The sequence below is a fragment of the Lonchura striata genome, chromosome 1, assembly GCF_046129695.1.
Source record: "Lonchura striata isolate bLonStr1 chromosome 1, bLonStr1.mat, whole genome shotgun sequence".
Taxonomy (NCBI): domain Eukaryota; kingdom Metazoa; phylum Chordata; class Aves; order Passeriformes; family Estrildidae; genus Lonchura; species Lonchura striata.
Window position 1 is genome coordinate 50308476 of NC_134603.1, and position 1123289 is coordinate 51431764.

The window sequence follows — 1123289 nt, forward strand, 5'->3', positions numbered from 1 at the left end:
TTCTGTATATTTCATCTCTTTGGTGGCATTGTTCAGTGGCTGCTTCCTACCCAATGCCAATTAAAAAAAAAAAAAAAGAAAAAATAAATAGTAATTTAACTTTTTTCTGATTATAAAGATATACCTAAACTCATTTTTTCCCATTATAAGAAAAGAAATAATGTCTCTTTTCTGAGCAGCTTTATAGACAAAACCACCGCGTACTGTAAAATTCAATCTAACACAGGAAGTGTAAAAGTCCTTCCAATTGCTTTTCCTAAACATAATTAATTCTAATCTGTCCCAGTCATGATCTTCCTTTTACCTATATGTTAATGCAGTCAGAACAGATCCAACAGCAGAAGGTTCACAAATTCCTTTCTGAGTCTTAGGCTATTCTAGGATTAAATCACACTGTCTTTATGGAGGTAAGCCCTTGTTTTCAGAAATAATTCTTAAGCAGTCCAATAGGTCTGCTACAAGTGATTAAGTCTTATTGAAATGAATGAGGATTTAGAATTTTTTCTTGTAATTCTTTTTGGTGCTTTAATCCCTTTTTACTTAATACTCATACCACCCTTTTCAGGAGTTCTTCCAGTTTTGTGAAATACTCTGAACTTCTAATTGTTTATTCAAGAGGCTACAGGATATTTGGAAAAAGTGCTGGTTTTTCTGCATTTCATGGCAATCACTAATTACTTTCAAGGAAACTAGAATTGAAAATCATAGATATTTGTTGATATAGAACTCTATTGCACCTAGCAGACCTTGTAGCCTCCATGAAAACTCTTCAGATTGATGCACTTGGTACACCCTCTCTGAAAGAAGAATATATCATTCTGCTAAGTTCATTGAGCTCAGAAATAAATAAACCATGCAGCTTTAACCCACTAGTATTCATTTTACTGACAGTAAAACTTGAGACATGCTTTATCTGTATTTACATCCATCTCAAAGTGAATTCCAAGTTCTCAACCTGGAAATTTTTGTTGTTGTTGTTTTGGTGAGAGGAGTTGTGTGATTTTCTTTATTAATTATTTTTTTACAGGACCAACAATCTGATTTGTATTTTCCTACTTCCTTCTCAGAACTGTTTTGTGTAATCTCATCAAATACATTGCTGAAATCAGGTATACTTTAGTACATCTGTATTACATCCAAAAATCTTGGGTTTATATCTCTGAAGGAGATCAGTTTGAACTGACAAATTTGTTAGGTTTGACAAGTGCTAATGTACTTAAACTACCTATCTGCTTTACCTATCAACTCATCTTGGTTTTAAAACCAAGAGTTTTAGTTTCAAATTTGCCAAGTCTTTTTTTTTTTTTTTTCCCTATGGGTAAAAATAGATTCAATGTATTCACTTTAAACTTGAAACTATGACATGCAGATTTCAAACCAGCCTTCATAAGTCATATGTACCAACTAAAGTACATTTCTTTATATGGTCTTTTTTCTAAAAGCTATTACTATCAATGACTTCTCATTTACAGGAAGAAATCAACAATTTATTTTTAAATAACCACATCCTAAATTACTTTGCAGTTCAGAGATCTGCTTCCCATGTTAGTTTCCACAATTGGGTTTTACAGGGAAAAACCACAGCATACCAGCACTAGGCTTTGTTTGAGGAAGAACTGCTCTCCTCTGCTTAGATTCAGTGTTTCCCTGTGAGCTCGCCCACGTACATCAGGCCTAATTTGGTCCGCTTTACGCAAGTAAGAAAAAAAATGAAAAGAAGGGGAAAAAAAAGAGATTGGGATGACTGCATACAGTCCTAGCTATCCAGAAGGCATATCAGCTGGAGACAGAGAGCAGTAACAGAGTGCCAGCTTCTGAGCCCAACTGAGTCTGACAACAAATCCCCGCGGGACTGAGGGAGCCTGTCACTGGCGATGACATGGAGCTATTGGCAGCAGAGGTAGCTTTAAGGTGCCTCCTACCTCCCTAGTAACAGCAGGTCTGTTGCTGAAAGCACTGAGAATCTTGCACATTAGCTATTATGCAAAATTAAAAGTCTAAGTTAGTAGCTTCAGCAGTCAACTCCTTGCATTTAGGAGATCCTGTACAGTTTCCCATGCACAAGTGTTAGAGTTTTGTGGGTTTTTACAAATGTTGTTAGGACTGATGAAAGTTTTGGTTTCTGATTATGATTATGATGTGTCATAGCAATTAAATGCAAAATAAGGATACATAAATTGTATGCTACAATAAACCTGTCACTAAGATAGACATCGCGTGTCAGTACAGAGATTTGGAGACAGACAAATCAGTTGTCAAACATCTTAATTGCAAAGCTCTCTGAAAATTACTACCTCCATCACCAAAAATAGAAGAATGTAGCCTGTAGCTAAATAAATAGCATATTTATGTGTTTGTAGATAAACCTTTTTAATTAATTTTGGGATCAGCACAGAAAAAACATGAGCTCTGTCCTACTGCTTATGTCTAACTCCCTAGATGATCATAAGAATAGAAACTATTTTTATTCTTTTCCAAATCAATAGATGCTTCTTCCTCAAAAAGGCTGAATTTGGCTTGCTTAGTTTATAAAAAAAAAATTATTAGACATAACTAGGTATCTAAACTGCAGTGAAAACAACAAACTCTGATTTTGGCAACTTCAAAATCCAGCATACAGAAACTTTTACTGTAGATCTGCAAAATAGTTCCCATCAGTCTTTGTTGATTGACTAGACAATGATCCTAAGACTACCAAACTCAGAAGGACAACTTGCCATGATCTTGGAGTATAGTGCAAGACACTGGGGTGATCCCACTCCCACTTCACTAACTTCAAGGTCTAAATTAAGTCTTGTTCATGAGTACCAGGTGCACTGGACTTGATTGTAAAGACAGGTTGTAAGGACCAGCGTTACTTTAAACGCTGCCATGAATAAGTGGCTTCTCCAGCTAAGAAATCCATGGAAATTGTGTGCTGCAGAAAAGACAACAAAGAAAAAGTGAACCCAACTAGAGTGAGAGAGGATAGCGATTGCTTATATTAAGGGTGACAGAGCAGAAGCTGGGTGTTAATAATGTTTTAAATTATTTTTTTCCTGCCTCAGCCTAAGAGACAAGATTTCAACTTCAGCTCACCTAAACTAAGGGAAGGTGAGACAAAGGAGAAAATGGGAACCAAAATATCAGAAGGAATATGAAATACCAAAAAGTATTAATTAGATACAGATAAAATACTGTAGCTCTCTAGTGCAAATACACAAGTATATTAACCAACAGCAATGCATAGATTTCTTTAATGATTTTATAGAAAAAATGTTATTCTTTTATAAATCTCTGAGTGAAAAAAATAATCTTAGATTCTGAAAAAACAATTGCTAAAATATTATTAGATGTTCTGTTTAGTGAGAAGATCTGAAATTATTCATCTTCCTACTTCTGCCTGCTCTCCAATCAGCAGTCTTTCTTCTTCAACCTCCTGGGTGAAAGCCTGTGAAAATTCAGGTCCTCCTGCTCCTAAACCTCCTTTCCAACAGTCTGTACCATAGAAATCCTATTCTTTTGATGTCACTTTTTTAATAACCTTCCTAAAGATCTGAAAAGAACTGTACTGGAATAAGGGTGATCACCTGACTCAGTTTCTGCAAAACCATACTGAAAATACAAGGGGAGTTTCCACATGCAGTTGTGTCACAGCACATACAAGTGGTTCATTTTCCCTCTATTCCTCTCTGCAGAACATCCAAGGAAACAGGAGATAAACCTTTCCCTGCAGTTGCATGGTAACTGGCTGTAGCTGTGCAATGACATGAAAGCCTCCAACACCTCAATCTTGCTAAGACCTGAGATACTGCTGTGAACCCGAAGATAATACTGCTGTTTGAAAAGGGTGAATCAGCTTCCCAGTGTGAATGCTTACCATTTAATGAAAGCTTACACATCTCTAAACATGCTCAACTCTAGGACTGTACCCAGTGATGAAAAAGTAGGCTTCCCATGTAATTACTGCTTTGCAGTGTAATGTATCCTGCCTTCTGTTGCCTGTCTAAAGCAGACTATTCTCTCTTCAAAATATAATTTCAACTGCTGTTATGATTTTTTGGCATAATCACAGGACTTTCTGTGAATAATATGACATTGGTGATGTTATTTATGCAAGTTGCCCATCTAAACTCAAAATACCCTGGCACCCATTCCTATACCAAAGCTCCCAGTCAATATGTGAGCAGGCTGAATGCCATCTGAAAACATAGACATGAATGTTGGCAGCCAGCACATCCTTTTTTTAGGATCATATGGGTGCTTGGGGCAAGAGTGCCAGCAGACAGTCTAGCAGAGTGCTGCTTAGGCTCAGAAACACATCCATTCTCTTTTGAATTTAAGCTTTTTTTGTTTCCATTTTAAGTTTACTTAACTATTCTTAAGTCTCCTTTAAAATATCAATGTGCTGAAAAACACATTTTATTTGCTGTTATAATGCACATATTTTTCCTAGAAGAAAATATTTTCCAAGACAGAAGTTATGATAGTAAACACTTTTGCTTTTTGTCCAACATTTTCAAATGTAAACAGTTTCAAGCAGTTTTTGAAGAGTCCTGAAGAAAATGTCAGTGGGTCCTGTTATGTGTGATATGACACAGGACATGCTGTATTCATTCTGACTTGGCGTCATATCACATCAGGGACACATGCAAGCCCTGCTACAGAGAGATGTGGAATCTCTTACTCTGTGCAGGCTAAACCTATTTCTGGCCTCTTCTGAGCTGGAGAAGATTAGAAAGGATTAGGTCTTGACACAGTAGTCTGACCTCCTTCTTCTAGGGTATTACAGTTACTCTTTTTACCAAAGTAAAATTCTTAATTGCTCTTTGATTCTATTTCATCTCTAGGACAAAATGACTTTGTGTGTAACGAGTTCCTTGGTTTGGCTGCACCCATGCTGGGTGATAAACTATTTTCCCTTGGTTTTAAGTTTTGAATATTCTATTTTTTATGCATTAGGAAACAAAACAATATTTTAAATATTCTGAAAGTTGTTTCAGTTCTACCCAGTTATTCTTCTCTGAATCCTCTTTGATTCTTTATTATGCATACTTTACATATTATTCCAGACACGAATAACAGAAAGCCTACATTCAATATAATTATATTCTTCATGCTATTGATAGTTCTGTTCTTTATACATGCTTAGCATAACACATGATTTATACCTGGAATTGCACAGTGAATAGAGGTCTCCATTTCATTAACTACAATGACATACAAGATCATTGATGTTAATGTAAAATCCCTTAAACTGCATGGATGTTTAATTCCTCTTCCCTCTTCCCTCAGACACTTGCCATTACATGTTATACTGGTACTAAAATGGATTTTGTCATTACTGCAACATGATTGGGTTTTTGCCTGCTAGCCAATGACTGCCATCCCTAGCAACATGGAATACCTTGGAAGTCAAAAGAAACTGTGGTATCTGAGTCTCTTTTACACAGGGGGACATGAGTTACCTACAAGCAAATGTTCAAAGTGTCAGAGAACATAGAGGAGAGACACAATATTTCTTCTCAAAACAATGTTAATCCAATCTATTATCTCACAGAGGCATTCTGCTGTACTGGTTTTTGTTCCTGTATTAGGAAAAAAACCCATATTTGCTATCTGTTAGTGCTTTGGATCAGCACCTTTGATTAGATACTTCAAATTTTGGATAAAAAAGAAGCCATTTCTGTTCATCTGTTTCAGAGCTCCGAATATATTAACTCCAGGATGGGTAGTTTATTGCTGCTGCTGAGATATGTGTAAAAATTATGCTTTTGACACTTGTTCATATTTCTTATTATTTCTCTTTATAAAAAGAATTAAAAAGGAAAGGACAAGAAAAGCATTGCTTCTCAGCAATATGCCTGATTGCTGCTTGATTGGGCCAGTATCTTCTTTTACCAGCTTTCTATTTCTGTTATATCACAGAGTATGAAACAGTCAATTGAGTGTTATTTAGAGGTTTTGGAATTAAGATCTAAAATACTTACATTTGGAAAAAAAATTCTAAGTTTAGGATATTCCATGACGTACCTATAAATATCCTGAGTACTGGGATTCACCTTTCTCACAATATAAAAACCAGTAATAATATATACATGTACATATATATGTTTGTGAAAGTGTAAGGGACTAAGGTCTAATTTTGTCATTCAACTTTGATAATGTTGGTGTCAAGAGAAGAAGATATAGCTTCATTAACTCATGACTATCTGTAATATTTATAAAAATTAAATAAATTATAAAATCTTACTGTAATTTGGTAGATATTATTTGGTCACTTTTGTTCCTAGAGCTTGGGCACATTACTAAACCACAGAGTATTAGAGCTGACTGTACATGAAATCTGTCAGCCTTGTGTATTCTTAAATTTACAGTGTTTTGCAGGATGTTAAATGTTATTTTAAAAGCTTTTCTTTAACCTGTTCTTCTGTCAGTGGTTTTCAATTGAAGAAAAATAACTCTGTTTTTATAAGGTTAATTTTGCTTATTTTTATGCAGAGGTCAATGAAGAAAAAATGCCTGTGAAATTCTTAAGAAAGGAATTGCTATATAATTAATTTTTTTTTATACAAAACCTTTTCATTCTTATTGAAATTTTTTTATCAACACTAACAAGAATTAATATATCTAATTAAATAATTCTGTTTTGAAAGCACAGACCCTCAGATCTTGATTTCTAGTAATGTTTTTGATGAACACAAACTCTTTTTCCTGGAATTTTCCAGCTATTTATGGACCAAAAGCCCCAAGAATGTTTTGGGAAACCCAAGGGGGCACAGGTTATATAAAAGGATATGGAATCTCTGTGTTAAATTCTGCAGTGAAAATAAAATTTTAAATGATCTGCACTTCTAACCATGTTGGAGAGGGAGAAGGTAGGTGGGACCGCCAAAGTTATTTTCTACTGTTTGGGGTGTCTGAGCTGTCACTCAGGCTGATATCTCTACATCCTTAATTCACTGAGCAAGATGCCATGCTGGAATAAAACCTGTATGCTGGAGTAAAACCAGTTTCTCCTGCCTATACCAGCAACCAGCAGTTCCACCTCTGCTGCAAGTACCCCACCTTGTTTTTTCATGAAGCATTTTGTCTGACAGCATTGCAAACCAGCCCTCCTGGCTGCAAGAACTGAGTAACAAATGCCTTCTGTCACTTCAGAGTATTCCAGGTCCTTCCTTCTCCAAGCCATCCCCAGCCTCAACCAGGCTGCGGGAAATATCCTTGAGCTAACGCCGCAACTGTTCATAAGACATCCAGAATTGACAGCTTCAGGGAAGGGTTTTATGCCAGCAAAGAGCTTGCAGCATTGGGCCTCAGCTGGTGGAACTAAATGCTGAAGTGCTGTGGAGGGTGACTTATTCCCAGTCATCCAGCTATTTGGTGTCTCCAAGGTTTCTGACACATGAGCAAATCTTGTTGCAGTAGTTTAAGACATTATCATCACCAGCTGTCAGCTCGGCTGTTCTGCTGTAGGTTACCACCTCCACAGCAGCATTTGCTATTTGCAAATACTGATTCTTTACTCAGTCCTTCTAATTTTTAGCTTAGCATTTTGCTCAAACTCAGTTTCAGTGAAAAATTAAACTAAAATGCTGTATTCCTTACCAGGGGGTCAGAAGTGCAAGCTACAGCCTTCTCGAAAGCAAGAACTCTCCTGACTTAACCATGACAACTTGAGATCAAAGGAGTCTCAAAATCTAATTTTGTCACTCATGAGTACTTTCAAATGCTCTGTCAAATTCAAGCAATTTTTATTTTTAAAAAAGGTATCCCATGTACCTTCAGTCATGCCTATCTGAAAGATAAAACCAATAGTATTAAGGAGAATTCAAATTGTTTGCAATATCCTATCTGAAAATCTGTTTTGCTATTTATGGCTTTGCCATGTTTGAATATATTTAATCTGAAATCATCCATAATCGAAGCCTGCATTTTCTTGGAAATTTGTTTTAATGAAAATTACTCTATTTTCCTGAAAAATGAGACAAAAGAAAAAAATATTTTGTTTGGAAATGTTACAGAAGTTAGTTTTGTCAGCACAAGTGTGCTCTTAGGACACCCGTTTTAGAGTAGGGAAAGAATTGCAGCAAGAAGTGGATAATTGTAACACCAGCATGTCTTCTTCTGGCTCCAGGAAATTAACTTTAGAAAAACTTCAGACCTTAGTGTGGGTTTGCTTGAGTCAAACAGCCAAATACACTGAAGTCATCCTTTCTGGAGATCACCATACCTTCAATCTTCTGCTCACCAAAAATTCTGGCCTGCTCTCAGCAGCTTACAGCCCTTTTTTTTGGCAGTGCTATGCAGGGGTCTTCACTAAAGGCCTGACTATGTGATAAGTGGTTGGATGTGGGTGACCTCTAAGGTCCCTTTCCACTCAATCATTCTATGATTGCACAGCCTCAGTGCAATCCCTGTGGGGATAAAGATGGTATCTGAAATAACTGAAACACATCATTCAGTACACACAAAGATTTTCAAGAGAGAAGGACACATGCACGGCCCCAAGGGGTCCTGCAAGACCGGATTACTGGTACCCAACAAAGTGTAAAATCATGGGTGTAAAATCATGTACTCCATGGGTACATAGGAGCATACTCTCCCAGTGGTATACAGAAATTTCTGGACCAAAATATTTTTGGACCAAGGCAATTGATTGATTAATTTAACTGCCTTTTGAGTCCCTGTAAATATTTGTCATCTGCTATCTTCCATAGCAATGAGTTCTCTACTTGAACACTGTGCTGCTTGGAGAATGGATTTTCCTTTGCTTTGACCCTTTCACCTGCTAATTTCTTGTGATGTCCCCTAGTTTTGTATCATGAGAAGCAACGTCATCCCTGTCTTTGTGTTCTCCAAGTTGCTCATGGTACCATAGATGTCTGGTATAGTTCACTTCAAATATGTTTTTGTCAAGACTGAAGAATCCCACTCTGTACAATCTCTATCCACCTAGCTGTCTTGCCTTGTAACTCTTCTCTTCTTAACTTTATTGGTTGTATAACATCCTTTCCTGGGATGGGACAGGGAGGAGAATACAAAACCAATTCAATATGAAAGTACATCATCAGTTCACAATGTCATATTCACATTGTCTCTTCTCTCTTTTCTCCTCTTGCTCTTTTATCCAACACGGATAGTTTGAAGGTTTTTTTGGTGTTTTGGTTTGGTTTGGTTTTGGTGTTTTTTGTCATTGTTATTCAGTTCTAACCTGAAACGTAGAACTGGTAAAGTTAATCTAAAGCTTCTTCTCTGAGGTAGGCAGCCAATCTAGAGACAGCCAGTTAAGTATGGTTAGAAATATTTTTCCTCTTGTACAATGCTTTTAACTTTATAGTAAATAAATACCACCCACACTGCATTGCTCAGCTACCCAACAGCCTAGCAACAATTAGTATTTCTTCTCAGTTGCATTTTGTTTTGACTGTTGATTAATTTGATATCAGTAACAAAATGTATGTATTTTCTATTTTCCCTCTTATGAAATCCTTATAGCTACAGGTGTGCAGTAGTAGTAGGTTCCTGAGTGACTTCTTTTTCAGAAAATGGGAAGATGTAGAGTGAATGAGCCAGGACTTTGTTGAGAGGAAGAGAAAAACCTTTAGTGTCATGGTACATGTACATTAAGGAAGAAAATCTGCTTGACTTTGCCTGACACTTGATGCTTTTCTTTTGAGGTAGCAGCTGCAAGAATACATTAATATTGCATAAGCTGAGTTAGTGACAGTAAATATATATATAATTTTATGTGACTTGTGTTTTTACAGTTTGCTGGCAAAAATCTACTCACAGACTGATGATCTAAGGATTTCTCTGTTTGTGTTGGTTAGCTTACTCAGTGGCTCTTGAAGGACTGAAGTGGCACAAACATTTTCAGAAAAACTGTTGATGCTTGGAGACATAAGGCTGGGTTTCCTCTTCCCTTACATGTGAAGAAAACAATCTGATGAAAAGACTAAACTCTTTTTTGTCTGAGCAATCTGATAACTACACTCATCCATACTAGAAAGGTCAAGGGAGTATTTGTGAATTCTTGTGCTATCATTTAAAATAAATATTGTAGCTCATGAAGTTACATTCAAAGTAATTTCTGTGTAACATAGAATTTGTTTAAAAGTAGCATATGCAGAATCCATTTGAAGATTTGCATTTCATCTTCTGTAGTGTATTTATTCATGGAGATAAGTAGTGTTTAGATTACAGGAATTTTTCAGCCTGTGGCTATTTTACTTGAGACTGAATAGGTTTGTTTCCAGCACTTCAGTGTATCTGATAATGAATCTATCCTTGCAATCAGAATTTGCAGGACCCTGTATTTTCTTCTGTTTCCATTATTTAAGGATAAAGATTTTCTAAAATTTCCAGAGGAAACCAAAGGCAGCACGTGTCACATGCTTCTCTTTTGCTTAACACAGCATGCCACTGACTAAGCCCAAACACTTGAAAAGGGAGTTAGGGCCAAAAGCTGTCTTTAGCTAAGGGGAGAGACCTTTCTTTGGGTCTGCACCAACACACTGCTTCAGGCAGAGGTGTAGCCACAGCAGGTGGTGTCTGTGTGGCTGCCCACTCTCTTTGCCAGCTCACTTCTGGCACAGTTTAGGCCTGGGTCAACTGGCGGGGGGCATGGCAGAGGGAAAGGAATTGTCTCCATAGCCCACCTGGATGAGGGAACATCAGAAATATATCTGAACACATGCTGTGCTGCACCAGCTGTGATTCACCAGTACAGTGCTCGACTCTCCTGGTTACTGAAACTCCCCAGAGATGACTCCTCACTGCTTCAGTCTCAGCTGGAGTTCAAGATGTCCCTCATGTGCCTGTGAATATTTGCAAACAGCCTTTTGTTTTTACACTCATCCTTTTAAGAGGTGAGAGAAATCTCTTGAAAAACAATGCATAACCTTTAATGAAACATTCTACATTGTTCAACTGGTCCTGCTTTTCGTACCTTGCTAATGCAAATATCACACTTTGTATGCTGCAAGATTACTGCAGTCGTATAAGCATGGAAATACCAGAGAAGTGCCATCTGTGATGTTGAGAATCAAAATGTACAGTGTTTATTCAGCTATGAAGAGTTTATTTTGCAAATACACATCTGAATATTTGTAGAAAAAACTATGTACAGAGTGTTTCATTTTGCCAGAGTTATGTTGCATATCTAATGCCTCCCCTTCACTTCTCTGTTTTGCTCATTCTTAAAGCCACAGAATGGGACAATTTCACTTCCCAGTGGAGACCATTTCTCTTAAAAGATTTCCATAGCTACAGACTCCTTCAAATATTCTTTCTGGTCCATATGTGCTTTCCAAACTAGAAGACCTCAAGGATTTCCAAACTCATTTTTTGGGCACTTCTCTTTTATGCTGGATCAGATGTGCTTCTGCAAAGGAATTGTAGTGTTGTACTGTAGTAACAGTGAGGTTTACTACCCGTATCAAAACCATGAATAATCCTTAAAAATCATAAAGATTAAAAACTAAATCTGGAAATCCTAGCAGTTTTTTATATTTCTTTGGCAAAACATTTCTTCTTGAATGTACACTTCTGGTAAACTGAGGTAATAATATTTCATATAACACAGTCTGATATTAGAGAAATATTAGAAATATTAGAAATATTTAGAAATGTTAGAAATTATTAGAAATAATAATTTAGAAATATTTTTCTCGTTATTATTTTCTAGGACTTGTGAGCTGTCACTTTTTTGGGGGGAGGTGGGGGAGGGGAAGGTAGAGTAGCTTATCTCTGTCCTCCCTTCAAATCAGAGGAAGCAGAAATCCAGTGCTATACAAGCACTTCAACAGTTTGATGAGGTTGGCCTAGAGATTAAAAGTAAAAATTGTGGCTGTCTATTGTTAGCCATCCAAACAAAAAAAAACCTGCAAAATTGCTGAGCAACCCAATATATTACTGATTTTATACATTCTCACTGTTGAGACATCAGAATATTTCTGTCTAGGGGAATGATTTACATTAGATCATTCTGAATCTTGATATGAGGGATCTTTCCTTTGGTGCTTCATAAGAATGACAAAATGAACGCTAATTTAGATAGCCTTATATGAATGAGCATAATATCAAGATATTTTATGAAGATCATTCTTTTCTAGATAGATAAAATTTCATCTTTTTTGATCTGAGCAATAATTCTCTCCAGTGATTAAATAAGTTTTACACAGGGATTTTTACAAAAATTATTTTCTAAATTAGCTGAATTTCAATGTACATCTCTCTTGCTGTTTCTAGCTTGGGAAGTGTGAGACTGTAGTGATGTGAAATTTGTGTACTGAATAATTCCAAAAAAACATTGCTTCAGAGAATATTTATTCTGACTTCTTTGTTATTCACTCTTTCCACTTTATGTAATGATAATTTCCAGCAGATTTGTCAGTGTCAGTTCCATAGACTCAGGACAGTCTTGTCTTTAGCTCTGAACGACTCCTTTTTCAGCTAACTGTTCTAGATGTATCACCCTTGCCTCTGTTTGTTCATTAATTATATGCTAATGAACTGCCTTTCTTTTATTCTTTTGGAAACAGCATATCCACATCACTTCTAATTTACTTATCTCCAAGTATATTGCATAAGTCCTGGGAAGTATGCTGAAGAATCATTAAAAAAGAAAGTAAACAAAATAAATCAGCCAATATAAAAAATCTTGATACAAAAAAGAAATTTAAGCATTACCACTGGGAAAATGCAAGATCTTTGGTAGACAAGATGCAAGTATTTTCTTCTGCTTTGCCATCAAGTTTTTTAGCTCCATGGGTACTGCCTATTTTTTTCTTTGATCCATTTTAACATTTTTTAACTCTTTAACCTACTTTGTGGCAGATTAAAAAATACTGGAGTTTTTGCTTTTTTTGTACTCACAGTCAGAAGATGGTATTAAGTAATTCTATAGCTCCCTGAAGGCAAATTCAAAGAAAACCCCAATATTTCATGTGCTGAAGAGGTTTGGGGCATTGCCCTTTTTTTCCTCAGAGTGGGGGAAATGAATCATTAAGATAAATATACTTTTTAATTTATTTTATTTTATTTAACCCCCATATGAGTTTGATGCTAATACTTTATTGACTTATTTTGTATTCAAAGCAAACTGAAATAGAACAAAACAACAAAAAATATTTTGCCTTTTTTGTGTCAGGCTTTTTATAGGTACAATTTGCAATGAGCTTTTTGTCCTAAACAACATCAAAATCTGAAAATGTAATACCTAAGGCCCAATCATACAAATGAAAATGAGAAGTGAACTGAGCTTGTGTTATTGCATTTCCTGCCTACTATCTAGAACAAATTGAATTTGGGTTTTGAAACACCAGGATGTCATGTCTTTCAGTAGGCTTTCTCCTTAGAGTGAAAGAAAAACCCACAGACAGTTGGGACTTTGTGTATCAAAATACAGTACTTATTCAGAACTAACAGCAAAAGTTCTAACTGTTCCCAAGTGAATATAAAGGTTGACCCAAAGTAAGAAAAAATGTGCTGAGAAACAGATGGCAGATGGGAAAACAATATCCCTGTAGTTAAGAGGAGGAACACTCTGGCAATATTAACTCCAGATTAAATTGTAAGATGGATCAGTTCCTGAAGGACAAAAAGCATACACAGAGCAATAGCTCAGAAATTTTGAAGTCTTGCAAAAGCCTAAGGAGAGAGCTGTTGCTGTTTTAATGGCAGATAAGTAGAACATAGATGGTTCTTATTTCTGGAAAGTTGGATATGTTTTCTTCTTTGCATATTTTATTCTTCAAATCAAGAGAATCAGGCACTAAACAGAGCTGAAGGAGCTCTGTTAGGTGTATCTGAATAGAGTTACACCTCTTATGTAGAAATCTAGAGTTCTAGAATTCCTGAATTCTAGTTTAGAAAGAAGATAACCTTTATACTGCAAAAACTAGAGTCCTTGACTACCACATCCAGAGATGGAAGAAGATATCCACTGAAGAAACAAAAAGCTTGCTTCCTCTCCAGCAAAATATGTTGCTAAAATGGAGGGGACCAACAGTCACAGTTACTAGATTTGTTTAATCCTAGAGATAAACTCAACATTCAAGCAATAGCACAATAAGCAAATAGTGTTATGTTTATATATTAGAGTCACTAAAGTTTTCTTACACTTAAAATCAGTTCAGATTCTTGGTATTCTTGAGGAATTCAGTAAGATATTTGCTGCTTCTGTAATATTCCCAAATAAGATATCAGACTGTTAAAAGGGAAATGAGAGATGTCATCCCTAATTTTCATTGTGGAGATTTGCACTTGAAGTTAGGTATTAATCTGATACATGGAGTTCATATGAATCAGTTATTTCAAAAACCATAAATTTATTCTGATGAGATAAAATTCATTCTATAAAAGTCAGATACAAGCATCTTACCTACTGAGAACAAAAGCTTAATCCTCCTTATTTATTTTCTTGCAATTTAAATCAGGACATAAAATGTTTCCACTTTTCAGATTTTGTTCAAGGAAAAAAATATGGAAAGAAATTTTATTTTTTCCTCAGTTTGAAAGCTAAAGACTATCTTACACATTCACAAATCAGTCAAGTTCTCCCTTTAGAATTGCATTTCTTTTTAGGCTGCCCTTGATAATATTGCTTGGACAGGATAAAATGATGTATGGAAGAACAAAGAATAGCACAAATAATGGAGCACCTGTTACATTCAATCTTTTTTAACTGTTCAAATGGGAATTATGAGCATACTAATTCTCTATTATGAAACAGCTGGGTCACATGGAGGGTAAAATCAGTAATTGTTAAACTACATCTTTAAGCTCACTTAAAGAGTGTACACTGAGGCCCACAGAATTCAGCTCAGAAAATACTATTTTCTGATTCTATTGCAAAGTACAATACAGAGAGAAAGCAATGAAGGTACTTAAGGATGATGTTCTGCTAGGAGAGAACATTAGTTTGACATGCTGTTTTAGCTTAATTTAGTGCTCCAAGGAACAAAGAAATTGTCTTGTCTTTGTTACATTGCCTAGATGATCTGGGCAAACTGAATAAAAATCACTTGGGTATCAACAGGGCAACATAAGGTGAAAACAAATGTCTAAATTAATATGAGTGAATGAAAGTATTTCTACTTGGGCTAATTAGTTCTTTGAGAAGCTAGGCTTCTTCTTACCTGTCTTGTTGTTGAAGCGATGGTCTAAGGATATTTATTTCACTTAACTTTACTCTTGTTAATAAACAGAAATTACATCTTTAAGGGAGGTAAAGGGTGGCTATTTCTCGTCTTACAAGGGAAATCAAGATTTCCAAGCCAGCTAAGGGATCCTTTAGTTATCGCTTGTTCATTACCATATTTGCCCACACAATAGATATCCTGTGACCCTGAGAAGCCGGGGTTAGCAGGCAGATTGAGTTGTGTTTGGCAGTGGCAGCAGCTAATGCAGCACCAGATCCAAATTGATGGTCATGACTTTTCACAACAGCTTTGGTGGCTGTTCCTGACCTTATGGACAAAGAGAGCATCCCTCACCCAGAGAGTAGGAATAAATTTAAAGGAATGACTCCTAAATTTTTAGGCATCCATAACATTAGCCTGTTTTGCTCCAACTTGCTTGTTGAACCTCTGCTGCCCTGCTGCCACAGGTACAGACATGGATCAAAGGAGAAACATTGAATCGGTGGCATAGAGATTGAAATATCCATGCAAGAATCCTGTGACTTGAGTAAAGGCCTCTGTTCCTGAGGTTGGATATGAAATTTGCATGAAAAAATTATTGAATAAAAGCATGAGTCTTGCAGTGAAATGCATGTCTGGGAAGTGGAAAATACGTTTGAGAATCCCAAACTGTCAAGCAACTAAAACCCATCCTATCTGAATGCTTTAACTATAATATGGAAAAAGGTCAACTCTCCTCTGGTCATATCTAAAATGACTCTGAGACATTCCTTTGTACCAAAAATACAAAAGAGGTGGCTGAGTAAATTGATTTCTAGTTACAAATCTATTAATGCATAGGAATCTAATGTGTATGTATAAGCAACCAAGGCATAGGTCTGAGACAGAGAATTAATTTCAAGTCTATTCCCCTTTATGGCATGTACTACACAACACCAACCTGACTACTTTATTTTAAGGCAATTGTCAGTCTTCTGGGGCCTGCATTTTTCCATTTCTTATGAAATGAACTGAGACATATAGATAAAATTCTGTTGGTTTTTTTCCCCATCTGGTCCTTTCCCTTCTGTTTCATTAATTTATAAAATTTCCTTCTCTTATTGTCAGGCGCTTTGTTCTGTGAGAGACTTGCAGTAGAGAATTAATGTCACAGAATGTGTGAAGAATTAATGTTGATCTGCTACTACAATGGTATTTTCAACATAAACTCTATGACAGCACAGTATAATGAAAGACAGGGATCTGAAATAACTGTGAAATCCTCCAGCAATTTAAGGGTCATATTAGCTGTAAAAAAATATGCTTATGCAAACAGTGATACTGGATACAGTGAAATATTGCCAAATGGGAGAGAACATATTTAAGAAGCTGATCAGAATTTGTGATCTGCATCAAATAATGATGCAGTATGAACGAAAAATATAAAAATTCTATACACAGTAGCCTTGAAGAGAGAGTGCAGTTTTTTGGCAGATACTCATCTGATCATAAGTCATCCTTATCGAGCTCACAAGGGCACTGTCCAAAAGAATTAATGTACTCCTGTCATGACTCAGGAGAAGATTGAGTAAGAAGTGCAAAGATGACTTTACGTCTCTGTTTGGTATAGGTGTGATTGAACCTACCTCTGGTGTATGATACTGCTGTCATCAGTTCAGGTCTGGTGTATCCAGGTCAGGGTGCATGTTAATAGGTCTGAGTGGGTGCAGAGCAGGCTGTAATTAGAAGCCTGGAAATGTTCTGCACAGTAAAATGCTTGAGAAGTTGCCAAAGGGAAGGTTAATGGGGTACTTGACCAAAGCTGATGAATATTGAAGCAGAGGAGCGAAACTTATGCATGTACCTGAGCCTAGGAGACAAATAAAACTAGTTCCAGTGGCTCAAACTGCAGTTCTCATGTTGGATTTAGAAAACATTTTGGGGACAGGCATGGTTGGGTCCCTGATATGCCAAAAAGGTAATGTGAGGAGAAGGAGGTATCTAAAACTAGTAAGAGTCCACTGGTGGAGAAATGGGCTCTTATGAGAAGGGGTTAAATTCTTTAGATTTCTGTCTCTTTCCCTACATTAAGTACCCTATATTAAGCCAAATCAATGTTTCTATGGATGTGAAAAGGATGTACTACAAGAAATTTGGCTGCCAAGGCTGACAAGAGAGTCTGATAGCACAGATGTCTTTTGGCCTTATAACTTATGTACTGCCTTCTTTGTGCTGGCTTATGTAATACTTGAATTTTTGTTTGTATAGTGGTTATTCAATCTATTAATAAAAATGCAAATATGTTGCATTTTTATTAATAGATTGAATAAGAGAATAAAATGGAAGTTAGTTTTGAGAGCCCTGTTCCATAACTTTGGGATCCATTGAGTTATTAATTCTCATTTTAAAAAGCCATTTTATTTCATATATTTATTTAAATAAATATTTATTTCAATATTTCATATTGATTTCTGATTGTAAAGCAGAAACTGACAAGATAACCTGCTTCCCACCCAAAAGTGAATTTCTTCTCAAGTTACGTTGCAACATTGAGGAGTTTCTCAGCAACCCTCTGCAGATCTCATAGATCATGACATATTTTTTCAAATCAAAACCTGCACCAAGGGCCTAAATCAGTATTTCAGGCATGAAAATTCATAACTTTAATTTCAAAACTATTCAATGCTTAGAAACTCCTAGTGCTCTTATTCATTATTATTCACTCTTACTCATTATATCTCACTCATAGTCACAACTCCTTGGTAGTTTTTGGCCAATAGTTTGTTATTTGGGGGGACATTTTTTTATGGCACAATAAAATATTAGGCTTTAATTAAAAAAAAAAAAAAAAAAGTCTTATCATTGTAAAATGATAGAGAAGCCAAAAGAATAATTGACTGTGAAAGTAGCTACAAAATAGGTCATATGGCCAAAAGCAAATCTTCTGTTCTGCTATCATATTCTTACAGAAGTGCCAGTAGTATTAAGGATATTTTAAAAATTACCAAAGCAAGAAAATTTGAAGCTAAATGATAATTTGCAGAAGTGCTGAGTAACCACAGATCTGATTCAAGTCATAAGAGCTGCAAACATTTAACACTGCTGCAAATCAAGGAAAATTCTATTGCTTGCTTTTAGCTTTGCTGATATGTCTTTATAGTGTGAGGATGGGAGCTTGTGATTTCTGCTGAAACAGCACAGCATGAGGTCCCCAGGTTTTACAAAGAATGCCATCAATAACTTTTGTTGAGACTGGTGTGAAGGTCTTGTTCCATGCCCACATCTCAGAGCTCTGCAGAAATCCTGGCAGCCCATTCATGGCAGCCCATGCACTGGCTTGGGCAAAGCAGAGGTTATGGAAATCCTGAACTGAATGAAATGCATCCTGAGAGGGCTTCCTACTGTTTGAAGAGGAAAGGAAAATACTTAACTGAAATGACTGAATATGCCTAGCATAAATCTCTTACTAATTATGAGATAAAAAAGTGAAAGAATTCAAATAGGTCTCCCTCAATCTTTTCCTTCTTGACCCCATTCCTCCGAGCTTGTCTGTTAAAAACATTGTAATATTGCTGCTACCATCTGTTCACTTGATAAAATTGGCAGCTATGAATCTAAGACAATTCAGATATAAAAAAGAGACTTATTTCCCAAGAGTTATAGGAAGTTTGACACCATTTGAATGATACATGAAAGAATAGGCAATAACACAGGAGTGAGGAAACAGGACAGCCTCATATCCAGAGATGAGGATCTTCTAGTTTTTATATATTGAAAATTCCCATAATATGTTAGATGTGTGGAAAAGCTTGAATGCTTTTAAGTCACTCTGAAAACAGTCCAGCCTGGTCCTATTTTTTTTTTTTTTGTTTTTGTTTTTTTGTTTTTATTTTTCCACCTAAAAAAAACATGAGAAAAGCATCTGTTTTTCCATTCTCACACTCCCTGCTGCAAAAATAAAATAGGATTAGCAATGCTGATGAGGCCATGTCATACATTAATTTGGTTTTTTTAAAAACTTCTGTGCATGAGGCATACAAAATGCCAAGTGCTGGATTGTTGTGGACTAAAAAGTTACATATCTCACAGGAACAGTTTTTCAAAATACTGTTGTTTTGAATGGTAAATTAATTGGAGAGAAGTTTAGTTTTTTCTAACTGAATGGAGAAGAAAAATGTGGAGAAAACTCATTTTATCTGCCAACCTTGGAAATCAAGAATCAGTCATTATTGTCTCAGAGGAACACATTTAATTCTTAAACAGCACATTCAAGGACTGCCATGAACCGGCAGGAGATGCAGGATTACATTTAGTTGAACTTTGATATGACAAATGAACTTGATATGACAAACATGTAGAAATTCAGTGTGTTCACAGTATTAGGTGAACTGTTTGTAACCCTTTGATATTGCTTCACTGGAAGCAGTGAGGGAGAACTGCTAAGCACAAAGCAGTCATCTAATGCAGTCATCAGCTCCATATTATTACTTTTCCTCTGTGTAGAAGACATTGGAACTTCTTTAGTAACTACAGCAAAATATAGACCCTTATTTATGTCCTGATCCTAGGAGGAGCAGGAGCACTAGAGTGCCTTCTGTGCTAGAAGATGACTTCAGCAGAGGCTTTAAATGCTCTGCACTCTTGGTTTCAAGCCATTATCATTCATCCCCCTCTAGGGAATATGGAATTATTACTCATACATTAAATGAGACAGTGCTGAGGTTAGCAGCCCTTGTAGCTCTTTCCAGCTTAGTGTCAAAATGAGCAAGTGACACCAATATGTGTTTTCAAACTAGATTAAGAGAGTGCTTGAAGGGGGCTGTGCAAGGCAAGGTGACAACTGTCCTGGATGGTAGCCTTCTGCAAATGCTCCTCTCCTGTATTATGCTCCTACTCCTACTGACAAGTCAGGAGGAGAGGATGCAAAGAAATCACAGAGAGACAATCACAGAAACTCTTGTGAAAGGCAACTAACTCCTTGTTCAGCCTGGTACTGGGATGTGGCATTAGGTTTGAAATGGTGGCTGTCAAATTCAAATTGTCTTGCTGAGGGTCAACCTTCAGTGTTGCAAGGTCACCATGGGGTTGTGGGTTTAGATTGGTGGGGGCTCTTGAACACATTTTTAATAGGAGATAAGTCCCATATTTAGAGAAGGATTAAAACCCAACTGTGTTAATCTGTCATTTGACAGTAATAAAGTGTCAGCTTCAGCTGAGGCTCTTGGGATACTAAAGAAATATGAGAGAAACTGATCATTTAGGAGAGTGATTTTCAAAAGGGTATTTGGACATAACAAGCTAAGGGTACTTGTGTTGTGCTATTCCAAAGCCATACTGTCACTATTCTTAGTACTGGTTCATGCCCGAATTAAGGCTTTGTATCTACATTATAAGCCCAGTTTAATGTTGTAAGGGGTAAGAGTATCAAAAAACTGCCCACACAGAGTTCGTGATATCACTGCCACAGTGAAATAGTGGAAACTGCCACTTGTCTCTAAGAAATGCCACTCCAAGCACAGAAATTATTCTTGACTGCATATTACTGCCATTATAACAAAAAGGGAGGAATTTTAATTGAATACCATGCACTTTTTAAGTTTCCAGCTTCTGAGCTTGGCCAAATCTTTACCTCAAAGCCTGTACATGGTTCTTTTCCAGAACTCTTTGTCTCTCCATCACATCACAGCAACAGCACAGCACAGTCCAAAAAGTACAGGTTACTTTGCTGTAGAAGGCAGGCAGCTTGCACTGCTGTGTTGAGATATATGGGGTAATATTCAAGCATTATCTTTCCTTTTATTTTTTAGGCAGATCACTTACTCAATGTTGCAATGTGTTTAACAAATATTTTAATGCCATAAAACCAAAACTAGCTAAAGATGCATTTTCTTATTTTCTCTGCTTTATCTTCCCAAGACATCAACTACAGGATGAGTAGATCTTTGCTATTGTCAATAAACTAGCATTAAATCAGCATAATTTCTGAGGATTGTAGTAAACTGTGCATCAAGAGAAGTCTGAATTACCAAAGGCTAAAATAATACATAAAACAATTACTTTTCTTTCTTTATAACATGTGATCAGGCCACTGAGTTAACTTGTATTTCCTCTCATTCCTGGAAAAGAATTGATAATCCTGTTGAGAATGCTGTATTTAATATTTATCGAAAATAACCCCTCACAATCTGTAATTAATATTCACAAAAAATCATGAAAGGCTTTATATTTTTCAATTGAAAATTATCTCTTGCCATTTCCATGACTGTCTAATCTGAAATCATACAAGTCACATTCAATGAACTGCTAGAGAGTGAAGCAACTGGATGGTAGTGCAGCATAGAAGTGAAGTGGTGAAAGAAGCAGTAATCATATAAATAATGGATGAAATTGCTTTAAGTGCAAGAAAAGAGTGAGACACTTTGTACTCCTCAAGGCCACTGTAACTGTGGCAACAATGATGCATGTACTGTCTTCACTGCAGATCAACCATATAAATATCTGAGAGATGGACCAGACATGGTCTGTACTTTTATTGTAGTCACTCCCTAGTTGTCTCTTTATTATTGAATAGTCTTCATGTCTTCTTGTTACATTTTTAGAATGTTTACAATACCTCCAAAGAGAAATTCCATCTCAATAAGTCAAGACCTTTTTCTAATGGAGAAGCAGAATATGGATGTGTGTGTTGGTGTATGTGCTTGGGAGCAGGACCTGGAAAACAACCCTGGCACCCTTCAGCCTCCCTGCTTTTAAGGCACAGGTTTATGAGGCTCACCTCTTTTTCTCACCTCTCACCTCACCTCTTTTTGAAGGCAATATTCCAGTTTGAGGTATGTATTTCACATGACCTAGACTCCAACCTAGAGAGGGAGGATTATTTTGTATATTCTCTAAATGTCTGGTACTAGCTTTGGCTGCAATTAGGGATGATTATATGAAATTTCTCAGGACATATAATTTTCAGTTGCTTCAGAACACACTGACCTGTTTACACTGCTGATAGATAAAGCTCTTTAAACCTTCAGTGTGCATGCCAGGAACCACAGAGGCATGAGGCTCAGAAGAATTCATACCATGTGTTAGTTCTCTACATCCCATAATCAAAACTTTTTTTTATGTATCTATTCCCTCCCCTTGGTTTACAAGAATGCTGCTTCTTTTAGCTCTTTAGCTGTGCAGTTATGTTCCCATCCTGCTGATACTGCTACTGCTGCCAGAACGTAAATTATGTCCACTATATAAATGCCAGTATTTTCACTCTTCTTTGAATATGGATAAATAGCTAGCAATCCTTAAAGGTCAACTCATATTCAAAATTGCTTAACTTAATTACAGGAATTAATTTTGAAAGGGCATTGTTCATCACCCTGTGACACAGTGTGTCACACTCCATCATTTACATTGCAGGCAATGAATGCTTTCCCTTTTTGGTCTACCTGTATTTTATGAATGAGAAGTTCCTTTTGTAGTTCACAGAATATCTGAAAAGTCTATATTACATATATTCAGTCTGTTTCCTGAACTGTAAAAAACAGAGAATTTTTCATTCTTTTGAAAGCTTATATTGCTATTTACACTGTCTGAAAACATGGTTTAAAATAGAAACATTTCTGGAAAAAGGCAAATAAAGACAAAAAATACAAAAAATGTGACATAGATTTGTGGGGTTTTTGTTTGAGAATATCTGTATTCCCTGAACCTATAGTCATCTAGAATTTTTTAGGGCTACCTAGTCCCTGTAATTCTGAAAAAATTGGAAAAAACTGGAGAGTTGCTTTGTGATAAACTCTATAAATGTCCTTCCCTGGTGAAGTCCTAGATAAGAATCTGCTGCCTTGGAAGGATGTATTGATCACTACTGTCCTCTGAACTGCTGCAGCTGTATTTTCTGTCTTGGAAGACTGTACCCTTGTGAAAGGGTTTCTTAGCAGCAGGTGATCCTCTAGGTCTGCCCTCTGCCATTACTCAATGGTGAAGTGCCTTTACACAGAGGTGAAGAGATCCACAGGTACTGCTGAGTCCAACAGATGGAATGACAGCTTTTGGTACTATTACAACCACTAGACCAGTTGAGTCTCCAGTTCGCTGCTTTATGTTCATGATTTCTGAAATCCCAAGTGGATGACAGTATTTAGTCATAAAATGCTCACATAAATAATTCAGCTGAATGTGGCATGGTTCACATTGTAGCTACATAGAGTCAACTGCAGGCTTTTTCCTGTGCAATAAAATCCATCCCAAGACCGAGCAAACCTCAAGCCTTATCTTCCCAAAAATGTGAATTTAATTTAATAAGCCTGACTTTGTCTAAAAGAAAATCTAAGTATGTTTTCAGCACTTGAAATTTTACAAGCCATTTCTTGCTACACTGCATAAAACAAGTCAATGATCCAGAGCAGAATATTAGCATTTAATTGGCTATTTTTCCTCTAACATTTGCTGTTATGCACTTCTTTTTTGTTTTTTTTTTTTTTTTTCCCTCCTATTTTCAAGGCCCCCTGTACTGAAATGTGTGGGAGAGGTTTGAGATAAGAAGTTTTCTCATGTGATTGATCAGCACAATTTCTTGTGCCTCAGAAGTGCCCGAGTGTCACAAGGCAGCAGCATCCTAGCAACTACTCACAGCCTCACCCTGGACTGGCAGTGCATTGAGTTGCTCTTTTACACTCCACATAATTAGAACATCTTTTCTCTGGATGTCTTTAATGAACACAATGTCACCTTATAAGCTTTACCTGAGTAACAGGCATTTCAAAAGAAACACTTGATGACACATAGCTCTCATTTGTACATCCTCTCTGTTTTCACTAAATACCTGACTGAGTTTTTGTTATGTGGTCTGTTACATACTGCATGAGATAAGCATCCCTCACAACTGTTTTGGTAAGCTGAAATTGATCAATAACATCAATACATGGTTTATTATTGTGCAAGCATTTAAGAGAGACTGTCATCAGCAAAAATAAACTAAAAGACAGAAAATAATATACCTGTTACAATGGCTACTGCTACAAATACCTATTATTTTTAAGCAGCTCACATTTCTCAGTTATTTATTGTGTAAATTACACTGAAATATGTTATTGTAAGAGTATTTACCCCTTTTTGGTGAGTGATATTTTATACATTGTATAAGATAATATGATCCTTTTGATACAAAACACAGAGTATGACAGGAAAGAAAATTAAAGGTACCACAAACACTTATAGAAAATTTGTTTGAACAGGAAAATTGGAATTCAGAGAAAATGTCCAATGTTGGTTTTTGTCTCACTATTTTCAGTCCCATACTCATTATTCCATCTATTCCCATGAGAAGGAAAAAAACACCATGTGTAGGGAGATTTGTTACACGGAGGCAAACTGAATTTCTGTGTGTTTCTATCAGTGGACAATTATAGATGCTTATGAAAGCAGCAGTATAATGTTCTGCTTGGAAAACCACTTTAGAGATAGGACGATGGATGGAAGCTGATATGACAGAGCTTCATTTCTGCTCCAACCATCTCAGTGAAAACCTAATATACACTAAACCAAGTGATAAATACAGAATGTCTTCCTTAATATCAAATCTTGATTGAATCATAAGAAAAGAGACCTTGGCAGAATATTTAATTCTGCTGACTGTATTCACTGAAAGCACTATGTGTGACTAGTTTGGATACCATACAATATAGATCCAAATATTATCTTGCTTTGATGTGTTTATAGATGACTAAATTCTCAAGGAGGTCGTTTTAGGCATATGTCTTAAAACTTTCAGTCTTTAAATGACATAGAAAAAACATTTCCAAGTACAAAGATATTCATATTATGTTTATACTTGCTGGTAAAATTGTTGTGGATATGCAGTTTTTATACATTATATTGACATGTTGCCATTCTGCTCACTCTCTTTTAAGTTTCCCAAGATTATACTTTAGGGGAATAACAGGATGGTAAAGGTATCCTGAAGTGGCAAATCTGCTATGCAAGTTTTATTCCTAAACCTCGAATCATTTGTGTTTTAAACAAAATGGGAAGGGAAAATCAATCTGTCTTCTAGTCATAATGAACAATAATTTTTCAGATTTTTGTTGCAGTTGAAAAACAGCTTTGTTAGCTCAATGAAATGGTAGTGAGGATTATGAACTAATCCTTTTTGATGAAAATTAGAAATATGAAATAGCATAATGATTCCATTTTAACAGTTAGACATAACAGCAGCCAAATGCACACTGCTGAGAAAGAAAGGAGAAAAGGGGCACTCTCAGCTTGTCTACTTTATGAACACAGGTCAGAGACAGCTACAGTGGAGTATCTCACTGGAGTAGCTCCTTGGAGTGCCTAATGAACTGAGACATTAGTCTTTTTTACCTTGGAGTACTCAACTTTAAATAACACCTGAACATCCCCGAACATTTTTAATGCATCTGCATCAATCAGTGCTGCAGTGAAATATTTATATTTGAAGCAAAGCGTTTATGCAGAAATACTAATGTTAATCTGAACTGTATTTCAAATGCCACTACCTGTAAGGAAGCATTGCAAAGGGGGAAGTCTCCTGCAGCAGTGTGGTTTTAGAAAACAGATTTAGGACGATGTCAAGAGCATAGTATGAATACAGTATGAACAATTATATTAGATCACACTTTCTGGTTATTAAAAGAAGATTGCCTCATCATGTGTTTAAATCTGAAGGCAACCAGATTGCTTTCATTGGCAGGCCTCCTTAGAGTTTTGCTGTCTACAGCACCAGCTGACACCATACTTATTCAATGTCCTCTCTTCTCTTCCCTGTTTAGTTATCTCCTGCATCTTGTTTTGGGTTTGTTTGGTTTGGTTTGTTTTTGGTTTTTTTTTTTTTGAAGCTATGTGTTTGTGGGTTGGTCATCCTCTTCTTTTAATTGTTCTGCCTCAGAATAATTTCACTGGTTTTCATCAGTTTAATCTCAACTACCTGTGTGTTTTATAGATGGGAAAGAAAGCTATGGGTGAGCTGGTCCCCAGTATTCTTTTCTGAGTCAATGGTGAAGAAAAGGACAGTTTAGTGTTTGAATATGTCTACCTGGATCTCTGCATTAGGATGGGGCACATCATATCTCAGAAGTATTTCTTTCCTTTGAATCCAGGGGAAAGCTATAAGACTATAAAGCTATAACAAGCTATAATTCACACACGGATATATCCATAATACAGATAAACATATTTGTTTAGAAGAATTGCACTCTTTGAGTGCTTTGGTCAGAATAATAAAAATAACAACAACAATAAAAAAACAAAACAAAACAAACAAAAAAGAAATCACACTGCATATCTCATGTAGTATTAAAACTCCAGATTGGGTAGGAAGTTTGGAAACACAATCACACTTCTGAGGTCATTTAATTTTCAGGGCTTCATCTTAAACCGGTTAAGTCAATAGTAAATTTTTATGGCACAATGAGGTCTTACACACACACTGGGATTAAAATGTCTTGAGTTAATGTGGTATTTGGTGGATATGAAAGAAATTTATTTTAAAATCTCTAAGTAAAATTATTTAAGCCTCTTATATAATCAATTATTTAATGCCATCTTGCCAATCAATACAACTCCTGCTCCTATCCAGAGTACAAGCTGAAGAGTTCACTCACTCCACTTGGTTGTGTTACAAGAACAATAAATTCCTGTTGTGAACAGCACCTCATTCTGGTGGTAGCTGAATAGGACACCGTGTGCCACTTCTACATATTTCCAATCGTGAAAAAATAGCAAAGTGCCAAAATTAAGAAAGAAAACATATGCCCGGAGGGAAAAGAAAGAAAAGCCACATCTGCTGCCATTTTATCTGCTTCATGTGGCCAGCAAAGCAAACTTACTGCCTGAATCAAGGTTTTGACCATGTCCTGTTGTGTCACTAATGGCATGAGCAGCCTCTCCTTGGTTGTGTGCTCGTAGTGAGGAGCACTGAGGCAGAGCAGTCGTGGATGGGGCACTGCTGTGGGCACTGTACCTGCACAGGCCTGGGAGAGGTTGGTGGAGGAAAGGAGCTCCTTGGAAACTGCAGGGCCCTTTTCTTCTTCTCTTACAATTAGTTTTGTACTCACTGACACCTCTCTTTTAAGGTTACTTTGAAAGTCAAACCTGAATGCACAAGTCAGTTAAAACTGTGATGAAGAAAAACAACATCCTGTTGTATTTATCTGTGTCTTTTTTATCACTGTAGGAAAAGTTTTTAGCAGATCTGTACCTCCAACCAGCTTGCAGACTGTTGTCCAGATCATTCAGCTGAAAAAAAAATAACAACAAATCTCAGCTACTTCCCATTTGGAGGGAGTGGATAACCTAGCCTAAATTCATTATTTGATGTTTCTTGACAGAAGATTTTGTGTGTGTGTGTGTGTGTATAAAAAAGAAAAGGAAAGGAATCATAATTACCTTAAAATTATTTTTACAAAATGAACAGTTTTTTCTGTCCATTCACCTTTGTTTTGCAGATATTTATCCTGCAGTACATGCCTGCACAACTAACAGAAATAAAATTTTGACTCATTATCTTCTGAGGTGGAACTAAATCACTGTAGCAGCACTAATCTAAATGAACACCATGGGGCAAACAGCAGTGAGTCAGCAGACCTTTCGCTGCAGCAGATTTTCTTTGTAAGCATAATACTGTTTTCAGATGAAAGTGTAAAAATTTGTTCAGACAGCACACTGCAAGGCACACAGATTCTCAAATTCACACTAGGAAAATTAAAACAGGTATCATGTATCCACAAAGCTTTCCCAAATGATTCCATATTTAGAAGCCACAGGACAGTGGCATGTAGGCAAAAAGATAGTTTGTTGAATTAAACATGTATTTTTGCCCCCTACATTGGATCTAAATTGTTTGAATAATTTAACTGACTTTGATGGCGCACAGAAAAAAAAGTCCAGATTTTCTAGAACACTAGGAAAAGTAGAAATAGGCTTTCATATTACACATGTGATATATTTTTGTCATGACATCAAGGTGAAAAATACAGTCTTCCAGGGATATACTACTGGCCACTACAGACAAAATTTGAGATTATGGACTTTTTATCCATTACATGTATAAAAAGTTAAATTAACACACTCCCATTTAAACTACAAAGCTCTATTGGTGAATAATTTTTAAGAAGCTTGTTCAATAGTTGAAAGAATAAAATGGTTTAAACCTGCAAATACTTAGAGAAATTCTGTCATAAGGCACATGGAATTAATTTATCAGTAATAGGAATAATAATATTGGCTAATATCACACAAAAGAAATATAGTTTCATTATATCCATATATTTATACAAGTTTTTCATCCTTCCATTTCTAAGGCACCAAAGGACTGGGATATTGGGGCCCTATGCTACAAAAGGGAAAACATTGTCCTTAGACTCAATATAAACCTGCAGCAAGTCTATGGGACTGCTCTTTGAAGAAAATGGTGATAAATTTCAACCCTGCAACATAAACTGTGGAGGTGCTGAACTAAATCAATGTAGGCTACCCTGACTGAAGACATTTTTTTGGATTCTCTAAATAATGACAAGGTTCAGCTGCTTCCAAGACCAAGCTCTGAAGCAAATTTTGATCCCAAAAACAGGACCAAAATATTTGTCATGACCTTCAGTGCTTTTTCTCTACTGTGAGCATTGTTTGTTTCAATGCAATAATGAGCATGGAGGTTTACGCAGAAAACCAAGAGTTCATTTTTGACTTCAGGAACCTGAAATATTATTGATGAAATGAAAATAAATGGTGAAACTCCAGCAAAAGTTTGGAGTAATGAGAAAGAAGGCATTGAATCAGATAAATTCTTTAATGATATAACATGATCCTTTTTTTCAGTCCTATAAACAGGGAAGGGTGGTTGCATGCCTCTTAAACACAGTTAGAGATGGTGCTGCATTGAATACTTTAAGTTGATTTTTCATCACTCTTTAATTTTGTGGAATTCAACAACAACATTCAAAATATTTACTGATCTATGGCAGAAGTATTAACCCTGTTAAAATAATGAAATCTGATTAATTTAATAGAGTTATGAGAGTTTTAGAATTGTTTTTTTCTTAGTCTGGAAACTGGAGGTTATAATTAGAAAGTTGGTATTATCAACATATTTTTCTTGTCTTATTAAAATGTGAATTAGCTTCCCCTCTAATTTTTTTTTAATACCACCTCTGTCTATTACTTCACCTGTAACACTGTAGTGACATTCTTAGGAATAGATTCTAATTGTTTTGGATTATGTTTTAATTACTTGTTTAAGCCCATTGCAACTGATTTGTGGAAAATGTCAGATGTCTTTCCCAAATACCCACATCAAGAGGATTGCCGCTTGGTCCCACTGTTTTCATCAACAGTCTTGAGCCTTTCCAAATTCAGATCAAAATCTGACACTCCAAAACAGGCTTTAGAGTATTAGAGAAACATGAGATGACAGTGTTCTGGCCATAGCTTTTGGAGGGCTGGGCCTCATGTATCATTAGTTTTGATAAGGATGATGTGATTTCCACCATTATAATTGTTTTAAACAATATTTTATGATGGTATTAACTTCTATTGGGAGACTATTCCTGTACCCATCCTAATATGTTAAAATTTAATTGTGTTTATACTTGGCAGTGTTACAGCCGGTTTTAAACTGCCATATACAATTTCAGTGTGTATTGAGTGTATATAATGTGAATTTCACATTCAGGTACAGAATGTGTTCAGTCGAAAAGAACATTGTTTAACTGATTTCAAACCCACCAAGACCAAATCACATCAGTTGGTGTTTCTATAAATAAGACAAAACTCAGCCTACAGATGTCCAAACTTGCTCTTTATTTCAGTATGAACTGCATATATTAATCTGGAGGTGGGATATGTTTGACCATGGCTTGGCTGATCTTTGGAGTTGGACTTCTGTGATCCTTGTGGGTGTCCTCCTCCACCTCAGGATATTCTGTAATAATATGAGCCATTATTTCTTCTATGGATGTTAAAGTGGGGAAATCACTATTACGTCTGTATCAGCATGAGGGTTTCATACATATTTGTCATGTGTGTGAGTCTAGGCCTCCATCTTTATGATTTCTGGTGCAGTGTGGAGGCCCTGGCCCTGCAGCTGCTCAGAGCACAGCTCCTGGGTGCTCTCTCAGAGGACACTGGGGCCAGTTTGGATCCTGATGAACAGGGATGCTAATTTAAGGAAAATAGGAACAAAGTTTACTATCTAAGGAAGAGTCACAGAAGAGGCTTAGTACAGTTGGATACATGGAGCAGGACACAAGGAGGACTGTGCTGTTGAGAACTCCTGAGACGTCCTTGTGTAGGAGGAGGGTTTTAAGAGCATTCTGAGCTGGGCTCTTCCTAGCTTGCAGCTGGTGACTGGATCCTCAGTGGGGCATCCTGGCAGCATGGATCCCATATGACTGCAGCAGCTTTCAAAAGGACAAAACATCTCCAGAGTCACTCTACAGCCAGGGGTAACCATAAGGATGTAGCCCAGCTGTGAGCAGGAAGCAGAATTTCTCTTCAGAAAATGCATAAATTGCAAGCTGGCTGAATTGCGGTTGCTCCGGAAACCATCCATTGAGTATCTTTACTCCTGTATGTGTAATTTCTCAATCATAACATTACACTAATAACGTTCTGGGCTTTAATATCCCCTATTAGAGCCAAAAGAGAAAGGGAAAGGCAGAAGTACAGCTGATTGCAGATTGAAATAAGTGAACATACATTTACCTGAATATATTATATTGTAATAACATTAACAAGCACTGCATTGACCTTTAATTGAAGGACTGAATAAAATAATTGCAAATGCATGTATTTGATGGCATGGGTGTCTAACCAGATTTTTAAAGATGTCTTCTGTTTTGCCTTGGGGTTAAGATCCATGGAAAATCCACTTATGGATTTTTTTCAAAGATTTTCATAGGTCTTGAAAAACAGTAATAGAATGGTGTAATCATGGGGTATTTTAAGGGACACTTCCAAATCCTGTTTAAGAAAAAAATTCAACTTTAAAAACCAAGCTATTTAAAAGGGCATAAATTCATAGATGTTGTTTTTAAACTAATTCATAGCTTTTTTTTTTTTTCTTTTGCTCCTATAAGGATAAAAATTCATCTCTTTCTGTATGTCTTGTAGCTTGTACAGTGTTTTGTTTTTTGAAGTAACCTCTTGTAAGCAAAATAAGGCTGGTGGGTTGTCCTTTTTCTCACACAGAAGGAAACAGTGGTGGCATCAAAATGACAAAGAAATAATCATCAAAGTCTGCATGAGATTTATATATATATTTTTTACAGTTGTCAGAGGGGATAAAGCTGCTGTTGGAAGCGAAGCAAGGAAATATTCAGAGGGGATAAATATCCATGGAAACATCTGTCCCTGCAAGGAATTAAGGCAGAAGGCAAAGACACAGGGCATGTACAGTTGGATAAATTGGTTCATTGGTATTTAGGAGGGATTATTTCTGGTTTTGACAAAATAAAGGAGAATCTTTGACAAATAAAAAGCTCTTGTTGCAGGAGCACAAGTTCAGACTTTTGATGACAGATTGGGTGGGTGGCAAACTAGTTGAGAGAGTCTGAAAAGTATTAAAGTATCTAGTAAAAGGGAGTCAACAGAGCAACCATTCCACCACAGCATCCGATTTCTCATAGATCCAAGCACTGAGGGCCACAGAAAGTACAGCTATACTTGTAGCATTTTGATACCAAAGGCATAGATATTAATCAGTGAGATGTCAGTGAAATGATGAAATATTGTGGGATCAGTGCTTGTGAATACAAATTCAGTGATATATTTTTTTCTGACTAGGGTTTATGGATAGTGATTGTAGTTTATTCTATAAGAATAGGAATGGAAGAAAAGCAATTATTGATTTAAACTCATGGGCAATTCAAAATTATGTGGCCCAGGTTCTTGTACATGACACCTCTGATCAGTGAAAATTAAAGACTCAGAGAGCTGTTAGAGATTACCCCATCTCAAGGCAGATTACAACAGCACAAACTGGTTGAACATCCACATGTAACACTTGAGACAAGAAATGTGCTCTTGTGGATGGCAGCTTTGCTGCACTCCTGACCATGGTGGAATTTCAGGCAGACCCAGAGGACCCATGACGCCTTGTGAAGGCTGACCTAGAACAGTGGCTAGACAGAGTTAAAGAATAAAGTCAGTATTTACTAAAAGGCCTCAATGGATACACCTTAGGCAGTACAAGAGCCCAGCCAGGGCTACACCCAAGATGAACCCAAAATGATCACTTGACTGGATGACCAGTCACGGGGTCTCTCACTTTTGTAAGTTCTGGTCATTAGCATATTGGAGTTAATTGTCCAATTATACCTTTAGGTTATGAGGTTCCATCTTTGATTTTCTCTCTACAGTCCATGTTGTTTATGCTCTTGTGCCTGAAATTTAGATCATTTGTCCTTGGTCTCCATCTAGAGAAGTAATTTTTTTGTCTACCTGCTCTGTGAAGAGAGCTTACTATCTCTTAATATGAAGCTCAGAACTACACACTAAAGCAGTATGGAATCTGAAAAATATAAAAGCTAAAACCTGAGGCATCACCTAGATGATCCATTCATGGACAAGCCCCCAGCCCTTACAGGCTTACTGCTCATGTACAACTCACTGTGTTGTACCTTGTGTGGGTGCCCAGAAAAGAGGGAATCCTAACAGGAGACATTCAGTTTGTGCCATAAGCTGGGGGAGGCTTTCTGGTAACATATTTAAAAGAGAGATATTTTAGTATGCTAAAGGTTTACAGCACTTTTGGCATCCAACTGTTTTATCTGAATATACATGGACTGATTATCCTGAATGACACATTTGGATGCTGTAAAAAACCTTCACAAATTGTTCTTTGTACTGGTCATGTAATGATGATGAATCACATTTCTAGAGATTTCTCTCCCTCTTTTTCACTTCCATGGATGTGGTAGTGTAGAGGTAATTTGAACAAGTGGTCTTTTTTTCCATTCAGATACTTCAAACTGTGTATTACAATAAAAGCAAAGAGGAAGGCTGCTTGTGTTTTCATTGCACACTGCAGTGTGCTGAGAAATAGTCATTTCAAGGACAGGTAAACATAGAGAAATAAAGCAATTCTGCTGATGCTTTGCTTCTGGTGACAGAAGTTTGGCTTTCCTGGTGTGCAGAGGAGACACAGTATTTGGATTTTATGTCTTTTAAGGCTTGAAATCTCATACAATTTAAAGCACAGATTTGACTCTGACATGTGTTTGTTTGTTTAGTGAAGTAAACCTTGTCATATTATAATCTCGAGACTGCTGAAGAATATAGAGTAGTACAGCTCCATATACATATCACTTTATGTGATTCAGTCAAAGAAAACAATCATGTCTAATGACTAGAAAGACATTGATTTTTTTTTTCGAGAAAACAATTATTTGTTTGGATTTTTTTACAAGGATCTACAATACATCTATATAACCTTATTGGGTCTTTATATTAGTGGATTTATATATCTTGGATATTTACATCTAATATGACCTTGTCAACAGCTTCCCCTGTCTTGACCTCAGCACTGTGTCCTATCATGGAGCTTTCAACGTGTTCAAGGGAACCTGAATCCTAGTAAAAACTTTGTTTCTTTTGCAGGTATGAGCTTTCAGTGACACATTTCTATGTTTAAAAGCATGAGTTTTTGATAGCCAAGCAGTATATAGTATATAAGCAAACATGTATTTATATCTTTATGGGAAGCATCCCTCTTTAAAATCAATATTTAAGTCTCCCCACACTTCAGCTGTCAAAGTTCTTATGTCAAGACCCCACTGCTGCTGGTTTAGACATGAGACACATTTAATCTAACTCTAATATCTTAAAATCTATGCATTTATATCCTGCTTTCAGCTGGATAGTGTTCATTTTCTTCCCAGTAGCTGGTACAGTGCTCTGTTTGTGATTTAGGATGAGAATAAGGTTGATAACACAATGATGTTTTAGTTGCTGCTGGGCAGTGCTTCACATTAAATCACGGACTGCAGTTTCTCAATCCCTGCCAGCAAGAAGGCTGGAGAGGAACAAGTAGCTGGGAGAGGACAGCCTGGACCCCTTGGACCAAAGGGACATTGCATACCATGTGGCATCATAGTCAAGATATAAACTAGAGGGAAAGCTGGCAGGAGGCCACTGCTCTGGATCTGACTGGTACTGGTAGGCAAGTAGTTAGCAATTGTTTTTCATTGGCATCACTTGTTTTTCTTGGGGTTTATTTCTCTCTCTTTTTGTTATTTTCATTATTATTTTTGTTATTTTTCCATTATTAAACTGTCTTTATCACAACCTACCAGTTTTCATACTTTTTTTCTCCCCATTCTATCCCTTGTTTCCCAGGGCAAAATGAATGTGTGGCTGTGTGGTGCTTAGCTGCCAATTGGGATTAAACCACAACAATTTCCATCCATTCTAAATGTTTGTCTGAGCTAAGAAGTACTGAAAGTGCACATTTCTTTCCATTCTCTGTTACAAGACTCGAGACAATTAGTTGAAATGTGTAACCTTTGATGCCTTACTTGCCACTAAATGGAGATGAATCCCAACCTCTGTTTTCACACACTCCATTTCCTGAGCAGCTGCTTGTTTTAGGTCACTGAGCAGCTGAGTTCACTGCACCATTTGTAATCTTCTGGCTCTTGATTATAGCTGCACCAACCTGAGGAGCCTAGAAACATCTTTTTGATTAAGTACTCTAGAGAGCACTCAGAGTCTGCACCACCATAGGGCTTCAAGGTGCTCTGTGTAGTGACATCTCAGGTGACAGAAGCAGTGCTGTTACCTCAGCACAGTGTTGCAGGCAGGGATTAAGCTGTGTCCTGCTTCAGGCTGGTATCACAGATAGATTGCTCCCAATTCTGAAGCAGATTCTATTGCCAGTGTCTCTGAGCACTGGTCTACGTGGTGTAGATTGGATCTGTGCTTTATTCTCCTGTCCCTTCAGTCCTAATAAACCACAACACAAAAATCAATGGCTATACTGAATCACATGCTATCCCCAGAAAGTAACTTCATAGTTCCCCATGCTGCATGTTGCCCCTAATTCCTCAGGAATTGTTCCTGACTAACATTGTTGAAAATGGAATCTGCCTGCAGATGAGTGGGGATCTAAATGAAGCTGCTGCAGACTGGTGGTATTTTTACCTCACTTGCATGTACTGATTTATGTTTCCTGACAGTTTTTCTACAATAAACAACATGTATTAATGACTTAGTAAGCAACCACAGAAGAGTTCATTTGCCTTGCCATTGCTTCCTCATATGGGTCACATATTTGTCAGCAACATGTCTTCCTCTGCAATACAAGCATTTATTGGATCCTCAAATATATCAGGTTGCATTGTGACTTCATTAATAAATAAAACTTGCTGTTGTGGGGTAAGCTTATTTAAGGAGGCAGGAAGGAAGCCTTGTTATTATGCTTTTGACTTGCTAAACCCTGCAATAGGTATATTTATGTTTCCAGGGCAAAGTTTGAGTTTAGTTTAGGCACCAAAGTAAATCTTGGTGGAAATTGAGAACCCAATACTTATCAGGAAAAGTTTTTTCACCCAGAGAGGGGCTGAGCCCTGGAACAGACCCCCAGGGAAGTGGTCAGAGCACCAAGCCTGACAGAAGTATTTGGACAACACTCTGAGGCGTTTGGTGTGACTTTTGGAGAGTCCTATGCAGGGCCAGGAGTTGGACGTGATGATCCTGATGGGTCCCTTCCAACTATGATCCTATGATTCTTTGTGAGAGTAGGTATCTGGAAATGTTTTTCATTGTTGAATTTGCTACTTCCAAAAGAAGCAAAACTTAAAAGATTTTTGATTGAGAACAATCAAAATGCTCATTTCAATTCTTTCTTCTCCCCTGATATCTTGACTGGAATGTTTACATTAGATATTAATGTAGCTAAATCAAATTTCAAACATTTAAAAAATTAATGTAAAATTAAACACATTTGATATTACCAGAGCAAAGCAATAAAATAGTCTTAAGTTATTTAATTTATAGTTTGGGTACAACTGGTTCAAATGGTTCAGACTTAGGAAATTATTTTAATAAAATTGCCCTTTCTGACTGAAAACTGAGTTTGTTTTTCCCCCTGTTCATTCATACGCTATTTCACAAATTTTTTAATATTGGGCTTTATAATTTTTATTACAAAATATAAGTCATTCTACTACAATTGGAATTTGTTTCTAATTAGGTATTGATGATTTAGTCTAGAAATTTAATTGTCACAATTTTGCTGCTTTTCTTGCCATTTTTGATGCAAACAATCATTTTAACTTCTGAAAAACATATTTCATTGCAAGACATGGAAAAAGTAAAGGAAAAGGAAATCAAAATTAAATGGAAATGGGAATAGAAATGGAAACGGAAATGGAAATGGAATTGGAAATGGAAATAAAAGTGGGACTGGAAATGAAAATGGAAATGAAAATGAAAATGGAAATGGAAATCACGTGTGCTTCTGTAGAATTACTTTTTTGTTCATGTAACAGAGTACTAAATGAATAAAAATTCTTTTTTATACATTATGAAGATTTAATATTAATTTCCAGGGCTACCAGGGGTGTGATGTGAAACAGTTGTGGAAATTCAGTCACAAGTTTCACAGCTGGAAATGGCTAGCAAAAAGCAAAATGTGTCTTGACCCAAAATGAGGCGTATCAATGAGAGGTAACCTGTGACTGAATGTCAGAAGAGACATTATAAAATTGCCATTTTTGTTTAGTTTTGCAAGCAGATGGTGAACTACTTAGACTGGAAAGAAGGGAGACTGTTTTTAGAATTCTTAAAGAATTAATTGTAGCACAACAAGCAGAGGACTTCATTGGTTTTTTGTTGAAGAGCTGTTTTTGGATTAGGTAGCTCTGAGGCCATGCTGTTAAATTTATGAAAAAAACCCCAGATTTTTATTTTCTCTTTTGCTAGAGCTTAGACACCTTGGAATGAAGGCTGATGTGTTGGTTTTAAAACAAACTGCATACTCATATAAAATATAGTTTTACCGTACTCTGAAAATGAAACCGTAAAAAAGTGATTGCTTTTTTTTTTTCCTGTAAAGAAAAAACAGTTTACAACTGATTTGCCTCCTTGGCAGGCTGCAGGGACAGTGGAAGCAACATACTCCAGAAGGGAGCAAGGTAAGGCACCTATGCAAGGAGGTTTAAAGAACTTCAGTTTCCATAGTGAGGCTTTAGCGTGTGCCCAGCAAGCAAAGTTAAGAGAAAGATGTCTGGCATGGTGGCACCATTCACTTTAGCAGTGAATAGAAAGCCTGGAAGACAACCTTTGGTCTTCTTTGGGGCTGATTTGCATCTCCCATATACTTTAAACTTACACTGCTGGAAGAGATTCACCCAGATCCATAGCTCCACTCAGTGCCAAACCCAGCTTAGTGGTCAGCTGATCATTCCATGATGGTAGGGGAGGGTGATGCAAAATATCACACGGACAATTTAAGCATTGTTACAGAATAAGAGTCATCTTTAACTCTGCAGCTGAGTTTTGGAGGAGTTGTTAGAATCAAAGAATCATAAAATCTCAGAATCATTTGTTTTGGAAGGGACATTTAAAGCTAATTTATTCAAATCCCATTGCAATGAGGGGGGATATATTCAGCTACACCAAGTTGCTTGGAATCACATCTAAAATGGCCTTGAAAGTTTCTGGGGATGGGGTTTCCCCAATCTCTTTTTGTCTTATTGCCTCAGTTTTGTGAAATTTCTACTAACAATGGCATCTCTTCCAAGGATAAAAACACAAAAGAGTAAATATAAAAAACCATAGTGTCTTGGTCATTAAATAATAAATTCAGTCTATATAAAAACTTAGGTTACTGAGCCAACCTTTCTTTTCCAGTGGAAATGTTCTGAAATATGTGGGGCTTACAAGAGTAAAGGCAGGAAAGAAGTGTACTTAGATCATAAATTTCAGTGCAGGTTTTCTTTATTTTTCTCTGAGCCCATGCTAGAATATCTTTGCAGCTTCTGGAATGTGCAGCATTTTCCTTTCCTTTGATTTAGTTACACTTTAAAAAAAAAATTGATTCCTTATTTATAGCTGTTGCTTTTGTTGCTTCCATAGCTCTGGTGATTCTGCAGTGCTGACAGTACTATCAGGCTTTCTGTCTGGAAGTGAAGGCTGGAGGTGTGACAACAGGTCTGAGGAAGACGAAATGCTGAGTGTGAAGTGTAATTTTTTTTTAGAGATCATTTCTAGTGATTTGTCCCAAGGAGCACTAAATTTATTTTTGTATATTTTCTTTTGGCCTGGATAATAAATTTTAAATTTTTATATTTAAACTAGAAGGTATAGAAATTATGCTTATCTATATTATCATATATACCAACTAGAAAATATAGGAAGTATATAAATCTAGGAACAATATACTTAGGAAATAAGAAGAGCCTACATCCTACATGGCTCCTTTAAAGATCTTATAAAGAAGAAAAGCCTAGATGTGACTGCCAAGCTCTGAAGATGATCAAAGTTATCAAAGCTGAGAAGCACTTGGTGAGCCTCTATGACAGCATGGCAAAGTGCACTCATATCTAAGATTAACTGCCAGTAATAATTATGTCTGCCATAGAGAATATGTGTTCTATACAGATTTTATTTTATGTTCAAATGTTCTTACACTGGTGTGGTGGTGTTGCTTTGGAAGACTACAAATATTTAATTCTGCTTTTTGCTGGAATTCATACATTAGTATCCCTACTTTTAATTATTTCCATTTTCTTTTTCCTTCTTGTTCTTTTTTTTTTTTTTTTTTTTTTTTTTTTTTTTTTTGAGCTTATAACTATGTATGCAAAACCCTGTGAAATAGAAGAGAAAAGTGAGTGAAGAGTGAAAGTGTGTAAGGACATGAGGCAGTAGAGGCTGAGAATGCAGGGGAGTAAACATCCCCTTGTGTTTCTGTTCTGAAGAGTAGCCTCAAAACCTGAGTGACAGGAAGAGGATGTGCCCAAGAGCACTGGGGGATTTTGGCCATGCTGAGGGTAATAGAGCCCTGTTACATCTCCTGCTCAAAGATGGGGAGAGGTGGAATGTGGGCAGAGCAGAAAATTTGCATTACCAGCATTGCAGAGGGGTACCAGGAGGCTGAGACAACCTCAGTTTGCAAGGGAAAACTCACTGCCAATTTGTAGCGTCTAGGGATGTGCTCAGGGCAGCAAGCTCAGCTCCTCTTCAGAGAACACAGTCTTGTGGTGTACTGAAAATGATGCATCAGTTCAATAAATGACACTGCTGAGATCTGAGGGGAGGCCATCCAGTACCTCTCAGCTAGCCAGATTTGATTAGAGAGATGTTAGGAGGCACTAGCTGGCAAGTTTTATAGCAAAGGATGGCTGACCCAAAAAAAAAAATATCAATGAACAAGGGAAAAGCTGTTGAGCTCAGCACTTACAATAATAAGGAGGCTTTTTATTTATTTTATTGTGATCAATCCTGTATTTGCTGACAAAACCCTGGACTACCTGTGATAAAAGTTTTAATTTACTTCAGTAGGTTCAGGACATCATCTTTATATTCTTGTTCCCATTGACGTATGAAATCCTGACAATAAAAATAGATGCATTTTTGTCATTTATGAAAAACATTCCTGTTATAATATCCTAAAAGCACACGATACTATGTTTTCTGATAAAGTGTCAGATGAGATTGTTCCTCATCTCTTGATTTGAATGTCCAGGAATACAAATCCCTACTCTCAGAGGCAATCTACCTTTCATGCTTCATGGAAATGAAACGAGATTGATTTTTGTACAGTCAAGGTTTCATGTATTCCTTAGCAAGGGTGATGCTTGCCATCTGTTCCAGGGCAGAGTCAGAGCCTCTGGGGTGGCAGAACTTGCCTAGATTAAATACTCTGTAAGGGATGGTGGAAACAGCCCTCATTTTATTTGATCAAGGAATGAACCTATAGAACCCACAAGCTACAGCCACAAGACACTGCTTTCTTCTAGAAATTTCAAAGCTAAGACTCTTTGGTTGGATATTAGAAAAATGTACCTTGCCAAGATGGTGGTTGGGCACTGGAACAGACTCCCCAGAGAGGTGGTCACAGCACAAGCCTGACAGAGTTCAAGAAGCATTTGGGCAGTGCTCTCAGGCACATGGTGTGATTACTGGGGCGTTGTGTGCACGGCCAGGAGTTGGACTCAATGATCCTTGTGAGTCCTTTCCAACTCAGTTTATCTGTGATTCTGTGATTTTGTGAAGCTGAGTAGTGCATTTAACTGAGAGTAGCACAGCTGTGATTATGCAATGGGAATGGGATGGAAGAGGCAAAAGCAGTGAGAAGCTGTTTAATTAGCAGCATCTAATGATGAGCTGAAGCATTTCCTACAGTCGCAAAAAGAGTGATCTTTTACATGCTGAGGTATTTCCATGAGATAAGCAGCAAGGTCATTGCATCTTCACTTAAGAGAATCAGAAATTTGTCGAGTGCAGAAGAAGAAAGAAGGTAGATATTTTAAAGGAGAAGAGTGCACAATTTTGAAACAGTATATGAATCCTGGAAAAGGATAGTAAGTTTTAATAGGGCTGTTTTTCATTAATGACAATAATGCATCTATTTTCTTGTCAGGATTTCATACACCAATGGAAATGAAAAAATAAAGATGACATCTAAAGCCTACTGAAGTAAATTAAACATTTCCAGTTATTTAATGGGGCCATTTTTTTCTCATTAGTAATTTTATCAATAGGAAAGTATATTGACAGAGAGGCCAATATTGTGGTGCCAATGGTCCTCATCTGACCTGAGGCACATAGACAAAATAATGCTAGCTGATGTGTACAGGAAGAGGTGAGATATAATTGCTTGCTATAATTCAACTTTCCCCATACTGAGTTCCTCATTGTGGACAATGAGAAAGTCCTGACTCCTAGGTTAACCACCAAGGAAAGTGTTCTATATCACTAAGGTCCAGAGTAAGAAGAAATCTTTGTCCCACTTATTTATTTTTTTGTCCTGGAACACAGTGATAATGACAAAGAATAATGACAGTGCAATTTTAAAGTTGTTTTCTGTATTAAAATAGTTAATTAACAGAACAAAGAACTGGTTTGGAGTCCTTACTCTGAGTTGTTCTTGACTCCTATGCAATTTGGAGCTTTCTGGAGATGATGTTTCCAAATCTGAAGAAAAATTGCTCCAAGGCAGTGCAGCCTTGATAGTTAAGACAGTCAGTCCCTCCTTATGCATTTTGTATTATTCTGCACAATTTAACAATGCTTAATATAATAGTGAAAACTTTAAATCCAACAGAATGTCTAGATAGCATTGCACTGGATGGATGTCAGTATTACTCAGCAGCCATCATCAGGCAGCCTTCCTCCCTCTGTATCCATGTAAGCAACAGAAATAATTATAGACAAGTAATGCTGTTACAAAAGGTGGTTTTAAAAGGCAGCTCTCTATCAGGAATAGCCCCCATGTCTTCCATTTGACCCAGGCATGTAATTTTTCTTTCTTTCATAGATCCTGGGGAAAAATTCCACAGCTGTTTCTTCCCTCAGAGGCTTGTCCACTACTCTCCTGCTGGGATGTACCTTTCTGCTTTGGCTTCAGCAGCAGTGGCTGTGAACTGTGATAATTTTACCAGATGTTTATGTCCTGTTTCTGAGATTAAAGACTTGAATCTTTCCTAGCCATTTATCTTCCTAATTGGCTGAGAAAAGCTGGTTCTCACAGGCATTGTAATAGTCAAGCTAAACTCTGTTTATATAAAGTAATGTAAAAAATGAGGTATAGCTAGTGGATCTCAGTAGGTAAATAAAGGCCTCTGAAAAACAATCTTTAGAGAAACTATGTCCTCTTAAGACTGCTGTAAATAACAGCGGCTGCAAAATTATTTTGCCAGGCCAGCTGACTGTGACTTACATTTCTCTCTTTCTCTCTTGCCATTTTCTTTCTTGTTTCTTTTCTAAACAAGATTTAAAAAATTGAGATTATACTTTGCATCTGTCACAAATCATATATCTGTGCCATTGCCTGCATTCCTTCTAATGCATACTGCTTTCTGTGCTGAAGTTATATAAGAAAGTAAAGCTCCCTGTATTCAATTGAGTAGCTGAACCCTTGCCATGGTGCAGAACTTTTCCTCCTCTTGTCTGAGTCCTGTTGAGGATCCCTTTGGATAAGGAAAAATGCCAGATTCTTTCTTTAAAAAATCTCTAGATCAAATTTGACATTTGTAAGACACGAAAGCCATCTCTGATGTGTGCCCCTGTCTCTCATTCACAGAAGCATTTATCCCTGGTTCTTTTACAGTTCATGTTTCTCATTTCCAAGGATGTCCTATGTTTCTACTTTTCTAAAGATTATTACGCAAGGCTGTATTTAAAAAAAAACACATGACTTTTTTTTTTGTGGAAGTGATTTGGAGGGATTCACGGTCTGATTCCAAGTCAATATTGACTTCACTTTCACAAATTTGAAACCAAAGCAGGGTTATAGTACAGCCTTAACATAAATAATTGTATTTTTTTCTTAAGTATTAAGTCTTAGAGCATCATGCAATTAAGGTAACATTATGAGAAGAATATTGAAAACATTTTATTTATATTTAAGTATGAGAAATATCCTGGTTACACTTAAGTATGATTCACAACTCTTATACATAATACTTTATTTAATGGTAAGTTCAGCTGGCTCATTCTTCAAGTTCACTGGAAATACACATGGGATTTCAATATAGTATTACAGTCACTTGCAGAGTCTCCCTAGAGTCATTAGCAACTCTCTGACTTAGCCAATAATTACAGGTTAAATAATAAATTTTGTTAACTTCCCCCTGTCATCTCATAAAGAGAACGCAGAAAAACAGGATGATAAAAATGACAGATTTTTCTTTCTAGTTGCCTCTTCCTAATTTCAAGCCTAATCAAACACAACTATATAAAGACTTATTGAAGCACAGAGTAAATTGGAAGATGCACTGATTCTTAGAATTTCACTTTAAAAATAAATAGATTGGTTTATCACTAGTTATGTTAATGAAATCTTCAAAGTGATGTTTCTTCTATTGTTTACTGACCAAACAGCATCTGGTCTTTGATGGATAATCCATATGGTCACTTTTCGCTTTTAAAATTTGTATTTTTACTTCTCAGAGAGTGCAAGTAACCTTGCATTTAATTTGTTTTTGGAATCAGACTCATCCTGAAAACTATTGCAAATATAGCTATCTGTGTAGAAGAATTCAAATAAGAACAAAAAGCAAAAGCAATCAGGCTATTAAGATATATATACGTGTTTCCATCAGGTAAAGGAGAATAAGTAGTACAGCAAATATTTTTGAGCATGATCATATTGCACAGGAGAAACTCAAATATGGCTGCCATGTATCATTATATAGTAATAGAGATTTCAACCCCCTATTTCATAGTGCAACATCCTTTGATATCATTTAAAAATCAGCTTATTGCCTAAAAAAATTGTGCCTTATCCACAAATAAATCATTATGTATATAAACCACATTGAATCTGAACCAAAAAGCTTTCAAGAAACATCAGGCATTAAATTAATTATTAGTCATTTTGTTTCAGTTTCCTTTGCTTCCTGTTTACTTTTTAGCTTCATATTTTTCTAAGATAAGCTAAAGTTTATATGACATTTTTCTGGTCATTATTTGCTGGGTTACCAATTTGGCAAGTGTTGTTGCTTTCAACAGAAGTTTCCTTCACTGACCCACCAGTATATTTAAGTGAGAAAAATTTGGAAGGAATCTGTGGTTTGTGCTAAAAAAGTATTGCAGCAGGTCTAATCGCAGGGTAATCAATGTAAATTGCTGTACATACATAAACACAGTTGCTATGTTTGTATTTGTGGCCAATAACTTTTACATTTTGATCACAATGAAAATATCAACCACTGTTCTCAATTCTTTTGAAAGGCAGGAAACCTTATTCCCATTGTTGCAGAAACAAGAAGATGAACACAGGGAAAATAACATGAGATGGTAATTTGAGTTCTTTCCATCCTCATTATTTTTATCAACCCCATGTTATTTTTGTTTTAGAATAAAAAATAATTTAGTGTTAAAAATATTATAGCTTTCAAAATATAATCTTAGTATCTAAAAACTTCAAAACACATAATTCAGATTTCAGAATCTTTATTCAACAGATTCATGAGCCACAAGGCATGCACCCAGGGAAAGTACAATATGTGTTCTTTCAGGGAAAATGAACCACTGGTAGCAACTTGTCTTAGCACTTTAAGCTATACTAGACTTAAAATCCCATAATACTACAAAAAAAATTTAATAAAAGGTTGAAAATACTGGTATGAAATTAGAGAAGAAGAAAGTGTACAGTCCCCAAGAACTTTGCAAAAGACGATGTAGTTTTTAATCAAACCAGGAAATCAACAGAAATATTATGACAGAGCACAATGAAATTACTCAAGATTAATGTTGTAGTTTGGCTTATGGTTGGGCCAAAGATGCACAAAAATCTAGAATTAATTTCCTGAAATATCTTTTCGAGATGTCTGAGCATTAAGTTATTTATTGATAAAAGAAATTTTGATACACCAGAAATACTATTAGAGGATTTAGTTGGGATTTGCCTAACTTTGCACATTAAAAATTTACCTGGCTTGACTAAAAGTCTTATCAAGGTTCTACTTAATACCAATTGAGAAAAAGAGTCACCTCCGAGTGGTAATATAACATATGGTTTGGTCATTGGCTTTAGGATGGAATGAATTCCTGTGTGGAAGTGTAATTTTCTCTCTTCACTGATTATGAAGAGATCCTTGTTTGACAGTAGTTGCTGAACTAGAATCTCATGAAATGATTTTGCTGGGGTTTTTTTTAGGAGACTATCATGTTTGAAATAGGATTGCTGTTTGGTCCTGAACATCTTCCCTTCCCTTCCCTTCCCTTCCCTTCCCTTCCCTTCCCTTCCCTTCCCTTCCCTTCCCTTCCCTTCCGCTCCCTTCCCTTCCCTTCCCTTCCCTTCCCTTCCCTTCCCTTCCCTTCCCTTCCCTTCCCTTCCCTTCCCTTCCCTTCCCTTCCCTTCCCTTCCCTTCCCTTCCCTTCCCTTCCCTTCCCTTCCCTTCCCTTCCCTTCCCTTCCCTTTTTCTTTCTTTTATCTTGTTGGGTTTTTTTAGTTAAACATTGAAAAAGGGGAAAACATTTTTCTATGGCTTTTTCCCTTCTTGGAAGGCACTTCAAAATTTCTCCTGTTGAATGTAATTTGAATGAAAAGCAGAAAAAATCAGAACTTTATCCTAAGAAGCCTTGACATTCACATTTACTATGGGTATTTTATTTGTAACAGTCCAGAAAATAGAAAAAAAATAAGGCTTTTTACATCTCTTTGTTGATGGCACCAAATATAATTTATCTACTGAAAACACACATAATTTTATTTAATTTATTACATCATTATGTGAAAATTATCTACAATACGGTTGAAAATCATGGCAATATTTTCATCCTTGAGGGAAGGAATAAACAATTAGAAGATTGATTATACTGTGGTTGCTGTTGACTTTTATTATTATTTGCTTGGGTAAACTACATGGACCATAAGAACCCAGACCATCAGCTGAGAAAATTATGTATTAAGAGATAAATCCCGCTGCAAAAAATGTAGCAGTCAACAACACAGGAAAGAAAGGTTTACTATTGTGTTCTACTTAGTTTGTAATAGCTGTACTTAAGCAGCAGCCTAATCCACACTCTTAATGCTTTTGTTTCATTTTATTATTTGGGAGTTAAGTGACTATTGAAAAGGTGGAATCGTTATATATTTTTTAAAAGAAATTTTCATTTTATGTTATTTCTGTTGCTTCTTTTTTATTTCCCCCTAATAACTGTTAAAATCTAACACAAGTAAATAGAAGGAAAAAGGAATTTTACTTTTGAAGGACTTCAACCTGTGATAAAAAACTCACACTGGAAGAGAAAACTGGGAATTAAACTGAGCCAAAGTAAAAGAAGGGGGAAGGTGTTTTAAGATTTATTTTATATTCCTCATTATCCAGTGCTGGTTTGATTGGTAATAAATTAAATTAAATTCCCAAAAATATGTTTTGCCTGTGACAGTAATTGATGGATGATGTCATTTTACACAGGATAAGACATTTCCATGGTTGAAGGCAATTCAGAATTTAGAAGGCAAATTAAAGACCATGCTTATGGACTTTAAATACTAGACCTGGTACAAAACGTGGATCATTTCTGAAATATCTTATAAGAAAAAATATATCAGCTTCCTAAATAAAGAGGATTACAATTCAAACATAGAATTTTAACCTTCGCAAAGACATGCTTTAGAAATATACTCATTTTTTTCTCCATTAAAATAACATTTTTAACATATACACACCTAAAAGTAGGAGATGGCACATTTCATTATAATAGATTGGTTTTCACAGTCAGATGAAACTACTGTGTAAAAACAGTAGTTTTTACAGTCAGATTTCAGCAGAAGTCAACAAAGTTTAGAAACTATAAGAAAATGCATATATTTCTACCAACAGAAAGAAAAACAAAACCAATTTTTTAGTAGAGCATGCATAAATACAGTTTAGTATGCAAGCCATTTGCATTTTAGTCAGCCAGTATTTATACATTTACCTGACTCGGTGGTTCTGGGAAAAGTTAAAAGCTTCTTAACCAGGCATTTTTTCCTGATGAAGAATTATTCTCCATCAAATAATTATGTGGCTAGGGAATTGTAACACAAGTGAATGCTGGCCTACGTTTCCAGCTTAAATCCCTGTCCTGGATAGATGCCAGATTCTTAATAGCTCTTCTGTAGTTCTCCTTGGCTCATCTTGGTTCATGTAGGGAAATTGCTGTGCCTCATCTCTCAGATACTGTGGGATGGTGTCTTCTGTAAACAGAGAGATCATTTCCCTAGCCTGCACCAAAGTCACACACTTCTAAAACAATAGTGATAGTCCATTCCTTTGGGAAGAAGATGATATAGACACACCTCATTGAGTTGCATAACATTATTTATTTCAGAGTTTAGCATAGTTTTTCCATTCAAAGTCCTTTAATGTTAGGGCGGAGGCAATGTTAATTCTCTATTTATGCAAAGATTAATCTTAGCATTTACAAAAAAGAACAAAACCAAAAAGTAGTAAAAACCAAGAAACACTTCCCGCCACTGCCCACATCCCCCCAGAAAAACCCAAAATTGGCAAAGCCACTAAAATATAGCACATTTATGTTACTTAGGACTGACTCAGACAACATTACTACACACATGCAATGCAACTGGTGAAGTAGTTACACACAGCTGGCCATGTAAAAAGGCTCAAAAAAAAGACACATATATGATTTCTCAATGTTACCCTATCTCAGATGTCTTACCTCAAGTTATTAAGAGCATTTTTCCAGGATGTTTTGGCATGTCCTACTGGCTGTGTTTGTCTTGCATTCTTCCCTAGCCAAATATGTTATCTTTTCTTCCATTTTTGTTTTTCTGAGTTTAGACTTTTATGCTCTAGTCCTGGAACTACAATAGTTTGGTTTTTTTTCTTCCACTAGCTCCATGTGCCATCTTCCTTTCCATTAAATATATTTTGATGTCTCTTGCCTGAAGTTTTACAGACGATTTCACTCCAAACTGATGACAAAAAAGCCTTATTCTAACCAATATTATTAGACTTTTCCTGTGCTCATTGAAAGGATCAGTTGAGGTAAAAATAATGGAGACTGCTTTTAAGTTTTACAGAGTCATATAAATATTATTGAGAAGAGACCATGGAAGCTATGTAGTTCAATCTCTGGCTCAGAGAACCATTAACTCCCCAAGAAAGAAAAGGTTTCATCGATGCCATTTTGTGTCCAAAGTTTTTATACAGAAAAATAAAATTAAAATGAAAGTTTAATCTCCGAATTAAGATTTTGATGTGTCAAAATACTGTGTTTTATATTTTGAAAAAACAGAAAATTATTTGCTTTACCTCTAAGACTTATTTTAAACTAAAAATCTTGTTTTAAGTTTTCTGGAAACTAAAGAGTTCCTGAGAATGCAACATTTTTTTATTTGGATGTTATAAAGGAAAATCTCAATTGTTAAATTTAAAAATGATAATTGTAGTATGGAGTTGCATTTTACAATGTAGAATTTCTATTAATAGATAAATGATTTGAAAGTAGAGTTCAAAACAAATATTTTTGAAAGAAATTTTGAAACAATTTAGATAGAACTAGCTGAACAAATCTTGATTTATTCTTCACTTTCTCTTTCATTTTGTCTAACAGATTTTCACTGTCATTAATTACTAAGGGGACAAAACTCACAGATAATGATAATCTGTCTCAAAACTGGAAACACTGTATTTAATGAAAGTTATCTTAGTGCATGGATTCCTCCTTTTTTAAATTTCATTTTCAGGTTTTTGGGTTTTGGGTTTTTTTAATTGTTTTTTAATTTTTTGGGGGGTAGGATTCTATGTAGATAGTTAGAAAAGTTTGAATATCTAACCATTTCCTCACAGAAAAAATATAACTAAGGGTATTTTATTAAAATATGTTATAGTTGCACCAGATAAGTGCAACTCCTACAAATTACTTAGGAATTCAGCTACAATGTTGCCAGTAGCAGATGTTAGTTTATACATCAATGAGTTAATTTCTGGTAAATTCTATAAATTTGAAATCCAGCCCTCAGTAATACTCTGCCATAGTTCCCTGCTATAGAGGAACTCATATTTGAAAGACTAAAATCTTAAATATTATAAGACTGACATTGGCCAAATATTTAACTAGAACATGCTGTCACTGAAATTATGTTTTCAGTAAATTTTTGCAGTTCTCTTCTTATGTCATATGTAGAAAACAAGAATTACTTACATTTTCTATTATGGTAATATAATTTGTTTTTCTTTCTATCAAGTACTAAGAATACACTGAATATTGCAGACAATCACAGTAAAATATAAAGTATATTCAAGCTAGGCTACAAAAGAAAAATGTTAACACTGTGTAACTAAAAATGTTAATCCTTTATATGGTCTTTCTCAAGCAGAGAACAATGCAAGGTTCTTCATGGAAAACTACAATATACTATTTATAACTAAGATAGGAATTTTTAAAAATTACCAGAAGCTAAATATGAAACAATATATTTTCTTTATTGAAAATGAGTCATGAAAGCTTTTTCTAATTTTTTTTTTATTTATACATGAACATTTACACAATTCCATACTCTTTTAATTTTTTTTTTATTTTATCCTTGGACTGAAAGACCTTCTGCAGAATTTTCCTATTGCTACAGCTACAGATGCTCTTTTTATCTGATATGTATATAGAGGGAAGGTCAAAAACTGTCTGCTGCTAGTGCTCATAACAATTTGTAAATTACCATCTGTATTCTGAAATATTCTACATGGGAATGTAATTCCCAATTAAAATGGATGCACATTCTGCTTGTGGGAGATTGGTTTACCTCCTCCTAGCTACAAAAGCTGGAAGTGAATTTTGATTTATTGTTCTGTTAAGGTGTTTAGAAACAGATTGTGTGCTTCCAGGAAGAAGGGATCCAAATATTTGCATTACCATGTTTTGTACAAGGCAGCTCAGGACTCTTTTCTGAAATGGACTCACCCAAATGCTCACCACACACTGTTTCATTAGCTTCCTTTGATGTAAAACGTTTTACATGAGGAAATGCATCATGGCATGCAATAGTCTATATTCCTTCACTAAAAGGATATTTTCCAAGAAGAGACCAGAAAAATAATCAAAACTAGAATTTTTCGGGAATTCTAGCAAATTGAATGGTGACACCACTGGGAATAAAATGTGACCTAGTGTGCACTGAATTGAGGTATAACTTCCATTTGGTTTGATTTGGAATGCGTGTGTGTGGTTCACCCAAAGTTAACAAAACTAACTGCTGATGTTCATAATAAAACATGGAAAAAGGGGTCCTTAATAAGTAACTTTCCCCCCCTTGTGCTGGGTAGGTTCAAGAGGTGGGGTTGATAACACAAAGTCCAGGAATGAACTGTCTCTCACCTTCATATTGTTTGTTTTTCTAGCTGTAATCCCTTGTCTTGTATTTGCTTTGCCTTCAATGTTCTGCAGTTCATGAGAACATAAAGTATATTGACCATCTCATAGACTATTATTTTGTTGTGAACTGTTTTTCTTTCTCACGAAAGGCTGTTAAAAGCTCATATGATGTTTACTATTCTTTGTATCTTTAAGAAGTTCAGTGAAGAGTTTAAATTCTGAATATAGCTGAGGCAAGATTTGTCAGGGTAAATAGTTCATTTTATGAGATCATCTGTTGTAGCTGAAGAAAAGCCTGGCCACTTTTTGGTTCATAAAAACTCCCACTGTGCTGCAGGTCTGAAAGAGTATCAGTAATTCTCATAAAAATTTGGGTTTGACTCCCTGCAAACATCAACACTTAATTATGTAGCATATCAAGGTTCCTCCACTATACTTTGAACACTAATCAAAGGACTTAAAACCTTTGTACTATGCTTTTAAGGTGAAAAAGAAAAAAAACAAAAGCAAGTTTGGCTCTCTCTTCAGAGGCCAGGAGGGATGAGGGTGGGCATCGTTAATCCTTTGAACATCCATGGAAGGTTTGGCGCAGTGCAGGCATAACTGGATTGAATCTCATGGCAGAGACTCAGACTGTGCTGCTTTCCATAGAAATTCAGATCATCAAAAGGTGCAAACTCTGCTGAAAATTGTGTGGTGGAGAATGTGGTACCCTCCCCCAAAACAAGAAGAAGAAGGAACTTTTCCAGCTGTCCTTTCCCTCCCTCTTATAGCACACAGCCCACACATTCATTTCTAATTTTCAGTCACAGCTCCTGAAGGCAGTATAAATTTACAGCTATTGAATAGCATTTAAAGATAGTCAATAGTTTACTCAGAAAACATTTAACTGCTTTTCTCCCACAAGAGGCAGACAGTGACCTTTCCATTTTCAACTCAAATGATGCGCAAAGGAGTGACTGCACAAGTGGGAACACTGTCAAAAACCTAAAGTTAATTCAGAGCTCAGTGTCTGAACTATTCAGTACCTCTGGCTGAGCCTAATCTTGACATGTTAAGAGTGCAAATTTCTAAAATAGAGCGAATAATGGATTCTGGATAGGGATAGCAGAACACGGTAAGAATGCATTTATTCTGCATGTAATTGGAATTTGGCAACAAAAATTGAAATTTTTAGTATAATTGTAAATTTTTCAGATGGAAAGAAAGATGTTTGATCCTTGTCTTCTTTATGAAGATCAAGAATTGAACCTTTTGGTCCCAACTGCTCCTTTGCGTTAGAAAGGATCCTAGCACCTTGTCCATGCATATTGAAATGTTATAAAAGTATTCATAGTAGAAAAGTAGGATGTCTTCCTGCCCCCATCTAATTGTCAGATGACTTTGTTTACATGCTAATTCCCTCCTCAGGGATATGCCTCAGTGGCATGTCTTTTTGCTAATTAAGATTTGAAAATTCAAGTTTTCAATCTGCACCTTAAATCCATAAATGATAGTCAGGGTAAGAATTTATGCTCTTGTGAACATCCCTGTACCTCACAATGTGTCCAATGCATTAACCTTCAAAGAATTGTACAGTAATTGTTCAGAGTACTTTAAACACTTATGAGTGATCTCTTCTAACCTCATTAATGACTAATAATTGCATAGTTAATCATGTCATAGTAAAAGCTGAAAAAATAGATAACAAACCACAGCTCCTCTTTTCACAGTTTCAGTACTCTTTAGTTTCACTGTAAAGACACACTATGATTTAAAAATGAAATCAATTATATGGAAGTCTGCAAGCTTATTTTGGCCTTTGTAGAGGAAGACAATTGCTTTCATGAAAAGACCTAGATATTTATGTTTCAACATAACAGTCTATAATGCTGAGATTTATGCCTATTCAGAAGCTCTTTCATGGGTTTATTTCCATCATATTCCATCAAAAATCAGAGCAAAAGCCACCATCATCTTGGGAGAACTATAATTCAAATGAAGAAACAGCACTGAATTAAGCTTAGCATGAATGGGTTGGGCAAGAAACCACAGTCCTGGTACAGAGGGAATACAGAGCAGAAAGAGCAGAAGTTCTCTTTCTTCTCAAACTGCTCTCTCAATTTTTAACTAGCAGAGCACAGTAGGCATGAAGAGAAGCATTTGTACCTTCTCTTACAACAGGTGGTGTGCATTTGCCACACTTTTCCAGACCTGTTCTGCTGTTGAGAGACTCAGATGGAAACAGAGAGAGGGAGGGAGAGTATCATCTGTGAACTCATATTAAGAGCCATCATGTGAACTCACATAAAGTCCTGGCCACCTACAGTGTAAAACACTGAGGACACGCTATGTCTCCTCATGCCTATGTGAGGAAAACATGGAGCCTATAACTTTTGTTTGTGTTGTCAGGCTGCCCAAAGAGTAGCTGCATTGCTACCCTGATTCTCTCTTTTCTCAAAGGAATAATCACTGATAGCCTTAAAAATGCTCCTTTCAGATCACAGAAAAGTATTTACAGAAAATATAAAAAACTCATCAATAACCATGTTTTGCTGCTCAGGGTTTACCCTGAGTATGGATTTCTCTAGAGTATTACCTCTGGAGGTCCATGTTAGTCACTTCTGTGGCTGGTGGTCATTGAACCAGAGCCCATGTAAAAGTACGAGAAAGCATCTTTGTTTAATAGCAATTCAAGCTTCAGGTTCTAGGGGCAAAATAACACCCTCGTTAGAGAACAGAATCATAGAACCACAGATTATCTCAAATTAGATGGAACCCATAAGGATCATTAAGTCCAGCCTTCAGCTCCTCAAGGGACCAAAAACTAAGCCATATGAATAAGACCATCATTCAGATACACCTTGAACTCTGATAGGTTTGGTGTTACTCCTCTGGGAACCAGTCAAGAACATTTTCCTAATGTCTAACCTAAACTCCTCAGGCTTCATCCCTATTGTGGGTCATGAGAGAGTTATCAGTGCCTGCCCTTCTGCTGCCCTCCTTGAGGAGGTCATAGGGTGTGATAAGGCCACCAGCTTTCTCCTCTCAAGGAGAATAAGCCAAATGACCTTGGTCACTCCTCAGAAGTTTTGTGCTCAGGGCCTTTCATTGTCTTGGTCACCCTTCTCCAGACTGGGATTTGATATCTTCTTGTACTGAGGTGTCCAAAACTGCACACAATTTTCAAGGTGAGGCTGCAGCAGTGCAGAGCAGAGCAGAGCAGGACAATCCCTTCCCTTGACCAGCTGGCCATGCTGTGCCTGATGCACCCTGGAACATGGTTGACCCTTTGTCAGCCAGAGCACTGCTGGCTCATGTTCAACTTGCCATCAACCTAAACTGACAGAGCTCTTTCTTTGGAGCTGCTCTCCAGCCTTTTGTCCCCCAGCCTATATGTCTAAATAGGATTACCCTATCCCAGGTGCAGAATCCAGAACCTGCCCCTGGATTAAAATTGATATTTTCCTGTTTTGAATTTTATTATTACATTTTCTGTATTTTGGTATTAATATTACTTAAAAATCAGGCCAGTTACAGGGAAGATTCATTTTAACAAAACCTGAATTTACATTTGAAGACAAAGCAAATGCTTGCTTCATGACAGGAAACATATTCAGTTCACTAAGAACTGGAACTACTTGTTTAACTAACTGTCTAGAAATTCATTGTTTGGATAAATGTGCCTTATCTGAATCTACCTTTTCAGAAATCAGATAGTCCAGTACAACTGGCCCTTAAGAGACAAGAAAAGGAACACTACATGAAGTGAATTATAGCGGGTTTATAAGGTGATTTTATTACTTTTGGAAGTCCTGATGATACTTATCTGAAAATGCTTCTGAAAATCTTATAAGCTCCATCAGTGCTTGTGGTGAATTTTATACATTTCTAAGTACTTTCAATCTCTGATTTTCAATAGATAACTGAATCTGATGATAACTGAAATCAGAATGAAGGTTTTCTGATTTATAATTTGTCTCCATGAAATCACTTGGTGCTGTTATCTTCCAGGCATGATTTATGTATTTCCATCTTGTAGGTGAAAAATATCTTTCCTGTTGCCTCACAGGCGCTGGAATAATTCACTCAGAGGGAAAACGGAACCTCTCGCATTCCTTGTTCACCCATCTCATTTTGGTTGCTCTCTGTAGGGAGCATGTGAAAACTACTGAGCAAAAGATCAGATGTAACAACCAGTTATTTTTAGCCATTCTTTTAGCTTAGAAAACAGTTTGCTTCTCTCAGAAGTTTGAGATGTGCCTTTTAGTGTCTTACAATGCCCAAACATACACATATATGAGAATATTATTAATATTTTATTAATATATAGTGAATATTAGAAAAATGGAAAAAGTAACTTATAAAATTTTGACAAGCAGTTTATACACAAGAACTATCTCTAGTTTCCAATTCACCAGACTGTATATTTTAAACATAACTGGAAGTAATTTTTACTTGATTGTGCTGGTATATAAAAACATCACATGTAAAATAGAGTAAATGCAAGGAAATTCAACTCTATGCTTTCAAGATTATTTTAAAAATCTAAACAAGCAGTTAAAAAATCATAAAATCAGAACACCTAAGAGAAATTACTTTCATTTTACTGTTTAATGGTTGCTTTATTTATTTAGTTTATCCATGTTCATGAAGCAGTCTCATGCTTTCCTTGTATTGTCTTTCCAAACAACTGTGGGTGTGAATTCTGATGGAAATATTTGAGCTTGGAGAAAAGGCTTTTCAAAATAGATAAAAAGATATTTTCAGAGACAATTTAGAAGTGAATACTTGACTTTTGCTCTATTTGATTCAAAACAAAGTAAGCAAATTCTTCAGATTTTATTGGCATTATCATATAATCTAAAATATGTATACACTAATTACCTACTTGGAGTAGGTATGTTTTGTATTATGCTTCATAAAGTGAAACACATTTCTTAACATTCAGAGAGGCCATAGAAATAAAAATATCTGGAAATTTCGATTGCTGTTACTCCCCTTGCCAGTTTTCCAGCAAGGGAAACAAAACAGCCCTTAGCCCTTGTTACCAGCTTTGTCCATGGTGACAGGCAACCTCTGAGAAGACTTTGTGCAAACTCTTTGTTTTCCAGTTGCAGAAGGAGTCTTCTTCAAGATCTTCCACTGTGTATGAGTGAAGAGTATTTAGATAAAGAAACAAGCAAAAGTATACTGCCATTTGAACACATGATCTCTTCCTTTAATATTTTCATAAGAAAATTATTCTTTATTGATGATTACAAAACAGTGTGCTGAATTGTAAAGTATTCCCATGAATGCAAAGCTAGGGTTCATTAAAATTGCTTTTCTTCAGCTGAAAATACTCTTAATTCAATAGACAGGGCATCAAACATAAATTATTTTGATAGAATGTATTGTTCTGGGAAAGGAGACTATACCAAGCAACGAATATTGATGTGTGTAAAATTAAATTGTCATTCTTCCTGACACAAATTTTATTTCTCTTGAGAACAAACCTCTATCAATATACTTAATAGTTACAACCTCTACCAGATAATCATGTTATTGTTTGATTGCAATAGGCAGAGATATAAGACAATCTCCTTTGTTTCACAAGCTAAGAGAAAATTCTAGTAGAGCAGATAAATGAAAGAAACACTTTATTATAATCCCTAAAATTAATTTGACAATCTGTAGGTCAATTCTTACATTTCATGACGCTCCTATTTCTTTAAATTGTAGCAATTCTTTCCTTAATATTTTTATATTGGCATGGGGAAAAGAGGAGTCTTAAAGGCCAAATCCCACCTCTCTTCAGTATTGTTTTTAGTATAAATTCCCTGGTAATTCTAATTGGTACTCCCTGGTACTGTTTTTAAATTCTACACAATGCTTGGGATTTGTTTCTTTGTTCTCAGACTTTTGAATTTCTCTGCCTCTCCTTTTTCTGTTTTGCATGTACCATTATATTTTTCTATTCTCCTTTATCTTTCTCAAACCCTTTTTACTCCAGTGCACTGAGACTGCTTACAAAACTGAATCAGAGGGTGAGGAGTGACTCTTTTATCTCAAAGGTGGAGACCCATATCACCTATAGCTTCAGGGACCTGTAATGCTGTCGTGAAACAATCCAAAATGCTGCTTACATTTCCCCCAGATACCCACAGTCTCTCAAGGGAATGAAAGGCATCCTAGATATGCATCTTCAGCTGCCACAAGAGGCCATGGGAATAGTACATCAATGAGCACCAAAGAGCCCTTTTGATCATGAAAAGTGTGTTATGGCATATTATACAGACCCTAGAACACACTGTGTTGCTGAGAGTAGATTCAGCAGTCCCATCAAAGGAAAGGATCAAAGGAGGACAAGTAGACATAGTTTAGGTAAGGGCTGATCATCAGAGGAAACTTACTTGTGAATAAAATTTCAGGATTATGTTGTCAAGCCTGTTTTCAACAAATACCATAGAAAATATTTAGCTGGCTTCCTCTGGGGCAACTGGGAGAATGTAAAGTATTTTTAAAAATTCTTTCTTTGTTGAAAGAAAATTATACACTTAGCAAATTATTATTTTCATTGTCTGTCCTTGAGAATTCCCCAGAGGCACTGCAGTCTTAAGTGGCAACTTGTTGGAATGAGCAGTGCTGCACTGACTATGAAAAGCATCACAACACATTTGAATCATTATCTGGCTATTACAAGGACATTTATAAAACAGAACATCATTTGAATATTGACTCACTTCTTAAATATTCACTTTGTTCATAAACTCACTTTTTTTCCAGAAGAAAGTGCAAATTAAAAGAGTGAAAGTAACCAGAGTAAATTGTATTAAGGCAGCAGTTACCAGTTGGTGCCATAAGCAATTACAGATTAAATAGAGTCTCAGAGAGGCATGGAAATACTTAAGTGGAGGCTTCCTCAAAGGATCCAAAAATGAAAGAATGAATTCTACATTTCCTCATCAAATAAGGATTTAACATGCTGAATTTGTCAGATGCCTATTTTAATCAATGCAAACCCAAAGTTCTCAGAGGCATGCTGGTCTCACAGTCCTCTAATTGTCTCAGAAAAATGTGGGCAAAAAGCATTTCTGATCAGCAGAAACCTTTATAATTTCAGATAAATACAGCACGTAGCTGAACATATGTTTTTGCCTTATCACCTGCAATACTTTGTTCCTGAGACACAAACTCTCTGCTCAGGTATTGCAAATATCTTTTTCCACATAAACCAGCACAGCAGCACTAAATGTGGTTGCAGTTCATCACTTATTATAACAACAACACTGATCAATCTTTTTGCAAAGTAACTAGAGAAGTGTATTTGTTAGAGGGAAAATCGTTGTTGGCAGACCAGGTAGGTAACCAATACATCAATCCTGAAAAATTTGGTAAGGGAGAGAGTCGAAGATACACTTGAGTCAATCTTTGTGATATAGAATAATCTATTTTCATCCTGCCATCAGAAGGCTTTCCTCTTGCTTTATCTGTCACATTATTGAAATTTTCTGCTGAGCAGTAGAAATATTGGGAGCCCTCTGTCTGGGTCTGCTTGGAGAAACATTATTGATATAGCGTGTGCAGAACATTTTCTTTGTGTGATTTATGGGTTTGATTTTCTCACACACTTTCTTCCAAACAGAGGGGCAGGGGTCAAACTGTATTGTCAGCTGCCTCTTAAGCTGTAGCTTTAGGTTTAAAGAGGCATAAAACTGTTTTGAAAAGGTCATTCTGAGCAAAGAATCAATTCAAGTTACAGAGATTACAGAAACTTCAAGACAAAGAACCTTGACAGAAAATGTATGCAAGGATATGAAATTCTAGCAAATCAGTAATTATTTTGTCCTTGTGTCAGCTTTTATGCCCCTCCTTTCAGAAAAATCTGGAAAAACATGGTCAGACAACAAAGAAATATCTCTTTTTGCAAGTTTCAGAAGAATACACTGATTGTTTTCCAGTGTAAATTCAAGATGAAAAACAGTAAAGTGCTCATTTTTGTAGTGTATTTTGAGGTGTTTGGGATTTTTTGTGCTTCAGATAAGGCAAACTTGTTCTACCATCTTCACAGCAGAAATCTAGTAGACTTAGGTCTAACCAAGGCCTTTGTTATAGGCAAAGTTTTCTCATGCCAGAAGTTGTGTTCCATAGTTGAACATAATGCAGGATTTCTGGTCACACACTAAGAGCAGGTACTTATAATATTTCATTTAACACTCTTATTGCTCAGATTTCCTGTGCCATTGCTCTGCTGGATTTGATTACACAGCTTGATTTTCACAGAGACTTGATAAACTGATCGAAAGATGTGTTCATTAGGTTTTTCCTTCACTCAGGCTGTGCAGTAATATGCTACAAAAAAATCAGATTTAATTTCAAGAGTAAGAGAATAGGATCCATTGTCACTACTTTTCTTTTTTTAAAAACAAGAAGTCAAGTAAATGTAGAGAAAGAAAGGCAGTAGGTTTTGTTGGTTTCCCATGGCACTCTTCCAAAGTATTATTTTTTGGATACAAACACTCATTTAAATGAAAGATTATCATACATCTAAGCTTTGACTGAATTAAAACCAAAGATTTAGTACCCTATGAAACACAAGTATGAAATTTTGGATAGGGGATAAAATACCCCAACAGTTCCTAACTGATCTGCATGACTGAGAAAAAGGAACTTGATTCAAGCTCACAGAAACTGCCTTAAAATTCTTATTCAGTATTTTCACAAGTGCCATTTTGTGTGAAGCCAATAAAAATATTTTAAAACTTTATTAATAAATGCAAATGTCACATCTTTAAACTCATCTTTAAAACACATTGATATCCAAAACAGAAGAAATTAAATCAAAGTTTTAAAAATTCTAAAAATAAAATTTGTTTAATTGTGGGGTTACTACAAATATTTTTAAGATAAATGAAACTAAAAATGGCACAAGTTTCTCAGTTTACTGAATTATGGTAAAAATTAAAACTTTAGCAATGTATTCAGACAAGCAGATAATTGTGAAGACTTTTGGAAGCCCTTTTTTAATTAACACCCCTATCACACAGATATTTCATTGGGACTTGCCTAAAAACTTTGGGTTTAATTGTACCTAACACAGCATAATTGTCTATTAAATTAAAGAGTTTCTTAATGCAGTGTTTCTTAAATTGCATATTGCATTTTTGCCATGTGCATATAATAGATCCATATGACCAAATAATAATGAAATCTTCATCCAGACAGGATGCTTCTTCTCTCAGCAGCAGCTATGCTTATTAGCAATTCCTTTTGCCAATAAATGGAACTGCCAAACAGGATATCCTTGACCTTTAAAGGGTAAGAGCAGGGACATTTTGATAAAAAGCATCCCTTTTCAAATTAAATAGGAAACTTCAAATAATGGGCACATAAAATCAACAGTAACTTTTGCAACTTGGGTAGTAACTTTTCAGAGATATTAGCAAGACTGTTTCATATTTAGGTCACCTCACATGTGTCTGAAAATTTCAGTGGCAGTGCCTAACATATAAAAATCCTATATAGGAAAAAATAAAATATCAGAATGATGAAACCAATCAATTTTTAAAATCCTTTTGCTCCTTCTCAATGTGTTCAAACATGGGTGATTAGCATGTACGAATTTTACCTGAATCCAGAGCTGATAGCAAATGTTATCCTTGGCCAGTGTGATTGCTGATACGAAAAGATTTACTCTTATCTCTGAAGATGGCCATGGTTCTCTCTTGAAATATCGCTTCTGCCTTGAAAAGGCAATCTTGAGGAAAGCAGTGTCTTCTCCCCAAAAACTGTGTGCCAGCCTTCTCTTCCTCTTATGCCTCCATTGCTGTGTGTTTGCACCTGAGACTATTTAGATATTTTAACCTGATGTGAGAGTTTGCATCATGAATTTCACTGGAAAAGATCACATAGCCTCTGAGAGAGTATTAAGTGTTCTGCCTGGACTATTTTCATTGATTTTCTAATTTATTTAAGCTTAGGAGACTTCATTTTCTCAGACTTGGCTGGAATTATACCCTGTGTCACACACAGCATTTCCAGGACAAAAACTTTAATTGAATTTCTTAATACTAAGAAAGAACCTTTTTTTTATTTTGTCTAGCAATGCCAGTGCTGACAGCCATGTTCAAGAAGCATTCAGATTTTCCTTTATTATCTCTCTGTGTATCAGGAAATGCACTAGCAAAAAGCACCTTTGACTCTGTTGTGCCATCAACCTTTTGAAGCACATTGAAAATACATTGAAATCAACAGGGAATCCTATTAAATAGGCAGTTGTACTGCCTTGGGATGTTTGCTAAAAGCCATACTGTTTTGGAATGAGATAAGAAGGAGAAAAGAAATTGTCACATAATTAGAAAATATAGTTCTTTCTATACCGTTTGTTCAAACTACAGCACTCATTAAGGCAGTGGATGGAGAGTTTTTTAGGCAGGCATAGAGGAATAATCAGGAAAATAGGGGGACCTTGAATGACTCTGCTCATAGCACATGAGCAGCTCCTAGAAATGCTGTTTTGCTTTTAATCAGAAAGCGAAGGGCTGGCAGCTGGCTGCCCTGGGCTGTAATTCATCAGAGCACTTCAGCATGTAAGCAAATGGGACTTCAGCTGGTCCTTAAGGTGCTGACTCGGCAAAACCTTCCCCTTCCCCGCAGCAAACTCTGCCTCTCCACAGGAGGCAGAGAGTTCCTGCAGTGCCTGCACTCTCCGTGCCCTCCAGCCCATTGTCCCCCAGGAAATGACTGCAAGGTAGTCCCTTCTTTCACAGACTCCTAATGGAAGCGGACAGAAAGGCAGGACACAGAGAGAATGAAGCTTCTTGCCAAGTTCACAGAAAGCAGCACTGAATAGTAAACTCGTCAAGATGCCAGGCAGCAGCGCAAAGGCTGCACCACTTTCTCTCCCTCACTTTGTTTGACCTGAACAGGGTTGGTTATTCCTGTCCTTAAGTCGCCAGCCAAGCAGGGGGGATTGGAAGTGTTTGGTGAAAAACCTTGTGTTGACCAGAATATTCTGCGTGTTGTGGAGAAGCATAGTGAGATTATATTTTCCTGAAGAAAATACTTCTCAGTGCCTTCTGCAATGTGAGGAAAGACTTGGCATTTTGTACACAGAGGAAGATTTTGGTAGGACTTTCCTGCACAGGAAGACAGACAAAATAAAAGAGAAAAAGTTTCATTAATTGCTCTGGAATGAATACATAATTTGAACATCTGGCTAGGGGACCTTATGTGGAGTGAAAAAAGAAATATTTACAAAGAAGTACAATATACAATTTATAAAATATATGGAAACTAAAAGCTTCTAACATGGCTAGAGATACTATGCATCAGTTCAAAAGTGCTTTGGAACCTAGGTTTAGGATTTCCAGAGCTGAGAGCTCCCCTCAGTTTAGGGACTTCACCCAAAAACAGATGCGTCCCTGGTATTGCACATCTTGGTACCAGAAGTCAGTACAGTTCACGGGGCTGTTAGGCACTTTGTTCCCTGTGTACTAAATGGGAATGCTAAATGCCATTGGACTGTGGAGCACACCTCTGGAAATGGCTAAGATGAAAAAGAGCATGAAAAGACAGTGTCAGGACTGAAACTGCCCATGGGTGAAGAAATTCCTGAAAATTCATTTTATCTTTCATTCTGATTGTCCATATTACTATGTTGTACCAACAGATTATTAGAATGCAAAATGGAATGAAATATTACCCATTAGAGATGTGTTTGTAATATAACCCTCAATGCACATGACAAACTTGAGGAATGAATGACCTCAGAGAAACTGAAGCATATTTTATATCAGTTTTCACATAATACGGCTTCCTTTTAGTTCTGACATATTTGGTAATATTGCAATGGACAGCAAACCCAGATTTGTCGTAATGTTCAGATTAAAGCTAAGGCTCAATTATTTATTCACTAAAAGTGGGAAAAGCATAGTAGAAAACAAGATGGAATTATACTTCTCAGAATTCTTATCTTCGAAATTATTTTTTATAATATTCAAAGATTAAAATTGTCAATCAATAACATATTTTGAGCAGTTAAAATAGTAATTATATCATGCATTATAAATTACTTATAAGAAATGAAAGTTCATTTGTCCTTATAAAATGAATTGAAAACAGCACATCTTGCCAAAATTTTAATCTCTATCCCACAGTTTATTTATAGAAATAATTAATGCCAGATCTAATAGGTACTTACCTAAATGTCATTCTTTCTATGTCTTCCATTGCAAAATGAGTTTCTTTGGACCCACAGTACAGTATCTCTGTGTAGTGTTTCAAGCCTCCAAAATGTATTAATATTGATTTTTTTGTATATTAACTGTACTTTAAAGAAAAATAGCAGTTTCAGTAATGACTGGAAAATAAGTAAATTTACTAGACTCTGAAAGTAGATTTCTTCCTCCTATCATCCTTTATAGCCCTATGCTCTTGTCCTGCCAGTAGAAGGAATATGACCAAAGTAGATCCTTGGTCAATGCTGTCCCCTCTGGGTTTTATCGGTTGGTAACTACAGGAGGGATTTATTGAGTGTGAAACTTGCCTGTCTCTGTGAGGAGTCAGTGAGAAAGTAGAGCAAACAACACAAACAGAGAAAAAAATCTCTGAGAAGAGTAGGCTCTCAGTAAAGGTAGTTTTGCTGCCTTCCCTGGAAAAAAAAATAAATAAAAAAGGGACAAAAAAGTGCTCATTCAGTATAGTTAGGGAGGTCTTTTAGGTGATCGTTTTCCAGTCCATAACTCATGAAGTACATTACCTGGTAGGACTGGTAGTTGGTTAGACTGTAGCATTATAACTTCATGATCAGGCATTTAAATTATAGGGTTTTGTTTTGTTCCATGACAGGATGATTGAAGTTTTACGATCAGGACCAGAAAGCAATTAAATTCTCTTTAGTAGGGAGAGAGTATTGTAGCTTGTAAAGAAGAAGAGACACAGGCAGGCAACTGGATGTTGTTATAATTACTAGGGAAAATGTATTATTTTAAAACAAACTGGGTAAAGTCAGATTCAATTTTCTCTACAGTTACAGACAGGTAAAGGATTGCTGTTGACAGGGAGAATTCACGTAGCCTGTAAAGCTCTGTACTAGAAGATTTATGTGGGCTGCTTTAGAAGTCCATGTTACATTACAATGGGTAAAATAATATACAAATCCTACCATAAGCCAGTTGTTTTTCTTCAGTGAACTGCATTAATGTGATTAATAATCACATTATTAATAATAACCCCTCCATTAATGATCAGACACACAGCTTGCTACAGTGCAAAGAGCAAAGCTCAGTCCCAGTTAGAAAGGATCTGCTTTCTCATTCAGTTTATTGCCTGTACAGCAGTCACTCCAGCAGGCTTCTCACTGATGGGTTAAATTACATATTGATACAGAATTATATTCTTCTCCTGAATGCCTTTGAGCACAGTCAGCAGCACAAGTGTGCACATTTTCCCACCTTGAAGATGCAGGGAACATCAGGGATGCTGGTGGAAATTCTTAGATGAGAATATATTTTAATAAATCTTTGGGCATCTTTGGCACTCAGATGTGCTCCTTAGTTTTTGCCTGGCATGCCAGAGTCTTACTTGTTATCTCTGGTTATCAAACGATAGATTAGCTCTCTCCTGGACTCATGCTGAGAGCTCTTAAATTGGCACTAGTGTCTTCTGTGGGGACATATTTGGAAAAAAAATAGTTGTTTAGAAGAAATATGAATTTGCCTGAAAAAAATATTTTTAATAGGAGTTAGGGTGTTCATCACAAAAATTTCCACAGTTTTAAGGGAACAAACATGCGTAAGTCAAGTTTGGTATAAATTTTCATGATGTGCATTTTGTTTATGTTTCTTTCAATATTTATCACAAGCCAGAATAATAAAAATGCATGTTCAACCACTAATAGTCCTCAAAAATGAAAAATGACATTTCTATTCAGCAGTCTTCTGAGTCTCCTGAGATTTTATCACTGTGTACCTATTCCAGGAAGTCTAAAGCAGCCCTTGCAAATCATTATTTTAGTCCTATTTTTAAACTAATATGAAGCAGTGAAAAATAAAACAACAAAGTCTGAAGTCATACAGACCTGTAAAGCTTCTCAAAACAGCATTGTTGATTACTTTATTAGAAGAAAAGAACAGAAGAGTGGTGATTAGAGGAATTTTGTACCAGTGTTACTCTTTTGAGAATTATTGATTGCATCAGAAAATCAGAATCAAAAATGCATTGAAGTATTATCTAACTTACCCCAGATCAATACTCTCTTTACTGAGAAGCCTTGAAAGCAACATTATACAAGAATGTTTTAAATAGGAGCAAACTATCAAAGCAGAAATATAGAGGGTCAGGTTTTGGTAGGAAGAAATTATCATTTCCCTAGGAATGAAGAAAATTTAGGAGATACTACAATTATAAAAATTGCAAGTGATAACATTAAAACTAAAAAAAATGTTTATTAAAACTCAAAAGAGTAAATAGAGGGGAATTAATATGGCTTGGAATTTATTATATGCAGTACAGATAAAAGTGTAGCTAAATACAGGCAAAAATCCATGTCAGGAGAAGTAAGGATATTTTTTTTGGACTTACATTAGGAATAAAGAATGGTAAAATTATTCATAAACAATGTAAAAAGCCTACATGTCCAATAAATGCTTCTGCTCTTTATTTGAAAAATAACAGAGTTGTGTGATTTGTTTTCAGAGGAAGACTATACACATTTAAATTTTATAGTATCCAAGAGAAATGTGATTCATGTCTATCCAGAGATAGATACCTTAAATAACAGCCAGTTTTGATAAATATAATCCAGTCTTTCTGAGATAATCTTTGGTCTTTTAATATATCATGGAAATTCAAACAGAAGGAGAATAATTCCCTTGAATTTGAAAAGAGCAAGGGCCTGAGGAACTGTTGGCTGACTCAACTGAAATTAAAGGGAGAAGTTTGGTGCTTGGGAGAAGCAGTAGCTGCCAACAAAATCAAAACATTAGAGTGCAGCAGACATAAGTCCTCCAACAAACTTTCTAAAGAGTAAGTCCTATTTCCGTTCTTTGAGGTTAGAAAATCAGTTAGTAGCAACAGCATAATAAAGTTGAATAAAAGTTTGGTATGACCATAAGAGCATTAGCAGTCTAGAGCACTAATGGAATTCATGTTAAATGGATAATGAAGAATCCAGTTCAGAGCTATTGCCAGGGGGTATTTGCCTTGAAATAGAGGTCCTGGGGTGATTAAAACCAGGCTGTTATTGAGCATTTTCATCAGGAAGAATGTCAGCAATAAACATTGCCCAAAATGTGAATGTAAATGCCAAAAGAACTTGTGGAAGACCAGTGTGAGATTCATCATAACTGAATGGTGGTGGGGGGAGAGGAGAGGAGAGGAGAGGAGAGGAGAGGAGAGGAGAGGAGAGGAGAGGAGAGGAGAGGAGAGGAGAGGAGAGGAGAGGAGAGGAGAGGAGAGGAGAGGAGAGGAGAGGAGAGGAGAGGAGAGGAGAGGAGAGGAGAGGAGAGGAGAGGAGAGGAGAGGAGAGGGGTTTTAAGCACAGAGAAATGCAAAATCTTCAAGAGTACCAAGTTCCTGTAGAAGGGGGGAATGGTACACTGCTAAAGAAGAACGTATAAATTATCCAGGAATCCAAGGGAGAAAGAAAGCAGCCCAGTTACTGATAGAGGCTATGCCAGAAGGGTTGAATAGAGCTCCTGGATGAAGAGGCAAGGGACTAACTTCTAAGAGTAGAAGGACTGAGATAATGCTACTTTTGCAGACTGGCACAGAGCAATTTTAAGCTCTCCCTGTACAATTCTGATGCGCCCATGTAACAAATTACTTTGTGGGGAAAACATTGAGAAGAAATTTTGGAATATAAATGAAGTAAAGAAAAAAGCTGAACTAAAAATTCAGACATAAGGTAGCAGATAGCCTAAACAATTGCTAAATGCAGAGCACCAAATTGTTGCTTGCATTATTTGATTTTTAGAACTTGACAAAAATTCCCTGTGAAATGCAGCAAGGTGGTTCTTGGCTTTGCAAACACATTTTCTATAACAAAAAACAGCCAGTGTGAATTCCCCAGACTAAGAATGGAGAAAAGCTAACATTTTCTGTTATTTATTTTTAACTGCCACATTATTAAACAGAACTGAAACAGCTTCAGGACTGATGTCAGGAATGCAGAACTCAGCACTTGTTGAAATCAACACAAACATTCCAAATTCTTACCTGTCTCCAGCTATTGTGGTGCAGAGTTAATATCAGTGAGGTCCAGGTCCATAAGTGAAGCTTCTAGATGATATTAAAATGCACATAACAGCTCGTTATAATAATGAACTATAAGCTCTGGAGTATTTCTTTGGAAAATTAACTGTGATTTGCCTGCCTTCAATATTTCAAATTTCTGTTTAAATTCATCCAAGGGGAATGAGATTGGTATGAAACCAAGTTTGTTCTTATTCTCATACCTAGTAAAAATATCTACAGTAAATAAACACACAGCATCACGTAATTCAGTGTAGTTGGATATTTTCTGTTTTAATAAGATTTATAGGTCAAGAAAAAGGGCCCAGGGACAACTACTTCTCCAATTTTTAATTTTTTTTTTACCAAACATATGTAATATCTCTCCTCAGGAGTGCATCCTTTCAATAGAGACAGTGATCTAGTTGTTTTATTCCAGAAACTAGAGTCTAGAAATCGTTCACTGTAGATAATGCTTTCCATAGTGCCTTTTTTACAGCCTTTCTTTAGGACTTATGGATGATTTTATTTCTAAGTGAAGGGGGAAAAATAAAGGAAATAAGAGTTTTATATCTCATTAGTGAACAGACTATTTCCTTAATTAGCCTTTTCTTAAATTCTATGACACATCTCTAGTTTAGATGCACTCATTTTTATCTACTTGTTTATCTGGGTGCATTTAACTAGATGGCCCAAACAGTGATTGTGCAATGAGCTGTGTAATTGGTTTAGGATATGTACTTAATAGCAGGCAGGTGGTTGAGGTAACCTATTATTACCACAGGATTAGATTTCAGTAATGTGTTCCTGGTCCTATTTTTTCCCCAAGAGAACAATGGCTTGAGTAGGTGCTTGAGTAACTCTTCTCACAGATGCTTCTCATGTATCTGGAGGAGCTGGGTTCAGTTAATACTTAGAGTATGTCCAATGACATTTGGTGTAAATAATGAACCAAAGCATTATGCCTCAGCATTTTGCACAGTAATTACCCAAAGTGAATAATTAAAAATACTCCATTGAATTATTTAAAACATGAATGATAAGCAGCCTGGATAAAATTGCTTGGAGAAATATGGCTGTTATTGCCAAGGCATTCCTTAGTCTGTAAGTGAGTCTGATTGTGTGATCATGTGCAAAAGGTTACTTACAGCAGGAAGAGTCCTCAAACTGAGGTCTTGAAGTGTTTTTGTCTGCACAGTAAAAATTGCTGAGGTTTTTTTCTGCTTTAATTCCTCTCTCTGCTTCAGCTCTAGCTACTGCTTTCAAAGCCTCTGCCCCTCTATATTGCCTGAACTCCCAGCTTCATACCTCTTCGTCCACCCACATAGGATTTGTGTTCTGAATATCAGATTATCTATAACATTCAAAGTAGAAGATTGATTCCATGCTCCTCTGCTTCAAAGGAATAAAGTAAATCTGGACTTAGGAAAGAAAACCCTAATATACAAAATATTTTCATATGCATATGCCACTTAATTTGCAATAGTATATAATAATGAAATAAGCACATAAGTCTTTCTCTCTGTTTATTCCACTACAGATGAGCTGACTTGATTATGCAGACAAATGTGCTTATCTTCTCTGATTTTCCAGGAAACCATATTAAAAATGCTGGAAGCTAGAAGTGCTCCAGCTAGAAGTTAAAGCATTGAAGTGATGTGATTGCTAAAAGAACTTACACCGTAAGAAAGATTTAATGTTTTCTTTTCAGACCTAAGTGCAGCATGTTCCCATCACAGTGATTTTTACTAGATCTTAATAATTAATAGACTAATATAAAATTGAAATAGTAGATAGGAGTCTATAATAATATTACAGACAGCATTAGTGTCAGGTATTAGCTCAAAAAGGGTGAGAAATACCCAATTTCGAATAAAGATAGTTCTTGAAGTACAAGACCACAGCTTAGATTTTCCTTTTGCACCTTTATCACAGTCAGCTAGAAGTGTTCTGGTAAGTAGACGGCTGAGATACAGGATTATTGTCTCACATTCAGCCTGCCACATATGCTATTATATTGTCTGCTCCATCAGACATCTCATTAATGGTCTGGTCTGACTATCTCCATGGAAACAGGGGGATAAAATCCATTTCTCCAGCATCACTGCCCAGCAGTGTTAGGTAACAGCCACCTTTGGTTCAGTGTGAGCATTGTGGCAGCCAGCACAAAACCTTCCCCACTCCTCACAGATCCTCTTCACCCCATGCAGCTGCCTGAGCAGCGAGAGGTATTCCCTGTGACTAAAGGAGAAGCTTCTGATGACAATCCCCTTAAGGAGCACAGATGCTGTAACTCTAATTTTTGTGGGCATGCCTACAACCACAACTCTACTTTCTGTCTGCACTGACTGCAGCTCTGTTACAGAAGTTGCCCCTGTGCAGCTCCAGCCTGCCCAGAAGCACTCAGGAGTTTCCTGTTAGTGGTAGCAGGAGATGCCCCAGGCACGCTGCCTCTTGGCACTGCTCTGCATCTTCAGCTGAGCTCTCTTCAGCCCTTGGATGATTTTATTTCTAAGTGAAGGGGGAAAAATAAAGGGAGTAAGAGTTTTATATCTCATTAGTGAACAGACTATTTCCTTAATTAGCCTTTTCTTAAATTCTATGGCACATCTCTAGTTTAGATGCACTTATTTTTATCTACTGTGTTTATCTGGGTGCGTTTAAATACAGGGCATTTCCTCTTTCCCTCTCACTAATGACAGCTGAGGACTGTAGCCAAAATCTATTCATTTTGCTGAAAAGTTTTTTAACCTCCTCCAGAGATTTTTAGATCGATCACAACTGTTTTCTTCTAGAGCCCATTATCTGGGTTGCTTTGCAGAAAATTTGTCTTCATATTTTGGACTCACTACCCTGCTATTTCCAAACTCCAAAAGAATTTACATCAGCAGCTCCACTGCATAGGTCTGGCATGTGGCTAATGCTGCAATATTGTTTATGTTCATTGTAACTTATAAAAACATAAGTAGTTTTTAAAATTACAGACTTTAAACAACACATAGTCAATAAAAGCATTGGAAGCAACTAAGTCATCTTACTAAAAGTAGCTTCCTTTTTTTGAAACCAAGTAATTGTTTACCAATATTCTGCTGTCTTAATTATGTACTGTCTTAAACAGGGTAACTGCAAGTCTGCAATTAAAGAATTGGATCTGAAAATTTTCATCCCCACCTCCAAACATATTAACAAAAAAATGGAATTACAACTTCTGAAGAGATTTCTAAAAAATACCTGTTGGTATTGGGACTTTAACTGAAACTAAGCAATATTGAGTTATGTTTAAAATAAGCCTGTACAAATTTGCCTTTAAATATCTGTTGCTCATTTCTACCTTCACCTCTACAGATGTGCATACACATGCATTTGTATATAAATTGGTAATTGCCATTAATGTAGAATATTACTACCCTATATATCTAGGTATAATATCTGGATATCATATCTCCATACAAAAACACATGTAGTTCAGATGTAAAATAATTTGGGCAAGCGTGTGTTGGTTAACTTATTTTTTATACTCACCAGGTGATGGTAGGAGCTCCTCTATTACCCTGGTTATGGTATCTGCAGTTCCCATAGATGTGACATGTCTTAGGCTTCTTTGGGTCTTGGGAGCTTTAAATACTAATGACTTGTCAAAATTTAGAATTTCATTGTAAATGCAAAAGCCAGATTATGAAAAACCTTTAAATCTCTATAACCCTGGAAACAGAGATGCAGAATACTCTAACTTTTTTTCCTGTTACCTAACCTGAATCTTTCTTTCTGCAGTTTCTCCCCATTACTCCTTATCCTGTACTGTAAGGGTATCCCTTCACAGAAGACTTGTGTGCCTATGAATATGATCTCTGGCTTTTGTTGTTTGGGGTTTTCCCTGCAGGTCAGCAACTGCAATCTGTTCACATCATTCATCTGATCTCAGTAAATCAGGTTTTCTAACTTCTGGGAAATTCCCTACTCTGTAGCTCTGCAGAGTTTTTTAGCAGAGATACCTGTAGCAGTACCAGACAGTTAAAATGGTGCTGAATAAGGTTATGCTCTGGTGAGATTTTCTTTCATTTTTTATGGTCTTTTCTTGATTTGTGACCTTTTCAAATTAGCTGGGCTCTTTTTTTTTTCCTGTTTCATTTGATTAATGGTGTGTAATACTAAACCTAGGATGCATTTTTACTTCACATTTATTCTATCCCCTGTGGCAGTGATCATCACTACTCTAGACTTCCATATGGATTTTTCTTCCATAAAACAACTGGAAAATTTCTGCTGCTGGAATAAGAGAATATAATGAAATAATGTCAGAAACTTTTTGGGTTTTCATTATAACGAATGGTCACTATCTACAATAAAGGAAGATAAAATTCATGTTTTTATAATACTTTTAACAGGAGTAAAATTTGTGTCATCTGTGATGTCAATGTTCTGAAATTTTTGTCATATATGAACTGTATGCCCAAAATGAAAATATATATTTTATCTATATACATGCATATATAAAAAATATATATGTATATGTATATATATGTACACACATATACACACATATACATATATATACACACATATATATTTTTTTTATATATACATACATACATATATATATAAAATGTCATTATAATTGTGTTCCCAGAAAGCTTACATAGTTTAGAAGCCTGTGACAGAGTGAATACAATCAAAGAGTACATCTTGTAAGAAGCTGGGTTAAAAGTGTCATTCTTCACATGCCAAAGAAAGTTACTGCATTTACTTGTGCCTCCAGCTGTGTAAATGTTACTTTGTCCTCTGCTTTGCTTCAGATAAGGGATCTGAAATAAAGCTGCAGAAGATGACCTGAAAATAGACTTATTTTAATCCACACTGTGGGTAAGTATAAATCGGACATTCCAGTAATCCAAATTTAAGAGGGTTTTAATCTCATTTGCTGAAGCCTTCATCTTGTCCACCTCACCACGAAGTTTCTGCCCTGCATCTCTTCAACCTTGCCTTGAGCTGCCAGATGCCTGCCTGCAATGTTCTTACAAGTCATCCAGACCCTTTGAAAATCAGTAGGACTCAGCTGAGTGGAAGCTATCATACTGTGCTAAACAACTGATTTCAGGTGATGCCCACAAGGCAGCAGAACATCCTGAAGAGTTACCAGGCTATTGATGGACTTCCTGAGCCCAATCTCCCACTGTACAGGCTCCTGTGCTTTTCTTGCAATTAATGATCCAGCAGGAAACACCAAGGTTTCTGGGAGATGTGGATTCAGCTTGTGCCAGTCTCAGAAATTTCATGAGTAATTAGTATCATCAGTTGGTACTAACTGAGAGAAGGAAAGGATGGTTAGAAACCCAATGCCTATTGCATACAGTTTTGGTTGAGGCTGTGCTTAAATCTGAATTATAGGTAATCCTAGAGCACCTTTAGGGGTTTTACAGTGCAAGTTTTAACTAAATTAAGTTTAACTATTCTTAGCTTTCTGTCAGCTGGGGAAATCTATGAAAGCATCCCATTGTATTTTATATTTACTTTTGTGGAGCATTTCTCCATTATTTTAAAAGTGTATATCAGAGTTGATTACTTGCCAGAATCTGGCCCTGCTGAATAGAATGGCAAAACACCCATTTATCCCAAGCAGAATTTTATTATCAAGTGAAGAGGGGAGAGCTCTGTACTTCTCAGGTTTAGGGGACCAATAGATCTTTTTTTTACCTAGTCTTCAGGTAATACTTGTGATGTCAAAGAACCAGAATGTGACTATGCTTTGAAGCTTTTATATATTTTAAAATGTCATCAGTGCTGGGAAACCCAGCAACGATTATTGCCTTTCATGAAGTACCATGACATTTTTTGTACATTAGGAAATAATAAAGCAGAAGGATCTACAGATTTCTGTGATGTGGGTTATTAGTACAATGGCCCTATGACCTGGAACATGACAGTGTTCTGACAGTGTTGTGATGAACTGTCCCAGTGCACATCATGTCCTGGAGCTGCACATAGTGACATGATATACCATTTTAATTATATGTCAACATTTTAGGACAGGAAGTTTTTTCTTGCATTTACAAATTATACCAATCACAGGATAGCTGAGTTTGAAAATCACCTCTGGTTATGATCTAATGCTACTGCCCCTCTCAGAGAATGGTCAGTGAGAGCATATGGCTCAGGATCATATAAAAGTGACTTTTTAATATCTCCAAGGCTGGGCACTCCATACCCTTTCTGGGAAATACTCACAATAAAATTTAAAATAATAAGGTATATTTACATGGAATTATATGTATTTCAGTTTTTGCTCATTGTCCCTTGTTCTGACACTAAATGCCACTGAGAAGAACTTCGCTCCATCTTCTCTGTTCTTTGCAACAGATATTGATACACATAGATAGGATCCCTTGCTTGAGTCTTCTCCTCACTTTCCAGGCTGAAGAGTTCCAATTCCCTCAACCTTTATGTATGAGGGATGCTTCTGTCCTTTAATCATTTTTGTGGTTCTTTTCCTGATGCACTTCAGTGGCTTCATGTCTGCCCTATGCTGGGAAGCCCGGAGCAGGACACGAAACTCCAAATGGACTACTAAGGGTGAGATTAGCACGTTGTGCCTAGTAAGCATTGACATAACTCTGAGATGTACCAGCTTGTGTGCTGCACTGCTGGTGATCTCAGTACCATGAGCAAACCTAGGATTGAGGGACATTTACCAACAAACTGTGAGCAGTCAAAATACAGCTTCTTGTAAAAACAAAAAATGCTACCTGACAGCTGAGATAGGTGTGGTTTGTATGAATCAAATAGGATTGTCTTTGTGACAGGAAATAATATGATTGTCATTGAGGAAATAAAATGTGACTTACACACCGCAAAACCAAAATGACAGAATGGATGAGAGTGACATTCCAGGGTGAATTGGCAGGGACTTGCTGTCATTTCCACCCCTTTGTATCTGCCTGGTTTGAGTTAGCTATTCTTAGCTATCTCACATAGAATAGTATCTCCCAGGATGACAATTCAACAACTTGCCTTGCGAGCTTTTTGTAGTTACTTTTTATTGGTTTGTTTCGGTGTAAATTTCTTACTGACTGTTTTTTATTTTAATAATTCTCCTCAACTTTTCTGAAAAAAAATTTGTACTTTATTAGTAGACAACATCAAATGTCATCCTCATTCCTGACTTTATATTCTTCTTCTTCTCTTCTTTCAAGCTCTTAGAAGAAAATATTACTTTCCTTTTAAATTTTTATTTCCCAACAACTGCCTTCATAATTTTCATCTTTAAGCAAATTCTCTAAGGCCCCCCATATTCTCATGGGAGACTTTCTATGCTGTATAATGTTGCTGCTTGATGGCAGCACAAGGAAAAGTGTTCTTTTGTGCTGCCAGGCTCTGCTACAGAGCAGAAAAAAAATCTGAGCAGAAAAAAAAAAGCCACCATCAGACTGGTTAAGCAAGATCTGATGGTCAAAATGCCAACCCTCATCTAAACATAATTTGCACTATTAACCCAGAGTAAACCTGCCAAGTCACTCACACCTGCAGTGATGGTGATGTAGAAAATTTGCTGGAAACATTTTTCCTTTTCCTCTCCCCTCTCTGAAAGTCAAGAGGTGGCGTGTGGGAAGTTTTGCTTATGCCTGGGAATTATTACTGCTCTTGGAGAAGCACCAAGGTAGAGTACTTCTTTTGTGCACCCCCATGATGCTCAAGCTGCTGATGGGTTAGATTTCAACCAGGTTATCAGACTGCACCTGAGATACAAACTGTTTTTCTCTCCTAGAAAACTGCAGTTTCCTTCTTTCCCAAGGAACTGAGTTTCCTGGCATACAGCCAGTCAGGTTGGGCTGGAGCTTAGGAGCAATAAAACCTTAATCCAGCATGGCTAAATCCTTGATTGTTCATTTCTCATAGCCCTGGGCAAAATCAAATAGAAGTTTTCACACAAGATATTTTCTTTTCTTCCTATCAGAATATGACTACAAAGATAGTATTGACTTCTCACTTTCTATGTAATAGGCTTCGCTGCACTTTACCAAGTTTATCTCCAGCTGTTAGAGTATATTCTCAGTAGAGCCTGTGGGAGAACACAGGGATACTGAAATTTGTCCATGTTCACAAATAACAGTGTTTAAATCTACATGATGTTCCTTGAAGAAAATAACTGAGTCTTGCTTTTCCAGTCTCCAAAACCTGAACTAAGAGAAAAATAGTTGCATTTTCTGTCAGGAAAAAATATGTTTGTGTGTGTTTGAGTACTGTTTACAGCTTGAGAGTTTATATATTGGGGGTGTGGAGGAACAAAGGTTGGGGGGAGGCTACTTCCTCTAAAAATGTGAAAACTTTGGACTTTAGCACAGCCTCTAGTAAGCAGGTGCTACCTTGCAGGATAAATAAAGTGAGTATTTAATTAAGCATGTACCCAACGAACTCTTTGTATCAGAACACTTATGGTAAGCTGCAGAGACATTTGCACTAATTTAGACAGTCTCTGGGCCAGCAATAGGACTAAAAATATTTTCTAATATTCCTTTATTGCTGCTCTTTCCTTCTTAACAAGAAGAAAACCTGACCCAACAACATTTCATGGGCTCTAATGTCTGAAGACACTAGGAAGGAAACATTAACTTTTAGATTTTAACTTGTTTGAGAGTATTTTAAACTTAAGGGGTTCTGGGATGATTCTGGGAGATAGATCCCCTTTTTTCCTCTAAATAATCCTCCTATTGAAAAGCATTTTTGAGGAGACATAAACATTACATCAGATACTGTTACAGAAAATAAAACATGGGCTCTTATATTTATTTTCTCTTCAAAACCTTAGTTTAAATAATTTGTTTTCTTTAAAACAAGTGAAAACAATATTTATTCTCCTATCTATGAATATATGCCAGTTAAAAATCAAAAAATAGATTGTCCTCAAAGAAATGTGTTCTGCATAATTGCTTAGCTAAACAATGGCAGGTAAGCCTACAGTATCATTATTGCAGCTAGTCAGAAATGTCAAGATCTTAAGAGTTTGGAAAATTTATTGAAATTTAACACAAAAGTTTAAATGAATCTGTGAATTTGAGCAGTGTCTGCAATCTATTTTTATACCATACATCCAGAGTTTTTAATTAAAACATTGTTGCAAGAGTAATATAACCAATGAAAAGCATCTATTGCAAATTAAAAATGCACTTGGATACAGTGATTTATTAACCAATCATAATGAAATTATCAAATCAATGTAAGGAATTCTATACCTTTAGATCTTTATAGAATGATCACTGTGTTTTAGTCAGGCTGCTGAGAAAAAAGTTTATTCATTTTAAGCCTCTTAAAAATTTCATCTGCAGTGCCTAGTGAAGATTTGATACCTCATGTGTACAGAAGCAGATACCAGAAAGGGCTGGTTTAGCCCAGAGGACCCCAGGGTGCTGCTCTTTAGGACACTCAGCTTCCAGCTGTCTCAATGCTTGGCAGAATATGCAATGTCTAAATCAGCACATGTGTTTCTGTGCAAGTGACAATGCCAGTACAGTGACTAGAGAGCTTTGTAAGGCTGATATCAAACACTGAGTATGTCTAAAATCTCCATCACCATCAGCATCTTCCCACCCTTTTCTGTCCTGCTGGGATGAATCTCCTCTGCTTTACAAAGGTAATTCTAGTGGTCCTGGGCTCTTCAAGTTTAAATATTAACTTGAAATATTTCAAGTTAAGGGCTGAGCATGGAAAATTGAGCTGCTGCTTTTCAGAGTTTCTGCAGAGTTTCTCATTGGTGGGAATGCAGGGAGCTTGTTCATCCAAAGCTACATCCTGCTGCTTTGTATCAATGTAAGACAAAATTATATCAGGGTCTGGTATCACAGTGGGACTTACTGAATCTGCAGGATATCAGACTAAGATGCACCTCATGCTATTAATATGCCTTGTGCAGGCTAAATCAGGTCATTTGAACAAATCCTAATCTTGTTAATGGTAACTATAGCATAAACATTAATTTCAGACAAATGGGTATCACAGCAAAGTAAATAGGCAGGGTGCTGCTAATAGTAACTGCTGGTCTGTGTGTTACAGATGAAAAACATCTTGCATATATTAGCAACATTTACCTTTACAATAAAAATTGTAAATTTAATACTGCAAACTCATTCAGAAGACCTACATGACAAACATTTTTAGAGCATGTATTTGCAATAAGAAACAAAAAAAATAATTTTCACATAAGTGATTTTTTGTTGGTGCCTTGATCTTATTTAAGTGCAATCTTTTACATTTTCTAGCTTTTGAAAATTAAATAGTTCATGATTTTTAGTAGAATATGCTACAAGTATGTTACAGGGAGCAAGCCTCCATCTCTTCTCATGGCCACTTTCTCCCTATGAAGTATTTGCAAACCCGAACACTGATTTTTACAAGCACCATACTGGAATAATCACTTGTAATTCAGCTTCAGCCACATGGGTGCCCAAGCATGTCCCCAGGCAGGCACTGAGGGAACCATTTGTGCTACACATTTTCCAGCTGTCCTGCAGGAGCAGGGAGAGGCACAGACTGTCTGGGAAGGGGTGAAAGGGGAGCCTTCACAGGGGCCTGGACAAGGTCAAGACATGGGCCCATGGGAATCTCATGAAGACCTAGTTCAAGGTGATGCAGAGTGTTGGAACAACCCTCTCTACCAACACAGGCTGGGGGATGAGCAGATCAAGAGCAGCCCTGGGGAGAAAGATTTGGGAGGGTTGGTGGGTGAGAGGATGATGCTGGATACAAGCTGGCTTGCAGGCCAGAAGGATAATTGTATCCTGGGCTGCATCAAAGGCAATCTGGCCAGGGAGGGAGGAAATTCTTCCCCTCTTCTCCACTATGGGGAGACCCCACCTGCAGTGCTGCATCCAGCTCTGAGGTCCCAGCAAAGGAAGGACATGGACCTGTTGGAGCAAGTCCACAGGAGACCACCAAGATGATTAGAGGGATGGAGCACCTCTCTTACCAGGAAAAGCTGAGAGAATTATATTGTTCAGCCTGGAAAAGGGAAGGCTTAGGAGTGACCTACTTGCTGCCTTTCAGTGCCTGAAGGGACCCTACAAGAAAGATGGAGGGAGACTTTTAATAAGAGTGTAGAATGATAGGACAAGGGGGAATGTGTTCAAACTGAAAGACAGTAGATTTATATCAGACACTAGGAAAGAATTATTTACTGTGAGGGTGGTGAGTTACTGGAAGAGGCTGCCCAGAGAAGGTGTGGATGTCCCACCACTGAAATTATCCAAGACCAGATTGAACAGGGCACTGAGAAACTCAGTCTAGTGGAAGGTGTCCCTGCCCGTGGCAGGGCATTGGAACAAGGTCATTTTTGAGGTCCATTTCAATTCAAACCTTTCTGTGATCCTATTATTCTAAAATTCAATAGTCTCCTGAATGGACCGCCACATGAGAGGTAAATCATAGAGGGGAGGAGATGGGCAGCAGGTGGGTAGGGTTAGCTGTTTGCTGTCTGTGCTGTGGAAAAAGAGCCCACTACAAGTTTTTAAAGAGCTTCTTCAAATGTTTGCTCTGCTGGAGAAGTGATATTTCAGATATGAATGCAAAACTTAAGCCTTTAGTTGAGGATTGCATGCATAGGACTTTATTTAAGGTTCTACCTAAGTGCACAGTCTACCTCTGTTTAGTTGTATATGACCATAATTATGTGGTCTTCCTTTCACTCAAACCCTCAGTGATTTTCCTCTTGAACATCATTCTTTGTTATTTTCAGAAATGCAATACTCCAACTTAATGCATTAAATATGAAAAGACTTACTGAGGGGACCCAAACTATAAATTATTCAAAAGGCCTTATGGTGGAAATAATTTATTTGAAAACATTTATTATTGATTTCACAGTTAGCTGAAGTTCCTATAAGGCAGTCATTTATTAAATATTGACTTCTGTTCAGTCCCAGATACGTTTATCTGTAAGACAGCACCTATAACCAAAGAGGAGCAAAACACCAAAATGTTTCAGTCACTGATTTAGGTAATGAGTAGAAAGTGTTTATTTTGCTAAAGCACTACCAAACATAACCAAAGCATTTACTTGAGACTACAAACATTGCGCACTGTGTCACTCAAAGAAAGAATGACTTCAGAGTTAGAACAAGTGGAATTAAATTGAATACAGGGATAAAAAATGGGCAAAATGTTATAAATATTAATTAAACTACAGTATGCTAATAAAGAACATGTCATCTTGAAAAGAAACATATTATTTTGCAGACAAGTATTTCATAATAGGAACCAAAACTACTACTACAGCCTTATGGAGGCAATAGCATCATTTTGAAAGCTGCACACAACACTGCTATGCCAATGCTGGTAAATTAGCTCCTTCCTATAGCCAGCTCTTTCTAGGCTGGGGAGTTAGTAATTTACTCACAGTGAAAACTTCATACAGGTATCATTTGCTGATAGACTACAAAAAGTGACAGTGAAGAACTAACACAATAATTACTTTTTTCTCACTTCTTAGAATAATTTCATATTATCCAGTTGGGTGTTGTATCAAAAGAACCGGAAGGTAGTCTTATTCCAAAAATGGGCAAGTGAGGTCAGGCTGTGTGGAGATGCATGTAGATTGATGGAATCTTCAGCAGCATACTAAATTACTCCTGATTTCCTAAACTCAAAAAAGCACAGCTATTTGTCATTGTAGTGTAACAAAGCATAAAAATGAATGTTAAGTACATTAGCAGCAAGATGAAAGTAAATATATGGCAATACAAACCTGTGAATTATTTAGATGTCACTGCTGATAGATCAATGTGAGGTGATCTGAATTTTTGTTATAATTTTCCCACCTAATGCTAATCATTGTCTGGAAATGCTGTTCCTGTGAGACAGAAAGGAAAGGGCAGATGCATGAAAGAGGCCAACATAAAGAAAGTATTTTCCTTCAATCAGTTCCACAAATCTCAGACTGAGGTATTTGGTAGGGAGGGAAATCCTTTTCAGCAGTGGTGTCATGCAAGTGAGGAACACAGAGGGCACCTACTGAAGAGCAGCACATCCAAAATACTAGTCTAGATCTGATTCAACACCATATATAAAATACTTGTGAAATCAGTGTCAGAACTATTTCAAGACATTTGACTCCACAATCAACCTGCAGTTCTGAGCATTACTGTGCTTCCTGATATTGTTTAAATTTTAATTTATCACCTCAGAGTCTATCCTGACCCTGTCTTTGATTTTTAAAGTGTTTTTTCCTTTAATTGTGCTGTGAGAATGTGTATGTGTGTAAAGACTAAAATAAAAAGTATTTTATGTACAGTAAGAAAAATCCTTATTTTCTTTTTAGCTTTTATATTTAGGTAACAGCAAAGCTTAGTCACGAGGGTAAAAAATCAAAGGCGTCAATATTAATGCTGAAATTATAGACTCCACTCTGATGTCATTTGCATTCATATGAATTAAGGATGCTTTATTCTGCTACCCTATATCACAAATCCAGATAATTCTGAAGAAACAATTATGGATTTATAATAGCATAAATGAAATATGGGCCTTAATAGCTCACATTGCCACTCAGAACTCATTGTCCGCATGCATATTTCATGACCATCACTACCAGCTCATCAGCCACTTTGCCATTTGTGAGGATCTACTGCGCTGTATATTTCTAACCTAAAACACTTTTCAGTCTACTCTTGAAGGCTGATTGAAGACAAAGCAGGTGTATCTGTGAAGGAGTGCCTAGTGTCAAAAGAAGAGCTGTGTGCTCAGCTTGAAGATCCTCCTGTGATGAAAGGATATACTTTCAACCTGTGACTGCCATGTCAGCAGCTGCAGCACATCTTTAGATGGTTGCCTGTGTCAGTAAAAACATATTCAGTTTTCAACACCTCACCCTCTCTCATGTTTTGGGGGAGAATAGTATTTAAAATATAGTGAGGGCCTAACTCAACAAAAAGAGAGGCATTGAAAGGTGTTGTTTTATCTTAAGTGACAAACCTATTGCTATTCATCAAACGGCTTCCAGTGTTACAGCAGTGCTGGATTGAACTCCCCTGCCCAATTAAAAGGTCTAGCCTAACCTCACATTGGTTTCATCAGTACTGAGCCTGCACTGCTGGAAGTGACAGCACTTAGGGGACTGTAAAATTGATCCAGCTGAGATGATAATACACCCTCTTCCTTTTCACAGCTCTTTTTTCTGATTCAGCTAAAACTAACTTTGACATGCGTGTGTAGCGCAGGATGAAGTGATGGTCCAGAGACTCAGAAGCTGTAAAATGCAGGAAGCTGTAGAAAAGACAAACACTTAAGAAGCTTAAATCCCATGGGTAGATGTTGTAATTCGCAGTTAGAATTTGCTAATTGAAATACCAGCAATCCACTAAGAAACTGTCCAACTGTGAAATCCATCATTAGCAGTGCTGGATATGAAGGCAACTTGAGGTGCCTCTAGCTGAGGTGACACCCACATGGTTCAAGTGCCCAGAGGAAATGCGGGCAAACAGGAGCAAGTACAGTGCTGCACTTTCCTCATTTTCATGTGATCTGAGTCCTTGGTATTACTGCAACGTTTTTGAAGGAGAATGCATTTTCAATAACTTAGTTTTTGAAAAATATTTACACAGGTTTGCAGACAATTTTGTTTCTAAATGATCATTTTAGACTTTTGTAAGTCAGACCTAAGTCAAATTTAGAAGAAATCTATCCTTTCTGCTCTATTTTTCTCCACAGGAAATATTTTTGAGAGAACACCAAATAAGCAAGTTGGAGACATTGGTCTGTGGATACATTTCAGAATTTACCCCATTTGGAACAAGAAAAGAAAGAGGAGATTGTGGCTCCATGGAGCTGCAAAAGTGGTGCTAGACAAAGAACTGTCTGATGTAGTCTAACAAGAATAAATCATGGAGTGGATATGAGAGGAAGCACAAATGCAGAATAGGTGCTTACCTAAGTACAAGAAGAAAATGCAGTGGCGTTCAGTCCTCTCAAACACGTTGAGAAAGCAGGATGCTGGCATGGTCTCTAGAAACATGATAAGGTTGAATGGAAGGGTACCCTTATAGTCTTTGTTGCGATAAGTTATTGTTACCATAATTGTAGCTGACTATGTGCTGCAAGATGGTGAAAATTGTCTTGTTCGTAAATGCATGACTGTCTTCTGACCATGCAAGTGTTTGTGGGTTTTTTGAGGGGAGACATTCTGCAGGATTCTTTGGAGCTCTCAATTCCTCTTCCTATAGTCATGTTGGAAAACTCATCCAAGTGCTTTGGTGGAAGAGAAGTCTAAGGGAATTCTTCTTAATGTGGTGATCATATGAAACACTAAAAAACCAAGGAAAGTCTGTGGGAAAAGAGACCAGACAAAGGGGAACAATCTGTAACTCACTTCTGTAGCTGTGAAGGGCTCTGCACACACTCAGATCCAGATGAAGGGAAATATTCAGGTTGAGAGCACACCTCTGCCCCAATGCAGACTTCTGCTTACAAGGAGGAATTATCCAGCTGCCTCAAGGGGATCAAAGGAACCCTGGCTCTTTGTCCAAGAAAGATGTTTGAAGTGTGTGTGGTTAACTTAAAGGTCGTATACATCCATATCAGTCTTTCCTTTTTCATAGTTTGCAAGAGTCTTAAAATAGTAAGGAAGAAAAAGAGGGTCTCAGAAACAAAATAAGATTTATATGGGGTTTGAGATCATTCCAATTCAAAATTTGTTTTGTCACAGGTTTTTTGTAACTTGTGTGCTGTTTTGTTTATTTTTTAATATGCCATTTCAATCTTTTAACCACTTGCTCCACAGGAATATTTAAGACTGCTAGACCCTTGAAAATGTTCAAATATTCTTGACCCTATAAGATTATAACAGGAATATTTATACTGGCATTTGTGGAATATTTACGTATGAGGAATGAATTTGGCTTTTATTTTATTTCCAATATTAATATTTGATCAATACAAGTATTTACTTTATCTTTCCTTGAGTTAAGAGGTTTGGGGCTTCATGTTGATATTCCCATATTGAAAGTGAAGTACTCCACGGGAGTGTGGAATGACAGCAGTAAGTGAACAGTAGTTTCCTCCAATGTAGATTTTAAAATGGAAGCTCAGCTGATGTCTCTAAACCCATCCCAAAATAAGACATAATCTCATTCATAGTGCATCTCATCAGTAACTCTCATTTACCAGTTCTTTTCTATACCAAAAACCTTTGCAAAAATAGAGTTATGGACAGGAAAGATTTTTATCATTTTTAATTAAAATTATATGCAATTGTGCTTGAAATCTTGCCTTCTGTTTTTCTTTTCTTTTGCATGCTGTATGCACAGTACTGTAAAATAAAATCAAATATGGTGTCCCTAGACTTCTACAAAAGAATTCCCTTCAGAACTGTCTAAACCAAATTTGCTATGTCTCTTTGCCTGCAGCAAGAATATCAACATATACTGTAAATCTTTCTGGTTCTCTCATTTCCTTTGGCTGTTTAAACTGCTTTGAGACAGTGAGTAGCAAACATAAAATACGTTATTGCATTCTGTATATGTCTGCAATTGTGATGCTTTTCTAAATTAAAATGATTATTTTTTCACTTTGTTTCTTTGTTCCTTTCTAAACAATTTCTATTCCATCTTTATGCCAGTTAAAGTAGTCCCACATTCTACCTCCCGAAAACACTTATTTTTTTTAGTTAGTTGAAAAATGCAGTTAAAAAAAAAAATAAAAACTGATGCAGCATTCCAGTCTGCTCACTCTGGAGCTCCTCCCATGAATGCCAAGGTGGGGTTGCTGGGTCCAGACAATGCAGCCCTTGCTTTCAACAGGCAGGTCTGTCTCCCTCATTTAAAGAAAGTTACTCACTCCCAAAGTGTTTCCTTCTCCCCACAGGTAATGAAGAGGAAAGTACTCACTGTAGATAGCCATCTTTCAGATTTCTATAGTTGGGGGGGGGGGGGGAAACCACACCCAAAATAGTAAATGCTGCCCTAGTTACTAGAGAGGGAAAACTGAGTTTACTTCACATTCATGAGACATCCTAAGCTGACTCTTGACTAGTCCTAGTTTTTGTCTGGGCACCACAAAGCCAAGCTGCCAGTAGTTCTGCAGTTCATTCCCAGGTCCTAGTCTGGTATGTTGCTAATATTAGCTCACAGGACCTTCACTACCATGGCCTGTGGAAAGATTAAGGGACCCTTCTCAAAAGGCAATATTGATTCTAGTGAATATCTAGTGAAAACTGCGTTGAGCTTTTCTTCTGTTGCTCTAATTATTTCTCCAGCGCCACTCATCAAGCATTTAATCCTTAGTCAAGCTCCCATGCTTTTACGCCATGCTTTCTCATCATGTCACACACGTTTTGAGTTTCACAGTGTGAAAATAAGGCCAAGTTGCTGTCAAGTTGACATTCACCACTGCTGCTAGAAAACATTTGGGATATGGAGCTTGAAGTATTCACATTTGTTCTCAGGTCATTGTTGGAGATTTGATACTGGAAACATAAAATTTAGATCTTATCTGTTCTGTCCACTTCTTGTCTCTCATATATTTTGCTTGTCAATATTGCTTTCCATCAAAATTGCAATTACTAATCATACTCGTGAACACAAGCAGTTTTGTTCCTCAGGATAGCAATTGCACATTTCAGGATCTTTATTGCAAATCTAAAACATTCTTGCTTGTTTTGAACACTTTCAACTAAAGATGAATACCAGGAGTGCCTTATGTGTGGACCCTGTATGAAGATTACAACATCAAAAATAATAACTTTAATCCAGAGCCCCAAATAAAGATGGTTTCTAGGAAGCTGTGTAGGGATTGGGGTCAAATAAATCATTCTCACCACATCCAGTATTCTCTGCAGGAGACTTCTAAATGAGGTGGGTTTTGGGGAAGAGAATATAAGTTGGGAGACTCCTGCAGCATCAGTCACAGCCTGCCCTCACCTCCATCCTTCTCCTGGATGTCACCACACTGGGGAAGCTGCTGTGTGATAGAATAGGAAGGGACAAGCCCTCAGGTCTTCTGCTGAAGGGCTGTCACAAGAGCTGACAAGGTAACTTGCTGTCAAACCCAGTATTTATCTGTATGCCAAGGTATCCCTGGCCATCAGCTTTTGAGAGTCTGCTAAGGATGCATTTAGCATGTGGGACCATGAAGATACAAATATAGAGATATGATGGCAGACAGATCCCAGAAAACTTCTGGGGTGGAGGCCAACCTGGACTTCACTCTCCACATTAAGTACCTTATTGAAGAAGTACACATATAAACATTAGTTTTTACAGTTGTGGAATTAGGGGATTCAAGCTGATTCAAGCTGTCAATGTGCTTCAGCATTGAATCAAGCAACATCAGGAGGACAGTTGTATCTGCTGAAACTTTGCTTATGGGCTCAAATGGGATATAAGACTATAAGTTCAGTAGCATTTTTTTGTCATTTTACCTCTCCTAAATTGCAAAGTATAAACAGTTTTAAGTTAGAAAATAAACAGAAACAAATGGAAATTATGCATATTTCATTGTTCGGTTCAACAACAGAATGAGGATTTTTAACTACATAAAACACTCATCAAGTACTAGCAATCAAATTTAGACTTTATATAGCACAACAAAATAGAATGAAAAATATGAAGCCTTTCCAGACGAATAAGAATAACTACTCTATAAATCAAAGGATAACTGAATATTCTCCAGCATCTTCCTGCTTTCAACTATTTAATCCAAGTACCTTCTTCAAATGAGAAAATCTATTTTATATTAAAAAAAGCTCATGTTTATTAACACAAAAATCAGAGCATTAAAGCAACTGCTAGACAGGAATTTGCATAACTGAAAACTGCATAACTGTTTCATAATTTTCTCTGATGGAAGATGATTTTTTTTATTATATCTTTTTTTCCCTTGACATTTTTCCTTTTTCATTGCAATCCATCAAAATTTAACACAACTCACTAGGGACAGTTTCCTGGTGTCAACCCATGCAGCTCTATTTTCATGTATTTAATTTGCCTCAGAAGAGCAATTAGCTATATGTATGGCCTTCTTATCTGTACTTATTTTTTTTCCTGGAAACTACCCAATTGATGCAATATATAAAATATAGAATGTCATGCGAGGTACCTATAAGCCATGATACTGACAAATCCCCTTGTTTAAGAAAAAAAATATTTCTCATTAATTGATGTGAGGAATATATATATATATATATATATATATATATATATATATTTGTAAAAGAAGTGGTCTGATTTTATGTATTATTGTATTCATATGAGTAAACATAGCAATTAAAACAACATGTGATTTTAAAAAATATATCTGTTGGATGTCTTACCATAAGAAATAAACTTTCATTATTTTCAATAATATTATCCATAGGCTAGTGATAGATATACTATCTTGTGAAATATATGTATAATCTTATAGTCCTAAAACATATTTCTTAAAAATGTCTCCTCTCACAGAACATAATTAATTTTAATCCCGTGTTTAACACAAAATTGACACGAGTTCATTTTTTATTTTTTAAAACCCTGGATATCTAGATATAAAGATGACAGTGTGAAAAAAATGTTAGCTCTAACTTAATTTTCAACTTGGAGTGTGAATAAGAGATCTTAGATTTTTTTTCTATTGGGCTAAATATTCAGCTTACACAAAACAAATCACCTCAATGGTTGAATCTCCAAATAATCCAAATTTCAATCAAATCTGAGCCTTGTGACCTCAGTATCAGAAGGCATGTTCATGTGAAACATGTTTCTCTCTCTGTCACCCCTCTCTTTTTTTCCTTTCCTGAAATGATAAATTTTTTATCCCTTTTTAGTTTCTAAGTGAATAATTTGCCTTGAATGGCTGACAGAAGGGTTTTATAAGTGTTTATCTGCTTTCTGCTACTTTTACTTCTGTCACTGTTCTATTATAAAATATGGTTAGTGTTAGTCACATGATCACTGATCCCTATGAAGCAAAAGACTTGGGTTATTTGTACTTACAAATAATGCATTATAGGTAGTTACTATAGCACATATCATATTACTGACATGGTTAACTAAAGGTTAAAAATACTTGCACTTAATTTTCCTAATAACGCTCTAAAGTCTCTGATGTTTGAGCATCTAATTTGCAAGGGCACGTATGCTGGTGTGAAACTATCTCTGTACAGGGTAGCAGGGAGTATTTCATCCTCTGCAGACACCAGCCTGCAAATATCCAGCAGCTGTTGCTACTGAGCTTTTAAAGAACACAATGCATTTAAAGGAATGGAAGTGAAACTTCTGCACTGAAATCAATACCATCTTGAAAAGAATCAGAATATCTGCTGGAACAAAAGAAAACAATCCATAGGGACAACAAAGTGGTCCTCAGTAAAGCAAACCATTGAAAGCAAACTGAAAGAGTGATTTAATATTAAAACCTTATCTCTTTATATTGTAAAATGATAAATAATTAAGCTCTTTCTACATAACTGGCCTGTAATTAGCAAGAAGTTCAAAATCTGCTCTAGGATTTAGTACAAATGCAGACAGGCTACAGATTTCAGGATGCTGTTTCAGCCTATTTTTTCTGTCCTCAGCCAAAGGAAGAGAACATGTGAATGTGCCCGTGATAAACCTACTGTGTTTATGGATTTCAGCGCCCAAGGGGGAGGATAAGAGTGGGAGGCAGCTGCAACAAAACCAAAAACATTTCATTTTTTCCCTGAGAATTAAGAGTGTGTTCCAAAGGACAGCAATTTAAACTGGATTTGAGCCCTTGTAGTCCCCAGAAATCCTTAAATTTGAATTGAATGAAGCACATAGAACCCATAAAAATGCTATTGCACTATGTGTGGAAAAACGTTGCTTGGAAAGCACTGATGTGAGTAGCTTTTAATATCCCATTTCCAATCATCAGTAACCTAATTCAAACTGACTGCAGCCATATTTAATAAGTACAGTCTTAAAAATCATAGTAAATTAATTGTTTTCAACTTTTACTCACCTTCTGTTAGTGGCAAACCTGTTCTCTTATCTCTGACTAGAATTTGACCAGGTGGCAGTCTTTGTGTACCTCAGTGCCCCTCCAATTCTCCTTTTTCCTTTTAGCACAGCCCTACATTCACAAATACTGGGAAAAATATGAAACCTCTAAGTCTCTATATTATACAACACTGATTGCCCCCCCTTGCTGCACTTCCTTTCTACAATGACCTCACTATATTGAGGTGACCAGAAATGCTAATGGAATATTAAATATGACCTCATTAAAAGGTATAAATGTCCAACTACTATTGCTTTACTTGTATGTCACACTAAGGGTCAAATCAGCTTTTGGCTGTGTGCATGGACTTGACTGATCTAGTATTTCTGAGAGCATAATTTGGCTAACTGTGTCCAGAGAGGATGTAGTGTTAGTATTTATCTTCATATTTTCTTTATGGAAATTAGAGTGGGAAAGAGTCCAGAGCAATATGTCTTCTGTTGTGGAAACGTTTTTTTTTGGTCCTTACTATGATACAAATACAAAACACTTTGCAATATTTATTAGTGCAATTTTTAGGATGGGCTGGAACTGAGTGGAAATGCTGCTCCTTGAGCAGGGCTCCTTGAGAAATAGTGCCAAGGATTTTTTTGTTGACATTCAGCATGGAACTCCCAATATAAAAGCAATATAACATTCTGCTTTTAGTGGTGATCCATCTTTTCCCTCTTTTAACCTTATTCTCACAAAGGCAGCATCTTATAATTTCTTTCTTTCCACATCACCTCTTTTAATCCATCTGTCTATCTTCATAACACTTCCAGTTGCTCTCTTCTACACTCCTGACAGAATCTTTCTGTTTTGGGGTGCTTTGAACTGCACACAACTGTTGCTGATGAGGTCACAGCAGGGCTTCAGAGAAAGAAATTATAATAGGCATTTTGTTGTTACATGATGAGACCCTTCACAGACTGCAATTTTAATCCTTATTGGCCATTTCAGCTTTATACCAGGTTTTATTTCAGAGTTTGTGTGCAGGTTTCATGATACCAGAATTACCCCTCTGTTGTGGAATCAGGGCTGTTGTGCACTGCAGGAATTTTGTTAGACTGTAGAGCCAAAGCAAAGTTTAATTGGATGCACCTAGCATGTAAAGTTATGTATAATCTAACCCTACAGCTTACTCCCAGGTCCTTAGATGCCCACATTGTGTATGTGAATGGGTACTTTTGTGAAGGAATAGTTTTGTGAAGGACTACAGCGCATTTTCCTAAGTTTTTGCTTTGTTTACAGGTTCCTTCCTACCAGGCCATTCTGATTGATTCACTTCAGGGTCCCACCTCAGCAATATAATAAAGAAGACAACTGCATTTGGCTCCTCCTTCTGCCCTTTTCACTTCAGGTTTTGCTCTCCCAGTTGCCCTGTTGATGACACACCATGCTTCAGGGTATGTCAGACACACTCTCAGGTTTCCATCTTCCAGTTAAGCTCTTCTCCTGCACAGCCCTAAGTCACATGTTTTCTTAATTTCTCCTTTGGTGTATATTTGCATTTTCCATCCTGGATGGGATTCTGGTCCATACCCAAGCAGGAAATGATACAAAGATTTGTTTGTTCAGTTGGTATAATCTTTTCATAATCATTTTAATTCTTTCTCCAGCTATGCCAAAAGACCTAAAGAATATTATTCTGTGTTCTGAAAGGCAATAAAAGCACACTGAAAGGATTGGATGGTTAAGAATCCAGATAGTAAAAAGCAGCATACTTTCAACTTCTCTCTTTGCTTGCAGTCCTGTTACTTTGAGAGCTGTAGTCTATAAGGATCAGTCAAAAACGGATGCAAAATATACAAAGTCAAGATCCCTTCCATCCTGTGTTCTATGTTATTATTATCTTACATTTTAGAGTAAGTTATGTAGAAGTTACATGGAGTATATAATATCTCTCTGAATTAAAAACTGTTACTAAACCTGACCCAGTCATCAGCCATACATAGTTGAACTCTGTTTTTCCATGGTGGTCTGAACTAAACACTATAGAGAAAGTTTTCAAATCCAAGCAAGAATATGAGGGGGAACTGTCTGCACACACTTAAATAATTTCCTTCTTAATTTACAAAAATATATTTTCAGTTTAAAAATCATGAAATGAAAATGCAAATCCAATGCAAATCTTGTAAAGGGTTTTCTATCTAAAGAGAGATCAAAAGCATTTCTAGATTTCCCACCAACCACAAGTACTACTCTACTACCCAAACAATTGAATTTAATAAGATTTGAGTGGCCACCACTGGTTTCCCTCCTTTAAAGTTATGCTCTTTCATGTCTTGGTAAGCATGATTTGAACAACTGAGAGAACAGCAAATCAAAACAGCAACAAAAACATCAGGGGGAAAAAAAGGAAAAAGAAAATGCCTATGGCATAGAAATCAATTACTGAGGAAATCGCAGTAAATAAATTTCAGCAGAAATTATGTCAAGTATCAAATAGGAGAGGAAAACATATTCCTCCAGGCAGCAGAATGTATACTGTTTTCATCCAAACCCAGCAATGGCAATTCTGTAGCTGAAGATTAATGGCTCAAATTCTGTTGCACAAATCAAAACAGAGCATTCTAAAACCATCCAAAGAAATGATGCAGATTTAAAATGAGTATCAAGAACATCATTCAGGTGTGCCATAGCAAATAATAGATGAGACTGTATCCTGTATTCAGTGACTCACACAGAGTGAGACCTGCTCTGTAAAAGGCTGCAACATCTCCTTTTTTACCACCTCTTTTTCCAAGTCACTGCAGAGCTGGTAGCAAACTCTATTTTTTCTTCCAAGGGCTCTCATTCTGCTGGTAACTACTCCTGAGACAGAAGCAAGAAACATCCAGGTGACCTCAGAAAATGAACCCATTTTTACAACATCTAAATCCTTTGAAGGGGACCCAGGAAAGGCCAGAAGCCTTTTTTCCTCCTCTTCTTCTTAGTAGCCAGGCACGTACCAGATACAATCTGGTCTAGCAGAGAATTAAATATTACTCATACTGGATGGAACAACACACTGAAGTCTTCTCGGCATCAATGGGCTTTGTGTCTGTACCACATTCAATTTCATAGAACAAGCAGTTCCATACATTTAACGAATACAGTGGAAAAGCATGACTTAATGATTAATGTGTAACTTGAATGTAGCTGAAAAAAACAGAAAGAAAAATATGGAATTGGTAATAATATCTTTGCTACTCATAATAGCTGATCTAGTACATGATTTTGCATATAAATTTCATTTCTAATTTAACAGAAGATATGATGACGCAAAGGGGGAAAATATGAAAATAATGTTAGGTCTGCCATTTTTATTTAGTTAATGAATTTTCTGGAAATGCACATAACTTGTATTAAATTTGTTTCTTTTTTTAAATAATAAATAAAACATTCCCACTGTGTGGATTATTTAGTTTTCTATAATTCCTTATTATGGCTGTGATTTTGTACCCAGGACTAGTGGCTAGTATTGTTTCTTTCCTGTAACTAAACTTTATAGACTGCAATTGGCATTCACTCAAATAAATTTTGTTTAGTCACCAAAAAAAAATCTTTTTGTGAAGAAGAAAAAATCTTGGGTGTTAGCCAACACAAATCTTGATTTGCTTAAAAGCTTCAAAAAACAAAAAAGAAACACCAAACAAAACATTAAAATGGGATGCAAACATAGTCAAAAAAAACCTTTTGATTAAAAATTATTTCCTTTTTGTTCCTTTTTATTTATTTTCACTCAGTTTTGACATATAACTTCCCAATTATTATACTCATGAAATTTGTCAGTTTGGAATAGTTGTATAACACAAATTGTTTCTTCCTTACTGCAAGTTATTTAAAATGTAAGGTATTATTGTAGTGATTTTGTAACCTCACATTTTCCCATGTTTCTGTACATCTCTAACCCTATTCAAAGAAATTCATGCAGTGATACAAAATACCACCTGACTAGCTTTAAGCTTGTGTGGGATGAGTTTCTCTTTATTTAGAATTAGTACAGGAAACAGTTATTCAGACTGCAAGTCACACAGGTTACGTGGGCAACACAGAAAAAGTGTCTGAAACAGCTCAAATACAGAAATAAGAGGTCATGTAATATCTTAAAACTTTACCCCAGAGCAAACACTGAAATCCTAAAATTCATATGTAATTACATACAAAGAAAGATCTTCATATTTCATGTTTGTCTAGTCTCTGCTGTCCCAGTGTCTCATGAACCTGAAAATGAAGGACTCAGCAGATCCCCATGCTCCAGTAAAGGTCATTAAGTGGTAGCCTATGTCCATGGGATACTATGGGAGGAGGTCTTGCAGTTGTCAGAACATAAGAGACTAAAAGAGCATTACTCTTTTCAATGGAATGAAAATCATATCTATATATAGTCTGACTGATACTGGAAAGACTCAGCAGTTTCTGGGAACTGATAATAGTAGCTAACCACAATCTACTGGTACAGCCACATTTTGTTTTAAAATTCTTCTTATGGCTTTGTCTGCTCTCCATTCTTCTTTTAAAGACCCATTTGTAATATCCTGTGCATTTATGTGCCAGGTGAAAGATTATTTTCCTGTGGTTACTAATCATGTGGTATAGCATGAAGGATAGAGTCTCATTAAGGATCAGCTTTCTTAAAAGATTCTATTCATAGGTAATACTGCTTAATATAAATTTTATAGCACAACAGGGTTCTGTTCCTTATTTTTATTGCTAGGAGCATTTCTAATAAACACGACAATATGAGCAATATTCTATTACATTTGTACAGTATTTTCTATCTGAGGTTTTTCAAAGCATTTATGGAAAATATTTAGCATGCAGCAGGTCTGTGAGGAGCCTTCTGCTTTTCACTCTTATCTCTGCACAGTTGGACCCATCTTAGTCATTTGTCCTGTAAGCTGTTGAAGTTCATTATCACCAGATAAAAATAGCTCATCATACAGCTCAGTTCATGCAAACAGATAAAATTATGTCAAACTCAGATTTCAGATCAGTTTCTACCAACACTTTGGTTGACATAATAATTCTTCAGGCTGCAGTTTTTATAATCCAAAGAGACTATTGATGCTTATGAATATGTCCGGAAAGGACACAATTCCCTTTTTCCATCATCCCTCCATCCCCTCTTTCAGTATTTGTTTAGTTTTTAGAAGTTTTTATCATCTGTGAAATGGAGAAAGTGACCAAGACCAGCTTTTACTTCAGGAGTAGGAAGATGTAGTCCATGCTTGTCTTTTTTGGCATAGAAACACAGACTAATTTACATAGTAAAGGTCCATGGATCCAAGGTCCTGCTCAAAGAAAGTCCTGCCCATGGCCTTGGCCAGCAAAGTCCTGAATATTCCCAGGGATGCATGTTCCACATCTTCTCTGGAGAACCTGCTCCTGGAATTAACCACTCTCTTTGTGAGGGCATTTTTTCTTATCTGTGGTTTGAGCTGGCCATACATGTGGCAGTGCTGCCCATGAGGCTCTGTCTCATTGCTCCCAGGACCTGTTGCTAACTCCTGCTCATCATGTACTTGTCAGGTCCCCATGTCCTCTCCTTCCCAGCTGCTTCCCAGCCTGCACAGGAGCTGCATGGGTCATTCCCCTGCAGATGCAGAGATCTGTGTTTGCTCTTCTTGAGCTGCATGAAGTTGCTGTCAGCCTGTCGTTCCCTACAGTTTTAGAACTGGATTGTAATTTTTCTTTATTATTTTACCAGCCCTACCATTGCTAAACCTGAAATCAGGCAAAGCAGGCAGAGAACACTAAAATGAACGGCAAATGCTGTTATCATTTTCTCCTCTCCTCTGCATTTTTAATGAATGGGTGTTCTAACTATAGGAAACTGTGGGCAAAACACAGTTCACCACCACTGCTTGTGAGGGAAATGCTGCTCCTGTACTGCCAGAGCTGAAGAGCTCTCTCCAATACACAAGTGGCAGGGATGCTCCTCAGGAGGGGGAGAGCAGACACTCAGAGCTCAGGCTTTACCTTCAGCCTGCTTGTTTCTCAGATGTAGTTAAAGTACACAGCTGCTCAACTGTGCATGGGGACAAGTAATGAGGTGAAGAAATCCTCTCCTGCAGCACTGTAGATATTTCACTTAGGTTTTGAAAAGGGGAAGATGACAAATCAAACCTATTCTGTCTCTCTCAGATATGATATCCCATGTTCTTCACAGAGAGCACATCCAATCCTCTTTACAGTTTTTTTAGCATGAGTATAAATTAATCTGCTCCTTCCACTGGAACAAAATTATTTTGCTGTTTTTATTCTCCCCTAGAGAAAAAAGGCAGTTTCAGTTGTATTTGGTATCAAAAAATATCATCAAAACATAATCTGAAAGAGTATGCAATTATTTTTTCATTTCAGATCAGTCTTTGACAGACATGCCTGAAGGCAAAATAGATTCATATCCCTAACAACCTTCTCGAGGCTGAAGTCTATAAACAGATTATACAATGTGCAAATTGCTATTTCAACAAATTGGGAAGGCCTAAAATAAATCTCTGAAAAGTAAAGTAACTAAATTAAACCCCAGTGAGTGAACACATTCTGCAGAGCACAAGACTGGATGGACATTTAATAGATCTCTTTTTAATTACATTCATTTTGTTAAAGGAAATACTTCAAAATTTACAAAATCTGGATTGGTTCTTCTAAATGCTGCACTGAAGTCAAAGCAACTACACTGACTTACTTCTAAAGACCATGAAAACTCAACCATGTCATGAGGGTATGAAATGGGAACTTAGATACCACCATACAATACATATCCTGAGTACACTCTTGAATTACACAGGAGCCTGAGGACAAGTTGTCTCGGAAATAACCAAAACACCATTGTCTAAAACTGAGTTATATCTTCTGTAGTAGCATCTCCTTTGGGCTTTATTCCTGTAAGTCTTACGACAGCAGGAATATTTCAGATTTCTCGGTGAAACTGTATCTCTGGAAGGGGTTGTCAGAGTTCAAAGTTGAAACTTTTTTCCAGAACCAGAAAACTGGGTGCTCTGAAGATTCTGATTAAAACTAGCCAGTGAATCATAGCATCAAAAAATACAGAGGGAATATGTTTCATGTAGGCAGCTGGCTGTCCTCAGGGACACACTGATGGCCTTAACTGTCCATAAAGAAAAGTTAAATAGTCTATTCTTAGAATTTAGTGCAAGGACACAGCCATGCAATCTTTTTATTTCCTCTTTTAATTTGTCCAGTTTCACTTGTCTGAGGAACAGATAGAGGTGCTGAAAAAGGAAGAAAAACAAAGTGAATCCAAAGGGAGATAAGCCTTCCGTTTCTTTGTCCATCTTAACTGTAACCACAGGTCACTGTACTGCATTCCCAGGGAGAAGATGGTGCAGCTGGGGAGTGCAAGCCCTCACTGTGCTTCCCAGGATCCAGTGCAGCCCCTACACCAGCCCATGTGTGCCCCACTGCTGGTCTGCATCATGAAACTGGCTTGGTGTATATGCAGAAGACAGTAGAGCCTCTTTGTTTCATACACTGATAAGACAGGGATTTATTATTTGGCTGAAAGGAAAAGAAGATATCTGTGTCCTTCTTGTGACTAAATAATAAAATGTGTATGTCAGGTTTGTAGCTGATTCAGCAAGTAGTCCTATTACCACAGGAAAAAAATGCTGGTATGGCATGTCATGGCATGACCATTACAAGTATTCATCAAAGGAAAAATAAACCCCAAAGAAGGAGACTGATTTAATTACATTCAGAAATGCTTTTGATCCAATGAGAAGCATTATTTGTTCAATTAATGCTATACTAACAATAGTTCCCAGATTATCGCCAGAATGCTTAAATCTCTACATCTGCTGTTTGTCTATGGATGAGACAGCAGGTAATAATACTTTTCTTATTATGTGATCATCTAATATCCACATTTTGCAATGGAAGAACACAGCAGTATCTAAGTGAAGAGTTTTGTATTACAAGCAACACCTGTTTTAATTACTGCTGTGTAACAGTGAATCAAAATACAAGAATAATCCAAAACACCACAGTTAAATCTGAGGGTGCATCTGTAAAAAATGAAGCAAAAGCATGTGTGCTTTCTCATATGTTATCAAAATATGTACTTAAACATTTTAATAGAATTTTGGTCTCCTTTAAGTAGTAATACACTCTGGCAGTTATGCTAGCAAAACTTAAGGCATTTAAAGCAATAGCATTTATTCAAGATTTAGCATGCATTCCTCTCAGTTAATGCTCCCTAGGTCTTTTAAAAATCTGAATTATCTATTTATGTTTAAATTCTGAAACATGTTTCATTTACTCTGATAGTACAAAGTCTTACTGAAGCTTTTTAATCCATTTCAGCTTTAGCAAATATTCTCCACAGTATTTCAGCTGAAGGCCTTCCCGTTTGTCTTAATTTACTGTGAATAAATTTGTTTCTACAATTAGCACATGGGCCCCTAAAGCCAGAAATACCCTAAATTAGTGGTACAGTGCATTTTGGGATGTAACTTAATTACTAAATCGAAGAACTAGAACTATGAACCAGAAGCTTATTATAAGTATTAAGTTACTTGCAAGACCATACCGAAACTTCCCAATGGAAATATGATGGTCTTAATGTGTTTCACTAATTAAACCTACTTCAAGCAATGTGAGGCATTATGTAACATTTAAAAATTAGGAGATAAAACAGTTTTCTTTTTGTGAAGAATCCTTTCATATAAGCCTGCCAAAGCACATGTGACAATTAAAAGTACTAGGCCTGTCATGTTAAACTTTTCCAGATAAGCGCAGAACCTTTTGTTGCTACAATTGTGGCTATTTGTGGGAGCAAGCAAGAAATGCCATGGGTGTTTTGAGTTTTTCTTTGCCTGCAAATGGGCAGATCAACAGAGTGATTCCTCTGTGCATTCTCTGTTCATGTGAAAAACATGAGCAGAATTGGGTGCCAGGAAAGCACATTTATCTGTTATGAGCTTCAGAAAATCTGTCTCCTGTGCTCAAAGGCATTGGTCTTCCACAAAGCCCTGGAGAGAAATTTGCAATGCTGTTGCACGAGACTGAATAATTCAGCTTATACTTCTTTTAAGAGTCACAAAGCAGAGACAACAACAAAGGAAAGATATTTGTTAAAGCAACTTGCTGTTTAGGCTTTTTGGCCAATGCAGCATCTCTCATGATAAATGAACTCCTTTGAGAGGACAAAGAGCCATGCCCACTGCCGCTTTAGGTGAAGATTAAAGCAGTTTGTGAAAGCCTTAGCACATTTCACTGCCTTTACAATTTTGCCACCATGCCAGAATTTTAACATCACACAAAACTTATTTTTTTTCATAATCACATAATCTAAATCAAGAGTTTGGTTTCTTTATTTATAATAAGATTTCCATACATGGTTCCAGCTCCAGGCAGGGCACCATCTCTAGCATGGATTGTTAAGCAAGCATTGCCACATTAGTCACTAGACAGGTACAAAATGAACGCTATTGAAATGTAAAAAAAATTGAGAAACAGATTAGTGGGAAAAATAGGCCTCTGAAGTGCATACCATCTAAAACTGGAGTTCTTATCATTTTATTAATCTGAATTTGTTTAAAGTTTTTCATGTTACATTAAGCAGATTAACCTTTTTCTTATATTTCCATTTCTTGCAATGTTGTGAAACTGGTATAATAATACATAGCAAAATCATGCAATCCTACTAGTGAGGTTTACCTGCTTCCTAAAATAACAATAGGGTGAATGTTGTTGTTATCTATATGTAGTTTTTTTCATCACTTTGTATTGTATTGCATTACTATTTTACTTCAATATTTATATTGTCACAGTCTCTATAGCTAGTACTACTTACTAGCAGATAGCAGGGTAGCTGCTCACCAGCAACAAACTGTTTTGGCAATGAGGTCCCTGGGCAAGATGGATGGATTCTGACCAACATAACAGGATTTTCTTCTGGAAAATTGGGAGAAAAACAGGAGAAATAGCGCTGTTACACTGTGTGGGTGGGACCTGTCGGAGATACACACCGTTTTCCTGAGAGCTGGGAAAGTTTGCTGTGCCCCACCATTTGGGACATAGCCAGCAAATATCAGGGACTTGTCTTGGGTTGTTATGGCTTTGCTTTCAGTTGTTCTATTGTTCTTTTTACATGGTTGTAGAGCATGAGCAGAGTTTTCTCATTTGCATTCTCAGCACAATTCATTGCCTTAATAATTTCTTTCATTAATTCTTTTGTTCATCTCCTCTTCAATGCAAACTCTCTTTTCAGCATTTTTAACAGAGGTTAGTAACAGTCATCTTTGCTGCCTTTTTTTATTTCTGAACCATCCATTTTTTAGGAGCAGATTCAAAGTCTGTATGGTTTGTGTATCTATTTTTTCAAGGCAGTGACACCCTCACTATCTTCCATTCCATGTTATACTCTAGGTACTCCATCAATTTCTTCACCTCTTAGTGGATGGTGCACATTAAACAACATCTTTTATTAAGTTCTCCAAAATTATGTCAGTTATTTCCTCTGTTGGTTGCAATTAAGTTTGAAAGGTGTGATGTGCATGAGCAATTCACATGAAGACTGGAAACACATATTTTCAGCTTTCACCTGTGCACTGTTTACTCAGTTTTATTATCTCCCACTGAAAGTTTAGAAAGGTTTCTTGGACTTTGCAACAAGTATGTATTTGCCAGCTGTAAATTTGCCACCTAACAAATAACTTCTTTTTCAAAACATGGCTAATTACATAAAGCGGATGAGATATATTAAATATAACACTTCATTCCAAATGGAGGCTTGTGTCAGTCCAATATTATTTAGAACATTGTGAATAGATGTATGGTTAGATAGCAAGGTGTGTATAATTTCATGTGCAATTTCAATTTTTTCATGAAGAATCACACCAAAGAAAATGTAAAAGATTCCAGGCAAAATAGAAAAAATTCAACAAATAAAGAATTTTTCTTAAATCTGAAAATGTCAGATAGAGAAACTCTATTCCCACCCAAAGGCATTTCAAAGCCATGTTGATGTGCATCTGGAACATATTTTAAATAAAATAATCTTTTGTTGAAAATATATTTCAACAGTTAAACTAGCCATTCTTTCCTGTGCAGAATGACCTTTTCTAAATTTTCTGATTTTCTTTTCATATAGATAATCTTAAAGGGTTTAGCTGGAGAAGCAGGCCCAGGTTGGGGTCATCTTCTTTTCAGGCATGGAGTTCTGATTAGAATACTTTTGAGTACTTGTTAATGTTGTGATTTATTGTTTCAAAGTTTTGATTTTTATTACTGGTGCTGCTTTTTCTGTCTTATTCCATGACCACAAATTTCTTCATTCACCTCATTCAAGCAATGTTACCTTCCTCTGATTCCTTCTTTTACTGTCTAGGGTTTCTTCTGATTCCTGATGGACTAAGCAATGTAGTATCAATTGGTTTTCTCTCTTTGCCTATAATGCTATTCAGAAGTCCTGCTTAGAGCTCATAATTTGCTGTTAATTTTATTTTACTGTAAATACTATACTAAAATTATAATGTTGTCATAACATAGTGTAATGTTCTATAATGTGCAATGATTCTTCTAATGGTCCAGGTTTGAAGTGGAATCATTTTTAGACTAGTCGCCTCAGCAAAGCATCATAATGGAAACCCCAAGTGGTCTCTGTAGCCTTGAACTCAACACATTGTATGAATCTAAATCTCACAATTGACCTTCTAATGCCTCTGTACCAGAAGCCTCAACAACCTTCAATCCAAATAATGTGCCAATTCCTATTCATCTATGTCCCATACCAGCAAGGTCTACACAAATTTTCACTGATTCTCTCCCAAGAGAGAATTATTGCTGTCATGTGAACATCACTCTGGTGCCAGCAAGGAGTGTGTGAAAGCAACAAACACAACCCTTCTCCAAGTCTGCATGTCAAAGTGGGTGTCTTTGCAATGCTGGGGATTTTTAAACTGAACAATTATGCTCTATGCACATTCAGCTAATATGCCTTGACCTTCAGTTCTTATGTTGTAACTGGGGAAATGCCTAGCTGGTTAATATGATTCCAGGCTGTTTTGCTAATGTTAATGCCTGGTTTATTACTAAATTATATTTTATGTCAGCTAGAAGGAGATATGTCTGTTTTGAGGGATACAGGACTGACAGTGTTTGGGGTTTCAGTCTGAAATCTAAACTTCCTGGTTTACTTGGTCATTACCAAAACAACATGTAAGATTTTTCTTGTGATAGGAGATGCAATACTTAAATGTAATGCAAATATTGTGAATGATCTGGAAAGGATTGTCACATAATTATATAATACAAAATATTATCAGATGATGCTTGAATAAATATAAAATTTGTTGAGGACACTGAAATTCTTGGAATGCAGAAGGACAGAAAATTTTTTGTCTCATTCAAGGAAAGAAGTTTGAAAAAATCTCTCAGTAGATTTAGTCTTCTTTTAATGTACAATTCTGCTTAAATTAAAGCAAGGTAGCAACCAAAAGTGATGACATTCATCCACTTTCAATCCAATTCCTGGCATATCTAAGCTCTCCAAAACCTTCAGAAGAACTGTATGGGTAAGTTTTGTAATGGCAAAAATCTTCAGGTAGTAAAAGGGTTCATTTACTCTAAAACTTAAGAAATTACAAGAAAATATAAGAAGTACAAGTGAAGAAATAAAATAATATTTTTATCATTCCTCTATTAAAAAATATTATTCTTACCTTTCTTACCCCAGCTGCAGTCAGAGAAAGTCAGGCTCTTAAGACTTAAAAATGGTTCCTTTTTGTCGGTTCTAACTGGCAATGAAGCATTTGCTATGGATTCACAATATTAAAATGCAGGAGAAGATGCACTGCTCTCCAGTCTGCCCTTGTGTCTAAATGAGTCTGTCAAAGAAGTATACTGAAATATAGCATTAATACAAGGGACAAAGCAAAAGTAATAACTATTTCTGATAATTCCTGCATAACTATTCAAAAAAATGTACAACAGTAAGACAGCATTTCCAGGGTGGTAGAATAACCTAGACAATGTTTTTATCCATGGATCAAATAGATTACCATATAAGCAAATAAAAATAAAGATAAAGTAGAAATAAAGCCAGACTTCATACATGATTTTTATTTTGTTTCCTTCCAAACCCACAAAAACCAAATACATCAGGAAAAGGATGATATAACTGTCATTTTATTGAAATTGTGATGCTTAAAAGCCAGCTTTTTTTAGAAGAATATAAATGCAAACACATAAAGAATAAACTTCTTAAAAATGGCAAAGACAAAGAAGGGCTCTAAGAAGAAGTCCGCTAAATGTCATGATTTTAATGAAACCATTTCATTTTAACTAAATGGTCTTAATTCTCCTCTATATATCTTTATATATGTATAAACTTTATTTAACTTTAACTCTCATTTCTTTAGAAGTATCTAATGCCTGCTAAAATCTTGAGCCCTGGCTCTGTCTACTGACAGAGGGTTTTTTACAAGAAAATATCTTTTTAATATTTTCATTAAAGGATTTTTGGGCAAAGTCCTGTTTGCAAGGTCAAAACAGAGGTTTTATATTTCCAGGTCATAGAATATCCTGAGTTGTTAGAGACCCACAAGATCCATTGAGTTCAACTTCCAGCAGGTAGAACAATATCTTCTGCTAGTCTTAAAAGACCACAATACCATACCTGGTCCAAAGATAAAAAAACAGTGATAAATTACATATAAAAGTTAATTTATTGTATTAATTTAATATTATAATTTTAATATGAAATTTGATTAGTGCACTTCCATTTAATCTATGAATGGTTTTATAATTCTACCCTTAAGATGAAATAATTTTCTTTCCTTTAATCTCAAATTATATTCTCCTTTCACATTAGTTGTAGTCTTTCTTCCTCTCCTCTACTGCTGCCCAGATGACAATTAAACATTTATTTTCTGAACTTACAAATCTCTACAGCTCCTTAGTGTTTAATATTAAAGCCCAGGTCTGTCTCAGGTAGAATATTTTCACTATGCTTTTTTCTTTTTCAGTCTTCAGTTGTGGGGTCTGAGAGATGCAACTTTATTTTTCATTTTTTCTCTGAAGAAGAACATGTCCTTCTTTGATCATGTCTCAGAGAGAGTTCACAAGATTCTACCATCACCTACCCACTGACATGTTTCCTAATCTATATTCTCTCAAATGCTGTAGACACCAGACTTTTCATAAAATAGATATTTCACTTAATCCTTCTTTAACTTCCCAGCCCAGCCATTAGGCCTAGACCTGTGGACCATTTACCTGCAATTCTCCTTTTCAACATTTAGGACCTCAGTGCTATAACATGTCATTACTTGTCAATTTATTCCCTAAACAACTCTCTGGACATTGATTATGTTTTCTTGTATTTGTCAACAAAAAGCACATCAGACATTTGCTTCCTGGAACCTGCTGCAGTGAAAATAATATCTTCAGGACCTCTTGTGTGTTTACTGTCATCTCTCTGCACATTGTTAAGATTCCTTGTAAAATGATGGCATTCTTCATAATATATTTGAATAATTTTTCTCCTCCTCCCAAGCTCTACTTCGACAACCATCCTTTCCGGAGAGATCTCTGAAGTTCTGCTGAAATAGTTTTCTTTGGTGAAAGTAAGAAAGCATGGATGGTTTTTGATCCAAATATTTTTAGGACACCAGACGTTCCCATGTTAAAAAAAAAATAAAAAACACTTCCTTCAAAGAGTATTCCTAATGAAATACCTATTTTAATAAAAGCAAATATTTTAATGTCTCATCACTGTGACTTACTTTCTAAGTGAATATATTTGTAATCTGTTAGAACATTACTGTCTACATGGGATCATTTGGCTATTTAAAACTAAACAGTGCTCTGGGTTGAAAATCTGCAGAAACATTCAAACAAAGCAGGAAAATTCCTTCTTTGAACACTGCTAGCATGAGGCTTTTCAGGTACACCATGAATATGAAAGGAAAACTGGGAAATAAAGTGCAGTGTAATGGTAAATCTAATACAGCTTCTGAATTTGTGGCAGCAAAGCTGTAAGGTGACTTATAATGTTGAATTTAAACTAAGGCATGTCTGGTTAATGATGGAGAGGTGCATACTTGAGAGACATATTCTTTCCAACTTCGCTTTGAATGCATTAGATTCCTGAGGCAATGCACCTCAGGAATGCACCTCAACCATGACCTGTGACGTTTTCCTGTAATCGAACTACTCAACATCACAAGTTCTGGGAAAAAAAAAAGCAGGGAGGGATGTCTCCAAGCTCCATAAAGAAATCTATTTGTGATTGCTCATGCTCTACCCATTAAATGATTCAATCTGATGAATATAAAATTTCAGAGTTTGACAGTACACATGGGCCCAATGATGCTTGTATTCCTTCATCTTGCAACTCAATCTTTTACCAAGTGAAAATCCTGAAACTAAAAGTTCTATGACATAGATTTGCATATTTGATCTTAAATGTATAATAAATAAATTTATAGCTTCAAAGGATGCCCATGTATGCCATGTGGTAAGATACAAATGAAAGAAAAGAGATCATACTTGTCAGTAGAGTTGGGATAAGCTGGGACTAAGAGTTTACATGGGTATTAGAAGTCACTGCTTAGACCTTTAGGACATGAAGTAATCTGATACATCTAAAACACTTCTGGAAGGAAATGTAAAAATTTGCAACATACAAGTGTATATAGTATTAATAATTGCTGCATAATTAAAAGCTTGAAGACATTCTCCCAGCAATGATTGATTGTCAAAAACCCATATCATTTCAGTAAGAAATTGAGTAAGAACAGCAGAGAAGTTGGGTGAAACATCTGAGCCTACAGGAGGCAGGCTCAAATTCTGGCCTTGTGTGTGAGTACTCAGTAAGTCATGGTCCCAAGAAGTTTTATCCTGTGCTTTTAGTGGACAGAGGACTGGCCTTTAACAAAACCCAGGTGAGTCCCTGAGCTGCAGCAGCCCCCACGCAGACCACTGAGCCCCTGTACTGGCTCCGGGCCACTGGGCTCACAATGCTCCTGTGACTGGCTCGTCACCATGTTCTGCAGGGACTTCAGCACTTAAATAAATTAATAAATAAAGAAAATCAGCTCTAACTTGAGGAGCCAAAAGGCACAGTCCTCTGGGAGCTGAGACCTAAAGGATACGACCCTTAGCAACGAACCTGATTGTCCCAGGTAGGAGTTGTTCTAAAATTAACAGGAGAAGGATACAAACCAGCTCTTAGAATGAAGTGGCATAGTTAGGGAGGCAGGCTAAAAATCAAACTTTCATAAACAAGCAGAGAGACAGATGTCAGTGAAGTAAGCAAAATTTTATACAACACAGATATTCACTAAAATTACTATTACTGTCTCTCTGGGTGCAGCAGGTTGCAAGCATATTACATATAAAGATCACAAGGAGGCACTTTCCCAAAAGATCTAGTCTGAAGAATAAATTATGCAAATTAGTTGGTAAGCCCAAAAATATTGATTTCTGTTTTGTAAAGAAAAGAGTTGTGGATTAAGTCTAGATTTTAAAACCAGTCAATGAAGATTTTCTTAACTTGCAGCCAGAGATCTCTGGTTACCTTCCTTACATTGGAATTCTGATGTGTTTCAGTTCTGCCATGCCTCTATCTCCATATAGAAGTAGCAGCACTAAAGCAATTGTTGGAGAATCAGGCCTGAGATATTCAGAATGAGTAATGATTGACTTCAGAATTCAAGAAAAAGGGACTCATTTAATTAAGGCATCTGTGAGTATTTTTTAATAACCTTGCCCTTTAACATGTAGAAGTTTGAACATTTCAAGCAGAGCCCTATTAATTCCTCTCTCTTCCTCAGAATGATTATTGCTATTGTATGCATTTCTGAGGATGCCATTAGATAGAAGTAGGACACCATTTCCCCCAGGGATAAAGGAAATTTCCCCCTTTCCTCTTTCACAGAATAAAGCTATTTACATAGAGGAAATGGATGCATCACATTTCTAAGAACAAGCTGCCATGCCCACTAAACCATTTTAATTTAGGAGTATGAAAACTGCTTCTATGCAGCAAAGATACCTTGTCTCCTTCTGTTGTAAGAGCAGGAAGGTGCAGCTTTGTCTCCAGAGCTCAGCAGAGGCTGTTCACCATCAGGGCTGCTGCTGCTTTCTCCCACCTACTGTTACACTTGTCATCCTCTGCTCCAGCTGCAGGGACTGACCACCAGGCAGGAAGCCCACTCGGAGGAATGTCTGAGGCTTACATTAATTATTTTTAAATAAAGACAGCCTATCTGCCTCCAATTCCCTGTGGTTTGTGGGCTTTTCTGACTTTGTGGCAGCTCACTGCCTGTTTCTTTATTACAGTTTGTGAGTCACTCTTAGTAGGAATTAGGAAGTGACTATGTCTTTTCACTTACTTGGGGCGGAAGCTTATGTGACATTTGCATCATCCAGATTTAGCATCAGGCCCTCAAAATAGTCTCTGAAGTCTATTTGGGCTCGTTTCACCCCAACCCAAGAATGTAATCATCTGACCTATTTTATGTTTAGATTAGATTAAACTCTGCCCAGAAATGCCTATTTTTCTCTTCTGAGTACAAAAGGTATCTACAAAACAAGCTGAGATCTAAACAGCTGTACTATAGAAAACTAAATTTGTTAAATTCCAGATGGTATCAGGACAAACACAGTCTTGCGTGGGATTTACTCATGATGACTTGTGTGTTTGAGGAAAATTCTTTTGAAAGTGTTCCTAGATAGTCTTTGTAATGAACAAAGTAATTACAGAGTTCAGTTTAGGAAAGAGACTTTAGACTTGTGCTTAAATAATGCCTAAGGCTGAGATAGCCAGTTCAGGGAATGGAGCATATAAGACTGCTTAAGGCAACTCAGCATGTTACCATTAGGTATATAGGACTGGTATAGTACGAGTCACTACAGCCAGCAGACTCCAAGTTAGGACCCCTAACAACTCAGAGGAAATTATGGAATAACCCAAATCTGAAGTGTCCTGTAGGAGATTATTTGCCTATTTTTTTTGTTTCAGCTAAGCCCCTCCCTTAAGAATGTAAATTTACACAATTTGTGAAGGAAAAATGCACAAGAGAGTTAGACACATTAGATAGAACTTTAGCTGACTCTGACAATACAAAGGGCACCACAGGATATATATAAACACTGTCATTATTTGGTAGAGACATGAGGACAGAGGTTAGCCCACCAGCCTGCAAAGGAGAGCCAAGAAACTGTGGCTCAGATTCTTGAGGCAAAAGAAAAACAGCTTGTGAGCTTTGAGAGGTGAGGTTTGTAAGACAGCCAGAGGTTGTGCTTCTTAACAGCACAAAGGACTGCTCAACCTGAAGTGCTGAGGTGCAGGACTGAAGTGTTCCCTCAGCCTCAGGAAGCAGTTGATTTGAGATTTAATTTACTTAGGAGGTTTTCAATGAAGGCAAGAGCTAATGTCAACATTAAATATGGAGAAACTTGTGCATGTATATAAAGGTCATGCATAATGTAAAAACAGACTGCGTAGCATTAGATCTCATCTGGGCTCTCTGCAAAGCATGTGTGTGTATGTGACTGGGGATATGGAAATTCATGATGGAAGGATGATGCCCAGACACTCACTGATGCCACTTATTAACTGCACTTAAAAAGGAAATATAGCTTATACAAAGGGCTTGCAACATTATGCTGTATTTGTGCCCTTCAAGAGGGACAGATTTGAGATAATTTTGCTGGCTCCTCATTTCTTGGAGAATTGCTATTTGACCCTTTTACTGCTTTCTCTGCCAGCTGAGACTCAGCCTGATGTTAAGCCCAGACAACTTCTACATCAGATACTTTTTCCTCAGCAGTAGTAATAAAGAAAAAATTATGTGAATTTGTTGCCAAAACAGAAAATTTAACTTGTTGATGTTAGGTTTTATTGTAGCAACAACAACTTGTCTGAAAGAAATTACATTTCCTAAACCTTCGTCCATGTGGCAGGAAGAGCTAGAAATAGCTCGTGTTTCACACAATGTGATAAAAAACAATTTTAAAATAAAAAAATCAAAGGAGCCAGAGGCATGTTACAGTGAAGTCTAGCAACTACAGACAGAACAGGCTTTTTTAAATACCTCAGTCTCTGAAGTGTTTGCTGTCAAAAATATAAATGGAGTAGTAGAGATGACTAAAAAGACAAATGAAAAGTTTTAAGAAAGGTTTTAGTAGTTATTATAGGTAACTACAGCATTCCTTAGAAAGAAAGAGGAAAACACTAGGTGACTGTGGCAGAGAATTAAGGTATATATGCCAACCATTAGCAAACTATCACTTCTCCCAGTGGAGTAAATTCAATTCAATGACTTCAAGGTAGTGGTAATTTTCTAAATACCATTTCCACTCTGAAAAGTTACTCCTGTGAAGCAATGAATTAGAACAGGAAATCGTACCAATAGATGTTTCAGATAACTGTTGAGAAGAACAATCCCTTCAGGTTCCCTGGGATCAGCAGATCCCTGCCATGTGGTGAAACCTACTCATGCAAGGACCTTGGACCCAAGTGCTGACATCAACTTTTAAATGTACATCAGAAAGTGTAATTACTGCATTCACTCTGGCAGTAAGAAGGACTTTTTTATAAAAAAAAAAACATGATGGTTGCTATTTTATTGTCCTAACAAATCTCTTATTGAAGCACAGAATGACATCAGCTGGGGGAACAGATCTGTGAAATGTTAAAAATGTAATTTTTCTGAGGTGCCATTTCCTACTTTATTCTAAGCAGTGGCTGGTGGCAGGTATGTGGCTGGTGGCAGGTATTGTCTGTATGTTGCTATTTTTGGAAACAGGCATCAAGGTGCCACAGGAGATGGCAGGCTGGGTAGGCACAGACAACTTGTTACCAAGGACAAATTGCTGGATGTGTATGGAAAGCCTCAAATCTTTGGTCCTCAACACTCAGATTCTCAAAAACAAACAAAAAACACATTTAGTGTCCTTGTTGCCCATCCAGCTGATCACGTGCAGATGGCAGGCCACGAGCCTACTTGAAGGAGTCATTTCAGTTAGAGAGGATGGTAAAGTTATTAAAGAAAATACGGATAGAAGATGTGTTTTGGAAACTGGAAGGAGCAGAGGAGTGGTGGAAGTGTTCAGGTGCCATGGTAGGAGCAATTTGACCAAAGGAAGAAATCTCCCCAGAAATAATTGTGCTATTTGAGTACCAGTAGTTCTCTCCAAAGGCATTTATCAGAGACAGCAAAACTAGTTCTTGCTCCTCTTCTGATGTTTGAAGTATTTAATGAAATCACACTTGCATTCTGAAACATAAATTAACCTTCAACTAAATGTGTAGAAAACTTTTACTGAGCTACAGGATCTTTAGAACTGAAATGAAGAAATATTTTCATATGTGGACTTTAAGCTACCATAAAAAAACCCATAAGCTTTATTGTCTTAAAAGAAATATATTGCCCTAGCACAGTTGTTGGTGGCTTTTTTTTCGAGCAGCAGTGTTCTTTAATGCACTTGTCGTGGTTTGACACGGAAAGATAATTTTTTCCGGAAGGAAGAGGTCAATTTAGATATTGACCAATTGAAAGTAAACACGCCTCTGAGAACACAGAGGGGTTGAAAGCAGAATTCCCAGGGGAACTCGCTCTCTTTGGTTCCGGTCAGCGTGCAGTGCAGCCTCTCCCCTGCCCAGCCACGAGCTGGGTGGGGGAGGGGAAGCCCCCATGGCCTGAGAAAGGTAGGCCGAAAGCCCCAAGGGTGGTGAAAGGACTGGAACCGGGCTGGCCCCTGCAGATGGAAGGGTGGAAGAAATCTGGGATGTCTCCATTTCCCCCCCCCAGAGTTCCTCTCCCGAGAGGGAGAGAGAAAGCCGCAAGGAAGGAGGAGCGGGGGGAGCTGCAAGGTGCCCAGTTGTGTGGGAGTTGCTGGATGTCCGGGCATCGAGCCATCCTGGGAGTTCGGACTTTTAACCCTTCCTTGAGAAATGAAAGCTTTGTGAATTTTCCTTTCTCCTCTTCGGTTTGAAAGAGAGGAAGAGGGACACCTTGGACCCTAGGATGGGATGTTGGAAGGAGGAATTCTGGATGGGAGGGGGACAAGGAGTGGCTTTTGGCTGGACTTTTCCGTGTTAGCCACAACCTGAACCAAATCTTCTCTGTCAAGAAGGACTGTGTTTTGGGAGGATGCCAGTGAGTCAAGAGACCTGTTTCAGCTGAGAAAAAGACAAAAGTGGAGTGAACAGAGAAAAGGTTAGGGGGTTTGTGGTGGCGCCCCCTTGCCCTGGAAAGGAAAAGAGAAGAGAAGAGAAGAGAAGAAGATCTCTGTTCTTGAGCCCTCGGCCCCAGGGGAAAATGGGGGGGGACTGTGGTCCCAAACAATGAAAAACTGAACTGTTGTTTTCTCCCCTCTTGGCAGGGCATCCTTGAAAGGAAAAATCCTAAAGGCAGTGACCATCCATGCATTGGTGGTGAGAGCACTGTGCATGGAAAGGAGAAGGGTCACCATGGCAAACTTTTTTTCTCCGGGCGGTGCCATGTGTGACATGGAAACACAGGATGTGGAGCTGTGTTTCTTGGGGGGTCTGTGGCACAGGAGAGACTCTGTTCCCTCGATGGACTGAGTATCGATTGCTTGGAGGGTGGAAACCTGATTGGGGTCCAGATTGTGTCTCACTGTGGTTTGTTGGAGTTGGGTGGTGGGGGGAGGAATGTTTTGCAAGGTTTTCATTTGATCTTTGTGTGGTTTTTTTCCCCCCTTCTTTAGTTTTCTCTTTTCTTTAGTAGTAGTAGTTTAATAAAGTTTTTTTCCTGTTATTAAGCTTGGGCCTGCTTTGCTCTATTCTAGATTCCACTTCACAGCATTCAAGGTAGGAATCACATTTTCATGGGGGCACTGGCATTGTGCCAGTGTCAAACCATGACATTTGGTTCCCTGACCGGGAAAAGATAAGATAAGATAAGATAAGATAAGATAAGATAAGATAAGATAAGATAAGATAAGATAAGATAAGATAAGATAAGATAAGATAAGATAAGATAAGATAAGATAAGATAAGATGGTGATAAGGTGAATGTTGTGAAATGGGATCAGGAGGAATAAGAGCAAAGCATGTGTTGGGTTTTGAGATGAATTGGGGTGGAGATTTAGTGTAAGTTGCTGTTTTATATAGAATGTGTTGAATGTAATTTTGATAATGATTTTTTTTTTTTGTAGTCTGTGTTCTCAGAGGCGAAGGGTGGAATGTCGTGGTTTGACACGGAAAGATAATTTTTTCCGGAAGGAAGAGGTCAATTTAGATATTGACCAATTGAAAGTAAACACGCCTCTGAGAACACAGAGGGGTTGAAAGCAGAATTCCCAGGGGAACTCGCTCTCTTTGGTTCCGGTCAGCGTGCAGTGCAGCCTCTCCCCTGCCCAGCCACGAGCTGGGTGGGGGAGGGGAAGCCCCCATGGCCTGAGAAAGGTAGGCCGAAAGCCCCAAGGGTGGTGAAAGGACTGGAACCGGGCTGGCCCCTGCAGATGGAAGGGTGGAAGAAATCTGGGATGTCTCCATTTCCCCCCCCCAGAGTTCCTCTCCCGAGAGGGAGAGAGAAAGCCGCAAGGAAGGAGGAGCGGGGGGAGCTGCAAGGTGCCCAGTTGTGTGGGAGTTGCTGGATGTCCGGGCATCGAGCCATCCTGGGAGTTCGGACTTTTAACCCTTCCTTGAGAAATGAAAGCTTTGTGAATTTTCCTTTCCCCTCCTCGGTTTGAAAGAGAGGAAGAGGGACACCTTGGACCCTAGGATGGGATGTTGGAAGGAGGAATTCTGGATGGGAGGGGGACAAGGAGTGGCTTTTGGCTGGACTTTTCCGTGTTAGCCACAACCTGAACCAAATCTTCTCCGTCAAGAAGGACTGTGTTTTGGGAGGATGCCAGTGAGTCAAGAGACCTGTTTCAGCTGAGAAAAAGACAAAAGTGGAGTGAACAGAGAAAAGGTTAGGGGGTTTGTGGTGGCGCCCCCTTGCCCTGGAAAGGAAAAGAGAAGAGAAGAGAAGAGAAGAAGATCTCTGTTCTTGAGCCCTCGGCCCCAGGGGAAAATGGGGGGGGACTGTGGTCCCAAACAATGAAAAACTGAACTGTTGTTTTCTCCCCTCTTGGCAGGGCATCCTTGAAAGGAAAAATCCTAAAGGCAGTGACCATCCATGCATTGGTGGTGAGAGCACTGTGCATGGAAAGGAGAAGGGTCACCATGGCAAACTTTTTTTCTCCGGGCGGTGCCATGTGTGACATGGAAACACAGGATGTAGAGCTGTGTTTCTTGGGGGGTCTGTGGCACAGGAGAGACTCTGTTCCCTCGATGGACTGAGTATCGATTGCTTGGAGGGTGGAAACCTGATTGGGGTCCAGATTGTGTCTCACTGTGGTTTGTTGGAGTTGGGTGGTGGGGGGAGGAATGTTTTGCAAGGTTTTCATTTGATCTTTGTGTGGTTTTTTTCCCCCCTTCTTTAGTTTTCTCTTTTCTTTAGTAGTAGTAGTTTAATAAAGTTTTTTTCCTGTTATTAAGCTTGGGCCTGCTTTGCTCTATTCTAGATTCCACTTCACAGCATTCAAGGTAAGAATCACATTTTCATGGGGGCACTGGCATTGTGCCAGTGTCAAACCATGACAGCACTTTAATACACTTTAATCCAGTGGTTTTAGCTATTTTTTAAAAAGCCTGATCTTGAGGAAATTGCAGTGCATAAAATCATTCCTTTTGCACTACACTGTGGAAGCAGCTCCCTGGCCACAGAGAGTAGGCACAGACTCTCAGGATTTTCCTGAGAAAAGCAGAGAAGAGAATCAAAACAATTATTATCTCTGCTCCTTGTTGATCTCATGTGGAATGTATTCTGGAGATTGTTTACCCAAGGTGATTGCTTGATTAGATTCTAGTGATGGTGTTTCAATTCAATGACCAATCAGATGGACAGGTGTGTCTGGTCTCTCAGCAGAGAGTCACAAGTGTTTCTAGTTGGTTAGTTAGTTAGTTGTTAGGAAGAGTTTTTGCTACTGTAATATACTGTAATATAGAAATATAATATAGTACACTATAAGATGCTATCATAAAGCAATTAATCTAGCCTTCTAAGCCATAGAGTCAATGCTAATTATTACCCAGCTGAGGACCTGAGACAACAGTACACTTCTTAACTCAGCCTGAGTTAAGAAACTTCTCCCTTAAGATTACCATAATTAGCACCATGTTCTTCTGCTTGTTGCCTATGTGGCTGCTGTTCCCCTACAAGAGATGGTCAGGTAAAATATGATGATCTCTTGCCTTTAAGGTGCCAGGTTTCCAACTTGACTTTGAAGCCAGATTATCTATGTTTCCAGAAAGAAATGTTTCTAGAACAGGATCATTAGTTGCAAAATGGAATTAGAGTGATGGATACTTCAGTGAGGATGACCAGGTGTTGATATGCACAGAAACATATATGTCTTGTTATAGGACTCTTCCATCTTTGCTGCAAAGATTAAAAGTTTTTTGACTTGCTCAAGGAGTTATGCTTAGATTTCATTGTATTTATTTTTTCTTTATTTTTTAGTCCACAAAATGTATCTTGCGAGCTTTTACTCAAAGCAATATTTATATAAAAACATGTTGTACATTTGCAGCTTCTAAAACCTTGGGGCTTTTTTTTAATGACAAATTTACTCATTCAGTTCCAATACTAGCATGTCAAATTGACTTTAGTTTTTTCTGTCATCTCACTGATATATATTGGTCTTATGATGAATTTTAACTCTGAACCTTAAGTGTCACAACCTACAGCCCATCTCTTTGACAGCTTGAAATAGGCAGAGTGGTAAACCAATAGCTTATAGAATGACAATCTAAGAGAGACTTCTCTCACTTAATTTCAACCCTTTAAAGGTTAGTCAAAGCTTGCTGTTCAATCTAGTTTTAATAGCAGTGAAAGCCTCCAGAGGACAAGGAACTGAAGGAGCAGGGATAAGAAAGCTGAGATGTTCAATGTTTATTGACAAAACCTAGATGCCTAATATTGTCTTGAATTGAACAATCTAGATGTCTAACTTTTAGATAGCTGAAGTTCAATTAAGGAACTTACTCTATTAATGACATAAAAGTTGGGATAGCATCTAGCTTACATTCCCAGAGCTGTATTGATTCACAAATGCACACAAGACCCAGGAAAGAAATGCTGTTCTTAATTCAGGCACTAATGAAGTTACAAGTATGAATAAACATGTTGTCTGGTCAGTTGAATAAACTACTTCTAATTTTACATAATTATTTTTCAGAATACTTTTACAGCAGAACTGTTCCAAATTAAGTGACATTTGCTGTTATTTGTGCTGGTCTAAGTAAGCTGCATAATGTGCATATTAATGATAACTCTGGAATGTTCTCTTTGGAGAAGAAAAGAACCAAAAAAGAAAATTACAGAGTAATGTTAAACATCTCAGACAGCACTGATAGGACACATAATCTAGACAACAGGGACTAAATAAAGCTTGCTGATATGACAATAGATCATTTTTAACAAATAAATATTACTGAATTCATTCATTTTTTTTTTTTTTTACTCAAATGATTGGAAACTACCTTTTATTCCTATACAGTTCCCTGTTCAATACTGTAAAAATAGTAATATTTTTGAACTACTAAATGTAAGATTTAAATTTGGGAGCATGACTTTAAACCATGCTGCTAGCTCTCCATGATTTTTTGTATTTTTTCTGTCTTAGTCTTCATGGCTTTGCTTCTTCTCTAGATAAGCATCTGTCCATGAAAATGTCTTGCTTTCCATTTCGCGCAGACCAACCATTTGAGCTGTTCTGTTGGAAATAAATTTATCTTTATATATCTTCTTCTCTCTGTTGTCCATTTGTCCAGCATATACACTGAGCTAAGCTTTTATGGTTATTTAAATGGAAATCAGAAGGATTATTTCTGACTTTTTCTTCTGGCTACATAAACCTTGTTGAATCAAACACAATAGGTAAGATGCTGTAAATACAGAAAAAAATAATTATCATCTGTGGAATTCATTTCCCAGCTTATAAGCAACCAGAACTCATGTATCTAAATTAGGATGAGAGGAAAGCTGCTGTAGAGGCGCTTATTCCTCTTTTATACTTTAATAGGTATTTAGCTGACTTTCTCATATGTAGGTGCCTACATTAAACAGTTGATGTAAGGTATTGTGACACCCACTACTTCTATTTCTCTTCATCTCCGTTTTTTCTTCACTGAATCTTTTTTAAAGAATGACAGAGACCATGGACCTCACAATTCATCATGTTTTATTTTCCCTTTTCTAGCTCAGACTTATATCCCTGCATTTCACTTGGTAGGAAAAAACAATAGAATATTTTCTGGAGATCTAACTAATGCCTCCAACAGGTAATGTATGATAATGCATAATAATGTGTAATACTGGTTGCATAATATCAAATCAGGTATTAGATATGGCTACATTCATAGACCACACTCTCTTTTATTAGATATTGTTTCAGGTTTTTTGTGGTTTGTGTTTTAATTTTACAAATATTGTTATTGGGTACTTAGTTGCCAATTATTTTAGCTAAATTAATATTTGAAGGGAGAACTAATCACAGCAGTTCTAATTCTTTCATTCTTTTCCCAGTCCCCTAATACATTAATTTAATAGATTTATAATAATTCTCATTCTCAAATATCCATTGTTTTTTGGGTTTTTTTCCTGCTTCCTGACTAATAGCCTTGTTTCATTTGGGCTCCTTTGGGGCAGTTGTTTTGCTTTGAAATTTGGTACTACTGTGGAGCTAAGGATCCAGTAACAATGTTGCTGGTCTTAATGGGATGTTTTGGGATCAGGTACAATTAGGTTTTACAAGCACTGCAGCAGCCTGCTCACTCCTTAACCCTCTTTTAAAAAGTCTTGCAGTTGGTGCTGCATGGTTTGACAGGGTCTGCTCCTGTAGCACTGTTCCTCTCAGAGCTGCTCTCAAAGGATCCCTCTGCGCTCCAGAATTTTTCCTGGTTTTTCCCCTCCACTCCCAAGGTATTGATTATGCTTTGCTGCATTGCTGAGAGATTTGAAGGGATCAAATGAAAAGTCAGATATTAAATACAAGAGAAGCATATTAAGCACCTAATGGAAACAGATGAGCAGGACATTGTACAAATCCAAGAGTAGATTAAATGTATTTCATGATGTCCTCTGCTAATTTCTCACATAAAGCCCTTACTGTAGTGATTACTGATATAGAAGTGCTGGAATAGTCATTAAGTTTGAATCCCTTTTCAAACAATTATCATAGACTCTTTTAGGCAATTGTTAATTGTCTACCATTGTTATTATAAATAGAAATAAGACTACAACAGTTATTTTCTGCATTGTTAATAATGGATGTGAAGAAGAAACACATATATACGTTTATATAATCACTATTGTTATTCAAATATCTGATAAGTAAGAATGGTGGTAATTTCTGTAGGGGCTGTCTCTCCCATTTATCAAATCTTTTTTTTTTTTTCTTTTTTTTGTACATTTTTATTATAAATTTCAGGGAATATTATACACGCTGTTTTGATAGTAGAAAATGCCTAAAAAATATTTTTTTTTACTTCTTTCCTCCAGAAGCCAGAAAGCAATCAAGTAATTTATAAGATGATGGAAAGTTTTAAGAAAAGAATCAGCACACTACATGTTAGCAACCAGGAAAATAAATCACTTAACAAGTTACTTAGACAAGGATCAACCTAAAAACTCACCTGAGTGAATACAAACAAATGTCTGTCATCATACAGGAGCTGTACTGTCATTTTGGACAAGCAGATACATGAGTTTCTTAGTGCACTGCAAAAAATGTCTTATCCAGTTGCAGCCCTCCAAAGACTGAATTGCAAGCTGAGGCATTAATTACAGTCATTGTAGACAAATGACAGTATACTTCTCCTGTGGTAAGATGACAAAGTGGAAACAAATTATGGGTCTGGCATACCTATTGAAATGCTAGAGTTTATTGAAGTTTTTAAGCCTGAGGCTTTCTGGAGATACCTAAATTACCCAGATCTGACACACTGATTTCACTTTTAAGAACTAAGTTATCATCTTCACTCAGTGACAAACAAAACTCAGGTGGAAAGGGTCACTGAGGGTCTGTGCAGAGACAGAGAATGAAAAGTAGACAAAATGTTTTGGCAGGCTATCGAACTGAGATCTAAAGAGCAAATAAGCACACTGATTAAACCTTTTTTATTATTATTATTTTCAAAGGTAAGAATATGCTGTAATTAACTGGGAGGATTCTTTCTGTGACTCTCCTGGTAAGCCATACTCTAAGTGAGCCATAACAGTTATCCTCATACATGCAAATTCAACCTGGTTACTTGGTCTGGGAAAAAAAGACAAATACTGAGAAGAAGGTAACCATTTTAGCTGGCAATTCAAAATACAAATAACACCTCAGCAGATGCATTTCATACCATAGTTATAGAAAGTAATGGTGTATGCACAAATATGGATTTGGGCTGAAAGATAGCAGTTACTTCTTGGAGAAAAAAAAAGAAAACAACATATTTGCTAAAAGATTCCATAGCAAAACTGAGTGTCTGAACATCTTGAATAAAATATCTCATTCCTGTTGAAGAACAATGCATAATTCTGGAGGGTAACAGAAATAAAACTAACCCAAGTCTTCAATTATTCATGAGAAACCTTCTGACCTTGATTCAGGTCTCTTTCCAATCTGCTAGAATTCTTCCTTCTTTCAGCTTTATGCCAGCTCCCGTCTTCTGAACTGCAGTCTGTTTCTTCTGGACCTGCTATAGCCATGTGGCAATTCTTGATTTTTCTCTGAGCTCCATACATCACTGTTCAATCAATCTGCCAATGAAAATTTCAAATGTTGGGATATCCTCATTTATTGGTAAGGACAGACTTCAAAAACTTGCTGTCCCAAAGTATGCATTTAGTATTTACATGCCGAACTAGGCTAATATTCACTGAGTCCTGAACTGTGGGTGGAGGAACCATCCACAATTTTGGGCATGGAATGTTTCATACCCTGCTACTGTTCACCACAAACAGTTTTGTAGCTTATAGGCATATTTTTAGATGGATCTAGCTGATTCTTTCTTGGCTACCTTCCACTGAAGCAATGTCCAGCACAATTCTTTGGGATTCACTTAAAGTAGAGTCCATTGTTGCATTACGTAAACATTTTGCATTGAACTCAAATGTTTGAATATATATTAAGGCATATTTAGAAATATAGTTATGGTGAAACATTGCACAACTGTACAATGTGCATGCTTAAAAGGGCTATTCTGTAAATATGGGAAAGGTTTTTCCATGTTTCACAATCTGAAAAAATCCCACTCCTTTTTGTGTGCCTACCTGAAGACATATGGGAATTCTATATATAGGTTGGACATGGAGACAATTTAGCTAGGACCTGCCGAAGTCAACAGGATTATTTCCCTTGTTCTGTTCCTTAAAACAGATTTTTAATCAAACCTTTATTTCATCCACAGCCTAGTTCCCTTGGTATTCACTGGGCATCATCATTAATTCAGTTAGGAATATAAACTACTTCTGCTTTACAAACAATACTTAAACATACCCATGTCTTTTATCTTGTGTCCTACTTTATGTAATTATTTATTCAACTAAATAGCTCATTCTCTTTTTAGTTTCCCTTGTGCCTTTCTTTACCTTCCCCAGACCTTGTATTGCCTCCTGGAGGAACAGCCCTACCTGAGAGTATGGGAAAAAATAAAACGTATGTTAGGATTTTTCCTCACAATAATATAGGAATTCAGAGACACGTGCTATAGAAAGGAAGAAAAACAGTTACATGAGCATTGATAACAGCATGTGCTGTATATTTTAAGGCTTACAGAGGACAGTAGCAAAATTTGCATTTATGGGTCCCTGGGAAAAAATTCTCTAAAAAAACTACATTCATAAAACCTTCACAAAGAAAAATGTCCAATTTGGAGCTTTTTCTTTAAAAATGAGATTTCTTTTTTTTTTTTTTTTTTTTTTTTTGGTTATTGTTGGGTATTCCAAGAAGAAATATCATCTCTCCTACAGAACTACATCAGTTTTTCAACTGGGTTAGCTGGGTTTTGACTCGATTCATCAGGCACAGACTAATTTAACGTTCTTCTTTCCCACTGACTAATGAATATCACTGCACATGTCTGCAACTACCATTTATTCAGCAAGAGAAATGCCTTTCCTTTGAACAGCCTTACAGGATGAAAAATAGCACCTTCTGTCCTGTAATCTGGGTCATAGTATCTGCAAGACTCACAACTGCCACCAACCTGCTTTGTGATGGACCAAGAACAATTCTCTCTCACTATTCACTGAAGAAGCCCATGTTTGGTAAACCCTGAAAAGTACTGCTTTGAGGCTCTGTTGTGGCTTCCCTTCTTGGTTCATGGCCACAGGAAGGCTGGCAGCATGAATGCAGCAAGAAGGCAAACATTTTTTAAATAGGAAAATACATATACAGGTGCTAATCACATAACTAGAAGAAGTATGGATTGAAAACCAGATGCAGGTGTTTGAATTCAGCCAAGTAAAACTTACTTATATTTTTTCTCTGGTTTTTCTTTTTGGTTGTTGCTGTTTTAGAAGCTTTGCCATAATTTGATAACAGAAAGAAAAATTACTAAGTACGGTGAATGTGACAACAGTAATAACAATGCAATTTTTTTATTTATGTATTTATTTTAGTTTGGGCATAGCACAGTAAGAAGAAAAAAGACATTAAACATAGAATTACATTTTTCAGTTAAGAGAGGAACTTTTTTGTTATTGGAGTAAAATGTAACAAATGCGTTTTGAAAGGTCATTGTAAAACTAAGTAAACATTTTTCAGAATAACTGAATTTTAAGCTATATAGTAATGGAATTTAAATGTATTTGGCCTTGGATTTTCAGCAGTGTCCCTGTCAGGTTTTGGTACAAGAAATATACAGAAGGTTTTAACTTTTTACCTGTAAGAGAAAGTGTGCATTTTCCCCTCACTTGGTAGAAGTGAGTTTTCACACAACTCTTGTGCTGTGTATCCATGCCAGGGACAGGAGAGGCAAAGAACCTCAGTGTCACATGAATCAGTTTTCTGTAGTTCAGCCAGACTCCTATGGCAGATATGTTATTTCTCCTCTACTCATCCTGAAATATTTAAAGCTGTAAAAAGAAACTTCTAAAGTAAATCCTCCATCTTTTAGCACAAGACGCTTTTCTCAACTAAGCACACTTTTGGGGTGCAAGAAGTTATATAAATATAGCTGGTACTAAAGCAAGAAACTTGCTATATTCTATAAAGTAAAGGACAAAATTCTATCAAATTCTATCTTCATTAAAAGCAATGGAAAGATGCATGTTGATTTCAAAAGATTGGATTGCACTTTCAGGTAAGAAGCAAAGACCCTGTAGGATCTGTTGCTACATCCTGTCATGGGAAATGCAAAGTGTATTCAGGTCTTTTCATCAGTATATCAGTCACCAAATGTGTAGGAGTAATGTTAAAAATCAGTTCCTAACAGACATGGAAACAGGATAACAAGATAAACTGGTGTTTTTTCATGACAGATAATTGTTCCTCCTCATCACTTAATGGTTTCAAGAATATATGAATGTAACAAAGTCAAGAGGTTTTGGCGAGAAAAACTGAGGAATAATGGAGAAAACATACTGCTGACTTATCAGAAACTGCTATGCAGGGTTTCTTTTCATTTTCTCCAGATTTCATAATAGGGAAAATAAACATGATGAAATGTTTGAAATCAGAATGTTTCCCAAGCCTCATGACTTATTGTTCTGTCTAACAATAACATAGCAACATTTGGTAGACAATTTTACGTAGAGACATTTAGCAAAGAAAATATGCTTTTAGACCAGTTTCTGTCCCTCAGGATTTCTAGAGATGCAAAAGCACATTAAATATATGTCTTGAGCTTAAATGCCATCCACAAAAGACTGCACCATTTTTCAAGTTAATTCTTTATTCCATAATTCCCTTTTTCTTCCATTCACACGGTTAAACACAACACTGATTCTAATATTTTGTTTCTGAACACTTGCGTAAAATTTAAGTGTAGAACTGAGAATGCATCCAGGGGCTAAAAATAGAGTTGTACCTCAAAGTTTTTTATAGATACTGTAGACTTTGAAAAACTCAACTCCTTTTCATTTTTTAGCCAGTCAAATTCACTGTAGGATACCATACCCTGTTTTCCTTCAGAGCTGTAATATGTTAATATTACATAGATTTTACACCCATAAGGTTTTGAGATCTTGAGAAAGCTCTTACAAATAATACCTGCAAAGGGGATGCCAGAAATAATTTTACCGTAGCATTCTTGGGGAATTCATTAAGCTGCAAATTGCAGAACATAACTGCTCTCAGTTGATTATATGTCCTGAAATTCTTTCAATATTATGGGGTTTTTAGGGGAAAAAAAAAAAAAAAAAAAAAAAAAAAACACCCAGAGAAATACACTTTTTAATCACTGCCTCCTGCATATATAATCAACAGTGTATGCTGAAATGCTTGTGTGCTCCTTCACATGCAGCCTTACAGGTAAAGCAGAGGAAAGCACTTTACCCAGTGCAGAAGTCTTTCTGGCCCTTTGCATTTGTCCACAGCTAGAGATAAGTGCATTCCTTGTGTGAATGGGAATGGAAATGGAGATGCAGGTTCCTCTGTGTCTCTTAGAAAGAGGTTCAGAACAGAAGGGCTTCTCCTCCACTACCAAATATCAGCAAGGTGCTTTTCTTCCATGCCATGCTTTGCTTCACAGGCCCCCGTGCTTATGGGGCACAGCATATGCCCAGGTGCCAGTTTTAATGCCCCTAGGTGGGCAGGAAAATACCAGGAGAGCTATTGCCTTTGTAAAGAGATAACTCAGGATAAATTATTTTGTTCACACTATTGCATATATGCAAAAATAGCCCAGGACAGAAAAGGTGTGTGTGATACACATGCCATGTGGAACCTACTTGCTCTAGAGCCAACCTCATGGCATGGGACAATTTAACACAGCACACAACTCTGTCTGCCCTTGTATCAAGGAAAGTAAGTTTAAACAAAGTCTCACCAAGTCATTCAGTTCCATCCAAACACAAACCAGGATCAACCATATCTGTGTATATAAATGTCTGCAGAATGGGTGCCCAAAAGGATGGGGCCAGGCTCTTCTCAGTGCTGTGCAATAGGACGAGAGGTGTCCCAGATTGAGAAGCAAGATTTATTCTATTACCATCTGTGTAGCACTTGTCTTCTGTTAAGTGAGAAGTTTTCCTTATCTCCTCCACAACCAATCCCTCTCAGGGGAGACAACTGCTGATAATGGGCTATTGAATGTCACTGCATGACTGATAAGAGCTATAACATCCCATTGTGAGATGCTCCACCCAGAGGGAGGAGCCAAGCATTTCTACCTGGATATAATCTTGAGTTTCTGGAACAGCAACACAGCTTTTCCTGCACTGGATTTCCCAGAGGAGCAGCTGCTTCTTCCACTGCAGGACGACTACACCCCTTCTTTACAGGATCACTGCTCCAACAGAACCATACCTGCCACTGCAGGAGGACTGCAGCCATAATTCCCAATTGGACTGCTGCCAACACCCTGACAGGGTGTCAGGTTGTATTCTGACTCTGTCAGTGTTGTTTTGGTTCACTGCATTGTTTATTTTATTTGTTTTTTATTTTTAATTTTCTTCCCTAGTAAAGAACTTATTCCTGCTCCCATATTTTTGCCTGAGAGGCCCCCTTAATTTATAACAATTCAGAGGGAAGGGGTTTACATTTTTCCATCTCAAGGGAAGATCCTGCCTTCCTTAGCAGACATCTGTCTTTCCAAACCAAGACAAGAGGCAATGGGCATGAACTGGAACACAGGAAGTTCCACTTCATCACCAGGAAGAGCTTCTTTACTTCAAAGTTGACTGAGCACTGGTACAGTGCTGGTTTGCCAGAGATGTTTTGGAGTTTCCTTCTCTAGAGACTCTTAGGAGCAGTCTGGACACAACCCTGAGTAATGTGATCTAGGGGATCTGCTTGAACAGGTAAATTGGATTGAATGACCTCCAGCAGTCTCTTCCAACCCTGACATTTTTTGCATTTCTGTGATTCTACATGCTCAGTTTTGCTCTAGATATGCTCTAGACATGTGCAGTAGAGATTCTCCAATATTTTTTCCTCCCTTTACTTATGGTTGACTCAAGCACTTCTTCTTTTCACAGTGTCTGGCTTGTGACACAGACAAAAGACTGCCCAGCGGCAACCCTTGCAATCTGCTTTAATGTGCGCTCCTCACCAGCTTCATGCTTTATTCAAACATCCAGCAAAGAAGATGAAAGAAGACACAGACCACAATGATTCATACAGATTACAAATGTCTACTTTATAATCAGTGGAAAATAATTTGTGTGCCTCATCAATGACACTAGTCCCATTTATGTAGAAAAAAAAAAAACTAATGAAAAATGGGTTTCAACCTTGGCAACATCTACTTATACTTACAATGGACAGCCACTGGAAATGAAAGAGGTATAGCTCCCTGCAAACAAAAGGCATATCTGAAGACATGGATGTGTGTTGCATTCCTAAGCATTACCTGAATTCCCCCTGCACAATGAGCCCTGCTGGAGAAGGCTGTAGGGAAGAAAGAGAGACATAAATGACATATCATTTTTGTGACATGAAGCAAAGGCCACTCTAAATTAAAGAGAAAGAAACTTTTATGTAATAGAAAATGAATAGGGTTATATTTTATGTCTAAAATACCATGGAAGTTTATGAACTCATAATCAACATTACACAAAGAAGTATGTGCTTTATGAGGTGCTATTTTACACTGTGTTCCTTCACACTGAGCGCCAAGAGGCAAGTAGAAATGTGGCAGATAGTGCCATGCATTTGTTTTATGCTTTACCTGGGGGTGAGGAAAATGAAAACTCTCTTTAAATTCTTGAAATATTTACATCTTAAGAATATCATCCTGAAGGAGGTCTTCTTTTATGTACAATAAAAAATAACCCCTTTACATAGAACTGTGCCTTAACCTATAAAAAACACTGAACAGCATTTTGCTGCCAGAATTGCATAGCTTTAAAAAAAGTTTCTTGCTTTGTTAGAGGTGGAAGTTTTTGTTAAAAGTCCTGAGAAGCTCAAAACCTACCTTAGATCCCAGTATAAGAAATTAAATGTATTGGAAGGAAACAAAATGAAGGGGGGAACCTATCCATTAAACATCAGTGATGGGTGCCAATATATTATTTTAAAGCCACACACAGTTTATTATATTGGGGAAGATTGATGTATTCCAGATACAAGAAGGTATTCACAGACAGCTGACAGCACTAAATATTTGTTGAATTCTTTAGAATAAGATAATAATTATCTAATAATTTATTGTTTTCCTTCTGTATGAAAATGAGATGCTTTCAAACACATTTAATGTCTCTGACTTTCTATAATACCTCCTTCCAGTGATTTTTCAGCAGAGATACAAAATGGACTTTATTCCATCATTGTAACTTAGTATCAGATTAAATAATAATGCAAATATTTCTGCTATTCGTTTATCAGTATTCAAGTCACTTAATGGGTAAGTGATGAGTATTTTATCATTCAGTCTACATTTGCAGATATGTAACTTGCTCGGGGGACAAAAAAAAAAGCTATCTGTAAATTTTTCTACACAATTTTCATGGGGAGTAATATTTCTATATTTCTGTAGCTACAGTGAAAGCTGAAGTGTATTTTCATTTTTGCTCAGCCTCTTTGTGGGGCTGTCCAATTGACCTTGATACAGCAGAGATAATTTGGTAGAAATATCTGGAGTTTGCCATGTTTGCTGTAGGTTGACTATTGTATTACCTTTCAATTAAACTGCTACATTTTAGGTGAATGACAGTTTAGCACCTAATTTATTACTTCAAAAGAGGCATTTTTCTTAACTATCAAATGTAAATTTAATAAAATATCCTCAAATGTCACTTTTTGTATGTAAATAAGTTAAATAAATATGCAATTGCAATATCTGAAAAATTAAACCAAATTTTTTTGCTACTTTTCTAACGTAGCAAAAGGTTTTTCCATTCATTCCAATAGGTTTTGAATCAAGATCTCCATATAACTTCTGAATTCAGCAGTCTTTGTAATTTTACAGTTACTCTTGACTCGGAAAAAACTATATCTTTCCCAGCATGGTATAATATAAAATTTTAAAAAAATCCTTAACCAAAATTTCTCACTTTCTCATATACAAAAGTATTTTTATGTATACATTAATAGCAAAAAGGAGTGGCAAGGAAAATCTCCACTCTTTATTGGATGGGGGTGGGGAGAAAATAGCCACCAAAGTCAAGGAAAAGGCCAAGGTAGTTAATGTCTTTATTGCCTAATTCTTTAACTGTAAGACTGGTAATAGCCAGTAAGACTGGTTATTCTCAGGACAACTTGTCTCCTGAGCTGGTAGACAGGGATGGGGAACAGAATGGACCCCCTGAAATCCAGGAGGAGCTAGTTAGTGACCTGCTGTGACACTTAGATGCTCACAAGTCTACAGGAGAAGGTGGGATTCATTCTAGGGTGATGAGGGAGCTAGTGGAAGAGCTTGTAAAGCTGCTTTCTGTCATTTTTCATCAATTCTGGCTAAATGGGGCGGTTCCAGATGGCTGAAAATTGGCCAATGTCACAGCCATCAATGAGAAGGGCTAGGTGGAGGATCTGAGGAACTAAAGGCCTGAAAGCCTGACCTCAGTGCCCAAAAAGGTTATGGAACAGATCTTCATCTTGAAGGTCTCTTCCAGCCTTGAAGATTCTATGATTCTACTCTATAAAAAGTTTGGAATTTATATATAGGCTTTTATATAGACTTTTCATTTTATTTTTGTAGCTTACCCAAATCAAGTTGCAAGGAGTCTAAGGCACAAAAAAGATTTGAAAAGAATATTTACAAAATGTTTCCTTCATCAGTTCCAAGATTACATAAGGTACTCTTCCCCTATAAGATTTTGAACATAGCTCCTACACAATGCTGGATATTGCCTCTACTCTATTGGAAATGGGTCAGAAGTTTCTGGGACATATTTAACTTGTATTTTACTTTGTATATCTCTCTCAAAAGCTTTTTGAAAATAAACATAGTCTCTTCCCAAGGTAAGGCAATAATTTTATAGTTCACATAAGCTGTCTTCTCTCAGACTGCTCCGTGTCAACTGCACTGGAAAAAAAGTGGTTCAGCTTGAGAATGAGTATTTTAAATAATAGCAATACTATATTCGAAGGAATACTTTTTATCACCATACCTTTTCGTCTTGATTCTCTGCTGGTTTCCTCAAGCCTTGTGACCCAAGATCATTCAAGGCAGTGTCTGTAATGGGCTGGCAGATATTTTCACTTTATAGTGGATACCACTGAAGTCTAAGTGCATCATTCCTGTTAATATGAATATCAGGTTGCAATTCTCCATAATGGAAGAAGTGAATTATCAGAGATTTTTCTAAATATTTAAATGTGCTTATTATTAGAAGTATTTTTCTGGCAAGGATGATTTCCCACTTGGTGGCAAAGGGCCTTGCGTATTTGATGTGGTGCATCATAGAGAACAGAAGGAGGGCCCCTCATGGAGATTTCCTGTGCTTAGTAAAGGGATGAAGAGTCCCTACATCTCTAATTCCAGACCAAACTTGAAAAATTCAGCTTGACAGACCATGGGATCCCCACCCTGGTGAAGATTTTTCAGGATTAGGAGGCATGATGCTTGTTTCTGAATCAGCTCCCTCATTTCCTAGAAATACTGTTTTTTCTTGTGATAAAATTTTGGTTTTTAACAAATGATTCAAAAGATTGATGAACAACCTGAGTAAATCTCCATGATTGGTAGCCTCATACTTGGTTTAATCTTGCAAAACCCTGGATTAATTTCTGGGTGAATTAAAAGAAGCTAGCAAGTTTTATTTTTCTCTGGTGCTAATTATCCAATTTTTGCTAAAGCTTTCAGTACGTATTTCTAGCCTTTGTAGCTTTTGTCCTGCTTCACATTCCAAGGAGGGAACATGTGATTTTATTGTTGACAGCAATTTTAATCAAGTGCTATTTCTGCTGGTATAGATAATGCTGGAGAAATCTGCATGTTAAAAACCCCAAACAAAAAAACCTAGAAACACAATGCAAACTTCTCTATAGCCTTGCATGTTTATCTTAACTTCAAACAACACAAGCAAAAGAGCAGAGTTATGTAATTTTACTACACATTCCTCTGTATTATCTATTATGTCTCACATCTTTCATTTTTTTTTTAATTATCCCATTGAAATTTCAGAGCTTTTCAGTTAACAAATATATCCTGTAGCAACACTTAATGTAGAAGGTAAAATAATAATTTTTATGTAAGCCTTTTTTTCTCCCCTGAAAAGAAAGAAACAAGTGCAAAAAGGCTACATCAGGACTGCTGGCATAAGTGCGGAGACAGGTTTCAGTGTAACAAAATGCATTTAATTACCTTGCCTCGAGTTTTGTGCTGATGTAGAAGTTGCAGGAAACTCAAATTTGAGTTATATAAATACCAATATTTAAGAAGTTTTATTAACTTAATGAAGAAAAATTAGCTCTTAAATTACAAAATATGTTTTAGTAATGCAGAAGTGTTAATAAATGCATAGGTCAGTATGGCAAAAGGATGATTGTCCTTGACAAGAAAGCTGATTGATTTTACTGAGAAGTAAAGTTTGCTTCTGTTAAACCTAAACAATGAGCTTGCTTTAGCATGTACAATTTATGCTTTATTGCCTAATATAAATATATGTAATAAATGTATGTATTTCAACTAAGCTTGTACTGTTCTGATTTTAAGATACCTGTAAATGGCCCTTTTCTTTATATGCAGATTTATCTATAATGGACCAATAAAACATGGAACCCTGGTTTATTGTGTGGATCACATTTGTAATATATATTTTGCTATAAGGTGTATTAATTAAATATCTTGAAAATATAAGGGGTGTTATAGATAAATATTTAGAAAGTATTCTTTCACTCAAGTATCTACCTTTCAATTTGCTTTTATCATGTCAAGATTTCGAACATGAAAGTTCTGATATCTAGAAATGAAAACAATGCAATTCCCTCTAGGAAAAAGAATGCTTTGTTGAGCTAACAAAATACATTGTAGTAAGTTTTATGAAAGTGTCCAAAAGGAATCAACTATGAATCCTGTAAAAGGAATTAAAAACTAGAGGCATCCATGCTTAAGAGCACAAGAGAATACTTACAGGCAGAATTAATATCTTCTATTAAAAGATTAGTATAGCTGGAAATTTTAATAAACTTATGGACACATATATGTTTCAAATTGATGATGATTTCATGTACCCAAATGCTTGATCAACATTTCCAACTATACCTACTTATAAACCTTGTCTTGTTTGAAAACTGACTTCATTTTTCCTAAGCAGTTACAGCACCTTAAAACTTTATGGAGTTAAAAACTGCAAGCTTTAGTTAACCAGTGTTTGTCCACTTACATACATGGTACAGATACTGCACCAGATAGGAAATTTGGATTTGTTCTGGCATGTGTGTTCATGAAAACCAATAAATATGTATTAGAAATCATAGATTAACCAGACCAATATATAAAGCAATTTCATACAGATGTTAGCCACCAGATTATATTGTCATCAAAGAGAAAAGTTAGAAGAAAATTAAACAGAACATAATATTATAAAAGATAACATTTTCCCCCAGGTTTTGTGATTTTCACTGGAGATGCCTAGGACTTGTTTTCATAAAGGCCATTTGCTCTGTTGAGCATGTCTTCTAAATACAGCTCTTTGCTTTTCAGGCAGCTCTTTCCAAACAACACAATATTACTATGCATCCAGGTAAAACAGTTAACAAACTCAGGTTTTCACATGAAATAATATAAGCAAGAAATTGTGAAACACAGCATTACATATTTTTTCCCTAATTATATTAATGCCATCAAAATATTTTTATCACCATTATCTGATTCTCTTTCAGAAAGTGGCATGACATTCTTTTCACCTCACTCTGCATGCCCCAAAAAGTGAGTTGGAGTATGACTAACTTTAAAACATGAAACTTTAGTTACAGAAATGTCAAATTTTTAAAAAATTACTTTGGGAAGTGTCTTTTGCTCTCAGTTGAGTTTAGATACAGACAGGGAAGTCAAGGTGTCTCATATTTAAAGTGCAAAGTTAGATAAAAGTAGTCCCAAGGTGAGAGGTAAAGGATTACATTTTGTCTTTTGATAGTCTAGACTAATCTCATTTTGATGAATTTCATTAAAATATGAAGATTTTCTCAGGATATCTCATGGAAAAATTGTTCATATCTATTAGAGAGAGGAGAGATTCAAACTGGGACAATTTCATTATTGTCCTTTAATACATTAAAGAGAAACTAAGATTTAATCAAGACAAATATTAAAGGACAATTTACAACAGGAGAAAGACTTCATTATTATAGCTCCTGTCTGCAGGCAGACAACATAATTTTATCCTTTGGAAACCTAATGCAGTTTAACTATTGTAATATTTAAAATTTGTTCCTAACAGCAAAAAATAAGTTTATGCATGTGTATTAATGAGCCACACAGTAGGAAAACTGAATTAACTTGAATCACATTGCATATTATCAGTGTCAATTTTTTGTTAGTTTTGTAAATTTTGAAAGAATGCATAATTATACAATTTTTTTCATGAGTTCTCTATTTGCTTGATTTAACAGATGATTAGAGGCACGGAACAAGGAAAGATTGAGAAAAGGGTTTATTCAGCTGGAAAAAACAAGGCTTTGGGGTTACCTAATTGTAGCCTTCCAATAGAGAAGAGAACCTACGAGGAAGACAGAGACTTTGCACAAGAGCATGGAGTGACAGGACAGAAAGGGATAGATTCAAACTAAAAGACAGTAGGTCCGAATTAGGCATTAGGAGAAAGTTCTTTGCTGTGGAAGTGGTGAGGATCTGGAACATTACCTAGGGAAGCTGTGGATGCCCCATCCCTGGAGGTGTTCAAGGCCAGATTGGATGGGGATCTGAGCAATCTGCTCTGGTAGAAGGTGTCCCTGCCCATGGCAGGGAGTTGGAACTACATGATCTTTAAGATCGCTTCCAATTCAAACCATTCTATGATGGTTCACACACAAAGCTATTTTTTTTTTCCTGTGGTCCCACTAAGATGTGATTCTTTCAATATGCCAAACTTTGTGTTTAAACTCCAGTGTTTGAAAATGCTGAATTAAAATAGAATTTATGCCTCTTTCCCATAAGCACTCTGAGATTCTTTACCTTTAAAACACATTTTTTATTGCTTTTAGAGGTCCTTCTCATCATTGAAGGAAAGGATAGCAATTCCAAGCAGTAATCAGTAGACCATTCTTTGTTTGTGTTTTTGGTTTTGGTTTTTTATTGTTCGGTGTGTATATCCCATCTGAATGATCAGAATTTTGGCTAAAGAAAATTACTGATTAAGTTCAAATCTACCATAAGCAACTCATGGTTTCATTCAGAAATTATTTAGTTTACCAATTTTCATTTCCTTGTCATGTTGTACATCACTTTTAAGCATAGTGTTTTAGAACACTATGCTTTTCCAGTTAAGACCAAAGAGACTGGATGACTGTCTTTCAGCTTAATCTCAGGTTTCCTCATAAACCTTTTCAGTTTCTTTTACCTCTTGTTACTGAACAGAAATCTCTTAGCAAATTCCTTATGAACATTTCTTCTCTTGAAGAAAATCCTACCATTCTCTTTTAAAGTTCAGGAGAAGAAAAAAAAAAACACATTAATAACTCTACTTGGTGTTCATACTGGAGAGACACACAGCTTCAGACAACAAAGAGAAATAACTTTCAATTTTTTTTAAAAATGTAAACCCAAAAAATGAAAAAAAAAACCCAAAATGACTCACAGCAAGGACTTAAATTGTATAGTAACCAGTCACTCTTTCTCTTAATGTTTTGAGTTACTGGGCCAAAAAAACACCAAAAAAACAAATGCTATATTTGAACATATGCCGTTTTTGTGTTGATGTACAGAATTCCCTGGGAATAGTGATTACAGATCCAATAAGCCATTGCTGATAGTTCAAAGTAACAATAGGAAACATATCCTGGTCCAAAGACACTTCTTTTGATTTTTGTGTACATGTGTATTTATTTATCTTTGAAAATTATTTCTATTCAATAGCTCCCTACCTGTTGAAACTGGGAGACAAAGACTGAATAAATTCCATATAATAAAAAAATATTACTTTCATGCTGTCTAACTAAAATTCATAAATTCTGTCCTTCTCTGTAAGTGAACAATTTGAAATCTATGCCTGTGGCCTACAATTGCCAACACTTCACCGTGCTTCACAAATGTGTCTCTTGATGCCTGCCTTGCTTGCAGTAATTAATGATGACTCACAACTTGCCACACTAAAATAAGAGTCTTTGTTTATAGATTATCTCCCTCTTCCTTCTTCCATCTTATTCAGAACATGCTAGAAATATTTAGGACTCCCAAAGGGTTTTATCAGGAAACAAATTTACAAGACTCAGTACTGCAAAAAATACAGCAGTTTCACTGAAAATGTTACCAAATAATATATAGTAACTACTGCATGGTCACACCTTCGAGCTTTTAAATATAAAACCAGAAATTGGAAGATAACTAACTTAACTCACCTTGAGCATAATGTCCCTCCTCTATCATAAAAGGTAAGATTAGCTAATAGGAAAAAAAGAAAGAAAATTATCCTGCAGACCTTTGCAAAACCATCTGGCATGCACTTTCCTTTGCCTTTAGACATTAATGTGTCCAATACAAATCACAAGTTTGACTTTCTAGGTATTTTCCAACCATTCTGGTTGCTGTCCCTCAGGCAAAGCAACACTGGACTGTCATGAAAGAGTAACAGCAAACCCTGCCATGACCTTGCCATGGTGAGCACCAAAAAAATGAGCCCATGAAATGAAGGCTTTGCCAAGTGTCAGCCTGATTACCATAACAGACCTAAATAATTTTGCTGGAAGAAAAAATGAAGGAAAAAGTGATTATTGGGCCATAGAAAGTGAAGAGATACTAGATACATAAGATAGAACGTTGTTGCAATTTGCCAAAACTAAATAGGCAAAGGAGAAACTCTGTTCCACACACAGCATGATGGGATTCAGCTTTTTCTGCATTTTTGGCTGGGTTTTGTGATGCAGAAATACATGCTCAGCCACTCCCCAATGTATTCTGTTTTTTCTAGAGTTTCCTACAGCTTCTACAACTGAGTCTATGTCTACATCAGTCTCATAGAAATACAACAGCAGCATCGCCTGATAAGAACTGGTCTTGAGAGCAAAACTGCTGTTGCTGTGGAATTGTTATCCATATTATACACACCACAGGGGCTTTGCTGTATTCACTCTAGTCTGGCCCCTTAGACTGAATCCCCTGGTCACTGACATGCATTATGCATGCTCTTAGGCCCTTTTTCACACTGGAGGATCCTAGACTTCTAAAACTGCTGTACAGTATAACCTAAAGTGCTCTGAGTAAAAACAACAGAGACTCACTCAAAACCCACCTTCCTTAACTAAACTGAAATATGCATTCTTTGAGGATGGGTCTTCAGTTTCCTTCAGATGGTGTGTTTCTGAGGATGTGAAACAAGCTGTCCCTTGTCTGTCTTTCCATGTGGATATTACAATTATAACTAAAATTCACCTACAGTGTGTGGGACAGGGGGAGATAAAAGTCCTTGTATCCTCCCCATTTAACATTCCTTTACAGGAAAAATCATTATTAGTTGTTAAAATAGTTAGTTGTACAAACCTAAACAAATACTCTTATATTGATAGTCTGTAATATCTTTTACTTGTATAAAGCAGAATATATTATTACTCGAGAGAAGAATGACGCATTTTCTTTCTAGTTCCTTTTAGTTAAAAATAAAAGAAAAAAAAAAACAACCCAGACAGAAATAACAGAAAGAGTGTTTAAATATCATAAACATATTAGCTGGTATCCTGCAAGGCAGACAGTATTTTCCATGACATTCACAGACAGCAATATGCCAAAGTATCTTGCATCAAGTGGCTGAGTGGGAGGCAGAGCAATAATGCTATAAACATATGCCTGCGCTCTCACCGCAGGGTTCTCCTTCTCACAATGCAGGACCAATTTCTCTGAACCCTCACTGTCTTCACACAGATAATCACCATCAGGAAACTCAGCTTTCCAATTCATAGCCAAGAGATGTAGAAATATCTGCTGCTCCTTGGTGAAATACGGTGTTGTGTGTCCTAGGAGAAACAAGTACGGAAGCAAGAGCAGCAAGAGGGATTACCAGTCTTAGTGATCACTGCAGGGAAATGTGTTTTCAGTTCCAGGTTCACTATTTTTTTTATTCTGTGACTGAAATGGAAATGCATAAGCTGCATTAGTGGGTGAGGAAGTCTTTTATTGTAGCTGCATAATCATTGCCATCCTTTCTTTTTTTTCCCCAAGGTGCTAGGAAACCCTTTCAACTAAACAGAAAGAAAGAAGAAAAATAATGAGTGCTGAACTAAAAACAAGGCCAATAAGCCACTTATTTGATTGAGTAGAGTAATTCCATACTTTAAATCAAGTTTTTCCATTCAATGCAGACTTCAATGCAGGTACAGAAATGCCTGCCCTACTTCTAAGCATAGCTCTCTTTGCTTTAGTATCTGAAGGAAAATCCCTACAGACTGTGTGACTGTAGCATTATGATCATTAAATTCAAAATCCTGTGAAGGTAAAAATACTAGAGCAGTCTGTCCAAAATAGTCACCCAAGTATCCAAGTAGAAAACTTGAGTTTCAAACAAAGAAAATGGACTAGAGTGAATTAGATTCTGAATTCTGTGAATTAGATTCTGAACTTTTGTCCTTAGTTCATCATAACAGAAAATAAATATGTGAAATGGAGGGAAATTCTAGACTTTATCTTTGAGGGGAAGAAAAGACCTTCAAAGACAGCACACACTACTCTGTGGAGATGCAATTTCCTGAGTAAAACTCCTGAATTTCAAAGCCTGATGCTAATAACTTATAAGGCCTTTTACATACTCAGTGAGTTGCCCTTTACAAAGAGGACTGAAACCAAACATGAATCTGTTATTTGTAGATGACCACAGAAAAGCTTGAAAGCAAAGATGCCTATGTCATTTCCTCTTTCAGAGGCAAGTGCAATTAGAGAGTGCTACTAGCAGCAGAAGATACCCAATATGGAGACAAGTTCCTTTAATATGGTGGCAAGGAGTGTTTGAGATTCTTGACAGCCATAACAAGAACTCTGTTTTTATCTTCATCCCACTGAAGGCTGTCCTGGAGCAGAGGAGAGCACCCAGGCTAGAAAAACCTGTCTGCAACCTGCCCATCCCTCTCCATCTCTATTAAAAAACCTGCACTCTGCTAATCTTAGGGACTGAGTTGCAAACACAGAGTCAGAGGTCAACAGAGCAAAGGAGCAGTTCAAAATGCTTTTGGTAAACTCAGGTGAAATAAAGAGGCCTCAAGATTTTTTTGAGTGAATACAATGTGATGAAATAATGCAATGATGAAATTAAATTACAGGCTACTGTAAGGCGCTGAAGTTTATGATGGGTAGAGTAATAGGATTTTAGGAGAAAACAATTTTAATTTATGGTAGAGATAGCATACTTCAAACCCAACCTGATTTCTGAATATCCATGAAGATGTCATGTATTACCTCTTAGAGTAACAAATTAGGGAATACATGAACTATGACTATCTTCTTATTTGTAAAAAAATGTAGTTTTTTCATTCGTATATTCAGTCACTGATGCTGACACATTTAGGTAAATATAAAGGCTATTGTTACCTTTTATTGCAGCTTTAAGGTATATTTATTTAAGCTACCCAGGAAATAGAATACTTTTTTAGGGCTTCATTTTCTTCCTGGTTTCACCCACCACTGATGTATGCAACATGAAATCTGAGGAATCTTTGCAACTTGGCTATAATTTCCACATCTAACTATTGAACAGTGATTTTGCCTTTTATTAAAAAAGAAATTACTTTGGAAATAGTCTATGTAGCAAGTAGTGGATTTGGCAATGTTTCTGTTTGTATCAGAATTCACTTTAAAGTCTGAATTTCAATGTAAAATAATAAAAAATAGATAAAGATTTGGGAAAAAAATAAATAAAAAAAAAAAAACCATGATGGTCTCCAAGAAGAAACTGGTGTATTTCCTACACTTTGATCCATTTTGTCCATTTTGTGATGTCTGTTGCATATTTCAGCAACCTTAAGTGTGACTGCTGTATTTATTAGTAGGAAAACCATTTCAATAGAGATGACAAACAAGCAGCCTCCTGTAGCATCTCTAGCAAAGTAACTCAGAGGTATTCATGAGAATCTTAGTCTTCCTTTGTATGCAGAGGGATGGGCATTCCAGAGGCAGATGTCCACCTTTTTTTAACATGCTCAGCTAAATCTCTTCACCATCCAGATTAAAGACAGATTTCTGTGGTGTGGAAAATGTACATACAGTTTTTTGTGTGATAGCCAGAAGGTTTAGAGAGTTATCATTACCTATGGTGTATCCTTGGGAATGAAGTCATCTGGGCTGTTCAGCATTAAGTTGAAAGAAAATAAAGCTAGTTTGATTAAGAAAGTTTTGATATTTCCTGTCATAATGAAAGAAGGAAATGTAGTTGAAATCAAATTTCACCTAATTCTTCTAAATGGAAATAAGACAATAGTTCACATTCTCCACTAATGGTTGGACAAAGAATTTTTTATTCATTAAACACAAGGTAGAATGTATCAGAGTGAAGTGTTCAATCAAAAATATTGGTGGATTATATTAAGAAACTTCTTAGTTCTTACTGTTACGTGAGATATCAATATTTTTAATGACTGCGCAAATTTTGCATATGAGAAATTGTTGTATAGCTGGTGCTCCTACCACATTATACCAGATTCTAATAACTTTTTAGTCTTTTCCCTGGACTATCTGTTATCATCGTTCTATCCCAATTTAATGAAGCTCAGGACTCCTTTCAGCTTCCTTCAAATAATCTTCAAAGAAAATTCTTATCTAGACAGAGGGAGATGGGATTGCTTTACAAACTGGCTCATTAAGCTGGCATCTTGGGAAGGTGGTGGGTGAGAGGATTACTGAGCTGAGTTTACATTTAAACAGCTTAGGTCTTGCTCTGCACTCCCATACTTTCCCATCTCCAGTTTAATCTGAGTCTGTATCTGCTCTCAAGAGCCATCTCTGGATAATGGGTAAGGTTAGATCACAGGCTTCCATCTCACTCATGAGACTACTTTGTTTCTATGGCTGCACTGCTGCTGACCCCACTGAGACAAAATTAAGCTGTCTTGGAGGATGTAGAGGTGAAATTCTTCTGCAGTCTGCAGGCAGCTCATCAGGATGCAGGTTACCATAGGTGCTTGCTGTGCCTCCAAATGGCTGCTGATTGTTCAGCCCTCCATGAAGCAGCCTGGACAAAAATCACAAGACACAGCAATTGGGTCTGAGTTAAAACCGCTGGCACATTTCTTCATTTCTGAAGCACATTTCTGCTTCAGGCAGTACTGGGTTGCACCCCTAAAAGCCCAACACTGCCAAGAATGTGGCCATGAACCAGACTGCCTGCTTTAAACAGTGCTGCTGAAATGAGATGGACTATGCACAGGCTTAGAGATCCATGTTTCTTAGATAACTTGCTTGAAATAATCACAATAAAGTGTGTGGAAGTGCACACACCCATTAAAAAGAAATTTTCCATATGGGCTTCCATATGCATACATATCCATGTAATATATCTGAATTTATAAACTACAGCATCTGCAGAATGGGGAAAAAATATTATTTACCTCTTACTAATGCATTTTTTCCTCCCACCCCAGGCAAAATGACAATAAATGTCTGTATTTATTATTTTAGAGAGCATGGAAATGAAACATTCCATTATTCTGGTCCTTATGAGAGTTGCAAACACTGGTGAGAGAAACTAGCAAAAATTTTTCTGCAATCTATGTAGGCCAAAATATGTGTGTATTTATGTTTCACCTTTCCACTGAAGCCTACACAAACCCCAGACTACTGAATAACCCAAGTACCTGCTCAACTACTTGGCTTTGGAAATATCAGACATAATTTCCTCCAGTGTAAAACTTTTAATTTTCCTGGTAGTGCAATATCAGCAGAATCCAAAAGTCAGCTCAGATCTGGGACCTGCAAGCTGGCTCTGCATCATATTTGTTTAAATATTACCTCTTGGACTTTCAGTTTTCCAGCTGTCCCTGTAGGCTTCAACATTAAATAATGTTGTACAAGACATTTAAACCAAATTGAAATATAAAATGATAAATGTATTAGATATGGTTTTTACTGTCTCAGATGTTAAGGTAAGCTTACAAATATGGTATATATGCCTACTTATGTGCAGTCTTTTTACTGTTCTGTCAGAAATATGCAGAAAATTCAAACTAATCTAAGCAAATGAGAAATATTTCTGCCAATTCAGAGTTCAACTGAACCTTTTCAGCTTCATTTAATTTCTACAAACCAAAAGCAATTTTCAACGGAGATAAATTATATTCACTGCAGGAATGCTAAAGCTTCTCAGATAAAACAGGCAATATTTGATGGACACAAATGTACAATAAAAAGCTGTTTATTCTACCACTAAAATAATCAGTTTAATCACCTTTTCACAGATTAAAATGGAAAATCTTTTATATATATTTATGAGAAAAGATGTTTTTTACCAGACTGATAAAATAATGTGACAGTTTCTAGAAACACTTCCTGAGTGTAAAAGGTATATAAAAGATAGAGTAGTCCTATGGAAAAACTGTCCCTTCACTTACAGACCATCTAGAGGGAAGACAGTGGAAAGCATCATGTCCCCAGTGGACTCCTTACTTAAAGCTTTTCAGCAAGTAAGGACAGACAATTCACAGGAAGGGAGATGGGTGCACAGTGCATTCAGCACCAAAAAACATGCAGTTTATACATTATGGTGGCTTATAATTTGTCAGGTGGAAGGTCAGAAGTCCCTATTTCACTTGAAAGCTGCAAGACAACATGTTGCTTTTTATTTTATTTTAAACCATAAATTCAACTTTTATATTGTTATTTTGTTATTTTTGTTTAAAATTCTATTTTGATTCCAGTGAAAACACCAGTTAACTAATTATTCTAAATGTAAGAGATATTATTGGTGTTTGTATGTATACAAAAATCTGATTTATGCATTTAATTTTGCTATGTTATTAGCTACAGCAGTAATTACAACTGTACTATAGTAATACAGATTGACACCCCAGAAAAGCAATTTTGCATTCATAGAATCAGAGAAATCTCTCTAGCACAAAAGCTTAAATGATCTTTGAGACTTAGATGCATGTTCTGGATCAGGAGGAGCATAACTACTAAAAGTAGTGGCATTGACATAACTTTCCACATTTAGGCAAAAGTCAATCATAGCTGATTTTTTCTATTGGTCAATTACAGGTCCTCAGAGTTCACGTGATGGTGAGTACAAGAGTGAAGAGTGCTCCTGACTGATGATTAACACACATGTTATAGTTTCTTTCAAACATTAGATATAAGACACTCATTCACTAAGTTGCTCAGTAAGGAAAAAAAGACATTTGCCTTTTCCTAATAAATCGTGGCACAGAGAAAAGACTGTGACTTCTGGAAAATAAGGCGAAGAGTAGTTTGAACACTGGATTATTTCCTTAGTGCAGTATTTTTAAAAATACTGATTTCTCATTTCCCTTGGCATAACCATAGTTTCTTAGCTCATACTCAGATTACATCAAATCCTTTCAAAATTAACCTAACAATGCTATTTTTATTCAATGGAGGACAAATGTGATACTAAAAGAAAGTTACAGGAGTTGTTATTATTATTATTAATAATCATATCCTGCAATACACTCCAGGAGTCCTAGGAATTACTGAATCCTATTTTGCACTCTAATATGAAGTCATAATCATCTCATGATTTCTCCTCTCACGCATTTTCAGCTACAGTGGCTCTCGTATACAAAAAATACAAAGGATTTTATTTTACTCAGGTAATTTACCAAGTGCAAAGCCCTGCTCCTGGGATGGACACAACCAAAAAGCTCAGTACAAGCTGGGATCTGTATGGATGAGGCAGCCTTGTTGCCCTGGGGGACAACAAGGTGAACTTGAGGCAGCAAAGCACAGCTGCAGCAGCAAAGGCAAACTGGATTCTGGGCTGCATCCACGGGGCATTAGTGGCAGAGATCCTCTCTACTCAGAGCAGGTCAGGCCACACCTGGAGTGCAGTTCAGGTCCCCCACATCTCAAGAAAGATACAGACAAACTGGAGAAGGTACAGAGGAAGGCTGTGAAGATGATCAAAGGGCTGGAGTACCTGCCCCATAAGGAAAGACTTGAAGGAGTGATGCCTTTCATCCCTGAAGAAGGGAATGGGGACCTCATAGTACTTTAAGTATTCCAGTACTTGGAGGATGACCACGAAAAGGATGAAGGTTTTCCCTCCACAAGGAGGTGCATGGAGAAGACAAGGGGCAACAGACACAAATTGTACTGAGAGAGGTTTCATCTTGATGTAAGAAAATTTTTCCACAATGACACAATCGGTTTCTGAAACAACCTCTCCAGGGATGTGATAGAGCCCCACCACTGGAGGTTTCAAGGTGCAGGGGGACTGGATAATATATAATCTCATCTAGAGTCTTTTTTCCCATGAAAGATTTGTGGATCAGATGATCTTCTGAGGTCACTTCCAGCTGGGCTGTTGTATGATTCTGTAAGACATTTATTTCCTGAAGGTCTAAGAGTAATTACAGTGCATAAAAAGGGGCTAAATCAGAACCACAGAAAGATTGGAGTTTGCAGGCACCTCTGAAGGTTATCTTTGCCAAACTGGTATTTGAAGGCACAGCTAATGTCAGGTTTCTCAGAACTTTTTATGGATAAGGTTTGAAAATCTCAAAAAAAGCAACTTCTATTGCTTCACCATGTTAAACTAGAGCACTCCATTGTTTTTCTCCTCATGACTAATGGGGATTTCTTTTGCTGTAGCTTGTGGCCACTGCCTCATTCTTCCAGTGTGTATCTCTGAGAAGACACTGGCTTCATCTTCTCAACAACTCCTGTCTAGATGCACAAAGACAGTAAGTAATATTCCCTGACACTACTTTAGGATGAAGAAACCCAGCTCCTGTAGCTTCTGTTTGTAAGACATAAACGCCATGCTCCTAAATATTCTGGTGCTGGACTCTCTTGTTTGTTGATATTCTGTTTGTACTGAGGAGGAGAGATCAATAACAGGATGTACATAAAGCCTCAGCACCGTGCCAGGCTAATCACTGATCTCAAACTGCTGCTTATCCTGCAGCCAGTGCAGCCCAGTGTGCTTTCAGCTCTCCTTGCAGGAGCACGCTGCTGGCTTGTGTTCTGTGGCACAAATAGGTTCAACCTTTCTGGCTTGAATAGCTGCAGTCATAATCATATTTGGGACTTGCTAGCAGGGCCAAAACCATCTGATTTAGAGCTAGTTTAGAGTGTTTTCAAAAGTAGAAGTAACAGAGCATACATTTAGCCCAAGTTTCAGGCAACAACAGCTTGAAGACAACATCACTTGCTTGGTAAAAATGTGTGGAGAAAGGCAGCACGAGTGATCTGGATGATGGACAGCCTCTTGGGAAAACACCACACTGTGTGGTAATTAACCCTGAGAGTGCTGAGGGCTGTTGTTGAGGGACACTGGGCTATGTCAGATAGTTCCTGTTTCCTACCTTGACAAGCTCATTCAATCCACCTCCTTGCCCCAAGGCAGGCTCAGCCGCTGCTGACTCCATCACACTTGGCTAATGTTTGTCTCACCCACAGTCAGAAACCTCCCACCTGGCAGCTCCTCCCGGCAGCTACGTCCTTGCTGCCCTAACCTTACAGTTAGAAACAAATTCCTGATGTCTAACTTGATGCTGAGCTGTCATTTTAGGCTTCCAGAAAAAGATAACAGACAGACATCTGCAAGATGTGATTTAGGAGCATCTGGCCCTGCCTTAGACCAACTTACACAGACTAAGTGACATCCTGGGGGCCTTTCCAGCCCCATGTGCCATGCTTTCTCTGATTATCTTGTTGCCTTCAGGAAAATTATTTGACAGCTTAATCATCTGAAAGTTGTCTTTCAGTATGAGGCTGGAAGGAGTACTTAAAGATGACAGTGAGGCAAATGCCATACTAATGCAGCTAAAGTTAAAAACATGCTATAACATTGACCTTCTTAGGATATGATTTTATATCTGCCTAGATACTGCACCAGTTCCATTGTGGATGATCTGCTCTTTTTAAAAAAAGTAGTTTGAACTTATATAGCAATTTATGCATAGAAAAACAATTTTAGCAAGCCAACTTTTTTTTTTTTTTTTTTAATCTAAAACAACTCTACAATTAATCCAGAAAGAGTGAATCAGTCATAAAAAACATTTTGGAGGAAAGAATGTAGCGGTGTCCCTAGTCTAACAGAGAAAATCTAACTTCAATATTTTTGGAGCTTTATTGCTGTCTCTGGACAAAGTTAATGAAATTGGATTTATCTCCACCTAAACTCATGCTAGATCATATGGACTGTAGATAGAAGTTAAATTCTTGCTGAGTTTTGAAATAAACTCAGAAAAACTCACAGAGCACTCAGAAAGATTTTAAATCAAATAATATATTCTTCTTACTCTTAATTCCCTATTAGAATCCTAAAATGTTTCTTTTCCTCCACAAAATCAATGTTATATACACACTAATATTCCTTTTTGGTTTCTCAGGCTTGTAATGGATGGTATAACAGACTGCAGAAACAGAGCTTTCTATTTTTACACTATATACAAACTATGTAGAAGATATAGGTAATGAATGACCAGTGAGTTTGAATGCTACCATCTTTTCTGATTTTCAATGGCCACATGCCACCAGACACACAGAGACACTGAAGAACTGCGAGTAAGGCTGAATGAGATGTGCAAAGAATACTTTGAGGATCTGAAATCTAGGGCTTTATACAGACCTCAATGCAACATTAGCAGAATATTAATATTTCCTTTGTTCTGACCTTTCCTTTCTTCAGTCACTTAAATAGGTGCAACCTTGTGAGTAGAAATTGTCTGCTACTCTATATTTATTTATATTTGGAAGGCAACCATTCTTATGTAGGAGGAAACAGCAGTTGCAGGTGGCCATTCACTTGCCCTGTAGTAAAAAAATCCCAGTGCCTAAAAATCCCACTGAGCACACTGCTGAAACTGTCTGGATGTACAATGGCCAAGTGGAGCCATCACCTTGCTCAGGCACTTCAGGCAGGTCAAAAGGCCTTCAAGTGAAGCAAAGGATCATGTCTCCTATGATTCAAGTCTACTCGCATTTGTTGCTCCAATTCTTTTCCAAAAAAATGTTGTAGTGCAACAATGAACATGGAGATGGAGGCACAAGTGCACTACTTTCTTGATCACAATTTCAATTTCACAGTCTTAATTGCTACTTATGAGGCCCTGGGTATCTCAGTTGCCTTAGAAAGCTAATGGTTAATGCAATTTAAATTAATTAAGCGACATTAAACATTCATAGCCAGGATTTTTAATATTGTAGTCTTAAACCAGGGATTGTACTAACAGATATTTTTTTAAACTGCTAAGAAGAAGTCAGTGCAGGATGCAAGACCTTGATAATGACTTGGCTACCAGATTGTTCATACTGCAGTCTGTCAAAGCAGATTGCCAGTGCCAGCCAGATATTGAAAGTTCTATTTGATTTATAGATTCCCTCTAGGTAGCAAAAAAGCCAGCGTGCTTTCTGTGCTTCAGTATGCACATAGGACAGAAAGTAATAGAATCACAACACAAGCCTTGAAATCGGTATAATTTTGAAATCTTTTTATGATTAAGAATTGCATAACAAGAAGTTGATATTTCAGAATCAGTATATGACATACTAATAACAAGTTGGCAAGTAAAAAAGTAATTTTCTGACACGCAATGCATGTAAATGCAACGCCCAAAGCAGAAATAGATTTTTCAGAACCAAGTAACTTTGAAGGCTAAATGTTAAAGTGAGTAATGAACTACTTAATTCTGAGGGCAGAGGTTCTTTTGGAAATTACAATAGTTTGCATTTAAATTATCTTGAAGCAGATAATCTTGATGTTCTTTACAATTAGTAGGCAAACTGTAAATACCTTATCAGGACAGCTAAATGATAATTAGATCCATTTTAAAACTATCTAAATTAAAGGCCAGGGAAGGTTATCTTCATTTCCTATTTACGCTCAAGGGCAAAAGTTGAAACAGTTGATCAGATAAAAAGTGGAAGGAAACATATTAAATACTTAAAATTTAAGAAAGTTTGTGTGAAGACTAGATCCAAAGTCCACCTCCTCCTGTCAGAACAGAAATTTTAAACAGCTCCTCATCAGAGAGTTTTGCTTTTCCACTTCTGCTGAAAAATGATTTAACTTGAACACTCTCAACGGTCTTTTCTTTAGCTTTTCTTCATCCAAATCTCCAGCCCATTCTTTTTTTTTTCACTGAGCAGACAAGTAGAGTACTGGATACATATCTGTTGATGGCTTAAGGATTTTTGCTGATGTATCCACTCCTATGTAAGTATTCTAGTTATTTGAGCCTTGCTTAAAATTAAATTTCAAAATTTCACAATTTTGAAAAAAACCTACATACATTCCACTGGAAGGAGGCAGAAGAACATTCAATCAGTTATTAGAAGAAGAAGCAACATAAGTTGTTGAGGAAGCACAGAAAACCAAGAATTCTGGAAAAGGGAAGTACTTCAATTTTCAAAGATGTGAAATAGGGAGAATCAAGTAATACTAGGGGGAAAAAAAGGAGACAAGCAAAGGGAATTGAGAATGATGCAAAACCAGAAAATAAAAAGGTTGAAAAGAACTTTACTTTCCCAAATAAACAATGATTTATAAATTCAGGGGCACAGAGAAATTATAAAGGCATAAAGGAAAACTGAACAAAGAAAAGAATAACTGGGAGAGAGAACGGAGGCAGCACAATAGAAAGAGAATGAGATACGGATTGAATAGAGATAGAAGAGAGCAAGAGCAATGAAAAAAGCCCACATTCTGTGTTTAGATAGTGATATATATTTTTAGTACAAGTTTAATCTTTTGTGGCAGCCATAATTATGCAAAATAGCAATCTGCATCCTAAATATCTAGGAACAGCAGGAGTAGTGGTTTACAGTCTTTCTGCGAACACATACCATGTGTCAGAAATTATGACATTTTTCACCATGATAGCTGTCATCATCAGTCTGTTCAGAAATTCAGTGATTAAGATTTAGCCAAAGATTGTGTAATTTTTACAGCACTTATGTGGCACTGTTCTTGTTCTGACATGAGGATTTTTAAATAAGTGTCTGACACTTGATGATATCCTGAAATCAATAAGCTGAGACATAAGCCAGGAGGTATAAAAAAATAGGTTTGGTCTGTAGTGGGTTGCAATCACCACTACAACCTCTCAAAAATTCTTTATGCATCAAGCCATCTCTTTTAGCAGGAGAATAAGGTGTAAATTAAAACTGGCACCCTAAAAGGCTTTGAAGTCTAAAATAGCAGGATTAAAACCAGCTGTACTTGTTGCAGGAGAAGCCTGACTAAGAGAAAACCATTGATTCTCTAATGCTGTCACAGAATCTTCTTTCCAAAGTTTGGTGGTTTATTGTTGTTATAGTAAGGAATCATCTCAGACTTCTTACTGGACATTACTTAAAACATGATACATTGAACTAGTTACTCCAGAAGAAATAGAACAACACTTTACTGTCCTTAACCTCCATGACACATGCTGGGAATTAAATTGGCTGGGCTATTTCTCTCAGTACCAGCACTGAAAAGATCTTGAAAGTAGCAGTAGCTATTTACAGCTAGCAGGCTCATTTTTAAGTAGGACAAACCCTAAGCCAAACACATCCGCAAAAGCTGTATTAAAAACAAGCTGTATAGAAAATAAAATCTACATTTTAGCTACAGAAACTGAGCAAAAGCAAGGAAATATCATAGGAAAGTAGCATCTTTTTCTTCAAAATGGATATCTTGATTCTAGTATTGTGTTGAATACTGTAATCATGTATCATGTTGACTTGGTCAAATAGTTATTGGTATGTAGATGATTCAAAATCCAGGTGTAGGACAAATCTTTTGTGCCAGAAAATAACCACTAGAAAATAGTGATATCAAAACATGTATGGTTTCTCTAAAGTAGGATTTAGATAAACATCATCTAAAATTCAGCTAATGTTATAGTCAAACAAATTATGATGACTTTCTCCCTCAAGAAGAATAAATAACATGGTAATCTATTTAGAAAGCATCCATTCCTTTTTAATTCTCTGTAGATGAATATAAAATATTCTGGTTTGTTGAGATGTGCTAGACATTTCCCAAATATTTAAGTAAAAGGGCTTCATTCATGATTGGTTATGTCGGGCACATGAGTATTGCTAAAATGGTAACACTATAGATTTTTTTGTCTGCACTAAGCTTCTCAATCCTCTCTTCAAACATTTGAATAGTGAGATTAGCATCTTCATTTGGCAAGGGAAAATGTTAAAATTCAGATGGAACTCATCTAATTTTAAGCATTATGGAAATTAATATGCAGCTTCCTATAGAATTGAGTTAATCAAGCTCTTATTATTGTTATATCTGCATATATTTAATTATAGCAAGTTCCACTGCATATTTCATGGAGAATTTTGTAAGGGTATGCAGAGCATGGCCATTGTCTTTAACTTATGAATTTTCATCAGAACATTGTAGGTCCTTTTTTTTTTGTACAGGACTCTAAAATCAGGAATCAGTTTGCTAGCTGGAATCAAGGTTCACTTCAAAACAAGTAAAAGTATCCAGAACTTTCAAATAAAAATATTCTTCACATTGATAATTAATTTTGTGGTTATTTTTCTAGCCTGCTATCAAACTGCTTTCTTATTGGTGCCACCCTATTAGCAGGTTGTTTGTCCCAAGTTTGGATACGCGTTCTGTTGTGGGTGAGGTTGTTCTCATATGGCAAGCCTGACAGCTGCTGTTTTGTGGAAAGTTTACTCATTTGAAATTACCACTAGTACTGTGCTGTGGCTCTGCTGCAGACTCAGTGGAATGGAAACAAAGGCAAAGTGCTTCTCTAAACAAACAGAAAACTGGTATCATTGCTTGTGCAGCAGCTTCCACTGAAAAAAAGAAAGAGGTGTCTGCAATCCAGCAGTGGGGCTGTGGTCTATGACCTGCAGCAAATTAAGAGCCTCAGGACAGATGGCCAGGTCTTGCTCTCAGGGAGGCAAAGAGCTGGGCTTCCATTTGGGGCAACCAGAGGTTTGGGATTGGTAGCTCATTTTCTCCTAAGGTTAACATGTTAAAGAGGAAGACCACCTATTGTGAAAGTTTAAAGTCATACTCATAAACCAGGTTTAGACAAGACTTTTCTCCTCACACTTTTTCATAAGATTCTTTTTCCCTGCCTGTTTGTTGTTTTTTTTTTTTTTTTGGGGGGGGGGGTTATCAGTGGCTTGAGGGTTTTGGGGGGAGGGGGGAGGGGCAAGGATGGAGGAGAGGAGGCGGAATAACAGAGGTCCAATAGCTCAAAAACACAGTAGACATATATAACAGCAGATTAAAAAAGAAAACTGCATCATTGGCCTGTGAAAGGGAATGAGTGAGCATGCTTTTTGCAATGCTCCCTGCAAAGACAAACATACAGAATCAGGGAGATTCGGGTCATAAAAACTATTTTGAACTTCTGCCTTAAGGCAGGGTTGCTGGCAGGGAACAGAAGCTGAAACACACATTTCCAGTTCTTTGAGTAACTCCCATGTCACTTTGATCGCCCAATAGAAGATTAAGTTAAACATGGATGGTCTCATGACTCCAGAAGAGCTTACGGTGCTGTTTGAGACAGATCTCTGGAAAAGAAAAATATCTGCTCCACTGAGGAATATGTGCATTCCTCTTCATCTATGCCACATAAATCTGGAATTAAAGATGATGAAAAGTACATAATGTAAACCCTGCATCACTGTTGACATTAAAATAAGCAGCTGAACTGTTGAGAAAATAACAACCCTAAATTTAAAATTCAGTTGCCATATTGATGAATTACATTAATTTATGTACATACATATCTCAATAAACAGTAGCAAAATCAGGAAAGAACAAAACAGAGCAGTGATTATATAGGACCTCAGAGTATGCTGAGATCTACCTACCATAGACATTTGGTTTATTTATTCAAGAAATTGTTGCAATTTTCCTAATATTTCAGCTCCTCTGTGTCAGACACTTCATACAGGAATAGTTTCTTAAGGTACAGTGAGCCAATGAAACTCTGTGAATAAAGAAAAGGAAGAGACCTGTATACATTCTGTATACATTGCACAGAACTCAGCTTGTTCCTGTAAGGAACAAGAAATAGACAACTTCTACTGTAAATCTCTGCATTCTTCTAGGTTTTTCTATGAGACGTGTCCACAGACATCCTCAGGATGTCATCAGAGAATGTCTTACAGATCTCTGAGCAAACTGGGATTTTTTAATTTTTTTTTTTTTTTAAACAAACCACAGTGAATCTCTACTTTTTACTGAAAATTTAGCTAGCAACTACAACACTTAAAAAGATTTGGTCAAATTCTGTGAAATGTTCTCTCTTTAAATTAAATGTTGTATTGGGTCTGATTTAGATGAAGTTCATTTTCCCGCAGCAGCCCAGTGTTGTGCTTTGTGTTTCCACAGCAGCACAGTGTTGTGCTTTGCATTGGTAGCCAGAAAAGCATTTATAACTCACCAGTGCTTTGGCTACTGCCAAGCAGGGCTGGCACCACCACTGCCTCTCAACACTCCCCCTCTATCAAGGGTCTGGAAGTGGCAAGATCATAGGAGGAGATGCGACCATGCCAGCTGACCCAAATTAGCCAAAGGGATATTCCATAGTATATGACATTGCTCAGATACAAAAGCTAAGGAAAGGAGAAAGTTGGAAGAAATCCCTTATCTACAACACATGCCTTCCAGAGCAACCATTGGCACCTGAAGCCCTGGTTGCCAGGAAGCTGCTGACCATCACTGACTGCCAGTAAACAAAGAATTTATCTCTTTTCTTATGTGCACATAAACTTTTGCTTTTTCTTTAGTAAATTGCTTTAACTCAACCTACAGGTTGTTTTCCATCTCATTTTCTCTCCCCTGTCCCACAGGAAAGGGGAGAGATGGAGTGGCTCAGTGAGCACCTGGTGCCCAGCCAAGGTCAACCCATCACAAATGTCTATAGAAAAGAAGGAAACCATTAAATAAAAAAATAGCAGAAACAGCCTAACATCATGAGTTGTTTGGCATTCCCTGGTGTCTTCTTTCACAGATGGATTATTAGAATAGTATGACATTCTTGATGGGTGCTCAGTAACTTCTGTTATATTAATAGATTATAACTTCTCAAGTTCATGAAGTTTCTAGTAACACTATAGACCACTGGCAGTCAAAGAGAAGAAAAGCTTTGTGGAAAAGACTGGCTAAAAAAGGTGAGAAGAACACAGATATCATAGAGAAGCCAAGTTTCATGATTTATTTTAGCTCATGCTTAAAAAATAGCACTAAATTACAGAGCATAATAAACTACATCCAAAAAGGTAGTTTTGCAAAAAGACATTAACCATGACTCAATAGTGCAGTTTTAGTGGCACAAGATATTGTAGAACTCTGTCAAGTGGGAAACACTACTACTTAAGACTAAGCAAATACCTGGAGAGATGATTTCTATCAGGAGTCCTTTTATAAATAAGAAATTCAGAAATTACAAAGCAATGTAATGTAATGTTCTATGGGCTCAGTCCAGCACACTCTGAGGTTTCTTTGCCACATGTGAACTGAAACTCAAGCTTCATTAGAGAAGTCCAGCAACTACTCCTAAGGCACATCACTGTAATGATTGCCCAGAAAATAAAAAAAAAAGAATATTGCTGATTTTAAGTGTTTCTCTTGACATAAAATATTGCACCAGGCTGTGATTTAGAATATATGGGGCAGAGCTGCAAAGCTGCAAACTTTATCTACTTGCTTAACATCGGGTTACAATTGTTGGGATAGGACAACCATGCTTCAGTGCATGCAATACATTCCAGCACAATCTCCGTCCACTTCACAAAGTGTTTCAACCATATTTTTGTCTTGGAAGAAATTAAAATGTACTGCTTTATTATTTTTATTTTGTACATTGCCAAAGGCTTATTGATAGTTGATGGGCCCTGTTTAAAAAAAACTGTCAAGATGAGGCATTTTATAAAGTCAGTAAAGTGACTATTAAAGTAATTTATTATTAAAATTAGTTATTATTATTATTATTATAATTAGTAGTAGTAGTAGTAGTAATAGTACAAAAGAAGAAGAAAAGGAAACATTAATATGATATGATTTTTAAAATATTGGTGAAATAATTTAAGGCAGCTGTTGATATTGTAGCTTTAATTATGTTCAGTGCTATGGGATTTGCTATTTTCTTTTTTTTTCTATTTTTTTTCACACTTCTTTGTGACATATCAACAGAGGTTCTCATACTCAATGGATCCAATTTAGCATCTTGACATAGGTGACAGCCTAGTTCCTAACTATACTAAGTCACAATAGAAGGATGGATCAAAAAACCATGGCTAAAATGGAGCTACATCTTCCTTTCACACTATAATTTTCCTGAAGGAAGGCTCTTCCAGAAATGGCATTTTTTACTATGGAGGATCCTCAACTTGAATTTAGATGAGTTGAATATAGGGCCTTAATGGAATTGTAGGGAAAGTGGAAGCAGGCCACAGCAATAAGTGTAGGGCACCTGCCTGTAGAGGATGAAAATTTCACCCTCAAGCATTTCTCAACGCCCACAGTAACTGTGGCACATAACAAAAGGTGATAGACAAAGACTGTAGGAAACACATGCCAGCTTCAAAGAGAAGGGAAGGGAATAATTACAGACCCGTGAGACAGTCTAATGTTTGTCCAGTTCCTTTTCGGAATGAAGCCTTAATCACAAAAAGCACTATTTTTTGGAGCTTCTGAAGCACGGTGACTGCAAAGGATTCAATAAGATAAAGGAAACAGTGCCACCTAACTGTGGAAACTGTAGGGGTTTTTTAACTCATTAAAGCCGAATGAACAGATATTTTGTATTTTAAAGCTTGGAGGAAGGTAGTCCTTTGTAGAGAAATCCTGCCTGAAATTTAAGTACCTGCCTTAAAATGGCATTACTGGAAAATCTAGTTTTCACGAAGAAAAGTCATCTTGACTGCACTGCATATGTTAAAAATCTGTGTTTTTTCATTTGAAGGCACCTAATAGGTACAGGACACATACTTAATTGAGGAGACCATATAGGAACCATATGGCCTGAAGTTTCACTTTATATACAATAATTACTCCCTTTCAAACATAATATATGTATGAATATGAATACACAGACGTGCACATCTGCTTTTTCTTTCTTTCCATCAGAAATTGTTTTCTAAATTATCACTTTTTCTTCTGTATTAGAAAAAGCAAAGCCTGCTGTGACTAATTGCCACAGAAGTCCCTCAACTGAGAGCAGAATGGGAGTTTTATGAAACTTTTCACCTTAATGAATGAATGTATTTTGCAGTGCCAGGAGAATTGATCCTTAGGCAAGTATTGGCAGTGTAAATGCCTATCCAGATCTGAATTATACATGTGTAGGCTCTTAGCTGAGTTTCCAAAATCATCCTCACCACAAGTACCTGTGCAAAAACTATACACAGAATCTCTGAAGCTGCTACAACTGTTCAAGTGTCTGCATGTAAAACAATGAAGAGGAAATACTTTAAAAAACTAGTCAGGATGTGAGCCATACAGTTCAGTGAACATCATAGGTGCTAAATTGTTATCATATAAACCTTTTTATTTGCAATGAAAAGAATGTTTATGCTTGGTTTCGATGTATCTATTATAAATTCAAATGTACATATTTTGAGTAAGTTGTTTTCTAGTTGAAACAAAAAAAGATTTGATATGGTGGGCCCTGGAGTTTACACATGTGTCTGTTCTGAAGACAAAAACCCATCATCTCTTTCTTGGCATCTTATTCTTGTACCTTCTTTGAATCTATTGCTTATCTTCTTACACTTACATTACTTCACATTACAAATCTCTCACAAAGAAAAGGGTTGAAAACGTGAAGCAAAATTTCCATCAGCCAAAAACAAAATTTAATTTTTTTTGAGAACAAGAAAATAGTGTGCTCTCAGGCATCGGATTTTTAGCTACTTGCTTTGATGTTTCCATTTTTAAAATCTCAGTGGTTTTTTGCATGATTTTGCCTAACAATAAGCTTGGCTGACTAACAGTGTTATAGATGAGAATCTCTTTACTTCAAAGACTAGAGTCAATCTGACATTTTCAAATAACACTGAAGTATTCAGAAAACCAGTGTTGCATATTCCAACACAGTAAAAAGAATCACACTTGAGTCTGATGCTAAATATGAGATATCATTCCCACATTTGACATTTGATATAGGCTCTCCATCAGTACAGAAATATGCAATTATTTCCCTTTGAACTTTTTAGCTTTTTTGTTGGTTTTTTTTTTTTTTTGAATGTTTTTAGGAAAACACCAGTAAAATATTTCAGTAAGTGATAATATATCTATGTGATCCTTGTTGAAATTTTCTCTCACTTTTTACTTCAGAAGTATGCTGGGAATAATGCAAACACACAATTCTGGGTCTTGATCTCTAAAGGATTACATGTATCTCAACATCTAGGAGAACCTTCATTTCTGCAATATGAATGCCACTAATAGAAGCCTGCCTGTTTCAGGGCTGTGTACTTTGAGTATGAAATATCCATATCTAAGAAAAGTGAAAATTGTGGCTGTGGAAACAGAATTCATAATATCTTCAACTGCCTGGGAAAGAGATCTCATTATGTCTCAGATAAACTAAGCTGAAAAGACACCAAAAGTTGCTCTTTCAAGTTTCTTTCATTAAGTATTAGGTATTAGCTACACTATTAATGTACACACAGAAAAATGTTCCCTTGGATTAGAATTTAGTTTATTGTTTTCCATCTTCAGTTAATAAGTTGGGAAAATGCAGCCAACCCCAGTTTATACTCCAGTAAGTGCCACTGGGCATCACTCAGCAGGTGGTTAGTAATTTTATTGGATAGCTCTTTTTTTTCTTGAATTTTATTCCTTTTCTCTCTCCTCTCTCTTTTCATTGCTATTACTATTATTTTAAATAGCACTATTCTCATTAGTATAATTAAAATCATTCATAGTAAATTTTATGTTGCTTCTGTTATTAAACTGTTCATTCCTGAGTTTTAATTTTTTTTCCCAGTTCTTCTCTCTATTCCACCTGGCTGGGGGGTGAGAGTGAGTGGCTGTATGGTGCTCAGCTGCTAGCTGGGGTTAAAATATGAGTGTCCTTTTGAGCACCCAACATGAGGATGCTTCAGCAACACCTCCTGCTTTGGTGACATTTCAAAATCTTGCCTTCTGGCCAGTCCATTATCACTTCCAAGGTTCCTGGGTGACTAGGTTTTCTTATTCAAGCTTGTGTGATCAGTGTGACCCACTTGCTCTGTGTGCAGTGTGTGGAGGAGGCCCTTTCACCATCCAGCCCAGCACCAGCAGCTGCGGTGCCTGGAGAAACTGTGCTTGCATGGCCTGACTCTTTGGTGAAGGAGCATCTAATGTGACATATCTTCAAAATCAGGATTTCCACCCAGGCAGCAAGATCTTACGATGATGGTTTACCTCTGCAATGCCAATTATCCTGATTCCATTTCTGTTCCCACCCTCACAGGCCATTTGTCACCATCTGTGAGTCAACAGAGAGGTGAAGTATTGCTCATTTTTCTAATTTAGCATGTCATTCAGATTTTTGCTATTTCAAAAGTAAAATTAAATAAATAAGTATTCCATTTGTCTAATTCTAATGATAATTTTCTCATTAAGTTAAAATGGAAAAAAAATACCATTTTATTTAATTTCTGTATTAAGTGTTAGCTTCGCTATTAAGGGGCAGAAAGAAAAATCTTCCCTTGGGCTAATATTTATTTTACTGCTCCTCTTATTTGGTGACAAACTGGAAAAATGCAGCAAAAACCAGTTTATGCTGAAGCACAGCAAGTAGTGAGGCATGCAATACTTTAAGAAAATATGATACAAGTGCTCAAATGTATCACATATCACACAAGGATGTTAGAATATCACTCTGCTCTTCCATCTTGTTCCCACACTTTCAGTCCCTGACTTTCCCTACCTCTGCATGCACAAGCACTCACATACACAGATCTATTCAAATGCAGCATAACAAAAGCAATCACAAGAAACAGAAGTGATTGCCACACTCCTGAAAAAGACTTTTTGAAAAATATTGCACATGTCTTTTATATCAGCCATATCTAATTTTTTCTTAAAATAGGCTTTCTAACTAGGAATAACGATCTGCACAGATATTTCTGAAGCAAAATAATAATAAAAAGTTGCATCCTGTAAAATTAGAATTTGAACACCGCTAGTCAAAGTCAGTTGGTTAAGGAAAGATTGCTTTAGGCTCTTCTACTTCCAAAAGCACTCACAAATTTCCAGTCAGAAGCAGATCAGAGTTTGAATAAAACAGTAAAGAATGGAAAAGAAATTTCCACATAAGAGACACAGTACCTGTCATCATTTCAATAATTTGAACTGATTTAGCAGGAAGCTGAAATCATGGCTTGTATCTGTAGAGTCCTTGGCATATCCTAAAATCTGTCCAAAAACCAAGTTGATACCCTGGACATGTATACTTATGAATTTTACCTTGACTAGCAGAACAGAAAATTTGTTGTGCAATGGCGTAGAGATGTGCTTTTTAATGATAGATACTGACAGCCTGAAACAAGAAGGATTTTATTTTAATGTAATTGATTTCAGTTCAATTACCCTGATAATTTGTTGTTGTTGTTGTTATTTAAAATAAAAAATATTTCTATTTGATTTATATTATAAATAACACAGAGACTCAGAATTCCCTGTGTGCAAGATTTAGGCACATAGTAGCTGCTAGGCTAAAGCTTGGATGTTGAGATTGCACAGTGAAGTTGTTTACACTATATATTTTCTGCTGATAGCTCTATAAAAGTTTCTGATGCATTACAAATGTTGCTGTTGGAAAGAGGAGCAGTCTACTGATCAGATCCCATGAGATTCGTAGAACTTGCTATATTTTAATGGGAGTCAGTAGGACACAGGTATCCTGCAAATGCTTATTATCACTCAGGCTGTGTACCAAACTGAAGACAAGATACAACAAGAATTGCTGAGTGATGCAGGCAAAAAGGAAGATGAAAAGCAGAACAAAAGATTTCCCTGGAGGTAGTAAAATAGATATGGGAAAATCTGTGTCAGTGTCTAGGACTGGAACCTGCTATCTGTCCAGTGAAATGATCAGAAAGGCAGCTGAACTTTGTCTTAAAGGACTTCCTGGGTGGAAATTAAACCAGTGGGTGAAATTTCAGATAGCCAGACCACTGGGGGAAAGTCAAAGGTTCTCATGCTCTATCTGTTCTTGCTTCCAAAATTGTCCTGTGGGTGGTAGGCAGCTGGAAGTGAGTTACAGCAGTCCAAAACTATTCTCACTCATTATTTAGAGCTGGAGAGCTGTGAAGATGGGAGTTCAGCTGCATTATCTCTTCTCACCCTCCAACCACCTGCTATGATTTCAGCTTTGTTGGTCCTAAGAGTGACTGACACTGAATACACTAGTGACACAGCCTGGCCTCAAGAGGAGATGTAGGCTGAAATTGTATCCCTTGTCAAACAAGCCATCATTGAGATCAAGAGGCTGAATGTGGGACACAGAGCTGGGCAGGGGCTATAAGGGTGGGTAAAGAGTTGCCGAGAGCTATCCAAGTGTTACTCCAGGGCATGTGGAGAAGTCATCTCATTCAAAAAAGCACTCAGGAGAAGAGTTCCTGTTGTCCTTGCTATGCTTATCATAGAAATCATCAGGAATTTTAAGAATTACGATCTTTCCTAACCTTTCTGTCCACTGCTTCCTTGTATGCATACATCGCTTTAATGAAAGCTTGCCTTCCTGCCTTTTATCAAGTGTTTTTGCAGTTCTGTATTTCCAGGACATCGGAATGACAGCTGAAGTAACTTGCATTTTCCCAAGTCTCTGCCACATCACCTCACATTGGACACTATTTCAATATGAGGTGTGCTGATATTTAACTCATCTTTTTATGTAAAGATGAGATCTCTAGAGCTGTAATTTTTCTGTTAGAACTGCTGGGCTGCCTCTGTTTCTTTTGTGTTTGTTTTTCATGTAGTGACCAAAATTCTGTATAGGCGACTCATTTCAAAAATATGACAATGATTTAGTAATGGCACTGCCTTTACTGCTGTCTGTGCTTCTCTTTATGCAGCTCACTAATGGCTTAATAATACAGACTACTATTCTCTCCAGCAGATCTCTGAATATACAAAGACAGGCTATTAGAGATTTTCAGCAATTTTTGAAAACTCTTTTTCATTTAAACTAATCAAATCCAAAGTTGCTCCTCAGCATCCCCTGAATTACACATTTCAAACAGAGTTTCCCTGGCCATTTAGTCAGGGTTCATTTATTAATTTGGTACAACCAACTGGCAAAGAGCACAGCTCTCCTTGCTGGTCAGTTATTTGTCTCATGTCCACAGGAGGAGTCAGGAGTCTGAGGTTACAGCCTGACAACCAAAATACTTAAACCCTGAATAATTTGGCATGTCCTCCCATAAAGCCACTCAGTTTTTTTTCCTTTTGTTAGAAGTTATTGACTTAACTGGAGAGAATAACATTATTGATAAACCAGGGAAGGATTAAATGCTATCCTCTGATATTCAACATGAAAATGTGTTGACAAATACATGCCTTAAAATACCATCAACTATTAAAGTGTATATTAAAATTCATTTTATTCTTGATAGAAAACACCATGCATTTTTAAGAATTACTTGCATTAATACCATTTTATTTACTGTTTAGATTCATGAATAAAGGTGAGGTTCTTGGATAATGCTTTTGAATATGCTACCTACTCCAGTATTTGTTGCAAAAGAACATTTCATAATGCTTAGGCCTTTTGGAAACTTCTCCATAAAACCCACAATATATGCAAGAAAAAAAATGCTGATTCTTTTGAAATTTTATCATGGACTTCAATTAATTCAGGATTCATTTCTTATGTCACTACCATTTAAAAAAACACACAGTAATTTCCTCAGGGAGATTCACAAGATGACAACAAGAAAATGTTAAATCTCCCAATATGCTTTCTTTATGTTTATTGTTATAGGTTTGGCTAGTTTGTTCAATGGATAGAATCCACCAGTTGCTTACAATACCATATTTCCTCTTACAGATCCATATCACCTAAATTATATAGCAGGGCTAATTTGGTTAAAGAACAGTTAAACAGGTTAAAGAACTGCTCTTGACTACATGAATTTGTATTTCAGAACCTTGCTCAAATCAAAGCTACCCTTACTGTAGATCTTGTCAGCCATCTCCACACCTACCCTAATGTCCTTTTAAAAATCCTGGAGCAGTGACGAGCAATGTTCAAATGGTCACAGTACCACATATACCCTCACACTTCAGTTTTATGTCATCAGAGGAAACTTTGAATGTGAACAGATTTTTGTGAAGCAGCCATCTTTCATAGAATATTCAACTTTTCATTCAATGCCTCTATGTTACTCTTCAAAGATGGCTAGCTTTTATGCACAAGACTTTTCCTATAAGCTTTATAAAAAAATTAGCACAGCTACAGCTTGTTAATACATCTGGCACAAAGCATGGATACTTGGAATTATTGGGCTTTTTGGCAGCAAAGTACCAGTAATACCCTAAGACTGGTTTGGTAGCCTTGTGATTATCACCCCATGATACCTGTTAGACCTTTTTTTTCTACTTAGCAGGTCAGCAACTGGTGAAAATACTACAGACAATATTTTTCCAGAATGCAGTTGGCTATCAAGATGGGTTCACTGAGATAAAAGCTCCTAACAATTCGCTCTTGGCCAAAAAGGAATTAATGCTGCTTAAAGGTTTGTAAAGAAAAAGAAGAGCAGGGAACAGTGTGCCTGTGTTTTTTCCAGAGGCAGTTATTTAGTGCTGGAAGGTGAAGAGTCAGCATTGGCCTGTATTTTGTAATACCATGGTAGTGTTGGTGCCAGTGTACCCTTCATACCACAGTGCAGCATTCACAAACAAAGTTTTGTTTGAAGATACAGACATTAGTCAGACTCTCCATGATTTAATTCAAGCTTGTTGCATACAAAGTAGGATGAGTTTTTGAGGTTCACACGCTGTACCCACACTCATTTTCCTGTTTACTCTCATGTTTTCATGTATGCCAACAAGTACTTGGGCTAAATGCATGTCTTCTCCACATGTGCAGAAATACATGCCCTTGTCACGTGCACCTGTGACTGAGATCTCATGGAAAGAGCCAGATAAATACTCAAGTATATGCTTGAAAATCAGTCTGCTTTTCCACAGGTTTATTGTCCCTTTTTCCTGAGTTCCAAATAAAAAAACCTTTAGAAATTTTACTGTGACAGTAGAACCCCTTTATCTATAAAACTGCTCCATTTAATCTCAAAGCAGTGATTGTGAGTGCAAGACTGTTCATTTTCTGGAGAAGTAAAAGATTTCTGCTTCTTTTGAAAGTATTTTCTTTCCTTTTTTTTGGTCTGTAAAATGAAATGCCATGTTACATTGTCAGATGAATGAATTCTGATTACTGTATTTATATCAAAGCTGTCTACAATTGCTTCTTCAGAGTTTCAACTGCAGATATTATAACACTCTTAATAACCAATGCGGCCCTTTGCAAGCATAATCTTTCATTCACAGAATTGAGAGAACTGGAACAGGATCTCCCAAAATGGTTGAACTTTATGTAGTTTTAGTGGGTATTTTAGACAGGTATATCTCAGTCTTAATCTCACAATAACATTTGAAGGAAGGGGTCTTGGGAGGTCTCCTATTCAAAGCCGGAGATCCAACGAGGTTGCCCAGGGCATTGTCCATTCGGGTCATAAAAACCTCCAAGGACAAAGACTGCACAGCCTCCCTGGGCAGCCTGAATTCCTGCCTGACTCTCCTCAGGCTGAAAACTTTCATTTAATCCAGTCTGAACACATCTAGTTCCCGTTTATGCCTATTGTCTCTCATCTACCCAACATCCGCCTCTTTTATGAGTTTGCTTTTGTCTTCTAGGTCACCTAGTGTATATCAGGAGCTGCTCCTTCTTTGCCTGCCCCCAAAAATCTTCTTATCTTCTGGCTGAACCAGCCCCAGCCCCTCAAGCTTATGCTACAGAACAAATGTTCCAGTTCCAACCATCCAGATGGCTCTCCATCCAGACTGTGATAGCTCAGCTCATATACAAGGACACAGGAGAGGAAAGTGTCAAAAGCTCTGCTAAAGTGATGGTAAATTACATCTGCTGCCCACCCCTCATCCATCCAGACTGTCACTGTATCATCAAGGGCAGTCAGGCTGCTCAGCTGGCACCCACCATGAATTAGAGCCATGAATTCTCCTCCTCATCATCTTCTTCTCCTTCTGATATCCAGTGTTCATTCACAATTAGTGTTTCTGACAACCTTCATGGTAACTAAAACATTAGGAAGTTAGTAAATATTATTTTATTTTTTTGCTAGGGAAATTAATTAATATAGTGCACTTTGTGTGCAGATCTATTTAAATATTTTTCATTAAATGAAGCTAAATCTAAATCAAAAAACCAGAAATTCCCTAAACTAGGGGAAGTTTTCATCTAAAATGAAAAATATGTGAACCGTACCTTACTTTAATAGTTTATTCCTGCTCTGAAAGTCCACTCCCTATTTCAGCATATTAAAGCTTTATTTATTATGCTTATTGGTATTATGCTTCAGAAATAGTTGTTGAAGAAAAAATATAGTCTTAATTATGTAGATTGTTGAATAGATATTAGTCAAATGCATTATAGATCTTAAATAATTTATGAAAAATAATTCACACAAAAGGATTGAGTTACATAAATAAATTTTATTATGATATTTCCTAATAGTAGTTATAAAACAGCAATGCAATACATATGAAGATTAGTGACACTATGAGTTTCTGCATATATTACATTGTCTTGCATTTCTGACCTCAGTTGTTTTTGATGTTATGTGCCATGTTGTGAACATCTTGATGTAGTTTAGTAATTGGATACATTTTTTGCCCACAGTCGTTTTATCAGAAAGCTGTAAGTAGAGAAAACCTTTTAATGTTATTTACAAAATTACATTTTCCTGGAAAAGTAATATTTACAATAGTACAATATTCAAATAGATAATCAGTTAATTTACTGATTGATGCCTTTATAATTCTCCCTGCTTCTCCTGGCAATGTTCTTCCTTCCTCTTCTGCATTTTCACCACACATCATTGTCACCCCTTATGCAGTTCAGTCGCAACAAGGCTAAATTTTTTAAGTTTTCAGAATTCTTAAAATTATTTTCCAGTGTATGCTCTTTTGCTTCCCTGTTGCTTTTCGTGTCCTGATTTCTAATGAACATCACTGAGACCATGAGCATTATATCCAGTTTATCCACATCCAGAATGGCAAATAGTCAGTGAAGCAAAGTTGATTGCAAAGTATAATCTAATTTATAAGAGAAAAATAAGTACTTTGATAGGAAAGAAAATTCCATAAAATCTGGAATAAAAATTATTAAATTGAAAAAAATCTGGGGAAAAAAAAACACTAAGGATTTACCTAACAGAAAAAAATAGGCTTCAAAAACAACATGGAAGAGGTTTCCAACAGCAGGAGTCATCTGATGTTATATTAAAGTACATAAATTAAGAAGTAATTTCAGAAATTACTACAACTCAAGTTTTCCCTTTCCCAAGTGACTGACCTAGACAACAGGTTGATACCTTGCTCTGACTCTAATCAGGTTGTATTCATGGTCAAGTGAATCAACTGTGATGATTACAGCATATTGCTAAGTGAAGGCTCACAGCTTCTTAGAGTACACACTCATCCATAGTTTCATAACATTCTGAATAATCAAGATTCAGCTCTGCTTATGGTTGTGGCAGCTGCTGATCTGGGTGGCTATTTAGCATTCAAAGTTTAGCTGGAATGATAAAAAGAAAGTAATCTATTACATTAGAGCAAATAAAAATATAATTATTAAATATTTGCAGTCTACATAATGTTTATCTTGTGTAAATAACACGAGTCACAAATCTGATTTTATTGCAGACTCTTCAATAAAATGCATCATATCTACTTTGAAACATTTAACTAGCATAATATCTTCTCATGTGTATCTTTAGCCCAAATGTGTTTGAATAAATTACTTCAAATCAGCCTTAAATTTGCTGTCTATTTACAAAGAATGATCATTATTGACTAATAAATGACTGTGTGGGTGCTATATAAAATAGAAGTGCTTTATATTATCTGTCAACTATGGAAAACCCGAAAAAGATGAGAAATTTCCTATCACACACCTTGTGATAGAATGTTATCTGTATCAAAAGGAGCTCCCTGTATCTCTTGTACTGTGGAGTCCAGAATTGGAGACAGTAATCTGGATACAGCCTCACTGTATCCAGGGCTGAGGAGAGGGCCAGGATCACCTTCCTCAGTCATCATGACTTGGAAGCAAATGCAAATTAATTATATTTTTAAAATTCTCACATTTTACTAGCACAGCTTTAGAAATTAGGACAGTTGTTTCACCAAGCTCTTTACAATTCTAAAAATAGTTCTAATAGTCTAAAATAGTGCAAACTTTAGAATAAGATTGGATAATCAGAGATTAATTTCTTCCCAAGTAGTATAATCCTCCTATTGGATAGCCAGCAACTCAAGAAACATGACTGTGCAATGATGACAGTATAAATCAAATAATTTAATTGTTCATAAATGTCCTCTTATAACAACACTTTTTTTGTTGAATTGAAAAAAAAAATCTGGAAATCTGTTTTTTTTAGTATGATCTTCAAAATAAACTTCAATTGCAAATAAGATTTTTAATAGAGTTTCACCCTTTAAGTAGGATATTTTGAAAAATCAAACTTTGAATGCTTGTGGGATGAGAAATGAAATTATTGAAAACTGTGATTGTGAGAAATTCTGGGTAATGACCTCGGAATTTCTCTAGTTATTTGATTCTGTCTCTATGATGAAGGGATGCTTTGGTTGTGTAAATAGGGATGGAGACATGAAAGTATGGAATTTACTTGCAAACTGCTCAGTTTGCAGTAGCTGATTCTGTTTCAAGATGACCATGGAAACTGGAGAAGTTTCAAAATACTCTGAAAGATGCAGGAATTGGAAAACAACATTTCTAACAAGTATGTAAGGACTTCATTCAGGTCCCCAAGAAGACCACAAAGAACTTGACCACTGTGTTTAAGTACAGGAACAAATACAAGGTCGTTTTAAAGGTCTGATGAGCTGGTGAGAAAGTCCAGCTGCTTCTACTAGAAACTATGGAAACTCATCTGGTGTCATAAGCATCCAGTGTAAGCATGGAAAGTAATGAATCATCACTGAAAACTCAGCATGATACAGCATTTAGAAATATTTTAGAAATATTTCTATGTTTTTAGAAATATTTTAAAGGTACTCATTATTTGGGCATAGACACATGAATGAGCTCACATTCTCCAACCTCTGTGTAAGAAATGTGTCAGGCAAGAGCTGAGACAAATAGTAACCCAGTCTTGAAATGTGGGGCTCCAAGTTCCTACATTCACCCAACTCCTTTGGAGCTTCTAACCTTGTTCTGGCATTGGCATGTTTACATTAAGACAAGTATTATAACTAAACATCAAGTTCCAAAGTTTCTTTCATCATCTTGATAAAACTAAAGTGGATTTTTGTCCAACACCATCACTTCTGTTTTGCTTGGGATTTTTATTAGGTTTTTCTTGAAGCATCAGATAAGCTAGCCACCTCTAAAATCAGGCTAAGGTTGATGGCCACAGGCCTGAGATAGCACAAAGAATCCATGCAACAACATTTGTAATTTCCTGCACTATTTGCCATCTGCTTTGATCTTATTACTTTAATTGAACATTTAACGTGTGAATAGCTAAGCAAAGGCTGTTAGCAGACAATGCCCATTTTTGCTGCTGTAGTTCAAAACATCTTGGTCGGTACTTCCTGTGTTTTGGCTGCTATTTCTTCTTCCTGCTGCTTTTGATTCTGCACAATGGAGAAAGGCTTTGAGGTTACTCTTAAACTCTGTTCCTACCAAGTAGAATTTTCCAGTTTTCTTCATTTCTTGCTCTGATTTACTGCAGTGATCGCACCAATTATTCATTAACACTGGGCTCTAACTAATTTTCTTTCCCCATGAACATGCAACTGTGCAGATTCCATTTGTGAGAGTAATTCTGGAGAGTAGTTACCATGTTAGTAGCTAAGGTGTACAACTTGTGTGCCATTGTATTTTAATTTATCTTCACTGAAAAATACGCTATATATATTTTCACTTTAGAGATATGTATAGGCAATGCAAGCATATATATTTTTGTGGCAATTGTGCCTTTTCTAACTGTAGGATTCAGTGAATTGGTTAAATTTGCTGATGTGCATGTTATATCAGTGTTTTCTTAGATTTTTTGCCCACCTTTATAATCTAGACCATATTTTCCCTATTTCTTCATATCACTTGAGATACAAATCAGTATAACCTTTTAAAGTAGTTGGAATTTCTTTTCTGACTATAATATTTAAATATTTATTACTCAAAGAAAAGAACTCAATGAAATAAAAAACTTGTCTGCTTGTGTGATGCCATAGTTAGAGTAATAGAAATTAAATATTGCTTGATTGTAGTGAAAAAAAGTATATTTATATTTATATTGCCTCATGGCAAATTGTTGCAGCTTTTTTCAGGAAGGAAGAAACTAGAGGTAAAGCTGGAATTAAACAGCTCCTTATCTGAAGTCCTTGAACACAGAGAAAATCTGGAAATCTGTCAAAAAAGGGAGGTATTGGGTGAGCTCTGATACACTCCACAAATCTTCATTTTAAAGCTCATTTCAAATTCATAATCCCAGAGCTACTGAGCTTTGTGACACAATTGCTGATGATTAGACCCAGCAATGGACAGCTGTGGCTGTTTAAAAGTGTATTTTATCTTCTCCTCTGTCAGTGGTTGCACAGAGGGAAGAGGGAGTGTCTGTTTTGAGGGGAGGGCTGCTGTATCAGTGAAGTTCATGAAATGCAATTTCATTGCAGGAATATACCCATGCATACCAAATAAGTCCTCTCCACAACAAGTGACTATTCTGATCCTGTGGCACTAAATTTTTGAATGTCATTGAAGGGACAAGGCTGTTATTCCTCATCAAAGGATGCGGGATTTCTTTTCCAGAAAACTGAGAGTTAGATGAAGAGCAGCTTTTGAAAATATCTTCTGAGGATATTTCTCTAACTAGCATGTACTGCAGTGTCTTTGTGTTGTCTAATTAGATATGTGCTATCTGCTTCACTTCTGCCAAAAAAAAGTCATTTATCAGGCAGTAAAAGAGATTTGACTTACCTCACCTACTGTCAGAAAATTATTACATCGGTTCAATGCTTCTGTCCTAAAGCTACCTCACAGTCTCTAGTCAGCTTTTGAATCATGGAGTTAGGTTGATGCTCAGTGTAACAATGAGAATGAATTTTAAAGGAAAGGAGATTCTGCTGCTGAGAAAGTCATTCCCTGAACAGTGGGACATTTTGGGAACTCATTTTTAGTGCTATCCTTTTTTCATAGAATTTTTATTGCATTGCACTTGATAAGTTGTCTTGCACGTGAAAATTGGTACTTGAAGAAAAGAAAGGAACACCACTAAACATGAATGTGCGGTTTAAAAGTATTCTGTCTTGGTAATGGCTGATTGGCCACCACTTCCTTAAACTTATATAGGGGCTTTTTTAGGAAAATAGACATTTCTTTCAAAAAAACTGGTGAGAAAAGGCAGTGATTGGAGCAGTAACTGAAAACAGAAGTCCAATACTATATTCAAGTGATTGAGATTTTTACATCAGGAAAAGTGGATTCTTCAGTGAAAGGATGACATCAGAGCATTAGTCACTGCCATTCATACTAACCTATACAAGAAGAACATGTTTGACCAAAACCATTCAGATTCTCAAAGGTGTTGAATCACCTAAATATGCAGAAAGTAGGCATTTTTCTTAAGACTTTTAAGAAACCACCAAATATTAAGCACAAGGAAATTAGAAGAGGAACAAGAAAATGCCTCTGGGTACTCTGTAAGTAGGGCATAGCTGCAGCTCTGTAATATCTTTATGATGTAACTCTTTGAGGAATTGCCATGAGCTCTCTACAGTGCAAGAATATACCAGGAGCATTCAGAAGCTCTGCAAAAGTAAAACTCTAATACCATATTCACTCACAGAAGGAAAGTGTTATTTCATTATCCTTTTATTTGACATTCATTTTCTTCCATCAGCAAAAAATTCTTCATAATGGTGACTACTAGTTCTTGCTTCTTAATAAAGCATGAAGGATATTTCATTGAATTTTATAATTAAACGTATCTTCAAACATATTCAAAAGAGGCCAGTGCTATTTAACCAAGTAGTTCATAATAACCATCACCAATGACAGGACTGCTCCTCACACCATCCTCGACTTCTCTGCTGAAATTGCAAACTATTCCAGCTTTTGGGAGCTTTTTTCAAAGCCTAAAAAAAATCCATTTTCTGTTATTACATATGGCCATAAGGAAAATATTTTTTTTTCACTTTTGAACTACCTGACTTATACAGCTGCCACCTACAAAAATGAAGTCATACAGAATAGCCCTACACAGCCCTGGCTGTTTTGTGACCATTAATGCCAGAGCTGCTTCCTACACTTGACCAAGCTTGGCTTCACAATATTGTGTGTTACAGATGATGAGAACAAACAGCATTGTCCAATTTACAGCTGAATAGTCTGAATCTACCATCTCAGTATAATTGCAGAATTTAATGTGGTCAGACACGAGCACAAGCCAGGACACAGTTTCAACTCTTGAAAATGTGATAGTGACAAGACTAGTGATTTGTATTAATAAGATAAAAATTTCCACTAGTGACTTCTTTTCATTCTCTTGATCATTAGTGGACCATCTGTGACATGTGATACTTGCTGTAGGTAAAGCAAGGGACCAACTTGTTGGTCCAGTGCAGGGTGCTGAAGGTCACTGCAAGGTAGAGGGGAAAGCAGAGGATGGCCAAGGCCAATTCTAGCTGGCTTACCCATAGTTTTCATCAAGGGAGCTCTTGGGTTTAAACAGGCAAGTTCAACACTGAGGAAAATCTAAATTTCAAGCATAATCTTTAAAAAGGTTGGTGAAAAAGTATTTTCAACTTCTTGAACTCTCTAGGTTTTAAATGCAGAAGCTATCCTTGTAAATAATTAAAGTAAATGCTGGAACAACTATCCAGGAGCAAATACTACTGTACATTCTCTCTGCCACCAACTACTGTGGTCATACCACATTCTACAAACACACCTCAAACGGCTCACTCCCAAATCTCAAAGACTCCTCGGAAATAATTTCCAAGCATTCAGTTCAGCCAGAATATCCATGGCTTTATGCCTAAGAAAAGCAAAGTGCTTGACAATAATATTAACCTATAAAATTTTGAAGACCCAGCTGAAGCAACAGAGAAGACACACAAAGAAGATGATACAGGCCCAGTGATGCAGATATTTTTGATAATTTCTGAGGGTTTTGTACACTTCAAAAAGTTCAGGTATCAAATTCCATCAAAAAATAGACTTTGTTGAAAGGTAACAGCAGTTCCAGCTGCCTCTAATGGAAATATAAATCAAGCAATGTATTGCTGATAGTATTTTTCTTAATTTGTTTCTTGTTTTATCCTGTTTGCAAGGACAGACCACAGAAGTTCTTAGTTCCTTCAACACTGTCTATATCTGCATCAATTCCAGATGTTAATGTGTATATACAGATTTTTCATGTACTACATACATGTAAAGATTCTTTGCTCAAACAAATTTTTTTAGACTTCTGATTCATTGACTTATGTTCCTAGAAATCCAGGACATAAGACTTATGTTCTCTAGAAATAACTAGAGTTATACAGTTGTCAGGACCTGTAGTTCCAGTATTGTTGGATTCCCTTCATAGAGTCCCAGAGGACTTTTTCACAGGGCAAAAAAGTTTAAATCAGCAGTCAAAATCTAAAAGCCCAATCTCAATTATCAGTACTATTTACAAGACTGGATTTGCCTCTCTGTAAAAGGGTGAATTTGACTAGCTTCATGGAGCCCATGAGGGAGAAAGAAAAAGAGTTAGGACAAACATAAAGATAGGACAATATAACAAAAACAAACAAACAAACAAACAAAACCACCCAGTATAATAAGCACGGAGTAAATAGTTGTCTCACCACAATATTCCCAGGGCTCCTACAAGGTCCTGCCCAGAGAGCCCTCATTTTTGCTTCCTTTAGCTGTGTCTGAGGTACTCGGTCTCTGCAGAATTTTGATACCCAGCACACCACTTTTCACATTTCAGTACAACCCTCATCTCCTTTGTTCCTGCTGCCAGATGAACTGTAGATCAGCACTGACATTAGGAACAAATTGAAGCAATTTATTACCTGAAAGCTGCATACCACTGAAGAGAATACCAAACATTTATGAATGTGTCTACTCTACTATAAATCCTGACAGGAGGAATACAGTTTAGGAATTGATCAGTAGATACACTTTAGCATACCAGTCTTATGAGTATGAAGTACCATGCTCACAATTGTGTGTGTGCTCTAATTTACACTTACTATGACAGTAAATCTGTAAGGGGTAATGACAAAACATTACATTTGTTTCTAATATTTTACTTCTGCCAGCACTCTGCAAGTAAGCAACAGACCACCAAAGTAGCTCTTTTTACAATCTGCAACTGCAGGGGGGTTCAGAACTTCTCTGTTTATCTACAAAGCTTTGAAATGAATCCTGCTTGTTAAATCTTGTTCTTGTCAGTGCTTGTTGACATAAAAGAATTTATTGCTAAGGAGCCAGGTGTGATGACAAACACCTGGTAACTTGATGATCTTCATAATTAAAAGCTAAGAAAATGCTGCTCATTGTAAGGCCTATCATCAGAGGAAATACCTTCTGTTAGACAAACTGACATCATGTTGAGAGGGTTGGTCAGTGTGATGCTCCCATCTCCTTAGGCTATAGTGAAGCAAAGATGTCCTTTTAAATTGGGAGTGTTGGATAAGTTGTAATGCAATGCAGATTTCAGTAGAAAACAGTCTTAGTCTATGATGGATACAGTTGTTTGAACAAATGGAAATGTAAGTATTTCTGCATTTGCTCATATATTGATTGTTACATATCAGTGGCTTTTAGTTGCTCAACTTGGAGAAATATTTGGATAATTTTCAGAAAGGTGTGAAAGCTAATTATTTTGTGGAATTTTTGATGATGTTTGGCTGTGATCTTCATGACCATAAAACAAAATCAAAAATAAATAATAACAAAAAACCAAAACAAATCAAACAAAAAAAGCACTAAAAACCCAACCCTACTACCACTAGATGGCATTGATTCAGCAGCCAAACTTATAAACTTACTTCAGCTTTACCACAATTAAAGCTCATCCTAGTGACAGCTTTGATATTAAAAGCTCTCATAGCCACTGTTCTTCACTTTCCTTAATGTGTATATTATCCATCCCATAATTCTGTTATCTATCTCTCTATTTATCTATCTATCCATGTATCTATCTCACATACTAACATTGGCATGCATTGTCAAACTGTATCATTGCTGAGATGGATATGTTTCATAGATGGATGTAGGAGAAACTTTTCCTTTGATGCTATTCGACCATGCTACCACCTCCAGAGTTTGGGTGAAATCCCTGAGACTGTCAGTTTACGACAAAATCCAGAATTCAATGAACTTGGTTGGTAACCGCAGGTTGTTGGAGTTGTGTTGCTTTGGTGTCAATAACTCCAAGAACTCCTGTTCTGGCCTCAGGTTTTTACAACCACCTTCTTCAATCACTAAAGAATTCCTTTTCATGGGCTTGAAGAGACTCCTTTCTCTCCCATTAGACAAGAAGCCTTCAGACTGGGGATTCAGTCCCAGTCTTTCCATCTTTCCCACTGTCATTCTGGAGGCATGTATCAGGCCTTACCACTGTCTCCTGTATGAGCTCTGATGTGAAGGAAGAAGTTTTTTCCTGTTCTTTCTATTTCCATGTCAGTTATTTAAGAAGTGCAAGTACAGTGTCTGCTGCCTGCACCATTCCTGGTGTCATTTTTGGTAGCTGATCAACAAAATATACCTTGGTGTAGGGTAATGGGAAAGGGAATGGTGACATTTTTCTTCTGGCTGACTTTTCTTCCTACCCTGAGAGGACACCCATTGTGAAGACAAGCCTTTCTGTATGGGGTGATGGCGCACATAAGACTCACTTGACACAAACATTCCCCCATATCTGAACTTCAGATATCTGCTCTACCCTGTAGAGGTTTCCTTCCTGTCTTGGAGCTGAGACAGCATGAACCAGCTGGGCAGCATATCAGGATGGCACTCACATTAAGAATTATGTTTGGACCTCCACTTCTGAAGGCATGAGCATGCCAAATGTCCACACATGGGTGCACATGGCACAACTCAATCTACCACCCGTGGTTACAATGACGCTGTCCTGTCAAGCCTCTATGCCTTCTCTTTTCCTTCTCTGTGTGCTGGGATGCGCTTTTTTACCAGCTTTGGGGACACCAGGCAGAGCTGGGTCTGAATGGTCAGCCAGGGAAAATGATGACAAGGCACAACAGTACGCAGAGCAGGAGAAAGAAGGGGAGCTGTGGCGAGGGCAGAGGAATTTACATGTGTTCTGCTCCACTCAGAGCTGTCAGGAGAGGGGGAAGCTGTGGGGAAAGGAAATGTGATAAGGTCTGTGTTGGCTGCTGCAGTCTTGGAAAATGAGAAAATGAGACTTAGAGCTAGGAGGCAGGGCCTTCAGGAACCTCCTGTTAAGGAAATCTTCTCTCCCACCTTCCACTATGAATTCAAAAGCTTCTGGCTTCTGAGGCTTTTTCTGAACCCTCATGCCCAAGACCCTCCTTTTCAGCTATCAGAAGAAATTATCTATCTGTTCTGTGATCAGGTTTTTGAGAGCAAGCATGATTCTCAGTTATTCTAATAATATAAGCTTGAAGATATTTAGACAATCCAGACTCACTTTTAGTAATGACTTGGTCAGGAAGAAGATGAAGTTCTCTGACATTGAATGAGACAAAGGACTAGGCTCACAAAAAAGCAAACATGCGTACTCAGCACCTCCAAGTCTGTATCCCACAAAGCCCTGCCAGAGATCCTTTGGCTGGGGTAGTCAATTTTCTTCACAATAACTAGTATGAGCATTTCTGTAATTTAGGGATCAAAATGTTTAGCATTGAAATTGCTGAAGCACCAAATTTATATGGGTTTAATAATATGAGCATTACAATGTGCATGTTGGATCTGTTGCCCCACACAATTTGTGGGCAGGTGAATAATGGAAAATTGATCAAGTTGAACGAAGCTGAAAAAATTAACATCCATGGAAGAGGCACCTTATCAGGCACTTATGTGACTGACCCGCTGGAGGCAAGGGGTGCCATCCAGAGGAACCTTGACAAGCTTGGGACAGTGGGCTTCTATGGATCTCAGGAAGTTCAATAAGGCCAAGTGCAAGTACCCCAGGCCCAAGTCCTGTACCTGGGTTGGGGCAATCCCAAGGAATATATAGACTGGGTAGAGAATGGATTGAGATGTTCCCAGGAGAAAAGGACTTGGGGATATTTGTGGACAAAAAGCTCACTATGGTTTGGTAATGTGCACTCTCAGCCTGGAGTGCTGCATCAAGGCCTGGGACTCCCAACATTAGAAAGACAAGAACCTGCTAGAACAAGTTCAGAGGAGAGTAAGTTGACCACAGGGCAAGAACACATCTCCTATGCAGATAGACTAAGAGATGTGGGGCTGTTCATCCTGCAGAAAAGAAGGCATCAAGGAGACCTCCCTTCCAGTACAGAAGGATGGGAGGGGGGCTTTCCACAAGGGCATGTAGTGGTAGGACAGAACTCACAGAATTCACAGAATGACTAGGTTGGAAGACACCTTCAAAATCATCGAGTCCAACCCATGCCCAAATACCTCAACTAAACCATGGCACTGAGTGCTACATCCAGTCTTTTCTTAAACACATCCACGGATGGGTGACTCCACCACCTCCCCAGACAGACCATTCCAGAACTTTATCACCCTTTCTGTAAAAAACTTCTTCCTAATATCCAACCTATATTTCCTTTGACGCAGCTTGTCTGAGTCCTTTGGTTCTGATGAGGGGCAATGGCCTTAAGCTGAAGGAAGGTGGGTTAATATTGAATATACAGAAGAAACTATTTATTATAAGGGCAATGATACACTTAAACAGATTGCTCGAGAGAGGTTGTGGACTCCCCATCCCTGGAATTGCTTGAGACAGGCTGGATGGGGCTCTGAGTAACCTGACCTAGCATAAAGTTTCCTGGCAGGGACATTGTATTTAGATGATCTTTTAGGTCCTTTCCAACCCTAACCATTTTATGATTCTATGATACTGTGCTCTTAAATCACCATCTGTGTTCTTCTCTTCCCAGATTGTTTCTGAACAACCAAGGATGTACTGAAACTTTGGTAATGCTAAGGGGCAAGTTAGTTAAAAAAAAAAGACCTGGAGGACCCAAATTGGTTTGTCTTTCTCAGACCACACTTGCCAGTTTGCTTCTAAAGAAAACTTGGGATGTAGGAGGCCAAAGGCAGGGCAGATAAACATCTGTATCCTGTAAACTGTAAGGAAATCAGAGCACCTTCCTGTAATAGGAGAGATTCAGTTTCAGGTCACTTTTCTGCTTGCAATAACTTCATCCCCCATTTCCCTGCTCAAGGCCCCAAGTTTCTGGCACCATCAGGTTTCTTTTGTGGCAGGTTGACCCTGGCTCGATGCCCAGTGCCCACCAATAACACTCTATCATTTCCCTCCTCAGCTGGACAAGGGAGAGAAAATACAATGAAAGGATAGTGGGTCAAGATAAGGACAGGGTGTCTTACCAATTACCATCACAGGCAAAACAGACTGTACTTGGGGAAATTAATTTAGTTGATTACTAATCAAATCACACAGAGTAATGAGGAAAAAAACCCTAACTCTTCTTCTCTCCTTCTGTCCAGGCTCAACTTCGTCCTTTCCCCTCCAGTGGTGCATCACACACTATCTCTGCTTGTCCTTCGCCATTAAGATGAGGATTCCTCAGCCTTCCCCTGCTTCAGCATGGGTCCCTCCCATGGGAGACAGTCCTTTACCAGCTTCAACAGTGTGGGCCCTTCCCAGGGGTTGCAATCCTTCGGGCACAGACAGCTCTGGTGTGGGTCTCCCCCAGTATCACAAGGCCTTTCAGCAAATCTGCTCCAGCATGGGCTCTTCTCTTCACGGGCGACAGGTCCTGCAAGGCCCCAGTTCCAGTGTGGGCTTCCCATGTAGTGACAGTTTCCTTCAGGTCTCACCTGCCCCAGCATGGGGTCCTCTGGCTGTGGGTGGATCTCTGTCTTCTGTGGATCTCCATGGGCTGCAGGGGCATAACTTCTTCACCATGGTCTGCACCACAGGCTGCAGGGGAATCTCGGCTCTGGTGCCTGGAGCAGCTCTTCCCTCTTCTTCTTCAATCTCAATGCCTGCAGGGCTGTTTTTCTTGTGTATTCTCACTCCTCTTCCCAGCTCCAATTTCCATTTTGTTTTTTTTACTTGTCTCTTCCTTCTAATGTATGTTATCGCAGAGATGCTACCACTGTTGGTGATAGGCTTGGCCTTGGCCAGCTGCAGGTCCGTCTTGGAGCTGGCTGGTGTTGGCTCTGCTGGTCATTGTGGAAGCTTCTGGCAGCTTCTAACAGAAGCCATTCCTATAGCCCCCCCTTTCCTATCAAAACCTTGCCAGGTAAACCCAAGGCTTTAAAATTTACTGCCAAATTCAAGTCCAAAATTGGTCATAGGATATGCAACCATTGGTAACACATTATTCAAATGTCTTTATGAAATCAGACCCTAAAACTATTATTAGTTTCAATAGTTTTGTAGGATTTTTTTCCAAGGAATCTTGATCTCCTTTTTCAGAATAGCTGGGCTGACTTTTAGGGTTTTATTCCCTCAGAACACTGTTCATGGCATGTTGCCATGAACACCGAGTCTTTATTACAAAGATAGACTTATTCCAGCTCATAAATTCTGCCAATAACAAAGGCTAAATTTACTGCAGATTACAAGCACATGGGATGAGTGGATAAATTGGATGGATATAACACAGAGGGTGAATGACTCCTGTGGCAAAACTTGCCTAAGTTTGCAAATGAGGTGGGAGAGACATGAGAGGAAGAGAAGTCAGATTTTGTGAGGTCTTAGTGTGACTCCTTACAACTCTACTGTGAAGCCTGTCAGTAATCAGCAGGTGTTACATGACATGTACTTTTATTTCTGGATTACTTGTTGGATCATGTGTGAAGCTTGATCCTTGCCTGACACAAAAACCCACAGAATATATGGCAAAAAAAGCACTGCTCTAAATGCTCTTTTCTTTAACTGCAGAATTATTAAGCCCTAGGGGGAGGAGGGGAGGGATGTGCTCAAAAAGAGACAAATTTCATAGTTTGCCTGTTAGCAGTGGATCACAACTCTTATTAGAAAGTGATTTTATTTGCTGCAATTTTTTTATTCACAGCTAGAGATTAACTCAACTGTAGGCCTTTCAGAAGGCATTGAGCAATACTTCAGCCAAGTCACTCCTCTGGTCTCCTGCAGCATGTATCAGTCTATTTATAGGTGTAATCAGATCAGCAGCACATATGTATTTTAAACTCTTTCACACTTCAGAAGTGGCTGGTAGCACCCAAATTGTGTTTTGGGGTTGATACCCTGGTTCACACAAATCCCTTAATTGTGCTGTGAATAGCTGGTGCTGGTCCCCATGCCAAGGACCACTCTAAATATTCAGATTACCAGTTGTGTTCTCTAACATCACCAAGCCACAAGCATGGATATTTTTGACTTAATTTTTCTCATATTTGCCTGAAATCAGTCTTCTCCAGCTAAACCTACAAAGCACTAAAATTCAAGTTTTGGTTAAGTCCTCCCATATCTTAGAAAACTGTTTCTCTTACCAAAACCAAACAGGACTGTGAACATTTCACCTTTTGTAACACAGAGTGATGAAACACTCATTACACAGGAATAAAAAAAGCAGCAGCCACTCCTATGTCTCTTGCATGTAAATTCTTGTTAGCATCCTTCAGCACACTGGAAACAAACCTCATTGCACAAAAACCATTTTTATCTCAGTATGAAAGTGAAGTTCCCTCCCAGACTAGTGTACAAAGCACCCATAAACTCATGGACATTTATCATGGCACGGATGTGACGGATATGACCCCAAGACACTTAAGAATTAATGCACAAATGCAGAAAGCAATATTACATGGAGACACTTGCAGTGGATCCATGAGGATACTTTCACAACTCAGCCAATTAAGTCGATGTAAGGAATATGTACCATGGAATATGAAAAGAAATCACAAAGATATCTACATGAATAAGATTTTTTTTCTCATCCCATTGTGCTATTCGAGTATGAGAGATTGCGTTCAGATTACTTTTATTTCCTTTCAAAAAAATCAACAGAATTGCTAAAAAGAGTGACATAAAAAGCTGTTCCATTCATCCTTGAAGACATTTTGAAGATAATTGCTGATTTTTTCATACTTGCCATATTTGCTTGAGACATGAGCTATCCTACGGCAAAAAAAGCATCTTGGGTTTTTAAAAGTTCACTTGTGTTGCATACTGGTGAATGCCTGACATCTGCCTCTCTCTTCCAGCACTTAATCATTGCCCTCCATGTGCCCTCACATCACAAAAACAATCCTTTTTTCCCTCCCCTCACATAATTCTCAGTTTCTGTATTATCTCTGTCTTTGAAAAACCTCTACCTCAGGCTGTTTTCTCTTATTTGTACTTTGGCACTGAAACTATCATTGTTTTCATGACTTATCAAGTACATGGCTACAAAATCAAGAGAAATATTTTGAGAAGAAGAGACATTATTAATTTTAAATTCCCATGTTTCTTGCCAAACTTGAGTTTTACTTCCAGAGAACAAGGAAAAACACTATAAAACACAAGGAACCTTCAACTTTTGATCTATGGGAAATTAATAACCTTTTTTCTCAACCTCAGTCTTACAACCAAAAGTGATTATCAGTTTTAACCTTGAAAAAACATCTGTGACTTGAGGTAAACTGTGGTTGGTTAATGAGGTTATCTAATGTAGCCCAATGAATTTGTCAAAGCTAATGATGATCAGTATATAGGCTCAAGGGATTTTTACATCAAAGCACAAATATCTCTTATAATTTTTTATTAAATTGCTGCTCTGTATGATTGTTGATCATATTCTACAAAAAATAATTTGTAATCATCTTCTTTTGTGTAACTGTACAGAAATAGCATACTCAAGGTTGTTGCAGTCTGTGTAGATGAAATCTGACTCATTGATGGATCTGAGGACAGTATAATAAAGTAGATTGATGTCACTAGAAGCACTTAATGCTCTATGAATTAAAAACATGGACAATATATTTAAGTAGAGTGGTTCAATAATTCATAATTTAGTGGACATGCAAGGAAAGAGAAACTTTTTGTCTCCCCACAAAAGTTAATAGAAATGCAGATTGGAGGTCCAAATGTCAATGAGAGGAGGGCAGGGGAGAAAGAAAGAAGGTCAAAACTCACCTATCAACCTATCAATAAAGCATATATATATATATATATATATATATATATGTGTGTGTGTGTGTGTGTGTGTGTGTGTACTTGGCCATGAAGGGCACAGAGGATGCAGAAACATGAAAATGAGTGTTTTAATAAAAAATGCAGACTATAACATGCATATAGTAAGTATATATACATTTGATCTAAATTACACCATATCAAAAGACCTTGTATAAAGCTGTATTAAGTATTCATTTTTTCAAATGCATTTTTTGTAAAAATGTAACTTTCTGGTCTGTGGAATGCTTGCCTTAGCCTCTGCAATTCTTTCCTGTCCACTCCCATTTTTACAAGGACTGGCCCCTCCAGAACCCTGTGGGATTCTTGAGAATATTTCAGACAACCTAAAAACATATTACGTAAGGTACAAATGTATTCACCATACTGCTGTGTTCTACAACAAATTATTGTTACCTATCCTTCAAATGAGTCACTGTTGTAAACCAAGTACAAACCACCATCATACATGATAATTCAAGAAACTCCTTTTCATCCCGAAATAATTGCTACTAACAGGCCTCCTGAGTGTAATTATTTACCATAACATCTCTGTTTACTTGCACTGTGCAGCAGATCACATTTATGATGAAGTAACAAATCACAGGGGTTTTACTTTCTTTTTGCTGTTTATACAGACACCAGAATGGCTACAAACCCTAAATAATATGGATGACAAAGTAGGACAGAGACTTTTCCATATTAACATGCATTCATGTCATGGGATTCTGCACCAGCAGTATACTTTCCACCACAGGTGACACAGTAACAAGAAATTTCAGTGAAAATTTTTAATTCTTAGACAGATCTCTATATAAAAGACTTGTGCATATTACAGAAGCATATTATTTTTTTCTGTAAGCTAATAACTGGGAGACATGTACTGAAAGTGTCATCTACTATTCACAGACTGACTGAAATTGGCATTTTTCTGACTATTGGATTTCCTTACTCACTAGTTTTGATTGAAAGACCAATTTTCCCAAATTATACACTCCACTTTTACAATTTTCACCTTCAGGTTCATACTGAAATTAATTTTGTATAAGGAATCCAATTGTACTGAATTGAAAAGTCATAAAAATCTAAAAAAAATGTATATTCATAAAAATATCACATTTTTACATAAAATTTTTTTAGGCTCCTTGAGGACTCAGAAAAATTGCTGGCATATTTGAGAAAGCTGTGAATCTCTCTCTCTCTTTTGTTAATAGGATAAAACACACTTGTAGAACAAAATGAGGGCTTTTGAGTATGTGTAATACACACTACAAGTCACTAGTTTGAAAAGTGCCTGCCACTGATGAAGGGCTGTAACTTTGCTATCTATAATAATTTTTCCCATTGTTCTGACAGACTTAATCTGCTTACATCTGATATGAAAGCAATATCAGAAAAGATAGGTATCAAGAAACAGCCAATTAAAGAGAAGTATATGCAAACATTCAATTTAGCTGTCTCTCATCTGTCTGATAATTTACTGTCTATGTGTTACAGAGCAGAAAACAACACATCCTGTGCAGTCTGATGCATTTTTGGGGCAGAATCCAAGAGTATGTCACCACTAGAGAATGTGCCCTTTCCAGAATTGCCAATAAAATAAGACATATCTGAACATGTAAACAAACATGGTTGTGTTTTTGCAGAGAATTGAGGGAGGGTTCTGGCTGATTACTACATTGTTTGTTGTTAATGCTATGTTGAAGCCATGGGTGGAAGCAGTTATGGACCACAGCTTCTGAGAAATATGTTCTTTTACTTCATAGGCAAAATTTCCTTGTTTCTGTAGAAGTTTGGATAAAAAAACAAAGTATGTAAAGGCAGTTATAATTAGTTCAAATATCATTGGTGATTATAAGGAAAGGCACTTTTCTCTGGCTTCTCACCTGAGATGAGGAAAGTGACTGTATGTGAATGAAAAGAGTATTACTAGCTTGATCATTTTTACCTGGAAGATTTTACAGATGCTATTTACTGGAAAAGGGGGGGGTTTGTGTTTATTTTTTTAAATTACTGTTGGAGTTAAAGATAAACCTTATAAACTTTTTCTGGGTAAAATTTGAGAATATCTACAAAGCTATGCACAGTACTGCCTCCCACTTTAGCTTCAATGATGCAGTTATTTGCATGTACAGATGCTAGTGTCCCTGCTGTGGTCCTGCTTACCTTAGCAGTACTGGATCTGATAAGGTATAGTGACAGTATATACTTTCAGTGCTCTATTGATTACATGTCTTGCACATTCAGAGTTCCAGAATGGAATTCTAGAGAATTTTCTACATTGCCTATCTGCCACGGATAACAGCACTTAAGTCTCAGTTTGAGCCCACAGAGAGCTTGCACAAAAGATTAGGTAAAACAACTTTGCTTGAAGGGGATGCCTTTGAAACACAAATATCCTGTCAGTACTCTTTTAATGTCTCAGTTCACTTCTTTCAGCTCCTTATTTTTCCCTCTTCTTTTCACCCTAACATGAAAGTCCTAGCCAAAAATGGTTGCTTCACAAAAATTAGCCTGATAATGAGAATTGCTACAAGTGGTGAACCAGACAGCTCTTGGTGCTATGATAATCTGTGTGTGAAATTTGCAGAAGCAAACATTTAAATCCCAGCTTCCTTTTAGCATTTCCTCAGTAAGTCACTGGCACCTGCAATATCTTGTCTCCTTCTTATTTTTGCATGCAATATATTACAATCACATGCACGGTGACCTAGTAAAAGAAATTTTCCACAAGACCCTTCATGCACTGGAGTATGAATCTCCTGCTGCTCATCCACATCTCTGCTGCATGTCAGAAGACATATAGCACTCATATTGATTTTTGCCTGGGCAGTCTTTTCTAAAATTGCCTACATATCTTTGCTCTGCACGATGTTTCTTATTTCTTATAAGTGTGAAGGGAGTTCACTACTTCCAAATTCCCATTTTAAATCAATGTTGCATTTTGCAAGGGTTTTGGCAGATTGTATCATCTTGGCCTGCGAAAAAATGAAAGGTGGCTCAAATAATTATTTCCTTTCCCTTGTTTTAGTTATCTGCTTTTCTATTATTAGGTTTTTGATAATGGATTACCTGCTTTTATGGATTTTTTCCTAACCCTTCCCACTTCATATCCTCCAAAAGGAGGAAAAGGCTGTTTTCACTAAATCCTACAAGTCCCACTTGTTTTTGTCATCACTTTCTCCTGGTTAGTTATTTCACACTCCTTCTCTAACATCCTCTTTCAGTTTGTAATTTTTCAGTCTTCTTTTCAGACCAACCATAGCATCTTAGTCAAAAATGTTCACTTCCTATTTGCCTGCAGTGGTGTGGCTCGTTCTTCAAATTCCATTACTAGTTTCAGTCTTGGTTTTTAGCTCTTTCAATGCTCACCCTCACTCTGACTTGCAAATCACTTTTCTCCTCCTCTTCTCCAGAAACACTGCTCTTCATGAAGAATTCAATTCCTGTAAGCAAGGAAAAGAAGCTGTGGGTAGTATGGTGGCCCTTATGGGTACTAATAAAGGAAGGTTACACCCTTTCACATATACAAAGTAATGACAGGGTCAAACATAGTGGAAAATTATGGCATTTCCTACTCCAGAAAAAATACAGTGAAGGTACAGAAAATAGTGGGGTGGAATTTTCCCAAGGTTTGGGCATGGAGGTATTGCATTTTTGCCTATGGCTGTATCTGCACATATCTCTAGGTCTTCCCCTACTGACCTACAAGGTATCCTTTTTCTCCATGTGTCTCAGTTTACACAGCAATTTGAGTTTTTACTTCTCAAACCACAAAGGCAAGAGTGGTGAAGACATAAGGTTTTTCAACCCTGAAGCCACTAACTACTAATCTAATTAAAACAAAGCTGTAAGACATGCAATAAATATGTTCTAGTTTTTTTGTAGCAGCATTTGGAATACAATGCAGTATTAAGGCTCTGAGGAAAAGGGAAATATTTCTAAGATTTCTTGTCATTCTTAGCAGAAACTGAACTTGGGACAAAAGAAAGAGATCTTTCTGCTTTAACATTAAAGATGTTGAATTTTCAACCTAAAATTAAGGAAAGAAATCACAGTGAGGAGGTACATGAGGGCTTAAGAAATTATGGCTCTGAATTGTCATACTATGTTGAATATCAATAATACTGACAACTAATGCATGTATGTTCATACATAAAGGTATATAAGTGTGCATGATCACAGATTAATGCTATTCAGATTTGGCCTTGATTGGCTGATGGCTTACTGGAATGAATACTGCATTTTTTATAACCAAAATTTCAAATATGGGACCCAAAGGAGGTACTGAATCACAGTCTGTGGGAAAAATTAGTTTTGCTGTTTTGCAGGTTTCCCTTCAGTTTTGTTGAACTCTGTTTAGTTCATGTTGCTGTTATGAGGAAATGATTGTTTATATCTCTCATCTTATGTGTATTGGAAAATTGGCAGCACTACTTTGTAATTCATCACTTATTGTGAGTCAGGGGACAATGTATTTTCAACTTCAGGGCAAAGGATTATACAGAGTCATAAAAATAAAATATCACATCCCTCTGAGCTGAATCAAGATAATAACAGATGTCTTATACAACTTTGCAATAATATGCAGCAGAATTAGCAGGTTTTCATAGCCCTTAAGTTGTAGAAAAGATTTTTTTGTTTTGTCTGTTTAGATTTTATTCAGCCACCTGATGAGTCATGGTCAGAAACATCCCCTGTGAAAATGAGGCTTTCTGAGAGAGTAGTGCCTGGCTAAGAACTAAGCTATTTTTTACTTTAAGTTGCTGTGTGTTTGCATTCAACTCCACACAGTGACAAAGCCAAGATACAGTATGCAGCAGTGACACTGCTCTTTAAAATTCACAGAGCAATTATTCAGTACTTGTATTGTCTACAAACTTTACAGTAATGTACAATGTGTACATGTATGCAGACAAGGTTTCACCCTATGTAATTACCCCTACTCAAGAGAAAGGTTTTGGCACCTTGCAAAGCCCAGTTGCCATTTTGTCAATGAATTACCCGTCATATAATTTTCATAAACTTGAAAATATTTCAAGTTCCTAAGGGAAATTAATATTAAAGATACATCAAGCAGTCCATCTTGAACCTTGAATTTTCTATCTTGGCATGGGTGACCAGTTGATTTGGAAAGTACAGAACTTACTACTCCTTCATCTGAATGGCATATTAATGTTGTAAGCTACTTCATTATGTGTCATAAGTTAATTATAGTCTACTGAAGTAGATGTCAGTTGCTTAATAAATATGAAATCTATTCAATTTAGTTTTCAATAATGATTGAATATTAAATATTCAATGTTGTCAATTGTTAAAAGGAAAGAACAATATCTTTCTACAATATTTGTGTTGCAAATCATTAGTAGGTGCTAGCAGATACCAACAGTTCACATGAATGAAGGTTCTGAGATTTGAAGAGTTACAATTCAAGCTAATGGAAATTTTGACTCAGGAAGTGTGTATTATGATCAAATTTTAAGTTTTCTCTTTAATGATACATACAATAATACAAACAATATTATTACTTAGATAGCTCTGACAAATCTAAGAATCTCATGTCTGAAAAATAAATTATACAACTCCCCTTCATATTGTTTCCTTTAGGTGAAGGAAAAAAGTTTAATTCTGTTCTAATTTTTTTTCTCTCACTTTCTATGCTAAGTGGAAAGAGAAATCATTAGACTTGTTTTCTTCCTGCAAACACAGTGTACCATTTCTTACTTCATATGTTGGTAGCGTGAGTGGAAGAAATCCAACATCCTTTCCACCAGCATGCAAAGCAAGTTTATTTCTTTCTCATTCACTGTCCCAGCCAAGTTGATTGTAAAGGATAGAAATATATTTTTTAAAAATCCCTTAACTTTCATCCTAGAATATTTTGTCAGCAGATTTAGTCACATACATGTAACAAAGAAGTTACTTAAATTATTTTTATAATTAATAATTATCTTTTTTATTTACTTTTGAAACCACTGTTGATCTTAGCAGAGTTTTGAAGATTCTGGTAAAAGATTTTATCTCTCTTTCACCCATACCTGGCATTTATAGAAATGTTTAATGAAATAGGGGACAAAGTAGCCCTGGCTCCCTGCTGCTCTCTGAGTTGCTCTTGTCAGTGCTTTCTGAGCCTCTATTAAGAAACAGCTGAACTTAGCTAAACCTGCAGTTACCAGAAAGGTTTTAGCAACCTCTCTCTTGGAGTTAGCCATTAAACGAAGGAAGATGTTGGCCACTGGGGAGAAATAAGAGCCTCTGTGTACAGGCACCTATGTGCCCCTGTGCATAATAAAGAACATGGCATGAAAAAACCCTCCACACATTTCCTCTATCTCTCAAGTGCAAGCAAAGCTATCTTTGAGACAGAAAATCTCTAGGCTGCATTAACATTTTAAGTCATCCTGTCACTAATGGAAAAGAAACAGCCAAGCAAAGGCCTCTTCTGTTTTGTCACAAAAGCACAAGGCACCAAGTATGCTGGTGGAAATTACCATAACTGCATATTACTGAGCCAAAAATAACAGAAACTCTCCATTTTACATCCCATCTGACTTTAATATAAGCAGCTCAGGTTTCTGTAGGGATTAAACTTTGTTTAGTCTCTGATAGAAAGCTAGTATTTAAGTAAATAGTAACCAGAAGGATGTCAATCAGCTTTGCCATAGTGCATGGCAAACTAAATCAGGAAATTCTTTTGCTGCTCACTGAAAACTCTGGCCAAGTTTTTGTGATTTCTCTTGTTAATAAAGTAGTGATTGAAATAATCTTGTGTTCAATTAACTGCGACATCATGAAAGATCTTTAATAAAAAAAAAAGAAAATGAAGTACCATACTAAAGGTCACAAGTTTTCCAAATATAGGTACTTATATTGAGCATGAAGTGTCTGTTAACGTGTTCTCTGAGACTGTAAGCCCGTGCACACATGCTCTTCTGTAAAGAGCAGCAAAAGGACATTTTGCAGCACAAATTCATATTAGTCTGAGATAAAAAACAGAGCTATTTTATAATGCTTGCTTGTGTAGTGCAACCCATATTATACCCTAACTTTTCTTTAACAAGGTTCAGAGAGTTTCTCACCCTTTTCTGTTTCCTCCTTGATTCCAGTGAGTGCTAGAGGCCTTGGACACAGAGAACTCTCACAGCAGCTGCAATATCAAGGGGCTGAGGGCAAGGCAGATTGGAAGGAAGGCAGGTGAGGAAGGCATAAAGGTTTTGTTTAAGGCATGAAACATGTGGACCATTAACTCTGCTGGCAGCAAGGAAAGAGTTGATTGTAGGAAGGAATAGCATTTAGACCTGAACAGGTTTTAATCTTACAGTATTAATAATAAAAGATTTTACCCACAGACACTTATTTTGGTGTTCTTATGCTTATTTCTACAATGTTCACATTGGTTATGTCTACATATAAAATACCTTTGCAAGTATATTACTTTAGCTCACTGGTTTGTGTCCACCAGTTAGACCATCAAAATCTTAAATTCTCACTCAGCTTGGCACATACATACAAGGAAGTTCCTACAAATTCTTCTGGCAAAACCCATGGTGTTGCCAGGGCAAGCAGTGTCAATATTACAAGGTCTGAAGGCAGGCTGGCCCCACTGGTCCTGCAGCCATGGATAATTTGTTGAGGAGGGAGCATATGTCACATCAGCCAAGGCCAAGAGGAAAAGGAAGGTGAAAGATCAAACTTTATTTGGCCAATGTGAACTGACTCACTAATATGAGAGCTGAGTTAACCAGCTGCTCATACATGAGAATAAACCTGAGTCTCTGCCTCTCTGGGACCTGAAGTACCCCTGCAACACTATTATTTCTCACAACTCAAATTTACAGGGCCTGTGTACCCGCAATTTGCAGGTGATGGAAGGATGAGGAACACAGCCACAAGCAAGCAATGATTTTTGACAGACAGATTTTGTTTGAACTCTGATAATTGATGACATAACTCCTATTAGGACATTCTCCTGGATAGTAGTGAGGCATTCAAAATTATTTCTGTTCCTCTGCAGAACATGACGATATACTAATTTTATTAAACAGATCCAAGAACTTCCCAGCAGAATGAAGTACCTCTATAATCTACTTTCTGAAGTTCAAGGGAGCAAGAAAAACAAATGGTAAATTCTTTCATAAAAGTGTCAGGATGCAAGTCTCATTAGGTCTCTTGTGGAAGCTGTCCCAGAACTGCGTTTCTTTCCTCACTCTCAATCTGGGTTACTCAACCTTCTCTGCAAAATCTTTGTTGAATCTAAAACAAAACCACTACCTTCTGCTAAAATTTATACTTGGTAGAAAAAATACGTTGTGATGCAAGTATCTCAATGCCATTTCTTAAATGTTCTTTTGCTTGAGCCATGTCTGTTTTATAATGATCTTTTAATAATCTAAGAATAGTAATCTTTGTTTTTCAATATAATGTTCAAACATCTAAAACACTGCTCAAGTTAAAAATTAGGTACAGCAGGTTCAGCAGCACTCAGGAGGCCAAGGTTGCTGCGTGTTAACTTCTGAAATTAAACCAGGAAGGAAATCTGCAGTTTCACCCTGAGAGATCACAGGACTGTCTCATGTTGTGTCTCCGCCTTGGAAACAAGACAGAACTGTGTTGAAAAGAAATTAAATCTTACCTATAGACCATGCTCCCTAAGAGAGAACTTTATGCATCATCAAAGAGCTTGCTACTAAATGTGGAGTCTGAAATGCTTCTGAGCTAAAGAACTGCTTGCTGTTGAAACTATTGTACATGAAATGACTATGAACCTGAATATAATTCAAATCGTGGATTACAAGATGAATCATATTTTGGTAATGAGTAGCTTGGTAGAAATATTATCATGTAAAAGGATATGCAGGATATTGTCTCAGTATTTCCCAGCAAACCAATATACATAACTTTCATGCAATTATGAAGTAACAATACAAATTCTGTGAGGTTTTTGGGCTATAAATGTTAGGTTTAGGTTTCATTTCACAATCTGTTCTTCAGAGGTCTTTGCAGTGTAACAGTGTTTTGCCCTGAACACAGGATAAAATTTCCATTATTAGGAAAAGCTAGTAAATTCTTTATAGGACTATTCTGCAATTAGTTTTCAAGTTTTTAATTACAAAAATCAGTTTCTACAAATAAAGGCTCTTTTTTTTTTTTTTTTTTTTTTTTACTTTGATGAGTGAAAGACTGAAATAATCAAGTTACATGATTTCTCAATTCTTCCTTAATATTTCCCCTTCGTCATCTTACCATTGCTCAATGTTATTTGCCAACAATTTCCAGGTAGAAGATTGTGCCAATGACTTCTGGTGCTTACTGTGATTGTGGAGACTATTTTTGTGGTACTACATTAACAAGTGGCTTCAGCAGTTGTCACCTCCTTGGAAAGAGCAGACTGCAAAAATAGCTGGATCATTTGTATTGTTCCAGCTCCACCTTATGCAGGATTTCCTTCCACAACAAACTCAAGTTGGTCATTTGCCTCATGGGACTTTTTAGCAAAAAAAAAAAAAAAAAAAAAAAAAAAAAAAAAAAAAGTAAATAAATACAGGACCCTACAAGGCTTTCTGATTATAACATGATCAAGAAACCTCCACTGGTAACATGCAATCATTTTGTCATTCAATTTGCTCAGATGAAGGGAATCTATTCTTATCTGTCTGGATAAAAATGTTCATGCTTCTATGATTCTCACATAGGGTCTAAGCAGAGAAAGCCCTGACAAAGCTGCCTGGGGAAAACTTATTTTACATCAATTCTTTTTGTGTAGGCATGCTCTTTGTTTCAAAAATCTTGCCCCCTTGTTATGGGTCTTACCTGCTTTCACATGAATACATAAATACATAAAATCTGAAGAAATACTGAGCTGAATGAGAGCAAAGAGCCATCTAGAGTGCACAGCTGGGAAAATGTAGAAAGGTAAGGCACACACAGCTAGGCCTGCATACTTCCAGCCAGCAGCACTCTTAAGATTTCAAAGGCAGAGTCTGCAATTAGAAGGTGCATTTAACCTCTTTTGAAACACATGTGATCCAGCAGAAGTCCTGATTCAAGTAGCTCCTCTCCTTGTTCATTAACTGACTGCATAATAAACTCTTAAGACTCATGAAATTGTGTCACTGAACAGGAGATGAGTAGTTAAGTAATGTTACTTAAAAAATATTTTTTTTTGACCAAACAAAGCAGTGATATTGTTGGAAGCACAAGAAGATTTGTGTCATCATGGCTGGTACAGAATAAAGACAGTATATTAACCTATCTTTATCTGTACCTTCAGCTAACAGAAGTAGGGATTTTCAGCTACTACTAGCATCACACAGGCAAAACACTCACCTAACATTTAGCCTACACACTTATTATTTCACCAGAATATAGAGGATCCTTGTGTGAAAACAAATCTAGGGATACTTCATGTTTGCTTTTGCAAATAGATTAGCAATAGTCATTTTCATGGTCTTTCAGAATGTTATTTTTGACAGTACACTGCCAATGATTGTGTTATAATTAATGTTCTTTCTTATGACTTTCATTAAACTGAAATATTTTATTATGGATATGTTTAATATGCCATGAATTATTATGCAGTACTTTATTTTATAATATTAATTCTTAATTACTCTTTATTCTACATTCCTTCACGAAGTATAATTATACATGTTAGCAGTGGAAAATAAATCTTTCCCTTTGTGAAGGGTAGCTGTTTTGTATTTTCACCTTTTCTCTGCCCACATTTAAAAATTGCAGATTAGTCCATACAATAAACAGTACAACACCATCAACATGCTCAGAACAGTAGCTATTCTTTAAAGCGTATCCCGTCTGTCTACTTAAGTGTTGAATAACAGCAATTTTAGCCTAATGTAGACATTTAAAAAGCAACAGTACAATAATTCAGAGGTGCACCTTAAGAAATTAAGGTGTTTCAGTCTGGAAAATATGTTCAACTGCACATGTAACTTCTTAGACAGGAATAGGCATTTAGTAACAGTAACCAGATGATATTTCAGCTACTAATGTATCTTCACCAGATCCTTATAGTTTAAAATAATGCACCTTAATCTTTAATAATTAATCATAAGCATCTTGAATTTTTAAAGATACATACATACGTACATACACACATACATAAATAATACAAATATTACTGAAAGAGCCTAGCACTGCAAACTGTCCATAGCTTTTCTAATAGGATAGCATAAAAATGCCATGAATGGAAGGGTCAATGTTATTTCACCTTTTTGAAGACCTGATCTAAAGCTCAACAGTCTTTGGAAGTCATCTTAAAACATTCCAAATACTTAGTTATACTAGCAATTACTTTGGTTAATAGATCAAGTTAAAAAATTCAGGTAATGCTTTCCATTGAAAGCTTTATTTTTTATAAATATAAAGTTTCTCCATCTGTGAGTAAAAGCTATTCTGCGTTAAAGTTTCTTCAGGAGACCCTTACTTTTCAAATATTTCTTTTCAGATAGTGCAGGGGACTTAAAAATCAGCCAACACACCTGAGCACACAGATAAACATATATAAACTTATATACATTACTCATATCATATATTCAAATTATTACTGCATCTTCAGTGCTTTGGCATACCACAGGATTTTTGTCATGCAAGCCTGAGTGAAACGCAATAACAGAATAAGTAAAAACAGCCTAAGTTAATCACTTAATTTCTTGATTAGCTATTGAACATCCTTGTAATAAGGATGAGAAAATGAGTAATTAATGCATCAGAAGAACAATCTCCTGATTTGCTTCTTTCCATATCACTATAAACACCTCTAATTTCTGCAGAAAATATGGCTGTTGTAAGCCTTGTTGTTACAGCCATCAAATCTAAGCTCTTATGAATAGATTTGTGTTATGTATATTCATATTGCCTCATATATGTTCACTCTACAATTCACACTCTAATTCATAATATCAGTGCACATTGATTAAAAAATTAATATAAACTTTTCAATTAGCATCATCTCCTGCAGAGCATATTTGTCCCATCCAGTAGGAATCCTAACTTTCAGTTACATCAGGTTAAATTGTATGTTACATTGATAAAACATAGTGACCCTGTGCTTTGTTATGCAATCTTTCTAATATTATTTGGTTTGAATACCATTTAAAATGTGTGTGTTTTTAATACTGTGATAATCCATTGTTATTAGTGACAATTGTCCGCAAGGTATCAATAAGTACTAAGAACTCCCATTTCTCTTGTTACTTACTTGGCCACTTCCAAGCCAGATAACCATCTCTTTTATAGCTTGAATAATCAGGGATTTCCTACCTGGTTGCTTCTAAGAGCTCCCTAGGAAGGTAATGAGCAAGAGCTGGGTAGCAATCAGAGGCACCTGTCTGTCACACAGAGCAGCTAATGGTTCCCTCTTGACTGTAGCCTCCTGAGTTGTGGACTGCATTTCCTTCACAGCTCCTGTAATAGGAGCTTCATTGTTTTTTGTTTTTTTTTTTTCCTGAGTGTTCTGGTTTAGGAATGGTATTTAGTGCCCCCTCCACCAGGACTCCAAAACTACAGTGCCTCCTGCTTGCTTCCCTCTTGAGGCACAAAAGGCAAAGATGACCAGTTGAGATAAGAACAGTCTACTGGAAACAGCAATGAGATAAGAAAAGGAGCAGTAACAGCAACAATATAAATAATGAAAGCATACAAAAGACTGAGTATGGTGCTCAACCCACCCACAGCCACACCACTCAAACTGCTCCCTCTGGCTGGGACCAGCATCACCGCACTGCTCATCTGCCAGCTTTGCTCCACTGGAAAGGAATGCCCTGGCAGTGACATGAAATAGCACTGAATAATATTTGAGTCTTGGCCACATCCATACTGTTCCAGGCTCCTCCCCCTTGCAGGTACTGCAAAAAATTAACCCTGTTCATTATTAAAGACCTTGACAATGACTAAGCTCAGCTGGGAAGTATCAGATTAAAAAGCACATATTATGCTAAAAAAATACTACCCTTCTTACCTGCATACATTCTCTGAGTTTAAAAGGGAAATTAAGCCTACACTTAAATGACTGTTTCTTGATTGTTAAACTTGCACATGCTATGTTTCAGTTTCCGGTGATCATCATTTATAATTTAGTGTGCCTTGCTCCTGCGTCAGTAACACAGATTTACTAATGCCAGCATTATACAACTTGTACTACATTTAATTAGGAAATTCTATCTGATTGTTAGCACAGTGCATTATGTAAAGAGCACAGCACATTAAACTATTGAGCTCCTATTCGACAACCCACTTAGAAATGTTCCATCCAATGTTACAAAATTTATGACTGCAATAAGTGACTAGAAAGAGTCATTAAAAGGCTGTAGATTTCAAAGCTGTGAAATACTGTGCATACACACTGCAGTGTATGAAATATATGCTCTGGAAGTTCTGAAACAAATGTACATTTCCTCTAAAATCATTATAGTATTTTGTTTCACAGATATTGCAACTATGAAAGATCAATTAATCTCCAAGAAAGAATGTAGGAGAGAGGAATCCTGGTCAGCGCCTGATGAAGGGAAGATTTTGTGCAATATGAGAAAAGAAAATCTATTCTTTGTACAAGCTAAATAGATTATTTCACTACTCTTCCAAAGCAGGAATATGTACTTTTTAAAGTAGGTCTAGACATGAGAACTTACAATTATACTTAATTGTATATCTTATTGCAGATAAGTGATAAAGTTTTCAGATAGTGAATATTGTGCTCTTGACCCACTACAGATTAATAATGTAATATAATTATAATAATAATTATAATAATAATTAATAATGTATATAATATATAAATATATATAATATAAATATATAATATATATAAATATAATATATAATATATATAATATATAAAATATAATAATAATTAATAATGTAATATCTGCCCAGGCGGTGAGTTAAAAGTCTTTACAGTCAGTGTCATGTATTTTAATGAGGCATTGGTGGGTTTAAAATCAAGGTAAACCTGCTAATAGGATTGTTAAGGTCAGCGAAGTTATCCCTGACTTCAAGCAAACTATGTACCTAATGAGCTGGCTGACTCATATTCTACACCTGAAATTTGATATTAAATTGGATTAATGTACATATTTTGTCAATGTCTCTTAAGAGACATTTTAAAATTATTACAACTAGAAATTATTGTGTTTTGGGGACATAAAACAACTTGCCCTAATATAGAAGAAGGAATAAAAAACTAGAGGGAAAGAACATTTTAAGAGTCCCCCAACTGCAAAGGGCCATTATATTGTAACAGATTTTTCTTTTTAAAAATAGTCCAAATTTAACAATATCTTTCTATATTTTTTCCAAAAAGATTTTTTTCTTTCAGCATGAAAACCACTATTGACATATTGCAGCTGTGTTTCCACTTTTACATGAGTATTCTGCTATGCCTTTTTTTTTTATCTCTTAATTAAAATCCTTTGTTACTGCAGTTATCAGTTATGTGAGAAAGAGTATTTTGAGGGGTTTGTGGTGTTTTTAAAGCTGTGATTCATTCCTCACCATAAGAGGGAAAGTCTTGGAAGCACTAATTTCAATTCCAAAACCAAGGGAGACAAGAAGAAGAATCTTTTTCTCTTTGGGAGCAGGCTATGGAGGTATCAGCATGGCTTCTTGTGCTGCAATGTAAATGCTTGAGCAAGGGCAGAGGAAGGAGACAAAGAGGAAACAAAAAGAGAAAAGGTATAAGGGTTAAGAATTGGGCAAGATGCAAGACTTAGGAGTCAATAAATGGAGGTGATGCTCGAAGTGTTGAACTTTCCTCTTTCATGACTTGAAGGGAAACCATCAAGTAAATAGATATATTGATAGCTAGGTGGTAGCAACTGATGTGCGCTTGAATTCATCCAAGGCAGAACATATCTGTCCTAGAAGCCTAAACAGACTTAGCCTGAGATACTGGAGCTATTAAAAGTATCACTGTACAAGCTGACAGCTGGGTAACAGCTTTATAGCCAGACTGCCAGAGCTGGCTCAGGGCTTCACAGAAAATGTGGAAAGCTATAAAGGCAAAACTCACATCCTGACAAAAGCACAGGAAACTCCAGTACTTCTAACAATATTTACCAAAGTAAATTGATTTCTTTGAAAAAAGCTTTCTTTTTAAGTAAGGCTGGACAGCAGGAGGAATTTAACAGCACAGTGGATTCTGAAACACACATGTTTTGGATACCTGTACCCACGTCATTACTACAGGGCTGGTTTTAAAATAAGTCACATTATCCTTCCTCTTGTGAGGAAAGCCCCACACAAACTTAATCTACACAGTGAGTTTCCTACCAAGGATATACTCAAGTCCCCCAGTACAGGCCAAGCAATAACATCAGTAATTACCTTTTCTCTTGGGAGACCTTTCAGTAAAAGTAATGAGCCTTTCCTGCAATGTAAGTGTTCATAGGACATAATAAAGTTCATTTACTTTCAAAGTTTAATTTTAAAATGTTGCATTTTAATTTAAACACAGTTTTCCTCTCAGTTATGCTAACCTGTTCCAAGTCAGATAGTGCTGTTTAAAAATAATCCAATTTCTGCTCCTCTTCATGAGGATTTCCATATGTATGTTGAACAATATAAAATAATTTAATGAAATTATGTAATTTTACTTACATTTATTAAAGTCGGTACAACATTGTGGCTTATAAAACAGCAAGGAAAACAAGAAACCTTCTGAAGCAGTTAGGGATAAACATTGATAAACATGTCACAGCTAATTGTTAAAATTTACTATGTAATTAAGAATTTTTACATTCCACAATAGGTCAAAAAAAACAGGACATCCCAAATTCACTGGAATGCCTAGTGGCCTAGCAGGTTGTATAGGATATCCTTATCTTATGAAGATCTAGCAGGGCAGATCTTCAGAAATATCTCACAATCACAACAAACTGTGTGTGTTCCTTCAAATTGATGACCATCAAATACCCTCAAAGTCAGTTGATGCTTATAATTAAATACCTTTCCAAACAAAGAAAAAAGTTCTATATCTATCCATTGTTAATAGGAGGAAATCTGGGTAAGCTAACCAGGCTTCTTCCAGGGAAAATCCATAATTTAGACTTGAAGGTGAATTCAAGCTGTGATCAAACTTAGTGAAGTACGACTGGGCAGTCTGAAATAGAAGACAAGCACTTCAAATTGCATACTAGTTGTAACTTACTTTTAAAGTGGCCTTTTTTCATCTGGTTTTGCCCTGGTGCTTTTTATAGTAGAAACTGAAAGGAAACAATGGACAGTAGCCTTTTGTTTCAATATTACCGATTTTCTTCTTATATGCCAGAAAGGACTTTATATTTTATGTATTCTTGAGACTGCATTTTCAAAGTTTTGAATGTTTTGATTTGTGAAAATTTTTCAAGATTGCGAGATCTGTGATGCTCTGAAAGGATTGATTCTGACCATAGTGACACGTTTCTGAAAGGAAGAGATTGTATGAAAAATACTTCTGGAACATGAAAAACTTCAGGTTGATCAGCCCCCAACCTGTGTTGGTCCTTGGAGTTAGTCTACCCCAGATGCAGGACCCTGCACTTGCCATTGTTGAGCCTTATTGTGTTTCTCTCTGCCCAAATCTCCAGCCTATCAAGGTCCCACTGAATGGCAGCACAGCTTTCAGGTGTATCAGCCACTGCCCTCAGTTTAGTATCATCAGCAGCCTTTCTGAGGGTGATTCAAACCCTTTTTCCAGGTCACTGATAAACAAGCTGAATAAGACAGAGCCCAGTATTGATCCATAGGGAATGCCACTGACTACAGACCTCCAACTGGATTCTGCTCCACTGATCACAACCTTCTGAGCTCTGATCTAGATCCTATGAGCTCTGCCTTTAGTTTTTGATCCACCTCACCCTGTCCATTCATTTCCTGAGCTTGCCTATGAGGATGTTCTGGGAGACAGTGTCAAAAGCCCTGATGAAGTCAAAGCAGACAACATCCACTGCCCTTCCTTCACTGTCCCATCCTGCCATGTCATCACAGAACGCTACCAGATTGGTCAAGCATCACTTCCCCCAGGTGAATCCATGCTCACTACAGCCTTCTTCTAAATGCTTGGTAATGGTCTCCAGAATGACCTGTTCCATCACCTTTTCAGGGCTGGAGTTGAGGCTGACTGGCCAGTAGTTTCCCTTGTCCTTCTTCTAGCCCCTCTCGAAGAAACATTGGCCTTCTTCTAGTCCACAGACACCTCCCCTGTTCTCTGAGTTTTCAAAGATGGTGGAGAGCAGAAGAACAACATCTGTGGCTCCATCAGCACCCATGGGTGCATCCCATCAGAGCCCACAGATGTATAGATGTTAAGTGTGCCTAGTTGACCTCCAACCCAACCCTCTGTGACCAAGGGGAAGTCTTTCTTTCTCCAGCATTCTTCTTACTTCTGAAGTCTGGGACTGCTGAGAGACATCTTCAGAAATAAAGACTAAGGCAAAGAAGGTGCTCAGTAATTCCACCTTCTCTGTCTCTTCCATTACCAGGACATCCATCTGATTCAGCAGCACCTCAACATTATCCTGGATCTTCCTTTTGCAGCTGATATACTTGCAGAAGCCCTTCTTCTTGTCCTTGAGGTATTTTGCAAGTTGCATTTCCAGGTGGGTCTTGGCCTTCCTCATTGCATTCCTGCACAATGTTCCCATAGTGCTCCTACATGGCCTATCCTTTTTGCCACATCCCATAGATTTCTTTCTTGCCTTTGAGATAGGAGGTCTCTGTTCATCCATGCAGGTCTTCTGCTCCTTTTTCCTGATTACTTTATGATGCCCTGACCTTAGAGAAAGTAGTTCTTAAATATTGACCGTGTCTCTTGGACGCACTTTTCTTCCAGAGCCATAGAGCCATAACCCATGGGATTCCATTTAGCAGGTCATTAAAGAGGCCCAAGTTAGCTCTCTGGAACTTTAGGGTTCTATCTCTGCTTACTGATTTGCTTCCCCTGTGCAGGATCCTGAGTTCCACCATCTCGTGGTCACTACAGGTGGCCTGTAATAAACATCCACAAGTGTCACTCATATTAGCTTGTCCCTTAATTCTGACCTGTAAACCCTCAAATCATGTGTCTGTCCCAGGGTAGATCTCAATATATTCCAGCTGCCCTTACACATAAGCAGCCCACCTCACTTTTCTGTAGTCTTTTCTAAAAGTACATAGCCATCCATGACAATATTCCAGTCATGTGAGCAGTCCCCCCCGTCTCTGTAATTGCAATGGGATCATGGCCTTGTGACAGCACATAGGTTTTCAGTTCTTCTTTACTCCCCATGCTTTGTGCATTTGTGTACAGGCACTTCAGAAAGGTAATCAAGCAACAAGTTTCCCTAGAAAGAAATATAATAACATCAGAACTTTTCCTGCTGTTTTCCTCTGAAATCAAATTCTGGGGAAATCAAGTTCTGGGGAAATTTACCTTACTCCAGAAGCATTTGCTTCTTAACAGGTTTACTTTTTATAAAAACGAGCACATGGAGTTAAACCAAAAAAGCCATTTGCCTCAATATCCTGTCATATGCTTAGGGAGGTATATATGAGATGGAGAATGCATAAAGGGTAATATTTCCCCTGGTACTCCATCTCGGTTTTCAGCAATTAGGTGTGACTTCCTGATCTGGAGATCATATCTACACCATCATTCTCCATCACAACTGATCAAAATACCACTCCAAAAATCATTTAGTCAATTTCTGTTGAGTTATGGTGGTTTTAACATATGGGAATTGGTGCTAAAGGAACACAGTTTGTGGCCTCATACACCCTACTACCAAAGAGAATTGTTCCACAAGCAAAACAATTCTTCCAGTTTATGCATTTTTTCATGAGTTTTGAAGGAACAGAACGATGTAAAAGTAAGGAGCCTGTGAAAACAGAGTTTGAAAGAAGAAGCTGAGAAAGTTAAATACTTACAAGTGATTTGCATACTGTATTGCAGTAGGAAAGGCTTACATAAGGATGAAAACAGGATAGAATGGGAAGGAAAGGCATTTGCTAGAAACAGAAAAACATTGTTCCAATTGCTGAAATCATGCATGTTCTAATTAATATAAGAAAGGATTTAATAAAAATTCAGGCATATCAAATTAAATGGAAACCAGTGCAGACTAAACCAGAATTTGAAGTTAATACTAAAACAATAAAATTAAAACTAGTACTAAATGCTCCACACGCATCAGAAGAAAACCACAGACTTTAGGCAGGGAAGGCTGATCATGAGGAGATAGTACTACACAATTCTTTTGCCTTGCCATACATTGTGGAAATAAGAAAATTCCCCTTCTTTAAAATTCTTGTAGTGCACTCTGCAAAGGCCCTGTCTGAAACTGAAGTGGTTGCAGGAGGGCCATGGAACAAAGCAATGAACAAACACTAAAACATCACCAGACCTAGATCATGTGCCCCCAAGAGCTCTGAGAGATCTCAAGAATGAAACAGCTAAATTACTAACAGCACCATCTAACTTCTGCTTTAAGGCTCCCATGGCACCTGAGGACTGGAGTGCAACATCTGTGGTATCACAGATGTGATATATTTTTAAAAGCTCGTTTGGGATCAAGAAACCTCTAAGTCTGCCTTCTTTACTGAGGAAATTACTACAAGTACAAACCAAGTGTAGAATTGCTGGATATCTTGCGAAATACAGCTTGCCTGGGAAAAGCTAGTGTGGCTTCAGTAAAGGTGAATATTTACCAAGTCATTGATCAACTTTCATACACACTAGAACTACACGCCTTGTTTGCATTTATCCTGAAAAAAAAACCCGCAGTAGAAGAAAATAGGTATAAAGAAAATAAATTTGAACAACTTTTTGGTATCTAAGAGTTAGGAAGAAAATCCCCGTAAATATAGTATACTTTTTAATGTATTTGTATAATTTAATGGAATAATATTTATCAAAGCTTTTAGAAAAGTAAAGTTTCCAATCATAGGCAAAATAGTAGATCAGATTCTTTTCTGTCCCAAGATATAACCTCATGAAGTTCAACTAGGGAAAGTGTCAAGTCTTTCACCTGGGATAAAACAGCCTGAGGCAGGAGGAGGTGCTGGGTGCCATCCTGCTGAGAAGCAGGTTTGCGGAAAAGGCCCTGGAGCTGGACACCCACTTGACCATGAGCTAGCAATGTGTCCTTGCTGGAAAGAAGGTCATCCTGGGCTGCATTAGACAAAGTGTTGCCAGCAATCTGGGGGAGGTGATCCCTTCTTTCTGCTCAGTACAGGTGAGGTCCCTTCCTAAAGTGCTGTGTCCAGGACTGGGCTTTTCAGTGTGTGATACACATGGACATAGTCCAGCAAAGGGCCACAAAGGTAACTTAGGTCACCTCATGTGTGAGGAAAGGCTGAGAGAGCAGGGACTCTTCAATCTGGGTAGGAGAAGGTTCAAGGGGATCTTATTGATATGTAAACACACCTCAGGGACAGGGTAGAAAGAGGACAGAACCAAACTCTTCAGTAATGTCCAGTGACAGAGCCAGAAGTGATGGGCACAACCTGAAACACAGGAGGGTCCCTCTGAGAATCAGCGAACACTTTACTGTGAGAGTGACTGAGTGCTTGCACAGGTTTCTCAGAGATGTTGTGGAGCCTCCATCCCTAGACATATTCAAAACTCCTCTGAGCAACTGGCTTTGGGTGGCTGTGCTTGAGCAGGAGAGGTTGCACCAAATGGCCTTCAGAGGTCCATTTCTGCATCAGACATTCTGTGATTCTCTGATATCCTTAATGCCAGAAGAAAAGGAGAATGAAAAAGGTGCAGAGGGATGATTACCTTCCCAATCCATAAACTTCTTCAGCCCTGGATAAATTGGTATGCATTCATGGCCAGTCTAGTTTTAATTGTGACAAGAAAAATTCCACTCTGAAAGCTGCCAGGCGAGCTTTGGAATGGCATTGCTTTATCTCTCCCTTTTCTTTTTCTTTTGATCATTCTCTTCCTGTCCTGGCCATCATAAGCAGATCTATCCTGTTTCACTTGTGCTGAGAATCTTCAGTCTCAAGACGGGCCTGCTGTAAGAGCCTTTCCATTTTTTTGGGTTAAGAAATTCCTTCACACTTTATCTTTCTGATTAGAACTTTAGTCTTATTTCATTGAGGTCACCTGAATCTATATAGGTTGCACAGGCCACACATATTTTTTTTTCATTACCTCTCTGTACTCTGGTGGTTTCCTGCCAGAAAGTACTTGCAGGGGAAAATTGGCAGTGCATTACTTTAAAACATGGAAATTTCATGCTATTACTGAACATTTATACCAGTCTAACTCCTCTCTGATCAATCTGCCATTATACACTTTTTACTTACTTTCTTACTTATTGTTCCTTCTTTTACACAGCCAAATTTTATGCTTATCTGACATTTTTAAACAAGTTGACAGAGGAAATGCAAGTCTGGGTCACAGCTTTTGGTGGGGTATTTTCCATTTTTATCCAGGAAATCTGAATTGAGCTGTTACAATTCCACCTCACAGTTTAACTACTTTGGCTTTAAGAATGCAGAATAACTATCCTGTTTCTGCTTTCCTGAAGCATTCAGCTGGAGTTAGCTGTTGTAGTTGTGGTGCCTCCAGTCTGCAGCAGCCCTCCAGCTGAACTAGGCTAGCCAAGAGGAAATAACTTGAAAGAATCCATAACTAGGATCTGTTTGGCTGATAAATAAAATGTTTTGTCTCTAGTTTCTTTTAAGTTCTCTTTTCAAAAGCAGCCTTCTTGCAATTCTCTAAGTATGATTTTAAACATGTCAAACTTGAATCCTATAGTGTTACTCTTAACACCCTTATGCCTCTGTGCATGGGCCAGGGATAGAGCTGGCTGTAATCTGTGGCCCAAACCCCTTCCTTCTTCATAGGTGTTACCTGGATTTAGCTCCAGCAATAAAAGGCAGCAGTAAAGACCTGCAGCAGAACAGAGCTGCTCTAAGTCCCCTTCCAACTCAGTATATTCTGTGATTCTGTGATCAGACCCCAGGACCTGACAGACACATCAGGAGGGGAGCCAGACAGAGGGACGGTTCTCAAAATGTGGGGAAGGAAAAAAAAGAGGGGAATTTCTCATAAGGTTTCTGCAGCCATTCTACAAGATTTGCCCTTTACAAACAGTCAGATAGATTTGTAGAGACCTGTGAAGATTTATTGACGCTTGATCTGAAAATTTAATAATACACTTATTATAATACGCTACTAATAATACACTTACTTTTAAGATGCCTTTTTTATATCTGCTGGTCTTGTCAGTTGGTAAACACAAGCATTTTCTTTAAAGTACTTTAAGTACTTTAAAGTAGGTAAGTAAAGTAAATAACCTAGTAAGTTATTACTTAAGTAAGTGCAAGGAATTTCATTTTTTATATCTTTCCACTCTCCAAAATGTGGGATTTTTAACCCAAATAACCTCTGTGCATGCCTAACAATAGCTGAATACCACAGTTTAGAGAAGCCCTGTGTAAACATTTGTTTTGGCAAAGTTAGTTGCCTGCTCAGTCTGCAGGGAATAGATTCAGTCCAGGTAATGAATACAGCAGTTCCCTGGGAGGGAAAGCAAGAAAGAGTAAAGATTTTGCATTGGGGCAAAAATGTATAAATTTTTAAATTTATAGCAATACTGTGTGTGGGAGCATTTTTCTCAATGGGTAGGAGTACATTCAGAGAGAGAGAGAGAATCTTGGCAAGGATTTTGGCTGCTGTGCTGGACTGACTAACCTCACCAGCTCACACTGAATATTGCCATCTGTGGTCATTTGCAGCAGTCTGCATGTTGCTGTTGACTCTGTATCACACACTCATAACCCAGCATACTTATCCAGGATTCACAAACACTGCAGGCTTTCTCTCAACTTTAGTAAATCAAATGCAGACAGTATCTTTAGCCCAATCCAGAAGGAGGCCATTAATACACTGTTTTGATCAATGATGTAATAACCTCGTTTCCTTTATCTAATCCAGATAAAGGGAGATAGACAGATTACACAAACAACCTCAGGAAAAATTTAGAGCTGCTAGAGAAAGCAGGCAGGATATTTGTTTTAAAACCAAGGTTTTAAGATTCTTTTTAGGTAATAATTTTATGTCCTCCTGAAGGCTCATGCTGCCAAAAGCACATGAACTGCTGCATTTTATTAGCTCTGTTGATTATCATAGCACTGGAAAGCTCAAAGGAACACTCTTACAGTTTCTGTCACCCTGGAACGTTTGGGTGGTTTCTCCCTTACCTCTGTTTCTCATAAAACACAAGCTGCTAAAACAGCTTTGTTTTTCCTTCTGTAATTCTTCACCAGCATAACTCATTTAACTGAAATTTCCTGTAGTGCTTGTTAAGCAAGGGAATCCAAAGCCATCTCAAGATAATAAAAGTTAAAAACTTCTTCACTCTGCATCCAAGGAATGGTGTGCAATTATTTCGGATTCAAAACTCCAGCCTAAAGAGTAGTACCATAAAATGCAAAATCATTAAGTGTGTGGGGACTACCAGAAAGCTGCACATTAAAACTACCAACTGTATTAGAATTAGGTATGCTAGTGCTTTTCTAATGAAAGAGACTCATTTGGTTAGATGGTAAAGTTAACTGGATCATTATTTTTGATCTCTAGAAGAAAGTTTATAGTAATGGAATTGGATAATGATTTTGCTGAAAGCAAAGAAAAGACACTTATAAATTATTCTCCAAAGTTGCACTTGTATAATCCACAACAGTACAATCCATGGGGTTTGCATAAAGATGTAAAAAGGCTTAGTTTTGTCGTATTATTTTTCTGCTCCAAAGCAGTTACTGGTGGATTTACACAAAGAACTTCTGCTGCAGGCAACTTCAGTGACTTTGTCAAAGGAAAAAAGGGAAGTTGGCTTATTTGCCTCACAAAGTATAAACTGTTAAATAGCAGCCAGAGCACAAACTTACAACACTATTTTTAAAATATGATCATATCTGCATCAGATATCATCTGAACAGGACACTAATTTGAAGAAAAGTCACAGGTTCAGTGCCAAAGAATGTCAGCAGGTATAAAGAGAGACACTCTGTTGTGCTAGATACAGTGAGTTGTCTGCAGATATGTCTGTTGAAAACAGCTTGACAGACAGATTTATGTTTTTTAATATTATTCATCTGAGAGAACTTATATTTGCAGACATCTGAAAAACCTAAATGTGCTCATTATGTTAATCTCTTTTGCAGACTTCTGAAGTCTAGGTTCACTTATATGAAGCAAGAAAAATTTGACTACTAAAAATCAAAAATATTTATAGATTCCAAAGTCAGCCATCTGCAAAACTCTTAGAAGGCATGAAAAATCATTGGTTCTAGAAACTTAACAGCAAACAAATATTATGTTAAGCATCATAGCAATAAATACTGTTTCTAGCAACAAAGGTTTAGACAATGGAGCATTTCCCTTTTTTCTTCTTTTTAAGCAGTTTTTCCTTCCTATGTTGAAGAATATTATTGAATTATCAAACTGACAACACTTCCTAGCTCTGTATTTTAATATTTATATTAATATTAATTAATATTAAAATTAATTAATTTTAATATTGATTGTATCTTTTTTCTTTGAGGAATAATTTAGATTAACAGATTATTTAGGGGGAAAAAAAATCTATCCTTGGATTGCTGCTACTTACAGTACTGATGGCATTCTTATTCTTCTTAAATGACTCTATCCTTTACTCTAAAGCAATAATAACACTGGAAGGGATTAAGTAGGATCAGCCTGTTGAGACAAATATTGAGAATATAAATAATTACTCAGTCTCTAATGCGTTTATGAATTTTGTGGTTGTCTTTCAGTTTTGTCAACCATACAACCCTGTCTAACAAAGCACAGTTTTCTGGTTGTTTCCCCGACAGGGAGCACCAGGACTTGACTTTCCCACCACTCATACGTGAGACCAGGAGATAATTCAGCCACTCCAACCTCATACAGGCATAGCCATGTCCCAAATCTCTTTCAGCACAATAGAACTTCATAAGAGAACTTTGAAATTTTGTTGGCCCCATGGTTTTGGCCCACACTTACTATCTTGTCTGCATAGCATGTCAAATTAGGATCCACAGGATATCATCACATCACATCCAGAACAGCTTTGCCAAATTTCAGGACATAAATAGCATCAGTGCCTCTTTTCCCTTCCTTAGGTTTAAGGGGGAAAATGCAACCGTGGTCCAGATGTAGTGCATTATCTGGATGGTTATATCTGAGTTTTAGAGAGATTTGGAGGCTTGAAGTACATTGTTGTGTTGAAAATAAAACCCATCCTGAGAGGTATGAGTCAGGAAAAAAGTAAGTTAGGTAAATTATTATGGATACATTCTTTGAAAATGTCTATAAAATGTCAATAATAAACATATCTATACTTGTAATTTATTAAAAATGGTAGAATGAAAAATTTCAAAGCTATTTTATTCCAGTTAAGGAGTACAATCACCTTAAGAAAACATTTTTTTTTCAAAATAATTATTTTGAAATAATATTTCAAAATATATTTTTTTTCAAAATATATATTCTTGGCTTCTAATAATGGACAGAGCTGAAGGTTTGATGCCACTGCTCTCTGAAATAATTCAGAAACTCTATCTAAAGAGATGTTATTTTCTCCGTTTTTTGGTATTATCTGAATTATTAGTGTCATATTGAGAATAATGTTGTTGTCATAAATAAATCCTGAATGTTTTTCTTACATTGCATAGTATGTGTTAAAATTTTTTCTAGGATAACTAAAACACCAGGTTGGATTCCTCTACATGTGAATACTAAATGCAACTTCCTTTATTTCTTAAGTCTGTAATTACACAAAACACTATAGACTCTATGTGATTACATGGAAAAGCTTGTTCTGGAAATTTGCATTTATTACAAATAAAGATTTATACTGTCATTACTTTCTCACAGAGATAAGACTGTAACAGGAATCTCATCTGTCTATCTGGCAATATCATTTCATGAGATTAAGTATTTTGTGTTGCAGATGTGTATTAGCAGCAATTATTAAAAGGGGTGCTTTAACCAGATGTTTGGAAAGCCAGAAGGAACATAAGCTGCATCAGCTTTAGAAATCAACTTTTTGTTAAGCTTTTATTTGTATTATACATGAATATATGGTATTTGTTTTTCCACACTCTACTAGCATTCTGTCTAATCACAGAATGGTTTGGGTTGAAAAGGACCTTAAAGATCATCTAGTTCCAACCCTGTGCCATGGACACCTTCCACTAGACCAGGTTGCTCAGAGCCCCATTCAGCTTGGCTTGGTCAGGTTAACAAATATAAATAACAAAGTTTATTGATTTTTAAGATCTTTTTAGTTATCCCAGGGACAGTGCTGACAACCTTAGGACCGTGCTGTCATACATACCTTCTGTGTTTGCTTGGATTAGAGGTTTCTTATTCTACCTTTCTGAATTTTGGAGTGGGAAATTTATGGAGGAGCCTGTTCAAAGAGCAAGACTCCCTGATAGAGAAGCTGGCATATGCATTCACTAGGAAATCTTCCAAATTTGTTTCTTAATCCTCATTCATACAATTTAGCATGCTATTGCTGCACTCTTTAGAGGTGGGGTTATCTTTATACTTCTCAGCTTTCTCACACCAGCAAAGCCCATCAACACAAATGTTCACATTGAGGCTTTTATATAAAATAGAAGGGAGTTATAAAAAAACTGTTGAATTGTAAAAAGGAACAAAGTTAGTATACATTAGAAAAAAATCCCCAATAAAAAAAAGACCACTAAAAACCACCTAGAATTTTACCAGTACCTGGAACACATTTGATTTTGTTTGACAGTTCAGCAAGGTCCACTCCTTATTTTCATCTTCTGTATGTCTCTCTTTTAATTTTAATTTTAATGACCCCTTACTTAGTCCAGATGGATGAGGATTTGTTTTTCTAGTGAAAGGGGTTTATTCTTAAGGTTCTCAAACTGTACCAGGCATTCTGTGAATAAGTTTTTTTTTTGAGACCTTATGATTAATATACAAAAAAGGATAATTGTGTACAAATTAAAATTAATACCATAGCAGTGAAAAAGATACAGTAATTTGTAATGGATTTGGCAATGTTGCATATTTAAATTAATAGTCTGGACAGTAGGGAAAGATGTTTTCAAATTAAGCCTGTATGGGTTCTAAGCAAGTTAGAAGGCAAAGTATGAGTTCAGTACGATATATTACAATTTTCAATAAGGAAATCACATTGCAAGAGGTCTCATTAGTTACACAAAGAGACACAAAAAAGAATTCAAGGTAAAAAAGGCCCTGTGGCTCACATGGCACATAAAATGAACAGAGATAAACTGTTATATTCTCAAAAGAAAAACAGGAATGGGGAAGACCAAACCAGGATCTAAAAAATATATTATTCTCTATAAGACTTAGGAATCTATGCTTTCTCTTACTTCTATAAGAGAGAAGTCTTAGATTAAATACCATAGCAAAGGGATGAACTAGGTGATCAAAATTCCTTTTAGATCTATTACTACTGCTATTGGAATTTTTTGAACATAGGAACTATTTTGTGTCCTAATGGAAAATCTGTCTGGCCAATGTAAGACAACTGACAAATCATACCATGCTTTCTGAAGTCTGTCTGTGCTATACTAAATGTAGCAAAATAGTTTTACACGTAGTGCATGTCATGTTCAATAAGCCCTTGGGAATCAGGAGGCAGGCACTTAGTAATCAGATTTGTCAGTGGTGGTGCTCTGTCACTTTTATGAACTGTTCAAAAACTAAAATTGGATCAGGCAGTAAAGATTAGGCTCAGATTTCTCTAGACGCATTGTTTATATGTATCAAAGATAGTTAATTTTATAGATGTTCACCTAAACTCACTTGTCTGATTAAAGATGTGCCAATGCATTTCTTATCATTCTAAGTGAGTTGATGAGAATTTAGTTCCCACCATGCTTACACAGCCTTGGCAATACTGGTGATTTTGGTCTCCTGAATAATTCTATGCCTAAGGGTCATGGCAGTGCTGGTGCTTGCAGTGATTTTCGTAGCAGGGACTGCATTCTTTTATTGCCTTATCTGTGCCTTGCAGAACTGCTGTTCTACCTTTTCTGCTTCCATCAGCAGCTGCCTGAGAATTCTCAGATATATCACCTATTGCTTGTACTTTTATCTCCACTAAAGCTCTCATTGCTCAAAATATGTCTCTAAAAGATAAGACTATGGTAGACTGATTTGTTAGACTGATTTTTAGCTTCTTGCTTTTCTCATTCTTATTGAAAATCTGTCTCAATGCTTCCATCTGTCTATGCAGTTCCTAATGTATGTTGTACCTTCTTTGTTATAACTTCATTGTGTGCAAACTTCAAGTTCTGCCTGATTGCTTTTTAGTGTATTTTAGGTCTAATAACAATAATACCAAGTGAACTTTTTAAAATAGAAAATACTTAATATATGAAACAAACAAGTATTTTTTCATATTCTGTGTCTTTTTCAATGAAAATCTCACACTATGCTTAGATTTACTGAAGAGAATTCTCTCTCTGGAAGTTACATACTACCACAGGAAATCTGAGATAATTTTTTAACTCATAAGTATTATTATAATCTGTGTGCATCACTCAGAATCATCTTTGCAAATGCAATCAGCAGCTAAGATGCAGGCTCTCTTTTCCTCTCATTCATAAAGCTCTTTGTTCTCACCTTTTATCACAATTTGCCTTTATTCGGATGATTGGAGGATATTTTTTTTTTTGGTTGGAAAAGATTACTGGAATAAATTACATTTTATAATTTAGAAAATAACAAAAATATGTAAAATAAAATCTCTGCACAATGAACATGGTCTTTTGGCACTTACAGAAAATTCAGTTTTAACTGTCTTACAAGAATAGAAGGTTAACAGCTAAAGAGTAGGAATGTAACTGCATTTCCTGTTTAGAAAGTGATACTACCAAAAATGTGTATTTGAGTAGCTACATGTAATCTTAATGCTTTTACACCTGGAACATGTTAAAAATTTCATTTTCAGTTTCTGTATTTTTTCCACAGTAAAAAGATAATTTTCACAGAATCCCATTGCATTGTACTTTTGTAATCATTTTAAATCACATTGTTCTGCAATTATTATTTTGTATTTCACTCTGAATCATGACTGCACTGTTTCTTCAGCATTAATTGTAAGAATGAATGTCTGAAAAAATTTATCTTTTTCCCATCTGAAAAAATGCAGATGTATTGTGGCTCATTTCTTGATCCATCCAAAGCAAATTTTGTCAATTTAGTGATATTTGTTTCAGGTGGGAAAAATTGCCATTTTGGGTGTACTTTTCTCATCACTGATTTGGAGAAATGGACAACAGGCACAACTGGCTTAAAACAGACATGTTGGTTTAAAGTGACAGAATAAGATAGCATAAATCCTAACATGTTCCACGTGGAAAACACAGGCAGCATTGCATAGATTTTGTTTTCAAATTATGGTTTCCTATTTCTGCTGATTCCATGGGCTTGAGTTAAAGTTAAACAAGTTTCCTTTTAACAGCACTCCACTGAGTGTAATCACACTCTGTAAACAAACCTGGCTTAATCTTTTCTCCCTTTGCAAAGGAGAAAATGAAACAACCTTGAAGAAACAACTTTGGCAAAAAGACTGATATTTTTCAACTCACTGTAAATATGTTCTCTATTGGAAGAGTTGCACAATTACCTAATACATCATTAATAGTGTGGTGTTTAATTATAAACATATATATAATATGTTTCAGGACTTCTTTACCTCTACTCTTGTGGGGGTTTGTAACGAACAGAAACATACCCTTATACGAGACAGATCATATTTTTAATATACACCCCTATTCAGCACTGGTCTGAGTGTCTGGTTAGCTTCAGCTCCAAAATTTAACAAAGTGTAAGCATTTCTGTTAGCATGTTTTTTCTCACTGAATATTCCTTTGCTGCAAAGAAGGTAGCTATCCCAAGTGATTTATTGTTTAATGCCGTAAATATCACATAGACCCTTTATTTATGTTACTATTTGATTTTTATCTGTATTTTAAACAATTTTAAAAGCCCTATTCTAAATATAAGTGGTCTTATAACTGAAGGTGTTCTTGTTTCAAGGATTGAAGTCCCAGAAATTGTGTTTATGATGCATAAATAGGCATGGTCTACAGAAAATATGCAATCCTGCTTCCATGACCATATGGATTCTCTGTGTGTGTCCATCCTCCCCAGGTTGGAAAGGAGTAGGGTCTCACCTTGCCCAGATTCTGCCACCCAAATGTTCAGACAGGGATGAACCCCAGAAACACTCCCAGATGTGCTTATGTTAAAGATAAAATTTAAACCAAATCCCATCAAACGGCTGCAAGGAAACATGAACTAAATATGTTGGGTGGCCAGAAACAGCTGCAATCAACATAAAGTTTAGTGTCAAGAATTACATTCTTTTTAGCTCCAGAGGTGAAAACAGAGCAATTTGCAACTGTGGACTTTTTCTTCTTCCTTTAGCTCAATTTGGCTCCATTTGGCTGGCTCAGGTTCCATCACAGCTTGTGAAAAAGTATTTTGAAATATATCCAATATTGTTTTACTGAAGGAGGATCAGTCATTTCCTCACTGAAGAGGTGAAATATTTACCTGATTAAACTATTATGTTGTGTGCACTGTAATTAGCTACATGAATGCAATGACTTTAAAAGTACCAGATCAGCTTGACTAAGCTAATTAAAAGAATATAGAGATTTGACCTATGAAAATCAGGAGGATATTCTTCCCTATACCTCTAGGTAGAGTACTAAGAAAGATAATTGCCTAAAAGTTCGAAGACTTAAATTTGAACATGTCAAAAAAATTCTGAACAGTATGAAAATCTAAATCCAGGATAGAAACTTAATACAAACACTGAGGAACCAGATTCGTTAGAATATGGACAACAATCAATTTATTACTAGAAACCAAACATTTCTTGTAAAATTTTATTGCCATTAAAATATCAGTGCTTTTCATATGGCCATTACTTTCTGAAACTTATGAAGCTTTCTGTTTGCGCTCGTTTTGGAAGGAAATTAGTTGATTCTCCACCTGTTTTCCAATGCATTTCAAAAACTACATGCTAAATTCCATTTTTTAATTCTGTGGAGAGGAACATTGACAACCAGTTTCCAAAATGACCGAGACTGTAAACACAGAAAAACAGGGAAAGGAAATAGAAACTCTGGTTTGTAATCTAATGAAGAATGAAACTTAGCTGAAATGTTCTGCAGACAACACCAGGTTATCAAAGAAGCTGAGTATTCAACTGACTTATATGGGCAAAAAGCTCTTGCTAATCCATTCTCAAGTTCTGATCTCTGGAATTTTTTCATCCTGGTAGTTTAAAATTAATGCACAACAATACATTTTAGTCTCAGTATCAGACTAGCACTTTGTTAATTAAGAATCTCTACTTTTTTATAGAAATATTGTAGCCTGTAAAATCTTATTAAAGCTATCTTTCTGTTACCACTTCTGTGATGGAAAGGTGATGAATTTTGTCTAATTTTCCTTAAAAAATGACTCCAAATCTAAACTGGTTTTTATGTGTAGATTTTAAATGGAATAGCGTTATATTGTGTATAGAATTTTGACGAGAGTGAAAAGGCATCTACGTGATGGACAGCAATGTAACTCTATTATTCAAAGCATCTCTGTGGGCAATTCCTAGCACATGCTTTTCTTCCTGAAACAGGTGTTTTCTAACAGCTGTGATCACTGGCTTGATTATCTTGTTTGTTATTCATGTGTGAAGGATACATCAAAAAGAAGTGATTTTGTGAACAAATCTGCTTCCCAAAGTGCCTCTGGCTCCTCCTGCAAATTTGCAGAAAAATCAGAGCTTTTTCAGTTGAACATCTGTCTGCAAGAAAACTTTTGAAAACACCCTGCCACATCAGATGGCTTTCTTCGTAATAATGCCACTGCTGTTCCACAAATGATTACCCTCATTTTCGTCTCAGGACTCAGCCTCCCTTTTAAATGTTGTTAGGATATCCAGTGCTTGATCAAATTTAAAGCAGGACAGCTTAGGATCACCACTTGTTAATGCATCAGCAAATTCCTTTCAGGAATGTCCTGTTCAGCATATTGTACTCTGGGATCAGTTGGTTCCTGTAAATGAGGTCATGAATCACTTAATCAGGATACAGTCCTGGAAAACAGTACTGTGGTTTGGAAATCTCAACATTCTGTGTTTTTCATGTGCCTGGATTTGCTAATGCCAGATTCAAATTTAATTGATATAGACAGATACAGTTCTAAGATTCCACATGACAGTATGCTTTTTTACAGCAGCCACAAGTACTTGTAATTACTCTAAGGTGGTAAAGAGAGGTACCAACCAGAGTGACACACACACACAGAGACACACACACACTAATTAGTTCTGGGGTTCTGGAAATTGAAATACCTACCATGTATGAAGTAACAGCTTGTTTTATAGGCTTATTTAACATTTCTTCTCAAAAAAAATCAATCATGTCTGTAAACACACAGTTGTTTTTCTACCTTCTCATCCTTTATTCCTTTATCAACAAGTGATTCCTCTGTTTTGATCTTTGTAGCTATCAAAAGTTAGAACAAACACAGCATTGGGCTAAATCTGATCCTTTTGTCCAGACAACAGACCCAGCAAAAATAAAATCAAAAAGGGTTAAGCATTTATATTGGATTTAACAGAGTTATGCCTTGTTTTGGCAGTAAAATGTAGGACATCTCCTTCTTGCTCTACTTCCCTAATTCCACATTTGCATGTTGAATTCAATGACAAAATTACTCTGAACTTCAGATGTCCTGTAATGAAAATAAACTGTCACATTCAAAACACATTGGGAATTATAACTGAAGGATTAAATTAAGTGACAGAAAAATAGCAAAGTGTTGGGAATTAAATGCTCCATTCATACTATCTAAGGAACAGGAAATGTCATCTTCAGAATTTATTTCCCTATAAGACTTTGTCAGGCAAAGTTCTTATGATTGTTTTCATGACACAGAGAGTATGAATCCTTCATTTTTTAACTGAAAATAATCAAAATCCCCTATGACTGTTCTGAATCCATTTTGTTAAAGAAAACCAGCTGAGACTACTATAAGAATGTGAATGATAGTGCTGGACAAGCCTGTGTCTCCTAGTCAGACTGAAAGGACTAAGTTCTTCATTTATGCTGCTTATAGTAGATTATGTGAACATCTCCAAACCTCAGCAGATTCATTCAGTGTGGATTTGTAAATAAGAAGTGTCTCCTAGTAAAAAAAAAAAATACTCCCTCACCTACATTCTCTGTATGCCAGATTTCCTTTGGAGTAGGCTACTAGAAGTCTTGTTGGTGATTTTTTGGCTTTATGTTCTGCTAAAGCAATTCCCTGAATGCTATTGTGCTCACTCCAGCGTGCTTGCTCAAGTGTGAATAGATCTTCAGTTTAGCTCTCTGTTCCTGAGATAGGAGACACCACATTCCTATGAGAAATGTCCTTATCAATCTTCTGTACTTGACATTATCTATACAAGGGGCAATAGAGCCCTAAAATACCTTGTGCCTCTGGACAATCCTGTCATCAGCTGTAGAGTGAGCCTGTTCTCACTGTTTTCCTTTGCTGTAGCTCTTCAAAGGTTATTTAACCCATGCTGGCCACAGACAGCTAAGCTGGACCCTATATCCAGTATCACTGCAGCCTTCTCACCAGCAGGTGATTATCACAACCACGCATTCTGCACAGGAATAAAGCATAATGAGAATCATCGTCATCAAGGAAACTGCAGCTTTCTCATCAAGCTATTAACACAACAAATACATTGAGTTATTTATTTTTCACAAATAGCTGAAAACATTTTCCTTAGCAGAAACATAGTTTAGACTTTTATCTCACTGGCCTAAATCTATAGAATAATTCTATTAACTGCCCTGGTCTTACTTTTATGAATTTGAAAGAACTGGGGCCTTGATACATTAAGACAGCCTTGAAACAGCTTTCAGACTCTAATTAGGAATCCACTGAAAGGGAAAAAGTGTTTGTTATGATAAATACTGACAGAAATGTAGTTACATAAGCCAAGCACTCCTGGTGTAATAACACTACCCACCTGTAACTCAGCCAAACAGAAGGCTAATGCCAGACAGGGAAACAAAGGGGGATCAGGAGGCCCAGACAGAACAGGAACCAAAAGGCCATTTGTCAAGCAGTGGTCTTTTCCTTCACCAAATATTGGCTAGGACAAGTCCTTATATGTAATGGATCCATAAAGCAATTAGGAGTGAAAGACTAAATTATCTAGCTCAGCTTCATAGATCAGTTGCCATACAGAAAATTTCCTCACTGCAGTTTCTCCTCTGACTGGAAAAACAAGACCCAAGGATTGACACCTTAACTTTGAAGTCACATTCCTCACCTAAGATATTCACAATTACAAGAAGTTTCAAAGGAATTTGGAAAAGTTCCGTAGAAAGTTGTTCTAGGAATAATCCCACAGAAGTCCATTTCTACCTTTTCAGTGCAATTTATTTTTCAATATGGAGTTTATATTTGGTTTAGATTAGGCTTGATTTTAACTAGTTTCTTTAGAGGCAAGTATATTGCAATCATGTCTTTTATGTCAAGCCTGCACCCCCTAATCAATTTGATTTGGGAAATGTAAAGAGGTGTGATGGAAGAATAAAAATTTTAAAGACAGTTAAATTCATATGAGTTCCACAAAAACTGTCACAGGACTAGAGAAAAAAAAAAAAAAACAGTTAGTGGACTTTCTGTGAAAAAGTTAACTCATTATCTTTCATGTTTTGTCTGTTGATGCGACAGATGGCCCATAACCTGATGGCCAAACTATGGCACATACCTCCCAGACCATGATGGAGTGAAGAGGGCAGATAGAACTGCTGAGAAATTCTGAAAATTCTCAGAAAACATGCAGAAGGACAGATCTGAAGGTATCAAGGCAGATTTATTAGACTAAAGTATATTTACAAAGGACATAAACTGATGCAAGTTAAATAGTTTGACTTTCTGTCATAAGAAGGCACAGGGTAATAAGCCATAGAAAAGATCAATGTTCTGCTTCCAGTTCTGTCACAGCTCTGTTGGGTGTTTTACCAGGTCTTTCATTTAATCAGTCTGTGCACCAGATTCCCATAAAATAGGGATAAAATGCTTACTTTACAGGTTATAGAGAGGTCATTCGCTTTTGCTAGGAAAAGGCTTTGCAGCATTTGAAAAAAGTGCAAAATGTACATGAACAGAACACAGAAGTGAATGTAGGCAGACATCACGTCATCCATTTAATGTGACATCCATTTAAAATTGACACTACAGTTGGCCTAGGTTCATTTCTTATCAAAATTCATTCAGTGAAAATCTCCACATTAAACCATCAAGCATCAGAATTTGCCTTTTTTGTGTGCCTTCTTGTTCTTCAATTGAGAACCTTGCAACTACCTCCTCTGACAAGTGGGCCCTTGAGACAACCACCTGACACAGAGTCCAGCACAGGCTTCCCGGAAGGACTCTTCACCTATCCTTCTCAGGATCTTCATGCAGTTTTGAGTATTTCTGCTTCACACACATAGAATTCCCAAATCTCCAGCACCCTTTTATTTTTTCATATACAGCCAATCACCCTCTGAAAGTAAATGGTATCTTACCTTTCCTTAAGGGAACCTTTGGGAGTATAGCAACTATATTCAAGAAGACACATGTTGTCATGTGAACCTCTTCTTTCATGAAAACTGATCTATTTGCTTCCCCTCTCCTCCTGTCCAAAGTTTTCCATGTCTGCATGAGGCTTACTTCTTCTGAAGCCTTATTTAAATCTGTGTTTTACCTTTTGGCTTCTGTCCATAATGCTAGCACCCTCAGTAGCCAGACTAACTGGCCACTCTGATTTCTGTAGGATAGGTCTATCTGATTTTCAGGATATTGTAACCACAAATTAAAATGTGATCTATTATTATAATATCCAGCTTGAGAACAAGGTATGATATTTTTTCAGAAGGAAGTTCTATATATAGATATAGAGACATTTAGGTGACAATAGATGTCAGAGAAGCAAGTGCAGGTTAAAATAATGAATTCAACCTGCAGTTGAAAGTTGCGTTAACTTAACTTAACTTGCGTTAAGTTCACCAAAATACTGTACTTGCCTCTGTTTTCCTGGACAGCTCACTACATTTCTGATCTCATCAAACAGACATATACTCACTCATATTTGACAAAAAAGCTTTTATGTTTGAAATACTTATAGTGGTATCATTAACATATGAACAATAAATAAGTTCAGGCAACTGAGGTACAGAGAATGAGAATTATGCTACATCCATGTAGGATCACCAAGTATTTTTAGTATGGTAACCACAGACAACTGTTGGCATGTGGTGTGGGGTGTAATTGAAGCTTTGTTAATAATTAGAGTAGTTTTACTGGAGTGCTTCCCTGCAGATTCTTGAGATTTTGTGGAGGTCATTCCTTATACTATTACAACTACCATAAATACCTTTGGTTGTCTTTCTAACTCTCAAATTAGCAGCTGCTATTCCCTTTCTAAAATGACCTTGTCTACTCCAGAGATACCAATACTTAAAATAGCAATATGGCTTAAAGAATTGAAATGGTTTACATTTGAATTTTTCCTTCTCAGTGACAAGGGTTTCTCATCTAGCAAATCTGGCTTTGTTATGGCCTTTGGTCCTTTCATCCCATTTGGAACAGGCTGTATTTGGTGAAGATCCATTCAGAAAACTACTCTTAAAATCAACAAAGATAATTTCATGCATGTTAGGAATTCAAATCACTTCTGGTCCTAGAGCAACCTGACTCAATTCTTTCAGAATGGTCTGACAATTATAAAATAAGATTAATTACAGTAGGAAAGAATAAAAGCTGTGATATCTATTTTTCTTGTAAGATGGGTAAGCTAAGTTCAAGATATGGATCCTGTTAATTACCAGATCTTTTGGTACAAAACAGTAATATTGTTACATCAATTTACATTTTCATTATTGGCACTATAGTTAACTGGCCTCATTTCCTAGGTTATTCATATCACAACTTTTGTTGAGTTTGACATTGTTTGATTGATCTCTCCTACACTGAGAGCCATCTGCCCACATTGTTATAAGCAGCAGGACTGCAGAAATTGACCATTTGTTACTATTAAAAATGGAAAACATTATGATTTCATTATGTCCTTAAACCATACATGTCTACTTCTGTCCTCTATAAAACACAGCATATCAAACTTCAGTATTCATTATGTTCAGATCAACTCTTTTCTGGTTTTACTAGAAGGTCCACTTTCTTTTTAGCCCAGGGGTGTTGAAAAGTATATTAAGCTTAATATTTCACACAAAACTAGGTTATATAATGGTTTGATATGTAAAGTAGGTGGACAGATGGATTTCTACTCTTGTGATCTGAACTAGATTAAATTAGAACTAGGTTTAACTAGGTTAAATTGCATGGTCTTAATAAGGTCATTTAGAACAAGAAAAAACATTAAATAAAGGAATCATTAATTCCATCCAAAAAATATAATTAATATCAAGTTTTATTTATTTATTTGAAGAAAAATAATCAGAACTTTTTTAGCAATAAGTTATTTTTCTAAGTAGTAATAAGAGAAGTTTATTAACATAATCCATGCTTGATAAGCTGTATTCTAATGTTGGAATTTTCTGTTACAAGAATAATTTCTTCCATTCACATCTCCTATCATCTCTATGTGACAGAGGATTAGCAACTGTTCATAAACAGATGCTTGTATTTGTCACAGGTATTTTGGCCCACAGCCAGCAGTAGCCAGACAGGTGTTTTGTGCAAAACCGAAGTCGGCCTCACAGGAAGAGGCTGATGTCTAATAACTGCCTAATAACTGCTCCTCCCAGAAAAAAATCAGTATTAGAGCCACATCTGCTCCTCCTCTTGTGTCCCAGCAGCTGTATTTGAAAGTCAACAACTTTCTAGGCTAAAACACCTTTTCTTGATGAAATTCCTCAGCATTATTTTCATGCATCATGCAGCTGATTTGTCAACACTGCATGATGCAATCTAGTTATTCTGGTTAAACTCATGGCTAAATAAGAACCAGATTTAAATAGTTAGGTAAATTTATATTTCATTAAATAGAGGTCAAAACATGTTTCTTAATTCTTGTTGTGAATAAGGATTTTGATGGGAAGAATAATAAACTTTGGCAGTCCATAAATAGTGATTTGTATAGCCCAAAGGCTTAAATATTAACTTTTCACACTGCAGCAAGCAATGAACAAGTAGACAAGGACAGAATACATTCCTGAACAAAGAAAAATGCTTTTGGCCATGGTAAAATGTGTTTCCCATAATTTTTTTCTTTAAATGTAGTCAGAAAATCTTCCAAAATTAGTGCTACAATTCTCAAAATTTCTTTAGATATGTAGGAGAGGTGCATAAACTAAGAACTTCAGATTATTAAGTATTTTTGTATTATTTCTCCAAGAAACAAATTATAGCCTACTCAAACTCCATTATGAAATCTGATAAGATTGATGGGAACTTAAGACACTCACAGTGAAACATGTGGGAAAGAGCAAGTAGACAAGAATGTTCCCTCTTCTAAGAGAAAAATAGTTGACGAAAGAAAGAAGTAATGCTGAAACATCTCCTAGAAGCAGAGTTTTTTGACCTAGAGGACAGTTTAGCAAAAATCCCAAAATCCTTAAAAGGAAGTATTTTATCTCAGTTATAGACTTCTCCGGTGGTGTTTTGGGGGATTTCTCTGTGGCAAGGAAATTCTGAAATTCTGCTTTCATTAGGATGCTTGAAAACATGATCAAGAACACAAAACTCTCAGAGAAGAAGTATTTCTAATTTTGATAATATTTTTTTTATCTTATAGGGAGATAATGGGAGTCTCTCAAGTTGGAAGAATAGAAAAAAAAAAAAGCAAGCTCTTAGGAAGAAGATATCATCTTTGCTTTTTAATGTTTCAGTTCAGTTCTTAAACCACAATTATTTTGGTTAGAAAAGTGAGATGAAAAATCCCTATTATGCCAAGATGCATTTATTCTTGCTTATAGAAGAACTATTTAGGCACAGTTTCATTTTCTCTTTTGTGGCTGGCTATTTTTATAAGGACCTTGAAAATCAGATGTTTTGAAGGTGTTTTAAAGAAAATATATCTATGAAAACACTTGTTTGCCAGTCTTTCACACCTTTGTAGTGTTTTTGACCTAATCCAGAAAAGGCTAAGCAAGTCAAATTCTGTCATTGTATTTTTATCTTTTAAAAGGATCTGAATGATCCCCTTTTGGAGACTATCAGATTTGAGGCATTCTAGTCAAATTTTTAAAACTATTTAAAACACTCAAGTGGATTCCATAACTTTATTTACTTCACAATGTCTCACAATTTTTAATGTTTACCCCCTTGCTATTTTAAATGGCCTGTATAAAAAGCTATTCCAGTGTCAGTAAACAAAGGCAATCCCAATTATCTGAATTCTCCCCTTTGAAGGAAAAACCCTCCAGAAATTCCTTTTTTTCCATGACTTGTTCTGCCTGTGTCTGGCAGCCTTTCTTGGAAGTTATATCTGCCAACCCTTGCTGGACTTAAAGTGGTAGGATAAGGTGATGGGTTTTATTGCACAAGCAGAACCCATTGTGTTATGAATCTGTGGTAACACTGTACTTATCAAACAAGAAAAAATAAGTTCAGTTGCACTGCCAAGTACTTTATGTGCTGACCCTATTTTCGTTTTTATCAAATTTTGTGCAAGAAGGAAAGGGGTTTGGATAGATCCTGATAATGTGTGTCACTTCTGAATTCTGGAGGAGTGTAATCAAATCTGTAAGTGTTCTAGAGACTGATACACATTCCCATCATCAGGTCTGCAATCTCTATGAACTCATCAGAGTACGGAGAAGACCAGAAACAGCAAGATATAACATGTAAGATTGATTATATATCATTGCATACATGTCTCAAATATTCCCACAGGCTTAGTTCACGTTTTTTAGGTTTTTGGCTTTATTTCTGATTCAATTTTCAAGTAAGTTCAGAAAACCTTATGAATTTGCACTATTAGGAACAAGTGCTTTTTGATAACAAGGAGATTTTAAATACTGTATCAGTGATACACCAACTGAAAGCCTGCTCATTCCATGGACTATAGATGCAGTCTGGAGCTTCTGAATTGCTCATTTCTTTTCATCTTTTTCTAGATTGCCTGGAGCCCCTGGAAAATAGTAGCAAGGAAAAAGCATTCCTACATAATGAAGAACATGATCAGTGAAAAAATCTCTGACAATTGGAGGGGAACAGTGTGTGCTAATAAATACAAGACTAGGTAGGATGTAGAAACCAGAGTCCATCCCACACACCCTGTGCACATTCAGGTTACGTGTGAAAAAGCTGTGAGCAAATAAGTGCCCATTTCCCACAGCTGCCTTTTAAAGTTAGATTTCTCATTTGCCAATTCACACGATACCACTTTAGCTCCACAGTAGTTCATTACAGTATAAAATAATGAGCTATGAACTCCTGCAGCCTGGTTTTTGTGTCTGATATTGTACTGAATCAGAAATAATAGCTCACAAGACTAAACAAAGTGGAATTTTATAGACAATTAAAAGCAATTGTGAGACCATAGTAAACCAAGAATATTAATAGAAGCATAAAAAAATTATCAGCCATACCTGCCAAGAATTACGTGCTGAACTTTTATCATTTTACTTCAGCAAGGTATTTGGCACAGGAATGCTTAATGATAATCAGTGTTGGTTTCTGGTTTATGTTTAACTTCTGAATGTGCTAACCAGGAATGCAGGGAATCAGTCTGATTTTGAAATACTACTGAGTAGTTATGTGGGAGGGACTGTACAGCACTGTGGTCATAAGGTAGAAAAATAGGAGTAGATTTTTCTCTGGAATTTTCCTTTAATGCCATCTGGGAATATCATTCATCTGTGCCATAACAACCAAACTTAAAACCTGATGGTGATGCTCAGGCAATGGATTCTTAACAGCAACAGAACACTGTATATGATGGGCACAGTTAAAACTCACCCAGGCTCAACTTAGTTCTATTCCCTTCTGCAAAAATGCTGTACACTGGGATTGTCCTGGCACCATCAGATCTGTTGTACAGGGCATTGTTCAAATGCTGCTGTTGAGCCACTCTGTCACTGCAGGACAGGAGGAAAATGTCCTTTAGTCTTTATGCTTTAATAGATTTATAGTCTTTTTTTATTCCTTTTACAAATCACAGCTTTCTGTAACTGAATAAAGTTACATTAAGCGTCACTGTTTACATACTTTCTCTGCTTACTGAAAGTCAGCTGTCATGTAAGAAGTTTTCAAATGAATAATGCATTTGGAAATAGCAAATTCTTCAGCTTTGCAAAACCAGCAGGGCTTCAAAATGTATAAAAGCTTTAGTTTGCTAAGATTCAAAGTGGAATGCTGAAAAAAAAATAAAGAAGATTCAAGAAAAAGGTTCATTTCAGGGCTTTTCAGTAATTCCCCCTTTATTTACCAGAAAGCCCTAACCAAGTTCCTCTCCAGAGTTGTTATGAGAGGTAGTTTGGTGGAAGATTTAAAGAGTGAATGACTTTTATTTCTGTTCATTGTCTATATTATGATTGACACCGGAATCTCATACTGGACTCCTTGCACATCTCTTTCAGCTGAAACATTCTTGTGGAACACTCTGTGTTGTTCATATTTAAAATGGTATTTCAGCTTCCAGGGCATCCTATGGTCAAGCCACTATCTACCAGTGCATTCTGATAATATTGTTTCTAAAATCAGATGACAAATTGTGAATACTGGTTTCAAGGACTGGTTAAAACCCGCAAGGTTACACCCTCTTCAAATCTTTGAATTCTCAAATAGAAGGATTATTAAAAGAACATGATCAAGGTTAGTGGCCCCTAAAATTAGACCTCACAGCTGTGTTTTGACTTTGCTGTCTGTGTATGAACACAAACATCATCGGTGCATTTGGACTTCTTTAAAATATAAGAAAAATCTCTTTTTCTTTCCAGACTACCGTACCATTCATTAGAATGAAGGAATCTCAAGGCACAGTATTTGTATTTTACATATATTCCTGTATCAGTTCATGTTGCATGCTAACTGATAACACAGACATGTAAGGAATTCCATTAGAAAGCTTTTCGGAGGCAGGTAACTAAAACAGTCCCCTAATTTCAGATTTAGTTGACTTTTTCCCAGTTTAATTTATGTAAGATACTGTAAAAGGGCAACACATCTTATTGATGTGATGAAATGATACTTGTAGAAGAATTAGCTCTGAAAACCTAAAGAGATGAGTCATTCTTATCCTCACTTATTTTTAATTTGAGCACTAACACGTCTCTCTTCTGCTTTTACAGCAGTTTCACTTTCTAGGAGGACACAAGCATTGCTTTGAATTACAGTGACTTCTAATGACCCCAAGGCTATCTAGAAACTGAGGGACTGCTATGCTGCATTTGTTCATTGCATCTGTGGTGCCCTCTCCATGCCAAAATCATGTATTTGGTGGTGGAGGGTGGTGATCTAGGACTGGGCTCAGGTAGCATTTGCTCAGCAAAGGGGGACAGCATGCCCTCCACAGAGAGCTGGGCACCTGCCCTGATGGCAGGGTCTAGTTGAACCACGTCACGTACTTTGATATCCAGAGGGACTCTGCAATCAGTAAAAGTGAGTTTAAATTTTCAATTTTAAGCAAATAAAGTTAACAAATGCAAAATTTAATAAACTTGTGGTAAGAGGATAACTTAGAGAGTTTTTATTTTCACAAAGTAGATACTCTGTTCACCATATGATTATCTGAAACTGAGGCAGCTGCGACCACTGCTCAGCCTCTCCTCTCAAGGATGCTTAGTTTGAAGTCTGCAATATAGAGCAATCTAGACCATGTCCCTGAAATCCCTGTAGGAGCTAAACCATTGTTACCTTAACACTTTGCTACTTCACTTTTCCTAGAAGCCACGCAGTAACTGTCCCTAGAGTCCTTTATTCTGTGTTAAAGGGAAATAATGTGGTGAAACAGGATTTACCAGGCTGGTTATATCTCTATATAAATGTTAGGAGATTTCAAATTTCAGTATGTGCTTTCCCTCAGATAGACTGGGGTTTGCTGAGACCTTTGGACTGCCGACGGTTTAAAAGATGTTTCAAAAGCACGAATCCTGGGTTCAAATATGAGCATATAAAAATATCTAGTTGGGGGTTGTTGTTTTCTTCCAAAGGTCAGTAATGTAAATAGTCATATGAGAGAAGGAAGTGGTAAAAGGCACTAGACTGGAACTCCAGGCAGGGTTGAGCTCCTGGCTCTGTTTCAGCTTGGGACTGCAGGCAATTCTTATAGGTATAGCATTTCACTGCCTCAGCAGGCTGCTATTAATTAATGTCTGTGTCTGAGGTCTGTGTTAAGAGGGATGAGAGCAGGGAGTCCTCTCTGTGAAGCAGCAACAGGGATCTTTCTGTGCCCAAGGCACTTCTTTCAGAGTTGACAAGGGGTCTCAGCACAGCTCTCCACAGGTAGTCCAGGCAGTTATCTGCTTCCTGGGGCTGAGCTTCGCTTCTTCCATGCTCACTGCAGTTATAAAATTATCATTTCAGACTATGAGAATCAGTTACAGGACTATGAAAATCAGTCATGGGGGGAAGGAAAAAGATCTCATAGTTCAAGAATGAGGGGATGTTTTTTTTTTTCTCCAGAACATATGAATTCAATTTTGGAGAAAAATGAATCTCAGACTGTAAGCACATGAGGAAACATATGAGGAGTCAGAACAAAGGGCCTCTTAAATGACAATCAGTCATTCTATCAACTCATGACTGTAGCAAAATGTTTTTGTTGTAAAACAGTTGTCTGACATATGCTTGTAAACCTGCCAAAAAGGATATCCCACCTAAACAAAGCAGAAAATAGTGGGGTTCCAGTTCAATATATCCCTGATTTTTCATAACTTTTGTTTATTTCATGCAAATACCTACAAAGTACTGTTAAAGTAAACCACAGCACCACTAAAGTCCCTCTGTTTAAACAGAAAGGCTTCTACTATTGACACCACCAGTCAGAGATGTCACTGCAAACCCAATTCAGTCTGCAGCTTGGCACAGCAGAGGATGGAACAGGGCTGCTTCCCTGATGGGATGGGGATTCTGATAAGGGGTTCCCTCTCATTAGGCACTGCTGTTTAAATTGGGCTCCTTAGCCATGATTTGCAGGGCTGCAAAGTCATCTGGTTAACTCAGTGCTGGTAGAGGCTCAGAGCCTTTCTATGTGTGTGGAAGCTATGGGAAAGGAACTGAAAGATCACTCACTCTACAGTGGGAGGGACCTGGCAGCAACAGGAATGGAATAAGCCCAGGCAGTCCTACAGCTTAGGAGAGACAAGTGTTGAGAAGGTACTTTGCAAGCACCAGTGAAATTACTAAGAAAAAATTAAATTATTCCATCGTAAGCTTAAAGTATGCTTATAGCTATGCAAGTGGAACAGGCATTGGCAAGCTGGCATTTCCAGAACATTAAGGAAAAAGAACTAAAACAAAACCCTGGAAATTATTTTTAAGATTACATTATATTTTTAAGATTACATTAAAGCTAATCCATCATAAGTGACAGGATAGTTTGCAATACTAAGACCTTCTATGAATCCAAATACTCTTGTTCCATCTATCTATCTATCTATCTATCTATCTATCTATCTATCTATCTATCACGTATTGACTGGAATTTCGAAAAGTGACAAGTTAATATGGGGTTAAATACAATAGAATTATTAAGTCTATATTATGGTTCCATTCTTTGTACAGGAAATGCAAAACAAACTGTTCTCACTAGCAATCATTCTTCAAAGTCATAGAGGAAAGAATATATATTCTTTTAGGTATATAATGTAATTAGTTGGTATAATTTCATTTAATCAAAGTAACGTCCATGTAGATAAAAGGAGAAAGAGAATGAAACCTTTGAACATATTTTTAACTTTATGCTTTATACAAAGTTCAGTATCTTATCAGGATCCCTGTGTAAAACAACAAAGATATATAATTTAAGGTCAATTATAAAAATGTTAGATGGGAGAGATGGGATGAAATAGGGATCCAGTAACTTTTGAAGACTGTTTTAAGAATTTATTGAAAGCTATATAAAAGAGCTCTCTGTTAGGGGGATAACATCTCAAAATATTTGGACTATATTGAAGCAAAAGTATTCAACTTTAACTAACTTGTTAGAATTCTTTGAAGATGTTACTGCTATGATAAGTAAAGGGAATTCTAATTTAATTAGATTTTGAGAGGATACTTAGCACTGCTCCACATCAAAGATTACTGGATAAAAGGTATAGAACAAAGACTAAGAGCTAGAGTGGAATAAAAATAATTTCTCAAAGAACAAAAGAGAATGATGTATAGCTATTTTTAAGGAAGAAAAGAGATTGTTACATATGACAGGGTTAGTTGAAGTATAAGCTTTAAACATTCTGAAATTTTTGAGGCATGTGTAGCTTGAATGAGACTTTTATAAATCAATGGGGACAGTTTCTGAAGCAGTATATCCACTTTGTCATTCACAACTGCCAAAAATTTACCTGCCTCATGCAATATGAGAGCTTTTTCCAAGTTGATTAAAAACTAACGGACTAAGGGAACTTACAGATTTCTTCCGATATTCCCTTGTCCTGACAATGATCAAATGGGAAAAGAAAGACTGATGAGACATTTTCATGCCAAACTAGTCAAAAAGCATGGTAACTGTGCTTATCTAAAAGTTTATAAGAACAGTTTTCAGGCTAATCTAAATTGGCACAAGAATTTTAAAACTCAGCAAAGTTGTAAAGCATACACAGCTATCAGACGAAAGCTGTGTGCTCACTGTCTGCACTGGCCTTTAAAACTGCAGGCAAAGAGATTAGAGCTTCCACAAGTTCAAAACAGAAGAAAGTAGGAAATGTTGCCATCACAACTACTTTATGCCAAGACTTTATGTAGTGCTAATGGAAAAAGTGCTGGAAATTAAAGACAAGTTCAGAACGAGTTAGAGGAGCAGAGACAAAAAAGAAGGGAAGTGAGTTTCAGATAAACAAGGGCAGAAAGAAAATACGGGGCATATTGAGTCGGACAGGCTTTTCCTGTCCTTGTGCTGAACATTTCTTATGCTGCCTTCCCTGTTTCCTAGTTGTATAGTCCAGGTGAAAGGGCATGCTTTGCTCTTGGAGCCAAGTTCCAAAACTCATGGATTTTTTTTTACATAATTATGATAACTGCTACCAGTCTAACCCTTTCCTAAAAAGTATGTTAGTAGTACTGGTCTCAAAAACGGTAACACAAAATTCATCATTCACAGCAGTCAGAGAGCCAAAGCTGGGGACTATATACCAATTCTGGGGACTGTGCCTCCTTCTTTGCACCTTTGTTGCACAGTGAAGCAGAACACTCTAAAGCCCTTTAGGGGATTACTTGCAACTTAAAATGGCACATATGTATTATAATTACACTGTATTCCAATAGAATCAGCACACTATTTGCAGTAAGAAATCCCTTTGATCCTCTCCACAAAGTCAAGTAAGTAGGTTTCTCTGACAGAAAGTCATTTTATTGAGTGATTTGATGGAGACAATCTCTCTTGGCTGGTGCAGTAATTGCAAAGTAAGAAGATCTCGGTAGCTATTCAGGATCATGAAAATTTTTTTAAATTATATTCTTTATCCTTAAAATAAAAAATATAATTTTCAACTTATTTTCAGCACACAGGCTGCAATAATTTTGCAGTCTAAATGAGGATGCAGTTCTCAGACAAACAATGAGAATAGGAGTTAGGTTGAATAGTAAAGGGCAAATTATCAAAGTATCTGCAGCACAAAGGGCTGCTGCCACTGCAGAGGCAGCCCTGTGTGTGTTACAGAGCAGACCACATTTGGATGGCTGCCCTCCTCATTGCTGCAAGCACAAATAACCAACTTATGAAGGAAAATTTGGCTCCCATAGACAGCCGTTACTAAGAGCACAGGCTACAGCACAGGAAACCCAGTCATGTTCAAGCCTTTTCCTCTGCTTAAATCCATGTTCAGTGTCCTGTATTGTTTGCTGTATATGCGCTACCACTTTGATGTTCTTTGGGGGTCCTCAAACTGACCTTTCCCTATTTTCCCAAAGAGAATTGTCCTGAACAATATTCAGCCCAGAGAGAAAATTAAGAACTAAAACGACAGAACCAATCTACAACCTTGTATATGGGGTTCAAAGAATTATTGGAGAAATGTTAGAGGGCCAATGGGCTAGAAGAGTAGTCTGACGAACGACCAAACCTGCAGCAGAAGTTTAGGGCAATAAAGTTTTCTGGAAATGAGCCTTTTCTTGAGCAGGGCAGAACCTCAGAGTCACAACTCCTAGCACTTGTCCTAACTCAGCCCTTACAAGCTGGAGCAGTCGCTTTGATCAACCATTTGTGCTAACACTGTTTGCAGTGGCATAAATAAAGAGTACTTCTATTTTGGTCAGAGAAGTTTAGCCCAGAATAAAACTGCAGTGACATCAATATGAGACCACAAGGATCACAGCCTGCCAGTTTATGGAATAGTTATGATCCCACATAGACAATGTTTCCCAGGAACAAGAGTTTTCTGTAATTCATTACTAAACTTTCAAATCCTCAGAAGAGTGACAGTAAATCCATTCTATTTATTGTTAGCTCAAGGTCAGTTTTGCTGAGTGTTTATCCTCTAGAATACTCTCACAGACCAGGTTGGACAAAACAGCCAATAAATAAACCATAAAAACATCATGTGCACCCTCCAAAAACACTCCGTTTCATGGTTGCATTCACAACTGCCTCAGCATGATGCAGCTTTTCTGACTCTCTGTTTCTATACATCTACCATTAACAAAGAGCCTAAGATTAAGCTGATGGCACTGCTGGTGGTTTTCTCTAAAACAGGAACAGCCCTTTGTCATGGACTGCCATCAAGGGGTGTGGTATTCCCAAGCAGATAGATTCTAGTCTGCCTAAATGTTAGAACTCAAAATGTCCCTCAGACGTTTTTGGAAGTTCCAGGCCCTGGTCAGAAGCATTTTAGACCCTGGCAGGCAGCTGGAAACAGCTGTGATTTTGAGTTTGAGCCATTGAATGATTTACCAACTTTGCAGAAAGAACAAGAAGTCACAAAAGTTTAGATATTACAGCAGAAGTAGTTACAAATTAGAGGGAAGAATTTTTTAGTATTGTACAAGGGGGTTTAAACATCTGTACAGGGGGGTTTTTACTTTGTACATGGGGGTCAGAGGTTTTAAGATGGAGGAATGTGGGCCGGTCCTGTTCCTCCTCTTTCTTCTTCCTTACCTCCATGTTCTTGATGATGTTGGCACTCATTAATTGGTTTAGAATAGAAGAGTGCCATTTAATATAGGTTGTAGGTATTGGGGAAAAGCTGTAAACATGTAACACGTAATGTATCATATAAAAGATAGCAGCAGCCCTGGGCGGGGGGAGAAGAAGACACCAGACAGAGGGGATGTCAGGGTGTGTGTGTGCCTCTGCCTGAGCTGCTGAGCAAACCGCAGCAGCCAGAGAAGACAATCTTGTAGATAACTCACAATAAACTGCCTTGGGACTGAACAAGAAGAGGCTGCGGAGTTTTTCTTTGGAAGCACGGGTTGGAGGAGAGACTTTAGCACCCCACGAGACCCCTGAACCAGGCCTGGTTTCGACACCTAAAGAGGTAACACAAGGCTCAGGTGGACACCAGAGCTCAGGTCCAGCACAGGTTTCAGCAGTCAGGAGAACACTAAAGGCTTTGCATTGCACCAAGATCTGCTAACTCAGAGGGCATCCAGGAAACCATACCTGACATGAATGCAGATTTGGGAATTTTTCATTAGCAGGATAGTAATTGCAACTTTAAAGCTGTATTGCTAATGATAATAGGGTGAGGAAGTCACTGTAACGTGTTATAAACAAGTCTTCATATTGAAGTAATTCTCCCATGAAGTGAAACTCTTTTTAAGGAACATTATTGTTCCATATCATTGCTGGTATTTTCTAATAGTGTTCAGAGGAAATGACTGGCTTTCAGAGTGCCAGATCCCAGGATATAGAAACAATGGGGGGCCCTATAAAATAAAAATTAAAAATAAAAAAAGAAGTAATATTTTTCAGGCAGCCTTCTGACTTGCTACAGAAACCTCTTCAATCCTACTGATGTTCCTTGCTAGGGACTGAGATTTGAATAAAGTCAGTGCTTTTCAGACAAAAGTTCATTGCTGTTTTGAAACAAAACACTCACTATATCCAGATCAGCCTTCTCATTTAGTTTTCTGCACTCTCCTCCTTGTTTCAAGCATATTTCTAGGTTGAGGCCTTTCCTGACCTTTCAGGTTATCCCTAGATTTTTCTTTCAAGGAGTGGGTGGCATTTCAGTAGGCTGGGTTCACTTGCTCAATCACAACAAAGGAAAATAAAAATAACCAGTGAAAAACTGAAGTTGCTGGAATGTGTAATACTCAGCATTAAAATGGCACAAAGTGCCTGCCTATTTATAGCTCTTGTTTGGAGAAAGAGTGAGACACACTTTGGGCACAATGCATCACCCAGGAAAACGCGTGGCCTTGCATTCTGTGTGAAAGACTTTTTGTTTGTTGAAACACCAGTAATTTCCCAGGAAAATGAGGTTTATTCAGCATTTTGTTTATCTCTTTTATGCAAGCAAATGCCAGATTTGACATGCCAGTTTGGTTGCTGAGTAAACACTTGGATGACTAAATAAAATTTTGTTTTCTGTAATTCAGATTAATACACATATCTTCATCATTAAATCTTTGCTGAGACATGCATGCTTAGCATGATTATACAAGAAATGAGTTTTCATGTATTAAAAGACCTGTAGTATCCCATTCATCAAATGATAAGACTTTGAGGTGGACAAAACACTCCCAATTTACCAGTACCTGTATTTATTTTATAAATAGCTTCTTTCTCCTTATTTGGCTCATGCTGAACTATATTTAATAAATTATTACTTTCTCTCTTTCTTTCAAAGTTTAATCTAATTTTTTGTTTTGTCTTCAAGTTCAGTAGAAGGTAGGAAAGAATGAAATGTCAGAGAGCAAAACAACTGGAAAGAAACAACGAAAGAAATAGAAGAAAGCTATGTCCAAACACCATGCAGAAGACATATACAAAAAGACAGCAGTCTCAGTAGCAGCCCAGAGATTTTTCATCTTGTGTTTAAAAGTAAGCCAAGCCTTACTGTGCACCACGTGGGCTGACAGCAAACAAGGGTAAACAATAAGAATACTTTAAATAATAAGTAAATAAGAGTTAATAAAAACTCATTCTGTGGACTCAGGACCACAAGAAACTCCCTGTAGAGTCAGTAGGTCCGGTCTGTGGTCCATCTGTCTCAGTCCCCTGTCTCCAACAACAGCAACAGGAGATGCTGGTTAGGAAGAGCACATGAGCTGAGCCCTGCAGGCTCTTCTCCACGTACTCCCCAATACTCCCAGTTCCTGGGGCAGAGGCCAATTTCTGTCTATTCCCTTCAGCATGTCCCCATATGGTACTCACTTTGGAAAAAGAGCTGGAGACTCTCCATGCTTTTTGAGTCTGAAACCTGTAATCACGACAACAAAGGTAGAATCAAAAGTGGGGGAAAGTGGAGTAGAAAAAAGAAGAGGAAAAGATTCTGAAGTAATGCAGCAGAGCACAGCCACTGGGGAAAAAAAAAAAAAAAAAAAAAAGAAAGAAAGAAAAAAGAAGAAAGAAAATAAAAAAGAAAAAGAAATTCTGAACTGAAGCCAAATTATAAATGCGGTCCCGTGGATCCATTAAGGTACATTAATGCTGCCACCTCCCCATCTGTTCCCTGAAGTTCCAAACCAAAAACAATTCATCTGCAGTCTTGGCTCCCGTATTGTGTGAAACATTCATCTATTAAATTAATCTGGAGAAAATGTATCTATTTCATCCCCTGGTGGGACTTTGTTTTATTTTGATAGGGCTGCATACCATGGATTGTAGCCCATTGAGGCCACAGATAAAAAAACATGTGAATAATAAAATAACAAATGAAACAAATAAGTAATGGCTACATGCAACTTTTTTCCTCTAGCAGAAATGCCCTTAGAATAACTGCAAATTTTTTTCTGTTGTTTTGAGAAGGCCAGCAATTTACACTAACAAAATTGACACAATAACCCTGAGAATGCTTATTTTTCCATGAACAATGTACAATGGCAAAATTTAATGGGAAATTTCCATGTTCTTAAACTCTGATAAAACTTTCAACTATGAAACAGAATTCCTTGTGCCAGTATCACAGAGGGAGAAACTCATGCCTGACCTTGTTAAGCAAAAAAAAAATCTAAAATGTTCTCTGCAATCTCCTTAGCCAGTAATTCCCAGATCCTTGGTATTGCAAAATTCCCTTCTGTTTAACCCCCGATTATGATAACTCATTTAGCTCACTATGGTGATGCAACCACCTCCTTGCAGCAGGGAGAAAATTTATTTGTAGTGCTTCTAAAACATATTTAAGTTCACAGTGTTCAATACCGTGACATAAAAGTAGCCTAAAAACATGACTTGATATTTTTAGCAAAGTTGTGTTCATGTATGTGTTTTCACTTAGGGCTAATCTGTATGATTTAATAACCATTAGGTGGAAAGCCCTCAAGTCTCCCTAGATACCCCACCAAAACTGGCACACACTCACTGCAGAGAATAAATCTCTAACTAAGGGAAGAATGTGCATTTCCGTAGCTCACATGGTATGCTCTCCATATCTCCTGTTATGGTTCTGTTTCTGTGGCTGATTAAATGTATTACCTTTTTTACCCATTCCTTTACAAAAGTACCCCCTAAATTGTTGATTAATTGTGGGTTGTCTGCTTGTTTTTTCTGCCTCTGTCAAGGTTGGGATTGAAGGCACTTGAGATGGTATTTCATGTTTGGACTCAGGTATTTATTATTTCTTACCAATGTTACAACCTCACAGCCATGAGTTCTGCAGTCTTTCATTAGCAAGGCATAAAATGGCCCCAGCTAACTCTTTGTTACAAGGTCTTTTAAAACTAAATTATCCAATTAAGAAATGACACCTAGATTATTTTCCCTTTTAACCCAATAACTGATCCCTTGAAGCCTGCAATGCAGACTTTTCTGTCCAATTACAAAACATCACCCAAACCCATGAAGAAGAACGAAGAAGAAGGTAAAGAACAACCTGCCTCCATCCTCAAAATCCATATTGCTTCATATTTATTTCTATATTCTAAAACCCTAAACTCTAAGTTTTCCACCCTGTGATATTACACACTTCTAATCAACTACACACCCATAATCCCAGTGCTCTTAATCAATTTTGAAAGTCTTCTCCACAGCCTCAGGGCAAATGCAGTGCTCTCTTGTGAGTCTGTGCCTTTCAGCACAGGAAGTTTAAAATTCTCAGCATACAGGATTCCAACAATTAATTAAGCTGCCACCAAACGTGATTAGGGCACAGGACTGTGGGTCAGGCAGTTCCCTCTATAGTTATGTCTGGCACCCAGCATTTTCCTGCAAAAGACAGTTACAGCATGACAGAATAACAGACTCAATTAGGCTGGAAAAGACCTCTGAGATCATCAAGTCCAACTTATGACAGAACACCATCCATGCCAACTGGACCAGTGCACTGAGTTCAGTCTTCTTAAACACCCCTGTGGACAGTGACCCCATAACCTCCCTGGGCAGCCCATTCCAAAGTCTAATCACCCTTTTTGTAAAGAATTTCTTCTTAATGTCCAACCTAATCTCCCCTGGCACAACTTAAGGTTATGCCCCCTTGTCCTTTTCCCTAGATGCCTGAGAGAAGCTGATCCCTACTTGACTACAACCTACTTTCAAGTAGTTGTGTCATGAATGAGTGTTTAAGAGCACTTAAAGAATTATAGGAAAAATTACAAAAAAACCCAGATTTAATATAAAAGCACAATAAAGTTTTCTGGTGAGGTTCACTCTACTACTTGTTCTAGTATGCTGTTTATAGGGTTACAAGAGAGTGGACTTTAGCCATAATAATGTTTCATCCTGGCCACACTTGGGGTTGGAAAGTTTCTTTGGAAGTTTGAAAACTCATTCCAGCCCTTCTCATGGATGGATGTCATACTGCCAAACATTCAGTCATCCGGGACCTCCTGATTTAGCCAGGACTGATGGTAAATAATGGAAAGCAGTTCAGCGAGCTCTTCCACCACCCTAGTATGAATCCCACCTGCTCCCACAGACTTGTGAGCGTCGAAGTGGCACAGCAGGTCACTAACTAGCTCCTCCTGGAGTTTGGGGGGTCCATTCTGCTCCCCAACCCTGTCTACCAGCTCAGGAGACCAGTTGCCCTGAGAATAACCAGTCTTACTCTTAGAACAGTGAGGCAAAGAAGGCATTAAGTACCTCAGTCTTTTCCTCATGTTTGGTAACTATATTCCCCCCACATCCAATAAAGAATAGAGATTTTTCACTGCCCTTTTTTAAAACCATTTTTTATTATCCTTTATATAATTGGTCAGATTCAGTTCTAACTGAGATTTTGCCTCTAATTTTCTTTCTGCATGAACTAATGACATCCTTAAACATTTTCTGAGTTGACTGCCCTTTTTTCCAAACATGATACAACCTTTTTTTCCCCATTTTTGTGAAAAGCTCCCTTCTCTACCAGGTCAGTCTTCTTTCCAGCTAGCTGGTGTTTCAATGTCTCTATTCCTAAAACACAGTGTGTTCATGGAGGGGTTTATGAAACATGCCTTTCCCACAGGTATCTTTAATACTATAAAGTGAATGCCAGCCTTTGATAATATGATTTCAAAATGAAAATACATTTATATTAATAATGGTGCCATCCAGTGCTTTTCTGCTGCATATTAAATTTATTTAGATATATTTAGTCTGTTTTATTTTAAATTTGAAAACATCCTCTTCCTACTGTTCATAAATTATACAATTAGGGTTTAAATTTGTAACAAACCTTCAAGTAAATTATAGCATTAAATTTACTTATAGAGATTTTAATTTGGTTTATTTGTGCTTCCTCTTACTGAAAATCTTTAGTGCTGCTGTAAATCAACATATATCAATTTACTTTTGCAGCAGATCTGAATTTGAAGTTACTAACTTCTAAAAATGTCTCTATCAAAAAAGCAAAATCCCTTTTGAATCTAACTCACTTCATTGTGCAATAACTTATCTAACACAGGTATTGCAGGGAAGTTCTGAGATAGCACTCCTGCATGACCAACACAAGAATAGGATTTCCTCTGACAACATTAATAACTATTTCTGTGGTGATATGTCAGTTCTATAATTAACAGATGAGAAGAGTACTTTCTTCACTTTTGCATAGAGAAGGCAACAGTTTAGTAACCGGGAATTCGTCATCAAGACACAGAATGTGAAAGCAGGATGAAGATGTAAGATATGCTTTTTGAAATACACCCCTCTTCTATAGATGGGAAGGTGAATTTGAGGTTTCACTCCTTGTATGGAGATGTGAAAAATCCAGTTAATCATGCTATTCGACTCTGTAATTTAAAAAAATGCAGCTCTTGATTACTCTTGAAAAGGAGTAGAATGCAATCAAAACAAGGCAGCTGATATTGACATGTCTGGCTATGTGCCCAAGGAACATTAGTGGTTCCTGTTAACACCTTTCTACCTTGCTTCATCAAGTTTCTCACATATTCCTCAGAACATAGCTTAAAGAATGGTTTAATTAACAGAGCTGTCCCCTGGTGAACACATAGCTCAGCTTTCAAATACACCAGCAGAGCTGGGGTCTACTGCTACTGCCTGGGAAAAAAGCTCAGTTATGAAACGGCAAAATGGAAAAATCATTGGCAGGATTATGGGGAAATACACATTGTATTTTACATAAAGCCATCCCTAGTAAATTTTGTTGTTTCAGGGTTATAAATGTTACAAAAAGGCTGAATGTGAAGTGATTTATGAATGTAAAAAGAAAGAGGCAACCTTCTTTTTCTTGTGTTTGGATATACTACCAAAGTGCTGCTGTAAGGATAAAGGTAGATTCACAAATCATTACTAACTTCAGAAATTGCATTTTTCCTTTGTTGCCTAAAAAAAAGGAATACCTTTCTTAAATGTTAAAATGGTGGTTAAAGGTGGAGGGTGAGGAGGTGCAATGTGAATATATATACATATCCTAAACAAATACATATACGCACAAATATACACAGCCTCTTAGGAGTTTGACTGGCCCCTGGAAAACAGTACTTTTTATAAGACTAAAGGTATAAATCCCTGGTTGGCTTTTTATACAAAACCCTATCTTCCTATTTAACTTTTTATTACTAACCTATTTGTATGATGCATAATCTATAAATGTTTATAAATAAGTATCATCTGAATATGAGGACTCAATTTCCAGGACATACACATATGTACTGAAAATGCTCATTGCTGTCTATCCATGACCATTTTTCCCCTTCCACACTGCAGAAACAAATTCCCATTTTCAGCTCGTGCTTAGAGGAACATTTCAAAGAAGAAACCAGCCTCTCCCAGTGCTACTTTTCTTAACCACATTACCACTCCTTCATGTAATTTTAACTTACTGCCTCAGAACAAAAAAAGAAAAAACAGACCACAGCATTCAGCTGTGGATGTCAGCTGTCCCAGCTGAAGTGCTTAGATCAACATGTCATGAAGGAGCATAAACCTCATGGATGAATGAAAGGATATGAGCTTTTTCTGAAAGTAAACCTCCAGAAAGCCCTATTGTGGCAGACAGATTAAGGAAGTTTCCTTTCTGGACATAATTAACATGGGAATAATATGTGGGTAGTTTCATCTGGGTTAAGGAGAAGCAACTTTTAAGATCTTAGAAAATAAATGAGGGTCACTGTTCAGCAAGAAACTACACAAAGTTGCGTAAATAATTTTTTCTACCCTTTAATATCCTTTATAGGATAAAAGAATCCATAGTAAATCAATTTTTAAAAGACCATGTTAAAATTCACCAAAATGTGGTATATATTTAAATTGAGTCTGGAACCAAAAAATGTGAGGCTATATTTAACAAAGATGAATGCTTGTTTTATACTTTAATTACAAACCTTTGCAAAACCACCAGTTGCCACAATACCTGATTTCTATTATCTTTGCTTAAATAGCCTTGTTAATTAGCCTCCTTTTAAAGGATAAGCAACAGTATTCTCTGTCGTTTCTGTTCTCAGTTTGAAAAGACAAAGCAGAATAACAAATATTTTTCTCAATTTTTTTTATTTTTTTCATTTATGTCTTTTTCAGTGTTATAAAAGCAGTAGGTCTCACCCATGCCCTCATTTTCCCAGCTGACCACAACAAGGCACACGCACAGCTCTCCTTTATAGTAGAAAAAAAGACTCTAATGCTTCCAGTATCACCAGAATATAAGGTTCAGAGGCTAAACCAAGATTAAAAAATATCCTTCATTACACATAAAATTATCTGAAAGGAAATAGACCTCAAGACACAGTGAAAATTCTCCTGACACAAAGTCAGCCCCTTCTCAGACACTTTTTTTTCGTGTGAATTGGTACTGAGCAGTAGAAGATGCACACATCACTGCACTTGGTTTTTATGCAATGTTGTGTCACTGCTTGTTCTGAGACAGTCCAGGTGCTTTCTGCTGGCACCAACTCTTTGGTATGATGAGGCTTTCTGCTCCCCACCCAAACATCTTTCCATCCAAATGAAAAATTAGAGAGAAGTAAGAGATACCCTTTGCCTTCTCCACCTCCTTGATCCCCCTACCAACCTCCCAAATAAAGATGAAGAAATACAGTGGTTCTGGATTTGGTTACTTTCACACAGACAGATACAAAATTTACTGCAAGAGGGCTGGGGAAATTTAGACAGTGCAAGAATTACATTTTTCTATGTATTATTTCACTCATTTTCCCTTGATTTAACCAGTGAAAAATGCTGTGCTTTACACAGCTTCCTTATAAAACATAATCTAACATAAACTGAAGTTAATCTGGTCCAAAATTAACTTCTGGGTTTTGCCAATTTTGTCTAATTTTGCCCTGGGTAATTTAAGCTGAAAATGAGCAATGAAATTCAGAGACTTTTGTGTGTTTTGCAGTTCAAAGGGGAATCTTCCACTTTCCAGGATCTACTCTTAATGGTGAATGTTCTGACCATGTCAGGACAAGAATCCCTAGCTGACAAATCCTATTCCTTTAAGTAACAACACCCCCTTGAATTTGACCAGAAAAGGCTGTTTAAATCAGTTTGAAAACATTAGAGTTCCTTTCGAAGCAATAGGTACTAAATGTGCTATGCAAATGTTGCCCATCATCTTGCTGCCAAAATGGTTATTAATTAATTAAATGTAGATACAGAATTGCTATTAATAACAGCAACACTTTTCTTTTTCATTTCAGTAACCTTGAACTAGTGACTTTCTGTGTGTTTATATTTCTTGTTTATGGCTGTCACAGATATTCTTCAACAGATGAGCTGAAGGCTTGATCATACAAGCATATAGCCACTAATGTACGTTTCTGAAGTAACAGGTCAGTAAAGATTTCTCACTCCTAGTTCAAGCCCACTAATTCTTATAGAATTATTTTTTATTAATTATTTTGCAAATGTGTGAAAGTACAAAGCACTCCCCTTGACAGAAGCACAACTTAAAATTTGAAAGCACAAGCCCCTTGACTACAAAACCCAAGACAGCTGCTCATGGGATTATGGACCACAGACTCCCCACAGACTCTTCTCTTACTGCACCTTCACTTTACTGCTTGCCACCAAAATGATCCTCACAATATTTTCTTCCCACTAAAATGTCATTTGCATAGTATTTGAAAGGTCTAGAAAGCTATTAAGTATCTGAAAAAACAATTAGAACTGTCACAGTCCTGAGTGCTTCACAAACTAGTATTCAAGGGAATCTTGCAGAAACACAAACACATTGGATTAAAATACTTTCCTACTTGTTTCCTTATAAACCAGGAAAACAACTTCATTGGGAACAGAATTGCTCTGATAGAGCTGGAGTCCAGCTCATGTTGTCTTGTACACTTTTCTTATGGCTGTTCATTAGCCCAGTTAAAACTCTGTTTAAAGGCTGATGTGTGTGTCTAGTTGATTTAGCATATTTTTTGGGGTTTCAATAAGATGCAGATGTCTAACCCCAAGAGCAATTAGGCATATAAACATTTTTAGCTCTTGGTTTGATACATGTCTTTTGGCTGATCAGTTTTCAAAATATCTATTTGTACTTTTGCCAAATAGTCTACCATCTCTATATATGCCTTCAGATTGCACATCAGCCCTTTATAAATCTCCAAATAAAATCTTCAATGTTTATTTTTTCTTAGAGAAAATCCCATTTAATAAGTGTGGACCTCCTTTATTTATATGCATTTTTCTATTGAGATGGTAGCTGTATACTTTCTAAATGTTGGTGTTTGAAGGGTTTTATTATGGAAAGAGAAAATAAAAATAATACTAAAAATATATTGCATTTCTAGTGTGGGCTTTATCTATACATATCTTAAAACACATAATCATCACTTTTTGGCTGATGGTACTGCAAAAAGACTAGTGTTTAGAAAGGAAAAGGCTTTCCTGGAGTTTAGCCAATATTTTGTCAGCATCCTGATCTCCTAAAGGACATCCACTTCCTTTTTGATAGTGTTTGGTTCATTTCACTATGTGTGCTTTTTCAGGTGCTTAATTTCTTGAAGTAAATTGTGAAGAACATCCTTAAAGGGTGTCAGCAAATATTTTATAACATATATTTATCGTTTTTTGCTCTCAGATCCTGTTTGATATATACATATTGGTTGATTATTATTCAAAATACCTATTTGCATTTGTGCCAAATATAAAGTTCTATTAACAATTACTCCCCCTTTTCAGAGAAGGGGATTTCTCACCCTCTGGTCTAGGAAGGAAAATGTAAAACCAGGATAAGACCGAACACCCCAGTAATCACAGAACACTGGTCATTGCCTTCATCCCAGCCATCACTCATGGCACCACGGCCTATGGTCCTAGTGCTGCTTCCAGGGATTACTCAGAGCCTTCTCCTTCATTTCTGTCATCTGTACGTGGCTGCATGGAAGCTCCTAGAAGGCGTCCACACTGCCATGTAAGCAGCCATGATTTTATCCTGGGCAACCTGGCCTGAAAATATTTGAGCCAGGATATCTTAACAGCATAGCAAGAGCAGGCTTAGAGGCTCAGTACATTCAAATATTTATGCTTCCTGGGTGAGTCTGGCAAGAAGTGCTGCCAAGTGTACCTTTATCAGTGTCCTATGCTGGCTAATTTAAAATTAACTTGGGCACTGCCTACATGAGTCGCAGCAGCGTGTTTGACTGAAACCACTGTGTCCCTCCAGGCAGGGTACCCAGTTCAGGGGGAGGGTGGAGGTGAGAAGATAATTTTATGATTAAAAACCTGAGCTGCTTCACCAGAGAGACTGACAGTGTAATATAGCACTGCATAGCAGTGCTGGAGAGAGAATCCTCACTCAAGGGAGACACAAAAGAGAAGACCAACAAGCATTTTGGAGTGAACTTGTGCTCAGGATGCTGCTGGCAGCTGTGCCAAAGCTGCACGGAGGTCGGTCTTTCACAGCTGTGCTCAAAAGGTGCCCAGAGACATGTGGCCCAATGAGTAAAATAGGAACATCTTTGACATGATTTCATAGACAGGACAGTAGTTTTCAGGAATTTGCATTTATCAGAAACTTATCTTTAAAAAAACAAACAAACAAACCCTAAAGAAGTGGCAAAGGAAAATAAAGGGATTTACAAATTTTCTCACTTTGTCCTACAGAGTTTTCTCTGAGTATTATTTCAGAATGAGACCCTGATTGTTCTTCTTGATTGTCTCCTTTGAGTGAAAAGCACTTAATTAACACAGAGAGATCAAGTTAAATCATGAAAAAATATCAAGTATATTGGTGTGTATTTATTTACAGGATTGCTCCAGATGAACAGGAGTAATTCACTCATTTTCCACTGCTTTTCAAAGTATGCACACAGCCATATCAGGCAAAACGAAAGCTTAATCTGTTTTCAGGAGACAGCAAGTGCAGTTCCTCGCCATGGAAATGATCCAGCATGTAGGAAATCACAGCTCCCGCTGCTTGGTGATTTAAACGGAGCAGATCCCGCGCGGTTCCTGCATCCCTTGGAAGAGTCCCTGCTCCACCAAACCATGTGTCTGTGTGCTTGAGTAGTGCTGTCCAACAGATCGTTTCACTTAGGCAAGACTAATTCAGGAACAGGAGGAGTAGCGCGAATTTGCTTTTAAAAAGGAAACAAGAAAAAAAAAACAAACAAGTAAGTAGAGAACTATTCGCGGGGGGGAAGTGTTCGGGCAGGAAGCGTCCCGTGCAGGACGGCAGGATTATCTCAGGTTTCTCTTTTCCTAGGAATGTAGTAACTTCCCCGTGGGTTGTTTTGTGGGCGGTGTTTTTGAATTTATGCTAATTGAGCTTCGCTGACAGGGAGAGGAGCCGTGTCTCGGTGCCACAGCTCTCCTGACAGCCGGCAGCGGCGAGCGGCCGCCGGGCCGGGCCATGGGCTGGTGCCTGTGACGGGGCCACTCGCCCGCCCGCCGGCGTCGCCCGCAGCGCGGCCGGCATGTGCCTATGACCATGGAGATGAAGGACTCGGGCAGCGTGGTGCTGACAGCCTACCATCCCCACAGCCCGGCCAGGATCCCGGGCATGGAGCAGAGCTTCGTACAGGACATCCCGCCCAGCCATTCGCCCACCAGCAGGTAAGGCCTGAGGGGCGGGGGGCCGGTGGCATGGCCAGCGCTGGATGTGTGTGTGTCCTGGGTGTGTGTCCTGTGCCAGCCTGAGCGCTTCGCTCTGCTCCTGGCGTGTCTCCGCCGGGGAAGCGGTTCAGCGCAGGGCTGCGGGTTGGCGCTGGGACGGGGAAACACGAGTGCGTGTTTTAAATGTGGCAAGGCGACAGATCAGCCCAGTTTGCTGCCCAGGATACGCACCAAGACAGTCCCTGCGAAAAAGGCACGTGGCTCAGGCTTCTGCTCAGATCGCTCAGGACTGTATTGACGAAAAGTGAGGTGGTGGGACCGGCTGAGCTTGGCACTCAGAAAGTTGATTCTGGCTTTGGTTTAGAGGATTATTTAATTCTTTCTCCGTTCACTCGCCGGGTCAAAACCAGCCCTTGTGCTTTTATCCGTGAAACTGAGGTTGCTGCTTTGCTTTGCACACCCACCTACACACAATGGGAGACTGCATCGCTAAAAACTTTGTCTAAATACGAAAATTCCTTTGTGTTGCAGGAAACTAAGTATTGTCTTAATTAATGCAGTCGTGTGTATATTTACCTTCCTGCCTTGTAAGAATGCATGTATTTGCACAGTTCGAAAACAAGTGGTTTGAGCAGTTTCACTATTTTAGAAAGTCTGATCTTTCTCCTAAACATACATATCTGTGTTTTGCAACTTTCTCCAAAAGAAGTGATATAAAAGTTCATACTGTAAAAAGTTGAAGAAAGTAGCAAGTCTTGCCTATGGCTTGACTGAAAAAATAAGAACTAAAGTCTGAAGAAACAGCAGATGACATTATCCTCATGAATTAATTCTGTGTCTTCTCGTAATAAAAATAATTATATTTACTTCATATTGTTTATTTATAGCCCAATAGCTATTTTGTTTTCAATGTCATTATTTAGATTAGCTGCATCTTCCTGTTCTTTGTGTGTTTCCCTGGCTGTCCCATAAAGATAACTCCTTTGTTCTGGTAAACTGCTGTTTGAGAGCAGTACCAAAATACACAATTACATGTTGAGAAAAGAAACGGAGTCTGGGCTTTTAGACGCAGTAAGAATGGCATTTGCTACTCAAAACAGAGAGCAGTGGTTTGGCATTGGGTTACAGGGAAGTATGCATTTTTTTTCTCTGTGCTCTTCCCTTAGGAAGAGCATAAACTCAATCTCCCTCTAAGTTTGTGAGCAACAGAAATGTGGTATTTTGCTGTTTTTCTTGTAGGCGTGCTAATTGTTTTAAAATGCACTTGAAACTTAAGCTCAGAGTGTCTGAGGGTTTAAATCTCACATAAACCACATGTATATCACCTACAAAAAGCAGAAGTGCCAATTACAGTTCCTGAAAGGAAAAACTAAAGCGGATCCTGACATTTTGATGAGGAACATATTTTGGAAGCTCCTGCCATGAGGCAAAGCCATGTGTCTCTCTCTATGTCTACATATCTATAAGATTTTGGTGATATCTCCCCTTTCTTGTACTCAGCTTCCCACAGCTGTCTAATAGCAATAGTCAAATTCTGCCATATGGGAAGTCAGTGGCTATCTGAATTTACAAAGCCTGTTCGAGAGAGTGATTTTATTAACCCAGCATGAAGTCCTCTGGAATGCAGAACCCATGAAGGCAAATGTACTGAGTGTTTTAGCAAATGGTAAAACAGGCTCTGGCTTAATCCCTACTTCATCTTCTAAGAACTCTTTCCTGGACTGCATTTTTTGTATAGTTTCCTCAGCCGCCATCTAATCCAAGACCTTTTATTATAGGTTCTGTCTGGTGTTCCTTGATCCCTAGGGCAGCTACCCACACTATGGCGTGTTAACTCCTTAACTCTTCAGGAAAATTATTCAAAAAAGCATGAAAAGAGCAGAGGTGTCACCCTTTTCATGTTTGATAACAAAAACAGTTGGGACCCAGAGCCTGAAGTTAGCTGCTTAAGTTATATGTAGCTCTAAAGTAGTCTGTGTTTGAGATATTTATTCATGAGAATATAATCTGTCTTGGATATTAGCCTTTAATGTAGTAAACTGCTGACCCGTTCTCTCTCAGTTTAGGGATCAAGATTCTTCATTTTCCTTTCTCTTGTCATAACATTTTGCTTGCTTTAGAGTGATGCACTCTTTGTATTAGAATAGCTCCACTCACCAGAGTCACGCTTGGAGTTGTCTTCCAGCTATTTTCTCTTGCAGAAATTTTCCCTTTGGAAACCCTCTGATGAGAGTTTTCTCACAAAAAGTGGAATCTAATGCAGCCTCAGCCAGCAATTAACTGCATCACTCCCCACTGTCAAAAAAGAACACTGATAAAAAAAGAAGGAAATATTTAAGTAACCATCATGAGCCCCTAAACAAATAAGTAATCTTAAATACTCTTGACAATCCAGACACACAGCTGAGAAGCCAATGTACACAAAAGGTTACACTGACAGATGCATCAGGCCACTTGGATTCATATTCATGCACAACTCTCACAGGGCCAACCAGGCTGGTATCCTGTGTGCATTTCTAAAACACGCTGCCAGCATCAGGGTCAGCATGAAGTGTAGCAGCTGCAAGTATTTCCATTTCTACACCCAGTGGGTATATACCCCATAATAACTTAGGGGATAGTAGCTGGTGGGCTGTAAGGAGAACAGGAGAAAATGTGCTTAAATTGCTTTGAATGGAGGATGGATCTGTGTACAGTGAAGGATGGAAAATTCATAGAAATAATGAAGAGGAGAGTGGGATGAAAGTTTGACTGCATAGTGATGACATCACCAGTTTGCAAAGGAGAATTGTAGCTTCCAAATATAGCACTGGATAACATCAATAAAGTGGCTAAGAAAGGGACCACAAATTCCAGCCTTCCTCCAGAACAAGAGTTTATCAGAGGGACTAACGATTTTAATATCTTTACTTCAATTATCCATATAGTTCAATTATATGTTTCTCTGTTGCATCTTGCAGACTTATTTAATCAGTTCTATACATGAGCTGGGGTGAGCCCTGAAAACTGCACTATTGAGTATCCTAGAAGAATTCTCCAGGCAAACCTTCCTTTAATGCTAATATAACTAGCAAGTTAATTTTCCATTTTCTCATGGGATATTAAGGTCTCTTTCCTTAGCTTACCATCTGCTTTTATGTGCATTTTATAAGCATTTATAGTACTCGTATCTTTTTTTTTTTTTATTTATTGCTTGTGAGAATGAGGTGTTGGGGAGATCTGTTTTGTTTGCTTGCAAGTCAGGCTAGCTTTACAGCATACGAGTATAATGGGAAAGATTCTTGTTCTTGTGGCAACCTCATAGCTCTTTTTAAATCATGTTTATTAGAAAATAGATGTCACAAGTACCAGCACCAAAGAACCCAGAATATCACACTATCCCTGTCAATACAGATCCTGTCTTAGTGCAAAGGTTAAAGTGCTGATTCATGTTACTTAATGGTCAACTTTGGCTTTCTCATTTCAGAGAATGAAGGACTTTGTAGTGCACAAATACTGTTCCTGGGTTATATAGAGGAAAATTTGGGCCATGGCCATATGTCTTTCTCACATCCACTTTCTATCCTGTTAGGAGTAGCACAGGAATAACTCCCATGCTCAGAGGAAACAGGCGTGACCTTTATGCCAAATGGTCAGAGAGCTCTCTAAGGTAATTATGCAATTAGGGGAAGACAAAGCATTCCTAAATGAGTCATGCTCCAGCTTTCCTTGACTTCAGTATGATAATTAGTGTGTTCCTCTGTTTGCTATCAGCACATCTACCACCAAAGAACTCATCCTCTACTGCAAATCACATTTTCACTGCAATAAGTGGCTGTCACTTACATGAGCATAAAATAATAATTAGGGGAAAGAAAAAGCATGTTCATTGGGTTTGTTTCTGCAGAATGGTGTGAGAGCAGCTTTTAAAGTGCAAATTAAGAGCTTTTTATACATGGAGTAACCTTTTCAATCAATAATCACACAAAGAGCAGCATATATATATTACCAAACCTAGGAGCTTGCTTTACCTTACATAGGTAAGATGTCAAAGTAGATGTCAGCACTACTGATCAGCACAGCCACGAGCCCTTCTTAACTTCCCTAGTCCCCTGCAAGTCTGGTACTTCCAGTTGTTTCAGAGAAATGCCTTCCCAATCTCTTTGCATTCAGCATGCCTCCCTCCTACTGTCAGAGGGTTGACTTTCAGGCAGACATCACTAAACTGAAGAGTCAAAAAAGAATAAGAATATTTTCTATATTGGTTGAAAAATACTGTGGATTGAGTTACCTGCTCTCCAAGTCTAAGACTTGCAGAGTTGGAGCTGGTAGTCAAGTCATTACACTGGACAAGCATGACACCAGATTGTTTTGTAGGATTCATTCCTCCTTGCAAGCCCCAAGATACTACAGATATATGTCAAGGTGAGCTTAAGTGTCCAGAAATAATTCCCTGGAAGAAATACAACTGCAGGAGGAGTATTTACAGACCAAAATTTGTCTTGTGACAGGACAAGCTATGTGAACAGCTCAGGTTTTATCCCAACAGAAGCAGATTTTATCTCACTGAAGTAAGGTCTGTAAGCCCCAGGGCCAGGTGATCTGGGTTGGATTTCTGTCAGTGTTGATTGAGCAGCTCCCCTGCTCAGTTGTATACAAGTGATGTCAAGAATGTCTTCTTGGTGATGCAGGATAAACAACCTTAACTATTTTGGATGTTTATCTCACCTTATCATAAACTTTCCCAGAAGGCAAAAATAAAAATCTGGCTCCTTTTCCACAGTAGATCTTGACATGACTTGAGCCTTTTGCAGTAACTTGGACTAGAAAGCTATGAATTTAAAAATTTTACATGTACTAAATGTGATAAAGAAAATCCCAGAAATCAGTAGCCTAGGAAGAAACAGCATCGGCACCAGTTGCACCAAACAAAAAAAATTATGGAAGTAAGTTGTTACAACTTAAAGAAGCTTTCTAAAATATGATTTTTAAAGTATATTTTTATAGATGCTAATAATAATAATTCTTAATAAAATACTTACCAGGAGGATGAATATAAATAAGTCAGACAATAGTAGACACACTTTTCCTGTAGGTTTTAGAAATATCCTTGTCCTCTGGGAGCCACTCTGAGGAATGTAGTATTTATAGCCAGCTCCTCATGTTGTGGTTGAAACTAGAGTTGGCTTCTCTGGTTTCTTTTTAGTTTGGTGCTCCTGCTGCTCTCCCTGGTACCTCCATATGTAGAGCTAATGAAAAACATCTGGCACTGTCCCTTTGATCATTTTGTTGGGTTGAGCATTTAGCCAGCTGCCCCATTCATTTTTAACTAAGTCACTTATCTCTGATTACATGAGTGTTGGAACTGCCTGCAAAAAAAAGAGTAGGACCTGAGAGCCCTGCATGCCCTACACAGTCTTGTTCAGATTGCATCTGGTAGCCTGACATCACTGGCATAACAAACTGCCAGGAATCCACAACCTTAGTGTTACTTCTGCACAGGAGATCATAATAATTCAGTGCAAATGTGTGGAAAACGTGTAGAGGTGGCAACTGCAAGACACAACTATGGAGTACTAGTAAAAGTACTTACCTCGAGCACGATCTGAAAAGCATCTGGTTAGTGCTGTACAAATATAGAATCACATCCTGAAATAGTGTGGGGTATCCACAGCAAACAGTCAAGCTAATATCCTGGATTTCAGCTAACCCCAGTAGAGCAGCCATTTGGCCCACTGCATTGCTCAGCTCCAGCTGTCCCAGCAGCACAGCAGAGCCAGCCCAGCTGGCAGCACATCTGCCAGAGGGGCAGGACCATATTCTATGCAGCCTTCAGGTACCACCATGGTGGCTGCATTCAAAAAGCACAGGAGAGGTACCCAGAGAACAGAACCCAGAGTCCCATCCCAAGGTGGTGACTGAAGCTAAGCATCCTACCTAGAATTTTGGCCCCCCTTTTCCTGACTCCTACTTTCTCTCTCAGTGAAAATCAACTCATACCACCCTGGTCTTCCAAGTTCTGTCTGCGTGCTAGGGACTCAGAACAGGAAGACATATAAAAATAAAATACAAGGGGGTGTGTCGTGTTGCACTGGGGTTGGAAGAAGAGGGGAGCAAAGGAGGACAGGAGAAGGACCACATTCCTAGGTGCATTACCTGATTTGCATCCTTGTGTGCAAATAAAAGGATCTGGAGTCAGAAAAGAAAGAACTCATAAATGTTGTTTTGTGGTGGGGAAATTTACAGCTGGGCCTCAAGTCCCAACAGACACATGGGGCTTGGAATGGCATTAAGTAGTGATTTTGAAATCAAAACATGAAATGGTTTAAATGACAGGTTGTTTGAAAAAACCTGAAGGACTGTTTCAGCAGAGATCAACAGAAGTTCTTGAGTTGGCATACCTTGTAATTAATGCAAGCTAAAGATTGATGATCTGTGAGGGATCCCTCATTTCTGTGATTTATTTTTTCCCCTGCCATATCTTAACTTTCCAGACACTGTCAGAGTCTCTGAGGAGAGTGGAATAAACACTGGAGCAGGGAGTCTTTAATCAGCTTGTTCGTTTAAAGACAGTTATGTTGTCTTATTTGGGATGCTGTGTAATACTCAGCTACTGTAGGTCTGCAGGATTTTCAGATACATGAAATTGTCCAGTTTAGGATGGACTTACTTTGGATGCTTAGGCAGAGGGCAGCTGAACAAAGGAGAGACAGAAATCTCTCCCACTAGACGTTGCTGTTAATTTCTGCCTGAGGGCTACACAAGCCTTTTTAAAAATTTCTTGGTGCAGAAGGTCCTCTGACCAGATAAGGAGCAAGATAATGACTATAAGGCTTTTTGTGGAGGGTAGAAGAGCCCTACCAGAGAGAAACAAGAGGAGAACAAGTATATATGGAGAAGAAGTATCAGATGTAGAAGTACATCTGTGTTGACATCATTTATCAGATGAAAGACAAGTAAAACAAGAGACAAGCCAGGGAACTGTGTTTTAAGTACCTGTGCATTAAACCTCAGGACAACAGCCACCAAGTAACTCTCATAATTTGCTGCCAGAGATGGAAGAAGCTCTAGAGCTGTAAGACTTCATATTTTACTAGAGCTAATTAAAAAAACCCTAGTTTTCAAATGCTAAGACTTGGGAAGGGCATAATGAATGTATAAAGGCCTGAATTTGACTCATGGAATAGTAGGTTCTTTGTTAATTATGTCCCTGCAGAGCCTGCAGATAGCCAGACTGAGTTAATCAATGCAAAATATAGATATGGCAGTGGAGAGCCTCCTCAACATCAGTTTCTCTAATGAAAACTCAGAACAAAATGACATCCAATCATGTTTTCTGGCCCAGTGATTATCATACCTAGTGGTCAAGAGGGAATTTAGAAGTGAGAAGGATAGATCCTTTTTAAGGTTAACCTTGGTATAAGAGCAAGAACTGGATAGCATTCAAGCCAACATGAATTAGTCCTTTTCTTCATTCTAATTTAATAAAACATCAATAATAAATCAGGCAGTGAAACTCAAGTGGGGTATGAGTCTTGTTTGTACATACAGACTGACTTAAAGGACACTCAGGCATAGTAATAGAGGTTTTACCTCTGAATTTAGTGGAAATGGAATCAAATAATTAGAACTCATATACTTTTGTCAATAATTTTGCTTACAGGGCATGATTTGATAGTGCTATCTCCTGTCTCAAGTCAGGCTGACTTCTTTAACTGTATTCTTGCAGAATAGGGCATCCGTATGAAGTCTTAGATAATTAAAACGTAACAATGACTAGGCCTGACTTCTTTATGCACTACTTCCCTCTGTTACTCAAATATTTTGAAAACCTGAGTTCTAAATATTTGTCTGTATGTATCAGAGATGATTATAAAATCTTTGCTGTAAATACAGGTGAAACATGGAGCACGGGGGCCTAGGGCATTCTGCGAAGATGTTTTTCAGGCTCAGCTGTTCTTGGCCATTTGTGGGCCAGATGGTGCCCAGGTCACACATGTGCAAGGAGGTGAATGGAAGCAGAGAGTTTATCCTGACGAACAGAGGCAAGGGAAGCCCTGGTACTCAAGCTGCAGCAGGGATTTTAAATTGCAAGTGCTCACTTTTGGAGAGAGAGTGGGAAGAAGGAAGCTAGGACAGCTTTCCAAGAAAAGGAAAGGGATTTTTTAAGTACTTGGGAATCTTTTGTCACTTGCTGAAACAATAGTGTCTGCCTCATATGAGTCTTTCTTACATCTTCCACTCAGAGGATTTTTTTCACTGTAAGGCCCTGTGATCTGTGGCAATTCTTTGTTGCCGCCTTGTTTGTTTGCTTTCTTCACTCCTTCTTTCTTTCAATTAGCAAAGCGATTAGCACATGAGAATTTTAACATTACTGGTAATTTAAATTTTCTGGAAGTATTCATTTATTCTATTTTCCTGTGTGTAGAATATATGCAAGCCCATAGAGGGAGCATAAGGTTTATGGTTACCCACATGTTATTAACAATTCAGAGTATATGGTAAACATTAGAATTACTTGTCCTACAAGTCAAATATTAACTGGAATTTTCTTCAAGCATATTTGTTCAAATCATCTGTTGCCTCTGACAATGAGTACCAATTAAAAATAAACAAACAAGACAACCTATGTCAGTTTTTGAAGAGCTTTCTTCATCGTATAGGAACTCCATGTTCTGTATTTAGGAAGCACACCACGTTTTTGGAAGAGACATTGATTCTGCAGCTATTTTGTGTGGTCAAAATGCATTTCATCCTTAATGGACTCCATCTCTTTGGCCTTTTTTTTTAACTACTAAATTTGTTTTACCAGATTTAGCTAACCCTGGCCTGAAGTTAACTGTGCCACACTCAGCAATGCAGTAACATCATGCAAGCCAAAACAGCTTGCTCCAGTCTACACTGAACGCAAGCAAATCTGCCTGATATGTCATGCAACAATAAATCACTGGTTTTCAGTAATCACGCATCTGTACATCATGGAGTTTATTGTCACGGGATGTCCATGGAGGCTTATTTTCTCTTTCCAGATTCAAACATGGGGTATGATATTCATGTGGATAACAAGGATGTCTGTAATTGACACTTAGTGCTATCAAAAATTCTAAAAGATACAGTTAAGTTGTAATTTTTAGGGGTAGCATTCTCCTCCTTACATGAAGCTTTCTGAAGTAAGAAAGATGTGTATTGATTTTTTTTTTTTTTTTTTTTTTTTTTTTTTTTTTTTTTGCTTTCAGACACAGGACACTGGAATTTGTGTACTATTAGTATTTAGGCCCAGCTGTGATGTCTGTATTCTGCTGAAAATCTGCATTACAGGCAAAAAAGAACCAAATAAAGCAATGAAAAGAAAAAATAAAACTGAAGAGATTCAGTCTGACATCATGTGGTTTAACAGCAAGATAATAAATGCGTGGCTTTAGTGCATATCAAGATTGCCACGAAATGACTGCACACAGGAATTCAGAGCATACTTTCATGGGGTGGCTCCAAGCAAATCTGAGCTCCCTCTGCCTGTGTCCAGGAGCTGTAGGGCCACGTTAGCACAGAGTTTTGCCCAAGCTAAGAAACAGCCATGGTGATGCACTACCTCAGCTGCTGGCTGCTGGCCCTGGGAAACCCATGTCCGTCCCACTGACACGGCTGTAGGAAACTTGAAGGCTGGAATTCAACGTGTTTAAACTAATGCTTCAGGACTGATAAGGAAAAAAAAAAACCCAAACCAAAACAAAACAAAAAAGCATGTGTTTTTCTAAGCAGGCCATTCTGCTGATTATTAGGTTAGGTTGGGTATTTTCAGGTTTAGGTACATAAACAGCTGTAAAGTTACACTGCAATTTTCTCAAATACTTTGCAGCCTGGAAGGGAAGCTTTATCCAACTTACCTGAACCATAGCAGAATATGTTGTTCTTTTGTGCAAATCAGATTCCTACAAGGGAAAAGCACATGAAAAAGGAGTGCTGCTTGTGATACTCACTTAGAAAAGCTTATTGACAACAATATGAAAGTATTCATCATCTGAATCCCTGTAGACTGCAGCAGAACAATCAAGGGTACAGCAGGGATCCAGCGCTAGTTCTGATGAATAAATTTAAAGAAGATTTTACATTTTTATTAGGTTAGATTTTTTAGGTAATCCATCTGAAGAGCAGAGTTCTGATTTTCTGGAAGTATAGAGCTTGAAAACCTTTTATTTCTTAAACAAGACTGAGGCCAGTCAGCATCTGAATATCCATTAGAATCTCCTTTCTAATTAAATTTCATCAGCTGGGTCAGAAATATGATGATGTTCAGAAACTGCATTGAGCCACATTCAAACTCTGTAAATAAGGTTTATAACCTTTATTCTTGAGCTGTCAGTTCAGCCTTTGGTTTCTGAATCATTTCATGGCATTGATCCAGTGCTTCAGTTATGCTGAAAAAGACACTGACCACTGCAAAAGTGGGTGGAAAAACATCATTCAGCAGTCAGCTGGGTATATCTGCTGAAAGTATGTCTGTAATTTTGTGAATAGATGGTGTTACTAAGAACAGAATGGTTTCTGAGACTGCCTTGAACCCAGCCAGCTGTAGTTAAACCCTCAAAGGCTGGCAAAGTGCATTCCTAATTATATCAGTGGAGTGGATGGCTAGATTAAGTTACCTCCTTTGAGACTATTGGTGATGAGTTTCCATCACTGCGATAGATTATATATTTCATACAAACCAAGGGGACCTCAGACTGTGCAACAATAGGAATGACCCAAATTCTGACATGATGCACACCTGCCAGGCTACCCTAAACCCACAAAGAGCCATATCCTGTTAATTCACTGGACATAGTAATAACATTTGATAGGCAATCTTGAAGACTTCAAATAAATCTAAACTTAGTATGGGATTAATCTTTGATATTAAGTACATCAGTTTGCACGACATACCAGAAAAAAAACCAGGAAAATCATAGGCAGTGGGAAGAGGTTTTTGGTATCTTTAGAAAAAACACATATTTATGGCTTTGGCCATCTTCACAGGGTCTTAAAACACTCACTGACATCAGTATACTTAAGCAACTGGTATAGCTGAAGATAATAAGCTCAGTGTTTATTTTTCTGTACTTTTCTATGATCTATAGTTAGTTAAAACTTAATACCACTTTTCCATAATTTTTAACTACCTGTAAAATGAGTAATGCTCTGTAATGTAGTTATAGCAGACCAAATTTAACATCTTCTGAAGATCACTTGAAAGCAATTGGTTATCTCAGGTATAAACAATTAACTACACATCCTTAGGTACAGTGAGAGGTGTGACATATTCTTACAGAAGGGAAGGAAACCTCTTAATCTTCTATATAGCTTTCATATTTGATGAAAAGAGTTTGCTGACTTTGCAAGACTGCTGTTCTGCATTTCATGTTTCGGAGACATAAGGAAAATTCCTCTTTACTTGAGCTGACATTTCTGCCCTTTCTCATGCTTAAACCATGATATCCAAAGCTGGAGAAACATAGTGCTCTGTTCATGATACCAGGAAAATCCTTTTTAGAGTTAGGTGCTGTGGTGGGCTAATCAGATAAGTCACTCTGGAGAAGAGTACATGTTTGTTTTAATTGTTGAACTGTGGAGGCTAGACATAGTTGAGTCTTAGGATTACAAATGTAATTGACATCTCACCACACTGAAAGTCAGACCTAGAACTTCTCCTCATGACAGTAGGCTTTGGGCTTGCCTCTGAAGATCTAAATGTCCTGTGTCAGCATTCTGAGACTGACTCTGTATCTTCAATACATGAGGTGTTTCTTTTTGTCATTTATCCTATTCACACTATTCTTTTATTTAGGAACTCCTAAATTCCACATGGGGATGAATCAATTATTAAATTTCTCTGTAATTGCATTTCTATTGTACCCACTTTGTGCATTTTCTGGACTTTGATGAAAAACAATGAATTTAGCCAAAAACCACTGAGCTACACAGGAAAGATAATTGAGTGGGGCAATTCTGTAATGGTCAGTCATGATGGAAAAACTTAGCAAGGCTCAATGGGATATTTTTCCTTTTAGATTCATCACAGTCACTTTTTTGGATTGCACTCAGAGAAATATACTTACAAATGGAAATATTATCACAAGTTAGCAGTGGACCCCAAAATCCAAACAAAACAATGAAACAACGCAGGCTTTCCTTCCTATTCTGATTGCATCACTGGAACCACTGCCTAATAAAGGGATTTCGTTTGAAAAAACTTCCTTCTGTGTTTTTTTACAGTGCTGTGTGTCTGCATTCCTGTTCATTTATATGCTTGATTAACTGAAATCAAATACAATGATGCAGATCTCCAAGCAGCTATAAAAACTCAAAAGTGAGCAATACTAACAGAAAAAAAAATTCTACATTGCAATCTTCATGGGAATTGCTGTGCAGAAAGCAAAAGAGCTGATGCAAAATCATGTATGTGTTTTTCCTTCATCTTATCTGTCATTTTGTATGAGGAGTTTGCTTTTTAGTGGACTTCAAACAGTTTTGTGAACAGGTAACAAAGGATGTACTCTTTGTGTCTCTGCCTCATGCACCGCTGTCCTCTGGCCAGCAGCTTGAACGACATAGCTAGATTTTAAGAAATTCTGTAAGTGTTAATTGTGGGATTTTTCTTTCCTCTCCCTGTGATATTCTGTGTGCTTTTGGTATTACTTTTGACTTTTGCTAAGTTAGTCTTGTGGTTTTGGAATGAGTCCTGTAGATGTTAAGAATGGGGAAGGTATTTTGGTTTTTGCAGGTGATGTTGTATATTCTAAAAACAAATAATCAAATTGGTTCTGATTATAGCCATCAATTGAAATTAATAGAAATATAGAGATGTATAATTTTAGGCATCTAAGATAAGAAAATTGGTGAAGATCTACGTCATCCTAACTGTAGATACCAAATGTATCACTCATGTGAAGATAAAAGAAAATAATACACATATGAACCTTAAGCAAGAAAACTTCCAATCATTAATAGAATATAAAGGAACTTAGAAGAAAACTCAAAAGCTAAGGGTAAAGTGGCAATTACTTAGCAAGAAGTACATAAGTAAAAAAGAAAACATACCTAAGATCTACTTGAATGGCTATTCCAGAAGTGCCTCTTGCTCAGTAGTTGAGGGCTTATTTTTGCATTTGCCTTGTTGTTGACAAAATCTTGGTTAGTCTTTCTTTGAAAATGGGTAATATTTGACAGCATTGGAAGAGATCTTTGTGAGTAGATACACTTTCCCATTACTAAGTAGTAAAGTGAAGGATAGACTAAAGCCATGATGAAAGCAGATGAAAATCATCAAAATTCTTTAGCTGAGGCTTGTTCTTGAATTCAGGGATTTGTTTTGATGTGGTGCTTTACTTAAATTACTGATTTAATCATGAACCTGTTGAAATTAAAGCTGTTGAAAAGTTCTGTGATTGGATTATATGGAAAAGAACATTTTTGACTAGAATATTGAATAGGGATTGTAGAAATTGTTACTGAGAAGCCTGTAAAAGTAACTGACACACATGTTACTGGGCATTTTCACAAAGAAAGCATTTAAAAATACACATTCATTGCAGGTGTGATGGCAGAAGTTTTTTGACTGATTTTGTACATTTCTTTGATGCAACTCTTGAAATGCTAAAAGTCAAATTATTTATTACACCGTATTTGAGTTTTGACTGCTGTCCTATACAATATGTAAATAGGAAAGTCCTGCTTCCCTGGAAATTACGATAAGAGGGTAGCTTCTTGGTTAGCTGTGATTGACCTTGCGCTACTATCCAATGTTTGCCTAACAAAAATGAAATTAACTTGTTTTGCATGAAAAAAACAATCAGATAATATCTTGAGGGGAAAGCCTTCACTTAGACACATGTACTGTCTGTACCATAGAAAATTTTATTATTTACTGTATTTCTGAGTACTTTGAGCATTTTTTGATGGATGGGCTGGTTTAATCCCATTGACAAAATAAATAATGAGAGCAGCTCTGTGGCTCCTCTGAGTTGCTGTGGTTGTCTAATTTTCATTGGACACTTTATCTTGAACTTACTGTGAGTATCACTTTCCCTGCATTTCCTGTAAGGTTTAATGGACTTGATTTGCACATTGTTAGTCATATTCTGTTTCATATAGAAATGTTCTATACAAAATTGTTGGGTTGTACTTTTTTCACAGATGGACACCTGGGGTGATTAATTACATTGTCCAGTTGCTCATGAAGGACAAATTCAGGTGACTTCTAAGCTTGACTGGTCTGTGGCAGGGCATGATCTGGGGTTCTCCTGACCATTCACCCAGCTCATATCATTGCCTCAAAATGTTACAATGAAGTCAGAAAACTCTCCCTGTCAGCTTTCAGAACTGCAGGTCTAAGGCAAATCTATGGACAAAAAGTGTAGGAGAAGCAAAGAAAAACCCGCCCATAGACTGGTGTATCTCCTGCAGTTGTGACAACTGTGTCTATGGGACCATTTTCTGGAGGACAGCTCTAGAGGACTAGGCAGTTCACAAAAAGCAAAATGGCTTCATTTCGGTTTGTTCCTTGCTTGATCAAAAGTTATTGTCAAATTCCCACCAAACTCATAGGTTCTGTCTGGTAGTCAGCTATCCCCAAACTACATTCATTCTTTCCTAGTCTACTGGGGCTCAGAATCACAACCAAGTTGTGATGACAAAACAAACTGCCACTTACACTGTGAGCTTTTATAACCATTTAGGGACTTGCTCTTAGCGCATGGCTAATAAAAAGTAACTTAACTAGGCTTTTACTTCTTTCATTACAGAATTACTTTGAATTATGTCACGTTTGCCATGGACAAAACTTTCACATGGCAGTTAATATAGCTCGGTTGCTAATTAGGAACTTTTCCAGCACTAGAAATAGTATTATTTATCTTAACTCTCATAATTGTATTCATGTGAATTTCATTTCCCTGGACTACAAGAACTCCATAACTACACCTAAGAAAAGATTTTTCTTGGATGATGCATAGATGTAAAATAAAGGGGCATTATTGCTTCCTCCAGTCTCCACTACCAACTTTTGTGATAGGAAAATCTATGTTTCTCAGAAGTTCCCGGTCATGGTAGTCAGCTGTCAACTTCTTACATAAAAACACAGCAGCAGGAATTGTCACTAAAATTATTATCCAGTGAAGTTTAATTTATATTGGCCAATTCACTGGTCTTATCATTCATCAGTTCAGGATCCACAGCATAAGTAACTGAGAATAAAAGCTCTGAGAACACATGTTAAGTTCATCTAAAATTTCTCTCCAAGGCCAGGAGTAGATTAATGCAGTCATGAAAGCAAAAGTCTGGCGCCTCCATCAGCACCTTTTCCAGTTGCCTGAATGCTAAAATGATCACAGAAATTTCCTCTTCAGTCTAACTGCACAACCCACACACATGCACAGCTCCAACAAAGTGATGACTTGCAGTCTGTGCAAAAATACCCCTAACCTGCCTGGCAGCCAGCTGGCATGCCCTAATCCAAGCTCTGAGGCTCAGACTTGAGCCCAGACTGCTCTGTCTTGAGAGTCAGCAGTGCCAGCAGGGCAGAGAAAGAGGCACATGTCCCGCCTCGGCTGGAGCCCATGTCCTCCCTGCAGCAAAGTGGCTCCAGCTAGGACAGCTTCCAGTTGAGCAGTGCTCAATTGCAAAAACATCCATGTAAAAATTGGCCTCTGCACAAATCACAAGTCTGAGGAAGTTCTGGAGATAGTTGTAACCATGCTGGAAAGGAAAAAAGGGAAAGCCATGAGCTTGTTTAAAAAAACAAAGCAGCAACTAGAATTTGATTTTTTTTCCTGCTGCCTCCTGGCAGGTGACCTGTGTGAACACTGCCTGGCAGCATTCTTGCTTCAGTTTGAACCCAGTTTATAAACAGACAGAAAGCTGCCTTCCACTGTTCCTGCTCAGCTATCCTACCTGCCCCATCCCCAGAAAACCCCAAAGGCATTAAAGTAACCTCTGATGCAGGCACTGATTCTCTCAAGTGCAGTAGCACACTCTACACGTTTGGAGAGCTCATTAGAGGACAGTCAGCATTTTCCTTCCTTCAGCAGCTCCAAACTCCTGATGGTCCTTTTCCAAGTACTGCTGATTTAGTTTCAGTCAAAAACAAGCAGCTGCTTTCCCAGCTCTTGGTTTAGCTCTGTACTTGCGAAAAAGTGATAAGGGGCAATTTCAGTGCATTGCCCTCCTCTGCTAGTAAACATGAATTGTTTTATTGAAAAGTCAAAGCAAAAAGGGAGAAAAGGGGAAAGAGATTAAAATGCAAAGTAAATAACTTATTAATGTGAGAAAGCTGACATAATGCCATCTGGTTTATGTCTGGTGCCTGTTCGGAGCTTGATCCTGCCGGGTGCTTAGTGCTCAGGCTGCTCCCTGTGCCGCTCTCCAGAGCACACAACACTTAAGTGCTTTACTGGATTGTGGCCAGTGTGCTGAGCACCTCAAAGGAATCAGACTTTGCTTAATTCTTCTGGTTTATAAAAAAACTTTCCAGCTCTGAGTCCTGGCACTTCTAAGTGAGATTTTTCCTTCTCTACTCCACACCAACACCCATATTTTTTATTCTGAATAGTCAGTTCCAAGCAGGATTAGACCACTGGCCCAGTGGAAACCAGAACAGACAACTGACCTCTGAGGAAACTCCAGGGAACAATATTTTCACTTGAGCTGAGGTCCTATCTAGAGTTATTCAAAATTCCTTTTGCTCAGTCAGTGAAAAAGTTCAGCTACAGAGCAGAAAGGCGAGTGTAATAAATTCTGGGGCACATTCAGCATATGCTCCAAAGGGGCAATAAGCTGTTAAATCAAATCAGAGAAATCCCTACTAAACCAGAATTCGTGGTTTGTCTGACAGCATACACTACATTAAATATTTCAAGTCGATAACTCCAAACATGGCTGTCAACATGATGTGCAACCTCCGTGCACTCAACTTTCATCTCTTTCCAATAATTGTGAATCTTTGTGAACAGCTGCTGTAAATTACAATTACTAAGTAAATTTTCAAATCTTATAGACAGATTTGTACCTAGTCTGAAGACCATGGTGAGAAAGGAATGATGAAGCAAGCAGAGACACTTTTTACTGTCATGGCAAATCTGCTCAAGGTTTTAGTTTCAGGGTCAGGCTGTGTAATTCCTCTATCAGCTGATCCTTAATGCTTTAAAAGTCCTTGAAGTGTACACACTCACTGTGGTGTGGTCTTGCCTGTGCTCTACATGCATCCATGCATGTGTGTGTGTATCTATGGGGGGTGTGTTTGTCACCTGCAGTGCATCAGCTGTACTGCTGAAGTGCTGATATCCAGCATTTTAGCCATGTGGAAAAACACTCTCTAGGAACACCACTTCTGCTCACCTGCTCCCTGCTCACTCTCTGCTTCCACTACAATAAAATTTTACCAGCATTGAAAACATCCATCCATCTTCAAATAGCTGATGCATTTTCTAAACAGCCAGCCAGAAAAAGAAACAAAAACAAAAGAAATATGTACCTCCTTTCCTCAGTTACAAGATTAATGTAGGGCCTGAAAAAGACAAGCGTATAGTCCTGTATCATTGGTTTGATTGAGTCCACATATGTCCATACCTTTTGAGACTAGAAATCACTGGACCAGAGCACTATGCCTCATAGGCACAGCAGCTTTAAAATTGCCATGTAACTGGGTATGGGAAAATCTCTGGCCTTTTGTTTTTATTGCTATGCTTTTCTTACAACCCTAACTTCCTGATTGCATCTAATGAGAAAGAAGCAATTCCATCCCTGAAATGTGGCCATCTTAGGGTTATAAAATGACGTTTTCTGCCTGAACTGCAGGCAGAACATGGCTAGGGAGCACTGCACTCTGCATTGGCACAGGTGGGCTGCAGGCTGCTGATAGTAAACAGTAATTTTCAGGGTAGCTGGTACAAAGGACAGTGAGCAGGAGGCTTTTGTGTCTGACTCACACCTCCAGTGAATAATAATAATACACAGCAACATTTTCACAGCACATGGAAACAGACACAAGTGGCATAAGCACAGGTGGCATAAGCAGCAGACTGAAATGTCATGATCACTGTAAACAGATCTGGGTGTATGCTGGAATTTGTCAAGAATACTGGACACAGCACTGCAGCCCTATCAAGAAATGGATTCTCATGGGAATTCCTGGTAGGCCTTTTGCACCCAAAACCCCAAGCAGGTGTTGGTGGGGCAGAGAGTAAGGGGTATCTTCCTCAGTTAGTGCTTGTATGTATCCTCTGTGAGTGACACTGTCAGATTTCACTGCCTCCCCTTTACACATGCTTTTCCCCATCAGCTATGCTTTTCCCCTCCACTAAGTTACCAGATCATGTCCCATAAGACATAAATTGCCTTCTCAGCTCTTATGAGGCCTCATGAAACACTTGTCCATTGGAGCATGTGAAGAGCACTGCCTGCAATTGCATTAGCTGGCAAAGGAGGCTGTTACCACAGTCTTGGCAGTGTTGACACAAAAGCCTTTTTGAAACTCCATCTTTTATCATATATCTTGAATTTTCTCTCCCTCTGATCCAGAGCTTTCTATTAGTTTTAATCAACAATTTTCTTCTGTCTTGCCAATACCAAAAAAGCTCTGCCAGTGAAACAGTTGTTGCTGGGATCAGTACCAGCTGTTAAATGCATAACAGGGAGCTGAAGGGCTTTGCTGCAACAACGTGTTGCAAGAGGAAATAACTGTCAGATATCTTGCAGGACTCCATGAAACCTGTGACATTATCATATGGATGGTGTCCTCCCCAGTCTTCTCACCTGGGTTTGTACAGATGTGAGAGGGACTGGGAAACAAAAGCTGTGAAGGGTTCAGTCTGGCCCTGAAGTGTTCTTCTATCTCTGTTCATGAAAACCATGGGTCCAGGTATATCTTGTTTACAGGACAGTGATGTTGAAGCCAGAGATTGCTCCATGCTGAAGAAAGCCTTGATCTTGAATGCATGCAGGAACTTCATTCAGGTTTTTGAAGGCATTTACATTGACAGGAGCATTTACCAGTCCATGCCAGCCTGAGTCTCTAGTACCTTCAGCTATTAAGACTTGCACAATTAAAGGAAAAACACCACTGTCAGCAGTGCTAGTGATGGTCTTGGTTCCTCAGGTGGCACTGACATGAGTTTTGCTTCTCTGGATGTGCCAAGTGCTGATCATGGTGGGCTCTAGTTCTCCGGATTGAAAACAGGAAAATCAGTCTGTGGTGTCAGCTACACTTCATGCCCTATGGCAATGGTAGATAGTACTATATCTACCTTTTTTCTAATCTACTTTTTTTTTTTTAATCTCATGATAATATTTTCACATGTCATGTGTTTTCATTTTTTTTTTAATATTGAAATGTCTGTGATAGAATGAGTAACACAGATTCTTTATTTTGAACTTGGCAATAGAAGTTTTTTGTCCTGTCTTCTATTTCACTGTACAAGACAGCCATCCCAAATTCTGCATGACTGCCAGGGCCAGATATGATTTCATGTCAAATAATTAGCAAATTCTTAGACTAACATAATATTTATACATTGTAATTAGATATGTCTTTGACTTATGTATGTTTCTGTTTAAAGGAATGGACTTTGGGAATGGGCAATTTGTGATGGATTGAGCATATTCAAAGTCAAAATTGTGTACAGAAAGTAAAAACTTCTTTTTCCTTTGTCTCTTTGTATCCAACAGAGTTTTCAGATGTGATGCGTATTTAGTTAGGGATTTTTAAAAGTCCTTTTCCTGGAGCACATTCCATGATTTACAATCTCGCTGAAGTAATACTGCTGATTAAAGTAGCATTACCAAATAAGTGAAACTAGTAAGGTATTTTAAGGAGAAACAAATTGGTCATCAGAAATTCACCATAGTTCTTAAAATAAAAGTTACTGGCCAAATATGAATCTGGCAGTTACTTTTGAAGTTACATTCCAGAGAGCAGATACTTTTGAAAAACATCTGTTAATATAAAAATATCTCAATACATTACAGTGGTTTAGCTTCAGTTAGTTCAGAAGTACTTGGTTAACATCTAAGAGAGGAAGGAGAATAAATATCTTACTTTTGGCAATCAGTAAGCCAGGGCTTTTACCCATTGCTTGGCTTTGTTTGGGTTTAAACAATGTTCCCCTGTTTTTGCTCAAGTTGCAGTAATCATTTAGCCCTTGATGTCATGCATCCTGGGTTTTCTATACTCTTTATAATAATCTTTGAATGCTCAGCCCACATCATATGTTATGAATATTCTTATTTTGGAGTAGAGAGGGAGGCAATCATTTTAGACAGCAGGAACCCTACTCCTAACATTTCCCTGTGCATCAAAGACATGGAGCAAGATGAAGCAGAAGTAAAAGAAAAACAAGTTTTAAAGATGGTTTGGGATAAGAAAAATCAAAATGGGGAAGGATCAGCAGAAAATACTGCTTTTAAGGGTCAGCATTTAACTTCTTTTGAGGAGTAATCCAAACTGTACCTAAAAAAGCCTCTTTGAGGCAGCAGTTGTTTCGGGGTGTAAGCTAGGTTGGACTCATGGTGAAGGGTTGGAACATGGTTGGGGGTTGGAACTAAATGATCTTAAAAGTCTCTTTCAACACAAAGTATTGTAATATTCTGTGATTCTATGATTCTGTTGTCAAGTTGTTGCAAGAAAGTGGTTCTGGAGAATATAGAAAATGGTGGTATTACAGACAATCATCTCAGGTCCTTCTTTCCAGGTGAAATGGCCTCAGCAATATCATCAATGCTATAGCTTATAACAATGCATCAGCAACATCACCAATATGAGCTGAAAAATATTATTTTCTTCTTCTTCTTGCCATGTGACTTGGAGTGTTTGTTATTCGTGTCCTCCTCAGTTAGTAACTCATCTTCCAGACTGCAGTCTTTTTATTTTTGGCCTTCTTGGTTTAGCTTTTAAAGAAATATAGCTCTAAGGGACACTAAGTGTCTTCCTTAGGGAACCGTTCTGTAAATCTTTGGAATTAGGATAAATAAAAGTTTGTCTATGATACTGCTTCATGCAAGAAGCAATACAGGCTTTTCTTAGAGGATCTAATAGGAGAATATTGTCAGAAGTCACCTTTGAGAATTTGATTGAAAACTAAGCAGGGAAATAGTATTTGTCCAAAGATCAAAGAGTCACCTGGGAAAAACTGTTTGTGAGCTCGGCACAAAACGCAGCTCTCCCCTCACACAGCTCCAGACGCTGTTACCAATGTATATATGGCCCTGGCTTACAGCTATCACAGGGGGCCCTGCAAAGCAAGTTCAGTCCCTTCCTGCTCATTGACCAGTGGAGGAGGTTTTTTCCGCCAGGCAAGTTCATTTGTCAAGGTGACCTTCTCAGCCTGCGCGAGATAAAGAAAGCCGCCCCAGCGTGTTTTTGAAACCCAGCCTGGCGGCCCACGGGCCTCCTGCGAGGAGGCACAGGGGCATTGCCAAACTAAACCCTTCCCACTGGCACGCCAAGGATTTCACTGTTCCACAGTTTTTGTCAACAAAGGCTCTACCTTTTGCGGTCCTTTTATCATGCTCTGCAAACCCTCTCCTCTTGTCTGACTGCTTTTATTGTCTAAATGGTCTTGAGGTTAAGTATTCTCTTTTGAAAAATCCCTGTTTTGTAAATTAATGGTCTCCTAGGCAGAGGTAAGACTGCAATTGAATCTTAATTGATCATGAGTGTAGGTAGGACATTTCACAGATCCTCTGCCAAGGCCCAGACAGAAGAAACAGATCTTCAGCGATCTCCTAAGAGAAGGTTTAATCTTCTGTAACATCTGAGGAGTTGATGTCAAGTCTGGACTGCTTGGCCATGAAATACTGTTTTCTTTCTATCTATATATCTACTTTCAAATACATCACTTACTAAATGTTAGCATATTGCCATTTTTATACCACAAAAAACAAGCCAGATTTGAAGCATGTGCAGTTAATGTATCCCAGTGTTAATGCAAAATCTAACTTGGAGAAGAGCCTCTGGTTTTTACTCACTACAGCTGGAATAGATCAGTATATAGAGACTCTGGAAAGAGCAGTCTTGTTTCAGAAGAAACCACCACACAGTTATAATCATGCCAGTGAATTTCTGTGGAATAATTAATCCAATGATAATTATTCCAGTTCCTTCCTTGTAGTTTTATTTTCATGCCTGCCATATGACATCAGTTAGACAAGTCCTTAAAGCTATTCCCCAGCAGCCGTGACCTGTTAAAACAGGAGACTGTATTCAGAAGTGGAACCAAAATAAAAGGAACATTTCTCTTTCAAGGGAAAAAAAGTTTGGGTTGATCAGAATAATCTACAAGAGCATGTTTCGAGCCAAGGAAAAGAATTGGCAAAAATCAGAAAAAGCTAAAACATTTCATTGCAACATCTTCTAAAATAACTTCTTTCTTTCTAATTTGTGTGGATTTAACTTTCAACAGAAAAGTAAAACAAATCTCTGAGATCTTCTGAAGTTCTACAGGAAAAGAAAATGGCTTTGTTTCAGAATAACTTTAAATGAAGACTTTGTTCAATCACTTGTTTGGCCAAAGCCATGAAAAAAATCAGTTATTTACACAGCTAATTGTTTATTACTGGTATAACGTTTAAATTTAGAAAAAGAATAGCATGAAATCATGTGTCAGTATTTATCAGATGTATAGCATTCAGTATATCTGCTGAAATATTCCATCATTATGTCCCATATATGGAATTGGTTCAGAATTACTTATCTACAAACCATAAGACAGAAAACTCAAATATGAAGAGAAATGCGGGGGCGGGCAGATCCTCAGAGGGACACCTGTGTGTATGTGTTCATCACTCTTTATTTTTAATAGGGCAGATATGATTAGGGCTCCCCACTGTGCTGGTCCTGAAGCAGTGAGGCAAAAAAATTATGTTTAGGCATATTTACACACTTCTATGGCAAGACTTTAAACCTAAAGGTTATTTAATATTTAGCTAAAGAAGATACTGTATTTTGGATGTAAAATATGTTAAGTAGGACTCTGTTGCTAGAGGGTCTCACCTCTCTTAATTTTAAATGCACCTAATGCCCAGTGAACAGTTATCCATTTGCAGCATTTATTAGCTCTCTGGAGAGTCCCTCACTGTTTATGGATAGCAAGAGAGACCTCTCAGCCAAGGGTGAGCTGCATTGCTCTTTGGAAGTGACTTGCTGCTGGCTGTGGCAAGCAGCATCCTAACTCACACATCCTGATTCACCACGTAACATGAGGAGGATGCAGCACTTCTGGGAGTCTGGGGAGTGTTTTGATTGCCAACAGCAGCCGAAGGGAAGATACACTCATAAATTGCTGCTCCAAGCTGACTTCCATTTCCTTGTCTCCCTTCCCAAAAACATTTTTCTCTACCCCACAGGCAGCTAGCTACAAGAAACAGGGGTTGAAAATTTCATATTTGCAAAGTGCAACCACATGTCACCTTAGTTTCTAGGAAAACCTAAGTCGTTGTTACTGATGATTGTATAAATTTTATCAGAGATCAGCCTTGGGAAAAGGCAATCCTAAAACTGTTTCTATAACACGAGGACAGTAATAGTGGGGACAGTATATCATTCGCTGAGAAGAGGGAGACGACATCATTGAAGGAAGCAGAGAGAGCAGTCTCATGACTGTTCAGCCTAGAGGTTGTCTTTACATGCTTGTAGAAAATAACACTGTAGAGATATTTACTTGGGATGATATGGAATAGCATTGTTTTATAATTCCAGGCAAAGCAGTAGGAGCTTCCAAGCAGTTTTTGGTCATCATCAGCTGGATTTGTAGCATGAATAGCCCCACAGTCCACTACCAAATTCCTGAGCCACATTCCCTCTTCCTTGCAGTTTGTCCTTTAATGCATAACCTAAACATGGTCCCTAAACAGACAATGGTAAATAACTAGAAGTTTTTAAAATTTTCAAGGATTTATGCAATCATAAAAGTTTCCTAGAAAAAAAAAGAAAGGTGACATTAAGTTTAAAACGCAGAGCAAATTTAACTTCAAGATGAACTGTAAAACCAAATCACTTCTGGTTTTGCTCTTTTCTGACTCTTAGGAAATCTGTGTCTGATTCAGGACATCCTTTCCCTTCTCTCTCCTTTGTTTCAGTCTTTTTTTTTTTTTTTTCCTCTGATTAAATAACAGGATTTCTTTTTCCTTTATTCTGCTGTAGGGTTTTAGCCATGTCTTTGAAGGAAGTATAGGATATCAAAAAGCTTATAACCAGAAAGTTAGCTTTTCCTCCTGTATTTCAGGATGGAGGAATGATGACAGGAATGCTGTACATTTGACAGACCGGTTTAAGCATTTCAGTGCATAAACAAAGGTTTGGTGGAGGGAGTAAAGTCTGACCAACTCATATGTTTTTGTGCTCAAGAGTTTTTTCTTAGGGCTCCTTTGACAACTGCCTGTGGCAGGGAGCATTTTGCGCAGTGTGCAAAAAAAAATGTGTTTGCTCATCCCCCCGCTGCAGCTCAAAACCATCCTTAAATCTCAAGACTTTACTGATCTTGTGGCCACAACCCAGTTCTGGGCCACTATTCATATAAACCTGGTGAGTGCTTTTTTTCAGTAGGCCCCCCACTGATCGTCCCATTGTAAGAAAAGGAAGAAAGGTTTCCTCATAAATATTTGATTTCTTAACAGCTCTACTCTGTCTCTCTTCTCCTTCCTCTCTGGCTTTGCACACTAGGCTTCTCCTCTGGGTGGAGCAGCCATCTCCATGCAGAAAGAGCTCCTCATTAATTTGCATCTGGCCACTTACGAGCTTCTGCACTATGCTAATGACAGTATCTCATATCCCTTTAGAAGAAAACACATAGGCTGGCTCTGCTTTTTCTGAGCCACCCCACTCTCCTGAATTACAGAGCAGCTTAGTGCTGATTACTTTTTTTATTTCTCCTCTTAGGAAATGGATAAAAGGTTTAAGTTCTGACACAAACAGGAAAACATACTAAGAGGATTTATCCTGAAGGCATCTGCTCTTTAAATAGTGATGGAGCAGTGTCAGTCCATTTCCCAGAAGGGGCAGAAGCTCCACCACTCTTTGTTCCTGCAGCCCTTGTGTGACTAGAGGCAGAATATCCTGTCACAGGCTTTCAGATAACTCCCAGAATATGCAACTTGGTGATTATAGGCTAAGGAGGGATTCACTACCACTAGGAGCATGAAGAAGTCGGGTTTAAGAAAGACTCTTCTCTGCTCCTTTAAGGATAACAGCAAGGCTCTATTCTGCTCTGAGGTAAGACTTTGTAGAATTTACTAAATCAGTAATTTCTCAGCCTTTCAGACCATGTTCCCTCCCTCTTGCCTTCTTAAACAAGGAGCGACAGGAGGGTGAGTGAACTGTCAGAATTATCACTAGTGGAATTTTCCAGCTTTACCAGGCAGGAAAGGGGGGACAAAAAAAAATGTTCCGCTGTAGAAAAACAACTGGACACAGTGGTGCAAGTGTAAGCAGTTTCAGAAGGGGCATATGCATGGTTTGATCGACTCAAGCTGTATGAAAATATGCCTCCAAAATCTTTTAATATAAACCCTTTCAAGGTTTTATTAATAAGGTGTTCATCTAGGAAGTTATACTCTGTTATATTACTTTATTTTTCTCTGTAATAAAACGTGTTCCCCTGGAATAATATTCCAGAGAGAGAAGAATCTTCACTTCAAATTGGATTGCCCACAATTTTTCCTGGTTTTGCTCTCATTTGATTTGAGGTCATAAATTTGCCTTTTTCAACTTTTGCCTTCTGATGTCATATAGTTGTTTATGGCAATTACGTGGATTTCAGCTCAGTGTCATGGCCAGACTCTAATTTGCACAAGAAGAGCTTTATGCAAACCTAGCTATAAGGAAATAAGAAACTTATTACTTGTTCCATGGGAGGAAAACCAGGACTGACAATTTAAGTGATGCATTTATAGAGATTACATGGGTAAATGAGCTAAAAGGCTTCTACATTCACAAATACGTTATCCTAATCCTAATTTTTCAAATTGTGCTCAAATTTGGCTTGGTCCTGTACACTTGGCAGACAAGGATTTGCAGATAGTGCAGTTTCTTTCTTATGACTGCTTTCAGTTTGAAAGTACTTCTTACTGATAACCTGGTAAAATCCAGCGTGCCAGGAGACTGGTGGGGAAGAGCAGCTAAAAATGTTTTCCTAGTAATGAAAACAGGAGAAATTCAAGGGACTTGGAAATTAGGACTTGGCCACATAGTTTTAAGGAAACTGAAAGCTTGTTTTTGTAGTCTAAATAAATGAAAACAATAGACTATCAGACTCACAAACAGGCTCTCTCCTCTGTTCCAAAAGGATTCCAGGGGATTTCTCTCCTACCAGCTGGCTGGCATGACACTCACAGCTCTGCACCTCCAGAGTAAACATCAGGAATACTTGAGGAGTTTCTTTTAACTGTTCTTGCTCTGGGACAGTTTTCTCACATACTGAAATGGCCAGCTCAACCTTTCTGGTTCCAAAGTCCCCCTGCAGCAAAATGTCATGAGCCAGGGTCATGACCATCAGCAGAAATAATACTCTGCCTTGGGGAAAATTTTTCAAGGATTTCTCACCCTGTTATTTCCTCCATAGGGGCAACATGAGGCCTGTACTGGGGGGTCAAAGGGAAGTCTGAAATTGCATCAGATGCTGCAGAGCAGTGCAAAATGATGACCATGGTCAAGATGATGAGTACATAATTGATTTTAATTGACTTTGATCAGGATGAAAGAGCAACTATTTTCTTCTTCCCTTGTCAAATATGAAATCTTACTGAAAGGAAATCCAGGCAACTAATATCTCTGGAGATTTGACTTTTGCTCCCTAGATTCTTGATTGATTTGTTTGGAAAAGTTAGTCTAATCAGTGGGATTATTGAGAAATTTCTACTGGATAATTATACTCCTAGCACCAATAGAGTTTCCAAGTCCCAGCAGTGTTCTGTCAGGATGGGAGATAGAGTTTACTGGCACAAATGATTGTCCAAGCTCCTTTGTCTGATTTTGTGACCCATTTCTTATATGAGTGGAAGAAATTTGAAGGATCTCCTATCACTGGGTTTTCCTATGTTTGTTCCCAGTGAAGGTGATCATGTATATACCATAAAAAGGCAGCTCACTCTTACATGTTAGGATTTTTAAGGCAGGGCTTTACGGGAAAATTGCAAAGTTATTTTTAATTCAGAAAGTCTCTCTGAGGCGCTGAAATGTAGATGTTTCTAGACAGCTACAAATTCTCCACTGTTGAGGTTTTAAGATGATGATCAAATTCTAATGAAAACCTAGAAACGCTAAACAATATTGTATTTTTCTTGAACTCTTAATTACTTCTTAAAAAATGTCTCTTCAAATGTATTATTTTGGAAAACCTTAGGTAGTAAGCAGCATATTAAGTTATCATAATGATACAGCAGTCTCATAATTTGACAGATCTTTCTCCCACCCAAATGATTCCAACTTCTTTGAAGAAGAAGTTTTCTTATTTTGAATTATGCTTTCATTAAGCAACTGATTAATGTTGATCCTGTGCGTCATGTTATATAAAATATTCAATTTTATGTGTTATCTAGACTTTTTCACAGTTGCTTTTAGGAGATTACTCAGATGTTCCCTCCCTTTGTTGCTGTCTTTGTTGTACATTCATACATTTATTTATATGTGAGTATGAATCCATATAAATGTATAGTAATCTTCCCCTTAGGATACTGTGGATGTATGTCATAAAGGAAAAGGAGATTAACAGTAGAATACAATACAAACAGGCCAACTTTATGGCAGTCTTGCAAAAAATCCTGCCAAACAAAAGAATAAATAACAGCTGTGTTAATCAAAGCCAAATTTAAAATATAAGGCTTGAATTTAGATGGTCAAAGTCCCAGAAAACTGGGCAAGATTAATGTCCACAGAAAAAAGAACTCCAAGGACAAAGAGTGTAATAATATATATAGTTAAATGGAAGGCAAATTTTGAAAAGTTCTCCTGTGATTTAAAGGTCTAAGTCAAAACTGACTTTGAGAGCAGGAGCATTTACTTTCCTATAAATCCATAGGGTTTGTGCTCTGGAATCCTTCAGTCTTTCCTGAAAATAGGAGTTGGGTGATGGCCTGCCTTAGTCCCTTTTTGGAAGCATAATCTGTAGTTGCCTGAAAGTCCAAAACATGTTCTGGTCCAAGAATATCAACCTGGACTACCGACTCACACCAAAGAACTAGAGGTTTGAGCACGATTATTCCCTGTTATACTGGAAAGCCGTATGTCATCTGCTTTGGATTAAACTCACAAAGATGTGTTAGCCTATTCAAGATCCTGTGGAAGCATTTTGAATCAATTGTAACTGATGTAAATATAGCCCTTGACTGGAAATCATCCAGAGAGAGAAAGAGAGCTGCAGCAGTTCAGCCAAGATGCATTATATCAAAAGCATGGATAAGTAATTTGGTGTCCTTATAGGAAGGATAGCATTACAGTTTCACAACATTCATAAAGTGCCTGCACAGTGAAAGATCTAACACAGTCATTAAAAGATGAATGAATGCCCAATGAATCTTCACCTCCTATCATGGATCATGGCTCTCTTATCTAGGCAGGTGTGGGAAGAGGAGCATGAACCACAATGACAGAGGGTACAACAATGGCTTAGTCGTACTCCTTTGACAGGAGTATGTGAGCTTCCAGACATGATTTATTATGTTTGCATAGCAATATTAATTACTTTTTTGTGGTTATCTAGACAAGAATATGTACAGGATTGCAAAGGTCAGATAGAAACTTCAGCCAAGCTCTGTAGGACTTACAGAAGCAGTCCTTTTACTCACAGTGTACCACAGCATTAAGTCATGAACTAGCACTTGTATTTTTAACCCTCTTCTGTAACAAAACATCTGTGTCATTTTGGAGATCTCATTTCACCCTCATCCATAATTTTTATTTGATGTCTTTGGAGCTGTCATATGATGAATTAGCTCTTAACTATATAATTAATGAAGTGCTACAGGGAGTGGTTGAGGTGTTTTGATAATTACCAAATTCTGCTGTTATCTACTGCATGATGATTTGGTATCTGGGTTCAGACTCTGGGCTGTGACTGGCTGGGAAGTAGTCAGCTTAAAGAGGCAATTCTCTAAAGTCCTCTTTCCATTGTCCCAGTACAACCTGGTGCAAACTCTGAAGAGCTTACAATAAGCCAGTACAAAACAGTAAATGTCAAAATAACCAATAGTAACCTTCTTGTAATACATGTCTAAAAAAGATGCTGAGGAAATTTCTAGTGCAGTTCTGGGCCATCTAAGGTTTCTGCTTCCCAGGAGAATGTGAACTGGCATTTTGTGCCTATGTTAAGATGCTTCAAATTAAGGTGCCATTCCTCTATGTCTTCTGTGTCTTAAAGTCTTCCTCTCAACATACGCTTTTTTTTCTGTGAGATTTCCAAGAGCTACATCTTCTTCCCCCAGCATCAGTACTAAAAAAAGTTAAGTCAAACCTTACACACAGGAGTAATTTGGCTGACTTCAACAGGGCTGCTTGCTGGATTCAGAATTACTAGCATCACTGAAGCACCATATTTTGTAAATATTAATAGCCTCTGTAGCTTCAGGAACTGCAGTATATTTGAAAACCTAGCTTTGAAATACCTGGCATGCTATAGCTTTCCTCAGAGTCCTCATAGATGAAATATTTGAGACAAACCTCAAAAGTCATATAAGCAGGAGAACAAAATGGTAGTTGAAGGAAACTGGAAAGCTGTTGGGTGTGATGTATTAGTTTTTCCATTTAAAAGGTGATTTTTCTTGTTATGGTATTTTATGGGTATGTGAAGAAGTGTGTCAGTCTAATATTTCCAGCTCTCACTGGAGTCCTGCTGGTTTGGAAGCACCTCTGATTCATTTGACTGCTAACATAGAGAGGGCATGTTTTTCACAGCCATGCAATACAAACATTTGGACACAATTAGAAAACTACCACTTAAGATCTAGGATGTTGCCTTGACAGCTCTCATGAAGATGTTCTTTCTATCTCTTTACCATAAACCTAGAAATTACTTTAAGATCATAGAAAACCTTTAATACTCCACTGATAGGAACTATATAGCCAAAGTATAAGAAAATGCATTGGTTTTTTTGTCTTGACTTCTTCATTCCACCATTGAAGACCTGAGATTATAACAAACTAAATTTGATTTTGTGGTTCACTGTTTCTTCTTAATCTGCGAAATTCTGCTCTTTAGAGGCCTGTGAGGACCTATTAGGTGTTCTCTGTCTGTTGTGTTTGTCTCCATGAAAATTCAGCCTCCTCTCATTTCCATCACTTTTCTGTCATTTCTTAAGATGTCATTTGCCATCACCTCACCATGACATTTCATAGCAATGCTACTAGACTTAACTGGCAACTCAAGAGTTTCTTGCCAGCACAGTTTTGTACCTACATTTTAAATTAAAACACTCTAGACTAATCTCCAATAGGAGTCTTCTACCAGCTTTTGATTTAAAATCACCTTTATGTTTACACAGTAATGTTTGTATAATTACTGATATCTTGAATATGAGAGAATATCAAATAATATACTGAAATTTAATTTTAAAGTGAGTAAAACAGCACAAAATTTTAACCAAAAGAAGATAAGTGAATTAGCAAGAAATACAACCTTCAGTGTTCCCCACAAAATGCGAGTCAAAAGCCTATTCTGGTACAGTTTTCTTCTTAAAGCTTGAAGCTGAAATGTGCACCACATTAGCAAAACATCTATTGGTTCAACAGAGACAAGAGGATTTACTTCTGTTAATATTGCCTGGCTGTTTGAGATTTTTTAGTCATTAATTTTTGTAGAATGTAAAGTGCCCTCATTGCTTTGACTGAGCTTTTTGCAAATATTTGGAACTGAGTGGAGAGACGGGCTGGTGTGTGACTATATCTGATAAGGAAATGTGACAGTCAAATGCTGTTGGAGAAACATGGGAATATATCCATCAGCTGCAATGCCCATCCCATGCCCTGTGTGCTTTGGCATTGGTGTCACCTCCCCACTGCACAGAGAGCCCCTCTCAACTTCTCTGCTTGCTACTGTCCTACAGAGCCTCTCACCCCACCCAGCAGCACTTGATTTTGGAAGGTGGAAAGGGAAGGGAAAGAAGCAGGGTTCAGGGACATCTGCAGACAGAGGGATGGAAAGGGGGACAGAATTAGAGGTGAGGCCTCACATTGCCTCAGGTTATCAACAATAAAGTCACAGACCATTCAGGACATGGACAAGAGTTTCCATGTTGATGTACTTCCCAGCAGTTTCCAGCTGATGTATAACCGTTTTTCTTCAGGTAGAAATAGAAACCCAGCGCTCTGAGATATTGTCCAAGATCCATCTATGTTTCTTTATTCATTGCACATTCTTTATCTACACTGCTTTTTAAGCAGTCTCATTAACAAGAAGACAGACTATTCAACAAGTGTGGAACAATTTCCAAGGTAATTCATACAATCTTTACCAATGTACTTGAGTGGCAGAAAATAGAATTAAGCCCACATCTTAATTTTTGTTTGGCTACAGAAATTTCCAGCAAATTTTTCATTCCCTCTGACTGATTCAATATAACACAAAGTACAATACAACACAGAAAATACCAGCTGAGAGTCTGGAATTGCCAGATATCCAACCCAGAGCTGCTGAGAAAAATTTAAATGGTGTACATTTGCTCATGAAGTTTTTGTGATTTGTAATGACTTCAACATTAGCAGTACCACAAAGAAGGATATTCTGAATTTAAACATAAGGGATAAATTAAGCCAAAGGGGTTGTAACAGTTTATTGCAATCTGAGAATCTGATCCAGGATTTTCATGACAGTGTGAAGTTATTCATCATTCTGTCAAAAGATTCAATAATATCTAAAGTGAATATGCATTTTTTTTCAATAAAATAATTTTAAAGGTAGTGTTTTGCTTAGCTTTAAAAGTTCAGTGTGTTAGTTTACATTACTTCAGTCCACTCCTGTGAATACTATTAAGCCCAATGGTCAAAACATTTTGTCATGAATACCATGCATGACAAAAACATAAATGAATACATTCGAGTTTATTTATTCATATTTTATAGCTGAGGCGTGGCCTTCAATATATGTTAAAAACATCTAAAGGAGAAAGCAATAACTCAAGTAATGCTTGTTTGCTTAGGTCCTGAAGCCTTTGAAAAAAGTGTAATGGGTGGAGTGGTGACATTTACTTAAAAGCATCCATTAATTATAGGAAGGAAGAAAGTAACGGTTGGACTTCACTTAAAACTAAGCACAAAGAAAACTTCAAACAGACATTGCATAACTTTAAGCTCCTGTTTATATGTTCACTCTCTAGATGTATCTGCCTCCCTTCATTGCTTATATGAGGACCTTAAAGTGCTTACATTTGCAATATATGCAGTTTCATTAGATATTTTCCAGTAGACACTATAGTCCAGTTCTTTATGCTATTACCTTAAGTCAGTCAAAATTATTGACCTTGTTTTTTGAAGTGTTTCAGAAAGTCATACAAATACTATTGAGTTTCTTAATGATAATAATCATGCTGGTTGAAAGGATAGCTCCTCTAGAGTGATATAAAAATAAAAATGTATATTCTTTCACATTTTCATCATAAATGTACGCAATGTTAGAAGATGTATTGAAACTTGTAGAAATTTTGATCCCTTATGTTTCACTGCTTCATTGTATCTGCTGAGTTTTTTAATATTTATTTTTCTTTAAAAACTCTTAATTTGTCACTATAGAGACAAAACTCTTCTAATATTGTCAAGTTTACATCTCACATGGATTTTATTTGGTTTACTTCTTTGTGTGGTGAATCATTTGGGCCCCTTTGGAGGTCTTGGGCATTTCCTGCACTTTTAACTATCCTTTTGAGTAATAAATAATGAATCTGGCTAAATGTGAGTTGCTGGCAGACACTAATCAATTTTACTGTGAAAAAATATTCTGGATCTGTCTGCACATTACTTTTCTCCTCCTTCTGATTCCTTGGTACTTGTAGTTGCACACAGAAGGATGCACAGTGGCCTGATGTACTCCAGCTGACATGAGACCATGCTGTACGCAGGGAGTGTTCATAGGGCTCTTGGTTACCTTTGAAATGACACTACCAGAGCAGTAGGAAGCAAAAGAGCATGACAGCACTGCCTTTTGTGAGATCTTCCTCAGGACTGCAGATAGCTCTCTGTGGAGAGACTGGGTTCATGCAGTGAACAGCATCACGCTTCGTGCAGTACCAGTGTTTAGACAGAATCTAATATATTTGTGCTTCCTGCTTTCCTTTTCCTTCATGTGACTCTTAACAATCTTTGCTTGCTACTTTAGTTAAAACACTGCTCGCCCTAAACTGCAGAACAAAACACTTCTGCTTAATGCTATTTGTGTGCATTCACTGAGTAATTCATGCCAAGGACTAGTAGTAAACCCAATGTATTTTCAGGTCAGCCCAGGTGGAATCTGAAGAGTTTGCCTTGGATTTCAGAGTGCTCAGCTAACTAGGATCTCTCTGGGCGAGTGCCAGATGGAATTTATGGAGTCATCTACTCAACAGAAGTGGATAAATTGTACAGTCATGTTCAGCGAGCCTGGTGCTCCCGGAGCCTTTCATCAGCTCTAACTGATAAAGTGTGACATCAGTGGGTTCAGTGCTCAGACACAACTCGCTTGTACTGTAAAGGCACAGGAGAGCAAACGTTTTCTGGAAGCACAGGATCTAAGCCCACAGTACATGGCCCACATGCCTATGTTTCCTCCTGGGAAACTTTGTCCTACCCTGGATACATGGGTTTATTTTTAATATATAATATGTCTTAGGTGAGCATCAGCACAACAAAAGAATTTATCACTTCTAACAATAAATATGTGTGGGAAATGTTTAAGATGTTTGAACTAGTTCTCATGTCCAGCTTTTGTCTCCTGTAGGTCATGTCCAGATGTTTCTTATCTTGCCCATGCCCACTGAAAATTACATGTAACATATTCTGCCATGATCTGTTCATGTTCTTAAATCATCAGCATTGAAAACTGGCTTAAACTGTTTCCTTTTAATGTATATGAAAAGAATTCTTTCCAATTAACTTGAAAAAAAATGGTTAACAGAACATACTCTTGTTAATCATTTGGGAACCCCTTCTGCCCTTTAGCAATAGCTTTGTTAGGAGAAAGAAGATGAAATAGAGTCCCTTTCAGATTTTGGCAGACACACTGCAGCCATGTAGTGCACTGTCTCTGTTGGATCGGGCCAACACTGAAGTGATGTGATTGCCAGTGTGGAGGGGAGGTCTGGGTTATGTCCTCAAAGGTCACTGTTGCCAGCAGGCAATACCTAGAGAGTATATTCCCTGAACTCCCCAAACTCAAAGGGTTTGATTGTGAGAGCCCTCACACTGAAACCCACAGACAGAGAGAGATTCTTCTGCAATCTCCATGCTTGGCTGAACAGGGGCCACAATGTGGCCTTTGTTAGGCAGGGAACTTCCCTGCCACTTACAGTAACGTTGCGTAAGAGGCAGTTGAAGAATCCAAGGTGAAACACATTTTTAAATGTTGGCAGGTAACACTGGTCTGCAAATTCTGCAACTCAGTCTCCTAACTTCTGTTACTACCTTGATGAATTGCAGACAAAATATAATTAAATAAACAAAACTTTTAATTCCTGTAAATATTACAGCTATTTTCTCTTTTAATCTTAAGATTCAGTAGACAACCCATTTTGGTCCTAAAAACCATAGAAGCGTAGAACATCCTGAGTTGGAAGGGACCACAAGGATCATCCAAGTCCAACCTCTATTCCTGTGCATGACAGCCCCAAGAGTCACACCATATGCCTGAGAACATTGTCCAAACTCTTATTGAACTCTGTCAGGCTGCTGCTGTGACCACTTCCCTGGGGAGCCTGTTCCAGTGCCCAACCACCCTGTGGTTGAAAAAATCTTTACCTAATATCCAACTCAAACCTCACTTGACACAGCTTTATGCTATTCCCTCATGTACCATTGCTGGTCACCAGAGAGAAGAGATCCCAGCTCTTCTCCTCATGAGGAAGCTGTGGACTGCTGTGAAGTCTTCCTTCAGTCTCGTCTTTTCCAGACTGAAAAAACAAAGTGATCTGAGTCACTTCTCATACAACTTTCCCTGTAGTCCATTCACCATCTTTGTAGACTTCTTTTGTATGATCTCTAATAGCTTTATATGTTATACTGTGGCTCCCAAAACTGCCCCCAGCACTCGAGATGAGGCTGCCCAGTGCAGAGCAGAGCAGAGAATGACAATCCCCTTCTTTGCCCAACTGGTGATGTACCTGAAGTCTCCAGGACAGGGTTGGCCCGCCTGGATGCCAGGGCACTGCTGACTCATGTTCAGATTACCATCAACAGGATCCCCAGGACCTTTTTTTTGTGGTGCTGCTCTCTCTATTTTGTTCTTCAGTCTGTGCATATATTAAAGGTTGACCCACTCCAGGTGCAGAATCTGGAGTAAAATTCAAGTTGACGGAAACATATTTTGAAGAATCTTTTGTAGACTACAAAGAAAGGCAAAACAGAGAATTCCTGTGTTTTGAAATCTAACCAATAAAGTAAGGTGATAGTTTATTTTCGACCCCATCTTTGTTAACAAAGAGCAATGAGATTCACGTGTTTTTGGAGTTCTGCTGGGCCACAGGATGAGAAAATTAATAATGAAATAAAGCCTTCCTCTGCCTCTCACTCAAATACTCTTTTACAAAGCAGGGCAATGTGACAGCAAGAGTGAGCATGATATTTAAATATTTGCTATACCAAATGCTAGAGAGAGGACAAGGAATCTTTAGCATCCACTGCCTACAACTTGCCTAACATCTGCAAGATAATCAGAAACAGAAGAGTGTAGACAGAATTGGGGGGATATTTTATGATCTATACCCTTCCTTGTGATCAGAAGCCATGAAGCATGAGCAGAAGGAAATAAGCAGATCACAAACAGTGCAGGAACAAGGTCATGAGGAAGGAACCAGAAGATGAGAGATTTGGGTTAAGAGTGAACTGTGCACAAAAATACTATTTTCCATTGCTGGTCTCTTCCTTTGCCTGGAATTTGTATACATTTTATTTAGAAGAAAGAGATCTATTGATACATGACTGCTAAAAATTCAGAACAGTTCTTAATAATGAGGAATACATGCTTTTTCCCTGTCAATGCAAGCTACTATCCCCTTTCTTACATATGGGAAAAGAGAAACAAATGGCTATACTGATAGAATTATTGCAGTGTGAAAAGGTGGATATTCATCCTACAATGACCAGGACAATTTGATTCCTTCACCTTTCCCATTCTTATAAATGTGACTAATTGTGGTGAAGCAGGTTCAGGACCCACTGAATGAAATAAAGATAACAGCCCACAAGAATAAGATGTCCTCTCCCTCTGTGTAAACAACAATCAAGTGCTGTTTTTAACTACAAGATGGCTTTATTGCTCCCATTTGTTTTATGGATTCTTCACCATCCATTACTTAATTAAACTCAAAATACAAACCGGCTTTATCATTACTGAACCTGTGAGCAATCATTAAGTGTCACTGAGCCAGCTCTTCATGTGGTTTTACAAACCTTTACTTTTGAGGATAGGGTAAGAAGAGCTTATTGGATCTGGCTTGGCTATTCTGAAATCAATAGGTGGTATCAGATCCTGAACACACTAGTGCAGTGCAAGATAAAATATAGGGTCAGGAGGCCTATTTAGCTGATGCATTTCATCAGTATTCTAAACATACACCAGGCCAAAACCAGAGTCAAACACAGCTGAATTAGCTTTCTAGTGCCCCATGGAAATACCCTCCTTCCCTGCAATAGTTTTTCCACAGCAAGCTTTCTAAATTATATCATGTTTCTCCTTCCTGGCACTCTTTAACCCTTTCTTCTGTGAATATCCAGTAATACAAGTTCTTTGGTAAGTTCTTATATACTTTTAGTTCTTATATACTTTTCCCTTTTTTTTTTCCCTTCCTCAGTGTTTTATGTGGCTTTTCTTTTTTATTTTATTCCATCCTGAAAAACATTTCAGCTCATTCAGTGGAGTTGCTATAATTTTTGCTCAGTGCTTTTAGGTTCATATTCCTCTCCCAACTTTTTCCATCAAGGAAGCCAGGATCTGAGATCCCTCCCATGTTTAATTTAATCAGCATTTCAGATTAGCACAGTACTACCCATGTATGTGAAGGAACAAAAGAAACTTAGCATGAACTTTGTGATCGCTGCTTGCTTAACAGGACTGGTTTACAACTTTTCTGTAGGAACAGCAGAATCAGATTAGTGAAAACTTTTTATTGTTCTAAAGTTTTCTTGAGACACTGAGAAAAAAAGACCAAAACAAAGGATGGCTTGAGGGTGAAAAAGGTGTCAGGAACAGAGGTTGTCTGCTGCAAGAGTTCCAAGGTAGCAGGCAACCTGATCTTCTCTAGACATTTCTGAGACAGTTCTGAGATGTTGCTGAGTCAGTGCTCTTACAGTGTCCTTCAAGAATTAATTAAAAGCAGTGAAGAACATGCTTTGCTTCCTCAGTAGGATTTTTTTTTTCCTGAAACTGTTTGGGCAGCTTTGGCTGGAGGAAATGGGAGACAGCTGCCATTATCACATAAAGGCAAGACCACTTCCTCCCAGACAAAAGTCACAGGTATAGGGGTCGAAACAGCAGCTGGAAGTCTTTAAAACACATGAGCTTTAGTTAGACATACTCAGAATAATTGGAGAAGGTTTGTACCAGAGCACCTGGAAGCAACCTTCAGATGTTTACCAATAAGGGTAAAGCACCTCTGCCTAACCTTTCTTGTTACTGGAATTTTACACAGCTTGATTTAATCTGGGTTGAGAGAACAAGCCTCAAATACAAAGTTCTCAGGAACTTTGTTCAGCTGCTTTTCCAAATAAGCTCTGTGCTTGTAATATTGTTGTAAATGCACATTAATTACACAGGAACCTTAGACATATTTGGCAAAGCTTGTTGCCAAAGCAGTTGTTGCTGTTTTACATGGTCTATTTAAGCAGTTAGCTTTCTGGTATGGTTATATTACAAAATAAGAACACTCAGTGTGAGGAGAAAAGCAACAACCCACCAAGCCTCTTTCTTCCTAATATGGTGAAATAAAAAGCCCTTGGTCTGAGCCAGCTGAAGTGCTGATGGAGTCAAAGCCCAAGGATCAGTGTGGTGTGGTGCCTGAAGAGCACAAAGGTCGTGGTCAAGATTCACACTGGGAGGGCAGGAAATGTTTAAATTCCCTGACCGTGACTAAATGATGGGAGGCAATGATGCTATCACGGATGCCCTCTTCTCATCCCAGCTCATGTTCGATTCCAGAATGGTGAGAGCGTTCTTTCCTGCACTTGCTGGCTCGGGAGCTCTGGGCTGTGCTATACAGCTCAAGTAGGGACTTACTTTCACAAGATTTATATTAAGCAGGGACACGAATTTCTCAGTGAGCAGCTGTGTTGGGGTCTCAGGCCTCAAGCTGAAGAGGAGGCTGGTGAGGGACAAGCTGTGACAAGAGGACACACACCAGCCCTTGGTGTCTCCTCTGCTTGCACAGTGTCCAGTGAATGGGAGCCCCAAACACTGTTGGAATACCAGGCAGTTTTGCCTTTTTCCTTATTTGTGTTCATGATCACCTTTTAAACAAAAGAGCTCAGGTTTTCACAGCAACAAGCAATGGGTTGGTGGGTGCTGTTTGCTCCATGCCACCCAGCTCCCAGCAGAAGAGATGGGGTTTTCTGGCTGCTTCTCAGGAGTTCCATTTCTGCTGGTTAAAACCTCTGCTCAGGGATGCTTGGTACAGTATTAACTCATCATATTTAAGTCCAGCGATCCTTGGATTTTTGTTATTTGCTAATGTGAGGATGATACATAGGTGAATCCACAAAAGAAAGGGAAATCCATACAAAAACCTCAGAGGCTGACATGTCCAGATGCATAATTCCAGTGATTATAAATTTTCAGGTACCCCAGCCATGTGAGGCTTTGGGGACAAAAGCCAACTGAAACTCCCATCTCCCCAGAGGGAGAGCTGCAACGAAAGCATTTTTAACCACACTTGTGTCACAAATTCCTCTCGCATTTGGTGACTGTGGCTTGTTCTAATTAAAACAATAACAGTTTAAGCACTGTGTTTTAAAGCAAACAAACTGTTTATGAGGATAGAATCAGAGAGAAATACTGAAGACAGTGCTTCTCTTCCCAGAGGACGCGTCTCCACCACCACATAGCATGTTCTCTCCTGCTGTAATGTTATCACCCATCAGAAAGTTTTGCTTCCCAGCTTTGTTTCCAAGAGCACAGGGGCTAATTTGGCAGATGAATAATCCATATTATACCTATGAGTGTTCAAAAATAGGCAAAAGCCTGAGCTTTGCCTTTTATAAAGCCTGATCATGTCCAAAGCTGGATTTGTCTGTTGTTCCCACCACAGGTCCCCAGCCTGGGGCTCAGATCTAACCCAGAAGGACCTGCCCAGATAAAGTGAGGAGGCTCTGCCAGCCCCAAGGAAGCATCCAGCCCTTCACTGGCAAGGAAGGGTAAAGCAGAGGCAGCAGCACAATGAAGGAGAAGCATGCTCAGTCAGCTTTATGAAATAATACATTGTTTATACATCCATTAGGAAAACTTTGATAAGGAGGGAAACACTGTAAAGGAAATAACTTTTTTTCTAGTGGAGTAAAAGTGATGTCTGTGGTTTTAAACAAAAGTATTTTGGCAGGATCATGCCATACAGAAGAGGAAGAGCAAGGGAAACTGCATTTGAATTAATTCAGATAAGTGAAGGTCAGAAGACCTTATGTCAGAATTTTCCATTAATTCCTATGGTCTAACTCTCTGCAAAAATTGTTTTACCTCCTAACTCCTTTGTACAAATATTGTTGTGGTTATTACTACTGATTACTGTATCTACTGTAATTACACATACAAAAGCTGTTTACAGTATTGCAGCCATAATAATGCAAAAGAACAAAGTCAGGCAATTTTCATGGTAGATGTTATATGAGATTTTGAATGAATTTGTATAACTGTTTTCAGCTGCAAGTACATAACAGTGGGGAAAAAGACAAGAACAAAAGAGTAAGGAGCAAACTTTGTTTTAATTCAATCCCTGTATTGAATCTTAACTTGAAACTTGATTTTTGTTGAATCATAACATTTTTGAACCTGTGATCAAAACCTCTGTTTGACCTAGAATATGCTACTTTAATTTAAAGTCAAATGTTGTTTAAAATTAGTTTAACTTAATAAAAAAATCCAAAACTTTCTAAAAGGGTTTTCAATTAAAAAGTGATTATTTTTCCAAATTAAAATATTTCAAGGTTTTTTTTGGTTTTTTTTTTTTTTTTCTTTTTTGGAGTGAAGATGAGTTTGTAAAATATTTCAGTGTTCCCAATTCTCATTTCTTCCCCCAGAGAAGTTTTCACTGAGGCATTTCATCCAGTAAGCAGAACAGGAAGGGATAGAAAGAGAAACTGAGGCAAAAAGAAGTGAAAATAGTTTTCCAGGATACCAGTATGAGAAAAAGAAATTGCATTTCCTGAGTTCCCTCTAGATTGTGAAATACTGAAGGACATTAAAGAGATAAATTACCAGATGCAAAATACATGTCCAGCCATTATTGTTGTGAACGACAGAGATCATGACAATTACCAGAGCTATGTACTTGGCCTCTAAAATCTTGTTCCCTATTTCCTGGTACAGTCACAGGTCAAGCACTAGTTGCCTGCTTCCATTTGCATGGGACAAGTCAGCATGATAGAAAGATGATTTTATTTGTATGGCTTTGTCTTTTCAGAAAGTCTCTCTCTCGCTGTCGAAGAATTAACAGGATGCTTTCCAACGAGTCAGTACCTCCTGCCTTCAGTCGCTCCAATTCTCAGGCCTCCATGGACAGCACTTCCATGGAGGACTTCTGGTGTGAAGTAGAGAGCATCAAAGAGAGCAGAGAAGATGGATCTGAAGAAGCAATGCTCTTGGAGTTCAAACCTGCTGATGGTGAGCACATGAACACTACTTACTCCTCATACCCTGGCTTTGCTTCCTCTCCTGAGGAGCCTTCCTTGTGTCACTCAGTCTGAGCAGAAGTACTGGTCTGGATGTATGATCATTTTAGCTCCTCTTCTGAGCATCACAGTTAATCACTGGCAAGAAACAATAATTGTCTGGTTTATACACTGGAGCCAGTAATTAACTTCTGAAGTAAGTTTTGTTGCATTGATTTTAGTTGTGCTTCAGGAGGACAGATACAGTGTAATTCAGAAAATAAAGGCACTCAAGGAAAATTAAATTTTCAGCATTAAATAGATTAAACCAAAACATTTAAAGTAGAAAAATGTTAATTTAGTATGCTATAATTTTAAACTTTCTGGCTTTTGATAGGACATGATTCAGAAATTATTAAAGTCTTGAAGCAGTTTTTGGTTAGATGTCGTATTCCTCTATCAGGAATTTAATACTGCCTGTTTTGCTGAGATTGCCCAATTAACATATCGTCAAGGAGAGGTTAGAGATAAGTCTGAATGTAGGCATGCCTGTATAGTTCAGCCTGCCCACTAGACCACATTCATTCATCACTTATACAATGTATCCTGAAGGTATTTCTGCCTGTTACGTTAATGGTTTCCCTTCTCCTTAGGTACTGTATTTGGAAAAACATGCACTATGTGCTAGCTTGTTGCAATGGAGCTTTGTGTTAGATGATTTGATAACATCTAGAACAGTGGTTCTCATTTTTTTTTTTAATTAGGACCCTCATCACAAATGCATTATATTGTGTAACACAAAATACCAGGTGTTACTATACAATGAAACCAAATTTCTTCTGAGGTTGTGACCTCCTGATAACTGCTGCTACCCTTCTATGGCTCCTGGCCACTGGTCTGGTAACTACTGATGTAGGGATAGATTTTGAAATGATGGCATGTTCTTTCCATACAATTATTAACACAAGTTATGATGTATTTTTCCTACCTTGACGTACAATGGGATGCCATTAATTCTGCTACCAGGAAGAATGGTGCAAAGTACTTTTTATTAAGCAATCAAATATGCAACCAGTCATGGTAAGTAACCCACACAGAGGTATCTAGCTCAGACCGTGTACTGTTTCCATGGGAAACACCTCCCATTCACTGGTTTCCATCTGGGCTCCCCTGGGAGCAAAGGGAGAAGACCACCAGAAATCTTGGTCTGCTGTGAGGGTTATGATCAGTCAGCCTAAATCTACTGTTCTGAATTTTGCTGTTCCTTACTGGGAAAACTCCTGTCTGGTCATACTCTTTAGCTTGGAGACTCCATAAAGAGATTGTGAGCCTCATGGTGCCTCCTCCATGCAATTGTCACCACAAACTAACACGTGTCCCTGACTTGTCTGCACTGTCAGGGAAATGACATAAATCTGTGGGCTGCCAAGCTGGATAACTTAGTAGGACAAGGCAATACAGGAGCTTATTTTCCAGAAACGTTTCCATCAGTTTCATCACTGCTGAACTAAATCTCCTCAACAGCCCAAACTCTGCTGCAGTCCCATGTTACCCTTTGTCTGAGTACACCTCATTACATCACATTGATTTTTCCCCTCTGCTGTGAATTAAAAATGAGACTGCAAGTCAAAATGCAATACATCTCCACACTACATTTACCTTCATATTGTTGTCTTAAACACATATATATGTATTGCATATACCCACACACAATCAGGCAGTGTTTGTCCTAGTTATTAACATCAGGAATATATTCAGTCTGGGATTATAAATCTTGGAAATAATAGTGAGTTCTATTAAGGTTCTAATAGGATAATACTCCTTGCCAATAATCAAAACACTAAAAATCAATGTGGAAACCCTCAGGGCAAAATAAAAGCAAATATTCATCACCCTTTTGAGATGTCTTTGAGAGGAGGAGATGAAGATCCCTTAGAAGGAGGCCAAAGGGTGATAGAAGCCAGGCAGGCATGACTGTCAAAACCTCAGTGTGATTTGCCAGACATCATCTGCAAAGGGCAGACAACAGCATACTTATTCTGTTGATTTTAGGAAATTCAGTCAAAAAAGAACAGAAGATCATGACAAGTGACACAAGGAATGAAAATGTAGAGAAGGAGAAAGTCATGGTGTATTTAAGATGTCCATGCCATGTAGAATTGCTTTACAATTTTTGTTGCAAGGCTTGAATGCTGTGAGTTACTTAAGGTTATTTCTCTGGGCTATTTCAGGTTATATCTGAGATTCAAAACAGGACATGCCTCTTTCCTAGCAAACTCTATGAGAAAAAGAGAATTACCTTTTCAATTTTCTGTCTTCTAGTCGAGCAGAATCAAACACAGTATCAAGACTATGCTGTATTAGTAGCTAACAATATAAAAATAATTCTTTCTTAAACAACATGGGGGTGGGGGATTTACCTTAATTTAACACCAATGTGTCATAAAATTTTGAGCATTTTTAATGCATAAATTTCTTCTCTTTAATACTTTTACTCCTCTGATTACTGTTGTTATGTGTTAGTCTATTGTTTGTGTGTGGTTGGAACAGGAAAAGGGAAAAGTCAGAGAAAACAAGTCACAGAGTGACTAGTAAGTAGGCAGAATTTAATGTCTGCCCTGCTATTTTTCATAGCAAGTTTGATTACAAGCTCAGTTCTTGGAAAGAATATGTCAGGACAAAAGCAAAAATTAATGTAATTTAAAAGCTGAAACATGGACAGATGTGGCTCCAACAGCGGCACATAAGAAAGAGAAGAGACCTTCTTAGAAAGAAGAGTGAAAGTGGCAGAAGAACCACTGATTCAAAGCTCACAGAGAAGGAAAAGGAACAGTCTCCATCCTGTCTGTGGATACAGAAAGAATAAGAGCAGAGACAAGCTTTTTTATGGGATACAGAGCTGGTCATACCCCTGGCTAACACAGAGCAGGGGGGTTAGAAGCAGCTATTTTTGTAGTGCTTTGTAAAGAGGCAGGGCAGTTAACAATGAAGTCAGTGATGGCACATGTATAAGATGGTTTTACTTGTCCCTACAGCCAAGTCCTGTAATTTTCTCTTTTGTGTATGTAACTGCCAAAGTGCAGCAAACTGGTGTCCATCAATCAGCCTGCATTCTTATGTCAAAAAGAGGCAATAAAGGGAGAGTGGAAATACCAACCTGCCATTAAGACTGGTGCTGGGACAAGAACAAAAAGTGCATTGACGAGTTGTTTTATAGAACATGCTGCAAATTAATCCATTTCCTGTTTGACATGTTTATTTGCAGTACCTCTTCTTCAGTCAGGGCTGGAATGAAATTACTGTTTTGTGTCAAGCAGCTTACTGCTGAGCTAGGACTGCTCACAAAACTGAAATGAAGGTCCTCAAAATCTCCTATGTGAAGAGAGACTTTAAAAGACTATGATATTTATTGTAAAAAGAACACAAATCAAAAAGCAGTGACAGCAAAACTTAAAATTACTGAATGATTCAGAGAAGGCAGATTGGGACCTTTTCACAGACAGATAATGACAAGGCACATTCATTTCAGGTAACAGGTATCAAGCTGAAAACCTACATTGTCTTCACATGGCCAGGTTTTGATAGTGAGGGGCCTGCAGGTGTGGCTCAGTGAAAAGATGCCAGAAGCATCTGCCATGTCCAGTAGAGCCAGGATAGAAAACAATTCTTCCCACAATGCATACCCTCACTATGGGACAAATTGCAGTATTGAACCAGTTGGGAAGCAGGTATTCAACAGATTAAAGAGGGTATTAGTCACTAATTGAGATCCCAAAAACACTGGGGTGTACAGTGCTAGCGAGTCTTTACGAATTAGAAGTTAGGGTGATACCTAGCATGCCAGGATGGCTATTTCTGCATCTGCCTCCCTTACCTGACCTCTTAGACACCTACCCCTTCCTGACCCTTGTTCTTTAGAGAGCAGCTCTGGTTCTTAACCATCTCATTCAAAGCAAGCAATTCGACTAGGTGGACATCAACCTTCTCTCAGTGTGGCTTCTTCACTAGCTACCACCAACCCTCTGGAATATGAAATTGCATCAATAGTGTGCAAATACATTATTCTGTTCTATACACACCTCCAGTATTTCTGTTTATTTGAATTGGAATACTGATTTTATTTCCATTAGCCAAATGGCTTTCTTCAGAACACCATGCTACAAATTGTGAATGTGGCATAAATGGGAATTGAGTGGATTTATGCTTTGGAATTAGGGGTTAATTTTTAGGGACCTTGCTTTGTCAGGTTGGTTATTCTGCTGCCTTCTTCACACATACATGTTGATGAAATGCCTCTTCTGTTTTCCACACTGACAAACTGAAAGTTTGTCAAAGACAGTATGTTTACAAAACTAACTTAATTTGCATTTGTGGCCTAAGAAAGGTTGGAATTAAAATATTCTCAAGGTAAAGGCTGTGGTTGCAGTCCTCTTTTCCTTCAGCCCTCTCTCCCTTCCTTGCCAGGCTTATTAACATGCTGTCTTCCTCCACAGAAGGGGAACTGGAGGCAGAATGGCTGCAAGATGTAGGTTTATCCACATTGATCTCAGGAGCTGAAGAGGAGGATGGCCAAGCCCTGCTGTCCACTCTGACCAGAACTCAAGCTGCTGCTGTACAGAAGAGGTACAACACCTACACTCAGACCCTGAGGAAGAAGAACAAGCACACAGTCCGGGATGTGCGAGATATCTTTGGCACCAGCGACTCTTCTGTAAGTGTCCCCATGCATGCCTTTGATCTTAATTTTTATGCAATTTGCAAGTAGCTCACAAAGTTTCCTCCAGATAGGAACCCTTCCTTGCTGACAATGCACAGACAGTAATTAGCAGTTTCTGACTTTAAGACCAGACTTTAATGCTGTATACAGTACATTTGAGAGGAAAGGAAGAAACCAAATCCAATGGTACACAGTTTTGTAACTAACGTGTAACATAAAGTTGTATCTGTTGCCAGCCTTCCTCCTGAAACCTCATGTCAAGACTAACATTTACTCCTTTATTTTTTGGAAATTGGTGAGTTACTCTTGGCAGCTATTCAAATTTTGGATGGCTTCTGGGGACACTTGCTATTTACTCAGCATTCTCAGTGGCGAAGTAAAACTTGTCTAATGAAGCAACTGGGGTTCACACACGCATAAGCAATTAAACACCTGCCAGCACGATTGTAACTTGTACACTGGCAGTTACATTTCACTTACATAGCAAACAAAAACCTATTAACTGTTCATTTGCTTCACGGCTTCAGAAATCAGCAGTGCCTCTGGAGGTTTCATCCACTTTGCCCTGAGGATAGCTCTGAACACACCAGTTCCTGTCAGTACATGTTTTGATTCTGGTGAACGCAGTCAACTGTGTGAGTTTAGTTGCTCAAAGCAACATGGGATTTTATGTTTATTACTCATGATATCTTAAATTGGAGTCACCAATAAGATCACAAGCTCACCTTTGAAATAAATATTAAAATTGTTGCCATTATAAAACTCCAAGAAACTATTTTTCATTATGGCATTGCTTTGTCCTTTCCTGTTTGTTCTACCATCTCCTCAAGGTTTGATATCCTGGATTATTCACTAAAAAAATTTGGAACAAAATTATAGCTGCATAGTTATATTAAAATTACAGAGTTATAATGTCCAGATATTTAACTTATTTGTTTCCAAATTAAATGTCTGGATTCTTTTAAACCTTTTGCACATATCCCACAAATACATTCAGAAGCATCCAATAGTTTCCTGTGGGCAGACTTTCTTTCATGAGAGATACCAAGCACATTTGCATGAACATCAAAAATCTGGTGGTACTTCTAGCTAGATTAGCTCACTTCTCCTGATTCAAGCATCTGTAAACCATAAGGTGTTTAATTTTTTTTTACAGAAGCTTGAGTTTCCTAATAAATTTCAATTAGCCAAATAAGCATTGTACATTTCCTCGTGGATGGGCACATTATTGGTTTATTTTTGACCTGCTTATTTTCCCCTTCTTACTTGAAAATATTTCTCATTTGCAAAAGGAATTTGGATGTTCAGAGCAACTGCCCTTCAAATCAGTGTTTTACCTCCTCCAAAATACTAGCTCTGCATTGTGAAAGCCTAAAAGATAAAATCAAATAAGTAATTAAGTCTTCTAATTCTTTTTCCCACAAAAATATGCAGTTCTGCAGGTGCTGACCTAGATGTTAAACCCAGATGCCCAAACACAACTGCAGAGCACGGCATCACCTCTCCAACAGCCTGTGAAACATTGTATTTCTAAAAGCCTGCAAGGCCCCAACTCTCTAATTTTCCTATTCACCAGTGCTCCTATTTCTGCTGCTTGTTATGGGATTTAGAAACTTTGTCCTGATTATCAGCCCTTTAGGGATAAACACACTTCAGGAGGGCGTGTGTCCCTGACCTAAGGGTTTCCCAAGTAGTCTTTTTAATGGGGTATCAGCAGTCCCTGGAGCTTTGCTGCCTCTTTGGGCACGGCCCTACAGCTGCCAAAGAATCTTTGTGATTAATCAGTTTAGGGAAGAGAAGCACATTAAAAATAACTAGCCAAAAGAAGAGTGGCAGGAGTTGGGGACGGGCAGATCTTTTCAGCACAGCTGGGGAAGAGAGGCTGGTGAGGAGACTGCTTGAAATGACATGCAGTTTTGTTTCCCCATCCTGCCTTTTAGCTGGGAAGGGCAGAAGTAAACTGAACATGCTGCAAATAGCAAACCAGCTCTAATTATTTCACTTAACTCTATAATCCTCCCCATTAGGAGAATGGATTTACACCTCTTCCAGCAACCAAGAATCACAAGAGCCCAGAGGGATGGGTCACAGGATGGATTATTCTCTTCCTTGGCTAATGATGAGAGAAAAGGTGATTAGCTTACTAGGGTCACCTGAGATGAGATCAAGGGGACCACTAAACAGGCATAAATTAGTTGTCATCTGGAGTGGGGGAAGAAAAAGGTAGATTTGCCCAATTTTTTTCTCCCTGTTCTGAAAAAAACCTGGCTACTAGATGTTTTGCTGCTAGTGCCTTGTGGCCAGGCTCTGCATGGGTCAGCATAGAACAAAGGGTGCTTTTCCATCCATCCTTCCTTGAGGTCCATGCCTTCATGGTAGGAGTGTCCCCTCAACAGACAAAATGGACTGAAATAAAAGGAAATTCTTGTTTGATAGCTTTGGGGTTTTTTGGGTTTTCTTCTTGTTGCCTGTCCTGGAAAGGAGCAGTGATCCTTAGGGACAAAATGCTACCCCTGTGGTACAAAAAATGCTACCCTTGTGGTTATAAAAGGCTACCTTGGCAAGTAGAGCAGCCTGTCCCAGTTGAGGTGCTTTTGCTCTGCTTCAGACAGGTCCACAGCCAGCAGACTTGACTGACAGCCATACTACTGAGTTGTAAATTGGAGGATTTATTAAGCAGAGTGGCCTGATTTTTCTTACTGCTGGTACCCTGCTGCTTCCATCAGAAGCTGTCGGCTCTGCTGGTGCTCAGAGCTTAGAAGTATCAATGTCAGAATACAAATGGGGGACAAACATACATTCATTGATTCTGTAATTGTGGAGAGGAGATGAAGGACTGTGTTCATTAACGGCCCAACCCTGTACGTTGCAATTACTAAAACTCCTTAAGACTTTTTACAAGCATTTTACTTCAGCAATGCTTGACAAAATCATGTCCTAGTTAAAGAAGAACCACTTACTAACCCAAAGCTATTTGCATGAAAAGGTATTTGTGATGGCAGCACTAGAAAATATGAATATATTCAAAGCATGGGCAAATTGTATCCTGGACAGATATAATGTTATCCTCCTTCGCTTCTATTTCCTTTAACTGCAGGGATAAAATAAAATTTGGTCTCTTTGGTGCTCCAATGATTTGGTTTTACATCTTCTGCAATGAGGGTAGCTACTGAAAAAGTGTCTATCTGCTTCATCTCCATCCTCTCCTTGCTCTTCTGATTTCATCTTCCCTTTGGAAATTCCTGTGTATGTTGTGGCAGCAAAGAGTGGGCTCATTTTTACTGTGTCTAATGAATCACTTTCAGTCAGAAATCAGGATATGGGAAGCCTCACCTTTTCTGGAGCCCTAGGCAAATGAATAAAGCTGTCACAGTTTATTTAAGGATACAATCTGACTCTTGGTCTTTCACATTCATTGAGAAAAGGTCTTCAAAAGTTCTTTAATTTTCTTTTACCCTACAGAAATAATGTGGATCTTTAAATTCATGCATTAAAAAGGTTTTATTCCCAGTGTTTCTAACATTAAAAAAAAATAAAGGGGTGGCAGGGAGGGGAGGAAGGAAGACATTTTCACAAAAGAGACACAGATTTGGTTTCATTATAGACTCTCACTATGGAGGCTGGGAAATGGGACTGAGAATATGACATTTTCAGGTACCCCAGTTATTGTGCACAGTTCACATTATTCAGGTCCCCAGGTTAGAGCTGCCTGCTGCCAGTCCTGCTGGGCGCCAGGCAGAGGTGTGCAGTCCACTCCATCTTCCATCTCTGTGTCTGCCTGCTCTTCCCTGCTTATCAGAACCAGGTTACTGCAGGTGCTTCATGATTCATTTCACTCATGTAACAAGGCTGGAAGTGTATTTTTTCTTAATAAACTTGACTGACCGTAAATCTATTCTGAATATTGTTCACAGGGTCAGACATTTTGAACACTGAAAGTGGATGAGCCAGTTGCTAATTTACCATTAATTTCTCCATCTGCATCTCAAGCAGAAGCATAACTACTTTTATGGTTGATTTTCCCAAATTGCTGAGAGAAGTTTAGCCATCCTCTCCACTTCTGTACTCCCAGCTTAAATTTATAGTGCTTTTTTGAAGATTTTTGTGTAAATGTTGTGGGATTTTATCATAAAAGTATGCAGTTCTCTTTTTTAAAAAACCTATAGTCCTTAGAGTCTTCTGGCAAAGGAAGCCCATGTGACTCAGATCCTGTTTGCTATCAAGTTCACAAGCCATTGAATGGACTTTCTCAGGAGAGATTTTATTCATGTTACATTTGACTTTGTTACCCGAATAGCTCAGAGGATAAGATTGGATAAAACAACTGAAACGTTGTTTCAGGCTTCCAATTGGAAGAGCTGCCTGTCTTTTAAATAGCTGATATTTTTTGACAGCCAAAACACTTCTCCTACACATTGACTACAGCTGGGGAAAACAGAATTTTTTCCCCTGAGGCATTGCTACTTGTTGATAAACAGCTGATTTAGCAATTTGAAGAGCAATTAAAAGAGCTGGTATTAAGGGCTCATGGGAGCAGGTTCAGCTGGAAAACTGGGTCTATTCCATCTGGCTCAGGGTGTGTGTGAGACAACAGGTTTGAGAAAGGCTTAGGATTTCAGGGCCTCCCATAAGGATGCAAATAACAGCAGAAAAAATGTTCCAGGTTTGAAACATCGTAGTTACTTTCATGAGTAACCTTCAGAGCAGCTTTATAATTCCTGACCTTGTTTTTGTTTGGATATTTTTTTTACTCAAGAACAAATAGTTGAGCTGGCTGCTATTTCCCATGGAACACAGACACTCAGATTTGTCTTTATGAGCCACAAAACTGCTGAGGACAAGGCCAAAACTCCATTGCCAAGAAGAGGTGACGCTGCTTGAAAGTAACTCCTTGGGTTGTCAAGCACAATAATTGGGGTACCTGAAAATATCATAATCTTAGTGCCATTTCCCAGCCTCCAGAGTGAGAGTCTATAATGAAACTTCTCTGCAATGCAGAATGATTTCTGGAGTGGAAAGAAATGGATTTGAATATAGAAAATGTTTATTTGTTCCCTCAAGTTGTTTGTTGCAATTCACTGATAAAAGTATTAGTGTATAACCTATGAGAGGACATCCATCCTTTAATAGCTTTCAGGTGCCCAAATCATAAGAGGTAGCAGACTGACTGACTTCTGACAGGTCCCTGGGAATAGCAGGTATTCAGCCTGTGCCAGAGAGTCTTCAAAAAGATTTGTGGCCAAAATTATTAAAACCAGGATTAATTACAATTTGAGGAGGACCTTTCAGTTAGCCTAATTCTATACAGCAATTTACTTAGCTAATTTCAGTCATTTTATAAGACAGGATTCATTAGGTACAGCAAGCTGCAGTATTACTGACCTCCACATGGTCCAAATCTGTGCAGTCTGGGGAAGATTGATTCTCAGGCTTGGCTATAAAAATATACTCTGACTAATCACAACATGATGTTTAATCTTGTCAAGAGAGTGTAAGCTGAGAGTGATACACCTTTGCTTGAACTGTAGCAGTTTCTGTCCATAGACGTTTGCCTTCACTGCACTCTGATCATTTTTCCTTGCCTTTCAGCCCACATTTGAGACAGTTCCAGTGTCACCAGTATCTTCTAATGGCATCCAGCTTCCTGGGCAGAAACCAGTTTGGAAATCAGTTAGCTGTGAGTATGGCAACATGTAACCAGTGTTCACTTCCTCTTAGGAAAATGACAGAGGGAAAGAGCCTTTTGTGGTTCAGAGGTTAGTCCCTTCTTTCATGTTGGGGCAGTACTGCGTATATTTCTTTAAAATCATTGTCAGCTTATTGTCATTCAGGAACCAAAGTTTCCCATTAAAGACCAACGTTGTACAGACACAGACTGCTGCCCTTGAGGCATCACCATCTAAAAAATGCTGATCATTGCAAGGCTGGGAATGTAAAAATAATCGGTAAGCAATATCATGCAGAATTTGTCCAAAATATGTCATCAGTGTATTTTCTTGCTGCAAATCAGAGAGGCATATTTCCTCCACATTTCTTCTCCAGTACTGCAGAAGTTGTAGTACTAGAAATTTATAAGTTTTCCTAGTTCTGCCGTGCTATTCTGATCTATGAATGGTGTTATCCCTTATATTCTTTGCCCTGACAGTGATTGGCAGTGCTAATGAAAGTAATAGTTCTCCTCTATCCAGTGTCTGGATAATTGTCAGCAACCTTCCACGAGAATGTTCATCTCTTAGTTTGAAAGCTCTTCCTGTCACCATTGTTCAGGGCTTAACTAAAGGGATATTAATACCCAAATTTCTAAACTAATCCTTTGGATGTTCACCTCTGGATACAGTGCCACAGACATTTTCCTTGGTGGCAAAAGCTGCTCCGCTGATACTTCTGCTCTGCAAGCAGTTTTACTGAAACAGATGGGAAACCAAATGTCATGGGGTACTATGAGCAGTCTGTGGTTCCAGGTTCAAGGATGGAAAGAGAGATGGAAAACATCTTAAATGGCTTGGACATAAGACAACAACTAAAGCCACAGTTCAGAAACCAGAAGCCACTTAATAACAAACTTAACTTTTTTCATATCAGACTTGTAAAATATGTGGTGTTGCAAAAAAGTCCCTGTAAACACAATGATTCAGAAAACATGGGCATGCACAAGTTTATAAGACTTGTAACATTTTTTTAATTCACTTTCTGATTGCCATGGCTTTTGAATACACTTGTGTCATGTTAGTAAATTCTTCTCTGTAGTCCTGTGGGCTGAAACTTTACTTTCAATTAGATTCATGATTCCATCACAAATGGATTTAGGAGCTCAACCTTAGAGGAAAGTTAAAAATTGACCTGAGATACTAGAGATCTAGAAAGTTGGCAACCCTGTAACTCATTTACAGTAGCATATTTCTGGACTTGATTGTATTGATTTCAAAAATTTTCCTCTGACATCCAGTAATTTAAGGAGGTGACTAAATTTTAGAGAAGTGCAATAAGTAATTTCACAATATCTACTATAAATGCCAGTAGATACAGTGCTTTTCAAACTGGAATATTGTATGTTTTGTCCTGTTATGGTGCTATACACCTAAACTATCAACAATGAGAAATGTGTGTATGTGAGTACATAAAATATATGCACAATGTCTTGTGATTGTAAATAAGTCATCAGTAACCTGAGAAACTGTGTCAACAGCATTTTTCTGTCAAGACCTTTTATTTGTAATTGTTCATTTGACAAGTGTCACCACAGTTTGCTGGCCTGGGAAGATAAGGATGGAGTAAGAAAACTTGGTAATTCCTGATAAACAGGAAGTTCCAGCTTGACTATATTTCTCATAGAAAGCAATAAGTTAAATACCCTAAAATGAAAGTAAGGATTTTAATTGTAAGGGGTTGTTTTCTCAAGACAAAACAGGAACATGCTGTGGTTTGCAATGAAATTCCTCTTTGAAGCACTTCCTTTATTCCTTTCTCAAGAATTTTGTCTTCTTGGTTCAATTTTTTAATGTCTCTGTACTAAATGCAATTCATTATTCTTATATAATTTCCCTTATTTTCAGCTAAGAGCTGCCTAGACTGTAGAACAGATAAGGGCAGCCCATCCATAACAGAAGAGCTCTCCTATGATGTCTCTTTCTCAGAATCCATTACAGTCCTTCCGAAAACCCAAGAGTGGCCAAAAAACCAGAGGTTCAAAAAGGAAGACTCAGCTTTGCCAGTAAGTTTCTTCTCCATATATTTCCTTGATTGTTTTCTTTAACACAGCAATTTCCTGTTTTATATCCCCAGTACAATGGAGTCTGTTAAGATACATCTGGCCTTTGCAGTGTGTGTTTTGTAGAGACTTCTCAATGTGCCTGCCTACTGCCTGTGACTGATTCCCAAAGTTAATATGGATATCCAAGCCAGGTTTTTACTTGTACCCATCATAAACATGTGCACCCAGATGGGTATGTGTAACTCAGTCCACAAATATTGCATCATCCACAATTTTTTCACACAGAAATAACAACTGCTTATTGGCATTAAAGCTAACAATCATTTTCATTACTGGTCTGCTTTCCTACTTTTCCCCCCATGGATTATCTGCCTTTGTTAACATATGGATTTAAAATTGCTTTGCAGATTAAGGGAGGAAAGCAAACTTTATTCCTGCAGCAGTACTGGCTGTTTCCAGTCAGTATTGAGTGCAAATCACACTGTAGGAGATACTACATTAATTATTCAATACAAGTTTGCCATATAATACAACCAAGCATTCACTGAGCTGTTGTGTCATTATCTGGAATTATTTCATGAAGTCATGGAAGTCAGATTTTCTACTCACATGAGCCCTCACAACTTCCATCACTGAAAATTGGATACCACCTCTTCAGTGACATGTATGAAGTAGCTGTAAAGTATTTGGAAAAAATTCCTGAATGTTTTGATGTCCTGATGTCCCAAACTAATCTGAAATTGTTAAAATCCACACAGACATTGAATTATCTGAGAATTAGGCAGTTGTCCACCTCAGATTCCACCAAGGAAGAAGCTGAGATGCAGAAGTAAGCTTCTATGTTGAATGATAAGACACCAAGCAGATTACATAATTTATGTGAAATCCCTGTGCTTTTTCTTTTTCTGTCTTTCATTGTTTGATGTTTTTTTTTGGTTTTTTTTGTGGGGGTAACTTGGTGTCTTGTGGCAGCTAAGGGCATCTCTACACTCATCATGATTTTGGTCTTTAATACAACTCATGCACACTCACAAATTGTTATCTTCAAAAGCACAGACAACTCCCAGCTGACAGAGCAGGGAAACTGATGACAAAGAGTGAAGAGAAGATGCCATATTGAATATCATGGATCTGTGGATTAATAATTGATAAGCCTTAGAAAATGCCAGTATTGTGCTGGAGTTGAACTGCTCTGCATGCAGGAGGTAATTTTATGAGCTCAGAAGACCACACAAGAAACATGCCAGGTCATTGCAGAGTGTTTCTGAATAAAGTTCATCATAGCTGTTGATGTTGGCCTTTCCCTTGTTTCATCTGCTGCTGCTCGTGGTGTTTGGTTTTTTCCCACGGTGACTCAGACCATAATGGGCCTCAGCAGAAAAATCACCTCTCACTCTGTTACACTGAGCAACCAGTCACCTACACTCAGAAGGACAGTGGGACAATGGGGCTACACTGGAGGCTGTGCAACATCACACTTTCTCCAGGACAGGCATGACAGCATAGCCAACTTCATTGATGGTGTGTACAAAGCTGCACAGACATTATATATCATAAAATAGCATGTCCCAAGCAGCAGGGAATCCTCTGACTCCTACAAGAGTCAACTCAACATCCCCAGGAGCATAGGGATTTCCCCAAAGTAAATGTGATTTCTCCAATGTGGGACCATGGTCCATGTGACTTAGCTGAAGACAGCACAGAACTACAAGTCTTGAGTACACTGCACAGTTCCATGTAGAAAAAACATTGCAAAATATAAGACATGATCTTTAGCCAAAACATTAGTAATCCAATTTCAGGATAGCCCAACCTCCTTCAAACATGCATATTACACCACTATAAGAAAAAACACTGGAAAATTGTGACACAAGACAGAGAAAGAGAGCCAGACCCAAAGTTTGTATTAACCACAGCATCACGTCATAGTGACCCCTAGGAGTCAAACAGCCACTGTGGAAAATCTTTGTAGTACCCTTTTTAATCAGTTTTGCAGTGCTTAGAATTTTTTCTCTTTTACCCCAGAAAATATATGTATACAGTCTGGATTTTTTTTCTTTTTTCCAAGGTGAAAACTTTTGCACTTTTTGTATCACTAGAACCAAAATGTGTGGATATTCTTTAGTATTTTTTGTTTCTTCAGAAGGCTTAACTTCCATGCAGCTTTTGTCACATTTAGTCCCAGAAAAAAGGCTAACAATGTAATCACTGCATTCTAAGTCGGGAATATTCTGGGCTAAAACTGCCCCAGGCAGCAAGTAAAAAAGTTATGCCATTCCCTACACTCTTTCTCCCCCAATTATTGTTTACCCCTATTGAAAGACCATATGCAGTGTAGTTTATAAAGTCCTAAACTACATGATCTAGATGTCCTTTGTACTCTACTCTCTCCCTTTTGAAATGTGGTGTAAGTTTAATTCTGTTTTGATTTGGTTTAGGGTTTCGTTTTTTTTTTTTTTTTTTTTTTGGTGGTGGTTTTCTTTTTTTTTTTTTTTTAACCTTTTTCTTAATCAGTCTGACTGGCTTAATTTAAAGGTGGGTTAAACCTTTTGAGACCAAATTTGTTTAAAAAAATTAAGGACTGGGCTGAAATCTCCAGAAGCAAAAAATTACTAGAGGCTGGGTTTCCACTCAGTTCCCTAAAGGAAGGAGATAATTTTGTAATACTATTTATTTATGCCTCTGACTAACAATACCTGGTTTAAATTTTTAAAAAAGTACAATACCAAAGATCCACAGTTCTTTGAAAAGCATGGTTCTTACCATGTTTTTTACTATGACTTTGTTATTATGCCTAACAATTATGTCAGAAACTGACGGGTGTTTGTTCTTTTTGACATTTGTATAAATGCATCTGTTATGACGCAACATTCCTGGCTCTGGTCCCTGACACTGCAGTTTCTAAAATATGTAGACATCTTCACATGTCCCCAGATTACTCAGTATCATTTAGTTTAAGTCTACTTGAATAAATTATTTGTTAGCTGCTGGGAGTCCTGTTTCTAAGCTTTCTTGAATAATAAAAGATACCACTAAGTTGGCAGGTTGGCTTCTGAACTAAACAATTTTGCTTCTGGGCTTTTCCTCAGATCTTTAGTTTGAACTCCCCTGTAAGACCTCATAAGTTAATAGCATTATGCAAGACAGCCATGGATTCATTACACACACACAATTAATACAGAACCATATCCATCATTAACTGTGTCAGCCACTTCAACAGCATTCAAAGATGTTTTGGGGAAGGCAGAAACAGAGCAAAATACTACATCCTGCAGAAGCTGGGCAAAACTTTTAAAGAAGCATGTAACTCATTTGTCCCGCTGAAGTGTAACCACTGAGGTGCTCCAGCACCACTTCCCAGTCAAACTGCAAGGGTGCATGGTGAGCAAGAACCTCAGTTTTAGGGCTGTAGTTCATCTCTTTATTGTGATCCATCCACCTGAACACGACCTCCAATCACATCTGCGCGTCTCCTTTAAAACAAAAATGCACTTCCTGTAACTTTGGTGCAATTAAAGATGCGACCCATCTCTACTGTAGAAATTCATTGTTCGGAAAAGCCGTTTTGGACTGACAGAGGTTGGGGACCTCTCTCCCGAGGACATGAAGAAGATCCGCTACCTCTCCCTGATCGAGCTCACGGCCTTCTACGACGCGCTGGGCGTGGAGCTGAAGAGGAACCGCCTAGAGAGGGTGCGGGGCCGAGGTACCGTGTGTGGCATCCCCTTTGCAGTCACCTTCATGTCCATCAGCTTTGAAAGAATGTGCTTAGGAGGCTGTGTTTCCTTGTTTTCACATTTGTTGTTATTGTTTTTAAGAGAATGGTCTTTTCGGAGTCCCTCTCACCGTACTGCTGGAGAATGATCAAAAGAAGGTTCCTGGAACAAAAGTGCCCCTTATCTTCCAAAAAGTGAGTATCACTTGGCCTTCTTGGTCACTAGGATTTTCTTTTCCACCATTTGTATTGATACTCAAAGGAGTCATCAGATAAGAGAAATTTCTGACAGGCATTACAGACTGGCAGGTGTCTAGAGATTGTCTGACTGAATATTATGGTTTGAAAACTTTGTGACAAGAAGAGAAAATCTGCTCCTTTTTTGTTTTTTTTTTTATTTGTAGTGGGTACTCTTTTTGATTTTTGTAATTATGTGATACTATGCAGGAAACTTTGGGGAAAAAAAATGTCTTTCTGTTTCCCTTTTTCATTAAAATAGAGAGCCAAGCAAAACTGTGTGTGTGCAGAAGTGGCAGAGATGAGTTGTCTCAGGAGTTTTAATTTCACATTAACTCAAGGCATAGGTATTACTTAGCTAGTTTCCAGAATGGAAGCAGTATCGTATGACAAGACAAGGGTATTTAAATGAGACATTTGGCCACACAGGGATATCCTGGGGATGTCTTGGAGGCAGGTACACAGACACAAGTATGTGTGCAATTGCACAGATTTACACAGACTCGAAATGGCAACAGCTTTCCTTGTACATACTGACAAAAGAAGTGTTGGGGAGTGTCAGGGAAAAGAGTGACACGACTTGAGCATATACATGACTTTGCGATTAGCTCCACTGCTGCCCTATCAAGATAACATTGGAAATTAGATGATTAAAGGTTAGGGCAGGAAGCAGATCTGGTGGTGAAAATCCAGAGCTGTATGATTAAATGCTGGAAAAATTTTTTTCCTCTATGTTCAAAATTACATAAAATCAAAGCACTTTTTTTTGTTTCTTGTGGGTTTTTTTTTTGTTTTGTTTTGTTTTGTTTTGTTTTGTTTTTAATAACCAATTGGAGTGGAAAGTGTAGTCCTCTATTCACAGATATTTCAAAATAAAATATCCTGGGATCATTTTCTAATCAGAGTTCTCAGTTCCAAAAAACCTATGTTATCTATAGACCTTTCCATTGTGTCCCTTGGGGTGCACTTAAACATTTCTCAGAGGTTATTTTTCCTTCAAAACACCATTGTTTTTAAGTATATCTGCTGTTTCATTAATATATTTATGTGTTAATTGTTCTATAGCTGTGCCAACTTTCAAGTCAAGGACAGAGGGGCCTATTGCACTAGCAGTTTTTTATACTCTACGTACTCCTTACTTCAGGATCAGGACTATGGAAGCAGATTAGGCAGATTTATTTACATAAACTGTCTGGACTTCATTAGCTGACTCCATAGAAATGTATCTTTTTTCAGATTAGTTTAAAGGATACCTAGATTGAAAAGAAAGTCAGGAGTATCTTAAGCACTTCTGAGTATTTTCCTGGGTTTTTTTTTTTTGTCTCTTCTTTCAGCTGCTGCTCAAGCTTGAGGAAACAGGTTTGGAAACTGAAGGAATTCTGCGGGTTCCCGGATCTGCCTCCAGAGTCAAGGTATACACTCAAGACAGTTTTCTGTCTTCTGGACCACAGACTCTATGTAAAATAATACAGGATACACACAAATTCAGACTGAACACAAATACTGATCTGTGTAGCTCAGCATTCCTACTCCTGCCAGTGAAAGGTCAGATTAGTTCCTGGGAACCAATAAATCACAGACCATTTGGTCTATTACTTTGATTTAGTTAATGTTCTATATAAAGTGCAGAGGATGTTGAATGTGATTTTTCTCCACAAAACTTTGAGACATCCTTTCACTTTATCTCTGTCATCCAAAATTGCTGTGGTCTTATCTCTGTTTTAATTTATTTCAGAAATGCAGAGTTCCTAAACTGAGTGAACATCAGATAAAGATCTTATTCTATGTCATTTTAACCTCTGTGTCAATTTATTTTTCATTTATCATCTGTGATCTCGCAATTTCATGATCCAAGTGAGAGAAATTTGGCCTCTGTTCACTTCTGGCAGCCTGAAGTACTGCATTTTCACAGGCTATTTGTGGGCTATGAACACAGTATAATTGGCACCCAATAACCTGATGCTGTGGGCCAGTGATATGTGCAATTGTTTCTCCAGACCAACTTCATTCCAGGAGCTGGAGGAGGCAAATTAGAAAAACAAGGCATTTTTTTGGTTGGTTAGGCTTTTCTTTCTGGGCTTATTAGAGTCTATCTCTTTCCCAGATTTTTGGGGTTTTTTTCCTTATACTTTTTTTTTAATCTGGTTTAAGCAACACCTTACAGTGCATCCTCCTCCCACTTTTTCATGCAGGAAGTGTCAACAAATAATGGGGATTGCTAAACAGTTGGGTGGACTGAGGATCATAAAAAATGGCTGAATAAGAAAAAGCAGCATTACATGAAACACACTAAAGATAGGCAGCAGCATGCCAGCTCCTTCGACTCCATGTATTGATAAAAGTACCCAAAGCCTTGAAAAGTGCCACATCTTGCAGAAGGGAGCTCCTAACTTGCCCTGTACTTTTCAACTTCCTCATTTTTTCATACAAATGATTGAATCTTATTTTACACAATCTCAAATTTTTCCAGTCTTTCCATGGAGATTGCACAGCAGGGCTGTGCTCTAGTTCAATTATTTTCATATTCTTTGCATACACTGCACTGTGTCTTGTTCACTTCTTTTTCACAACCTTTATCCTGGGAGCTGCTATGACATATGACTTCATATGCAACTCCTCTATACTAGGTGGTAAGTTAAACTGCCCATATAAAAGTTTTAAACTATTTGAGTTTTGGTTTCATTTGACTCTGCCCAACAAACCAACGAGCAATAGCGAGATTTTTTTCAAAGCAGATCCAGATTTCATCCTTCAAAAGCCTTCATACATTATTATGACATTAGGACCTGAGGGTATTTCAACTTTATTTCAGTCTTGTTTGGAAAAGAAAAGGCATATGGAAATGATTAAAGGTTTCTCTTCTATAAAACAAAGAGTAAAAGAAATTAATACAAGTTTTCCTCTGTAACCAAAGCTCCAGTGAACCAAAACTGTATGATAGTCTAGTGAAGGATCAGTCATGTAAAAAAAATTGCAGCACATATTTTAAAATTATTAGATGCATATATAGATACATGTATACAAGGCAGGAAGGCAGAGGAGAGAGGGAATTAAATATATAAAATATATGCTTACCTATATATATATATAACGTTTATGTTTCCAAAACCTTCCATTCTGTTTTTGTGGCTTTTTCCCAGTTCTCAGCAGAAAAATGTGGACTAGAATTCTGTCCTCTTGTGCTTTTGATGAGGTGGGGATTTCTGTTCCACATTTCCAGTCAGTTGCAGGAGAAAATTCAGTCTAGGTGTTTGTATTGATTATGTGCAAAGGATGTGACTACAGAGGAAGCTGAGATAGCCCAGATTAAAACCAGTAAAATGTGCTAGTAAAAATGACACTGTAACATTTTATGAGAAATCCTGAACGACTTTCTACTTCTGTTTGTGCAACCATTTGGCTTCATTATTTGTGACTGTACTTGAAAAGTAATTTCCTTCCATTCATGTGAGATGTGGCAAGCAGAATTCATTTTTAAAAGCTTTTCTGCCTGAATGGACTGAACTTTTTGCATAATAATAAAGTACATCTGACAAAATCATGATCTGAAACTTAATATTTGCTACAGATATATTTTATCATAAATGGTCTCGTAAAAAGCAGCAACAAACTTCCTATGGATAGGACAGTGTTTGGCCAGTAATAATTGTGAAAGCTGCATTATTTATGGACATCCTTATATTAAAATTCTCTCCTTCAATCTTTTTAACTCAACAATTTTTTGAGGACCTTGCATTTTTTGAACAGTGATCTGGGTTTGAAGCCAAATCCTGTCCTACTAGGAGCCTTGCTGAGTATTTCCCTTTCACATACGTGTTTTGAACACTGGATAGTGACTCTCCAGAACTTAACTGACCTCTGTTATGGAGAAGGAAGCTGCCTTTGGAGAACAAGGGGATTAAATGGGAACCCAAAATGGTATCATCATCAATTCTATCTTAAACCTCTCCCGTGTCTTTAGAAGTTTGGGGGGCGGGGAGGTTTATGCATTGAGGTTTTTTCTGACAGTAATGGATTTGAATATTTCTTTTTCTACAATTTGATCAAATCTAACTATAATTATCCTAACGTAAGTCTTCCTTTCAAAGAATGGAAGATCTGAATTTTAAACCATTTGCTCAAGGCCCATGGATTCAGAATACCTAGCAAATTCACTGGCAGTGAAGAAGAAACACCACTGCTTTGTGACTTAAGGGTCAAAAACTCTGGAGAGTGTTCTGAACAAAAAGAACAGCTGTGCAAACTGAGTTTTCTGCTTCTAGTTTTAAGACGTTGCACAAAATGTCTTGCTTTAAGGTGGTTCAAATTGTTCACTGGCATAAATCTAGATAGAGCAAATCAAATTTAGCCTGGGTTGCCAAATATCTGCAGGAACTTGACTTGTTAACCTGCTCTGAGCTCCACATGGTTGTCACTGGGTTAGGGCTGCTTTAGTTCAAGTGCTGTAGTACAAACCTATCTGCTGCTTGTAATGGGATTTCTGAAGTGATCACAAACTGCTCGATCAGCAGCAATGATTGAAGGCCAAATGTTTCTTTTATTTTTCAGAATCTCCATCAAGAACTTGAAGCAAAATTTTATGAAGACACCTTTGACTGGGACCAAGTACGAAATAATGATGCAGCAGGACTGCTAAAAATGTTTATAAGAGAACTCCCAAGCCCACTCTTCACAGTAGAATATCTGCCTGCATTCATCATGCTAGTAGAAAGTATGTGGAATTGGAGTTAGTATGGACTGATATGATAAAATGCAAGAGCAGACGTTACATTTTTTTTCTCTTCTCTGAAGTATTTAGAGAAAAGTCATGTAATTTTTTCTCCCTCTGAAGTAGAGAGGAAAACAGATCTGGTGCTTTGCCTAGACATTTTAATTTTCTGTAAGGTTTTGTTTTCAAAAGAGAAGGCTGTCTGCATTCAGCTAATTGCACAGCTTTGTTATGTGAACAAAACAACTGTTTAATGTAAAATTTGGAACCTGTGTACTGGTATACACAGTGACTGAATAATGACTTTCATATATAGCCTCTGATTCACATTAACTGTAGGTTTTACAAATGAAAATTTCTGGAAGGTAAAAAACTCAAATCCCTATCCTTATTCTACTAGACCTACTGGGCCTATTTTATTTATGTTAAAGTTTATGTTGAGGTCAGATCATTGGTACAGAGATATATGTGAGCACAGAAAGGTTCAGGCAGCTGGGCTTTGTTTTCAGTGTACATACACCCTCTCAATCTCAGCACATTTTGTTCATTTCTCTTCCAGGAAGAATGCAATTGTACCTTGCCATACCAATGACTTCACTGTAAAGTCACTCGAGCTAGGACACACTGAAGTCTCAGGATGGTGAATTTATTAGCAAATTGGTACAGAAAACTGAGGATCTTTACATAAGATTGCAGTCACGCTTTCAGTGTCTCCATGAGTAGCTTAAAGGGCAGAAGGAGGTGACCTCTCTCCATAAACTTCACATACCTGAGTGTGTGTGGACTGCTTTTGAGCTCCAGGCTGCATGCAGTTACAATGGCTCAGTTTGGAGAAGACTGAACAGGAGATGTCTGTGCAGAATAAAGTGACTTTGTTCCCTACAACAAATACACAGATATCTAAGAGAAACTAGCTAGTACTAAAAAATACTGGATTGTATATTGATTCACATATTAATATGGATATAATTTTATAGCGCCTTGTGTCCCTGTGTGACAAAGATCCAAGATGATGAGGAAAAACCTACTCATTAAGGTGATTTTGAATTCGGGGAAAAGTGTATGGTTAATTAACACCTAAGCATGCTAGTCTCAACCAGGGACTAGCTGGTGTTTCTAGAACTGCTGACACACAACATTTTTAGAACAAACCAATTCCAGTTGGGATTTCAAAAGCATTAATTATTCATGTCTTTAGAAATCTCCAAGATCAAGTTACAACTACAAGCTTTGCATTTGTTGATCATGCTGATGCCTGAAGCCAACAGAAACACAGCCAAGGTAAGTTCTTCATTTGCTATCACCTGCTTCACCTGCTGTCACCTGTGGTGCTTTTGACTTTTAAATGAGAGACTCATTTTTTTTCAGATGCTACACGGGGAAAGTATTCGTCTGTGTTTTTTGACGATTTCCCTCAAAAGATATTCAAATTTCCTGGCTGTCATTTCTTTTACAAGCAATTAAGAAATAATTGGGAGTATCCAACTGCTGGATCTCAGGCATCATTGTTATGGAGCACTCATTTCAAAGAGGCATATTCCTTGCTTAGTGTGAACAAAGGAGGTCCTGTTTCTGGAATTTTTGTATAACTGAAATTCTCCAGAATGAATTTGAAAGAGAAGCTGCCCTGTAGGATTTTGCCTAGTACTCCTGGTACTGGAAGGGCTTTCAGGGCACTGGACCAGGCTGCAGCATGCAGTCCAAAGTAAAAATGTGCATCTGTAGCACAGATGTCAGGAGCTCACCCTCAGTTTGCCTTACAAATCCATGCCCACCCCCATGTGCCAATTCCTGGTATGAACACAGTGGGTACAAGCATTTTGGATGTTCGGGAGCTCCCGGATCTGACTGCAGCTATGTCCTGACCATAAGAGACACTGGTTGCATCTTTGAGCCTGTTTCTACATCAAGGAAACCTGAGTGAAGAAGCTTCCTGGGAACCTTCAGACATTTCATCAGGTCCCTGTTCATCAAAACCATGCAAGTTTCCCATTTCTGAAGGCCTTTAATTAGTCAGTTTAGACACAACCTTATCAGTTCAGGTCCCTTCTTTAACCTGAATTTATTTATACAATAACCAGGGACAAGAACAAGAGCTGTCTTCAAAGCACCTGGAGGTCTACTAGTGCTCTGTAAAGAATTGTTGTTTCTGCTACCAAAGTTCATTTGGATATAAAGCTGCATATGTAAAACACATGCTAGAGGAGTAGTCTTAATTATTACTTTATTACTAATTAGGCTTCTGTACAAAAATAGAAGTGATGACAAAACTTTACACAGCTCCACTCTCTTGTCTATAATGAGATCTTAGAAACTTCTCCAATACAGTTTCTATTTTGTAATTCTTGGGTTTGTAAAAATGTTTTAATTGCTATGTCAGAGTACCAAGACAGTGTTTTTAGTGGTATGGTTTTCATGGTTTAACCAAGAGGCAGCTAATACCTGTCATGGTTTAACCCTAGCCAGCAACCAAGCATGTGCAGCTTCTCACTCACTCCCCCATCAGTGGGATGAGGGAGAGAATAAGCAGTGTAAAAGCTGGAAAATTAATGAGTTGAGATAAATGTAATTTAAAAGGAAAACAAAGGCTGTTCATGAAAACAGAGCAAACAAAGGAACTCGCCATTTCCCATGGGCAGGCAGGTGTTCAGCCATCACCAGGGGAGCAGGGCTTGATTGCATGTAACAGTTACTTGGGAAGACAAATGCCATCACTGAAAAGTCCCCCCCTTCCTTCATCTTTCTCCCACTTTTTTACACTGAGCATGTCACATGGTCTAGAATATCCCTTTGGTCACCTGTCCTGGCTGTGTTTCCTCCTTATTTCTCATGCATCTCAGCACTGGCAGCACAAAAATCAGAAGCCTGGGCTCTAAGCAAGTCCTAATCAGCAATAACAACAACAAAAAAAAATCTATATTATAAACACTGTACAGCACAAGTCCCAAACATAACCCTATACCAGTCAGCATGAAGAAAATTAACTCCACTCCATCTGAAGCCAGCACACCACCACACAGTCATTCCTTCAGTCCTCCCCCTCCCAGTGGGATGGGTGAGAAAATTTGAAAAGAAAAATGAAATTCATGGGTTGACAACAGCAGTTTAATAGGACAGAAATGAATGGGAAAATAATAATGATTGATTAATTAGAGCACACAAACTGTGCACAACACAGTTTTTCACCACTCATTGACTGATGCCCAGCCAGTTCTTGAGTAGTGGGCCAAGACTAGTTTTCCCTACAGTTTAGATAGTGAGCACAATGCCATATTAGTATGGAATATCCCTTGGGAGTCAGCTCTCCAGGCTATGTCCCCTCCCATGTCCTTGCCCCCTTGCTGGCAAGGCAGCATGAGAAGCTAAAGATTACACTTGGCTAAGTGTAAACACTGCTTAGCAACAACTAAAACATCAGTGTGTTATCAACATCATTCTTACCCTAAATCCAAAACACAACCCTGTACCAGATATAAGGAAGAAAATTAACTCTATCCCAGCTGAAACCAGAACAATATTGCAGAAGGACTCATTGGTAGACTCCAACTCTAGCCACAGCTGCAGTCTGCTATTTAATCATTCAAGCAAAATTCTGAATAAACTACCCAAAAGAGGAAATTAATTTCCTTTGACACTGCCAAGTATGTGCAGAAGTAAGGTCAATGAGCAATCACTTAGCTCTTCTTGCTTTGTTATCCCAGAATAAAAGTTTGAAGGCTGTTGGCAGAAATTTCAGGTTGTATTACTTGTGGAACTGGTGCATATTTGAAGAGAGACTAATGACCCCAAGTCACTGTGATATAAAAAGCTCTGGCTAGATACATCAAAATGGACACTTGATAATTTGTGAAGACAGGAACTATTCCCTTTGGGTACATCTTACCTCTACTATAGGATTCAAAGCCTTACTGTAGACACTGTATTTGCCTTATAAATTTGGGATTATGGTCTAAGTGATAATTTATTAATGTGTATTTTGATATCATTAACTATCCCCCTGTGGTTGACACAGGCTGTTGTAACAACAAGTATCAGAGTAATCTAAATACAATGGAAAGACCACAAAATTTCACTTCCAAGTGCAAGTATAGCAGCCAGACACATGCATTTGAAAATGCTGCATTTCAAGAGCAAATTATTTCCTGAAATTAAACAAGTCTTGCTTTTTTCCAGGCCTTTCTTCAGTTCCTGAAGAAGGTGGTTGCTAATGAAGGGAAAAACAAGATGAATTTGTGGAATGTGTCTATGATTGTTGCGCCAAACCTCTTCATCTACAAAGGGAAACGTGCAAACCAACAAGAAATGCAAGCAGCCGCCACCACTGCGCACATTGTGCGGCTTTTAATCCGGTACCAGGACATCCTGTGGACAGTGAGTAGTGCTGCTTCTCCTTTATGGTTCCATTACAGTGCAGTACTTTGCTATATGCAGGACGTGTGCAGAAATCAGAATAAACGGACCTTCCAAGGAGAAACAGTTTCTTTGGAAACTGGCTGTAGTCTTCCATGTCTAGAATGAGGCACCCTGGCAGATATTTCTGGATTGAGAGCTACCTTTCTTATCTAAGACACCTATTTTAGCATCAATTGCCTTCTGGAAGTAGCTCTCCCATACCATTGTTTAAACAGAGTGATGCATAGAAGAATTATTTAATCTGGATGTGTAGGTGATATGTCTGAACTTGAATGTGGTTAGATATCTGTTTAAAGTCTGCACCACAATAAAATGGGACAAAAGTGTGTACAACTTTTTGAGCTTCTGAAGGTTGGCCTGGAGATATTGACAGTCTCAGCTTGTTTGCTCATAACAGAGGGAGAGTATAAAGGGGGTTGCAAAGACTACCTCCTGCAGCTGCAAACATCGCTTTAAAGTTTCTTATGGCATGAAAGATGATCTACAATTTCACCAAAGGAATAACTGTAGGTTCTTAGAGGAAGCTACTGATTGCATGTATCTTCTAGGAATAAACAGAGTTTCTGCTGCCTAAAATTTGTGCCCTTCTAAAGACCCAACACACTGGGGAAAAATTACTGTATATTTTCTGATATGGTTTCCTCCTTCTAGGTCCCATCCTTCCTGATTTCCCAAGTGAGAAAAATGAATGAGGCAGCAATGAACAACAGCAAGAGACAGCTGATGTTTGACAAAGGAGTGAGAAAACTTTTGAGGAGAAAGACTATGGAACGGGAGAGACCTGAAAGACCAGAGGTATGATAAAAAGATACAGGTTTTAAGGGCAGCTTTAAACAACCTCTCTCCTTTATCTCATGAGAGATTCTGGGTGTGGAGAGGAAATTTTGCCATACAACATAAGCTGATTTGAGAGTTATCTTGAAAGGTGTGCTTCTCAGTCTAATACTCTGATAAGACAAAGTTTTGGGAATTGATTCAGAAAAGGTAAGGAAGGCAGAATGATTTACAGTAGCCAAAGCTGCCAAGCTGGTTTTTTAACCTGTTTCATAAGAAATGGTTATATGTGGACTGTCCCTGACAGAGAGTCTTCCATGAAAGTTTAAAAGAATGAAGACTGGTGAATTGTAGGAGAAGTAATCAAGGAAAGGGCAAAGGATTCTATAGGCATTGAAGAACAAAAGAAAAGACAAATTAGGAAGGAATGATATCACAAGGTTATGAGAAATAGAGAATGAGATGCCTAGTACAGGCAAGAGAGAAAATGCAGAAGGTAATGTATGGGGAAAAATGTAGGAAGATAAATGTTATGTATGAATGGTGAATACATTCTAATTCACCTTTCTCAATAATTTGCTGGCACTGACTGAAGTATTTTATCTAGGGTAGGAGATACATTGGTGCTGCAGATGGAGACAGTGATGTTTGTTTTAAATGACAGTGTAGACTACTGTGCCGCAGAGTTACATTCAGGCCAGGATGAACACATCCTTCTCTGAGAAGAGTCAATTACTGAAGTCATTGCACCTTTGGGAAGACAAGTCCATTGATCAGAGTAATTGGCTCTACATCTAATAAAAATTAGGGTAGCCATGGCAAGGAGCTGAAATATGAAGGGTAAATTGGAGGCAAACTCTGTTTGGATAACTGAGTTTAATGTTGAGAGCACTTAACGCAATCCCCAGGTCTCAGATGTTCTAAATTACACAGAGACAGAGACTGGAAAGACTATTGTGTTCTAGTCAGCGTGGTATTAACTGGATTAGAACTGGAATGCAAACCTTGCTAATTGATTTATCCACTGTTAATCATGGAAGAGTGCATAAACTTCATAGATGATCATTTGAACCCTACACAAGGTCAAATTTCAAATTAACAGAAACCATATGGTACTTGATGTTTTACTGTACGCACACTTCAATCTGGTTGAAGATATAGGAAGCAGAAACAGAGAACTGGATTTTTATGCCTCAGGGGAATTTCATCTTCAGAAGGAAACACAGATATTCTTAATAATTTTTATGTTTTTAAATAAACAGTTGGTTCACTGCCAGTGTTAACAGAAATAAGTTAAAGTTACAATTCAAGGGCTTTACCCTGTGTGTATTTATGTGCTACTTACCAAAGAGTTTGTGTCTTTGTGTTGTATCTGATTTATGTCTACAAATTTGCATTTGTATGACTATAAACGTCTTTTGAATAGCCAAGAGAACGCAGGACAGTGAGTTTTGCAAGCAGCCTCAAATGAGGTTGCAGAACTGCTTGCAAATTGAGCTAGAGCAATATTTGCCTTAGAGTTACTCTATTGAATATTGATTTTAAGGAGCTGTCACTTTCCCTCCATGCAGTCTGACATACCGGAGGGAGTGATAAGAGTTTATGCTCCACTGCATTCAAAAGTCTCTATGGCAATTCAACTCAACAGCCAAACAAAAGCCAAAGACATCCTGGCTCGATTCCACTGTGAAAACAGGTGGGTAAAGCAGAACATTTTGTTTTTCCTGAACAACAATGTCAGAACAATAAATCAATAGATTGTTCCCTCTTCAAAGATTCATTGTGTTACAAGAGCTCTTTTTCTAATCTAAAATTGCTAATTTATGGTTATGTCGATCAAAGAAATTTTAACACTTATCTTACTCTTTTTATTTTACTTAATAATTTGCTCTATACAGAATCAACCTGCCCTCCCTTACACCACTAAAAATGTACATTAAACATATATTTTATAGACTTGCCACATAGAGAACCCAAAGGGATTGTTTTACATCTACCCATAAGTGTAGAATATTTTTATTTCTGTAGGATAATAATTATTACTTATGGGAAATGGCAAATTGTGTCTCTGAAAGTCTTTTCTGCAAAGTCTTCCCATGTTACCACATAATTTTGTTCTTTGAATAAATAATATAAAAGAAATTATATAAAAGGTTTAGTTGATTGTAGTGCAGTACTGTACCTCTGTAACAGATTCATTATTCTGCAGTGGTCTGTTCGGTAGAAATTGTTGGTTTTGACAAGGCAATTTACAGGGGAAAAAATATCAAACTTGTTTACCATAGATGGTGGGTGATAACGCAGTGGTTATAACAGAAGGACAAACTGAAAGGTTTTTTTTTTCCATCCTAGCCATGGATCATCACAGAACATGAGAGGCCATATCCAAAGTTTACATGAAATTGGAGGAAATATAGGTAAGTCTTCATTTTGAAAATTAATTCTGAATGTTCTTAACCTCCTAAAATACCTCAAGATAGTACTGTTTTGACACAGCTGGGTCTCTCCTACCCTCCAGTCCATTTGGAGGAAAGGAGCCTGACCCAAAAGCTGTTAGAATCAATGTCATTATTTATTCCAACTCCAGAGTGACAGAAGGGGCATCCCACAGGAGAGAATGAACCCAGCGGCTGGATCTCAACAGCACTTCTTACAGTCTTGCCAAATGCATCTGACCTTTTGCTTACCTCTCTCACTCTCGTAACTGAGCATTTTTCCATGGTTAAGAGATCATTGGTCTTCCTCTGGCAAGCACATTCCACCTTACTGTCGAGCATTTTTCCAAGACCTCTTTCTTTTTTACTGTGTATAAATGTTAACCTCCCGCAGATAAAAACCCCCAGAATTGTGAATTCAGCCTCTGCATGTATGTATGCTCTATACTCACACTAATCCGTGCGCTTTATTTAGATTGCAAATTTCTTGCAATAGGGCTTTTTTCATCTTCTGTTTCATGCAGTGACACTTCTTATAATAAAACAACAGTGGGTTGCCCCACAAGTTTCTGGCTTAAAGGTCAAAAAACATAATTTGATGTTACACAATCCTTTCTCTTCTTACTCTCTTCTTTCCCTGTACATGCCAAAATTCTGGATGCTCTGTTGAAGTCAGTTGTAAATCACCTGATTAGATTATTTCTTATTTCTTCTCGATTCAGTTCTAAAGAACTTCTGCAAGGTTATTACAAAACATCACAGACTTACTTCAGTAGCAATCAGGAATCAGTCTTTATTGCTGATGATAACAAAAAACTAAATTGGATTTGTGATTTGTTTTGCCCGTCCAAACAGGATGACCAACTGATGCTAAAACAGAAAAATTGTCCTAAAGGCCTTGTGAAACAATCCCAAATATTCCTGCCATGGTCTTCCAAAAACTTGGGTCATTTAATTTACATCTTCATTTAAAATAATTTTTATAGTCCTAGATCCTTCAGGGTACTTTAGTCTGCTGATTATGCATTAATTCATTTATATTGCTTTCACTTGAATAAAATCATGAGGACCCCAGTGACCTTATAAGTAACTGTACAAAAATTTTACCATAATCTTGTGTCACAGCAAAGTAACCTTACCAGTGAAATTACTTCATTACCCCATGTACATGTAGTATAGTCCCACAAATCAACTTAACTCTAGAATTTATTGCCTTATTACTCAACTAAGAGGCACAAAATCCTCATTCAGGCAAAGGCAGCCACAACTTCCCAATCACTAGCTAATTAAAGAGCTGGAGTGCAGAGGAGTTTTTTTTTAACCAGCAAATTGGCAACTCCCAAAAACCTTGTTACAGTCCCTGCATTACTTTCCAAAATCCTACTGTATGGGAACACGTTTAGAGACCTACATTTTCAGCATTTAAAAATAGTGTAGAAGTTAGAGTTGTAATTCCAGCTCAGTAAATCCAAAGAAATAAAACCCCCCACACTGCAGCACTTAGACTAACAGTGTTGTTGATGATTCTAAATAGACCATATTCACTGTTTGACTAAATGTTTTGTCCATTACTCAGTGTAATGCAGGATATCCTGCCTGGAAGTGGCAGTGAATTCACGACTGTCACAGAGTAAAATCACTGGCAGATTTACCAAAGGCCCTCTCTGTATCCAGGCAAGATGTTAGCTGCATGGACACACCAAATTAGGCTTGCTGTGTGCAAGTCAGAGGAGCATTGAAGGACTTTTTAACACAGCTCTGTCCCCGTGTGCTCAGAACATCTTATGATTCATAGCTGACAATTTCCTTTTCAGGTCAGCACTGTCTGGATCCAGATGCATTCATGCTAGATGTCTACCGTGCAAATCCTCAGGCAGAATGGGTGATAAAACCAAAAGCCAGCTGAAGCAGATGGCAGCAGTATACTGGACAAAAGCCAAATGGACAGGAGTGATGCCTGTCATTTTAAGCAGCTCTTGCAGAGACATAACAAAATGGTATCCACAGGACATCATTCCTACTTACTGTACTGTCCAGCTGATGGTCAGTACATAGTACTTTTGGTATTCCAGCTTCCAAACCATCGGAAAAATATCAGTTATGCTTTCACATGGATTACACTTGTGCCAGTTGGCCCGAGAGGTGAGGAGGGCAGACCAAGGTACGGTGTTCGTTTCCTGACATGGTGTTAGAACAATTTTTGGAAATAATGCAGTGGCATCAGATGAATGAAACACTACTGCCCACAGCATGACACAAAAGCATGACAGACACTGGAGAAGGGAAGATGTCTGTCAGGCATGGAAGGCAGGAGCTCAACACGCAGCAGTGGCAAGACAGCTGTGTGAAAACCAAACCTTTCTCCTGAAAGTAAACCCATACAGTGTGTGTTACTGCAATGCTTGTGTCTCTCAGTCACTCCTCGTGAGTACCTGATGCTGGGGGAGGGAGGCAGGAGGAGGAACTACAGACAGCTGTACTGCTCAGTGTACGTACCACTGTATGTCTCACTACCAGTCTTCCAAAATCATATCTGAATCCCTCAGCTGTGTGCAACTGTAATGCCACAAACCACACTCCCCTCCCTTCCCCTGTCACACAAGTTAAAGGAGACAAAGGGTAGGTGAGGAAGGGATATGCCCCTAGCTCTGCCTTTTACTTGATACTCTCAGAACTAAATCTGTGTAATGCCAGACTATGAGATGTGTTAATGGTGCCACAGTCATGACCTTTTTTGTTAATCATTATATTTTCTAATTTGTAACCTAATTCTTTTTATTTTGTTTATTTTAGCTTTAATATGTAAGCAATTTTTATACTCTTCAGCTGCATCAACAAGAGATCTTTGTTCAGGTCTTGGATAATACAGCATGGAGAAGAAACTGGGCTTCCAATGAGAAAAGGGATTTAATAATTTACACATTAGGTCTTTAAAACCGCAGCCAGTCTAGGCCCAGTTGTGCTGGGGGTTTTACAATACATAGCAAATTGCAGCTGGCATGAAGTCTAAGCAAACACACAGGCTGACAAGAGAATAGTGAGCTACCACTGAATTGGGAATGTCAGATAGGTTGTCTCATTTGGAGCTAGTCACAAAAGCAGGTGGTGTCAGTCATCTCACTTCGGGCTGTGCTGAACTAAAAGAGGCTTTTTGAGTAAGGAAATCACAAATCTCTGGAAAAGAGACAGTTGTTTTTTAATCTGTGTCATATGCAATAAGTGGGAACCAATGCCTTCAACTGCACTGCAATGTCCCCATCATTAGATGATGATGTTGCACAATGAAACCACCCTCAGCCTGAGCAATGATCTGGACACAGGGATGAGGCAGCAGCTCTGTTTATTACGTAGCAACCTAGAAGTACTCTGAACCAAGTTCTCCAGGTGAACTGGAGGTAACTAAAGTCTGCTGTCCTGCTGTCTGTAACTTGTGATGCTCTGCTGAAGCTGTGCACTGAGGATCTGAACCAGAGGCAGACCCTCTAAAATGTGTCAAGTTAATCGTGTTCTCTTTTTTTGTTAGCTGTCAGTGAAAGAAGTCAACATTGAATCAGTAACTTTACCAGCAACAAGAATGTCTACAGAGGGCAGATCCTATCTCCTTTCTTATCTTCTTGATAAAAAATGAGCAATTTTCTTTAAAACAGTGACATTTTTAACTTTCTAGTTGTTTTGGCAGGTTTTTTGTTTTGTTTTGGTTTTTGTTTGTTTGGATTTTTGTTCTGTTTTTTTGTTGTTGTTCTTTGTTTTTTGGTTTGTTTGTTCTGTTTTGTTTTTCCATTTTCTTCTTAACACTAAAGGAGACACAGTTGCAGCCAGGAAAAAAACAGGACAATTGTATTATAAAATACACTCCTTATTTTGACAACTATTTATTTTAAGTATACAAGAGATAGTACTTCTGTGGCTTGTTTGTAGGACTAAGCATAAACGTTTTGTCTGTGCTTTATTCCCTTTAGTTCCCTCTGTAGCAATGGACAGCTCTTTCTGCTTATGCTGCCCTTGAATGTTAGCTGTAAAACAGGACTAGTACTTTCTATATAAAGGCAACATAAGAATTAATTGAGTTAAATTCTACTCTCAGATGTAGCCAAACAATTCCCTAAGCAGATCAGGAGTAATGAACATCCATCTGGGAAGAACAAACTCAACAAAGGCTTTTTATGTGGAAAGTGCTTTGAATATAATCAGATAAATGCTAAGTATCATTGTATCTATAGCAAACTAAAAAGCATTCTGTGACTATACAGAAAGCATAAACTAAGGAAGTAATTTGAAGTGTCACAGCAAATGAGCTAACTTCCTACAGTACTTTCAGACAAATGCATTGACCTCCTTCATCTTGCCCACTCACTTCACTCCGTGCTCTCAATGACTGTGCAAGGGAAAGGACAGAGCAGCCCTGTGTTCATGCTGCAACTTGCTCAGCACATTCTGGACCTCATCAATGTTATTTCTGAAACAGATCTCCCTGCACTCTGTATAGAATATAAGGGGGTTTTGTACCACTTTTACCACTTCACAACTTAGGGAAATCAAATATGATGTAACATGCTGTGAGCTCTACTTTTATGCTGAAACTGCTTATAAGACATGCATATTAGCAGATGAACTGTATTATACATAGAGTGGCCAAATACCTCCTGTCTCTGAAACACAATGTCATCATTCTCTTTTGATACAAATGGCCTTAATGACCCATGTGTAGTGGTTAATACTGTTCCACATCAAGTTGTTTTGTATTGTTTTGGTACACTAACTTGACTTAATATGCAGCAGACAAATGGAACAAGCTCAATGGCATTTTGAAATATGAGGTCTCAACGTTAGGTCTTATATTTCAAGATACTGGTTGGAGGCATGAGGAATTTTGTTTCTCCTAACAGAATATGAAGTCAAAACTAAGCTGCAAGAGGATTGTCAACTAACAAAAAGTAACATATGTGGAAAGCTATTAGTAAGAAAGTGGTAGCAAGCAGAGAGAAATTTGCTGAAATTCCAAAGATGCCTCAAGCATTTATATACTCCACGGTTCTACAAGGACAGCATTTTGCATATCAACACATAGAGTATTGTAAAAAGCAGGTGTTTCAAAACAGACTGGAATGCTTTAAACTATATATGCAGTGAATATCATTAGAAAGTCTGTGTGTGTGCAAATGTGTCTGTGTCCATGTATAATATTAACTACCTCACTCTGCATTTTCCAGGAAAAAAATATTTTGGCTTAGACATTTACTACTTAATCTATTATGAATTTACATTAATGCTGACAAAATATTTTTTTTTGTATGAGGCAAGATTTGAAATTACAAAAAAATATATAGTAAAATATGTATTTCGGCATATGGATGAAATTTTATCCAAAACATGTTGCATAAATTATGCTTGTAATGTGAACCTTGTGAGATCAGATGTTGGGGTTAATAGACAATGAATACAAACACGCTGTGTTTCATTTTTATTTTTCAATGGGTTTCTATTAATGTGTGTCTTCTCTGAAAAATAATACAATGCCACTAATTGAAGTGAAGTGTTTGTATGTTTCCCTCACAATCCTCATTAAGTTATGTGTTTTGTTGAAGTATGCCAACATGTAAGTGTATTTGTACAGCAGTGTGTCCACTGTATTGTATCCATGTCAAAAATAAAAACAATACAACAAAGCCAGCTCTTCAAATGTAAACACGTGTATTTTGGATAGAAGCAGGGGGCAGAAAAGCAGCTTAAAAACTTTTAAAAGCAACTGTGTTGTTACAGCACCTGAACAGCTGTAACTGAGGCACCTCAATACCACCTGAAGAGAGGATCACATTCTGCCACCCTTGCTGAAGTGGAGGAGCTCTTTGCTCCAGGAGCTATTCCCTTGGATTACCTCTATGCAATGTACAAAACACACTGCTTGGAATCTTGCCTCATTGAAAGCAATGGCAAACTGCTTTGGAGTTTCATTTCAGCCAGGATTTTTTAAACTAGCATAAAATACATAGAGAAAAACTAACATTAGAACAAATTGTATGAGTGCATAGTAAAAGCCAAATAAAATAGTAAAGAACAAACAGAAGTACTGCTAGTTCAAAGAGAAAAAAAAAGGGAGATGGGAGTAACTTGCAAAGAACTATGTTTATTATAGATGCATATTAAAGTATGGGACACATTTGTCACTGCTCAGTAATCTAGCCAGTTGATGAATGGATGTCCTTACTTGATTGAGCACACATCCCTCAAACCTGGCTCAAGAACAGCTACTGGAAGACTCATTTTAGAAACTGAGGCAGGCACAGTAAGAAAAGACAAAGGTAAAACTGCAGGCTGGCCTCAAAACTGCCTCCCAGTGTCCATAAGAAATACTGTTTCCCAAAGAATGATTCAACAGTTTGCACTGCCAAAATACATCATTTTTCCCAAATAAGATCCAAATTGTTTCTTCAGCAACACATCATTTCACAGGCATCTGTACTGTAGAGATGCTGCTTGTCCTGAAGCTGAGTCCATGGAAGCATAAACAGGAACATAATCCATCTAGCCAATGCATCTATAATGAGTGTCAGAAGCACTGGATAGTAAGGCACAAGGAAAAAGAGCTGGAGCTGCCCTATGATGTGTAACTAAGAAAATTCTATTCATTAAACTGAATCTGAGACCTTCAAAATTATGCCTTTACTCAGTCTCCTACTCCCTCTGCTGGGCTATGTCCACTTGCATTTCATATAATCAGAGCCATATAATGGCCCGGATTGGAAGAAGCCTTTAAGATTATCTAGTTCCAATCCCCCTGTGGTGGGCATACTTGTAACTTCTCAGCCTACCAGGTCTTTTTCTTCTAACTAAAATACATGGACAACTGAACTACATGAAATAATGCAGTTTATTGTAGTTTTATTATGTGGTGCAAAATTATTACCTTCTTAGAAAACCGCCAACACACAATAAAGTGAAGTACTGTCAAGTAATCAAAAGAAAACATGCTGTAAACACTGATTAATAAAACTTCCCAAAAGAAAAATACTCAATGCCATTAAAATTGTTGTAGAGGTATTTGTTGTTTAAAACAATTTTGTTAAAATGCAGACATGGAGCTTCTGATTAAAAAATAAATGACCTGAGTTGGAAAACAACCAGAAAAATCAAATAGATGCAGGTTCTTATCAGTTCTTCTTTTCATTACAAAATGAGAATGCAAAATAACAGATCAACCAAAAAAACCAAAAAACCCTCTCTCAATCCAGACAGGCTTTGCTACAGTTCAGTGCTCAGCCCCAGGGCAGGAATGAGGAAACACTCCACGCAGGTCAAAAGCTCTGCTAAAGTCAAACAATTCTGTATGTTGGCCCTTGGTCAAAACAAGGTTCCTCAAACAGCCACGGAATGAACTCTTGCTTGTGAGGCAGTTTTGCTTGACATCAGCTGAAAAACAAGCAGGAAATACATAAAATTTATTTCCACCAAACTGAAAAAAATACCAAGATCCAGGCTATTAAAAATTTTTTCCCCTCTGAAAGAGATAAAACCAACACCTGAGGAGCATCAAGTTCCATTCATGTTTGTATGAACTGTGACATCCCAACATGGACAGTCATTGCTCTTTTCAAGCATAAGCCGTGCACAGCAAAAACTTGGCAGAGTTTTCAGAAATAATTCTTGCCAGGGGTCAATGAAGATGAGAGGGAAAAACAGAGGAGAAAGCCCCTCTGCATGGCTGTTTCTTAAGTTAAAATAGAAACTAGAAGGATATGAAGCAACAACTGAGCTGTACACAGTCACAATTCCCATGGCAAATCAAAAAGGAGCACATGTTAAGAGTCACTCTTGTGAGAGTAAGCACAGGCGGGACAGAAGGAAAGGGAAATATTATTGTACCTACCAGGATAACCTCCAACATAAATGGGATTGTTCGTATCTGCAGATGTTGAGTGGACGAAGGGATTATCAGTGTGAACCAAATTCCCATCAATTACCAGTGAAATGTGATGTTTGCTTTTGTTTGCTTGAAGCTTGTGCCATTTCCCATCACACAAGCTATTTGTGCCTCTTGGTTCGTATGTAGTCGTTATTCTGCCAGCTCCATTGTTGACATGGAATAAAATCTGTACAAACAGCCAGATGCCAATGAAGATATAAAGTAAGAATACATGAACTAATCTGCCTAGATAAAAGCACGATCACACTGGTGCAGAGATTTCCACTTTAAATGTTTGGCAATATGCACAGTTAATATTTACTTTGATGGGTAGAGTAGATCCTTACTAAAGTGTTTTTTAAAATTTCAAACAATAAGGTCTACCTCTATGCAATGGTCCATTGATACACTTCACTAGGGATTTCAATGTTTCTTACAAATACAAATCAAGACATTTTTCACAGAATCTGATACTTCAGATCTGAAATAAGAATCACTGTATATAACTGAAGAGAAAGAAGAATGGCCTGAAAGCACTTGTCATTGCCAATAAATGCACTAGTTTTTCTCATGTATTTATTTTTCAAAGCAGCAGACATTTCCTCAACTCTGCAGTGAGGATTAATATGTAAGTATTAACTGGGAAAATATGTCCTGCAGAAATAGTGATACGTAACACTGTCTCCAGCTAGGAAGCTTTGAATAAAAAATGAGCTATTTCTGCAAAAACAAATACTTAAAAGCAATCAAGTGTATATTTTTTTATGCAAGACATGACTGGAAAGCTATGTATATTGATTGTTAAAAGGTTTATGGAGCATAATGGCCAGTAGAAGTAGAGAATGAGTTAACTGCTCATGAATATTGAAGAAGCGGTTACAAAACAGTGTGCATTGTATATGCAATATTTTTCTCAAGGACAAGGATAGCTTTGTGGCAGAAAAAGTATTAAGCAATAAAAAAGATATATATATGATCTAAAAACAAGGTATATAGTACAGGAGGTCAGAGTGGCTGCACACTAACATAAATTACACTAATTAAAAATCCAAAACCTTCCAGTGACTTCTGCTAATCACACATTTTATCATATGATGGCAGTGAGAAACCGAGACAAAGTCTGTCGCATATTTGCTCTGTTTCTTCCATGACACTTCACTGGTGCATTATTCCATGCACTCCAAGGGCTCTAGCCTCCCAGTTTCAAGCAAGCCCTGTGAAATCAGTGTGCCTGGCACAGGGCAGCCTACCTTGCCATGTACAATTTCCAGCCCAATTGCGTCAACCTTGGCGCTGCTGACGCCGAGCAGAACGCCGTGCACCGCTGTTGTGCGGAACTCCAGGGTGATGTTCACGTCAGACCGCACTTTGTAGCCTTCTCTGGCTGAAAATAAGTTAGAAGCTTCTAGCAGAAGACTTGCAACCCACAGTACAGAGTTAAATATATACATTACCACTAAAAGGTCTAAAGGACTTGTTAATTATGCTGCTGGTATGTGACCTTGCAAAACCTCTGGAAAATAAGTTTCCAAAATCATAATTCCCATTTTTTACTGGAAAAGATAACTTCCCAAGTAAGGTTTTTTTCAGTAATTCAGATTTAATTCATTCTATCTCATCTATAAGAAACAGTAAAGAGCACGAATGTAATCCTTCGTGTTACTTCACAATCTTTTGTCTTCGTATTCTTTATCAGACCTTAATATCTGAGCAGGGGTATTCTTAGCTAATAAGAAGTAGTTCATTTCTTTCCCAATGCTAAAATCATTATCTCTTTTATTTGTGCAAGATAGCCCTTTGCAGAAATGACCACTTTTGGATGAATGAAGTAAAAGGACTCAGTTAGAAATCCATATACAGGGCATGCGCTAACTGTGTGAGGAGTCAGTTAATTACACACAGTTCCAGTAAGACCTGAAAGGAGTATGTTTTCCTTAACATTAATTCAGTAAGGCACTCTTTTCATTTAATGACACTTACCAAGAGCAGCAAAGCCACTTCCATCAAAGAAAGTACCATCTTGCACTGTTTCATAGCATTTATTCACAGCAAAGATAGAGACAGGACTCTCATTGTCCAGCTGATTGCCATTAATTGTCATGTTACCAATGCAGGCGGGAATACTGTGACTAACCTAAGCATATGGAGACATAAGAGACAGTTTAGTATAAACTGCTGCAATGCTCTCTCAGGGATTCACCTGATCTTATTGTAGATAAAATATTATCTGAACAAAACACAGCAGAACCTAAAATATTTATGTATTAAATTTCTAGTATTACGTGTAATTATGTAAGGCACATAATGTCTTAAAAGTCAAAATCAAATTGTTTAGAAGCAGAGTATACACTGTCTATAACATACAGGAAGAACTGTATTTGCTTGACTGTGAGCAGGGATACACCCAACAGTAAAAACATTCCAAACATGCTGCATCAAATTAATGAGTAATCAAAAATTTTAGGCTATTGTGCAAGTTCTCTTCATCAAAATGATTTATCTGAATCACTCCAGAAAGTGGCTGGGCATTGGAACAGGTTCCCCAGGGAAGTGTTCACAGCACCAGCCTGACAGAGTTCAAGAAGCATTTGGACAATGCTTCAGTCACATGATGTGACTCTTGGGGTGTCCTGTGCAGGGCCAGGAGTTGGACTTCGATGATCCTTGAGGATCCCTTCCAAATCAGGACATTCTACAATTCTATGAGAAATATTATCATATCACTGGAATCCTCATTAATATAATGGGCTGCAACAAGGAGGAAGGTGACAAAACCTACCCTCTAAATGCATGTATTAAAAATATGCTTTAATCTAAAGACATCTAAACCAAGTCTTTCAGAGATATTTAAGGTGCCTAATTTCTGTTTGTATGCAATAGGAATCAGGTACCAAAATGAGGTTGTAGGTCGTGTTTTTATCTCATATTGTGAGAGACAGGAATTTATATTCTTTATTCATTTTTAACATGGAAAATGAAAAAAAAAAAAGTTCTGTTAAGGGCTATTACTAACACACAAGGATATAAGCTGTAGCTGGACTCATTAAGCCATAGAAAGCTAGAAAGATTTATCTGGTAAAGGGTCATTACTTTCCTTGTTGCTTCTTTCCCTAAGTACTTCTTAGCCTGTCAAAGACAGGATGCTGGTTTAGATGAGTTTGCTGCACTATGCTCATTCTAGTCTTGTAAAATGCCAGAGGCACCCCCTCACCCCAAGCCTTCTTACATTCCCAAGATTCTTTGGTATGTAGTCTAAGGGGAGTCCTCCCACGTAGAGCTTCCCTTCCACATCCAAGGTGCTACCATCTCCCAGAGCATTGACTGCTACCAGTTCCTGTCCATCCACAATGATTGTGCCTTTTCTTTTAACATATTCCATCTTTACCTGGAAAAAAGGGAAGCGTGCAAACATAAATGAGTAAGCTAAATTTGTTACCTAGCCATCATGTGCCATAGAAATAAGCAAGACAATTGTTTAGTGGTTCAATTGCTTTGACATTCTGTTCTGGGGCAACCTCTTGAAATTCTTCCTGAGGCTAAGACCATTTCCGAATACAACTGAGCAGTTAAACAGCTTTCTTGCCTTCCCAAAGGCTCACAATGATTTCATAATATTCTGCCTAAGGTTTTCAGTATTTTATTATTTCTTTAAATCACCAGTTTATTGTCTTAGGATATGAGCAGGTCACTGAGTTTGGAGAAAGGCATTCTGTGCTGGCCTCCTGCAATTATTGTGCTGCCCAACAGCTGAGACATCTCAGCTGTCTGAAGTGCACATTCCTATGCTGTCATTTTTAAGATAGGCAGTGCTATGTTTTCCAGTTCTGTCCATCTTGTTCACTTTTGTCCTTATGCCTGCCTTGCCCTAAAACAATTACTCACATGTGGCTGAGGGAAGTCAGCTAGCTATTTATTCTTCTCTATTTACTTTTGACACCACTCAGATTCATGACTAGGTTCAACGTGAAGTTTCATGAACATTTGGACTGGTAAGGGGATAAAATGGGTAAAGGGTGGTATGAGCAGAAGGCAGAGAATGAAAAGAAGTGGTGCTTCTTTCAGTAGCAATGCATATTAGTTTGCTTTGATTGCAGACAGACTGTAATAATCACCCCCAATTGGGAAGTGGTGTGACAGCCTTAATCTCTGAAGAAGCCTGAAGCTCTTGTTTTGTGTCCTGGATAGTAAAGATAGGTAAGCTCTTGGATGCAATCTGTTCAGCTCTTCAAATGTAGATAGTGTCAGTAGGAGTTTTATGTGAGTATGTGTAATTTTTAAACATGCAGCTGTAAGTCCTAGAGCATTCTTCCTTTCAGGGAAGGCAGCAGAGCTTAACTGTGATATCTCTGACAGAAGTTCACATTTCTTTTCTTCATGTTATTTTTCCTGTTTTTTCTTCTGCTGATTATTTATAAAAAGCAAAAAGAACTCTGTTGATTCCCAAGGCACCTAGGAAAGCTGGCAGCTTTGTGTCATCAATCACTTTGTCCCACAGAAGCCACTTCTTAGAGTGAAGGCTTCACATACGGATAAGGGAGGGGAAGCTTAGCAGGATGAATACTGTCAATCCTCACCTGCCTTTAGGAAAAGGGATATCCTCAGAGTTACTTCTAAAACTCCTGCAAACATCACAATCACTTCTCACACAGAAAGCCAGAGCCAGTAGCAGGGGGGTTGCTTGGAGGAACTGGGCCAATAGAGACTGACTCAATCTTCGTGCAAACGCCCCGAGTGCTGTGTGACACCTCCAAGCTGTAGACATAATTTCTCCTCAACTCGACTTAACTCAAGTCCTCCATTCATTTCAAATGTCCCCCTTTCTCATGTTGCCTTGACCAAGGAAAGGAGAGACAGTGCTTCTCTGTTGTCACTAGCTGCTGTGACATGCTCAGGCAATAAGCGGCAAGGGGGAGAAAAGAAAAACGTTGCACCCACAAATCTGTCACACTGTCACACACTGAAGTGCAGGTCTTTAGTGACACAATGCATTGAAATCTCTCTGTAGCAAAGGTCAGATTTTTTACACCTCTCTGTTAGGTCCTTCTCTGTTGAAGATGATCATTACTACACAGTTGGTAAACTATTTAATTCCTAAATAGTTTGAGATACTTGACAGTAGTTGGAAGATGGATTTGATGTAGAATTAATGACAATTTTAAAAGGAAATAATGATCAAATAAAAGGTTTCTGAATGACTTCACAATTGGGTTAGAACCAGTGTGCTTTTGCAACACAGAAATTACACAGAAAAGGCAAGCAAAATCCATACCAGTACCTCCAGGGAAGAGAAAATGGAGCACAAGATTGACAACCACCTACCGTATGCCATTTTCCATCACTGACAACAGCTGGGTGAAGAGCTACTGCTTTTCCTTTGCCTAAATCAAATGAGAAATGGAGCTGTCCACCATAAAGCTGTAGGGCTGCATAATCAACCTGGTTTTGGTGAGCCATGTAGTAAATCAGGCCACTGGAGGCAAAGGTTCTGAGATTCAGCTGGACGGAAAGTCTAGACAATAAAAATTCAGTGTTACTTAAAGGTATTTCTTCTGCAGTGATGAAAAGCTTTTCTGGACACAGAGAACAGCCTGAATCAATTTATTGTTATGAAAGGAGATTTATTATTACAAAGGCCAGAAAAGTAGAATTTGGGTTGATTTTAAGAAAGCATGATGTATTTCATAATGGAAATCAGTGCTGTGCCTGTCAGAAAAAGAAAAAAGTGCTTGTCAAAGAGTGAGATGAACTTTTAGAGGGACAGGCTCAGCTGTTTGTGACTGCAGGCTTGCTTATTGCCCCAAGAAAGGAACCTACTCCAGGATAACTTTATGGCATCCATTACTATTAGCCAGGCTTGCTGGGATATTATGGGCAGACTGAGAACAGAGGGAGGCTTAAAAGGTAGAGGAGATGAATGAGCCATTTATTATGGAGACACCAGGTTCAGACTACATGGCATCAATCATCTGCAATGTCCTTTGCTCATAAGCTGTAACAGAAGGGCTAAAGGAAAAAACACACTTTTCTCAATGCCTGCAGAGACTTCCTGAGCTGAAAGAAGCAAATACAAGTGACTTGCAGTCTGTGTGTTGGGAACCTTGCTGGGAGCTCCTCAAACAGGTAAAAGAGGTGCACACATTAGGTTTCAACAAAATGATTCTTCTCAGTAGTCTTTTCTCCTTCAAGTGCACCTTCAAACGTGAAAGGTGCACTTGCAGAAAATAGGGAGCAGAGGGTGAGATGTCATCTGCATAAGACAAAGGAATAGGGACCAAATGTGAGCTCTGTATGTGGAAAAAAGAAATCCAAGTACTTACAGAAGGAAGAGTGAGACTCAAGTCTGAGAGGAAAAAAAAATGCAGAATTCTGACCATGAATTACTAAACTCATGATTATTAACCTGGGATATGGTACTTCTTCCATTCAGAGCCCACAGAAACCTGAAGTGAGGACCATGTTCAAAGCTGGCAGTGCACTGATCAATCATGAAAACCATCACTGCACTTCTTGCAGCTCAATACAACATAACACTGTGTGCATGGGTAATTTGGGATATACTCACTTCTTCCTGACCGCAGACTGATTGAAGAGTAGGGTCAAGTGGCTGCCTTTGGCAAGTCCAAACTGATGGGCACCTTGAACATGATCAGGCAGCTCATCTTTTGCACACACTACCTGCTAATGAAAGGAATTTATTAAGTAGGATAGTGTCAGGTGCTGCCCAGCAAATGTTGAGTCACAATGGGCCTGCATAGAGCTTTGTAGGAAGCAAAACTAAGCCACAAGATAACCACAAAATACACAGCAAAACATCAATTAACTAAACTCGTAATAATTCCAACCTATCTTTAGGCTCAAAAAGAACTGGATCTAATGATTAAGCTATGTCTTGTAGACAGCACTGAGCTTTTCTACTGAGAAATGTTTGTAGTTTGAGACCTATTTTATTAACTTTTTGTCTTAATTGATAGCCCTTTTGATAAAAAATGCTGGAAGGTACAATTTCAGTGTGAAAATCTTATAGGTTTGGTAGAAATATTTTCTCATTTTATGAGGACACATATTTTTGTTATGATTTGGGATATGGAGAGCTGAGTAATAGAGTATGAGCCAAAGCTACATTTTAGCTCTAAAAAAGACAACTTATTTCTTTTTATAATCCTAAATTGTATGTATAAAACCTTGCTTTCTGTTGCTACAAAAAAATGGTTTCAGGATACTTTGGAAACCCTTCCTTATAAAGATGTGCAGCTGCAGGAGGAGAGAAGTAATGCTGCCTTCTCTCTTGGGAACAGGGACTGTGTGAGAGGTAACAGGTCCCATGCAAGCTGCATTCAGACACTGTATGTCTCTCAAGGGGTTTATGCCTCCTCTCTGACACAGAGCAGAGACTGCATGTGTGTGACCAGGAAAATGTGAATGCAAAACTGCACAGCTTATGCAAATCTGCACTGAGTCCCTTTGGCACAAGTACATAAAGATAATAGTTACTGTCAAGTCCTTCTGTTGGGAGACTATCATTCCACTTTATCTTTTTTTTTTTTGCTGCCTGAAGAGTGATAAACCTAACTACTTTTGCATTCCAAATGGCCAACAGGTTGCTGCAAAGGTTAGTATCAGTTTTTCTAGAGGAACCAATAATTTCAAATCAACAGCCATTGAACCATTCCATACTGCAGAGGAAGCAAATATATGCAGTCTATAATTTGATAATTCTCCACAAAGAAAGGGCAAAAGAGATGGTAACTGATCTTTGCTGCAATACATACTTTTTTTGTGTCTGTGAGAGGTCTCAGGGGAACTGGTAAAGCCTGAAGTTCAGGTTGAATCACAATGTTTGATGGCTGTACAGCTGTTTTAGGCTTCTCAGACAGAAAGCAGCTGTCCATATCCACATGTTCATACTTCATGGAAGTGGTAAAATATAAAAGCCTGTATTTTTTAAAAAAAATACATTTTAAGAGGTGCATTTCTGCTTATTTCCAAAACAGAAGGAGAGTGTTTTATAAGGTCTTTCAATAATATCAGGAGAAAAGGAAAGAAGCGGTATCTATGACAAACAGATTGAGAAGAGGCAAATAATCTGTCCACAGAACAATATAAATCTACAACATTTCTGGAAAACCAATCTGTCTGTCACTGATGATGAAATTATAGTAGAGAAAGCTGTGCTTTGTGCAGCATCTCCGTAAACATTAAAGACATTGTTAATACTGTTTAGAAATATAGCTGGTAATATCCATTGTCTGGCTGTTAAAATACTCAGATCATGAGTATCATGCATATCTTATGTTAAAAAACAGATAAACAGAAGTGTCATGGAAGAGATCACAAAATACATTTAAAAATTACTATACATGGTTTTCCAAAACAAGGCAGTTATCCTTGTGACTTACTCCTTGTTAAAAATAAGGTTGCTGATACAGCCATGAAAGGAGCCAGCCAATTTTAGCCCTAAGATGCCCTCTCCTGCTGGAATGCCACCAGCGTAGAAGTTGGAAATATTAATGGGGCTATTTTCTGCTGCTGAACCAAGCCTCAATTCTGCAGGTTTACTTTCATCCACCTGTACAGTTATGATCCTGAAAAGAAAAAGTAAGGAAAACATTCAACAAGGTCTTAAAAGAGTAATTTTCAGATGAAAAGCATTCCTATCAGCTTCAAAAACATCCTCTTCTAATAAATAAATATTCCATTACTTTTATAATCCTTTCAATGTCTTAAAACTGGAAGCCCTTCTTTTGATGATTTTTAAAATGTAAAGTTTTGTCAAATATCTCTCTAAATTATTTTGATAGCAGTGTATCTTTTTTCTAATGCTATTTAGTATATTTGTACTCAAGTGCCCCAAGCTGTTCTAGAGATTTTGAGAGCTTTAGCTACACCTCTATCAGTAGCTGTATGCTGTATACAATTACTATGGAAATCAGAACATCTGCATTGACAGAGAAAAACACAGGCCTGATTATCCCACCTAATAAGCTAGCGAAGGTAATTCCTCAGAGAGTGCAGTGAACTGACAACAACATGCAGTAATTAAACAGGTAGTACTCTTTGCAGTCACATGTACCTCTTATTCCGAATTAGGATGACAGAGTGTTCTTGTCCATCACTGTATGTTCCATTAGCAGACTGAAGAACTACTTTCCTAGTACTTGCTCTATCTCCAGCATTAACATGCACTGCAAGATGACCATCAATCAGCATGATGGAAAAGAAGGGCTGTAGATTTAATCAGAAGATCAATTTTTAACTGTAGCTCAATTTTCAAAACACTCATTTAGTGTTTAAATAGAACATACATGGAAAAAATTTACTTCCAAACTTGTTGCAAATGTTTTAATGAAACTCAAAGACTAGTAGGAATTTTACTGGCACCTCTCAAAGTGCAAGGCCTTCTAATAGCAAACACAAAAGCTGAAAATTTCTCCGGTCAAACTTGCTCTAGGTAAAGTGCAGGAGTTTTTATTATACACTCACACCCAAACACTCTCTTAGAGCAGGAAAATAGTAAGATTTTATCTTTAGATTATAGAAGATCCAACTCTCCATCAGATACACAATATATATATAGCAACCTGACTTGGTCTTACAAAATAAAAATGGCAAAAATAATCTTCAAAACTTCTTTGTTTTCAGTACTTGCCAAGTGTGCTTGTCTTCGCTGTCGCTTTTCCAGTCCCTTGCTGAGTCCAACGAGGATGATGCCACTGCTGTTCTTTGTAGCAAAAGTTGCCATCAGTTCTGACTCTGGGTTTAAGGATTTAGGTAGCAACTCAATATATCCACTGTTCATGATGCTTACACTGTGAATAGGCTATTTTATGAAGAACAGAAATAATTACTGAACTTATCCACACATAGTGTCAGGTAATAAACAAATGAAATATAGATTAGATTATTTTAGAATTTTTAAAGATAAATCTGTTTCAACTCACTGTAAACACAAATATTCACTATTATATTAAAATAAAGATCTCCTACCTCCAATACACAGCCTTTTCTTACTCCATATGAATTTCTAAGCAAGTCAAAGGTGGAACGAGATATTTCCAGATTCTTGATGCATCCCACATACATTCTACTATTAAGACCTTTCCTGAAACACAAAACAAGGCTTTCTTTCCAAGGAGAAGTACTTGGAATTTCCTGTGAGAAAAGATTAATTTCTCTTCAATAAGAAAAGAAAGAGAGATCTGTTTTAAAGGATGCAGTCAGTCTGGTGTAAGTGAAGAGTTTAAGTTTTACTCTCAGATGCTAAATCTGGTCTTAAAAAGAGTCAAAATAATGTTGTGCCCAAATTAATACATATAAGTGTGTAATGCTGTCCTGTCAGGTCAGGTAATTTCCCAAAACTTTAAGGTGAATCTTCAGCTGAAAGAAAATTAATTGTGTAAAAGGGTAACTGTAGCTGACTACCATGCAGATTTTCATTTTTCAAGTCTGGAGGATGCCTGGTTTGGTTCCTGGTTTAAGGCTGAGAAATCTAAGGCTATCTTGCCATAATCCCTTAAAGGCTGGAATGCCAGCTAAGATTAACAAGTCTGCACTCTATAATAACTGTGCAGAGACCAATAATGTCGTCAAATTTACGTTATTGTCAAGAGCATGCAGAAAGTTTAATTAGATTTTCTCTTGCCAGTGGAAGAAATGTGACTTTGCAAGTTCAGTACAAATGTGTAATACAAAAAAAACCCATAAACTAGAGACCTGCTATAAAGTATGTATTTGCAATGTTTTCTGTTGATCTGTTCACAGTTGGTTTTCCTCTCTTCCAAGTTACTGAATTACAGGAATTTGAAGTACAACTTTCATCCTTAAGTGCAGTTTTGCCCATAAATGCCATCTGGAAAACACAAGGCTCGCTGAGGTAGAGACCAAAGAAGCATCATTGCATACAGCAGAGCTAGATGCTTGCCCCAGAGAGCAGAGGAGAGAGCTGTGGCAGCTGCTGTGGTGGAAAAAAACCTTGGAGGAAGAAAACAAAACTTTCTGATCTGAACTGCAACATCAGACCTACTAGTGGAAAGCACCATATCAGAGTTTGAAGTCAAAGGACAGATGAGGTATACATGGCCGGAAACTAAACTTCAGAATTCACTGTTTTTCTCAAATTTCAGAGGAGATAAGGGTGTGTAAAAGTTTTCCCCTCACTTTACAAAAGTCGTAGCAGAGGTGCAAAAACTGAGACACTTTACCTCAGAGCCCTCGATCTTGGCAGCCCACCAATGAAGACTGGGTCCTTATCAGAGCGGTTCAGGTCTGAGGCAACCCCAGGAGATTCTCCTTGCTTGGTTTCTTTATAATTAAGGTTATATGCATCCATGACTGCCAGAATTCCTGCAAAGAAAAGAGTAAAGATCTGGAGAAGGACATGAATACATATTTTTTCCTTTTGGCAATCTCGTCCATAATAAAGGAAAATGTATTCATTGACTTGGACATGTATGGACAATCTTATTTCTAGAGTAAGCAATTTGTTGTACTTCCAGCTATTCTGTTAATCTCATTCATTCCTCTCTGCCAAAACTGAATCTGGAGTAGTCTACAGGAAAATAGATACATATGAGAATATGTTATAACTATTAGCACATATGTGTTATTGCCAAAACAAAGGCCCCCACAAAACAGTAACACTAAGTAATATTAAAATGCAGAAGAGAAAATGCGATCCCTCATCTACAGACTCAGACAAAAACTTTCGGTCTTTAAAGACTGTTGGTATGGTTTTGTGCAGCAGTTTCTAACTATCTGGTCTATGTGAGATGTGCTAAGCCAAATACAAGATTTGCACCGTAGTCCTTCTAAAAGCAAAGGACCACAGGTGTGGCTGCTAAAGACACTGCATTGGAAGTGATCAAATTTGGTTGCAGTGATGTTCTCTGCAGCTATCTTATATATTTGTATTTGTAAATATGCAGACACCCAGTCTTTTCAATCTGTAGCCTACCTTGCTTCTTATTCCGATTGAATGAGATTTTATACCAGGTTCCGTTGTTGTAACGATTCTCCGTTGTAAGAGCAAGAGGTCCTGAACCAAGATCAACAGTCACCCTCACTTTGCCATCAACAAGCTCAAGGGACAAGAAGTCTCTCTGAGAGGATGAAAAAAAAAATGCCAAAACAAAACCAGATTACATTACTGGAAATAAAATCTTCCTAAAGAATGCATGCCTGGCAGGTTTGGCCTACTGTGTGGAAAAGATTTAGTAACTCTTGTACCTGTACCCTGTACTATTTGATAGGCCCAAGATGCTCATCTTCACTTTATTTAGGAAAATTAAGTTACAAGTACCTCACAAGGATGTATTTTTTTTTGTTATTGCCCTTACTTAAATGTGTCATGAGGTTTGATTACTCAGCAGAAGAATGTTTAAATAACAAAGTCACATTTTCCTGTTTTTGAATGACGTTGAAAGTAATTTGGTTTGACAGCATAATGATCAAACACTACGATGTTCTTTCTGCAAGAAGCAAAGACGGTCTTCACAGAGTAAAAAAGACTTTCTGAATTGCATTGAAGGTTCCCCCTCTGAACTCTAAAGCTTAAATCAGATATTATTGTGCAATGTATTCAGGCAGTGAGTACATACAGCAAATGAATAATGCAGTGGCTCTGAAAGAATTTGTACCCAAACAAAGTTTTTCCTTCCTTCAGGAACAGAAAACCAACATCTAAGTACGTAGTAAACTGCATGGCATGACAATGAAGGTCTGGTGACGGGTCTAGGTTATACTGCTTTTGCAGGAGTTTCATTTGATTTGTTTCAGTGTACTGAATTCATATCTTATGGATGTAATTCAATATGGTTTTTCATTATTATATTGTCCTTCTGCAAGCTCAATTCCAAAACATTTTTACATTCTGAAAAGGTTCCTCCAACTGAAAAAAACTAGTTTGTTATCCTTACTGTTTCCTTTTCTATCCTTTAGTTAAGTAATCATTAATCTCAGTCTAAAATAATTTCTTTTTATTCTAAAATTTAAATAAATTGTGAATAATTCTTTTCATTGTTTAATTTTGCCCTTGGTTTAGGTAGATATTTGTTCTAATGAGTTGTCCTCTAGCATTCTTGTCTTTAGCCCTTTAGCTTACGATGTCAATCACAAGTGATGGCACAAAACTACAAAAAAGTAGCAATATGTTTTAATATATGTAAGCTGAATGACAGTTAAGGAACCAGATCCGTGTTCTTACAGTGCCATTTGAAGCAAGGTAGAGAAGAAGCCCATTTGGTGAAAAGGTACTGAAAGATATTAGTATCTGAGTCACTGTTGAGCGGAGTGCCTTCTCCACAACCGAGTATCCACTGCCATCAAAATGGAATGAGGTGTCCTCGTCCTGTGGGCTACAGAAGTAGAAAACCAGTATAAAAATGTTAATTGAACATTTGGGTTTTTTTCCCAGTAATTTTTATATAAAATATAAGAAAAGTTAGGTCATGGAATAGTTTGAGCTGGAAGGGACCTTAAAGCCCATCCCATTCCACCTCCTGCCACATGAGGGACAGCTTCCACTAGACCAGGTTGCTCAGAGCCCCATCCAACCTGGCCTTGAACACTTCCAGGAATGGGACATCCACAACTTCTCTGGGCCACCTCATCCAGCATCTCGCCATGCTCACAGTAAAGACTTTCCTCCTAACATCTAATCTAAACCTTTCAGTTGTAATCCACTACCCCTTGTCCTGTCAATCCATGCCCCTGTATATAGTCTCTCTCCATTTTTCTAGCTGGCTCCCTTCAGGCACTGCTCAGTCAGTGCAGCCTCCAGGCAGTAGTTTATAAAGTGTGGGGAAACACGTGGATCTTGATGGAATGAATAACTGAAGGATTCCAGCCAAAGGCCACTTTCATTATGCAGCCTCACAACACACGATTTAGCCATGGGGAAGGATTCATACAAGATAAGTGTTTTTCCCTTATATACAAAAATGAAAGCCAAACCCAGTGATTTCCTAAGGGAAAAAATAATTGTTACAGCATACAACCTCTAAATTAAAACACGTCATCCAGTTCTCAAAATGCTTTTCATAATTGCACTTACAATACATGATCTATTAGCCCCTTTCCCTGCAGTACAAGACTTGTAAAAAATATCTCATACAATCAAGCAGCACCCTCTGCTGTTTCTGCGTGAAATATTCTGCAAAGGGAATATGGACAAGCATATTTATTTTTTATTCCTTAAACATAAAAATGGTATTCTGCAAAAGGCACCAAGCTCTGTGCCTACAGTTTTGTTATCGATTTTTTTTATAAGACTGCTTTACACTGTTTCTTACCCTAGGAAAGAATAAATCTGTCTTACAAAAAACTACTGAAAAGCAAAGATTTCACAAGTATTTTGGTTCACTGGTAGTCCCTACTTCTCATCCACAAAATAGAAAGCAACAATAAAATTCCTCTGAGAAAGTGATTCAAAAATTGGAATTCCATACAAAGAAGTTATTTGATACCACTGAGACATTGAGATTAACGTGCTCAGAACTGTAAGTTAATGACCAGTAAAACAATGCAATTTGAGCTCCATATGCTTAGTTAGTACAAAATATAATATTACAAATGTAAATTACTCTAAACAAGTTAAAAAAAAAAAAAAAAGAGACCAAATACCTTCCAAAACAGCCATTGCACTTGCCCTCTCTTTCTATGTAGTTCCAAAGACCGATAGATTTGCCATTCAGGGATGCTTCTCCTAGGCACCCTTTAAAATGGGTCACCTTAACAGCAGGTGATTTCTATAAGAAATGAAATATTTCATGAATATAATTAATGTTAAGTACTCTGAAAATTATGCAGCAAAATTTTTGCTTGGCTGTTTTCCTTGAACTTCAAATTTGTTAGATATAAATCATAATAAGAGAACAACATGTTTTAGTTTATCTATTAACAATTATAATAAATTGAAATAACAATAGATTAGTACATCAAAAAAGTAAAATAACTATGCCCTTGACCTACTTACACATTCCTCACAGCATGAATAACAATTGCCATGGAACAAGCAAACAAAACCTTTTGATAATGTTTATACATGGTACATGCACACACAGACTGCCCTGGGTAAAACTTTATGCAAAAATTTCTAGGGAAAATTAACTTCAGGATACAAGAAGACCCTTAGAGCATCTCTGCTTCATGCTCAGAGTACTTGGCATTTCTTGATGAAGTAACCAAATCAAGCCATTATTTCTAAGGCAAAACTATTTCTCAAACATGTTCAAAACAATTAACAGAATGCTGATCTCAGAATCTAACCTTGATCTGCCCTCCAAGTCCTCCAATAAACATTAGGGTTGACTTGTTGACATCCAATATGCTGGCTGTCCCCAGAGAGGTTCCAGATTTAGGTGAAGGCTTCTGATTGGAGTTCATTTCCTCTATGCTAAGAGTACCTGTTTTTCCAAACCTGCCAAATACAAATACTAATAAATAGTCATAGAAATCACCAGGCCTAATCAACACATACATACTCTTGGCTTCTCTTTCTAAAGACAAGAAAAATCTCATCACTGAAAATGAGTGGACATCGTTCAAACAGTGGATGCTTTGTTTACAACACTTATGACATTTTCATTTTATTTACCTGGTGGCATGTATTCTGTGCCATTTGTTGTTGTCGATTTGTAAATCAGGATATTCCACTCTCGTTGATCCAGAGCCCAAATCCCAAAGAAGAGCTACCTTACCACGTCGCATCTCCACTGCCAGGAAGTCTGGCTGAAAAACAGCAGAGCCTACTCTAATTCACGGTATCAAACGTGTATTTTCACCAGTAACATGGAGAAAGTCTTTCCAGATTCATGTGCCTACATCCCATATAACAGGAGTTGACATTTAGTAAAATCAGGTCTTTCACTCGCTTCTAATGAGACAAAACTCCCTGAGATTATATGCACATAGCTGAATGTGTAACCTGAATGTGTTCAGGTTATATGCAAGTAGCTGAATGTGTTCTACTGCAAGTAGCAGTCTGTGAAAAAGTACTGTCCCATGATAGTGTGCCACAAGGAACTAACAGCTGTGCATTTCTTGGGATTGCAGAGGGAATGAGGAGAGCAATGTGACAGTGAGCCATCACACTGCCTGTCAAGTGGGTGGATGCTCCGTGCTCATGAGAGCCAGCTTTAAGAAATTTAGCTGTATTACCAAGCAAAGGCAGGACGCTGAGACACTTGAGCATGTCCAGAGAAGAGTGACAAGGCTGTTGAGGGACTTGGAACACTAGCCCTATGAGGAACAACTGAGGGAGCTGGGGTTAGTTAGCCTGGAGAAAAGGAGACTCAGGGGTGACCTCATCACTCTCTACAACTTCCTGAAAGGTGGCTGTAGTCAGGTGGGGGTTGGTCACTTTCTCCAGGCAACAAATGTCAGAACGAGAGGACACATTCTCAAGCTGTGATAGGGGATATGTAGATTGGATATCAGGAAGAGGTTTAAGAGTGATAAAATATTGGAATGGCCTGCCTGGGGAGGTGGTGGAGTCGCCATCCCTGGATTTGTTCAAAAAAAGACTGGATATGGCACTTGATGCCATGGTTTAGTTAAGGTGTTTAGGGCATGAGTTGGACTTGATGATCTTGAAGGTCTCTTCCAACCTAGTCATTCTGTGATTCTGTGAAATCATTTGACACACTCCAGCATGCTGTATGAAAGTATCACAGCAGGCATTACACTCCATGTGGTTAATGTACAACACAGGAAAAGAAGGGGGAGTTTCAGCACAGGGCCAAGAGGCAATGGCTGAGGAATCTGGTGGTTTTATTGTTTAACTTTGAAAATCTCTGGAATCACCTAAGGCACAAAAATATTTCTACCTCTAGTGAACACATCCATCTGCAAGGGGCCTCACTTGGTTACTTAGTTTGAAATCAAGTAAGAAAAGCATATTTAAGACTTTCAAAAGTAATTTAAGACTTTTGACTGCCATCACCTTCAGTAAATGTACCCCAGAAACTTACCTTTCCATTGCTACCCAAGTAGAACAGAAGGTTATCTGGTTCAGCAGTTTTCACATTGAGTGTTAAGGTGTTGTAATTTGTAGATGAAATTTGGGGTTGATAGGCACGAATGCAATCTCTGTCTGCTGATACTGCAACTTTAATCTGGGGGGAAAAGAAGAAGACAGCATCTAAGCAAGTCTCAGTTACACAGCAATCATTGGTGGAGTATATATTTAGCTTCTGACCAGCAAATGCAAACGTTTTGCTGAGATACTTCCATACAATCTAAGTATTTGCTACCTTGGTTAGATTTTTGCAACCATCTAGGTATCACTTGATAAAGAGATTCACAAGAGAAAAGTATGAAATCTGTCTTAATACATTCACTTAATTGGGAGGTTTGAAGCACTAAACAAACTGTTCAAATGCCTCAGAAAATAACACTAAGTCTTGGGTCAGAAGATCATGCAGCTGCAAAAAGCCATGTCAAAATATCAAAAAATAAAGATATAGAAATTAAAAATGTTTTAAAATAAAGGAAACCATTTCTAATCTACCTGGAAAGATTTTTTTTCTTTTGAACAAATTAAGGAGACTGTAACAATTCTGGTTATTTCAAATTTGTAACAGTTTACACAATATTTAAAAATATATTTGTGAATATATGGCAAGTTCAATTTTTAAAGATTAAATAAATAATATTCCTGTTGTCATATCCCTAAGACTACTTTTTAGTAAACTGATGAAAAATTGATCCAAGCTAAATGCAACCAAACTTCCAGCAGCTTGGCAGTATAATGACAGAAAATCCATCTTAGCAAGAAAAAAGCCTTAATTCCTTTAACTTCATGGAATATACCTGTAACTGCTAAATGCATATAGCACGCGTGTGTGTATGCACGCATCTGGACCAGATATATAAAGTTTCTCTTGTGCAGCAAAAAATTACAAACAAAACAACAAACAAAAAAGACCAAACAAAAATATAAACTAACAAAAAACCCAAACCCCCACAAAAAACTAAACCAAAACCTTTAACCCCTACCCCCCCACCCCAAAAAGAACAAATTCCCCCAAATTGGAAAAAGGGTCTTTGCTAACACTTCATTTCACCTTGCCAGGAACTTTTGTGGCTTATGACACCTCAGAAAATACCATTCTCTTTTTTTTGCAGAGGATTCATTAAGCTTCAGTAGACTGTGACAGAGAAGCAATAACCATATAATTAAGAAGATTTGCAGAAAGAACTGAGTGCCTTCCTTTTTTAAAAAAAAAACCTCCCTAAACCTCACAATAGCATATCCACAAGTATGTCAAAGGCATACCAAAAATTACTCATTGCAAAGTCATTTTCATATTTCTCTCACAGTCTAATGAGATCCATAGTACAGTTGATTCACTTTTGCTGTCTTTAAGGTCGAAGCAGAGGTTTGAAAACAAGTACACTGTCTTAAAGTACTCTGGATACTCAGCTGCTTCTTGCAAGGAACATATGGCCATGACAGGCCATAGATGGCAAATTTATCAATAGAATCAACACTCTTGACAAAAAGTTTGCAATGGTAATTGATGTTATATGGGGCACACCACACCAATCTCTAAATAACCTCAAAAATTAACATCTCGTACTAAAGAGAAAAGCTGTACCATCCTCTAACTCATCTCCTTCTTATCAAAATCACTCATGACTGCTCTCTGCCATACTATGTTACATTATTTTTATAGGAACCAGGAGGAAATAGCAGATAAATTACTAGCTGGATGTTCTGACAAACTCACAAATGCAATAAGAGCCTTGATGCTAAAACCTTAAAATGTTGCCAGTATGATTATGGCATCAGTCAGTGCTCTTTGAACTTCACTGAGACTCCACAACAACAACCAGGGATCTTGAAAGTAAATTTTAGGCTCCTTATCTCAAATAACCTCCCTGCTAAAAGTGAAAATTCATTTCAGTCTGGGATGATAGAACTTACAGATGCTGCCTGCTTGCGGGCCTGGCTGATAAGTTCTTTAATTTCAGACAGGTTTCTGTTCAGGTTCTCCTCCAGCATTTTCAAAGGTTTGAGTCTATCCAATAAAAGACTTGCTTGTGCTTCAACTTCTTTAACTTGTTTTTCAGCTTTTAATGCTGTGGAAACATAAAAGAAATGCTGAGGCAGGGTGAAATTGCTAAAATACTTAGCCAAGGTAGCCAGCTTGTGATCATTTTGGTTTCAGCAACTTTTAACATCAGTAAGGGATATACATTCCATGTGAATCCTCTAGAGGACTTGTTAAAAAAGTAAGCATATTTTTACTGAATTAGGAATAAACTCTCAGTCTATCAGAATCTTATTTAATGCCTGTTAAAACTGAATATTAATACTGCTTCTGCAAGCAGTTACATTGCCACAGAGCAAACTTACCAGCTTTTGTTGAATCAGTTATGAGTTCACTTGTTTTCCTCAAAGTGTCATTAACTTGGGACAATGTAGAAGATGTATTCATTAGCTTTTGACTGAACTCTCCAAAGTGACTTAAATCTACCACAGCACTGGTGTTTGCAGACACAGCCAGCTCTTTCACTTCCAGCATGTATTTCCTGGTATCTGAAATACAGGTCCAAGGTTAAAAAACATTCAAAACTTTCATAATTTTGTGACTAACAAATGCCTGGCTTTGTAACTGCAGCTACAAACATTGCCAAAATACTAGGAATGCCGTCAGTTACATTCCTGTCATAGTAAGAATTGCATTCTTGTTTCTTTGGGGAACTTGGTTCTGCCTATCTCATCAGGAAGTTTGTATGAATGCATCAGGCTGGTAGTGTTTAAGTTCCCTACATGAGTGTTGGCACCCTGAGAAACTTTAGTCTGAGATTAAAGATTTGAATCCTATGCAAAGCTGGTGAGGCAGAAGGTCTATTACACCCTCTGGTTTTGGCTGCAATCACCTGTATACTGAGTGTACACCCCCAGTCTCAGCCTTCCCCTTACACCCTCTGCCCACAGGAGTTGGAAGAGGCTGCAGCTGGCAAAAAAGGCCTGAGTTAGAGCTCCAAGGTCCTCCGTCACCACTTTCTATGCAGAAAGCAATGCCACCACCAATCTCTGACCAGAGGAAATAAAAAGAGACAACTTCAAGAAATATAACAACAAAACTGAAATCAATATTAAGCTGTGAATTAAGGAAAACACTCCTTAATTTTCAATGTGTAGCTTTGTGTTCAATAGCATCCTGCAATTCATATCCAGTGTATCATCACTACTATTACCCTTTAGCCTGAATTAGGTCTCTGAATTGCAAAATGGGTATTTTAAGGCTTTGAATTTAGCATTCTAATCCAGATTCACAGTAGAATCAAACAACCCTTGCAAGAGGTCTTTATCAGTGTTTTTCTAACTTAAAACACATTACTGAGTTTGGCAAAGTATTTTGAATCCTCTTATTAACAACTTCAAAGTAGTTTTCTCTATTAGTTTCCGTGAACTTTATGTCTTGCCTTTATTCAAAATAATGACTGAAGAAACGGAATTCTGTCATTTTAGAAAAACACAGAAAAATAGATTTTAATCAATTAAATGAAGTCTGGATTTACAGCAAGAAAACATTTACATTCAGGCTGTAAAATTCACAGATTAGTACAAACAAATTTGAAGCAAGCCAGAAAAGAATGTGAAATCTCAGAGTTCCATATGTAAATTTCTCTGCCTGTGGGATTAAATATTCTATAACTTCACTCTCCTTACATATCAGTGCAATTATATTTCTATCAGAGCCCTTCCTGATTTACAGCAATGTGAAATGTGAATCAGACTACAGACCTTCTATAATAACCCAATTATGTTTATCGGGTTTACTGAAAAGAATGCAAAATATTTAGGAGGTTAAATGAAGTCTCCAATATAGTTTATAGCTAGGTCTCTGCAATCAGATAATGAACAGGGTTTTATTACAATTGTACTAGAGAGTTCTGTAATAAGGAGAATGCCAATATAAATTTCACTTACTGTTAGGCAATCCTCTGAGTGCCAACAGAGAATCATTAAGTTGGTTGCCAATTTTATTAGTACTTTCCTGAATCTTTTCTACTTTTTTGTTCAACCCATTCAATCCAAATAGAAGCCCTGTTGAAAGAAATAACATATGCATAAACAGATACCATACAATCCACACAAAACCGAAGTATTCATTTATCTCATCAATGGAGCTTTCTTTTTCAACAGAAAGAGCATTTTACAAACAGGAATGTAAAATGAATGAAGTGTAAATAGATAAGCTCCTATGGGCACTACTCTGTTCACAACTACCCTTTTTGGCCAATTCTATGATACTGAATGGCTACAAACAGCGAGGAAAAGGCTATAAATTAAGATTATTCCATAACTGTGAACTCTAATAATTTTTACAGTGTTCTTTATGCTTTATGTTATCTAACAGGAGCCAAAGAAGTGGCTTTTTTCTATATACTTGTGATCTGTTTGCAGAATCCTCTCATTAGAAATTAAAATATGTAGAATAGAAAGAACAAAAAAAGGTCATTCTGTCCATCTGAATTACAGAAAAATTATACATATTTGTAAACCACTGGTATTGCAAGACAACACTATTTTACAGTTACAGTTTATCTCTGTGAAACATTCTCTTTCTGTCCAATTTTGTCAAAAAATTAATTTAGGGTTTGCTTCTGCTCCTACACAAAGCCTTTGTTCAAAATGCTCTTGAATTTTCATGGTGTAGACTTCAATGCCTTGCTAGTATCTCTGGAGTAATAAAAAAACCAAAAGTATATTTTGAGTTTATGGAGAGAAAGAACTTCAGCTTTTTTTTTTTTGTATTTCAACTGTCCATCAGGAACAAAGAAAAAATGATTAGGATTTAAACATGTTATCTTACATACCTGTGTGATCCATGATTTATTAACTAAAAACAGATTAATGGAATTTTCAAGAATTATGTTTCCTCTTAGTCTAGTACACAATCTCTAATGCTTTAATTCATAAAGTTTGCAAGCACTGCTTATAGGTAAATGGGGTAAAGGTAAAGGCCAAATTTTTAAATGTTCTTACCCAAAAAATGAAAGTACTATGAGAACCCATAAAACATTAATCTTAATTGCATGATAATATGTACATAGTCATATACATATATTTACCTTAGCTTATGCTCATTAAAAAAGAAATAAACTACACAAAAAAGCACAAAACAGAAAATGTGGAAAAGAAATAGAGGCAGAAATATGAATTCTATAGAACTTACCATCACCCTTTTTCTTCAGACTTTTAGCTTCGTTCTGAAATTTGGAGGTAAGCAGTAGAGCTTCTTTTCCCAGAAGACTGAAAGACTTCTCTGGCTAAAAACACAGACATTAGGTTACCACATATGAAAAACAGAAATTCAATTCAAAACATTTAGGTATTTTCAGACACCTACATAAAGTTATTGAACATTCTTGTTATTTATTAAATATTCTACCAATTACCTTATTAAGCATCCATTAAAATAATACAAGTTGTTATCCTTTATTCAAGAATGTGACATTGAATGTCTTTGTGTTGAATAATTTAAAAAAGACAACTGTGAAACAAAACCTACAAGATTTTAGTTTCAATACTGCTAGTGATTTCGTGTTGTCTTTTTGTAATTCTCATTCCAGACCAAACTGAAAATTTCCAGCACTGAGCAATTTAAAGTGAGATATTTCAAAATCAGAGACTTAGAATCATTCTTTTACCTTTCTCCAACTGAAAAAAAACTGGAAAAACACCTTGAAGGATTCATGCTGTAGACAGCTTAAATAAGACAGAGTGCTATATAAAAGCACACAAGCTCACAAAACAATGTTAACTATTTTGATCACTGTCATGTAAATGCATTCCCACACATTTGCTTGTGCAGGTATAATGTGCATGACAAAGAGATGTGAAGAGGAAATAAAATTATAGGAAACTGTTAAGATCAGATTGGGAACTGGTCTGGTTTTTCTAACCTATTATTTCAGTAACAATCTGGTAATCTTTGCAGGCAGAGGGATGGTAGATGAGACACAAACATATAAACATATATTTGTTATAAAATGTCCTCTACTAAGCAAAGTAGCTGTGTCTGGGAATATCCAGATAGAAATGGAAAAGGGATATGTCAAATAAGGAGATCATTGAATAATTCCAAAGGTGGAAGGGAGCACTAGAGGTTTGAGAAATTAAGTTCTACAGGAATACATGTCAGATGCCTGACATAAACCCTCATAGAATCAAGTCCAGTCCAGCTAAACATGCATTAGACATTAAAAAGCAAACAAAACAAAGGGCAAATGATACTGTGGCAATGAGAAAAGCAAATTAAACAGAACTTGAAATGTGGTGTCATTACTGCCTTGGAGTAGGGGTTTAGGATACAGTACATACTAGCTGGTAGGACAGGCTGCCATCAAGGACATGCCTCCATCAAGATGACTCAAGTTTTCAGCAAGTGCAGAAACAGCTAGAACAAATATTCCTAAATGAGAAAGGGGCAGACATAAATTAAAATACTAATTTTGATACTTACTAAATCCAAGGGGCCATTCACAGCTTTAGATGCATCATCTGCCAAACTCTCTATTCTTTCAATCACACTTTGGACACTGGAGTGAGTGTAGATAGCAGCAGCTGTGTTCAGAGTCAAATTTCTCACTCTAGAAAGGTCACTGAATAGACAATTAACAAGCAATTCTGTTTTCAATCAAGCACTGATTTCTATGTCTTCAATTACAACATGCACATCTTTCCAGAATACATGATGCACTCTGAAACAAACGAGCACACCTTGCCCAACGTTGCATAAGGGGCTTTCAATTCATTATTTTGAACTGAAAGAACCAGAAAAAAGATTTTCAATTATGGGGCTTTTTCATGTTTTGTTAGTTGCTGTTCTGTTTTGTTCCATTCCATCTCTTTTTTTTCTCCTATTTTGCTCCCTTTTGTTTATGTTAGTTTTTTCAATTTATAAAGACCCTTAGAACAAACAAATCGTATTACCTAAACAGAACAGAAACAAGCCCCTATCTGAAACTCAAAAACCAAGTACAGATACAGGATCTAGGAGGAAATTATAAGCATCTGAAATCTAATCTATAATAAATTTTGCTTTACTGAATTTATCTGGCTGTGGTGATGTCAAGAATTGCTTGCAAGAATTCCAAGCAAAATGAATTTCAGTTTTCAAAAGATGGGCAGGGAATTAGTTTGATGAGTTAGGCCTTTACCTATTTATGTTAAATCTGACACTAATGTAAATCTCAATTTTGTAATTCTTGAGTTGATCACCTCTCTAGTGCATCTGCAAGTCTTTGGAACTGGGTGGCATGTTCCTCAGCTCTGTACACCAAGTCAAGGACTCCTCTCACAGACATCTGCATCACCAGCTCATCCACATGATGTCGCAGTTTGGTGCTCCACAGGACCAACCCATCCTGGTGGACTTCAACGTTCTGCAAAAAAAAGTTTCCCTTTTTTTTTGGTTTTTGTTTCACTAGCAAAATAAACTTCAGAGTCTGTAAGAAGATGTTAAAACTTGAGGACTTACAAATGTAGAGTTCTCTACATCTTGGGCAAGAGCAGCAGCATCATTTAGTAGGACCTCCCCTTCTTGTATGAGCATGGTTGAGATTTCTTCACCTTCATTTATTTTTAGCTTTTTGTCCTATAGTATAAATCAAGTGTTTTATAGTAGGCTGAAAAGCCAGCTATACTGATGAGTTCACATAACATATAATATTGTAGTTTTCAAACAGAGGTCTGGTTTCCTTTAAATTTTTAAGGTATCATACATATGAAAACATTTAAAAATGTAAAAATCAGCTTTTAAACACAATCACATACTCAATATTTCTTATGCAGCAACTCTGACTATCCAGTCTTACATTTAACTCTGCCAGGTTGCTGGAGATGAGAGGAAACAAGCGATGGGTCTCATTGATGTTTGCCAGTGCCTCGTTCACCAGGTCCTGGGCATCCTGCAATCTGCTGTTCTGCTTTGACAAGAATTGGCTTGCATTTGTTTTTAGTTCAGCAAGTTCCTGCTGGGGTTTGAGATACTCTTTCTGAACCTGGGTCAACAACTTTTCTGCAACTCTGAAAAAGGAGAGGAATCAGAACTTAAAGAAACAGCAAAGGAAGAACTTAGGCAGGGATTTCTTAAGGAGAAAATGGTGTCATGTGAAATTAATTTCTATGCATCTTCCTACTAAAGTCTGCCATTTTTTTCTAGAATAGCACACATACACATGGTGGCTTGGTTGTTCATCTTACCACACAGAATGATGACTGTCTGGGGAGAGGACAGTAATACAGTTCATAAACCTGGCATGTAATGACTAGAGGGGAAAGGGGTGAGTATGCATCACATTTGTTTGGACTTGATTTGGGACATACCCGCCCACATCAAAATCTCTGTGAAACATTCCTCTGGGAGTACTCTATACCCTAATTGTAGTGATTCATATTTTGAATGTAGGATCAGAACATCATTTACAAGGATTGGCACTGGAAAGAAACAAGTAACCAGAACTGAAAGACACATATGCAAGAGTCCAGAAAAGTTTAAATATAAAATAAAAATAAATAGCCTCATTAAAATGAAAACTGATATGAACAATCTCTGCTCTTATATTTTTAATCAGCAACAGAGATTATTGGGAAAATATTAAAATCTCCCAAATCTGTCAGTTGTTAATTGCTTCAACTGTTCTATTTTGAAAAAAATTGCATCTTCATCTGAACACTTTCCAGAACTGAAGGAAGAGAAATGAAAATTATCCTGAAAGTCTATTCCTTTGTTTCTCTTCATTTCAGCACCTATAATGAACATTGCAACTCCTGAAATGGTATTTTTACATAAATATTTGCCCTTGTTAATCTGAGTGCATATAACATAGATCTTTAGCCAAAGTGGAAGAAACCTAGTTGATTTCACAGTCATATACAGCAAAATGCATTCCATCTTTCTTGCTGAACAGCAGATGTACATTTGCATGGATATCCTAAAACTAAAATTTCAGAGTCCCTTCAATCAGAAGCCACAGCTTTAAAATGTTAAAAGATCTAAAAAATTTTACAAATCAAAAATTGCTTCACCGTAGAGTCAAAATGTTATATTCCAAATAATCTGGGGCCTTTGTTTTTCATGGCAAATGTGTGGAGATCTCAGTTACAAATGTTGCCTGTTGCCTAAAGTACATTATCACAAACTCAGTCCACTGTGAGTCATGTGGCAATATCTACTCCCTAAAATACAGACTAGCAAGCTGCTTATTTAAATAATTTTTGAATTTACAGCTGCATTGCATTGAAATTCTGCAGAGCAAACAACCTTATAGAACTTATTAGCTCTCTTCTTCGATCTGTCAAAGGGCCCTTATCAGAGAGCCTTCAGAAATTTCCAGAGACTATAATTGAAAAAGTTAATTTGCAAACACCTTCTATAACAGTTCAAAAGTTGTTGATGTTGAAAGTCAGAACATTCTGTTACTATGGAACAACACATTTAGAGACATATTTGAAGTTCCTAATGAGAATAAATGGTACAGTTCTGGTCTATTTTCATGTTTATATAGTTTCTATACAGTTCTATATTCAGCAGAAGAGTCTGCTGAACAAAATGAGACATAGTACCAACACAAACAGTCTATCCTTAATCCAAAACACTTTATAAAAAAAGTTCAAATTTTCAGAAATATTCTACTTTGATATAAATCTTTGTCCTTGAAGCCAGTGTTAGAATTCCTACAGGTTTTTGTGTGATATGGCATTGGTTAGTATTTTTGAAAGTGGAAAAAGAAAACTGCTGACTTTTGGAACAGTAATTTTTTTATCTTGCCAAGTCTGGCAATAAGCACTTATAATGAATATAAAATCCATTTCAAAATAGCCTTCAACTGGGGACAAATCAAAACAACAGAATATAATCCTAAGAAATAGCTGAGTGTGCTTTAAAAAAAAGCCTTGGTTTTATTGGCTGATCTTTGTGTTACATGTTCCAGGGGCAATCAATTGTCATGTCCTTCAGCAGGCCTGAGAAGTCCTGGGCTTTCAATTGACTGAGACAGTTTTCAGCCAAAACCAACACAGAGATGTGTATTAGGGTCAGATCTGAAAGAATCTGAAATCAGTGAGTCTTTTGACTTACTGCAAGGGAATTTTGTATCACATCCAAGTTAACAGGCTTTACTATTGATTTTACAGACTTCTAAAAGACTTTATTATTGATAAAGTATCACTTGGGATGACCAAGTACCACCAAATCATGTAACTCCAAAACAAAGTTCATAACCCACATCTATTACACTGCCACTTATTATGACAAAATGTTTCTCCAGATACCTCTTCAAAAAAGCAGTGCTGCATGGCAGAGACATACGTGAAATAAAGTTTTTGGTAGAACAGGCTTACTTCAGGACTGTGGTAGCATTATGGTGCTGTTGAACAAAATCCTTCTTGCGCAATGCATCCAAAAGTGCAGAAATATCATCCTGCAGGCTCTGAGATGTAGCATCTGACAGTGGCAGATCCAGGCCCAGTGTTTCATTTAGTGACAAAGCAACTTCAGCAAGTACTGAGCAGGAGAGTAAACCATTTAGTCATACCATTAAAAAAAAAAAAGAACATATTTGAATCCCCTGTGCAAACTGTATGCATTTCCCTGTGACATTTTCCATGTAAATAGGACTTTAAGAGCAGCAAAGGACATACCCTTACTAAATTTTGTAAAGAAATGGAAATATCTTAAAAACAGGATACCTTTGATGGTTGAATGTACTGTGTCAATAAAGCCAGTCAGTTCTTGACTTTTATTCCTGGTTTTCTGAGTCATTGTATCAAGTTGCTGAGCTTTTTTCAAAAATCTAGTTGTCTAGAATAAAATCAGAGATGATATTTGACAGTTCTCCTAAAACACTGATTAATTCCTGACTTTTGTCTATGGTTTTTATGCTTATTTTCTTAATATTGAGAATTTTTTAGTTTAAGGAAACAATGCTTTTTGGTAAGGTAAATCAAAGTGCTTTACAAATCTATGATGCGTCCATCCTTGCAGATGCCTTAATTGTGTTTAAAGTTCCAGACTCTCAAATCAGACTTATAAATTATTTCCATAATCAGTAAGCTTATAATTAGCAAAGCTATTTCTTTAATGAAGTGAATATTATAAAATTTTTTGTGGTACAACTAATCTTTGTTAATAAAATCACTGTTCTGGATACATCAATATTAATGCAATACAATAACAACACTCAGTGGAAGCACCTGGTTAGATTCTCTATACATGGCCAGAAAATTATAAGAACATTTGGTCAGCAAATGAGATCTAATGACTAAAGTACTGTGGTGTATTTCCTACCTACAATTATTCTCCTGTTAAGACTGGATAAAGAATACAGACGTTGTCTATTTTTCCTGTGAGACTTTAACAGAATTTTTTCTCCTGAGATTATTATAAACACAATACTACAGGTATCAAGGACTTTTTGGTGAACATTCAGCTATGACATGACTTTTAATTAGCTCCACATATGAAAACCAATGAGAAGAAAGTAACTCTCTCCAGTTTTAGGACATTAAAGGAACACAGCACAAAAAAACTTAACTTTAACAGAAACCATGTAAATCTCCTGTACAATATAAACCACTGTAAATTTCCACAAAGCAATTAACTCCCCTTTTCAGGAAGACTACAGCATGGACTGAATTCTTTCAGTGAACTCTACAGATTTTAAGTAATCTCTGAACAAATCTCTAGCATTCTGCTATTATGCTATGAAAACTCAAATGATTTCTCCACATAGGCTAAGAATAAAGAAGCCAGCACCTACCTCTTCACGCAAGTAATCAATTCCTCCTGATAAATTCAGAAGATTTTCTTTTGCTGTATCTAATGAGTAAGTTGGGTCTTCTCTAGGAACTACAGACCTCTGTAAGAAATGAGAAGTGACAGCTCATTGTAATTTGAAGACTTTGTTGTGGATCCAGAAAAGTTGGGAAGAAAATAACTATGCACACTATTTAGATTATTTGTATATTTGAAAGGACTGATTTTCAAAGCACACAAGAAGATGTAAATTAATTACATACGTACAGTTCGTGCAACACAGTGTACCATTTCTTTAAATAAGCAAGAATCCAGCCATGTCGTGTTTTTAATTGAGTAAAAAGGAAGGAAGCAGCAGTTCTGCACTCCTGATTCTCAATTTCACCACAGTCTGAACTGCCCAAATAAACTATTTTGAGGAGTTCCAAGGCCCTTCAAATTAAATATTTCATCCAGTACCATAGCTGCTATCATTTCAGTGACTGGTCCTGTCAGAACAGCTGCACTAGAGTGTATCTGTGAGGATGGCCCTGGAGATCAGCAGTCCTGTGGATCCTTTTGTCAATGAGAAAGAATAATAGGTTGTCTTTGCCTTCAAGGTCACCTCAAACCTGCTCCATACAGCAATAAATAGGTCATTGTAACCAAGTTTATCATATTTGATACAGTCAAGACCTGAAAGAGAATACCACTTCTCTAAAGATGCAAAGAAACTTAGGGCATCTCTTACAGAGACAGCAAGTCCAGGAAAGGTTATTTTTATATGTCAGATGTTTCAGAACCAATCATCATAAATAAATAATATTTTTTTATTTATATATATATATATATATATATATATATTAAAAACACACACACAAAAATAAAATCCAAATGTAAAAAAAAATTACACAAGAGTATCCAACAGCCTTGTGTCAAATAGAAATTTTAAAGTCTTTTCCTCAGCATGAAAAACAAGTGAAAGAGAAAGCTAAAGCTCTTGAGCCTTAAAGCCCAGCAGGTTTCTTTAAAAGCCTACTTCAAAAAAGCAGGACAGGCCAGCAACCCAGATTAGCTATAATCAGGAGGAGCAAAGCAGGAGTCTTTAACTAGAAAAACAGAACTACTGAAGTCTTCCAATGGACGGAGGTGCAGAAGCAATGGAGTAGATAATCTGATTTGATAACACTGTCATTACCAAATGACCCACTGAAAGGTACAGAAAAGAGGAAGTACTCGAGTTCCTGAGCTACCAGCATGAGGCAGAGGCAACACAGTGAAGGGACAGCCCTTCAAGGAAGATCTGTAATTCACAGAAATAACCTTGGGGAATTTCTGGCCTCCAGCCACAATTTCTTTGCTACAAGGCAAAAGGCAAGGTAATCTTTAAATGTCCAGAAAAAGGGGAATACCTGCCTCCAAACAGAGAACAATTATAAGACTATCAACTTACCCCCACTACTAAGTCGTTTAAAAAACACCATGGCCCAACAAAAGCGAAATTACATGAGTCACAAGAAGTTTTGTATCACTTTAAGCACCCCACTTTCAAGAAAGTGGCATCTGGCTTTGATTTAATTTTAATATAGAAAAAACATATATACTAAAACTTAAGAAGTAAGTAGAAGCTTACTTAAGTAGTTACAATGAACTTACTACAAACTTACTATAGCTAAGAAAGTTAAATTTACCTAAGAAATAAACAGAAACTTAAACCGCCCTTATTTTTACATAAGTTTTGACTTTTCTTTGCAATAAAGTGCTGAATAAAAACTGCATATGGATAAGGTTTCCAAGTAAAAGATGATGGTGCAGGAGCAAACAAATAGAAATTAATTATAGAAAGCAAATTAATTGTATCCCTGAAGTATTACAATAGTTCAATACATTTATGCCTTAGGACATACAGGAAGGGAAGCATAAACGAAGCTTTCAAACTAAAAGGTTAGCAACTAAAATTAAAGTATAAGAGTACCTCTGCTGAAGCATAAACATGTAATTTAATCAAGTTTGCCATCAATTGTAAATATTAACATTTTGAAGTACACTGATTGGAATTCATTCTGCCTTATATCTTAAATAGAAGAAATTATAATTCAAAATTTTAATTTGCTGATTTTGGCAGCATGAAAAGACTCATATTATTTTGTTTTTCTTGTAATATGGTGAAATACAAAGAAGATGGCTTTGTTTCTGACTCAGAGGTTGTGTGCTTGACTATTGCTGAGAAGACTCTTACCAATAAATGTACTTAGTCATGAAGCAGGGAAGTTCCTGTTTATCTCTGGTTGTGTGCAGAGGCCACATGAACCTATTTCTCAGCAACAATAAATTACCTTCTGCCATCCAAAAAGTGGTATTTCATGCTTTGTTTAAGGGGGGAGGAACTGAAGGGAAGTTAGCCCCAAGCAGTCTGAAAGTGTCCAACACTGAAACATTCCACCTGACCTTAGTGCCCTGAGATGAAGGATAGTGTTAAGCACTTGGACTGCCACATAGCCAAAAAGAAAGCATATTGCTGTACCCCAAGCACCCCTGCTAATGGCAAAGCAGCCTACCACTCCAGGGAAGGACCCAAGGAGCTCTAGGGAAACACTAAATCTATTGCCATGGCAGCTCTTTAGCAAAGAGACCAAAAAGGGAGAAGACCTGGCCTGCTTTCTATTTCACCACTGAAAAGTTAATCCCTTTGCTAGCCAGACTTAAGAATGGACATAATCTAGGTGAAGCACATATATACAGCACATTCAGAAATGCATTTGGTGATTGAAAAATATATTAATCCATTTATTTTAATGCTAGTGCAATAGATGGAAAGAAACTTACACAGGCAGGCAAAAAACTTAAGGTATATTTCCACAGTAAACATAATGACCTTAATCTGGTATCACTTACACATATTCAAACTATGAACTTCAGGAGGCCTTCTGTCAAATCACCAGCACCTGTGGGTGGCTGTAAATCTTGCTTTAAAAGTGTGATTGAATATTTCTGCTGTTTATGTGTTCATTTACCTTCAGATGTTGTGCTGCATTCTCCAACTCTGTCAATATCCCATAGGGCATAAGGTCAATACCAGTGAGGTTCACTGAAAGAATGGCCTCGTTGAGATCATCCAAACTGTTTAACAAGACTCCTGTGCAATTGTCATCACAAGCTAAATAAAAAAAATTAAGGAAGCAGTATTAATATTAAAATGAAGACAAAAAAAACCCTTCACTTTTGATTTAGACAGTAAGTGCCTTCATCTTTTGAGTTAAGAGTGATAAAGTATAATAACTCTCAATGTACAGATTTGTAGTCTTGCCTTTCCCATCTTGCCCAAGAGTGAACTTATTCCAAACACATTCTCCTTAGGTTAGCACATATTAGAGCCTTATTGGTCCTGCAAACTATTGAGCTGCTTGCTGCATTATAAGCTTATTGAGCCTATTTAGCTATTTTGCAATAAATCCATGTTGAAGTCACTCCATCAAACAGGTATGGCAGTCAGGAAATTTAAGCCTACAGTAGTTTAATTTCATTTATTTCTCAGAATTTTTTTATTTATACAAAATAAAACCAGAGTTCTAAATCCTGATTCATTATAGAAGCAGATTGTTGTGATGTGCCTTTCTGCTACTTACATTCTCATAAAAAATTACAAGAGTAATTACTGGGGGAATATGACTTATTTTTGGTGGAGAATGCCTATAAACCTGGCATAATTCCAAAAGTATTATTACAGCAGCCTCACATCCAAAGAGTCAATGACATAGGAATTCAAGATTTTGCAATAAATATTATACAGTTAGCAAAAGTCTTAAAATTATCTTTCCTTAAACTTGTTTGTAACACTAAATAAGCCAGTTGAAGGATTAACCACTTTGCTGATGTTACAATCTCTACTGTAGCTTCCTCTGTGTTCACAGAATGGTTGAGGTTGGATGAGACCTCCAGGGAATACCTTCTCCAGACCTCTCTGTTTTACAGAAATAAGGAGTTGTTAGGGTTTCTTTCCTTCACGAAAAGAACAGGGCCTGATATCATAAATCCATCCATTCCAGGCAGGGAATACCCATGTGCACATATATACCCCTGGAGCAGGGCACAGCCCCTTGGGAAAGTAGCCAATTTAAAAAGCACCTACACACACACTGGTCTTGCAGCAGAAGATGCCTGGGCTCACACTCCTGGCAGAGCTGCCCCGTCACCCCCGGCTTGCAGAGGCACTGCCCGGTGGCACCGTCGCAATCCCCGTGAACGGAACCGCCCGGATCGCACTGGCACAGACGGCAGCTGCCGCCAGCAAGCTGAGGGTCACCGTAGTAGCCAGGGGAGCACCTACAGGGAGGAACGGCACACTGTACATCACAGAATCACACAATAATGAGGTTCAAAGAGACCTCCAAGATCATCAAGTCCAACCTATGCCCTAACACCACTATAGTACCAAGTGCTAAATCCAGTCTCTTTTTAAACATATCCAGAGGTGGTGATTCCACCACCTTCCTAGGAAGACAATTCTAGTATTTCATTATTCTTTCAGTGAAAATTTTTTTCCTAATATTCAACCTAAACCTTCCCTGACGTAGCTTGAGACTGTGTTCTCTTGTTCCGCCAGTTGCTGCCTGGTGGAAGGGATCGACCCCAACCTGTCTACAACCTCCCTTCAAGAAGCTGTGGAGAGCAATAAGGTCACCTCTAAGCCTCCTCTTCTCCAGGCTAAACAACCCCAACTCCCTCAAACGTTCCTCGTAGGGCTTGTGTTCCAAGCCCCTCACCAGCCTCATTGCCCTCCTCTGGACGCGCTCAATTATCACAGGATGATCATCATGACATCAGATGTTACATTTACTGATAGCTTGGGGTCTTTATTAATAGCTCAACAGTAACTAGCAAATTACTCCAAGTCCTTGAGCACTCATTTATACACTTATTTATGAACTCTGAATAATCTGAGTTCACATATGGCTCATATTAACCAAACTGTCCTGGGGAGTTGAGAATAAATTGGATCATGTGTAACTCACCTCTCACAGTACTGTCCTTCATATCCTGGGAGACAAGCATCACAGTGGTAATCCTGAACACCTTTCAGGACACAAGTGGGACTAAAACTAGGGGAAGAATAAACAAATACCTGCTATCATATAAATAAAATACCATACAAAGACAGATAACACCTTCAGCCACTGGTTAAATACTGTAAGAAACAGTTTAATCTGTTTAATCTGATTTCATTTCTCTAGAAGTTGTACTTTAAGTAAGTTAAGTTTGCTTTCCCAATGCAGCTCCCTTACTGAATAACATGCTAGAGCACATTATGACCTTCCTTTAAAAAGGTAAGGCAATGTAAAACTGATGCTGTATGATATGGCTAATGCATGTATTTAACTGAGACTTGCTACTCTGACTCTCATTCTGACTCAATTATACAAACGCAAATAACAAATATGCTTAAGCTTCTGAAAAACCCCAGCCTGTACAGCATTTTGTTTTTCAAAATACAAAGTTAACTGTTCCTCTACCAAACAAGCATGTATATAAATTTCAGACAAAAGACTATTTGTTCTTCCCCTTGGACTGATCTCATGAAAAGTTCTTGCATTGAGTGGGGATGGCTTGAATCTTTGTAAATACAAAATATTTTTCTCTGAATGAAGAAAGAGACTCACATTTGATACTAAACAATGTCACAGCAACTTAGTCAACCATCTATGAAACAGTCTATGTGTCTGTTCTAGTCTTAGAGAAAAAATGACTCATCTAACACCTAATCTCTCTATTTTAAAATTTCATAGAGTTACTAGTACAGCTCAGAATGCAAGCTGCATTTACTAAATAAAAATAGGCAGCATTCAAATGTCTAAAAATTAAGGACACAACAATAACCAATCCCTACTATCATAGTGTAGGAGGAGCAGAAGGAATAGGAGATTGGACAAACGCAAGAAATGGGAATGGTAAAATGTACAGTGGATTTAGTAAGTTCTGGTTACCTGACAGGGTTGGCCCTAGGACAGGCACAAGGAGAGCAGTCACTGGCAGATCCAGTTACTTTCCCATAGTAGCCTGGGGCACAAGCACTGCAGTAATCACCAACCGTGTTATCTCTGCAGTTCTGAGACACAAAATTCAGATTATTTAAAACAACAGCAAACGACAGGAGTAACTTTATCTACTCCATCAATACATGCATACAGTTTCCAATAATGATCTCTACATGTCACTATCCCTGATCAACATTCTCTGAGTGAAAAAACTTTTTATGCAAACAGAATGCCAGAGCATTTTCTCTTATGTGAATGCCCCTTCAGGCAGGCTGACCTAATTTCTTTTTTAAATTCATGTAAAGTCTATGTATGAATACCTGGCTTTTCTGTTTCAGTATTTCAGCAATTGCTGACTATCCACAGTTAGGATTAACAGATCCTACATTTTATTTGTCAAGAGTACTGATCAATAACCAATGCTCTTAACATTAAAACACTAAATTGGTATTATAAACAAAATTTAACTGACCAGTCCCTCAAGTGAACAAAAATATTTTTCTGCTTTACCCCCCTTTTATTCTTTTAAGCTTTCTTTTTTCTTATTCTGTATTTCATATACCTGCTAGTGTGTATTTTAGGTTGGTTGATGAAGTAAACAGTAGCAATGCAACCTCCTATTTTATGGGAGCAGAAATCAGGTGGAAACCAACTCTCCTGCCTACACCACTCAGCTGGAAATGTCTGAGTAGTAATCCCAAAACAGAGATTATTTCCTAACCCTCAACAGGAAACTAAGAAGAATGATGAATATTCATCTCTGTGAAAGACCTATGCATCTTAGCCTTGTAAAAATGAGAACCTTAGTTCTTATTCATGAGATACAAACTTTTGTACAAACCTGAAAGCAAAAGAACGGCTTAGAAAAGCCTGAAGGAGTAAGGAAACTCACTTAAAAACTAACTTTAAGAATGAATTCAGCAGACATTGACTTTGAACTAACCCAGTCACCACCGGAAAAATAAAGCAACTGGGAAAAATTAGAAAAAAATACTGAGTAATGTCAGAGAATGTACTTAATATGCCTTATTTGGTTAGCTGAGAATTTGCTGTCCATAGACTGTTAGACCACAAGACAGAGGAATAAAATAGGATAAAATGAGAAAAGTAAGCAAATCAACTTAGCTGAGGCATATCTCTACAATACTGTAGTCTCTGGGCATTAAAAAAAAAAAAAAAGCCGCATTTAAAGCTGCCCAGAAAATTCTCTTCCTGTAAAAGAATTTACCTTTAAGTCAGTGGTGCAGTAGGGCTTACTGCATTCTTTATTTCTTCTTTTAATTTTTGTGTGCCTAAGCAGACCTTGTCCAGAAGCCCAAAATGTCTCACAGAAAAACAGACAAATTCAACCGATATAGAAGTAATATTAAGAGTAACGTTAAAACGAAAATAATTAATGATTTTGAGTATGTTAGTGCCCCAAAATCTTGCCAATTTTACTGAATGAACCATAAGGGAAGCTATTCTGATTTGCCATTTTTCAGAGTTATAGGGGAAAAAAAAATCACATTACACATTGCCATATACTTCTCCTAAAAACTCCTTGGACAGGTTACTGCCATTTCACTCTGGTGAAATCAATAGAAGAATGTATAAGATGTACATACCAAGCACTTCCCAGTGTCAGGATCACAGGTTTCACTGTGGTTGTTGCACTGGCACGGCACACAAGGTGCTATCAGAGTGTGTTGCTCTCTTACACCGAGTTCTGTATGCCTTCCCCTGTAGTATCCTGGAGCACAGCTCTAGTTGTAAGGGGATAGTAAAAACTTTATTTAAAAATTTAAAAATAAATAAAAAAGCAAAATTTTAAAGAAATTTATCGCAGCTGTCAACAGCAACAACAATTTTTAAAGCCATTAAAGTTGTTTTTTTTTTTTTTTTTTAAATTTCACACAGTTAGACACACAAGAAGGATTCAAGGGTTCAGTACCTGGCAGGACAATCCAGTGTAACCAGCAGGACACCTACATTGCTCTACAAGATGGGCTACAGGTCTGCCTATATGCATTTCTTCAAACTTGACTGCAGTTTCCATTGAGATATTTGCAATTCTACAAGATATATGCAGAAGAGAGTATGAACATCTAAAGAAGCATGAAAACAAGACCCAAAAACATTTTCATGTTTCAAGGTCAGGGCTACAATACATTATCTTCCATAATTTCCCATGCAAACATCTCAAAAACTGAACATTTTTAACTTATTTATGGGATTTAAGAACCTACAACCACAGACATCAGAAATTATTAAAAGTAGTAAATGTTGATCCCTCTCAGTCTGGAAGACTTCTCAAACCCACCATGCAAGAGTATGGAAAACTTCCCAAACCCACCATGCAAGAGTATGTAATTTTTCCTCAGAAATATCAGACAACTACATTTGTCTCACACAACAATTTTGGACATAGCTACCAAAAAGATAGTTGAGGGCACATGAATCAAAAATAGCACAAAATCCAGAGGGGGAAATCAGACCTCTTCAGAGTTGTGAAGACATACAAACATTGGGTTTTCATTGGATGCGCCTTTGCTTGTCTTTCTTGTTTCCAGGCTGACAGATGGAATGATAATAACCCATCCCTTCCATCTCATTAGTAACAGTTCTGGACAAAATAGTAATAAAATGCTACTGTTCTGAGGTAAGATGATGTTATTACCACTGCCCAGAGTGTTTCAAGCTACAGGAGACACCTAGATTGATTAAAAACCCAAGAACTCAGGGGACCATGTGCTTCAACTGAAAAAAGAAATAAATCAATATCCATAAAAATTAGATGGGAAATGAATATTTTAGAAAATATAAAATATTTAATTATATCATCAGTCCTGCAGAACACTGCACCAGCCTGTGCTCCTTTGTGTTTTTTGATATCAAAGTAAGCAGGAGACTCACTTAGTGTTTTACAAAAAAGAATACAAAAGGGATTCTGCTGCAATTAAAAGTTATAAATGTTTTCTTGTCAGAGGAAGAGCAAAAGTCATAAATAGGAAATTGCAAATTTCCCTGAGGTAAGTCTTTACTGTATATCTCAGTTGGGGCTATTTGTAAATTAAATTACAGGAAATGGATTACAATAAATAAATGCAATCAGAGGTTGCTTTACCTGCTTTGCTGTAATCCTTGGCCATAAGCTGCCTTGATAAGGATGTATTCAATATTGCTGAGCACAGACATGAAGTCAGAATGTAAGACAGGCTCATCAGACACAGAGTTAAAATACTTCCAAGAATCCTAGGGAAACATAACACATTTATTATTACTTTTTTTAAAATTTGTTATTAAACCCAGGAACATTCATGTTTACTTCAAGGTAATGCTATGTTCCTGCCTGTGTTTTGGCTTACCTCCTTCATTTCTACTTCCTTGTCAGTTCTTACTCCATTTTCTGGAGAAGGGATGTCTACATAGATGACTAACTTGCTGGTCTGACCTCCTTTCATTAGAATCTGTGGCTCAAAATTTGAGGTTCCAAAGCCATCCAAAGCATAAAAGGCAACAGTATATCTCAGCTTCCCTCCATAGGCCATGAGCTGTTTGGATTAAAAATTATTACTATTATTTATTCTAAGGTTCGAGCTACTAGTTGAAAATATCTTAAAATCATCTGTAGACCAGAAAACTGCCAGTCTATTGAAGAATTGGCAATAAAACAACTCAGTGGCTTTTCCACCAAGCTTAAATACATACTTCTAAAAAGCAGTCTTAGTTTCTTTACCTAGATCCTCTCAAGGTGTGCACTCAATTTTCATTCAATTCCTAAGCAATAGAGATTCCATGATCTAATATACTGATACACTGATTCTAGCATCAACATTGAAAATTCTTTTAGGTTTCTAAAATGAAACCAAATATATAATTGTTTCCTTTGAACAGAAACTGTGAAGTAATTATACATGGGTATTACCAATTTACAGAGTCAAGAAAAATCTTGTTAGGAAAGGGCAATGTAAATATATTGTTTGTGCTTGCTATATGTAAGTTCTATCACTAAATAGTTACAATATTATGACCTACAAGAATAGAACTAACACAGAAATATGTTATGAAGATAAAGTTACTATTCTAGAATAAAGGAGTGTCTATCGGACAACAAGGTTATCTACAAAGCATTCCAGTTATTTAATGTTCTTACCTGGTCTCCCTGAAACTGCTCTGGCAACTTCCAGTAAAATGTTTCTGTATTTAAATATTTTCTAACTATGGCAGCATCCAATAAAACATCCGGAAATTGTGAAAATACTCCTTCCACTGTTCCAGTCAGGTTACTTTGAGCTACTACATGCAGAATAGCCTGATCTGGAGTTAATGTTATCTGAAACACAAAAAGCAAAAGATTAATTCAACAAAATAACCTGTTAACAATTTTTCGCTGCTTTGAAACAGTCAATAGTCCATCTTAGAGTAGTAATAAATGCCCAATCCAAAAAACTGTTAAATACGTTTGATATTTACGTTTTTAAGAAGTGAAGAGTGAAATCCTAGGTTCCAGAAATAAGTGTATGACCTTTTACCATTTGCTTTCTTTTCTGTTCTGACCTCTGCCACTGGCCCCATAAGCCAGTCAGGACACTCAGCCTGATCCATTAAATGTGCACACCAGTGTGGCACCTAACATGAGGATAACAGCAAATTGTCTCTGTGTGCTTATATTGCTTTACTTACAGGAATTCGCACATGGTCTTCTAGTTCTGAACAAGAAGTAGACATTCCAAAACAGAAACATGGAGAACATCCTAGTGCATTGTTGGCAGACAGACCAAAAGTTCCAGGTTTACACTCACTGCATTGTAGACCAAAAACATTTTCCTGGAGGATATTTAAAAAAAAAAGTAATATTACACTCATAATACTACACTATATAAATGAAAGATGATTATTTTCTGAAGAAAAACTAGTTGTTACATAAACTACATAGAAGAATATCAATTATTGTATATACAATGCAGTACATTACTTTTTTCATTATTTTCCAACACTGTTTTGCTTTCTTTCTTAAAAAAAAACACCAAAAAACTACACACACACAAAACTCCCCACAAACAACCACAGAACATTTAAGTTAAGCTCATATATTTGACTAACAAAAATTAGCAGCTATGTATTTAGAATGAAGACAGAATTTCCTCCCAAACCTGCATCTGGAAAATGAGCTCTAAAAGCCAAATAAATTGCTCAGTATAAATAAGAATCAAGGGACCTATTCCCAAGTGTCTATTTTTCCACTCAATTCCCAGTTGGTAAGCTGAACCTCAAGAAACACCCAAAACTACAGTCAATGTCCACTGGTACCTTTAACCAGAGATTGGACAGACACCTATGAAGGCATAAATTTGTTGTCGTGAAGTAAGTTTTCTATCAGTCAGTTTTTCAAGAAATTATTCCCATCTTGCCAGAGAAATCTATACTATCTGTGTTTTTAATGTTTCCTTTCCTATATACAAGAATATCAGACTTCACTATTAGCAATATATCTGAGTTATTCTTAAGCACTTTGGTTGCAGCATAGGAAATTAATTCGAACTTGCAACATAAATGTATTTCAAAAAACACTGAGTCTCCATTTAGTATTTATTGTTTCTTCCTATCATTATAATTTGAATTTTCAAAAAAGCAGGCTGTATCATCTGAACTAATGTGTTGCTCTTAAACCTAAGAAAACCAAATGTGTATGAACAGAAAAACTTCACTGGTTTTCAATTTTTCCTGACTAATAGCAAGATCACAGAGAATCCTTTAGAATGATCTAGGTGTACTCATAAATGATGCAGATTGCCTTTTGAAGTCCTTTCAGCCTTGTATCTTCCTTGACTTTAATGCACTCAATGTCTAGAAAGCACTAATGCTTTCTGCTCCAGAAGGGGCTGAATAACTCGGTACCTTGCAGGTACAGACACCAGTTTCTTCTTCACAACCACAAACTCCTTCAGTGTCATTACACGTCTCTGCCTTGGTTCCACTCAAATCACAGTCGCAGGCTACACAGTCTGGGTAGTCCCTGTAGCCCAAGGCACACCTGGAACAGTCTCGTCCTCCAAATTCAATTTTGCACTGGCATTGACCTGTCAACACATTGCACTGGAAATTGGCTGAACCAGCACCGCTACAGTTGCAAGCCTTAGCGGAAGAGAAGAAAGGTTCATAAATAGCAGATCTTTAAAAAAAATTTACAACAGAAACAGTACAGTAAATTTAAAAATGACCCTTAAAACCCAATGTTTGTCAATAAATACTGTACAATAATAAAATGGAAGAAATTCCATACAAAAATGAGGATGTTTGATTTGTTTTTTAGCAAAGAACTACATTTCCAGTAAACAGTGGATGGCAAAAAGTTAAAAGCTTTGTTGGTGAACCAAAGGAGTTGAAGGAATCTGCTCCAGAAAACAAAAATATATCCAAAATACTTAATTTACAGTACTAGTAATTGAATACAGAAAGTAAATTAAATTATGTTACATAAACACTGAATGGAAGAAATCTGTATCATCACTTTATACATATAACAGAAAGGAAAATCTTAAAACTAACATTCTCTTAACGTTTCAAGAAGCTTTAATAGCTTTTGCATCTTCCTCAAGCTATTTTTACTATTTGATGAGGAACCAAAAATCTCATTGCATCCCAAAGGTGGGAAGCTCAGCATGCAATGCAGCTCAGTACCAAAGGAAAACTGCTTCCTGGCAGGGCATCCTTCACTATGCAATCAGTAATATGAATCGGTTATTACAAACATGCAAAGTGGGTGTACTTTATTTGTCATTCTTTTTTGAAGCAGTCTGGATTAGCCTTCACTCTTAATTTCTTATCTGTAGTTACTTCACAAGCCCAATTCTGGTCTGTGGTTATTTCTAACTGAACAGGAAAAAAGTACATTCCATCTATCATCATCTACTGTGAGCATTTTCCCTGAGTTAATTTTCCTCATCAGCTCTCTTTGAGATGAAAAAGTCTTTACCTTGCCAAGACCGTTATGTCAAGACCCACAAGTTCTAGAAGAATTGCTGTCTATCCTTTAGCATTCTTCACAATTTTGCTGGTTACCCACAGCACTCTTTGTATTAAGCATTTTTTACTCTAGCACTGGGTACTGTAATGCTTAGTTTTATACAATTTACGGTCACACAGGTTGACGACTTTGGCTCTCAGGTGTCAGTAAAGGCCCACAGCTCTGAACATCAAACTCTAAGATATAATAATTTACATGTGTTCAATCTCTAGCTACTTGTGATAAAGATAAATAAAGACTCTAAGATACAACGCACTGTGATGCCAGCACACATGAAAAGGATTGTAATCTAAAAAAGACTATAGGTCTGCTACACTACTGCACCCAGAAATGGATACTAAAGATCAAGAAACCTCTAGAAACAGTGCCAGGTAAAGTAACCACTTGTGCTGCAAAACCAGACAGTCTGGGCTTCTCAGCATCTCCCCATCCATGTAGAGAGTACGCAGAGTCTCTCCTGGGTTTGCCAAAAGACATTGCTCCTGATCTTAAGCTACCACATCTGACTATTCAGCATAGGGACTATCCCCCTGTTGGGACTATTATCTGGAGATCACTTTACTGTCTGTTGCATCAAGAAGGGATCTAAAATACTTTAGAGTACTTCACATTCATTACCGCGATGCTGCAACAAAAAGGAATGATAAATAACCTAGAAAAAGTGAGCAACTGCATATGACTGCATTTAATTGCACCTGATCATGGGAAAGTGCTGTGGAATCACCCTATGAAACGAACACCTGAAAGGAAATGCAGAGACCAGCACATTGTATTTGCAGTACATTAGGTAAGAATGACAGTAAGCTGACCGCTAACAACACCGTGGTTTAAAGACCAGTTGCCAACTATGTTACTATAAATCACTAAGATGGTTAACTCTGAAGACTTATTAGGAATACTTTATCACCCTTACTCTAAAAAATTAAAGAGAGAAAAAGAATACAAATTTATCTGACACTTAAGTACTCACTGCATGTAATGACAGCCCTTGTCAAGTTGATTATATTTGTGGTTTCTCCACTGAAGTTAGCCATTTCATTCATGTGATTGAGGCTTTTAAAAATCTCAACATTTAAAAAATATTTTGGACCAATGCCATATCTGACAGGAATTTACTGCATGAACCTAAAGGCATAAATGGTTGCTATTCCTTGGATTTGCACTGACTTCTCATTTTACTGCTAAATCGTAAGTATTAAGCTGAGATAATGGGAACTACCATTATTCCACACATTAAACATTAATTCCGTTATACCATTTAAATTATAAATTTTCAGGAAAAATGTCTTCAGTAACTTTCAAGACACTTCCAATGTTCTTAAATCTGTAACATTATTACTTATTGATTTGCACAGAAAATATGTCCCCAGTTGCCCCTTGCTGCTATAATTCTGGTTTAGTACCACTGTTTAAACACCTAAATGTTAGAATACACATCTCACAATTTCAATGTGAACTATGCACCTATCCAGAATAAGCACTCTGATAGTATTTTCAAAGACAGCTCTCTTAGAAGGTTCTGCAATAAACATTGTGCCCTCTGTTGTTTTGCTGTTTTTTGTTTCAATGTGAGCATGGTACATAACACTGAGACAGAATAAAGATCTTGGTTCTCAAAAAAAGAGTCCAATTCTGACATTTCCATAAGGCAAACTGCTTTTAACAGCCATGGCTTTTCACCCAGCCTACATACCTTGCAACCAAGTTTAGGAGAAAGTCCCCAGTAATTTTCTTCACAGAGTTCACACTTTTGTCCCTGAGTGTGAGGGGGACAAATGCACTGGCCAGAATCAGCATTACAGTTGTTTTGAGTATGGGCACAGTCACAGGCTGCAAGAGAAACAAAACCAAATGGTAACTTTATCTATCTTATTTCAACTTTATCACTTTACTACAGAGAAAAAACTCCAAGACCACCAATTATCTTTCTTTGCTTATGCAGTACATTTGTCTGTTCCACTAGAAACTTCTTGTCGTCCCTAATCACTGAGAAAAACCATGACCACAGTGACATTTCATCTTTTTGATGGAAGCCCATTATTGCTTATTGACTTAGCCTATTTGGTGTTTCAAAAAGCAGTGCTGTACTTCCACAGGGGGATCAACAAGATCAAACAAAATTACTTCTGGAGTAGAGTACATTTGTAGGAAAATTTTTCTATTATAGACAACATAAAACTCATCAGGAGATAAGCTAATGTTCTCAAGCAGGTGAAAGGAATGATCTCAAGAATTGCTTATTGAATAATAGGGAGAGATAATTATTTTTATAATAACTAACTATTGCAGGATGCACTTGGCTATTTAAGAAACAAAATACTATTCCAGTTAAAAAGCAGAATTTCAAAAAAGTTATCTTCTTAATCTTTTTGGTAACATTTAAGTAATTTCCAACAGTCAAATGGTTAAAGGTACCCAAGGGATCTTTGATTCTTAGTATAGACAAAGTATATTAATTTCAAAACAATCTTATCACCATCTCACTGCATATTTCATTTTAATGTACTGTTTGAGACATGAGAAAAGTGGTTTTATCTGGCTGGAGAAAAGGCAGGCATTCCTTTAGCTATACTGTACTGAAAAGGGCATCTTACTAACATGAAAAATCAGGTTTTGATGGCATATTCTCCTTTTAGATGAACAATTTCTTCCTTATCATGACTAAAAATTGCACACAGACAGGTGATGATGGGAAAATAGACTCAGTGACTTTTTATCGAAGTATGAAACACATATTTAAGAGTTAAATGAAAAAAAAATAAAGTAAAAATCTTTAGAAGTAGATCTTCACCTTCCCAACTGCAGAAAAAAAGGTTTCATTCTCTTTGAAGGACTGAAGGGTTTTGTAATAAAGAGACAAAGGAGCCATTGAGGATGTAATATTTCTCTCACGCACCCTTTATGAGTTATTTCATAGTCACCACCTTTTACAAGGAGTCACACAGTAAGCAAAGAAACATCTTGCTCCCTAGCTTAATCAAAGCATTAGTAGACCTTCCTACAGATTCTTCTGTATTGTCATCAAAACAACTGACCTTTGCCAGAGTTCAACATACAATATGGTGCTGAAAGAAATTCCAGACCAGCTCTGGAAGGATCATGGATTAGAGCTTACGTGTGCAGCCACCATCCTGGAACGCATAAAAGCCATGAGCACAACGATCACACTTCTCTCCAGCCACTCCTGGCACACAGTGACACTGCCCCTGATGATTGCAGTCCTCGGACACCGAGCCAAACTGACTGCAGTTGCAGGGAACACAGCCAAGCCCAGTAAGCAGCCCATAATACCCATTCTGTTGGAAAAGAAATAAATAGATTTGTGCTGTTCCATAAATTTTGAAAACACTACAATATACACTCTTGTTTTCTCTTGTTTACTCCCCATGATGTCTGACCTGCATGAATTTTGGCCAGCACTGCATGACTGCTGTGGAAAGACTCCCTGGTATTATGTCTTTACTGTTGCCAGATATAAATCAATATGCATTTGGGTGAAAAACTCAACCCTGAAATGCTCTCATGGTCCTCTAATCTCCCAAGCAAGCCACTATGTTTTAAAGCCTGATGTTATTCTAATTTAATCTTCCAAGCAAGCCACTATGTTTTAAAGCCTGATGTTATTCTAATTTAAAGACTTGCATGAGGGTGAGGCTGGGCTGTGCTGATCAAAGACCTATGACTATGAATGAAAGCCTGGAACAGGGCAGGTCAGTGACCCAGTGTACGTGCACATTCATTCAGGTGGGCCAGCACAAAAGGCAGTAACTGGGCACAGATCTCCTGCTCTGGTCTCTGATGTAGTTCTACACTTAGCATACACTTGAAACTGCTGGTTTATCTCACCATTAAATATCTGCTTGGTGTTATAGCAGGCCTGCCTTTCAGTTGCTGTTTAACCATGATGTATGTATTATCACCAAACACATTTCTTCAGATATTCCCTACTCAGATTTCATTTCACAGAAGCACTGCTCTGAGATCCCTTCAGGTATGTTAACAGTGTTTGGTTTGGTTTTTGACCGCACAGCACCAGCCTGAACAGCCCTATGCAGGAGGGTGCTGAGTCAATTACATAGCTTCACATCTGAAAGGAGCACATGCAGAGCAATTTTCAGCCACAAAAACCTCTGCAGATAAACTTTGGTCTCCACTCCACAGGCCCCTCTCCCCCAAACCTATTTGCTGCTATTCTCTGTGTCTGCTCAAATCAAAATCTATAGATCAGGAGAAAGATAAGAAAACCTATAAATTAGCAACAGGCAATGTATCTGCTTACCAAGCATTTATCACATTTTTCTCCAATTACATTTGATTTGCAGGAGCAGACACCTGTCTCATGTTGACAAGTACTTGAAAGGGAACCATTCACATGGCAGGCACAGGCTTGTGTTCAGACAAAAAGAAATCAAATTAAAAAATTATTTATGTGTATCTATAGACATCCATTATTATACAGAATTCAAAATCTGGTATAGGATGTGTTTCATCTGTTTATATCCTACAGATGCTAATATACCACAGAAATGCCTGTGCATTTGGACTAAAACTTAAAAAAAAACAAAACACCTCTGAATAGCTGTATTTGAAAAGTTTTTTTCTTCCAGCCCTATATGTGACATTCAGAAGTAGGAAAAACCCTAACAAAATACATTCTCCTCCCCCAGCCTAACCCAGCCCCAGAGTTTTCAACCTGCACTTGCCAACTCACAACTTGAAGGTCAACTCTTTCAGCAAAGATGCACACGTCCCCATCTGTCTTGCACGTGAACACTACACTTTTGTGTTCTTTAAATGTTGAGAGTAATAAAAATAACAACTTACCACGACAGTTCCTGTCAGTCACTGCATCCCCATAATACCCATCAGCACACTTTTCACAGTGGTGACCTGCTGTGTTCCCCAGACATTTCAGACACTGTCCTGTGGAGGGATCACAGTGGCCCTCTTCTTGAGGGTTTACATTGCCATTGCATTCACAAGGAGCACACGACTGTCCAGGCATAAAAGGATTCCCATAGTAACCATTAGCACACCTGCAATAGAGTTTAAAAACCTTATCAGCTGGAGCGTGGTCATGTCATACACTCCCCTCAATGAAGGGAGACCTTCCTTTTATATTTTAAACTAAAGTGTCTCTGTATTACAATGAAAGACAAAATAATATGGAAAATATTATTAGGAATGCTCTGTACATGCGCTATGAACAATATAAGGAAGATAAGATGATCAACACTTAGTGATGGCAATGATATAGATGTTTCACCCAAAATTAGTGTACATACCTTTCACATTGAGAACCAGTGTAGCCTGGAAGACATTTGTCACAGACAATCCCACCTTCTTCACTCAGCTGGCAAGTGGGACTGAAACTATTAAGAATAGTTATGGCAGTTTGCATCAATTCACAGAATCATAAGACTTCTGCAAATATTCAATATCCGCCCTTCCTTGCATATCTTGCTATATGAACACACAATCGCAATTTTTCCTAGTTTAACAACGCTTTTAACATTAGAATGTGTCAAAAAAAAATGTATAATTTTCAAAAACTCTTGGGTTTTTTTTCACCTGAAAAGCAAGATTTTAAAACTTCCTAAATATTTGGTTTTCATTCAAGCAAAGCAGTGCAATTACTGTACTGAGTTCCTTTTTTAGATACTAGATACAACACTTCTGTCTTTCTACTGTTTTCTTAAAAAACAAGGAAGATAACCATGGCTTTTGTGCAAAGTTCAAGGACAGGTTGAATTATTACTTTCACCCACTGTGCAAAATCATACCAGTTCACTCAGCCTGTTTTAGCTCAGTCTATATATTTGTCTACCTCAAAAAATAATGTTTCTATGAGATATAAGCAAATAAAGATGAAGAAAAAAATTCCTTTTCTATCACCTTCAGATGTCATGACATTTTTATTTTTCTCACTTTCTGGTTTTGCTGAAGATGCAAAAGACAGTCTTGCATAAGAAGCTTACTTGTTTGCAGCAGAACTCAGAGGACATGCACAGGGCTGGCAGTCCTCACATGTTCCTTGGGATGGATTTCCATAGAATCCAGGCAAGCACTGATCACAGAAAGGTCCTGTTGTGTTATGTTGACAAGCCTGTGAGACATGGAAAAAATCTTTTTGTATTTTCTGTTCATGGTTTTTTGGCCCCTGAGGGATTCCTAGAGCAGACTGTATGCAGTATGACATCCAAGGAAGCCATTCTTCAAGCCATGAAGAACTTCCTAGAACCCTGAAAGTAAGTGTTGGATTTTTTTTTCTGAGTTATGACAATCCTGATGGTTTTTTCCGACATTTTAGAATATATTTTATGAAACCAGGTATATTATTTATACACATACTTAAATGTATTTCACACATTGCACACATTTGCAGTAACAAACATATATAGTTTTCACTGGTGTTTAGCCATTTTATTCCAGTAACGTTAAATTTTCAGAAGAGATCTGAGAGCTAAATTTTTTCTTCACAAGGTAATGTGCAATTTCCACTCGTGTTAGTCATGGAAGATGCACATATATCTGCAAGCAGATATTCACTGCTTCAATTTGTTCCTTTCGGGAACCTGCAGAAAACAAAATCAAGATTTTTATCAGCCAGTATATGATGGCATTTTTATATTAGTTCTGACTATTCCCCACTTGAAATGATAAACTGAAATAAATTGTTTATTGGAAAACACAATAATGGAGTCTTGAAACATACTCTGAACTAAACAGTGAAAACCGACAAAAATAAACATTTGGTACCTATAGTTTGAAATTATGCACACTAAATAGATGCTTGAAACACAGAACACTTTGAAGGATGACTTACAAAGCAAACACCGTGAATGTCACACTCAGTTGCATGTCCATTGCACTTGCAGGGTTGACAAATACCTCCAAAGAGTATTCCATCCACACGGTAGTACCCAGGGAGACAGGACTGAAAAGAAATGAAGGGGAAAATAGCAGTAGCATTATGTGTGTTGAAAATACACTTCAAAACTTTTTCAAAGAGTGTGCTTCCTACCACCCACCATCCAACCCATTCACACTGTGGTAAATGAATGCTCTTTCAACCCTATTGATGTCACTGTAGCTCTTTTCAAGTGGTTGGTTTTTACTTGCACTGGATAAAGGGGATAAGAATTAACTCCATCAAACTTTGATTAATCCCTTTGTTCCCTGGAGGCATGAAAGTTAACTTTTCTGTGGTTTAATATGTGAAATTCCTTATTATGGGACAATAGAACAGATATTCTACCACCTCTGTAGAATCATTAACAATGATATAGCACAATTTCAGTATTTTCATACTTAAATTATTTGTCAAAATAATGTCTGCTATTCTGCAGTAGGACTGTGCCTCTCTAAATCTTCTATTTACAGATACACAAGACACCACCTTGCACAATGCATTTCACCCCTGTGGGCTCTTCCAAAAGCTAGCATTCCTCCCTGCTAAGATTCCTCATTGCCTCCATAAACTTAATGGCACATAATAAGAATAAACTGAACATGATCCAGCTCCAGAAAAAGTGCTATTAATAAGTAAGAGAAGCTCAAAATATCTTTACAGAGTTTTAATAGCTGCTTCCTCTTAAACACTGATATTCTGAAGCACATCATCATCTTTTAGTGCCATGAAAAATAATTCAATAAATAAGTTTAAAATGCCATTTAGAGTATCTGAAAGAAAATACCTTCAGGATTGCATGAAGTATAGTAGGCAGCAATTCACCAAAGAAAACACACTTTAATGGTAGTTTAATTAAAGGCAGCCTGCCTTTAAACCTAGATCCTTTGCAATAGGAGATAATTTTGCATACACAAAACACTGTAAGAGATTACCTCACAGGATAATCCGGTGTAACCCTGAGGGCATTCACAGAATTCTACATCTGGTGCTGAAGAAAGATCTATAACATTTGCACTTGCAGTATCCAGGGTCACGGAGTCCAGCCTAAGGTTAAACAGGAAAACATCACATCCTTTGTTTCCCCAGACTTATCTTCAGCAGGACAGTTTGCTTCTGGGGAAGTAACACCAGTGAGCACTGCTCCCTGGCAAGGATAACTGAGGAACAGGCACAAATCTTTAAGAAGTGTGTGATCATACTCTTATCACAGCATTTGCAGATGTCTCCTGTTATCATTATTGTTACTGGAAGAGACAACCTCCTCAGCCACAAGTAAAATTTTTGTAAGAAATCTGTACAAACATTATTGACAGGAATTGCTACTAAATGACAAAATATTCACAGAATTTTTTGAGTTGAAAGAGATCATCAAGTCCAGGTCTTAAATAAATGGACCATATTGGATTTGAATCTATAACTTTAGTGTTATTAGCACCATGCTCTAATTAGGGAATAAGGAAGAAAGGCTGTCAGTGAGTGTAAGGAAATTAATTAAGTAAATGATGAAGCTGATTCCCTTGAGAGCAATACAACTTTATTTCTGTATCTTGGAGAAGAGGTGAAACAAAAATCTTTAAGGTCTGATACTGTAAGCATCTGCCAATGCTGCTTTGAGACTATGGAATGATCAGCTAATGCATTGCAGCCTAATTTTCCTATTAAGGATCCCTTAGAGATGAGTCTAAATAACATCCACAAACATACATCAAAAGAAATTACAATCAACGTCTTTATTCACAGGTTTTCAATAGTTAGTGATGGGTTAACTTGCCACATACCCAAAGTAAGCATACTGTAGAGAGTTCTGGAGGCATTTCCCCCTAAAAACAGTAGTCATTGTAATAAGGCTTTTATGCACTCTTACTTTAAAGCAGAAGACAACATCTCTGCTGTCAAATATCTTTAAAATCAAATGTCCCTTACCATACACTCTATATGACTGTATTTTGGGGACAAAGACTGGTCTTAGGAAAAATCAATAAACAACATTTTTTCTAGAAACTATTAACATAAAACTTCAGGAATACTGTCACTAAGAATCATGATTCATATACAGAAAAATAAGAGAAGTAAATAGATTAACTTGAATATTTTATCTCACTTACCTGTACACAGCCTTTTTGGCAATGTTGTAGTTGGCCCTGATCAGAAGATGGGTTACATTTGCCAGAACAGTCATCAACATTTCCCGGTCTATTGCCTTTTTTGTATTAAAATCTATGAAATTCTCTGACACAAGTCTCACTGAATTAGAATACTCCTCATATGGCTGTAATGATAAGCCTGCTGCTCTTGTACTCAGAATCTGCCTGTTACCCTGAAATTGAAGGACAAGAGAAAATATTTTCCATATTTGCATGTAAATATTATTAAGCAATAACATTTAGTGTTAAATACACATCCATGTAACACAGAGAAGAGGGAATCAAATTAAATTCCTTACATTAAGAAAAAGTAAGTAAAAGGTCAACACTTTCTGTGGCTTCAAGACCACAATCCCGTTCTCTCTCAATTCACAAACTTCAGAAATCTTTTGCAAAATAATAAACTGAGTTGCAAAAATTAAATATCTCTACAAAACAGAATCTCCTTTCTCCTCTATTCTATTGCTAGTACATAAAAAAAAATGCTTTTGGAGATGGCTGGATTCAGTATAGACCCTTACTTTTTAATTGCAACATAAATCTAGAAAAGTAAGCAATCAGCAAGAACACTCACCTATTTCATAAGCATAAGTCTTTCCAGTTTATTGCAGTTTGTTTTGTAAATACAGCTTTGTATATTTGGTAATAAGCAACTCACCCATATACACACAGATTAAATTCTAAGTATTTAGCATTTAAAACTAGTATTGTATATCTACAATTTCTGACAAATGGATTAAGAAATGAGAGAAATTATAAGAATACTTTGATAGTGACGTTTAAGGGAACTTAAAACTACTACTATAGAAATTATTTTATTTTTTAACACCTTCATAGATTCTTAATAACATCTGAATAGTAACAAGCTGAAAAAAAACCCACCTGAATGATGACATCCACACTAGACACTATATCACTGTCCACACTCTCCATTGGAATGTCATAAGATACTGTATACTTCAAGTCTCCACTAAAAGCTGTAAGCTGAAACAACAAAAAACAAAGCCTTAACAACACAATAACCTCCAACCAACACAAAGAAGTTACATGGGTCAGTACAATGTCCAAATTATAAGACAACTGTAGGATTACAAACACCATTTTACAGAAAAAGCGTAATGTGCCGTGAGTGTCAGCACAGAAACAAGACCCGGCTTGCTGCTGTGCAGGTGGTGAGAGCTAGCTCAAGGCTTTACAGGTGATTCAGATAAGTGCCCTCATTCAGTGAAACACTAACAGAACTCTAAACAGACAGCTGAGGTGTACAATATAATCCTAGCCAAGGGGTACAGCATATAGGAATTTTTCACATTCCATATCTGACTCCAGTTCTGGGCCTCCCAGTACAAGAGATAGATACTGAAAAATACATACTGAAAAGAGTCCAGCAAAGGGCCACTAAAATGATTAAGAGCTTGAAGCATCTTTCATATGAGGAAAGACCAAGAGTAGCAGGACTGTCCCACCTACAAAAGGCTCAGAGAGATCGTATCAATATATACAAACATCTTAAGAGAGGGTACACAGAGGATGGAGCTGGGCTTTTTTCAATAGTGCCCTGTGCCAGGAAAAGAGGCAGTGGGCACAACCTGAAATACAGGAGGTTCCTGCTGAACATCAGAAAACACTTATTGTGAGGCTGCCTACACAGTGGCACAGGTTGCTCAGAGAGGTTGTGGAGCCTCCATCCTTGGGCATACTCAGAAGCAGCTCTCTGATTATGGTACTTGTTAACTGCTCCAGGTGCTCCTGCTTGAGGACAGAGACTGGGCAAGATGACCCCCAGAGGTCCCTTCCAACCTCAGCTATTCTGTGATTCTGCTGCAAAAACTAGGACACCTAGTTACTAGAGCTTTAGCTAGTAAACAGGGAAAAAATTAAAGACTAGTTGTTTGGAAACACAAGATGGCTAAGAAGCAGGCAAGAGATTTTAATGGTTCCATCTACTGTTCTTGGACAAGGCATTAAGGGCGTATGTTTTGGGATAAAAACCAAGTGCATGGGAAATGAGCATATAAATCAGTAACAGTCAAGAAAGATTATATCATGTCAGGGATAGGCAGGGAAGGAAGTGGAGAGATGATGGAAGGAAGTGGATGAACTCAAAGTGCAAAAAGAGGGTACTGGGAATATCTGCACAGGAACATTCTGATTAGAAAAGCAGAGATACAGTGAGAAGTTTGGTTATACTGAGCTTTATGCGTAATATTTAATTACAGAAACCATATATTTAGAGCGATAGGTTATGCTCAAGACAGAGAGCCTATGAAGGAGTTTTGACTTCTTAGCTGAGTACTTACTTTATTTCCTAGATATGCCTCAGGTGCTGACCAGTAATAAGTGTTTTTCAGTACTTTCACAGCCTCAGTGTTGTTAATACTTATTTGATGGGGTCCATCAAACTGGCTTCGCTGAGGCTGCACACTCCTTTCTTTGTACAGATCAGTAACGAGCCATCCAGTCATGTCTGAAATCTACAATAGTAATATTAATGGCAGTCAGGCAGTTGTGCCACTGAGAAAGTGTTCACCTCTTCATAGGTATTCACTCAAATTGCTGGATCTGAAACACTTCCATTAGCCAAGTCTGATACCAAGATATGCAAATATGTATATGTTCAGACTAGGATGGTCTCCACTTCTATTTGACAGGAACAAAAATATAATTAGTGCAATTTCCATCCTTCCAACAATATTAACATTACACCTATGCAGCTCCCTGAGACAGAAATGCAGAATTTCAAAGGCTTCAAAGCCAATTGTCCCCATTTATATATAGGGCTGAGCTGGAGGAAAGCAAAAACTACAGCCCCAGAAGAGGGACCAAGATGAGAGAACTTTGTTCTTCTCACAGAAAGAGTTTTTTATTCAATCATCTTAGAATTTCAGTCAATTTGATATGTTGTCCTCCCTTTTTTTCACACACAAAACAAAAGAACAAAGTGTAGCTAGCTCTGCAAAGACACATAAGGTGGGAAAAGAGTGGCCCCAAAGCCCCATAACTTAAGAACTTTCTAATCAGAAAACAGTGATATTTATAAACACTGTTTACTAAGAAACAGTACTGGCCATATTGCCAGAGGTCCAATAGCCTTGTCCATTAGGTATGAGACCAAGGAAAGAGGTTTGGGCTTATCTCTTCAGCATGAAAAAAAAAAAAAAAACAACTTTAACAGTCAGAAAAAAATTCATTTTTCCAATGCATTATTGCAGCCTTCATTACCCAATGCTTCTGATACTACTGCAAGTCAGCAGGGCCAAAGCCTGCACTGGGATGACTTGCTGATTACCTCAGAACTGCCCAATGATACTAAAAATCCATTCTCTGTAAGGAGACATACCAGAATCTGAAGTTAAGTTGGGCACATGTCAAAGAGTACATGTCAAATAGTACATTTTGCAGCTGCCTGAAGAAAGAATATTAGGTCATGGACATAACATTTAAATACCTGACTGATGGGCCATGTAAGACTGTCACAGACATCAGAAACACCAAAGCAAAAACACTCTGTGCAGCCCTGAGGATTTCTTTCTTGCAAATTGTAGAATCCTGGTTTACAGAGATCACAGTTTTCACCTTCTACATTTTCCTGTCAAAGGCATATAACATTTGGTTCACATCAGCATTATTATGGTAACAAATACCATGGATTAGGTGGGATTTAGGCATAACAGCATTCAGAAGGTTGTAAAAGAAAACACATTTCAGCACAGCAGGATTATTGAATAATACTCAGAGCTTAAAACTGAAACTGATTGGAAAAATTCATCAGAATTTGCCAGTTCATCAAAATCTAAACAAGCCCCAGCAAGGGTTCTATTGTAGTAAAATTTCAATACACAGGCAGGGTTTGAAAAAACGTCTGCCAGCTTGCCAGTCTACTTCTCTTGTAGCTTGACTTTGTAGATTGCTCTGGATAAAAGATCTCATGCTTTCTGAATCCAGATGGATTACCTTTCAGATATCTCACCAGACAGAACCCAGAACCCTTTTGGTGAAAGGCCAGGCTCTAGGAGCCACTACAGCCAGCTTCAAGACAATAGTTTCTCAGCCCTCTCTTAATATTTATGCTGTGATGCCCACTACTGCTGCTACCTCTTCCTGGAAGAACACCACATTTGCTGGCTGGCAACTCTTCCACCCAATATGCTCTGGGGCTAAGGTCCAGAAACTCCTGCTCCAGAAGTAGAGATGCTCCACTCTCTTAGCTCCTTTCACTGGTCTTCTGCCATGCAAATTGGGTAGTTCAGAGTATATAGCTACAGACCTTTTTCAATGCAGTATTTACAGGGAATAAAAAAGTCCAAAATGGTGTACCAATATTTTTCCTCATAAAATTTGTGCAGGAAATATGTGGCTATTTCTTCAAAAAAAGTTTAAACAATTGCTACTGACAAAGAAACCAGCAGAGAAAATATATAATAATTACCCACAAAGCTGGGCAAATAGCAGATCTCCATGGGCATTTCCACACACTAAGATACAGAACATTTCCTACTGCCAAGGACAAAATTCTTATAGTGTTCTGACTTCATATCAGGACAAGACCTGAAAACACACCACTCTCCAGTCTCAACTTTCGGTTTCAATTATGGAAAAACTCCAGTATAAATGCAAAAAGAACTTTACAGAACACCTCACAAAGTTCCCTGATACATATGGTTAGGACACTAGGACCACAAGGCACCCATGTGAAGAACTGTCTTACTGTTTTGAAGAGGCTTATACAAGCTCTGCATTACCATGTGAAATCCAAAGCTTGTGGACCAAAATCTGCTTTCAGAAGCAGTTAACAGGGTACCTTCACTTCAGTCACAAGAATCACTCCAGACTGCAGACTTATATCAGATCTGGTCCTGTGGAGCATATTTCAGGCTCACCAGAGAGAAATCTGAGACTTCCAACTGTCTTTCCTTCTGGAACAGTGTTTGGCATGTCAGATTACATCAGACCTCCCTACACAGCCAGATTACATGTTTTTGTAAGCAAAGTACAACCTGTGTTGGCAAAGCACACTAATAATTTATGATCTCCAGTTCTGATTCAAAGGTTGAGGATGGCTGTTTCTATTTTCTCATATGCAAACTTGGGAAAAATCTCAGGCAAATTGTCCCAAGATAATGAGAACTTAAAATCGTGGATGTTTACAGAAATAGTTTTTGTATGCTCTTTTATTTCTCAGTCTTCAAGATAGATTTGGATCATACATTTCACTATCTAACATTATTAGACAGAAATTATTTATTTCTTAATGAAAAATAAAAATCTTACCCAATGATTAGACCTCAAGAGCTGTGTTTCAGGAAAGATCAAGTATCACAAAATGTACTACATAAAAAAAGAATAGAGTCTGCAAAGGCTTAGAAATCCTGTCTCTTTCATTTGGAGCACACAACTTTTCTCCTTTCATCTCCGTAGGTGGTCCACTGGCTACTGACAGTCTTTGATATCGGGCCTAAAAATTCTGTATGCCAGGCTCACGCCCGATGAAAAGGGGCAGTTTCTAGTCCAGTTTATACCGAAATTTTCACTAGTTAGCTGCATTGGCTGATAGATACAGTGTTACCCTAGCTCAAAATCAGGCACTTTCATATTTAAATTGGTGATTGGAGCCATTTTGTTTTTCCAGAGTCTTGCTATTAATATAGGTTTGATTTTTCAGATCAGATAAATTATGCAAAAGGACTAAATTCTCAGAAGAATTGTCAAGCAAACCATGTTATCTTTGGCTCCTGTTCACTATCATATTTGGCAACAAATACATAAACTACTCTAACATTTGGTACAGAAAATTAAGTAACTTCTTTAAATATTAGCACAACTTTTTAATAAAATTCAGTGGAATCTACAGCTGCAAGAAATTTTAAGAGGTTTGGACATTTACCAAAAAATAAAATGTTGCAAAATATTTTAAATATTTTTATGGTTTATATTTTGTAATTGAATAATTAAACCGTATTTCATACATATGTCTAGTGCAAGTATTCCAATAGTTCTTTCCAAATGCCTGCTGTTTCTTTACACAAAGCAGATGTTTTAAACACAAAATTTGTTTACAAGCAATCAGTGGCTTTGAAGAGAAATGTCAGCTTATTCCTAAAATCAAACCCAGCTAGGCATGCTCACTCACTATGGCTGCCTCACACATGTACAGGTTTTATTTAATTTTAATGTCAATCTGGCACATAATTATAGAAAATGTTGTATTAGTAACATACAGAACTACTCAACAAAAAATACCATATTTTTCAGTACAGAGAATAATTAGTAGTTTTGAGTTCCAGGCTGCCAGGTGTACAACAGGTTACATCTTATAAAGGAAATGGTGTCCACAGTAAATGAAATAATTTCGCTATTAAAAAGGAGCTAACAGACCACAGATTGAACAAAACTGGAAGTTTAGTACTCACTTTGCAAAGACAAGGTTCCGTGCATGGATCTTCATTGATGCTACCAACCAGGCTGCAGTTACAACGCAGGCAGTTTGGGTAACCTCGATACCCAAATGCACAATGATCACATTTTTCTCCTGCATAACCTTCCCTGCACTGACACTGGCCTGGCCAAGTCCCTTGAATAGCAAAAGTAGAGAAAAAAAGAGCAGACAATAGGTGGATTCAAGATATCTCAGAGGGTACAAAAAATTTATCATTCCTTTTTTATTACACTCCATATGTCATATTCCAAATATATGTGGCACAAGGTCAATCTCACCATTTGTTTTTCACATTTAAAGAATCAAATGCACAGAAATTGCAGCTAAATGAATTTTGTTAGAGCTGTAACAGCATTCACAAACAACAGTGCTAGATCTCAACACTTCACATTGTTTTACACAGTAGGAGCCCACAATCCCCATAGGAGAACACATTCAGGAACCTGACATACCTTAAAATAATGAAATTGCGTTATGCCTCAGCCTCACCTTCCCAAAGTGATACCTAAAAGGCAGCCATTCAAAGGTAGCTAGTGTTCCCTCAACCTCAGTGACCTCCAACCAGACTTGAAGTTTAGGGAAAAGGCACTTGCTGCTTCCTTACCATGCTGAGAGTCAGAATGGTGCTCATCTTTAACACAGACAGAACTCAGAGAGCCAAGAGGGTCGCAGTCACAGGGATAGCAGGGGTGATCCTCATAGGGAGAAACCTATAAAATAAAAGTTTACTGGCAAATTCTCAAATTATTAACTGGGAACAGTAAAGTTACATCCGTTTCCTGTCTTCAATCACCAAAGCTAAAACAAATAAAGACTGGAAAAAGATAATATGGGGCAATAGATAAAGGGACTAGTCTAACTTTAGCAAGCAGAAGGATCAAGGGATTGCAGTCTAGAAAAAGCTTAAATGTGGCAACAGAAGCTGATCTTCAATAGCACAAAGACATAGTAACTGCTAATGGCTGGAAGCTGAAGTCTGACACATTCAGTATAAATAGACATTTTTTTAAAGTAACAGCAATTAACCACTGTGAAGGTTTGCCAAAAGGTATGGAAATGTTTAAGACAAGTGTGGATGCTTTTTGCAAAGACATTCTGGTTCAAAGAGGAGGGAAATTGAAGAAATCCTTGGCTCTGTGTTCAATGGAAGGACAGCTTATCTGTTAATAAAGACTCATTCTGACTTCATGATCTATAAATCTTTGAAATATGAGGCAGTGCAAATCATATGGCAAGATTCTATTTTTTTTTTTTTTTGCAAAGAAAATTGTCCTTTGAGGTGCTTTACCTGTAAAGCAAATCAGTAATGACCTCACATTTAATGAGTTGATCGAATGCCTTTCTTCAATGCATCTTACAACAACTCTGAGACAATCTCTGACTTAAATTTATTTCTTTGGATGAGCTGTACCTGCTGTCTATCTATAATGCTATGGACTCACCCTTGCCCTCTGCACCAATTTATGTCAGATTTTTAAAGTATGGGTTTTTCAAACTATGCATGAACCTATTAAAGCAAGACCATATGGAGTAGAAACTTAGTTCTTAATGTCTCATTATAGAGAGACCTCTAACACTGCAGTTGCATGTGATGTTAGTTATGTAAGTTCATATGGTTAACTCTGTCAGACACATCTTAACAAATGTCTTGTAGGGTTTGTGACCTCTTTCCAAAGAGTGACACTGGAAACTACACTCAGAGAGCTTAAGTTCTGCAACAATCATATCAAGAAGAGCATTTGTTGCAACATCTCATGAGCCAAAGATATCTCATCTTCAAGCCAGGTTCTTTTTAACACTGATTGAGATGGGCTGATACAGCATGGTACACAATTTTTGCACTTTTGAAGACAGTGAAACTTTAGTACTTTGGACCTTCTTAGAGCTTTACCCACAGGAGATTTCCTGTGTACATGATTTCCTATCAGAACATGTATATTTGCACACTAGGATATCAAGTCATCTTCTCTTATAATTTTCTTCTGCAACATCTTGACTTGCCCTCCTGCACACCTAGACAAGCATTTTGGTTCTTTCTGAAAGTTTTGGTATTAAGTAATTTACAAAAAAAAAGCCCAAAAAACACTTCTATTATTCTTAGCTATTCTGCAACTAATAAAAAAAACAATATATTAATCACAATCAGCTGAAATAGGCATGATACCATGTTATAATTCACCAAAATATTAGAATGGTATTTTCTACATCTTACTTTGTGTGGTCTAAAATATCCATCAGCACACATTTCACAGTTGATCCCAGTAGTATGTTGAGTACAGTTTAAACACACACCACCTCCTATAAATTGGCCATGAATATCCATGCTCCTTTTCTGATCTGCAATACTCTGGTTGTAATAACAATCTTCTGCTTTGTTATGACAGTTACATTCTGAGAAAGAATGGAAAAGAAATAAATTTTTTTCTTATTCACACTGTGTAACATTTCCTATAATACTGACATTTTTTTCAGAGTTGAAAATGTAAGTGGAGGAGCCTATGAATTGAGCTCAAAAGTGTGCTTTTTCCCTTTAGCCATGCCACATGCTTAATCAGATATAATACATTATATTTCTTATCAAGTAAGCAAATTTTAAAACCACTATTATAATTTTAACAGCACTGTTTTTAGAAGTATTCTGTATATCCTACTACACCAATTTTGTCAGGACTGTTGTTGACAATGATGTGTGCAATTAGCAATAACTGTTACTTCTTCTGTCCTCTGCATTACAGATAAAAACCTGACTAATTCTTGTCTTATTTGTATGATAGATGAAATCTGAGAAGTCAACAAAGAAATACCTAAGTATAAATTTTATTTAGTTTAAAGAGTGATGACTTATGCAAAGATTTCAACTAAAAAGACTTCTTTTCCATCTGAAATTTTAACTTTTATCCAATAGGTTCTTAATTGTCTGCAGCTTGTGCTATGCATTAGTAATGTGAAGTGAGAAAATGCACCAACTAGCCCTAGCAACACGTTCAGCCACACTGGCACAGCCTAAGTCAATCTATCAGACAATCTGAAGTGTAATTGGCCTATAAGGAGTTTCTTTCAAAACATTTGCTATCAGAACAAAGTTCTTCATATGACAAAATTGATGATCAGCTGATGAAATTTGCATTTCAAGTAGCTAACAAAATAATTGATGCAAATCTGCTAGTTTCTACAGGAGTACAGTAAATCCCAAGCCCCTTTGAAAAAGAGATTCTGGAAGCTATACTACATGACAACTCCACTAGCCAAGGAGTCACACTGAACAATTATGAAAAATCATCTGAACATTTATGATTAGAAGTAGGTTCTCTACCTCTGAACAATCCCATGAAGACAGTTAATAGTTTGTAGCTTTTTCTGGGGAACCAGTACAGATCTGTATGAAAGCAACCTCAACAAGAGAATAGTAAGACTTCATGAAACTACCTAAATTCCTGTGCATACTTACTCTCACATTTGTTCCCAGCAGAAAGGGTTCCTGGTCTCCACGGTTTTTGGTGGTAGCCTGGACAGCACTTGTTACAGCTCTCTCCACACGTGTTGTGTTCACACTGGCACTGCAATTTCTAAGAATAAAAAAAAATCCACTTTCTTGAAATATTTTTTAATGGAAAATTTAATAAATTTTGCCAAAAGTCTGCTCAGTATCAATCTTACTCCAAAAAATGGCATGATCCAAAAACACCCAACAAGTGGCACTGAACTACTCTACCATGATACATCAACTAGTAGGAAATAGCCTTTCCAGAGCAGGAGGAAAAAATCTCCTGTGTTGCATGACAGATTGTGTGTTGTGCCCTTTGAATTGTTTAAATTCAATGCCAAAGAAGAAGAGTTAACTTCAAGAAAGTTACACTACAAAACTCAGATATGCTTGCTCCGAAAAAAAAATATAGTACCCATCATAAGATTTATTTTAGCTTCCTCTTTTTCATTCTCCTTAAGTTTTTTGTTTTTTTTTTTATCACTTTAATTTGAAAAGCTGTTTTGCAAAAATAATGAGATTAAAGAATACCTTTGTGATTTCATCCAGTGGGCAGCTTCGAGCATGGCCATAACAAATACACATGCCACCAACAGAGATGTCCTTTATTGAATAGTAGTACTACAAAAAAACAAAGGTGAGAAATGTATGAATAAAAGACATTTACATGTATTCACATTTCCCTGCCCTATTCTGCAAAATGAAGTGCCAGCATTCAACTGTTCTGTGTAAATAAAAGAACTACTTGAAAATATTTGCCATTTGGGGAAGCCTTCTAATTTTGAGAGTTTTATTTGTCCCATGCTTTTCCCTGTTGGTATGAAACACTAATTGACTTTTAAGTATGTATGTAAAATTCCTCAGCTTTGAGATAGACCACCAAATGTGACCTCAACTGAAATGTACTTGCAAAAAAAAAAAAAAAAAAAATCTTTTTTTTCACTTTACAAGAAGCCATAAAGCATAAAAAATTGCCATATTTTAGAGTCAGTCTGGGGACTAAGAGTATGCTTCCTCTTCCTTAAAATGGGAACTCTCCCTCCCTTAAAACCACTTTGCACGCTCATTTTCAGACCAGCTTTTGGTACTACTGTGTGGCCAATGAAATCTTCTATCCAAACTCTTAGCTTAAAAATTGTGGATACAGCAGAATACTATCCATTAATATTGCCAGGTGGTGAGCAGAAACAACATACATAAGGAAAGGATTTAATTTTCAAGGCAAAGAGGAGGCAGGAAATGACCATCTGGGTTCAGTTACAGCTGCAGTATCAACATTGTTGGCCTGTTTGTATCCTGGGAAGTATGTACTACAGGGGAATGAAAAGAAACTCTTTTTGAGGATACTTCTAAGGGAAGAGTTCAATGCTCTTGGACCTAGCAACCCTAATGTCAGCTGGTTCAGGAAGAGAGGTAGCCCTGGGTGGTCAGACATGCTGACTCCTGAACTGTTATTTCTTTGAAGGTTCTTGGAGTTGGAGCAAAACTATCTTCTCTGATTTCATACTTATTTTTTTATGGTCTTAAATTTCTTATGATCACTATTTTGGGAGGATTTTTAATGTTACAGGCTTGAACTACAAAAGTCATTCAGGGGCTTACTATGAGCAGTCAGTCCTAAACTACAAAGGATGCTCAGGCTGAGAAAGGGAGAGGACAGAAGCAGAATTTAATTTCTCACTGCATTCCCTGCTATATCTCCTTTGTCTTATTTTCTGCCATTGTATGGCTCACAGCAGCTGTGTGCAACTTGGAGTTGAATGAGAAACCAGTGACAATCAAATGCTACAGACAGAAGTAAATAAAAAAGAACACAGAAATAAAGGTGCTGTTGAATACTTAGAATCTGAATTGGCCATTTTTCAAGACTACATACAGGAAACAAAAGATAATTGGTATCAACAACCATAACAAACTCTTCAAAGCCAATAAAAACAGCATCCAAAAAGTTGGAAACAGTTTTGTTACAGCTGGTTGCACAGCAAAGTGAGACTCAAGGTGAGACATCAGGATTTGGGAAACCTGGCTAACATGTGTAGTTCTTCATGTAAAACTGCACTAAGCAGTGCTAGGTGGATAAGTACTAACCCCCGAATTGCACCGCTGTGTATGTTACAAAACCGGTGGCAATGCTTGTTCTTCAAATTCTTGTTTCCCAGCTGTATGTTTGCATTCTTCCATGTCAAACTTTTCTTTTTGGGATGTGTGTCTTGATATGCCAATACTGTCAATAGATTTAAATATCAACCAGCCTGCTCTGTGGGAACATCTTACCTTTCAGGCTGTGTGTTTCCCTATTGCCAGTAAAGCACAGCTGGAGCAGCTGTCCAATACTCTCCTCTTGCAGTCTCCATGCTAGTAATTCCCACTGACAGAAAATGCAAACCATCCAGATTTTACACTTTAAAATACTGTAGTTGAATGGACACCTTGAAATTACCCAACAATCCCTGACCAAATCCAAGTTCCTTCCTCCCTTGTCTACTCAGCTATCTAGACAGCACAAGGATTGTCTGTATCAGAGAAGCCACAAACTGCAAGAATTCTGTTGCTGCACAAGGAAAAGTTGCCTGCAAATGTTTTTCAGGAAAAAGAGCTACAAAGAAAGGGGAAGAGGAAACACTTCTCATGCTCTCCTGTCCTGACAAGAAAGCCTACTTTCACAGAAATACTTGAAGCCTCTGAAGTGTTAACCTATGAGTCATGGGCAAATTAAGATGGTCAAAATTGCAAGATACAAAGCAGAAATCCTTTTCCAGCAGAAAAACTGTTGAGACTTCCAAAGTTAAATTTATGTGAGAACCTGAAGAAGTCAGCCTAAGTGGCTGGGGCTCAGTTTCCACAGTTGCAGTATCAAATCTGGAAATCAGTTAATGCCCTTGGAATTCTATACAAACATTTTACATTAATTTATGAGCTCTAAAGCAATTGACTATAACAGCCTTTATAAAATGACATGAAAATTCACAACAGTAACGTTTTCAAATAATTATGTTTATGAACGAGCACTGGGTCCTGAAATCCATGATACACCACAAAAAGTACTGCAGTGACATCAAGAGCAACCTCAAGGGGCATCAGCTCTATCAGCCAAATCATATTTTGTATTTTGACGATAAAACGCTATAAATACTGCTCCTAGCACAAATCAGTCACACAAACAAATAAAAATAAAACAAATAAAAAACATATTAAAAAGCTTTTTCTAAAAGCTGTTTATGACAAGATATTGTTGCTAATAGTGTCAAAGGCAAGGCAAGAATTATCTAACAACCGATCAGAGTCACTCTGAACGACAAGGATTAAGTACTTCTCCTTCTCAAATAGGTCAGAATAGACCTACTCCCATCAAGCTATACTGAATATATTTATGAATAATCAACTTACCCTTCTGGTAACAATAGGGTCTAGCTCCTTAGGATCATTATGGCTGAGAGTCATGAGGTCAGCATTCAGAGTTCTAATACGCTGCAGTCGCAGGCGAATGTACCGTGCAGAAGTAAATTCCAACAGCTTCTGTGAAGGATCATCAGCACTAGGCCTACCATTGATCAGTGATGTGTGAATCTGGAAAGAAAGGCTGACTTAGTCACAAACATAATTGTGATTCATTTACCACAACAAGCATTAGTCTGAGAATCAAAACCACAAAATTTATCTTGTTTCCCAACAACTCAGGATGGTGACACTTTAAACTACCTAGTACAAACATAGAATTTTCTGAGCTTCCTGAAATTCTTTGATTTCTTCAGCAATGAGAGCAGGACCCAACTACAGCACTGGAATTTCTAGCACACTATGTTTGCTTTTTATTACTTGGGCATCAGAGATTTAAAGATCCAGAAATGTCTGTCACAACCAACTGGCCTCACCTCCCATGTGGCACTTCATTTTACATGGTCTTTCCTGCCTAATATATACTCTCACTAATCAAAAGTAGTGTCTTCAAGCCATGAAATGTAAATTAGGACTCACTTTTTTACTCTCAAGTTAAAAGCTTGAACAGTAGAAATTCTACTGTCTAGAAATTCTACAAGTAGAAATACTGCAACAATGCACTTAAATCTTTATAGAGACTGTAGAGGAATCTTAACAAGCAGAAAAAGGGAGAAACAGAAGGGATACTAAGATACTAAAGAAGAAATACTCTGATTCTCCTTGCACACTGCTAAATTTGGCTAGTATATTTCTTATAAAAGCTATTACTGGCAAAATGTCAGATTTGGCAAAAAAATGTTATTACTGATATCCATATTTAGATATGTTGTCTCTTTACCCTAACAGTTATTTCACATTAAGACACTCCAAGCTGATGGCAGAAAACTGGGATGCTAGCAAATGCTGGATACAAGGCAGACTGGTTTGCTGGGCCATTCTTAAGGGCAGCAGATTAGCCAGAACAAATAACAAAGCCCTAAATATACATATATTTACATATATTTTCCATAGAGTTCCAAGATTCACTAATGCAGGTTGAGATATTCTGTACAGGCAATATTCCTGTCTGACAGACAATCCAGTTACAAAGGAGCAGCCTGTCCTTTGAATGACAGCTTTTATGCATGTGTGTTGATCCTGCTGGAGGGCAGGAAGGCTCCCCAGAGGGATCTGGACTGGCTGGATTCCTGGGCTGAGGCCAATTGGATGAAGTTCAACAAGGTCAAGTGCTGAGTCCTGCCCTTGGGTCACAAAAGCCCCAGGCAGTGCTACAGGCTGGGGCACAGCTGGAAAGCTGCCCAGCAGAAAAGGTCCTGGGGGTGCTGGCTGACAGCAGCTGAACATGAGCCAGCTGTGCCCAGGTAGCCAAGGAGGCTGATGGCATCCTGGCCTGTGTCAGCAGCAGTGTGGCCAGCAGGAGCAGAGCAGTGACTGTCCCCTTGTACTCAGCACTGGTGAGGCTGCACCTCAAATTCTGTGTTCACTTCTGGGCCCCTCAATCCAGGAAGGACATTGAGGTGCTGGAGCATGTCCAGAGAAGGGCAGCAGAGCTGGTGAAGAGTCTGGGGCACAAGTTCTGTGGGGAGCAGCTGAGGGAGCTGGGAGTGTTTAGCCTGGAGAAAAGGAGGCTTGGGGTGATCTTGTCATTCCCTAACTGGACAGGAGGCTGTAGCCAGAGTGGGGGTTGGCCTCTCCTCTCAGGTATCAAGTGATAGAACAAGAGGAAATAGCCTCAAATTGTGCAAGGGAGTTTTAGATGGAAAACTAGGAAAGTTTTTTGCATAGAAAGGACTGTCAAGCATTGGAGAAGATTGCCCAGGGAAATTATGGAGTCACCATCCCTGGAAGGACACATATAGATGTATCACTTTAAGAACATGGTCTAGAAGTGAAGTTGGCAGCGCTGAACTCATACAGTAGTACTCAATGGACCCAGTGACCTTAGTCCTTATTAGTAGGACTAATAGCTGGACTCAATGACCTTAAAAGTCTTTTCCAACCTAAAAGATTCTGAGATTCTCCATAGTAAACAGAAATTTAATTCTGTCATTTTTTTGCGTTACGTTTTTCCATCACCACACTCAAAAAAAAAAAAAAAAAAAAAAAGCAGTGTTTTGATAGTGAAGCCCAATTAATTATGTGTACCACCAGAAAAAAAGAATGAGAAAAAAATGTCACAAAACTGAATTTCTGGCATCCCTGGAGCTGGAGTTGTATGGGCTACTAAATGCACATTACAAGCAACACTGTTGCTATGCAGTGCTATGCAGTCAACCTCCTATACAGTCAAAAAGGGTTTTCTGGTTAATTGTGTGGAGAGACAGGTTTAGGTTTCTTTGTTTCATCTGATCTGTTAGTTTTATGTTGACTATATATTGGCCACATGGTCACAACATTGCAATAAACATTTTATTAAGGTAAGCGTGACTCTACTGAATTTCACTGGGATTTTTTTTGCTGTTAGTTTTAATTTTATGTGAATGGCTACATACTGTCCGATCTATTTTTTATCCAAGAAATAAAAACATATTGATGTCTGTGAAGCTAGGGGTTACTAACACTCTCCATGGGATAACACCACACTTATTATCACGGTCATACATTATAGCCTTCACGATGGAATAACCATTGGTTTTAATGTATCATTTCATTGTGTGGCTGTCTCTCCGTAATAAATTACAGAAGTACCATGAATAGAGTTTGTTAAAAGAAAGGACAATCAACAGCAAGACTGTACAACTTGTAGCCCTTTTAATTATGCTGCATCCTTGAAACAATGCCAAGGCTTGTTTAGGAGTTCCAGCTGTGCCGAGCACTTCAACAGTGTTAGCTGCTTTATCTCACACAACCAGGTGTTCCTAACACAGGAGTTTTCTCTACTAAATGAAAAAAACTGGCAGAACACAGAGCCTCTGTTATAGTTTTTCAGGATAAAGGAACTAATAATTCACAGCTAACAGCACCCATCAAATTATATGGTAAGAGAGAACAAAGAGTTTAGTAATGGGAACACATAGAACCAAAAACACATTTCATCCCAAGATTTAGAAGTTTACTATACTACATGATGTAAAGATAATGTTATTAAAGAAGAATAACAGATCACCTGGTAGTGCTGAGGATGCTAAACTCTGTAACTAACTGCCATTCAAATGTTTTCAAATTGCTATCATTCCATGTCCCTAATCACAAACTGCAACTACAAAAAAACAGATACCTCTCCGTGTTCCAGGGGAACTAGTCTGGAATAATAGGAGGTGCAGATCACTTCATCATCTCTCTTGTAAGTTGGCGGCCCAATTCTTGGTGTAATATTGTAACGAGTTAAACATTCAGTATCACTAATTGCATAGTACTGCCATGGTCTGAACTCTGTGCCATCTATGGAGCGTTCCAAAATCCAGTTTCCAGGTCGTGGAGCATTAGCAGCTTTGATGATGACATATGCAACTTGAAAGACCTGAAAAAAAAATGCAAGAAGAAAATTTTAACACTTCATTGTACTGTGAAACATCACCAGAAGCCAACTGGGTAGGAAATTTAAATTTTAAAAGCAGTTTACAATTTGCGTGGGCAGAGGGTAAAATTTGGTAAAGTAACTCTGGATAAATTTTTTTGCACAAATGTTTGACAAGAGGTCCATCTAATTGTGTCCAGGGCATCAGTTTGTGCTGATGTAATAGCTGAAATCTATATCTACACTGCACATTTCATGATTAGTTGAGTATAACAATCTGTGGGAACTCCTTAGCTTTTCTGAACCACTGAGGGCTTCAAAAAAATGGAGTTTGGTTTGGTTTTCTTGTTTGTGTTTTTGTGCTTGGTTGTTTTCGTAGGATTTCTTATAAATTTAGCCAAAAAAACCTCTTTGGTTTACAATTTAGCAGGGAATGTAATGTTCTCTGTAAGAACATTTCTGATAAACTTTTTATACCCTTTGTTAAAAACCTCTTTGCATTACAATTTCATCCTTTGTTGAAGTTATTTCAGCAGAAGACTACTTGCAGACACTGCTAAAAATACACAGAGACAAATAAGCTGAAAGTGACAAAAAAACCACGCTAAAATAGCTAATATTCTCAAGTAACATTGAGATGTATGTGTATGCAGGTATCTTGACTATTTTTCTAACAACCCAAAGTGAAATCCCATGCACACAACAGGACTGTTCACTTCTGTGAGTAGGCAGGGCAGTAATTAAGTTCATATGATCTTTTAAATTACTTTGTCATGCAGCCAGATAACCTGCACTGGCTCCAAACTCACTGCAGTATCAGACATGAACACTGAAGAGCCCTTACTGCAAAGCCACCATGTTCTCCCTTACCCAGTACCTGCTACATCCCCTCACTCAAAAACTTGCATTTGCAAACTTATAAGACTTCTATATAGGAGTTTAATGTTTCACATACATTGGAGTAACAAGCCAGGTTTAGATGAAAGAAAAATTATGTATTATTCAGCCATCTCAGAGAAATGTATTTCCACTTGAGCAGACAGTCTTGTTGGCTGCTATTATCATCATAATTCCTGCCTGCATGTGCAGTATTAATACTGTGTTGAGCTCCAATCTGGCTGCAGTGAGTTTTTTCATACATTATAAATTTAAATTTAAATTTAAATTTTTAGGACTTTTTTGTTGTTGTTGCAATACAGAGTAAAGCCAGAGCAAGAACAATACTTGCCACATTAAAGCAGGTTTTGATTTTGCCAAATGGGAATATAAACTCACAAAAATAAATAGTAGCTGCATTGGGTATGCAATTCAGGAAACTACTTTTGAAACAAAATATTATTTAAGTGAACAAAGCTTTGATTAGAAGATCTTGCACACACGACAAGGAAAAAAATTTGGTGATACTTATCTTCAAATGATTCACTACGCATAATATCTTTTAAAAATTAAAACAACCTTTTTTATTAAAATCAGACATAACTTAAACTACAATATTCATTTGGTTTGATTTTTGTTACAGGCACTCCAATTTTATCCTGTTAAACAACAGTCAGATACAAACAGAATACTTCTAGTTGTTCCAATAAATATGAAAATTTACAGAAAACAAAGATTTTGCTGTGACCTTTCAGCAAGGCAAGGAGATGCAGGCAAAAGGAGAAGCCAGGTCACTCTTTAACCAGTCTTAGAAATAAAATTCCTCTGGGTTCTGTGAATTCTTTGTTGTTTCACACAGTCTTAAAATTTGATCAAAGTTAAATGAATATCAAGAATTATAGTCCAGCTTCCATGAACAGAAGAGAGTCTTTTAAATAAAACCTACATCATGCCAACAATCTCCAACTGAAAAATAAAAGCCAAAAATACATGGCTTTAAAGGAACAAAGTACACCATCTGGGCAGACTTCAAGCCAAATAACTATATTCTCTACACACAACTCGGATTTCATGGATTCAGTTAGTGGTATTGAGTTTTGCACTCAGTTATAACCAAACAGAACCTGGTGTATCATCATTTCAGTACCCAAAACCCAAAGACACTTGTATGTGACAGGAGTTGCTTGTATGGATATTTTCTCCATCACAGATAAGAATATCACAAAACTATTAGAACTAGAGAAGTTTTATTGACTGGGCTTAGAAACAACTATGTACTTCCAAGTTCCTTTGAAGTCAGTAATCCTTCTCAAATGCATAAAAGATGCAAGTCTGGAACGCAAACCTTTTTCAAATACCCTGGTAAAAAATCTCAAAAACTCTCATATTTTTTTTATTTTTTTCCCACTCTGTTTGCTGTCATCAACTAAACTGCTTCCCTACTTATTACACAGTTGGCTGAACAACAAATGATCCACTTTTGATTACTTTGAGATTTTTCAAGACCCATTATAGTCTGCAGCTGATGTGGCTAGTTTTAAATCCAGTTCCAACTAGGAACAATGAGCTATCCTTCATCACAAACTAACTGCTGCAGTAAAAGGTATTCACAAGATTATGCAAGTTAAACTTATTTTAAATATCAAGTTCCTTGGTAAGGGGGGAGTGGAGGGAAAAGCCAGTTAAATATTAACATTTTCACAACAACTGCACATATTCAATGCACAGTTCAACAAATTACATCTCCTCTCAATGCTTCCATTTACACACATAGCTCACAGGTATCCCATTTTACTTCACAGGTAAATTTACATGATAATGAATATCAATAACTTCAGGAAAATTTGTCAGCCCCTGAAATAATATAGGTTAAATAAATAAATAAAGGATTTTGTAAAAATGTTCTCAGACTGGAGGAGTCACAAGACAACCTACCAGGAGGAGCTTTATTCTCGGGGATTATGTTTCCCAGCAAGGGAATGAAGCTGGAGAAAGGGACAAAGGTGTCCACAGTGCTCACGGATGAAGATGTTTTAAGGAATATCTGTAGGCAGGGATTTTTCAGACCTTCTATTCCACAGACTCTGCAACCAAAGTCTCTTGACCTTGTAATGAAAACTGATTTTCCATGTAAGGAAAAACGATTTTCCTTTGAGCACTTTTTTAAAGAATTTGACTTTTATAAGTTCTTCAAGTTTGAACATCAAAGGCAGTTTCTTATCACTTTCCACGTTCATTCAGTGCCCACCAACCAGCCATGTGATAAACCTGAGCAAGAGCTAATGATTTGTATACTTTTATTTGGCTGTATTACTTTCTCAGAAGTAATTTCCTTATTGAACTACAAGGGTAAAAAGGGCAAGTCAAAGCAAGTTAGCAATTCCCAAGCCATATATTAGAAGTGCCATTTTACAGGTATTTCAATCCTGATTTTTAAAATGGGCCAAATAAACTTCTATTGAAGAAACTTTTTTGTAGCTGAAATGCCAACAAAACAAGAAATTTCTGCTTTAATTAGACTTTCTAAAAACCTTGTTTCTGTGAATGCTGATCCAACAAATGCATCATTCTTGAACACTCTCAGAATAGGAGACTAGATGAAGGAAAGTTTATCAGCTTATATTGTTTACAGAAATATCTTTTTAAGAGATAAAGACAGCTTCCTTCTCTTAGAAACTGTGAAACCTAGCAATTGTTTGCAGTATTTTTCTCTGATGATTCTGTGATGTTAAAAGTGCAAAATACACTAAATCCAGGAGAAATTCTAGTCTCATTAATTATATTTTCCTCAAGATTTTGATTCATTATGTGCAAACATTAATTTGGAATTGAAGGGAAATTTTATTGTAAGAATGTACAGATGAACACCCTGAATCATCAGTTTTACAAGGCCACAAAAGGCTTTTAAGGAAGCTTGCCACATACAATAAATCAGCATTAGTCCTGTAAAATCAACAGAATACCATTAGCAAACCATGTATCTTTACAGAAACATGTTCTTGCCAGTTGATTTCAAGATGAAAGCTCTGGAAATATCATATTATAATATTTACATTCTTTTCAACTTTGTAAAAGCAGAAACTACAAATTACTTCTATATCAGCCTCCAGTACTCATACAATATTCATAAGCTATGACTTAATCAGAAATGAAGTTGTTTTCTCAATTCAACTTAATATCAAGGGTCTTCCAAGAAGAACTAGTCTTGTTTTGCAATTCAATAACTTTTTGATATACAAACATCTGCCTTTCTGCTACACCGAGGACACAGAGTACATTTAAATACCTTTAGAAGCCTGAAGCATGGCAATAAAAACTGAGGTCGGTAGTCTTTGTTTAATGGTGTCATAGAGTAATATTTTACAGCTGGCTCAATCACACCAGTAAAATATATTATAGCCAAAATTTATTAGAATTGTAATTTCATAGTGCAACTGCCCAGAGGAGTCAAACTCAGACAAAAAAATGCTGTTTTTATAGAAAACCACTGCTGTGTATTTTGTTTCTGTAGAACTACCAGTGTAGGAAGCACAAGGTCATAAATCAAATCTTAGTGTCTTGTACATCAATTCTACACCTCATTGCTACACTGCTCTTCCCCCAGTTCTGGATCATTGCCATACATTTAATGGAAAGGGGGAGGAGGAGGCAGTGGTATAGGGTGTGGGAAGGAAAGATTATCATATATGTGGATCTTGGAAAGACTGAAAGGCACACTAGAATAAATGCACCTATTTGTCATGATGTATATGAGCTAGAAAATCATACTATAAGTACTCACTATCCTTATAAAACACTATATTAGCTACAAATAGCACAGATTCTGCAAAGGAGAAAGATAAAAACAGCAATTTCAATGCTGGTTTTATAGCTAGCCTTCTTTTCTTACTGAGACCTCATCAAACTACTCTGTAGTACAGCTGGGTTTAGACTAAATAGACTAAGAACAAGATAGAATATTAGCTAAAAGAATATCCTCTGTTCCGTTGAACTTGAAGCCAAAAGGTGAATAGTCATAGAGGTTCACCTAGGAAATTTGGATTGAGTCAGTTTTCCCCATATTTGCCAGCCAAGAGTATGTTTCAGCACTAACAACCCAACTGCTTGGATTATATCTCTAATGTTTCTGTACTTTGGTAATAACCCCAAGAAACAATAAAACCCTCTTAGTCCTAGAACTTCTAATAATTGCTAAAAAAACCACCCATAATAACCAGATTTTTAACATCACAAAAAGGTATGAATACATTCTATACTCTGGCAAGGAAAGTTAAAGGACTTGTTTAATATGGTTCTTGACAGATTTAATGTACAACACTTGAAATGTGAAAAAAAAAATACCAATGATGAAGTTGTACTGAACACCAGTACTGACTTTCACAAATATTTTTACAGGTCCTATTTTAAGCTATTCTGAAACAAATGTATGAAGTAAACAATTGCCAAAACCACTAAGGTGCTTCATATGCTTTTCTTTTGTGTTTTCTTTACTTGTGCTGACTGGCTTAAAGTAAGCACACCAAGTCAGCTCTAATAACTCACTGACTTCAAGCAATCTCTATTAACCAAATCCTTTCTCACAGAGCAGTAATTTACATTCAGTTTGCGTAGCCCTAGATGCCTTCTCTCTCTCAAACTCTCTAGGGAAAACACACAAGAAAGGCCCCTTAGGGGAAACTTATCAAATCAAATTAGTGAAACTGAGCATGGGTCAAGAGAGGAAAGATAGGTATTTGTTAAAACATCAACAGCACTAAGACTGAAGAATAAATGAGTCAGAGGGCAGCTCAGCTGGTCTGTTTCCAAAGTGAAATTGTTCTAGGACGATAATAACTGAGGCATCCATCCCCTCATCCTTCATTTTTCCTTCCTGTTTGTCCATTTACAAAACAAACACAAAGTTAACTCTTCAAATAACATAAACATCCTATCCTAACCTTCTGTCACTGACAAAAGGCACCCTGTGATCATTATCCTAACAGTTCTGCTTTCTAATTAAAGAGTAAACCATGCACTATATAATCTATGCTTTATTTGAAAACATCAAAGTTAAACTCTCTGTTTTAATCTTTAAAATAACTTTTAAGCAGGGTCCAGAGATCCTGCAAAAGCTTCTTACCAATTCTACACCTCAAGTATGCATTTCTTAGTAAGTAATAAAGCTGCTTCTTCCAGAGTTTAGAGGCATCCCCATATTAATAAGGAATTGCTGAGCTATGATTTTCAAACAACATAGGTAGGCCAGCACATAGATCAGTTCAAAGCAAAACAACAAGAAGAAGCCAAGAAAAATACATTTCTTCACCAATTATTTTGTCTATTCTTGGAGGAGGGTAGGAGACTTCTGATTCTTGTATGTCTAGCAGATGAACTTATAAATTAGTAAATACCCTGTACAGTTTAGCATGCTTCTGTCTAAGAATGACAAATCCCTCCAAGTCTGACCATGCAGAGTGGCCAAAACAGAGACCACCAACTTTTGCCCAGACAGTTCCAGACTCCCCAGGGTCACAAATCACTGTTTCAGAAATTCAAACCCAGGTCTGCAGAACAGCAGACAGCAAAAGTTCCTAGAAGATATAGTTTAGAACATTTTTTTTCCAGTGCTCCTTCCAATAAGATGATGATCAGAATCAGCCAGAAGCATCCTCACATATAAAATACGTACTTTGGCCAATACCCTGAAAACACTCCTGTTTAAAAATAGATGTTGAAAACACAGACTTTAAGTAACTTTTAAAAAATAAAAGGTGGAGGAAAACAATATCATAGGACTGCTGGGGGAAAGACAGAAGCATGAGGAAAAGACAGAAGGTTAGACAAATCTTCTTTGTATAGAAGTTACCACGACAAAGGAATTGGTACAGATGGAATTGGTTACCAAGACAGAAAGAACATGGATGAGAGATTTTACTAAAAACTTTTTTGTTTATCTAAAAACTTTTTTGTTTATCTAAATACAGGAGAGCTGCAATCAGTTTATATTGGCTTGTATAAAACATCCATTGAATGACACTCACATAAGTGTTACTCACCTGCCTTAAATCCAAAGTGATGGTGACCCAGTGGTATTGCCTGCCATTCTGAATGCTGGGACTCTGCCACCAGTTATTGGTACCATCGATTGCACTGGAAATTGGGTGCTGCTCTGTTTCAAAGCAAAAAAATTAAACATCTCTTGAAAATAAATCTCACTGAACTTTTCTGACCCAGCACATTTGTTCTTTCACACGAAGAACAATCTCTTCCTGTCATAAAGACGTAAAAGCTGAAATCTGCCCTCAGAGAAAAAAAGTTTGTCACTGGATCTTGCAGTGCTCAGTGGTGATGCATAGTGCTCACACTTTGTCAGCCTTTTGCTCCAAGGTAATTGCACTCACATAGTACAGAGACTAAACCCACAACATATTTGACTGCAGTACACCCTGTATTTAAGGGGAAGGGTTAAAAAAAGACACAAAGTCATGAAACAAACAAAATCCAAAACATGTGAAGCTTGCCTTTGGGATTGGCGCTGTGACTGTCACAGACGCGGCACTGAGCGTTGCGCAGGGGCCGTCCGGGGACGTGCTCCACCAGTTTGCAGAACATCTCTGGTCCCTTCTCCCCGCAGGTAGCATTGGTGGAGATGTGAGCATTGCTGGCCAGGTTCAAAATGGCAGGAAACAGGCCTTTAAAGAAATAATGTTTATCAGCCACATTGTAAGGCATGCAAAGTTGGCACCGTGACAGCAGTATCCCTGTTTTTTCACTCCACATTTGGATGTTTTGTGCTGAGGAACACAAGAGTTTGCAAACCATTTCTCCCAGTTACTAAATCTTCCCCTGCATAGTGAATTGATCAAAATCTGGGGGACAGCTGACTCACTGCCAGAATCACAGAGGGATTATAGGGCACACACTCTGGCTGGTGTGGAAATTGGCATTTAACACATGCTCTTTGCAGCAGCAACACCACTGGCCTGAACGGGACACTCCAGACTTGAAAGATTTAACGACTGAACTTTAAACCTTTGCTACAGACATCTTCTGCAGTCCCTGTAAAGTCTAAGGGATATTTTGCTTGCCACTTATTAATCTTTATACAAACACTTCAGTGTACTTTCAAATAGTTTTGCTCTTGTGCACTGGACTACTGTAACAACAGAGTAAGTTTCAAGATTACAGCTACCTGACCAGGAATCCTTCACTTTTTCTAAAAGGAGTAAAGTTTTACTTTGGTTTGAAGGCTACTGATAAAATTTCTAGAATACTGTATGTGACAGAAGTTAAGCACAGTCTCTCAATCAGCTTCCAGCTGTCCCTCATGAGCTAAAAAGCTTCTATTTCTTGCACAGTTATGGTGTAACAGAGATACTCCATTTCCACCCATACGTAACTCTTTGAAGAAGAAACAATTTTGAAAAGAGGAGTCCTGTCTTTACAGATTAACCCCAGTGGGCTAAAATCAAAGCTAGAACCTTGGTATGGCACATTAAAAATGCCGCAAGACTTGCTTGTGTTGCAATAGTAAGGCATTACAATCATTTGTCTTCTGTTAAAAAGAAATCTGAAAAAAATTAAAAGCCATATTTGTGGAAATATGTTCCTATTCCATTAGTAAAACTGTATGATTTTTTTTACTTCATTATCCACAATATACATCTAAAGAGACTAAAATATTCAAGTTTTGCTTTCCTTAGCTGTTTATACATATAAATATCTCGAAGGTAGGTGCCAAGAGAAAGGTTCCAGGCTCTTTTCAACACTCTTCAGCAACAGGACAAAGAGTGATGGCCATAAACTAAAACAGAAATTTCACCTCAACACAAGGAGGAACTTCTTCACACCAAAGATGGCAGTGCAATGGAGTGGCTGCCCAGAGGGGTTATGGAGTCTCTCTCTGGAGATACTCAAAACCTGAACAAATCCCTGTGTACTGCTCAGGGTGACCCTGCGCCTTGGCAGTGTCATTGGACCAAATGACCTCCAGAATTCCCTTCCAACACTAACAATTCTGTGATTTAACAAGGTTACAGTAAATATTCCTTTCAAGTGTCTTTGCCCAGTAATTGCATTACCCTAGGAATATTAGAGAAAAGTTTCAGTGTTATTTAAGACTTGCTTCAGCTATTGAAAATTTGGCTAAATCCTAACCCACTGCACCACTGTATGAATAACAAACTGTGTGTTTTCAATTGTGCTGTACTTGAAATATAATAGGAGGGAGATGGAGCTTTTTATTTTTTTTTAAATCCTGACTTCATTTATGGTAAATCCAGACTAGGTCAGATGCCTTGTTCTCATTACACCTAAATCTGATGCAGATGAGGATGCTGAAGACATCCTAATGACTACACCAATGAGACCCTTCTGCCAGTAAGATTTTCTACAGAGGCTTCTCTCACCTTGTGCAGAATGTGTGTAGTGCATCTCCAGATGTAAAGCTGGAGCCAAAAAAGAAATGCTGCCTCTGTTTTCCTACTCGACAAGAAAACTTAGCAGTGGAAGAGGGTGCCTTTTCTAACATTGTCCTCCAATTACATAAAATCTTTCTTATTCAGTATTAATTACTGTTCATGAAGGGATCTACCAGCCTGTCTTCATGAGCTCCCATGAAGACATGTCTCCATTACTTCCCAGGTCACTCATTACCTTCACTCACACAGTAGCCCTGGCATTTCTTTCCATTTGCTACAGTGAAATAATTTGCCTCCAACAACCTTCAGTCAGACTTGTGCCAAAGGAATAGCAACGCTCTCTCATGGTGAGTTTTCTGAGTCCCACAGACATAAAAAAGAGCACTTCAATCTAAGTGAGTGGCACTGGAGTTTTGCCCCAGGATCCAAATAAATAAAGGTTGTTAGCTTTGTCCTGTAAGGTACTGCATCTCTTCAAATCCTAGTTGACTATGTTCACCTCCGAATCTCTTTACCACAATTAAATTTTAAGGAAACTGCAGAGGTGCAGCCACTGATTTCAGGCAAGATCAAGGATAGTGTTGGAGATGATTTATTAGGAAACAATAAACATCTGGAACAAATGAAATTGAAAAAAGGCAAATTTCAAATAAAAAGAGTTGCATCTTCAAAGAACATTGTTCCTCTTTATTCTTTTACTAAGGAGAGCTGGGTACTCAGAGTTAGGAGTTCAAAAGCTCTTAGATGCTGCTCTGCCAACCTCCCTTCTCTCTTACTTCTCCAACCCCCTCCTCCCCAAAAAAATCAGGAAACCGAACATCTGCTAAGACATTTTTATGCCTTGTAGGAAGCAGTAGGTATGATAAAGATGAGAAACCACAGAATCAGTCACTTAAATGAGCCATTTACACATAAACAGACGACTGTCATCATATCTTGGTGTGAAATGTAAGTGGCTGTAATTGACATGAAACTCCATCAGAAGATAACATATTTCATTAAACTGAAACTTCAGCAAATTATATTTGCATTTTTAAGGACATCACAGCATCATTAAGTCCTTAGGAAAGGACCTCTGAGATCACAAAGTCCAACCTCTGATTACCACATGGTCATCTAGAGCAGGGCACCAAGTGCCACACAGAGTCATTTCTTGAATACCTCCAGGGACAGTGACCTGGGCATTTCCAATGCCTAACAATTATTCCCATGAAGAAATTCTGATCTTGAGGTCAAACCTGAATCTCCCCAGGCACAGCTTAAGGCTATGTCCTTTCATCCTATTACTTGTTGCCCGGGAGAATAGGCAGACCCTTGCCTGGCTACACCCTCCTTTTCAGGTAGTTTCAGAGAGTGAAAAAGCCTCTGCTGAGTCGTCTTTCCTCCAGGCTAAACAACCCCAGCCCTCTAAGTCCCTCCTCACAGGACTTACCCTCTAGGCCCTTCATCCATTTAACTTTCATGGTTTTCTATCTAAAGTACAGCACAAATGATACATTAAATTGGATTTATTATATTATTTCCACTAGAAAGGAAGGCAAGTGCTCCATGCAAAACCATGAGAATTACTGCTTAGCATTTGCAAGAGAGTATGATGGTCCTGAGAAAAGCTGGAAGAATTCTTAAACTAAACTCATTTACTTCTAACTGCTGGCTGGCCCTTTTCATGGTAAGGTGAACTCTTTCATTATTTTCCAGCTACTCAGATGCTCATTTGCCTCAAACCAGAGATTTGTACACACCCCAGTGCCAGAAAATGAAGTGTATAGAAGTTAATTTGACCTTGAGAAAGAATAACAATTGGTTCACTACAGCTCAGCACAAAAGCTAAGCACAATGTTTTCATTAAAGTTCAAACAAGTTGCTCTCATTTGTAAGGACTTGGTTTTAGCCAGATGCATGACTAAAACTTAGTAAGAGAGAACTGAGAATCTGAGTGGGTACTGTCAGAATTATGTCATTCAGAGCTTTCCTAGAGACAAAATACCTCAAGCTCAGAGGAAGTGGAGGGAATTACATTCCTAGTAAGGTGACCTGCAATGTGAATAGTGCAAAATTTGTCACATCCACACGCTACACTGTTCAATCCATCAGGAAATGACAAGAAGTAATTACGAGGTTGGATGGATTTGTTGTATGTACAGCTTAGCAAGCAGACTTTATGGTGAAGGACATGGCAGCAGTTTTCCAGCAAAACTCGGGAAAAAGGCTTGTTCATAATGAAGCCACTTGTAACATTTTCAAAGGATGAACAGTTGGTCAGCATGCAGTATGCAATGGAAAAAGTATACAGGCAAAAAGCTTTAAGGTGGACGAGGCAATTTCTATTTAATATGCTTCAATATACCTATTGACTCTGATTCTTCAAATTAACAGGGACAGGTGAAGCATGCAACTTATTGGGGCAGATTTAAAGTACTCTAATTCAGGATTGCTTAAGACACCTCTAGCCAGGACAGCTATCCTTCTATTGTGAAGTTAGTGGTCAAGTATACCGCCTACATTTCTTTGGGAATTATTCTAATTCAAACCAGATTATACAGAAATCTTCACAAGTTCCTTGTTACTGATGTAAATATCATTATCTTTCCTGGGGACTCAAGTAAATTCTTTGTGGGTTTGTAGGCTTTAACTTTGTTACATATATAGAGTACCAAGGGCCCTGAAGTTTTCAACAAGAAGTATTTCAAGAATTTGGGACATTTGCAGGATTCTGGTAACTCCAACTGCAGTCCATGCATATTTGTTGCTTCATTCTGGATACACCTGACTTATTGCACATGAGCAGATCACAGCAATTGTAATCATTCCATGCAATAAGTCTAACATATCTGGACTTACTGAGCATTTTGTCCAGCTCAGATATCCTGTCCATCAGAGGATAGAGCAGCATCAGTGCAGTCTAACATTAGACTTACTCTCCATGCTCATCCCACAGCACATATCCATCACTAAATGTAAATATGAAAATCATATGCATTTGTGTGCCATCTATCAAAGCCTTTTTAGACATACTTTTTACCCTTCCTTCCATTTAAGTTTTCTCAGTGTAAGACCCTTGGCTGTATTTTGTACAGCTAGATCTGAACAAAACCCCAATTCATTTTCTGATTAATGATTATGTTCAATCATAAAATTAATAGTATTTAATCACTGTTTTTTGGGTAGAAGACAAGTGGATTTGTGCATTTTGGCAAAACACATGCGTGACCTGTGTTTGTGACACATTAAACTGTATGAATCTTCACAATGTGACAGACAGAGTAAAACTACTTTTTACAGTTGGAATGTGAAGGGAGACAGTGCCAGGAATAGAAATCTTCCTCACAGAGGCACAGCTGATTAAAATAATTTCTCTTACAAACTCTTGCACAAACAGAAGGATGCACATGAGAGTTCTACTCTACATGGGCTTCACACCACCAAATATATTCCACGAGCACAATTAAGAGAATGCATTTTAGTATCCAGATCAATATTGTAAGGATGGCAAAACTCTTACAGAAATGTCACATTTAGGACAGCTTCTTCCTGACTCCAGATTCACTGATTTGTCTGATATTTCTAGAAAGCTAACTAAATTAGGGAGGTGTCTGTTGGGTTTTTGTTTTATTTTTTTTTTTTAAGACAAACTAATGGGATGGGAAATGAACACAAAAGATTATATGAAGCAAGCCAAGGACTGAGTTCAGAAAGTTTTCTGGATTGGTCATAAGTGTATACAATGAAGCCTCTAAACCAGACTTCAGTGAGTAACATCAAGACATTCAGCGATGCCAAGAGCCTGATTAGTCTCTAAGTATTTTTTCATTTTTTTGTGCTGAGTGTAATAAATCAGTAATTTGCAAGTGAATAGAGTAGATCTGACTTAAAAAACATAAAGAGCTGATGTGTTCAGTAACAAGGAGCTTTTATTGTGTCATTTTTCAGAACACAGAAATAGTTTAAGGAATCTAATCTCATTTGCAAGTTACCGTTTTTTTTAAAAATGTAGAGGCAATCAGCAGCTCATAACAAGCTGGCAATGCTGAAGTTTGCTCACAAGCAATGGATTCTCCCTTCATTGAAAAAATTTACAGAGTACACAGTTGCTCAGAATAGTTTGATGCACCTCAGGAGAACAGAATAGACTAAAGACAAAAGGTAATAAAATGTCAGCATTAGAATGTATAAAATATGTAATAGCATTACATACAGAAGTTGAGGTCACATTCTTTACAACATTCTCAGACTGTTTTCAAGCACAGATTTAATTTAGTTGTTCTGTCTTATTCAAGTTTTGGATTAAATGAGTTTACTAAATAAAACTCCTGGAACTATCAGGCTTGGGTTCAGATTCCTAGCCTGCTCAATAGATTTACCCTCATTATATTTTACCAACAAGCAATTCTAGTTTAACCTTCTCTATACACTTTCATCAGAATCCTACCCTGTAATCACATCAAATATCTAGGCTGGTTTCCCTAAAATAAATGGGCTGAAATTGCTAACTTCTAACTACAGGAATTAAGGTACTAATTCTCTGTTCTTACAGTCAGAAAGAAATGTGGATTTAACACTCAACGTGCCTTATAATCCACTTTATGGAGACACTGTGTAAAATGTGTTAGCTGCAGCATTAATCCACTTGAAAAGCTGAAAGTTTCACCACAACTTACGCAATAAGCTTAGGTAGCAAGCCCCTAGTTAGAAATTATTGTGAAAATTGATCACACCTTTTTCTGTAGCTCACCATAGAGGAGAATTTCTGCTAGCAAAACATCAGGTTTACAGGATTTAACTATGTAGTATGTTTAAGGTATTTTAGAACATCTGCAAACTTTAATTTGTAGTATTTAGATAAAACTGCTTCAGATTTATAGAAACTTCTACCATGACAGAACATTATCTTTTCCTAAATCCCATTCTCTATTTCTTCTCATATTGTAAAGCAAAGCTGACTAACATGTCAATCAGAGAAATACTAGGTAGTGAAGATTACATTTACTTAATTGAATCAGCTTTTAATGTAAGAACATACTAAGTTTGTGTGTTCTCAAGAGCTTCCATTGAGGATATTCCTCAACATCCTTGACAAATCTATTCTGACACTTTATCACTTTAAAAGTTACAAATTTTCAGTCCTCTTTGCTGCATTCATCATCATGATCTTGATTACAACTTTTGTTTACCTGAGCTGTTATCACACACTCTTTTCCAGACTATGCAAACAACCCTCTCAATGTTTCTACAGTCCATTTGCTAAACTGTTTATCCTTCTGAATTCTTGGCAGCTTGCATTTTTCCAACAGTGTGGATCCTCAGACCTCATCAGCACCAACTGGAATAGACTAACTTCTTAAATTCTTGACAGTTTTGTTAACACACGTGAGAATAAGTTTTGTATTTTTTCCAGATACTGCTGTTTTGTTTGCATTGTACACCAAGGTAAGTAAAAGATCCTGGTCTGCTGTACTGCAGAACCCGGTCACTTACAAAAAATAAATATACTCCACATCAGACCCTGAGATGAGTTCAGGTTATCTGTAAAACAGATTACTTTGCAGCCATTTGCTGAACACTCAACCACTTGCTTTCAGAACAGTCTGATGATTATTTTACAGCTCTGATCCACTCAAGCTTTTATAAATCACACTTAAGCAATCCAACTGGAGCGCCAGAAAAAAGGACAACAAAACAAGTTCATTACACCAGTTAATGTAACAAAAAACATTCTGTTTGAACTCCGCAAGCTGTTAGAGCACAAACAAGCTACAGAGGATGAAACCTTGCCCCTTCTTCTAAATGGCAAAGTCTTCTCTGCCAAATATTTTTTTCTGCAGTTGCTTATGTGCACTCAGCATTATTAATGAGGGCCATAATGCAGACAGGGTACTACAGCAAAAGCATTTTACCTACTGTGGTCTCCTTTAGGCTAGATGATGTGCTAATTAGTATTCCGTGCTCAGAAATTTATTGAAAATAATTACAACACTGCAAATTAATAAAGTTATAACACCACAAATTAATGAAATTCCATCAAACGCAGACTGGAAACAAAGTAAGCAAAAGTTTGCTCATTCAAGAATGAACACCAGCTGCATTTTTCTCCCACAGCTAGCTTCCTCAATATAGTTTGTGAAGGTTAAGGAGCAAGTGTCTGGCATAACTTGCATGTCTTCCTTAAAATTCCCAAACGCCAGCATATAGCCAGGCTGATGGGCCCAATATAACAGAATTTGAACAAGGTAAAAAAAAAAAAAAGTGCTTTTTCTTTTCCAAAGGAGGGCAGAAAACCTGAGTTCTAAGAAAAGTTTCAAAGTGCATGAAGTATCTATACACAAATGATTGGAAAACTAAGGAGAGAGGATAAGGCTGCAAAGACATGGTCAGAGTGCAGATGCTTTAAACTGAAGAAGCTCGAGTTTTCAGCCCCAACCAGACATTCCTACAAACGTGCTACTTTGTTCCCAAAGGAGTGCACATCATCTTTGACAGTGTGAGCATAAAAACACTGGTGAATTCAATAGGTTTCACAGCTTACATCCCAGTCATGAATGTGGTTTCTGGTATTATGGCTTGGTCCTTTCACAGATTTCAGGTATTTGAGAAACAAAAAATCATTTCCTGGGGAAAAATAAAAAATCTATCACAGGTATTTCTAATACCTTCAATTTTGACAGTAACTTACTGCTTATTTCAATCAGAACAAACTAAGGGGTAGTGGAATAAAAGAAAACTAGATTTCATGCTAGTTTTCAGCATCAGACTGTAAAACTTGATATGAAAAGTAAGTAATTTTGAGTATTCTATCATGCATTTTCAAATTATAATCAATATTTCTTCTGTCAAGTCATGCCTTGCAAGTATTGATTTTTTTGTATGCTGTTGGCCAGTTAAAGAATCTGCCCAGAAATTGTCACAGCATTTACACCAAAGCAAAAGAGCTACAAGTTGACAGATGGGCAGGCTGCCAAGGAACAACAAACCTGCCAGACCATGAAATTAGTTCTTTCTTGTTCATCCAAAGCTTTTTCTACACTTTAAGGAGTCTGCATCACTGTGCTTGTTGGTTTGGGGGTTGTTCTTTCTTCTACTAGTACACTAGCTTTTTTTCTGTAGTCATCAGTCGGGAACAATCTTTGCTCAAACCTGAAGTAAATACAAGCCACAGCTATTAAAGACTTCAGTGTCTTGTAAGTTTTGCTTATATGCTGCCTAAGATCTAATATTAGCTTAAAGCAACAAAACAGAAGTACTGGCAGTGTGACTGGCATGTCAAAGACTAGGGACCTCAGTCACTTGTCACTTATGATGTGCCCCAATATCAACAAAACTAAACATTTTTGTTCTTACTGATGTAGGACCCATGGTAGACTTCCCTCATGCCCCCTTAATATGATTCCTTAAATAATATCTCCCCCTGAACTTCTTTTCTATCACCAGTTTTCAACCTGAAGCAACTGTCTTGTAAGTGAAAATCCTCTTGGGTTTAATCCTAATTAAATTTGCATGCATAAATGTGCAGCCTCAGTCTGCACACCTAATTATTCATTATAATAAAAAGGAAGTTATGACCGACGTACCTATTAGCCTTCTTCTGAATCTAAATTTCCATTTATAATTTGCAAATTCTGGGATACCTGAGCTTGAGAAGAATTTAAGGTTTAGAGGTCCCACTCAGTACTGTGACTCAGTATCACAACCAAAAAAAAGTCACTATTTTTTGCTCCATGTAAACATTAAGATTAAAACAGTTAGAAATGCCCATGAGTCAGTTGGCAACACCTTGTGATCATAAATTAAGTAGGTCCATTACAAAGTAACTCTGAAACGTATTTTTCACTAAGTGAAAGCTTGTTATTAACTAGATGTACATAAAATCAAAATTTATTTCATTTTCCTAATTTAAAAAAGATTTGTCACTTCCTTAATATTAGAAATTGCAGCTGTGTTAGATGAAGCTGAATTTCTATTTAAATTAAGTCAAATTTTTCCATTTATTAACCAAAGCTATAACAAGTTTAAGAGGTTTTGCCATCTCAGAACTACCAACTGTCCTGTTTTCAGATAGGGGAAGAAAAATATTTTCATTCCAAAAGGCACAAAGCCATTACCAGAGCATATACAGCTCTGTATCACTGCCAGATCTTCCTGGGTAGAAGGAAGCACATTTCCTCCAGCTTGAATGGACCAGAAAGGATTTGCAACTGTGTAATCCCAAAGACATGCAAAGCTTGGTCATTCCCCAATCTCTACTGACAAGATTTAGCAAGCAATCTCTAAGTTTCAAGGTTAATTGGGAAAAGCCGAGTGGGGCATTTTTGTATTTTTTTTTTTTTTTTTTTCGGAAGTAACCAACTGCTCAACATGATATAGAGGTAGCTTTCTGCTCTTTGTAAAAAGTAAAATATATCCTGTTACTTTTTTTCCTAGGCATTTTACTCTAAGCAACAAAGTAAAACTGCAAATCACCATGCTTTGTTTGGTCTTGCATATGCTGGTCTCTAGGCACACAAAGTAAAAAATCTACAGGGCACAAACTGCAACTATTAAAAAAAAAAATAGTACGGAGTCAATTGTTGCACATATTTTATGTTTCAAACTCCCACCACTTGTAAATTCTTATTTCATTATTTTACAGCAAATACCTCGATGAAATTCAAAAGCTTTTGTGTCACACAGGTTAAATTCCTGAAAAAGTGTAATTTTAAGTACCAAAAAAAACAAGGGGGAAAAAGAAAACAATATTTTAAAAAGTTCTTCTGTTCTGCCATTAACACTCAAGAACTCAGCCGGTCACATGGAATTTTAATCAAGTGTTCTGAAAGTATTTTGCCTTTGGCCTGAAAACAAGAATGATGCATCTCAGCCCAAAGCACAATTTTTAAGGAAAATTCTAACAGACTGAGAGTTCAAGTAGTTTAATTTAAAATTCAGCAATATTACAGTGACACTAAAAAAACAGTGAGGCACAGTTGGATCCTGCCTGAAACACCCCAAACATTTTTTGCTGATGACTGTGGGAAATGCAGCACCATGGGTAGAGCTGCAGAGTGGGCAACTTATATCCCATTGTCCTTAAGAACGGAAAAGATAAGGGGGGCTGCTCCCATTTTAGAGAGATTGTATCATCTGTAGATATTCTTTGGTACACAAAAAGGGTTTTCCTCTTCCCTGCCACTGTACCACCAAGAATTCCCTTCTGACCCTCTTTTCCTATCACTCCTGCAGGATTCTCAGCTTACCAGAAACACCCAAACTTGGATGTGTCTATTATCACTATCAGCCATGGCAGTACAGTAACAAGCAGACCTTTCTACCAAGTACCCACAGTAGAGTTTCTGAGCAACCTGACACATCACTGGAGCTAAACATCAACATGGCAACCTCTGAACACTGAACACAGCTGTCCACCAGCAGCTGTGCTTTGTACCAATTGCTTCACCACTGCCTTTAGGTCACATCCTACTGCTCATCACAATGGAAAGATACTCAATCCATCTGGGAGTTCCCCACCACATCACATATATCTTTCTCAGCCAAGGGCTGCCTCCTCCATGTCACTGAAAACCTGCACTGTACTTTGAATAATCATTTCTTCAATTAGAAATATCCCCATTGCAATATTATCAAATATGCAGAAAACTAAGCTGTTCCCAGTGTGACCATGCCCAAGTAAAGAGTGGTCATCCAAGGATGGACTCTGCATTTGCTGCATGACTTCAGAATTGATGAACTTGCTCTGGAGAACATTGACAGACTCACTGTAAACCAATTTCAAGGAAGATAAACCACGATAGGTCTGGAAAGAACTTAATTACTTAGTTCCTGTAACTTTTAGTTTAAAATTCATGTTTATGTCTAAAGACAATTTCAGTATCAAGTTCATGGTTTTGCATTAGCAAAAAATGTGTGGTTCCTAAACTTCTAATCAAGACATAGCAAGATGTATTAGCTATAGTTAAAGTTACTAGCTATAGTAAAAAACAGAGACAAGTTGCAGACTTGCCTTCTATCTATACAAACCTTTTTCTTTATGCTGTAAGAGATATATTATCACATAAGAGTGAATTGAACTATTTTGGCAATTAAGACACGCACACAAAATGAACGCATTAGTTAGCAGCTACTGAAGGAATGAAGAACTGTGAGTAGACATAATGTCAAGCACAGCAACTCTCCCCAAGCCAGTGAAGTCAATTTAATCCTTCATTTTGCCATCAAATTTTTTATGTCTTCAGCATATCTTAAAGGGTATTTTCTAGTAGAAGACATTGAGCACACATTTCAGAGACTAGAAGCTAAAGTAAATAAAAGGAATCCTTGAAATTTCAACAGCATATATTTCACAACCCTAATTTAAACCACAGGGTATCCACAGATCTTGACAATACAAAGACCCTTCACGTCAAACTTCTGTTATCTAGCCCTTCTCAGCCAATAAAGTAGAAACAGTCTAATCATCAGAGGCATTGCCACACTATTACAAATCTTTTCTGCCTTCCTGTCCTTAAGCAGTGGAAAGATACACACAACAGACAGCACAGCTAAGGAAAAGAAAGAAAAATATATGAATGGTATGCATGCAGAATAACATAGCACACATCTATTCATGCATCTGAATTAAAACCAGACAAGAAAAAGCAGTGGGCTCTCTTCCATAGTTTTATCAGTAAGTGAAGCACTTTCAGGAGCTGTATTTCTCACTTCTGTAAAGAAACAGCCAGGAGGAGGGAAGGTGGAATGCAGTGAACTGATTTTTAAAGTACAGGCCTACTGCTGGTGCTAGATTCTCCCTAATTCACTCACTGACTACATACTCCTAGATGGATCAGGAGCCAGTGAAGCCTGGCTGGGCACCATCCAGCCTGGCAGCAGCTCTGCCTGGGTACGGAGCATCGGAGGAGCAGCCAGGCTCCCCAGGCTGCCCAACACCTTGTGTGCTTCCTACAAAGCTCACTCTGCCAGCACCCACAAAAAAAATGAGGGATAACTTGGATCCCTGCTCCAGTGCTCCCTGGCAAGGCTGCACCCAGCCACAATCAAATTGCACTGGATGTCTCACTTGCTACTGGGCTTTGTTCCTTGCCTTCCCACGCAAACATTTCTTTATATACATCTTTGGGTTTTCTGACAGAAGGCAAAATTGCAGTCATTCAAAAAATCTGATAAAAATAATCAATACTAATCTAAGTTACCATTAATGACAACTTCAATTCACATTTATGCTCAATGACTGAATTCCAACACTTTTTCCAGTCAGTGAGACTCACCTTACTGATTTGTAGAGTTAGGATTTTTCTATTAAAAACTTCCTGCTTAATTGGTTCCACAAGCAAAAAATAATAATCAAAGAATCAAACCAAGACTAGAGAAGTTGTTTTGAATTACGTGTACAGGTTCTGCACTGTCCTCTCAGACTTTCAGCAAATAAAAGCTATGGAAATACAGTGAAGAAGGTAATGGGCACCAGCCCATTTTCAAGGCCATTTTTTAGCAAGCAGCAATAAAAAAGCAGGCAGAGCCTGCAAGGAGAAAAAACAATGTTTCCACTTTGGGAAGACCATTTTTTAAACAGATTTTTAAGCCTTATTTTCATGCGGGAATCAAGATGGGGGCTGAGTACCACAGCGCAATAAATGAGCTCATAGAAAGGAATTACATTATGCTTGCAAAACAACTTTCAAATCTGAATCTTTAATCTAAAAGAATTGGTTAGGGAATATCTCTGACAGAGCTGTTGCTGTATCAAATGACAGATAAAAAAAAAATCATCAAAAGCTAACAAGTTAAAGATGACAAAACAGAAGGAATTTATTGCTGAAGGCTGACATCTACTCCGCCTACACAAGCAGCAGTGGGATCTTCTCGGCCTCGGCCTGGTGGAAAAGCCCAGAAAAGACAAGAAAAAAAAAAAATCAGCTGTGTCAGCCCATCGACCCACATTAGCTGCTGCTTTTACAAACACAAGTTGAACTTGTGGAAAGGGCAGTGGGTGAAAATACCTGCCATGAATCTGCCTCCCTTCCAATGGCTCTCTGAGCTCACATGGCCACTAGAACAGTTGTGATTTTCAGGAGATATTTAAAAGAAAAAAAAAAAAAAAGAAAAAAAACAGGTTTTCAGGTAAATCCAAAGCATTCTATCTCTATGTTTTGCGCTGCACTTCTCAGGAATTGTAACTGCTGTTTCACATCAGAAAGAGAAATTTAAATTATGTGCACCTATAATATTTGCTATTAGAATACTGAAAGTTAGTTTCTAGTCGTACAATTTTGTTTTCCTATTTTCTGACTTTTATTTATATCTACTGTAATTACAAAAGGAGTCTTCCAGTTTTCCTGTAAAATTGTTATGCATATAGCTTTTAATACTCAAAAATGTGTCTAAAATAATTATTTGCAGGGAAAAAGCAATTTTTCCAGCCTCTAAAAAAAAGCATAGAATGATTGAGAAACCACTGAAGTCCTTAAATAGCAAAAGTAACTAAGAAAGAATAAGCACAGATATACCTAGCCTTATTTCTGCTCTGACACACAAGCAAATAAAGCACTGGCCTCAAGGACAGAGAGCTGTACCCACAACTGCAAGCTCAGAGGCTCTGAGATACCACTTGAGTACTTAAAAGCATAAATAAAAATTTGAGTGATGTGCTCCTAAGGTTTACACCAACTAACAAATCACAATTCCTGCAAGGTGACCCAACCAATCTTGCCTTGCAAAACTTTTGCAATACAGTTTCTCAATTTGGTCAGGAAGGGATGTCTGCAGGGCAGGAAAAGCAACAAATAGGGGGGGAAGGCAACAAACCTCACCTGATGATCTCTTGTGAAACTGATGCAAATACGAGCAAGTGCTCAACATACACTGATAGCCCTAAACTTTTAGAGATGCATTTTCTAAGTCCTCAGGGAATGGAGAAAATATTTACAACAGACGATTTTTTTTTTTATCTTAATCCTCTATCTAGAAAGCTTTAGAATGCTTTCATGTGATTTTTCTCTGTCACATACCTTTGTACTCCAAGAAAAAAGAAAATGGTCTGTGGCTTGTTGGTGATTTCTTGCAAAATAAATCAGGCAAAAAAACAAAAAATGGATTTTAAATGTAGGGCTTTAATCAACACCAAGCACATTTTCCCCATAGAATGTCTATTATGTTCCTTGCAGACTACCAGGAAAAATGACATTTCTCAGTTCTTTCTTCTTTTCCCCAACCACAAGTCAGGTCCCAGTCAGCAAAATTTCTCCCTAGTTGAGATCAATTACTTTTTTACACTACCTATACCTTTTAATAAGACCAAACCTCATTTATATTTAATAAAAGTTTTAAAATATATGTGTGTTGCTTATCATGAACTTAGGGAACCTTGTAGCTTTAAGACAATTGTATCCAGAAAAACAGCATTCCTGTTTGAGGTGACATCATCAATAGGTCATCTAAAATTGACCTTTTTATAGTGCTATATCAAAAAATTCCACTACATTAAAGCTTTGAGAATCAGATTGTTGTAGACAAAAATAATGAATTCAGAGGAAAGAAAAATCCAAGAGTTCTGGCATTACACCTACTCTTCCACAGAGTTTTGCTGGGGTGTACCAAGGCCAAGAGAGATGTGGCTGCTGCAGCTCCATGTTCCTAGGCCCAGCCATAGTAAAGGTGAGCAAGTATTCCCAACAGGCACATATAGAGCTACCCACAAAATGCAATGCATATATGGATATATGCAAACACATATGGCCAGTCACATAGACTCACAAAGACAGAAACACACAAATGCAACCACCACCAATGGTTTCATCCTGTTCCCTGCTCCAGGGGAAAACATGGATTCTTAAACAGAGACTGATTTCTTCAATGCATATCCACAATTTGGATTTCTTAAAATACCCAAAGCTGGAGACTCACTGGATCCAGTTACTGTGCTCCCCCACACCCAAGATCTCCCCACTGCTGCTATCTGGCATGTGAACCCCTGAGGCACACAGCTCCACCCCTGCCATGAGCCACAAACTGCCCTGCACACACACTCTATGGATCCCTAAACCACTTTGATCCCTGCATCTTCAGCCCTTCCTCCATTCATCCCAAAATAAATCCAAGATGTTTTCCCCTATATCCCAGGATGAATCTCATACCACTGTAGACTGCCACCACCCCCATCCTGTAAGCTCTAAAGAGCTGCTCCTATGACACATCAGTGGCTGTCAGAGGAGAGCCCTTGCAGGGGCTCATTTCTCTGGGTTTGTTATTGATGGTGCTCCACCTTGATCTTGTATTAATTTGTAGGTGAACATGAGACTTCTCACACAATCTAAGAACTTAAATAAGAGTGTGGACAGCTAATAAGTATCTTGGACCCTGCTACTTAGCCCACCCTAAAACACAAGGGATGTACAGGTTCACTGTAAATGAGATTTCAAACCCTGAGGAAAAAGTGGAAACTTAAGCCAAGTACACCATTCCACCCAATCTTGCCAAAAATTAGGTTTTTACCTTATCACAATGTTAAGTGATTCTGCCTCAAACTCCTGTCTTATTTTTAGCTCACTGGTCTCCTGCCTCACACTGCAAACTGCAAACAGCACTGTTTTTAAGTCTTCCACAAGCCTCGAGGAATTTGAAGTTTCTTCTAGTGTTCTCTTACCAGGAAACAATATTCACATCAGCAGAAATACAGCAGAAATGTTAAAAGAAAATGTTAAGAAGTAAATGCAAACTTTTCATGGGATAGAAACTTTCTCATTTTCTATAACAACTCTGTTGCAGATGTTGGGAAAAAACTGATATTTAAGACTGATGGAAATTAGGTCTATTCAAGCCACTAGCATACATGAACACAAGATGCAGTATGGTGAAGCACTTAAGAGACTTACTTCAACTCATACAGAAAGCAATTGTGAATACAATACAACATCTAAGCCATCTTGAAATTCCAGAAAATTTTCCTCTGAGTACATTCTGGAAGTTTGTCTCTCTATTTTAAAAGTGTCAGAGGAAACTATTCTATTGCACAGAACAGCTTTGAATGCATGAGGTTGTGGTGAGGTGGCTGAGAGTGTAAGATCCACCTACCTAGGCTCAGAGATTAACATCCCTAATTTCTGTCAAATGCTGTAACTCCTACAATTAAAGTACATCACTTTTTGAGGTGGAACTCACTATCCTGAATTAGGCACCAAAGAGCCCTTCTTCACTAAGTAGGATTCACAACCACCCCATGATTGCTGCCAGGCTTGCATAACCCAGTAAAAAAAACAACTAAAAACTAAAACAACAAACAAACCCCAGAAGACATTGGTATAATAAAGGAGTTTTTCCTGAAGTCAAACACCTTATTGCTGCTTGTGGTAAATACATAAAAGAGAGGGCCTGTACTTATTTCTCCTTACATTTTGAGCACAGTAATTATACAATGGAAGCATCGGCTTTTTGCTCCTTCTGGAAGGAAACTTGCCATCTGGGCTGTACAGTAGCTCCATTTCAAAGAGAGGTCTGGAGAGATTTCACACACTCCTCCTCTGCATTACCTGTCACAGCAACTTGGTAATACAGCACTATATTCAGAGATTGGAGATGTGGGTTCAAACCACCTCAAACTAAGGAGATTCACATAAATCTCCCACTGCCTGGGAATGTTGTCTAACAATATAATTTATATCACTTGTGTTTCAACAAAAAAAAATGTGTTTGCTGACCATAATGTCATAATTTGTATATTAGCCATAGCCTAAGAATACTTGCTAAACCAGATCCTTGAAGCAAAGCAGGTCTGAAACCCAATCGGTGACAGGTATATGAAATACCTGTGTTCATCTCTGCCCCGATGGAGCACCTTCCCAGGGCCATTCAGTTCCCCAAGCACCAGCACTTATCCAAAACCCCAAGAGCAGGCTACTTCAGCACACCAGCTTACACAAACAAACTGAAATGCAGCTGAGGAAATATTTAGTGTACAACTATAGCCTTCCAAGTAAACATTACCATAGTGGCAGAGTCAGATTTATGAAATACAGGCAAAACCATTAACTGATTTTCCTTTCTACTTTGAAGACATGTATCACTTAACTCCAGTATAACAAAGAATGTATTCCAACAGAGTAAAGCGGCTACAAGTCTCTGAAATGGCTTTTTGCTTCTGACGTAAAGTAATTCCTCTGTACCTAGACACAGTTACATGTTTCATGAAGAGTTACTCCATTAGTGAATACAAACGACTCAACAGAAAATGCAAACTAAACTTTCTACCATGAAGACATGTATCACTTAACTCCAGTATAACAAAGAATGTATTCCAACAGAGTAAAGCGGCTACAAGTCTCTGAAATGGCTTTTTGCTTCTGACGTAAAGTAATTCCTCTGTACCTAGACACAGTTACATGTTTCATGAAGAGTTACTCCATTAGTGAATACAAACGACTCAACAGAAAATGCAAACTAAACTTTCTACCATGATAGGAACACTTTAACAAAACACCTGTAATTAAAATTCCAACTAAATTTTATAGCTATGTAGATATTAATCTTTAGGTTGAAAGAATCAATCATTAACTTTCAAAGCTGTTCCGTGCAGTGACTTCAGTACCATGTGCTTCTTTTTCTTAGAATGGACTTCAGCACTTTCTGACAGACCCTTACAGCTGCGGTACCCCCCAGTTTCTTCATTTGCTGACAGGACAAAAGCAAAACTGAACAGTAAAACAAACAAGAAATACTTTGAGTTCTACCACAGCACTCTCTATGGCAATCCCAAGATACCTTTTCCCCAAGCTTCTCTAGACAACTGCTCTGAGAAATCTTTCCATCCTCGCTTCAAAATGTATTTTTACCTCAACAAGATGCTTACAATTCTGAGCTAAAGTTGTTTACTTTCTGTAAAAGCAACATTGCTATTCTAATCTGCATCGCATTCTTCACATTGTTTTAGGATCAGTTATCTTGAATTGTGGCTTTTGTAAGGCAGTTCACCACCAGGGGGGTTGAAACTCACAGCTTCCTCGGATGATCTGTGCTCTCATGCTGAGAAAAAAAAAATTCTATCAACTTAATCTAATAGGAGGAATAGTATCTCGACCTGATCTTTCAACTAGAAAAACGTAATTATGAATTTAAATATTCCCAGGAGGCGTGGCTTAAAAGCAATGAAATATACTGGTAGCTTCAATCACTGACATAAAAAGCAACTGTATTTTATCCAGATGCCTCTACTCGTGAGCTGCTATATAAAAGCTACACACTACTACAGTGAGATCACTGTAAATGTCAATGAAAAAACCAAAAATGGTATTTGCTCTTGTCACCTCTACAAGCTTCAGGAAAATACCTACCTTTTATACTGCATGTTATCATATATATTCAAACAGGAAATAGTATTGAATTAAGGTTATTTGATGTAAGATGGTACCTTAAAAAACTAAAAAGCAAAATTTATGTCACTTCAGCATTTAATTTGTTTCTACAACCGAATTTTCATAACCCAAGTACCGTGTATTTATTTTCAAACTGAGACATATGGCCTCTGAAATTTACTTGGGCTTAATTTTTGTCCTTTTTACCTAGAGGATATTTTGTACACATAATTATGTTAATAAACACTGGCTTTTACTGCAGCTTGTAAACATCCAGATGCTAATCTCCCACCCTATATCCATCTCAAACACCATACTTCACCAAGTCATGCATCTGCACAACATATGCCTTCCAACCATTTTCCATTCAAGATTTTTTTTTTGTTTTTGTTTTTAATAGAGACCTAATGGGGGGACTGGGGATTCATGTACAAAGAGTAGGGATCGGCAGAAATTCTGCGGTGGATCCCAGCAGCAGCTGACCCAAACCAAAGGTGAGAGCGTCTGGTGTCTACCAGCGCTTCCCATCGCGACCCAGCACACCGCAGAGTCAACCACTGTTAACCTCGCAACAGAGTGAGCCGATGTGCTCAGCAGCTTGGGTCCCAACAGGACAACCCAAGTTACAGCCGAGTACAAGTTACAAGTTACCCCGAACAAAGAGGATGCGCGACATGAAGTCATTCGCAGGGTAAGAACTCGGCGCGGAGCGTTCCGGTGTCCCGGCCACAACGCGCCGGCCGGCCCACGTGCAAAACAAAAAAAAAAAAAAAAAAAGGAAAAGAGAAAACTTTCCTAAATTATCTTCATTACTTCTTCATGCTACCTCTGCCTCGTGCCCGGAAAGTGGTTTGGGACTCTTCTCACTCCGTATAACCGAGCTTAATGTGGTTTATATTACCGTCAGCGTGCAGCATCCCTTGGGGCTCCTTCTCTCCCTTCCCCGGAGAGGGAACCCCAGGACTGCAGCCCGTGCCCGGCTCTGACCCCATCTCCCGCCGGGACAGAGGCTCCGCCGGGAGCTCCCGGGGCGCCGCAGCCCTCCCCCGGCCCAGGAGCGGGGAGCGGCGGGGTCGCCCCCTCCTCCCCCGGGGCTCTGCCGCCTCTCGGCGTCTCCCACAAAGGGAGTGGGCGGCCCCGGAGGCGGCCGGGCGCACTGGCCCCCGCCGCCGAGGGAGGAGAAAGGACTTCAGGAAAGTGGGGGAGGGCGGCCGCAAAACGTGGAGATGGGGGACGAGAACAGGGATAAAAGAGATGGGGGAGGCCGTCGGGAAGCGTCGGCATCGCCGGACCCCAGCCCGCCTCCCACAGCGGGCTGCCTTGGCAGCCCAGCAGCGGCCGTGCCCGGCGGGGACGGGGACGGGGACACTGCCGAGGCTGCCCCAGCCCCGCGGGGGACAGAGGCTGCCACGGGACGCGGCGGGCGGCTGCAGACCAACCCCGCAGGCACTGCCCTGCGGGGCATTGTGCTGCTCACCCCCGCACCCCCCTCCTGCGCTCACCTCGGGGCTGGCCCTGCCCCGGCACCCACAGCAGCGAAGTCGCCGCCAGCAGCGCCAGCAGCCGCCGCCCGCCGCTGCCCATCGCTGATGCCGCCGCTGGAGGGACGCTGCCCGCGCCGCCGAGCCCGCCTTATATGTGCTGCCCCGCCGCCCCCGGCCCGCCCCGCCCCGCACCACCGAGGGCTCGCTCACACAGCCCCCTACACACACACAGAGTCCCCTTCACACACACAGTCCCCTTCGCGCACACACACACCCTTTCTCACACACTCCCCTCCTCGCACACACGCGCTTTTCGCGCACACCGTCCCCTCCTCGCACGCTCGGGGATCCCGCGCCCCGCACCGCGCCTGTCCGGCCCCGCCAAACCGCCCCGAAGCACTTGCGGTCCCGACCGCATCTTGCGGGTGATGCGCGGGGTGCGGCGAGCCCGAGCTCCGTGCCTAAAAAGTTCTCGAAAACCCTAGTTATCGAGGTAAGGAATTTTTGCAATGAAGAGGAGGAAGGGAAAGGTGAGTGCGCGAAATAATAGGGTAAAAGTGTGGGAAGGGAGAAAGCACCGCGAAACTAATTCAACATACATTCCCATACGGCTGGTATTTGCACGTGTAAATAAATAAATAAATAAATATCTGTTAAGGCTTTCCTTATAAATTTATCATCCCCACCTCTGAAACTTCGTTCCCATGCTGATAGTTTTCCAGCTCCTGTTCCACATAGCCACAACAAATCAGCCATGTTTGTAAATTAAATGAGTTCTCAGCTGCTAGCAAACTATGAGGCTGATTACTTTTTGTCCCATAGGAAATCTTTGCAGCTTTTTGATAATCAGCTACCTTATGAAACTAGCACGAAACATAGCAAAAAGATTGTAGAGATTTCTCAAGATAGACACATTTATTTGGTGCTTCAGGAAAATTCATCTCCATTAGGCTTTACTGCTTTAAGGTTTGTCAAGTCACAGAGCTTATATCTACCACACTCCTTAATGAATATTTCAAGGAAGGTGCAGCAGGGAGCACTTTGCTGGAAAGAGAACTCTATGCCAAAAATCGGTTAAGGTAGGGGAATTTGAGTCAACTTATACCATCTCTCAAATGCGAATTCCCTCTTTTTTAAGGAAAGAAAAAGTAGTCTTGTTTAAAAAATGCTGTTTATTTTTTTAGGTAAACCTTGTGCTCCTCTCCATGGTATTGGATTAAAAACCATATTTCAAAATACAAAAATATTTGTGAGTTGACATGAGCAGAGTTATGATGCAATTCTTCAAATTGTGGGCAGCTCTTTGCAGAGTTTGGACTTAAGCTTTGTTGGCTGGATCAATTTTTTGATTGATCAAGGAAGTCAGAAAATTCAGGAAAATAATAGCGAGTTACATATTTTACATAAAAGCAATTTCTTATCATGTAACTCAGTGTTATACTTGACAAAGTATAGCAATGTTTATATTCCAAACATAGACAAAGAGAAATATCTATGGGTCAAGGATATATAAAATGAAAAATTTCTGTCATAAAACTTTATCAAAGGCCTTCAAGCCTGCAAATAAATAACACTCCACATCTGTCCCTTCCCAACAGATCCATTCTTTGCTCACACCAGGAACTTCTTAAATTTCAGGACCGGCAAGGAGGAGCAAAGCAAAACATCTGTGGAGAGAAAAGTCAACAAATTTCAAGAGCCAAAATGTCTTTTGGTTTAAAATCATAGAGGTCAGGTTAAGGAATCCTCTGTGCAGGATCTTAAGTACCAGTTGGGAGCCAAGTACAAAGAAAAGGGAAAGAGGGAGCATCTGTGCAACATAAAATCCGCCAGTTTACAGCTTTGTGATCAGTTTAACCACTTCTTCAAGTAACAGCAAGCTGAACAATGTTGCAACCATAATAAATGCCAGTTTATTATTACATGTATTTATCCTCATTAGAATATTACACAAGAGCTATGAAATGTAAATTGAGATCCCTCTCTGGACTTTATCATCTGACTTGATTATTACAGTTTAACTAAACATCTGTATACGAATAAAAAAAATCACCATTTAATTAGTTTACAGGAGCATATTACCATTGTTCAGTGCCCTTTATTATAATATCCTAGGAAAACAGTGAAATTTCTTCTGAAATTTCACTTCAGTATGTATGTTCTTGGAGAAGAGGATTACAGTGTTTTCCATTGCTCCTTTCCCCCAGTTCATTGCTGGTACTACAAAGTACCAGGCAATCAGAATGGTCCGCATTGCAAGGTACGGCACCACTAATATAATTTTCTCCTAACATCGGTTTCTAATGAGCTTTGAATGATTATGAGGATAGATGAGAATCTCAGCTTCTTAAGCTTCTTCACATTTACCCCGAATGAGTGCAGCGGGCATTGCAAGGAGATTAGGAATTTCTTAGTCTTTGACAAACCAACCCAATGAGAAAATGGAATGCCGTGGTACAGGTAAGACCACGAATGAGTGAAGAAATGCACACAAGAATGAGAGCATTTTAGAGCACTTTTGTGCATGTTTATACATTCCCCAAAAACCATCTGCACAAACTGAAACTCTGAGTGCTACTTTATCACACATGCATCACACAGCTAGTAGAACTACACATTCAAACAGTACAGGAAGCATCTATATTTAACAAAATTAAATTGTTGCTGCTCCAGCTTCACTTGAAAGAAGGACAGATATTGCACAAACTTTAGGAACTGTAATATCCAAATGCCTCACGCTTACTGGTCTTGTCAATTAAAATGTATGACAAAAAAAACCAAGCTAACAGATTTGAAAGGTAAGACAAAATCTGTAAATACCCAGAAAAATACTCAGAGATGTGGTTATAGGGAATTTCTTAAAATCTTGGTTTTTCTCTCACCTATTTTCATTAATTATATTTGTCTTAAGGACTGAGTGTTTCAGTTGCAAAGGAATAGAAAATCCTGATAGTTAGGATGATGTATTACAAAGTGGATATGTTAGTCTAACCATCCACAGATAATAAACTATGGACAAAAACATTGCCATTGGCAGAAGCAAAGGTTTGGGAGAGTTCAAAATAGAGAAAACCCAAATACGGAGTCTGAATAGAACCACTCTGCTATCCTGCATGTAAGTAAACTCCAAGAGAACACCAACTATGTTTTTTCAGCTTTTGTCTGTGTTGCTGTGCTAAAGGCAGAGCTATTGTGTTAATGGCAGGTTCCCTTCAGGCCCCTCAGGAGCATGAGGTCACCTCCTGACCCCAGAGGGCAGCGGGGGCACTCATAGCTGTCAGCAGTGCTGTGCTTTTCCTCATCCATAGCATTTAATAACTTGCATATCCCACCATCCCACCTTACCATCCATCCCACTTCCAATGCGTTTAGGAACATTTCTACACTTGTGAACACCACTGATGCAACAGCTGCTCGAATTGGGGTAGGGAATTTGGCATAGTTTCCAGAAGAAGGTATACCATTATAGCCAGTAGATAAGCACACATGAAGCTACATCAAATGGCTAAATAAGATTTTATCTATAGCTGTACTATACAACAAAGGGTTTATCTTTTTTGGGGGGTTTTTGCACACATTTGCAATCCATTCTGCCTCTCTCTCGTTATCTCATAAGCACCTCCCGAGTGTTCTGAAAAAGCATTTTGGAAATGATTATCACTATTAATTGGAGGTAAAAACAATACAATAAACTGCCTGTCTGCCACTAATATAAACGTTCAGTCGCTACTAAAAGCTGGTTTAGATAACTCTTCAGCTGTTCGCCAGAACTCTTCAAGTATTTTTCTCCCTCCCTCAGAGAAGGACATCCAGAGGTTAATAAATCTGAGTTGTGACAGACTAAAGAGAAGAGCAAATTCAAAGCAAAAAGCTCTTCACAACACACCCTGCCTACAACTTCCTCTCAACAGAGACACTACATCAGCAACTTGACAGGTTGGAAGTGCAATCCAGAAAAGAGATGTAGGCCAAGACATCTCTCTGGTTCTTCCTGGTATTCCACAGCTGGTAGCCTGACACTCTGCTTCAGAAGGAAAAGTCTTTCCCCTTTCTATTCCTGAAAGTGATTTCAAGCTGTAATTTGAAATCCACATTACTTGGCTCTGTGAAGACAAAGGCTTCCATGAGGATTCAAGAAAAACTGCTGTTTCAGAGAAATCTGGAGAACAGTTTCTCCAGGAGCCTACACAAAGCTGTCACAGGCCAGTGGAAAATGGACAAGAAAATTGAATGCCTCCTGCCTAGCCAGAAAAGACACCACATCAAGTGCACCCAAGAGCAAGGTCCCACAAGGGCTTGCCTACTTCATGGTACAAGCTTCACTGATCTCAGGAGTTGCCTAAACTGAAGTGCTCACCAGATAGCAGGGCTGGCTTTGGAGAAAAGCAGGAGCTCCAGGACCATCTAGATGCCATAAAGGGGGAGCAGAAGAAAACAGGAAACTCTCTAAATTCATACTTTTCTTAGAACCATAATTGCCATAACACGGAGGTTTGTTAAAACTTGAGCTATCACCTATGCCTGGTATACGGCTCCACAATCATGCACCTCCCCATCCCTGACACTGACAGCACCTAGGATTGGTGGTACCCTTCCATCCAGCTTTCCAGGGGCTGTGAACAGTCCATCACACCCTCCTATTACCAGCTGTAATCTATCCCAGGAGCTAAAGGCAGATGGTCCAGACACCTCCTGTCAGGCTGCTCAGAAGAAAGTACCAAGGTCTACAGCAAGGAGGTCTAAGGCCCTACTAAGAAGAGGATGTGGGCAGGAATTAGAAGAGCACAGAAGCATCAGCACAGCCTGGTTGTGCAGGGTCTTTCCCTAATTTAAATAAAAAAGGCACAACAGCTAATAACATAATAAAAGTGCTTTAATAATAAGATACTAATAAGAAGAGGAATATAGACTGTAAGTCCTAGATATCTTAATCTTGGGAACCCTGCTCTGATGGAGCATTGGATAGACCAAATAAAAGCAGTGCAGTTCTCAGACTCTCTGTTTTGAAATGAAATACAGAACTATTTCATTATATGGCAGTAAATACATCAAATGCCTGTATTGTGCTTAGGCACACATGCTTGACTACAGAGACACTGCTTGTAACTCTGAGCTCTTCATGGCTACCAAAGCAGGAGATGCAGGCAGCAAGAGACACACGGTAGCCCAAAGCTGTGCCTGCAAAGGGTGGCATGGTTTGGAAACAGGTTAATAAAGCTGCATGGATTCCACATTGCAAAGTGAGTGGTGATGGTTTTCTGCTGATTGGTTTCTGCTGTTTTCCTGCTAGAATAGACTCATTGGTATCAATGATGTTGAAGGCAAGACTCAGCATATTTTCTGTGGTACAGGAAAATGGTTATGACTCAGCAGGACTGATTGGATGTATACTGAATTACGGCAAATACAATCCTCCCCAAAAGATCACAGTGAATTCACGTTAATTTTTCTTTTGTTGAATAAATGGAACTCATAGGCAGGAGTGAAATATTGCCACTACAGATAATCAGCAACAACCTTCCATAATGCTCTTCCCAGTCTGAGTTTTAGTCTTTTTCTTATGTTTTGATTAAACTTTGCAGGAACTTGAAGGCTCCAGTAGCCAATTCATGTTAAGGAACAACCACAGTAAATTTCACAAGAGACATCTTTAACATGAGGAACAAAAGCTAACAACATGAAAAATTTTACTGTTCATCTCGCAACTGATCTTGTGGGAAAAACTTGTGGAACTTGAAGGATCCAATCCATCACCTCCAAATTTGTATTAGGAAGCAGTGAGAATATGACTTGGTCTTCACAGAGATGTGCAAGCTAAATGGCATTCAATTTATGGTCCTAACATCTCAGATAGTTCTGAGTGGATAGAAAAATTATAATTTAGCTCATACTTTTAACCCACAATTAATTTGTGAGAGCAGTTGTATTTTGTGGATAATTTTTGCTTCCTTATTATTTTGAAAAAAATATTAAATAGGAGTTAATCAGTTAATAATACCATCTGATCTTTTCTTCAGTGAATTTGCATTTCTTTTCAAGTGTAGTTGGGTATGCAGCTGGGAAAAGATCTGTAGGACACCAGTGTTATTCTGGTGGTTGATATTTTACTAGCAAGTAGCTGCTCAGAGAATACACCTGTCTATGCAAAAAATCTGTGTTAAAAGATATTGGTGTGAGATTAGTTAAGGATTCATTGCTCTTTTTTGTAGATTATATAGAGATAATGCAAGAAACAAAACTTTAAGAATGCATAGGATGAAAGTCAAGAGCTTAAATATGTGACCTTAGTCCAACTTGTGGAACAATGAACATCTCCAGTTGTCTCCTGCAGCTTTTAAAATTAAGTAATTTATTTATACACTTAAACATGAATTTGATGTCAACTTTAAGCTTCTGTTACAGAAATTTGCCTTAGAATCCAAATCAAGAGGCATTTTAACTTTATTAATGTGGGAGGAAATGTGAGTATAATGTGAGCTATTTTTTAACCTTAACTGCCATTCCTGCTATTGCAAGAAAGTGCCTTACACCTATCTGGAAAGCCATTATTAGCAAACTGAATAATTTATCACTTCCAATTTACAAGAAATTAGCCCTTCCTAAGACTGAAATCAGAAGCCATTTAAAAAATAATAATTCAAAAACTTATGTGAGGTTCCTAATTTGAGGAACAGTAGGAGCATCCTAATGTGCAATTCAGAAAGCATTATTTTAAAACCAGAACCAACTTTTCCTGTCTATAAAAGCAGGTGACCGTGCTTTGCTGCTACCTTATGGGCACCCTTACATGTGTTTCAACTGAATTTTCACAGGTGGATAAAAGTGGGAAATTGTGACATGTAAATCTCTGTGCTTCACCTTCAGAATGCTATTTAGAGTCATCCTCTACTATTCAAACATACAGCAAAGGACAAAGTTTATGGGGCAATCGTAGGTTAATTCCTGTCAAGTGAAATTGCACTGAGTAGAACTTATTTCAGATTCCCTTTCCACCTACATATCTATCCACAGTGCATAGTCTGTATTAAATGCTGCCGAGGCTGGCAGTAGTGCTTGCTGTCTCTTTTGTGCTGAGTAAACAAAGGCTCATCAGTGAAGAAGAAGTCTAACAGTTTTTAATATCTAGTGAGGTATCAGCTCCACTTTAAAAAGAATTATAATTAAAAATTTATGAGGTATTGGAAATGTTTAGAATATGAATTGCATAGGGAAAAGAGGGTGTCTCTGTGACTACATAAATGTTATACACATGATGGATGGATCATCAGGCTGTATTTACTAAGGTGACTGTTTCTGTGTAAATTCCAGTGCTAATTAGAAGTTTGTTTTGGAGAACAAGACACAAAGCCAATCAGTTTGATGAGCTGAGAGATTAGAAGCTGAGCTCACTAGCTGTCTTTGACTTCAATCAAGAAATGCTTGTGTTTAAACAAATGAAAACATTATCAAACTTTAGTCAATAATGATCTTCAGTGACACTGCAGTGCTGGATTTACTGTTCCTGGATTCCTCCCTATCATAGCACAGCATCCCTGACATGGTCGTGATTAGCATTGACTCCATGATTCCAGAAGGCTTTATTATACCATACTATACTATACCATACCATACTATACCATACTATACTATACTATACTAATTAAGAAACCCATCACCCTTACAGTCCAATACAGACAGACCTAACTGGTCCTTGATTCCAAAGCACCATCACCATTGGCCAATTAAGAAATCACCCTTTGGTAAACAAATGTCCATGACACATTCCACATGTTCACAACAGGAGCAGCAAGTGAAGAATAGTTTCTTATTCTTTTCTCTGATCTCACAGCCTTCCCCAGGACAATGCCTGGGAAAGTTGTGTGCTGCTCGCTGTGGCCAGAGAGCTGTGGCCACACTTCCCTGCACATTTCTGGTGGTCTGTAGGGAGCAGGCAGAGGTACTGTCCTGTGAAAGCTAATTAAATTTCTTTTGCTATTCCATCTGCAAAAACTTTCTTCTTTTTCCCCTTTCTTTTCCACTGCTCTGCAGCCAAAGGTGACTCCACCACAGGTACTCCCAGGAATGTTTAAATCTCTGGTATGAGGCTCCATCAGCCTGAAGATAATGTTTGTATATCTCATCTCGAGCTGCCCACAAAACTACTATTTTCTCTCTTTTGTTTTTCCAGCTTTCCTCCTGTGTAAACACAAGGGGGGATAAAACCACCTGACTGATGTCTCATGCACAGTGAAACCAAGGAAATATTCTTTCTCTTTTTTTAATTTTCTTTTTTTTTCCCTTAAAATCTTTTGTAAATCTATAAAGGAACATGGAAAAATATAGTTGTTACTGCAGTAGGAGTTTTGATAAAATATCAAGAACTACAGCAGAAACTTGGAATTTGTTTTGACAGCAAGTGACTGAATCCAAGACAACTATAAAATGAACATAGGTTATATAGGTCAGCATATGGAGTTTATCCTGTGATTTTGGGGAAATACTTTATATTATAGTATTCTGTAGTTTATATTCTATAGTATTCTATGATCTTTAAGATCATCAAGTCCAACCATCTACCTAGCACCATGTTCACCATTGAACCATGTCTCAAGTGCCATATACATATGTTTTTTGAAAACTTTCAGGGATGGTTACTTCACAACTTTTCTGGGCAGTCTGTTCCAATGCTTTACAATCCTTTCAACCTTACTACAGCCTCCTTTCAGGAAGGTGTAAATGTTCCCCCCAAGGCCCCTTTTCTTCCAGGCTAAAGAATCCCAGCTGCCTCAGCTGCTCCTCATAGGACTTGTGCTTGTGCCCTTTATAAGCGCTGTTGCCCTTCCTTCTCTGGAATTGCTTCAGAGCCTTGATGTCTTTCTTGTAGTGGAGGGTTCCACTACAGAGGGAGTAAATGTTTGTAATAATTATTTAAAAGGAGAAATAGAAACAACTCTTAATCAATTTAATGTCGTTTCACTGTCCAGACCTGAGAAAATCTTGCTACACAGAGAAAGCTTCAGTAAACTCCAAGTTTCTGATGTTACTCTGCAGCATTTAAGGCAGCCACAGGATGGCACTGTAAAACTGCAAGTCAAAACCCCGAGCTCCGTTCCTGCTAACACGCACTTCAATGTGCTAATTGAAATCAATGCGACCAGTCGGCACAAAGCAGGTCCCACCAGCTTACTCTTTAATGGCTTTTTTTTTTTTTTTTTTTAATTTCCAGCACCATTCCCGAAGCAATTCAGCACCCTTAGGTTCAGGGTCTCACAAACCCTGCTGCTGTCACTGCAGGCAGAATCCTGGGGCTGGTGGTACCTGACGAGAGGCTGGACTGCTCTGGATGCTTCAGGCAGGAAAAGCAGCCACTCTGATGGAAGAAATTATGAGGCTGTCTGTAGAGGAGTTTTTTCTATTCCTAAACAGTTCAACATTTGCTTATTTCATAAAGCATGACTTTTATGCACTTATTTTTCAAGGGCCTGATGTAACTAATTAGTTGTGTGATTGTCCTCATCATTCATATAGTGCCCAAAGATTGACATTATCAGGCTTATTTCACACACTGTTCTCCTGATAGTATTTCTGTAAGAAGCAAAGTTCAGAGTAGGTTGCAACTACTCTGTTGGGTAGTTGCAACTACTAACAGAGTACGTGTGGGAGAGGGGTGTACATACTGAAACTAATGTGCAATGTTGAATATTATTGTGAGTACAATGGCTGCTTCTTGACTGTAGAATTTTAGTACATAATATATATATTTTGCTTCATCTAAATGTCAAATTACCCTCATCCCTTTGAAAAGCAACTTTCATGGAGCCCTTTATTCCTTAATATTTTCTAATATTGGGCTCCTCCTGGTACCATACTGAACTAGCTTATTTGCATTTGAAAAGTATGACACCTTTAAAGTTAATGGGTTTAATTGCTTTGCCAAGGTAATGGGTTTAGTTTTTATGTATTTTGTGTAATATAGTGTAATACTGACAAAATAATAAATTCCACATCCCATCCTGAAGCAAATATCTCATTAAAGTCATTAAAGTCATTATGAACTTTACCACACACACACACACACACACACACACAAAAAAAAAAAAAAAAAAAAAAAAAAAAAAAAAAAAAAAAAAAGATTGAGTAATTGAGCCTGGAATTCAGAATTACCACATGCCAGATTTTGCAGCAGTGACTGCAGCAAAGCTAATAAAATCCAGAATCGCTGGAGATAAAATCTTTTGCTAGCAGTAAATAATTAATAGGCAACTGTTACAAAAAAAAAAAAATTATCTAGGGAAGCTAATGGCTGTTCATTTTAAATTCTTTTTTTCCCTCTAATACACATTTTAAAATACTTATCTTTAAAATTAAGTTAATTTTTGTGACCATGTGAATTGGCTACACATTGTAACAGAGCCTTTCCAAGAATATCTGAAACATAACAGCCATCATGACAATTTTCAATAAATCATTCCTGTCTGGGAGTCTCAGAGGAAGAGAAGCTAAATGATGATTGAATTATCCTTCAATCTTTAAAAGCGATCTTTCTGAATCAGGGCTGAGGCACTGTGAGGAAATGGGTTTGGAGCACTAATATTTCTGGTATCATGATTTCCCCTGTTCTCTGAAGAGCCAATGTACCAAATTTCTGCTTTATAGATGAGATTTCGCAGCGCAGAGTTACAAAGTGGCCAGTGACTCCATGAAGAGGTTGAGGTACAGGATAGTGGTAGCGATACCCCACCTGAACTCCTCTTGCAGAAATGCTGCAGATGCTGGAATGCACCCCCTTAGGTACCAAAGGCAGTGTGACCTGCATAAAGGGCACGTAAACCCAGAGTTACATGGCTAAAATAAAACTAATATCTCCGAAATAAAAGCACCAGGTCACAAAAGGACCTGATGGCTCTGCCTCAGCTTCTAGCTTCCCAACCATGTCTGTGCCCCAGGCAGAGCATGTCTGTGCTGCCTTCTCTCTCTCTGGCCAGGTTTTGCTATCTTCACCTCCAGAGGTAGAGAAGAAAGAGGCGTCTGTAATCAGGCTGTGAATTTAAAGGCAGGACAGATGCTGTTGTGGAGCAGTGTGCCCCTCTCTGGCCAGAGCTGAACACTTTTCATCCACAGAGAGATGAACATCTTATTTCTGCAGCATCTCCTGTTTTGCAAACACCAAAGTAAGAACGTGCCATGGCTTTTTAGCTTTTCCAGAAAAGCTGTGAGGCCATGCTTCCTAGGCAGTCCCAGTGCACCTAGATGATCAAGCAACACAGTCAGAGCCAGGGGTGGACAATGCTGTAATCCACCTAGCAATATTAAAGGTCTCAGTTGCAAAATCTCTCTGAATAAGACAAAATTATAAGAGGATTCAAGTCTTATTTTTTTGTAATCTGAATACAAGCAGAATTTGAGTATTTCCTGAAAACAAACAATATTTGCATATTTTAATCACATGATCAATTGAAACAATCAATCCTAAATTGTACATATATTTTGGTATATTGAAGCACCTATTCTTATATAATTGATGAAATATTTCAATGATCCTTTACACTCTACTAGGATGCTCAGTGGTTTAGACAGAAGAAATCTCACAAAGAAATCTTGCAATAACAAGCCTTACACAAAGCCTGGCTCCTGTACTCCACTGTCCCCTGCATGTTCCTTAAAAGTCTTTGAATTAATACCTTAAATATTTATACAGCTATTTGTTTTCTTAGATTCTGTCAGGAACTAATGGGCTTTCCATTAATAAATTATATGATGCACATCTAATAACTTCAGTAGTGCTTGCAAATCTCTGTTCAAGGAAGATGTAGAGACTTGCACAGATGTGTCTTATGTCATGTGTCTTACCTGCCATAACTGAACAAATCCGATGGCTTTTGTACAGTAATTTACTGCTAAAATGTCAATAGAGAGTTTATATTAAAGGAAATTAGCTGTTCAGGCACAGTTTTCCAATAATCACTAGACAGAGATCTTTCTAGATTCAGAAAGAAGAAGGAAGGGATTGAGAGGTGTGATTGCAAGAGTCTATAAGAAAGTCCCTCCATTTCTGACTTTAAGATAAGTGTGAATCTTTAAGATGCAAAGCCAGAGGGTCATGTTCCATCTAAAAACTAACAGGTGTGACTTTCAAAATAAACAGCATTGACTGACATTGATTCTGAATTTGACATGTTGTTTAGAAAACATATTTGTCTGGTTAATACCAGAATACAAAATAGCTTCACATAGTCACAATTATCTAAATGCAATGGATTGCATAAAAATGATATTTTTACATATACAAAATGTACATAGAACATAGTTAATATAATTTTAATAATTATGCTGGAAATATACAATATATCTTTATGCCATATGAAAATAGTGGCCACCTATACAGAGATTAAAGTTTAGTTTAAAAGGTTCTGCTTTTCATAAACTCATGCTGGCTGGGCCTGATCTCTGGTTGCCTGTGTGTGCCACAATGCCACTCAAATGTACTGCTCTGCATTTTCCCCTGGCACTGAGGTCAGACTGACAGGCTTATACTTTTCCAGATCCTCCTTCCAGCCTGTTTTGTAGATGGGCTTCTCTTGTCAATGGGGATCTCTCAAGAATAGAGAGATTTATATCACGTGGGATTTTAATGTCTGAAACAAAGCTCATCTGTCAGCACTTGTGTTAGAAGACCCCATATTGCCTAAATATTTCAGGAAGTAAGTTTTCATCAGGGGTCACCCTTGCATTCAGGTCAGCACAGAGCAGGAGCTGGAGCTGAGCTGTTTCAAATGTGGTGATGCCAAAGCTTACACCTCAGCTGAGCTGTGTAGTGGAAACTGTGCTCACTGTTGTCTTGAGAAGGATTCATTATAGAGCACATAAGAAGAGGCTGGGGATTAGTGCTGTAGTGTCTTCCCTAATTCTATTTTTTTTCCTTTATTTTAAAGCTGCAATAGAAAAACTTAATACTTCCTACAAGCTGTACATACAGTGTTGTAAAAAATGTAGACCTGTTTGCACCAGGAAGTACAACTGCAGTTCCAGAAGGTGGTTAGGAAAAAACTGCTTCTGTAGCACTGTTGGGCATTGCTGGTCCGTTCTCTGGTAAAAACATGGAAGATATTGGCTAGGCTGTCCTAATAAGAGCAAAGTGGGGAAAAAAGTGTGCCAGGCTGTGAAATAAAAGAGTCTGTTGGTCTATCACAGCTGATGGTCTCACAAATCAGTGGTGCAGAACTGTGCTTACTACACAGAAAGAGAATCTCTTACAAAATCAACTAACATTTTTGCAGCAGATGTTATATGCTGCACATGTCAACTCAAGATGACAGTCTCCTAAATGCTTTTCAGTGATTGCCTGGATAGTTCAATAAGTTATCTGGATACCACTTATGCAAGAATGTTATGGCTGTATACTGCTGCTAATGGAGAATTTACCGTAATTTATGACTTCTACCTTCACAACATCTTTTTTTCTTTCAAAGCACTTATTTGAAAACTAATAAAGCATGTAAGCATTATAGTAATAGCTAAGATTTGTTCATGAGATTTACAGGATACAGTCTGAGTTGACACAAATAACATCTCTAACTAGTTAATTATTGTACTTCCCAGGACATTGATCCAGCAGCAATTATCAATATCAAGGTAAAACGCCATGTCCAGTCCTTTCCATTTTACCTGTACTCATATTTGTACACATTGTTTTGCTAATTAGAAAAAGAAGGAGTTTCTTTTCGCATTTCAGTCTTTCTGTATGAGGTGTGGCTGGTGCACACTCCTTTTAGCCCTGTCTTCAGCAGCAAGTGCCTCTAAGGAAGGTAAATGTACATCAAATTGGCAGCTCCTTAGGTTGTCCTCCAGCTTACAGTTTCTTTATCCTCAGCACCCACAGTCTGGCTCAGTCCCTGGGGCCTGAGGTGTATTCTAGAGGCTTTGATATGAGCCAGCCAACAGGTGAAATCCTCCCCCTACAAGATCTACATAATTCTCAAATCTATATATTGCTCAATCCAAATCTGTGCTCCCTTTTTTTTTTTTTTTTTGCCACACCTACCTGCATGCTTCTTTGTTCCTGCACTTCTCACAGGGTTAGCAATTTACAACAGCTTTGAGCAGCAACCCCCAACTCTCCCTGTTTAAATGCTGATTCAGAGTAATTATTGCTCTTGTGTGAGTGTAATTTAAGGGATAATCCTGCAGATTGCTGCTGCTTACATTCACCTTTTCCTTTTTGTTTAGGAAGCAGCCTTGTTCAGCACAAACATTCATACAACTCATATAGGAGAGGGCATATCCTTGACTTATCATCATCTGCGATTCTTTTCACTTGACAGGTTGAAAAATGCATACACCTATTTTCTCTGATGGTTCCCTTATCACTGTGAGCCTTCCTGAGGCTAAATCTGCTCAACCATTCAATTTTGATTCTGGAAGCAATGTTAAGGCCATTAGCTGTGTCCACATAAGGATGCTGTTATAAAACTTGACATGCTTATTAATCATAAATTCAGTAGATATTCTGCTTCAGTCTTTCTGGGGTCTGCTTATGCTTCATTTATGATGTAAAGTGAGGGTTTAGGGGGAAGGTGGTGTATTTTTAGATCAGTATTTATGTCAGGTAGCAGAGAGCGTTCGGTATTTCCATATCGCTTTCCACCCAAGGAAATGCACTTAGCTCTTTCCCACTTGGATTGCACACAGTTTGCTCCAAAGTGAGAGAGTTAAAAAGTGCAGTGAGAGAAATTCAAGAACAGGTGGCTGCAGACAAATGTTCGCTCTGACTTACCACTACGGGACTAGCACCATCCCTTTGCCACCATATATTACCATTTATTACCTCTGTATCATGATACCATCATTTGAGGGGGAGGTAAAAACATCATATTAGAATCACTTTCCTTGCTGCTGAATTTCACTAGTGTCTTTTAAAGTGAAGCTGCCAAAATCTATATTCCTGAAATGGTACTTGTCTAAACCTGTAGAACACTGGTGGTTTCCAAACTGCTAGTTAAATGCATCTCACAACAATAATTTTTGGGTTGCCAAACTGACTCAATTAAGACATTTGTAACACATTGTATATTCAGCCTGGATTTATGAAATGGCTTAGCAAAGATCATTACCCTTGGAAAACAGGAATGTATTTCCATGGAAGAGGGAAGGAAATAGATTGTAACCTTCTGCTAGCATCTGCCACCACATTGCTCTGAGCCCACCAGCCCAGGTCATATCTGCATTTAGCTCTGGCTACAGATGAGATTTCTTGTCACTTGGAAAACAGCTGTCTGCAACTCTGTTATAATTGCATTTCCTCTAATTGCCTGCATTTGTTCAAATCCAATAAACTAAAAATGAAATGCAGCGAGGCAGAAAATGTGGAGATCAGCACCAAAGATAATATGAATGCAGTGGCCTGTGAACCAAGGCTCCTGAATTTTGCATGTGTAGAAGAGTTGAAAACAGCAGAAGAAGTCAGATTTAAGACCATAACATGGGATGAGACAATATGGCTCACCATGTTTAGTCTCCAATTTCACAGGCAACCATATAGTAGAATTACTTTAATCAATTTATTTAGTTCTGCATGTAGAAAAATTTAATGACAAATGCAGAGGCTGACTGCTGTTTCAAATCCTCTGCAAATATTTCATCTTCCCTGGTCCAGGACGATATGATTAAAAATAAAATACTCCAACTTCTTGCCCTGTTCACCCCAATCCAACCTCCTATTTTAATTTCATTTTTAAATAACATTTGCATTCCTTTCAAGCCACACATCATTTTCCACCTTTTTGAAGAAGTTTGCCTTGTTGTTAGGTGACCTGGCCACACATCAGAGCATCAATGCTCCCCTTCTACTTACCTCCATGGCTGCCAAATGGGCTGTCATTTCACCTCAGGTGGAATCATTAACTACAATACCCTGTCTTCTCACAGTCCAATAAGTGCTGAAACCCTGTGGTTGTACATCACAATTAATCTCTTCTGATGTTCAGATACAGAAGACATTCATGTTTGATTCTCTCTATTGGGAAGTTGCTCATTAGAGGTTGTAAAATAAGAGAGATGACTATTATGGGTGGGCTTTTCTTTTCCTTTTTCCTTTTGCCTGTACTTGGGCTTGAAGATCATATTTTCCCTTTGATTTACTCTATTTTATTACTTTTAAGGTAGTTTTTATATGCAAGTTACTTTTCATGTGCTTTTTTCACCTACCAAGCTATATCTTCTGCCTCCAGGCTGTGCTCTGTGGGATGTCCTCAGCTCCCCTTACCTGCAACTTGGCTCAGATCTCACCAGCTTTTGTTTGACCATAGAGTGACCCTTACTATTTCACAGAATTTCAAGTATCACTGTCATACTAATAATATCTAGAAACATTTCTTTACTGATTGCCTGAGAAATTTTATTTGTTCACTAAAGCCTTTTGAGCTAAGTATTCAATATATTTCCTTAAGTTAGAGCTTGGAAATTTAAAAGTCAGGCTATTAATTGTCAGCATTGAGTCTTCAAATGTCTAGAGGGATGTCTGCCCTTTCCTTTGATAATGTCTCTGAAAAATTCCAAACTGAGACACTGGTATGTGTTTTAGGGAGTTCTAATTAGATTCTGTTTTATCATTTATCAGGCATATGAAGGAAAATGTAGAGTTTCTTCTTGTATCAGTAACATTTATGTAGGAGTCATGGGTCTGGGATTAAGGCTCCACAACAGCTTTGATTGAATTATGTCTCAAGTTCTTTTTTGTAATCATTATTCTAATGGACTCTGGATGGAAATACCTAAACCCCTTCACACTGGGTTCCACTGATTTACAGTACTGATTTACCAAATTTCATGAGGACCAAGATAAAAAGAGCTTGTGCTTTCAACTGGAGAAGCATGCATTTAGTATATACACTAAATCAGGCACAAAGACCTGGATTACTTAGTGTTTTATTGTATTTCTGAAATAAGTTTTCAACTTCCCTCTGGATTTTTTCCAACATTTTCAAATACACCTAAACAATTAGAATAAAGATGAGGGTATTGGTACGCAGCAATGAACTTTACAATAGCTAACATTGAGTCACCTGGTCTTTACTGTGTCATGCAAAATCTCATGGAGCCAGAAGAGAGGCACATTGACATTAATAATGCCTGCACAGAATTGCTGATTTTAAAAATTCTGTTAAAATCAGCATGTTGGCAGATTGAGCAGGGAAAAATCTTAGACTCTTACTAGATAATGCCGAACTGATGGTCTTTCTTAAGTCCCATCTGTCTCTGAACTACAGGTACCACAAGTAGGACCCTATGGAAATGCCTCTCTTCTCACAGGGCCCTCAGAATTATCTCTGCCTTCTGTTTCCAGAACAGAAGTTGGATTTTTCATATTCCTGAAAACTAGACAACTGCAACGACCCATTTAATGTAGAATACTAAAACAGTCTTTGGAGGAGGGACTGGGAGTTTTGCCAGCAGCCCATAGAGTCGTGCTTATTTTTGGACTCTCAACACACACAGATGTTTAAGAAAACCCTGCTAATCTTGAGCAACAGCTTCACAAGAGGTGGGGATATTCCCCTCATTTCAGAGTGACACATAACCCCTGGGCACAAGATGCTTTGGAAATGTGGGTGTTGTACATCACAGGCAGCTGGGCTGAATCTGCTCCAGGTGCTGAAATATATCTGGAAGGACTTGAAGAGAGGGAGGGAAGAAGGCAGGCAGAAAGGCAGGCAGGCAGGAAGGCAGGAAGGAAGGGAGGGAGGGAGGGAGGGAGGGAGGAAGGAAGGAAGGAAGGAAGGAAGGAAGGAAGGAAGGAAGGAAGGAAGGAAGGAAGGAAGGAAGGAAGGAAGGAAGGAAGGAAGGAAGGAAGGAAGGAAGGAAGGAAGGAAGGAAGGAATGTGTTCTGCCTGAAGGCCAACCTTGTAGGCATGTGATGGACACTTAGATGATCTGTTTCTGTGAGACAGGCCAAGAAACATCTCTTATTATATCAGATTAAATTTAGGCAAGGAGGTCATGAGGCTGTCTCTTCTACTTTCCAAGAATTGTTGTTTTCTTATCATGCATCCAAAATGTAGGAAAATTATCTTCAAGATCTCTGTGAAATTGAGTATCTGTGGCAGAGATCATGTGGCAGCAGTTACAGTAGAATTACTTCATCCAGTTTGGACAATCTGTTCCAACTTTATTTCCAAATTTATTCAGAAAGCCATGGACTTTGGGTAGCAGTTAGCAAACATCCATATTGCTCCTAGACAGGTGCAGATTATTTTACAGAAATTTATGAATGTAGATGTGACTGCTCAATAAATGTATTGAAAAATAGAGTAGCATATGCTTTCTATATTGCAATGGTATCCTCTGTGTAATGACTTCAGATACATTTGTGACTGGTGTCAAATCTGTCATCACCCCAGCCCTAGGAGGAGAAAGCTGAGTCATGGAGGCTGGGTGCTGGCTAAATAAAGCAGGACAGAGCCCTCTGTGTACTCCTGCAGGGTGGTGGTGTTCCATAGGGCACATCTATGTGCTACACACCTATTTTCTGCAGAAGAGTGGGCAAGCACCTAAAGGAAGCAAGTTTTGATGGTGCCAGGGAGAACCACTATGGGCAGCAGATGAAACAGTGCCCTGGAGAACATGGATAATGGCACAGTGCAGGATCAGGGGTTGCTTATATGTAATATAGAAGGCAGACCAGCTGTTTGGCTTATGTACACACAGGGAAACTGTGGCAGAAGTAGGAGGTGCCAAAACAGTCATCTGTGTATTTGCTGAAATTTCAAAATACTATGGCAAGTTTGCAAAAAAGGAATAAAGCTTCCTCTAATTCCATGTCATATAAGAATTGCTGCTGTCCCTCACTACCAGGAGGAAGAGCCTGTCATTTCTAGGCTACACATACACATAGCCCCAAATCTCTTTCTTTTTATTTCATACTAGGTTTAGTTTAAACTTGTCTTCTGTCAAGAGGTCTAAAGAAAAATGAGCCCCTGTACAGGCAGTCATTCACCTCCAGGTCCAATTCTTCATGGGTCAGGCAATCCAGCAGCTCCACATGGGACCTTAATGAAACATTTCAAGAAAGCTCCAGGGACTGATAGTCATTAAAAGCTGTTAACAGCACCATAATTAAAAACAAATTAACAGGAAATCTGAAATTGCCTTAAGAATTGTTTCTGTCTTGTGTCACATCTCATAAATCTCAAATTACTATTAAAATTTGACTTAGTATTTCACAATAGCTGCAAGATCAACAAGCCACAACAACATAGTTAAAAACCTACAAAATTTGCTTTCGTAGCACTAAGACCAGAGGATTTCCCTGACAATCTGAATTGCACTGGTGCTTTTAAAATCCTTTATTAACTATGTTTTAGGGGAAATAAATAGCAAAGGAGAAGATGGTTCAGTAGCTGCAGCTGTAGTTGCAATGAATATTTCTCCAGCACTGCTTCTTTTCTGCTGAACTTGAAATGAGTTAACCCTTTTTAGGCAAATCATCCTTCCTGTCACAGGAAGTATTAGGTAGTTTCTGCATACTTATTTAAACAGGTGTTTATTAAGACTGAGATAATGAATGAAATGAAAATTTCTTCCAAAAGAGTGTGGGTTGAATTTCCCAGCATTTCAGAAATTGTTATGCTTAAAGTTTTAAAGGATTTCTTCTTATATTAATACATTTGTAAAAATACTGAGACAGAGGAACTATATAAGGTTTTGATTCCACAGAGAACATAAAACTTGTTTCAAAATAAATTATGAACCTATACATATATCATAATGAAACTATAAGTATCTATTGTAAGCTAAACAATTTAAAAGACGATGACAGGATCAATTTTGGAGCAAAACAAAATTTAAACTCAGTGTGTCAAAATTGCTATGGTTTCATTAAATGCCTGATACTATCAGATACTTAATTAAAAGCTCAAATCCTATGGAAAAATAATTATGTGATGATCTCAACTTTTACTTAAAACCAATGCAATTGATTTTCTGGCAAGTCCTGCCTGGATGCAGAAAAAAAGCTAGAAAATGTATCCCAAGTGCGTTCTACAGACTCAAAACCTGAAGACAAATAAAAGATCCCATAGATAATAGACTTTCAAATTCCAGGTCTTTTGTGAGCTCATCTTCAGATTTTTTTAGGGCTGACAATCCTGATTCCTTAAGAAAAAAAGACTCTAATAATTTGCATTGTCAAAGAATGTCAGAAAATATAGCTTGTCATTTTTGTCAGCTTACCAGTTTTTTATCATTGCTAATAATGCAGTTTATTATATTATATTAGTTAGACTACAAAATTCTCCAACAGGCTTTCAGTTATTTTTTTCCCTTGAATGCATTTTTGTTTAATCTACAAAGTGATTATCAAGTACACTCTGTCATGTAAAGCCCACCAATTCAGGCTTCCAAACCTGCATGCATGAAATTAATTTCTGCTTCCTGCCAGGCTATGTGGGCACAGGTCACTGCTGCCTAAGAGCATTCCAAAGGAATGGATCCAGCATAGCATGGCAAGGGCCAGGGCACGGCAGCAGGCAGCACAGAAAAAAAATAACAGAAAACTGTTTTTAACAAAGCCAGTCCAGGACACTAAGGGACCAGGGACTATTTTTGTAGAGAATTTTAGTTCCTGAGATGTCCAGATGAGGCCACTGTGGTTTTAGTATCTCAATTGAAAGAAAAATTTAATTTGGTTACCTCAGAGTTTCCTGTCTCCACAACAGCAAGCATACTCAATAGCCTGTTTTTCTGTTGGAGAACAAAGACTAGGAAATGGTTTGTCTTTTATTTTTTTGTTTTGATTTGGTTTTGTTTTGTTTGGCTTTTTTTTTTTTTGGGGGGGGGGTGGGTTTTTTTTTTTTTTTTTTTTTTTGTTTCACACAGTGGTTATGAAACTCACCAGAGGCAGGAAGGGAACTGGACAATGAGAGCTGCAGATGTGGAATTTCTTTTAAAAATCCCCTTTACTTCTGCTTGATGTCTGGCAGGCAGTGGAGATACAGCAGGAGATGCTGTGAGGCTGAAGCAGAACAAGCATTTCTCTTTGATAGAGATCCCCCAGTGAAGCCTTCCAAAAACAGCCCAGCCCAGGCACTGCTGGGCTGTATCACAGGCCTGGTTTCAAATGGACAGTGTGATGCAAAGCCAGGAAGGATACAGACAGAGAATTTTGGCTGAGTCACACTGTTAGGAAATGAGGAATTCTGTGGTGAGAAGCCACAGCTGGCGCTGCCAAGTCTCCAGGCAGTAAACTCCAGTGTGTTTTGGAGATGGGGACAATGTTCTCATCCAAAAATATCTGCCCAGCCATGGGGGGAAGAAACGGCTACAGGGAGACTGTGCTTCCTTTTGTTTTGTTTTCACTTGTCACTAAAAGTGACCATCAGAAGAAAGAGTTCTGAAGTGACCATGGGGCCATGGTCACAGGTGAGAGCCCAGCCACAGGGAGCAAAGCCAGCCTCTGGTAGATTCCCTAAAGCAGATTCCTTGTGTCAGAACTGAGACTAAAAGAAGGGAAATGACTAATTTTACCAATGCTCTCTAAAAAAAGCCTTTTTCTTCCCTTTGCCTTTGCCACTGCAGAAGCAAAATGCCATGTTCAAATCCATGGATGCTCCCTGATAATAAGTGCATTTTGAACAGCAGCTGGGCAGACAATACAAAGGCAGAGCTCATGAGGGGCTCATGCTTCCCCTTCTCCACCTGTTTGGGATGAAGTGCCACATTTTAAGTCCCCATCATGCAAGGCCCAGTCTTGCCCATGCCATTGGGTTTCCTCTTCCCCAGAGCATCTCCTCTGCCTGCAGCATCAGGGTAATCTCTGGCACTCTGGGCAGCGTGTGGGGATGATGGTTAACAAGAACACTGAGTCAGTACGGCTGCGATGGCAATTAGTATAACATTTGTATGTAAACTGACAAATACTGGCAAAAAGCACTTGTGAGGGAGGGATCGGTGACTCACAGGCTGCCAACTCACTCTAACCAGATACAACTGGCTTCAGCCTTTTTCAGGCTCACCCAGGCACTCCAGAGAATGCAATATTTCAGCCTCAGCACCAGCTGGATTTATGCCACTCAGCCCTGTTCAAACACAGGTTTTAATTGCATGTCTCACTCAGCTAATGTGCCTTGCACTGCCTGCTGTGGTCCTGACTGGTGCAGGACCCCGCTCATCACACACAACTGCAGGAATGCCCCCTCTCTTCCCTCTCTTCCCAAGCAGCTGCAACTCTGTGAGGGACCCAAAGCTCAAAGGAGATTGCGTGGTTCTTGGCAGTAAGAAGGGGCTGTAGGGATTGACTTCAAAGTGGTTGCTAGAGTGCTTCAAAATCCAGCTGCAGTTTTCTGCATAATCCTTTAGCATCGGTACTAACACCAGGTTTTAAGGTGAGGATCCCTGAAATGAGATAGCAAGGGAGGATACTTTTATCACCAAATCTCTCAGAAGGCAGCAACACATCTTCATCACCATAGATTCAATGGAGAGAAAAAGCCCTGAAAGCCTTGCACTGTTTGTTGCAATTTTCACCTAGGTTGGATGATACCTGAAGTTTTTGCAGATCCTTTTTATGGTCCCTTTGAGTTTAAATTTAGTGCATACGTATTCCTGTAGCAATACAATTTCCTTTTGCCAGCAGAGCTCACATCAGCTGTTGTTGGGTATTATTATACCTCACTGCTCCTTTCCTCTTCCACCAGTCCCTCTATATTGGATCTAAATGTCACTTATAGTTCAAGCTATTTGACTGCCAGTTCCCCTGTACCCCAGGAATAGCCCAGGAAAACCTGAAAGTTCACATGGAAAGGGACATCAAGAAGCTCCATTTTCTAGAGTAGAAAAGAATCAGACTCCAAAAATCTGGTTGATAGATGTGAAAGTAGAACAGGACATTTAGGACAGAGTAATTTGGTTAGAACTGTGTGGTATGACTGCTCACACTTGGTACTGTGGGTAGCAAGAAATTATCCAAGTGGGCACAGATACTACTGGGCAAAATGTCACTGCTGCAGTGAATTTGGCACCCTTTCTGGAAAGAAAGAGGCCAATCCTCACTACAAAGGACATATAAAATATTTTTGTCAATATTATTTTTGTTTAACTTAGCAGAAACCAAGGACCAACATAAAAAGTTTTTATCAGTGTTTTTGCAGCATGTAAATTTTTCTGGTAGACTGGTAACTACTTCAGAGAAATCAGGAACCAAATTAAACGTGGTTAGGAAAACATCCTTTAAATCTGAACTGAAATGATGACTTCTTTGCTTGTTTCCTTCTTTAGCTTGCTTGTTTGTTTTTTTTTTTTAAATCACTCTTGCTAATTGTCCTGCAGTCATGGTATGTACCAGATAGCCAAGAAAGCTGACATGGTGAAGTTATATACAGCAGCATCCTTGTGACCTTTTCGCAATGAAGATACACGTCTGTCCAATAAAGCCCAGGCCAAATGACAGCGACAGCTGTCTTGTGGCATTCAGTTTGAATTGAACAGGTTTGCTCACAAGTCAGGAGCAAGTGTTTCATTACAGACTGTGCACCAAGATCAGCATAAGCCCCCAAAAGTGAAACTTTCCCTCAGCAGCTATGGAAACTGTTCCGGTGGACTGAGATGCACTTCACAGGCTCCTCCCTGTCTCCTTGCTTTGACTTTCCCACCTCCTGCAGGCTGTCATCCTCTGTTGGTATTTGCATATTGCAAGGGAATAAAACCTCAGTTCTCTCAGGAGTGAACCAGAGTGTTATGGGAACTGAGCACTCAAAGAGCAAGGAGCGAAGGAGCATGGTTTTCCTTAGGAAAGGCCCAAAGCTGCCTGCATGGGAAGATGCCCTTCTGGCAGGAAGAGAGCCCAAGTCTCTGCTGAAACGGGGATTGCGTTATGTCAGCTTGAGCCTGATAATGAAAGGGATGACCAGCACACCTGACTTTTTGTGGGGACTGCATGAGGTGCAGAAGCTGAACCTTTCACGCAACCAGCTGGTGGTGATTCCTCCTTCACTGGGGAAGCTGGACAGGCTGGTAGTCCTGAACTTGGGCGGCAACTGCCTCAAGTGCCTACCTAAGGAGATTGGGCTGCTGAGGAACCTGAAGGTCTTGTTCGTCAATATGAATTGCCTGAAAGAAGTGCCAGCAGAGCTCAGCTTGTGCAGGAAGCTGGAGGTTCTGAGCCTCTCGCACAACTGCATCTCACAACTGCCTTTGAGCTTCACTGACCTGACGAGTTTGAGGAAACTGAACCTCAGTAACAATCGCTTTGTGCAAATTCCCCTCTGCATTTTTGCCCTGAGAAGCTTAGACTTCTTGCACCTAGGGTCCAACAAGCTGGAAAACATCGCAGAGAGCATCCAGTATCTGGTCAATCTGCAAATCTTGATTGTGGAAAATAACAACATACGCAGTCTGCCGCGGTCTCTGTGCCACATCAGCACTCTGGAGCTCCTGAACGCCGATTACAACGCCATACAGACCCTGCCAGATGAGCTGTACCTGCTGCGCCGCCTGCGCCGCATTGCCTGGAACCCCATGGACAAAGGCCTCCACATCGCCCACAACCCCTTGGCCCGGCCCCTGCCTGAGGTTGTCGAGGGGGGGCTGGATGTCCTCTTCAACTACCTCAGGGACAAAAAGGAGCACAACTGAGCTTCCGCTGAGCTTGTCATTAAGCTGTCATCGGGACTCAATTGCATCGGAGAGCTTTCCTGCACAGGCATCTCCACTTCATAGTGCTCGGATTTTGAAGGCTACGGGTGGCTTTAGTAACAGTTGGAGGAAAGCAAGTAAAGTATGATGGTCTTGATTAAGTGTGGGAAGAGCAAACTTTCTAAAAATAGCCACCTCTGTAACCTTCACCGTTGTGGTACTTGGGGGTTTTTATTGAAAAAAAATACAATTCAGTTGTGATAAAATGTTTGCTCTTCATTTGACAGAAACAAATTAAAGCAGACTGCCAGACATGCAGAAATGTATATTTGACAGCTATTAGGCTGAAGAAATATTAATATAATTTAGACTTTCTCTCTGTGATTGCAGTTGCATTTCTACTCCTGCTCACTTCTTCATACACAGGTAAACCATGACATAAACAAACACTGCTGTCCAAGTGAATCTCAAGGAAAATGTTTGCTTTTGGCAGTGAAAATATCCTGAGCTATATTAGCTCACAGACAATATATTACTGGTCAGTTCAATACCGCTTCTTGTTTAACCCACAGCTGTGCTCTGGCCTGTATAAATTACATGTAGAGATTGCCAGTGACGAGGCAATTTGCCAGTTCTTTGGAAGTAGATCCCAAACATCCCCAGAGCTCCTACTTCCCCTGGTGAGATAAGCAGCCCTTCACATAGAGCCTTCTAGGATGCATACAGCAGTGCTTCACATCAGCTGGGAGCAGCCTCTGCACAAAGCAGAGAAAGGACTGTGGCTTCTTCTTTCACAAAAAGGATGGAGTTGCTCATTGCTTGACGTACAACTGCTCTCCTTTCCCATATCCCTGCAATCTAAGCTATGAAGTAACTTCAGGAGGCAGCACATCTCCTAAAGGTGAAATATTTCTTTCAGGAAAAGCAGCATCAACTCAGTCATCACCTTAAGTAAGAGCTTCAAAAACATATAGAAATAATTATTTCTGGGATTTTCAGTATCAGCCAGTAGTATAAAAGTCAGGTCTTATGTGGTTTCTCATATTGATCATCTGTGAATGTCCTTCATCAAGTTTTATCTGGTAATAGAGGCAGTATGAACGAGCTGATAACAATCTATGCAACATGGGGTTTTTTGTTCCCTCACACCAGTGTAAAACAGAAGCAGCTCTCTTGAAATCAGTTGAGATAAATGCTTGTAATGGCAGTGTAAGAGTGGAATGAAATTGTAACTCTTGAGCTAATTATGAGTATTCAAAGCCATTTTCAAAGTGCTTCCTATGTCAAATCTCAGGAATAGATTATTTTCTAAAATTTTATTTTTTCAAAATTAGGAAAGGCTGTGAAAGGCTGATCCTGCTTCTAATGAAGTTGATGGACAATGCCTGGCTGAGGGAAAAACTCCTCAGCAGAGGTAGGAGCAGCCCAATAACAGCAGACAATTTTGTAATTCATAGGTACATGTGAGTAAACGCAGCACCTTTGGTCACACTGACATTGCTGGTGTGATATTGAATGCCAGCAATGAGGAATTGGTGCTCACAGACCCACACTGGGTCTGCCTGCCCTGATATTTTATTGTGTTGGATTGTTTTGCTATGATTTGTTATCTTAATTGAGAATTTAAGTGTTAGGCCCAGAAATCAAAGTCTCCAAGTGTGCAGTCAAGGACAAATCTTATGTCTCTAGCAAACATGAAACAATTTTGAAGGATATTTTTGCTCAAGCATTAAGAAAACAAAGCAATAAAACAAATATTTTGTGAATTTTTATAACTTAGTGCATGTTTTAAATGCAAAGGTATTTTATGTGTAGCTTTACATATATTTATTTCACCAATGGAAAACTCCAAGTTTTTAATGAACAACGCATGTAATAAATTAATATGTGATTCCATTAGCGACAAGCAATAAAGCTGCAATTATTTTTAGAAATGCCAACAGATAATTCTTGGAGGGGATTAGGGGCAGATTATTAACTTTTCTAAATGCCTATTTCATATTCCTAAGTCTGGCATGCATGTAAACACTGCAATATTGCTTTGCTGGAAAATTAGATGCCTATGGCATTAATCACCTGAAAAGATTTTCCACATGTCAGTACCCAGGATTATATGACACCAGATAGCCCCTGATATGATCTGACTAGAAGAGCTATGCACAGTAATTTACATGGAAGATATGAGGCTACAGCCTGTGTGTTCATTAGGATACCACTACAAGGGTGAGAAACACTGAACGATTCAAGAAAATTATCTCCAGACAGAGGATTAAAAGGCAAATTTGGACATAATCAAATGCATCTGCAAAAGCAGTTATAATATGAAGTGCAATACCAATAATTTAAAAGTAAATTATTCAATTGAATAATAATGACCTTTTACTCAGGCTAATAAACCTCTGCAAGCATATGAAACACATAAAAGTGACTGCCTTTTTAAACGGAATAATAAAATTGATTGAATAAATGGTGCTTTAATGTATAATTCAGATTTTGCCATTAAGAAAATAATTTCTACTGATCTGCTTTAGTTTTTTTTTTTTTTTTTTCATTCCTCAGTCAAGGGCCCTGCAAATACCTTTCTCAGAGACATAGAAAATTATCTCTCATAAATGAGGGTAGTGTTCTGAATTCTTCCTGTAAAAAGAAAAGACTGTATACCGCTGTTATTGTATAGAAATATGCATGAAAGGCAAATAATGGCATATGTATTTGCATCTGAGTAGGAGCATGATAGAAGAAGCAAGCAAAGGCTCAGGAGGAAAATAGAATGTGTAATGTCACGTGCCAGCTCTAGTTTTGAGCAGGGCATTAGAAAAGAATTGGTGGATCTCAGCGTTGTCATCTGATATTAGCTGTGCAGTTGACAGGGAAAAAAGGAACTGAAAGGCTGCAGGGCCTCTAGTCATATCTCATAATATATGACAACAGTACCACTTCTGTGTGTATCAAGTGATACAAGTGATCAAATGATAAAATTTTATAACCTTTCAGAGAACTGTATGCAGAATATTATTCTTGTCCTAAGAAGCACTGAAGTTTTCTCATCCTAAGCCTCACAGCAGCATAACTTTTGATCCATCTATTATTTTTGGTGGTGGTAGTGTTCTAAAAGACTAGAAAATGTGGGATCCACTCGTGGAAAGGATCCTTTTCTTGCACAGTGGCTTTTCTATGGCTGTCACTCAGAGAAGCTCTCAAGGTGCTTAGAAAAACTCTTGAGGTGGACAAAAGAAAGGGCAAAAAAGAACGAAGTAGAAAGAATATAGTCAGGGGTCAAGTTGGTTGGGATAAATGTAATATACAATAGGGCTATAGAATTTGCTTTTCAGCTGTCATCAACTACACTGGTTGTACATTTGATCAGATCTGGTGAAAAGGCTCCACCTCTTATTTTAAAGTGAAAAGAAAGCTGCATTCTGTGTAAAATTTAAAGTCTAGTCAATAAGCAAAGCTTTTGAAAACTGGAAGGCTTCAGGCTTTTGGCCTAACCAAAGTTAGTGATTCAGCCTTTGACTGAAAGGAAAAAAAAATCTTCTTAAGTATTGCACTAATACCTGACTGAAATGTCTTGTACCTACTGCTCTGAGGCTACTCAGCTCTGGCACATGGGCCAGATTCTTAATGCCATTGGTAAATTCCCAAATACATTGCCTTGTCCCAGCATGTCACCTGACCAGAAACACCAGTCCCTTACATGAGCAAAGCAGCAAGAACCTACAAAGACCAATTTCCAAGATGTGGAAAGTTTCCAAGATGTGGAAAGTTTCCAGGATGTGGACTGAAGGGGCATTTCAAAACAGTTTTCCAACAGAGTCCAATTGAAACATCTTGAAATTTAGATTTAAAAGATTATTAATTGGGATGAAAAATATGCCAACTTTTTATTTTGGCCAATTTGCCAATATTTTCTCCATACTTTTTTCTCATTTCCATGAAAATCCTCTTTTTTGTCAACACAAAGAACACTTTCTAGTCATTTTACTATAAGAATATGCATTCTGCTGTTTAAACTTTTTGGAACATAAATGACATAATTTCTTGTTATGGTACAGGTAGCTTCAGGAAACCAGATGTTTCAGTTAATAATTTTAAATCAGCGAAGGAGAAGAAATCTAAAAAATATTACATTGATTTTGGAGGGATTTGGACTTATTATTTACTTCACTAGGTCAACACATTACTTGAAAAAACATAACACAGCATATAAGTTCTTCAAGTAGAAAAATCATTGATACGTCAGCTTGTTTCCTTAAAGAAAAAAGCCTCAAAGATCTTCATCACATGAAAGATGGAAAGAAAGAAGGAGGGAGGGAGGGAGGGAGGAAGGAAGGAAGGAGGCAAGGAAGGAGGGAAGGGGAAAGGGAAGGAAGAGAAAATTATTTGATTTCACCAATTTTCAAGGGTAAATTTGCTGCACAGTCTCCAGACAGCAGTTCTTGAGTAATTCAAGGAGTGTTTTGAACTGCCCAGCACAGTTCTAATTAGTATTCATGAAAATAATTATATAAAAATAAAAATATATAATAATTCATAAAATATTAAGGAAACGTGTATTATTGTGTCACATGTTCTTCTGCCATTCTCACATTTGGGAGCTGAAATCTTGAAATAGTTACAGATGAAGGAAAACTCTATCTCTAGAAGGGCTTGTAATTATATGAGAATATATACTTTTCCCATTTTATATGTGGCAAAACCCATATTTAACAACTCAGTAAATGTTTAAATTGGAATAAGGCTTTAGATATATTGCTACAGAGGTAGCCTTTAATACACACATGTGGAGTAAGTCTGAAAATCCTTTTATAAAATTGCATGATCATTCCTATGTACAAGTAAGAGGCAGATTAATAATTATAAAATATGATGCTCCCTCACTGATTCCACGCATTTATCTGTGGTGCAACAAGAGCCCACCAGCCTCCAAAAACCATCCTTCAGCACTGCCCAGCAGAACAAATACCATCCTGTATTGGTACAGCCACCTACAGCACAGGATTATTTTGCAGGCTTAAATGACAAAGCATGAAATTTATATGCCAATGTATGTGGAGTCATATCATGCATGGCTAAAAAGGTGGTTTCCAGCAAGGCAAGAACTGTATCAACAGCTTCAGAAAAGGTCACTGCAAATTATGCTGCCTCATAAAGTGAGGTTACCCAGGCAGAGTGAAAAGAAGACCAAAGGGCAGAGCTATATGTTTTCCTAGGGCTCGGAAGAGTTTCAGATGCCATAAATTCATTGCTGGATAGTCTGCTTTTAATTTATACTGCCCAGATATTAAAAAACAAAAATTAATCTTTTTATACAACACTCTGAGGTAAATATGTATTGCTTCATTTTCTTTCTGCTCTCCAGCCTTTGCATCATTGGCATGTTCACAGAAACAATGAATTGCTTTTCTCTTCCTGCAAAGGTAGCGTTGCCAGGTGTGGGTGGGCATCAAAATGTACAGAGGTTTTTATCTCTCACCCTCCATTTAAGGGGTGCAGGACAGCAGAGCCTGACAGGCTCCACAACCACTGGTGACAGGATGAGTAACATACCCAAAACTGGTGTCATGCCCCCAGCACTCACCTTCAAGGTAATAGGCAAGGCAGTGGTTATTCTCCAGACACTGTTCTCGTGGTTGATAGAGAGAGATGGATACAGAGAGCTCTAGATCATCTGCAGACTAATCTAAGCATGTGAAGTAAGGACAGTGAAGCTATAGGGTTCCCAAATGCCTTCCTTTGCCTGGCCTTCCTTGCCTCTGCAGCATGTGTGCAGAGGGCACAGACCCCCATTTCTCAGCATAGTAAAACATTCAGATTTGCTGAGATGTGTCAGAGAAACAGCAACACACCTACATTGCCCTGTGACAAATGCTTTTGATGTCAGAAAATTCTTTCACCCTAGCTATCAAAATGTTCCACCTCAAAACAGGTATAAGCAGGACATGTTTAAAAGAATTCTTGCATTTTTTAGAAACAGCATGCCAAAATCAGCTAAAAGAAACTACCAAGTGTGAGTAACAGCAAAACTGTTACAGTAAAGAATTTGCTTCCACGTAGAAAATATGGTTATTATCATTATGCTTTTCTTGCTTGTTCTCTGTCCTTCTTTTTTTGTTGTTGTTGTTTTTTTGTTTGGTTTTTTTTGGGCGGAGTTGTTTGTTTGTTTGTTTGTTTGTTTTTTGTTTTGACATAACAAAAGTCTCTGTATGTATATATAGGTTTCCATACTGGCCCATGCATGTATACATATTTTCACTGCAGGAAACAACACAGGCTATTATCCATTCCTAAATTGTTTGTGTAAACAGAGAAGTCTGGTGTAGAGTAATCTAGTGTCCTGTTAATGGCATTGACCAGAGAGCTAAAAAATACAGAAGAATAAAACCTTTACTTTGGGAAATTCATTCAACCAAGTGTGACTTGGTTAAGATAATGCCTTTCCATATCTATTGCTATGCACAAGGGTCCTCTATATCTTTCAGCACACTTATGTTCTCTTTCCAGTTTGAAAATAACACTGTGAAGAATGGCATTTGTGTGTTCTGTCTACCTACAGATGAAGCCATTAAAATACTAACTATGAGTTCAGTTCAGTAAATGAAATCTCTCTGAGCACATGTATGTGTGCCTTTCTGTGTGTGTATGTTTGGAGGTATTTGGGAGGTTGTTACCATGCTTTGCAATGTAGTATATGAAGAATATGTATGGGTCAACTGAGAAGTAGCATATTCTGCAGCAAATAAAATTCTGATAATTCAGCATCTAAATGGGACTTTAAACATTTGATGGTTAATTATGTTGCTTTTGAATTACTTACACATCCTCTGTGGTTTTTACCATTAGATATCACAAAGTTCTGTGGCATTTTTATCAGTCTATGTGGGGATTTAAAATATAGAAGAATTCTAATTTGGTCTTTTGCTAAATTGATCAATAATCATACAAGAAGACACATTCATTTTCTGTCACTAAAAGTTTGGTAGCTCTCACAGTAAACAATTTGAAATGTGTTTTTTATCCCATAAAAGAAGAAGTTAAATTCTACACACCCTGCTTGTCTAAGAAAAATGTATATATCTGAATGCTTCTGGAGTCCATTTTGGCTTGAATATTTGTAGGGGGCTCGAGTGAAATCTTCACACTAAATTCTCTGGGCTGCTCCTAGAGATAATTGATTAAAAACTTTATTTAACTTCAGAAGAAATTTAGTAGTGATTGTTAGTAAAAAGCTGATGTATGTCTTTTAATCCTGCCAGTCAATATCCATATTTTATTTGGATAAGCAAATATAACAGTCTTTACTATGAGCCTCTCTTATACTGTGTAAAATCACAAAGCCAGTATCTCTCAGATTTCTGGTACTGCATTTTCTAGTCCCACTTAGAGGAACAGAGATTGCCCTGGTCTAAATGATGCCACAGAGACTAGAAAACAGAAAGGAAATTAATGCCCTTAGAACTGGTGAATTTTCAGTTTCACAAAGCTCATGCCAGACATAGATTTATTTATAATTTGGCTCAAAGTTATGAATTTACAGCAGTTAAAATGTTTCATCTTTCTTGGACTAGCATGCAGATATTGGAGTGTATGAGTGAGAAAATTCATCCAGCATGTCCAAGTCATTATAGGGACCAACCTTAGGGGAGAATGTGGAAATTCACTCAGAATCCTTCCTTATGTCTCAGGTGTCCATTAGAGAGGCTATTTAATATTCTTTAGCAAGGCTAATATATTGCAAAGCAGTGACATTTCAAGACTTCTCCATAAAGCTAATAGTCTTTCTCAGTAAGTAATTTTCGCATTTACATCAATTCAGCACAGTTTAGATTTGGATAAAGACAAGCATCGCTTTTCTCTTGCCACTGTTGCCAGGGTGATGATCACCAAACTGTCCCAACAGTCCTTCCTCTCTTGTTCACTCCCCAAACCAGCAGCTGGCTATTCTGAGGACGACTTGGACTTGTGTGCATATTCAACAGCAAATGCACTGCAGAAAAGCCCCGCAGTTGTCTTAACACAGTTGATAGAAGCGACCAAATATTTTAAAATATCAGACAATCAATAAATACAAGGAGAACAAAGGAAAAGGGATTACAACTTTAGAGGATGTTGCCAGCCATATCATCACTGTAGTAAGAAGCCAGGAAAACTGATTTACAGTTTCTCCTGAATAACTAGCTGCATTTTCCCATTAATTCTGTTGCTTTTTCCTTTCATTTGTCCATTCTTTTTTGATTATGCTTTCTCCTTCTTATTGCTCCCCACTCTCCTCCTTTTATTTTTTTGTTGTTTGTTTTCTATCTTTGTTTCTTATTAATGAGTTTCAACATTTTTAATTAAAGTTAACTGCTTGGCTGATGCCAATTCAACCTTCCTTTTCTGGATCTGGCATCCAAATCAAGTTAATCATTAGTAGAAGCCTCTCTTCATTAACTACACAGAGGGATAACAGAAAAAAAAAGAATAAAAAGACAAACAAAATAATAAGTGAAAAATGGAGAATAAACTTCAGGGAGCAGCAACCAGTCTGAAGAGCAGAGTATACTTTGCACTTAGTGGCATCTTTCTGTGTCCCTGTACCTCCTAAATCCTCAGTTTCCAATATTATTCTAGATGGATATTTATCTTAACCAGCTCCTGAAGGGCTATTGCAATGCTATTGCAATGTTAAAAGCATAGGAAAGAGTCCATGCACCACCATGAAGAAAGAAGAAGTCCTGTCCTCTCTTGACAGTCTCCAGAGATCCTCTTCTGTTTCCCATGAAACCTCCCATAAATTCACTGTCCCTGTTACTTTGGAAGTGAGGAATGTGGACCCCTGTTGTCATATTGCTGCAGAATGATTTAGAAACACATAAAATGAGAACAGATTCTGTTGCCTAGCTCCAGATTTTACCATGTGCTGTAGACAGTGAGATTTATGTCTAGTTTTCCCTCTCCGCTGCAAAATTATGCCTGCCTCCCTCCCTTTCATGTCAGTCCTTTAAAAGGGAAGCTGCATTGAATCTGGAGCAACAATGCATAGCCACAATTACAGAGAGCAGTAACAATTATCCTGTTCACAGAGAGGTACTCACCTAAAATTCAGGATAGGAGGAAAAAAGTAGAATAAAGAAAGGAAAGACAATAGGATCCAGTAAGGAGGCACAAATTTTCTTGCATGGTTTGGACTGACCTTGCTTCTGTGCGTGTGGGGTGTGAAGCTCAGAACTGCCCTGCCATGACTGTCAGGTGGTTTTTTTTTTGGGGGGGAGGGGGTCTCCTTGCATGAGGCATTCACCCCAGCAAAGCAGGATGAAGGAAACAGCTCCTGTCAGCTTCACCACACTGCTGAGAACAGTGGGGGCTGTAGGGGTGCAGCAGTGAAGAGGGATGGACCAGGGTACACAGCGTGTTATGGCATAAGGTGCAGTAACTGCATAATAGTAAAATCTATTCACTAGTTCTGGAAGGAACCAATCAAGGCAGAAAATAGTGTTGTTGCTTACTGCTGGGTACCTGAAGGTGCATCCAGCTCCATGGAAGGTGGTGCCACATCAGTTTTGCATTTTAAGGAAGGACACAAAAACTCTCCTGCCTCCAAGGAGAACCTCCTGTTTCAGAATCCACAGAAACTTGGGGGTAGATCTGAACTGACTATGACAATCAGTTTTTAAGTCTCTTCTCAGTCTGACACTACAAAATACAAGTCAAACCACTGTACAGTATCATTGAACAAATGCAGATAGAGTTCTATTACATAAAAGTAGGGAAATAATATGACTAGAAGGACACTAATACATTATACTCATTACATGGTAGTTTGATGTCAAATATATTAAATATTAAGCAAAATATAATAATCCCTCTAGTAATGTAAAAATGTTCACATTTTTAATCTAGAGATCTCACTGATGAGGCATGATTGTTCAACATCCTAGAAGGCAGCTTTCTAAATTATGCTATTCCCTGTGGCAAGTGCAGGACAGATCACAGACTTAATGGAAGGAGCATTTTCATTTTCCCTGTTGCACAGTGGGATTTACATTTCAGCCCTCCAGCAAGCAGAGTTACTCATGATACCTTCTAAATTAGTACCACCTCATAAGCTGCACTCAGGGTACTTCCTAAATTAACAAGTAATACATTTAGGAATCCCTGAAAGGCTCATTATCTCCTGTCTAATATATTATTATCACTGTATATAATTTCTGACACAGTGTGCCCATGCCTTCTTCTAGTGAAAGATTCCCATAGGTTAAATAGGGCATTGTAGAGGTCCATTTCTGGCTTCCCATTATACCTCTGCATCTACAGAGGAATTAAGGATAACTGCAAAAGGATAATTCCTCTGGCCTTTCAGTTTATGTACTTCTGTACTTGCAGAATAACAGCAGAAGTGCTGGTCCATTCTGTTATCATTTCTATTTGATGGTACAAAAATAAATGCTGCATTCATAACTCCATCTTCAGATGAAAGAGCTGTCATTCCAAGGTTAGGATATCTGCTTCCATATCCCAAGCCCTCCTGGCTGTTTTAGGTATCTACATTGCTGAAATCACCTTTGAGCTGCTCATGCACCTCTGTGCTACTGCTCATGATAGCAGCAGGAAACAACACAGGGAGAAGAAATGCTGATATTACAGTTCTCGTTGGGAAGAAGCTGCTCATTAATGTGCTCTCAGGCTGTCACACTTTGAGATGTTGGTCAAAGGTGTTTACCAAACTGAAAATCAAGGAAGCCTTGTCTGTGCTAAGAATTTAACTCATTGATGACAGAGCACAGCAGCAGCTGGAGCAGCACTCACACAGGATTAGTCAGGGCATAAAGATATTGCTAACAGCTTAATACACCAACCCCAAACCTTGTCTGAATTCTCTCTCCATGTGTTTTTACCCCAGAACATGCCTGTGGCACTGGGGTTCAGTTGCTCCAAAAGGTTTTGTTCACTTAACATCAGTGTCAGATGTCTTCATCCCACACAGAGGCTGCTGGCAGTGGAGAGCTGCTCCTAGGCAAACTGGATCCCTGCAGGCATTTGCTGTGACAAAGGCACCTGTGGACTGGTCATCCACAGCTTGCAGGGGTTACAGCCATTCCTTGCGTCTCAGACACAGCTGCCACAGCCATCCCTCACTGAAGTTCTGTTCTACTTTCCTCCAGCATGTGTTAGGCAGAGCAAATGCTGAAATTTCTGACTTTAGATGGAATAACCACAATTTTATTTATTTAGGGTTTATTGTGAGACCTGGAATAAATTACATCTGTGAGCTTTTAATAATGATTTTAACTGTAGTTAATAAGCATTGACATGAAGATGTCCATCACCTTCTTGGAAAAGGGCAGCCAAGAGTTTACACTATAGGAGGGTATAGTTTATTTCAGGCTCACAAGAAGTCATATATTATATTTCTTCATGGAGATACCTTCCAGCTGCTCAGTGAGGTAACAAAGAAACAAATCCATCTACAGAGTCCTTGTTACTTCTTTTGTGAATAGCCACCAATTTCATTGTAAACAATTTAACAAAGACACATTGAGCTAATTTTAACCCTACGACTTTGATGAGTTTAGTCCATTGACTTTGTGGAGGCAAATACAGAGCTGAGTCTTGTTTTTGATTAAGCTCATGAATACAAAAAACTCTCTCAAAAATTGCCACTGTTGGACCTCAGCCAGCAGAGGCCTATAACTAAATAATAAGAACTTTTTATTACACTTTGATTATAATGGTCTGTTGGCTAATTATGCACAAAATGAATGTCTCTTATTTTTAATAGATAATCTTGCATCTATTTTTAAAGAACAAAGTCTCTTCTCTCCATTTTTGAAGGTACTGCTAACCAGTTTAAATACAGTATATTGGATTCCCGTATGACTAAATTTGATTTGCAACAAGAAACAGATCAACAGATTTTTCTTATCTCAATGCAAATATTCCCCATCCATGTGAATTAGGAGTCTCAGTAAACTCTGAGTTGACTCTCACAAACTCCTAGAATTCAATTTCCTGAGCAGGAGACAGTATAGATTAGTTTGATTTCTAATAAATTTCAACCCTCCCAAGGTAGCTACTGCCAGCAGTGTCTCCCTTTTCAGAGCTGTAGCTCTCAAAATATAGGAGTCAGATACTGAGATTAATAATTGATGTGAAGTCTCCAGATCTTATATCTATTCCAATCTAAAGTAATCATATAAACTTTCAAGAAGCCAAAAAAAGAGTCCAAGTCAGAAGAAATGCATCCTTGATGTAGCCTGTGTGTGCTAAGACACAAGATTCCGGTACTTTAGTGATGGAATGTGTTCATTCACTACCACTAGAGACTGGGATTCATATTTTGAACCCATGCAGGAGCTGACTTGAGTCCCTAGAATTTATGTCTCCCCATAGCAAACACTCCATAACAAACTTTTCTCTTTCTGAAATTCAAATTTGGACCCTTAATTGTGAAGATCAGGTCTGCAATATGAAGCATCTCTGGGTTACCACAGAGCATCTGTTGCCCCAGAATCCCACACTGACTAATTCCAGGAGTCTTACCTCCATGCGTTGTTAATGAGTGCAGGAACAGTAGCAGAACACATGGAGGACAGCTTGAAAGTCTGCAAATCAGCAGGAAACCAAAGTTGAACATCCCCAGCAGATAAACTGCCCAGACCCAGTAGCAAGGTACAAAAAGAGTCAGTGCCTGAAGAGTGGTCTAATGAGGAAAATTAGTAGATGGTGGAATATGCCAAGAACAGCCTTTTGACTACAAACACTTTTGAAGCCAAATATCCTAGTATGGGGGATTTTTTTTAATGGGGCCTGTTAAATCAGTACCTCCTAGGCTAATGATGATAGATAATCCCTCCTGCAAAACATCCTTAAGAAATAGGCTAAACATCCAGAAGGACATCATATGTAAGGGAATAATTTAATCAAAAACATTCCTGATCTGTCCTGGATATGCTTTTGAGGAAGCCTTCCAAAAAGTAAGAGTGTTGAATAGAGACTAAAATTATTAGATGCATAAACATGAATATGTGAGTTATAGAATTAAATCCACCACAATTGTGCATTGAGTGGCTACACCTGTATTTTATGAGTTCTGTCAGATTCAATATTTAGAAATGAGTTTTGAGAGCTATGATGGAAGGCATTATAAAAAATTCATAATATTGATTAGAATTTTCTGCTATAATTGCTCCAGATAAGATAATGCATAAAGGCATTCAGAGATGTAATGAACACGGTGAAAAGGACTGTGTTTAAAAACATGGATTGAAACTGACACCAGATTTGCACAAGTAACAGAAAGCCCTTTTACAAGGTGACATAAATACATCATAGGAAAGGGATTGGACTGCAGCTGTTTGATTGCTTGCACATGTACAGTGCCCATCTCACTGATGGACAGCTTTAGAGTTGACTGATCTTTCAAAAGTGCCTACCCAGAGGGTCCTGCTACACTGAGAGAGAGAAAACCATTTATTAATTTTTTTTTTTAACAGGGAATGCCTTTAGCAACAATAGTCCAGACCTGCTTTGTCAGGAGGCCTATAGACACAGTTAGGTACATAGGCTGGGCTGGAGGGAAGGCTGGATTTCATCTTGCCCTCCTCAGCTCAGTGCTACATGGGGGTTCTCAGATTTACCATCTCTGCAGCAGAGCAGGAGACAGCTGAAATCATTTGGCTTTAAGAGGGGAGTATGCAGCAGATGGCACTGTTGCTTTAGCAGTCCTGCATGCGTTTCTTTTTCCCTTTGTAGGAAGTCACAGGTAAATTTTCCTTCCAATCGTCTCTCTTTCTGTGGGATTTTACCCCTTTTTTTTTTTTTTTTTTTTTTTTTTTTTTTTTTTTTTTTTTTTTTTGTAATCGGTTCCATCCACACTCAAATGTGATGCTTCTGTGTCAGGGTCCCTCAGTATGAGCATCAGCTGGGCAGTCCTGATTACACCCCACTCCTTATTTGCCACCACAACTCCTAGCATTTGATTTATGTAGAGAAACCCTTGCTTTTGCATAATAATTTATTCCCATTGGTTCCTATGTATGCCAAATTTAATTAGTTTGTTACATTTTGGTAGTGTTTTTTCTCAGACATTAACAGCATCTTGGGGAAGCTGAACACGTTTCTTCCATGTCTTTTCACTTGGAGCACACATGGACTTTTATCTCTTTCCATAACTTTGTCTCAGTGATTTTTTTGCTTGGTTTTTGATGCAAGATGCCTTGAGGTTTATCTCCACTCATTTTAAAATTTTTATGCCAAGCAATTTTTAAAAGGCTAATCCTTCTGTGTTTTCCTTACCTCCTTATAACTTGTCATTTAGATGTTAAATTAGTTTAGACTTTCCTAGATGTGTTTTAATTAGTGAGATACTTCTTTATTTACCACTAACTGTATATGCATGAGCTGGCTTTTTAATGCAGTCCTATCCTGAAAGCTGCTGAAATCGTCCACTAAATCAACCAGCATCAGGACAAATGGAATGTTATTGAAGATAAAATCTTACAAGAAAAAAAAAAAAGTAATTGCAACTGCTTTATGTCTGTCCTAGAAAATGCTTAACTCTACCCTTTTAAAAATCATAGGCTTGGTGCCAAAATGTGTAATCCTGAGGTGCCTGGTCACCTGCATGGAAACTGAAACCCACTATTTGGTACCACTGAAAAAAAATAGTTTGGTGTTTCAGATCAGGAAGGTAAGAGTCCTATAAGGGGAATGGGAGCCTCCTAGTACAGGTATTAGGAAGCTCTGGGCACAGAGATGTGTCTGAATCATTCCCCACAGTTCAGATCCTGTGTCCTGAACCAAAGATGCCAACAAGAACTGCTGTGCCCCTGAATCCAACAGGTAGAACTCTTGTCTGAGGGTAGTGACCCCCATAGCTTCTGTGCTTGAGCTAAGCATAGAGCATTCTTTTACTCTGGAACATTGGAGGAATGTGGGAGGTGTGGGTACTGGCACATAATTTATATTTGTCTGAGTAGTAGGAAACCTTCCCACCAAGCTGAGATTTCCCATTCCATATTTTTATGTCTTGCTGTGGAGTGTGGGAGCAGTAAAGAAATAAAAGTTACCTTTATGGAAGACACAATGTCAAAGCAAGCCTGGCAGGAGATCCTGGATGTCAGCATCCCCAGGTGGTTGAGGCATTGCTCTTCTTTGCACCTCAGCTTCCCAGTACTTTATGTCAAAAAGAAGGTGGCAAAATGCCAGCAGGATTAAGTGACTGCTGAGTGCCAAGGTCACATCATAGGTTTGAAATTAGACACTAAATCCTGTTTTGATAACCAAAGTTGTATCTATACTGTGTAAGGCAGGAGCTCTTCCCACCTCCTGTTGAGATAAGCCATAATCATGCTCTGCTGTCATTGTGAGACAAATATGCTGTCCATCATCTTTTTGAGGGGTTCCTTTATGCCCTGAGTTTCTTGCAGGGTGACACAGTGAAATTCAGTATATCCCAACCTAGATCTGTTGGGCACAAGGATTACTGAAAGTACTACATTCCTCATCACCTTTGCTTGTAGCTTTGAGCTAGAAACATAAGTGAGCCCCTGAAGTTCAAGACAGATTTTGTATCTGTCTGAAGCCCACACATCTTCCCAAATTCTAAATCTAAATGGGTCTCAAGGCATGAAAACGCTTGGTGCTGCATGTGGGAGCAGTGGACTGGCTGAAATGGGAACACCCATGACTGCAGGTGCCAGGAGCCTCCTGGCTGCTAGGACCATGCAAAGCATAGGAGCTACTAATTTGGCATGAAATTCTAAAAGTCTGTGCTGCCCTTTTGACACCCTGTAAATATTTGGTCATTTTCTTTGTTACAGGAGTTAATTGACATTAAGGGGTTTAGAGAGTGAAGACCTATATTTCATTTCTCCCTTCGAAATTTAGGAATTTTCCTCACAGCACAGAAATATTCATCCTCTTAGGCAAGAAATGTTGCCCTTTCAGTCTGTGTCTGGCTGCATTTAGCATAAAAATTAATCTTACTATGAAAGCAATCTCAAGAAAAAAAACTGTGTGTGTGTTTTCTAAGAGAATGAACGTGGAAGAAAAATCAGACAAAACAAAATAAAATAAATGCAAAATCTTTAGATTGAATTATGTAATCCTTACTCACATGAATATTAACTGGAACTATCCTCATGAGTAAATGTTGAAAAAGCGAATCAGTATCTCATAGGCTTGCTTTTGTTTGAAGACAGCTGGAAAACAATGTATTCTTTAATGACATATGCATGTTAATACAAATTGTATACTCTCCACTAATCTAATACTCATGAAATGAGCACATCCATCATGGAAATTAAACAATAACTTCTTACTTGAACAAATTCTGCAATGAATATTTTACAAAAATAATTAAGAGATAATGTCAATTGGCTAGAACTTTATCATAAGAGAATGGTCTCCATTAGTAAGATTAAGACAAATTATGGAAAGTTATAAAATAAAATCCCATTAATAGTTTTTCAAACTATGACGCATATTTTTTTACAATATTTTATTATATTGATATTTTTTCTATTAAATCACTTGATTGAAAATTGTTTTAGACAGCTGAGTGATAATGGTCCTCTGTAACATTTTGGAAAATCTGGGTCCTGACAAGCTTCAAGAACATTTTTTTCCCCTAGCCAACAGTCAGTTCTATCAATAAAATAATAATTTCTTATTAATGTCCTATATATATTTGAAGAAGGCTATTTGATTTCTTTAGATAGTTAACTAGAAATAACAAGACATGCTTTGACAACATCACCACCCACTCATTTCTTCAGAAATGTCCATAAGAAAGGAATAAAAGAGGTATTTTTAAGCATCAAAAAACCGCTTGCTAATATTTGGTTTCAAACATATAAAGAGGTAGGTTTGGTTCTTATTTAATCTCAAACTTTTCCTTGGGGCAGAAAACACTGACATTTTCATTCCTCTTAGGTATAATGGATTTTGCCATATTTTCTTCATATTGGCTGCCACATCTCCTGCACGGCAAAGACAAGCAATGTTTTGCAAAAAATACAAAATGCCTAATAGCCTCTGGGATTCTGCTCAGAGCTGGAAGCCAGCATTTAACTCTAAATTCTGCCAAGTCTTGTGTATGTTTCCTAGTAGATCCCAGCCTTTGTTTTAGACTTACAGCTGTCATTCTAGGAAGCTAACAGATTTTACAAGTAATTTAAGTGCGAAGCTTCACAGGTTTACCTCATGTAGAGGTGGAGACTCTATTTGAATACAGAAACCTGCATTCAAATTGTCAAGAGCCCTGATGTGGTTAGAAAGTCTAACACTGTGCAGAAGTTCAGAGTACCAGCTATGAGAAACACAACTTCATTTCTCTGCCATAGCCAGTGAAAATCAATATTCTAAATTTTCATATCGCAGAGAATGCTGCTACATACCCAATTTAAGCTGATTGCCTGGAATAGCTAAGAAGAAGCAAAGCTGGAAAGACTTAGCACTTGTTGGTAAAGACATTTCTTCTTGAACAAGAGTTTCACACATCTGTGAGAGTCATTAGAAAAAACTTCCTTCACCTGAGTTATAGTTGACCATGTAGATCTTCTGCATGTACAGGTAGGATCTTTTGTGCTCACTTCTCACCTCTTCATTTTTTTATTTGTATGTGATAGAATTGCTTCATGAGCAATTGGAGAAGGACCTGCCACCCCTGGCTAGTTTATGAGCTAGGCCAGTCATTCCTTTATTAGGGTCACAACAGAGAAGAGAATTGAGCCTCAGTTTCTGATCTTCAAGGTGAGAGTTTTCAGCCTGTAATATATCATAGAATCATAAATATCCTGGCTTGGAAGGCTCCCACAGGGATCATTGAAATCCACCTCTCTGCTCTGCACAGGACAGGCCCAAGAATCACATCTGTGCCCAGTGCATTATCTAAACCCTTCTTGAACCCTGCTAGGCTGGTGCTGTGGCCACTTCCCTGGGGCGCCTGTTCCAACACACAACCACCCTTTTGGTGGTTTTCCTTTTCCTAATATTCAATATAAACCTCCCCTGACTCAGCTTTGTGCCATTCTTTCTGGTCCTGTCACTGTCACCACAGAGCAGAGATCAGTGCCTGCCCCTCCTCTTCCCCTCACAAGGGGGAATGCAATGTGGTCTCCCCTCTTCTCCAGGCTGAACAGACCAAGCGACCTCAGCCACTCCTCACACAGCTTCCACTCAAGGCCTTCACTGTCCTCGTTGCCTTCCTTTGGGTGCTTTCTAATAGTTTTATACCTTTTTTACATTGCAGTGCCCAAACCTGCACACAGCACCGGAGGTGAGGCTGCCCCAGCTCGAGCAGAGCAGGACAATCCCCTCCCTTGCCCGGCTGGCCATGCTATGCCTGATGCCTCCAGGACAGGGCTGGCCCTCCTGGCTGCCAGGACACTGCTGGGTCATGTTCAGCTTGCCATCAACAGGATCCCCACATACCATGTGTATATACATATATGTGTATATGTGTGTGTGTGTGTGTGTGCGCATATGTGTATGTGTGTGTGTGTGTAAATTGAGAAGAATTACTTCTTTTAATGGGAACTAGTGAGTACTCCAGGTTGTGAAGACAGTCAGCTCCAGCTAATGGCAACTGGTGCTTTCAGAGACCATCTTCTTGACTGCATCAAGCTCCTCAGTGTGGGGAGCTGGCAAGCACAAGCCCCAGCACCTTGCAGAGTTTTGATGTCTCTGAGGATCTGATGAATGTGAGCCCCTGATAATTACTACTTGGACTTAAATCCAAGATAAAGTTTAGAACCAAGCTGAAGCAATTATTACCTTCTCCAGATGTTATAAATGTTCTGATTGATGATATAAATGCCATTAACAATAAGAGGTTTGGTTTGAATGTTTTTTTTTTTTTTAGATAGCAGTGGCAGTTGTACACAATGAATTATTTGACTCATTATTTTTACTTTTGACATTGTCATTAACTGTAGCTATAAAAAATGCATTTTACCTCTTTTAGACCTAATCTTGCTTTCATTTAAGTTAATGGCTAAATTGCTATTGACTGTGGTAGAATGAGCTCTATGCCTCTATATATTAAACTGCTGTAATGTAATTGCTTCACTATATGGATCAGTGTTTGTAATACAGGATTTAAGTTAATAATCCTTTTTATATTGCTATATATGTGAAAGGCAAACTTATAATACAGAAATAATATGGTCAGTGTTGTCAATATGAAAGATAAAGTCATACAACTTGCATTTTCCATAATAAATGTGCAGATTCTAATTAGAACTAAAATGAGCACTGCCTATGGATTTATCTTAACTCATAAGGATTATCTTCTGCTTTATAATATGAATGCAGGCTTTATAAATTGAGAAGTAATAATGAACTCCCAGGTTGATTGAAGTTGTCAGAGTAACTGGGGCAAGTTACAGCTTGAAGCCCATTGGTGAAGCGAGTTTTAAAAATACATCCTTGCTTATCTTAACTCACATTCTGCCTCATTTGATAGGCTCAGGGCTTCACCTCTGTGAAAGAAAAGATGTGGTACATCATGTTTTGAAGAACATAAGCAGATTTGATAGAAGTCTGGAAGTAAGGGCCTACTTTCATGTAAATGGAAATTTAAGACTGCATGGATTTCACTCCTCTCAAGCAATCATCACGGACCATGTTTCTTGGAAAAAAAAAAGAGACTCATTTCAGGTAAGCTCATTGTTAACACTTTAGATTCTGACCTTTCATCAATCAGTAAATTCTTCTGAGTTTTTTACAAGCATGCAATATATTTGGCAATGCTGCACAAGGCCTTTGCAAAGGGGCAAATCAGTATTATTATTTATGTAGTCAGCCTATATTTGCAGATATTTGTTACCACAAACCTGAAGTAATTTATTATTGAGGTCATAGGACATTAATAGATCAAGTGTCTGGTAACAGGGACAATATTTCTCTGTTTAGTTTGCTACATAAGTAAATATGCTGTCTAATAGATAAAGTGGAAAGAGACTATAATTTAGTCAACAAAAAAAACCCAAAACCACACTGGAGATAGGTATGTAGAGACTTCCACAGATAAAACTAACATTTCCTGAGAAGGAACTAATTCTGGTTTGTGCTGCCACTGTCAAAATAGAAGACAGCTACAGAACACTAAACTACTCATTAACACTATTACCACAGGCAAAGGTTTACCAGCAACAACACTCTAGCATGTCCTTACACGGGAACTATTACTCCCACCTCTCTTTAGTAGCATAGTCATTACTTACATGTTCAATCAGTGCTGCACATTCCCTTGTGCCCTGCACTGAAGAAGCAACCATGAAGAAAAGGTTTGGCAGTACTGGTGAAATTAATGTCCTCCTCCTCCTGGTCCTCATGGCCCACAGTAGCCATGACATCATGTAAGGATGAGGTTGCTGGATCTGCATAATGTTCCCTGTATACTTGAGCTTGGGGTTGCTGGTTTCTGTGAACATCCCTCTTACACATGAAACATGTCTCTAATGTTCTCTGGCTTGCATGTCTTTGAGTAGAGTAGTTACCCAGTCAAAAAATGTAAGGTAGGGCCACAGAGCCAACCTTTATTATGAACAGTGTATGTGTAATTGTGAAACATAAGCCTCTGGGAAGTGACCAAGCCTCTTCCCTTTAAAATAAAAATAAAGAATTTTATTCAGTTGAAGAACTCTCACAGCAGAGCTGGGAATGCCTCCCTTTCACTTTCTCCTGCCTTCACATAGCTGCAGACTGACAATCAACAAATGTCCTAAGATATTAGACACTCTTCAGGCTTAGGGGTAGGATAGGGTGAATAGCTTTTGAGCAAACATTTGCTTCCATGAAGAGCTCGCAAACTGGTACTAATGTATAAAGAGACAGTAAGCGTCCTCTGCCTTGCCCAGCTCTTTTTGAAAAAAAGTCTGTCCATACCCACTTTCAGCTGGTGCTAGACTGTTTCCTTCCTGTGAGGAGAGAAATACAAGTGCTCTTCATCCACTTCTCCTGTCTCAAGAACAGTAGACCTAAGGCAGAGCTCTGCTTGCATAACTCTGCTCTGTCTCTTGGCATAGGTGAGTCTCTTCTCATATCCCAGATCCATGTGCTTATTCCACTGAGAGCCTACAGGATCACCATATTTCAAAGTGGGATTAGGGCTGAATTTTTCATGCCCCAAGCCAAACTGCCAGGATGCAAACTTGCACTCAGACACTGTGTTTAATCAACCTCCAGAAAGTGACAGGGCAGAAAATATAAATGTCTCCTGCCCCTGGTGCTACACCATTACATTAAACCTCCTTCCTGTGTGTAAATCGTAATCTACTAATCTTTGTAGTTCTTGCATTGGTTAAACTAGCTATATGGATATGAATCAGGAGTTTAGAACAGGCTTATAGAAACTGTTTTCTAATTCTAATTAGTTCTGCTCAGTTTTATAGAATGTGTATACTTTTGCTTTTCTTTCTTTCTGGTCAGTTAAAATACCTATGTGAATAAATAGTTTCAAAGAAGACTTGTATTATAGGAAGGTTGTATCAGAAGGGATTTTTGGAGGTCAACCAGTCCAAATTCTTGCTACAAAGCAGGAGTGATTTCAAAGTCCAATTAGGGTTGCTCAGGGCCTTTACCTGTCAAATTTTAAAATCTCCAGTGATGGAGTTTCCAGAAACTTTCTTGGCTTCAAGACTTAAGCAGATTTTCTTCACAGAAGAGTGTTTCTAATATCTAGTCCAGATTTCCCTGGGTGCAAACTTGTTATTCTATTTCTCCTTGTTCCTCTGAGTCGGGTTTGGATTCTCCTGTCTGTAACTCCCCCTTAGGCAGTGGAAGGTAGTTATCACTCAGCTTCCTCTCCTTCAATCCACAGCTCCCTTTCCATACATGTCATGTCCTCCAGCTGCCAAGCAACTCGATAGTGCTCCACTGTACCTGGTCCAGCTTGTCCTTGTCTCTTTTGAACTGGGTGTCCCTGCAATGAGTGAAGTATTTCCTGTGAAGCCCCTCCAGTTCTGTGGGAATAATTCTTTTTCCCATTCGCTGGCTACACCTGGGCTAAAGCAGCCCAACCAGAGGTTCACTTGCACTGCTGCAAGGGTGCATTGCTGACTCCTGTGCAATTTGCCATCTCCAAAGGCCTCAGGCCATTTTCTGCAGAGCTGCCTTTTTGCCAGTCCCAAGTCTGTGTTACAGCTCAGGGTTACTCCATCTTAGGGAAGGACTTTGCATCTGCTGTTAAACTTTACAATTCTCCTGGAAAATAATTTCTCCTGCTTGTGGAGCCTTGCATGATAGTGTCAGCCATGACCTTCACTGCAGTGATGCCTCCCCCTAATTTAGCTCTAGATATGAGCTTCCTTGTGGTGTTAAATCAGTCAGGATGGTGATGAATAGCATTTAGAGAATGTTAAATGTTGTCAACCTCCACTACCACCAGTTCCTTTCAGTTAGACTTCCTTACATCCAACAAAATGTAGCAAAATATCAATTTCTTTAGGCTCTTTTTTCTTTGATTTGGCAGTGATGGTTGTTGTTTTATTGCTACACTTCTAGCAGGAAATCCATGGAAGTGTTTCCACCATTTTTATGATTTGTAAAATCTTTATGATTTATAAGCGAATTTACTTCTGCATTGCATTCAACCAGAATACCTGTTTATCAGATAGATAGTGGTAACAGTAACAGTGCTAATGCTACTAAATTTTGAATATACCTTAAACCAACATATGCCTGTGTGCATTTTGGTATTTTCCAAGAAAATAAGCACAAAAGTTCCCTCCTGACAATAATGGAAGATGAGGTATTTGTGGAAAAAAAGGCAGCTAAAATCTGACAACTCCTGTCTAACTGCCTCATCTATTGAGATTGCAGCAGTAAGGTCAGTTGTATATTTCACTCTTATATATTCCTAATTCATTCTGCAGGTACACATACGTGCATATACCCATACACACATGTGCATGTGTGCTCACACTTCTCTCATTCTCTCCCCCTGTATTTTCTGTTTCTTGTAACTGTCTTTAAATATGCTGAATTGCAAAAATTATTCTTTTATTCTTTAGTGCAAAACTACTTTTTATTTGTCCTTATTAGTCTATTCAAAGCTTTCAGCTTTTGATACAGAGGGATTTTAAATGTAGTCAATTTTTTTCAGTTTTTTGTTGGTTAGGAGGGAAAAAAGTTTCTTAGAAGCTATCATTTTCAGCTTTTAACTATATTATAATAATAAGGTTTACTTTTAAAAAATCAAATGCCTAAATCTTTCTTCTGATTTTGCATAAAATAAGCTTTTTCCCTTCTTCTTCCTCACAAAGTATAATTGACGAACTCCAAAAGTAAGCTCAGCTGATATTGTTCCTATTTTCAGTCCCCCTCATTCATAACCATTTGTATATACAGACTTCAGCATCTTTATCACCCACATTTCAGAAACTTTTACTGCTGTCTCTAGAGGTTGTCCCCATTCTTACTAAGTTAAAAGGTATTAGAAATCAAATACCATTAGCAACAATGCTCCTTTGCTGAACACTCTGGATGGCTGAGGAGGAGGATGATTCTACTCTCAGCCATTTCTGCAGCTCCCAAAACAATAGAATTACTCAGTGTAGGCTGCTTGATTTCTGCACTAATCATACTGAGTGTACCAGGTCAGTATGCAAGGCTTTATTTCCCCTTTTTTTCCACTCTGTGTACATAAGTGAATTAAGGGTTTTTTGTTTGCTTGTGTCCAGAACCAGGTTCAAGATCTTTGCTAAACTGGTTAAGTCACCAAGATTTCTAGGCAAGCATTTCTAATAACTGCTCTGGAGTGCTGTTTGCTGACTATAACCACCTTAAAGCTCCTCAGCAGCTGCCTCTCCCCTGCAGACATGGATTCCTCCCTATTCCTAGTGCAGGAATGTGGGTTTTGCAACACTGAGAGAACAAACTTCCTTCTCTCCCTTCATTTATGGGAACCTCACAATGTGGTATTTGAAAGCTGAGTGACACTCACTTAACTCCAGTGAACTGATTTTTATAATTCTTTTATCTTCCTGATCACTTTTGCAATGGAAAAGACTGATGTTATTTTAGACTGAAAGATGAGACTTTCCAGTGTGCCTTCAAACTGGGTGTGGGCAGTGCAGTCAGAGGGTTTAGGGACATCAGAAATGCCAGCAGTAAAAGGATGGCATGCAGCAACAAGTTTTTATAATCTCCAAAATCCCACCTTCTCTTCTATTTGCTCTCAGTTTACTAAGAAATAGGAAAACATTCCTGCTGTTCCAGGAACACATTTCAGCCAAACCATAAGGACATCATCAGGTCAAAATACTCCCAATTAAAAGTTAAATAAATTATGCCACTTATCCTGAAATCACAGCAAAAGCTACACATTAAAAAACACACCCCAAACAAAGGAAGAACCTCCCTCCCCCCTCCAACAAACCAGCGGTGTCCAAGCAAGTTTGCTGTTACAGATGCTGTAGATACATGTGTTACTGCTCCATTTGACTTACACGTGGGACTGTAGCAAATTGAAAGGAAAATCGCATCAGGTTATGCCAAGTCAACCAGAGAAATGTATTGTGTCTCCTTAAATGCATCCTTTCTCCCTGCTTCAGCTGAAAAGTGCCACAGCTGTGCTTATGCTGCTGGCAGTGCTGCGTGTGTGCTAGGCTTGGACTTCTCAGAACTGAGTTACCTTGGAAGAGCTGCCCCTAGAAATGCTGATCTGTACCCAGCCCCTCCAGGGCACTTGTGATTGCCCTGAAGGTGAGAGACCCAAGCTTCAATAAATTCTTCTAGAAATTCAGGGCAAGTACAGCACTGTCAAACAAGAGAGATTTAGTCAATTTAAAAGTATGAACTCACCATATGTTTTGTGAGTGCATAAAATAGCATTATTAGCATGAATAAAACTGTCATGGTTGCAACATATGTGATTATTTGCTATATGTGGTATTCATTTATGTACATTCTGGAGAGGTGTGGAAGTGTTTACAAAAGGATTCACATATTACTAGCAGTGACAGCTACATTCAAAATTGTCTATTACCAAATACAGGTTTTCATCTGCTTTTAACTTTTTGATCTTTTCGTGGTTTTTTTTATGCCTGAAGCTTGATTTTGGGAGTGGGAGGGAGCAAATATTTCTGTTACTGAACTCAGCTATTAAAAAGAGACATTTCTTTGCCCTAATGAAAATATATTTTGAAGAAGTTAACCTATTCATAAAATAATATTTCTATGGTATATTCAAGATTCAGACCAACCAACCAACCAACACATAAAACAATCAAATGGGGGGTTGGATAAGCAAGATGCACTGAATAATTATCCACTGTGTGGCCTTCCTTCAATTGTGTTCACTGAGACACGGAACCCGAAGGAAACTAAGGGAATGTGTTTGCTACAACCTCTAGCAGAACAGAGGAGAGCTTTGCTAAGCAGCAGTTTGCTCAGAGACTGTCAAGCAACAGAGAAGGTGGGCATTGCCCCCCATAAGCCACGAATATTCAGTAGCTAACCATCAACATTTTAACAACAGTCAATAAGAGGCATAAAAAGGAATTGGGTATTAACACAAAGTTAAATTCTCCAGTGCTTTCAGACACACCTGGAGAAAAATTCCAAGTCCTTGAAATATCTTGGTCAAGGACATATCAAGCAATCACTGCTGCTTCCTTTTACTGTCCAGCTTCTGGAGGCAGGACTGAAAATTGTATGTCCTCTGAAATGTGTTCTCCTTTGCTATTGGTCTCTTGCACTTTTCAGTGCTTTCTCTATGTTCCTCCTGGAGTGTTGCTTGCCTAACAGCGTTTCAGAATTCAGAACTCAGTTGAAATATGACCAGCCAAATACCAGCATTTTCTGTAGTGACCTAAATGTTGTTTGTCCTTTTGTCTCTTTCTGATTGCAAGGGGTTAAGTTGTAATCAAATAGCTATGCCTTCACAACATTTCCAGGCAATTCCTTTTGTTTCCTCAGAGCTTGCACTGAACTCAGAAGAATCTACTCAAATCTTTTCTTAGCCCCATTAACTGGTGAGTGATAAAGAGCTATGCTCTGAAATATAATTTCTTACTTCATGAATGCTAAGCTCTTTCAGAAACAGATGGAGGTTAGCTCTCTGGGAGAAAAAAAGAAAACCACAGCAATTTTGTGATGCTCAATATAACAATTCTTGAAGGAAGTCTCCTTTCATATTTAAAATAATTTGCTATTTAAACAAGCTGGTACATTTAGCACCACCCAGGTGGTGACGAACCACTTCTCTGGAGGTTCTGACTGCTTCTCAGACTGCCTGCTCTCTAAGCACATGTATCAGTCCTTGGGAAAAATCTGTTAATATAATTTTACCTCTTTGCCAGAAAAAATGCTAATCCAGTCCTAGGAGCTCTATTTAACTTTCGCTTCAGCTATAATATTGTCAATTTAAAAGGTACTGGATTTTGGATCTCATAAGAAATCACACAGGATGGAGCATGAAATCTGGAAATCCAAGGTTTTAAAGAAATCAGTTATATAAAATTCACTTTGTTGGTTCTTTTTTTCCTACGGGATGTTAGCCTTCTGATCAGCTGACATGAGCAAAAAAGTAGCCCAGTAATACTGTGAAAGGTAAAACTGAGTTCAAGTGGTAATGCTGCATTTTCTACACTTGGCACCCATTACTGTCCATAATACATATGTTTGCAATGTTTTCTGATTTCATTTACCCTGATGTAAACTCCAGAGTAAATCTGTTATGAACATGATTATTTTGGTTTTGTCCCCGTAGAAGCAAACAAAGGATTTATCCTTCTGTTGATTTCCCCCTGTAACAAGAAGAATTATTATCACAAAATGATGGAGTGCAATGTTTCTGATTATGCTAATAATAAACCCAAAAGAAATCCTTCAATCTTACATGGCCATAAGCAGCAGAACAAATTTTCTTGCATGCATGTTAAACAGCAGTTTATTCCCTTTCTTTTTCAGACAGGTTTAGAAGGTAAGCTGATACAAGAAAGTGGCAGCCAAATCTGTAAATTCTCTCTCCCCATTATCCATGTCTGCCGAGGTACCATCTAGTGTAGCAGTAGGTACTTATGAGGTATTGCTATGTCCTTAATATTGTTGGTTTTAATTACTTTTCATTACTTATCCAGTATCAAAAAACATGCTTAATACTCTCATAAAACCAAACTGGGACATGATTTCAGCCCAAATGTAAATAATTTATAACTATGTACTATAGATGAGCAAAATTCTTCTTTCATGTTCACAGAGGAGCTGTCCCTGCACAAGCAGTAGTGAATGTGCTTTAGGTTGGTCTTCTCAAATAGTTTAAGTAGCAATAGTTTATTTTATACTAGATTTTAGCACTGCTTACAACTGCTGGGACACAGCATTCTCCATCAGATTCTTTGCATAAACAATTACAAACATGTCAGAAAATTCTCTGATGATAGCTTTTGCAGGAAGAACTAGTTATTCTTATGCATTTCCTGTGTACAAATGTGATAAAACAAAATTAAATTCAATACTGCAGTCTTAATGCAGCTTGTTTTTTCAATTTTTTTTTTTTTTTTCTAAGAAAGATGCCTCAGGCAAGGCAAGTATATTTCAGTAAGGAAGAGATTAACATTTTCTAAAATTTCTAGTGTTTTTATCTAATACCTTTTCCTAAATTGCTAATGCATCTTCAAGCACTAAAGGTGCAATGGGTTCTATCAATCCACTTTCTGATTATGTGAGTTAAGCTATGCATTTGGGACCAAAAAAAGGAGAAAAAAAAAAAGCCTGAGTGAGTTATGTCTCAAATTGCTTTTAGTGCTTCAAATTCAGGCTATCAAATACAGAGGCACATCATTCAGGATTGTTCCAGCATTAAAATAAATAGTAATATAAGGCCCTTAGAGCTGTAAATGAATTACAATCCTTATGCCAGGGAGATAGGTTTGTGAGTGGGAGTAGAATCTTTTATTAGACTAATCCCTACGGTCAGAAAAAGTACATAGGGAGAGGCTGTACACCAGGAAGACTTTCTCCTTTTCCCCATTGTGTTAGTTTTACCAGTAAAGACTTGCAAATTTTAGCTCACCCATGTCCTCTGACCATCACAGTTATAACCATAGTAACACAAGGCTTTTTAAAAGCAACCTGAAAACTAAAAATAAATAGAATGAAAAAACAAGAGGATATCTTCAGCCTGCAGTGTTTTCAAACTTTCTCAACTTTTGGCAGGTACACTGAGGTTACAGTAGGACTACTCAGAATGAGACTTCATAAATTAAGGCTTGTACTGCACTGCTGAGAACAAAAAAAGCCACTTTTTTTCCCAGGTTTTCTTCTTGTTCTAGTAACACCAGAGGACAGGAGGGGAGAAAACTGGGCTCTCTAGAGCAGGCTTTTGTGAGGCTGCTTGCACAATTTTGTCCTGGATGGATGGAGCTTTTAGGAAAGGCTATATTGGCAGACACTTCTATACCCTTCATGCTTCTGTACAGGATTTAGAAAGTATTTATTGTTCATACATGTTATGCATGGTATTTGACAATAACATTTTCCCCTTACAATTTAAGAAGCTGCACTGTGTCCTTCATTTCTGTTCTTTCTTTAATTCTGTTTCTTCTCTTTTTCTAGTCTCTGTCTCCATGTTTTTGCAATTTTGTCTGCTTTCCCATGAGCAAAGTCACTACTGCATTGGATAATATATCTTTAAAAAAAAACTTAAAACTGCCGGGGATTTTTGTCTCCAGGACCATCTTCTCATTTCTCCTGAATATATTTTGCTTCCTGTCCCAGAAGCATGGAAAGTAAAACAAAATTCAAATTTTGTGGCATAATTAGGCCACAATTTTATTAATAAAAGCCATCTGGGAACAAGTGTTAATAACTTGTGCAGGATAGGTCACAGTCTCTTCTCTAATTGTTTTCACCTGCTGGAAGGCTCTTTCCTGCTTCCCTGCCACCCTGCTCTGTGCCAGCTCCCTGCCCTGCAGAGCTCTCCTCCCTCAGTCCTTTCCATCACTACTCCCCAGCCTAATTTCTGATTATGCAGAGACTAAAGGCCTAGAAAAAGTAGATTTTTTTCCCCTTCTACTGATCTGGTAGGAACTGTGCTTTCTGCTGTGCTCTGATCTGATTTGACTTTATCAGGCAAAGTATGAGACTGTCATGAGATAAGTGTCTAAAGTGGCTTTCTGTCGCCTGCTGAAATGGGCCGGCCTGAACTCACCATTTCGTGTGACCCAGCCAGGTTCCTTGAAAAACCAGAAAAATTCACCCTGTCTCAATCAATCCAGTGATGGATGAAAATTACCTGAGGTCTCAAAATGTGGTAATGACTGCAGCAGGCTAAAAACCTGTCTGGCTACAAATCCCAGTGCAATCTGAGCATGAGGGAGACTTTACACTTTTGCTCTTTTCTACTCTCCTTGTAATTCTTCTACCAAATTTGTGTCTGAATTATGTCTAAGCCAAGAAAGCAATGTTTTCTTGAAGTCAGGAGAAGGAATTCCCTCTTGGCTGTGGTGAAGAGTGTCCAGGCAAGGAACTATCTTGAGGAGGAATAAGCTCCAGCTGCTGCCATCAGCTATTCCCAGCTGCCTGCACAGGGGCTGTGAGCATCCCTGTCCACATGCCTCTTTCTGCACCCACAGCAGTCTCAAAACCCAGAAAATTCGTTTTACCAAAAACAAAAATATATAGTTTCAACAGCTGATGTTCATCTTTAAAAAACCCCAGTAAACTCCATGACAACACAGGACTGGTAAACTTAATGATAGAGGAAGCCTGCCTGCTTTTGTAAATGTACCCTCTGTTGAATGGAATTGCAGTGTGCTACCGTCTGTGCAAACTCAAACAGAAACCTTGTAATTGAAGCAGTGAGAACAGGGAAGGAAAACATGAGAAAGAAAGCAGTTTGACCAAAGTCCTGTAGGCAGCCAGTGGCAGAGCAAGAACAAATATCCTCCAATTCCTAATTCCCAGTACTTTTCTCCTGTCATCTGAAAATTATTTATTTCAGACACTCACTATTTGCTGGTTTCAGTGGGTTAAATTGGACCAGAACATTTTGATGAAAAACAATCATTTTTATGTTCCAAGAATCACACTGAACAATCTTGCAGCTGATGTTTCTTAGGTAATACATAGCTGTTATACAGAATGAAAGTTTGCTCTAAGTGCTTGCTGCTGAAATGTAAGAGTGAAAGATGACTTTGGAGAGCCTCAGGAGCAGCTCAGGCAATGTGTGTCCTCCCACAGATAGAACAAGGAAATTACATAGTCAGGGACAAGGCAAAAATCATAACTGTTTTTTATTAGGCTCTGTCCTCTATTTGTTGGGATTATTGCCTTCACTGTCATCAACCATAAATCTGTTTCTTCTCCTTTGCACTGTAATTAATACCTTGTTTGGGTGAAGTCATATTGTGGAGGTTGAAAGAATACCCCCAGACCCTCACAGTACCACCAGCTTAAAGGGAAGAGATAATTTCTTTAAATAACCCTAATAATATATTTTGCTCCGAATAATATAGCACAGCAGAACTACCTAAAATATATGGCTGAAGTCTTTCTGAAGTGAAAACAAGAAATTTAATCCTGGAGCTTTCTTTCATTCTCTGATAGAACATCACATGTAAAAATATCAGGACACTATTTTAAGAACAAGATGATGTTTCATTCAGGCTGTGGGGTTTTCTCTGTGCTATATGTATTCCAATTGTGCAAATGCAATTGTACAATTGTAAAACTACCATAATTATGAACAGATTGTGTTAATTGGTATTAAAGAATAGTCATGCTGGATTGACTAAGTGAAAAACTTTAATTGGCCAGAGACACTTGGGTGATGATACCCAGGGAGTCCTATTAGCACTGAATTGATGTAGGAGCTTATCCTTGCAGTTGATGGCTATCACCATAGTGAAGGAAGTTGCAATGTAAAACTCCCACCTCAGATTTATGATCCTGAGAGATACAAACCACACTCAATTCTGCATGGTCTGAATTACAGATCTCTATTTAACGGGACAACATAGACCTGCTGTTACAATTGTATCTGTGATTACAGCGCTCTGGAGTGTGCATTGCATTGTAATGCAGTTATTTATGCCGTGCCTTTTTGCTTAAGGTAATAATACATCAGTACATACATGAAAGTTCAAGGAAATTATTGTCTCTCATTACTTGAGAGAATTTTCCTTAAGAGATGCAAGACAAACTCAGAGAAATTTAAGTTTTTCCCTGCAATTGTTCAGTGGTAACTTGCACACCAATCTTCAAAGTTTTTCTTTCAGCAAAATGTGTTATTCCTGTACTAGATAGTTTTGTGATGCTTCTATTCAGTATCTCTGGAAACTTTAACCCTGTTCAGATGTGCAGAGCTCTGACCTGTACTGAGCAGCAGAGAGAATTGCATCTCTCTTACAGAGACCAGGCAGTGTAGCCACCTGGAGCACTGTTTCTTTTGTTGGCATTCCTCTAATCCATGTTTCTATGGATCTGGTTTATAAATACAGTCTCATGTATCCTGAAACACTACGCATTCCATTAAGAGTCTTTGCCTCTGTCCTTCCCTGAGATCTCCAGCAGCAAAGAGCATTGGTTCTATGGAAGGGTTGTGGAATTACAGAATTCCCAATACATTTCTGGCACCTTTCCAGGGGAGACTTTATAAAAGCAGACCATGTGTTTTCTGAAAAGAAATAGGTAAGTGGCATCTGAGTCCTTCAGCTACCTTAGAAAAATTGTTAGAAGAGTCCACTTACCCTTTCACTGCACTGAGTTGCTTCCCTTGAGGGTGACCTCTACCATAACGAGCCAGGTGACACTGAAAGCTACAGGTCTCTCAGGACAGACACTCAGTCACCATTTGCTGTTTCCCACAGCACCTCGGCAGCTGAAAGCTGTTGATTTGATGTGACCACTGGCAAGAATTATTTGTTCAGCTTCAGTGGCACTGGCTTGACTTTGTCTGAATATCAGTCCAGACATCATGGGAATACTACACCAATCTACACCCTTGACAGTGATGTCAAAGTGTGGAAAGATCATTAGGCTGCACCAAGCTAGGTTGGATGGACATTAACATACCATGAGATAACCTATCAGTGACACCTTAAATGAGAAAGCAACCCAAATACTATACAGGCTTGCCAAATTTCTCTGCGAAGTCATTCTGTCACTACTGAAAAAAATTGTTTGGCAATATTTTGCTAAAATATAATATGGAAGTTTTGGTTTAAAGTTGTTTTATTCACTGCTAATGTCTCATTAACTCTGGTCAAAAGCAGAGTTCTTCATTTCCTTAGTATTACTTATATTTGACAGAAAGCAGCTGTAGGATACCTTCTCAAATCCACGCATGCTTATCATCACTGCTAGGACTATTAATTCACTGCAGTATACTTTAATGTACTATAACATTTAGAAATGGCATTTGGGTGTGCAGTAATACTATTTTGCACAATTAACCTCCAGTTCCCTTCCATATAAGCCTGTTCTAAAGAAATATCAGTTATGCTGTGTTATTTTCAAATTACATTGAGTTTTGTGCCTTTTTCATAATAAGTTGCCCTTTCCTCAGAGAGTAGTAACACACATTGAATTGTAATAACACTTTATTTTCCTTGCAACAAAGCAGTATAAATCACAGAGATAAAAGGAGATTAACCCATTCCCCAGCCCTAGATCAGACCACTCCTGATCACAGTTTTTAAAATCAGATTCTAGATCCACATGTTAGTTTTGCAAACAATAAAATGAGTCAATATGAAGAATAAAATCTTTCTCCTTGAATAAGAAAATTTTAAAAATTCTAAGTAATCCTGTCTTCAAACCTGTGCCAAAGAGCAAATCATCCAGTTCAGTATCACTGTAAAACAGAATTGATGCTTCATTTTTTTGCCTAAGACCTGTGAACCAGAATGTTCTGTTAGAGTGTAGGGCAGAGGACAAGTACAGATGGCTTGCTTTCTAAATTTCATCTTGAGGTATTTAATTATTTTTCTGGAACTGATAGTTTTCTAGAGACTTAGAGAACTAGAAAAGTATGGAATGGTCATAGAGAGACAAGTTTTTCAAAGTATCATGAGAATAGAGTTGGTTGTCTAGAACAACAAGCTCCAGCTCCATTATATGGAGGCACTTAATTGTAAGACATTTTCAGAGGAGGAATATATAAATTTATTTTTATTCAGGATATAGTGGTTGAAAATTTTAAACTCATTCATTAACCCTACTAGTGAGGAGTAACTATAGAGTCACACACAAATCTAGCAGATCTCACAGATTCAACCTTCTGGTGGAGTGAACAAGAAAAAGTAGTTTTTGGGATCTATTTGATGCCTTATGGTTTTGCAGTTCTGCTCTGTCAAAATGCACAGATCTCTTGGTACAGGTAGGAACCTCATTTTTTGAAGAAAGGTGCTAGAATTTTATTTAAAGACTCAGCATCTCATCATGAAGGAGAATGTTTCCATCAGACCCTACAACAAACATTCTGCTCTTTTTTCGCTAGCATATTTTAAAATTACAGTAACATGGCTGTCTGTGTTATTATCTCAAATATAAAAATGCATCCAAGATCTGAATTTAGCCCAGTGTATTTTCCCAGTATTTTATATTGCTAAAAAGAATGGATTTGGCTCACTCAAATTATGCTTTCTGTTGTTTCATGCATATGAAGACTATCAGAGCTGTATTTGTGCATCTCATTTCAGAATTTGGCCCAAGGGTTTAGAGCTCCTAATATTTACCAAACAGATTGTATTCAATTTGCTGACACAAATATATAGCTTTAATACTGCAAGGCTTTAAAAATTTATATTCATGCCTAGATGCAGGATAAGAGTGGAAGTGAAATTAGTAAAATCTTCTGTTTATGTTGCTTATTTTGTGGTAGAGTGATAGAATTTGGCAAGCTAGTCTCATCTGGTTACCTCATTGCCTTGACTTTCATCCGAAGTTATCAAGGTTTTCACAAGAGCATGCTCTTAATCCCCCATAGCTTCTTTCTAGATTTTCTGATCTTGGGCTATTATGTTCAATCACATGTGAACACATTTCTCTGGCATTTGAGCTGCACAAATTCTTTTGTGTGTGGTTTCAAACAAGCTTTAATACACCGCCAAGTTGTTCAGTTTATTCAGTCCTTTCAAATGGGGAAAAATAAGTTCACAAAGCAGCGTAGAACTGTTCCAAAGGCATTGTTTCTAGCAAAAGAAAGAGGTTCAAAAACATTATCAACAAAGTTTTCCCCTCAGGTATACCTAGGAGAACATCTGGATTTGCCTCAAGTAACCAGGAGAAGAATCTGGGCTAATGAATTCAATCAAGATTTAGAAAACTGCCGACAGTTTTGATTTTGCAGAGCACAGACGTGAGCTGTTGCACAAAGGCAATGTAAAAAGAAATGCATCGAATGGCCAGTGTGAGAGTCCAGCAGGACAGGATGTATGCTAGGTGGCTGTCAAGCTTCTTTTGCCTGGCAGAAAAACTACGAATACCTCAAACACCTATTGTTATACTGGCCAGCAGACTGGAGTTCGCATGACATGGCAAATGTCCATTGCTTGCCCATTTGTATGTTTCCAGCCCTCAGTACTCCTGAATAAAAACCACAGGGGATGGAAAAACTTTCCATGTGGGACATTGCCCAGCAGCTCACTCTGGTGCTTCAGACATTCTACACCCATGAAGACATGGCAATTTGGGGTTCCCACATGGGCCTGGGAGAAGTAGGCTGTTCCTGAGGTTCAGACACAGAAAAGGTGCTTGAGAGACTGTGTGAGGGCTGCACCGTGGATGTGCTGGATGGCCTTGGGCAGAATATGGATGGTTCTTTGTGCAGTTATCTTCTCCATCACAAGGCAGACATTGCCTGCTGCTGAACCCCATAAGCAGAGTTTCACACTGATGTGGATGAGCAGATGCAGTGCAAGATGGCAGCAAGGGGAAACCCCCACTGCTTTGAGATTTCGGTATCTGTTCTCTAAAATGGCATCATAAATTCACACAGACATAAGAAACAAAGTCCCAACAGCTGGATATTGTGGATTCCAGAGTAATATCAGCCATTCAAAATACATGCTTTTGCATTTTTCTTCTGGACTCATCCATAGGAAAAAAAAAGTCTGGCTGGCATCTATTCATTCTCTAGTACTCTCTTTGTATGAAATCTTTTTTACAAGGTTCATTAGAGCTACTTCTTTCCCTTCCCCCTACTATCCCTTTTATCACCCACTTTACCCACCTATTTTGCTTTTCACATTCCTCTTCCATTTTCATGCATCCTCTCTTCCCATGGCTTTGGCTATCACTTCTGAAGAGCTTGGAGTGTGTCCCTGGGGCTGACTTCTGAGCAGTGAGCTCCAGTGCTTCAGGAAGGTGACCTGTCAGTAGTTCTAGGCATGACAGAAAAATCAGCAAATAACATGAACATGATGAGATTTTTGCTTTGCACCCTTATGCACACACTTTGGGACTTGAATCCTCAGTGGTAATGCAGCACAGAGGTTGTGCATGTGCAGAAGCAAAGAAAGAAATTATCTTCAGATACATTAACCCACACAGAAGAAATAAACACAACTTTTGCACTGTTTGCTGAAAAGAAAATTGACTGAGAAGAAAATCAACACAAAAGAGATGAGTTAGGCATAGAGAATAATATATAGTCTCTGTTGCAACCATGGAGCTGAGCTCAGTTGGAAAGAGAGAAGGAGGGAAAAAATAGAACTTGTTCTGGTAGAGAAGAGTCTCTCATGCTGCCAATCAATTCAGTGGCCAAATTTGCTATTGTGATCTGATGGTTTAGCTCTGCCAACTCTTGTAATTATCTCTATTCCCATTCTCTATTAGTGGACTTTTCAAAGGATATGAGTTTCCACAGTGTCAGACTATGCCATGCAGTGAATACCACACCACCAGTGCGTTGCAAACATAATACAGCATAAATGATTTACAAATATAGCCTCTTGCAACAGTGGGTGGAACACAGCAGTTTTGCATTCCTAGGCCTTGGGATTCTGGTTTCCTAATGGGTGGCCTTTTGTCCCTTCATATTCTTTTCCTTACTGATCATGGTGTGGCAGCCCCATGCCATCTCATTAGCTGTGGGAAAATCAAAGCATGTGAAAAGATGAGGAGGCATTCAGATATCTAGAGCTGACAGGTATCACAAAAGTGCTGGAAGAGCCAGAGGACTCTGGCCAGCCATTCAGTCTGCTGACTATTCCCCCAGACATCATTTCACAAGATGCTGCTGCAGAGAAGGGCATCACAGCAGTCCACAAACACAACACAGTGCTTGGTACAGGTCTCACAAGTGCTGCCACACAGGAGCAATGTTTTCAGATGTAAACAAAACTCACAGAAGCTGCATGACAGAGCTGTTGAAAGAGCTGCTGTGGCTGAGGGTGAGCAGGTGGTATAATGATTGAAGGCAAAATGAAATGTCTGCTTTGACTGAAGGAACATGTGCTGTTTCCCAGAAACTAAAATGTGGCTCAGAGACCCTTTAAGTACACACAGACATAACAAGAACAGTATCTAAGAAATGCAACATCACATACAATATGTAAGTAATTAATCATAATATTGAGAAAATAAGATACATCACACTAAAAATTCAAAGTGCTTCTTTTTTTAAAAATAAGAAACACAAGACTGAACAACCAGATGATTCCCAAGAGAATCTGATGATTAACTGGCTAAATCAGGACATCTGCAGGATGTAAGAATAATAGAAGGAAGCGGGAGTTTTGGCTACCACTTTTATAATTAGCAATTGTAATGATCTTAGCAGTGTCCTCCTGAAAGAACTTGAATATTCATGTAGAGGCACAGCATTCTGTTTCAGCGCTTTTGGTAACTGTAGCCACTTGCACAGTGTCAAGCACACACTCAAATCAGGAAGTCAAAATGAGTGCTCCAAATACTTTCTGTCAAAAATTGTGAGGAAAGCTGTTATTTGCATGCAGTAAGATGGGGAAGAGAAACATAGCGTCCAAGAGCTCCCTTGGCATTTTCAGTTTCCTAAATAATTGTCCTGCTTCTGCTTTTTTTTTTTTATTTCTCCTCTGCAGATTAAATTCAGACTTGACCCAAGGAAATGCAAAATACATCTGAATCTGTAAAGTTAGATTTCATAACGTCAGGCCAGACATTAGTCAAAGGGACCCAAAGTAGCAGTTTCTATCTATAGAAAGCCAGGCATCCATTCACTCTTCCTGACTGGGTGCTAAAATTTCATAATGACCTAGGATGAGCCTGTAGGTCATACAGGGTTGTTTGTGGTCATAATTAGTAGTTAGGTGGATACTCTGACTGCTTCTCAGTTTTTCACCTTCACAGATACATCAGATATATGCCTGACCAAGTTGCTCTGTGTTTGCACCACGAAGAACTAAAGACCGATGAGATTCATCATCTTTGATGGATAAGAGATGGAACAGCCACTCCTCTGAAAGGTTCTAGAAAGAGGGACTCCCGTCTGCCTGCTGATTGATCTGTAGCCCTCAAAATGTTGAATATGTCCATTGCATATGTGAGGTGATGTGAGGAAAAATCACTTCCTTTGCTCCCTTTAGCCACTGGAAGATGACAACTCAAACAGGTTCTTGTCCATGTGAGTGTGTGCACATGTGTGCTTTGGCTGTGGGCACCAGGAAAAGCATGCAGTCCCCAGTTAATGACCAACACACACTAACAGGTTCATTACGCTTGTGAATTGCTCTTGGGCAAGTGAATGGTTTGCCTCTCTCCAGGACAAGAAGGAATTAATTAGTGGTGAGCCAGAAGGCAATGATCCAGGTGCACCCCATGTCCAGAGGAGTGGCTAGCAGCTGCAGTGTGGTATCTGGGGCAGAACCAGCTTGGAAGGTTCATGCCTAGAGAAAATTGCAGGCTGGTCAGGCTTCCTATTAGTCAGATCAAACTGATTTAATTTCCTGTGCTCAGGCAATGCAGTGGCTACCCACAGAAAGACTAATTTTCATCAAAATGCTACATTGAAAATCAATATATACTTTTTCTTTTCCCCTGCATCATACAAAAGTGTGTGGGCATACAGCTCCTCCTGGGACTCCATTTTCCAGTTTATCTACAGTTTTTGTTTGTTCTTTGCACATGAACTTGCTTCAGATAGAGCACATGCTTCAGATAGCACCATGTCCTATGAAGTGCACTCTGAGGAGGCAGGTCAGATTTCAAGCACAGAGAATATTTTGATGGATGCAGGTTTCTTGCCCAAGCATCCATCTGCCAGAATGGAAGCAGCGCTGCTGGTGGCTTGCCTTCACAAGCAATCTGAGTTGTGACGCAGTTGGCTCCAGCAATGCTCCCTACTTTGCATAGCTGCTGCATTAATTTAGCTGCTCCTCTCCAGCTTTCAGTCTAGGGTTCATTTCCATCACTGTCAAGATGCTCCTCAAGTTCCATCAGCGTGAAGTTCAAGTTCCTAGAGGTCCCACTCTTACCCTGGGCTGGCCTCCAAATCTTCCAGGTGCTGAAATATTTTTAATGATCGTGCAGAACATGTCTTTTCTCAGTTCCTCTCTCCAGACCAAGGGAGTGCTGTAGCAGCACAACAAACACCACTGCTGATCTTCCTCTGTCATTTGTGCAGCCATCATATTTTACTGTGTTCATTTAGCAGAGCATTTAAAATTAACCTAATTAACAAAATACACCCAAACTAAAGAAAAATTACACTCAGCAAGTTAAAAAAATTAAAGCTTTATTGAAGACGTTAATCTTGCTGCGGACCAATTTTCACAGCAGGATCACAAGTGCCCTTTTGGGCATGGGTGTGTGTACTTATAGGTATGAAGTTGAGCTAAGGTGCCTTGCCCGTCTGGAAGGAAGAGTCTTTGCTTTAGTCGCTTAATCTTTGGCATCAACTTTGTTGAATTTTGGGCAAAACTTTTATAGATAATGACTCAGGTGGGCTGCAACTTCAGATCCAGCCTCAAAAATTTACTTTTTCAAATCCAGAAACATGTGTGGAGAGGAAATGTATGTAAAATAGGGACATTTCAGAGATAGAAACTGCATGGAAATCCCTTTTCCCAGCATATTAAACCCAGAAGTTTATATTTGCTCATATTTGCAAATCCATTTTTTTGTTTTGTTTTGTTTAGCTTTGTTCAAGACTTACTTTTAATTACACAGTAAATAGAATTTAATGTTTAAGTCTAAATTGTACGTTTTGGACTGCATTCATCTACACAGATTTGCAAACAGCAGCAGTTGGACTCCTGAATAACTGAGGTGCTGATACTGGAAGAACTAGCTCAGGGACCACATTGCCTGTTCCTGTATACATGACAGTCAATGAAGTAAACAAATAAGAAAGGGATTTGGGGTTTTTTTGTGTGGTTTATTATTATTGTTGTTGTTGTTGTTGTTGTTGTTGTTGTTGTTGTTGTTGTTTTAAACTGCAATAATATTTGTGCAGAGGAGGAAATAATCCAGAATTTTCACGGTGAAAAAAACTTATGAAACCTACTTGCCCTTAGATGGACCAATCATGGCCTTTAAAGGCCATCTGAAAAGCAGCCCCAATACTCAGGGAGGCCCCTTGTCCCCAGACAGCTGCTGACTTGGAGGTCAGTGGGAAGGAAAAGGAGGAGCATCCTGTCTGCACATATTTCCCAGAGGAGAAGCTTTGCTGGCAAAGCCAGGAAAGATGCTTTTCAGTGATAACTCCAGTGCTTATTGTTTTGTGCAATATGGCCAGTCTTTCAGAAAGCAATACCTAGGTAGAAAGGTATTGTCTTATAGAAATGGATAATGGATGGATCTGAACTGACAAAAGGCTTTGCCTTTGTGTAGGAAGATTAAATAATTCCCAGAATATGCTGTTCAATAGCATCTCTATGCATCGAATACTTCCAAGGGGATTGTGTTGTAAAGCTGCAGCAAAGTGCCACCAGTCTCTTGGATTATCTCATTTGGGAATACTGAGGGTGTTCACAATTCTACACATGTAAAGATGCAGCAAGCATCTGATGTTTGAAAGGTCTCTCTGCAAATAATAGGGTGCTATGAGTTTTTAGTACAGGATTTTGTTGCTGGATTTTTTTGCATTGCTATTTGTCTGCTCTCCTTTTAGCTCAAATATTACAAGATATAAAAAGCAAGATAAGTGAAAGCAAAGACCAATTTTTGTAAGTGTTATGACACTGATTCATGAACAAGCCTGATATCATACAGCTCATGGGGAGACATAAAGGCTAGAGGGACATGAGCCCTGAATCTGAATTTCAACATAGGATTACTATTACATGTAATGTATGGTTAATGTAAAAAAGTAAAAAAAAAGCCAAGGAATACAATAGGATTCCTATACTTATGCACCAAAAAGGATATGGGGTAACCCAAAGACTAACAAGATTCCTTAATCTATTTACAGCTCATGGTGTAAAAAACATGAGCAGTCTGATCAAACAGTCCATTATTTTAACAAGTGCTCTCATATCTCAAGGCTTACAAAGTGAGCCCACCTCACACTGCAGGATGGCTTGTCATCTGGGCCACCCATAATGCTGGGACCTCAACCTCTACCTACAAGCTGCCTTCAGGATTAGGGTGAGGACTCAAGGAAGCACAGAGGCTCCAGGAACACTGCCACTGTAGAAGTCATAACCAGGGGAGCACAGCATTGCACCAACAATGTTTTCTCCATACCTTTCTCATCTGGGCCACATGTGGTGCTGGGGACTTTGATGTCAGCCCTGGGCTGCCACTAGGATTAGGGTGAGGTGTTCCATAATCTTTAGAATTATTATTGCTATTGTACAGCAGGGGATTTTTGCTTGGTTGTCTTTTTTTTTTTTTAAAAACCCAACATGATCTGAATAAGTCTTTAAACTCCTTGCTGCTTGATGGATATTTTTCCCCTCACCCTGAGCATTTCCATGTACATATATCACCCCCTAGGAGTCATCTTTCCTATTGCCATGCCTGCTAGCATTTTCACCTCTTCCAGATGCAGCTTTCTTGATCTCATCAATAGTATTTCCATCCTTTCCACCTGCCCTCTCAGCACAGCCAAGCAGGGGAAGCAATTGACTTGCCTGATTGCACAGAGCAGCCTGGCAGGGCTGCTCCCTTAGCTTTCTTTTCTCCAGGAGGACTTTTCTAGATGGTGTCTGCCTTGAGGTGACCAAATATGATCTAGCTGCAGTCCAACCCTCCCGTTGCAGCTGACAGATGGAGGGACACTCCGCCCCTTCCAATTTTTGCATCTTCTCATGAGCCTACTTCATTAAAGAGTGTCTGTAAGTGTATATTAATGATCCAAACTACATGAGAAAGCTGATGAACAACTTGCAAGGCTTTGTCTCTCTTGACTGAAGAAACCAGCCAGACAGACCCCAGGAGTGCCACATTGTGTTGGATTTTTCCTGTGCCCCCCTTATACTGGACTTTCCCCATCTCTCCCTTGAGAGGAATAAAGCAGTTCCAGCTCATCTGAGGATTGTCTTTTTTCCCCACTCACTGGCAGCATTTTTTAAAATCTTCTATAGAAAAGGAATGGTTTTTTTCTTGCTGGTGACCACTCTAATGCATACTGCTGCTTTCTTGTAATGTCTTGATAAAGGGCATTTTAGCCCTGGGAATGCTCGTTTACTGGAGCAGAAATACCAATAAGGCATCACCTTAGCTAATGGTCATAGAAATGTAGGTCAGTGGGTGAAGAAAGAATGCTCGTGGATAATTTAACTCCCTACATGGGCACACTTTGGCCAGGAATGAAAGAGTATTTTAAATAAGGGTAGTCCATTGACTCTGAGGTAGTCTTCTGCACAGATAAGCAGAAGATTGACATGCCAGGGTCAAAGCACAGTCTTTTGCTCCTCAAACTGGCATAATTTAAGAGCAAGGGAATGCAAAGGGAAAGCACCATGCTGGATTGCCTGACAGTAACTTATCTAAGAGCTCAGCTGGGAGAATATTTCAGGGTGAATACTTTTTAAATAAATTTGCCTCTTTTCCATTTGGAAATTGTGTATAAACATGTTTTTTCAAGACTGTTTGTCATTCAGAATGATTTACATTGAGTGAAAATCAAGTTCAGGCCCATTCACAAGAAGCTTATTGCAGACTTTCAAAGAAGAATTTCAGTCTGATCCAATTTAACAGAGAGATCACAAGGCGTGCCTTCTTGCCTCAATTGGATAATTCTTTGATTTAGTTTTTTGATGTGAATATCAATTATTCATTTGAGTTTTAACATTCTAGTAGTATTTGATACTATTATAATGGTATATGCTGTTTCGGCAAATATTTCTGTACAGATACTACTTGTGAGAAAATTTACGGCGTGAAAATTAAAACCAAGAAAATGCAGCACTCCTTTCAAAATATAGATGAATATTCATAAAAGCATTAGAGTATTTGCCTCCCTCTGATGTTTAGTGTTGCTCATTCATCCAGAGTCGGAAGGATATAAGCTGAGACATGATACTTCAAGAGAGCAGTGAAATGAGGAACTGGGGAGATTAAGTTATAAGATGATTGTAAAACTCCTGGACATTTTGGGGCTGAAAAGCTTTTTTCAAAGATGAGAGAATATACCACTGGGTGTAATGTACAAAACTAGCTCAGAAAACAGGACGTTCAGATGCAAATTACTTCAAGAGCCCTAGTCCAATTGTACCTTGCAAACAGGACTATACTTAGATAACAGAAATTTCAGTAAGCTTAATTTTTTATCAACTGTGACGCCTACTTCTAATGTGATAACATGCAGAAGTCTACATTGGAGCCTCATACAATAATATGTAGGTGAAATACCTTTTAGGAAAAAAAATTCACTAAGGAAATTATATGTCCAAATCTCTCAGGAGGCCGCTTTCATGCGAGGTGACTTAGTTGACCAACCAGCTCTAATGGCAAAGCCACTCACAAAAGTATTGACTAAAATGTTTTGAAGTATTCGGTGTTTTTCTGGTGTGTGATTTTTATTTTGTTCTTTTTTGTTTTATTCTACCTAGGATGAAGTGTTTGGGGCAGTCACTCAAATGCAAAGGAGCTATGTGGATCACACAGAGGTTTACATCAAGAGGTTTGACAAAGTCAAATGCAATAAGTCTTTACCAGAATTGCACTCTGGAATTGTCAGCGTTTTGAGCCCAAAGTGGTGAAAGTGAAATAATTGTGTTATTAAACAGTTGGTTAAGCCACTTAGAAACCAGCAACTGGAGGAATGTCTAATCACAGTTACCTGTTTCAATACAGTTGCAAGAAAACAAGTGAGTGGGTCTGATTTCTCTCACATATGGGGGAGTTGCTACTATAGCAGTTTCACCTCCATCCCAAAGATGGAGCACAGGCACCCAGGAGGAGCAAAACTGCCTCACCTCTTCTTATTCTGCTGGAAATATTATATATCTGCAGGAGAAACTGCTGCAAGAAAAGATACGCTGAGAAAAGGAAGGAAGCAAAAACAGGCTGACAAAGAATACATATGATAGGTATAGAAGGACAGGCAGAACAGCTTCAGAGAAAAAGCCTGGAGAGTTTTTGGGTTGGGTGTTAGTTCAAAGAGATTCTTTGCTCATTGTTCAGTGCTTTATGTTGTTGTTGTTGTTTCATTCCTGCCGTAGTCAGGTCAAATAGATTAGAATGCATAACAACTATCTAGATTCAGCACGAATTTCCCTTTCTACCACACAGCACTTCAGTTGAGTGCTTGTATGAGCACACAAGTTAACCTCCCTGGAAACTGAAGGAAATGCAGCTACTGTCCTCCACAGAAGAGAGTCACAAGAAGCCATTAATTTCCTTTATGTAACCAGTAAAGTGATATGAATATTACCAGCTGGTGTGTTTGAACCTCATTCTGCCCTGAATTTAGGATGAAGCTGCCCCAGGTCCCTGCTTCACTAGTGTTTCATCAGCTGGCATTTGAAAGCTGCTTTTTCATGACACTGAGTTAAATTTGCAATAAACCAGTCATTCTTTAGGAGATAAAACACATTAAAAATAAAAAAAAAGGATCTTCTGAGATCCAAAGATGTCAGCATTATTTTGATCCTATGAATTTGTACTTGTATCTCTTCTATGTCCTTTTCCTAAGGTTTCTATTTCTCACCCCTCTATTTAAGTCTGAGGTACGCAGGAAAAGCTACCCCTTCACCTTCTCTCTTCACACAATAAACACTGAATGAAGTTCATACTGCAAGCATTGGCAGTAGAATCTCTCACTCCCCAGCAAAAAAGATTAAAAGTGTCTCTTGGCACATCTCATCAGGGGACTTCTTTTATCCCTTGAATCAACAGAAGCTTTGGATCAACAAAAAGAACGGAAGCAGGTGTGTTTTTACCTCATGCCAATCTGTCCTACTCTCCATCTTCAGTAAATGGTTCTTTAGCTCTCCAAAGGATACTAAGCACTTGGGTAACCATTTATTTCTGCTTTATCTTGACAGTACAAACCATAACAACAATAACCCTGGATGCAGAAGGACTCAAAATCATCTATGCTTTTATTATTATTTCATATACATGATATATGGGATTAAAAATCCACACAAACTATCATGTTATCAGATATGAAGCAGTACTCTTCTTCAAGGTTATGTTTATCATTTCTCAATTACAACTTTTAATCAGAAATTTCTGGCTGTCCAGAAAAAGTATCTTTTGGTGGATATTTTCTTATCTTTATGAAAGTTGGAACCACAGTTTCACACACACTGTAAGACTTTGAAAGAGTGGTTTAACCTTCTGTTCATTCCCAGAGTCTCTCATTTACACATTATGCTTTCAAGCCTATGTTGGAAAGACTATTTAAGAGTTTTGCACTGAACTACATAGGGGAACTAAGGCAGCACATGACAGGAAACTGCTTTTTTTCACTGGCAGTTCTAACCATTCAAATTGTACATGGGATTATGGATACAGTGAGTTTTCTTGAGCTAGCATGAAGATGAACTTGCAGTTTGCTCTTGCTATGCTCTAGTCTTATCTGACATGAATAAGCACAACTCCAAAGTCATACTGTTTCCACATTAATGTTACTGTGCTGAAAGACAGGATATAGGACCTGTCCTGCAGCAGAGTGTGAGCAGTTCTTCTGGGTTTTATTTTTTGGCTTTCTTTGGGTTCTGATTTTTTTTTAAATTTTGTGAAGCAAAGCAGCAATTTCCTGCCCTACTCTCCCAAAAGAAATGCTTTTGAATCAGCAAAGAGCCAGCTGTTCTCCCAGATTTGTATTATCCTTTTTTGTGTTTCTCTTTCAGTTATATATTCTTGTTCCCTAACCTACCATAACCTATTTCCATACTTCTGCAATTGTTTAAGAAAAAGCGATCTCCCCCCGCCACTCCTTCCCACTGCCTGCCTCCCCAACCTGTTTCTGGAATCTCAAATCCTCAAGCATTAAAAGACTAGAGGCTTTTTTCTTCAGCTAAATTAACACCAATCTGCTCTTGTTAGCTTGACGTTCTCCCGAGAGCAGCCATACAACCTCTTCATTTCATTTCCCCTTCTCATGCTGCTTAAGAAGTAGCACATCCTCACACCAGAGACAATTGTGTGAATCAATTTGCAGTGACCAGCTTAAATGTCTCCTGAGCCACTCAAGCTTTTTTCATTTAGATTTGTAGAGTGTAGGAATAGCTACCTTGTGATGGCTGTAAAAGAGACCTGACAAGGGACAGAGGTGGAGTGCTTGTGTTGGCACACCATGCTTGCTCCTCAAGTCGGCTTCCATCGCCTCAGTGGGAGCATCATCAGGCCTGCTAAGCCTGCCTAAAATATTAATATTTTTTATGACCCCTCCAGTTTTCTTCATGCACATTGGACATTTGGGCATTTGTGTAGAAAAGTAGTCTGATTTCTTCCCTCAGGACCAGTTTCATGCCAGTAATTCTTTCCAAACTTGACACAAGCAAGGATGAAATCCTGGTCCAGCTAAAGTCATTAGCAACACTCCCATGGGAGTGAAAGTCCAGATCATACTGTCAGCGTTTTGCACAAGAACCAACCTTCTCATGCCTGCTTTTCTGTAGGATGTCTGTCAAAAGAGATACTCCTTCCTCATGGAGGAGAAAGAGCTGGAAGGCAAGTAAAACAAAGCCTGTATGGAGAGGATCTTAAATGTGACATTAGCACTTTTAAAGATGGTCTTTCTTTCCCTTTGAAAAGTGTGTTATAAACATAGCTGACAGGTGCAAAGCTCCCCCAGGCATCCTCATCACCCACAGAATGACATAAGAAGTTGTAAAAAGTAATTAGTGCATTTCTCTTTCTGCCTTTTCTCCAGTGAGTATTTCCTGGAGAGGAAATAACCATAAACAAACTGAGAACCTCTCTCTGTTCTGAAAGTCACACCTACATGGGAGTAGCTATCTAACCTTCTGGGTGATTATTCTTTTTTTTTTTTTTTTTTTTTTTTTTTTTTTTTTTTTTTTATAAAAGGGTTCCGCATTTTTTTTAACCAGAGAAGAATCTTAATTTAATCACATAACCATAAACAAGTTCCTTGCTGGCCTCACTTGTCAAGCTGCTGTACTAGCAGCTATCCAATTACACACCTAATGTCTGTGAATTGTTTGGTCTGTTAGAGATGATTTGCTGTAGGTTGCAGACTCCAAGTTACTGCATCTGGTTGGAGAAAGACTTCGTTGCCATAGTTTTGATGACTTTTCCAACATTGAATTGTATCATTTCACTGCAACTCAAAGATGAAAGTAAAATACAAAATAACATTTTCTAAGATTTTAGTGTCTTCTTGGCTCTAAAATATCCCAAGGGCAGGGAAAGGGGAACCTCAATATAATCACAAAAGCATTTTCGGGATAGAAACTATGAAGGTTGAAAAAATAATAAAAAAGGTCAGTGCTGACTATAACATTGATCTCCTTTAGGTGCAGTTTAGGGTGAGCTGGACACACACTGTTCTATGACTGGAGAATCCTCTACATTCCCAGAGAAGGTAATAGAGAGCATAAGATTTTCATGCCCAATCCTCACTCTCTGGTAGGAATAAACAACAGTAGCTATTTACTTGTTCTTTGTCTGGGCTATGCAATCACACACAAAAAGCTCACATGCTTTACACTACAGTAATTTAAATTTTTGGGGCTGCTGGTTTTGCTTGAAGCTACATATTCCAACTAACTGTAATCAGAAATATATCCACTATCAAAGGTAGAATATTCCCCTCTCTGTCCAGCAGATTGGTTTACTGCAAGAAAACTATCTGCACAAGCAAATATCGCAGACATGTCAGACTTCTAACAGAGCTATGAATTTTGGTAACAGTCAGAGGTAGAACATTAATAACCAGAACCATAAAACAAATCTAAAAACTGCAGAATAATAATAAAAAAAAGATATTTATAGAGGCAGCACAGAAGATGCAATAGTAAAAGAGCCTCCCTCTGGATCATCAATTCATGAGTTCTGCGATCCTAAATAACGGGCATGCTTCCAAACAATAAAATAAAACACATCAACTATTCAAAATCACTAACTCTCCTCTTGCATTCCTTAAAGGTGAATTGCAGCAAATGTATAAATTTTAGTGTGCAGTAACTTGTGTGCATTTTACTACCATAGGAAGTGAACTTCACAGTATTTATTGGAAATCATTATCCTCCTCTGCTTTTTAAAATTAAATTTAAAATTTGTCACAGCAGCAGCAAAGCTGACACAGCCTAATACTGGTGATGGAGTGATACTTTCTGAAAGGACTCCATGGGAAGATCTGCCACGATTTGCCATTAACAGCATCAGTAATGATATTTTCCTGTCAAAAATCTTCAAAAATAAGATAATTAAATGTTTGTGTCTAAGAAGGACTTATGGACAAAATCATAACAAGTCACAGAATATCTTTAACTGATCTAAGCTGCAACATCATTAAACCTCCATGGAAGCAAAACACTCTGCCCTATTTTCAGTCTTATTGGTTAATTAATTCTTTAATTCTTTATAATAATTTCATGTGGGATTCTGAGAGCAGATGTAACCACTTGCTCAATTATGGAGTGCTTCACACCTGCTTTACCCAGACAGAAGAGGCAAGCAGGTGAAAATCAAGCTTCTGCCTATTCTAATCAAGGCATTTTTTGGCAGAAGGAGCATTTTTTTTCTGTTATTCCAAAACACTCCTGCTTGTAAAAATCCCCTACCACCTTGACTACCACTCATGATTCTTAACATGGGGAAACCAGGCCTTTGCTATTAGAATGTTATCAAACACCTAAGGGTCATAACTATAATATGTTATATATACAGCTCAAGGTATACTTGATAAAAGAAAAGTAATAATCAAGGAGGGATGTAGTCAAATGCACATGAAATACAAATCTGAGGTTTTGGGTATGCACACATGCATTTACCTCTTTCATTGTAGGTGGACAGGCAAATATGAAGTGTTTTTATCTGATGTTCATTAATCAACTCATTTGCAGCAGGTGTTGGGGTAGAAATGCTTACTGTTTAGTTGAATATTGTTTTCATTTCAGCCTGAGGAGTGGTGAGGTTTTTCTATTCTGACCTCTTTCACACGATCCCATGCTGATTTACATAAATGGAATTTCACCATGAGTTTCATTAACTCCCTAATATCTTTCCAGGTGCCTTCTGACAAGACATAATTTGTGATTGCTTCTTTCAGTGTTATCAGATGTCTCCTGCAATCCACATCTGTTTATGGAATAAGTCACCTGGTAATTGGTTATTATTTCACACAGGCTTACTGAGATGGACTGGATTTAGACACTATTGTATTGGCAGTGCCTTCAGATCAGGCCTTAGGATTGTGGACCTCTGACCTAACTGCAAATAATGTTAAGGAAAAGCCAAAAAAATAATGCTACTAAATGCAGGGAAACTTCAAAAACAACAACATATGGCACATATGTAACTACTAAGTACCTACCAAGAAATCCTTGGTCTAGCACCATAAATCCTTAATCCAGAGACACCCCCAAAAGAGAGCCCCTAAATAACCTTGTAATAAGAATTCCACACTAAAGAATGGGCTCTAACATTCCCTAATCCATTTGGAGCCTTCTTCAGTACTTGCTTCTGCCTAGCAGGAGCAGTTAGACAGAATACTAAAATGCATATGCAACTGTTTAGTCACTTGAAATCTTTAAACACTAATGGCATCACAATCAAATTGTGGCATTCAGCCTCAGATCCAGACAGACAAGGCTGAATGTGAGCAAATGTAGACAGCTAAATTGAATGTTCATATCAAATGTGTAAGGATCCCTAGCTATGATTTTCCACAAGAATGTGTAAAAGGCAAGCTCTGTCAGCTGAGTTGTTGTAGCTCATGTTTTAAGGAGGTAGACATGGGTTAGGCAGATAACAAAAGAAATGAAAGATTATTCATCATTTGATGTTTTATAAACTATTCTATAACAATCTGTAAAAATGTCAAACAGAAAACCCTTCATTTGGCATTTCCTTGCTGTGTTCTTGTGAGGAATCCAACTCAGCAGGGACTTAAGCCTAACACCTTCAGATCTCCCAAGTTTCGGTTCCCTCTACTACCACAAAAAAAAAAAAAAAAAAAAAAAAAAAAAGGAGCACAGCCAGCTAATGGTGGTAGAAAGCATTGTCATTTTTTCAAACATCAGGCCTTGAAGAAGAGCAGATCATAACAACTGCTCCCAGTTCCTAACTAGAACAGCAAAAGAGTCAAACCTCTTTGTGTATTTTCTACAGTTTATTTCTTCAGGGTTCCAGCAGCTGTTTCCTTCCAGCTGTTTCCTTCCTGTGGTTTATTTTAAATTAACACCACAATTTTGTGAGGAAGTGCTCAGGTGTGAAATAAAATGATAGCACAGTCCTTGTTTTTGATGCTGAAAACAGTGAAAAAATGAAATAAGACTGGCAGATTCCTTAACAAGTATCAAATACATTTCTGTTGGTGATGATAGAGCCTACATGTTGCTGTCCCAAAAAATTTCACTAAAAACTAAAGGTGCCTAAGGCTCTCCATAGAGGTGTGTTTGATATGGATTTTCTTTATTGTGGGAAGGTTACAGAAGTAGTACACAAAGGTATTTTGCAGATAAGGTCAAAATAGCATAGTGATTTCACTGCTGGAATGTTTCTTTCTGTGTATGCTCCTTAATTGTACCTCAGCTTTCCTTTAAGAGAAATAACTTGTTTATTTCAGAAAAAAAAAAAAAAACAAAAACAACAAAAAAACAACTTTCTTCAAGCAACTGAAAAGATAAAAACATGAATTTATTACAACTATGCTTTCATTTCTATAAATTATAGAGTCCGAAAGCAGCTGTCTGTTGCTTTTCTTTATGTAAAGGTGCTATCCCATCCTTTATTGATGTAAACAGGCTTCCATAGAGAGGTGTACAAAGAGCACTGAGACATTTTCAGAAGCAGAGGTGGCCACAGGACAAGGGGTTATGGTGAATGGGGTGACATCAGGCTGGTGACTGGTCACTAGTGGGGTTCTGCAGGGCTTCATGCTTGGCCTAGTTCTCAACATCTTCAACTTGGACACAGGACTCTAAGGTAAATAAGTTTGCAGATTATATAAAAGAAGAGTAGTTGTTGACACCTTTGAAGGTAGAGAGGCCCTGCAGAGAGACCTCAACAAAACAGAGGGCTGGGCAATTACCAACTCTATGAAGTTTAACAAAGACAAGTGCTGGATTCTGCAGCTGGCATGGGGAGGTACACACAGACTGGGAATGAGAGGTTGGAGAGCAGTGTCATGGAAAGGGACTCCCTTTCCATATATCCTAGATGATGGCAAGCTGAACGTGAGCCAGCAGTGCCCTGGCAGCCAGGAGGGCCAACCCTGTCCTGGGAGCCATCAGGCACAGCATCACCAGCCAGGCAGGGGAGGGGATTGTCCTGCTCTGCTCTGCACTGGGGTGGGCTTACCTTGAGTGCTGGGGGCAGTTTTGATTGCCACAGTATATAAAAAGATATAAAGCTATTACAAAGAGGCCAAAGGAAAGTTATGAACATGGTGAAGGGCCTTGAATAGAAGCTGTATGAGGAGCTGCTGAGGTCACTTTATCTGCGCAGCCTGGAGATGGGGAGACAGAGTCTCGCTGCAGTTACAACTTCCCCATGAGGGGCAGAGGAGGGGGAGATGCTGATCTCTTCTCTGTGGTGACAGGACCTAAAGGAATGGAGTTGTGTCAGGGGAGGTTTGTATTGCATATTAGAGAAAGGTTCTGTACTCAGAGGGTGGTTGAGCACTGGAACGGGCTCTCCAGGGAAGCAGTCATAGCACCAAGCTTGACAGAGCTCAAGAAGGGTTTGGAAAAATATTCTTAGCACATGGTGTGACAGCTCATGGTTCTTGGGCTGTCCTGTAAAGGGCCAGGAGTTGGACTTCAGTGATGCCTGTGGTCCCTTCCAACTCAGAATAATCTATGATTCTGTCTTTTTAAGCCTGCCAAATTAGGTGGGAAATTTTGTTTCCACTATGGCTGCCAGTTTTGTCTCATTCCATTCCTGACAGGAAACCCAAAAATTGGCATGACTGATCCCCAGAGTTTGTGAAAATGCAGATATTTTCATTATGAGTCACCTGAATTGATGGCTCAAGCACTCCCATCTGCTCAGCTGCTCAGTATGCCATTAGGCAGCTTACTACCCCAGCAGGCCCACCTGGAGAGCTTGCCCACAGGCATTTCTTCAGACTGCTCCAGACATCTCCTGTCAAATGGGATGGGATACTGATGCAGCAGTTTTCCAGCCCCTGTGGAGACCACTGCTTTTTAGGCGTGGCTGGGCAGGGGTGGACTTGGGCAAAAATTCACATTGAGGGAAATGGAAGGAAAGCAAAAAAATACTTGTTTTCTTGCTATAATAAGAGAACCTTGAAATTTTGCTAGTCCTAGCCTAAAAGTGCTGCTATTGAGTCCACTGCATCTGTTGGCTAATGGAACTAGAGATGCCAAACCAGTTCTCTGCCAAGGGTTATTTTGAAAATTTCCCAGAGGATAGCTGTGGTAACATTGTGATAACATTGCATCATATTATCATCTTAGAGCATTGCATCATGTTTATTTTGGGATGTAGAAAGAAATGCGCTTAGAATTTGTTTTTTGGATCTAGGGATCTGCCAAATGCTCAAAAAGGAGAATCAGACCTCTGATACAGTGCTGAAAAACCCACAAACATCAGGTACTAACTAGAACCTGAGCAGCAAAAGAACAGAGTAAAAGTTACCAAATCCTATTTTGTTTTGTCCTTTTTCCTCAAGAAATTTGAGGAATAATTTCCAAAGGTCATATGACATGGAAATCAGAAGGCAGTCCTCTGAGGTTGATGTAGTGGGTTGATGCTGGCTGGGTGCCAGGCATTCACCAAAGCTGCTCATTCACTTCCCTCTGCAGCTGGAAAGGGGAGAGAAAATAGAATGAAGGGTTAATGAGTTAACTAAATACCATCTCAGGCAAAATAGGCTTGAATTAGAGATGCCAGTCAAATTTATTGCTAACAAAATCAGAATAGGACAATGAGAAGAAAAATAAAACCTTAAAAACACCTTCTCCCTTCCCCTCCCTCCTTCCCAATCCCATCTCCTGCCCCAGAGGTGCAGGGAGACAGGGAATCTGGGTTATTGGCAGTTCATCCCCTGTTGTTTGTCTCACTGCTCAGGGAGAGGAGTAGTTCCCCTGTTCCACTCTGAGGTTGCTCCTATGGGAGATAGCTCTCCATGAACTTCTCCAGCATGAGTCCATCCCATGGGCAACAGCTCTCTGTGAACTGCTTCCATGTGACTCCATCCCACAAACAGCAGTCCTCCCAGAATTGCTGCAGTGTGGGTCACTCTTCCATGGGGTGCAGTCCTCCAAGGACAGGCTGCTCCAGTCTGGGAGCAGGGCCCCTCTCTCCACAGGTCTGCCACAGGGTCACAGCCTCCATTGGGTATTACCTGCTCCAGCACAGGGCTCCTACATGGATTTCAGGTGGATCTCTGCTTCTCCATGGATCTCCACAGGCTGCAGGGACACAGTTGTCTCGCTATGGTCTGCACCACAGGCTGCGGGGGAATCTGAGCTCCAGCACATGCAACATCTCTTTCTCCTCTTTCACCTTTCTGCAGTGCCCTTGGTGCCTGTGGAATTGTTCCTCTTACAGACTCTCACTCTGCTCTCTGGCCACAATTAACTGTGCAATAATGTTTTTTTCTTCTTAAATACATTATCACAGAGGCAATATTCCCATTTCTAATTGTCCTGGCCTCAGTCAGTGGAACATCCAGCTTTGGAGCTGCCAGGGACTGGCCCTGCCAGACATGTAGGAAGCTTCTAGCAGTTTGTCACAGAAGCCACCCCTGTAGCTGCCCCATACCAAAGCCTGGCCATGTCCCAGACCAGGACAGAAAACCAATACAGTTGCCTTGGGAAGATATCTGGAATATGGTGATCATTAATTTTCTGTATTTGAAACTCATTAGAGTAAGACTGCACTAACATAAGAACAATGACATGCAGCAACTAATTTTTTCAGTGTTTGGCTGTTGAATGTATAATTTCCTCCATGCTTCTCAATTTGAACATTTTATTCAGTTCTGGCTTTGGTGTTAATCACTTCCATGTATACATAAATGTTGCTGTTGAACAATGACTCCAAAGCATTTTTACTGAATTATGCAATGTTTTTACCAAAGTTATCAAACTCCTTCACAGAAGTTTTGCGTGGTGTCAACCACTCATTTTGATGGTTTTTATTAAAGCTAACCCACAAAGTAACTTTTACAATACACACTTATAAGTACTGTGACAAATTTTTTGTGAGCCCGTCTAAATACCCCAGAAATAAAACCAAAAGGTATTGTAGGTATCGTAATTGTGTTTAACTAATTGCAGTCTTGTATCTAATTTAATAACACAAAGCAGGTATCCCAATAAATAAGATTATTTCCATGTTCTGCTAGGAAAGGACTAATAAATGAATACAGATATATAGAGGTATATATGCAGGACTGATTTCTGTAGAAACTCCTCTTGTAAAGACAGTTACAGAACCTGGTTGAGTAGCCCTGTATAAAATGAGGAATTTGATGCTGCTTGTCCTTCAAAGCACTGGATAAACGCATTAAACTGGACCTCATCATCTCCCTTAATAGTATTCCTGTTGCTAGGAAACGGTTATCTGGACCCCATCCATAAGCCTTGTCTTTGGTACTGCTTTCATGCTTGCAGCCCTAGCTCTGACATCCTTGAAATTGTGCTTTCATTTTTCATTGTCTATCCTGCTACTTTTTGCCATTTGTTTTTGCTTACAAAATCCAGTTTCGCAAATGAGCAGATAAATATCACGTAACTAACCAGATGAATAAAACAGAGATCTCCTTCAAATTGTATCCTACAAAAATATTCCTGGAGTTGCTTTTTGCCCTCACCATTTTTCTTGGGATAAGTGTTAGTGCGGATGGGACTACTCATGGAAGTTTTTAACTTTCCAAGTATTTACTGAAATGTCTGTATTTATGTGTAAAATACATATTTTTCTTTCCCTTCTCTGCTGAGGTATTTCTTGCACTCACTTACTTCAAGATTATGCTTAATTAGAAGCCTCATTGCTTTGTTTGATGCTCTTTTAGTTGATTTCACTCTGCATATGCAACTTACCATGGATTTAGTAAAGGGAAAGGACACTAGGTCCTCTTTGCTTATCAAGCTTATAAATAGATTGCACAATTTATCTTTCAGAAATCCTAGCAAAGCCAAAATGATAATAATAGCTGTATAATTATTAAAGTATGTTCCTAGCAGAGCTTGTTATCGCCTCTCAAGAATCAATGAAGGAATAGATGCTGTGGATTTAATGATAGGGTTGTTTTAGTGGTTCTTATTTTACAAAACAGAAGCAAGGAGATGGTAAAAAGGTCAAAGAAGGTGGCAAAAAAGGTAAATTCAGCATTCTGCTATAGAAAATGCTCTTTAGGATCCTTCAAGGGTGTTTCTGAAAAGCTGGTCAGAGATATAAAAAAGCCCAAAAATCTAGACTTACCCCATTTAACCTTTTACATATCCCTGATTCAACACAATCTTCAGATATGCATTGCCAGGACACTTTTCCCTCAGCATATCAAACTTCTGACCTTGCAGCTGCTGTAAGTCAGTCACAGCAACACGTCCTGCTGTACCATGTTATAAATAAAGGTAACTTGCTCATCAAATGCCAAAGACTGGCCAGGGTTATACAGACTGATCCTGTATGAACTGCAGTTCTCACACAGGCAAGACCACCACTGACCTGAGACTTTATTTCACTGATGGCTTCAGCTCCCTTTTCATAGGGAGATATAAATCAGGATTCACCCAGACAGAGTCATGGGTTTAGACAGAAAATCCAGTGTGAGTGTAGTGTCCAAGGGCAAATTCCTGTATTCAGTAATCCTTCAGGTTTCACTGCAATGCCTGAAACCTTGCTCCATGGAGAGCTTGTCCACCCAGCTACCTGAAACCACTGAGAATCTTGCCTCTGTGCAAAGTTTTGCATCAATGCTACTGAAAACAATTTTTGAGTAATTTACATTTTTGTTCATTTCTTACACTGCTCTCTTATGGAGTTGGGTTGCTTTAGCCAGACAAGTAAGGTCTTCCTTCTGCTTCTTGCATATGACAGTGTGTCACAAAGGCTCTCACTTAGCCCTGTCATTCTGCATTGCCAATTTAAAATTCATCTTTAAAACAGAAAAGAAGAAATTTGGAGTTGGGGACAAGATGCTGCAAGAATAATCTTTTTGTCCTGAAAGGGGGAGCCTAATGTTCCCTTTTCTGGCTATGAGCCTCAGATTTGCCATTAATGAAATGCTGGAATGCTTGATTTATATCACTAATAAGTGATATAAAATTTGTTTTGCTGCCAATGCAGACTGTTCAGAATGCAGGATGTGAACTGATAAACATGTATTCTAGATCACAGTGAGCCCAGAAAAGAGACAACATTGTAAAACATCCTACAGAGCACAGTCTTGCCATGAAAATCCCAGCATTAGTGATAACTACCCTTCAGTGAATTCAGAAATTACCCTGTGAATCTTTAGCGTCAAAAAGACATAGACATTGTCCTTGGATTTTACATCCAAATCCTAGCACTCACTGCAAGCTCTGATTTCAGAAAAACAAATTGTTCCGGTTTTAAGGCTGCCTTTGGGTGATATTGTTAACAGGACAATATATTTACAGACCAAACCAAATACAGCTTTAGCCAAATTCTTGTTTTGCTGAGGAAGACCTGATCACAACTTTATTACTTGAATTTGCCTGGCTGTCATTCATTAAAATATGAGTACCAGATATTTCACTCTGGGCCCAGTGACAAGGGTAAACAGTGCCACAGTAAAGGAGTTTAAGATATGCTCCAGCTGTCCCCTACAACTCCTCTGTCCTAAATATATCTCTGCAGTGGTTTAACTGGCTTAGTTTCCAGAAAGAATGGCAGAGGTTTAACTTTAGAATGAGCAATAAATAAAACAGGGGGTTTAGGGAAAGTTTTGTTCTCACCACACAACAGAGTACAGGACTTAAGAAGTAGCTTTGCTGTCCCTGTGTTTTGTTTTGAAAAGAATTTTTGAAAAAGCATGATCACCAAGAATATAGTTCATCTCTTATTTGTATTATCCTCTTTCAAAGTCTCAGTAAAACTCTCCCTTTTCTTATGTCTTTGCTAACATACCTTGGCAAAACCTTGGCAACAGTCAGGTTTTGCTCTGCTAAGAACAGCGCCTATCAGGCTGGTGGGGAAGTTCTTACTGCTTCCTTACACTCCCCTTCTCCATCTGCTGCTTAATATGCAGCATTTATAGCTCCTGTGGCAGGAGCTGTCTCGCGGCTGTGGGCTTGTGAAGGAGGTACTGGTCCAAGGACAAAACTCTCAGTTCTAAATTCTAGAAATAATATTACTTTTCAAGGTTTCTGAACTGTGTTGGTATTTATGGCAGTGACAGACAACTTCATAAAAAATGTCGAGGCATGAGTTCCCCCATTCACTCTTGCCTTTCTCTTTGCCTGTGAGATGAGAGGAGAGGAGAGGAGAGGAGAGGAGAGGAGAGGAGAGGAGAGGAGAGGAGAGGAGAGGAGAGGAGAGGAGAGGAGAGGAGAGGAGAGGAGAGGAGAGGAGAGGAGAGGAGAGGAGAGGAGAGGAGAGGAGAGGAGAGGAGAGGAGAGGAGAGGAGAGGAGAGGAGAGGAGAGGAGAGGAGAGGAGAGGAGAGGAGAGGAGAGGAGAGGAGAGGAGAGGAGAGGAGAGGAGAGGAGAGGAGAGGAGAGGAGAGGAGAGGAGAGGAGAGGAGAGGAGAGGAGAGGAGAGGAGAGGAGAGGAGAGGAAATACTCTTTGGAAAGTCAAACTGTACCTTTATCTGCCTCAGAAGCATGTGAGTAAGCCATTGAGAAAGAAAGCAAGCTGGACAAAAGGATGTTGCTCAGATATATGAGAGAGATGCAATTGGCTTCATTGTCTAGTGTATGTCAGGAATTATAAGACAGGTTTGGGATCTCATTGCCTTCATGGTGATGAAACTCTTTGGGCTGATGGCACATAGGCCTCAGGCTTTAAAGACCCCTCCAGGCAGGAGAATTCAGAGAGCACCTTCCAGAGGAGACAGTAAACCATTTTCAGAGTTGTTGTGAACTGGAACTGGGGAACTTAGCATGACTTGTGTGCATTGCAATCCTGTCTCTCACTAAGATTTACTACTCTGAAGTTCCCCACCCCCCTGGTTTCCTTCTCACCTTGCAGAGGGACTGAATCAGGACTGAGGCTGCTCCTCAGTCAAACCTGAAGGTTTTTGTGTGTTGCTAGCAGCATGGCAGGGCCAAGGGAGTCTTGCCTGTGGATTTGCACCTCCCATCACTTTTGCATGCTGTTTTTTTGGCCCCAGTGTCCTCAGAAGCACAGTGTCTGCTGGGCACTCTGCCACAAATCCTCTCTCAAGAAAACACAGGTGGAAAGCAGCAATTAATTCTGCTCAGTGGAACACTCATTTAGGCAGCATAGCTATTGGAATGATCACTGAAGATGAGGGGACCTTTTTGTGCTGTCCCTCAAGGCAGAAAAAGCCTCAACTCATATGTGATAGTCCTGAATGAAGTATGTTGGAATAGCTGGTTGAAAAAGATTTTTTTTTTCCTGATGCCTTTTCTCTACTGAGCACTCAGGTTAACAAGTGGGGAGCTCATTCAATTGAGCAGAGGCAGCCTCTGGACTCCTGTGAGCTTATTCTGCCCAAATGAACTTGTTTAATGAGGCAGCTTCCCAAGCCTGAAACTCATTCCTTTGAACTTCCACACTTTGTAGACCAGTAATTAAAGATATTAGAAAGAGAGGTTGAGGGAGGGCACAATTTCTTCATTTTGTTCTCTTGTTTGTTTGCTTAGAGTTCAGCCACTGGAAATGTGATATCTCTAGTGTTTAAAAGAAATCAGAATATAAAATATCCTGTTGCTTTTGTCTCTTGGCTTTCTCAGTTGCCAACTAGTTAACTCAACAGGAGAAAAGGAAGCCATGGTTTTTATCTTGGCATCTAGCTTCTGGCACTTATGCTTTTGCAATCAGCCTTCAGGAGATTCTATTGCATTTTTACCATTTTCATGATTGCTCAATTATCAGTCTGCCATTTCATCCAAACTTCAAGGGGACTTGACAAGTTCTGTTTCCACCATAGATTTAAAGCTGATTGCATCTTTGGGATCCTCACAAACTCCATCTCTGAACCTAGTGTTTTCCCGCAGGATGGTCTTGTTGTTTCTGGGTGTTTTTCTTTGGTTTTTGGTGGGTTTTTTTGTTGGTTTTTTTTTGGTTTTTTTTGTTTTTTTTTTTTTTCTTGGAGGCCCTTTGTCTGTGGTTATTACTTTGGCTGCCTTAATAAGTAAGAGCCATCTGGAGGCATGGTTGACCGAGTTTGCACCTGCGTCTACATCTGCACTGTCTGGCCATGTCAGGTGGATGTTCACCTAAAAGATCTATCTCAGTGTGATAAAAAGGAAAAGAAAAGGGAGGGAGAGTCTAAAACTGTTATTCCTGCCTCCCTGCAACAGCAGGTGCACCAGATGGCTCACAAAGTAATTAGGGTGAAGAAACAGTGTCAAGACTTCATGTGGTGTGGTCTGTAAATGATCATCAAATCAAATTCTTTATCAAAGATGGAGTTTTCTCTCTCCCCACTGGCAAATCGATACACATTTGAAACAGCACATGTAATCTGCTTCCTTACGTGCAGGCACCTGGAATGCAGACAGAGAAACCTGGTCAAGAGACCATTCTTGTTAAGCAGCCATCTGTCATAACAGACTGTCCCTAAGCATTCCCAGCCTGTTGAATTGTTATGCTTTGCTTTCTTTGAAGGCAATATTTCCTTAAAAAATATTTTTTTCACCTCCTTAAGTGGTAACCTAGAGGAAATTTTGCCATGCAGTATGTAAGGTAAACAGCACAAGGCTTCCTGGTCAAGATGTGCTTTGGCAGCAGAACAAGGACCTTACACTGGTTTAATCTGCAGATCTACTTATTTCTAAAGCTTCTGTGTTAGCTCCCTTGGATGCAGGGAGACTCTTGCTCCTGCCCAAGCCTGCTGGACAGACCTACCAGAGCTGTGGTTGGCGTGTTGGGTATTTGTTAACGTAGGATAACGCACTGTCACCATGTCACAGTGTCACAGCCCAGGGTGCCTCAGCTGAGGACCACTGCATCCCTGCCATATTGCAAAGGGGCTGCTTCTGCACAGCTGTGTGCTGCCCTTCTCTTCTCCTAGCCCCTCTCTGCACTCACCTGAGCTACCCACTCCAACTACCAGTGTGTTCTCTCCTATTTTCTATGCCTTTGTCCCCATTTCAAACCCCTTGTTGTACCCATGGAACTCTGCACCATCCTGGCACCCATGGGAGCAACATGGATGGAGATTACAACCACTGGTGAGCAGATGAATGGCAGTCTTGTGGCTTTAAATACTTTTACAAGGTTATTTCTGAAACAACTCTTTTTGTCACACGCAGCATTTCGTTAAATAACTGCAGTAAAGCAATACCCCACAAAAAAGGAGAAGCCTAAAAATGAGCCTTCAGCTGGCTTCTCACATAATCACAGAACAGTGAGGGAGCAGCTGCACAAGGTTTAGATACTCCAGGATAAATTCTGTAGAAAAGCTTACACATAGAAAGAAGTTTTAACAATGTGTATAATGCTAGTCTAGAATTTGAGTCTAAGAAAGGCAGTCTGTTGTCCTCCTGCTATTTACAAACTGAATTATTTTGATTTGACTGTCAGCGTGTTTGGGTTCTTTTTACAAATTATATTCTGCTATGGTGAGTTTATATATTAAAATTGATAGATTTACCTTTCCAAATTTGTGAGTTTTAAAAAAGTTTTAATTTTAGTTTAGTTTATTGGAAAGCCTGTCTATAGCTGAACATTCTCTGTTAAAGGAAGTTATGACAGAGTTAAAGGGACACAGGGTCCCTGTGGCAAACACGTACTGCATGCAGGACAAGAAACCTCATCTGGATTACAGCACAGGAGACTGGAGTGGGCTGCTGTAGGGCCTTGTAATCTGCCAATACAATGTAAAGCATGGGTTACTGAACCCAAAAAATTTCTCCAGAACTGCATTTGCAGTGTTCATGTAAATAAATCTTGAACTATAATGTTTTTAAAAAACCTGCTTAGCAGCTGGCCAGCAGTATCTAAACTTGCTTGGCTTTTTTGGCCAGGACGTTTGGCACAGTTCTTACTCATTTTATACTGAGATCCAAATACCAATCAGAAGATAGTCTAATTCCTCTAAAAGATGAGTACATCTCTGGGACTGGACTGTGCCCCATAGAAATACACAGTGTTCTTGCTTTCTTTTAAAGGCTGCTCTCTACATTCCCTGCTCCCCCTCTTCTCTCCCTTTCCTCTTCCCCCAGGCTTGGCAAGCCCCTGAGCCCAATTCTTGGGCAGATACTATTGCAGAAAAGGCAGGAACATCCTGTGATTTCTCAGGAAGAAAACTCAGCTCCTCACCTGAGCTGTCAGGCTCTGGGTCCCAACGACATTGAGAGGCCTCTGTTCCCTTGGATGGTTTGGCATACAGCCTGAAGATTTTTTTTTTTCTTGCTAACTAGCTAAAAATCAGGTACCTGCTCAGGATTCTCTGGACCAGCTGGACTTTAGTTTCTGCTCAGTGAACTAGGTGTTTTTGGTTTTGAGCAGATCTGTACCTAATATTTTTACTTATAAATCCTTTACTGCTTCTAGATCTCAGTTTAATATAGCCAGCAGTTCAACTCTTTCAATATCCACTCTCTGTTCAAACCTAGATAATTGTCTATCCTGTAATTACAGTGGTGAACAATGTGTCAGTACCTTAAATGTGCATTCCTGGTTACTCATAGCCATACTCTTCTTCTCCATACCAGTAAAAAGGAGCTAAATTTCCCCATTGGTATTGCTAAAACCACCTTTTCAAATCAAACCTAAGCAAATAAAGCAGCTCTTGTATGTGCACTCTGACCTTAACTGTTTCCACAGCAGAAAAACTATTCTGTCTCACTCTACCATGCATCTGGAGTTTTGCCCATCAAACGTCTTCACTAAAAAGACAAAAAAAAAAAAAAAATCTGTTTGTAAAATACCTAGATCTTTATTTTCCTGCAAGAGGCAGGCTAGGAGTTTTCCCCTGTTATAGTTTGCATTTTTGCTTTTGTTTTTGTATATCTTCATATGTACCAGAAAATACATTTTATTTCCCTACTGCTTTTGATTACTCCTGGTTGGCAAACAATGAAGACTAATTGTTTTCTGATGTAGCAGAAACAAACATGATTCTTATTCACAAGTAACCTTGGCAGTGTCAGAAGGGGCATACACAGCCCTGGGAACAATTTTCTTAGCTAGCTGTACTTACAGAGCCACAAAGAAAAGTCATTTTGTTGCTGTTTTTAAGATAAAACTATGGCAGAGAACTAAGATTCAATCCAACTCTCATATTCAAATTAATAGGTAATTAATCTGAAATGCATTTTTAAATAGCAGGAACATGAAAACAGTGATGCAACTGTTCTTGGGCGAGGTTTACATGGAAAAGAAGCATAGAAAGCTGCCCAGCTCCATCACAGCTTCAGCCCCAGACCACCTGATGAGAGGGGAAGATTTAGTGGTGCAGATACAGTGCTGTGTTCTAGAACTGTTTTTCTTCCACCTTATGTTATCAGCAGGGCTCTGTATAACAATATGTGGACATATAAGCTGGGATGAAACCAACCTCAGGCATCCTGCTGTACCCCTGTGCCAAACACAAACATGCCCTTAGTGATGGATGGAAGAGGGGGCAGGTAAATCTTAAGGTAGATGTATTTTTTTCACAGGTGTATATAAACAGTCAGTGCAATTTAACTGCTTACAAAATGAAGAAAATGGATATATTTGCACTGGTAGATGACGGAATAAAAAAATGTTATCGTTCTACAAATGGTATCTTTTATATGTTTCCAAAGAGAGAAAGAAAACAAATAGCAAAATTAATCTATTCATTTTGCTCTGTGGTAATGTTTCTTCAAATTAAATTATTCCATAATGACCTATTCAGTGTTTTGCATTATCTTTGAAGCAAACAGTCTATTATTTTGGTACTTCTCTGGCCCTTAAAAGTGTGTCTCAGTTCTTCAAAAAGTGATGTAGGAAAGTAATATTTTCTTCTGATTCTCAAATAGGAAACAGGTACTGGAATTCTAAAATCTTAGTGAGTGTGATCCCACTGAATTTCTGTGCATAAGTTTTGCAATGGCAGAACCTTACAGGGGACCAAGATCAAACAAGAATGAGGACAAAACTATGTCTGAAGCTCACCTCACACTGAGCACACTGAGATCATCTCACACTGAACCCACTGGGATCATCTCACACTGAACTGAAACTACCCTTGCTTAGCTGCAGGAGTTTTGCTGAAGCAAGAACTAGAAAATTAGGTCTCTGTGCACATTAACTAAGTTAATAAATTCTTTTTTAGTCATAAGTGTAAAAGTCAAATTTCCAGTGTTTAAAAGCGGAGCATACTTGTGGTCAATTTGGATTCAAACAGCCTTTCAACTGAAATTCTGCATTGTGAGGATGTCGTACCAAAATATTTATTTTGTTCTGAGCAAAAAGCCAACTGTGCTCAGTGTATGTCTATGCTGAAACTACTCTAGGACTGAGCCCTATGTGGCAGCTATAACATTTGAATTAAGAGACACAGTAGAATATTTTATGGCTTTTCCAATTAAAATAATAATTATGTAGTGTCTATCAGCATGGAATTCCAAATGTAAGCCTCAGGGTCAAATAGCTTAGAAAACTGAAATTCTGCTCCCTTCCTGGGAAAAAAAAAGGAGATTAAGGAGATTCTATGCAGCTTCATTTACATAAATTGCAAATATTGTTTACAAATAATACCATTTACTGGGTTCTGCACTTCATAAATGACAAAATATTCTTACTCATGCACCACAGTAGCATGAACCCCATCAACAGGCAGTGATTTTATATTTGATACTGTAGTAAAGAGAGCTCATTTAGAGGGGGCATGATATTTTTATGAGCACAGCTCTGGTGCCCTTGAGTATGGCAGGTAAAGCTCATTTAACCTGGTTAGCTTTGGGACTGAAGAGAACACATGGTCAAGATAGTTAGGATGCCTTTTTGGAAACACAGCACCAAACCTACAGAAGTAGATTTGAAATCACAGAACTGAGCCCAATTAGCTACACATGAGAGTAGATGCTGCTGAAGTGATTTTCCTTGAACTGAAGCTGTGTGGTGGAGGATCAATCAATCAATTTATAAACACCTCGAGGGTAATAATAGTCTAGTGAATGTGAATTTGTCAAGGACAAATTGTATCAAACCAATCTAATTTCTTTCTTTGACAGGATAAGTGAATAAGGGGGAAGCAGTAGATGTGATCTATCTTGGCTTCAGTAAGGCTCTTGAGTCTCCTACAGAGCATTCTCATAAGCAAATTATGGTATATGATTAAATCACCACAGAGAAGGCTCACAGCTGCTTGAGAAAACAAAATCAAAGAGAAACTATCACTGTTTTTTTTGTCAAACTGGGAGGACATTTAAAATTGTGTATTTCTGAGTCCATTTTTATTCAATCCTTTGCTGATCAATGATCTGGACGATGAAATCATGAGGATGCTTTCAAATTTGGAAGGAGTTCCATAAAATAGGAAATTGTTCCAAAAGCAGCTGATGGAAATTTGATAGAGGCACATGAAATTGCAATAGAAGTGCTTTGTGTATGTGAAACTGGGGAGAAAACACTCAGGAAGCAGTATAAGGCAGAGAAGGAGTTAGGAGGACAAGGACAGTGGCAACAGCGTGACACTACTATGTCAAAAAAAAGATATCTCTTTTTCCTGGACAAATTAATTTTCATTTGTGAAGGGTGAGAAGCTCTAGGTGGCTCAAGATGACCTTGCTTGAGCAAATAGGTTGCCAAGATGACCTTCAGAGGTCCTTTGCAGTCTCAACCCTTCTGTGTCTCAGTATCAATCTCACTATTGAGATCAGTGATACCTCATTTTGAGTAGTTTCAGGGTTCAGACTATGTTAAGGATGTAAACAAACACTCAAAGGGCAACAGGAAGATAAGATAAACAATAGAGGCTTGAAAAATTTTACATCTGAAATAGACTGAAAGTGAAGTAGGCCACCTCTGAATCATTTTTTGCACTGGGCAGTAAATGTCCTCCAATTTCTTAGTGTCATTAAAGCACATAACTAACATTTGAAAACTTGGGCTTCAACAGACTTCTGATGTATATTGATTTTGTGTTATTTTGTTGTGTATTTAAAAGCTTAGATGTTCTTTATTTCTTTCTCTCCAACTGAAGTTCGTAATGTTTACCATGTTTTCTTGTTTGCCTTTTTGCTCCTTTTGTTTTTGTGTACTGAAATATCCCTAGGCAGAAGAAACTCTGCTGTTGATGTTGGCAACTAAGATTTACAGAAAAAATATAATTTCAGCTCTGTGTATTTAGGGCTTTGTAAATTTTGTAGCATTATACCACTCTCTTCTGCATTTCTGTTCTACTGATTAGAGCAACACAGGTGAAGAAAATGAGTAATGCTAGTCAGGAAAATACTGTGGCTTTATAGAGTAACTATTCATGAAGAAAAAGGCCTTGAAACATTTCCAGAACTGGAGGCAGAGAATTTATTGTTCCTGCTGGATCTCAGAATAACTACTGCTTTGTGTCATCATTTTATAATCCTTGTCTGTCAATAAACATAACTGTAGCTAGCAATAAAAATGATACAGGCTCAGTCAGGCAATGCTACCCTGGTAAAACAAATTTATGAGCCAGTTAATATTTTTAATCCTGTTACAGAGATGACCTCAAAACCCAGACCATTTATTTAAGCCTCTATCCCCTAAAGGAGCACATGTGCATGTCAGATAAATGAAACCTGCTTTTGAATCATGTTGATCTTGGGCTGAGGTTGGGCAACAAGAGGGAGAAAGGGTGGAACTGCAGATATCTGTCTGCAAAAACAAACCAGCCCCATTAGTGTCTGTCTCCTGTCCAGTACAGAGTTGGTGAAACACTCTTGCAGGCTCAAATGAAGCCATTCATTTGATAACACAAAATTCAGTATGCTGTATTTTTCCCTTCCCCACATCAGTTACATGCCAGCGATTATTCCAGTTCTACCATTGATCCAAGATGACTTTTCACAACAGGGAGCCATTCTGTTTATGCTGCTTCAGAAATCTCTGAGATGTTATTTGATCTACACCATCCATTAGATGCTGAATACATTTCCTTCTCTATTGTTTCATCTTATTAGGAAGATATGGCAATGACACTGTCTGCTAATTGCTATTCAACCAGTGCTTTGTGCCTTGTTAATTTTGACTAAGACTCTTTTCCTACATAGCACACTGTAGATATTGCTAATAGGAGAAAGACAGGTAGTTAATTGGTGTCTTGAGTGTTACACAGACAAATGAAAATTCACTGATAATCAGGTTTTCTTTGATGGAAGGGTCAGCTCTTCTCACTACTTGCTACACTGTGCTTTCTCTCTATGCTGCAAAGTACAGTATTTTATACTTGTAATGGCTACCAGAAGAATATATGCTGCTGCCCACAACTTATAATGAATTATTATGAGGAATGGTCACTTTTTAAACCTTGGCCAGGTATCCTCCTGAAAGTGAAAGCCAGGGAGGGTCCTAGGTCAGAATGTATTTTTGCACTGACTGCCTGAGTCTCCTGGAAAGTCTGCAACATACCAAGACAAGACATATGGTCTTAACAACACAGTTACAGGTTATAGGCACCAAGTATAAAGTAAGAGTGGCTACAAATACATGTTCTGATTTGGGGAAGCCAGATGAGTCAATTTGGCAATAGAAGTTCTAGTTCTAATCTGCCATATAAGAGAGGAATTTTTGATGGCTCCAGACAGCAATCCCTTGCTGAAAGAAAATAACTGAAAGGGCAAGGAAAAGAGTTTTCTTTCACCCAAGCTACTTACAAAATCTCTTTGTTCTTGGATTTAGACCCCAATCCACATCTTCTGCACTGCCTCATCAAAAATACAGGTTGATGTTTCACTACTTATGTCTTGTGTATACCAATCCTCTACTGCATCCACAGACATGCATCTCAGGCAAAAGAAATTATGATCCTTATAGAATGAGAGCTAATTGTTGAGATAGATGGACAGAAACAGCAATCAAATATCCTAAAACAGGATAACAGAAGCTTTCTGGTCATGAGCAAATATATTTACATACCTGGTCTTATAGAAAAGATGGATTGAGTATACTTAGTTATCTTCCTGCAAGCTGGTGGTTTGTAGAGAATTGGTGTTCTGTAGCCCCCACAAAGTGCAGAACTGAGTATGCAGCATCTCTGAAGTAATGCCGAGACTTTTAGATTTATATGCCTGGATTAAAGACAAATTTGGTAACCATGTAGAATGCTATACATCATATTCAGTGTCTCTCTGTTCACTACAAAGGTTTACTTGTGAAAAAATGTTCTGGTTTCACTGTTAATTTTGTCCAAATTTCTGTATGTGAAGAACAGCCTTCAGACAAATAATCATTTAAATATAGCAGCTGAAGACAAATGCTAGGAAGATTATAGCATCAATTAATTTCTTAGACATTAGAATGGCTCTCTGGATAACAATCAGAAGTTGCCAGACAAGAAAAATCGAGCAGTAACGTAAATGAAACAAAAAGGCCCACTAAATTCAATACAGTCTGGTGACAGTCAAATTCTAGATATAGCTTCCTGCTGAACTGCAAGAAGGTTACGGGTGATCTTAATCATTGTGTAATGATATGGATGAGCACAGCTTGGAGCAGCACCCTTGCACTCTTCATTCTGCCTAATGTGCCACTGCTCCTGGACACAGAAGCCGATGAGTGACAACTTTTCAACCACTGTCTGAACTTACAGATATTATAAATTCAAAAATAACACCTTCATCAGAAAATATTTTACCTACATTGTCACAATAACACCTAGGATTAGAGAGGGGGAAAAAGAAACCCACCAGTTTTTATCTCTTCTCTCCTGGTTTGGTTTTTTGTGTATTTGAAAGCAAACTGTACATTGTCTGTTTCAATGTTTGCTCAGTCTAGACACTCTGTTATTCTTGGGGCTAAGGGAGCAGCTAGGAAAGGAGAGAGACAAAAGAATCACAGAGCAAAAAAAAGGAAAAGGATAATATGATTTTAAAATCTGGAGAAAGGTATTAACACAGGTTTTTGTGGATACATCTGGAGAAGGACAGGCAAAGTGTTTTAACTCACTGGATTTTGAGCTTGGAGAAAGGGAGGGCTGTGTCAATATTCTCGCTGCAGGGAAGGCAGAGAGAGCAGGGGAGGGAAGCAGGTGAGAATCTTCCTCCCTCCTGTGGCTGCAATTCTGTGCCTGTGTTGAGCTATGCATGTGCTACACACAGCCTCGGCAAAATGCTGATGTACTGCTCTCACAAGTCTGTCTGTGAAAGAGCAAACACTCTCCCTATCAGATCCCTTCCTCTCTGTGTCTTAGTGCAATTGGCAAGTTTGAAAATTACAGACATCGCATGTGCTTAAGGAATTGCTAACTCACCCTTCTGATTTCCTCCTTCCCTTCTCTTCACCAGGTGGGCAGTTTTCATTTTTCACATTCAGTTTCACTCCTTGCTTTTGCCTTTCAAATCTAGCAGTGACGCAGGAAGAAAAAATAAAGACGTCAGTAGTATAAAGAATATCTCATTAGTTTTGATTTATTATTTTTTCCCTTCCCTTGCACAGAAAACTGTAGATTTAATTTGAGAACCTAACTGGTAAACTGCAACTGAGAAGGAATTCAGCTGGAGAAAAAATGCAACTCAACATGAGCAGTTTTTATAGGCTTACTTAAATCCCTATACACGAGCTCTTTCTTTTCCTCTCCTACAAAATGTGTGTCACATTGGCTCTTGTAATTCTGACTACCCTAAAAGGCCACCTTGAAATTCATTTCACAAAATATCATTTCCAAAACATGTTTTCAAAACTTTATTTATTATTAGAGAGGGGAGCTGAAAATTTAACCTTTGATCTAGACTAAATAACTTTTTGCTGGTTCACCCTGAACTGTCATTTCCATTGAATGGACTAAAAGAAGCAGAACATCTGAGAAGCAGAAACCTGTTTTCTGAAAATGCTATGGTTCTGCCAGTGTCTCACAGACAACCTGGAACTAGTCTTTATCAAGCTGCTTTAAAAAAATACCATTTTTATTATTGCAATATTTCTTCCTTAAAAATAGGTAATTTTAATGATGGATTTATAAGTTATGAAAGCAGTCATTCCCCCAACCCCTTTGCTACAATGTGTGGGAACATTTACTCATTGCTATATCCAGGCAGAGATGATTCCAGGTGTCTGTTTAGTATTTGAAATGGCTGAATGGGTTTTCCACTCACCATGAGACCAGAGGGAGCTGAACCCACAATCTGCTATTAATCCCCATTTCTTTTGCAAAGGTTTTGGTTGTTTTCAGAACTCAGATGCTGAGGCAAATTTTTGTTTCCTAAAACTATATACTAGTTCTGATTTTCCAAGTGACTAGATAAGTAACACAGCCCAGAGAAAGAGGACTGAGTGGGAAGGAGGAACAGGGAGGAATGGCCCCTGTGTCTAAAATTGACACTGACATATCAGCTTTTTGGGACTGGAGCCTGGATTGCCCTACAAATCTGTAAAGTGCTTAGCGCATTTTGGGCTCTGTTAGCTGTCGCATTAAGAATGACTTTGGCATGCACATAACAAACAGCTTTAAGCTCAGGCCAGTCAATATTTAACCTGGACTGGGATGGAGGAGAAGCATCATCCATCTGAGTTCCCAAGCTGTGAGATAAAGCTCTCAGCCATCAGGCAGATGTTCACATTATATTAATGGCTGCTGCCTATTGTTCATCAGCACTGAAATGGTTAACAGTTAGAATTACCTAAAATACTGTCTTTGGCTCCTGATCTTTTCTTCAGTGTTCTCTGACAACCCAGGTCAGCTTAAAATTCTTGTTTATGAGAAGAGCATGGCATAAGTGTGGTAAAAGGGGAATGCACCCTTTGTACCAGGGCAACTCAAGATAGGTTGGGCCACTGCTCATCTGACATGAACTTCAGTTAATGGAAGAAGCGATTCAGGAAAAATAATATTTAGGAAATATTCAGGAAAAAGAATAAATGTAAGTCCAGAATAGTAATCTGTATTCCAGGCTTTTACAGTGCTAATGTAAAGCCATAGGAAAAGGATATGATGCTATACAGAATTTATGAGCAACTGGAAACAATGTGAGATGTTGCAATATTGCTAGCAATAACAATTTGTGTCTTTGCATTGTTCAATGCAAAAATATCATAGAAAAATAATGTTACACTGTTTAACAATCAATGATCTTTAGACTGTAGTACTACTGAATGAGCTTTTGCTGAGAGGATTCTATCTATGAGGGAAGAGAAGAAGGGAGGGAGAAATTCTCTGTATTAGTTTTAGGTTCACAAAGCAGTTTCCATTTTCCAAGGAAATGCTACTGGAGGAAAAATAAAAGTAACTTTCATTCACCATTTTGTAACTATTAAATACAGATGCACCAGAATACAAAATCTTTTATTTTTAATTAAAAAATGTATGAGTGTTATAAATATGTTAAGCTCTTCTGTTGTCATGGGTCAGCACAGACTAAAAAAAATGTATTGTTAAGCAAGCTGTAGTCAATATTGATTTTTGTACTTCCAAAATTTTTAGCCAATGATTACATATTTGTGAATATGCATTTTGAAATTTATTTCTGCTAGCAAATACTGTTTCTACAAATAAATATTACTTAGTTCCTCTTTAGGGAGAAAATCCAGATAAGCAGAGCCATGTAAAGAAGGTTTGGGAGCATTTGTTGGGGGGAATTTTTATGGGAGGAGGAGTGGGAGTGTAAAGCAGTTCTGAGTACTAATAAAAAGCAAAATGTCTCTAGAGAGACTTCATTTGTGTTTTTTCTCCTGTAGTGAGAAAGCTTTTTAATGAAAGAAATGTCCTTTAAATTCAATGCTAAGTGATGTTAAACTGAAGTGTGCATTATGGCACCAATCTAAAAGACTAACAGGTGTTTAATTGCTGTTGAATGATAAACTACAAGTTTTTTTTGAGAATATTTGTGTTAGGGGCTGCTTGTTTACAGCTGGGATCCTTAAGGAAAGAAAATTTTAACCTTGACAGAACAACAGCAACTGGAAAAGAAGTGACTGGCTGAATGACTCCATTTCCTTTCAAGTGCCCAGTGCAGCAGTGCAAGATATCATCCGGTGTGACACACAGAGGCTTTAAACAATAGCACATGTGGAAAACAGCTTTAAAATTTTTCAAAATAGTGATGAATTTGTAGAACAATGAATGTTCAGACCTAACTTCCTTCAGCCTTCTCACTCCCTGCTCCTCATCACCCTGGTACATTTATATAAGATTTTTAAATCATACCTGAAGATTCCACATTTATAAAATAAATCAATAATTTGATGTATTAAGTGTCAATAGGAACCCGAAGAATGGGAGGGAAGGCTAGACATTTTGTGTAATTTTAAATAATTTTGTTTAATGGTAAAAACTAGCTGATAAAATTAAACCTCTAGTGTGTTCCCTTTCCTGGCAATCAAGTTTTGCAGAACAAAGAGAACAGAAACAGCTGAAGAATAGAGTTACTCTCGCCACCACCTCAGTCCCTAGATAAGCTCAGCTGGCTTGTTTATAACACTCCAAAGTTAATTTTGTATGTGGTTATAGTTTAGTGACAGAAAGTCCACCTATATTCTTGTTGCTGGCTGGGTTGTTTTTTTCCCAGTAGCTTAGCATGAGCATTCAATACTGCAGTAAAAGCTAAAGTCACTGATAATTTCCTTGGGTCATATCCATTGCATGGTGTTTTTAAGACCACAGAAGCCATTTAAGGGCTCAGTTCTGTTTTTCATGATTATACAAACTTCTGCTGGAAACAATATTTAGTGAAGAAAGCAAGTCTGTGCCCCAGGGCTTGAGGAGGATATCCTACTTCCACTGACCATTCCTGGATGACAAAGAAAACAGGATTTGACTGAAGTGGCAGAGCTAGGAACAATAGTAATATGAACACCTGTAACAGCACTATAATTAACATAGTAAAACCATGTTTTGTTACCATTATAAGTCAAGAGACTGTTTTCCTGCAATGACTGTACCTCTTTAAGATTGTGTAGTGAAGCTAAAAAGGTTGCTTTGCAAATTGTGACCTCTGTGACTTTTCTAAGGAAGGTCTTGGGATGCTTGAGAGGCAGCACGTTTGGAGTTGCTGTTTGTTAATTGACTCATTAGCTTTCACAAAAACGATGACCTCTGCTAAAAGATCCTTCATATGGTCCTCTTCATATTGAATTCTTCCTTTGCCCTGACTGATTACTTCATCCAGTGGACGTCAGTCCCCTCCTCCCATTTGGTGCTGAGCATGGACTAGATTTCCAGAAAACCCTTTAGTCTTCTCTCTCCAGGTTTTCCATGTCTTCCTGTTTGTTCTGGATCATCTTTTGCTTTCTGTTCCTCTGCAGCTTCTGTTCTATTTAGAAATAGCACCAGAGTGAAAGTGGTTAATGCTAACACACAGAAATTCTTGATGCCAGGATTCTGAGAATCTCCTCTTGATGGTATTTTTCCTTTATTCACTGTACAAAGTGCTGAAGCAATACCTCAAGGAATGTTGGTTTCTTTATTTTTCCTTGCATCATCCCCAGTTTCAGCTGATCATTGATTTCTTCTGACCCAGGATTCAAATATGTTGGACTCTGTTCCTTCTGGCTCCTGGAGATTTTTTGACTGCCATCTGACCAGGGCCCCCACAGCTTTCATCTGTTTTCACTCCAAATCCTTCTTCTAAAATATAAAATTATGTCCTCTAGCCAGCATGTTGCCTTTTACTTTTTCTGTGGTCCAGACCTCAGTTAAAGATTTAACAAAAGCAAAAAAAGCTCTGTTTCAAGCCAAATAAAGGAATAAAATCTAAAAGTTTTTCCAGATGAGAATGTTGGACATTTCACAGGCAGCTCATATGCTCTTTGGCAACTGAAATCCAGCACAAACTTTGCTCATGTAACACAAAATAGGAGGTTTTTTTATATAAACTATTTCTGGAGTTTCCAATTGTTGCCTTTTTCTTTTAATACTTCTTATTTTATAAAATCTGCATGAAAAGATTAAAGTATGTGAAACTTTGCATCTGTGGAGGCAGACTTCCTGAATTGTCATCTCCAGTTCCGTGCCAGGACTGCTGGGTGGCAACAGCTGCTTGTACTTCAGTGAACATCACTCTGTGCAGCTCCCTCTTGCATACAGCTCATCAGTCCCTCAAGGGTACACAGCACTGTCCTGAGTTTTCCCACCCCTGTGGAAGACCCCCCTCCTTGCAAGGACTGACAAGTCCAGCGGAATGTCTCAGTCACGTAGGTGATGTATACACCTGAAGAACTAGGTTTTTCTTTGAACATCAACAACAGAAGCCCCATTTCAGAAAAGCACTCTGATCAAACTCTGCTGTGCTCAGGGGAATCTGCTATTTAAAATCCAGTGGAAGTGGGGGCATTGAAAGCTGATTATATTCATGCTCACTGCACTGTGAGATTTTGCTTGCTATTGAAATGACTTTACAAAGAGAAACTCAAATGAGGGACGGATTGGAGGAGAGGATAAACTCTTTCCCTCCCACTTTCCAAATGACAGGCCTGCTGCAATGTAGTTATATACCACATTATGCTAAGCTTTTCCACAATACAAAGTACTATTCAAACACAATGTGTGATTACTACAAGTTCCCCTCTTTGGTTCACAGATATTATATCTGTAAGCATCTTTTAATTTGCTGTTTGTGATACTCAATGCTGGACAGGATTTTCCTATGCCATTCATGTTGCCTGCAGAATTTCCTGTTGCTGTACAGTTCTCACCAGTGCAGCATGTACATGTGTGTGTGCTAGGGCAACCAAAACCCAGACTGGGCTGCTCTCAGCCTGCTGGGGAAGATAATTCTGGATGTACTGCTGGAAGAGATGATTCAGAAGGATTCATGACATTAAAGCACTACTGTCCAAATATATGAAACACATTTGGAATGTGTGACACTTAGAACTGATCCAGCTGGAAAGTGATTTTAAACAGAAGAGGGTGAATCTTTTGTTTCTCAGATGTTTTTGAGAGAGAATAGACGTGTTCTCCTCCCAAACCAGAGACTTCTTTCCTTCTTCCTTAATTCTGAGGACATCTTACTTGGCATAGGTTTTGTGAGCCACTGGTGCAAAACTAAGTTTAGTTCATGAAAACAAAATGACAATTACTTGTTATTCTTTAAGACCTAGTTTCACATAGCAAAGCACATGCAATAGGTTTGTTTTTTTTTTTCTTGTTACATGCATTTTACCTCTAAATAGTGAAAAAATATTATTTCTGTGGGGTGTTGTTTTGTATGGATCCTGGCAGCCACTTTGAGAGTCAGCACCAGCACTATTAATGCACTGAATCGTATCAAAAATTTCTCTCACTTTTCCAAGTGCAGCTAGAGGACTGAGGTCCCAAATACAGATATTTCCTGTGACCTTTAATTAAGCTGAGGAAAAGGCTGCCAGCTGCTGCTCGAAGCCTAATATTGCAATGGCAGGTGAGGAAGAAAGTGGATGTGCAGGTAGCTTTTGAAAGTGGTGGTGAGGCAGAAGGGTGAAGAGGTGGAGGATGAGCTGAAGCGGGGGAGGAATATAGAGGCACCAGTGTGAAATCTAAGAGACCAAAGGATTAAGAGGAACAAGGAACACAGAAAAAAAATGAAATCACACCATGAAAGGAGATCTTTTCTTACGAAGAAAGCACAGAAGCTGTGGCAGGCACACCTTGTTGTTGTCTGTGCTTTTATTGTAAGGATAGATACCAAAGAGAAAAGAGAGATTCTTAAACTAAAGGATTGAACTTGCCTAAGAGGAAGAAACTTAAGAATTTATGAAATCAGGATGCAAACTGGATTTCTATTTCTAAGAAAAGGAGCTTTCCTAAAAATTAGGCTCTGTGGGATCTCTTAGTTAACGATGCCACCTTTGTTGAAGGTGGTACTGGATAACTCCATGAAAGTAATCACATGACATGAATCTTCCCAGGCCTCTACTTATAAAATATATCAAATTTACACACACATAGGTGTAGAACTAGATGAAACATGAAATGAGAAATATGAAAGTTTACATGACCTTCAATGGCGTTATTATGGAAACTCTGATAGTACCACCATAACAATAAATGCTCATTTCATTTGTTCTGGGGAATTTGTTTCTTGAAAACATTTGTTGTCATGGTGTATTTTACCTAAGACATTTTCAATAAGAAAGAAAATGTTCTATAAGCAGAATGGCTTTAATATAGCATTGCCCCTTGAAACTGAAATACCTATAGTAATCAGTTGCACAAGAAAAAATGACCTGAGAATGTTGGGGGAGGAGGAAACAGGAGGCAGGAGTTGCTGTTGGCTTTCCTAGTTAAATTCAATGAACTACTGAGTGGTGTTGACATGGAAATTAATGGAGCGAATATTGTTTTTCAGAAGATATATTCATAAATATGAGCAACTCATTGCAAGTGGAAGTCTCTGGTCTCTACATGTGCCAGGGACTGGCTCTTTTATGTTTCAGTGCACAAATTAGAGATGCTTCCCAGGCTTTTGGAAACAATTCCAGATTTTTGGCAACTTCATCATTAGAACAGCATGTTGGAACAAACAAAAATTAATTCAAATCATTAAGATTTCATTTGTACTGTGGTCACCTCACCTTCCTGCTCTTTATTTTTGTACTCTTTGTTCTCGGATTCATTCTTCCAACATAACTTCTTTCATTCATAAGATATTAATTTTCATTGTCTCGGAGACTAACTGATGCTGTCTCACTTTCCACTCCAGCTCTGCCCCCTTGTTCTTGTACAGCTTACATAAAACTGATGCCTTTTGGGTTTTGCCTTTTTTTCTATGTTCTCTGTATTCTTCATATATATATTTGTAACTCTGTACTCACCCCTGGTGGGGGGGGGGGGGGGAGGGGGCTTTGGTGGACCTCTTTCCCTAACTGCCTCTGAAGGCTTTCAAATAAAGACCCCCTTTTATATTACTTCCTTACTAAAATTATCTCAAGTTTCATTTCAAGTCTTCATTGCACTAAATAAAAGTTCTTAACTTACTCAGCAGAGTAAGTTATAAAAAGGACTTAACAACAACAGTGATAAAAGTCTTGCACTGATTTCACATACATTGCTAACCTTTGCCTAACTTGGACAGCATATGAAACATGTGGCAAATAAAATAGTTATTTTTTAAGAATCAACTAAGAATCAGCAGGGTTTTGTTTTTTTTTTTTTTAAATGAGAGTTTAGGATAGTTATTGTAAAATAAATGTAGTTTTAAAAACAGGTACATTTTGAACTCATCAAGAGAGATGGTAAAATAAATACTCTTCAAAGTGTTTTATCAGTTTCTTACAGTTAGTCTTCCCAGGGCTTTAAAGTTTTTCTCTCTCCTCCATAGATAGGCAGAAAAGTATCCAATGCCTTGTTTTTGTGAACAGAAAATAATATGTCTTAGATAGCTAGAGCCTTCAAATATCATGAATAAGCACTTAAAAATGCCTCACTGGCTGAGAAAAAAGAAAAGTAACTTAGATCATAAATGGATCAGTTTCAGAAATTGTAGTGATTAACACCATAGTAAATCTTAAGAAAAGCATCAATGAGAAAGATTCTGCCACCTTTATACAGGCTTAATAATAACTTACTTTGAAAAAGAAATCCCCACTGGAATTTAGTGAAGGAAGATACTTAGCAGTCAGTTTAAGTATGTCAAAGCCTGATCCAATGGCAGCAGAACTTTTAAGATGCTATTTTTGCCTATCTTAAATATTCACTCAGTTTGGAAGAGAACAATTTAATAAGCATGAGTCATCATGGATTTGTGAAAGGTAAATCATCTCAGACAAATCATAGTATTTAATGAAATAACTGTTGGTATAGACAGAGCCAGCAGATTTAACATATTTGGATTTTCACAAACCTGTAGTTAACTTTAGACATGATGGATTATTGTGTCATGATCTTTCAAATACAGGACAGTTAATAAAGTAAAACAAAATAAAATAGCTAAGAAACATCAGGGAGGTGGGAAGCAAATGGCTGAGATTACAAAGGCCTGAGCATTTTCACAAAAGCAGGGACCCAGAGGCATCTCTACTGAGATCAATGACTTTTAATACCAGCTTACATAATATTTAGAAACTGATGGCCTCTCATGAAGGTTCATTAGATTTTTGCCAATGGCTTTAGGTTGTGTTCTGATCTCATAATCAATTTATAGAGCATATGAAATTACATATTATCTGTTCCAGGAGGATCTTGCAGGCATGGCCAAACCAGAAACACAACAGTGAGATGAAAAGAAATTTAATATTTAAAATTATACCTTTAAAAAAATGAGGCATTTGAAGTAATATTCACATCATTCAAAGGGCATTTGATTTACTAATATGATTGAGACAAAGGATTCATGTTCAATAGAAAAGCAAGTATTTCCAGGCATACATGTACACAAGATCAGCTGCAATAGCCAAGAGGATTTGCTTTAGCCATCCATATGTGTTCTGTCACTTTTCAGTGCTATTACTTGTGCTTGAGGGTGTAAAGGCAATTCCTTTCTGAACTGTGAACTGAATGCTGGTGATAGAAAAGGCCCTTTGGAAGAAAACTAATTCACAACTTAAGTCAGATTATTTCTAAGACCTCCAGTAAGAGATTCACACTGTATATTTTTAGCTGCAGGTGACCTGAATCACTGTCTGGTGGTATCTCTAATACAGGAAGGCTTGACTGCACTACTCAACATGCTCTGTACTGCACAAAGTAGATAGTAGGAATGCCTCTTTAAAGCATGCAGTGCTGATTAGTAGGAAAATTAAGATTATTAAACTGATATGAAAAGTTTAGCACATATCCAACAAATAAAATTAAAGTTGATTGTAGATATTTTTAGACAGATGAAGACTTGAGACAGTTTCTATAAATTTGGAATAAAGAAATGTAGAAAAGCCTCCTATGATATGATAGTGTTTTACTAGTGCTGATGTACCGAAATCAGGAAATTTTAGCATGCTTTGAAAGCTGTGTGGTTATTAAATGTAGTGTACTAAAAGTGTACTGATCAATTGACCATGCTGCAAATTTAATAATTGACTTATTTTGCTTTGATTGATTTGAGTAGAGAAGTAATAAAATTATCTACATTCAAAAATCAAATACATGGATTTTTTTCCTTGGGAGAGTCACCACTCAGCCTGATTTAACAGTGAGGGTGGTAAAACACAGGAATAGGTTACCCAGAGAGATGGCAGATGTCCCATCCCTGGAAACATTCAAGGTCAAGTTGGATGGGGTTCTGAGCAACCTGATATAGATGAAGATGCTCCCCTCCATGGCAAGTGAGCTGGATTAGATAACCTTTAAAGGTTCCTTCCAACTCCTACTGTTCAATGACTCTATAATTTTTTTTTGGTTGGTAGAAATTTGCCTTCTCTTGAATAGTCACTCATCTTTTAAAATGTGGTGACGGTGTATCATACACATAAGGTTTACGCACTGCATTGCAAACATTTAATTTGTTTAAGTATCACTGGTATTACATTAGAAAATGTTTTTCACTTTTTTTTTTTTAAGATGGCTCTGCACAGCTCCATACAGACTTGTTCCACACAGCTCCCATGAACTGTCTGCACACAAAGTTGAATACTAGTTAATACGGCAGGATTCTGGATGCAAATTGGATCTACAACCCAAAAAATACATTTAATGCATTTAATCCTCTTCTTACCAGGATAGAACAACAATCAAAACACTTCATTTTTAAGTGTGGTATTTCACTTTAATTCAAGATCTATAAAAATGTGTCTATCAAATACAGTTTGTGTGATATTTCACAACAGACGTCAATAAACATCAACTCACAGGAATTTTCCTCAAAACCTTGCCTCCAGGAATCCCACAGTTAGTGCAGGGTAAAAGTCAGGCTTCGTGGACAAGATGACTGTATGCCTGAAGGTCAGCAAGCTAGCACTTGGATCAATTAATAGCAGGGCCATCAACTAGAAACACTCTGTCCTCTGCTGCAGATTCTGGTGGGAACGACCTCCACCATCAGAAGTAGGAATCTGAGCTGCAGTCCCGGCACTGGGAGAGGCAGAATTTTTCCTCCAGCTTTTGTGGGCATGGAAGTTCCAGAGAGCAATGTGCACTTCGAGCTGCATAGCAAACAGCCAGAACTGCCAGATGCCGACTCCTTCTGCAATCAATGGGCAAATCTTGTGATGCCTGTTAGCTACCTGTAGGATTTATTAGTAATCTGCAGGGCTTATTTACTATCTGTAGGGCTTGTTAGCTGTCTGTATGGTTTAAATATATATATAAATTTTTTTTTTTTTTTTTCAGAAAGGACACAAACAAGCTCTGTTCACACTCCAAGGCCTGGGTCCTACTTCAAATCACACTTCATGCAATTGTGCCTGATACTATTCTGAGACTGCCCACAATGCCTGCTGATTTTCAGTCTCTAAAGAATGAATAATTGGGAATGAGAGAACTTAAATCTATAAATGCCAGAAGGGTATAAATTGCTCTGCTTATGTAAGTAGAGGAAGTAGCTATAAAAGTAAGCAATAAACAACAGAGGTAAGCAATACTAAATATGAATTTTCTACTAATTTCTGTCAGTGTTTTAAAATTGGACAATAAGTCATTCAAGAAACCTTCTACTACCACATTACCTTCTTTTGTTTTCTGCATTAATTTTTTCAAACTTACATTAGGAAACAGCTAATCATAATTTCTCAGTGGTGTTTTTCTCTAAGGAAAACCTTCACTGTTCACAGCAGTTAGCATTGAATTCTTCTAGTCCTCCAGAGATTTGCACTCATTTCCCCAGTAAAAACTTATGCTGTCAATATTGCCCCTTGGTTCTTTACAAAACTGTGCCTAGAATGTTCCTATTTGTTTATAGTGGAGATTTGATTATCTTGTAATTTCCTAACATAGCCTTCTCTTAGGAATAAATCTAGGTTATATTGGCTCTATTTCTTATGATTCTGTGGATAATGTCTCCCCTACAGTCTAGAAAAACAAAGCAAAACACAATCTTTTTCTTGCAGTTCTGTGAAATTCTTTAGCTATTTTAATCTAATTTCTTACATATTTTTATTTTTTACTTTTATTTTAATGATTTCTTTTCTGAAATTAGTATCTGCAGTATGTGATAAAGATATTGTGATAAAGAAAAAACGACACTGGACTTATTTCAAATATATTTGAGCCCAGCCAGTTTTTGGTTTGTTTTTTTTTTCACTCATTATAGCAGCATAATCCTATATTTGCTATAGATTTGTTGGTGAAAATAGATGAGGAAATTTGGAACAATCATTTTAGAAAAATCCTCAAGCTATTTAAGGACAGATATAGTATGAGATACAAACAAATGAAAATTAATTAATATATCTGTAGATACTAAAACTTAGTACTGCTTCAATTCTAATATATTACTTGGCACATCCACTGCCTATTCCCATATTTATATGTATTAAAAGTTGCTAAGATGGTTTTCCTTAAAAAAAAACCCAAACTACTCTTTTATTTTTAGAAATATCTATATTCAGAGAAAAAAAATCCACTAATCTAACTTCAGTGCTGATTAAAATGCAGCCCTGCTCCCTCTGCTTTGAACATAAAGCACGCTCATTATGGTGTAACCAGTTTTCAAATAGCTTTATCTTATTATATACTTTGAATGAAATGCACTAGTTTTTATTCAGAAAAACATTTCACTACCTGATTATAGATCTTGATGCTTCAGGGGACAAATTAAGAAGTACCCTTCCCCTCTACAGCTCCACCACAGAGACTAGGCAACGTTTTGTGTCTTATTATTCCATGTACAAGGCACTCAAATGAGGGCTATATTGCCACCTCTGTGTTAAAAAGAAGTTTTCTTTCTAGTCCTCTTAAATGATGAAAATGATGGGGTTTTGTCAGTTTAGTCCCTGCCCTTGTTAAAATTTGTACTCACATTTAGACTGCTAAGCAGGCACAAACCACCTGATCAGGTGTATACCCACACCTAAGGCAAGCCCAGTACATGTGTAACAGCTCACAGGTAGCCAGGAGCCCTTTTGCAACCCCAAAGGGAACACAAGTTTAATTTCATGATTTCCAAAATCAGAAATTTAGATCAGTGAACAAGGGATCAGTGGGATCAAGTCAAGGGCAAGAGGCCCCAAGCTTTTTCAGACATCTCGGTGATGGAGTTCTTGTTGTGTGGCCGTGTGCTGGTGTGCAGTAGCTGAGGTCAATCACTGTCTTTCTGAATTGGTAGTGTCACACATCACAGCAAGACTCAAGTAGCCTAGGCAGAAACAGAGATGTTGTCCTTTCCATTTCCCACCTAGATGACATGACAGTCAGCATGTTCCCTACATGCTACAGACTAAATCCTGTCTAAATCTGTCCTGGGAGCCGTATCCACCTTAAGCCATGTGTAGTGCTCAGACCACCTCAGAGCCCAGCTTTCGGTATCACCTATTGGTTAAAGAGCTAACAAAGTGAGCTAAACACATCAGCAGTATAAATGGTCAGGATCACTCCTGTTCATCTTCTGCTCCATGACTCCAGAGGACGATGTGACTTTAAGAGAATAAACTGCAAGTAAAGGATCACATCTTTTATTTTTGTGTAATCAAGACTGATTTATAACACCATTTGAAATTACCCCTTTAAAACTTCCTTCCTCATACACACCAAAACCTAGAAGACATTTGCTTACACAAATCCATTACATCAGAGGAATTGTATCTGTTTGATGAATGCAGAATATTATCTTTTGTTATTCAGTATCTCAGTGAAATAAACTAGATGAAAATGCATGGGGTTTTTCCTCCTTCTTTTTTCTCCAAAGCCAAGCCATTTTAAAATTGGAATGAATTCTTGATAACTTGGATCTTACAGGCAAGTCTTAGTAAACTGTTATGACCTTGAAAAAAGTTCAGTGAAACCACAAGGAGTCAGACTATTAATTCTGTTTCAGTTCTCAGAAAAACACCATCCAAATATTGCTGCCCTAAATAAATTAAAGAAATAAATATTGAACAGAAGGCAAAACTTGAACTAGCCAAAAGTTAAGCATAGAGCTTACCTCATGCAAATAAGTACCAATAAGCACCATTGTTTATTGAACCTGAATCAAATAAGGACTTCTTTTGTATGTCTCATGCCAAGAACAAAATAGGATTCTCTCTGCCACAGGGTCCCATAGGCAAAGTCACACTGAAATATTCTTGTTCACAAAAAAGAGACAGTCTGATTCAAACTCTGAATACATGATGAAAAGAACTCTCCCCCACAAAAAAAAAAAAAAAAAAAAAAAAAAAAAAAAAAAAAAAAAAAAAAAAAAAAAAACCCAGAGAACAGACATTAAGCTTAACTTCTCTTAAACAAGCACTAGAATGAAATGCTAGTAATTAAGGATGGAGACCAGTGGTTATATGTGATAAATTATTTGGCAGTTCTTATTTGCTTTAAAACATTTTCCCTTAAGGGGGTATTTATTATTCCTGAAAGCTTATCTGGGAACAAGAAGAGACCTGAGTAAGAAGCTGGATGCAGCAAATGAAACAATGTGCTAAATGATTTACTATGTAAAATTTGTGTACAATTTTAAATATGTAGAGTTACATCAATTTTGCAAAGCAATTTCTGTGTGCAATTTTTTTTTTTACTTTTACTTTTCACTCATGACTAAATAACTTTTAACTTCACCATTTCCATTTTTTAAAGCAGACTGCCACTACACAGAGACAATGAATTTTTCATATTTGTGAAAAGAATGAAAAAATCAGATTAATTTTTTGGGTACCTGTTAATGAAATTTGGCATGCTTCAGAACTGAGTCAGCAAAGACACATGAAGCAGTCCAGTTTAACTCACATTCAGCTGCCAAAATGATCCACCTATTGAGCAGATAGCTGGCATTTATAACTCAACAGAAGCAGTTATGTTTATGTAACTACAAATAGTATTCTACTGAAAAAGCATATCAGAGCTTGTCTTTTTTTATTGATATTGCAAATAATATTTGCAGAATTTGGGAATGAAAAGCTTCTAAAGTTCTGAGCAACTTCATAGCAGACATAGCCCTATGTTTTTCTCCTTCCTTGTAATAATGCTGCAATTTTTGAGAAAATGTGCCATAGTGAGTGCTAAATCAGTCTTAATCATTCAAAGGGAGATTATTTACTTGTTATTGCTTAATAGACACAGAGGCTCAAACTCATCATTTCACTGCCTTCTTGACTGACAGCATCCCTGCTTGCACTCCTTCCATGATGGCTGGAGCAGAAGCCAGCTAAGCCAATAGCTGGCTGAAGCAGCTACAATTATCCTAGGATTTTATGAGGAGAACAAAGAAGGATGTAACTCCATCCTCTGCAATAAAAATAGTTATATAAAAAAAAGTATTTCTCCAGTGTTGTACTCCATTCAAGACATACCATGGTTTTAATAGCAGAATGAAACCCAAATGGCTTTAAAATTATTTTACCATTTCTGGAAATGCAGATGTTGCCTTAGTTCTCCTCAGAAACATATTAGTGACATCAACCTCCAAGCAAGCTCTCACAGGTTCTTAACAGCCTATGATTTCCTTCTTCATGTTTGCTTACCACAGGCTGATGGTAACACAGATCACTGAATATGTTTGCTTCTGTAAATGTTTCAAAATTTGATTAAATGCTGGCTGTAGATTTTGGAGGACAGGACAGCCTACATCTTGGTTCTGAATAACATTTTCACCATATTCTTTCACATTAATATATGATTTAATAACACATCTGAACTCACATTTTTAGGTCTATTACGGTCTTGTTTTCTACTTGTTACAAAACAAACATAAACCCCTAGAAATTTGAATTTGAAATGTGTGAGTCATTTTGAACATTATCTTATTGACTGAAGTAAAAAGAATAATTTTCTATTCTCCTTCTTGAAGTAGAACAATAAGTGTTTATGATCTTTAAAATGTAGCCATGCTGGTATTACAAATAAGGAAGCCAGTGGAAAGAATCAAACACCAAAACAGCTTTTACTTAAAAAGTCAATTTATGGAAAAGAATTTGTTTTTTGAGGAAAACTAATGAATTGTTGAAATGTCTACTTCCAGGGTTTATAGAATAAAAGAAAAATCTCTAAATCCCTGTGGTAAAATTGCTTGTAAAAATAGAAAGAAAAAAATAAAAGGATCATTTGATAGACAAGTGGTTGGTACCTTTTAAACGTGCAGAGAATTTGGGTTCCAGTTCTTTCTCCACAAAATGTCTAGAGATTAAGTACTGATAAAAGCAGGAACTGCAGGTGTGAGGATTCCCTTTTTTCTGACTCAATTTAGTTGTTTCTCTAGATGACTTTGTAAAGCTTTCTTTGAAGTCCCTTGAGAGGCTGTGCTTAAATACAAAAATTAGACTTGGCACTGAGGGCAAGTTAACATTCTGTGTCCCCTTTGCTTGTCTTTTCTTCATGTTGTTTTTTTAAAAACTGAAAGAGCAAACCTATAGGCTTAATAGCCATAATGTCCATAAAAGTGCTTTGGATGCAAGTTTCTTAAATGCATATTATATGTCATATGAGCATTCTTTTATTGGATTTCCTCTCAGTAGCAGAAAAAGAAGGACAGCCACTAATTATTTTTCCAGCAGCTGAAATAACTCAACATTTTTGTTGGTTAAATTTGATTCTCCCCCACCTGCAGACATATTTATTTTCCCTAAATATACATGATAAGGGGTGTATGTCAAGTCAGATGTTATGACTATACATGTATGTAAGAATATACCAAGCATGCAGACTTAAATAAAAGATAGCACCTCCGCAAAAGCATAGAAATTCACCAGCATTTTACACCTCTCAACATTCAGGACAATAGATGGCTTCTATCTTTTCTCTGTGGTTTTCCCTTAGTTCCAAAGCAGGACCAACTTGCTGTGAAATGGGTAGTAACATATGCACTGGATTCTAACAGAATGTGACTATCTCACTAGCCCTAAGTGACCTTTTAAACTCCCACCTTGCACATGTATTCAGAAGAGGTTCAGACGAGATCTCAAGGACTGGTAAAAATGTTAGCAGTGGCCTTCTGGCACTTGGGTTCTAAGCCAAATGGACTTGAACTCATTTAGGAAATAGTGGGATGCTATTAGAAACCTTATCTTAAAGGAGACAGAATCAGAGCTACAAAAAGTGAAGAGAGAGAAAAATGAAACAACAGACTAAGGGGGAAAGAAAGCTAATGAAAAAGCAGAGTTGAAATAACCTTAAATCTCACAGCCTTAAAGAAAGTTAATATAGCATTACATAAAGCAGACTTTTGGACAAAAGAAGGAAATTGGTATTTCTGGTTGTCATGTGAGACCCAGTCATAAACACCCAACAGATTCTGTTCACTTTTCTAATCAAAATAAAGAAAGTTTGTATAGACAGAAAAGGCACCGTGGTTTGCTGCTGAGGGACGAAGAGGCCAGAGCATGTAATGAACTCACTGTTTAGCAAGTTTAGTCCTATTATAAATTACACACATTTGGAGAGATGAAATGCATTGCACATTTCTACACATTATTTACATGGTGGGAATAGACAGCAAGACATCCCCCCACTCCCACTATCAAAAAGTAATGTACTGCAACAGTATCAGAGATATTAAAAGAAAAATAGATCCAAAGACTGTTGATGTTGATTGAACTGGAAAACAGGTCTCAAAATGTAAAATCTTATTATGCTTACCATGAAGACCAGTTCAATGCTCTGAGTCATCATGACTCTAGAGCAATTCTTTTAACATTTCTGACAATGGTGTTTCCTCTCTGAAAGAGCAGAACAGGAGAAAATCAACTATATTTAGTTTCTGACCTGAGAACATGTGGGACAAAGAGAAGGTGCATCTCATAGAGTCTCTTCTGTGGTTTGTTCCCAGAAAGGCCTCAGCTGGAGGGGTCAGTCTTAGTGTGGCAGTGGTTCCCACCCTGACCAGCTATTCCTACAGGAATGTATGAAGCTCCTTTCAAACCTCAGCATACCGCTGCAAGAGGATAAAGACAGATCCCTTTATCTAAGAGTGGAGCTGAAAGTTTCATCTGTGATCTCCAGGACTTCCCTAAACACAGCTTTTTATAAACTTAGCCATTAGAAAATCCTTTGTATGCTGTTAGTTTAAATAAAACAGCAAGATTCCAATCCTAAAAATGCTGAACTCAAAAAGGCTGAATGCTAACTTGCCCAGCTCGTAACAACAACCAGCTAGTTCTGATCAGCGAATGACTCCTTGGCTCCCCTCTTAATGCCTAATTTTGAGGGAGGGGAAGGAACCGCATTGCCGAAACCACACCAGAAATTCTTTGCACTTAGAGGCAGACACAAGGGCTGCAGCAAATAAGACAGCTTGATGGAGTGCTACAGTGAAACAAGTACACAAAACTAAGAAATACTCAAGCAGACCAAGTACTTTGGCCCTGTGAGTCCTGACAAACAAAACAGTCAAAACACATCTCCACCCTCAGGAAAGAGTAAAGGAGCTCTCAGTTTCACAAGTGCCACTTTCCCACTGGCAGAGGAATGCATGTGAGATCCTGCCAGCCTGGCCCTGGGGGTGAGTATTGCTACTTGAGTTCCTGCTCCTTTAGCAGTCTGATCCCCAACATTGCATCCTGCCTAGTGCCTCCATAAAAACAGTGAGCTCCTTTCAGTGTACCACTGCTGCTAAATATTTAAGCTGTCATACACAACAAGCTTGTTCCACCAATCGAACTGAAACAGACGCTTGGCCCACAGAGCTAGAGGCTAGATGGCCATTTAAAGAAAAGTATGCATAATTAAATTCTGTCTCATTTTATGCCTTATCCTCCCTCTCCCCTTTTATCTCCAGCTACCATTAACAGGCTCCTTTTCATTCTCCCCTTCTTATCCTTTTTCCTTCTTTTCCTTTCATCCTTGTTTATGTCTTTTTCATTTTCCCCTACTTAAATATTTTTTTCCAAATCCTTTTGATCATCTGCCTCCTTAGCTCCCCAGTTCTTTACCCAGCTGTGTTCGTGGGCTTTTCCATTTTATATCAGCTTCTCCCTCTCTTCTTTCTTACTACATTACTATTTCTTCAAATGAATTAAACCTTATTCCAGCAAGCCCAGGACCTCATTTCGGCATTGTCTGGAACAAATGTTAGTCACTCTTCCCTAATGAGCAGATTTGGATGGAAACAAAGCATATGGCTAGAAGGAACAGTGTGAAAATGGGGTGATAAAATCAGTGGTATGAAAATGAATTTAATTACATTATTCTTATCATTGTATCATCCAAATGCTCATTTGCTTTGACAATGATTTCTGTTCAGCATGTGTGACATTTTAGCCATATAGTTAATGTGTAGCATTGTCTCTCATCTGTTATTAAAAAGCAGTGAAAGGTTTGTCTAAATGAAATCAGATCTTCATTCGAACAGCAGGAATATAATCTTCAGAGCAAATGATCTTGGCAAGAGTGTCTGTGCAGGTCATGTATACAAATAGCTATTTTAATTATTCCCATATAAATATGCTTGCTTTCTGTAGCTGTACATAAACACATACACCTAGACTGGAATATGGGGTAAGTTAACCAGTTAAAAATTAACCTCATTTTTTCATTAAATTGGTGCAAATAGATTAATCTGTTCACTTTCACATGCTTTCAGGCAAATTGCCTCTGCTTTGAGCCCTCTTATAGTTTCTCAATCTCCTAGTTTGAAACTAACACTGTTGAACTAAAGATTTTTTTTTGTCTAGCAGTCTAGCATTCTCTTTTTCTAATTAAAAAAGTGATAGTCTTCCAGTCTTCTTTACTGCAGCATCTGCACATTCCCAAGCCCTCCAGTCATGCACTGAGTGATTTGCAGATCCAATTTATACCCTTCAAATTCCATATGTCAGAAATATCTGGAATTTAAGTTGAGAAAATAAATGCTTTTGAGTTTACCTTATGAGATGCTCTGAAACCCATGGATGCTTTGGGTCTTCCTCCTGATTTGAACTGATCTCTCCTCTAAATTGGGGGATTTGTTATTTGTAATTGGGACTGGCAAGTTGCCTCTTTCCTTCCTGGCTCTCCTTATGCAACAATGTCCTACTCTCTTCTACACAGTACCACATTCACATCTCTCTGTTCAGCGATCATGAAAACATCACCACTCACACCAATCTCTCAGAACCAGAAGTCCTGTGTCAAGTAAAATTATTGGTCAGAACTAGTGTTTCTTAAAACTTACATTTTTTCCTCGAGAAGCATTAAATGTCTTTTTCAAACAAATCAGCTACTGAGGATGACATAACACAAACTCTAAGAATACCTCAGTAAACAGTACAAAGAAGACCTCTTAAGTTGGTAAAGCTACTACTCACTTCATTGTAACTTCTGAAAAAAAACCCCATTTTCCCACAATTTGAAGCATTTGAAAATGTTCTAATGCTCTATACATTAAAACTTCACTTTTAATGTTGGATCAGTCTTCTGCAAACTCTTTTATTTATGTATGAGTAATATCCATAACATTAATTACTTGAAGTTTTTGAAATAGTTTGCATTTTATAGACTGTAATTCACTATAAAACAAGTACTACACATACACATGAAAGCACTGATATTTCTTTTCTTTCTGCACAGAATGAAAATAATGCCACTGATATATTTTCTGATTTCTCTCACCTGAAGAACTCAGTGAATTCAAAAAGGTGTCATCAATTGAGAGCAACAATCACATAACATGCATATACATAATGAAAGCTTTCTACACCTTCCATTGTGTCTTGTAGACTGCCCTCCTCCACTAATATTTCTCAAATGGGCTGGACAGCAAGGACCAAGAGGTATAAGCAGACTGTTCTTATTCCAAATGTCTTTTTTGTGTTAGCTACTGGTAAGTTCCACTTTTCTGTGTCAATCACAATTGTTTTATCTCTTTCTGAGTCCCTTTATTCTGGGTCTCGAATTCCTTCATCCCTTCATGGCATCCCATTTCATTAGTGCTTCTGTTACATGCTGAAGTTTTTCTTAACTGCACCTTTCCTTTCTTTCTTTGCTGCTCTTCCACTCCTTTCCTTCCCCGACTTTTGTTTCTCCTAAAGTCTCTGCTTTGAAACTGAATCACAGAGGAGAATTAAAAAAAAAAATAAATAAAAAAAGACAAAAGCTGTTCTCAAAGGCATCAGGAGCAGCCCAGAAATATTTGCTTCTCAGTAAAACCTAAAATGTTCAGTGACTACAAGAAACAACATTTTTACTTACATTTATCTAAGACAGATGCAGCTAATACAGCTGGTGCTCTGTTATTAGTGAAGAAAGTCTTGTGGCCAAGTGAGCTGAAACAGATTAAAGAACCTGCAGCACATTTATGTCAAAATGGTAGGTCAAAATATAACTTATGATGACTGAAGATTTAAGCACTAATTTTGAAGAAAGCAAGTGCCTGTAAGTGGGCAAAAATACTCCTAAGTTTTGAGAGGAGAAATAATATGTAATTCTTGGTTCTTTCTTTTTTGTGATGTGCAGACTGACAGCTTCCTCACTTAATCGTGCCAGGCACTATGAGTGTTACAAATATGTGACATTGTTTACCTTGCCTTCTTGTACAATTGTTATTTTTAATATTAGCAGAAATATTGGCATGCCATGGCAGTTTGAGTAATTTAGTAAGTCATTCATCTTCACAATTTCATTGCCTCCCAACTCCTGTCAGATTTAATTTCTAATTAAAATTTATTATTTTGCCAGTGCACTTAGTGACTGTTAGCGGAGCCAAACACGCGAAGTTCAAAACTGGACATAGAAAAAGGCATGAACAAAATAGGCTATTTCCTTTTGGTGTCTTTAACATCTACCTCTGTGCTATCTTGTAAGAGTATCTTCAGACACACCCTTAAGGCTAAATGGACTGTAAAGACCACCCATGCTGAATAACCTCACAACAAATTTCAGACTGTCATTCCCCAAACAGGTGACTAATGCAAAAAGTTTCCAGATCATCTCAGCTAACAGAAAACATAATCCATAGCAGGAATACTGCCCACTCTACATGGATCCAAGTCTCCCCAGACATCCTCTTTGGTTCCAGGTTTACACAAGCTGTCTTTGTATCATTATGCAAAGCCACCAGCTGCGTCAGTCCTACCAGGGAGATGACCTGCACTTTGTCAAACTAGATGTCCATGGGTTGGGGAATGGCCTTAGGACAGAGCCATGCCTATTGCTCCATATTCACATGCTGACATTGTACAAGCACTGCACGCTGGTTACCTACTTCAGGCAGCTCCTCAGTCACCAAAATGCGGCAGCTCCTGTGAGTCATGATGGGGAACTGGCAGGGCTCAGGAGCTTTTTGTTTTCTCTGTATGAAGAGAACAAACAGGCCTCACTCTGGCATTTCACCATCATCTTTGCTTCATTCTGCACAGCTGCATATCAAAATCAACATGGACAACAGGGAGCTGGGACAAGGATAGGATGGTGCTTAGCATCCTGAAGTGCAGCCTGAGTGCTGAGGGAGCTGCACTGCTACTACTGGCTTCACTGGGAGCAGGACTGCTGTTCAAATAGGAGCAGCACTACTGGTGAAAACATTAAACAAATCAGGCATAGGCTTGTCCTTCTACTAGTGTGATCATGAAAATAAAAATAATTTGATTTCTTCTTTTGGGTTTTTCCCCAGTTACTCTGTTTCATAAGCTGTGTATCCCTGGTTTTGAAGCATTTCAGAGATGTAAAGCTGTTATTTCCAGTAACAGAACCAGTTACATCCCCTAATAATATGGATTATTCCAAAGCAGAAAGAATTAACTCTAATCTAGGAAACTTTTATGTTGTATTTGCAATGCTTCTGATCACAAAGGTTATTGTACTTAATTCATTAAATTATATTCGGATGAGCTTTGTCAATTCATTGTTTTCACCTGAATTTTTGAATTTGGCAGAGGTATAGACCTGATGTTACAGAATTGTTTTAATCTACTAATTCCCATTAGTATAGGTGTAAGGGTAAAAAAACCCCAGATCTTCCACAATGCAGCTTTTCTGTACATATAATTCCCGTTAACTTTAATCTAAGTTCTGCACAATAAGCAACAGCAGGATCAACACTCATTTTGAAAAACAAAGTAATATGTAATGATTCGCCACATCTGCAAAGCCTTCCTGCTTTTATTTTGGCAATCATTCTTCTCATCAGAATGGTTATTTAAACTTGTGAGAAGAATCCATTTCATCATTATGTTTTAGCACATACATTTATATCCATCATAATTCTTAATTTAGACTTAATAAAATAATTTATCAGTATAATGTAAAATATTAAGTAATTGATTTTTAGCACAATAGTGCATGAAGCAGGAGAATCAATAGCATCCATGGCCACAACAAATTTCAAATTATCATTCCCAATGCTTTAGACGAATCAATGGGTAGTTGATTTGCTACTAATTTTATTATGTGTAAAATGTTAAAAAAATTCACTGCATGTAAATAAAGTCATTCTTTGTCTGACCATATTTCTGCTCTTATTCTTTCCTGTGTTTGCTCCCCCCTTTGTCTCCTCAGAGCTATACTATTTAAATAAGCTTCCATTATTTTCAGTGGAATGGCTTGCTAAAGGGAAATATTTGTGTCCCTTCACTGGACATCTGCTGTTGGTATGAAAGCAATCAAGAGGAAGAAATGATGGTATGAAGCACATTTAACTTTCACGCCTCTTCATCATTCTGCACAAGCAAACACCAACAAGAATTCAATCATAAGTACTTCAAAATATATTCCTCCCCTTTCTAAAAAAGCAGATATTAAAAAAAGGAAAATAAAGAATAAGAATAAATTACTAAATAACAATAGATTTTGCATGTGAACCTTCCAACTTTTTAGTACCTCTCCTGATACACTATCAACATTAAAAAAAATTATTCAAATACTTACAAATATGAATTACATTCTACAAATTACTAAGACAAACTGTGTAATTTAGAGAAGCCATCATTATAACATATAATTTACTTCTCAACACTTTTTAACATATTAGGGTAAAAACCTGCATTCAGCACAGGTGGTGGTGTGAGAGGATGTATTTACACCTATGCTCATATCCTGCCTCTGATGGATTCTGCATCACTGACTACTGGGCCTGCCTGCTTAGAATTGACTCTGATGAGAGGGTATTGCAGTGTTTTGCAGGAGTATAAATTGTTGTTAAAGTGGACTTCACAGGAATTTTTTTTTGAGAGACAAGATATAAAGTTCAGATTCTTCCACTCAACTACAACTGTAGGAATAAAAAGAATCTTAACTTCCTGCTCCAACAGGATCCAATTTAATAATGTCTCATGCATCTCATATGACAATTGCATCAAAGTAATAGCAGGAAGTTGTCTGGAGGTGCTGCTGACAACATGAATGTTACAATGCTACATCAGAGTTAGTAATAAAGAGCTGAAGGAATGATAATTCCATCCATCAATCACTGTTTTTAAGACCCACAAAGAGAACCAAAGAGGCTGCATATTTCACTTCTGTTTCACAAACTCTTAATTTGCTGTAAATGAACTTTTGGGAAAACTTAATCTTATGCCAAGGCACAGATCCTATTATCTGATGCTAATTTAGAGCTATGGAAGAAAAATGAGAAAAAGACATATGAGTGAACAAATTCAAGAGGCAGAAAGAACACTAACCTTATACTGAATGTAGCTTTTCAGTTGACTTTTGCTTCTGTGCATTTTTGGTGGAATGCACCCAAGATGTCAGAAATATGTTTTCCCAACTGGAAAAACCATCTGAAGGGCCCTCGCAGATATGATCAGTCAATATTAGCACTGATGGCATCAGACATTACTATTTCAGTTGTCTACTTCAGTTCTTTGCCTTTTATGAGGACGTCTGAAACTCAAACTTTTGCCAAGCATTCCTAGGGATTACTCCTAAAGGGAATGTTCCATCTGACAGAAGCCTGCAGAGAAACCCCCTCTAGAAAATGGTTTATCTATGGAGAGGGATAGACTAGAATATTTTTAGCAGAAAAAATAAAATTATATAGCTCTGCTGGTAAAACTCAGTGTGTGTTCCTTCTATTATGTAATAAGCACTAATTTATTTTGGAACAATTACTCTGTCTTGGAAGACAGAGAAGTTAGCTTACTTCACAGTGCTCATCTAAATTTCAATTCTTCTGGTTTCACTCTTTGACACGGTTGATTATAGAAGCGCTGAATAGAAAGAATAGCAACTTGAAGTTCAAATGAGTAGGGAGAGGTGGAACAGTATGGAACTTTAAAGACAATGAAATTAAGCCTAAATTTGTAATAGAAAAGGATGTTAACCCAGATGACTGACAAGATCAAAGCAACGAGTGACAAAGATGATATTACAGTCGGTATTTGTACAGACTTTGAAGACTGAATATATGAATATTTGCAAGTATTTGCATTTAATAAATTGTGTTTCTGCTTCTTTCCTGACCGATCCTATTCAACCTCACACAAATCTGAAGGTTGTATACTCTTGGTAGGTGTTTGTTTAACAGTGCTTCATACTTGGACTACTTTGCCCTCACCTCCTGTATGTACCTTCTAATAATGAGGACAGAGACACAGCTAAGGACATGTACATATTGGGAGAAGCTAAGAACAAGTAGTAAAAGAAAAACAGTGGACACACTTCTTTACAAGGTATCAGAGACTGGAACAATCATTAAGACCCATGTAATACATTTGAAGATGTGAAGGTGCAATGTGAGACAATTTTGAGTGAAGTAATGATTCTGATCAACCTCATTTGGAATACTCACCCACACCCTTTTCCCATTTGTCCCAGAAGCACCACTTCAGCTCCCTCTGGGGCCTTCAGACTCTGTTGGAGCTATGGTGTAGGAGCAGTGGTCTCAATAGGACTGGTCGTAGACCCTGATGACCCAGGACTCAGCGTGTGGGTTTATGCTGGGCTTTATCTTGGACCTGTATTATTGCAGTGGACCTGGCTCCTCATCCCTTAGGGAGCAGCTGACCCTTCCTGTTCCCTGACAGAAAGCTCAAATTTGAGGAGGCCTGCTTCTCACATATACTGTACAGACAGATATATTTCTAAGAGTAGAGTTAAAAGCCACAACGGTTTTAAGGTTTTGTAGATAGTTAAACAAATAGTTTCTCAATAAAATGCTGACATTCAGAAGGTGAGACATAATTCGGCTTGCAGACATAGAAATACATCAAACACAATGTGGTATGAGGTGCATGTTCTTCCTTGTTGGTACAAATCACACAAGTGGTAGAAGGAGACAATTTGGATTATGGCATTGAAATGTTACGAGTTTACAAACTTCTACCTACCTAGGCTACACTCTCTCTTATCTATCTTATTATAACAATTATGAAACAGATATTCTTTTACAATCCAGTTAATTTTTTTTTTCTTGAACTAGCAGTAACTATTTCTGTACAGCGTGTTCTGTTGCTCTTTCCTTCCTTCCTGACACTCAAATCCTAAAGTTCCCCCACAGTTTTACTTGGACACTTCAGACTTTTTTCTCACTTCTAGTTCAACATTTTCTGATTAAAGGTTGCTACTCTCTAATGTTTTAAATACTTCTCAAAGATCTGGATGTGTTTTCTCTCTCAAGCTCCAACTATAGTTTAATATCAAAACCAGTAGTGGCCATGTAAAATTTCCTCAGCTATTATAAAAAACATTGGGTTTCAGCAGCTGGAAACAAAGACTTTGTTTTTAATTACCACAAAATTTCAGAGCGATCAAGTGAATAAGGCAAGATCCACAAATAAGTGGATATTTGTGTGACTATCCACACAAAATTGATAATTATTGTTGCTTGCATAAATAATTAGCAATAAAAAAAAAAAGAAAGGAAAAAGGATGCAGTCATATTAAACATGGCAATATCTGATAGGGAGAAGTCACAGTTGTGATAAATGTATCTCAATGCCAAATGAATGAGCAGGGATCAGTTCTAATGCCAGCACACCCCAGCAGCAATAAGCTGGAAAGATAATAACCCTCTACTTAAGATGGAACATTTTGTGTGCAGCAACTTTTGCATCTGCTTAGATTGGTTTTGACTGACCTTAGATTCCAAGCAGTTCTTTCTGGTTCCTTGGAGGAAGGGAAAGACAAGGTATGGAGTGGATGTGATCTTTTAAGGACACAATTGGAACCTCACCCTACCCCTCAAAAAAGGGCACAGGGAGGCTTTTTTGAATAAACACTGGAGGAGTTACAGTTAAACTGAAAAAGCTCTTCAGTAACCATGAAACCATTTTAGCATCTACAGATATGGATACGTTAATATTATGAAACAGAATATAATTGAGTATAATGCAATCAGTAAATCCTGGCACATAGATAAGCACACATACTTTTCGTTTTGTAGCTTTAGACAAAAATCAGCAGTGAAAAGGTAAAGAGCATCAGTAAAACTCTGGGTGAGAAGATAAAGCTACCGAAAGATAAGTGACTATTAGCTTCTCTGTATTTAAGAAAAAGCCCCAAATGTAAAAAGAAGAAAATTTTGGCACATTTTCCTTGACCTACAGAGATGATGTTATTTTTGAGTAGTTCTTCTGAGGAAGGATTGCCCCTGGAATTTTGCTGAGCAGAAAAGTAGCTTTGATAAAATCAGAGAATTGGAATCATTGCCTGTCTTTTTTCTAACAAAGCAAATCATACTTTTACTCACTAGCTGTACTTAACTAAGAAAATGTACCCCTGTCCCAGGAAGAAAATTACTTTTTCATTATATTTAAACAGCAGTGTTATTGAAAGATTTGTGAAGCTTGTCTGCCTGAGCTTTAAAACAAGATGGAGAGAGCTAGTGAAAATCACTCTTGTCTAACTACTTGATAGTGCAAAAAATAGCTTTGAGCTGTGAGAGTGATGTTATCTGCTACTGAACTAAAAGATCAGGTGACAGCTGTGTAGTTCACATTCTTGGCCACTTAATCAGCATTGTCACAGGTCAAAAAAAGGCAGGGCGTTTGGGCCTTCCTCCAATATTTGAATATGAGTCTTTGCTTTTCTATTTCTGCTGTAACATGAGCAAGAGAGTGTTCCTGTTTTGTATCATTATAGGAGGGGTGACTTCATGCTACAGATTATGCAGGGTGGCCTTGATGTCTCAGAGAATTCACGATATGTTTACTTGTTCTTGTGCCGGTGATACAGAATGAAAAGCACTGCAAATATCACTGGCAATTTAAAGGTAACAGCTAAATAAACACATTCTATATATCTAATTGTTAAATGTAGATGTGTGCCTATCCAAAGGATTCTTCCTGACATAGGTTAAGCGGGCCTTTTTCCACATTATGATAAGTATTTGGACATCAGACCTCCCTAACCAGTAATACAGTTCTTCTTCAGTTTGAAATTTTCAAAAATCAGTTGCCAGAAGTAGCTCAGAGATCTGGAATATGGGAAAATATTCTGCAAGAGAATGATTAGCGAAGAGAGGGCAGCTCTGCCAGTGAAGTTTATGTAATAAACAGTGTAATTATTCATAATTTATCATCAGGTTGTTTAATTTTCCCTCAGAGAGATGTATAAAATTTTCACATTTAAAAATAAAACAAAATCTTTGCAATGAAGGCTGGTTATGTGTATTTCCTATTGATGTACATTAAAATCTACAAATTAGTTACAACCATTTCCAGATTTTCTCCTTATTCTACATGTTTTCCTGTCTCATGCTTTGAATCCCTTCAACAGGAATAATTTTATTTGTGATAATTGGAAACTCCTGTGGTCCTCAGCTGAAGTATATCTATGTAGGGAACTGTAAATAGGTATTTCTTTGAGGTGATCCAGTTCAAGAACAGATGCAAGGTATCTAAAGTCTGTTTGTCAGTGAAAAACAATCAGCAAAGTACTTTTTTTTTCCCCCGTGCAGATGCTTCCAATCCCCTCTCCAGCCACAGCTTAGCCTTTAATGAACTTTCTTGAATGCATTCTTGGAACCAAACCACCAGTGAACCTGTGGGCTTTGTCTAGTCTTTTCCTGATTCTTTTTCTCCAGTTCTTTTTGTACAGCTTCTGGACAGTTGTCATGCACTCTCCAGTACAGAACACAGTGCAACACAGCTCACAATTCCTGACCAGCCACGCATGACCTGTGTTTTCTATTGTTCTTGTTGGTTTAGCAATTCCCTGGAGCTCACCCACTTCTTAGATTTGCTGTAATTAAAGCAGACTGGCTGTCTTTTTGAAGGTCAAGCACTTTAGCCTCACTCCCACTGCGACTATGACCAAACACTCTTATAATGCTCTTCTGTAATCCTCAGAACTCAGCAACTTTCTATCTCACCTTCTCTAAACTAACATCAGGTAGCTGTGGATATAAGCTTGGATTTTTCCAATTCCCAGAACAAAGACAGGGTGGAGAGATACTGTTATATGTCTGAACACCATACTTTACCACACTGCACGGCTGATCAGAGATACGATTTCGTGTGCATCTGGACATTCAGAATTGAGAGAGGTCATCATTAGCATAAACATTAGTGGGTGTAACTGCTCATTTCTGGATTTTTAGTGGCAGACCTACCAGAAGACAAAATTTAAAGTTTATTTCGTTGCAAGTTAAATTACTTACGATACTTCTTGAGGTTTTTTAAGTTTTGTGCGACAAAGGTAATACATTTTCTAGACCAGCTATACTTTCTAATTTTCGGAAGCTATAATTGCAGCTGTTAAAGAAAACAGAAATTAACTCAATTATGTAACCATGAAAAAAAATCAAAATTAAAAAAAATTTTGAATTTTTCTTGTTAGACACCCATAGGTTACCAAGACTTCGGGGAATGAAGGCAACGTCTTTTTTGGGGGGCGGGAGAAGATTGAAGTTCTAGGCAAACAATAAACTAAGAGAATACTTGCTATTGACAAGAAGTCTGACGTCAGGAAACACAACAATTAATGCTATTCTGCCCCCTTGCGTTATCTTTTGAGGCAGCTGCCGTAGCCCCACATCCCGAAGTTCATGTCCCTTCGCGAAGACTGCGAGTCGCAGATGCATTACCTGAAACAGAGCAGCGTCCCGAAAACAGCACGGTTGGGCGATCACTGGAAATGATAGAGCTACGTGCCTAAGCTCGGACTTCGTGTGTTGTATGTAAAAACAGTTCAGAATACGCTCAAATCACTAAATATGTTGGAGCTCTCACGACTGTATGGGGGATGGGTAGAGATTGGAGTTCAATTGAAAGCGGCAGCGAAGCCGGCTAACTACATGGAAGAGCAGCATGAAATACAGAGAACCTGTGCTGGAGAAAAATCAGAACCTAGAACCTGAGCTCAAGCTCTTAAAACCAGCATTATCTAAATTCTTGTTTTATCGTTTTAGTAATCCACACGGAATAAACAAGGCATTAAATTTGGCCACAGTTGCAATTGAAAGGAAAACCTTTATTTGAAAGCGAGAACCAACAAAAATGTTTCCACCCTCTACAACTCCACTTTAGTTTTAAAACTGTTTTAAAACCAGCAAACACATCTTTGCAGTGCCATGGACACCAGGAGCCAGAGCCCCAGCGGGAAGACGGCTGTCATGCAGCTGTATTTCATACGTGACGCGGAGATAAATGTCAGAAGTCACACGCTGCAAATGATGAGAGATAATTGCCATTTTAATGTGATTTTATTTCCATCACTCCCTCACTAACTCTGCTAATTCTCGACGTTATTCTTCACTCACAGGACTAAAAGCTGCCTGCGCCCGTGTCTTGAACCGGGGCCCGGGCTGGGCGCTCCCCAGAGATCCCTTCCCGAAACGCTCCGGAGCGGCGAAGGGTGGCTCTTACCGAGGGCTAGGCAAGAAGATTAAGTTTTATGAGCAGCCCGCCAATGCGAAGCAATTAATGTACACGACAGTGCCGCTCCTCGCTAGCCCGGAGAACCCTTTTACATCTCAATTTCCTCTCGGTATCAGCCGCTCGCCGTGCGGGCAGGGCTCTCACGCTTGCGGTTTCCGTGGAAGGCTGAGCGGTGGCCTCCAACTAGTTCGTCCGACAGGCTCCAGACCGCCTGTACAAACAAACCGGAGCGCTTATGGAAAGCCGGCGCTCTCCCCCTCTCCTGCGCTTCCCCTTCCCTGACCCGGTGCTCGGAGCAGAAGCGGCGGGGCGGGGGCGAGACCGCTCACCCGGAGTCGGAGCGCTCATTCCCGCGGGGGCCGTCCCGGCGGGGCGGGGATCCGCGGCGGCCACATCTTCAGTGCCTGCGGCTCTGGCCGGGGCCGGCCCGCGGCGAAGTTACCGAGTCTCCTGGCTGAGATTCTTTTGGGGTTTTTTTGTTCCGTTTCCTGCTCCCCCCGCGCTGTCCGCGAACTTTCGACATCATCCTGCCCGGCACGGAGCCACCCTGTCCTCAGCCGAGTGGCGCTCGGGGCAGCGGGGCGGGAAGGAGACCCGAGCGCTTCACCCCGCGGCGGCGGCCGCCCGGAGCTGCTGTCGGCGGCGGGGCCCGGCCGCCTCGCCCTCTAGCGGGATAGAGCGGCGGCGCCGGCGGCTGGGCGTGACTTTCCCCGCTCCCTTCAGCCCGCCCGCCCGCCGGGGGGGACCGCGAGTCAGTCAGGGAGCCGAGCTGAGCCGGGACTAGCGGCGGCGCCGGCCGAGGAGGCTCCGCGATTAAGGGTGCCCCCCCGGGCACCGGGGGAGGCGAGCGGCGCCCGCACAGCCCCCGGGGCAGCGGCGCGGCCGGAGGAAGGCAGACGAGTGGGCGGCCGGCGGCCACTTCGCACCCTCTTCCCTGCCCTTAAGAGCGGAGAGAGGGCGAGGAGGGAAGAACAGCCCGCGGGGCACCAAGTGCGGGAGTCCGGCTGCCCCCTCCTCGCCTGCCCCACTGGACTGGAGGGGGGCGAGAGGGGCGCTTCCTACTTTGGCAAACACTTTGGCACTTTGCTGGATTCGGAGGAGGAAGGGCTGGAAATATGGGGAAAGTTGGAACTTGCCTGGTTACTTTGGCCGGACTTTTGCTGGCAGCGGGAGCGCAGACGTTCACAGGTAAGGAGTCGGTTCGCCAGCTCGAGGCCAGGCAGCCTTCTCGGGGGCCAGGCGGCGGAGGGGCAGGGGGGAGCGCGGGCGCTTTGGAGGTTTGATTTGGGTTTTTGTTTTTTTTCTGTATATTTTTTTTCTTTTTCCCATCCCCCTGACGGGTCTGACACTTTGGAACCGCTGCGTCGATGGGGTGGAAAAAGTGTCCCGAGGAGCAGCGGTGCCGGGATGCCGCTCCGCTGGCGGCCCTGCGCCCCGATGGAAGGTCGAGAGGCTGGAGGGGCTCGGGCAGCCCTAGGGCAGGGCTGGAGAGACGGGCGGGACTCGGGCTCGCTCCTGCGTTTTTCCGCCGCTGACTTCCCGAAAGTTTCCCGCTGCCCCGGCACGGGCGGCGGAGGGGCGAGGTGAGCCGCTCCCCGGCGCTCCGCCCGCCGCCGCGGCGGGCACGGGGGAAGGAGGGCTTGCGGTGCTCCCGGAGGGGCCGGCGGGGCCCCGCCGCTCTGCCCGCCCGGCTGGGCACTGGCCCCCGCCGCTCCCCGCCCCCGGCGCTGCCCGGAGGTGCGGCTGTGAGACCCGGCAGAGCCGGGGGAAAGGCCCGGCCCCGCGCTCTCTGCAGCCCCAGAGCGGCACCTGAGAGGGCAGGGCAGAAAGTGCCCGCGCCTGGTGGGTGCCGGCGCTCACAGCCAGGAGGAGCCCCGCCAAGTGCCCCATCAGCGGCGGCGTTCCTCCGTTCCGCGAAGCCCCAAACCTGCAGATGGTTACTTTGGTCTCGAGTCCCCTGCCTGCACCCCTGTCTTATTTATATGTTGGAGAAACCCATAATTTTGGACAGAAATTTGGATTGTGAAATAGTTCTGCGTGCTCCACTGCAAAGAGTAACTTCAGAATTCTTTTTGGTGTGTTTTGTTCCGAACATGAAGTTAGTGCAACTGAAAGCACGTTAAATTGAAGACATCTGGTCCTCAGCTCGTGCGAAGTGTGCTTTGATCTGGTGGGAAGCAATCCTTTTGACTCCTTGTTGCTCAGGCTGCAGAATAGTTTATATTTTGCACATTACATGTTCCATCTATGAAGCAGTGTAGCTAAACCAAGTTTTGTGGCTGGGAGTTGCTGGTCTGGTTTAGAACTTCATAAAAAAATCTAAAATTCTGGTTTTATATTTGGTTCCAGGGACCTCTTGTATACGTAGCTGCATTTCCCCTAGCTTCTTGAGAGCATTTTTACTGTACATGAGACAGAAGATCTCCCAGTAGAAAAATGTTTTGTTCCAAGGAGATAAGTAACAATGATGAAATATTTTCTGATCTCCTGTTAGAAGGAGAGTATGCTGTGCAGCGAATTATGAAACTGGGCTCAGTTATATTCACTCTACAACTCATTAATGTTGGAAGTCTAGTGTTGAGACTTCAGTGGGAGCACTTGGTTTATTAAGATAAATCCGTAACTCATTGCTGACCTGCGTGAACTGTCTTTTTGTTTAAAGTTAAACTGGGGTGGCTCTTCTGGACATTTAAATGGCTTGTGCATGAGATGTGCTGATAGTGTACTGGGATAAGGTCTGAAGCGCTGTTTGTGTGGCTGAAGAACAATCCCACATTACTCTTTGATTTTTATCTGTCGTATTAATTTACCTGACATGCTATGGAGGGAGCAGTGCTGTAAGCCACAAACAATTCAATGACTTGTGCATACAGGTATTCCACGAGTGCAATTCCACACCTTCCGAGGTACTCAGTAACGGAGGCTGCTATTCACACATTTCAGTGAGATGGCAAAAGATGGCATGAGGTGCAGAATCTGCCCAGTTTTCTCCCTATATGTGTATATGTATGTTAAGTACTGAAGGTAAAGATTACTTGTGAAGATGTACATACATAATTTTTTCTTTTTAATGTTGATTCTTGCCACTTGGAGCAAAATTGATGAAACTTCCATTTTTGTAATTTACCATATGAAGCTTGTGTCTGGGTATCATTTTTGCTTGGGGGAAAAAATGCTATTTCTTTTGTTAAAGCCTTGATGCATGAGCATCATAGAAATTAAATGACAGAAAAATCCATCCTTGAGTTGGGTAGTTATCTTTTATAACAGCTGTCCCTTATATCATAAGGGAATTACATTACTAGCCTATGAAAAGTTTAAAAAGAAACAAAGCCAACTCCACACATGTTCTAAGCAAAGAATAGCAGTGTGTGAATTAAATGCCTGTGGCATTTATAGTTCCATTTTTATTTTTACCCTTTTTTAAATTGACTGATTTGTTTCACAAAGATTGGTTCTAATGTTACATTCAGCTATTGTCTTATTTGAGTTTCTTATTTAGAAAATAATCTTACTGAAAGATCAGATCTTGGCTTTTTAAGGCCTGGGAGCTTTCAAGTAATCTTTTGGAAGCAGCTTAACAGTTAATAACAATGAGATTTTCTCTGAGTCCTTAACTAAAGATTTTAAAATTCTGGATTCGTCAGTTCAAGAAGTAAATGATCTCAAGAAATGAATTCAAGAGGTATTACTGAAAAGATTGTCTTAAATGGACAGTGCTGCTTATCCTAAGTTTTTAAAAGTAGCTGGACTCTTTCTGCAAGATTAGTTTTGGGTTTGCATTTTATTACTATTTTTTGGTTTCTTTCTGATTAACTATAGCACACCAAATTTAGCTAGTTTTGTTTATAATTTTAGCAAAATGTTACGTAGTTGGTCTCATTGAGGACTGAATGTTAATATTACTTAAGTTCCTGAAAAGCGGTGTTCAGTCACAGAAAACGCCACTTGACACCGCCATGTTCTTTCATCCACCTGCTTGGTAGATTATTCAGGCTAGAGAAAGCAATTCACTCCTGTAAGGGATCTGTAAACTTACATATTGTAATAGACATTGTAAACTTAAATATTTGAGCTCCATAAATTTAAGAGTCTGGATGGGATGAGTTCTGTCAATTACAAAAACGGGGAGCTGAAATTGAAAGCAAGGAAATGTGTAATAGAACTTGGAAATTGTGTTTTTATGAAGGCATTCGTATTCAGGTAGATGTAAATGAATTCTGAAATTGGTGCTTCTTGGTTACAGCCTGACTCTTACAGAGGGAGTGTTGGAGTTCAGGACATCCCTCTGGCTGGCCTGGCTGTCTCGAGACCCTGGCAGCGGTCTCAGAGACCCTGGCATGAAGTCAAAAACATCTGTGGCTTCAGTTTTAGCCCATGAAAAACTGCCAGCTCTGGATGAGGAATTACAAGTCACAGGGGTTTTAGTAGTGTGATATTTGAACTAACACAGCGTGGAAAAGTAGAATTTTGGGTTTTTTAGAATGTAATTCAGGGGTACAAGACAGAGGAATCTGGGTGTGTCTTAGCCTTTTTTCCTTTCTTCTTGTCCTCCATGTTTTGCTGTGATAGTGACACTTTTCTATTGGTTTAAGGAAGGGACACACTGTACGATATAAATGTTAGGTATTGGTAATAAATTGTAAACACAGTATATGTAACTTTTGATATAAAAGGTAAACACCACCCGAGAGGGCACGCAGAATGTTATGGCCTCCTTGCAAGCCAGAGCTCGGCAGGTCAGAGAGAAAATATTATAGCTAAGAAGAAATAAACTACCTTGAAAAAGCACAATCAGAAGCATTCCAAGACTCCTCATTTGGCTGCGTTCGGGCTAGGGAAGCAAAGACTCTTTTCGGATCTCTCTTGGGGTCACCCTGACCTTCAGGAACCACGAGAGAGAGGAATCCGCATATTGGCGTCCCTCTGGGTGGGCAGAGTCAGCCAAGGCACTGCTTCACCAGCTGGACAGAACATCAGGCATCGAACCCTAGACCGAGAAGAAAAATCCTAAGGAGAACAACCTGAACCCCTGCAGAGAGCAAACCGCTGCAAATTCGGACTGGAACGGAGGCGGCTCAAGGATGCGGGGTCTCCTCTACCTGTTACCTGCTGGCCAGAGACCAGGAAACTCTCCGGAGCGACTTTTGCAGACTGCACAGTTCTTGGTGAGATCAGTCAAAATAAGAACATGGTGGAAGTCTGGATCCGAGGGTGATACTTGAGCCAGGATTTTGGCAGGAAGTTAATACGCATCTTTATCATTTAGTTGCAAGGAGAGATGAAACGGCTGTGAAACTTTCGGTTCGAGCCAGAGCGATGCTGGAAGAATTGGAAGAAATTTCAGGGAATTCCGCGGGGTTTGTTTGCGAAAAGCAGACAGCATATACTCCCACCACAGGGGTGGGATGGGGGGGCATCATCCTGCGAACTCCAGGAGAGAGAAACGCTGAAAAATCAGGGTGGGGGGGGAGGACCTGACACCAATTAAAGGGGTGCAGGGGGATCGGGAGCAGCAGCAGCAGCCCGGGCACAGTGCGAGGCCGGCCGGGGAGACCGCGGGGGTCGGTGGAACCGCGGCAGCACTGCACGGGGCCGAGCGGCGGTGACGGCGGGGCCGTATCCCCTGACAGCCCCGCGGTGACGCGCAGGATGCGGCCGGCTCTGGGCACGGACCGCTGCACGGCACCGCCCCCTCCCGGTTACCATGGCAGCCGCAACGCCGCGGGCAGCAGCGCCGCCGCTGGCCGGACCGCAGCATTGCAGCAAAAATCGCAACAGCGTTTTCCCCATTTCTTACAAGAGAAAACACAAGAGAAGATGCAGCAGTACCGAGCCATTGTCCAAGATGCAAAGAAGGGGCAGCACTATGAAAATGGGTGGAAACCACAGTGTAAAGATAAATGTATTAGTAATGATTTAACTACCAGGGATGTCTCTAAAAACAGAGCATTTGAGAAATGTCAGTCAGATGGATTGCTGGTATTGAGTTTGTAATATTTTTTTTGTTTTTATAAATAATAAAATAAATATTATTAAGTTTTTATAGATAATAAGATAAATACTGATTATTGTTAAGTTTTTTGTAGGCAATGTTAACATAAATAGTGATTGTTGTTAATGTTATATGAATGCTTTAAAAAGATTGTCTTAAACTATTTCAAACATTTCTTGTTGATAAGTTGATCATATAATGTGAGTTCTCCGATTTTTGTGATAAGAATTATTATTAAGATACTAAAATATTGTTATAATATTTACAGTCAGTTTTCATGTGTTTTACTATCTCTTTGTGTGATTGTTTACAAGACGTGTCTCTTCAGGATCCTGCTTTTGACTTTTTAACTACTCATATGTTTTCTTTATCCAATCTTTTATGCAGCTGCAATTCATCTTCCTTCACACTTTCATTGTCCAGATTTTGGTTCAAAATTTCAGATTTCAAATTTTCAGATTTACGAAGAAAAGGTTTGCTGTGTTTGAAGAGTCTCTATCTTGAGGGAAATTTTGGAAAGATTCAGTTATTTGATAGTTTGATAAGTCTTTAATCATAAAGGTTCTAACTCACAACTGTTATTTCTAAGACTTGTGTTTTATAATGTGTTAAGTGATATCCTCCAATTAGAGTTCAGGCTATAGCCAAGCTTTAGCTCTACTTGGAGGAGTGATTGACCCAGATGTTTTCTGCATCAAAAAGTATTCAAGTCCTTTTGGCTTGGCAATTTGACTATATAGGACAGCTGAGCCTCAAAGTGAATTTTGGAAAAGCATGATCCAGACATATTTTCTGCAAATCTCTGTTGTTTTAAGGTTTGTCAGCTGTTGCAAACTCTGGGATGACAATTCAGTGTTGCAGTGTTTGACAGTTGTGTGATTTTACATGTGATATTGATTGTATATTGTTTGATTTTTATTTGTTGTTAGTTTCTTTACTACATGCATTGTTCTGTTCTTATTGTTTTGTTCTTGATGTTTGCTCATGTTTATAACAAAGATGTTGTTAGCTTCATTTCTTTATGCAATTTTACAGAACAGAATTGATAAAGAACCCTCCAGTCTCCATGGGGATGTTTGGTTTGTTTGTGTTTTAACAAGTGCAGAGTCGAGATGCATTTCAGTGAAGAATATGGAATTTTACCAACTGCAAGAAAGAGCTGACCTCTCCATAAGCAGAGCAGAAGATGCACATAAGATGTAGACTGGGCAAAGATTTGTGTTTCACCCACAAAAGATCATGGACTTTGGGTTTTTTCATGGGTGTGGGATTTTAGTGATGTTATAGAAGAGAATTTAGTTACTGGATTTTGGTTGATTTTAGTAGGGCTTGTAATTCTTCTGTTCATTTTGCCATGCCTTTTCCAGTGCATGTGGTGGGCCATGAGCAGGGCTGCCAAAGAGGAGTTTTTGGTGCAAAGAGGTGAGGGGATGTCGAAGTCCAGAACATCCCTCTGGCTGGCCTGGCTGTCTCGAGACCCTGGCAGGAGTCTCAGAGACCCTGGCAAGAAGTCAAAAATATCTATGGCTTCAATTTTAGCCCATGGAAGCCTGCCGATTCTGGATGAGGAATTAGAAGACACAGGGGTTTTAGTAATGTGATATTTGAACTAACACAGGGTGGAAATAATTGAATTTTGGGATCTTTAGAATGGGGTTCAAGGGGGTACAAGATGGAGGAATCTGGGCATGTCTTAGCCTTCTTTCCTTTCTTCTTGTCCTCCATGTTTTGCTGTGATAGTGACACTTTTCTATTGGTTTAAGGTAGAGATTCACTGTCTAATGCAGGTGATGGGAATTGGTGAAGAAATGGTAAACATACACATGTAGTTTTGAGCATATAATATGGAGCCACCCAGGACTCAAAGCGAGACTGTTATGGCTTCTGTACTAGGTGGACCATGGCAGATCAGAGAGAAAATATTATAGCTAAGAAGAAATAAACAACCTTGAAAAAAACAACTGAAAGCATTCCAGGACCTCTTCTTTGGCTGCGTTCAGGCTAGGGAAGCAAAGACTCTTTACAATCTCTCTTGGGGTCACCCTGACCTCAGGAACCCTGAGAGAGAAATCCACAAATAACAATAAAAATTAAGGTGTATTTATGCCTCTGATACATACCCATGCTCAGTATCTGCAGAGAATAGGAAAGAAGTGTCTCAGCTAGAAGTGTATGGCTCAGCGATGATCCTTTGCCACATAAGGAGCAATGGTAGGGGAAAAAAAAAAAAGTAACATACACAGTTGTACAGACAAAACCATGGCAATATTAGCAAGAAGAAGTTCTGAAAACAGGTTAGGCTTCGTGTGTTCTGGAGGGGAAAGATGGGAAAGAAGGTATAGCATTTGCTGGAAGAATGGAAGAGATGAAAGTCACTAGAAAAGACGACGTAAAAAGATACTCTGAAGTCTAAAAGGCAGACAAATTACTTGTGGAAAACAGGAGTGAATTTATAATTATTCATGTTTTATTATTTTTTATTATCTTTAAACACATTTGTTTTTAATAATGTGTTTGAGGCTTAGATATGTCTTCTGACAGCTTTACATAGCAATAGTTGATTATCTTTACACATACGATTAAATGTATTGATGTTAATGAATCTTTAATATTTTTCTGCAAAATGGTGTAAACCCAGCAATTTGCTTATGACTGTTTGTTTTTCCCCTCCCCACCCCCAACGTGTAATCTACCCTGATTTAGAACAATAATTTTTGGGTAGAGTGGAATTTTTTGAGGGGTAGATTAGCTTTTTTATTGCTCCCCCCTGTTCTTTTTGTCTTTTTAATCTTCTTCACAGTTAAGCTATTATAAATATCTCTTACAGCATTTTTTTTGTTAATCACTAGAAATGTGTTTTTGCTCTGGAATAACTAAGAGCTAATTACCTCTTTTATCACTTCAGCTCTTCATCTTCTAGGAGAAGGAAATAGAGCATCACATGCCTGTTTTAGAGCAGATTTTTTTTTTCCACCATGCATATTTTTGGGGGATTTTTTTTCTTGTTTGTTGTTTTGTTGTTTGGTTTTTTTTTTTTTTTTAATGTTTAAGGCAGGGTTATTTTTGGGAAGCTTTCAGAAAGATTGTGCTTTATTATCTTGAATCCTGTCATGTCTTTTCTCCTGAACTCTAAAATCAAATGTGGTTTGGGCTATTTATAAATAATGTAGTGCATAGAATACTTTTGTCAGTGGACCTTTGTTTTAATTCTGTAGTACATAAATGTAGGCTCATTAAGTGAAAGAACTGTTTATTTGTGCTGATAAGATTCTAACATAAGATTGAGAAGGATATTACAGGAGTTTCTGTATACTTTCAGATGGATAAATAGTGGATCGGTAACGTAATACTTAAGGTTTGCTGGATGGATTGTTACAGATAAATTAAGTGGCTATTCAAGTTTTATTTTTTCCTGGTGAATATACATTAGACTGAGTAAATAACTTCCACCCTGATATGTGCAGTTACATTCTTATGTATATGACTGTAATCTGTGTACTAGTTTGTATGCCTCTGTCTTAAAGTTGATGAGTTACTGCCCATTGGCAGACCTTTGCATTTTTCATGGTGTACTTGATACAGAGGTGGTAGCAGAGGGGTTGTGTTTTTTTTTTCCCCTCTATGGCCAAATAATTCCTTAATTTTGGCAGCTGATGCTTAGTCATTCTGATGCAGTAGTTCATGACCAAAAAAATGGTCAGCTATATGCACATCTTAAAGTTTTGGTTACCAAGTCTACATAAATTTTGAGGGTAGAGTTCCTGAGCATAGAGTTTCTCATAGTTTCTGATAAAAAGAGTGTTTCCAGGTTATATCTCAAGGAGAGGTGAAGGTTTCCTAAAAGGATTCACATTGTTCTCTACCTCCATAGAAACTTCTGTTTGTCTCACTTCTGTTTTTTTTTTTTTTTTTTTTTACCTTCCTGGCTTTTTACTGTTCTAGGAAACAGTTCAGTGAACAGTTGAAATCAAACATGAAAGTCAATTGCCATAGCAGACATAGCACTTTCCTCTGTAGCTGCTTATTTTGGTACAGTCGCTCTTTCTTTTTACGTGATTTAGAGATTTGTTTAGTTTGAAAAATTTCATTGTTGCTTCTTCCATCTTCCACTTTTCTCATTCACTGTGAGAAGTCCAATGTTTCCTAATGACTGTACAGCCTGCTCAGAGTGTGCTCAAAGGTGTGGCAGAAACTTGAAAGAAAGTACTTTTGTTTCAAGGTGTTTGACACTATTTGCTTACCTGTTGGGACTATATAAAGCATATTGTAATTGCTGTGATGTTTCTGTCAATCAGTGTAATTCAGGAACAACAGTGTTCTGATGATTAATTTGGAAGTTAATAGAGTTTTTATAATGCCTCTTTTTCCTTAACTGTTTTAAGATATGTAATAAAATGTTGGGATAACATTGCCTAATAAGAACCACACCCCTGGAGGACATAATGAAGACATACATGTGTATGTGTATACGTACACACACACATATATATATACATATATATACACATTAGAAAAAAATCTGGTTTAATAGTTGCTTAGGGATCAGAACTCCCACATAGGTGTGGGAGATCCAGATTTAACTCGGTGCTCTGGCATTTGATTGTGACATAGATGAGGATCTTCACAGATCCTCAGACCGTCCAGAGCAGTTGGAATTTTGGAATTTTTTTTTTTTTCTTTCCACATGGTTGATAAATCTGTTAAATTTCCATTTACAAAACATTAAAAGAACGGAGGGTGGCAGCTCAGAACCCCAAAACAATTTAGAAAAAATCAATGGTAGCTTCAGTTTTCCCTGGAAACTCAAAAACATGGTTAAATACTGTCACGTTTAGGAGATAAAGGCAGTTACGGACATTTCCAGAAACCATAGTTCTCAGTGGGGTAGTTCTTATGTTAATGACTGAAAACAGCTATAGCCTTTTTCCTTTAATGTTACCTTTTCTGAATTCTGCAGAGTAGATGAAGATTATTTTACAAAGCACCGCATTCAACACTAAAATATAAGCACTTTACATAACACATCACTTAAGCTTTTTCTTTTTAACTTCTGCAGACACAGCCTGATACTGAAGTAATTTCTCAGTTATGTAAGATAAATTGTTGTCCCAGGAATAATTTTGAGGCACTGTGTAGCTGATACCCTTTTTACCATATCTGAGAGATGTCATCTTGACTCTGTCCTAGCTCCTAGCTCAGGGGAAAACCTTTGCAAGCAACTTTCTAAATGGGAAAGAAGCCTTTTGGGGTTAGGTCTGTGAGCATCACAGACTTTGTGTTGGCAAATCAACAAAACCAAAAGACAACTAAACTTAGTATCTATTTAAAACCTTAAAGGGTGAAAATGTGAAATGGAAGCCTCTATGTTGCCTGACATTAGTACCTGCTGTTTATGTCAACAGCAAAGTACATGGATTGAAGGCTGCATATGAAGTTCATGATATGTGTATTATTTATTTTAACTTCAAGAATTGTTGTTAGAATTGTCTCCATAAATCTAGGCTAGTAAGGGATTTATGTGAATTGTCGTAGCACTTTCATTTGTGGATTTGGAAAATGCTGGGGTTTGTTTTATTTATTTAGGACTGTTTGAGACAAGCACACACCCTTTAGAGCAATTATTGAGCAAATACAGAGCAAATTGAAATTACATAGGGCCCAGGAGCCCAAGACAAGTTGAAATACACTCTTGACAAGTAAAACCCCTGACTTCTGCAGCAGCCATGCACCACCAGCAGATATGGACATGGCTTTTTAAATGAGGCTTGCAGAAGCTTCAGGGCTGGATCCTTACATGTACAATTGCTCTTTGGAAAGTTTGTCCATGAGAATTTGGGACTTCTTTGCAATCCTGAATTTTGGGCACTTAAATGTTACCCTTGTTAAAAACTTTCTGTGGCCACAGAAAAGTATAAACATAAGAAGCCTTTAAGTGTTCTGGAAGTTTTAGCCCAGTATATGGCATGAGGTTATCCATGTGGGGAAATAACCCCTTAAAAACAATTTTCCTCAGCTACTTCTGTTTTCAGTCATAGACAAACATACTGTAGTGCCTGTGGGTTGGTTCAGTGGCAGATCATTTCTGACTGTGAACTTCAGCCATATTCACCTGTACCTTCCTCTGTCATGCAGTAGAATTGGAGTGTTGAAGAGCAGATACTAATTCTGACTTGGAGTAAGGGTGAAGCATATGTTCAGACTGAGAATTTCAGATAAAGACTGTCTGGGCTTTATCTAGCTGAATGGCCAAGGTCAACTCAAGGGGAATTAGGGAATGTAAACAGTGCATGCATTTTCTGCTGCATTTGAAATTTTTTCTCTGATTCCTTTGGAGAAACAGATACAGCCTTTGGAGGTCTAAATTTTTATTTTGGAAGGTATCTGTAATGATTTGATGAATGGAACTGGAAAGCAGCAGCTGTGGAGTCATTCTGGCATCGGTCAGAAATTACTTAAGATGTTTTGGTTATATGATTGGGTTGCAGTTTACACTGCAACATGGAAACTTGCATTTTTAAAGTTACGGCTTGACTGTCATTTCTGTTGGCCTATTGCAAAAAATGGAACCAGTTTCTGATTTGTAGCCTCAACCCCAAGACAGCAATGAATACTGAATTTCATTTGAATTATATTTAATTACAAAATGAACATAAATTTATGGTTTCATGAACTGGTCCACAGTAGATCTCTTTCAGTCAAGCAGTATCTCACATGCCTGTTTGCTTCAAATCAGTGCACATAGTGGGTGGATCACAGCTTTTCAAACAACTGTTTGGGAACCACTCACTGTCTGTGAGTGAGAAATCTCACGTTTCCAGAACTCAGTCTGTTGAAGTTTTCACAAAGTGCAGTATGCCACACTAGATTTGTAGCAGTGAAAAATTAATTCTTGTTTGTATGCCAGGATTAAAAAATGTGCATTTCTAGACTTTTGGGAGGAGGACTTCAAAAAAAGGGATCTGTATGCTTGAAACTGGCTTTGAGCAGATATGTGACATTAACAAGTAGCCAAATTTCCATGATTTTAGTGCTTTGACTCTGCCCAGTGGTCTAGCAATAAAAGAAAGAATTGGCCAATTACAGTAATCTTCCAGAGCTGTGTACTGTGGAATTTTGTGCAGAGGAAGAGGGAGGGTTCTTACCTGCTCTCAGTTCTAAAATTGTGCTTTAGCACAATGTATTTCACAGAAAATATAATACATATTTAACAAAGCTGTTAGGTGCCGGGCCACCATTAACAATACATTGCTTACCTGCCACCTCCTGAGCTCTCTCCACCTCCTTTTCTTTGTTGATGTCAGCTCCTCATCACTGTGTTCCACAAATAGAATCATAGAATGGCTTGGGTTGGACAGGGCCATGAAGATCATTTAGTTTCAAAACTCTTTTCATCTAGCAGGGACATGTTCCACTGGACAAGGTTGCTCAAACCCTGTCCAACCTGGCCTTCAACACTGCCACGTTGCATCTACAACTTCTCTGAGCAACCTGCTCCAGTGCTTCACCAGCCACACAGTGAAGAATTTTTTCCCAATATCTAATCTAAATGTACTCTCAGTTGGAAGCCATTTCCCCTTGTCCTGTCACTGCGCTGCATGATGAAGTGTGCCTCTCTGGCATCTCTGAAGGCCCCATTCAGATACTGGCAAGCTGCTATGAGGTCTCTGTGCAACTTTTTCTTGAATAACTTGTGCCATCCTCTGGGCAGCAGTGACTGAGCTGGGGAGAGAGCTGAGCCTGCAGGATGTGCAGCTCTGCCGTGGATTTCCTGTGTTGCTGTGGGGCACTTTTGCCCTTCCAGTCTGGAGAAGTATGTGCATGTTGTCAGAAGGCTGCAGAGCCTCTGGGTGGCTGTGGTGGAAGCTTGGGGATACAATTCCTGACTGCCTGAGTGTCATACATAACAAGTTAGGGGTGTTGCCTTTTTTATTTCTCCTTGAGACTGATAAGACCAAAATGGTGCCATGCATGTGCTTGCACACATGACAGCAAAGCATGTGCTTATGATTAAGTGCTGTGAATGAGTGAGGTTTAAGTCCTGCTTTGCAGTGAGTGCGTTCGCAGGGAACACTTGATAGCAACAGCAGGCAGTGCTGGTGGGGAATGAGATACAGCGGCCAGATCTAGATTTCAGACCAGATGGACGTTGTTCATAATATTATTTGGGTGTGAATGGTTTTTACTAGAGTGTGAAGTAAACTGATTAAGATTTTTTTGTTTGTTTTCAAGCTAAAAAGAATTATTAATACGGGCCCTAATTATACAAACACAGGCTTAAAACCTGAAGATAAATACAGTCAGTTTTGGGCATGCTGTCAAAGTAATTAGAAAAAGCTCCTGTTATTGCAAGTAATTCAGATTTTAACACAAGTCAGCATGAACACACCAATATTGGCATTTTGTAGAAATGTAGTTACATATATAGTTTTTTGGCAATTGGAACAGCACTTTTCAAACAGTAGTTGAAATTTTAGTTTTGAAATTTTAGTTTCTTATGATAAGTAGAGTGGTTTTTTAGCCTACCTTTGAAAACTCATCTGGAGTATTTTTCTGTGTGAGCAGTGTGCCATTAAGAAGCATGCTAGAGATACCAGCTCTTTTAAAAAAAATCTTTCCAACACTGTTTGTGGGAGAAGATGACAAAGAATCTTTTGTTACATATGTCTGCTTCCATTCTTAATAGATCACAGAATCACTGAATCACAAGGCTGGAAGAGACCTTCAAAATCATTGAGTCCATCCCCTTCCCTAGCACCTCAACTAAACCATGGCAATGAGTACCACATCCAGTCTTTTTTATAAACACATCCAGGGATGGTGACTTCAACACATCCCTGGGCAGACCATTCCAGTACTTTATCACTCTTGCCGTGAAAAACTTTTTCCTAATATCTAACCTATATTTCCCTTGATGCAGCAAGATACAGAATAAATATGGTTTGCAAAGTCTGGAAGATGGTTGCTTCTTTATTCAAATACTGTGGTTAAATATTTTACAATATAATTTCCATACCTTGGGTTGACCTATGTTTGTCCATGTTGATCTATTAATTTTGGGCCTTTTTTCTATGTGGACTTCTAAGGCATATGCAGTGTATTTCACACTACTATTTTTACTAGTTAAAATTGTGCTTTAAGATAAGATCAAAAGTTGCCACTCTGTACTTACTGTGCAGAGTACTTACTTATTATTGTGTTTCCTGTTGATGAAGTTTCAATATATGAGCAGGCTGCTGGCCATGCCCACATCATCCTGTACAACACAATGTATGTTCGCATTAGCAGAAGCTGAAGTGGTCTATTAAAGCATTCAAGTTCTCACTCCCATATTGAGAGTAGCAGATTCCTTCTTAATCCTCATATAGCTGATGTCTCTGCTGGAGTGTTAATAGATAGTCTAATTTGTGAGCTAAATTACTAATTGTATTATGAGCCTAAACCTCATTAAGCCTTTTGTGTAGAATTAGATCACAGAGCTTTGGGAAGCTGAATGCTGGTTGGGTTCTGTTTCCTCTCTTTAATGATGGAAGCAAGTTTTACTGGAGTCTTCAGCACTATGTAGCTCTGAGACTGCAGCTGATTTCTTTTGCTGGCTTCTACAGTATCAACAGAATCATAAATTTGAAAGGCAGGGTAACTTTTAAGAATAGCTGAAGGTTTCCAAACAGCGTCTCATGTATCTGAAAGCAGTAAGATTAGCTGAGGTGAGGTCATGATTTGGACTAGAAAAGGATTACTCTGATCTTGTGTACACACACTAGGTGCAGGTCCCCCTGTGTAAGAATAGTTTAAATAATTCGAAAACTATGTAATGGCTGCAGTTGTATAATGGGATAATGGATTTAGTAGAGGTGTGTTCCTGTAATGGTTCAGGTAGATGAACTCTTAAGTCACTTGAGTTATTTTTGTTTCTGAAGATACTCACTATCCACCTAGAGATGGAAAATATATGCCTAATCACACAGCTATGCCATGGATTTCATGAGCAGTCCTCATCTGTTTCTGTTCAAATCTATCTATTTTCAGAGCTGGTTCATGCTCCTCACTCTGACTTGGCTCTTGCGTTGGCCAGCTAATGCAGCCCAGTTGCGGATGGAGCTAATTGCCTCCAGCAATGAATCAGTTATAAACAAAATGGGACTTAGTGGATTTTCACATCACTTGCGATAAATTTTTATGTTGATGTGGAAGGTGAGCTAATGCGCCTTTGATTTAGGAATGTTTCACTCAGAGCAATGAATTTTCTTTAGGAGAGCATACACAAGATAGAGGTGCGGTGGTATAGTTTTACTCTCTGCACTTTAAGCACAACAGAACTCTGAGCTGTTGTGAGAAACTGGTCTGTTTCACACCTGAAATTCTCACAGCTCTCTATGTACTTAATGGCTTTGCTTTTTACTATTGTAAAGTAATGCCATTTGACATGCATGGGTAATAAGTGAAAATAATAGGCTGTATAGCTTGCATCACATCATCTTACGTTTTTAAAGAGCTTTTTCTTTTTCTATTCTTGCATTACATTTAGTGTTTCTGCATCACATTTAGTGATACTTTTTAGAGTATTGTAATAAAAAAATTGGTGTCTGTCCTAAGAGAGAGAAAATCAGAGGCTTCAGCACTGGACTGTTCAATGTACATTGGTTCTTTTGAATTATGTACTGTATATATTTTTTTTGATATTGTGAATAGAGCAGCCAAAAGTCATTGCCAAAAAACTAATTGTCTTCAGGTGTGTTCTGTAGAAGTCTGAATTTGTTAGGCATTTCTGTGTAGCTCCCAAGTTTGTTTTTTGAAGTGTTTTGTTAGGTGACTAGTTTATGAGGCAATTTTTGTATGTTAAAAAAAAAATCCAGTATTCACTTAATCAAACATAATCTATCTGGAGATGAAAACTCAAGGGCTCTACATTCTAAATTTCTGCTGAAGAGGGGTAATCATGCTGAAACTCACAATTGATCTTGTCTACCTTTTGGTAGCAAAATGCAACTCGCATTGGCTTAGGTTTGGAGGTGAAATAGTTCTGGGATCCAGGAATAAGAGAACTTCAGAGGTTTTTACATGCTTAGTCAGAGACATGACTAGGAAGGCAATGACTTCCAAATCAGGCTGCTGCTTCTGTAAAAGAGTCAGGTCATTGAGGCACACACTTCATTAGAAAGGCTGAACTAATGTTAAAAACCCTAAAGGTCTAACCTGATGTCCTGGGAGGGACTAAGTGATAATACTGTGCATGTACAGAAAAGCAAGTTAATTCCTCCATCTCTAGACTCCGTTCTTAAAAAGTACAGAGTCAATCTGTATAAAGATCTTTATAAAGATTGCCTTTCTCCTCTGATTTGTTAAATAGTCTTGATGACTTTTATAGTCTGGCTCTGATTGATCTGTTTGTGGGGTTTAGTTTGTATTTGTATGTTTGGTTTTGGTTTTCTCCCTTAGGATAACAAGTGTTACTGAACATCAGTAGCATTCTTGTGGTGATTTTCTTCATGTTTTTTTTTGTACAAAAGACCAGGAGTTTGTTGGTAAAAACATCAAAGTTGTATATACATGCATTTTTGTTTGATCTAGTACACCACTTTCTCTCTCTCTCTCTCTCTCTCTTTTTTTTTTTTTTTTTTTTTTTTTTTTTTTTTTTGGTAGGTTTTCTTCAGCACCTTTAATTAGTTATTTTGAGAGTGGGCTGCTGTACTGCTGTGGCTGGGAGCTGCACTACACCCATCATTCCAAACAGCATCCAGCCCTACAGAGGCAGAGAGAAGCCATTTCACTCATACTTTCACACTTCCTATGTAGAAGACGAATGCTAGAAGCAAAAGCTTAATCTTAGAACTTAACTTTTAAAAACACAAATAAAAAGAATCAGATGTTCTTCACCAGTTTTGTGGGGTTCTTTTTCTGTTCTTTTTTTTCCCTGTAAATAAACTTTTGTGAGTATGAGAGAGGGGATGGGAGGATAGTTGTGAGGTAACTAGCTGCTTTACAGTGCTAATTATGGTATATATTACATATTAATAGGGAATTTTCTGTTGGCACAGGCAGAATCTCCCAGTGGGAGGCACAGGAGAAAGCTGTCTCAGAAGCAGGGAGCGATGAAAAGGCCTGGCTCTGCTCCTTTGCATGGTGGCAGCACAGGAGTTCCAATTGTTCACTGAAGTTGGGGGCTGCTCTGACAAACCCTGGAGTGTTGCATCCTTGCCACGGAAGCAGCTAGTGCTGTACTGGCTCAGAGAGAGCTGAGCTCTGAGCGAGGGAATTTGTTCCAGAAGTTTTCCAGGGATTACTACTGCTGTTACTACGCAAAATGTAGGGACAGTTTGTGCATGGACGTGAAGCTTTATAAAAGCATTGAGAACTAAGAGCTTTTCAAGGTACATTTAGTTGCAGTGTTTTTCTGCTTAGATTGCTTATGGTCTCCTATATTGCATTTATGCCATGGGAGTTTGAGAGCTGTGGCCTTGGTGTTTATTCCTAAAGGAGGGACCACTTGTATATATAAAAAAAAGGGAATAAGAAAGCATAACTGCATGGTTGTTATGTTAAATGAATTTTAAAGGCGGTGAGAAGAGGCATTCAGAGTTAAAAATGCTTGGGGGGAGAAATGAAAGTGCATTGAAGCTCTTTCCCCTTGAGGGCTTTAGACAGGATTGAGAAGAAGTGGTGCATACTGAAGCCTTGTTTATAGTCTTTCACTTACTGTTAATAAAACAGGGATGTTCTAAAAGGTTTCCATAATTAAAATGCAATCCTTGAGTATAGTGCATTTTCAGAGTGGTCTAAAGCCCTGCTGCCTCTCAGACTGCTTAAATCACTATTTATAAAAAATTCTACAGTGGACTTAGTGTTTTGAAGTTGTTTTCTATGAGAATGATGTTAGAAATGTTGGGTATTGAATAAATGAAAATAGAATTTATGGGGAAGCTGATAGGCGTACAAATTGACTGGTTAGTAACTAATTACCAGTAAAGAGATTGTTTTTGCCTTCTTTCTTTTTTTTAATAATTGGCTGAATATTAGCAAATTAGGTTTATTTCTAGAAAACAGCAAGTTTTAATGGTCTGGCAGAACTTAATAAGAAAAAAGCTGAAGAATTAGCATAATAAATAATTATTGCTTCCAGGGTTTTTATTGTTAAGATAATAAAATGTTAAAAAGCAAACCACTTGAGTAGAAAGTAATTGCACTGACAAGCACCACATAGCTAGCATTCACAATAAAGTAAACCTTCTCTCAATGTCAACCTGATTTGCTATCCACATAAATGCTTCCTCACATTATGGAAATGTGCTTTTTCTATCAACAGAAAAGAATAAAACTCCTGGCATCTAATTAATCTTCTCTGACATTTGATTTCATACTCAGGTTAAAACATGAGGCAGGTGGGTCTGGTTTCCCCCCCCCCCCCCCCCCCCCACTCTGTATGACCACAGGCAAATCTCTCCATTAATGTCATGCTGCATCTATGTGTCGGTGCCTTTGCCACATGTCAGTCATTAATGCATTAGCATCACTTGGATTTGGCTCACATGCACCAGTTTTCCTGTCTGGAGGGCTTGGAAAATAGGGAACTGCAAGGCTTCAGCTCTACATCACAAGCATTTCACCTTGACCCTCCCTGTAAAGGAATAGGGATTCTGCTGTACAGGAGAAGGATTAGAAGTGGTAATTTGTAGCATTGGGAGTTTCAGAGTTGGTATGATCAAGGAGAAATAAGAAGCAAAACTGATTCGGCTTTGACATTTTTATTGATTAAGGATGCTCTTGATAAAGACTCAGAACTCTTAATGCCTGAATGTATTACCTGCAGTAGTTTAGACTTGTTGATGGCAGGATTGTTTATCTACATTGCCCCAAAAAACTCAACAAAACTAGTTAGATGCATTATGGGTATTTTATTTTCTGAAGTTCCAGTTAATGGTTTCTGCCAGAGGCAGTGTGCAGCTCTTGAAAATGTGGTGGGTTTGACCTTGTATGCTAAAACCTGGGTAACTCCATTGTATTTTTTACTTAGTTAGGTAGTATAAACATTTAAAAGGACAGTTAAGAACTTAGCTTCAAGTAGGAGAATCTCTTAGAAATAAAAGTGTTAATTCTAAACCATTTCATAATTAAAATAACATTAGGAAACAGAGATATATATTAATTTACATAATTTATGTATTAAAGTATTTTCTTATAGTGTTTGCATGCAAAACCCCCATGGTGCTGGAAAATAAATATGTGCTTATGAAGTCAAAAAGTATTAGGAAGAGCCAGTTTTGTTTTGCTTACTAAATGCAAATGATGAAAAATGTCTGCTTCAGTTTTTTTATATTTTTTAAAAGTTAAATTTTAAGCTTTTGTTTCTAGTGTCTGTCTCCTACATAGTCAGTGCATAAATTTGAGTGAAATTGTTTGTCTCTATCTGCAGAGATGGGTGGTGTTGGAAGGATGGGTGTAGTGCATCTCCAAGCCATGGCTCGGTATGGCAGCCCATTCTGTAAATTACTTGTTAAAGGTGCTGAAGAATCCTTACCAAAGGGAAAAAAAAAAGAAAAAAAATGACAGTGTACGAGATGAAACAGAAGTGCATATGTTACAACTTTGATGTTTATGCCAAATTGGTTTATATGAATAGTGTGCTACCAGAAGTTAATAGGCAAAAATTGTAAATGAGCCATATTCTCATTATGATGAGCACTGCAGTGAGTAGATAGCTACTTCATACATCACCTGCTTCTGAGCAGTGACAGGTAGACTCTGGCACTACAGCAATTAGCATTTAGACCTAAAAAGAGAGAAATTTACTCATGATTGACTTTTGGCAACAGTGGCTTTCACTGTGTGTTGTGACTGTTGTGTTTTGACTGTCTTTTGTAATCTTGAAAGGCAGCCTCACCAGATGGAGGTAGAAGATGGACCAGAAGATGCCAGTCTCTGCCAAATGAGGCTCGACCATGAGGTTTTTGCTATCAGGTTTTTCCTGGATATTTCTTGACAGACTTTGCCTCCAAGAAGCAGATCTAGAAACCAAGAGGAGGAGCAGTAACACAGCTCTGGTTTGCACTTACTAGTTTTGCCCACCTCGAAGAATGAGTATTGCTGGTCTAACAGCTTTTCAGAGCCTGTGAAATGTAGATGTGGAGTTGGAGAAATGCTGTCCCCCTCAGGATGGATCCTGTGTTGGTAGAAGCAGCAGGTTTTTTTAAAGAGATCTGTAGTAATGCTTTGCATTTATGTACTGCAGAGTCTTGAGTTGCTTTTGGGAGGGTTTAGAGTCATTAAACAATTAAAGAAGGAAGAGTACTTTGAGGGTTTTCCATCTCATCCTCTGCTCAGTGCTGAGAGAGTTAATTTCAAAGCCAGGTGATGTTACTCAGGTTGTCCAGTTGAGTTTTGAGCTCTTTAACGATGGAGGGACATTTTGCAGCCCCTTTACATTAAATGAACTTGCAAAATATGACCTCTAAAATTGTTTTGGTAAGTTAGAGTAGAATTTTTGTACAAGAAGAAATATTCCAGTGCATATTAAAATCTAAAAAGGTAAAAGTTAAAGAATTTTTCTTTTAGGTTTCAGAATGCATTGTGTTTGAAATGCATCTGTTAGGAAGCTCTTTCTTAATACTTTCTATAGTGTTGACAAATATGTTTTAAGAGTGTCAGTAGTATAAACTCCTGTTGCTGTCTGTCCTAGTTTGGTTCAGTGTGAGTATGCTTCTAACAGTGAATGCTTCTAATTGTCTTATTTTTTCAAATAATAAAATGATGACCTGTATAAAGGAAGAGTGTTGCTCCAGAAAACATTTTAATTTGGTTTTCAGATTCATGTAGGTTAAAGTCATAGACTTAACTACTTTCATAGCAGAAGTTTTCATTCTGTGGTACTGGCATTCTTGTTTAATAACAGAGAATACTAGAGCTCCCCTGATGAAGGTGCTTTTTTCAGTTAAAAAGTTCAGCAAAAAGAAAACACAGGAAAATAATAATAATAAAAAAAAACCAAATTGCATAATTAATAAAATGAATAAAATGTATTAAAAAAATTCCCAGTGGAGAGAAGTCTGTAGGTGAAGATAAGAATTACAGAATTGTAACTGAGTTTTGTCCTAGATAACACTGGCAGGGAAAGAAAAGTCATTACTCTGTTATACTGTGGAGAGTTTTAAGGAAGCGTAAGGAAGAATGAGTGATGCCTCTAGAGGAGTTTTTGGAAAGGAACAAGCACAAACATGCTTTCCTGATGCAGAAGAGCTAGAGTTTATTATACCATGTCTGAAGTTTTTTTCCTATACTTTTTTTTGTATCCTAATTCATTTTGCTATTGTTGGCAGCCATTTCAGTAGAGTTCCATGAATTCCAAGTGCTGTAGAAACCTGAACCTTTCTCTTTGTTTGGAGAGCAAATAAAAAAAGACTCAGACAAATGGGCCTGGCTAGACATCCCTTAGATCCCAGGCATGCTGCTATTCACGGGGGTATTGGTTCATTTGTGACATATGTAATTTAAGTCTCCATTGCTGTTCTCTTTCCTTATTTATCCTTTTGGCAATAAATTTTGTTCTTGCCAGAAATGTGCTAAGTAATGAGATGACACATGATGGTCATTTCCAGGGAATTAAAGTTCATGTTTTCAGAGAATTCTGGAGTTTATAATCACAGTAAAAACATCTTGCTAGTAATCACTGAACAGTGATAAGGTTATAGGCTATTCTGTGTTTAAATTAATTACCATGTCAGACTTCTTATTAGGAGTTGATGTATGATAGTTGAGGTTTCAGAAATTGCTAAAATAAATGTCTATCTTCTTTCATGTCTTTTTTCTGTGTTTTGGGAATCTCCACACGTTCAACACCATGTAGAATCAACACCATAAAATAAAGATTCCAGATGCAATTCTTGCGCTGTTTAAAATGTTTTGGGATTTTTTAAAAGTTCTTTAAAATGTTGCAAAGGGGATTTTTAGTTCAGTTACTGTTGGTTTGGGTAACCGCATGCTGATTTTGTCTTCTGAGGGCATAAAATGCAGAAGACTAAGTAGCATGCTTTGCAGGTAATCACATAGCTGCTGTTACTTGTGTCTCCTTGTCCATGCATATGGACACATAAATGCCAATTTTAGGAGCTGTCAGTTCAAAGCAAGAGAAAACAAAGGAGTTAAAAAACATCACCACTTTACACTTGCACATCAACAGAATTATGAATATTGGACTTGGTGTAAATAAAAGATATCTGTGAACATTTCCCCAGAGCTAACATTTCACTCAGGCCAGCAGGAAAATTAAAACAATGAAACAAACCAAACCTCTTAAATTTACAATATTTTTTTCTGTTCACACTTTCATTATCTGACAGTCTCAGGACTCAACACACTACTTTCATTTAGACTGTATTTTTTCTGCAATAATATCCCATCCTTCTTGCTCTAGTAGTACTTGTGGCTATTGGTGGGGTACTGCTTGCTGATAGGAGAATGGCATTTTGAACAGAAACTTCAAGTTCTGGCTGATTTTACAGTGGCTTTTTTTATACCACATACTGTAACTTGTTGTAGGACTGACATTTATCCCTGCATGAATGGTGGACTGCATTTCCATTATACTATTCCTTTGGTTCATTGTCAGTATCTGATGACTAGAATGCCTTCACAGAAATGTTGGTGCAGTGGTTTGTGCATGTGATGATGGCCTTGGGTTTTTGGTGCTTGGAGGAGAAGTGAGCATTAGGCTATGGGAAGCTTGGCTGCTGCTGAAAGTTGTTACCAGCAGAGATGCATGAGTCTTCAAGCACTGTCAACAACAGTTCCTCGTATTTTTGGCTGTAATTACATTGTTTAGAATATTTTAATTTTTCTGATATGATGCTATTGGTACATCAGAAGTATTTGAAATGTGGAGAAGAAAGAAGGGGGATACAAACAGAATTGGGAAAAGAAAGGGAATAGAAAACACAGTGGAAAACTGCAAAGCAGAAGAGAAAGAAAAACCAAATGTATAAGGAAAGGGAAAATGAAATTAACAGGCAGCAACAAAGTTTTCAGTTTATTCATGAAAACTACTTATAGTATGTCGAGCTAAACAGATTACATGCTGTTTGAGGAGCTTTTTTTTTTTTTTTGTACGCCTGATTATGCATACATTTAGGTAGATTTGGTTCTGTAACATATGTCAGGTTAATTTTTCAAGTTCTTGTATGCATATTGACCATAAGTTGGTACTGTCTTGTATCTTTCTTTGCAATGATAGTTTGCACTTGAAAAAACCAAAACATTTAAAATTAGGAAATTTCTTTGACAAAAGTGTAGAATTTTTCTTTTTAAAATCTGGGCAACCCACTGTGTTTTTAATTGAGCATGAAATGAAAATAGATTTGTTTATGCATTTAGTTGGTGTTATCTGACCTGTCAATACTGGCAAAACTGCATTGGGGAGAAGTTTGAGGCTAATGTGTTGCTCTTCTTTTCTTTTTGACATAATTCAGAAGCCATAGTGTTTATAACTTAAAAACTAAAGCAAACACCCCATGGGGTGCGTTTAAAAAAATATAATCATGATGCTTTATACTTTTCCCAAACTAGCTGATTGCACAAAGCAAATAGCTGATCTTCCAAAATACTCCAGTAGATCTGTGTATGGGATTATTTGGATTGTCATTGTCATGACAGAAGTCATTATATATACATATATAAAAGTTATCTGCTACTGACCTTAGGCTAATATATTCTTACACCTATTTTATAGAATTTCAGTGTGTTAGTACATTAATGAAACTGAGTTTTCTGCAGCTGTAAAAGGTCTGTATATATATTATATGTTTGAGTTCTTCAGGCAGATGTGGGAAAATGCTTCAGTCTTGCATACTGTCACTTCATCAGTGAAAAATATTTCTGTGGTGTATGTAAGTTCAGTGATTGAAATATGACTTTGGATCTTATCCAGGTGATTTTACAATTTAATTTACTTATTTGGTATTTCTTGAGTTTTTTGCATTGGGCAAATGTGTGATTAGACAGGTGCTCTTGCACTGGTGTTGTGTGTAGCTTCTTACGAGTACATTTATGTGGAATGAATTATTTAAAATTCTCTCTTTTGCAGAAAATGCCCTATATATTTTGACTAAATTATCTTTTGACTTTAAATATTTATTAAGTATGTAGTAGAATTCCAGTGGTTAATTGGTTTTGCTGCAAATGTGTAACATAATGTAGTTTAAGGTTAGGTGGAACTATTAGATCATGATCTCTGATCTCTGGGGCACAAATCAAGAATTATTGCTGAATGAAGAACAAGTAATGCTGCACCTATAAGTATCAGGAGAGGAGTGCTCAGGAGTTACAGTGTGTGAAATCAGGTGGCACTAAATCCCTTTTGAATGGACACTGGCAATGTGGCTAACTATTTGAAAAACACAGTATTATCTTTCTTTTAGGATTTGTGTATGAATTAATTTACGTGATCTGGGTTGAGGTGTGAATGCACATTGTGCTGGCAGTTCTGTACCAGCGGTGCAGAGGGGCTTCTGGAAAGGCTGTGTGTGTGAAATAGCAGCGTGAGCCACCAGTGCTGGCAAAGCAGAGCAGGCAGCCCAGCTGGGAGCTACTCCAACTGCACTAGGAAAAGTATCTATGCAGTCTTTATAGTGCCTTATGCTGTAAATTCCTTCTCCTGAGATTTTTTTTCTCTGTATGTGTCTCTTATGTTATATTTTAAATGGAATTCAAGTTCTGACTTCATTATGCTGTGTTTATTACACTCCATTTCACTTTTATTGTCTACTGCAGGAGATTCAAGAAAATCTTTTGAGTTGGTCAAAAGATGATGATTATTTAAAAAGATTTCCCCTTCCTCCTCAGCATCTGTTACAGGGTGGCTTGCAGTAGCTGCTCCTGATGCTGGCATCTTACAAACTTGAAGAAACAACAATAAAAACCCAAGATACAGTGTAGAAGACGTACACACAGAGACAAGAATTTGTTGCTGTTGGTGCGAATTAAATTGCCACAGCTGTTTGAAGTTAGATGAGTGTGCACAAATGTGACAGCTATTTTGACTGTTTAATTTTTTTCTACTTTTTTAATGTTTAACCTTCAGTGATTCTTTTCCCCCCATTGTGGTATTACATAGTCCAGTTCTCATCTCCTGAATTCAAGCGCTGCTGCTTAGGGCTGTAACAGGCACTCTTCTGCTGATGTAGTCTTACTTTGCACCAAGGTGTTACAGAAGAATGAATTAGTGAGTAAAACAGAAGCAAGGCATTATCCTTTATTTATTTTTCAAAATATCTCAAAGCAAGCATATTAACCATACTGCATTATCTAGCTCCCTCTGAAACTTGTGACTCAGTTGTTTATTATAGAGACCAGACTTTTTGCCCCTGTGCTGTTTGTAGCATAATACAGAATCACAGAATATGCTGAGTTGGAGTGGGCCCAAAATCATCAGGTCCAATTCATACTTCTTTGAGTGTATGTATTTTTAATAGAGTCAATAAAACTCCCCTTTTTTTTGAGTTCTCAGACTATTTGAAAATTTACATTAATTAGATCTCCCATCATTTCCTCTCATGCAGTTGCTGCTTCATGGACATAGTGCTTGTTGTGTGTGTCACTCCTGGTAAAGAAAGCTTCTATAATTGGAATATTTCTTCATTGTTTCTTTTCAAGTTATGCTGGATGCAGCAGGAAAACCAGATGCTCTCTCAGGGTGATCTGGGTGAAATAGAATCCCTTTAAGGATTACTGTAAATGCTGGTTTCTAATGTAATAGTTTTTAATTATATTGATTTAGCTAATATTTGAAGCTGAACTTCTGCTTCCTGAGCATTTCTTAAATTTTGACAATAATCTAAAAAGAGAAGGATGATATCTTGGTGGCTTTCCAATTTTCAGATGTTTTGGTCATATTGTTAACAGTTTAGTCAAAAGTCTATATTCTTAACAAAATGTTTATGACTTAATAGTAAAACCTTTGAATAAGGAAAACTTTATTACTCCTTGTCAGTGTGTTCATTGTGAGCTCTTAATTCATTCTAATAATAAGGTTATCAGGGTTAATTTGTAAATATTTCCACTTTTTAATAAATACATCAATAAATGTACTTACTTAAAGCTAGAGATATTTTAATATTTTTAATATTGTTGCAAGGATACATATATGAAAATACGTATTAGGTAAAAAGTGTAGTTATGTCACATGATTTAAGGTTAAAAAATACTTAGCATGTGTGCCAAGCTGAAAAGACGTGCTTAATCTCTCCACACTCATCATCTATAGCTATCTTTCAGCAGATCTCAGAGAACATGACAAAGGAAGATAAGTTTCCTCATTTTATGGAGGAAATGTGGATCATCTGCCTTATTGATTAATGCAGCACTTTTTGGGTTTTTGTTTTTTATATGTCATAACAACTATGAATGCCTCAAAAACTCTTGAAGGCTGTCAGTCATGGTGAAACGTGATTTTTTTGTCTTCTGCAAACATTGTGGTAGAATGCCTCTTTATGTGATTGGATATGACCCTTCTATTTGAGCTGGATAAATCTCCATGGATGTAAAACTTGGTTTCTAAATGAATTTAAGGCAACATAAATGTGAAAATGCACATACTTCTGTTTCTCTAAAAAATTAAACACTGGCTTTTACAATATTTTTATCTTTCACACCTTTGTCCATTCATCAAGCATATTCTGTTTAGAGAAAGCTTATGCAATGTAAACTTCCTGAAAGCAAATTTTATTTGAAATTAGTAGAAGTTTTAAAAAGTCACTCAAATACTACACTGTATGGATTAGAATGCTTATCTGGTATGTGTAGATTGGACTGATCTGGAGAGATAGCAGAAAAAATTAGCTTAATTTTTTGTTTTAATTAAACAAGAGTGAAATCAGTTATGAAGATTCTTGTGCAAATAATCTTCTGAGTAAGTATATTTTTACCAGTCTCATTTAAACTATCATGTTTCAGTATCACTGTCTTGTAATGCAGTTACTGTGACATACTAATTTGCCACTAATTTTTTATTAACATAATTACAGGAAATTCTAATAAAATCACTTAAGCTGATATTAATTTGCTATGGCTTTGGTATTCTGTATTGGAGTGTGAAATATTGTGCTCTCTCTGATACACAATCTTCCTGAGATTTTGTTTTCTGTTTTCAAAAACTGTACAGACAAACCCATCTACTTCTTTGGAAATAAGTTCTGGAACGGTTTGTGAAACTTCTCACAGCTGGTCTTAATTACAATTGGGTAATATGTGGAGACTTCTGTGCTAGACTTTTAGAGTGTTTTTGCAGAGGTTTATTCCTGATCTGCTTCAGAATAAAATCTTTTTTTTATTTTTCATCAATCTCACCCAGGAAAAAACAGTAACAAACCTCTGCTTTCTCTGTTAATTTATTTTTCTGTGGGAGAGTTTTGTAAATTCTTGCTGTTGGGAGTACTTCCATTGAGTTAAAGATGGACAGAGATAGGAGTTTCCTAAAACTGCCCCAAGTTGGGAATACCTGCAGTGCAGTTAACCTAGATAAAGCGTGATGGCATGCAGTGACACTGGTTATGAAACAGTTTCAACGCAACTGGTCTGGGGTTTGTTTTTCTTTCCTGAATGCTGGGCACATAGCCTGTGAGCCGTTGCTGCACTTTCTAAAGACAATATCATAAATGGCCGAAAAGCTAGAAAATATATGGCCTTTTTACTGTATGGACTTTTACTTAATTTTACATGAAGTTTTCACAACAAATGAAGATTTCTATTTCTTTTTTAATCTGCGGCAGCCTTAATGGAGAAGCAGCTTAATTATTGATAATTTACTGGCTAGATTTCACCCATGTAAATCTGCTGATGCCTTAGCAACAGCTACAGTGTATCATTTAGTGCTTAGGCTGGTTTTGGACTGTACAATATTATAATTAGAGAAAGAAATGTACAGATGTTGAATATGAGTTGTCTTGTTGGATTTTTAGGCGGGATACATGTGATGAGTGTATATGCATCTAGCTCCCAAATTTCTTGTCCCCCCCATTGCTGTCTGTAGGGAAGGAGCAATTGATGATTGTTTAAGGATACTGGACTACAACACAGAAGAAAGGAGCACAGGAGAAGATAGACAGCAAGGAAGCTGTTACCATTAAATGTGAGAAGCAGGACAGTACTTCACAATCAAAGGAGCATCACGGCCAGCCCTGTGAAGCCAGAGCAGTAGATGCATTTGGTCTAAGAGAAGACTACAAGCAGCTAAGGTACAAGGTTGACAATGCAGAGAACAAATCATTGACCAGAGCAGCATTACTAGAACAATCTCTTTAAAAAGTGCATCTAGATCAGATTGATTAGATTTATCTCCTATTTATTTATAATGTAGCAGTCACCTCTGTCTGGCAGTAACTGTAAAGAGAGTAAATGACTGATTCATTATATTTGTTTACAAAGACACATTTTGCTTTTGTCCTTAGTACTTGATTACTGTGTGTGAAATCTGCTATAACACTGTGCAGCTTTTTTAATGATACTGAATACTTAGAATACTTTCAATATGGAACAAATGTACAAAACTTTGCAAAGCCACCTGAGGAAGATCATTGAAGATTATTCAATCTCCAGCACTACCTTTCTTTTCCATCTCCATTTGAATGAAGGAGTTTGCTGTGAACGTTGATTGTTCTTATTGTGCACTAATTTCACCACTTTTTTTCAAAATAATAGAATTTTGCTAACAAGCAAGCTCCTAAGCAGAACAGCATTTCTGGAGAAGGGTAACAAGAAACCTGAAGTATACTGAATGTATTGAAGAAATCTCAAAATATTTACTTATGTGTCAATTCACCTAAGTCTTCACTTGAGCTTCTTTATGAGGGTAAAATGACATATTATTAGTTACATTTTTTTCCCTTCAAAAGATAGTAATTTAGTGCACTATTGTACTGAAATGTACATTGTATAGAGAAGAATGGGTTTGAACAGAGCCATGAGCTAGAAAGGAAAAAGAATGGTGTTTTTAATGCCAAATTGTTTTTAGATGTTTCTAAAGAGTTGATGTAAAAGAAAAGCAGCAACTATTAAGGTACTCCTTTTAATTTGCTGCTCCAGCCATAATGCGTTCAGCAGTGCTTTAGGACTGTGTTAAGCACAACCAAGACATCTGTAGAGACTTGACATGGCAGAAAAGCATACAAGTAATATAAAGGCTGTACTGTGCCCATTTCCTTAAGCAGTACAGAGCAGAAAAGGGAATTTATTATTTAAATGTTTATAAAAAGAACAAGAAGTTTTAATGTGTGAATGTGCAGAAAAAAGAAGAAAGCCTAATTGAATGTTGCAGAAAGCTGCAGCTTTCAAAGCTAGTGGTGGCTTTTTCTTGCTGCTTAAATTAGGCTAGGAAGAAGGCTTTCTTTTCCATTAAATAGCATAATTAGCCGTACAGTAACTGTCTGAGTGTCTTCAAGTCTCTTGTTTGTTTTCATGACCTCCTTGTTTACTTGCAGGAAGTATTATCAAAGTTAATAAGGGGCTTTGCTCACTAAGAAGTGTGTGGGAAACCCACTAGAGAGTGGGGTATGATAAGTGATGCATGATATGAGAAATAATTTTGGAATTTTTTTTTTTATTTTTAGTGTAAGCATTGAAGTTTTAAGTTTCTGATTTTTGGGTTTAGCTTTTCCAGTGATTAGTTGTCCCATGTTAATTAGATTCACCCTCCTTTTGCCTTGTCATAAAAATCTTCTGACAGGATACAACTGTTACTGAGTGTATAGATAATTTTGGACGTGTCTGTTGTACTCTACGTAAATGATACATCTACTGTGCTGTGTATGAAGTCTGAATCCATGAAATTTAATGAGTAACCTGGATTTAGCCTTTGGTCTCTAATGCCTGATGAATTGCCCACAGCCTTCCTTTTAAATGTATGAATTTCTTTTGTTTAAATATACGTCTCAATTTAATATTAGCCCTCATTTTGTCTCCAAACAAGAATGTAGTCCAAATAAACTCCTGTGAAAGGTTGTCTGCTTTTTGGGGATAATTTTTTACCCCCAGTTTAAAAAGAAGTATGAATTGGGATAATACACTTTCTCCTCATGGAGCGTAAATGTGTGTTTATTTTCATTTGGTCATTATTCTCTATATGTAATGGTTCATCTTTGTTCATAAAGAAGAAGGATTAGACAGTGATTGCGTGGGTGAGAACACCGACATCACTAAGTAACAGTGTTGGTCTCTTTGAAAAAGTTGGAAGTACTTTGATTATTGAATTAAACCTGACCAAAGGCTTGAAATTTTCATTTTAATTCATTCCAGAGTGTATCTAAGGAGCTTTCTTCGATAGTCTACTGTTTGATTAACATGCATATTCCTAACCCCAAAGAAAGCTTATGTAAATCTGTCTGTGTTCTAAAACTAGAGTAGTTGTATTCTGTAACAGATCAATTTTGTTTCTTTTAATTGAAGAGAAAAACAATGATTGGCAGACTGAATGAACTAACAACTGCTCTGGTTTACCTGAAACTTCTAACTTGGAAAAAAATTCTCAAACTCATTGCATTATTAAAGTTACGTCTGCAAAATCTCTAGTGTGTGTTATAGAAAATAGAGTTGTTTGCCATCCAACTCTACAGCCCTTATTAAGCTTTTTTCATTCTGTAAAGGCAATAGCTCTGAAATACAGAAGAGATTGCATTAAATCCTTGGCTGGCAATTTTGTGTGGGATTGAGTATTGAAATGCAGCAAAGCAAATAATGAAGGCATATGTTTACCTATAATTCTTTTTACCTTGGGAGAAGGATTAAATAGGAACAGTTTGGTTGTTGTCAAATTCTTAACAGTTGCTTTCAAGCATGAAACAGTCCCCCGGCTCTCGGAGGATTTACTTAGCAGTTTGAATAGAGAGGTCTTTACTGCTAATGGAACTGAGATGGCAGGCTTAAGCAATGGGGTGCTTTATAGCCTCTTCTGCCACTTGAGAAGATGTAACATCAAATAGCTGAAATCGTCTTGGTCTCCACTGGTGTTTGGGAAGTTGCACGAAAACTGATGAATAAATAATTCAGAGCTGTATGAACGTCTTGATGTCAGAGCGTTGCAAGTATCTAAAAGCTTGATTCACAGAAGGTTTAGTACCAGGAGACATTCTGTAGTTTTTGTGTGAGCTTTGCCCCAGGGAGCGTTTACTGAAGTTTCCAAAAAAAAAGAGAAAATAAAGAAACAAAATCTACTGGGATTGTTTGAGGTTTGTAGAGAAGTGTTTAAGATTCTAAAATATTCTTCATAAAAAGGGATATGTTGTATTTGGGAGGCTGGTTTGCAATTATTGGAACTATTTTGTAGTTGAGGTTTTTTTTATCAGTTGAAACGTTTGCTGTTAAATTCCTTTGCTGCATGATGATTTTTTGATAAGAAAAATCTATGATTCTGAATATACCCCCATCCCACTATAAATCAGATTTTCAGTTTCGTTTTGACCTCAGGCTGGGTTTCTTTTGGGTTTTTTTGTTTGTTTGTTTTTGTTTGTTTGTTTAAAGTTAGTATATGGGTACATCCCTTTTTTGCAAGGAGAAGGCCTCAAAAAGGCTATTAGGATGAGAAGAACATTAGATTTGTATATCCTAGGATTTCTTTTCCTTTCTGCCAAGTGAAACAACATTATTTAGGATTCCAATTTTAAAAAGTAAGAAAGCTTTCCCTCCAATATTCCCATCTCCTCTTTAAATTTCTTATTAAGCCTGCTAATGAGATATGTAGCATTTAGTAGCTTTACTACAGGGATCAAAATGTAATGTGAGAAACTATTCTGGTTGAATATGCACAAACTTGGGATCATTTTCTGCACTTTAAAAAGGTTCTTGCCTATTTGGTTCATCTAATTTCTTTGCATGCTAATTGCTGTGTTGGTACAGAACTCTTAAATTTCAGCTTCTCTAATTTTTCCTCTGAAAGCTATAAAGTCTGTGCTGTGACTCATCTGTAAGAAGGTGCAATAACAATTCAATTAATTTATAGATTTGTAAATTTTAATTTCCTCTGTTGCCTACACATGCTTTCCCATTACATTTTACACTATTTTTTGGACCTGTATGGGGGAAGGTATTATGTAAAGTTATTGTCTGATGGCCAGAGAATACAAATCCTAGGGTGTGTACTTTAGTGTTAAATTACTGTCACTTAGATAATTTAAATGAATGCCTATTTCTAATTTGAATTTGTTTACACTTTGAAGTTCTGCTCTGTTGTATTTCATTATGCATTTTTTTGCTAGATGAAGAAATTGCCTATCAGAAGTCTTATTGTTGTTTAAATTCTCTAAAAAATGAGTAAATTGCCTCTGAAACCTTCTAAAATAAATAGCTATTTGGACTTCATAGTTCTTGTATAAAATGGCAGATTTTCCAGAGTTTCATTAATGCTTGTGTTCCTTCTAACAATTCTTTGGTTTATTCTGCCAGAATTGACTGTTGTGCACTGAAGTCTGCTGAGTTATCTAGCAAAACCAAAAAGTGGTACTGAATTATATTAATGAGTATTTTGGTTGTAGTATCAGCATTAGAAGATTTTTGACCTTGGCTTCATGTTTTTAATCCTTTGGTTATCATTTCCCTACCCCTCATCTCTTAAAAATTAGCATCCCAAGACTTCAGAAGCTGAAGTTTATGTCTGACAAAAAGGCTTAACTGTTATGACTACAGGTGATGACATCCTGAAAGCCTGTATTTGTACCTGTATTTGCCACTGGTCCCCTCAGATAATGGATAAATACTCTCTCACCTAATATATTGCTTTTAGTCTCCAGAGGAGCCAGAACCCCTCTGATTAGATTCCCTTGCAGTAAAAGGAACAGCCACTTTCATCTGGTCTTGCATTGCTGTTTTCTGCAAAAATTAGTCTATGGAATTTAATAACAAATGGGAAGTATCACAAAGTCTGTTAGGATAAGAAAATACTGCTGGGCTGAGCAGAACTTGCTTCCAAGCAGGCTGGAACCAAACCACAATGTAGCATTGGAAAACATTTTTTTATTTCTAAGAATGAGCCATATTAACAAGGGGCACCCCAGAGAAAAGTGTAAATCTTCCTCTAAAGGCTTTCAGGTAATGTCTGAAATGTCAATCTGGACATGTGCTCTTTGCTGTAAGCGTGCTGTCAAAATGGTAGGTGAATTCACAGTTCCCATGGGAGAATGGGAAAATGATGTCCATCTCCAACTGCCTTTGAAAGCTATGTGGTATCTTTTAGTCACTCACCTGATTCTTATTTTTTAACTTTTTTTTTTTTTTTTTCCTTTTTGTCAGGGCTACCTTTGGTGGACAATCCATTTAGTGACCTCTTGCTGTGGAAGTAAGGGCACTTTTGTTCAAGTCAGCCAACCTTGGCGTGAGATATTGTTACATTTACTTGCCTTTTTAAAATGAGCATCTCTCCAGGGACTTCGTTAGCTAAACTCTGAAATGTTCTTGGGAACCTGAAGACTGGTCATCTCCTGTTATCCAGGAAATAGTGTACTTAGAATTCTGCTCATGTGTTCAGGGCATAGCCAGCTTTTACAAGCTTCTCTTCCCATTTAAAGGAAAGTCAGTGCTATTTTCCAGGTCAAGCACTCTTTCCTCAGCTGTGAAGTGAGGCACAAGACTTCTGAAATCAGCAATATGAAATGGGACAGGTTCATTCTCCTCAAATCTTTTGGGAACCCATGCAGTAAGGCAGTTTGTAGCTGTTGGCTAGTATTGCTGCAGTGTTTGGGATAAATTCCTTATGGATTAGAGGTTGGGTGAATTGTAAAGTCAACCAGAAAGAAGAGTATTTGCTCAGGTGGCTGATTGTGACCTGTGAGCTCATAGCCAAGATACAATTCCAGCAATTCAGTTGCACAGAGTTGCAGAGGGATGAACAATCAAATATTATTGGCACTGATGAAATCACTGGATTAACATTGAGAAGATGCTGGCAAAAAGATAATGTTTTAGCTGCCGTGAGAGTGCATACATCGCAGAGGATTTATTTTCTTGAAGATATGCAGACTTCTAAAATTGAAATCTTAAAAGAACAACACTCTGTCTGCATATTAGATTGGGCAATTTAGGGATCTGATCAATGCAAGCCCCTGATGTCCAATTTCTCCCTCTCCACAGTGTAGTTGTAAAAGAAGGCAAGAGAAATCTGAAATCCTGTGGGGAAATTCCAGCTGTATGTACAGATGTCATTGGGGTGTGGGTTGATCTTACACAGAGAGAGATCATATCAAATTACAGTGTTGAAAGGAACTCAGTTAATTCAAATATAAATTAGATAGGTGTATTATACAGTGTTAAATAATTTACAAAAGAGTATTAATTAAAACAACTTAACTGCTCTTCTGGAAATGTAAAATGCTAGTATTGCAGGTTAGTGTGCATGCTCTTGCAAATATTGGCCTACATGAGACTCTGTTTTTCTAAAATACAATAATAGAATTCCTATAGCTACCATTATTAACCAATTAGTGTGAAAACTTTGTTGAGGTGGTTTTAAGGCAGACTGAGTCGGTGTGGTGGAGCTTTTTTCCTAAAAAGTCTGCACTTAATAGCTCTCTCACACAGAAGTCTTCCAGGTCTTACGCATTATGATTGTGTAACAGGAAATTTTGAGCTCAGGGTCAGCCCACGCTAAGAGGGAACCCAGCTTGATGAGTTCCTAGCTCTCCTTTTGTTGCTTTTGTCAATTTCTAGTCTTATTAGTGCTGGATTTTAGGAATAAATGTTCACCCAGCCTTCCTTGTGTTGCTCTATTGTTTCTGCTAATATTTTGCATGCATTTATCAATTACTTTGTTTAAAGACTGTAAGAAGAAAGTTTCAAGTATATCTTCTATTTGTGATTTCTACACAGTGGTGTTAATTTGCTTTCTGGCTATCTGTGCCCGGTATTTTAAAAATACTGTAATAAATTTTTATCTTAAAATTAGGATAATATTCCCACACCCCCAAGTAATATAAAATAAATGTCTGCTGTGGTACTACTGAAGTCATGTAATGGATAATAACAGTATTTAGAAACTTGGAAGTGGGTTCTGCTTTCTCATACTCATAGTCAAATAGCCATTACTTCAAAATTTTTGCTACAAAACCAGTGAATTTCTATTCCTCTTTGCCTTTGAAATTGCTAGTGATTTGATAAAAATGTATATTACTCTGTTTTGGCAAAGCAGAAATTTGTGTATGTATCATTACACATACTTAGTGGTGGGTTTCTGTAAAGCACAGTGGCTTATGCAAATTGGAAGCTACTAGAGTTCATAAAAAATTCCAGAGGTTACTAATTATAGTTCTGGCAGCTAAATATTTTTAACCTCACGGGTTGTCCCTTCTTACAGCTTTTAGTTGTTCTGTCTTTTGTTGCATAATAGTATCCACACATCTCATTTCTGCATCCTGATTTAGGGCTTTACTGATATTTTAGTAGTCTTTATCCTTTCATGGAGATCTTGTGGAAATAGTTTTTTTTAATTAAGAAAATCAGCACAGTTTGCTATTGTGAAAAGTTGATTCTACTAGGCAAAAATTTTCCCTGTGTTCCAGGCCCAAGATAATTTAATACTGAAAAATACTGTTGAACAAAACCAGAAAGGGTAAAAGATTATTAATTGCCTGTTAAAAGGCCAGTTTCCTTCTTTTGTTTCTCTTTCCGTTTAAAGGAAGCTAATCTTGTTTGGGGGTTATGGAAATTTTTACGTGATGTGTAGATTATAAAACCAGAAGGGGATTGGGGTGGGAGTTTGTCTATTAATTGGTCTGTCAGCCTTCATAGTCTAGGCTGTGTAGCAACTTCCACAGTTGAGTCCTCCTTGAACTCCAGCATTTAATGTTCAGGCAGTGCACGTTTGTTTCTTTTGCCCCACGGTTCTATAAAGAGCCCACAATTGTTTAATTGTCTGGGTTTTGTTTGGGTTGGTGTCTTTGTTTTTAAAAACTTTTATTGTTGGTATTTTCTGTCCTTCCTTCCTGGAATAGAGGCCCTTGTTCTCAATACTCATTCTTTCCTTCTAAGTGCAAGTTTTCCTATGTGTTTGTCAATGTGATTTTATACTAGTGGCTGACTTTGTGATTGTTGCTGAGGTTGCTGTGTAGTGCTCTTTATTACTTAGTTGCTTCCTCAGTCTTCCATCATCATCCAACTCAGTTTGGGGATGGTGCAGCTTTCTGAAAGGTTGTTTGCAGTGTCCTGTTGAATATTTTTGTTGAGACCTCCCACTGCACACCTAGTGTTTTGTGGCTTTTTTCCAGGTAATTACTGAATAGATTTTAGTTATATGTGAATATAGTTATATTTGAAGTATTTCAATAGATTTTACTTATATTAACAAATTTAATTTTTAAATTAATTATTCTGATTTTTCTGATACATTATTGTAAAGTTCTCATGAAAAAAATACATCAAAACTTATATTTGACAAATTTGCTTTCAAGCACACACTTCAGTTTTTTAAAGATAATATCCATAAACTGGTGTTAATTTATGTTAGTTTGATATAATTGAACTTTGTAGCAGCTTTTCTCTCACTGGAGATTGTTTCAGGATCCAGGGAGAGTTCAATAGGTTTCTTGTTCTCGTCTTTTTTTTTTTTTTTTTTCCTCCATTTTTGGTGTCATTTCAGCTTTATCTGTTGATTACAGTTTTATCTCCTGAAATTTGTTGGTGTTTCAGGACTTCAGTTTCTTACATGGTTATTTCCTGAATACTATGCATGTACTTCAGAAATTGCTGAAGACATCTGTCTTGGAAAATTTAAACTATGTGATCATAGCAGACCTGCTTGTGACATGTTAATCATTGTTTAACATCCTCCTTTACTGAGAAAATAATACATTTTTTTCATTGTATAGAAGAATACTGCCCCTGTCTTTTGACAAAGGTAATGTGTGCAGCCTTGGATGCTTTTCTTAGCATTTTGAATATATGGAGGCTAAAGCAAGTAAAGCTACATCTTTGTTTAAAGAACTGTGTGACCTGCCAGAATTTTTGGGTTTCAGTTTCTCAGCCATAGTAAATGATCCAAAGCAGACAGTAACTTCACCAGGTTCATCAGACCATGCTTGTTCCTTAGTATTACAGCTGGGCAGTTTTAGCCAACTTCCTCTGGAATTTGACCAGGGAAGTGCATTGGAAGCAAATGAAGGTGCATGGGCTTACACACTGTGTGATTAATACTGATACAACTGCAGTGAAAACTGGCTGGTAATCTTTCACCCTACTGTCAGAAAGTGTGCTATATGAACACAAAGGTCAGGAAATCCCAAGCATAAGCAAGAATGATTATTTTGGCTGTACACACTTTTCATCTAAGCCTTGAGTCAGAAACAAAAGCTTTAGCTTTGCCAGGTCTGCAGCATATTGTCCCAAGTGCTGCTCTCTGCTTCTTGCCCTGTCAGCCCCTCATTGCAGAACTGGAACCTCCTTCTCCACATTTAACAGCTGTAAAAAACTCAGAGGAGGAGGTAATTAGTTCCTGCTAGTTGTGTGAAAATTTGTGACGGAGTAAAGGAGCGAGGTTGGAGTTGGTGTGTGCCCGGGGAGCAGTAGCTGCTGTGCTTGGCTGTGTCCGGGCTGGCTGCTTGCCCACCTGGAACATCACGGCGGGGTTCTGTGTCACACCTCAGAGGGGAACAGCGGCAGGGATGAGGGAAACATGAGGACCCTGCTCTGTGGAATTTGGGATGAGATACGATAATTTGTTGCAGGAAATCCTGAGCTATTTCCTAGAGCTCGTATTTGTTCCATTGTGAAAGAAGCCAAAATGATGATTTTTCTTCAACTTTGGTGAAACTTAAATATACAAGTTAAAATTCACTTTCAAGTGGTGTGCAGTAGAGAGGGCTTTCGAGAGATATTTTGTCTCTTCATTGCTGTATTTTCTTTCAAGGCTGTTTCTTAGTGTATTTAACATTCTGCTGTGTCCTCAGGACAGTTCTTAAGCTTCCGAGTGTCAACATTACTGAATTAATTATTACTTTTATTTGGATTTGATGAAGATTATGTTTTGCAGCATTTAAGGTCATTTGCCTGAGGTTGTAAGTTGAAGAATATGATTAGCTGGTTGGTCTGCCACTGCTTTTGTGGTCTTGGCTTAAAAACACATAAGAGATCTGCATGACAAAGCAAGGATTATGTATTTCCATGGTAGTTAAAAAACCTACCCAAATAGACTGGTAGAGGATAAAAGAAGAATAATTATGAAGGCTGGTTGCATTCCTGTCAAATTGCATTTCTTTCTATGAGTGCTACTTTTAGTGAGGTTGCTTTTCTTTCACCCTGAGAAAGCTGAAAACTCTTGAGGTCTGTACTTTTTTGTTAGGAACAGAATTAATTTGTTATTAGACAGGAGTGGCAAGGGTCAGCTAGACTTATTTCCAGAATGCTGTTGTTGTTCAGAAGTTAAGATAAGCAAGATAAGACAGTTGAAATAAAATACTATGCCAGAATATCTACCTGAATAGCAGCTGAAGTATACTATTAACCTAGTGTACAAAACAAAAATATCATATTGGCAGCGGTTTTCAGGAAAGATGCAGGCCTTCCTGATCTGCTTGTTCCTTGCTAGCCGTCCTTGCCTTGAAAAATTGTGAGAGAAGTGGAACATTTTGCGTCCTTTTGTGAAGGTCAGTGTTGTGTAGTTTTGCAGAATCAACCAGTTTCAGAGTTAGGCATCCCCAGCTGAAAAGCCCTGCCAGATTATAATGCAACTAGAAGAGTGTTTTCCTAAGTAGCTGACTCAAAATTACTTTCAGTGCTGCTAATCCCCACACCTCCATCCCTCTCCCCCTAACAAATAACTCACTGAGCCCTTGGCAGTCAGCAGCCACAGAGGAAAAATCAGAGGCAATCTGAGTCAACAGATGTGTCACTCTGTGGTCTGTATAACACCATGATTTTTACAAGACCTGCAGTGTAACGTGGAGAGGAGGCATGAGAATAGAGCATGTGAATGATGCTGTGAGAACATCACTCTCAAAGGTGACAAAGGACAAGGGAACGAGGTCAATACATATTGAATGTAATGACCTTGGTAGGAATGCCAGTTGTGAAAGTGTTGTTTAACGTGTGCTGCTGGTAAAAATATACTTTTGTTGTTGTTGTTGTTGTTGTTGAAGCAAATGGACTATCTTTAAGAAAAGTGCAAGAAAAAACTAAAAAAGTAATTGAAGGCTGCCTACCAAAGGCAGCTAGAGAAGGAAGGAAAAATACAGCAAGGAGCCAATAATTAAAGGCACTAATTGGGAGCACTAAGCCCATTCATTAATAAACCTCTGTCAACAAAGCAATCAGTAGATTAAAGTCCATATAATGAAAACATTAGGATTGCAATACTAATATAAAGAACTAAATTAAGCAGAGGAGACACTGCTGTTGTCTCTGAAGATTCACTCTGTGTATATGTCCTCAAAAATTAAATTGAAATTCTAAATAATTAAATAGCTTTTACTGGCCTAGAGAGATTAAAAAAACCCAAAATGGTTTCATCTGCATATCTTGTGGTTCAGTTTTGCTGAATAATACTGGGTTGCTTGTATTCCAGCCACAAATTTTTAAAATCAAAATATAACCATTCTAGTCAGGAGTAGATATAATATCACAAGTAATTAGTCTGAATATTAGTAGATGATGTGTTTGCTCTGACAGAGCCTTAGTAAAAGAAGAAGAAATAATATCTTTTTGGTAGTTCACAGATGGATTTCAAGTACTAAATGTTTCCTGGTAGAAAAAGTATCTCTATCATAGTGTGATGTGAAAGGCAATTATAGCAAATAAGGGATATTCTTTTGTTTTGGAAGAAAACCCTTGAATATCTGATCTTTGCAAAATGACAAATTTGCTATTTTTCAGTTGATAATTTCAGTTAAAATTGCTGCTAACTGCTTTATTAGATCAGGAAAGATTAGCCAAAATGTAGTGAGCCATTAGGACTGTTCTGCTAATTTATCTGTTGGATGAGAAAAAAAGAGATGGGATGAGTTTTTAAAACAGTAAAATATATCACCTTATTTAAGTATTACAAGATTTCTGATTTAAGGCCTTTTTTATGATTCAGTGACATCGTACAGCATCCCTTTTCCAGATTTTTTTCCTTCTTTTTTTTTTTCTCCTGAAGATTTTTATAGGACTGTAAGCTTTACTGCCATCTATCAGCTTCTGCCTACTTAGTCATTCACTGTTGTAATTGTTTATGCCACTATTCCCACAGCAAGAGGCATAGAAAATAATTGCTGCTAAAATTAGTTGAAATGTAGTCTGGGAAAGAAGTCCCAGTTCATTGTAGGCATTTATTTAGGTAATGGGTAACAATTGGACTTAGGCTAGAAAGTGAATTAGAATACTGCTGAAATGTCTGCATTTTTTTTAAATTGCAGAAACTTACATGGGATGAGGTAATCTGTTGATATCTTTGATATACCTAAAATATCTTCAATAAGTTTCTGTTACTGGTTTTTAATATATTGAAGATATGCAGCTGTTAAAAGTTCAGTATGGTACAAAGATGAAAATCCCATTACTTCAAGATTCTAAATGTCATAGATGTGGTAAAGAACATCATAATACAATGCAACCGCTTCCATCTTGTAAGCAGCATTTCCAATCTTTCAGTTTTGTATTCTAGAGACTAAGCCAGGCACATAATGCATGGTTAAACCTGGGAATGGTTCTGGATTCTGGCTTGCAGGTGATCTGCTGGAATCACATGCTGAGAGCAATGGTTGATGTCTCTGAGTTTCTTAGTAACTTGTCTGCGTGGGTTGTGTTTCTCCAGCTCCACGCTGCATTTGCGTGTGATTACAGCCTCGCTCAGATGTTCCAGCAGCTGCTGGCTCTCGTACTTCCAGCACAGGAACACTGCAGGTAGTCATTAAAGCAAAGGCTTGCTGTGAGGTGTCTCTACCATGGTTGATATAGCTGCAGCCAAAGGGAACTGGAAACCAAAAGCTGCAATGCATATTTAGAAGGAGTGCTGCATTACCTTACTGTCTGAAGGAAAATGCATTTTGCTTGCGCTTAACAAAATGTATGTGTTCATCCTGATTTCTGCTGCTGGGATAGAAAAGCTGCTGGAGTGCAGCAGTTCCTGTGACATACTGTTGAGCTGCAGCATATGCTGAAGTCCAGTGGCTGTTTTCTAGATACTCTTTTAATACCAGTGCACCAGGGGAGTTCTTTCAGGTGATTAAAATAAAGGAGAAAGATCCCTTTAAAATTCAAACCCATTTTTCTGTGTAAATTAAACATACTAGTTCATTGTTGTTGAGTCTTACTTTCAATAATCTTCCATTTTCCAATAGTCCTTTTTCACTTCCTAACTTGCTTGTGCTTGAAAGTGATAGCCAGAAGTTGTGGGACTCAATTGTTATTCACCTCTGGCAAAAGACTATATACTATAATATTGTTGGGAATCTTGATATTTGGAGGTTGCTTCTACTGCATTAGCTACCTCTAAGTGTTAAACTTTTTGTGAATGTCATTATAAGCATACTAGTGTAACTTCAGGATTCTTTTTCATCCTGTTGCAGTGTTGCTCTATTTAAAAAGACAAGTCTTTTGGCTCTTTTCTTAGATAAAAGCATCTTAATATGTTTTTAATCTTCAGATATAGTCAGATACTGCAATAGACAATTTTAATGATAATTTTAATGATACTTCATACTGATTTCTAAGATAGATGGAGTTTCATATTTGGGAAAGTAAAAAAATATGGGCAAATAATGTGTAAGAGCACATGAATGGTATTTTAGTAGCGATGCATATGGTAAGAGAAATCAGAATTCCAGCACATTTGTGTTGCATTATTCACCTTCCTGTTGTTAAACAGTTAAGGAGTTAAATTAAAAAATACTTTTTATGTTTCACTTAGAACTACGTTCTTCAAAACACTGACAAAAAGCTCCATTAACTATATAATATCAGTAAAAGGTGACAGATCTCTATAATATATCTTTTTCTGGAGTTTTAACACTCAAAATAGATGCTTTTTAAGACAAGATGGAAATGCTCTCTCAGGATTTCTGTTGCTGAATTAAAGTACTTAGGTTCATAGGAATGACTTTTATGGGCAGTAATCTACTAGTGGTGGGGAATAATTTCTACCACTTCTGGTCAGGGTAGCAAACCACAATAAAGGCACTGATAATGTCTGTGGGATACCCAGGCATTAAATGCTATGGTATTTGTGGTTTCAGATGTGTGAAAGCAGTCTTGCAGTGAAGTTAAAAATCCAGGTCAGCTCTGTGCCCAGGCTGTGGGAGGCTGGGATGGTGTAGCACAGGCTGCACATGCCCTTGCTTTCTTGGGAAATGCTGCCTCTCTGGTGCTGCATCATTTGACCTGCAGATGTTGGCAGTTCAAGAGGTTTCTGACTTTTGGAAGTCCTAAACTGCATAGGGTGCTGGAAACTTAAGTGTTATGTTAGCTTTTCATTAGTTGAAATCTAGGAATGGATGTCTGTATGTTGAGGTCATTGCATAAAATGAGGAATTAGTTGATACGTTTATTTCATTAATTGCTGGTTATTTGTCTTAACTTAGAAGCAAAACTCATAAATGTTACATTTTCTTTTTTTTTTCTGGTTAGCTCTCTTTATGTTTTGTGTGTGTTGCCTTTTCCTCCCAAGGGAAGTTTTTTAAGCATGTTTTCTCACTGTTGTTGAATAGTAATTTAGTTTAATGCTTTGCCTTTGTCCAAGGGAGGCAGGCCATCTTTTATGTTAACCAAGTTGTAAGGGTTTTTTCACTTGTTTCTGTGTTTCTATTTCTGTCATTTGTGGTATTGCAGGTGAAAATGCATCTCAGTGTTTGGTGGCTCATATACTGCCCTGTAATCTGCATGTTTCCCATATTTCCATCACATTTTGTTTATTTTGATTACTTGGTGAGAGCTCAGTATGCTGATCATCAGCAGTTCAGGCGTCTGTGTATTTTGGGACTTAACAAAACACCTCCACTTCTTTCATAGGTATTCATAATGAAACCACACTGTTCAGCAGAAAAGCTGTGATTTCTGCTGAGTGAAATTGTTTTTTAATACCCATCTTATATTTTTATGGCCATAAAAGTAAGGCTGATCAGTGCACTCATCCAAATGGTCCAGCACTTTCTCATAGGGATCAGGCATAGAGTTTGAGAAAGGTTAAGAGTTTTCTCATTTTCCTTAGCCTCTTCCTGTGTTATGTACAGTTTTACAGAAAGTCAGTTAACATCTCTTTATCTTACTTTTGTGTCAGTGTTTAGTGTCTCTGATTGTTGGTTGTACAGCTGCTAAACCAATGAACAGTTAATTGGGAAAAGGCTTTGTTGAGACCAAGTGATAAAGCATAGGTGTAGTGATTTTTCTCAACATTCTATGACTAGTTAATGTATTGCAGAGGAAATCTAGGAAGCCTTTATCTTTATTCTTTTTTTAAAATTATTATTTTTATTCATGTGGTTGCCTCAGTGACCTAAATACTCCTGTGTCAGCAATTAGCAGGAGCAGTATTTCATTAATCCGTCAGATCTCTGATGCAGCACATTTTAAGGCCAAGAGATAATAGGGAATCATTTGTTTAAACCTCAGGATTAGCTTCTGATGGATCAGGCTGCAATGTCATTAACAGCAATGGTGGTAGAACTGTAAACCAAAGCAGTTACATGGTGTGTGGTTGATACTCCTAAAATCAAACAGAAGCTCTGTTGCCTTGTACTTAGAAGCTGATAAACTTCACATAACTCACATAAATTCAAGGAATAGCTGTATTATTTCAATAGTGTTTATAGTTTCCTGTTTTATGAAACACTTAATATGTAGACATAACACATCTGATATCAAATTCTTGCTGAAAGAAACTTGGTTTTATTTTTCATAATATTAATCTAGATACACTTTACTATTATTATAAATGCAAAAATCCATTCAAAATGTCTGCTCCCTATAAAACACAGTAGTTCTGTTAAACCAGAGGAGTTTTTACATTCCTTGTAAGCTTTAGAATGAGGTGTTTCATTTCTGTGCTGAAGCACAAGCCTTTAAAAATGAGTACTCTTCAAAATGCTAGGAGTTGATTTAATTTGTAACTTACACACTATATTGAACTTGCAGATAATTGTGCTCTTACATTATAGAGATAAAAGAGGATTTATAGGTACTTTCTCCTTTTGATTGAGTATTTCTTTCAGAAGAACACTGTAAGTGCAGTAGTGGCTGAAATGATAAACTCTGCAATCCTGTTTGCTCCCATGTGGAGACAGGAAGGGTAGAGACATCCTAGAGGACTGAACGGCAGATAGCAGCTATGTATAATCTACAGTATAATCACAATCAGGCAGGAGTGAGTTCCAGTTGCCCTGTATTGACAATATTAGTTCCATTTTCAAGAAATACCATGCTGCACAGAGTTGGGAGAGGTTGTGCACTGTGATCAGATAGATTCTGCCTGCTTTTTCTAATGCTCAAATTATATCTGTATAATATAGTATATTATACTTCTTGTTGCAAGTTGGCTTTTGCTTTCAGGTTCATTGGCCTCTCCAGTATATTTTGCTTTTTAGGTCAGTTGATTGGCATTCAAACCTCGCAGAAAATTAGGAGCTGAGGGCTTCTTCCTTATTCTATTGCCAAAACAACATAGCCTCCAGGTCAGTTGTGACCTATATATATATATATTCACTTGCCAAAATGTACTCGTGCCTTATCTTCCAATACTGTGGAAGGGTTGTGGGGATTTAATTGAAGACAGTCCTGTCCTGGTCCTTGTTAGGGCCAAACAGGTCCCTGCTTGGATGCGGTACAGAGGTGGGTGGGAGAGAAGCAAATGTATTTGCTTTCCTTTCTTATCTTGAAATATATCACCTAATGTGAAGGCGAAACTACCCTGCAAAGTCAAAACCAAGTAGAATTTTGTTGCTGTCATTTTCAGTTGTTATAACTATTTCAGTTGTTGTTATTCTTAATTGGAAAATAGCAGCAACTGATTGAACATTACTATTGAGTTCATTGCCTATTACATTGCCTATTGAGTTCATTGACTCACATGGTGGTCCTCTGCACTTCTGAATAGTTAGACTGAGTATAATGGCACTAATTCTGCAGAAATCATTATTGACAGATATGTTACTTTTTATAGGTAGACTTAAAGTTATTTCAAATCAGAACCCTACTGGAATAAGCAAGGTAATTAAAAACTTGAACAACATAAAAAACACCCCAAATGCCATAAGGTAAATAAATAAAGGCAGTTGGCTGACTGAGATGAGTGAGCTCCATGCAGCAGAGATATATTTATTAATTTTTAATTATATGTGCATGGTGTAAAAATTGACCATTTATGTGAATTTCTTGCTAGTGGTAACAAATGCCCAAAAAAATAATTTCATTGTAAAAATATTTTTCTTCTGTGCTTTGGGCTAATGGCAATTTAGGATTATGCCTATGAAATTAGAAATACCATGTTAATCATTCATCTGTTGTATTCTTGGAGCTCCAGCTGTAGCATCACATGTATTGGACCTGCAGTAGTGTGACTTAAGTCTCTTTTGAAGAAAGGGGAACTTTTAGATAAATAAAGGTCAGTCTGCTCTGGGATTGTGTTAGTGCCATAGGTAGCCAGTGAAGCTGCATTTTCTGGTGTATGGGCTGTGGAGTTCTGCACAGAGTAAAGTGATTTCTTATTGTGCCTTCATGATCAGCTGTCTAACGTGGAGGAGAGACAGATATGGATGGTTATTTTGGTGTTTGCAGTATAAGAAAAAAATGAATATTGTTATTTGGCCATGATGATGTGAAGCATAAAGCAGACTTGGATACAGTTCCCATGTTACCTTTCTGACTTTGGTCTGAAATGTTTTGTACCTTAACACTTTCTTTTTCTTCTGTGTGGATTTTTTTCCTTGCCCTTAGTGGGAGGTCATAGGAAGAAATAGTGAGTGTAAACTGGAATAGATTAGACATGTGCCAGCTATAATGTCCAATTACATGGATTCCATAATTTTGAATAACCACCTCCTGTTACCATTATTACAAAGATGAAAGTATAGTAAAGTTTTCTTCATTCTGCAAAAAGTAGTGATTTTAATCTTTAAACTTGGTGACTTTACCTTTGAATTAATATTTTCTTTTTGTAATCTCCTTCTGTAATTTCTTCAGAGGATAATTACAGTCTTCCTGATGTGCAGTGTTTCCATGTAGCGCTCTAGTTGTTTTATTCCGTGAGATTTTTCAGTCTGGAAGTGATTAGTTTATTGTGCTGAATTGCTTATCTTCCACGTTACTCTTTTTGAATTATTCTGGTCTAATTGTGTTTTTTCAGCCCTTTTCTTCTCCAGCTCTCGCACCCATCTCTTTCACTTTAGTGAAACACTAGATGGTTAGTGTATGCTACAAAGAGGTAGAAGAAAAAGCAGTGTTCATTCTGCAGATTTTGCATGAGGGCCCTGAGATCAGACTGTCGTCGTCCTCAGTAGCTCTGTCTGTCTGCATGAGTCTGTACAGTGAATTCATCTTCACTGTCACCTTGGGGACCAAGAGGGTTTGGTTTCTCACAGATGCCTACCCCAACCCAAAAGCTGTTCTCTTCCATTCTGTGTTATGGCATTTGTGGAGCAACTCGCAAGAGCCCTGGGGATTTCTCTGACATTTAAAATTAAGGGGGAAAAATGCTACAGAGTGACCTTTTATTAACTAGAACCTTGAGCAACTTATCAGGGCTGCTGGGGTAAAAGCAACACCATGGTGAATTCAAATTTAAAACTGGTGTACGTGCATTTTCAATTTCGTGTCTATTAATGTGTGCCCTTATGCACTGGCTGGCTGTAGTTTTCCTAATAGGAACCCTTAGCTTTGGAGAGATGATCCAGGCTTGGAGATTAATTGATCGAGCATCATTTATTAAAAGAAATAGGTAAACATCTCAGCAGAATATTTTTATAATCAGAATCTGCATATACTGGAAAAAACTTCAGGATTGTTTTTCACTGAGATGGATAAAAAAAGCTACATTTCCTCATTTAGGTATTTGAAAGCCTTTCTTGGCTTTGTTGATTGGCATTCTGGGGCCAGGAGTCAGAGCCCCTTTTTCATTTAGAAAACCAGGGCTGTTTTGAGAGAGTCGCTCTTTCTATGATTAGTGGAGTTAAAAGGAAAGACTGAGCAGTTTGTCTTTCACATGTATCTTATGGGACTTTCTCCTCCCTTCAAATTAAATAATTTTTATATAGTAGGATCATTGCAAATTCACCTGACCTGAGGCAGTCTGACCTGTGGTCAATGATGATCATACTGTTAAGACAGATATATAGTTATGGTGAGATGAGGCTGAGGGTGAATTACTTTTAAATTTGGGATGTTATTTCTGCAGCTGGGAATAAGCCACTAAATAAGAAGCAATCTTATTGCATGTATCCAGCAGAACTCTATCTTCAAAGCAATTTGGCTTAAGAAAAATAAAAAAAATTAAAATTTGTCTCTGATGGATGGTGAATCAATAATCCCCTGCTGTAGATGAAGTGTTCCATAAAGAAACTCCATCCTGGTAGAGTAAATGGAGATTAGTCCTGCTAGGAGAGAAATCTTGTGTCATAAGTCAGTGAGACTGCTTACTTCTTCTCCCTCTAAGGCTCCTGTCTTGTTTCTTTCACTTCTTTCCCACAGAGAATATCGTGCTGATGGAGATAGAATGGCAAATCTCACAGTGTTAAACATATTTTCTCTTGGTTTGTGAAAGTGAATATTTTAGGGGGGATTCCTTAAAAATTCCTTAAAAATTGTTTTTTCCTTAGAAGTCTCTTCCCATGGCCTCTTTGCCTAAATGTTATCAGTGACCCTTACATGCCATATTTTACTGTGCTTGTGCAAAAGAGAATCCTGGAAGGAGATAGAGGCAGTGAGAAGTAGAGAGGCTGATGAAAGGCCAGATACTCCAGCCTGTGAACTGTCAAAGACTGGGGAGTTTAGAGGGGGGATAATAATATTTAATTTTTTTAAAACCTTTTTTTTTTTGCGGGGGGGAGGGTGAGTGACAATTGACAAGTGTCAATCTCTGTATGGGACTTTCACTTACAAGTTTGACTAAAGGAGTCTGTGGGTTCCTTTCAACTCAGAATATTCTGTGATACATGATGGTGTTATGAGGATGGATAGAGATACACACACACTGTATTTATCTTACACGTTGTAAGTGGAAAAAGCTACAATTCAAGATATTGGGAAAATGTGTATTTAAGAACAAAAAGACCCCAGCTAAACAAAAAAAATATTTGAAAGCTCCGTCATCCTCTGCTATTTCATGATGGGATGAAATAATAGGAGTAACAGCGCAAAAAATTGAAAACACTGTGTAATAGCCCTTTCTTGGAATTACTTTCCATTTAAGCAATTTCTACATCTTTTAATACCTATAAATAGGTTAAAAATTCTTGCAGTAATACATATGGTGACAAACTAAGCTGTATGGTTTTTTTCAGGCTTGTACTAAACAATACCATTAGAGGAATTCAGAACAGATATTCATGCTGTGTGACAGTCTTCCACCAACTGTTTTATTTCCTGTTTATATATGGATATTAGGTTGGAAGCTGTGCTCATCTTGTAGGGGAGAAGGTGAAAACATGTCCTGTCTTGGCACAGAACCCTGTCAGAATAACACAGTCAGCTTCTGAGCTCTGTATCAGCTTTAAAGCCTGCCCCTTTGCCAAGGTGTATCCTATGCCAACTACTACTTAAGGTTCTGGAGGCTGTTAAAAAAAAGCTTGTTGATTCTGGTGTATTTGCCCTTAAGACAGCAAAGACTCTTCTGGGTACAGGTTGTTTTGATTCCTGCTTAAAGCACCTGGCAAATTGGGCATGAATTGCCAGAACTGATGTGTTTTCAGCATCCCTCTCACCTGCACTGTCTGTTCATAAATTACTAGCATATGCTTGCCTGGGCTCTGGTGATTTGTTAGGAGAAGAGGACGCTAGATCTGCTGGAGTAGCAGTAGTCTCTTTTGTAGCACAATATCTAGTTCTAAATATGTTGTATTTAACACCCAGAAGATTACAACATTGATCCTTGTCATGTGGATGTAGACATCAGGTCTCAGGTGCTTTAAACTATGTTCTTACTGTGCTGACATTTAATTGGATGACAGCCTGGATGTGAGGTTCCATAAAATAAGTAGTAGATCTGGAGTGCTTCTGAATATAAAATTTACAAATTTTTGTGTTGCTGATTTTTTTTATGAGCGTACAAGCTATAGGACATTATTTTTCAAGTTTTTACCTGGCTGTGAGTGAAAGCCATTACTGGAGATCTGAAATAAAATGCAGTTGGTTTAATCAATTAACTGTGTACTTAATGAGGACACTTTATAATAAATACTTCTTGTGCAAGACCCTAGTGTGGCTTAGACTACAATAAATGGTTGTGAATTTTAGGGTCTCTTAATAAAATACTGTCAGATCTGGGCTTTGGCTTTGTGTCTATGGATGACCAGAGGATGACATTTATGGTTTCTGTTACTATTGTAAACATTCTGCACTATTTAATATTAATAATGTGTCTTCATTTGTAAATTATTCTTAGAAAATGTCAAAACACTCTTTAAAATCCTCACTTATAGGAAAGATTTAACAAAATAAACTCTAAATCACTATTCTTTGATGAAGTAGGATATAATCCTCTTAGTATGCTTTCATGATGTAAAAGAGAAACAGCCATTCTGAATTTAACACTCATATAGACCTCTTCTGTTTGTAATATGCTGAGACACCCAGCATCATATGTAAGAAGAAAAATACTTTAAAAAAATAAAAAAGCAGACAAGAACTAGGATAAACTGCTTATCATTGTGTGCTCATGGTGCTGCATGGTTTTAGAAGTAGGTAGCCTGTGGTCTTTCAGTCAGACTTGTTGCCCATAAAGAACAAGTGAGTATGCTACCTGTTAACGTGCCTCCCATTTGTCATCTCATGGCTTATTATGAAGCAGGAGAGAGGAAATGACTTGTAAAAACTTCAACATGTTTCTGTGTCTTTTCTAATTTTTAACTATTTTTATCAGCTTCTGTTACTCCATTCCTTTCTTAATGACAGTAATGGCAGTGCTGCTTCTCTCTTTTACATTTTCATTAGGACTTCTTTCAAATTTTAGCTTGTATTTCTCTTTCATGGTCAGATGGTCATTTGGGCCAGCTGTTTCCAGTCAGTCTCTTACCTCTCATCATGAATCTGTGTGAAAAATGGGACAGGTTGGTGTACTTGAGTATCTGTCCCCTCTCATGCTGTGATCCCCCCCTGAAATTGCCTGTAATCATTGTTCTGTCGTTTCTCTGGGAGATGGGGGGGTGGGGGGAATGTATATTCTTTATTTTTGAAGGTTACAAGCCATGTTTGATTTCAGTTTCTAAATTTTACATTGACAGAAGGCAGATTGCAGTGAAGACCAAAAACTGACAGTTTAGGGCAAGCATGCTATTGCCTGAGGCAGTCAGGGATGTAGCCCACTCCATCCTTCTGACTTAGGACATTCATTCCTCCTGAGGTTCCTTGTCCTTTCTGATGATAGATTGAGAAAGACAAGCAGCACATGGGTAGACAAACACCTCACCCAGGCACTTGGTGCCATTTAACAGTTTCTTCCTGCATTTGACATTTTCATTTCCCTTCTTCACCTCACTCATCACTAACTGTTTGGGTCTTGTTTTCTGTACACAACACTAATAGAGAATGACAGAATACAAATACAAGCTCCACTACTCATTTTATATGCTGTATATTCTACCAAAATTATATAGGAGGCTCAACAGCTGGAACATGAAAGGAAAGCTTAAGATTTAATTGACATGGACCTTATGCCACTATCATTCAGGATAAAGTGCTTGGGGTTTCATTGCTTTTGTTTGTTTTGTTTTGTTTTTGTGTGTGTGGTTGGAGTTTTTTTCTTGTTTTTTTTTTTTTAATGAAGCATAAATACTCAAGAATGTGTAGGTGTTTAATTTATTGCTCTGTGATTATTTTCTGAGTTTACTACAATCACAGTACCACTATCAAAAATCCTGGACCCATTAGAAATATCTATTCAATATTCTGTCCCATGCTTTGAGTATGGGTGTATCGTTGAAGTCATAATTGGAAAAGGGGAAGAAAGTAGTCCCTTGGAATAGGAAATAATTTTTATCTACTCAAACCCACTGAAGGTACAAATGGCAGTGATAAGGGTGAATTAAAAGAAAATGAGACTGTGATGTTCTACTGCTTGTCCCTACAGGTGCTTCAGCTGCAGGTGTAGAGCAATGTTTGGAGCTGTGGTAATGCACTTTTTTGATGCAGTTCAGAAATCTTAAATCAAGTTTTAGAGGTTTATTTCAGTATAGGAGGTCTGTCTGCAAGCTGAAGACCAGACAAACTGTAGCCTGCACAGTCATAAAATGAATGTGTGAGCTTTGTTTTGTTTTGTATTGTTGAAAATAATGGGAAGCAAAAGAAGCTTATTATGCTGTGGACTTTGATTGCTGAAGAACTTGGCAATGCAGGCCCATTTACTCAAAGATCATGAAAAGCTGTATTGGCTTTAGAGGACACAAATGTGTGCATTCTTGCTTTCTATCATTGTATCCTTCCTGACTCTAAAAGAGGTGCATCTTAAGAAATAATGTGAGAAAAACTTAAGCTCCTTGGTTGTGAGTTTTTAGGTTTTTTTGGTTGGGTTTCCCCCCCTCCCCCCCCCCCCTTTTTTTTTTCCCCTGCAAGATATAGTTCTTTTTCCTTTGTATAATACACAGTATGGTTAAAACTTTTTTTTTTTTTTTTTTTTTCGGGGGGGTGGGAAATTATGTGCCAAAATATATCAGTCTGGTTAGATCTTCATTCTCAGGTGTCTGTAAATTTATGCTGTTTAATCCTCTTGCACACTGAGCTGCCATGAGGCAAATGGTGAAGACACAGAAAGGTTTAGGCTTTGTGTAGCTATTGCAGGTTTTCATTTAGCTATCACATCTTTCATTTATCTATAATACACGGTTCTGGAAAATATGAAAATTCTCATAAAGTCTGTTATTGCATTGAGAAGCTCATTACACTGAGTTATGGAGCTATCTTGACCACTGTGACAGATTTGGTTCTCCTGCTTTATTTTCTGGATAGAGACTACATGTAAAATCATATGTTCCTAAAAGGATAATGCTACTGCATGTTTAGTATTAATGCAGAAAAGATGTTCATTGTAAAGTATAAAAAGGAATATCCTGAGCATTTGCAGATGCTTTGCTGAGAGTTAAAAAAGAACAGTATGCCAGATTCCGTCAAGAACAAAATGGAAAGGTTAATTTTTTATAATCATCTGTAATGTTACTCATAAATTTTCCAATTTCTCTGCTACTTAGCTACAATACATTATTTAGAACATAAAAGGTATTAATTTGAAAGACTGATCTCTAGATAAGCCAGCTTTCCTTTTTAATAGACCATTTAAAATACAGGGTGCCTAGCAAGAATTCTGCAGATAATATTTCTTATTGCATTACAATAATTACTTATTTCAGATTGTATTATTCCAGACATTTGTACTCTGAGGAGGAGTACATGATAGGATTTAGACTTCATATGTGATGATACAGCACCAGGTTCCCATGTGGAAAATCTGAATTTCTTTTGGTACATTATTTGCTTTAGTTCTGAGTATTTATGTAGTAAAATCCTGCATGCCATAAATGTGTCAAACGCTTTTTGTGTTCACTGTCTTTTGGTTTAAGATATATCCTCCCTTAAGCATTTCTTCTTTACTTCCTTACAAGCATGAATTAAAAATGTTTTCTTGTCTACTAGCTGTTTTTTTCCTCTGCTTTAAGGCATGTTTATCCTTAAATGTGGAAACGAGGGCAGGATATTATATTTTCTTAATCATAGATGCTTCAGTCAGATGAGCATGATTCTCTTGCATTTGTGCATTTGTGTTTAACTTTGAGAATATAGAGATTTACAAAATTGCCCTCTTTAATGAATGATACCTGAACAAGAAAGCAAAACTAGTCTCTGTCAAAACCATAATTCTGAATTCTTAAGGAGGTAGCAAAAACTGTTGTTGGTTTATACTCCCAGGAAAGTTTGAAGTATAGTATTTTTCTGTAGGCGCATGAATCAAGTACCCCATGCAAATAAAACTTCTGTGAAGGCTTCAGCTACAAAAAGATTACCCTGTAACTGCCTTATTAAATAGTTCCCTATTTTGAAGACAGAGTTTACGTGCAAATATTAAAGCAGCCTTAATCTGATTTTTGTTCAGTATTGGCATGCTTCAAATCCAAAAACTTGTTGGCTTTTGCTGCCCGTTTGTGGCTCATTTCAGGGGCTGACTTGTGTGAGTGTGCTCAACCAATGACTGGCACTTAACTGGATCTTCAGGAATCAGAGGACCCCTCTATGCTTTCTGATATTGCCCTGCTTCCTTATGATTTCTAGCACAGGTAGTTGAAGACTAGACAATTCTTTTTTCAGGGGTAAAATGTAATGTGAAATGATGATACAGTTTACTGGAGTTTTTATTGTGATATAGCTGTGAACGTTTAAGATTGACATATTTCTTGAAGGTCCACTTATTCAGTAAGAAGGAAAAATTTGTATTTTAGTAAGAACTTGCAAACTGTCTGGGGCCATCTGTGTCCTATAAAATAGAAAATGTTTGACATCAAATGTTACTTTTCTCATTTCAGCTGCAAGTACAAGGCAGTAGAGGAAGATGTTGTATTGCATTTGTTTGGGGGGTTTCTTTTATGATTACATAACACAACAGGCATTCACTTAAAGTTAAGCCAAGTTTCCCTGAATCATCTTTGCATTTAATGCTCTTTTTATAGTGACATTTACTAGGATGTGGTTGAATATGGTGTTTTTTTGGTCTTATAATTTCTCCTCTTGACATGCCCTTGCTGCTAGAAGGGTATAAAATCAGCTAAAGTATACAGTCATGAGAATCATTACATGGAACAGCATCACTCTCCCTCCCTCTCATGCATTTAAAGTAATATGCAGGGATGGCTGGCCCACAGAAATTTGTTGTAACTATTACAGGTGTATAACTGATAGTGGGGAGGTTTTCTTCCTGTGTGGCATTAGCAATAGATACAGGGAAGGGTGAGTAAATCTGATCACCTGCATAGCTGATTCAGAACTAAAGCAGAATGTTAGATGTTGCTGCTTTTTCCCCCACTCAAAATTAACTTGTTTTTTCCTCAATTATATCACAAGTAAGTGCTGTGTAGTTCTGTTTGTTTCTCCCCTTGACTCCCTTTAATGGGTCTCTATATTAAGAATCTTGAATGTGTGTTTCACTTATGATGAAGGGGATACTAAAGCTTTGGTTATGAAACTAGACAGCGTGCTTCAACATTACAGGTAACTTAAGCATATGCTTAGATATGAGGTACCATATGTTATGGAAGGAAAATTTTATGTGCAATCACTCTTGTAGCAGAATGGAAAACAATAAATCAAGAAAGGACATCTGGAGTCATGTTCTCTGGCCAATGACCTTTACATTTTCAAAAAGGAAGTTTATGTACTTCTCAAATATATCAACAGCTTCCAAGTAGGGTAGGTATTGCTCAATGCCCTTTCCAGGCAGGGCTAAGGGTTACTAAGTTTTGTTACTGATGTAGTGTCAACACTGTTTATAAAAATTACAATTTTTGCTATGTGCTTCATTAATTTAAACTGCTTTGAGATTGAAAATGGCTCTGGTTGGAGGTAGACAAGATGTTTAGTGTTACTAGAAGATCTTGAAAAGAGAAGGTATGAGAGATGCAGAAGTCCAAGTTAGAAAGGTCATGTTTTTGTTGGAAAGAAGCAAAAGTATGCAGTAGCAGGAGATGGAGGATGTTAAATACAAGGGAAGTTATTTTAAGAGGAGACTTTTGAGTCTTTTCTTCTGTGTTATTTTGAACTACCAGTTTTTATTCTCATATCTTTGATGCCAAATTTGTGTCCAAGCCACCCTTTTTCTTCACAGAAGGAATACACATGGTAGTTCTTGGCATATAACGGCTGCAGAGCAGGTTTGAAGCACATGTCATCTTTACATATAATTGAACTGGGTTTTGGTAGTTACTACAAAATTTAGCATCTCTTGATTCTCCTCCCTCATGGGGGTTCCCTTGGTTGCTTATGTTCTCTTTCCCCTAACTCTTTTGCCTGGCATACTGACAGTGTCATCTGCTTCCTTCTCTGTCTTGAGGGAGCTGAGTTGTTGAGATATAATTAGCAAAATGTAGTGGGTGGAAGAAGGAGATATGTTAGTACTTTGGATGGTTGTCAGGAACATGTTTCTTTCTTTTTTTTAATTTTTTTTTAATTTCTAAGGAACATTGTAGTGTACTTTGAAGACAGGTTCGGATGTACAAGTGAAATATGAGTAAAACACCAAACTCCAATCTCTGAATTTAAAGGGTACAGGAACACAATAGACATATTTTGGAGATACACAATTTAAATGGAGAAAAATTCATAAATAAACTTAGGGGCTTTGAAATACTCAGTTTCTGTTGTTGGGTTTTATTATTTCTACTGCATCTTAAAAAGGAAAGAGTAAAATGTGCTATAAAAAACAGTAAATGTGTTGGAAACAAAGAAAGCTATAAAAATTTTATTCCAAAGGCCAAAATTTGTTACAAGGCGCCAGTATTGTGAATGGCTAATTTATGCATAAAGACTGAATTGTGTTTTGCAGCATGTCTTTTGTTCTAGTTTATCTCTTCATACAGTAGTCCTCTAATCATTAAATATAGCTTACTTATGCTGGAAGACAAAGTACTGTGTGTTTACAAATCTGCACAGTGATCTTGAAGGAAAGAATGTGTAGTTCTATTGTATTCATGCAAGTGCCTCTTTCATCTGTGGTCAAGACTAAAATTCACTGTGGCCAAAAAAAGAAGGTTTTTTGCATATTCTTAGGGGTTTTTTTTAGTATGTGTACAATGAACTATTTCTTGGCCAATAGGATTTTCAATAGAATAGTATATAATTGTTTTAAATGGTTTCCATATATTCCACTGTGTCAGAAAATATTATGCTGGAATTATGAGTTGGGTTTTTGTTTTTGAAACAATATTGTATTTTTAAAACTAGAGCAGGATGTTTAGAATGGTTTGGGCTTGGGCTGCACAACGTAATTTGTGTGCTGCTGGGAAAAGGAAGATCTTGTCCTTACCAGAACTTAGTTTCAAGTGCCTTAAAAATTTAATCACTGTAAAGATCAATATATGAAGTATTTAGTCAATATTTCGCAAAGCTTAAGGGAAGTTTGGAGTTACAAGATTTTAATCAATTATTGAATGTCACTTGCAGACTTGCAGGAGAGAGATTTAAACAAACTAAGAATACTTTTCCTTTTTTCTTTCTGGAGTGCATTTCTTTGTTAAGAGAAGCCTAAAGTATCCTAAGGCTGAAAGACAGTTTGTGCACAAGTCGCTTACCAGGCATGGCTTGCCCCAGAATTATTTGGAATGATCATATTATAAATGCATAGACTTTCAGGGCTACATGTAAACCGAATGCCATCTCATAAATTATTCATAATAGCCCACAGGTATAATTATCCAGAGAAGTGAAAATGAAGGAAATTACTTCCTATTAATGTTTGCTTATTCAGATAATTATTTTACTTATTTTTATTCAGATTTTAATCCTAAATTATCTGATTCCAGCTCACAAAATCTATGTGTACTTTGCAAGCATTTTCTTGTGATATAAAACCATGAAAGATGCATGAATCTTGCATGTTTCTCTTTCCTAACCAAATTATAAATTTTATTTCACTCCACTCAGTTGTGTTTTCAAACAATTTCCTCCTTTATTTCAAGTGCAGAATATTGCCATATTTCGACACGAGCTTCAGTGCATTACAGGATTTAAGAAGAGTGCTGAGGTTGATGAAAGTGGTTCTCTCCAAGCTGCCATGTATAAAATATGAGTGTCATATATGGAAAATAAAAGGCCTCTGCATGAAAGAATGTCAAGGAGAACAAAATTGCTTTAGGTCTTACTCTGCAAACAGGCATATATACAAATGTTTTTGCTAATGCGAGTAGTCCCATTGAATCAAATTAATCATGTTTGCTGTTTAAGATAAGGACTCAATCCTCTAACCTCTCTAGAACAAATGCAAAATTTATTACAGCTTTCTCTGCTCTGCAGTAGCTGGAGTAATGTCCATGTTGCCTCTCAGCCTTTGTAAACTGAAAAAGAGAAATATAATTTATATGTGTTCCTTCTTTTAAAATTAATTTTGGCCACTCTATTTTATCTTAATAGTGTTCCTGTGAATGACAGCAGCCTTGAGTTGTCACAGTTTTTTCAAGCATGACAAAGAGCTAAAACTAATTTTTACATCAATTGCATTGTCTGCTCTTTGCTTCTTTTGAAGCATTGTCTTCTATTTGTAGTTAGAGCAGATAATGGAAAGTAAGTTCTTCAGTTAACATAAAATCAAGTACCCTAACTCAGTCAAAAGAACAAAGGGATTTAATTATTTCTTTTGACTTTATGTGTTGAAATCAGACAACTTGTCTAATTTTAGTTGTTTTAACTTTTCCGGTTGATAGTGGCAAGAGACTTCTTGTAGGGTTGCGCATCTTATTTTTCTTGGCTGCCTTCCTTAGTATGGGATGGATTAACTTATACAGTTACTGTTGACTCTTTATTATAGAGGGGTTGTAAATTACTAACTGAAATAATGGCTTTTAGAGAGCTGAGAGGCAGTGAGTGGTTTCATTGGTATTTTTGCAGTTCAGTCTGTTGGGAATCCTCTTCAGATACACTGCTGCAGCTGCATGGTGTCAGCACCGCTTTCATGAGTGGGCTCCTATAAAAGAGAAATTAATGAGTGGCCTCTGCTTTTTCTTGATCTGTCCCTGATCCCTCCATAGATTCAATTAAAATGCATGTAATTCTGTATTTTGATGAAAAAATTTTTCTTTGCATGTTGGTATCTACACACACTGGTAAATAATACAGTAACTCTGGAGGGTCTGGGATAACAAAGAGATCAAATTAATAATGATATATAATTGTCTTGAAAAATAGGACAAGAGATAATTGCTTTAAATTAAAGGATTGGATATAAGAAAGAAATTAGAAAAATTCTTTACTATGAAGGTGATGAGGCACTGGAATACCATGCCAAGAAAAATTGTGGATTCCCCATTCCTGGAAGTGTCCAAGGTGAGGTTCCTTGAGAAATCTGGTCTAATGGAGGGTGTCCCTGCCCATGGTAGGGGGGTTAGAATGAGATAATATTTAAGGTCCCTTACAATGCAAACCATTCTATGATAATTTGGTTTGATAGTTGCAGTTGATCTTTAAAAATGCTTACCTGTGAATTTTAAAATTCTGAAACTATTCACTTTAGTGATTTTAAAGATAATCAAAAGCTTAAAAAAAAAAAAGATTGATGCGCAGAATTTATTGTCTTGCTGTATTTTTTGTTTCTTTGTGAGCTGCAAAAGTCTTGGTTTAGCAGGGTTAGGATTGCATGTCCTTTCTTGAGGAATAGGGTCTGCAGTAGGATGGCTCTAGGTGCAGTGGTGCATTTTGGCCATGATGGGTATTAGGAAGGGTAGCACTCCATCATTGATGTCCGCGACTCCCGCAGACTTCAACAGAAGAGAACATAAATGAGGATGAAAAAAGACTGTGTGATAGAAATCCATCTGGCTCTTACATCTTTACCTCATCAGTTATGAGCTCCTAGTGTTTGTGTTCAGGGACTTTCACAGCCCCTCACTACACATCTCCACCCTGTGCTGTCTTCTCTCATTCGCACAGATGAGCTGGTGCCAGCTTCCATCATCAGATGAGTAAAACTGTGGATGTCAGTTTGTGTGACAGTTTATCCATCTATGTTCACTCCATAAACCTCATTGTCAGTAGATGGCTGTCATCAAACTTGGATATGAAAATGTGGATGTAAATAAATCAAACAGTCAAAGAATTTCCTGCTGGCAGTGAGGTTCAGAGACTTTTTGTAGAAATACCTTCAGATTCCAGGGTCCCTGAGCCAGTCGACTCAGATCCACTAAATTTTGCAGACATAAACGTCACAGTCTATTCCAGTCTGGAGTACCAGTGAAGAATTTCCACAGTATCTTTACATTTCACTTGTATGAAACCAAACCCCAAAGAATTACCATTAACACTATGAACAGGGTCATGCTTGCACTGTGTTGTTACCAGACCAGCAGACAGAAGAAAGATGGAGCCAGGACTCATGCTAGAGAATGTCTAATTTTCAGCTCTTCTGTCCCTGAAGGGTCTTTGTCAAATGGTAGAGAATTCTGCCTTCGCATCTTATTTCATGACCTTTAACTGATTTTTTCCTCCGTTCCTTTGTATATCACTCTATCCCCTGCACCATCTCCTTCTTCCACTCCCTGCTTTATCATTTTCTCTATTTCTATATTTTGGGGAAAGTTTGATCTTAGCATTGTTTGGTTAACAGTGTCTAAGTTTGAACTATGTTGAGTTTCAGCATTTGAGGGTTGTTCACATTTCTCCTGGAGGTATAGATAGATGGAAGAAGGATAGAGTCAACCTGTCATACCTGGATATATGATGTATCTATTTTTGCTGCCAAATGTTAGAGTTTATTTGTTGACATCAGGATTTGTCAAATTGTCCCTTTTGATAGGTGTTTTGAAGAATTCCCAGTATTTAGGAGACTTAGTCTGCTACTGACGATGGTGGTTCTTGAACAGGGACTCCATGGATTTAACTGTTTCCTGAAGTCCATTTAAATAAAATGTCTTATTTCTGTTTGATTTTTCCTGGATTTCTCAACAATATTTTAGAAACTTCTCTGTAAAATCTCAGAAATGTAAAATGTGCAACTATGTTAGGACATAAAGAGCAACTTATATGTGCAACTTAAAAAAAAAAAAAATCAAGAACTTTGATTGAAGCACATTTCTAATTATAGGAAAATAAAGAAAGTAGTTGCTCGTTTATTTTCCTTAAATGAAAACCTTTCAGGGAGAGTAAAAGATATTTTAAAAATGCAAGGCATGAGAACAGTTTTCTAGATTTTTCTAAACTTTAATGAAATGTGAAAGTTCATCCTTAGGCATTAAAATCTTATTGTGCCATTGTCCAATATCTCTCATTTGTCCACTACTTTTGCTTTCCTCTTCACTTTAACAAGTGATCATGTGCACCAGCTAAATGTCTGATAAATCTTCAGGCAAAGCTGGGTTGACTTGTGTGGAACTGACTTTAAAAACACTTGATGGAACATTGCTTCAGTCTCTGAATACTTGTCAGCTTAGATTTATTACAGCTGCTCCCACTACAGAGATGTGCACTTTGGTCCTTCGGGATCTTTCCCTCTCTTTTGCTGTGTAGTCGCAGCTATTGCAGTGTCACAGTCGATCAATTATTCACTTTGACACTTTCGAGTCCAGCAGAACATAGGTAGAGTAACATCACCATAACTTCTGGGTTACTTTTCTCTCGTAGAGTTTATTGGGGTTTTTGAGTGAAAGCGCTTTTTGGTTGGTGGGATTTTTTGTTTGCTTGTTTGTTGGCATTTTTTAAGTGAATGGGTGGATGCTACGTTTTATTAATTCAGAGAAAAACTATTCCAATGTCTTCTGGAGGTTTACATAGTGTGTACCTGTGAAATAATTGGGTATCAACACCTTTCCCTAATAGATACCTTTTCTACATTTGTATTTTATGTAGTTATGGCCCAAGATTTTGTGTTCAGAGGTAGATAGCTGTATATGGTTGAAGGGGGAATAGAGATGAGAGATTACTTTGCAAGACCATTATTAAATACATCAAACTTATGAAACTATTGTCTTAGGGATGACCTGTCCTTTATTTTCAGCACTTCCAACAAGAAATTCAGAGTTCATATAAAATTGCAGCTGGCATGACATACTTCAGTAATTTGTAAATTAGATATTCTTAAAGATAACTTTTGACCCTCTGAAAATACCTATGATTTACTGCACTCTAATATCAGCAGGAAAAAATAATTTGACTCAAATGAGTGAAGCACATCCTTTCAGTGTTATAAGCAAAGATGGCTTAGTTACACATCTACTATTGATTATAACACTATGAATAAATTTTTTAAAAGCCCACATGAAAAAAATCCCAACAAAACTTCACCACAAAACAAACCTAACCAAACTTCTTAAAAAAATCAATGCTACCAATATACAGAGTGGAGTCAATTGGAACTGATAATAAATCAACAACAATTTTAATTAAATTGGAAACCTTTGAGCAGTCTCACCAAGAAAAAAATTTATAGCCTATGTATTACCATATTTGTATCTCAGGTGGATTGAGAAAAACTTCAGTAGTCAAGGTTAAACATTCAGTAAGTATATTTATTGCTCTCAGTAACATAAAAAAGTGTATTCTCTAATGTCTTAAGTGGAAGTATCATTTAAGATTTCAGTCAGCATCTCTTGTCTGCCCTCAGGATAAAATCCTTCCCCCTCCCTTTTCCTGCATCTGTGCAGGAAAAGTGTGGGTCAAAACTGAAGAAGCTTTTAGTGTTAGTGGTCAGCTGTGCTATTTAAAGTTCTTCTAAGTGAAGCCCCGTAGAGCTGGTCATTTATCACTATAGAGTGGACTTAAGTTAGCACTGTAAGGTCAGTTAAATGTTCCTTCAAGAATTTTCTTCTGAGCCTTGGGGTAAAAGTATGAAACTTGACTTATTACCAGCCCTTGTCAGAGAAACTGCAGTTGACAAACTTGAAAGTGGTTATGATCCTGACACACAGCACTAAGCCATCCTCTGCTTCATCAAGAATTGAGATTTAGATTGACCCACTTTTCCTTTATCTAAATTCTGGGTTTGCTTCTGTTCAAACAGAATGAACTGAAAACTCAGTTTCCAGGAGAAACTAGGTGAGTTTGTTCTGGAGGCAAATTATTTTGATTGAAATATGTTTTTGTATTTTTTCCTCAAGGTATTTACTTGATGCTCTAGACTTTTCTCCTCTTAATAAAAGAAGGTATACACAAATAAAAAAATAGATAATAAAATACTTTTTTCCTTGGTTTTGGTGAATTAATGTCTTCAGCAAATATGATAAAGTAAAGGACTTCAGCCTACAAGAGTAAGGCGAGTTGAGGTGGAGAAGGAATCAGATGTTGCACACAATCTGTAAAGCTGCAAGCAGAAAACTTGAGTGGAAATGGAGGAGAAGTACCAGTATTAACAGTCTTGTACAGTAAATTTTGTCTTATGAATTCTCAGTTCTCTGAGGAGAGGGCAGTTATTACTAGAACATATCTGTTACCTCAGAGGAACTGGGTGAGAATGAGTGATCTGTAAGGTAATTGAACTATTTAGGTATTTTTATAAAACATGAATAATCTCACCTGGAAAGGTAATGGATACCTGGGAGTTTGAATTTTTGAGTGTGAAGCTCTGGTTGTTTAAGGAAATTCAGCATCCTGTGCAAGGTCCACTTCCACTGCTGACTCAGAGAACTGAGCATGCTCTGGGCTGGAGCAGTTTCTTGGTTGGGGTGCCCAGCACAAGCCTAGGAAGTGCTGATGTACCCCTGGAAATGGGTCAGTGGGCTGTTTAATGCTAGCATGTTCTCCGTGGTGACCATTAAGGTAATTGTCACCCTACTTTTACCTGCTTCCTTCAGCTGCTGTTTTAGATAGGTATTGAATCAAGCCCATTGTACTGGCTCTGAGAATAAGGCATGGATTTAGTCTGTTCCCAGCCTTCTTTGCTTCTGTGCTGTGTGAAGTGGTTCATTGTCCTTGGGTTAAAGGTCCCTTAGGTTTTTTGCTGTGTGAAATACACTTCTCTTGGGTATTTCCTACCAGCATTAAGAGCAGGCTTAGCTAACAATGATGTGTCATGTTTACATTTTACTGCTGTCTCATTTTTTTATCCACTAAGATTTTGATTGAAACTTCAATGATTACAGGATTATTTTAATCTGTTGAATATTTTAGTAGACTAAATTTTGGGAATGTAGATTTGTGCTTGGAAGTATTCCCTTGTCTAAATTCCCAGCCACTGGATAGCCTTTCCAGGGTTTGGGATACTTCTGTGATGTTCTGTATTCATTAGGCTGGAAGTTCTTAACTGGATTGTTATTTGCTTGCTTTTTGAAGAAATCCAACTTGCAGTGTTCTGTTCCTCAGTGATGTCTGTTTGGGGTTTTTTTGTTTTGGCTGTTGTTTTTTTAATTCCCCCAAAACCACATTTGAGAGCCAAGTGTCAGGCTTAGCTTCAACCACAAACAGTTTGTGACCCAGGTGTGGCATAGAGGGATCAAAGAAAATATTCTTGTCTAAATTAGTTATTTATAAGGACAAGAATTTTTTAAGTTCTGAAGAGTGCTATATAGATTTGCTAGTGTCTAAAAACTTAGGGAAGTGTTTCACGTTTGAAGTTCTTAAGACTATGTATCATTTTCTTAGGATCTGGGACTATGAAATTATTTTAAAATTACTATTTCAAGTCATCAAAGGAGTTATAAATGTAGTATTATTAAAATATGATTAACTTACTTCTGTTGTTCAGATGAAGTTAGTAGTCAGCCAAAAGGAATGATGACAGAAATTTTTGGAGTATTCTATTTGTCAGTAAATAAGCAGCATTATAAAGGCAGAATTTTGGTGTGAAGAGTTGGTGCTCAGGGCTTCTTTGGATATGCTTTCAAGGCAAGCTTAATTAAATAATTATTCATCTGCTCTTTGTGTAACACATTGAGTGTCCTCTAGACCCTTGAGCTGCTATTTTATATAAGGAGGTTTTTTTAGTGTTCATGGTTACACCTGTACTGTAAGTGTCAAGTGTTTCATGCCTATTTTAAAATCATAATTAGGTAAAAACTTTTGGATTTCACACACAGGCTGAGCCAGTGTTCATACTTTTTTGTTCAGAGACAAGTACTGTGTGAATGCTGCTTGGTTAATCAAAGTGACTGAGTACCTTGTTAGCTTTCACTTTGAACCTCATACCTAATTTGCCTTTTTCAACTAACACCCCACACATCCCCACAATAAATAACAGTATATGTAAGGTCTTGACTAAACAATTTAGTTAAAAAAGAAAGATCCATTTATTTCCCATTCCATTTATTTCTCATTCCTATCAGTTGAAGGCCTGCCCAAAGATTTCACCAGGCTGCCTGTTGAACAGCAAATGCTGAGGTTCAAAGCCCTCTCTTCTAGATGCTGGAGGGCTTTGTCCATGTGCTCATACAAGTTATGACATTTAGCAGCAGAATCCTTTCCATCTTTGCCCCATCTTCCAGGGCATACTGGACTTAATCCCCTCATACTCGGCTCTGGTTGAGTCCTGTGTCCAGTTTTGGGCCTCTTAATTCAGGAATGTCACGGAGAAGTTGGGTAAGTCTAGAGAAGGGCAGCAGAACTGGTGAAGGATCTGAAGGGTATGTCCTTTGAGGGATGGCTGAGGGAGCTGGGGGTGTTTAGCTTGGAGAAGAGGAGGCTCAGGAGTGACCTTATCACTCCCTGGAATTGCTTGAAGGAAGGTTGTCACCAGTGGAGGTTGGCCAGAGAGAGGGCAAGAGGACATGGCCTCAAGCTGGGCCAGGGAGGCTCAGGTTGGACGTGAGGAGGAATTCTTTCACAGAAAGGCTGATGATATATTGAATTGGGCTGCCCAGGGCGGTGGTGGTGGACACACCATCCCTGGAGGTGTTTGGAGAAAGACTGGATGTGGCACTGAATGCCATGATCTGCCTTACAGGGCAGTGTCCAGTCATAAATTGAACTCGGCAATCTCAGAGATCTTTCCCAACATAATTGATTATGTGATTCTGTAGTAATTGGTGGGTATTGCTGGGGTGTGTTACTTTTACTAGCTTTTTTAGGTTATGGGGCAATATGCTGTTAATTTAGGTCCATGCCTTGGTTGTTTCTGCCATTTATTGTGAGCCATACTGATTGTATGTTGTCTATCACCTCCTGAATAGACATATAAATACACATATTGAATACAAATATAAAGACTGGTCTAATATTCAAGTCAGCAGGGAGACAAGTATGGTTTTTTTAGTTGCTAACATTTTTAAAAAAAGCTCAGGATTAATTATCTGAAGTATTAAAGGAAAACAAGGAATGTAAAAATGATGGACTGCTTGCTGTCTTCCCCTTTAGCCTGTGTATGTGAAGCAGATGTAAAGTACTCTGCCAAATAAAATCTCTTGTGGATGGGCAGAACAGCAGTTTTGTGATTCCATATTCAGCCTGTTTTAAAATGGAAGGTGAGCTGAAAAGCTGTTTGGAAGATTGCTGCGTGGATACTTAGGGAAAGGAGAGAGATTCTGTATCAACAGGATCGGTACAAAAGACCTCTGGCTATTAGGACATCTACTCTTTATTCTGTCTGATGATTTGGCATCTCTCATCTTTAATGTGTCAGTCTACTAGAACTCTTTCAAAGGAAGTGCTTTTTTCTGCTGCTAGATTTTGTTGTGTTTTTTTTTTTTTTTTTAAATCTGAAGTCAAGGTCTATAAGACTAAAAATATTTTCAAGGGTAATAGTATGATCTGGAAAAGTAAGTGATGGGTATTTGGATATTTCAAAGTGTGAAGAACTGTATACATTATGTAGGCTGCTAATTCTGCAGTGCTGAATCCAGTGTATGTACAGTTGCACTGGAACAAAAATGCTTTTGCTGACAGTTAATTTCTCTTGCTGATCACATATATAAGTAAGTGTATGTCGGGGCTTCTGCATTCACAGCTAGCCCACAGGAAAGCTTTCATCTCTGGTTTTCATGGAGAGCTTGTGGGAGGAATACTGCAGTGTGCTGTGCTGAGCTGCAGGTTCCCAAGGGCCCAGTTGCAGCTATTTGTGATTATCCTCTGTACTCTTTGGAAATTCAGGAACAGGTGAGAAATTATGTTGATTATACTGAAATAAAGATGTGGTTTATCCCTGAAAGAGAGTTTCAGAAGTTAGATTATCTGTTTAGTCGGCTAAGGATTCTTTGTGTGCTTAAGTTCTTGCACATCTTTCACCTCTCTCCAAGACCCCAATTTAAATCCACCACTCAGGGATATCGTGTGGATTTGTACACTTGCTGGTGGATTGTGGTTCCATATAACAATGAAAAGATTATGCTTATCCATGTTTATTCCATCTGTAACAGATGTAATATTAATAATATATTTTTTTTACTTAAGTCTCTCAGCTATAATCCAGTGCAAATTAACTGAAGTTAGAGACAGTCTTTATTTTAGTATTTCAGAGCACTTGAGGAAAGAGAACACATCTGAGTGATTACTGCTTGTAGATGTACTGAGATAGGTACTTTCTTTTTTTGCATATAACATGATTTTCAGTGAAACAAAGTTTTGGTGCATCATGTTCTTTCCACAGAGATAGGCTTGCTGTTACATTGACTGATACATAGTTTTGGTGCCATCCTTTATTTTTTGTTATGCAGAATTTGGGGCTTTAAGTGTATAGTATTAGGCAGTAATAGATGTTGAGGAATGCTGTGGCAGATTTCCTGAACTGTGGAGATATTTCAGTAGCAAATTGCCAGAAGTGTTGTCTTTTGAAGCTTCCAACATTGTTCTCAATTTTATGGAATAGAAGACATATTGGGAAGGGAAATGAGAGTCATATTGCCATTGCTCCTAACTGGTGACCTGGTCATCTGGTTAAGTGTGGTTAGTATCTCACAGGGACTTCAGTTTTCTAAGATTTTCACAGATGTTTGTAATTGGAAAGCCTGAGGTACTGTTCACTCAGCAAGATTAGCTGAATTGTTCCATTAAAAAAAAAAAAAATCAAGTATGTAGGTATTTTTATGACGTTAGAATTAACTGTGAGTTTCTGTTTTGAAGTAGTGTAAAAGGAAATGTCCACAAATGCACAAAATTTATCCTGTGTTACTGCATTCACTGGTTAGATAGATCTTAGACATTACCACAGACACACTCTATTATGGTTAGCATAAACCATTTAATTACTGCCCTGAATTTCCAAATAGGTCTGTGGGTAAATGTTTCACTTCATCAGCAGCTGAAGTGAGATGAAATGGAGTGTCTGGTACCACAGCAACACACATTTGTAGCCCTGCAACAGATGCATACTTTTCTAGATTTGTTGTTTTCCTAATAGAATTGCCTTTATAAGTAAAAAGTTAGGTACAATTTTGAATCTGTCTCAAAACAATAATGGTACACTGGATTTGAACAGCAGACAGCATTCCCAGTGTCTGTGTGCTGTGCTGACAATGTGAGTCTGTTACTGCCTACTTCTTTTAATAGGATTGCATATATGTTTATTGAGTGCTTTAAAATAATCCTTTTTTATTATTTTACAATATGATGATATTTCTTTTTAAATGAACAGCATGTATGTTTAACATGCATTTTTAAAGAGTCTATAATTTATGTGAAAGCTATCATGGTGTAATAGCATTGTATGAAAAGCTCCTTTTCTTCATAAACCCTTATATTTAATCCCTCAAAGCAGCAAGCAACATGCTGGCCAGAGAATTAACTTCAGATTGGAGATAAAGAAGAGGCCAAAGTTAATGACAGCTACAGAAAGCTGAAAGATGTAATTCAAGTAGGAGGGTAACAGCTTGCAAAACAGGTTGCAATATTTGCTTTATGGTGAATAACTACTGCAAAAGAAAGTGTATTTCCTGTGTCTACAGAAAACCAAATTTTCTGATAAATAGATTCTTAAACTTAATATTCCTGCAAACATGCAGTAAGTTAGTTAGAGGGGTTATGTTTAGCATGATACTGGCTAGCTGTTTGACGTTAGAATATAAATGGTAATGCTGTGTAATAATAAATTAATTACCATGGTCAGACTTAAAATTTCTGCATCATGTTATGAAATACTGAAACAGAAAGTAAAAGGGAAAGGGGGGAAGTAATAATTCAAGGGAAAAGTAATAAATCTGACTTGCAGTTAAAACTTAGACTAAAATATACCATATTATTAAAAGCCAACAAAATCAAGATTTTCATTATTCTGAAGGTGCTCTCACATAAACACATAGTAAATATTCTGAAAGGTACAGGTATTTACCAATTATTTTTATTCATATTCTGTTAGGTGCTTCAGTTCTGTACGAAGTGAGTTTGTAAAAATTGATGTGATGCCTCTAAATGTAGCAGGAGTTAGAGAAGCTAAGTTGCACAGGAATTTACCGCTGTCTTGAAAATAAGATTTTTTTAATATGATCATTTAATGTCATCTGCTTGGGGTAATGTAAAATACTGTATGCATCTCTTAGCAGTCAAAATGTGAACAACATTTTCAGGTTTATAACGGACATTTTAAAGTAGGTTTTACTGTCATGTGGGTGTAACAGGCAAATCCTGGGTCAGACATTATTTTTGGCCTATATTCTGCCACAACATAATTCACAAAATTTCAGATGTCTGAAGTTGGAAAGGGCCTCTGGACATCATCTCATCCCTCTGGTCAGGCAGGGACACTTACAGCAGGATGCCCAGGGTCACGTCCAAATGACTTTTAAATATCTCCAAGAGGGACACTCCACATCCTCCCTGGGCAAGCTGTGCTGGTGCTTGGTCACCCTCACAGAAGGTAAGTGTTTCCTGGTGTTCAAAATCTGATGCTATGAGACCTCTCCTCTGCCCCAGCTCAAATCTTTACTTCTGTCACAGACTCCCAGCCTGAGAGAATTCAGGAGCTTTTTTAGTTTTTCTTGTTTGGATCTTTGTATTCACCTGTCACTTGTGCTGTCTTTCAGTGCTGCAGGAGACTGCTTTGTTACTGAAGGTCAGCAACTTTGTCCTTGCTTAAAGGTGTAGTTTCCCTGGCATGGTGCTGCCATGTTCCCATTCCTCTGGGTTGGATCATGTTCTGCACACTCACTGTGGGGGAAAACATTGCGAGACTCCCTGCAGTAAACTAGAGTTGTTCCTTAAAGCATATACAAGTATGTTGTAACAGTGTTCAGCTGGCTTGGACACAGCACTGCCAGGGTTCAAATAAATTAACAATTTTATTTGGAGAATGAACTTAAAACCTGCTGGAAACATATAATAATGTAAATACGTAACAACATTCAAGCAGTGCAGCTGTCATGTTCATGTACAGAAAGACACTGCTAGTAATTCTTTGTATCACCTTGCATTGAGAGTACAGAAAGTTGATTCCAAGTACAAAGTTGGTTCAAAGTATTTATTCTATTGAAAACAGAACCAGGGGATTTATATCTTCTTATTTTGCATAGGGTATCTGTGTGGTTTGCTAGAACAAACATCATAAATTAAGGCTGCCTTTAAAAATAACAATTAGAAGTAATATAAAAATGTCATGTTTTAATCACCATAATTGAAACCTCTTGGAGAATGAAGCCAATACAGTCTTGGAAGTTAAATACGGCAGTTTATTAAAACAAATGGAATTGATCAATTCCAAGCTTTCCCAGTCTCAGCCTGTATACTAGAGCAGGAATAAACACAGCCTAAGAGAACACTTTAATGACAGAATCCTCTTATCTCAGATACCAAGTAATAAAAATAGTTATTATTGTCTGGATGCAGCTAGCTTAGCCTTGGCATTAAGTACCACCTGCCTTTTTAAAAAAGGCTGGCTGGTAAAGAAGGGCTACATGGACCAGAAGGGAGAAGGCTTTGATTTTGTTTTGTGCATACTCTCCTATATAGTTCAAAAGGTAAAAGGCAGTGATGATACTTTTGAAGGGTTAATATTTCTTCCATAAACTTCTGACGCTGGCTTTTGCTTGAACTAATTGCAAAGATTTATAACCTGTAATGGAGGATTGGTGTGGTCTGTGTTTTTAGAAAAATAAGGATTCTTTTCTAAAGGTTTGTTGTGTATTGCATGAGAGCAATTAAAATTAGTCTCTGTCTCTGAATTCGTAATGTTTTGATACTGAAAAAAATCCCGTGTTTGAGAAATACATCCAGGCATGGCATAAGCTACCTCTTTATGAGGAATTTTGGAGTGGTGAGTGATGGCCCTAGAGGCCCATCTTGAACTGAAATGTTTAAGTTCTACTCTTAAGCCTATTTGAAAGGAATCACAGATAAAAAGTTTTGTAACAGAAACTTCTGGCTGTAGAAATTGGTGTCTATCATAATAGCACTCAGTCACTTCACTTATGGAATGGAATTAATGTTTTTTATCTCATGACTCCAGCCTTTAGATGTCAATTAAGCAAAGTAGTCTAGCAGAAGTGTATTGTTATATAGCCAGTCTTGTCAAAATAATGATGCTCTTTATACCCTAAGTAAGCACACTTTTATCTTCTGTGGTAGTACTGTGGACGGCTTTACTTGAAGAACAGAAATCAGGAGGTAGTTCTTCAGCAGGAAGTAGTTCTCCTCTCAGAGAAGTCACAGAAAATAACAGTATTTAAAATTATTTTTTCCACTCTGCACAGTAAAATATTCCTAACACATAGTTTAGTTTTATCCACAAAGAATAGTCGTCACAATTTTATCTTCCCATGGTTCGTCTTTCATTATCATATAGTCAGCATACAACATTTGACATTTTTATTTTGCATGGTGTGAATGTTTCAAAACACAGGTCTATGGCCTCAGCTATAGGAAGACAAAGTTCTGTGCCTCTTATTTGCCACTTTGCACTGCTGCTTCTAAGTGATTCAGTTTATCCCTTTCCACTGTGTACCTTGAAAATGGATCATGAGCATGGACAAAGGGAAAATTCACCTTTGAATTTCATTTGCCAACATGTCAGCTTTGTCCTACGTCATGAAATCATTAATCTTAGTCTTAAAAAAGCCTGTACCAGTGCCATTTTGGGCTTGCTATCCTGTCTGTAAGGAGCTGACTCTTTTTAAGTTCAGCTGTACTCATGCAGAGGGTAATCCCAGAATCAGCTCTTTCCTATTGAATGGTTTTAGGCTTCAGACAGACTTTTCTAGAAGAAAATACAAGGAGTTTATTGAATCTGGACAATTAAAATGTCAAGTTTTTAACTTTTTTATTTGTGAGCTTGATTATTCTCTGTTCATAGTCAAACAAAAGCAGTGGTGTCTTAAAATCTAAAGTGTCTATAACACCTTCCTACTTGTACTTTCTGAATCATCTGAAGTATGTGATATATTTCTCCTAATGTCTCCCTAAAATACGCTGTTCATATTGTGCTGAAATCACTCAATTCCGAGCCTGCTGAGCTTTTCTTAGTCCTTCTCTTTCACCTGACCAGGAAAAGAAAATGACCTGCCAAGTAATTAGTACAGTCTAGGTTAAGTAAAATCACCTTATCTTCAGGACATTTCATATACCTTGTAATGAATGACAGTGCTGGCATCAATTCACTTCTTCCACTTAAATGCTGTAGTTCTGGTTAACAGGGTTCATGTGATGGGCACATGGAGATGTTCAGAATTACAGATAATGGGCCTTTGACTCCTTTTGACCTTTCTTCTCTCATTGGATGGAGCAAGCCCTAATTCATTGTTCTGAGATGTTTAAATGGGTTTTTTTTGTAATACATAAATTCCTTTGAAAAATATACTTCCTTATTTCTTACAAAACATAATTATTGCTTCACTAGTAAGCTATAGAAGTGAGATTTTGTCTTGGGTGGCCAGTTAAAACTGGTTTCTTGTTTGATCATTAACAGAATGTTACAGTTAAACAAACAAATTGCTGACTTAAATGCCTCAAAATACTTGGAGAAGTCCAAACCCATTAGCTGTTTTGGATGACCTTGAGTTTATAGAAGAACATCCAATGTACTCCATGTGCTTTGCTAAGCGTCTCTGGGTGTTTTGCTGTGAGAATGGGCAGCCATATATGCATCCACATATTTCTGTTCAAAACATTTGCTCGTGCTTATGTAAACAAAATGTTCAGTGATGGGACATCATTATTGTAATTGTGTGTTGTTAGGAATGATTTTCAGTTATGGTATGAAGTGACAGAATAACAATATAAGCAGTCATAATACTATTTGGGAAACATCCCGTTACTCATACTTCATGTAGCCTGTGGGGAAGTTCTTTCATTGCTTCATGTGCTGAAGTTCTTGGTTTATGTGATGAAAATGGTGGAATTGCATATTACAGCTAATATGAGTAGCTTCCTGACTTTCATTAAGTAGACTTGAAATTGTAATTCACTTATGTTTTTACTGATTTAAGTGACTTTGGCCTAATTTCAGTCCCACTGAAGTCAGTAGTTGAAGTGATTTTTAAATTATTCTTACTTTAAAAAAACGAGAGCTGGTTTGTGCTAATGGATAGATTATAAAAGTTGTTACTTAGTGATGGGGTTTAATGTAGCTGGGCAGTCATAGTAATTAGTATGTGTAATGTGCCAGGTTTTGCTGTGTGTAAATACTGGAAAGCTGTTATCACATACAAGGTGTCAACACTATTTTGTAATTTATCTGAAGTAAAATAATGTTGGCAGAAGTACTGGTATGACAACTGCAAAAGCTTAGGACTGTAAGAAGTGTTTATTTTCAATTTATATTTATAAAAATCAGTTTCTGCTTTCATTCCCTTCTGTGTGTCCCATACAACACTGACAGTACTAGAGACTTTGGGCATCAGTAGTAGTTGTGTACTGACTGGATTACTTTATTGTTAAAGATGACATTAAATGTGATAATTTAAAAAGCTTTTGAGAACTGTATGAGCCTATGATGACTTCTTGAGCATTTACAATATACCTTCTAAAATCTTCATTCTCTAAGACCACATCTGCAAAATTCAAGCTATTTGGATGCAAATTGTTAAACTACATTTTTCCCTAAGGACCTTAAATGTTCAGTGTAGCTGATGTGATAATATATTAGGTAAAATAAGTATTGAAATAAGTACTTCCCAGGTTAGACATTTCTCTGTGCATCTTTCTTGTCATATCTTGTTGGCAACAGATCTATTTTGTAAAATTGGCTTTTGATTCTTTGAAGCAAGAAAGAGGTTATATTTTATATGATGTTACATGATATTGATAACAGTGGTGATTTTGTCTTTTGTGTGGTCATGCATACATATATATTACTTTAAAGTGCACTTTATTAGGTAGAAAAGTGAAGTGTACTGTATTACTGATAGTTTTTTTATAGAATACTGTATTTCCATATTTATCCTGTTTATGCTAATCAAGCCATGGTTGTGTATTCATTTTAGCAGATTTTCATTCTGTGCTCGTCGATGTGGCTGTTTTAACTCTGTAGTCTTTATGTCTGAAGATGGGCCATAGAAATACAAACAAGGAATTGTATCAGCAGTATTTCATTACCAAAGCTGAGAGATGTCAGACATAATTACTGAGACTAACATCTGGAGTGGTTTATTGAAGGAAAACCTGCCAGTATTGTTAGCACATACAAAGGAGCATTATCCATATGTATGAAGCTTTATAACTGGAGCAAGTTGGGCAAGTACTGCAAGTGAAAGGTATAAAACACAACAAAGATAATTTATGAATTGTGCCTGCTACAGTGATGTGTTTCAGTAAACTACTCAAAACAAGCTGCATCAAGGTAGTGAGTACTGCCCATCTATAGAAAAAATTAGCAAAATCCTTGGAATACAGTTTTGAGCTTGTACTGAAGAATAAGGTTAAATGAAATGTGGTACTCTAGCAGAGAAAAGCTCTAAGGCAGCATGTGTCTGTAGGATGACCAGCTCAGTTTTGTGCCCTTTTATCAGGCCACTGTTTAGCTTTCTTAATGGTTAGTATTGAAAATGGCTTTGGCATGTTGAGGGTGTTGCTAATGGCTCTTCTTGTGCCAGGAGTTTGAAAGGATGGTTTGGAATAACCATACCTTTGACTTGCCTATACTCTCCATCCTGTCGATTCATAGTCTCTCCCTACCAGCAGAATGGGTGACAGTGACCTATGAATATCTGATAATTTCAATGGGCATAAAGCCTATCACTTATTTTGATGAATGTAAGGTATATAGAAAATGCTGAGGTGGAAATCAAGAAATCTCGTTCTCAGTTGCCTGCAATTTTCTTATCAACCTTTTAATATTTTCTGCACGAGGGTTCCTGTCACAGATGGGAGGATTTTGTGCAACTGCTATGCAGCACAAAGAATTAGTAGTGGATTAGTGTATTATAAATGGAGACAAAACTATATACATATTGCATCTGTGTCTTAAGTTTATTACTGTTTTTTGGGTTATGAGTTACAGTAGTAGCACCCAGTAATATTAATAAAATTATTCATCTAAATCCTCCGTACCCATCCATGGTTACTTACCAATATTTCTCCAGCAGGTGTATTAGAATAATAGATACTATTGGAGGGATATAATTGATAATTTAAATAGTGATCCCATGAATATGCTCAGTATTAATTGTAAAACTTCTCTTTTATCCAGGTTACTCATATGTCTCATTATTCTCACGGATATTCACTTTCTGGTCTTTTTCCCCCCCGTTGTCTGTAAGATAGCTTAATGATTGTCAGAAAGACTTAAAAAGTTGCTGTCAAATGCCTTGTAATTGGGACATCAAAGACAGGTTACCTGTGTTTTTGGTTTCTGGATATTTTCAAAATTTACATAACTTTTGAATATATTTTACATTAATTATTTTAAAATAAGTTTGCAAAAAGAACTGGTCACAAAGTCTTCAGCTATTTCCTCTACCACTTTTGGTGCTACGTACCTGTACCACTACAGGTACTACAATGTATACTAGGAAACGTAGAAGAAATACATTACTGTAAAATGTTGTTTTGTGTGAACTTGCAGAATAACCTGCTTTTGGAAAGTGATGATCTCAGTTGATTGTTTCCTATTGACCTGCATAACAAAGACCAAGATTGGTTACATGTAAAATGGAATGTGTTTACTGACTGCCTAAGTCCATATGTTACCCTAAAAGTTAACTTGCCCACAAAGGTGGTAGATGACCCATCCCAGGAAAAACTGAGTATCAGGTTGGGTGAGGCTCTGAGCAGCCTGATCTGCTTCCAGATGTCCCTGCTCATTGTGGGAAGGTTGGGCTAGATGGCCTTCAAGGATCCCTTTCCACCCAAACTGTTCCATGATTCTATGTGGCTATTAATTGCTGGTTGCAGAGCAGCTAGACTGCCCTGTTTTCTTCGCTACAGTAAATACTTGTTTACAGATTTGCCCTCAGCAAGGGTTTCAATTTATGCTTAATTACTAAAGAACAAATGAGTCCCCAAGGAGATGTCAAGTATTTCATTATATCTGCAAAGAGCTAGAGTGCTGTTTCAATTACTGTAGTTACTATTTTCTATACCAGCTATACCCTGTTCACTGGGAATATCAGTACTTTTTAGAATCAAATAGTGTTTGACTTAACTTTTTTATTTCTATTTCTTACAGTTTTAAGAAATTAGACAATTCTCAAGGAAGCTTTAATTGTAAAATGTACAGCTTCGTTAGAAGAAAGTAATAGCCCATTAGTCTAATATCTTCTGTGTCTGAGACTAGTATTTTGTATTTAGTAAAGTCAGTTCAACTACACCAAAAGTCAAAACTAGTGAGTATGGTGCACGCAGTGTCTTTTAAATAATTTTAGTAAGTCCAAATCATACTGAAGAGTTCCTGCTTGGGAGGCAGTTATAAGGAATTTTCTTTTGGGGATGAGCTAAACCCCAGTGATTTGACATGTATGAGAAATCTCCAGGTTCTTTATAAAAGATGTTTGCTCATGTAATGAGTTGCATTTACTTTCAATATTAAGTGTTTAAGAGGCCACTGTGGATTTAATCTTGGTCAGCTGTAAAGTTTGTGAAACACATGAATAATGTATATGGATAATGTGAGTAAATTAACAGTAGTCTAGTATTTATTTTAGAAGCAATAAACAGTGTAATTTATTACACTATGTCAGCTTTTCATTTAGATCTGTTTTTGCATAGGAAGAAATACTGAAAATATGGTGTTTGACAGTCTTATGGATAAAAATGCAATATATAATGTGCCAGTTTGGAACTGAAATATCTATTTAATGAAGCAATGTCAATGCAACAGATTTATGTTGCAAACAAATCTTCTGTATCTGAAGACCAAGTTCAGCATTTGTTTCTGTACATATTACTGGTTTGGTTTTGCTCAAAAGACAGTAAATAGAGCATTTATTACTAAGGCTAAAACACAGCGTAAACCCCAACTTATCATGTTTCTGAACAGAATGATGATCATTATTTAAAAGAGCGTGCATCCTGCTCCCTCCCTTCCAAACCCCTTTAATAACCTTCATGTAATCCTTTAATCCTGTAAGCTTTTATCTGGGGCTTTGTATATATTACCAGAGCAACTTACTTTCATTACAGCATCATCAAAGAATGGATTTCTGATGTTCTGTAGTGCACAGGGAGAATTAAGAATTTTTAAAAACCAATTCCTTTCTGTTAGTGCTTTTCCTTTTGGATGTATTTTCTCCCTCTTTCTCATAATGTGTTTGAAAGGCTAAGCATTTACAGCTTGGAAGTGTAGTTACAAAGTCTTACAAGTTAATATTTTTTCTGCGAAACATCTTAGTGGGGAATAACTTCAGGTTCGTAAGGAATGCCATGTAACTCCCTTTAATAATTTATGGTCTAAGAGTTTTCTCCATAGTGTATGACAAGCTGACCTTTTGCAAATTACCAGGACAGGAGGAATAAATGATTGTTACATTGAAAAATATGTATAAAGTAGTGAGTGTTGCATTTTTAGTTTTGAAGGACAAAGGTATGATCACATTCAAACTTTTTTAGTGGTTGATACAAAATTAACGTTTAACAAATTTTCTTAACAGCTTGATTGCTATAAAAAAGGTTTGATTTGAATTAACATTTATGGCAGTACTGTGATCTTTATTCAGGACAGATCTGTATGTTCTTCAATCAGTTGCAGTTATTTTAAATATAATGTAATTTTTAAAATTACATTTAATTACATTTTTTAACATTTCATTTAATTTTTATCGATTGGATTGAAATTAGTGGTAATGTCCAGTTGTTGTCACTAAATAAGCTTCAAAATTTTGTATTTGTTTTATACTTTAAAAATGGGAACATAGGCTTTGTGTAAGTTTTCTCAGAAGAGTCGAAGTATGGGTAAAATTGGGCATTTTATTTAAAAACCCATTAATTATATGGATACCTATGCATTTCATAGTTCTCTTTGGTAACTGAAATTACTGGAGAGATGTCCTGACTTTTTTTCACAGCCCTTCTCAGGAACATGTATAAAAGTTTGACATCTGTCTGCATATGAGGTGTTTCTACATGATTTTTAGGGGAAAAAAGCAGCTAAACTAAGAGGAGATACAGCTTTCTAGGTTAAATTTGAGGTGTATTTTATGACCATGATTTATGTGAACAATAACTGTCAGTATTTGGGGAACAATTTGGTGTAGAGTTTTGTTACTATATATTAATAACATACAGGATATATAATAATATACTACTATATGCTAAATTAACCTATTTAGAAAGGCTGAAAATTAAAATCAGGTGTCTTTTGAAGAACGTGCTGAGGATTACATTTTTAAGGGGGCAATATATTTGCTGAAAACATTTTATTGTATTTACTTACCATGTTCTTTTCATCGTTTACTGAAATGTTTGGGCCTAGTGTTTTTCACTGCAAGTGTTCAGCCTATACATTGTTGCAGAGAAATATAATAAGTATTGAAAGAGGCCTAGATTATTTGCAGAGGATGAAAATAATTCCTAGGTCTCCAGCTTTTATGAGGAAGGAAAAATTGACATTGACTATACATAAAAAGAAGGAAGAATTTTTTTACTAAGTCTTTATAGAATTCACATAATCCACTTTATTGATCGAATGTTAGTTTTGTTTTTAATTCAAGGGTAAAATAATGAACTGGTTAGTTGATGTTGGGGTGTTTCAGTGATGGCTCAATGCAGCTCACTTGCTGGTTTTATTCCACCCATATCCTCTTCTCTCAAGAGCTTTATTTAAAAGCTGCAAAAAATAAACTTATCTAGAGCTATGTAAATGGAAGTTGGAAAGGAATAAATATTTAATAAAAAATTTGCAGTCACTCTTTTAATAATTATGATTTTTCTCTGTCTTCATTCTATAGTTTTCACAAATTTCTCTGTTTCCTTTAATTTCTTTCAACTATTGTTTTTAGATATGCTGAATAATTATTTTTTGATCATGTCTCTTTTGATGTCTCTTTGCATTCCTAATTTTCCTTCTGTAAAGAAAGGATCTGAGGACGTTCACTTCTATTTTTAAAGCTAGTGGTGTTTTTTACTCAGTCTTGAAATAAACTTGCTTATTCAGATCACTGGCTCTCTCTTTCAGTATGCCTAGAAGACCTCCCATTTATTTGTTTATTTATTTATTTTTATAGGTCATCTCTCTGTTTCACTCTCTCCTATTCTTCAGAATAAGCACTTAATTCATTGACATTTAGGGACCTCAGCTATAGAAATTAAAGATATTTGCTGTCTGTGTTAGTTAGGGAAAAGGAAGAAATACTGTACCCTCCCAAGATAGTTAAATAAATCTAAGAGGATTTACTGTTCTTATATCAATGAAAATTCAGCACATTTGCTTGCTATGTACAGTCCAGGGATCTATTTCAGTATCCGTGGTAAAATGTGGAAGTTGAATAACAAAATCTATGTTTTCATCACCTTGCACATGTTGTATGATAAATTGCTGTTGTCTGTTGGGTTAAATACAGTGGATATGTGTTGGGGTGGAAAGAATGGTGGGTGATTTTTCTGTCCCTCTGTGTTTCAGTCAACCTTGACAATTGAAAAAAGGCAGTCTCGGTAAGAAAAGAGTTTCAGCATATTCTAGGAAGAAGTTTAATATGACTAAATCTTCATCCTTTGCCTATTGACTGGTAATTATTGAAGATAACTGCTATTTGGGGGAAAAATGCCATTCCTTATACAAGCTGACAACTTCTTGCACTATGGGACTTTGTAAATGGACACCTGAGAAAGCCCAGAAAAAGCTACAGAAATGTAAGAAATTGTTGAATATTGAAAAGAGATCAAGGAGAAAGAAAAGGAGAAAACTTGCTGTCTGGATTCCTTTACTGTAGGCTACTGCAAGGAGGGGCAAACAAACACTGTTTAGTGTGTCTTGACTGCTGCACACAGGCAGAGCAAGCAGTGAACAAGATTTGTCAATGAGCCATAATCTGCCTGATTTTCAGGGTCTGAGGTGAGAAGCAGTGGGTGCAAATCCACTGGAAATACTTAAAGAGATTAACTGTGGTGCTTTTTGGGTGCTGCAGTGAAATGCTGGATTGTCATTGGGTCTTCCTGATACATTCAAGGAGTCAAATGCAAACCTTTCCTGTGGCCTGTTTGGGGTCATCAGCCTTAGCTTTAAGGAATGTAGAGTGAAGTTCTGTCACTCATTGAGTTCAGGCAGTCTGGGATTGTGGGAAAACAATTAACAACTGGATTTCATCTTAAAATCTTCTCCAAATTGTACTACAACCAATTCAGGAGCTTTTTCACCATTTCATGGTGTCTCTACTGCTGTTGTAACTTGCTTTCAACTGCATGCATGGCTTCTGTCATCCAAGTAACACCGGGTGGGGCAAGAATGAGTGATTTTACTTAATTATTTTTCTGTAATATTTATGTCTAGAAATTTCTTCTACTTTCTGTGTGAACATTTATATCTCTGAAGAACAGGGGCTTGCTTAGTCAATAAAAGGTGGAATCATGAAGGAGGCCTGTGTCAAAAAAGAGTGCTTCTGTCTGCCCCTGTCAGGTGTGCCTTAAAGGAAAGGTACTGAGAAAGTTTCAAGAAACTGAAAATAGCGTTTTAGATTGCAATAGCATTTTTAACCTTAAGTATACAGCATCACTGAGGCTGCACACTGTAATTACATTGTCAATTGAGAATTGCTTAACACTTTTGATGCTTTAAACTATGACAGACTAATTCTGAGAATGTTATTTTAGTTCTGTGGCACTTGCAGTGGTGCACAGCTGCTTGAAATTTCTGAATGTACACTACTTTCTGCTTGAAATTGGAGACAAAAAGGAGCCTCTGAAATGAAATGTCAGGTTTCCTTTAAGGAAGATGATTCAGATCTAACCTTCCACAGTAGGTGGTATCACTGCAGATGAATGAAGAATTCTGCAAGATGTAATGCCATTTTGCCAGCAGGAAAACACTTTACATTGAAGATAAAAATGCTTTTTGAAAGCTCCTGGCAGACACAAAGTGACAAGGTAGTTCCTAGGCATTAGGTCTATATCTGGATAGAAGACATCAGAAGTACAACCCTGGGACAATATGTTCAAGGAAAGCTAGGATGAAATGAAGGTAATACAGATTGAATTTGTCCCTGAGGTTTTTTTGCTCAGAAATCTTGTAAATGTCACATTTTAGTTTTAGCAAACTTTATTTAAAATACAATTCTTTGTGCTGCAGTATGTTTAACTGTCAGGATGTGTTTGTGAAGCTGTATACCTGTCAGTCAGACCAGATATACAGATTGCTGAGATTTGACAGACCTGCTGCCTCATGTCTGTACTTTCATAAACTTTTCATAAGTCCTTTCATCAAAGATGGAGAAACTTGCTAGTGAAGTTATTATTCTGGTTGTTTGGGTTTTGTATCTTCTTCTTTTTTTTTTTTTTTTTTTCCTTAATCTTTAAAATAGGTGTTCTAAGTTGAGTCCTTTCATTTATTTTTGACAAAAACATACCATGGAATTTTACTCATTTTTGTAGTGTGAATCATATGCAAAATGTTATTCTTCAGTTGTCTTCAATTACACCTCACCAGCAGTTAAAGTAAATACCCTGCAGGCTTTGAAATGTGTCGCATGTGTAGTCAAATCAAATCTTCTTTGTATTCTTGCTTTTGTTTCCTCTTTTATAAGTCTTAAGGGACACATTTAAATCCTGACTAGATTCTCTTGTAGACTTGTCTTTCATTGATGTACCTCCATAGGTTTATTAGACTTTCTCCTGGTGCACATCAGCACATCCACAATCAGAAGTGGTTTCCATTAATTTTGTAGTGCACCTATCAGACATTTTGAGTTGTGGTAGTTTATGAATATATACAGTTATGTGTGGAGACATATATAAAGAGAATCTGTATCAGTTATTTTCACTTTATAGTTTTCTCTCAGGAATTTCAGATGCTTTACACCTGTGAGTAGATGAAGACTGATCCAGTAGAAGGAATAATTCCAAATAAAGGTTCTACTAGAGTGCTGTACTGGTTATGGAAACCAAAATAGCTGTAAGTCAGATGCAGTCACATGCAAAAATTATAGCAAGATAAAAAACCCTTTGAAAAAGTAGATGGTATGGGTTTTCTTTTTTGAAGCTTTGTGGTCTGGGATTTCATTAAAATGACAAGCTGTACATCCTAGAATTCTCTGTGAGATTGTTGTCAAACACCAGATAATTACCTAACAGTTGCTTAATTAGCTAATGGCTGCTCAAGTGAAGTTGTTATTAGAAAATATTCTATTATGTTCAACAATGTGTTTTTTACTTTTTTGTTTTAATAATTGCTTTTTACATAATTTTCAATATGTGACTTTATACCATGTTAGCTAATTGCTAGAAGAAAAAAAAAAAAACGTGTGTCTTTTGGGAGGCTTGATTCATTATAGTCTTCCCTCCCCCAAGGTTCTGATGAAGTGATAATAACAAGCATTTTTACCAGATACAGGTTGAGTTACTTTATTTAAAAAATAGATAGTAGAAAGGGTTAGATACCTTACATACAAACCTTTATTGCTGCTCTTAATGTCAAGGGACTTGTTCTGAAGCATTTTTGGCCTTCAGCTTCTCTCTCATAATACTAGAACATTGTACGGTTCTGATGGAGATGGATTTAGACTATTTATTGACTGGATGTTTTTCTTGAAGCAGGCGTGGTGAACAGAAAGAATTCATTGAAATTCACTAATGTGCATAATTCATCTATCATAATTTAACAAATGGAAAAGACTTAAGACATGCTGCCATCCATCACAATTATTTAACTACACTCCAGGGTGTGATAAATCGTATTAAACAACTTTTGGCTTAGCAGATTCAGAGAATTGTACTGAGCAAGTTGCATCTTCTCTGTCAGCTTTCTGCTACTGTTCAGTGACTTGCAGTTTTGACATGTGTTACAAAACATTTAATATAAACTGGAGATTTTTCAAAGCTGTTTTAAAAACAAACTTGCATAGAGACATAAATAGCAGCAACCAACCCTAAATAGGAAGCAATACTGTGATTGCCCTTTAGAAGTACAAGTGCTGCTTGTTCACTGGATTATATGGTGGGGGGCCAGGGCTGTCAGGGAGCTGATTTTCTTACCAGGCAGCTGTGTCCAAAGTAAAGGGCAGGTAAATCCTAGTGTATTCCTGAGACTGTTTAGCCCTTAGGTGCAGCAGGACCCTTAGTTTTTTTCTTCCTTTGTTAAGATCAATATACTAATCTATGTAGCCTCTATGTTAGTTTAAGAAACAAGTTAAAAAAAGAGGAAATTTGTTAGGGTTTTTTTTGCTTTTTTGTTTTGTTTTTGTCTTTGTTGGTTTGTGGTTTTTTTTTTTTTTTTGGTGTTTTGTTGTTGTTTCTTTGTTTGTTTCGTTTTTGTCCTGTGCAATGGTACTCCACAAAACACTTCCATGGAGAACAAATTATGGTGCACTAACTCTGATTTCCAGGCCTCAGCATGTGATGATTTAGAGTGAGCATTTGCTTCTGGACCACATCTCTGTGAAGAAGCCTACCAGATATGGGGAGAATTACTGAGGGGATGGAGGAACAGCAGTGCCTGGTAGTGACTCCACAGGGTGGGATGTGCTTGCTGTTAGACATAGCCCACATATGGAACTCTGGGGGTTGATGTGTTGCAGCACCATTGCCAACGTCAGAGTAAAGTCTTCATCCTCTGTTTACCATAGCAAGCTCTGAAATACTACAATTTAAGGGCTGTCAGACTTTCTTTAACTCTTGGAATGTGGCTTCCATCAGACCTATAGCATCAACTTGGAGAGTCTGGCTGTACTATGAATCCACATCTGTGGCACTGGTCAGTGGAACAGGATGCGAGGTCTGCACTTTGCAGAAGAGTTTTGAACAGATTCCTTTCCTAATCCTGTCCTTTTCCTCTTCCCTGCATTATCTTCTTACTGTTTAGTGCATGTCATTATGCTGAGGTGTTACATCAGTGTTCACTGAGTTGGGGGACAGGAATCTCTTAAGTGTTGCTCTCTGTTCTTCCTATGGTCCTTGGTTAATGATTCTGGTTACTTTTTTTAGGGTATATCTGATGCCTTCTTTTCTGTTATCCGTGCTTACCTTCTCCTGATCCTTTCAATATATTCCTTAAATCAGACATGTTCTTTTTTTTCCTTTGCAAAGAAACTCATCTGTATGCTTTCCTCCCCTCCTCCATTAGTTACTGCAGAATTTGCTGGTATTTCTTTGTATAAGTCATTGAAAATCCAAAGTCACATTCCCTGCTATGATGCTAGAATGAATGTTCAGACTGCAGTCTTTCCCTTCTCCAGTAAAAGCTCCTTGCTGTTGGCCTTTGTGGATTATCATGTTTGTGAATTTGCTGTTGGCTGTGGCATCTTTTGTTCCCCTTTCCTTCCCTTAAGCCAAGTTCTTAGTTAGATAGTTTTGCCTACCTGCTGCTTGGGATCATCTTGAAGCTGAACACAGGCTGTCTTCCATGCCCCCCAGTTAAGGGGCTTCTTCCATATGCTTACCTTCATTCAAAAAACATCTTCTAACCTGGTGCTGAGATTATGTGTTAATAAGTAGTCAAATGATTAGGCTGAGGAGCAGTGAAAGGCAGCCTAAGATGATACTAATTAGGGGCTTTTGGCGATGTAGTGAAAGATGAACAAAGATGATTACGAGAGAGTTGGGCCTTAAAGGCGAGGATTTACAGTTTTTAGTAAGGGATTTACAGTACAGAAGCTGTTGTTGATCTGCCATCTGTGAGAACTGCTTCAGCAGTGTTAATTTGAGATGTTATCTTGAAAATCTCTTCATGCATAAATCAATGTGATAGTGGTCCTTTTTAAAATAGTGAAGCCATCTTTATGACTTTATTTTTTGTTTGTATGTTAGGTGTGGACCTTAACAATGACCATGTTTTGCTTTACCAAAAAAGATTTCCAAGTTTTGTTTCTTGTCACATTTTGTGGGTGACAGTTGCACCACATAATGCTGAGGATATTGCAACACAGGGAATAGTTTCCTACAAATAAAATGCCAGAGTTTGGGCATTGCAGATATATACAAGTCTTATGATCAAAAGCAAGCAGGCACAGAATGAGACTGTAGTGTCTTCTCTTAGCAAGGAAGGATGTGATCAGAGTGCAGCTGAGTCAATGTGCAACATCCCCATTACCCCCATGTCCTGTATCTACCAGGATCTGAAGTATGGATGGCTAAAAGGATGGACTGTGAATAGGCCATTCTTCAGTATGCTCATTTTGGGAAAACAAATCATTACAAAACACAACAGCTTCCCCCTTAAAACCCAAAAAAAGGTGAAGGGGTTGGAGTATGGATATGTGCCACTAGTCCTTTGGCACTGAAGAACAGACCTATTGCTGCAAATCAGTGAAGGAGGAAAATTACTATAGGATTAATATAGCATTTACCTTAAGTCTACAATATTCTTGCATTTGAAGTTAGACTAAAATAATTCCCTAAAAAATTGTAAGGTAAATGTGCCAGAAAGTGTAAGAAAAATAAGAATACAAATTTTGTCTTATTCTTGTTGCTTAAATTAATTCTTGTCTGCTCTCAGGCTTACCTGAGGCTACAGGGAGAAAAGCAAAAAACAAAATCTGCCAAAGAACATGGGAAAATATGTCTGAATGTAATGTATGCATAAAATGCGGGACACTCATCTTGTAAATGAGGCAGTTTTCTGCAGGAAGGAGATCCATTATTTTGTAGTACTTTCACAACTGTGGAGAAGCAGAGGTGCTTTTTGTCAACCATGGTTTAAATTTTACATCAATAAAATAACCTTCTAAGGTACAGAAACTATTAAAAACAGTGAAGCTGGCCATTCATCTTGCAAGTCTCATCTAAAGAATAAAAACTTAATATAATTTTTTTCTCCAGAAAGTTCTCATGCACAGAATTCCCTGTCTCCATGAACATCTGCTTAGTCCTCTATTTAATTTGGTTTAGCTCTGTTTCTTTAGCCCTATTATCTACAAAATAAAATACTTTCTAAATAAATACTATCTAAATATTATCTACAAAATAAAATACTTTCTAAATAAAATACTATATCTCCCAAAACACGGCTAATCAATTCATGCCACAGGTGAATTATGTCACAATTTTTTTACCATTGTGAATAAAACAAATTGTGTGAAAAGGTGTGTGTGTGTGTGTGTGTGTGTGTGTGTGTGTGTGTTCTTCAAAGTCTCAATCCATTTTAGTGGAGCTATTTAAAAAGAGCAGTGACTTCACTGATTGTGAGGATATTTTCTGGAATAGGTGGTTGTTTTTCATCACTACTCTGTATGACTTTATATGATAATTTCATGGCAGGTTTTGGAGTGGCAGGTTCTATATAAAAAAGTGTTTTTATGTTTAAGTCTTGTGGTTTTCTGGCTTGTTTCCTTGATGGTTTTGGGTTTTGTTGTTGTTGTTGTTGTTCTTTGTTTGTTTGTTTTTTTAAGAAAGGATAGATCTGTGAAAGAATTTCCTTGCTTCACAATTTAGAACTCTTTTATAGATTAGGAATTGCCTTGTATTGTCCCTACTGCTGTTGTTGGCAGTTTACATACCAGCAATATAAAACTGTGAAGCTAGGCTGGTGTCCTTGTTTATCATGAGAATAAGACATTTTTTCCTCAGAATTCATTGGCAATTACTCCTGGAAGCAGAACTAATATGGATTTGGAAGAAGTAGAAGAAAATATATGCAGAATATTACTAATTGCAATAATAGAATTTTTTGGTGTATGCTTTTTAAGACAGGAGGAAGAGTAAAATAGATTACAAAAATTGAGAGGAAGTGGAGAAAGGCAGGGAATAAGAGATGGATGTGTTTTAAAAAGTAAGTTAGGAATCATTTGAAATTCATAAGACAAAGCAGTAAAAGGGGGAATAGGATGACCAAGCCTGTCAGTTTGCTGTAGTGTAGCATGGCTGCCTGGGAGTAAACTGTGTTACATATCTGTAATTCTTCATTGGGTAATTTCACTCAATATAAAGTTCTGAGAGATTGATTTTTTTTCTCAGGAGAACGTGATGTTTTGAGCGAACAAGTTTAACTTTTCAGAGATATGTGGCATCTGATATTTGTAAAATACTTGATTTGGTGCCATGTGACATGTTTATGTAGAAATTGTAATGGTACGGAATCATCAGCGTACATCAAATGTCTTTTAGAAAAATGGTTAATAGGCAATCAGGGTGGAGTATGTGGAGGTCCTCTGAGGATTAGTTTTAAATCTGATGATGTTATTAGTGATGAGGAAGAAATACAGAGTCATTACTGATAAAAGCATGCAGATGACAACAGATTTAGTGCCATGGTAAGTAGTGATCAGAGGAGAGAGAAGTCATCTATTAAGGTGGAACTATATGTTCTGACACAGAAATGACACATGCTTCCAGCCTCAAGAAACATTATCAAGGAGCCAGTGATTGAGAAAGACATGGAAGCCATGCTTTGTGATGTGTGATCAGAAATATCTGAAACACTTAGTAGGAGAAACACTTAGTATTATTAGTATGTCATTGGAATACTTGATCTGGCTCATGCAACATCTCAGCTCATGAATGACCACAAACTCAGGAAAGCTCTGAAGAACTATTCTGAACCATTAAGTCTTTGGAAGTGCACCTTTGAAATTCCTTACATCTAGAATCTATTCAGCAAGTTGTATTTACAAGATTTGATCTAGGTTTGGAAACATGCTGTAGAGAACTGCTGTTTAATAATTGAGGCAGGCCTCTACTACAAAGAAGCCTGAAGGACTAAACAAATTCAGGCTGAGAATAAAGCGGATTGATTTTTGGAAAAACTGGAGAGTTTAGTGGGTGTTCCTTTGGACCTAATGGGTGTCCTGTGGACCTAATGGGATGCATCAGAGCGCTGGTGATGTCATTACAAGGCCATTCTTCATAACCTTTCAAAGATCATGGCAACAAGGAGAGCTAGAGGAAAACAAATGTCAAAAAGAGTAAGGAAAAGGATCTGGGAAACAACATGCATGTCAGCCTCACCTCAGAAGGAGATGGAGCAACTAATTCTGGAAACGGTTTTCAGGCATATGAAGGACAAGAAGATCAGGAGGAGTTATCATGAACTCATCAAGGGGAAGTGACCAACATGATGACCTTAACCAACTTAATAACCAGATATGATGAAAGGGTTGGCCTGATAGATGAGAAGAGACCGCCACATATTGTCCACCTTGACTGCAGTAACTCACAGAGAAGCTGATGGAGTATAGGCTGAATGAGCAGACAGTGGGCAGGCAGAAAACTGAGTGAGCAGCCAGGCCCAAAGGGTGATGGTCAGTGGCACGTAGTCTTAGCTAGAGGCTGGTGGCTGGTGATAGACTTGAGGTGTCCAGTCCTGTTTAGCACCTTCATTAATGATCTGGATGAGGGGGCAGAGCACAGCCTCAGCAGGTTTGCAGGTGACACAAAACTGGAAGGGATGGCTGATATACTAAAGAACTGTTCAGCAAAATGCAAGGTCTTGCACCTGGCGAGGAATTGTCCCTGACATCAGTACAGGCTGGCATCTGACCAGCTGGAGAACAGCCTTACAAGAAAGGCCCTGTGGATCAAGGTGAACACACATGGACCAGCAACAGGTCCTTGCAGTAGAGGCCACTGGTATCCTGGATTGCATTCGGAGTATTCCCAGCAAGTCTGGGGTGCTGATCCTTCCTCTCTGCTCAGCACTGGTGAGGCCAAGCCTGGAGTGGTGGGCCCAGTTCTGGGCTCCCCAGTACAAGGGAGACATGAATATATCGTAGAACATCCAGTGAAGGGCCACAAAGATTGTGGACTGGAGTCTGTCTCTATAATAAAAGGCTGAGAGTGCTGGAATTGCACAGCCTAGAGAAGAAAAGGCTCAGGCAGAGCTTATCAATGACTATAAATATCTGAAGGGATGGTGCAAAGAGGACAGAGCCAGGCTCTGTTCACTGGTGCTGGGTGATGGGAGCAGAGGCAATGGGCACAGCCTGAAATACAAGAGATTCCCTCTGAACACCAGGAAACTGAAAGAAGTGACAGAAGTCTGCCACAGATTGCCTGTGATGGTTGTGGAGTCGCCAGCCTTACAAATACTCAGGAACTATTTGGTTGTTGTCACTTGACACGCAATTCTTACCATCTGATTAACTCTTTAGACCTATTTGCTACTTCAGATACCGAGACCAAGTACAACTTTACTAAGGATTTTTAAATGTTTAAGTAGGATGCAGTTGAAAAAATGTGAAAATTGCCCTGGAAGCTCAATTGTTTTAATGACTAATAAATAATTAAAGGTAAATCAAGAGAGATATTTGAAAATATGCATTAAAATGTATGTATATATTCCCTATATAACAAGTAATGTTAATATTATATCAGTACTTTGAAGTAATTGAGCCTAAAACCTCTGACCTAGCCTCATCTGTCATAAATCAATGACACTGCTCTGATCTATACTGTATGGAGACATGAGCATACACTTAACTATTTTTATTTTTATCCCTATCCTGAAGCAAACTTTAGCAACTGAGAGGGCATGACCTTCCCAGTGTGACATACTAGTGTCCCAGGAATATCAAATGTTTTTCATGAAGGATCAGAGATGCTTGTTCCAGCATTACAACCTGGAAAAAACATCCCTTTCATCAGGTGTGAACCACAAATTAATGGAAAGCAAAAAAGAATTTGAATGAACCTGACAGTTTTTTGGAGTCGCTCATACTCAGGTGATTACAGTCACTCACACACAACCTGGTTGGAAATTAGATTGACGATTTGTATGGCCCAAATTTTTCTTTCTGTTACAGTACAACATTTAAGTGAATTTACTACTGACTTAATCCTTTTATAGGCAAGAATTGAAAATAATTATCTGGGTAGTGTAGTGATAGTGCCCTATTCTGCTGTGTGGGAGGTTCAGGAGTTTGCTTCTTGGGTCATCTAAGCTTGGACATGTCAGTGTTGCAGTAGTAATGTTTTCAGCAGTGTCAAATGTGGGTCTCTCTTGTAGCTGAGGCGACCTTGTGAAAATACCAGAGGATTCTAAAATTAATGCATTTTTTTGCTTCTGAAAGAAGGTTATAGATGTGATGAATGAAATAAAGGATAATTTACTGCAAGAGATAATGACTAAAACTAAGGGGAAAAAAGTAGTAGCTAACTACATTTAAAAATAGAAAGTTATTTATACCTGTAGCACAGTTAAAGCCTGTTGTGCTATCTGAATTTAGCAAGCAGACCTGGGATTCAGCCTTAGTGCTGCTAATGACTGGAGGCATTATTGATGTAGTGAACTAATTACCCGTGTGATGAAGTTGCCTGCTGGAGGTTTTGACTGCTTCATCACTGTGTCACCTCCTACAGGTTAATTCACAGGACAGCACAGGTACAAACCTCCAGGTGGAGGTCCTGCTCTCCTTCATCCAGTCACAGAGTCGTAGTGACAGCAGTAGCTAATATGGAGATGAATATTTTCCTGAATTATTGATCGAGTAGAGCTGTATCAATGGTTGCAGAAATAATGCTTGCATCACCCAGCTAAAGTCTGTAGCACTTCACAGTTGCTGCATGGAAAGTGCATACTTGGGGACTTTTAAGAAGAAAGCCAAAAAAGGTAACAGCCTTTCTCACCTGAAGGAAAACGCACAGATATTAGAAAGAAAGGGGAAAAAAAAAAAAAAAAAAAAAAAAGAGTGGCAGGTTTCTTAGGTTAGCAGACAGGACGGGCTGCAGGGGCTTTAATGTCTGATTTAAAGTTTGATCTACATAAAATTCTTTTATGGCATTTGTTCTCAGATGTCTCAGTGCACACATTAGAAGTCAGAACATAAACAGCTTGTTAAATTAGATAATAAACTATTTTACTCAAAATTTATAGGGAAAAATGGCATTAGTAAAGTACTTTAATAAGGAAAAAAATGAGTACCAATGTGTTCTGTTTTTTATTTTGCTCTACCCATTGATGAAGTAGAATATAAACTTCTGATAGAAGAGGCAGATGACTTATAAAATTTATCTGAACATTATTCATTTATAGAAGTGTTTAGGGTTTTTTTTTTCTGTTTTTAATGGTGGCATAGCTGAAAAATCTCTTGAGACTAGCAAAACTAATACTGCCTTTGTTCTTTACTTAAAGCTAGAGCTGTGTTGTAAATAGTCTGTATTTTTCATATGAGCTTAATATGCTGTAGTATAACAGGATGCATTAAGTGTTCTCTAACAACTGCAGAACTCATCAAGCAAATGGAAAGATTAGCCCTGAAATCAAGCTTCAAACTTTTATTTTCTCACAATCAATATACAAGTAATGCATGTTGGATTTATAATGATATGAGATTGACTGCTTAAATCCTTTTTAAAGTTCAAAGCTGATAGAGACAGATTGTGTCTACAAGCAATCCACAGCAGAGTTTCTAAGTAGAGGCTTGTGATAAATAAGTGAAATTGGGTTTGACTGAAATGGCCCATCAGTCCCATATGGGTTTAGCAGGAAGATTTCAGGCTCAAAAAGACAGAGGTTTGGAGGAGCATCAAGCATTGGTTTCACAGCACCTGAGATTGCTTTGTGGAGTCTGCTGGGAGACGTAAAGACTAGAGGCTCATTAAAAATGAGTATAGCACCAGGGAGGATGATTGAGCTTCAAGTACACTTGTGTTTTTTAGTTTGAAGAGTTTAAAGGTGAAGATACATTTTAAAAGCTGAACTGGCAGATGTGAAGAATGCTGTCAGGTTTCTCAAAGAAATCCCTTTATATAGAGATAAATAGCATGTTACAGTAGTTTTTTGACAAGATCAAGGGAGAAAAAAAAGCAAACCCAAAAAATTACTCAGTTCGGAATGTCCTGATAGTAGGATGAAATAATAGTTAATCTCTCAGCTATCAAAATTGAATTTTGATAAAACAGGTTGTCTTCAGTCCTACTATCTTATACTTTCAGAGGCAGTATTTACTGCCTGTAAAAGCTGTGAAATCTGGGGGAGAAATTAGTCTTGGGGCTACCCTTGAGGATATTATATCTGTAATAGCAGTTCAGCTATGGTATCTTCAAGTGTGCAATGGGTCCACTGCTTTAGAGATGGCTTTTACCTAATCAAGATTTTTAACTGTTCTACACTCTCGTATTTATTTACTTTAGAAAAACATTAGATTGTGCTTTAAAATCAGAACGTAGCTTCTTATTTGCTTTTTATTCAGATATAATATGTGCTGTTAACAGATACAGTTCTTACACAACACTTAAAGTAATATGAAATATCATAGGTTTTGATTAGTCTGTAGGAACTTAAGGATTGTTTGTCAATGTGTGTCCATTTACCTAATGCAGGAAGACAAGGAATGAACAAAGCCACGTTGACCTGGGAAGTAACACTTTGGTTTGGTTTCTTCAGTCAGAACAAGTGTTCTTTGGCTCAACCTGAATTCTAAATTTATGTGATAAATATATTGAAGCAACGTAGTCCTTTTTTTCATAGTCTCATAGCATGAAATGCAGCTAATCACTGTTTGTTTGGTGAAAACTTTTGTGGCTCTTAGCATGACCATAGACAAAAGAACAGTAGATGCTCAGTGTGTTACTTATGTTTGCCTTCATTCAAATCCATTCATTCCTGCCTATCCTTTATAACATGGGGAAAAGCTTTGTGAGGGAATTGAATAGCACAATTTCTAACTAAGAATGAAAGTGCTGGATTTTTAGTAATTTTAAGAAAAAAGTGCTGCTTTTTGAAGTTATTAAGAAGTGCCTTAGTGAAAAACAGATTCCGCTGGGATCAGAAATTTAATGGCTTTGTGAGTTGAATGGCGAGCAGGCTGGTTGTGGAAAAGGTGTTTTGACTGTCTTTTATTAGGCTGTATTTCCCCAGAGCCCTAGGATGGATGTAGCATGAAAAGGTTTGTCTTCATGACAAACTGAAAATCTAATGTGGTGTTTCCTGAACAGATGTTAGAGAGAAATGGTCTGGTGTGGTCTCATAATCACAGTCGTGATGATTGTATGTTTCTTAGGTTATACTGTGTTTTAAATAGAGTGTTGAGATGAGCAGACCCTGTATTTTGATAAATTTTGGCTGCAAGGCTCTTCCTCCCAGCTGGGATGGAAAAAAAGAGTAGTTCTCCCCACCCTGTTTTTTCCTTCCTTCTGAATTGCGTTTTATTTTGCTTCAGACTTCCCATTATATATGATTTTTTTTTCTTTAATATTGTCTATGCAGTTCTGTATTGTTTTCCATTGTGTACAGTTTTTTGGTGCTTTCCAAATGCCTTTCCCTCCTCTCCCCTTCCCTGGATGAATCTTTCTGTGCTGTTTTAGTGAGTTATAAAGATGCTGGGATGCTTAGGTGAGGTGAAATAAAAAGGACTAAGCAGTTTTGAGGATAATCAGTTAAAAAACTGGAATTCATTTCAATCTACGGAAAGTAGACATCTGTCTTATTTTGCTGGAATTTGCTTATCTTCAACAGATCAGCACAACTGTTTACATCCCTCATAAATACCATATTGAAAGATTACTGGTGAGTGATTCTTGAGTTTACCCTTTGTTAGGGTTAGCACTTCACCTAATGAAACAACTTTGCCTTTAAGCCTTGGTAGCTCTGTAGGAGCAAACGAAACCAAAAAAGAGTGAGACCAAAACAGGAATTTTTAGGTTTTTCTCTTTCCTTGCATCTGCACATGCTTGGCATATTTTGGTGGTAGATTCTCCTCAGTATACTGAAAAGAGAAGTGAAGATAAAATTGCAATAAAATCTGAATGAGAAAAGGTTAGAAGCATTCTACGTAATAATTAAATTAATAGGGGCAGCATCTGTTCCCAATCTAAGAAACCACAAATAGATGCTGAGTGGAAGAGAGATCCCTGTGTGCTTTGTCCCTCAGTTGACAGAAGGGCGAAGTGCTGCAGGCTGCTGCTTCAAAGTCGCAGTTGGGAGGGGCAGTGTGGTCCAGGGGCTGCACTGAAAATCACCCCTCTTCCTTTTCTTCCCTGGAAAAGAGTACAGAGACATCCTTGTGGGTTTTACTGTGGATTTCCAAAACAGAGATGTAATTTCAAACTGTTTAAGAGGTGCTGCATGGTGTCAAATTAAAGTATGCCTAATTGTTACCTTCTGTATATGTGAATTCACTGTGTGCATCCCACCCTCTTGATCACGTCCTTACCAGTCTCCATTTCAAGTAAATGGGGAAGAGAATTCTCCCATACCTCCCATATCTCTGTTCCATAGCATCTGCTTCCTTTGCCAGCCAGGACTGACTGAATGCTTCTACATGTTTAATAAAGGGGTTCTGTGCACTCCTGGGTGGCAGCTATAAAAATAAATTAAATAAATCATAGGGTATAAACTATATGAAATAGGCGTGCAGTTGCATTTTTGTTTTTCTCAGTAGGCTTGTTCCACTGCCAGAATATAATTTGAATTTTTAATTCTGTTTTAAGTATGTGGAGAAGGTTCCTTTTGTTAGTTATTTGTAGGTCAAAGCTTTATGCTGAAATGTCTCAGGCTGTTTATACAAGAGATTTTTTGCATTTTGAAGCAAATTTTTGTCATGTATTTGTGATAAACAAAATGTGAAATGTATGAGAAATCCGCATTTTATTTATTCATTTTTGTAGTGGTTTTGACCACAGTCCAGAATTTCATCACATTTGCTCAGCTCCAATAAAAATGTAAATCACCTGTCTCTCTCCCTTTTACAACTGGTATGCCCAGTGTGATCTTTTTAATTAGGTCTATATCTCTGTAGGTTAAAAAGATGTTACAAATTGGACTTTTGGTTGTTCTTGGAAAGTCTTTCCAAAGTACTTCTCATATGGAGCTTTTTTTGGTAAGGCTTTTTTAAGAAAGTTACCATAACATACATTTTTAAAGTAAATTCCCTAATCTAGATTTTGATTTAAGGATTAAAATAGAAAAGGACAACAATACATATACAAAAAAAAAAAAAAAGAAAGAAACAAAAAACTCCCACCAACCCCCTCCCCCCAACAGCCACTTAAATTTATCCATAGCAGTTACTTATACAAGATATGTCTCTTACTATTAACTCATGTCAAATTGAAAGAATAGCTGTTATTTTTAACACCCAGAATGATATCCTCCCTTTAACTAAAGCATAAAATCTGATGACTTCTACAAATACGCTTGTTTTAATAGTACTTATCAAAACAGGGTCTCCATAATACATTTCTACATTATCCTGCTCGCTCTTTATGGGATTGAACACTCAAATATTTCTCTTGGTAGATGTCCTAACTAATGACAGCTGCAGCAGGGCTATAATTTGTGTATGTAAGCATGTATGTGCACTTGCCCGTATAATTGATGCCATACATTAAGAAAAGCAATCACTAATATTGTGAAATCGAACACCCTGCCATTAAATAATGCCACAAATAAGTTTGCTCATAGAATATTAATGTGAACCCATTTTCCTATGGACCTCATAAATATTCACTGATACGAAAATGGCACAAATACACAGATTGTATTTGCTTACACAAGATAAATGAATTTTATTTTAAGAGCCTTTATTAATTGTCTTGCTTTGGTGAGTGGATTCTTTTTCTATGTTTTGATAGCTCAAAGGAGTTTAAATGCATATTCTGAGAGGAAACATTGTTCAGGGCTTTTCAGTTACATCCAGGAACCCAAATTTTGAATTATTCTCAGTATCTATTAGAAAAATGTTAAAAAACATTTTATTTGCCTAAGAATGGGCAGCTTTCTGTGGGAAATTAGAACTGATAAATATGCCTTCCATAAAATTCAACTTTCCTATATTATCCTCTGTCACTAAAACTGAAACATTTTTGGCAACATTCACGTTGATTCAGTTTCTGTCAGGTAAATGGAGAGAGAACAGAGAGAACAACTGTAAATGTTTTATGAATGTGTGGTGAAGTTTTGAGGACTCTTAAATAACAGCTTTAAGCATTTATCTGATTTTTTTTTTTTTTTTTGGCATGTTGTCATGTCATCACTTGTGATACTGCTGGAATTGTGTCCATAAATTTGGAATTCCTTAGCATTCTTGTATGTCCTTCTCCACAAGTCGTAGCACAGTTTTATAGATATATTTTTTGTCTGTTTTTCTCCCTTAGGGACAGAATTAATATCAGCCTTTCTTATTTCTAAATACATACTTTTACCTCATGGTCTTTGCTCTGACTCATGAGATTTTTTCAGACAATTCTATTATCTACCTTTTTCAAAACCCATTCTGAACACAGCCACAATCATAAAAGGTCTCTAATTGTAAAGTCTGTTTCCTTTTGCTCTTCTCTCTCACTCCCATGGATATGTAGACTTGACAAAAGGTAGATACTGTTTTAAATAAGATCAACTTTATGCAGCACATGGATTTTCAGGCTCCCTGACCAGTAATATAGATTACAGAATTATTTTAGAACTCTGAACACTTGCCTTTGGTAGGGAAAAAAAAAAAAAAAAAACAAACATTGGTATATTTTGAGAGAAAATAAATGTTCAATTTTAAAACAGACTACCCACTGTTGAAAGCTCACTTGTAAAGCCTGGATAAGAATTTGTGGTGCATGTATGTCACAGCAGATACATGTCATCTCTGTGTGTGTTTTGAAGGCACACAGAGAAGAGTTTATTTCACTGGCTATCTCTGAGCTAGCATGTCTGGAAAGCCTTTTCAACATGTAATACTGTAACACCTTTGAAAGGGCGGGTAGAGCTTTTTTTTTTTTTTTTTTGCTGAGAATCTACATACAAAGTAGAATCTAGCAGACCACTGTGCTCAGTTTCTAATAAGTTGTTTAAACCATCCATTTACCTAGCTGAAGTTCATTTACATGAACCTTTATTGGCTCAACTATTTATTGATTTCAGAGAAGCAAATGGTTTTGAACTAGGCAATTTCTGACATCACCCCATCTATAGTAAAAAGTATGCAGCAGATCAGACCAGTGGTACAGGTTTACAGGCAGCAGTTCAATTTTTTTAATGTTAAAAATTGTACATTTATTCCCACTGTTGCTTTCTCTGTTAGTGAGTTTATAATTGAGAATGGCTTATTTCCTCTTTATGACTTCTTATCTTCTCCCAAAGGAGAAATTGGTTATTCTCTGATGGGATGGTTTGTCAGCTTAGAGGCACAGGATCCCATTTTCCTAATGCTTTGTTTCTCCGATCACTTTCTGTTGTCATCAGAGTGTCTAGATAGGATGACTGTCTTGAGCAGTAACCCTTCAGGAGAAGCTGACTAATTCACAGTTTTAACAACTGTAGTTTGTAATTTTTCAATTTTTTTTACCCAGGTTTTCAGTTTTTTCATTTTTCAGGTTTTTCAGTTATTTCAGTTTTCATTTGCCTTGGTACGTTGTCCTGGTGATGTGCTTGGTCCATTGCTCTTGGATGCAGGCATGTTCGTGGGGACAGGAGGGAATGCAGTTGGCTGAGGAATGCAATGTTGTTGGTTTGGGCAGAGGCTTCTTCTTTGTTGTGGACAGAAAGGGAGGATAAATTGCCTTAACAGGAGATTAATCTCTCCTTGAATATCCAAGCCTCCTGATAGGAAATGTGGTCTAGGCGTCCCAACTTTCAGATCAGATATCAACATTTTAATTTTTATTTCAAAGTATAGTTACATTGCACTTAGAGTTAATCGACATAACACCATTTCCAGTATGAAACCAAAAAGAGACAGCAGAATTCAGAATACTTTTTAAACGAGATAGGAATAGTAGGAAAACGGGGGATTCAGTAAACTTATGTTCTGGATGCATGTATTCTGCAGCAGAATTCATGGCACTATGGCAGATCAGAAGCCATATGTCTTTGCTGCAAAGAAAAAATTGATTTTACCCCAAAGCAGGGCCATTGCATCAGTTCTGGTATGCACTTATGTTCCCTTCTGGTGCTAGCACTGACACTCATAAGAATTTTGCTAGTTTTAGCGCTTGTACACTTGGCAGCAAATTTTTGATGGAAAGTGCATATTGATTTGAGATCTCTGAAGTATATCAAATCAACAGAAATAAAGCAGTGCCCAGCGTAATTTGAGCTTTTTTTCTTACGTTACTTTTTGTCATTTAAAGGATTTGTAGTATCCTGCTGTTTGCTAACGTATTCTTTGAGAATGCTTCCTAACAGATGTCAAGAGTCTTTAAAACATAAAATAGTTTGAATAAAAATGTATTCAAATTAGGAAAAATATAATGCATTCTTTATCCCTTTTACTTTAATTGGTTGCTTTCATCTTAAATTATATTCCTTGTTTAAGCTCATAAAATTTTCAAGATCTCAAGTAATTTAGCCAGCTAAAATTGAAGTATCCAAAAAGGACTACATTCAGACAATGGCATAGTTTATACTAAACTGGGTTCATGATGGTTAAATGGATAATTGCAGTTGAAAGAACCATAGGCTCTAATAGACTGTGTTGCATCTTGTGCATTTGTCAATTCAGTTCCCCTTAGGAATCCAAAAATATCTATAAAATGCAGCACAAGCCAAGGAATCTTAATGGGATATGTATCTCCTGTTTTACTTATAAATATTTCAGTCAGCACAGAGATCATCCTTTAAAATACAGTTTGGCCATCCAAACGGTGATGTCAGTATAACAGGCAGGGAAATTGCTTTGCTTGATTAAACTGTGTAACAGCCAATATGTATTTTGATTGTTATTATTATCAATTCTAGTAGCAAAAACTGAGCAGATTTCTCAAGTGAGCTGGTGGATTATAAACAGCAGCCTGTCTTGGCAGTGGCTCGTGTTTCAAAACAGCTCAATGATGAGACACATTAAAGACCTGATAATTGCTCATATTTTACCAGTCCTTGTTGATACCATGGGTCCATTTCATGAGCTGAAAACCTTGCACAGTAAGATAAGCATGACTAGAAAATAGAAGAAGCAGCGCAGTAGCAGCCAGGAGGACTTCAGCAGAGGCAAATGTAGGGGTTTCTCAAAAGTTAATGACCCATTTCTAAAGAACTTCATCTTGTAGTATGGTCAAATGTGAGAGACAGAACTTTGTGGAGTTGGTTGTAAGCCACTAGGATCTTCAATGACTCTTAATTTACAGTAACTGTTTCTTGGCTGAGGTTTTTTTGTTGTTTGTTTTGTTCCACTCAGATGTTCTGTGTTACAAGCTTGCCTTTACTTCCGACACCTATATATGTCATGTATGCTATTTTAAACTGCAAATGGCTTTACATAAAGTCATGGCTGTGCAAAGCCTCAGTGTCTCAGTGTGGAAAGAAACCTGGCTTGACATCTGTGCTATTAAAGATCTAATGTATGCTGCTCAGTTCTCTGGATAGGTGGCTGTACAGCTTGATTACTTGTAGTGATACTTGCTGAACTTTATTTATTAGTTGTGGGTGGAAGGTGCTTAGGAATTGAAGGAGTTCAGAAGTTTCTTTCAAACTCTTCTTGTAACAGACATGGAAGATTTGATGCCCATTTTGATGAAGTTATAGTAATAGTAATACAGCAAAGGATGTAAGTGGCAAAGATGGAAAAAGAATACTGAGAGTATGATTTAGCCATAGACTTGCAAGAGAAATGAAGAAAAACAAGCAGTGAGAAAGGATCCTTTGTTGAGAAGCAAATGTCTAGACAAACAGAAATGTCATTCTATTTATCCACGTTTCTGACATCTTCTTAATTCATGAGAATGGTAGAAGCCTTTATTAACCATTTGTAACCACAAATCTTGCCTTTTTCCCAGTACTGGATATTTTGCAGTGCTTGACTGGGCTTCTGGGTTTGAGAAAGTAAACACTTTATATTATTTTGTCCTCTTATCACTAGAGATATGTTTGATGTAATAAAGTGTGGGAGCTATTCCATATATTCATTGGTCCTGGTTTGAATTGTAAACCCTGATTTATGCCAACTTCCATTTGGGTATATATTTTTTGCCAAGCTTGACTACAATAATACAGACTGCATAACTTGGTGTTTAAATTTATGTCCTATTATCATTAGCATTAGCAGTACTTTGTCAAGGAAACTACTTTTTTATTTTTATAAAAAAACACTAATATATCTGTTAAAGTTGATGTTTAGCTTGTATGTCTGAAACTTAGCTTGTGGTATATTTTATGAAGTTTGAAGTAATATTTATGCAAGTAATTCAAGTACTAGAAAAAATGTGTAAATGGCTGCCTAAATTTCGAAGCCTTCCCTCTGGAAATGTTGCAGATGTTATTTAATATACTCTATAAAAATCTCATGTATTTCTGAATTTTTTTGACTTCAGGAAAGAGAGTTTATATCTTCTGTTAACACTGAGGCAAAATGTTGGAGTTTGGATTTGTGAGTTTTTTAATAGGTTTTCTGTTCCCATTGGATTATCTAATTGAATTTTTTGCACTTAAATTTGTACAGAAAAAAAAAAGCAGTTTCCAGATGTGCCAATTTCAGTCATATACTTAGATGTATTGGAGACTTCCTATAGAAAGATATTTTAGAACAGAGTCTAATACAGGATGACCTGCATTTGAGGGCAGGGCAGACATGGTGTGTCTGTAAAGGCCCATGTAATATTCTCACAATTAAGAGAAGAAAAGATTATATGTTTGCAAAGTTCTTGCTATGAATTTGAAATATACACTTTGGCTAGTTGTTAAGAAGACTGGACTTTAGTTAGGTGGTATTTGTCAGGTGTAATAGAATTTTGTCTTCTACTTTTTGATAAGTGTAATGGTTTAAAGTCCTGGGAAGAAATTAATTCTATCCTAGTGAAAATGGGACAATATGATACTCTGTAATGCCATTTATAGTTCTCTAGGAAAATTCAGATTTTAAAAGTAATTTTTAAGCTAGATTTTGTCTGTATCCTATTTTAATACAACTTGGCAAGGCTAAGCCTACTGTGCCTTTGGATAGATAGCAAAGATAATGAATAGCCCTAAAGTTTAGTTTTGTTTGAACAGCTGAAGAATTTCCTTTAATATGGACAGAAATATCTCTGACTAGAGTGATATTTATTTTCCAAAATAGGAAAGATGTCATTCTTCACTGGAGTGAAACATCAAATAAAACAGAATTTTGTAACCCTGTGTTAGTCTCCTGTTAGATGATAACAGCATAAAAAAGCTGAAGTTTCCTCTGTACCACAGGAAAAAAAGTAAAGCTTTTCCATTTTCTTGTGGATAATGTTAAATTCCATTCTTCTAAATTTGGTACATTAATTTTTTCCCTACCCCAGCTTGGGGGAACGTGAGCTTTTGTATCATCTTACTCTCTTCTAATTTACCTAGAAGAGAGTGAGAAAAAAAGAGAAAATAATACTGTTTTCTTTCAGAGATTGTGAGACTGAGCATAATTGTCATTTTGAGGTAGATGTGTTATGTTGTGCCAGAGGCACTGATCCCACAAACGGCTATGCTGGTACCTGTTTGCATTGCAGCACACCTGGGAGCAGTTAGGTTTTCCCTTACTTGGAAACCAAGATACAGGAATGAAAGCTGGTGTTCCCACCCTTAGAGTTTTCTTCTAAAATCTAGGTCCTTGGGTATAGAATTTTTTTTTTCCCTGAAGAATGTTAATCATGTATTTTAATATTCTGATTTTTACTGCTGTTATTTGTTTTTGATACCTGGTGATTGGATAAGAGAAATTTGTCTGCAGTTCTAAATTTTCTCTTTTTTACCCTTAGGTAAAAAAGGTTTTCATGAGAAGAAACTTTTATGCCCTCTCAGAAAGTGAAGATTTGTATAAATTGTATTAAAAGATATCTAAAAATGACATAGCCTGCATTGAGTGATGTTTTGCAGTTGTTAGGATTGGAGATTCTCTATCTGTTACTTGCATGCCTTCATTTTTACCTTTGTGTTTCTTTAACAGGGTGCTGCACTTTTGATGAGCCCCTCAGTTCCTGTGGCTACAGTCAGTCAGATGATGATGATCTCAACTGGGACCAGGTGAACGCGCCGATGAAGCCGTCCTCGGGTCAAGGCCTGCCATCGGGTTCGTCTCCATTTTGCTTTGTTTCTCTTCAACATTAGATTATGTGTTTGTCTAGCATTTCTTAGCAGCGCTGTTCTTAAAATGCTGCTTCATCTGAGTCTGTTTTAAGTGAAATACTCAGATCTTGCAGGCGATTTCAATGAGGTATATTTTGCAAATCAAAGGTTTGGCTTCGTTTGGGAAGTATAAAGGTTTGGAAGAAGAAATTGAAGCTTGGTGTTGTTGGGGAAGACTAAAAGAAAACAGAAAGGTGACATGAAAATGAATCTGAAGTAGTACTAGAAACAGGCAGACAAGGCTTAGTAAGAGAGAAAAGGAAGATAGACTTAGATATTTTCATTGAAAGATATAATAATCAAAATCTGTTATAAAAAGATTTAGAGAGAAGGAGAGGTGAGTGAAAAAGCAAAGGTATCCCAAAACAAAGGATCTCGATACTATGCTCACTGATTTTAAAAGATAATTGTGATACTATTATTTAAAGTATTTTTTGCACTGCATTTAGTTGGACCTTGCTCCATAGCAACAACCTGTGCATTATGCCAAAGTAAACTCACTCTAGTAATATAGTCATTGCCTTAGTACTTCACCCACAGAAAAATGTAAAATCTGACCACTGGGTTTACTAGCCTAAAATTTACCAGTTGTTCTTTTTTCTAGTTTTTAGGTAGACGTGTTAAGACTGCCCCCATGTTAAGACTGCCTCCATTTCCTGGGATATGATTGCCTGCAGCCAGCTCAGCATCTGCTTTGGCTTTTTTAGACAGAGCCTCAAGTGACTATTATTATATTTTGGCAAAACCAAAAGACCAATAGATAAAATCACTTGTTGTAACATTAGGGGACTTCTTCCGAATCAGACTCATAACTTATCATAAATATATCCATAACACTTAAAAGCATTGCAGATGAATGTCCCAGTATTTCACATCCCTTTCAATGAGGTCTTTAAAGGACCCATAATGTACTTAAGTATTTATATAAAATCTGTTCAAAAGTTTGTTGTTGTCAAGAAAGTTTTCCTCCCTAGTTTTTGAGTAAGGGAGGTAGGAAATAGACAAAATGAATATTTAGAAGTGGCAGGATAAACAAAACCTGAACATATGCACTCATCATTAGTGTAGCAATATATGTGCTAATATATGATCACAATAGGTGCTAATACATGACACAATCAGCCTTAGATATCATTCACTTGTGAAAAAAAGGTTTTCAGTGTTCTTCACTGTAGATTTACCAGTGTCACCCTGAGTTGTGGATGACATCTTATCTAAGATTCATGGCTGAAGTACCTTTTACACTTTGCTTCCTATAGTAAATGCAGGACTCCCAAATTCAAGACGGATGTTCAGTGTCCTGCCATCTGGATCATCATACTGGATTGAGTTCATCAACCTAGATAAAGGAGGTTCTTTCAAATTCCTTTTAAAACTGGCTTTCAGCCAGTGGTCTTGGCATGTACTGCTAAACATTTTCTGAACTATTTCATTAGTGCTTGATACTGTTGCTCAAGTTGGAGATAGCAGACATAGTTTATCAGCCATCTTGACTAGTGGTACAAGTTGTGCATTCTTTTTTTCAGTCATGCCACTGGAATTCTCTTCCTATTCCAAATTTCATTTATTACTCTCCCCACTTGGATATGTGAAAACATTGTCAGTATATGATGTTCAGTCTTCTTTGCAGATAGAACAGATAGAAGAGATTTAAATTTATGTTCTCTGATGACCACAGGGTTGAAGATTTTTTTGGTTTGGTTTTTTTTTCCAGTGGCAGGAATCTAGACTAGGGACTGGCATGTCTATAGAAGGAAAATGATATATAAATTTATCAGATGTCATACAACTTGTTTCTTGTCTTCTTGCATTTTCATCAGAAGTCTGAAATAATGTTCTGATGATCTAGTAAAAATCTATTTCATTTTAAAACAAGTTGTATTTACAGTTTAGGGAGTTTTCTTTCTGCCCATAAAGGAACAGAAATATTCTTTTGGAGCATTGGGTCAGAAGATGAACAAGTTAGTCTGAGGAGGGTTGAGGATATTGGTGCCTTAAAAGGTCAAAAACCCCTTTGAGAGGAAAAGAAATGCTCATTTTTTGCAAATGAGAAGCACTGTGTCTCACAGCACGATTTAGTCAAGTGGTATCTAATTTTTCCTCATAATTTCATCTAGACAGTTTTTTACTGTTCTTGTTCAAATCATCATCTTAATGATTTTAATTAGTTTTCAGTTAGCCTTAGCCAGAGGGTTATGTGATATACTTAAAAAATGATTTCAAGTAGTTTGTCATCAGTTTCTGAGCTACATATTTAGGAAGAAATAACTTCAGATGATAATGAATAGAACATCTTAAATTAATGGTTTTTGGGGAATTCTTGGCTTGAAAGCAAAATGCTTTGTGCAAGTGTTGTAATACTAGACTGAAACAAGAACTCTCAGTTCTGTACTCCCTTGTCAGAAGAAAAAAATTAATGCACATAACATTCCTAATTTCAGGCAACATGCTCCAGTGAGTGAGTTGATGTCGATATATAATATTTTTTATAATTTCGTGGCAGCCAGGGGGAAGCACACAAGTTGCAGCATTTGATTTCTTTTAATCCACATGAGAGTGCTGAAAGTATAGCAGCATCTCAGATAGATAAATGCTTTTGCTTGATATGTTATTTCAGTGAGACAAAAGAAATGTCATCTAATATTCATGCATATGTGTGCACTCTGTAATGTACACACAGTTTACATGTTTGTGAATATTTGAAATCCTGTTTTAGATGAAAATTACTAAACCGTATCAAAGGTAATAAATCCCAGAAGTGCTTCTTACAGTGAACTTAAATCTCTGTTGGATTGTTACTGTAGCACAGAAATAGGAAGATACCACTAAAGTTAGTAGGGTGCTAGTGTTCTAATTTCCTTGATAAATATGAGCATGGCCTCTAATGAATCAGTATTAATCTGAAATTGTATTTAATAGACCCAAAAAAGTAAGAACATGTATGAATATCTGTGTATATTCATATCAATTAAATTAATGTTGTTAAAATCCACTGCTCTTCTGTTTTAAGTGTCCTGTGAGTCAGATGGAGTAAATGCTGTTTGGAAGAGAAGCTCTTCCCATTTCTCAGCCTGTCTTCTCCTTGTCTTTCTGTTCCAAGAATGTGTGTTTAAAATAGTGTTCACAACTTAGTCATTATTAATCCCATCTTGCTTTATCCTATGGAACTGTTACAGCAGTTGGATTAGAGATTTACAATTACAGCTAACTAAGCCCTCTAGTTATTTAGCCAGTAATAATGTCTTGAGAAGAATATGCCCAAACAGTAGATTACTCTACTGGCAAGGTGTGGGCTGCAGGAGTGGCCCCTGTGAGAAGAGGTCAGGGATGCCCTGTGTTGGACACATCTGAACACAGCCCCTGGACCCACCACTGGGCACAGCTGAGCTCCTGGTGCACCTCCAGGATAGAATGTTGAGAAAGGGGTAAAAGGCACTGGGCAGCAGCTGTCAGAGAGAGAGAAGTGAGAATATGTGAGAGTAACAGCCCTGCAGCCATCCAGATCAGTGCTGAAGGAGGAGGAGGAGGAGGTGCTCCAGACAGTGGAGCTGAGATTCCCCTGCAGCCCATGGGGCTCCATGGTGGAGCAGAGATCCACCTGCAGCCTGTGCATGACGCTACACCAAGAAAAGGTGGAGATTTCCTGAATAAATGGAGCAGACATTTCTGAAGGACTGTGTCCCATGGAAAGAGGTTGTTTTGTGCTTTTTTGAGATACGTGATTGCATTGTGTTAGTTCAGATACTGCTACAGTAAGTCATCGCTGACAGCAATGCAATTAGAATTTTATGGATTACTCTAAGGAACAGAAATATTGTCAGGAATCTTCTGTGATTTGTCATTTACTGGATATAATTTTTGTTCATGTCCATGTGATTTTTTACTAAACACTGTGTTCAGTTGTGTAGAATCTTTCCATGGTGTGTCACAGTTCCAGCTGATTTATGAATTACAGTAGTATAATTTTTATGCAGTGGTCAGTTTGATATCTCTGAGGGGATGTCACTGCATTTGCAACAAGTCACTGGCATCAGCCTTTCAATTATTTTAAAACAGTTCAAACCCAAATATAAATCCAATATTCACAGGCTGCCATTCACTGTGTTGAAAGAATGCTTTCTGCAATGAAGCTTTCTGTGTTTAGTACAGTGCTGGTCAAAGCCAGGATGAGAATTCTGTTTGTGCTATTTGAGGTGATAACATATGATTTTCATGGCTATATGTGATATTTTGAATGGCCTACTATGCTTATTTGTATTCTGAATATGTACTGTTGCTTAATGCCTATGCAGTGTCTGCAGAAAATGCTTATAATGCTTATATTATTGTTTAAAATGGCCTTTTGATACCTAGTAACCAGACATGCAGAGCTAGCAGATATTCTATAAACAAAGCAGTGATTCAGAGGAGTATTTATTATTATGGAATGTGAAATAGTTGTGTGAAAAATGTACATTGTTGTTTAATTGTGCATAGAAGAGTTGTGATCCATTTTAAAAGACATATAAAGTGATCATTCGGCAAGTGTGAGTTCAAGCCAACTGCAATGTTTTACTGTGTAAAATTATTATTCTTTGATTTTGTACTTTATCATTAAGCACATTTTAGCACTGCATTGCATTTTTGTTGTATATTAGCAGGGATACTTCTCTTCCGTTTACATTCATATTGAAAAAAATGAAATAAATTTCTTACTCAGTCCCATAATATGTTACATTATAATATGTTTCCCCTATATTACTTTAAATAGCTGCATTTTTAATTCATTTGAATGCTGTCTAGGGATAATATAAAGTACTGTCAAGGTGTGGGAGTTGCAGCTTGCTCACTGTATTAAAGTTAAATTTTTTCATAGAATTTTCTAGACCTGGAACAGCAGCATGTTATTTTATTGCACACCCAGGTAATAGCCGCAGCCATTAACAACATGCCTTTTGGCAAGCAGCTTCAGCTTCCAATTAATTGTGTAAGTTAACACCAGTTGCTGCTAATGTGGAGCAACATGGAGGTCACACAGAGCAAACCACCTGAGCAGGGAGCCTGTGCTGCCATGGCTACGGTGCCAGCACTGGAGGGGTTGGCTACTTTAAAAACACACCTAAAGACTTACTGAGTGGTGTGCTTAACAGGTCTGTTCAGCAACAAGAAAGATGCCACCAGCTATGTCTGAGGTATTGCTTGTTGTTATGGTCACTTTTGTTGCTTCTGGCCTGATTTAGAGATTTCAGCACCTGGCAAAAATTCTGGGTTTGTTACAAATATTGAGTATCTATCATTTTTGCAAGGGGGGAAGTAATTAATCAGCATCAGAATCCCTCTTTCTGAATCACTGATGGACAATGTTCCTAGGTTGCTTAGTAGGTGAAGTAGACAAATTTTTATAATGTATTTTGCCTGCATGCCTAAGCTTTCAGAAAATTAGTGCTAATGATATACTTAACCCTTTGTTGTAGATGTTCTCATATATGACTTTTAGTTTGCACATCTTAGAACAAAAGATTTTGAATATGAGCAGTGTGGTTTATGAAGCAATAACACCTAACAGAGATGGCTGATTTGCAGATTTCCATTTGAAGTAACATGCTTTCTGTAGTGTTCATAACTGGAACTTGAGGACATCAGTTTTCTTGTTTTCTTATACATTCCATCAGCCATCTCATATTTGAGTGCAAAATTGGAGAACATGCTCAAAGTCATGGAAGTCAGTGGGAGACAGTATATTAAAAGCACGAGTAGCTGATAAAGCTTTGTTCAAGATGTTTGACTGAAATATGATGATATAATAGATTATAGCACTTTTTTAATATTGGAGGGACTCTCCTCTTCTGTAGAAGACAGACAGAAACTACATGAAAGATCTGGGAAGTCACTTCTCATTAAAGCAGAGTATTCTCAAAGCAACCTGGAAGATAAAGTTGACTGCTGAGGGTAATTCTTGAGTAGTACCATGTAGTGCCACAGAGTGCTAAGCAAGTCCTCTAACCTAATTCATTTACCTTGCTGTGATTGCATGTTTCCTGCTGAGATTATATCTAACATCTGCCATAATATATGCTGAGAAGCAGCTAACATAATAAGCTAGACACTGGAGCTCGGTTTGAAATCGGATTTCTTGACAGTGAAAACTTTTGAGATAAAAAAGTTCTTTTTTGATACACATCAGAAACCCAGTCTCCCTCCCCATCTTTCACCCATAGTGCCAGACACTATCCTTATGGTTAAGTGCATCAGAATCTAGTTTCAGGTTTCCTTGATAAATTTAAAATAGAAGTACTCTCAATAACTGGAGTTTTGTTCAGGTGTTTGTTTTTTCTTCCTGGACTCCTCATGATGAGCTCATTCAGATGAGGTAGGAGTATTCCAACAGGAGAGAGGAAGTTAAAGTAAGAGAACCAACAGGAGAGAGACAAAGTGCTTCATGTTGTAAAGCTGGTTAAAACCTACTTTTTTACAATACCTTGGAGTGAACTGGCATTTTTCAAGTGGAATATTGTCTGGAAAAGAAGAATGAGGTTACTTCTGGTAAGGGGCTCTTGGTTTGGAAAAGACCACATGAAGAATTCTTTTTCCTGGGGATATGCTTTAATCTAGGTAGTTTGAGACTGTGGTAATATAAACCAAGTAGCACATGCTTTAGTGTAGGGCTCCCTAGGGACTCACTGTGCTGAGGGCATGTTACTGCACCCTGTCATGGGTGTCTTACTGAAACCACTGCAGTTTCTGCTCCAGTTTTAGCAGACTTGTATGAAGTACCAATACATTTTTTGTGCTTGTTTGCCTGTCTGTTTTCCTCTGTTGAAGAACAAAAATATTTTACCAGTTCAAGCAAAGCTGTGTCCAAAAAGCCTATGAATAAACAGCGAGTCTGAAGGTGCTCCTCTAGGAGCTGCACTTCCTGCATTGAAAGATCACGAGAAAGGAGAATAATCAGAATAGTCCTAAATAAGCTTTTTCTTGTTTAGTAATTAATCTACTGGAAAAAAAGCCTCTTAATTTCTTGCAGTCTTCAGGGCTTTTCTTTCAGTCTCATGCTTATCCCATTAGATTTCTCCTCATCCATCCTGCCCTTTAGAAACTAATAAAGAGTGGATCAAAACCTTTCCTTGCATTTGCAGGCTTTCAAGTGTGGAACGTGACTGCCTCCATTTCAGGGCCTAAGTCAGTTGTTGCCCGAGTTAGTAGTTTATCTTTTAAGACAGTTCTTCTATATGACAAGATCATAGTCATAGGCACAGTGAAAATGCCACTGAGCTGGAGACAGACTCCATGACTCTTCTTTAGGACAGTAGGTGTTAGACATTTTTAGGGAGTGTTTTTTAAAGATTTGTTTTTCAGAAATGTAAGAGGAATTTCTGCTTTCAATTAGATTTATGGGAGATTTTCCATACACTTTAACAGCATTTAATTTGTTGTCAGTCATTGAAAGTGATGGCATGTTGTTAGCAGGTCTAGTTGTGACTATAATAGGAGGAGCCAAAAGGTCACTGACCTGAGGCAGAGGTTGTTAAATGCTGCATGTGGCTGTAAGTGCTTCCAGATGTCTACAGTTCTTCTCCCAAGTTGAGGAAAGTCGTGGGAAATGTGGCAGCAGAGATATGTTAGTGCACAAGCAGAATGAATGAATTAGTATTTTTTTTTTTATGTAAGTCTTCTGGTATCTGAAGCAATTTGATTTCCCAGAATTTCAGACAAAGTCTTAGTCCTTGATAGTTGTTTGCAGTACTCAAGAGTCAGGGAAGAAGCAATTACATGAACTTCATGAACTGAATTAAAAGAACTCAGTACTTTTTTTCTCAGTGTTAAAGCAATATACTTACTTCCCTCACCAGCTGACATAATGCTTTCTCTATCTAGAAGTCACATTTCCAATCAACTGTTTTTTAGTAGCATAAAGGAAAAAAATATGCTGTCTGGACCTCATTGAAAATGTAATGGTGTACACAGTCATTTAATGAGAAAGCAGGTGCAGGTAATTATCCAAGTCATAATGTTGCAGCAGCTAATAACATCAAATATTTGTGATAATTGCAAGCAATTGATCACATTTCTGTGCTTCTCACATGTAACAGATTTGAAAAACACTTTTCAATACACATGTATTCATGTTAAAACATGGAAGCCACGGATGTACTTTTCTCACCAGTAGATATGTATACTGTGATTTTGCTTTAAGTTCAAATATGTCTGCTTAAATTTTTACCATTTCATTTTTTCCCCTTGACTTAGAGGGGAGGAACATCCTTCTGCCAAATGTGAATTCTTGATTCCCGTATGCTTTTAGAGTCTTTACCTGTTCTAGATGCCACAGTCAGCTCTTGTGTCATTCTGGTTTCTGCTGGAGCACGATGTAAGTCCCGGTGTCGTGCAGGAGGGTTGTCCCAGTGCCAGATGTGTGTGCAGCTGAGCTCAGATGGTGGCACCATCCCTAACTCGGGAGTCAGGTGTTGTTCTCCCCAGCATGGCTCTCTCCTGCAGTTCCACAAGAAATAGATGAAAGACACAGTTACAATGGGATGATCCTTAATGTATTCCCTTACTTGTATATTGAGAGCTACAAAAGAAAGAAAGGGAATGGAAATTTGCTAGGGGCAAATTTCTTTTATGCGAGGGCTGTGTGATAAGGCCACTGTTCAAAGGAGTTTAGGATGCTTCTTTCTCAAGCTTTTTTACATTCATAGCTTAAAGGTGCAAGGAAATGATGAGAACCTAAGTTGGTCAGTAGCCTTCTTACTGCACGTGGGCTGTTGTAGAAATAAATCTGTAGAAGAGAAATTTACACTTGTCAGGCATTTCAGAAGGCTCTGAGAGGAAAACAGAAAGTGAAGAGTCCTGTCCCTGGTCCAGTCTTTTATGTGTAAAATATTTTAGCAGTTTTCAGTTGGGAGGAATCAAAGGTAATTACTGTTTGAGTGGCAGACAGCACATATAGAGTGAATTTCACACCTTAGGAAATGATTGATTAATAGGGCGTTGTCATGTCTTTCAGAAGAGAAACTGAAAAAGAGGACAGGCTTTTAGAGGAAGGTTCTGGGCTTGTCTGGATCCCAGGTAAGGAAGGATGCTCCTGTAGGAGCTAGCAGGGAACCTGAGGATAGGGATATAAAACTTGATGCTTTTCTTGGCATTCCCTTAGGAGTTTTCCTTATTAAGCAGTTACACTTCAAATGAAACACCTTTGGAAGATACAGGATACTGATGAGGGTCCTGTTCTGGGGACATCAGTTGGATATTGTGCACCTGCTCTTGAGTTAGTGCCTCTGGGAGCTGATTAATCTTAAAAGCATCAGTCAGGACAAGGTGAAGATGTTACCTGTGTTTTGGAAGCTCAGTGTGTAGCAGCTATAGAAATGATTGTGTGTCAGAAACAAAGAAGTTGTCATGTTCTGGATTAGACTTGATGAGCAATCGCATCAGGTTCCCTTCATGAGTGTACAATGTGCCATGTGAAAGCTAAGGCAGCCCACAGCTTCAGATTTTACAGTGGAATAAATGGATATACCATGTATAAAAAGATGTGTTACATCTTTCAGCAATCACATTTAGGTGTTACGTGTGCTGTGGTGTTCTTGCCATGTTTAATTTTAGTGTGAGGAGCATTTGTGAAGGCAGAAAGTTGTGTGGAGCAATTTCAATTCAGCCATTTTACTTATTTGGCTTGCAAAATGGAAGTAGCTTTATGAGTGCATGGCAGATTTTTTTCCTGCTTTTTAGTATAGCAGTAATAACAATTGTATAATTAATAAGAATCTAATTATTATTTTAGGTGCAGCAACAAAAAGCTATATTTTGCCATGATATATTGTAGTGCCTCTTGAATGAAAATTACCCATGTTTTAGTGTGTCTACATCCAGTTGTATGTTTAAGTTAAAATAAAGCATTAAAACAGGTAATTTTAACTTCTGTGCTAGTCTGTAAAGAAGCAAAGTTAAATGGAAAAAAAAAAAAAAGAAAAAATAAAAAGGCATTAGAATGTGCACCTTTAATAGATAAAGTCAATTATTAGTATTTCTACATGTGAAAAACAGATTTATATTAGGTATTGTCTTCACCACTGCACAGCACCAGCAGGATATCAATATTTCTCTAAAGGTACACATCTATGTTAATTAACTTGGTCCAGCCTCCCCTGCAGTTTCATCATTCTTGTCTCCTCTTCAAGCCTGAATGTATTGAAATTGTCTCCAACTCTGAGCTGACATTCTCTGTAGTATTACAGTTCAGACTAAATGAATCCCTTTCTAACAAGTTATTCTCCTTTAGAGATATGGTGGAGGTCAGCGTTGCTAATCTGCAATGATATTCTGACTCAACAGCAAGTGGGTTATAAAGAAATAATCATAAAAATGTTTTATTACTGGAATCTGAAATCTACAGTTATTATGAGATACTGAGAAATACTTAGCAAAGCACATGTGAAATTATCCTGACAGCAATAAGTTCTGTGGGTTTGTTTCCAATTAATGAATTTGCCTTTAAAATTCCTAAAAAGAGCTCCTGAGATCTTTATTCACTCGTATTGCTGTCATTCAAATGAAAATACTCCTTTGGAAAAGCTGCTAATGCTACTTTGCCACTCGTGATATGGAAATAAAAGTGTGTGATGCAGTGATGTTGCTACTTGTCTTTTGTATTTGTCAAATATAGCTTATGCTATGTAATATAGCATAAAGAATATAGACAATCCTTTGGTATAATGTCAGCTAGCCTAATTTCTTTAACTGGAGAATCTTCTTCATATTGAAAAGTATCTGAAAAGTAACCTGAGGCCACTATTTTGCATGTTAATAGGTAATCTGTTTTATTGATGGTGTGAATTTCCTTTATTTTGCCTTTCAAGAATCTTTCAATATTGTGGTAAGGCTGAAGCCTAACAGCAGCTCTAATTTTTGTACTATGGTTGTTAAGTGAGAGATCTTTATAATAGAAGCAAACTTTAATTGCCGAAACACTTAGTTTTATTACTTTGAGATGTTAGAGTTTTGTTACTTCAAGATTATCTTCTTGTTCTATTCTGTACAGTTCATGTGCCATCCTCCCTTGCTGGAAGAATATATTTATTTACAATAATTTTATTCTCTCGTCCTTCTGTTTTAATATCAGTATGTACATGAGATTTCTGTGTTCAGAAAGTCTTCATAGTGCCTCTCTAAATGGTGCTGAATCCTTTAGCCACACACAGACTTTACATTTTACATCAGCTGTCATGTTTGTTTTTTGTGTGCCAAATTTCTCTCTTTGCGACCTCTAACTCTCAGTGCTTTTTCTAAGCATTGTTATTTTTCACGGATTCATTTCCTAGCAAAAGCTTCGTTGGTGTACTGCATTTAAACATATCAATGATGCAGAGTCTAGGGCAGCACAGAGTGCTAAATTCCCTAAAGGATTCTGGGATGTCCTTTTTTACCTAATAGTTCCCTGAGCTTTGCTTTGCTTTGCCTATTAAAATGTGCTCCTTTCTGTTCTTCCTCATTTGAAGAAAATTTGATGGAACACTTGAAGATAGGTCTAGAAAAGCATACACATTAATATTTATGGATGCGTGTGTTTTGACTCCAGAAGGGCTGACTAGCAACTGGATATAACCATGTTGATTTTCAATACATCTGCTGAGCCACAGGATATTCTGAGCAAGGTGGTTGCCTTTACTTTGAAACTAACACATGAAGAGATTCAGTCTTGCTTGGCTTCTCCATGCACAGGTGCATTACTTATATTCAAGATAAATAATATTAGTCTGCTTTTTTCCGAGGCATTCCTCAAAACATCAATACCTAATGCGAAGTTTCATAATACCTGCCCCTTCCATGTCAAGATTAAACTGTGAAAAAGCGTGTCTTTAGAAACTGATAAAAGTTTTCTGCAGCTTTTTGGTTGCTAATTAAGTGCAAACAGCAGATAGCACCAGGTTTTGCCCTCATCTGATATTCTTTATTTGCAATTCTGTAGTTGGTAATACATGACACATTAATTATAGCATGGTAATTAAAATTTTAGCTACTGGGTTTTTTTTGTTCAGTATATTCTTTGTTATGGTGTCAAAAAGTATTTTGCCTCCAATATTCTTAGAGTTTTTTACAAGAGATGTGTCTCATCATTGGAAATGGAATTTCTAAGTAAATTTAATTTTTTTTTTAATTGAAATGTTTTATTACAATAAGACAACACTTCATTATGGAAATTATGAGGACAGCATGCTTAAAATTTAGACAAGATGTTAATGGTTAGTAATGACTAAAGAAACCAACATTGTTTCCAATAGGGGCTTAAGCAGAATTTCAGTTAATTATGTCCATTACTGCCATGGACTGCACCTGAATCTTATTTTCTTATGCTAGGCTGGATATATCCAAATTTTCACAACTAAATTGTGCTGCACTGTACTTTGGGAGTATAAATTTGTAATTCTAACTAATTATGAACTTCTATGCAGAGTACATGATAAATTATTTTTCTGTATCATTATTTCCTCTCCTGTTCTCTTACTGCTCATACCTGTGCCTTCACATCCTTTTTTAGGAATAACAGAGTAGCTTGGTCTATATAGTAGTGTTAACTTAATTTGGGAGATTATAGTTACAACTCTGTTACATTACAGAAATGTAGTTTTACTTTGCAATCCCACATAATTTTTGTTTTTACTTTGAGTCTCAAATGGGAATACACTTCTAAATTTGTTTAAGTTCCTTTGGGAGAATGATTTTTTTGTTCATTGGTTTTTTGTTTCTTTACAATGAAAGACACTACATGTCTTAATATTCTGTGTTTTCAAACAACAGCACTTTTCAAACATATATATTACTTCTGGTCAGTGAGAGTGGAATACTAAGTTTCTTTAAATAAAACCCAACCAAAAAGCCATAACCCTCCCCCTTCCCCTAAACTCCCAGCCTTTAAAACAATAAACCAAACCCAGCCTTTAAAACAATAAATTAACTGCTTTCATACTAAAAATTGTATAATGAAGTAGCATATCATTTAAATACTGGTGTACTAAATATAGAACAGTTATTAAATGGTTCCACACGTATAGCTAAAGGGAAAAATTCAAGGCAGTGAAGTTATGTGGTCCATATGTCTGGGAGTGGTAGTTTTCCTGCCTCTATAAAACTTTTTTTTTACTTCTGAAGGACAGGGAAAGACTAACATGACTTCTAGATTGTCTCAGACCACCCTGCTTTAGTGTTAGTAGATGCTGTCTCCTCAAAGCTCTCTTTTGTTTTGGGCACAGGCGAGATGCCAGCTGCTGGAATAGGCTGACAGCAGATACAGCCTGGTATTGCCATTGTTGAGGTTCCTGCAGTTCCCCTCTGTATTTTGCAGTATTTCTCAATCAAGAAAAGAGAGGAAATGAAATGTTGCTCAGACTTAGGGCTTGAAGGTAGGTTCTTCTTGGAGTTTTAGCCTTTTTTCATTAGCTACATCATACTGTAAAGCACCACTTAGTTATTTAAGGATTTAGGAAAATGAAAAATGTTTTTAAGTGTAGGAAAGTAGGTCAGAAGGAAGACAAGGGAGTACACATATTGAGTAAAATCATCTGTGGGGAAAGAGCAATTACAATATACATCTGAAAAAGGGTGCTTAGAAAATAGGAAAAGTACATATTTTCTGGTCTTGTGGTAGGTACTGTCTGTCAGCAGTCATCCTTGAAGTCTAGTTCAAGACACCATCCAGTTAATAAATGTTGTCTCATCTTGTGATGGGAGTCAGAAGAATCTATGCTGGAAGCAGACAATCATGGTGTGGTCTGAGTGGGCAAGTCTGCAAATTGTGCTGTGTGGTCAGCTGCTGGAACAGAATTTAGAAGGCAGGGGATGCTTCAAACATGAAATATCCAATAAGATGTTGGAAGAGTGTATGTTAGTTAGCATTCATTCAAGTCTAATGCATACTGAAACTCTCAGAGAAGTTCTTTTGGGTGTTTTCTGGTATTTTCTTTTTATACTAAAGGAATATAACATTGAGATGGGGCTTTCTGAGTTATGTCAAATGAATCTACCTTTCTTCATTTTTAAATGGAGTGGAATATCTCCTGCTTTTAGAAGCCTCTCACGATTATGCTAAACATTCACCTCCTATTTTCGTGTACTTTAAGATCATCCTTTGAAATAAATGTGATAGGTAGGTCATACTGCTGTTACTTTCTGGGTTGGTGGTAGACCCTCTCAGTTCATCCCTGTCAGTTTTCCTGGTCTATAATTAGTGTGAAATCTGTGAGTGCTATAATATTTTTTTCCTAACTTAGATAAAGGATCAGCATTACCAGGGTAGGAATGGATTTCTTGCATAAGTTTACTCACTGAAATTAATGAAATGCCTCTATGTGTGACACTGCAAACATTAAAATGTAATATAAATGTTTAGCTTTGCTGTAAGTGCTTTTGCAGAAGACCTGAAGCAGTAGCTCTTTGTTTCAATAAGTGCTATCTCACATAACAGACAGGATTTGTTAAATATCAGTGTTGCTTAGGATTTCACTTTTTTTACTAAGGTTTGTACAACTGGAGAGGAAATACAGACATTATAATTATTTCTTGTGGATTAGCTAAGATGAAGCCTAGCTTTCAGGCAGTAGTTTCACATATACTACCTTAAGCAACACCTTCCTACCTCTGTTATCGAGGGTTGGCACTGGCTGTGCCCTCACAGATGGGGCACAATTCCACAGCATCTAAGTGCAGCCAGCAGGAGCAGGAATAATGCTGTGCCAGTGGAATCCAATGGGAGGACCCAGGTCCAGGGTCCAGCTAGACAGCTGGAGCAGGAGCCAAAGGTCAGAGACAGAGCTTCAGACAGGCACACCTCCAGCACTGCTGGGGCAGGGACTGGTCTAAAGCAAGGGTAAGGGGTGGCAGGGTACAAGGTGGGATAGTATGGTCTGGGAATGGCTTTGGGGATCTCACACCTTCTTATCACGCATCTCCAGCACTAAAAGGCAAAACCCCAACAACAGAGGAAAAATTGGTTGTGTCTTTAGTTTATTGTGTAACCTCATGGGACAGAAACAGGAAGTCACGGTATAAATATGTGAATCACTTTCAGTAGCAGTATGGCTCTGTCGGGCTTAAAGAGCAATTTTGGCTATAGAGGTAGGCCTTGAAATGCTTCACAGTATCTTCTGCATGTCTGGCTGATGTGGAAGAGATTGGGTATCCATAATAGTTCAGGCAGTTTTTGCCCATTTAGAAAAACAATTGCCTTTGACTTCAATAAAATTTTGTACCTGGGGAAGCTAAAGGTTATTGAAGGTTATGCATTTAAGAAATGTCTCCTGAGAGAAGACCTTTTCTTTCTTCTGTCAGCATGATCTTTTTTTATGTTTGTTTAGCAAAACTGAAAAATAGTTTATTCCTGTTTTAGTTAAAACAAGGTGGGAAAAAGCCCAGAAGAAGATGTTAGTCACAGACTGTTTCCTGCAAATCAACCAGTCAAAGTGTATTCACTTACTGAAAGTTGATGACCTCGGTATCTTTTATGCCTACTAATGCCAAATATTGCTTATCACTTTGTAGTGAACAGTCTTTCTGTGCTGCTTCTGGTAGTAATAATGAAATAGTAAAACACATATAACAGCTTCAATGGGCTCGATTTCAACATATCTGTCAAATAAATAATAGTACATTGTAAGCTAAGTATTTGGACTCAGTATTACTTATGGACTTCGTTTCTGCTTTTCAGGAAGCAAGAAAATTAATTAAGGACGCAGAACCATGACTAAAAAATTGCTGTTTGTTTTACTTTTCAGAACAAAATGATGTCATGTTTGTGGATGTCACGATTGTGGATGCGACGTCCGCATTTCTGTTTCAGTTCTGTGTGAACTGACAGTTACTGTCCTTGTTTCTTCCTTGTCTTCTTGCATAGTAATGTAGAAGCTTGTAAACAGGAAAAACAGGGCAAGGATTGAGAAAAGTGACATTGATATTTGATGACTTTTTGGGAGAATTATTCATCATGCAAGATAACTGCAAACAGCACTTAGCATGTTCCTCATAAGATAATTTCTCGTTAGCTGGCAGTAATAAAATTTACATTCTTATTTTTCCAAAAATGTCAAATGTTTATTTCCAGACATGAGTAACATCTCATAACAACCAGGAGGCTGTGTGGTGTCCTGCATAATTTACAGACAATGTAATTGACCTATGCAGGTTAAGTGACTCACTTGAGATAATGAAAGAGTGGCAGAATGTGAAATAAAGATGGGAAGTACTTAAGTTAGTTTGTGATTCCTAACAGGATGCCTATATTGCTTTCCATTCCAGAACATCAATGCTGACTTAAACCTGCTCATTGAAATAAAAAAACTTTACTGAAGGAGGCACTAGTAAAATGCAAACTTTTTATAATGAATGTTTGCACTCAGCAGTGAGTGATTACAAGAAAATGCACCAGATGCAGTGAATGTATTCCTGCATGAGATGACAGATGTTGATGTTGCTTAGAATGTGTTGTTATCTTTCTTACTCCAGTAAACTTCCAGGTAGAGTTTATCTTTATATTAGTGCAAGGCTGGTAAAAGTCCTTTTTATTCTTCAGGGAATTTTGTTTCAGAAAGCCTGAGCTACTCCTCTACAGCCTCTGCTCAGAGGCAGAACACTTTATGAGTGGTCGTGTGAAAATTTCTCTCCTGGTTAATGAACAATAATATTCTGATATTACTTTCCAACAGTACTAAGTATATTTTTTAAAATTTCTAAGTATTATCAGGTGATGCAGATCTATTTTCAAGATTGCTTTTGAAGAGATAGATTTTCTTTGGCATTTCCAAGGCTTTCATTTTAGAAACCAAGTCACCGTTAAGATGTACATGGGCACTCGCCATGCTTTTCAGCATCTTTGGGGATGATTTGGGAATGATTTGTTATTTCCTTCATACCTAGGATCATTTTAACAATTTTGAGAATTAAAATCTGTAGCATGTTTATGTGAAAATTGGTGGAAAAATAAAGCAGAGGGATAAGGAAAATTAAGTAAATATAGAGCTTTAAGTAGACCATTCAAAATTATTGCACTAGATTTTCTATTAAAATGCCAAGTATTTTAAAAATAGTGAATGTTTATATTGTTCTGTTATTATATTAGCTGAGCTTTTGTGACAAATCCAACCCAAAATGCTACTTATCTGTGCTAGTGAAGTATTAGTCATTGTTAAGTAATTACAGTACTAAGTGTCCATTTCTTCTTATTCTCAAGAAACTAAAATCAAAATCTACAGTTGCTGTTCTAGCTTAGATTAAAAAAAAAACATAAAAATTAGAATGACTTTATGTTTTATGCTGCAAATTTGTAAAAAAAGGCAAGCTACAGGGAAATAAGAGTTTATATCTCCCCATGCATATAAACTAAATATTAGAAAATTTTAATTATTTCTGGAGGTAAGGTCTCTCTTGAAGTATCAACAATGTTTTTAAGTATCTAAGCATGTATTTTGTTGTTACAGGAAATAAAATACTTTCTACTTTCCTCCTCATGCTTGATTAAAAAGGCAATTCCTAGTAATAATTTATTTGAAAACCCTTAAGAAATATTTTTCTCTGAAAATCTTCAGTGTTTTGAGTTTGGTTTTTTTATCAGACTGAACTAGTGTTTCACTGTTAAAAAAAAGAAAAATATCTTTTTAGATGCCACAAAATGAAAAGAATGCTATAAATAGTAACTGAAGTGCTTGTTTTTGGCTCAGTCACTGTTTTTCCATATGCTAGAAAATAATTTGAGATTTTAAAGGTATGAAGTACTATTTTGGTTGTTTAATGCAGAATTAAAATCAGTACATCTAAAGAATGCTTTTCATACAATAATTTAGGACACCTAATGGGTAGATAGGTAACTGAGGGATGTAAGGATGTGAATGCCTCCTGTGGTATTAAGACCTGGATTGTGTGTTTAGATCAGGTGTATGCTGCTTTTTTTGTAGAATTTTACTTCTAATGAAGTTCAAAGGCTTCATCTACAATGTAGCCATGTTCCTGGCACCTGGGACAAACCAGACAGTACAGATGCTTGTGTACACAATACACCTGTATTTTTAGAAATTATGATAGCTGTATCCCCATTAATAGAAATTAAAGAATTGGGATTCAAGGCAGAAGAAACAGCAAGGTTCATCAACTAACTTCTTTAGTCTGTTAATATATTGAATGCCTCTTGAAACTGATGTTGCTGAATAATGAGAGGAGGTTGGGTTGTTGAATATTCAGTCAGAAGGAAGGCATGCAGGGAGATGATCAGGAGGAAACCAAAGGATTGATGAAGTGGGCATTCCTGATGGAACAAAGAAGCTAAGTAGAATGTGACAGGACAAGAAACTTCAGAAATTTAAAGAATTAGATAGATAAACTGTGAGAATCTTAGATTATTTTTTGTAGGTGTGAAATAAATGCCAGTAGTTGTTAAAATAATAACACAGGGAATTAGCTACAATAAATAAATCAAAACCCAAATCCAAACCAACTTATCCTCTCATAGGAATCCTATCTTTTAATAAAAATATTTTTTTCAGCAACTCTGCTTTTCAAAGTAATTAGGTTTTTGTAAAATTTTATTATTTTCCTAGTCCTTTGTTTCCTTCTTTGCTCTTTATTCTGAAGGATTGGATAACAGCAGTCATTATGGACTAGTGTTGATGAAAAGTTTACTCAGAGGGTATCAAGGCAGCAATTTTTTTAACCAGGTGGTAAGATTTCTAAATCAGTGAAACAGGCTTATAAATTGTAATAATTTAAATTAATATTGTTTGAAAATATTCAGCTGGGGAAAAAATAACATTCTAGAAAAAACAAAAGTTCAAGATTATTCCTGTCTACTTGCTTGAGCTAGACTTGGTAAGCTGTAGGTCACTCCTGAAGTATCCATTGTCAGAATATACTACAGAAATTTTGCCCCTGACTTCTGACAAAACCAAGGCACTCATATCACATTCTTCTTATCTGCTAAAGCAGGCTGAACATTAAATTATTTTATGTTAGCAATATCGCCAGACCACACAACTCTAGGAAGTTCTGGGTGAAGTTTTTATTTTAAAAAGGCAGTAAGAGCTTATCTGCCATTGACCCTTTTCAGTCACTGCTTTTTCACTTTCCTGGTATAACCTCTCTGAATTTTATTACTGAAATACATGAAAAGGTGACAGACTTATAAAAAGATGAGAGGAAGCAGTATATTTGTAAGACTGAGCTGATTAATTCTCACTGACCTCCCACTACAATAATGATATCAACCAATCCACCTACTGAAGTGATAATGAAGTAGAAGTAATTAGGTTTTAATAAAAAAAAACTCCCTTAAATTATTATTTCAGGAAATTAACTTACATTCTGTTAAAGCTTAGTGAGTCTTGCCTGCTGTCTCATGACAGGCCTTATCAAATATGATGAGCAAAGAGTAGGAATAGCCTAGATGCATTTATCTAGCAATGGTTCATCATATTGCAATATCTGTTGAGTTACAATCTCCACAAAAAATAAAGTTTTAGTGTTAGGAAATGGGAAATATCGCTGCCTAACTGTAATGTTTTCTTTTCCTTTTAAAATAAGTACATTTCAAATGATTAAAAAAAAATCCCTCTGTGTATCAAGAGGATTATGTAAGCGAGTAAAAAGAGGATTAATTTTCAATAGACTTCTTTAGTTAAAAAACGTTAGTGTAAACTTGACACAAATGCAAACGGTGGTACTCAGCTTCCTGGGCATTACAGGTAATTAATTGTGTGCATAAACAGCGTTCAGTACATATTCTTGTGCTCCGTGTAGCAACTTCTGTGTGTCAGCAGGCATTTCAGAATATGTGTTTAAAATATCCCCACAGTTAAAGGAATATCTTTACAAGCATTTTTATTTAAATGTTTTTAAGTGTGTTGTTAAACCTCAGTCTCTGAATTTGCAGATTGCTAATTGTGCAACTTGTGAATAGATGCTGACCTCTGCTAGCTAAGTGTGCACTCACTTTCCAGTAGACCATTCTCCACTTTCCTCCTGTGTACAGCAGATGATAAGAAGGAATAGAAGAATATGATGAGTACAACAAAGATAGAGTGAGCAAGTGGGCAATTTCATGTTCAGGTTAACACAGCAGTCTTAGCAAACAATTCATTCTGCCTCAGGATCTGGACTTTTCAGTGTGCTTCAGAGTGAGTTTTTCCAAAGGGGTGGTTTTGTGTATAGTATTATTTTCCACCTTTTCTGAAGGAGGGACTTAAGACTCTTAGGGAAGCTGGAAGTGTGGGTTTCTATTTAAAAACAAATCAACTTACAAAGGAAAGTAACTTTAAATGTATTTACAGTACCATATCTGCTATCAATTTTCAAAATTATTATTTTTTAAAGTCTTATTATACTCTGGTTTTTTCAATTTTATCTCAATTTTTGTTTTAATATATAGCTTGGAGTCTCTATACGTCTGTATACAAAGTACTGTCTAACTCACAAAAATGACTGAGAAATGGGGGCTGTATTATTTTTGTCTTGACTGAGTATTAGAGTTATAGGTATTGCTTGTAATCATAGCTGATTAAAGAAATATTTGTTTAGAAGTGAAGTTTTTAGTTTGAGTATGTTAATTTCTGCTATTGATATGATTTTCTGGGTTGACTGCAAATAAGACTTTAACATTTGGTGCATGCAGTTGAAATTTCACCAATAAAATGCTTGGAAATGTTGACAGAATTAAGGTGGCCAGGTTTCAAAGGATCATAGCAAAAACTCTAGGAGAATGAACTGCAAGTTTAGTTTAGTAAATCAAACCAAAATAATACTAGATTAAATAATTATAGGCAAAATAAAAAGGCAATAAGTGAGGTGAGAGAAAATAAATGCTACAGTGTCTCAACTAAAGCTGAGTTATTTGCCTAAATATGAAATTATGTCACTAAGTTTTGTATTTCTACTTTTGACACAAAGTTTTAGTCTGAATGAAACAGAAAGTATTATTTTTTCTGTAAAGAATAATTGAGTTTAGCAGTTATTTGCTGCAAAATTTTCATTTTCCTTTAATATTTTAATGTCATCTGTTTTGTTATGGTTATGTTTTATAATAGAATTTTTGTCCCATAAAAAGCTGTTGAAGTATCGCTTATTTGGTTATATGAAACAGATTTTGAACATAATGACAATAAAAAGTCTGTAGTACTTCAGAAAATACATTTATAAAGGTTCATGTTTGCAGACAAAGAACAGAAGTTTAATGGAATCGAGACTTCTAATAGAGTCAGGCACAGTAAATATATCAGTTTGGAAGCTGAATTTTTAATGAAATATTTTAGATGCAGAAACATCGCTTTGTGAGTGGTTTGACATGCACCAAAACTATTGCCTGCACTGCTTGTTTTCATGGTTACCTTGATACAAGGCTCAGCTTAAGGATGCCTGCTTGTACACAACAACTTGCTCTTAATGCTGGGGACCAGAAATAAAAACTGTTGATGTAGAACAAGTGAATAATGAGTGACAGGCAGGAGCACTGGGGTGTAAATGTGGTAACATCTGCCTGGCTGTGCCATGGTCAGCCTTCATCTCCCTGCTGCAGGAGCGTCGCAGTGGGATGGGTTCCTGTGGCACTGGGCTGGTGAGGGCTGCTCCATGCTCCTCATAATGGAAAAAAAGCCATTTGAAATGGGGATTGTCTCCCAGCAGTCAGGCCCAGCTTGGCCAGGGCAGCCACCACAGGGAAGGGATGGAGCAGTGGCTGCAAACTGCAGCCTGAGCCTTTATGGGTCACCCCTGAAAGCTTCAGTGGGGAGTGACACGGCTCCATGGGCAGCACAGGGAAGCAGAATGGTCATGAGGATGCCAGGCCAAAAGAAAAGAGTAGGGTGATAGAAAAACATTAATTTTAGTTTCCTAGATGTGCATTTAAATCCACGGGATTCTTACTGTCCTGTAAGTTTTGGCCAAGGAGCTTTTAAATGTAAGACGAAGTCAACAAAGAAGAAAAGTGCAGAACATTTGTTTTCTTTTAGATTGGCTTCTGTTTGATTGTTCTTTATTCTGCAGCTTATTTTAAATACATGTAAACCCACATTCCTCTTTCACTGTAATGAAGACACTTATTTATCTCTCTTTTACTTTTAAAATCATTCATGTGCCTAAATATCCAGAATATTAACTTCTGGATTAAATTCTGGGCTAAAAAAAATAGTCAAGAGTTTAAGTCAGCATTGTCCAAACTTTTTTTTGCTCTAGCACTGCTACAAATCTTTTCATTTTCTTGCAGACCCTCAGACACCTTCAGTATAAAATTTAATTTTTGAAAATTTTGTGCTTTAATTCAATGACATTACAATTAGCAATTTTTAATAAAGCTGTGAAATGTCAGGTTCCTGCAACAGCAGGATCTCAGAACTCCAGAAGGCATCCTGCAGAAATATTATGCATGTACCTTCTGAATTTTTAATTCTATTGAAGACAAATTAAGTATCTGAGTGCTTTCCTGAATGGTACTTCAGCACATCGTTAAGCCCTTGTGTTAATTAGAGTCTTATGCTTTCCCTTTTTGAAAAAACCCACTCTGATTGTGTTGTTCTCTTGAATGACAATCTCAGTTCCTGGGATTGTGAGTCATGGAAACTGGAAGGCTTATTTCAGTGATGAATCAGGCCAAATTTAATATCTTTAATGCATCTCTAGCAGACTAGAACTTGAAAATAAGTACATTAAACAGTATCCTCCATGGGACTGCACAGGCAAAAAGCCCAACATGAAGTTCATTTGGTAAATATATTAACTGTTATATACACCAGTGAAATGATGTAGAGATGTTTTCTTCTGTATTTAAAGAGACTAACTAAGACATAGAAAATAGCCATAGTAGTACAAGACTTAAAACCAATTCCATTTGGGGCTTGGAAAAAGCCTCTTTAAAAGAATGTGAAGCAAAATTCTCATTTTATCAGTTTGCAGACGGCTTTGGGAAGTCTGCCGGTTGCTACAGTGAAGGAAATTATTGTGTGAATAAACACAGATAAATTGGCAACCTGCACAGTATTCATTCTTTGTGATGTAGTCTGTGACGTAATCTCGTCTAGATAAGAGCCTTTAAAGATAGGCTGTACTGTAATGGTTACCATGTAAAGAATAAAATAGCTGACAATGGATTTTTTTTTTTCTTCCTGACAAGAAGGTGGTTTTTGCAAGGAGAATTTTATTTTAGAACTGACATTATGTTGAATGAATAGTTTAATATATTGTTTAAAGAAAGACAATCTTAATGCTTTAATTTTTTTTTTAATTTGTCATGTAGTGTAACTCATTCACATAACTTACACCTTGGATAACAAATGCTTCTATTTTTTATTTGCTTTAGAATTTGAAAATCAGGTAGGAAAAAGCAAATCTGAATTCTTAAGATATGTAATTCTTCTCTTTGTCATTGCTAAGTGTAACAGGATCCCTAAGAGGAGGAAATCTAAGTGAAATATGGCTTTATATACCAATTTGTAGAAAATGCTGTCAGCTGCTTTTGTGGCAAAGGTATTAGTGCATTTAAAAACAAAAAAAAAAGAGAAAGAAATGGAGAAATGGTGGTGTAATGGGTCTCTTAATTCCTATACAAAACTCAGCTAAGGCAATATTCCAAGCTGATAAATGCACACACAGGCAGGTATAAATCTTGGTATAAACTAGTGTTAAATTTAATTTTAAAAGCAGACCGAATTTATGAGGATAGGGGGTTGTTTGGTTTGTGATTTATTTAAGATGGAAGTAATAGCCCCAACTGAATGTGCTATTCCATCAGCTTTAAAGCTTTCGTATTGATACAGTATAAATTGACTAAAGTGTATAGCTTCACCGGCAGAAAGTGCAGTGGCTGATCCATTATGGCTTAAACTGTCCTGTAGTTGCCATGGGGTGCATGTGTGTGCCTTTGTGCTGGTATAGCAATGAATTCCTGTGGGACATGAGCTCAAAGTAAAGGTCCTGAGCCATTCTGTTTCTCATCAGTGAAGCACAGGCCCTGATGTGCTTAAAATTTTACTGAGCGAGTCTTGTCTAAGGTCTCTGAAGTGTTTCTGTGGAAGAAAAATGCTGCGAATACTAATCGGAAGTAATTTGTAGTTTAACTGGGGAAGAAAACCCACTACTTGCGGTTTGGAGTCTCAATGAGTGATTCAATTAAGAAAAACAGAGCTTAAAAGTATGTTTTAGGGAAGCCAGTCTGATTGTAATTATACTGGCGAGATTCTAATTTCTGAGCAAGATTTTTTATGTGGAAGTAAAAGAATTGAAGTGACACATGGCCCATGCTAAGGGAGTTGTCAGATGAGTGTATTGAACAGATGAGACAAAGATGGGTGCTTTGGTTCAAAAGAGGAGGGTAGAATAAAAACAAAACTCCACAGATGTACAGTTGATGACAATGCAATGTTTAGCCTACTCTTTTGAATAGATAATTTCTTGTGAATTATCTTTATTCACACTCATGAAACCAGGAGTAAATTACTCCAGTAACAGAAAAGCCCTTGAGGATAATATGCTTCTAAAATTACTGTACTGTCCAGCAGGATTTCAGAAGGCTCTGTGTTATTGTGGGATTTAGGCACTACAGTAGTTTTTGTTTTCTGCCTTACAGATCTGTGAAAAACTGTTAGACATTTGAGTGAAATTCAGAAGATGCAAGCTATTTGTGTGTGGTGTGTTACTGCAGATACTAATCATTGCAACAACTATCAGTAGTTAAAAAATTAGTAATCAGCCAGGTGGCAGAATGGTTTCCAGGAACATTTTGTAAGGAAAGTACAATGACAGCTTTTAAATAAGAAGTAACTTATTGCTTGGATGATATAGAATTGGAAGAGTATACATAGGTGTGATTGTTAGCCAAACATTAACCTAGCAACCTAAAGCTGAAAGAAAATTGTATCTCTGTAAATGTTGTAAAGCTCACTGTCTTTGTGCCTTCAGAAGCTTTTTATATTAACCTCTGTGTTTAACAAACCTTTCAGCCTGTCACTGGGAAGGGAGAAGAGTACCAGTAGCACTTAACCCTGGTCTTGGAGATGGTCCATTTCAGATAAGAGTAACATGGATCAAGCTATGATTCCCTCTCCCCCAACCTTTCTACATTTACTTCTGCAAAGCTTTTATCCAAAAAATAACTGATTTACCCCAGGAGCTCCCCTGAAACATGTTAAAGCTGATTCCTGCTTATCTCCTGAGTATTGTTTCTTAAATGCTGAATTGCATGGTTGAATGGTTTACAAAAATAATGACTAATGTTATTGGTGGTGCAGCAAAGAGAATGTACTCAGAAAAGAAGAGAGACTTTCTGGGCAGCAGCATTGTTAGCATGTGCTGGTTAGTTTTACAGATACTTATCTTCTGTAACAGAACAACTGGCCCATGCTTTGAATGCTAAGTTATAATAAAATGCAGGTTGATAAGGGTAAGGGGCTCACTGGAAAACACAGCTTGCCATTTTGTGTGCTGCTCTCACTGCATGAGCAGCTGTTAATGTGGGGACCAAAGGCAGGAGTCAGGAGTCAGTTGGATTGGGAAGGAGCAAGCATGGGAGAAATAGAGGGATAAAGGGATAAATGAGTCTCATCTCGTGTATGTATCTGACTGCTCAGCATGCTGCTGAGGCTCTGCCTGATGCTTGGTTATTGCAATCTATCCTGTGTTCCTACTAAACCCAGTTTCTGCCATATTGTCCATTGATGCACTCAAGTCTCCAGTGTGTGTGTGAATGCTCATAAACTTCAAAACAAGCTAACCAGGGAGTGGGAGAATTGACTTGAGTGCCAGGAGCTGCTGTGGGACCATGAAAGTCAGGGGCTTTTGGGTATAGGGGCCAGAGCCTGGGGAGGAGCAGAGTGTGGGTTCCTCTAGCAGAGTGAGATTCCCCTAGGCTGAAGAGAAGGAGCAGGGCAGGGCTGTCAGTGCTTGAGTGCTCTGTGTGTTCACAGGGATGCTGATAAAGGCACTGTTTTCCCTGTCTGTTTTGATATGTCACACCATCTCTCTCATTCTCTTTCGCTGTATATCTGCCTGCCAGTGCTGTGAACAGCAACAGCTGGATCTGGGGACATGGAACTGTAGCAGCCTTGTGTCTGTCAGGCAGGGAGGTGAAGACTCACCCTAGTTCCTGAGAGTAGCCTAGATTTGGCTACTCAGATGCTTTGTGGGTTTTTTGGCAGTGTTTGTATAATTTCATTTTTTCCCAGAAACAGGTTTACATCTGTTTTTACATCCTTGTTAAGGAAGTTAAACAGGACTTAGTTTAACAGTTATGCAAAAAATCCAGCTAGCAGAACCTTATCTGTGTTTACTAGGATTTCTTCATTAACAGTTGCTTTATTTATTTAGCTTTTAATACATTTCATGTGTTCTCTTATACTGTTCTAATCAGTTAACTTACTATGTTAAGCTCTACATAGAAGTCTTAGATCTTTAGCTGTTGTGGTTTAAGCAATAGTTGCAGTCTCCTTCAACTGTACACCTAAGGGTTCGCTTTTTTTTTTTTTTAGCAAGGCCCATTTGTCTGGTACAATGTTGATTGTTGCTATTTCTATCCTTACCCTTTAATCCTTTATGTACCACATCCTGTATTGTGACTTCCCTTACTTTTGTTCAGGATAAATCTAGCAGATGTGCTTAGCAGACCTCTTCCAATCTCAATGCAGGTACACAGGCTAAACAATCAACCAGTGGAGCTGTGCCCTATTAGGAACAAACAAGGCAAGGAAACATCTGTGAATGTAGCCTCTGAGGCAGGGAGAAAGCTTTTGTGCTGAACAAGTTCTATTCTGTTTGTGACGTTCAAAACTTTGTCTCATTTCCTTGAAAACAGAAGGGCCATGCAAAAAATTCTTCATGCACATACTGTCATTCTGTGTGTGACAATGAGTGGTTCAAGGTGTCTTTTAAAATAATTTTTTATATGCATGTTATATGCTGTGGTGAAATCCACGGTTGGTAACTGTGTGCTTTTTGGTTAGGGAAAGTTCTTAGAAGGGGAGAAAAGGATTTCTTTTTTGGGAGTATCTGGACACGGGAGAAGCTTTTCCAGGGAACAATAGGATAGGCAGTAATAGATATGCTAACTGGAGAGCTCATACTTGGGAAGTTTTCTTAGAGTAATGGGGAAGAAACACAATATTAGTCCAGACAGGATGAGAAGGGGGAAGATTTTTCTGTTAACTCAGAGAAGAACAAGTAGAGTTTGTTGAATCCATAAGGGCTATTGAAGATTGCTGGTGTGCCAGACAGGTCTGGAGGAAAAAGGCCCTTGTTGCAAAGATGTAGTTGGGCAGAAAATGTATTTGTTTTCAAATTCCTGTATTTTACCTCTCTCTCTCAAAAGAATCTGGGTTTTCAGAAAGAAGACAGTTTTTGAAGTTTATGTTCTAATAAAACGTCATTTCTTTTAAGCCCTTTTGGTATTTTTTGGTGTGTTCACTTTAAAGAAAAGGTGCAGACAGATCTGTCTCAAAGCTCTGGCATGTTTGAAATCAGTCATAGCATAAAAGTTAAAAAATGTTATAGCTGGTGAAATACATTAGGTCACCTTTAAAGAAATCCAGCTGGCTGCGTCATGAGGACTCGTGAGAGAATTTGAAGAAAACTTGGCATACATTGTTGAGGGAGTTTTTTATCATGTTTGAGAAATCGTTTCTCAATCTTAGCAGTTTGTTGCACAGTTCCCATTGGCTGTAGAAGATACTGGTGAAGCTGCAGAGCATATTAGGATAGACAAAATGTGGGATGACAAAAATGAAAACAGAACATTGTCCTGCACTGGACTTACCTCTTCGAAAACCAAAAGGAGCACAGGTAGTTGTACACTTTGGCTGATGTGGGTTTTCTGAGTGACGGGCTGGGAAGGAAACCTTTCCCCCGTGGTGGTACTGCTCCATTTCCTCAGGCCTGGGCTGCATCTAAGGTGGCTCTCCGGGGACAAGAGGAGTGGCACAATTCCTTGGAGATTTTGTAGTCCACACCACATTCACCTTCCTTATCATACAGAGGGAGAATTACCTTGTAGATGCATTTCCTTTATTCAGACAAGTCAGGTTTCCCATTATAAACAAATAAACTAACCAAACACAAAACTTTCCATTGGTGTTCATGTGTGGAATTGCAGTTCAGATGTGATCCCTTTTCCCTGCCCTTCAGAAGGTTTTATACAAACTAAGCATTAACTTCATTCTATATCAAAAGTAGTCTAGGCTTTTTCTAACCTAAATAATTCCATGATATTAGGACTTTGGAAAGATCCAGATTTCTAATAAAATTTAGTTTCATTACTTTCAATTAGTTTCAGTTAAGTGTTTCAAATATATACCTACTCCCTGCTTTAGACTGCTCAACCAGAATTTGCCTGTTCCAGACCTGGGGAGATGCTGTTGTAAAGCTTTGTGTTTTAAAACTCTCCTTGGGTCTGCCTGTCCTCAAGTCTTACCTTACTTTGATTTCTGTTTTTCTTAAAATGCAATGATTGCTTCAGAAGTTGAATTTGAAACTTGAGACAACTCTCTCAAAACTTATGCGCATACAGTTTTCTTCTCTAATAGCTTGTGAACTTTGTATGTCCCTACTATACATTGCTTGCTTTTTTTGCAAAGAGATAATATTAGTTATATAAGAAGTAGCCTTCAAAATGTCAGTACAGTGTTTGAAAATGTTGAGTAGTTATGAAGAAAACAGATAAACAGATTACAGGATGAGTAGTCAAAATCCATAAATATTGAAAAGGCTTGAATAAACAAACAGCATTCGTCAGAAAGCAGGTTTTTGGGTTTTTTATACTGGCCATTGGAAAAGGGGCTGCAAAAAATACAGGATTCAGAAATGCATGATTTAATATCCAAGATTGATCAAAGAAATTTCTAACAAAATTATGGGAGATGTGTCTAAGCATATGAGATGAGGAAGAATTTTAAGAATTGAATTTAGTGAAAGAATTATGAGGCTTATTAGTCTTATTAATTGTTCTGCTAAATCAAATCTGGCATTATGGGTAGAAGTGAATTGATCTTTTAAAAAAATATACAGGAGTTAACGGTGGATTTTTTCCAAGAGTTTGAATCATTGCAAATTTGGAAGATAAACAGCTTGAAAGTTGAGATTAATGATGTTTTTAGGATGGGTAATAAATAATGATTGAAACTACCATGTTAAATTTGAGTAAATATTGCTCAAAAGAGGACTTAAAATTCACCTGGAGACAGTAATGGTTTGTGAGTTAATGAGCAGAACTGATGGGTGTTAGCTGAGGCACTGAAGGGAAGACTCTCAGCTGGTGCATTTTGGAACACCTCATTATGCCAGTTCAGGGATGCCAGCATCTCTGATGTTTGTGTGCACATTTCTACTGGGTGATGTCTGGAAGTGGTGCATTTGGGTGAAAGTTCCAGTTTCTTTAGGCAGTGCTAGTCATGCTTTGAGAGTTACTGCTGCCCTGTAATTTTCAAATGTTACCTGAAAATGTATTTTCTTTTTTCTATAATATTAATAAATAGTAAGGAAAGGTACTGAATAGAAAACCTGTTTTCTTTGCAAGCCTTGGGAGTTAAAGCGCAAGGTGGACTGTTCCTAAAGTCAGGTCCTTTGTTTTCTGCAGTACTTCCAAGGTGGACTGTATACATGTTTGTTTATGGAATACAGTAAATAAAAGAACACTTTTATTGAGTTTGCCTTGTCTGAAAGTGGCACTCATTATGCTTGAGCCTCACACTTCATCTGCTTATGCACAGCAGTTCCACTGTCTTGAATAGTTCCACACTTAGTCTTGGGCAATGAGATAGTTGCAATCTCTTGTGAGTGATTGCTGTAGGGTTGGTTGCCATTTAGGGAATCCTGTTTTGCTATAAAAAATAAGCTTTTCTATGTACCTTCCAGTCCAAGACTTTCTGTGATTCTATGAACTGCCCAGTCACAGCATTTATGAGACCTGTCTGCACCTCAAGGGCATTTTGTTAATAAAGTAATACACAGAATATCTGTTCTTAAAATCAGACTTTTTGCTCTCCATCATTTAGCACATTTTTCAAGATCAAGAATGAAAATCAACCAATAGTAATGCCCAAATAAGTTAAAGACCAATACTTTTTTAATATTTATTGGGAAGACTAGTAATTTGTCCTCAACCATGTATAAGACTGGTGAAAAATCAACAAAGTAACTTTCTTTGCTCACTAGTCACATTTTCTTTATGCATGAAAAATGATACTGCATTCAATTTCATTGTGTTTGACATTCCCAGTATAAAAAGGATCTCTTAACAAAGTGAGATGAAAACTTGGAGAAGTGACTGGAAAATCTCTCTTATGCCATTCCCATCATTTTTTTTGTGGAACAGGATGTTACTTTTCCAATTGTCAGATTCTCTTTTTTAAACTTTTTTTTTTTTTTTTTTTTTTTTTAGTTCTGCCACTCTATATTTTGGCTGTCTTTTTGTATCCAGTATTTCACAGAAAATTTATTTTCTGAAAGAAATTTGAAAATCAACAGAAAGTTGATTTATGCTAATGAGAATGACCAAGATAGTTAATTGCCCATTTACTCTAGAGCAAATCCATATTTTCTTTTTTCAAGTATTGCATCTTTTTAGAATTAATATTTACACAAACCAAATACCAGCTGAATTACTGCTGAACCATTTTTCAGTGAGGAATTGTAAACAGCAACAGTGACTTCAGTAAAACCACTGCTTTGTTGATTTAAACTCCTTAGCTATATGATGAAATACATGTTATTCAGCAGGGTTGTGGACTTAAGAAGCCTGAATTTAATGAATGATGAGCACCATTAGGTTTTATTACATTGCATGTAGTGCCTAAACATAGCCCTAAAGACTAAACCCAAGTAAATCCCATTTAAACATTTTGGCTGAGGAAATTATCATCATCCATGTGTTTAAACATGGAAGTACACTTAGAGAAATTAAATAAGTGTGATAAAATGAGTGTATTTATAGTAGGATGTGCACTTGCTATTTCTTTTTAGGAATGAGTATTCAGTTGATTATAACTTTACATGTTTTCTTGTGAAATCCTTCAATATAATAAATATACCAGTGTATTGTTTCAGTTATTTTTAATACATACTTCTTATGAGCCCCAGTATATGAGAAGCTGTTCTGGAGAGCTGATCCACTGTCAGAAAGTATGCTGTGGGGATTTTTGTTATTTGTTTGTTGGATTGATAATTTCCATGTAAAATATCTTGCCAGTTAATTTTTAGTGAATTCATGAACGCTTTAAGTATTGCTCTGATAACTTAGCAAATTATACCTTTTTAAGGTTTTTATATTTTTAATGTAAATAAATTAATTGAATGTCAGAGCATGTACTAATTGATGGAAGGAATATTAGCTTCTTTCCTGCCTGTTTTAAAAAAAAACCATATTCATGACTTCTGTTTATGTTACTAATAACTAAGGATTTTTTCCCAATATATTATAGGAACAGACTGTGAGTTAAATACAGAGTAAAGCCTTTTAGGAAGTAAAATATTTATACTTCTTTATATTAAAAGTAAGTTCCATTTTTGTCAATTTTATGGACTTGTCTAGAAAGGAAATTATACTTGATAAATAATTTAAATTCAACTGGAAAACTACTATTATTGAATAGTTATACCTATTTAACATAGCTATGCAGTCTGGACAAAGGTTCTCCAACATTCCATTTCAAGAAATGACTTGCATTTCATTAGAAAGTATTGTCACCCATCAAAATAAGAAAAAGAAAAAAAATTAAAACTTGGTTTCTAATAACTATATGATAAGTGTGTATGTATACTGACATTTTTCTAAGAACACTTAGCTATGCATTTGTAGCAGGGAACTATAACATATCCATTTCTGGACTTACGAAAAATGCAGGGTTTAAATTATCTCATTGTCCTCAGGACACTCATGCATCTTATTGATATGTTTTCTTTCTAAAGGAGATACTGAATTTTATTTCCTTCTATGATACCATAGGTTATCTGTTAATAGAATTCTTTAATTTCCATTTGTTCAACCCAGAAATATGAATATCTCAGAAATCATGTTGTATTTTTCTAACGTCTGTACAATCTTTCAAATTCCAGAGGTCTGTGCCATGATTATTTTGAAGGTACACTTCAATGAAACACATTAATAAGCACTAAAAAAATAGAGTATAAATTGACTAGCTGGTCATATGAGAGTTGTTTGAAAGTGACTTTAATTGAACACTTTGGCATTTCTTTTAATTTGCTGTTTTAAGTTGTGGCCATAATATAAAATTCAACCCCAGCCTTTTTATTTTTTTACCTGTAAATCTTACTGGTTTGCTTGTATTTGCATTTGTTCATTCTTTTGTCACCTTTTGAGGACAGGAGACAATTGTCACACTTGGAGAAATACGTAATTTGTGATTAGCTAGAGGCAGGCTAAGGAAGTGAGAACCTTTTAGACTCTGTCTGCATCACGTACTGTATCCAACCATCTGAACAGATAAAATTCTCTTAAATTGCATTGCAACTCTTGTTGTGGATTGACCTTGGCTGGACACCAAGTACACTCCCCTTCATCCTCGTCTCAACTTCACTCTGGAATTTTCTCTCTCCTCCCTCCCAGCAGTGCAGAGGGGCAGGAAATGGGTCAGTTCATCACACGTTGTCTCTGCTGCTCCTGCCTCATACAGTGTAGGACTCTCACAGTCTTCTCCTGCTCTGGTGTGGGGTCCCTCCCCACAGGATGCAGTCCTGCAGGCACAGATTGCTCCAGCATGGGTCCCACACCAGGTCACAAATCCTGCCAGTAAAGCTGCTCCAGTGTGGACTTCCCACACAGTCACAGCCTCCTTTGACCACCTGGTTGATCTGGTGTGGGGCTCTCCACAGGCTGCTGCAGGTGAACCATCCGTGGACTCCATGGGCTGCCGGGGCCAGCCTGACTCACGCTGGTCTGCAGCTGGGCTGCTGGGGAATCTCTGCTCCAGTGCCTGGAGCGCCTCCTCCCTCTCCTTCTGCACTGACTTTGATGTCTGCAGGGCTGCGTGCATGTCTCACTTATTCTCAGTCTTCTCTTCAGCTACAATTCTGTAGTCTTCTTTTTTTCCCCCCCTTTTAATTACTTCATCCCAAAGGCTCTGCCGCCATCACTGATGGGCTTGGCTTTGGCCAGCAGTGGGGCTGGCTGTCTTGGAGCTGACTGGCACTGGCTCTGTAGGACATGTGGGGAAGCTTCTCACAAGAAGCCACCCCTGTAGCTCCCCCATTACCTCTGTCTTGCCAGGCAAAGCCAGCAGAGACCATGCATGTAGAAGTACTCCGACTGCTGAGACCCACAGTTGATTCTGTACTACCATCTGTAGGTTTACTGCAGTGCAGCATTTGGGGCATTTTGTCTCTTTCCTTCCCACCTGTAGAATAAAGATTTTAATATTTACTAGTTGTACAAACAAATGTTGAGATTCTGCAGAAGAAATTTGAGATCAAATACCTACCACACACATATTACTCTTATGTTAGTAGAAGCAAAGAAAAACAGTTGAATTATTTAATTATGCTTTACTTACAGATATTACCATATTAAGATGAGAAATATTAGGAAGAAATTTAATCAGTCACTTTGTTTTTGCAGGTTCTTTCATGTTGGTGAATACATCTGGAAGATTTGCAGGACAGAAAGCTCACCTCCTGATGCCCCATCTGAAAGAAAATGATACACATTGTATTGATTTTCACTATTATGTTTCAAGCAAGAGTGGAGCTAGCCCTGGCATTTTGAATGTGTATGTGAAGGTTAATGATGGTCCTATTGGTAACCCAGTCTGGAACACATCTATCACTGCCACTTGGAGCAGAGCAGAACTGGCAATTAGTACTTTCTGGCCCAATTTTTATCAGGTATGTCTTACTTTCTATGAAACTCTGTTTCTTATAATAGCTGTCTCATTTTAACTTTAAATCAAAATAACTTTCAGTATTTCTGGTTGATGATCATCTTAATCAGATTTTTGTACATCATGCTAAATGTTTGTTTTTACATACATATGGCTTTGTTTCTATGTTTATGTATATTTATTGAAGTGTGTGAAATGCACAAATGCTCTAAAGGTGGATGAAATAATTATGCTGGAAAAAATCTAGAAACTTTGCCATTGATTTCCGTCAATTATCTCTGCTTCTCTGTAATAAATTCACTTGTTCTTTCAGTTCAGTAGGGGTGCTGGAATTGAATGCCAATAGATTTTATTACAGTACAGTCTTCAAGTTTGATTTAGATCAACAATACTTGTTGCTTTAGAACTAGCAGAATCCTTTGAATCCTCAGTTCAAGTCTTAACTCTGAATGAAATATCCATTTGTCCAGTAGTAAACATAAATATAATAGCAGATGTCATAGGGATGGGATTTTGAGTGCATCCTAAAGATTCAGGGGAATTTCGCTTAACAGTCCCTTAGGATGCTGGCTTTTTGTAGGAAGATTTAGACTATACAGTTACTTACTGTTCTGTAGTAGTTCAATGTTTTTCCTTCTTCCTCCTGTGAAAATACAGTCTGTCTCCACAAACAAGTAACTTAATTTAATAAGAGCATACCAGTGACATAGAGGTGTTACTGAGGCTCCTGCATCTTCACTTGAAGTTTGGAAAGTTTGAATTGTGTTTTATTTGTTTGCCTGTACTGAATATTATCACCATACATATGGTTTGAAACTTTCTGAAGAAAAGCCATCCCAAAGATGTCAAGTTCCTTGACTGTAGACCTCCCTGGGAGGTGCAATGTTGCTCTTCCACCATTCTGTTCCAGAGTGGGACACCCTAATTCTTACAGCAATGCCCCAGGTATTAGTGCCACATGTGGCAGAGTCTTGTTGCAGTTCCTGCATTTGCTGTTTCAGGTAACCAGGTATTCGTTGTCCCGTTATATTTTAATGATGAGTTTGGCAATGTCCATTGCTGGTACTCTGGGAGGCTGCTCCTTTCTGTGGCTGCAACATCTGATTTGTGAGGATGTCTCAAGTGAACTCAGTCTGTCCTTTTCAAACCCTTTTTCTTTTAAGGAAAGAAAAAAAAAAAAAGCTGAAGAACTTTCTGGAGTCATTCCCCTATGATTGTTTCACCCACAGTGAAACAGATAGTCCTACTCAAAAAGATGAGTTTGGAACATTTTATTCTTAGAATGTGGGGTGCCTGGCAGTGGATGCAACACTTGAAGACCCAGAAGAGCACATTTTTTCATTTTTTCTTGCCTCTGAAAGTGTATTCCTGGGTTGGATATTGGGTATTCACAGGGTCTGCATTTACATCCAGTGTAATACTCAAGATTCCTAGGAATTGCTGCAGCTGAGTTGTCAGAGCTTCCTGGAGAGTATTCAGAGAAAGCTTACAGACATCTCAGCAGACTTAATGACATGGATCTTTTATAATTGTCTGCAGGCTTGATGTGGTGATAGTCTCATGCCTTTTCAAGAAGAGCAGGCATATTTGCAGAGCTGAGGTTCACTTCAGCTGTGTGGGAGAAGCTGTGTGCTACCTAATTCTCTGGAGCATAAGGCTTTATCTTGATTATAAAGTCCAAGCTTTGTTTAGTCATATATCTCTCAGGTGAAAGGGCAGTGTATATTTTGTTGCCTGTCAGGGTTCAAGAAGTGTTTAGATGATGTTCTCTGTCTTTTGGTTTGGTTTTAGGTCTTCCTGTGAGGAACAGGAAGTTGGTATCCATAATCTTTAGGTGTCTCTTCCAACTCAGGACATTCCCATGACTCTTTGACCTTACATCAAGACTTCATGTTGCCAATTTGATGCCAGTGTTGAGAATGCCTTCCAGGGCTGCCAAAAGGCCTTTCTGTTTTCACTGAAATACTGAGGACCAGTCTGTGTTGTTAGCTTCAGTGGATGGTGAGAGAAGAGGATAGAGGATCCCACAGGCAATTTTGTGGCTGACATTGTGTATAAGTCAATGATTTATAATGTGGAATTTAGTGGAAGGTTTTGTGAACATGGTGGGTGATTCAGGAGTACTGAATATTGAGTAAATGTGTGACTGTGTCACTTCTGCCCAAGTCTGAAATGTCCTCATCTGTGTAGTGAATTAGAGGAGCTTCCAGTTTTCTCTTTTCTGAAAGGAGTCTGGTTTTTGTGCAGCAGAACTGCTCTGGAATCAGCAGTCAGTAAAGAAGAGGGTTGTGCTTCAAAGTCTCACTCTAGCTCTGAATCAAAATAGTACAAGAAGCCTTGACTCTGACTATTAATTTTAAGGTAAATTAACATATTCTTAAAAATACACAAAACCTCTGACAGTTTGAAATGTTATTACTAATGTTATTACTAATGTTATTAATAATAATCTGTGTCAGGTTTCTGGCAATACGATATATATGGTATTTGGCCATAGAAACAGAAGGATAACCTTTCCCATAGTTTTTTTCCTCAAGACCTGTCGTCTGGAGTTCACCCTTGTTTGTAGGTGAACCTTTACATGCTTGGATGGGGTACTGTAGTTTAGCAGATTACCACGTATCAGCTGATGTATAATAGATGCCTGAGCGTGTCTGTAATGGATTCCATGTGCTCTCCTTGCTGCTGGAAATGTTGACATTTTTGCATAATCTTTCTTTCACTGTGGAGCATAGTCGGTAATTTTCTTTGCATTTGCTGCATATAGTCTGAAATAATACCTGGTTAGGTACTGCAATTTAGCTGATGTGCCAAAAGATCTTATGCTATGTTAATATCCATGGCAGAGCAGGGAATCAGTGTTAAATACTGTAGCTTCACTGGTTTCCTTGTAAATAAGCTCATTTATTTTCAAGGAAGTGCTGTCACCATTTTAAGAGCTTACAGTTAATTGTCTTCATTTTTGGTTGCCTCCATTCTCTCAGAGATCTGTGATGCAATTTCCTCACTTGAGTACTGACATTTTCAATTTTTCATTGTTTCTGAACTCCTTTCATCAGTTTTCATGCTTTTTCTTCTTCACAGAGGGGAAGACAGGAAGTTAGTGCTGTATGTGGATCTTGTGAGAATATGGCTCCAAGTTAGGTGACAGCTCAGGTGACTGCAGGACTCACTTGATAGGTATATAACATAGTACCAAGTCAGTTTCCTGAGCTGCTATTCATTTTAGTCAAAAACTCCAACCTCCTTTGGCACAAATCCACGTGTTCCACCCAAACCCTCCAAAATGTACAAAACTTCCTCCCAGTGATTTTTTGAGTTTGTCTGACCTTACTGAGCATAATTGAGAAAATTCTCCTAAGAAGATTTTTAAGGAATAATGTGGAGCCTTTTTTAACTTTTCTTACACAAAGCTTGGTAGCTTCCCAATGAGTAATCTCCAAGAGAAGATGTGACATTAATAGGTGAAGGGACAAAGCAATGTAATTGTGTGATTGTCTTTGTTGTCTTTTAAATCACATAATCTGTGTAGCCATCCACATCTGTGAATGTTGTATGATTCCATTCCCTTACCAGAACACCTGCAAGATGTCTAGATGCAAATGAAACCGAAATGTACTACAGAACTCTGAGAACAAATTATATATGATAACATTTCAGAGTTATAATATTTATAAAATTCAATATTTTTTCAAATACAGTGTGTTGTGTCTGTTTTGCTGTTGAAAAATGTAGGCAAAATAGCTCCCACTAAATGGTAGCTGACTACAAATCAGATTATGTAGTATGGAGTGAATTTTAATCCAACTTCTAAATATTTCTTGGTTCAAACTGTGTATTGTGAACACATACAAGCAAAGTGTTCAAAAGATTTAATAATTAACAGTAGTTTATTATTAGAACACCAGTTGCCCCAGCTTGTAAATATTTCTCAGGTTGGGTTTCTATTTAGAATCTATTTGTTAGTAGTGCAGTCTTTGAACTAAATAATTAATTTCTTTTAATGAACCCTTTTCTTTTTGCCAGGTAATTACTTGTATATGTTGCACACCATGCATAATCTGTACTACATATATATCACAAATCACAATTGCAACCTGCATGTAACAACATTAATTGTTGATTATTTGCTGATTATTTAAATTGTCAAGCATTCTGAAAATTAAGGATATATTTAATTCCATAATTAATGATCTTCTAAGTACTACTGCCTAACATCTGCCATTGATTTTATGGTGTGTCTGAACTGCTGTCCAGTTAGTGATAACTGTGTTCTTGCAGTAACATGAGTTCAAGCTGTCAAACACCTTCTGAGTCCAAGATAATCAGCACAGCTTGTTCTTTTCTGCTGTGCCTGCTGGTCTCTGAGCTATTTGTTTCGACGTAGCTGGTGTATTTCTGCAGGTACTAGTCTTATTTCTGTTTTATAAAATCACTTTAGGAATGCTCCCCTGAGGAAGCATTGCCTTCCTCTTTTTAACATTGTGCCCAGGAGAAATTGTTTGCTTTACTGAGCTATTGCCTACTTGGTGCATCTTAAGGAAGAGCATCAAGGAGTTTATCGTGCCTTTGGAGACAGCCTGCAAACAAAACAAAGCTACAAATAATTCCTAAGACCTTCACCCTCCTCCTAACTTGAGTAGAATTAGAATGTATATGGAAAAAGAGATCTGAATGTTACATAGATTTTGCTGGTAAGTGGCAAGATTGTTTTTAGATTCTTGGGCAGCAGTCTCAGTGGGTTGAGAGGCTCTAAAATTGATGCTTTGAGATACAAGTCATGAAAAGACTCGTCATCTAGTGAGGAAAGGGCGGCAGGGTTTTTTTCAGCATATATTTTTATTTTCTTTAATGTTTTAATGTTTTTTTCCATTTGGATTTTTTAGCAGGAGTACAATCTGGTGATTTCAGGGTTGTTTTCCCTTGGTTAGTTAATTGTTCTCAGACCAATTAGTCATATTTAAAATTAATTTTATATTTTAGAAGTGTTGCCATTTTGGAACATCACATTGTGCAAAAGCTACTACTGAGTTGATTCTGGAGTGGGGATTGTGTTCCCTGCTTCTAACCCTTCAAGCAAGCAATTTAGCCCAGCACCACTGCAAGTCACACACCGTCTCCCTATCAGTTTTTATATTTTGAATTATTTGCTTTGTACTTTGCTGGAAGTCAGTCATGGCAGCAGTGAACTGAAACAAATCTTGATTAAATAAAGCAACAAATGCTGCAGATTTGAAATCCAGAAATGGAATTGAAAAGATTAAAAATAGCTTCCAGTATAGTAACACAACTGTCTGTGCCACTGCACCATCTTTAAATGCAAAATCTTATGAAGCTGGTATGAAAAAATGGGGTAAGAGCCTGGCAGTAATTCCTGATCCTTTTTAGTAAGGACACAAAGGAGTTACATGGTATCACTTCACAGAGATGAGATTTACACTTCACCATTCTGACATGTTCCCCTGTAAATTAGGAGTTTAGGGAATAAGAAGCAGCAGATCAAACCTAACTTCTAAAATCTGGACTTAAGCATACATTTGTTTCATAACCTGCTTTGTACATGTTTTGCTTGGAGTTTGGCTCATGCAATGTACTTAAAACCTCATCTAGGACAGAGTATTAAGCTTCTTGTGCAGGAAAAGTCAGGCTCACATTCTCATGTGTTGTGTGTGTTGCATTCAACTGCACACATACAATTCCTGAACTGTGCTTTGAACTCCAAAGAAACTTTGAAATGCATATTGCATTTTGAAAAACAACCTGTGTCAGGCATCTTAAATAGCTCTCCTTCATTGACTTATGTGCTTTGGGAATAACTATTTTGAGAAAGATGCGCCAGGGCAAACCACATACCTAAATTTAAAAACCCCCGGCAGTCTAAAGATGGTCACAAGTATGGAGCCATGCATTTTTTGCCATAGACACAAGACTCTGTTATTTGCTCCTGTCCCTTGTTCCTAAACCAGAAAAGCATTTGGGCCTTCAGTAGAGAAATACAAGATAGCAACTGTTTTAAAAACAGAAAGAGAATAATAAGACTTAACAAGCCTTAATGTTAGGTGGCACACTATGACACAAAATAACTCATGTGCACCTCTAAGATCAAAAGAGTAAAAGGAAGTTAACTTTATTTCTGACTTTGCAATATACAGAATTCTAAAAGTGACTGGATGATGAAATTGCTACCTCTCTAACTACACTGGTCAAAGCAACAGTCTATTCTCTCCTCCCACAAAGAAGAATGCAAAACAATCATTATTTACATGACAGTGCATGAGAAACTCTAGTAGAAATATGTAAACATCAGAAGGTATAGAAAACTTTTAAAAGAACTTTAAAACTTTTAAAAGAACAGCGTGACAGTCAGGAGTTCAGTTTTCAGGCTGGATTGCTTGTTTCTTTGTGGTTTTGGATTGGCAGCAGCCACCAAAATGTTGTTCCATGTGCTTGAGTGTGGGTGTGAGTGCCACGTGGTAGTCATGTAAGAGTGAGAGGTGGGGAGGGAAATGTTGTGAAGCAATTTCCCACCCAAGGAGGCTTAAACACAATTTAGGCAGCCCACATCAGTAATCTGTGATGGACCTCTGCAGGGCCTGGGAAGGACCAGGTCAGGAACCTCCCTTCACAGGGCTTGGATGGGAAAGCAGTTGCTGCTGTTGTGATCAGGCAGGTAGTCCTAGGATGAGTCAGAAAGGGGAGAAGAATTCGGTGCACAGGGTACAATCCAATTTTCTGGGGAGAAACTGTTCCCAGTGCCTTGTACAGTACAATCAGAGAAAGGTGTTCTGTGCAGTGAAACAAAGCAGGCAGAGAGGAGAGCGCAGTGTGTGATGCAGCACAGCCTGCTGACTGGGGATGCAGGGCGGCAGGATTGCAGCCTGAGCTTAAGCAGCTTTCTCAGCACCCCTTTCTCTTTCTTGTTTTTGCAAAGTGCTATTTTTAAGTCATGTGAAGGACAGTGTTTATATTAGGTACAATCCACCTTTTGACTGAAAGTGTTGTAATTTTGCAGCAACAAAGGCAGGAATTTACAGAGTGAGGTTGTGTGGCAACAAAATCTGTTTATTTCTATTGTTCTTTGGAACAAACGAGTTATCTTGAGTCGCACATTTTCAGCAGTAAGCATTTATGTTGGTGAGCAGACCCCCTTTCTTTGTTTGTATGTAGCAAGGGGAAGTGGCAGGAATGAAAAGCTAATTTTGCTCTTCAGTGAAGCAGGGAGGATCAGGGACAGTGCAGTGCTAAGCTGCTTCCCTGGTTCCTGTTTGGCAGGCCTGCTGCAGGGAGAATGGTGTAAAACAGCTCTCAGGGCAGCATTCAGCAGTTTTTCCTGAGCAAATGGATTCCGTGTTTTAACCAGTTGTTTCCGGGCTGATAAGGTGGCGGAATAATAGGCAAAAAATCCAAGGGCCGCCCAGTCTCATGTTGCTGGAGTGTTTTCTCTGTTTTGACTGGAGTCTTTTGTATTGCCTGCAGGTGTTGCATCAGCCATGAGAAAAGGCAAAGTTTGGAGGTGGCAGTAAAAAAGCTAATGCTTACAGGCCAAGCTACTTTTGAAATGGAAAATTAGGGAGAAAATTGGACGTGAAATAAGTTTCTAGGTTTCATTTCTAATGAATTTACTAGGAAAACCGATTCAGATTTGTAGAGTCTTGACATCCCTACTGTAAGGTTTTCAAGGCTACCAGAAGTGTTTCTCAGGTCTCTATGTCACAGTGTGTAGCACTCTTACCAGGACTTTCCGAAACCTGTAATGCATAGGATCAAATTACTTTTTTAATTTAAAAAGGGAAAATGCTTAGTTAGCAGATATTTGAGTCCATAATCTTCATTCATCAACTCAAATAAAACAAAATAATGAATTTGTATACAGCAATTGATGGTATTTCACAGCCTTTGAACAGAAGAGGGATTATATTGCTACGCTTGGAATAAACTGTCATGTTTATACAATCATAGAATGATTTACTATGTGCCTGTGTGAAAAGTTCCTTTCCAGCTCTCCTTTAAGTCCCTTTTAGGTACTGAAAGGCCCTAGAAAGATCTCCAGTATGTATACATAGATTATGGGTACACTTGCAATGTGGTATTCCATAATGTGACAAAGTTGAATGGAGCTCTGGTCTAGTGAAAGGTGTCCTTGCCCATGACAAAGATGGCCTTTAAGGTCCCTTCCAACCCAAACCATTCTGTGATCCTCTGATCCCTGTGCCTTGCCTTCTTCAGGCTAAAAGACCCCGGCTGTCTCAGCCTCTTCATAGAGGAGGTGCTCCACCCCTCTGACCATCTTCATGGCCCTTCTCTGAACTTCCTTCAAAAGGGTTTGTGCCCTTCTTGGGGGCCCCAGAGCTGGATCCAGTACTCCCAGTGGGGTCTCACTGAAAATGGAGTAGAGGGGGAAGATCACTTGCCTTGACCATTTGGTCATGACTGTTTTGATCCAGCCCAGGATGCAGTTGGCCTTCTGGGCTACAAGTTCACATGGCTGGGTTGTTTTGACCTCCTCATCCAGCAACACCCTCAAGTCCTTCTCCTCATGTCTGCTGTCATTGCATTCTGACCAGTCTGTATTTGTGCATATTTTTTCTTCTGTGTATGAATCAATGTTTCTCTTTGACAATGGTATGTCACTATTGGTTTTACTGCCTCTTTCTATTTACTAAAAATGGTATATTCCATGTCAGAAGAGACTAAAAGTTACAGTCATTAAAGTTGGTATCAGTTTGATTATTGCTTTTAATGGAAGCACAATTAAAGTGACAGTATTTCAATTTATAATTCTTTGTAACTTACTCTCTTCATGTCAATAATTGTAATTCAGTTGTATGTCCAACTGGCATTTCTTGATACGCTGCCCGGCTTTTTTGTGGAATGACATTTTTGGTATTTTGTCTAGAGATACAGCAGGGTATTTTAGATCAGTTATTGAGTTTTTCTCTGCTGTTGTCCTTGACAGTTCTGATTCATTTGTTTCAAGGTTCTAGTTTCTGCATATGAACTGAAGGAATAGGAATCTACAAGCTTTTTTTGGCTGTGAGTAGATTGCAGTACTGAGGTACTTAAATCCTCTCAGAGAGCCTGTAGCTAAGCTCCTGTTATGAATTATAGAAATCATTTTGTGATCTACTGAGGTATTACAAATGTTTTCATTTCTAAGGCTCAGGTTATGGGTCTTGCTGTAAGTCAGCTGGCTCTTTAGAAAATACTCTCCTATGCAGCATTTTAAAAAATAGTCAAGTCCCTATTATCTGGCAGTAGCATTTCTAGCAGAAAACTTCTGACTGGTTTGGCTGGCTGCTCCACAGGTGTGCATCTGCCAGTTCCTCAAGATATTTTTAGCATTTAGCATGTCTGAAAGCTGAGAACCTGAAAAAAAATTACTCTGCAGTGGTGGGATCACGGATCAGGTAGTCCTTTCAGATGCCTCTGTGCAGCTGCTCTTATGCCAAGTGTTCCATAAGAAAGAGAGGGTTGATTTTTTTTTCTTTTTTTTAAGATTATATTTCAGTAAACCCCAGAAAGTTAGTTGTTAATGTATTTATCTTCTTAACAGAGAAAGCTCAAAGCCAGTGGGGAATACAGGAAACAAATGAGTAACTGCCCCCAGCCCTCTGTGATTTGAGAGGCAGGTCTTTGCATGCACACCTAGATTCAGTTGTCTCAGACACTTTGTTGCAGCATATTTCCCTGGGAAACATTTCCATAATTTCTGAGACCTGGTTGTCTGCTCCCTGTTCTCCTCTACCGTGTTGTAACATTCCTGCCTCAGCTGCAGGTTTCTAGGTTCTCAAACCCTGTGGTCTTTCACTTTCGAATAGGCTCGGTAGCTCTTCAGGAGATGGAGCAGACTCTGCCTTTTTTCAAGGGCCTCAGCATAGTTACTTTTTTTTTCAGAGACTGTAACAGAAATGAAGAATGTGCAATTTGTCGGATTTCTTAATAGAGATAAATGCTTGTTCTTTTTTCAAAGTTCAGCGAATGAAAACAGGAGCTGCATTCTTGGGTCTTGCACTGCTGTTAAAACTTCAGGTTACTTAGTGCACAACACCTCTCTATTTCCATTTCAAGGCTTTTAAGATGAGGGTAATAATCATGGTTAGAAAAGTTATTTCAGATCTCTGAATGCAGGTTATTCTCTGAGACTTTGCTCTTTCTCTTCTTAAAGAACTTCTTCTTCCCAAGATAGTTAAGACCAATTCCATCAGGAGATTTTCTTCTTTTCAGGAAAGAGATCCTTTGATATTTTGAACGGTGTTGCTCTGGATGTTCTAAGTGCTGGGAGCCAAATCCATACCCTGTTCAGCCTGTTGCTGTGGATCAATAATGCCAACTTTAAGAATCAGTGGAGTGCTACCTTGCATTTAGAAAGCCAACTAATCAACCCTTTTCTTGCAGAACTTGTTTCTGAAAAATTTCTTTGGCGGCATTTGGACTTTGCTCATTGACATCTTGTAGTTTTTTCTTGTTGCATGATACATGTAGTGGCAACACTGGCACTTTAGGTAGAAATTTTGTGTAGATGGGAGGTACAATTAGAATGAATCAAGTATTATTTTCCTTTTCAGCCGTGTGGACTTAAGACCATACTTACAGCAATTTTATTCCAGTGAGACTGGGAGGGAGAAATGGACAGAGGTTAGGAAGAAAAAAAATCTGGGAGAGAACAACAGGTCAGTGTCCATAGGTAGAGGAATGAAAAACAAGGGAGAAGGCAGAGCAGAAGGGCATGAGGGTTTTTCTCACTGCAAGGTTTGTTTTAAAATTAGAATTGTTGTTCTGAGAAAGTTTATTTAACATCAGGAAATTATGATATATTATGGAGCTGTATGTTATTCTCACAGCATGTTTTCATTTTGTATCATTCAGCAATGGATATGGTTTATAGTGTGTGCATCTATTCCAAGGTTAATTTCAGCATGTGTGAAAAATGGTTTCTAAACTTCAGCTTCCTCAGGGTGCTTCCAGTTACAAAAACCAATTAGAGTTAACTTCCCGAGCATAAGTAAAGTACTGGAAAAAAAACATCTGGATTTTAGCACGAACTTCTTGAGCATTGGTATGGAAATGTACCTGCTAACATTACTGGCATATTTTCTTCTATTCCATATAAACATTCTTGGGATTTTCAAGCTAAGTCTGCCAAACTTTGGAGAGGTTTACTTTAGAGTGTACTCAGCTCAAATGATGAGAACGGTCCATTTATTTTGTGACCTATTTATAGCCATTAAACAAACCGTGGCAAATGGATCTGCTTTGCTTAATTCACTGCAATTGGTGCAAGATTAAAAGCACGCAAAATAAATTCCTGAAAGTAGGAATAAATTCCTGAAAATAGAAGTGTATTATACCCTGCGAATCTCTGTATACTACAAAATTGTAATTCTTAAAATAAAAGCTGCTCATTCTGCAAGACCAAGGGTTGAAAATAAAATATTCCTCTTAATACTAAAGGCATTTATTAGATAACTACTTTGGCAGATCAAAGTAGTTATGTAAAAAAGGACCAACAAGAGAGATTTGTTATTTCTACTGTGAGCTATAGATGATTCTGCTTGCAAATCTCCAAAAATGATGTAAACATGAAAAAATGTAATTTAAAGTCTGGTTAATTTTAATCATAAACACAGCATATTTTGAGGGGTTTATGATGTTTTTTTGTTTGCCATAACATATATAACATATGAAAGGGTTTATGTACTTTTACATTACTTATTGAAAGAGTTGATGTACTTTTCCATGACAAACTGTTTTTATATTCCCTGTTGTCCAAAGATGCTAACTTAAATTATCTTTCTGCTTCTCAGGTTGTTTTTGAAGTGGTTACTTCAGGTCACTCTGGATATGTGGCTATTGATGAAGTGAAAGTTCTAGGACATCCATGTAGTAAGTACCTATCTTGTGTTGTAAAGACAGATCCCCTAAAATAAATGTGCTAGTATGCTTTGATAAATGTGGAGCAGAAGACAGGGAAAATGTCAGAAAACAATGTCACTGCCAAAATTTCAGAGTATATATATGAAGTGTTGTTAAATATGGCATCATTGCACCTTATTGTCTTTGAAGACATCTCTGCTATGTACACCTTGTGTACAGCACTTAACATGCGTCCCAAACCCAGACTGGGTGATATGGCAACTCCTTTAGTAAAAAATCACCAAATCATCATGATTCTGTGACTCTTAAGATTTTTGTTGATGAGGTTTCTGTCTGCATCAAAAATTCAGTGCAGCCACAAGCTAAGACATTAGTGAGAGCAGACAAACAACACAACAGCTGACTATATAAAATTATTTTTTCAAGGCTTAGAAGGAAGAAAAATCAGCTGGCTGAGTGAAGCTTTGCTAAGCAAGGTTACTCAGGGTACTTCCCAAGGTTCATGACTCAGTTTCTGCACTGTTTTACTTCTTTATGCTTCAGATATATTTCTTTATCTCATTGTTAAGGATATGTAATACTTAATTATCATGAATTGTCAAGTCAGACCTTATAAATAAAGCTTTAATGTGGTAATCCAGATATAATTAAATAGACTACTTATATAAAACATTATTTCACATGTATGCCGTTTGTTAAATAAGATGTATTAAGATCATACATGGAATAGGAGGTTGTGATCTTACAGACCAAATGACTGAATGGGGAAGAAGACACCAACTTCTGTGTGATCGTTCCTCTTATACCATACTGTACTTGCATGCATTTCTTGTGGCTTTTAAGAAAGAGCTGTGATTCCAAATAAAAAGTACTCTATCAGTTAGTATCAAAGCACCTCATAAAAATGGTTTTAGTGTTAATGGCAGGAACACACACACATTTCTTCAAATAGAGAGACAGTTATGCAGAATCAGCAGCTGTTATTTCTGAGTCACTTATTTCTAATAAACACTGCAGGCACTCATGTTGTTAGAAAGTATAGGTGCTTCTGCATTTTGAATTTATATCCTTGGTTCAGGCAAGATAAGTCTGAAGCAGCATTTTGGCAGCTTACTGATTTTTTATACAGATCTTGAGAAGTTTGATGTTTGTGTTCGTACCAATCAATTCCCAAAACCTGCAAATAATTCTTGTTAGTGTGGAGACTGAGTTATAGCCCATAGCATGTAGAGTTCTAACATAACAGTATTGAAATGCAAAAGCTTTAATGAAAAGTTGTTTGAAGAAGTAATTAAAATGTTAGAAATTAAGACATCAAACCAGTTAAATTGTCTAAGAAAATTGAGAAAGCTTGAAAATTGAAGTAAAACTACTCTGTGTCTAAAACTTTGTAAAGCTCATGATGATATTCTTTCTGTATATCCCCAGAAAAATAGTTCTGGAATTATTAACTCTTTAAACAAAATTGAAATGGGAGAAATATTTGATAGGCAGTTGCCTGATTAGCACAAAAACCAAGCAGAAGACTGTAGGCACATAGAAATTATAGGAATGGGTTGTGATAGATGGGCAGGTTTTTGTGTGTATATGTGTTTGTTTTTAAAGCCCAGTGCTCTTCTCCACTTAGGCCATAGTTGGTAATTCAGAAAAGCTATTTTTTTAGAATTTTAAGAAGAGCAAGGAAACAGTAAAATGGAAGGAGGTAAAAGCAGGTTTAAAAAAAAAAATAGTTGAGAAATGGGGAACATACTGAAGAATTTTACTGGATATTCTGACATTAATAGTTTCATAGGCAAAAAAGTGGAAAATTTTGGTCTGAACTCTGTCTGCCCTAATTGGGAAATGTTTGAAGAAAAAAAAAGGCTATATGTGTAATAAATTCACTGTAAGGATATTTGAAAAAATATTTTATTGCATATTTAGATAATAATTTGAGCTATTTTATTCCATCTCCTTTTTCTTATACTGTCTTGCACTGGATATTTAGCAACTTTTTCATGAAGCTAGCTATTTATAATTTTCTTAAAAATGCAATTTCTACCAGTAATAAGGGTTTTTAAGAAAATATCATCCACACTTTAAATTATTGCAATGCTCTGCTAGAAGATAGATGCTTAGTTTGCTAGTCTACTGCTAGTACTAAGATTTTCATGTTGAAAAGCAATGTTCACAGCCTGGTTTATCTATTAGTATAGATAGTGCAAGAAATCTGCTTGGTTGCAGTAGGGTTTGAGTAGGTTGGGGAATATTGTGCTTTAAATTATAGGTTTCTTTATAAAATATCTATATTTTCTATATTACATGTTTGACTCTTTTTAGTAAAACAGAAATAAATATACTTTTTTACTTCAGCGGATAGAATTCTTGTTTGAATATCAGTTTCAGCTTGCTTGTAGGTATATTGCTTTAGTTTTTACTGAGATTGTCTTATCTTTCTAAATTAAAAATAAGCATTGGTATGGAGCATATGTGTTGTGTTTTGGGTTTTTTCTGCAGTGCTGTTGAAAAGTATTATGTTTAAAGAATGCAGCTGTAGTTGATGAGGAGTGTTATGTTAGTATTGTACCTGTTTGGTGGGCTGCACTTCTGAAGGATCTCTTCTATAGACAGTGTACTTGGCTAAGAAGAAAAACCTGTTCCCCTGATAAATCATTTCTTACTGGCTTGTGGTTGGTAGTGCAAGCATCTAATAGGTGTGTCTTCACAACATTTTTCGTTTTCAATACGATCTTTTTTTAATAGATTGTTATTTCAAGAGGGATGCTAAGATAGTTTACAAAGCAGGAACAATTACACAGCACCTTTCTATTCTGCTCTTTCCAAGGCATGGAAGTAAACCAACCTAGAATCTAATGTGTAGTAAGTGACTTGAACCTTTTAAAGCCAAACTATTTAATTTCCTTGGTGTATTTTCTTTATAGCCCGTACTTTGGTCTTGCATAACTTTAATGCTTGTATCTTTTCCAACAGCAAAAACTCCCCATTTCTTGCGTCTTCAGAGTGTGGAAGTCAATGCAGGACAGTTTGCTACTTTTCAATGCACTGCCAATGGCGGAACAGACTCAGGTGACAGACTCTGGTTACAGGTAATTTCTTTTTTTCCTAATGCATTGGTATCTGGAGGGAGGATGAAAGAAATGTAAAATGTGAAATATTATGGGCTCTCAATCTTATCAATATTAGATTTTATAACGCCTTTGAACTGCTCCATGGTAGGTATTCTTTTGTAGAAAGTGCTGCTGGAGATTTTATTGCCTTGTTTCAGTGGAATGCCTTACTAAAAATAAAGGTACTGTTTTCCTTACCTGTGGCCATCATGAATAAAGTCTAAATCCCCAAGGAAGAACAGATGACTTTCTTATAATGTCTGTGCTCTAACTATAGTATTATGCATAATGATTTTCTTGGCTTACCTCTATCTCTGTTTAGTATTTCCAGCTAAAATTCCATTCTTACCGTTTATGTGTAGAGAAGACCGTGTATAACAATCAAATCTGACCTTCTGTATCTCAAAGCCAAGGAATCTTACTTACATTCATTGAGTCCATTGTTTTTTACTGAATCGGTAATGCAGCTTCTAGATGGGTGTCAGATCTTGATTTAAAGTCTGTCTCCAAATCATTTTCTTTCAGTAAAGATACTGTTCCCTTATTCATATGTGTAGCCTTGTATCAAAAACATGCTATTTTGCTTGATCTTTTTTAATAATGGAGGTGCAAGTTTAATGGCTGTCTTGCTGCCATTATTACACAGTTGTTCCTTACAGCAAGCAATAGTGAGTGTTTGGACTTAGCATTAGGGATACAACAGCCTCCAGATTTCCATACATAAAAACCAACATGCCGGAACTGAGACTTTGTGAGAAGGAAGTAAGGACAATCAAAATAAGTGAAACAACGTCTGAGAAGTTCAATCAGATGAAGCTACAGTAAGTGGAGAAAGAGGGATAGGTGAAATTGGCAGTGGCAACAGGTGGGACTTAGAAATTAAATTCTCTATGCTTTTAAGCAATTCCAGACTTTTACTATAGTTAACCTTTTCCATGGCATTTGCATTTTATAAATTATTTAAGTGTGTAGGTTAAACAACTGAGTAGTTACAAAATTTCTAGCAAAAAAGAAAAATTAAGATCACTTGAAAAGCAAAGCCTCATATTTATCTGTATATGAATGATGAATTGTTATGTCTGTTCAGAAAAAGCCTGATCAAGTACATTGAAGGCAATGAAGATCTCCCTTGGTTTTATTTGGGTTTACATGGGTATTTCCAGCCTCTTGCTGATACAAGGCTGATACTTTCCTAGTTCTCCATCACCTTAAAGACAATATTCACTGTTGGATTGGTGGAATTAGACTCCTGTCTTTCTGAAGCCACCAAGATTTTTTTGAAAGAATTATTTTTCTAGTCATGAAAGAGTTTAGCATGTATGGGAAAATAATGGGTTGCTATTTCATCAGCTATATTTGAACTTCGATGTAATGCTCTACTGTAAATCTGAAGGTAGAATTCAATATAAGGAAATCCTCATTCCATTCAGTTTTTTCAAATGTTTCAGGACAGTACCATTTCACAGAATTTAGGACACACATAAATTCTTTAGCATAATGTATTTTTTTTGTTGTAGAAATTACATACCCTTCTAGACTTTATGTAATACAAAACTGTTTTATTAACAGCATATCAATTCCAAAATATCTGAGCTTACTTGAGTTGATTCCTTGTTTATACATGAGATTTTTCTTTTTCTATATGAAGGATAAGAAAGGAGTGACAGACTAATAGAAGAATTTTATCTTCCTACAGGGCCACTGTTTATTTATTCTGCCTGTACAACTATAGGTCCCTCTGGTAATCAGCATAAGGTTGTGCAAATTCCAGGTGTGCCTTTGCATAAGAATGTTTTAGAAGTTGACAGGATCTCCTGGTTAGCTTGGATTTATTTTTGTACTTGTTTGCTGGTTTCCACAGATGTCTGCTGCAACATACAGTAAGGCTGATCAAACAGTTGCATGTGTGGGGTGCTGCAAAGCCAGGCTATGAGAGAGCAGTTCCCTACAGGACCAGCTGTATTTTAGCACACTAGGTCATTACTGGATAACAGATCCCCAGCCCTTGCAGCTGTCCATTCATCACCTGACTCTGGTTTTGTGGTGTGATGTTGAGGAATTTTGTATATGCCTGTGTATGGCATCTCATGATGCAGGACTATGAGACCAGTGCAGCTATCAGTAACAGCTCTCAGAAGACATGGAAATGTGGCATCTTCTACATCATGTGACTGGTTCAATGGACACTGAAGATCCTTGCATTCCCAGTAGCACTAAACCAAATATTCAACTACAAAACATCTTAATAAAAGGCATTCTTATATACACTAGAGCCAGAATAAAATGAACACCATTCCCTGGGAACATTTATGGTAGCACTCAGGTTAGAGGGATTCAGGCTTTAGCGGCACTGCAAACAAATCATGCAATCTCCATTATATGCTTAGTTTGTTCACCAGTAAGACTGAGCCTTTCCTACTATCCTCCTGGTGGTCTGTTTCATTACACCTATAAAACCTTAAGGGTACATAATAGTAAATAAATAAATAAATACAGTTGAGTGTTATTATCAGGGGTTTTTCAGCATTTCTGCCATGTAAGTCGTATCAGGAGACCTAATCTGTTTGGATTTGACAATTTCAGAATACTGTGAGATAATTTGCTCCCAAATGATTTCCAGTACCTGTCATTTTTCTCAGATTCACACTGTTAGTCTAAACTGCAGGTAAATTGCCAGGATGAAATCACAAACCCACTGAATTCAGTGACATTTCTGCAGTTTCCAGTAGTGGCAGGATTTCAGTACTGTACTTCTGCCTCTTTTATTTAGTACCTCTCTGCTTCTATGCAGCAGAGTTCAAGTTTAGAGGTACACATTTATCTGACTAACAAATTCTTCACTTTTTACAGAGAGTTGGTTCATTATTTTAGTCTCCATGTCTTTCCTAAGTACTTGTTGGAAACAGCTTACATGTTCTAAGTCCAATAATGCCCGGGTCTTGAAGCAATCCTAAGTGAAATCCATAAATCATACTTCATTTCCCTCACTTTTCTTTTTTTCCCTCTTTTCAATTCTTTCCTAGTCTTATTCCCTATGGAACATGAAGTCTGTTAATTTATGCAGTATTGTAGAACTTTTTGCAATTGAAAGGGCCTTGAGGGAATCACAATTCATATGTTAGCTGCCCAAATTAGACCACTGAGGCATGAAATTTGTTTCATGATGCTGTGATCAGTATTTACTCTTTTAGGAAAGGGAAGACAGAAGGCTGTTTACCTACTGCATAGTGCAGAACAACATTTTTCCTCTTTCCACTAGGCAGCCATACTCTGTAGTTCATGAGGTATGATCACAAGCTTGTCAGATAATCTGACAGCAAATTGTGGGTATTTTCAATGATACCATTTCAGGTTAAATTCAAATGAAAGGACTCAAGAAAACCACATGCTATCATACAAGTTTGTTTTTGTCATTGTATTGAGTGTCTTGTCATTGGTCATAAGGTCACTGGTTAGATTGTATGTTTATGAATTCACAGCTCCACCAGCTTATTTTCTTAATGTAAACATGCCTTAAAAATAAATCTGAATTTCTACAATTAAAAAATCTGTCTCATCTGCTTACATTTTCTTTTTCACATCTGTGAACAACACAGGTTTTTGCCAGTATGGGATGATTCTTTCTCTCCTACTGAATGGTTGAGCAAAAATGTCATTCCTGTGCTCCCACTGTTGGAAAGAAATGAACAGGTGCAACACTGAACCATTAATAGTCAAATGAAAGCAGCTGAGATACTCTTCTGAAAATCCTGTTAGTGTCCACTAAATTGGCATAGGAAACACAAATCTGAATTATAGGAGAGAGGGCATAGAATTCCTTTTTGGAAGTAACCTGCTTTTGGTGCAGTGTATTGGCTTGCAAGGAATTGGCTTGGTTTTCCTTAGCTTCTTAGGCCTGTCTCCATCTCTTCATTTTCCCATCCTCATCTGCTTCTCCTCATTATTTGCAGTGGGTTCATTCAATTGCCTCTATGTGCTGCTTATTCTTAGAGTGAGCTACAGTATTATTTACAGGAAATTGCTGTCAAATCATACCCAGATATAATGAAATTCCATTTTAATATCAAACACAATCTTTTGGTACTGCAATTGCATTTTTCAGACATGTGCTCTGACTCAGTGTTAGTAGCCTTTCTTGAGAGAGGTTCCTCAAAGAGTGGAAAGCTATAGGTGATGAAAAAGACAGGTCATCACTTCATTGCAGTAATTTATTTTCCTGGCTTTATTCTAAAACACGGTTGAAATGTAAATAGTTACTTTAAAATATAATTCTCAGACACATAAATTGTATTGCAGAAATAGAGAACTAAAAGTAGAAATTTGTTGAAGGTGAGCAGTTAACAATAGGATCCCAGGATATGTGTGACAGCTGTAGTAAGCAGCATCATCAGATTTACCAGTACAAAGAGACTAATGGATGTTTTTTGATAAAAAGGGGGAGGGTGAAATCCTTCATATCTTGGTTTATGCATGCAGAATGTGTACTGCTTCATTTGCAGCCAAGAAACTGAGAAACAGTATCACTTTAATGGCCAATCTCTCTTCTACCTTAGGTAAACAGTTTATTTCCTGGATTTTGCTTTTCATTTTGTCTTTCTTGAAAGCTGTCTTTCACCTTATTCAGTGTAATTTTTTTTATCCTCAGTACTCTTTGGCTGAAGGTGTGAAGACTATGAAAGATTTTATTCATCTATATACAAAACTACCTGTATGCATTATTTATTACTTTTTCAAAGGAAGAGATATAGTCCTATGTCAGAGGGAGTTCTGGAAAGCAAATTGTTTTCCTCAGGAATACAAACATACCCAAATGACAGATATCAAAAATATCCTTGTAAGAATGTAGAACAAGTGAGATTACTCTTTGCAGATGATGAAAATCAAATAGATTTATAGGATGTACAAAACTGTGTATGTGTGTGTGTGCTTGTTTATGTAAATTGCATACAGTAACCCAGAAGGTGAATGAAGTTCTGGGATTCCATAAGAATTTTTTGTTGTTGAGACTTTTCTTGAGACTTTCCCATAATTATAACTTTCATTGCCACATTTTGAAGCACTTGAGGAAAAAAATGTTCTGGCCATTTTGATAATGAAGCAGTAATTTAACTGTTATATCATACATGTGTCTTATAACTTCGTAACACAAACAGGTGGAACTATTAATGTAAACTGTACAATGAGATAGGCTTAAAGATGTTCTTTTGAATACTAAAGTATTTGCTGTTTGATGTACAGGTGCATTTGTGTACTACAGGAGTGCACAAGACCATTTTTCCACCTGCTCATGAATAGCTCAGTCTTCCAAGACTGGTCAAACCACCTTGTGCACTGCAAATTGTCCAGAGTATATTGCCTTGAGAAGAGCTTTAATGACATCAGTCAGGAAAATATTTTGCCAAGATTCCATGCATCCTGAAGCATATACATCCTGATGTGGTTTTAGTAGATAACCTGAGATGATTTAACTCTCAGAAGAACAATTAATGTCCTATAGGAAGGGATACTATACATTGCATTACTGCATAGGTGAAAGTTAAATATTTTTTTTTTTTAAGTCTGGTGATTATTTAATATTATTTCCAGGTTTTGGAATGTTAATTTCTTTGTGTCCCCTTTGCCACTCATGTATATATTTACTTCTTTTTTTGCAACATATATTCTGTATTTTCTATTAATTTTCATCAATCAGTTTTAGGTTTTTTTTTTCAGTAATTGCACAGTAATCTTACCATATGGCAGAAGACTGGCTATGAAGAACAGAGTGTGGGAGGCTTGTGATATGTATTGTGGTTGTGTTAGTCAGTGTCTGAGGAGCTGTGATCTTTGATGAAACCTTTTCCCTCATTATCTACCTTACATATGAATTATCTGATGCATATAATACAATTTTTTACATTTTTTATTCTTGTCTGAATACAGATTTTACTAATGCTTCTCTGATGTTAAGATTTCTCTTACTGTATCTTTAATATTTAGTGATACCAGAGACAAGGAGAAATTAATTAATTGTAGACTGTTAATGATAAATCCCAGTGAACATATGCAAGAAGCACAATGTCATCTTGAAAATGATCTATCTGTGAAGTGTTTTGACTTTGGTGAGGTTTTGGAGGTGGCAGAAACCTTTGAGTCTAGTGCTTTAATTAGTAAGCTGTATGCAGCTGGACATGTTTGGAGTGTGGTGGGTACATCCATTAAAGGTGGCTTTCCCCTTTGGACACCAAGTTCTCTGTTACAGGCCAGCTTCAGCAGCACTAAGTGGTACAGCAGGTGCTGTGTACTCTTCCCTTGTAAAATGAGCAGTTAAAGGCACAGCTGGAAAAAGTCAAATGCCTGCTAGTGCAGCAGCTACTCTGAATCTAAAGCCTTCCATGACTTGTATGAGATGGCACCCCTGTAACATTGGAGCCAGAAATAAGCCTTATATTCTCTCCAGATATTGAGGAAGCCTGGCCAACAAAGCTCCTCTACAGGCTATGCCTCCCAATCCACCCAGACTGGAACACGCAGCACAAAAAGCCAAATCATGAAGGAATGTCTGTGAATTTTGTTATTAATAATAAAATAATTCTGATAGGGGTAGGTTGAAGAATAAACATCACTTCTATCATAGTGTACCAGCCCCATCATTCCTAAATGGTGTGTGTTACCCAAAATAGTAGAATTCTGGTGAAAATACTTAACTGAAAGTTGTGAAGTTTTATGTTCTGACATTACTTAAAACCCTTAAATCAGAAACTCTTCAGGTCAATAAGCACAACAGACCATTTTGATAGTGATGCCAAAAAAAGAAACTTACAGGGATATAAGCAATTTTGAATATTTTATTTAAAACCCTAAACCCTAAGCAGCCCTTGATGCAGTAGGAAAAAAGTAGCATAGATAGAGGGAAGATGTGCTTTCCTCTGTAGTCTTGCTGGTCATCCATCAGGCTGTAAGGAGTGATAATGGGTGGTGTCCTCCAAAGCCTTCCTTCAGCACCTGTCTAGCAGAGGAGTCTGCTGTGCCAGAAGTCTGCTTGTGACACTGAAATATACATTTGATATCTAACTAGTATATAGTATATATATATATATATATATATATAGTGTATATATATATATATATATATATATATATATATATATATATATATAGTACTATATAGGCAATATGGGGTCTGAACATTTTTAATAGAGGCATTAAAGTTTGAAAAAGCCTTTTTATCACAAAAATACTGCCCCTCGTCGGCTGTCTCTTTGGCAATCTCCAGTGTCCAAAAGAGACTTGGGAGAAGAAGTAAATCTGCAACATTGATCAACTGTAGAAGTTTCGCTTTTAGAGTTACACTGTAAACTCTGTTAAATCCGCTTCCTTATGGACAAGACTGCAAACCCGTTTGAGACCTGCTGAAGGCTTGGCAGAGTTTGTTTGCAAGTAACCTGAACAATTAGTGGATTTTGATATTCTGCATTTGCATGTTATATTTGTAGTCTCAGAACTGCCATGCAAGAGAGCTGTTATTATTTTTGTACTACAAGGATGATACAAAACTTGAACTCTGGACAAAATACTTGTGGTAACAGGTAATAATAGTTCTTGTTTCTTCCTTTTCTCCCTTTTTTTGATATGTATCTCAGGTGTTCAGAAGGTACCAAATATTAATGAATTAACTACATACATTGATTTGCAGAAAATTTGCTTATCTGCAAACAGTTATGGACATAAGTCAGAGGAGATACATATAAACCTTTCCCTTCCTCCATACCCATATATATATTCTCATATGATGAACTGACCCATAAGAGAAGTTATTCTGGGATTACCTTTATCAGGGGTAACCTTTTTGAAAGGTCAAACCTTTTTGAAATTCTTGTTTGATTTATAAAATTAAGTAACCAAAGTGTTCACTTTTCAAGAAACTCATTGTGATGTGTTAGTCTTCCAGTTATTCTGGAAGGTTAAATTATAAAATGGTGATTAGCAGACATAAGATAACTAAACAGTTGACCTGTGCCACAGAGGGCTGGTTAAATTCAGCTTTCCTTTCAAGAGTGCAGGATGTTGGCCTGTTTCTGGATCCTGAAGACTGCCTTGATATGAAGCACAGTTCAGCAGAAGTAGAATCAGTCAAGGACATGCAAGGATTAGGGAACTGATGAAATAAATTCAGTAAATTTTCTGTGTTATGCTGGACCTTTGGGAGGAAGAAATAATGACTTTTACCATGAATACTGCAGGTAAAATGTACAAACTTACTGCTGGGAGGAAGGTACCTTGTTCAAATTAGAGTTGAGGAGAAGCTTTTTTTCTTCTTTTTTAAATAAAGAATAAAGGTTGTTGAAGCTGTTTTGAGGCAAGGAGAACCATAGTTTAAATTAAATCCAAGGAGAACACGATGGGAAGGAAACAGACTACTGGGAAAGGTGAGTGCTGGGGAGGGAGCTATTAAATTGTGACTGTCTCAGTAATTAAGACTGAAGACAAACCCCTCTATATCATCTTCCCTGTTACATGAGCCAATGTGTGCCTTCTTTACTACTGATTATTACTGCTTCATTGTCTGCATTCATACACTGCACTGTCAGTATTGAGGGGTTTATTGCAGTTTTCTGCCTCTGTTCTCACCATTCATTCCTCCCATTTGGAAGAAACGATCCAGGAGGCAGTAGTTGAGCCCCTCATGCTTTGTCATCCTCAAAGCTGTATGTGTTTCTATCTTAGCTGCTTCTTCCTTACCTGCTTTGTAGGACTCAGTGTTGCTTTGGGTTTGCCTGCTATTCTGATTGTTTTAAACTTTGGAATCGACTTCAGGGTGGCCCCAGAACTTTTTCTTCCCATGCTGCCTTCCTTCCTAAGATTAACACTTCTGCAGTGAAGGGAATGTGGGGCATGAGTGCACTGGTTTTTAAGTCTCCTGTCATGTAGTTGCATAGAAAAGGCAGACAAAGACCTGAATTGTTATGCTTTGTATGGTGTGTACCAATGAAAATTAAGCTAATGAACTCTGCTTCCTCATTGTCACTGCATCACTCTACTCCTTTCTAGCCCCTCCTGGCATCTGCAGAATGCCAAGCCCCAGAGTATTTAAATTCCTGTATATGTTCTCTTCAGTTTTTAGCAAGTTATTCATACTAGCTCTTGGAATTTTAAACACAAATAGAAGGATGATGAGACGTACTAAGTGTTTTGTACTTCAAAGAATTAAAATACAGTAGGTCGGCGAGTTCAACAAAATGCATAGTAGATACATGGATCATTGCCATAATTTTTATCCAAAGTATTAAATAAGTGTTAGATAAATATTTCCTGGTACTTTGTTTTCTCCAGATGTTTCCAAGGCTGTAGTTTCCTACAACTCATTTTATATTCTATTGTGTGCTATTAAAAATGAATTGAAAGAAAATTTTGAATTTTACATATTTTGTGAGCACTGGCAAATTGTTAGAATAAATAAACTCTTCTTAGATGCTCTGGAATTTAAAGGAAAAATAAGAAGTAGATTGAACAAGAGTTTCGTTTTTGGGTTGATTTTTCTTACTTCTATAATGTCTGTGTAATGGTAACAGATTTTCTCCTGTCAGAATGATGCAAAATAATTCCAGTACATGAGTAGAGAGTAACTGCTTTGGTTAAATTACACAGAATTTAATGACTCCAGAAAATGCATTGTCTTTGTTTACTTTCTGTGTTTGTATCTGTGTCTTCAAATAGATGTCAGGGCTTAATATTTGATGTGACTACTCCATGTGTAACTTAAATAGTATTTTATGGTACTACCTGACAGCTCCAGCCAGTATTTAGGTTTAGTAATAATAAACAGGGACTTCTGCAGGCCTGTGTGATTTGAAGAAAAGGCTCAGTTATCAAACATTAAATAACTGAAAGGAGAAACCTTTCTTGAAAGGTAAAATAATAATAGTTTGCTTGAATGCCCATTAGTTACACCTGCAGAGTGCAATTCTGTCTCATAGAAGAATAATTCCAAATAGGACAATAATAATCTTTTTCCATCATGGCCTTATTACTTGAATGAAATATAGTTGTTAACTTAGACAGATGGAATAAATACAGGATAATCACAGGATATGTGATGGCTCTAATCTAGACTGACAGTTGTGTTGGTTATGAACACGAATCTAGAAATTCAGAGGTAGCCATCTTAGTTACTGGAATTATATGAACTCTGCAAAGCAATTTTCCCGAGGTATTAATTACTATTTGATTTAGATTTCATACATATTTTAAACAAAAATTGCTTCTGGCCTTGCTGGTTTTATTTGAGATCCCACTGGTATAACTCTATCACAATTTTATAAATGTGCATATTTGGAAGTGGGATAATGCAAACCCTTTCTTCTGCTAAAAGTATGAAAAGCTGCCTAATCTTCCTTTATGGACAGAGGGTGACTGATGCTTCCTTTTAACTCTCTTCTCACAAAGTTGTTGATACATGCCTTGAGAGTGACTATCGCTGGTAGTGCTTGATGTAGCATCCCAGAAGTTCAATACCTTTGAATTGCTGCTATGTCTTTGTTAAAAGTATTTCTGAAATGTTTAATATATAGATTGTTGCTGCTAAATTGCTGTTCATTTAAAAGACTTAGAGTTAGTTCATTGCCTAGAAGAGCCAGTAAGTGTGATCTAAATAAATATAACCTATTTCTTTTCATTCTAACTTGCCTAAAATGGAAAAATAATGTGCATTTTAAAGTGCTTTTAGTTGTCTGTATATGCACTTAATATGTTGGTACTAGGAATACGGGTTTTTCAAGCTGTGTAAATCCTGAAGTTAAATTAAGCTTATTTTTATATCTCTATATATTAAATAACTTGTTGTTTAATAGAAAATTTATTCTTACAAATGACTTACCAGTTACGTATTTTCATTAGTTGGCTTAAGTAGCATTTTTTTATATATATGTATTTGGTATTTTTTGAAAGCTTTCTCTGAACATTTGAAAATGCACGGGTTCCTCTGCAGCCAATGGAATCAGTTACTTTCATTTCTGGATCTCAGTGTTTATTCTGTGACCATAGTTCTTGTGTTCTAAGGAGGTGAGATAGCTCTGCCCAGGGGACGTGGCCTTTGTAGTCCAAGCAGGTCTAACATTAAATGATTATGGCAGCTTCCTCTCTGTAAAGAATGAAGTATCCTGTTCACACAGCTCTCCAACTCCCAGGGGCAGGAAAAGCTAACAGCCCTAATCAGTAGTAAAGCCTCAGACTTTTGTGTGGCAAAGCAGAGCTAAAGTAAAGAAAGTTAAAAGAACAGTGTATTTATTTTTAAATTATATTATAAAAAACCAAACAAATGAAACAAAAAAAAAAAGCCTCACCCAGAAAACAGGATGCTACAAATTTGCTCCAACAACCTGTGCTAGTAGGTCTTAATACCAGTACTGTAGTGTTATATTGTAAATCATGAATTTTATCCTCCTTTCTGGAATGGGGTTAGTAAATTACAGACTTGTCATTTTTTTGTTTATTTTTCAATAAAATATCATGTATTTCGGAAGACTCAGGCTTTCATGTAAAAAATGAGAATTTTTAAGACCTGCTCGTAAATGTCAGAATCTCAAAAAACCTGCGATTAAAGTTTTAATTACTATAGCTAGTAAAACATCATATCATAAGTGAACTCTTATTTGTGGGAGTTCAGATTGTTATACTAGTGAGGAATGAAAACTTACTTTTCTGAAGGCTACTAAAAATAGTTCTTTCTAAAGAAATTCTAGCACCATGTACTAGTATGCTTAATAAACAAATTTTCATTTGATATGTTATTTTTAGCCATTCTAAATGAAATAGCTGTTGGCACGCAGCACTAAGAGCTTGTAATTTATCATACAGTGAGCTGAAGTGGGCCTGTTACATACTGGAAACAAGATACCATACCTGGGTAGCTTACTGAAGTCATTGCAGTAAAACAAAACGTGAATCACAAATAGAGGAAGTGAAGCTGGGTGTGTGGGTACAGTTACAACAGAAATGATTCTGTAGTCATAGATCAAATTGTAAATAGCATTTTTTCAGACTAAAAATAGTCTTCTGCCATTTGTCCACTGCTGAAATAAGAGTTTGGGAGAAGTTGTAGGTGTGGGATTATTTTTTAAAAAATATTTTCTTTGCAGCCTTTGTAGCTGTCTTCTTCAATGCCTATAGATTTAACTTTTTTTATACTTGGAATTCATTACCTTCATTACTGTTCCTTTATGCTTAGGCTTAAATCAATTAGGCAGTTCTCCTACTCATTTGCTGTCATCCCAGAAGTGAGGGAAAACTTGCTCTCTTGGGCTGTATTTTTTCTTGTGGAACGTAAAGCAATTATGTTTCTTTGTCTTTGTCTGTTATAGACACTATATTTTCCTTGAAAGTATTTCTCCCCAGAGAGACTAAAGAAAAAAATTTGGCTTATTTCTTCTCCTTTGAGTTCTAGTAAAAAATGTCATGGTAGTGATTCTGTGGGACTATTTGAGTTCTAATATATAATTAGACACTCTACACTTTGCCTCCGTGAGTTTGTAATGTTCAAGAGAAGTCAATCAAGATAATCTTTATTGATAATAATCTCCCATATATTTACAGCTTTGTTATAGTAATAACGGCTTGTTATTCTAGAACTCTTTCATTAATTTTGAAGCCACCATTAATAACCTTTTCTTACCTGGATTTTGATAAGAGGGAAAATATGCTCAAATCATCTGTGGAGCCAAGCTGAGTTACATTTAAGCTTTCTCAATTTTTTTCATATGAGCAGGTGATGTGTGCCTCCTGAAGTCTGATTTGGCTTCTATTTTTTCAGTTAGAATTATTGGTATGTGAATCGATGGCATGTGTCACAAAGCCATGTAAGTCAATTATTTGATCAAACTAAGATTTTCTGTTGTAGAACAGCAGTTAAAACACTTAAAATCAGGTGAGATTAGTATATCTCTATCAGGTGAGATTAGTATATCTCTACTGAGAATCAGCAGAAGGTGAAAAAGATTATGGGACCCAAGTGAAATAGTAATTTATTGTTATTGCAACAGTGCATTGATTAGTTCCAATTCCCATTCTAGATATGCATGAAAAGGATGGGAAATATGTCCTATGGGGCTGGGTATTGGAGCAGTTGCCTTCCAGGACTGCTGGCAGTTTCTGTGAACACCCAGACTGTGAAGTTCAGGATTTCTACCAGCCACTTGGAGGTCTGAGGGAATGGTGTGGTAGGACACAGTTCTCTGTAGGACCAGCCGGGTCTGTGTATGCATCATATCTTGGCATGGTTGCCCCTCTTCATGAACTGCAGATTAAGGCAGTGTCATCTCCTAGTCCTTTCCCTTCATCTCCTTCTCTGTGGGAACAGCAATATATTGTTATTTCAAAATATTTCCGCAGTTATTCAGTTGTATGGTAACTCGTAAGAGTGTATGTATGTGGATGCAGGTTCCCCACATGGAAGGGAGGATATACTGTGCAGGCTGCAGAGCAGAGGAGAGCTAAATGAGCAGAGCTAGTTTAGGTGCTACAATTAATCAGTGTGTGGCAGTATGTTCCTCCCTAGGGAATAATTTACCCTATTTCTTGCCAGGATAAAATAGCCTGCATGCATGTTGCATGCCTTCCTGATGTTGCAGCTAGAAAAATGGGAATAGTGATACGGATGGGTGCAATGTAACCACAAGATTTGGGTGTGTACAGGATCTTTCAAGAGCCTGAAAGCTGTAGTAACATACTTTAAAGTTGGCTTATGGCTTGTGATTGATCAGCAGTTTTGCTTATCAGGATTAATTAAATTATTGTATTAGGTAAGAAATAATATAGCTTTTAAGAAATAATCACTCTCCAAACTCCTAATTCACCCACACCTTATCTCCTGTTATCGGCAGCCATTCTTGCTAGAAGGACTTTACAGTGGCAACACTAGTAAAAATAGTAGTTTTGAAATAGTAGTTTGAAATGTTTCTTTCCAAGCTTAGGTTTTGGTAACTGTGATGCCGTGTCACAGAATCCACTTTATCAGCAGCTCAAACTTCAAGGAATCTTAAGGAGCTGTCAATTATCTGAAGTAATTCTCAATAATTTACAACTGAGTAATTTTTAAGGCATGATAGCCCATTCTTCTTTGGACACCTTAAAAACTTTTTTTTCTTTCTTTCACATAAGCTTTACATGACCCATGTTACCTTTTGAAGAGGAAATAACTCTACATTACTGTGCATTAGAATCAGTATGTATTGTTAATTATGTTGCTTCTTTGGTATAACAGAATGATTAACTTTGACTTGGTTTTCTGATTCATGGATGAGTTTAACTTTGTGTGACTGTTGTTTAAAGCCCTTTTGGTATAACTTGTATTTCAAAGATATTGCCAATTTAGTGGCAAATAAGATCACAGTAAAATGAGATCAGTATTTTCTATGTATCTTAAATTCGGCTGGAGAAACTACAGATTCCTGGGCAGAAAAACAGACATCACCAGATATGTTGTTTTATAGAAGCTTGATAGTGCAGGACCCTTGACCTGCTTGAAGCTCCTCAAGTCAGAGAAACACACTAAACATACCTGGTGTTATTATGTAGCATCTGATAGTGTATGTGCCTTCCTGGAGACAGTGATTTTTCTGAAGTGTTAGTTGGAGTTTGCCAGTTTCTCTTCATGTTTCAGTTTGTTGGAATACATATCACTGTATGAAAAGTGCTTCTTTCTTGTTTGCTTGTTTGGGGTAATGTTGTCAGTACATTTTGGTGGTCGCTTTGGTGATTTTTTTTTCCATCCAGCTTTCATAATTCAATCATTACACATTTTCTGTGGGTTTTTGAGCATTCATAGTGCACATATCCTATTTCATGGTCAGGTGGAGCATGAGTTTGATGAGGATTTGAGAGCCAAGTCTCTCTGCCATTATCTTTGTTTCAAAGGACGTAGAAAGTTCTCATCTCTGCCTTCTTCTGTCTTCCCCCCTCCATTTTTCACTCCTTGTGCTCCTTAGCTGTTACAGGGCTCATTTTCTTGAGCCATACATGTAATGTGTTGAATTGACAGCAAGACACTGCACTGAAATAGAAAACACCCATTTTCCAGTGCCATGCTGAGGAAAGGAGAGGTGAAGACAGCTTCAGGTCATTTACCTGGTAAATCCCTGCCTAGTCTCTTCTGGCAGAGTCACTGATAACCCCCTGAGTGGATGCTGCTATGAGCACCATCCACTGATGTCTCCCTGGAAAATGCATATCCTAGGCAGCAGATGCCAGAAGGGAAGAGAAAGCATGAACTATCCTAGGCTTCATTTTTTTAAAAAAGAAATAAATTTAGGTATTTGTTTAAAACAAGCTAAGCAAGTAAATGTTACATTGTTCTCAAATCTTTTTTATTACTTAATCTATAAAGAGTTGAAAGCAGCTGTTACAGATTAATGGTTGTTCACTCATGATGAATGGTTTACCTCACATGGGAAGGCAGAAAAGTCTCACTGTCACACCTGTAAAAGTAACATGCAGACTTTTTTATTTTTATCTGCTTTTATCTTTCCTCTCCTCCTGGGGAACTTGAGAGAAATAAAATGGGCTGTCAGTATTTTTTTTTTTTTAATATGAGTAATAATACTCTTTATTTTACTTTCTTTGCCTAGGGCATTTATGTACGGGATGCACCTTTGAAGGACATAAAAGTGTTCAATGCCCGACGATTTGTAGCTCTTTTTAGTGTGGTGAATGCCACGAAGCGGGACGCTGGCAACTATCGCTGCATGATCCGGACGGAAGGAGGAGTTGGTGTATCCAACTATGCAGAACTGATAGTCAAAGGTACTTCACCATAGAAATCAGTGTTTGCATGCTCCCTGCATGGAATCAGGGCTTGCAGTTGCTAATGCAGCAAGAATGTCACCCATAGCCTGTTAAATTTGATAAGAGGTTCAGTAAATAGATTTTATTTATGTAAATCTTAAGAGTCTAGCCAGATGTAACAAGGGAGTGGTAGAAGAAACCAGGGCTAATTAACTAGCTACTTGTTGATTGCTGTTTTAAATATTTCCCAAAAATGCACTGTTTAGACCTATACATCTTTACAAGCTTTTATTTAAAGTATGAACATAATAATGGCTACTTGTCCCCTTTGCAGAGGTTGCATTATAAAAATACACTTCAAAATATGCAATATTTACATTTCAGTGAACACATAAAACACACATATTTCAGTATATGGAGGGATGTTTTTAAAAACTGTGAGGAACACTGAGATGTAAGTAGAATAGGGAATAGTCTGTCACCAGTAGAAGAGGATGCAAGAAAGCCATAATGAAGAATAAACCATTTTCCAAAAGCAAGAATAGCGTTTTAGTGAATGGGTTGTAGAGAAAATGAAGAGAAACAGACAAAAGAAGGATATTGGGAAAAACCAGAGTATGAAGATAACAAGACAAAACAAATTGTAGCTTGAAAACCTAAGAGCTATTTGAATGGACAGATAAAAAAAGAAACAGAGTGGGTGAGGTGAGAATATAATTTTACGGTGTGGTGGAAAAAATGAGGTTATTTCAGTCCAAGCATGAAAAGAAAAAGTAAATGGCCAAAATTTAAAGTAGATGGCCAAAAATAGATACATATGAAAGTCAGCAAAGAAAAGAAGCGTGGACTATAACCCCAGTAGGAATGATGAAGCATCTTTCAGACCTAACACCAGTGAAAACAAAGAGGAATGAGCACTGACTGAAGGAGGTAGAGGGAGAAGTTACTGTGTCAGTGGGGAGAGGTGCAGTAAGCCAAAGGAGTTCATTTCTTCTCAGTCTCTTAGATTCAGGGTGTTTTAATTTGTTAGTGCTTCTTTTGAGGTGCAATAGATGAAATTATGAAGCGTATCATTAAAGCATTTGTGCTTACCCAGATTCTTTCAGAAAATTCGCACTGGGCACTGTGAGCAAGTGGATAGCCTTAGGGTGTAATCCCATTAACTGCTTGTAGAGTGGCAAAGTAATTATGGTAATCCCCATTGCCTGTGTTGGAGCTTTTATGAGACCACCTGCAGGTCATTCCTTCCTGACCTAAAAAGACCCATTTTAAGCATTGTGCTGTAAAACATTAGATGACTGTACTGAACAGCGGCATTAGGGGCTAATGAATAAGTACCTTTCTTATTGATGACATATCATTAAGAAATGGTATTTCCTATTTTTTAGCAGGTGTTCTGCAATATCAGTTAACAGACTTCAAAGATAACAGGTTGATTTCAGTGCAGCTATGTACTTTTTAATCCATTACTATCTGTAAATCATGAAGAATGTACATATGCCCACTCTGCATGTAATGTTTAGTATACTTGTGAATTGCTGATGGCTTAATAATGGTATATGTAAAAACAGTGGTGTAATTACTTCCCCCTCTTTGCTACAAACAATGAATTTAATTCTCTTCTCATTAACACTTGTGTAACTAAACTGCCTTAAGAAGAATTTCCTTGGAATTAGATGCCTAGAATGACAGGAGAGTCAAACAGAGCATCCTAAGTTGAAGAAAATCAGTTCTTCACATTTGTCATGGTCTGTTTCATCTGGTTAACTGAACCTGTAACTCAAGTTGCAAAAAGTTCTGCTCTGGAATAGGGCTTTTTTCAAAATATATTTGCTTTTAAGTCGAGATGTTTGCACAGTAGAGTGGGTTAGAACTTTGTACAACAATCATTCCACTTCACTGTAGACAAAGTTTCACTAAATAGGAGCTTACTCTAAGTAGATTCCAATTACGTGTGTAAAGATCTTTAAGGTTTGTAGTACTGTTGTGGCATGATGTTGTATGGTATTGGAGGTGAGGTACCAGAACCTTTGAAAAGAGCAGAAGGGTTGCTAGTTTCAGGTGCTGCAAATCAAACCTGCAATCACAAAGGAATAGGAATGACATCTTGAAAATGAAAGATATGTAAGAAACTGCCAGGTGTTCTTACTCTCATTTTTTTGTCTTCTTTTTTCACCTGAGTGAGCATGTTACACCAAGGTTTCAGCAGTATGGAGGGGGGGAAGGGAATTGCAATTAAAGAGCTGTCTGTTCTGTTATTAAATAATAGTAAACACGAATATTGTCTAGTTAATGAGAAAAAGCTTGTCAGTGAACAATTAGTCTGGCCTCAAAAAGCGGGGAGGAAAGAAAGGGTTTTATTTCAAAACTTGTTTGTGGTAACTTACATGCCTTTCAGAGGATGGTGTAATAAAGTATTGATTGTTCTATTTAAATAAATCCTGAAGGGGAGGTTTTCAATTTACCTGAGTGTTTGTTCTGATAAGAAAGGCTGAAAAGACAAGTGCCTTGTCATTGTATGTGCTCAAACGGCACAGTATCCTCATCTAAGTTTGTCAGAGAATTGGATTGAAATGTCACTTCATCTAATGGGAGGCATGAAATTGGCCTTATCAGATAACCCACTTATTGTAAAAAATATCAGCTCGTATCTAATAGATGACATAAGAGTAATCAAACATTGAGCAAAAGGAAAATAGTCGGGTGGAATTGATTAAATGCGTTTGGTGAAGTAAATTAGAGTTCTACTTACAGTCCCTAGGTTGAAGTTTTCTAATAGTGGGCAGATCCAACACAGATTAGATTTAGGAGAACAGAATGAGCCTGTCTAGCAGACATCAGATTATTACAGAGTTCAGACTGCTTATTGAGTTCAAACAAGGTAAACCTAGGTGTCAAATTGGTTAAAAGGAGTTTGGCTAGGTTTTTAAGCAAGGGCAAAGAAAGGTAGCCATCTGTAATGCTGGCAGCTTAAATGTCTGCATTTTCCAAATTTTTTAACACTGGGAACAGAAACCTCTTCAGGACCTCTAGAGCAAAGATTTTATTCTGGAGGGCAAAGTCATTTTGACATCAAGACCTAGTAAGAAAATATCAATGTTTACTTTCCTGTGATATCAATTATTCTCATGCATTAAATATACATAGATACTTGGCATCTGTTTCTTGCTCTCTCCAGCTAACCTTTCATGCTGGAGCCATCACTATCCGTACCCTGTTTTTTACCAACAGTGCTGGCATTAGGACTTATTTTTATTGTTGCGCAACAATTCCTATAATGAAGTCCAGTTTCATAATGCTCATTTTCTGGCAAACTGACTAGAGACTTGTATTTTTCAGTGTGCGTGTCTGCCTCAGCCTGGAGTTGTTGAGAAAACCTCCAAATAGAAGAGCTGATACAGTTACTCCATCTTAGTGAACTTGCCATAGGAAAGTGCTGAAGGCTCTGGACTTGGAAGCAGTAATATTTTTTCAGAAGGGTACTAGTTATATCAAAAATGCTATTTTTCTCTTCCTGTGAAAATGTGTTCTCAAATACAGTTAGTTAACAAACTGCTGAATAAAACCCATCAAGACCCTGGGACTTGGTTGAGTTCATCTTTCACATTCCCCCAAAATTCTAAATACAGTGTACCAAATTTAATTGCAAGTGCAGATCTGAGCTCCTCTGGGGCAGGCTGGATCCAGGCACAGGGATCAAGACCTATGAGCTTACCATTTTTGTGCCTTTAGTATACAGTCCTCCATCTTGCTGAATCCTTGTATTTTGAGAGTAAAATGGTGATGGGTTAGCAATGTGGATAGTGAGGAGTGCAAGAACAAGAAGCTGCATATCCAGATGAGGGGACATCATTGCTCTCTGCAGCTGCCTGACAGGAGGTCGTAGCCAGGTGGGGGTCAGCCTCTTCTCCCAGGCAACAAGGAACAGGACAAAACCTCATGGACTCTAGCTTTGCCAGGGAGATGTGGGTTGGGCATCAAGAAGAATTTTTTCCTTGAAAGGATGGTTAAGCATTGGAACTGGCTGCCCAGGGAGGTAATGGGATCCCCGTCCCTGAAAACATTCACTTGGTGCCATGGTTTAGTTGGCATCCTGGTGTTTGGTCAAAGGTTGAATTGCATTATCTTGGAGGTGTTTTCCAACATGATTCTGTGATTTTGTAGAGGGGGAAAAAGAGGAGAAAGTAAACATATACACATTCATGTATTTCCAAAAAGTTAGGAAGTAGATTTTGTTATTTTTCAAGATAGTGCTTCTGAGCCGCGGAGAAGAAATGTCTATTTTTGTCGTCTTTAACTCACTTAAATCTTAGAGATTTACATTATCTCCAGTGGCATCTCAGTGTGATGCCTTCCCCTCCCAATTAAAATTTGAAAAGAACTGCAGAGTAAAAGATGCTAAGATGTTGTAGAAAATGTTTGGAAAATCTGTGTACTTTAAGAACAAAGAAGTTTAAACGAAGGAGTTGGAGTTTCAAGTGTGTTTTCAATTAATAAAACAGAATAAATAGTTTACATTCATGTATGGCTATATTTGTTTTTTTTATCTGTGCAAGAGAAGGGCTGCTCCTTATCATAAAGTCTGTCTTTTTCTCATATTTAATATAAATAATCTATTTATGTAGAGTGACCTGAGAGCACCTGCTTAAAGCTTTCTGTCCCCTACAGACCTCTGTCTTTGTAGGTAGCCACTATTGCCTTTCCCTAAGGGATTTTGCCCATTGTCATTTGTCAGAGAATTCAAGAGGAGATTTGAGGTCTAAAAAGGCATAAAATTTGAAATATTAATCCACTTACCTTCTTTTTTTTTCAGTTAATATTCCATTTTAAAACTTATGTTTAAAAGGGCTTCACAGTACTGAATAAATTTGTCTACTTGCTTCAGGAGGAGCTCTGCAAGGAAGAACTCTTTAAGCTAAGTCATTGTACTAAATAGCTACTGCTACAAACTTGTTTCTTCTGTCAGTTGAAAATTCCTCCTTGAACATACGCAGCACTGAACTATCAAGTCTATTGTACTGTTTCATAAAGGTATTAATTTGCATGTTATTTAATTGAGACTACCTCAGTGGCTGCCAGTAAAACTGCATTTAGTGAAGGACAGTTGTACTGCAGTGTGGTACTTACCTAAGTGATTAAAACTCCTCAGCATCCTAAAAATATTAAATCATTCTGTAAAAAGAAAAATGAAAATAATAAGGCAGAAAAATACATTTCAGACTTCAGTCTCAAAATCAGTTAATTATATTTGGATATACAGTGTTTGTATTAGAGGATCTGCTTAATTGAGCCTAATGTTTTTAACCAGTCACTTAATATGAGCATCATATTTGTAATGAAAGGTTGATTTCAGGTAGCCTCAATCTCTGGTAAGAAGGTAACTTTTAGTATTAAACCATATTAATAGTATGAAATTGCAGTATATGCAGGCTTTGCTGAAATAATGTAACTTGAATTAACCTTTTCATTGTGGTTCCTGCCAAATGAAAAACATGCCCTGAGGTATGAAAACACAACAAAATAGTTTCAAGTACTTGTAATATTTGGAATGAATTGGTGTAACCACTAACCTTAGTGACCTAACTCCTGAGTTTGCATTTTGAATGGCACTTCAACAGCCCTTAGTAGCATTTGAAACTTGAAAGTAATTAACTGTTCTTTCAGCATGGCTAAGTAAATGCCTTAGGATCCTCTATAAAAGTTCCATTTCACGTCTTGGTTCACAAAACAGCATAATGATTTAAAATGATAAATCATTTTGAGGAAAGTCAGAACTGCTTCCAGACATACTATCACTGTATGAAGCCATAGTTTATATACTTGAAGAAGAATAGTTTCAATAAAACTACAGTATGTTTCTAATTTAGCAATTACATCAGTTTGCCATATATTGCTGTTGACATAAAACAATGCTTTCACTGCTGATTTGAATATCTAAACAATATTCTTTGTGTCCTGGGATCTGCCACAATATTTTTATAGCTATTATTATGTCTATTCCAATTAGTAATGCTTAATAGATATCTTTGGAGATGTTCTGGTTTGCTGCCCTTTGTATTGTGTTCATGATAGTAATCACTTAGTTTTGTTAAGATGAAAACACACAGTGATGATGCCTGTGTTTGCTGGTTTGTAGTGTTGTATTTCAGCAATTGCTAACAGATTGCACAGATCGAAGCTTGCATACAAGTGTGCCCTGCTAATTAGAAACACTATCAATCTGAGGAACAGCTAATCTTCAATGTACTTAGTGCTCTGAGTTGCTCTTTCTATAAATGAAAAAAGGTAGAATACTGTAGGATAATTATGTGTTTGTTAAAATAGCAATTCTACTATTTTTCAGGAAGTACTGAATGTTTCCGGGAGATCCTTTCTCACTTCTGCTTCATTCTTTTATGTTCCTTGCTTTAACTGTGACTTTGAAGAGCATGACAAAATGATGAAATACATAAATTCAGCTTCTTGTCTGTTTGACTACATGTATCTCAACACAGAGGGAAATGGTTAGCAGAAGAGGCTAAATCTGAATCTAAAGCTTAGGGAAGACAGATGTCCTGTGTTCTTTGCATATTCTGTGTAGCCTTAAGAAGATGGCAGTGTTTGCTGATAGATATGTTAAGAATAGAATAGAATATTGGATCAAATAGTGCCTTATTACAGTGGCTTGATTTCATTCTACTTTACTATATTTAACCAACAGGAAGTCGAATTTTTGGCAGATATGATGCATGAAATAGCAGAGTAATTTAACCAGTAGGGAAGATAAGAACTTGTTATTTACCTTTAAAAAAAGATGATGTCTGCAAATTGTTTCTGCAGTCTAATTTAAAATAAGATGCCCATCACAGAGTAAATTAAAGTGAGTTTAAAACTTTGGTCGGTTTTGAAATATTCTGAATCCAAACTGTCGGTTTATCACTTGCATACTTGTTCTGTGATACAGAGCACCATTTCTATGTGGTAGTTAGTGAAAATAGCCATTACATGAAGTAGAAACAGACCTCTGGTAAAAACTCAAGAAATCCCCCAGCTTTCATTTAACCAAAGTATAGAACTTGAAAAATTACTGTATTTACTCTGCTTAGGCAGAAGTCTGAAAATATGAAGGCTGAGTAGTTGAGTACATGAAAAATAATTAATAAAAAATTCATTTTGTTTCTGTGCAGAAATTTCTGTTCTCGTTATGTGTAAGCCTAGGCTACAACATAAATGTTAGCTTGAAAACATTACTTTTGAGTAGGATTAATATTAATATCCAGAATGAAGTGTATTTGTATGAGAAAACCTGAGATTATCTTTCTTTTTAAATTGGGAGTTGCCATGGAATGTTGAATGAATAGAATTGCATTTGCACCTGATTCGAAGTTATGAAGATTAAACCAAAAACTTCAGGTTAAAATCTCCAACTGCATAAACAAAAGAACTCTGAATATTGCAGTTAATGAAAATAAGTCAGTTGTAGTGGTGATTTCTTCATATCCATGTTTTTATGCAGTCTTCAACTTTAATGTAATACAAAACCCTTCTTATTTGAATATTTTAGAAAAAATGGAAGTGTAATCATAGCTTGTTATCATACCTTACTGTTTTCCAGAGCCACCAGTTCCCATTGCTCCACCTCAGCTGTCCTCAGTTGGTGCAACCTACCTCTGGATACAGCTGAATGCCAATTCCATCAATGGGGATGGACCTATTATCCAAAGAGAAGTTGAGTATCGAACTTCAAGTGGGAGCTGGTATGACATACAACCCGTGGACTCCACAAGCTATAAGATTGGGCACCTGGATCCTGATACAGAATATGAAATCAGTGTGTTACTTACAAGACCAGGTGAAGGAGGAACAGGATCTCCTGGCCCAGCTCTCAAAACAAGAACTAAATGTGCTGGTGAGTACTCCAAGGTGATAGGAAAGTTGTAAGCATCTTTCTAGGGCTGAAGACATAAGTTAATTCACTGGCAGATTTTACTGTTTTTCTTAAACCAGCAGGTTGCAGGAATTAATACTGAATGGTTTTAAGTATAATATATTAGCATTTTCCAGCTACAGTGACCTTGAAAACAACCTTCCGTGCCACTGTAGACTAGATGAAATAATGACTGTGCATGCTTTTTTTTTTCAATGTCAGTTGTATCAAACTTGTAGATAAAGTGGAAAGAGATCCTGGGTAACAGCAAAAGCATTCACTGTTGAGTCTCAATTAGCAGATGAGGTTTAGCAAAGGACTGCTTTCTTGAGTGACTGACAGCATGTCTCTTTACTAAATGAGATAGTGCAATTTTTGGTGCATTGTAGCAATCTTGGCCCCTGTTTTGGATGTTATAATTAATAGAGTTGACCTGTGATTGTAACAGCATACAAAATTTACCTATTATACAGAAACAATTGTAGAATAATTTTCAGTAGGACTGGAAGTAATATTAGTTTGGGATTTAGCTGCTCAGAAAATAATAGAGGATACTGTGACCTGGATTTTCTTTGGTCATTACTATTTCCCCCCAATATTTTGAATCGTCTCTTTGCTGCTGTAAAGGTGGTGGAAGATAGGCAGGAGTGTGGCTAGAGGAAATGGGACTAACAAGGTTACAAGGTTAGCTCATTGTTCTTAGGCTTTTAAGGAATTACTTAGTCTTACTTGCCTTTCTAACACAAAAAAATTATGTACTTCAACAGAAAAAATATGTTTCCATTGCATATACTTTTTTCTAAAGTCACTTGTCAGTGAGTAAATGTAATTTCAGTTGAATTGAATTGGTGTGATGTCAAACAAAAAATGAAATACAGTTGCTGTCAGAATCCCACTTGTATGTTCTGAAGATGCAAACTTATACAAGTATTAACTCTTTGATGTTATTTTTGGTATTTTTTCTTCCTCTCATTACTGGAAAGAAGTATTTAATGGAAAGTACCCAAAAGCAGAGCAGCAAAATTATAAAGTTAAGTACTTTGTATTTATAAGATAGGCTAAGATAACTTCAGCTTAGTCAAAAGTGGAGCATAAAAATTAAGTATAGTTCCCTTCAGGAGGGTTTCGGGGTCACTGTGCTGTTCATAATAATGTGTCTGTCTAGACAAGGTAAGTACATATTTAATACACAGTTATTTCAGTTATTTTAAAATTAAACAGTTTTTCTAATAGTTTTTTCATCCGCTTGTATGATTAGCTAATGCAGTACTGGGTGCTGTGTAAGTGAGCCTGTCCTGTAGGGCTGTGTTGTGTTACCAACCCTGGGTTAGTCACAAATCCAAAATGCAGTGCCAGACAGGCTTCTGTGAAGGAAATTTAACTCCACCTCAGCCAGACTTAGTAGAGAGTGATATCCACAATTTTAGTTGTATTTAAGAATATCATATGCTCTCTGTTTTCTCAGTGGTACATACTGTTGAGTATTAAAACAGGCATTCAGTTTCATAAACCAGTGTGTACTGGTAGTGACTTGTAATACATCAGAATTATTTATGTTTTCATTAAGCTAAACAGTAACATTCTTAAATTAAAAGCAGAAAGTTAAATTACTCAAAATGTAAATTGAATGATGATATTAAATCTGTATCTACAAATTGTTTTGTTGTTTTTTTTTTTTTAATAGCAGAAGACCCTGCTTTGAAGGTGTAGTGGTTATTGGTTAACTGTTAGCAAGTGACATGCTAATAACTGGCCCAAGGGTTTAAAAAGAGATGCTGATAAACTAATGACGGTATAATTAAGCTGGGTAGGAGTAAAATAATGCCAGTCTCCAAAGCATACCATAGAATTAATAAAACAGGAGTCTTTAAGAGAAGAATCATTGCACCTTTTTAATTACTGTGATAATTGCATGCTGTTTGCCTGTTCCCTAGGGGAAGATAGTGAACCACTTGGAGACTTGAAGCAGTATGCTAGGCATTCAATAATCTTAATAGTTCTCCAAAGCATTTGAAATATGTTTTCATTTTAACAAAATGAGATTTCAGAGGCTTGTAATAGACAAGTCTTATCTGTAGCTTTACTAAATAAAAGCGTCTATAATTAGAATGCAAAGAAAAAAAATCTCTCCAGACTTGGTTGCATCACACTCACAGGAGCAATTGCCACTTCAGAAAGTGCTTTGTTTCCTTTTGATGAAATATAATGTAAGGGCTCTTTCAGTGTAATTCTCAGAAAGCCAAAGAATTACATTGAGGTCTGGATTAGATTTAACCTAGAATGTGGAGTTCAGGTTTGAAGGAGTTTAATGGATTTTGGCCATGATGAACTACATTTCAGTCAGGCTTAGAAAGAAAGGTTTTTCTCATTTAAAGGTATGAAATGGAGGCCTTCCCAGGTTGTCTGGAATTTAAATCACTGTTCCTGTGCTGAAAGCTCCCTCTCCCCACAGCCATCTCATGCAGTGCTGTGAACCTAGAGTACAGAATGCCAGGAATGAGGCATCTGCAACTTCTCTGGGCAACCTGTTCCAGCTGCCTCACCACCCTCACAGTAAAGAATTTCTTCCTAATATCTGATCTAAACCTATTTCCAGTTTGAAGCTCTTCCCCTTGTCCTGTCACTATTGTTCCTGAGACCCAATCTGACCGCAAACCAGTAGAACTGTCCATTGTAAAACTGAAGTAGATATGTTGAAGGATTAGTAAGATAGACTGTGTTTTGTAGTTTCTTCTTATCCATATCAGTATTTATGTGGGCAGATTTATTTATTTCAGGGTATTCCAGCATGCTTTGTCTTTGACATTTGTTGCATGATACAGTTCTTGATCTGGTCTGTGTCTCTGCATTCTGGTGATGAAACAGTGCCCCAGTTAAAACACACCTGAATAATGCAGAACTGCTAAATGAGCTCCTGATTTTTTTTTTTTTTTTTTGCTATAGCCCCTCTATTAGGAGATGTTATTTCTAATTTATGTTGTTCCTTGAATCAGCTGGTGAACAGATATGTCTTAAAGACAGCTACCTTAGGAAGAAAAGTTAAAATAAAATCCTCCCTCCTGCTAAGGGAGGGGATTGTTAAGGCCCCCTAGAGAAAGTTATTTTCTTTTTCTCATTTTTTTTTTCACTGTGACATTTAGTATAATTTCTGAAAATTAGCATATTTTCCTTTACTGAACCAGAAAACTCTATTGTAATTTAAGGAAATTTAAAAAATAAATAAAAGAATCCTCTGATGAATTATCCCCAAACTGTGGAGTTTTTTTAACAGTCAGATCTCTACTTCTTTGTGCTAAGACACAATTACTGCCCTGGAGTATTTGCAAAAACAATCACTGTCAATTTAACCAATAATTTTCATACAATGAAGTAACATGAATGTTTTAATTAACATAGTTGATTTTGCTGTCTCTTCTTTCCTGTCACCTGAGCTTGTCAGGAGGAAAGCTGTTACTCCCAGTACAACTGAGCTCTTAAAACACTGCTGCACGTTTGTTGTAAAACGTCTGGTACTCCTAGAAGGCATGTTACAATCTGGAAGAACAGAGCAGAGGAATTCTTTATATCCCCTCTCTTGAAAAAAAAATAATCTTTGTTTTTCTCCATTCGCTCATTCCTTTGCATTCAGCTGGTTAATCTTCCAAGGTGTCAAAGTAATTTCACTGGTTCTGTGCTGCCCATTGGCATCCACTGGCATTGTGAAAAAAATCTACGTGTATCAGAATGCACTGATGGAATAAGTATCCTCTTCCCTCTGATCAGTTCAGACCTGCATCAGGTTGCACCAAGCAGAAGTATCTCTGGGCAGATGGCACAGGCCAGGAGCTGTCTTGAACCCTGCATTTAAATTCAATGTGCCCAGGTATGCTGGACAGTACTCACTGCCACCACTGGCATTCTGCCCAGGTCCTACAGAATGGACAGCCTGTATTTTCTTCTGTAGAACATTTTGAATAATAAGTCAGTTTTGCAGTTGGTTTTCCCTGCCTTCCACCTTCTTTTGTTATTAATTCTCTTGTTAGTTTCTCCCTTTGTCAGTGCCTATATCCTAGCCTTTCTTGAAACTCAGTGGTGCTTACTGCTGATTTCCATGCCCTTCCCCATTCTATATCACTATTAGGAAAGATGAGTTCCTTCCTAAAAACTTCTCTAGGTTGAAATGGCAGCTGCCTTTCTCTGTCCTTCAAGACTTCAATCTCTTGGCCTTTTTGTCTCAAGAAGAGAGGAAAGATATTAGTTTAACTGGGCATTAAGTTATTCCTTCTTATTGCTATACCGTGAGGAGGTACCTGTGCTCTACCTGTGAAGAGGTTCAGGGTTTTTTCAGGCATGTAACAAAGTCTTAACATTGCTTAGTTTTGTGATCATAGGAAAATGTCAACTTGCAGCCATACTGCAGTTTTTTTCCACACCTCTTTCTCTTAGCAATTTTTTTCAGAAGTTTTAACCAAGGTTTTTGCAGCTGTGTTGTATGAGAGCTAGACCTCGGGTCAGAGACACCTGAACCCTGAGGAGTAGAGTGCAGATATTGCACCATTTTATTTTCTATGGAAAGTTCAATGATATTTCTAAAGTCTCAATTCCTAACCTGAAACTGTAATAAACTTTAATAGAAAGTTGCATTGATTTATCAGAGCTAGAAGTCCACAGTGAACTTTACATTTTATTTATGCTTTTATTATGGAAGTAAAACCCTACTGTATTCTCCTTTTTTTCTAACGCCTTTCTGATACACAAACCATCTCATATAAGGTCACTTTCTCCTAAGGGTAAAAGCTATTTGGGTTTTCTGCACTGTAGCAGGTGAATTGCAGCTTTCAGATGTGCAGGAGATAAATGGAAAGATTTTAGTAGAATTCCAAGAAGATACTGCATAGTGAGATATATATGTTTGTTTGTCTGTATCACTGGTCACTTACTTCTGATGGGGAAACAAATCGGAAATGCATCTTCTTGGAAAGGGCCCTTCAGAAAACACAAATGGTTTTCAGCATTGACTAATGTATGAAAGCTCTTCTTTGGCAGACACTTGCCTGGAAACAAGTGCCCAAGGTGCTGCTTACTGAGATGACTTCTCTGATGCCGTGTTACAGAACAGCTTCCCCTTGTGTTAGCAGGAATCTTGGGTTGTGAAAAACCCAGATAATCCAAATTCCTACCATATCAAAATCTCTTTAAATTCAGTTCTGTTCCTCCTTGCCTCACAATCTAGAATTTCCCCTAGAAGTCCTTTAACTTCCTGGGGAGGAAAAAAAAAAAAAAAAAAAAAAACAAGAAGGAAAACACCAAGCAACATTCTGGACAGTCTCACCATAAACCCTGGGAAGATGATGGAAGGAACAGCCAATCTTGGAAACCATTTCCAGGAATACAAGGGACAAAAAAAAGATCAGGAGTTGTCAGCATGGATTCACAGTGGGGAAGTCATACTTGACGAACCCAAACTCCTTCTGTGGAGAAATGGTTTTGTAAGTGAGCAAAGAGCACTGGAGGTACACAAAACTTATCCAGACAAGATGCTGTGGTTGGCACTGCTAGAGTAAGGGTAGTGTACAGTGAGGGTTGGACCAGATGAACCAGACCTTTCCTACCTCAGCTACTCTGTGATTCCAAGTTTCTGTCAAAATCTTGAAAGAGAATATGTCACCATGGTGTTTGTTAAATTCTCCTAGACTGTTTTAATATGCAGATCATGATCTTTCATTGTATTCCTGTCCTTGTCACAGACAAAAGTTTGGGTTACACTGCATCTTTCTAGATGCTTCTCTAGATTTGTGGTTGCTAGTGATAGTGAAAACCGACAATTTCCTTTTAGGAAAGAAACATCATGAGAATATCTGCCCCTTCCTCTCAAATATGTCTTCCCTTTGCAGGAGAAGTCACAGGTTGGTTCTCCATTCAGTGAATCTTCAGCCTGTGAACATGAAAACTTCTAATACTGGCAATCAAGAGAACTGGTGTTATATAGAAATTACTAACACCTGCACTTTTGTGTCTCCATTTGTCCCTGAATAGATAGTTTTTTGTTAGATAGAGCATCCAGAGATGTCACTTGAGAAACAGAACATTTTCACTCTCCACCACATGAAGGGGAGGGAAAAAAAGAGGACACGAAAACTGCTGCAAGTATGTAGGTCTGTTGGCTCTTTCTGACACGTGTGCTTTGAAGTATGAGCGGAATATAGACACAGCCTAGAGTTGGTAAGGACACAGAACATGAAACGTGGCTATCAAATCAGTTTGTTTTGAGAAGCTGCATATTAGAAGAAGGAGAAACATTTGGGATTCTTTCCTGACAGTTACAGCTGGGTTAATATATGGATAGAAGCACAGTGTATGTAAAAATAACTGCCATGTCTTTGATTGTGTGAAAAGCAGTCTTATAAATGGTGACTTATTTCTTCACTTCAACAGATTCCCATTTCAAAACATTTGCAGAGGAAGAAATTAGCCTGCTCTTTGAGACAAATGAACCTTCACTAACTTAGAGCAGACCTGAGGGGCAAAATTATTAATTTCACATCTGCCAGGTGGAGGCAACGTGAATAAAACATAATGACCCTTAAGGAAAACTAGATAATATGATTTCTCTCGTGAAATATCTTCATCTCCACTCTTTGTTGCAGTCTCTTATTAGTTACAAGGATAAGCTCAAAAACACTCAAACAATTATTGTACCCAACTTCAATTCAGGAAGAACTGCTTGTTATGGAGTGAGAAAAACTCAGCAAGCTGGGAATGTACTGATTATAAATAAAAGACTGCCATCTGGGCACCTTTAATGAAAGGGCTGAATAATAAATACTTGTAAATATTTGTAAAACATACTGTATTTACAGGGCATTCCTTAGTATTACTCTGGTCTGAACAAATGAAATACAAGCTATTTCATAGATGTTTTGGATATCTCTTCTCAGAAGTATATTATTACTGAAGATTTAAATGAATACATTGGTATTCTGTTACTAAAAACAATTAAAAATGACAGGAAAGAGCATTCTATGTATTTCCAGTGAAGTTTCATGGGTGCCTTGAAATTTATCCTTACCAACTTTATGCTAAGCACTTTCTCCCCTATTTTGAGGCCTATTTCTACATAAGCTGTTCCAATTCTCAAATGCAGTTATACCATACTGTCTTCCACTCATAGGCAAACTTAATTTTGAATTATGTTAATCCTTTGGCAAAAGCTTTAGCAAATGAAACAAGAAAGTACGACTTTTCCTCTGACTTGGTCTTATCCAAAACATAAGCAAAATCATACATTTGAAGTGACCAGTGTATATTTACTTCAGTTTGTGTCTAGAAGAATAACTGATTGTGTGTGCCAAGGAGCGTGTATGGGTATATACAAACCCACACCTATATCCCCATCTCTTTTTCCTTCATATATACATATGAATCATATATACATATATACATATGTATCAACCCTATGGCCAAAGAGAATTTAGGCTCTAAAGGGCAGGTTTCTTGCTTAAAAAAAAAAAAAAAAAAAAAAATATATATATATATATATATATATATATAAATATAACTTCTGAGCTGAGTCTAAAACCTCCTTTTGTTTTAGGAGTCAGGAAAATAAGATGTATCATAGACATCTATGATATTAAATATCACCACTTTGTGAAAGTAATGCCATTTTCCCTTATGACAGACCTGCATGGCAGGAGGGAGCACCCAATTAACAACAAATCTGTCGTCAAATGGAGTATTTGATGTTAGATTTCTGGTTGTCTGCCCTGAACCTCCTGAATGGGGGCACTTGTTTGGCTTGCTCATCTTCTGGAATTAAATTCTGGCAGTACCGTGTCAAATCAGTTTAAATTTTAAGCAAGTTATTTGGATGAAATTTGCCAGTGGTTTTAAAGGGTATTGAAAGATGGAAATGGATGAACAGACACGCATGCTCCTTGATTTTAATATTTTAAGGCTCACTCTTTTGTTTGAGACTGTTAGACCGTATGTGATCTTGCCCAGCAGCTTTGGCCAGCTTTAAAAGCACATAACATTCTATTGAAGTATCTATGAAGCATGAAACATCCAGGAATGATGTAGAAAGACAGAGGTGCTGTAGTTTTTTAAACCTTATAGTAGTTTGGGGTTTTTTTCAAATTACAAAAAACATAATTATCAAAGGTTTTTAGAAGGAATGGTATATTAATTTTACCTCACTTCAAAGGAAAATAAACAACTACACTACTCAGGTGCTTCCAGGTTTTCTCAGCACTTGGGAGGCATTTTGACTTTGCAAACATGTTTGTTTTGCAAAGGTAGAGTTGTTTGCAGAATTCAGTCTAACCATCTAAAGGTTCCCAGGAAGAAATGCTGGTGCTGAGTTCTGGTTTTTTGTTTGATAATTCCTTTTTGCTAGGAAGTTTAATTCCAACTTTATTGCCTAGACTGTAGACTATGTGTCAAGTTTGAGACCTGAAATGTGGGCAGATCCTGATGAAGATATATCCTGATTTTGAAGAAAAAAATATTCTGTCTTCAGAGTACTAGGCTGTTGCAGTGCTATAAATAGGTAATTGTGTCCTACAATCCAAGGATCTCTCATGGTGAGCAAGTGTGCATCAAAATTCTGTTTACAACCAAAACAAAGTTGAGACAGTTCACAGAACACTAGACCTCAGCTTCTATATCTTTAAAAAAAGAGGTTTTTTTGATGATCCATCTAATTGCTGCTGAGTATGTTGTTTAGGCAGAGAGGGGCATCCCCATGGAACTGAGATTCTTCTGGACTCTTAAGAGACCAGAAATATAAAAGTGAGGAAAGCTGCTCTGTATTCTTTTTTTCCCCTACTCTATGTCTACATGGCTAAGTGAATTCTGGCCTGGCCCAGGAAAAAAAACAAAAAAAACCAAACAAAAAACAAACAAAAAAAAAACCCCAAACATTTTATTGGAAAGAATTCAGCAAGAAATACTAATTTAAATCTTTAAGAAGAAAAAAAAGAAATAAAATTGGGAAAGGCTTTGCTTAGGATTATCTAGTACTGTGTTAAAAGACAAATCGTGGATATTAAAATCAATTTGCCAGTAAAGTTAATGATTTATGGCTCTTGCATTTCAGTATGCTCAGCCATTTCAAATATTTTCAACAATTCTGTTTGCAAATTTATACTTTTGATGTCTGCATTTAGCTGTCTTTTAATTTATACCGTGATTTGACCACCCTTGTTATTATTTAAAATATATTAACACCTATCTCTGCATTTAGTTCATGTTTACTCATTCCATTAAATTTGATCCACTTCCTGTAAGGACAGAGAAGGGCTTTCTTTTGGGAAAGGGAGAGTTCAGTTTCATTTCTTAGTTCATTATTCAGTACTTTCACAAAGCTCTCTGAAGGTATTTTGGTGCTGAAATTTTGCAGTAGAAAATCATGTTTATAGTGGACTGTTATATTCTAGAATTATTGTATGGAAAAATGCATGTAAAGCAAAAAGGTAATAATAAGTGTTTACTCTTGACATGCAGAAGTGCCTTTTCATTTCTATGAACAACTACTTTATTTCTGAAGTTTATGTTCTTTGGAAACAAAAATCAAATTGTCTGTCAGTCGCTCTTTGTTTTGACTATTCCTGCAGATGTTTTGTTGGCAATTAGCCTAAAAAATTTTGAAAAAATCAGTAATTTTCTTAATTACTGTTGTATAGTGTTGAATTTGAGAGGATGAACCAATGTGTAACTGGCACGTTTGGCCATGTAAATTAAAAAAATAACTTTCAATGACCTGAGCATAATTATGGGTGACTTCGGAATGATGACTAGCAAAAGTTGTACTATAATTAAATTTCCATTATAAATGTTTCAGTTTTTTGTCTGACATGTGGGGCTAGATTGTCAAGAGTATTCATTTATAAGAGGAAAAATTAGAGAGCTATAATTTATAATTCAGGGTAATCAATGATAGCATTTCTTTTGTCAAAAAACCTTTCACTGAAAAACAGCATTGCATTGTTAGTTGTTTTAAAAAGAAACTAAAAATCCTTTTGTTATTTTTTTCGCTTACTGTAAAAGGAGGGGAAAAATTCTGGTCGTTGAATTGTGCTGTAATTCACAGTAATATTATGCAGATAGGGCTTCTCAGACTGTTTCTCTTCATTAACCTTTACTTTGTGTAAGTCTCTATCTAAGGCTGTTTATGAAGAAGTATGAGCTTTTTAAGGCCACCTTAGCAAGATCCTATTTAGTCTTGAACAGAGTTGTTTCTGATAGGAGAAGTGACAGCATATTCTCATTTTCAAACTGTCTAGTTATTGACTGAGATAGACCTTTTGCTTTCCAGTACTGGAGTCTCAAAGAAAACTAATAAAAACATTATGAGGCTACTCTGTTAATTTCTACATAATCTTTCAAAGGGAGCACCAGCAAGGAGTATTATTTAAAAAGTTTGGGTACCAGATTTTTAAAGGCAACATCAAAGCTCAAAATCATTTTCATTTAACAATTAGATAAGTCATTCTTCTTCCATACACTGATTTGGTCTCTGCATTTACAGTAGTATTTTATGTGCTTCAGTTATCACTGTTAATTAGGCACAGGTTTAATTGCACTCTGATTCCTCTTAATATGCTGTTAATTCTTTAAATGAAATGTATATGCCATTCATCTCAAAATATGGTTGGACTCTTAACTGAGTAAAAATTGCTTTCATCTTGCATACAAGTCTGTTAAAACAATGAACTATTACTGCTCTGATAGCATCACAGAACAGTTTGGCATGAATCTTCCAAAACTAATTTATTTCATTCTGGGTTAAAGTGACACAATCTCTGCTAAGCAGTTAGTGTACAATATGGTACTGAGTTCCTAAAACAAGTGCCTTGAAAATAGTTTATTTTCATAATGATTATTTTCAGAGACTGTCTACTAAAATTCAGAGTGGTTGTTTACTGCTTTGTGTACCACTTTACTGTAAATCTCTCCACTTACAGATCATTGACTATGAAAGCAGTCAGTGCTAAAATCTTAAAAATCTGTAATGAAACCACTTTTCTGCCTTCATCTTTATGCTCTGCAGTAGTTGCTTCCTGGTTGTTACTGCAAGTTGCTGAGACCAGAAACAACAGGTTTTATTCTTCACAAACTTGATTTATGCATTGACTGTTAAAACGATATGATTTGTAATTAGATAGCATCCTAGAGGTTTATTCTGCATTTGGAGGTTTACAGATGCACAGTTCTGCAGTGGATCAGATGCAAGTTTTTTTCTTTAAAATGTTTTGAGCTGCCTTCTGTTAAGAAGCTTCAAGTGGCATGGCCCAAGATGTCTTCTGTAACAATTGTAATCTAATAGCAGTTGATTTGACAAGTTGAATTGCTGAAATGGCAGGGCAAGAGTGTTCTGACTTTTCAATGTCTTAAGGATGCACAAAGAAGAAAAAACTAACATTCAGAGAATTCTATAAATACTAGTAAATCCCAGATCCGTCTAAACATTTAATTATTTCTTCATAGCAACTAGCTAATTACTTTGATTAAAAAAGGTTGTATGTAGTATGGCTGAGCAACTGATGGGAGCAAATCTTTATGAAGTTCTTAGATTGTAAATAAATAATGACTTATTTTTCAGATTTACAACACATGCATCTAGGTTTATTTTTGTAAGCACAAGTAACCAAGTAACCAATTTCTTTTTTTTCCTTTTTATTTTTCCCCATTTTTTTCCCCCACAAGATTATTTTTTTGCCCTGAAGGGATGGTGGAGCTATTAAATGATGATGGAAAGACACATACCAATGGATAAGATAATTTTAAACTCATTCTCAGCAAAAGCTAAACTATGTTTGCTAAAAGTTTCCATCATGATGAAAGAGGAAGAGTAGCCATTTCAGAATAAGTTCCTAATAACTGGCAATGTTGCACAAACAGTTGGTAAGGGACTGATGATAAAATGTGATGATTCTGTGCACTGGTGTCTCTAGGCGTATACTTGCTTGTGCTATTTCTCATGCAAAACATTAAATACAAGGTTAGCAAATTAATTCAGAAGTTACGTAGTTGCTTTAACGTGCCTGAATAAAAGCAAATGCTTTGAGTATTGTTTAAAGTAGTATTAGTGACTATCTGATTTTTTTCAGTATGAAATATTAAAGAATATCTCCTATTCAGATACTGTTTTAAAAGAAACTGACAGTGATTTCATTTGTCTTGGCTGGTACAAAATTGTCCAGGTATTCAAATCACCATTTTGTATTGCTATAGTAGACGAGCAGGACACATGATGTAGGGAAAAAAAATAAATTTGCCTGTTTTCAATTTTATGTTTCCACAATTACAAAAATTACCAGTTCTGTGTTTGGGATGGGCGGGGGGGGGGGGGGGGGGGGGGAAGGCTTCAGCAGTGTTGCAGTGATATTAGATGTTGATATTACAGATGGAGTCACTTTTTCCAGTAAAAAACAGAAGCTGAGATGTGGAACAACTGAAGAATGCTCTAGAATGAGACAACCTGCAGGAATATACAGAAGGTGTCATGCATCAATAAGCTTTTACCTGTTCACAGATCAAAACTTGTGAAAAACTGGTACGCATTACAGATCCTAGCTCTTCATACAGGGAAACAAAAGGCAAAAAGCACTTTTCTGGGCTGGATGTGGGAGCAGAAATCAATGTGGAATCTCTCTGTTTTTGAGGAGGGAAGAGGGGAAATGAGCAAGCTTATTTGAGATAGAAGTATTCTAGATGAGGTTCAGGAGACCTTGAGTCCTTTCCTTTTGTGAAAGTTTTTATTTGGCTGAAGCACATTAGTCCAGGACTCATTGATCTTGCATTTTTTGCTGTTTTCCAGCATTTTAATTTGCTTATATGTTCCTCATTCTCATTACATTCCTGTTTTATTCATTATGTTTAACTCCAGTTTTTGGGTACCATTTTATGTGTAAGCCACATAACAAAATAGGTTATGTAAGCCTAATCTTGAAAAGCACAGTTGATAAAGCAATAATTTAAATAACACTAGATTTTGGTTCTCACTACTAATGATGTATTGCTGCAAAAAAAAAAAATCTGAGGCAAGTCTATGGTAGTTATCAAAAGTAATCATGGAAACAAAGAAATATTTGTTTTTAAGGTGCGAATAAGCAATCTAATTATGCTGTATAATTGTATTGCCATCATGCTGTTATTTCAGGTCATTTTATTTTGGCAAAAGTAAATATCAGCCAGTAAGACTAGACTAATTTTGCTTCCTATGATCAAATTGAAAAGGTTTTGTCAATATTTTCATAATAAACTTTCTGTTGATTTTGCCCCAGAGTTGCTATGAGTAATCTGGGGAAATGTTCTGGTTCCTTAGACAGCGTAGTGCCTATGGAAACAATGAATATTACTCCCATAAATTTGCTTCCTAAGATTCAGCAGAAATATGAGTTTCTAACTAAGAGTTCCCAACACAGGCTATCAGGAACAGTGATTGTGCTACTGAGTTTGTGTCTTTGGTAACTTCTGTAGGTAGCATGGAAGGACAGACGTCGTAAAAGACTGATTGAAAGCAGGAGCCAAACAAAGTGGTTCTGCTTATCTTTTAAAGGACTCATTTATTTATTTCCTATTTTTTATTTATATTTTAAATTTTGTTCTGTTCTGATGATAAAATACTTCTAGGGAAAACAACCTACTGCATCTTCATTAGTACCCACAAGTCTCTTTAGGGATAAAGATCAAGCATTTTAGGATGAAGGTAAGATCACTTGCTCCTATCAAATATTTAGAGACCTGCCCAGGCTGTTGAACAGTGATAGTCCTAATTTCTATTGATGAAGGACTAAAAACAGTTACTTTTCTAAAATAAGATCTAGTTGAAAGCCTCTCTCTTAGGACATTGTTGATTAAGTTCTGTGATATAATGTAAGATGGTGCTTCGACTTTCTGAATCTGAGCAGAATGTGGTCTTATTCTAAACAAAGACAACTGTCTCCTTAATCTTCCAAATTGCATCCATTAATTTTAGATAGGTCATTGCCATGGTTAAAGTATAGCACACTGACTTGGCTTGATTTCAATAGCTTTTTCAAGGATGATACTATTTGTTCCATTAGTGGAGATAGAAGTTGTCCAAACATCTAATATAAGCAAGAGAATTTCCATACCAGATAAAAAGACAAAATTCTGAATTTTATGCATGGATTTTATGCAACTGATTATAAATACTGTAAGAGATGCCAAGGAACTGTGCTGATTAAGAATAAGCTGACAACAGTACAGCGTTAACAGCAGAGTTTCATGTTCTAGAAGAAAATAAAAATAATTCGCTCATATTGTCCAAAGAATTGGATTTGTTTGTGTTCTATTTTTAAAAATTATTAATGGAAGGGCACAGGTTTTTTGGAGGGTCTTTTTTCATCAGATTTCAAACAGTAGTAGAATCATTGAAAAAAGAACTTCTTGTCCAGTCATTAACCTAGCACCAGATAATCGCCCCTAAACTGCAACCTCAAGTGCCACAGCCACATAATTTGCTTTTCGAATGCTTCCAGAATGGTGGTTCCACCACCTCCCTGAGCAACATATTCCAAAGCCTCTTTCAGTGAAATTTTCTTTTCTAGTTCTAGTATCTAATCTGAACAATTTAGGGTCATTACCTCTCATCTTTTTACTTGAGGCATGTCAGAAGAGAGCAATCTCCACCTCACTACACCCTCCATGCAGGCAGTTGTAGAGAGCAATAAGGTCATCCCTGAGCCTCCTTCTTCTCCACACTAAACACCTCCAGCTCCCTCAGCTGTTCCTCATAAGCCTTGTGCTCCAGACCTTTTGCCAGCCCTGTTGCCCTTCTCTGGCCATGCTCCAGCACCTCAGTACCTTTCTTGTAGGGAGGAGCTCGACTGAACACGGCACTTGAGGTGTGGCCTCACCAGTGCTGAGTACAGGGGCACAATCACTGCCCTGGTCTTGCTCACCACGCTATTCCTGAGATGGTGTCAAATGCTTTTGTGGAAATCTAGGTAGACAGCACTCATAAGCATGTCGCTGTTGTCATAAAAGCAAACAGGTTGGTGAATCAAGGCTTGCCTTTTCTAAACCCATTTTGGGCTTAGAAACCCAACCCTGTGGGAATCCAGTTGGTTGACCCAGTTCTCTACTTGTCCTGTGGTGTGTGATGGTACTGTGGGTGATCTGCTCTGCCAAGGTCAGGCTGGGAGGCCTGTACTCTGACCCTTCTTGTAGCTGGGCTTTTTCTGTTTTCCAGTCACTGTGAAAAAGACTAAATTGTAGTCCCAAAAATATCTGTTATCCATTGCTGTAGGTAAATCAGTATAGGACATACAGATTACCTATATATCCACTTTTTAATTTTTTTTCTTCTTTGGGGCTTTTCTTTCCATGAACCAGCATAAGTTTTGCATATAGGGTGTTTGTTCAAAGTACAGATTATTCTTACGAGCTTTTTCACTTAATTTCACTTAGTTTATTCTTGTGACAGCTTCATTCGTCTCAGATCTTTACATTTTACTTTTCTTCCTTTGCTTCTGGTTTACACAACCCCTTTATTTAAAGCATAGTATTTAGAACCAAATTACACTTAAGTCCCACTGAAGTAAATATGCACACCTGTAAAAATGTGGTAAACTTTATGCTATTCCATTTTACTCTGTTTGGGGTGGTAAGACTGAATGGAGTAAAGATATGAAAATTATCTTAAGATACAGGCTGTAGGTTTGCTTTACTGTTAGTATCTTGTCCATCAGAAATTAAATGCTAGAAAGAAAACAACTAACAGATTATGCTCTAATGGACAGTATCTTTTTTTTCCTTTTCCCCCGCAACTTTATATAGGTTTTAACAAAAAAAATTGCTGATACATATGGGCATTTTAATTTTTTCAAAATTGTCAAAAATTATCAAAATAATTATTTAAAAATACTAGTCTATTGGTGCATTTAACATAAGACATTGCAATGCTTTATTTGTAAAATGATTAAACTTTTTTTTCTTTTGCAATACTTTCAGAAAGAGATGTGAAGTTGTCACAGGATAGAAGAGGTTTGGCCATAGCAATAACCACAAAAATGCTCCCAGCTTTGGACACCTGACATTTGAGCTAGGATTTTATAGACTGTGCTCTAATCCTTTCCATTTCTTCTTAGTTCTGCTTTCGGATCTAGAAACTTCCCTGAAACTTTGGCTAAGTGTCTCTTTCAGTTGTGACCTGTTGTCTTTGGCCAGCCAAGGTCTGCAGCAGTCTCCAAAGGGATTGTCAACAGGGGAGAAGAAGCTCTTTTCTGTCTTGTGGAGGAATTATATTTGGCATAGGCACTCTTCAGGTGCTTCAAGCAGAACTGCCCTGTGAAACAGATCAGAGAAATCCCAAAGGGAATAATGTCAAAAGAATCAAAGAAATGTGAATGTCCTGCATCATCTGGTTAATCTTCCTTGTGAAATAAAGAGCTGCTTCAGAGCTGAATTTGATCCAAGAAACTCTTGACAGTTTCTTTGATGCTTTTTCAAACCAGAAAGGATATTTTTTTAACTTAAAGTTTCAGCATTGAAAGGACATCTATTGTTGATACATATGTGCCATTTGGTTTCTGTATGATCCTAGGAATTAGTAAAGCATTTTTGAAACTTGTGGTGATGAACCTTTTTCTTTAGTTGGATTACACTTTTATCAAGTCATCAGTCTCATCTTCACTGGAGTACTGACCCCTCCAGAGATTCAGCTAAACACCAAAAGAGACAGAGATGCTCTTTCAGAAATTAGATGTAGAAAAAATTAGAAAGCCGCATTTCTGCACAGTTTTCTAGAGCTATATCATGTTTTGGATTATTCAGAGTTAATTTTTTTTTCCCCATAGAGATAGTGAACCTGCTCAAAAAGTGCTAACTTAAGCATGAAACCGTTCCTGGATGCAAAGGAGTAGCTGGGATCCATTTAGTAATATTCTAGTTGACACAAACCTTTGTGACCCTGTGTACAAGGAGGGTCCACTGGCAGACAGCATCATTCTGGACTTCAGAGCACATGCAGAAAAGGAATTTGGACATCTGTCAGAAGACGACACAGCCTTAATGTCTTGGAATAGGAGAGTGTTAAATTGTTGAGGGAAGTCCCTAGAAATGAGAAGATTTACTAAATAGTTCTTGGACTTGTTTCAACTAGTATTTTTGCTGAAAAACATAAGGAGGAATATTGGCTTCCCAAAGGGTTGGATTCCAGCCCCAGCACATATGCTTTCCCATAATTTTTTCTCCAGTTTCATGGTTTCCCTAGAAATGTAGAGCTGAAAATTATCAGGTGAATAACCAAACATCCAAATAGATTTAGCCATAGATTTTTTTTTCCATTAGAGAGACAAAAGCCAAGATATTTTCTTGGGAGTCTGCCTGCTTTTTCACAGTTTCATTCAGTCTCACTGCTTTGCTTTTGAAAGTCAAATTTTGAGAGCACTCAGAGATATTCAGAGAAAGCTATTTTTGATGCCTAGTCTTTTAAGAAAGAATCATGAAATCAGTATTTTAAAAGGAGATGAAAAGAGATTTACAGTCTATATAAATCCTATTACCATGCAGATATATAGTGAATTTTATTTTATGTCATGGATTGAAAGATCTTTAGGAAATACAGAAGTGATACTTTATCCTTTCTTGGAAAAAGCCAATTTATTCAGCCACTTTCTATAGAACCAGAGTGTGCTATAATAAGTTGCAGGATCATCATCAGGTAGGAAACACTTGCAGATCTTAAATGTCATGGATTATACCTTAAATGTTGACTTGTGCAGAGATTTGCTGTCAAGATACAGTTATACAGAATATAGTTATTCTTGGAAAGTGTTATTAGCAAAAGGAAGTAAAAAGGAGGAAATATGTAATGATCCTTTCAACAATCTGCAAGACACAGTATTTCATGTTGCAAAATGAACTTTCTTTTCCATGCCTGCAAATGGCAAATAAAAATTGGGCAGAGCAAAGCAGATGGAAAAACTGTTTTCATTTTCTTTATGAACTGACTTAAATCTTGGGGAAGGTTGGCATATGAAAATGGCAGTTTCAACTACAAAACTCCCTGAAATATTTCATCTAAGTATATTTTAACCACAAGAGTATTTTCCACATCTTGGACTGATACTACTGTATTGGTACTGAACTTCTCTGAAGTCTGTTCATTGAGATGGAGGGAACATATGATTAAATTCAGATGTTAGTATGTTTTCCCTGATGGCTAGTCTGTGGTTTGTAGAGCTGCAAATGTTTCTCTCCTCATAAAAGAAGCAATTCCTTAACTTTAATGATACCTGTAGTTAAGTGTGGTTCCAAAACACATAGCAGAAATTATGTAGAAACTAATTACACCACCTGATTTTCACCATAATAACTCGTGTAAAATAAATCTATGATGGGGTAATGGGTCTTACTCATCTTGTATTTTTCATGCTTTTATTCTGATTTATTTTGATTTTGTTTCATTGCACTTGATTCATTTATTTGTATATGTTTTCATTTTAACCATGCGGTTAGGAAAAAAAAGAAAAACAGAAACAGAAAAAATCATACTGTGTGGTCCTCTGCTGGCTTTTTCATGGCTGTATGGGTTAGTGCTGAGCTGACTGCTAGACTGAAGACAGAATTCCATATCTTGGGGCCTTGTCTTCTCCACAGCAGCTTTGCTATTGCCAGAGTAATTACCATCTCTGCTACTGTGAGAAGTCCCAGGCTCTGATCTTTAGAGGGTTTCAAAGCTGCCTGGTCTTGAATGCAGACAGTAGTAACAAACATCTCTTGCATAAAACTGCAGGCAGAGGGGTCATTTCACTGGTGCTTTCCTTTTAATGGATATTTCCCCCAGAAATGGCTTGCAACCTCATGCAGTCTTTCATTTCAAAATCACTCTTGGAGATAGAGTGGAGGCTAGAACTGCCTGTTTGTACTTTCATTGTGTTGATAAATAAGATAGCTTTAAATGTGGGCAAAACACTGTTAAGTGAGTGTGGTTTTTTTCCCCTGTACCTGATTTGTAGATCTCCATAAGATTTTTAACAGCTGTGCCATTGCTGAATGCAGCACCCTGGATAATGCATATAAGGCTATTGACTAGAGGTTTGTTCAATTACCTGCTGAGGATCACAGAGAAAACAATTGATGGAAGCCCAGAAGTTTCCACTGAGAAATGCTGATCCTGGTGATTTTTAAAAGGGTTTATGGTAAACTGTGTCATCTAGACTGAATTGGATAGTGATGCTTTGGGACTTAAAACTGTTGTAAATCCACATGGTTTTTACTCAGTTACTTTGGATACATTTTCTAGCAGCAGATGGTTCAGAGCTGTGCTAAATTCTGCATAAAAAGGAAGCAATCCTCATGAATCTCCACACTTGCAGCTTTTTAGTACAGTGCAAGACTCCTCTGACTGTTTCATCTGTGAAATCTCAGTTGAGAACAATGGGGGTTAAGGGCATTTGCTGACTCAAGACTAATGGGAAAGAGAATAAATGTAATTTTCTAGGAGTAGAAGGGATAGATGAGATTTCTGTTAAGCCAAATTAGGTCTGCTAAGTGTTGCTAAGAGAAGAAAGCCTCTGGGTTGTGAGCAGGGCTAAAATCCCTTGTTGCCTTGTTATCGTGTCTGCAGGTAGAAAATGGTGTGGGTTGTGGAAGAGCCACATCACAGTCCTGTATTGCACTCTCACCATAATACCTCAGGAGAAGCGTAGGAAGTCTCAGAGCTCAGATGGGTCTCCTGTCAACTCTTACTCAGCAGTGGGAAACCCAGCAGTGCCCACAGGAACATGAAGCAGTAGACCAGGGGTTTTCATCAGATGGCCTTCGTTTCAAGACACTGTGATAAGATCAGACATTTGCAGTAAAGGTGATAAAAAAGTTAGGCCATATTGACCCTATTTACTCTGAAACACTTGTAATAGTAAATATATTGTACATAAAATAGTTCAACATAAAAAATTTCTCCAGATGAATATTGTAAGAGTTTCCTAAATTTCACATAAACAGTACCTGCAATAACTGCTGCTCATAATTGATACTGATTGTTCACCACACAAACAAAAACTGTGCCATATAGTAAAGCTTGACTGATAAGCAAAAAACATCCAGATATACTCACATTGTGAAGTTTTTTGGTTCTCCATGCAATTTTCAGCCCATACCATAACAGAAGTTGTATTGGGTATAAAATAAGGCAATCCTGTTGTTGCTGGTGTGTTTTATTTATTTACAGTTTTAAACAAGTTTTGTTTTAGTGACAGTAAAAAAACTAACAGTAGGAAGAGTTTTCAAAGCTCAAATATAATGCATATCTTGTTCCTAGGTATTAGTAAGGAATGTCAAATAACTGTGAATGATTTTAAGAAAGGAAGAAATAAACCATAAAGAGTTCACTGGGGGAAAAATATGATCTACCTGTGAAAAACAGGTGAAAATTTGGAAAATATACTTCTATGTTGATTTTTCTTGTAGCGTTTACCAGGTGAGTTAAGTTTCTGTGTGAGAAAGAATGCATCCTGAAAATACTCAGTGCTTACACAATGCCCTTAGGTAATAAACAATAACTTTTGAAGATTCAGGTTCTTGGAATACAGTCATCCTACAAATTCCTATATCCAGCTGTTTCTAAAATACATATTTTCTTGGGTAATGAACGCAGGTAAAGCTTTTTTCATGCTAGTGTGCACCAGTGTCTTACCATGTTAATTTGTTTTTTGTAGACAGATAATTTACAGTTTAAAAAAATATTTCTAATTAGAGACACAGTATTCTATTCTATTCTATTCTATTCTATTCTATTCTATTCCATTCCATTCCATTCCATTTCATTCCATTCCAGATTTTCAACAAACATCAAGCCTTGCTGAAAGGGTTTCAGTTGTTTTATAAGCAGACCCCTCTTGAGGTTGTACACAACTTCAGAAATTCGGGTAGAAAAAATTATATGTGATATTTCTTTACCTACCTTTATTTGTTTGGGATTTTTTCCCCTCTCTGCCCTTCCAAAAAAAAAAAAAAAAACCAAAAAAACATATCACAGTTACTAAGAAAGGCTAAGGAAGTGCAAAGGCTAAGGAAGAAAACAAGTTTCTAAAAAGGCAATGTTATCCCTAAGCAGTAATTACATGAGTTATAAAAACAATAAAAATAGTAGCTAAATACTACATAATATTATACTTGTAGCTATATATATTATATATATATTAAAGCTATATGACATAATATTAGTCGCTATATTATATGCATTGAAGGAAATAGCCAATGTTATGCAACATGTAAACTGGAGGAAATTCCAGGTGAAACCCACAACACTAAATACTTATTTTGCATTTACTGGCATGGCTTTATTATTTCTTAGCTACTGGTTTTCCAGCAAGAGCAAGTCTAATTATAATGGCATGTCATCACAAAGTACATTGCTAGGAAGCTGATCCCCACAGTTATCCAAAGGTAGATTATCCAGCTTCAAGTTGGTTGTGCCTACCCATGCAGAGACCTTAGCTGGCTGCTGGTGAGCTCGCTCGGGTCCTGAATCTGCATGGCATGTTTGCATGAGACTGCATTGGACCCCTCAGGATGAGTTGGCATTTCCTTCTGAGCCTTCTCCACAGGCTGTCTTTTCTCTGTTACATCCATATTGCACCTTCCATTTCAACTTTGCAGTGGCGTAATTTGTACAAATATTTTATATTACCTAGAAGGCTTTTTTCTGTCAGCTATCTCATCAATATTCTGATAATTCATTGAATCTTCATTTTAGTTGCTTACAGCCATGCAAACTTGGCTGGCCCTATAGCTTATGATATACCCATAAGGCTGTTCTGGTTTAATTGAAGTTCTGGCCTTAGACTGGTTTTTTGAGGAATAGGGTACAAGTTGGCCAAATGCTAATCAGACAATTTCTTGATTAGCAAGAAATTTAGTAGAGTAAAATCTGTGTTCACTTCCTAAATTTTCAGATGATATCAAGCAAATTTGAGCAGAGGGCTTTACTCAGATAAAACAGAGAATGTTTTATGTGACCTAGTTAAGGTTTGAGTCTTGCCAGTTCTCTATTTATTGTGAGGACTTTTTGTTCTTGGTAGTCACAAGTATAACTGTTCCAGTCTTTTTCAGTTGCTGCTGGGTGTGCTTCTTGCTTTTTCAGGCAGCCATGGTAAAATAATCTAACCCAGGGTAGTTTCCACAGCCTTAGTCTGAGGTGGTTTGGTGGAATGTTATGTCTGTGGAACTTGAATATGGCCCGTCTAACCCAAATTATAGTTCTGTTAAACCTGGTAGAAAGTAATGGAACAAAATTTAGGGTTTTATGTGGTTTCATATGAGCTGTGAAATCCTACTCATGAGGCCTACAAAAAATGAACAAGTCTTCAGGGATATTTAAAGCTTTAAAAGCTTATTGTCCTAAGGAAGAGCCATGTTCATAAATTTTCTATCTCCAAAAATGGCTTTGGTTAAAAAAGAGCTTTGACAAATGTTGCGCCTCCTGAGCAGTAGGCTCTAAATGGTATTTTGGGATTACTGCTTCTGCTCTGGAGGTTTGAGGAGAAACTTTAGCATTGCCAGACTTGGTGCTGAAACATAAAGCCAGATGTCAGCTATTTAACTGTGTATCTGTTCAGTACATCTTTCATTATGTAATCAGATTTGCCTCCTATTTGAAGGTATTTGGTTAAGAAATCAGTAAATGTACAAAATAAAATAAAACTCAGTTCTCTAGTCATTATGACCTGCACACAAACTACAGTAGCTATTTTGAGGAGCAAAGTCAGATAATGCCTGAAGATATTTTAATTTTTATGGCTTCTGAAGTAATAGGAACATGCTGTGACTCTGGGGCATATTAACAAACTAAAATCCTTATTTGGATGAACCTCTTTAATACCAACTCAAGTGTGATGCAAATTTTATAAGAAAATAAAGCATTTTAATTTTTAATCCTGTCAAATATCTTGGTAATGTTTGGAAAAGATGGAGTTTCAGCTCTGTTCTAGAATATTTTTGCAAAATTACCTACCATCCATGCCTGGTTATGCAGATTGCAAAGTTTTTAGATGGCATATGCCCTGACAGGCCCCTTCAGAGGATCACAAGTATTTTAGTATGGAGATGAACTGTAAAATGCAGGTGAATAGTTTTCAGACTGTTATTTCCTGATTGGAATGTGTGGTGAATTAGCAGAGGAACACTACATAACAAGCCTTTGCCAATTTAGCAAGGTGCTAATATTGATGCCATGTTAACTACCAATATCAGGTAGTACTCCTACATAGCACAGAAATTACAGACTATCAGATGTGTGCAGTAGGAGGTCGACAGTGAAATCCTGTACAATGCAAAATATATGTTAAAAAAGTCAATAAACAGCTGACGACACACTATGGGAAAATTAATGGGTAGGGAAGAAAGGTAGTGGAATGTTCTATTATTAAGCTTAAAATAATTTTTTTAAGAAAAAAATTCCACTTTTTTGAATTATAGATAAAAGAAATCTTCTTTACATCTATACATTTTGTTTTCAGAACAAATCTTACAAAAATGAAAAATCATACAGAACTATTTATGTGTTACAAAACAAATATTTTTTATTATTTGTTTACAAAATACTTAACAAAGTACATTATTTTCTTTATCAAGGTGGAAGGCTGTCTTTTCCATGGAGTAATAGTAACAGGAATAGTTTCTGGTTCTTTTCATAGCTTCATTCCTGTCTTTGGAAATAGGTGTTACCCATAAGACAGGGAAGGCAAACCTTTTTTTATTGGTCCACTCTGCAAGACTGCTTATGGCTTTCTGTTGCACAAAAGCTTGAAAAACTTGAATTTGGACATTTGTTTACCTCCATGAAGATCTGTGGCTCTGAAAGCGTATGGTACTTTCAGATGCAGTTTACAGAGCGTGACTCTGCTGGTGTTGCCCAGGCATGTGGGGCCAAAGGAAGAGAAGATCTGAGTCCAGAAAGTTCAAGTAAAGCAGAATTCCTAAGCCCCAGCAGGAGAATAGACTTTTGTCCTCTGGCCTTGTATCATGCCAACATCAGCATCCAGAAAGCATCATTAAGAGCTGATTGGTTCTGTTTAAGTGTTGTTGAAAATGGCTGAAGGGATGGTGATGAAAAAATCCCAGAGCTGCAGCAGGAAGGCATGTTTTGTTAATCATTTAGCACTACTTTCCAAGCAGGTAAGCACATTAATAACTTGCAAAGGGTAACGTGTGTGTTCCCTAAAGCATTTCTTCCACAGGTGTGGAACTCTTGTTGTGATTGGAAAAAAAATTTTCTTTGCTTATAAAGCTTAATATTGATCATAGCAGGGTAAAATTGCACAGAAGAATGAGAAAGAGATGCATAATCATGTGCTTCTAGGATTTCCACTTGTCTTAGTTCATTGCTATTTTTGAAACATAAAGCTAACTTTTAGTCTGTGTCTCTGTTCATGTGAATTCATTTCACACCTTGAAATTTTTTCTAGTTACAGACATATAATATTACACTTTGCTGAAATAAATCTAGCACTTAACATATTTCTTTTCCATCATTGTGTAGTTAGTTTTGTTAGTTTACATTCTTCATAAGAATAGAAAAATTAAGTACAGTGGTAGTGGATATGAAAAGAAGTCATAAACCAAGGAATAAACATGGCTTCTCCTGTTGCTTCATCTGAGTTGCTTCCTTGATTCCCTTCTTTTACTTTTTCCTACTCCTTTCATTTCTACTTAGTCATGATAGATCACAGATAAATTAGCAGAAGTAAAGCTAATATTACTCAAATAATAGTGTGTTAGACTGGGTATAATAATTTACTGTTTCTTTTTTTTTTTCCCCATTATGCATTTAATATTACAGAAGAAAACACATTTTATTGGCTTGTGAGAAATAGTAGTCAAACATAAAAGAATTTGCTTTGTGTGGCAAGCACATTTCTCTCCCTCTCAGGATTTTTCATAGAGGTGCACAGAGAGAAATGAAAGAGAAAACAATTTCTGTTTCTGCTCCTTGTTTTTCCTATGCAGAATGTGTTTGGAGAATTGTTTACCTGGAGTGAGTGTTAATTGGATTCTGGTGAGGATTGTTTGAGCCTGATGGCCAATCCAACCCACCTCTCGAGAGAGGGTCATGAGTTGTGTGGGAGTTAGAGTCAGAGAAAGTAGTATGTAGTTTTAGTATCCTCCTTTTATATAGTATATTCATGTATTTTAGCATAGTTATAATAAGGAAATAATTCAGCCTTCTGAATTGAGTCAGACATTGTCATTTCTTCCCATTGGGTTTGCCTGCATTTACAATAGCTTTGTCTTTTTCCTTGCTGCTTTTTATGTTTGACTGAGATTTGTTTTCCTTGTCAGTTCAGGTCCCAAAACACAAGCAACTAGTGAGTATTTTTAGAGATCCTTTGTAGTGTCCTTCCTGGTCTCTCTGCCAGTCCAGAAGGACAGAGAATCTCCTAAGAGCCCATCTTGTCTGAAATCTGTCTACAGTTCAGATACACTAGAACATTTCAGGTAGCAGGCAACTCAGCTGTGCTCAGAAGTAGTTCATTGAGTCACACTCAAGTAAATCATATGGATGAATTTGTTGTTCCTACATTTATATTTTCAGATTTTGTTACTTACTTGTGTGGGTGAAATCTTGATAGGTTAGTGCAGTAGCTTTTCCATCCTCATATTGCTTCTGCAGAAGGCAAACATTTGTATTCTGTTACTCTTGAAGTGCAGAAATATTACATAGCAATTAGCACTGTGAAGATAATTGCCTCTTATGGGTACATTATGCCTCAGTTGTTTACTGCTAAGTGAAATGTGGAAAGTTGATATCAAATTAGGTAATAATGAAGGCAAGAGCTTGACAGAAGGGAACCTGTTCTTTACTTGTGGGTTCTGAGTGAGGAACTCTATGTATCAGGAGTGTGAGTCTGCTAAGTCTGTAGATCTTGTCAAAAAAACCTTCTACTGTGGAAAATACACACCATTCCCTGTGACTGCTTGGCATTTATGTTGCATCCCAGTAATATGTTGCTATAAATCCAGAGAAAAATTGTCAATTACCAGTATCCACTTGCATGCTTTGGTAACCAGCAAGAGCCTTGAAGAAAAAGACTTTGCTCCTCTCTGTCCTTCACATTTCATTTCTAAAAATGTTGTGCAGTTTCATCTGCAAAACTCATTCTGATAAGCTCACTGAACTGCTGAAATTGTCTCCTTTCAATAAATCTGCAATTACTATGTTATTTAGAGCATCCACTGCGGACTAAATCACAGTATGAAAGGGCATAAACTGTGTGTGTAATCACGAGTACAATGTGTACAATTCTTTCTACACTGACCCTAATCTCTGCTTTGCAAGAATGCCCTATAAAACATTCCGTACACATAATGGGCAAAATAACACGGGGTTATTCACAAATTCTGCCATTATTTTCCTTACTTGGTTCTTAACAGTAAATAGAAAGTCAACTGATTTCTTAAAGCTTGTTCTGAAACATCCTAAAATAAGACCTCACCTTTTCCACCCTGCTCTACAAAGAAACTTCTGGAGTATGAATTTCTGTGAAATGTAAAAACATGCAGTGGAGCAGTGAAAGACTGATTTTGTTTCTGTGTCCTTGACTTCTGAAGAAAAGTATGAGAAATTCACTTAGATGTTTTAAATGTTTATACTGTGTGAAAAGGGAAGTGGAGGAATGTAGCCTACACAGACAGCAGAGGACAGGTTTGGGTGAGGTGTGTTGTCCCTTTCAGTTCTGTGCTGTTTGTCCTATTCCCTTGTGTTTGTCTGACATTACGGTGTGTGTAAAAGCCCTGCATAAATAATGAAGAGAATTTTTTTTTTTTTATCAAAATGCATTAAAGAATTCCATCTACCTTTTTCATGGATGGGACTTTTTATTCCAAAAGCATTAATATGGAAGAAATATTTTTAAACTCTATTCTGTATAATGCTAAATATTTTAATGGACTATCCCTAATGAAAGGCTAGAGATTTACCAGAGATATGTAGAGATTTGATTAATTATATAATTTGAACCCTCTGGTAATATATGTAAATTATCATTTGCCTTAGATTAGACCCTACTGGTAGAATATTATCTGCTTTGTTGATCATTTAGTGTTATTACATTATTATTTTTAATATATTAAAAGTGTTATGTGGGTTTTTTAATAGACTGCTCTTGCAAACTACATTAATATAGTATCTAAAGCATATTTTCCCTTTCAAAAAATTATTTCCTCCCCCTTAAAGACTTCTATCTCTTGAGCTGCCTTGTTGGTTTTCTGAAAAAATTCTGTTTATACACTAGTCCATTATCCTCTCTGGAAAACCAGCGTTGCATTTTAAACCACTCAAGTGAGCCAACTGGATTTGGCAGTGCACATGTGTGGAGAGCTTGAAAGGAATGATACAATTGATTCCTTGTGTTTAACTCCATTATCATCCACTTTTTGGTAGATGGCTATTCAGGAGATAAGTAGTAGGTCAAGACTTTAATAAAGTCAAGAGCTAACTATTAAATATATTACAGGTCACTGTGGTGATTTTTAATTTTTTTCTCAGTCTTGAATGAGAAAACATTACTGTTATTCTAATGAAATATTAGCAGGGATGTACAAGTTAAATAATTCAGTAAAGCAACATTTTTAAAGTAGGCAGTATTGAAAAAATGTTGCTTGGTTTTTTATTTCTTTTTGTTTGTCACACACCATTAAATGTGCTTTCCTCCAGGCTAAACCAGACATCTGCTACTTTGGCCTACTTATCAAAAGAAATGAAACTTTCATTGGCATGACATCATTACATTTAAGCTTCTTTAGGAGAGGAAGAAGATATAACTGTATGAAGCCAGGATGCCATTTAATATCTAGGTGAGCTACCTCCTGTTAGCAGAGAGAAGTGTTAATTTGTAAATGAACACTCAAGTTCAAGCACTTCTGTGTGCATTCTCCTGCACTTGCTGACAAGCCCCTAGAGAGGGGGCTTATATCCCAAAGTTTAACATGTGAGTGGCCACCAGCTGCTGCCTTGGGAAGAAGAGAGATTAGCCAGTCAACAAGAGCAAGAAGTTGGGGATATCGATGTGTACACAGGTTTTAGAATTCAGGATTTCTTGACATCAGAGTTGGATTTAAAATTTCCTGAAGCTATTGTTTTAAATTACTGGCAGATTAAAAAATAATGTGTAGTACAGGCTATTGTCATCGCTGTGATTGCAATCAAATGCAAGATGGTTTGTTGGGGGGAGATTTGTGAGGTCTTTTTAATGCCAAAATTAAATCTTGATTTCTGGATAGAATTCTGGAGCTACAGTCACAAAATATAGAAGGGATTGCTGCATTCCACCCATTAGCCTGGAGCTCTCAGTCTTCTCTATTCATCACATAGTGCTGTCTCAAAGGAGTCAGTAACATTTTCTTTCTAATGCTGATGTCAGGTATTGCCGGTGGGGAAGCTACACTTTCCTCTGTCTAGGTTTCTGGAAGTTTTAGCTATTTAGTCCATACGTAGTACTGGATTTCAAAAGACAAGCACGGGAGGGAACAATTAGTGGAAAACTTCTGCCTGGAAAGAAAGCAGCTCTCTCTGTTCTCTTTTTTAATTTCTTGTGTTCTTTACTAAGAAATTTTATTCAAGCAAACAGTGTCAAATTGAATTTCCTAGAGGCTTGCCCAAAGCAAACCACATTAGTAATTGAGAGCTATGTTTCAAAATAATGGTGCAGTAATAATATTTGAATATTTCTTAGTAAAATCTATGACCAAATAAAAAGCCAAACCAAACCCTAAATAAATAGTTCAGTATGTTTTTCCATTTCAAGAGGCCTTTTCTTTCTTCCCTGTCTGAAAATATGCTATAAAGCATGCAGCTATATTTCTGTTCTTTGTGACATCTTTTTGACCACCTTTCTGAAAGTTCTCAAGGAAATGGAATTTTGTAATTTCTTCATCCCACCCACTGCAGCAGTTCATGCAGTTACAAGTTTTTCTAATCCCTAAACTCCATCTTCTGTGCTGCAATGTAAATCTAATTTTTCAGCTGTAGACACAAAGAAAAGGTTATCCACTACCTGAAAGTGGTATTCTAATTGAGTCCTATGTAGTCCCAACAGTGTTACCTTTTTCACATATGATACTGCTAAATAAAAAATTATTTGAAAAACTTTGTGCAACTCATTGTTCTTGCCTCATGGCATCATCTCACGATTCTAATTAAGGAATAGTATCACGATGGTTTGTGGTAGGGTGGGATTATTCCTCTCTTTTTTCCAGAATTTTTGGCCGAGATCATCTGAGCTTTGCTGTTGCACACACCACTGGTGATAATTTTTGATAGCTACGGATCCTAGACAGATGCCTTTCAGCTACACTTTGGCAGGGTACCAGATCACTACATTTTCAGTGCAATTTTCCAATGGGATTTTTCTTTTGAGTCCACAGTGTAACATTTTGATTTAGGCTAATCCTCTTTAGTTTCTCTGAGTTATAGAAAACTTACTTAAAGTTGTGTTAGAGGCTTTAATAAGGTAAAAGCATATGTGTCTCTGTTTCCAAACCTGAGGCCTGTTGCCTTGTCAAAGAAATAAAATGTTTGTAATTTTCTGTATGATGTGTTTTTAGCAAGTCTTTTTTTGTCTTCTGCTAATTTGGCAGGGGTGAGGAGGAGTTCTGTTTCTTGCACGTAGTCTAGTTAGTTGTTCTAGAGGCCTTTAATTCTTCATGTGTCTTTCTTTAGGGTTTTAGAAATAGCCTTGGGAAAATCATACAGTATTTTTTTGCTCTTTTGAGATCTTGCTTGCAAGTTTTCCAGATAGTCAGTTTTCAAGTAAACAGGGTGACCAACAGGCCTAGGTGGGCAAATACCCAGCTTAGATCCAACTAACCTTCAGCGTGCCTCTTCTTCCCTACTACAAGCTAAGATCTTGCCTCCTTGCATGGGCATTTTTGACAAACAGTAGGTCATAGTTGATTTTTGTAGTGGATACTCATACAAAAGGAGCATTGCATACTTAGTTGTCTTGATGTCCATTCTGGATGCTTTTCCTTTTTGTTTGATACCAAACCTCTTTTCTCTTTGGTATTCTTTTTACCATAGTTTGTATGGTGGTTGCACAGTTCTGCTGCACCCTACTGATTTCTGTCTTTGCATGCATCTGTACTTAGTGATTTGACCAACTTTGTCATATGTTTCCTTATCATCTCCAGGGATTGAAAGTACAGAGGGTAGTTTTCTAAACTTGGATAACTCTTTAACCATCATCATCTTTGCTCCATAGGAGATAAAATATGCTTTTCAAGATTTAACAGTCTATGAAAATTTCATAGGTTTTGACCAAAAAAAATCTGTATAGAGAAATTTACAGCAGATTGGACTTTGTTGCATACATATATGTATTATTTTGTGGTCTCTATGGCCTTAATATGCACAATCCCTTCTGTGTTAGGTTATTGATTATCTGCATTGCTCAAAAGTAAAACATCACTCTGACCAGCCAGAGTATGTTACAAAACAGCAGAATGAACCAGAGCATAATGTTTTTACAGTTTGCAAAATTTTATTATGCACTGTACATTGAAGGAGTAATGACCTACCTCTCTGGTTTTAGACACAACTTTGTCACTCACGAAGGAACATTGTACATTTTTCTCTCCCTGAAATGGGTATCAACATCAACAGTGTAAATGACTTGCTTATAATTTGAAAAATGTATATATTTTTTTCCCCTAGAAACCTATGTAGTTTGTGATTTTTTTGTTGTTTGCTGTTTCAGCATGTAAATCTCATCTATTAACTCTTGATTTCCAGGAATTTTTCAGTCTGTCTGTATAGAAGTGCTTCCAAATACTGTAGAGCTAGACATAAATGAATAGCCAAGATTTAGCATTTTTCTTACAGTCATTTTATCTCTTTTATATCTGTCATAGTATGTGGTTAATGAATGAAGAGTGAGTTATCTTATTTCCAACATGAACTCTGTAGTGTCACTATATGGGATTTCCATTCCTAGCTGTGTCATTATCAGTACTGCTAAAAACAACCTAAGTTTGTTAAATAAATCCCATGGGCTTACTTTAGGTTGAAATTTTCATTGTAAAAGTAGTTCTTTTGAATAAGAAGAAGGAATGGAGGAAGGGAGGACATGGAGAATGAGACTCTTGGGATCATACAGAATCATAGAATCTGGAAAACTGAACTATGGAAAAGACCTTTAAGATCACTGAGTCCATTAACACAGCACTGCCAAGTCCACCACTCAACCATGTCACACCTGCATGTCTTCTAAATACCTCCAGGAATGATAACTCCATCCCTTTCCTGGGAAGCCTTTTGCAGTGCTTGGCAACATTTTCCATGAAGGATTTTTTCCTAATATCTGATCTTAACCTCTCTTAGAGCAACTCAAAGCCATTTTCTCCTGTCCAATCACTTGTTACCTGTGAAAAGAGGACAACATCCACCTGGCTGCAACTTCCTTTCAAGAAGTTGTAGAGAGCAATAAGATCCCCCCAAGCCTTCTTTTGTCTAGGCTAAAGAATCCCAGCTCCCTTAGCTTCTCCTTATGAGCCTTATGCTCTGGATCCTTCCTCAGCTCCCTTGCCCTTCTCTGGACATCTTCTAGCACTTCAATGTCTTTCTTGTAGTCAGGGGCCCAAGACTTAACACAGCACTCAAAGTGTGGCCTCACCAGTGCCAAGTACAGGGGGACAATCCCTGCCCTGGTCCTGCTGGCCACACTACTTATGATACAGGCCAGGTGCCATTGGCCTTCTTGGCCACTTGGGCACATGCTGGCTCATGTTCAGCTGCTCTCAGCCATCACTTCCAGGTCCTTTTCCACAAAACCACTTTCCAACCACTCTTTCCTCAGCCTGTAGCACTCTCTGGGATGTTGTGACCCAAGTACAGGAGCAGGGACTTTGGCTTGTTAAGCACCATCCAGCTGGCCTTAGCCCGTCAATCCAGCATGTTCGGATCCCTCTGCAGAGCCTTTCTGCCTGGATGTAGCTCTCTTCACTGCCACTCCCCGGGCCTGGCTATCCAGACAGCAAACTGTGCACCCATCCAAGCCATGAGTAGCCAGTTATTCCAGGAGAATGGTGTGGGAAAGTGTGTCAGAGTCTTCAGAAAAGTCTAGGCAGACAACATCCTTAGCCTAGCCTGTACCTCATCGTCCAAGTGTGTCGTATGTCATGCATTGTCAGAAATGTATTCCTGTATCTTGGCATTGAAGTATTGAGACTGCATATTCTTCTGGAATATAAGTTTCATGAAAATAACCTCATTATAAAGTCATTATAAATTTCACCTTAGAAGTCCATGTTTGTTACTTGCAAGGTTCACTCAATGTACATTCACATGTACTCTCACTAATGTATACATTCACACGCATTTCCTTGTTCAGCTGTGATTACCAAACCCAGAGGTTTGGGTGAAAAAGAAGTCAAACTTCTGATCCTTAATTTGATTTCTTAAATGCATTTTGAATCAACTAAATCAGAACTGTATAGTTTCTAGAAACACAAATTACTTTTTGTTCCCTGTGAAAATGCTTCATTTGTTTTTTCTATGTACAGATGGTGATGATTTATAACTAAAGGAGCAAAAAATGATTTTTTAAAGGCTAATAAGAAGAAAAGGTACCCTTGATCTCCCATCAGTCTTGGTCATCTCAGAGTCATCATCTTCCTGTCTGTTGGAAGGTGTCCTTGTGTGTTTCTAATGCTCAGAAGAGCTCTTATTCATAGGATGCTTTTACAAATTGCTCTGCATTATAAAAATCTGCTTCCAACCCTCTTCTTCAGTGGTCATAAGTTTATAGGTCCAAGTTTCAACCTGCCTGTGTGAAATAAGGTACCTGCTGAAATTATAAAGCACAATGCTTGTAGACCCTTTTACAGGAGAGTGCTGTGAGTTGTTTCCACAGTAGCTGACTAGCATCATCTTGTCTCTGAAGAACAGCAGGAAAATGTGTTGACAGGCAAAATACGAAAATGGTCACAAAAAAGGCAGTGGAGAGAAAACAGATTCACAGAAAGAACAGTCAAAGGCCAAGGGTGAGCAGTGGAGACAAAGAAAATAATTAATGCAAGCTTAATGAATGGAGAATTGGAAGGATCTTGACTCTGGAAAGATGTAGGGAAAATTAGTATCTCCCAACGATGAAGAGGGTAACTATAATAAAACAATGCATGGCAAACTGAAAGAAGCATATATCAGATTAAAGCACAAATGGCAGAAGGCAATTTTGCTATTTCTGATGCAATATGAGAAATATGGTTGCCAGGATAACTGGCTTCAGAAACCAAGAGACTGAGTCATGTTTTGATAGTGCAACAGAGACAGAGAGAATGGGCTTTGGTAATAGGCTGAGTGTACAGAGGCTTAGAGGGGGCTTGATGTTGAGATGCTTTAACCCCTTTCTTGATCTACAACTAGAAGAATTGTGCTTTTTCCTTGTGGATTTCTGCTTATGGTTTTATTAACTGTAAGGTCTGTGGGTTAAAATTAGGAGTTTCTGTCATCTGGCCCTAAACAGGTGCATGTTCATTTTGGGTTTTTTTTTTTTCTTCTTCTATTATGTAGAAGTAATTATTTATTCATTGTTTTCATTGAACTTTAATAAATACATGAGGAACTAGCTCACATTTTTGCTTGAGACATGTTAGTAACTCCTTTACATCTTCATCTGCTTGAAGATAATGGATGAAATGCAGGCTTCTACTGGAAATTAAGGCTATAAATTTACAGGTAGAGATTTCAGTCTAATCAATATTTTGCTGATAATGATAACAGTTTAATCTTATGAAATATGTTGGTTTTAAGATAGAAAATCAATGTTTGGACATGAAAAACAGGTGTCAAGTTTGACAGTGGCTTTGCTGTCAGTATCTGGAGGAGAGCGGATTAAGTCAGCAAGCAGAGCAGTAATTCTGTCAAACACAGTATGTGAGAAACTAATGAAAAAGTTAAAAACAGTGGTTCTTGCTTGTGAGCTTTATTCCTTCAATAATATGTTCATTTATTTTTGGTTTTGTCTTACATCCCTTCTCCCTCTTCTTTCTTTCAAGTTGCAATTAAGAATACAAAATGTATTCTCTCTACTTCAGTCAGTCTCCTCTGTATTATGCTCTGAGAGCTGAATTTATTTAATTATGGCATAAGGAAAGCACTGCATTGTGTTTCAGTGTTCCTAACAGTTACTACTTGAAAGAGAACCAGAGCTATGTGGTCATGCAAACAAATACTCCAAGATTAAAAAACTGTTGAGAGACATAAAATGAGAACTCAGATAGGATAAATCTAAACACATTTCTTCATCAAATTCACAAGCACTAACAGGAAAAAAAGAGTTCTAAACATGTAATTTGTAATCAAAGATAGAACAAGTGTTGTATTAAATTAAGTAGGAGGCTTTCCTCTAGTGTATAAGAAAGCTCTGATTTTGCAGTCTGTTTTCCTGTACTACCTTAATTTTACCTGTCTACCTAGGAGCATTTTAAGAGAGAGGAAGAGACTGAATAAAACATCTTTGGTATTAGTTACACCTCCTAAGCTTTGGAAACAGTTCAGATAACATGCTGAAAGCACACCAACTGTTGAAAAAAATATTGTTTAAAGTTATGCTAATACAGAAAAAATGGCATCATTTTGGAAAAGGGTCTCCAAATTCTGTAGGTCTTTGCAGCTCTAGTAATGTGGAGAGATCAGCTCTGGCACCAAGTAACAGTGGTCATTGTAGGTCAGCTGCTCATTACATTTCACTGGGATCTGCTCACCTTCAGAGCTGTCTTCCCATCACTTGCCAAGTCTCACTCCCTCTCTTCTCTTGTGACAACAGGAGCCACTCCATCAGTACCAGCTCCCAGTATTGCCAGATGCATCAGCAGCTGCTACAGCTCTCATCTACAAATTATGGGTTATAGCAACACCATGCTGTTTCACTGTGAACAGTTAGAAGATGTCAGTCATGCTCCCACTTACAACCAGCATGTCTGTGCACTTGCAGTGCCTTGAAGCAGGCACACTTGACCTTTGATTCTAATTATACCCTTTTAGTGACTACAACACAAAGTCAGGATATTTTAGCAGAATTCTTGCAAAAGCAAAGCTAGATGTAATATACATGCAGAGCTGCTCTCTGCCTGAGATTCCACACCTGATAAAAAGAACTGGCCTGGGACCAGCAGTATCCCTGTCTTTTAGATGAACCTGAAACTATTGCCTGCTTTCCTTGCCTAAACTGCAAATAAATGAGAAGCTTTTGCCATAGATGCTGTGTCTTCATACAGACCTTTAGTTAGGCCCCTGATTCACCTGATTTCATAATGATATTATTTCATAACAGTACCTTAGCTGAAAATAAAGCCATGAGACTTTTTAGCAATTCTCACCTTGTATTTCTAGGTATCATTAGCTAAGCAGTGGACTGCTGAGGGAAGCTTTGCAGTGGACTGAAAAGAGAGAATATGCTCATATTTCCATGCTTTCTAGAAGGAAGTCAGTGTATTCCAGAAATAGTCTTTTCCTGAAAAATGCATGCAAAGCAAAGATTGTGCATAGGGAATGAATATTGCATTCAATTATTGTAGCTTTATGGCATTAGCTGCAAGCGACGATAATGTCCTTTCAATACTCCTCTTAGGAACTTAGACTCCCTGGAGAACCTAGACATCCATCATAAAATCTTAGGCTTCAGCATTCTTTTTTCATTGCTGTTTCATTTTCCAGTAGGGTGATCTATAAAGTTAATGTCCTGGGTTTTATCACATGTGGAAGCCATATGATTCATGTAGATTAAATCTTTTGCCCAGTGGATAAATGTGGATCTGATATTTCATCTCAGAGTGGATATTAAGAGCTGAACAAATGGTCTCCACTTTGCCAGCCTTCTACCTTGCAGGAAAATGACCAAGGAAAACTGTCTTGTTCACAGAAATTGAATTGCTCCAGGAAAATGTCATGACAGATTGTAAGACTAAATTTGTCATCAGTCTAGTAGGACAGGCTCATTGCTTGACAATCACAACAGCCTAGTTGCCATATGGATTTTTGAGGTCCATGCTGCATGCATTCCAAATCCTTGGGTTACAGTTGGTTTCCTGACAGAGTTACCAAAACATGACATTGGAGCATTTGCAAGTCAGAAATATCATTACCAACAAATCTACTATGAATCCATTTGCTAGGAGTCACAAACTTGTCAAAGAAGGCAAGTCAGCAAAGCTTGTGAGGACCAGAGAAAATATTTTCCCCAGTAGAGATGTCTCCTGATTTTGCCAGGTAGAAATGTCTCCTGATTGTGGAGACTAAATCACCTCATGCAGGCTTCTCATTATTCCTAAAGATGGGCACTGCAGTAAATACTTTCATTAGACAGGAAATGCTTTCATAGTTCTGTTGAAAGAATAAACCAGTGATGCATAATAAATAGCATAGCCAAATTGTATTACTCCTGAAAGAAATTAATGGATAAACCAGAAACTGTATGCTCAAGCCTTAGGTCACCACATATTAAATGCTTATACGTTATTTTGAATGAAATGTTGCTCAGATATAATGCTGTTCTGTATAACAGGCTATACCTACCTAGGTTTTATGGCATAAACCCTTCTTTGTGTGCTTTTAAGATTTTGCAAAACATCCAAAATGTACCACAAAAATCATAGAAGCTTTTTATTTTGTGAGATCTATGTAGTCATCAAATAATTAATGACAGTGGATTTTTATCTTTTGTTTTTAATCACACAAGGTATTGATATGAAATATTAAATAACTATCATGTGGAGTGAAAAGAGAACATTAAGTGAAAATATGTGATTAACAAAAAAAAAATTAATTTAAATTAAAAATGTACTGGAATGTACTGTTTTTTTGTTTTTTTTTAAGATTTGATTGCCTCAGGTCTGCTGTATCAGTGTAGAACAAAAACCTCCAGTCCTCTATTTTCTTACTTTACAACTAGTAGGTGACCAGTCTGCAAGCACCTTGCAGATACCCTAGGCAATATGCTTGCCTTAGCTTTGTAACATTGTAATTTGTCTTTTGTTGAAAGGATAGATTTATTTCATTTGCACTCAGGTGCCCAATTCTGCCCCTGGATGTGTACATTAGATATCAGGCTGCCTGACCAAAAATGACAGAGTGTGTTTTACTATGGGCAATGTTTTACTATAATATAAGATTGGAATGTTAGCCTGTGGTCCCAAGGGGAGCCGTTTGCCACCTAATGAAGTTGTTTTTCTTTTGGATGCAAGTGAAGCAGGTACTTTTTAGAAAGTAGAGTCAGTTCCAAAACGAAAAGAAAGCTTAAAAATTTCCAGCTCCATTTTGCCCTCTGCCTCAAGCCATGAATGTTTGATTTATACAAAGGACTTTGGCTCTTCTTCCACCTCAGATATTGCATTATACGAGTTACATTTTCTGTTTCCACAACATTATTGTAAAAATATTTTATCTAGAAAAACAAGCTCAAAGTGAAATGCAATGACCATTCAGACCATTCACATCATAATGAGTGTGTAGATTGTGCTATCCATATACTCCTCTGATTGGAATAATTGCTAAGTAAAGATGGTAATTAAAGTTCTTTCTTTTATCCTCTCATTTTTTATGGTTCTTCTGTATAGAAAAATTTTTTGCCTCTGGAATCTTGCCAGCAGCTTCCATTCCTTAAACTTCAACCTTGTCTTTGCTGCTATTCAAGTTCTGCTCAACAGCAAGGATGCTCTCTCCTGTAACTGCTGAAAGCAGTGTAAACTGCCCCTCCCTCCCCAACACTTGGGAATGTCTCCTCCTGCCTTTGCAGCTTTTCTGGCCAGTTGTGCCTGGACTGCCAAGGACTGGCTGTGATCTGCAATCTACAGTGACTTAGGACAGTTCTGTAGACCAGCTGTCACACAAAGAGCTCAATTTTTCTCACCAGACATGCTTATTAATAAACATCTCATATGATATCCAGCCATAAACTTGATGGGAGTCAAGAACAGGAGTCCTGTATTTTGTGAAATCATGTTTTTGCTAAAAAGATTATTTTTCTGTTATGACCTAAGTCCTCATGGTATGCCCTGCTTGCTCTTCATGCAGTATGTGATTTTTCTCTACTTTCTTTCCATAACTTCTATCATTATCCACTGCTCTTAAAAAAGCTAGTTATGAGCTATTTTGTCTAATTTCCAGAAAGAAAATTATACTAAATTTTTAAATACACCTTTTTTTATATTACTTAATAATTGGGTTAATGATAAAAATTAATGTACTGACATGGCTCTACTTAAAGTTTGGATATGTGGATGTGTTTTAAAGAGAAACAGCAATCATTACTGTTACCATATGGTTTGCTAGACTTAAATGCATGTAAATTTATATTTACACAGGAGTGAGATATCTGCAGATAACTACTAAATTTCTCTCCTGGTGGACAAACAGCTACATCTAAACCTAAATGTAGTATCTAATGCATACACAAGAGAACCACAAGAGAGCTGAAATGGATACCAGCATTTTTTGTGCAATTCTGTAGCTTTATTGAGAAAGAATAAAATTCTTTAATTCTTGCAACTAAATAAAGGAATTCAGCATTCTTTGTGTAGTCTGTGATACTGTCAGGCATTTTTGTCCCTGTTACATTTTCAAAGTGGCTTTGTATGTACAGTGATCTTTATAATGACTACTGGGTGTTGCATGGGGAGTCAGTGGTTTTGGTAGATTGCCTTCAGAATGTTTCAGATGCTCTTCTTCACTCTTCCTTAAAATAAGTGGAGAAAGTTTAAACCAACTATTAGGAATTTTATTTCAGGATATTCCAGACCGTCCTTAGGCAAAAATAGAATAATTTGTACATATATATATACAACAGTCATCCTGCACGTATTTCTTTCATCTCCACAGTATTGCTATATTCATTTTGTTGTCCATATGTTTCTCTCTTAAGAGGTAGTTTTCCTGATCATTTTGTAGAGCTATTTCTGTTTTAAAAAATTGAAATGAGTTGCAAATTCTTTTGAATCTAATGGGTTTATTTGTTTGAATTTTAAATAGCTTTTCAGTTCCACTGAGAGCAAAATTGTTTCAACAACATGCAGTCATGTAGATAATCATATGACCTGCTGAATGTACTGTAAAAAATAATGTGGCTATAGTTACAAGCATTAGGCTTTACCTTTATCAAGAGATTCTAGCAACATCATAAACAACAGGGTTGAATCTTGAGTCAATTGTTCATGCTTTTGAAAACTGTAGATCGAATTAGTGCTTTATTTTATGTGAATTCATGGGGATAAGTTTGTATGGACCATAATTAATGCCTGTAAAGCTGCCAGAAGTCTCCTAGGGTTTGTACTTCCAGTTGTACCTAACTTCTTCTATGTGTTTTTAGTCTTGTTACTCTAAATTTATCTAAAGAAAATTTGGATAAGTGATTTGGCATAAACTTGTAAAAATGCATGCTTTAGACTTCCCTGTGCTAGAAAGGAAAATCACCATAATAATAAGTTCAGATTTTAAGCTTTGTGTTTTTAAAACCCTCTTAAAATATGTAAGGTGGCATTGCACAGCATGTATAAACACTACCTGTTTTTGTCTTTCACCTACAGCATTGATATATAGCACTTCCCTCCAGTGGCAGGTGACATTGTGAGCCAAAGCCTGATTCAAATAATCAAACGTTGTCTTTATTCAGCTGCTTTTTCATACGCCCTGAATCTGCTAAGCTAAACAGTCAACTAGAACCAAGAAGAGACTTTCTGATGAGACATTTGGCACTTCTGCTTTTTATCAGGGAGTCTGGGTAACTTGAAGATTTTGTGAAACATCTCTGCATGCTGTAGGAATAACCAAAGGTTTCCAGCATCCTTGAGGTCCCTCATTATCCAATTATATGTCTGTCTGCTGTGGGTCCCCCACGCTTCCTGTAGGCAGCTGAGAATAGCTGAAGTCTCTCTTCTAGTCTCCACTTCTGCTGCATTTTGCCAAGGGCAGTGGAGAGAAATGAAAAAAAACAGAAGTGTGTTTTCCTGTTTGTGTCAGCCAGCAGCTTTTACCACACCTGTCACTCAGAAAGTGAGACAGGAAGGATGGAAGTTCTTGGGATGCATCTAAAGCGTAGGACATGTCACAATATTGGATGTATGTACAGGGATACATGATAATGCTATGGTGAACATCTCTCCCAGGGTATTTGTATGCTCAAACACAACACCAAGTGAGAAGGATGATAGGATATCATTCTGAATATTGATAAGAGGTTGAACTTAAATGTTCCAATCTCTTGTTGTTAGTGGAAGTGTTGTATTTTGACTTTAGGTGACAATTTGGTATTTGATGGGAAGCCTGAGAACCCGTGCGACTTGTCTGTGTTAACTGTTTTCGCATACCAGGAGTATGTCATCCACACTCCTGTCCAACTAAGGCAAAACTTAAGGCCTTTGTCGACTTGCTTTCACTAATGAGCCTCTATGTCTGGGAGCTTTTCAGGTCTCCTTGCTGTAGGTGGGATCCCCCATACAGGGCTCCTGTGCACTGTATGATCCTGGGGGGAATTGCTGTTCTGCAGCATGCTGGAAAGGGCAGAGTCTTCTCAACTTGCAGATCTTTCTTCACTGTACTGCATTACAGAAGTTTTGCTATGACAGCCACATGTCATGGCTGTGTAGTGGTTGAATTCACTCATGAATTCAGAGAGAAAACTACACTTGGGCTTGCAGAAACACTTCTCTTATTTTAGCTCATAATTGAAAGCAGATTTTTTCCAGAGATCGTCTTGCCATATTGAACAACTGTAACACTTCCAAGAATTTCTCTTTTTTATTATTGGCAGAAGCCAGTGTTGGAAGTTTCAGATCAGTGAGTTAAATCAAGAATGCTTTTATACCATGCTAAACATTTTTATAAAAATTAGTGCTGAAGTGGTTCCTTGCTGTTGCCTTCTGAGTTTTTTCTTCTGTCATAAGCAAGGACTGCAGTATGAGAGACCAGTCCCTCCAAACCCTGTTCACCTGTATTCTTCGTGTTAGTATTAGATGTTCAGTTCAGTGAAAGGGCTGAAAGAGCATTTACATACTTCTGAGCTGTTGCGTGAGCACCCCCTGTTTTAGCTAGTAAAAGAATGAATTTTTTATTGTTTTGGTGATGTGGTATTTTCCCAGTTAGGAACCAATCTTGTATTAGAATACTTGTAAATATGAACTGAGGTAGTGAAATCTTCATTTAAACAAAGGGAAGGAAAAATTCTAGTCAAAATATTCTTGAACATCTAACAGTAATTTGCTTTAAGGCTTCTTGAAAGTTCTGTCCATTGAAACTCCTATTTAATTTAATTCTTAATTAAAATCATTACTTTGTGGCATATCTAACTAATTGTTTAGCAAGAGTAAAGAAAGTCTGTGTCTTAATAATTTTCCAGACTTAACGAGCTGTAGTTATCAGAAGAAAGATGTTCTTTCTTGGATACTTCCTTTTCATGTGTCTTGAGTAGTCTTTTGTAATTTTAAAAAATAATATTGTTTTAATTACTATGGTTACATGCTGCTAGTGCTGATAGAGTTTAAAATGATTGCTTTCTGCTCCAATATTTAATGCAGTGTGAATTCATCAGCAATTAAACACAAAAAAAATTTTGTAGTGCAAAATTTCTTGTCTGTTTTAGGCTGCTGTCTGTGGAGGCCTTGACACTGTGTTGTTCATTCAGGGAACACTCACTATACCTGAATGCAAATGAAAATACTCAAAATACCAAACTAATCTGTGGTAGGCTGAGCTTGGCTGGCTCTGGCTGCCCGACGTGTTGCTATCTCAAAGTCCTTCCTCAACAGGATGAGGGACAAAATAAGATGGAAAAGGTCATGCATCAAGGTAAAGAAAAGTAGATCTCTTGCCAGTCACCATCAGATGCAAAACACACTCAACTTGGGAAGAACTAATAGGAGTTTTTGTGACTTGAAATAGACTTCAAATGTCGGCAGTGTGTTGGCTGGAGCCAGCTGGAGCCTGGCATCTCCTCACAGAGGCCGCCCTAGAGATCCTCTGCCAGCATCTGGACAGCTGACCCAGGACACCATCCTAACTCACCTGTTTCATGGTTTAGGAAAGGTCCTCCCCAGTTTAGTCCCCCCACCAAGACTTTCCAAAACCAGATCCACCTTCTCCTCCACCTTCCTACTCCAGGGATTTGAGAATTGGAGGCATGAAAAGTGAAAATTGCACAGTTGTATGGGTTGGTAAGTGCCTTCATCATTTGAATAGCTTGAGATACCCTGATCTTCATGTTGCTTTTCTTTCAACTTTCAAATAATACTGGAAAAGTAACAATATCTCCTTCCAATGTAACACTAGTGAAGCTGGTAAATAGTCTACAGCACATATCTTAGGAGGAGCTGCTGAGGAAACTGCGATAATTTAGCCTGGTGGAGAAAAGGCTCTCTGGGGACATTATCCCTCTCTACACTTACCTGAAATGAGGGTTTAGGGAGGGGATTTCAGTCCCTTCTCTCAAGTAACAAGTGACTGGTCAAGGGGTAAATGGCCTCACCTTGTTCCAGGGAAGGTTTATATTGGGTATCAGGGAAAAAATATTGACAAAGGATTGTCAAGCCCTGGAAGAGGCTGCCCAGGGAAGTGATGGAGTTGCCATCCCCAGAGGTATTTAGAAGATATGTAGATGTGGCACTTGGGGATGATGTTTAGTAATGGCAGTGCGCTGATTAATGGTTGGACTTAGTGATCTTAGAGGTCTTTTCCAGACTTAACATTTCTATGATTCTGTTTTATGATTCTATAAATATCAAAGTACTTGGCAAACAGAGGATTTAGTTATTTAGATTGGAGTTATTGAATGGGATTTCTGTGATCTTACAGTGGTAAGTACCTAAGTCAGAAATTGAGCCAAGGTTTCATATTCTCCAATACAGGGATCTTTCCACTAAAACTTACCTCTGTGGATAATACTGATCCACACAAAACTTTAAGTGATGGATTGGATCTGACAAACAAGCTTTTGAGGACTTTGAGTGTCTGTCATTTTATCTAACTGTGACTTTTTTTTCCATTTTGATTGTGTGGTTTACTTTTGAGATCCAGCCAGGAGAACCTCATGGGAGTGTTTGCATCTATTCTGCACTGGTGCTGCGCAACCTCGAGTGCTGTGTGCAGTTCTGGGCACCACAGTGTAGGAGAGATACTGAGCTATTAGAGAGTGTCCAAAGGAGGACAACAAAGATGATGAAGCCATAAGGGGAACACATGGAGCCTCTGTTCTACCTGGAGAAGAGGAGATTGAGGGGAGACCTTGCTGCAGTGTACAGCTTCCTTGTGAGGGGAAGAGGAGGGTCAGGCACTGATCTCTGCTCTGAGCTGACCAGTGACAGGACCCAAGGAAATGGCCTGAAGTTGTGCCAGCATGGGTTTAGGTTGGATATCAGGAAAAAGTTCTTCACTGGTAGTTGGGCACTGGAACACTGGAACAGGCACTCCAGGGAAGTGGTCACTGCACCAAGCCTTACAGAATTCCAGAAGCATTAGGACAGTGCTCTCAGGCACAAGTGGCTCTTGGGGTGTTGTCTGCAGGGCCAGGAATTGGACTAGATTATCTTTGTGAGTCCCTTCCAACTCTATGATTCTATTATTTAGTACAGCAAGATCAATTAATGTTTATAATACCTTATTAATGGCTACTTTCTGTTTTTGTAGATTACCTGTTGGAAATGTTGTTCTGAATATCACAATCCTTATTATAAGTCAATGAAATTATTTGTTCTTACAGAAGGAGTTTGAAATGCAGTTGTCCTACTGGTGGGAATAAACAAATATAAACCAGATGCTCAGTTAACAAGAAATTTCCAGTTTAAGTTGGTTATGCATTGTATGAATATTTCTAGATCTTGTGTGCATATATATACTAAATCCAGCAAACCATTTTTATTTGCATGTAGATTACTGACAAAAAAATAAGCATCATCATAATTCAAGATTATAGCAGACGACCCCTGAACCATTCTGCAAATTCAAAAGCAGGAGCTCTGCTATTGTTGGCTTCTCATTTGGTTCAATTATGAGTTACAATAAGAGCTTATATTTTCTATTATGCAAATGCAAATTTTGATTGCAAATTATCTTGCTGAATATTTCCTATTTTCTAAATCTGCTTTAAAACTTTATTTTCATTTTTAAATAAGGACATCTCCATGGCTATTCATTGACCTAAAACTCTGGGAACTGCTGGTTTTGAGATATTGTAGGTGCTCATTGCTTTCTATAGATTTGGATTTTATGATTTTTTTGCTTCCTCTTTACTTTCTTCACAGTTTTGTTAGGAAAAGCATGCTGAAAGATTAAAACCTTGCAAACTCTGAGCACTTCACAAACTCTGTGTAACTTACTATCCTGAATTTTTCAGTTTCATAATTGTGATAAAGACAGGGCAAAGCTGGCAATGAGAGATTTCTGTGCTTAGAAGAAAACTGCATGATTTATAACAGATGTCATCAATTTATAAATTCAAATTAGAATAACTTACGAATAGTGACTGTACAGTACTTGTTTTTTATTACTTGGTGTATGACCTTTTTCAGCATAGGAATTATTTTCCATTAGTTCAGTTCAATTGGAAAAAAACAATGCTTAATGGACTTTGAATCCCAAATCATTGGTGATAGAATTAGATAGTTTTCAGATTTATTTAATTGCTGTTGTATGCAGTTCTGTAATTTGTCACACCACTTTATATCTGGTGCACTTTTTCTCTGTTCTCCTTGAGTTGTGTGGTAAAATTGGGATGCAGGGCTCCTGAGTGATCTGCAAAGCGATCTGCTTCTGTCTCAGCAGAAGAGCATCTGCCTGTCTTGGACCAGTGAAACTGTAATCTAGTCCTGGCCCCTCTCCTTTGCTCATGTTCACAGGTACTTCAGCAACCTCCCATCACCTCTTCTTTCCTGAATATTTGATTGCTGCTTTGTGCTCTTCCATGTCAGTTATGGTTCTGGCATAAATGCACAGGTTCCTTAATGCATTTGACAGGACCAAGTGTAGAGGAGGGGAAGAAGCAAAAGGACATAGCCAAATGCAAAGTGACGTGTAGAGTTTAAAGCAAAGGATGCTGCAGGCAACAGAAGGAAATAAATGTCCTGATAAATGTTTAATCTTTAGGACTAGAGAAAGGGAATAAACAAAACAGGCTCAAGATCATGGATGGAAATAAAGCATGGTTTAAAGGAAATAAATGACACAGGCTTGACTAATATGTAATTCACATTACACAAAAGAATATTTTCTTTTGTTTTTTTTTTATCCCATTCTTGTGTTTGTTTATCTGTATTTTTTTAAATTATATATTTCTGTATTGAGGCAGATATCAAATTCCCAGGCATGTATGTTTTTGTGGGACTCTTCGGACTCTGTTAAATCTTAAAAATAATTAATTTTGAAGCAGTTTACCATCCGGTACACCCCCTTTTCCCAGCTGTTCTCCTTTCTCCTCCATTGGCAGTTTATTTTCTTAGTAAAATGTATCATTAGCAATGATAGGCTGATTTCTTCTGTGTTTCATGTTTCAATGTAACAATGGAAATTCCCTTCATCAGCAAGCATAGTTTCTTATGTTTGCTTTTTATGGGGAGTGACATAGCAAAGAAGACTGGTGGTAAATAACTTCTTGAGCTGTCACAAGAAAATTCAAACACATCTACCAGAGAAGGAGCAATGTGTGGGATTTCTTGGAGTATTTTCTAGATATAGCAGGAAAAAAAAGTTTGAATATATAAAACCAATAAATCAAGAGAGTCTCCTCTTAATGTAGGGACTTGTCAAAAACTTTAATTTATAAAATATTATATATAATTGAATGACACTGAAAACAAATGTTTTAGTTAGTGACAGTATTAAAGACAAAGATGGTATTTAAGATTGTGGGTGAAAAAACATCTTAAATTATTCAGTACTACTTGGGTTTGGATGAAACTCCTGAAAAAGTCCTGTGGATGGACCTAACATGAGGATGTTATCCAGACTGAGTTGCAAATACATAGGAGATTCTTTCGGGGAGTGAGTCTTGTCACGAATTAAACAGATTATTTTATCACCTTTACAGTTCTTACATGTTTATAGTAACTAGCACATAATAGTATAGTAGGATGACAGAATATTCTGTTCCCCTTTGACGTGTGTAAGCTCAAAGTTACTTTTACCAGTTATTAAGAGAATCTGATTCATTTATCAGGTTTATGCATTTGAGAGCTATTTCTCAGAACTGATCCCACTGTACATCATTTGGTTAAGGTTCATTGCACATGTCAGATTAGAAAGAATGGTAAATACTCTCTTTAGATGAGTAACATTGATTGGTGACATTTTACATAGATTTTTGTACATAGATTTATGTGACCATGTTGTCCTGTCATCAAGGTTCAATCTAGGTTCTGTTTTCAATCCCCAATTTAGCTACCACTGCTGTATGTAACAGTTCTAAGATAATGTGATTTGTCAGTGGCAATAGACCACAGTGATAACCAGAACACGCTGCTACATCTTATTCTGACTGATCTGTGCACCAGCATTGCCCATTTATTCTTTTGTGCAACATAACAAACAGTCTCTGGGCTTCTACTTTCAGGGCAGGTATTGAACAGCTGAAACTTTCACTGATTTACAGAATGGTTTCTCTTTTCTCTGGTTGGCTTTAGGGGTAACTCAGGCAGCGGTACCATAAAATGTAAGGATTTTGAGCATGATAATCTGTCACACAGCAGAGCAACAATGTATGGCATTGCCATCAATACTAGTCACACTCCGAAGGTGACTGGGGCACTTTAAAAAAACCCATGTACCGTATTAGCGTATGGAGAGAATGGTTTACCATCTTACAATGCCCTAGATGTATTCCAGCCATTTCTAGGAAAATAGGCTAGAAGAGTTCTTTTGTATTCTTCCCTCACACTATAACTTCTAAATATTTATAATGTTCTTCTGGGTTCCCATTCTTTGAGGAGTGAATAGAAGAGTGTTTGTTACATTCATGTAATTTCCCCTGTTTACAGTGTGTGGTCAAGTTGTGTCTGTTGTACTCATGAATATGCTTAATTATGAGCCACCCACCTGCACCATTCCTTAATATATCTGAAAGTTTGTGTATCGACCAAGGAAACCAGATGGTCTTATGTTCACTGAACACAGTTCTGTGTCATGGTAAATGTGTGAAGAAGGTGGCCACAAAAGCAATTCCTCAGGCCTTCAGCTTAATTTTCCCTGCATCTTCTCAAATATGAACAGCATCTCATCTGCACTCTGTATAAATTGGTCTGTAAATCTGTTCCAGCTTCTGAAAAGTGCCACAGGTGTGCACAATGACTGCCTAAATGTATCTGTGTCAGATCAGCAGCTGATGATGTGCTGTGTTAAAAAATTATGAAGAAGTGATAGAAAAGGACAATAATGACACCGTAAAGCAGTCATGTGGTAACTCAAAGGGTTAAATTGAAATGCCTGTGATAGGTTCAATGGAGATGGACAGTATATACATCACAGCTCATTTGACTTCAATTTTCCTCTAAGATCATTCTGATCCAGCATCTCTCAAAGGCAGACCTACCAAAGGTAGCTTCTACCAGAGGTAGGCACTTCATTTGCAATATGGTAATTTTTGCAAGAATTATTTGTCACCACCTTTTAATTCTTGATTTACATATTCATGGCAGTTTCCAGGGTGAAGTTGGGATAAATTGTTACTGCCGTGTGTGTGAAGTGGAAAGTATATGTCTGCACTCTTTATTTTTCATTCCTCAGTTAGATGTGTGCTTTCTTCATGCAAAAGAAAGAATACCTTAAGAACACATGCTTGTCTGTCTTTCAAACTCTGTAGAATTAGCTTGTCATGAAATATAAAACTAATGTGTAGTTGTAGAAACCACTGCCAGCATTTTCCTCACTAGTGGCTGATGGCTAAGAAGATTTAGAAATGAAAGGGGTTATTATAAAGTGATTACTGAATAGCTAGGTATGTCATTTTAAACAAGCAACTAAAATCTGTGTTGCAGATTTGGAATGTAATCTTGTTTGTATCATTCATACTTAAAATCTGATTTTGATTGTGGAGGAGTAATCATGTAATGTAGGTAATTTGACAAAAATATATCAAATTATGGTTTTTTTTCATACCTTATTTAAATGTATTAGAATTTAAATTATTTACCATTCAGAGTATACCTATAAAATGACAACATAAAGAAATATTAGATTAAATTTACATGGGTTCACATTTAAATTTTACTATAAAGTGAACTATTCATATCAGCCCTCTCTTGAAAGAAAATACTGTATAGAAACCAACACTTTAGCAAATGTTACTACCCTTAAAAGGATGAAATGGATGATTACAAGTGTGTTATTGATGATTAGGCCAATATATTTTGCTACTGTGAATGTCAGCCTGAAGACACAGGCCTCATGGAATATGTGTAGCCATAAATTGGAGAAGAGATAAAGCATTAAGAAAATTTCTCCTGCATTATTTTATCACTCATTCATGTTTCTGTGTCAAGTGCTTGTAATAGTATATTACTAAAAGCTTAAATAAAATTCCTGATCTGGTTTTAAGCAACAGCTACACTTACTTTTGTAAGCAGTGAGCTGATGCCTTAGATGCTTATTAGAATTTGCTCTCCATTAATCTTCTATAGTGGCTAAATATTATGGTTCTCTCCCAACAATTCCTATATCTTAGTTTGTGTCTTATTTAGAAATAGCACAGAAAAAAATCTCTTAGTGATGATGTGATGCTAGTATTTAGGATCCTTCCTTGTAAAAGTAGACTTGTACTATATCTCACATTTGAATTTGTGAAGTGAGTGAGGATTTAGGCTGGCTTATTGTAAGAATTTGGCCTATTCATTTTGTTGCTGTGAGCTGCGAGTATTTCACACATTTTGGAACTAACTTCTTTTGCCACAAAGTACAGAGGAAAAAAAGCACATTTCAATGTTATGTTCTAATGAGTTAGAAATGAGACTAAGAACTAGGATTCCATAGCTTTTGAACTGAGGAACTGCAGCCTTCAGCAGGCAATTCAATTTCTTCTCCGTTTCAGTTTCTTAGGATATAAACTGGGGGAACGTGCTTTTGTCATACCTGATACAGATGCATAAGGTTTATCTACACAATACTTAAGAGTGTGTATAATAAATAATAAAATCAGTGGAAGCGTGATCTTGCATCTACTTCCACACTGAAGAAGAATGGCATTAGCTGTAATCTTCTGGCAGCACGGCAGTTTGGGAGTTGCTTTGGGTGATGCTGGCTTTTCTCTTTCAGCTGGTAGACTGTTGGCATCTTGAGCAGGAAACAGAAGCTGAGTATGGGCACATGCTCTAAAATGTGAATCTTCCAGCTCTCAGATGATGGGAAGTAGTTTAGTCCAGAGAAAGAAAACTACCTGTGGTAGCGGGTGCACTGAGATTTTTTTTTTTTTTCTACTTCAGTCTAGTCCTGTTGATACCATCTCTCTGACCATTGTGACACTGTGGATGCTGATCATGATAGTAAAGCTGCTGAGGGAATTGTGTGCAGAAGGCTTATTCCTGCTTCTCAGTGCTCTTAAGTCTGGAATAACGAGGGTGCAAAAGGATCCTTGCGGGCTACTGCTCAAAGCTAGTACACTAACTTTAGAGTATGTACATCTTTCTGTTCATCTTTTTCACTGGCATTGTGACTGTGGAACATAATATAATTGAAAGAATATAATCAGACATAAGAAAATCTTTCTAAAAATAACACAATTAAAAAGAAGACATTTTACTGAGAATTGGCAGAAACAGTCATAGTCTAGTTTTCAGCATATATTTTTTATATATAAGAAAACCTGATTATTCCTTCCTCTTTGGCATTGCAGGTGACTATGATTTCAGTTTTGCTGTCTCATTGTTCTTTCTTTCATTAGCACTAAACTCTGCAGGTCTTGGATCCCAACATTTTTTAAAGTGTCAGGGACTGATAGAAGTGCTGCTATTCTGCGGGAGACAGCTGGTTTTGCAAAAGTAGAAATGTATTCTTTTGGAAATGGTATCAGTTAGTATTATGAAATATTGGTAAGAATTTTAAATACAATAATTTGGAATCTTTCCTGGAGATGCTGAGTATCTTCTGTGGTCTTTTGTGTTTTCCTGAATAACCTTAGTAACTGTTGCTATCAATTTCCATGGCTGCTCCATGACAGGAAGTAGAAGTATTCCATATGACACCAGTGTTTCACAAATCTACAATTATTCTGGGCTGGTTTTTAGCATTTTTGGTTGTTTCCTGAACATGCTGTTCTCTTAGATGAGTAAAATGACCAACTTCTAATGTGCTGCTCTTAACTCAAAGATTGTTTCTGGATCTTCAACAGTTTTGTGCACACTGGCATCTTAGTCTTTGTTTTCATTTTTAAATAGTGGGACTAGGCAGTACAATCACACCACCATCATTATATTAGGATTTTGATTCTGTTCATGAGTCATTTGTCCCTTTGTTTCTTTGTTTGAATACTTTCTTTTATAACTCAAATAATGGACAGTATGAAAAATCATGTGGTTAAAGTGTTCTTTTTCTCCCTCTAATCCTAACTGCAAAGCAGTTCTTTGTATTAACAAATCTGACTGAAATAAAAATGTGTTAAAAAACTGCAAAATTGCACCACCCAAAATCTTGCTCATTGTTTCATCAACTGCATTCCGCAGTTTTTGAAACTGGAATTTGAAAAACCCTGCTCTGTTATCAGTTTAGATAAATCATGTGGCATTTGGAGCAAAGAGCTCTTTTTGAACTTCAATCTGTTGTTGAAGAACTCAGATGAAAAAAATAACAGTATAAAAATCACACCATCACAGCTGAATGTGATCTTTTACACAACTGTCTTACCAAATTTGCAAACAACCTCAAATTGTTAGTAGTCATGTGTAGATTAGATTTCAAATCAAATGAGGACAAGCCAAACAAGTAAATTATTTTACCTATATTCTTGTTTGGCATTGACTGTAGATGTATACAAACAGGGAGATTTGTTTTCTAGAAAGAAACCAAATGTTGTTACTTTGATAGCAGCTGGCTCACAAGCCATGTTTTCTGTTTCCCTGCAGGTGGTCTCCACCACTGTAATGTTCTTTGGAGGCATTCATGAAATTCTCTATGACACCACTGGATACTGATGCTAGAATACTGTGGCTCCCACTTTACTCAGAGGGAATTGATATGAAAAGATATTAAGTGTTTTGAACAAGTCTGCTTAGGCAATCTGTGAAGCCTTTACTTTTAATTATCATTAACTAACTATTATGTTTTAAAAAGCTGTTTTGTGGATAATATCTTAAATATTCAGTTCTCATTATATATTTATTTTCCTGTTTTATCTACCCCATACTTCCTGTGGAAGGACAATAGAGTCTGATGTGAAATTTCAGTCCTGAGAGTTGTTGCATAACTAAACTCCACTAATAGTTTGCCTCAACAAGAAATAAATTCTTAATTCCTATTGTTAGGTGCCTTTCAAATAGTATCTAACACGAACCAAATGTCTGCAGCTACTGGAGTACCCATGGAGAGGCAGAAAATCACCATGCCATTCCTTTCTTGTTCTTATCTCAGTAGGTCTGTGCAGGCTGTGATGAAAAGACAAAACTTCCAGTCTCGAGTTTTCATCCCTAACCCCAGTTTTGATGATCAATGACAAGATGCTAAAAATACACCTAAATGTCTCTGTGATTCTGAAATTGAGTTTCTGAAAAAGCATTATACTTGTGGTAAAAGGTAAAGAGCGAAGTTCCAGAGAAATGAGCTGTGAATTGCAGCTGCAATGGAAATTGATCCTGTCTGTCAGTCTGTGCTCCATATTCTCAGGAAAACAGAGTGGAGCAGAGAAGGAGCCAGGATCACCGATTAATGGGATGCTAAAGTGCCAGGGGCTAGAACCAGGCTTGCTGGTCCCCCAGGTCAGAGCTGCAACTGTCAGAATTCACTGTCTGATTCCCTGCTGAACCTGGCAGAAGGAGAGCTGTATGAAAAATGCTGCAGGCACCAGCAGGGGAATGGGTAAAGAACTACCTGGCTAGGCTTCAGGCTTGACAGGCAGTGTGCTCCTTTGGGAAGAAAACCTCTTCTCTTACGAGTCGGGTGGCCTCATTTTCCCCATTTGCCTTATGATTTTTACCAGTAAGAAGTAAGAAAATAGCTGGAGTACTGAGGAGGAGCAGAGGCTGGGTTCACTTAGAAAACTGCAGTGGGTGGAGAGATCTGGCTGTGTAACCTCTGGAGGTGGGCATTTACCCAGTAAGGAGCAGGCAGAGGCTTAGCAAATAGCACTCGTCCTATGAAGTACATATGTTGTATATAATACAGTTGGTGTTGTGTGTTGAACTCCTTATTCTTGTGCTCTAAAAGGTGTGAGTTCAGCTGTGGTCAGCAGCACTGTGAAATGACACTTCTCTGTGTAGCTATCACTTACCATACCTGGTGCAAGGTAACAACAACAGACCATTGCTGGTTTGACAGCCTTCCACTTCATAAGGATAAGTTGTGCAAGTCTCATGAGCACAATAGCAGCATCTCTGAAGGATGCCTACTTCTTCACTTAAAGTTGGTACCCCACCATGGGAAAGTGATAAATCCTGCAGAAGATAAAATCAACTGAATGAAATCATCATGCCGTAGTAATTAATTCCGCTTTCCTTTTAAATCACAGTCATTAGCTGTCATTCTGTTAGTGCCGAGTAGCAGTTTCCTTTCCCCAAATATCCTGTGTCCTTCCTGATGAAGAGCATATACCTTCCAGTGTATTAGAAGTGAGGTACTGTGCTCTCAGACCTGTATTACATTAAAGATAGATAGATAGAGACAGACAAACAGACAGACAGACAGATAATAAGATTTTTTTTTTTTTTTTTCACAATTAGGCTGATCAGGCATTGGAATAGGTTGCCCAGGGAGATGTTGGGAATGACAATCCCTAGAGGTGCTTAAGAGGAATCTGGAATCTGGATCTAGCACTGGCTAAGGTGGTTTAGGGGTTACAGTGACAGTTAAGTGTTGACAGGTGGACTTGATGATGTTAAAGATCTCTTCCAACCTTGATGATTCTGTGATTCTATTCTGTGAAATATTTCCCCTGTCATCTACAGTGGTTCCTCCAGAGAAATTAATTTAGTTGTTAAATTGATCAATTGGAAACTTAGTTTTCTAGCTTTTTAACTGCTGCTTTTCAGGGCTGTTTTGAGCCACACTTTTTTTTAATCCCAAAATTCCATTGTTACCTTATCCAGTTTTTTCCCCTAGTTAAAAGTAGGGCTGTTAAAGCACTCATTGACAACAGGGTTCATTAGGACCCTATTAGTTGCATAATCTCTGAATGAATGGTAGGAAAAATAGATATGAGCTGTGTACCTGACAGATGCTGTGGGTAATAGAATCAAGTCAGGAGCCAAAGCAACCAGGCTATTAGCCTTGTCTGATGAGCTTTGTCCTTTGAATATCAAGGAAAGCTCTATTGTCTCTATATTTTTCAATCTAAACTCTTCTTTCCCTTGTCTCTTTTGTTGGAGGTGAAAATATATCTGTCATTCTCATAGATTTAACTAGAGGGCTAACTTGTACTTTTTCTTAAGGCAACATGACATAAGAATACCTTCCTCCTAGGCAGAAATCTTGGTTAGGTTTTGATCCAGGTATTTTGTACAGCTACTCAATTTCTCTTTTAAAATGCTATGAATCAGGTTTATGTCTCTAATAAAATGATTTCTCAGCTCCCCTGTGAATTTTCTGATGTGCCCACTGTGGAACTAAGCAGGCTGTTCCATATTCTTGCAGGAGGAGCTTTGTTCAGTTGTTTAATGTTGTATATCAGGGTCACCTCAATTTTGTAGGGTTTTTATTCCTATTTAGCCAATTCAGATACAATTACAGTTGTACAATACCTCTCAAATGTCCTTTCCTGTTGATCATCTCACCTAAACCAAGAAATTCTTAGAAACTGGTATGAAATTAAAAAACAAACCAGGAAAACTCATTTTCTGTGAAGTTTATGTCTGAACTACAGAGAAGTAAATGTTTAGGAAGTTATTGAGTGTGTATGCCGCTCTCTGAGGTTTGCTTCATATTTATTTTAATGGTTGTAGCAATAGAAATGAGGCAAAGCTCCCAGATGCCAGAATTCTTATCTGGGATGCCTGGGCATGGAAGCAGATATAAATGGCTCAATAGCAATTTATCCTTAGTGGGGACATTTTTACCTCTCAGTTAAGTTGCTAGAAAGGAGACTAGGCTCAAAATTTGGTCTGTTTTCTCCATTTTTCACCAATTGCCAAATATTCTATAGTGGTTATCAACACTGTTTGACAGTAAAAATTAATTAAAAAATTAAAAAGCAGCTGGACGATTTAAAAGAGGGGAAAAATAACCTCTTTGTAGATACTAGAACAAGCGATTTCTTAACACCTTTTCTTCAAGGAGTTAAGATGAATAACATCTTTGAAAAAATATTTCAAGCATGCGGGGATTATGTTAAAAAGTAAAAAGATGAAATCCTGTGTAAATTGTTTAGAACATTTCTAGTGAAGACATGTTGATTAATAAACATAAAAGGAGGAAGATGCATATTAATTTGTTTACGTATAAGAATCTTCTAACTCATTAAAAGTCTTCTAAGTGTTTAACTAGTGAAGCAGTGGATAAAACCTGACATTGTCTTTAATCTTTTTGAGGACTCAAATATGAAAAAAAACCTGATTATTGCTAAATATGTATAATAGCTCTGTTAATGACAGTGTTTTGAAAATATGGGGGAGTGTCAGCTCAGTGGTTCTGCTGTAATATGGTGGAAATTTTAATGTACTTTTCTATCTCAGTTGCTTTGGCCAGATTGAAGAAAATTTAAGTTTATCAACCACAGTCTTTGGTGTTTGTGCATATATTTTTGTAGTTTTGATTGATGGCTCATTTTCATCTGGGAGATCTCTAGAAAATCACAGATGCAGCAGAATATCTTGTTTATTTTGTATCTTTGCTAAACCACTATAACAAATCAAGGTGTTTGTACTATTAACAGCTAATGTTTTTGTGGAAAACAACCCTAAAATGGTCTGTTTTAAAGAAATTGGAATATTAAATTAATGTCATGGACAAATAGAGATTGAGTAATTCCATTCAGTCTAACCTAAAAATAAATTAATAAGAAATAGCTGAAAAACCAGCTAGCCTTTGTATAAACAGTCCTGCAAGAAAATCAATGTATATTTGCAAGTTTACTCTGAAACTACATTTTCTTTTTAGATACTTGTTTTGTGCAGGTTATTGCTCTAAAAGTGTTAATCAAATAACTTGTGCAAAAGAAATTAGACATGCTTACTTTTGGCAAGCAAATAGGTTAAAAAGTGTCATTTCATCTGTATCATGCAATTTGAGTTGAATCATAAGGACTTCTTAGTGTTTTGTTTGCTCTTCATTTTTCAGCAGACAAGACTTCTCACTCTTTTCTCCATTTCCCCCTGCTTTTTCAGAGGCTGCACTTCTATTATACTATGATTCTATACAGCAATGGATGTCTGTTCCTGCTGCTCTGGCGCACTTGTAGAGCTGTACAACTTGCTTCTCACGTCACTGTTATACTATGAATAAGTAATCATGCCAGAATTATGTTGGCAATTTTGCAGATCCGATGCGTGGGCCCCGAAGACTGGAGGTTGTGGAGATCAAATCTAGACAGATCACTATTTGCTGGGAGCCCTTTGGATATAATGTCACGCGTTGCCATCGCTACAACCTCACAGTCCATTACCGCTACCAGGCTGGAGGACAGGAGCAAGTGAGGGAGGAAGTCAGCTGGGATACAGAAAGTTCACATCCCCAGCACACAATTACCAACCTATCACCGTACACAAATGTCAGCATCAAATTAGTATTAATGAATCCAGAAGGACGGAAAGAAAGCCAAGAACTTGTCGTGCAAACTGATGAAGATGGTGAGTTTTTGTATTTACATATACATGGCACATGACCTGATAGTATAAATTCTCTGTTTAAGTGCATGTTCTGCTTTCTCTAAACTTTGCAACAGACTTTCCACCGACCTCACCATTAATAGAGTAAAGCTCCATTATTAGAGTGATCTTTCACATAAACTGTAACATCCCACAACAGTTTAATAATTTCGTCCTTAAACTTGTAGCTTCTGCTTGAGCTATGTTCTGCCTCTCTAAAGTTCCAGTATCAGTTTGAAGAAATTCCAGGTGATTGTCAGCTGTATCCTCATGGAAGCTTCTCTACTGAGTGATGTGGTCTGCATTTTGTTCTTCATTTGCAGCTTCAGTTTCTCTGTCTTTGGCTCTCTAACCACTGGACACTGTTAGTTGCTATTTCAACACTATATTCCATATACGGGCATTGAAATATACAGATATTCCCTTCCTTTTAATAATTTTCACCTCCTATGGGGTTTTCAGATCTCTTTTTTAAAAAAAAAAATCTATTTAGATTATTATTAAATATAATAAATAATAAATAATCTAAATAGCTAATGTCTTTTTTGAGACAGAGACAGCAGGGTTGGATAATGTGTCTCTGCAATGCTGTAATAATGTTACATGAAAAGGTTATACCATCCTCCCAAGTCTTTTGTGATATTATTTTGATTACACATGCAGAGAGTTACTGCAGCTCTGTTAGCTACAATACCAAAATGCAACTTCCTTGTTTAATTGGTCAAGCACCAGGAATCAGTTTCATCTTTCCAGAATATTCTGTGCTGATATATGGCCCCTTACAAGTGTACCTTAGTTGTTTTGACCTTGGTTTTGGTTCTTTTAAACACATACAATTCAAAGGAACCTTGTCAAATGACTTGGCGTTGCTTTTTATCTGTCCACCTTCCATTTTTATCCTCTGAAATCTGAACAGGAATGGATTTGTATTGTCTTCCACATCAATTACAGATTTCCTTAAAACATGATGGAAATATTTCTAGTAAAAACCTAAGCAGTGCTGATCTCCTTTTATAATAAATACTTGAAGTCTGTCATTTAAGCCTATTAAATTATTTAATACATGCTGTATTGGTTTTATGTAGTACTAATTTCTAATCAAAATATATGAGGGAATAAATTAAACAATTTAGGAATATATAGTTACTAATGCAACATTTTCAGTAAAGCATAGCTAACAAAAAGAAATGTTTAATTAGAATTAATTGTGCTGTCATGCTCTAAATTTAATTCGGTTCAATTGTAGGATGACAGCACTAAAGAGCTTATTGTTGTCTGGGATGTTTATGTGTTTTACCTAAAATTTCTTGTTCCTGTCTCTCTCTGGAACCTCATGTTATTTCAGAACCTATTAAAAACCAGTGTCGCTGTCTGAGAGAATACCTTGAAAAAAATTACAACTTTTTAGTGTATTGTACACAGTCAGTGAGCTATATGTCTGAATGTTAAACAACAGAGTATACTAACCCAAATAATCATCATAATTTTTCAAATCACATAATCTTGTTGGTTGCAAGAGACTTGTACAGAACTCAACTTGTACAGTTGAGTTTGAGTACATCTCTAGGTGACCTCTGCCACTGTGTGAACCTGCCCTGTATGGCACAGCTGCTCAGAGTTTATGACTTTCAGATTATTTGAGAGGTTACAGTGCTTTGCTCTACTTCCAGCTTATTTACACTATATTTAATTCCTCTTCCTTCACACATAAACCGTTGCTCTCATGATTCCAAATGAGTTTTGCCAGTTCTCCTACTTGGAAGAAAGATTTAGTGCCCAGAATTAAGATTGCCCTAAAGGTGTCCTAGTGCACACAGGACTGGTAACCCAGTTCACAGCCTGTGTCCTTGGAGCATCCATTTGATAGAGCAAGGAGCTCTCTGGAGAACTATGGAGTGGTGATCAAAAAGCCTTAAACCTTGAGACGTCCCACAGCAACAGCATGGAACCGTAGGAAGCTCTGTAGCAGAAATATAGAGAAAGTTCTGTACCAGAAGTGCCAACAGGAAGGAGTCACCAAATGTCTTGCTTGCAGATTTTTCTATTCCTTAACCATTTGAGTAAAAATCTTAGTCTGAGAAGTTTTTTAAATCACTGCAGCAAGTGGCTTCCACCTTCTTTCTGTGGCAAATAGAAAATGTTATGTGTATCTTTCTATTGGATTTTCACATGGAGTTTCTGTCGAAGTGCTAACATCATAATGTCTGTTGCTTCACAACAGTCCTGTGTGCATTTTTAGGAGATTTTCCTTTTTGCATTACTTTGCCAGTGTTGTTACAAAATAAAATCACAGATATTTGTCTACATGCCATTTACATTTCCCCTCTAAAAATTGTGTTGTCTTGGGGATAAGGCAATGGTTGCAGAACAAATGGGAAACACAAATAGATACCTGACAGCAGTTTGCATACCTTTCATCAGAACCTTCTGACATCCCTGACTCTTCACAGGTCTTTTTCCCACATTAAGAGACTTTAAGAAAAATTAATAATGTCCGATTTTTACTTTGACTGTTTCATACTTTTCTTATGTCCATTCTGTTGTCGGTTTTCAGGCCTAGTGTCAGTGGGCATTGCTGTTGAATGCAATATGTGGCTCATCTTTCCAGTATAACTTCTCTGTGAAACTATACCTTGTTATTCAATGCTTGTCCATTTTCATATATGAAATGTGTAATATCTTTTCCACTTTGGGAAGTAACACTGTTGATAAGTAGGTACCACAAGAATATTTTACTTCTTTACTTGTGTTTACTTGGGTAGATTCAGCTTCTTATGTAGAATCAGCTTCTAAAAATCTGATTTGTCCTTTTTTTAAATTATCAGTAGAGGTTTACAGGAAATGTGTGATGCTCACTAATTCGTTCTTACACTGAAGGTGTCACATAATGGCACTGTCTTGTTAAATAAATCATTCTTCTGCTGAGCTATCCTGGCCTTTGCTTCAGTCTTTGGGGAAATTATGGTGGGATGATTTTTATGCCTCAACAGTACAAATATTTAAACAGAGCATGTCCTTCTGAGATTTTTCTTAAAACCACTTCTTTTTTTTTAATCTGTTAGTCCCGAGTGCTGTGCCACTTGAATCCATTCAAGGAAGTACCTTCGAAGAGAAGATTTTTCTTCAGTGGAGGGAGCCAGTGCAAACATATGGTGTGATTACTTTGTATGAGGTATCTAGAAATTTGCCACGTTTTATGTCTAGTTTGATTTTCCAATGTGCGTAATCATAAAAAAATAAATGTGTTTTTGCACTTTATGTAAAATTAATTTAATTTTTTTAAAAGTAGCTATTTAAAAGTAAATATAATGTAGGAGTAAATTACACAGGACGAAGCATGTCCTCAAGTTATCAGCTTTAAGAAACCTGCTATATCTAGAACCATGACACAGCATTCTATCTAGTACTCTAGATCAAATATTTAAAAGATTGAAAGACAGATATTAGCAAATTCCTTAAAAAATTGGAGACATAAGATAGTGGTTACAGTCAATGTCACATTTAGATAGGCATCATTATAGGAAGCCTATTGTAACAGAAACAAGCAAGGAATAATTTTTAAAAATCTAGCTTTTTAAAAATGCAAATTCAACAAAATTGTATGTTGTTAGATGTCTAAAAATCACTTGTTTTTCTCATGTGGAAGTCTGCCTGAATACCTCTTAGAAAAATTGACAAAAGGCTGCACAGATTAAGCTGTCAGACAGTAATCACTGTTAAGCTTCTTACCTGACCTTACTACAAAATTGGTATTGAAATGCTTTGTTTAAAAAAAACCCACCTAAATACAGTGTAAAAGAAAAGTTAAATTGAATAGTAACCTATTGATACTGTTTTGAAAAACTGTTTATTGTAAGAGGATAAAATGTTATGAAAAAATATGAATTGATTTTTTGTAAAGCTAACAACTTTCTAGCTACCACAACAGCTGCCTGTGTTCAGAGATCAGCATGTTTTAATTAAGTGTTAATATTGTTACTATTGCTAGATTTATGTGCATAGAAACACAGGGTGGTAGATCTGGTTTATACCTAGGAACATGCCTGAATGTCTAATTCCACTGCTGAGGAGTACGCCCACTGTATCCAGGCAGTTCATCCTTAAATGTGTACGCACACATGACTCCATCAGCTGTATTGAGATAGGGAGATTCATGTGAGCAATATGTTACCTTAATTTCTTTACTGATAAAAGTTCAGACAGTTGGTGGTTTAATCTTCCATCATCTGATAGAATTAGAAGGGTTAGTTGGGTGCTTTTTAAGGTACTTTGAGTTCAGTTTATGGATGAGGATTTGTAGAGGATATGCCTGTATCTGCTGTAATAAGGTCAGGGTTTATCTGAATAGTCTGAAAGTTTTTATTACTAATTTTCAGCCCTTCATTGATGTTATATTAGATGGCTCATAGAAAAATCAATTTTCATTAGGTCAGAAGTTTTAGGAAATTGCAAGTGTTTAAGGTGTGTAACATCGACACTTGGATGTGTCTATGTACTGTATTATGGGTCCTCTTAATTAAAATTATATTGAATAAGTTTAGCAAAAAGAATGGCAATTATCACTTTTATATAATAAGGGCTTTGTAATTACTCACATGAAAATGAAGCTTTAAAAGGAAAAAGGAGGGGTGAATAATTTTTACTTTTCTATTTTTTTAATGGCTTTCATATTTTTAAATGGTTTTCATATTTTTAAATTCTCATTACAGTGCATAGAAATCAGTAATTAATAGAATAAGTCTGGATAAAGTTTTACTGTGAACTTACATTAACATTTCTAATGAAAACTAAAAATACTGTTTGAATCAAGGAAAGAACTGAGGATACAATATACACTGCATATATTACTTAACATTTATCTTTTCTTCCCTCCAAATGAGAATATGACCTAGGTACAATATGATAACCTGAAAAATTCCAAATTAGCAATTGTAATAACTAAGCTTCAGACTAAAATAGAAGCTTTACCCAGTTTCTGAAAAATTTGCTTTAAGCTGCCCTTATCATCTTTTACAGATAACCTCATTCAGGGCAAAGTGTAATTATAGTAAAGTCAGCTGTATCTGGGGGGCTGCACTCCCTCTTGGTCACTTCTCAGTTTTCACCCATTTGTTTTGGTTTTGTTACTGGTGCTGATCAAAACCAACATTAAGATGAATTCAAAATGTGGCACTGTTAAAGGCAGCATCTTGAAGGAATTAACATAAGCCTGATCCCATCCTTTAGAGTTGTAATCTAGCTGCCTCTAAGTCTCTGTATCTATAAAAGTAATAACTCATACAAGTTATGACTCAGTTCCTGTACCTCTTCCTGGGATTAGGGATTTGAAGAGTATAAGAGAGTAAAATAGCTTATCATAAAATGTCTGACAGCGCATACATCAGAAGGGCTTACTGGATAAAGATGCAATCTCTGTCGATCTGCTCTAAGGCAGTTTATAACTTTCTTATTCTTTTGCAGATCACCTACAAGGCAGTCAGTTCCTTTGACCCAGAAATAGATTTATCCAATCAAAGTGGACGAGTCTCAAAGCTAGGAAATGAAACACATTATCTCTTTTTCGGACTGTATCCTGGCACTACCTACTCTTTCACCATCAGAGCCAGCACAGCTAAAGGCTTCGGACCGCCAATAACAAATCAGTTCACGACTAAGATATCAGGTACTTGATCAAAGAATATTATTTCCTTATGATAATGAGTTGGGTAATTCTTTTGTTGTTTACTTCTTTAGAATTTAACAAGCTGCAAATTGAAAAAGGGAAGAAACACGTTCATCCCTGAAGATGTCAAAGTCATCCCTGAAGAACTTCTAAGTGCTTAAATATTAGCTAGTATTTTGAAATTCCTGTTCTCAACTGTAACATATCATTCAAGAAACCCCTGTGAATTATGTGTTTGCAGTCAATGCCAGCTGCACTTGCAACATTTAGCATAGGGTTTTTTTGGACCTGAAGATGAGGGTTTCATTCAGAGCTTAGTCAGCCTTGACATGATTCTAAATTAGAACAGTAACAGTGCTGGAAAATCTCTTTAATGAGCCATGAACCATCAAGAGTAGAGCAGAGATGCTGTACATCTAGAGCTCACTTTAAAATTGTAGTTAGCTGCCAGGCTGCCTGTGTTCTAACAAGCATGGGGACTGAAGTGGATAGGAAACTGTATTAGATAAGAACATCAGGACTAGTGGTTTTCAGATAACAGCATCATGACTCTGTCACTTCTGCAGATCCTTGACCAATATTTCAAGCCCTCCCTTGAGGCAGAGGAACTTTTCATTGAGGGGATAGAATATTATTGCATCCTCCAAAATGCTTATGTAATTCATGACAAAGAGTTTTAACTGTCCCCTTGATAACATTTACAGAAAATTGCCTTACCTATTTGTGGGCAACTGGGCTTTCCAGAAAGCATTTGGGTACAAAATCTTCTTTTTCTCTTATTGTCATTTTTTGTTCTTCTCCCCCATCCCTCATTTTCTGTCCTCAATGGAATGAAAAAAATGGACAAGTGTTTACCAGAAATAGAATTGTTTCTCCTATCTTATTATTGGAGAGGACAGTTAATGCAAGGTGGAAGTTACTGCCAACACAGCTGTTTGTAGAGAAACAAAAATGTTAATTTTCAAGTTAGACAATTAACTCTGTATGGAATATGAAAGATAAGTAACACTCATCAGTAAAGATGGAGTTTACTCCTATAATGAGTAGAGATTTTCTCTGTTGAAAATCAATGTCTGACACAGCAAACCTTTATATCAGTTAGGAGGATGATGCCACCCCTTATTAGAATGAGGAATGGAGACTACTGAGTATGGATGAGAATCTGGACATTTGAGAATAGTACCGGATCTTAAATTGTTGTTTTCTAAAATGTTATGTCATCAGCAAAAATTCACTAGTGGGAACAGGCATTTCAGGAGTGCTTGAGGGTGAGGGAAACCTCCAAATCTCCATGTGGCGAGGTTCTGCAAACTTGTCTTGTCTGCACCCCACTCTCTCATTGCTTCCTTAGTTACTGTACTAACAAGAAGTGTTTGCCTTGTGCTTAAGTAATCAAAACCAATCTCTGATGAATTTAAATTAGAAACAAAATGTGTGGGTTTTTTTAATAAAATTGAATTTTTAAATAAAATTGAAAAGTTCCAACAGCATTTTAACTGTTGAATATGGAGCCCTCTTTGCAGTGGTATTGGCTGTGATCTCATTGTCTCCCTGGAAAGTTTTGAGGCTCTTTTGTGTAGACAGTGCTCTCCATTTTGGACAGATGTGAAATAGAACTTCTGAATATTTCTGGATGAAAGGTTTCACTATTTTTTAGAAAAGATTAGGTGCAATTTGACTAATTTTTGCATTTTACTCCAACTAATTCTGGACTGCATTTTCTTCTGAATAAAAACTTCCAAATTTCCTGTCAATGGTTTTGAATAGTACTCTTATGTCCTGGAAATAGTTACTGTGTTTTATTTCACTATTACATTAATATTTCCTGTTTTTCTCTGTTTATTAGTAAGTTCCTTCTTTACATGTAGGCAGTGTGGAGGAGGAAGAGTCCTAAAGTAGACAAGGAAAAACGAAGAAGAGAAAAAGTAGCCAGGACTAAAGGTTATGACTGGGAGAACCATAACCCATATCTGGGACAGGAAGATTGTCTTTGTCTCTGTAGAGACAGTAAAATTAGTAAGGAGAGCAAGCAGGGACTTAGGGTACATAAATTAGGAAAATCAAAAGACTTGCTAAGTTGTGGGCAGTAGAACAAGGACAAGAAATGACAGAGTACTCAAAAACTGTACAGCTTTCAGAGATACAGTTCCTGTCCATTCTTGTTTTCAGGATGGTCAGGTTGAGAACAGGACATTATATGAACAAGTTCTGAATATTCAAATCTGCAGAGTGTGCCTGAACCTTTAAAGTAGTTTTTGATAATATGACTTAAGTGGTACCCAAATTACTTAAAACTGTTAATCTTAATATTTGTGCCTTATATTGAGGATTGTAAACAGAATAAAACCTTCTCAGCGTACGAGGAGGTTTTTGAAGACTAACTTTTTTTATTTGTGAAACATTTCGAAACTGGTTAATAGCAATGCAAAGCAATGAAGATTTTAATGTTTTCCCAGCAGTCTGAGGAACTGCAGTTCACTGGAGTCCAGTGCAGTTCTTCACACAATCCTTACTTGGATATGTAGGGTGCTATGGATAAAGAGAGAGAAATTAATTTGCCTTTCAAAGATGTAGATAATACTGGAAAAAATGAAAATTATTGGAAAATACACTTGAAAATAATTTCCTAGAGGTTATTGCAATCTGTATGTGGGGCATAATACACTCTATTGGTATGTTACATGCAAAGTATCCAGTAAGATGAAACTGAATTAATCGAGATGAACTAAATCAATCTTTGGAAGAACCTTCTAAGGAAAAGGTCTTCTTCCTCACCAAACATGTTTTCACTTTCAAGTGGGAATTAGTTTAGCGGAGTTAATTGCCCTGCATTATTCCTGCAGTTAGAAGAGACCATTGCAATGACCACTTTTTGCTTCTCTAGCCTTTAAATCTGTTAATTTTGCATCACCATTAACAAGTGAGCAATAAGGATACAGCAGCCTGTCAAATAACCAATTAACTCAGTAGCCTTCCCTCCATTGTAATGATACAAATGTGAGTAGATGATAGCAGTGAAGAAAGCAGCAACAGTAAAAGGCAGTAACTGAGGCATCATTTGTTTAATCACAACTGTAAATCTTTAATGAAGACAGTTTGCAAAAGTGCTGAGTGGGGCTTCAAACTAAGATGAACTCTTGTTTTGGTGGACAATAGACCCAAGACAGTTATAGCACTAGTTAAAATTCCAGGAAAAACAAATTATGAGAGTACATCCTGATACAGCTGTCATACTGAGAAAGCTGGGCTAAGTTTCAAAAACAATAGTCACTTCAGCATGCACATTTGCAGATGCTGTTCTTAAGATAACTTTTCATTTCCAAGTCATGGATTCTCAATAGTTTCTGCAAACTTACTCCCACTAGTATCTGTTTCCTGTCTTGAAACTGGGAGTGAGCTGGTATTTCTTTATTTGGGATTTTTTTTTCTCTTTTTCCTGAAGATATTTAACAATAGTCTCACACTTGCATTGTAACAGAAAGCATCTTAGACTTGTAGTATGGTCTTAGTATTTGAAGAAACCTTTAAAATTGCATATTCAAATAAAGATACAGCTCTTGAAAGAAGAAATACAGGAATAATGATTTTATTTGCCTCTTTTCTTATTCTAGCACCCTCTATGCCACCGTATGAACTTGAAACACCTTTGAATCAAACTGACAGCACTGTGACAGTCTTGCTGAAACCTGCACAGAGCAGAGGCGCTCCTGTCAGGTACTGGGTGAAAAATTCTTTATGAAATTAAAAACCAAATTGATTGATTTCTTGAACATATTTTCTGGGGATTTTCTACACGGTAATCAATGTCTAAATTCATGTCTGTATTAGCTCTAATTAAATTAAATAACTGAAGAAAATAAAGGGCTTTGATGTTGAGTGCTCATGTATTGTTTAAAGGATTTGATCCAGATGCAAGTGGCTTGTTCTTTGAAGATAAGGAACAAAGCCATAGTTCTGTTGTGTGGGTGGCCTCTTTAAGGTAATTGCTTACTGCAGTGTTACAAGTTCAAGGGCATATCACATTTTTTATGCTGAGCTACTGTCTTTAATATTCAGTCTTCTTGTTTACTTCACAGATTTAAGGTAGTCAACTCTTACTAAGTTAGCCAACTTTAACAGTATGTACTGTAACATTCATAAATTTACATTATTTGACCATGATATCAGAAATAATAATTTAAACAAGCAACCTTTAAAAACAGTATCTTGGATTCTTCATTGTTATATAGTATCCATTAATGAATTTCCAGTTTTCAGAGGTTGACATCCCTTCCAGATGCATGGTACAGTGTAAGTTCTTCATGATTAATATAAAGGATGTCTGATTTCCAGTGAGGAAGAGAGAGAAATTGTTAGATTATTTTTACTGAGAATCAGTATTGAGCTCTGGACTCACATTTATAGGATGTTTTTCCTTTTGGCCAACTGTGTATCCTCCTTAATTCTTTCATTACTGTAGGAAGTGTTTCCATCTATACTGAGTGGCTATCATATATTTTCATCCTGATGCTGAAGTTTATGATAATTTCTCTTCATCTGGGAAATACAGATCTGGTATGCTTGTATTTGCATGAAAGAAAACAAATGTTCTTTGGGTTTCTTCAGAATATTCATACAATTCGTATAATTAAGACTTTTTACTATTAATTATATATATTGTATGTACATAGGTCTGCATTTTGGAAATGCTATCCAGTCGTTCATTCAGACACCTTTTTACAAACAAAATGGAGCAGAAGTCTGAACCACCCAAGAGAAAAAGCAGCAAATAGTAGAGCACATTTAATGAAACAAATTTAGCAGATTGGATTAGAAACAGAATTATTTTATATTTGTCTGACTTTATCTCACAAAGCTCTAGTGTAGTCCTTCTGTATTCAAGCATCTGGATGAAAATGATACAAGTTAGAGTCATTGTTTAAACATGAATGTATTAGGCTATTAATAAAAAAATTGTTTCATTCTTTTTATCTACATGGTGAACTAAAGATGATTGGCTTCTATAGCAGTAGTGACATAACAGAAACTTCACTGACAATAGAAAGGAGCTCATTAGGAGATGAAAGTGTGCTAAATGTGTGGATGAGTGGCTAGGGAAATAGGAGGAAAGATTTAAAGTGACACGAAGCTATAGAACTGACAGATGAACACAGAGCAGCAAATTTACCGAGGTCCTTTGCAACAGGTCCTAAAAAAAATGAAGCCTGACTGCAAACTTAGCGTGTAAATGCTGAGTGAAGCAGAGTGGAAATGGAAGTTAGAATTTCTTAATACTTCTAACATTTTATAGTACATTCCACTCCCAGGCACACTGCTTGCAAAACATATTCTGCATATGGATTTTATCATCTTAATCTGTATTCATTGGCTGTTGAAAGTTTAGTCATACTTCATTTATCCACACCAGTAGGCAAGATGCCTTGTCTATTGATTCTGCTACAGCTACTGGCTTGGTTAATGCAGATATCTGAAAGTGCTCTTAACTTTCAGTGTAAAAGACAGTTGTTGTTTTATTGATCAACACATCAACCATGACACATAAAATTCTTCAATTCCTGAGATAGAAAAGGAGAGCACAAATTCTGCCATTCACATCAACAAAGCTGATACCTGAGGTCATTCTGAAGTCCAGCTTTTTTTCCTGTGATTAAATTCTTTTTCTCTTCTTAAATAAGAAAAATCCTGATATTTTATGCCACTTAGAAGCTGCACACAAGCAGCACAGCATCAAAGGAGAGAAGGTGTAATGCTGATTGCTTAAATGTTGATTCACAAAACCAGAGTTTATGGAAATGTTCGGAAAGCTCTGTTTACAATGATTAAGTACACAATAATCATGAAGGCCAAATGGCATTCCAGGTTGTTTTAGAATTCATAGGACTGGACATGATTGAAATGTATTTTGTCAGATTTTTAATACAACAAATACTGCTTGCTTTGTCTCCAGTTTCAGGTCCAGCATGTTTTATGTCTGTTGCTGTCTTTGTTTCAAGGAGATTATTTTGGAATTATATATGTTTAAAGCAGTAATGCTTTCAGTAATGATGAATGTATGTACTTTTTTAACAGCTGGCTAAGCTATTTTGACTTTTAGAATGATTGTCATTTACAAGGCTTAAATGAAACAAAAAATGTTTAATTTTAGATGATCCCTTTGTGGAAATATATGTCTTATTGCAGATACTCTTTTTGTTCTCAGATATTTGAATTTAAGAGTCTGTAAAATTTTGAAGAATTTGCATGAAAAGCATACAAATGCAAATATATTTTCTATGAGGGCTCTTCAACATCTGTTGAGGGGGGACTCACTCTTCCAAGGCAATACAGTTTGTATATTTTACTTCTCCAGGGCAAGTTATCCTAATGTTTAGAAGACTCTAGGGCCAAATTTTCTGCAAATGTATAAATTGGTCAGTGCCATATACTCAACCAAGGAATGCTAATTTATTGCAGAGATCTGGCTCATACGCAGGAATGTTAAGTGCTATTTATACATTCATCTATGTTAGAAAGAACTTTAGATTGTTTGTCACATTGCATTATAAAAGGATCTTGTGACCTCCTGTGAAAAAAGTTGTCTTGCAAGGTTTTAACTTCAGCGGGAGAATGAAGTTTTCTTTGTTGCGCCTATTTCTATTCAGTCTTGTCATGACAAAGGTCAAGTGTTTCCACTTCTTTTATCTGTTTACATAAGCAGCAAAATGTTGTCCCCATACCACCCTCTTCCTGCTATTCTGTGCCACATCCTCAAAATGTTGTAATAGTAAACATCCCAAAGATTTTGGCTCAAATAATACTGGAACTACCTGGTGACAGCAAGTCTCTGTGAGGAGCTGACTTGGAAAAGTAGCAAAATGGATAAGAAAGAAGGCAAGACCATCCAGACTCTGCCTCATGATCTGTTTTTGATGCTACATTATTACAGAGTTTGGCTCAGCTGGATTTGCCCCATTAAACTCTTCAGGCCAGTTAATGGCACATTTAGCCAGCCTTTCTATTCTTAAAGACACCACAGACATTTGGTGCTTTCCTATTCCAGTCTGAAATGAAAGAACAGGATGACCAAATGTGTCAGCTAGCAAATCCCTGTAGATGCAATACTTGGCATTTGGGACACCAAAGTACTTCTGCTCCAAGCTCTGAGTATATGGGTTCAGTCCAGCTGCATCTGGGGCTGCAAAGCCCAGACACGATGAGAGGGAGAGAACTGTAGCAATTGCCAGGTAGTATAATTTTAAAGTATCTTAAAGAAAACATGCAGAAGGAAGCAAGTAAACTTTGAATTATGTAAGCTGAAAGCTAAGCATTCTATAGTGAATGCAATCTGTGTAATCCCCATGCATGCCCTTTATCACCTGTGTGCCCAACTTCTTCCAATTGCATAAATAAGAACCCTACTGGGAAAATAAAGCAAACATCTCTTTACTTGAAGTGCTTAATTTTGACACATACTTTTAATGTCTCTACCTCAAAGAAGTAGCATTTATTATACTTCACAAGGCCATAATAAAATAATAAGTATTTTGCAGTACAACTGGAAACTACTGTAGAAATTTCAAACTACATGTTATCTAAAGCAATAAGCACTCCTTTCTACTACCTCATCAGAGTGACACATGAGATTGCCTAAATTTCACAGAAATGTTCATTTCTTATTGGCTTATCCAGACCTTTAAAGGCATCATGTAAATAATTGTTTCATTGTCACAGCTGGAATGAAGGTTGTCTGCACATGGTCGCTGACATAGGAACAGCATGATTCACAGGAAGTTGAAATGGTGTAAAGAAACCTTTGTCAGCCCAAGTTCAAGGAGTACTTAATTCTGTATGTGGTTTAGCCATTTCAACAGCACTCAGAGTGTAATAATTTTTAAATTAATGACAGGCGACACCTAATTCCTACCCACTGACAGTAGAAGGATGGAGTGAGTTAATCTGAGGGGGTCACCTTGAAATGCAAAGACTCATATGTAATTCAGCAGTTCCCCACAGAACCACCTGATGCTATGTGTGAAGCAGAGGTCACAGTTGCCTTCCTATGCCTGCCACACACATGACAGGGCAGGAGGCTTTGTCTTAGGGCTTCATCTCTTTCCTTCAGCATGACTAGTGCTGTGAGGATCAGCCTTCCACATGTCTGGCCATCACCTCTTCTCTGTCGCTTTGTCCACTCCTTTCCTCGTAAGCTGGCAGCAGGCATTGGCACTCTTGTGCCACATATGCCTGCAGCATTGTCCATCTGCTTCCATATGAAGAAATGGAGTCATCTGAAGCCTGAGAGAGCTTTTTCAGGATTCTGCAATCTCAGAAGAAAAGCCTTCCAGAAAAGCCACTGCCTACCCTTATTCTTGAAATGTACTAGCTTTACAAAAATTACTCACTTGGTCAGGAGATCAGCAGATTTGATTGTTTCACTGACAATCAAGAAATAAAAAAGAATAAAAAAACCTAGCAAGCCAGGCAGGTTGTTTGGAAACACATGCAGATATCATTGAAACTCAGAAAGCAGCAAGGTTTCAAACACTCTGAATGCCAAAGTTTCAGGATACTTTCCATTACTGTGAAAAGTCCATGAGATTCTTGCATTGCTCTTGTGAGTATGTTGTAGCCACAGGCCTGGGCCTCAAAGTTGCAATCCACTTCTCAAAGTTCCTGATATCTCTGTCTGAGTTTCTGTGTTGCACAGTAAGAGTGAAGGATTAGTTACTGTGCATGAATTCCAAAGGCAGACGTTATGAGTATAATTATAAATTCAGGATATGTGAGCAAATGAGTTTTTAAATGGGAGAATGCTGATTGGCACAATAAGTGATGTTAGTGTTCTGTGCAGGCAAAAACATGGCACCAGCACATGCCAATAAGGACACGGCAATATCTGCCTTTTTAGCTATATCCTCTTGCAATTCCTGCCTTGCATATTATGTAATGCTGGCATGTTTTTGTAATTTCCTTCTTTCCTGAATTTGTAATGGTAATGCAGTAATGAGAAAAAAGCCATATAGACACAGCTGAGAAGTATCAGAACTGTAGATTAATCAGCAGAATTTGGAAAGCTTCTCAATAAATTGAAGAGTGAACTCTGGCCTTTCAAGAGCTCACAGATAAAACAGTCTGGATATTAGGTGTATTTATGATAAAGAAATGGGCATGTTGAAATAATGTAATTATGCATGTTTAAGTAGCATTACTAACTTAATAATATTCTGGAATGCCATGTTCAAAATACAGCCTTTCAAATTACTTGAGACTACCAGCTCTAAAGAGCATGAAGGGAACCTTTGATTTGCTTGCTATGAGCATCCTTTCTATTTCTTAAGGGTCTGTAAGCATAAAGGCCTGAATTGTGTGCTGTAGGGTCAGCCCTTTCCAAATCATAGTTTTACAACCTGTAAGGCAGCCAGTAAAGTTGTTTGAGGATGTCTGTGGTAGAGAAGGGATTGGGTTTTATTAATGCCCATAATTGTCACTTCTTTATAGCAACAAGTATAATTATTTACAGCAGAAGGGTCAATTTCTGTTTCATTGAGGGAACAGTACAGTAATTGCTTATGCTATAAAAATGCTGTAATTCTTTTTTGTTATGTTATTGCAGTAGAACTTGTCCTTGGATTTTTTACTGTGACTTGAACTAGAATTTATGATACCTGTTGCCTGGACATGCGTGGTGCAGCTTCACATGTCCTGTTAGCTACTTCAGAAATTTCCATGGTCCTTTTAATGTGACTTCTCTCATAGTCCCTGAGTAAAAGGAGTATTGATCCTTGATTTTTTCAAGTACCAATTTGTCTCACTGAGAACTCAGCATGTAATGACACCTGTCATTTAGTAATTAATAGAAATTAACCCATAATAAGTAAAGCAAGCTATAACAACTGAAGGATAAAAGAGAAAAAAGATTATACCATATCTGCTAAGAGATTAATTTCAGTTTCATAACTCACTAATACTTTCTCACAGATTTTGGTTCTAATTAACAACTTAAAAATTTGCTGCACTGTTAGGAGGCTCTGCTCTTTTTTTTTTACATTCCTTCTACATGCTGTCCTTTAGTAGGTTGCAGTGGAGACCATATATTTGCAAAATCCCTTATGGTAGTCTTCTCTATACTGCTTACCTTTCATTCCTGCGGCATGATAGTCCAGTTCATGTATACCAGTTCTTTGCTAAGATCCTTTGAAGCACTGGGTTTTTCCAATCTCCCTCATGAAGGCTGAAGTCCATCAACAGTTCAACCAGTGAATCATTAACTCGTGGAACTCACACCTGTTTTGCTGGCTCTGGATTGCCAGCTTAAGTCAGAATTGATAAAACATGTTTATCTTAAATCTACTTACTAAAATGAACAGCTCAGTCTCTGAGTATTCAAGGAACATAACAGGGTCATATTTTCATGGTCCCTTTGAGAGGAATGGCTACTCAGTGCTCAGATTTATGTACTTGGGCTCAGACTTCAGGTGTGCATGTTTACCAGTGAAATTTGTGTGTCCGGGACCATTCTCTCATGCTGAGGCCAACTGGCTAAAACCAGTCTGTATTCATACTGCAGAGCTACCAGGCACTAGGACCCCTTAACAGATTGCCATTTGGGAATGGGCCCTGATTAATGTCTGGGAATTTTGGGGAGAGGTGCCACAGCCCTGCTGGAGACCTTTCCAACAATTTAACAGGGAGGACAGTGTTGCATAAATAGCTTAGATGGATTTTAAGCAGCTCAGTGTTAGCAAGTCTGAGCCACCAACCTGTTCTCAAGTATCATATGTTTCCAATAAAGCAGCAGAAACCTCTAACTAGAAGTACAGAGTTCTTGAAGCTCCTCTCAGGCAAGCAAGAGACCTGAAGGGCCCTGTTATTTTCTCATGGAACTTTTGGTGTGTTACAATTTAGATGGTATTTAAATAAAAACAAAAATAATGGACAGAAGAAAGAGAGTCTCCATTTGATTAGAAAGGTTGAAACCTCATGTACACTCTCCTGGCTCTCTGATTTTTCTTGTATTTGTGTTTTCATGCTAGGCCAGCCTCAGCAGGAGACCACAGTAATGCTGTACAGATGGTTGGGGTGTGGGAGCAGTGTGGTGAAAGTCTCTCAGTTTGAAAACAGTATTTAACTCCAGCCTCTGGTTTCTGCAAACCTGCTGGAGTTGTTTGGCTGGAGAAAGCTGGTGTGAATGTCACATCTCTCCTGGGAGAGCTCAAACACTTGTACTTTAAGCAGATATAGACCTATACAGTAAAAATCCCAAATAAAGTGTATTTTAGGTCCTTAAATGTAATCATCTACTTTTGTCAGAGTTCAGGAAGTCCTTGATTAGGGGCATTGATCATCCCGTAGAGACAGTGTGAGAGGTACAATCCTATCTTCATGTCAGAGTAGCCCTCTGGAGTTGCAGAGACATGCTTCTCCCACGGAGTGTGTAGGGGGCTCAAATGTCCTTCTGGGTGCTTGCCTTGTGAGGAGGTGTTCAATGTAGGGACCAGAGTGAAGGAATTACGAATGTCAGTGGAAATTACTGCATTGCATGATTTTTGAAGGAGTACTCATTTTAAACATACCCAAGCTCAAATGCAGAACAACCAGAGTACTCCTTAAAGATGTGAGAAAGAGGTGCTGTTGCTCTATGCTTACTGAAGTGTTCCAGGGATTTGTTTTCATTTTACTGTGTGCTGTGGAAGGATTAAAGGCGTAGTATATGGACCAGCTATGTTTATCCTGGTGGTTGTGGAACAGGATTATGTGGGGATGTACTTTGTGGAGACATTTCAAAGTAATTTTCTGACAGCATCACATCACATATATGTTAGTTGTACCCACAATGGTGAATGACCCATTCTGAATTCCTGTAAAACTGTGGTTAGGAATTGTCAGGCACATATAACCCGTTGCTCTCTCTGGGAGCTTTCACTGTTGACCTTAATGTGTATTAGGTATGTGCACTTCCCATATACTTGTCCGTGTGAAATTACTGTAGCCTATAATCTTACCTCAGTTCTTTGTTTTTGTGAAGGTTTTCCCATCAGTATTTTTCCTCTCAAATTCTAGATGCCAAAGTGAGGTGTCCCAAGTGAAAAGTATGGTGTCACCTTTGGTCTTTGTTCACCCGTCTGACTAAATGAACTCCCAGGTCAGACTTGTAGGTCATACTGGAAGCCCCATCTGCTTGGCCTCTGCTAGTGCTGAAGCCTTGGCAGTGTTGCACATCAATATTTCTGTGCTCTAGCTATGCCATATACTTTCTATTTTTTGTGATTCTCAAGATTCGGTTCCTTTTCTTTCATAAGTATTTGAATTAAATACCTATTTCTAAGTGGTTCATAAGGGCTCTGAAACAGAGACTACAATACATATACATGTTCACTGTGCTGTATAGTAGCATACTGAATTATCAACTGAGAAGTGACCCAGTGCCTGTATTGTTTATAGATCTAAAATATAACACATTTTGATCCATTTGACAGTAATCCTGCCTGCAGCACTGGATTGGAATCTTGCACAGAAAATACTGAATAGCCTTCAGGATGAGCTGCAAAGTTTGCCTTTTATGAGCTAATAAGAAGGATGCATGTTGTAAGATTGAGGCTCATTTTTGGAAATAACAGAGGAGAAGAAAGTGTGCGTGTATGGCTCACAGTATGACTGTGAATCATCAAAACACAGGATGGCTGTGAAATAGGCAAATGGACTGTACTCAGCAGGTGGGGTTTCAGCAAAGGTGACAGGCTGTCAGCCTCATAGGAGTTCACACTGGCCGGACCTCGTGTGAGCTCCTACACCTTGTTCTGATCTATGAAGAAATATCAATTCTGTACTACAACAGTGGAGTGTTTTGGCATAAATGATCATGGAAAACCTGTGTTACATATGGAGGAGCTGAAAGAACTCAACTTGTTTTTTAACTAGCCAGTTAAGGCCAAGAGAAAAAATGGTTACTTTTTAAAAATGCATCAGAGGAATAAACTTCAGAGGGGAAGGAGGGCAATTTTAGTTCAGAGGCCATATGTATAACTCTAGGCAGTGGTGAATTAAAACAGGTATATGTACCTGTCAGGAAGGTGGTGCTAGTTAAAGTTACATAGCACTATGATGCCAAATGTTTTTCAGTGTTCTCTACATGACAACCCCCAAAGGAGCACAAACTTTTGTCAAGATTATCACATGGATCAGAGTTGTCTGCATGACAAGGAGCAAACAGTCAACAGGATTTTTGTAATAATTTAAGTTACAACACAGTAGTAATCAGTACACCTTTAATTGCCTTTTCTACAGATTCTTTGACAATGGTGCATTTCCATACTGCAATTGACCTTTTGAATTTTTCTTCAATATTGTGCATTTTGAGCAAGTTTGTATGAGCCCTTTATTCACTAGCAAACACTAAATGGCTGCATTAAAAGAAAATATGCTGCTAATACTTAAATGTACAGTAGGAGGACTGTGGTTTTCAGAACAAAGTAATTTGGGGCAATTCCTAGCTCTCAGTATAAATTTTTAATTTAACCATTCTGAACCATTGAGCCATTTGTACTAAAGCGTTTTGATCACACATTGCAAGCAAGCAAATAAATGCTTTTATTTGATAGTAAGTAATGTTAAAGGGAAACAAAAGGATAAAGAGGAATGCTGCATGGCAAGAGGAGGAAAAGCTATAGATGCACTCCAAGTGAAACACTGTCATTCCCCACACTTGATGCTGAAGGAGTATTCATTTTGCTGAATATTAACATGTAAACTTTCTGTTATGCTGTTCATTTGAGTAGGAAAGGAAATCACTGGCATTTACAACAAGCATCATGACTTTAAAGCATTGCTAAGTAAAAGCTAATCTGCTCAACTGGATTACATTAAATGACACAAAGAAACATTAGAGTCACTTACTGGGCTCTACAACTGAGAGCAGCAGCTCTTTAGTCAGGAGAAATGTAAAAGCCTCAGCCTAAAACAGCATCAGAGAGTGGTACGATAGATGTGTAAGGCATTATAAAAATGTTGAATTTAGGGAGAAAGTTCCATGGGGAAATCAGATGAGGACAGATGAATTAACTGCATTGTCCCATCTGGAGTTGAAGCTGTTTTCAAGATGAGCCTCGTAGGGTAGTAGAAGCACAAGGCCAAAATCTCATCTGTATTTAACAGTTTGCTAATCCTGAACTGTGCAGAATCTTTTATCTACAGCCAGATTTCCTGTGGGAAGAGATGTACAATGTCGTGCTGCCAAGGTTTCTATGCCACCTAATCCTACCAGAGTCATTCCCAGTGCAGAGAGGAGGAAGAGTTATACCTTCACTTACAGAATAGAAGGTCAGCCTTGTATTTATCCACAGAAGTCCTGTAAACTGGGGACAATGCCACAAAAACTGATTTGTTTTTGTGCACTGCTGATTTAAGTGCCCTGCAGAGCTTTTTTGTAGGGAAGAAAGAATGAAAATGAGCATAGTAATCTCCATTTCCAAATTGCTGACCAGAACCCACTGCATTTAAGTTGTGGAAAGAGACGATAGCATTGAGAGGCGAGAATTCTGTTGTGGTTATTTTTGTTGTGGTCTTGCTCTGCTGCAGAAGAGCTGGCAGGAGAAAATGTGCCTGTGCCTTGGGTGCTTAAGGATAACACTGGCTTCTGCAGTTGCAGCTGGAGCACAGGCATGTGCTGCTTCCCACCAATTTTCCCATGTAAACAGACCATCTGGAGAAAATGGCCAGGAGAAAATGGACACATCTTAAACAACTGTAGTGCATCTCTTTGAGGTAGTCTCTCCATGCTCTACTTTGAATCCTCTCACTAGATGAATAGATGAAAAACTTCATATCCACTGTGAGTGCTTTAATGAGCAGTAAACAGTTTTCAAGCTTTGAATCAAAAAACCTGTTGAAATTGGCTTGTGTATTCAGTCAGCTGCCTCAGCAAATATTTTTCTTCCTGTACTGTACACAAACCAGCAGATTGCAAAGCATCCTTGAATAAAGGGAGAAAATAAGCATTCTCCTTCTACTTGTAAACTGCTCATTTTAATATATCTATTTTCTTAATTCCTCAGCTCAATTCAGTAGTCAATTTCCAGTGCACAGCTTTGTAGAAGATGTAGGATATATTTACTGTTAACAGTGTTATTAATCCATTAGCAGATCTCCTGCTCTAAACCCTACTTCTTAATTTCTGTGTAATATTCAGGCTCCTTGATCAATTTGCATGTGCATATTAATTCACATTCATAAGTAAAAGCTCTGCAACTGGCCATAGTCATGCCCATGAGCATTGGTGCATTTGCAGACTGTCCACACCTCATGGGCACTCTCCAGGGCATAGTTACAGCATTGCAGTAATCTGTTGTTTACTAGAAAACATTGAACTAGAATATCACTTACTTGTAATCTTTATAATCGTTTCTCTTAATAAAATTACTTTTTAAATTTATAAAACCCTGACGATATTTCAGTGTACATGCAGATCTACTTGTTGTGATTTGAAGTCCCTAAGCTATATGTTTTTCTTACCTCCTGCAAACTGCATTTTCTACAAGTTTGTGGAGAACAGAATAAAAACCACTGCTCTAGGAGGCAGCATCACATATAACATGCATAAACTGGGAGTTGAATACAAGAGGCTGAGCAAGAGTGTGTTTTTATCATTTATGCATGGATTTAAATCAGAGGGGTGTTCCTACTCCTTAAGGACATCACATACTTTCTCAATGTGGTTTTTTCATTGCTTTGCTGATTTAACTTTGTGTAGCTATTGATCTTCTTCATGGCTATTGAGGAAGAAATCTTGTTTGAAAGTGACCCTGGATTTCTTTGAAAGTAGATATTACTTGGGCAGATTGTTGTATGAAGACTGCTGGGTTTTTGTGTTACTCCATGTCTTTTAACTCCAGTAGAGTATTTTATTGTATCATATTCAGTATCTACCCAGTAGACTGTAGAATGTATCTATTTTATTGTATCTACCCTGAAGAGTGTGGAATGAAAATAACATATTATAGCATTAATTTAAAAACAGATACTTGAATCTCAGAACTGCTTAGTAGAGATGACATGACATGTTCATCCCATTTAGACTTAAAGAAGTACAATTGCCTCTGTTAGATAGGAATTGGCCTTCTTCTTTTCTTAAGAATCAAAGTAAACTGGTCATTCAGACATTGCTAGATCTATTTTCTACATAATTTGTGAAGACAGGGTAACAGCATTCCATCTTATTCTATAATAAGAAAAATACCTAGTCTGTTTCTTTGTTGCTTCCTGGCTCACATAGCAGGGTGGAACCAGGTGAAATCTGATGGTTTAGGTGCCTTCAACAATTTTGCTGGAGCTGAAGTTGTGTTGTAATGAATCTTTGCATTCCAGTCGTAGGCAATTTTCAAGCAGCAGTGAGCTGTCTTTGTGTATCAGAAAGTTAAGAATACACTTGCAGAAGTGATAGTTCTGATTCTAAGATGGGCTTGTGTGATCTTTCAGATTGTTACATATTGGTTTGCATGTACTCCTCGAATTTCCTTTCATATCTTCCTCACGAATCTGTACTGCAGTACCATTGTGCATCAGAATTTCCTTTCTCTGAGATTGAAAAGAGAGGAATAGTCAGCCCTGACATGGCTTTCCATTTTGAATATTTCCTTCAAATCCCCTCTAACTTTGTTCTTTTTTAGACTAAATTATTTTAGACAGTTTTGCTTTCTTTAATTTATTTTAAACTGTGACAAGACTTTACTCCTTTTTCCTTGCTTTCCTGTTGTTCTGTAAATAAGCTTTGGCAACCTGAAAACTGGTGAGTTAAAGGGTGGAATATTGGCTTATAAAAGCACTTTGCTTGCTGTACCAAGATACTTTTATCTTATACTTATGAACTTGTAATTTTTTCTGTGTTCTTTTTAAAAAGAAATTAAGCAAAGTACATAAAGCTGATTAAGAAGCTTTGAAATGGTCTTTGAATTGTTCCAAGTATCATAAATGTAAATTCATTGGAAGTCTGTTTTCTGGCTTGGTACCAAAATTTATTGCCATAGTTTCAGCAAAATTTGTTGAAATAGAAAACAATGTTAATAGAGAGCACAGTTCATCAGACAATCAGAGAATCTTATTTTACGATCTAGTGGCACATTTTAGCCTGCAGTAATAGATAAGATTTCTTAGTCCTTATGATTCGCTACTAAGCATAGAATTTCAAGGTCATGTTATTTGATTTGCACTAACTTTGGATCACTGTTGTGCTTATTTGCAATGTTGTCACATTCTTTTAGGTCTTTGGTAATGCATCTGACTTTACACTCAAGTAAATCAAAAAGATGAACAAAAATGTATGTATTAAGAAGTCTTAGAATAACTTACATTCCACTGCTGGTATTTTTTGAAAAACAAAAAAACCAAAAAAGATACTTTCTAAGATGGTATATCCACATCTGCTTACATTTGGTTCTGAGAAACTGGCAATCTGACTGAAATGAAGACTTCTCAAATAAACTGCTAATTCTTGCCACAATATCATTTTGCATCCTATATATATCTAAACTTTCATTACAATTGCTGTGTCCTTGTGCTTGTTATAAATTTCTAATTGCTAAATTGCAGTGACATCAAAGAAAAAAAATACTCAGATAAAGCTTTAAATTAGTTAAGTATAAAAATTAGCAGCAAAAGTCTTTCATCTTGACCTAATTTACTTGAAATTCTATGCCTGATGTGAAGATTTATAACAGGTGGCCTTTTAGGGAGCACTCAGTTTGAGTCTAATGTTCAAGTTGTTCTTTCATTATCCCAAACATCTATAGCTAAAGGGTTTTTTCACCGTGCCCTTTGTTCACAATATGGGACTGTAATTGAGTTCATATTTCTCACCCAACCTTTCAGCTGTAATTAATATTTTATTATATCAGGTTTTATCACTAAATAGCCTAGCAGCAGGGTATTGAGCCACACGCACACTCCCACACACGTGCACACACACAAAAGCCGTAGTGACTTATTGATACCAAGCAAGTTCCATCTAATGAGTTATGGTTGAGAGAATACAAAATAAATTTGTGGTACCCAGCTAATATTCCAAAGCAATTTAGAACTGATCTTATCTTGATCAAGCCAGGACAGAAATTAAAGTTACAAGACTGAAATATTCAGTGTTGTGTTGTTATATCAGACACGTGGCATCTAACAAAAATGGTCTTTGCAAGACCAGCTATTAACTGTTTTCATTATTATATTTTATGAGCAAGACCAGTTTAGGTCATAAGCTCTTTGTACTAAGAGTTACACATTGTCCTCTGAGCTCTGCTAAGCACAAACACCTCCACAGCATGACAAATGTAAAAACCTGAACATCTAAGTTGATTTCCTATTTGTCCTTTAAACTGAAATAAACCAAAATTATTTCTTTGTGCTACACTGCATACCAATGGATGTTACTCTAAGCTACTCTGATGGAAATAAGGTATTTTAATACAGATTTTGAAAGATGGAAAAAGTCTTACCATATAAATATCTGTAAACAAGACTGAAGAGAAATATTTCATAAACCTAGATAATTTTGATGATGGGTGGTTTTCATGATAAAAACTTCCCACATAATTTGTGACTAACTGGCATCTCTCTTCTCTGCAGGATTTTACACAGCCACCCCCTCTGCCTCTCTGTCTCTACCTTTTTTCCTCTGCTTCCCTCTTTCTCCCCATCTCCCTCTCACCCTCTTCCTTCTTCCCTCATTGCTTTGAATAGGTGATTACTGGAAGAAAGTACTCAAACTAAGAACAGATCAGTAGCAGGATAGTACAGAACAAGCTCTGCACTTGAAATGGTTTGTTCATTATTTGTTAACAGCAGAAATTGCCTCTTGAAATCCATACCTGCAACTTTCTTTTTTAATGATTTTTAGTTGTTTATACACAATACAGTTGCTTAGAGAATGAGTAGGCACTTCTTCCCCAGGGGAGAGCTGTGTTGCAAAGATGAAGAAGAGCTAAGCCTCCTCACATGGTCAGGAGAGGAACTGCAGTGTGTTTCTGGCTACAGAAAAGTGGTGATGGGAAGGATGGCCCTGGGGATCGATGCAGATGAGAGCACAGTTTTATTTCTGATGGAGGTAGGGACAATCTGTTTAGCTTTTTGCAAGCCAATATATCATGCTTTCTCCATTCCTGTATCTCAAGTTAAAATAACTGGAAATACTCTAAAGAAAAAGAGTACTTATATATGATTGTAAACAACTTGGCAATGGTGAGGAGTGTTGTAGTAAGCAGCTGAATGTATAGCTCACTCTCTGAAAATTAATTATTTATCTTTTATTCAGTTTTTCCATGCTGACTACCAGATCTCAGAATAGTGGCTTTGTGGACTATTTTGTGGGATTAGTAACCTCACAATTTTCTGTGGTTTGCATTCATTTTAAAGGCAAGTTGTGAGCAGACCAGAAAGAAGGTAGGAGGCATCCCTGTTTTGTACTGCTTGGTAATGAAGTCGGTCTCAAAGCCCTGGAGGATGTAAAGCTTTAGGTTAGTTCAGTTTAGACCAGCATCATTGAAGTTAGTGATATTGCTGCTTGGGTTTAAATTAAGAGCATAAAGCCGTGTGAAGTGAGATCAATAGTATCTGGTTCCTTGAGGGACTGAGTCATTACTCAGTAGGAATAAAACTTTTCAATGGTAAAATGAAGAAAGGAAGTACTCCTTGTCTTCTGTGTGCTATATTACATGTCCAAGATTAGAATTAAACTTTCTGACTCATAAATAAGTTAAAAGTTTACACCTGACTTTTTTACTGGCTTCCTAAGAAAACAAGTCTTAAATATCATCCTGGTCATCTGCCTGTATGTTCCTTCCTTCCCTCACTAATAGAGGAAAATAGGAAATTTTCAAGCAATAGTGTGAATGTTGCATAAATAGTGAGATTTCTCATATCCTTTGGCATCTTTGTGGAAGACCCAGATTGGCATCTGGAGGGTTAGGTTGTGTTAGAGTTTGAGTTAGTTGATTTCATGTGGGCCTTCAGCAGCGAGCTACAATTCACATACCAGCAAGCCAGGATGGAGCCCAGAAGCAGCCACAGCTTGTGTCTCCTCTTTTCCAGCCAGTGTATGGGAGATACTCAAAGGAGCTGAGCATATTGAAGGTGGGAGATGGGTATCACAGATGACATGTAGAATAGAAATGGGATTACAACATTCTGGATTTCTTACAGTAAAAGTTGTAGTGTCTTATTCTATTTATAAGGCTTTGATGCATCTTTGGTTTCAAATGGCCTTTAAAAAACCCAGTTCCTGATCAATGTAAATGGGATATTCTTGTCCCTAAAACATGAAAGAGCTGTCAGCAGAGATGTTTTATTGTTGCAAAAAAGTTAATGGTGGCATACCTACCAAAAAGATTATAAGGTTATGTTTACCATAGTAATTTATAGAAGAAGCCAAGTGTCAGTTGGTAGAGCAACATAAAAAAATGCTCAGTAGTTTATAGTGAGTGTAAAGAGATCTTGTAGGCATTCATTCTTGGATAACAATCCCCCTCAATCTTATGAAAGTGCACAATATTATTTCTCAAGTCTATTATGAAATAAATGAATTTTATAAATTATGCACAATTTGTTTGTAAAGGGTATTTGATTTTATAATATAGCTGTGGAATCAAACATCTTTTACAAACATACTGTGTGTAATTTATAAAAAAGTAGCTGGGTGTAAGTTGTTAAAAATGCTTTGTTTAAGGAGTATCTATATTAGATAGACTTCATTTTTATTTTTTCTTTCCTACTACTGCTTTTTATTTTCACTTCTTATTTAGCAAACAGGATGATACATGTCAAGCTGTTTTCACTACATTATCTGTTATTTTCTTCTTTTCTTCTTTACATTACTGCCTTGTGTAAGCTTTTGTATTCTTGAATATTTCAATCTTTTCCTATCTTTGTTTTGTCTCTCTTTCTCTTTTCATATGCACAATTGCTTACCTGCAACATTTCTTTTTCTATCTGTGGAAAAAAAAAACCAAAACCAAGTTAAACCAGACAACAACAACAAAAAAACCCAAACCACAAACAAAAAAACCAAACAACCCCCAGTCAAACAAAAAAATACCCAAAAACACCCAAGGGGAAAAAAAAGCCACCATCACCAAAATACTTTGCCAGGACTCTGGTGCCCCTCTTAGTTTGTCACTTGCAGCCTGTATTTAGCAGATTGATCTCATTGATACTATGTGGGGTACATTAGGGGAGCTCTGTAGTCAAAGATGTCCTTTTCTTGTCCAGCATTTAATAGCTGAAATAAATTGTGAACATGGAGGCAAATGCTCTCTTTTATCATATTACTTCCCCCCTGTAGAAAACGACTTTGAACTGCTTGTGAACCAGTACTGTTTTAAGCAGGCTTAATTTTCCTTACATTTTGTACTCACTTTGTATTGTGCAGGTCTACACACTATGTACAAAATTTATATATTTTCTTGACATTTTTGAGTTTGAAGAAAAAACAGCCAAATACATAAATCTATATGAAGCATGGAGAGTAGAAGCCACAGTTTTAAGTGTACAAGCAGAAGTTTTAAGTGTTTCAGAAAAAGTATGTTTCTGATCATATGGGGGTTTTGTGGACTTCAATATTTTAGAACATTTAATTTTTTCAGCAGAAGAAACAATAATTAAATACTTCCCCTACAAAATAACAAAGATGTGTATATTACCTTGTAGAAGAAAAGTCAGGTAGAATTGCATGGTTATTTCTAAGTATGCAGAGTTGCTAAGATATTGTGTGTCATCAGATGGATCATATCAGTATAGAGTAGTACTCAGCCCCTGGGATAGGGGTAGGAAAACTGATAATTAAAAAATTTCAGGTGTAGCAATGTACAAACATAGTTGCATCCTGTCATCTTTGTCATCTTGTTTGTGGTAATTATGACAGTCACTCTTGTAGGCCAGTGCAGTAATAACATTCCCAAGTCCTAGTTGGGCACCAGTATTAAATTAATTACAAATAATTAACCATGCAATGGTATTACCAGGGAGAAAAATACCATGTCATCAATATTTATCCTTTTATCAAGGATTAGGGGGGTTGGGAGGATTGAGAGAACAGTTTTGATTCCATTGCCGGTTCACAAATCTCAGTTAACAGCACAGCAGTCTCTTGTGCCACAATTATTGCTGGCGTTATGTCTAACCACCACTTACATACTTGTTGGGCAAATGGGTCTTAAAAATTTTAATATGCTGTTCCAGTAGTAAGCTAAATACTTCTTTTGAGTAAGTGTAGGTTAGCATATGTATTGAATGTATTGATTTTTTTGCAAAGGATGGATGGGACAAAGTTGAAACTGCAGTCCATCAGCAGGCTATGTGTTGTAAAACCAAGCACAAATTATCTACTGCCACAATCTTTATTGTCCTGCTAAATAACAAAGTATTACAACTGAAATCCTTTTAAGATTTTTCACTCTCTCTCTCCTCTTCTCTACTAACAAAACAAAACTGCATTTTGGATTGTCATTTGTGATAACTGAATCTAAAAGAAACATTTCACAAAGGTTTTGTGAGTGGTATTATGGTTGCCTGCAGTTACAAGGCTGAAGATCTGCTGGACACTCTCTGCCTCTGACAAGTGTGCTTAGATTTTCTAACACAATTAATCTCTGTACTAGGAAATAAGAAGTCAAACACCCAGTGTCATCACGACTAGGTGGCATCCATCTCGCCACTGGAAGACGGAAGGAGCTTGCATCACTGTCTCCTTTTCCTTGCAGATTTTCTTTGTGCAATTTTCTGAGCCAAAGCTCTGATGCATCACTTCAGTCCTAGGGAGTCCACATTTGCAAAAAAAAAAAAAAAAAAAAAAGAAATGTATTCTTTCTTCTGCACCTGGAAAAAATAATCTGAATGTGTTATGAATTTATGGTGGCCATTTAATTACCATTTTCACAGCCTATCTGTCTCTTCTGCAATTGAGATACTATGTAGCAGGTGTTTTCCTTCTCAAGAGAATTGAACCTGTTGTCATATCCTTCCCTGATGACTGTCCTTAGAGGAAGGAACAAGCAAAATAGTTTTAACTTCCAGTGACATAATGCTTTCAATTTGAAAAATTGTCAGGATTTCCATAGGAATGCTAAGGAGAGATTTGCTTGAATGTATTTTTTCCCAGAAAATCTCCTTTGTAAATGCTGACTTTTAAGTCTTTGAGACCATCCATACAAAAGAGTTGGGCAGTCACAAAGCAGCTTAGGAGTTTTACATTAAAAACCAGATACTGTTCCCCAGTGGACTTGGGTCTGTGAAGATAAAGCTTATTACGACACCTGAGAGTTTACATTTGGCACTATCTCTAGGGACTGAACCTAAGCTGTCTTATCTCCTCCTTTACAGCAGTTTAGGTATTTCTGCTGTGACTGATCTGAGAAATAGGGCTCCTTGCATGACAATGGAGGTGTCGTATAATATTAGTCTCTCTTGTGTTCACACCAGGTCTGATTCCAAAAGATTCCTTGAATTTTATTTTTTCCCCATGGGCTGAAAATTTCACGTGCCAGTAATAGTATTTCCTGAGAATGAAGACAGCATTGCCTTGGAGAATCTAACCAGACTTATCTCTTGACCTGCAAAGCTAGTAAATAAAGGCAGGTGTGAAAGTAGAATCATTCCATTCAAGTTTGAACAAGCTGGTAGCACAGAGTATTTTATTTACTTAGCACCTTTTCTACATTTCTGAGACAACAACTGTTCCGCAGAGTTAGAAACCTGCCAAAGGAATGGTGAAGCTTTTGTTTACATGGAACCTCTCCTAGCTTCAAGTAAAGATGCAAACAAAAAGTTAGAAGGATTTAAGACTCCCTTCACTTGGAAAAGCTTTAAGATAAGGATATAAGATTCCATTTGCTTGCCCAAAGAAACAGGCAATACACCTCTAACACTGGTACATCAGGGGCTTAAATGGGAACCATTGCAAGAATTTTGATGATTATGTGTTGTGTGAATATTATTTGCAGCATTGCCTAAATCACTTATTTCCCCCCTGTATAAATTACATACTAAGGTGTGATTTTAAAACTACTTGTTGGCATTGTTGTTGGCATTGGTACAGCAACATCAGTTTACAGGTTTTGTTTAGTCTGCTTGTTTTTCTTCACTCTAAGTTCTGTATTTTCATACCTGAACATTATGTTTCTACAAGGGATTTTTTTAAGGTTCTTTACCTTTTTTCAGAAGCTATAGTGAGCGATGCTGTATTTTGCATAAAGCCCAGAAAACCTCTGATCTCCCAGATAAAATATCCCTGAAACAGAGGTGTCTACCTTAAACAGTCTGCTCCATCATTAGTAGGTATACTCATTTGTCCTGCTGCTGATCAAAAACTCCCTGGTCTTACCTCTGGTCTACAGCTGAACCATGTGTGCTTCCCCTTTGATAAAATATGCAAAGTGGTCACAGGGACAGTGGTCAGCATACAGGACTGATATTCAGCTGATTCTCTGGCGTTGAATCTGTTCTGGAAATGACTGCACATGAAGTATATTTTATTCACTGTATATTCAGTGTTGCTAGAACTCCTGACCCACTGTCAAGGCCTGTGTAGCTGTGATGGTGAGACACCTGATAAATCAGGGGCTGTTCATCACCTTTGTTTAATCCACATATTATAAATACACAGGCTCTTACACAGTAGGAGGAGAGTTAGTGGCAATTTTTTGTAGCCTTTTTCTATTTGCCTGCTAACCATAAATTATTAATTCCTGTCCTTTAAAGAGTAATTTCCCTCTTCCATTTCAAGGTGCATTACATATGTATAATTGCATATAATTTCTAGAACTTTAAAATTTGAAGATACAGGATGAATTACAAGAATCTAGTGCATTATAAGGGCATGGAGAAATAGATATGTATCTCGAATGTTAATCCATATAAATATGATATGACCATGTCAGAGGACAACTGCTGACAAAGATGAAGTTATGTTCCATATTATATAGAAAAAATTGTCCAAAGGCTGTATTCTTTTCAGAAAACAATATTAGGCAATAAACTTGCGTAACACATGACGAGCAAAGATATATGAAGTTTTAGATGCAAAACATGAACAAAACAAATGATGTATTTTTAAACTCTTAATGTCAGTATGATAGAAGAATTTTCAGGGTCTACAGAAGATTTGCTGAAACTGTGGGGACCCTACAAACTGGGGACTCTTGCAGTTTGAGCTATCAGGTTCTTCATGGGCTTAGAGCTGTGATAATGGGGTGGGGTTTGGGTTTCTTAATTTTGCCCTCTGTTGCAGCTGATATTTTAGTAGAAAAATGCAGTAAAGTGATTCTGACATGCAGATAGATAGGGCTCTGGGAATGAGTAATGGAAATAATATCAGTGTGTAGATTAAGGGTTATTCTATTTGAATCTGTAAGCATTAAAACAAAGTAAGCATGCAAGTCAAAATACAGAAATAGATTTATAAAAAGTACTGGTTTGCTATATTTCTAATAAAGCATGAACTTAAAACAGTAAGCAGAAAACTTCAAATTAGGCTCAAGAGTGTTACCATGACAGTCTACAGAGGTAGCCCAACAGTTTACACAGCTCATTAGGGGACTCTTAGTGGACCTTAAGAGTTTTGCAGGCTTTGTGCATTTCTTAGGGGGAAAAAAAGCAAGGATAATAAGATTTTGAAAATATTTTAAACAATTGAAGTAGGAATAAGAAAGTTTCTTATTCTAATTTTACAGCCGGATTTCTGAGGCCAATAATAGTTGATTGACTTGGCTAGGATCACACACAGCAGCTGTTTTAAGACTAGTAAATAAATTCAGATAGTCTTTGTCTATATTAAGTTCCTTAGGCCATCTCCCTTCTGTGAAATTAATTCTAAAAAATTCTTCAATGCTTCAGTTACATGAAGTATCAAGACTTTTAGACAGACAAAATGGAGCTGACAATTCAATAATTAAGTAATCAAGCTTGTTTTCCCTTTGATTGTAATTTGGAATTACTGTGGAATTAGGTACAATTATAGATTAGTAAATTTCAATAAATGCCTAGATTGTACATGTTAAGTATATACATGTATATACATACTCCTGTATGAAGACTTCTGAAGTCCATGTTTGCATCCATTAGGTCCTTGGAAAGTTATTACGTAACTTTGAATGAGACTTCGATTAATTAAAATTTGATTTGCAGCATTCCAGTAATGTGAAGTAATGTCCTGATTCAGGAGGTTACCAAAACCCATCATTTGATGTAGTAAATATACTTAAGTATTCTTTGAAATTGTCATTTGTCTAAGTACTCTGAGCATCTTTTTTTACTGTGCTATGTAACAAAAATTACAGTACTGTGTTCAAATCTGCATTTCTGCATAATCATTTAAATTTGGAACTGGATTTGGAATTGTTAGAATAGAAAGCAGTGAAAAAGTGATATAATTTTTTTTTCTTTTTCCATACACCTTTTTTAATCCCTGAATTTGAAGCATTTGAATCCTAGGTCAAAAATAATTACCATGTGTTCCTTTCTCACTGCAACAGCAAACTATTTATTTATAAAAATAAAATTTTTATTTAATTTCTAAGGCATTGAAATTTTATAGTAGAACTGCATAACATAATTATACTTAAATTATGTTTCTCTCCTTCTGGAAAATCAGTCTAAATGCTGCTGATAACCAATGCGCTTTTGGCACATTTCACTGTAGTGTAGTACTTGTTTTCTGGATTATGGGTAGGAAGACTTTATTCTCTGAAATGTAAAGGTGTGGAGAAGGAATAACTCAACTTCAGACAAGCCAGAAATCTGACTAATATGTAAGAGGAATAGTAGAGTCATGGCACAGTGCTCAATTCACTGAGCTTAAACCCTTTTCATAGTCGGTAGTCCAGCTGTTACATATTAAAGAAAGTACTATTAATTGTAAGACCTAGAGAAAGCTTTTGGATTATAATTGTAATTGGGATAATTTTGTAAAATTCATTAGCAAGATGATCTCATTTGTACAAATGTAAAAAGTATCACTGGTAAAATTCTGTCAGGCTTCCATTGACCCAGGTGCTCATAATGTGTTAATTTACATCAGAGAAACAGCAGTGTGTGGAAATTGGCCAGCAGATAGGATTTAGTTATTTTTCATTAGCACTTGGACTTTGATGAAGGGGAACAGAAAAAAGTTGTTTGACCTTTCAGTGCTTAAATTATTAAAGAGCAAATAGATTTGAGGTCTAGATGCTTGCAAATCTAATTTGTTTGGTGGAGTAAGGATTAAAAGACATTTTGAGTTTGAAATTGCTCCAGTCAACTTACTTCTTTCTTTAAAGTATCTGAAAATGAGTAGATGGTAGGCTTCTAAAAGGCATACAAGGAGTAGTGCATCTAGTATAAATAAATATGGATTTACCATAGGAAAAGGAGCATTTTAATGGCAAATTTGTTTCTGAAATGTCTACTGTCTTTAGCTTTAATCACTGAGTGAAAAATTAAGAGAATCCTCATTTCAGACAGTACTGAAACAAGTCATACTATCTCATCTGGTCTGAAGTCCCTCTTATATTCAGGCCTGCTGCAAGAAACAAGTAACTTAGTTTACTATCCATCATGCTGTAGTGAAACTGCAGGATTCTTGAATTTGCTGCAGTATTAGGCAAGCATATCCAGCTTCACTATCTTGTAAGAATAAATGTTTGCATCACCTTCTGAATTTTTTTCAATACTCCATTTAAGTTTGCAACTGGTATTTATTGTAGATTCACTGCAAATTAATAGTTAGAGGAAGCAACATGCTGTCTTCCAAGTAGCTTGGAATCGCGGTTCTAAGTAACTCTCTTTTGTTCTAGAAAATTAATCGTGAAAATTATGTCAAAAATGGATCTGTAAGAAAAAAACAAGATTGTAATGTAGATATTCCATGGCTAGTTTTTTTACAAATCAGTTCCCACAGGATCAAAGAAAGATTGCTTTGGATTGACCTTCATTTACTACTCAGCATGGAATTAAACAGCTAATGAAAATGTTTCTGCTTGATATGAAGCAGAATATCTCTTGTTGCACAGAGCTGCAAAATGTACAAGCAGAGGCCTTCAAGTGAACCCTCAAGACATTCCTGTGTCCCTGGCTGTACTAAATTAATGCATGGTTAGATTTCTGTATGAAGTTCAGCATTAAATTAAAACATCCAAATTTGAGTGTCCACTTCTAGATGTCTACATATGAGCTGAGTATTTAGTTATTATAATCAATGGAGTCTGGGAAGCAAATAGGTTGACCTAAAAGTGGACACCTTCTTTCTGCTCAATTCTCTAAGAACTGTAGATGGATAGAAATCTTCATGAAGGCAGATAGGTTTAAGTGTGTTAACACTGAAGTAAAGCTCCACCATATTAAAAGTCTAAATCAGGCAGAAGGAAAGGTATTTATTGCATTCTGGGTGTTAACTTTCTGGGCATTTTTTGTGAATGTAGAAAACCAGCATCTCCTACTGGAGATGCTAGATTTTAAAAATATAGTCTACAAGGTCTGTGGCACATGATCAGTAAGTCTGGTGAAAAAGCAGTAAGATGGTCAAGAAAATTGGCATTTTCTGCCCCTTGGTGATATTTGACTATAAAGACTCTGCAGACCTTAAATGATAGTGTCACAGAATCATAGAATAGTTTGGGTTGGAAGGGACCTTTAAAGATCATCTAGACTGACCCCCTATTCTGGTGAAGGGACACCTTCCCCTCCAGGTTGCTTGAAGCACCATCCCGCCTGTCATTGGACAGTTCATCCCTTTATTTCTAAACCAGATTTGCCATCAGAAGGGAAGTAGCCATAGCCGTGCAGGATATGACTAAGCCAATACATCCTGTTGGGTCCAGATTGAGATGGTCCTGCAGAAGCTCAGCCCATGTGTACTTTGGGCAGAATCTTCTGTAAATATAATTCTCTACCTACAGATGATGGAACAGTAACACATCAGAAGACTCTGTGGGTATTTAATCTTTAAGAAACTTACTATGCAGAGATTACTGGTTTTTATGAACTGTCAACTTGAAAGGTCATAAATTGTTACTGGATGTAGATGATAATGCAAAAATGTGGACACGTTGCCACTTTGACATCAATTACCTAGACTGACTTGTTTACTGGGATTCAAGATTCCAGGAGACAAATGCTGATTAAGAATCACTGGTCCCCAGTGAAGCAATAAACCTGTAAGCCAGTCCTCTTTAGAGACATGGACTTCCCACATCACGAATTTAAAAGCACTGACTCAGTATTTCACAGCAACTGCAAGGGTATAATGATTACACTGTTTGCATATACAGCAGAAACTGCAATTTCTTTGTTCCTGTTTCAATGTCCATAGCACCTTTAGAGTGGAGAGGGATGGACTGTTCTCTGTAGGTCCCAGTGCAGCAGAGACTGCAAGTGCTAACTGATTTGCTAGAAACTGAAAAATATGGTTATCTATGAGATGTGCAAAAGTGCTTTGCTGAGTGATAACTTTCATCAAAAAGTGTTTTATACTTGCTCAGCAATAGTCAATATGCCACTGAAATTTTACTTTGTGCTTTTATAAATACTTAAAATGTCAACAGTTAAGCGAATACTGGTCCCTGTCTCTGTAATTTATCTCTTCATTTTTGTCTTGGTACTAATTTAATTTCATTTAGGTAAGATAACGGGTTAGAGAAGGGACACTATAGCTTTATGCTTGCTTTTGTAAGCAAAATAATACTTAATTCCACATTTTAAACTGATTAAACACACTTTTTCTGCACAAGAGTTTGAACAAGAAAATGTGCTTTGCACTCACTTGTGTCAAAAAGCTGTGGTATGTATGGCTATTTTTGTTTTTCCAGAACAAAATGAATTTGAAAGCATGAATCTGTTCCACAAATTCATACACCTGAATATTTAAAATGTCATTTTTTTCCTGTATTATTTGCTTTTGATAGTTGTTTTTTTTCCGGTAAATACTGGTACACTATTACAGTTTTAGGATGGTTTGACTACCCAACTTTTAAAATAACATTAATAATGGGGTTTTTTTTGTTCTTTCCTTTCTGCACTCTTAGTGTCTATCAAATCGTTGTTGAGGAAGAGCGCCCACGGAGAACCAAAAAGGCAACTGAAATCCTAAAGTGCTACCCGGTGCCCATTCATTTCCAGAATGCCTCACTCTTGAATTCCCAGTACTACTTTGCTGCAGAGATTCCAGCCAATGGTTTACTAGCTGCTCAGCCTTTTACTATTGGTGATAACAAAACCTACAGTGGTTTCTGGAATACTCCTCTTCTTCCTCATAAGAGCTACAGCATCTATTTCCAAGCTGCTAGCAGAGCCAATGGGGTAGGTCGTGCAACAGACGTGATTTTATACAGTGTTTGTTTGTAAATAAATGATTGGCAACAACTAGCAGGATGCCCAATTTAGTTGCTAATGAGAAAATGAAGTAACCATGAAATTTTACACACTGAGTTTAAAAAATAGCAGTTTTCCTAACACAATATTGCTTAATGATTAAAGGTTACAGGAAAGAGGAGGGGAAAACCACACATTTTGTCAGTAGTGAGCAGGCAAAGTAGTTACCATTCTGACTTATTAGCTAAAAGCTGTCCAGTGACTGTGTTGACTGGCTTTTTTTCTTTTCTGTTATTTTTCATGCTTTGAACAAGAAAATGTTATTTCTTTTGTTACTTTTAAGCCAAAAACAATTGTGGGTTTTAGCACATCTGTCTTAGCATGTCCAGTCCTGTTACCTTAGTTTGTAACATCTTGATCTCCCTTTTTCTCACTTGGTTGCCCTGATTGAATTAGAAATCACTCACTTTTTTTGTCCCTTTCTGCAAACAAAATAAAAGGAAAAAGAAGTAGATGGAACTGAAATGAAAAGTGTGTAAAAAGATCCTCACAGATCATGTTTCATCAGACTAATTCTTCCTGGAATTGTTTTTCATTTCCTAGACAGACCTACCCAGAGCCCTTCAATTCTTGATAAGCTTTGGCTGTCTGTGCTGACAGCCTGGAAATGTTTTCTGCCAGAAACCGTAATGCTCCCTCATTCACAGTGCACCGACAGTGCACAAATGTGAAACACTATTGATTAATTTTTCTTGCTAAAGTTGTCTAACATGATGCCTCAAACTATACTTTCTGTAAGAAAAAGAAAAATCTCCCAAGGTCATTATGTTGCTAGAGTTAAAAAGCTGAACACTTGCCTGTGCTCCTGCGAATATCTTTCACATTTTCTACTTTTAAAGGAATCTTAAGTGAAATGTTTATGTACCTTACCCAAGCAGTGCTTGTCCATGTAATGAATGCACTTTGGAATTAGCTAATAAGTAGTTAAATATGGAATGAGGCACATTCTGCTCTGACATTTTATCAGTAATTTTAAGACTAGAATAATGGATTACTTTCTCTGTCTAGAAACACAAGATGTGACCTTTTCCCTCTTTGTTTGACACAGGAAACTAAAATTGACTGCGTCAGGGTAGCCACAAAAGGTATGTTTGGATTATGTCATATATTCTGTACTTCAGCTTGTTGACCTTCCCCTCACATGGTGTTTGGAAACTTTCAGAAGTGTTTATATTGCTAAATCAGATCGCTAAACATATTATAGAATTTTGGTAGAATCATTTGCATCCTTAGCTGAGATTTAGGAAATTTGTTTGTTTGTTTGTTTGTAATCATAAATGTATTAATTAATTTTGGTTGTCTGTTTGAACACAGGGCTTTTAAAATATATTCTGTGGGTTTTTATATGATCTCACAAAAAATACTTTGTTCTTACAAACATAGAGACATACATGCATACATATATATATATATATATATATATATATCATAGAGCTGTAAAATTGTCAATTGCAGAGTACATACCAGCTGCTTATACATCCGTAGTGCAAAATTGCCCCTCACTTGTAAGTAATTGCCTTAACTTAATTGCTGTGTAAAAGAGAAGTAGAGAAATCATGTTCTTCATTTTAATGAGACATATCAGCTATATTTACTCGACTGTCAGAAGATGATACTACTAATTTGTGAGACAAATATGCATAATTGAGACAGTACTGGCTATAGGTTTTGTCTCCAAACAGGGAAACATAAACACATTGGTGATCTATTTATCTTTGGGGGCTAGATCTATCTCTGATTATCTTTGTAGTCTCAGCTTTTTAGTACCTTTACCTGGTGGCAACTTAAAGCCTAAAAAAGAAGTGATGGAATAGTACAATTTACTTGGAGATTGTAGTAAAGGAGCAGGAAAGAACATGCTGCTGTGAGTAGAAACAGGTAATAGCACCTGGCAGTTTGGGCACCTGGCAAGAGCATGAAAAAAAACCTGCTTCATTCCTATACCACTGCACCTTGCAGGAGATCATACTTGTCTCGGTGACTATCCCTAACGGAACTGATTCCACCATGATTTCCTTTACATGTAGACTTCACAATTTCATCACCAGCTCTAAGTCTTAATGGGATGAGAATGTCATTATTTAAAAGTAACAGAAATGTTGGCATAAAGTTACCCCTGTTGAAAGTTTGGATACTCCCTAATGTGACAAATACCTTTTTATGCCTCTTTGAACTGATTCCTAGCTTATTTTCTTTTACAAACCAAAGGAAGTAGTTTAATTTACTAACTGACTGGTACTAAACCATAGAAATCTTTCAAATATCTGAACCCAACCCAAATATAATACAGATGAGAGTTTAATTCCAGATGCAAGTGAAATCCTGTATTGTTTTCAAGTAGCTTCAGAGATATCAGGAGTGAACTTGGTTACATCAGAAATCATAATAGATGATTAGAGGAATGGATTATAATTTTTTTTAAGATTTGTATTCCTGATCACTAATGGATGTTCAACTATTTAAATTACTTGAAAGACTGAAATTTTTTACTTTCTCATTTGAGAAGCGAGGGTAACTTTGTGGATTGGAATAGCTCCCATAGCAACAAGCTACTTTGAGCTAACCCATTTGGCAATGGAGATATGAGAAATGCAGGTTTTATTTTTAAAAACTCTTCCTACATTCCTGCTTGAAAGCATGTTTTAGATTTTTTCATAATAAAATAATGTAATAATGTTGGAGGTTACTGTGAGGACTTTTTTTTTAAACCAGAGGTATCCTTGATGGTATTTTTAGTCTCTGGTGCAACATTTTCTTGGGGGGCTACAGTAGAGCACTGATTTTCATGATTTTAAACTGAATGCTAGTATTGTATTTTTAATATGTATTAGTTTAAAAAGATTAAGTGGAGACCATGACATATTTTAATATGGTATTAAAAGTAGCTTTCTGCACAGATGTTTTCCCTTTTGATCAAACAGAGATACTTAAGGGAAAAGCAGAATTCTGTGCCCTCTCTGGACCTCCCACATTTGCATTAGAAGAAAACAGCAAAAATTGTCTGTGTGTGTAGGTCAGAAATCGCTATACCTGCATTGGGGCAAGACAGAATTATCCTCTACCAATCTCCTCTTCTTCTGTTTAATCCCCATGAACAGCTCGGTACAGCTCAGTGCATTCACACTGTTTGTACCCCAGTAAGCAGCAGCTGCTCTGACCACTCTGCCAGATTTCTTAGACTTGCACCATTTTCCTCTGAGCTTTGAGACTACAGTGTAGCTACGAGACAGTAAGCCACTTAAGTTCTGTGTGCTTGTTGTGTCCATCTATTTATGTGCTGTAGTGCTCCTGACAAACAAGATTAGGAACTCTCTCCAGTACTACATCTAGTTTTCATGTACTAGTAACATTTCTGAAATATTCGTAATCTGGGCTTCTCTTATCTTCAGAAGTTCATGTTCAGTGGTTTTTAAAGCTAGAGGAAGTGCTTCAGACCATTCATGTATAAAACTGGTGCAATCTCCTTTTGAATTAAGGTCTGATCCTGAAAATACCTACAGCCTTATGTACACCACTGGAATCAGTAGACACACTGTGGATTTTACTATGTATGTGAGAAGCCATATGGTTTCAGAGAATCACAGAATATTCTGAATTTCAAGGCATCATCGAATCCAGCTCTTAAGTGAATGGCCTATATGGGGATTGAACCCACTACCTTGGTGCCCTTAGCACCATCCCCTGACCAGCTAGGCCCTAATCAAATCAATCATGTACTTGCTTTTGCACACAGAGAATAATCTCATTGACTACTTCACAACTATTCCATCTTAAAGTAGACATATAAGTATTTTACTGGATAAAGGCCTGTGCCATTCCTAGGATCAAGATCACTCAAGGTAACTTCCAAATTGCTCCACTGAGACAGCTGAGATTGGCCAAGCCACTTCATTGTGTTTTGCCCGTTTGAAGTCTGTCCTGAGGACCAATATGGGGACTCAGAACATGTCGCGAGCAGAGCTATGTCACTTACTTGTTACATTCCCTTTAATTATCTCACCTCCCGATAATAAAGTTGTTGTTGCTCTTAAGACCTTCCTAAGGTCATTGAGAGTTGGTTTTATCACTGTCATGCAGTGTTAATTCCATGGCCTACCATACACTTCCTAATTTTTTGTAAAAATAAAACTATATAACTGTAATATAAACACAATGTTCGTGTCCCAGATCCAGCAGAACTGTTCTGAACCTTGAGCACCCTCTTCTCTCCCGTTGATGTCAACAGGAATAATGCATGTGCTCAACTAGCAGACATTAAACTTTGTTGCTGTATCAGAGACCAAGTGCAGCATATAGCTTATTATCATATTGTCAGGTTTCCTGTATAGAAGAGTACAGCCTATCTCCAGAAAAGTGGAGCCTGATTCTGCTGGGTCAAATGCATGTCTGGGGTCAGTAGCTAGATAATACTTTCTCATTTTATCAAGTGTATTTTAAACAACCTCAGTTTGTATCCTTTTAAAAAATTAGCATGTTTTATGACCATTACATTTTTACAAACGCAACCTCTGTTAAATGTGTTCTTTTAGAGATCATATAAAAATCCTGATTGCAGTGATTACAAGTATAAATTAGGGTGAGAATGTTTAATTCTGTAGAGCTGAAAGTTCTCCTGATTCTGATGAAGTCAAAGAAAGCCTTTCCAGTGACTTTGTTAGTAGAAGGATCATAGAGCACATTATTATGATGTGGAGTCTCCTGATCTCAGTTTTCTGTAGAGAAAGGCTTCTGGGACCTCTGTGACTATTTGGTGTATATACAAATGGGGAGACTGCAGGGTTTCCACTCCCATTATTTTTGACAAGATAATTAAGCAAACAAACAAACAAAAATCCGGAATAGCTTTTTGTACCAGTGGTAATAAAGGTTGTCATATATTGCTTGAAATATAGCTTTCATATTCCTACTCTTTCTTCAAGCTAAATGACTGTAAAATCTCAACAGACTAAGCTGAAAACATTCCAAAACTCCTCCAAGTTTATTACTATCAACTTTGTGGTGGTTTGTGATTTATATTAAGACTATATTTCCTGATAAGACTTACAACACTGTCTGGATAGAAACATCTTGATTATCTCCAAGGAATGCAGTTCTCAAGAGGGAGGCATCATTGTTCTAATTTTGCAATATTGGAAGGCTTTCATTAATTATGAGAGAGAAAAGGATATTATAATATTTTAAATCCAATAGCAACAGTACTCTGGAAGCTACTATCAACACTGCATTTCAGTGTTGCTGAGGGATATTTCCAAATATTATGCAGCAGCAGTTTGGAGTTTAATTGTCTGCAGATGGTAGATGATCTATTTTCCTCTCTCACTGCCACATTTCTAATAGCACCCAGGCTGTTCTATGTAAATGAGTGATCTTTCATATAATTTTGTCCTTAATTTTCCAATATTTTTTCTTTGCATCATTCTCCAGCTGCATCATGTTGGATCTGACCTTTTAATTTTTTTAATATTCCTTAATATATATGTATCACAGCGTGCTTAACCATTTAGAGGCAATCATAGAACTGCTGGAAAACAAAGAAATAACAAATTTTATTAATTTGAGCCACAGTAATAGTTGTCTGTAGCAGGGAGTGGTTATTGTAACTCTGTTAGAAAAGTCTGGATATTTCAGGGCACAAACAAGTCAGGGTTTTCAGCTTTTTCTTGTGAACTTGAAACTCAGACCTGGGACAGTTACACACCTACACAATAAAAGTGTGCCACGTCTCAGCAGTCATTCTCTATATGCTGAACATTGAGTATATGGGTAGTGTAGTGCATGCATTTTTAGAACAGTGACCCAAGTGGGTACAAGAAAAATTAATCTTAACTAGCTCAAAAATGCTTTACATAAAAACTGTCTTTAAAAAATTGTAGGAAAAATGTACTATTATGAAATAGGAAAATAAAAATGAAACTAGCTTAAATTACTTAGAGAAGTTGATATGAGAGTACTCTGAATTATCAGCTTGTTTTCACTTAGAAAAATTAGTGCCCTGACTAGCAGAGCCAGAGTCTCCAGTTTCCTCAAATACACTAAATAATGTGCTTTGAGTCCTTTTCCTGAATGAAAGTCACACACAACAGCTTATTAATTTGCAGAATAACCACACTAACAACTGAAGATGAAAAGGAATTTGTGGGAGTTTTTGCTTTTTATTTGTGAAGTTCAGACAATAAACAACTGACCAAGATTCTTCTTGCTGGCGTAGCTTCAGTCTGGCTTTTTTTTCCCTCATGCATGCTGACCTGGAACTCTTCCTTTGCCTTAGCTGCGATAATCGTGACTCAGCTTACAACACCATACATTCGCATCGCCCCTGCTGCAGGCGACGACCAGCTAACAGGTCAGATGTTCAAGTACAGACAAGTCACCATGCCCATTCTGTCTCTTTCTCTTTAGCTCCTATCCCCCGACAGTTTCTTCCTTCTCTGCTCATCAACAGTTTCCTGAGTTAAAAGTTCCTTTCTGTGTATAATTTTTTTCCTCACGCACACGTCCCTGTATGTACGACTCCACTGCATGTGCCCATTGTGTGTGATCTGTGGAATGTTCCTTCAAGCCTCATGGTGTAAAGAGATCTTGTCTTGCTCCATCCATAAATTAAATGAAAGTTTGAATATAGATATCTATATGTGTACCTGTTTATTTTTTTCTTTGTTATTAGATCAAGACACTTGAATTTTTAAATAATAGAGGCTCAAAAGTTGCATGTGCAAGTTAGGACAAAGATCTAGTATTAGTGGATTCAGGTTTTTTTTCCTGTGTAATGGTAGGAAGATCATGTTTTCTGGCAAAATTTCAATATGAAAGAAATTAAAATAAAGAAATAAAAAATATTTATTTTTATTATGACATACATGAGTTTTAGGATTAAAATAAAACAACCTAGCACGTGACATATGAGAATGAGCAAGACTTAAGAATTTAAAATCTAATTGTCAAAGTAAACTCAGTATTCAAGTGGAGCCATTATTAGGCTGTATATGGCTTGAAGGATGGCTCAGAATATGCTAGAAAACCTTTATGAACCTGGGGAAATGATTGATTTTGTCAGCAAATAAACCTGTGCCTAAAACCTTTCAGGGATTTGCAAACATTTTTATTTTCAAAGAGAACCAAAGAGCATTAAAAACTCTAGAACCTGAATTGATAAAATATCTAATGGGGGAAGCAAACCTAGTCCATCATCTTTTAGCTTATGGTAAATCTTTGCCTTTTTGAAGAATACTGGCATAGTTCCTTGGGAAAGCACATTGTTATCATGTTGCTACCAGGGTGTGTAAGAGACAAGTTCAGATGTCTGGTATCTGGATACTGCTACAGTAAATAAGAGGCAGGTAAATGATCCAGTTTAAGATAAGAGGATTAGTGACATGTCTGCTCCAGCTTTTAATTCTGGGGTATGTGTTATAATAACAAAGCTGAGTGATCCATAAGGCCCAAGTTACCTTGTCAATCAAGGCAAAATTGCTGCATGTATACTTTTATTTTCTAATAATGTATGAACTAACCAGAATAACATGCTTATATGATGCCATTAAGTAGCTTGTTCTTGTTACTGCTGCTTGGCAGAAGCTGTGTCTGCATACATTTTTATACCTCAGTTAATTTTTACTTGACAATTCAAATAAAATATTGAACAGACAGGATCTCTTCTATATCCTTGACATTCAGCAAGTTTTGATTTCTTTATCTCAGGATTCAAGTAAGCTTCTATATTTTTCCATGTGGAGATTGAAATGTTTCTCTTCTCATGTTTTGGTTTTTTATTATTTATTTCAGTGTAAAACTGGGTAGCTATAGGTAACACTGGAGATATGCCTGTTCCACAAAAAGATGGCTACAGTACTTAACAATGAGAGAAAAGATATATGGCTAACATAGGATTTATTTCATTGCTTTGTCACTGGTGGCATTGGCAGTTTGTGGTTATCTGTCTGATCTGTAAAATTTGTTTCCTTTTTCTTGAAAAAAAAAATAAAAATGTTCTACCAGAATCTAATTTTGTAGTGAAAAAGAACATATCAGATTATACCTGCCAACAGCATTTATAGCTATTTGTGAAATGTATTAAAGAGCCTTTGAAATACCCTCATCATCTTCCCAACCCCACCCCACTCTTGAAAGACTGTGCTCAAAAGGAAAGAAACATCTTCCTCGTTTGCCACAACTGCAGTAACAAGCAAAGAAACCTCACCCAGCCCACATGGTTGTCCCATGACAGCAGTGAGAATTCCTCTTTTTCTAGGGAGACATCCTGTCTAGGTGTCCTTAGGGCAGGCTTTTTGACTTCAGGGCAGTACAGCAGTACTGCAGTACCCATGAGAAGCACAAAGGTTTGTTTAAATGAGGTTTGCAGAAACTGGACCACACATGAGGGAGCTGAGAGTGCTGCACATTGTCCCCACATTTCTCTCCTGTAAATTTCAAGACTGTGGAAAGGATTTACATGTAAAAGCGTTTGTTTATGTGAAAGTACAGGGCTGTTTCTAATTGTAGTTACCACAAGCCCTACAGCTGTAACTGTTAAATGTCACTTAGCATTTTCTGTTCAGTGCTTTTTCCTCACTTCTTTGCTCAGAAACAAAGTAATTATATTTGAGATGAAGAAATTACTTTCATCTTTTAGCATTTGAGGAGATAAGTAAGCGGCGGTGGGAAGGTCAAGGATGGCATTTTTTGGGTTTCTTTACATTGGAAGTTGATGCTTCTTGCATAATGAAAATTTAAAATCTTGGCTGCATTTCTGAATATCGTTACCAAATTTGAAAGGTCTTCCTTTTCACAAATATCATGATAATACAGCTCCGCTTTCAAGCCAATTCCACTTGCACTCATTTCCTCCATCCTCGTCATCAATTTATCTTACCTCTTACTGGTGCAGTTGATAAACAATGCATTATTAATTTCTCTTTGTCCTTTCTTTCTCCTTCCTTTTTCATATAAAAAGAAAAGATCTTCCATTTATAGGATTACCGGCTAGTTGCCCTAAATATCTTGACAGCCACTCCAGGCTGCCTTTGCAGCCTGTCGCAAAGAGACCTTTTCCATGCAGTTGCATCTAAATACCTACAGCATAGTTGTCCTTGAGTTATAGCATAAGATAACCTAGTGTAAAAGCAACTGTGTGATTTTGACTCTTAGAAGCCAAAACAGGGAAATTAGTGCTTAGTCATTATTATCAGTGATCCAATAATGTAGCAGCAAAGGAATTCAAATTTGGGGGATAGTGTTTAACTTTCAGTGTTACCTTACAAAAAGTAACTAACTTGAAATCTACTCACTTGACCCTGTCTTTCAACAGACAGAGAATATCTAATATCTTACATTTGTCTATGAGGAAAAAAGATTATGTATACATGAAGCATAGTAGTAGTCATGATGCTGTCTCCATGTTTTCATAACAAATACAGTTTAAAATGCAATTGAAATAATGTAGAATGTTATCAAAAAACTTACCACATACATATGTGATTATATGATCTTAAGTTCAAAGTTGAATTAAAAAATCCATCTTTTTGAGAAAGACTGAAATAATTTGCAGTTTGTTTCAGTATTTTGTAAGAGACACTTCATCTAATGGGTTTAAATTGGCCATATTTGGTATTCACTTGGCCCTCATATATTTTGTTCTCTGCATTCTGATAAAATAGCATGCTTGGAATCATGATTAGGGTGTTCCATTCTGTCAGGCATTTTCTTAATTGTTGAAATATGTCTGAGCTACTTGTATTTAAATTAAAGTATTTCCATTTGTGATTTAGTGGAGCAGCCACTACTTCACTGAATATTATTAAGACTGATTTCCATAGAACGCCCTTTTTACAACCCGTTGTAATTACACATCCAGCTGCAAGAGAGAGCTCTGTATTGTACATTCTTCATACATTAAATTCTTGGTAAAAATCAAATGCAACAAGATCTGTCAGAACTTTGTAACTTAACTGATACTTAACAATTGGGCAGTTGTTTTTTTTTAAGATAGGGAAAAATGCTTAAAACATAAATTAACTTTATCCTGCACACCTTAAAGTCTAGATGATCACCATATTTTATAAACAAGTTAAAAGCAGTCATAAAATAATCCCAGTCAGTTTCTTCTCCCTTTTGAAGTTAGCACTATAATAAAATATACACATTTTTTTAAATGGGCATTCAGTACATAGCAAGATTTATTATAGTGTTCTGGGCCACATTGTTTTCCCAGCCTTTCCACTCTAAAAGTGGAAAAAATAAACTGAAATCTTTGATTGATTAAATCACAACTTCGTGGTACTTTTTTTATGTCAAGGTATTTACTCCAGTTTTATACCGCATTACTGAAAACACTGTTTATTAACAAAAAAACCAATAGCATAAATTTGAGAAAGAGTGTTTTGCTATTTACCTAGATTGTTCTGCTTTACAATGCATCTGAGGTATTACAACATGTGCTGGACAGACTTTCACATTCATTTTTTCTCCATCCTGGAGCATGTAACATTGATTTATAGATATTCTGACATGCTAAAACTTGAGGTGCTATTTTGGGCAATGTAGAACCCGCTGTTTCCTAGTTCAGACAATTTCCTAGTTGAGTCTGTAATAACAAACCTATGTGCAGACATGTCTGTATGCAGGTTCAATGCACTGTTTTAGAAGTTTATTCTTGTCTTGCTACTTCTGGGCAACATTTGCATTAGTTGGAGGTGTGGATAGTTATCCAGGGCAGAATAAGCACCTGTGTGCTGTAAAGTCAAAGCCATATTGCAGAACTGTTGCAAGTTCAAGTGACAAGGAAATGAGAATGGATCTGACTGTCGAAAGTGAAATTCTGAGCCTGTTTTTATGTGATGGCCAGTTGTTCAAGGATTCTGGTCCTCTTGCTCAGATGGGCAGAATGCAAAACAAGGAAATGTTTCTACTTTCTGCAGCACTGGCTGAATGCATTTCAATGGTTGAGGTGTCACTTGTGATTTATTGCCCATTTCTGTTCTTTTATGTGTTATATTTGTCATTTTTGCAGTGACAGTTTCATCTATAAAACAGTATAGTTACAAGAAAATGTTAAGAGGATACAGGAGTGCCATGGGAGCTGCTGTTTCCTTTTCTCCCTTTTATTTCCCCTAGTACGTTAGAGAGTCAAATGTCAGGTTTTCTGTAAGGCAGTGCAGCCAAAGCATCTGTGCCTTTAAGCATAAGTGCACTTTCCACAGAGCAACTGAAGAAGAGCTAAAGTTAAACAATAAGACAAAGAAGGCCTAAAAATAATGCTAATAATATTTCCCAAATGTTTGAATAACCCATAATACAAATACAAGCCATTGCCATCTGTACACAGTTAGGAGCCCAATCTGATTAGAAGTCAGTTATCAGTGTGATTATATTAGTTATATTAAATACTCCATTTCTTGTTTTAAAATAATAGTTGTGTTAACGTTCTCTGGAAGTGGGACCTGTCCAATTCCCATGCATAAGTAGGAGAACAGGGAGGAGAAACTAAAGAGGGTCATATCAGCAGTTTTTCTCTGGCCGTTGTGGGAATCCAGGGCTTCCCTCTGGCTGCCCTGGAAGGTCTGGGACCCTGGCAGGGGGTCAGGAACGCCCCTGTACAGAGCCCCTAGAGACACTGTCTCTGATCTCTGTCCATGGAAAAGAGTTTTCAATCTTACAGGATGAGTTACAAGCTCTGAGTGTTTGATATGAGTAATAATTAAGTGTGGCATGGGTGCAAAAGTAAAATTTTAGGATTCTAGATTAGGGGTTCAGAGGGGACAAGATGGAGGAAATTGGGTGTGTCTTGTCCTTTTTCTCCTTCTTCATGCCCTCCATGTTCCACTGTAGTGTTGGCATTTTTATGTTGGTTTAGGCTGGGGACACGCTGTTCAACGTAGATGATAGATATTGGCACATTATTGTAAATATAGCACATGTAGTTTCTGGTGTATAATGTTTGTAACATCCCACTGAGGGGCAGAGCCCACACGCTGCCCTGCAGGACAGAGCTGTGGCAGGGCAGCAGAACGTGTTAGAGATAAGCAAGAACAAACAACCTTGAAAACCAGCACAGATGAATTATGGCTTCTTCTTTGGCAACGGGGCAGAAAGACAGAGATTTTCTACAATCTCGGAATCATCAATACCACAGATTCCGACAGCCATTGATGCTTGGTTGGCCAAGGGGGAATGGGCTCTTCAGCTGTCCTGGCACTGCATCACCAGAGCCACTGTGTTACAGACGTGGGACAGGAACAGCTGGAGTAGATCCCATGAACTAGAAGAAAGTATCAACCTTTCCCTACCCTTTAGGAAGGGACAAGTAGCCTAATTAGGTATGTTCTCCACTGTAGAAACAGTTTGTCTTTTGTTCAGGCGAGTTAAAAAGTTGGGTGCCACAGAAGTAGTAGTCATTGTAGGAGCTGTGTTAAATCCCCCAAGTACAAAACCCATCTGGAAGTTTGAGTAGACCAGTCCATACCTGGGAGAAAATTATGATTCCAAGTGTCTAATAACTCTTTCAGGACAAGACTCATCCAAATTTAATGTAAGCCACTAAATATGGGTCTGTTTGGTTCATCCTAGCTTGAAAAATAATCTATACTCTTAGTAATGTGTAGTCTTCCTGTTACAATATCTGTGAGGCTGTTTGAGGTTGGGCTGGGAGGAGAGGGAGCTTTTCTTAATCACATTACAGAGAATGGAAGCATAAAACCTAGTCATGAAAATAATTATATTAATGAAATGACCAGGATAAATTCTTAATAAACTGAAGGACTTTCTGCCATCTGTTTAGTACTGGTATTGGTCAGTATCACACCTACTTCAAAATGTTTCAACATCAACAATTTACAGAGAACATAAAACCTGAAACAATGTAAAAATAACAGTAGGTACTTTTTAGAGCATAGCTGTCATATAGTGTTATTTCATTTCTGTATTAAAAAAATATGCCTCTGATTTTTACATTTGAAACAGAACATGTTTTGTATGTATCACAATGAAAAATTAAGGAGAGATGAGGGAAGACAAAGAAATTCAGAGATATAAATAGTAACTTTAAAACCCTGTGAATTTCAGTGTTTCCCATCTGTAGTTTTTGACTGTATTCATAAAATGCTATGCAACTTGAATTTTAAGTTGAAATAAAATATGGGACAAGTTGTAGGTAAAATAATCTGTAGTTCTTGGAGTCTATAAATCTGGTGTTTGTACTCCTGGAGAGTTTGACAAATGTTTAAGGCAATATTATGTGGATTGCCTCTGTTTTAATGTATAGGTAAGCATTCAAATGTGCTGCAGTTATACAGAGTAGTGCAGCAATGAGGAGAGTAATACTGTCAACTTTAAGCAAAAGTTACAGAACTTTCGGGCAAAAAAATGTTTCAGCAATTCACTCAGTTTAATTTCATTGAAATAACTCAAATCTTAATAAGTATCTAAGCTACATTTGTCTGCTTGGAGTAACAATTTAACAACTGTGCAAGCTGTAACTGTAGTTATCGACGAGTTTTTAACACCTTCTTCAGACAATGTATTGAAAAATGTTCTTTTCTGCAGTAATGGGAGTTTGACTGTAAAAACCAATGATTTTAGAGCTCTGAGAAAGGCACTCAGGTGTATCTGCATTTTCAAGTCTTCATTTTTCAAAAATTTTGAATCTTCATTTCCTTCCCTTCATCTGATTTTCTGTCAGTGCTGAGCACTAAGAAATTTTTGTGTACATAGAAAATTCCTGTGCAAATGAAAGTTGAGTCTCAGTTTTCCATAAAAGTGAATAGAAGTTGGGTCTTGTTTGGTTTTAAGCTGTCAAGGAGGGAAATAAGTACTCAGGTTCTGTTTAAACTTTTGAGTTCACATTGGAAACACAAAATGAAAGAGGATAAATAGTTAATTCTAATCAGTCAGAAGCAAACAAAGTAAACCGTTTTGAAGCAAAAGTTGCACTTTTCATTATATTGTCATTGAACTAGACTGCTTCTGGTTATGAGTAAATGTGTCAATAATTAAAAGTAAAAAGAGCTGATAATATAAATGACTGTTCAAGGCATTCTTAATCCTTTAACCCCTAAAATGTCCAGGAAATAAATGAAAAACAAAATGTAAATCAGTGATAAGTATTCAGAGGAGCCTAGTCTATTCTTGTCCCTGTACTAGAATATTGGTGCATTCAACATTATTTCAGTCTGAATAGGTTTTTTTATTGGCAGTACTGTAAAAATTTCTGAAATAGGAACAAAAGAACTGCTACACTGTATTGGCACAAAGACAGATCTGGAATTCTGTGAAATTATATTTCCTTTGTTGTGCTTATTCTCCTTTCCAACTCCTCTAGCTGACCTTCCTGCCCCAAAACAACATTGACTCTGAAATGCTTTAAAAGAAAAAAGTTTTGAGTCCTTTTTCCTACTTTTTATAAGTTTATCACAAACATATTTTTCCATTTCTTCATGTATCATTGCATATATAATTCCATTTGTTAGTAGAATGAACTATGTTATGTTTTGTTACAGGAAAATATGTGGGTACTGAAAAATGAGAAGTAAATTCCAAGTGTGATTGTTTCTGAAGGATTTCTGAAGAATCCTTCATAAGGACTGCAGTGTGAAGGGAGGTTGGTAGTGGAAGTCACCAGGAATGTCAGCCTCATCTGTGAGCCAGTGGCAGCACAGGCTAAAACATCCATAGGCGATCAGACCTCCCACAGGAGGGCATTACCCTCTGCCCTTCTTCTCCTAATGGCAAAGTAACCAAGCCTTCACTGGCTTTCCATTTGGGACTGTTCATTTGTGTTCCTCTGCTTAAGACCTTGGCTGACAGTGAGATCAGAAGATGCCTCACTCTGCTACTTCTTGCCCATAGCTTCAGGTTGCTTTGTTCCCATGCAGGATGTAATCCCTTGCATTCAGGGATGGGAAATAAAACAGCTGTGTTTGTCCAGGCCAAAAGCATCCAGTTTTATAGCTGAGTTTCACACTGAGTAGGTCAGCTCCAGAAACATTACTGTGATTTGATTTCACATCTTCCCTGCTTGATAGAAGCCAATTGAGTACTAGAGAACCACATTTTATCTCCCCCGAATAGGCAGAGTCCTCTTCAGCCTTCAAATCAACACCTTTCTGTTTCTGGAAAACAGCTGAAATAAATTCTCAGTGGTGTCTGATATTTCTTGTCATGTCTCAATATACTTTCAGGAGTAGATCTAGTGTTGAAAGCATGAGAGTCAACAAAAGGTCTACTTCAACAACAGGTGAAAGTCAAATACGCTTGGTGGGCCTCATGATAAATTGTCCACGTCATCTGTAGGGATGGCCTGAAAGTGTTGCTGACTTGCTTAGAAAATGTATTAGGTATGGACAGGATCAATCCAGACTGTCTGCTTTCATTTCCTTAGAGCTAATTTGGGAGTGTTACTCTTCTACCGTGAGTACTGTTGGTTTGAGGTTGTGTAGAGAACCATAAAATCAAATGTTTCAGGTCTAAAGGCTACCCTAGTTGTACATTGTATACCTCTCTGACTTCTTGTTCACAGAAGTCAGGGCTATAAGATGCAATTTCACTTCCAATGGCTGCAACTGGGACATCTTTCACAGAGCATCAGCTGGGAACAAGCCCTACATTCAAAGTACTGATACCTTCAGTTTCAGCCCTTCTTGGTGCTTCTTTTCTCAGACCTCCTCATCCTTATTCAGTATGATACCTACGTACATACAGCTAATTTGATGCAAGTATATTCTCATTAATCCTCAGTCAACCTTGATTAGAAATGTGTGTCCCATCATATTGGTCATTGTGTTTTGTAGTCAGAGAGTAGTTGGTAAAGAAGCCCAGTTTCATCTTTCCACAGAAATAAGGGGGATTTCAACTTTTATTTTAGTGGTGGGAACAGTTTTCAGATATGCTGCCATGGCTTTTCCATTTGTTGGCATAGAGGTCTGTGATGTGCACCATTGTGGCCACTTCTTTGGCCACACATAGTGAGTACTTACAAATACGTAACCATCCTTTTTTCTTCATCAAATAGACCAAAGTGTGTGGAAGTACCCTTTAAAGTTTTTAAAGCCATTTGAAAGCTTGAAGTTCCAAAGAGTTTTTCCTTAGTAAATTATTTATTTCCAGGAAAATATATTTGAGACATGTTAATAATTTCTGGTTATGGTACACCTATTGGGTGTGCTTTAAATGTCCCTTAATGATCTCAGTGCTGTTAAAGTGTGAGGGCTTATGCTTTTTTTCCTGAATGAATGAAGGCTTCCGACTTGTTGGGTGCTCACTAGAGAGGAAAAAATTTCTGAATTTTAATAATTTAAGTTTCCTTGCTTATAAGAAAAAGGCAAAGAAGAGCTAGTTGAAAAGATGATGGCTGTTTCAACGAAGAAATTTTATCAACACTTGATAAAAGCTGTTTATCAACACTTGCTTGCTTACGTTTGTTTGTTTTTTTAAAAAAAGAAAAATCCAGTCTAAATAGTCTGGATTAAAATCCTGTTAAAAATAGATTGTGATGAGATCAATAGATTGTGATGAGACCAATAGTCAAACTGGGAACTTTATTTGTTTTAGACATATTTTGTAAAGAATGTTGTTATTCCTGACAACCAGAAATGCAGATGTTTAACCAAAAAATGTCTTTCTGCTCACATGCAACAACATGACTCATCTACCAGTGAGAGACACAGTTCATGTGATAGTCAGTTAAATGAGTTGTATTCATCAGTGAAGTAGTTCTTTGCATTTCTTTTCATGCAGTTCTTTGTCACTTATATTTACATTTTCCTAAAGAATATCACAATAAAAATTAATAATTCATAAGTATTGTTACACAGCAGAGCCTTGTTTTGATACTTCCTCTTACCACAGACCTTCTAACAAGCCTGTATTTTCCTGTATTTAAAAAACACCAAATAAAAAATATATCAAATCAACATGGTGGTCCTAGGGAAATACAGAAACCTTTTTCTGGAAAAAGAGGATTTGTACACAGCAATATGTATTGTGATGATGATCATAAATTACAAAGAAAATATTCTCCCGCTAAAATGTAAATTCTGCTTGCCCTCCTTCCCAGACTTAAAAAAACATAGAGTGGTGGGCACATCATAGGAGGGAAAATCAGACTATGTTGATTTCAACACTTGAACACTTTGATTCCTGTGCTTAGCAAAATAGAAAGAAAACATTGTCTCCTCCATGTAGAAAAAGCAGTTTATACATGAGCATTTCCAAGAGAAACCAGGAACAGAAAGGAAGACTATTGTAAGGGAAGTAAACAGACCTTCCTCTTGTGACATTTCCCAAATTAATATATTCAAGACATGGGCTAGAGAGTAAACTGAAAAAATGCTGATCAAAACCACCTTCTGGCACAAAGTGTACCCTGCCCAACAGCACCTCATAACTTCTACCATATGGACAAAACCTGCCGTTTTGAAGGAGAACGAGGAGTGCTGATTGGAAAGCTAACAATGAGGATGGCAAGGGAGAACTCAATCTCCTAGCTGGATTTCTACCAAGAGTAATAAAACAAAGACTTTGTTAGCAGAATATGTGCTGGCTAGCAGATGAGGACTGAATGCCAGTCACTTACAGTATAAACAGAAGAGCCAGTGTGGTAATTCATTTCATCTACAGATCTGTATGTGTTTTGGGTCTTCTCCAAGACAGGCTCAAATTTTGGCATCTGGAATGAACTTGAAAGCGTGTCAGACTGTCTTGTCTCTCACAGTATCAGTAATGCTGCTGCTACAGATTTATAAATAAGGGTGCCATTTTTTGCAGTCATGGGTAAGATGGAGACATAGTGTTTCTGGAAGAAACGGGACATTTTGCACTGCTGCCCTGTTGCAGTGTGTTTCATGATTCAGGATTGGGTTTGTTCTTGGTCATTTGACATTTTTAAGGACCTACCTCTGTGAAGCACCTGTTTTCATACCAGGACAGACATATCAGCATTCTTTCTTACTTTGTCCTACTGCCTTTTATCTCAGCCCTTTACATTTGGCAACTCTGCTTTCCCTACCTTTATGTTAATGAACCTTTATGTTGCTTCTTTCTTGAAACAACCCAACTAACATCATCAATTAAAACATTTTTAAGTCCCCTAAATCACTCCTGAAGATCAGTTTCTGCTGTGGTACTTACTGAAAATGCTGAGTGATACCAGCTAGTTAAAAGAGCAGGAAGGGTAGAAATATTTGGGTATTACAAATTCATATTTTTAGGGGTTTTTGCTCTCCCTTCCCCCTGTGATTGCTATATCTGCCTCCTACAGCCTAGCTCAGCTAAGTTTTGTGCTTTTAGTGGCAAAGATTACTTAGCTGTGTGCCTGCCCTGTTCTTAGCACAGTGGGGCTCTCAGTCTGATTTACAGCTTCTAGCTCCTGCTAGCATACAAATAATAGGAAGTTATAATGGTAGTAGCCTCTGTAATTCATGTTGTCCAAGGAGAGCATGGGTAGAGTCTTTAAAGCCAAGTTCTCTGTTCTTTTCAGTCTTCTCACTTTGTGGCAAGGACAGTAGGAGCCTAGTGATGGGTGTTCCAAGGAAGCATCATATCTCTCTGCCTCTCTTCTGCCTTGTACCATTTTGTATGATTTCTGCCACCTCATCATGGTGCAGCTGTCACACAGGGGTATAATGTTTCATTTGCCTGACTCACTCTGTGGAATGTAGGTGCTGAGAAGGGATAGTTGAATCTTACTGCCTGCATAAAAAAATCACAGGGTAGTTACTAACTCAAAAGTTGTTTTCAAATTTGACTGGAAAATAGGATGATCTGGACTAACTGTATTACTACCTTAAAGCCTTGTAAGGTTACCCATGACATCAGTTAGTGGAACACCTGTGGATGAAATATAGCTGGAAAGGCTTGTAAGCATCTTACCAAGCAAGTACCTTTTGAGAGTGTAAAGCTGGAGAAAGAAAGTACAAAAGGTAGGAACTATGGTCAGCCTTGAGTGGGGGAAATAAAATGAAACTGGTCTAGTTAATTAATGGGAGGGATTCTTTTTTTACTCAAATAGAATAAAAAACATCTGGATTTTTTAAAGACTGCTTTAGAGGAAGCAACCTTTAGCTAGCTTTTACTAGTAGCAGCTTAAATTTTAACTCTCTTTTTGTAAGTATAACCAGCAGTACCTAGACTTTGGAGCCAGGATTATTTAATTGGTTATTCCATTCTGTAAAATGGTCAGTTATTTCTAAGTACATTTTTTGGGGGAAAGAAATATTAAAAAGCAAGTCCAAACTTTGTTCATTTATGAAGAGAGAAGGAGAAAGAGGGTTTATTCAGTTTCGTAGAGGTCCATTTCTTTTACTGGAAAATATTTTCATTTTTCTTGAAAAACAGGATAGTGCTTGCCCCAGAATTAAAGAAATTATTATCTTGCTCACATAATTCATTCACCTTAGCTTTTGTTTTAGTAATTAGTAGTTCTGCTACAAATTTTTCTATCCATAAGCTACCTGCAAGAGATTATTCTTTATGAAGTTTTCAGGTTGATGATAACACGATACTTGTGCCTTCTGAGTGAGAAGGGAAAGGAAAATTTTCCACCAAAGGAAGTGGTAGAACTATAAATACTTCACAGAGAGTAGGAATTTCTTTTAAACGGTCTTCTAACTTGTTGTGTGGAAATAAAAATTTAGCTACACAAAGTCATTTAAGAATTCAAACTCTGGAAAACACTACTACTACAACTAGAATATAATTCCGTTCTCAAGAGGAAGTAAGATGCCATGAACTGGCAAAGTAATGACTAAACTTTAGAGGATATTCCAATATTAAGAAAAGGTTAGTGGAATAGGTCTGAGAGTAAAAACTAAGTGAAATATTATCTTTGGATGTTTCATGGGTACTACTTAAAAATATTATCACTGAGGTTTGCAAAGTATGCAACAAAACAGGATCCATGAGGAAAAGTCAGGCTGAATGCCATTCTTTCTAAGTGAAGGAAAAGAAACACATTTCCCATTTTAAATGCTTCTGTTGGGAGAGCCACAAAGAATGAGAAATCAGTCAGTAAAAGGGAAATTGTAGTTGCTGAGATTAACTAGAAAAGTAAATATCTAAAGGTATGGAACCAAGCAGTGTGACTGTCTTCCACTGCATTCAGCACAGGAAGCCTGGGCAAATGCTTTGCTGGGTTTTGCAGCACCTTAGGGTTTATCTTTAAGTGTTTCTCTGTTTTTCACTTCTGGCAGGAAGCACTCTAGTTTGTTTTCATCAACTGAAGACTTTCCAAAGTTAGCACCTTGATCTTTTTTAAACTGGCAGGAAATATCTCCTTGTCCTTTCATTTTCTAAGCAGCTCCCTTGAGCTGTCCTGCACTCACTGCTCTTTAGTGACCTATTGTCTTTCCAGAGGTGCGCCACAGTGTGTATGTCAGTTTAGCCTCCATTCTTGCAGATCCACTAGCCCAGACAATCTCAGAAAACAGAAGTGAGGGGTTTTTTATGCAAGTCTTGAAGTCAGTCATCATATGCAAGGGTAGAATCAAAATCTTAAAAGTAAAACAAACAAAAAAAATCCGAAAATTCAGTGTTGTGAAGAAAATGCAGTGGGCATAGCTCAGTTGTTGGCATCAACTTAATGACTCGTTTTCATTAAACACAGGTATTTTACTGGAGGCACTGAATTAATCTTGTAGTTATATATTCTTAAAGGCTCCAGGGCATTGAAGGACATTAAAAATTACTGTGTCAGACAAAGAGTTTGCAAGTACAGTAATAAAATAAAGAAATAAACCACCAAGACTAGATCATCTTGATAAAATAGTGTATCGGTAACACTATTTCTGTAATGCAAGCTTACATTTCAGTCAATATTTTTAGCATCTGTCAGTACAGCAGAGTAAAACAGAAATCAAAACACCTCTTTTTTTTTTAGACTTGCAATAGTACTTTTCCACATCTCTCTTGAAAGCATACAAACAAAACCAAATGCACAAATGGACATTGCAGTTTATCAGGAGGCAAAGTGAATTTCAGAACTACAGCCCTGAGTTGCACTGCTCCCCTTATGGACAGCTCACCCTTCTCTCCATGGTGCCAGTGCAATTGCCTGTGTGAACATGGGTTAAAAGTCAGCTAAGAAGTAATTAGGAGGTGAGAGGCAAATATCATTCTATCAACATCTACCTATCAGACAGAAACATGGGACAAATTAAGTGACACTTTAGTATTTAACGCTAAATGCTGAATGGTATGTTTATTAAATGCCTGGAAGAGTCAGTGTCAGGGCAGCAGTTCTTGGTTACATTGCTAGATGGTACGAGTTAGCAGAATTCACATGGGTCTATGAAGAATTTCAGTGGGACAAAAGCAAACTGAATGAAAAGGTAGTACCAACTCAAATTTCAGTCTTCATAAGTGCTAAAATGTAAATTTGAATGGCTTTTAACTTGTAAAGGGTTCAAAGCTGAGCATTGCACTGAAGAAAGGGATGCATGTTTTACTGTAAACAATACACAGCAAAAAACTTCCAGTGTCCATCTGATGTTGAAATAAAACCAAACAGAATGCTAAGGTGTATATAGAGTGGATTAGAACACAGTAATTTTCTAAAATCCAGTTGTAGAAAAACTGAGGTATGTTAAATGAATAAGCAGCATTAAATAAAATGCAGAAAGGTAATCTCAGATTTCTAATACTAAATGACTCAAGGAATGTTCAAGAAAGATGAAAGTTCTTTTCCTTTACCCAAATAGTTTTTGGAAACCACTAAGAACAATAGTGGAGCAACATTTTGTCAGCAAATAAATAAGTTGCTGAATGGAAATAAAGGAGAATTGAGGTAATGCCAATATTATTTTACAATAATTAAGGATAGGGGTTTTTAAAAGGCATGTTAAACATCCAGTTTAAGGCAACCTCTCTTGTGAGTAAGGCTGAGTCCATCACTGTGAGAAGCTGTATCCTATTTTTATCTCAGCACTACAATTATTTTCATAGACAATTTCAGGTGATTTCTCATTTGGATAATCAATAAATTATGCAATATGGGTGTTTGAGTGTCCTGATGTTAGGCTTTGTGTCGTTTCCTGTGTAGGCTTTCTTTAGAGATTTTGTATTAGTGGTGGATTTGCCAGCTTGTTTAATAGTCCCAACAGGATAATGCTTTGTGTGATGGAAGGCCTTTCATGAATGTTGTTCTCCATTGTATGCAGAAGATGTGTGTGCTTCTAATACAATTTTACTCTGTGTAGTTTAAGTGTAACTGGTTCCCTTAACTGAGGACCATGACCTGCTAAAAAGAGACATGGCACTGAGATAGAACACATTGGATAGTACTGTGATAGTACCTTTACTTAATTTCATTGTTTAGCACCCATATTCCCAAAACTAATGCTGGAAGCCTTAACCATAAGGCAGAAACTGCTTTTAGGAAGTCATTACTGATGAGTATTCCAGTTGGCTGGGGTAACCTGAAGGAAATAATGAAGAATTGGCTTTGGAAGGAACTAGTCTTAGAAGCAACATCTGAAAAGATACTACTTGCTATTGATTTAATATTCTTCCTTTCTTGGGTTATAGATTTAAAAGAGAGGTTTAGAGTCCTTCATATGTATTACCATTTGCATCATACTTGATTCAGTGCTTCCTGATGGCCAAGTGCAGCTCAATAGCTGCTTTATGCATGAACATGCTCTAGATGTCTTCTAAATATCTACTGCAATTTTGAGTGCTGTGAAAAGTACAGCGGTATAGAATTTTTTTTTATATATAAGATACAGGAAAATAAAAATAGAACTGTTTCTTCATACGAAGTATGAATCATCCTTTATTCGTATAAAGTAAGGATTTTACCAATTTGGAAAAGTGTGTGTGTATTTCTATCAAACTAGCATTCTTGTGGGACTGGGCACAAGGACAGCAAGCACATCATCTTCTCTGATTTAGCACTCATGTAAAGTACCTTAGCCAGAATTTTCCAAAGAACCTGATTCCTGCAGTTAGCTCTAGATATGATTTGATTAATAGTTATCACCTTTTCTGGCAGGGTTTTCTGGCATTCCTCTTGGCAAGGAGTTTTGAAGATGTAGGCCAGAAGTGTAACTGTGGGCACTCAGAAGCACACTTCATTTTAGAATATCCTGGTTAAAATTGAGAAGAAACATTGGAAATGTTTTCATTCTGTTTTTCAGAAAATAGCTCTTCATGTTGATTGGCCATTAATTTACTTCCTTTCCAGAAAGAGAAAGTGAAGAAGCAAGTAAAATATAGTTGGTGCTGTCAGAATCCTCTTTGAAACCCAGTTAGTGGTACAAGAATGTGGTCTTAAAAGATTACACTTCACTCAGGTTTTACACTTCTTTCTCCCTTCCCAAAAAGCTACAGCAGGAAAGCGATCCATAAATCCCTGTGTCCACTTTATGGCATGGTGCCTCAGATGATGAATGCTGACACATTTTGATTTCAAAAAGAAAATGGAAGTCTATAAAAAAATAAAATCAGCTTAGTGAATTGAATGTTGCTTCCTTAACGTTTTTTCATCCTGAACTCATTTAGTAGGGGAAATGGATATTTCATCAGACATGGATTTGACGTTCCATCACATTATACAGTAAACAGTACAAATGATGTTATTTTTTTTAAATGGAGAAGCTGGAGGAGCTAAGACAGTAGCTGCTGTAAGGCACTGGTTATCTCATTTAAACAGATATTAAATGTAGGTGCCAGTGGTGTGATCATCAGCTGCTTCCCACTTTGTGAATAAATTGCTTAGAAGGAGTCTTTTTTCCTACCAGATGTGACCTAGATTTAGATTTCCAAAGGCAAAAAAAAAAAAAAGTCTATTGTGTAAAAAAAACAATTGTGGGTAAAATGCATGGTAAATGAGCTTATCTCACTTTTCCAGGTGTTTAAGCTAATATGTTACGGAATTACAGCTTCATTTACGAAAAATAATTGAGGAAAATGTTCCAGCACATCAAATTTGGATAAAGGCTTAGTATAGTTATTGTGTTGTTAGCAAGTTTCTAAATGGAAGAAAGAAAAGGGAGCCAACACAGATAATAAAAATATAGAAATTTGTGAATCTGTGAAGAGGCTCCTGTGAAGGGTCAGGTCTGGCAGTGGTATCCCACCTGTATTGTGGTCCTGCAGAATGTCTTGGAACAATATAAAGAACTATATACCTGGCAATGCATATGAAAGCAGAATTTTTCTTAAAAGATCAAGCATTCATATCTGTTGGCCCTGGATAAGATTAATGACATTAGTAAGCTAAGCGTATAAACATCAAAAGAATAACACCTTTATTCTTTTCCTCATTCCTGTTTTTCTTTTGTCAATTCTATAGGGGCTGCCACTCGAAAACCAGACCCAGAGCCTGAAAAGCAGACAGACCATACTGTTAAAATTGCTGGAGTCATTGCAGGCATCTTGCTGTTCGTCATTATATTTCTGGGAGTCGTGCTGGTAATGAAGAAAAGGTGAGCAATTAGTAGATGTTTTCTATGTCCATATTCATATTGCATCTCCTACAGCAGTACTCAGTTTGATATTGGTAAAAGTATCCAGCCACCTTCGTACCCATAGAGAATTAATGTTCTTTGTTTTATATGTAACAGCTCATGGTTAATAATTCTAGAACTTCTTATGTCAGTATTGCATGATGGACTCTAGTAATCAGAGAGTATCTGGTCCTGTGTGAGTCTCCACCCTGTTTGACAGATCAGCTGGAAGCTAGATGTAGTTTCACTTTTGCATGTTAAAGAAATCCTTACTCAAACAGGAGCTAGAGTTAAGATAATGAGATCTGTATTGTTCTGCATAAACTTTGTTTCCTGAAACTGTGGAAAATATTGCAGTGGTGCTAAATGTTTCCAAATGCTGGTTCAACACACTCACACATTGAGATTGTTTTGCCTTGAATATAATTTGAAAACTGCTACATTATTAGAAGTATAAGGCTTTTAAAACTGTCTTTCTCAACACTGTAAGAGATAAAATAGTAACAGGAAAAATATAGCTAGGGAGGTAGCATAGAAAAGAAAAAACTCCCTATGGTCTCAGAATCTTAGTCTAGATTGGGAGAAATTAATTAGCAAATAGAATTAAGGTTTTCAGTTCTACAATGAGCAGTGTGAGATTTACCCCTATTAGAGGTGGGGTTGGGAATGTGCAAGTGCTGTGTAAAGTGGCTGAGTGACAAATTCTCCTTCCACTTCTGCCACACTCTCGTTACTGTGTCCCATAACCCCTCACCTCCTTGCTATTCCCCTTGAATTATCCCCTTTTTTCCTCTGAGAGCAATCCTGGCCTGATTTGGCTCATCCCAACCCTGTGTGATTTAATTGTATGTTAACTAGTCTGGCAGGTCTGAGATAGTCCAAACCCCTGAGCTGCCTGAATTTCTTCCAGAATTTGAGCAGTGGAGGTGCACAGCAAAGGAGGCAGCTGTCTGACAGTGCCTCAGGGCAGGCAACAGAAGTAGCTGCTTTTCACTCTCCTTGAAGACAGAGGCAGGGCCATGAGATAGAAGGTCTGTATGGAGAGGAAGGCGAGCTGTGGCCAGGGCTGGGGGCCAGGTTGTGACAAGAGATATGTAAAGCACTCAGAATCTGCCATACAGAAGAGACTGAGACTTAAGCCCCAGGGTGAGTCTGACTGGGGCACTGGAATTGACCCAGTAACCAAGTCTGCTCAATAAAGTACAGTGTAGCAGAGTTGAAGTCTGTTCTGACTTTGCAGTACTTTTTTCTTCCCACTTCTGATTTCTTGCATCATTCATACCTTCAATTTTAACAGTTGAACTCTCAAACTCCTCCCTAGGGCCAGACACAGCACTTGGCATGCAGGGGGAATGCTTCTTGGATTTTCTGGCCAGTCCTTCTTCACACAATTCCTGACCAGCATTCATTATTCTCTCTGTTCACTTCTGAGCCTCTCCTTAAGTGTTTCTGCCAAAGGTAGAATGTACTCACCCAAGGGAGACAAGTTATTCCTAATCTTGAAGGGAGAACATTGCAAAATGATCCAAATAGTTTCAAAATGAATAAGGTGTCAGGGTCTTTGGCTAAAAGGATGCTATGCCAGCTCCTGCTTAATTCTCTAGAGAAAAACTCTTTGATAATCTAATTATTAGAGGCAAGAATGCTCAGATCCTAAGTGTTTGCATTAATGCAGAAGGATACTTGATTCCTTCTGTCTACCACAGTGGAGTAATTATTATTTATAGTAATTCTGTTGTTAGAGAAAAAGTGCATTATATGAGCTTCCTTGGTTTTTGGAATAAAACTGCTTGTGACAGAGATGAAACTATTGAAAATACAAGTCCGGGAACTCTGTTGCCAGATACACACAATTTCATTGTGTAGTACAGAAAGAATGATACCAATAACTTAAATATGTCCCAGAATGATGCTGCATCCTTGAATAAAACAAACTGAAATGAGTTGAAGCGAATATTAAAAAGTAAGGATGGTTCATTTGTGTAACAGGATGTGACTAGGCTTTAATGAGAGTTTCGGGAGGTGGGTATATTGTGTCCCAAGCCTCTTAAAGCATCTGCTGTAGCATAGAAGATCTTGAATACAATTACACTCATGACTTAAGCAGAAGATGAACTGATTATTCAATACATTGTTATTGGTGCATTAATTCACTAGGCTGCTGAGGGCCCCTATGGTTTCACTGTGGTTCAGTTACTGTGTATACATTATGCATTTGAAGGAAACATATAAATCATGCCACAGGCTTAGTGTGACTGTAGTGATTTTGCAGTTCTGCGATATTTTAGGTGCTACTTTGGGAAACAGTGTTATCAAGCTAGTGAGCCGTTTGACTTATGCACTTGATCATTTTTTTTCATTTACTTTATCAGGAGCTTTACTGGTGTAAAGATCTGAGTGAAAAATAAAATAGCACCTTGTAATTCAGTGGCACCTTTTCCCTGAGAAGCACTTTGTTCTCTGCACTATTATGTGCAGACGATCTGGGCTACAATGGTGGGTTTCACTGCACTGAGTCTATGTCCTTTGAAATTTGTCTTGTTTGGAGTTGGCTACAGCAAAATTCCATCCACAATCTGCTGTCCCAAGGTATATCCCAAAGCAAATGTGTTAGTCATTCTTCCACAGAAAAGAGTCTTATGCATTTGATCTTCAGATCATACCAGTAGATGAAACCAACTGTCCCTGGGGCTTCACAGTACTTAATTAACTTAATGTCAAACAATTTATTTCCATTGTCAAGAGTTTTGGAAAGCAGTTTCACTCATGTTACAACCATGATTTTGTCCAGCACATTCCTTAAGTAGCCGCCTCATTTCACTCAACAACCATTGTTTGCTTGTTTGGTGCCAGGCACCACAGATTTTCACATATCTGTCTCTTGAGCTTTTAATTCAGTAGCCAGGTAGAAAAGACCAACATTCAAGGTTTTCAGTGCAGCACAGACGTGCTTTGGATATGCCTATTACCAAAGTAGTATGTAAAGATGTTCTGCAAATATTAAGAGTCATTAAGCAGCATTATTAATTTGACTATATAATTGTCTTCTGAAGCAGTTGTATCATAAACCAGGGAGATTAGATGGCCTAGCAATTCAGTGCATGGTTTGGAATCACTGGTGAGGGTAGAAACATCATGGATGTTGAAGCATTTTGTGTAGGGACACTCATCTTTTGACTAAAGTAGACCAAATCTGTAAATTTGGCACCTGGGGTAGGGGAGGACTGTTAGCTCTTTCCTCCTTATCTCTCCACTTGGTTGTTCATAGTTCTTTATCCATTCTGTTCTATCATTCTTTATCCATTAGCATTCCTGCATAAAGGTGTTGAGTAATGTAGTCTAGGAACCTGCAAGCTGTTCCTAACCCCAGTATGGTCATATCAATGGAACGATTCTTCTCTGTGAAGTCAGAATAGTGCCAGTAGGCTTTCTGCTTCCTCAGATATGCTTTGTATCTCTCACATAAGAATTAACACAAAGTTAGATGAATACAATACTTCCAAAAACTGCCCCAAAATTGATCCACAATAAAGTGGATTTTGAATCTGATCCTGAATGTTAAATCTTGGACAAGACCCAGTCTTTGATGCACTTGCATAAGATTTTATAAAAACATTAAAAATAAAAAATGAACCAAGTAACTTCATCTTATGGTCAACTTACAGTTGAGCAGTGAAAATGAGTATACTGTTGCTACAACCTTTGGATAAGCAATAGCAATTAAATCAAGACTAGCATAAATTAAACCCTTACTGCTTTATTTTCTCAGTTCCTGGGTTTTTTTTTTCTTTCTATTCTATTTAAGTTAAATTTTAAAATTCTGCCTAAGATGGTAAGTTAGTGGTCCAACATTTGCTTAAAGTCCCTTTATATATCTTTGGGGCATCTGTTTCCATTGGGGCTGCCATTTTCTTGCTGCAGTGGAAGTGTAGTAACAAAGCTGTTATTAAAACTTTATTCCATTGGCTTCTTATTCAGTTGTAGAATGGAGTTTTTCTGATCATAAAAAGGCTATTTTGTTTTGCCTCGTTTTAGTAGCTGTCTCTATGCCTGAGCCTTCCACGAGTTTCTAATATATGTAATTGTGGCATTTTTTTAAGTCAGAGACCTTGGTTCTTGGCCTTGGATAAGGAAGGGTTTTTCACCCAGTGGAGCTGGGCTGGGAATGCATTGTTCCCATTCCCTGATAGCAAATCAGGCTGTTCAGTTATACGTACACCTTTGCCAACAATTTCAAACACTTAGGAGAGAAACTGAAAATAATAAGGCTGAAGAAAAATTCCAGTTTCCTCTCCCTGAACTGTGTTTTTCCCTGTAGGCCAACTATAAATGAGAGATGATGGAAGAAAACACTGAGGTAATGACACAGTTCCAAAAGTTTCCATTCTGATGGGTCAGTCCTTCTGCAGACAGCCTCCTGTGCTGCTTTTGTTAAATTTTATAGTGGGGCTTATTCTTCAAGTGGTATTCATTAAATTAATTTATATATTCAGTCCTAAAGGAGTTAAAAGTGCATAATATTGCCACTATATGCAGAAAAAGTTTATTGACATAAAATAATCTTACTACTGGAAAGTGACTGAAGAGCTATGCTCATAAGGAAAATCAGCCTAGGTTGGCCAAAATCTTTGCATCAGTCTTTTTAAAAAGACTTTTCATACATAGACAGAAACTTTAGTTTGTATTCATTATGTAGGAGAGAGAATGGAGCTTGTCCGTATTTCTTAAAAAATCTAAATCCATTCAGTTATGGATGGTGCTTTAGCATATGCCTGAAATACTTGTATAAAACTTGCAAGTATAAAACTTTCTGCAGGATTTTAACATGCTCTTTTTACCTGTTTCTTTCAGTGTATGGTATTCTTGAGAGTCAAAACCTTGGTGCTCTTTTTCAAGGACTTTTATATGGAAAATCTCACAACTGTAGCAACATAAATAGCTGGAGCTCGAGACTTCCAATTTTTCTCATGTTACACAAATGCATAACGGGACATTTACACACAATAAAATTCCTGGATTTTCAGCATTTTTTTCATAAGGAATAATTTATAACATATTTGGAAAAATTCTGCATATAAGTACCAGCAGTGCTTCACTGATTAATTGTATTTATTGTTGTTTCTCAAATTATTATACATTTTTTAGAAGTATGAGAACATTTGTACTAATTACATTAAATCTCTCTCATGGAAACATCTGGCAAGAAACAGGGTTGGCAGTGTCATGAGATTCTAAATCAAAGTGAGAGAATAAGTAATTCTGAAAAGAAAGGTAAGGGGAAATACAATTATGACTGAACTGGAAAACAACCACTTGCTTATAGTGCAGGTAAGTGCTTTGATAGGACCTGATCCCATGGTCCCTATGGAATGCAAAGAGGCTTACAACTGTTTTGCAGCTTGCAAATCGAGTAAGGACCTGATTCTTAGTTAACTTTTAAAACGCAACTTTAGCAGGTATACATTTTCCAGATGTGCCATGTGATTAAATATGCAGTGTGTAGTGTCTTGTGTTTGAACAATACTGTTTGCATCTGAAAAATGGGAATAAAAATTGGGAAGTATTTCTAACGGCATCTTCACAAAAAGATGAGAGAGAAAATTTGATGAAAGCCTAGTTTTCAAAGGGATGCCTGAAGCATGTAGCCAGAGGCAAGTTAACATTAGTTATAGTCCTTTGCAAGGCCTGTTTACATGTTTCCTCTGTAGTCAAAGGGCTGTATGCATGTGCTGTAAAAATTACAAATGCCTACATGGTTCCTTTCAGTCTTTTATCTTACCAACATGTGAATGCTAGTTGACATTATGCTCAGAGATGTTTTAAGATCTCCAGCCTTCTTTTAATTGCAGTCAATATATGGAATTTATTTGGATTGAAACTTGCCCTTTCTGGAGAGTTGCAGTGCTGCTTGTAGTGGGCTCATAACTGGGGGAGGGAGGGAAGGACATAAAGCAAAGAGCATAGCTGGAGGACTTCTATACTTTGTGCTCATACAGAGCATGTCTGGGTGGAGTATCTGTCTGTCCAAGAGATTATGCAAGGCTGACAGAGCCCATATATGTCAAGGGGGTGGTGCTAGGTCTCCCAGGTTGTTCTTTGTGGCATTCACATGGGCAGGAATAACATGGGTACAGGATCACTTCTTATTTTTATCTCTGCCACGTGGAGAAATACCACAGTTTTAGCCCACAAGGATAGATTTTTTTTTTATTTGCATGACAGTAGGTATCTTTTCCTTCTGAATTTAAAAGGCTATTTAAAAGCTGAAATATTTAAAGAGCTGTGGCCATGGATATTCCCCTTCTGGAAGTTAAGTCCTTTCAAAGGCAGAACTGACTGCCTTAAGTAAGAAAAAAAAAGGATAGGATAAGATTCTACAGTGCTATGACAGAAGAGAAGCTGCTTAAAGTGTACTCTGAAATTCTTTATTACTAAGCTTCTAAAACCATGCTAGAATTTCTGTATCCTTATTCCTAATGCAGCTGAGGTGTAGCTAGCAGTGATTTAGCACTTTAATTGGGAATATTTCTGTGTGTAGTATGTGCAGATATGAATGGACATTAAATACATAACATTGCTTAGTAGGTGTATCTGAAGGTGGTTTGATTTAACAGTTGGAGATGCGTTACATATTGTATTGATCAAAGTGTTATGGAGATTAGATATGTCACCTGTCTATTCCAGAAACATTGCATGATATGCCTAGATATACATTCTTGCTACCTTTCATTTGTGTCACCAGTTCAGGTCTCAGTTTCATCTTGATTTTTCATACATTAATATTTGACTTTTCTTTCCTTCCATTTCATCTTTTCCACCACTGCCTAATCCTTCCACCATCATGGCAGAAGAAGCTATCACTCCTACACTTATTACCTGTAAGTAACTTCTTTGTCATCAGAGACACAGTATCTGCCATGTTGTTCCATGCCTGAGTAGTGAATGCTAATGCTGAAAGTTCCTTTATAAAAACATACTTGTAAAAGTTTCACCAAGATAAAAAAAAACATTGGTCAATAATGTAATGAAATATTTCGCTTTTTAAGAGTTTCTTATGTCTCATACTGTGAATTAGAGTCCTTTGAATAACATAAAAAATTTTCTTATTTGAGAAATAGGAGGTATAACTATCACTACCATGACAATGAGAAATTTTCATGCCTAAAAATCTATTTTTAGAATTTATTTAGTAGTTTCTTTCTCATTTGTACTGTTGAAATTACAACATTGGTTAGACATGTACAAGCATTTCCATTTGTTGCTGTGTACATATTACTACTTTTTTATGAAAAATTGATCATGCATAAACATGATAAGTTACCATTTCTGGAGTGAATTTCAAAGGGAAAGCATTAAAAAATGAGGGCAGGATGAAGCATAACTTTAAATAACTTTTTTTTTTTTGTACAGTCCTTAGTAATACCATTATATGCTTCTTTATTTACCGAAAGCCTTGCTTCATTCCCTGTTGTCAGCAGGTGATTAATGAGAGGGGTTCTTCTGTGAATTTCAAAAATCCCTTTCTAAGGCTCTTCACTTTTTCTTGCTTTCCAGGTACAAGGAGTACATAAGACATTAGCAAAATACTAGGGGTCTTGCTTAGTTGCAAAATGAGATGCACTTAATCTTGTGTAATCCTGTTGGCCAGCAGCAAAAATCAGCTGTCCAGCAGATACCTGTCTTCTTTAAACCTCAGACTTAAGAGTCACAGGAACCTATGAGATATTTTTACATAGTTACAGAAGTTGGGATGCTACTTGCATTAGATAAATTTTAGTACCAGTTTTTAAGTAAATATGGTGGTAGCATACTCTTGAAAGGATCACATTTCAGTAATGTTTTTTTATTTAAATGCAGTATGTCATGGTTTGACACTGGCACAATGCCAGTGCTCCCATGAAAATGTAATCTTACCATTGAATGCTGTGAAGTGGAATTGAGAACAGAGCAAAGCAGGCCCAAGCTTAATAACAGAAAAAAAACTTTATTAAGCTACTATTACAAAAGAAAAAAAAAGGGAAAAGGGGGGAAAAAAGCACATAAAGATCAAAATGAAAACCTTGCAAAAGCATTCCTCCTCCCACCACCCAACTCCAACAAACCACAGTGAGACACAATCTGGACCCCAATCAGGTTTCCACCCTCCAAATAATCGATACTCAGTCCATCGAGGGAACAGAGTCTCTCCTGTGCCACAGACCCCCCAAGAAACACAGCTCCACATCCTGTGCTTCCATGTCACACATGGCACCGCCCGGAGAAAAAGTTTGCCATGGTGACCCTTCTCCTTTCCATGCACAGTGCTCTCACCACCAATGCATGGATGGACAGACTGATTTTAAGATTTTTCTTTTCAAGGATGCCCGGCCAAGAGGGGAGAAAACAACAGTTCAGTTTTCATTGTTTGGGACCACAGTCCCCCCCATTTTCCCCTGGGGCCGAGGGCTCAAGAATAAAGATCTTCTTCTCTTCTCCTTCTTTTGAGGACAGGGCACCACTACAAACTCCTTAACTTTTTCTCTGTTCACTCCACTTTTTTCTTTTCCCAGCTGAAGCAGGTCTCTTGACTCACTGGCATCCTCCTAAAACACAGTCTCTCTTGGAGGAGAAGATTGGTTCAGGTTGTGGCTAACACGGAAAAGTCCAGCCAAAAGCCACTCCTTGTCCCCCTCCCATCTAGAATTCCTCCTTCCAAAATCCCAGGGTCCAAGGTGTCCCTCTTCCTCTCTTTCAAACCGAGGAGGGGAAAGGAAAATTCACAAAGCTTTCGTTTCTCAAGGAAGGGTTAAAAGTCCAAACTCCCAGGGATGGCTCGATGCCCGAACATCCAGCAACTCCCACGCACTGGGCACCTTGCAGCTCCCCCCGCTCCTCCTTCCTCGTGGTGGAATTGCTGACAAACTGCCGCTGCCTCTTTCTCTCCCTCTCGGGAGAGAAACTCTGGCAGAGGGGGGAATGGAGACATCCCAGATTTCTCCACCCTTCCATCTGCAGGGGGTTCCAGTCCCTCCACCCTTGGGCCCACCTCAGTCAGGCCATGGCCCTTCCCCTCCCCACCCAGCCACAGCCGGGCAGGGGAGAGGCTGCACTGCGGCTGAGCGGAACCCAAGAGAGTGAGTTTCCCTGGGAATTCTGCTTTTAACTCCTCTGTGTTCTCAGAGGCGTGTCCACCTTCAATTGGTCAATATCCAAATTGACCTCTTCCTTCCAGAAAAATTCTTTTTCCGTGTCAAAATATGACACAGTATAAAGTTTACCATGTTCTTCTAGCTGCTCTTCAAACGTTTTAAATACATATTTTTTCAGTTTATATTTTGAAAAAGCATCAAACATCCATTTATAGAATTTATGGAAAAAATATTAAATGTTTTCTATTTTGAACACTTGGTCTTCAAGAAACCAAGCAGAACCATTCTTCAAATTAATTAAAGCAGCTAAAATTTAAACCTCATTCCTTAAAGACTGAGACTTCACAATATATGGAAACTGTTCATGTGGTTGGTAATTCAGATTTCATATTACCTTATTTGACACTTTATGTGTAGTGCAATTTTTTTAAACTGTAGTTTAAAGCAGTGTATTAATGTGGAGGTCAGAAAAAATTAGCTCTTCCACAGATACAGTATTCCAAAATCTGTTTCTGTCCTGAGATGAAAAGACATATTTTCCATTAAATACACCTTAAAAAAAATAAATTCCGTTTGGGACCATTTAAATGTAGTTCTTCAAAATGTCATATGAATATAATACAGTAAGCCATGTGGCATGGTCTTGCCTTAATAAGTAAATAATTTTATATTTTAATATGATTCATGTCTCAAGGCTAAGTCAAAGACAAAATTGAAACAAATGGAACATTAAATTAAACACTGTTTCATTATTTAGATAAATTGGTTTGTATTTTTTTTCTCATTTTCCACAGACAAAGGAAAATGCCTAAATTGAAATGGTTTTTTTAGGTTTTACAAACAGGTTTTGTCCCTAGTTTTACAATCACAGAGACTGTTAATAGTGGATGGAATAGGACATCTCAAGATTATTTGAAGTACTCTCCTAGTGACTTCAAGAAAAGATCTTTCTGTTAGTGTGATACAAATTCAGCAACTTTGTAGATTGGGTTGATTAACTCTTCCAGGAGAAATTATGGGATTTTGACCTCTTAGTGTTTTATTCCCCATCTGGCAAAGTGAGAGCCCTGAAAAGTGCAGTCAAGATTGGCTGTCAGTAGGAGAAAATATTTTGGACCAAATTCCCCACCTGTTTACGCATTACACAATTTCACTGAAATTGGTGGAAATCTTAGATGAATGCAGGATTCATTACAGTTTTATTTTTAGCTGAGGAAGTTGGTATGGATTATAAAATGTTCTATATTTTGAGAAACATAATTTCAAGTACTCTGCCACTGCTAATTTACCACTTCTATACTGAGTATCATATTCAAATTTACTGATTAGTCATTGTAAATGCAAGCTGTAACATCCAAGTGAGCATCTATGCACTGAAATAGTTACTATTGTCTTGTATGCTGCTTTCCTTGTGTGCTGTGGGCTCCTTTTCCCTAGCAGACTGCAATCTCTGCCACTTCTAGATCCATCCTAAATTAAAATTTAAAAAGAAAAAATTGGCAGATGCCTAGAGCTGCTGATGAATCATCAGAGGTGGACCTACAGCTGTGCATATTTGGCAGAGAATTATTTCTATTTTATCTTGTGTTTACTAGTTAGTCAGTCAATAGATATTACAGAAAAAAGAGTTGAGTACTGCTATTGAGAATTCTTTTTAATGGGCCTAAGTACCTCTGCTAGTCTTTCCTCCCACTCTTGCATTCCTGACATCTGGTGCATTTTTTACCTTTCGCCTCAATCAGGCAGCGGATTTTTTTTTTTTTTTTTGTCTGGACATAGTTAGTTCTCTATGACTTCCTTTGTTCTTAAGATTAGACCAAATTCCATAGCACTCATTAATTCTGCAGCAGATCTCTTGGCTTGGCAGTTGATTCCAGGTGGAAAAAAAGAATGGAGATGGTGTCATTTGTTACACTGGCAATGAGTGATGTTCCCAGCATGGCAGGTGGCACTGGCATGACTGCTTGCCCCTGACACATTTTCTGATAGGAAAAACCCCTGTGCCATGGGCTGAAGAAGGAAAAGTGCATTAGTATTTTGTTATGTAATTATGGTTAGGCAAGCCTGTTGCTGAGGTGACAACAAGCGCCACTGTGCAGACCATTGGCTTTTTTTATTTGAGATTTTATTTTTTATAAAGATTCTGCCCTTGGAGGTCATAAATCATTTGTCAAGAGCAAACAACTACATTTCATGAAAATTAAAGAAAAACAAACTGAGTGCTTGGACCATCAGAGTTTACTCCAGACACTGTTGCCTGATAGTTTGGCCAGTTCAATTTACCCCAGATTCTTGGGCAGATAGTTACAGACTGTAGTTTTTTTTAAGTTCCTTTCTATAAAAGATTTCATTATATTGCTATGAGTAGGATGTACACCAAATTAAAGTGCAAAGTTGTGAAGGCAGCTTTTGATGCTGTTCCTCAGTTTGAACTTGATATAAAAATGATATGTTATGATTGTGGTTGAAATTAAGTACTTATGCAACAACAGTGCTGCACAGCAGTTACGTGCATAATGTTATTATATTTTGTGCCTTTTCACATGTCATTTCAGCTTGTGAAAGGTGAAGTAGGGAAATATGAGACGATTATTACCCAATATTCTTATACTATGCTAATCATGTTAAGATCTTAATAGTGTGGAATCTGCTATTATGTGTCCCAGCACTAATAATCTAGTTAGGTGCCCTAGAACAGAAGTGTATCACAGGTGCATCATCTGTATGGAAATCTCAATCCCAAAGCCTGATACTATATTAAAATATTAATATTATAGACTGTATAGGACTACAGGTTCTATTGCCTAGTACTTGGCGTGTGACACAGGGGACAAAATTCCTCCTGCATGAAACATTGAGCTTTTTTATATAAATGTGTATGAAAGCATATCCTAATTTTCACAAGAATTTGATAGGTTGGGGCCCAGTTGAAGTATGCTTTTCTTCTGTATCTAGCTCGAGCTCAGGAGCCTGGCAGTCTGTTCTCAGTTTAGTTCTCCCGCTTCACTAGCAGATACTCAATGTTGGCTTCTGTATCTTTGTATAGAGACTTAATTTCTAGTTCATTTGCTCGGTCCCACTGCCATTGACCTAGTACTTGGAGCAGAAAGCAAGAGGTTAGATTTGCAAAATTATCCTAATAATTAAATCAATAATGTATTCAAAAAAAATCAGTACTGTCAAAACTCTTAAGGGTGATTACTGGATAATTCCAGAGAATATGCAGTTGTCATGTTTAAAACTTCTGTAGTAATTCAAAAATAGTGAAAGATGTTAGAAACAGTCCTGTTTTCTCAACTGTAGTTGCTCCTGGTACCAAAAACAGTATCGTGTTTGTAACATGTAGGTGGAGGAGAGATTGAACAGAAAAACACAAATGTGTTTGAACTGTTTGATCTGTTAGACTATACCTGTGATCTCTTCTGCATCTTTAAATATGGAGAGTTGCATAGGCTTGTATCATAGAGCCAAAAATAAGGGTGGATTTCTGTAATTGTCCTGTAATTGATATGGGAATATCCCAGGAGTTTTGTTGCATGTTGCAAAGTATACAATGCTGACATACTGAAATCTTTGGATAATATTTAGTGTCCAAAATAAGGCAATGAGGGTGCTCTACTAAATCACCATTACTAAAAAACACATTTTTGTGCTATGTGCTGTATGCTTTTTGTACAGGTATGCAATATCTAGTTTTTATGCACAGATAGGAAGCCGGGTCAGAATTGGGATTTTATTTTTAATTAAAATATATGACATAATTTTTTAAATCTATCTAAAGTCATTACTTCTTACACTGATCCTTTTATCTTCTGATTCTTTTGGATCTGATTGTATTGCTTTATAGCCAAGGCTTACATTCCCATTTCACTGTAGAAAAAATTGTAAATAAATATTAGTAAACATTAATAAACACTGTAAGTAATATTTTTTTAATTTTATTGTCTCTTTCTGAAGTGTATGAGGGAGCTGCCAGTGTTTTCAGGGGCATGTCTCTGTTTCCTCTTTCTTGTACCCTCTGTCATTAGTACTGTTGCTGTTACCGTTTGTTTTTTTATCTCATTGCTGTTTCCAGTAAATTGTTCTTATCTCAACCTTTACCTTTCGTGCCTCAAATTCTGCTCTGCTGCCCACCACAGGTAGAGAGAGGGGGAAGCTGGGAGTGAAGGAGTGTCTCCTTGATTTGGAGTGGTTTCAGTGGGAGCACTAAATTGGAGAATGTGTTCCTAAACCACAACACAAATTACTATCTGTGCTCCATTAGTGTCAAGCAAAACATTTGCAGATGAGCTGAGGTTTGGAGATTTTTCTGTCCTTATTTTCACTACTTATTTGGTGAAGGTACCAGACATTTAGTGAGGGAAACAATATAACTGTAGAAAAAATAAATACTTATGCAGCCTAGAGACATTTCTGTTCTTTCCATGCTGTTAAAAACTTTTTGTTGTTTTATGAACTATTATATGGGATTTGAATGGTATACTGAGATTGCATTTAGAAATTGTGGAATCCATATACTCCTGTAGGATAAGTCTGAAGGTTGTCTTTTTTATATATAACACTGAGACAGGATACATGCACTTGGGAGAGAAAAAGATGATAGTGACAGATAAGTGTATGTAAGAAGTTACCATTGTATTTGAGTATTTGTGTTGCCATCCCATGTGACTCTTGTTGAGGTACTGTTACCAGAGCAGCCTGTCTTCTCTAGAAAACCATGTATTGAATAAATTTTTAATTAGCCTGTTGACATTGGGTTTTAGTTTTCTTGAAAATTTGATTCCCAAATCAATCATGTTTGCTGTCAACAGCAGTTATTCTAGGCAATAAGGTTTTGCTATTATCATTGTTGAATTATACTGTCAAAGACAGTGTAAGGTGAATAATTTTCATTCACTTTGTTGCAAACTTTTCCCTCGGGGAAAAAAAAGCTGTTGTTATGTGGTTTTTACTGTGAAATGGTATTGTATTGTACACTTGTATTGTACAATTGTATTGTATTTCTGTATACACAGCTCAAAAAAAAATTAAATACTTCTATTTTAAATACAAAAATAGGAGGATGAGCTTCATATTTTAGTATTGCTATTTGTTTTACAAGGGAGTAATGGTGTTGGAATCTTAATTTCTCTAAAAGCCAAACCTGCCGTTACAGTTTATGTGATTGTAAATATGTTAACAGAAAGTAGAGAATTTGTGCTGCATTTAAGACCAAAACTTACTTCATAATTTATGTTGGCCTGTATTTTTTCTAAAAGATTGAAGTGTTAGTTTTCAAAATGGCATTATGTAATATTGAACTGATTGACAGAATGTGTCAGCAAAAGATGGGACTACAGGGAATAAGATGAAGCATGCATTGTATTTCTCCTAGTCTCAAGGAGGACAAGCAGAAGAAAAATGCTTTAAGTAAAATGGGTAGAAGAAATCATACAGTAGATCTAACCCTAAGACTTCGTAGCTCCAGTAAGCCACAGGTTTAGTCACTTCTGTGGTGCAGATAAGAACAGCTGTAACAAGATGCTGATGTCTTTTGAGTGATGCCAGCACAGGGCACTGAGGTGTTGTAGTCATTAGTATTATGATAGCTTCTACCGAGTGATATTTTTTTTGGTTGAGCTTGTTATCTGAAATCTGTTCTGTATCACTGAATGCCCTGGGAGATGCTTCACCTGAAATATATTTCTTGTGCCTATCTGCAAGGGTTATGGCCAGGTTAATGATGATCCATCTCAAGGCAGCATCCATGACTCCTGAGTGTTAATTTCACAAGGAAAATGTTCTAGTCTTGGCTTCTTTTCCTACTTCTCCTTTACATTTCCTTTCTTACCTGAAGTACACCTTGAGCTCCCTTGAAGAGTAGACTGACAGGTCCCCAAAGGAAAGAACAGTGGCTCTTTACTTTCTGTGATGTCTAGATCACCAAAACCATTATTCATTTCCAAATTTCCTTTCTGTCATTTTTCTTGGTCATTGATTTCCTGCACTAATTACCTATTTCTGGCATGAGAGACAAAGGAACCATATCTTAGGTGCTTTCTTCTGCTATTCCTGATGACTCTTACCTTTTGTTTCCACTTGAGAGTCTATGCAGAGATTCTGTCTGACCAGGGTCCTTCCTAATTTCAGGGCAATATTGCACTTGCAAAGCGTAGCTGGGAAGGCTGCATCAGCTTTGAAACTGAACATCACAAAAACTAATCAAGCAAGGAACCAGAGGAATGGACTGTGCTGTGTGCTTGTGTGCCTGCCTGGCATTTCTTCAGCCCCAGACACCCTGTTGCAAAAGAATGTATCTTTTATGAGATTTATCTTAACATGTTAGAATCGTTGTTCCATTTCATTTACAAATGTGCAAGAAAGGATTTGTTATTACTGCTATTATTACTAGACAGTAACATTTAGTGTATGCTACAGGGAGAAATCTATAGGACTGTCAAGAAACTCTTGCATAATTCTGTCAGCTCCTGTGCCAACCAGATACAGTGATCCAAATAAAAAGAAGCAGTAGTTTGAGCAGAGCAGAGTGTCGTAGGTCTTGTGCTGTGAAATACCTGCTCCTGTGAGTACTGAGCTGGTGAACATAAAGACGCACATTTATTTTTCTTTTTAGTGGCTGAAGCTCAGGGCTGTTTCTTCTTTTAAACTGAGATCTCCTGGTGAGATTTGGAACCAAATGTCTGGTGGTGTCTTGATTATACTCAATTCACCTGCAGAGGGAGGTAGCTTCTCTCCTTCATTCCCATTCCGTGATTCCTCTGATCATGAAAACAAAAGTTGGAGCTACCAGAGATGTGTCTTGTCTGAAGGAAAGGCAAAGGAAAGCATTTGCCAACCTGTGCATTCCACAGTTGATCAGGAATGAGAGAATCAGCTGTTTCAGAGCAGTTATGCCACTCCACACCTCCTATTTCAAAGTGATAGTGTTCTTTCAAAGGGATGATGTTCTATCCTCCTATGTTGACATCAGTAGTCCAAAATAAAACCTTCAGGTATGGATTTCACAACACGTTCTTATTGAGTATATCAATGCAATTCACAATATTTGCTGCAGCTACATAGTTTTTGCTTACATTTTAGGTATAAAGGCTTGTATTTTTCTATTTATGGTCCTATTAGGAAACTGTCAATAGAAAGGTCACTTCTGATCAACTAAGTTCATGACTTACAGTGTATTTTCAAAAGCAGATGAAATACTGAATGCTTTGTATTTACTGATTTTTTCAGGTCAGATTGCCATGTTTCTGATAAATGGTAGATTACAGCTCTGTTCCTGAGCTGTAATATCCACGTGTTCCTTGCAGAATGACTTTCCTTTCTGATTACCTACATAGAGAGGAACTATGTCTGCACTTAAGGTTATATAAGATTAAGGTTATATAAGATAATTTAAACTAACAAAAGAAGAGAAACATATAAGAGTGTTAGTAAACCAAAAGGATTACCTACTCTGTGCTCTAAAAAAATAAATTAAGGAACAGAATTCATTGCTGGCATATTGATAATAATATGCTCCCGGCAACAACAGAGAGAATATTTTTTTTTTATTAAAAGGCAAATGCAGCTTCAACTTTTGATGAAATCCAAAGCACCATAAACCTATTCTGAGGGAGTAGTACTGAGTATTCATGGAAGTGTCTTGTCCAGACCTCTGTCCAAAAAGTATTGTACCTAACTTACTCCTTAGATCCTACCATTGTTGTTTTTCTTCCAACTTCTTTTTCAACAGTAATGTGCCCAGCTCTTAAGCCTGCCTCCTTGTTCTTTTGGCCATTTACTTTTTCATCTGTTTCTCTTCTTACTCTGCTCCCTCTTTCACTTACTACTACTATTCTTCATCCCCTTTTCTTTTACCCCTTTATCCCTGCCCCAGATACTATAATGTCTATCATGCCCTGAAAAATATTTCTTTAGGATTACCTTATTTTCATTCTCTCTGCTTTGCATTTTCTCTGGAGATTTTTGCACTGGGGATTGTTTCTTTAGTTTCATGGGAAAACCGTATCCTATTTTTATTTGTTTCTTTTTTTCTTATCTAAAAACCAATTTAGGCTTTTAAAATACTTACCTCCAGATTGAAACAAAGTGTGCAATATTTTGTGTTTAAAAATCTTAAAAATTATCTTAATCAATTTAAAATTATTTCACCATGAAAGCTTCAATATAACACTAATTTTAGAAATGTATATAAATACTACATATTTGCTTATGTCAAAACAAGGTAACACTTACTGTACTAAACACAGCTGTTTATTTTATGCTCTCTTGTGCTTCTTTGAATCTTAACCTTCACTCATTTCTTTAATTTAGGAGAAAAAGCCATTAAACATAGATACTTCCTGAAAGTGTGTGCTGCATGAAAGCTTTAATTAAATCTACAAGTAAAGCTTTAAAAGAACAAGAATCAAATTAATTGCAACAAGGACCATGCATTTATTTCTGTGACAGGCCCTTGCACATTAGAGAAAAGGCAATCTGTGTACCCTTATCTGAATTAGCAAACTCAATATCACTTTTCATTAGCATGGTAGGTCATTGCCATGCGTCTTCAGTGTGACACTGTTTACATGTTAATGACCTCACAAATAGAGTCTGTTCCAAATGGTTTGCAGTAGCAAAAAGTTGTAAATCCATGAAGTGGAATAAACTGTCCTCTGCTTTCTGCATCATTGCTTCTTGCAAGTTCCCCTCTAGACTGAGCTTCATAATTAGGCAACAGTATAATTAAGGCAAATTCAGCAAATGCAAATAGGTCAAAAGGATTTATGGCTGATTATGGTTCTTACAGCATACCTGAAATAAATTAATTTCTAAGCATCACTATTAGTTGAATTTTCAGTGACATGGAATCTAGAAGTAGAAAGTATTGTTCACAGAAAACACTCAGAGCTTGAGTAAGCATGAGTCCATGATGATTTATTCAGTTTTACACGCTGACATACACATGAAAAAAAACACTGAAAGGTTCAGTAAAGTATACTGCTTTAGTTGTTCGGGATGAGATTGCTTTGTATTAGATAAGATTTTTAAGATTACAAATACGTATTTTCCCCCACTGTATAATGTAATGAAACCAGCATGCTCCCTAAAATCATATCCTTAAAGAAAATATCATATATTATATCTGGTAATTTGACTAGGCAGTGGAAATCTTCACTGCATTTAAATCCTGGAATGATAAAGCCAACATGAAATGAGTAAAACAAACTCAGCATAACCACTTAAATTTGATTGCCTAAAATAGCTAAAACAAGGCCCATTCTGATAGCCTGCTGTGTGAATTCCTTTAAGTGCTGAATACTCTGAGTTGCCATTGACTTCGGCGCTGTGCAGAATCTGGTCCTATATTTGGATGTATTTGGATGTCTCAGCCCTGCCAGAACACAAAGCCTGTGTTTCCCTGCTCACGTGCAGCCTGTACCTACCTGGTGCTGCAGCAGCCTCGGGAGGTGCCTCGCAGACAGAGAGTGATGGCTTCTATTTTGGTCGCTCACCTAATACACAAAGCAGGTTTAATTACATGCTGTCCAAGCCTCTCTGCTACATATTTTTCCACTTGCTGGTTCTGAATGAAATACATATTTTCTACGTGCAGAGGTTACCAGTAAGGGTACAGTGCCCCTGGAAGCATTTATGGCTAATCTTGCCTTCGGCATGAGTAATGTAGCTAAGTGCTAATTGAAGGTTAAAGAATAGGGATCCATCTTCTCTGTGCCTGATGATTAGAGGGTTGTGTTCTGCCTGGAATCAGGTGCAACATTCAACTGGACAGAATTGCTAGGGTGTTGCAAAACCTAACTCTGTGAGACTAAAATTCAAGAGGGTCCAGATTTTCTCGCAGTGTGACAAAGGACCAATAAATCACTGTCTTGTGTTTTGTAATAAATTAGCTGGTTTACTGTGTTTCATATAAATATGTGATGCTGCAAGGCATACATGGGTAGAATGTAGATTTTATTTCATAAGGGACATTTCCTTTGTCCTACATACTGAATTCTGAAAATTATCCATGGCCTAGTTGTACATTTTTTCTATTAAATACAAAGAGATATACAGTTCTGGTAAGGCAATAAAGTTACCATGAATATTATTGCTGTTACTATATCTAATAGCTGATTAAAGTGAGTTTTTATGATTTCTAAATATTACCATAACTGCTGTTATTAAATATAAGAGAAATGAACTGAAGAGTGAGAGAGTTATGGTGGCAGATAAAAAACTGGCTGTTCAGTGAAAGTCTGTCTTTGCCCTACTATTTCCCCCCTCCAATTTCCAGATGTTTTGTAATTTTAATACTTCTGCAGAACTTTTCAGACCAGTATTCTGTCTATAGCTTTTCAATTGTTTGAAGTTATCCTTTCAGAAATCCTGTTGTTCATTTCTTTCCAGAAGGCTTCTTCCTGACATAAAAATCTAATAGCAATTGATTTTTTAAAAAAGTTTCCAAATAGGTTATGGAAGGAGCATGGGAATCAAGAAGTCTGGTTTCTGCTACCAGTGCTGATGAAAGTTCTTTAGGTGCCATATTCTCCACATTAATTACATTTTGAATGCTATTAACTACTGCAAAGCAGTGGTATCAGAGCTATCAGAGGTCTGATAATCAAAGAGACTAAGTGATTCATGCTTCCTTTGCCATCGCTTGGATTTGAGAAGATTTGATCTTTATGTTTCTAAACAGGGAGTCAGCACGGCCAGAATATATATGTTGCTGGAATATTAGTACCTGAAAATCAGTGATGGAGACATCACCAGCTAAGTCAGGGTTACCAATACACACTTGCAGAAACACATGTTCTCTTAGGAGTAGCCCTTGCAAAAGCACCAGGGGAGGTGTAAAGTGTTTTCTCTGACAGTAGCTGCTTTGACACTCCAGTGGCTGCAGAGCTGCCTTTCCCACAGTAGGAATAATCAGCATCCAAGCTTTACTGCTTGAACTCTTCAGCATTTGGATTACTCTTTTGACAAAGGAAATTATCTCATTATGTAAAGCCCAGATACTGCAATAGTAGGTTTCTTTTGATAAAGATATGGAAACAGTAAAACAGCATAATACACTAATTTAGCATCTCATAATTTTCAGAAATATATGAATAAATTAGCTAAGCATACTGTGCCACTTACAGTCCAGTAATTTGCTGTCTGGTTAGAAGAAGTCATATAGCCATCAGGTGAAAATAAGATGGAGAAGGTCATATGATTAAATTAGCTCCATTCAGACAGGCATTACTTACTCTTTTTTTTGCTATGATTATAGAAGATCAACATTAACTCAAGCAAATATGATTAAGTTAGTGACCCTCAGAAATGGAAGTTAACCTCAATCATAAATGAAAGGTTACTGTCCACTATGAGCACTCCATGCTCCATACGCCACTCTTGGTTAATCACATCTTTCACTTCCAGCTACAAAATCTGCATTTAACTGCCATTCTGATTATTTACAAAGGAATGCACATCATTAATACAGGATGCAAATATTAAAATTTATTTTCCTTTTGTTTTTGACTAACACTGTTTTTTAGTAACCTAAGAAATACCTACTCTGATCCAAGTGCTCATTGCATTTAATATTCTACCAGGTTTGTCACTATTTTCTCTGGTTGTAAACAGGTTCATCTGAGAAGTGCCATTTTCTCTTGTGTTTTCTATCACTACATTATTGTATAGTGAGTTAAAAATAATGACAACAGGTTAAAATTTTGGTCATATGTTTCTCCTATTTTTATGTTGGGTTTATTTTCCTTTTGTAGACTTTCTTGGGAGAATGGGTTTTTCTTCTGCTGTGTCCTGCCAGAGTCTAGTGAAAATCCAGGCTTAATTTATAGGGTATCATTTTCACAATATATCTCTGGTATTTGTCTACTCATGGAGAATATAGACTTTTATACTCCAATCAGTTCTCTTTTTCAAAGCTTTTAATATGGGTGAGAAATTGCAGTAGTCCAGGAAGTTGTAATACACTATCAAGAGTCATTTGATGTTATTTTGGTACTTGTGAATTTCCTTTGAAGAAAATATTTTTCTGTCTTGCATCATCTGAGAGCCAAGAAAAGTTTATCTATTGGGTAGCTAACCAGGAACAAAATTTAGCAGAAAAGGTCACTGTCCTGTTTTATGACTGCTGATGAGTCACCAAAAGTTCAGATCTATTTTGGCCTGTCGTCATCTTGCCCATATCTCACTGCCCTCTAGAGTACCTGTGATCAAGGATTTTGCCATTGGACTTGATGATCTTAGAGGACTTCCCCAGTCTTCACAATTCTATGTTTCTCTGTAAATATTGATACAGATCATGTCTGTGACAAAGGAGATCTCAATGCATATTTTAGCTATTTGTTGTAATTTTACAAAGTTCTGTGCACTTTGTTTCTCTTTGGTGTTGAGAAATGTCCACGTTGCAGACTGTACAGTGAACTCTGGCAGAACAAAAGACAGTGAAGGACTGTCTTTTTTTTGTTGTTGTTGCTTGTTTTGCTGTTGGATGCTTATCAGAAATTAAATCAAAACAGCTGTTTTAAAAATCGCATTAAACACACTAGTTTGCATATTTAAGACAGCAGCATAGTTAGCAAGGAAACAGTAAGTAGTTAACTGATTACTTAGAGTTTTTGTATTTTGAAGTGATACCATCCCCTCAATTTTGAGTAATCCTTGAGAAACTGAATTGAGATACTAACCAAACTTGCTACTTCTTCAGTATCAACTAACAAAATATTGTCACAATTTCTCCTGCTCTCTGCAGGCACTTATTTTATTGAATTATGTCCGACAGTGGTCCTGTCATCTTTACAGAAAAAAAGTCTTTGCTTTCCTTATCTGTCCAAGGTCAGTAAGAAGGAGAATGCTAGTTTGTGTCATGTGCATGCAAGTCAGGAATGAAATGTTAAAGAGGGGTTGAATAGACCAGCAAATGTCCTAGAAGTTCAGATGCAGTTAGTTTGCCCTTGCTTTAGCTAGTGAGAGTGATTTGACAGCTGTACTTTGTAGTTTCTTCCTTCTGGAGCATGTGATCATGCTTTGATAGCAGCCCTTAATCTATTATTAATGTAGTTGTATGTAGATCAAAACTGAAGAACCTTGGTCATGTCAGAAAGTAATGCAAGTCTATTTTTATATCATTTGAGAATGTGAAGTGAAGGAAGTGAAGTGCCAGAGTACTGGTATCAGGTATTTCATCCCTCTGTCCCTCTATGCAAGCTGTAAGCTGAAGCTCTGTAAGCGTATGTGTACATGTGCTCTGCACAATGAACTTCCTCTGGGTTTTGTCCTAATACCTAGTAAATAAGTGCCTCCTTGGAGTCTTTTCCATTTTTTGATTTTTGAGCTCTGGTTTTTTATCAAGCTTTGAAGAAGACACTTTGAGACTTTTTTTGGATCAAGTCTTACTAACATCTAGTTGTCAACATTTTGATAATCCATGTATATAAGCTTTCAGAATTAAGGGAGCTGATGTAGTCCTGTGTTTTTCTCTAATAATGTCATTATTACAGACTATTATAGAAGTAATGCAGTATGAGTGATGTTCACTCTCTTGTTCTGAAGTGGGGTTTTTATGGGTTTAAGATGATGTAACAAGCTGTAAAACTTCACTGCAGAAGAGCTCATGGCCTGCTATGACTTCATCTTCAAACCATCTTTTGCCCTCCTTTTGTTATTAGTCAGTATCTCTGCATGGATGATCTTTTAAAAGTGAGAAGTTTAGCTCTTCACATGGCTGTTTTGTAACTCAGCAAAACTTTGTGAGAAGAAAACTTGGAAGCTGGTGCTAGGGTGCCTCAGAGTGTTTGATTCTTCTTGTAACAAATCTCAGGAGGTGAGGCAATTACAGCTCCACATCTCTGCTACAGGAGACAGCTGAAGCAGCACGTGAACACCAGATAGTGAGACTTGAGACAAATGCCTGTGAACTGGTAACAACAGATGGGCCATATCATCCCTCTCACATTCTGCTGGTTTCCTGCAAGACCAACATGTACTTGTCCACCAAGTCCTTCTTGCAGGAGCTCCACTGCAAGACAGATGGACAGATTTGGGTATGCTGGCTAACTGGGATCCCAAATGCTCTGGACAGTGGAGTGATCATTCTCAGTTTCACCTAAGAGTCAGGATGAAGTCAGGATATGCACCAGGCTGCTGGGACTAATGAGAAGTCCTGGTTTCCTCAGTTTAGCCATAAGCTGGGACACAGCTATATGCTTCATCAAGGAACAAATGTGCCCTCAGAAGGAATAGCTGAGGAAACATCCCAGGAGGCAAACCAGTGAAGGAAAATATCTGTGAGACGGAGGTAGCACTTTCAGTAAAAGGAAATGTATTCATCTGACATCCTCATCTGACAGTGCCTCAGCTGCTGACAAATTTCTCTTACAGCCTAACATCCACACGTATCCATTCAACCAGAAAAATAATTAGCTGGTACCACATGGACTGTAATTTTTGGTGACACAGCAGCAAAGGTACTCTCTGGGAGGAGGAGTAACTGTGATCTTTCTCTTCTTTGGATGCAATAGCCACACACCTTGTCACAACATTGTGCCAGACAGTCACCCTTCTAGTATTGCTGAAGTCTCAAGCAGGAAATTGAGACCTGTCACCTGTTGTGGTTTCTTGTGATAATGTAACTTACTCCATAAATGGCATAAAAAGCTTGGAAGAAGGAGGTGGCAGAAGTCCACAGAAGCTTCAGGATGGTCCAGATTTGAAGTTGCAGTTTTTGGTGGTTAAGTCTGTAACATAATGCAACAAGACATATGTTATTAAATTCTCTCTTTGCAAATCTAATGGGCCAGGACTGTGTTATGTTTTCTTCACCATCTATCAGCTCCACTACAAGACAGTGTCATATCTTTTATTACTCGCACTGGAAAATTCCTACAGTAGCTAATTTACCAGTGACATATAGACATTCAAACATGTCAGCTGCTTTTTTTTTTTTTCCCTTCTTATATGCTGCTTGGAGTTTATATACAGATGGCATTTTTATGCTTATATCTAATAGCTATTAAATTTTCCTATGCCTTATTTCTTTTGAATGTCTCTTTACCAAGCCAGTCAGCTTTTCATCTCTGAAGCTAAAAATAAATGTTTATACAGAAATCAGAAGAGATTGAAATTATGGGTTGATTCACAAACAGAAAAAAGAAATTACACAGCTTTCATTAATTATTCCATGGATACTTTTGTTTGTGGGAGTGATGCATTGAGCATCTGCTTTTTTCAGTCCTGAAGAAAGTTAAGTAGCTGAAAACATGAGATTAGAGAGAAACAAGCCAAAGTTGCACATTGCATTTAGTCATAGGAAATATCACTTCTTGTATTACACTGAAAGAGGGATTGCATATCCACAGCTGGAATTTTTGCTGCCCTTTAATGTAGCAGCAGCAGCTGCCATTTTTCTATTCCATAGCATTAAACCAACCCATAATTTTGCAGCAAATTCTGACAGAAATGTGCATGTGAATACTGACACTCTACTGAACCAGGTCTTGAAATCTTTTTTCATTCTTTGCAACAATGTTAAAGGAAATGGCATTTTCACGTCAACATGGAAAAATAATGGTAAAAAACTGTAATCTTGTGGCATTTTCAGGTGTTAAATGAGTTTACAAGGAACAAGAAGGATGAGTAGTTCCCAAGAAAATGACGCTGCAGCCATAAGAAAAGGAAAGAGCACCGTACTTTGAGCCTTTCAGTGATCCTGGAGTTGAAGATAATGTTCATTTTCAGAAAATGCATTTTTCTTACCTTTACTTGGTTACATGTGATAGCAAGGTTAAAAGTGTGATAGATGAATGAGCTTCCAGAAGTAGAGTTGATGCAGCAGTATAGAAAGCTGCATCTCAGGAAGAAATTCCATGAAAGATTTTTGAAATAATAATGTTTCACAAAGAATATTAGAAGCTAAACTAAGAACAGAATTCTGTATCTTAGTCTGTTTTTCACATTAAAAAAGAAAAAAACACTTGAGCTGAATGTGTTCCTCAGCCATCAGGTGTTCTTTTTTCACATATGTGTGGCTTGCACATAGTGCAGTTTATTTAATTCAATGCTCAACCTTCATCCAAATATAAGAGCATTGACTCCAAGAACAGAGGATTCTTGACTATCAGTACTGTACCTCGTTTTCTTAAGGATGGTTCTTCCCTTTTACTCCATTCAGATAGATGCAGCACTGTTTCAGGCACCTAATGATTACTCTCTCATATGCAGGTGTACCAAACAGATCTAAGATAAATCAGAGCTGCAGGTTAACCTCACATTCAGGCAACTATTTGCTAGGTAACTTTTAGCAAAGAAACAGACCATCTTTAGGAAGAGAGCTGGTAAATCGCAGAAAAGCTAAATCCAGCCAGCACAACTTATTAAGAAAAGCAGCCTACCATGTCAGTTCTGAAGTGCCCGTTTATTTTGACACAACTGTGTTTCTCTCCATAACTGCCAGCGATTTCATGTTCACCTGATATTTACTCATTATACAGTTTGCAGTTTATAGGCTATTTCTAAAGTCATGTGGCTGTATCTCATCTTTCAGCTAGACTTAGTCCTCAGTCTTTTTCCTTTTTGTTTGCTAAACCCCTCACTTTGGAGATACTCACAACACTTGGTGATGTGGCAAAGCTGCACTGTGTTTTCACAGAGATTATTTTTTCTGTTGCTTGGAAAACAGTTAATTATTTGAAGATCAGTTGTGTAAATGGTATTTTCATATCAAATATGTTCATATTTTTATGCCAGCCAAGTGGAAACTGAATTTTTAATAATGGAGTTGAATGTCAGCAGATGTACAGCAAAAAGAAGAGAAATCCAAAACAAATCAATTTATGATGTTTCATAAACTTATGTAATGCCACAATTAACATCTGTCTCATCAGGAAGTAAGAAAGCAAAAAATAGAATCCTTTTTGTCTGTTCTGTTATGAATTGCAAGGACACAATATGATGGAAACAATATACAACAACTGTTTGTGAACAGGAACACCTTGACTTCTCTAAAGTAGGAATGGTATAAATAAGCAATTATTTATTGCTAAAGTAGCAATATTATTATTTATTGCTAAAGTATCAATTATTAGACATTGTTTCTTTGCTGTGATTGCAGCAGATGAATTGTTCATTGTCTGCTCAGTCTGAAAATGGCATAGGCATTTGTTTATAGATGATGATGTGGAATTTTTTTCAGAGTTCTTTTTCTTCCCCGTGCAAGAGGTACCAGCTATGTACAAATTCCTACTATATATTCAGACCTCTAGAGAGGAGCAGTGAAACTCATGATAAGCCTTTTTATAATTCTTGGTTTACTTGTAGCTGTTTCTTTGATAAGTTCGGGCTGTTCTGGGCTTTAGAAGTATCAGTAGGTAAGCAGATACAAGCTTACAGAATAATTTAAGGTGGAAGGAGCCTTGTAAGACAGCTGGTCTGATGACACTTATCCACACATCGCATCATCATATGGAAATCACTGGGTCCATTCTAGCAAAATGTCCTGTTATATTCAGAAATGCATTTGATAGAACAATCAGAGGTGTTTGGAATTTGGCACAGTAAATCATTCTGACAAAAGGTAGGAGCAGCTGTGATATGTATTTTGTAAGTAGAACACCCTAAGATATTTAGAAATAAAGTAGGAAATAACCAGCAACTTTTTGTCTTTCCAAATGACCTTTCAAAAATTATTTTAAAGCTTATCCCTCCCAAACAGTACCTTTTACCTTTACTTCCTCTCTTTTTTTTTTAATGGATAATGAGGCTGTGTCATCAGTTTACAGCTGAGTTGCATGGAGCTTTTTCACTAAATGAAATGTGGAAAATCTTATCAGGTGTGTTGCAGTTATTCAGCAAGTCCTCTGTATGTGTTCAAGGAAGCTCTTGTGAAAGTGTGCTGGAAAGAACATCTTCTCATCCCCATGGCTCTGGACTGTATGTATCCTGAGTCTGAGGTCTCCTCCAGAATGAACCATGCTGGCAATATGTAAGCTGATTTGAAGGAGCATATACTATGGGGCTCCTGACCCAGATCTTTCCGTGTTCCCTTTCCATGAAACCTGCTCTCACAACAAGTGAAAGGAATTATATTGGTGCAATTCAGTGTAGTTTCGAGATCTGCACAAGAAGACAGGACCCTAAAATGTTTCCAAGTCTCCTGTTTTACCTGTAGTTTTTATCAGTTCTGGATGGAAGAGCATCATAGATACTCTGTGGTCTTCTAGTGCTGAACTGGACTAAGGACAAGACAAAATTTCTATGCTCTAAATTGTGTCAGACTCTCTGACACTGGCAAATCTGTCTCACGACTCTTTGGACTGCCTGAAGGTTTCTATAAACACTGAGCAAGATTGTTGCCCATGCAGTAAGTCCATTGCATCACAGCTGGGATGTGCATACAGAGCAAGTGGTGTGTTCATCATGTTCCTCATGGCAGATCTTGGAGCCTTTTGTGGCTGTGGACCTGGAAACTGGTCAGGTGGGCCTGTGTTCAAAGGCAGGCTGAATGTCTTCTTTTCAGTGACCCACTCCCAAAGCACGTATGTTGTGCCCAGAGGCTCTTTGATTCAAAAAATAGTGAAAAAAAAAAAGATTGATAATCACTTTAGAACAAGAAAGAGTTACTGTATCTTTGCACTGAGGTATATTGAGAGTGTAATATCAAGATTATACCAAGCATGATCTGAGATCCCAGACTCATACACTGTGCTCCTTCTCAGCCTTTGATTTGATTGTTACCCATCTCAGTACCCAGTTCAGTATTTCATTAATCAACAGTAAAGTTGGAAAGTAATATTAGGCAGTACCAATCTTACTGGCAATGTTAGAAATCACAGGACTCAGCCATGGAATTCAGGATGTCATTATTGTTTGTTTAATTTGGAATGTAATGACCATTAAAAAATATATATGCCTATGTGTCCCTTCAGTGATCAACAACACACCATCATGTGCACATGGTAAATGTTAAATTCCAAATGTTTTGAATAATTTCTTTTAGATAGAGTCTCTTTTTCAATAGTTGTTATCATAGGCTTAATTTGAAACTGGAGATAGAATTCTGAAGCAGCTATTTGTGACAACTGGAAGTAATATGATCACATTATTTCTTGTTGAGCCTGAAGGTGCTACTGGCCATTGCTCTGAAATCTTTGTTTTTATTTGAAGAAGAAAATTACACTCAGAGGTCCTCCAGGGCATACTTTACTCAGCATTGGATGTTGATATGCCCATAAATGTGTAATCTACATTGTGATCTAGTAATATGTTAATGCCGAGTTCACAAGATTAATTGGGCCACATGCTGTCTTGTGGTTCTGCTAATATGGTTTTGAGTAGCATCAGCATTTTCATGCTTTTAATTTGCAAATGACCCTTGCATGGCAATACATTATGTAAGCAGACATCTCGCAAGATGTTTTCAGGGTACATCATCCAGACAGTGCTGCAGATTTCCTGCATCTTGACCTGCCTCTGCAATTTGCCCCCATTTGCTATAAACCTATTAAAGACCAACATTCACTGACCTTTAAAAACTGTCCTATTTAAAATAAAGTACATAACTCAGGCAAATTTTAAAATAAGTCCTCTATTAAGGGATATTTTGACCATCTCTTAATTATACATATGATAAACCATTTTCCATTTTATATCTGAATCACCAGATTTCATAATTCAGCACTTGATATATTCTTCAGCATTAAATTGCAGCATCTGGAAAAAATAGCTGCTTGCTCCTGCTGTTGGTGTGAAGAGGTGGGGAAAAAAATTGAAAAACAAGGAGACCTTGTGTACATATTAACTATATAAAATATAATCTGTGTAATTTTATTGGGGGGGAGGAATTCATTTTCATAGGGAAAAACAAATTTTGTTAATTCGATTTTTTAAATCACAAAATCCTATTCAACATCATAAATTTATCCCAAAATACTTCAAGACAGACTTGATGTTAAAAAAAAAATGCAATTTAGGCATAGGACAACCTCATTAGCATGTTGCTATTAAAGACAAAATAAAACTGCAAATGCCAGATTCAGTAGTACACTCCAACTGTTTTGTGATGCTTTGGAGATTCAAACTAGCCATTAACTGGACTTAACTACCCAGTTAAGTCAATTTTATGCTAGTTTTCCACTGTGAAAGCAGAAAAACACATCCAAAATTTATTGATCCAACTGTTTTATATTAGGTATCTCAGAAGTAAAGCCTTTACAACCAGCCTTAGCTGAGATTATCTTTGTCCACTGCAAAGGCAGTGCAAATACAATTATGTTCTGCTTCTAATATCCTCTAATTCTTCTCCTGAGGAGTAAGAAGGGAACTTTCTCCTTGATTCCTGTGAAAAAATAGCCAGCTTAGTCATGGAAGGCCTATATCACATCTTTGTATGCATCCCAAATCCACTTTTGCCCTTTAATACAGGCACAAAACTCTAGAAGTAGGACCAAACACCAAAGCTTCAGCTTAGGGAGCACATTCTTGTTCAGTTACATCTGGATTCAGTGTTGAGTTTCCTTTTTACAGTATTACTAAGTTAGCAAACTCCCTTCACACTCTATCTCAGGCGGAAGAGCCTGGGTAACTCCCAGTAATAAGTCAGTGATGATTGTAAATATGCAATTCTCAGCCTAATATGCACTTGTTTTTAAATTAATAATACACAGATCATATTCTAGTATCATACAGTATGATCCATTCTAAAAGTAGAGATTGTTTTCCTGACCTTTCAGACAAGGCATTTGTGAGATGCATGGTTCATAACATGTCCCTTTATGTACCACATTAAATTACATCCTTATGCAGCGAATGGAAATTAATTTGAACCTTAAGGGTGATCAGCATTGCCTAACTCATGCCTTGTTTATGTCTGCTAGTTTCTTTGGCACTTACATCTGTCTGAAGATCAGACACGTTTCTGCTGAAATCTGTCACAGAGAGTTGTACTCACTAACTTTGTACTACAAGTCTTCTGTTTGGAATAAATCAGGCAAGGCAAGTACAGGATGAGCAGTTAGCATCAGCCCTTGCTTTGTAAAGGCTTTGTAAACCTAACCAGGATGGGCAAATCCATGTACTCTTCATCCACTCTTCCTTTAGGTTCTTTTACTTTCAGTTTAATTCGGTTGCAAAAATTGTTGATGATGAGTGAAAGCTAAGTCACAAACTAAAGGTTCTGCTTTCTTTCTACTTTTACTGACTGCCTCTTTATTAGTTATGTACTATCAAGTCTTGGCCCATGTTGGGTGGCTTTTTCTTGATTTATCAAGAAAATAACTTGTAATAGTATAAAAACTTCATTAAAATGCACCAAATGTACATGGTTACTTAATACCCAAATACTGGTCCCCACTGAAATTCCAACAGAAAAATATACAATTTATCCTACCAAAAAATTTTGTGTACAGAAAGATTGCATGTTTCATCTTTATATGGAATGGCTTACTTTGCCGAGTTGTATAAATCAGTAAAAAAACATGTGCAAAATGTCACGCACGAAAACTTTGCTCCTGCTATTCTGATTAGCACAGCACATAAACTTCTAAGAATGTAGGATCTTCATACTAGAAGGCTCATCAAATCTAATCACTTTCTTCATAATAATGTCATAAAATTGCTTTCAAATTTTATATGTACTGGGAAGCTTCCTCTGCTCTGAAGTTTGGTCCATACATTGACCACTTTTGTCCATACTTGACTACTTCCAGCACATACACTTCATAAGAAATTTTTTTCTTTATGACAAGATTGACCACTAATTTATATTATTCTCTTAATCTCCACATTATTAGTTGACAAAAACATTAAGTTCTTCCTAGAGATATAGGTGGTCCTATGTCGTATCTGTATGTGTCCTAGGGGGAACTCATTTCTTCACATAAGCTTTCTGAAAATTTTCCTCTGTTAAATAAGGTCTCTACTCTGGATAACCCAGAACCCCTTCTTTGTATCTAATCCAGTTTGAGAGAACTTTGGGGGTTTTTTTTCAATCTGAAAAGTCTAGATAATCTATTGCCAGTGCTTTGTACAGTGAAATTCTGACATTAATGCTTCTCTGTCTCTAGAACTGTCTATCCTGTTACAGCCAGGAACTGAATTTCCTTCTTTAAGACTGGATCATATTGATGGATTATAATAATCTGATGATAAATAATATACAAATATTTTTTACTTCTTTGTTAAGTGTGCTTTCATCTATTACCAGAAATTCTTGATACTAAAGTAAGTGTGTAACTTCATATTAAATGACAGATCTTACAATAGGAAGACTTACTTTAAAATTGTATCCCAGGGCTGTGTTAAAATTTCTGCCTTTGTTAAAACCTTTCCTGCATGTTCTGGAACAAGTCAGACTTTCTGTGTCTCTCTGGAACAGAGCAGTGTGATATTTTATATCAGAGCACCAGCACTGATGTAAAAACAGTAAAAACTCAAGCATGGGGATGATTGATACCACAAAATGAGTGCAATTAGTATTCTTCAAAAATACTTTATTTTAGCTGTGAATTAAGGTTGTTACCATAAGGTTCAATTATTACATAACTCACCAAGCAAATCATCAAAGATGTGAGTATAATCATTTGAGCCATACAACATAATATCTGTTCTGCATGCTTGATTTATCTTTTTTATGCTATTTCTTCCTGGTCTCCATGCTGAAAAGAGTTTCTTGAACAAAGGTTATGTTTCTATCTTATGATTGTGGTTAACTTGGGGATAAATGCCTGTAGAAAGAATGACTGCCATGAATGAAGGTATGGAAATATATTTTAAAATGGAAATTACCCCTGCATGGTGGAAGCAAAACTCAAGAGTCCCAAGCTGGAGGAAGCAAGTGAAGCACCTTCCCAAATTCCAAAAGAAGTGTCAGATGGAATGACAGGTCCACCAGCAAAAGCTTTTAATAGAGTTATTGGATCAGAATGGTTGTGTGTGAGTGGAAAATGCTGAATGTAGCCCATCTTCAAGAAAAAAAAAAACAAAACATGGGCAGCTGTTGTCTTAGATAATCCTACTTTTATTCAAGACATTAGAGCATTTTTAATAAAATTAATTGAGAAAGAAATTAAAGGCAAATCATATCAAAGTAGATTTTCCAAATCTGGTCGTGCTAAATTAATAAAATATTTTTGTGTAATAGTATAAGTGATCTTCTACACATCTTCTTCTAAGGATGTAATTGGTCAGTCTGCCTGGTATTCAGTAAGACAACAGGTGCAGTACCATTTGGATGTGTATTACTTAAACTGGGCAGGATGGCAATTATTACAGAAATGGAATCACAGAAAGTGATCAAAGGAGAGATGTCAATGATTAGTTAGTATTAGTGGCAAAACACTTTTTTTGACCTAGAAGCTTCTTAAGTATTGCTCTAAAGACTGGTCTGCCATTGTTCATCGTGTCACAGAAAAACCCAGAAATGTGCTAATGAAGTTTACTGATGGGTAACAAGGATTATAAATATCCTGGAGGACAGGGAAATGAGGATGAAGTGGGGACAATAGTACTGGGGAGGAGATGATGGAGTTTAGTAGTAGAAAAAGTCAATCTCATAGAGAATGCTTTTTAGCATGCACAGTATGCATAGTAGTTGTGGTCTAGGAGACCAAGAGGTGGCATGGCATGCTGGTTGTCAGTGTTGTTCTTTGATATGTGGATTCTTAGAGGTTATAATCCCTGTTCCTGCAGTCCTGGATCTTCACTCAGACATGAAGGTTTCACAGTGATGAGAAGGAGGCATAACAGGTTCACTGAAGGAAGTTACACTGATTCCATCTTTGTTTATTTAGCCGACATGAAATCTTCCTCCAGATAGTCTCTCCTGTTTCTCCTGGCTGTGCATACAGTCTTGTGCTAATCTAAAGCTAAGTTAAAGGTAAATAATCGTCGATCTCTATGTGCTTTGCAGTATTTAGATTACTCCTTTTAACTGCTTGGAATCATTACAACACAATGCAAACAAGAATAGAATAAATCACTGAGTTGTACAGTATATGTGTACTGAAAACATGTTGTGTGATCAAAATATCTTTGCATTAAAACAGCAGAGGTTTTTGCTAGCATCTTTTATGTGACAAATAAGCAACTAATTAAATATTGCAAATTATATAGAGCATACCTTTAATAGCTGAGAGGCATTTCTCTAATGTTCAGCTCCTTGCAGACGGTTCAAAATTATGCTTTCAAGACCAATCTTCATTATATACATAGAAGTGATGTATTGTTTCTTGGTTTATGCCTGTGAATTCATTCTTAGTAAACATACTGTCATGAAAATGGCAGAAAAAGACACAGAGGAATTCTAGTGGCTGGTATTGAAGTTGAAAGTGTCCTCCTTAGATTATTTTGCAATCATCTCCTTAGAATAGAGACACTCTTCCAAGATAGAAGAAAAAAGGGGGAAAAAAAACTTGAAAAATCTTCAAACAGTCTCTCTATTTACTTAAACTGCCATTGCTATTTTTGTAGGAACAGAACACAGACAATGCTATCACTGTATTGTGGATGCTAACAAAGACAATAGCAAACTCATTTCCCTTGCTTTAGTGTCACTTCATATTTATTGTAGATACACAGATTACAGTCTTAATTATCACTTTTTTTCCTGTCCCTCAGGGGTGTGCATGTGTATAATTGTTGTCATTAGTACCCACTTCTTCCTGTTCTTCCCCCAGGTTTATCAATAGCTCTCTACCTAAATGTGACATTTTTTGATTGGTAGTTACTTACGACACTTTAGGATATATTTTATCCCTTCTTTGTGTGTGCTGAATAGCATGGTAGGGTGAATTGCATCTTGACATTTGAATCTTGACAAGTGAAATAGGCTTGTTTTCTTTTCAAATCCCTGAAGTTGTTTAGTGAAATGCTGCAGTCTAGGCTTTCTTTTATTGATATATAAATAGAAAGAAGATTAGTTTTGAAAGCACAGTGACTGCTTACAGACTACAAAACAGTGGAAAAAAGGGACAAGCATACCTTGATTCAGTAACATTTTTTTGGGGATGGGGGTTGTGTACAGGAGGGGAGAAAGGTGGGAGGGAAAGATTCAGAGATGAAAGGAGATGACTCTCTGCCTGGTATCTGCATCAGTGAAGTGAGCTGAATGGAAGGTGTGGTAAGAAAGGTCAGTCCTTGCAGGTCATTTAAAACTTACCTGAATTGTATTTGCATCTGATTCAGAAGAGTTATTGGATTGGAAGTTCCATATCTATACATCATCTTCAGCTTATTATTCTATGTATGCTGATTTATTATTTTCAATTTTCTTTCATCCTAAATTACTTTTATTCCTTTGAATTTCCTTAGTTCTTTGTGATCTGTGGTGCTCAAGTCTAGTAATGGAGATAGCTACAGTGTTCAAAAAGACTATATGAAAACTTCAAAAGGTACCTAATTTCTGAGGTTGCTTGTACCTGTACTGCTTGCAACTTTACTGCTGCTTTTAGTGAATGGGTTCTCTGTTGTTATTGACCCAAATACTACCAAGTTAAATACTTCAGAGTTTATCAAATCTACTTGTCAATTAGATAAGTATTCTAGCCAAAGAAGCATAATCATAGAATCATAAAATGGTTTGAGTTGGAAAGGACCTTAAAAATCGTCTTATTCTAACACTCCTGCTGGGGTCAGGGATGTCTTTCAGTAGACCACGTTGCTCAGAGCCCCATACAGCCTGACCTTGAACATTGCCATGGATGGGCATCCACAGCTTATCCAGGCAATATATTTTAATGCTTCACCACCCTTAGGTGGCGAATTTCTTCCTAACATCTAATCTATTTTCTTTCATTTTTTAGCCATTACCCCTTTTCCTATCACTACATGCCCCAGCTCTCTGTACCCCCCCATGGCACTGGAAGGCTGCAGTGAGGTCACCCTAGAGCTTTCTCTTCTCAGAACAGCCCCAGCTCTCTGAGCCTGTCTTCATAGGACAGGTGCTCCAGCCTTCTCATCATCTTTGTGGCCCTCCTCTGGATTCACTTTACAGGTCTTTCTTACACTGGGAATCTCAGAGCTGGGGACCCTGGAATGGCTCTCTATTGTTGGATTATGGGACTTCAAACTTCATTACTTGCCCAGTGGAATGTAGTGATTATTTTCAAATGCTGAGTGTTGCTGTATTCACAGAACTGAGATACTTTAAGCATCCCTTAAAGACTGAAATCTGGCAGGAGCCTTGTACACCAAACCATCACAGTTGTACTCATTTGTCAAGGAAATACGTTTAGGTGCTATCTGAAACAGGCAAAATTAATTTTTTTCAGCACAACAGTTCTATGCTGTTCAACTAGCTTTATCTACCTAATGATTCATCCATCACAGACATGCAAACATTCCCACAGTTTATACACAGCCTAAACACACTAGGACTTTACTAGCAAGAGCTTTCTGCAATTTTTCCAGCTTTCAACTAGCTGCCAAGCATCTTAGAAAACTACAGAATTCCAGGAACTTCAGAAATACCTAGAGATAAAACAGAAATGTGAGGCCTCTGATGAGAAAATTTATCTATGTCACTCTCTACTGCAAATCTGTGGCCAATCAGCACAGCTTCAATTCACACCCTTCTTGGGATAAAGCAGTGAACTGATAGACAGTACAATTCCACCTTCGCAGCAAATCAAGAAGATTTTTTGTTTATATTTGTACTGACACAATCACCTCTGAAAGTCTTAAAATAATACCATGGCTCCAATTGTGGCATTCCTAAATGCTAATTCCTAAATGCTAAATTCCTAAATGCTATTAAAAGAATTGATAAGTGGGATGAATAAATAATTTAGTATTGTAAGAGAAGTTCAAGAACTTATACCTATTATAACAGAAATTTTCTCATAAAGGATTTGAGGTACAGACTCCTGAGATGTGGCAAGCATTTACACACATGAGGTCCCACTCATATAGCTAGTTACCAATGCAAAATTTTCATTCGTTATCCCCAAATGTAAATGGCAGAGCAGATTCAAATATTTTTAATAAACTTTTGTGAAGGCAAAAAAACAATTTACAATTCAGCAATGTCCTAGAGCACATTTAAGTTTATGGAATGAATTAGTTTCAGTGGGAAAGGTTTTTAAAAGAAGCCATATGCATCATCAAATTAAACATATAATGGTAAAGTCAGTTAACTGTCTTTTTGCATATAATATGAGTTAATAGTTGGAAAATATTGTTTAAGAGGTTATATAACAGAAATACAGAAAACCTTCTTATAAATTGTTGCCCTGTACCATTAGTCTGGTAATGCAGAAAGATACATGCACACTGATCTGTATTATATATACGTATGAAAATAATTTGACAGATTAGAAAAAAAGACATTTTTAGCCGTGATCTAGATTGCCAAAAATACCTCTGTTTATTCAGTTAGCTTCCATATTTAATTGCCTACCTAGTCATCTGTGGACATAATGTTGGTGGGCTCTGTATAATATGATAGATTCTCATTTTAGGTGTGTAATGAACTTCAGTTTCAAAGGTGGAGCTTATATTAGGTGACATTTTCCATGTTGAGAAAATTTCATTTCTTTGAGAAGAAGCTTTAAGGCAAAAGATAAGAAATCTAAGTTAGTTTTGTCAGTTTTAGCAAAACATTTGCAATGGCTCATAGTTAGAAAGTAAGCTTTCCCTCATACTAGGCTGAAGAGACACTATCAGTAAGTATTCTATGATTTATTGAGCTCCCATGAATTCTGTCAATTATGACTCAAAAGACTGGCACAGGTAGAGTCAAGAGCTTCTTGAATGACTATGGAAGGAAGACATGCTTTTGTTGTGCTGTTTAAATTAGGCAAAAAACAAATCCCAGAAATCTGTGTTAATTAGAATCCACTAGACTTCTGTTCATAAATTTCATCTCAGCATTTAGAGTGCAAATGTTGAAACAAATTTTAGGCATCATTCAGAGGTAGGAACTTTTCAAGCAGAACCTTCAAACTGGATGTTTTATTTACAGTTGTCTTTGTCTCTTCTGAAGACCATTCTCACAGAAGTTAAAGGTCTCTTGATTAGAGCGTATCACTTAGAAGAGCATGAAAATGCCGGGGATTTAATTATTGCTGTTCTGTTGCCTCAGCAATTGTTGTGTATATTTCTCTTTTAAAAGTAGTGCAAGGAGTAAAAAGCAAGTAAGTGCATGCAATGTGCTCAGTGTTTTTCCCCCTCTTACGAAGCTACAGAAAAGTCCTGTCTGACTAAGACAACCTGCGTCGGTTTGTCCAGTTTGTTGTAGAATAATCAGAGCAAGGAAGTTTATGGAGAGGGAGGGCCATTCAAAGCGCAGGTAAAATAATTGCAGTGATTTTTTTGATGCACAGAGCAAACCTCGCCACACAATCCCAAAAATTCTGGTAAAAACACTGGTAGTTTTTGTATTTGAAGTCTGCTAGGCTGACTGACCCTAGGGGCCAATTCAAATGGCAAACAAAAGCAGCACTGCATAGTTTACAGGAAACCTTGTTATCTCTACCTCCACCACAGATACAACCCTGATTTTACCATACCTTGACACTTAGAGACTTCACTTTTGACACAAGTAAGAAAGCTGAGAGCATTCCCTATATGTTTATTAGCTTTTCAAATGAAGGTCAGGCTTTCCCATTTTCCCCTGTCTATGGAAAATTTGATGCCCTGAGGATGGAATGGATTTTACGTCATTCTAGACACTCCCAAGGGAAAAAGTCCCTTCCTCTTCTTGCTATGGTAATGCAGAGCCTTTGGAACACACTAATTACATGTGAGGGCTGCCAACATGTGCTTATGCCTCTTTGATTTCCTTTGAAAGCCATCTTGTCTTTCCATTTACCTGGAAAGGTTAACAGTGTCAAGTGTTGCTACTTAGAATTTGGAAAGAAATACATTCTCTTGTCATGCAAGTTTCTGTCTTAATTTGCTCTTGTAAAATCCATCCATTGTCGTTAGACCAGTTCAAAAACACAAAGGCTTTCAAGTGGCTTCTCCAGATTCTGTGTTGCAATCAATCTCATAACAAAGTGGAAGAATTCAATTTAGAACAAAATAGTGAAAGAATTCAACATAGAAGGGCCAAATGAGCATCTGAGTTGTAAACCTCTACCCTGCTCATAATTTGATCAGTCTTCATCCAGAAGAGAATAATGAAAGAGCAGAGAATTTTCGGAGTCAGGAAAAGAATAAAGTACGTGATCAGGGACTGAAACACTGGGCATTGACCATTAAAGGAAAAACTTAAAAATAGGTACAGTAAAAATAAACAAATCAATTAATTGTAAATTGTACCAGTAATTTCTATTCTCCATAAGTCAGCTAATGAGAGCACAAAGGGAACAGTTTTTAAATTAAGTTGCATTTAAAAGAGAAGGGAAAGCATAATTATATTATGAAACTGATTATACTATGAAACAGGTGCTGCTTGAGCTAAGATTATAGTAAGACTCAAAGGTGCACTGGACATCTTTGTGGACTTGTAGAATATATAGAGGTAAACGTGTTAAAATTCAGGTGTAAATACTGTTAAAAGAAGCATTTTGGAAGGCATGTAAAACTTGACATTTCAAAATCTAGAACAATCTCTTGCTGATAGGGGGTTGGAATCAGGTTTTTTCCACATTTTCATTTCATGGTATCTCTTACACTTTCCCTAAAATACCCAGAACTTTATGGAAGCAGGATATAAGAACAGTTGGGCTCAGGTCTAATCCAACATGGCAATTCTTACATTATGATTAATGAGGTTCCCTTTATCAACAGCTGTGATTCTGACCTTTGTGGCTCTGCTGCTTATCTCCTGATTTATACATCTTCATAACCTGCATCTCATTTAGAATTAAATAAAAAATAAATAACTTCCATGCAATTACTATAGCCTTTTCAAATATTTGCTCATTCAAAGAATTGATTCACAGAATCTCAGATAGTACATCAGCAGTGCTTTCTAAAGCATAATACTACTACTAAGATTGGTTTTTTACATGCAGGCATTCATTATGGTATGTAGGAGAGAAATAATATGCTGACATCAAGCTCCCTGCATCTAAAACTTGGAGACCCAGTGTTAGAAATGTGCATCTCTTTTATTTAATATTGTGACATGGTCAGATGTATTCAGAGATTTGTTTCCTGGTTTGTAATGTTAGTGTGATTCAGGACATGTTAGCTTGATGTGTTATAAAATGAGCCAGTTTATCTTTAGTTTAGCCTGTGATCAGTGGGGAGAGTGCCTTTCCTTTGGGAGCTGAATGCAAAATAACTGAAGCAGATTGAAGTTGGCAGTGACTAATGAAGTCTTGGGAAGGAGTCAGGAGTCAGTGGGTTACTACATAGAATGGATTGAGAAGACAGTAACAGCAGCCTCTTTGTTGAGTTTATGCTGCCTTTTTTCCTTTTTTTTTTTTTTTTTTTTTTTTTGGCATACTCAATGCTTCTGTGAAGAAAATCTCAAAAAAAAAATTAAAATTCCTGATGTATGTCTCTGAAACACAGACATCCGCACACACATTTGTTACAGTGGAAGATAATTCTAGGCTTCCATGTTTAATGAGCCAGCATGGTTGCCTAAAGGTGTTCTACATGTTAATAATTTTAATCAGTCACACAGAATTTATGGAGCTAGAATTTCAATTGAAATTAGCATGAGTTAAAACCTCGGTCATTTATTTCTCTGAGAGCTCCCCCTACTTTGCCAGTCTGATAATGTGCCCTGTTGTCACAGAATCTGCCACAATAAATCAGTAGTTCCACAGACACCACCAAGCAGCCTGGTGTGGGACTTGCACACAGAGCAGAACTACTGGGAGCAGCAGGCACTGCAGTTGGGTTTGCATTTTCTATATGTGTAAAATCCATGGGCACAGAGCAAAAGCTGAAGGAGCATAAGGAGGAGGAGTATGCCAGCCTGGCAGAGAAGGTACTGGGAAAGGGGCAGGGACAATGCCAGCCGAGCCCCTGCCTCCAGCCTGGTGGCTGACCCAGGTCAGGAATCACTGCAAGCTGCTTCTGCCTTAAGCCTGAGATGAGATGGCTTGAACCTTTGCACACAGCTGCCTAACCTCAGCTGTGTGCAAAGCAGGGAGAAGAGTCAGGCAGCAGGGAGGGAAGCACACCTGCCTTACGCAGCCTTATGCAATCTCCGGAGAATTTAGCTGGGCTTTGTGCTGCGGGTAGCACTGATGCAAAGTTACAGCCCTCACCACAGTTCTTGGAAATTTTTCAGCAATGCTACACAAAACTGCTGTGGTGTTGCACTATTTTTGTTCCTCAAATACTTGTTGAAGCCTTTAGTTAAACAAAGTCTTTAAGACTTGTCTTTTTTTAGATTATTTCTTTTTTAGGCTCACAGTACTTTGGGGATTTTGACTGAAACATTGTGAGGCAAACTGATTCAAGCTCTCTGCAGTCTAACTGTCCCAGCCTGTGTGCACAGAGTGCAACAAGATTTGTGTTTTCCACCTCATTAAACTGACAGCAGAAATTAGTTTGTGGTATTAAAGACTAAAAAGTTAAATTACAGCTACACATGTCCTTTATGCAATGGTGTGTGTGAAAGATGTTTGATTTTAATGTTTGCTATAATGGAGAATTTAAATTGCAATGTTTGTCAAATCTCTAATCTTTGTTTCAGAGTGGAATATTAATTATGCTTTTAACTACGAGAGGTAAATAAAATGAGCATCCACTGCCTGCCTAAGGGTAAATTGCAGATTACTGGCAACGTGACGTGGCGTACTAAATGTCAGTTTTGTCAAACAAATTTAGAGGAACAGTTAAACTATTAGCTTCCTGTTGTTACAGGGGTGTTTTTTTGCGATGAATGACTGTTCCTAGCAGCAGGGGCACTGTACCATATGGAACACTAACAGAGCTAAATCGAATAAGCGCGATGAATGAGGAGATAGCACTACAGACGCACTCAATTAGTTTATAACTGTCTATTAACTTCTGTTGGTGGTTTTGAATAAACAATAGATTAACCATTACACCCCTTCTCTTTCTTTATGAAACCAGTAGAAAGACAGTACAGTGAGGGCACACAGTGAAGAAGAAATTGAGCAGTTCCTTTCTTTTTATTTTTGCCTCCTGCTTCTTACTAACTCGTGTGGTATTGACAGTACCTGCAATTAACAAATGCATTAGATCCAAGAGGCAAATAAAAATATTTCACATGTGGCTATGCATGCAAAATAGTTCTTCAAATCACCAGGAGGTTACTCTGCCTGATTTTTTTTAGGACCTGGTTTATTAGCAGGGAAGCACTAGTATGGCATGTGAACCTAAGCCAGTCATTGCAATTTATTTGGCACTTAAAGTGTTGTGATCAGTACAGAAATAAAATATTATGAATGTGTCTGCCAGTCTGTCTGTGCCCCAAACTACTTTGAGACTTGAACTACTTGAAGCAGGTCAGAAGTGATGCATTAATGTGCCCCTCACTGATAGAGTCATTGGAGTCAGATTATTTCCTTCTAGTTTAAATCCTAAATAAATAAACACAGTATTTTCCTATCCCTGGCTTCCATTGTAAGATATTGGAGAGAGATGGGAACCTCCAGAGGGTACCGAGCTTATGTCTTACATACTGTGATATTTTTGCCTGTTATTTAATTTTAAATTGTTAGCTAAAAATACCTAAAGACCATTCAGGCTATTTCATGTCACTTTTACATTAGGTGTTCAAACACTTAATTAGTGAAGATCGTACCACTGCTGAACTTGAAATCCAAAGTACCAGGCAGAAAAGGTGGGCAGGGCAAGTTAAGAGAGTGGCACTAGATGGAGGGGATAAAATAATAAATACAGCAAGACATGATTAGCTCCCACTCTGTCAGTGAGAGTGATCAATGACTGCCATAAGCCTTGTCATCATGTGATTGCTTAAAGCTTAGTACTTTCAGACATAATCCTGAATCGAGTTTAAGTTGCAAACTTCTCTTTAAATTCTAAGCTAAGAATTTGCTTAGAATAAATTTGTTTTGAATCATTGTCCCAGTGCAGCGCTGAGGGACACTGCCCATCTGTTGGATCATCTTAAATGAGGAATTTACAGATACTTGGAGGCAGTTTTAAATTTCATCCAATTTTTAGCCTTCTTGCTGTTTAGCAATTAGTGCTACTTACTTCATTATATAATTAGGAGAGGTAGCTGGGAGATGTTGGGGAGCAGGTGCTGTGGACCCAGAGGAGATCTGGGAACACAGTACCTGGGGAACACAGGACATTAATTCATAGAAAACTTGAATCCATAGTGCACAAAAATGGAGTTGTTTTAAAATGCAGAGCTTCCATTTCTGGGACCAACCCTCCATTTAGGTGCTAACATTCATCCTGCTGAAATCCTTTCTACTGTCGGCTGAATGGAACAGTCTTCTGCATCTTCTGTGGAAAGAATAACACTGCTGTCAGCCTACTGCCAGCTTCCTTCTGAGATCCATATTACTGATGAGTGAAGTGGTTTTTGTCTGTCCCCTTGCCATACATACTTCACACAGGGTGATGTAAGTTTTAATTAGCAAAACTCCATTAAATATTTAAAACTCCTCAGGTGAAAGGAGTGATATTAGCAAAGTGGAAAAATAGCATGAGAGTCTTTTATTGTGTAGGAACACAGACCTCATAGATCCTAGTGGAAAAAAAAAATAAAGAATTGGCAGTGGCAAATTCAGGGTGGGACTGCAGAGGGGAGGTAAGCTGTCCTTGTCAGATTTAAGCCACAATATAAATGCATTCTTATCTGCAGGTCTTTTCACATGCAATACATAATTTTCCAAGTTACGCAAACATTTCTGTGTGCTTCTGACAGCGTCTGTTTTTTTAAGTTTTACCTGCACATGGCAATAGTTCATAAACTTTACCTAATTTCTGAAATCAGCTGTCAGAGTAGAGAAAATACTGGTTTCCTGCCGTTTTAAATTCTACCCAGACTTATGTCCAAGTGTTCGATCTAGATGTCTGTGTATCTTCTTCAGCTTGCATTTCTGAGTCTGGATTTTGAGAAAGCTGTTGTTTATCTAGCTTCTTGCTACCATAACTTCTAATGTAAATTCAAATAGAGTCTCCTCACCTGTAATTCACCTATGCCAAAATCCTGCTGCAATGTCACTACCCACTCTTACTGTTATTTATAGTGTTGCAGTGTTTTAAAGGAGGGTACTGTTTAAATAGTGAACATGTGTCCCTAATGAATTGCACAGATGTCCACTCATCTGTTTTCAAGTTGCTTATTTCCTTGCTGTTGAAGAAACTATCACAGTACTATTTTTTATCCAGTGTTTGTAAGCTTAAAGATGAGTAATGACTGTTAAAAATTACCCCCTGATGGAGGGTAATGTCATTCCATGCAGTGACTTGCATGAAACCACATTACCCTCGGTCGGGGGGTAATTTTTAATTACTATAATGTTCTTACAAGTACCCATGGTGCAGCACTAAGGTCATCTTTTCACTGAGAGGATTCCATTACTTAGTTTACTAAGTGACTGAGTTTAATGGATGTACAAGAGCTCCTGCTTTTACATTTGGTCTCAAACAAGTAAAAGTTAGCAAGTGGAAACCTGGTAATCTCTTGAAAGAGCACTCCTTTCTCCAAGGGCAGGAGTGGAATATGCTGTTCTGAATTCCTTGTTCACGTACCCGTCTACTGAAGTTGGCTCTAAGGTGTCTCGTAATTTCCCTTGGAAGACACTCCTTTTTAACAAGTGGTCTAGATAGGCTGGTAAACGTCAATCTATTCAAAACATTTGTTTGACATCTGATCCTAAGGTACTTATAATTTGAATCACACAATATGTTAAAAATAAATTGCTGTGATCTAGCTTATGAATGTGGGAAACTTGCCATTGTGTATTCATATTTCTTTAGGTCTGGAAAATAGTCACAACACTACAGATATTTTCAGGTACTTTTTTATTGTTACATAGCTATATATTTTTTATTGCTTACTTACCCTATTTTGTTAGAAAATATACCAAAACTTGTGCCAAAACATGAAAAGAACCTGTTCCAGAGTAAATGCTACACTACTTTAGAAGCATTCCTGCTCACTTTTTGTTCTTAATGCAGAGAAAGATTTGGTAAGTTCTCCAGGAGAATAAAATAACCACATATTCTCAAATGTTATTGACTGGTAGTAATGCCTTGGACTTTAATCTCCTGCTAACCTCTCTCTCGTAATTTCTGCTAATGGGGCTACTTCCCAGACCTGTCTCTTGACCTAACCTACAGTTTATTAAATGCACTAAGTTACTGCCTCTCAAGTACCCACTCCCAAACCATGAAGAGCTTTGACAGAAAATTCTGTGCTATGTTATTCAATAAAATCTCAGAAAGGATATTAATATTACCAGAGGTGCAGAATCACTTTGATTGAACTCTTCTAAGTTTTGCTAAGGGGGTATGCTTTGTTTGTTAACAAATTATGATAAGGATTTTTGTTGAGGGTTTTTTTTAATAACGAGCAAGCCGTTTTCTTTGCAACTGTCCCAGTTTGTATCCTTTCTCTGTAAATGATGAGTTGGAGAGTTAATTTTAGCACTAACACATTATAGCTTAGAAACTTCACCGCTGTCATTATTGCAAAGGAATAACTTGCTATTTTCAACACAAAAGTCTGTTAGTTCTGTTTCTGGCCTCAGGGCCACCTCCCTTCAGACAGTTCTCTCTATCTATAAATCTCAGTGTACTTACTGTATTACACCACTACTGTAAACTGCAATATTTCAGTATATTTGAAGTACTGGACTGTGTATTGTAAATACAGTAGCTATCATTATTCTTAAAATTGCAAATTCTAATTGACTGATGTTTTTAATGATACAGTAGTTTTTTAGTTGCTTGAGGTTGTTGCCTTTTGAAGAACAGCACAGTACCTAGCAGCTCTCTTTTTTACATATAGTATTTTTGTGATGCATGATTTCATCAGGGGAAAGGGTATCGTTATTTTCTGCTTTGACTCTGCTCAAAGAAACTTTGCCATGCAAGTTCTGTTTAGAAGTCTCAGGTTTTTCGAAGGATAAAAGATGTTGTTCTGTCTTTGAAAGTGTATTTTCATAGGATTTAGAATTAGATGAGTACAAGGCATTCATTTTTCCTTTGTGTGTCTGTGACAGAGGTATAGACTTAAAGGTAGTGCAGTTCCATGCAAAATTTGATTCCTCAAAAGTCTTTGGATTATCATTCTGCTTGTGGGTGGCAAAGCTCTGAGTGAAAATCCTGTATTATATGCAATCATTAATTAAAATTCTTTTCAAATGTTAAAGTTATTGTGGCTGAAAAACCAATTGTGTTTTTCAGATGAAATTGTATTAGGAAGATTTAGAGAAGCTTTCCTTGACACCTTTCTCACATCTTTTAATTAAGAAAGCCTTTGGTGTTAATAGGTTCAAGTTTGCCAGAATTAAAAATGAAGGTATCTAAATATTTGAAATGTTCTTGCATAAAGCCACCATGGTATGCAGCTGTATCAGCTGCCCTTTCCAGCATGCTGTAAAGAGCCCTAAAGTGGATTAATCAGCCTTCTTTGTCATACAGGCCTCACATTAAAATCTTCCTTATGAGCCACTGAATATTGCACAAAAGGCCCCAGCACACATACCTGCTAAAAGAGAAGTAGGGGCTGGACAACTTCATTAGCATTTTATACAGGGGACAGATGACAGTTTCTCCCAGTAGTCACATTCTGCTGTGTGGGATAAAATTGGATTGAGCGTGCAGCTGCATCTTGGGCTGACCAAACAGTACCAGCCACACAAGGTCTCAGCTGGAGCGCTCCCTCCTCTGGTCGTGCCTTTGGATTAGCAGCAGTCCATCTGCCACCACACTCCCACTGCCAATTAAATGATATTCCCACGGCTTGGGAGAGCACTGAATGGTTTACAAGCTACATGCTGCTAAGGATCCACTCTTCAGTGCCTTCCACAGTGAGCACGAAGCACTGGTGCATTAGTGCACTTCCAAAAATACTCCAGGTGTATTCTCATGCATCCCAGTTGTTATTCTACCTGCCCTAAGAGGATGGCCCAATTTCAGCAGCCCCTTAGGAGGAATTTTTTTACATGACTGAATATTGCCTATTCTGAGCTTTTAGTCAGCGACTTTCATTGAGACAGATACTTCTTGTGGAAGCAAAGAAAGGTAGGCTCCAAAATGACTGATTAAAACCCTTTGCATTGGATATTTTGAACTGCTGAGGTATATTGAATATTACAGAAGTCTTGAAGAAGGGAATTGCTTGAAAAAGTGAAAGGCATTAGTGTAGGTAGTACAGAAAAAGTTACGTGCAAGTTTGTGAATGCTCAGTTCCAGCATTAGCAAGTGTGTTCTACAGGCTGCTGCTTGTATTAGGACACAAAGAGGCAAAAATCACCTATTCGAGTAAGGGCTTTGGATCAAAAGTCAGTATGAGCAAGGAACTCTTGTCTTTCACAGAGGGCATTTTATTCATGAACTGAAAAGTGCCTGCCTACTGCAGAACTTGCGCAGGAGATAGGTCAGGATGCTTATCTGATTGCCACAACATCTGGACTAACACGACAGAATTTCTCAGCAGCAGAAAGTCTTTTGTTCTTTTGTATCCCACTACTGGGGATCAGCAAAGTAGTGAATGAGTTGTATTAGGTTAAGGCTGTCAAATTCTTTCCTTTTGACTCTGCAGTACACCACTACATATATTTAATTATGTGGATATATTTAATTATATGTTTACATATCAATATGCATTTATATAATAGATACAATATATACAATGCATTTACATATACCTAATTAGAAAATATGCTAAAGATCCTTTAAAAATATGCTAAATATCCATTTTAAGGGATGTTTAGGAGAACTTTAAGTTATTTATTTTTATGATGTTTTATGTCCTTATACTGATAAAGCCAAATCATAGAATGGTTTGAGTTGGAAGGGACGTTAAATATCTCTAGTTCAAAACTCCCTGCCATGGTTGGGGATACCTTCCACTAGATCAGGTTGCTCAAAGCCCCATCCAGCCTGGCCTCACAGGACTATGCCTATCACAAGCTTGCTTCTTTTGCTGTATACCCAGCATACAATTTGCCCTCAAATGCTTTAGTTTCTGGCCAGTGAAAGAGGGATCTGTATAAAGACCTAAATACCTTAAAGAAAAAAACATCTCCTGTATTTAAAACTGTCACAGTTGCTATTGCTTTCTATGAACTTGAGCCTATGCAAGCACAGAACTAACTTATTGGATGCTGTAGACATCCGGGGATATGCTTCCTCCACTGAGACTTGCAAGACAAATCTTCTAACCCCATAGTGCAAGCAACAAGATATTTCACCTATAGACACCTGTTCCATACCCAGATCGGCCTCAGGTAGTGATGCACCATTGGACTAGAGATTTTCTCTTTGTATAAGGAAATGCTTATGTGGCAGATAGACTTCTAAAGAAAGACATTTGCCTGGCCATGCTTAAGGACTTTGAGAATATCATAGCAAACCTCATAGACAGAGGCTAGAGTATCGTAACAGACACAGCTGCCATACATCTCTTTAATTCCTCATCTTACAACACTTCAGAAAATATGGTAAAAATTTGGTATGGACAAAACCATCCCAAAATAAACTTGTATTAGTTTAACACTGCCTCTTGTTTTGGTTTTTGAAAGCAGAGGGATTCTGGACACCTACAGTGCATACTATGCCTGGGTGTTTGAGACTCTATTTAAACCTGACAGCTATAAGATAAGAAGGGATAAGAAGGTGTTTTCTTTCATCATTAGCCAGCCTTTTCTAAAATGGTAATTAGTTTCAGAAAGAGAATTTCAAAATCTGTCATGGATGTGTTCCTGTGAAAAGCTTTCATGTTCATGTTGTCTGGCACTACACATCACACAACTGCCTCCTCCTGAGTCGGTCCTGGTGTCATCTGTTTAGTTTTTTAATTCTGATCATAGGATAATATGATGAGGGCAAAGAGGAAAAAGAAAAGCGGTTGAGACAAAGGGGAATTGCAATTTCAAATGCAAAATATATATTTTACAATATGTTATAAATAGGGTATTCTTCTACCTTATGCACTATCTCTAATATGCATTTACACACTATTGTGGAGAAAATACTCTGAGCCAATATGATATGATATAACTTTCATTCATCTACATAGGTTCCTTTAAATTTTAGTTTTTGAAACAAGATCATGTATGTATAATAATTTGCATACAAAAGAACCTAGGTATTCCTGTTTAAATGTAGATCTGGTGTGGTTTAGCCTGGAGAAAAGGAGGCTCAGGGAAGACCTTGTCATTCTCTACAACTCCCTGCATTGGGGTGAGGTGGGATTCAGCCTCTTCTCCCAGGCAACAGGACACAGACTCAAGCTGTGCTAGGGGAGGTTCAGTTTAATCAGGAAGAATTTCTTCCCTGAAAGGGAGGTGGAGCATTGGAATGGGCTGCTCAGGAAAAGGGTGGAGTCACCATCCCTGGAAGCATTCAAGAAATCCCAGGATGTGGCACTTAGTGCTGTGCTTTAATTGACAGGGTGGTGGTCAGTCAGAGCTTAGACTTGATGATGTTGGAGGTCTTTTCTGACCTAATAATTCTGTGAGTCTAAGTAAAATGCCATCTATGGTAACAAAAGAGAAAGTGTGTGTTCTGTGTAAATTTTCATTTCATGTTCTTCAAACTGAGTTATCTGAGAGAATGAAATTTCTTTTTGTGGGGGAGAAAGTATTCTCAGGCAAAAGGAAAGGTCAGGTATGTAATTTTCCTGTGACCATACATTTCAGAAAAGGATTTCTTCAAAGACTTCAAATACGTAATTTCAGTAAACTTGAAATAATATCATAGAAGCCTGTAAAGTAGTGTAAGGCCATTTTACATTTATGTACAATTAATGTAGCAGAAATTAATACAAATAAAACATAATGGAAAATTGAACATTTCATTTAAATAAGAACACATTATTAATATCATTTTAGAGAATCAAAACATAATTTGTCTTTTTTCATTGAAAATTTTTACATTCTCATTATGCAGTTCAATGTGAATATAACTAGCACTCTAATGAAAAACCTTTATTGATAAAAATATCTACACAAGCTTCAGTCCTTAGAAAGGTGGTTTAGTACAAGTGGCAGAAAATAATGCTGAAAGAATGAAATCATTAACTAATATCTATCATCACATTTAATTATTTGAGCGTTTGTAATTTTGCTAGTCTATATTGGTTCTGACTACATCTTACATGTAGGACTATTCAAAGAAAAGGCTCAACTGAGGATTGTGTTCAAATGTGTAATGCTTTAAATCCCCATGTCCTCCTTTTTATGAAAAAGCCCTATTACTAGAACACTTAATGGGAATTCTAGACTAATTTGAATCCGAAGGGTACTTCAGAGGTCATCTTTTCTAACCTCCTGTTCAAGGCAGGCTTAGAATAAATCAAGTTGCTCAGGACATTGTCCAGCAGGGTTCTGAGTATTTCCAAAGATTGTGATCCCATCTTTCTGAGTACCTGCTCCACTATTTCACTACTCCAATGGTGACAAAAATGTTCCTCTATCAGGAATTTCCTAAATTGCAACTTCTGTCCAGTATGTTTTGTCTTTTCACCTTGTTCCTAGAGTCTAGTTCTGTCTCCTCCATATGCTCCCATTAGGTTGTTAAAATAACACTAAAATCCCCTGTGAGCCTTTTCTTCTCCAGGCTGAGCTAGCACAGCTCTCTTCTTGTCCAGGATTTGTCTATTGAGAGAAGTCCAGGCTGAATTCCCTGCTCAGTCACGTAACATTTAAAAGTCCATTTCCTTTTCTATCAAAAAAGCCTTCAAGTGTTGCAGCTGGGCTACTGGGTTCTTCCCTCTGCTCATAAAGGATTTGCCACACTTTGGTCTCCTCCATATTCTAAGTGGCACCCTGATCCTCATCCTGCAAATAATTCTATATGGCTGCTCTAATCACTTGAGTAAATAAATCTTTAGTGAAATGAACAGATTCATAAGCATTTGCCTTGTAATTAATTTGTGGGGGAAAAAACAAGTTTTAATATTCTGTGTGGGTTTTTTATATACCCCGATAATTCAGGAGGACCTATAGGTCAGTTAAACATTGTGTTCACTATTTTCTTTTTTTAATTTGAGGATCATAAGAAGCAAACCACAAGTAAAAATTCATATTGCAAAGTTGTTAAATCTTGTAACAAATTGAGAGAATTGAGAGAATTTGTGACTTTTCATTTTTCCTTCCTCAATTTAGCTAAGAATGGGACAATGTATTGCCCAGTTTATTACTTACGGTATTCAAGATCCTTGTCAAGATAAGATAATAGTAAATTATGGGAAATATTTCTGCTCACATCTCATTACTGTTTTATTCTCTTGGGGAGGCAGAAGGTTGTTGGAATTTTATTTTTTTGTGTGTGTGTGTGTGGGTGCACTTTTTGAAGACCAAGAGCAGTGACTAACTTGAGCCAAAAATAGTGCAGCCAGCAGCTTTGCAGACATAGAGTTCTGCCAGAGCTTCTCCAATTCCCTTTTACTGCCATAGCCTAGAGCCTCCCTGAAGAACCTATCAATCATGCTAAAATGCATCGAGGTCCTCTTGGGTGGACATGCAAGAACTAAACTGTAACCACATCTTTAACTTTCTCTGAGAGCTAAGACAAGAGTCAGCCCATTTCAAATAAATGTTGTTAAGTTAATCTGGTGCACCAAGGCGTAGCTCCATTTTTTGCAGTCAGTCAATCACCAGGGCTCCTCCTCTGCATCAGCAAGGTCTCTCAGTGCAGTTCCTCCTTTGACCTGAGGTGTTCTTGGGTTTGATGCTATAACCCTCACTTGCAGAAACTCAGATAATCTGATGTGGAATTCATACAAAGTAGAAACTGAGAAACAAGTAAGCAGAGTTTTTTATTATGTCACTGTAAGCAAATCTCAAAGCATATGCTGGATACTTGAATTCTAGAAAGAACCCTTAGGAGCAAAAGTAGATGAGATATGTGTCTCTCACTGCAGCCATACCCTACTTTTCCATCATCTTTTCCTCCTCATTTCCCATTCGTTTCCATACTCTCAGCCACTGTTTCTCAAGTTATGCCATACTTTCCCTGTGAGCTACAAGTGATATTGGGATCTTTCCTAATAACTTTTCTTTTCGGGTCTGATCTCTTGTGGTGCTAATGAACCAATCTACAAGTAACAAAAAAGTGCAAAAAGACCACTGAAGTTCTTACAGGCAGTGAGTAAAAAGCCAAGTTCAGAAAGAACCACAGAAATCAAAACTGGTTTTGTTTATCCTAATTAAAATAAAACCCATTTTTGTTAACCTCCACCTTACTGTAAAACATTTGCACTCTTTTGCACTCAATTCCCTTATCTCTGTAAGTCAAAGGAATCCTTCCCCCCGTCCCTTTATTTGTATTCTTTTCTCCTTCTCTCTTTACAATCAGTGCTGGTATTATTGGAATGTCTTCTTGGTCTGAAAGTTCATCCAATGTCCCAGTGGCAAAAAAATTAAAGCCACAGTGAATGAAAGAGATGAAAATTAAATTTTTGATACCATAGAATTTCCAAAATTTGAGCATCATCACAGCATTTTCTTGAAGTTTGTTCTGTTTTCTTTGTCAGAAAATGGAAGAGCATGATGAAAATTAAATGAATAATATTAGCATTTGCTTTGAAGCAGGAAGCTGGTAATTAGAACAAAGAGAAGGCACCTAAAAGAAATTATAATAAACTACCCCTTTGTACATGAAGTGAAAAGGCTTGTGCACCCTTGGCTATATTAAAATATTTGTAATCTCTAAATCAATGTTCCATACTGTTCTATGTCAATGCAAAACAGATGTTAAACTTCTTAGGACAAAGAATAATTTATAATCTAATACAGGATTGCATACTAAGAGATCATAAGCAAGGTTATCAGTGTTATCCTCCCACCTTTTGCTTTTTTATAATTCTCCTAACAGTTATTTTTCCTGAGGTTGTTCTCTAGAAATGATAGTCCTTGACGTGGGAAGAGCTTGTAAAGTATTTTATTAAGTGTTCTCTAGTTCTTGCTGCAAAGTGTAGTGCCTTTAAAAATACTTCTCCAAACCTTATTTCTTGTCTGATAGAATATTGACAGAACACAGTTTAATGTCACTGTGAAATTGCAGTCTTGAGCATATTGGATATACATAAGACATATAAATGTTAAATTGAATGACAGAAGTTCTGGTGACTTTACTATCAGTAATGCTGTACTGTTTTATTTCATTTCCTTATTTCATTTCAATTGCTTCATATTTGTGGCTCAGTCCATTTGGGGAAGATAGAAAGGGCTCTGTGCAGAGTGTTTCTGTTTTGATAAGAAATGTAAAGTAGACTAAAATACTAATTACTTGTAGTTACAGTTATTTAATAACACCTAAAGAAATTCACCATTTTGATTTAATTGGATTTGATGTTCAGGTTCTGAAAACTTGTTTTCTAAAAGGACTTTTTAACAATAAAAAGCAACATAAAGAGTACAAATGAGGCATTGGGGATTCAAAGGATCCCAAAAAAATAAAAAAATAAGTTATAAAAATAGAAAGTAGCATTTTGAATTTTCTAATGCAGATTAGAATAATACCCAGTGTTACCAAATATGTACCAGCTCACACTCATGTATTTCTCAGGATGATATGTGATGTGTGGGTTTGTCTCTGTCTTAGAGGACTCGTTGTTGAAGACAGGAAAGCAATCACAGTTATTTAGAAGAATTGTTTTGTTGTTCAAGAAAATAATTTCAACATAAGTTGGAAAGATGTATAAATCTCAATATACAAGGAACAAGTCTGTTATCTTTGCACTTTTTTACCCACTTCCTATGGAGAACTTTTATCACATTGCATCTTCATGCTGAACATTGCTGAATCAGTTATGCTTATTAAATTATTTCATGTTGAACCACATTTCCCAAAACTTTTTCTTTTAGCATATCCTAAGAAGCCAAAATAGATGAGGAAAGTAATTAATTTAATTTGTATACAACAACTGCTACTACTACTACTGCTGCTGCTGCTGCTGCTACTACTACTACTACTAATAATAATAATAATAATGTTGATTAATACAGCTAGTATTGTGAGTAGACAAAAAAATTTTTAAAAAGTGAGTAATTTTGAGTGTTAGAAAAGCAAATAATATATTCAAATCCTGTTTCCTGAATTATCTGTTGAAGGGATTGTTAATACAATAAAAAAATCGTGGAATCAAATTTTGGAAAAAAAAATCCACACTATGTCTGTGACCAGGCCAGTGACAGACCTTTAGATGTATACAAAAACAGAGTGAAATAAAGGTAATGCATTCACTGTCCTTCATTCAGCCATTAATCAAATTTTCTTTTACCGATATTAACTTTCAATATCTTATGAGTCCTAGTGCTGATATGTTACAAAATTTTCATAGAATATCCTGAATTGAAAGGAACCCACAAGAATCATCGAGTCCAACTCCTGGCCCTGCATGGGACACCCCAAGAGTCACACCATGTGCCTGAAAGCATTGTCCAAACACTGCTTGAACTCTGTCAGGCTGGTGCTGTGTCCACTTCCCTGGTGAACCTGTTTCAATGCCCAAGCACCCTCTGGGAGTAGAACCTTTTCCTGATGTCCTACCCAAACCTCCCCTGGCACAACTTCAGGCCATTTCCTTGGGTTCTGTCACTGGTCAGCTCAGAGCAGAGATCAGTGCCTGACCCTCCTCTTCCCCTCATGAGGAAGTTGCAGACTACAATAAGGTCTGTCCTCAGTCTCTTCTTCTCTAAGCTGAACAGACCAAGTGACTTCAGGCATTCCTCACAGAGCTTCCCCTCAAGGCCCTTCATCATTTTTGTTGTCCTCCTTTGGACACTTTCTAATAGCTTAATGTCTTTTTTTATATTATCATGCCCAAAAATACACACGGGACTCAAAGCAAGTCAGAGCAGAGCATTTTCTGGGTTTTGTGAAAATATTTACTTTTATATTTTAAAAAAATCTATATACTCTCTGCTTCTGGTTCTTTCATTGTTGAGAAATACAAATTTTTTATTAATCTCTTAATTTTCTTCATGTTTATTATATACTTCTATCATATTCTCAGTTCAACTGCATCCTTTTTAAACTAGGTACTCCTTATCTATGGAAGCATTACTGCTCTTCTGGTAGGATCTGCCCCCCTGATCTTCCTATCACCTTTCTGTATATGTTCTCTACTTGGTGAAAATCTTTTTTGGATAGGCATGTGTCAGAACTGAGTGCAGCGTTCAAAATGTGGAAGCTGCATTGATCTATACAATTGTTTAATCCCATTTTCCAATTTGTTCTCTATCCCTTACATAGTAATTTCTGACTTCTTTTTGCTATTTTGACTATACATAGTGTTAAACTTCTTGTCTTAAAAGAATCAGTGACTATCAGATTCCTTTCTTCTGTATTTTATGACGTCACTTAGATGCAATATTGTGTGTGTATAATTAGGATTATTTTTCCCGTATGCACGCCTTTGTATCTTTCAACACTGAATTTCGCCTTAAGTGAATTTCCAATCACTCTGCCTCATGAGATAAATCTGGAACTTTTTATCCCTATTTCTAATTATTACTACAGTTTTAAAAATTGTGTTCTGTTGAAAAACATTCTGGGCATTTTCTAGGTCAGAGTGTATATGGTAAATAGTACAAATAACAACATACATTTACGTAGGATAGCCACTAGTAATGTGCAAAAATGACCACTTAACCCTACCCTTGGTATCACATCTTTTTAACCAGATGCTAAAGCATTTCACTAAAAGATCATTCTTATTGTCGTTTAGATACCTTTAGAGGTTTGGTGAGCAAACTGTTAAAAGGCCTTTGCAACTGTAAGTGCACTGCACTACTGGGCTACATGGAAGTCCCCAGTCCTTTCTTCATCTGAACCATTTCTGTGATTTTTCCACAAGCAGAGAAGTAAAATTTGAAACAATAAGTATGTAAGAAACAGCTATTTTATCTTGAGTTGCAGTAAGTGCAGTAAATTCAGCTCAATTCCCTAAGCAGCACAATTACGAATTTCATCTCACTTCGTTTATTAATATCTTAGTGATGGTAATGTGTTGCTGGAGTTGTGGAAAGTGCAAGCATCTTGTTTCTCCTTTCTTTGCTTGCTGAGAAGGGAGGTATACTGATACAGAAAGGAGACTAACACTCAGCATGGAATGGGGAAACAGGAAGTTTTTGTTAGATGCAAATAAACTTGCTTTTCTCATTGTTCCTAAGTTAAAATGGAAGGCACGTTTTTGGCAGGGCCTGAGTTAATTTCAACCCCAGTCACAACTTTAAAACAAAAAAATTTTTTTTTGTTGTTACGTTCCCTAACTATGGCAGTGTTCCATTGTGCCTCATTCTTTGTGCCCAGTGCTTTTTAAGTAGGAAGAGAAAAGGCAAGTCAGTTCCAAAAGAATTTGGTATTTAAGTCAAGACAGGACAGAGAAAAGGGATACAGGAAAAGAGATGAAAAATGAGCTAGAGGCTGACAGTGTAGTAACAAATTAGCAGTTATTTGTGTTGGTTTCTTGGAGGGTTTGAGGGTGAAGTCACTGAGGAGGATTTTGAGAGAGATACTGAGCTAGGCTTGCACAGGTTTTACAGAGTGGGCCTTTCAACAAGGAGGCACTGTACAGGAGAAGATGCATCATTGGAGAGTTTTTTCATGGTAGATAAAATGGGGACAGATTGTGATGAGCTGTTTAGCTTATATAATTTCCTGGACTGTTTTTATTAATATTTGTTAATGGAGCAGAGCAAATGATACACAAAATCCCACACAGTTTTGCAGGGGAAGTCTGTATTTTGTCTACTCTGCATTTTACCATATTTTAATCATCGCACCAGTTCACTTCTTGCTATTTCTTGTGCCTTGAAATTCCAACAGTTCCTAGCTAGTCTTGAGATCATTCTGAATATCAGGCTCCTCTTTCCTGGGACTGAGCACATTCTCTTTCCTCATATAGTATTGGTAACACTATTTGTGTGATAAGCTGATCTTTTTGCTTTCCCTACAAAAAAAAATAATTTCGTGCTAGGTAATCATTCTGGGAGCTTCCATCTGCTTTATGTTTTCCCTTTGATTGTATATCTCTTTTCCTTTAAGAAGGATGAAACATCAGATAGTAGCTATGAAGTGTCTTTTCCATGAGTGATGATCAAATATTTAAACCTTTTCTTCCCCAAAAATTTACTTCAAAAATAAGAGTATGAGTGGTGGTGGAGATGTGAGGTACCACAGTTTTGCGAGTTTCTTAAATCTTGTATAGCTAGACCCTCTTGGGGATTGAGAGATCCAAGGAATGGATGAGATGCAGAGACTGCAGCACTGGCAACACTTTCAGTAAAATCTCAAAACTGCAGATTCTACAAATGTTATATTCAGCTAAAGTTAACTTAACTGAGTCCAGTGGGTGTTTTTGTTCACAGTACAGAAGTCTGGCTGGTATTGCTCTGTTGCTGTAAGTTGTTTCAGATTTGAACTTTTCCCACAAGACCTGTTTCCAGAATTAGATTCAAATTGAGGAGTATTGTACAGTTGTTGCAGTCCTAAAAAATAAATCTTCTTTAGCTTGATCACAGGACCCAAGGATTGGAAGGAGAGTCATGCATGACTGCTGTCTAAATGTACTGCCATCTAAGGGTGAAAGAGGAAAAAAATACCCATTTCATGGTACCACTTTGATAAGCCTGTCCTTACAAAGGACTTCCATTAAGTTATTCATGTATTAGGTGATAAGTCTCAGATTCTGCTTTGAATAATATATTACTTATTCATTACAATTAGATATGAAGGAGGAGGGAGATTGAAGGATGCAAAGATCTAAGAGTTTTGTTTTACTTATGGTACTTTAATTAAATTTAACTGTCTGTAATATGACAGAGTTCAAACCACTCTCCCTTGTGCATTCATGCACTGTGGAGTAATAAAGAACCCATTTCATTATCAAGTCTGCAGAGCAAGCAAAGGCTCAAGCAAACACAGGTGTCTCCTGAGCTGGGATGGGCAGAGGCATAACGCTGCTCATTGCTGCAGATGTTGCAGCGGGTGTTTAAGGCAGTGTCTTCATTCAATTTCAGTCATGGGGACATGCCCTTGGGAATGGGGTGGCAATCTGTCAGCTTATTGAGGGCCAAATGTGATCCTTAATACTTTTCTGTCCAGTGATCCAATATCCTGCCTGTACTTACTCTTCCTGCTTTTATTGTTATCAAGCCTTTAATTTCAAAGACATTTTGACCTTTATTCATGGATTAAGGTACTGCTGGGCTTGGTACTACACTGGTACAGAACACAACCACAGCTCCTGCCCAAATGGCTTCTCATCTCTGTGAAAGGTAGGGGATACCAGGTGGATAGATGAGGAGGATGAGGAGGCTGAGGCAGTAGTAATTTGAAGTGGAAGAGCGAGATATCAGTCAGGAGAGTTACAGAAAGCCCCTCCTGTGTAGCGTGAGAGGAGACAAAAGTTTGAAAATCTAGGGGAGGCTGGTGTAAAATTTTGCCTGTGGTGGGAACCATCTGTTATTACTGAATAAGAGGTAACAAACAGAAAGGCTTTGAAAGTTTACACAAGTTGGTTATGCTTGATACATTAGACCTCTAGAAGCAGAAGGAACCTAGGTGAGATAATAAGCTCCTGTTAATTGTAGTTAAAGATATGTAAAAGATTGTTTTGGCAGATGAATATGAGCTGTCTCGTTGTGTTTTCCGCAGAGGAAAAGTCATTAAATTAACAGACAGGACAGCTAAAGTCTGTGTAGCAGTTATGTTTTTTTTAAACCCATACCTTGATGTTACCCTTCAGAAGGAATCTGGAAAATTTAAATTAAGGTTCAAGGCAAGAACTTGGAGAAAGGCTTGGTCTCAGACAGAGTCCTGGCCCAGGGAAACAAGCCAAATAGTCATGGGATCACTATCATCAGGATTACAGATGCCTCACAGCAGTTGAAGGAAAAAGCAAGAGTTTTGGATATGTTGTTTTGTGATATAGCTAAGCATAACTCAGGGGGAGACAGTGAGACTTTAGACTGAAGCAGACAGATCTGGCAAAAAGAAGAGATATATGCATCCAAGGCAATTGTATAGTTTAATGAATCACTAGTAATTCTGTAGTAGCAGATTTAAGATCTTGTCTCTGACAGACCAGTCCTGCTGAGAAGCAGTTAATTCATGTGGCTAATTATCCTGAAATTAGGAGTAACAGAAAATAGTCTTTAAGAATACAAGTCAATTTGAAATGTCTCTTGTGTGCAGTGTGTATTGGAATTCCAACATAGACTATACAGTATTATATAAACTAGGGTCTCAATAAACAGGGTCTCAATAAAGCCTCTCCAGACTCTTCTATGCATGTGAACATTGGTACTGATTTGTCAGACCCAGTGAAATCTGTCTTTTCATTTTGATTTATATGTTTAATCAGATGTAGCCTCTGATACTGTAGTTCACATCACCTTCGTATCCAAGTAGTCCCCTTTAATTCAGTGGTGGTCCCCAAGGATTGAGGTGCTGTTGACCATGTGTCAGTGCACTGGCAACTATCCCTTGATTATCAGACTGAAAGAGATCAGAGTAAAATAAATTTAGGGTTCCAGAAATGCAGAAACAAATGTAAATGTTACTTAATAATGTATTCACAAACTACAGTACTGATGTAAACAACATGCAAAATATGTCTGCTTACTGAGAGTTGTTTTTCTCCTTTTTTTTCCCTCATCATTCATTTCTTAAGAAAATTGGCTAAAAAGAGGAAAGAGACATTGAGTAGTACTCGGCAGGAAATGACAGTGATGGTGAATTCAATGGATAAAAGCTACACTGAGCAAGGCACCAACTGTGATGAAGCTTTCTCTTTCATGGACACGCACAATCTAAATGGGAGATGTAAGTTTTTTCTTTTCTTTTCCTTCCTTTTCTTTTTCTTTTTCTTTTATTTTTTTTTCACAAAGGTGAAAGAAAGGTGCAAATGGTTTTTAAAATATTCCTCATTACTCAGTCATGGAAAATCCATGGGACTGAGAGTTTCCCACTGTGCAGCACATTACAGTGTCTATTCAAATGAGCAAGACAGTCAGACATCAAGTATAGACTTCTTTAAAAATAATAAGGATAATTGAGCCTTTTTCTGTCCATCCTTTTCTTCTGCAGAAGAGCAGTGACATTACTGAAACAGTAGTTTTACCTTTCTCCAGTCTCCATTATGTTGAAAATTTTATATCTCTCATGCTGTCCCAAGTCCTTCAAATGCTTCCCTTGGTCACATTTCTTTGACAGTACAAACTTATTTTTGAATGTAATAACTTAATAATGATAATCTGATTGTCTTATTATTTGCAATTCTAGATGATGCTCTTTCTGTTGCTTGTACAAAGGAAGAACTCAGTGGACTTATCTGTTCTGCAATTTCATAAGATTCTCTAATATCCTGGGTCTTCTTGGATCTACCCTGAAAATAAATAAGATTTGGGTTATAAAATTTCCTATATTAGAATTTTAGTCAAGGTCTCACTTCTGTCAAAGGGTTGGCACTAAGCAGAGACCATGAAAAAACGATAGGTTTTTATAATTGTTTAAAAGAATGACTGGGTTCAAAAAGGGTTTTTTAGTTTTGGTTCTTAAGGAACCTCAGGGTTTTTTGTATGCCAGTGGTTTTTTAACATCTTCAGAATTTGCCAAAGATTAAAATTTTTTCAAGTACTAAGAGTATGCAAGGCCTAACTCCCACACTTTAATAATATGCTTAAGAATTTATTTTTTATGAGCTCAATTGTACAAACACTCTGTGAGATTTATACAGTGAGACTTTTCTCAGCAGCATTAGGCTCAGAATTTGCAATGTTAATTTGCATTTGAGTTACTTTTGAGATTGGTCTGAAATAGATCTTTCAAATCAGACCTGCCTTTCTGATGAGAATATACCCTTGCAGTTAATGAGATTGCTTATTTCTGTTAAGAGATCAAGAAATTTACTTCATCTTCTATCATCATAGTACAGTTTTCCAGTGGTGCTACTGAATGGCAATAACTACAGATGAAGCTGCATTGAGTTCCTGGTACTAAAACCTTTTTATGTAAACTACCTCAAACCTCTTTGAAATTATTGCCATAATATGTTTTTTATGCTGCTCAAAGGCTAGAACCTCTAATTAGACTTTCCATAAGAAACATGGTCACCAGAAGGTGCACCCTGACAATCTTTGGGAATAATCTTTGTGTAAGACCTTGTACACAAGAGATTTAGAACATTCCTACTTCCTAGGAAATTTCACTACCCTGCCTGCATTTTCTACCTAACAAATTTTATTACCTGCAGGAGCCCTGATTTCAACTAATCTCTGTATCCATTCCCAAAAGAAATATCACTCTGTTCTGAAAATCAAGGAAATGTCATCTCCTCATTCCGGAGACATAATTAAAGGTCTCAGATATAGTAATTTATATGATAAAGGATAACTATCAGCATTATTTAAACCAGTTTTGAGATTCCTCATATTAACAAGGGCTAGTAACTGTTTGCCCTGAAAGATCAACTGGAAAAAAAGATGGATGAAAGCCAGCAGGAGTAATCTCACTCCTCATCCATTAAATCCTGTCTTCCTCAACTCTTTTGTTTCACACATTCCTGTTAGTCTATTTGCAGGTATCCAGAATATGCTTCCATCCACTGGTCAGACTGAATTTGAGATATGTAGACAAGCAACTAAGGTGGAATTTGCAAAGAGCTTTGCTTAAAAGCCTCTGATGACTCTTAGGCAGAACATGTTGTGATTAAGTCCTACCTGTTAAATGTATCTGTGTTTACAATGGTAATTTGCATGATATTTGTATACTAAACAGGGCAAACTGAACTTAATTTGTTCCCATTGGTTTTACAAATGGTTCAATGATTAAATACCAATGTAAGTATTGGTCCGTTTATCAGTCCCTAAAAACCACCTTTAAACAAAGAGTAATATTCAGAGTCTGTTAGAATCTCTATGTATACTATCCACCTGTCTAAACAAATAAAATAATAAAAGGAGAGGAAAAAACAAACTACAGTAGAATATTTGCATAAGGTATTTACAGTGTTATAAGGAAAACTTATTAATGATCAAAGCTTCTGTCAAAAACACCTCTTGTTGCTGTGATGTGTTGTTTCAAGCATCAGTATTCATTCTAATCTAGTGATTTAAGAAGTACATTGCCCATCAGCAATCAAAATGCTTTCTCCAACAACACTTCTTTTTAGAGAAATGATCAAATTCAGTGATCTGTTTCATTCACTAGACTTGCCTGGTTTTCCCTAGGTCCTGATTCCAGTGCAAGAAACACAGCAGGATGAACTCTAAGTCAAGTCAATACCATCCACTGTGTCACTCAGCTTAAGTAGCTGCTTATCATATCTCTGTCTCTAACCAGCTTTGTTTCTCTTTGCAGCTGTATCTTCACCATCTTCATTTACAATGAAAACTAACACACTGAGCACAACCGTGCCTAATTCTTATTACCCAGGTAACCAGTTTTTTTCTTGGTTTCCACCCTCTATAGACCTTTCCATAATAAAAGCATACATGTTTATGTTATTATATTTCTTGCCATCAGCATTTAATGTATGTATAAGAAACATACCATTTGCTAACAGCAGCTTTCTGTAAGAAAACTCGGGAACATGTATCAATCATTTACTATTCTCTCTCTTTTTACCTTTCCTGCATTGACCTGCTTATGATGTATGACAGATCCATTTGTGCCAACTGCAATTTTAGGTGAGAACATTTCCCTTTATCAAAGTTTATTGCTGAAGTAATTTCGGAAGTTGCAGTTTTTGGGGAGCAGACAACACTATGGAAAATGCTGGAGCTTTATGCTAAAGGGAGGGGTGGTAAACTTGGCTACACTGAGATGCTAAGGGCAGTTATCAGGTTTGATTACTACTGTCATAATGCAAGTCAGGGGAGAAAAGACAGAAATAATTTTAACAAGTGGATTTGCAAGGAAATGTTTATGCTTGTATTTGGAGTGACACAAAAGAATTTGATTATCACAGCAATTGAAATAGTTTTCCTCAATTTTTTTCTGTTTTATCTCAGAGCCAAAGGTGTCACTTCTTAAAAATAACTTTTTTTCCTAGTTAAACTGTTCAGGATACAGAAAATCAGACGAAATATTGTTCTGCCTATCTACCAGCTATCATGGCTTCTGACAGTTCTGCAGAGTTTCTGATGTGCTTGTCAAAAAGTGAAGTTTCAGAGAGGAGATGGTTTTTAGAACAGCAAAATCATGACATGACACTTAGAGTATATAGTTTATTATGCATAAAGTGTCACAGGGATGAAATAAAACAGTAAAAGTGTAGGTTAAAAACATATAGTTAAAATGTAAAGCAGTTCCACTTGGAATGTAGGAAAATCTGCTATTGTCCAATGTCAGAAAAAAGAGAGGTTTCTGCACAGTGATAAGAAGTAAGCATGAGGCACTATTGCATTTTCAATGCTTATCTCTAACCCCTTTGTGGCTTGTATTCATTTGCACCTCCTTCCTGTGCTAACTTTAAACTAAACAGGGGCAGTTTTTTAATAGTAATTCAAAACATAACAGTGCACTGTAGCAGGAAGTCAAACTCCTTAAGTGTTAAGCCTATTCATTTACTTGGTTTTCAATCTGTATTTTCACAACAAGTATTTTCTTTTCTCCTCTTTTTTCTTCCAATCACTGTAAAAATTTAAAGACCCCTTAACTGATTCCTGCCCTTGAACTGTAAATTAAACAGGCTTATATTGACATAGAGTGAAGCGTATAAATAAAAGTTTAAGAAGTGGTCTTGAAAATTCGTTATTGTGAAAGAATATTTAGTTCAGTGCACTTCAGTGTGATAACTTTGAGAAGGAACTTTTCTGGTTTTATACATTATGTAAATCTGGAAGAAGGTAATGGTAGTGACTGTAACAATGTAATAATCTGCATGCAAATGAAATTTGCAGTGCCTTTTAACTGCCTGAGATGTTAGATTTTTTTGTGTGCTTTAGCATTCATTCAGCACTTCATGCATTAGATGTTCTTTCTGACCTTGTGGGTGGGCAAGGAGAAAAGTACTATTATCAGGAGAAAAACTTTGAGATTTCCTGTCTGTATTATGTAGTTAATGCTTTCTTTAGTTATTTTTGTCATCCTTTTCTATATAATAACAATGGTAAAATTATTTTTCCCCCAAGAAATAATCTCTATGCAAGTAGTTCAGCTATCAGGCAAACACACACTGGGAAAAATAAATTCTCTGATTTTACTAAGTCTGTAAAATCTTCTAATTAGTTAGGTATGTATTTTATGGCCTACTACAGCAAACCTGTGCTTACTCATTTCAGAAAATATTTTGGTTGTTTCACTGCATTAAATAATTTTTTTTTTTAACTTTACATGTTAAAAATTTAGTACTATTTAATGAACGGTGTTCAATTCAGATTAGATCTCTCTCCCAATATGTGTTTATGACCCTCTGCACAGAAATAGTGTTGTATCTGAGGTAAACCAAATTAACTATGCTTGAGCTGGTAAAAGAATACAGCTGTTAACAAAGTATGCAGGGTTTTAATTAGTAATACCTGCTCTTGCTGTCTTCCACTGTCCAAAGAAGTTGTGTTAAACTGCAGGATCAAGCCTGTAGTGAGAACTAAATTATCTTCTTAATGTGACCTCCTGGGAAAGGTACAGGTCTGGTTAATGGTTGAGTTCAGCTTTCAACATCTTATAGAAAAGCCACAGCACTCTTACTGTTGCCAAATATATTATTTAATAAATGCTGTATAGCTCTACAGGAATGGGTAAGTGTACAGGAGGACAACTGCAGCTGTAGGAGAATTCAAGCCAGGCAAACTTCCCATTGCACATGAACAGTGCATCTGGAGGAGCTCACCCTTTGAAAAACTCACAGCCTGAAAAGCTCTTGCTGCAGTGCTCAAAGACAAAATAGAAAACTGTAGTGTGTGGCTCCTAATGTACTATATAAACCAGGGATTAAAACCAGTTTATTTTAAAAAGTATAAATGATAACTCCTTCTGTATTAAGGCCGCTATAAAGAAATGGAGAGAGAAAAATTAGACTAAAACTAGGGAGATTGCAGGAAAAAGATCCATTATTATTAAACTGATATTTGCATAGTACAAGACTTTGAAAGCTTTGCCTTTATCTTGGTTACTAACAGTATGCGTTGCAAAGAATTCTGCAGTTTGCAAAAAAGGAAAAAAAAAACCAAAAACACATTTTCTAACCTGTTTCTAAAATTGAAATAAGCAGCCAAAAAAATCATTATCAACTTTCTACACTTTTTTTTGTCTTTTGTGTCTTAGCCACCTTGTAGTTTTCAGGTGCCATTTCAGCAGCAACATACTGTACCTACACTTGTATACCACGCTTCATGCCATGCATCCTGAGGTGCTTTGCAGTACAATTTTATTCTACATCAGACAGACGTTGTAAAATTTTATTACTAAAAGATTAATCCCTTTCCTCTGCATTAGACCACATTAGCAAACTGTCAGGAAAAGGAGGGAAATGGCCATACTCATAACCATACATTTATCTCTGCTGGTTTTGATTTAGGTGTCAATGCACAGTTCATGTTGACAGTATGCTTAGTAAGGACCAGGTTTCATTTGTCTTAGTGGGAATTGAGAGGGCCTCAAAACATCTTTGAAATATTATTCATTGAGCTTTCTGGTTTTAATATCAATTTTTAGTAGTACCACTAAGACCAGAATCTCACCTTTAACAAGGTGTTTTAATATTTTTGGTGTGTACATGAGAATCTGGGACCTTTTCATACAGAGTATTTCTGGAACTTGCTGCCATAATACATTTAACTTATGAATGTGGAAATATTATTTTAATGCTTCCCTTTCATATGGCTTATTTTAAAAAGTAATATTTTTTAATAAATGCCTTATTTTATAAATATGATACAGATTTAGTAGGTTTTTTTTAAATGTTCACTCAGGAATAGCTTGAATAAATCAAAGCACCATATTAACAATTTTGGTTAAAATTAAAAAACTTTCAGATACATAAAATTGTTATTTGAGTAAACAAATAAAATATTTGTGATGATTCTTGAACCTTAGAATTTGGGGTGGGTTTTTTCTCTTGTCAAGTCAGAATAAATTTTTAGAAATCCATCTACACAGGAAGCAAGTCATATTGCCTCCTTACGTAGAGAGTGCAGTTTCACATCTATTTACTTCTAAGTAGAGGTTTTGATCTCAGTTCCATCTGTGTGAATTGACTCACAGTATGATAGCTTGGTTTTAGTAAATCTAATTCCTACTGTGAAACTGAGATCAGAATCTGACTCATTTAGGGAATCATTCTGTAAAGACTAAATTAAAAACATAAAATTACCTGTAATTATTAATGTAGTACTGTTGCTTATGCCCTGTTTCCTTTTTCTCCTCCTCTTTTTTTCTCCTGATATGTATCTTCTTAAAAGTGCCAATCAATGGTAAGTTGCCCATTTGCCCCATGGAAGAGATGTGGAGGGTTGGGAGAAGTATGTGTCTCATAAAAATTTTAACCAGCCCACGGGGGTCTCCTGTTTGTTGGCTTGCATGTTAGCTGACATATAACATTCCATGCCTAATGTGGTGGCTCATGATACACCATGGTCCTAAAGCATGTTCAGCAGTCAGTCAAGAGCTTTCTCCCTACCAGATGATCCTTTGCATTCGTCCTCTTGTAGTTTGTCTCCAAGTGTCGTTTTCAGATCTACATTTCCATTGCAGTCCTAGCTTGATGAAACCATAAGCCATTTTGTGCATCTTTTTATTTTGCTCACTCCAAACATTTGCTCTAAATTCGCAGTGTAAAATACAGCACTTTAGTAGTATATGAAAAATACAAGTCCAGTTTCATTCCAATGGACTTGTTGAAGTTTCAGAATGAAACTTCTATGCAGTTTAAAACAAAATGCCTATTTTAAAATTTATTTGCAATCAGCTAGCAACATTTCAAACAATATTAGAGTTTGGACTGCTCTGCAATGCTTCCATTGTAGAACTATGGACTTTGCCTCATTCCAATCAGTCTTGCAATTTCCGTGTGTAAACTGCTCATGGATTTACTGTTCTTCTGGTGTAGCCTTCACAGACAGAACCAATGCTGATGGTGTCAGATTCTGCCATTCCTCTAGAAGTCTTTGTAGTTTCTATTTTTTCTAATAAGGGAAAATGAGCCAGTACATGATGAGATACTCTTTTTCTAGATGAAACCCACACGATGGTCAGTGACACAAGCAGCCTGGTCCAATCCCATACCTATAAGAAGCGAGATCCAGTGGATGTGCCCTACCAGACCGGACAGCTCCATCCAGCCATCCGTGTAGCTGACTTGCTGCAGCACATCACCCAGATGAAGTGTGCAGAAGGCTATGGATTTAAAGAGGAGTATGAAGTAAGTGTCAGGTTTAAGGATCTGATCATTATGTCTTCTGCACCGCTGGTTGTATGTGTCTGATGCTGAGATTCTACCAGTGTGCATACTGCTTGCATTTTACAAGAGCGGGTGTTTTTTGAACTTCACGCTTTGCCATGCCAACTTCACGTTAGAAAAATTGCTTAAATAGATAATTGTTTAAACTGGTGTTTGTAGTATTAGATTTCCAAAACTCATGCTTTAGGCCACTTCCAAAGTCACAGATTACATTTTTTCCCCTGGAACGTAGAAAACAATTCATTCCCAGGAGGACCTAATCACTTGTCAACTTTAATTTGTGTGGCTGACTTAAAGAAGTTTGTTCCTGTGAGGTTTTTTTATGTCACTGTTACTTAAAAGTGATGGAATTGAAAACTCTTGTGTTTGGAAAAGATTTGCTCATCAGCCTAAACCTTTCATACCAGCATTATGCCTAGAGGAAAACTACAATTAATTTATTAAAAAAAAAATAAAATAAAATCAAGACCGTAAAATGGAATTTGTAGTGCAGCCAATGGCATGGCTTTTTAACTACAGTGGATCAAATTATTCTGCTGAGAAACAATTTCCAGGAAAATCACTTAATTTTCAGCCTACCAAGCTGATGAATGTCATCCCATTACAGACAGTAGGTGTAGTCATGACTAATGCCAGTAGATGCAATACATCTGGGTGCAGTTTGTTAATAGTGGCAGGGAAGGAGGATTTAAAATAGTAAAGCTGGAACTGAAAAACTCATCTTTATATATGGAAACTGTTGTAATCAGAATGAACTATAACTAGCCATATATTTGAGGGTTTTTTCCATTGAACTGCAGTAATGCTGTTTTTCTTACATATGCAGTGAATGTCTGCCCAATATATTTTAGCACTGCAAAGGTTGCAAATCTCTTTGTTTACATTTCTGTCAGACTGATACTGTCCTCTTTACAAATTTGAACTAGGCAACAAAAGAATTTCTTCCTTATGTATTATCAGAAGGATAAACATCCAAATGAAAAGGAAGAAATAGTTTGACAGGGGATTTGTTTTGAATGAAGTGTCTCATAGATGGTTTTTGCTCTAACAAGACAGCAGGATTATATAGTCTCACCAGGGAAAGCATTTGATTCAGGGGAAATTCACACAGGATTCACTGTGAAAATAAATCTATGGAACAGAACAGAAAGTAAAGTAGCACACTGCCCATTAGGAGCTCTTCAGAGGAGTGCAAGGATGCAGAGCACTTGCTGTCATGCATAGTTTTAAGTGCTTTAAAATAAAACTTAATAATTATGGTCACTATTCTCAATAATTTGGGCTATAGTTTACCATCTAAGCACATATATGTAATTTTATGTCCTGTTGGTGCCATGCAGATGTTTTTGGTGTAGCATAACTGACACAAAGGATAAACGTTGAAGAATCATCTTTGAGCAATGGCAGGCTGGTGCTTCCTTGGTCACTGCTCAGCTCTGCATTAGGATTTACCAACTTGGGATACTGAGTGTCTATAGCTCTGGGACTTGCAGGAACACCCTGTTTTGCAGGATTTTACCTGTTGTTCTCTTGGGAGAAGGCTCCTGTTCCCACAAGCAGGATCAGGCCCTTGCTCTTGGCTGGAGAGACCGATGCTGTGCCTGTCTGTAGAACCAGAGAACAGGCAGACATGTCCTTAGGGCCACACCACTGGCAACTTCACTGCTGCTTTCCCATCTGCTTCTTGGGTGTGGAAATCACATGAATGCATTTCTGTAAGCTGTGGACTTAAGTGCAGACCTTCATTTGTAGCCTAGTGGAGTGCAAACTATCGGGATTGCGCAGAAATCCTGAAACTCAGGGAAATTTCCACCTAGCTAGTCTGCAGTGGATCTTTAAAATCCTTTCTATCCCCTGCCAGACCCTTAAGAAAGGAGAAGTTTTCACTTGGTTCCAGTGGTGTTAGATGTTAGACTGACAGGATATCATTGGCCTGATTTCCCAAGTACCCCTACACTGATTGTGGATTATTCAATCTGTTCCCGAGTACTACAACATGGGAGAGCTTTTACTGGTCATGAAGGAGCCTCCTTGCTCATCTTCTTTCTGCATTAAAGAAACAAAGTAACTAGAAAAGGGAAAAGTGGTTTCCTCAATTCATCAAGTCTTCCTCCTTATATATGTCACCTTTTGGTTTTAGACTCAGTACTTTCACAGGCTATCCTTTCTCAAAAACGTCCATCGTCAAAGGGCCATAAATCCAAGTAACGAGTTCATCTGCTTCCTAAACAGATCAATTAGGCTACTGGAGGTCAGCACGGTTAGGCATAGCTAGGGCAGAAACAGATAAATTCATTAAGGCCTTACAATTTCAGATAAGTTTTATTTTTAATCCTGTTTTTGATCAACTTAAATTGGTGACTACTCAGTGTAAAGTGGTTCTTTGCCAAATTAAGGTTAGTTGACATAAGACAGTTCCAAATCAATTTCAGAGTGTCTGCACTGGAGCTTAGACTGGTTTAACAAAATCGATTTGAAAACACACCTTTAATTAAACCAGTGCAACTTTGTGTAGATAAAGCCTTGAAAAATCAATTTCACATTATGTTCCATGACAGGGAGTTCTGAGCATCCATTATCTCAAAACCAGAGGTTCCTTTGAAAAGCCAAGATTTGCAAAAGGTGTCCTGCTCAGATCAGCCTCACTTACTGTCACTAACAGGACTGTGTCAATAACAGAATTTAAAAAAAAGTTCCTCCATGTAGCTTTATCTTTAAGGCTTTCCTCCCTATCATCTGTCTCATCTTCCCTCTCCCCCACTTCTGTCAAACACATCCTTTCTCAAAGTTTTCTGGCAGTTAACTGTTTCAGTCTGGAAATTATTTCATATCATTAAACCAATACTATTTAAAATACAATAATATTATATACTGACAAGATAAACTGCACTGCATATGTTTCTTCTGTGCTGCATAGCCTTCATTTTGATGTGTTGCACCAATGTAAATTTAGTAATGTCTAAATTATGATAGTTAAATAGATTAATACAGGCTCAGGGTGCCTGTCAAGGTCAGGAACATGAAACATATTATCTAATGTGTGTTAAACAATTCATTTCAGTTTAGCACTTCTGAGTACCTGTTAGAGATTGGTAAAGGATTTAAAAATAGTATTTAAAATATAATAAAAAGATGGATAATTTAAAGAGAAGTTGGAGATGAGTGTTGAAAATAATTGGGGGTATGAAAGAAATTCTGTCTTAATAGCATGTATTCATTTAAATGGAACTTCAGAAGGTATGCTAATGTAGATACTCTAAGGTAGATGTGGTAATCAGTAAAACCAAACTCACTGAAAATATTTTATTGGCCTGTGGAATATCTGAGATAAGTACAAAATTATTTTAAGAAATAAAATAGAGGGAAAACTCTCTAAAACCAGTAGAAATACAGATCCTTGTTTGGGGAGGCAGAAAATATTGCAGACAAGCAGGAAATTTTTCATGGAGGATGTTTGCCCCATAGGTGCCCACTTTGACATTTTTTTTCTCCAAACCACTCTTAGAATAATGTCTGACTTTGAAAGAAGTCTGTCATAATTTCCATTTTCTGCTGTCATGCAAAGCCATAACAGACTAGAATCCTGTCACTCAAATCCAGTCTCCAGTCGCATCTTTTCTTTCTCTTTGGTCCCAGCTGGAAGAAAAATTTGTTGCCACGTGACACTTTTAAGACTTGTGCTTCTGGGGCCCTGTTCTGAAATCTTGAAAATAGTAGGAAAATTGAGTATCTTTCTAATGTTAAGTTATTATAGCTATTGTAGGACCCAGCTAGCCCTATTTTTCCCTGCATGTTCCTTGTGACTCCAGCTAATCCTTCTCACTGCCAACTTGTACATTTTTATCACACCTTTTATTCTGATTTTATTTGATATTTTGCAATATCAGCTGACACAGTCAGTACCATAATTGGTGCAGGTTATTTTCTATCCCACAAGACAAAAGTTACACAGAAAACAGAAAGATTCTGGAACACTGGGTGAGGATGGGGGCATTAATTCACAGTGTAAATACAGGAAGGACAGCATCCGTGTCTTCAAGAACCAGGAGCAGGTAACTGTTTCTTTCTGCTTTTGTATTACAGAGGAAAACTCATTAGGGATTATAAACATAACAGAGATAGAGATAGAAGTGAAATAGTGTGAAGTTGTCCAGTGAAAATGTCATGAAAAACTGTTAGAAATATTCATCCAAAGAGATCACTATTATTTTTTTTTCAAGTTTCATCTGTTCAGATGGAGCTCAGAACAATCACAGAATGCCCAGTTTAATAGTTAATCTTTAATACTGGAAAGTTGTTGTGGTATGGTTAAGCCATATATTACTATATAACTTTTCTCATACACAACAAGGGATGACCCCAGCAAATGGGGTGCAGAGGTCCTTTACATAAGGCAGGTACTCCTCCATTGTAAAAGAACTTTTTTCACACATAACCACTTTCTTCACACTGCTGTGGGATTTCCAGAAGCCTTCCAACAATACCAGGTCATTTTTTCCTGGCTGGGATTATCCCAGACAGTTGAGTACTGGAAAAACTTGGTACTGTGGAGGTCATATATAGGGAGGCTGAAAGAAGTAGTAAAAATGAGCAACTGCCTTATCTGCAAACTATGTTTTGGTTTGTAAATCCTAATGTACTCCAGATCAATAGCAAATTGTTGAAATAAAGTAATCCCAAACTTGAAATGACATTCATTGGTGAATAGCCTATGTTAGTAGTGACAGCTTTCCAGTGCATGCAATATCCATTTAAGTCTTGTAGAAGAATGGGTGCCTTCCAGTTCTTGATCACCAATAATCAGTTGTCAACAATTTTAACTGCATGGTAGTTTGGGATTTTTTTCCGTTCAGAGGAAGGACATTTAGTTTGCTGAATGCCTGTTCTTGTCAGTTTTATGCAATTCTATCTATCCTTTATTATGCAATTCAACCTATCCTTTATCACACTAAATTTCTTTTCTTAACAGATTTCACATGGATGAGAAGTGCTGTCATAGTGCTTAATACCATTCACATGACACTGCCTTATGTCAGAGTGGTTAACTGCCCAGTGATCAAGATGTCCCACAACTTTCTAAATCACACAGTTTCCCATCTTCCTAAATGCATTCTCCTCCAATTTAAATGAAAGTGCATGTATATGCAGAAACAGCTCTCTAATTTGTTTTGTTTAAGCAGGTTTAATTAGAATTTATTCTTATCACAGAAAATAGATTTAGGCAGGTCATGGCTTCATTAGAAAGGCTTTGTGCTTATATCTGTTTGAATAATAAAATTGCAGAGGTGTATGGAGAGGAACACTTCCAGCAGCCTTAGGATTACTCTCAGTGGGGTGTAGGCAGCTGTTTGCTTATGCTGTGATTCAGCTATTTTTGGTACTGATCAGTCTGTGATTTACTTGGGTATGGACCTCTTGTTTTCTTCTTCTCAGCAGCCTAAACAGTCTGAACTGTGTGTGATCTCAGGCAGCAAAGACACTTAACAAGAACAAGAATACCTAATTCAGCCAAATGTTTTTCTTCATGAAACTCTGCCAGACTTAGTCTTGTATGTAAAGTTTAGACCGTGTTTTAAGGAAAACCTGGTAGCTTTGAGGTGCATCTTTGATAACCGTTGTATCTCTCTGAACAGTTAAACCAGAGACTGGTGGTATTGATCCACTCAAAAATGTTGGTCCACTCAGAAGTGATGACATATAGATTCTTAAGCTGATCGATTGAATGGATAAACAAGTGCAGGTTGTTCTTATGTAAAAACTCTGGCAGCTATTTCAATCATTCACTGCTTCTACTGTGTCTGGTAGTCCTGGTTCATGCTGAGGCAAACATATGAATGAGTACAAAATATGTCAGCAAGACAAAATGTTCTGTAACATGTCATTTTTCTTGGTCCCGAAGATGCCCTGGAAGTCTTTTCCATGATCAGATATTTAGTAGACATTTGTTTTGCATCTCAGCATAGAAGGACTGAAAATCTAAAGCGAATTTAAAGCATGATAAGCATGTCTGATATTATTCCTGATCTTTAATGAGTGAGTCTGCATTACCCATTTTAAATGGGTAATTTTAACTGTTGCATGCAGGATTGTGGATGTGCCTCTGGCTCTTCATTATCCCATGGTAATAAAGTTTCAATTTGCTTTAGGAAGTTGTGGGGTTTTTTTTCCCATCTTGAGTCCAGCCATCACAGCAGTCTTTCAAAACTGGTTTTAATCTTTCTCCCCTTTTTACTGACCTATGACTCCATCATTAGGATCTTTTATTCTCTGAAGACATTGCAAAATCTTTCTCAGTTTATTCTGGAAAGATTTGTGGGTGTGTGCCATGTAAACTTGGAGCAATAAAAGAAATTATTTCAAAGTTTCACTGGTTATTGTCAACTTAGTACTGAGCAGATAGTTGAAAATCCTGTATCCACATGTGATAAGTCCAAGTAATTAACAGAGGAGTTATATAATATTAATGGAAATAATTCATCTTTTCCATCATCCTTCTTTCTTCCTGCATGTTTGAGAAGTATATTCTTATTAACAAACACACATCATTCCACTACTTTAGCATGTGAAATCTGTTGAACATTATTCTCCTGCCTGTCTTGTCTTCATCCCTTTTGGCAGCCACAGGTTGAGAAAACGTCAACCTGCACTAAGCAGACTTCTCAGTGTATTTTACTCTGACTGTCCATTAGTGAAGTCATTTTTGCCAACTGATCTTTCTACTGTGCTTTTGCTAGTATCAAATTTATGCTCTCTCCTTACCTATTGAAATCAGGGTTTAATTTCAGATTTAGCCAATCTATGTATTGTTATGGGCTATTGAACACGACAGTAGGAAACTAAATGAGGCCACTGAACGTCGTTTCAGTCATAGTGTGGATTTCCACAGGGAAATCTGAAAGAATGGCTTTAGTGCTCACAACGATAAGGTGATAGGTTAAACATTCTAAATGCTAGTGACAAGTATGATTAGAAACAAAGAAAAGTTTTTGAAATGTTGCAGGCCATTTGCTGCATATTTGCACCAGCCTGACTTATTAATTATTCAAGTAAGACATTGAATATTTGATCAGAATCTGTAATCCCTTCTTCAGTTAACATATTATTTACTTTGGAAAAGTGCTGATGCACCATACTTTTCCCATTGCACCTGCAAAAATGAATTGGTCCTATTTATGTGCACAGAATAATATATTGTGCTTTAATGTTTAAGATATTATTCATTACTCATATAAGCCTTCTTACCTTCTTCATATTTTATTAGTACCCTTTAAAAAGACATAAAAAATCAGTCATGTAGTTATTCCATTTTAAATTATGCAGATGATGTTAAATGCAATTATAATCTATTAATTATATATACACTATGTGTTTTCTACAGATTGCATTTATTCACTACAAATAATTAGGCATTTCAGTCCATTGCTGGTCTCATGACAAGAGCATTATTGCTAGCTATTTGTAAAGTGAGAGGAACACTTTTCAAATCAAATTAGCATAATTTAGCTATTGGGGTTTTCATTTAGCATCAGTTTATCTACAACCTATGTAAAATATGCAATATTTTCTATAATGCATTTCTTTTAGATAAGTTAAGGTAGCCTTACAAATTTTTCAGGAAATGAAAACTTGTATTTTTATGTAGCCTGTGGCTCAGAGTATCTTTTAAGACATTTTCTAATTGGAATACAAGACTTCTTCTTTCATGTTTCCTGTAGTGCTTTAGTGATTGTCCTGTCAATGGAACAGATGATCATCATTTTCATTTTCTAGCAGGAATTTTTTGTTTGTTTGTTTTGGGGTGGGTTTTTTTTGTTTTTGTTTTTGTTGGTTTTTTTGGGGGGGGTTGTTGTTTGTTTTTTGGTTTGTTTTTTGTTTATTTTTTTTCTTGTTACAACATACTGATTTGATGGGCCCAAAAGAGTCTGTGGGAAGTGTTAAGTCCACTGGAAATCTGCCAGGTCATAATTGGGCAGACAAGGGGGTTGGCAAGCTTCCATTCACTCTTGCTGGTTTCCTGCCATTGCCTCTGTCTCTGTGTGATAGCTGCTCCCCTGGTTTACCCATCACACCAGGTCTCTGTGATGCCCCTGCCTGCACTGTTGTGGGGCCGAGCTGTTTTCTGAGCTGCTTGGCTCTGCATCTATCTTATTAATTAACAGTGATGTCTCCTGGGTGCACAGCAAGTCATTTCAGAGGTGGGGGGATGTGGCCTGCTAAACAGCTGTGAGAGGATGCAGGCACCTTGGTCAGGCAAAGATTAGCAGAGTAACAATGGGCAGAAAATGCAGGGCAAAGCTGATGGGAAGCCCAGAGTACCCATGGAAACAAAGCAGCCCAGGAGGTGAGCAGAAGGAAAAGCAGGCTGGCTCTGGGGACTTGTGAAATACTGTCAGTGAGAGTCACTATTTCAGAAGTGACATTATGGCAGCGTCAACCATGTAAAATTATTGGAGTTACTGGGTTTGCAGTTCAGTTTAAGACTGATGACAATTCATAATATTGACACTTCTTCACAGGACAGAAACAGCAGGTCCAAGTCATTCAACATAAATCCACACACAAAAGCTGAAAGGTTTAGGTCTACAGCATGATTTGGAAGCCAAAACAGGGAAGACCTTAAGTACCTGTTTAAATTCAGCTGGTTTTAAAGGGATTTAAGGGACTGTTTTGAAGTTGCTTTGAATATACCTTCTTTCCTGTTTCAAATTTTACAGTTTGCAAGTGGAAGCCACACAAGGGACACCATAGACATGCTCATATAATGGTGAAGAAGCTTGAATATCCATCCACAGAAATGGTGCAGTTTCTTCCCCTTAAGATCTTAAAAAGATTCATGACTGGCAGTGCTCTGCTTTGGTCTGTGTTAAAAATAAATGGCACATGTTTCTGTTAAAATCAGCTGAGCTCAGTTATTACTCATCTAGCTTTAAGGTGTTTGCCTGTGCTATAATAACTGTTCTTAATATATTACAGAAAAGAAGTTTTTGTATCTACAAGAGAGAGGTCTGGGTCTCCAAGAGACAGGCAGTCTCCGCTCTTATGCCACACACCAAAGGGAATAAAAAGAAGTGAGGACCCTCCTTGATGCATTGCCTGGGGCTGTTCAGATGCAGACATAGCTATGGCTAACAAAGGGAGCCTGCAGTAAAGGGAGCATAAGCTCTTTTTGTGAAATGGTTGATCTTTGTCTCTGTCCTATGCATAAAGGGTTCCTTTCTGAATAGAATGTCTCCTACTGCTTGCTTTGGGACAGTGGAAGCTTCCACACAGAGCAGTATTGGTTCCTGAAATAAGCATAGTTTCTGATTAGTCTGGGAGATGACCACAGGAATGCTTTGACTTTGTTGCTGAAATACTTGGTTGTGTCACAGAACTTAGAGTTTTGATATGAGATAATATTACCATTCCAGTTGTTTACACTAAATATCTACATGAGCCATCTCTGTGCTTTTCCTTAGCAAAAATGATGGCCAAACAACAAATTTCCAGTATGACATAACAAATGTTAGAAAGGTAGGTCAGATCCTGCATCCTATACTCAGGAAATAGCAGTAAAAGCAGCCACCTCCAACCCCACATGAATAGTTAGAAGAGAACAGAGGAGACTTAAATAGATGAGGAAAAGCTTGTAGTGCAAAGCTCTTTTTAGGTTTTTCATGTCCTTCCAAAGTCCTCTGAATCTAAGCATGTCTGTCAAGTTGAGACACAAGCTTTTTAATCTTGAGAAAGTCTGCACGCAAGAGTTTGTCAGTCTTTTGTGATCCCAGTATTGCTCTTCCATGTGCTGTCAACCATTAGTCATTGCCAGAACACTTTAGTGTATTGTTTGCTTGAAAAGTATTTCAGAACAGTGTCCGCTGCATTAGGCTGTGATATCTGCTGAGCTTTTGTTCACTTAGCTTTGATTTTTTTTATCTGCAGCAGTTTCTGTTTTTCATTGGTATCTCTTGTCAAGCTGGACAAAGAAAACGGAAGTAAAATTCTGCATTTTGGGTTTGTTGTTTTGCTCATTCACTCACTCATACTTCAACTCCAGCTTTTATGCTCTGTGTAACACTATTGTACACAGCTTCCGTAAGGTTGGCATAATAAACTATGTAAAGATTATGTGAGTAAGGAAATCCTTAAAAGTGACACAGAGCCACTTTATCAGGTTCAGTACCAAGTCTCTACTTTCTTTCCAGGACAGTGAAATATTGCTCATTCCTGGCTGCTGTAATACCCCCTTAGGATATTCTGAGCTGTTCCAGAGATCAGTGTTACTTCTGCAATGCTAACAGCAATTATTCATTATTCCTTATAATTCAGGGAATCAGGAGCACCCAACAAAGCTATTAAGCAGAAGGTTTAGAATGAACAAAAGGAAATATTTTTCACACAGCACATAATTACATTGTGGAGCTCATTGCCTCAAGATGCTGTGAAGCCAAAATTATAAATGGGTTAAAAAATGGGCTAGAAAAATTCATTATTAAACACAATGGCTGTGTACAGTCTCTGGCTGAGGAAGAGATTGCTCAGGAAAGCCATTGATTGCTAGAAGCTAAAAGGGTATGCTGGGGAAAGATTCTGTTTGCTGTATTCTTCATACTGTTTTGTAAACATCTGCAACTAGTTCTGTTGTAGAAAAACTAATCAGTTGTATGGACCTCTGGTTTGACCCAGTATGGCTGTTAACTCACACCAAAAGGAAAAGAAATTAATCAATGTTCCTGTATATACACAGCAAACGGTGTGATGTGAAATAGTAATTTTTTTTTTTCCCCATAGTGGTAGTCAGTTTTATAGAACTTTAGTTTATAAAGAACACAAATTGCTTCTTAATCAGTTAGCACCCTCAGTGTTTTCTAGTTCTTTTCTTTTGCTAGCTATTCTTCTGGTCTGCTGCCTTACTGGTGGACTGCAGAAATGCTGGGGTCTGCAGCTGCAGATAGATGATGCTGTAAAGGGAAAGAGAAAAAATAAAACAAATTCACTTGTAAAATACTTTTATATAAAATGCAAATAGTTGCTATGCTAAAGCCCAATCCTTGAACCTGTATTCTGAGCAGCTATTTATTCTGAAAAGTGTCTTGTTTCCATTAATTAGGCCCTTTCAAGAGAGTTATATTATATATAATATAGAGTACATTGAGGTAGTGGAATGAAACTCCTAGTGTGGGCAATAAACCATTTTTTCTCATATTTTGAAGAGCAAAAGGGGCACTATTATCTGAATTTTGAAGTTAAACAGGTTGAGCTTCCAAACCACACCAAAGCATTTCTTTCGGTTTTGCACTGGGAAACACATTTAAAATCTAAGAAAATTTGGTATCTTGCTGCTTTCCTAGTAGTTTTCTACACATTTCAGTTTTGCCACTGACTTTTTAATTGTCTCTTCTTTTACAACATCAGCAGCTTGAATTTTGAGTTTTGATGGTTACATTGTGAATCAAGTCTATAGAAGCGACAGTAGCTAGAACATAGAAAACTGTTTGAATACAAGGAAAATCACATAAATTGCTCATGCTTTTTATATGTTTAATTGTAGATCTGGTTTGAGATTGACATATTTTTCCTCCATTTGTCAGCTTTTTGCACAGCATTTGTGTTTATTTTACTGGTATATACTAAGCACATGTATCTGTGGCACACAAAGATAGAAAAGTTGTGCTATGTGCAGAATTTACAGCTTCTTTGAAGTTTAACTATTTTGTGGATTGCTTTTTATTTCTTGCTATTGAGACCGTGTGTTTCTTATTTTTTATTACCTTTTTTAAAAACACTTTATTCCTGCCATTAATCGATATTTGAATATTTAAGGTAGAAGGACAGTCTAGTTGGGAACTATGTCTTTCATTTTGACATAACTAGGAGTATGTTTTCTTTAACTGAAGTGTGCTACGGCAGAGTTGCCGTAAATATCTTCTAGGGGATCAGGTTGAATCTTTTTTTAAATAGTCCTTTTCCAAGGGCCACTAAATTAATGAAATTACTAAATTTTTGTCTAACTGCACACTGACACAGACGTCTGCTTGTGCTTCATCAGTATTCACACTCACTCTCTGCCAGAGTCCCTGGAAAGCTGACTGACAGATCTGGGAGTGTAATAGTAAGATGATTTTTTTTTTTTTTTGGTGTAATGAAATATTTGGATAGTGCTACCCATATGAGTGTTTTAGTGTGGAGCAGCAGTGTTTTGGAGTGCTCAAGCTTAATAGTGCAATAATACTAAAAAAAAAATCCTCAAAAGATTGGTTTCCTCTCTGTTTTCATGAAGAAAAAGAAAAAAAGTACTCTGTAGGAAGTACTATATTGATTGTCACTAATACACACCACATTTAAGCTGAAATTCATGCACATAAAGCGGTGAAGTACTCCATTCACCACACAGTTTCTGCCCACGGCTGGAAAAGTTTCAGCATCTTCTAATGAAAAGCAAAAAAATTAACTTGATTTATGCCAGAATTCAAGTTTGATCTGATATTATATTAAGTGTTTGTATTTTAAGTGATATGGCAAGTTTAGTTGCCAGCTATTATGACTACAGTGAAGTTATAGAGAATGATCGCTTCCAAATTCAAGTATTTAATACAAGAAAAACAAAACCATACTGTTTTGAGGTATTGTCTCAGATATACTTTTAAATGCATTTTTATGGAACTAAGATTCAGGTCGGCATAGGGCAAGGCAGGGAGCCAGAGTGGGACATGTTAAGACCTTACCTCTCCCTTTAGCTACCAGAAATGATGTTGTAACCAGGTGGGGGTGGGTAGTAAGCAACAGGATGAAAGTAAACAGCATCAAATAGGTGCCAGGAGAGGTTCAGACTGGATATTGATTATTCCACCTAATGTCAGGATTGGAACATTTCAGTACCAGGTCACTCTTGTCTGTCTAGCTCACTCTCCATCATTTTATCTTGTTCCATTTGCAGAATTTGGCTCACAGAGTTTATTAATAAATCTAATAAATATGGACTTTACTGGGTTGCTATTTTAAACAACTAGTAATTAGTAATTGGCTTAATGAGAAACAGATGCCTGGAATCTTTGTATTGTCTTCTAAGGGAAATATTTATGTAGAGGCTCAATTTTTTTAAAGTTTTGTTTTATAGAGGGATGCAGAAAATTAAGGCATCTGCTGCTATTCAACAGAGCTATTACAATGTTGGCTAGCCTCAATGAATCTAGCTTGAGTGCAATGTTCTAATGAAAGGAAATGTAGAATAAAATTTTAAGCTGCAATGTATATAAATCTTGAAATGTCCATGGATAGCTGATAAATTGCTATGTTTTGTTCAGTTTATGCAAAAGATAAAATAAAGAAGCAGATTGCAGAAACCAAAATTACACATCAAGTCATTAAACCTCAATCTTCATTACTGAAGAATTGTTTTGATACCCAGCAAAATCAGAATCTCAACAAAAGAGTACCTAGGTGACATGTTCAGAAGAGTCCTGGACACCAGGAAAAAATCCACAGAATAATATCATAGGTATGTTCTAAGTTTAGAACTCTGATTGCTCCTCTTCTGTTCTTAAGGCTCAGAATGGAAACAATATTTTGCACTGATTTGCTCTTTGTGACTAACCCTTTATTTTTTCTTTAAGTTTCATGTCTCATAATCCATTTGTGTTAACATAGACTTGGTAACTTTTCAGTTAGCTCTCTTTACTTCATGTCCTTTAATAAAAAGACTATTCTGTCAAACAATGCTATTTTTCTTCTCTTCTTTTGTTTTCTTTTTATTTTTCTGGAGTCTTTTTTATTGTGAGTATTACACTTGGGTTGTTAATTTACTAAACTGTGCTGTTACTTGTACATAGCAATTTTAAAACACCACCAAACTAGAGGAGAAGAGACATTCTTGTTGTGCATCTGCCCAGTAACTAACTAATGAGACTCAAATTCCCATCTTCATCATTATTGCTGGAGATAGATATTTTCTGTTACTTAGTTCAGTACTCACTTCACTTGCAGAATAGTCTCTGAATGTAGCTGTGTGAGTGATAAATAAGAAGGATGAGATATTTGCACTGGGACATTCAGAGGTCCCCATTGTATTGCACAAGGTCAGTACAAGTTCAGAAGACGTTTCAAAGGTCATTTGGAAGTTTCCCTCTTGAGCATCAGGAATATAATAGCTGATTATATGGTAAGAGAACTGGGCAATCTAAATGTCCATCAATAAGTTCCTGTAAAGACATTCTGTAGTGGAACTGTCACATATGCATTGTATTTTTCTACTGAGAAAATATTAGTATCACATACATGATGTTTGATGAGTGATGTAGAGCTGCTCTTCAAATAACAGCATTTAGGAACAGCAACCCCTTTTGTCACTCCCTCATTGTTAACTTCCACAGAGTACTTCCACTACACATTATCCATTAGCTGATCCTGGGTCATTTGAGTAGCCTTGATTCAATGCATTATGTATTTGAATGAACTGTCTGGTTTTAAGCCTGCTTGATGAATTTCTGCAGGGTTACCTCTCTTGGAATTAGGAAGTGCTGTATATACATTTCAAACATCAAAATAAGGCAATTCAGGTTGGTGAGCTGCAGCTCTTCATTAGTGTGCCTAAGCAGACACTGTTTGTTCTAACGAGTAGTCTGGGGGCTGTATTGAAGGTCTGCTGTCTGTCAGTGTACAGTGAGCAAACTAAAAATAATTAGGTTAACAATTGACAGCAACACTTGTTATCATTGTCAATCCCATTACTACCTCTTCTGTTTCTATGCTGATTACCTTTATGGGCTCTTAAATACTCTGTATTATTCTTTGAGTAGTTTCTCAGACAGATGGGAAATCATCTAGGACCAACACCATTTTTTTGAAGGTTTTATCCACCTTTTCAGTAAGTGTGAAGTTGTCCAAAGGGAAGATGATTGACAGGAAGCAATTACAGAGTGAGAGCCTGCAGAGGGAAAAGGGAACATAACTTTCAAACCCAGAGCCAGGATATTTGAACAGTAGCAGGAGCTCCCATTGTGGTGGAAGTTCTCAGTGGCTTTACTGTGACCCACCACTGCTCTCCCCAAAGCAGAAAATGTACCAAATGATCAGCTCAGGGACTGGATGCCAGCCAGGAAAAGCGGTAAATAGACATCTAGCTTTTAGATAGGAAATCTTTTTCTGTAGAACAAGGAAACTGCTGGCCTAGAAGTCAAGCCAAGAGGAGTGACTGATTGACTTTATATATGCTAGCAAATAGTGTATTTGCAAACAAGCAAAGCAGACATCAAGGCACCAAAGCTTCCTGTGAAGATCAAAAAATGTAATGAGCCAGCACAGTGGAGTGCTGATCTTTTTTTGAAAGGGCACTGCAAGTAGACCTTTATCTGTTTTAGCATACCCTACTGCTCTTACTTCCCTTGAAAAGTTCTATTTTATCTATAGGGAAAAACAACAGTGTGCAAAATATTTGTGTTCCATCTGTGCACACCAGTGTATTCTGGCTTTTATCTTGTAGTTAAATGTGATATCAGTGTTGCCTTGTAGCAGAATTAAAATCTTATTATGTGAGCTTTGTTTCTCTCTTATCTTCTATTCAAACTATATTAACTAGAGCAGCTGAGATACACTCATGGAAACCCTTGAGGCCCACTTAGTGAGCCAAATCTGAGGGGTGCTTTATCACTTCCGAAAGGTTAGATCAGCTGTGTGTACATTACAGCTTGCATGAAGATAGAGGAGGGGCTTATTCACTTTTCAGATTCAACATTTGTTTGCTTTTGTTTTGTTTTTCCATGTTTTCTATTGCTTCAGGGAATTATATAACATTGAAGGTTTTTCCAAATTGTATGGTTCTAAATCACAAACAGCTTGTTTTTACAGGGGATTTGAAGATTGAGTTAGCTGATAATTTAAAGTCAGGCACTTCTTATGAATTCTGAACTCAGAGCACTGTCTCAATTACAATGATGTATTCAGATAAAATCAGACAAAAATATCACTGGACCTAGAAATGTGTCTTTCTTATCAGTGTGTGTGTCCAGCAGCTTAATATTGATCACACTCATAATAATAATCTTCAGTAAGCAAAAGTACACAGGTATTAAATAGTCTCTTTTCAAGTAATATAATTGCTCAAAGAATAATTTCACAGGCTTACAACATCAGTCAAGTCCATGGAAAATAAGTATTTTCCCATGGAACATATTTTCACTTCAGAAAAGTTTCTTGGATATCTTAAGCCTTGTTTTGTTCATTATATAGTATATCTAGGCAATAGGTGAAATAGCTTTCATTAATCACTATGTAAAACACAAGTGAAATGAAAATTTTAATGACTGCAACACAAAGCTTACTACTTCAGTCAAATGCAGACTTTGGTGCCTGAATTCTTTTGGTGCCGGATTTTTTTTTTATTTTCTTCTTCTCCTCCCTCTCTCTGTCTCACTCAGATTTTTTCATTTTAATTTCCTTTTTTATTTTTTTCCAGTTGTTTTCTCTTTCTTGATAAATTTAAACCAATTGCAAACTCTTCTCTTTAGTGTAGGAAGAAAACATGTGCAATCCTTGCCTTCTTTTTTCACAGCACATTGTATCTTTATGCTCTACTTTAATAATATTTCATTAGCTCTTTGAAACCATTCCCTAGGGCAAGCTTTTATTATTTGTAAAGTAAATCAAATATCAAAGTGCTAACCTTTAGGAGGAAAAATGGGCTAGACTCAGAAAAAATATTTGCATCTTTTATTAGCTTGTTGAATTAAAATTTAAACTGCACAAAAAATATTCCAAATAATTTTCTCAAAGCTCTCAGGTACATAAAACCAGTTTTTAGAAACCATCTTCCTGATAACATTCGGAGTACATTAAAGAAAATCTAGGAGTGATGTGCCTCGGAGTTCTAAGTATCATTGTGGAAGGAATGTTTTCCTTGGCAGAAAGGGACTTAAAAAAGAATTTCCTGAATAAATTGTAAATTAAAAAGAAGAGGTGAAAAATCTGATTATAATGGTACCTTGGAGACCTACATGAGCTCAAATTTAATGTATCTGCCTTCATACAATATTTTAAGACACCTCTTTCTTTTGGCCTCATTCAAACCATGTCATAGTAACCAGAGTGAGTATTTTCTTTCTGTCCAAGTCCTTTTGAGGTATTTACATGTTACCCTTACAAAGATGGCATAAAGAAGTCAATTTAGAATTTATCCTGCCTACACATTCAGTGGGCTCTATGTGACCTGGAGTCGTGCCTCTTTTGTGTAAATCATAGAATCCCAGAACGGTTTAGGTTGCAGGGAACATAAAATATCATCTTGTTCCTCCCCTCCTGCCATGGACAGGGAAATCTCTCCCTAGTTTCTCAGAGCCCCTTCCAGCCTGGCCTTGAACTCTTCAAGGGATGGGGCATCCACAACTTCTCTGTTCAGGTGCCTCACCCTCCTTGTAGTGAAGAAATACCTGTGTCCTGGTGGGTAGTATTTCTCATTAAGAAATAAACGACTCTGCACCATTTTTTACTCATGTGTGTACAACTAACGTGTAATTACATCCTTTGGAACACCATAGGGAGGAATCAAGGAGATGGCACAGTTAATGAATAATGATGCAGATAGTTTTGTTCACAAGAGGATAGATTTTTCCTGTGTGGTGGTCCAAGTCTTTCTCTGGTTCCCTGTCAAAGCACAGAACTGGTTGGTATTCAGAGTAGCCTGTGTTCATTCACTTTATGTTTACAGACATTACAGTCATGAGTCATGCTCAGGTTCACACTCTTAATTATATACTGTGTGAAGAAAAAAAAAAAAAAAAAGATAGGGAGGAATGGGAAGATAAGAAAACCCCACATGCTGTACATAAATGTATTCATGAAATCCTCTAAAAGCAGGAAATTCATTTTTATAAGAGGAAATAAGCACTGCTTGAGACCAGCTTTATTTTCCTTTACACACACAAGTAAAAAATAATATATCCTGCACTTTAGTTACAGTACAAGTGTTCATATTGTACCCAGAGGGTCCTTTCTATAAAAAAGAATAATGAAATCCTATCAGCATACTATATTTTTCTGCTGGAGATAAATCAGGAAGATTAATGAGGTTAAGTTATTGCTGTCTAGTATGCCAGGGAATAAGTTTCTAAATTAGAATTTTAATTGTGTGCTCTATTGCAGTCCTCTTACTAATTCACCATATTTCTAAAATCTTTCTTTATACAGTAGTCTTAAAGAATTTTAAAGGTATTAAAGTAATAGAGTTTTTAAAACTTAAGTAGGTAAAATGGAAATAGCCTATCAAAACTAGGTAATCTGTGAATCTTTACGCTGCTCTGCAGAATCTATAAAGATTTCTATTCCTGCTGTTTAATATTACAGGTGAGTTTCAGGTATTGTCTTCAGTGTTAGATAGCAATAAATTAAGTTACACCAAGAGATTTCATTGATAGATTGGGTTAAAAATATATGGAAAGTAGTTCTTCGTTAGTTATTACAGAAGTACTCTATGATACTCTGTTTTTGCAGCTTTGTCACGATTTAAGATCATATGACAATTGGTTATTGGAGACTAAATGTACTAAGCTAACAAAATATTTCAGCCACCAATATGTGCAGTTTTACAAATTGCACAACTTCCATTCCACATGGAAATGGGAGAGGACACGTTCCAGGAAATAATTCTGGCGTGTCTGTGTGGTGGTTCCAGCCATGCCATGTGTTCTCCTAACTGGTCTCAGGTCACTTCATCCCTTGGGTTCTTTCCCCAAGTAACTCTAGACACAGTCAAATATAGGACTTGGTAGGAAAATAAAAACTTATTCTTGATTATTTTGTTCAAATGCTTCTAGCACCTAAAAACCAGCCTTCAGCATGGCTGGTACTTACAGTCTGCTATTCCTGAAGGTGTGCAACACCTTCATAATTTTTACAGTGACTGCCAAGTCACTTTCACTTAAGTTACTTCTCTGTTCTAGTCAGCAAGTGAGCTACTCTCTTGTCCTGTAGTGTTAACTAAATTTCATGTATATTTCCCAAAGCTATTGTCAACTAGAGCTAACTAGTTAGCAACTCATGAGAAGTGGTGCAAGTACCTATGTCATTCATAGTACAATACTGAAGCAATTTGATCATTTTAGTATGTTTTTCTTGTGCTTTTATAGGTTGACTAGAGTGCCCAATTGTCCAGGGAGTAGCAAAGCTGGTGATTTTAAAAATACAAACATATTAGTAAATACACTGATTGAAAGCAAGCAAGCCCTCTGAAAAAATGAGCACACCAATGCAATCATAGAATTAGTACCAGATTTTATCTTACCTGTGGGGTTTTAGTCCTTTCTTTGAAATCTGAGTGTTAAGGCATGCTGTAGTTAGTCAGTGGAGGAGGTAAGAGTTCCCCTTCCATTTCAACATTTAATGTAGGCAGTGAGTATGATGTTTAGTGTCTCAAAAGGCTAGGAGGACTTTTGCTTTCCTACTCTTCTTCTCATGTGTAATGTAGACTGACCTAAATTCACCTGAGAAAGAAAAGACTGTTTCCTTCCTCTGGCTATGCAAACCCTTGAGTGGATGTTTTTGGGTTTTGGTACATCAGTTCAAGGAGGAACAACCACATAAAGGACCATTGGGAACAATGTCAGAGAGGTGATGTATGTCAGGCTATTAACTCTGTATCGGCTTTAAAACTGATCTGCATCTTATATCTCACACATAAGAAAGCCTTACGTAAACGATCAGCCTAATTTTACCAGAAAAATCTGAACACAGCAAAGGAGTTTTAGCAATAACATAATATTTGTAACCATCTTTAATGGGCTTCGGGTTTTTTTCTTATGTGTTCAGACTTTGGCTACAATAACACACCGGTAAGTGCTTTATAGCTTCTGAAGCCAGTTTACATTGATGAGATAGATTTTCACATTGGCTCTTGCAACAGACACTTTTCAAGGGCAGACTCAGTAAAATGTTTTTTTAAATTCCATTATTTGAAAACTGGACATAATTTTCAGTGATTGAAGCTGACAGAGAAGGAAAAGCTGATGGTGAATATATTCTCTAGTGGCAGGCTGTCATCCACAGATGCTCTCAGTGACCAAAGTAATGACTGAAGTATGAAGAGCTGCTTGCATACTGTGGGCTGTCATCAGTGAAATAATTTACCACTGCTCACAAACACTTGGGGAGATCTATTAGCTAGAGATGATGCATTTTCAATGATGAAAGCTTCCCTCAAAATGACTAGCAGATTTCTTTTAACATAACTTTCAGTCATCCTTTTTTAATTCCTTAATAATCTAAATACTGAGTTACCAACAAACAGAACTTGATTATTTCAATTGTCTGTTTAAAAAAAACAAGAGTTAATGTTGTTAAGTCACAAGAACATCCTAATATGCCAGATATTTAGCGGATTCTGAATACTGAAAATCCAATGAAGTGACTGATTTACTGCACTGACAAATCTTGCAGTGTTCATTAAATGAGCCTGAAGACTCTTCTCTTCCAAACATTTATGGACTTGCTTAAATGTGTATTTACCAGGGTTTGTAAATACAAAGAGTCTAATGTGACCCTAGGATCTTTATTCAGACTTTAATGGATGCATTTTTCCCCATCTGTAATCTCCACATATAAAATGGATACAACTTTGGTGTTGAACTAGCAATGAATCTTCATTATCAAATTCAGGGCATTTTAGGCATCTAATTTAGGTGCAACTCAAAGGGCTATTTTAGAAATGTAAATTTCTTCTCTAGCTAATAGAGTTTAGACAAGGACCTCCATTAGGATTACTGTTAGTTGTCTGGTCTGGCTTAAAGCAGACATTGTACATAACTCTCGGCATGTAACTTAAAAACAAATCCAGAGCTATTTGTAACTGGATGCATCAAATTACCAGTGTTGTTAAAATACATTATAATCTGGTTATTTAGAAATGGCAATGGGAAATTTATGTTACCAGTGAAGAAACTCAGAGGCAGTTGAGAAAATAAGAATCCATAAAGACTGATACATTTAAAAACAAATCCACAGGTCAAACTTAAGACTGTTACAAAGTGCAATAACATTTCTTTGTACCTAAAAATAATATTCTTGCTTATTAAGTAGGCAGAGAGAGATTTATGATATCCTTAACTTCTCATTTCTTTACATAAGAGTTTGCATTTTGTAAGTAACATCATAAGAGAGTACTCTGTTGTCACCTAGCAACTATGAAATATTTTTTTGAAAAGTTGCTGCTTCATTTTTGACTAGTAATAAAATCGTAATTCCACACTTCACATTTTTACACCTTAAAACACTTAAAAATATGTATTTTTTTAAGTATTTTTATCTGGAAGCATGAAATCTGGGATAGAAAGTGTGTTGGCAAAGATGACAATCAACAGAGATACACATTTTATTCTGAAGATCTCACCTGTTCTCTACATACCAGCCTCTTCAAACTGTACTTTCATATAGGTGCTTTCCACTTTTTTTTTATTTTTGCCTTATGAATTTTAAATTAGGAAAGGGAATAATCTAAAAAAATCTGTATTTGCAATGTTATCTCCCCCTCTCATTTGAAATATTGCAGTTATTTTTCTAGTCAGGGTCACAGTGAATTAGCCCTTGGCAAATACTTAATTTTTAATGGAAACCACTACAGTGTTGAGTTAAAGCACGCAAAAGTATCACATTCCTCCTAAGATGATCCTACTGCTGCATCACTGACCAGTTTTCATGCTGCATATAAAGCAAATCTCTGTAATTAATTTTTCTTCAGAAAGTGTTTTTATCCTAATTATTGTAATATTTTCCACTAGCAGAATGACAGTTGACATGCATACTGAAATGCCTGCTGTAACAACAGCTGGCTGAAAGAGCATTTCATTTTTTAAAAAGATCACGAAGGCTGGGTAGTCAGGGTTCTGTGGGATTTTGAGTTGAAGAAATACTTATTTTAAATTATTTGAGAAATGTCCTATACTCCTTTTCGGTTCTCCATTGCCCTTGCCAAGCATTTGGTGGGAGTGTTTGGGGGCCATATTTCTTCCTAACAGTCCACAGTTTTAAGAAATTTATAAGGATGAATTAGAATGAATAGCCATAAAGATAATGTGTGGGCCGATGTACAGCAGCATCCCTGGAGAGTTATATGTCAGAAAAGAGATTTAAAAATTTTCTGTAATGAAACGTGTATTTCTCACAAGTAAGGAAAGATCTTGACAGATCATCTGTTATGAAATATCTGCTCTGTTCTTTACTTGTGGGACAAATGAGATTTCTCCTTACAATACATTGTGGATTATCATTCTGTTGCAGTTTGTGTAATGGCAGCACACGGGGAATTTAGGAAATGACACTCCAGCTGTCTTTTACAATAACTGGGTTTTTTAATGCTTTTGCACTGTAATACCTCTTCCTTCAAATATCTTTGCTGTACTTCTGTCACTGCAATACCAGTGTGTATCCCAAAATGAATTAAAAAGAAAAATAGATATACATAAATTATGTGTTATTTTCCCTGTGTGATATGTTTTATTTCATTCACTAATTTATTGATAAAAATTCAAAAATAAATATATGAAGTTCCTTTTCTGTGATACATTTTTAATAAAGTGAAGTTAGTAAGCAGTAGCTTTAAATGTAAATCTGTTTCCTGGTCTTTGCTGTTGTGTGAGGTTTGATATATATATATGTTCTAAAGAACATAATTATCTTTGTTGCAGATAAATTTTTAGAAGATGGTTTACCTACAAGGCTCATTAAAATTATTATTTTCAGAAGTTCCAAACACTTGTGAGAAGTAGAACTTGTACATTGCATCTGAGACAGAGATGAATTTCCAAAAACAGTACATTGTCCAGTGTATTTCTTCCCTGAATTCAGCACCACCTGAATCTTTCTTAGTTGCCTCCAGATATTTACTTTATTTGATTGGTTTAAAGCAATTTTGTAAAAGTTCATTAGTGGGACAGAGAGAAACAAGATGTCCCTTGGAGAATATTTGGGTCTTCTGTATTTCAAGGTGTAGACTCAGAAGCTGTGTCAGCAGGACTTTCTCTGTAACAGCCCAGGTAATGCTTACTGAATTAAACTCAAAACCACTTGCTGGGTAGTGTCTTATGGATCAATTCTGTGCATTAGTCTCTAGGAGAAGGACTGTAAAAAAACTAGAATTTTCAGTAGTCTACTTAGCTGTCTGAAATGTGAAATGCACATCAAATTTTAGATCAGATGAATTGTTCATTTGTTGTGTCTTTGGAGCTTTGCTGCCAACCATTTCCATTTCTACTTTGCCTTTAACCATGTTTAATTGTTCATCGCCCAGTGTTGTCTGAGAGTCTGAACTTTTTGAGACATAGATCTTTGCCCACGGAGAGTCATTTCTTATGCAGTTTGGTCAGACTTACTGGAAAAGTAATTTCCATCCAGCCTGAGTTGAGAGTGCTCTAGAGCTGGAGGGCCTGCTTGCTTTGGATGCCATTGGCAAATTTATCATCAGGTAACGATTGACACCTTTTTTGGCAATCAATGTTTCTCAGAGCTGTACCCAATGATAGTATGTTCTGAGTAAGGAGAAATTTATTTGTATTAGTGGGTTTTTATAATTTAAGTTTCCAAACCATTAAAAATGTTCAAAGGAAGTGTGGAGAGATGAAGGAAGAGCAAACTGAAGCCATGGACAAGGCTTACAGTTTTCTTGAGTTATTATTTATAAACATTTTAGAAGTAGTCCATGTATTCCCAGGAGTTTCTAGATCATAAATTGGAAACCAGCACTCTAAGAAACTTGTGAAAAGAATAGCCATTTTAGACACTGAACACCCTTGTGTTCTATTGACTTCAGCAAGAGATCAAGGGTTTGGTTTGACTTTTATGCTCTTTGTTATTGGAAATCATTGGGATTCTAAAAACAACTTTTTTTTAAATTTGAGGGCAAAAGACAGTAATAGTAGATGATTTTATGGGCATTATCTGTTTTAAACCACTTACAATGTCTTGAGGTCTTGCAAGAGATACAAACTTCACAGTGTTTTCTCTGTTTAGTGTGGTATGAAAGGACTAATCATTCTGGCAAAAAGATAAAAACATGAGTTAGGACTGGTCATAAACATGATGTAATTCCAGTAGTTTGCTTGGCAACAAAGTATTTTTTAACAGAAGATTAATGTTTCAATACAAAATTTTAAAATGTATCTCCATCATATGACTTATGGATACAGTGCATAAATTAGGAGATTGTGCAAATGCTCTTTTGCACCACAGAAAGCACAGGTCATATAGGGCATAACAACTTGCTTGCTGCCCTTTTGGCAGCCTCTGTGTTTTATTAATGTAAAAATAAACTTTCTTCACCTTCAACTTTCTTATTTACATAAGTTACTAGCTAAATTACAGCAGTTTGGTGAATTTTATCTTTCACAAAATCACATTGATTTTATTCTCTGAGAAAATAATCATCATAGTGGTGTTGTAAATTGTGCTTAAGAAAAAAAAAGGCATGTGTGCTAGTTGAATCTGTGGTTTTTTAAATGCCTGTGTATGTTTTGATCCATGAGGTCATCTGCCAGCAAGTAAATGAAACTTAGGATATGTCAAGAATAAAACATATCAATACAGTCTTTAATTTCTACACTCAAATACTGGAGCAGCTCCAATACTGGTGATGAAGCTCCTTCAGCTTCATGTGTGTGTATGAAAACTATATGGGGAATCTGGATAGCACAAGTGAAGGACTCTTAGTGTTGCAAGAGCACAGATTTGGAAAGGTTGAATAGCACTTCACTTGCAAATAATTCTTCTTGCTATTACACAGATAATCTCATGTCAAATTTTAAGTAACATCTGGAGCTATGCATAAATACCATTTAAACAGGAGACTCATATTTTTGCTTAATAAATGAATCATTTAAATGACACTTTAACAACAATACCCACAAGTACTGTTTGCCTTTCTCTTTCATTTAGCCATAAGGTAGCTGTTGCTGCATGCTTTTCTTAATGTCACTTTCTTTCCTTTTTTTAGAGTTTCTTTGAAGGACAGTCTGCACCATGGGATTCAGCTAAGAAAGATGAGAACAGAATGAAAAATAGATATGGGAATATCATTGCATGTGAGTGTTGACAACATAATTGTGCACTTCGTTAACTCCCTTCAGATCTGGATAAGAATGACCACCAGCCTTGTGCTCACACCAGGCTTGTATTCCTTTTCCATAATTAAGAAGATAAAAATGAAGGAAAATGTTTCTTTTTTTTTTCCTTGAGAAAACTGTCAGATTTAATGCATTTTCTTAACTGCTCTTCTGTCACCTTCCATCTTGTGATCAGTGTATGGCTAAAGGAAACAACACCTTTAACCAGTACTCAGCTCTAACAGGTCCCAAACTGCTCCTGTCAGCTTAGCACAGGACTACCCATGACCACACCAATACCTTGGTATGGGTATTTTGGGAGCAGACAGTACTGATGCTTAAGTGTTCCACAGTAACAGAGACAACTATCCTGGCTTATGCTAGACAGACTCCAAGGAAAAAAGGTAACCCTTATGTTTTACTTAAAAATTCTAGGCTTAAAAAGGATTAGATACATTCATAATCAACTTGAGGAGATGATAACAGGCTATGGTGAGTGACCCCTAAATCTTGCATTATGAGAGTTCCAAAGCATTGTGACTAGAGAGGTTGCACATGAACATGGAGGCAGGAAATATATCAAGGTCAGTAAAATTATATTATTTACACACTGCTCTTGTTGCACTTAAAGGTAAGTTCTCAGTGTGTATGTAGGAGATGATCATTTTCCTGTTTTTTCATTTTAAAATCTAAGTTTAACAGCCAGCCAGATAACGATGAGAGGGTATAAGCAGAGAAATAAGCAGCCATCACCTTGTTTGGTAAGCATGAAAATGAAGGGTGGTCTTTAAGGAGGGGTCATTTAATGATACTGCTGAGTTCAGATACCATAAGAACCCAGCAGAGAAGAATAAGCCAAGCTGGTTGCCTGAACATTTGGAGGACCTGTGGAAGGAGTATGTAGTGCATATTTGCACACACTTCAGTACCTGTCCTAGGTGTTTGTCCAGGCACATATCTGCCTAGGTTTCCTCATCAGTGAACCAAGTGGATTTGACAGAGAGAAGGACAGGTCTTCTAGAGAAAGGGTTCTGAAACAGAGCCCATTTGTATGCTTCTGAATCACCACCTCAGGGGGTCCTCTGCAGTGATGTGTCTAGAGAAAAAAGCTCCCAGTTTAGTGGTAAGTGATGAGAATAGGGTCCAGTGAGGCTGAGACTGTCTTCAAAGAGAAAACATCTCTGTAGCTTGATGCAGAATGAGAATCCACAGGAAATGCACATGGAGGCAGAAGCAAATTAAGCAAGAGATTATTTGCCACATGGTCTTGAGTGGACATGATAGTATTGCTGTGTATTTTGGATGTACACTGTGCTATATACTGAAAAAGGAAATTAAATCTTCTAGAGAAATGTGATTATCATGATGGCCTGCCACGTATGGAAAAGCAGATAAGTTAACTAGATATGGTTTTGCTTATTTCCCTCCAAGCAATATTTAATATGTAACAAACTTGTTATTTTGTGAGGATGTAGCAATACATTATATGAGTAACAGCTAATGATTTGAGTAAAAATATCAAAGTCAAAAATAAGAAAGACAAAGCAGTTTTATGCTTATCCTTGCTTTATGAATTTTTTTTCCAGTCCAAGCCTATTGCAGTAGATCTTATCTTGTAGTCAGGTTTAGTGTGTCACTCCCCTCTTTTAATGTCATATTAGACATTGCCTTAAACTTTGACACCCTTTGGTTGAAGAAGGCTAGAAAGCTGCTAGTGCTTCATGTCTGAGGTAATTGAGTGATGAATAGCCAAAGGAGAACACATAAAAGATATTAGATACACAAATCAATGACAATTACAAGTGATACTGAAGGCTTTCTAAGAGGCGAAATATAACTCAGGACATTTAGATCTCAATTTACTTGAAACGTCCTCAGTATTTAGCAGAGGCAGGCATTTGGACAGAGTTTTTGTCAATAACACTTCCTGTTTATGTGGCTGTGAAAGACAACTCAAGATAAAATTAAGAGCTACTAGAATTAAAGGCATTATCTTAAAAGAAAAGTTGAAATTGCCCACAGTTTGTCATTCAATTTGTCATTTGTTGTTGTTAAATATGTGTATACAAATGGGGTAGTTAACTTTTTAATTACTTTATGTGTTTTTCTCCTACATAAATAACTGCATTTCTCAGACTCTGAGGGTACAATTTGAATGGTCGACTTTTAAAAATTTGTCCCAGATAATTGTATAAAGTATATGCTTTAGCTTAAAAGCATTTTAATAAATTGCTCTTTTATGCTATGTTCAAGCACTTAAAAATAGTGGTTTAGATGCCGCTAACTATGGGTACATGATTATAATGAAATGTATATTTCTTCTGCATAGCAGATTTTTTTCTATCCATTTACCCTCTTTGTTTTAATTTTTCCCAAGATACTACTGTTATATTATTGCTTGTAGTCATTATTGTTCTCAGGAGGAGCTTAAACAATAGCAACAAGCATCCAGCATTGCAGGAGCTTGTCAAAATTGTAGTATGCTTTATGTTACCCAAGTGATGTTCATTTAATTGGCTACAAATATGCCTTGCCCACTTTACGACAGTGGCTACAAAAAGTTGAATCATGATCACAGTCCAGTCACCCACAGAAAACATGTTCTTTCTTCACTGAACAAAAAAAAAAAAATCATGTTTTCTCATTACAAACTATACCCAGCATGAACCTGCTAAATGAATCTTTCATCACCTAACAAAAATTATTTTTCTGCCATAACTGTGTAGGGTAAGGCATGGATTTTGGTAAAATTTATTCGTTTTTTCCTCAGGAGAGATCTTGAGGGAATGGGAGGGGTTCTGTATTTATTTTTACCTAACTCAATATTGACTAAATGAGAAGAGAATATTGATCACAGCTTTTAAAAGCAGCTAAAGATTTTAGGTGAGACATTTATAGAAGGTTTGATTTGCAGAGAATTGGGAATGCACGTCTCCAGAAAGGGTCATTGGCTAGGCATGCTAATCAACTAGGTGCTCAAGGGGTTTGTTAGAGATCCCAGTCTGCAGGCTGGCATATGAATGTTTTAGGTAACATGAGGCAAGAGAGGATAAAATGCTTATATTTGTTATCTATTACCATATTCCACAAAGACAAATTTATTCAAAGATAAATAATTTTAAAAGCTTAAGTGATCAGTGGAAAGTTAAATTGGATCTCCAAATGGAAGGGTATCGAAATAACAATGAGGTAGAAAAAAGAGTATTTAAAAGCTGTATAAATTGTCAAGACCAGCTGAAGAATAAAGGAAAAAAGGTACCTTAAAAATGTAGACAGTTAATCTAGAGACTATTTAAGAATCAACACACGTCTTGAAGAATATGGCTTGTGTACTTCTTAGTTTTAAATCTGACATAAGCAAAGCCCACAGTAACATTTCTTTGTTGACATAAGGATTTTTTTCGATTTAACAAGTGTTGCCATGCAGTAAGGAGTTAACTTAGTTCTCAAAGCAATCAAAAAAGGGAGTCACTCCAGTTCCACTGCAAATAAATGGGTATTGGACAGTCCATTACCTCCAGAATTCCCAGAAACTTAGCTAAGAATGCAGTACTAAGAAAAATTTACATAAGGAAAATAAAAGGGAAAGAGATTATATGAAGATATAGGTATGAAGTAACTTCTTTATTTTGCTTAATCCAAAGCAAGAGTTCTTGTAAGAAAAATAACAAAATAATGGAAATTAAAAGATACTGCATATTACTTCATTGTATAAATCAGTCAAATTACAGGAAGTTACATTTTTAAGTTGTTTCTTAGAGTGAAAAAGCTAAGCTTGTTTTTTCCAATATGGAACGCATTTCTAGGCAAGTGATCAAACAGGGGTTTCAGTTACCTAAATCTAGACATGGGATTAGGCTATTTCAGGTGGCCTGAGACTCCGTGCAGGACCAATGAATGCAGCACAGTATGGGAGATGTGCTATTCCACACTGGCAGCTGAAAGCCAGGTAGTATATCCTGGTGGCTATATAAAGTGCCATGAGATGTTTTGTGCTTAGACAACTGAACCTTGCCCTCTGTAATTCAAGAAATGTGAAAGAGTTGATCCTTAATAGCCTGAGTTGTCTTGGTTAGAATGCTTGTAAGGCAAGGCAACAATGTGAGAAATCATGAAAATATAGATGAAGATAGGCCATGAGTCCAAGCAGGCTTGACTTCTGAGTCAGCTGACTTTAGCAGAAGTTGGATCAGGTCCCAAAACTGTAAAAGCAGCAGCCATGGCTGAAGCTTAGAAACTTCCTTAGTATCTTTCTTAAGTAAGATGGATTTTTGGGATTAAGGTCCTGTGAGCCGAATCTCTGTTCTGAAGAAGCTGATAAATAGCTTAATTAAGTAGCAAAGCACTTGGATAAGCAAAGCTTGGTAGAATCAGACAAGCAGGGGTTATGTAAAGGAAATGTCACAACTCTATAAATTTTTATTTTTGGAAAAGTGAATAAAGAGGCTGAAGAGGCTGACCTGATTAGCATAACTGATTCAAATATTCCAGCATGTTTGAAAACCTTATTCTTGAAGACTGTTGAATGAAATAATTCAAAGAAAATAGAAATGTAAGACCTGTGTGGAACTTGGAAATGGAATTTTAATTCATTCTGATTTACTATGCTGGGGTTGTAGCACGCCCTTTTTCTCTCCCAAGGGAATCCCAGGGAAATAAATGAGGCTCTGAGATCGCTATTTCCTAAGACTTGGAGCATAAGAGGAAGAGGTAAAGAATTCACCTTGACCAGTTTCTCTCTTGACTTGTAATTTTAAAACGTTATTTTAAGAAGCACTTAAATAAAGTGCTTCTGCACCCTGGTCTTCCTCCACCGTAATGTGGGCCAAAATTATGCTACTTATAATGATATTGGGTTTTTAAGCTACTTCATGCTCTTTCATTTGTCTGCTATCTTTTAGGAATTTTAAAGCTTCAGAAATAGCTGTTCAGAACACAGTTGGGAAGTTTTGGGTGTTTTAATGATTATTTACATTTACAACACAATAACAACCATCATGTAGGTCTATCATCAGCTGCAAGTAATATTAGCTCAGCAGGCAAGCAGAAAACCATAATACACAGGTATCTAATTAACAAGAGTACCTCATAAACAAAGCAGCAATAAAGTGGCTGCTTACCATCTCTTCATCCTTGAGATCCTACCCTCAAATTGTTTTATCTACAACTTGTGCAGCATTTGAAAAAAGCTATTGCTTGTGGTTGCTTTTGAACTAAGAGAGTCAAGAGGAGCTTACAAAGTCTCAGAAAAGAAGGAGCCCTCCCAGTTTACAGATATTCTTGTGCAGAGTGGTAACTAGGCTCTAGCAGCTGCTATATCATAAAGAAGATGAGGCAGCTGTCATGAGATTAATTCATGCCATGATGTTTCATAATGGAATTTAGAAAATAAAGTTGGAAGTGTTTTCACAGTCCTGGATAGATACAGATGACCACAGTGGAGCAAAATTAAGTGACAAAGCCATTGTCTTACTGCTTGGGTTTTGCCATTACTGTGTTTTGCTTTCTCTCTTACTGTAAAGATAATGAGTTTCCTTCAAAAACTCTGAGGTGGCATTATGTCTTGAATGACTTCAACTCCTCCTCAGTACTGGCAGAAGCATTTCCAAATGAATAAACCTTTGAAAACTTAATGTTATTTTATTGACAAAAGCAGGGAGTCAAGGCAAAAGTGATAACTGTAATGAGTTTCACATTATAAGATTTAGGAAATTCATACTGAAAACTAGAGGGGATTTGGAATGCCTGTGAATGACTGAAATGAGAATTAAATGTAGATACAGTTTTCATGTCCGACAAAATAAGCATGAAGTTGCAATTGCTAAGGCTTTAGTTTGACTATAAAGGAATATTTTGTTTAGGCCTGTGTTACTGAATATATCTTTAATTACTTTTTTTTCCTCTCCATTGTTCCCTTTTCAGATGATCATTCTCGAGTGAGATTGCAGCCTATTGAAGGAGAAACAAGTTCCGATTACATCAATGGGAATTATATTGATGTGCGTATCCTGATGTAGTCAACAAGCTTAATGTTGTGTTCAGTCAAAGTGGGAACTCTTATTCTCACAGTATTCACAATTTATAATAGATACCACAACTAATAACAGGTGCTGACACTGTTTAACACTGGAGAGTGCTATCTTTGGAAGCTAGGTGTGCACTAAAAGAAGAGAAAACCCTTAAAGGTTTGTCAGTCAGTAAATGAAATTAGTCATTTCCTCCAACTGCCGCTAGACTAAAACCTTGCCAGGAACACTGTATGGCTACTTTGCCTGCTGGTGCTTATATGGGCTGGCAAAATGTTATTTTCTCTTTCTGTCAACAGCTTGGCATCATTCCACATTTAAAAGAAAGCTGTTTGCATATTAATGTGACAAAACTCTGTAATGCCTAATGCAGAGATTTGCAGTCTCTTGTCATCTCTGCACTTTTAAGTCGCCTTCAAAGTATATTCTGCAGCTGTTAACCAGTATTTCTAATGCAAGCAAGACATTTCATTAAATATGTAGGCTGTTTAATTATTGAAAGTGGCTTCTTTGTTCATTCTGCATCATGTTAACTTAATGTTTTACATTAAAATAAATTCTTTAAGAGACAAGGTGTTTTTGGTTGAAAGAATGAGCTCAAAAGTAGAATTGAAAATCATTAAAAAGTCAATATTATTTGTCTAAAGCCAGAAGTCTATGGATAGCAAAGTTAGTAATTTTACTGTTCACATGAATTTTAGGCTAAGTAAAACAATTGCTGCTTCATGGGAAACTGTGTCTGCTAAGGATTTCTTGTTCACCAGTTATATCTTTGAAAAATGGTGTCAGATTTTGCAGTTCAAATTTAATTACTAGTATGAAACAGGAATGTAACAGATTTTTTTTTCTCAGAATATGGAGGAACTAGAGCTATACAAGAAAAGTAGGCACTTCAGTTGTAACAATATGAAGTCTGAAGGAACTTTCTGAAGATATCTCTTGTTACTGATGTTTATATAAGTGCATTCAAGAATCATTAGACTAAGCCCAGATTCCTACTCAGTCCCTTGCTGTTTGAAAGAATAGCACAGTCACCAAGCAGTGAAGGCACATATGGAAATATATTTCGTTATATGCCACACTAATCTCTGAAGAGAGTAATCTGTCATGAAAGGAAAGAGAGAGTTCACACTGGGGACTTAGATTTAAATTCACTTTCACATTTTCTCCAGCATTCACGATTGTTCTCATTTTCGGCTAGAAGTATGTTCTTGTGTCAGATTTGGATCTTACTCTAAAATATTATGAGATATGAGAAATAAAGATTTGGATTATACAGTTTCATATAAAATGTTGATAGATATCTGCATAGAAACTTTTTTTTTTTTTTTTTTTTTTTTTTTTTTTTTTTTTTTGCTTATGGAGTACAAAAGCATGGAGAGAATGTGGTCCTAGAAGAAGCAGTGCCCAAGAACAAAAAATGTCTTTTCCTCATCCTCAGCAGATGGCTCTATTGCAAAGCTTAGAGGCAACCTCCAAAGACAACTCTGCCACAAAACAGAGCATGTTTGTTTATAATCTTGCTAGTTAGGTTTCCATTGGAAACACTGAATTTTCTACTACAGAAGCAGCATTAATTTTGCTCTTGCATGCAGTTATTACTGGAGTTGTTGTGCTGTCAGTATATGGGAATGGCACCATCATAGGCACAATGGTTATGATGTATTTCTTCCCATGCTTTTTTTCACTGGGAAATGGAAGTGTTTGATCCCAGGCACTAAGGATTAGGTAACACATAGCAGGAAAAAAATCTGCTCTGTAGCTCTCTGAACACTTCTTAGTTCACAGACTTCCAAATTTTGCTTCAGTGTCATGTAAAGAAATCAGTTCTGTAACTCATGTCATCCTTTCTGTAATATTCAAAGTAGACTCTATTGCTTTGATTCTTTCCCACTTGTATCACTGCATTTTCCATTGCTGTTTCACAAAGAAATTGCAATGGCATGCATGCTACAGCCTTAAGTTCTTCCTGCTGATAATTGACAATGCATCATAACCATTATTCAAATATTAACACTCCTACAACTGGATTGATCAGCATACTGGTACATGATCTAAACATCTGGTGACACTCCCATCACATCAGAAATTCAAATACTATAAAAATGCTATCATTAAATTTTGGCAACCTTTTCCATGTTGCAAAGAATGCACAGGGTGTTGGTCTTTATTGCTTGGCCAACTTGTGATTAAGCTGCTCTTGTCATCAGAGTTGTATTATGTTCTTCTTGAAAAAGTATGTTCATAACAAATGATGTAATCAAATAACTTATCCTCCTTTTTACTGTTGAGAAATAAAACATAAACAAACCACCATGATCAGAGTGAACACCATGTCCTTCCCCAGGCTGATTTCAAATCTGAAAATTTTTAACTGTTAAAAAAGGGATAGGATTTGCAGTCAACATCTATAGGTGAAGGTATATCTCAGACTTTATGAGTACCTGATGCCATTTACTGCAAGAGCTAGAGAGGATTTCATGCTGTTCATTTTCAACAGAGCCAACAAGGGACTGAAGGAACATATTACTTCTGGCCCCTAATGTACAAGGCTGCAACTAAAGTATTTTGGAGAAAACACGTTTGCTTTTGTTTCCCTTCTAACTTGCCCTTTCCCAAGTGAAAAGAACTTTTGCATCTAATACTATATTTGTACTATTGTGACATATACTGAATCCTATCCTAAATGAAGTTTCACTCATAGGAACATAGCCAAGGTGCAAATTGCTGATTTTTTTTTTTCTTTCAATTTATTCTAGGGTTATCATAGACCAAATCACTACATTGCTACACAAGGTAAGTTTATCACCTTTCCTGTTATGTGAGGCTAAGAGGTTTTGGTACTTGGATTGCAGTGCATTCTCTCTAACATGAATTGTTGCCACAGTCAATATCCAAGGTAGAGTCGGCTCAATCACTTAGGTAGAAGCAAGGAAACCGAATTATTACTGAATTTTCAGGTACTTCAAGTGAGTAGTCCTTTAACTTTGTGTTAAAACAGGTTTTGAGTAAAAAAGCTAAATGCATCCTTTTTCAAAGAAGTTACTCAGCATTATGTTACTCACGCAAAAAGAAATGAGTCATGGTAGAAATGTTTTGTACCTGTTCAGAGAGACAATAGTGTCATGAAAATGTATGTTCTCTTAATTGTTCAATGATCATTAGACTCCAGATCCTTAAAATACAAAACTCTTCAGCTAGCAACATTTGGTAAAGGAGCAAAAGACATCTAAACACTGGCAGGAGGATTCATCACAGGCTTCTACAGAGGCAGTTTTCATTAAATGCTTGCTCAAGAAAAAGAGACTATTCTTTTATTAGCAAACAAAATTATTTTCAATTTGTACTTGTCTTCAAAGACATAATTTGTGAATTCTGATGCAGTCCTTATTTATTTTTTTGGTCAAGTTCAGAGCTGGAACAAATGTGAAGAATGAGTCCTCTCTGACTACTTAGTCATAATATTGAACAATATGCCAATCTCCTACCTATGCTTGGATAGCATGTTTGAAAATTTTATTGTTCCTCCACTGATTGGAGGGAATCCTTTTTGTAATAGATAGCCTGTGGCAGAGCTTTCTACATTTGCCCGTGGATCTGAAAAAGATGAACTCCACCCACAGATGTTATTTTAACCTTTAAAGGGACCCAGCTGGAGTACTGGTTATATGCTCAGAACAATCTTAACATGTGTTGGATTTAGACATCTCATACTTTTTAATGATTTCTTATCAAAGCAAATAAAATGTTGACCGTGTCAAATAAGGCATCTTGCTGTGATTTAAGTTGTTTCTTAAATATCCCAGAGTCTGCTGCCTCCAGTCCCCACTTAAACCAGTGGGAGGTTTAATATCTATACTTTGCTGTACCTCAGCTCTCCACAGTCTCAAATGTGGTTGTGCTTCATGTCAGATGGCAGTGGGGCAGAGCACAGATATTATTTCCAGAACCAATTCACTAGTGTCAACATTACACTTTGGGACCAGAGTTTTATACTTGCAGAATTTGTGATCTTAGAATATGAGCCATGTAAGAGTGCTTCATCTTCCACTTCTGCTACCCACCCACCATGTTCCTTAGACCACAGTCCCTACAGACAAGTCAGATAGGAAGACAGGAACAAAAATGCAGCATTTGATTTATTAATTTTGGATTTTTACACCCTCCTCTTCAAAGAAGAAATGGTTTGTTCCATTTAACATTTACCTAATGATGTTGTTGTTCACTTTTAATTGAAACATAAAATAAAAGAATAAGCAGTTGGCCTTTAACTTGTAGTTTGCAGTAAGTTTTCATCAGGAAGTTCACCAGAAGATCTCCTTTATCATAGGTTCCCACCTAAAGTTTAAATACTGTTTTATCACAATATTTATCATATTTTTATCATCATTTTTATCACAATCATCATAATAATTGAATAGCAGTTATCAAGTTTGAAGTTTTTTACTTTCAGGTCTTAAAACCAAGTATGTAATTATGTATTAATAATGTGCTGAAGGTCCATTTAACACATCCACCAGCAAGTCCCAGCAGTTTCTTTGCTGTGTTTTTTCCTCATATGGTGTCAAGAAGTACCTAGTCAAAAAAGAGAATAAGAGGGGTAGAGGGTAATGTTCTTCCAAGATATAATGGATATATAACTGTTGCAGCTGTCAATTTTGGGGATAGGTCACATCAATGTCTTTAGTGTAGGTGCAGCTAAGTGAACATAGGGATGCCTAACCCCTTCTTCCCATGGTGTAATGAGTAAGAAACAGATTCTCTGAAGAATGTAAAATTAATTTTAAAATAAGCATGCATTTTACAGCAAGCTCAAAATTATCTGGCTATGGTGTTTTTTGTGGTTTACATCTTTAACATCTTACTTTTTAAGGTCAGTTGGAAAGATAGTTTGTACCTCTAGTTTGTAGGAATGAAGAACAGTAATCTCAAAAGTGTGTGTTCTGTCTGGTTTTGTCTGTGGCCTGATGAAGAATAATGAGAAAGTTTCTTTTCCCTCCTCTATCTCAGCTTTTCCATCATCACAAAAGGGTTAAAAATACTCTACTGCTTTTCATGGTTCTCTGCCATATTCTGGATGCAATTGTTTAAAGGCAAGTTAGTGTTATTCTCCAGTATCCCAGCTTCCTGACAAAGCTTCCTGATAAACACTTCCAGTAAGATGCAGTCTCTGTGTTTTGCAAAGGTGATAAAGTAACTGGGAATAATCCCCAGAACTCCTTTAGGACTCAACATTAACTATGAAAGAAACACTTGTTTCACATGTCAGGGTATACCTCCGTATGTTCCAGGGCAGTGGTCACTGCACCAAGCTTGCCAGAGTTCAAGGAGAACGTGGGCAACGTTCTCCGGCACATGGTGGGATTCTTGGGCTGATGCACGCAGGGCCAGGAGCTGGACTTGATGATCCTTGTAGGTCCCAGGATACTTTATGATTCTATTCTAGGTCAGCCTTACTAACAAGCATGTCGTGTGCCACAGCTTGCGCTGTGTTCAGCGATGTTCATGCTCAGTTTTAGAACACACTTCCATCAGGTATGTACGAACACATCAGTGCAGCACGACAGTTAAGCTGCATGTTTCATTCCCTTGATAGCTACTTTTCATCAATCTTTAAATAACTTTTCTCATCCTCCCTTTTCTCCTCCACAGCAGCTTTCACAGGTGCACATGCCTATTGTTCTTTGAAGGAAAATGTCATTATGTGAGTCAGTTTTAAATCTCTGAGGAGTTAGAATGATTGATATTTAATTTTCCTATGTTCTTAAGCTGCATTCAACATATCAAGTGTTAATGAGCAAATATAATTGTTTGAAGTGAAGAAGTGGCAAATTTAATCAGTTTGTAATAGACTACCAATCTGCTTTTAACAGAGCTGGGAGTTGCCTAATCACCTGTTTATTGAAGTGTTACTGTCTTCCATACTAACCAGAGTTTGACGTGCAGACTGGTAGCTTTCCACCTTGGCATTCACAGCATCCTGCTGCTACCTTGAATTACAGCATGAAACGTTTTTTTAAAAGAATTTCTTAATGGAGGCTTTCTCAACTAAATATCAAAAATTATTTTACTTCAGCTTTTAAGAGTAATACATTCAGAGTGTGCAATTTCAATTACTAAATTAATATCAATTTTCCTTTATGTGATAAGTATAATGTGAGTGGTAGACTGAATTTACAGCTGATAAAGACTTTTGGTGATCTGCTGTAATTGGCATCAACAGATGGGATCTGCACCTGAGTCACTATGATTAAAAAGAATCCCTCGTCAAAAGCCAGCATAATGGATCATGCAAAACCAGCAGGCTGGTGCAATTTAAAACTCATTATTTTGCTTTATATATGCCTTTTTCCCATAGATAAAATTCTTTCTATAGGAGAATATCGTGCTCTTGTATGATCTGTTCAATTTATTGGCAGCTAAGAGTTAATTTTTTGCAGGAGTTATGTAATCAATGAATTTTAACCTGCTCCTTCTGTGAGAGCATTAGGTTGAATATCTGTACAGTGCTTATTCTCACACACAGTGCTGGCTGTTCTGACTATTGTATGACTTCTGATCTAGGATGTCTCACCTTGATTATTGAGCAGGAAAAAAATAATTGGGTTTGTACTTATTTTTTCTGTGTCTCCTGAAGCTCAGGTAGTTTACTGAGCTATGTTGTAGCTTCTTTTAGTGAGTCTCTGTCAAGGATTTTGGATGCTTCCTCCTCCACAGTAGCAGCAGCTGTAAATGATGAGTGACAAGTGAATGTTAGCACAGTTCTACAGCATTACTCATGGCCATTTCCACCAGGGCAGGTTTTCAAGCAGGTCAGTCGTGTGAAACAGCAGATATCTCACATGCAGGCTGCATGTCTTTATATATAAAGTATGCTCTTTTGTGCATCTCAGACTTCTGAATGCTCCCCACAGTTCAGATTGTTTCTGCTTGATGCAGCATGCAGAGCAGCTGGATCTGTTTTGTGGAAATACTTCAGAGTGTATCTTAATGACTGTAAAAAGTTAAAAATCAAACTATTTTATTCTTGAAAATAAAACCATTTTAGGTACAATGTTGCAGTGTAGCATTTCAGCCTCTTTTTTTTTTCTCTGTATCCAGTTGTAAGGCAGATGCAAAATTGCTTTCTGTATTGCTTATTAGGGAGACAGACATCAAGCCAAGTTTCAGTCAGGAGGAGGTTTTAGGTATAAGTTAGAAACTTTTGAAAATAAATATTTACAAGGAAAATGTTTAAAGTCTTCACTACCAACAGCATAATGTTTCCTCTCTAATAACCCCTTTCATATTCCTTCTCTTTTCTGCAAAATACTTGTCTTTCTTCTATGCACAACTCTGTGCGCTATGTGAACATTTTAATAAGAGTTTTCAGAAACAAAAACACATTTTCTTTCAAACTGAAACTTCCCTTTTAAGGCATCTGAAGTAGAAATAGTGCATTGAATAGCAATATTCTTAACTTCCTTGGCATTTTTTTTTTGTTTTTATGTTGCAAAAAGTTGTCACAATTACAGCAGTGTGGAAGCCCCACACTTCTCTTTACAAAGAAACTTTTGCTTCTATGATTTTAGCCTTCAGATGAATAATAAAATATGAAATTACTTCAGGGAGAATTAAATAATAGCAAGGCAAAATAGTTGGCCACAATTTTTCAGTTTCATAGATGCTGTCTTTTTTTTGCAAAATGTGGGACTGAAAACAGCCAGGATATTTTTCTGGTGTATATACTAAGTGATTGAATTCTGTGTACCTGTGTTAGTCTTGACAATTCAACTGATTTTGCTGCTGTTTTTACTTCTTAATCTTGAAAACATTAAAAAGGTGGTTGAAGCCATCTGTCTTCAGTCAGAGAGATGAGCCCATTCTCAGTCCCCCTTTGGAAAGGTGAGGTTTTAAATAACCAAGTTCACCTGTTTTGCAGTAGTGGTGACAAACGAAAAAGAAGTTACTTTTTGCCCCTACCTAAACATGTGCTGAAGGAATAGACCCTTTACATGTGAAAGTGACATCTACAGGTTATACTGTGAAGTCATATGGTAAATTCACCTTAGCTCACTTGCTACCATCACCCACGAAAGACTCATGGTTGCTATTATGATTGAGTAGCTATTAAAAATTTGTACTTTACTGGTGTTGAGGACAAAAACAAACAGTGTGTACTAAAAACTTGGTAGCCATCAAAGTCAATGCTGTTTACAAGTTACCACTTTATGGTATATCACAATACTAGAGTTTCTCTCTGCCTCTTCATCTGTAATAGGAGAGTTTAATGATAATTGTCAGAACAGCTGTCCTTCACCATTTTCATGATTTCTGTATTTTTGTGTCTATGTCATAATCAACTGTGGGGTATTTTATTTGTGCAGGGAATGAGACACCCATTCAGGTGGAAGGCTGTAAATACAGGGATAGCATGGTTTTCTGATATAAAGTTGACTTAGACTTTGTTGCAGTGTTTCCTTTCCCTGGATCTTTGTGAAGATTTATTTACTTCACAGACCAAGTAAAATAGGAACAATGTTAGAAAACTGCTGATAGGTTCATTGCTAGGGGGACCCACTTGCATTTTTCGCATGTGTTTCTACATTTTGCCCACCTTTCATACACCTTTGGAAGTTCTCTGAAAGTATAAACAAGGTCTATATATTATATAAATAATTATTTAGTATTTATTTGCCAATATAAATTCTTAAATCCCATGCAAGCTGATTTTTCATTTGCTTGTCAATGTGGATTATGAAACAAGTTTGAAAAAATGATTATTTTTCTGTATTCCATTGTCAAAGCCACAGAGGAAGAAAAAGCAATTCTTCCTTTCCACTTCCCCACACAGACTGAGCTTCAGTAAATCAGACATAAAGGACTTCAGAGCATATATAGGTCTCTGTCTCAAAGACTAGATCTTGGTTTGATTTCTGTGTTGTGAAAATCAGACTAGAAAAGTTACAACAGATCTTTGCATATCAGAATAAAGAAGTAAGAGAAATGAGAGTCTGCAGTAAATAATAAGGGGCAAATAAGGCAAAAGGAAAATGTTTCTTGGTTGTAGTGTAGAAAATAGAAGATGGTGTGAAAAGTAATGTATTTGTCCTCTTCAAAAATATGTAACTTAAAATATACTCTGCAAACAGGGAAATTGTCATCTTTCTGAAACTCAAGAGCTGAGCACACTGTCCTTGTGAATCAAACATTTTCCAAAAAGAACATTATAAAGGTGACCATCTCTTAGGGTTGCTCTGGCTACTAATTGCTTATATTATGCACTAGAATCCATTTTTTGTTCAAGGAAGATGTATACCGCATCAGCCATACAAATTCACCTGCATGACTGTATTTTAGAGGAAGGCAAATTATGAAAAGCTCATGTGTGATAAGAAGTTTTCCATCTTTGACAAAAAATCAGTCATAAATTGGGCTTGGTGGGGAGGGTACCTAGCACCCAGAGGTGCTAGACAGAGTCTTGTTAAAACACCTGTTAATCAAGTAAGCCTAGTGCTAAAGCAGAAAAGAGGCCAGGAAATTTAGTTTGTCAGAAAAATCACATAGTAGGGGCATCATATTTCTGTGAAGTTTATTCACCAGATGGTCTCCAGCAGTCTGGAGGAAGAAGGCTTTTGTTCTTCTCATCTGGTAGATTAAAAAAAAAAAGTAGTGCAGCAAATTTACAAAACAAAATGTATCTCAGAAACAAATGTATCAAGAAAGAAGGCTGGGGGTTTCTTTGGGTTTTTTGGCTGTTTCGGATGGTTTGGGTTTTTTGGGAGTTGGGGTTTTTTTGTTTGTGTGTTTTTTGGTTGGTTGATTGTTTCTGTTTTGTTTTGGTTTTCTGTCTTGTGACGATATCCAAATCTTTGAAGTCTCTTGGTCTTTTCTCTCTTATGTATCCTTTGGTGGCAACTGAAATCTGTATATTGATATGGCCACCAATGCACATGACAGTCCAGGTGATTTTGAAGCACTGCCTTTAAAAACAAGAAAAGATACAAGCTTATTAGATTGATTTCTTTCCCTGTCCATCTGTATTCTTCCATGCAGTTGCATATTCAGATGTAGACTGTGGAGGTTCCCTCTGCTGCTTCTAAATCTCATTCTGTTGCAAGCATCTTCATGTATTATGTCTATACTGAGTTCAAATGCACTTGGCATGTTAGAATGGCATTCCTTGTTTACAGTGTACATCAAATACTGCTGTCTCCCATTAAATATAATAAAAAAACAGAATTAAAATGTTAACATTGCCCTTTCCTATTCGAAGGGGTGAAAATAACCAGGTGGTCCTGAAAAATAACAACAAATAATAGTGCTGAATTTTTGGTTACACAGATTTTATACTTAATCATAATTATCTTGACATTGAAAAGAAAAATATAATTTTAAAATATAAAATAACATCTGTATTTAATTACTTTTGTACATCTGACTAATAGTTGTTTGATACTGACTATTTCTGTGAGGAAGAAATAAATGTACCAATGTTCTCTACCCTTAAATATAAAAATACATTGTAAGTGATATGTCTCACTAATGAGATACTTATCAGGAGAAAAAACTATGACAGAAGTTTTTTCTAGCATTTTTACTTACGCTTTAATGTATAGTAAATTATCTTGTTTGTTCATCTAGGTAAAGTGTTCATGTAAATGCTCTTAAACTCCCAGTACATGTTTAAAAAATACAACATCTGAATATCTTAACTCACAGGCATGAGCAACATTCCTTCACAATAAGGTCCTTGGGGAAAAATAAAAGAAACAAGTAGCCAAAATGAACTCATATTTTTGAGCTAGAGAATAGTGATGATTTTATTACAATCTGATGCTTATGAATGACTCAACATGGAAATAGAAAGTATAAATGCAAAAGACTAATTAGGTTCTTTTGTCCATTCCCTAAGGAACCTTCTGCTGAAGGGGATAAAATGATCTTAAACTTCTCATCCATCATCAAAATTGATTCTGCATTACAAGTTGATATGAAGAGCCCAGTCCAACAAGTCAATTACTTAAGATTTTTGTTTTGGAAATGTTAGATGCAGCATGTTTTTTACAAAAAAAAAAAAAATCTGTATGTGTTAGTCTTTCCAAACCCAGATGAGCTATTTAGAATGAGTGATTAATAGGTATTCATATTTCCATGATGCAAATCACACTTATTAAGAAGAATGCACAAATTAGAAACAAACAGCTTTTTTGGTGGAAACCACTGATTCAGCAACTGAAACTTTCTGTTGGACTGCTCTCACAAAGACAGCTCAGGTTTGAACCATGGTCTCAAGCCTCCTGGAATAACCCTTTAGTCAGAGCTGTGACCTCAGGCAGAAAGCCAGTACCTCTCATTACTGTCCCATCTGATGTATTCATACCTGTGTCTCAGGTTCCCAGATGAATCACCTATCATTCTTCTCACATGCTTGACTATAACTAAGGAATTAAAATATCTGTAGTACATAGAGAGAAAGTCCATGTATGAGTGAGACCTACTTCACTATAGACAGTACACTGCATTGGAAAATATGTCAAGGCCTCTAGTCAGAACTACATTATTCAAACCTTTCCTTTTCCATAGAAGAAAACCCTGAGACACACTCTCTGCAAGCCACTGTCTAGCAGTATTGTCTTAAAAGCTGTGAGGTAAAGATTAAGGCTCTGGCATTATTCACGTATCCCACATAGCCCTCACTAGGGAATTCCTAACTCTCAGGAGTGCTACATGTAATTCAGAATTTGGAAGATACTGGATTTACACAGTCTGAGAAAATGTTAATGAAAGGAACAGACCATTTAACATCTCTTCTGTGGGGCAAGCAAATTATATGAAAGAAAGAGTTCTTCAGTTAGACTGGATGAACAACATTCAACTACAACTACATTGTTTTGATGTTGTTTTTTTTTAGTTTCCTGCAGTTAAGATCAGAAAAAAGCAGCTTTCTTGAGTGATGTAAGGGTGCATACATGGACAGTAGTACTATGTACACCACTTTTATTGCATTCAGCTTTGTCTCATCTCAGGCTGTTTAAATCTGGACAATTTCTGTTGCTGCCAGTTCCTCTGTTACCAGTTTTCAGTACATCTGTGAGTAGTCAAAAGGTGTTGTGGAAATGTGCTATTTATTCTTTGGGAAACCATATGACATTTTCATTTTATTTTGTTCAAATAGAACAAACTGAGCTAGTATTGGAAATCTAACTGTGGAGAAATGTCAATCAATAAGTGTATAACACTTTATTAGATGGAAACTTAGCTGGCAGCATTAGCTGTAGTGTTATAAAAATATCTTAAATAGCACCTGTCAAGAGTGCACAAATAAAGTGTGGTCACAGCCTTTAAAATAAGTTCAGCAATGACCTGTTTCTGAAGATGGTGGAAATACTAACATGGAGCAGGAGCAGGTAAGATTATTCAGGAATGGTAGAAGCTGTCATGTTGTGGTTTCTGTGTATTGTACCAAGACTGTTCAGGTCATTCAAACCCTACCTTGCTTCTGTTGTCTTTCAATGTGTTTGGCTTCTTACGACTGTGAGGGGCATGAATACCTTTGTGTATTCATGGGCATTATGTACGTGATGCACTTCTGCTTCAATGGAGCTCCAGTCCCAGACTGGGATTTCTAGATAGTACCATAATGCAGACAAAATAATGCATTGAGATGGGCACTGTTCCAGCCCAATTAGATCTGTAGCAATAAAGAAAATGCCATATGATACTCCAGAGAATAAATACCACATTCCTCCATCTGACTAGCCACAGAGTTGTTGCAGAATAGGATCAGAGGAAATGCCAACAAGAAAAATTATCCAGCTCTTGCCAACAGTTGATGTGTATGTGAATATACATGCACTTAGAAAATATGCATTTTCAAATCAATTATCTAGTTTTATGAAATGAGCAGTTTTAAATGAAAAAATCTCTGGAGTAATCAGTATTATCATTGCTCAAAGAATAATATTTTTAAGTATCTCTTTGTTAATCTGGGAATTCAGAATAGAGGGTTTTTTTATTTTAGCTATTTGTGAAACACTTGCATTATTTCATAAAACAGTGAGACTCTGGCTCCCCACTACTGTACATTGTAAATAGCAATGTTTTTGTTTTCTTTCTATTTTTGGAAGGAGATGGAGAATTTACAGGTCAATCTTCTCCTATTCTTCTTCCTGTAAGAGGTTTAGTACTGACTCCTTAAATATAGGAATAGGTGGTATAGAAAGCCAGCCAAAGCACTGGTCAGTCTCGTGGGAGCTATACATAAAATTTCCACATGCTCCACAGTCACTTAGTAATCTAAGCCTTGTTGAAAGCTAATGGGACTTGAAAGCACTTTGAACATTTCATTTTCTGAAAGCAAATTTTCACATATAGCAGTGTGGGCAGCAGGGCTGGCTGACTGGCTAGCTCAAAGCAGGTAGGATTCAGTTTGTGCTTGAAAATCAGCCAATTACTATTCACTGTGCTGTCCCTTGGCTGGTAATGAGAGACAGCTGTGTTTTTCCAGAGTAAAGGATACAGTAGAAAGCCTCTACATTGCCAGTAGCTGCACTAGGCAGGATTTGTCCCAATAAAGCATTTCAGCTTGCTGTATAAGCAGCATTTTTCAGAAATGTCAAGTTAACAGGATTCAGTCAGATCTGTTTCTTATTGACAATCCATCTAAGTAAGGAAATAATGAAAAACACATTTTAAATTTGTATCTCAGTCCTGATTAACCCATTTGAGTATAGCTGAGGTGACTTACTGTTGAACAGTGTTGCTGCATACTGTTTTTTTGGGGGTAAGCATTACAAGGTGATATAGTTGCAAAAGGCCAAAAAAAGAAATGGCAGACTGGCTGCAACTCAGATGTATCTGATATGCATGGTGTGTTCTGAAGTCTGGGTTAAAACTAGTGTTAGGAGAAAAGAAACAGTTCTATTTGCTTGTGAATTTAGTTCTAGTAGAATTTTTGCTTACAAAATGGTATCTTTTCTCAGCTGACTATGAGGCCATTACTGCCTCTGCAAGCAGTTGGATTCTCTCTGTGCAATCTCTGAATCTACTACAATGAAAGAATTGTTAAAATAAGGTGTAAGATTGGGGCAGAAGATTTTTCCATACCTCACATGAGAGTAGCCGTAGCCTCAGGCATCCTTGCTGGTCTCATACATATAGGGAACCAGCCTCATTGGTAAGCCATCCACAACTTTGTTTATTTATATTTTTTCCCTGGCAAGAGACATTTGTAAGGAAGATTTTATCAGGAAATCCAGCACAGCTGTATAATTACAATATAGCCCTGTTGAAGATTATGTAATAATTAATACTTGTAAGGCTAAAATTAGAAAGTGGTTTTCAAATGTCATCACACTCAACATTGGAATTAAATATGAATTCAAATGAAATAAAGGGATAAAAGCAAAAACATGGAATTGTTTTCAGCTCATTACAGGGGTTTTATTTATTTCATTGAGATTCTTTAGCACATAAAATGTGTATGACAGCTAGAAACTAGCAATTAATAAATAACACCAAAGCATTAGTGGCCAAGTTTCACCTGTACAAATGTCTGTTGCTTTTTAGTGTGCTAATTCTTACAGTGATAGGCCTGGAGGAGACTTCAGTAGAAGTGACCAGGTGGATGGCACTGCAGTACCTTTTACCCTCAATGCTCTTTCAGTTTCTGGAACAGACTTGGGAGGACTTTATTATTTAGAAGACTTCCAGGTTATGTGACCTGATTCTCTTTCATCATTATTTCTTGAGACCTAAAACCACAAAAGACTGATCTGTATTCATTTTGATAGCTAGTGGTGAACAGTGGGCCCATATGGTGTAGTGATATCTTGAGTTCAGCTTTATCTCAGATATCAAAATTGTTCATATAATAGGAACACACATACTGTGCCTTTGAAGATGCTCTTTAAAGTTAAATGTGTATGTTACAATATAAAACAAGTGTCTAAATCTATTTTGAGAGAGAAGAGATTGCATAATCTATTCCTGAGTTTTTGAAGTTTTAGCAGAGTTTTGTTCTGGACTTCACAGAGGCATTAAGTCCTTAAGAGCTCCTGGAAGCATGAGTGAAAGTTCAACACATGCTACCATAACTATTCAACAAGCACATGGTGAGGACTGCCCCTGAAAAATCAGATTATCAACAATTGAGCAGATCTTAAAAGTACCTTCCATTCAGAAACCAGCTCATTTGGGAAGGTGGAGATAATTCAGCAACAGCTGTACTGCTGTTTGGCCATGGAATTATAAAAGATACTGAACCAGCAGTTTATCTTGCAAGTGGCTAAGTCAGCACAACTGGGATCTGTACCTTTTTTCTATAGTAAGCTGACTATTTTAGATAGAAGGATGAAGACAGGTTACTTTCTGGAAAAGTAGGATTCAATCTTAAGACTCCTTAGCCTATACCTGGTCACCTAAGGAGGTGTCCAGATTTGCAGAGCTGCTGACCAGTGATGAGCTTCCCATGAGGTAACTGGGAGACCAACAGAACTGAACAGTCATGAAAGCTTGGTCATGTCACGATGCACCTGCAGATTCCTTTTGGTAAAAATCTTGGGCACATTGCCTTATTGAGTAGGGAAGAAATGTATTCTGGTCACGGGAGATGTTCCCGTGCTTGCAGTCAGTGACATTTATAGTGCAAAGTGACAGCTGCAGTTTATTGCATACCTTTTTCTGAAGGGGTAGTTACCTCCAGATTCTACCATGGTTAAAAGAGCTAATAACATGTTCTTATGGATTGTCAGATCTCTGGACTGGCAGTGCAAATTTTAAATTTTTCTTCTCCTGTGAAATGAATTATCCTACTAACAGCCACATCTGTCCCAAAAGGTTTATTAGGAATACAAGAGTTCTTGAAATTTTTTTATCTACTACGTCCTCTCCCAATATTCTATTCCTCTCTGGTTTTATGCTTTTGAGTGTATTTTAGACAATTTCTGCTACATACTGGGTTTGGGGGTTTTTGACACTGTAGTTGCAAAGGAAGTCATTGCTTTTGGGCTTTTGTTGTTATTGTTGTTGCCATGCAGACCTATCTCTTAATAGAAAAACACTGTATCTCAAGTTCATTTTGAAGGAAACATACATAGTAAAAGAATGAGAGCTAAAATGCAGCTCCCTCTAAGTAGGTATATTAGCTAAGTGTCTTTCAGTAATCCAGCTGTAGGCAGTCACAGCAGCAAGCAGCAGGTTTTGCTTCAGTAAAAAGTGAAGGCAGTTATCATTGCTACCAGAAGCTGCAGTAACCAGCAGGTGAAGGGACCATTTTATAATCACCTCCTCATGCAGCGTGGTTGTGGCTGCTCACTGTAAGAGGTATCTCTGCTCTCTTTTCAAGATGGAATTTAACTGCTGCAGGTATAAGTCTTGCATCTTGTCAGTCCCCTGCCTCTATCAGCACATATTTATGGCTCCCAGTGCCCATGCACTATCCCTGGGGAGCTTTTGGAGCTAAAGGCTATCTGTTGATTTTCTGCACATTTCTAGCTTTAATATCTATCACTGAACTTGGTCTCAGGTGGACCAAACGTTAGTTTGTGGATTTGACACTGTGCTAGAAAAATATTTTAGAAACTATTTGTTCCTTGTCTAAGCTGCTTGCTTTTCTAGAAATTGAAAAATGACCCACAGATTTTAAAGTCCTGTGTAAGTAAGTGCTATGTATGCTTCAGGATTCAGACTTTACTTGTTTCTTTATGTGCTTGCTTTCTTCCCTACATCTGAACATTGTTTCCTATATTCTGGGCTAGTTAATCACATTCAAATTCATCACATACCCCAGTAGCAATACCAGTTTTTAGAAGTGGGTTTCACAATAGGAAGCAGAAATAGAGGAACTAGAAAACTCTGGTTACAAAAGCAGCTTTAAATTGTCTAAACCATTCATAAAACCTGTGTGATGTTCCATTATCTAATATGTTTTTGTTCCCAGAGCAGCAACTAACTACTGCTGGTAATAGAACCAGTGGCTGTAATACGCACAACCAGTTGTTGCTGTTGAGTATTTTCAATAATGCATTTAATTAGCTAGGGGTTTGGAGGGTTGATTTCTTTTTCTTATCTTCCTTTGCTTTTCATCTTCTGGTTGCAGTATGTTGGTGATCTCTTTTTTTTTCACAGCAGAGATCTTTGATACCAAGTACTGTATTGTGGAGCTAATGGGGTGTGCCGCAGGCTTTCTGTCGAGTAGCACAGTACCTTCTCTTCAGACCTTCTCCTCCTGCAAGGGGGCAACTGCTGAGAATAACCTTTCTGCCTATTGTGCACACATCTGTTAAGCTGATGCTTAGAACGATTATAGCCTCTTTCTCCTCCTACCACAAGGCTCTGGAATCAAATTGTTTAGTTCTTCAGGACAATAAATCCCACAACCCTACCTAGCCTCTAATGCTTTTCAATTCTTGCTGGAGACAAGTAATAATCTATTAATATGTCATAAAATATTTTTTTAAATGTCACAAAGAAAAGAAAAATGGGATGCAGAAGAATTACTTTCTGACACTTAACGTATGTTTTGGGGTGGGGTGGTTTTTGGTTTTTCTTCGTTGTTGTTGTTGTCTTGAACCTGAAAGAAGTTTAGAGGCTACATGTAAGAATTGAACCCAAAAAGCAAGAAAACATGTGAGAATATGAAGGGAGAGCAGGAAATCCTTTCAAGCACTTTTAATTATGGTTGTCTTATTTGGATAGTAAGATTGACAAGAGCATACTCTGCACTGCAGAATAGGACATTTCTTGTAGAAATACACTTAGAATCAAGCTTGAAAAACTTGTTATAGCTCAGCTCTTTCTCTGGCCTGCAAAAAAAAAACCCATTATTTTTGCTAAAGATTTCTTTTCTTATAATTTATTGTCTTTTTTTCTTTATGGAGAATGACAAATTCAAACTCTACATGAATAAATTAGTGTTTAGGATCTGTTCCCAGTTGTAATTTGTGATCTCTGGATTGGAAATGTTGGAATCTTTAAATCACAGCACAAATTTTGCAGTCTATAGGGACAAAAGAAATCAGGATTAAATTATTGCTGGTTATCCCAGAGCTGTCAAAAAGAAATGACTGTTACAATGTAGGGCCCAACTGTCTTGTATCTCAAGTGAACCTGTGGGAAAGAAAACTGAACTAATATATAAAGAAACTTGCTACATCACCCCACAGTGTCTCAAAGATTCTGGCTTCTTGCAAGGGGATGAGACCTGTGTAGATGTGTAGACCGTGTACCTTTCCTGCAGCATTACCAAAAATATGCTCAGATTAAATTTATTGAAACATCACACAGTCCTATGAAGACAGAATGCAGAGGAATCATCTAGATTTTCTCCATTAAACCAGGATTCTTAAAGCAAGAATGTTGTTATTTTTTTGTCGTTGATCAAGTGTAATGTTAATAATGTGTCATGAACTTGAAGGCTTTTTCCAGGAGATTGCTCTGTGGAAAACCACTTTTCCCTATTCCTACTTTTAACTCTGCTCCTTGAAAGATAATAGCAGTAGTAATTGAGCTGAGTATTTGTTTCAGATTTGAGAGGAAGGAAGAAGCTATACAGAGACAGTATTTTCCTAGAGTGACCGGAACACTCTGATTCCTTATAATCGGTAGGAGAGGCTGGCACAAAACCTTTCTAATGCTGTCATGACTTTAATTGCAAAAGAAAGCTACATTGAATCCTAGAATATTAAAACACAAACAAGCTAAACTTTCCCTAGAATATATAGTAATTACATTGCTGTGACATTCAAAATTGCACTTGGACCATGACTGTATCACATATCCAGGACACTTAGGTAGAAGAAAAATACTTGCTGTAAATTTCCATACAATGGAAAGCAATTAAACTGTTGTTGAAATTCAGAATGAAATCTCACAAAAGTATCACCTGTTCTATGCTGTTAATTTAAAGAAGGAAAGAAAGGTGTTCAGTTTTGCAGCTATAACATCAGCTTGAATTTAGTAATTTCAGAAACTATAGCTTGAGATTCTGCTGTTAATTCTATTCTTAAGACCTTCTGACATTTCTTATGTTCTAACAGTCATAGTTTCCTGTTGCTTTAAATGGCTTTTTCTCCTGTTACATGAATAATGAAAGCAATTCAAAGAAACCTATAAGGAAGCGAAAACTATCAGGAGACCTATGAAACTCATAATATATGCATCATTTTTAAAGACAGATAAAATAAGGGGGAGAATACATAGCTTCTTTAAATGATCTGTGCAAATTATGGGTGGAAAAATTATAATTTGGAAGTGCTGTAAATAAATACAGTTTTTTAAAAATTCAAGAGTTTTAGTCTATTATCTTTTTCTTAAATTTCAGATCTAAGTTATGTCATAACTGTGATGTTATTTGCCTAATGAATTGGTTTTGGCTTGCCTCTAACATCACAGAGTCACAAAGTCACAGAATGGTTTGGGATGGAAGGTATCTTAAAATTCTATGTGGTCCAAGCCCTCTGTCGTGACAACATAGTAATAATATATGACTACATTTTCCACTAAATGCTTGATTTCAAAGTGAAGATCTTATTTTCAAAGGGAGATCAAAGTAAACAACATGGGTGCTAATCTTTTCAAATCTGTCAATGTATGGTTTGGTAATGCTTGAAAAGTGTTGCTTTCTTTACTAGAGGAACATTAGGGTAATACATTATCCATTTGTTCTCCAATTAGCTGATTTTAAGTCATTCCTCTAAATAAACCCCTAATTGTTTACTGCAATGTGACAGTTCAGTAATGGATTCACTATGGATGTTAAGCTTATAGTTTATATTGTTTAATTTTACTGGCTCAGTGATTTTAAAGCACTGGTTTAAAATTAGGGTGGCACACCAAGCACCATGAGTAAGATGTGCAGGCTACAAACAGACAGGACCAAGTGCACACAAAGAGATGTGTTTTTTCTCAACATTTTGCATTTCTGTAGCATTTTCTGTGAGCTGATACCCAGCTTCAGCACGATGCTGGAGCCCTGTATGTTTATGAACAGAAGCAGACAGGTTGGGGAAAGCACTGCAGAGGATCTGCTGCCATGGCACGTCAGGTTTCTTTGCCGCTTTCTCCACTGTTTTGCAAAGTGATACACTGCAGCTAAAAAACTATAACTTCTGTCTCACTTCAGGAACTACAATTTAGGAGCTGGGTAATTTGATGAATAGTGTATACTAAGAAAAATATTAGAAACCAGGAAAGGCCACATACTCCACTGAGGCTCATTTCATTCCAAATCCACCTTCCCTAAGTTATCATCCAATTGCTAAAAGAAAGAGTCATGTTACCCATTTTTTATAATTCCCCTTCTGGGTATTATGGATATAAATATCTAAGTGCTGGAGAACTTTCTTTCAGAAAATTATTTCAGGAGAAAAATACGTAAATGCAAATAGGTAGGATAACAGAAAAGAAATTGACCGGCCCTAAATAAAAAATACTATGATAGTGGTACAAATATATGTGTACAGTCACAGTTTCACAAAGCTCCCCAGAGACAAGCTTCCAATCATGAGACTTTCAGATAGTAACCTTTCATATGATTTATTTTTTCAGGACCAATGCAGGAGACAATATATGACTTCTGGAGAATGGTATGGCATGAAAACACAGCGAGCATAATCATGGTTACTAATCTCGTAGAAGTGGGAAGGGTAAGTGGTTTTTGTGCTTAAAAAGATGAAAGACGTCCAAGGTGTTTGCTTTTCAAAATTAAATAACAGACCAACAAGGTTCTTACATACTAAGTATAGCACATAAAATATGTATGACTGCCTGTGCTGAGAGGTTTGTTATCAATTATTTTTAAACATGCCTTGGATGCTTGGCTTTGTTACCATTAGCACAATGGAAAAGTAACTGATAAAGCTGCATTCTGCACAGCAGAGTCTGCAAAGACTGACAAAGAGGGGAGGTGTCATATGTTTGTACATATCTCAGAGATACCATTTCCCTTCAGAAAATCAATAATTTTTTTTCAGGACAAGGTATGGAATTGTCTCTTTATTTTTTTTAAAGAAGACTGAGGCAGGGGGAGGGGGGGTCACTCTGAAACAGATATCTGAGAAAAGTAGTTAAACTATGAAATTGCTTTTGGTATATTGGTCTGTCTTGTTTGGGTTTTCCTTCCTGAAGGTCTTCTGGACTAAAACAGAAAAAATTAGTTTTACAATTTGTGCACTGTTTGTTGATCAGGAGGTCATGTTTGGGAGCTGGATAGTAAAGAAAGGTTGAGTTACCTAATTGATACTGTGTACTTCTCTTTCTTTGCTTGGTAGCTTCTAAAGTAGGCCTCCTACTCTAGTCGTTATGGCTAATTTTGTTTTGAACAAGTATTAAATGGAACCTTTTTCTGTGTTTCACACAAATGTCAGTAAGTGAGTCTCTTCATTTACTGCTTTGTCTGTGCACTGCTGTCTTAGTTCTCATCTGGAATGTTTTTTTCAAGAAAATTTGCTTAGGAATTTGGCTTTCATTTGATATAAAAAGAAATCCCACTGCTTTTTTGGGAACTACTGCAATTATTGTAAATCAAATTGTTGAAATAAGAAGTCAAGTGCACACAGCTTGGTTTGAGCAGCACGGTTTTAAGGGATGTTTTTAATTTCACACTGGTGGAGTGTCTGATACCCCTCTGCCCTGTGGCATTTGCATTATGAGAGAGTACTGTTTATGTGGTGTGAGTTGAAGTCCATTTGAGCAAGTCCAGTTTTACAATCTTAGTTTATTCTTCCCTATGTCCTTTGTGAATTGATAATATAAATCCTAACAGTTAGATGTCTGTGTGCTCGAGCCTGCTTACAGATCAGGTGCCAGTATTATTTTTAGATGTAAAAAAGATGGGGATTGTGACTGCAATTAACACCTGCTGCAGGAACACATGTACTAATTGCAGAGACAAAGAGGGATCATGGAGGCCGCTTTAAAAATGCAATCCCTTGAGTGAGGAAGAAGGTAGAAATAGCTGGATGATCGCGTATCAATTCAGAATGGGTGGATTTGTAAGAATAGGAAGCTCTCCAGCAAACCTCTTTGTTAAAGCTTTATACACATTCATAAGTGCTCAAACGAACAACTTAAAAGGAGATGTTTTCTGTGTATGAATAAACAAGCCTGGGAGCAAAACCAGCATTCTGCATGAAACCACATGCTGTTTTCCCAAAGTCAGTATTTGGAAGCGCCAATTAGAGTGAACTGTCGAATGTCAGCAAGGGAGACACCAGTCTTGGTGCCAGTGCTGGCAGCTTCTGTTCACAGCATTTAGGTGCACAGCACATTCCCACAGCAGCAAGGAATGGGTTCTGCCACCCTGGAGATTTCTTCAGGGCGCAAGAGTCCTAGTGGGATACAGATCTGCAGCTTTGTTGTTTCTGTCAGTGGTAGAAATGACTTTGTTCTCACTTTCTATGGAGGCCAGCACAGGTAAAACCAGAAAGCAGAAATTGAAATGAGCTTTTAATGGAAATAAAATCGTATAAGCCACAGAACAATGCACTCTCTCCTCCATTGGTGTTTTTGTGCCACTCCCAGAGCTGGAATCATCAGCAACAAGGAGGCAAATTACAAACACACCATCTGTCTCACAACCCTTAACACAAGCTCTGTGCCACCTTGAGTAGTAATGATTTTAATGGACTTTTGGTACCATTCCTGTAGGGCAAGCCTTTATAACCTTCCGAAACTTGAGGTTTTCTATTTCTATTGCTATCACTGCTATAAGATTTATAGGGGTTTCTTATTTTCACTTTTTAACCATGTTGACCCACAGTAAGCCAAGAAGGAAAAATCTTCTGCATTTTCAGGAAACAGAAATTTTCAAAACTTAACAGGTTTGCCACACAATGTACGGCCTTCATGAATTAATCATTGAGGGGGTGTATGTGTATTTGTTTTCCAGTACTGGCTGGATAGTCATTAAATCAGTGCTAGGAACTTGCTTCTTGCCCTGGAGCATTATGCATCAGAACTGTTTTAATTGCTGCTAGAGGAATCACCATGAGGCTGTCCCTAATGCAGGCACCTGCTGCAAATGACTCAGTCCCCCATTACCCTCCAGCAGGGTCCGGGTACATCTGCCAATATCTGTCATTATCTGAGGCACACTTGTCAGAACTGCACATCCCTTTAAGCTCTTGTGTGTTCCAGTGAGGGACTCTTGTCAGTGTTTCTGGCACCTGCAGACTGCTGTGCACCTGGTATTTAAATGGCACTGAAATGTGTTTTGATTGTTTTCTCTCTTTAATGAACCCACCTGAGGGACATTTAGCTCTTTATCTAGTAGCCTGTTACCCAGTCACTCACATTTACACTGCTTGTGTGGAAATTCAGAACTATCTTGAGCTGTTACACTAATCCATCTGCCAGAAGTCTTACCAAATCTGCAGGGCTCCCTGAGGAGACTTTTGTACTGATAATTTAAGCTAATGATTTCTAAACATATTTAGTCAGTTTTATGAAGACCTCATTAGAATGTGACTGTTTATTAAAAACCAAAATGAGGTCTCACAGTCATTTAGAAAAAGCATTGCTGAGTTGCATTAGTAGTTCTTTGATAAAGAATGATGAAGTGACACTTAAGTTAAGGTTGGCCTGGATTGATAACATCTTTTACAAAAAAAAAAAAAAAAAACCTAAACAAGCAGTCCTTGAAACAACCTTGAAAAAAGGTCTCTATCTTCTGTTGATGCTGGGATCAACAGCTTTTTACTCACAATGAAGTTCACAAAAAAAAAAAGGCAAGTAATTAATGGTAATGATCCACAAATCAGAGTTTTCCAAGCCACACACTAATGGATAAAAAGCACAAATAAGAATCAAGACTCATACAATTACATCAGGGTGACAACAAGCTGTTTCAAAGTAATGTATTCTGGATTACATTAATGCAAGAGGCCTACGTGCCCATGTCTGTAAATGGTAGAGGAACTGAAGATAGTGTAATTTATGGGAGCATCTTTACCTGAGAGATTTAGCATAATCGGGTGGATTATTCTGTAAGAAACAAAAATTTCTATCCAGCAGTGTGATGATGTTATGATCACATGGGGTGATCATAAAGGAGACACAGAAGAACATCTTGCTTGCTCCAAGAGACCACTCTGGAGAGCAAACTCCCAAAGACCCAGAAAAGCAATGGGAATGTGATCAAAGTGTTTATCTACTGTCCAAAATCTCAGGTGGTTCTTGGTTTGTTTCATTGTTTGCACACATTGAAGCTTTTCTGTCTTCCTTGAAGAGACATGGTGGGAAGATTTAGAATATATTCAATTGTGCCATCTAGCTGTCACCTCCATCTTTGCTCTTGTTGGGTTGGTACTAGTACTTAGTTGGTGGAATCAAACTTGGTATGTCACCTTATTTGTCATTTTTCAGTAGTCGCTTTCTCTCCCACTTGCTTTAGGCAGAAGAAATTTAGTAATAACTGATTAATAAATGCTGAAAAATTCAAAATGCTGCAAAATTCAGTAAAGGTGGTTATAAATAAATGCACTGCAAGGACTTATGATTGTCTATCGTGCTTTTAATGTAACAAAGTATTCACAAACAAAATCACTATAAATAATTATAAAAAATAAAACCTCACCCTAGGATCATGGTAATTACAGTAATTAGAGTTTCTCAATTATTACTCGGAATCAGAAAACAGCCAGTGCTAATAGTGTTAATAAGCACACAAGAGACCCTTTTTGTGAAAGGAAGCAAGGTTGAGTACAACAGAATGGATGTGACACAAAGGGGAATGAAGGTCAGCCACGGACTGGTAAACAGCCCCTATGCCTGTGCCCGCACTTTGTGCTACCCAAACTGCCTCTCCCTGCCGTCTTATCCCTCAGGAGTGGTACACTTTCCTAACAGTCATTTCACACTCTTTCCAGGTGACATTTCCCTCCCAGGAGCCAGAAGGGCTGTATTTGCATAGGGAAAAGGGAAGAATACAGTGGTGTTTTAACTTTTCCTTGGCTTGTTTTCCTGGACTTGTGCTTGACATGTTATATATGTGGCACTTCTCTGCAAAAATGGGGATAATTCTGACTTTTCAGGCTTAAAAGAGTTCCACATGACAGCGAGGAGATTCATACAACAGTCTTCTGGCAGAGGGAATATTTCCTTGATGCTGGCTTGCTATAAAAAGCATTACTTGTAAGATAAATGGTGTCAGAAAAGAGTTGTTCTTCCTAGGAAAGACTGTATGGTCACAGCCCTAAGTGGTTGTATGTTCACGTCTTTGGGTTCTCAGGATGTGCAGCACTGGTCAGCATTCAAGAGACATTTCTTAAACAGATGTTTCCTTAACAAATAAAATCCAAAAGTCTTTATGCTGAACCTCATCTTCAGATCTACTTGACAATTTGTGTTTTCGACAGAGATTATACATCCAAGAAGAACTTCTAAATAAAAACCTGTCCAAAGACTTCTTACTGGAAACAGATTAAAAGAAAAAACAAAGTCTTCATTGGAAATTTCAGCAACAAAAAAACTGTGTGAAACTTCCAACAGACTTAACACCTATGCTTAGAATGAAAATGGAAATTTTTTTATCACAGAGCTATTATGAAGTTTGTACTTATACATTTTACAAGTTTTTGAGAATCTTCCATGAAGAAGATGCTTCTAATAAATAAAGGTAAACTCAAATTGTATTTAAGATTCAGATCACCCAATACTGTGATCTTGCAGAGGTGAAACACAGTGACTCTTCAGCATGTCTCACAAACAGCATGTTTGTATTTAGTATAAATGGAAGAACACTCTGTCTAATTGAAACTGCCTCTAAATGTAATAAGTCAAATTACCTACACTGGAATTAATTCAGGATGCTGGTGCTAATGCTCCTTAGGAGGTGTGCCAAAGAGTTTGTATGCATACTGGAGACTAAGGTTTCATTTTAACTTTTCTCCTGAAAGAAAGAAAGAAACCAGTTTCTGAATAAAAGGAGAAAGGTTGTTATATGAATCCATTCACTTCCTCAAGGTAATTGTAGTCGAGACTTCTCAAATATATAAACCGTGTCCTTCCCCATCCACTGAATGTTTTTTCCTAATCTTGTTTACCTCCCCAAAAATGAGACTTGTGCTTATGTACTTTTGCTTTCACTGTAATTCCAGTATCTCTTATTGGGCAGAGGACAGTTTATACTTTTACAGAATATCAATGAGAAAACCAGAAAACCAATCAAAATTTAAAATTATTATTAATCTTTCAAGTCAGAAAACCCTTCTAGTCATCACAACAGATTTCATTTTTCTAGATTTTTACCAGAAAGTGTAAGCTTATATTAGTGCATTATGCATAATAAGGGAGAAGCCCTTAGGGAAAATTGAGTTTGTTGTTCTCCAGGAAAGAGAAGGAAGGACTCTGCAATTGTTTAAAAAAGATGTGCCCAGGCTAGCAGTGTTTGCATCACAAAACAGAACATCAAGCTAGAGGCATTCAGCACTGTCCCATGGCACTCAGAGCAGGCATGGGTTCAGCTCTCAGTGTTTTGTTGTATTCTCATCTCCAGTAAAAGCTATGTTTCAAAGAATTTTAATCAACACAGATTAATATCTTTTTGATTACTAATCCAATTGAGATAATTCACTTTGAGAAACAAACAAAAGAGGTTTAAGGATACACAAATGCACTGACCCCTTTGTTGGACTAACTGAAGTGCCACCAAGGTGTAGGATGCAACTTCAGGTGCAGTTTGCTAAGAGGGAGGGCTTCAGGTTCTTACTTGAAATGTCAGGGCTAGCAAAATGGCTTCATAAATGCAACTCTCCTTGCCTCAGCAGTCTCTTGAAACTATCTCTCAGTCTCTCTGTGAAGGGAGAAGTATCCTGGAGGCACTGACACAGTTTTACTTTACCCATGGTACCCAGTAGTGTACCATGCAGAGCTGTCTAAGCTAACATCAGATGATCAGGTTTTAGAGCCAGAAGGCAATCCGCTAAGTAGGTGGTGCTCTGTACCCAGCTAATGGCATGATTTTGATCTTGGAATGGAAGCATGGTTCAGAGCACAGGCTGGGCTGCTCGATGCAGACACATCAGGTCCTTGGAGCACAGGATCTAAGAAACAGAGCCATGATTTCACAGTTGTGTCAGGAATTAAGACAGGCTTTGAGGAGCTCTAGCTAACTATCCTTCATCTTGGCATGGACCACCCTTCTCATGTGTTCTGTGCTCAGCTTTTCTTCTGTAGGGCTGTACTGAGGTGCACAAAATTGCCTAAACATAAGCAATGCAACAGAGACAATCCATATTCCTCTGTTGGTATTAACAGTGTAGGCAGGAATGCTGGAACAGTTTTACTTTGTGTTGCCTTACCCTAAGGCAGCTCTTCTAGACCAAATCTTCTCTATAGTCAAAAGAAGGCCACACCATAGGTTAGGCCTGTCATCTTAATTGCATCTAACCCACTCTGCCAGGTTGATGGCATGCTAACAGTATACCTAAGTCTTAAGAACAAAGGGTCACACTCATTTTTTCAGATGGAAAGCATTCTTTATGGCTGCTGCTGGACATGTCCAGAAAACCAGCTCTTCTGGACAGAAGCTGAATGAGAGTGCACCCGCCAGGCAACTTAGGGCTGCACTGTTGGAGCAGCAGAAGGTGGAGAACTGTGTCAGCTCTGAGTCGTCCCAGGAAGTTAGACTGAGCTGGTAAACTTCATGGAGACATCTGTCCCCACCCTGGCAGCTGTGAACAACAAGACTTCTGGCTGACTTCACAGAGACCCATTTATCTGATGGTGCCAAACAGTATCTCAAATATTGTATTTCTCTATAGTCTTCCACACCTCTTTTAGAAAACTGCAGAATGAGGTATAAAACTAATAACAGACTGTTCAAAAGCAAACAAAAGAAAATAAAAAAAAGAAAGGCTGGGTTTTATCTTCCGTCAAAGGTTCTTTTATAACATATAAAATGTTCTTATACTGTAATACATTTTTTGTTTGAGAAGTATTTAAGTAAAAATACTTCCAATTATTGGATGTTCTTCTAGTTCAAGTCAGCCAAGTAAAAGTATCTGTTATCCGAGCTACATCTGTAAAATCTGTTAAAAATTTTACCCAGTGAGCATGGTTGGCTGTTTCATTTTATAGCCAAGAGGTTTCACTTCAAAATTTATGTCTGACTTATCATCATTATTTAGTTCAGGATTAATTTTAGATTATAATGTATAATACTGCTCTTCCCTAATGATAATCCATGCAGGGTATAGTCAGTTATATATATGACCCTTTTGCAAAGAATATTTCAGAATCAAAGGCAATAGGAAACTTTGAATAATCAGTGTTATTTAAACTGTTCTGTATGGACTGCAAAGTGTATTTCACAGCCAGCTCACATATTAAGCCTGTAATATTACTCCTATTCCAACATTCTAGGCAAATGAATTACTGTCCTGACTTTCCTACTGCCTTTAGCTACATGTGTCACATTGCAAATGGTTAAATATACAGCTTTGGAAGTCACAATTTGTGTTCATTAGCCTTCCACAGCCTACATTATTTGTTATATTTAGAACTAGCAACAACAACTTTCCACCTTCATTTTTAATTCTAAGTTTCACACATTAGAGTATTTTACTGGGGGATGGAACTAGAGGGTGAAAGTAGGTAAAATTCTCTTCTCCACATTTCTAAAATTATTAGTAAAATAAACATGTTTGAAACAATTGGACAGTGTACCTTGGGATGAATAGATTAAACCAGAGCATTTTCATTATGTCTTTGGCAATCATCCTTTTATCTCATCTTGTGATGAACATCTGTATTTTTTGGCATGTTGGTAGGATATAAATGTGGGGTGTATGTGAACAAACTCTCAATTATAATTCTGCTCAGATGAGATTTCAAAATTATGTTTTCTGCTTTGTGGACGATACTTACTGTTATGGTAGCAACTGTGTGGAAAAAAAGAGATCTAGTGCATTTAATATTTAGTTCAGGAATCATGTATCAATTATTTAGTTAAACCTTCTGTTAGTAAGACTTTTTTGTAAAACACATACCAAATGTTTATAAAATAGAAGAGATTCATCAAGATATGGTAGCTAAAGCTGTGCTAAAAAGAAAAATTGAACATATGCTACCAGCAGTGTTTCTCATATTTAATGAGTAAAACCATATTCTACTTTGTTGCAATTGTCTTTTCTTTTACGAATAAAGGCCCTGATCCAATAAGCATTTATAAATGTGATTTTGATTTACACTAGTTAATCTACTTCTGTCTTTAAGACACCTTTGCAATTATTTGGGTGGTCCTAGAGTAGATGGGAGATGGATATTTATGCATTTACTTGACTTTTGGTTCACCAGGAGTCCATGGAATTCTCAAGCCCAGAGCTCAGCATGTGCAGAGCATTGCAGAACAAGAGCCAGAAGTAGGAGAAAAGTCTGAATTAAAATAAAGTTGGGTTTGGGCCTTTTTTCCTTTGCTAGAGAGTGAATCATCAGTTGGTCTGTGTCTCTGACTGAATTCTGGCATGGTTCCCATGGCTTTCACAGCCCCTATTCCACTTGGGAGAGTTTTCAGGAAATTGTGTTGTCATGGATCCTTCTGCTTAGCTCCAGTCTGCTCCGTGCCCAAAATCCCCTGTGCAGCAGAGTAAGAAATCCCCGGCGGCCCAAGCTGCATGAGGCACAAAAGGCTATAACTTCTGTGCAACATCTCCCAGTGCTTCCCTAATTATTCCACTGTATCATCTTAAATAAGGTTTAAAATAGAGTGGAATCAAATCCAGCAGTTGAGGCATAAGAACATAGAGACTGCTCTTCTAAATTGTTCTTTCTGAATTGTCCCTAGTTCTTAGCTGTAATCCAGACAGTCTGGACTTATCAAGTTAGAAACAGGTATGTTTTCCTTCAATGAAAGAGCAATTTAATTCAGCCAAGGTTGAGTCCCAGCCCCCCGCAATTGTTTATTTTGCTAAACTAGAGCTGTTCAAGGATTGCAGGCACCCATCAGAAAGAAAGGAGGCTAAAGTTAGCAACCAAGAGCCTTGCTGATGAGCAGTGCTGTGCCTGGGATCACGGCTGCAGCTGCTCCCCTCCTACGTGCATTGGCCCTCTCTGTGTGGTTCAGATTCCACCTATGGAACAGTTATGTGAACAGGCAGGAAAAGGGAATCAGCTCCAGAGGAGGGGTTGTCAGTGTGTTGCTCCAGCCCAGAGGCAGTGTGAATTGTCTTACTCTTCATGAAGAGTCAAAAAGTCATCTTAGCCATAGGTGAGAAAACCCTGTTTCTAAGAGCTTCTGGCAATGACTGTAAAAGGGTCAGTTTGCTGGCCTGAGGGATTTGAACAATGCGAATTTTCTGGATTATTATAACAACACAGACAAAACAATGAGCATTCAATGTTTTTCACTTAGCTTCTGTGAGAGGAATTTTGGAAATACATCTGAACAAAATAAGATCTGAATAAATATCAAGTAGATGCAACAATAGATAGCAGCAGTAACTACTAAACTGCTTGCAGCAATGTATAATGCTTTTGAAATGTTTATTCATTGCTTACACTGGATGGATATGTTTCAGAGATGAATACGCATTTGTCAGAGAGCCTGTTGTTAGGAATCCTAGGAATGGCCCTCAGCTTGGTCCTTGGCTGATTGGAATCCTTCATCTCTCTGGCATCCTGTCAGCTTTCTGGCTCTGGAGCATGGTGGGGGGAGAAGTCTTGCTACCCTTGCCCTGTTACAGGAGTGCCAAGCACTGTCCAGGGTCCCAGCTCCAAGCCTCTCACCATGGAAGGGAACTTGATGTTGCCAGTTTTCCTGAAACCACCCTTAATACCAGATGAAATATAAAGACTATAAAGAAATTTTTTTTAGCAAATACTATTGTGGTTACTAGGTCTGAAGGCAAGCCCACAAAAATAAATAAAAACCTGCTTATAAATCTACCCTGAACTTCAGCTCTGCTTGAGGAGCTTTACATCAGCTGTGTAAGCAGGAACAAGCTGTTAGGATGCTTGTATAATTTTGTGGCTGGGAGCCGGGGCTTTTGACCAGGCTACTCTTTTTCTCTGAAGAGGATCCTGATGTAGGGCTGCGTTTTGCCATACCTTCAACTCATTTCTATTCAAATTTAAATTTTATCCTGCTAATGAGCCAGAAAAAGGGCCAGAACTACTGACCCTGCCTGGACAAACTTTTTATTTTATCAGCCAATGCCACTGCTGTGATGTGGCAAGACCTCCCATCTATCCAGACAGTAAAGAAGGATTGAACACAATTATCAGTGACATTGGAAACAATTGCTTAAGAAAATGTGCTTTCTTCTTGACAGGACAGGGTTTGATTCTCTGCATATTCCTTTCTATACTGAACCTGGAGTTTGTATAAATAAATCATTTGAATCCTGCATTACAGTTTTCAATGTATGCTTATACATACATTCATCTGTTTTACCTTTTGCTCAGGATTAAACATGGTAGTAATCAAAATATTTTTATGTGAAAATAGGTCTGAAAAATACTCTTATCAGTTATGAAGTTTATTTTTTTAATCAGTTTTCCATTGAATATTTAAAGTGCTCAGGTTTTTGTACCTGACTCATTTAAGTGCATATTTAGGTAAACTAGATTTACATGTATTAAAAGATAATTTTAAATTTTCCCTTTGGTGAGAGAAAGAGAGAAACTGTTCCATGCAGCAGATGTATAACAGATGCCACTCCTAGCACATACTGCACTACTGGATGATGGCCAGATGCAGTGGTGATAGCATAGCTATTACCATGATAAAGCAGAGTAAAACAGAGATGTAAGTAATGTGTTAGCTTCCCAGCCCACTACTTTGTCCACACAAATGGGAAGGAGGAGAAAATTCTTAAGTCTGTCAGCTATTTACATCATCATATACAATCCTCAAAACACCCACTTTTAAAAAATAGCAGTTTAAGTTGAGCTAAGTGAGATGAATCCTACCCATGATGTTTAGCGTTATCCCATGAATTAGTAGTTAAGCTATGTAGAGTTATAATAGTTAAAGCCTGGGCATAAAACTCAACTCTTGACTTCATGCCCTTAATTTTGCTATTTGACCTCTCATCAGTTCCTTTGGAAAGTTAATCTGAGAAAACAGGTGGTTTTCTAAAAATAGAGAATCATAAAATAAATATCTTAAGTTAGAAGGAATCCCCAAGGATCATCAAAGTCCATCTCCTGGCCCTGCACAGCACCATCCTGAAGAGTCACACCATGTACCTGAAAGCAGTGTCCAAATGCTTTTTGAATTCTGTCAGGCTGGTGCTGTGACCATTTCCCTGGGGGGGAGCCTGTTCCAGTGCCCAGCCACCCTCTGGGGGAAGAACCTTTTCCAGACCAAGCCTCCCCTGACACAGATTCAAGTCATTCCCTCGGTCCCTCACTGGTCAGCACAGAGATCAGTGGCTGTCCCTCCTCTTCCCCTCATCAGAAAGCTGTGAACTACCATGAGGTCTCCTTCCTGTCTGCAAAACACTTGTTTTAGAAGGTAGAAAAGTATTTTTGAGACAAATCAACAAGTGGAGCTTGGGGAAAAATCTTCTGGTGGTATTTGTCCTTCTGGGTACACTATGCTTTGGAAAGCACAGGAAATGAACAGTTACCAGAACAGAACGGTGCAGGGCATAAATACCCTTTGTGCTCCAAACAAATTTGCCTTACTTCACTAAGCACAACAAAAAGCTCGTGTGAAACTCTGAAAGCTGTCTTAGAAAGAGAAGAGGCAATGTCCCTCAAACATTTACAGGTGCAGAAAATGTGACTGTTCTGTGCATGATTGCACTTTAAATCAGAAATCATTGCACAGAATGCAAAATGGATTCTGTATGAACCTTCTAAAATAAATGAACCTTAATTTCTTTTGTATTTTTTAAAGGTCAAATGCTGCAAATACTGGCCAGATGACACAGAGATATATAAAGACATTAAAGTTACCCTAATAGAAACGGAGCTGCTGGCTGAATATGTGATTCGAACATTTGCTGTAGAAAAGGTAAGTTTCCAAATTCAGTTTTTTTAAATACATTGGTATCTGCCAGAGTAACTTACATACAGATTCAGCAAGGGAAAGTTAAATCTTTTGACTGACATCCTGAGTTTGTAGGTATTTTTGGGTAAACAACTACCGCCCTCTTATGGTAATCTGTGTTTTTCTTCTTCAAATGCAGCAACTGTTCTGTGCTTTTCATCACTGTTGGCCCCTGCCTGAGTTAGAAAAAGTGATGTTCCTTGCCTAGGAGAAATCGAAGCCTCCCTCCCAGCAATCAATTGAAAAACACATTTGTGCTGCTTTACCATCTTATGTTCCCCAATATCATTTTCTGTCTGTACCAGAGGCTGCATGCAGCATTATTCAGAAGTCTGTGGTAGAGAATACGATTTTCTGTTGGGCCAGGGTGTGCCTGGTCTGCCGAGACAGAGTCGTAACAAATTGCTGTTCTTAAGGCAATTCCTCTTTTCACCTGGAATCCATCCTCACTTGGAGAGTTCCAATCAGTGTGTTGTATTAGTTTGTTAGAGGAATGCCATGCATTTGTTTGATGCTTTGTAGCCTGTAGATCTTGCAGTTCCCCAGCTGCAATATATGGAAAACATAGAAATAACAAATAAGATACTCACTGAAAGTGAGAACACGCAGGGTCAGTCAACAGTGAAGTGTACCATGCATCTTGTACTACTCAGCAGTTTCATTCAGAATTCATTAAAGAACAGAAATGTTTTACTTGTATGTATCAGAACCTATTTGAGTTGCAGAACACCAAGGAAAGGGCCTCCTTGATAAGACTAGATGTTCCTAATGGCACACCAAAGTAATGCTCCATCACCATGAGTAGATTTTCAACTAATTAGCTTAGAATGCTTCTTTTGATTTAGTTGCAGTACCCATGATTTATTGGTTCTCTCTAATGATGAATTAGTATTCATTTATGGGTTTGAAGAACATAATATTTAGCATCAAAGAATCCTGCACCCAGGCACCTGAAACTGCCAAAAAGACTACCCCACAGGGTCTCTGTACACACGTCCAGAGTAACAAAGGAATTAGGGATTTTTTCCTGTTTTATTCTTCAATCTAATACTTAAATATGCATCAATACAGCAACCTAAGGATAATGATAATAGAATTACGTGGCTTGAATGAATTGAAATATTGTATCATGTTTACCACTATACATATTGTAGACTGAATTCACTCAAGCCTGTTGTTTCCTTGCATTTAGGTATTTTTAATAAATAGATGAGAAATGTTGGCTGCACTTTGAAGTAGTTGAAGCACTGGTTGATTTCTATTCTGCAAATTTTAAGCTCATGCTTTGATGTTAGCTTTTTGCTTCTTAACTGGGTCTGAAGAAAAGACCTAGAGGATTTTACAGTTGAACATAACCAAACTGTCTTGAATAAGTGCATTAGAACAGATAGAGATAAAAGGCACTAAACATTTTATTTCTTTTTAAAAATCTCCATCTGAAAAGATTTCATTTAGACACTGCTTTTTAATAGTTGGTAGTTTTTCAGTAAGCCCCTAAAAGCAGTGTCACTGTAGTTTGAGTAAAGTACATTTGTTTTTACTCTATTTTCCATGTTTTTGGTACTGGAACATCAAGTCTGTACATCTTTTTTCACCATAATTCTCACAGATTTATATTTTTGATGTACTGAGATTGGTACTTTTCACTGTCCCTAAGTCAAGGTGCATGATGAGACAGAGAGCACCCTAAGCAAACATGCAGATAATACTAATTGAAAGGTGGTATTGTAACAACACTGCAGCCTCCATTCCAAAGGATTTGCAGATTTCAGTAACAGGAACTACAGTAATTCAACAGGAAAAAATTGCAGAGGTCTAACCCCCTGTGTCAGTACAGTGCAACTTCTGGGGACAGCATCTGAAATCCAGAATCATTAAAGATTTAGTACATATGAACTGCAAGGGTGGAGTTAAGAGAAGTGGTCTTGTCCATTGTGGTAGAGGTGAGAAGGATGGGTAAGGAGGATCTAATTGCAGCCTGCAGGTACCTCATAGAAGTTCAAAAAATCAGAGGAATCAAATTCTCCAAGGCCTCTAGTCCCTTTTGACCGTCTTTTCTGTTTGTTGATGAACATCTCATACCTGCCCATAAAGTACAATTTAGAAGTTGATTTGCTTGAAGACAAGTTGATCACTTACTTGAGTCTTGGTTTGTTTTTTCGGGGTTTTTTTAATGGATGTTGAGTAATAGGGGGATAATGTTGAGAAAATTGAAGCCAAAAGTGCAGTCTGATTTTGAAGACTGTTTCCTAGATATGCTTTGCATTGTGTGAATAAGCAGTTCCTTTGGAGCCATTTCTGTACAGCACAACAGTTAACTCAGAGGAATAAGTCATGCATGAATAGTAACATACAGAAGCAGCATAAGTTTTTGTAGAATTCTTTAACATCCTAGGGTTTAGCACTGTACACCATTTTCTGTTTGTTTCAGCTGTATAGTCTTTCCCAGATGAGCACATGCTTTTATGATTCATGCAGTTGTGTGCTATTTTGGGTTTAGAAACCAACAGGAAAGCTAGAGATAAAAATCACTCCTACGTAGATATATTAAGAAAACTCATTATAAAAGTATCCTATATGCAAAACCTTTCCTAAGGAGCTGTTAACAATGACAGACAAAAATGCAGTCAGCCTGACAGACAGCCTTTTCACAACTAAGGCAGAGGATGTGCAGAACACAACCTGATCTGTGTAGCAGCCAGTCCTCAACCTGTATAGTCATGGCACTGTTTTTTTTTCTATGGCATCTTTGTTTCTTTGGGGATCATGGGCAGTTGCTACAAGTAATATAAAAGTGTTTGAGGCACTACCTTCACATAAGCAGGGCTATTTACAGAGTTGAAGGCCTTGCTTACAGTAGCAGAGATGTGTTAACTAACACGCTCTAAAATCCCTGGAGAGCAGGGACCAAATGGTATTCGAATGTGATTGCTCGACTGTCTTAAAATGTAGATTGTTTTGTCTATTCCTGGATTTCATTATGTTTTAAAATTGGTTTTTAGGATATTAGGTAGTTTCTGTTTCAAGGGTGTGATCTCCTCAGTCCACACCATTGTCTCATATGCTCTTAATCCTCTCCCTTGCCTGTCTTTTTGTGTCAATTTCCAGGGGATATGAGCTGTTCCTGTGAGCAGATACCCTGTCTCCAACAGGGTCAGAGCATCAAAGACTCCAGCATACACTAAGTCCTCTCTAGTCCTGTAGCACTGGCATGTCCAAAATTTTTCACCACTGAAAATACCAGACTAATGCATAATAGCAGTAAATTAGGAAGCTTATATTACTTATTATTCAAAGAGAATAAAATCTTTTATATGAAAACCATCTCAAGACAGGAAATATATCTTTAAGAAAAAAAACTGTAAACTAGCAGTTACTAATATTGTTGACATTTAGTCCAGCATAGACATGATGTGCCATAATTTTGCTGTTTGCTTATGAACTGTTTATGATGGCCTCCAGTCTGTGGATTTCTAATAAGAATAAAATACTGGCAAGATACATTTTTAGAGGGGGAAGGAAACATACAAGCTGTAAGAAAATAAAACTTAGCATACACACTTCTAATATCTAGACTGCTCCCAAAAGTCACATGGGAAATTACTTACACAATCAGCTTCTCATTCATACCTGTCTCACCATATCCATGTCCTTGTAGACTGTGGTAAATCACCTGAAGGGTGAGCATGTGGAGGGCTACAAACACTACCCCTATGATTGAAGGTGCAGAAAGATTTCCTATTATTCAGCTTTTTCTTTCAGACCAGTGAAGGAGACAAATGATAAGGAAAATTATGCTGAAGCTGTAGTGCCCTGAAGTCAGCAGCAAAACCCCTGTGGAGGGCAGTGGGAATAAAAAAGTCATCTGTGCTCGTATTCAGCCTTGCTGCTGACCTGTTCTGTGATCATGGCATGCATCTTAAGGCCACAGTAATGTAGAGATGAGCATTTCTCTCGTTGCTTAAAGTTTCTGACCAGCCTAGTGCTTGCTTACTTAATTTTGTTGGAAGGCTTTGAATACCTGACCTGTGAGCTCTCCTTCTATGAGGAAGCTCTACAGCAATCTGTACAGATTGTGTTGGTAGGAGATGCTTTTCAGCAAGGCTCAGGCTTTTGAGGATTTCAACCCTTGTCTTTCCAACAGAGAGGTGCTCATGAGATTCGGGAAATACGCCAGTTCCACTTCACGGGCTGGCCGGACCATGGTGTCCCATACCATGCCACGGGCCTGCTGGGCTTTGTACGGCAGGTCAAATCCAAGAGTCCACCAAATGCTGGGCCTCTGGTTGTTCACTGCAGGTAGGTAAAACAGAAATATCTCAGTTGTGGTTTGCATTAAACTCAAGACCTATTTTTGGTTCTCCTTTACTGTGTATTCCCTACACGGGCTGCTGAAGCCACTGGAGGTGTACTCAAAAATTAACTGTAAACAAGAATATATATATTGTATATATAACAAACACATATACAATATGTAAATGAGAGTAAAAATGTTGAGTCTGAAGTCCTGCAAATGCCCAGCTCGATTTCAGTAATTATCCAATTGATCAAGCACCTCTAAGATGAACCCTTAGACCTTTTACATTTCTAATAAACTGCTGCACATTAACTGTGCTCTTCTTCTACTTCAGTGCTGGTGCTGGAAGAACTGGATGCTTCATTGTCATTGACATCATGCTAGATATGGCAGAACGAGAAGGCGTTGTAGACATCTATAATTGCGTGAGAGAGCTTCGATCCCGGAGGGTTAACATGGTGCAGACTGAGGTATTGCTTCTCTACTGGAATACAGCTTTGCAAGAAAAAAGACTCTTCTGGCCCATAAAGCTAGAGCTTTGTAGTTGACACCCTCCAGAAAGTTGTTTACTCAGTCAAATGAAGAAAATAATCTCAGCACAAACCTGAAGAGCCCCTGCCCAAACAAGCACACAGTTATGCTTCAATGAAGGGTCACTGCAAGTTTCCTTAGTTCTTAAAATATAAGGAAAAAATAAGGAAAATCGGGAATGTTTCCTCTCTGGGAAGGATTCATTCTAGAGTACATCTTGTTGAGGCTTAGTTTCATGTTAGCACCTACAAAACCACCCAGAGGAATGAGGAAACCAGAAACATTCTGAGTTTTGTTACAGAGTGTTACTGCACTTCTCTAACTACTTGTAGTTAGTTTAAGCCAAACTTTATATATTCATTTCTGAATGAGTGGGATAAGGTTTTATAAACTGTGCTTGTTGCTTCTGGTCTTGCTTCAGTGCTGGTAAACTGAATAGTGAAGTAGCAACCATATTACTTGTTACATTTTATTTACCAAAATACTAATGGCCTATGCAGTTCATGTCAGTAACTATCTATTTTAATTGCTTAACCAGGAGCAATATGTATTCATCCATGATGCTATCCTGGAAGCCTGTCTTTGTGGGGACACATCTATTCCAGCTTCTCAAGTTAGGTCTGCTTACTATGAAATGAATAAACTAGATCCTCAAACAAACTCCAGCCAGATCAAAGAGGAATTTAGGGTAAGTAGTGGCTTACATTGCTTAGAAACTGTAGAGTTCAACTATAGTAAAGACTTCTGTTTAAGTTTTTATAGCCATATGAATTTTGTAACAGGTCTAGGAGGGAAAGACGGCAGAAAAGGGAAAATAACCTGTCACACATCTCTACTGAGTTATGCTGAATCATAAAATAATGCAGTGGGATAGTAGTAAAATATTCTTCTTATTCAAGGGAAGTATGTCAGTGCTTCCACTGTCCTTTCTCCAGAAGGCAGGCTACTCTACAGCTGTCTTTGAGGTTATTTTTCATAATAGTATGCTTCCAGGATTTCTGTGCTTCCAAACCCTGCTGACTGTGATGTGTTTTCATTTCTCTGCATATTGATTCCCACTGAAGCTGAATGCTGAGCTGATCTATTCTTAAATATTTTGGGTTGCTTTCACTGCTGTGTTAATTTTTCCGTTGCATTGTTTACTCTCTCTGAAAGACTTTAAATATGGTGACTCCAACACTGCGTGTTGAAGATTGCAGCATCGCTCTTTTGCCACGAAACCACGAAAAGAATCGCTGTATGGATGTGCTGCCTCCAGACAGATGCCTGCCTTTCCTCATCACGATAGATGGGGAAAGCAGTAACTACATCAATGCTGCACTGATGGATGTAAGTCTCCACCACATCATTAATAATAAAAAGGCAATAAGCAGCCCTCCAAACTGAGCCGTGCTAGAAAATGGAGTCAACATAAGAAGGAAAACCTTCTAGCTTGTTTTGTTTCCCAGAAGCATGGCACAAAATCTTTAAACTTCCAAGTACATTTAGGATCACACATATGTTATGTCACAGCCAAAGTTCCAAAGCCATGCTCAGAGAGCAATTCAGGGAGTTTTGATAAATTAAATGTGTCTGGATTTCTCCCTAGTGCTTGAATTTTTAACCATCTGGCCTAGGAAAACAAGAGTTACCTATTAAGAGATACAGGCAGTTAAATAGAATAATAAGGTTTGCAGCAATATTTCAGTTCCCTCTGTTTATAATTTAAATGGTAATTAACAAAAAAAATAATTGTCTGTCAACACAAGATAGTACACAAGCCATTACTTCAGCCTTCCTGTTTATTTCTGTTTGAATGAATGGTTCCTCTTCATGTGTGTGTGGAGTTTTTTCCCAAATGCATCTATGGCAATTGTAATCCTTGTAATGGAGTAACAGTAAAAAGTCACTTAAACTGCATTTACAGTCTGTAGATATTTATAGCCTATTTTTGACAATTTACAGCCATAGTCATTATGGTTGTCAAACACATAAACAACAGGAAAACAGAGGTTAGTAAGGAAGGAACACATTGTAAATGGCCTTTTTAAAAAGTGAAGCTAGAGTAATAACAGTTTATTGCAGTTTTTTCATTTCTTTCCTTCCAAGTTCTCAAAGCTTTTTCCTAAAATAAGCCAAAGTTCAAAACACTCCTGTGAAAATGGAGGAAAATTTGTCTTTGTGTTTATCTATGTAGAAAAACTGAGAACAGAAGTAATTGACTCGTCTAGATTCTCACGGTAGGTCAATGACATTTCATATTAGAACAGAACTGCCTTAATCTGTGGTCTGTGACTGTGCCATTACCTTGTCTTCTTTCCTGGAGACTTCAGTACTGTTTTGTTCTGTGAATTAACTAATGCTCAGAAAGAGCAGGGCCTTAATAAGATGCTTGCCTTCTTCACTATTGAAATGATGGGCTACATACAGACCTGTGTCTGGGCAAAAGGCTACAAGGGAGGACATGATTTGGGTTGCTTTCCATCTGAAGTATGCTTCTGCAGCATCCCTGCACTGATGGACAAGAGCAGACATTTGTCCATGTCTCTAAACACTCAATCTCCAGCAAGCAAGATTAAGTGTTTCCCCCTCTCCTCTTGAATCCATTGAAGTGTTGTTGAATCACCTCATGTAAGCCTTTTAGAGCTCACTTCAAGAAAAAGGGGTAGCCAGCGTAGTTTTTATTATTCAGTATCAGAATGAGTTTGAGAATAGTTTTCCCATAAGAACTGCTGAGGCTTCTAATTGAGTGATTAATGGAGACCCCTTTGGACGTCTCTCATCTGCATGAAACTTCCAGCAAGGCAGGACCTGTAGGATAGAAAGCAGCTGCCTAATGTAGGAGCAGCATCATTACCTGCTGGTTGCCATGTGCTGAAACAAAGAACCAAAATTTTGCATGTCTGCATCTGTACCCAAAAGACAGTGGAATCATTTTCTGTGGTCTCCTCAGTGTCTGTCTGTTAAAAGAATGATCATAGAATCATAGAATATCCTGAGTTGGAAGGGACTACAAGGATCACCAAATCCCATAATTGCTAGGGTTGGAAGAGATCTCTGGAGATCATGTGGACTGACCCCCAAGCAGTGTCACCCCTAAGCAGGTGACACGGGAACGTGTCTAGGTGGATGTTGAATGTCTCCAGAGAGGGAGACTCCATGGCCTCCCTCGGCAGCCTGTTACAGTGCTCTGCCACCCTCAGTATAGAGAAATTCCTCCTCACCTTGAGGTTGGAACTTCTTGTGGTTTAGCTTATGGCCATTGCTCCTTGTCCTTTCACTGGGCACCACCAAAAAGAGTCTGGCACCATCCTCTTGGCACCTGCCTAGTCAAAGTCCAACTCCTGTCCCTGCACAGGACAGCCCCAGGAATCCAACCATCTGCCTGCAGTAGCTGATCTGATTGGATTTCTGTTGTGGTGCCAATGCTTCAGTTTGAGGCCTGCAGAGACTTCCACCTCCTTAATGAAGGCAGTGGCACCCCCTCCCAACAACTGCCCCAGTATGGCCACGATAGCTTTCAGCACTCTAAGGATGTAAGTGAAAATGCTGTTTTGAGATCCACAGTGGAAAAGTTCCAGCAAACAGCTCAGTCAATGACATACTCTGGTACTAAAAGAAACAAAGAGCACTGAAATTTATCCCCTGGGTATCTTCGCTGCTGTCAGATAGACCAGAATTTCAACAATATTTCTGAAGAATAACTAGATATTTCCTTTCACAGGCGTCATTCAAATTTAGAGCTAAATGCAAACAGCCGAGATTAATCTGTCCATTAACAGCTCAAAACAATCCGTTGCTCAGAATCTTGTAGGAGTTACATTGGAAGCAAAAGCCTCTGATGATTTTACTCTATGCCTGTGGCATGAAATACATTTTAGAAATATAACATTTGCAGAAGTTATATCCTGCCCAAATACAGTTTATTAACTTTGAAGCATATAAGATCTCAGGAAAGAGCTGAAAACAATATATTAATTATACAGAAAATAGAAATAATGCTTTCAGTCCTGAAGTTTTGGGGCTATGACTGACATTCTGCTAAATGGATTTTTCTCTCTTGCCATTCTTCTCATCATCTTGTTACTTCTTTGCAGAGCTACAAGCAACCATCAGCTTTTATAGTTACACAGCATCCTTTACCAAATACTGTCAAAGATTTCTGGAGGCTGGTCCTAGATTATCACTGCACTTCAGTAGTTATGTTGAATGATGTGGATCCTGCACAAGTAAGTCCAGAAAAATTCGTAATTTAAAAGAGGAATACTGGTGCCTCAGCATTTCAGAACAGCTTTAGGATGTAATTAGTTTTGGAAAAACAACACTAAATACTTACACACTAAAATATTGATTTGTAGCTTGCAGATACTCATAGGGGAAGAGGAATAAATCAGACAGGCAGCTTCTCCTCCAAAATGTTAGTGTGCACACACCTAAGTACATGCACCTGTAATTTATTCTAAGAGAACATGTTTTGGAAAGGGCTGCTAAAATCCAAAAATTATGGTTGTAGAATTCTGACTCAAGTCTGAAACATGCTCTAGTGGCCAAAATCATAAACAGAAGCCAACAGCTATTCCTAAGCCTGCCTGAAACAGGTCAATCACCTTAGTCTCCTTATCAGGGAATAGGTGCTCCCAGTGTGAAAATCTGTGTTGTGTGTTGCACAAAAATGATGTCATTAGCAAGGAGATAGGAAGTAAACTAAGAGAGAGGAGCTAAAGATTAGAGACTAAGCATCCTTTGAAAGAGAAAAGAGGGCAATGAAACGTGTAGGAGAATGTAATTACCTAACAAAAGAGTTGCACATGCTGTACATGTTGTTCAGAAAATTGGAAAACCGAACCTTCTGGTTGGCAATTTAATCACTAGGATTAATCACTAAGTGTCCCAGAGCCTGGTTCACAACTGCACAATTCTAAGTTCTTACAAAGATACAATTTCCTTAGTTCCAACAAACTGCACCAGCCCTCTGCTGGAATAATGTGGTGGTAATCTGGGTTCTTAATATGTACATATTTGTTAATTATTGGTTAAGAGCAATTCTAATTTTTTAGAGCAGACTGTAGGTCATTTAATGATCAAGAATCTTTTTAGCTTTGTTTGGTATTGCACATACATAAAAAAAAATGTTTCCTCTTCTTTTTAACATGTAGAATTTGTTTTTAAGAGACACTGATTTTCCTTCTGGTCTTTCAAAGAAACACACTGTTTTAAAGACTGAAATTCTGATTCTAAGCCCTGCACCATCTACCAGGAGGAAAAATAGAAATGAAAGACAGAACTTTTATTCATGAATCTAAGATTATTTTCTGAGTGAATAAGGAAAGACTCAAGGGAGACAGACTGTTAGGGACTGCTGAACAGAGTGTTTTTTAATTTGTTGGCTGTGTTTTGAATTTACAATAGGGCATGGCTATTCCAAGCATGTATTAGCCTCACAGGATTTAAAAGCTATTGGGATATGCAGTTAATGCACCTGCCTCTGCAGTATGTTAAACCTTTTACCTCTTAATGCAAGTAACAATATTTTCATTAGGAATAAATCTCAAAACCCTAAGAGCAAACAGAAGTGGAGAGAGGGCAAAGCTTATTAAAAACACACATTACATTCAGATTTATTAATAATTACTGTTATGATTATTATTTATGTGTATATGAAGTGTTTACAGTTCTGTTTAGATATTACCATTTATGTGGATTGTTGTGCTCTATTGGGAAATGAAATTCAACCCTTCACAGTGGCTCTGACTTGGAGAGAGTTGCTAGCATCGCTTGCATGCAAAATGCACAGACTTAAATGCTTTCGGTTTCTTTAGAACTTGAAAATCATAGCTTCCTAAAACCCCAGCAAACAGCTCTGCTTATTATCATTTAAGCATTTTTTAGGGATCTGTTAGAACTGTATTCCTGTGCATATGAAAGATGTGTACTAATCTGTGCATATGTTAAATGTTCTGAGCACTGGCATTTGCAACAGTTTTATGCATTGCATTTTGCTGTCCTGTACACCAGCATATTTCATAATAAAAAATTATGTAAGATTTAGACAATATTTGGAAAGCAGTTGTCTCAGGAGACCACATCATAGGGAGGGTTTAAAAAAAATGAAAATATATTTTCCTGCTAAAAATTTCTGGGTTTAACTTGTTAAAGTGATCTCATGCAAATCAGACCCGATTTTCTTTTTTAATTGGTGTAGTAAATGATTATGTTTTCCTAAAATGTAGTCATCTCTAAACAGCTTTGTTGAGGACTAAGTATTGTAAGAAATGCAAAACAACATCTGGAGTAAATGTGATTTGTCAGCTCAGCTCTGGATCACCAACAGCAATGCAGCAGAATGAAGACCACAGCTGTTTTACTGATTGAAATAAAAAGTTCCAAATATGACATCAATACTTCTGCAAGCAAACAAATTTTCATGAGTTCATATTTAATTTTGGTGAATGCTTACAAAAGCTACATGCTCAAACTGCTCTAAATATCCCTGGCAAAAAAAAAAAAAAATCATTAGGATTTTCATGAAAAAAAAAATGGACAGGCAGATTCTAGCTTCAAAAACCTTCTTGCAAAGTGTTGATTCAATGTTTAAAGTATTAACACAGATGGTAATTGCTCCCTGGATTAAGCCATTGTCATATTATTAGACACTAAAACCATGCAAGATAATAGTAATTTTACTTTGTGATCTTTAGATACCTAGAAGTAATTTTTTCTGAGAACTGAAGAAAGCATAATTAATATTTTTAGGTGTTGCTAATAAGATGAAATTAAGCAATTATTGGAAGTTTAAAGCAATGCTAATATTAGCCAATATCATCGGTCACGGGTGAAACATGTGAAAGTTAAATCCTGAGGTTTGAGAATTTATGTGCCTTTCCTAGTATAAATTACATGCAGTTTGAATTATTAGCAACTATTCAGGGCAGTTGGAGGTCCCAGGCCTTTGGTCTTCAGCCTCCACTGCCTCCAAGAATTCAGCAATATTTGTCAGCCTCTCCCTGTCTCATCATAATGTATTGTCGAACTAACATTGAGTGTCAGAAGTGTTTTACTCCAAACACTAGACACTGAAAGTACAGCAGCAAGGAACAGCATGTTAGGTACGTGAAAAGGCATTATGAAAGCAGAGTGCACAAAACCAAATTTGGTGCATCATGTATTTTATAAAGATCCTGTGCAAGAATTCCACTAGTACACGTATGACAAATTAAAATACAGAAAAGTATGTTGAGGCAGCATGAAATCCAAGGTGATTAACTGTGTTCTTTTTTGTCCATGGTCTGCTATAGCTCTGTCCTCAGTACTGGCCAGAAAATGGAGTCCACCGGCACGGTCCTATTCAGGTGGAGTTTGTATCGGCTGACTTAGAAGAAGACATAATCAGCCGGATATTCCGAATTTATAATGCAGCCAGAGTAAGGCTCTTATTTTCAAAACAATTTTGTCTCTGTAGATGAGTTGAGTCTACTCAAATCGTAGAAATGAAAGCTAACCTCACATAGAACCATTTTCATTTTTCAGCGTATTTATTTGAAAGCAATGGTGCAATACTGAGTCACAGCACAATCACAGAGGAAAAAAAAGCCTTCTATGTATAATATAAGTTAAAAAAATTTAATACATATCTCAAGTCTGTTAAATGCAAATGAAATAAATGCAGTATTCAGATTGTATGATAGCCAAAAAAAAGCTGAAATCAGTGCTGTTTTCAATAGTCTGAAATTAGCCATCTTGTGTATTTGTATCCTGTGTTATGTGAAGAAAGCTGTGCACCAATACTAGTTAATGTTTTTCAATAGCAATCTCAGCCTCTTAGTGAAGATCCTCTCTCACTAACCACACTTTATAACATATGTAACTACTTCAGAAGGGCAAGCAGATTGTTCTTGTATCCAGCTTTTATGCTCCCATAAAGTTGTCAGAAGACTAAACAAGGCATGTCTTTCAAGCTGAGTGGAAAACAGATTCCACCACAGACCGGGTATCTCTTCCCATTCAGGAAGACTTTGCAATGGACTTGTATCAACCACCAAAAACTGAACTTCCCTGAGACCTGTTAGCTCACTGGACAGGGAGAGACACCAAAAACATGTTAATATCCAAACAGGGAAGCAGATTTTAAAACTTCAAATACTTCTTTAATACTATGAAGGCCTGGCATTTGCAGTAATTGTGGCAATATAAAAAACACAGCCTCCAGCAGGCTGTGACCTTCAGCAAGCACTGGGTCTGGCTGATCTGCTTTGGGAAGAGGGTCCATCAGCTGAAAGAAACTGGACAGGAAATCAGTAGATTCCGGACTGTGACATAAAGCACACAAAACCAATTGGAGAGCACATCCTAATGCTGCATCCAGTTTTGTTTATTCCTATATTGTGTTAATCTTACATCCTCTCTGTTAACTCTTACTCTACAGAATAAAATATAATGTCGGTATTTCTCTGTGTTGTTCATTTTAGGAGTGGCACTAAAATGCCCTCACTTTGCACAAAAGTGGCAAACTCTAGACTACAAAACCAGTTTTCATGTGCATGTTTATTTTACCCTTTTCAAAGGACTGTAGTTTTCTGCCACTATCACTTGTTCTGTGCTCCTTTTTTTATTTTAAATACCATAAAGCAACTGTTCAGTAGTGTTTCACCAAAGGGGTTCTGACTGCTGCAGTAGAACACAATAAAATAAAATGTAGTTAGATATTTTTTATAAGCCACAAACATCTGAGGATTCTGTTTGGTTTTTTTAAGGTTTTCTGCTTCAAAATATCTTGAGAGGGTTTGACCTTTCTTGTAAAAAAAGGACAGAAGCACTTAAATGTTCTTAAAAACACTGAAGCTTATATATGAAAACAGTATATAATTGAAGTTATGTTACACCTCTGTCTTTCCTACCAAGTTCCTCCTGTCTTAGTAATTAATTATTTGCTTGATTTTGCAGATGTACTGTTGCTGTATTTTAGCCTATTGTATAGCAGTCTGTTTTAAAACTCATTTTAATAACTCCATTGGAAATTAAAAGTCATAAATCCTCAAGGGCAGTTGAAATTACATTAGCAGTTTGTCAGCAATCATCTGCTTGAACAACTTTCCTTACTGATGCAAATACCTCAATTACATGCCAATAAAATACTGTTACTTTTCCTGCTTTTGCCCGGATCTCTGCAGCCCCAGGATGGCTATCGGATGGTGCAGCAGTTCCAGTTCCTGGGATGGCCCATGTACAGGGACACTCCAGTTTCTAAACGCTCCTTCTTGAAGCTCATCCGTCAGGTGGACAAGTGGCAGGAGGAATACAACGGGGGAGAGGGACGCACAGTCGTACATTGCTTGTAAGTACTGAAAACGGAAGAGAGGAATAAGGGAATACTGTCACCAAATTTGTGCCAGGCTTTTAAAGATTTGTAATGAGGTGAAGAGGCATCTATCTAATCTGGAACTGAATAAATAATACAACTGCTCATTTAAAAGCTTCAAATGCAAGAGGAATTGTGTAATTTTAATGTAGATTCATGAGTTTCCCCATCTGTCCTTTGTTAGAGCCCTATGAAAAGATGATGGGTTTGAGTTACCTCAATTTTATATAAAAATGTCCAGTGAGTCTTGCAAATGGGAATGTTGCATACTTATTCACAGTAAATCAAAAATGTGCCTTTAGAACAATGTACCTTTTATTTCTGCAGATAAGGACCATAGAAATAAGTCGTTTTGGAGGGGTGATTCATTTTCCAGGCATAAAGCACAGGAGTAAAAGTGGTGTGGTAGACCAGTTACAATGATCCCATAATTGCCTTACTTTTCTGTAATAATGTTATATATTTTTGTCCTCCTGTGACTTTGTGCTCCACTGATGCAGACTCTCATCCACTGCCACCATCCTTCTTTTGATACAAGTTTAATACTTGTACCTGCTTTTGCCCTCAGAAGTAGCTGATCTTTTGAGGGTGAGTCTTCAGCAGATAAAGTTGTATTTGTCTTCCTCTAAACATCTGTTTAAAGATGTTGCCATGATAGAGAAGGGACCTGCTAACACGAAAACCATGTTCAGAAGTTGGCATCCTGTGTCAGAATGATGGAGGAAAATCTAAGAGTATATTAGTAATTCCTACTATCACTGACCTTGAACAAGTCATTGCTCTTCAGTTTTCCCATCTGTAGTATGGGGATAATAATACTTTCATCAAAGGAGTATTGTGCAGTGTGATTAATTAATGTTTTGAGATCTTTAGCTGAAAAGACCCTTTTGAAGTGCAAATTACGGTTATCTCTGAGGTGGCTGATGATATTAAATAGTTGTACAACATCACACATGCGTCACTTCCAGGCAGTAAAGAAAGAAAAAGCTCTAATATAATCCTTTTAAATGACTTTATTTTAATTAAAATTCTCAAACAGTCCCACAATATCAGGCGCTGTTTTGGCAGCAGAGAGCATTCTTTTCATAGTGCCTGGATGTGACAGATGTGCGACATTGTATCTTCCTTTGAAAATCAACCATTTGCAAAGCTTGTTTGAAAGACCTGCTACCTAACTAGTCTGCACTCTGCTAATTATTAAGGTTTATTATTTTCAGTGAAGCACAGCCTAAAGATTCTGATTAGAATAAATGTAGAAATAATGGGGTTTCCAGAAAGAAAGAGATTCTCTTGAAGATTAAAATAACCAGGGATAAAGTATTATTAAATGCTGTATTTGATCACATATATGAACATTTGTGCCTGGCTAATTTGTTAGCAATTCGCTTCAGGTTCTCAACCTCTGATAGCTGTGGGTGGAGGGGGAATACATCTGCCTTTAGAAACAGTCCTTGCCAGGCAGCCAGCCCCTCTTCCTGCTGCCAGGAGCTGAGATAATCAGCCAGAGGGACATGGCAGCACCACCCAGTGCCATACCAATTGCAGCCACCAGGACTCCCCCAAATGAGTCTTCTGGTGCTTCTGCAGTTCCTCCGAAATGCCTCTGTGTCCAGGAGGAAAGCACCAGAATCTGGAATAAAAGAACTGAAAGATTTGCTTTCTCGGCGGCATTTCCAGCCCTGATATTCATTGCAGCCATGTGTGTTTACAATGCAAAGCAGTGTTAAACTGAAACTAAAAGTACTTTATCCTTATTTTAGCATCCTCTTTGTTCTGTCTCCAGTGTTCACTGAAGGGTGGTGCAAAAAATTCAATTCCCTCCAGGCTTTCAGCCTGCTGACTTCTGAATCATAGCTTTGAGATCTTTCAGCATGCCAATTCCAATTAAAAATCATGTTTTGCCTAGAATTCAGCAGCCTTTGGGGCAGGAATGTTCTGTGGTTTCTGCCTGCTGAAACTCATGCCTTCTGGAGCCATTCCTGTTGCTGTACAAACTTGTGACACAGAGTCCATTGTAACTGAGCCATTTTATCACTTTCACTGCAGGAATGGAGGTGGCCGCAGTGGGACATTTTGTGCAATCAGTATTGTTTGTGAAATGCTTCGACATCAGAAGGCTGTTGACGTATTCCATGCTGTGAAGACACTGAGGAATAATAAGCCTAACATGGTGGACCTTCTGGTATGAGCTTTTTAACTGCACCATTAAATAGAAAATGTTCTTTTTCTCAGAAGAGTCAGTAAGATTTCCAGGATTTGCAGTGGGAGTTGTTCACAAAGCAAGCAAATCATTTTCAAAGGGGATAATGAAGTCACTTCACTTGTAAGAGTATTTTTACATTGCTTTCTTCCCAAGGAGACTTTGTCTCTGTTCGTTTGAATTTTTTAAGAGTTTTAAACTTTCAGATGAACATCCTTATTAATTTTCTTTTCTAGCATGCTGAACCAAGTGGAGAGCAGCCCTTGCATGGTAGAAATAATAGTTATGTAAAATTAAATGCCAGATTTTCAAATTATATATTTTATAAATAGCTTAATCGCCTAATATTTATCAAAGCCATGAATTTCAGTTTGACATCCAGAATATTGCATTTAATTATGGTTGCTGTATCTCATAGAAAGATTAAAGAAGTTCAGAAACAAGGGGACATGTGCAATTATTTTCCTAGAGAGTGTTTTATGAGCTTTTTTCCTAAATGGAGAACTGCTGAAGTGCCAGCTGCTATGCCAGAAGAGCTGCAGAACAGCTTAAACCAGCAGGTTCTTACACTCTAGTGTGTAGTTTTGTACTTGGAGATGGGTGTAGCTTGATGCCCTGTTCTGAAGCCTGGGCTATAAAAGACACTTTCACAACATCCTGCTGCAGAGGTGGCTGCTTAAGAGGCAGCTGCATTTGATTTAGTATCACACGCAGGAAGAAGCAGCATCTGGGCACTTTCAGGGATGTTAACCCAATCCGAGCCAATTTTGCAAGCTCTGGTTAAACAAATTGGAGTAATTTAGCAACTTTTCTATAGCATGCCCAGGGTGAGGCAGAAGATATCTCACTGAGTTGGTCCAACCAGCTGTAATTTTAGGAGAGGACCCCCTCAGATGAGCTGAGTGTGGCACACACTGGAGAATAGGCAGAAAGAGCGAGGCTTTGACACACCGGTAGGGAGGGATATCTGCCTCTCCACCACATGGATGGCTGTGGCTCCTGTCTCCTGGGGGAGAGTGGCTTCCACTACATTCCCCATAACAGTGCTCTCTCTTAGCCTGCCTCTGAAGTCCCAAACCCTCCCCTAGGCCCAGCTCTGGCCAGGAACATGGAGAAAGGCTGGATGTTGTCAGCTGTGCAAAACAAGGAGGGAGTTCACAAGCAGCACCACAGGGCCATGAGCCAGCAGTGTGGAACTGTGAGTCTTGTGTCAGTGAGAAACTATCAAACTCCCACAGTAATGGGAGGGAGAAGCTTCATTGCCTTCTTTTCCTCTAGTTTATATTCTCAGGAGGAGAATCATTGTGCTGAGAACCATACATTTTTATTTCCTAGATATTAAGAAAAATGTCCTTCTACTTCATTCATGCAGTATAGTTTATACAGGGATTTGGCAGGACTGCTGTTCTCCATCCTCCTAGAGCTTAAGCCCACAGAACTCTCTGATCTCCTATTCATTTATTTTATAGAAATAAAAAGAAAATTACGAGTGTAAAAGTACAGTTAAAGAAAATGCTCTCTATAAATTCCCATATGTGACAGTTCTCCAGTTACAGATTTGTCAGGCAGTTGTCTCCATTTCTCAGCAGAGAATTTTTTAAATCAAAAATCTAAATGTGTTATTTTAGATAAAAATGTACCTTTTAGTAAATTGAGAGTGGTATTGAGAATGTCTGGAAGGCATAGAAAGGCTTTGTAGGGCCTTTTTTTATTAGGAAATTTCAAAGCACTTGTGAAGGATATCGGTATTGTTTTCCTCATTTTAAGAGACAGAGGAATAAAGGCAAAGGACAATGAGGATTTTTCCCATTATCACATAATGTACTGACTGAGCAGTTAGAATGACATCTCTTCAGTTGTGGTCTGCCACCTCGTAGGAACAAATATTGGAATTAGCCAGGTTTCAATTTCCATGTAGATTGCTTCTTGGTAAAAGGAATTGGGACACTTTAGTTCTTTTCCTGATCTTGTTACTGACTTTATCTTTTATGACCCTTCTTATATTAATGTGTCTGCCTCAGTTTCTCTACTGGAAAAAGAAGAACAGTAATATTCATCTAACTTGTAAAATTTTATGGTAAAAGATTAAATTATCAAAATCATGACATTGTTTCACAAAAAACAGGTTTAACACTGCTTTATCAATACATGTCATGCACTTTCTGAGTAGATAAAGGCAGTCTTTGCCATCCATACTTAAAGATTCATCTCTTAATTTCACTGAAACCTTTGGTTTTCCTCCAAGTGTAAAAATCTGAATGCCACATCTCTACAGTATGGAAATCTAATAAATTTTTTTCAGCTATCATACAAACATAACACATGATGTTGCAAAATATCTATTATGGAATGCCTGAAGCATTTGGTGAGAAATGTTATTGGGCCTACCCACAGGTGTCCTAGAAAATAAATTTAAATATACCTCTCTGAAGCTAGCTAGCCTAAAGAGACTGCTAATATCCACCATCAAATGAATAATAAAAAAGTACAAAGGACACTAGTGAGTGAACACAGTGGGAAATAAGGTATGTCTGCTCCTTAAGACAGGTATTCAGCTTACTGAAAATGACAGTTATTCTGCTGGATCAGTAAATCGGCATAAAATGAGCATGAAAGAGTGGAAATGGATGAGTGGCTGATCTCTTGTTTTGATCTGTTACGTAGTTACAGAACAATTTCCATTTATTTAGAAATATATATGCAGTAAAAGCAGAAAAGGAATTTACATAATACTCTGTTCTTTCCTTCTTTTTTTTTAATTCCTTTCTCATTCTGAAGAAGACACAAGCAGTTTATGGAACCTTGCAGGAGGGTTTAAAGTCCCGCATACAGCACAGTCATCACTTTGGTTATATGTGCACCTAAGACTTGTTTTCTTATGATGTGACATTTCTCAACAAAAGAACTTCTAAATGATCCACGTTTGTTAATAGCTTTTTGATTTTATTAATAGTATATGGTCTTTTGCATGTTAAGTGTACTCTCAGCTAAAATGTGACCCAAAATCACAAATACAAGCCAAAAGATTTAATCCTTGAAATTTTTTGAAAAGAGAATATATCTGAATGTCTTACTACTCATGATGGTGGGCAAGGCTGAGTGCTGTCAGCTCATTAAATCTGTTGTTGTTCCTAAATGGCTATATGTGCTTAGTTATTCTTTATTAATCAAATCAAGTGCATAAGCAAAAGAAGCATTTCAGTAACAGAAATAGTCATAAAACTGGCAACTGTTTCCAAATTGAACTTTCAGAAGCAAGAGCCCTTAGATTCAGGGAACCTGCACTTAGTATTTCTTTCAGTTTTTTTTTCATTTCAATATTTGTAGTATTTTTGAGTATTGCGAGTAGCAAGAATGGAAACAGGAGAGGGGTATGTATGCACATAAAACTGGGAATTCAGCAGTGACTGCACCATTTAAATGATACAGCATGGACAAAGGTTAGTCAAACCTGTCCTCTCCATTCCACTGAAGACCTGAAAGGGGTCAATGACCTTTTGTCCCCAGAGATGCAGAGTGGGTTTGCATCCTCTCAGGAAGGGGATTTATTTCCTTGGGACTTGCTCTGTTTCCAAGCAGTTACAAATAAAACTAGAAGGTCTGTGTTTGAAGCACAGGGCTGGCACCTGAAAGCTTAGCTTTTTATAGTTCTCCTGTTACCCAGGCTAACTTGAGGATCACTGGCAGTTGCTAAAAATTAACTGGAATTAATCAAATTAATTTAGCTCAGGCCCCATCTCACAAGGCTATTGCACAGTCTTGTGGGTTGGGTCTGGGCTGCAGAGAGAGGACCAACAGCAAGTACTCTTGCCCTGAAATGCAGCAAGTGTCTGAATGACATTAAAATAAAAGTTGCATTCTGGGAAGTACTAAACACTGGGTCATTTTATCCAGGGAGGAATTTCAATAACTCCAATTCTCATTGAGTGCTGCATGAGCATTTTCACAAATGACAGAAGGGTTGCAAGTCAATTTGCTTATGTGCAGTCAGTTTTTCTCATAGTAGTGTATTACAGCAGCTAAATACTTATCTAATGTGAGCAGTACCATAAGTTACTATGTATAGTGTCTATTGTCTGGTTAATATAAAGATTTTCTTATCTTAACATAAATTGGATTTTCAAACTGCTTCCCACTGACAACAGCTGATAGTAAATAATTTTAGCAGGAGAGAAATATTGACCCCTTTAATTAAGTTTCTTCAATAACTGACTTTGTGGTTTTCTTTTGATTTTTCAGGATCAATACAAATTCTGCTACGAAGTGGCTTTAGAATACTTGAATTCTGGCTGATTGTCTAGACAGCACAGACAAAGCTTCTCCTTTCACTACCACAAACAAAGCAAGTCACTTCATGATGTCTGTGTAAATGAGATGAAGACTTCTCAGTGTTATGCTTCTACTGCTTTGTATAATTGGCTCTTTTTAAGAGCCCCAAAAGATGTTTATAAAACCGCTTGCACTGCCCGATTCCCACTCAGAAGCTGCTGCTTGGCACCCCTGTGAGCCTACACCAAACCACGTGGCAGTCCTTGAACACCGTATTCATGCTCAGCTGTGGGAGACACCCTGGGGAAAATAGCTCAGGAATGCCCTGGGAGAGCACAGTTGTTTAAGTGGGCAAAGCATTTTCCCAGAGATCCCTGCGCTCCCATGCAAATGAGTTCATGCCAGTCATCTGTTGTACTCTCCCCCGTTCCAGAAAGCTCTTTGTTCTCAGTTTCCCCATTGGTTCCCTCAGAAAACCGCTCCTTCTCTTCTCCCTCACTGGTCCAGTTCACATCACCCCATTCCAGCTCCTCCTCCAAACCCTTCCCCCGCTGGACTGTTTGTACCCTGGTCCCTCCTATCCTTCCCCAGGTATATTCCCTGGTCCCTCTTCCAACAGCCGCTGTCAGTGCTCTCACACTTCACGTGTGGTTGTCCTCCTGCTCCCTTCCTGCTTCCTTCAACCCTCAGACTTCCCTCCAACAAACCCTCGTGGATTCTACAGCCTGAGCATCCTCTCATCCTTGGTGGAGTTTACATTACATGGTCTGGGCGACCATCGACTGGCCAGCAGTGGGTCACCCTGCGGGACTCAGTCCGGGGCAGCCCACACTCAGCCATAGATGTGGTGAAGCAGCATAGTTCTTTGGTAAATAAGAGAGCACAATTATATTCTTATGAAGGAATTTGTACTTTTTCTGTTACATTTTGTTGCCTGTGATTCTCAGTTCTTGTCACAGCCTAGTGTACATTTCTGTTCTGTGGAGAATGCTGTCTGACATTTTGATAATATATGATTTTAGTTATATTTGTATTCTAACACGTGCATAATAAACAAATCATATGTAGCTTATCTGAACTAACAGAAAGACATGTACCAAATCATGATAACTTTGTTGAGTTGTAATTTCTATCCACTTTGTACCATTTCATAGAGAGGATTTTGATAGGAATGCATTAAAAAATACAAAAGACAGGATGCTCAGATTAATATATCCAAAGCTTTTTCATTGTTGATATTGTAAATATTTTTTGATTTCATCAAATTATTTATTCATTAAAATGATTTTTTTTGGTGAAGCACAGTGAGTGACAATCATTTTTATTAAGCCCTGGAAATGCTTACTGTATGATAGTGTAAACATTTGTTTATCTTGTATGGATTCTCAGCTCAATAAATAATTACATACGTGATAAAATTTTGTTTAATTTAATATCTCTTGGCACCTGAGTGCCTCCAACTAAGCCTCTTTTCTAGATTAAATCTAGAAAATACTGAGCTACCTCCAGTGAGTGTTTATTGTGTGATCCAGTGTTGATCCAGCCAATAGCGAGGTCACAGAATCATGGAATCATAGAATGGTTTGGGTTGGAAGGGACCTTAAAGATCATCTAGTTCCAGCCCCCTGCCATGGGCTGGGACACCTTTCACTAGACCAGGTTGTTCAAAGCCCCATCCAGCCTGGCCTTGAACACTTTTGGGGATGGGGCATCCACAGCTTCTCTGGCAACCTGTTCCACTGCCTCACCACTCTCAAAGTGAAAAACTCTTCCTAATATCTAATCTAAATCAGCTCTTTCTCAGTTTTAATCCATTCCTTCTTGTCCTGTTACTACAACCCCTTGTAAAAGGTCCATCTCCATCCTTCTTGTAGGCTCCTTTCAGGTACTGAAGGGCTGCAATTGGGTCATCTTGAAGCCTTCTCTTCTCCAGGCTGAACAAAGCAAATTCTCGTAGCATTTGCTGGGAGAGTATCCCTGGAGCTGGATACAACTCAGAGTGGAGTAAGATATGCTGTGCCAGTATATGAAAGAGGTGAATTGTATGCTTAAAAATGCACAAATGCAGAACCTGAAAGATGCCCTGCTCTGAAGAAGAGATGGTGTTGTGCTGGTAGTACTTGGTCTTGTCCCAGCAGCCCTCTGCAGCCCTGGGAATTCCCTGCCATTCCCTCTGTGCCTGCTGCTCCTGTGGGAGGGTTGCTCTTGTTCTTGAGATATGTGACTGCTATGAGGGGGATGTAGTTCCTTCTGTTAAAGATGTTAAAAGACACCAACACTAGAGTGGCTGGTGGGGAAGTTACTCAAAAAATCATGAACTGCTCCATTACTAGAGTTGTTGTCAGTGGACAGGTTTACATCATTAAAGCTCCTGAGAATAGCTGTACTGATCTTACATGCTGTTTGTATGGGTCCCCTTTCTACAGAGCACTGACTAGTGTCTGAATATGTTGGGAATTACCTTTGTTGCAGCAACAAAGCAGCAAAAAGGGGGAATGAATCAGCAATGCCTTGCTGAGCCATCTGCTGGAGCTACAGAACATTTTCTCACCCAGAAGTTTCAAGGAGACATTGTGGGCAGAGCAACTGCTCAATGCTTCCAAAATTTTATGGGAAACCCATTCCAGGATGTGGCCAACTGCACAGTATTTCAGCTCTTAAATGATCCTGCTAAGCTGTCTGGAATGGGGGCAGTATCTATATAAATGTCTCAGTCAACCTGATAAGTTTTGAGAAGCTCTAAATCTAACAGATCCAGCTTGGACAGAATGACTTGCAGTTTGTCAACTCCCAGTTCAAAACCACTCTAAAATTCAGATCTGAAGACACCAAGACAGGTTTGCTCTGCACCTGGAAAGCATTTCTTTTAAAGTGTAGCTGGCAGGTATGGGACATTGCTATAAATTGAACAACAGTATTGAAAAATTTGGGAAATACAGTCCCAGTCCTGAGAAGAATGATGGTCCTTGGATAAATCTTGTAGCATTTTAGCCTGTTGCAGAATGTGCTCTTACTCATTTTAAAACCCTAGTGTTAGGAAACAAAATCCAAACCTCCAACATCATATTCCTCACAACCAGCTTGACAGGTCAGGTATGCCAGCCAAGTGTGCTTCTTTGTAATAGTTATGGGACCATAAAAAGTTGTGTTCTGTGATCTATCCATTGAAATATGCATGGACACATCCAGTGTTTCAAAAAGCATAAGTAAGATATGTGTGCCAAAGGAATCCTTGGACAGAAGATAATGCTGGCAATGTGATCCCAAACATGAAATGCAGAAATAATCATGGATTCCTCTCCCGAGGTCAGTGATTGCCAGTGTCAACCAGACATTATTTCAGCTGCTGCACTCATGCAGACATATTTTGCACAGGTAGGCCTTGGGGGCTGGGGCAAGGGGTCAAAGGAGATGAGGAGGAAAGAGTTCTGCAATGTTTCTTATTGTTTTACTGATGCTAGTCTTTTTTTTCCTAGTTCTTCTGACATAGAGTTTATGTTGCAGAGTCTTGTCTGATGTTGTTCCAAAAGGCATTCTGCAAACTTCAGTACCATAAAACTGGAGCCAGCCAAAGAAAGCACATCAAGCAGCTTTGTGTCCTCACTCTCATACTACAGCTATCAATCCATACAAATTGCAGAAAAATCCAGGCTTAGACAAAACAATATTATCCCAAGAATAAAAAACAGATGAGGACTTCAGATGAAGTCACATGGTTGGAGCATCTCTCCAAAAAGAAAAGGCTGAGAGAGCTGGTGGTGTTCTCTGGAGAAGAGAAGGCTCCATGGAGACCTCATTGTAGCCTTTCAGTACTTCAGGGTGGTCTACAGGAAAGATGGTGACAGACTTTGTAGCAGGGCCTGTTGTAATAGGATGGAGAGTAATGGTTTTAAACAAAAAGAGGGACTATTTGGATTAGATGGAAGAAAATTTTTCCAGTGAGGATGGAAAAATGCTGGAACAGGTTGCCCAGAAAGGTGGTAGATTACCATTCCTGGAAACATCCAAGGATGTGTTGGATGAGGTTCTTCACAACTTGTATCTAGTGGAAGGTGTTCCTGCCCATGGCAGCAGGGTTGGACCAGTGCATTCCAACCCACACCATTCATTCAGGAGTTTGGAATCAGAAAGGAGGAGAAAGAAGATATGAACATGAGGGGCTGATATTCCAGAACTCTGAAAGTTACCTGGAGGGTGACATTTTAGAGGAGACGAAGAAAACAGCAGTCACAGCCATTGTAAGTGTTCATAATCTAACCTCCTTTTTCAAAATTTCAAAAGAAAGTTGCATACATACAGGCCCAGTAGAGCTGCAGAATTTTAGGGGACATCAGTCCCAGTCTGGAACGGAGGGATGCTTTCTTCAATGCCCAGTATACCTGTCTATAAAGAGTATATAAATTAATAAAGAGATACTTTGAATGGTTTGCCATTTATTGTATCACCCAACTCACTGTCTGTACAAAACTTGAGGTAGGTGATTTTTGCTAAGCTATTCCAAAAGAGCAGCAGTGGGGATGGTGAAAGAGGTGATAGCATGCAGGTAATCTGTATCTTTATAACAGCAATACTCCTGACAGCTTCCTGGGCTTCTTTGTCAGCAAAATTAGTCTGTCCCTGGCAGGATACCTTTATGGAGTACTAACAGTTTAAGGTCTATAGCTAGTAAGATGAAAAATAAAATAGAAAAAACTTCTTACTCAGCTCTACATAGTGTGTTTCAAAAAGGTGCCTGTGCCACACAGACTTGATCTGAAGGTGTAATGTGTCATGAAGACCATTTAGGGTATATCCTTTATCTGGTTCTTGCTCATCTTTAATATCTCTGAAATGTTTTCTCTTTGTTTCATTGTATATGGGTCTGTCTCCAGATCTGACTGTATGAACCCCTTCACAATGCTTTAATAACATGTAGCAAAGACACAAACAGACTTTTGTTCTTTGAGATGTGGCAATGGAGATAATTTGACACTTCCAGCAACAGGTATTCCAAGTGTCTTCCTTTGGGAATGTCTGGGTAAGCTGTAATGACAGTAGCAAGTATAAAGCTTTTGTCATTACTCACTCCAAAACTCAGTAGGATCATCCTCTGAGTCTCATTTTGTGGCTGTTTTGTGTCTTGTCTCTTTTCCCCCTGCTCCCTCCCCCATATCAAGACTGACTCAAGAAATTAAGTAAATTTAAAGTTTGAGGTTTTACAACCTCATTCGTTTTCTGATTAAAAAAAATCAGAAAACTTTGCTCTGCCTCCCAAAGTAACTTCTTAAAGTATTTGTGCATTAGCTTTCAGAGGAAACAAGTTATATATGCAGATCACCATAACAGAACGATTCATCATATCATTTTGGATTTATTGTTGGCTTTACACTTATTTTATCAATTTAGAGACTTGCTCTACAAAATCTCATGCATTCTATATCTCATGCCAAACACAGGGCTTTATTAAAAGAAAAATTAAATTAGGAATTAAAAAAAAAAAATACAGCTTACGTCTGTTGTGTGATGCTTGTCAGGGAAGATGATGACCACCACCAATTTTGGGGCACACTACCAGTAAAACCCAACAGACCATGTGAAAAATAATGCTGTTTCTAATGGAGCCCATTTTTTTGGTTGGTTTTTGTAGCTTAGACCTTTGTCTATATCGTGAAATTATAAACTGATGGGTGCATTTGCCATTCATATGCTCCTCCTGTGGGAGCTTTCCATACACCACTGGCATGAGGGAGATTGTTCTGCACAGCCCTGCCCAGCAGCCAGCATCCCCCTTCAGCATCCTAGCCTGCTTTAATGGAAAAACCTTTCTAAGGCCTTATCAACCCTTTGCAAGCTGCAAGAAACAGCAGCAGCAAAATGCCTTCTTCACTCCTGCTGCTATTTCCAAGCAGATTTCTCTGTGGAAGGCTGAAAAGGCAGCTCCTGCCCTGGTTATTTCTCCCGACTCACCTGATCTGCTTCAAGCATGAAAGCCACTTCCTGCTCCCCACACTTCCTCCAGTCTGTCTCTCCAGATTTTTACCTACTCTCAAAGCAAGTCTGTCACACCTCTACCTCCAGGAGCCCTCCTGGAAGATGGAGTGCCCTCTGGTGCTCCCGCTTCCTTCCAGTCCTGTCACAGCATGTGCTGTTCTTTATCAATAATATGACTTGAGAGAAGTGGAAGGAAAATCTGAGGCTGAAGGGAGGTGGGGCTGGGGTCTACAAACACCCTGCCATGATTTTCATTTTTTTAGTATTGCTGGTAGGATTCAATGTACAAAGGCAGAGAAAAGAGGGGCCTTGGATATGAAGAGTGAGAATGATACTTGCTGTAGCTTGTCTGGAATATGGCAGGGGAGATTAATATCTCACATTCCCTGACAGTCTTTCCAAGCAATGGTATTTTTATTTCTGAGACTCTTGTATTGACATGTTTCTAGTAGCAGCTAGAAGATTTTTAATTGTTCTCTACAGTTGTGATATTTCTAGCAGTTGATGGTCTTGGTGATGATGTGCTCGGGGGTCACAATTAAAGCCTAAGTATGTTTCATGCTAGACATACATTAATACTGCTGCCAGACCTGAGTAAATGCAATCAGAACTCCCAGTCCTACAAACATTTTCATCCATATCCTCTTGCATACACAAAATAATCATTCTGATATACGCATTATGCATATATGAGTTCATTGGTCCTTCTGCATGCCCTGTCATGATGCTATATTGAGTTTATTTGGGATTAAGTTAATTTTCTTCACAGCAGCCCATATGGTGTTGTGTTTTGTACTTGTGATAAAGCAGTGTTGATAGCACACCAATATTTTAGCTATTGCTGATCTGTGTTTGCACAGCATCCAAAACCTCTGGTTCTCACTCTGCCTGTGCTCCAGCAAGCAGTCTGGGGTGGGATCAGACAGAGCAGGAGGGAACACAGGTGGGGCAGATGAGCTCCCCTGACCAAAGACAGTATGTCCTATACAACACATCATCACACTCAACAACAAAAGGGGGATGGAGGAGGTGGAAGTAATTGCTAGGAGACTGGCTGGGCATTGGTCTGTCTGTAGGAGGTGCTGAGTGAATGCTTTTATGTTCATTGTTTGAAGCCTTTTTTCCCCTTTCTTCTTCCACTTCACTTCTTGAACTCTTTTTATCTCAACTCACACGTTTATCATGCTTTTCCCTTGCTGTTATCTGGAAGGACTGTGCAAGTGTCTTTGTGGAGATTTAACTGCTGGCTGGTGTCAGTCCACCACAGCACATAAAGGTTCAGAGGACTAAGGTCTACAGACATCAACAATCTGTTTCCACAAAAAACTTTACATAGGAGCTTACTTGTCGTAAAATCAATAGGGTTGCATATGTGCTCAAGCACATGATGTGTATCATTAAGAGCACATTTTAAAAATTTTTAAATCAATCTAAATTGATGGAGCAGATTGGCCCACTAATTCAAAGTGATAAAAACATGGAAGTTTTTATGCCACAACTGTGTGTGGCAGAAAATTTGGGCCAGAGGTTTGGCCCACTCTATCTGTACTGTAGTATTTTGTACTGTGGTATTCAGTCCATTTTAAACAATGTCTATAACCAGCACTTAAAACAACTAAAACCCCTCTGCCAGTGCTTTTGCAATGGCATGAATGAGTGTTACAAGTGCAGCAGAGCACTTCCTGAGAGCTTCCAGGCTGCACAACTGTAGACACTGTACAAGGAGGTGGCATTTGACCCTGATGAGTTGCTCCTACAGAAACTATTACTTTCAGATAACTCAGAAGGGAGAGAGCACCATGCTGGATCACATACTTCACACTCCTTTCTCACAGGAAGTTTACAATGACAGCCTCTGAAGAGACACTGGTATGTATGCAATCTCATTACACTCTGTATTTGTAACCTTAAAAGTTGAGCTGAATGCATAGAGAACTAACCTGCTGTTGTGTCCTCTTGAAATTCTGATTTATATGGTATATAAGAATCAGCCTATAATATGAATGAAAAGTCTTGGGAGTGAAATATAGTTACTGCCTTGCCACATGAGACAGTGGGATGACATTTTATGTTGGTCCTTGAAGATTTCATTATCTCAGTGTTCTCCAGTCTGCACAGTTAGGTGTGAACGCCTGGGAAACTCTTGCACACCCACTCATAAGGGACATTACTTTTGTTGGATATGGACAGGAATTTAATCAGTATTGCACACCACATAAACCAAAATATAGCTTTGCTGTTACACAGGGATCAGCACAGATTCAACCACACTGAATTGCAGTCACGGATTGCAGCCCTATGTTTTGGAATGATTATAGTCTACATCTGAAAACTAGATTTTAAGCAAGTCCATAGAGACAGCACTGTTAAAAAACCATCTGCCAATGTCTTGCAATACTTCTGCTTCATTTTATTCAGGTTGGGTTTTTTCTTGGTAGGATGTGAGCAAATTACAAGCCATCAGCCAAACTAGATACTTTTCACGCCCTGATTCTTCAAGCCTAACTGTAACAACCTCTGTCGAGCAAGAAAATAGCACATGCACAAATCCGTGTATCTTCCATTGACAATCAACAAATGAAATGCAATATCAGTCTGTCTTCTGCCTTCTTTAGACAGCCTTGCATGGAGCTACAGCTCAGCCTGACAGCCAAAAGAGCCCAGCAATGAGTGCGGCTGTAATTTATTTGAATAAAAGCCTTTGATTTAGTAAATGAAAGGTTTTGATATATTAAACTGTACTGTCTTTCTATTAGGTGACAAAGCCTGCTGGTCCAATAGAGCTTCTCTCTCCTTCTGTTGGCATTTCTCTCTTCCGTCCTCCCTTCCCATTGCCAACCTTCCCTCTTGCCAAATCATTCTGACTTCCATTCTGGGTATCTGACAACACTTAAGTTGTCACCCTGTGGCTGGTTTGACAGGCAGCTTTGCCAAACCCATGTCCTCCAGTGCAGGCTCTCACATTCCTGTTGGCAGCAGCTCTCCTCTTTGCCATCCCACCATCTGTCACCAGTTCAGCTGGGGGCAGGGCATCATCTGATGAAGATGGGAAGAGTTGTATTGCTTTGGGTGGCATTTACCTTCCATGCTTTTAAATAGAGCATCCTCTCCCCTCCCAAGACCTCTGCTGAGAATGCTCTCTCGCAATGCATGTACTTGTTGCATGAGATTTCCATTTAGCTGAGACTCTTAGGAAGACTTGGATACCCTTGCATCATTGGCACTGCTAATACAACTACAAAATCATATGTTACATTTCTTCTAGACAATGAAGATATAATTTAGTCCAACCTTGAACATAAGACTACTAAATACTTCTTGTTAGCAAGCAGTCAGAACAATATTGCAGTGTAATTTTCCATGATCAGCTGTGTCAAATGTACCAAGGTTATAGTGGATTTTCTAGAAGAGGTTGGGCAAGAGAAGTGTCTTCTCTTTACAACTGATAAATGGCTACATGATTTGGCACCAGATTATTCAAGCAGACAAATTAACTTCAAATATTAATACATACAGCAGCCAGTCAGACAAAATGCTTGTTCTACAAGTGCCAGAGTGGTCATGGGGGGATTTGCCTTCTGCTTTCAGGAAACCTAACCTTCAGAGCAGTGCTCAGCCAGGCCAGCAAGACCATCAATCAGCTAACAAAGTTGGCAGCAGTTAAATGCATCTTCAGTTCTCTCTGGAAAGGAGGTAGGAAAGAAAAAAAGCTTGGCCAACTTGGCCAATATCTACCAGGACAGTCAGAAATCTGTTACAAATATAATCCATGTGCCAAGGCTCTGACTCATCATGGCCATCTGAGGACCTTGCTAGGAGTCTGCCTGCCCCAAAACTGTTTTTCCATGGCCATGGGGTGAGTCATCTTGAAGAGGTCTGCCTGCCTCCACAAACTGACAATGATGGTGTCCCTGTAACATGGGCTACCATCACCTCTTTTCTCTTTTTGCATATTTTACACCTAAATTCTTTCAGAAAGGACAAATCTGTTTAAAGTAACATGCTGTATAATAATACAACATAAACAACTAAGGAAATGGAGTTTAAATACATACATACATAAATACATACATATATATATATATATTTATATATATATATGATAGCAGGAGAGTTTAAAATTTAAATGCTCTCATCAATTAGTGGGAATGAAAAATTCCTAGATCACTTTAACTCTTTCCAGCCTTCAAGCACGTGCATTTATGTATCTTCTGAAGCAATACTCTCTTGAAACTGATCCTAACTGAACTGAACATGGACTCAGAAGCCAGTCTGTCAGTGAAATTCATCTCTGGATAAAAAAAACTGAAAGGAAGAAAGGCATTACCACACACAACACAATACTTACTGTGTGGAGTAATTATTGTGCTCTTTGTACTCACTTAATTGTCTGGTTGTAGAGCTTCAGAAAACATTTCTAGTATGGGAATATTTGAAGAAAGCCTTAAGGGGTGAAAACAAAAGACAAGCTGTCTGTTGTAACACAACTCAGATAAGATTACAAATATAAATTCTGTGTTCAACATACATAAAATATGTTCATAATTTTATCATTTTCTCAAGGTTTCCTTAAAACTTACATCTTCATTGAGTATATACATATTTTCTCTATAACATATGGCACTGAACTGAACCAATCAGGAGATGCTGTTTGTGATGTGAGCACTAAAGAATTCCATAAATTATATGATATATTTTATCAGTAAATTTATAGATGGGAAAGTGATTAACATCACAAGTCATACCTTGTTGATGCATATGTTAGCATATTTTTTTATTGTAACTCACAGGTGTAAAGTTCTAAATGCACTTCACATGGTGATGCAGTATCCAACTGATTGGGCTTCCACAAGACATTTAACTCTACTGGCCTGTGGGGATGAGCTGTTCCTACTGGATTTGGAGTTAGTGGCATTGCTGCTCCAGGCCCAGCTGGAGCAAGACACAGTCTCCTACCCATAGGCTGCATTCCCATTGCTGAGAAATGCCCAGTGGTGCCAGCACATTGAAGCCACGGATATGCTTATTACAGACCCTGAGCCTCCCACATCTGTCCCTACACTGAATAAATATGGCTAAGTCCTCTGGGGAGAGATGTGTGTAACAACTCCAGGCTTGGTCTCCACGCTTTAATTTAGATGTGAACAGCAATAATGTAGTCTTCATTTAAACAAAGGATTTTTATATCCCTTAACAGTAGGGATAGAGAGTAAAAGATTCTTTGTCAGTATTGCATAGGCAATGTGCACCTTCAACTTAAAAGTTTGTCTTTCCTCAGAAAGACAAACAAAACCTCCATGGATTGTCCTGATTGCATGACAGCAAAGAGAGTTTTGGTGTCTCATATAAGCAGGTACATTTCTGAGCCTTCACAGCTCTTGCTCTTCCCTTTACAAGCCCAGGATCTCTTTGGGAGAAGACTTTCCAGAAGAAATCCCCTTCTGCCCTCTGGCCCAGAACTGAGCTGCTGGCCCCAGCAAATCCAACAGCAGAGAGGGAAAGCTGAGCTGTGCTGTTCACAGTTGGTGACGTTTGTTTTCCCTTTAGGGAGTCCATGCCATTGACTGCTGTTCTTCTTGGCTCCTTCCCAACTTGTTTTCGAGCAACTATGTGTCTGTTGTACAGAAGGAAGGGATAGCATCCAAATTAAGCTCTCTCTCTCTCTCTCTCTCTCTCTCTCTCTCTCTCTGCAAGGTACCACCAATCACCCTCATCTTCTAGCATCTGTTTGTGATGCTAGAACATCTAGACTATGTGTGCTACTATTTTTGGATTAAGTTCTTTAAATGCAGTTACTATTCCTTAAGGACATCCACATATATCTGTATCTAATTTGATACAGATTTTTCACTTATGAAAAAGGTTAAATGCTTATGAGCAGTTTGACTCATTTGTATTACTTGCTGCCGTGGTAGCTCTTCATAGATTTGCTCAAAAAACAATTTATTGTTCCTTCAAATATTTCTTCAAAAGGAAATTATTTTTTCACTTTAGTGTTTTCACTGCACATTCCCTGACCTCAAACTGTTCTAATCCATGATTAGGTCTATTTATTGTTGAAGAGGAGAACCTACCATGATTCTCCAAACAATGAGAAGGAATCAGCTTTAGGAAAAAGGCCATTGAAAAATTTCACTGGAGAAGATAATACAGTCACCCCATTTTTCTGCAATTACCAGACAGGGAACTCATGCTAAGCAGCAGCACCACTCTGCACTTTTATGTAAAACCCAGTCTCATCAATACTTTTCTAACAGATACTCAATGCATTAAATAATTTTAAAGATATAATAATTTCCAAAGCCAGCTTCTATCAGTGAAATGCATTTACTGTTCAGCGTTTTTCCCTCTCATGTGTTAAACAGCTTTGGGCCTTGAGTCCAAAGAGCCTTGAGGGAGGGGAAGAGGGAGGCCAAAAATACCCAGCTTCATAAGGACGCTTTCCCTTCCTGCACAGCAGAATGTTTGAAGTTGATGCCAGCCTACTCAGCTGGAACAGCAGCACTGATGAGAGCATCATGCTCCTGTTTGTAAGGACTACTCAGAGTACCAGACAGCTGCAAAGCTGTTGGCTCCTCAGTGCTGCCCTGCTGACCAAAAGTGCCTGAGCCACAGAGGGCTCTGGTCTTTGCCACAGGGATCCAAACAGCAGGACCTCATCAGCCACTCAGCCTCCAGCAGCTGTGGGGGTACATGGTGCAAAACACAGCACTGCCACACCAGTGTCCTGGGTTAATGACTTTGCTAATGATGAATCCTTCTGGAGACCTCCTAGTGCTGGCACCCCCTGCTCACTGCCACCCGTGTCTCCTCTTGTGCTGCAGGACTGGGGAAAAAGGATTCCCAGCTCACATGCAGCCATGCAGGAAACACTCCTGCCTCTCTGAAGGATAACTCTGAATGATAAACGGTATAAGCCAGGAATCTTGGCAAATTAAAAAGTTTAATTTATGATGCTGCATAATTCTAGCTGCTTAGCAGGTGTGACATTACTTGCTTATTTGAAAGCCAAAAGAGGTAAATTAGATGAAAATGTGCTTTGTAGGAGGTTGTTAATCAGAAAGGACTGCTGGCTCCTGCAAACCGCAGGTGTTCTCAGCCAGTGGACTGCGCCACCAGCAAAGACCTCTCCATCCCATGGGTTCGCAGATGCCCATGAGGGCTGTTTGCCTTGTTGGTTTTGGCAGCAGCCGAGAGGACTTTAACAAGGCAGCTTTCCCCTCAGAAGGGCTCAGTTCCTATTGCCTTTTCCCCCAGCACAAGAGCTGATCACTGATTCTCAGCAGGAACTGGCGCGGCTCCTTGGCTTATTCAGTATCCTACAAACAGCTGCTGAGCAAAGCAATTCTGGGGAAAGAGAGAGAATAACAACAGTCTGGAGCCATTCCCACACAGTGTCAGAGCAAAGTTCATCAGCCAGGAGATTTCTTTTGTATCCAAAAAGAATGACATTAATCTCTGTAACAGAAGAAAATTAGCCTCTCTGTTTGGCAAAGTTTTGCTATCACTCATGCTCACTACTTCATTTGCTCAAAAATCCAAAATCACCTGAGAAAATGAGTCACAGAAGGTCTGAGACATTCAGAATAGAAATTGCTACAATGCATATACAGGAATAAAAGGTGCTTTCCAGGTCTTCAAGTAGTTTCATCCAACAACATTTAGAAGTAAATGCTAATACTAAGAGGGTGGGAGGGAGTTAAGTGCTTATAAGCAGGTAGAAAAATCTGATGTTGGCACTCAGGACTTAGGGATCTGTCCTAGGCTATGTCATGGACCCTTGCTGGTCCTTTAGCTTGATTGTGTCACCTTCAATTCTCCGGGTTATTATTGAAGAGACACAGAAACTGGAGTAAAAATCAGTACAGCAAAGCTGAATTTGAAGCCTAGTTTCATCAGTGTGCAGACAGGATCTTCCTGTGACATGATATGAAACATTCCTGCACATTCCTCAAAATAACCTTTTTCTGTGCTATGTGAGTCAGGTTGCCGATTTTTCTTTTTTTTCCAATTCCCATCTCTGTAGGTCTCTTAGGTCTCTGCTGGCTTTTCAGCCTTCCAAGCAGAATACAGCTGTCAGGCAAAGCAAGCTGTGAGAGAACCAAAACCCACAGCCCAGAAGGTCACCAGCTGGATGTAGTCAGGTGGTCAAGAGGTCTCTCTACTGAGGTCTGCACTGAACTCGCCATGCCACTCCTTCTGGGCACACATTCCAGTCCTGCTGTGTTTCCCTCCCTTTCTCCCATAATAGGTGCGATTCAATATTTTCTGGGGGGTCTGGAGTGCATGTGTGGCAGTGATGTTGAGTGAATCTGAGGCTGAGGGGAAATTCATCTTTCTACTAATTCTTGCTCATATTTCTAACTCAGTTGAACCTCCTAATTTATTGTCACCTCCACCTTTTGTAACAGCTCCCTAATAGGGCATGAAATACCAGTGAAATGAACACCAGATTTTTGGAGAGCCCAGAGCAAATACGTCCTTCTGGTTTGTCATTGCCATTTATTTTTTGAACTTTCTTTCCCTCCCCTTAAGTCCTTGATTCAATCCATGACAGTTTCTTTGCAGCTCAGATGGCTACTCATTTTTCACACCAGATTTTGTGACACACCATATCAAAACCCTTACTGAAAGCTCAGAACCGCTTAATCGATTTCATTCCCATCATCCATTAGTTTAGTAATTCTATCAAAAAATAATCTAGCTTGGGTGGTACAATTTGTTCTTTGTGAACGTGCACAGATTTTTTTTTTTCCTTGAGGTTTTCTATCGCCCAGAGATGTATGGAGTTCTTTTCCACTTAGTATTTCATTACTGAACAACAGTCTGATATTAGACTCACCAGAAGACAAACTCTGACAGCCATGGCAGGTAAGAAGAAGATGCAGAATTCTTCCACAGTGAGAATCAGTAAGCTAGATTTTAAGACAAGTGACATCCCAAGGGACCCATAACACATCGGGAATCTGGTGGTTTCAGTCCTACCATTGTAAGATTCCATATTACTGCTTTCCCTCCCAATAGATTTGCATCTAAGTTCTCCAAATGTTTTTGCCATGTCCTGAAATCCCAGGATCCATCTCATGATGCACTACAAAGTCTTTGTTTTTAATCCCATAGTGTAGCACTTAATGTTCCCAAACAGAAATGGGATTTTTGTGTCTTGATCAAATCATCAGCGGACAGTGGGTTTTGAGAGAAACATTTTAAATAGGAATTATTTCCTATTTCCTTTCACTGAGAAATTGAGTGTACTAGGTCAGGATAAACTTGCAAACAAGTGAGATATTCTGACACATCTTGGTCAATTAACTTCTTCAGGTCTATCCTCCAGGTGAGAAAAGCACTTTGAAACCTGATGGGGCAACTAAACAATGAACTGCTCGAAAGGTGCTCATTTTCAGTTCATGAGTCAGGAACTTGTTCTGATTCCAGGTTTTTCATTTCTCAACCAAGGCATTAAGCAGGTGGGATGTTTTGCTTTCAAGATTTAACAGGCATTCATCTGTTGTGATTTCAGGTACTGTCCCTCAGGGCTGGCCACTGGGCAACTTAACCTGCAGTGGCTGTTTGCTGAACATGGACAAAGTTTTCTTCTGGAAGCCCACAGAGAAGACAGAGTGGAATCAATAATTTTAAAGCCCAGTTTAAAGGGACTTGAGAGTTTTTCTGGCCTTATTTCCCTTTCCCATTACTTTTTCACTCAATGTTCTGGTAGCCTAATTGCCATATGGTTTGCATTAGCTATATTTTTGCTTTATACAAGCTTTGTTAAGTCTCTGTTAATGTGGATAATTAATATCTCATTGCATGATGTTGTAGGGGACAGAAGAGTTTGAAAACAAATCGCCTGTAACACATACCTTGTTCTCCTTCTTTCCATTCACTTTTTTCTGGTCCCAGTCCAGAAACTTTTTCCTAAGTGCTGTTTGGAAGCAGTCAACTGCAAGAGTAGTTCAGGCACAGCAGACAGGCCCTAGCAGAGCTTGAGGAGCAGGGAGAAAGAAGAGCTGAAAGAGAGAGGGCAGGGAAGAAGCAAATACGTCTTTATCAACTCTTACAATAACTGAAAGAAGCAGGGCAAAAGCATAGACATTTGACTTTAAAAGCTCTGTTAACTTCGGTTTTATTTCCAAAGGAAATTTTTCTCTACATCTTATTATTACAAGATCAGAGATGGTTCATGCATACTGCAGAGGCTGTGGTCACAAAGCACATTCACAATGAAAAACCATTTTGATTTCTATCTGCTGTCTCCTCGTCATACAGAGACACTATCAACACCTGCATGCAGACCATGGACCTCAGCCTAGCAGGACTCCCAGAGAAGATAAAAAATCTCACTTAACCTTCTCAGTCTCTGCTAGGAAGCTGTGATTTCCAGTGTAAATAGCAAAATGGCCTATGCACACTATTTCTGAAATCTGAGGACAGTGAGACCACAGAACTGTCTGATGCCTGGCCTGATATTTGCTATGACTTTCTATTAAAGATCCTCATTGGAAAAGAGATTGAGGACCTTCTTCCTGGGAGCAAGCCATCATACACAACACACTCACTTCTTCCTGCCAGACAGCTTCTCAAAGCCTTCTTTCTGCAGCTCCTGATCAGCACCACTCTGCTTACTTGCTCAGCCTATCACACACCATGACAAGAGGGACTATCTGTCATTTTCCCCCTACTTCCTGTTCATCTCTCCAGTTAGGTTAAAGCATGTCTGAAGGGTTACAGGAGCATCCTTCTGAGCCTTGGATGGTCCCCACCAGGGCAAAAAACATTTTCAGTCTAGTCTAAACTCACTGTATTATTTCTTATGGCCCCTCTTTCCAAGGTTGTGGCCTCCACTGGGCTTTGTGCCCAAAGACACTTTTTCTCAGAAAGGTGCAGACAGCAATGCCTGGATTTTCCCTTTTTATATCGGAGTGGCTCGGGGCTTGAAATGATTAGAGGTGATTAGTCTGACCATTAAGACATTTAGCACCAGCTTGCTAGCTGGATCCCATCTGATTTTTGTCAAGAAAAGCAAAGCAAACCCACTGTTTCAATGACTTAGAATGAGGTGCTGATTTATATTTATTTTGGTAGAAAATTTAAGCCTTTACAAAGAGGATAAAGTTCCACTGAGACTGAGTGACAGATCCTAACATAAGAAGCTTTAGCATTTTATTCATTTATAAAAGTGTATTTGTATTCACTCTAATGCATGACAATTCCAAATAACGATCTTTTTTTAAATGTGCTTCCATTGAAATATGTTAACGGAAGCCTGTGTTCAGAAATCCAGTATTTGCAACATATTTTGTGCAAATAGCTATCCTTCAAGGTTAATTTCTGTTCTTCAAAGGTGGGGAGACAGTTCTTACAGTCTTGTTAGAATGAGGCACTGAATGTGCAACCAGCAGAAAAAAAGAGGTTCAGTCCTGATTTCCCCTTGGTCCAGCTGTGACAATGCATTGACCTCAGTGCTGAAAGCCTAACTCAGGTTAACCAGATCTGCTGGCTTTAGTGAGTGTTTCCCTCGCAGCTGTACTAACATTATCCAGCCATGTGCTCCAGCTCTGCTCTGTTTCCTCCTGCTTTTCTGGTAAGTGTTCTGTGGTTTATGACTGAATAAATATAAGGGACAAGTGCGAAAGGTTAAAATCTTTCATCTAGCTCTTCAGAGGCAAAGAGCTAATGTACTAACTAGCATCTCCATAGAGAAGAAGCATCTTGAGAAAAATGAAGAGAAAACAGGAGGAAACCAACATTTTGAAAAATGACCCACAACTTCAAAAGAGCATTAATCTCCCTACAGATAAATGTACTGAGGTTAGAGAACACTGGGGATGTTTATACATAAAGTGTTAGAACTTTTCAAAGCCAAAAATAGGAGTAATTATCTTTCTGACATTCATCTTTATTGTTATATTTGTTATTGAGTATTTGTGTTTCAAAATTTCCTCTGCAGTACCTAAACAGGTTTATGACAGACATTATAGGAAAGCTTAAGACATTTTAAATATAAGGATGTCAAAATATATATCTATAATCCAGTTGCAGAAAAACAGCTGTGTCATCTTTCTCTCTCTTTCTGTGTGTGTGTGTGTGTGTGTGTGTGTGTCTTAGATGCTGAGTTAGATCCCCACACTAATGTCTCCAAAACTTGACCGGAGGACGACATTTCTGTTTTGTAGCAGCTCTTCAGGTTGTGACATTTATTGTTGCTGCTGTGCTTTTTTCTCTGTACAGGGACAAAAACAACCTGTTTCCATTGTTTGCACAAAACAGAAGTGCTGGGTTTCAGTCTCTGACGCCTGGCCCCTGGCGATGGCAAGGCTGCCATGGGACACAGGGCTCTACTCTCTCACTTTTCAAGCCTTCAGAAAAAGCCTTGCTGACATGGATACCTTCCTGTGAAAATATCTGACTGGTGAAGCAGCCTGTTTCCTGTATGATAAATGAACAGCACGTACTAACCAGATCTAATGGCAGGATACGGGTGAGTGGCTCAAAATTGGTATAAGAATAGGAACAAATGGAATGGACTGAGGGATAGGAAAAATGCCCATTTGCAGTGCATTTCTTGTCACAAGAATAGAGATGAATTTCTCTAAGCATGATGATATCCCCTTTTGCCCCAGTGGTAGCATTTTTGAAGAGGGTGCTTCCATTGCAGTTTCTGACTCAATGGGATCAGAATGAAAATGACACCAGGCTTATTTAAAATTTGCATCCCAAATATTTTTTCTTTGCATATTTACACTGTTGATTGGCATTAGCATGCAGTCTGGTACCAGAGGAAAGCACAAACTAAGTTCATCAAAGATAACAAGTAATTCTGAGTAATGACTAAATGGCATTCCTAGATATCTACTCTTAAAAAAGAAAATGAATAGTTCTGGTTGTAATTACCAACACAATTTCCATACACTAAGCTAGCATTTATGAATATCGAGCTAGGCTCTAATTGACTATGTTAGCTATGTGTCAGTTTATTTTTCTAATGTAAAAAAAAATTTAGTTGTTATCACTAGAACTGTTTGTTAAAGTTGAAAGCAGATAAATCATTAATAGGGATGTCATATATTCATTATGGTTAAAATATATATCTCTGCTTGTCATTTGGATGAATCTAGTTTCTTTTCTCATCTCAGTTTATTGACATCACAGATGAAAAGAGCTTCTTTACTGCATTCCTGTTGTAGCTTAAAGCCTTTACAATTGTTTATTGATGAACTAGTATTTTGAAAATCAAGACTGCTGAGGCTTAAGATTGTAGTGACAATTACATGGTGTTTTGTTGCGTAGCTAACAATTTGCATGGGATTGATGATAGCTTGACATTAAGCAAATAAGGTATTATTATTGTAATTTACTTCAGAATTTTGTAGAAAACACTGCCTTGGTCCAATGCACAGATATCTATGACTGTGCTATGGAATCTCCTTCATGCCAAAATTTAACCACTACAATAGCTTTCACCTTGGTATTTGCAACTGCACAATGCAAATACAGATCTGCCAAGCCCTATCTGCACTAAGGCATGAGAGTATCTCCTTCCAGGGGACTAGTTCTGCTGCAGATTAACTATCAGTATTAAGGAGTTCATGCACCCAGCTCAGAGGACTAACCCTAGAAGACCAATTATGAGCGTGTGTGGCAGCATAGAAGCCTGAAAGATATTGTTGCCAGATGAACAGATTTTTTAATGCTGTTTTAGCATTTTTATTGCAGCCTACATTAATACCTACATCCTCACTAGGAAACAATTAAATACATTGCTTGTACTGAAGACACCTTGATAGACCACTGATTTTAAAGGAACATCTGAAAAGCTTGGCACAACAACAGAGAACCAGACAACGTGCTCTTCCTGCCATAGTCGGTACCAGGTGCAAGAATCTACTTTCGGACGTTCAAACACTGCGTACGTGTGTCCTTAAATTTACCAGTTGGAAAACAATTGTATTCAACACAAAAAGATATTGTGTGGCAAGCAGGCTAAAGCCCAGGAATTTTGAACTTCAATTCTTACACTGGCAGCTTTTCACCTGTGAGGAGTTTATGGTGCACATTAGAAAACATTTATGCTTTCTTGAGAAATTAACTTTAGGATTTGGTGCTACAACCTCAGGGCTATTCTTTATCTCTCCTAGCTGGATGAGTGCAAGAGAAAACCAGGAAGGCACTGTCCACTTCAGTGCTACTCACTTGGATGCTGATCTTCATCTTGCTGGGACATGTGCTTTGATGGTTCAATGGTGTGTTGGCAGCCCGACCTTCAGTGTTTCAAATTCTCACTGAAAGTCAACAGTTCTGATGTTGGTGAGGACATACAGGCATCTTGGATTCCAATGCACGTCCAGCTGCAGAAATACTTGGAAGTTAAATTGTCCATTCAGTGTATCTCTTGACCAACATCTTTATCAACATAAGCTTTGAAATACATCTTTCAGCTGAAACTGGCATGTGCTGGTGGCACACTCAGCTTAATAATGAGAAAATTAAAGTCTCTGGTGTCCTGACAGCTGTCCAGGAACATAAACATACACATGGAGAGGGAAAATATTTTGCATTTTCTAATGCCAGTTAGTAGTGTGACATCCCAGAGACTGCCAGATCTAAGAAAATATTGCACACTTTGATAAACCTCATGCACCTACATAACCTAGTATTGCACTGGGGGCATGTATGAATTAATGATACAGATCTCACAAGATGAAATATGATGGTTGATGCTTTAACACACGAAAAAGATTATTCACTGCTGACTAAGTCAATAGATACTTTTTAATTAAGTATTTTTGCAAAAAGGTATCTTCCTTTCCCATCCCCACATTGTCTCTAAAAGCAATGACGGCATATCCATACTTTTCCTTCCTGTTATTCCCTATTGTGACTGTGCTTGTTGAATGCATGTTGATGAAATTTCTGTGTTCTGTATGAGCCACTGTTTTTTTGTTTTATCACTTAAGACTTTCAAGTATTATTACTTGAGTCAGAATGTAAATTTCACAAGACAGCAGTGGAACATTTGAACACCACAGACAAAATTTATTTTGTTTTATTTTCATTTGTGTTAAATTTACTCAAATTGCTAACTATTGAGAATGCACAGAGTATATGTTACACATCTATTTCCAAAGCATTGTTATTGTTTTCATTGTTAATGTTCTATATTTTAACCTTTCAGGAAAAAAAAACCCACATTTTTTCTTCATTTAAATCTGAAAATATTTGTCAATTTTAACCTAGAACAAAATCAAGAGATTTCTTCTGTCTGGTATCTTTCCCAGTTGACTCCATGGTGTTCTAACTGCAATGATAATGTGCCCTGTGCATCCCAAAACATCACTTGCCAAAGATCAGTGCAGTGGATTGCATATTCTGACTGGCCAAGTCACTTCGGTCATTGTGAGTTTCAATAACAAATTGTTAAACAGAAATAAATGAAACAACATGGGCAATATATTCATTGTGTTCTTTATCCTTATTGTTTATATATTAAAAACACATTGTTCTTGTAATACAGTGAAAGGCAAAAAAGTCCAGTGATGCTACACAGTCTGGGGTAGAAGCTGATGACAGCAATTAGGTGTGAAAGCCATGCTAAACCCAGAGGTGCAAGCATATGAAAGGAGAAGCTGACAAACTCAGCACAACCTGTCTTGCAAAAGGCTGGTGGAGAATGAAGAATCTTGTTGCTCATCTCCATGTCTGCTGAAACATTTTCAGCAGGTGCATGGTTATGGCAGGTACGTGTACAAAGGGTGGAAGCAGGGGCAGATATCCCAGGAGGAGCATACAGTCTGATATATACAGGCTGACTTGGAGCTGGGTCTCACAAGGGGTGTGAAGGACTACCAGAAAGGGTTCTGCAAGTTCATAAACAACGTGGAAAACATGGCCCCACTGCTGAGTGGCTCAAGGGAATTGGTGACATATGATGTGGACAGGCTGAGTTACTAGGTGCCTTTTTTGCCTAAGTCTCTTTTCCTTCAGAAATGCCAGGCACTTAAGACCAAAGGAGAAGTCTGGGGCCAGGAAGACCCACCCTAGTGGAAGAGGAGCAGTTTAGGGAGCAGTAGAACCAAGTGGATGGTACTGCAGGGGCCTGACAGGCTGTACTCATGAGGGAGCTGGCTGATATTGAAAGGACATTCTTGATTATCTTTGAACAGTCATGGCAACAGGGAGAGATTACTGAAAGAGAGAAAATATCACTTCTATCTTCAAGAAGCCCAGAATAACTATCTAGAGAAATACAGGACAGTCAGTTTCGCCTTAGTCTCTATCAAGGTTTAGGAAAAGATCTTCCTGGAAAACATTTCCAAATATAAAAAGGACAAGAAGGTTATGGGGAATAGTCAATGAGGATTTGCAATGGGAGGAACATTGTTTGACCAACCTGATAGACTTCTACACTGATAAGACCACTCTAGTGGACAAGAGGAGAGCAGTGGACACTGTTTACTCTAAATAAAGACTTCAAGTCCTGTAATATCATCATGGCCAAGCTGACAGAAAGATCAGACAAGTGGACAGTGATGTGGATTTGAAGGTAGCTGAATTACCAGGTCCAGAGTTTTGTGATCTGTGGCCCTAAGTCCAGCTGGAGGCAAATCCCTAGGGGCACAAGTCACGGGGCTCAAAACTGGGGCCAATACTGTTCAACACCTTCATTAATGTCCTTAGTGATGGGGCAGAATTCACCCTCTACAATTTCACAGATGATATAAAAGAGAGGAGTGGTTGATACACCAGATGGTTGTGCCACTGTTGAGGGACTTTGGCAGGAAAACAGGGTAAATACAAATCTCATGAAGGGAGAGTACAGAGTCCCACACACAGAGAGGAATAATTCCAGCAGCAGCAGCACGCACTGGGGGAAAGACGATGGAAAGCAGCTTTGCCAAGGAATCACTTGGATTCCTGGTGAATAACAAGCTGTCCCTGAGCCAGCAGTGGACCCCTATGGCAATAAAAAGGTCAAGAGTGTCCTGGGCTGAATTAGGAGGAATGTTGCCAGCAGGTAAATGATTCCTCCTGTGTATTCAGTACTGATGGACCCACACCTGGCATGCTGGGTTCACTTCTGGGCTGACAGATTTTGACTTTCTAGAGCAAGTCCAGCTAAGGGCCACTAAAATGATGAAGGGATGGCGGGATCTCTCATATAAGGGAAGGCTGAGAGAGATGGGACTGCTCAGCCTGGAGAAGTCTCAGGGGTAACTTATCAATTTATATAAATATCTTACGAGAACAAGTGAAAAAGACAGGGCCTGGTTCCTGTCAGTGGTACCTGATGAGAGAAGAGTCAAAGGACACATTAAACCACATGAAATTCCATCTTAACATGATAAAACATGTTTCTACCACAAAGGAGGTCTAACACTGGATCAGGTTGCCCTGAAGGGTTGTGGATACTCTATCTGTGGAGAAATTTGAGATTTGACTAAACATGGGTGTGCAATGGGGTTGGACCTGAAAGTCAGAGAATCATAGAGTGTCTTGGGTTTTGAAGGGACCTTAAGTATTGCCTAGTTACACCCCCCCTACCATGGGCAGGGATGGCACTCACAAGATAGATTTCTCAGGGCCTCATCCAACCTGGCCTTGAACACTTGCTGGAGTGGTACCTTCTAACCTCATCTATTCTGTGATTCTTAACAATGGATATCATCTGGCTGGTCCATTCCACAGATTTAGGGATGCTTTTTTATTTCATTACCACCTACAATGGGTTGCTTTTATCAGATAAAATTGTGCAACTGGATTGTAACTGGAGGTTACACTTCCAATGAAGAGACTGATCAAGATAAGGGAAGGAATCAGCCATGACTTCCAGTTTAATCCAGTGTCTAATATATCACCTCACTTGGCGTCAGTCAAGAGACACAGTCTATCCCATGATTTCACAAGGGCAGTCAAACAATGGTCACATCATAACAAATTAGGAGAACTCTGTTGGCATTGTCTGTGACCTTAGCTCACCCTGTGAAAAATAACTTACCAAAAGGGCAGTAACCAAAGAGCCCAGCTCAGCAACAAGAGCCCTTTATAAGAAACATGGACAGGGTTAGGAATGAGGAATTGCAAGGCAGGACTTTCATCACAGTAATTTTGCTGGACTGCTCCACAGGGAGCCATAGAGAGAGCTGGGGAGTCTCAGACAGCAGACATTCCAGGATCCATAAGTTTATAAATACTTCCCCTGAACCAAAGTCCCTATTCAGAACACAACTAAACTTTAGGAAAGTCTTAAATCCCATTTTATGTGGCTTAGGACCATTTCTTATTAGAGCTAGGAAGACTAGATATAAATCTCTGTCCAAAACAGTAATCCTCTTATATTTCATTACTAGCACCACAAGCCTCTGTGAAGTGGTCTCTATCAGAACCATAATAACACTGAGTTGTGGCTAAGCTCTCTATCCCAAGTTCAGTCACAGCAAACCCACTAACACATTAAATCTGTGCCTGCCTTTGATTTATTAGTACTCCCTAAGCCTTTCCACAGCCAGGTATGGGTCTGAAGCAGCTGCTAGCAGCTGAAAATGAAGGTAAAAGATATTCTAGCATCACATCTCTGCTGTGCCTGACTATGGGAGCACTTCATTTCAGGCCATGTTATCTTAACAAGCTGCTAAAGATAGTTCAAACTAATCTGTTATTTTGCCTTCTATGAATTGGATAATGTATAACTCCTGGCTGAGAGCTGGTAACTGGCTACAGGGGCTCTTCTGTTCCATCTATGGGAAAACTCAAGCAGCTGAATGAATTCAAGCTGATTTTTGTCCTAACACAATTCCTACGTGCTCACATGGGCAATTACTGAGTTGCAGGTGTTGGCCACTGATACATGAGGAGCAGCTAAGGTCAGCTTCCAACTTTCTCCTCTTGGTTCCTCCATGTGTTCTGATCTGCTCAGCAAGATGCCAACCCTATTTCTTCCACTGGGTTGTGAAATTTGCATTTAAGCTCCAAGGACAGCTTGACTCAACTAAACTACTTAGGTTAGACTAGTGTCTTTGTCTTTTTGTTGCCTGGGGCATGAACTGTCCTGTGCTAGGACTGTCTACACCTACGCAATGGCTCTCCAAAAACAGATGCTGCATTTAAAAAATCTGAAGTTTGTTTCAGCCTTTGCTACAGGCAGGAAAACTCAGGTTTTTTGATGGTAACCTATGAAATGGAGGACAAGAACACAACAGTTTGGTACTTCATCTTCTGCAAAGTCAGTGCATATTCCTGGGAGATGGCCTTTCCACTAGTCACTTCTGTCTGTACCTGCTTAAGACTATTACTGCACACAAGTTGCCATTGATGTACATTTATTTGCTATTCATTCTCCACATGCATATTTCTCCCCTCACTTTAGCATGCATACGAAATTTTGTTTCCAGCAAGCAAGCTGGTTAAATAATAGCTCTATACATATATATATATATATATAGATATAGATATAGATAATTTTTTTTATAAATGGAAGTTTGGAATATGCTTATCTTCCTTTGAAAAGGACAGTAGAGTAGAAAATAGTATTCTGCAAATTAAGATCAAATACTTAACTTTTTTCACACAAAATTTGGTATAAATTATTTTGAAATTGTTCTTAGCTAAAAATGCCCCTGAGCTCTGCTGTTGCACTCATCAGCCATGTAACAAATACACTGTTGACTTGTAGCCATGGCTATTTGATGTTGAACTTTTAAGAGGGTGCTATAATATTCTACTTGCTTCCTGTAAGCAAATAACAACATGCAGGAAAAAAACAAGGATCCATGTGGCATTGTCCGTGTGCCTAAAGTATTTCTCCTCAGTTCCAACAGCACCACACACAGGTTTGTGTTGGTGAATTTGTTCCTACTTAGAGCTCAGTAGCTATTTTTAGAATGATCGCTGGATTTCATGACTATTTTTGTTGTTAGAGAGCCATCTTGTGGTGCATCATTTTAGTAATACATAATAAAATAAATTTTAAATACCCCCATTGTATTACAGTTCAGAATTTGTTGTTTGTAAAGGCTCCGATAGTTTTGCATCTTCCATGTTTCCACTCTTCTCAAAACTCCTTTTGAAATGGGAATAACCTGATCTCAAATTGCATTTCTGATTCATAGCAATATTTGTTAGGGCCTGGGGAAAAGGACATATTTCTCGTCCTTAAAAAAAAAAAAAAAAAAAAAAATATTTGGAGTGCAAAAAATAGCTACAAATCACAGCACAGTTTTATCCCTTCTTAACACCCAATGTACTGTTCAAAGCAGAAGGCAGGTGGTCTAGCTCTATTAATGAGATATATGAGTTTTTGCAGCCACAAGACTTATAAAGTATCCTGGAAACTCAAATAAAATTTGTTGTCACTGAAGTTATATAAAAAATTGATTTTTAAAAATAACAAAAGTACACATGGAAATGTCATCCAGGATGCTGACAGGTTACAAGGGTTTTCCAGTGGCAGGGCCTTTTGACATCACACTTTCAATTCCCATTTTCAAATCTGCAATTAACTGAAAAAGATCAACATAATTGAACTAGTCAATAAACCAAATCAGAAACATCTTTGAATTTTGGCAGATTCCTCCTTCCATACGATGCAAATCCTTGCACACTGTTACATAACAAAATAATGCAGCATGCAAAATATCACTGAGCTTCCAAAGAATCAGTGTTTGAAGGAAAGAAAAGAAACAAGTCCTTTGATAAACAGAATGCCTCTATGCATTGAAAATTCCCCCTTGCATCTTTGAATGAGACCCTAAATTTTTTTCCTGTATATATATAACTGTTCTCTTGTCCATTAATAAGCTGTAATTATCTATTGTCCTTTCATTGAAAGGAAAAAAGCACCATGTAGCCAAAGATCATTAGTGGTCCACCCTCTGCTATCAGTGAAGTCAGTGAAAATGAAAAGGTAATTATAGAGGGTTTTTAGAGTAATATATAATGACTAACATATTTTCCAAAATCATTCAGGTTTAACTTCTAAAAAAAACCCCATGGTATTATTCAATTGTTTCTGCAGGACTTATTTAGTTAATCTCCTTTGCTCATCTTGTCTGATATTTGTTCCAGGTGGCCAATAGGCTTTCACTAAAAGTAGTCACAGGATATGGACTACTTAAAAATCAAGCTGGGGGCAGGGGGAAGCCCAAGGAAAAAGAGTCAATGACAGGGTTAACTCCAAATAACAGAAGAGTCTGTAATAGATTAGAATATTTCCTTTGGAAGGGACCTACAAAGATCACCTAGTCTATCTGCCTATCGAGAGAAACTGCTTCAGTGCACAGACTGGAGAGAGGGCAGGTGTGAGTCCCAAAGCAATGCTGAATGCTTTTAGCCCAGACTTTCTCTAAGCAAGTGATGAACTTGGAAGTGAACCTATGAACACAGGCTGGAAAAGTATTCTCTGTTCTTTCAAATTCCCTAAGAGTTAGGAATTAATAAACTGAGCAGAGATATCTACAGACCTCATGCTGGCATTGCCTTGTACCTTTCTGCATCTTTCAAGCATATCTCCACATGCTTTTCATGGCATAGCTATGAAAGAAATTGAGACTAGCATTCTAGTAATGTCATTCCTATTGATAAAGTCACTTCCATTTCCCTTTGCTCCTTCCTCCTAAAACATAGCCTTAATATTTGATTTCGAGATGATCACCTACAATGAACTTTCAGCTATTCTTTGCATCCCTCATCTACCAAGAAAGAGAGTAAGCAAGATCCAATGCAATTGGAATCAGCTTGATCCAATCCAATTCAGACATGCCTGAGATGACCCCTAAAGAGTTAATCAGAATACAGTGGACAGCACAGCCAAACTACATGCCAAGACCAGGTAGCCTGCTGAAGAATACTCAATGCTGGCAAAGACTGGAACTGGTAATGACTCCTAGTTATACATGTGTCTCTTCTGAATCACAGTTCTTTGGACTCTGTAATTGCATTTAATTAGGTAATGAGGTGCTCTCTGTAAAGCAACTTGTATTCATTATGCTCCCTAGTCGATCTTTATGTCATATTTAAACCATCCAGGCGAGGATTCTGTATCATCATCTACACAATTGATTTTTAAAAGAGCATTGAAGTACTTTAATGACCCCTTTGGAACCTGCTCAAGGCACCCAGCTCTGACAGGCTGGTGTCAGCTGCATTTCAAGACCTCTTCAATCTAACTTTAATTCTACATGGTGTGTACACTGGTCGTCCTGTGAGAATCATAACCTTTTTTTTCAGAGTGTGCTTTATTATATCAAACCCTCTGGAGAATTCTAACACTACCATATCAATACAACTGTCTTGTTCCAGAACCCACAGTTCACTATGAAATAAACACAACTGTTTCAAAAGTTCTACTTTCCGTGAAACAACACTTCTTGACAGTTTATTCTGTTATTGTTAACAAAATTAATTTTATTTTTTTTTTACTTTGTATGGGATTTTTTTCACATTGCATGGGATTTAAGCAAATAAGTACATCTCATGTTTCCTTCCCTTTCTCTAAAATAATGCTGGAAATCCTCACTGGTATGTCCTGTGGTTTCCAAGTTAATTTGAAAATTAGTGTTATTTAATACAATTTCAAGAAGAATTTTACAGCACATGAATCATTGATATAAATATATTTCATTTTAAAAGATGTTTATATATTCTCCTTTCTACCTTCCTCAGGTAGAGTAAATGTTCTGTCCCATCTGGAAAAGGAGATGTTTGTTGTGGTGATCTTGTCATGATTGTGATAAAGAAGACACCTTCCCTACAAATAAAAGTCTCAACCTTGTAACTTGGGCAACTGTGTGATCAGACACAAGTCTGCTATTTACACATAAATTTCTAAACAGTGACATTCACTAAGCAGGTCCTTTGGTCAGACTTGGCATGCATAGCTGAAAAATAATACCATTAAATAACTGATGGTTTTCAGGAATTTACAATTTAAAGCCTTGACCCCACATAGCTGATCACTGGGGCAGGCTCTGTCCCAGTGTCTCTTCCAAACCCCAGACATCATAAAAAGCTGCTTTTCTGTCAGATCCCTAGAGAAAGAAATTATGCAAGCCATTAGAGTGTTCCCCAAATCATTCTCATTTTTACTTCTGGGAAACAAAACATGGGCTACAAAGTGGACCAGATGAGCTTGACACTTCCCACCTCTTTTGACTCTACCTAGTGAATATTACACAGTGCTGCCAGTGTGAATGAATAGTGAATGCCAAGTCTCTTGCTCCGAAAAAGGAGAGGAAATCTGCAGCAGAGAAGACTGACTGGATGGCCCCAAACCTGGCAGTGGATGTGGAAAACAAGGGTTTCAGAAACATGGATGAGAATATCGTGCCTGTTCCACACAACTGGTAGCAACCTGCACTTTTCAGCCAGTGGTTAAAATGAAACACTGATGGGTTATCACTGTACAGAAATTACAGATGGAAAAAACTAACCTTCCATTAGTTTAAATGGATGTGGGATTTACCACTGAAAAATAGAACACTGAGAGTGTTTTGATTAATGTTAAATTTTCTGGATCATAATATTGTTCTGGGGTATATGACTTACACCTTGCAAATAAAAAGGGAAGAAAGCAAAAGTTGAACATACAAGGGGTTCATGGTTTCTAAACTTTGTTTCAGAATCTTACCCATGCTCTTACCATGACATTGCTCCTTTGGGCTCTCTGTCACCTAAATATATGTTCTCTTATGACAATCTTTACATGAAGTATTAATAGAGAGATATTTTATAGAAGTGATAAATCTCTTCACCTAGACTACTAATTTTCTTCATTGCATTGTTTATTCAAGCATTACTTTTTTTTCCAGACTTTGAAAATAATGTGCATACAGCTTCATTCTTAGAGTCATTGCACTGACATAAAGAGAAAAATTGCACTTTTGCAATTTTTTATCTAAATCTTCCCAAACTTTTTGATAATACTTAGTTCTGCTTTTCAACATTAGTTTCACATCTTTATTATTCTTTCTACTGAAAAATGGTCTACTTGAGTCAAAGGAAAAATGAAATTTCACCTCTTCTTCATTAGAAAAGAGAGAGTGGTATCAAACACACAGTAACAATGACCAGGCTTTCTGCATACTGCATATTTTATTTCAATGTTTCATTTATCATAATATGCTAATATAGACAAACTATCTTTAATTCTATTTCTTGTCCCATATTTATGTCTGAACTAGTCACAGAATCACAGAATGTCCTGAGTTGGAAGTGGCCCACAGGGATCATCAAAGCCCAGCTCCTGGCCCTGCACAAGATAACCCAAGAGTGATATCATGTGCATGAAGAGCACTGTCCATGTCTGGCTTGGTGCTGTGACCACTTCCCTGGGGAGTCTGTTTCAGTGCCCAGCCATCCTCTCTGTGAAGAACTTTTTCCTGCTATCCACCTAAACCTCCCCCAACACAACTTCATGCCATTCCCTCAGATCCTGTCACTGGTCAGCACAGAGCAGAGATCAGTGTTTGCCTCTCCTCTTCCCCTCAGGAGGAAGCTGTACACTGCAGTGAGGTCTCCCCTCAGCCTCCTCTTCTCCACACTGAACAGACCAAGTGACCTCAGCCACTCCTCATGCGGCTTCTCCTCAAGGCCCTTCACTATCCTTTTGACCCTCCTTTGGATGCTCTCTAAAAGCTCAGTATCTTTCCTATATTGTAGCTCCCAAAACTGCACACAGCACTGGAGGTGAGGCTGCCCCAGCTCAGAGCAGAGCGGGACAATCCCCTCGCTTGCCCAGCTGGTGATGCTGTGCCTGGTGCTGCCAAGGAGAGAGCTGGCCCTCTTTGCTGCATTGCTGGCTCATGTTCAAGTTGCCAGTGACCAAGAATTCAAAGTTCCTTTCCCTGGCACTGTTCTCATTCCCCAGGCTGTACATTCATCCAAGGTTGCCCTGCTCCAGCTGCAGAAACCAGCACTGGTCCTTGTTTAACGTCATACAGCTTGTGTTGAACTTCATATAGCTGTCCATCTGGTAGAACACAGAAATACAGGTTTGTCAAAAACAGTGAAACCACAACTGTTTCCATGAAATTTGATGCAGTCATGAACTTCCATTTGTCTGTGGATAGGTGACTTACATGCTGTAATTTTTCTTGGCATTTCATTCTTAAGAGTTACTTACAACTATACTAGACAGGCTTGTTTGTTTAAAGCTAGAAATCTGCATTATTTTTTTTTTCTATTATAACCAAGCAGAAAAATCTATTCTTCTGCTCCTGTCTGTCCTTAATCTGCAGTTTCATGTACAGAATTAGCAGGTAATTAAATATATTAGGAAGGATTGACTGTTAACTGTAAGAAACCAGCTCTTCCCATGTTGTTTATAAAACAATAGCTGTCGCATTTAAGATGATAATGAGCATCAGAGCTGAAGTGAGATTATAAACTTTTAAGCGAACCTTAATTACATTTTTCAATTTTCAGTAATTGCCTGACAGTAAATCCCTTCTATGCCAGTCAGACTAGAATATGACAGGCCTTTTTAAGTGTACTCCTTTCTTAAAACACTGCAAAGACTTTTTGCAGGATTTTCTTGATACCTTTTATACACCATGTCAGTAATTGAGGACTCAAAACTAAGTGGACAAGGAAATGCTTCTCTTGACTAGACAACATAAGCCCTATACCATATTTTTTAGCTTTATTCTCAGTTATTTGGATTACAATGGGAGGCAAAAGGTCTTAAATTCAGTTTGATATTATGAATAATTCACATAATTCCTCTAACTCACTATAAAAGAGACTGTAACATTTGCTGCAGTGGATAGGCAGCACCTAGTGGTCTTGAAATGCATAAACAGATCACTTTCTTAACAGTAAATTCTGACTTTCTCTGTGATCTAGATCTTCATCTAGAGTGAATTTATCCTTTACTATTTCACAGAAAAATACAAGGAAGAAAGAACTCTTGAGTTTTTAAAAGTTATTGTTTACAATAAAGGCAACCCATATACAGACCTCATGCTTTATAAAAAAATCTTCTACTTCTTGTAGTGAGCAAAGTATTTTAAAGTCTTCATCTAGTTGTAATCCTTCCATATTTAAATCAAGGCCTTCAAGTTAATCACAATAGTTAGCAATATTGATTATCAAACCTCAGAGTTTATTTCTCTTTTAATGAATCAAAATTTTGAAAAATATCTAACAACAGCTCTCTGAAATCACTCATAAAATTGCAGAATTAAAAGTAAGGAGAAAATCTGGTCAGACAACCTTATTATAGCAACCCGAGCTCCATAAAATTGCATACTTCAAAGGTTTGTTTCACATTGTATCATATTACAGTAGTCAGAGATTATTGGATCATTAACTTTAATTTTAATCTAGGAATTTGTTTGTAGGTCTGTTTATCTTCAGAATTTATTTTTTGCACTTTACCAAGTCTCATTTCAATAGCAAATATATTTTACTTGGAGCATTGCTAGAAACAGGACTGAGATAGATATGCTTGCATCAAGAAAATTACTCTGTAAAATTTTTTGTGTATTTCAGAACTTTATTGGAAACTTCAACCACAACAACAAAAAAAAAAAAAGCACCAGTTTGATTTTATAAATGTCAATTAACATTTTTCTGTGGACCAAGAAATCAGCAAAATATAGTCCAAAGACACCCTTGCACTTGGGATGGGGCCCTGCTTACCTTAACAGGACAGACCAGAGTTCCTATGGCAGACCACACAAACCCATGGCAATAGCTAAAGGTTATCAGGTGTTTTGCATCCCCAGATTTGTTGAAAAATGAAGGTTGAGTGTCTGTTTCTTCTGCTTACTTCCCGTTCTCCCAAGAGTCCCTGCATATGTAGAAGTTAATTTGGTTTCCAAGAAGATGTGGAAAGCTGTTCACTTCTGCCTGAAGATAGGCATGGATTACACATGTGAAGCTGTTCCCTATGTGTTAAAGACGTGTTAAACTAAAACCTACTCAGAAGTGACAGTGATCAGAATGCAGCCTATTAACCCTATTAACACTAATGGTGCTAGTAAGAAAGTCCCTCCCTCACATAAAATCCTTTTATTGTTATTGTTCAAATTCAAATGTACAACCAGGAGGCCAAACTCCTGGCCTAACTGAAATAAATGAGAAGACCTGCTTAAAACTGATAGTACAATAAAGAATTTTCGAAGTTGTTTACAGTAGAACTTTTCCTAATTTTTATTTTCTTTCTTGTTGGATTTAATCATACTCAATTTGACATGGTGACACTGGATGATAAATATTCCACATATGTAAGGAATTTCTCAAAAATTAGGCTAATAAAATTAAATATGAGGAAATAATGCTAGTATTGATTTATAAAAGGAGAAAAAATACTAAGGAACTAAAGTGGGGTGTGACATCACTCAAAATTGCTAATTTTGAAATCTCAAAATGGGTTCTTGGCCTAGGTAGAAGTCTCTTTCTGTTCACTCACACAGTGAATAAAATATTCAAGCCTAGAAAGGAACAAACATTTAAAAGGAGGTTTCTTGCTCAGAATAAAAGCTGTTCAAAGAGCACATATAAAACTCACATGGGAACTCGCATGTAATAGTCACATGGGAATCACAGTGGACCACTGAACTGCAAGGGAAAAATATTCAGAGTTGATGAAGTTTCTGAAAACAGGAGAGAAATGGTAATTGCTTCTTTCGGAAAAAATATAGAAGAGGAAAAAAAGAAGTTGCAGATAGATATCTTTTCACAGGCTCATGCGGTAAAAAGAGGAGCAATGAAGCTAACAAAAGCCACTGACTTAATTTATATTTGATAAGAGATTGTCTGAGGATATTATTCTGGGAGGGACAATCTGCATTTTGCTATGCACCTTGAAGAAGCTCTAAAAAACTTTGAGCTCTCTGGGGAAAATGTTAGCTATACCCCCGTGTTTAGCATTTCTTTCAACATAGGTCAAGACTATTATTTCTTGGATCACTCTTCTGAAGTGCTATAAATTTTCCAATGTACTATAGCAGAAGCCTTTGGAATCCCACTTGTAGACAAGTCTGGCATCATAAGCTTCTAATCCCCGTCTTGTGTTCATTTTGACTGCCATTATCTTAAAAATCTTCTTGCCACCCTTGCCAAAACAATATATTCCAAGCAGTTTATGAAGAAAATCCTCAAGACTTAACACATGAGATAACCACCTAAAATTTTTCCAATCAGTCTCAAAGAGCGCACAGCCAAAAATACCAAGGCCTCACTTTCCCACCCGTGGACATAACAGGATCCCTTTAGATGTGCACTGAAAAGACAAATAAATTATAACAGTAACATAGCTCAGATGTGATGGCATAAGTATTGCAGAACAGCCTGTGAGAAAGATTGATTAAAGAGACACTCAAATTAACTATACTGTTGTAGTCAATTGAGTAGCAAGATTCCTTCCACTGGAACAGTGACCAGCCAGTCAATATTCCATCAATATCCTTCAAGCTTAGAGAGATTGGGTTTGACAGCCAGAGAAGCTGATCTATCCAACCATCCCTGCTCTGCCCCCACTCTCTCCAAAGGAATATTTCATGTATTTTCTTTTAAATAATTCTCTTGAAATAAATTCCACCTGTATCAAATCTAGAAGAGCACAAGATGTAGCAGAAGGCAAAAACAACCTGCATGAAGAGTTTAGGCCTGGGGCATGACAGATAACATATAGGGGATATATCCTAAAGGCTGTAGAGTGAAAATTCAATGTACAGACACAAAGTGACATCTCCAAGCAGCTCCCCACATTGAACCAAGCCTCCCTTCACATTTCTAAACATAAACACATGTGCTGGCTGCCCTAAGAGTGTCTAGGATGCAGAGGAGGGATGGAAATTTTAGCTACAGTTTGCCCTAAGAGCACAGCTGAATCATGAATTAAAATAGCCCTTTTTTCCATACATGTGCTTATTAATCAAATGAGAGGCTTGGCGGTTTGGGGACTTTTTTCCCCTTCTGTTTCTTTGCTTTTCAAGAGGATAGAAGCTGTTTTTCTATTCATCCCTGCTGCTGTAGCAACCCTGTGTGTTCTACTCCAACCTTTTTCCTGCTGGCCAATACCAATTTAATTTGTAATGAAAACATAGCAACTCAGACTACACTACCTACTAGCACATCGATTATTTTTCAACAAACAATTACAAGGAAATCAAAATCCCATGTCTTTCTCTGTTTTTTGAGCTAGTTTTTGATTGGGGTTTTTTCCCCCATGTTCATCTTTTATTTGTGTTTATAAATGAGTTGAAGTGCACATCAGGATATCCATAAAAGTTGTACAGCTTCACCAAAGCTTTTTATATAGTAATATGGGTATATTCTTATGTATATATGTTGGTAAGATTCTACTGATGCACATACACTTATACCTCATATGTACAGGCTCTCATTTAGGGAAAGTGTATGAACCACACCAATATAAATCTCTTTATAAAACTAAGAGCAGTTACATAGTGAATGGTGACAGATACTGAAGGAAAGGTCTGGATTCCAGGAACTAGCTAACACGAAAAATATATGCATGCTTACCGAGATGACCCCACCAAATAGCCAAAGAGATAAAAAGGAAGAGTGGCAATGGCTGGCAAAAGACTGGGGGCACAGAGGAATACATTTCATGTTTGCAGATTCTCTGCAGCTGTGGACTAATCAGGGAAATGCTCTTACACTGAACAAATGATGCAAACCACTCAAGACTATGCAATTAAAGCCTGGAATTCACAGTTCAGTTCATTTACTGAAGGACTGAAAATATTAATGTTGCTGAATATCTGTGTGCAGGTACAGGAATAGGGTGTTCAGCAGAGATTTGCTTGACCTACCTTGTTTGAAAGTGAATTGGTAGCACACAAAATAACATGTGGAACTGAGGCTACTCTAATGACCAATAAGGAATGTGCAGGACCAGCCTACAACATAACTAGTGGCCTGCACCCTTCAGGAGAAACAGGAGTCTTGAGGATATATCAGAGTTAGAGATTTGGAAGAACATTATAATTCTATAGTATGGACCTAAGGGATAAAAAACCCAACTAAAACCAAAAGGGTTATCTTGTTATGATGCTGTATTTGGTAGATTAATTCACTCTCAGTGATGAGTTGCCCCTTCAAATACCTAATTATAGTATTACATATAACAGTATGGAGAGGGTGGGGTGAGTGTAATGCACAAGAAATGTTGGGATTTTTATGGTCTTTGTTTGCTTTAAGGTTTAGACCATTCTACTTGTTCAAAGAACTGACAGTTTTTCTTGTAATGAAAATTAGTGGCAATTAAGAAAAATGCCACTAACTAGAACCACCTAGTTCTAGTTCTAATTTTGTTTGTGTTTTTGGTTTTTTTTTAATTTGCTTATTTGTGGGTTTGTGTTTGGGTTTTTTCTATTTTTGTTTGTTTGTTGTTCTAGGAAACTTACCCTCACTATCAAATAGCCTCCCTTGGGCAAGAAAATTAGCTATTGAGAAAATCATTCCTGTATGGCAGTGGTTTCCTAAACGTGCCTGTAGTTTCACATTCCCTTGACAATTTTTCTTAGCTTAAAAATGGTAGTGAGAATCTAGGAAATAGGACCGAATGTTCTCACATCTCCACCAGCTTTGACTGTTCATGCCTCTCACATTCATAATACTTTATCCTACAGGTAAATTTCAGATTCTCTTAAAACCATTAATCCTTCCTATGTCTGGAAGAGAAGCTGTGGATGCTTCAGCCCTGCAAGTGCTCGAGGCCAAGTTAAATGGAGTTCTGAGCAACCTGGTCTAGTGGAAGTTGTCCCTGCCCACAGCAGTGTGATTGGAATTAGATGATCTTGAAGGTCCCTTTCAACCCAGGCCATTTTATGATTCTGCTACATCTGAAAAATCTATATTCTCTGAACTCTAGGTCCTCAGAGCTTGGAGAGATAAGAAATTTCCTCAAAAACTACAATGAACAACACTGATCCTGATGATTTTTCTCTCATATGATTTATTACACTACTTCTACAGCTGTATTTTCCTTTGCTTGGAATTTGAATAACTGAGCTGGCACAGGTGGTTGTTATGAAAAGGTCGGTGCCCAGGAGCAAGTAGGTACCAGGTTCAGAAATCTGACAATTAAATCCATCCCTGGACAACCCCAGAGCCGTGTGTGCTACCACACAGAGGGAGTCCACCCCGGGCTGAGATCTGCTTGACCACCTGAAGGTAAATTTAGGTGAGACAAAATTAGACAATCACAAAATCAAGAACTACAGAGTTGGTCATGTAGGGAAGGTCCACAGGGGGTCATCTGGTCCAACCTCCCTGCTCAAGCAGGGTCGTGCTACAGCACAGTGCACAGAATTGTGTCTAGGGCGGTCTTGATTATTATCTCCACTGAGGGAGACTCCACATCCCTCTGGGCAACTTGTTCCAGTGCACGGTCACTGCAGAGTGAAAAATTCTTCCTCGCGTTCAGGTGGAACTTTCTGCGCATCCGCTTCCCTCGTTGCCTCTTGTCCCATTTCTCAGCACCAAGGAGAACAGCCTGATCTTCTTGGGACCCCTCCCTACACACCTTCTCAGTCGTCTCTTCTTGAGGCTAAACAAGCCCAACTCCCTCAGCCTTTACTCGTAAGAGCAATACTCCAATCCCTAAAGGAGCATGGAGACCTCTCCGTCCCGGCAGAGGCAGCTCCCACTGGGAGCTCGCAGTAAGATCTGGCTGCGGGTCACGCCAAGAGGCGGCCGGGGCGAGGCTGACCCCGGAGCCACACTCCCGAGCCGCCGCCGGGGCCGGGCCGGACGGGCGGGCGCTCCGGGGCCGGCCCTGCGGCTCGGCCCGGCCGCGGCTCCGGCGCGGCAGAGGGCGCTGCGGGCGCGGGCCTGGGCGCGCCGCTCCCGGCAGCGCAGTTCCCGTTCCTGCGCCTGTTCCCGTTCCCCTCGGGCAGGGCCGGGCGGCGGCCGCGTCTCGTCCTCGCTGCCCGCTCCTCCCCGTGCCTCGCAGTGGTCGGCGCCGGTGGCGGGGAGGGCGGGGAGGGAGCGCGGCGCCGCCGCATGCATCGCTGATGGAGCCGGGCTCGGGGCTGCCGCAGCGCAGGGCGGGGGGCGGCGGGCTGGAGCTCGGGGCGGGCTCGGCGGCGGGGTCGCCGGCGCTCTCGGGGGGGCAGTCCCGCCGCAGGAAGCAGCCGCCGCGCCCGGCCGACTTCAAGCTGCAGGTGATCATCATCGGGTCGCGGGGGGTGGGCAAGACCAGCCTTATGGAGCGATTCACCGACGACACCTTCTGCGAGGCCTGCAAGTCCACCGTGGGTAAGGCAGCGCGTCCCGTCCCGTCCCGTCCCGTCCCGGGGGAGGGGCGTTCCCGGGCCCGGCCGTGGGACCGCGGGTCTCGGTGCGGCGGCCGCCCTTCCCCGGCCCCTGTCCCGCCTTTCCCCGAGCCTTTCCCCGAGCCTGGGCCCGCTCCCCGCCGGCCTGGCGTTCCCTCCCAGACCTTGCCGTGGTCCCCGTCCCCTTCCTGCCCGGGGCAGAGGGGTTGGATGTCCCCGGGTGGGTTCCTGGGCCGTGGTAAGCTCAGGGGCTTGGCTGGTGCCAGACGCCAAGAGCTCTTCTTGGAAAGATCGTGGATGTCCTAGTTACCTTTGCGAGTTCTGAGAAGCTGCTGGCTGTCCTGTTTCAGCCTTGCTAACGGCAAGCAGTTTAAAGAAAAAAATTAGGCATGGTTGGTAAAGCAGGTTTTTGTGCTAAAGTTTTAAATGTTGCATGAAAAGAGACAGAAGTATTTCAGGAGTCGAAAAGTTGCAGTGTGTATTCTGTGTACTCTTCCAAAGTGTTATTCAACTACTCTTCCAGACTGCAGTCAGATTAACTCCAGATGGCTGCTATGGCTTCGTGGAGAATCCGCCTGTGATGTTAGATCCGAGATTAATGTTTTGTTTCTTGATAACACTGCGTGTTTGGCTCTTTAAGCAGCTAACTAGAGAGCAAGCTCCTAGTTCCGTGCTGTACTGTCTTATTCATGATTTAGTCATCTGTGCGAGTCTCTGAGGTAATTTAATGCCTGCTGTCTTTTAATACACAAGTGTGTAAAGGGAGGAAAACAACCTAGTTATTCTGCGTTGTTATTAGAGTCCTATCCTTGGAGTTGAACTCTTGAGTATTGCAGCAAGGTGGTTGTTAAAGTCTGTGTCACTGGAAAATATGTATGCTTAGCTTAATTGTAGCTTGGAATGTAGAGGGAATTTAAGCATCTGATGAAAAGTGATTGTATTGCCTTTTAGAAGCTGAGTTATTACCATCCAAAATTATCTTCCTGTAAACAAAATGATGCACAGTAATTCATACTTTTGTTTTAAAGTGTGTTTTACCACTTATTTAATTCTTTCCTAGGCTAAGAATCCAGATCTGGTAGTGCAGATTAGCACTGTTATGTTGATAAGTTTTTTGGTTTGAAGTTGGCAACTTAACCTTGTAGAAGTTAGAAGGACAGTTTTAGAGGCATTACTACTCAAGGGATGTGTTGTAATGAAGAAATGTTGACAGCTTGTCCAGGTTAACAGATTAATTGAATTTATAGTACAACTAAAATACAATTAATAGTATTCTTTATAAATTTGCCAGGTCTAGACATTGATGTTAACTCTCCTGCATCTTGTTTAGGTTGACCCACATTATGGGTTCAGTCAAGTTTGGGCTGCTCTCTGTAACTGGAGTTAGTTTCCTGCTGTGAATCTTGGAAAGTGAGGGGAGGTGGTCTAGACCCCAGTCCAGACTTCCAGGATGGTGTCTTTTCAACAAAACTGGTTTCCTAAATAACTGAGACAATGATTTAAGCAGAGAAGCTTCCTTATTTTAGGGAAGAAACAGGAAATAAGTAGTGATATGCTGCTAGACAGAAGGTTACGTAATGTTTGTTATACAAAATGTGCCAACATAAAGCAGCATAGGGAAATCAACTTGTGCCAAAATAGATGTAGAAGGATTTGATAGTAATGGCATTTTTTTCAAGGTCCTCAGACTAAACTTGAGAGCTGTTGAAATTCCCCCAGATCTTTTGACTGCTAAATGAAGGAGCTTTTCACAGTCAGCACATACTCTGATTTTTTTGCACTATAAAGTAAGAAAAAGTAACCTCTGCTATTTACATTTCATATAGATTGAAAATAACTCCAAAACAACCTGAGTTCAGCCTCTAATACACAGTTGAAGTCATAAAGCTCTTTGTCACCACTTAACTGCAGTGGTTTTCAAGAATTTGCAAGTGGCGAATGTGTTTTAAGACATCAGTGAAAATGCTGTGACTGATCCAGTTACATGAACTGAAGATATCTTGAGATTAAATTTGAAAGGGCCATGTAACCAACCAAAAAACTGCATTTTGTTGTATTAACAAAGCTGTATTTAAAATGGAATGCTAGAATACATATTTACTTCCTCATCTTGGTATTATTTGTCTCAGCCTTACTTTCATGCTTTTATACTAAAACCTGTGGATGTATAGGACAAAAAGAACAACATTTAGTACCTTCAGCTTTTGTATGAAAGCAGAGGCTACTCAGAAGACTTCCTCTGACAGTGGCAGAACTGAACATGTCCAAAGACCTTTTCTGTCTTCTGCTCCTAAGTGCTGATAATAGTGCCATGTTATAGAAAAGTGGAGCATTTCTGCAGGAAAGGGAAGATATGGATTCAATTAAGTAAGATACAGTATTTAAATGCTAATTTAAGAAGACTACATTGCCAGATTGGTAAAGAAAATTTTGTAATGAAAACACATCAACATGTCTTCGGTCTCAGCTCAGATATGGAACTTCTTTGAAAGTGTTCAAAAATAGCTTGGCAGATTATTATTCATAACAGCACACAATGTGCTGTTGATCTAAAATTCTTTTGATGTATTTATTTTGGGCATTATATTAGTTACATGGAATATTGTGTCTCCTAAAATCTGCTATTTACATAGCACTGAGAATACCCAATATGCTCAAATATTTACTGATTTTTGAAGAAGGTAAAATTACTCCTTCCATGCCAGTATCAAATCCCCTGTCTTTCTATAATGGGATATTAACTTGTTCAGGGGTAATATTGGGGTCATATTAGGTTTATTAACAAACACAAATCTATACTTTTTCTTTTGAAGTAAAATTTGATCTTTATTTCTTATTTGTTGCCTGCATTATTCACACAGGAGCAGAATCCAAAGCTACCACTTGAAGGTTTTCCAGAATTGACAATTTAAAAAAAATGTGCACCAAATATGGTGTGAAGAAGAATGATCTTTCCAAGGGTAGTGGATAAATACTCACTGCTACATTTGTAAGAAGATTCAAGCATGGGGGTGGAGAAAGTGTTTGCCTCTGCTTCTTCCACCTCGTTATCCTGCCTCAACTAGCTCTTATCCTAAAAGAAATACATTCTTATTCAGATCTCCAAAGCCATGATGTTAAATTTATATATTAATATATTTTTTTTTTAAAGGGACTCTTTTTCATCAGAGTCCCTTTATTAAATATTCAATGGCCTCTGTTCTCTTCCCAACATCTGTCCAGCTACTGCTCATCTCATGGTTGTATGTCCTACCTAATCCACCAATTCTTAGTTCATTCCCAGTCTCCCTGCTGTTTTTCTTCCATGACAGATCTACAGAAATCCTGTACTTAGCAGTATTTCCTGTCAATCTAATTTTTCTGCAGACATTACACTTCTCTCTGACTTTTATCTCTGAACCTGAGGTTCCTGCTCTCCCAAAGATGAGGCCCTGCACTTACTCTCCTCTTAGGATGCTGATTGTCCTGGTACTTCAAATCAAGTTGGGCTCCTCAGCTTTTATTTTATGTGCTGGCTCAGTATGTGAAGTCTCTTGAGACCCTGTCTTATCTTTCAGCTTTTTTCCACCAGGTCTAAAATCATCCCAGGGAAGAGGCCTTGCCTTTGATAATGCCAGTGCAGTTTATGTGCCTTGTGCATTGCTGGCTGTTTTAGCAGCTGTTCATAAGAAACCAAAGTGTCACATGTAGTAAACACTAAAGCTTTCTCTGTCCTTGTTTACAAGCAAAATGATAGTGGAGCTTGTAATGGGAAGGGTTGTTGTGGATCAGGATGGGAATTTAGTGACCTGTGATCTGCTCTAGGCCTGAGGGATCCAGATCAGTGGCATGTAAATGCATTGTGGTGCAAGACTCCTTTGACTTCACAGAAGTGCTCTTTGACCTTGTTTCACCTTCATGTGAAATGGTATGGAAGTCAGAAACTCTTGAGATTTACAGAGGTCCATAGCTTTTCCTTCCAAGTGGTATTTTTCCTATTATTTATTTTAAAATACCCATGTCCATGCAAAATTCCTAGTGTCCATCAAATGAACAGTAGCAATAGTGAAAACTTTAGCTTTGTCTTCTATCAGAATGCTCTTAAGTAAGGCAACCTCTGTCTTTAGTATATAGACATTTATATATGGTATACAAATATATACATATATACCTTTTTATATGTATGTTTGGAGTTTCTGTCACAACTCAAACCTGTTTTCATTCTCATTATCCTTAAAAAAATGGGGGCTAACAACATAAATGTTCCGTTTCATTCCCATGAGCTTGTCACATAACATAATGCTTTTCACTTAAAAGTATCAGACTACTCGCTTTTAAAGTTTTTGTCATTTTTCAGAGCTGCTTGCTAAGTTACTGCTCAGTTTTTTTAGTTGCCTATTCAGTATTCTCACAGGCACTGTAAACATAGTATGTGGCTTACTAATAATTTTATTTTTTTTCAGTAAATCAAAAATATGGCTTAAAAATAAATTTAGTAGTTTGATGCAATCTGAGATGAAGAACAACCTATAAAAATTCTTCAGAAAATCATCCTGAGTCAACTAAAATAACATTATTTTCTTTGATACACTTGTGTGTACCTGTGGGCTCTCTGACAAGTATAATTCATTTTAATTTTTCTTAAAACATTTCCCCCCGCTTCAGTAAGATATCACTGAAAGCTTACTTGGTGTGGGGAGAGGGAAGAAAGTAGAAATAGATGTTTCTTAGTTTACCACATCATGACAAAGTAACAATAAGATGCTCTTGCTTTAATCAAGAAATAGCTCTTAACGTGAGAAATTTATGCTGTTATATTAAAAAAAAGGAAGGAAGTTTTGATGAGGGATAAGTAATTCTCTGAGAATTGACTGTTCTTACTTTTGCATATCCAGGATGTTAATACATCTGGTTTTATGTATTAGCTTTTTCACTAGTGCAGAATAGTGTAAATAAACCATACCAATACCTTGTTAATGGTGTGCTGCAGTTTCTTGCCAAACTATAAACAGCGAGAAGCAGAAACTTGCAGAGAAAAACGGTTTTGTCTTACAGAAAACCTTAAGAAAATTAGGGAGCATGTATGAATTTCCTTGTTTGTCTGGAGGTGCAAAGTATGACAGAAGCCTGTGTCCCCCAGAAGCTACCTTTTGCCTTTAGGAGCAGTGTAGTCACTTGTGATGGACAACATAGAGGCTCCAGCAAGTGAAAACACCTGGCCAGTCATTGTTGCCCCAGATCTGCCAACGTGTATTTTACAGCATTTGGTATAGTCAGCAATGGTTTGCTATGCATAATGATTTTAATCCTCATAAGTGAGCAAAACTGTAATTTTAAACAGGAAAAGGTAGGTAGATAGTATAAATTATTAGGGTTTAGGAATAGAGTTTTGTGAAGGTATGGGGTTTTTAATTAACAAGAGGTTACAAGAAAGAGTAAATTTGAAGTTGAACTTTGGTTTTTTGGTTTTGGGTTTTGGTTTTTTTTTTTTTTTCATTTGTAAACTAGATTTTAACTTCAGCTGATAGAAATATTCAGGCCATCTGTTATATCAACACTACAGGACTGTCAGAGAGCCTTGTAGTCCCTAGCCAGGACATATATGAGAATACACAAATAAAACAACAGGCAGAGTAAAGAGGCCACTTGAATGCTGTCAAATGAGGAGTTAGGTTTGCAAGGAGACTGGAATGCAGCTGTCAGACTCAGTCTCTGCTGTGAACAGCTGAGCGTGTCATTTGCAAAGGAAAAAAAAAGAAAATAGGGCCATATGATTCTCAGGGACTTCTGGAAGTTGGTTAGCAACACTTTTACAACTTATTTCTGCTGATATCCCAAGGAGAGGGAAACTTGATACCAAAACAAAATGCTTATAGGTTCTGCTGTCTAAAAATCTGGTTATGTTGCTCATGAAATAACCTTTCTTCTTCCATTCAGTTTTCCCTTCAGGTCAGGTAGTTGTTGACCAGAAAATTGGAGTCTGTTTCATTCTAGTCTGTAGCCCATTTTCCAGCTGAGATATGGGTACACTTTTATTTTAGGCAAGCAGTCTCAAATGTCTCCATGTTAATCGTTCTAGAATTACGTGCTTGAAGCTCTACAGACAGCGTATTTTACCTGCCTCTAAAATAATCCCTAAACATACTTAAATCTGACTTAGCACTATATTATTCCAGATCTCTTCTTTGAAATTGTTAAATTTGTAATGTGCATTTTGAAAGAGGAATTTCCACTTTGGTGTGTTTTAAGAACTAAGTGCTTGCCCTAGAGTTTGGTTAAAATAAGACAAAATGGTTTGGGGTATTTTTTCTTTGTAACAGTTTCTGTAATCTTTTCCTGTCCTCCCTATGTGCCCTTTGTTGTTGATTGCTTCCCCCCTCTCAAGCAAGATGATGGAAATCAGAAGGCACGCTCTTTAGCATCTTTTCATTGACTTTGGCAGTTTTTGGATAGGTTTAAGTAAACAGGATGTTTTGTAATAAAGATGGTTTTTACCTCAAAACTCATGTGATCTCAGTTATCAAATGTAGAATAAGTAAGAAATTTTTTTTTTTTTTTTTTGGCATAATGGTGTCAGATGACCAGATTCAATAACCTGTCATAGTCTTTATATATGTTTGTTTTAAGGCTTAATTGGCAATAACCTCTGATTTTTTTTTAACTGTGTTTCTTTAAGCATGGTCTGATTATCTTTCACTGATTTAATTACTTTGTTGCAAATCACTAATAGGCCTCTGAAAATTGAATCCATTGGAATTGATTTTAGTTAGAGGGGGTTTTTTTGTGCTCTATTTGCATCTATTTTCCCAGCTCTTCCATTAACTTTGTTACCAGGAAATCTTGCCACTGAAAGGTCACTCTGTGTGCATTAAGCAAAACTGTTTCGACTTTCTTTTTCTGTCTCTTATGAACGGAAATTAAAGATTATAAATTTAAACATAAAATGCATAGTAAGAAGCTTCTTTAATATTTTATTTCTAAACAAATGTTTTTAGCTTTAAAGAGAAAGGCTGTACCCAGTTGTGTGTATTTCAGTTTGTGCTTTGGCAGATAAGCTCTAGTTCTGTTTGGGGTGAGAAATTAGTATACTGTAGTCAGTTCTGGGCTAGGCTTCATTTTTGTAGGATTTCAGTCTCAAGTTTGAAACAGTCGCAAGTTTGGTTCATTGACAAGAAATGTCATCCTCAGTGACTTGCCCTTATCTAGAACTTCATTATTGTGCTTCTGATTTGAGTCTCTGTTCTCTTTCTTTTAAGGCTGTTTAGTTTTGTAAAGAGTGCAGGCAGGTTATTTGGCTGTGTGTTTAAAATACTTTTAAACCTTTCTGTCCTGGTAGCCCTTTGTTTTTCCTAGAGGAGGCATAGCTTCAGTTGAGCCCATGTTGTAATAGATGTTCTTTGTACAAGCTAAATTTTTCATCCAAAGTTCATGTGCTACTAACAAGGATGGTGCACATTAAATATAATGTTGCAAATCCTTAACTTGTGTTACACCAGGTTAGTGTTGCTGTCCTTAATGCTGTGTTTAACATGTGTCTAGCCTGTGGGGAGAGGAGAAATGCTCCTTTGCAGTTTTAAGTTGCAGGGCAAGCTCAACTAATATACGTTCAAACACTTAAATAAATGCAAAATCAGAAACCCAAACCAGAGGCTGAGGTTTGTATTTTTGTGCCTTTTTCATTAGTTTTTGTAGGATGTTTGTTTGGACTCCTGAAAAATGCCTTTCCAGCAAAACATGGGAGTCAAAATGTGACATCCAAAACACATACTATTTTAATCTATAAAATCCATAAAAAGAGAGATGGTGATTTGTATTTACTAGTTGTCAGAGTGTAATAATTTTGGAATATTACTGATTGCCTATTGTCCATGCAAGCCTGATGTGTAGAGAAAGCTGACTTTTTAATGGGATGGGAGATTGTAATGAGCCTTTTGTTTCCCCTAACATCACTGTGACCTGGCAAATGGCATGCTTCAGTATGGTCATAAGCACATGCACTTGTCAGGTTTCCTGGCATGTGTATATTTTGTTACTCACTGACAATTAACCCAGCAGCCTTTACATGCAAGGTGGGTAGCATGCAAACCACTGGTAGTTTGCTGGTATTGTAGCAGCCAAAGAGAACCTTTTAAATTCCTTTCTTTTTATAAGCTATGTTATTCAGATTTAATGCAGGTGTCAACAGTAATTGTTGATTCTTCTATTTTATTGAACTATATATAAAACCATGCCAGCGTAATTGTATGGATAGCAAAACTTTTCATTTGGTATTTCCATTAACATGTGTCAAGCTAAATAATTTCTTTCATTGACCTTTTTCTTAACTCAATGCAATATTTGAAACTGAAGTAGAAAACAAATTATTGTGTTGTTGTTTTAATTGAATTACTAATTTGTATGTAAACTCGAAGCGCTGGCTTTGGACTGTTTATGGTGAAGCAGGCTAATGAAACCTGACAGGCTTAGGAATTTGTTTCTTCGTGTGCAAAAGGAAAGATGCCACATTTTTTCCTTCAGTTTTGGCAGACACGAAGCTTTTGGTATTGTATTGATGCTTGCAGAGCATTACTAATTATAAAACGTAATTGAGCAACCTTTGAAGAGTTCTGGCACTCTGTCTGACTTAAGTGATTCAAACAATTCTATAGAAGATTCTGTCTGCTTTTCCAAAACTGTTACTTGTTTGTATCATTCCTTGCAAAATTTCACAGTAGGAAAATATCTCATGGTACAACTTTAAGACGATTAATAGAAAGCTCTTCCTTTAAACTAAGAATGCTGTTGACATATTATTTATTTTGAAACAATCTCTTTAATATGTCGTCTTTTCTCTACTTCATTTTATTAATATATTGGACCTTCTAGTCCCAGGAAGTCCCATTTGAAAATGTGGTTTATTACAACAGTTGGATTTTCTCTCCATAGTTTTTTGGGTTTTTTTTTTTAATATAACAAAAGCTTTTTGTTTTTTTGTTTTGTATAAGATTGCAGTGGTTTTATAAACCACTTCTATAAAAATAAAAATATTTTTATGTTAGAATTATTGAAACTTACATGAAATCCCTGTGGTGGTTTTAACACTCAGCTTGGGCTCAGAGATGATTTAGACTTTTTTTAACATCAAATGAATGGCAAATCATATAGTATGTCCTGTATGACAGAATGGCAGGATGGGGAATTGGAATTGAGATGGCTGGGCAGTTATATTCAAACTTCCTTGAAGACAGGAGAGGTTTGAGGCAAGCAATTACAAGTAAAGTTCTATCTCATAGACAAAGCTATGACTATTAAGACAATTGCATTTTATAGTTTAAATGCATTTATATAGAGAAAAGGCTTATAAGTGTGGAAATGGATGTGTGTTTCTTTACAAATATTATTAGAATAGAATTATGAGAAGTCTCATTTCACACACTTGGAATACTAGAACATAGCTGGATCATTTCTCTTCTGCTTTTGCACTAAGACAGTCACTTTTCAGAAGTGTACAAAAATATTTCTTGAAGTTAGGATTAATAAATTCTTTGAAATTTTAATAATTTGAATATTTTTATCAATTTGCATATGAACACTTGAAAATTGGCATTCAAGATTTTGAGGTTCTTAGTACAAATCAGTTTAACATGTTAACTTCTGGGGTTTGAAAGAGGTACGTGTGTGTAAGTGAAGTACAGGCATCATGTCCTGAATATCTCTCCAAGAATTGGTGATTAAGTGTGCTAGCAACTATTAAGGTCATGGAGAATGAGGACAAATGTCATGGTGTGATGACCATTACTTTTATCAATATGCAATGTGCAACTGTAGGCTGTTAGAGGGGATATTTGTTTAGGAGAATGAAGGTCAGTGATCCTTCCATTTATTTAATCTGGCTGAAAAATGTCCACTTGCTCTGCAAACTAAAAATATGGACATAAGGGCCAAGTTCAGTCCTTTCTGTCAAAGTTTAAATTCAATCTCAATTCTTAATATCAGCAGGGACACTCAGCTTTTACCAAGGATAGTCTTTGGGAAAATATGTCGTTTTTGTTAGAGAAAATAAAAACCATTTTTTCTCTTCACTTTCATCCCTGTTCTTAGTTTACAATTGGATTTGAAATGGTAAAAGTGTTTGCAACACATTATGCTTCTACACTTCTGTGTGAGTTTTAACTGTACAGGTCTGAACCATGTTCTCATGTCTTTTTATTTCTCCCTTTTTGATTTAGCTGTGTTAGGAGGGATGATGTGTAGAAGGATGAACTGAAGCAAAAATCTTCTTACAAATGTATCCTAAAATGAACAGGATCACAATCTACAAATCTATTATATTCAAGGACATTTATTCCCTGATACATTTTTGTAGTTAAGGTGGTAATCTTTTGTGTCCAGGTATTGTTTGACCACAGTATGTCTTACGTGTTGCTAGCCAGCATTAGTTTTTTATAAAAGGTAAATCTTTCTGTTTAACAAAGTCTTCATGGTTCTATTTTTGATATTTAGCATGCATTCAAAATGCATCTGGAGTTTTGAGATGATCAATGAAAGTACCATACAGGTATAAAATAAATTTTAAAAGTCAAATACCCTCTTTGAATATAAGAAGTTTTCTAATTTATAGGACTTAAAAATTACAGTCTTGATAAACTTTTTCATAAACCAACCTCAATTCTAGCACTTTACTACAGCACATTACACATGCTAAGCATCCATCCTAGAAGCCACACCTATATTGTTCCTGCTTCACAAACAGCAAAACTGATGTGGAGGGATTGGTTCTGCTCCATGCCTCCGGGGCATCTGTACCAGTTGGAAGTAGAACAGGCTTGTCCTTGACAGTCGAGGTGAATAGGAGAGAAACAATCATTCTGAGCCTGTTGTTTTACTGTTGTGTTGGGTTTAACTGCTGCTGGAAATTTTGCACAAAGTGGAAGGTTTATGTTGTGATGCTGCCGAATTGGATGGCTCACAAGTTATTTAGTGGTTGTCAAATCCTCATGATGTTCCTGAGCTGAATGTAGTGGTGCAAACCCTTCTGCTTGTTCAGACTGTTACAAGTTGATCTAAAAAAAAAGTATAAAAAAAAAAATTGCACCCTCATTACTTTTGCTTCTTATTCCTCCTTTTCTGTTTACTGTATTTTATTTATAGGTGTTGATTTTAAAATCAAAACAGTAGAGCTAAGAGGAAAGAAAATTAGATTACAAATCTGGTAAGTAAAACAAACATGCAACCAGCAATATGTTTTAATTTTTATGTTCTAGCATGAATTAATATGCTTGTCTAATACTACTATTAACTGTTCTAAGCTGGTTTAGCTCTTACCCTATTACTCCTTTCCTCCATTCCCACAAGACTTAAACCAAACCACATAGCTCTTAGATTTTTGTGAGGGTAAAAGGAGGAGAAGGAGAGATAAAGTTAGAAGTAGGGCATGAATGTAATTACTGAAATATTAATGCATCACAGAGGCCTTGAGCCGCTTTTCCTGGAAGAATGACATCACCTACATAAGAAATAGGAGTTCTACAAACAACAAAAGTTGACTGTTAAATAGATGCAAGAGAAAGTATATTTTGTTTTCTTTATTTTTCTGGACTGATTAAAACTGACCTTCATTGTAACAGCAATTGTAAAGCAACTGTGAAGTATTCTCGTAACTGTTTTTCTGAAGCTTGGTATAGGCAGTGCTGTTCCTTTGACACTGTTTTTAAATACTTCAAAGTGAATGATATTCAAGACTTAAGTAAATCATATCCACCCTAAAAAAATAAAGCAATCCCATGCAAATAAAACTCTACCTTTACTGGTACTGATGTCCTACTACAGAAAGGTCAATGTCTGAGCTAAATTCTTCCTTTTTGCAGTAGGCTACATGATTTCTGGTAATGGTTCTCCATGTTAGTGATTAATACTATTTTTATTGCTTAGAAGTTATTAAGCTAAACACTCCTTTGTTTTGCAGAGTAGTACAATACATAAGCATAATAATGAGAGAATAAACCAGCTATGTTCTATACATTAATCTTACATACTACTATGTAGAAGCTTAGCTTTGGTTTATTAACAGTGTGTGATGCATAATTAGCATTGTAGTTAAACTGTTTAAGCTGCTAACAATCCATAGGCGGGGGGAAGCTCTAAATATTCTTTTTATTACACTTTTGGGATATTCTAGTAGTTTTTCTTTCTGAACTACATGGATGCAGTGAATTCAGTTTACTAACTCCTCTTGGCAGGTCACCATCAATTCTGTCTGTCACACCATGTGTCTGTCTTGCTTCCCTCTGAGTTAACTGCTGCTTCATCTTTGGTCTCATCAGTCACCTAACACTTGAATGTTAGTGGCATGTCTTCATTCATCTGTCCCTCTTTGGAAACCTATGACCACAAGACTGGCAGTTGAGCCAGCAATTGTTAGCCAGGGTCTGCTGGAGCTGACAGAGGTAACAAAAAATTCTGATGTGGAGATGCTAATGTGTACCTAATATGCTTACTGTGAAATGTACTAAGTTTATAAAAAAAATTCCCATGTTGAATAAATACGTTAGAGGAGTGAAGACTTTTGGAAAAGAGATGTTTAAACCATTATTTTCCACATATTGAGAATATGCTAGTAGGATATAGGACACTTTAAAAATTGAATTTAAAAGTTGATAGATTGCTAAGATGTGATAATTACTCCTATGGGAAGCCTTACTAAAATGGCAAGTAAAACACAATGTAAAGAGATAATATTTTAAAATATGATAAAATTCATGAACATGACATCCTGCTCCTAAGTTTCACTTTCTCTTCAACAGTGGCTGTTAAAATGTTGTTCTTATACTTAATCTTTAAACCTACCTTGGCATACTTCCAGGTTTTTCAGAAAAGTAATTAGATAAGTATGACTTTTGCTTGACAGTCCTTTTAGTGAAGAGATTTTTTTTTCCTAGTATCCAATGTAAACCTCCCCTAGTGGAACTCGGGGCTGTTTCCTCTTATCCTGTCCCCATTTACTTGGGAGAAGGGACCAGCCCCCACCTGGCTACAGCCACGTTTCAGGCAGTTGTAGAGATTGACAAAGTCTCCCCTGAGCCTCCTCTTCTCCAGGCTAAATAACCCCAGGTCCCTCAGCTCCTTCTTGTACTTCCAGTTGTTAGGTTGAAGAGGAGAGCAGTTTACCAAATCAAGGAAATTTAGAAATGAAGACTTCAATTGCATGGCTGATCAAAAGTCAGTCTCCTTTCATACCTACATAGTGATAGAATTTAGGCTGCATCATACTTCCTGGTAGTGTTATGTACATTGATTGCAGTAACTTTACTACAAAAACGACCTGTTTTATTCAGTGAACAGATAATTCCTGAAGTTTACACCTACCTGTTTTCTTAAAATGACTAAAGTTACATTTCAAAGCATGAAATTTTGCTTTTGTTTTAGTAGTCTGATTATTCTACTTCTAGAGTTAAACAAGAATGGTTTTCAAAACGTTTAATTCAGTATTTTTATGGTCATTTGACCTGTCTGTTCCCTAACCACTATCAGCAGAGTGTTTTTCGCAAAGCTCTACCACTTGAGGTTATCAAAAGGTACCTTAAAACAGTACAATGTTGAATATTTCTAGCGATTAGGTGTGCAGGACCATCCTTTTGAAAGCAGCTTTCACACCTGCTGCTGTTAGTAGAATACAAAAGGACTTTTTTCTTGTGTTCTTTTCATAATGGGGAACTGTGCCCTGAGGGTCAAGAGAGGCATCTACTCTCACCTCTAGCTTCCTGTCTGGTCCCTGCTTCCCTGATTTCCCTGACTTCAAGTCAGGAAACAGCCTTCTACTCCTTACATGATGCAATGATAGAGCTTCACTGAGGACACAGGGGAGTATCGACCTTTTCATGCTACCTGGAACAGGTAGTGGTGCCGCTTGGGTTGCCAAAAGTGTTAGGATACAGTAAATCAGCTTCTGCCATGCAGTTCTAGGCTGACACAAGCTCCTGTGTCTTGTGAGAAGTAATACCTGCATGCAACTCAAGTCTTGAAGTAGAGTAACCAGAACTACTGGATAGTGTGAGTGTCCAGGTAAATCCAAGCATCTGTGAATCAGTGCTTCTTCAAAGCTGAAGAAAACTGATCCAATAATAGCAACCCCTTACTGATGCTTTGAAGCAGGACAGGAAGGTGTCTGACTGTGCCCTCTCAGCTGAGTAATCTGGGCAGTCTCTGACACAAACAGCTGACAGTCACTTCCAGCTTCCCCTCTGAAAGAAAGGAGCTGGTTGTGGGAAGCAGTGCTGCCCTGCCACTGCACCCAGTTCCTCTCTGGGTAGCCAAGGGAGTTCTCTGATACCTCTACAGGTTTAATGCTCAAGGTAGCCAGAGACTTGGGAACAAAACAAGCTTCATTTGCTTCTGAAGGTGTTTTAAAGCAATGCATTCTAATAAAAAAATTCACATTCTGCCTGCTCTGTTTTTTAAGAGACAGTTGTCTTGGAAAGTCCCTGTTCTAGAATATATAAGAACGTTGTTTCTTTGGTTCAGTACCTCTGAAAGAAATTATTTCTATAATAAAAGATCTTAAATATATTTGTGGTTCATGGGAGGAAAAAAAATCTGTTTGACAAGCTGAATTAACCTTTAAAATTACCTTAAAGCATTTTTTAAAATACTACCTGTAGGTTCCATAGAAGCATAGAGCAGTGAAAGTGTTACATTAGTGTTAAGTTTTTATGCAAGTTTCAAAATATTTTTACTTCTTTTGCCACTTTACACCGCCACTCATAAAAAATTAATTTAACTAGAGAGCCAGAGACAGTTTTGACAGTTTTCTGTCCATGTGTTTGTTTCAACTGGTTTGGATAGACACAGAGAACATTCATGTAAAAGATAAATTATCCAAAGATATTTTAATTAAGATTAACTGTATTTGTATTGTGTTTTATGCAGTCTACCATAGAACATGACAAGTCAACACTTGAAAATGGGCTTTATGTTATTTTTTTTAATTTGCTTTTGTTTGTTGTATGTTTGTATTTTTGGAGTGATGTCTAGTTTCTGTTTGGAAAGCAAAAAACAGTCAAGCCATTGGATTCTCTCATTGCAGATTATAGCTGGTTGAGGATATACACTGTATATTTCTGACTACAGATTAGAAAGACCAATGCTTTTCATTTAGAAAACTTTCTTGGAAAAAAAAATCAACAGAAGAAAACTACTTTTAGCATTAAAAAAAAAAGTAATCTTTCAGTTTTTTCAGTTATGCCAAGTCATTGTTTAAGTTGTAGTAACTTCTTATATGAACCTCTGGAATTTACTTTAATTGGAATTAAATTGAACTGCCTTCTGCTATAGTGTTGATTCTGACCAGAGCAAATAAAGAACTAGTAGCACTTGGTATCACTCATGAAAGTCATGAGTGTTAAACAGTGGTCATCCCTTCTTCCAGCTTTCCACTAGTGCTTCAATAGCTATCCTTACTAAAATACTCAAACTGCAGGAGTGAATGCATCCATGAAAATAGTATAGCAAGAATAATTTTTCCAGCCCTGCACATTAGAAGAAGGCATTTAAAGTTGGACGTGCTTTTAATGTAAGCTTTGCATTAGGGGTGGTAATTTTTTTTCTCAACACTGGAAGAATTTGCTGCACATTTTCATGAAAAGTATGATGGCACCTAGTAGAAGACAAGATTTTCCATGCTAAAGATCAACTTGGTATTCAAACTGCAGTTTACTTAGGTAGCCTGGGATTGCATTTTAAACTTACTTATTGCAGAAATAGTTTTCCAACTTTCACCTTACATTTTGAAGACTAATACAATTTAAGGGTAATGTTAGAGACAGCAAATTCAGCTTACTTTCTTCCACTTTTCAAAGGAAATAAGGGCTAGAATATCACGCTCACAGTCAGACACCTGCTGACTGGTTTCATTTCCACCTGCTACAGGAGGAGAGGTGAAGTGTGGGGGAGTCAGTGACTTCAAGCAAGGCGAAGAAAGTCAGCCATAATGCACTGGAATTGGCATGACCAGGTGACAGCCAGTGGTCATCTGGCCATTTAGTATAGGTAGTGAGCAGCCAGGCTGTCCATGGGTGTTCTGAACTGGCCACAGCATGTGGTTGTCCCAAACAGGCAGCAAGCCAGACTTCAGGTTGTCACATTTGGACATTTGGGTGAAGGACCTACACAAACAGGAGCACAGAGTGCAGCAGCCTAGGAATGCTGTAAACTTTTAAAGAGCCTGAGGATGTTGTGGAGAGAGGATAAGCTGATAGTACCAGGTGGATTTGGAGATAGAGCACTCAGCAGGGCTGGGAAAGTGTGGGGTTGGAGATAGCTGGAGTGGGAGAGTTTTGTAATGTTGCATAGTTCTCTTCACGGCCTACTTATCCAGTGCACTGATGACTGCCTTCAGGGAGGGTAGTGGAGCATTAGTGTTTGTTTCTCCTTTGTTTTTATAATGTATGTACTCAGTGATCTGGTACCCCATGATGGAGTTGCTAAAGGTCCTTAGCTTTTACCTGAAGGCACAGACAAGTGACTCTGAAATACCCTCTTTATTTCTCTTTTCCACTAGGGGCACAGAAAAGAGGGAAAGACTGGCCAGCAAAACTAAACTGACAAACAAAACCAAAAAGCAACTTTTCCCATTGCTCTGAACAAAGATAGAATTGGTGTATTCTCCCACGAGATGTGCCCTTCCACCTGCCATGTAGTTATTTGTGCTCAGAATGATGGAACTAAAGGTACCCCACCCCTAATACACTTCATCAGTAGGCTGGATTAGCAACAGATGACACAAGGCTGCTCTGCAAGGTCATTATTCTGAGAGTTCTGTTCATAAGCACTAGAGCAGTGTTATCCATATGTGGAAAATCAACGGTTCATAGTAAAATTACTAATTTTTTAACAGATTGAACTTCCAAAGGACCTTCCAAAAAATGAATCTGACTGTAATAAAAAAGTAATGGAAAAGAATGTAGAGTTACTTGCTGTGATTAATGTTATATATATATAATTTCAGCTGCCAGAACTTGTATGGCTTTACAAAAAATGCCTCATTAGTGAAAAGAATACTACCAATTAACCATCTAAAACTGGTCTGCAATACTACTGGTGCTTGACCTTATTGAAACAGGCTACCTGTTTTCATTTTCTGTAGGGTCCCAGAGGTTTATATGAATGTAATTCTGAAGTTCTGAGAGTGAGATTTGAATAAAAATAAAACAAAAATGGGTGAAATATGAATTGGTTCTTTTTTGCCCTTTGTTGCAGTGTCATTGGCTTGCAGTGAAGCATAAGTCATTATTTTCCCACAGGCTATGAAGCAGAGCTTGAAAATCTTTTTCTATTGGACTCTGCTTTACTTTGTAAAATCACTAGCAAATATTTGTTGCTATCAAGTACACTTGTGGCAATTTCAGGGGCAAGTTAATAATACTTCACTTTGAAACTTGCTTGAAATTCCTAAAGATTTTATGCAGAGTAAGATAGGTTTATGGTAGTCTATTCTACTGCTTGTGTATAGAACCTTAAAGGAGTTAAATCTTCAGGACAATCAATGTGGCATTTTGTGAATGTGACTTTTTTGGTTTTTTTTTTTGTAACAAGTGTTTCAGGTCTCCATTGTTAATCTCATTCCCAAATTCATTCTCCTCCTTTTGTCTAAAATGTGACTGTTGAAGAGGATTAATTTCGAAGTCTCGAATCCCAACACACATGCACACAATTTTCCTCCCTCCTAATTTTTAATTAATTTCCTCCTACTCTTAATTTTGATCCATCTTTTGACTTGTTCTAACAGTGAAAATTCAAAATTATACATTGACTTTGGGAGCTGTACTCCAGCAACAAATGCTTGATCACTTTGGAGCAGCATATAACCTATCAATTGAAATACAAGTCACATTTTAAGACTTAGGATATGTACCAACTATTTTTTTAGTATAACTGTCAAAAAATCTTCCCTAGGCAGGCTTGATGATGTGATTAAAAGCAGTTCAAAAGTTTTCATGGTGCAATAAGAAACAACTCTTCTGTCTCATCTACTTTGGAACAGAAGCCATATGGGTGACTTAGTCTCGTTGCTGGAAATTATTCTCCAGTGTGAATGCACCCTGTCTGAAATACCTAAAGTGCTGACAGTGAGGATGGAAATGTTACTTGCACACCTTAGATAAATAGTTGTAAGTGTGAAAGTCAGGTCTCTAGTGCAGAAGTTTTACCACTTAGTTATTGCTCACTCTTTTCGTTCACTTCTGTGCCAGTGGGTTTTGCAGTAGTTTTAGAACCATGGCTGAATTGCTGTGGTTGATCCAAAAAGTGTCTGAAAGCTCAAATGATACTGATCAGTGCATTGCTCATTTTATAGTTGGGTGTGTGGATGTGTTTAATAAGCATGTATCCATTTTTTTCCTTTATTTTTTCATTTTTTTCAGGGCTGCTAAAAAAACCCAACCAAAAGTCCACAAAACGCACAACACCAAATAACACAAAACCAGCTTTATCTCCTGGTACATTTTCATTGGATAGCTTCACTCTCAGACACACATAGAAATGTTTGGTGGCCTTTCTTGGTGAAGTTAGTATGGGATAAATAGTTCTAATATGAAAACGTTTTATGATTGAAAGTACTGCTCCAGGTTTTTTTCTTGAAATTCACACATATGGAAGTGTCTCTAATGAATGTGGGAGTGTTATTATTAAAATGTAAACAAAGTTATTCTCTACTTTGCAAATTGGTGAAATATTTGTGCCACTGTTTGCTGCTGCTTCTTAGGGACACAGCAGGTCAGGAGAGATTCAACAGCATTACCTCAGCTTATTACAGAAGTGCCAAGGGAATTATTTTGGTGTATGATATCACCAAGAAGGAAACATTTGACGATTTACCAAAATGGATGAAAATGATTGATAAGGTATGCCTTAAGTATTTTCTTTTTATATGCTTTATTTAACAAGGATTTTTTCCCCTCAAAAGAATTTACAGCATGTGTTTAGGATTAATAAGCTACTGTCAGATGCTTTCACTGATTACTTTTAGCCAGGATTTAACATTGATGTGTTTTGCTTGCAAAATAGTTGTCCATTCCTGCTTTCTTGAACTAGAATTGTCCCAGTTAGAAGTGTCAGTGAAAATCTGTAACATTGCTCATTTACCTTTGCAATGGGGGGATGGGAGTTGGTTTCCTGTCTGTGAAATAAGGTCATTGTGTTCATTCTTAGATAAACTAGAGCAGCTAGTTCTTAAATCATGTTTTAAAAATTGAATTTAAAATTTGAAAATTTTTGAAATAATGTTTGGGAAGAGCACTTACCTATAAAGTGTGTCAGTGTGGTTCCTTATTTATTAGTGGAATTGCCCTTTTTTTGTACTGTGTTTGCATTACAAAATCTTACGTTTCTAGGTTTAGTTAATTAGAAATGTTTTAATTGCAGTATGCTTCAGAAGATGCAGAGCTTCTATTAGTTGGAAATAAACTGGACTGTGAAGTTGATCGAGAGATTACTCGGCAGCAGGGAGAGAAGGTAAGGACAGGTCTAGAGGCAAAGCTGTTGTGGCATTGCTGCTGATGGTCCGTGGCTGCTCTTGTTCAAACTGTTGGATGCAGGGAGCATATTGAGAGTGATGGTTGTGGTCTCTCAAAACCCATGTGGTGTTTGTATGTAATGTGCAGTTTTAAGTGTTCCTGCTGGAGTAGTGTTGTCTTTGGTCTAAAGAAAGAGTAATCTACAAGTCAGTTTACACTGTACCAGTAGTGTAGGGGATACTCCTTTTTGGGCTCTAAAAGGGGACATAGTGAAGACTTGAAGCACAAATGGAGATCTCTAGTCAGGAAATCTTTGTGTGCCTTCTTTCAGATATTTGCTTCACAGTACTATTGTAAAGTTGAGATTAGCTGTTTTGAGAAATTCTTCCTTTTTGGCAGTCTGCAGCAATACGTGTCAACTGAATACATAAATTAAGTCTGGAAAAATGCAGAGTACTTTTCCAATAAACTTATTTTAAGCAAAAATTATGTGTTGCAATATTTTCTGTACCATGCAGATTCAGAATTATTAATTGAATTAGACTTCCATCTCAGATTTGGGGAAAGTTCTACGTTTGGATTTTTTTTAAGGTTTTATGAGGAAGATATATTTGCTATCTGTTGCTGTTTGCATGTATCTTCATGGAGTTATTTTATTTTCTCTCCCATCAGTTTGCACAGCAAATAACTGGGATGCGGTTCTGTGAAGCAAGTGCCAAGGATAATTTTAATGTGGATGAAATATTTCTAAAACTTGTTGATGACATTCTGAAAAAGGTAAAATACTGAGGTGGTAGTATTCCTCTGGTCACATGAATGGTCAGTGTTTAAATAATGACTGCACATGCTTGGGAGGACAGAGAACAAGTACAGATTGTCATATAAACTTTTTGGATAATAGATAGTGGGCATGATGCAGTTCACAGACTGCTGACCATTGCATTTCACTATTAAGACCCAAAATACCCTGAAATTGAGGCTTTGTCTGTCAGTGAACTCTTGAAATGAGTTCTTTTTATGTAGATGACTGTTTACAGGTGATTTTTCTTTTCTTTAAGATGCCACTGGATGTTATAAGAAGTGAGTTGTCCAACAGTATCCTGTCCCTGCAACCAGAGCCAGAAATCCCACCAGAACTGCCTCCTCCAAGGCCACATGTCCGTTGCTGTTGACTTTTTATTTTCTCCAGAGTGAAAAATATGAGCAGGAGGGTAAAGAAAGTATCTGTACTACTCTGCACTACAATCATTTGGCAGTTTCTCGTTGCACTTTGTTATTCGAGTCAGAGCTACACACTAACTTGTAAATATGCAAATATACAATCCTATGTAGGATTCAACTATAACATTTAATTATTACCCCTCTCCCTCACAATGTTTCGTTCATTGCCCCAGTGTTATAAATACTGTACAGTCGGTGGGGGTTTGCCACACATCCAGTTGAGGAGGAGGAGGAGAAATTAAATCTATACCTATTCTTGACATAAATGTAATGTTGTTATAGTTCTTTGTTATTATAAACAGGCAGGCAGAAGCTCTTCTGGTATGAAGATAAGTATATGGTGCTTTGCTAACTATTTTAAAGACAAATTTTTTAAAAACAGAGGACTTTATGTACAAAGCTTCCATAATCAGCATTATGTTTCCTTTTAATGTAGTGAAAACTTTTTTGGCTGTAGCATCCTCTGCTGACTGGATTTATTGAAAAGCTAAGTTTAATTTTTGGCAGTCTTTTATTTATTTTGTTTGATGCTGCACCCTTTCTTTGTATACCAAGACATCATACCTGGTGCAGATCTAAGATTGCACTTTGAAAAAGCATATATAATTTTATGCATAAACATAAATTTGGTTACAAGAATCATTAAGTTTCAATAAAAGAATGGAGATATATCAAACTCTAAAAGAAGTATAAAAAAGCAATGCTGCTGTCCTAGACAAATTCTTGAGGAAAAAAAGAAATTAAGATGATACATTTTCCTGTGTCAAGGAATATATATGTGTATTTTTTGTCTGGACATCTGTAGGGATGGGGAAAGGGAACCTAAGGTAAAATTATTTTCTTTCCTAATGGTGGAAATTATTCCCATCAAGCAAATACTGTGTTAGGATTTTGTCTGATAATGAACTTGTGAATTATATCTTTGGTATATCTTTTATTAAATGCACTGTTTAGTTTAGCTGTGGTAAATCAGTAGATACATATTTGAATAACTTGGTGTGTCCTGAATGTTGTGGTATTGAAAAACATTGTGGTCTTTCTAAACTAATGAAGTGCAAATAAAATTTTGTATTTATGAATGACAGTGGAACTGCACCTGTTATTAGAATGGCAAGTATCAAATGATGGGTAAAAGGTAGAATGTGGAATATTAAACAACACTTGTGTTAATTGTCTTATGATTTAATTTTCTGTTTGACAGTTCCTTTAGGTGTAGTTGGAAAAGCAGCAGACATTAGTTGTTCACCTTGGTCACTGCTCTGTTGGGAGAGCAGCTGATGACCTGGCCCAGCTGATACCTTCAAATAGCATGTGACTGCTTGTCATGCTGTCTTAGCAGGTGGTCGCCAGACTATTAGTTACACTGACAACACAAGTATGAACCAGTCTTTTTCACACTACAGCTTCTCTACTTCGCATTCTCTGGTGCTGGAACCCATTTTGTCTCCTTTGCCACTCTTCTAGCCAGAACTGGCACTGAGCACTAAAGTATACCACTGACTTAAACAGATTCTCTCTGTTTTATGGGAGAAAAAGAAGACACAACAAACTGTTCACACACACACACACACACACACAAAAAAAAAAACAACCCTTATTTCACTGAATAAGCTCTGACATTCTGAATTCAATGCCAAGCAGGCCTGTAGCACATCTGAATTTCTACTGAAAAACTAAGGAAAGCGTGGTTGATATTTGTGCTTATGTCTTCTGCCACCTTGTGCCTAAACAGTTCACTTTTTAAAATAGTAAACTTAAAGTTTACTATCCTATTGGTAAGATAAAATTAATTTCTAAAGCGCTTCTAGGAGTTCAGATAATACTGTGGGCAATAGCAGGGAAGGGAAAACTGTGGAAAGTGGGTTTTAACTTGACAACCATTTTATTTTAGCTGATTTGTTTTTATTTGTACTTAGAAACTTGTGATTTTTTCCTGCAGTTTTTGAATTTAATAAAAATTAAGAAATTTGACTTAGATAAACTTTCTTTTTGTAATTCTGTGCTGTTTGTATATAGGCAGATTGGTATCTCAGTCTGTTGTACCAAAAATTAAAAACTATTGCATTTAAGGGCATATTTATTTGAGTGCTTGAATGTGTTTTATAATTCATTGGAAATCATAAAATTTTCAGGAAACCTGTTTGCTTTCCATACATTATACTATGAAGAGGGTTTTATCTCCTGATTTTATCTCTACAGCTTTTATATTAATCAAAACCAATTTATTTATGCCCTTGCTCCACCCAACAGGCATTAATGGTGGAATATGGAAAGAGGGGAGGAGGGAAAAAAGGTTATTCATGCTGCTACCTTGTCTCATATGGAAGTTCAGCAGTCAGCCCAACCTATGTTAGCATCTCATGATGAATGGTCTATTTGAATGGTCTGCACAACCATCAAGGATCACAGGATGGAAAAAAAAGGGGAAGATGAGCACTGACACAACTGTGTTTGCACATCACTGTTCTTTATAAGCCCTGGTTAGAGGGAGGCCATTCCTATTCTTCAGGGAGTGTGTGGGGATTGCTTCCTTCTAACACTGAGCCCAAAAATCTTTTTACACTAAACTCATCAGATGCTGTGAGGTCCTTTAGTCCCTGGCAGGTTCTTCATGATGGCCAAAATAAATGTACGAGCATGGCAAGCATAAATCACAGGAGTGTCAGCTGCTCTGAGATAGTGTGGAGGGGAGTGCGGTTCTTGACTTTCTCAAATCAGAGAAATAATGAAATACTGAAATTATTAGATAGATTGTGGTCATTGAAGGGTGGTTTGCCACTGACTTCCATGTGGTGATGATTTATTACAGTAAATTTATGATGCTGTGTTATGTCCAGTTAGCACTGTGTCTTTTACCAAAACTAAAATTCATATCTGTTGGGAGACTCAAACAATATTTGATTGTATCCTAACCTTTTAACCTGACTGTAATGAATTCAGCCAGTGAGTTAACAGGTAATTTCTTCCCAAGTGAACAGAAAATAAGAACACTGGAAATTTGTATCATGGCTAATAGTCACAACACAGAAAAAACTGAAACCACTGGCTTACCAGGACATCTTGAATTATGCACTGTTGTCCTATGTGTGCTAGAGAAATAGTGACAGTCAAATCTACCTTTCACTAGATTTCTCTGCTCCTTCAGAACAGAGATACACAACTAATGTCAAGATTTGGTGCTTCTGAAAGAAAAATGAGAAGAAGGTGGGAAAAAAAAGGACTGGAAGTTAAAATACCCAAAATAAACCTCCTCATTGGAACTTCAGGCTATTTCTTCCTTTTCTGTCACTTTTTACTTCAGAGAAGTGACTGACCCCACGTGGCTATAGCCTCCTTTCAGGTAATTTTAAAGAGCAATAACTTCCCCTCTGAGGCTCCTTTTCTCCAGGCTAAAGAACCTGCTTATGGGCTGTCCCTCAGCCCATAAGCCTTGTGCTCCAGACCCTCCCCCAGCTACGTTGCCCTTTCCTGGACACTCTGGCACCTGAATGTCTATTTTGTTGTGAAACTAAACACAAGATTTGAAATGACAGTGGCCCATTGAACACAGTCAGCAGTGGCCTTAGGACCCTTGGATCCCATCCAGCCCTGTAGACTTGTGTGAGTCTTAACTGCTGTAGCAGGTCACTCACTATTTCCCTTTGGATTGTGGGGGCTTCATTCTGCTCCCCATCCCTGTCTTACAGCTTAGGGTGCTGGATACCCAAAGAACAACTGGCTTTACTACTCAGCACTGAGGCAAAGAGGCCATTAAGTCCCTCAGCATTTTCCTCATCCTTTGTTACTATGTTTATCCCTCCATCTTATAAAGGGTGGTAATTCTCCTTAGCCCTCCTTTTGTTGCTGATATATTTATGGAAACGTTTTTTTATTGTGTTCTATGGCAATAGCCAGACTCAGTTCCAGCTGGGCCCTGGTGCTTCTAATTTTCTCTCTATATAATCTAAACACATTCATGTAGTCCTCCTTAGTTGCCTGCCCATTCTTCCAAAGGTCACAAACATTTTTTTCTTGAGTTTCAGCCAAAGCTCTGATTAGCCAGACCTGTCTTCTTCCCTGCCAGCTCATCTGTCAGCACGAGGGGATGGCTTTCTACTGCAGCTTTAAGATTTTCTTCTGGAAGCATGTCCAGCCTTCTTGGACTCCTTTACCCTTCAAGACTGTCTCCCAAGTGGCTCTGTTAACCAGAAATTAACGTAATTTAATTTTATCTGTTATGTCACCACACTGAAGGGGCAGGAATTTCTAGCAGCAAAGTATTTGCCTGAGTTGGTTTGCCTTTTATCATTCTTGTTTCTGAAAGTGATACCATAAAATGATCATGCCTTCAAGTGCTAGATTTAAGCAGGTTTTGAAATTTGGTGGGTCTTTTTGACTTAGGCAAGAATTTTCAGTTCATCCAGTTAGCCTTGGAAGCCAGCACTTTTCTTGCACACTAGTGCAATTTGTCTAAACGGGCTGTTCTGCTGGCTGCCAGTGTGGGCCTTGGCTTTGGGATCCTTTTTGTCCCATGCCATTACTTCTGCACGTAAAATCTCCAGTTTGGAAGATATATAGCAGGTACATTTCTGGAAGAAAAGCAAGGTGCATAGCAAAGGGACAACAGAGCAAACTCATGAAAAGAAGAACGTAAACAAAACCTTTTCCAGATAGGGAATGGAAAATGCAGCCTATTTCCAGTTTCGTCCCTTTTCTGTATTGGGAGTTCATTCCCATGAGTTCATCTCTGCAGTCTCTGAAAGACAAAAAGAAACTGCACCAACCAGCATGGATTCATTCTCCCTTCTGGTGCTGGCAGTTTTTCACTCAGTGGAAATGAAGCAGTTTTGCTGAAGCAGAGAGTCCTTTTCCTGTAATGGAAACGACTAAGTGCTCCCCTGATGGCAGCTATAGTCACTCCTTGGGGAGAAAAGACACAAATACTTGGACTGTGCCTTTCAAATTACAACCATAGATTCTTGATTGTGCTGATGGCACATCTTCCTTTTAAAGTAGTTTAAATGGGTCAGTTGGAGATGTTAGTCCTTAACGTTTATTTCTTGTTGAAAGATGTAAAACCGGTTTGCTTTAGTTTATAAAGCAATTTGAAATTGAATTTGCTGTTAAATTGAATTTGCTATGTGCTAGGTAGGTGTCAGAATGGCTGCATTAAACACTGTTCACCTTCCTCTTCCTTCTGGCTTCTTAGAACACTTCAGACGGTCAGATACGAAGGTGGAATAAAGAAGGTGACACTAAATAGTGAAAAGCTGAGGTGTCAGAGTTCGTATTAGGCTGAAAGGAGGAGTGCTGATCAATGTGAGGTTCTCTGGCACGGCTGGAAATTCCTGCCAGGGCAGGCACTGTTGGGGATTGTCCATTAGGGGTCAGTGAAGCTCCGTCAGTGGAGGAGTCTGTTCCCTGCCCTGCTGGATGAGCAACTCCTTCTCACCCCTTCCTCCTGAGCTAGCGCATCTTCCGTCAGAACTCCTGCCTTTCCCAAAGCAGCAACACAAAGCGGCGCTTAGCACTGAAAATACAGCCAAACAAATGCACGAGTGTGTTGTTTTGGTACAAGGAAGGAAGTACTGAAGTATTAGACACATATTCTGTATGCAAAACTAGGTTTTCTTAAGTATCTTCTGACAGAAAAGCTATTCATAGCTAACTTCCAGTTAGCTAACTGCATGATAGATACAATCTGTTTGGTTGTACTTCTTGATGATCCCCTTCAGTGACTTACTCAAAAATCAGTAAGTATCCAGATGGGCCTTCTTAATTTCCTAATAAACGAATCAAATGTAAAAAATACAACCAACCAAACAAAAACAAACAAACAAAAAAGGCAACAAAAAAGAACAAAAACAAACAAACAAAAAATAAACCACAGAAAACCAAAAACCCCACCCTCAGTGTGATTTATGACCTTGCTTTTGCTCAGGACTCATAACAATTTTTTTTTTTATTCTTAGAATTTTTTGTGGAATCTGTTTTCTGTACTTGATTAGATGGCCTGGAGTGAAACTAATTTTCCTTCCAACTCTGGCCAAAATACAGGTAAATTGTCTCTTGTCAAGACTGTTTTCCTTAAAATTCTAAAGGTATACTTTTTATTTCAATGCTAGGTACTATAGAGTTCTGCTTCAATTAATTGTTCCTCAAAGATACTGTTTTGTCACAGAGGATTACAGGGTCAATATTTTTAAAACTAAATTTTATGTCAGTCTGGCCATGTGCCAGCCCTTGCAAAAGAATCTGACTTCCTGTAGATCCTAACAGATAGTTCTGAAATATTTACTTTTATTTTATTTAAAAGTTTAATTTTTATTTCCTTTCTTGAATATCATTTTGGTTCTTAGAAAAGAGGAATCCTAGTTGGTATTGGCTAGGATTTTAGTTGTGATAAGAGAATTAAGATGCTTTTTTAGATTAAAGTTGTTATGCTTTCTTCTAACCCAGATTTCCTTATCAAGTTCTCTAAAGGTGCCTTATGTTGTATTTAAGGATTATAAAATCTACCATGTGTATGTCAGTGTGTTAGTACACACAATCCCACAGACACCTTCCCTAGCTGGCCTAAGAGTTTGGGTCCCTAAAAGCTGCGCAGCACGGAAGAAAAAGATCAGGTTTTTCCTCAGGGATAGTGATGCAGATTCACAGTAGCCATGTAAACACAGGCTTTATGGAATTGTCCAGGCTTGTCTGGGAAGAGGGAAGGCAGTAGAGGGAAGGAAGCCAAAATGTGTTAACTGCCAAATTATAAAATTACTTTATGCTCCAGGCTTCTGACTGTAGTCCATCTTGCAGGATACTGCAGCTGCCCCTAATGGGGTGTTAGTGGCATGTCAGGGGGGAATGACAAAATCCAAAGAGCTCCAACAACCACTGGAAGGAAAAGGAGACCAGAACATTCATTTGCATACAGAGATGATCTCTGGATAAAGGCTTTGCTTTTTTTGCTCCAGTGCAGTTTTGATTTTTAATAATAGAGAAATGGAAGGGGCTGGTCAAGCCTCATTAACTTAATCCCCTATGTTATAGACAAACATAAAATGGGCTTTTTCCCCGCTGCAATCCTAAAATAGACAAGGATTTACAGAAAATAAAGTTTTTCCCCTGCTGGGCAGGAAGTCTTGATGGTAAGCTGCTGTCCCTGAGCTGATGAATCACAATAGCAAAATGGATTTTTTTTTTTTTTTTCAAGAATTGGTCCAATTGCTTGTATTTTTTAAGACCCATGTGGATTATTGATATCTTCAATATACTGTGGTAGTAAGTGCTACATCATAAAAATAGACTATGGGAAAAAAGAGCTTTTTTAATTTTATCATCTGCTAATTTTTTTCATCCCCCAGCATTCTCTTACAGGAAGAAACAGTTGAACAATTGTTTCCTTTCTACCATTTCTGTGGTAAAATAACTTCCCATAATTTTAAGATCTTATATCAAGTGTTTCCATCAGTCATATCCTTTTCAGTCTTGGCAAGTCCTGTTATCATCAGCTGTTCCTGTTATTGAAGGCATTTCATACCTTTAAACATCCTTACAGCCCTCCTCTGTACAATTTTTATCATCCCTTTTAAAGAGGGCCAGAACTGCATTCAAAAATGTGGTTTCAGCATCACTTTACACAATACCTTCTTATCATTTAATCAGCAATTTATCCAGAAGAGGGCTTTTGTTCCATGGCATCTTAGTGTCTCTAGGAGCTTTCAGCAAGAGATGTGTAGATGGGTTTTATAAATCCAGGTAAATAAAATCAAGCTGATTTGATCAGTTTATGATGGTGGGATATAACAGATATTTTTAGATCCCCAATATTATTTTTTTACATATTCTTTGATTATAGTATCTAACAACTATCCCAAATCAATGTCACTCCAATGTCCCTTAACAATTCTCCTCAGTGGGATATGTGTGGGAGGGAAGAAAAAATGGCTGGTTTTTGTACATGTATAGTCACCACTCCAAAGAAAGCACAGGCAAGTTACACTATTTCTGTCACCTTATGTACAGATTAAAAGCAGTTCAAATGCTTTGAAAATCTCCACATTGACCTATTTTAAAGTATAAGCTTGGTTACATTTAATGTCCAGCACCACTGGTGCTGGATACAAATCTATATCAAAATAACTTCCTTTTGCAGGTTTTCATGAGCTCTGTGCATCCAGACAAGGATTACTTAGCCTGGCAACAAAACACATCTTAATTGAAATCAGTTCATTATCCTCAAAGTCTTGTTAAAGGCAAAAATGGGAACATGCCTTATTTGAGAAGCCAAGAATTTAATGTTCATGTAACTGAAATTTCAGTAGACTTAAATTCAATAAATATTTACTAAGATTTTACTCCAGTTAATAAATTTCACAGTCCCTATTATCCAACTAAATTAATACTTCTTGCTGTATGAAAAAAATCAATTTAAACTGTTGCAGAGAAATGCACACAAGCACATGCACACACACTGAGTGGGGTGGGGTGTTTATGACTGGGTTTCCTCCTCTTCCTTACCAAGAGAAATGTGATGTTGGCAACTTCTTCCTCACTCTAGCCCCTCACCTGGGGCTATTTTCATGTTTGCTGATGCTTCAATGGGCGTTGGATTTTTTTTTTCACTGGTCTGCAAGTGCATCTCATCTGTATTTCCAATATACAGTGCATTTTACATGTGTTGGATAATGCTTTCTGCTCTCTTTTGCTCCTAACATTAGTTTTGCCCAGCTCCAAGTTGTATCTTTAATTTACCATTGATAAGTATTTGCATCCTTAGTGTGATTCCAAGCCCCCTCTTATCAACCCATGCCTGTATTTGTCTAGACCACATCCAGTATTCCCACTTTGAAGGCCTTATTGTTACTCCTATATAATTGCTCTGGCTGCTGTATGTGTGAGTGTGGGAGGAGACCAAGAAGCCCTCATGTGAGTCCTAAATTTAAATTTTTATGTAGAATAACCAGCTGCCACCGTTGTCTCTACAAACACTATTACATCATGTGATTAAAATAAACAAAAGTACATAGAATGAGGAGTAGCTGTCAGATCACTAGATAAAAAAAAAAGAGTTGTTACAGCTAAGCAAGCTAAACCAAGGTCACCAGTCAGGCTGAGATGAGTTCAGCCAAAGAGGAGAAACAGAAAATTACTGTAATAAACATCAGATTGAAGAAGCATCATTTGCAACAAAAAGATTAGCAAAATAACCTGCTGTTTTCTATACATAGCTGTAGATCCAAATTAAAACAGGAGAAGGTTGTATATGCTTATGTTATGGATGCTATGTCAATCTTAACAAGTAATGTGATCCAAAATGAGCAGTTCTGCTGAAATGAGTTGGTGCTGGACCTTGCTAGGGCAGGGATTTCTCGGAGCTTCTTGCAGTCTGGCCTTGGGCAGTGGCTGCCAATAGCAGTTGTTGCCTGTGCTCCTGAAGAACAGCTTCTGCTTTAGACTCCTTGAGTAGATACCCTCTTTGTGTTCTCCAGCAGAGTTCTGTGACATGAACCAAAGTAGAGCAAGAGGGAATAGTGCTGATCTGAATGAAAACACTCATGTAGGTATACCTTGTATGGGTTCAGAATCCTGGTGAGTCAAGCTTTTAAGTAGCCTTTTTTACTTACTGAAACATTGCCCAGCAGTGAAGGAAGAAATTAAGGAATTAGGACTGGAACCAGGAAGCTAAACAAAACATGTGAAATGTGAGAGGGATATGAAGTTTCATGATAAATGCACTCAGGCAACCAGTAAAATACTCTGCAAAGGTCCTGGCAAGATATGAAATGTAGCTGCAAGAGACCAGGATCATCTATGCAAAAATCAAGCTGAAAAATGGAAAAGCGCTGTCTGCAAACCTGGATACACTCATGCTTCAGTGAGAGGAAAAAAATGGAAAGTAACAATGTTGAAAGACAAGCACACTTCAAGTTGAATCTCATTTTGTTAGGCCAGTCCTTACTTGTAATGTCTTGATCTCTTCATGACAGCTCAGGCAGGAGACAGTAGGTTATATAAAATGCTAGCCAGCTTCTTGAATTACAAAAGGCAGGGAGAAAAGATCTGATTCTGTGATGAAACCATCCACTCAGAAAATGCTTTTCAATGCAAAAGTAATAACTGGATGCTATTAGCTGTAATCGTAAACCTAAGCTAATATAATGTTGTTTTTATTCCCACTGAGTGGTTTCCTGTGAGTCTGGTCTCTTGCATCTTCTTAATCCCTTCACATGCTACTCCGTGCACTTTTCTTTCTAATGCTCTGCTTTTCTACCTGCTGTCTATGAGCCTCATGCAATTTTAGTGAGCATGCAGGATTATCTATTTAGCAGTAGCTAGCACTGGCTGGAATTTGCATGCTACCTCTTTTCAACTCAATTACTGACTGTGCACAGGGCAGTAATTGCAGTTTCAGAAAGCTAAGGTTAATGAGTAAATTGAGTTTTATGTCTTCTTGGGTCATAAGATAAAAATGACGAATAAAATGTATTTGTATAGGAGAGATTTAAATAGTGGTGGTTTTGCCAGGCTATGCTGGTAGCTCATAAGGAAAGTCTGGTGAAATAGAAAATGTAATGAAACCCAATAATGAAACTCAAAGGAGGATGAAAGAGAGCTATTCTAAACAGTTCAGCTTCTCTTTTCCCCCTTAATGGACACAGCATGCCATTTGGCTAGTGATAAAAAGTGAACTTTTTCTGCAATAAGACCAACTTTTACTATGCACTGCACACCTCTAAGTAGGTATCATAAGTAAATATCAGTGTTTGAGAGATAAAAACAACAAAAAAGAGGAGCTTGTCTGATGAAGGGGTCTAAATTAAAATTTGACATTTGTCTCCAGGTGCCTGCCCATCTCTAGATAGGTAAAAAAGCAGTCCCTGCAGTACATCTGTTATCAGTTTGATCAACAGGCATCAGGGTTCTATAATTTAATCAGTCATCCCATTCTAATCAGTTACCATTTAGAAATTGAATGCCTTTTGAATTAATATGGAGCTCTTGTGTATGTTTCAGTTTTTAAAAAACTTTAGCAAGTCAGTGGTTTCAGAAACAATCCAACTTGTCTGATCTCTTCCATGAAAAGAGGAGGAGGTTAGGCTGCAGTAATGGCTTTCTGAAAGCAGTGTGCCTTTTAAGGTCCACATCTCCCTCTTATAGCAAAACATAAGAGTAATCAAGATGAATAAGAGGTAGAATGCAAATGTGGGTAGGTGTGTGGGACAGCCAAACCTCATGTCTCAAGTGCTGCACACCAGGTAGTAACTCAGCTGGGAATCAGATCTGTCCTGCCTCGCTTGGGCCACTCAGTGCCTTAGGCTTTCCCTCTTCCCCTTAGATCCCCTCACTCTCGTGTGAGGAGCTTCAGCAAGGATGGAGCTGTGTCCTTCCTCCTCTGGCACACAGCGATAGCACGTCTGGACAGCATCATCTTGAATCTCCCTTAAAAGCTCCAGAGTAGAAAGTGTCTTAGCCATGGCTAACACCTTGACCTCTCTCCTCAGTGAGAGAGGGATGCCCATTGTGTTCCCTTCTGTCTCATTTTACTATTAAACCCGTGTTGTCAGGCTGTCAGATTTAGTGGGGGAAGTGCCTACCTTGTCAGCACTAGTGAGCCGAGCTGAGCTCCTGGTGTGCCCAGATGAGCCATCAAAGCAGCCTCTTGCCAGCCAGAAGGGAGGAGGCTGAGCACTGTGCAAGTGGCACTCCAGCACCCCTCTGGCAGCCCCTGCAAGCAGAGCTCAGACCCCTGGATCAGGATCCAAGGAGCTGTCACATGAAAGTCCCATGCACACATGGACCTACAGGACAGGACTGCCAGGAGCCTCCAGAGCACTTCTGCAGTGGGAGCAGAAGAATTAGAAGGAATGGAAAGAAGGAAGGAAAAAAGAAGCAGATAGGATGAAATGGAAGAGAGAAACTGAAACAAATACTGATAATAATTAAAAGCATAATCTAGATCTTGCCAACAAAATCTTTAGAATATGAATGGAAGCAACTAGATTTCAATTAGAAATGGTCTGTATGTACTTTGTTTCTGGAATAGACAACATGTCAGGCAGCTTTTTTGGTGGACAGAAAACTTCAGCCCTCAGCTTTTCTTAAAACTATGTCAACTACAGCAGCAAAGCCTCTTTTTCTAGCATTACAATATTTGACATGACATTCCAAGTGATGTGCAAGACAGTAAAACCAAAGGGGAGACGCATTAATGTAGGTAAGTATTTTCTGAGTTTTCTGTCCTGGTTTCAGCTGGGACAAAGATAATTTTCTTCCTAGTAACTGGTACAGTGCTCTGTTTTGGATTTAGAATGACAGTAACATTTAAAACACACTGCTGTTTCCCATTGTTGTTGAGCAATTTACAGTACTTCTAGCTTCTTGTGCTCTGACAGTGAGAAGGCTGGAGAGGCACAAGCTGGGAAGGGACAAAGCTTGGACAGCTGACCCCAATTGACCCAGGGGATATCCCATACCATATGGCATCATGCTCTGTATATGAACTGAGGGGGACCTGGCTGTGGGCCACCACTCAGAAACTGACTGGTACTACTTGGTGGTGAGCTATCACATTGTGCAACACTTGATTTATATATTCAAAATACTTTATATTATAGTTATTATTTTCTTCATTTTCTATTCCATGAAACTGTCTTTATCACAACCCATGGGTCTGAGTCTTCCTACTCTCTCCCCCACCCCACTGGTAGGGGGGCAGTGGCTGAGGGGCTGTGTGGTGCTTAGTTGCCAGCTGGAGGTAAACCACAACAATTGGATGAACCTGCTTAATGCCCATTGCATTATGTCCCTTTCTTCCTCCCCTGTGGATACACAAGCACCTAAGCATATGTCAGGTGGTCTGAAAATGTTGCTGGCATTGGGAAGGGCAGTGTCCTTGACCACTCACCTCTGGCAGAGCTGTAACTTAGGAATCCCTCAAATTCTGAACTGGAGTCACAATAGCATTTTCTCTCATTTGTTTATATTTTATGGTAATGCCACATAACAAAGGTATATCCTGGTAGTTCTTTGCCTCCATACTCTCTTTCGCTGATTTCCCCACAATAGTGCCTATATTCCACAGTTCTCCTGGTCAAATGAGAGTGATCTCTCATAAGGACTAGCAGTTATTTTCCAGGGATTTCCAGAACCATATTTCCTAATATTTCCATAACCAAGATGAACGTTTCTAAGGGAATAGCTACATGAGTGCTCGCAGCTGTGTTCAAAACACAGTGCAGCCAAAGTCTGTTGTGAGTGCATATTACACACCCAAAATTCAGTTCCAGACAGTGTTGGGGCTGCATTTTAAGAGATTATTTTAGTTCCTAGGCCTCTTAATGCTAATAAAAATTCTTGCTGTTGCAGGATTAGTCAATGGCAAAACCCATCTGAAAGATTATTTTTTTCTCCCACTGAAACTGTGGGTGGAGGTCTGGGTTTGCATCCTTACTGTCTTAACTATTCTTTATTCCTGGACAAAGCAAAATTGTTTGGGACTGTGATCCTGAGCCTCTTTGAATAACCATTTAATAAGTGTTCTGTTTTTCTCATTATAGGAACAAATTTCAGATCTGAGATTTGGGTGTCTCTGTAGCCCTTTCCTAGGCTCTACATTATTATATTAGCTTGTGTCTCTAGTCCTGAAAAGAATGTAATTTCATCCTCACATTTCAAAAGGTTGATCTCTTCTCATTAACAATAAGGGGTCGCATCATGTGGCTGAAAAAAAAATAAAAGTAACATATATCTGAATTTCCTACCCATGTCAGCAGTGGAAAAATGAACAGGAGTGGGAAGAAGTCATCACATCATATACTAACTCATCTAAATCTGGATGCTTAAATTAGGTTCCTCCATCAAGTGGAATCAGAACAAGTAATCTCTGTCACTGTTCAGAAAACCAAGAGAGATTAGGCTCCTAGTTTACTTATCAAAATATTTGATTGTACTTTATTATGTGTTAAATATCTTATAAAGGTGCTCTGATTATCTTGCCTTCTTCCCAACCTCTCAGCCTCTTAAACTGCTAACTTACTGATCCTGCTGACCTTACAGAAATACACCAGAAGTGTTTCTCCTGAGCTCTAGAGCAACAGGAAACAACAACAAAGAAACTTAAAGAAAGCCAAGACAAAAATGTTCAGAAAAAACTTCCAGAGATGAAGAAGAGGAGCTGCAAATGTGTGTCACAGCCACAACAGTAGCTGCTTCTCTCACCCCACATGGGCTGTGAGAACTTAATGAGCAAAATTGTCCACACACTTAATAAATACTTGGACTGAAGGACTGGAAAAGGTCATATTTTAAAGACCTAACTGCAGACAATTGATCGTGATGGCGCTAACAAAGTTTCTCTAGGAGCAAAAGTGTGACTCCAGCAGAGCCATAGAGGCAGGAGCTGTCATGGGAAGGGCCCCAAGCTCTTGGTCCTCACACCTGGATGTCCAGCATCCCCTGTAGGGCTGTAAGGGCTCCACTGCTGCAACAACCTTCCTACCATTTGCTTCAGCAGCCTAAATGTTTCAGGAACCTTTAATCTGAGTCTAGCTAGATGAAAGCAGCTACACACGTAACTAGCAATGCCGTAATGGCAGCTTTGATTACAGTGTAGGTATCTTCAAAAATAGATGATCTTGGGAATCAAGGTCAGGATGTGATTATGAGAATTACAGGCTTTCCTAAAAGTGCTGAGGAAAACAAAAATGCAAACTGAGAAACTTATTGATTCTTCCATTTTAACCCTGATGACCAGCTACATCAAACTGATCTGCCGGGAGCCATCGCAGACAAATCCACAATAAAAGAAACACAGCGTGGATCAGCAGCAGACATCAGAAACCTTCCCAGAGGAGAGGTAAGGAATGTAGAGCTGCCCTTGTCACTTCTCCTTTGGTAAATGACTACTCAAAAACCCTAATTAAGTTTCCATCTTTAAAATGTGATTTCCATTTGGTCCCTGAGGTTTAAAAATAGTGAAAAGATTTCAGCAATTGATGACACTCTCAGTTGTACTAAATTAGAGCATAGAGGAATTAGGAGTTGCTACTGGTGTCACATAGTAATGGTATCTCCTTTTCTTCTTGCCCTTGCAGCAGGTTGCTGTTCCCCACCACCATGCTCCTGGGCAGCAGCCACATACCAGAGAGGCAAATCTCACTACAATGGTGCTTGGTGGTCAGAGTAAGTTTTTTATCACTTTTGACTTCATCTAGCTCTTGAATCCGTTCATTCAGCCTTGCCCACAGGCATGCTCCTCCAATCTTTTCTCACATACTCAGGCTTGGGAAAAGAGGTAACAATTTTTCCTTTATGGGTGTATTTGACAACGGCTTAGTTTTACCGACCACTATGGAAATTCTCTAGATTTGCACTGCTGTGAACTAAACTGGGCTCAGGGGATCCATGTGTGTGGGTTATAGACTCCTTAATTGCATGTGGGCAGCATTGTCCTCTGACTCAGAAATATCTCTGCCTTGGGAAAAAATAATATACTCCCAAAAAATTATTGTTGTTCTCCATTCACAGACTTCATCTCTTTAACAATGCCCTGCATTTGTCTTCACAAAATTTATTGGATAAATGGCAAAAAAGGCTATTAGTTGTTTCCACTGAAATATGTGAGTGATAAACACATCTGTTATCTGAACAGATATGAGAATTCTTTACAGATATGAGAATTCTTTACAAATCCATTTCTCACACTCAGTAATTGGGCATGTTTTTGACTGAACAGTCCCTGATTTAAAAGCATCTCACCTGCTCTTAATATGAAGGCAATAAAAATGTAGCTATGTGCTCTGTTTCTGGCACAGCTTCAGCTCTTCCACATTACTTAAATCGTGACCATATATTTCAGTTAGCTTAGGCTTCAGGCTTTAAAAGCTCAATGTGAGTAATGAAGGGAAAGCAATCTGATTAGCTGGTAGAGCTGACTAAAAGGCACCTTCATTACAAAGGAGCTTAAAAAAGGAGTAAAACCACATGAAATGGATTAAAGGTATAATAATGATAGTATCAAACAGCATAACAAAAAAAAATATCTGCATTCAACTGATATTTATATTTAATAGATGGCACAGGCATGTCCATGTCTTTATATTCTTCTATTTTAATGATCTTTACCACAGCTTGAGGTCCTTTGTCTTGTCCCCTTCTACTGACATCAGCTGGAGGAGACAAAGATTAAAACAAGGGTAATTCCCCCATGGTTGTTGCTTGGCACTATTTCTGCTTTGCTCAGCCATGAACTGAAGTTTAAAGGATGAAGTTCTGTCACTCAGGCCAATTCTCCCCTCCACCCCATCTTACCAGGGTTAACCACTCAGCCAGTCACCACAGAAACACGTGGCTCCTTTGCCACCCCACAGCCTCATATTTGGATCGGCACCATAATCTCATTAGGAGGCTGCATTTGCCATTGAAGCTTGAATTCCCATAACAGGAGGGGAGTGGACTAATGCAATTAAGTAAATCAGCGTTTTGAGCCACTGCATGATATGTGTCTGATACCATGAGCAAAGACTAGGTAGTTTCCTTCCACTCCTTAAAAGAAAATAATCAACAAAACCAATACTCCAGTCCTCTCCCTACATGATATTCAGGGAAATACTGTGGTCTCCTCTCAGCTGTAAAAGTTCTTACAAATGGGAAAAAATTTTTTTCACTTGACCTAAAACAAGAATTGTTTTCCTTTCTTTTTCCCAGTGCTTGGATCCCAGTGGTTCTGATTATTTTTATCAGTATTTATGTTTCTAAAGGTAAATAAAGTAAAACCAATATATTTTGTTCTGCTCTTTTCTTATGGTATGTGACAGTGTTTACCAGATCAGAACAAAACTCCTGTTGACTTCAAATCTATTTTGATGTGAAGTGTTCCTTAAGTGCTATGAATAATTCTTTTAAAATACACTAGATTTTCAAGAGATAATTCTGGCATATTCAGTAATTCTCTAGAAATGCAGATTATTGAATGCCTAAAGCAGCGATTTTCTGCCTTTTGTTGTGGGGTTTTGAGGCTAACTCAGTTCCCTCCTCCCTCCCTCACCCTGCCAAGTAAACAAAGCTGCAAAAGCAGACTGTAGCAAGAATCAGGAACCATAAATCTTTGAATAATATCCTGGCACATGAGTTTCAAAAGCAACGTATTTCTCTGGGAGCCCAGGGGAGAGTGCGAGGGAGACAGGGAAGGAAGGGAGCAATGGTATCCTCCTGAGGATAATTCTGCCATCTCCATCACAACATTTCTTCCTGGGGAGAAAGAAGTTGGAATGGCCTGGGTAGGATCTAGGAGCTCTTGCGCATATCAATTACTGAGGAGGTTACGCCGCTGGCTGCTCGCTGTCTTCATCTTTGAATGAAAAAGGCAGGAATAACAAGTGCATTTTAGTAGATGTTATTGTGCTACCACTCATCTCCTCACAAACAAATCCCAGTCTGCCACCAGGCACTGCAGTCAGGAGTGGAAGCATGGGTTATTGCTAAATAAGGGCATTGGCTATACACACAACTTTATATAATAAATGGTTCCTACCCTAAGCTGCTTAAAAAATAAATGTATATTATGTAGGCAGTATACATAGTCCCAAAGGATAGTGTAATCTTAGCATTTTTTCCTGAAAATGCGAGGGACTTCAAGACTGAGTCAGTGCTGAGAATATGTGTCACAAGCTTGAAAATAGAACATAGTGTAGATAATGCTGCGGTTATTTGAAAAGCGTCACGAAGCTGAGTATTTCAGTGGCCACAAACTCCCAAAATGTCAGAGCTGAGCTGGTACTGAAGAGACACTGATATGTGCTGAAATAGAAAATACAGGACTGAGTCCCACAAACAGAATGAGCTTTGTGCTGTGATGGCAATAGCCATACAGTTTGGATTAAAGTATTTTGATATTTATGGTATCAGATCAGATAAGGACAAATTAAAAAAAAAAAATTAATGTTTTTAAATATTGTTTTTCCTCCTGGTACCATTATAAAACAGAATCATGGGTTGAATTACTTTCTTATGTAACACTGTAAAGTAGTCCTGTTTTGCCTATTTGGTTTTCCCCTTTTATCATGTTTGGATTTAAATGTAACCCTAATCCTGCATATCCTGCTTTGAAAAGCTTAGATCTGTAATGTATTGTATGGTATTCTTTAAAAGGCTTTGCTCTTTACTGTGTGGTAGCCCTGAGTTAACAATATAGACTTCAATTCTTAACCTTATATTTGATAGTTTTTTTGGGTTGTATTCTTCATTTAATACAGCATGACATTTCAAATATGCATATTAATTGGTACGTATTCTTGAGAGTTCTTCAGGGATAAACACCAAAAAATGTGTCATTTTGGGGAGGGGAAAAAAAAGATAAATTGAGGCCATATTTCGTGTCCATCATGAAAAGCTGTGAATGCTGTTCCTGCAGTGGATGGGTGTTACTTGCTCTTGAGGAGGTGAAGCAGTTAAGCACTGCCAAGTACCCAAGACTAGGTTTTCCTGATCACCTTTCATCCCATAGTGAGGTAGTGAGTTCACTGAGCAGCTGCTATCTTTTTCCCTCTCCTTCCCTGTTCTCTTTTTGATGGTGTATTTACTGGCATTGTGATTCCCATCGCCAAAGGTTTCAACAGGTACTTTACACAGCTCACCTCTACTACAGATGAGACATAAAAAAAACACCAAAATGCAGCTCTGCAGCTACATCTCTGCATTGACCTACTGCCAGACTTAAACATAATGGTTTCAAACTCTGCAAGCCTCTGGCATCTTTCTTACCCTGATTATATTTTATGCTTGGAAAAAAACATGAAGCACGGGTAGCCTCATGAAGATGGGAGGATAAGACCTAAAAAATTATGCTGCAGGCAACAAGTATTTGACAAGAGGAGTAATGTGGCCCAAAGGAAAAAAGGGATTTTAATACTCTGAATAGGCAGGAGTTAGAAGAGAAGAGAAATCAGGAGATGGAGATAAACAAAGGCAGGGACATGCTTCAGGGGAAGTGTAGTAAAGGAAGAGAATCTAAATGCCAAAAGTGAACCTTCCTTTTATCCTCTTTTTGTGTTCCATACAGTCACATCAGCACAATAGGTATTCATCTAGACCATAGGATCCATTCATAACTTTTTCATTTCTTCAGGAGTCTGTTAAAATTGTTCATGGCTTTACCTCCTGAGATAATGAACTCTTGTCTTGAATGAAAAAAAGGATGGTTTACTGACCCCAAAATTAACTTTAAAGCAACTAAAGGGAGCTTTAAAGTTACAAAATATAATAAACTTAAAAATAATCATCAACAATTGCCAATTTAATAAATATTTCAAATCCTTGTTGGCCTTCAGTGAAGAACTGGGGTTTTATAAAAACAGATAAACATCTCCGGAATGTGGAGAAAACAGATTTTTAATACAAAAGCCCAAAAGATATGAGAAAGAGAAAGCAACATGTTGTGAGGCACTACTACATCCAAATGAATTGCTGTTGACAGACAGCAAAAAGGATGAGTCAGATGTCTATTCTTCATTCAGGTGATGGCTGTCATACTATAATGTTGTACATTATTGTTCACTGTTTATTGCTAAAGGGAATTGTCCCAGTTTTAATATCAGCACTTTGCCCACATGCCTGTTTTTTGGGAAAAGTAATATTGATTCATATAGAGCAGGTGACTAAGAGCAAAGCAGAACATCAGGGAAAAAAGATAAAAATAATGAATCCTTAGTGTTCTTTTGCAGGAAAGGCTCTAGTTATGATGCAAATTATACAAAATTAATGTATTCATGAATTAAAAATGAGAGGTGGCACAAACATAAACTCATTGTTGTTGAAATGGAGTTGCACTGCCGTGTTCCTCATGAATTGCCATGTTATGCTGAGACTCCTCAGGGCAAAGCTGCTCCCCCTCGGAGGGGTGAAAGGCTTCTGCATGACTGAACACAAAAAACAGAGGGACATCCTCGTGCAAGAAAGGTCTGTCCTGTGTGGGGGGATTTGTTAGAGGGAGGCCCAGCCAGCAGGTGTTGTACACATCCACAGTGTCTCATGGAGCCTCCACCATTCCCTTCCTCCTCCCTACCATCCATATTCTTCATCCACCTGGAAAGGGTGTGTGGCAAGTGGAAGAGAGGGAGGCACAAGTCATTGTCAGGCTGCACTGGGATAGTTTTCCAAATATACTGTAACAGGAAGTATGTCCTAGACCTATGGGCATTTTATTAATTGTTGGAAGGTAATTTTATCTGTAACCTTGCTTTTCTTTTTCTCCTCATCCATATTTTGTCTCCTTCCTCCCCAAATTTTCCAGTTTGCTGTGTGGTGATGATAAATTTGCAGAATTCTGGGTGTGCAATGTAAGTTATATTGCACACCCAGAACTGATGCCAGTTATCTGTAAGGTGTGCCAAAACAGGCTCAGCACAAATCTTCATAAAATGGTGAAAGGTTAATCTAGTTCTCATCTCTGAGTTGTTGTCAGCACACACAGCTACAGTGCCTGCTGGCTGGGGCTTCAGATAATACTGACCAACACATTTCTTACTTTTAACCCACAGAGTAAATCCTTTTCAAAGGAAACAAAAGTTATGTTTTCAACTACTGAAATATTTCTTGACTGTCCTAATAAACAAAAAACATTAAAGATGTACCTGTGATTACCAACTGATCATTTTGGGTCTACAAACTCTCTGGGCTTCTCTACTGATCTTCTATCATTTTCCTTCAAAACACAATTTTTCTCCCCCATTCTGTATTTACTCCTGTTGTTATCCTGAACTTCATTTTATATTTGTTTGCTTCATTTTTCTTATTGTTGATAAGCTGTGATGCAGAGTATGTGTTTTTGCTTATATTTTAAAAATCCTGTAGAGTTCCCTCTTGTAGAAAAATGGTGAAGAAAAGCTCATCCCTGTTCCGTGTTCTACTGTCACATTTTCCACTCTAATGTACATTTCTTTTTCACATCACTCAGTTCAGCAAATTCTAAACTTTTGGAAACCTCTCTTTATCATATTCACATAAATGTCTTCAGCATTTCTCAAACACATACAAAAGCTATATATGCTGAATGAATTTTAGAAAGAATTATTTGCTTGTCTCTAGTTCCCAGTCTTGCATGGGTCTAAATTTAGTTGACCATAAAATTTTCTGTTACGTAATTTCATTAAGGTTTTCCTAGAGTCTGTCACAGTCTCAAGCCACCAGAATAGTATTTTGCTATGAGCAAATTTGGTAAATTAAGATCTTCCCTTTTTTTGTCTACACTGCCAATAAACAGGTTGAAAATGCCAATTGTATTGTGATATTTCTTGACAAGTTCCATGATTAACAGTTTTTCATTTCTTCCGATTACCCCTACATACTTTCCACATTGCAGCAAATTGTTAGCTTGGTACAAGATGAACTGTCAAGAACATCCAAAGTCAGATTTTATCAAAACTCTACAGAAAAATTTTACCTAAATGGTTTACTGTGCACTTCATAAGTTCTTGGTGTTTAGAAGAGTCTTAGATTTACTATGGAATGGCTTCATTTTATTATTTTTAATTAATGTCTATGTTGCATCCAATGCTGAATCATCTTCTGCGCTCACACAGAGCAGCAGCTGGTTTGTGATTTCACTTCTGTGCTGACATCCCCTTTTGGAAGGCATATCTTCCTACTCTTTTTTTTCCTCTGGGCTTAATCTAGTCTTACCCAAGCAGTCACAAGCTGTGCCACCATAGTCACTGGAATTAGCTTTCTCCAGGGAAACAAGCAGCAGAGGCAGCATGTGCAGGGCTCCAGCCCACACTCCAAACTACGCAAGTCCCAGCCCCTCTCTGGGGATGGAGAACACAAGTCCTCGGGACAGAGAGTCGAACACACAGCAGCACAGATGGGAGAAAGGGTGGAAAACCAAATCCGGGTCCTGTCTCCTCTCAGCACAGGGCTGAAGGGCTGGGGTCAGACGTGAGCAGCACTCCTGGGACACCCACTGCTGTGGCATCCCTCCAATGTGCCTGTTCTGAACAAGGGTCAGGATAAAATTAATTTAGGAAGTGGCAGCATCAGTGTAAGGACAGCAGTATGAACTTGTAATCACTCCCAGACCAAGACACATATACAGTATACTGAGGTTTTGGGTTATCTTTTCTTTAATGTAAAAAGATCTTCATATGACTATCAGACTAATTATTGCACAGGTGAGGCATTTAAATACATTTAACATCACAAGGCTGGTCAGTGTTCACACCATGCTGTCACCTCACAATTTGAAACAAAGATTAGCAAAGCTGTAATTCCATTGCCAGGTAAGACGCTGACAAAGATATATTTCTTCCCTCAGAAACTGGAGTACAGACTCTAAGCTTTTTTACGAGATAACTAGAAAACTCTTCTTCTTCCTTGTTTTTCCTGCCCTGTCAAGAAACTTCAACTCCATTCAGGGCTTGACTCTACAACCTGAATTGCAGTATATCAGTTAGTTATCAGATTGTATCTTATTCTTTATAAAACACCATCATTTCTAATACTAAATTATATAAAGCACTGCTTTCATCTAGCCTCAAAAAAGAAAACCCCTAAAGTGCTTTAAAAATACAACATGTCAAAGTTTTTTGCCTCTTTTGAAATTCTAGTAATTCAACGCTAAGGACACCTCTTCAATGTGCTACAAGTGTCTGCTGATCTAAAAATATTTTTCTGTGGATATTAACTCCCTGATTTAGTGAACATCTTTATTGTTCAGCCTTCTGTTAGAGGTGAAGGGAAACACCATTCTCCATTCTGCTACTGATAAGAAACAAGCTATAATACCCTACAAGACAAGAAAGTAAGCAAAGCTGTTTCTTTGACTTCTGAATAGGAGGCGCTAGCCTATTTATTTAAATTCAAAAATTATAGTCAATTATTTATATACTAAAAGAACATAGATCCCAAACAATACCATTCTTGGTGAGTTATATTGTGCTGAGATTGTAGGTATTGTTTTCTTCCATGTTTCTCACAGTAGATGGTCCATCTTCCAAACATTCCTCCAGTGAATGGAAATCAGTCTGTCTTACTAATACTTGTCTTTGTGTCAGAATAATGTGTTCCTGCTCATTGGCTCTGCTTCTTCTGAGCCTTTAATTTTGGTCCTTAAACACTATTTGCATGTTGCTTAAAAATCCCTGATTCCTCAAGCCATTGCAAAGCCTTGTCAGCCGAGTCTAAACTGCAGGAACTAACTGTGTGGTTGCCTCAAAGGTGCTGCATAACTGAGAGCTTGCTTGTGTGTCACATGGGAAAGCAATGGCATGCCCCAAATTTAGATGGAAGTGTTGGAGAGGAAATTCCATGTGGAAACATGGGAATTGTGAAGCAGACTTTGGCAATCAGCTTTTCTGAACCCTAACAGAACAGAAGATGCTCTGATGACAAAGGAACTCCTAAACCATCAGAGTATTTGTAAGAAGCAATTGTTTGGGATTTTCGGAGGCAGGAAAAAAATAAGGAGCAGCTGTCTCAAAAAAACAGTCTTAAATCAAAATGGCTGCAGCTTTGAAGGGAACTGGCACTAAAGCCAGAGGTACTAAATGTTTGGGATGAAATGGAGGTAGATTTATAGAAATTACTGAAAAGGGGTAAAACAAAACATACTGTATGTCTGCCCATGCATCTTAAAGGAATTTAAGTGTGAATGAATGAAAATTTGGGGGTTATTTTCTTATGGGAACAGCCTCCTTAGTCATGGTCAGAAAAAAATTGTTGAAGAGGTGCTAAGGGTAGGAAATAATACAGTGGGAATGAAGCACTGTGGAAAAATACTGACTCTAATTGCTAAATTTGGTGTAGATGTATCTAGGAAGTTGATCCTACTGAATGTTTGCTATATTGGGGTATTGGTTACTTATCAGAGGTATATGTGTGTGCAGAATTATATTTTCTGTAGCCTTCTTCAGCCAACTGTACCATTAAAATGGATAATTTGTAATATTCTAAGACTGATATTTTGCTCAGTGTAAGGTGACACTTTCCTTGCAGGATATCCAAACTAATCTTACTGCCAACCAACAGGCATCTTATTAGTCTGGCTCCTCGGCTTTTAAAATGTCCCATAATTATGTGAAATATTTCTGGCATTGAGATTCTATCAAACTGTATCTTACAAACAGTGTATCCAGTAATGCATATCAATTTCAATAACCAGAAACTGTGAAAAGCATCCATCTTCAGTAAGTAACAAGTATATGACCCATCTTTCTTTTTCCTCATTGAATACCTGATAATTAATGCTACCTTTCTGTCCCAGCTGCACTCTGTCTATGGAGGAAGACCCAAAATGAGCTTGTTCCTCTTCTGGTGCCTATGATTAGAGACAGCCTTTGATTCTCAATGATTCTTGACTTATTTGGTCTCTCCCTGTTGCATCTCATCAGACATAAGTGATCCTTTGGAAGTTAGGGAGCTGGAAAATGAGTGGCACATGGTGGTGTGCTACAGACAATAGTAGATCCCAAGTACTTGTGCCCACAATGGGAAGCAGATGATTAATTTTTAAGCGTGCATGTGGATGTTTATTGACATCACAGGTGGTTTGTAAGGGGGAAAAGTACAAATTTATTAATACTGAAAACCACACTTCCTTTGTTTAGTTCTAAAAGAGACAATAATTCTAACAGCAGGGTATATACGCCTTGGTACAATAGCATGATATATAATTTTGGAGGTTATTTTCCCACTGGAAATGAGAGTTGGCTGTACTCTGCAGAGATGGAACCGTGGGTAACAGACCAAGTCAGTCCTCAGCATGAACTTTTGTGACTCTCAAGCAGGCAGCAGACTGGAAAAACTCTGCCTTTGTGGTGCTAACATAAAGGACTTTACATTCTGGCTCTTTGACATTTCCTTGGATATTGAAAGAGGAACAGTGCGCACTTGGGAACACCCACTTGTAACAGAGTTGTAGATTTCAGCCTGGGTAGCAGTGACTAACCCAGAGGTGGAGGAACTGGGAGAGGAGGTAGCTCCATGTTTGGGAAGAGTAAGGATGGCTTCACTGATGGGAACCACCTGCTGCTTGCAGAGGGAGGCACAAGCTCCTCCCCAGCAAGGGTGCAAGTGCCATGTTTGTTTCCCAACCTGATCCTGATCCCAGGAGCTTTCTCACATGCACACACAAAGGCCCAGCACCAGCAGGAATTACTGACAGCAGCTGGCGAGCTCCATCAGCCCCTTGGTGTTTAAGGGTTTGGTCTTTAATCCCTGCAGTCTGAGGAAGATTCAAAGTCAGACTTCTCACCTGCTGCCCTAACACATGGCCACCTCTGCAAGATGTGAGGTGCTGCTGTTCTCTCATCCAAGCTGATTGCTTCTGTTTTGTGTGGACCCCAAAAATCCCTTTAGAAAGCATTGGTGATAACTGCACAATGCCTGGGGCCCCCATTGATAGCTCTGAATGAGCAGACATGGACAAGGAAAAAGCTCTGGTCATCCATGGAGTTTTATGGCCAAAATGAAGTTTGCCAATGGAGTTAGGAGGCCGTGAGGTTGGCTGAATGGATTTTGGCCATTCAGATTTTGGGGGATCACAGTATGCCTAACCTCTCCTCATGCTCTTTTTCTACTGCTAAAGTCCCTTACAGGAGCTAGTCATGCAATTTTTTTCCATTCTCTGATTGAGTTATGGCAATTAGTAATATCATTACTGTAGGACAGAAGCTCCATGAAGAACTGAGACCTCTAATAATCAGGTTTTGTACAAATACAGAGCAAGAAGTGACAACCTAGATTTAACTCCTGGGACCAGGAATAAAGCTTTAAAAAGGGTCTTTGGGGCTTTGAATCAACCCCTCAGGGAGAGAGAGCAGTTGAGGGAGATCTTGCAAAAAAAAAAAAAAAAGTATTTGAGAACTTGAAAATGTCATGCATTTTTCTGTTGAAGCTATGCCTCATTGTTGTTAACGTGTCACTCTAACACCTGCTGGCCCTGATTAGGATTCCTCTGGGATGGTATAATCACAGAGCACAATGTGGCCACAAAGAAATTACAGCTCATGATCTGCAACATATAAAGGGGAAATAATAATAGACTCAACCAGATTTATGCTGGGTTATCCATACATGGATGGCCTGTATGGATGCATTTGCATTTTCATTTACTATTTTGATTTAGCTCTGTAAACATTGGTGCTCCCTCATAACTCTGAGCCTGGCCATTAGAAGTTGGCTGTTCTTGTGGTGTCATTGAAGAAGATCTCAAATAGGGATTTGAAATGGGAGAAAATAACAGCTTAGACTTAGGCTACTGCAAGCTGGGCTGGCTAAGGGGCAAATTTACATTTAGATTGAGCCTCTTCACATCTTGTCTAAGTAATTGTAAACTCTCTCATGCCTCAGCCCAAGAAAAGAATTTAAGCAGTCCTGCACTGCCAAAAAATGTCTTATGCTTTGTAAGATGTGTGATAGCTAATCTAAGTAGTCAGGCTTAGCATCTACTTTTCATAATTATTTGTGCAAATACAGCTCAGTTATCAAATGTCAGCATTAATCAGACAAAGGATATCAGCATTGCCAAAATAAACATGTTGTAAAAATGTTGTGTCTGATTATTTGTATTATTCAACCAACACCCAGATGTCCTATTATGTTAAGAGCTACACAAGCATATAAGAAACCATTCCACCAGGAGGGAGTGCATGACTAATTTACGATAAGAGAAAACAATTGAACATTACAGGCAAATAAAAAGAAAGAGAAGAGAAATAGTGGCTCATGGTAGTCTGTGACTGTGTTTTCCTATAAGACCAAATAATGAGTTTTAAGTAAAGGAAAAAAAAATGTTTTGATATAAATAAATAAGTAATATGATAGCAGTAATTCTTACCAGGCATTTGCCTAGCCCAGTGGAGATTTCTGTGGTATGTACTTAGCTTTCATACTGGGGTCTTATCCTCATTCATGCCATGCCTGTTTACACCATTCTCGTAGGGGTCTCCAGTAGGCATTGCACGACAGCAGAGGACAGAGGAACACAGCCAAAATCCTACAGCTGGCCTCATACCACACAAATCTGCCATCTGCACCCAGCCAGGCACATGCCCCGGGAGGGCTACAGGGGCTGCATTTCTTTGTTATTAAATGCCTTATACAGCCAGTACAGCATAAAGGGATCTTGATGTGACTGATCATTCGTCTCCCTCTAATGTGTTCTGCTTGCAGCACGTTTTCAGTGCCACAGCCCGACTTTGAGCATTAATGCGAATAAATCACTTTATTAAGGTACCTGGATGAACTGGTGCTGCTTGGGACAGCGAACATTACTGTATGTTTCAATGAGAAGAAGGTGCACAGAACACAAAGATACACAGTTTACGGAGGTATCAACTCTCCAGTCTCCTTTCCAATCTGAGGTCACCCTGCCTTGTCATGGGCTTTTCATTAATCTCAGTCTCTATTTGTCAAGGGCAACTCCTCAGAAGTCAGGATGAGTTTCAGTCCTCTTTGCCTGCAGGAGCTTGTGGTTGGTGATGCACTGTGATACAAAGGACAGTTTTAAAACTAAAACATTTACCAATTTAAATGAAGTATTTAGTGGGGGAGAAAAAGGTAGGTGAGATAGAAAAAAATATATTTATTCATGTTTTTGCAATGTAAAATTTACAAGATAACCACAGGAAACTGGGCTCTGTCAGGCACTTAAGTGTCTCAGATTAATTCTCCCAGACAATTCCCAGCCTTTTGTGAATGTACTCCTTTTTTCACATCCCTAATTCTTTTCCCCTCCAGTGCAAAGAAGCCTGGCAGTGTCCCTCAGCTATTGTTTGTAGAAAAGTGGCTTATCTTGAGCCATACTTTTCCTTTCATTTTCCTTTTGAATTGAACCATTCTGTTCATGGGGCAAAGTCAAAACAGGCTACTCATAAATTATCACAGAGCAGTTCCCCTTCCATCACAGACATAAACACTTTGCAAATCTAGGACGTGAAGCTGGAATTCCCATCTATTCTTGGAATTTAGAGCCAAAACCAAGTGAGCGTGGTGACAGTAGTGCAAAAAAACCTTTCTGATATCTCCCATGTAGGGCAACATCTCTAGTATTTAGTGCTTCCATAATAATTATTGTTTCTCATTATGAAATGCAGCACTTTCCATCTCTTTCACTCTGTTTCACATTCTCATAAAGGAAAATTCCTTGAACTGCTTGGCAGTGTACTGACAAAAAAATTTTCATAATTTAAAAAAAAACCCCAAAAATAGAACTAGGAGCAAAACACTGTAGGGAACACTGATAATATGTGGTGGCCTGATAGAAATGTCTTTAAAATGTAACAGTAGTTTGTATTTTATAAGTCATTTTTCTAGATCAACTGAGCCACTTCATAGTACTTCTATAGAAGTGATAGACAGTGATTGTCTCACCCAAACAAGTAAATTACTAATGTTTTACCTGGAGGGAGAATAAGGGGACTTATACCTGTGAATGGGTTTGCTGTGTTTGACTCTCCTCAACGTGTTTTCTATATTTTTTAAAGGACTTGGCCCCACGAAGTCCTGCTGGTAGCTGTAGTAGATGTACATACCGGCAGCATCCAGTGCCATCATTGCCACAATAGGTACTTTGGTACTTTGCCGTGTGACCTGGAAGGCACATTTGGATGCGGGAACATAGCCGTCTGGCAGCGAGGCCAACGGTGGAAACTAAACAGCACTAACAGAAATGGAATTTTCAAGAGATCAAAAAAAACCCACCCAACACAGCCTGGCATCACTGCTGGGTGCCCCGGAGCAGAGCTTTCATCGTTTGCCCACTCGCGGAAGGACCACACCGCCCTGTCGAGGAGATTTGTCCTGCGGGGACGGGGAGGGACCTAGCCTCGCCCTCCGCTGCCGCTCCAAGCGCCGGCTTTCTCCCGGGGCTGGAGCCGCCCTCGCCCCCTGCCCCGCCGGCATCCCGCTCATCTCCGCTCTCCTGGCTGGCGCTGCCCATGCCCGGGGCTCTGTCGTGGAACTGCTCACAATTCCTAGAGACCTGTAAATACAGCTCTGATTTGGATGGTTTTTTTCACCTTTGCAGCCTTTACAAAGTAAGGACTACCTGTTGCATACTCATGCGGTAGCGCTATTCCGCAGGATAAATCAGTGTTCACTTCGTTTACCGGGAGAAAGGAGCCGGGGATGCCCGGGCGGTCCGGTCCTGTTTCTTCCCTGGGCAACGCGACCTGGCCCCAGCACCGGCCTGGCACTGTCAGAAACAGCTGCCCGCCCTGGCCACCCGCCCCGCGGTGCCTTTGCCCTCAGGCTCCAGCAGACCTTGGGCTTTTGCCTTTAGGGGTAATGCCTTGAGCCCAGATGAGCGGGGGATGTGGAGCGCCGCAGGGTGCTGCCACCATCCCATCCCCCCTAAAACGTCTGGGACTGTCCTCCCCCGAGCGCGCTGCAGTCCCTGACATCCAGACGTGGATGATCCGCGCCACCCAAGGACTTCAGAACCTAAGCACGCGTTTACTTTCGTCTGACAAGATAAGGCAGCCACCGCGGCTACTGCAAGGTCCGCTGTGTCCCAGCGGAAGAATCGGAAACATCCCGGCTGGAGAGCCTTTGCTCTCCCCATTAAGGCTGTGCACTTTTCCCACGCCCGAGCCTCTCCTCCCTTTCATTTATTCTCCGGGTGCTTTGCAAACGTAAGAGCTGCAATTTCATATCCTCGTACTCCAAAAAGACGTGTCCGTGCCTTTTGTAGTTCAGCCAGAGCCAGGAACTTGCTGATATCCTCGGATACTCGGCTCCGCCTCTAGGTGAACCTGTATCTGCCTTGAGCAGGGAGATAATGCGGTGGCTGTTGTTTTGCTGCTGCCAGTCCCTGGAGAGAGCATTTCCATGAAGTCTTAGCTCGGGGGGAAAAAAAATCCAAAACAACCAAAACTGACAACGCTATATAGCTCATGACCGAGAAATCAAAATTTCTCCCTAAAATTACTGATAGGAAAAGGCTGGCAGAGGCGTCCCTATAATAAAGCGTGCGAGGAAAGTAGTTTGCGGGGCGGGAGGAGAGCTGCCTGGCTGGTTGACAGAGGGGGCGGATCCTGCGCACGGGCGGGCAGCGCCGAGTCGGAGCGGCCCCGGCAGCCGCGGGGCTATTTCAGGAGCCGGGCGGAGGCGGCGGCTGGAGCCGGGGCAGTGATGGGGTTAGCGGCGCCGGTGGGCTGAGCGGGGGACTTGCAAGTGGAGGCGAAGGCAACCGGGAAAACACGCCTTTGCCTCGGATTGGGTGGGAAACGGATCGGTTTTTTGGGCTGCATCACAACTTGAGCAGCATCAAGCTGAGCCAGGCGGAGAGGGGAGCGGGAGGGGAAGAAGAAGGAGGAGGAGGAGGAGGAGGAGGAGAAGGAGGAGACGGCTGCCACCGGGGGATTTGGGCTCGATTTATTGAAACAAATCAGTGCTCGGGAGAGAGCGGCGAGGAGGAGGAGAAGGTGGGGGTGGGGGGGCAGGAAGAGGGGGATCGAGAAAGAAAAGTGTGAGGGCTGTGGCTGGGAGAAGCAGAAGTGATGAGAGAGCGAGCAGGGAGGCTGGAGGAGGCTGCCCGTCCTGCCGCCGCGCCCCGCGGGGACCGCCGCTCCTGCCGCCGCCGGGCGGCCCCGCGGCCGCCGCTGCCGCCCCGCCGCCCCCGGCCCGCGCCATGGAGGCGCTGAACGGCCCCGGCCCGGGGCCCGGCGACGCGCTGCGGCCGCCGCCGCCTTCGCCCGGCCACCACCACCCGCACGCCGAGAAGAAGCGGCCGCACCGCGCCCCGTCGCCCGCCAGACCCTTCCTCAAGGACCTGCACGCCCGCGCCGCCGCCAAGCCTCCGCCCGCGCCCCCCAAGTCCCCCGGGCTCCCCGCCCGGGCGCCCTCGTCGCCGCACCCGGGCGCCCACCAGCCCTCCGCGGGGCTCCTGGCGGCGCCGGGCCGCCTCTCCCGCCGCCCCGCCGCCCCGGGGGGCAAGGCGGCCGCCGCCGCCGTCACCGCCGTCGGCAGGGCGGGCGCCAAGGCCGCCCCCTGCGCCAAGCGGGCGGCCCGCGGTCCGGAGCCGGGGCCCGGCGGCCGGGGCGCGGGGCGGCAGCCCGGCGGGGAGGCGGCCCCGCCGCCCGGCAAGGGCAGGAAGGCGAAGCGGGGAGCCGCGGCGGGCAGCGGCCATGCGGCGGCGGCGCTGGCCCGCGTCGGCCACACGGACAGCAGCTCCGACCTCTCCGACTGCCCCTCCGAGCCGCTCTCCGACGAGCAGCGCCTGGCCCCGGCCGCCAGCAGCGACGCCGAGTCCGGCACCGGCTCCAGCGACCGCGAGCGGGAGCCGCCCGCCGCTCATCCCGCCGCTCATCCCGGCGTTCATCCCGCCGCCGAGCAGCCCCGCGCCGGCCACGGCCCTGGCCCCGGGCGCGGAGCTGCGCCGGCCCCCGGCTTCCGCGGGGATGTGCTACCCGCGGCCACGGGCGGGGGGCGAGCCCCGAGCCGCGGGGAGCCGCCGCCGGCGGCCCCGGAGGAGCTGCAGCGGGAGGTGGAGGAGCTGCGCTCGGAGAACGAGTACCTCAAGGTGAGCATCGCCCGCGGAGCTCGGCCTCGGCGGGGAAGGGAAGGGCGGGAGGCGGCCGCGGTAGAAACGCGGCCCCCTCCTGCCCAGGAACGTGGGGACAGCGCGTGGAAGTAGGGGAAGAATATTCGCGCTGCCTGGAGTCACCTCCCATGGGACCCCCGCGCCCGCTGGTCCAAATGCCAAATTTTACCTGCAGGAGGGAAATAGGGGCAGGGAGAGCCAGCCGGGTGCCTCGGCCCCCTCCTTCCCCGCCCCCACGAAGCGGGACCCGGCACGGCTTAAGGGACTTAAGCGTATGATCGCGGCCCCCTGCAAAGCCCGGTTTGTGGGCGCTGGATGAACGTCAGTCCGATGCAACATGTACCGTGGCAATGTTGCGTTTGGTTGACGTGGTGGTAGCTCAGCAAACCCCGACTCTTTCTAAAGCACTGCAAACATTCTACTGGTTAGCAGAACTTTGCTTTCCAGGAACTGATTTCCTCAGTGTCACCCTTTAGGAAAAGGCAAAGGAACAGGTTCCCTCATTTGATGTGGAAAGGATGACAGCATTATGTGCTCTGCTTATTGCGTTACTTTATCTCTGGAAAGTGAAGCCACTCGCTGTGCAGTACTAAGAGAACAACAAGAGCAGCAAGAAAAAAAGTGTCATTGCATCCTTGTACAGGATATCAGTATGAATCCATCCTCGGAGAAACAGGAAAGCTAAATTCAGGCAATCTCTGAGCTGGGTTGACCTGTGGGAACCTTTAGTTGGACTTGTACTTACAATCTGATCTTTTGGCAGAGCAAAGAAGCTACATCCATAAAGATCTATAAATAAGATAAACTGAGATAATCCTGTAACCACAACCACTGTTTGGCTCTACCTCTGGTGAAAACAATCTTTGTTCCCCGATATTGGGAACACCCTGTTGTCAAGCAAAAGAACCATATAAATCCATGTAGATCTAGCATTCTTTCTCAAATAAGAGTGGGAGTTTTATGTATAGCCTTGGGAAAGAAGAGTGATAAAGATACAAGCTAGGCTCGTTAAGGGGTTTTGGCTAAGTTACACGAAACAATATTCAGCATAGCAAAAGGGTAACAGCAGGGGTGCTGCAAGGTTCTTTGCCAGGTCTGGTGCTGCTTAGTGAACTGGAAAAAGGAACAAGCCATGATACAGCAAAATTTTCAGAAGACATTAAATGTTTCTAGCTTAAGTAAAGTCTGGCAAAGATAGAACTTAATAACAAAGTTAACCCCTGAGGAATGTGTGAAAAATGGAGGCAGAGGATGGTAAATAAATCCTAATATGCAAAATCTTAAGTACTTGGAGGGAATAAGTATGCACTTTTCTGTTTAAATGTGTTAACTCAGGAGCGTAATGAGAAAAGGAGAAAGGAAAATCTGCAAAAATGGTTAGATTACAGCGGGAACTGAACAGAGACTAACTAAAAAAATCTGGCAATATTTTATAAAACTGTAGTTGTTACACAGGTCAGTGAGTGTACCTGAAATACTGTGGGCACTGCTGGTCATCTAGAAAAGGAAAATACAAAACCAGACCAATAAAAATTATTGGCTCATAGAAAAGCTTTTATAGCACTCATTGGATGGGAAACTCGAGTGTGGTAAGGATATGTAATAGTCTATAAAAAGATGAGCAGCACAGAGAACCTTTATCACAAGCTTCTGTTTTATTTGACAGCCTAGAAGCAAGAGGAGATGTAATGAAATCAGAATTGATAATGGGAATCACTTAAGGAGTAGCTAACTGGCACTGCCATTAGAAGTCATGAAGTCCAAGAGCATCTCTTTGCATTACAGGATTTGAACAAGTATATGAGTGTTATATAATTAAACCCATTACAAAGTATATGTCAAGTTCTCTTTATACTGAAGGTGATTTTTAACTATGGGAAACTGGCAAAAAAAAAAAAAAAAAAAAAAAAAAGAGCGTGTCAGAATTGCCCAGGACAGACCCTTGTTAGTGTGTCCCACCTGAGGAGCCCTGTAATCATGCGACCTAGTTGGCAATGGCAAGTCTTAGGTAAAGAACTTTATTATCTTCATTCCAAATTTTTCACCCTGTGCAACAATGCCCTCAGATCTTTCACCTTGATATCTTAATCATCTACAGCATTTGTTTCCTCACACTTTTTTTGATTCAGATTGTGACTTTATCACGTTCAAAATATTCCTGAGTCTCGGAGGATAATACAGACTGGTTTCTTCGGTGGGCATGTCCTGATGCCTGTAAAGCCATGAACTAATACCATTGCCTCTTCTGAGGGAAATGAGTACATTTTCTGCTTTGCTTGGCCACCTTGGTGTGTGAGGTCTTAATTCTGCTTCTCTCTCAAAATGGTTGGAAACGGCCCAGTGGTGCAAAAATTTTATCAGAATTCCCAATTCTCATTTGCCTCTCCTAGGAAAACCTATAAAAAAGTCTGCAAATTAAAACCACATCACTGTCTGAGTTGTTTACTTGTGGGTTTGTTCCATGTGTTTTTTACAATGCAGTTCTCTTGGTTGGCATTGGAGTGAGCTGTGTTTCTCCAGAGGGGGCTAAGGGAAAACAGGGATGCTGTCAACTGTAAATAGACAAATTATTAGATAAATCCCAGAAGAAACTGTTAATTTCCTGAGCATGGCCACAAGCCAAATTTTGTGGGTTTCACTCCTCCTTATCCCTCCCTGCAGCTGGAGTGCAGGCCTAAGTGCACATAATAAAGTCTTTTTCAGGGAATTTTATCTTTCAGGTAGGAAGGTCTTTCATGTATCTTTCATGTGTCTGTAACAGGTTATCGAAGATACACACACAGATACTTAGTGCTAAAGATTACTAGAGATTAAAGTGTTTTCAGAAAGAAAAAAAACCAAAACAAACACAATCATTTGTTTTTGTTTCTACATACTAAGTACTAGAAAGTCTCCCAGAATGCAGAACAAGCTGCTGCTCTGCAAACATCTCAGACTTCTTGTACCATGAGCCAGATTTTACCTTGGTATCAAGTTTCCACCTTAGGCATTTCCAGGACTTACTCTACATAAGAATTTGGCCATAACCATAGCTAACTAGCTGCAAAGCTAAGCCTGTAGGTGAAGTGCATGAGGAGATGTGTTTACACTGAGAAGCCTCTCTTCTACTACTTCTGTGAAGTTTCATCATTGATTTCAGTTTCATGTATTCCTTGTATGACCTGATTTCAGCTACCTGTGGGGGAAGACTGTAATACTACAGCAGCATTTAAAAATATATCACTTAGTTGTTGATGTCTAAAAAGAGAATTTTTGTCATGGTGCCTAACTCTGCAGGACCAAGAGACCCTTGGTAACTGCTGGTAGTAGATAAAGTTTCAGTTATTGCTAGTTAGTCCTGTTAGTAGTAGCAAAACACCACCCACACAAGAGGTTGATTTTCAAGTTTGCTTTAAAGTGTCCAGCACATGGAGAAGTGTCACTCACTATGCAAGTCCTTGGGAAACTCGGAAAGAAGCCCTTTGTGGTGTAGAGCCCTCTGAAGGGAGAGGAATCTTAAGGAAGAGGGTCCAAATTTTTGCTATTAGACATGTTTTTTTTTGTCTCAGCCCAACTTTAATTTAGACTGTGTTAATTAAATAAATGTGCTAGCAGAAACAGCAGCGGTGTTTTAGTCACGACACACACCCCTTTTCTCTTCATAGCCTTAATGTGAAAGCAGCCTCTTATATGAGGCATGGCATTTCCTACAGCCCTTAAAATAAAACTGGTGCTTGCTGTGCTTTTCTTTACCTGCCCTTCTCTTTGTGCCTTTGTTGGTACAAGTTCAATATGCTGGAAATGCTGCTGCAGTGTGGATTAGCACAGAAAATATACTATCTTGGATTTATTAGAGAACTGTCTTTTTTGTCTTGCTTTGTCGTTTTTTCTTTCTGCATTCATTTCTAACAGTGACATATTCTGGATATGAATTGACTAAGGGACCACTCCAGGCCCTGTATTCCACTCTGATGCATCTCAGCTATGTTCATTTTTGTTTGAAATTACAGTGTGTGTCATGAGGTTACATTGTATTTCTTTACTCACTTGAAACTGTAGCTCTTTGAGTTGCAGCCTTGCGCTGAAGTCAGGGGGAGTAATTCCACCACTTTTTTTATTAACCTGACGGCATTTGTGGATGTCAAAGGGTTTTGCAGAGCAAAAATGATGCACAGTGATGGCACCAGCTTTTTTCCATTTAGTGAAGGTTAGCAGGGTTAGCAAAATAAAGGTCATCGCACATCTCTGCTGGACATGCTGCTTTTCCCAGCTGGAGAGTGGTGGCCCCGAAGAGAATGGGAGGAGATAACCCTGCCCGGGGCACAAAGCCCATGTGGCTGGAGGGCCGGTCAGCTGCCGAGGAGGATGTCACTTTGGGGGAAGAATAGCGAGGCCATGTGCCTTGCTAGCTCCAGCTGAGTCCCTGGCAGCCCCCACCCTGCCTGGAGGGGATGAGCTGTGTGATGCACCGGGCAATAATTTGCCTCGGTGGCCGTCAAGAAATGCTATTGATGTTGCCATTGATGAGTGCTCCAACAGCTTCATCAGCCCCAGTCAAGGATATGTGTCCAAACAATACGTGGCTAATGGTTGAATGAGGCAGAAAAGCTGCCAGATGCTGCTCTCAGACCCTGCAAAGTTAAACCAGTCCTGAAGTCAACAGGTGTTCACGGTCCTATGACTTTTCAGTTCACATATTGATTTGTGCACAGGCTTCGGACCACGTTGGATTGCTGCATGACTTGTTAAGTAGTCTGATTTGAGAGCTAAATAATAACATCAGGGGCCCAGGGACTTTGGGTTCATTAACATATTTTGCAAGAGGCAAAAATAATGGTTGTTGCTTTCTTCCCAATCAAAGCCTTTCAGAACATATTTATCCCTGCTGCAGTTCTGCTGTGAAGTGCTATGGGGGATGTGTGTATTCCTTAGCAGCAGCAGCAGCAGCATCTCCTACATATAGACAGTTTGAGATATTTAAAACATGAAAACAGAGATTATGTAAAATCACAGTTCGTGAATCTTAGATTTATCAAGGATTTTCTAGAAGCTCTGGATTTGCCAGTGCAATAGCAGCTACCCACTGTAATTTCCACTCTTCCTCCCTACTCCACTCTCCCCTCATTTGGTTAAATGTATATTAAATAACATTCTATTTAGAGAATAGTACTGGCAAAACCTATACATATAACTTCTGGGTAAATTAATAAACATTTTTTACACAGACAACTGAATTTCCTCATTCATCTGCATTGTCTTAAATACTTAAATACAATTTATTGATTTTGTGTGTTTTTGTCTTCCTAGTTTGCAGGTATTTTCCATTTAATATACCACTTCTGGATACTGATGTGTTTTAACTCACTGGACCCCAAAGACTTTGCCAGAGTGTATAACTGTATTCACAGAGTAATGAATTCAGTATTCATGTATCTTTTATGCTGGTTTTTTGCATGTGATTTCTCCCTAAAAATAATTTCCAAGTTTTCTTTGACTCATGGTTGAGTTCCTCTATTTAGTGGCTCAGACTCTGAGATAAGAGCTTTTTTATTTTAGGCAGTAATTCGTCTCAGTGAAGGTAGATCAGCAGGCTGACCTAAATGCAAGTGGTGAAGATGACCCTTCCTCTGTATTATATGCAGTTTAGTGGTCTTGCTTTGGACTACATTTAGTGTGATCCCTTGAAGAAAATATCCTCATCGTGCATATGTTTTAAAGCTGTCTAGAGGACTCAAGTAATGGAGCACATTTGAGGCACACTTGGAGTGTAGGTCTCTCTTTTATTTCAGAAGGAATCAATTTCTTGCATGCTCTGTGGACAGAATGAGTGTGCAGTTGGTAGAGATGATTGGAAAATTCATTTTAAACCTTGTTGCAGATCATAACCAGACTGGCTGGGTAGACAGAGCCCATAAGTTATGCAAGCTCTCCTGGTCATTTCAGTGAGGATGACTCAGATGAGTATGGGTTACTCAGTGTAATAGTTGTATGGCCTGACCTTTTCTCTTTCTCTCTCTCTCTTCTATTTTTTTGTTTTTGTAAGAATCATAAACAAGGCATATTCCTATAATTTGTTCTTAATTATACTTCATTATAATTAAATCAATAATAAACAAGCATGACATCAGGTAGGGTATTAATGAGATAATGGCTTCTAGTCTGACAGGCAAGTGTTTAATTTGCACAGTACAGACAGAAAATGACCTATCAGTATGTATTTGGGCTACACAGTGATAGAAGTTGCATACAAGGCTTTCCCCTTCTCAGCCATTCACACTGGCTTGGTACACTGACAGGCAAATGGGGAATCCTAATTCTGTTGCTTTTGCACTGCAGTTTTGGGACTCCTGCAAATAGAGCGGCTGTTTGCGTGTGCCCCTGTGTCCATACAGCCACCCTGTGACTCTCAATGGGTAGTTCCTACTAGACCCCAAAGAGCTGGCCTTTAGGAACTCATTTGGGCCAAGCAAAGCCTTAAGTTGAAAGGCTCAGGAGCTGGTGAAACTTGGATTCCTATTGCAAATTTGGAAAGAGCTGCCAGTTAGAAAACACGTTTTCATTAATTTTTTTCTGGTGACCAGAGTGACATAAGGAAAGAAAAGCAGTTTAGCTTTTCCTAAACAATATTCCTTCTTGCAGGACTCTCTGCCTCGTGCTGTTCTTACTGAAAGTAATAGCATAATTACCATTAAATTAAAAGGGATCAAGAGGAGGCTTTCATCCCCTTCAAGAATGCAGAGCAAAGTGAAGCTTCTGATGCATGCACTCAACCTCCCAATTTCAATTGCCACTTTGGAGTGCTGGAGCAGGTCCTCCCTGTTTAAGGAATGGAGCAGCTCTCCATTTGTAGATGAACAAAAAGGGATGGCTGCTTTCTTGCCTGTTTGCTTTAATTACTTTTAAGTGCTTATTCTAATATCTTTCTTCAGTTTTACAATATTAAAGTCTACAGTATGAAGCTCCATACCTCCTGAGAGAAAGAGCTTTAATTTTAACTCACAATAATAAGAGTAGTAAGAACAATAGATTTTAATAAAGTCAAGGGTTTAATAAAGTCAAGTTATCTGATTTTTCCATCTGCCTTGCAGCCAGAGCATCCCTTTTTTGCAAACCACCATGCTGAGAATTTTGGCTTTGCTGCATTTACCTTTGATTTTACAAATGATTGAAATGTTTTCCTTCAAAGCAGTAGTTTTTGTCAGTTTAGTAAGTAGGACCATCATAGTTTCAGTTGTAATTTCCCCTTCCATGGGTCTTTAACTTTGCTTCCTTCATTTTCTGTGCATGGATCACTTTAGAAGAGGAGTTAAAGCTGTTCTGATTTTCCAGGTGCAATTGTAACAGTTCTGACTTAGGATTTGTTACCACACTGTTTCAGTGTCCACAAGAGAATCACAAGTACTTGCCAAGGAGAATAAACTGTTAAGAAATGAAAGCATCTACACCCTTGTCACTGGCCTTGTGGCCTGTATTGAAAGCAAGATGGTGTCTTTATTGTAACTAAAGTTAAACTTTTATGGTTTAGTTAAAGGTTATCCCAGTATCTATAATTGTGTGCTGACTGACATACAAAATCCAAGGCACATTTTCCAGAGGCGACATGTTCCTCTCTCTATATTTGTTATATAAATATAGGACTTCATGTTGCTATTCAAAAATATTTAATCTGTCTGATTTAATCTAGTTCTTTTCCTCTCTGGGCTGGACACACTACATAGGTTCAAGCTCCAAGCACTGCAGCAATACAGCAGAATATGGGCTGATGCTGCATGCAGCCTGCACAGTGAGGTTTCTGCTCCTTATACAGTCAAAACTCTTTGTGGCCTCATGTTGCCTTGTTTTAAAGCTCATCCAAAGGGTGCTGTATCTCTAAATACAAGAAGTCAGGACACAGTTTGATTTCTATGTGAAAATTTTGGGAGTAGAAAAGAAATTAATTGTGGAAAAGAATCTGTCAGTTAAAAAATATCAGAGAGGAGAACTGTGTGAGATTTTAAAGTACAACCTCCTTCATTGTAGTCTGAATTTTAATTTATCTGCAAAATTACACTAGAGAAAAACAAACCTTGTATTTACAACCAAAACCAGAGGCAACCACAGCACAAAGAAAAAAAAAAAATCCAAAAACCCCAAGCAGAAATACAACCAAACAACCAAAATAAAATCCCACAACACTGACTTACAAAGTCATAGTTGTGCTGATAAGAGAGATTGAGAAAACTTTGGTTTACCTGGAGGTTAAAGGCAGTTCTATCTCTTGGAACTTAGCTCATGCCAATCCTTGCAACTCTTTGAGGAACTTCTTCAGTGTGAGGAAATAATACACTGGATTGAAGTCTCCAACAGAGACAGTGACTTTTACAGCTGGAAGAATTCCCATGTCCACAGATAGGACTTGGAAATATTCACTTTCAATGGGATGAGTGTTTCAGAGATTGGGTTGTTTAAAATTATGTGAGGTTCACTTTCCAAATTTGGTTGCAATAAATGCTTTTAAATAAAATATTGTTTATTATTTGTCTTTAGAAATCAATCAAATTTACTACTAACAAAACTTGATAAAGATAAGAAGATGAGCAATGACATTGTAATTGCAGGCTGCTTTATACATGAAAGCCATTCCTTAGTTCTTAAATGTAAACAACAGATTATAAGCCAGATCCCATTAATTTGTTGATGGCAGTTGTTTTTCTTTATTGTGGATTTGTGTTTCAAAATTTTAATTTAAAACCAAATTACTAACCTAACATTAGCATTCTGAAGATGACATTAAAAAGTTAATTGAACTTAAATCTAGTTGGGGTAAATTCAACACCTGAGTCTGCTGACAACCCTTAAGAAATAACTGTGGTCTTGTTCATTCTATAGGGTTGTGTTAGCTCTGACTGGTAAAGACTCTACTTTTGGTATGAGTATCTTAGCCAAAATATCTCATTGATAAGCTGATAATGCACAAGTGTACTCCTTTTCTTAGGTTCAAAAGCTACTGTTACTCTCTAATCAGTTTCTAAAACCCTGACATTTTCTTCTGCATCTCTTATCTTCACTGGGTAAATTTTTACTTTACCTCTTCAAAGTGTCTATAAATGTGAAGCATAGCAATAAGTGTGTACAGAGAAAAGAAAAGCAGGTCTTGTTCCCAATCCAATCAAGCATGCATTGCTATATTTTTCTTTTTAAAAATATACATCATTTATCAGAACTCCACCTGTGTGTTGGCTGTAAACTGGCCAGAGTATTTGAGGAGGAGTAGATAGAGCCTGGATCCTAAATTGTTTTGAAATAGTCCTGCTGGGTTTGGTCTGTAGAGCTCATTTGCTTCGTTGAAGTCAGCTGTTTGTGTTTAATTAATGTATTTAGAACTCCTGAGGATGTTATTGCTGTAAGGGTAACCTCAATGACTGTGCTTACACTACTCCTTTGCAGGCAGTGTATGGTGTGAGCACAATCCAGCTCACTGGGGAGTAACCCTTGAGTTTATCCATCCACACAAATCCCCTGATCCTGCGCCTGTCCCAGAGAGACTGTGGGACAGGATGCTCCTGCAGCAGAAATCTGAATATATTGAGAATGTACAGTGACATAGTGGGCTTGTGAGAAAACTTCTCTGTCCTTTCAGAACATCTGGGGAGAATGGTGTAGGGTCCTGAGTGGGCTGTACTGGTGGAGCAAAGCCCCACTGGTGAGCCCAGAGCTGTAATTTTGGAAATAACCAGCCTTGTGCATACCCCAGATTTATGCTGGCTCAACTAATTGAAATTAAACCATAGTTGTATAAATACTGGAGTATTTCTACATGGATGGGATTTTGGTGAGAATAACACTCTAATTCTAACATAACTGACAAGGCTAAAGAACACATCTACCCATCTTCCTTTGGCCAGGACTGTGCTCAGGGCCAAGATCTGCCCTGCATTTGTTATCAAAGCTCCAATGAAGCAAGATTAATATGACATTCTGGTTATGCCATGGGAAGGGGGAATGTTTGAGAGAACTGCCAGGAGAGTGTGGGCAGATGTGTTCTTGTAGGCACTGGACAGGAATGTTCAGGCAGGGGCAGGGAGGGATTGTCAAGGGTACTGATGTCATAGCAGTGCCCTCTCCACCTGAGACAAGTGTGAAATATTCTCTTGCCACCCTTGAAATTTCAAATGCGAAATAATCTCCAGCCATCCTTGGTATTTCAAGAGTGATTTACGGATCTGAAGTGGGATCACAGTGTAGCTAGCCCCAGTACAAGTTCTCCTGGAATCTTACTTAAGCAATGTTTTCCACAGAAAAGTTGGTCTTTGTAATATCAAATACAATTTTAAAGAAACCAATTTAAAAAATAATAGTTCATTTTAAATTTCACCTCCTGCCTATTTTTCTTAATTTTTTTTCCTCTCAACTTTGTTCAGTTTGTAGAATTGTATTTTTTTTTCTCTCATGTAGTAGTTTAATACTTTGTACCATTCTGCCTGGAAGACCTTTATAACAGTTCTAGCTTTGGAGCTTCAGTCATGCAGGTATTAAACAAATGGCAATGATAGAGCTTATCCTGTTCAGCCATAAATCTTTTTTCTGACTTTAGAGAGCAAGTGCTACACATAGTACAACATGGAAGTGGACAGTTCATGATGCCCAGGAAAGAGCAAGCAGGTTATTCCCATGAGCACAGGTTTTGTTTTGTTCCTGTGGTACTGTTATTGAGATGTGTGTGCACACAAAAAAAAAACCAACACTTTCTCCTGCACACAATCCACATGTCATAAAGCCAGTGTATAGTGTAGGCTCAGGTGGGATGGTGTTTCCATGTGGAGCATTTCAGTATTTCATGTAAGGCATTTTTTTTTCCCTAAAAGTTTCATTTTTAGGAGGTGTTTGTTGTTAAAAGGGCACACCACACAGACATGTTGAGGTACTTGGTTAAGTAGGTTTACTGCAGTCTGAGTAAAGCAAGGAATTGGTTCAAATGGTGGTAAAGTATTGTACAGTTTTAATTTTAACTTGAGATGGTAAAATGAAGGTTACCAGTTTCAGGAGACATGAGCATCTGGTTTGTTTTTAATTATCAAAGCAGTTGAAAGAAATATGACAAGTATTCATTAATTTAGTTCAGCATAATTACTCAATGTTGGGTTAAAACTTCTGTTCCTGTGACTTCTGGAGCTGCGTGTTGCAATCTGTATCATTTCATTAATGTGGTATCCTAGCGAGCATGTTTCCTATTTTGCTCCCATGGGTGAGATTTAGAGGTATGATGGAGCACTGTTTTGACTTCTCACAGGATGAGCTGGATGAACTTCGGGCTGAAATGGAAGAAATGCGTGACAGCTATTTAGAGGAAGATGTTTACCAGCTGCAGGAGCTCCGGCGAGAGCTGGACCGGGCAAACAAGAATTGCCGCATTCTGCAGTATCGTCTCAGGAAAGCAGAACAGAAAAGCTTGAAAGTTGCACAAACAGGCCATGTGGATGGAGAGCTCATTAGGAGCCTGGAACAAGATTTAAAGGTGGGTTGAGAGATTCTTATTCACAGCAAAAGAGAGCAGACTGTGATGTGGCTCTCTGCAATGGAAGTGAGGGTGACACATGAAACAAGCAGTAATTCTCCAACGTCACAACCAATTTCCTTCTGCTGTGGTGGAGAACAAATATTCAGTTCATCACCATAAAAAGATGTGTCAGTGAGTAAAAAAACATGTGTTGAGATTCAAAATGAAAGAAATACAGTCAAGTTACATTTCTGCATTTAAAAGATTTAAAGGGTCTTGATTTACTGAAAACCTTAGCTTTGCAATACTGTATAAACAAAACCTGATATCCTTTTTCCAGTTCATGCTGCTTCCTTCCTTTTCATTTCTTTCTTATGCCAAGTAACTGAAAAAAAAAATAGTCTAAGTTGCATTTCTTAGTCTAATGAGTTACTTGTAACAGGAACAGAGTGTATAATATTTTTTCAGGGCAGATAGAGAATCAAAATGCTTTTTCCCTACAAACACAAATACCTATAAAAATTATATTAATACTGAAACAGTTTTTATATCTTTCAGAAATGTTTCCATCAAGGCAAAGTAAAGCTTTGTGTACATATGATGGTTATCTAGCTTTACTCATCTTTCTTGATATTGCTATCTTGTAGCTGTTTTTAAAATATTTTCTGTAGAGAGCACTTCTTGCAACTAGAATTATTAAGAATATTGTTCTTATAAATGCAAAACATAAAACCTTCTGAAACCAGAATGATTTGTTGTCAGCAGTGGAAATGAGAGTAACATATCAAGTCATCAAACCTTTTAAAATGTCAGATCTAATTTTTTTATTTTTGATGAAAACCAAATTATAACCTTATAACAATAGCAATGATACACAGTAGAAATGTTGCACCTAGATTTCAAAGAAAGAGATATTGAGTGTTTTTATTATTGATTTCTTGTAAGTCCGTAATAATGTCTTGTAATTCCTCATGTTGTAAGATGTATCACCTTTACAAATGTTTTTGGAGTAAATATCTATTCTTGTTAGGCTGGACTCAGAAAACCTAAGCTAGCATATATTTCTGTGCTTTCATATAATTCTTGCTTAGTTGTGATTGCTGCTAGAGCAGCAAGTTCACGAGGCTGTGACTGCTGCACACACTTTGCTTTGATCGATGGCCCATCAGTTTTACAGCTCAATTCCTTGTCTTTGGCTTTATCTGTGTGATGTGCTGGAACTTTAATGGGTGGCTTTGGTGTCTGCTTGTTTTCTCCTGCTGTTCATAACATTGCCTTAGCATAATGTGAAGGGAGCTGGAGATGCGTAATCAAATATATTTTCATTCTGGATTCCTTTATTAGAAATGAATGTTCATTTTGGTACTTGGAAGGCTTGGAGTGTTCCATCAACAGTGTCATAATTGAATTAAAAACCTCTTGGTTGTCTAAGGCTGTGATATGCATCTTACTGTAGGAGACATACTGTAGCTGTTGCTCCTCATGGATGATCTTCATGCGGTTGTGCTCTTTTGACCAGGTAGCCAAAGATGTTTCTGTCAGACTGCACCATGAGCTGGAGAGTGTGGAGGAGAAACGAGTTAAAGCAGAAGATGAAAATGAAGTCCTTCGGCAGCAAATCATTGAGGTGGAAGTATCCAAGCAGACGCTGCAAAATGAGCTGGACAAGTTAAAAGAGGTAAGCAATTGTCAGAAAAGCCATGCAGAGCAGTATTGCTGGGTTAGAATTGAGATTTGGCACACAGGTGTCTTAGGCTAATTCTTACATTAAATGCTTGCTGATATTGCTTGTACAGTTGCCCCAAAGGTCTCCTTTGTTATATGTCCCAGATACGTCATCAGTAATTTAGAATCAATAGAGATGTAGATGGCTGATCCACTTTTTGTCTGGGGCTTCTCACAGGGCTTCTGTCCTATTTTAAACTATCTCCTTAAGAACTCTCTTCCTGCTGAAGCAAAACTCTTTCTGATTTGACTCCAGCTGGCTCTGGCTGTTCTTTATACAGACTGGGACTTCCACCTATTTGAAAGTCAAATGAAGTGCGCATGACTTGTGTCTGAGAGCAGGGTTCAGATAGGCAAGCTGCTGTTTTGGCTGGTACTCCTCAGTGGTGGTGGTGGAGCCATCAGCATGAGCTGGACAGCCAGAATGTGGTCTCTAAAGTATAAATAACATTGCACTTCAGGCACAGAAACACTGTCTCTTGAGAAAAGGGATCATTTGAACTGGTGCTGACACACAGTCATACTGGGTGAAGTGATGATCCTTGGAAGCAGTGAGCTGAGGAGCAGGGGACGGTAAAGGAAAGCCAAATACTACGCACAGTTCTTTGCTGGAGCCTACATCCCAATCTGCAGTGGTATTTCTGTTCCCTTAACAGTACAGCAGATTGGCAGTTCACAGCCCCTGCTCTGTTCTCAACCAGATTGAGATAGAGCATTTAAGCGTAATGAGGTAAGACATTTATCCTCTGAGCCCTGGTCAGATTTAGAGAGCTGGTGCAATTATGTGTTATTTTAATCTTTCCAACATTACTTGTGAGTCAACTGGCACAAAGCCTGGCTCAGTTTATAAGGACAGTCCCTATTTAATTTCTCTGTGCATTTAAGTTATGAGTAGTCCAGTGCAGGAGTTTTGGAGTGTTTGTACCTAACAGAAGAGATCATCAGCTGGTATACATATCACTGTTGCTTAGATTACTTGTGAACCTGACACAAAAGATAAGGTCTACATGATGTTTTAGCTATTCTTCTCCTTTTTCAATGTTATTTATGAATGCTGTGCTAAGTGGACACGACACCATGTTACAGGGTTTGCAGTCTCGGCTCTGTACAAAAAATGCCATCTCATCAACAGTACCTAATTTATTGCTTGTTGTTGATTAATATGCAGGTCCACTGGGTACTGCTTGATGAGTTCAAGCAGAAACTAAATTGTGGGTGAGAAGTGAGGGAGAAGATGGTCCAGCAGCACTGAAGCCTCAAGCTAGCTCTAACCAGGCTGAATTTACCTTGCTGCTTAGGTTGCTGCAGCCTAGCTGTACTGGGAAGCACTGCTAAGTCAGCTGTCTCTCTGCTGGATTGCAGGATGAGGTGAATGTACCCTTACTTTGTATGCATTCCTTGCCCGTAAGAGACAAAAGCTGGAGGGGAGCTAGGGAAAGGGAGAGATAACAGGTAGAATGATGGGATGTATTAATGCTGATCTGGAGATAAAGCAGGGCATAAGAGGGATCATGAGATGTAGTGGTAGTAGTAGTAGAGATCGTCTGAGTAAAATAGTAGAGATAGTTTCACATGCCATGAGTTGTGGTTTCTCTGGCAGACACAATTTCACAAGGTCACTGGAGGTGAGAAGATGAGGTTGGAGTCCTTGGCAGGTCACACAAGGACAGATGAGCCAAAAGCTGGAGAAACACAGCTATGCATGTGTCAGATAAGTGTGTTTGCAGTGTTGTTGACATTGCTAAAAAAAAATTATTCTTCACTCAAGATGTGTTCAAATAACTACCAGAAGCAGTGGCTCCTTAGGAACATTTGATATGTGCAAGGAATGTATTATAGGCATGCCAGTGGGAAAGCTAGTGCTTTATATACCAGGACAAAAGTGACCCCAAAGCCATGTAGCTTTTTCCCAATCCACCCTGACTCTGCATCTTGTCTATCTAAGGGCTGACAGTTGCAAGGAACGTTTTCCTATCTGGTCCTGGAGCGTTGCCTGAGACCCAGTTAGACAGTGTTCACTCTGATATAGCTTCCTGCAACCATATGCTCATTCTCTGTAATATCCTTGACTATTCTCTATCATCGAATCAACAGAAAGGTTTTCTCCCATCTGTGTTCATATTTATTGCTTAATTCAGTGCTTGCCTCTGCTTTGCTGTGCCGTACAATTCCCTCGAGTCCCATTTCTCACTGCAGTAGATGGCATGTATGTTGATTATATTTAATGTATTTTGCATGCTGAAATACCTTTAGGAATTGTACATGTCTCTGAAAGCACTCTTTCCTTAAAGCCACCTTTGGTGTTTATCATAATCTTTTGAAGAATTTCTAACATTTATCATGTTTAGTACTGTTAATTTTTTTTTTTTTTTTTTGCACCAATACCTGTTTTGATCTCCTGTGATGTTTTCAACAGGGCTTCTTGGATATATAGGCTTGTTCTAGCTAAATAAAATTTTTATTTCCTTAGGAAAGAAGCCTTACAGCTTTAACTGGGAATTTATTTTTTTTTTGCCTCCTACTGACCATGTAATTTCAAGTTGTTTTATTAAGCGCATATGAAAGACTTTCCTCTCTTTTCACTAAATAATATTTCTCAATGTGTCTCAATGTGAAAATAATCCTTTAAAGTCCTCTCCTCTCCTCCCCTCTCCTCCCCGCCCCTGTGGATTGCTGCTAATGCACTTCCCTCCCCAGTCCCAGGTGCTTCTGGATTCCCATTCCATTACACACTTTCAAAAGCTTTTGCATAATCTATCAAAACAGCATCTAGGCCCTTTTTCTGTTCTGGTATCTGCCAAATGCTCCCCATCAACAAAATATTCTGATTTCTACTGATTGTTTCATTAAGAAGCTCTCAGATAACTGGTGAGTCACTTGCAGGTTTTTAGGATGCCACCTCCTTGTTCCCCTTGTCTTTTTCTTTTTTATTTTTCATAAATGTGTTCCATCCCTCCAGACTTTTGCTGCATTTCCTGTGTTTTGAGCTAAAATATGAGTTGATAAGGATGTTTAACGAATGCTTGTGAATTTTGTCCAATTCTGATGTCTTCCAGTTAGACATCATTCTTCTTTGAATGTCTTCATCAGTATCCTGGCATTCACTTTGCTTACTCATGCCACTGTACTTCCTTTTTTGCTTTTTTGCTTCTAGTTCTCTTAGCCAAAAGATAATATAGTTCTTTCCTGTCCCATAATACTTCCTACTTTTTTTTCAGATTTTATTAATTTATCACTGTTCATCGTCTGCTGCTCTTGCCTGAAATACTACCACTGATTCTTTTGAAGATATTTCTTTCACTGGCTAATAATGTTTTCTCACTGAATATTTTTTAACTTTACTGACTGTAGCATGTTTTTTTTTGTGTCAGTCTTCTCTATCTGCTGAAGCACTGTGGTTCATTGATTTTTTCCATTATTACATTCACCTACTTTTTCAGTTTTCATTTTTCAAATCTCCCCTTTCTGTCTTTTTTACTGTGAACATTTCAACTGGTTTTGGGCCACTCTCTGATACCTTTTTCTGTGGCATTCTCCATCAGAACTGCAGAGTTTTTCTACTGCTGTGAACACTTCTTTGTAGCATATGCTGGATGTTTGTGAGAACTGTCCCTTCTAGGAATTTGCTAGGATTTTCTGTGACTTAACAAAGCTGCTTCCTCCTTAGAGCTTTGGAAGCAAAGGCAGTGTGCCCTCACAGATTTGCTAAGAACACATATCCCTGCCAAGACTTGCTTGCTTTTTCCTCATGTTGTCTGGGTTATTAACATTGCCATTTGAGTCAGCAGGCTGCCAAGAAAGAAAAAAAATTACTCCATCACTAACAAATTACCTCAGCAACATCCCTGCAGCTGTCATTTCCCCCTTCCTAATATCCTAATGCACCTCATGAGAAATATTGATGTGTATTAAGAAATTTTCTCAATCAGTCAACTAGAAAGCACTCAGAACACTTTTTTACCAAAGTTTCCTTTCCTTTGAAGCAGTGCAAAGCCCTTACCAATTCTCTTCTGAGCATCTACAAATCAGAACTTTTCGCAAAGGCTTGACAATAGCAAGTGGATTTTCTTTTTTCAGCATCTCCACTCGACATCTAAGTCACCCCAAACTTCATTTCCTTGGAGCCACCAGGGCATCTTTAAGTAACTTCTTCCTTATACTTTCTCAGAAAAGATACTTCACAGAAGGATCATCTATTTTTAGTCTAAGTGTAAACAACTAGGAAATCATGCTTGGCAAGTGTTGGGTGCCTTTATGTACAGCGATAATTACTTCCCCTGCAAGCAATACCTTTCAGAGTAATCCTGTCTCTGAAAACTCCATACCTAGGTAAGAACAAACCATTTTTACTACTTATTGAAGAAAAGCAATGAGATAGCACAGGACCAGCTCCTGTTCCCCCTGAGGAGAAGGAGTTGGTTGCTTGTTTGCAGCTGCTAAATGTGTATTTTTCCTTCTGTCTGGGTTTGGTGTGGTGAGGCAGGGTAGAGACCGAGGCAGAGCTGTGGCAGTGCTGACACTGCTGGGGATGGGCAGCTCCATCAGACCAGACAAAGAGAGGGGAGGAATAAGGTCAGGGGCAGCAGCTGCTGAAAGATTTGATGAAATGGGGTAGCAAGAAATGAAGGAGAATTGTGTACCTGGGAAGAAAGAGGAGTTTACTGGTTGTGTGTTGGCCATACTGAGCAGGTGACAGTTGTTTTTATATGGCCACTGAAAGCAGAAGGACCAGAGGGGGAGCAACCAGAGGTGTTGCTTTCTGTCTTGCAGCAACCTCTGCTGTAGCAGCAGCCTCCCAAGTGACAGTGAAGTTTTCCTGGCCAGCTCCTAACTTCAGCTGAAATGCTTCAAGCCCTTCAGGTTATTGGGACTGTCAGAGACCCAAGTGCTTTTCCCTGGGCATTTTCACTCAGGAAACCACTTCCAGCTGATGGAGGGCTATGGCTGCAGCTCATGTTCACTGGTGTTTTTACAAATAAGGGTAGAAACAAAAGGCTAGAAATCCTGTTTCCGTTCATTTCTGCTTAAGAGGAAAGAAGTCCTCTAGCCCATATTAATGCCTCCAACATGTCTCTTCAGGACACAGACTGATATGAGAACCAGCACCTACTGTAAATGGGCTTTCCCAGGTTACCTGTGGGCTTTTTAGGACAGTGACTTCTATAAATGCTCTTTCATCTGAGAGCTTTACTTGATTTGGATGGTGTAATGCCCAAGCTTATTCTCTGCTCCGCCCCTGCAGCACCTTATTTTTGAGGCACTGTTCAAGAACTGCTGCTTTTAAGAGTCAAAGAAAATTTTCTGTTAAAATATTTGTATAACAGAGTGAAAACTTACATTCAGAAGCTTATAAAAATTATATAAATATACAAGTTGAAAAATCTTTCAAGCCTATTATTTTGAGACAAGTTTTGCTCCAAAGTGCAAATGCAGTACTCTGTTTAACACAATAGAGGTGGAGTGCATTTTGCTCATAGAAGAATTCAGCTCTATAAGAATTACATAGCAAAACGAAATCTGGAGGCTGCTGTGTGTGAAATCTGGAGCTGAGTGTGACAGTGATTTTCATTGCCATGAACTTCGTAAGTAGAGCAAAACACATGTTGCATGTGTGTAAAGTGTGATTTTTCCAAGCTGAAATCACATTTCCCTCTTTTTGCTCTGATATAAATACAGATCTGGTGTGAAGTGGTACACAAGTGCTAAATAAATTATTTTTGGTGAAAACACACTTGTTTGCATAAAACATTACTGTATGTTTTCATTAGCTAGGAATTTATACATATTTATTAAACACGTAATGTTTTTCAGACATTTTTCAAATGAAATTTACTCACAAAAGTAGGGATATATTGTGAAAATCGCTTTATTTCTGTAATACATTACCTTTTTTAGCTATCAGTGAGTTTACCTGAAAGGAAATTTATGAGAAGCAGGACAGGATTCAAGTAACACTAGAAGGACTAGGCAAGAACACTGTGTTACCCTGTTTAGAATTTAGTGCTTGTGACAGTTTTAAGTAATGAAGTCCTATGCAATAATCATAACTAAACCCATTAATTGAATGAAAGTTTTACCACAGCACCATTTTGTCTCCAATATCTTTTTTTTCTCTGTGATAAATAATAAATTGGTACCTACCCACAGTAAATGATTTATACTTGTTGTGGCATTTCAGGAACTGTACAGAGAGTGAAATGGTCTGCTCCTTCTTGATAGGAGACAATTAATGGGCATGGATCTCTCTGGACTCAAAAAACACAGTAGTTAGGAAGCAAAATCAGTAGCATGATTTTTTTTTTTTAAGTAATTGTATTTTACATCTTCTAATGCACTCTCCAAATTTCTTTTTAGAAATTTAAAAATATCTTTAAACCAAAGGATCTGTCAGATTTTCCAAATATTTAGTGTCGGTCTCTTATGTTATAAATGCCCCTCCCTCAGCAGTATCTGCATCTGAAATTAGGAGTTATGATTTACCAAATAAGTTGCCACCAAGCTCTCATTAGTCTTTATTTTCTAGATATGTGCTATTTGTCCAGACTGGCCAGCTTCATCTGACACTACTTCCAAATCCTAGTTATTAATTTTTTATGTGATTTTGAGGTAAAGTAACAGTGATTCTGCTCATCAGATCCAGAGATCTGTCATGTGCAAAATCCCTGCTGTTCTGTTGCTCAGCCTTTCTCATCCCAGGCATGGGCTTCTGCTAACTCACCCTCTTCATTACTCCCAAATACTTTGAAGAACCACAACTGGCCTTTGCAAATGGAGAAATTATGTTTAAATGATGGCATTTACAGCAGGAAAAATGACCTACCATAGCTGCATGACTGTCTAGATACCAGTTAGTTACAAGGAAAACTTCTTGGTATGATAAATGAAATTTCTCTGTGCATTGATAATGCATTTTTCTTACTACATAGCAGAAGTCTTTTGGTACATAGCAGAAGTCTTTTTCGACAGCAGAGACTGGCATGGAGAGGTTCAAATAGTATATCAGTCTACCCATCCTCCACCCAGTTACCAAAAATAATCCTGCTGCCTGTCACATGGGCTTCAGCAGTGACAGTGCAAACAAACTGTAGTCTCTGACATTTTCATTTGAAAAAATACCTTATTTTCTTTTCATTTTTTCCCTTAATATATCCTAATATCATTAAAGGTTTTCAGCAAAGCCTTGCAAAATATTAGTAGTAAATCCTTCAAGTGTTGTTCTGGGGGGAAAGATAAGTGCATGCTCTCCATATTCTAAATCGTGTTTCAACTGGGGTGTAAGTTCTAGGTGAAGACAGTACCCTTTGTTTTCTTTGCCAAGTTGTGGACAAGACTTTGTTTCAGGAGAAGTAAACTGTCACAGCTTTCTGCTGTTTCTGTGAACAGAAGCTGTGATTTAAAGCTGGAATATACACAGCTCAATGCATGCTGAAGTTGATTAGGTATATCTCTTGTCCTTCCACTCTCCGGTGAAACTAGTTCAGATCAGCAACCATGTGGCAACTGTTCCTGTGGGAAGTGTCATGCAGTGTTTGGGGTGGAGGTGGATACCAGGGCATTGTAGTTTCAGAGATATCTCATGCTCTGCCCTCCCTGCTTTCCTCCCAGGGCTCAGAGGAGCCAGCACAGACCCCAGGTTAATGTAGCCTTGTGCATATCAGGGAGTTCCAGCTGAAGGAGAAACGGTGTGCAAACCTGTGGAGAAGCTCCCTTCATTTGGTGCTCAGTGCAGAGCTGGCATTGGTGCCAGCTCAGTGCCACCACTCCTGGGAGGAACAGCTTCCCTGCCCTTTGGCTGGCTCCCGGTGAGCGGGCACCAGCTGTGAGATGTTTTCATCTCACATCACCGGTAATTTCATCCCAGCATCTGGAGCGCTAGGTAGCAGGTTGGAAAAGAGGGAGACAGTCTGTCTGTCAGGGTGAGAAGAGGAGCTTTGTGAGATGCATAGATTCTAAACAAATTTTCCAAATTGCCTGTGGTTTTTGTTGTGATAATGCTGCACTTAGGAATATGTGTCACACCACGGCATTGTCATCCATGGGGATGGTATTTTCCGGAAATGCTTAGCAAGGTGAAAAAAAGTCAGAGCTATTGATTTTTGTCCTTCTTTGAAAGGGTTACTTGATTGTTTTTCTTCTGAAATTAATTATTTAGACTTGCTTCTCTAGCTCTATTTTTAAAAGGAGAACGTAACTTATTGCACAGATAACTTATGAATTATTAACATTGCACTACTCAAGCTGTCAGAGGATGAATGAGGGGCAAAGATCTGACGGTCTTGGCAAGTTTTCCATTGCCACATGCTACGGCACTGGACTTTCCTCATTCTCCTGCCTGGCACTGTGCAGGTAAGCCTGACTCCACTGCCCAAAGCCTTGCTGGCTGAAACACAGCCCAGCTCGGCAGAGTGCCTCACATTGCCTGGATCTGTCAAGAAGTTCTCCTTTCCTCTGAAAGGGAAAAATTGAGGCAGCTGGTGCAAGTAGGTCAGGAAAAGGGTTTAATTGGTAAAGAGGTGGAATTACGCAGTTGTGACTCTTGAAGCAATTTGTAATCAGCATATTTTGCTGCTCTAGGTAAATAACCTGTTTCTTTGGGCCACAGAAGAGGATATTTTCACCTATCTTGCTGTCTTAGCAAACCCAATCCATGCTAAAGCGGTGGTGCGTGCAGCATTTCAGCCTCTTTCTCATCCCCACAGGATGATCCCCACAGCCCCATTGGTTTTGCCAGCTGTTACATCAGCTGGGAGCTCACTGCAAGTTTAGGATGTTTTTTCACCCTGTTCCAAAACTCAGCCTGCTGAAAAATGCCTGGTGAGCAAACAGTATCTGTTCTGTGGGAGGAGGCATGGCAAAGCCATCACTTGATTTGGGTTTGGGTTTGATGTGCCTTGGTGTGAGAAAGCCTGAATTTTCTTTAAGTGCCCATCATGGGGGCTTATTCATTCTAGAAAAATGGCACAGTCTTCCTTTTCTCTTTACTGTATATTTTGTCACAAGATGGAAGCTGTAGCCAAAATAAATACAAAAATTGCAATATATCACTACCCAAATTTTAGGTCTAGCTCCATCAATAGTAGCCAGTGCTGGGGAGGGTAAGCTGTGCTGATATTTAGGGATATCAGCATAATGCCTACGTGGGCAGAAGAAGCACAACGATCCATCTGAGACTGACAGATGTACGTATGGGTCTATTTAAGGCCTCTTTCTCAGGGATCATTCCAAAATAGTTACAGTCCAATCTCTTCAGAGTGCTCTTCCCTCAGTCAGCTGTGCCAAGAGAAAGTGGGTCTTGTGCAGAGATTGGTGAAGGCAGCTCACCTCATTGTCGCTGCGTGCGGAATTCAGGATAAATTTCCATCCCTGAGTTCAGTGGTGTTGAATAAAACAAATTACTTTGAAGGGATGGGGAACAGAATAAAGTTATTAAATGATATGATAAAACAGTTCTAAGGCAGATGCAAATCTGAAAACCCTTAAATTGTTTTTTTCATTAACGTTTTTCATATATTTTTCTGTAAAAATAATTGAGGATTTGTTTTGTTCATGTCTTCTTTCAGTTTTCAATAATCCGGTCCTTCATAGGACCCATAGAATAGAGGAATCTTTAAATGTCATCTAGTTCAACCCAATTTCAATGAATAGGGATATCTTCAACTAGGTCAGGTTGTTAAGAGCCTCGTCTGATCCTGAATGTTTCTAGGAATGGGACATCTACCACCTCTCTGGGTATCCTGGTTTAGGGCAAATTTGGGAGGAAACCTCTGAATGGGGTCCCTCTAGAAAGCTAGTTCAAGCAGCCCCTCCCCCTCACCAGTTTGGGAAAGATTTCCATTGGAGAAAAGTGGAAAAATTTGTTTAACAAGCACAGTACTCACAAACCTGAAAAACTGAATAATATTAAACAATGTAATCTCTTGTTGTTCTGAAGAGATGGCAAATTCAGAGAAGTCCTTCTGTGGATCAGAGAGAGTCCATTTCATGGGTGTGTCCTTGGCTTTCTCTCAGGCTCTCTGGGGCTTGTGTCCAGTGTCTTGGCTGCAGTGCAGCTTGGGGGACCCCTGGACGATAGTCCTGGTGTTCCCAGATGGAACAATAGCCAAACAGTTCCAAAAAAACTTCTGGCCTCAACTAACTAAAAACTAACTAAAAGCAAAGGAGAGCTCTCTCCCACTGTGGGTGCTGCAGACAACACAGTCCATGAGAAGGAATGCAGGGGAGCAAGTGGGGTTTCTGCAAATAAACTCCACGCTTCTTCTCCCCCCACCTTTCCTCTTGGAACCAGTCTTAGAGGTGCAGAACATAATATCCAGCATAAACAGAACAGGTGACTGGGGATACAAGCCTCATGAAGTCACCCCAGGACACTGGACAATCTGTTTCAATGTTTCACCATCCTCATCATAAAAAATTACTTCCTTATGTCCTCATTGTTCTAATAAGACCCCTTTAATTTTAAAAGGCAACCATAAGATCTCTCCAGAGCCCTTCCATCTGGACATTGAGCCATTGACCACATCCGATTGTGACCATCTGACCAATACCTCATCAATGAAATAGTCCACCCAACAATCTATGTCTCTCCATTTTAGATAGAAGGATGTTGTGGGGGACCATATCAGAGGCCTTACAGAAGTACAGATGACACCTGTTAGCTCTTCCCTTGCCACTGATGGAGTCAGTAGAAGACCATCAGTTCGCTCAGGCAGGACTTGCCCTTGGTGAAGCTGTGCTGGATGTCTCAAATCACTTCCCTGTCCTCCATGTGCCTTAGCACAGTTTCTGGGAGGATCTGTTCCATGGTCTTCCCAGGCACACAGGTGAAGCTGACAGGCTGGCCATTCCCAAAGTCCTCCTTTCTAAAGGAATCCTTCTACTTTTCCATTGCCATGCTCATGTGTCTTTTATGATGAATTTACTGATTTGTTGATTATTCCCAAACCAGAAGTTGTAGTGCCTACTGCCAAAGGTATCATAAACTATGGGCAATTACAGGGGAAGGTTCCCCATACTAATTTGGAGAGGGACTGAAATGTAGGTCCTACATGACTTATAAGGATCTGACAAGATGGGAATCACTTGTGGGAAGGAGCTTCCTTGACCATTGTATTAAACCCACTGATTGTTGTACCTTCACCGTTATATATCAAAATTGTAGAATGATAGCTACTATGTTCTCCACTGTTGTGGTGAGCTGTCAGGGTATGTGACTACAGTGTCTGGATTACTTTCACAAGAGAAAGGAAAAAGAAATTTGGGTTAGTTTCCTTAAAAAAAAGTCCCTTTTGGTGTCCTCCATCTCCTCCCATGGTAAACAGATCAGCTTTCCTCTCTCCCCTTCTACAGGTTCCTCCCAGGTGGGATTCTCTCATCTTCGATTCCTTCCTTTTCTTCTTCACCTTAGTTTTTTTCCTCAGCATTTTTCAGATATGGATGCTAAGTTGAACACAAAATTCTCCAGTACATGCAAACCAGCCCTCGAGGTTAGGGGCAGCTGAGATGTGCAGGACTTCAGACACATCTTGGGACAGCAGTCTCTGGTGCTGAAGGCTGAGCTACACTACTTGGAAAGTTACTTTACAGCTGCTGCCAGAAGCTGCTCCCCTAGGTCAGGACTTCAGGCAAGGGAAAAAAAAATCTTTAAACAGGAAGATTTTTCTGCTATTTATGGTCCCACCTGCTCTCAATCTCCCTGAAAATACTGTGAGAACATTCATGTGGTGGGATAATTTGTCACTTCCATTCTGGGCCTGACCATAGTAAGTGCAAAAAAACAAACAAAATGGAAAACAATATGTCAATGAATATTAAAGTCAGGGTGGTTTTTATCCTACAGTGTTGATTTCACTCTTGGGTAAAGTTTTGCATCTGCTCAAGTTTTGTTTGAGTGAATAATCCACCAGTTCACACAGCCATAGAGGAGACTGTAATTTAAGTAACACAAATTCAGACATGTCTCTTGCTTCTCTTGGACACAACTGTTACAAAAATAACCATATATAAGAAAATGTGTATTCCTTTGTGGGGAGAATGAAAAAAATAGAAAGAGTTCTTGTGGTTCTGCACAGGAAGATGAGCCATTGGCACTCCTGCAGCTGCCTTTCATTGAACATGGTTTTGTGCTCCAAGCTTTTGGAAAAAACAGAAACATTACATGAATTGCTGTCCTTCTGAGTTGGTATGAATAAACACTGTGGAGAATAGAGAATTGTTGTTTCTGTGCTACAAGATGATCAGGAGAAAATTTGACAGTAATTTTCTTAGTCAAAGGGAAGGAAGAGGGAGCCTTTGGGGGTTGAGCAATTTTGATATGGACATTTCACACATGCTTTGTGTCTTCACGGATGCTTTCCTTAAAAGTAAGAGCAAGAGGAAGGCTTTGGATACAATATACCAAAGGTATCCACAACATAATGCTCCACAAGAAGTACCATCTTCTTCAGAGTCTGGTATTGAAAGGAAGATCTTTGTCATGCTACTACGTGATTTTTCACTGTGAATACAAAGCAAGAAAGAGGGAAAAAAAAGAAAACCTTTCTGAAGGCTTCAGTTTCCTCAACCAACGACCAATGTAATTCTCAGTGTATAAAGACTGACAGTGCTTTCCAGGATTCGCTAAAACCAGTTACTAAAAAAGGCATTTTCACAACTAAACCTGACAGTCTGTTAACTGGTTTTAAATGTGGGTGTTGATTGGATCCTGGCACCTTTACTCTGGGTCAACAGCCAACATAATTGAAGAGGACAAGAGCACTAATTAGAGTTCTTGTCATGTTAAAATCTGGGCTTTAAAATCTAAGCCATTTTTCTTCCCTTTCCTACTGCAACTGATTTGGTTTCTCACTTTCTCACTTGGACCCTCTAGCTTTTCTTCTGAGGTCCTGGAGTTGGGTTTTTCTTGGCAGCTCAGAGAGGAAAAGGGGAAAAATATGAGATTTCCTCTTGGGCATTCAGGAGAGGAAATAATTTGGATAAATCCGCCCACCACCAAAGGCTCATTTTACTTCTGTTTCATATGGAGACCTGCTGGGTGAGGAGGATGTGGCAGTAACCGCTTGGAACCTTGTGATGGGGAATGAGGAAGAGAAAGCCTTAGGATAATGTTGATTTAGCTTTAATTTTCAATTCAGGAGCTTCTTGTGTTGCAAGAATTTACTGCTTACACCTGATTATCCATAATCAAGACATTTCAAACAAAGCCATTAACAGAAATATTTCTAGTCTACCTCTGAAATTCGTAATAAAGGTTTAAAACCTTGAACCAGATTGTCAGGTTGACATTTCCAAGAATTGTTTTTGCCATGTAAAACTGCTAGCATAAAAGAGACTCAGTATCATTAAGGATTTATTGAGCTTCTATTTTCTCCATTAATGTACGGACTATTATTTTCAAATGAAAAATGTACCCCAATGAAATCATCAGTGACTGTGCACTTGGGGATTTTTTTGACAGCACTCCTAGCTATTATAGCCTGGTAGTCAGTCTTTACCAGTATGACATGCATAGCAGTGACAACTTATCTTTTCCTTTGTGATAGGAGATGGAGAATTTGGCCAGACATGAGCAGATATCAAAATGTCATAATGATCATAGCTACCTATGTAGCTATGTCTTTTTTTTTTTTTTTTTAATTAACCTCATAGGGTAACTCTGACTTTTTACTTTGCATTCCTTAATTAGAAGGTTGTGTTTGTTTTTTTTTTATCATGGCTGAGTGTGTGTTACAAACACAGCCTTGGGGAGTGAGATGATGAAATGAAAAGTAAAATATCCCATTACTGCCCAGGTAGGGAAAAATATATCCATGTTAAGCTTTCTAGGAGTTTAGCATGCAGGTCATAGGAACTTTTAAATATGGGAGAAATTGATGACAATAAGTACATATTTACAAGGGATTTGAGGTAGGGGAATTGGACCTTGAGAGGACTCAAAGGTCTGATTTATGTGTGCAGCTTTTAAAGAGAAGCTGGCTGTGTGGTGAGGTCAAGTCAAGCCTTCACAGGTAACAGTGGCTATCTCCAGACGCAGACTTCCAGGCAAAGACATTATTTTTCCGTCTCAAATTGTTGATTATTCTTGAAGACCTAATTAATCCTATAGACTAATATGCATGCATCAAAGCACCCAATATTTTGGTTTGATGTCCTACAGCAAACAAGTACCTGAGGTTTAATGAAGTATTTTGGCTGCAGCCAAATAAAATCTGAAGGCTTCAGTATCTTGCAACTGTGAATACTCTCAAAAGTTAGCTAAAAAATCATTTTATTAGAATCTTGTGGTGGAGTGCCCATAGCGTGTAGGATCCAGCAAACATGCATCCCTTTTGCTCTTATGTAGTAGCATTTTGTCAACTCCAGACTGTCAGCTCAGCATTGTGGCAACAGGTAATGAACTGAAGTCTGCATTAGGTGAGGCTGAACAGTTAAAAATTTAAAAGGTATTTCTTTTCTTGCAAATGGTGTTTAAAGCAGCATCTAGGGCTTGCTGTTTGATCAAGCAAACTTTCAAAGTAAATCTGTTTAGTGTAACTTTTGATTGCCAGTGCTGAAATCTCAGCATGGAATGAGGTTTGTTTGTAAACAGCAGTAACAAAAAGGTTCTGCTGACAGACTGTATGCCTTGGCATGGGTTGGCTGCTCTCTGCTATGATAAGAAGAGGTAGCCTCTTTCAACTGCACATCTGAGGGCACCAGCCAACCCATCTTCTGCCTTTGATAGGGGATAATTCATTCATCTGCCAGGAGGAATGGAAAAGAACATGTCTCCTTTCCTTTCTTTGTCAAGCTACATGTACAAATATTCCTCCTGCAGAGCAGTCACCTGCTCTGCTGTGCACCTGGGGCAGCTGCTTGCCTACTTAGAGATGCACCAGCTGCAGGTGGCTGTCTCTCCTCTGCCCTTCTTTGGAGCCTTTGCTGGATGAGGGACACTGGAGCTAAAGACTCAAAGTGAAAATTCACCTGTGGCAGTGAAAGTATGTCTTAATTCTCAGAGGATTTAATAGTTATCTGAGATTGTGTGCATGCTCTGTTTTGTCTCACAATTGTCAGCAGAGTTTTCATGAAAGAGAAGCAGAAGGAAAAAGGAAATTATAATGCCCAGATTTTTTTAGCGAGTGATGGTACAAAGGGTTGGATTGTGGAAAGAGAGCGGCTCTTTCAGATATAAAGCATGATAAATTGCTTCAGCATAATGATTCTCATCAGAAGCAAGTGAGTAGCAGAAAAAGAATGTCATTTCAATTATGCCATAAATTCACTTTTGGCAGGCACAAACAGCTATCAGAGGGCAGACAGAATTTCCTTTTTAACCTAAATGAAATACAAGCACTATGATTTTAATTTGCAATTGGGGGTTCTTCTTTGGTGCAGCAGAGGTTGGAAACACTGTCCCTCTTTTTTTATTTTTCATGAAGTCGTTTGCTTGGAAGCATTCCTCTGTTTGTATTATTAATTCCCTGGGTTTTTACCATGTGAATTTCCTGTGATGGTCTCATTATGTTTACAGCATTTCTTGCAGTGTTGTAAACAGTGCCTTGTTTTCATATTTGGGTGTGGCAGGGAGTAGCCATATGCAAAGTGCTGGTGAACCACATCCAGGGAGCCCTGTCAAATGTCAGCCTGAGACTCATTTCAGGTGAGGCAGATTCGCTGCTAATGCCATCGAGCCTGGGGACTGTCTCCACTGAGTTCTAGGGAGATTTAAGCAGTAGTGAGAAAAGACAAATAAAGAAAAACTATGCTAAAAATTAATTTAAAGTATCACAATTACCATTACAGCTACAAGAAAGAAAACAGCCCTTGAGAAAAAAATTCATTAATGTGCAGTGCTGTTGTATATGCAAGGATTTTGAGTAATCGTAAACAAATTTTTAGCCAGTATAACTGCTTCAAGTACTAGTAGCTCTTTCATAATCACAAAAATGGAAAGAAGGCATTTCAGAGTGTTTACTCACATTTAGTAATGTGGTTGGGGCCATCTAAATTAGTTTTTAGTCAGAGACCCTCACTGTAATTTCAGGAAATTACATCATGGAGTTATTTCATCTGTGTGACTTACTCTAGGTCTACTGATGGGAGAAAGTGAGGCACAGGATTGTTTAAAACATATACTACTTTTTGTCTGTTTATTCTTGATCTCTTGAGTAGGGATGGCCATTGGGCTTCAAGGCCTAACTACTATGCAATGAATTCTTATTCTCTAACTGCTACTACAGTAGTAGCTTCAGAAATATGCTTGAAAGCAGCTTTGTATTTTATTTTGTTTTTCTGATTAGAATTGTAATATATGTGTGTGCCCAAAGAGTTACTGTCTGTGTTGGTTATCCTTTCACTGTCTGCCGTCCAAATCACAGCTCTTAACAGCAATCTTTAAACCCCCATCATTTCTTCTTGGTGTTTACTGTAGGAAAAGTGTTTTGGCTGCTGACTTTGCTTCCCCAGTCTAAGACAAAGTGACTTTTATACTGGCACAGAGAGTTGCCAGAGGCAGAAGCTATTACAGAATAACTTGTTGGGTAGGCAGTGTAAACAAGTCACCAGTCTGTGAATCTCACTGCTGCATGATTATCACTGAAGGGCAAGGATTTAGGAAGACTTAAAGGAGACTAGACATGCATCTGTATAAAGTGAGCAACCAGACCTGTCATGCAAGTGCAAATATTACCACCAGTTTTAGGAATGAAGGCAACACTTGATTTAGAATTTAAGTATGCATTGAATTTGAGATTTACCTGGGGTCCCATTAAGTTCAAGAGATTTCCTGCAGAACCTTCTTCTTTCAGGCACTGGCAGTGATCATCCCCAGCTTGCTTCCCAAAGGGAACATGCAGGTGTCTCTCAGTCTGACATGTATAACCCTGCTAAAAGCATACTCATTGAAGTTGAGAAGCTTCACAGCCCCAAATCCCTAACAGAAGGGATTATATCTGAATTGGCCCTAAATTTAAACTCCAGTTTCATAGTCCTCCTTCCTCTGAGCTATTAGAAATCCTCATTCAAATGTCAAATGTGCATTTCTCTATGTGTTTTGGCTTTTCATTTTTTTATTCTCAATATAGCTTCCAGACATGGGTTGCTTTTCTTATCTGGTGTCTATCTTCTCCTCAGGAACTTTAATTAAAAATAGTCCATTCTAATAATGCAGTTGCTTATGCAATTTTTCTCTGACAAAATAAATTACAGTAGGCTATATCATCTTGCTGCTTACTTATAGAATTTTTAAAATGGAAATTGCCAGATCAGCATCTACTCAGTAATTCAACTGGAAGGCCTTTGCTTTTAATATTTTCTCCCAAAGGCATGTGAAAAAAAGAAAATATTACAGATTTTCTACGAAATCTGAGAGTCCAGTTTTTAGATGGTGCATGGTTTTAAGAAGTCTTTTTAGCAAGGTTTACACTGCCATCATGGATGAGTAAGCTTAATCCCGATTGTAATAAAATAGGATTTAGTGGTGCTCTGTGCTTTCCCAGCAAAGCTGGAGCACCAGGATCTGTGTGGGTAGGTATGTGAGAGGAACAGCTGCATAACAGATCTGTAGTCACTTGTGGGCTGCAGCATTGTTGGGGGATTTGGGCTCTGGGTTTGTGCAGGGGAAGAGCTGCCACTCCATGCCAGACTCGGGGACCTCCTTCTCCAGGGCATGAAGGGAGGGACATGGTGGAGCAGAGCTCAGTAAAACCCACAGTTGGGCATCGCTTTTTGTGCTAGGATTGGAGAAGGTGAATGTAGCTGGGGTCAAGCTCCATGCAGGAATTTGTGTAGTCCTTTTCTTTGTTCACTGAAACATGTGAACCAAAATGTCCTCCAAGATTTCACATCCTTTGGACAGGAGTTATATAAAATCTATTGGTTCTCCTTTTACATTTATCAATTCATTGTAGAAAAAACAGGAGCAGTAAGTATGACCAGGGCATAGGAGTTGTTCTCATACAGATGGGAATTGGAAGGAAGGAAGGATACAGACCAGGTGCTGATTTGGAAGGAAGGAATTTGACAGACCAGAGCTGTGTGTGCAGGTTGGTGCCACTGCTGAGGAGCTGAGGACAAGAACTAATCCCATGCCACCTCAGCACTGCTGGGAAAGTTCAACCCAGGAGGTTTTTTAAAATTTATTTTATAGCATTCAGGTGCTGCAGCTGAGCTACTTTCCCACCCTTCAGTGCCTGCACACGTTCCTGCTCCTGCTGGGAGCCAGAGTCCCTCGCCCACGTTCACTGGGATGGGGCCTGTGTGGGACTGCACACTTGGTGGGTTGGAAACAGGGAGTGGCCCAAAACCACCCCTGAGCCCAAACTGTGTGGCACCCCTGAGAAGCAGCTATGCACCCATCCCTGCAAAGGTGGCATCCGTCGTGCCCTTCTTCTGACCTTCCTGAAGGATTGCTCTGTTAGCCTAGCAGCACCAGGCTTGGAGCAGCATTGCTGTTTGCACCCAAAACAGCCCCAAGCCCAGCCAGGAACCACTTCTCTTAGTACTACATGGGTACTTGGGAACAATGGCAGTCTTGAAATTAGCCTTGTGGCCATCTCTGGGGGTAGGACTGATTTAGAAGCCCTCACACATGTCATAGGATAGGTGATGCCATGAATGATCTGCATGTTGAAATCTACCTGAGAAGAAAGTATGTCACTCCCATTAGGTAAATCCATTTGAGTCTAGTCAGACAAAGTGGTTTTAATCACTGATTTGCAAAGATTCATCAGGTTAATGGTGAGATGCAATTTTGCTGCTTCTCAGGATTTTGGTATGCTTTGTGTGTGTACTTCTGACTCGCGTTCGTTGTGTTCTGTGGGAATTGAACTGGTAAATGCAAAAGGTGATAGGGGAGTTCTTTACCAAAATGTTGAGAAAGGCAGAAAAATTGAAGGTTTGAACTTCCTTAGAGGCTATTCCTTTGAGCCAATATTCAAGGATATGGAATAGCAGGAAATTACTGACACCAACCGCAAGGCTCTTTTGATCCACTGCACAGATTCTGGCTGCATGCAGAGAAATTACATGTGGTCTTCTCTGGGTGATTACTGAGGTGTGTATTAGAGGCACACAGAAACTCCAGGGAGAGCTGTCTGGAGCTGCTAACAAGCTTGGCTTTCGGGCATGCCCATCTCATAGACCTTTGCAAACACACAGAGCATTCATCTGAGGATGCAGAGATGAGTATTCCAGCAAATCTGTTATAGTCTGCTGAGGATACTAAACAAGAAATTCTTGAACAACTGGAGGTGGGAGGTCTTCAACATTTTCCATTGTAAATGTTAATGTATGTAGCAGACAGAAGGAGTATTATATAAAAACTGAAGACTTACACATTTTTCTGGTTTTGACCTATGGCAAGGAGTCTGACATTTGCATTATTTCCATGGTATTTTTGTCATAAGGGACAGTTGAAAGCAAAGACTTGGAAGATTTAAACTTGAAGCAATGTTTTTCTCTGAAAGTCTGATTTAAAGTGAAAATCTGTTTAAAAATATAAAGGGGTGAAATCAATAAGTCTCAAACTAGAAACATTTTTTGATTATAATTAAAACTTCTAGTTAGAGGCAGGTCCAGACTTTTCTGGAACATTTTTTCTATAAGAGACACCATTATAAAATGCCAAGTTTCATTACCTTGATTGTGAGGGTGTTATTATAATTTTATGAGGCCCAAAAATATCCAAAATATTTCACAGAAAAGGCAGAAGACAAGTTCTCTGTCATAAAAGAATGTACAGTTTAAAAGTGAGGCTTACATTAACTGTTTTAAAAGATAATGAGTAATTTTCTGAATTATTGGCTGTAGTATATCTGAAATTTTAGCACTGATAAACCCTCTAGTGTTTTCCTGAGACGTGTAGTGGAGCATAAATATAATGTAGTAGACTTATGCCAGGAAGACAAACTTGTTTATGGGCATGCAGTGAAAGAGATTGTAATGAGGTCTTACTGAAAAGCTCCTGCATATACTTAGACTCTGGGCAGGTCTCCTACATATACATGAGTCAGGACAAAATATTGCCACCTGTGAAGAAACAAGCAACATTTGCAGTCTCTTCACTTCCAGTTTTCTCCTGTAACATGGCTGCAGCATTGTTCTCCTTAAGACTCACTTAATTTAGTGATGATGATGTACCTCTGCAAACCAAGAAGTTTCATGCTGGCCTCCTGCACAGTAGTAATGAGATCTAAAAAGAAAAAAACCTGTTTTTTGCCTTCTGTTCAGTTGCTTTTTACATTCCAGTAGAGGCTGTTCCAGACATTTTGCATTTGCACCTGTGCTCTGCAGTGAAAGTGTAATTTCAAGCCAGAATGGATTAAGTTCCTATGATTCTTCGAGTTCTGACTATACTGGTGAATTGTATGAAGAGGGATTCAATTAATCCTTTGAAGCTGTGTATTTTCTTAACCATTGGAAAAATTATTGATTCACAATCCCTCTGTAAGCTGACATTCATGGCTTGAAGTAATCTTAGGTTTTCTTGGGTTCCTGTCCAGAACATCAGAAGCTTCAGAATGGGATTTCCAGTTTAGGAAACGAGCATGCAATTCCCATTCATCCTTTTTCTCTGAACAAATTCATATTCCTGGAAACTTACATGGTGAGGTCTTTTGCTCAATGTAAGCATGGAATAGGTGAGCCTGATTACAGTCCATTAATGTCAAAAAGAGATGCTGAAGGGAAATTGAACACAGCTAGTAAAGACTGTAATCAATAAGTAAAAGCATCTGTGCTGTTTTATTCAGCCTAATAAATAAAATATGCAGATGTATGGTATATAGGACATGCAGCCTTTATGTACTTTATGACTTTGTGGGCACATGCATGGACATATATAAACAATGCCAATTAAAAAAAGAAAATAAGTGTAAGGACTGTCTAGTTGCACCATCTCTCTCCCTAATTTTATTTTTCTGCCCACCTTACCCAGATCTGAAATATAGCATTTCCTAGAGTCACAAATTGCCAACTGGATAGCCCTATGTCCCTTTAGGCAGCAATCCTCGTATTTTGCATGGAAGTCCAAGAAGAAAGTTTCTTCCCTTCAGCTTTTCATGGGTTTCATTCTAGGGAGAACAGTATAATAAGATCCTTTGTCATGCTCTGATTTCACTGATTTGGTCACTCGGTTCCTCCATCTCTTGTCATTCCTCTGATCCTCTCCAGGTCTCTATGCTTGTTTTGATAAAGTCTTTAGTCAGACAACCTTGTAATCTTATTTTTTGTTCTTTAGTTTTTTTCATTTTTTGAGGTGTATTTTTTTAATTACAGATCAGTCACTCTCAGACCAAATAAATGAGCAATCTGGCAGTGGATGCCAGTAGGCTCTCTTAAGTCTTCCTCCCCATGTCACAATGCTATCAATTATACTTGGGTTCACCACTTAATGCAAATAAAAATAAATGAAATTATCATGTTTTTAATGTTCCTAGAAGGAAAAACTCAGAATAGAGATATTGAGACATACTCTGAGTTACTGTGGAAGTTTTAGGCCTTTAGCATCTTCTAGATTGTAAAACCAGAAATATATGTCCTGTTGTTTGATGAACGCTTGGCCCTGGAGCAGTCACTTTTCTTAGAAGAGCAGGAAAATCTGCTTTACTAGTTCACTCTTGAAACTCTTCCTCTTGAAAAAAGTGTAGCACCATTCTCTGGTTATTCCAGCATCACTACTGTATAAGCAGCACATTCGTAGCTTTCAGTGTTGCAGCTATTCATGCCTTCAGCTGCATTTTCAGGACTTGGAAAGACAATAAGGAGGAAAAAAATGTCTGTGTAGGAGGTACAATTTTCCAGATCTCTTCAGAGTTAATATTGTCTTGGAGTAATGAGGAAGAGATGACTGAATGCTAACGACATGATTTTTGAAGTCCCCTTTTAGTGAAGTAGCTTTGCTTGGAGCTGTTTGTCCATAGTGCCTTTAGAGACCACTGGACATACTCAAGGTGATTTAGATAAACCACCAGATAAGCAAGAATCACTCAATCTTTACCATCAGAAGGGAAGTTTGTTCCAGTTTGATTGCCCTTTAGAGTTCCTTTGTTGTGTGTCTACTCTTGATTGATTTAAGGAAGACTTTGGTTACAGTTACCTTTATGCAGAGCTTTGGCACATTGTAGAAGCCGGACATGACCAGCTTCTTCTTAGGATGGCACTCATTAAAGAAAAATCATTAAAAAAGATACAGCTCTTGTACCACCTTGATTTGTACATTCTGCAATTATTCTGTTATTCTGCTGCTGATCTCTGGCAGCTGGTGTGCACCCCAAAGATGCTAGGTTAGTACTAGCTCAGGGCTTATTCTCCCTCTTTTTGTTGTATGTCAGAGGCATCTCAAAGGCTGATGGGAATGGCATCAGGCTGAAGAAAGAGGGGTCACATGTAATTATGAGTTGTGTGTTCTTGCAAGACCTTCATGGCAGCAGGATGTATCAGTCCTTTCTCAATAAATCTCTCCTTTCACTCCCTAAGTCTGCCAAACTTCAATTTAAATATCAGAAAATGCTGCTGCTGACAAAGCTCTTTAGCAAAGTGTTCATTTGGGGTAAATGCTTGTCTCACCAAAAGTAAAAATGTGAGTCCAAATGCAGTGTTCTTCACCAGGCATAAAACCACACACAAATAAATACAGGGTCAGCTGAGATTAAAATGAATATCAAAAGTGGTTGGAGAGATACTATCAAGTTCTACCTGCCCATCCAAAGAAACTGCCTTCCCTGTGACTTCATTTTTGACGTCTCAATTGGCCCATACTTGCTGATTTGAAGCAAGAGATAAAAGGGAGAATGACCACTTACACGAGCTCAGATGTCATTTTAAAATATGGTATACTCTGGATGTTTTACATTTTGGAATACTCTTGTTTACTAAAAGTGCCTAGACAATGCCAGGCTGCTCAGATTTAGGATTGTAATGGCACTGTAATGAAACAGGCCAAAGGACCCCAAAAACCTACTGTGAAGGAAAGTCCTGAAAGGGCCACAGAATTCCATAATTGAGGTCTGAAATAAATCTATAGCTGGCAAGAATAAGGAGGAGACTTCCTGGCTCGGAAGACTATCCCTATTAACTTACCATCAGGCTTTTTGCCCATTTCTGTGAAACAGCTGGAGGTGTCTGCAGCAGAGATGTGATACCAGAAGATGGATGGACAACTTGAGTAGTCTCTGTATCCTCTTCTTACATTCCTGCTAAAATGGTGTTCACATTTAGAGGCATTCAAGGACAGTCTACAGTCCTGAAATGGACACATTCCTTTGAGAGACATAAATTGGGTAAGGCAGACCAGGGAGAGTCCATCTTAGTTTATGTATTTATGTAAGCTTTTGCCAGCAGTGAGGTTTTTTTTGTTTGGTTGGTTGGGTTTTTGGGGTGGGTTTTTTTGTTGTTGTTGGTTGTTTGTTTTTTGGTTTTTGTATTCAGCATATTTTTTCATTTGTGATGGAAGAATGATCCCATACAAAAAATTCCATTTTGGTTACTCATTTCACAGCTGGCCATGGTTTTCTTTCTGAATAATGAGTATAATTATCACCAGTGAGGCTTGTTTGTGGTGAGACTTGCACCTTTTCTCTCAGAGGCATCATACATTTTTATTTTTCTGTTCACTAATGTAGCTACAGTTATCATTATTGCTTTTTAAAATAATTCTGACAAGTACTAGCATTAAAATTAGATTACATTACTTTAAAATAATAAGGTCATCAGCAGAAAAACTGTTTGGGGGAAAAGAAAATGTCAGAATAAATAGCCAATTTTCACAAAGAAGACAGACAGATGGTTCACTCATTAGCAATAGGTTCCTAAAATGCCCTCTCTAGCTTCTCCTTTATTCTGTAGCTGAACACCCTACTGTTTTGTAGATCAGTGTCTGAGGAGCCAATTGCTTGTCCTTAGAAACTTTAAATTGAATCCTGTGTTGCACAGTATTCAGGAGAGCATGGAGTGAGCTGGTGACCTTCTGTTAGATGGATGGGGATTAATCAATCACCTCTCAGGCAGAAAACCCCTGGGAATCCAGTGGGAGATTTGAGGGCCCAGGCCTGCATGAGACTAATGTCAGACTTTGGTCTGCAGATAAGATGGGAGAGTGTTTTGCTATTCTTGTGATGTGGAGATTGCACACAGACAGGACTGTGCATTTCCCTACCAAATGATGTGATTGACTTACACACTCTCTCACTTTTCCAGAAGCGGCTTGGAAGAACTGGTAGGACATGGAAGAGTGAATTTAGTTATGGACTAGATCAACAGCAGTTGGTTAGCCTCATCAATTGTTAGAGTCATAGAATATCTTGAGTTTTTCAGGGATCCATAAGGATCACCAGATCCTGCTCCCAGTTCCTCACAGGACCACCTACATCTAAATATTATTACTAAAAGTGTCATCCAGATGCTTAATTTCAGACAGGCTTGGTGCTGTGAGCACTTCCCTGGGGAGTTTGTTCCAGGGGTCAACCCCTATCTGTGTGAAGAACATGAAATGACATACTTGTTTGCAGTGTGGTGGAACTTGAAATGGAATCAAAGAATAAGTTGTGACTGTTGTTTGTGTAACTGTGGAACTGTCTAAAATATATTTATTTTCAATACTTGCGTGTTTTTCAATTCGTAACAAATTATATGCAGGTTTTATCCCAGGATAATAAGAGAGAATTTTTCTAAGTGTAGCATAAGATAATTACACAACAGTTTATCTTTTAATTCCTATTGCTTGGCAAGTTATCAAGTGACCTTAACTCTAGCTGTTATTCTATATATGATATGCAGATCTTTTCAAAACACAGATTTAAAGATTAATCCTTGCAAAGATTTAATCCTTGCAAAAATTCTGTGAGGTACATACATGAGCAAACTGCACTCTAGAAGTTAGGCCTTACAGAAATTGGTGTTAAACAAAAGCTCAACATTCTTGTTTACCACATCCATTTTTGCATCTGCTGCTTTGGGGCGCTGCAAAGAAATCAAACTTGTGACCTCTCTTGTAGAATAAACTGCTTGTTCTTCTCCAAAGTGGTTCTACTCCCAGGACATATTTCTTCCTTTTTCTATGTGTCTTCCTGACCTTTGTAGCTGAACTTCAGGATTCTGCTGACTGTGCCACCTCTTCAAGGCTCTTCAAGAAAGTCTATGTATTTTAGGGGTTGTTTTCATCATAAATATCCAATTGTGGGAAAAGAGAGAAAAATCAATATCACTTTTCTTCATTTAGCAGCTTCATTTAGCACAAAGACCTAAGCACATTTGCACAAACATGCAAGCATAATGAGGTTTAAAGCTCATGATTTGAAGACATTTACATCAGCACTGTGGGCTCTAGGGCTACTTTGTTGCTAGTTGCCCTTTTTTGTTTGTTAATATTCAGCTAATGTGTCATGTGGAAGAGGACAAAGAGGCTTCAATGGAGTCTAAAATTTCAATTAATCTCTCTGATGTGAAATACTGACAGGAAATCAACAGAAAGAGCATAAGGAAATAAAACAGTATAAAAAATTGCCAGAAAAGCTGGAAATACCAACCTGTCTCTAAAGTGGAAATAGCCATCTAACTTTATACTACCAAGCCAGTATCCTAAGAAACACCTCAAAACTGCATTTTTTGTTGTTTTTTTTTTTTTTTTCATTTTAAAAAGACTGAAATAACCAAGTAGCTATATAAAGCCTAGAGATGCTCTTAAAAACTGTAACCCCTTAGGTGACATTATTGCACTGTTGTACCCAGAATATTGATTCAGAAAAGGACTGGTTGGGTTTTAGGTTCTGCTTTCATGATCAGTGTTTGAGAAAAAAAGGCTTTTGAATCAAAAGATTTGAACAGAAACATTCAGACTATAAAAGCCTATATGCATCTGCATTCTTTGTTAAAATTCAGCCAAAAGGAAAATACTGCTTTTGGAGATTATTCCCACATTAGGCCCCATGTAGTTTCTTGCTGTGAAATATATCCAGAAGTGCTGTTCTGTGCTGGGAATGTGTTAATGCAACAGCAGCACAGGGGACATGCAGCATTGTCCCTGCACACAGCGTGCAGGGACACCTGGCATTGCTTCTAATCTCCAATCTTCTGGTATTAAAGCCTTATTATTCTTAAGGAAATCAGAGCCCCCTGGCATCTATGGAGAATCCTGTTTCCAGAAAAAAAATTAGGAAGAAGAGCAGTTGGTTCAGAAGACATCTTGTCAAAGCTGCTTTTTAAAATATTTAGTGTAACTACAATCAGTTGGTAGCCTGGAGTATGTTCTGCAGACTATTTGAAGACAGTAATTGCGAAGTTTTTTCAAAAGTCTTCCACTCCCTCAGCTCTTACCCTGGGCTCAACTCCTTAGCATTGGCTGGCCTCACAGGTTTATTGAATATTTCATCCTGGGGTCATAATTAATATGTCCAGAGCTGCTTGTGAGAGCTGAACAGTCCTACGTGTGAGCTTGTGGGGAGGCTCGCTGCTTAAATTCACACTCACTATGAAAAGCCACACAGAAGTTAGAGGGCAGAGGAAAGAAAGAAGCGCCTAAAGAGAAGAAAGGCAGGACCAGAGGAGAGCATGTCATTCAGAGGAGCTGTGTGAAATCAGAAAAGTGTGCATAAATACTGGGCCTGCCCATAATAGGGGTGATTCTGCAGTTCCTACAGAAGTGAGGTCGGTGGGATGCCTTGCATGACGAATAATGAGCCGCTCACATCAATACGTGCAGCACAGCTTTGGAGCATGAATAGCTGTAGTGAATGCTGTAGATTCACTTTGCTCTGCAGAAATTGAAATGGGTATTGAATTTCGGTTGTGCGTGGATCAGGTTTTTTAGTTTTATTTTGGTATTATTTTTCTCGCATTTGTGGCTAGAACACTTTTTATGTCTCAGCGTTGCTGAATGGTGTTCAAAAAGTTTTATTTTTAAGGAGAATCACTGCTAAACCACTTGGAAGGAATGTAGAGACAACTTTTTTTCATCTTGCAGAGTCTGCAAGGCACTGCTGCAATCATAGCAACAAGTGATAGAGTGTACACTGGGCTGTAGAGAGCCCAGTGGCAACAAGTGAGGTTAAAAACCTGAAGTATTTTAAGTGTTTTCTTTAAGCACCAGTCAGAATCAATAATTTGCTATCTAAAGTGTAAGTAGTTTTATTAAAAGTGGGGAGGAGATTTCAGATAAGCACATGCCTTCTAATAAAAGTGATAATTTGTTCCTCTTAGAATTTAAGGCTGCAACAAACCTTCATTCTGTTTCTTTCATTTCTATTCTATTTTCTTATAAGGCTAGACTATTTGGCTACAACCTGCCATTTTTATGTTGACAGTTAAGGAAATTGATAGGCAAAATCTGAAGAGGATTCATCCAATTGAGTTTCAGTTCCAAGTAATTAACAATAATTATGTCAATTAGAGTTTTATTTTGCATAATTCTAGATCTACATTTACTTCAAATTTCTTTGTCTCCTTCTGGGGCACAAACTGCTTTCTCCAGTTTTCCTATGTAAATTAAAACATGTTATAAATTCATACTCTAGTTATATGCAAAATAAGGAGAAAATAACAAAGCCAGATTAGGAAATTGGGTGTCATTCATTTGCGTGGCCAGGAAGAGCTTTTCCTGCATTGACAGGTGAGCCAAGTAGCATGGGGACATATTTGTGTATGGGGGAGGAAAAGTGCTGTGTGCCTGTCTGAGATACGTTTGTTTTTTTTTTTTTTTTAACTTCACATCCCTTTGCTGAATTTGAAGACACACAAGTGTTGAACAGTCAGTATTTTTTCATGGCATTTTTGTGTATGCTGCAAACTTTTCCCTTATTTATTTCCTATCTTCTTCTATTTTTTCTTTTTTTTTATTTTCTTTTTATCTTTTTTCTGGTTTTGGGCTCTTTATTGAAGAGCTGCTGTGGATCTCTGAGGGCTTTCATTCCTCACTTGCTGATCTCAATAAGCAGAGCCCAATGTCCTTCTCAGGACAAGAGTACTCAACTCCCTGCTTTGCATTTAGAGGGAAAACACTGCCAAAGATGGGGGAGAATGATGAGAGAGACACCTGGGCTTTGCCACACTTTAGAGATTTATGGGGAGAAAAAGTGGGTGCTTCTCCATTTCTGTTCATCTCAGAGCTCCCTTCAGGAGCTTCACAAGGTGGGGCAGCCAAAGAAGGAAAAGTAAGTGGTGGAAGTGATGCCTTGGTTGAGACCAGCTGCTTATTGCCTATGGTTTTATTTTGTCTGTCCCTCCCAATCTTTTAGGTGTCAAGACTAGCAGGATCTTAGGAAGGAGCTTACAAGAGAATCCAGGGATTTCAGGTTTCTGAAACAAGCAAAAAATCACCCCACTGAGACTTCTAAGAACAGACTAGAAATGAACATTTTATCAAAATCCTCCATAAAACCTATAGTAATGTAAAATTTGCCCTGTTAATGAGCAAGCACATGGGAAGATCAGTCCACAAGGAGTTTTATTCTGCTTCTTGGTCAGTAGGCAGAGCATGTACCCAGGTAGCGACCTTAACATGCCTGCTTTAGAACCACCAAGAATTCAAATTATGCGCTTGTTTTGCTGTGGAAATCTTTAACATAGCTATTTTTGCCCTCACTTTAAGCACTGACATGGCAATACCCTTTGTGGTTGGGCCCTCAGCTAAAAAAAAGCTTACCTGTGAGGAGATGCTTTTTCCAGGTGGCCTGAGAGGCAGAAAGAAAGAGCCAGCAATGAATTAAGTGGTAGAGAGGAACACTTTTCATGTTTTAATTAGAAAAATGAAAAGTGCAATAATTTCCTCATGGTAATAGTTTCTGTCATCTGAGAAATAATGATCTAAAAAAAATTGTTGGTCTCTGCCAGTCCTTCTTCAGGGCTGTCATTATTCACTCTAATGCATACATATTATTCATAGTCATTATTCTTCTGCAGCCAGGCTGGTATAAAGCCTATTCTGCTATTAGGTGCCGTGTTTCAGTTCAAAAGCTCTTCCACTGATCTAGCCCAGGCATTTCCATTTTGTTATTCCTGGGAAAGTAAAAGCTTTTTGTGAATTCTTGCATTGACCAGTGGTAGAGAAAGAATATTTAGCTCATGGTTTGAAGTTTTCCTTTTTCTTTTCCCTTTTTGCTTTGCTTTGCTAGTCAGAGAAAAAAGGTGAAGATTTATCAAGTTCCTTACCAAATCTGCACTTGCTTTTTCTTCAGGCTTTGTAGAATAATCCTAGATTTGTATCCTCGCCTGTCAGACCTTGGTAGGGCTTCAGGATGTGACCTGATCACCTCCTTTCGTCAGGCATCCCTGCTGCCTTACTTTTAATCACAGCGGAACAACAATAATTGTGGATTAGTTGTTCCTAATTAGATACCTCTCTGCAGCAACCCCTGAACGATGCCCGGTCTCCTACCAACTCCTGTTTCAGTGGAGACAATGAGAGCCTAATGCTGAGTGAGGCCTTAGTCCAAGCCTTACTGAAGTTAATGAAAATGTGAAACTTTATTTTTAAAGGCATTGAAGAAATGGATATGGCTATGATTTTGGCACAGAATTAAATTCCACTCTGGTATCTGCTTTTAGCAATTTGTATATGGTAAAATCTCTGTACTTCATCTGCTGATTTATAGTAAGAAAATCAAAGTGCTATTTTACGTTTTGGTTAAGAAGTACAATAAAAGGGTATTTCCCCTGATTATCTTCCCAGCCTGCAGTCCCCAGCAGGAGCTGCTTTGCTCTACTTGAATGCTTTGCAAAGCTTTCCACATATGAAGCGGTTCTTAGGAGTAGGCAAATCAAATAAAAAGCACATCAGGATGTTCCTGCTCTGATGTGCTTGAGCATGAGAAGTGCACAGAGATTAGAAGGTCTTTGGAGTTACAGTCTAAAAATGACTTTTCATGAGCTGATTTGCAAATCATCTTCAGAAACTTCCTTTACTAGGCAGCAACAACAGCAAGCTCTGCAAAGGGATCCATAAGATCTTCCCGTGTTTTGGTGTGTGGTTACAACCAAGGACACACTGACTGGCATCATTTTGCAGGGACTGGTGAAGTCAACAGCACTGCTCACATTTTTCATATTTTATTCTATACTTGGGGTTGGACCCATTAGCTGTCAGTCTTGGTTATCATAATAATTTCATAACAAAAGTACCATGTGCAGTGTGACTAGAGTTACTGATTCATTCCCTCAGAAGAAGAGGAATGGTACAAGCTGCCTGACAGTGCATGGTTCCTTCCTGCTCACTGCCTTGTCTTGGGACTGGTCATGGCTGTGGTGACCTTGCACTGCTCTGGTGGATCCTACAGTTTCTGGAGGGTAGAAGGCTTCTTATCCAGAAGCAGCTTCTGAAACCAGCCCTGGCTGTGTGACTGCAGCTCACCCCACACAAAAGCATCCAATGTGGTATGATTAATGTTTTGTTTGGTTGTTTGGGGTTTTTCTTTAAGCGCATCCATGTTATTATTTCAGGCTTCTTGTGCTTGTTTTGATACTAGCATGAAAGGCAGAGAGGAAAGCAGTGGGATAAATTCTCAGATAAGTCTGGAAACTAATTTTTTTCCTGATTTAAGAGAATATAAATGGGTCATCCTCTTTTTCCTTCTATTCCGCACTGAAAATAAAACAGATAAAACGTTGTCATTTGTAACAAATCTATATCAAAACAAAGTACAGGACTTAGGCCACAGATAGGATGCATTTGGAGAGGGATGAATACAACAGAGTTGAAGCTGTGAATTTCTCCTTTGGGCATGTGCTGAGCACCATTGCCTCCTCAGAAACCAGCTCTTTGAAGCACTGAGGCAGTGCAATGAGGAGGCTTGGGGCCGTCAGCTCCCCTGTCTAGACGTGGAAAAGGTGTCTGTCCTCCCCAGGAGCTACAGAGCAAACCAAGAAGCATTATCCCAACCCCTGCTTTCACCCATCTCTCAGAAGTCTGAGACCTTTGAGACCCTCTCCTGGGTCTCGCTTCCCCACATAACACTGAGTAATGCACAATTTGTCTTTAATTTTTGCTTTTGTCCACAGAGTCAGAGCACCCACCTGTATCCAGAGGCAGAGACCCTGAATCCCAGCAAGGAGCTTGAGGCAGTTCCTTTTAGGCTTCAAAGCAGCAGTAGCATGAGAGAGCACAGCCCCTGCATACTTACAGAGCCACCCCAGCTCCCCAGAGGCAATCAGAAGAGATTCCCAATCAAACACAATCCAGCCCCAGGAGCAGGCAAAATAGTAAAGGGTGACCTAAATACCTGCACAAGTTGAGGTCTCCTCAGAATCGTGCTTCACAACAGATTATTTTGCTGTTGGCATTTGTGGAATGTTTATCATTTTTCTGTACATTTTAATTTTGATGTTTGAAGCACTATGTTCCCACTTGGGCTTGTCATACTCCTTTCTAAGCACATTTTTGTGAAGCTATATCAATCATGTAGAATTTTTCATTTAATATTTACAGGGTTGCTGCTGACACATCTTTGTAGACTGGTTTCACTAAGGAAATATGAATTTTGCAATTATATGCTCTCCTAACAATTTTTTTCACTCCTGTCCACTTCCAGCTGCAGTTTGGCACATAAGCAGCCTAGCACTTTTCTCCCATGAGGGCAACTCTTCCTTCACAGAATGTGCTGGGAGAGTGGGGGGACATTGCCCTGTCATGCTTGGAGGAGCTCTGTCCCCTTCCTGTAGCTTGTGCCTGCCCTGGTTTCACTGTTTCTTACTTAAAAGTGCTACACTCTGGCTTGAATTTCATTCTTGTAATTGATGGCCTTGTTCATTGTAGCAGAACTGTCTTTATTTGGTGTTGAACTGTGACTCCTTTGGCTTGCTGAATATAAATGTCTTGGGGGTGACCCATTACCTGGCAGTAAATTGTTGTATGCATTGAATGATATATAGGAAAGTGCACCACAGGTAGCAGCTATCCAAATGTGAATTTGCTGTCTTTTTACTCTATTTTTATAAACCCCCTTTTCAGACTGCAATGTCCCTAAAATTGTGAAATAACAGATGGGCAATGGAGGATTACAAAGACTGTCTGGGATATGTTTGCTGGGGATCATTGAAGTTGGCCTTTCACCTCTCTGCTTCTTTAGAATTTAATTTAATACTTCATAGAAACAGCAAGTTCTCTAATCCAGGGGAGATTGAAGATGCTTGTACTCATAGTTGTCTGCTCAAGGAAAATTTTCCTTTTCACCCCCAATTTAAAGAACGATCCTGTGGCTGTTGATCTATTAGTGTGGACAGCACAGATGTTGTGCAGGTGTGAATATCATTCTCTGCAAAAGGACTTCCAAAACTCTTCTTTTTTTCTAGATTCTGTGAAATTTGCTCTTTAGGCCCTTACCTTGAACACTATAGAGAGTGCAGAGCTGTGTGTTTTCTCCCTCTCACAGTTTTGTAAATGGTTGACCTAGTATGGGCTTGCAGCTTTGCTCAGCTCCTTTATCAGCACTCTCCTCTCCTTTATCAGCACTGTCTGCTTTGTCCCATCACTTTCAAACTCGCTCAGAAGAAGTTTGTTGTTCCCATCCTCAGGAAGACTGTCCTGATAATGGGACTGCCAGCTACATAGTATTACTTTCTAAAAGGTCTTGGTGCAGAGAATTAACAGACTCTACCTCCCCAACTGGACAGCAGGTGTCTATTCCCTAGGTAGATACAGCTTTCTTACCCTTCTTCTGAAAAAAAAAAAAAAAAAAAAAACCAAACAAAAAACAAACAAAAAAAAACCCAAACAAAACCAAACAACATTTATGCTTGAAATAGGTCAGCTGTACTACAGGGTCTGCAGTGACCAGCAATAAATGTTCTCATACTGTCTTCCTTAGGGAATGCAAAGCACTACCTGGCCTGCAGTCCCATTCAGTAAAGCATTCTGGGGAAGCATTTTTTCTGGTGGACAGGAGGGAAGGACAGTCAACCTCTGTTTTCAGGCAGTTTACATTTAGCACTGGGTGAGACAAGTGATGCCAAGCAGTGTGAAGTGGATGGTGGATGGCAGGGCAGGTCGGTCAGGGGTGGCTTTTTCTAGAAGTGGTCTGTTTTGCTCAGGCCACTGCAGTAAGAGTCATCACAAGAGAGAAGAAGAAGGCTTAAAAATGATTGTACAAGTTGTTTCATCTTCTCAGCGAGTTTTACAATGCCTGTTTGGTCCAGAGAGGTGGAGAAGGGAGCCCAACCTGCCACTGCTGGCCAAGGGGCTGGCTGGGTGCCTGCTCTCACGGTGAGAGATGCTGTTTCCCTCTGGGCATGCTGAAGTGTTGCCTGGACTGTGAGCACCAGCTGTATGTCTTTCCATGGGGTTTTGTGACTGACGATGAGCACCATTCCTGTTGCCAAGTTGTTTCAGGACAGGTCTGTTTCTGTGTGTACATAGTGCCCAGCACATTTTTCACGGGCTGTCTGCTAGGGGATTACACTAACGAGGTAATTGGAGGGCTCAGGCAGTGTCAGCACAGCACATACCACTCAGATTAAGCCTGACTTTTCCACAAATTCTTTCCCAAAGGGGTGCAGGTTGGCCTGGCTCCCTTTTGCAGACTGGTGCTCAGTCACTGCAGCTCAGCAGATGTAGAGGAATTTGGGGTGCTGCTTCTGCCTCCTGTGCCAGTGGGGAGGAGGGGGCTGCTGGTCCTAATGATAGCTACCGTGGGCATTACAGGCATGATGTTTAGAGAGATGGAGCAGCATAGGCTTGGCAGCAGCCACTGCTGTGGTTGGCATGGATGCCACTCCTGCCTGGCAGGACTGTGAGGGATGTGGTGGCAGTGGTTTCCTCCTCAGGCTCAGGTGGTGCCCGGGCAGAGGGTTAGCACACGTGCCTGTGATGCAGGGTGAAGGAACGGGCACAGTGTGCAGAGCTCACGTTTAACAGCTGTGCACGTGAAAGGGTGATGAGGTTCAGAGGGATGCATTTGCTCCTGGCACATCAGTATCACTCTACTAGTGTATTAGGAGGGAAAAAAGCAGCACTGTCTGCAATCATCTGCCTGGCTTCTTTCTGGTTTCCTTCACCTGAAATAGGACCCCTCCTAAGAAAGGTCTAATCCCAGTGTGTTATAATTTTCTTTATGTATTGTGACAAACGTAATAAAACTGTAATAAAATGTACATAAAATTATATCTTAACAAAATGGGAGAGACAGGAACTTTTAAAATATATTTAATGAATTTAACAAGTTACTAGGAAATGTTTGGGCAGAAGAACTGTGTAAGACAGTGATACATGTTAGTGGTTAGGATCTCAGCTGTCTGTTGCAGGATTTCTTTTATTATATTGATAACAATTACTGTATCACTGGGCTACATCTTTTACCAATTATTTCTGTAATTATTTAGTAATTATTTTATTAATAAGAATGATTATATTGGTTTCTGGTCCCCATATCAGCCTCCACTGACCAAATATTAAGTGAAATGGTGTATTGTGAGCTGAACACAGAACCAGCCCAGCTGTTTCCCATCCTCCCAAGAGCTGCTGTCTAACCTTCCAGGGCTTCAGACAGCAGGTGCAACCCTGCTGCTTCCCTCCCCAGCATGCTCCCAGACCTGTCACACCACATTATTGGTAAACACCAAGGCAGCTAATATCAAGCCTGCATGTGAAGGGCACCAGGAAGCCACATGAGACAGACAGTGCGGTGTGTTCATAGTGAGAGGCAAAAGAAAGAGGCTCCTATTCATAAGCTGAGCACAATAGAGTAATGCAGCGTTAGGGAAATTTAAGCTGGTGCTGAAAGCTAGTGTGCTTTGCTGCTCTTTTACTCAAGGGATGCCTTTTATCCTGAACTGTAATGCTTATGATATTTCAGACATAGCTTACTTTGCTAGGTCATGTGAATGATGAATATCACAGTATTTAGAGGTTTCTAGTAAATGAAATGTACTTGGGAATGAATGGAGATACAGATCACTTGCGTCAAGACCAGCTTATCAGGGGTTGGTGAGATATCTTTTTCAAGGGCCTACAGCAATTGAAAAGCAATTAGAATTTCATTGTACTTTCCAGTTCCATTAACCATCCTGTAGATACTTGCAAGAGTTCACACTGAAAAAGCCGTACTTTCACTGCGCAGCTGTTGAAATACGGAAGAATTGGATGGCAGCAAAGCAAAACTTCATTTGAATTCTTGGGGCTTAGAGACAGTTAAGGCCTAAAGAAAGAACGGAAGGCTATCCTGTCCTACCTTAAATAAGGGATATTGCTACAGAAATGGGAAATGCTCCCTTTTCCCAAGTGGGCAGGTGACAGTAAAGGACAGTGCAGTGTGATAGCTGAAATCTGCCCTTTCTAAAGAAACAGGTCCTGGTCATTGTCCAGGTCATGTTTTTTTCTTCTTAGAAGAGTTTATTCTTCACTGATTTAAGAGTAGCAGACCTCTACACAATGGGTTTTTTCATTTATCTTTAAGACTGGACAAACAGGGAGGGCTCTAAAACAGCGAGGTGAAGGAGAATCATGCACAGTGTCAGAGTCTGGCAAGTTCAAAGCTGCAAAAAGTTAAGAGGGAAACAGCCTGCAATGGCCAGCAGAGCTTCATTTGTGTGGATGAGGTTTCCTGGAGAAGGAACATGGAGATCCCCATCCTTTTTCCTTTCTGGACAGAATCTTCTTACGCAGTCCTGCACAGTGCCTGGAAAACACATGCAGTGAAGCATTCCTGATTAGTGGTGCAGTTAATGAGCACTGGTTTACATCTCCTAGGGATAAATCCATCCTCTGGCCATCTGTTAACAAGAGGATCTGGTTTTCTTCTGATTCACATAGATGCCAAGCAGAATTACCTTAGTTTAAACCACTGGCATTCAGAATTACCTTAGTTTAAACCACTGGCATTTCTTGGAGAGTAAGTGCTATGAAAAAGTTGGTCTGTTGGCAAGATCTCTTGATGAGTCACATTCTGTGGGGCAGAGATTATGTCTCTCTGGATGGTTTGTTCATTCTTGAACATGAAAGGTCCCAACAGCTAGCAAGAATTTAGCTCTTGTTATGAAATGCCAATGTGCAGCTCTGAAGCTGTTAGCCTGCAGTTATCAGTAATCTGCAAGTGGTCTGCTTCACCTGCTGCTGGATTTGGAGCAAGTGGATTTGGTCACTTGTGCATAATTTTTTAGAATACTGTCAGGTGTCTCAGAGGCAGTATCTTCTAATGAATGCAAATGAAAGTTGTGATTATCCATTTCAAAGCAATCGGTAGCAAGTCATCATTGGCACAGAACATTATTTATACAGCTCTTAAGTGCTGGTGTATAATTCTTCACACATCACAGTAATAGAAACTGCCTTCAGGGCTGGACTTTCCAATCCAGCCTCTCTGTTTTTGAGTTGCAGACATTGTCAGTTCAGTGGCTGACTACTGGATTTTACAGATTCAGTTTGATGTACATATGATTGCAAGACCATGCTTGCCTGCAGATGTCAGACTGCCACCCAAATTACTTGCTCCTCTCAGCAGCAGTGAATAAAGTGACAGGATGGCAGCTCTTAGGGACTCTTGGTTCTCTCATTTTCCACATCCTTCTCTACCAATGACTGTTTGCAGCTCCATTCTCATCCTACTCAGTGCTTGCTTCAGTACAAAAATTTGGAGTCTATCGTGCTTATATGTACAATTGCTCTTAACTCAAATTTTATTTCCATATTTTGCTCAACCTCCAGTTCCAGTGCATTGATTCCTGCTTGCTGTCCCCACGTGGGGAGTCTCCCACTGCTTACTTTCACTGCTCAAATTGCAGGACTCTTCTTTGACCTGTTAAAAATGGAATTCACCAGAAAATGCAAATTACCTCTTCCCTTCCCTGCTAGGCTCCTAGGGGAAGTAGAAAAAATTTTGTCTCTTCCCACTGTTAATACTGTAATCCCTACACCAAATAATCTTTTGGGAAGTTTAACTTTTAAAACACTGGGCCTCCATACAGTAGCTCTCCTTGGCAGCCAAGAGATCCATCAACAAATTGCAGTGAAACTGTAGAGGTAGGAAATGTCTGCACAAGTAACCACTTTCTTAAGAGACTCTGTTAACCAAAGGACTAATACAATCTTGTTTAGCCATCATTGAAAGACTTTTTGGTAGACAGCCAACCCTGCTGGTCTTTTGACTATAGAAAGTAGTATAGAAATTTTCCTTCTAGCATTAATTCATATCAGCTTCTGATGCCAATCTCCTGTACATCAAAGAGAAATGCTCATTTATTGGACCATTTTGCATTTTAAATAATTTAAGCTTGTAGCACATTCCCCTACTTTTAGCAGCAGCAGCCTCTGCCCTTAGTCCAGCTAAAACAGCAGCTGTATTGGTTGCTGTTTCATACACATGTGCAGCCTGGTCCCACAGTGCTGGAATGGAGATACTGCCTTGTTTTCATATAGGGCTTAGGGGGTTATGGCCAGGGAGTCCCTTGCTGCCATGCTTGTGTTCAAGTCCTCCACTGATACATGTGAGGGAAGTTTCTCCCTGTAATCCACTGGCGGTCCCCAAAGGTAAATGTTCCAATTTTTCATTACACTGAGGACAGACTCAGCCTTAGGTTGAGTCTCTGCCTTATGGAAATACAAAGCTCCCACCTGAGCACTGATTACAAAGCTTTTCTTATGCAAATCCAAACGGCACAGTGTGAAAATGCTTAAAATGAGGCCTCATCTAGGGCAATATGTTACAAACCTGTTAGTCTGGATCTGTGAAATTCGTTGTTTCAGTGAGGAGTGGAGCTTACAGTTTCCAAAGCCAGATTGCTACCTACCTGTTTCTCATCCTGTGATCCATGTCATCTACCTTAATTTTAATTCCCTTCTCCTTGTTTTCCAAGTATTGTCCCATACTACACAGCAAAATCTTTATTACTTTATCTTGCACACCATAGTCCATGTGTTTATATCCCCTAGCTTCTCAAGCTGGATATATCTAAGTGTAACCTTTTGCCTACAGGTATGAACAAGAGGTTTTTAGCATTTGGCACAAGGCTTTTTATTTTTAGCATTTGCTACAACTGGGCATTGAGGCCTCAACAGAAATTGATAGCCTCATCCCTGACTGTAAGGGCTTACAAATTAAATGCAGTATCTAGACAACCTCCTTTCACTCAAGTTGTACTTGCTTGAAGTCACATGGAAAAGAAGTCACATGTGAGGACCAGGGCTATGCCCCATCTCTCGTCAACCAGAATGATCCCTCTAGTGTGCCAGGGAGTGATGCTGCTGACTGGTGATTGCTTTCAGCTACATATCTGCTTCCAGAATAACACCACATTAAACAAAACAAAACAAACAAACAAACAAACAAAGACCAAAAAAAAAAAAAAACCAAAAAACAAAAAGGAGAGAAAATAGTAACTATTTATCCTGCCTAAGCTTGTGTAAAAGGTTTACATATGATGATTTTAGTGTTTAAAGTCTTTTTTAATTGAAATGTTTCAGGATCCAGAAAAAGACATTTCTCTTACTCAGCTTCATTAGTTATAGGAAATCACTGGATTAACACAGGGAGCAGATTAGCAAAAATAAACTGTAGTATGTCTTGGGCATATGGTGCTGCGTATGAATGGGTTTTAACTACTTATCTGTGTATAACAAAGAGTAGAAGGAGAGATTTGTCTTAGTGTGCAATAATTATAATATGCGGTAGCTGCATAGCTGAACAGGCAGAAACTACAAAGCCAGGAAAAGCTTTTGGCTGGGATCTGTGTGTGGTGTATGTGCTGGTCCCCGAGCTCACATCATGTTTTCTGCCAGCTCATGGCTGGGCGTGAGACTGGACTTAGCTAATTAACAGGATGCCTCTCCCTCCTGTCCCTTCCTCTTTGCTCCTGGTTTGCAGTGCTGGGTTAGTGTGGGTTCCAGAGACTGGGATTTAGCCCACCTGACATGGGAGCAGGCGCTGGTTCAGGGACACTGCTCCATCACATGGACCAGAGGAGGAGGGCAACCCATGTTGCCACCTGTGGGCAACCCATAACAGCCCAGGCTTTACCTCAGCTGGAAATTGTCCCCCACAGAGCAAATATAAGCAGAAGTAATAAATAAAAGAAGTCAGAATATTGGGGTGATCTGGGGAGTATTGGCCTTCATGCTTTGGACACAGAGCAACACAGCCCACTTTGAATTCAAATTCTGCAGTTCCGAGCTTTCTGCTTCTTTTTTTTCCACTGATACCGTTTGATCCCCTCTGATGCCTCAACCTGAAAAGTGTCAAATTTATGCCTTTTCTAAATAGACCCAGCTCACACTGGTTTGGAATCCAGTCTTGACACACAAGTAAACATTGGTAACATCCTCACAGTGTTCTGCCTCTCACTTCTCAGGAAAACTGTGCTTTTCCACTTGGGAAATGAGAGGTTTCTCAGTGAAGCAGTGATGATCTCATAATTTCCATGTCTTAAAAATATTTGCTTATAAAGGGATATAAAGATTTGCAAAACCAATAAAACCTGGTTTATGAAGTAAATTCAAAAATACCTGGAGAACCATCTAGTCTTTACCTGGGCTCCTCAGTATATTTGCTAGCACGGATTAACAAATAATGTTATGTCACATAGCTTAAACTTATGTGTCCTTGCCTGTTTTTTGGGGGGGTTGCTTTCCTCTGAGGTTTCCACCATGTGTTTCACATTGACTGTGAGTAAGATTCTTGAACTTCTGCCCTGGATTAATCAAACATGAATCATTGTCCCATGCAAAAAGAAAGTTTAGCCAAAAATTGTGGTGGTCCATATAAGAAAAGGTGGGGGGGGGGGGGGGGCAGGGGGTGGAATGTTCCTCCCTCTGTAAAATTTTTAACTGATTTTATTATTCCTTGTTTTGGTGGGAAATTTTGGGCATTAAAAGATTCACTGACAAGGACCTGATCATCTTGTTCTTCTAAGGATTATGAAAAATTAAATCTCCAGCTAGGAGAATATTCTTACTTTATTTCTCTCTCTTAAATTAATTGTTTGTATTTAGCTTATCAATAACACAGCGTTGCTTCTGTTCCAGAGTTCCCTGAAGAGAAGAGGCAGCAGAGAAATCCACAAAGAAAAAAAGACATTTACCCAGGTATGGTTTCCATGAACATGCAACTTTGAGCAAAATCACATGATACAGGCTCAAAATTTATTTTTATGGGTTTTGACAGGGACATCAGGTATATTAACTTGAGTGCAATTAGGCCTTAATCTACTGAGACCTCCCAGAGATAATGCAGAAGCAATTTAGGACAAAAATGCAGTCTCTAAACTGCGCAGCTTCTCGGGCTCATTGTGCTTGTATCCATTGATTCAGGCTGCAGGTTTGCTACAAGAAGAGCAGATCACCTTGCCTCCCAAAATAATTGGATCGCAGCTTAGGGACTAACTAAATTTATACATTGTGCCAAAGGTTTTGTGCTAATGAGTGTCTTGGCAGGAATGCAGTTCACACACTGCAGTGACACCCTTCGAGCTCTCGTGTCTCCTTTGATCTCCCTGATGTTGCAGGAACTTGTGCTCCCCAAAGCTGAGGTACCTCAGAGAGCCTAAGCTGCCCACTCAGTCTCTCTGTGGACATGGGTTTTATTGGAATCTCGTTGGTCAGTCCTTCTCAGGAAAGCAATCTGCCTGGTTTCCTCTTCTTTTTGTGCTGACTGTAGGAGTTAAAGCTTTTCCCAGCACCCGCACAGTTACTGTTTATAGCCAGGGAGATGAGGATACTATTTCACCTCGCTGGGAAAGGAGCCAGGAGAGACATTGTGCCTTCATTAGAGAAAGGATGCACTTCCCCTGCCGCCCCCTTGGCAGAGGCTCAGTGTACACAGCCGAGACCTATGGGTTGTCTAGTCTTAAAATCCATTGATTTGTAATAGAAACCATAATAAATCACTACAATATGTTGAACTTGAGGGGGTAGGGCAGGCAGCTGAGTGGGCATACTAGGGGACTGGCCAGTGGCCAGGGCACTTCAGCCTGCTTTCCCAGGGCGCAGCAGACTGAGCGTCCTCACCAAGATGACACAAGCATGGCTTAATCATACCTTTAAACGAGGCACTTGCTATGGAGAGTTATTTAAGTTGTCAGTCAGGTCAGAGTTTGTTTTTCTGCAAGTATGTAAAATATATGGATGAAATAGATACACATGCCCACACACATGTAAATGACAAATGACGTTACATGAAGGCACAACTGTGTCCTTAGGGGTTTGTGGGCAGCACTGTCCTTCCTTTCCTCTTTCCTGGAAATACAGAGCTGTGCAAAGAGAATGGATTCTCATGCTTGCTTCCTCCACCCAAATCCGGGCATTAAGAGCAGCTACAGTTTGATTTGGAAAGCCTTAAAAAGGACTTCACAAAATTAACTGAGTAACCAAGTGTGAGCTCAGCACCACTCACAACAAAGAGAAGTGATCCCAGAAGCCACATGGGGAGAAAAACTTTTGCCCTCTACACACACATCATAACTCTTGCAAGCAAAGGACTTGGGAATGAAAACCATTGCATCAGCACTCTGCAAGGTGGCCATTCAGTTTTCCTCACCAATTCTTTAGGGTTAAAAAGATCAAGAAATAACCTTAAATACTAGCATAGCCCAGCCTATATGTGCATGTCCTGGCTTTCTCTCAACTCCAGGATATTACCCATAGCAATCTCCAAACCCAGGCATCCATTCAGAGATATTTGCTGGTTAATATAGGGCACATCACAGCAAATGCCTGACCTGGTCAAACAGCTGCCAGGTCCTGGGCATGGCCCATTATTTTGTGACTGAGAAGGCCTCAAACTTAGATTCTGTGCATCCACATGCGTACAGATATGTATAGCATGTGGCAAGACTGGTGATTTTACTTACTGAGAGCTCGTCATGAAAATTAGCTGGAACTTCACACCCACCACAGGGCACACCGAGTAAATAATGCCCATGAAGTTTATTGTCTTGAAGTTGTGTAAAAGCAGAATTTGTAGTAGCACTCTCCCACCTCTAGCAGTATTGAAGAAAAAAAGTTTTTATTCAGCAGAATTGCAAAACGGAGCTTCTTGGAAAATACCAGGCACCAGGCAAAACACAAAGAAAAGTGGTTCTCCAGCGCAAGGTAGGAGTGCTGGCACTCAGCCAGTTGCTTGGGTGCTGGTTGTACTGCCTTGTCGTCAGACTCGCAACCCCAAATCGCTTACCAGTCTTCTGGCCTGGCAGTTCCCTTGAGCTGGTGGTGGTGGTAGAGGAGATGGTGTTGGCCTCTATCTAGCTTTGTGTCTTCTTGCCAGAAAAGAAATATTGTATTGGGAAATTTTTGATCAGCTCTTCATTCTTATCACATCTCTCACGCATTATGCATTTACATTGCATAATTAAGTTAATTTATTTCCTATACATTTCATTTCTTTATCTCCACATTCTACATTTGTCTAAATTAGACAGCAGACTCTGTAGGGAAGAATCTGGGTTATTTCATTCTGCTTTTTTTACCCATTATCATCTTTCTGAAGTGCCATGCAGAGCCGCAGTGCAATTGCATGCAAATTATCACCATCGGTAATCATTAACTCCCATTTATCCTTAATGATCTCTCAAAGTCCATGACCACGCCGTGACTGTCACATCTTTGCACTGCTGTTCCTTCTTTTCTTTCTATATGATTTGCCTTCTGTACACATTTTAGGAAAGCATCCACATACTGGGTGTTTAATACAGTCAGTCATGAGCCATTGCTCATGTTCAGCCCCTGGGGTTTGAGCCTCTTGTTTCTCCAAAACCATGGAAAGGCTATTCTCCCTCTTTATTTCTTTTCCCTCTCCTGTCTTTTCATTCACATTTTAACTAATAATGAACTAATCTTAGTTTTGGTGACTTGGCCTCTCTTTAGTTTGCCTTATATGTCAAAATTCTGCTTGCCTGTGTGGGTGTCTCACCCTCTCACTGTTTCTACTTGGTTTCAACTGATCAAGAAATCAGTGATATTTCTGTACACAAAGTTTCGGAGGGACAAATGCATGAAAGTTGGAGTCCTATCCTTCTGGCATGCTTAGATCTGGCTGATAAATCTCTCCTGACCATTCTTTTCCTCTAGAAAAAATGCTGTCAGGGGAGTGGGATGTTCCCTGGCAGGGAAGTGAGGAGGATCTAGAGCCTTTCTCACCTTTCCAGATGGGATCCATATTTAGTAGGCAAGATTAACATCCGTCAGCTCTGTTGTTTTGTATGAGGCTTGTGTTTGTTTAATGAAAAGAATCTTGCTTGTTTCAGCTCTTGCAAAAAAACAAAGCTTGAAAATTTGGTCCTTTAAAAAAAAAATAGCTAAGACAAAACCTGTCAATAAAGTAACACCATTAAAGGAGTTAAAAGTGGTTTGTCCTGCAAAAATATCACACTAACTCCACAGATGCACTGAGTCGTGCAGTGACGCTGAGCAGAAACATTGGGCCCCTGACCCTAAACCCATCGAAGCCTTTCCCTTTTCTTCAAAAGCTCCAAAGCTCTGAGTCTGTTGTCCCAAGTGCTGTTATTTGTACTGTCTGAAGAGCAGTGGGTGTCTGGCTGGAAGTCCCTCTGACCCCAGAGTGGCAGCGGGCCCCTGGTGTTCCCAGGCAGAGCAGAGGAATGGAGCAGGCTGTCCCTTCCCTTGGGCATCGCTCCAGCTGCCTGCAGCAGGGGAGGTGCAGGGCACCAGATACTGCCACAGACAGCTGGGCTCTTGAAGCCAAAGGCAGACAAGAAGTTGGGTAAAGAATGCAGGATTACAAAGACAGAATAAAGAAAATGTTAGACCGTCTACTAACAGATAAATAAATAAATAAATAAATAAATAAATAAATAACCAGGAGAAATCATCCCACCTGTGGGTTCTGATGTGCAGAACTGGTCTGGCTGTAACTTTCTTTGTGATCTTTGTATTTCCCTAAAAGCAAAACCTAGAGCTCTGGAGATAAACTGATTCACCATGACAGGAAAAATAGAGGTAATGTGTTGCACAGCCCTGGACAAAGATGATGCTTTAATCATACAGCCTTATCCAGCCAGAGCAACCAAAATGCAGAGTGACTGCAGAGGCTGTATAGGATTTTGCCAGGTTTTAATTTGATTCTTAATTTGCACTTTTGAGTTATAAAGAGAAAAACAATTTATAAATATATATATGAAAAAGAAAAATGTGTATGCAAGGAGACAATAGAGAGGATAGAAGGTCCATCTTCTAGAGGCTCTGCTTCTAATCAGTCATAAGTACTTTGCTTGAATTAATTTAAAACTTATATTTCTGATGCCAGAAACATGATGACCAAAATTTCAGCTAACCCATGAGCTGATTACAGTTGTGTTTGGCTCTTGGTTGTCAATTAAAACCACATATTAACAGAAAGTTTGACTAATTTTTACCTCTATCATGTTTTTAACATGTAAGTTAACTTTTTTCTATTTAACATTTTAAAGTCACAATCTGCAGCAGGCAGTATCAATCAGAAAGCTAACTGGACTCAGAAGTATACAACAAATCACTTTTGTGCCTGTTCAGTTATTAAGAGCTGAAATTAAGTCATAATTAGTATTTATGTAAATAGATTATGGCAAAATTAATCCAGGTAACATAGAAGACCAGTGTCCTAGGATGTGTGCTATTGAAATTAAATAATTTCCTCTGACTGCTGAGCCATAATTCATTTTGTAATTTTTTTTCATAGCCTGATCTGTGTGAACAATTAAAGTCAGTCATGTTTTCCTCTGAATTTGGTTTCCATTATTAGGAATTAAAACAAAATGGTGCTTGTGAAAGACAGCAGTGCTCCAGAGACCGAAACGAAGTTTCCATATATAATTGCACATATGTCCACATGGCCTACCAACAATGATAAAATCTGCTGTCTCAGGAGATCATCTTTCAAAGCTTGCCTTCCATTATACTGCTAATGCTGATAAATGTGTCTCTTTTGAGGCCAAGTGCCTGTATCTCCATGACAATTCATGAAAGTGATTCATGCAAAGAAATTGTTCATTGGCTTAGAATTTACTTAACCTTGTCTCTTATTTCAGCACAATACACACTGGAGTTTTCATTGGAGATGAGAGGCAGTACTTTTTATAGCCCAACACACACCAAAAATCCCAAATAGTCATTCAATACCCTGGTACTTCCTGAAAAACGCAGGTTTTCACATGGGATGGATTTGGATGTAAACATGGTTTAATGAATTTTTCTTCCCTTTTTCACATGTTTTCACTGATCTCCCTTGTGAACAGTTGTTCATCCCAGAAACAGAGATCACAGTCTGCTCTGTCCTAATAATAACAGCAGTAGAGACTACAGTGTGTTTCATATTTGGAAAGCAAGTTAGGAATTTCATCTATTTCACAGCATTTTGAGATCACAGTAATTAAAGTCTTCACTTTTCAAGGCAACCATGCAGTTTAGCAGACCTTTGTTGTGCTTTCTAGCTGAAGGAGCCCAAAATTTGAGATTACAATGAGAAAATTCATCCGAGTGGTCTTTGTTTCATGGTGCTTATGAGGAACAAGCGTGTCATTAAAGGTAAATGGAACAAGAAGTAAATGGAACAAAAGGTGCCACCAAAACATGGAACCTTTTCATTTGAGTCATTATTTCCCACAAGGTTTGCTCAGCATTTGAGAAAAAACGTTGTGTTGGCCCTCTTGCATCACTGAACCTTTGCACAGGCACACTTTTTTTTCTCCCTCTTTAACTCTGGTCAAGCTGCTTTGCCAATTTAACTAAGACCAAGCCATGAAATGTGTCAACTGTGTGTTTTGTGCAGCTCTGTCTGTGAATTGTTTGCATACTTAACAGAAGCGGCTCAGAGGATGGGGAGGTGGAGATTTTGGAAAATAAGATACTGGTTGTGCTTCTATTGTAATGTAATCTTGGGCTGGGGGGTTGATTGTTCTTGGCAGGAGGACAGTGCTGATTTGAAGTGCCAGCTCCAGTTTGCCAAAGAAGAGGCAGCGCTGATGCGAAAGAAGATGGCCAAACTGGGGAGGGAGAAGGACGAACTGGAGCAGGAGCTCCAGAAGTACAAGTCCATCTATGGAGATGTGGACAGTCCCCTGCCTACTGGGGAAGCAGGGGGCCCACCCAGCACCAGGGAGGCTGAGCTGAAGCTTCGTTTGAAGCTGGTGGAGGAGGAAGCCAACATACTGGGCAGAAAAATAGTGGAACTGGAGGTGGAGAACAGGGGGATTAAAGCTGAGATGGAGGATATGAGGTGCCAGTATGAAAAAGAGTGTCTCAGCAGGGACCACATTTCAAGCATTCCTACCTCACCCTACGGAGACTCTGTGGAGTCAGCCACAGAGCTACGCAGGCACCTGCAGTTTGTGGAAGAGGAAGCAGAGCTGCTGAGGAGGTCAATCTCTGAAATTGAGGATCACAACAAGCAGCTAACGAACGAGCTGAACAAATTCAAGTTCGAGCCGGGCCAGGAGCCAGGCTGGCTTGATGACGCAGCATCCAAGGGTGGTGGAACCTTGCAAGAGGAGCTGAAGTCGGCCAGGTCACAAATCAATGAGCTGAGTGGAAAAGTGATGAAGCTCCAGTATGAGAACAGGGTCCTTATGTCCAACGTCCAGCGTTACGATCTTGCCTCTCACCTGGGCCTGCGTACTTCCAGCCCCAGGGACAGTGACGCCGACAGCGATGCTGGGAAAAAAGAGAGTGATAGCGAAGATGGTCGTCCACCACAGCCAAAGAGAGAGGGGCCCATTGGGGGCGAGAGTGACTCTGAAGAAGTATATGAGAAGACATCAGGTTTTGGGAGTGGGAAGCCATCAGAAGTCAGTGACCTGTGCTCCACCGAGCTCATGAGAGTGAAAGGGGACACTGAGTCATTAATTAACATCAAACGTGAGGCTGAGCGACTTGAAAGGACTGTGGAGCGCCTTATCACCGATACAGACAGCTTGATTTATGATGCGAAGGTGCACGTAACCAGCAGCCCATCCACCGAGAAGGATTTCAGAGGTGGTGAAGAAAAGGGAGATGATAAGCATGAACCAGAGCTTTTGGACACTGTCAACTCCAGGATGAAAGCTTTCCGGAAGGAGCTTCAGACCTTCCTGGAAAAGATTGATCACATTGGAGAAGGCCTTAAGGAGCAGATGGAGGACCTCTCCCCTCTTCCCCATCTCACAGAGTCTTCCAGTTTCCTATCCACAATGACCTCCATGTCCCGAGACTCTCCCATTGGTAACCTGGGGAAGGAGTTAATCACTGACTTCCAGGTAGGTCAGCCTCTTATTTGCCTTCTTTCTCTTTATCGTTTCTCTTTCTTTCTGGCAATTGCTACCCTAGAGCTAATTTTCCTCACAGCTGCTTTGTTATGATTTCAGACCCGCAGTGTATTAAGTGTGTAATGTTAAACAAACAATTTATAGTTTTTTTTCTTTTATTTATTTGCACCACTCCTTTGATTCAGAGGCGGTTCCTCG

The 1123289-nt window shown here is 37.9% G+C and overlaps 6 protein-coding genes and 6 long non-coding RNA genes across 28 annotated transcripts in view; 7 read left to right on the top strand and 5 right to left on the bottom strand.

The window, feature by feature from the left end:
- The first annotated feature begins 107780 nt into the window (after positions 1–107780).
- LOC144246491 (uncharacterized) lies at positions 107781–108994 on the top strand. The gene is made up of 2 exons (XR_013340186.1): positions 107781–107919; positions 108023–108994. It is a non-coding gene; the product is annotated as an uncharacterized LOC144246491 (long non-coding RNA).
- A 550-nt stretch (positions 108995–109544) lies between these two features.
- Positions 109545–110719, top strand: LOC144246492 (uncharacterized). Its single transcript, XR_013340187.1, has 2 exons — positions 109545–109644; positions 109748–110719. It is a non-coding gene; the product is annotated as an uncharacterized LOC144246492 (long non-coding RNA).
- Positions 110720–233695: 122976 nt separating this feature from the next.
- On the top strand, positions 233696–309258 carry ARHGAP28 (Rho GTPase activating protein 28). Its single transcript, XM_021525193.2, has 15 exons — positions 233696–233915; positions 274692–274891; positions 279372–279589; positions 285185–285272; positions 287149–287306; positions 290847–291012; positions 291125–291216; positions 292593–292670; positions 295807–295969; positions 297165–297247; positions 300140–300337; positions 301031–301174; positions 302725–302849; positions 303506–303570; positions 305403–309258. Exons 1-15 carry the CDS (start codon positions 233785–233787, stop codon positions 305492–305494), a joined length of 2001 nt encoding a protein of 666 aa, XP_021380868.2. The 5' UTR covers positions 233696–233784; the 3' UTR covers positions 305495–309258.
- On the bottom strand, positions 292557–294637 carry LOC144246493 (uncharacterized). Its single transcript, XR_013340189.1, has 2 exons — positions 294334–294637; positions 292557–292712 (listed from the first exon to the last, which is right to left on the bottom strand). It is a non-coding gene; the product is annotated as an uncharacterized LOC144246493 (long non-coding RNA).
- A 1500-nt stretch (positions 309259–310758) lies between the features above and the next one.
- LAMA1 (laminin subunit alpha 1) lies at positions 310759–407344 on the bottom strand. The gene is made up of 63 exons (XM_077784268.1): positions 407260–407344; positions 386529–386699; positions 386064–386176; positions 378913–379155; positions 375645–375824; positions 372789–372878; positions 372222–372339; positions 370986–371164; positions 369378–369483; positions 368748–368908; positions 365786–365926; positions 364638–364811; positions 363220–363321; positions 362299–362510; positions 361126–361237; positions 360107–360217; positions 359259–359386; positions 358566–358652; positions 358105–358316; positions 357560–357666; positions 356396–356576; positions 354974–355110; positions 352152–352388; positions 350937–351080; positions 350407–350586; positions 349619–349804; positions 349378–349505; positions 348205–348325; positions 347879–348016; positions 346221–346342; positions 345252–345338; positions 344369–344562; positions 343254–343396; positions 340265–340363; positions 339195–339306; positions 338847–339009; positions 336320–336530; positions 335983–336099; positions 335724–335887; positions 334966–335104; positions 333676–333769; positions 332427–332543; positions 330843–331025; positions 330411–330565; positions 328453–328596; positions 327078–327211; positions 326750–326900; positions 326105–326229; positions 324687–324837; positions 323439–323583; positions 322687–322828; positions 321473–321587; positions 321135–321305; positions 320559–320710; positions 319885–320070; positions 319258–319420; positions 318051–318163; positions 316808–316997; positions 314715–314873; positions 313469–313622; positions 312739–312872; positions 311453–311675; positions 310759–310995 (listed from the first exon to the last, which is right to left on the bottom strand). The coding sequence occupies exons 1-63, from the start codon at positions 407339–407341 to the stop codon at positions 310835–310837; spliced, it is 9294 nt and encodes a 3097-aa protein (XP_077640394.1). The 5' UTR covers positions 407342–407344; the 3' UTR covers positions 310759–310834.
- A 23471-nt stretch (positions 407345–430815) lies between these two features.
- On the top strand, positions 430816–432218 carry LRRC30 (leucine rich repeat containing 30). Its single transcript, XM_021525237.2, has one exon. It carries the CDS (start codon positions 430816–430818, stop codon positions 431842–431844), a length of 1029 nt encoding a protein of 342 aa, XP_021380912.2. The 3' UTR covers positions 431845–432218.
- A 51545-nt stretch (positions 432219–483763) lies between these two features.
- LOC110467856 (uncharacterized) lies at positions 483764–519431 on the bottom strand. The gene is made up of 4 exons (XR_002464931.1): positions 519367–519431; positions 499837–499926; positions 498504–498655; positions 483764–484115 (listed from the first exon to the last, which is right to left on the bottom strand). It is a non-coding gene; the product is annotated as an uncharacterized LOC110467856 (long non-coding RNA).
- Positions 519432–529809: 10378 nt separating this feature from the next.
- LOC110467843 (uncharacterized) lies at positions 529810–530900 on the bottom strand. Its single transcript, XR_002464927.3, has 2 exons — positions 530567–530900; positions 529810–530448 (listed from the first exon to the last, which is right to left on the bottom strand). It is a non-coding gene; the product is annotated as an uncharacterized LOC110467843 (long non-coding RNA).
- Positions 530901–530979: 79 nt separating this feature from the next.
- Positions 530980–973810, top strand: PTPRM (protein tyrosine phosphatase receptor type M). 7 transcript variants are annotated; one of them, XM_021525180.3, is made up of 35 exons: positions 530980–531425; positions 632157–632279; positions 665889–666154; positions 677955–678033; positions 680995–681110; positions 696731–696905; positions 704482–704775; positions 760387–760695; positions 763776–763885; positions 766174–766375; positions 769987–770089; positions 796381–796654; positions 797775–797811; positions 802995–803069; positions 821004–821136; positions 828006–828035; positions 879979–880130; positions 882666–882740; positions 882968–882994; positions 886709–886720; positions 887480–887667; positions 912650–912737; positions 918681–918757; positions 921544–921580; positions 939314–939411; positions 951609–951725; positions 955906–956060; positions 956393–956528; positions 957128–957277; positions 957745–957918; positions 960666–960797; positions 963864–963989; positions 965736–965899; positions 967970–968105; positions 972363–973810. In XM_021525180.3, the coding sequence occupies exons 1-35, from the start codon at positions 531353–531355 to the stop codon at positions 972414–972416; spliced, it is 4497 nt and encodes a 1498-aa protein (XP_021380855.1). In that variant the 5' UTR covers positions 530980–531352; the 3' UTR covers positions 972417–973810. The 7 variants fall into 7 exon arrangements, with proteins under 7 accessions (XP_021380855.1, XP_021380858.1, XP_021380862.1 ...); XM_021525183.3 differs by lacking the exon at positions 828006–828035 and having other exon boundaries at positions 530981–531425; XM_021525187.3 differs by lacking the exons at positions 802995–803069; positions 828006–828035 and having other exon boundaries at positions 530981–531425.
- On the bottom strand, positions 768743–776585 carry LOC110467842 (uncharacterized). The gene is made up of 2 exons (XR_002464926.3): positions 776490–776585; positions 768743–768904 (listed from the first exon to the last, which is right to left on the bottom strand). It is a non-coding gene; the product is annotated as an uncharacterized LOC110467842 (long non-coding RNA).
- A 36400-nt stretch (positions 973811–1010210) lies between the features above and the next one.
- RAB12 (RAB12, member RAS oncogene family) lies at positions 1010211–1031618 on the top strand. Its single transcript, XM_021525178.3, has 6 exons — positions 1010211–1010588; positions 1021715–1021775; positions 1029321–1029459; positions 1029980–1030069; positions 1030744–1030848; positions 1031130–1031618. Exons 1-6 carry the CDS (start codon positions 1010345–1010347, stop codon positions 1031241–1031243), a joined length of 753 nt encoding a protein of 250 aa, XP_021380853.1. The 5' UTR covers positions 1010211–1010344; the 3' UTR covers positions 1031244–1031618.
- Positions 1031619–1062623: 31005 nt separating this feature from the next.
- The window catches only part of MTCL1 (microtubule crosslinking factor 1), a 100975-nt gene continuing 40309 nt past the window's right edge, over positions 1062624–1123289 (top strand). For 4 of the 11 annotated variants that reach the window (XM_077784295.1, XM_031504007.2, XM_031504008.2 and 1 more), the window contains exons 1-6: positions 1062624–1062778; positions 1074048–1074272; positions 1075774–1075932; positions 1115887–1115946; positions 1117873–1117950; positions 1121757–1123082. In XM_077784295.1, the coding sequence (XP_077640421.1) occupies positions 1074075–1074272; positions 1075774–1075932; positions 1115887–1115946; positions 1117873–1117950; positions 1121757–1123082 (1821 nt within the window). In that variant the 5' untranslated portion in view covers positions 1062624–1062778; positions 1074048–1074074. The remainder of the gene's footprint in view (positions 1062779–1074047; positions 1074273–1075773; positions 1075933–1115886; positions 1115947–1117872; positions 1117951–1121756; positions 1123083–1123289) is intronic. The other 7 variants (XR_013340198.1, XM_031504010.2, XM_031504006.2 and 4 more) reach the window with 4 other exon arrangements.

Excerpts from the sequence above, each read along its gene's own strand:
- ARHGAP28 (XM_021525193.2), top strand. The coding sequence starts at position 233,785 with ATGACCATGGAGATGAAGGACTCGGGCAGCGTGGTGCTGACAGCCTAC. Across the intron at positions 285,273-287,148 it reads AGTTTGGAAATCAGTTAGCT|CTAAGAGCTGCCTAGACTGT; the intron begins GTGAGTATGGCA and ends CCTTATTTTCAG. Across the intron at positions 291,013-291,124 it reads AGAGAGGGTGCGGGGCCGAG|AGAATGGTCTTTTCGGAGTC; the intron begins GTACCGTGTGTG and ends ATTGTTTTTAAG.
- RAB12 (XM_021525178.3), top strand. The coding sequence starts at position 1,010,345 with ATGGAGCCGGGCTCGGGGCTGCCGCAGCGCAGGGCGGGGGGCGGCGGG. Across the intron at positions 1,030,070-1,030,743 it reads CTCGGCAGCAGGGAGAGAAG|TTTGCACAGCAAATAACTGG; the intron begins GTAAGGACAGGT and ends CTCTCCCATCAG. Across the intron at positions 1,030,849-1,031,129 it reads TTGATGACATTCTGAAAAAG|ATGCCACTGGATGTTATAAG; the intron begins GTAAAATACTGA and ends CTTTTCTTTAAG.
- LAMA1 (XM_077784268.1), bottom strand. The coding sequence starts at position 407,341 with ATGGGCAGCGGCGGGCGGCGGCTGCTGGCGCTGCTGGCGGCGACTTCG. Across the intron at positions 331,026-332,426 it reads ACTCAGAGGATTGCCTAACA|ATACCAGGAAATACATGCTG; the intron begins GTAAGTGAAATT and ends CCTGTATTTCAG. Across the intron at positions 310,996-311,452 it reads TTATGTTGGAGGTTATCCTG|CTGATGTCAAGCAAAACTGC; the intron begins GTAGGTACAATA and ends CTTGTTTTTCAG.
- LRRC30 (XM_021525237.2), top strand. The coding sequence starts at position 430,816 with ATGCACTTCACAGGCTCCTCCCTGTCTCCTTGCTTTGACTTTCCCACC.
- PTPRM (XM_021525180.3), top strand. The coding sequence starts at position 531,353 with ATGGGGAAAGTTGGAACTTGCCTGGTTACTTTGGCCGGACTTTTGCTG. Across the intron at positions 912,738-918,680 it reads ATATGGGAATATCATTGCAT|ATGATCATTCTCGAGTGAGA; the intron begins GTGAGTGTTGAC and ends TTCCCTTTTCAG. Across the intron at positions 957,919-960,665 it reads TCAATGCTGCACTGATGGAT|AGCTACAAGCAACCATCAGC; the intron begins GTAAGTCTCCAC and ends ACTTCTTTGCAG.